The sequence below is a fragment of the Poecilia reticulata genome, chromosome 9, assembly GCF_904066995.2.
Source record: "Poecilia reticulata chromosome 9, P_reticulata-male-v2, whole genome shotgun sequence".
Lineage (NCBI taxonomy): Eukaryota > Metazoa > Chordata > Actinopteri > Cyprinodontiformes > Poeciliidae > Poecilia > Poecilia reticulata.
The window spans coordinates 11,452,023-12,597,005 of NC_088838.1; the positions used below are offsets into that span (position 1 = coordinate 11,452,023).

The 1,144,983-nt window shown below is 40.7% G+C and overlaps 49 protein-coding genes and 5 long non-coding RNA genes across 107 annotated transcripts; 24 read left to right on the forward strand and 30 right to left on the reverse strand.

Moving 5' to 3' along the window:
* Positions 1 to 11,071: 11,071 nt before the first annotated feature.
* On the reverse strand, positions 11,072 to 23,411 carry LOC103470602 (TBC1 domain family member 10A). The gene is made up of 9 exons (XM_008419169.3): positions 22,731 to 23,411; positions 20,757 to 20,856; positions 18,459 to 18,566; positions 18,032 to 18,138; positions 17,803 to 17,917; positions 15,940 to 16,005; positions 15,542 to 15,731; positions 15,300 to 15,454; positions 11,072 to 13,558 (listed from the first exon to the last, which is right to left on the reverse strand). Exons 1-9 carry the CDS (start codon positions 22,910 to 22,912, stop codon positions 12,926 to 12,928), a joined length of 1,656 nt encoding a protein of 551 aa, XP_008417391.2. The 5' UTR covers positions 22,913 to 23,411; the 3' UTR covers positions 11,072 to 12,925.
* A 1,064-nt stretch (positions 23,412 to 24,475) lies between these two features.
* On the reverse strand, positions 24,476 to 30,498 carry sf3a1 (splicing factor 3a, subunit 1). Of its 2 annotated transcripts, none has more exons than XM_017306927.2 (16): positions 30,408 to 30,498; positions 30,212 to 30,289; positions 29,070 to 29,179; positions 28,766 to 28,973; positions 28,413 to 28,670; positions 28,250 to 28,324; positions 28,016 to 28,166; positions 27,734 to 27,930; positions 27,432 to 27,549; positions 26,841 to 27,148; positions 26,476 to 26,724; positions 25,751 to 25,955; positions 25,508 to 25,662; positions 25,119 to 25,220; positions 24,955 to 25,026; positions 24,476 to 24,865 (listed from the first exon to the last, which is right to left on the reverse strand). In XM_017306927.2, exons 2-16 carry the CDS (start codon positions 30,257 to 30,259, stop codon positions 24,764 to 24,766), a joined length of 2,358 nt encoding a protein of 785 aa, XP_017162416.1. In that variant the 5' UTR covers positions 30,260 to 30,289; positions 30,408 to 30,498; the 3' UTR covers positions 24,476 to 24,763. The 2 variants fall into 2 exon arrangements, with proteins under 2 accessions (XP_017162416.1, XP_008417387.1); XM_008419165.3 differs by having other exon boundaries at positions 29,070 to 29,182.
* Positions 30,499 to 30,566: 68 nt separating this feature from the next.
* Positions 30,567 to 35,635, forward strand: ccdc157 (coiled-coil domain containing 157). Of its 2 annotated transcripts, XM_008419166.3 has the most exons (9): positions 30,567 to 30,825; positions 31,403 to 31,553; positions 31,634 to 32,318; positions 33,214 to 33,291; positions 33,383 to 33,552; positions 33,644 to 33,820; positions 33,926 to 34,094; positions 35,166 to 35,305; positions 35,451 to 35,635. In XM_008419166.3, exons 1-9 carry the CDS (start codon positions 30,578 to 30,580, stop codon positions 35,472 to 35,474), a joined length of 1,842 nt encoding a protein of 613 aa, XP_008417388.2. In that variant the 5' UTR covers positions 30,567 to 30,577; the 3' UTR covers positions 35,475 to 35,635. The 2 variants fall into 2 exon arrangements, with proteins under 2 accessions (XP_008417388.2, XP_008417389.1); XM_008419167.3 differs by lacking the exons at positions 35,166 to 35,305; positions 35,451 to 35,635 and having other exon boundaries at positions 33,900 to 34,063.
* Positions 35,636 to 36,598: 963 nt separating this feature from the next.
* On the forward strand, positions 36,599 to 43,797 carry drc1 (dynein regulatory complex subunit 1 homolog (Chlamydomonas)). Of its 2 annotated transcripts, XM_008419164.3 has the most exons (17): positions 36,599 to 36,748; positions 36,847 to 36,916; positions 37,643 to 37,755; positions 37,867 to 38,056; positions 38,127 to 38,264; positions 38,979 to 39,065; positions 39,168 to 39,290; positions 39,831 to 39,958; positions 40,033 to 40,164; positions 40,261 to 40,297; positions 40,376 to 40,639; positions 40,744 to 40,833; positions 40,930 to 41,013; positions 41,092 to 41,192; positions 42,501 to 42,653; positions 42,730 to 42,815; positions 43,717 to 43,797. In XM_008419164.3, the coding sequence occupies exons 2-17, from the start codon at positions 36,860 to 36,862 to the stop codon at positions 43,731 to 43,733; spliced, it is 1,800 nt and encodes a 599-aa protein (XP_008417386.1). In that variant the 5' UTR covers positions 36,599 to 36,748; positions 36,847 to 36,859; the 3' UTR covers positions 43,734 to 43,797. The 2 variants fall into 2 exon arrangements, with proteins under 2 accessions (XP_008417386.1, XP_008417385.1); XM_008419163.3 differs by having other exon boundaries at positions 40,261 to 40,639.
* A 2,363-nt stretch (positions 43,798 to 46,160) lies between these two features.
* slc7a4 (solute carrier family 7 member 4) lies at positions 46,161 to 53,191 on the reverse strand. Its single transcript, XM_008419162.3, has 5 exons — positions 53,032 to 53,191; positions 49,569 to 50,633; positions 48,765 to 49,471; positions 48,537 to 48,645; positions 46,161 to 46,991 (listed from the first exon to the last, which is right to left on the reverse strand). The coding sequence occupies exons 2-5, from the start codon at positions 50,548 to 50,550 to the stop codon at positions 46,783 to 46,785; spliced, it is 2,007 nt and encodes a 668-aa protein (XP_008417384.1). The 5' UTR covers positions 50,551 to 50,633; positions 53,032 to 53,191; the 3' UTR covers positions 46,161 to 46,782.
* A 1,034-nt stretch (positions 53,192 to 54,225) lies between these two features.
* Positions 54,226 to 58,064, forward strand: c9h5orf34 (chromosome 9 C5orf34 homolog). Its single transcript, XM_008419161.3, has 11 exons — positions 54,226 to 54,747; positions 54,822 to 54,911; positions 55,641 to 55,970; positions 56,051 to 56,313; positions 56,390 to 56,482; positions 56,931 to 57,051; positions 57,127 to 57,218; positions 57,309 to 57,378; positions 57,465 to 57,568; positions 57,660 to 57,706; positions 57,796 to 58,064. The coding sequence occupies exons 1-11, from the start codon at positions 54,544 to 54,546 to the stop codon at positions 57,978 to 57,980; spliced, it is 1,599 nt and encodes a 532-aa protein (XP_008417383.1). The 5' UTR covers positions 54,226 to 54,543; the 3' UTR covers positions 57,981 to 58,064.
* A 1,413-nt stretch (positions 58,065 to 59,477) lies between these two features.
* On the forward strand, positions 59,478 to 86,690 carry LOC103470595 (rapamycin-insensitive companion of mTOR). 3 transcript variants are annotated; one of them, XM_008419158.3, is made up of 37 exons: positions 59,478 to 59,600; positions 59,726 to 59,773; positions 62,167 to 62,264; positions 65,545 to 65,609; positions 65,876 to 66,007; positions 66,214 to 66,277; positions 67,357 to 67,483; positions 68,392 to 68,561; positions 68,860 to 68,927; positions 69,267 to 69,334; positions 69,548 to 69,630; positions 70,335 to 70,422; positions 70,643 to 70,733; positions 70,828 to 70,894; positions 71,637 to 71,717; positions 71,849 to 71,949; positions 72,621 to 72,786; positions 72,923 to 73,024; positions 73,108 to 73,154; positions 73,245 to 73,380; positions 73,465 to 73,664; positions 73,763 to 73,889; positions 74,647 to 74,811; positions 76,307 to 76,383; positions 76,522 to 76,600; positions 76,701 to 76,810; positions 76,889 to 76,976; positions 77,960 to 78,052; positions 78,133 to 78,239; positions 78,352 to 78,581; positions 79,873 to 80,956; positions 82,855 to 83,162; positions 83,268 to 83,474; positions 83,579 to 83,731; positions 84,505 to 84,655; positions 84,742 to 84,880; positions 84,962 to 86,690. In XM_008419158.3, the coding sequence occupies exons 1-37, from the start codon at positions 59,552 to 59,554 to the stop codon at positions 85,040 to 85,042; spliced, it is 5,250 nt and encodes a 1,749-aa protein (XP_008417380.1). In that variant the 5' UTR covers positions 59,478 to 59,551; the 3' UTR covers positions 85,043 to 86,690. The 3 variants fall into 3 exon arrangements, with proteins under 3 accessions (XP_008417380.1, XP_081466661.1, XP_008417382.1); XM_081610535.1 differs by having other exon boundaries at positions 84,532 to 84,655; XM_008419160.3 differs by having other exon boundaries at positions 82,903 to 83,162; positions 84,532 to 84,655.
* A 1,313-nt stretch (positions 86,691 to 88,003) lies between these two features.
* On the reverse strand, positions 88,004 to 100,841 carry npc1l1 (NPC1-like 1). The gene is given in 20 exon segments (XM_008419154.2): positions 88,004 to 89,155; positions 89,255 to 89,417; positions 89,499 to 89,612; positions 90,118 to 90,349; positions 90,465 to 90,615; positions 90,763 to 90,818; positions 90,904 to 91,033; positions 91,129 to 91,256; positions 92,233 to 92,423; positions 92,520 to 92,609; positions 94,587 to 94,852; positions 94,956 to 95,070; positions 95,171 to 95,353; positions 97,715 to 97,843; positions 98,161 to 98,333; positions 98,445 to 98,545; positions 98,633 to 98,856; positions 98,940 to 99,233; positions 99,315 to 100,226; positions 100,324 to 100,841. Coding segments are annotated over 20 exon segments (4,239 nt in total). The 5' UTR covers positions 100,687 to 100,841; the 3' UTR covers positions 88,004 to 88,931.
* Positions 100,842 to 116,960: 16,119 nt separating this feature from the next.
* On the reverse strand, positions 116,961 to 119,714 carry nono (non-POU domain containing, octamer-binding). Its single transcript, XM_008419153.3, has one exon. It carries the CDS (start codon positions 119,595 to 119,597, stop codon positions 118,278 to 118,280), a length of 1,320 nt encoding a protein of 439 aa, XP_008417375.1. The 5' UTR covers positions 119,598 to 119,714; the 3' UTR covers positions 116,961 to 118,277.
* Positions 119,715 to 120,648: 934 nt separating this feature from the next.
* pold2 (polymerase (DNA directed), delta 2, regulatory subunit) lies at positions 120,649 to 125,771 on the forward strand. Its single transcript, XM_008419149.2, has 11 exons — positions 120,649 to 120,827; positions 120,963 to 121,195; positions 121,275 to 121,396; positions 122,210 to 122,333; positions 122,414 to 122,528; positions 122,604 to 122,802; positions 122,902 to 122,982; positions 124,043 to 124,200; positions 124,284 to 124,411; positions 124,502 to 124,603; positions 125,295 to 125,771. The coding sequence occupies exons 2-11, from the start codon at positions 120,970 to 120,972 to the stop codon at positions 125,453 to 125,455; spliced, it is 1,416 nt and encodes a 471-aa protein (XP_008417371.2). The 5' UTR covers positions 120,649 to 120,827; positions 120,963 to 120,969; the 3' UTR covers positions 125,456 to 125,771.
* On the reverse strand, positions 125,715 to 143,221 carry aebp1b (AE binding protein 1b). Of its 2 annotated transcripts, XM_081610536.1 has the most exons (24): positions 142,953 to 143,220; positions 142,634 to 142,785; positions 142,300 to 142,548; positions 137,321 to 137,485; positions 137,175 to 137,234; positions 135,592 to 135,903; positions 135,221 to 135,289; positions 134,604 to 134,669; positions 134,106 to 134,189; positions 132,583 to 132,654; positions 132,381 to 132,490; positions 131,982 to 132,121; positions 131,802 to 131,886; positions 131,575 to 131,719; positions 131,395 to 131,483; positions 130,155 to 130,278; positions 129,699 to 129,895; positions 129,393 to 129,569; positions 129,029 to 129,192; positions 128,475 to 128,878; positions 127,281 to 127,420; positions 126,769 to 126,868; positions 126,511 to 126,677; positions 125,715 to 126,360 (listed from the first exon to the last, which is right to left on the reverse strand). In XM_081610536.1, the coding sequence occupies exons 3-24, from the start codon at positions 142,538 to 142,540 to the stop codon at positions 125,998 to 126,000; spliced, it is 3,474 nt and encodes a 1,157-aa protein (XP_081466662.1). In that variant the 5' UTR covers positions 142,541 to 142,548; positions 142,634 to 142,785; positions 142,953 to 143,220; the 3' UTR covers positions 125,715 to 125,997. The 2 variants fall into 2 exon arrangements, with proteins under 2 accessions (XP_081466662.1, XP_081466663.1); XM_081610537.1 differs by having other exon boundaries at positions 134,604 to 134,666; positions 142,300 to 142,785; positions 142,953 to 143,221.
* LOC145552772 (uncharacterized) lies at positions 137,492 to 141,118 on the reverse strand. The gene is made up of 3 exons (XR_014088871.1): positions 140,683 to 141,118; positions 140,369 to 140,506; positions 137,492 to 140,260 (listed from the first exon to the last, which is right to left on the reverse strand). It is a non-coding gene; the product is annotated as an uncharacterized LOC145552772 (long non-coding RNA).
* Positions 143,222 to 147,664: 4,443 nt separating the features above from the next.
* elmod3 (ELMO/CED-12 domain containing 3) lies at positions 147,665 to 160,893 on the reverse strand. The gene is made up of 13 exons (XM_008419146.3): positions 160,786 to 160,893; positions 158,229 to 158,900; positions 157,426 to 157,497; positions 157,261 to 157,335; positions 156,061 to 156,130; positions 155,789 to 155,857; positions 155,426 to 155,514; positions 154,873 to 154,996; positions 154,655 to 154,777; positions 154,344 to 154,474; positions 153,613 to 153,689; positions 153,242 to 153,369; positions 147,665 to 152,920 (listed from the first exon to the last, which is right to left on the reverse strand). The coding sequence occupies exons 2-13, from the start codon at positions 158,328 to 158,330 to the stop codon at positions 152,676 to 152,678; spliced, it is 1,305 nt and encodes a 434-aa protein (XP_008417368.2). The 5' UTR covers positions 158,331 to 158,900; positions 160,786 to 160,893; the 3' UTR covers positions 147,665 to 152,675.
* Positions 160,894 to 162,919: 2,026 nt separating this feature from the next.
* Positions 162,920 to 168,269, reverse strand: star (steroidogenic acute regulatory protein). The gene is made up of 7 exons (XM_008419148.3): positions 165,718 to 168,269; positions 165,408 to 165,515; positions 164,782 to 164,912; positions 164,485 to 164,643; positions 164,204 to 164,388; positions 164,014 to 164,107; positions 162,920 to 163,916 (listed from the first exon to the last, which is right to left on the reverse strand). The coding sequence occupies exons 1-7, from the start codon at positions 165,779 to 165,781 to the stop codon at positions 163,797 to 163,799; spliced, it is 861 nt and encodes a 286-aa protein (XP_008417370.1). The 5' UTR covers positions 165,782 to 168,269; the 3' UTR covers positions 162,920 to 163,796.
* An 89-nt stretch (positions 168,270 to 168,358) lies between these two features.
* Positions 168,359 to 203,811, reverse strand: grk5l (G protein-coupled receptor kinase 5 like). 2 transcript variants are annotated; one of them, XM_081610539.1, is made up of 16 exons: positions 203,239 to 203,811; positions 184,265 to 184,360; positions 184,034 to 184,146; positions 177,264 to 177,341; positions 176,830 to 176,927; positions 176,593 to 176,685; positions 175,093 to 175,156; positions 174,863 to 175,003; positions 174,566 to 174,756; positions 174,438 to 174,475; positions 173,327 to 173,416; positions 172,457 to 172,665; positions 172,222 to 172,359; positions 171,978 to 172,115; positions 171,757 to 171,884; positions 168,359 to 171,668 (listed from the first exon to the last, which is right to left on the reverse strand). In XM_081610539.1, the coding sequence occupies exons 1-16, from the start codon at positions 203,288 to 203,290 to the stop codon at positions 171,620 to 171,622; spliced, it is 1,716 nt and encodes a 571-aa protein (XP_081466665.1). In that variant the 5' UTR covers positions 203,291 to 203,811; the 3' UTR covers positions 168,359 to 171,619. The 2 variants fall into 2 exon arrangements, with proteins under 2 accessions (XP_081466665.1, XP_081466664.1); XM_081610538.1 differs by having other exon boundaries at positions 171,753 to 171,884; positions 203,239 to 203,810.
* A 2,558-nt stretch (positions 203,812 to 206,369) lies between these two features.
* lsm1 (LSM1, U6 small nuclear RNA associated) lies at positions 206,370 to 210,859 on the reverse strand. Its single transcript, XM_008419145.3, has 4 exons — positions 210,689 to 210,859; positions 210,493 to 210,561; positions 210,232 to 210,347; positions 206,370 to 207,293 (listed from the first exon to the last, which is right to left on the reverse strand). The coding sequence occupies exons 1-4, from the start codon at positions 210,732 to 210,734 to the stop codon at positions 207,123 to 207,125; spliced, it is 402 nt and encodes a 133-aa protein (XP_008417367.1). The 5' UTR covers positions 210,735 to 210,859; the 3' UTR covers positions 206,370 to 207,122.
* Positions 210,860 to 212,268: 1,409 nt separating this feature from the next.
* On the forward strand, positions 212,269 to 218,014 carry bag4 (BCL2 associated athanogene 4). The gene is made up of 5 exons (XM_008419143.3): positions 212,269 to 212,547; positions 213,010 to 213,129; positions 213,306 to 213,527; positions 213,926 to 214,195; positions 217,301 to 218,014. The coding sequence occupies exons 1-5, from the start codon at positions 212,470 to 212,472 to the stop codon at positions 217,742 to 217,744; spliced, it is 1,134 nt and encodes a 377-aa protein (XP_008417365.1). The 5' UTR covers positions 212,269 to 212,469; the 3' UTR covers positions 217,745 to 218,014.
* Positions 218,015 to 218,973: 959 nt separating this feature from the next.
* LOC103470585 (dual specificity protein phosphatase 26-like) lies at positions 218,974 to 221,814 on the forward strand. 2 transcript variants are annotated; one of them, XM_008419140.2, is made up of 4 exons: positions 218,974 to 219,281; positions 219,452 to 219,711; positions 220,796 to 221,007; positions 221,092 to 221,814. In XM_008419140.2, the coding sequence occupies exons 2-4, from the start codon at positions 219,533 to 219,535 to the stop codon at positions 221,286 to 221,288; spliced, it is 588 nt and encodes a 195-aa protein (XP_008417362.1). In that variant the 5' UTR covers positions 218,974 to 219,281; positions 219,452 to 219,532; the 3' UTR covers positions 221,289 to 221,814. The 2 variants fall into 2 exon arrangements, with proteins under 2 accessions (XP_008417362.1, XP_008417363.1); XM_008419141.2 differs by having other exon boundaries at positions 219,455 to 219,711.
* A 2,749-nt stretch (positions 221,815 to 224,563) lies between these two features.
* On the forward strand, positions 224,564 to 227,617 carry LOC103470660 (serine protease inhibitor A3K-like). 2 transcript variants are annotated; one of them, XM_081610542.1, is made up of 6 exons: positions 224,564 to 224,673; positions 226,023 to 226,650; positions 226,733 to 226,803; positions 226,881 to 227,074; positions 227,161 to 227,308; positions 227,386 to 227,617. In XM_081610542.1, exons 2-6 carry the CDS (start codon positions 226,032 to 226,034, stop codon positions 227,569 to 227,571), a joined length of 1,218 nt encoding a protein of 405 aa, XP_081466668.1. In that variant the 5' UTR covers positions 224,564 to 224,673; positions 226,023 to 226,031; the 3' UTR covers positions 227,572 to 227,617. The 2 variants fall into 2 exon arrangements, with proteins under 2 accessions (XP_081466668.1, XP_017162101.1); XM_017306612.2 differs by lacking the exon at positions 224,564 to 224,673 and adding an exon at positions 225,334 to 225,492.
* Positions 227,618 to 228,355: 738 nt separating this feature from the next.
* LOC108166569 (serine protease inhibitor A3M-like) lies at positions 228,356 to 230,577 on the forward strand. The gene is made up of 6 exons (XM_017306614.2): positions 228,356 to 228,464; positions 228,842 to 229,469; positions 229,558 to 229,628; positions 229,719 to 229,912; positions 229,995 to 230,142; positions 230,225 to 230,577. The coding sequence occupies exons 2-6, from the start codon at positions 228,848 to 228,850 to the stop codon at positions 230,417 to 230,419; spliced, it is 1,230 nt and encodes a 409-aa protein (XP_017162103.1). The 5' UTR covers positions 228,356 to 228,464; positions 228,842 to 228,847; the 3' UTR covers positions 230,420 to 230,577.
* An 827-nt stretch (positions 230,578 to 231,404) lies between these two features.
* carnmt1 (carnosine N-methyltransferase 1) lies at positions 231,405 to 239,886 on the forward strand. Its single transcript, XM_008419138.3, has 9 exons — positions 231,405 to 231,602; positions 231,793 to 231,988; positions 234,589 to 234,755; positions 234,908 to 235,048; positions 235,264 to 235,442; positions 235,653 to 235,766; positions 236,254 to 236,357; positions 236,446 to 238,116; positions 238,995 to 239,886. Exons 1-8 carry the CDS (start codon positions 231,466 to 231,468, stop codon positions 236,632 to 236,634), a joined length of 1,227 nt encoding a protein of 408 aa, XP_008417360.1. The 5' UTR covers positions 231,405 to 231,465; the 3' UTR covers positions 236,635 to 238,116; positions 238,995 to 239,886.
* A 145-nt stretch (positions 239,887 to 240,031) lies between these two features.
* trpm6 (transient receptor potential cation channel, subfamily M, member 6) lies at positions 240,032 to 262,682 on the forward strand. Of its 8 annotated transcripts, none has more exons than XM_008419136.3 (42): positions 240,032 to 240,885; positions 241,243 to 241,486; positions 243,629 to 243,708; positions 243,892 to 243,930; positions 246,394 to 246,580; positions 246,892 to 247,105; positions 247,644 to 247,768; positions 247,871 to 248,042; positions 248,254 to 248,428; positions 248,851 to 248,974; positions 249,045 to 249,117; positions 249,849 to 249,949; positions 250,051 to 250,185; positions 250,978 to 251,031; positions 251,755 to 251,889; positions 251,981 to 252,100; positions 252,276 to 252,550; positions 252,765 to 252,993; positions 253,607 to 253,759; positions 253,857 to 253,994; positions 254,101 to 254,229; positions 254,327 to 254,578; positions 254,665 to 254,839; positions 255,600 to 255,711; positions 255,807 to 256,003; positions 256,128 to 256,260; positions 256,781 to 257,222; positions 257,936 to 258,235; positions 258,311 to 258,581; positions 258,669 to 258,766; positions 258,885 to 258,987; positions 259,274 to 259,320; positions 259,413 to 259,477; positions 259,564 to 259,589; positions 259,760 to 259,810; positions 259,967 to 260,032; positions 260,133 to 260,431; positions 260,550 to 260,632; positions 260,710 to 260,915; positions 261,013 to 261,064; positions 261,219 to 261,331; positions 262,401 to 262,682. In XM_008419136.3, exons 2-42 carry the CDS (start codon positions 241,460 to 241,462, stop codon positions 262,487 to 262,489), a joined length of 5,865 nt encoding a protein of 1,954 aa, XP_008417358.2. In that variant the 5' UTR covers positions 240,032 to 240,885; positions 241,243 to 241,459; the 3' UTR covers positions 262,490 to 262,682. The 8 variants fall into 8 exon arrangements, 7 of the variants coding, with proteins under 7 accessions (XP_008417358.2, XP_017162092.2, XP_017162093.2 ...); XM_017306603.2 differs by having other exon boundaries at positions 258,669 to 258,748; XM_017306604.2 differs by having other exon boundaries at positions 241,243 to 241,413.
* Positions 262,683 to 262,867: 185 nt separating this feature from the next.
* Positions 262,868 to 288,239, reverse strand: rorb (RAR-related orphan receptor B). Of its 2 annotated transcripts, none has more exons than XM_008419135.3 (10): positions 287,224 to 288,239; positions 271,609 to 271,694; positions 271,353 to 271,494; positions 270,252 to 270,683; positions 269,665 to 269,786; positions 269,354 to 269,486; positions 268,424 to 268,531; positions 268,213 to 268,323; positions 267,788 to 267,900; positions 262,868 to 267,659 (listed from the first exon to the last, which is right to left on the reverse strand). In XM_008419135.3, exons 1-10 carry the CDS (start codon positions 287,228 to 287,230, stop codon positions 267,495 to 267,497), a joined length of 1,419 nt encoding a protein of 472 aa, XP_008417357.1. In that variant the 5' UTR covers positions 287,231 to 288,239; the 3' UTR covers positions 262,868 to 267,494. The 2 variants fall into 2 exon arrangements, with proteins under 2 accessions (XP_008417357.1, XP_008417355.1); XM_008419133.3 differs by lacking the exon at positions 287,224 to 288,239 and adding an exon at positions 272,234 to 272,322.
* Positions 288,240 to 357,291: 69,052 nt separating this feature from the next.
* On the reverse strand, positions 357,292 to 385,249 carry slc33a2 (solute carrier family 33 member 2). Its single transcript, XM_017306613.2, has 7 exons — positions 385,012 to 385,249; positions 383,762 to 384,562; positions 372,832 to 372,979; positions 368,380 to 368,480; positions 366,688 to 366,797; positions 358,942 to 359,185; positions 357,292 to 357,515 (listed from the first exon to the last, which is right to left on the reverse strand). The coding sequence occupies exons 2-6, from the start codon at positions 384,453 to 384,455 to the stop codon at positions 358,979 to 358,981; spliced, it is 1,260 nt and encodes a 419-aa protein (XP_017162102.1). The 5' UTR covers positions 384,456 to 384,562; positions 385,012 to 385,249; the 3' UTR covers positions 357,292 to 357,515; positions 358,942 to 358,978.
* Positions 385,250 to 386,283: 1,034 nt separating this feature from the next.
* anxa1a (annexin A1a) lies at positions 386,284 to 398,403 on the reverse strand. Its single transcript, XM_008419130.2, has 12 exons — positions 398,260 to 398,403; positions 397,724 to 397,803; positions 390,771 to 390,861; positions 390,204 to 390,298; positions 389,997 to 390,110; positions 388,669 to 388,759; positions 388,463 to 388,542; positions 387,422 to 387,566; positions 387,243 to 387,338; positions 387,085 to 387,143; positions 386,873 to 386,995; positions 386,284 to 386,742 (listed from the first exon to the last, which is right to left on the reverse strand). Exons 2-12 carry the CDS (start codon positions 397,781 to 397,783, stop codon positions 386,686 to 386,688), a joined length of 1,011 nt encoding a protein of 336 aa, XP_008417352.2. The 5' UTR covers positions 397,784 to 397,803; positions 398,260 to 398,403; the 3' UTR covers positions 386,284 to 386,685.
* A 145-nt stretch (positions 398,404 to 398,548) lies between these two features.
* Positions 398,549 to 414,672, forward strand: kifl (kinesin family-like). 5 transcript variants are annotated; one of them, XM_017306610.2, is made up of 23 exons: positions 398,549 to 401,116; positions 401,185 to 401,365; positions 402,771 to 402,953; positions 405,003 to 405,092; positions 405,588 to 405,697; positions 406,537 to 406,629; positions 406,710 to 406,832; positions 406,973 to 407,065; positions 407,179 to 407,239; positions 407,321 to 407,451; positions 408,234 to 408,410; positions 408,521 to 408,684; positions 408,794 to 408,900; positions 409,828 to 409,934; positions 410,696 to 410,795; positions 410,886 to 411,078; positions 411,163 to 411,343; positions 411,414 to 411,651; positions 412,341 to 412,501; positions 412,727 to 412,831; positions 412,976 to 413,073; positions 413,157 to 413,235; positions 413,365 to 414,672. In XM_017306610.2, exons 2-23 carry the CDS (start codon positions 401,263 to 401,265, stop codon positions 413,413 to 413,415), a joined length of 2,748 nt encoding a protein of 915 aa, XP_017162099.2. In that variant the 5' UTR covers positions 398,549 to 401,116; positions 401,185 to 401,262; the 3' UTR covers positions 413,416 to 414,672. The 5 variants fall into 5 exon arrangements, 3 of the variants coding, with proteins under 3 accessions (XP_017162099.2, XP_008417351.3, XP_081466669.1); XM_008419129.3 differs by having other exon boundaries at positions 398,549 to 400,724; XM_081610543.1 differs by lacking the exon at positions 398,549 to 401,116 and having other exon boundaries at positions 401,125 to 401,365.
* Positions 414,673 to 415,538: 866 nt separating this feature from the next.
* On the reverse strand, positions 415,539 to 422,901 carry cyp1d1 (cytochrome P450, family 1, subfamily D, polypeptide 1). Of its 2 annotated transcripts, XM_008419128.3 has the most exons (8): positions 422,573 to 422,899; positions 421,915 to 422,225; positions 420,416 to 421,024; positions 419,716 to 419,839; positions 419,531 to 419,620; positions 417,510 to 417,633; positions 417,341 to 417,427; positions 415,539 to 416,950 (listed from the first exon to the last, which is right to left on the reverse strand). In XM_008419128.3, exons 2-8 carry the CDS (start codon positions 422,203 to 422,205, stop codon positions 416,668 to 416,670), a joined length of 1,608 nt encoding a protein of 535 aa, XP_008417350.1. In that variant the 5' UTR covers positions 422,206 to 422,225; positions 422,573 to 422,899; the 3' UTR covers positions 415,539 to 416,667. The 2 variants fall into 2 exon arrangements, with proteins under 2 accessions (XP_008417350.1, XP_081466670.1); XM_081610544.1 differs by having other exon boundaries at positions 421,915 to 422,901.
* Positions 422,902 to 426,748: 3,847 nt separating this feature from the next.
* On the reverse strand, positions 426,749 to 435,121 carry tmc2b (transmembrane channel-like 2b). 3 transcript variants are annotated; one of them, XM_017306609.2, is made up of 20 exons: positions 435,026 to 435,121; positions 434,886 to 434,927; positions 433,940 to 434,516; positions 433,326 to 433,481; positions 432,794 to 432,884; positions 432,628 to 432,709; positions 432,440 to 432,546; positions 432,252 to 432,350; positions 431,540 to 431,682; positions 431,323 to 431,470; positions 430,982 to 431,176; positions 430,721 to 430,900; positions 429,962 to 430,120; positions 429,706 to 429,834; positions 429,219 to 429,286; positions 428,757 to 428,996; positions 428,200 to 428,322; positions 427,882 to 427,960; positions 427,670 to 427,796; positions 426,749 to 427,586 (listed from the first exon to the last, which is right to left on the reverse strand). In XM_017306609.2, the coding sequence occupies exons 1-20, from the start codon at positions 435,069 to 435,071 to the stop codon at positions 427,384 to 427,386; spliced, it is 2,994 nt and encodes a 997-aa protein (XP_017162098.2). In that variant the 5' UTR covers positions 435,072 to 435,121; the 3' UTR covers positions 426,749 to 427,383. The 3 variants fall into 3 exon arrangements, with proteins under 3 accessions (XP_017162098.2, XP_008417347.2, XP_008417348.2); XM_008419125.3 differs by having other exon boundaries at positions 433,326 to 433,484; XM_008419126.3 differs by lacking the exon at positions 426,749 to 427,586 and having other exon boundaries at positions 427,700 to 427,796; positions 427,882 to 427,985; positions 433,326 to 433,484.
* Positions 435,122 to 437,835: 2,714 nt separating this feature from the next.
* tmc1 (transmembrane channel-like 1) lies at positions 437,836 to 474,389 on the reverse strand. 5 transcript variants are annotated; one of them, XM_081610545.1, is made up of 21 exons: positions 474,296 to 474,389; positions 450,736 to 450,828; positions 444,930 to 444,953; positions 444,213 to 444,681; positions 443,939 to 444,127; positions 443,763 to 443,853; positions 443,591 to 443,672; positions 443,177 to 443,283; positions 442,969 to 443,067; positions 442,736 to 442,878; positions 442,506 to 442,650; positions 442,222 to 442,416; positions 441,496 to 441,675; positions 441,269 to 441,421; positions 440,481 to 440,609; positions 440,335 to 440,402; positions 439,965 to 440,204; positions 439,756 to 439,881; positions 439,267 to 439,345; positions 438,763 to 438,898; positions 437,836 to 438,047 (listed from the first exon to the last, which is right to left on the reverse strand). In XM_081610545.1, exons 2-21 carry the CDS (start codon positions 450,770 to 450,772, stop codon positions 437,836 to 437,838), a joined length of 2,904 nt encoding a protein of 967 aa, XP_081466671.1. In that variant the 5' UTR covers positions 450,773 to 450,828; positions 474,296 to 474,389. The 5 variants fall into 5 exon arrangements, 4 of the variants coding, with proteins under 4 accessions (XP_081466671.1, XP_008417339.2, XP_081466672.1 ...); XM_008419117.3 differs by lacking the exon at positions 474,296 to 474,389 and adding an exon at positions 463,527 to 463,615; XM_081610546.1 differs by lacking the exon at positions 474,296 to 474,389 and adding an exon at positions 450,924 to 457,479.
* zfand5a (zinc finger, AN1-type domain 5a) lies at positions 463,586 to 471,311 on the forward strand. 3 transcript variants are annotated; one of them, XM_017306615.2, is made up of 6 exons: positions 463,586 to 463,892; positions 467,782 to 467,943; positions 468,205 to 468,307; positions 468,441 to 468,529; positions 469,393 to 469,521; positions 469,632 to 471,311. In XM_017306615.2, the coding sequence occupies exons 2-6, from the start codon at positions 467,784 to 467,786 to the stop codon at positions 469,778 to 469,780; spliced, it is 630 nt and encodes a 209-aa protein (XP_017162104.1). In that variant the 5' UTR covers positions 463,586 to 463,892; positions 467,782 to 467,783; the 3' UTR covers positions 469,781 to 471,311. The 3 variants fall into 3 exon arrangements, with proteins under 3 accessions (XP_017162104.1, XP_008417345.1, XP_008417346.1); XM_008419123.3 differs by having other exon boundaries at positions 463,589 to 463,818; XM_008419124.3 differs by having other exon boundaries at positions 463,590 to 463,818; positions 468,444 to 468,529.
* A 2,165-nt stretch (positions 474,390 to 476,554) lies between the features above and the next one.
* Positions 476,555 to 491,789, forward strand: snrnp200 (small nuclear ribonucleoprotein 200 (U5)). Its single transcript, XM_008419116.3, has 44 exons — positions 476,555 to 476,821; positions 476,977 to 477,140; positions 477,374 to 477,545; positions 477,615 to 477,807; positions 478,028 to 478,083; positions 478,243 to 478,341; positions 478,428 to 478,580; positions 478,682 to 478,781; positions 478,862 to 478,998; positions 479,082 to 479,159; positions 479,451 to 479,624; positions 479,761 to 479,898; positions 479,991 to 480,146; positions 480,247 to 480,417; positions 480,497 to 480,690; positions 480,777 to 480,900; positions 481,419 to 481,568; positions 481,655 to 481,897; positions 482,652 to 482,840; positions 482,918 to 483,115; positions 483,208 to 483,360; positions 483,463 to 483,543; positions 483,628 to 483,711; positions 483,800 to 483,906; positions 483,994 to 484,112; positions 484,192 to 484,346; positions 484,430 to 484,619; positions 484,698 to 484,871; positions 484,963 to 485,123; positions 486,686 to 486,913; positions 486,994 to 487,185; positions 487,269 to 487,447; positions 487,691 to 487,842; positions 487,944 to 488,052; positions 488,134 to 488,242; positions 488,479 to 488,668; positions 488,755 to 488,919; positions 489,008 to 489,129; positions 489,956 to 490,099; positions 490,184 to 490,360; positions 490,438 to 490,598; positions 491,159 to 491,240; positions 491,325 to 491,417; positions 491,500 to 491,789. The coding sequence occupies exons 1-44, from the start codon at positions 476,777 to 476,779 to the stop codon at positions 491,647 to 491,649; spliced, it is 6,411 nt and encodes a 2,136-aa protein (XP_008417338.1). The 5' UTR covers positions 476,555 to 476,776; the 3' UTR covers positions 491,650 to 491,789.
* A 313-nt stretch (positions 491,790 to 492,102) lies between these two features.
* On the reverse strand, positions 492,103 to 495,112 carry ciao1 (cytosolic iron-sulfur assembly component 1). The gene is made up of 7 exons (XM_008419115.2): positions 494,484 to 495,112; positions 493,807 to 493,955; positions 493,622 to 493,733; positions 493,431 to 493,519; positions 493,153 to 493,354; positions 493,004 to 493,073; positions 492,103 to 492,564 (listed from the first exon to the last, which is right to left on the reverse strand). The coding sequence occupies exons 1-7, from the start codon at positions 494,620 to 494,622 to the stop codon at positions 492,339 to 492,341; spliced, it is 987 nt and encodes a 328-aa protein (XP_008417337.2). The 5' UTR covers positions 494,623 to 495,112; the 3' UTR covers positions 492,103 to 492,338.
* Positions 495,113 to 495,408: 296 nt separating this feature from the next.
* On the forward strand, positions 495,409 to 498,428 carry tmem127 (transmembrane protein 127). Its single transcript, XM_008419114.3, has 3 exons — positions 495,409 to 496,193; positions 496,283 to 496,447; positions 497,014 to 498,428. Exons 1-3 carry the CDS (start codon positions 495,956 to 495,958, stop codon positions 497,322 to 497,324), a joined length of 714 nt encoding a protein of 237 aa, XP_008417336.1. The 5' UTR covers positions 495,409 to 495,955; the 3' UTR covers positions 497,325 to 498,428.
* A 1,639-nt stretch (positions 498,429 to 500,067) lies between these two features.
* gatd3l (glutamine amidotransferase class 1 domain containing 3, like) lies at positions 500,068 to 513,878 on the forward strand. Its single transcript, XM_081610547.1, has 6 exons — positions 500,068 to 500,288; positions 500,359 to 500,411; positions 500,493 to 500,606; positions 500,729 to 500,860; positions 500,995 to 501,087; positions 513,405 to 513,878. The coding sequence occupies exons 1-6, from the start codon at positions 500,172 to 500,174 to the stop codon at positions 513,601 to 513,603; spliced, it is 708 nt and encodes a 235-aa protein (XP_081466673.1). The 5' UTR covers positions 500,068 to 500,171; the 3' UTR covers positions 513,604 to 513,878.
* Positions 507,478 to 510,312, reverse strand: LOC145552948 (paraneoplastic antigen Ma1 homolog). Its single transcript, XM_081611131.1, has one exon. The coding sequence runs from the start codon at positions 508,954 to 508,956 to the stop codon at positions 507,478 to 507,480; it is 1,479 nt and encodes a 492-aa protein (XP_081467257.1). The 5' UTR covers positions 508,957 to 510,312.
* Positions 513,879 to 516,696: 2,818 nt separating the features above from the next.
* Positions 516,697 to 548,984, reverse strand: igsf9b (immunoglobulin superfamily, member 9b). 2 transcript variants are annotated; one of them, XM_008419110.3, is made up of 22 exons: positions 548,342 to 548,982; positions 541,225 to 541,320; positions 538,188 to 538,394; positions 527,818 to 527,964; positions 526,545 to 526,696; positions 526,345 to 526,462; positions 525,965 to 526,106; positions 525,476 to 525,621; positions 525,240 to 525,382; positions 525,009 to 525,149; positions 524,418 to 524,534; positions 524,181 to 524,331; positions 523,983 to 524,094; positions 523,719 to 523,894; positions 523,389 to 523,627; positions 523,220 to 523,304; positions 522,949 to 523,119; positions 522,415 to 522,451; positions 519,023 to 522,307; positions 518,709 to 518,878; positions 518,348 to 518,529; positions 516,697 to 518,023 (listed from the first exon to the last, which is right to left on the reverse strand). In XM_008419110.3, exons 2-21 carry the CDS (start codon positions 541,283 to 541,285, stop codon positions 518,360 to 518,362), a joined length of 5,970 nt encoding a protein of 1,989 aa, XP_008417332.1. In that variant the 5' UTR covers positions 541,286 to 541,320; positions 548,342 to 548,982; the 3' UTR covers positions 516,697 to 518,023; positions 518,348 to 518,359. The 2 variants fall into 2 exon arrangements, with proteins under 2 accessions (XP_008417332.1, XP_008417333.1); XM_008419111.3 differs by lacking the exon at positions 518,348 to 518,529 and having other exon boundaries at positions 548,342 to 548,984.
* A 3,035-nt stretch (positions 548,985 to 552,019) lies between these two features.
* On the reverse strand, positions 552,020 to 554,184 carry tmem230b (transmembrane protein 230b). Its single transcript, XM_008419109.3, has 3 exons — positions 553,831 to 554,184; positions 552,451 to 552,573; positions 552,020 to 552,355 (listed from the first exon to the last, which is right to left on the reverse strand). Exons 1-3 carry the CDS (start codon positions 553,930 to 553,932, stop codon positions 552,215 to 552,217), a joined length of 366 nt encoding a protein of 121 aa, XP_008417331.1. The 5' UTR covers positions 553,933 to 554,184; the 3' UTR covers positions 552,020 to 552,214.
* Positions 554,185 to 562,488: 8,304 nt separating this feature from the next.
* adra1aa (adrenoceptor alpha 1Aa) lies at positions 562,489 to 586,717 on the forward strand. Its single transcript, XM_008419108.3, has 3 exons — positions 562,489 to 563,041; positions 566,165 to 567,630; positions 580,700 to 586,717. The coding sequence occupies exons 2-3, from the start codon at positions 566,733 to 566,735 to the stop codon at positions 581,242 to 581,244; spliced, it is 1,443 nt and encodes a 480-aa protein (XP_008417330.1). The 5' UTR covers positions 562,489 to 563,041; positions 566,165 to 566,732; the 3' UTR covers positions 581,245 to 586,717.
* Positions 586,718 to 587,635: 918 nt separating this feature from the next.
* dpysl2a (dihydropyrimidinase like 2a) lies at positions 587,636 to 599,584 on the reverse strand. Its single transcript, XM_008419107.3, has 14 exons — positions 599,233 to 599,584; positions 595,666 to 595,754; positions 595,384 to 595,568; positions 595,100 to 595,264; positions 594,836 to 594,897; positions 594,628 to 594,708; positions 593,398 to 593,466; positions 593,170 to 593,290; positions 592,925 to 593,081; positions 592,603 to 592,744; positions 592,340 to 592,510; positions 592,044 to 592,223; positions 590,407 to 590,593; positions 587,636 to 590,314 (listed from the first exon to the last, which is right to left on the reverse strand). Exons 1-14 carry the CDS (start codon positions 599,272 to 599,274, stop codon positions 590,223 to 590,225), a joined length of 1,743 nt encoding a protein of 580 aa, XP_008417329.1. The 5' UTR covers positions 599,275 to 599,584; the 3' UTR covers positions 587,636 to 590,222.
* Positions 599,585 to 600,884: 1,300 nt separating this feature from the next.
* bnip3la (BCL2 interacting protein 3 like a) lies at positions 600,885 to 607,443 on the reverse strand. 2 transcript variants are annotated; one of them, XM_008419103.3, is made up of 6 exons: positions 607,325 to 607,443; positions 604,881 to 605,157; positions 604,705 to 604,786; positions 602,877 to 602,983; positions 602,635 to 602,784; positions 600,885 to 602,537 (listed from the first exon to the last, which is right to left on the reverse strand). In XM_008419103.3, the coding sequence occupies exons 1-6, from the start codon at positions 607,374 to 607,376 to the stop codon at positions 602,489 to 602,491; spliced, it is 717 nt and encodes a 238-aa protein (XP_008417325.1). In that variant the 5' UTR covers positions 607,377 to 607,443; the 3' UTR covers positions 600,885 to 602,488. The 2 variants fall into 2 exon arrangements, with proteins under 2 accessions (XP_008417325.1, XP_081466675.1); XM_081610549.1 differs by having other exon boundaries at positions 607,305 to 607,396.
* Positions 607,444 to 608,343: 900 nt separating this feature from the next.
* Positions 608,344 to 619,538, reverse strand: ppp2r2aa (protein phosphatase 2, regulatory subunit B, alpha a). 2 transcript variants are annotated; one of them, XM_008419102.3, is made up of 10 exons: positions 619,220 to 619,538; positions 618,799 to 618,876; positions 617,108 to 617,205; positions 615,986 to 616,151; positions 615,680 to 615,792; positions 615,378 to 615,555; positions 613,961 to 614,125; positions 613,249 to 613,418; positions 612,552 to 612,643; positions 608,344 to 612,403 (listed from the first exon to the last, which is right to left on the reverse strand). In XM_008419102.3, exons 1-10 carry the CDS (start codon positions 619,224 to 619,226, stop codon positions 612,124 to 612,126), a joined length of 1,347 nt encoding a protein of 448 aa, XP_008417324.1. In that variant the 5' UTR covers positions 619,227 to 619,538; the 3' UTR covers positions 608,344 to 612,123. The 2 variants fall into 2 exon arrangements, with proteins under 2 accessions (XP_008417324.1, XP_008417323.1); XM_008419101.3 differs by having other exon boundaries at positions 619,199 to 619,538.
* A 1,192-nt stretch (positions 619,539 to 620,730) lies between these two features.
* Positions 620,731 to 623,604, reverse strand: LOC103470560 (uncharacterized). Of its 2 annotated transcripts, none has more exons than XR_534504.3 (2): positions 622,916 to 623,604; positions 620,731 to 621,538 (listed from the first exon to the last, which is right to left on the reverse strand). It is a non-coding gene; the product is annotated as an uncharacterized LOC103470560 (long non-coding RNA). The 2 variants fall into 2 exon arrangements; XR_014088875.1 differs by having other exon boundaries at positions 620,731 to 621,556.
* Positions 623,605 to 623,677: 73 nt separating this feature from the next.
* Positions 623,678 to 629,639, reverse strand: vps33a (VPS33A core subunit of CORVET and HOPS complexes). Its single transcript, XM_008419100.3, has 13 exons — positions 629,486 to 629,639; positions 628,760 to 628,825; positions 628,505 to 628,632; positions 628,219 to 628,405; positions 627,958 to 628,074; positions 627,676 to 627,850; positions 627,375 to 627,568; positions 626,570 to 626,696; positions 626,299 to 626,366; positions 626,069 to 626,206; positions 625,835 to 625,972; positions 625,582 to 625,750; positions 623,678 to 624,112 (listed from the first exon to the last, which is right to left on the reverse strand). Exons 1-13 carry the CDS (start codon positions 629,585 to 629,587, stop codon positions 623,919 to 623,921), a joined length of 1,803 nt encoding a protein of 600 aa, XP_008417322.1. The 5' UTR covers positions 629,588 to 629,639; the 3' UTR covers positions 623,678 to 623,918.
* A 1,095-nt stretch (positions 629,640 to 630,734) lies between these two features.
* Positions 630,735 to 656,165, forward strand: LOC103470558 (rabphilin-3A). 5 transcript variants are annotated; one of them, XM_008419098.3, is made up of 20 exons: positions 630,936 to 631,032; positions 631,682 to 631,799; positions 643,863 to 643,945; positions 644,066 to 644,077; positions 645,659 to 645,784; positions 645,961 to 646,090; positions 646,282 to 646,365; positions 646,480 to 646,648; positions 646,726 to 646,770; positions 649,100 to 649,282; positions 650,825 to 650,995; positions 652,684 to 652,763; positions 652,904 to 652,978; positions 653,405 to 653,514; positions 653,602 to 653,728; positions 653,829 to 653,885; positions 654,004 to 654,158; positions 654,268 to 654,349; positions 654,469 to 654,565; positions 654,894 to 656,165. In XM_008419098.3, exons 3-20 carry the CDS (start codon positions 643,872 to 643,874, stop codon positions 655,022 to 655,024), a joined length of 1,908 nt encoding a protein of 635 aa, XP_008417320.2. In that variant the 5' UTR covers positions 630,936 to 631,032; positions 631,682 to 631,799; positions 643,863 to 643,871; the 3' UTR covers positions 655,025 to 656,165. The 5 variants fall into 5 exon arrangements, with proteins under 5 accessions (XP_081466676.1, XP_008417319.2, XP_008417321.2 ...); XM_008419097.3 differs by lacking the exon at positions 631,682 to 631,799 and having other exon boundaries at positions 630,736 to 631,032; XM_081610550.1 differs by lacking the exons at positions 631,682 to 631,799; positions 646,726 to 646,770 and having other exon boundaries at positions 630,735 to 631,032.
* Positions 631,024 to 634,120, reverse strand: LOC103470557 (uncharacterized). Its single transcript, XR_534503.3, has 3 exons — positions 632,315 to 634,120; positions 632,057 to 632,153; positions 631,024 to 631,710 (listed from the first exon to the last, which is right to left on the reverse strand). It is a non-coding gene; the product is annotated as an uncharacterized LOC103470557 (long non-coding RNA).
* A 1,326-nt stretch (positions 656,166 to 657,491) lies between the features above and the next one.
* On the forward strand, positions 657,492 to 667,357 carry LOC103470556 (uncharacterized). 2 transcript variants are annotated; one of them, XM_008419094.3, is made up of 7 exons: positions 657,492 to 658,127; positions 659,634 to 659,766; positions 660,356 to 660,490; positions 662,452 to 663,410; positions 666,533 to 666,662; positions 666,808 to 666,927; positions 667,052 to 667,357. In XM_008419094.3, the coding sequence occupies exons 1-7, from the start codon at positions 657,596 to 657,598 to the stop codon at positions 667,233 to 667,235; spliced, it is 2,193 nt and encodes a 730-aa protein (XP_008417316.1). In that variant the 5' UTR covers positions 657,492 to 657,595; the 3' UTR covers positions 667,236 to 667,357. The 2 variants fall into 2 exon arrangements, with proteins under 2 accessions (XP_008417316.1, XP_008417317.1); XM_008419095.3 differs by lacking the exon at positions 666,808 to 666,927.
* Positions 667,358 to 668,715: 1,358 nt separating this feature from the next.
* LOC145552773 (uncharacterized) lies at positions 668,716 to 670,438 on the reverse strand. 2 transcript variants are annotated; one of them, XR_014088877.1, is made up of 4 exons: positions 669,972 to 670,438; positions 669,537 to 669,671; positions 669,221 to 669,358; positions 668,716 to 669,110 (listed from the first exon to the last, which is right to left on the reverse strand). It is a non-coding gene; the product is annotated as an uncharacterized LOC145552773 (long non-coding RNA). The 2 variants fall into 2 exon arrangements; XR_014088876.1 differs by having other exon boundaries at positions 668,716 to 669,358; positions 669,972 to 670,436.
* A 369-nt stretch (positions 670,439 to 670,807) lies between these two features.
* Positions 670,808 to 708,599, forward strand: hectd4 (HECT domain E3 ubiquitin protein ligase 4). 2 transcript variants are annotated; one of them, XM_008419091.3, is made up of 76 exons: positions 670,808 to 671,494; positions 674,118 to 674,671; positions 676,468 to 676,557; positions 676,644 to 676,771; positions 677,250 to 677,358; positions 678,833 to 678,971; positions 679,198 to 679,368; positions 679,473 to 679,665; positions 679,775 to 679,936; positions 680,647 to 680,760; positions 680,845 to 680,985; positions 681,071 to 681,306; positions 681,433 to 681,575; positions 681,654 to 681,724; positions 681,819 to 681,924; positions 682,035 to 682,155; positions 682,289 to 682,417; positions 682,839 to 682,963; positions 683,570 to 683,723; positions 683,811 to 683,914; positions 684,755 to 684,953; positions 685,076 to 685,195; positions 685,287 to 685,391; positions 685,493 to 685,656; positions 685,778 to 686,023; positions 686,161 to 686,353; positions 686,434 to 686,538; positions 686,645 to 686,733; positions 687,232 to 687,404; positions 687,538 to 687,673; positions 687,752 to 687,896; positions 688,009 to 688,175; positions 688,278 to 688,424; positions 688,512 to 688,696; positions 688,786 to 688,939; positions 689,019 to 689,299; positions 689,402 to 689,588; positions 689,687 to 689,768; positions 690,663 to 690,865; positions 691,016 to 691,151; positions 691,333 to 691,515; positions 691,633 to 691,797; positions 691,894 to 692,063; positions 692,980 to 693,095; positions 693,182 to 693,285; positions 693,634 to 693,795; positions 693,929 to 694,077; positions 694,190 to 694,269; positions 694,460 to 694,623; positions 694,717 to 694,954; positions 695,073 to 695,209; positions 695,298 to 695,424; positions 695,871 to 696,008; positions 696,166 to 696,302; positions 696,391 to 696,551; positions 696,635 to 696,816; positions 696,899 to 697,104; positions 697,690 to 697,820; positions 697,925 to 698,130; positions 698,215 to 698,394; positions 699,245 to 700,638; positions 700,954 to 701,161; positions 701,243 to 701,466; positions 701,630 to 701,775; positions 701,870 to 701,973; positions 702,318 to 702,441; positions 702,827 to 703,017; positions 703,427 to 703,573; positions 703,812 to 703,931; positions 704,016 to 704,171; positions 704,306 to 704,409; positions 704,923 to 705,144; positions 705,243 to 705,409; positions 705,508 to 705,703; positions 705,909 to 706,131; positions 706,759 to 708,599. In XM_008419091.3, exons 1-76 carry the CDS (start codon positions 671,348 to 671,350, stop codon positions 706,893 to 706,895), a joined length of 13,353 nt encoding a protein of 4,450 aa, XP_008417313.1. In that variant the 5' UTR covers positions 670,808 to 671,347; the 3' UTR covers positions 706,896 to 708,599. The 2 variants fall into 2 exon arrangements, with proteins under 2 accessions (XP_008417313.1, XP_008417314.1); XM_008419092.3 differs by having other exon boundaries at positions 682,289 to 682,411.
* Positions 708,600 to 710,233: 1,634 nt separating this feature from the next.
* On the reverse strand, positions 710,234 to 717,036 carry LOC103470553 (L-serine dehydratase/L-threonine deaminase). Of its 3 annotated transcripts, XM_008419090.2 has the most exons (9): positions 716,956 to 717,014; positions 716,681 to 716,832; positions 713,861 to 714,017; positions 713,682 to 713,721; positions 713,209 to 713,348; positions 712,809 to 712,900; positions 711,648 to 711,875; positions 711,451 to 711,575; positions 710,234 to 710,778 (listed from the first exon to the last, which is right to left on the reverse strand). In XM_008419090.2, exons 3-9 carry the CDS (start codon positions 714,011 to 714,013, stop codon positions 710,585 to 710,587), a joined length of 972 nt encoding a protein of 323 aa, XP_008417312.1. In that variant the 5' UTR covers positions 714,014 to 714,017; positions 716,681 to 716,832; positions 716,956 to 717,014; the 3' UTR covers positions 710,234 to 710,584. The 3 variants fall into 3 exon arrangements, with proteins under 3 accessions (XP_008417312.1, XP_008417311.1, XP_008417310.1); XM_008419089.2 differs by lacking the exon at positions 716,681 to 716,832 and having other exon boundaries at positions 716,956 to 717,036; XM_008419088.3 differs by lacking the exons at positions 716,681 to 716,832; positions 716,956 to 717,014 and adding an exon at positions 715,990 to 716,102.
* Positions 717,037 to 720,445: 3,409 nt separating this feature from the next.
* LOC103470552 (tetratricopeptide repeat protein 28) lies at positions 720,446 to 949,545 on the forward strand. 4 transcript variants are annotated; one of them, XM_008419085.3, is made up of 25 exons: positions 720,446 to 720,758; positions 723,941 to 724,240; positions 856,995 to 857,142; positions 862,970 to 863,242; positions 865,989 to 866,119; positions 899,700 to 900,207; positions 915,033 to 915,829; positions 916,834 to 917,378; positions 918,741 to 919,264; positions 926,220 to 926,329; positions 931,077 to 931,206; positions 931,302 to 931,520; positions 933,355 to 933,514; positions 936,096 to 936,236; positions 941,153 to 941,297; positions 941,436 to 941,615; positions 941,735 to 942,279; positions 942,959 to 943,206; positions 943,298 to 943,422; positions 943,508 to 943,739; positions 944,097 to 944,173; positions 944,872 to 944,895; positions 945,583 to 945,712; positions 946,966 to 947,073; positions 947,196 to 949,545. In XM_008419085.3, the coding sequence occupies exons 1-25, from the start codon at positions 720,729 to 720,731 to the stop codon at positions 948,800 to 948,802; spliced, it is 7,437 nt and encodes a 2,478-aa protein (XP_008417307.1). In that variant the 5' UTR covers positions 720,446 to 720,728; the 3' UTR covers positions 948,803 to 949,545. The 4 variants fall into 4 exon arrangements, with proteins under 4 accessions (XP_008417307.1, XP_008417308.1, XP_008417309.1 ...); XM_008419086.3 differs by lacking the exon at positions 944,872 to 944,895; XM_008419087.3 differs by lacking the exons at positions 720,446 to 720,758; positions 723,941 to 724,240 and adding an exon at positions 793,018 to 793,961.
* Positions 949,546 to 951,422: 1,877 nt separating this feature from the next.
* On the forward strand, positions 951,423 to 971,192 carry LOC103470551 (phosphatidylinositol transfer protein beta isoform). Of its 2 annotated transcripts, XM_008419084.3 has the most exons (11): positions 951,423 to 951,544; positions 955,952 to 955,982; positions 956,271 to 956,416; positions 956,620 to 956,711; positions 956,861 to 956,868; positions 956,979 to 957,053; positions 957,171 to 957,254; positions 960,755 to 960,832; positions 965,156 to 965,266; positions 965,529 to 965,651; positions 968,928 to 971,192. In XM_008419084.3, exons 1-11 carry the CDS (start codon positions 951,525 to 951,527, stop codon positions 968,973 to 968,975), a joined length of 816 nt encoding a protein of 271 aa, XP_008417306.1. In that variant the 5' UTR covers positions 951,423 to 951,524; the 3' UTR covers positions 968,976 to 971,192. The 2 variants fall into 2 exon arrangements, with proteins under 2 accessions (XP_008417306.1, XP_081466679.1); XM_081610553.1 differs by lacking the exons at positions 951,423 to 951,544; positions 955,952 to 955,982; positions 956,271 to 956,416; positions 956,620 to 956,711 and adding an exon at positions 966,632 to 966,703 and having other exon boundaries at positions 956,856 to 957,053.
* A 7,840-nt stretch (positions 971,193 to 979,032) lies between these two features.
* mn1b (MN1 proto-oncogene, transcriptional regulator b) lies at positions 979,033 to 999,246 on the forward strand. Of its 3 annotated transcripts, none has more exons than XR_014088878.1 (3): positions 979,033 to 983,692; positions 986,704 to 986,823; positions 997,743 to 997,845. XR_014088878.1 is itself a non-coding variant. In XM_008419082.3 (3 exons), the coding sequence occupies exons 2-3, from the start codon at positions 980,161 to 980,163 to the stop codon at positions 997,958 to 997,960; spliced, it is 3,750 nt and encodes a 1,249-aa protein (XP_008417304.2). In that variant the 5' UTR covers positions 979,036 to 979,994; positions 980,093 to 980,160; the 3' UTR covers positions 997,961 to 999,246. The 3 variants fall into 3 exon arrangements, 2 of the variants coding, with proteins under 2 accessions (XP_008417304.2, XP_008417303.2); XM_008419082.3 differs by lacking the exon at positions 986,704 to 986,823 and having other exon boundaries at positions 979,036 to 979,994; positions 980,093 to 983,692; positions 997,743 to 999,246; XM_008419081.3 differs by lacking the exon at positions 986,704 to 986,823 and having other exon boundaries at positions 979,036 to 983,692; positions 997,743 to 999,246.
* An 8,636-nt stretch (positions 999,247 to 1,007,882) lies between these two features.
* On the forward strand, positions 1,007,883 to 1,139,531 carry LOC145552774 (uncharacterized). Of its 5 annotated transcripts, XM_081610556.1 has the most exons (5): positions 1,012,986 to 1,014,215; positions 1,037,756 to 1,037,897; positions 1,100,534 to 1,100,628; positions 1,132,657 to 1,132,746; positions 1,138,485 to 1,139,531. In XM_081610556.1, the coding sequence occupies exons 2-5, from the start codon at positions 1,037,797 to 1,037,799 to the stop codon at positions 1,138,514 to 1,138,516; spliced, it is 318 nt and encodes a 105-aa protein (XP_081466682.1). In that variant the 5' UTR covers positions 1,012,986 to 1,014,215; positions 1,037,756 to 1,037,796; the 3' UTR covers positions 1,138,517 to 1,139,531. The 5 variants fall into 5 exon arrangements, 3 of the variants coding, with proteins under 3 accessions (XP_081466681.1, XP_081466680.1, XP_081466682.1); XM_081610555.1 differs by lacking the exons at positions 1,012,986 to 1,014,215; positions 1,138,485 to 1,139,531 and adding an exon at positions 1,007,883 to 1,008,418 and having other exon boundaries at positions 1,132,657 to 1,133,280; XM_081610554.1 differs by lacking the exon at positions 1,138,485 to 1,139,531 and having other exon boundaries at positions 1,012,972 to 1,014,215; positions 1,132,657 to 1,133,280.
* On the reverse strand, positions 1,067,983 to 1,070,777 carry LOC103470549 (uncharacterized). Its single transcript, XR_534502.2, has 3 exons — positions 1,068,723 to 1,070,777; positions 1,068,594 to 1,068,634; positions 1,067,983 to 1,068,467 (listed from the first exon to the last, which is right to left on the reverse strand). It is a non-coding gene; the product is annotated as an uncharacterized LOC103470549 (long non-coding RNA).
* Positions 1,139,532 to 1,144,983: the final 5,452 nt, after the last annotated feature.

Below are 1,144,983 nucleotides of genomic sequence, written 5' to 3' on the forward strand. Positions count from 1 at the left end.
CTGAACATTTGACATTCATCCTCGACCTGCCATCTTTCAGTCTCTTCACGTCACAATTTTTCACTACTTTGTGTCTCTCTGGCTCGCGAAATACATTAAAGTTTGCGGTCGTAGCTGCAACAATAGATTAGCGATGGTGGATTTAGAGGACACATAATCTCTGTCGGGACATTTGGAGAATCCATCCGTTGCTGGTTCGTCCTCACGTGGAGTTTTCGGAAGAACTTTCATTCACAGGAGGCAGCTGTAATGTCAACTGAATCTCCAAACAGGAGAGTAATCATAAAGTATATTATTCACAAAGTTCAACAAGTAGGACAGGACATTTCTCTGTTCACACAAGCAGATTTCTTGTTGATAAGACTTGGCAGGAGGGCCCTTAATGCCTGACGTGGAGTTTGAACGACTCTTCTGTCTAAAACCAGACAGATCCACGCTCACGGCTCATCAAAGGCCGAGAAGCGAAATCCAGGTGAGCTGCACCGCGTGACATAGGAACGAACACTGAACATTTGAACCCTCATGATTTATAAGCGATGCTGAATCAAAGGGTTGGGGAAAAAAAACTGGAGATAAACTCCGTGAGGGAACATTTCAGTTTTCTTCACTATCTGCACTTTGTGCTCCGATGTGAGGAGGGCCTCCTGCTCTGACCACATCAACCCCTTCCAATGACATCAGGGTAATATCTAAAGTATGCAGGGCCCCGGGGAGGAGAAACGCTGAGCCCAAGTTGGCCCGCTTCCACCTCGCCATCTGGGCCCGCGGCTTGCCGAGGCGCACGTGTTCGGCAGCAGCCATTCCAGCAGAACTGGAGCGTTCTGCGGGCTAGAATGAGCTACTGTATCTTAGACGTTTTGGGTCCATAGAGCAGGAGGCGAGGTAATTCTGTTGAAAGGGTCAGAGGTCATGTTGATAGAACTCTAAGGGGGATTTCTAATAGTTTACGGTAAGTAAAAGATGCTTAGGCGCTGCCAGTTTGGTGAAACCCCTCGGTTATCAGGTGACACACAGATAAATATAATTACTTTTCCTACCTCCATAGAGAAAATTAATGACCGTTTCGCGTCTCCTGATTAACCAGAAGAAGAAACATCATCAGTTCTAATAACGGCTGTTACACAATTTTCCTGCAGCATATGGCTTCCCCTGGCTGGCAGCCCCGCGCCTGCAAGATGTGCATCACCTGTTGTTCACACAGCCAGCCGTCCACAGCAGGCCCGTTGCTCCCCTCTCCTCTTCCTGTCCCCGCGTCTTTGATCAATAACTCTGTGGTCATCAGTATGTTCACCAGAGAGGGGCCCATTGTCAGCTAATTACAGGCCTGCTGCTCTTTTAGCTGAGCCAGTGGTTGGATGAGGATCATTAAAAGTCAGCTGAGGCGTGCTTTGACTCCTACCATGTTTCTTTTAAGCAAAAAACTGGCAGCTTGTAACCACAGTGCACCCAAACAGATCTCCACAAATCACACCGCCGTTGGAGTGTGAGGAGTGAAAGAGCTTCTGTTCAATGGGATTTCGGAAGCTTTGGTAAAAAACAACTACAACAAAAATCAGTCTTAAAAAATGTGTGGCAACTCATGCATTCACCTCCCATTAAAGCTGGGGAATGTAAGTTTTCTAAAAAATCAGTTTTTTACATATTTGTCAAAACTCTCTCTATGACTCGTTGACAATGTGAGACAGATAATATGCGGGAAAAAATTGAGCTTAGATGCCTTTTCCCAGAACTCCCAGTGCTAACTACAGAAATACGCAGCTCGGTCAGAGGCGAGCAGTCAGAGCCTGGAGGTCAATCATCCTCGTGTACATGCCACTCACACCCTGCCCTTTGCTCTCTGCTGTGCTACAGCTGATTCGCCAAAACAGAGAATAGAGATAACAGAACGTTAAGGATTTCAAACACCTGAACTCAGCTAATCTGTTTGTGAATTCATCTGTTCTGTCACAGAACATCGCTGAACACACAGCACGATAGAAAGCCAACACTTTAAAATATAAAAAAATGTTAAAGGAGTACGAATACTTCTGCAAGGCAACATAACGGCTCTTGCGATGCACAGACAGCTTAAAGGCAAACATCGCGTTGCCAGGCAACAGGATCATGAATTGGACACAGACTCGGGGTGTGTGTCCCAGAGCCATTGTTTGTCTTGTATAATGGACAGCGTGATTAAGACAGCACTTAGTCTTATGTGCGAACATGTATTGCAGCTCCCCTCCCTTCCTGTGATAACGGAGGAAGGTCAGTGAAGAGGTTATAGGCCCAGCAGCGACAGCATACCTGAAGCCCCGGAGTTATTTCTCAATAAAAAGTAAAATAAATAAATAAATTGAACACCACTAATACACATTTGCATGTTTCTGTGAAGAAGAGCAAGCAGACAGACGCTCCTACTAGCAGACTGCATGAAGCGTACACAGGCAGAGGTGGCGTCTTCCTGAGGGACCATAGAGGAACCTCCTTGTCCTTTATCATCTTTCCTGCTGTTATCCCTACCAGCATCAGCTCGCTCCCCTCTCCTCTAATCTCCATGGTCACCGCAGACTGCACGTCACCATGGTAAGACTCCTGTCTCTCTCTCAGGGCCCCCCGCTCCCTCATTCACTCCCTTCCCTTCAAGGACACTCTCCTTATATTACACTGCAATTCATTCAAAAGCACCAGATAAGCACTTACTGGGGACTTGGCGTGTTTAGAGTGAGGACTCGTCGCATATATGCTGCGCGTGTGTCTGTTAGTGCGCCTCATAATTGCGGTGAAATGGAAAGAGGCGAACTCGGTTAAACGTCTCGGACTTTTCTCCTTCGTTCCCGTTTCTCTCTCGGCAACCGGGAATTAATGCCTTCCTCTCATCTGCGGGCGGCAGTCATGTTTTATCCGTCTTTCAGGACCTGCTGGGGCCCGGTCGAGATGCGAGTCTGCGGCTGAGTTCAGGGTGACAGCGGCGCACACACGCAACCATGGTCACTACAAGATTAATGACGCGCCATCTTGAGTTCATATTAAGGAAGCAAACATGGGAGTTGAAAGTCCACATGTGTTCCTGCAGCGGTTGGACTCCGGCTTTAATAAAGCTTTGCCTAATAATCAGTTTATTTTCACTGCAACGAAGTTCAACTGGCTTTAGGGTTGAAATAATGAAAGAGAAAACTATGATTTTATTGCGTTCAGGTCTTGCAAAAAGATTCAGTTCGCTTGAATTTCTTCACACGTCAAAGCCACAAACTTTAGTAACTTTTGTATTGACGTTAGCCTCCATTTCATCTGTTACTCCCAAACAAGATCCAGTTCAACTATTTGAATTCAGAAGTTACCAAATTGGTAAATAGAGTCTTCCTATTTGCCAATGTGACGACTCAATGTGATTACATTCACAAATAATAAAAAGAGTTAAAATTCCAGAGGAATCAGCAAACTTACAGAAGAAAGGGCTTTGGGTGAAAGGAGGGCATTTTGGCCACATTAAAATATGGTGACGATGATGATGGATGGTGGGAGCGTCATGCTGTGAGATGCTTTTCTTCAGCAGGGACAAGAAAGTTGGTGAGAGTTACCGGAAAGACGGGTGGAGCAAAGTACGGGGAAATCTCGGAAGAAAACTTGTCGGAAGCTGCAAAATTCCAGCCTGAGGCGAAGGTTCACTTCCCAGCAGGACAGTGACCCAAAACATACAGACAGAGATACAGCAGAATGATTCGCACTGGATTCTCCAACTCCAGTCATCTGGAGCTGATGCTCTGCACGTTTTCCAGCTCCACATCCAATAGAGAATCTGTGGAAAGACTTGAAATCAGCTTTCATATGTTCTCCATCCAGTCTGAATAAGGTTGAGCTATTCTGCTAGAAGACAAAAGAAGAATGGGCCAAACACACACCTCGCTTTTCAGAAACAATTTTAGAAAAAAAAAACAACCTGAAGTTCTGATCTCTAATGTGATACAAATTTGGATTAAAAAAAATTCAATAAATGTGAATGTTTGTGAATTACAAGGACGATATGTGTTCCATGTTTAAATTTAAACAAGAGTGTGTTTGCCTGAAGCCCATACTGCGTGGACTCAGACCCACCGGTCCAGCTGAAGGATGACAGTCGGTATGGGTCATCAAAGAGTCTCTCCTGCTACCACATCTCTCAAAAAAAAAAAAAAAAAAACAATGGCAGGAAGCGGCTGCAGGTCTTGAGGAGACGAACCGCACACAAACATCTTGGGGCAGGACTCCTCAGACTGGCGCTGAGGGTGCATCCATTTCCTGTTTTCAGCTCCCAGCTAAGCGAAATCGAGGGCCAGCATGTGCCAACTCCTGCTGATGACTCAAAGCGTCGTCGACCGTCGCTAACGCAATCAGTCAGTACCCTATTACGGTCAGAATGGAAGCGGAGCAGACGCCACATCCTTGCATTCACCCGACAGCATCAAGTCATCGTTAGGGGTGACCAGAGACGATGCCAGGGGGCTGCGCGTCGACGGCGAGGAACACAATGGTTTATTAAGAGCACCCTACCACAGAGGAGAGGACATCCTCCCCATATGGCTGGGGGTGTGGGGGGGGAGGGGGGGGGTCCTGACTGGCTCCAACTCTAATCTACTCCCTGTGTTTATAAAATAAACACCAACCCACAGGCTGCCCACTCCTCTCGACTCCTGCACCCACATCTCTGCATCTGGCCGACCTTTGACCTGGACTGTTTGAACTGTTCTTCCTGTCCAGTGGAACACGAGTGAAGCATAATGTCCCCGCCCCCCCAAAAAAACCTGCAGTGTAAGCAGGTCTTATGCATCAAACAATGGGATTACCATAAACACATCCTCAGAGAGGTGGCAGATGCGGCAGCTGCAAACTGACGCATGGCCTCACAGAGACACCAAAGCGTGCGTTCATATGAATTATTATGAAGTCGTGAAACTTAAAAATGGGAGGATCGCATCACTGTTGCATGCAGGTGCAAATATGGGCAAGCATTTAGAGAGGACTTTGTTTTACTCGCCTTGAGTTACCTCTAATTTTCCACTCTCAGGCAACAGAATTACTCTGTCAAAACAAGGCTGCCCGTGCAGACATTCCCATCAGACACCCCCCCACCCCCCCGGCCCCTTCTCCCTGGGAGCCCCGAGCCCACTGGTGTCGGAATGAGACGAGATAAGCCCATGGTCGGCCTCCATCAACACATGAGCCTTTCAGAGGCGAGTAGAGTTACAGACAGGCGCTCCTCTGGGGCTCAGTGGGAGTGGGAGCAAGAAGGGGTGCGGGGAGGGAAAAAGGAGGGTTGCTCAGACATCGGTAGGTTTCCTAATCTGCACCCAGCCGGGCTGCTGATGCCCACCATCTGTGTCTGTAACTCATCACCCGCTGGCCAGGAGCCTCAGCAGGCGCGCAGAGGAGTAAACAAACAGTCTGACGGGGAAATTTCTACACACTTGGGTTGGTTAATTATCAATTAGAAGTTCCACCCGTGCAGCAGAGGAGAGCCACATGCAAAGACAGGAGAAAGACTGAAGCCAGCTGTTAAATAGACATTTTAATTTCATATTTCAAACTCGCCGGGACTGAAATTTATCAAATTCCGATTGTTTTCATGGTGTGTCTTTAGAGGTTCTCAGAAGACATGCATGCGCATTTGGTAGTTACAGCATATATAGAGAATCCCCTTTTTTTTCTCTGAGGTCTTCTGGTCTAATCTGCTCTGAATCCCCAGAACCAGAACCAGAACCAAACATGGAGAAGCAGCGTTCAGTTTTTATTTTTTTCCGCGCGATTAATCTGGAACAAACTTCCAGAAAAATGCAAATGAGCTGAAACACTGAGTTCTTTTAAATCAAGGCTGAAAGCCCACCCATCTGGAATTGCTTTTGATTAGCAGGAAGTGGAGCATTGAGCAACGTATTAGATGCGTATTGATGATTTTGAAATGCTTGCTTGTTTCACAATTGGTGACTGTATGATGTGTTTTTATGACGTAAAATGTGTTGGACTGACTTGTTGGAAAAAAATGTGCTATACAAATAAAATAAACTTGACAGGTCACAGAGTAACCAACAAGCTTAAAGAAAAAATTTACTAACCAGACAAAAAAAGGCACCATTTCATCCCACATGTAATTGTAAAGTCCAAGTCTATGAGATTGTGTCCATCCAGCAGGAGCAGTTTGCATATCTTTATGAATCTCTTGCTGTCGTCCCATAGGATTTAAGTTAACTTTTCCAGCAGGTAAATTCTCAAAAGCTCCATTATGATACACTTAAAGAAAGGAAACCTGAAAAACATTTCCCTTGCTCCCTTTCTTCACACTTTCCCAGAACTAAAAAAAAAAAAAAGTCCATCAAAGCTTTTCCAGTTTGAGTAAGAAACCCTGTTTCACCATTCTCTTTAAAAAAAAAAAAAAAAAGCAGTTCAAACAGGACTCAATTATGTGGAGAGAAACTATTATGACAGCTTTAATCACCTCCAGCAGATACTGACGACAGAGGCGAGTCAACAGGACTCAGTTGGTGTCGGAGGGAAAAAATGTGGCCGCTGGTCATGCTCCATTTGCTTGATGAGACTTCACAGTCATAATTGTACGCGCCTCTGGCACTGTTAAGCCAGGGGATGCAGAGGGGTCGAGAGGTCGGGAGGATGGGTGCTGCAGGGATAAGGGGGTTGCGGGGAAGACAAGTGACTAAGATTAGATGAAACGCCTGAAACTTTTCAAGCAGTGTGGCAGCCAAGCAGGTGTGCAACATTTCCCCCCGACGTAACCCAAACACGCCCGTCGTTTGGAGCAAAAATACCCCGTGGGCGTATCGGGAGCGGGCAGCAATAGCCGAGCCATTCAGTACGCCTCACTAGCCTTTTATTTACCACACGCCCCCATGTTTGAATGTGGCGTCACACTGACGCTTTCTGCTTCATAAGATTTGAAAGCAGAGGTTTAAGGCCAGTGTTGGAGAACTGTTTTGACATCAGCAGGTTCAGTGAAGAGATTCAGAAGCTTGTCTCTTTACCTGTTTCTTTGAATTGCCGTGTTGCTGAAAATGCGCGATGTGAATAAAATTATCTTATCTCACCTTACCTTACCTACAATGTACTGATCAGACTGCAAAGTGTACATTAGGGCAAGGAAAGTGCTTCAGGGATATTAAAGGCAGGTTGTGCTAAAAGAGTGCAAGAAGTGAAGCTGACAACCAAAAAGACAAAAGCTGAAGTTCTTAAAAAAAAAAAAAAAAAAAGCAAGAGTTTGGATTTTTAAAAGTGGGGTTCATAAATGATGTGCTGAAGAAAACTCTCATGGATTCCATGTTTGCTAAAAAACCAGATCTCTTGGCCCCCGAAGGTTAAGCTAATTTCTACTCTGGGAAACTCCAAGAACAAAGTGGACTTGCAATGTCTTAAAAAAAACACATAGAAACTGTCAAATGTAAAGTCATCATATCGTTTGAGTGGGATTTACAAAGCAGCTAATAATCATGTACACGGTGAGTGGGGGGTTGAAAGCAGTGCACCACTAATAATCTTCCTGAGTGAAACACACACTGAGAATGTAACGTGAAGTATTTCCAGTCAGGTTAAATGACTGTAATCATTTTAAAAGTAAAGAACAAGAAAATGTAAAAAGCAAAAAAAAAACATTATAATGGTTTAACTAAATGCTATTTTATAGATTTTATGAACGGTACTCTTCTCCTAGCTAATTATGCTGACTGGAAACACTTTATATCAACTTTTCTCTGTTTCACACGGGAACATCATTAATGGCACGCTGCCTCCAAGCTCCATTTCCTGCATATGACATTTCCCTAAATTCATCTACCGGATTAATACGTTAGCTTTTTGTGAAGTGGAACGATGTTTTTGAGGTGAGAACAGAACGGCAGAAGCCCGCTTTGTTCTCGGCTCAACTCGGACGAGCTGTGGCAGCTTATTTTATAACAGAAAGTCATTTTAAACCTCCTGAACCAACCGTCTTGGATCTTGCTTTTTCAAAAACTTCAGCACCCTCTTCATCCCTGCCGCCCTCCCTCCCTCTCTTCCATGCATTCCTTAAAGGAGTGTGCCCTTTGGGAGCAGCTGGAATGAGAACTGTGATGACATTTAAAACACTAAAATGCACCCGGGAGAATTTTCGGGTGTTATTCCACGGTATATTTACAAGCTAAGCAAGTAATATGCGAAGCCATTTGTGGATTCTTAGCGGAGGTTAAGTTCTAAAATGGAAACTGATGGGATGCCAAGTGCCCGTTTCCAAAAGCAGGCATGAACTTGTAAGTTAAAAAAAAAGAAAAGGTCTCGGCCTGCGTTGCTGCAAATTGGAAACATTACCAAGCACTCATTTAACAGTGGTCTCTGTTTACGTTGGTCTAACGTGGCTCGCAGGGGCCGCAGGATGGAAAAACATTTGCAGAGCTGTCATGTTTCCAGAACTCTACGGCGAGTCCCGAGACCAGACGCATCTCAATTCATGTCTAGAAAACTCTCAGCGTTTGAAAATAAAAGTCAGAAACTCTCCTGTAGGTCTGTGAGCGTATAAGAAAAACCTCATTTGTAATCTTAAAAGCGGAAGATGAAAGGACAGAAGGGTGCTTTGGTTATTCAACCAAGCATAGAGACCTCTCCTCTTAAAGTGGCTTGCACAAAGACTGATGTTTTCCCTCAGTGCCATAAATAACTTTTTTATTCTCCTCTGCTGCCGAGAGTTCACCTGCACAGACGATCCCAGTGTCGCCCCCCTCCATATTAGTTACTGCGGCCTTCTAATCTGACCTGAGCCAACCTGTCATGCTCCATCAAACGTGGGAATCGGATACATCAGGAACACATGCGCTGTTGCTCACCGTTATTTCCCCACCAACAACTCCCACCCCTACCCCCACCCCCAAACACACCACCGCCTCCCCTGTGCCTCAGCACACCAAGCCTGGGAGAGGAGAGAGCGAGAGAAAGTCACCCGCGTCAAATGAATCAAGCACTGTGACAAGGGGTCCGTTGGGCCCTGGGATCACATGAAGGATCACAAGTCCCTCTTTTTGTCCTCCCCAACCCCCACTCATTCCCGTCCCCTCCCGCTCCGTCCACCGTCTTCATTAGCTGGGGATGAGAGCTGCTGAGTGGCCCTCCGAAAGGCGTATATTTCCGTTGATGAAGAGATAAATCAGATCATTTCTGGGGTGAGGAAGGGTGAGCACAGAGGAAGCCTTCTTGGTCACCCCCCTTTGAGATGTAAATGGCACGGTGGCAGTAAAAGAGGGCCAGGTGTCCGATGCAAAGAGGAAAAGCGTGACGGTGCATGCATTCCTCGCAGGGACCTTGAGCATTAACTGTTGCTGTGCCTCATGTGGGGGGAAACACCAGCAGGCGCCATCATGTCCTCCTGACGGCTCAGGTGAAATCAGACGTCAGGTACGATCGCATCTATTGCTCTGTGATGGACGGTAGCCACTTGGGCGTTTAGACACGGAACAGTCTGTCTTCTTTGCAAAACAGCTCAGGCAGACTGAGTAGAGAGCATCATCAGGCAGCAATTGTTGCGTCTTATTGCAGATTCTCAACTGGATTGATGTCTGGGCTTTGACTGGGCCATTCCACTTTGAGCGTTAATCGTTCCATTGTAGCTTCGGTTGTATGTCTACGTTGTTGTCCTGCTGGAAAGAGGACCTCGCTTCCCCAGTCTCAAGTTTTCTTTTGGTTTTGCCCAGAATTTAGCTCCACTCACCTTAACCTCAACTACAACTAGCTTTCTGTCCATCCTGCAGAAATAATCCCCAAAGCATGACCCTTTGTTCCAGTTGTGCACTGACATGAAATCATTTGGAGATGTATCATGGCAAAATGTGAAAAAGTTCACAAAGGGGAGTGAATACTTTCACACACCTGAATGTGATGCTGTGAAAGTCAAATGTTTGAGACACTTTTTTTTTTTAAATGGCTACTTTCTAAATTTCCTGCAAGTTGCTGCCTGTGTTTATCACTTTGCTCACCTCCTGCTGACCACCGGTCAACAGCTGCAGCTCACACCTTGCCGGACGATTAGGAACGAGTTAACAGGCTTATTGAGGTCATCAAGTCTGCAATTTGCACTGAACTCTTTGAAGCCCGAGGCAGAAACTCTAATATCTCTCACCCCGAAGAGGAGAAAAGGAGCATTTGAGAGCTCAAAGGGTGAATTAAGAAAATAATAGCAACCTGTCATTAGTCTAAACCAGAAGTCAGAAACCGTTCACAAAGCATAAGACATTTTTTGCTCTCACTCGGAGTTAATAAGAATTGTCTGGAGCCGTAAAAGTCTCAGAAAAAGAAAGAAAGCCAATCTTTATAGGAAGCAGAACCTGATTTCTACACTTCCTCCTTGAAGTTGCTGAGTTTCTGTTGAGTAGCTGGGTTTAATATTATTGAGCTTTCTTCACTTCACAAAAAAAAAAAAAAACGGTTGATTTAGTTGGAATCAAAATCATAACGCATTTTAGTTAATGGAAGACCCTAATTTATAGACAACTGACAAACATGCAAAAAAAAGTATTTTTCTTTTTAATGTCATTCTGTCATAGATTTTCTATGCATAGATTACACATGACATAGAAAACTATGAAAAGTCTACTTTAGTTAAAACACTACACAGATCTAATTAACCATTGACCAAAATTACTAAGAGATGCTTTTGAGGGCCCAGGTTGCAGACCTCTGGTCTAAATAAGGAGAACCATAAACTACTGCTCTCAAGAGGAGGAGAAATATGAAGAGTTTAATCAAATGTACTATAAAATAAATGTTTAAATAATTAATTTAGTAGACAATGTATTAAATGTCATGGACCCCTAAATAAGATTCAGTACCATGTACCCCTGCCTGAAATGACAGCCTTGGCATAATACAGACTGGCATTACAGAGACTAAATTAAGCTGATATTGGTAATAAAATGTTACAGTGTAATATCTGGAGGCAATTTCACCTGACATAGAATGCCATCATCATTTTCAAGATGCATCATCTCAACTATTATATGTGTGGAAGCAGGCAGTAATGATGTAGGTTTTCTTTTTAATTCAGGAACAAAAAGGTCAGGAGCTGACCCCATAAACAGCAAGTCCAAATGCATTCATGTTTACATACGTTTATAGACTTTATTCAAAATGAGAGCTGTAACGTCAACCTCAGCTGTAGCATGTTTACAAATGTAATGGAAATATGCAGTTAACTTTATCCATACGTCTAGTTATAAAAAGGTGCAACTGTATTAAAAAAAAAAGTAACCCACAGTGGAGGACAGTTCAAAGCAGTGACTCCTGTCTGCCATCTGCTGGTGAGCAGGGCACACTGCACTATTGGCAGATTGGGGCAAACTTGCAACAAATGTTTCAAGCGAGAATAACCAAAAACATTTTTCCCGCAATTGTAGCCTCCGTGTTAATCACACATCTCCTGTATCTCTAGTGTAAAAAGAAAAATCTTCTGGAGTGAGTAAAAAAAGTGGCAAGTTCCCTGCAAACTCCATATTGTAACTTTTTTTCTAGTGTTAAATTGGCCTACTTTGACTTTAAGTCTGTTTCTTTAACCACTCAGTACAAATTCAGCATTATGCTTTTTTTAAAGACAAAAATCTTTTTTTACATGTATCTACACAAAAAAAGCATTTAAACACAGAAGACAAGTGTGAAAAAAAGAAATTGCATACAGATGTCACATATCATCCTAAACCTCACTGCGTTCTTAGTTGTTTTTCTTTACAGATATATATATATATATAATTAGACGTTTTTATACACTCTCACATCCACAAGTGTGTGCTTACATTTAGTGATTAAAGTAACAAAAGCTGGACTGACATGGATTGTTGTGTTTTGAAAGAGGAAAAAAAAAAAAAAAGCCTCACAACCCCTGAAGGTCTCCGTACAAGTAATTACATAGAAAAACGCTACAAATCTCCCACATGGAAATCCCATAATCCCCATTGACCGTGAACGCAGCACGATATCACGGATAAGTCTCAGAACAGTCTTGTTTTTCTTTGGAAGCTCTAGCTGTAGAAAGCTTAAAAAAAAAAAAAAAAAGTCCCCCAAAAAATTGACCTTCGTTCTTACAAATTCTCAAATAACGTAAAAAAGAAAAGGTCAGCACCAACAGGTGAGCTGCAGTCATTCACTAAGCGTGTTTTTGACGGGAGGTGCGTGTGCACACACACACATGCCCACGTTACACAGATCTGCATATCTACAAAGGTCTTCCGAAGTAAATAGCGTTTAAGAAGGCAGGAATGTGTCAAACAAAGAGGAATGTCCCGTGCTCTCCTGTCCAACAACGTAGAAACCTGCTGGTGGAAGACGATGAACTCCGGAGATATTCGCGGCACAACAGTTCGACTAAAAGCAAAAAAATGTTTGTGAGAAGCAAATACAAAAAGAGAGCACATTTAGTGACTCAGTACTGTGGTCAGTTGTCCTAGCAATGTGGAAAAACAGGTTGAGGTTGTGTGAGGCTGCCCTCTGGTGGACTAAACCAGAAACGTCTTTTTGTGCTGGCTGCACCGTGTCACCTGTTAAATTACTAGTGTTAAGCTTGAGCGGAAGTTGCATAACTTTGGCACCTTCTACGTTAATCCACAAAGACAAACACTTTGTAACTTGACAGCTTTAAACAGAAAATTAAGACTTGCAGTGAACATTCAGCATCTCACGTGGAAGCTGCAGCTTGACGTGGTCAACTAACGGGATTTGAGTAGTTGTACACTTTGCACGTAAGTTTTTAGAGTATGTGAATAATAATACAGGAAAACGTGTGTTTAGCATGAATACAAAAAAAGGAGAAAAGTCCAGCGCTAAGATTAACGAGGATGCTGGCCGGTTGGGAGACGTCGGCGAGGCTGGCTTTTTGATTGTAGGGTGCTGGTGCTTTTTACACACACAAACATATAAAAACACACACACACACACACGGGCTGTGTCGCTTTTACAGCTACAGGTATGTATCCTGCTCTGAGCTGCTAAGGCTTTGTGTGGATTGCTGGAGAGCAGATTCTTTGGCAGCAGGAAGGTCTGTAGGAGGCGCGCTCTGCTGGTGATTGGAGTTCGTTTCAGTTTCTGGTGAGGTCTCCGGGGTTACGCTGGAGTATTGAGGCGGAGAGGGTGGATCCGAGGATGGGGGAGGCGGGGCCAAGGATGGAGAAGGCAGATCCAAGAATGGAGAAGGCGGATCAAAGGTTGGTGGAGGCGTAGCCAAGGATGGTGAAGAAGAATTCAAAGATGGTGAAGGCGGATTCAAAGATTGAGAAGGTGGATCTGTGGGGAGAGGGTACGGGTTTGGGATCTCCTCGATGGCGGTCGGTTTCTTCACGCTCTTTTTCTTCTTGCTCTTCCTCTCCTCTTTGCCCTTGTTCAGCTTCTGGGGAGGCTCTGGAACCTCCAGCACGATGGTGGGGTTCTGCTGCAGGTCCTGGCGCCTGGGCGGCTCGGCCAGCATGATGATGCGGGCGCCGTGCATCCTCGGGGCGGGCTTGAAGTTCAGCTCGCCGCGGTTCTTCTTCCAGCGTTTGACCTGGGTGTGATGCTCTTTTTCTACGTCACGCGCCGTCACGGGCACTTCGAGAATCTGAAAAGATCGGGGGAGGGGGGACAAAACAAAACAAATCAGACGTCATTAGGAAAGTGTGGGGCAAGAAAAGTCGGAGGATCCCACATTGGAAAATAAATCCCATCCATGTTAGACTGTTTATGCTAGAATAGTGAACTTCTCCTTTGTCAGTAAATGTCAAAGGAGAGCGAGCTGCTGTGGATACTCGGTCACCCACAGTGGAGTCGGCCCAATACATGAGAGCCGTTATTGTTAGAGGAGACAGAGGCTCTTACACAGCTTAGTACGTGAGCAGACACTGCCCATGTGGCGCTCTGCTCAATAGGTCTGGTTCTTGTCAAGTTAATTGACTCTCAGACTCTACTCTTCTCTAAATCCGTGACATCCTTTTGTTCTTTCCAACTTCATGCCCACATTGAGAAACCGCTGTTGGTAAGACTGGGCTGACGGAAGAAACCGAATGATCCATGCCTTGCAGACAAATGTTAGGCTGCAGACACTGCAGCATTTTGCTTTCACTTACTAGTTGTACAATACTTTATGTAGGTCCTTTCATATGAAATCATAATAAAACGCATTACTTGTGAAGTTTTTACGCATACGGAATATTTTTGCAACAAGATAGATATGAAGCTGTTGCCATGACGATCAAAAGTCAAAATCAATGCAGAAAACGAGAGCTTTCCCATTTGACCAATATCAACCAATAACAGATAATACTAATAATATTCAATAATTTCACTGAACTCCGATCCAGAACAGCACAGCATTATGGGGGATGTAGGCAGAGGCAAAGGCTTTAGCCGTGCAACCTCTCACAGCCGGCTAAGCAGCATTGGTGGCATCAAGTCACTCACTCTCTCTTCGGTTACCTAGCAACAACCTGTTGAGTAACTTGCGCAGCAGCAGTTTCAGGTTTGGCCACCGTGTCTCATAACTGCTTAACAATAAAAACACCAGCATGGAGTGAAGCTGTGGATAAAACATGCCACCAGTTTGCCAGTTTTTAAACATTTCAAACAAAAAACTAATTAATAATGAGAAATATCAACTGCGTTTCTCAGTTGTATCGTCCAGCAAAAACTCCATGTGTCGTGTCTTGGCATTTCAAGCACATCACATTGAGAGGCTTTCAAGTACTGGAACCAGATAGAGGTTTTGTTTTAACCGTCATAATCGCTGAGCAGAGTTGACATCTCAGCTCTGTTTCTTTAAATGAGCTGTGCTGTAATACGGCGCCCTAAAGCGTTTGTGTAAAAGCCGTTCCAACATGTCGGCTGATTGTGAATTTCTTTTAAGCTTTAAAACAAAGCGGTTTGTTTGAAATTTCTGCCTTACCTGAATTTCACAAGGTGCTACTAACAGGGCTTAAAAGTAATGTTTCAAAATAGGATTTTTTTGAGTCCATAATTAAGATTTTTATACGTCTAGGTGAAATCTAATTCCCTAATTTAATTGTTCACGGCCTCAGAGAAAGATCTGAACTGGTTCAATATGGTCATGAAATATTGCTTGCATGTCAGCATTTTATTCATAATAAACTATTTAAATGAAATATTGCTGGACATGCTGATTCCATTCGAAGACATCCCCTTCAAGTACAACATCAGCAGCAAGTTACGACACAGCATTTAGTTCAGAGAAACCACCACTTTAGAGAGCAATGTAAAAAATAAAATCATAAATCTCATCTGCCACCACTTGTTATAAAATTGTGATTTTTACACGGAGGAGGAACTTCCGTGTCCTCCGCTCTTACCTCTCGGACCAGGAATCCCTCCTGCATGTAGCGAGGGTCGATGGCCCGGAGGAGCTCCATGGTTTCGTACAGACCCTGGCAGGTCTTCAGCTTCTCACGAGTCCCTAGTGTGCACTTAAGCAGCACCAAACCCACCCGGAAAATGATTTTGACTCCTAAGGGAGGGAGAGAGAAAAAAAGGGGGGGAGGATTCAGCTAGGATGCTTAGTTCCAGAGCTAAGGCGCACTGAGGCGCTTCTTACCGTCACAGAGGAACATGTCCCAGACACGCAGCACTGAAGCCCAGGGCAGGGTTCTGGAGAAGGCACACATAAACCACTCAGTCATGTACAGGATGGGGTCGATCTTATGTTTCTCCAGGTGCCGGAAGGCTAGTGGGGAGACGCGGCGCAGCAGAGCAAACAGGATCTCTCCATCTAACTGGATCGCTTCCTGAGAGACGTAAAAATAAGAAATGTATGAAGACAGAGAGAGAAAATAATAAAAAAACTTCAGTTTCATCTGAGAGCTTCAATCACAACAATCCCGCCGTACGGTGTCAGTATTGTTAGAACTTGTCCATGTGTCCTGAGATTACTTCCTTTGTTTACCCAACCTCAGGTGATGTCATACTGTGTATGCGTTCTTATATCGGTCTCACCAAGCCTGGGCTGTAATAACCAGGAAGATACTTCTCGCAGATTTGGACCAATCCCCAGAAAGCATCCTGCCAAAACAAACACACAGCATCCCCATAGAAACCATTACGAACATCATCATGACTGTTATATCACACAAAGTATGCAAATAAGAATGACAGCACAACATGCGTGCGGAGAAAATAATTAATTGTCCAATAATCCTAAATGAGTCACAAGAGCAGCATCTTTATATCTCAACAGATATTTATGGAGTTTCAGATTTCTTCTGTTTATGAAACACATTTTATTTACAGACAAAGAAAACCTGAGTAAATACAAAATGCTATTTTCAAATTATTTCACTTAATACAGAGACAAAAATAACCTTGTAACCCTTGTAAATAAAAAATAAATAAAATAAAAATAAAAATTAATTGCTCCCTAAACCTAACTGGTTGAGTCTCCCTACGGCAACAATAACTGCAACCAAGCATTTGAGACAACTGGCAATCAGTCTCCTTAATTGCTGTGGAGAAACTCTGGCTCACTTTACTGTGGAGAATCTGATTAATTCAGCCCCACTGGAGGAGCACATTTGAGGTTCAGGTCACAAACTGATTCCTGGACATTCAGGATTTCTGATCGAGAGCAATCAAGGTATCCAGGTGCAGAACAAGCAAAGCAATTCCACACCACCATGCTGCCAGCACCATGTCGCACGCATCTTCCAAAACGTTTCACCTTTGAAACGGTCTTGAGGATAATCTAGATGTTTTCTGGCCACTTTTCCAAATTTTCTCCATATGAACCCTTGGTTCTTTGTGTTTTCACTTTGGTTCTCTCCAGCCCCAAAGCCTTAGTCGTGGCTTTGCAACTCTTTATAGAATGATTTTGTTTCTGAACTGTTACATTTCTTTAGATCGGGGCATGACGTGTTGCTTATAGAGATCTTTTAATGAACTTCATATAAAACCAGACATGTATTGATGTTTATACTGAAGAGATTTCTTGATTGCAAGGGACTTACAGGAAACAGGCCAGGGTGTAGCTGGGGAAACTAAACTAAACATGCACAAAACTGAAGTCAATTAAAATGAGTTGATGATTAAACAAAGGAGGTGATTCTTTTTTTTTTTTTTTAGGATCAGGTTGGTTTGAATAGCTTTTAAAAATGCAATCCTCATTCCAGTATTGAATTTTGCAGATAATCAGGTGATTTCTGTCTGGAATTAACAAGCATTTAATAATTAGAAACATTTAAACGTGACAAAAAATAAAAATAAAAAGAAAAGAAAAAAAGAAAGTAGCCAAAAAGTGCCAAAAAGCACTGTGACCTAAATACAGGTACAGATGCATAGAATGAGTGTGCAAAAACAAATCTTCAACAAAAACTATTGTGTGGAGAACAGTTCCTCATCCTTAAATCACTTTGAGAACACTTGGTATTTACAGTCATCCTACTCAGTCTTTATTTATAATACTATAACTTTGAATGAGGAACTGAAACATAAACGTGTGTGTGTGAATATGTCAGATAAAGTGGTTGACGAAGATCTGGAAACCAACTACGAATCGTCAGAAACAGGAAATAACAAGCTGTCGAACCACTGATAGAGATGATTAGCGTCTTTGCTTCACTAATGTACCACAGAAGGCTTAAAGCAGATGTAGTATTTGTCACTGGAGTAGCTCACTTTTCTGGCATTACATCACTTGTACAGTTTGTCATCATGCTGCTGATCTCAAAAAAACAAAAAAACAAACAAAAAAAAAAAACATTGCAGCTCACCGCTTCAAAGCAAATCATGTGATCCAAGTATTTTTAACTGCAAAATATCTTTATCAGAACAACATCTGATTTATGCGCATGCAAAAAGTGATACCTCAGCAGGCATGTGCATCAGCAATACAGCAGCGATAGGAGCCTGGGCCTGGCAGTATCCCTCCTCCGGTCTGTACAGAGTGTATGCCTTGAGAACACGAAACAGATCCTGCTGCCTGCGCAGGGCCGAAGCACAAACAGACGCAGGATTTAATCACATTCTCTGTCAAACAAGACACAATCGCTAATTAAAAGTGTGAGATCAGACCCCGACACATCCAATTACTCACCCGTGTCCTCCTCGCGACACAAACATCTCGTGAAAAGGAAACTGTCGATGGAGATCTTTCTCGATCACGTCGAGCCATTTTGGGTCTCCTGGCTGACTGTCCAGCTCCTGACAGAACAGAAATTGGAAATCAGACGGTTTCTGTCCAGTTACTGCATGAAGATGTAAGGAATATACTTCAGAGATAATGTTTTTTTTAAGCTTTACAAAATGTCATAATTATTAAGAGGGAATCAAAAGATTTCTTAGGCTGCATTCAAACTGTAAACTAATTAGATATTGTAGACACAAATATCTAACTGTAGATCTAAGCTGGTCAGTTTCAGTAAAAATTTCCAGAGAAATATATATATAAAAAAAAAAAGAAATGAGGCCAAAATACAATAACGGAGCAGAAGAGGAGGAAGTGAAAGAAGAAGTTGACAGACCTGAAACTTTCCTTGGTTCTGTTCCCTCTTCACCTTCCCTCCTGAAAGGTAGAGCCAGGCGCGGCCTCTCAGGGCGGGAGGAATCCCCTTCTGACAGCGGAGTCTCACCTGAACCAGAAGTTGGATTTTACTGAATAAAAACATCAACCAAAGAGCAAGTGGGTCAACGCTAAACAAAAGTCAATGAAACACTTATGGACTGCATCTAAAAAACCTAAAGGAAGAACCTTAATTCTGAGTTATGGCTTCTTTTCTTTTCTTTTTTTTTGACTTAAAGAAATTGTCTGGTTTTGATCACAGCCTGTAACTTTAAAAATAGATATTATTATCTATTTTAATAATATCTGACTGTAAAGATACAAGCTTTAAAGAGACTGATGTGAAATGTTTAAAATGGATGCGTTTCTACGTTCAAATTCTAAACTGCTACATATTTACATTTCTGTATTTTTCCATCGGCTTTCAGAACAATCTGATTGGGTTTCAATGGCTGTAATTTATGTTCCACAAACCAGAAAACATGAAACTGAAACTGATAAAAAACAGCCTACATACAGATTCTTCATTAGATTGGACTTCATTACTGAATAAGTTTATGTGGCAACGTTATAAACCAAAGAAAATATGACATTTAAATAGCAATTAATGTCACAAAAAAGAGTGGTTTTTTAAAAGAATAAAATCATTTTTCTTGCTCAGGCTGCTTCTGTCACATTAATTACACAGAGTTTGACATCTGCACGCTTTTATTTCTGTAAATGTTGATGCTAATAGCTTACAGCTAAAGAAAACCTCTAATTCAGTTTCTCAGAAAATGTGATACTGACATTAAAAAAAGGTGTGGATGTGGCTGGAGTTGGCATTTCCAGTGCCAGCACACATAAATGTAACAAGCAGAGGGAATGAACTCAATTTGTGCATAAGAAACAACATTAGAAGGGTCTCGTATGGGTCCAACAGACAAAGGACAGGACTGGTCTAAAGTCCCTTTTTCAGATGAATGGACATTTCAGATTTTCTTTAGAAACTATGGCCAAAGAGCAGAAAGGCACAGAATCCATGTGCTGGAGGTTCAATGTGACGTTTTCAGTCAGGAATGATTCAGGGAGCCATGAAGTGACGCTTCATGATCCGCTGGGCTTCAGCAGGTCCGAAGTGAGAGGAGAGTCTACCAGGAGCATGTTGGGCATATTTTTCAGGAGAGCAAAACTTCCCTCTTAAAAAATATATTTCTTATTGGTTTAATGTAATATTTTAATAAACAATGAACTTTGTGTTTTTATAAGCATCAATCATCAAAATTAACAGGAGTCACTGACTGACCTATAGCACCGTGTGGTCAAGCTATACACGAGGCTCACTTTATTTTTACTGCAATAGTTCATCTAAGATGCACCTGTGTAGTTCTCCAGAACTGGAAAATTATATTTTGCGACTTTGCAAGATATGAGCCCTCCGTTTGAAGTTTTAATAACATTCAGATTTATTTAAATTTAAAAGAAAACTTGGGTAAAGAACTGAGATCAGCAAGTGGATAAAAAGAACATGGAGGGCCAAAACTGTTAAACGCATACAAAACACACAGAACACAACTTCTTGATTGGCTCGGACCTTGAGGGAGGATTATGTTGACCTTTGTTGGACCAAACTGTGCCGTCAGCCTCCTCAGGAATGCAACAAAAGCTTAAGCACTACGCGTCTTATGTAATTTCTCTAATTACAGGAGCTGTGATCGGTCACGAATAACAACATCAAACCGTACATGAGGCAACAAACTGAGCACATTTCACACTGCGGCCTTATCTGCATTACCATCACTCCCTGAGATGATTCCTGTATGCTTCTGAAGAAAAGTTTCTTTTTAATAGTAACAAGTCATTTCAATAAAACAAACCCCAAAGCCGTGCACGCTTGTAATGCACTGGGAGTTTACATTTACGGCACCTTTATTACACGGTTCTCCCATAGAAAGTAAGTACGGGCCTGCCCTGCAGCTGAGACAGGCATTTTGTCACATGCTGCAGTGTGATTTAAAACCCCCCAAAAACAAAACAGGGCTGTGTCCTGGCTTGCTGCTGACTCATGGAAACGAGGTGACGTTCCAGCCCGTCGCTAAGTCGCAGAGACCGGTTCACACAGAACTTGCTAGACAAGTGGATCCGCAAACAATAAGTCCATAAAGTCTCGGCTTGCGCAATTAAAAATCCTCGGAGCAACAGAGATGGAAGCTCGGGCTCCGACAACAACACGATTCGAGACACACGATCGACTTGGCAGGTTTTAATAGCAGGTGCTGACCTTATTGAACCTCTTGATCATCCACTTGTCCCAGTGGCTGAGCATGTCCAGCCACTTGACCTCGCGCTGCCTCAGCACCTCGGGGGGGACGTCCTGAGCGCTGGGGTGTGAAAAGGGTGGAAAATACGAATGAATATGCAAAACACACAGAAAGAAAAATCGTGTTTAATTTGGACAAGTATGAGCAATGTCTGCCAAGACACAGGCCGGAGAAGCATAAACCAAGATTTTAAAAAGTTCATGCTTCTGGGGCTGATAAGCCTTTTAATGACTGCCATTCAGCTTGCTGAAAAAGCTACTACTGTATTTTTTCCTTGCTAAGAAAGACAAATTAACCTCCTTGGACATATTTTTGGCTGCAAAAAAACAAGAAACAGTTGATGACATGGAAACTAAAGGCACGCTACCCACTCTTTTTTATGTAACATAATTAAAATTACATTTGGAAATCTGCACGCAGCAACGTCGTTATGCAGACTGGCAAATCTCTAATGTAGAGTGTAGACACTCTAGCCACTTGAAAACTACCAAATTTAATTTGTGTTTATTCTTTTTTTGTTTGTTTGTTTGTTTGTTTAAGCTCATACATCAAACAATAAATACGGACAATATTAAAGTAAGTTTAATTTACCAACATGTCAAATTATTTTGGCCTTTTTTTTTACATTTAAATATAAAATATGCCATGCTTTACATTTTAATTTAAACAATTTGTGGAAACACCAAACATCATAAAACCCCATGTTATTTTACTCACAATTATGAAGACGCTGTTGGTTGATGTGTTTAAAGGCTTGAAATGGTGGGAGTTATGAGCTGTCATGTGTATTAATTAACAGGAAGAATAAAAAGTGGTATTTGATCAAATGAAAACCAATCAAGTGAAGCATCTCCGTTGTTTTGGATCAGATTATGATTGATTTTACACGTTAACAACTAAACACAAACGTACTCAGATGAATCCGACTTAAACAGCTTCAGAACTGACCTGAAGTGATTTTATGCGAAAGAATAAAATGAGAAAGTTCTCCAACAGAAATGAAGACGTTAAGTTGGTCAAAGCTAACATTACCCATGATGTCTAATGCTTTACTGAGGTGTGTAATTATCTCATCAGCCCAAGCCTGTAATAGCAGGGTTAAAACTCAGTCATAGAGTAAACTTTAAGAAAACACACACACACACACACACACACACACACAGAAGATATCTCAGTCAGCTAAATGTGCAGGCTGGATGTGGTGCACAAGTACAAGAAGTTATGCTCCCTTTTAGGCTTTCAAAGCCCTTAAACAATCAAGTTACTTTTATTGCCAAGCACTGTAAGCAAACCCGTAAGAATGAGACCAACAAACGGAGCCAAAAGAGGCCCTTTAGTATAAGGGCACCAGAAGATGGGGCTCTACGCCTGCCAACACTACTGCAGAAAGAGAACCTGGGGAGTGACTGGCACAGCTTTCACTCACTCCTTTCACCGTTTTAGCGTTGCCATGAAAGGAGAAGAAATGCCTCTGTAGAAAAAACAATGCAATCCAAATAAATCCTACAGCATCGACTGTGGATTGGATTAAAACCAGATATCCAGATTGAAATCCTGTGGAATATAAAAATATATAGGTCTATATACCCTGTGATTGACTAGATTTATTGGTGAATCTTAATATTAGAGAACCAAAATCCGAATATTATTTATCAAAAGTAAGAGAAGCATGATGGAGTTGAAATAAAAAAAGAGAAAGACAGGCTGTGCCACGCAGCTGGTTCGGAGCTTTCCACTTCATGCAAGTCGACTGATCATCACCACCCTGACTTGTGACATTTCATCATAACTACATTAAAAGTATCACAATGCCCATTTTGTGCAATCAATCTGAAATGGATTCCACCACTCCCATGTTTTAGTTTCCTTTGGAATATGCTTGCAAAACAACATTGTGTGGGACTGAATCACCATTCGAACAGAAATAAACTTACGACTCCTCCGAGTACTGCTGCGCCCCGCCGATAAAGCCGTATCGGTCGGCTTGCCTCTCGCTGGTGAAGCCGTTGATCTCAGAGTCGGATCCCAAGGAGCTCTCATCCTCCATGTGGCTGCTGTTCAGTGTCCTGATGCTCCCCATGTCCACTGACGGGCGGCCGTTCTCTGTTTTGGCCATGGTGGCAGGAGAGTTAGCTGGCTAGCCAGGGTTAGCTAACGTCAGCAGCGAGCTTGTTGACAGCCCAAACTCAGTCAAACTACATCGACGCCATGATTCCTAAATCTCAATAAAACTTTCCCAACAACCGCCCTGGTTGCAAAATGTTCCAAAGCCTCTTTTATCGGACCGCATTCAATAATTTACCCGTTAGCTTTCGCGGTTAACTTGTATTAAATTCCTCATTAGCAAGCTAATTGTTAGTTAGCATTAACCGCTCGTACCAACACGACCCTAAACTATTTCTGACTGCCCCTACCTTCGACTCATCAGAGTTACATCATATAAAACTATGTTCCAGATCCTAACAACCCATGGCGTCTATATAATTAAACTTATTTTGAGCTCAGCTAATACTAGAATAATGTGCTATGCTGTCATTCCGAGTGTACAGCTGGACAGACTGCTTCGACCAGGGAGCAGCCAAATCCACACTCCTGACTGGATTTTTCCTAAGGTAATGTTATGGTTACCCCTAGTGGCTGAATAAAGAATAGAATAAATCACTTTTTAGCGCCCATTTACACCGATTCTAAATTTTTTAAATAGCGCCACTGTGTTTTCCAAGTAGTACTTTACTGTCAAAGACATGGTAAAGCAGCACTACATCACCACTTAAACTTTGCGGCCTGTTGTGCTTTTTCGCAGAAAGCAACCGAAGGGTAAAAAAGAGACACTCTGACGTAAACTTGGTCCTCTTTTTCACTTTTAAGTTGAGAAAAATAAGTCTTGACATCCATGAGGGAAACCTAAATTTTCCCTCATAAACCTCAAAATCCAAAATGGCTGTCATATGTCTGAAATACAGGGATATCCATAATATCTGTAACTTTGGCAATTTGTCATTAAACCTTTAATGCATGAACAGACGCCCAACATCTTTTTTGTGTGTACAACAGTGCTTGAACTGTTTCACGTTTGGCCAAATTACAGAAACAGCATTTTATTGGGATTTTATGTGATAAACCAACACAAAAACCTGAAATGTGCAACCCTGTTCCCAGCGTTCCCACGTGACGCATGGCGTTGGCAGCATGTTTCTGTGGGGATTTTCTTTCAGCATGAACAGGAAAGGGGTTGAAAGTTGTTAAGGAGATTGATACAACTACATACAATCATGGAAGAACACTTGTTGGAGCGTGCATAAAGATTGGCATAAGTAAGCATCAGTAATTTGGTTCACTGTTATCCGTTTCAGTTTCGTCTGGGCAATTCTTGATACCTCTCCTTGAAGAAGTATCTTTTTAAATTCAAAGATGGATGTGCTTCAAATACTTCAAAACGTTTCTGAATTTCCCCAATGATGGGCAATTAGTTGTTTTCTATTCTTGACTGGGCTCCCATGGGTTCCCATGCCACCAGCTCACTGAATCATTCAGGCAATATGCTTTGTGTTTACCTTGTTGATGCAACAATTTAAAAAATAGAATTTCATAAAAGGCTAAGTACCAGCAGTGGTACAGTTTGTCAAAATACATTATGAGTTAAGGCTGAACAATAAATTACACGTCAAACAGCAACAAATGATTTTTTAAGTCCTTTATTTAAAATGGGCAAGCAAGCCAGGAATCTATATTTTTGAGCAATTTACTTGTAAGGGCAACATCAGTGTACATATGTCATGGATAAATCAAGAGTTGAAACTAAAAATCACCACTAATTAGAAACAACATGCCATTCAAGGACAAAATAACATTTAGAATATTTTTGACAAAAAAAAAGAAGCAAGCATTTTTCCAAAATGTTCTCCTGAACTAAACCGACGTACTAGGGACGAGTAGCGTAATGTTAACGTTTTCTGTGACGAACGTCTCACTTCTTTCTTCCACCTCTCTCCTTCAGAGCCAAATGGATGATGGAACCATTGGTCATGTTGTAATAAGCCAGAGAGTTTGAGTCCTTGATGAAGATGCCCTGTAAAACAAACATGTTTGTTACAAATCTGTAAATCTGATTCATTTGGATTAAATAAAACGTTCCTATGAAGTAAGAGACAAGCTTACCTCATACTGCAACTTCTGTTTTCCAGCAGGCATGCCTGTTGCCTCATGGATTTTGACTTTAATAACAGACACCTGTAAACACATTTCATTTATTTATCCAAAAGTCTGAAACGGACACATCTTCAAGCACACATTTTTAAAAAAATATATAGATATTAACATACCTGGTCGGTAAGTGGGACAGTGAAATTTAACACTTGCCCATTTAGCTTCCATTCGGTCTTGTCCTGCATGTTGGGGACTTGCACTTTGACTGCCACAGGACCCTAAATGCAGCAAGAAATGTGGCAAAACAAAGAACATTTCAATTTGACGCTCCATGTTACAAAAGTTACACATCCACTGTGACCAAGTAAATCTCCATCCGTTATGGCCAAAATTCTCTAAAAAGCAGCCAGATATAGGATTTAAACAAATGTAACTTTTTGTTTTTTAAATCAAGGTGATTATGTCGTTCTTCTGCACAGTGCAGGTTATCTTAGAACCTTCATTAGGATAAATAATTTTAGCTGCACACAATTCAGTGTAGCTCTATACACCGTCACTAACGGACCTTGTTTCGACGAAGGAACTCTTCCTCTGGGATGAGGTTGTCCTCCGTCTTCATCTTCTTGCTCATTGGTTCGTCCTCATGAGGAGGGGGTGGGTGGACGGGCGGCGCTGGGGCAGCGCTGGGTGGTTGTGGCATGGGAGGAGCGGGGACAAACGCTGGAAGAAGAGATGGTTTGATTTAGCATTAAAAAACAAGTGAATGATGAACATTTTTCAAGACGATTCTGGGAAACCTTGAGCTTACCAGTTGGAACAACCATAGGAGGTGGTCTGGGGGCCATGAGGTGGGGCGCTGGTGGCATGGGAACCACGTTGACACGAGGAGCGGGAATCATGGGCGGCATCTGTGTAATGACTTGACCTGGCGCCAGACGCACCACAGGAGTCACCGGGGGCCGTGGAATCACAGGTACGGCAGACAACAGAGTGGTACGGACTGGAGGAGCCACCTGTTGAAGGGCAAATTGGAGAGTTTCTATCACTTAAACTTTTCTTACATTACCACAAATATCAATAGAATAAAGGAGATTTTCTTCCAGGATGGTCCTTTTACTTTGCTTTATCTAAATGAAGCTTCCCAGCCCCTGCTGGTAGAGAGTTAAGATTCTGAAAAGAATAACTCTTAACGATGTTTTTTTTAAAGTGAGATTTAAATATTTTGCACTGCTTCTAAAAAAAGTGACTCCAGTAAACTAAAAACCATACCCATTAGTTTTTGGTATACAACTGTTTATATAACAAAACCAATTTTTTTTTTATCGTGAATTTTTGATTATCACTTTTGGAGAAAAACTACTGTTGCTATGGTGAACAGCATCCCAGCACCATATTATACTCTGATTAACAGTTCATATGATCAGCGCTGTAAGAACTTCAAAATTTTAACAAGTCAACTCCATTTTTAAATTCTCTGTGATCCGTCTGCATCCTTATCTGGTTTTCATTTAGCCATTTTGAATAACAACTTACAGAGATGGGTGGGCGTGCCACGGCTGTGACAGGAGGACTGGGTTTAGGCAGACTTGGTGCCGATGAGGGCATGGGAGGAGGCTGATGAATTTCATTTGGCTTGCTGGGACCGATTTTTTCCTTCGTTTCATCCTCTCCCACCAGCCCTTTGGCCTTGTGAATGGCTTCGATCTGCTCCTGCAGAGTGATGTTGGCCTGCGCCGCCTGCTGCGTGCGAGCCATGCTCCCCGAGTGGCCGTCCCAGGTGACCTGCAGGTCAACGAAAATGCAGAAAAATATGAAAACAAACCACTGTTCACATTTAAGGAAAAAAAAACTGTCATGATTTCATGTTTTGAGATTTTTGAATCAACATCTATTCCTACCTTTTCTTCTGGCTTCTGAATTTCCTCCTCGCCGATCTTCTTTCCGATGGCCGTCTCTTCCACACCAAAGATATCAGTACGCCTCTCGGCGAGCTGCTTCAAGCTGCTCTCGATGTCCAAACCGGGAGCGTAGACTTCGTCCTCCGTCTGCCTGTCTCTGATGCTTCGGTCTCTCTGCTCAAGCCAGCGTGGATCCAGCAGGCCAATGCGCATGTGCTCCTGCATCTTACTGGCGGGGACCTTCTCACCAGTGATTGGTGAAATAAGGTATTCGTCTGGAGCTGCAACCGAGGGCTGCGGCTTGGAAGCTGCAAGAGCAAAATAACACGAGTTTGATCAGCTTCCAGTCCTCCTACAGACTTTATCCATACAATCTCCTACCAAAATGATAATAATGAGCTTTTATCATCACTTTTCCCTTTGTTCACTCAGGAAAAGAAAAACTGTCATTATGCCTCTCACTCTTGAAATCACCACAAAAATCAACAGCATTTAATCAACTGCATCACAGAGTTTAAATAAAAGCTTTTACATTAGGGCTGAAACGATTATTTGGATTAACGTAAACTAAGATATAAATGAGTGAATTACCTTTGGGGTCGTAGTCCTTGCGAATAATAACCTGTTCTGGAGCTGGAGGCAGCGGGGGTGGCATCGGGTTGTCTGGTGGCAACGGAGCCTTCACACCTTCATCTTCGTCATCAGATCCCTGAAGAAACGCATGGAAAATTCTGTTAAGGCAGATCTTTTAAAAATACTATTTTCAAGTCATGCACTGGCAACATGCTTTGTAGATTTCTACAAAAATTTACACAGCAATCTTTATTCCATCTAAAATTAGTGTCTGACTGGGCTTGTTCAGGTTCTGCCTGACTCCTCTGCTAAGTTCTCACCTCATCCATGTCCTGGACTTGTGTGTCTTGATCAGGCTGTGAAGGCTGGCCGTCGGCCCGCTTCTCTCGTTCATCCTCTTCATCCTCACTCTCCACCTCCATCTCCACCTCCTCGCTTTCTCCGTATTTCTCGTAGCGCTCCTGGATCAGGATGCGAGCGCCGAGCTCCTCTGGTGTCGTGGGTGGAGGGAAGTGACCTTGAGTGAAGAAAAACATAAGCAAATAAAGTCAAAACGACTAATTTTCCAGCTTACATGCAAAAACTAATTGATGATATACTACCTTGTTCATTGGGCTGGAAATCCACCGTCTCTACCACCACAAAATCATGCCAGTCTATTTGGGCATAAGCGACCCGTTCCTTCTCCCTCTCCTCTTCCTCCTTCTTTCTCTCACGCTCCTGGTATTTTGCCCATTCGACTCGGTACCTCACCTGATTTTTGGATTCGAAAGCAATCAATTAACAGGGGAAATCCGCAATGATTGGCTTTCAATTTTCCACTTATAAGACATTACCTGGTCCATAACTTCCTTTGGATTCTCAGCTTCTTTTTTAAGTTTGATCAGCAGGCCTTTGGGAGGAATCAGGATCTGAAAGATTGAGAGATTAAAGTGTAATTAACAACTATACAGTAGCACAGACCACTGAATCAGGTTCAGGCTGAATCTTGTAGTTCACCTTCGTGTACTGCTCCACCAGTTTGGTGAAATAGTTGAAGAGGCTGTGTTGTGGGCGCAGAAAGTCAAACTGGTAGTTCCTCTGCTCCTTCTGCATCAGCTGGGTGAGAAACTGTCGGCCATTGCGAGCCACAAACTGAGCAGTGAGCTTCACAACATCCAGATCAAACGCAGAGATTGATGGGGGGTCCGCAATGAACTCAAAGTCGGGGGGTGGCTCTTTGGGGACCACGGTCTCCTGAATCACCTGCGACTGCACCTAGAAATAAAAGCAGCGTCGAAAACCATAAAAAAAACAACTTGCTCAAGTAGAAGCCCCAAAAATGGGAATACAGAGTAGAGGGAGTGGGATACCTTTTGAGGAAGCTGCTGAGACTGCTGCATGGCTTGCTGCTGCATGACCTTAGGCACTGCTGCAGATGGTTCTTGTGCCTTGCCCTCCTTAAATTCATTGACCTTGTGGCGGTAGTAAGCATGGTAGGGATCGTTGGGGTTGAGGAAATTAAATTTGGGGTTGTTGATCTCATTCTGACGGATTCTTGCTTCAAACTCTGGTCCATTCCTGTGAAATCGCAAGAAAAAAAGTTGGATTGTAAAAGGAAACCCATTTCAGATTGTAGGTGTACCGTGTACTGATGCCACATTCAGAATAACTAACCTGGCAACAAAACTGGCCGTCTTGTCGACAATGTTTCGGACTTCTGGAGGAGGGTATATGATGCCAACAATGGGTTTAGTGGCTGGAGTCTCTTCTGCAGGTCCATCATTCTGCTGATAAGATTCACAAATGTTTAACAGTTCAAAGTTTACAACTCTAGAGCACAGGCATGCTTTATAAAACAATTTCAAATTCACTACAAAAGGATTTATTTTACCATTTAATTCAATAGAAATGCTGAATAGAAAATAAACTCGACCAAAAATCTAATTTCAACATGTAAATATTTGCAATAATTCTACATCTGACAGATAGCAACGCGTAAATAGGATTACTACATAATTTCTGTTTCATAATTACCAACAAATTCAGGCTCAGTTTTTTTATGCTAGTTAAATTGTCTAACAGTGTAACTAATTCTTTTTTTTTCTTAATTTAGTCATATTGTGTCATTTTCCTGGAGCAATCGCTGTTTATTAGGTGAATAATACGATTTAAAACACATTTCGACAGAAAAGTGGTATTACCTATTAAGGGTTGAACACAATACTTGTTTTGGCACCATTGTCAATTGTTTTACAAAAATATGTTCTCAACCCTAGATCTTGAGAAGAATTCCTGGATTTGCAATTAAGCAAAATCAATCAAATCAACCACTCCTTCAATAAGAAACTTAATTTTGGGGGCAATTTTCATTTAGAAAGCTATTTTAATTATTCAGAAAAGAAAAATGCTATATTCAAAGTCCACAAATTTAATAGCTGTGTAGGAGTCAAAGGTTTTACGATTTAAGTTATGCGCGCAACTCGTTAACAAAGGCCGTCTCAGGTTCGATTCCAGGCCCGGTCCATTTACTGCATGTCCTCCCCTCCTTTCTCTGCACTTCTTCGTGTCAAACTACTAACAAATAAAGATCTGCAGTGGCCCGCTGTAAACGAACTACGGAGAGCCTCCATGCTAACGAGCTAAGCCACTCATTCATTCACGTACAACAAAGCCGCTTCTTGTTTTAAAACCCAAACAGAAATACGCACACTCAGACAAATAATATGTTTTACAGCAAAAACGTGGACAGAACGCCACACAGTCTTTCCGTCGAGTCGGTGGTCCAACCATTAACATTAGCTAAGCTACGGCGTTACCTTGTTGTTAGGCTCCGGCTGAACTATCTGAACGGGCCCAGGCGGCATGGCTGCGTCTCCACTGCTCCAAACGGAAAGCTACGAAAAGCAGACAACCACAAAGACACGTAAACACACTCCGAACCCAATTTAATTGTAAAAGTATATTTTAAAATGTAAGTAATAACAGGTAAATTGCCAAACTCGTAATACTTACTACGGTTCAGCTTCGTTGGGATAATGGAGGTTTTTTACATCCGGAAACACGCCGCAGTGCATTATGGACCTTGGAGTGGCATTCTCGTCGTTGTCGGGGAAACGCGATGTAAACAAGTCAAATGGATTATTTCTGTGTTTAACTGGGAATATAAAAACAAATTGTGAGACATGAGTGAGCTGTTGGGCCACAAGGACTGCATTAAGAGCCTCCGGAAAGACCTGGTGGATATTCAGGGTGCGATTGCGGACGTGGTTTCTAGAACCGGACCGATCAATTACACCTCCTGGAAGTTCCCCAACAAATTGGCCAGCGATCTGGATTTGATGGACCTGCTGGAGGAGTATGACTTTGTGAATGGAGAGCACGCATACAATCAGCACTCGCATGTTGTTTTACTGGAGCTGGTGGTTGACAGGTAGTACACTAAGATGTAAAAATATTCTTATTACATAATTTTTTTTGTTTAGTTTTTTTGCTTGTTTTTTTTTTTTTTGTTAACAAATTTTAAGTTTCAACCACAAGCTTAAGCTTATTTTATTTGGGTTTTATGTGGTGCAGAGTTTTAAGTGTTGTCTCAGCATCCATTCTTCCAGCCAATATTTTGCAGAAGCACCTTTTGCTGGATTACGGTTGCAATCCAGCAAATGCTAAAGAATTTTTCTAAAGAAAAATTCCTTAGCAAAAATTATGTTCTGCTAATTCTTTTGCAGAAGAGACTGTATATTAATTGATTTTTTTCTCACCTGTTAGTTTTGTTTGTGAAATAAACTATGTCTCATTTTTCTTCTCAATTGTCTACTCCTTTCTCATGGTCTATGACACACAATGCAAATAAAATATGCTAAAATTTCTGGTTGTAAAGAAACAAATGCAAGAAAATTCTAGGGATATGAATACATATGGAAGTTACACAATTATTTGCATAAATGTGTAACAAGATGATTGTGCAAAGCCTTCTCTTAACATGCTGCTTTCTCCTCTGCTTTGACTAGACTCCTCTTCCTTCTGCAAAGCATCAGTTCTTATAGTGAGTTGCAGAGGGGAAGACAGGGAAGAGACCAAAGCCATCAAAAAGGATGTCTCTCTGTGGGCCTTGTGGTTAGGAACTACTGGGGTACTTTTCTTAAGTGTGTGAACAAGAAGGTAAGCTTGGCTTCGTTACAGATTGGACACAACGTAAATATTCCAGTACATTTTAATGTTAAGGTTGTTTTGTTTTGTAGGAGAACTCCAAAGACATAAAACAGACAAAAACAAAAACATTAGATTACTCAAAGACAGAGTCATATGTGACTTCCTCAACTAGCCCAAGCCCTCACTTGTGCAGAAATTGTTCATCTGCTTCGTTTTCACCGACCTCACCCCAGAAAAGCGAATGTTCAGGTCCAGTTCACAATGCCCCACCATTATATTCTAAAGCCAAACACCACAACGCTGTCTGTGAGACGACAGAGTCATCCCTCATCCCCTGTAATGTGTGTCATAAAGTCCAGTCAATTCTGAGAAGCACAGGAGATGCATTGATAGACCTTTTCCAGAGTGAGGGTCTCCCCTCGTCTCTTAAGCGTCTCTCAGGCGCCATGAAAGACACGGTGGGTCCGGGACAGATGACGGCGGGTGACGTCACCCAGTGGGCCCAAGAGCAACTCAGGGACATGCGTTGCCTCGCAAAGCATCTTCAGGATGTGCGGAGTACCGTCCGGCCTCTTCGAGAAGCACTCGCAAAAGCTGAAACAGACCGAAACCGGTTCGGTTCTCAGCTGGCAAGCGCAAAGAAGGAGTTCCAGCAAGAGGTGGAGAAACACCAGGTCTGCATGGCCCAGCTGGAGTCTTCCCTACGGAAAGCAGAGAGGACCTCACGAGAAACACAGCAAAGGCTACAAGAAGAGCGAAAACAATCTAAAAGAGGTGACTACAGTGACTTCATTTAAATCCGTTTAATCCCCCTCCCCTTTTTTTTTTGCATTAATCATGTTACAAACACAAACCTAAATGTTTTTCACTGATATTTTTGTGCAATAAACCAACAAATTGCGACACATTTTGAAATGGAGGAAAATGACACACGGTTTCCTAAATTTTTTGACAAATTAAAGTCAGAAAGTTTTCTTTCACACATTCAGCCCTGATCCTATTCAACCAGTTGTTACCTGTGCCCTGTTAGTGCTTGCAAGAGGCCTATCACCAACCATTGATGGACAAGAAGAAGGCCACACCCTGGATAAGGTGCAGGTCCATCACAAGCCCATCACATAATAATTAATAAAATGAGACCACTTGCCTGTAATTTAATCTCAGTGGGAATCCAGCTGCTGCGTGAAATCTGACCCCACTGAAAGACTGGCAAAAAGTAAGCCACTGTTGAAAAGTAACATCCTAAACTCATTGCCATCATAGTGGTGTCAACATCATGCTTTGGGGTTGGGTTTTTTTCAGTGGGTACAGTTATGCTGGTCAGAGAGGATAGAAAGATGGGTGGAGCTAATTACAGAGGAAAGTGTACAACGAACTATATGGAGGCAGAAAAAGAGTCGTGACTGGGGAGAAGGTTTACGTTACAGCAGGATAACAAACGTACAACCAGAGCTATAGTGGATGAGCATATTCAGTGGTCAGAATGGCCAGTCAAAGTCCTGACCTAAATTCAGCTGAGGACCAGAAAACTATGTGTCATTTCAACTCCACATTTATGACCCCTTGTTTTTGGTTTCTGAAATCTGAGAAAATATATATTGATGATTGTGGTTTTAATGTGGAAAAAATTTGACTCTCTAAACATTTTTCTTTGATGTATTTCTGATAGAAATTTTGTCATTGGAGGAGAGCAATACAAGACTCAAGGAGAAAGTACAACTCCAGCAAGAAATGTTGGAAACACTCGGTAAAGAATGCTAAATTTCTTTTCATTCAGCTTAATTTTATTTTTTTTTATTTGCTGCATAATGAACCATTTATCATCCATTTCCTAATAGTGGGTCAAAAAGAGGGACTTCAACAGAAAATGGAAACACTACAAAGAGAGGAGAAGACCTGCTGTGAACTGCAACAAATGATCCAGAAGCTCAAGACTCAGCTCAGTGCCACGCAACTTCTTCTTGACAAGGAGAAGGCCAAGTACCAGAGCGCTTTCCGTCAACAGGAGGTCAGCTTTGCAGATTAAACACAGCTGTTTATCACTCAAATCAACATATTTCAATACCTATGGGCTAAATGCTGTATGGCTGTTAATCTAGTCAATGCAGGCCAAGCAGAATTCCTTATTAAAGAGAGTCAATGCTCTTGATGAAGAGCATGAAGAGCTACAGAGGCAGCTGGAAGTAAAAGAAGAGGCACAGGCCAACTTAAACAATCAGCTGAAAAAGATAACCGATTTGAAGGAGCAGCAGCAGGCTGAGCTCTCTCAGCAGCAGGTAGATAAGAGCCTTTCCATTTCTGTAATTCAGAAACTTATGCTAAATTGCTAAATGCTTACATAGTTGCATTCACCAGATGGACTGTAATTTTTCTTCCACCAGGACATCTGTGGAGATCTCCAAAAAGAGAAGCAAACGCTACAAACGCGTGTAGAAGACCTAGAAAAGCGTGTAGCCGAACTGTTGGAGCACATGCAAGCGCTGAGGGAGAGAGAAAGACTCTTGGTGGCTTTCCCAGAGCTCAACAACTGGGCTCACACTCAACCACAAAGTAGGAAATTCCCACCTGCATTTAAAGTCCTCCACACAATATATTTTGTGGTACAAAAGGCATCTTTAATTGAAGTAGCATACCTGAAACCAAACCTTCTACAGAAATCCAATCTGTAATTTGAGTGCATTTAATCATTAAACAACATATTAAGAATTAATTGTTTATATCAAAATCAGTGGCGTTAGAAATGGGTGCCCTGTTATATCCTGTATTTACTGTATATAAAAAGCAACTTAACCTCTTTTTTACACAGCCTGTCTGGTGATATAGGAGGAGGAAAAGAAAGTAATGGCCACAACTTAGTAACTCACAGCTATGATTTGTTTTACTCGTGGGAACGACTAGTTTACTTCGTGGGCATGACTAAATAATAACATTAATTATTAACATTAATAATTGTTTTATCTCAATCTGGGAATGAACTCTAATCATATTCTTCAGACAGTTGCTGTTAGGTATGGAGTAATTCCTTGCAAGACACTTAATTTGGCTGCTTGAAAAGCAGGGGATTCAACACAAACAATACGCTGACCTCGGGGAAGCTGCTGCATTTCATTATGAGAAGGACCTGGAAGACTATGTGGGTACAGATGAATGAAAAAATATATAACTTGTGGCCACAATTATTGTTTCTTTCCTCCCATGTCACCAGATGCACTGTAATTCTTTATGTATATTTGACTTTTTTCAAGATGATCAGTGTCTTGGAACTGTATTCCATAATGTTCTGTTTCTGTAGGGTATAAATACTATGTGACACAGAAACCTATTTGTCATAGCTGCTCTTCAAACAAGAGTGGAGAACATGTTGAAAACAGCTGGGTTTTTTTCACTGTGAGTTTATGCCACTGAAAAAACTTAAATAATTTCTACTTTTCTGAATATTTTCTGGGTTTGCCAATAAACGTAAGGTGTTTACTATCCCCAGGCACATGTTCGTGACACAAATATCACTGAGGCGCTGTATTTCTGGACTTGAATTTAACATTTAATATGTAACTCTTGTCATTTCTGCAGTGGATAATTACAAGATTGAATTATATGATTATTTTGTTTATTATTTACAAGGTACAGGAAACCTGATTTTGGATATGGAGCAACAACAGCAATCAAATAACATTCGCATCAAAATTCTGGAACAGGAAAACGTTACTCTACACAAAAGTCTCGAGAAACTACGACAAAGAGGAATGTTGAACATCCCCAAAGTAAGAATATGGATAGGAAATATAAGATATGATGTTATGAGATATAATGTTAGATTAAAAGTTGGATTGGATTTCTCTACTGTTGCACATTTACAGTAGCTCTCATGTGATCTTTGGATGATGGAAAACTGTTTTGTCTAAACAGAAAGCACCGTCTCAACCCACATGAATCCAGGAACAAAGTGAACCAGCTGTAAGCCTGAGCGTGTCAAGTCCAAGAAATGAAATCAACAAAAACACTAAAATAAAAAAAAATACTTTTGATAAATGTCCAATGGACATCTGAAGTCCAACAAATGCACTTCAGCAAGGGTATTTCTTGTAAATGTGTTCCAGGATGGTCATAATCCATTATTATGCATAGAAAAAGAATGACTAGGAGTTAGAGGTTTTGAAAAAGTATTGATATCCCTTGAACTTCACACTTTGTCATGTTAAAAGCTGCAATGTAATTTTGTTTAGATTTTGTGTGATAGATCAACACAACAATAGAAAATAGAAATGGATTTTTACATTTCTTTGCATGTAAAAATATTTTTATATTTAGAAAAAGGTAAAACAATAAGTTGTAATATTTTACATATGACAGTATTACTATTATTAGCGTTATTATTGTTGTTGTTCATGTTGTGGTGCATGTATAAAGTTAAGTCAGTAACACAAAAAGAATATACACCAGATTTTGCAAAAGAGCAACCAATACTTGTTTTGATCTGAATATTGTGATTTAGAAAGTCAAGTAGCTACATCTCAAAAGTACACTTATAAAACTAATAATTATGAATCTTTGTCAACCACATTTCTTTTGCAGTGAAAACTATTCCTTTAAAACTCAAAATTATAACACAACAGTTTTTATTTTTCACGTTTTCAAAAGTATAAATGTCTTTTGAGTTGTACTAAGTTGTCTTAGTTATTTAAGGGGGTACAGACAGACCCCGACTGTAAATGATAAAATAAATAAATAAAAATAAACAATGGTACTTTTGAATTGCTGAAGAAGGGATTCCCATTCCCCACGTCTCAAAACAAAAACAAAAAAATGCCGCAAAAGTCGGAACAGGTTTGAAAACAGGTAGAAGATAGTGAACTAGTCTGTGAAATCATTTCCACATACTCATTCAGGTGTCCGAGTTCACACAAAAGCAGCAATCCTGCATATATCAGAGAAGGACTTGTCGCTATAACAGAAAGGGATGGGACTTGTGATATCAACATTCTTGCACATTTACGAGGGCCTTTAAATGCAGCACTTGACGCAGTTCGATACCTCTGTCGCCATAGAAACAGTTTGCAAACAAACGACCTGTTCGTTTCTACTAGAACTGCTTACATTTTTTCAGTAGATTTCACTTGACGTGTTGTGAATAAGGAAGAAGTTATTTTAAACCTTAAAGAGGTACGAGAGTTCCCTGTGTAGTTCGGCGGAAAAACAGCGAGCAGGTAAACTGAATACGTAAAACTGAAGTTGCTTCCTTTGATCCCGAAATTGTTAATGCTCGGTCGAACGGTGTAATTTTTCAAAAATATTTTTCTTACAGGCAAATCTTTAAGATGGAGGGTAAAGAAGGAAGTAAATCAAAAGAGGAGCAGGAGAGAGAAAGTGAACAGGTCTACATTTTTAACCCATTTGTTTTCTGTATGATTTTTTTTTTTTTTACTTTATACTGCTTGAAGTTATGGTCACATAATGTTTTATTATGCAACAGTATATCACTTGGCAACAGTATCTCACTACTTGGCAACAGGACCTCACTATTTGGCAACAGTGTCTCACTTTTTGGCAACAGGACCTCACTATTTGGCAACAGCATCACTCTATTTGACAGCAGGATCTCACTATTTGGCAACAACGTTCCAACATTCAGTAAATGAAGGTCACTAGTGCTAAAATAAAAGTGTTTTGAAAAAACTGATCAGTTTTCAGCCTCCTTATGCAAACCTCATAGAGATGAACATTTCAACACTATCTGTCTCCATCAAGTGACCACTGCAACAGGGCAAATACAGTCATTTGCCCTGTTGCAGTGGTCACTCAGCATGCTGCTTTGCAAGTATTTATTTCAAGTCTTCAAAGAAGAAATTTTAAATATTTCACTTAGTATATCTGAAAATTATCTTACAGTGACATTATTGCTGCCGTCAGATGTTTCTTTTCGGCAGTTCTTTCACTGTGTTGATTTCATACAAATAATCAGCAGTAGCTGTAAAGAAATACACTATTACATGTTTATTGTCTAAACTTATTCTGCTTTATTGTCTTTCAGTTTGGTTTGGTTGAATTTTTGAGAGACAATATTTCATGCCTTACTGTAAAACTAACATTGTTATTTTTAGAGGATAAAACTCCTGCAGAAAGATCTGAGCACGATAGTGACAAACACCCAAATTGCATGTGACGCCAAAATGGTGCTGCAGAGGACACTGCGGGGCAAAGCTCAAGCAAAGAGGTAACTCTTTTACATTTATTCAGCAGGCAGGTTAAAGTTAGTATCTCAAGGTTAAATCACCACACAAACCATTATTGTGTTTTTTTGTTTTTTTTTTTTTTTGTCAATCAGAGCGGCAATGCTGGAAAATGATTTAATCTCAAGCCAGGAAAAATCTGATGAAATACTGAGAAGACAATTTGAGAACTTTATTAATCAGAAGGGGGTCTCTGAAGACCTGCAGAAAGCATTAAAGAAGCAGCAGGAGCTTTATTCCACTATTATAAATGATAAGAAAGCCATCATAAATGAGCTTCTGCAGGTAACTCCATTCAGTTCTTATGTTGTTTTTTTTTCCAAATTCATGAGCTCGCTCATTTTGTGTTGAACAGGCGCTCAAGCTCCAAGATGATAACTACGCGAGCACCTTGAGGAAGAATGCAGAGGAGGTTAATGTGATGATTGCACGGATGGAGGACCAAATTAAGCTTATGACCAAAGTCTACCGGGAGGAGCTTGCCCAGATTGAGGTGGGACCCAGTTCTGACAGAAGCAGCTTCGAATGGTTTGGTGAAAGCTCCTGAATCTGCCACGGGCATCTATATTTGTTCCAAGTTTTTTTTTCTACAATTCCACCGAAATGTTTATAAACACTCTTGTTTGAGCATAAATGTAATATTATTCATGGATCATTTCGGCTGGGTATTTCGCTACTCTTTATCTACATATCATAGATCTGCTTCTAAGCAAAAGTTAATTGAAGACAGGACTTTGAGAAGGACATTCTTGAAGCTTAATGTTAACTGTCAAACTTGTGGAAGGGCCTTCATAATGCCCTTATTAATGTCCGTTGAAAATGTTGTCACTTAGCTTTGAATCAGGATGTATGCCATGGAAGCAGTTTAAACTAATTTAGACATTTTTGCCAGTATGACTGGTCAAATACCACCAGAATTATTCCAAAACCTTGTTAGTGGCTGGAAAAGAGAGCATCGTTGAGGTGCATTTAGTCTAAGGACAATAATAAAGAGAAGGAGTATATTTATGTGTCAAACCGTCTATGTGTTTAAAATTAAAATTAAAAAATAAAGTCAAACTTGTGTACATGGGTTTTGTTTTTTAAAATCATAGAAATTTTTTTTTGTCTGATTCAAAAATGTATTCATTCACATGACGAATGTCTAGATGTGATCTCCCCAGAATGTAAATTTCGCTAACTATCCCTGGGGTGATTGTTTGTGCAGAGTCGTCATCGGCAGGAAATAAGCATCCTGCTTACAAAAGACAAGGAAGAACTGGATCGAGAGCTGAAGAAACTTTGGGACGAAGAGGTCAGGATGACTGCACTTCTGAGATGAAGCACACACGTACACGAAAGTCCAACATTTTCATTCCCCTTCACTAAATGAACCACTGAATGACTCCGATTGCAGCTTGAGAGGCTGGAAGAGAGGAGAAAGAAATTGGAGGAATACAAGAGAGAGGTTCACGAGATTGGTCAAGAGAGCAATCACGTCTTCAACGCCTTGGATTATGAGAGATGCATGAGAATTCTGGTATGTAGGAAGGTAGAAGAGTGTCAAAGGGTCTTGCTTGTTGCAGTTGTTATTATTACAAAATCTATCAAAAATCAATCTGAAGGTATACATTTACTTCCATAACCATGGAGCCATCTTATTACACCATTTGCAATATTTTCCACTCGTTCCAGAACTTTCCTACTTGTGGTGGCAACATGTTGGAGTAGCTCTGTTATGTTAGTTCTGATTTGTTGCTTTTGTTGACTTTTGTCAAAGTTCTGAGCCTAGAAAAACAACCGTAGTTAAGCTAACAGGAAAAAAACTATTTCATTTTGTTGTTAAATCACCTCAGAATTACAATGAACTGGTGGCATAATCCTGGATTCTCACAGTACCAGAGTCCCTTCATAGTACGTCACGGAAGAGGACTTTCCAAAAAGCCTTTATGAAAGCCGTAAAAAGTCTGTGAAAAGGACCTCTGCGAAATCGTCATGGTTACCTTGCTTACCTGTCAGTGGTGAGAAGGCTTTTACGACTTGACTTGTGGCTTAAGCTGCCCTCTTCTTTGCTTTGCAGGGCCAAGAGAGAGAACAGAAAAAAATCCAGAACAGCAACTTACCCCTGAAGATGAAAAGACACTTGTACTTGGAAAAGGAAGAAATACTTCTTACCACATTCAGAAGTATCAAAGGCAGGATCACCAGGTAGCACGGCTCCTCTCCCATGCAGAAACCTACGTTGCACCCGCTGCTATACATCGACTGGTTTGTGTTTCCAGGGAGGCGAGAGAGATAGAAAAGCTGAAGAACATATACATCGACCACCAGAAAAAATTTGCAAAGCAGAGCATTGCTTTGACAGATTACTCACACTACACCCAGAAGCACGAACGCATTAAAAGCCAAGTCAAGTGAGTCAGATTTCCCGTTTCAAACGAGTTCCACTCTGCCTCTAGAGACCTGTTTTTTGTTGTTGTTTTTTTGACTGCGCTTGTTTCCACGTGCAGGCATTTTGCTATTACCGATGCAAAACATTTTGAGGAGGTGTGGCTGATGATTGAAGAAGAGGTAAAGCACTTAGCACAGAGAGCTTTGGCCATAGACTCTGTGATCTCCCAGCAGCTCTACGGTTCACCCGAGCAGCAGACGGATTTGAACCTCCTGCTGCTCTCCAGTCCCTTCCGGCCCTGGAAGACGAGAACAGAGATAGTCCAGACACAGTTTCCACCGGTGGAGAGTCCGGCTGAATCTTCCATTGAGATTCTGGATACGACAGAGAGCACGGAAGAGGAATTAGCGTTCATCAACAGCAGCCCCGAATGGGAGGGCGAGAAGCTGGACGAGGAGACGCAGGAAGAACTGAGGGAGCTGCTGTGTAATGAAACGGTTGGTTACCAATTCAGTTTTTATGATGGCAAAAAAAAAAAAAAAGTCAAAACATCAAAACACAGACACGTTGAGCCGTAAATTTTCCTGGGTTTCCCGACCAGGACTTCTTGATTGAAGCCAAGATCCTGAAGCTGCTGGCTCCTCTGGTGACCCAGGAACAGACCGGAGTAAAGCTGGGATCCATCCTTTACGTAAGCGCACATTCAGCTGCTTCAAATCACTTTCAGCACAAATATTCCCACCTGGCACAAAACGTGAACAAGAAGACATGCCGTCTTCTATTCTAGACTCTCGGTATTGATGAAAGGGATTTGCCTAAGTTGATGGATTTCCTGGTGAGGTACACGGATCAGCAGAATGAGCAGACCAGGGTGAGTGACAGACAAAGAGCTCTGTGTGGGTTTTCTGCAGCATCGACCTCGCTGAAAACTATCTGTTAATTCTCCCAGGATTCACATAGTGCCAGCATGACAGGCACTTCGTTGGACCTCATCCACCCTAACCACGTCCTTCGTGCTCTGAAAAGCTTTCTTGAGCAACAAAGTTTCAGGTGAGAACGCTGTAGCAACGTGGAGCTATGCTAAACTGTTTTAACATATTAGAAATCGATCAGTTGTGTGCTGTGGTGGTGCAGGGGTTAAGCACAGCCCACACATGGAGGCCTCAGTCCTTGACACGGATGTCCCAGGTTCGATTCCCGGCCTGGTGACCCTTGCTGCATGTCTTCCCCATCTCTCATTACCCACTTTCCTGTCAATTAACTATCAAATAAAGGCCACTAGAGCCAATAAAACTTTCAAAATAAAAAAATTGATCAGTCTCAGTCTGTCGAAGTTCCAACTGAAGGAGTAACTCTTTCAATATTAGGGAGCTGTCTGTAAGAAAACGATCTGGATTTTTAACTGCAGCAAAAATGAAAAACGTTGATGAGTCACATTTAAAAAAAATAAAAAGTTATTCCAATCAGACTTCTTCTAAGCAGTTCATCTCTTTCTGCACTACCCTAACCACTTTTATATTTTAGGTTAGATCTTGGATAATCTAAGACAAATTGTTGGTTGAAAAGAATCCTCTGATTGGAGTGTGAAGGAGCACATGGAAAACTTTAAAGGCAAATAATAAAAGCTTTATTTTATTTTACTAAAGAACACTGAAAGCCAATTCGGAGAGAAGCCAGGACTAATATTATGTGTTCCTGCGTTTTAGTAGGGGGGTTGCTGCACTCTGGGAGACGAGACGATACCAGCACTCATCAGTCAGTCAGAGATGGATTGTCACATTGCATAGTCAGGAAAAAATTAAATATTTTATTGTTATGTTGCACTGTTTAATCTCAACAAGAAAAAAAAGAAAACTATTTTTGCGGCTAAAGCAGAATTTTCAGATTCAAACATGTAATCAACCTACTGAACAAAGAGACAAGATTGCATTAATCACTATTTCTAGTTTGGACTTTATCACAAGAGACTATTTTGGAAGCATCCTGGATTTCCAAACATTACAAATGAGATAATATTTAAAGGACATCTGCTGTGTATTGACAGGAATCAAATCAAAACGAGCAACTTTTGAACATAGAAAGGTCATAAAAGCATCCACATCTTAAAGACTCAGGGATGCAATCTGTGTAGCGTAAGATACCATTTTGACCAGATTGCGTCCAGCTGGACCTTTTAAAAAAAAAAAAAAGATTTGATGAACGTAGTTAAACTTGTATAAAAGTTCACGTCTGATGAGCTTGTATGCACTACAGCCATAAACTGCTTTGGAAACCCTCATCTTTTTATGACCGTTTGATGAAATCTGTTTTGCCTCATCAACTACGTCCAGTGCCGTCATCTTCATGGTATTCTTTTAGGACGAGCTCAGCCCAGGAACTTTCCAGACTGTGGCTCGCACATGCGCGGGACTCTTCCGGGGACGAAGCGTATTGGAATAGCCTAGGCAACATCATCGCAGAGGAGAGAGTTAAACTGTGGGATTCCACGTTGAGAACACTAAAGCAGTACCAGTAAGTGGCTCATGCAGGTAGAAAACATGTCTCCGTGACAAAGAATTTTGCTGGGATGTGTTTTTGTGTTTTCTAGCGCTGTGTTGACAGACGTCTCTCAGCTAACCAAGGAGCAGGAACGTCTGAAGGACGAGAACGCAGAGCTGCGCTTGGAAATCGACAGTATGTCTGCTGCTGTTTATTATACTTCACCTCTAGGAGGACGTGTTTGTTTAGTCTGTTTTTAGCACTGCCTTAAAGGTTGTAACACGGCCCCCACCTAGCTATACTGACATGTGGATGTGAATTCACATTTAAATCAAACTGTAAGGAGTTTGATATTCAGCTTTGGCAGTGATGGAACAATAAGAGTTTACTTGATTTCTTTGTAACACAGGTGAGGAATAAAATTTCTGACCATAAACAAAGAAGTTATTGCATTCTACAAATAATCAGAGACACAATTAAAATGAAACATTTGGTTCGTCTACAAAATTTCAATATTTTCGATTCAAGGATGATTAATTTCAGGACAATGGGATTATATTAAATTTAAAATGTTAGCTCTGGATGTTCTTTTGTTAATGGTGTGACTGTTTCTTGGTGTTTATGAGTAGTTTTATTTAAAAATGTTTATCAATCTCATTCTGAATTAAAAACAATCCATATGACTTAATGTTCTTCATTTGATTTATAATGTACAAAAAAACCTAAGATTGAACAATATGTCAGCAATAAATCATCAAACAGTTTCAGTGTGACCAATGCTGACTCGGTAAAAAACCATTTGTTATACAATAATTGTTGGCTAATTGGTTTCAATAAGCTCTTTGTTTTAGTAGAAGCCCAAACAGATTATATTTTTTTAAAAAAGCTCAAAAAGCAGACGTACCAATCCTAACATCACTGTCAATCCTGGCAATCTGCTAACCTCCCATAACGATCATTTTAAAAATGGTGTAACTAAGGCCCTGTTGCAGTATTTGAGATTGGATTGAGACATCCCTTGTTGAAAGTACTTAAAGATATTTAAAACATGCCGTTTTAATGCTCTCCACTGACCCCTGTACATGTTCTCTCACAGATTACCTGAAGAAATGACATAATCGACATAAGTGGTGCATTGCCGTAAAGTTTATATTTAAATAAAGGACTTATTAACTGATGCTTTGTGTTGTTTTTCTGACATCTTAACTACATGAAGACGGTAAAAAAGGTCTAATTTTCAGCCTTCCTCACAATATGCTGTATTTAAAGAATAACAAGGGAGATGCAAGTGGTGGTTCGACCTTGCTGTGTTAAATCGCTTGTGGCTAAGCTCTGAGATGTCAAGACACTAATAGAAATCAATTCTGTTTTCCTATTTCAAGATGCAGAAACAAAAAACAAAAAAATCAAACCCCAAAAGTGTGAATGCGTTCAAGCAGATAATCCATTCATAATACATTGTTTTAATGCTGCTAAACGGGGACAGTCAAGTATCGGCTTTCAGGTCATGTGATCGGTTTCTCAAACAAACCTGCATGTGTGTGAAAGAACGGCTTGCAGCGCGGATGAATCACGTGGTTCTGAGTACATACCAGCTCACTCAACCTTGAGTGTCACACAAAGACGTAAGACGCAGGTGTCTGTGTCACCGTGTGTGCTGTCGGCAAAGAGTAGCAAGTGCTAGTTTCCATGGTAATGTGTTTCCATGAAACCTCAGCGCTTGTGTCCTGCATTCTGGTCTCCTTTCATATTAACCTCTGATTACTTTCTTACTGGGAAAATATCAACTTCACACGTAGCAGATGGGGTTGCAAAAAAAGTACTGCCTTTACATTTTCTTTGGATAAACTGAGGATTTTTAAACTTTGAACTTTCACGCAATACCTTGAGGTCAAATATGTTCTGTGACTTCAGCATGTAGTAGCATGGAGGAGCTGCAGAGATTCCTAGCTCGGGTTGGAGGATCTGCTTATGGAAAAATACAATCATTGCACTCCACAAATCTCTTGAAGAGTGGTAAGAAAAAAGTTACAAAGATTATAAATAACTCTACAAGGTTCCTTACTTGCTCCTCATTATTATCTAAATAAATATATTCACTGAAGTCTTGATCTTATTTCTTGTTAATGACTTGAAACAAACCGGGAACACATAGCAACTCTTATGTAAATTATGTCATCAATCGATGTGATGTAAATTTTCATTCTCATCTATTAATAATGCACCAGTGGTTTTTAATGCTGCTTCAAAACATTTATTATTTATTTTTTGTCCTTTTTTGCATTTTACACAAACAAACATTATGACAGGAATCTGTGATTTTCATGTGATTATGCAGAGTACAATGACATTTAGGCGTAAGAAAAGTCTAGTTGCTGATATTTGTGCATCAGGGCACAAAAGGAGAGAGAGTTGTGATAATGTTCAGCTTAAAAAAAGCACCACAGTATAAATATATCGTCACTAACCCTGACACCAAAAGCATTAGCTACGAAACAAAACTACCGGACAAATCTGTGCAAAGTTGTATAAAATTCTTACACCAAAATGCTTTCTACAATCTATATTTGGATTCTTTAGTTTAATGAACGAATGATGATGATTAGATAAGGTTCTTTATCCGTCAGGCAAATAAATAAACAAGTAAATCAGCTTTGGAGATAAGATGTGTAACATGTTTAAGGCCATTGGTTTCTATTGTAACATGCAAAAGCAAAGATAAATCAATAACAATAGAGCTGACATCTTTTTTTGGTGCTTCTACATATGTGATGTGACGTCAAATGAATGTCCACAAGCTCAAAAGTAAAGGGAATGTTGTCTGTGTCACGGGATTGTTCTCACATCTACAGCTTTTTCTTATCTGGGTCAGGAGGCAGACCGGCGACAGAGACTACTGCAAATCTGACGGATTACAGAGACAGGACGGGGGGATAATGCCCGTCTACCAATATTTATGCGTAAGGGATCCCTGTGAATAACTTTGTGCTTGTCCGTGCACTCATAGAATATGGAGACATGATCTCAGTTTTATGGGCTTTGACAAACAATGCTGTGCAAATTAGATAAGAACAACAAGAAGAAAAGGCTGCAGTGGGGAGAGGGATGGCCAGGAGAAAGGCTGATCACATGCTGGGGATCAGGGACACAAGAGAGGGTCATGGGATGAGATTTAGAAAATTAAGGAAGAAACGGAAGAATCCAGGCAATTTAAAAGTAAATATCTTATAGAGACTAATGAAGCCACAAGTGTAAGTAAAGCATATGATGCAGGAGTAGCGATAAATAAAGATTCAAACAGGTAATATTGAAACGGTTAAAAATCGGAATGGTGTTTATAGAAAAATAAGTATACATTAGATTTTATAGACCAGGAGAAAAATAATGAAAAACTCCTTTATGCCTACAGGAGTCTTAAGAGGGCATCCATTATTTAAATGAGAAATATTTAAACATATTTATGCAGCATGTGTGGAAATTGGGAGGGAAGAAAAGTCAAATTATGCAGTTCTTTGCCAAAATAACAACAACAAAAGAAAAAAAATGGTAAATTATGAATTATTCCTTTCATCTACGGTATGCAGTAAAAGGAACTTATCAAGTAAAAGAGCTAACATTTAGATTTCATAAGCGTTGCTCGTAGTTATACACAAACTGGTTTGTAAGTTAGGCTGGAAAGCAAGAAAATCAGATGTGAAACTACTCTTCCAGAATAGGGCTACAGTTTATAATCACAAATAATAAATTTCTTCTGAACATTTTTGTTCCTTTGAAATATGCCTAAATTCCCAGCTCCACACTTAAAAGCTGAAACGTGAAAATTAAAACTCCTTAGTAACAACGCAAACACAGTATGAACACAGATCTGGACAAAGCTGGCAAGACTGCAAGAAAAAAAATAAATAAATAAAGCATGTTATGTTTCCAGGGCAGTGATAAATATCTCTAGTGCACGTTTGATTCTTATAACATATATAAATGTGCTCAACAAAAAAGCCAGTGCCTCCCATCCTATCTTGTAGATACGTTAGCAGAGTAATGAGTACAGACTGTTGAGCGATACAGGGAGAGAGACGCAGAAAGTACACTAATAATACAGTATGCGTGGGAGACAACAGACAAAAACCAGGCAGTAGTGATGATGACTCAGAATGGTCACACATTATCTCTTCCCAGCAGCCTCGGCGGCTGTCGGGGAGCTGATTTGGTGCGCTGAGGTGACCACTTGGCCGTCGGGCTGAACGGACTGCACTGTTTCCACCAGGCTGCCGCTGGGTAGCACCACATAGCGGGCGGCCATGTCTTTGGGCTGCAGCTCCCTCAATCCCTCTTTGCTGTGCCAGATCCCGTAGCCAAAATACACAAGGAGACCTGGGAACAAGGCAGTGGGAGACACATCACTGGAAGTCATGATTAAAGTCGTGAGAACACTGAGCACAGGTTAGAAGACAGACAACTTTGGACGTGATTGTTGTTTTGCCATCTGGAATTTCTTAGATGTTAAATTAATAAGTAAATATGCTGCTACTGATGCCGTTGCAACGTTGATAAGAACCTAATCTTCTTAAAATGTCAAATAAAAAGCAAAAAACACAAGCTAACTTGCTCAACAATGCCAATTTAACAAATGTCTAGCATGCTAACATTTGCAAATTCTCCATTAGCTTATCTTAATAGTCTTATCTGTACATTATTAATAAACAGGATTATCCAATTACTTGCAAATGTAAGCTAAATGTAAATTATTTCACAGTAATGTGAAATAGTCAAAAAGAAGAGGTTTTCAACCGTATGAGTTGACCATGTTGACAAAGCTTTAAGTAAATGTAGTTAATCATCTTTCCCCAGTGACTCTCGACCCTCTATTGGGGCATTAATTCTGTCTGATCATCGTCTATGTTCACACAAGACTGCCCTCAAAAGGAAAATATTCTCTGTTTCCTTTAAGTACAAAAAAATCTTTGTGCAATCTGTTCGTGTAGCCATTAAGCGCATCAAGTTCACTGATCACAGACGGTGGAGGTTTTATGACACTGCTTTCTGGAGATAAGAGCCACATCACAATATGCTAACAAGCGAGTGCAGTTCAGTATTTGTGAAGTGAGGCAGTTGAGAGCACATCGCAGACAGTAAATTGATTTGGTAACCAATGATTGCACATCAATGTTTTTGTTCTTTCAGCTTCAGATTTTACGTTATAATGTTCCTGTAGTTTACAAGTATTGTAATATGATGCCAGATAATGACCAGAGTTTTCTGTATGGAGCAGAGTAACATAATGTTGCTTCTTACCCAACTATTGTTGCACACTCCTGGTCCCTGATTGAGGGATGCTATACTTTTCTCCTGCTAAAAATAAATACAAATATGCCTGCTGCTTGGAAATATATTAATTTCTGAAAAACATGGACAGCCATGGTGTGAAAAGTAATGGAGTGATAACCATCATTCCTAGTGAGGTAACAATCCTGCTGCAAGCTAGCACATAGATTCTACGCAGCTGAAACACCACAGACTCAGGTAGAGATTGTTAGCTAATGTCAGCTTGCTTATAATTATGTCTGTTTATAAAAAAAAGAATGAAAAAAGGTTGAAAATTCTGTGTAAATCAGCATATAAAACAAAAAAACTAATTTAGCAGGTAAGTCTTGTTTTGATTGATTTAGTTTTATATTTAAATCAATAATGAGCACATTTTGTAGATAATAAAAATAGTAATCAATGTTACATTTTTCATTCTGCATTAGTAATAGTTATTAGAAACAGAAACAGTAAGCTTATTTATCACACTTTTTTTATATAATTATCTAAAAACAACATTGTCATGATTCCAAACATTCTCAAACATTTAAAGTGTACATTTTAAATATGCCGTTTGAACATTCTTTGTTTGTTCTGACGCTGATGTTATTTTACCTATCGCAATCCACACTGTAAATCGAATCCAGGTTAGGAGGCTTAGCTTCATCATCAGGAATACGTTGAAGAGAATACTGGCACCAGGAGTCAGTGGAACCAAAGGTACCTATGCAACAAGAAAACTGATCTCATTCTCTGGTCATAGGGAATACAGTTTTACTATATGTTGCCTCATATAAATAAATGGCATGCTAACTTTAATATACAGCATGTATGAAAGCTCACCTGGAATGTTTGGTTGTTTCTTTGCGGCTCATGAATCCATATAAGGGCCAGGCTAAGAACGTAAGCTAAGGTAAAAATCACCAGAAGCATTGTGAAACACCAGACTGGGAACTGTAGCTGTTCATTTCCAAACTCCAGCACAGCACAGAGGGAAACTGAGCTCACAATCAGGGTCATCACACAGAAAGCCACCACTTCTCCTGGTTCACAGTCTCCCAGCAGCCTGTCCAAGTAGGGTTCCCAGTAGGCCTTCAGGTGCCCCACCCCACGCCGCTCTCTCGTCGTCTGCCTCTCCACCAGCTGGAGTTTGTCGGAGAAGGACTCGTACTGCTTGGGCTCCTCGCTGTCTTCAGTTATGGTCTGTGACTCTGAGGGGGCAGGGGACACCTCTGCGTTGACGTTGGGAGATGTGGTGGTGGTGTCTTTGGAGTTGGTCTTCTCTGGTTGGAAGCGGAGCACGATAACACTCGCTGCCACAAAGGTGTACGCAAGGAGAGTGCCAATAGACAAGAACTGAACCAACGCCTCCAAGTCAAACATCAAAGCCATGCAAGCCATAAGGATTCCAAACACCAGAATGGCATTGACAGGAACTTTGGTGACGGGATTGACCCTGGCGAAAATGGAGAAGAACAATCCATCCTCTGCCATGGCGTACACAATCCGAGGAAGGGAGAAGAGATTGCAGAGAAGCACAGTGTTCATGGCTAATAAAAAAGAAAAAAAATAGCATTTGTCAAAATCCAGTACTGAAAAGTATATTGCATATTCATATTGTACTTTTTTGCAAACGCTGATACTCACCACAGATGGAGCCCACAGCCACAACAATTCCTGCCCAACTGTAGCCACGGCGAAAGAACGCGTCTGCCAGGGCTGAGTTAGGGTCCAGGGTACGCCAGGGTACCATCAATGTGAGCACGCAGGAGACCAGGATGTAGGCTGTCGCCGCAAGTCCAAGAGAGATAGCAGTGGCAACGGGAACAGCCTTCTGAGGATTCTTTGCCTCCTCACTGGAGGAAGCAATCACATCAAAGCCCACGAAAGCATAGAAGCATGTGGCTGAACCTGCCAGGATCCCCGACATCCCGTAAGGCGCAAAGCCACCTTGCTCCTGGCTCCAGTTGGCAGGATCGGCAAGCACGAAGCCGAAGACCAAGATGAAAGCAATGACACCCATGCTGATGGTGGAGAAGATGTGGTTCAGATAAGAGGACACTTGAACTCCGAAGGAAATGAAGACAGAGGCAAATACAAGGATTCCTGCAGCCAGGAGGTCAGGGTAGTGGGCAAGGAAGGGCACATTCCACTGCATGATGTGCGTTTCAGTGAAGTTCTGGATAGCATGGTTAAAAATTGAGTCTAGATAGCCACTCCAGGCCCGCGCTACTGCAGCACCGCCAATCATGTTTTCCAGAATGACATTCCAGCCAATGAGAAAAGCCCACACTTCTCCCACTGACACATAGGTAAACATATATGCAGATCCTGTTTTAGGGATGCGCGCTCCAAACTCTGCATAACAGAAGGCAGCCAGAAGAGAAGCAATACCTGCAAAAACAAAGGATATGATGACAGCTGGTCCTGCCGTGTCTTTAGCCACCGTTCCCGTCAGGACATAAAGGCCAGAGCCAACCATGCCACCGACACCCATCAAAGTCAGGTCCAGCGTGGAGAGGCAGCGCTTCAGGGAAGTCGCCATCATGTCACCGTCAAGTGTCTTGAGCCGATTCAGTCTTTGACAAAGGCGCACAGCTGGCGCACAGCCCGTCGAACAAGTTGCCATGGCTACAGAGTTAGACAGGTCAGTGGAGTGGGGTGGGTGTTGTAGCTTTCAGACTGGATCCATTAACTACTTACGAATATGACCTGCAAGACAAAAGAAATTCACACATTAGAACCAAAAAGAGTGGACGGTCTATGTTTTCAGGGCAAAACTGTACGTTCCACTTTAGGATCAAGATCAAGAAAATTTAAAGAAAGCTTTTGAAATGTAAACTGTGGCGATTTTTTGTTTTTAGTCAAAATATCGTCTTCGCATCGTTAATACGGTCCCTGTTTTCACAACTTTGCAAAGTATCATTATTCCCAAGCAATAAATTTACCTAGATTGTTTTTAGAGAGACAGCAAATGGAAACAGCTTAAAATGACTGTTTATTCCATATGTATGATCCTCGAATTCACCATGAAAACGCTAATATGCACCTTTTATTATGATTTTAGCTTTTAATTTGAATGCCATGCAAAAGCAACAAAGTTTGTCCTTGCAGGATCGCGGATGGACTGGTGGCCGTCCTCAGCACCCATTGAGCAAAAGGCGAGGTATACCACAGGCTGCCAGTCCGTCACAGGGTGACATACACAAAGGACAAACAACCATGCACACAGACACACACCAGGACAATTCAGAGACACCATTTAACAGTCATGTTAACAGTCATGATAGCTGCAACCTCAAGCACCTGTCTTGGACAGGTTGTAATAAAATGAAATTCCGCTGTGCTTCTGTATAATAACAATAAAGTCTGATTCTGGTGTTTTTGGATTGAGGGAGGAAGCTGGAGTGCCTGGAGAGAACCCACACATGCACAGGGAGAACATGTAAACTCCAAGTTACATGTTGTAACATTTGGAGACAAATCTGGGATGGGATTTAAGAGGCATTTTCTTATTGGGTGAATTTACTGGTGCACTAATGGTGTTTGCAGTCAGTGCATGTGATTATGGATAAACATGAATTCCTGTTTGGGGGGTAGCTGTTGTTTGAAAACATTAGCTCATCTTTAAAAGTCTTTAAAGACAAAGCATTGTTAAGCAAGTTTTTCACCCAGGGGCTGTCAGCTGCTCATAGGGGTGTGATCAGCCTCAAAGGTCGGATCCCAAAAAAAAAAAAAGAAAAGTAAAAGGTAAAGGTAATTTTATTTTATATAGCACATTTTCAGCAACAAGGCAATACAAAGTGCTTTACAGGAATTAAAAGGAAATACAAACATAATAACAAACCAAAGGAAAAAGCAAAAGAAGAAAAATAATTTAACGTTGATCTAAAGGTGCTCCTGTTCAGGGTCGCTAAATATCCTCTGGTCTAATTCCATTTCTGGGTTGGGAGAACAGGAGTCTAAAAAGTAGTCCAACAATGTTGATCCAAAAGTGTCCTCTGGGCTTCTGGTCTCTGCATCTAAATAGTGAGTACTCTGCAGTTTCTGAAAAAAATAAACTAAAGAGTGACTAATCTAATTCCTTTTCTGGGTTAAAAGTGAGTACTCCACAGTTTCTAAATACTCCTATTCAGGGTTGCTATATAAGTATAAGTAAGCATCCTCTGGTCTAATTCCTTTTCTGGGTTGGAAGAATAGGGGTCTAAAGTTGCTAGTTTTTCTGGATTCTTAAGTTTGTTCTAATCTCTGTTCTGGATCGATGCCCCTATAGACAAAGATGAGGAGTAAATTTTTCTGTTCACTTAGTGAATAAATATCAGCAGAAAAATGCTAAAAAAAATGTCTGTGTAAATTAAATGCAAAGTCAACAACACAGATGAAACTTGATAACAGCTATACGCCTTCAATACATAATATTCTTATTCTGTCGAAACAATGTCCCCAAGTGTACTTGTTTATATCAGAAGCTCCGCTGTTATCATCATGGATTTTATACGTGTATTGTTTTATTTCCGCCTTTCACACGCCTGTATGAGTAGAAAACAGAGGGACACACAGCGGATACAGACTCTTGCACTTCTCTCGCCGGTCCACGTCACCTAAAAGCCATCGCTCAGGTGTGAAATGATGACGATTTAAATTAGATTCCCCCTCTCTGTTCAGTATGTTTATTCCTTGTATTGTTACCAGTAAGGATTATTCATCCGCTTGCAATAAAAATCGGAACATCATCTGATTTCTGGCCTCGATAAACATATGGCGACAGCAGGATGCCTCCCTGATAATTACGTAACGCTTTATTCCCGACGAGAAACAGGAGCGCTGTCATAAAGTGGCAGTGCGTCGTGAAATTACGTCTATAAGCAACGTCCTTCCCTGGCTAAAAGATGCGCCACACCACAGCGAATGAAACAAGCTTTGTTTTAAATGCCACATTAAAAATTTATAACAAAATGGAAAAGAGCGCAAAGTGAACCTCACTAGCTCTCTCCTGTTCCGTGCTGCTTTCCATTCGTGAGTCAGGTGTGACTGTTTGTTTGATTCCCCCCCCCATTTTCATAATAAGACAAACAAGGAGAAGCATTAGCAGAAACACAGGTATGCATACCCTTGTTGCTTTGAGCCTGCCATCTTTGCTGCGGCTCCTGAACGCAGCGCTGTCTCTCAGAAGTTACCCGGGCGCATCGTCTGGTGATGGAGCAGAAGGTGCACCGCTGTGGAATAAAACCAACGAGCGCTGCCTGCGCTGCTTCTTAAAGGGACAGGCACCTGTTTTTTTTTTTGTTTTTTTTGTTTGTTTGTTTTAACAGATCAACGGGAGGGCTTCCCAACTGTGCCCCACCCATATTAAAGAGAACCAACATCCAGGGCATTGGGGCCCTTACTGATATTTAAGCCTTACAAAGGGATGTAACAATATAATAAACATGGCTTACATTAGTAGAAGTGGTTCAATTGATAAAAAGTAACTGAAATGGAAAATATAATGCATTGAATCTATAGACAGTGAATTATTTGACCAATGTAAATTAGGACTACATTGAGAGGAAATGTGCCACAACTTAATGATTAATAGAAATTAAATTAAATTAAATCAATATACTGACACTCTAAAGTGTAGAATCCTGCCAAAAATATTTATATAAATAATGTCTAGAGTAAATCAAGTGTAAAAAAAAAAACTATTAGAGGAAGCAGTTTATGTCAAGCTTTTCTAAGACACCTTAGGATTCACTTTCAAAATATCCTTGAACATTTAGACCAAGGTTGCATATATTGGTAAAAAAAAAAAAATCGTCATCAGAAGAACACCATACCTGTGAAACATATTCCCAACTTTTTTTTTTCTTGAAACACTTTAATTAAATGCACAAAAAAGCCTGTCTTCTCCATCACAACTATGAACACTTACATGCTCACATCCCATCCCCTTCTTTATGGTCAATTGGGTAATTAATTATTAATAGAGTCCAGAGTGAAGTCAGAATCAAAAGTTGTTTCCTTTTGAACACCTCACTCAATATAAAAATAAAATAATCACAGGAGGAAATCCAGGCTGACACAGAGCCAAAAACTAGCCTGATGTGGCTTGTTAAATAGACACCATCTACAGCTAATGCTATACACTAAGTCAAGCAGCAACAGTAAAGAATAATACCCAGCATAATAAATAATTAAATAGGCTACCTTTATTAGGACTGTCTTTGTAGAAAGTACCTAAACTAAGATTTGAACTTGCCTTCTACCACTTTTTCCAAATGTTGCCAATAAACAGCAATTAGTCCGATGTTTTTACTCAGAATAGAAATGGGTGCATGTTTTACCCTAGGCTCTAATATGACTAAATGCGCCTCTGCTAAGAACAGATGAAGAGACAGAAGGGACAATGAAAAGAGGGAAAGCGCTGGCGGTACGACATCGCTGTGATGTCGTACCAACTTTTGTACAGTAGGTGGCACTCTATTGCTGTAATCCTACAGTAAGCCACTGAGGAGGATGCTTCCGGTCACGTGACTCCCTCTCTTACAGCGCGCCAATAGTCAAACGGCTCCACCTGAGGACGTTGTCAGTTTGTTTTAGGTTTCTTTCTCTGACTTATTATTGAAAGCACGACCCCACAATGGGAACCGCAGAGGGCGTCAGTGCGATGGTGATGTATGAGGACGAGTCCGTGGAAGTTCATTACAGACACGGAGCTCATTTACAGCTGTCACCGTGTGGCAGTGAATTTGTACTAGTTAAAGCCACGGATCCGCACGGACATCCTCTGCAGCCCACGGAGCGAGTCCGACAGAGAACCAGGTTCACTATTAGCGCTTATAAGGTAGAAGAAACACTCAAGTGTTATTTTCTGTTTGTATCTCAGGCGTTACAACGAGGTTCACTTTATTTTCGAAGGCTCTAATGGCAACCGCACTGGCGTTCAGGAATAAGTATGCCAGTCGACCATACCTTCCAGGAGAGTTCATCTCTGCTGACAACAGGAAGGTATGGTTAGTCCACTTCAATCTGAAATATAAACGGATGCATTTCAATAGATTAGGAGATTTTTTTAAAGTTATTTATTTCATATTTTTCTAATAAATTATTGCGATTCACGTAGTGTTATATTTTAAGCATTTACTTCTGTTAATTTGCAATTACTGGGTAGATAACCGCAAAACTCAAGTACGGCTAACGTTCCTTTTAATAAATCAGTCAAGAAGAAGTAAAAAAAAGTTATGTTTCAAAAGAAACAATTACTCAAGTACAGTGATAATCTGATTTGTTTAGGGTTTTCCCCCAGAAATTATGTATTCAGACAAAAATATAATGTGCATATTCTGTTATTGTCAAATAATGAGCAAAACAAAAATGACTCCAAATAATGTTTTACAACATTATGAACCAAGACATCAGAAATGCACGTATACAAATGATACTTTTCTGAACATAAACATAAAACATATCTTTCTATTAAGAGCCCTTTTATTGGTAAGATTCTAATATTCATAGTAGCTAAATTAAAGTTTTTTCTTTAGTTAAGCAATAATTATCAAAATGAACAGAAATAGATGCTCAAAATATATCACTCTGTATGTAATGCATCCAAATAACATTTGAGTTACATTTATTGAAATTGAATTGATAAAATACATAAACTTATGTACCTTGAGAACTGAGATGCACATCTAAGTTGAGTAAAATTATCTAAACATCATGGGTTTCCCTTGACAGCCTTTTCACAGTATTGACTGCAGTGTTAAATGGCCCGAGTGGTCATCTTACAAGCCTGAGTTTGGACCTGGAGGTGACATCGTGGTCAGGTCAGAGGAGGGGAGAGCCATGTTGACGCTGTCGCCGTCTGGTGAGGAATTCTCTGTCGAGTTCACGTGTAACCTGAGTCAGCCTCAGCACCAAACTGTGTGCAGTTTAAACAAAACTGATGGCAGTCTGAAGAGCCAGCAGCAAGCAAACAGTCAGAATGATCAGAGACATCTTCTGGGGAAGGAGTCTACTAACACAAACTCTTTTTCCTCACATCTTTCCAACACTACTCATCAACAGGTATTACCTTTTGAATATTATTGTGCTTTAAACTCATGTTTGATACAATTATCATTGTTCAACTTCTCTTCTGCTTTCAGCCTGAACAGATGTATCAGGCCACCACAGTTGCACAGCATCACTCTTGCTTTGCCGTTGATCCCACATGGGCCTATCCTCTCTCCTTGGCTCGGCATCACTGGACGTCCCGTCTCTCTAACAGTGAAGATACTAAATCTGAAGAACCAAGTAAATCCAGACAAGCTGATGACGAGATGAACATATCTGACAAAAATGATAAAGACAGAAACTCCCAGCTTCCCGAGGCTCTTCCTCTTACATGTCCATCACCTCACTGGCACAGGTGTGTGGATTAAGTATTTTGGGCACCAATTGATTGTGTTAAATTCCAATTTTAACGTGACATTTATGCTTTTTAGGTGGAAGATTAAAGACTCTCTGCTTGAAGAAGAAATGTCAGATCTTCCAACGGAGCTTGTAAAAATATTATGGTGTCAAGGAGTCACATACAGGTAATTGTGCTCAGTTTACCTGAAGGCATTAACTTTCATCTGATGTTTCATCTCAACATCAGATCAAAGAGATTGGAAATTTGCCTTACGTCTTTGATCAGAGTGCCTCAGATTAATCATGATTAACTGATTAGTGAAATAATCATCAACTAATTTAGTAATCGCTTAATTGTCAACTGGAGTATGCAGACTCTAAAAAAGGCAATTTGGTGAAACAATTGACATATTTAGGGCAGTAATTGAGCCTAAACTGTACAGAAAATCTGTAAATTTTGTATTCAAAATAAAAACACTTTTGTCTGTAAATATGTTTTAGACAAAACTTCTCAAGTGATACGTTTATTACTAAAATAATTGTTAGTTGCAGCCCTAGTGTGTTAAAACTTTCTAATTTAAGTGGGATTTATTTGCTCCATAATAACTCTCTGTCCTCATGTTCGCTCTGTAGGATACTGAGTGGAGAAATCCCAGTGGTAGAGGTTTCCCCAGGAGACGGCTCAGTGATCCGCTCCAGTGGTGTCCTAAACTCTTATTTTACTCATCACAAGCCCAGGCTTCACTCTGAGGAGGTCAGTTCATAACATGCAAACATGTTATGAAATCAAAGTGTTGCAGGTCCCTAATTGTTGCTGTCTTTTGCTCAGGGAAGAGAAACAACGTACCATTTAAGCAGCCTTCCCCCTGGTACACCTGGACAGTTGTACCCTGTGGGCTCCATCGTGAGCCGTGCCAGCAGGTAAGATGCCACTTCACTCCAGTTTGTGGTGTATAAAACTTCCATTTTATTTTTCTTCAGGATTTTAACCATCGCCTATGATTCTCACAGGATTCTCGTTTGTTATAACCAGGCCAAGCATTTACTAAAGTTTCCTGTCATACCCACCTGCCTGCAACAGGTTGTTCTACATCTGTTCACATCTACAGTTCTAGCACTTGTTAAAACTTCTAATTTGTTTATTGTAATAAAACTGTGTGTTTGCAGGACAAATATATTTCTAAAACGATGCAACCTGAGCAAAATCCTCCCAGCGCAGTGAAGACAGACGCAGTGAAGACAGACGCAGTGCCACAGACAGGTGGAAGTCTGTAAGTTGTGTCTTTCAGATAATTTAATTTTAAGGATGAGGGGCGGCTCCCTTTTTTTTAACAGCTGTTTTCACACTCTGTTCGACTTCAGTTCGGATGCTGTTGCTGCAGAACTGGAGAAGATAAAGCGTTTCAACTGTATCCTTTTATCAAAGAGCATAATAATGCAATGTTTGAGAAAATATACAATGCGATGTGAGGTTAAGTCTTTAGCATTCTGTGCTCAGTTCTGCTGGAGAACAACCACCTGCTGAGAAGTGAAAGTGAGCAACGAAACTCGGAAGGAGCAAATTTAAAGATCGCACAGGAGGTTGAAGTGGTAAACGAGGACTACATTGCTGAAGCGCTTCAGAGAACCTCTGAAGCCATTAAGGAAATTGATGCTCTCGTCTCAGCCGCCACGCTGACCTGAAGTTTTCATTATTTTCACCTTTTCTGTGACATGTATATACTGGAATAGAGTCTGAAATAAAGTGATTTTACTTTCTAAATTTAAGTTGTGTTTAAATGTCAAAATAAACATATGGTGGAGCAATATAACAATCTAATCATCTTAATAGGCCCCTAAAACTGGAGTCTTAACAACTTCTGTTCCATGATTCTTGTTTTTTTGTGTTTGTGTGACGCTTAGTGGGCAATATATGTATTGCATTCGGTTTTGACGTTTTGATATTCGCTTGAAGTTTTTCCTTCAAATATAACTCAAATAAAAATGATTTTGGATTCCCTTTTAGTGAAATGTTCCATTGAACTGTTACTGTTCCCATCATTATTGTGGACCTTTAAGCTTATCCAAGTTTGAGTCTTGGAAAAAGTTTTTATACCCTGTACATTTTTTTCCACATTAAAACTACAAACAGGTTATGATGTGGAATAGACCAATACAGGATATAATGCATCACTATGAAGTGGAGGAATTTTTCATATTTTTTATTTTATTTTAAAAATTAAAATAAAATTTTAAAAGCATAGGGTGTAGTAATTGTAGTCAAAAGCTTGCTTGTCTGGCGGTATATCCAGCTGTACACTTTTACAGACTGATCTATTTCCTCCATTCTTTGTAAAGTAGCTTGAATACAATCAAACTGAATGTTGAGCACCTGTTAATATCAGTTCTTAAATTTTACACTATTAGGCTTTGATCTAAGTTTTTGTAAACTGAACCATCTGCATAGAGAGATTTGCCATCTTTGTGAGGGTGAGCATCCGCCCGGGTTCAAGTCTTTTGCGGCCACTTAATTTCAGCATTGCTTGTATCATTCTTTCAACTTTAACCAGCTTTCCTGTCCGACTGAAGAATGGCCACAGCATGATAATGCCACCACCATGCTTTACTCTGCAAAAGGTACAGTCCACAAAATAAAACTTGGTGGAAACCTACCAAACCAAAAAACTAAAAAGAAGGGAAAAAAAGAACAGATGCTACAACTTTAAATAATTGCTTTAGTTGGTAACAAGTAATTGAATTACATTCATCTAAGTTCATTTATGATTTCTAACTTGTCAGGTTAAAAAAAACTTAATAAATCAACTTGGATAAACTTAATTCAGTAATTTATTTAAATTGTATCTATTCTCTTTCTCAGTACACATTGCACTCCAAATAACAGTGCGGAGTCTTTGTATATAGCTTAGTCAGTTGCAACTAGTCCATATATATATGAAAAATATGTGGGTATTCTTTGATAGTTGTGGACTTATAGTTAGGTAGTACATGTAGTTTTAATATAGTAGTATGAATGTATAAATGTGGTTATTTAGATATATTTTTGTTTATGCAAAGAATAGGTATATGAACCAGAAATTCTCAAAATAAGACATTCAGATTGGTTTTTTGTCCACGTTTATATTAGAGTGCAGTAAAAGAAAAAAAAAAGATTGTTCTGATCTCAGGTCTGCGGAGATTTGCAGCGTCTGACTTTCGCTGTCTGTATTCTCGCGACAAGACGCGAAGTTTCCGGTGTTGTGTATGTTCCTGGAAACATGGCGGCCAGCTTCCGCGGCCGTCCTATCCGGAGTCTTCGGATGCGGGGTGAGCATGAAAAACTCGATTCATTGAAAGCTGTAACAGCGACATATTGCAAAAAGACAAGTCCCCGTGCAGGTAATGGCCCCGGAGGAGTGTCTGACTGTATGCGCTGTGTGTGTTTTTGTCAGGTCGGAATGACAGCGGGGAGGAGAACGTCCCGCTGGATCTGAGCAGAGGTAAGCAAAGGCTTCATCGCATCACCATGAAAGCGATTATTGTTCAAAATGGATGAGGGCACTTTCTGCAAACACAACCCCGCTAACGCTAGGCTCAGTATTGTACGTGCAATTGTGTTTTTGGTCGCACCACTCATTTTCTTTCTGTTTCGCATAAACCCGTTGCTAACGAATAATAATAACAAGCGGCAACCGCGAGCTAACTAAAACGAGCTGAGTTAGCTTCAGCTAGCTGCCGCAGCTAACCAGCCATGACGCCGCGCTGTTGTTTTGATCGGTGTGACTGGGCACCGCAGCCTATTATTTGGCCGGACAGCTGCTGGTATTGTCTTCGTGCATTAGTCGTGACTGTCTGCGTTAAAAATCGGGCGTCTTCCTGGCTCCTCGCTGAACACTGGTGCATGGGAAGGTCCTTCTGATGGCTGCTGAGCCAGGTCAGATTCACGTCTGCAGCGAAAACACAACATACCTGTTTGTTTACACAGAGCAGCTGCTCCGGACACCCACATTCCTGAAGATTTTATGATTGCAGTCGTTAGGGAATTGAGGTGTTGTAGTCAATGAGCTGCTCATTGATGGCGAATTTCTAAATGAATATTTGTTCTTGCTTGGCTGCAGTAAGTTGACACATTCCTAGAATTGTGGAAACACATATTTGAGCTTTCATAATAAAACCCATTTGTTTGCCAATTTATTTTAATGGTAAAATTAGTCCAACCCTCTTATGTTGTGTTTGGTGCCTTTTATTTGCACAAATGTATTATTTTGTCTTTAGTATTTGTAGTTGAACACATGCATCATATTAACATATTATAAGACTTTCCTTAAATTATGTAATAAAAAACCCCACTTTCTTTACTTGCTTACTTTACTTACTTATTTGCATTTTGTGCTGGAGACGCACCAGTCATTGCCTGAGATCGAAAACCGACCAATTTCCCCAGATCAGTTCTGGTGATCTTCATCTGCAGGCCAGATGCCAAAAAAAAACCCTAATTCTTCCTTATTTATAAAATGCATCAAACATAAGAACCGTCACAATTTTTAATCTATAAAAACACCAACTAACAGCTTACTGTTAAACTTTTGTTTGGTTTAATATCAATCCAGCTATGGTTAGAGAGAAATGCATAAATGAGTATAGTAATTGTTTAATTTTCACTTAGATTAAAAAGTATTCTTACTTCTGAATACTATCATCGTTGTTATTTCTTATTTATGCAAAATGAGAGCAGTTGGTTGCACTTTTGCCTCGTAGTAAGAAGGTCCTGGGTTTGAATCCTGGATCTCTCCGGGTGTGCCGGCTTCTTCCCACAGTGTAAAACATGACTGTTGGGTTAATTGAATACTCCAAATTGCCTTTGGGTGTGTATGCGTGGTTGTTTGTCCTGTGTGTCTCTGTTGCCCTGTGATGGACTGGCGACCTGTCCAGGGTGTACGCTGCCTCTCACCCAATAATAACTGCTGTATATAGGCACCAACCCTCTATGATCCTGTTATGATAAGTGGGTATAGAAAATAGCTGCCTGGATTCAAAAGTACATATTTATCAAAGAACCAGCTACAATTTCTTTGTTTTGTTCTATGTGTTATTGTCTTTAGAAAAAACAGAATCAGTCAAAATGAGAATTTACAAATTCTGTCTAAAACAATGGAGATATCAGCACAAAAACGGTTGATTGCTATGGTAATTAGGAAAAAGAAAATGCAGTGTTTTCAAAGTCTTTAAAGTTTTTATTCTATAGGAAAAGTGTTTGGTAATAACAATGTTAATATCTGTGTCTCATAAGGTATGCTGGCCAAAATAAAAATAAAATAAAACAGAAAAGTTCAAGAGTTCCTCTGACATTGTTTATTTATAACAAATACCAAAAAGGCTCTGCTATTCTGAAGAACTGGTGACCTTTGAGGACATTTTTACTTAATGCTTTTTTTCCCCCTCAACATTTTGATGATATTTAGTTCAAACTGGTTAGATTTTGTTTGTAAAATAAAAATAAAATTTTTTAGAAAAAAAATACAAAAAGCCCACACTAATACATCTTTGAGGAGGTATGGTCTTAGTGTTTTTGTCTTGAGTGATTTTCTTACTAAACACAATGGCTGCCCATTAATCTTTTGTACCAATAGAGTAGAACGATTTATGATAGCAGCCAGCTCAACAATTGTGGAAGGAACTGGCAGCAAAGCTGTGAACTGTTCCTGTAGTCTTGCCGTTTTACTTTACTTGCGTTTCTCAGCCTTTACACTCAATTAGTCCAATCAATTGAGCCGACATCCCTCCTACAACGAAGCAATTGCTGTCCATCAGCTGATATTATGACAATATAGTCCAGTTTGTTTATTTTCTTTTCTGTTACTTACACTGGATTTCATCTTTCATTCCCATGCAGAACCATCTGAAAACTTCCGTGAAATCCTCCAAAATGTGGCCAAATCTCACGGAGTCAGTAACATGCGAAAGCTCGGCCACCTGAACAACTTCATCAAGGTACAGTTTTCTTTCTTTTTTTTTTTTTATGCGTCACTTCAACATTCTGTTTATTATTAGGTGCCAAATGGGGAATGAAATGTTCTGTTTGAAGCATTATAAACCAAGCTTACTGTTGACAACAAAAAAAAAAAGTCTGGTGAAAGTTGAGAATGCCCGTCTCACTAATTTTTTGCGGCTCTTCATTTATTGCTCAAACGGAGACTGTTGGCTTTTTAGTGTTGCCGATTAGTGTGTGAGCAATGAGGTGACGGCAACAGAAGAACACAAATACTAAATCAACATGTCAGACTGATTTCTTCTTTCCAGCCAGAAGCCGAAGAACTCCTAAACACATTAGACGTGGTCTCTGTGATGGGATCATCTGCTATTTTCTCTGGCCAACATGGCTAATTTGCAGAGGCCTAACAGGACAGCTTTCCTCTTGTTCTTGTTTGATGTATAAGAGCCTTTAAGACCAATCGGCTTGTCCTTCTCTGTAGCGTCACCGCTGACCTCTCTTTGATCCCCTCCCCTCGGGTGCTGCTGCCAGCCGGTCCAACCGTGCCTGTCACTGTGATGTTGACAAGTTAATGTAACGGGAGCTCCAGGGATCAATTGTGCAGCTTTGTGACTTAAAAAAAAAAAAAAAAGAGAGAGAGAGAGATTCATTTACATCCGTCTTGGCTAACATTGAATTAAAACATCCTTGTTTTTAAAATCTGTTTTGATGTTAGGAGAATTTTACATTCCATATAACTGTGGCCTCACTCTGTTTTGTGCATCTAAATTCAGTAATTCAACAAGTGACTCCATTCTAAATCCAAACACAATTTCTGACTGTGTTCTCCAACATTGTCAGGCGGTGTTAATAAATTTTGCTCTGAAAGCTGTGGTTAACTTCAGTTTTCCAGCTAGTGTGAAAGATCAGCTGACTAGGATTGTGCTGCATTCACAATCACCGCGGGTTGTTTAACACAGCATTAATAAACTAAGGTGGTGAGAGGGAGCCACTCTTAAACCAGAGACAACATGAGAATCATTTCACCTGGGGCAAGGACAGAAAGGACTCTTTTTAAATGGCGTCAAATCTGAATTACGTTGTGAAATCAAGATCCCAAGTTGAGAAGAACAGCACCAAAGTTGCTTGAGTTCATGCTTCAAGTTTCCACAGTTGGTTACGATTTACTGAACCGTGTCATCTGAGGGTTTTGGGCCACAATATTTCATCAGTTCCAAAGAAATGTTTACAGCATTTCATAACGTCCCATGCTGCCAAAAGCACCAACACTTGCTTAAATGACCTTGCTGTGTCTGATTTGGTTATTTTCTTTACCATTGATTGCCTCCTTCTGATTATTGGCAGGTTGAATACTGAAGAAAGTGAACTATATTTTGTTTTTCTGTCTAATAAAATCAACAAAACTAGAAACTCATACTTTTATTAGTCTTAACTGGCTAATTCAGAGCTTGGGCACTGATTCCTGCTTCTGCTCAGATGCTTTCCTCTGTCAGCCCACGGCCTTTCACTGCCTCGCCTCCAAACTGTCAGCTATGAATGGATTGTAAACAATTGTTTGCGCCTCTGCAGTGAGTGAGCGTTGTGGAGCTGGCTTTGTTGTGCTCAGATCACTGTGGGTGAGTTTGCTTCCGTTTCTGCAGCCTGACACGCTTGTTTACGACAGACTTTCTGCTGAAGCACTATCACTGTGATTCCTTATAAGGGTCTCTGGACCGCTGGGGTGACCTAATCCCCCATGGAGAGCATCACATGGCTGTTTATTTTCCCCATCTCCTCCTCCTCTCCTCTCCTATGGCCTGCTTAGGTTCTGATATCAGAGCTAGATTAAACCTAGCTCTAACCCATCTTTCACTGCTATGTCAAGCTTAAAGTCTTAAATCTTTTGAGCTAAAATTAAGGCGTTAAATACGTTAATCACAGGTCTGTTTAATCTCATGAATTCGACGTAGGTTTTCTTTCTTATGGGAGTTTTTCATCAGGCAAAAGTTTGAGTTGTGCTCAGACGTCTTCACTCGCTGCGTTCTGTGACTCAAGGAGGTTGAGGCTACCGGCAACAAGCTTCTAATAATTACTTGCCAGCTAGCAAACAAGCTGTTAGCTCCTAGCTAATGGCGATTTGAGAAGTAAAAAGCTTTTGCCAAGAGCCACAGATACAAAGAATTTCACAGTTTTGGTCCCATGGTTTGCTTTTATACATCTCTGTTGTGATACGGATGCAAAATTTTATTCACAATGGTCTTAAAAAATATCTTAAAAAGTATTAAATTTGAGTTGGTGAAACCAGTATAAACCCTGTAGGCCCAGCTTTGATGGCCAATTAGAGCAAAACTCTGATTGGCCATCAAAGCATGCTTGCTTAGTGGTAGGCTGAGCTGCTCTGATGGAGTGGCAGACAGTTGTTCCCACTTTCTTGTTGTCTGGAGATACCATTGAGAAAGTCAGCAGCTCTAAAATAGCAGCATCTTTTTGCTCTGGGACCTCTCTGCTTTGTCGGCGTGTTGTAGTGTTTGCTGATCCTGTCTGCTTTTTCCAGTCGCTGCAGGAGTTCCTGTTAATGACCCGCTGTGAGGGAACTGCTAAAAGGTTGAACTTTAGGCTGAAAGCGAAACAGCACGGCCAATGCTGGCTTGGTTTTCAAAACAGGCGCAGATAGCCAGAATGTAACCAGAAGCATAAAAAAAAAGAAAGAAAGAAAGAAAAAAAACTGGATGAATTATTGAAAAATATTTGCTTTTAATCATCTCCGTTGATGTGTTTCTCACTAACATTCATGAAAGCATGAATGTTTCGTGGTACTGATGAGCACCACACGACGAAGGTGAGAAGTTACACTTGTTCCTGAACGTGTGATTGTTACTTTTACTTTCCAATTTACAACCCACAGGCTGAACAGCTTACCCTCATCAGAGGAATATTGCAAACGCCACTTGACTTAATTCATGTAAACTTTACAGAATGGCTGGAATTGTTCTGTTGGTTCCAGGAGAGCCTCAATAAATATCAGATCATTTCAAAATATGATTGACTGCAGTGCTGTTGAGCAAGTACAGTTGTTCCACTAGGTGCACGTTTTGTGGTGACATAGCATAATTAATAATGGTTAAGTTATATTTTTAGAGGAATATTTGTTCTGACTCTCTGCCATGTAATATGCAGAGCTAAAAACGATTTATAACTTTTTAAAGGTACTTTTTAATCATCGTTTTTTATTGCTTCATTTTGAAATTTGAAGTTTGCTTGTTTCGCTATTTATTCTTTTGTCTTTTTGTTGTCTTCCAGCTGCTTTGCAACATCGGACATCGGGAGGAGAACTTCGGGTTTACATATGAGGAAATCATCGTTTGGTGCGTACCGTCTGGAAATCCTGCTCTTTTCACCGATGTGTGAGCTCTATAAACTTTTAGGAGTGGTGTTGTTGTTGTTGAGCTGCCTGAGTCGGTGGCTTATCAACTGTACCGCTCATTCACAATAATTTTATGACTCGCTACATGAAAAGAAGCGGGTCTTGCTTTATATGGCATTTGGTGATTGATTTATTCTTCTGTAGAGTAATTTATCTTGCACTTCTAACCTTGAGACATATTTATTGTTTGTTATTTTTAAACTTTAGTCTGCGACTAGCTCTCCTAAATGAGGCCAAGGAAGTGCGTGCAGCAGGTTTGCGGGCGCTCCGCTATCTTATTAGAGACACCAACGTGCTGCAGAAGGTCCTCAGACTGCAGGTGGATTATTTGATTTCCAGGTGAGATTCTGCTTTGACCAGATGGAAAATGGCTGTTTTGATGGCTTCATGTTTGATTTTTTTGTTTATTTATTTTTTTTTACTTATGGCTTATGTTAGTTCTTTTTATGAAAAGGCTGACGTTTTTATGAATTTTGCAGTGCAACATTTTGGTCAATGTCAATCTGGCTCTGATTTTACAAGGATTGTCTCTTGATTTTCTACAGATGCATTGACATCCAGCAAAGCAACGAGGGGGAGAGGACTCAGGCGTTACGGCTTGTCCGAAAGGTGAGCCGTGTGTCTGTAGATGTAAATATCTGTCCCTTGAAAACATTTCCGTTGTCGTGTCAGTGGAGGAGTTTACCCCGACTGCACAGGCTTATTCCAGCACAAAGTCATCAGAACAATCCTCTGGGACAGCAGCGGTGTCAGTGCAGAGGGTTTGTCTGCCACCCAGGTTATTTATAGCTCTTTCTCTAGTTTACAGTAAACCTTCTGCGCACAGTGCTGTCGTTTTGAGCAGGGGCTGCTACTGCACAGGCACAACATAGCCTCTGTTCTCTTCTTGTTGTCAGGTTTTTTTTTAAGAATTTGAATCAGGTTAAAATAGATTTAATTAGGAATCTTGTCCTATTAGTAGACAAACAGTTCTCCATAATGATAAGCAAAAACGTTTTTTTTTTTTTTTTTTACTACAAATAGGACTGAACTAATAGATTTGCAGAAGTTTCTACACTTGCGAAACTTGCACGCATGTTCGGCGTTACCACATTTTAGTTGAGGCTCTCTTAATGTCTCGCTGTTGTTTACGCTTTCTCATGGTACACAGAGTATTTTTCTTTTACACTTTTTTTTTGGTTATTTAGAGCTTTAACAAGCAAAACATTACAAATAATTTCCTCCTACTTAATGTAGATGATGAAATGAAAATATGGGGTAATGTTGATATCCAATATTATCATTGCTATAATGGGCAAAAAACAATATTTACCTTTATTTGTATTATACTGTGGCATTTAATAAATTAGAGTATTTGCTCAAAAGAGACCTGTTTGTCTGATGAAAAGTACTTTTTGAAAATAACAAACTTTAAGAATGTTTTAAGAATTATTTTCATAAAACTTGCTTTTCTGCCTTGCAAATGCTTCTTTCTTTTTTACTGGTTTGATTTAATATTCTAATATTAAATGTTATTTCTTCATTAGGTGTAAGTGGACAACCATCATTAGCAGAAAAAGCTGAGAAACACCAGTTTTTGTGTGGTTAACCCATGTAAATGTGTTTTACTTGACCTATTGACTTACTGGTCTGCTTTGGGCTTATCAAGAAATGCTCAACCCTTTTCTGTTGTTTTTCTCCCTCTGCAGATAATCACAGTCAACGCGATGCTGTTCCCCACCTCTGTCGCGAATTCTCTAATTGCTGTCGGTACAGACGGACTGCAGGAGAGGGACCGAATGGTTCGCGCTGCCGTTGCCATCATATGTGAGCTAGGTGAGGACTTGACATCTAGGTGGAACATCACAACACAGATCTAAAGTGTCATTAACACCACGAGGGGATTGTTAATGACCCATTAGCAAGAGACACGTCCTCAGACGTCCGCTGCCTGATTCTCCAGCCAGTGCAATAATTAAAAAGTTTAAGGTTGTTGGAGCTGTGACAAACAAAGATGGAGGATTCATGCTGATCTTGTCTCCACACATAGTGTAGAGGATATTAAAAGTAGTTCTTAGCTGGAGAACAGCAGCAAGACGTGTCATCTTAGGGTCACCGAGTCTCCATAGCAACCATTTGATGATATCTACACACCTTCACAAACATGTTGAGTTTCCTAAAAATACTACTGGGATGTCAACTGGAACTGTGTAGTTTCATCAGATGAGACTTAAGACTGAGCTTTTCTGCTACAAAGAGAACAGGTGGAACTTCTACTAAATGAAGGATGCTTTTCTTTTTTTTTAAAAGTTTTTAGAAATGTTTGAAAGAAGGACGTGAGAACAAACACTTCACTCACATATTTGCTTTTATCCTAACTCAGTTACCGATGTCCTTCTCTTAATTAGTCTGTCCCAGAAGAACCGCTGAAGACATTTTTAAACTCTTTTTCTTTTTTAATCTAAACGTCTTCAATTCCCTGTCTCAGATACTTTTGAAGAGTCAATAAAGACTTTAATACACTATTTATCTAAAATTACAGTGATTGGTTTGTTGACTTCATAACTCCAAGGTGCAGAAAATGTGGACTTGATTCTGCTTTGGTAACAGAATGTTAAGACAAATGCCACTACAGTTCGACTCTTTAGCAACCATCAACTGCGATGAAATGTGAAATACACTCCGTAATTTAAACTTTTAAAAACTCTTCCGGTATGACTGTGTCGTTTTGTTCCTGTTTCCAGCCCTGAAGAACCCAGAGGTGGTGGCCAAACGTGGCGGCCTAAGCACAATCCTCAAGAGCGTCATCGACTGTCAGCTCAGTCGGATCAACGAAGCCCTGATCACCACGGTCCTCCACTTGCTCAACCACCCGTGCACCCGCCAGTACGTGCGCGTCGACGTGGAGCTCGAGGTGCGTGTGTTTACACGGACGTGAACCCAGTGAGAACCTGTGTATAAATTAAACCGAGCATTTCCATCGGAAATCATCGGCTTTAGGTTGCCCCCATGTCTTTGAGTTTACAGTAATTAGTTACAACCTTTCCTCTTAAATCTCATTGCCTGTAAATATCTAGTCATGACAGAGATGCACCGATCGCAGTGCATAAGTCACGTAAGACAGGCAGCAGCTTGATTGCTAAAAATGGCGAAGAATGTTTTTTTTTTGTTGAAGTTCATCCGTATTTTTGTACTTTGCTCTCTGTCTGCAGCAAATCCTCGCACCTTTCACTGATTTCCACTATCGACACAACGCCGACACAGCTGAAGGACAGCTCAAGTGAGTGTGTGTGGGGGGGAAATGAGGAGCTGAAGTGTTACAACAGAAACAAAAGGATCAAGTGTGTCATTCAACCATTGGTAAACACTAAATGAAGCTGAACACAATATAGAAGCTGAAGGTAACGATGCACTGTGTCTTTGTAACATGGTGGCTGTCGATATGGATGTTTGACCCTACACTGCCTTGCCAGAGCGGGGCGGCGGGTTGATCTATTTATTTCTGACTGATAGTTTGATTATTTGAGAAACGTAGTTTATATTTTTCTGCTTTGTGGTGGTAATCAAGATGCAGTTTTTGCAAGAAAAGCACCCGGATTTGAATGTGCGTCTTTTTCAGGGAAGACAGAGAATCCAGGTTCTTGTCGAGCAGGATGGCGATAGTCGCTGCATTTCGTTCTTGGTCTGGTAAGAGAGTCATTTGTGTTGATGATTATTTCAAAAAAGAAAAAAAAAAGTCTGGTTTGCTGAGGGGATTATGATCTAAAAATCTGTTTCTTTCTTTCTTTGTTTGTTTCTTTGTTTCTTTCTTTGTTTCTTTGTTTGTTTGTTTCTTTCTTTCTTTCTTTCTTTCTTTCTTTCTTTCTTTCTTTCTTTCTTTCTTTCTTTTTGTTAAATCAGGAATTATCAACTTGTGCAAGGCTGGAAATTCTGGAATCCAGTCTTTAATTGGCTTACTTTGCATACCAAATATGGAGGTTAGGGTGAGTACTGAAACACTTTCATTTATGAATAATTAAGAAGGAACTGATTTAAAAACATTATGCTTTTCAAAATCATTTAGTGTAAGTAGGACGTTTTGGCTCACAAACAAAACGCTGTGCAACAACAGTTTGCAGTTTATAAAACATGGTGGTGGCAGCATCATTCTGGTGGGGCGCTTTTCCTCTAGCAGGGACAGGGAAGCAGGTCATAGTTGATGGGTAAGTGGATGGAGATTCCACTGCTGCAGCACAGCAACCATAAACTTATAATCAGAGCTGCAACGAAGTGGTTACAAATACTTAACCAGTGAGTTTAATTCCATTTGAAAATCTGAAGCAAGAAAATTGCTGTTCATATCCAGTAAGTGATTATGAGCTGTTGAGGCTTGCAGTTGTAATTTATGTGAACAATGAGGCTCTGCAAACTGTCTATGGCTGAAAACAAATGCAGTTCAAGGGGAGTGAATACCTGTAAAGGGCTCTTTAACTCACTCCACTGATTGACTTGAATGGGTCTAATTCAGGCAAATAATGTAGCTGTGCTGTTGGTCACAAACTGGTCAGTTCATTGAAAACAACTGTTTCTTTCGAAGGAACCTGCAGGGCACTGAGGACGAGTTTTATACTGAAGTTTTGAGTTGAGTTTTATACTGTAGTTAGCTCTCCTTGTATTGTATTTTGAGATTGCGTGTCAATCTGTGCAGAAAGGCTTGTTGGAGGTGTTATATGAGATATTCAGGCTTCCTGTCCCCATCGTTACTGAAGACTTCACAGAGGCTCTCCTGAGTGTTGGTGAGAATGAATCCTTTTCCACCGTCAGAGTTTGTTTATGTGTTTCCTCTGATTTTATTCTATTATAAGGAAAGATCGACACTATAAAAATAGTAAATTTGCAGGTTAGTTTCTTTCCAACAGTAGGCCTAACTCTGCTTTTATGTTACGCCTAAGGCGTGTTTTGTTATCGGTGAACAAGGCCGTAGTGTGGACTAATCTGTGCTGCTGCGTGCTTCAGATCCTGCCAGGTTCCAGGACACCTGGAGACTCTCTGATGGGTTTGTGGCTGCGGAGGCTAAAGTTATCCTACCCCATCGGGCCCGCTCCAGGCAAGAGAACAGAAATAGAACTGGGTTAATGTTCTGTCTCTGGTTTATTTGAGCCATTAACTTTTTTTTTTTTTTCTTCTGTGTGCTTCTTTAGGGCTGACCTGATGGACAACTACCTGGCATTTGTCCTTTCTGCCTTCATAACAAGTGGACTGTTAGAGGTGAGGTGATTTTGTTTTTAATTGTTTTGTTTTTTTTAAATAATTGTCACCTAATTTAGTAATGGGGTAATTGTTGATTGGATTATATCGACTCAGAATTTGTTTTCTCCCTAGAACTTTTCAAGTGGTATTGTTGTATAGCTTCACCTTTATTTTGTAAATAAATAAATGTATAAAATCTCCCAATAAGCACTTTTTGCATTAAATTATTAATCTGTTAATCAAATAAGTAATCACCAGATCAGTGCCACGCTTTATTTATAAGTCAAGCAGAAGGAGCTGAGCTTTTCATATGTTGATTTTAGATTTTATTTTTTTTATCTGCAGGTGCATCATTTGCTACAAATCATCAAGCACTAAAGGAATTATGCTGTTGCATTTTTTAATCTTATTTAAAAACCAAAATTATGTTTATTTGCATTTTTTTTCTATGTATTTTTAAAATATTTCCTTTCAGTATTTATACTATTCTAAGGAAAGGCTTACACTATAAAAATAGTAAATTTGCAGGTTAGTTTTTTTCCAATCATAAGAAGGAACCGTGCTTCTATATTACACCTCGGATGTGTTTTGTCATCCTTTTTTATGTTATTTAAAAACCAAATTTGTGTTTATTTGCGTGTTTTTAATGTATTTCTAATGCTGTATTGATCAATACAATATTCGGTTACAAAATAATCATTAACTGTTGCTCTGCATTTAAGTTATTATATCATTTCTTCTCTTATTTTTGCTACTTTAGGGTCTGGTGGAAGTTGTGACCAGCAGTGATGACCAGCTTGCTACCAGAGCTACTATACTCCTGGGAGAGCTTCTACACATGGTAAAATACATCCAGAGTTCATACTGAGCCAAGACTTTTTATTTTTTTCAACAGAAAGAGATTCCCTGGTATTACACACCACTGTTCACCTAATAGTTTGTGTCCCTTCTGCCTGGTTTCTCCTGCTTTAGGCGAACACAATTCTTCCTCATTCCCATAGCCACCACCTGCACTGCCTTCCTACCCTCATCAACATGGCCGCCTCATTTGACATCCCACAAGAGAAACGACTGTGAGTACAATCTGTTTCTCCTCTCAAGGGAACGATTATTACTGCAAACATTGGGAATTGGGGCCGGGGATATTTTGACATTAAACATTAAATTTACATCTTGACCCATTTTTTGATACCGTTGAGCTAAATGGAACTCGATGAGACTGATCTGTACATTAAAATAAACAACAACAAAAAATAAATAAATGAAAACATTATTAATGCTTGTTGGTTCACAAGTTGGCACAAACCAAGCATAGCAAACAATGAGGCATGAGAATATGGACCAATATTATCACCTGGACAAGATTTTCTAATGTTGCTCAGCGCTAGAGCTTCATTAACCCTGGGTCTGATTTATTTTATTTTTTTAAACATTTAATCTTTGGGATGTCTGAATTTAAAGTCTGAAATGGAGAAAGCTACTTATACTTATATTGTAAATTTGACCATTTTTTCTCCCTAAATTTTAATAAAACAAAACAAATTAGCGTCACAAAAATGATTGAGGTAATTACAATACTCAAACATTAACAATCAAAGTAATTAAATGTTTCTAAATTTGGTGGCATGCTTCTATTGAAATTATACTTTAGATCATAATGTAGAAAATTGACTGATATTTATAGTGCTTGTTCGGCTCTAAACACCCAGACGCATCTCTTTTGTTTGCTTTTGTGTTTCTCCAGCCGCGCAAGTGCAGCCGTGAACAATCTGAAGCGTTTCCACGAGAAGAAGAAGAAAGGTTTGAAGCCCTACAGTCTTTACCTGGACCACATCATTCGCAAATCTGTGTCGTCCCACAGCCGCAGAGATTCCCATTCGCGTGTCCAGAGGGACATCTACGTCATAAAGGTGAAGACACGCAGCGTTTTCACATGCTGGATTTTGTTATCCTGACTGTTTGTTGTAATTTCGGGCAGCTTTGATTAGAGCCAACACTAAAATCAGCGTGTCTTTTGAATTTAAGTAACCGCCTGTTGCTTTTTAGGACACTGAAGAAACACTGCTGATGAACCTGAGAGACAGCCACATCCTGAACCACAAGCAGAACTTGGAGTGGAACTGGTTGCTCATCGCCACCATCCTGAAGGTCAGGCCTGCTCCCCTGCAGCTGCACATACTTAAACGTTTTCTGCGTCTTCCTTTTCTTAATAATGCTGTATTCACCTTCAGTGGCCAAATGTGAACCTCAGGAACAACAAAGATGAACAGATGCACAGGTAAGATTAACTTTGTCGTGTTAAAACGGGTTTACATGCTTCTGTGGCATTTGGGTTTAAATCCTCTGCATTTATTTCTGTGCCGTGCAGGTTTGTTCGGAGGCTGCTGTACTTTTATAAACCCACTAGTAAATTATACGCTGGACTGGCTTTGGATCACGTTAAGGCCAGGCAACTCACTGTGGTTGGGTGTCAGTTTGTTGAGTTCCTCATGGACTCAGATGAGGTAAGACGAGCAACAAAGCAAAGCAAAAATGTTTTTCAGTTCAAACCTTCTCCCTAAATTTGCATCTCGTTCTTCTGTTGCCAGGACGGTCAGGGCTACTTGGAGGACCTAGTGAGGGACATGGTCTCGTGGCTCTGCTCGTGTTCAGGACTGAAGCCGGAGCGCAGTCTGCAGAGCAACGGCCTCCTCACCACACTCAGCCAGCACTACTTCCTCTTCCTGGGGACACTTTCTGCACACCCACAGGGAGTCAAAATGTTAGAGAAATGTGGCCTGTTCCAGTGGTGAGTGAACAGAGAGCCTCAAAATGTTTGTCCTCTTGATGAGATGAGCTGGTTAAGACTCAGCTTTTCACCTGCCGCTGTTGTTGCGATGTCTGCAGCCTGCTGAATTTGTGCTCCGTAAAGAACCAAGATGCTGTGCTGAAGCTTGCCGTGACAACGCTGGATTACAGCAGGGACGGCCTGGCCAGGGTCATCCTCTCCAAGGTCCTCACTGCCTCCACTGACGTAAGGATACACAGGAGTAGAGATACAGGGCGGGGAATTGTCTTGCATACAAGAATACATATTATAATACAACTTCAATGGAAAGCATTTGAATGCAAAAAAAAAAAAAAAAAGCTCAAAATCTGACCTACATGTTCAGGGCATCTGCATAATCCCAGTGCAGATGCCCAGGGAAATTCATGTATGTAAATTTAAGGCCTTAAAATGTCTTGAATTAATTTTGAAAAATGTAGATTGGCTTTAAATGAGTTAATTACAGGTATTAAATTTTGCCATGTGTGTTCTATGAAGTTTATTTTTCTCGTCTGACTTTTATGTCAAACGAATGTTTGAGTCGCCATCAGACATCTTCACTTCGTTCTGTGACTCCAGGCGGTTGAGGCAGCCTCGCTGCTCATAAACCCTTGCTAGGTTTTTTTTTTGCATCTGTCATTATTAAATGTAAATTATCAGCAATTTGCTGGACAATGTTAGTCTTTGCTACTGTCTCACCTCCCAATGCAGTACTTTATGGATTCTGCACTAGAAAGCTTGGCACTGCTATATAAAATGTCATTTTCTTTTGTACATTTCTGTTGTAGCGCATGGCTTAAATTTAATTCGTAGTGGTCTTAAAAAAAATCTTAAATTTGAGTTGGGGAAACTTGCAGAAACCCTGATACATTATTTATTATTTGTTGCTCTTGTTCCAAATCAAACCTACTGGACTGAACTTGCTGAGAAGTAACGGATCGGTGCGTCTTTTCTTCACCAACAGACATGCAGGTTGTACGCTACCAAACACCTGCGCGTGCTGCTGCGCGCCGGCGTGGAGTTCTTCAGCAGCTGGGGCATGGAGCTTCTGGTCACCCAGCTTCATGATCACAACAAGGTCGTTTCCATGGAAGCACTGGACATACTGGATGAGGCCTGTGAGGACAAGGTAGCCAAATAAAACGATTACCTGAGAATATTTTCTAGGTTTTCATCCTGTCAGGCTGTGCTCTGCTAAAACAATTGATAATATTTAACAATTAAAAATATATTGATGCTAAATAAAAATGCACAATTATACTTACCCTAGTGACAATTGTTACATTTAGACATGAGTGTCGTTGCTGCAGTCAGTTATTATATTTAAAGATTAAATACGTTCTACATTGTTTATCTTCTGTTGGCATACTGCTGCATAACTTTAAAAATGCAAATACATAAAGTTGTTTTTTTTCAGTAGGGTATGTTTGGGCTTATACGTTTGGTATTCCATAAGAAACATAGAAATAAAATATTCTGCAGTGTTTACATGGCACATGTAAACAAGTCTATATTTATCGGCAGTAGAACGAGGACAAGAAGTTATTATCAGCTTCTTGAAGGAACGTCTCATTGCTCGTATTTCAGTATTTTAGTCTCTACCTGAAGAAATTAAATGGTAAATAATACGGAGGAGAGGAAGAAGTAGATAAAACTATAGAAAATGGCATTCAGAATAGAACTGATTGTAGTCAAAGTTGGAATATGTATAAAACAAGTTATTAAACCTCCTACAATACATCTACAAAAGTCAGTTTGTTTCTGCCAAACTTATATCATTTGAGGATATTTAAAATATACATATAATGCAGCAACTATTAACCTTCCTTGTCCTGTTAAGAATTTCTTTCAAATGGAAATGAGAATCTTTAACAAATATAGATTCTTAAGAAGAAGAAATTTATTTTCAGTTTCGTAACAACTTAAAATCTAGTAAATATAAGTTGATTATGACATATAGTGTAAGCTGAGTAAACAGATGTGTGTCGTAAGGTGTATTAATCTGGATTTGTGTTGTGGACGTAGTTTTTTTTTCTGCAGATTTTCAATGCAGCTGATTATCAGTGCAAGATAGTCACTAATAAACCGCAGCATATGACAGCCTGATAAAGTGACTGATTACCAGTTTTATAGCTGTGAAGCATTAATATAAAGTCATCCGTTAATTCCTTCTTTCATTTATAACAAACCATCCAGAAGAGACTGCTCTGATGGGATAATTAAAGGGTTCCTAATTAAAGTCCTCTATCAATTTCTTACTACTTCACAAAGAAGAATTAGTCAAAATGTTTTTGTATCATTTTTAGTGTCCTTGTAAAACAAACACATTCCTGACTGAAAGAATGGCCTCATTTTACAGTATCAATGTCTGCAATGAGTTTCATTTCCACTATTAGAGAAAAGCTGTATCTTTTAAAGTGTCACGTATTCTAGCAGCTTGTAGTGCACGACCAACTCAGTGTTTGTCACCATGGAAACACTTTCAGAATGATCTGTTGTTACTTTCTAAAGCAGAAAGAAAATACATATATAGTAAAGGTGCCAAAATAGGTTTAGCACTGTGCTAAAGGTTATTGTGTTAAACCTGAACTCTTTTTTTTGTTTGTTTGTTTGTTTTCTTCCAGGCCAACATTCATGCTCTGATCCAGCTGAAACCAGCTGTGTCCCATCTGGGAGACAAAGGCCTCCTACTGCTCCTCAGGTGAGTTCAGGACTTTTTTATATATATATATATCAACACCACCATACAGTGTCTAATCTGATTGTCCTTGTAGCTGCCTAGCTGCTTTATGTATACCGTCTTGAATGAACTGTGCATCGTCTTTGTTTCATTGTTTAGGTTCCTGTCTATTCCTAAAGGTTTTTCCTACCTTAATGAGAGAGGTTACGTCAGCAAACAGCTGGATAAATGGCAGAAGGTATTTCTGAGATATCAACAGATTGCAAAAAAGTGTCCTTATATAGGTGACAGACTAACTCAGGTTGGCGTTTGACTTTTTTATCCCATCTTGTTTGCAGGAGTACAACCTTAAATATGTGGATCTGATAGAGGAGCAGCTGAATGAAGCACTAACAACTTACCGCAAACCCGTGGATGGAGATAACTACGTCAGACGCAGCAACCAAAGGTGAGAACTGCTGAAACCGAGACCGGCATCAGAAGTGAGACTTATTTCAAGTCTAACCAGATTGGTTTGTGTCTCCAGGTTACAAAGACCAAATGTTTATCTCCCTGTGCACTTGTATGGTCAGCTGGTCCATGATAAGACTGGCTGTCATCTACTGGAAGCTCAGGTAAAAGCTTAGGTTATTTTAGTTCTGGTTTTCATAAAGCTTTGACCTCCCAGCACCAGTTTTTCTCTTTTTCTTTTGGGACTATAATAGCAAGTTTGAAATATGTTTTGCTAGCCATTATAAATGGTCTTTAGCATAATTTTTTGCTAATGTTAGCATTTAGAATGATTAGCATTACTAACCTTAACAGGTGCACCAATAAATGGGCTCAGATTTCTTTGATTTTGGGAGTTGGTCACTCGGCCGACACTTAAGAGAAACCAATCCTATTAACCGATCTTATCTTCCTCCGCAAAGGTCTGAAAATCATCCAGTGTCGGGTCACGTCTGCACGTGTTAACAACAGTCACTCCGTTGTTGCCAGCTTAGCAACTTTGACGTTTTATTTTTAACGGCTTCTTAGACCAAAAAAAATTAAAAATGTTTTCAGCGAAAACTCTAATGAGCAGGTCAGGCTTTTTAAAGGTTGTTGATCCTTATAACTATAAACCTCAGTTTTCTGTGTGCATTTCCTAGCATTAGTCTTTTCAAAAAGATTTTCAAAAGGCTACATAAGAGGAAAACAGTCGGTACAAAATTGACATCCTGGGTTAAGACGGCTTCTAAAATAACAAAACTTCAAAAGTACAAAGTAACTCGAGGAGTAAAATGGCCAGCTCATCTTCAGGAATGAATTATTAACAGGTACTAAAATCTGATAAACAATTCTGTGGAAAACAATTTCCTTTTAAATAGCTTCTTATATATTTTCTTCACAATCTCTAACTTCTACACCTCAGTCACTAGAAAATGCCATTATTGAACCTTCTTCAGTCAGTGACAGCACTCACACTGAAGAGTGTCGGCTTAACCAGGAAACTCTTGGGCGTGGCGTATTCACTGATCAACAAAAACACGATAGGATCTGTGACGCTCCACTCTACGTTTCCCTGTACATCTCTAGTTATTTCCGAGTTTTCCCATGTTCTTCCCTTTGTCTGCAGAACGTCGTTCCAGACCTCAGCTACACGGTGCGCTCCCCGATGCTGGACACCTGGGAGGGCGTCAAACAGCTGAAGGCTGCGCTCTGGGCTCTGGTCAGTAAAGTCTCTGATTTAAGTCTTTTCACTCAAGACTCCGCTGTCTTGTTGACGATCATGTTTGTCTTCTGTTCCAGGGCAACATCGGCTCTTCGAACTGGGGTCTGAATCTCCTGCAAGAGGAGAACATCATTCCTGACATCCTGGCGTTGGCTCAGCACTGTGAGGTGCTGTCAGTTCGCGGGTAAGCTTCTCTCCCTAGGATTTCACTTAAAAACAAAAAAGGAAGAAGAGAACGGAGCTTAGGAAGTGGAAACACCATTGAGTGACTCACACACTCTTCATTCCATCTCCAGGACCTGCATTTACGTGCTGGGTGTCATTTCCAAGACCAAGCAGGGATGCGAGGTTCTGAAGCAGTACGGTTGGGACGCGGTCAGGCATAGTCGCCGGACGCTGTGGCCTATCACTCCCGACGAGGTGGACACCCAGCTCACGTCGGAGCTCTCCTCCGTACCGAGCACGCTCAGTTTGAACTCAGAGTCCACCAGCTCCCGCCACAACAGCGAGAGCGAGTCTCAACCAAGTACGTTACACCGCTGTGTTTACTTCGTCATCAATTAGTGTTTTGTTATTTGGCCAAATGTTTCAGATCATCATCCTGTTGAAAAGCCCATTAATCAGCCGTCTTGCTTTCCAGTAAGACTTTAGAAGAGAAACAGGCCAACAGCATCACAGATCCTTCACCATGCTTAAGAGTGGCTTTGTTTCACACTGTTGGATTTTAAAACGCTCATCTGAACATATTAGGTACTTCAGATATATTTGTTTGAAGAGATTTTTAGGGGAACCTGTGACTCTATTGTTTAAAAGCAGCTACAAGGCGATTGAGGCTACTGCTAACTAGCTGCTAATATACCCTTTGAGAACTGAATCACTTCTGTTGCCAACAATGCTACATGCATTCTGTGCAAAAGGGCACAACACTATGAAATGTGAAATTTTCTTTTGTCTTATATTTCATTCATCACAAACAGATCTTAAAATCTTGAGGTGGTTAAAACTTGCCAAAAGCCTTGTTCTTGTGGTTGGAGTTTTCTTCAATCTGCCATAAGGTTTTTTATGCACCTCTTCTAGTTGATGTTCTTGACACTGTATGATAGTGTAATAGAAAATTTAGTTTTCAGTCTTATTTAATTTTTGATGGAACTGATGATACTTTTTTCTCATTTATTTACAGATTATATCTGCTTTGTTTTTGTATTTCTGCAAGATGTGTTTGTCAATTAAATAAGTTTGCAGATAATGTTTAGATGTTTCCACAGTTGTGATAGCAGAAGAGACCTGAAGACATCTTAGGTAAAATGCTTGATCTGGTGATTGTCTTAAAGGACTGACGTGTGTGGAATGTAGTTTCTACCTTATTTGACCTGAACCCAGGACTAACTGACAAAGAAGAATTAGAAGTTTCTCCTGAAATCCTTGAAATCCTTATCATTTCTCTTTCCTGCCATAAAATCATCCCCTCCAAGAGGTGAGGGATAGTTCATGAGGTGGGGGTCAGGATTGTCTCTGTGGTCCATCTGGTAGTAGAGATAAGATCAGATTTTGGGTGGGTCTTTGTCTTGCTGTGACTATATAACGATGTGAAGTGTGTTGTTCAGGGCTCTTCTCCTGACTGTGCTAAGGAGAGGGATCTTCGAACGCTTTTGCCTTCGAATAAAGAAACTTAAAGACAAAGATTAATCTTTCTCTTATTATTGAAACAGCTTCTCACTCTTTGATAATGAAATTTCCATAACAATAGCTGTGGTTACCTTCCTCCTCTCCACCCTATATTGTATTTTTTTTATCCCCTGTCTTCTCTCTGTTTCTAGACATGTACATCCTGGACGATGACAAGTGTGACGGTTTGGACTCGTCCGACGACCCCTCTTTCTACCCACACTCCAAAGCCGTCAAAGATCGCAGCCCGTTCACGATCCTCGGTTCCACGCGCTTCGTTCGTCCGCGCTTCCTCAACTCCCTGTCCCTCCCCAGCAAGAAGCTCCGCTCCACTAGTGATCCAAAGAGTTTCTCCGGCTCTCGCACCCCGACCGATCTCAAGACGGAAAGCCCGCGGCGGAACAGGACGGTGACGGAGCCTTCGGTCTACAGCCTCAACCAGGGAGATGTCTTCACCTCAGTATTCAACAGTAGGGGAATGCCAAAGAGTCCAACGGTGAGCCTGGAGACGTCCTTCGTCGGGACCAGGGGCGGGTCTGAGGAGCAGCTGGTGGACGGCAGGCTCATCCGGGGTGGAGGCTCGGGTCTCGGGCTCAGCGGACTTGCCGGACACGGGGTAGCAGAGCACCACAGGGAGCAGAGCAGCCGCGAGCGTCTGGCGGGGGACGGCGGCTCCTCCGGCGGAGGCAACGTGGGCGGTGGCGGCGGGGGCACTCAGTTTAAAAGCCGCAGCCAGAGCTTTAACACGGATACGACGACCAGCGGCATCAGCTCCATGAGCTCCAGCCCCTCCCGCGAGACTGTCGGAAACCCCGAGCAACCTGAGGTAGAGCCGGACTCCTCCGACTGCGTGAGCCTCAACACCGTCGTGTCGGCCAAGACTGTGAAAACGCTCTCCTCCCTCAGCCCCCAGCCGCAGACCAACCACATGTCCGCCTCCAAGTCCCCCAACGTTTCACTGGTACCCCTGGGCTCCTCGCACACGCTCCCCCGCCGAGCCCAGTCCCTCAAGTCCCCCTCTGTCACCACCATCAAGAGCCTGGCCGACTGCAGCTTCATCTACACCAGCCCCAGGGACGCGCTGGGCTACGCCACGCTGAAGCGGCTGCAGCAGCAGAGGATACACCCGTCGCTGTCGCACAGCGAAGCCCTGGCTTCACCCGCCAAAGACGTGCTGTTCACCGACACCATCACCATGAAGACCGGCAGCCTGGACTCCAGGCTGACTCCTCGCAGGTGGGTCACCGGGAACTGCAGGGCGACAGGCCGCAGTCGGCCACTTCTGCTCGTCTGTCCTGTTTTTGCTTTTGTTCAGATGTGACAACTGTTTGTTCACTGGATTTTAAATCAACACGACTTAACGCTGCAGAAACACAGAATCTTAGCAAGTATTTTGGGTCCAGTTTCTAATGCAAATATATTTGCAGACTTGAAATGAGACAAAACTAACTTAGTAGTAACTTTTCAGCAAGACATAGAAGCTTGTTTTTAGTGTTTTTCTTTTTTAAAGTACTAGTTCCACTGGCAGATAATGTTTCTGCATAAGTGGAAGTAGCACTTTCTGATCAATATCAAGAAATTATTTACTGAAAACAAGCTTACATATGTTACTGAAAAGTTACTACTAAGTTAGTTTTGTGTACCAAGACGTTGGCACTAGAAACTAGATCAATAGTACTTAGTCAGATTTTGTGCTTCTGCTGTGTAGTAGCTGTCATTCTAGTCAAGGTTCGCTTACCGTCGCCCTCGGCAATGACAAATGAGCGTAAGCGTCTCTGTGCACCTTTTGCTGTGTCCATCAGGCTGTCAGACAGGAGGCGTACCTGTCCGGAACCAAGCGTCCCGAGCCCATACCGCAGGCTGTCCAGAACACTTGTGCCGCGGTGGGTGGACCCGCCCAGTGTCCTCCTCAGTAGAGATGCAAACCTCGTAGCTCTGATTGTTTCTGTTTGTAGTGGATTAGCGACAGCTCCAGTAGTTAGACCGTAGTGCGAGCAAATGAAATGTGTAAGAGCTGGTCAGAGATATACATCAATTTAGCTTTTTTTTTCTTTTCTTCCGGGTGCAATGATTACACACCGTAGAAATGAGGTGAAGCTTTTCTTCTGGGTTTATATACGTTCTGGTACATGTCCAGATATTTGAACACTCATTCAGTAACACCTGTCTGTGTCCAAGTTGAAACAGTCTTTATGTTTATTTGAGGTTAAGAAGAAGAATTTGCTGATAGCCATCATCGTAGGCCTGGGCGATGTGGCTTAAAAATAAAATCTCAGATTTTTTTTGTTTTTATCATACCAGACCCAATTCCCAATGTGAATTTTTTTTTTTTCATAATTTTCTATGTCTAAAAAAGAAATTATAAATGACAGAAAATGTTTTTGTGTAGTGACTTTTATTTCAATTGTTCCTTCTGAGATATATGATGGAGCATCAGGGTCAGGCTTTTTGTTTAATTATGAGAATACAGGCATAATATTAGCAGAATAAAGATGCTATTTTACAAGAACATCTTAAAAATAAGAGAAAACGCTTCTGAGTTTTCAAGATTTCACGTGACTCAATTAATTGACACGGGGGAAAAGGTCTTGTTAGTAAAAAAAAAATCTGCGAGTGAAAATCATATTTTAATCAGCATTCAAGAAGTATTTACTGAAAACTAGCTCCCATACTTGACCCTCAGTACATCCCGGTTTATTCTTCCACAGCGTAATCGGTTTACTTTTATTTCCGGGGAACAGATTGACTTACGTGGACAAAATTAGACGTTGAAGCAGAACAATAATCCCACCCAAGAAACTTAGGTATGGGATAGATAATCCAGGTTAGCATTAATATTGTAAAATAACCCTGTAAGATATTTATGTGCTACAATTAAAAGCCGTCTCAAAATCCACTAATCACAGAAGCCCATTCCTGCTGGTATTGAAATATTACTTTCCCACATAAATTGATTGAACTCCTAAATCTTTTAACCTCCATGTAAATCTTTTAACCTCCATGTTTCTGATTGCTCAGTGTAAACCTGATGAATACTCTCCTACATCTAGTTTGACAAGCCCCTCCTGCCCCCCTCCTCTCTTCTGTGTGGTTTTCTCCTCACTCTCTCCCCCGTGTTCCCTCTCTTGTCCCAGCCTCTCCCCCCGGATCCTCTCACGCACCTCTCCTCTCGCCCTCCCTAGGTTCCTGAAGGCCCTGAGCTTCGCCTCGCTGGACAAAGAGGAGCTGCTCAGCCCCATCAACCAAAGCACCCTGCACCGCTGCTCCTCTGTGCGCTCCATGGTCTCCAGCGCCACTTTTGGCTGCAACGACGACTACATCGGCCTGGCGCTGCCCATGAACATCAACGACATGTTCCACATCCGAGACTCCACCTACTTCCAGCAGAGGATTAGCCCGCCTTCGGAGGAGCGGAAGCGCTTCCTGTTCGGCGACGGAGACGGTAACGTCCACTTCACGCCGGGTGACACTCTAAAAAAACAAAAAAAACCGTGAGAAGGTTGATGAGTTTGTCAGGTGAACTTTGGTTTTGTGGCGACCTCCGCAGGGGAACGGCCCGCTCTGCCGTTACTGAAGCAGCAGTTCAGCATCTCGGAGCTGATCGCGTCGCGAGGCGAGACTCAGAACCACCTGGTGGATTCGGAGGAGACGGGTCTGCAGGATCACTCTGAGGAGAACTGTCTGTACTGCGTGGGGGCCAGCGTCCTTGGCTACCCCACCCAGCCGCAGATCAACAGCACTCACTCTCGGACAGGTGGGGACGGGGGGGTCCGGACACGTCCGTCTTGCAGCTTTTCAGCTTTTTCTGTCGGAGCAGAGTGTCAGAAATGATCTTTGTGTTTCATTTTTACCTCCCAGATTATGTCGACTTCCCCTCCTGGAGCGGTCAGGGGGGCCATCGTCTGGAGGTGATGCCTCAGTCGAAGTTCTCTGGTGTGTCGGGTTGCAGCGATGCTGCTGTGTCACAGGGGTCCATCTGCAGCACGCCTACACCTGGGGACATCGTTATCGGTAAGAACTGAGGAAGGGTCAAGGGAACCAAAGCAGCCCACAGTTTGCCTCAAGCACTGTGGTTTAGCATGATGCTGCCATCACCGTGTTTCTGTGTTTACAGGATGATTAGCTGCTATTAGTTTCCTGTCATTTTTAGCATTTTGAATATGTGCGGGGCAAAGGTCTCAAACTCCAGTCGTCCAGCTGTCCTGTAATTTTCACCTGAAATGGCTAAATTAGGAGCTACTAGGCACGAATTATATTTTTAAGAGTCTCCAACGTGTGAAAACTTGTCTTGAAAATGCTTGAAAAGTGTTTCATTTTGATAATAGGTTCTGGTAGTACCAAAAAATATATATTTTGGTGACTTTATTTTTTTTTTCAGGAAAATTTACTGTAAGTTGTGGTAACTTTTCTTATTTTTTCTTCTTCTTCTTTTTTTACACTGGCTTTCCAAAAACTGAATAAAAAATACATAAATGTGGATATATATAAAAAAATCAAAAACAAGCAATTGTAGTAGTGTAGAAATAAGTTAATTAAGTTAAGTAAAAACACAAGAAATCTCCAGATGGTGCCGACATGTTAGAAGGGCAAAGAAAAAGATCCAAATTATTTTATGTTTCATCCTCATTTCTCTGAAACTATGGCAGCTTCTGTGATACTAACTCTTCTGATGGAGTCTTCCAAGTGTTTGCTTTATTTTAGCACCAGGAATATTGAAATAGTTGCTGATTCAAACCCCATTAAATTTGGCTGTGTTGTTTCAAACATTTGAAAAAACCCCACAGGGCTTAACAAGTGCACGTCCTCCGCAGGCGGGAAGGCGATATCCGACGACGGCCCCGCCTCTCGAGTCCTTCTGAGGAAGGAGATTCTCCGCCTCATCATCAACCTCAGCTCCTCCGTCGGAACCAAAGGCCACGAAACGGGACTGTTGACGTGAGTCGGCTTATTCGTGCACAGAGAACCCAACGCCGGTCTGAAACGTTAAAGAGGTGTCGCCTCAATTTCTCACCTTTCCCCAGGATAAAGGAGAAGTTCCCTTACGCGTTCGACGACATTTGCCTGTACTCCGAGGTTTCCCACCTCTTGTCCCACTGTATGTTTCGTCTGACTTCGAGACGCTTCATACAGGAACTCTTCCAGGACGTGCAATTTATGCCAGTAAGGGAACAAACTCTGTCCTGACTTCTTTGATTCATCAAACTCTGCCTCTTGTTTAACCACTGCGTCTCCATCTCTCAGATGTATGAGGAAGCTGAAGCAATCCTGACAAAGCTACCAAAACCCATGGAAGAGGACATCAACCAGCCCGCGGAGTCCTGATCGTCCTCCCGCCCGCCCTGTGTCTAGTGCGCCGCTGCAGTCCAGACTCCTCACCGCTGTGGAAAGCAAAGCAGGTCTGAGGCTCTACGGACAGAGGGACGTTGGGCTGGTTTCCGTTGCTTGAAACAGAGGAGCATCGCTCAGCTTCCCCCCGCCTCCCCATGAGCCGGAAACAAACAAACAAACAAACACAAAAAAAAAAAGACTTCAATGACCGAACACATATTTAATGCTGTTTCAGAAAAGAAAATTAACAGCAAATTAGCCAAAAAACTGTTTTCCACAACACAGAAATATTCACTGTCAGATCATCATAAAAACTAAAGGACAATGATGGTGTATTAAATAAAAAATAAAAAAATATGGGTAAGTAGTCCTTAAAAATCAAATCATGTTATAATTTCTGCAGATTTAGGTGGTTTCCCTTAATGAAGCGATTAAGGCGCATCGTCGCGTCTGCCTGGAGATTCCTCGGACCTTGCCTTCTTTTCTTCAAACAAAAACACTACAACGGATCCTGCTGCTTCGAACTGGGGCCGTCCCGGTCCAAACCTCCCCCACCTCCGCATCCCTCCTTCTCTTGCCTCACCACTTCCTAGAACCTTAAGCCTCCTGTCAGCAGAGACAGCCTGCTAACCTTCTATTTCAATTTTTCTATAGCAAGAAAAATTGCTAATTTCTTGTGTCACAGACAATCAAACGTCACTAGTGTTGTATTTTCTAAAGCATTATATCTGCCACCTTTACTCTGCGAATAAGAAGAATAGCATGTGATTTGATACTAGTTTATTCCATACTTTACTTGCTTAGGGCCTTTACTGTTTTCTTTTCCTCCGCTTTTTTGCATCTTCGGCGAGCTTCGAAGGAGTCTTTCTTGCTCTCTCCATTTTTTCTTCTTTTTTTTAAGATGCTCACTTGTGTAAGTAATCTGTAGAAAGGTTGATTACAGATGTTCCTGAAACTTTCACAAACCAGCAGCTTCTCATCACGGCGCCTTCTTTACCTCTGTGCTTCACCCTCTACTGCATGTTCAGCAAGCATGGCAAGGTTGTGCTTCACCCCAACTTATTTCTGGCTTATAAAACGTTTTTTGTTCTTTTTTAAACTATTATTATTATTTCAAAGAAATCATAGGTTGCCATTTCATGTCGCCATACATTGTAGGAATAGAGTTACCACCCTGGATCTGTTTCCACACTTCAGTATCACTATGGGAGGACGACTGAGGAGGGGAGCGGTGAGGTGCGATGACTAAAGTTTATGTAAAAGGTTTCCAGGGAAACAGGGTTCTGTTTCCATTGGCTTGTCTTTTTTTGTTGTCTTTTTTTTTTTTTTGCTATAATGCTGCTACACAAAATGGACTCATAGAGATGATTCATAGATCCGCTGAGTGACGTCAGATCCGATCTATTTATTATATGTCTGTACCATAGTGAGTTCAACCAGAGAAGAAAAAAAGTTATTTATATTTTTCCTCGAGACTGTATTATAATTTAATTTTTTTTTTGTTTGTTTCTTTTTGCCTGAATTGTGTTTCCCTTGTATAATGTGTACAGTATGTTTTTGGGGCATTGATGACCTAAAGAAACATACAATCCTATCAAAGGGATGCATTGTTAATAAAACAAAAAATTTGAAACACCCAGAATATTTCTCCATTATGTTTGTCCTTCCTTCCCTTGAATATGTAATTTCACAGTTGACTTTAAAGGCAAACCAAAGGTAATAAAACCACCGATTACTTTCTTACTGTTATATCAAATCAAGCATCTCTTGCTTTAGGTCGAACACAAATTTACAAAACGGCTGCCGTAATTTATTTATTTTTGCTCATTATCCGATCTCTTATGTAGCGAACCAGTTCCTCATGTTTCATTGTGGATAATAACTCTGTCTTGTGTTCCAGCTGTGATGTGATGAACTTTATACTCCTCAGGCCGTTTATGAAATGTTTCGGAAGCCACAAATCCTTCAAAGTCCTATTGAAGTTCTTGATGGTTGTTCCCGATGTAATCTCGCTGCCTTGTGTGTCTATCAGCTTTTAATGAGTGACGAGGGATCAAAGGTCACAACTTTACTTTGACTGTCGTCCTCACGTTTTTCTACTGAACAACTCCTACAAATTCTGTGAACTGTGTGTGATTTCTTAGGAAACAAGAAATCGCTAGATTAGAATATATAAGTATGGTTTTAAAAATGTCTCCCATTGGTTCTGAAATTGCCTGAAAATACCTGCACTTCAAATCCAGCTGGTTTGAACCTACTTTATTAAAGTTAACAGGTTAGTTAAACTTTTTGACACCTCTCTTTTTGTTGCCTGTTAGTAAGAATGAAATTATGTTTTGTAATATTTCAGGAATGACTTGCAGGCCAAAAAAAAAAAACCTGGATCGAGACGGAAGTAAGTGGCCATGTTGTTAATTCGCATCACAAAACCCTCAGTAGTCACTGCTACAGATGTGAAATAGAGCTTAATTGTGAAGTTGGAGAGAAATTATAGTTTATAAATGCAGAAAAAAAAATGTGGTATGAATTTGTCTTCAATCCTCATTTGCTCTGATGCCACTAAATAAAATCCAGGGATTCATCAAATTAGCAGACGGTGTCCACCTGTGGCATGGGCATCAATTCAATCAATGAATCTCTCTTGAGGTTTTTGTTAAAGAACAGCAGGATCAAACAGCATCATGAGTCTCAGTAAGAAAAGTCCCTGTTAAAAGAAAGCCGGCGTTTGAGAAGCAGCAAACATCAGAATGACACCTGGTCACATTTTGACCAACATTCAAAATCCCAATAATACAAGGTGGTGCGGTTATTTGCTTAAATGCCAACGGGATGATTCTCCTCTGGTTTCTGATAACATCGTTTAGAAACGTTTCTTGCCCCATTTCTGGTCCGGAACGACACAATTCCCGCAGAACACGCAGAAGTGAAGCAGGAACGAAAAAACAAAGTCGTTCACGTTGTTCACTTATTTAATATTTGCGGTAGAACAACAGGAGTTGTCTGTTTTTATTCTATTTATAAACATTTTTAACATCTTTACAAGAATATACAGGTTTATAGGATATAGTCTTTTACTGTATTCCAGTGGGAAAACGTGAAGTCTCAGCGCCATTACAAATACACAAACTGGTCATTTGTTTCAAGCGTGATGAAGAGTATTTCATAGTCTTGCGAGTGCTGTGGAGGCATAAAATCGCAGTGAGTACATAAAAAAGAGAAAAAAAATAAATTAAAAACATGTTAGAACACAACTATTTTTTTTGCATTATATCAGTAACACTTAATTACCTTTCGTATAAGAAAACCCTATTCACTTTCTTAAAAAAAAAAGAAAGGACATTACTCTATTTAATAAAATTTTTTTTGATGATTGCATATTTTTTCATGCATGATACATAATGAAAGCAAAAGTACAACATAAAAGACTGGAGTGTTCTCTGTTAAAGCTATAAACCATGCAGCAATCCTATTTAAATTATGCAGAAAACTTCTCCCATCCGTTCATCTATCTATTCACTTCATCTAAATTCAGACGCTTTCAGTGAGAGGCAGGCTCTCTGCAGCACTCCACAGGAGGAAGGCGGGTTGTCAACCACATTCAGTGTGAAACAAACAAACAAAAATCTGAAAAAACTGTAAATTCGAGGCATCGTGTTGCAGTAGCCTGCTTTTGCATTATTTCTACAAATATTGCACAACTTTACGTTGTCATCATCCTTCCCAGAAGTCCATTGTCTGACTGAGGTACAAAGTTTTGTTAATGATTTCCATATGAAGCTGCAGGTGTGACTCCATAGGCGTTTTGTGTCCTCGGTGTCCGTCCTCGCTCCTTGTTTTGTCACAGGAGTTTGCTTGGCGGGGAGCGTGTTTGTGCAGCTGATTTTCAGAAACTGTCTATTCTCACCTCTTTCTCCTCTTCCTCGTCTGTTTGTGAGGGTTCCTGGGAGTCGACTTATGCTTTTTTGGAGGACGAGTCAGTCTCCTGTGTCGCTTCGTCCTCCAAATAGGAGATGTTCTCATATATTGCTCTCAATTTATTATTCTTCTCCTCCTCTTTTTTGTCCTCCTGCTGCTGTTGCAGCAGCACTGCTTTGTTTACGCCGGGACCTGAAAAACAAGGGACGGGAAAACTCAGCTCCACCGCTGCCACATGTTCCCCCCCCCCAAATGAGAGCGAGCCGGCGACGCAACGTTAAATGTTCATACCGAAGTAGCTGAGCAGCACGGGCAGGAACACGAGTCCGTGGGCCATCCCCAGCAGAGTGATGACCAGGTTCAAGCGGAAGAAGAAAATCTGGATCAGCTGCGCTTTGGCAAACGCCAAAACGAGGATGCCTGGCAGGTTTGTCATTGCAACACCGGCGAACACCTTCAGGGTAGCAAAGGAGGAATGTTAAACCTCAGGCGGCATGTTACCGTGTCACATAAAACTAACATCTGGTTTACTTACCGCGCTACCCATGGTGGCTGTGGCCTCTTTGGCTCTCTCAACGTGCGTCATCTTAGTGCTGAGCGCAAAGGATCTCGTCATGTGGGACACAAACTCCACAGAGATGCCCACTGCCTGCAAACAGCACAGATTATAAGGTTCATGAATTTAAGAAAAAAAATCACTACATGGATCAAATACTTAAGTACAGAGTTCATCCATGACTGGATATTTCATAGACAAGCAAATTTGTCTCCTTTTGGACAAAGTTGTCATATTTTAGATGAATCCCAAACACGTCTGATGTAAGTACGGTGCGGATAAACCCAGTTAAAATAAGCTACTGATGAAACACATTAATGTTCACTGAATACAGGCTTTAGTAGAATCAAATAAGGGATTGAATCTACATTTTATAAGCGTTTTATAAACAACTGAGATAAGGCATAGGATTAAATAAGCGTTCACTTCCTCCTCCTTTTCAAACAGAAAAGTAGTACAAATTATTTTGCTCTCAGTTATGTATGCACATGTTTTCTCTGTCCTGCTGGTATTGCTTGTTTTCTTGCTATTGCACCAATGACAAGTTGAGCAGCGCGCACATCAGCACGATTGGCAGCGCTAAGAGACGTTGCCCTACCGTAACCAGGTTGATCAGGGCCACCGCGTTGTAATCTATGCTCCACAACGTCATCACCCCGACGGTGTCCACGACGATCATGATGATGGTGATGAGATTTAGCAGGCCGGAGCGCAGATCCAAACCCAGCAGCAGGCAGCACACCACGAAGGTTGGCAGCAGACAGAGACAGATGTTGAAGAGCCCTTCCTTCACAATGGTCAGATACTGCTCATAAAACACGTAGGTTATCCTGGAAGAAGAGGGGAGAACGAAAAAAAAAAATGGTGCAAATCAGAAACGAAAGGTTCATTTGATGAAGTTGGACATTGTGTTTTAAGAAGACAGAAGTTGATCCAAACACCCACGTGTAAGGAAATACTTCAAAGTCCGGCGAGGTGCCTGGTATTTTCCTCATGTCCGAGGTGATCTTTTCGGCCAGCTCTCTGGCTTTTAACAAAGCAGCTGTGAACTCCTGAGAGTTGGTCAGTGTAGTGTGATACGCCATGAACCGGGTGGCTGGGGGGAGGGGAAGGAGAGGGGGGGGCGACAGGAGAATCAGAAACGTTACTGACGTCACCCCTCACAGGTATAGGTAGGAGACGATTGACATCTGGTTTTGCTCTCAAACGTTTGTGCCTCAAAGTACAAGAAAAAAAAACACACCGATTATTTCTCCGTATTGGTCTCTCACCACTGCCGTGTCGTAGGCTCCCAGACCACTGTTAGGAGAGAAGATGTGAAGGTGTGAGGCAGCTGGTTTTGTAATGTAATCAGCTTCTCTACACATGTGGCTCCATTACTCACCCTTTGGAGCACTGCAGGTCAGGTCTGTTGCCCAGAAAATCAGGGAGGAAGCGATTGAACTCTTCCATGGTGGGTCTGACGACACCGTCCGAAGGACTCACTAAGCATTTCTTCAGACAGGAAAAACCAGCTTGTTTGGGCACAAAGGAGCAAATGAGTCGTTTACAATAAACTATCGGCTAAGAAAGTGTGTCAAGTTGCTGTTTGCGGAGAACAAAGTCTCACTTATGTTTGCAGGACAGAAGTTTCCGGCGTTTGGACCGGAGGTGTAGAGGCGACAGCATTTGGACCCAGGGTTCAACCAGTCTATGAAGTCATCCACCCATGAGTTGGCGGGAATAGCTATGTAGGATCTGCGGTGAACGGACAGAGGTGAAAGGTCGAACTCAAAAAGACTAAATAAAACAGTCAAGTTTCGAAAAATAGCCGTGCCGACTGACGGAGATGATCTCCACGCTTACCGGCACCCCTGGTCAAGGTAAGGTATTATCACTTCAAATAAATAACTGAATTTATTCAGTGGGTAAAATAAATAAATAAAAATAATAATAATGTAATTTCTTTACTTTTCCATATACAAGTCAAAAAATGTGAAAGAGAAGAGAATGTACCATTCAACTCTGTGTGTAATGAAGGAGGGAATAGGTACAAGAAATTAAGCTATTTTTTTAAAGCGGCATGCCTATTATTTTTATTATCATTGGTTGTTTACTGGTATATATTTTAAAGGTGACATGGGGATTTTTTTATTAGTGTACCTCCCCATATTTTTTGACTTATAAAAGTAAACAGGTCGGGCGAAACTCATGAGGCTGTAGTAGAGAAACACAAACCTTCTGATGAATTTAATGTCTCATTTGTCCTCTTTACTAGTGAGAAATAGTTCCAGGAACAGATTAGTGCCTCACAGTTAGGTTTGTTCACTAGAAAACAACAGCAAGTGATTTTAATTTTATTGAACTAATACAAGAAGCTACAGTATCTGTGTTTTTTTTCTTCTTTCTTGTACTTAAGTAGCTCTTATAAAATACAATTTTTCCTGGATTGTCTTTTTTTTTTTTTTTTGAGGAAGAGTACAAGTTTGAGATATTTATTGTCTCATCTTAGCTCAGTGGTATTTACCCAGCTGAGTTCATCATTAACTACCACGACGGGGTTGTAAGTTAAAAGTCACAGGTACAAAATCCAGCCAATCAGTGACTTCCCAGGAAAACGATATGATAATGCAGAAAGTGTAACTGATGCGACCAAAACAAAATAATAGATACGAAGGTTAACTTTATGGTCTGATAGTCAGATTGGAACAAATTAAGATTAATGCTGACTCACCGCTCGGGGTAGTCTGTGGCGTATCGGATCTTCTGAGTCATGGAGAACTGATCGCAGCCCACGCTGGAGCAGACGCCGTCCATTCCCTCGACCGTGTTGAAGTTGTATCCCTTCTTTGTTACAAAATAAACCGGCACTCCAACTTCAAAGTATTTATAGAGGTATTGGAAATAGTCCAGCATGTAGGATCCCTACAGCAGAGCAGATCAATCCACGTGAGGTCACAAGGAAAGAGGTCAGGCTTTTTGTGTTTCCAGGTGGTCGTGGACGAAGCGGCTCCAACTGACCTTTGGCATCGCCAGCTCCTGGTCCAGACCCACTTTCACGTTCAGCATGAGGAATATCGACGCGCACAGCATGAAGATGAAAACCAGCATCTGAGGAGGAGCACACAGTCGAGGAGAATGAACTTACATGTATCCCGGTCGTCACATTGGAACAACAAACTTTTAAGTATTTTTTTGGACTTCTATCCAGTAATCAAACACAAAACCAACAATATGATATGTGCTTTTCAAAATGTTTTAGAAGTGATAAGTGTCCCTTTGTTTTTAGACCGATTTAATCAATTACTTGTTATCCAGTCAAACAAGTCATTTAATTAGTAAGCAGGCTGAAAAGTACTACCGGTAGTTCCATTGGCAGATTGTTTCACTTATAACATGGTGAAAATGTCCTGTTATGAGTGAAATAATCTTCCAGTGGAACTAATACTATTTAAAAAAAATAAATATTAAGGAATTATTGACTTAAAACAAGCTCCTCTATCTTGCTCAGACATTACTTGTCTTTCTTCTTGTGCACTAAGATATTTGCAGTAGAAACTAGACCAACAATACTTGGTAACATTTTGTATTTTTGCAGTGTGAACACATTGTATTCCACGGGATATTGCTGTTTGTTTACAGGCAATAGTTTCAACGCTAATGACAAGAAAACATAGATCTGACCAATCTTACTTTTAGCGTCATCCTTTAGTGGAATTTTAATGTAATTATTTCATAAAATAAAATTTTTTTTTAAAAACTGCAAAAACTTGCATTTGTAATATCTGTATTTAAAACTTGGTTGATTCCAAAGTTAATGAAGGCCCAAAGAGTGACAGACTGCACTGCAGTTACTTCTGACTGAAGTCCTGTTTACTGTTTGCCACCAGCCACATATGGCAAAAAAAAGGCTAATATGTGGAAGAATTTGCTTTGATCTGATAAAACTAGAGTCATCCTCTTGGATTATATGCAGAATGCTTTGTAAGTGAAACATGGTGGCGTCAAGATGACGTTTCAGCTGCAGCAGGAAAGTTGGTCAAAGTTGGTGAGAACAGAGGGAGGTAAATTCAGAGCAAGAGACGGAGGTTCACCGTCCAGCAGGACAACAGCATGCAGCAGGTACTGCCACAGAAACAGATCAAAGCTTATTCATGAATCACTTTCCATCCAAATCACAATTACACACGGCTTTGAGTTGGTTTATCACACAAAATCCCTCACTTATTCAGTTGGTATGTGTGCGTTGTAATAGGGCTGAAAGGATTTACCGGATAAATCATGATGAATAGATTTTTTTAAATAATAGCCAACTAATTTAGCAATTGATTAATCATTAACTGGAGCACACAGTTTCAAAAAAAGGCTCATTTGCTGTAAGAACAAAATATTCAGAGCAGTAATTAAGTCAAAACTGTACGAAAACATATTACACTTAAGATTAAAAAAACACAAACTCCTTTGTCTGTAAATATGTTCTGCCCAAAACTCTTGGATAACCATAATTTTAGCTCCATTGGGTTGGATTTCTGTAAAAAAAAAAAAAAAAAAAAGGAAAAAAGTTCTACCCAATTATCAATCAATTAATTCAAAACTAGTCAACAGATCAGCCCTTCACTATGATGATGTCAAGTCAAGCAGAAAGATCTGAACTTTTCTCATGTTGATGTTAGAAGTATTTTTTTTGCACTGATGTACGCTGAAGGGATGCTATTTTATTGCATTTTAGGCAAAACAGTGATTATTTCTTATTTAAAGAAGATTTTTTTTAAATGTATTTCTAATATTTTCAAAATCAGCTTACATGGTTAACAGAAAAACCATTTTTTTCATCAAATTAATTAATCATCAGAATAATCAATAGAATAACCAATTTATGAAATAATTGTTAGTCGCAGCCCTACTTTGCAACATAACACATGTTTTTGTAAAGTTATTTATCATCCAAAAAGGAGGGAAAGTGATGACAATTCTAGAAAATTTTTTGTCATGGGGCTCAAGATTCCTGGCAGAGCCCCTGCCTGTGAGCAATTTAAAACGGGCTTCTTCTTCTTTCCTGGTGTGTTACAAATGTTTCAGGAGCTTTACCACTATGATCCTGGTGAAGCGGTGCAGCAGGACGGGAGCGTAGTATTTCCTCATGAAAGGCAGCAGAAAGCCCTCATTTGGTTTGTTGGGACGGCGGGTCGACACGGTCACACAGCAGAGCAGCTCACAGCGGTTGTTGTCCTGGCGCCGAGCATCCAGAGACAACAGCGCCACGAAGGCCGTCATCTGGAGGACAAAGTCCATGAGCACGGCCAGAGCAGCATACAGAGCAAAGGACTTCACCGCTGGCATGGTGGACAAGGCCCCTGGTGAGGCAAAACACAAACATGATTAGAGATAAACAAAGTTCTTCCTTCATTTTTTTTCTTCTGGTATTGCATAGATAAAAAAAGAAGAAGAAGAAACTACCTAAAAAGAAGCAGACAGACTCCGAGACACTGCACAGGAGCATGCTGGGAGCAACCTGTCCGAGCACTCGGCCTATTTGCTCCTCCCGCGTCTCTCCAAGTCTCCTTGCGTCCCTCTGAACGGACGGGATGGTAAAATGGACATGAATATTCATATGAATATGAATATTTAAACTGCAGTTGGCAGAAATGCAACTACAGATTCCCGGCACTCGCCTGATACTCCAGAACAAAGATAAAGATGTTGTCAGCTCCAACAGCGAGCACCAGGAAGGGAACGACCTGAAGGATGACCAGGGAGGACGGGATCCCGATCCACGAGTAGAAACCCATGGAGGCCAGAACCGAACAGCCCACCACCAGGATCCCCCCCAAGCCCACCAAAAACTTGGAGTCCACCTGCAACACAAACATTGCGTTGCATTCCTGTGTTACTGTTTCAATACTGTAAAACTTTTATGATGAGTAAGCCGACAGTACGTGTTCTAGAGCTTAGATAAGCACCATGCGGCTGATAGGAGCAGCAGCCGCTTATCGCTGTACACGATAAATAAAATGAGATCCTGTCTAATTTTATTTTTGCTTTAACAAAACGATCAAAGTAATTAAGCTACAGCTTAACAACAGCAATGACCTTTCTGTCTAGTGTGCTAAAAAACAACAACAGAGGAAGCTATGGGAACTGTTATTTGTTTAGTATTTACACATGCACATGCATTATATCACATTTCTGCAGAAGTTCCAAAATGCTAATATTTACTAATTATTTTATAGCAATCTAAAGCAAGAGTTAAAGCCTTACAAAATTCATTACTATTTGAATATGTGGGTTTTTTTATTCTATATGCTACATGTAAGGATCCTGCAATTGTTAAACCCAGTGAAAATGCTGTTTATGACAATGTTACGATAAATGTTTCTTAAAGTTTATATCATCATGCTTTAGAGCTTGGTTTTTAAGTGAATGCATTGTGGTCTGTCTTTAAAGCTTACTGGCAATCAGACTTAAACCTTTTTGACATTTATGCTTAAAGCAAATATATTCCCACCCACAGCAGGTGTATGTTTCTTCTGACTGGAGGTAATATTAATATTTTAGGATCCTGACTTGAATTAGGGTGACGACAAGGCCAACCAAATCCAACCACAAATTTTTTCACCAATACTGGTGGGAATATGCGTAAAGTTGCTTTGATATTATAAGAAGGAAAAAGGGTGTTATTGCTATGGAATCAATGACTATTTCTTATTTCACTGATTTTTGAGAAGAGCAAAAATTATTTTGGACATGCTATTTTTTAAAAAAATAAGGAAATAAAAGCAGATGCATAAGTTTTTTCAAAACCAATTCTTCTTTTAGAATTGTTTTTAACTATTTTGAGAGATATATGTCTCATTTTCCACCAGGAAATAAATAAATAAATAAATAAATAAATAAATAAATCTGTCTGTCTGTCTGTCTGTCTGTCTGTCTGTCTGTCTGTCTGTCTGTCTGTCTGTCTGTCTGTCTGTCTGTCTATCTATCTATCTATCTATCTATCTATCTATCTATCTATCTATCTATCTATCTATCTATCTATCTATCTATCTATCTATCTATCTATCTATCTATCTATCTATCTATCTATCCATCCATCCATCCATCCATCCATCCATCCATCCATCCATCCATCCAACAACAGCAATAGATATCTATATTTGGATATGTATATCTCTCGCTGATATATATATATATATATAGATAGATAGATAGATAGATAGATAGATAGATAGATAGATAGATAGATAGATAGATAGATAGATAGATAGATAGATAGATAGATAGATAGATAGATAGATAGATAGATAGATAGATAGATAGATAGATAGATAGATAGATAGATAGATAGATAGATAGATAGATAGATAGATAGATAGATAGATAGATAGATAGATAGATTTTAAAAAAAAAATCTAAATAGTATGCATGGTAGACTTATTGAACTTGGCATGATCCTTCAGATGTCACATTTAAAAGTCACATCCTCCAATGTGACTCAGGACTTTCTTAGGATGTGCTGAGTCAGAAGAAGAGCGTTATGGCAATAGTAAATACATATCAACGCACAAAGTAAGCTTAGTTGTTTTGCCTTTGTGCATCTACAGAAGAGCTACTTGTCATTATTTCTTTTGCCCTATAGTATTGCTGATAGAAGTGTAAAGTAAGAACTTTCAGATAGTATTTTTGATAGATTAGACCAACAAAAGATCATATACATCTTATTTAATAAGACTGATGATTTTTGATTCATAAATATAACTAAGTTACCCTCTCAACTACTACATTTATGAACTCCTGTTATTGCATAGGTTTCTGAGGTCTATGAATATCTACAGAACTGACCAATAAGGTGACTTCTGAAGACCAATGGCTTTATCTGAGGGGTGTCCGAGTGAAACGGATTGAGTACAAACACAAGCTGCATGTTTTTTTTTAGATTTTTATCAGTCAAATATTTTTGTACTGTTTTCCTCTTCACAGCTATGAACTTAGTTAAGTTGCTCTAAGAGATAAACCTCCTATAAAATACATTGTCCTCTGTTGTTGTAATTTGACAAAAATGAGGATCAGTAGGGACAATTATTTTTGCACAGCGTCATATGTGAAATATAGTAGTTGTAGAAACATTTTCACTTGTCTAATTTATTACTATTGACAGGTCTGCTAAAAAAAATTTACTCCACTGTTCTGAAGTGAAATTTTACTCCCCATATGCTTACCAGTAAGCGTTTGCATGAAGAGTACTCCCCCAGTGCCACTGCGATATAGACAAAGATCACAGCGTAGCTGATCATAAAAATGGGAATATCTTCTGCTGTTGTCCTATTAATTTCATCCTCCAGGGACCTCTGCAGGTAGAGAGACAGAGACCAACAGGGCGTGAAGAATTGACACTGATCAGAGTCTGAGAAAGAGTAGATAGACGAGACAACTCAATGCCCTTGCAAAAGAAAGCTGCTGCAATATTTCTTTATCAGCAAAAACCGGTGATAACAACCTCTTTTTATAGGTAGGATGTGATTATAGCCAGTAGGTAAAAGATCAGTGGCCTGTCGATGATACATAATCAGGGACAGCGCTGACATTATCTCTAATGCTGATTTAACAAAAAGACTGTTTGAAAACGTGAAAAGTAGATTGGTAGAGATCCCTCAGCTGACTCTACCTCAGCCATGTATGCGAAGGTGAAGTTGGACTTTGGGTTTCTTTGGTAGTCCTGGACAATTTTGAGAAACTCTGTCTCCCACTGCAGGGCTACTTTGAACTTGGGGTTGTCGCGAAGGTAATTGTTGAGGGAGAAAGTCAAGATGAAGGCTTCAGAATTGGTATACTCGTCATCTGGGAAAAAACAACAACAACAAAAAACAAGACACGTGATGTTCAAGTTAGCCGAAAAGCTTTTTCTTGTGCTATGAAAACTTATTCTGTGCAAAGCATTAGGGCACTGACCTTTGTAACCTCCCACTGCTAGAAATGGGAATACTGGTGCTCCATAGTCTGCCATGCAGCTCAGTCCTAAATCGGTGATGTCTTTGAAGGACAGCGGAGAGCTTGAGAAGAGGCAGAAGAAGGAAAGAGTGTGACATTTGAGATTTGTGCCGAACATTTAAGCCACTCTTCCTTACATCTATACATACTTGAGGCAGTAGATTAGATGGTCTCTCCAGTCGACCTCTTGGGTCACTCCCAGTTCAGTCATATTTACTTTAGCGTTAATGTTATCCAGGCTGTTCTGGAAGTACTGTGGCAAGCTGTTTACCGCGCAGTCAGTCAGCGAGGGGTTGGATGGGTTTAGAGGCGCGTAACACACATCCTTCAGGGTTGCTGTGCGGTTCAAATCCTCTGACCAGAACTCAATATCCTACAGCAATTCAAAGGTAAGTTAAGTAACATGCAGCAGATTTCAAACCACTTCTGTCATTGCTTTTGCCCCTGACTTGTTACCTGTATTCTCCTTTGTAGATCAAGCAGCTCAAGTATGAGATTTTTGGAAATAAGCCCGCTGAAGTTCTGCTTCCCGAACAGCAGTGAGTCATAAAGGTGGCCTTTTCTTCCTGGTGCTGTCAGGATCAGCTGGTTAGTCCTGAAGAAAGGAGTGAAGTGTTTGTCATGGAAGTCCTTCTCCTGCCGGGCCCTGCTGTTGGGAGCGGACCACAGCTCGACTGGATCAGTGGTGAGCTTGATGGACTTTAGGCCGACGGAGAAAACAACCACGATGATGACCGCCACCAAGAGAACCTTGAATGAAGATGGAAAGGTAATCACCTGGCTGATCTTTGTCTGTGTTTAGATGGTTCCGATTGTTTTAGACCTACTTACTGTGAAGGGATAAGAAGCCATCAGGGTTCCCCAACGCTGAAACTGTCGGCTCATGAAAGCTTGAGCTGCCATGCTGGTTTTATCTGCACACGTCACGTCTGATGGGTTGATGATGGGCTGACCCACTTCATTGCTGTTCTCGTCTTTGATTTTCCCTTTTCTTCCCATTTTATTCTGATCTTTTCCATTTTTAGATTTCACGTAGTAAGACACGACGAGGTACACCACAAAGGCACATATCAGGAGACAGAGCAAGATAATGGAAATCACAAGAAATCCATTCATTCCCTGGATTCTGAAGGGTTCAGGGAGCGGAGGTGGGGGTGGCACACGCGGGCACGAATCGAGGCAGTCCTGGCAGGAGCAGGCCATCCCGCCTGTTGTTGTGTTCTCGTTGCACCCTAAAGCTCGGCCATTGTAAGGAATCATCCCCTCTGGTACTCCTGTGGTGTCATTCTGCTTTAACAGCCGAAAGTCGATGTCTAGAGGGGCGAGGCCGTTGCTGGTATCCCCCTGGAAATCGTACCAACGCTGGGCTGTGCACAGTTTGGATCCATACCTGCCGCACATGGTGGCGATGGCAAAGCCTCCTGTGGCTGGAATCCTGACGTTCTTGCAAGACTGGAAGGCACCTTCAGCAAAAGTGCTGCTGATGTACGCTTGGTAGGCCACCACGGCATCCCTCGGCCTACCCAGGTGCGTGACGTTCATGACCTTTGTGACATTAACCGTAAGCGTCTGGTTGGGGCTGCAGGTGGTGGCACAGTACAGGTGGGCAAAGTTATCAGCACAGGAGGGGCAGCGGATCAGCACGGCTTTGGACAAGGTCAAACTTGTTTCCAAAGATGCGATCTGTTGTAAGGAGCAGCAGGCATATGTGTTGCTTTCTCCAAAGTCCAACATGGGGCATACCTGCAGTACGAAAGGTATTTCAATCCTTCCATTAAAAGAAATGACAAAAAAAAGTACCAATGTGCCTACGCTTGCTTTACCCAGGTGGTGAACCAACCTGCTTGAGCCTCCTGTAGTGGTCGCCTGTAACTTGTCGAGCTCGGCTGTAATTGAGACAAGGGACAATAGGAGGGATGAGGCTTTCTCCCACCGTTGGGTTACGACCGCATTCTTCATAAAAAGCACAGTAACCCGCTCTGTGTTGGACCTCTGAGGACGCCTGAGGAGAAGACAGGGATGCTTTTAGTCCATCCATCCATCCATCCATCCATCCATCCATCCATCCATCCATCCATCCATCCATCCATCCATCCATCCATCCATCCATCCATCCATCCATCCATCCATCCATCCATCCATCCATCCATCCATCCATCCATCCATCCATCCATCCATCCATCCATCCATGTTTTTCCCCCATTATGTCATCAATTTTGTGAAGTGCACCAGTCCCCCCTGCATCAAACCACTCTCACAACAAAATACTTTCCTCTGTGCTCCTCAATTGGGGAGATTTTCTTGAGCTTATATTTTTGTCTTTTCTCTATAAGCAGAACTATGGTCGTATATGTAAAGTGTGAAGAAAGTTATAAAAATATCTTCAATAAATTCTCTCTTTGTTTTTTCTGCTATATGGAGAACATGAATGATTTTGAACTGATCTAAAAAAAAAAAGACAAGTACAATAAATATATACTGCTCAAAAAAATAAAGGGAACACTTAAACAACACAATATAACTCCAAGTAAATCAAACTTCTGTGAAATCAAACTGTCCACTTAGGAAGCAACACTGGTTGACCCGACGAGGGTCCCCGTTGTCAACCAGTGTTGCTTCCTAAGTGGACAGTTTGATTTCACAGAAGTTTGATTTACTTGGAGTTATATTGTGTTGTTTAAGTGTTCCCGTTATTTTTTTGAGCAGTGTATTTTGTCATGTGAAAAGCACTTGGGTGCCTTGACAATTAGTTTTTTTGTGTAAAGTAAAATATATAAATAAATGTTGTGTGTATTTTTTTATTTTTATAAGCTGGACCACAAACTAAGCATACAATATTTTATTGAAACAAACAAAATAGCCAAATTTTTTGTTAAAAATTGATTTGTAAAAACTTGTAGATCCAAAACTTAAAAAGAGTCTTGCACTATTGCCTTATTATAACACAGGCCAAGAGTTTATAACATGTTTGGGGTCATTGTTTTCTTATTTTGACTTGAACAATTTACAAAATTAACCCTTTCATGCAGAGTGGTCACTACAGTGGACAGCTATCTAAAAGCCATTTTCTTGTGGATGTTTATGTTATAAATGCACATAGAACACTGAAGTGGACACTAATGCATAAAATACGCTATCAACTACTGGCCATCAGCTGCAAATGCAAGAAATTATTTTTGTTAAATCCAATAATGCCGACAGACAAAAAAGCATGCTTCTACTGTAGACGACTCTTGCAGGTAAAAAAACATATTGTAACATCAGATCACCCCTAAAGATCAATACCACTGATGTATTTTTTTCAAATAACAACTTTGTATTTGGAGAAAATTACAATTGATCACCTAAAAAAAATAAAATAAAATAAAAAAATGTTTTATAACATTTTTTTCCTACCTTTTTTAAGAAAATCAAAAAAATATTTGAAAAAATCCCTGAAACAAAGGATGATAATTCATGCATGAGAGGGTTAAGATGAATGCAGAGATCTGATTAATACATAAGAAACAATTTATCTCATACCTAACATTACGTTTTATTATTTCTTTTAAGTTTAGGATGATTTAATTTGTCTGTAAAAAGAGTTAGCTTTATCTGTGCTGTATGTCCTTAAATTCTGTAATGAGTTTTATTTTTTATTTTAAACATGTCAGTCAAACTAATACATTTTTTACTAATAACACAAAAGTCAATATTTTCTGTGCAGATAGACACCAGACCCACCAAAGACAGGCAGGTCTGGATACTTGATGAATATTTTATTAGGAGACATTAGCAGGTGATTTAATAGCCATCCCAACCCAGCATGAATTTAACTATTTTTCAAACCTGCACTCAATTTGAACCATTTTAAATAAAACATTTGTGACACCACACATTGGTTCGCTGGTGAGATCATTTAATGGTTTCAGTTCATATCCTGCTACGTTTCAAAGTTGGGTAACAGAATACCAGGTCCCAGTTTGCCAATGCTCAAACAAACATCCCCGCTACTCACCAGGCAGGCCAGAAACGTGACGAGGGCAGCAGCTCGAAACATTATTCCTGGAGTGTTTCAACAAAAGGAGAGTCAGAGTCCTCACTTTCAGGAGGCAGGAGTGTTTGACGATCACTGCTGACACATCGAGCAAAGACAGAGAGCAGGGTTCAATGTCTGAGCTGTCCTCGCTCTTCTACAGTCTGTCCATCTAACTAAAGGCAGAGGGTGGGAAGGAAAACCATCCTAACTTTTCCAACGTCATTACTACTGTGATGTCACGGCTCTCTTATCTGGTGTGATGTTGCGGACGACCAATCAGAGCAATGGAGGATCAATATCCCCATTAGATTATTAACGTAAATTAGGACACGGTTACCTAGGTGACTCAAAGCAGCTTTGAGGAACTATTTGGGAAAAACCCAAACAAACAACCTCGCCCAGGTTTTTCATAAGCTCTGACTGTACACTGTTAGTGCCTGCCTCCGACTTATCGTGCTTCCGTTGATAAATTTCAGATACATCTTTAAATAAAAAGCTTTTCTTCCTTCATCGCCTCGGCATTGTCTTTACCTCTCTTTGATGAAACTGAACATGAGCCTTTTCTGGATCATTGACTAGTACAAAGTAGAAGCAGCACATTTACATACATACACAAGAAAATTAATGTTTTGGAGTCACAAGGTTCTCATGTGAGTCTCATGGGCTTTTCCTTCAGGATGTGCATGAGAAACAAAGTAGTGGTATAAGGAGGAATGAAGAATCCCCAAAACATGACCCACAGCCACTCATTCTTTGTCTATGACCTCCTGTTCATTTTGAATCGTAAAGTAACTCTAGCAGCCATTGGGCAGAGAGGCTGGTTACGCACACGCATGGGCAGAACATGCAAACGCTAAGCAGAAAGACCCCAACTCATACACTTTAACATGTTTCTATTAAATAGTGATGTCTAAAATTGACAAAAGTAACAGTACATTCTCTATGAAAGTACCTCCATCCTTATTCTTTTATTTAGCAAATAGAAATAATTTTGACCTAAAACAGATTAATCTGAAATCCAATCAGAAAAAAAACAAAACAATGTTCTCTCTTTTTGTACCCAATGTATACATAACTAGTTTGAACTGTAGGTGCAAAAAGTGTATTCTTTGATCAGCACATGATCCCTTTTTCTAACAAAACGTATTTTCATCCAGTTTCTCTAAAAGCCTTTTGTTTGTCCAAAGTTCCAGCTCCACCGTATCGATACTGGGTGGCCACCGTCCACACAGGCCAGAGCATCAATCATTTCCTGAATCATATCTCCTACCAAAGATCAACCTTGCGATTAATGCCATTATCACATTATGTCAAGGCCAGTGCAGTGATGATAGCGGACGGCTCCCCTGCAGTGATACCACAGGAACATTTACATGATCAGGGCGAAGGTGCTGGGAGAAATTTTGTAACGAAAGCAGATGCTGAGGAGACAAGGGGAATCATGGCAGATAGAGGGATGTTCTCTGCTTTATCGCTTGCTGATAAGTTGCAGAAAAGGAGAAATTAGCAATTTGTCATGCTCACTCAAAATGCTATTGCAGAGAGCAGCATGCAGAGTTCAAAGCGGAGAATAAGAAAAAAAAATGGCAGGATCTTGTTGGATCTGACAGAGTCTGAACTGCTGCGAAAAGCTGATCGATGGTACGTGTTCAATTCTGGCTCGAGAGTGACTTATTCTGAATATTTTCTTTTTAGAGGGAGAAAGAGACATAATGACTGGTGGATTTGTTAGTTTATGCTTTCTTTAGCTTACGAGTTTACAGTTGAGCATTCTGGGTATCATTTATCTGGAGCTGAGATTCTGATTTATGTTTTCCCTGTGTTTTATTTTCTAGCGTATTAAAAAGAACCAATCAATTCAAAAATAGATAAATAGTACAATTAATACTGTATAATGATATGAATTAACATTATAAAAAAAACCCCACACATTTCATCCATATTTTGATTTTCTGTTGTGTTGGTGATCTAAAGAAATCATTCAAATTATGCAGGTAAAGATTATCTGAAGTGAAAAGTCGAATTGGACAAATGACAAATTGTGTTTGCCAACATTGTTTGTGCTAAATGAGGATTTCAATCATATACCTTCAAATATTTACACAATATCAAAAAATAAGCACTGCCAGAAATGGGAAACTCTGACCGTTTTTCCAAATTCTCAATAAATCCACTTCTTTTAAAAACATAAAGCCTTGCATTCAGATATATGGTCTTACTTCAAAGCCAAAAAAGGAGGATAATAAAGCTGATAATTCTGGACAAGAACAGATAAAACAGCAGTAAACACAAGACAGACTGTCAGCATGTTCTAATTCTTCTAATCTAAGGACTTCCTTTTTCTTTGTCTCTGGTCGGAATGCCGAGTAATATCAATGCTTTTTAACGCTTTCTCAAAAGAAAGCATTAAACTCTGAGCTAAGACAAATTAGCTGTTCATTTTACATTTAAAATAAATGCTGTTTTAGAAATGCTACTAGGTCTGCAGCCAAGACATAAACTAAAAATATCACACATTATGTTTTACATTTACTATTCTCTACACACTTTGGCAACACCAACAAAAAAAAATTATTTCAGATTTATTCAAATAGTTTTTTCCCCACTCTTCTATAACTGTATGTTGTAAAAGAGTCTTTAAAAGCTTTAAGTGTTACTGCATTCGGTGAGTTACTGTAACAAACACAAAGACCATCCACCTTATTTCAACAATGTGTTTTCTTGTCTTTCCCGTCTTCATGGTGGGAGTGTTGAAGAGAAACTGGGTCTGTCACTTCACATACAGACCTATTCAACAAATACAACATTATTAAGAAGACGATTTATTTCAGTAACTCGATTCACCACTTGAAACATATTTTATAGGTAAGTTACACACAAACTGAAGCTCCGAAGCCTCTATTTCTGTTAATTATGATCATTTTCTGCTCACATCTGCTGAAAATGTGACATTTAAGATTAGAATGTTACACAACACCATTAAACATATGTAATACAGAAATGTGGGTTTAGTGAAACTGTAATATCTACTTAAATGTTATATGAGCAGATATACAATCAATCAATCAATCAATCAAATTTATTTGCATATCACACATTTCAGCAACAAGGCAGTTCAAAGAGCTTTGCATCATACAACAAAATACAGCCACAGGAGATACAAAATACATTTGTCAATTAGTAAAATAAATTTTAAAAATGAGCCCATTTAATTATTGCTGTTCATCCCAGAGAACCAGAACACTGTTTTAGTGTGAGATTGTGCTGCCGAGAGGAAATTTAATTCATTCAGAGTCTTATTTCTACCAGGAGTTTCAGAAAATCCACATTATGCTATAAATGTATTATGTTTTAAATCACTGATAAAACAATAATGAGTGTAATAAAATAGCAATAAAAAGAAGTTCAACATTAACTTTAGCTGAATGAAAACGTGCAATGGATCCTTCCAAAACAATATGTAAATAACTTTGAAGAAAGTCTCATTGAATTAAAATCAGGACAGGAAAGTTTAGCTCCTCACTGGTTATATTTACGTTTTTGTTTTACTAAGCCACCCAAAAAAAACCATAAATAAATAAATAAATAAATAAATAAATAAATAAATCTCTATGAATAAATTTTGTCTGTTATGAATAAATGAATGTTTCTGCCAGTCATGTGTTTTAATCTATTCATGCGAAAGTTGACTAGGTGCGCTTAGATTACATTGAATTTTCTGATAAATCTGCTTGAGTTCAAATATTTACAGACAGAAACTCATTCATTAATGTATAAGTTTCCTTTTAATCTGTGGAAATCTCATTCATTAGTGCATGAGTTTCATTTTAACCTGTGGAAATTTCACTTTGATGATCTTCTGTTTTATGGTAACTACAATGTGTGGCAGTAGAGATGGCAGAAACAAAGGGTGAGGGGAAAACATGAGTTATTTCTGAGATCTATGAAAATTAACAACAATTAAAAAACAACATATCCATCCAACAACATGTTATTTTATCTTAAAAGTTGCATTATTACCAAAAAAAAACAAGTTTTTAATATGAAATAGATAGAATATACAATATGATTTGTATACTGTTTTGCATATTTCTCATGGTAAATATAGTGTTATTTTCACTTGAAAAGCAGCAGCAACTCATTCCGTTTCCTTCTGTAACACAATAAAAATACATTAGCTATATAAACATGTAATATACCACATATAAATAAAACGCATTGTTGCATTTGAACATGACCTATTTTCATAGTTCTCAGCAGCGGTTTAGTCGGTAGGTGTTTGAAAGCCGCAGAGGAATCATGGATCCTGTCCGTCAGGGTTTTTCAACTCACAGATCGACGCTTTGATATCACTTTCCCGTCTATACTGTCGCTCCCTTATCGGTTTTTATTTATGGAGCGCTCTCATTGCTCTGGCTGCATCACAAGCCAAGCTGACTTCTTGGACTCAAATAACAGGTTGATAGCGCCATCTTCACTATCAGATATATAAAATAAAAACATCAGAAACAACATATAAAACTATTGTATGACCGTAATAAATTCACGCTATAATTATCTCTTACTGTAATTAGATCCATTTTATAGCGCTCAGGGAAAGCAATTAATTTGCCACTTAAGGTGGAGTCATTTCCTTCCTTTAGTTTTCTTCTCTGTCTATACTGTACGTTTGCATTAAACTTTTGTATTTCACACAAAAGCCTGAAAAAGAACTGAATAGAAAATAGAAATATCCTTTATTGTCCTTTATTGTGGGGAAATTCAGGTGTAGCCTAATAGCAGCAAAGGTTGGAACAGGTTTTTCTTGAAAATGAAAATTAATTTTCTTTATGAGATTTAAACAAAAACATAAAAGTGACAGACAAAATGGTGTCATGCAAACGCACACATGTTGAAATATAAAAATAAAAAATAAGAATAAGAGTCTGTAAATTAGCATATATATATATATATATATATATATATATATATATATATATATATATATATATATATATATATATATATATATATATATATACTAGATCTGATGTATAATTTCAAAGTAAAAGCTTTTTACGCAGTACCTGCAAGAGAAGGGAGCGGCTGTCTGCTGTAAAAAATCAACGGGTTCACTGTACAGCCGAGTGCACCCACTAATCAGCCATGACTGATTAGTTTTTCAAGAACCATCTAAAACACGACTTAATAAATAACTTTTTTCCCCATTTCATATTGTGCTTTGCTAGAGCAGCGGTGCAATACGTCGATCGCGGAAGGTTTGGAGTCGATCTCGGCATTAGGTGACAAACTGAACGCCGCCAGGACGCTGAGACGCTCATTCGTCTGTGAGGCTTTTCCTTTATAAATCCCTTCCCCCCCCTCTTATTTAGTGGAAATATTGATGTTGATGATATTTTCTCCAGAATAATAACCTTTTTCAACTTTATGAGGCTTTAACATTCACAAATGACAGTGAAATAAAATCCAGTCCAACATCTGGTTTGAGGTGATTCCTCTGGAACCTTTTAGAGGAAAAATATCCCAACTTCAGAAGATGAGCTTTAACCTAACAGAGCTCTGTGGTTCCTCCTATCAGTATGAGAGTCAGGATGAGGAGGCGCCATGTTAGGAAGAGAAGTGGAAGCTGCAGGATCTTCAGAACAAACAGGTAATGATGCTGGGCTACTGATTATCCCTCTGTCTGGACACAGGATAAATAGAACCAGTTTAAAAGCTAAAATGAATGGTTATATGCAGGGGTGAAAGTAGTTTTAAATTCTTGGGGGTACTATGACAAAAAAATAAATAAATAAATAAAATTATCACAAATGATAATGCACATTATTGTGCACAGAAAGGTAGCAAGCATTTTACTTTTTACTAGCACACACACACACCTACACAAATACACACACACACACACACACACACACACACACACACACACACACACACACACACACACACACACTGCTACTAAGGCATGCTACTCTGTGTTACTGACATCGTGGAGATTCCTACACACATCTACATCTTGAAATAGCACCTGACCCAAACTTTTGCCTGAGTTGTTTTTGAAATCTGCCTTTGAAATACAATCATGAAGCCCTTTTATCCCCAAGGCTCCTGAATGACGCAAGCCAAGAACTTCTGGGTTCTGGACCTCAATAAAATTATGTATAAGTGCAGGTCTGGATCGCTCTTCTGCTTTTGTTTCTTATGTTTGGTAAAATAATCACAGCATTAAATTGTCTGCAAAAATTAATAAAAATAAATATAATAAGTCACAGACTGTTCCTAGCACTGTGCAATGATTAATACATGAATAATCCTAATGAATTAGTAGTAATTAAAAATAATAGTGGATAAAAGGCTTCAGAACATTTATACCACAGCAGGTATGGAAAACTACAAAAACAAAAATTTAATCATATACAAATCTATTAATCTCTCCATCTGTCGCTAGAGGACCCAAATTTGGGTCCTCGGCGCTTGCCGCAACAAGATCAATTAAAAACACTGCTATACATTATCAATATAGGCATATGCATATCCACTAAAGGAAAAAGCTCTTCTAATGATAAGATCGATATTTCTTCCTCAACAACACCCAGATTGAACACTAAGCAGATTAATAAAAGAAACGCAATTAGACGCTAACGAGGCTAACGAGGCACACCCGTAAAAAACGCAATAGTAAAAGAGCAAGGAGGCCCGATGTACAAAAACTATTAATCAGGTAAAGCCGAAGCTCTGAGGTTTTTAACAATACTAGAGTCACCACGCTACGTGCAAAACTCAATGAACCAGCAGCTAAAGAAGAAAACAGAAATAGCTCTTCACGAAGGTAAAATCAAAAATCCAGTCCTACCTTGCCGTTTCGTGGTCATAATCCATATTAGAGTAAATATTTCCACCTGGTCCGATAATCCTTTTCCCTAGTACATCTCTCATGTTTTGGTCGGCGCAGAGGCATTTCCGTGTTTTATGGGGATTGACGTTACGCGGGTGAAAATTGGTCAATTTACGTCACATGCCTTTTTAGCTGTAATGGTGAAAGACTTTAGTTCCGTATTAATGTCACGCCCTCAGATTCTATTGGCTCTGACGGTTCGAACGACATGTCAATCGTCAAAATTGACCAATGGGTTCCCGAGAAACTGGCCCGCGTAGTTTTGAAAAAATGAATGGGGAATTGGGATTTTACGCACAGAGCGCAGAGCGCAGCTATTGTAAGTAATTATGAGATATATTAGTTTTTACTTTGATCATATCATTTGACAACTTAGTTTCATTGCTATTTGCATTTTCATTGTATATAATTCTATTGAAGTGTTATTGTGAGTTATCTGGTCCATTTTCAGTCTATTACAATTTGCTATTTTTTTCTCTTTTTATGAATGAATGCAATGTGATTTTTCAAAAGAACCCCAAAACAATTATAGATGTAATTACTATTATGAAAAATAATTATATATGAAAAGATAAATGATTAAAAACAGACCCTACAGAAATAAAAACTAAGAAAGTTCAAATGGCACAAATTGTGCCAAAATGGCTCATTGGAAGGTCCGCCTAGATTTTATCTAGTAGTACCTCTCTAAAACTCATATGATTAACTTTTTTTTCATGAAACTTGGCACAGTAAAAGGTCAGATTGTGTACTGTTGTTGCTACTTTTTTGGCTTTCACTGCATGTTTTGAAAGGAGCATTCATAGATTGAAGTGGTTTTTTTAGGCGGAAATTGATTTTTTTCTTAATTTCTGCTGTTTATCATATAATACACTTTCCTCAGTAACAGGCAGGATGGTTTTAGAGTTGTAACATGTTCCCTAGGGTCTTGCCTTTGTTTTGATACCAAAACAATTAAAATAAACTCTGTAGTTCTTGAGATACATTCAATTCATTTTGGGCATGTTATTTTCAGCCATATTGCTCAAAGGAGGCCATGTGCCGATCAGGTTAAATAAATAAAAAGTATAACATAGTATTTAAATATTTATGACAGCTTGAGCCATGCAGAGCTGATCTGATCATTTCCCTAGCAACAATCAGAAGCAAGGCGTTGCACCAGAAGTGCAGTGAGCTCACTGATGAGGTCATAGATGACATTATGTACATCACAGTAGATCAAAGAAATTCTAATGCTTGAATACTGGAATCTCTAAGCATCAGTCAGGATCCAGACATTTCTTGGAGTTTCAGATTTGTGTAGAGCAACAATGTTTAGTTTTGCGACGGCGCTTGTTCCCCTGATATTCCCGGATGGTTGGGGCATCGGATATGCCATGACGACTGGGATGAAGAAAGTGTGTGATCGTTTCTTTCCAGGGAAGGATTGAATCGAAGAAAACAATCAGGATGAAGAGGACGATCTGTTTTGGAAAGGATTTCCATCCAGTTCCAAAGAACAAACTGACCCTGCTGGGGAGGTTTGTTCTGAAAATGCGCTGGATGTTGGGACCTCAGACTCCATCTCGTCCTCTGAACGAGACAGTACAGGGGGTGATGGTACTGTCTCTGGACAAACTGACCCGGCTGGGAGGGCTTGTTCGGAGACGATGGTACACAGTGAGGGTGAGACTACAGTCGCAGAAAAATCTAACCCGGCTGGGGAAGATTTGTCTGCGGATGATCTCGCAGCCAAAGCTGTGGCTGAAGTGACAGCCAAAGCTTTGGTTTCACTGGTCCCATCCTTACAGAAGATTCATCTGAAGGGCACTTTCACAGGGTCCTTTGAATTACAACGTTCCCAGGACAGGGAAAACAGAGTTGCTAATTTGTCCGAAAAACCACCTCTAAATGTAAAGCTTTCCTTTGCTGTCGAGGTTTCCTGTTCCCCTAATGTTAATTCAGTAGCTAGCATTGGCTCGGATCTGCCAGATGTAGGGAGGACATCTGCAGGAAAAGGACAAGCGGAGGAGAACTTTTTCAAGTTCTCCGATGAGCTCCAGAACAGCTGGGTGAACGCTGCCTTCCAGAGCGTCCTAAACTTGAGCGTTACCAAGCGGTGTCTCGCTAAGGAAAGGGTTTTTCTGGAGGCATCGTCCATCCCCTGCTGTGGGAGTCTCATACTCTCAGCTGTCCGTCAGCCCAGCAAGCATTTTAGTCAACAAGACCTTTCCCCAGTTCTGATGGAGCTGAGGGAGAAGAAGCTGCCATCAGGCAAGGGAAAGGACTACGACATAAAAAGTTTGCTGGAGTCTGTGCTGGTCTGGCTGGATTCGTTTGGCGGTGACACAGAGAGAGAGCTGTACGACAACGACTCTTGCTCTAACTGTGGAGCCACTTCCCTCAGACTCCTGAACAACGGCGCCATGATTGCCCTTCCACCGGTGTTATTTTCAACCAGCATATCTATACTGCTTGAATACTGGTTGGATTTGGCGTGCAAACGCTGTTGTTCAGGCTGCGGGTCACCTTGGCACAAAAAACACTGCCTGGCTGATAACAAGGTGCTGGTGTTTTTTCTGCACAGGTTTACCAGGAAGTACCAAACAAAAGCCACTCAGACCATCGATGTGCCTGCAGAATGTGGGACGGAGATGTACCACCTGTCCTCCGTATCTTGGGATCCAAGCTGACAGACTTCTACTGTTACTTAATGAAGGAGGACAACCTAAGGCAGACAACGAGCATGTCTTCACTGCAGACAGCGACTGCAATGAAGACATGTCAACAACGTTTGTTTACATTTATGAGAAGAGATGATCAGACTCCAGAGGACAAAAGGTAAAAAGATTTGACAGGTTTCCTGTTTGCAGGTTTCTCGCAGGCACTCCGGCTTCCTGCCACAGTCTGAAATCTCCACTGAAATGATCCAGTAGGCAGACCCATGGAGGCGGGTACGGCGGCGGCACCGGTGCCGGTGCAGGGGAACACTGGGCTAACCCCAGTGTTCCCCTGCACCGGTGCTGCCGCCGTACCACTGGGAAGCTGCTGTATTACTGGGAAGCGGAGCCTTGGACAGAGCACAGGGAGGCGGAGGAGCAGTCTGTTTCATCCTCTGAGCTCGGGTCCTCTACCAGAGGCCTGGGAGCTTGAGGGTTCTGCGCAGTATCTTGGCTGTGCCTAGAACTGCACATTTCTGGACTGAGATGTCTGATGTTGTTCCTGGGATCTGTTTGAGCCACTGCTCCAGTTGGGGGTGACTGCCCCGAGGCCCGATGACCACAGGCACACTGTGGTCTTCACCTTCCAGTTCCTTTCCAGTTCTCCTGAGCCCTGGTATTTCTCCAATTTCTCATGCTCCTTTTCCTGATGTTGTAGTCACTTGGTATTGCTACATCCACCACAACGCTTCTCTGTTCTTATCCACCACCACAATGTCGGTTGGTTCGCCATTACCATCTTGTCTGTCTGGATCTGGAAGTCCACAGGATCTTAGCTCGGTCATTCTCCACCACTTTTGGGGTGTTCCCCACTTTGATCTCGGGGCTTCCAGTCCATATTCTGCACAGATGTTCCTGACACTATGCCGCCACTTGGTTATGTCGTTCCATGTATGCTTTCCCTGCCAGCATCTTGCACCTGCTTTATGTGCTGGACTGTCTCAGGGGCCTCCTTGCACAACCTACACCTAGGTCTTGTCTGGTGTGGTAGTCTGAGCCTCTATTGCTCTGGTGTTTAGGGGCTGTTCCTGGGCGGCCAGATGAGGCCTCTGTGCGTCTTGGTCCAGCTTTCTCCAGCCATTGGTAGGTTTCCTGACTCAGCCATTCAGTTATTTGTCGGTGGTACATCCTGTAGGGCTTGTCCTCCATGATGGTACTTCCAGCACCTTGTCTTCTGTTCCCCATTGCCTGAGAATTCGCTGAGCAATCGTCGTTGAGGCTTTGTCCTTGATGTATTTATGGATCTTGGATGTTTCATCCGGACAGTGGCTCTCACACTCACTAGTCCTCTGCCTCTTCCTTACGGCTCGTGTACGTCTCAGGGTGCTGGATTTGGGGTGGATCTCCATGCATGGTTAGTAGCTTCCTAGTCTTAACATCCGTGGCTTCATCTCTTCCATTGGCCACTAATTATTCCGGCAGGTATCTGTTACTGGTAGGCATAGTGTTATTGCACGGATCTTGTTCTTGCCATTGAGCTGGCTTCTCAGGACTTGCCTTATTCGTTGGAGGTATTTGGCTGTGGCTCCTTTCCTTGTGACCTCATCGAGGTTGCCATTTGCTTGTGGTATTCCCAGGTACTTGTAGCTGTGCTCTATGTCTGCTATTGTTCCTTCTGGGAGTGAGACCCCTTCTGTGTGGGCAGTGGCGCAAAAAGTGGGTATGCAGGGTATGCAACGCATAGGGGCGCAGCACCAGAGGGGGCGCCAAAACCCCGTCTGGAGGGGGCGGCGCGCCGATGATGTTTTCCCGTACACTAATGCGCGCCTTACGCTCCTTCACCTCGCACACATGACGAGGTAAATGTAGCGAGTTTTACCCTTCACGTATCGTTGCCTCGGGGGGGGGGCTGAGTGAGCGTCGCTCCTTCACCCTGACGTTCCGTCCCTCGGTCGGTGGGGGGGGGCGCCGATCTATGTTTTTGCATCCACCTGAATAATGTGTAGTTGCGCCACTGTGTGTGGGCGACCTTCCCTCTCTTTGTAGCCATCCGACCACACTTCTCTAGTCCGAATGACATCCCAATGTCAGTGCTGTAGATCCTGGTGGTGTGGATCAGTGAGTCGATGTCTCGCTCGCTCTTGGCGTACAGCTTGATGTCATCCATGTAGAGGAGGTGACTGATTGTGGCCCCATTCTTGAGTCGGTATCCGTAGCCAGTCTTGTTGATGATTTGGCTGAGAGGGTTCAGGCCTATGCAGAACAGCAGTGGGGACAGAGCATCTCCTTGGTATATGCCACATTTGATGGACACTTGTGCAAGTGGTTTGCAGTTGGCTTCAAGGGTGGTTTTCCACAGCCCCATCGAGTTTGCAATGAAGGCTCTTAGAGTCCTATTGATGTTGTACATCTCTAAGCATTCAATGATCCAAGTGTGTGGCATTGAGTCATAGGCTTTCTTGCAATCAATCCAAGCGGTACACAGGTTGGTGTGTCGGGTTTTGCAGTCTCGGGCGACTGTGTGGTCTACAAGGAGTTGGTGTTTGGCTCCTCTGCTATTTATGCCTATGCCCTTCTGTGCCTTGCTCATATATTTATCCATGTGCCCGCTTATCTTAGCCGCCATGATGCCTGACATGAGCTTCCATGTTGTAGAGATACAGGCTATTGGCCGATAGTTGGATGGGACTGAACCCTTCGAGGGTTCCTTCTGTATCAGGATTGTGCGCCCTTCAGTTAACCATTCAGGGTGAGTCCCATTTTGTAGCAGCTGGTTCAGTTGAGCTGCCAGTCGCTCATGGAGGGCAGTGAGTTTCTTAAGCCAGTAGGCATGGATCATGTCAGGTCTTGGTGCTGTCCAGTTTTTCATACCCGAGACTCTGTCTTGGACATCTGCCACAGTGATGGTTACCGGGGCTTGTTCCGGGAGGTTGCTGTGGTCCTCTCGTAGAGAGGTTAGCCACTGTGCATTGCTGTTGTGGGACGCCTCCCTTTCCCATATGCCTTTCCAGTATTGTTCAGTCTCCAGCCTGGGTGGGTCTGCTCTGTTGTTATTACCCTGCCATTGAGAGTACACTTTAGCTGGTTGGGTGGCGAAGAGCCGGTTAATCCTCCTGGCTTCATTCTCTCTCGTGTATCTCTTTAGGCGGCTGGCCAAGGCTATATATATATATATATATATATATATATATATATATATATATATATATATATATATATATATATATATATATATACAGCCGGTTTATTATATATAAACGGTTATTATTTTGGAGAAAATCTCATCAACATCAATATTTCCACTAAATAAGGAGCAAAAAAAAAATTGTTTGCTAGAGTAAAAATCTCCCAGACGCTGAGCTCAAACAATTTTTTCTGAAATACTAGACAATTAATTTAATTTCACATAATTATCGCAGTATTTGTTAAATACTGATACTTGTTGTAAATGACGTAAACTCACAAAACGAGATAATTACTCCAAGTTTGTGTTTATTGAATGTTGAGAAGCTACAGCGGCTGTGATGAGCCACAGCAAAGGTAAACAAAGGTAAAACAACCCGAACAGGTGATAAACTCTATATCTCCCTCTTTGTCCTTTAAAGCACACCTGTTGCCATGGCAACCACCAACATAACATTCGGTCTGTTATGATATTAGGTTTTCAGGCTTGATATTTATTTTGCGATCATTAATAAGCCTCCCTGAACACGGTGGTTGATTAATTTTAAACTCCTGCTCTGCTAGTTATTTTGTTAATGGAACCGAAACGCACAAAATTGCGCAACACCTTGTTGAAACAATAATTACTGAGATTATTATTGTTGTTGGGTCATTAATTTGAACACGTTTTATTGATTTCTTGTCTTGTTCTTTAATAAAGTTATGAACGTTTTAAGCCAGTCAGAGGAGGACGTGCTGGTCTCATCGTCCTGGCGGCGTTCAGTTTGTCACCTAATGCCGAGATCGACTCAACAGTTTCCAGCAGGGCAGGTGATTAACGTGAACGGCCCGGTCATTGGCCCCGCCTCCCGGCCCGACGCTGACTTGTTCCGCTAGTGGATCGACGAATTGCACCGCTTCTATAGCAAAGCACGAACAGTTCAGAAACAACCTGAAATGGGAAAAAAGCTATTTATTAACTGATGAAGTCGTGTTTTAGATTGTTCTTGAAAAACTAATCACTCACAGCTTCACAGTGAACCCGTTGATTTCTTACAGCTGACAGCCGCTCCCATCTCTTGCAGGTACTGCGTCCCTCCGCTAAATGTTTTAGGGGTACGCAGTATCCGACCGTACCCGCCTTTCACCCCTGGTTATATGGTAGACATGGAAAACTGGGATGCGCTCCATGCCATGATGTTCAGAATTTAGGTCTCATGGCATCTCAACGTGTGTCAACATTGCAGCCAGTGGGCTGAAGGGAACATGACTCCATTTTGTAACAATGCAAAGAGCTACCCAGCTTTTATCACTTCGCAAAAAAAATTAATCAGCACAGAAACTCCAAAGCACATATATGTAACTATATATATATATATATATATATATATATATATATATATATTTTTTTTTTTTGTCATAGTACCCCCAAGAATTTAAAACTACTTTCACCCCTGGCTATCAGTGTCAGGTTAAGCTAAGGTTTAAAAAAGTTATGTTTCAAAAGAGCAAGAGGATTTTTTTCCCCATGTGATTCTTTAATTTTAAGGCAAATAATAATGCATCCCAATCCCTTATTCTTCTGTCGCTGCACGCTGTTCATCAGCTGGCTGAAAGAAGGCTCCAACACTTTCACAGGAAACTCACAGATACAATCTTCAGGGCATACGATTCTGTCTAATGAGCGTTTTTTATCCTTACATTTGCTGTTAAAATCAGTTTTTTAATTATCATATGTTTATGTATCAACATAGAAATAGCTGTTATGGGTAACATAAGCAGATAACACTTTATTTGACAGGGTGTCCATAAGACTGACATGACACTGTCATAAACATGGAGTCTTTATGAATGTTTATGACTGTTGTCATGAAGTGTCATTTGGTAAATAATGACACTTTTAATGCAACTTTTAGAGCAACTTTGCATTAAAAGTGTCATTATTTGCCAAATGACATGTCATGACAACAGTCAGACATTCATAAAGACTCCTTCATGTTCAATACGTATATTTTAACAGCAGTTGGGACAATTGTTGCTTTTCTGTTAAATTAGAAATCAAGACATTTTTTCAAATAATTTTTGCAATATTGTCATTAAAACCAGGGAACCATTACATTTCACTACAAGTCTCATACCGACAGTCAATTTTCACTTCATAGATCAAATATGTAAAAAAAAAAAAAAAAAGTAATTTTCTTTCCCCTGTTGATTAGATGCATCCAGTATTCATGGCAGCTTTTGTGAATAAACTCATCAGCCAAACAGCTTTCGTGCACATTTCTGCATTTAATAACAAATCAAATAAACTACAAGGACATTCTCTTTAATGCATAAATGTGGATGATCAGTTTATTCAAATTAAAATTTCCCTTGGATTCAAAACTATGTGGCATAATATAATTAGCAGTACTTTTTTTTCTCCTGTGTGACGTCTGATTTTGACAATCTCCAGTCAAGAATCAGCAGCATCTCTAAGTTTTTGTGCCCTTTGTTTTTTTTTTTTTTACAAAATGTAAGTAGGAAAAGGAGCCGTCTGCTTTTGACGTTTTGTAGTGACCAATACGCTGATTCACATGGAGACATTTTGAGACATTTTAATGTATTTTCTGCAACTGTAAGAAAATGTGTTTAAGAGATGGCATCTGTTTGAGGATCAGCCAGTCAGACCACACAGATAATTGTGAATCTGTAGCAGGCAGGAACATCCTAACAAGTGTAGTTATTAAAAGTGAGGTTGTTGGTGTGTGCTGAAAAATATTAGCCACCATTGTGCTGTGAAGATTTTCTATCCTGAATAAAACACTTTTTTTTTTAAGGAATTATGAATTTATTACAGAAAATGTAACATATTCAGGACCAAAAACATTATCTACCCTACAAAAAAAATTCAGAAAAAAAGTAAAATGAATGGCTCATTTGGAAAAACGCATTAGTACTGAAACGACTCAAAAAACACCAAAATAAAAGTACAAAAAAAGTTGTTTTAAAAAGTTCAAGGGTAACATCCACTACCTTAAACTTTAACATACAGTGAGCTGAAAAATGAGGATGGGGAAAAGAAATTACAGACATGCGATTCAAAATCTGCGCTGTTTGTTATAGTCTCCGGGGCCGGGGAGCCCTCTGGGGAAGCCGCCCTGGCCCCCTCCGGGCAGGTTGCCGCTACCTGAGCCCGCCATCATAGGAGCGCTCTCGGCGGCCATGCCAGCAGCGCCGGCAGCACCCGAGTTCCCACCCAGGGAATTTCTGTTCATGGACATGCCGTGGCCCCCCATGTGCATCCTCATCTCCTGCTCTCTGTTCTCGGGGAAGCCGCCCCTGAAGCCCTCCTGCTGCCTCTTCATCATCTCCTCGTTGCGCAGCCTCATCTCCTCTTCTCTCCTCCGGCGCTCCTCCTCCTGCCTCAGCTCGGCCTGCTTCCTCTTCTGCACCTCCTGGCTGTGGAGCTCCTCCATCCTCCGCAGCTCCTCTTGTCTCCTCAGCAGGTCCTGCCTCATCAGCATCACCTGGTGCTCGTGTCTGGCCGCCTCCATCTCGGCCTCCAGCTTCTCCTGCGCCTCCTTCATGTTGCGGTCGACCATCTCGTACTGCTGCTTCTCCATCTCCATCAGGGCCTTCCAGCGCATGGCGTACTCGTACTCAAACGAGCCGGGCTGGGCGAACCGCGGGGGCTGTTCGCGCTCCTTGTGGTACTGCTGGTTCCTGTTGATCAGCTTCTCCGGCAGACCCTCGTCCTCGTCGAACTGCTCCATGGGCTCCACGGTGACGGGCCGGGGGAACGCTGTGAGGAGGTAGGCGCTGTCGTTGCACTTGTCCAGAGCTTTCCTAGCGGCTGGCTTCGCGGTAAACTCCACGATGCCTTTTCCCGTGGGCCTGCCCCGGTCATCCACGATCACCAGAGCCCTCTCTATCTGGCCGAAGACGGAGAAGGCCTCCTCCAGGAGCTCGTTGGACACAAACTCTGGGAGGTTCTTAACGGACAAAGCGGCGCCGTGTGTGGCGAACCTCACCCGGATGGGTCTGCCTTTGAACACGAAATCATCCAACTCCGCTCTGGCGATCTCCGCGATGATCCTGGTCTCCAGGCGGATGAACCCGAAACCCCTGTCCTTGTTGACGAAGATCTCGCTGGCGTTGCCGTACTTCGCGAACAGCTTGACCAGCTCCTCCTCGGTGACTCCGGTGGGCAGGTTCCCCACGAACAGCCTGCTCCGCTGGGTGAAGGTTTTCTCTCCGGGCTTTCTGAAGCTCTGCGGGTCCAGCGTCAAGCCCGCGTTGGGGCTGGTCTGCTCGCTAGGCTCCGGCTGCTGTCCGTTGCTGTTGGGCCCGTCGCCTTTGAAGTGGTTCCCCGGACGGTTGGGGCCGTGGTTCTGTTGGGGGCCTCTGTAGCCTTGCATGTTTTGTCAACAAATGTGAATTAAAAAGTCGACGAAAACCGTGCTAAAAGCAAGAGAGACTTAGCAGACCGAGGCGCACAAAGAGCAGCGAAAATGGCGACGCTATTGTGACCTCAACAATGTGCGACAGAAAGAGTTCGTGTAGTGACGTCATCTATGAACGACATTATTGTATGTTTATAAATTTAGATTTTCATTAAGTTTTTAACAGTATGAAAATGAGTTGTGGTAAGAAAAAACAGTAAAATAAGCAGAAAAAATGCTATCATAGATCACAAAGTCAAGAGGAAGCAAGGCAACACAAATAAAACTGGTTTTGAATTAATTGTTGTAAAGTATAGCATTTTTTCAAACTTTTGAATATTTTGCTTATGTGTGAATGACTGCAGGGAATTTACTGTGCAATGTAAGTAATGTAAGACACATTTTCATTTAGGTCTTAAATAGGGGTGAAAATAATTTTGAGAATGGTTGAACATTTTATCTGTACATTTATTTATGGTTTAGAGTTTGTTTCTATTATCCATTTTATAATACACCGTGCTGCCATGCTATAGAAGTTGCTGCTAATATTGCATTATTATCTACCACTTTTGAAAGAAAGCTGCTCAGCATTAGGAAAATCGGATATTGCAATATCACTGTTAAATATTGAGTACCTTCTCTCTCTACTGTAATCTTTTTACAAAAAACACCAACTACTGAAAAGACATCAAAGAATATATAATTGAAAAGATAAATTATTCCTCTAATTTGAATAAAAAACAAAAAATATGTATATTAATATAGATTGTTATTCTTGAAGCATTTGCTATTATTTAGGATTTCCAGAAGCTGCTAACCATTATGTTAAGGTTTGTTTCACAAAAGAATTGAAATGTTGATTTATGAATTTTAAATACATACTAAAATTTATGAGTTATTTTTATTGTACACGTTTTTCCCTATTATTATTATTATTATTATTATTATTATTATTATTATTATTATTATTATTATTATTATTATTACGGTTTTATCCCTCATTATGGTCTGTGCGTCTGTTCTGCAGCGTTGGATACCGAGTCCACAGTTCCTCGCGATAATACAGATTCATCTCGCGAGAAAGTGACGTGAAGTGTAATTTCGCGGGAGTTGTCTGTTTTTGTTCGCCTGGAGAAAAATCCGAAAATACATCAAAGTACCACATTTAAGACGGAAAAGCCAACCCCAGACCTACTTTTCTGCCAGGTAAAGTCGCTACATTTTATCAAAAGTATTGCAAAGGTGATGTTATGCATCATTGCATTATTCACTATGTGTTATGTATCTCGGTGGAGAGAAAAGTAGTACCAGTTTAGGTGATAATAACTAGCACGTTTCCAGGACCGTCATGTTCTCAGACCTGAGTGCTCAGAGGGAGGGCTCCTCTCTGCTCTGCCGCCCAGCGTCGGAGGACCAGGGCCCGGTGTTTGAGAGGACCTCGCTGGACTACAGCCCCCGCACCGAGCGCTACCGAGTCGGAGACCGGAGCTTCAATAGGCAGTATGCTCACATCTATGCGGCACGACTCATGGAGATGAGACCCCTGCTGTCAGAGAGAGCCAAACACAAGTGGGGTAAGAGTAAATTAACTCATTGTGAACATATAAACACATAAAGCACCTACCTTACCCTGAAATGTGCTGACTTTGTCAGGTCCAGATGTGCACATCAGGAAGCTGTGTGACCTGGAGACAGGGGAGCAGTGTTGCATCGTAGGGACCCTGTTCAAGCGTATGGACCTGCAGCCATCTATTCTGAAGGAGATCAGTGAGGAGGTTGGCAAACCTTGTTGAATGTTGCAGAAAGAAAGAAATGCATAGAAGCATTTGATTATAAAGTGGTTTTATTTAATTAGCTTTTCATAAATAATCCACATCTTGGTACGATTGAAGATCTAAATCGTTTCTGGAAGTTCTAAATATGTCTTCCTTGCACATTTCAACAGTAACATTTTTACATATTTTACATTACAAACTGTCTCAGATTTGATGGAAATGGCTTTTAAACATCAAAGCGTTTTTAACCTTTGCTACAGCGTATCTGATAGATTTAACCCTGGCCTTTGACTGGGCCGTTCCAAAATATGAAAATGATTTGTTCTAAGCGAAGTGCGTAGATGCAAACTGTGGATCATAATCAGAGCTACGATGGAAAGATTTAGATCGAATTTATAAGTTACCCTAATCAAGAAGACCCATTCCCATCTAAAGGTACTTCAGGGTCGTTCTAGTATTTACAAACCCATTCACTAAATTATAATATTACTGAATATCCCATTTATTTTAGAAACTTTATCATTAAAAGTGAAACACTGAGATGGATGTTTGAAAGCCTTTATTTCTGTTAATTATGGTGATTTCCCACAGCAGTTAATTAAAACATGACATGTAAATTTAGAATATTACTCTAGACAGATAAAAATAGATATATTTTTAAAAACGCAAATGTGGGTTTAACGAAAAGTATGTTTAACACCTGATCTAAGGTTTGTTATTTTCAAAAGGCACTTTTCGTTAACAAACGAGACTCATTGGGATGTTTCATCCAGTTGATTGAACATGACTGGATGATTATTTATCGTTCTTCAGCACAACCTCCTGCCCCAGCCTGCGCGAAACAAATACATCACTGAAGCGGACGAGCTGATTCTGGAGGACGAGCTGCAGAGGATTAAACTAGAGGGCAAAATTGACAGAGACAAGTGTGTCACAGGTCAGTTCATCACTGCACATCACCGCCGCTCTGACCCACATGTCTTCAGATTCACTCATCGTCTTCCTCCCACTCCTCAGGCAGCGTTATCGCCATCTTTGGAGCCGAGAAGAACGACGGCAAGTTCACCGTTGAGGACTTCTGCATGGCCGACCTCCCTTCGCAGACGCCCAGACCTACGCTCAGCTGTGACAAGTAAGCCAAAATCACGTGAAGATCCCCTGGTCCGCCTGCGTTAGTGGCCCGCCTCTGACCGATCCGCCCGCTCAGGTTCGTGCTCCTGGCCTCAGGGCTCGGCCTAGGCAGCAGCAGGGCCGACAGCATGCTGGGTCTGCAGCTGCTGGTCGACATGGTAACCGGTCAGCTCGGTGACGAGGGGGAGCAGAGCGGGGCGGCGTCCATTTCCAGGGTCCTGCTGGCTGGGAACCTGCTGAGCCAAAGCACCCAGGACAAAGATGCATCGACAAAGGTGACAAGCTTAAAAATTCAATAAACAGAGCAACTTTTAGACATATTTATCTTGTAAACAGGTTAACATCAAATATTGAGTAATCTGTATGTTATTCAGGCCAAGTATCTTACTAAGAAGACTCAGGCCGGCAGCGTTGAAGCCATCCGCCTGCTTGATGAGCTGCTGCTTCAGCTGGTGGTGAGATGTGGAGCGTTAATAATCGCTTTTCTGTTGTGCTTCTGCTGGAGGAAGTGAGGGTGTCTATACTTGGCAAGGTTGCATAATTACTGTTGTATAAACATTCAGACTGTGGCATGTTGTTAATAATAAAGAGAAAGTGATAAGGAAAAGCTTCAGTTGACTTGTAGGAGTTCATTGATCGTCAATATTGGACACGGCAACTGTTTACTCTGTTCCTGTGATTGTTGTCTTTCTGTTGTTTGTAATTGTTGCAAAAAAAGATGTTAGACGTCTGGAGATGAGCAAAGATGTGATGATAAAGTTTGCAGACTGCAAACAGTAGTGTTTTTTTTTGTTTGTTTGTTTTTGTTTTCTAACTAGTATATGTGACTGTACAGAGCTCCTAGGGGACATGGAGGATTTTTTTTTTTATTTTGCGTTCCCTCACAGTAAACTAGCAAATACACCCAGGTCTACATTCACATCGATAACAAATGGAAACTTAAATTTGGACATATGTACATCTTTAAAGCGTGTTTACACATTCTTATCTCTTTGGTGCAGAAAACTTGTTAAAATGAAATGAAAACAGCCCTTCATTAACCACTCACACTAACAGACACAACCAAAACTGTCCGATGGCGATACTCTTAACAAAAACCCCAAAACATCCAAATAGTTTGGATGTTTTTTTTTTCTTTTTTTCTTTTTCATTCCTCCTTACAAAAGTTTATGTTTTAGAGTAGGGATGAAAAGCCCATGTTGGCCTGTGTTGCTCCAGCATTTCTATGTCTGTGGTGTGTTTATCCTAAAGAAAAATATCTAAAACTTTAGATAACTTGCAAAGGAGGTATAAATATAAAATTCCCACATGGAAAAACCTTGAACTGACGACTAGATGCACTATTTTGAGGTAAAGCAAAAGAAAAAAATTTCACCTGTTGCCCCGTAGGGGGCTCCGTAGTGACTGAGGCACAGAACAGATGGGGGGGAAAAAACCAAAACATTTATGGCTATTTATTAGTGACTGATCGATTGCATGTCTGATGTCGTGTCGCCTCCTCTCGCTCGTCGTAAGGCCTCCGTTCCAGTGGACGTGATGCCTGGGCAGTACGATCCCACCAACTACACCCTCCCACAGCAACCCCTCCACAGATGCATGTTCCCTTTGTCCTCCGTGTACCCCACCCTGCAGCTGGTCTCCAATCCGTACGGAGCCAACATTGACGGAGTCAGGTAGGCGGCGTCCCATGCGAACACACACACTCCGTCCCATCAGAAGTGGTTGTTCAGATCTGGTTTGGTTTCTCTCCGCGAAGGTTTTTAGGCACATCGGGGCAGAACGTGTGCGACATCAAGAAGTACAGCAGCATGGACAGCCACCTGGACATATTAGAGGAGACACTGCGGCTCCGGCACCTGGCCCCCACGGCTCCTGATACGCTAGGTTGGTTGAAAGGAGGAGGGGAAGAAGTGTTGTGGCCTTGTGAGTCTACACACACATAACTGGGTAATGACGGCAGTGTTTTTGTTTCAGGTTGCTACCCATTTTATCAAAGAGACCCGTTTATCTTGGAGGAATGTCCCCATGTGTACTTCAGTGGCAACGCTCCAGTGTTTGAGTCTAAGCTCATCCAAGGTTAGTGACGGATGAAAGCTTCCTCCACTGCCTGGAAGGATTAAATTTAAAGTATTTCCAGTTCTGGAAAAATATCTGTTTGCCAGTGTATTCAGTTTTATGCCTTCCTGATTTCTTTTCTTTATTTCTTTGCATGCTCGGCGTATAAAGTCAGCCATAGTGATATCTACCATAATTGTATTTATAGTGGACTAAAAAGAACAGAGAACAATGGGAAATGCTGAGGGAAGGCTTGTCATGATAATAAAATTTGTTGGACGATAAATTGTCCCAGTGGTTTTTGCGATAAATGATAATGTTTTGAGATCATTTTCAAGAATAATATTGATAATGGCCTACATTAAGAATGTAAGGTAGCCCTCTCAAAGACTAATAAACTTTAGTTTTGTGAAAAAGAAGAAGAAAAAAAACCTTAACACCTGAAGATATTTTAAATATTCAAAATAAAACACAATATAAATATAAAAAAGAAAATAGACAACACGTAACAGAAAACATAAATAAAATGGATCGTGATGTCTGTCTAAGCAAAATCTCCTTTCAGAAAATATCGACTCTTAATGTGTTGTGCGATTAATTGATTAATTTCTTTTAGTGACAGGATTTTCTGAGGGGGAAAAAACGGTGAAGGAATTGGGTCAAAGACGATTTTGTCACTATGTACTTTAAGTTTTTGTCTCCTCCCTGCCAGGTTCTGACGGACAGGAAGTCCTTCTGGTGACCGTGCCAAACTTCAGCAGCACCCAGACTGCCTGCCTGGTCAACCTGCGCACCCTGCGGTGCGAGCCGGTTTTCTTCTCAGCCTTCTCCGCTGACGAAGATGAAGAAAGTGAGATGAACATCAGTCATTAGCAGGAGAACTGTTTCCATCTCGGATCAGCTGGACTAAGAGCTTTTTCTTTTTTTTTTTTACTGTTCAGGTCGAAGTTGTTAAAACTGGCAACCCAGTAACAGACTAGGCTCTATTAAAACAAACGAACCAGACACGTGTTTATTAGTTTTATTAGGACCCACGTGTGCCTCTGATGGTGCCGCCATTGTGACCTGCTTTCCGCACAATTATGTGTCTTGTAAAAACTGTTTCCGACTTGAGTGACGACAGTGTAAATAATTCAGCTGTTTGTTTTCTTTTAATTTGTGTTCTCAATAAACATCTTTTCACGAAGCATACATTTACAAAAGAGACAAAAATAACAGCGTGGACTTTGAGCTGGACAGAAAGGTCTATAAACATGGATTCGTTTTTTAGTTGTGTAACAGAAACTTTTCACCGTAGTTACATGTACATTCTCACTGCTTTTGTTTTAAAAAGAAAAAAGACTGAACTGACAAGAGCTACAATTACAAACCTGGAGTGGTTTACTAAAACAAGCTGGATATTTTTATTTTTTATTTTAATAATCGTCAATTTTGTATTCGTAGTTATAATCCAGGACAGGTGTGACGGATTCTGCTTCCTCTATTCCCCATGAGTCGTACCACGATGTTGTTGGAGCTGTGGTCGTCGTCGTCGTTGTTGTGGGCATCATCGTCGTCGTCAAACTCAATCTCAACCTCATTAACCTCTGCTGCCGAAGGCGGCGGATACGCGCAATCCTGAGCATCCTCATGCGCTGGGGACTTGCATTGGAGTTTGAAGAAAACCTGTTGCCGCCACTAATCACACGCTTCTGGCTGCTGCTGCTGCGCGAAGAGGTTTGTGTTCTGGAGTTGCTGTAACTGAGTCGAATTGGCTTGTTGCCGTGAAGGGCCATAATCTGTGAAGAAGTCAATGCAAACCTTTGTTTACACTGCGGCGAGACCAGATGTTGAACACTTTGACAAACTCCTGTTTCGTCTAATATAAAATCTGAATAGTAAACACCGGAGGTCGTGGTTGTAGTGTGGAGGTCAGAGGGCGACCTCACCTGTTTGATGCGGTCCCAGTTGGACTTGGCCAGGTTAAAGCTGCAGGAGGTCGCGCCGGACTCGTAACCCACCACGCAGAGTTTAGTCTCGGAGGAGAAGCCTTCGGCCTTCGCCGTCACCCGGTACTCCCCCGGGTTCAGCAGCCGCCAGTAGTCCCCTGTTGGGGCTGAGGTAATGTAAAAAATGATAGAGAAGCATGTTTAAAAGTGTCAAAAATGGGCAGTAAATGTGTTTAAATAGGGATAAAGTGTTGTCACCTGTGGTAACATCATGGTTTATTCCCTCCACAGAGATTGTGGCGTTTGCAATAGGATTCCCCTGCTGATCTTTCACAATGCCTCTGATGCCACGATGCACCTAAATAACAGGAAGACATGAGGAAACACGCTGTTTGTTCTCATGTTACTGTTTAATAAAATGTGCCCTAACGAGCTGCAATTCTGCATTTTCAATAAGTAAACATTTAAAGGAATCGTCTAAAGATGTTTTGCATTCCGTTAAGTTTATAATTTTATTTCCTCCACTCACAGGAGACTGTTTGGTAAATGGTAATTTATGATTTTATCTAATCGCACAAGGACTTTATGAAGAAAACCATCCCAAATAAGTCATGTCTAAATGAGATTGTGTCTGGAGGACAACTGATTTTCAAGGCAAGACATCCTCTGTTTAGGGTTTTTGGAATAGGAGATGATTAGTAGCAGATTTGAAATTTAGCAATGATGAAATCTGGCTTGCATCCAGATCAGGTTGCATTCTTGTGACTCACCTGCTCCATGAAGGTGAGCATTGCTTCCCTGTTTTTCTCCCATTCTTGAGCCAACTCACTCTGATGAGGAAATTTATCACAGCCCAGGAATATGGACAGCTCATAGCAGTTGGTATGAAGATAGCTAAAGTCATTCATACCTGGACAGAAGATCACAGACATAGATATTGACTTTGTCCCCATTGTGACCAAAACAAAGCATGAACCCTGTTCCAAATAGTTGGATTCAGTTTGATTCAAACATCTAATTCTAAAGGGAAATTAAATAAATTAATGTGTTCCAGCATAAAATCCAGCACCCAGGCATGTAAACTGTTTCTACAAACATTTGTTTAAAAAAAGCGTTGCTCTCAAGACCTTAGTGAATTCCAGGAGTCCATCGTTACAAGAAGCCCATTTGTTAAATTTCCTTGTTACTAAACATTCCACAGGAAACTATTAGTGCAACTATAATGACAATTGGCAACTTGGCCACAGAGAAGCAACAACAGCTGAAGCATTTAATGTGCAGAAGCCGTCTGGATTCAACAGCCACAGACCTCCGAACTTCAGACTGGCTCAAGAACAGCATATACCTCATCGTAAAATGTGTTTCCATGGCTAAACATCTGGATCTGAACTTTATATCACTGAATGCAATGCTAAACCACCCCACAAGACTCAAAAGCATTGGAGACATACTAACTGGAACCATATTACCTCTTTGTCTGGCAATCCAATGCTCTTGATTTAGCAGATTCCCCAAGAACAGTAATTGTCTGACTGTTTTTCCAACTATGGTGTTGTGGGGTTGCTGGTCGAGGCTTAACCCAATAGTTTCACTAAAAGACACTCTGGTGTTGAAGCATTGGAAGATGTTTTAGACATTTTAATACTTCTCACCTTGTGACAAACATGACTTTGTAACAGCGCATGGACAAGGCAAGGTCCATGAAGACGTGGAAGGGGGATTTTTGGTGTGGAAGAACTTGACTAACCTGCACAGTTGTAACCTCAACCTGACAGAACAACTGCAGGATTAACTGGGTCAGTTAATCCTTATAAGGCTTAACCTATAAGAGCGTGCTTACAGGTTTAGAAAGTCATTAAATCCGAAATTATCAAAGTTCATGTTTCTTTGACTGCTGGGTGTAGTTGCATATCATGTCCACCAGGGTGTGCTACCTCTCAAGCAATCAGCAGGTTGTTACTTACTCCCGGTGACGGGCTTCCACTTTGCCCGGTTGACCATGCCGACTGCTCCTGCGGGTATGTCTCCGTGGCAGGACCCGCGGTAGTTGTGGGTCATGGTCAGGTGCGTGGAGGCGTACGACACAGCCAGCCACCTGAACAGTGACTCATCCGGGGTCAGCCGGGGCTCGTCTTCGGGCTCACTGTAGTGGTATCCAGCCCCGCGCCCTCCGTCGTCCTCCTCTTCCTCTCTGTGTCCATAACCCTGGCTGTAGCCATGCTCGTATCCAGGGTCGTATCCATGGTCGTATCCATGACCTCGCCACTCTTCCTCTGGCTCTGCGTATCCTCGACTTCTCCAGTCTTCCTCTGGTTCCTCCTGGTAGCCCCTTCCCCACTCGGTCGCATCAAAACCTTCGTCCTCGTACCTGGAGGGATGTTATTCTGGTTTAAGCCTTTCAAAACAACTCTGATTTATGTAGTAGAAAAGGAAGGAGGAATTGCAAAGCAAAACAATCTGAGAGGCAAACATTTATGCAGAGAAGAAGAGCAATAAATTCACGGAGGAAATGTCATACTGTCTCTTCTTGCGGCTGCGGGATTGCTCGCTCTTGGCAGGCTTGTTGAGACGTAAACTGTCATAAGGATAGGCCACGATGGCCTCTCCGCCTTGGAAGTTCGCACCCAACACAAATGGGTAGGTTTTCATCCAGGAAATAATAGCTCTGGTCTCCATAGCAATCTGGAGCAAAAGCAGAAAGATAAAAGATTCAACACGTCTGAAAAGAGGAGAACAGAAACAGCAATTCAGGCGTAACAGCAGCATCAAGTGTAGGTTCACACAGAAAAAGTTCTTAAAGGGTTAATAACATTTTCTAAGGCCAAATGCGTTATACATCTTAACCCAGCAAGCCTTTTAAAACTTATTTGTGAGTTCTTTACCGAGGTGTTGAACTCAAAGTTTTCTGGTATGGGCACATGATGGTTGGGGGTCAGTTTAGGCACCATGCCCTTATCCTCGGCGTCCCACAAGATGCTGTTCAGGTCAGGGAAGTTCTGGAAGATGTCAAAGCCGTCCTCAGTGAAGTGTCCCATGGTCCAGCTGCTCATCTCCGAGCCCTGCAGCAGGAGACATGAGGAGATCAGCTGATGAGTGCACCGACTTTGGTTCAGCAGCATCACCTGTTGGTCTCTTCTGTTTATTTTGCAGGTTGACCCGATAGACATGATTGCTTTTCTTCCACTCACCACCTCGAAAGCTGTCTCGTGCCCGTCGGGGTTCAGAGAGGGAACCAGGTGGATGCGTATTCCCTCCACCAGGCGCTGGGCCCTGGGGTTCCTGTCTTTGTATTCTTTGCACAGGTACTGCATGAGCAGCAGGATCAGCTCCCTCCCCACTGCCTCGTTCCCATGGAGACCAGCGGTGAAGCGAAACTCCGGCTCACCTGAGGAGACGGCCTGTTATTCTCTCTTAACCACAACCTGCACATCTACCTGGTTTTTAAAGGACACAGTGATACGTTCAGGGCATGTCTGTATTTTTTATTTTATTTTTTTTTCAATCAGGGTTTTACTTTAGAAACAATAACATGCACAAGTGTCCGTACCTCTAGAACATGTTTTTACTTTACAAACAGAAATATCAGTGTAGTTTAATTGGAAACCTTTACCGCACAGGTGTGTCAGTCATGCTCATATTCTCACCTATTTCGTGCTCCGTGGGGTTTCCAGAGATGATCATTGCCATGATTTCTTGTCCCTTAGAGCTACGGCCCAGGCTGTAAACGTTGGTGATGTTGGGGCATTCCTCATGTACCGACTTCATCAGCTGGATGAGTCAGAAATGATGCATATGAAGCATAGCTCACGGAGACAACAAGCAGTTCACCGTCAAAGACTCATATCGTCATTTTAAGAATCAACATTGCCTTACTGGACTATTTTTATAATATTAGTTTTAATTAGGGCGGCACAAGATTAGGAAATTACGCATTTGGAGGATTGTTGAACACTGTGATCAAAACACTGTTGACATTTACATTCTTGTCCATCATCATTATAATGCTTCAGTCATTATAATGTCGTAGAGCGCCATCGTCTTTGACCTGCTCCATTCAACAGGCTGAATATTTGAATTGTTAGCGTGCAAGGTGTAAATTTATAAAACATAAGAGGCAACAAATATTTAATTCTTAACAGTCCTTTACAATGTTAATTTTCCACAGTCTGAAATTGCCATGATATAGTTATTATGACTTAAGCGATTAATCAGATTAATCCTGACGGATCAATTATTGAAACGATTGTCAACTAATTTAGCGATCGATTATTCATTAACTTGAGTATACAAACTCAAAGAAGACAATTTTTTGAAAGAACCACACACTCAGAGGAGATATTAAGCCAAAATTGTACAAAGAAATATAGACATTTTGCATTTAAGACAAAAAAAAAAATCCATTTGTCTGTAAAAATGATCTACCCAGAACTCAGAGTGGAATCATTTTAGCTTTAAAAAAACTTCAATTAAACATCTTTTTCTGTCTATTCACTAGTTGGTCAAGCCAAAAATGAATCAAAAGATTATCTCTGTCGACTTTTCACATGTTGATGTTTGTAGTAGTTTTTTTAGATCATCTGTGCCATTCTGTGCTACAGATGATCAAGAAATGCATCATATCATTAAATGTTTAACATCTTATTTAAAAAATAATAATTGAATTTGAACCCTTTTAATGTACTTCTAATATTGTATAAAAAAAGGTTTAAATAAAAAACCTGCAGAATGTGCCGATTAAAAAAAAAAAAATCTGATTAATCGTCAGAATAATCGATAGATTAAATGATAACTAAAAGGATCTCTAGTTGCAGCGCTAACAGTTATAAGACGCTGTGTAGACTGAAGCGATAATCGTCCTCAGGATGCACTTTGAGGGATACTCACTTCAACCATCTCTGAGTAGCTGTGGTGTTTGAACTCCAGGTAATCCACAGGAGTCACCTCATTCTGCCTGTACAGGGCACCACCTGGGTCTGACAGCAGAAACCAATTAAACCGCACTCCTCTTTATATGTGTCATACCATGTTTCTAGGGGACGGCGGAGGGGGGTGGGGGGGGCTCACCAGGCACAGGGCAGCCCAGGACCTCCAGCCTCATGCACAGAGAGCCGTTCCAGCTCTGAGGGATGATCCGGATGTAGCGAGCCAGCACGGGCTCGGCGAGCCGGTTCATGACGGGAGTGTCCTTGTCGTTGTTTCCGAAGAACAGCTGGCGAGACGGGGGAGACGGGAGGTCAGGGATTCAGAAGGTGGAGCAAGGAGGAAGGTGATGCAGGCTGAGGTCAACTTACCCAGTCTGCGTATCCGTCGTGAATGGTGGTCCATTCTCTGCTGTCATTGCTGAAGGCCAGGAAGTAGGATGTCACGAAATCGCTCCTGAAATGAGTCAACAGAAGATTAGCATGTGGAGTTTATTACTGAGATGAAACGCTCTGTACCAGTGTGTGTGTGTGTGTGTGTATGCTCCTCACTCATTCAGGGCATCTCGGCCTTGAGTTACAACTCCGGTGAACTCGGTCTCCCTACGAGCGTCGACCTCAAACCAGTGGATCCTGTCCTCTGAGTTTGCGCACCATGCTCCACCTCTCATGTTGTCCTCATCCTCTGAGCCCTGGGAACCACACAGACCAGAGAGTCTGCTGCTCAGTCCTCTGGCTTGCTCACGGTTTGAGCTCGAAACTCAAAACATGCCGTGTGATTCGATTTGAATTTACGTTTCTCTCGACTTTGAAACGGCAGGCCAAAGTGTGTTTTTGATTTAATATCTCAGTTGTTTATGGGAATCTCTGATGTGACTGTCTCGGCTGTAATTGCATTTTCCGAAGCTGCTAACGGGTAATCGAGTGGCGTATTCAGTCCTGACTGCCTACCTGCATGTTGAGGCGCGCCCTCTGAGGAGAGAAGGTGTACTGAGACATGGAGGAGGCTGTGAGCTGGTCTGACTCGATCTTATGGGACTCCATCCCCAGAGGAGGACATTCTGCCACATGCGGAGGCACAAAGGAATGAGAAGAAACGATAAAAGTAAAAAAAGTAGATCTTCACCATCTTTTCCAGATCTTACTGACTCACTCTTTGGCTCCTTGTAGACACGTGGTCTGTTCCTGGCTCGCTCCTCGGCCTCCTTCAGCTTCTCTGCTCGTTCTGTCAGGGGTCAGAAGAGCAGTCTGAATGAAAAATAAATAGTATTGTTTTTCCCTGAATTGATTTCTTTTTCTTTTCTACTTTCTCTGCCCAGACACAATTTAGCAACTTTTCTTTCTTTTTTTTTCTTTTTTTTACGTTTAACTCGCTAAAAATCCTCCTGAGGATGTGAAGAGCCTGGAGTCTGGCGGAGGGAAGAAATCTAAAAACAAAACCAGATGTTATGACTTGGCCTTCGGTCCAGATTTGCTCTAATAAAACTCAGGCCATCCTGACCTCAAACAGAACAGTCCCAAAGCACATCCAAAGTAAGGAAACTACGACCTGATTGAAAATGCCTTTACAGTCTGGCTGAAAATATTTAGAGTTCAGTATAGATATTGATATTTAGAAATAGAAACAGAACTCATACAACCAGAAAGTCTATTATTCTCCAGTTTTGGTTGAAAGTGTGTGAATTGTGACCTCAGTTTCCTGCCTTTATCTGCCGTCGAGGTCTTCTGCTGCTGTAGCCGATAAGCTTCACGTTTTGTTGTGCTGTCGGCGTTCGCCGACGGTTCTCTGCTTACTTTGGTTTCGACAAGTTGTTATTTAAGCTACTGTTGCCTTTGTATCATAAAGTCAATTTCAAATATAGAACTGCTGGATGTAGCTTTTTCTGACCTCTGTAAACCCAAGAGAAGTTTAATGTATTTGGACATGGCCGATATAAAGGGAATATTACTGGTAGTTGACAGTAGCTGGAAGGACTCCCCAATCCAATTCAGTTTAGGGCCTCATGCTGCTTTGGACCAGCTCTTCCCCAGAGAGGAGCACTAGACGCTCTAACACGCTTTTTTTTTTCCTCTGCTTTTGTCTCGCCGAACTCTTCTGCAGGTCCATGTTAAAGGTGACAGCATTCGGTTATGGAAACATCTGCTTCGAGTGAAGCTAAAATCCAATTGGTAGCAGACTGCGGCTGCTGGAGGTGACCTTTTTGACCCCAACTCCTGTCTGAGTCATTTATCATTTTCTCTGAACTCCACTCCCCAACCTGAATGCATACTGCAAACACGTGGCAGCCGTGCATTGAGCGTGCTTTGAGTTTGCCCGATGAAAACTCCCCCCCTGGTGTCTGTTTTCCTCGTAGCTCCAATCCGATCCAAACGGTTTCGTCTCTGTTTATTTTCCCTCGAGCTCACGGGAGATTTCTGAACCGCTAGCATGCCTGATCTCAATTCTGCTTTGATTGGATAAACCTCGGTCCCTTTCGTGCAAGTTAAAGCTGGACTCTTCACCACATCTGCAGCAGCGCATTTATAAGAGACACGAGAAAACGGCGAACAAGTCAGAGCGTTGTTTTGTTGTCCTTTAGTACTTTTGCTGTAAGGTCACTGGCGTCTATTGACATAATTGCACAAAAAGATAATTTCCAAAAGGGCTCGGGTAAGCCCACATCTGGGTTCTCTTACCTCTCTCCTCCCTCTCTCTCTCCTTCTTGGCTCGCTCTCTTTCTTTCTCTACCCACTTTTCATCTGTGTCATAGTCTTTCCGTCCTGCAGCGGAAAAAGAAAACTGGTAACTTTATGGACGTGCTCACGAAGGCACGTCTCTCTAGCTTAAAACATGGAAACAAAGAGAAAAATATTGTGAAAGATCAGCTTTTATTTTGTAAGGTTATTTACCTTACAAAAGGACGTGTAGGTTTCGGACGTATAGAAGCTTGCAAGATTATCCAGACTACTTGAAGTTTTTATTATTTGGCAGGCTAAGACATTGGGGTGCATAATTGTGAAATAGGAAATTACAACAGATTGGCTTTCAAGATCAAAATCCGGGAAACAAAAAGATTATCGGTATTAGTTCTGGAAACGTTATGGCCTGAGTGCTTATTCCCTCTTGTCTTTCTGAGTAATGAGGAACGTGTGGGGGGGTTTTGGGACATATTTGACCCGTGAGTGCTCGCTTACTCATTCCGTATTCGTCATAATCATCATACCAGGTCCTCTCAAGTGGAGCAGATGTTGTGGGTTCTTCTGTGTAAAAAAAAAAAAACAAAAACAAAAAAACATGAACAGAACAAAGTTAGAAAGCCTCATTTTTGTCATCTAAAAAAATTTTTACTTCTTTACAAGTGAGACTTTATGAGATTACACCATTTAATCAGCAGTTTTACATGTTAGCCCTGCCCTGATTTGCTCGACCACAACATCAGATCTGCTTCTGTGACGCCTCACTATAATCAGGTTGTTAGAGCCTTAATTTACATTTACAGGAATCATAAATTAGTTGGGATCTGATGACAGGGCTCCTCCGAACGCCACAACAAAACCGTAGACGGTCTTGTTGACTTAGTGGATCCAAGCAAACCCACCCACTCCTGTCTGCAAATGTGGGGTAGGTTGTTACACAGACTCACTGTAATGTTATTGCCATGTGCTCATGAAAGCCACAAGTGGAACAGATATTCCATATGTCCCTAACTCCTGGAAAAGTCTCACCGCTTGATTTGAAAATTTGCCATATTTTTTTCGGGTGGAGGGGTTGGTTGTTCATTTTTCTAAGATCGCTGCGTGACGGCAGGTACCTGGGATGGTTTCCACTATGACCTCGGGGCTGACCTCTTCTCCGTCTGGGAATTTATCTGGAAGCTCGACTACGGGAGGGAAAAACAAGACAGAGCAAGAGTTTATACGACAAAACTCAGTCGTTTAACTTGACAGATAATTTAACACAAAGTGAGTGAGAAAAAATGCTGGAATAAGAACTACATTTCTTTTGGCAAAACACTGGAAACACAGAGTAACGGCAACACGTTCGGAGTGTCAAAGTTTTCCAGCACCCGGGGAAAAAAAATTCGATGATCTTTTTGATCTCAGCCAGAGACAAAGTGCCAAAAAGCGTTCACTGTTGTGGCTGCAGGAACAAAACAGGAGGACTAAAGAGTCCCAAACGTACCTGTTGCATCCCAGTAGTCACTGTCGTCTGTGCCGTACTTCTCCGGGGCCTCGGGGGTCGGGTCCAGCTCCTTCCAGTAAATGTCGTAGTTATCGGTCACAGGAGCGTACGGCTCCTTCTCAATTTCCTTCCAGAGATCGTCGTAGTTGTCGGGCGGTGAAGTCGACGGCTCTCCCTCGACGGGATTCCAGTAGTCATCGTAGGCGTCGGTCACGGGGTCGTCTGGTACCCTGGGAAGGTATGGGGGCTCAGTGCTTGGAGAGGGAGTGGTGCCAGTCCCCCAGTAGTCATCTTCTGCTGTCCAGTAGTCGTCTAACAGACAGGGGACAAAGCGCAGATGTGCAAATAGAGTTGTAGAATCATATTGATCAACCATTCAAGATGATTTGTTTTGCACATTTCAGCAGGAAAGTCATCCAAAGTGCGTTGCATCGTAAAAACGCATCAATAAAAAGCCATAAAAATATCATTCAAATTCCAAGAAAAAAACCCAAAACAATTATAGCTAAATCTAGACTTATTTCATGTGACTGAGGTCAAAGTGAGGTCAAACAGACTTTAAAAAGAAACTGGGAGAAGAGTTAAAAGGACATAAACAATATTAAAAAAAATCTAAGAAAGAAGTGGCACCAATTTATCCAGAAGTTAATATAAACGAACCACTATTATTCTAATTATTCTTTTGAAAAACAAAGAAACATCAGAATAACCAGAAAAACTAAAAAAACATTTAGTTATTGATATTGATATTGCGATATCAATATTGCAATATAATTGCAATATTATATTGCAATTATATTGCAATATAATAGTGGATGTTGAGTCAGAACCATACAGTTGCAGCCAAGCATGTTTTAATGTTACGAAATACAGTTTTAGCAAGTTGCTCAAAGTCTAAACTGGTATTGTTGTGCATATAAGGTGTAAAGTTTACCTTCGACAAACACCCCCCTAAGAAATCCCAGTGTCCCCCTTTTGTAAAAATTTCCGCCAGCGCCCCCTGCCGTCCTCTGAACGCCCCCCGTGGCGTTGAGAACCGCTATTTTAGTGCGAACAGTTGCAGGTGTCGGTCTGATTAAAACTTTTAGTCAGACCTGTGAAGACACTGCTGCAGTAATCAATACAACTAAAGATAAACGCATGGATGAGTTTCTCTAGATCTTGTTGGGACATTAGTCCTTTAATCCTGGATATGTTCTTCAGGTGATAGAAGGCCAACTTTGTAACTGCCTTTATGTAACTCTGAAGGTTGTGGTTATGTGCAATAAAACTGCTGGGACAAATTCAATAATCAACATCCTAAACATGTGGAATTATTTGCTTGATTGCATCAAGGTATACAGAGATTTGGAAAAACTTTTTCAGTCTGCAGCGAAACGAAACACAATAAGCCTCAAGTTGCTGCACATTGCCAGTCAGCTTGCTGAAAGTAAGACCCTACCTTTTATTTACAGTTATTTTTGTGAAGCATAAATATGTCAACCAGTCGTTTTTCTATTCAAAACGGGAAAGACAGGAGAAGAAGTCAGCGAATGGCTGCAGGAGTCAGAACCGTAGATGAAAAGTTTTAACTCGGTGCTAACCAGAATCAGGGAAGTAGTCAGGCTCAGCGGGGGGATCAGTGGGAGGCTCTGTTGGGATCGCTGGAAGAAAGACAGAAACCAGGTCAGCAAATCTCCTCCAAGTCATTCCAGTTCAGTAGAAACATGATGCAGAGTGTTGTTCTTACTTGTTGTGGTGGGTGGGAGGGTTGTGGTTTGCCTGTCTTTCTTCTTCCCCTTCTTGTCAGTTTTAGGCTTTTTAGTGGCGTTTGGATCCTTTGGCTCTTTCTTCTTTTTGTCTTTCTTCTTCTTTTTGCCTTCCTCCGGGGCTCTTCTCAGCCTGCTCAAAATGCCTGGAGGAGGCGAGAAGTAGAAGTAGTCAGAACAAATTTCAAGGTATTAAACTTTTTGTTTAAAACCCTAAAACGTTTATATTGCATCATTTGGGAGCAACTTATTGAGAGGCAGAAACCAGACAGCTGAATTTGTTTCAGCTTCTTTTTTTGATCCATCAGTATTTCCTTTTGAGGTCGTCCGAAGCTCTGCTGAGCCTTCATGGAAAACACTTCTCTCTTTTTCCATTAGCCGCGTACCACTAGCTGGGATTCAAGGATGCTAAATCTGTCAACATACTCAGCAAACTATTCTCACCTCAGCATCTTCAGCGACGCTCAGCACAGTGCTGATATGTTCTCACGCGTAACTTGTATGAACAATAATGCCACGGTCTGAGCTAATCTTCCAGGACTTTCATAAGGGAGAAGAAAAAAAATTAATCAGCATCTTCAAAACAAGTAACACCTCCTGGGCTACCAGCATAGAGTTCATCTGGGAAAAAAAAGAAAATGACCTGGTGGTGGACAAGGCGAACATCTGGACTTTCTCCAGATGTTCTCACTCAGACTCCGATGCCCTGCGAAAGTATTTGCGTTGACTAAACTTTTCCACATCAACTTACAACCTTGATCTGGGGCGTGTTTTACTGGGACTTCATTCAACACAAAGTGGCGCCTAATTGGACAGTGAAAGGGAAATATTTTCTGTTCAGCCCTCTTTGCTTGGATACCCCTAATTAAATTAAAGCACAAGAAATGGTCTTCAGAGATCACTTTATTAGCAAATAAACTCCACATTTGGGTAATTTAATCACATTATCTACATGGATATTTTCTGTGAAGGCCTCGGATTTTGTTGCGGAGACGTTTTAAGAAAATATAAAACAAATTTTACGAGCTTCGAGCATCTCACAGAATACTGTTCAGTCTGTCGTCAGACAGTAGAAAGGACAACTGCAAACCTACCAAGAGGATTTCTCTCTATTGTATCGGTGGATAAACTGCAGGGGATTGCAGCTCAAGTGGGAGAGTGTGTGGCAGAGACAATAGAGTTTATCACTCCGCAGTTCTGGGCTTTGTGGAAAAGTCGCAGGAAGGACGGCATTGTTGAAAGAAAGCCACAAAATACCATGATTGCCGTTTGCCACGAGCCAAGTAGGTTAACGGCATGTTTAATGAGGTTCTCCGGCCAGAGGAGACAAGAATGGAACGTTTTGGGTCACAGGCGGAGCGTCATGCATGGTAAATAAATAAAACTGCACATCACTCTGAACACGGCATCCCTACTGTAAAACACGGTGGTGGCAGCATCATACCGATATGGATGCTTTTCGTCAAACGGGCAGAACCAAAGGGAAAACGGACGGCGCTAAATACAGGCCGATACCGAAAACAGCAAAAGGACTTGAGAGTGGATGTGGAGGTTCACCTTCCAGCAGGACAAAAAAAAAACCTAACATGCAGGATGAGTTCTAATAGAATAGAATAGAAAGATCCTCTATTGTCCCACAATAGGAACATTTCTGCGTAACAGCAGCAAAGTGACAGGCAATCAAAGCAAGTAGATTCACAGATAAAAATAATAATAAAAAGACCCCATAAAAAATAAATAAAAACATTTGAAACTGTGCAGTTATTAGAAATAGTCCTAAAGAATGTGCAACTGAGTAGGTTAATTCAAAAACTTACAAAATGTGCATGTGTATTGGAGCAATATACAGATTATCTACAAAAAATTACAATAAAGACTGTGAAACAATAGATGCCGGCATAAGTGTTATTCAAAATGAGTAAAAGCTGTGAGATGTGAGTGAAGATGGCTACAGAGTGTGACAGCCTGCTGGCAGGAAGGATCTACGATGACTGCCCAGGTGAAAAAAAGTATACTTTAGTGTACTAAATTTTAACACTTTATTATACTTTTATCAATGTACTTAAACTGTACTATTTTGGAATAACTAATTTTGTGCTTAGTATACTTTAGTAGTATTTAAATAGTATTAAATTACAACTAATAGTATATTTTAGTATACTATACGTACTTTTTTGGAACTTCAAGTGTACTTAAAGTATATTTTTTAAATATATTTCAGAGCTTTGTTATATTTTGATATAATTATATTTTGAGTGTAATAATTTTGCCTCAGAATTATATTAAACATTTATATTTAATATACTTCAAATATATTTTAAATATACTATTAATATATTAGTAATGTATTTAGATTGCACTTAATTTTTATTTTTGATTTCCTGCTATTGATAATAAGCTACAATTTTAATTACTCATGAAAGTCTTTATTCCTTTATTCCTATTTTGTACATGACATGCATAACTACACTACAGTACTTACATTGTTTTAGCCTAAAATTACATGGAAAGATTAATTACACAAGATGTTCAAGGTAATTCAAATATTTTGTTTTATTACCGACATTTTAAAATTGTCCAATTTTACTCACAACTTTATGAACTTTACATAAATTATCAGTTTACACATCAAAAGAGAACACATGAACATGAAAATTTAAGTGTGACAATAAAACATGAAAGTGAGGATCAACAACAGAACATTCCCGTTCACTGCATCTTACAGGAACCTACAAAAAAGAACAATAGAGCAATTAAACAGAGAAAGTATTTGTATTTAAAGAGAACAGAAAAATGGCAAATAAAAAAATAATACTTAAATTTTAAGAAGTTGTGGACTCGCCATGTATGTGACATAAGAACTGATGATGATTGGGACCGGATGCTTGGGGTGAAAAAACATTTCTTGGTGTTTTCTTTGCCTGTTTATGTTAGAAGTAAAAAAAAAATAGTCATCAATGTCATAGAGTCAGTTGATGTTGGCATCAACTATGAAGCTGTTTAAGTGTGGACTTAAGGAGATAAACTACCTTAAAATCTTTCCATCCATGATCTGAACACACTGATCCTTGCAGGGTGGTGAGGGGGGCTGGCGGTGCCCATTTCCAGCAGCCATCAGATGAGAGGCAGGGTTCACCCTGGACAGATCACCAGTCCATCACAGGGCCCTGAAAGTCAACAACAAATTAAAAAATGAAAGATAAATGTTAGATTAATAAGAAGAGAAAAATTCTTTCCAGTTACCTTTAAATCAAATCATGTTTATTAAGCACTTAGTGTTGGTAACACAGCAGTTTTCGTTGTTGAAAATGGAGCTAGCTCCTTATTGAAAAAACAAACTTACATCATGAAGACGATGTTGAAATTCATCCTTAGAGCTGGTTGGTGATCTGGTGGAGTCAGAGCTTCTTCTGAGACAGGAAAGTCTTTAGGTTTTCTAACACCTGATTTCTCTGGCTTCCTCTTTCATCTTCATTTGCTTAGTTAGACTGCAAACATATGTTGAAGATAAAATTATTGATGAACGAGTTAGAACAACAACCTCACAATATCAAAGTCTCTCTGTCTTATGGAGCTTAATTAAAACCAGGTTAGTTTATGAATTAAAGTATAAGTCACAACAAACAGCCTGCATTCAGTTATAACATGAAGCGGAATGATTGCTATAGTAATAATCATACAAGTCACAATAACATTGATAAAATAATTATTTAAGAAACCAACGTAAGTTATATATCTTTACTGCACTGTTCACAATTAAACGAAGATAATTAATAAGCAAACTTACCACCAGCTAGCAACACTTAGCAGCCTTCGTCCCCCCGGGCTCCTTTTGTGACACACATTTCATTTCCATCGGTTGTTGTCCTGTTGTGTTGTCGTCTAACTCGGACTAGGACGTCACCAGCTTGAATTTACCTAAATTAGTAACTACTGTCAAGGCCCTCTCTACTTTTAAGGCATTATGCGAGTAAAAATGGCGAATTTGAACAGCGTCTCTTATCTTCCCTGCGTTCAAGTTTTTCTTCTCTTTGTGGCGGTTTTTAAATAAATGAAAGTGTGCAATACCGCCACCATCTGGTCTGGAGTATGAACTGGAGCTAATGCCGTTGATTATAAGGTTTTACATCACACATCTGAAAATTGATTGGGTACTTTCTTAAAAATTACATCATGATTATCCTTTTTTTATTGTATGCAATTTTAATAAATAGTAAAAGATTATTAAGGTACTTAAAAATTCATACGTATTAATTCATACTTTGTTCACTTAAAGTATACTTTTATTTAATATATTAAAAGTGTATTTTGGTACAATTATGTTTAAGTGTGTTTAAAGTACTAATTTTGAAATTGGTACAAGTGTATTTTTAGTATACTTCAGATATACTTATAGATAGTACACTTAATAATTAGTATACTTAAAGTGTACTTTCACAAATTTAAGTATGTTTGAAGTATACTAAAGTATACTTTTTTCACCTGGGTGCTCCTTTGTGTACCTGGGATGTAAGCTGTCAATAAAGTCTGAATCTCTCCATGCATGGGGTGGGACAAAGGTTCAGATCAGTTCATATTTGTGTGTGAGAATGGTCCAGTCAAAGTCCACAATCTGTCAACATTTGAACATTTCAATTCACAGGTGCTCTCTGTCCAGACTTAAGCACAATGTGGATCTGCAGAGCATCGATTCAGCAGGACTTAATGCAAAATTCAAACTACGCTTTCAACACTTTAAATTGTAGAAAAAAGTATTGAAAATCGTGTACTTATTTTATTTTACTTTTTTAATCATGCCACTATTTTCTGTTGATTTCCTGTTGATATCAAATCTTAACGAAACATGTTGAATTTTCCATTTATAACATTACAAAATGTGACGTTAGAACCACAAGGCGCCGTACAACTCAGCAGTTTTACTGTTTTGTCTGTGGGCGAGAGAGCGTCACTCAGCTCTTACCCTCCTGTGAGGTCCCCTCTGCCTCTCTCTTGGCCTTGATGCTGCGTCCCAGTGGGTGTGGGTCCCCTGCGAGCTCCTGCTCGCTTTCTCGATCATCCGGGGACTCGTCTTGCAGCTGATCCTGAGTCTGCTTCTCCTGGAGGAGAGAAGCTATTCCCCCGGCACTCCTCCCTCCTCTGGGAATCAGCAGGCAGCAGAGGACCAGCAGAGCCACAGACGCAGTCACAGTGTGGCTTTTCATATCTGCTGCTGCAGCAAAAACAACAACAAAAAAGTTTTTTGAAAAATCCCTTGCTTTTGGAGCGTGTGCGTCTTCTTCGTCAGCTCGCCCCACTTGATCCTCCAGGAGCTTTAGCGTTCAGCCTCTTTTCAACGCGTTCCAAACTCTTTACCCCAGCAGGGAGGTCTCCTCCTTCAGCTCCACACGTACCCACATCCACAGCGTGTCATGTCAGCTGGGCTGAGGCTGGGCTAGACAGCGACTGGCTGGGAGGGGGGGGGAAGAGGGGGAGAGGGGGGAGAGAGGCCGGGAGGGTGCAGTCAGCAGAGACACAGGGAGAGAAACACCTAAAGCAAAGCCGGTCAAATGAATAGTCAGAGCTCCTAATTGGTCAGCTGAAAAAACAATAACAAGGCTAAAGGATCCCCTTCACCTGCAGGACGAGTCACAACAGGTGTAGCGCTAAGACCTCAGATTGCAGGGCAGGTGGGGCCCCCGGGGACCGCTGGGGTTTGAGAAGGACCCATCTGCTTTCTGTCTGCCGAAATTCCTTCTCGGAGAGCCGCAGCCCCATGCAGAACCACCACAAAGCTGAACAGCGGGAGAGAGGAGTGACTCCTCGGACACCAGGTTACACAAGCAGAGCCGTGGAGAGAGAGAGGGGGGAAAGACAGGAGCGCAAAGGAGGAGAAGGATATGGTGCAACAAAGCCAAACAAAGATAATTGACAGAAAGAGAAATTTTAAGCAAATAAAAACAAGCCGTTTTTTATCTGCTTTATCTGTTCTTTGTCAGGTCAGAGGTTACTTCACCTTAGTTTGTGTTCTCCAATGGGGTTGGCTGTGTCAATTGGTGTCTCCTTTTTTGGAGGAAGTAAGCAGCCCACCAGAGGGGAGCTCACAACACAGGACGGCAGATGACAGAATCATATTCTGTGTTTTCTTTTCCGTCTGTCTCCTGCTCTGTCTGCCGTTTGGAAAGTCTGCTCGGCGGCTTGAACGCTGCTTGATCCATAAAGTTTACCTCTGGGATGATCTAGGGTAAACTTCTGGCACTCTGATAAAACACAGCCAGACATTTTTAAACGGGAGTTTGATCCTGAAGGTAGAGTGTGCGTGCAACAAAAAAGCAAAACAAAACTTAAAGTCAATGTATGAACGCTTGCAAAAACACACTTTAGAAAAACTGCACAGTGTCAAAAGGGTCAGACTGAAAACTGAGGCAATCGGGGCTTTAGCATATAAACTTGCTAAAACAGTTTGGCTCATGAGGTCTCAGAGTGTGGGGCTAGGAAAACAAGAAATGTTTGACAAGGATTGGACTAAGGAGGATTACACTGAAACTGTGCAGCCGTATCTCTGGTGGGTATTACTGCAACTGCGAAGAATGCAGCTGATAGTTGGGGATACAGTGAGGTCAAGAAGAGGCCGATTTAAAAAACAGGGATTGAGACACTAGTGGAAGAGAGCAAATTGCAGAAGGAGAAAATGAGACTCTTTCCAAACATCTTTACATAACAAGCAGTGGAAAGAAAGTAAGTGAAAAGGAATGAATTTTCGACCACCAAACAAAAAAAAAAAAAAGAAAAAAAAGAAGGAGGTCTCTGTTTGAAATGTAATTTACTCCAGAGCGACAAATCACCTGGAATCTTGGCATGGACACAAAAAGCAGCAGACCCAGTTAAAGCCACAGCAATGCAGAAGTCAGAAAACCAACATTACTGCCAGGTGTTGTTTGTGAGCATAAACTACTCAGGAAGAAAACATCTTTTACTATGGTTTTTACTCTTTAGGCTAGTAACTTAACTAGATAAAGCAGCAGGCGTTTGATACAAACTTTTTCACTTTCATACCTACACATATTTAGCCAGCCATCATGATCCATGTTTGTTGTTGTTGAAGTTAATGCTACATAATTGACAGTGCTTTGACTTTTCTCCCAATAAGCACATTTAATAACAAAATATTATTTTGAGGACAATAAAAACGTCCTCAGAATAACATTTTTATTGTGGCGCAGTTAAGCCTCTATGAGGCAAATCCAGAATTGAATATGTGAAGAAAAGTGGGACTTCCAGCTGCTTCCATTCACTGTTGCTGATATAAAGTATTCTAGAGACACAAAGGCTGGGAGATAAGGCAGTGCTGAAGCCTGTGCACATAATAATGACCATGCTGGTCAGAATCATAGCAGCGGTGATTCAACACTGTGGCAAATTGGGGGCAAACCAAGCTTGGAATGCCTAAATCCCCTGGCAGGGTTCCTGCTTGTCGGGTCTTTAGGCTAGCGCTCTGAGTCAACATTTCTCCTGACTGCCTCCACCTCGCTGGAAGAAATCACTATAAACTCACTTACCTTATAAACTCACTTCCTAGCTGAAGATTTTATTCAGAGCCGTTTCCATAACACATTTATATATTTCTCAAATTATGGCCATTAAAAAAATATATAAATAAATAAATAAAAGGTCGTGGGCTACAAACCCAAAGACGATAAAATAAAAAAAATTATTGGGACAAGCCGACAAAATACTGGGAGAAAAATATTCAGGTCAGATGCGACCAAAGATGAACACTTTGGAGGTCATTGCACACACACAGAAACACAAGCCTATGTGGCAACACTGCGACAAAAGTGATGTTTTCAGATGGGAACATCATGGTTTACAGTGTGTGGTGGAGGCAGACTTCATATCACTGAAAAAACGATAAAGAAAGAAATGTGTCTGGTCATTTTTTAGAAGAGTTTAAGAAAACATGAGTGTGTATTTCAAGCGAGACAACAAACCCAAACAGAGAAAGGGGATTATTAACCAGTTCTAGAGAAAGAACCCCCTAAATTGTATCCAATTAAAAAAAATATTAATTAATGCAAATTAGTGCTTTGCATTAATTGATTAATAATTAATTAATTATTGCTCTCTCTAATTATTGCCACCAGAACCAGACAGTGTGGAAAACAGGTCAAAGTTACACATAAACAATGCACGTCATACAGGAGACATGTTGAACTCGATACCAAGTAAGGCTTTTTCCACACTAAGATTTCTATAAGTATGTTTATTTCCAGTAACATTATTTTTTTTTTGATATACTCATAGCTTCATTAATCGACTAATTTGCTTCAGTTTCTTGAAGTTGCCAACATCTGGTGTGAATTTCATGTCAGTAGAAATATTAGTACTATTTTTACTGAGAAAAACGTCGACATGTTCAATACTTACTTAATACCCCACTGTGTGTGTACGCTCTAGAGTAATCAACAAATCTATCACATAGGAGAGAGTCGAAACTACGGTAATTAGGTCTGCAAAAAAATAAAAATAAATCATAGCCCTTCAAGGACTCAGGCATTAATCAACCTGACACTGCTGTTCATGTCCTGCAATATAAATTTTCATTATGTTAGCAGAAGCTGAGAAGTGAGGATGCATAATGTTTAGAGCCTCTAGCTGAGCTGAGCGTCAGGATGTGTTGGGCAGGAAACAATGACATCAGAGAGAGGAGCGGAGTTGGGGGAGGGAAGCTGGGAGTAAAAGTGAGAGAAAAATGCTGTAATCCAGCAGGCTCACTAGGTACAAACGGATAGAAACCGATTTATAAAACTCCATCCTGCTCTGCTTAATTCATCCTGACTGGTCCTCCACACACCAGCTGGATATCTGATCTGGGAAGGATGGCCGGGCTCTAACACATTAACCCTTAGCAGGGCTTCTGAGAGCTACAGATCTATTATTCCTCATCTGGAGAACGAGCAGAAAAGTGTTACCAGGCATCAAGCTACTTATACAACAGAGTTTGCAGCACACTTTTAGAGGGGATTTTATTTTGGCTGAAATCCATCTGTTGCATTCCGTGATTCAGCAGGTCCAGCTCATCTGGTCCAGGAGGAATGTGTGCCTGGTTAAGAGGCATGAGGCATATCCTCCTGACCACCAGTAGTTCATTTTTGTCCTCTGTAGAGGACATTTCTAAACTTGAATATCTCCCACCCCCTGCATTCTACTGAATTAATTCCTTTTGGTATCTGGAGAGGACATTTAGGGCTTTTCAATGATACCACATGTGAAGGGGTGGAACTTTTGTACGTACCTTTTTATAATTCATAAAAATGGCATTTATCAGTAATAACACATTTTATGGGAAGAGACAAAGTAAGTGCATAAAACCTTTTATTACCTTACAAAGACTGTGGGATTTAAAAAAAAAAGGTGATTGGACAATATTTTTTTTCCTGGTAGTCAGGAGGTTAAAGATGCCCAACTTTACCAACCACAGTCTAAAATCTCCTCCGTATGAACAGCTTCTAATACATCTGAAGCTTTTCTGGAGCAGCATGTAGCTTGCAAAGTGAAAGCAGATGAGTGTTTTTGTTTCTCTTATTAAAGATGAAAACTGCCAGTACAAGAGCTTCAGCTCTGCAAACAGACTGCCAATGCAGGCGCTTTGCCCAGATGGTTGAGCATGCACAGCATCATCTTTTGTATATTTTTATTTTTTTTTAAAGTGAGTAGTCAGGTTTGAAAACTGAATCTACTTTAAAATTTGAAGTTTTAAAACGACTAAAAGCTAGCTGCAGGTTTTGTCTTGATTTGATTTCTTACTTTGCTTCCAGCACCATTAAGAGACAAAAACATCCAGCGTAATGTGTGATACCCTCAAAGAGAATCAAAGAGTGCCCTCTACTGGCTAAACAACAGAAGAGCTACACCGCAATCCATCTCCAAAGTGCATTTGTGTTCAGAAGGTTGCACACCGTAGCAGGATCTCAGCTTCTTAGGCTATTTTTTATTTATTATTATTTTTAGAGTAACAGTGAGAAACACCATAATTCATGGACGAGTGAACAATTGTGTTTGCTTTTTTTTTTTTTTTTTAACAAAAACAAGTAAAAAAATAAAACTGATCAAACATCACAAACCTGAGTTCTTCATGTTTTCAGACGCACAATTAAAATCTATTTAGAGTGGCTCAATCATATTAAGGTCAGTAGACTCAGATCGTCTCTTCAGGACCTTAAACTCCTCAAAATGATCTGCATATTCCGTCACGTTCACTTTATGAACTGAACTACAGAAACAAATGACTTGAGACACGTGTAGATCAAGTGACGACACTTAAAATCAAAAGAGGAAGTGGAATCATGTCGTTTTTAAACAGCATTTATTTAGCTTTCTCCATACAATACATTTAATGTTTAACAGCACATACTGTATTCTGAAATAACTCTCAGTATAAAATAGGGCTTCTACAATCAAAGAATAGTCATACAATGCTCTGAGGGACATGAAGACTACGGCAACAGTAAAACACCTCCATATTAAAGAACAGGATATTGAGAGAAGTGATTGTATTTGCCGAGCCGCCGCTGTACTACGCAGAAGTCCCGACCCCGGCTCTCAGAGCATCCGACATCCTGCAAGAACCCGTTTTTTTTGTTGTTGTTGTTGTTTGTTTAATCGTTTCTCAAATAAAGGAACAGAAAAGACCATGGTAAAAGCAAAAAGAATATAATGTGTTACGATGACTAAAAGGGTTTTGGTAACCTGGATAAATCTGACCTTTTGTTTGGACACTGAATATATACCAATGTCAAAGCATACACAGCATTATGACTGCTAATTGAAGCTTATATTGAGTTTTTTTAAATTATTTTTTATTTTACAATCATATATTAAAATGTTTGTGACTGGTGCTGAAAGAGACAGGATTTTTGTTTCTCCCCCCACCCCCAAGTGTTTTCTTCACATCAAACACCGAATCACAGCCAAAGTATACTGTACTATCACTGAAGCCACAAGAAAACCAGCTTATTTCAACGACATTGGCCAATTAAAGCTCGTCTCGACAAGGAGCTTTTCATCAAGGAGCAGGTGCGCATCAGAGCGTCTGGGCCTATACAGTGTCTGTAAATAGAATACATACAACATTGACCAGCTTTCGTGTTACATGGCTAATATATTTAGGTGTCGAGTATAAATTATACAATGTTTCCAATTGGGTATGAAAATAGGCCAAAGTAGAAGGAAGCAAAACGAGCCTGAGAGGGAGGCCGAACAACGGGAGAGAGAGAGACAGAGAGAGAAAGAGAGAGAGAGAGAGAGAGAGAGAAGATTTGTCTCAAGTCTTGAGGTAAGCAATGTGTTTCAGTATAATGCCCTACAGACAATCATACAGTTACAATCATTAATTCTCTATGTACAAACTTCCTGATTTACATACACTGCACTGCTCGTCAGCTTAAAAACGTCTTCGAACTAAACACGAGACCATGGCGATGGTGCGGTTCACTTCAGAACGAGGCGGAGGGGAGGGGGGGGGGGGGGTGGAGTCCGACTTCACGTAGCCCGTTTCATGGGCCGGGCGATTAAAACGAACATCACAATATGGCTATTGAAGATGGCCTGCTTCCTCTTGCATACGTCAAGCACACTTATCAAATATCTACAACAGTGCAAATTTTCCTCATCAGTTGATTCCCACCTCCGAAACGCCCCGCACCAATCGGATAACTAGCAAACTACATGAGCCCGTTCTTTAAGTTATACCAATGGGAACAGGAGATGGCGAAGGACAGCTTGGAGAGGTTAAAAAGACGTACGGACGCCGGCAGCGTGTCAAAGTATCCAGGATGCTGGCAGGCGTCATGCTGCATCGTCTGAGAGAGGGAGGTCTGATTTGACACGGTGGCTTGAAATCAAAGAGAAAACAGGGACGTGAGGACAATCTGACTGGATCCAGTGGATGTGCAGCAAGAAGAAAGTCTGGTAACAACCCCAGTAATAAATAAATAGAAGGAAATCCATAAATAAAGACACATGTGTAATAATGATACAGGGAATAGGCCTTGAGTACATGAATAAAATGAAAAATCTACTGGAAGCAAATTTATAAGAGCCGTCTTAGTCCTAATTGATGGTCTATAGAAATGTTTAATTTTACCAAACGTTTAGCACTCTTTCAAGTGTGAAGACATTGGTTACAGACGCCTTTTTGAACTTCTGAATGTTCCTGTGAAGCCACAGTTCACATGCAATATATAAAAAAATGAGACCAAACAGTCAGACGAGTTGCCATGGAGCTCTGGAACAATTATCAGGAAGATGTGTTTGAAAAAAGACAAGCAATGCACTTAACCACAAAGGCCTCTATGAACGCTCACTGCACAAGACTCCACTACCGAAGAAAAGGCATGTTGAAGCTCTTTAACATTTGCACACTGAACATTTAGCCAAGCAGATGAAATACTGGGATGATATAGTGTGAGATAAGGAAAGATGAAAAATGTGTAGTAATAGGGACAGGCAATAACTGTCTTGCTTATAGATATTTTTAAATGTTGTTGCTATAAATAGCATAAAAATATTGAGATGACATTTTAAGTGCACACTGCCCTCTCAAATTGGACTTTCTTGATAAGAATCTGAAGGAGGAATGAGGGAAAAACATAAAGCTGAACTTGAAGCCAATCAAAATCTATGAGCTTAATCAGAGTGCATTAACAACCTTTTAAGATTCAGAACTAGTTTCCCCATACAGGAGACATCTTCTTGACATAGGTTTTTTATTTTTTTGACATTTATTTTGTGAATTTTAATTGCCATATTCAATGTCTACTCCCCGTGTCATTCCACATTTAAAAAACTAAAACCTAATGAAATTAATGTATTACTGTGTTTTGATTTCTTTGTACGTGTGACTCGCTGCGGTTGCTACCAGGACCTAGCTGAACTTTGTGTCAACAGTCCTCTTTACCAAGGAAACCGTTGGTGCCGCGGTTCAGGACTTATGTCCCCTGCCATAAGGTGCCAAAGTCTACCATCGCCACCTTGAGTTTGAGCTCAACGCCGACGACCTGCATCCCATCAGAACGCGGAACATGCTGACTGAGGAGGCTGAAGAAAGCTATGAAATGCATGTGCTATAGTAGTAACAGTTTGCACTCTCATCGACACTAAGGACTGGAACCGAGACGTGACATCAACAAGCTGTACGAAGAGGAGGAGGCTATAGGATGCTACAGTACTAGAGCTACCTGAACATGCTACAGATTGAGACTACCTTGACGGGAGGTGGTTTCTTGAACGCATACGAACTGGACCAGCTTCACCGACGGGCTTGCCCCTCTTAGAGCAGAACACTAAAGTATTTGCTTAATGACATTTTGTTTTAATGTACCATTTTAAGCCTGACTCCAGTACCGGTTCTGCAGCTTAGTGGATCCAGGGGCTCGGTAAAGCTAGCCTATTGTGTGCAAAAGAAAGAACCCCCCTCCCCCCGTCATCTGTAGTCGGTTCCTCATATGACACACACACACACACATTCGCTTGCACGAGTGCACAAACCCTGAAATTAGGAACGATTTCTATCATCATACAGCACTAGTGTTTTTGATTATCATAGAGAAAGAGCAAGGATTGCATACTGTACCATACATCTCCTAGGAGAGGCACCCTTCATCAGCATCAGATCAGTTAGTTCACCTCACACGCACACGCATCCACACACACAAGGAACAATTGATAAGTAAAACAAAAAGAAGGAAAGAAGAAGAAAATTACAATCACATGCTTCATAACGGAATGTAGAGAAAGTTCAGATCAGACTCTTGGCTACGTCTGGGAGCGAGCGCACACTCTAGGCATGGGCTGGCTGTAGCATCAAGAGATACCAAGGTTAATCAAAGTTCTGAAGTAAAAACCGCAAAAAGACATCCACCGCATCATTTGTACGATTTTAAAGTCCTCTTAGTAAGACGTGCAGCGTGATTGGAGGTTTCTCTGGCTTTAAGGAGCAAACCACTGCGTTGATGCCCCCCTCCATAAGTTGCTGCACACAGCCAGTCAGCTGGCTAAAAGAAGGCTACTGCACTTTTCCTTTTTTTTTTTTTTTTTACAAGACAGACAATTTTGAGTGGATGTAGTTTCTTTAAAAAAACGAGAAACACTATGGCGTGGAAAGTAGGTAGTGCTGTATTAAGTAAGATTAACTGACTTTTCTGTTCTGACATTAGACTGTAATGAAATTATGTCATGTTTTAGAGTTTAGGGTCAACACCATGATATATTTCCATGGTATATTTCTTTTTTTACTTAAGCTCATCATACCAGGACAATCTCATTCCGGCCCATGCCTAACACTCACACACCCACACCAATGAAAAGTCTTCTTTCCTCTACTTGCAAGAAGAAGTTAAGAAGTGAGACGACTCACGAATGTTCTGATAGAAGATTTCTGCTTTCCACCAAGACGTCTGTCTGACGCGCTTTTATGCACAACTGGGAAGTCGGAATCAAACAGACAAATGTTCTTAAGATGGTAGTCTTTAAAAGTGATATTTAAAAGTCCATTTATGGGTAGTTCGCTAAACCTGAATCCAGTTGATCTGTTTCGACTGGTTTTATCTCCACGCATACGCTAGGCGACTTGTGTTTCAGTCACCTAGCGCAAAATGATCCCACCTTCAGATCGAGCCTAAGGTTTCTATAAACACGGACTACAAATGATTTCTGATCCCTGCCGAAAGAACTCAAAAACCTCTCTGGGTTTCTCGTCTTATTCCTTCCACTCAGCACAGCAGCACACCGTCTTCGACCCGGTTTGAGTTTAAACGGCGCTGCTCTCCTGCTGCATGGTTCCTTGCTTAGAAACCCTTCAGACATGAACATGTTCATTTTGGACTTCTAGACAAGTTTAACAAAAGGAATTTGGCAGCTGTTAATTTGGCTACGACAACTACGGAAAAGTGCAAATATTCACTTCCTTTTGCTCTTTTTTTTTTTCTTTAAATGACATCTTACATTAAAAATCTTTTTTTTATACATATGACAGACCTACGTCCCGAGGTTCAAGAATAAATTAAAAACAATAATCATATATAACTCTGAAGGATCACCAATCTTAATCTGATCAAAGTGCAGCACCCCAGCATTGTAGGAAGAATAGTGTGTGAGTCGATCCGGGTAGCAGACCTCGGATCAGCGACTGCCGAGCTGTTCTTGCTTTGACTGAGCCATTCACACTTACGAGTGTCGGACTTACTCATGGACAGGATAGCTCACATGCGCACGCACACGCACACGCACACGCACACACACACACACACACACACACACACACACACACACACACGCATGCACGCATACACTGACTCTAGTTTAGATAAGTCTGGCCTCTCCCTCCATGTCCGGTGGGAGGTCACACACTCCGGTGAAGTGCATCTCCTTTCCCTTGCTTCCCTGCCCTATCCCAGCTCTGGAGCCCCCCAAGCTGGGAGAGGGCTGTTGGGCCTGAGGGTCCGGCGACGTCCCACGGGGGATCCCACCCGCCTGCCTCTCCTTCAGGAAGACCTCTAGTCGGCGCAGCATCTGCTTGGGGTTCTTTTTGGCAAACAGCTCCACTTCTACGAGTTACAAGAAAACAAAGGAATGCTCAACTCAGTAAAATCATACATGTTTGTAAAAAGAAAAGCAAAACATTTTACAAAATAATATGAAAGTTAGGACTGATAAAACTGGCATATTGTGCTAAAAATATGAAGCCAGGAACTTACGTAACATAATATTAATAAATACATTTCTGTTGATTTTGTTTACGTGCAATTCTATTTGTGGCAGCCAAATAGCTTCAGTTCATCCAGACTGAAGCTGGAATTGTAATACTCCTTAGCTGCTTAGTAAACGTGAAAAAAAAAAAAAAAAAAAAAAGCAGCTACTGTTTTTACCTTTTAGCACAAAGCCAGAGTCAGCAATCGTCTTCTGTTGGGTCTTCCACAGCTGGTAGACGTGGAGAAATGTGGCAACGTAAAACTCATTGAGCACACCGACCACTTGCTGACGACGATTGCACTCCCTGACACAGACACGGGAAAGGGGAGCTGTCAGAGGCGACACATGTTGAACTTAAACGATAACGTCGCTGAATCCATGCAGTCCTTGTGATTCAGTTATTATAAAAAAATTACTTTACACTTAATGAAGATGGACCCACAGAAAGGAGCATTCAGTACATGATGTTCTACAAGCGTTTCTGTCATTTTGTTGATCAGTGCAAAGCAGATAAAACAAAAACGAAGATAGAGGAGGTGTGACTCACTTGGACAGGGCCTCCTCTCTCAGGACTTGCAAAGCAATGCGGGTCATGTTGATTGACATCACACAGAATGGGAAGTTCTACAACATCAAAAATACACAATAAGTAAGGCATTATGCAAAAGTCTTCCTTCATACTTTGAAATTTTCTTTAGAAACTGGCAATTTTTTTCAGTTTCACTGAAGGTTGCTTAAAAGGGGAAATATTATTGCTAAACCGCTCACCACTACAAATTTTATTCATCGTTTTTTTTTTTTATCACTGGTTGAGAGAAATATGTCCAATTTTGATCTCTGATTGGTTTGTGCATCTCTACAAAAAAAAAAACTGAACTAAAATTGTAGGCAAATGGTTTAATGAGAAGCAGGTACTTTGTTTCAATGTTTAAAATTTCTGTGGTTGCTCAACAGAAACAACAAGGATAACAGTGTGAAAGATAAAAACAATATCTCTACACATACGTATGCGATTGCTAAAGACTTGAAAAGTACTATAAGAGAGACAACACAGGCTCTATTTTTATCTCACAAGCTTAAGTGAATGGATATGGATAACAGTTTCAGAGTAGAAAGAATTTACAAAGCAGGGTGTGAAAAGTTAAGATATTTCAGAATTTCTAGCAAAGTTGCAGTTCAAAATAATTCTCTTGTATTTACATCAAATGCTAGCATGACGTCTGTAGACTCTGCCATGAATAAAATATTTCAGGACTGTGTTTTGTGAGTTGAAGACACCTGTGTAGGATGCTGCGACAGCTTGTAGATATCTCTTGCCAACGGCAGAGTTTCTGGGTCCATCACGAAGTACAGAGTGTGCATCAGTCCAAGAAAGCCAGTGCCACGCAGGTCAGTGGCCGGGTCAGAACCTGAAAAACACCAAACCAACGTAATGTCGCTTTGTTTGGTGGAACTGATGTTTAGCTTTTTGACAGCAAAGTTCTATCAGGAGATCCGGTTTTAGGATAAAGATGGATCAAATAACTTTATCGAGTTGAGTTAGTCTCTCAACAAATTTAAAACACCAGATGTACGATCAAATAGCTGACCCTGAAAGCCAATGTTTTCCCAGTGCGGACCGTAGCGAGGACAGTCCAGCCTAGTTCCAATCAGCCTTTTATGTATGGTCTGCAGGACACGCATATGGACTGTTTGGCTGTTATCCACAGGACCTACACACACACATACAGAGAGATCAAGCCATTTCTTTATAAGACAAACTGTGGATTTGTGATTTGGCAAATCACACCACCACACACACACTCACACTGTGCAATGGCAAAGACAAGATCCCTCTCCTCCAGGAGCTCCCTGTGCAATCGCGGCGGTCCGAACAGGAAGTGTGCGATCGCAGCCAGACCGGTCCTGCGAATAGTTGGCTGGATGTTTTTCTGCAGATGGGGGGTTTTAGATGGGGACGACAAACACTAAATAACTAATTCTCATATTTAACACGTCATCACGCTAATGACACTGCACATATTTAACATTAATGCATGAATTAGAATCCCCTGCGAATAGTTGAAGGTTTTCCATGGTCTCTCAGAAAATCAGCTGGACTTTTTGTTTTCCAAATCAACATTGCTTACACTTACATTTTCTTTTATTTGCTTACAACAGCAGTAAAGCACAACAACAAAAAAATGTCTACTGAAGGGCTGGCCACTAGAGAGCAGTGTGAACTGTCAGATAAGAGGTATTTCTTAGGAAAAAAAAAGAAAACTGCCTGGTTGAAGAATAATCCTTAAAAAAAGGAATGATGTCAAATACACATCTGGAGGTCAGGTGTGTGACGCACAGTAAAATATTGCATTTCTTACCAGCAAGTCCCCAAGGTCTGTGGTCTGGAAGTACTGCAGAGCTTCATTGAAGGAGATGAGAGGCGTTGGGTTTGAGTCCTCAGTTAGAGCTGTTGAGGCGGTCAGTAAAAAAATCTGAGAAACCTACACAAACCTCAACACGCCCGGCCTTTCCTAGTTATTGTGAACAAACCTTTGGCGAAACAAGGCAATGTAATCCATCAGTAATCATTTTCCAGATACCTTTAATAAATCAGTTCAGTGTTTTATCCATGCCGTCTCCTTGGGCTAATTTAATTGCTTCCAACTTACAGTTCACATCAAAACTGATTTGTTTCCCCCCCTTCTGACTCGAGACAGGTGAGGCAATGAGATGCAGCTGACCTGGTTGGATGTTATCTAGAGCCTCCCACTCCTGCCTGGCCTTTTCCAGCTCAGCATCTTCTTGTTCTTCTGTAAAAAAAAAAAAAACAAAACAAAACAATTCATAAACTGGGACAAACAAATCATAACTTCACTGCAGCCTTCAACCAGGAGAAGCGCTGCACTCGTCATGTGATGAGACTCACTTTTTGCAAAGCTCTGCCAAAAACAACTGCACAATATTTAGCATAAACACCTATTCAGGTATGAAAAGGTGTGTGTGTGTTATTTACCTGTGGGACTGGGCTTGTCTCCACCTGCCGTCAGGTTCTGCAGGATGCCATTTTGCTTCAGTGCTGAAATCTAAACCATAAATGCATACCGTATTACATAAATCCAACTACTGTGAGTAGTATTTGCCAGATGTTTACACCCACTCCTGATCAGAATGAATTTAGTATTGATTTAATTGTTTTATTTGGTTGGTGGGCCATTCTCATTTAGTCTGTTTGAACCTGTAAGTCCCGCAGGATTTTCAGCACCACTTTGGGAGGCGATTACCATTTTGACCAAGTGATCTAAAGTTCAAAATCGCAAAATTTCTTACATTTACAGCATCAAACAAAACAAACCCTTTGAAAAAACCATTCACCTCCTCGCCTGTGGAGGCGCTGCACCAAGAACTACTGAAGGAAACGACATGAAAACCTTTGAAGACTTGGACGCAACTTCTTCGTGAAATGTAAACCATAATGGGACAAAGTTATATTTTAGTGGTTGTAGGATTTCTCTTTTGTCCACAGAATATTTCTCCCATTAGCACTGGACTCACATGTTTGTTTTGGTTGCAATTACCCAGAATGCCCGGCGCTGGAGTCTACCGACTCCTTTTGTTCTGCTTGCATCCATATATGCATTCAAACCATACCAGAGTTCAGGTCAACCAAACTGAGACCTTGGTTTTTAGGCGGATCAGGGTTAGCTTTCTTTAGGTTCGAATGAACGCTGATGTTGAAACAAACTGGACTTCCTTGGCAAACAGACTAGAGTTTGATTAAAGTAAACTAAAGCAGGGGTGGTGTGAATGCAGCCTTACAACCTGCTGTGTGAGATGCTGGATTGTTTCTGGGGCATCTTTACACAGTATTCGCCCGGCTAAGAATTCGTGATGGATCTGACCTTAAAAATAATGAACATTAAGGAAATTACGCCTAAAAGTCATGATGTCAGTACCAGCGAACCAGGTTAAACAGGCTCTACCTTTTCAGATAAGAAGTGAGGTCACACCAAAATTGCCCAAGATGCTTGTTCTTGGCAACAAAAAAAAGTGGTTTCTCTGCAACTCGATAAAGAATACTTCTCTAAATATTAGCATGCAAAGAAATACAAGGACGTACGGTAATTAAAAGCTCAAATTTCACAACATGCATGCTGATGACGAGTGTATGTAAACTTCTGACCAGGGCTGTAGTTGTTTAACAAAGCTTTATTACCGGCAGAGATCTGAAAGGTGCGCTGCCGTTGGTGTGGTCTTTCCCATTGTGACCTATGGCCACTCCATTAATGACCTGCACAAAAACAGGAGTTCACGCTGGTGACTTAGTCTTCCTAGAAACAATTAATTACGTGGGATCAGAGAGAAGTGGCTTGCAGCTTACAGGCTTGTAGGTGGAATGTCCATTGGTGATGTCCTCTACAGGCTTCAGTTCATGTGACAAACCATTCAGACCCTGACAAGATAATAAAACAAACGACACATAAACTTTTACTTACTCAGAAAGTGAGAGTCATTATGAAAGCAGATCTCATATTATGATTTCATATATTGCCTGAAAACTCTTTACCAATCTTGGAGGAAGGAAAAAAAGTAGAAGTGCTACATTTATCATAACTCATATTTGAAAATAATAAAACTTCCTGCAAAGACAGCAGCCCGAGTTAATGATCCCCTCGCTTTTTTTGTTTTTTTTGCAAAAACTTTCACTCAATGGCCGTGCAGCATTAATCATATGATTATCCGACCATCTGCAAACGCTGCACCGCGCAAGGATAGAGGCCAGGCTGCTGGAGGTAATGTTATGGCTACAAAACCAAGTTAGGGATAAGAGAAATGCGATGTCAGCTGCCACTGCAGCAACCTGCCGAGCAAGCCAGATCAGAGATTACAGCTAAGGCAAGAGAGACATCAGCTGACCTCAGGCTGCAATTTCAGCAAGGGTGGCAACCTGCTTTAAAGAAACATTTTTCTTAAAATTCAGAACCGATCAAGACGATGCCTGGAGAGAAAATGTTCCCCGCTGGAAGGGGACACTTGGAATAAGGTGGAAGCAGAGTGAACTCAGCTCGGTTTTGTTGAGCAACATAGCAGGTGCTCCTAATGGTGTTAAATTAGCGTAAGCCCAAACACCGCAATGAGATTAAAGCTTGGATTGAAAAGAAGAAGAAGGGGAAACGAAGGTACCTCTGTGTGTGATGTGACGTCAATGTTTTCTTCCATTGCACGTAATCGTGTTGACTGTTGATGTTGCTCCCGATCGTGGCCTCTAAAGGCTCCCGCAGTCATGAACGGAGATGGGCTGGGGAGTCGGGGCAAACGCCAGCATGGTTTCTGTAGTGCACACCTGGAGGGACTCAAAGTCTCTATCTACACTTTTCTCATTTTCTCCTCGCATGCGCAGAGATCTTCATGTCAACAGCCGGACTTTACAGAAACGTCACTGCGATCCATATTGTCTGGATCATTTCGGGGTTTTTTTTCCTGTTCTTTTCTTGTCTGCAGCCGAGTTCGGGTGGTTTCACAAGCCTCGATTGTGGGGGAACGTGCGTATGCAAGTCGACGAGATCTTCTCAGAATTGGTGCGTAGTGTCATGAAACCCTGCCTCCTTCCTCTCCTCGGCGGCTCAGCCCCACCACAGGCAAACAGAAGCTGCATGATGCTGCTGCTTCTCGGGGCTGGGCTCTCCCCGTCCAAGAACCGTCATGATTCTGGCACCCAGAACAAATGCAGTTTGTCAAAAGCCGGGATGTTGTGTGAGCTCAGCTGCAGCGGAGAAGCCAAGAAGATATTGCGGTGTGGGTCATGTAGAAAAAGTTCTTGTACGGTCCAACTCTGAAGGAGGAAGCACGCAGTATCTGAAAAGTATAATAAGAGTAATAATTATTTTATTTGGAAGGAACAACAATATTACACCCGAACATGAAAGGTTAAAATATAAATAAACTCTTATAAAAGAAAATGTGATTAGTTCTCAGCTCCACCAGTGTCCATAAATAAATGCTCTAACACAGCGCGCGCACACGCACACACACACCCACACACACATAACTACAGAGAGAAGCTTGTGGAAGAAAACCCAAAATGTTTGACAAAAGTGATGCAGTTCAAAGGTAAGACTACCTTTGAACTGCATCAAATGTAAATTTATACATGTATAAATTTACATGTATGCAAATGTATACATGTGTGTATAAATTTACATACATGTTCTCAGTATGTAAATTTACTTACTGAGAACATGTATGTAAATTTATAATATTGAAGTAGAGATTCAACTAATGATTATTTTAGTAACTCATTATTTGTATTACTAAACCCTTTTTTAAATGGCATTTTCTGTAGATTTAACTATTTAAGCCTTTTTAAAAGAAACAATAAAAGAAACATATTAAAAGATCTAAATAAGTAAGTCGATTCTTTTTTTTAAATGATGAAATAAATTATTGCTTAAAATACTACGTAATATTCCTGTAATGAACGAATGATCATTTACAGTACCGATTAGTACTGTAAATGTACTAATCGGTAAAGAAATTTGAACCCAGTTCAGATTTCTTTACAGAATCTGAACTGGGTGAAGATAAAACTATGCCACTTGAGGTGTCCTGTGTCCTCTTGTCTTTAAAAACATAACCATATTTATAGACAAAAACGGGTTTTTTACTCTTAAATGCAAATGTATATATTTTTTGTACAATCATGGCTTAATTTCTGCTCTGAGTATGTTGTCTTTTCAGCAAACTACCCTTTTGAGTCTTAATTCTCCAGTTAATGATTAATTTATTACCAAATACATTTATGATTATATCAATAATCAATTAATCATGATAATCTTTTCTGGACTATATTGAAGATATTGCTAAATACATACGACATTATTTCTTTCATTTCTGTGGCGTTTAGCAAATAGTTGATAACCGAAAACAGGAGAGGTTTGGTCCGATTTAATTTCAGACATTGAGAAAAATGTGTCACTTTATTCGGAGTATGTAAACTTCTGTTTTCAACAGTATTAATAGTAACTTATTATAAAATATAGTAGCATAACGTGTTCATTACCGAATTACAAAAGAGTTATACTTCACATTTTATCATTATCATATTTGTATTTGCATACAGCTTTCCTCGTGCACGTTTTTTTTTAACTATTTTATTGTAACCAACAGCTCAGCACAGTAGCGGAACATGTGTTAATCGTTTAAAACTCAAAGTATTGCAGAGTGAACGCACAGCGCCATGTCAGAAGTGTTCATTGAGCTGAGTTTCTGCGCTGACAGTCTCCTACAGAGGCGGTGACAGCTCCAGCCCCAGCAGCGGTTGGTCTGCCGTCAGCTAGCAACCAGTATCTCTAGCAACCAGAAAGCTAGCAGCCCCGCTGGCACAAAGACGCAGCTACAGCTTTATAGCAAACCGAGAGCGTAACAAATTACATTTTCACTATGCAAGCCCGTCGAAAGTCTCTGGCAAAATTCTAAATATTTTTGACGTAAATACTACGCGTAGTTAAGCAGCCATTTCCCACTAAGCGTAGAAAAGAAAAGCCAGCTGCCAGGCTAACTAACTAACGGGGCTAGCTGGAGCTCTACTGAACTGTAACGGAGATGGAGTCGATCTCCAAATCCGACAACAAGGCGCTTATTAAATCTACTTCAGACTTTATTGTCTATGAAACACGCTCAACACATGACATGCAAAGAAATGTCCAGCCTTACTGTGCGATAAGAAGCGTGCAAAAAGTACCTGAGTTTCTGATTGTTTCTCCCTCCAATCTCAGCTTCCCTTCCCCCGTTCAGTAGCCACAGCAATTTCAAGTGCATCCTGGGAATTGTAGTTTCCTGTCAAAGACTAAATTCATTACGTCATTGCTTTCTGGGAGCTAAGGTGGAGTATCTATGACAGATTCCTAAAACAGCCCTTTCCCAATGTCTTTCTCTGTCTTTACGTCAATGATTTAACGCACTGATGAGATGTGTAGAAACCAGCCTCTCTTCCACAGTAAGTGTCCCTATTTTCAAAGTCTGTTCCTGAAGTTAAATGTGAAATAATGGTTCTATTTTCATCTTAAAGGGATGGTTCGGTATCTGTAATGTAAGAATATATTGTCCTATCAATATCTGTTAAGGTTAACTTACTATGTGCAGACCCAAACACATACTTTTTCCTTACTTTTTACAGTTCTGGTTAGTATTTTTTTCTAATTTCAGTTCTGTTACAAGGAAGCTCCATCCATTTTGCTCAAAAGATGTTGTTATTATATCATCCATTGTCTAAATGTGTATCTCCAATAGTAATTGGGCAAAGGAGGTTTGGGGTGATTCGGAAAGACATATTAACCTTACATTCATGTTTTTGACTGTGGGAGGAAGCCAGAGTAACTTGAGATAGCCCATGCTTGGAGATGGAGAAAACACTAACTCCACACAGAAAGACCCCAGGCAAGGATTCAAATCAAGGACCTTCTTGCTGCAAGGCAACATAACTAACGAACATACCACTCCACAATCTACGTATTCTGCAATATGCTTACCATTTACTATAAGATACTGGAATCGTCTTATCTTTTTTATCAAGGCTTCAATAACATGTGTTCCTCAGAACGTGCCCATATTCACCTCAGTACAGGAAAAGAAAAATTAATTAATCAATGCTGGCATCACTGCCAAGGATTTAGTGTGGTTGCCAGGAAGCTTGTTTTGTCTGTCTCTCATTGCACGACTTCTTTGCAAAGAAATTATTTCCCTTCTCTGGTCCAGGGTCAGGTTTGTCCCACATCTCCACCTAATTGCACCAGTAATGGAGCACGTTCTGTGAATCTCCTCCAGTCTGATCACATCTGCTTTTGCTTTCATTTTTAGGGCATTTGCCTGTGGAACGTTCTTTCAAGAAAAGTATTAAATAAAGGAGGACTCGGCGCTTAAACGCCAACATGTATGTCCCGCTAAACATTTGGGAGTGAATATCAATCCCCATATTTGTCAGGAACCCAATCGTTTGATAAGGTTTGCGGAAAAAGGGAGAAAAAAAGAAGCCCTTGATCCTGAAATCTCAGTTCCAGGTTCGAAGAACGTTTTAGAGCTTTAGTGATACAACATAATCACACAGATATAAAGCGGGATCATAGAGAACTTCTGTGAGACGGGAAGTGAGAGTCCTACACCGTGACTCATTCTGGCCCCGTTTGTCTGCGCTGCGTCCAAGAAAATGATCCGTTGCAAAACATTTTGGAATGAACAAAGCTACACAAATTTGGCAACGTGTTACATAACGGGCAGTAATGAGGGACAGATTTCCTGTTTGGAATGAAAACTCTAGTTACTTGATCATGGGGAATGTGCTGCTGGCTCAGATTGAACTGCTGGAGCTGCTGGGCTCCTAACACATCTGAAAGGCCAAACACCTGCTCATTCTGGCAAAACCAGCGGTGAAAGGCCATCAGAAAGGAGGACAGTGTTTCTGACGATCAACTTTTTTACAGAATTTTAAGGAAAGTCATTAAATCGTTCCACTTCCTTTCCTGTCTAATAGCAGAAGAAACAAAGTGAACTCTCCAATCTGAGTTCTAAGGCTAGCATTCAAGTTTGTTTTTTACTTGTGAATAACCGGAGGACCAACTAATTTTGCATATTATGTTCTACAAAAACCTCTTAGGAGTTTGTGTTGCATTTTGTCATGTTAACAACAAAAATCAAAAGCTTTCTTTATATATTTTAAAGTCAAAGATGTGTGCATGTTCCCCTACATTTATTTATTTTTTTACACACACCAACTGGAAAACTTTGTGATCAGCCCCTTTTAGTCTAGTGCATAGTGCAAACAAGTATGCTTGCAAAACTAATATTTATATGCGTGTGTAAATTAAACATATGACCAGATACATGTTCAACAAGACTTTATTCCAGTTCTAATCCAACACAATTATTAAAACTTCTTCTCTGAAAGCACAAATATCAGTGACACCCTGCAGTCGCTGCAACTATGCAAAAATCAATAAATAACATGCAGACATAAAAGTGCATTTTCACAAACAGGGGCAAGGAAATTAGTTTGGTTGATACTGAAAGAGACTCGTCAGCAAGGGCTGATGCTTGGGTCAGTTAAGAAATATATGTATTACATAGGGGAAAATGCTATGAGTACCCAGAGTCTTGACTTCTGTTAACAAATAATGCATGATCATACATTAAGGACTGGGTTACACTGAAAGGTATAGCAGCTGAAAAAAAACAGGCTGTATTTCACATATAGTGCACTCTCCTTTGGTGTTTACATTTTTATTTTTTATTTTTTTGTAATTTAAACTCCATTAAATGTTAAGTGCAAAATGTTTACATCTGAGCATAACTGCTTTTGATTGGGAAATCTGAGTATTTCTTAACTGTGTTTTTAAAAGGACATAATTAAAATTTGATACAATTTTAAAGGGTGAATATCAAAACTCTCTTCTTTGCTTGACAATCACCCATATCAGGTAGAAGTGCACACAGTGCACATATATAGAATAAAATATATATATTTTAAATTTTATAGGCTTATCAACGACAGCGTTGTGATTATGTGTGTTTAACTCATTCTGTTTTTAATGAAAAGTGCTGAGATTTTTCTCAAGATTTCAGAAAAGCACAACCTTCCCAGGATCTCGCTAAAACTCACTGGAGTGTCTACTTTTTCAGTGACTCTAAGCAGATTTAGATGAGATTTTTTTTGATGAGCAGAAGTTTCTCTCTCTCTGTTGGCTCAAGAGGCGTCTCGTGTCAGCAGGCGTGAGCCGTCTCCATGGAAACGTTATTCGCCATCCTGTTTCTGAGGTGGCTGGCAAAGTCCACCTGCGTCTGCGAGAGCACTTTGTTTATGATTGTCTTTGGGATCCAGCCCTGCAGAGAACAAAGACAAATCTGGGATTAGACAGACTCCCATGGCTTTTGGACACAGTTTTTAGTTTAGGTTTGTGATTGCAGTATTCTGATGTACCTTTAGATCTAGGCTCAGCAGCCAGGTGAACTTAGTCTTATTTGGGTCTTCAGCAAAAGGCTTCATCACTATACAGGTAGGCCCATTCTCGGCTCTGCAAGGTGTGACAAATTATGCCTGATTTGAACAAATCTGAACGATAATCTTGTGTGTCAGTATACCAGGCAGATGATCCGCCTCATTCGTTTACCTGATTACACCTTTCTGCTCCGGCATTTTCGGATGCTGAGTGGACATTCCAGCTAGGAAGCAGGTGGAGCCTCGACGTTTGGCACAGCGGACGCTCACAAAGTCCCTCGGTCCCACCACGTTGCCTGGCGTCTCTGCCGACACTTCGTGGGTCACCATGGTGTCCTGTCCGATCTTTTGAAGAATCTGGGACATCCCGGTTTAAAACGTCACCAATGACCGTGAGTTTAAGACCTGTGCACCGTTTCCAGAGTCATCCCCAGTAAAATATTTCCGTCTTACTTTGACTTGTTTGACGTTGGGGTTCCAGTCTCCCATTTGCTCCATTTTTCCCACCAGCTCTTCGTACAGGTTGTCGGGATGTTGCTCCATCACCACTTCCAGTTTGAACACCTTCCCAATGTCTGGCAAGACCTTGCTCAGAACCTTGTCTCCGTTTGCCTGCAGAAATGCGGGAAGAGATCCAGCAGTCATCTCCCTCGCCAAATAAGATGGATCGCTTCTGTCCGAGAGTTGTATCCATTACACCCAAAGTTAATTTAAACTTCAGTGAAAGCTTGGCTTCTGCATTGTACTCACAGCTACAGTTTCCACCGTCCAGCCATCCTGTTCGCTGAGGATGCTGATGGCTTTCTGCAGTGCATCCTCTCCTTGCTTCACGTAGGACATTTCTTCCTCGTTGTACACTTCCTCCTCCTGAATGCGAGAGCCTTAAGCAGAAAGCATGTGTTAACTCCAACTCCACGGGTCTGGGATGACATGTGTTGTAGCTTTGTAAATTCAGTGCAACAACTAGAAATCTCAGAGACTTTAATGCATCTAGGTGCTCAGCGTGATGTTTTTCACATTCCCAACAATGATCTTGACAATCTAAAAATCTACATTTTCAGCAAATACAAGTAAAAGGTGCATCAAACATTGCTGTAGGGTGACAATTGGGCATTTTCTCCAGAGATAAGTTAAAAATCTTTATCTAATATCATGGGGAAAATATGTGGGAGAGAAATGAATCAAGTGAGAATTTGGGCTGAGCAATATGGCTAAAAAACAAAGGGTCCAAAATTTGATACTGCATTCCTGCCAATATGTATCAATATTCTCTTAAAACAGGTCTCTCTTGAAAATGACACACCATTTATCACTAAGATTTACCTGGACAAAAAAACAAAGGTAAAATAAAACGGGCAACAAAACCCCCAACTCACTGAGGAGAGAGCTCCGTCTGCGGACTTGACTGATCCAGTTGCTGGGGCCTGGACCTGCCAGCCTGTTCAGCTCATAATGGATTGCTGTCAGGGCATTTCTTCTAAGACCTGGAAAGCAGGAGAACATCACATTTACAGGTGAAACTGCGAGAAAAACGTAAGAACCACATTTGGCTCTGCTCTGCGTTCTTTCGTTTGTTCATGCAGACCTCAGCTGGAAAAAGTGTGGATTCAAGCAGGAAGTCAGACAGGCGGTAGAGAAGTAGGTCAAGGCAGCTGATTGTCAGCCCAGTGGGATTCGTTCACTCACCTGTCATGTTCCTCATGTGCCGATAGGAGATGCCAGCACACAGTTTGAAAGTTGCGGGCAGCATTTTGCTTTGTAGGAGTTTCTGGCACGTTAAACTGAAAAATAAAGTGTTAAAAATAACTGGGAACACAAGCAAGAGGTTAGCCTACGTCCGGGATGCAAAGGTTCAGCAGAGTAGAAGAGACAGCTGCAGAGGCTTTCCGACTTCTATCTGTGGGATGTTTGAGAGCTCTGGTATATATAGGAGCTTCCCTCCCTCCCCGAAGGCCATCTTGCTATCACCAGATAGATAAACAGGAGAACCGACTAACCGATCCAACGGCCGTGTCATCAAGGACACTCCAACGGACACGACAAGCATTTCTCACAAACTCTGTGTGAGATAACGTCCAGTGCCCGGGCCCACGGATTCACACGTAAACAAACATGCCAAGGCGCAGACGGCCTCCCGCATGGGATGGCATCCAGAAGAGAGAGGTCAGTGGGGCAGACCCTGAGTGACTCAGCCATCCAGCCTCACGGACCATGACCGCATAATCACTCCGCAACTCAAGGGCAACAATGTTTCTCTTAGTTTGGCTCCTTTCTCCCATAAGAATGATGGATGTCTCAGAATAAGACTGGCAAAAATTCAATGTCATAGGAGGAAACGTCACGTCAGCAACTCGAGTACTCCATCTGGCTTCATGGATTCTCTTTTTAAATAGATAAATTCAGTGGACTTTTTTTCTTAAAGCGCAGAATATTTTTTTTATTCCTATTTTATTCCTATGAAAACTTTAATAAACCAAAACCAAGGAAGGGTTCATCTTTTTATAGCATCACTGTTATCTTACGTCAATAGTTAAAAGAAAAATCCAATAAAAAATTGTTTCGAACAAAATAACCTTTGGTTCATTTATTGTTGTATGTGCTTTGTATGAGTCTCTTTTTTCTAACATTACATCTATTATCTTCTCCTAAAAGTCTTAACATTAACATTTTGTTTCCTCTTATGCTCTAGCATCATCAGCCAGATTACCGTTTCTGGAATTTCACCCAAAAGCATAGATGATTAGATTTGGTAAGGATAAATTACATAAAGCTGTGTGCGTGTTTTAGGAACCTTGCTTACTCCATCCAATCCAAACACAAGTTATCTAAGGGTAATATTGTCTCAACAGGCTCCTCGTCAAGAAAGCTGTCAGAGGCAACAGCTCAGATCAGATCAGAGCTGGAAACTTGTGAAGAGGGAAACCGCTTATGGGATCAGAGTCAGAGCAAGCGCAGAGAGAGAGAGAGAAAAGAGGCGTTTAATAAGTCTCTGGCAGGAAGAAAATAGAAACTGAAGTCACCTTAAACTGTGACCCCACGTCCTTGCGGTCGGGTTAACTCGTTCAACATGAGAGCAAGCAGGCGTGTGACGTGTTGCTCGTTTTGTTGCTCGTTTTATTTTACCTTTGTTTTGATTCATCACGCAGTGGAAAAACTCCCATGTATCTTGTACAGTAAAGAAACACGAGACAAAGAGAACTAGAAACCAGGTCATAAGCCTGATCCAATGAGTTCCCTTTTTATTGGCAAGTACGTGATTTTCTTTTAACAAGGCTCCGGTTTGCATCACATCACTTTTGTCTAAAAGTTAATCCAAAGTTGAAAGCTAACGATAAACAGTCTAAGAACAAGAAGGTTTTTCTTAATTGCTTTCTGAAGCTTTTGGTTTCCTCAAAACAGATTTTTAATATGCTTTACATTATGATTTGCTTGAGACGTTTCTTATTTCATTGGAATGTGGAGCGTATTGTAAATCAGTAAATCAGTAGGTTTGTCAGGGGGAGGGAAAATCATGACCTAAAATTTCAGCTATGGTGACACATTTGTTGTCATAAACTTCAACCTCATATTTTTCACAGCAAGTCTTGACAAGGTGGTTTTGAAACTATACCATTCAGCTTAAAAGAGAAGCAGGTGAGCCACGTTAACACAAAAATTGCATTTTGAGTTTTTAATCCACACTGCTGATCAAAGTGGAAAGACAAGGTGATCCAATTCCACACAGCTGGATAGTAACGACAGCAAAAACTTTAAAATGCTGGAAAAAAAAAGAAAGAAAGAGGAACAGGAGACAAAAGAAACAGAGCGATTTACTAAAAGTGACATGTAAACTCAATCTAGTCATTCATCAGCTGATCAAAAGTTTAAGACAACAGCTAAAAGGAACTGAATGAACTGAAAGGTATTCAGTTCTTTATTAGGAAATGTTCAGTCTGCTGGTTTTTGTCTCTGAAACAAAAATAAATTTCTAATTAAGAATATTGTATTTTTATATATACACATATTTCTATAATTATTTAATATTTGTTCATATTTTGAAACTGAAGGGATCAAAGAAACGGATGCCATCTTCGTTTTCTTCATTTGAACAACTTAAAACAAAATACTTCAATTCTTCAACACAAATGTTTTAATTTTGGTGTGTTTAGTCTGACAGAGTAATGAATGGCCACCCCCATGGCCGCCACTTCATCTCCGCTCGAGTGCAAAAGCCATAAAAAAGGGGAATTGGGTCGATGGCTTATAACACGCCGGCGACGTGTGTGAATGTGGCGTCACGGTCAAGTCCACAGAGCAGTCGGGGGAAAGAAAGAGGCAGACGAACAGATGAGTATTCAAACTATGATACAGTTTATTAGGACTTGATTGACACAGTGGGTTTGGCTTTCACATGCACTCAGCACTTTGCTGTACATCACATTAAGAAGGAAAATTCCCTCATAGACTCCGCTCCGTCTGCGACTCCTCCTTCCTTTCCCTTCCCTTCCAACAAACTGTGTAAGTCTATGTGTATTTGTGTTTCCCCCGCGAAGCAAACAGAGCATGACAGTCAGATAATAAACAAAGTGCTGATGTCTGTGTGGGCATTGTCTGGAAATCATGCTAACAAGGAGGCACTTCCGTCTGAGTCAGATACTTTTTTTTCCTTTTCTTTTTCACCTCAAGAGGAAAAGAAAAAAAAACAAAACAAACAGGCTTGTGTGAGATCGGTAAGGACGATTAAAATTACTGCATGGAACAGCTTTCGCCAGCTTAAAACAGGGAAATACACCACATTCTTAAAAACGAAGCAGAAGAGCCAGTGCTCTCCTTCCCTTTAATTGGCTGTGCTGCTGCGAGAAGGCCACTTCTTTGTGTGGGGATTCTCTGGTGTCTTCCTCCTCTTCCTCCTCCTCCTCAGCTCTGATGCCAAGGAGCTGGGCTGATTAAAGGAGATTCAGATAAGGTAAACCTTTCAGGTAGCTCTCGATATCCTGTCTTCGGGTTACAGTTGGGACACAAAACAAGAGGAAGACCCTTTAGATTTGTGAGGCATTTTTGAAGAGCGCTGAGGGCTTAGTGTAAACGGACAAAAAAATAAAAAATAATATATAAAAAAATAATCTGTACATGAGACAGCAATGGCTACGCAGCAATATCGTTTACATGGAAAAGGCATAAGGAGAGCGAGAAGAACACTTTTAAGTCTCGGGTGTAGAAAAAAAAAACAAGCGGCTTGTGACGGTATCAATACAAGGATGTGCCTTAATGATCAGAGGAAAGACATTTTCATTTGGTAACAAAAACAGCTCAATGGTATTTTAAATTGTGCAACTTGTAAGTCATGCTGAGTGCATGTGTTCCTCTCCACTCCATGGGGACTGTGCAGATAACTACCAAAAAAAAAGGAAGAAAAAAAAGAGAGAAATCTGTTTCTGTACAGCATATTAATTAGTTGTCAAACTCCACATAATGCCAAATATAAAGTGACGCCGTAAACCGAGGGAAACGTCCGCGTGTATAAGATGGCAGAGTCGGAGGAATGAGGTATGCAGAAGCGAAAAGGGATACAGCTGTCCACACTTACGCTTGTCCATGCAATGAAAACACAACACGATTCTCACAAGTCTGAGTGTGTTCGTAGTACGGCGCCTCGCAAAGCTACTCCCTTCTGTCGCGTTTCAATCACAAGCTTTCGTTTGGGATACTGTGTGACAGGACACAAAACAGCACATGTACTTTAGAAGTGGAAGAAAATGATACGTTTTTTTTTTTTTATAACTACAAATGTGAAAAGTTTGGCATGCATTTGTATTGACCACCTTTTACTCTCATACCTTGAAATAACTAATAATAAAAAAAGACTATCTTTTTCAAATTTAATCCTAGCTGTTCTGTGAAGCCCTCTGTGGTTTGTTAGAGAACATTACTAAAGAAACAGCATAACGAAAACCAAAAAGGTCAGAGATTGGGGGCAGATTGTCAAGATATTTAAGCAGTTTTGAGTTCTCAAATAACATAAACTTAGAAGAGCCTCTTACAGAAAAATGTTCAACAACCCATCAATTTGCTATTCTAGACTTGCACCGCTCAAAGTTGCAGCATGCTGGAGCAGCAGCGCCGTGTCCACATCCACGACGACTCTGAAGATAACAGGACGGTACGAATTGTGACGACATTTCATTTCCCTTTGGGATAAATAACATATTTTTGAGTAGAACTGAATTTGAGTTGAATGAAAAGTGGAAAGGGAGAAGCACAGATGCAAGTTTAAGAAGACAAAGCCTTCTACATACACCGACAGGTTCGTCTTCCAGCGGAACCAGGACCCTGAACAGAACCACAGCTGCAGTGGAATGCCAAAGATAAAGTCTGAATCCAGTTGAGAGTCTTCAGATATCTGAAAAGGTTCAAGGTATTTCGCAAAGTAGAATTGGCAAAAATATGTGAAAAAGCCGTAAGAGGCGAACACCAAATGCAGCAAAAGGTGGTTCGATAAAGTATTTACTGGAGGAATTAATGGAAATGCATGCCACACTTTTTAGATTTTTAGTTTAAATAAAGTTTAAAACGACATGCCATGGGCTACATTGTGTCAGTCAATCATAAACTCCCAAAGAAACCCATTGAAGCTTGTGGTTATAATTAACGATGACTTATTCAGGAGGTATGGATAGTTCTGGAAGGCGCTGTACTGTATGCGTGTGTGTGTATGTGTGTGTGCTTGAAGCTGTATGATATGTCTGCAGGCTCATATTTAAAGAAAAGTCTATAAATGGGATCACACATTCTGATCCTCCTGTAGTTCTACACAACAGCTAAAAACCTTCAAAAAACCAACAATTCAACATGACAACAGTATCACAAAACTAGAACCGCAATCTTTGGCCTGAGTGTACGCGAAGGCAATGTACATTGTGTGTTTGAGGTTGCTGAGGTGGCGTGTTCTGAATGTTTAGGAGTGATCTGAGGTCTGGAAGGTGAAGAACGGAGAAAGAATAAGTTAAGAGTTGTGCAGATGGCGACACGTCAGGGGGAAGCAGAGAGATGAGAGAGATATTGGTACAAGATACAAGCTAGAAAGTACAAGACTGAAATGAAACCCAAAGAAAAAGACCCTTTTTTTTCTTTGAAAAACAAAATTCACTTACCCTTACCCCCACCCACCCCTACCCAACCTTTATTCCCTGTGGTGGTCTTTATTATACAGTGAATCCCCTGATTATCAGTTTGTTTGTTTTTCAATCCTTTTTCTGGTTCAAGAACAACAACAGTGGCTCTGTTCTACAGTCCAACAATCCTGAGGGAAAGTAAGGTTTGTCTGAATATTTCCAAACATCTCCACAACATCAAGTGTCCTACTACTATTGCCCAGGATCTCAGGGCCCGGTCAATCCCCCCACCCTGACCCCTCCCCTCCCTTCCCGACCATTTAGGCTTTCAAACAGGCTGTCTCCAGCTGCTGCTCAGGCCTTTGAGCTGCGGACCAATCAGCAACAGGGAAGCCCTTCCGAGCTCCTTCCCATCTGTACGTTTGTGGGTTAAAAGTAGGTCCCACACTGTCAGCTGTGCCACTAGGGGGCAGAGTTGGACATGGAGTCCACAGAATTTACACTGGAAGACTGCACACGGCTGTTGGAGATGGACACGTCTGGGTGCTGTGGCGAAGCAAGGAGAGAGATGGGTTAGTTTAAGCGAGCCCGTCCGGATCCTCCGCCGTATGTGCGCTCACATCCGCTTACATGCCTCCTGAAGATCCTGTCCAGCAGGCTACGTCTGGGTGGCTCCGGCGGCTGATTCCAGTCCAGATCGGGAGGTCTCGTCCCTTGAGGCCCAAACACGTTCAGGTCTCTGAAACACTCTGTTTCTATCATCTAGAGGAGGAAACAGAGGACACGAAAACACGGGGAACGTCAAACGTTTGCTGATTTGAAAGTGAACGGAGCATCTAGGGATGCCTGGCTCACCTCGTTCTGCCATGGGATGGGAACACAACCCGTAGCAAATTTGGAGTAGAAGTCGTTGTCGGTTTGGTCCAAATTTACTCCCTTGACAGTGGAGAACTGCTCTATGTCCAAAACGTCCTTACAGTACACGGCCCGAGGCTGGGACAAGGGAATGACCGGGGGGAGAGCGACGGGGTCGAGAGGAAAATTAGCAGAACATTTATCACTGATATATCTGAGCACACCATAACAACCAAGCACTCACATCAGGCACGAAGGGAGGATCTACAATTCCAGCCTCCATCCTCTTGAAGTTGATGTTTTTGAAGAACGAGTGGGCCTTGCCGCCCGCTGCTCCATCCGCGTTACACCCAAGCCTCTGCTTGGGGTCTTTGGTGAGCAGCTGGCCAGGCAGAAGCACAGAGATGAGTCATTCAGGATATTTATCTATTTCTCTGCCTCTACACATAGCTGTATGATATGTCTGCAGACAGCCTCACCATTCTGCAGATCGCCTTCGCGTCCTCTGTAAACTTGTCGTTGTACTCCTCCTCTTCCTCCTGCACCCTTCTCTCCACTTCTTCCCGCTTCACTCGCTCTTTCCGAGCACGAAAGGGCGATCGTCCCGCGGTCATCTCATAAACGAGGCAGCCCAGTCCCCACCAGTCGGGGCTCATGGCATATTTTTCATTGTTGATCACCTCTGGAGCTGCAAAGAGGAGGGGAAAATAGCAGTAAGAAGAGTTTGTTAATATAATGACAACAATATCCCAGGTTTTACGCTGTGTGTCAGATGTTAGCTTATCTCATTTGCCTGTTCTGGTGTCCACCACGGAGCAGTAAGGCTAATTTGTTTATGTGGGTTGTATTATGACTAAATTCATAAATTGAGGAAAAGTTAAGAATTGTTACTGTGGTTGAGAAATGTCTATGCTAGAGCGAGAATGTCAGATGTTTTAAGAGTAGTTTAGCAACTTGCTTGCATGTCGATGGCCGAACTTGTTAACGTGTTGAGGTTAAAGTTTGCTAGCATGCCCAAGGACGTTTTCGGCAGTAAACAGCGCCCCCTAGCTGTGTTCGTTAGGAAAAAATGCTACAAGTAATATTTTAGCCACAAACCAATTTTATTTTTTTAATAACATGGAAAGACAGGCCAAATTAACCAAGTGATCTTAATAATACTACTAATAATTAGATTTTAGCTCGATTAGTTGAGTAAATTCCAGCAATGCATAGAAAATACCTGGAATGAAACTTTTTTAGCTGGTAAACTTCCAAGGTTTCTTCTCAGAAATAAAATGTTGCACATATTTTATTTTTTCCCCCAACAGCTTGTTTTGTCAGTGTGTCGTTAGCGAGTTATTTCTTACCCATGTAGCCTACTGTCCCCACCCTGCCTCTGATGAGTTCTCCTTCAGGCACTTTGATGGCCAGCCCCAGGTCAGAGATCCGAATGTGTCCTGCAACAAAGCAGCAGGTACATTATCAACTTATGTGGACAAAGAGCCCATAAATTAATTAGCTTTTAAAAACCCTACATTTTACTACAATTCTGAGGTATTAGTTAAATAAACAAAGTACTGTCCTCCAGCGTCGGAGAAAAGCTTCATACGCTAATCGTTGGCATGAATGTCTGATTAATTGGTGGATTTTAGCAATTATTTTCTCAACCTGGAATGATTTCACTGAAAATGAAAATATTTTCAAAAACAATGAATTAATGTACACAATTGAATTCAAAGAAGATTTTCTCCAATCTGCACACGTAACACATAGCAGGCGAGGTATGCATATCCAGGGATCACTGAGGCTGAGATTACACAAATACTGAGCGAATGAGAGCTGGTCATTTTAGTCATGCTTTCAAACTAAATATCTACTGGAGAAACATTTTAAAGGTCAGACGGGACAAAGACTGCTTTTTAGCCACAACGACAACAAGCGCATTAACAATCACGTACACTTTCAGACATAGGAACACTAAAAACTATCAGGCACGGTGGTGGCAGCTTCATTCTGAGGGGCTGTTTCAGTGCCTGTGGTAGTGGTGTGTCGCACAAAGTTGACAGATAATAAAAGCAAAGGACTAGCTCAGGATTCTTTAACTTAAATATAAACCAGCTGGACGAATCCGGGACACAACTGGATTTTCAGGAGGTTTGTGTCAGGAGAGCAACTAGTTTAAATAAACTAGCCATGTTCTGCCAGGAACAGGTCTAACATACGTTCAGAATTAAGCCAGAAGCTTTTTAGCGACTAAATTGTGTGTGTGGTTTGTCTGGGGCTGTGTGTGTATATTTTCACCTGTATGTGTAATTTGGAACTGTGTAGATCAGAGGAAACCCACAATAAAAATGCAAACTTGAGCATCCAGTTTGTGTTTTTGAAAATAACTTCATTCATGCCCATGATTAGTATGAATGTAAACATTGTAAAAATGGCATTATTTGCTATAACTTGAAATCTGATTAGAAAACTTACCATTATCATCTAATAAGATGTTTTCTGGTTTCAAATCTCTAAAAGCAGCAAAGAATCACCAGTCATCAATCTTTCACATACAGAGTGGAGGAATAGCGTTGCCAGATTCGTGCACATGAGATTGCTACCTGTAGACAATAGATTCCCTGTGCAAATGCTCGAGTCCGCAGCAGATCTGAGCAGCGTAAAACTGGACCCTGTCTTTGTCGAAGCCCGGCGTGCCCATGTTGTAGATGTGAAACTTCAGGTCGCCGCCGTTCATGATGGTCAGCACCAGACACAGTGCGTCTTTGGTCTCGTACGCGTACGCCAGGCTCACCTGAGGAAAGACAGAGACGTGCAACGTGACGCGGGGAAACCGCGTTCTGACACACACGGGGACGAAATCCCGCAGCTGCACGTTCAAGCAAGTGACTTTTACTCACAACAAACCGACTGTTGACTTTCTCCAATATCTGCTTCTCGTTCAGAGCCATGGACTCTCCTTTCCTCTTCTTGATCCTCTTCTTCTCCAGTTTCTTGCAGGCGTACATCTTCCCTGTTGCTCTGACCTGGCATGCGCACACCTGCAGAGGACGGCAAGAATATTGTCCAGTGTGTCACAGGAAAATCCCGAATGTCTGTTTTAGATGTAGCGCCCAGCCGCTTCTCTTACCTCCCCAAATCCGCCCTTTCCCAGCACCCGGTACTGTCTGAATGTGTCTTTAGTGATCGGTTGCCTGACGGTACACAGATACAACAGAATCCATTAATAGGTGGTTATGTGGTATCGATCAAGTCAGAGATATCATCTGCGGAGCTCAATGCCATCCTGACTCTGCTTCCTGTACAGAGGGTGGGGCTTCTTGGGTGTAATTTCACTGTCCAGACAGATGCAATCAATGCCGCCCTGAGAGCCTGCTGCCTACTTTGAATGACCTCAATATGCGTTTTGCATAGAATATTTTCACAGCAGGGGCATAGATCCTGCCCTGAAATGAATGCAAATAGTAACCAAAACCGATTTATTATCTGACAAATGTAGGACGGATGTTCCATTCAGAGAATGTTTATAAAGGTTTACGCTTCCACATAAAGTCTTGGCAGAGGCAGAGACAGAGACAGAGACGTTGACTGAAATCAGCCGGGATATACATTTCGGTTCCAAATCGACGTTTATTAAACACCTTTAAAAGAAACCACTCACTTTGTTTCTTTCATGCAAATCTGCAGTAACTGAAGTAACCTTGCTAACAAAAACAGAAATGATAAGAAGCAACCACAGATTTTTATCTTGCTTTCTGTATTGATGCACATCTGGCCCTTACTGCATAGTTTTTCTTCCGTGCTTTAATTTAAAGGATTCCTTTACAAATATGCAGCGCCCTTCAAATTATTGGCTGCTCAGATGCATGAAAGCTTTTAAGACATCCATCTTTTACTGCATTAGCATAATCTCACTGAAACATTTAGACATCTTAAACATTTAATTTCTGCATATTAACTCAGTAAAGGAATACATTGTAGTACCAAGCATGGTGGAGGAGTTGTGATCTTGTGGGCTCCTTTCATCTTTCAAAATGCCGGAGTATTGTTAGAGTTCAGAAATATGATTTTAACAAAGTCATATGTGCAACAAGTACTGATACCTCTGATGGCGATACTTTATATGACTGAAGGACAAGATAGCCCACAGCATCACAAATGTTCACCGTACTTACTACAATACTTATTCTCACACTGATTAAATTAAACATGCAAAAATGAAAGAATGAGTTTAAGGCTTGATTAATTTATTATAAGGCATTTTCCCCCGCTGGTTTCAACAAATCTGATTTATACGGTATAGGTTTTGGCATTTCGTATCATACTTCTAATCCTAAAGATAGCAAATGTTTTGCAGAATTACAAGCCGTAGATAAAATGTCACTTAAAGTAAATAATGCAACAGCTTTACAACCTACTTTCTATCTCGAAGCATCGACACATGCAACAATAAAATCTCAGATATTAACAATTCACCTCGCCTAAACTGATTTAGCTAATAAATCTTCTGTTGCAAAACATTTCCAGCTGGTTTGCTGCATGACCTTTAAGACTAACGTTGATTTTATTTGATTTTATCTAGCGGTTTAGTTTTGTTTTCCACAAGGCGTCGAAACAAAACCCAACAAACCTCTCCAGCATCTTCCACTGAAGAAAGCGGTCAAAGTACATGCTGTTCTGATAGTCTGAATACGGAGCTCCACTCAGGTACTCATGGACCGCCCTGGCAGAAAAGAAAAAAAAGCTCAGTCAAACCTCTCTGATCATACCACATGGACTAAATTTCAGCATGAGAAATGAGTGAGAGAGAGAGTGGTTAAAAATCTGGTCATGTGACAAACAGGTGAGTGAGTAAATGGCATCTCACTTGCGGCAGTCGCTGAAGATCTCCTTACATGGACTGAGCTCCAGGTTCTCTCTGCATTGCTCTGCAAAAACCTCGGCTATGTCTACTCGCTGAGGTGACTGCATCAACACATGTAAACACACACAGTCACAAGTATGCACAGATCCACACAAATCCATCACCTCCTAATGTATGCAACACTTCAAGATAAGGAGAAATCTGGTCACGATGGCCTGCAATCGTGTGTGTTTGGTTTAATTTATGATAGATTTAACGAGTGCGTTTCATTTTTAAACCATCACGTTATTTCTGTCATTTTTGCCTCCGATTCTTTTTTTGTTCCCCCTCATGACAACCATGTCAACCTCTGTCGAAGGTAATAAGTTTCCCTTTTGCAGTAAAGTGTCAACCTCAAAGGATGGACAGGTATGAAAACACGCGGTAGGGAAACTTACTTGTTTTGAAAGGAAGGTCTTGATGATTTGCTCCCCCCTGCTTTTTCTTTTCTCATCAGGTGTAACCTCATAGTCTTCCTAAAAAAAACACACACACATATGCAAAACAGAAGCGTGAGCAATGTCATGGTCACGACTTGTGCTGCACTTTCTTATCAAAATTATTCTGTGCTGACATTTTCTGTGAGGCCACATTTCATGTAGCATGACTATCACAGGTAGAATCATGACCAGGCCTGTTAATGACTTAGGTTTTTACCAGAAAGTAAAAAACAGCACGTCTGTTGAGTTTCTGAAGAACTCTCATAGAAAGAGGCCTATTGCACGGTGTCGTGGAAACAGTAAAAAAAACAAAACAAAAAAACATTAAAAACCGCCAAAGTAGTTTTAGATAAGTTTAAAGAGTTTGCATAAGAACATTGCAGATACGATCGTTGGCATGTTATTAATTTCTTTTTTAATAACTTGCCTGCACAGTTCTGTTTTTAAGGTTGAAGTGATCTGACATTATATTATTTCAAAGGATTCAAAAAGAAAAATAAGTTTAATTTTATTGTTAATCTTTCCTAATGCTTATACTCAAAATTAGACATACACTCCCAACTAACATTTTGTATAAACGTCCTGAAGAAACATGCAGACGAGGTCCTGGCACAGTTTTCTTCTGATATTTAACAACTCTTATTATACGAAACGGCAGAAACACATTTAAATTGGCTGGCTTCCTGGGAAGAGATTGTGCTTTTAATCATCCTCCACATATTTTTAAAAAAGAGGTTTTGGGTTCAATATCATATTAGAACATCCAGTTTTTTGTCCAAGATTTTAGAAACTTGGATGTGAAGAATTTGGAGGTAGTCCTGCTCTTTTATTTTCAATCAACTTTGTGGGATTCTGTGCATATTCAGTAGTACTAGCAGCAAAACAAACCCTCAGCCTTATGCTACCACTACCATGCTTAGCAGTCCTTCAAATTTTCATCGTCATTGAGACTAAACAGCTCACTTACTCTTCCACTTGTCTTACTATGAAACTCTCTCTAGAAGGTATTAACACTGACTGATGTGGACATCTGCGAATTTCAGTCAGGCTTCGGTGTATGTAATTTGAATAAGGGGTTTTTTCTCCATATCAGACAAATCACTTTGAATGAACTAAACCTTCTAGCCATCATCAGGAGTGGTCAGATATTCAGCCAGAATTTAGCAAAAACACTTGTTAATGATTGCAAAAAGCACGTGGTGCAATTTGTTAATATAACCAATCTGCTTGTATTTGGGCCTAAATGTGTCATTTTTGTAATGAATGAACAAGAAAGAAAAAATCCTCCATGATTTCAAACAAGTGCATTCACTTCTTTACTTCAAAAATCATTAAACTTGTTTCTCATATGAATCAAATACTCTTTAAAAACCACCAGGTCAAATGGGTAATTTAAATCCTTTATGCTTCATTTGGTCTCATGATTGTAAATTAATTATGTGGCTATTTGGAAGTTGTGTGTTTGAGGGTATCGCATGCTAAATGAGCACTACGTCAGATATCGCTTCCAACTAAAATATTGGGATGTATAATATGAACCCAAAACGGAAATCAAATCTTCAGAGAATCGGATCTTGATTGTCTGGAATACCTCAAGCTTTGACGGTGTGAGAAAGGAAAAGGGTAAGTTTATCGGGATTGTTCCACCCACACGACAGAGCAGAGAAGTCTATGCACTGAAAATCAAAAAGGGATGAAGCCGTGGAGAACACAAAGCCCAGTTTTCTCCATGGGAAAGTGAATAATCACTGTAACCGTAAGTAGTCCAGGTTGGCAACAGAAAGAGTTAGGACAAATTCAAAATCTGTGAGGCTGTGATAGACATCTGTCAGAAAAACACTCAATGCAGTCAGAAAGGTGAGGCAGTCAGAAGAGAAGAAACAGGCCAGATACACAATCAGGATATCAACCACGACCCTTCTCAGCCTGAGTCAGGGGTTGATCACAGACAACATTAAAATGACTGAATGCAGAGCCGGAGTTTATGTAGGTAGCAGCACCGGTGAGAACAATGAGCTAATTAGAATCAGGATATAATCATGAACCACGGCAGGAAACTCAGAGAAAACGTGACCTTGTTGTGTAAATGTGTCTATGTGAATGGATGAAATGGACTTGTGAATGTGAAAGAGCAAAAAGATAAAAACCAGATGTGCAAGTGAAGTTACCCAAGTCAAATAAAAAGCTAACTTTTCACTTCCATAAATTAGATTTTTAATACATACTTTAGTGGATCTAAGGTTCCTGCACAGTTCGGAAAAGTCTGAAATGTTCTTTTCCAAGTGTCCATAAGTACGGGAAAAAAAAACGAGTCATTAGGTTCATCTCCTGATGTCTTTCTTTCCTTCTGTACGTCTCTATTTGTGTCTGTCCGAAATTGCCACCTCAATTTCTTCATTTAAGTTTTGGCTTTTGGTTGATGCCATATGTAAAGCCTGTCAATTATCATAAATTCACTGTGAACATTTGTATTTCATATTTTAAAGTCGCACCAAATGTCCGAGCAGCATGAAAATTTGAGTCAGGAAAAGTGTGAAGTTTGTCCATCAAAAATACAGAAGAATCCTGGATGAAGCAAATGCTGTTTTTCTGTGAAAAAGACCTCTGACTCTGCATCTGACAGTCTCATTCACATAAACATACGCTGCTCCTCTGCTCTTTTTACTGAGAAAAACAGGCAATTGTCCGCTAGACATTTCGCAAAGGCAGCAACGTGAAAGCGCTCTGATGCGTTTCCCAGCCAGCGCTTTCAACTTCTGCGGAGGGACAGGGCAACGCAACATGGCGTCCGTGATGCAAACTGGCCCTGGCCTTTCTACTTGCTGGGCTTTTTCCAGCATGGGTCGGCGTTGCCTGGCAATCCGGCAGTAAACACGGTGGGATTCCTTGAGGTCCTGGAGTGTCACAGTGTGTCACACCAGCGTCACCAGATTTCCACTACAAAACGCACACACACACACACAGACACACACGCGCGCGCATTCACGGCATACACACAAAAGCCAAGAGCTCAGTTGAAACACCACAAAGCAACTGATGAGAAAAAAAAACTGTAACAAATATCTATTGTACACAAAGAAACACAGAAGAAGAATAGTGACTGTTAACAGAAGTTTCACTGATGATACACACACATTCATCTGACAAACACACAAACAGGCACTTGAACCAAGAGTAAAATAGCGGTCTGACTCCCACCCTTTGCTGGTGGGGGGGTCAGCCAAAGGGGAAAGGAGACGCCCCTTTGGCTTTTTGGAACCAGCAGGGTTCCAACACTCACACACGCACACCCCCACACACACACACATACATACACACACACACCCTCTTGTGATGCAGGATGGTTCTCTGGAAGCCCCCAGAGTACATTCCCTAAGCACTAAAAAAAAAAAACACACACACACACGCACACACACACACGCACACACACACACACACACACACATTCAAGCTTTTTCCTCCTCATTTTCCTTTCCCGCTAATTGCCCACTTGTTTATAAAATTTTCTGAATTGCACATCGACTAGATTGCGTAACATGCCGAGCGAGCCTCAAAACCGCTCAGAGCGCGCAGTGGTGTTATTTAATCACTCGATGCACAAGGATCCGCTTGGCCGTAGCCGCACTCAGACCCGGCTTATTGAGTGCCACAAATAATGCCCAACGATGAGCGCAGCGTCAGAGTTCGTCACATGGGCCGAGTGCAGAATTAGCCCCGGCATGTGTTTGGGATGAGTGTGTGTGAGTGGTTTCCCCCTCGTGGAGGTGGTCGCTTTTTGGAGTAGGTAGTTACAAGAAGGCAGAGCAGGGAAAGGGAGAAGGGGTGTTCTGGGATCGGGGAAACAATGATGTCCTTTCTGTCCTGTCACATGTCCCACATAGATATTCTGGGTGTTGATAGATAAAGACTTAAATGTGTCATGTGGGAGGTATTTAGTCTAGACAAGGAGTGAGAAATGGGAGTGCGAGGCTGGGAGGGGAGGTAAACGACCAGGAGATCTGCCTGTTTGAGTAGCCAAAGTTCTGTTGACCTGCAATGCAAACAGAATAGTTCACTGAAATAGTTGGTTTGTTGACTGACATGTAGACGCTGTTGTTGTTTTTTTTTTTTCTTCAACTCAGATAACATTTGTCTTTTGCTGTCCTTTACAGAAATGGTCACAAGCAGTTTAAAGGGGAAGTGTTGTGCATATTCCACACACTTAGTTATAGTAAAATCAACTATCCATGCTGCCTTCGCCTGCTGTATATGTCAAACATGACGTAAAAGAAATTTGAGATTGTCGGGCCTCTGTCTCTTTAAGAAGATCCGGCTCTTTCCGACAATTAGTTGTGAATGGCAAATATTCGAAACCAACTCCTTCTCGAAGACAATTCAGATCTGATTAATATCAGTCCAGTTCATTTTCAGATTCCTACCTAAGCAACTAATTCAATCCTGTTCTAATATAATACTGTTACATATAACAATTTTAGCACCGATATTTCACTCCAGACTTGCAACACATTTCACCCACTCTTGTAAACACTCTCTCCCCCTCCGCCATTAGCATTCGAGAGAAAATTCCTAGTGTGGCTCCATGCTGGTATCTACTGCATTAATTCTTGTAACATTCTGTTTATCTTTGCTCCGCTGCTTGATTTAACTTTCCACTGAAGGATTTCTTTTTCATTACACGGACTCTGTGCTAGCCTGAGCTACATCCAGTGGGGTTTTATGTCTGGAGAACCTGATAGGACGAATAACCATGCCAACGGGAAAGTTGTTTACAAGCAGAAGCAGCTGACTGAACTTTCCAAAGTTCAACAAACATTCAAAATAGGACTGCCAGATCCCTAACGGGCTGAGGAGGAAACATCGTGGTGGTGACGAAGCTCCAGAAAGGGGGAGTGTAGTGGAGGAAGTTTAAATTCTTTAAGTCATCGCTATGTGAAACATGAGATCCCTGGTATACAAAAACAGACTAAGAACAAAAACGCTGATAAGTACATAATGGCAATGGCATATCAGTCTGTGTCTGCATGTGCAGAGATGCAGCGTTGCCCTCCACCAAGACGTGTCTGCAGGAAAACATTTCATCAGGTTTCAGACTGAATGGCAGACTTCAGACACAGCAGAAGTAGCATCGCAGCTCCACGGGAGCTTTCTTCAGCTCTTTTACTGTGAGGACGTATAAAACAGAATGCTCCTTCCTGCAACAACAACCCAACATAATATCCCTCTGTAATCATTAATCGTTGGGGGTGTAACCAGAAAAAGTCTGTCTTGCAAAGCACTATTCAGCCGCTGTTTTAGCCTAAGATATTATTATAATTCCCAGATATGAGGGCAAATGCTTTGAGCTTCACCCCGTGTCTTTGTTGCCCTTATTTTGTAGTAAGAAAAAAAATAATTCTTCAGTTGTTTTTGTCTTTTTAGTTTTCAATTTTCATTCATTTTGTATAGCAGTTTTATTTTAATTTAACCTTCTTTCAGAAAACTCTTGACTGTCTTGTCTACACTGGGCCCACAAAATTAAGTTTGTCTCACAATTGCAGTCTTTCCCAACAGCCTAGTGTTGTCAAACAGGATTTGAGCGCTGATCAGTCCAGACTTGACCCTAGAAGGTGATGTGAAAGTCCTGTGGCCTTGCACCTACCTTGACCTTCACTAGGACACTTCACACCTTTTGTCCTGAATCTGCCACAGCTCAGATTTAAAGAACTATGCAATCAGAAACTGACCCACCACTGTCAACAATAAGTTAATGATTTCAATGACATTTTAAAAGCAGAAAAGTACATGACGTTTTGACAGAAAACTGGGATTGGAGGCTGGCATTCCATTTTCCCCAAACCTGGAGTCACTGGAAAACCTAAAGAACATTTTATCCATGCACTTTTTAATCATATCCTCGTTTATTTATTGAGGATGTCAATTTGGCCTTGGCACTTGAAGTGATAATCACTCACACAGGAAAGCAAATTACAGGTCTAATGGGGAACAAAGAGTTAACAGTTGACAACCCAGATGATGACGTCGTGGAGTGAGTGCTCCTAACGTTTGATAAGAAAGGGTGAATTACAGGGACAAATCCTAAAGCCACTGGCTAACAATTAGCTGCTAACAAAACTGAAGTTAGTATTTGCATCAGCTCTTTCTATTGACACTAAGTGAAAGACATTTTTTTTTTTTACTTTTTAAGGAATTTGGGCCGCTGTTGTGCAACTCTAACTCTTTATCTTAAATATTCAGCGTAATCAAATCTGACCCTAATACTTCTACACTAAAAGATTCTTTGAATCAGTTCGTAGGTTAGCAAAACCTTCATTCCTCAGCAAAAAGGTTACTTCCATGTGTTTTTTTAAGAGAACCCACGCTATGTTTGATCATCTCAAATGCCTGGGCTGGATTGTTCTATGTAAAGAGACATTTTCTTACTGCAAAGTTTGAGACTGAAAGCCTTTTCTACACCCAGCCTTCGATTGAGGCAGCAGAGGGCATGTTTAGCTCCATCCATTCACAAAGCACTTCTAAGGTAACAAAAGTAAAGAAAGCCTTATTAAAAATAAGAAATACATGAAAGGATTAATAGTAAAAATTTAGGCAATGTTGAAAGGTTGAAAACCTCAATGTGCTTACATTTGTACTTTCCTTTTTTTTTTTTTTTCCTTTTCTACATAAATCAATTAATGAAGGAAAACCTGGAGTGGGAAAAAAAAGCCCTTTAAATGTGTGTCCATGCGTACCGTTGCGTCCAGCAGCTGGATGCATCGTTGCAAGTTGGGTTTGGTCTCACAGTAAAGACGAAAGAGAAGCCGTCCAATAGGCTGCTTGTCGCAGATGCTGGCATAATCCCTCTCTGCAAAAGTATAAAATAATAATAAATAAAAAAAGAAAACAACTTTAACACGGAGCATTCGGAAACCCCAACAGCCAAACACACCCTCTTCACAGCAGGAGAGAGCACCAGAACCTACCGATGATTTTTCCCAGTTCAGCACACTGGCTTATGTGAGGAAAGCGAAGGATCTCCTTCCATTTTTTACTCCTGCCTTTCCGTTTTCCACCTCCACCTGTGGCGACACACACACACACACACACACATAGATAAGAGGGGGAAAAAACATTAAAACGACTTCAGAAAGTTGTCACGGACTTAACTTTTACTAGTGAGGGAACAGAGCCGTGGACTAATGCCTAACAGGAGTGGGAGAAAGTGGGGGTTAGAGAATGGGCTTTCCCCTGAATGAAATCATAGTCTCAGAGCGTATATATAATTCATAGATTACGCCTCGCTTCCTCTGTAAATTTCTCCGTTGACTTTCCTCCTTACTCAGAAGCTTCCCTGAAAGTGGGAACTGTGTATGTGTGTGTGTATGTGTGTGTGTGTGTGTGTGTGTGTTCGCTCAGACAGAAAGTCTGTTTCTGACCAAGTCCTGGAACCAAAGTCTCCGGACTGAGCCTGACTGGATTCCGTCACCCTCAATCATCAGACATCTAAGGGGGGAAGTGTTTGGCGGCGGCGTTCAATAATCCAATTTGTTTCTCATATTTGGCCGCTTCCACGTCTTAAATCCAGACCGAATCACAATCGTGTTTGTCTCGTACGCCGTGATTAAATAAAACATAATTTGCAGTGAAATGTGCCTTCTCCAATTGGAATTTCTTCACACGCTACGACCGCTCCAATGAGCTGACAAGCATTTGTCTCCATTTGCTGCTGCATCGGGTTTAGGCAGCGCGATAGGCACTGAGCGCTGGAAAGCAAGAGAGGAAACGACAAGCAGACATCTTTAAGTAATAACTCAGGAATTCGAGAGGCACTACGTCATGCCGGAGCCTGTGAGTGAAAGCTTTCGCAGTTTTCCCATCAATCCTTCCTGCTTGCGTTCGTGTTTTCATCTTTTCCGTTCCTGCTGCCTCGAGCACATCTGTTTACCCCAAATTTACTGCCGCAATATATTGGGTGAAACACACACACTTTAGTTTGTGAAAGTTAGATCATTTGTAGCGAACTTCCGACTCTCTACACTACACATTTTGTCACATTACAGCCACTCGGAGCGCTCACTGTGAAACATGGTGGTGGCAGCATCTTACTGTGGGGGATGTCTACATTTCTCAGCAGGTTAAGGGAACGTGAAAGTGTAGCAGAGTGGCTTTGCCACACTAAAAGACACAAAAAAGCAGCTAAAACAACACATTTCTGCACAGAACTGAAAAACAATTCTTTTCAGCATCTAATGGACGCTATAATTTCTACTTCTTGTAAATTTAGTGCACAAGATGTTTGCTAGCTTGAAAGGATCTCCTCATGTTCAGTAGTTTTTTTTTTCTTTACATAAGAAAACCTCACAACAGCAGAGTAGCCATATTGTCATGAGCAAACATGGAGGAAGAATGTCTTAATAAATGAAGTCTAAATGCCCCCTGAGATAATCATTAACCTCTAGTATCTGCTCCTCATCAACATTACCGTAGACCAAACATGCTACGTGTATATATATATATATATATATATATATATATATATATATATATACTTTTCCGTAGCAAAGCATTTTAATCTCTTTTATTAAAAACATAATGTCAGCCAAAACACACACAGCAGTACAGTGAATGGAGAAGGTCATTCCCCACGGGGGGACCGCTAAAATGAAAACGAGTGCGCTTGCGCTACTGTTAGGCGTCCGCAAATAAGAGGGTCCACCAAACGGCACAGATTTCCTGCCGCGGGTCAGCGTCGTGTTAAATAATTGTACTAAACACCGGCGGTTCCACCCAGGCATTCAAAGTGTACACAATGCCGAGACAACCACAAATAATGCAGTTCCTCCTTTTTCTGTCCGTGTCCTGTTTTCTTTCCCTCTCGCTGCGCCCTGAACTTGTTTATTTTCATCTTCTCCTCCTCTTTCTCATCTGCCCATTAATGCTCCTCCAAATTCAGTTCTTCTGCCTGAATAAAACAAGCAGGTTTTTTTGTTTAAGGTTCCTTTACATTTCACAAAATGCACTATATAGCACAACCTCTTTCAGCTGCAGGGTTTTATCTGTCAGGTCATAATAAAGCTGATTTCATTAAATGTTCTCTTTTTGTTGTTTACAAAGCAAAAGCAAAACTAAAATAGAAAAGCTTTGCCTAGAAAAGTAAGTTCACCCTTGCTGTTTCAGTGACATTTATCACTCTCGATCAATTCATTACTGGCAAGTGTGACTTCCTCTACGAAAGAAGTCATTCTGCTAACTGGCTGGTCTGGAGCGTGCAGGTGCTCAACACGAGGGGTTTAAAGCCATTTCCAAAATATCTCAGACTTGTTACTCTACAGTGAGAAAAATTATTTAGATATGGAGACATTTTTTCTTAACTATCAATCTTTTCAGGAGTTGAGGAACCTAAAGATTCACCCCAAGTTTAGATCATGCTTTGCTTTGAGAAATTAAAGATTTAAAAAAATGTTAATACAGTTAATAAAACTAAGAGGAAGTTGGGATTGTCAGGAGGACGTTCGCAAAGTTGCACCTGAATAAACTGAAAGACTTCCTAAACTGTGTCTTCTGGAAAGAGGAGACCAGCATCAATATGAGCACATTATACTATTAAACAAGGTGGAGAAAGTGCAATGATTTGGCAGCCATAAGACAGGTGTATCTTATACCAAAATATTCTAGAGTTGCATTTAAGGCCACTTGTTTGACAGCTTAACCTCAAGGGAGCTGTGCATTAACAAACATCAGCAGAATAGATCTACCTGGTCAGGCATAGCAAACCAGCTGAAAGTTTTCTTTACAAAGATGTGAGTGACTGATAAAGTCTTCTAGAAAACACTTACTTCAAGTTATTAGTACTGAAAGCGATTCTACAAGCTGTTAAATCATCAGGAGGACGTAGAGAGGAAGATGTGTGTTAAAAACAATCTAATAAATATTAAAATCTGCTGCACATTTTAAACAACTCTTAGAATCTAAAGACCGGACGGCCCGAATAACTACGTCCTAACGTGCAAATCCCAGAACTGCAGGTCGTTTTGTGGTTTAACTCCTTTTCAGATCTCTGACCGCAGAGCAAGAGGAGGTGATGATTGTGTATTGTCTTTGTCTGTGCTTGCCTATTGTCAGTGGTGGAGAACAACTGCAGCGATTACAGCTCCACCTTCACTTTGGAGAAAAACAGGAACAAAACAGAAGATCTGACAAGAGATAAGAAAATTCATGTCAGCATCTTTTGCCTTGATGTGAATTGTCCAACGTGTTAGCGTCCAGCTTAGCGAGGGACTCTGCAATGCAAGCTATTTACTTCTGCTTGTTATGATTTTGAGATCCCATTTTCTGTATATCATAGCATGCTTTACTTTTGATTTATGGTAAAGTAGCGCATAGTAATTACATGAATATTGATAAAATGAATAAAACACATATGTAACATTCAGTCACTGGACCTTATTTTCCCTAATTTACTGGCATACAACACTCCCCAAGCCACTTGGCAGTCCATTAGCATATCTTACCAACAGAATATTGATCAGCTGATCAGCTGATTCAAACTATTTTTTTTTAATAAGAGTTATAAGTATGTATATGAAAAGGAACCCAACCTCACCTGCAAACATGCAAATATTACTCATTTTACTCCGTTTCTAAGTTATGTTGTTTATGTCTTACTGGCATCAAGTTAAAGTTTTAGATAGTGTTACTATTTTGCCTGCTTAAAAAAAAGATATATTGACATTCATGGTTTGGAGCAAAAAACGTCACTTTTGTTAAGACAATGCTGTCATTAAACGGGTTTCCCCAAGTAAACAGTCACAACTAATTAATGCGCTAATATAATCTATAAAGAATAAGAATCAGGTATATTTTAAGCAAAAACGTTTTGAAGAAAAAAAATTCAAATGCTTTCTAATCTATGTTAAATTAGAAATGTCCCCTCAATTTATATGCAAATTTTATATTTTAGTTCAAAATCTTTGAGTCGTATTCCTTGTTTGTGTGCACAAACACGGTGAATTAAGCTAATTCTGATTTCTGATGCTAATTTTGTAGATGTAATAATAGATGTTATAATATGCTACACCCGTAAAAAAGAAAAACAATAATGTCAACAATCTTGTTTTTAAATGTTTTTTTGTGTTTACTGCAAACCATACCTAATTCTCGTTGTATCCCTGATGCATATCTGGCCAACGAAGGGGAAAATATGCTGGCAGGAAATGAGAAATTAGACATTGAAGGAAGTTTACAAAAGAATTAGTTATGTCAACAGAAAAAGAACCACAAGGATTTTTATTTAAAAAGCAGAGACAAACCCCCCACCCCCAACAACATCCATATGTTTTAGTCAATGTAAAGACTACCAGGAACTCTGGGGCCCTGCTTATAAAAACCAGGCTACTAACAGCATGAATGTGCTTGTAAAAGTCTATAAACCATCCTGTCTTGGCGCTCTGTTTATTTCCTCCTTTATTAAACCGTTTTGCTCTCTCATGGCCTGTCAGTTACACTTGAGCTGAAATATGCGCCGCTCTGTGGATTCCCTCCACACAGGAACTTGTCGGCCTAATTTGTTCCATGCACACAGTGCGGTTGCCGCCCTTTATTTATGTTTCTGCTCAGCAGCTCTGACATCACCGAGGCACGTCAAGTGCAGCAAAATGTAAGGTCAGAGAGGGAACGACAACAGTCTGGCACAACACCGGGGGGGTTCGGGGGGAGGGGGTGACGAACCGGTGGGTGGGGGTTACCGGCATCCCAAACATCTGCGTGTCGTTATCGTGACCTTTCTGCAGCAATGTCCTCCCGCTCGATTTAACCAAGACAGAGCGTCCTGCAGGGCCCGTCCATTCGCACGTTCAGAAACAACTGCTGAGCTGTGAGGTTATGTTCCTAAAGTGTTGACACTTAAAAGGATCTGAGGCTGCTAGCCTAAGCCACGCCCACCTCCACTTGGCCTCCGCCCCGAGCGTAAAGTTGGATTTTCGCATGGCCATCGAGACGAAAACCACATCCTGAGAGCCGCACTGTAAAACCCAGCGTACAGCAACAGCTGCAGCAGAATGCGCCGTGAACGCACCGGTAGAGCGGAGCGCTGCGAGTACCTCGTGAGCTACTCTCTACGCCCACGCCGTGCAAAAAGCGAGAAGGATTTTTGGTCGATTTCTGCACTCATCTCCTGCCTGCGCTGACCCCCTCGTTTTGTTCACAAACAAACCAATCATCCCTTTTGTAATGATCCAACTTTCGCTTCTTCTCACATCACCTCCTCTGTCTAAGCTGTTAAATGTCGGCGTCGTGGTTGAGTCATCCTCTGGTGGTCAGCGAGGTACTGGCAACGTTGAGGCCTACCAAAGCAACCAGACACTGATTCAAACGTCTTTGTTCTCGCTCGCTCTCCTCTCTCCCTTCCCTCCCACAGCGTCCAACTGCGCGTTTCTTAGAAATGCATTTGCATGGGACCTACGGGTTAAGAGGGGAGCTGTTCTCGAAATGCAAAGCATGGATGAAAAATGCACGAGTAAGTCATCAAGGAAAGACAAAAGAGCTTGCGTTGGCACTCAACAACATCCTCTTCCTGTGTGTCAGGGATCCGCAGAGAGATTCTGAGCAACGCACCGCTTTTGCTATATCACAAGAAGCATCTAGATGACAAAAGCGTCAAATATCAGTCCGCCGCTGGCAAGTCAGAGCAGAAGACACGAGTTGAAAAATCACACCTTTTTAGATTGTGCTGTTTTTTTTCCTGTGCTGTGTAACATTTCATGAGTGAGTGTTCTGCAACCAGAGGTAAATAATAATAATATTTTCCTGCAGAGAACCAATTTATTCTAAGCATTTAAACCCATCTGCACAAGTCCTGCATACTTTGTTGTCCAGACTCATTTATAAGTGCTACTAACCTTCCTATGTTGAGTTGAGATAGTGTCAATCTCAGAGTAAATCGATCTGTTCTCTGAAGGTCTCTGAGGTTTATTGGAGAACAAGTACGATTACGAAGACCCAGGAAAACAGCAAGCAGCTTGTGGTTTAACCCTACACTTACAAAAACAGGAATATCCACCTAAACCGACGGGCTGCGCAAGCAGGCCCAGGGAAACTCTGGCAGAGCTGCAAACATTCACAGCTTAGGTGAGGGAAAAAAATAATAATTGATCAACATCAGTTTTTACCCACAAGCATTCAAACACAACAATAAGCTATGTTCTGGAACAAAGCACACGGCACTTTAGATATAAAATACTACTGACTTTTAATTTGTATTTATGTACTTTTTGATTTTGCATGTGTCTTTGATATTCTTTTTCTTACTATAATTTATTTTGCTGCCATTGAGAAGTGCCAAACTGTTTCTTTCATTGCTATTGTAACAGTGGAAATAAAGATTAATCTGATTCTGAACATTACGAATATGAGCTACACCCTGAACACACCACAGTGCCCACAGTGAAACACGGTGGTGGCACCATCATGCTTCGTTTCAGCAGGGACGCAAAGCTAGACAGAGTTCGTAGGAAGACGGACAGAGTTAAATGCAGGCAATACTAGGAGAAAACCTGTTAGAGGCTGCAGAAGACATGAGCAGGAAGTAAAGGTTCACCTCCCAGTAATTCAATGACCCTAAACAACAATGGAGTGAGTAACACTCCAAAGGTCATGTGGCTGTAATTTCAGTGACCTGATTACAAATGCACTCTACATTTTTACATCTTTGTTTAAAAAAAAAAACAAAAAAAAACATCTTTACAATTATGCTATGGTTTCTGTTGGTCTTTTACATAAAATAAAAATAAACTTACACTGAATTTTGAGGCTGTAAGTTGACAAAAAAAATATTTCAAGGACTGTGAATACTTTAGCAAAACACTGCGCTTGACAAAACCTGATTATCAAATAGTTTTTTGTTTTTTTTTGTAAAGCGCTCCAAGTGTGTGTGGTGTGAGTGCCACAGGAAGCTGCAGGAAACGTTGGCCAGACCTGAGCCGAAGGGGAGGACTATAGCAGGAAGACGCTCTTTGTTGACCTGTTCCAGCATGATGTCATGCTGCTGCCTCTGCCCGGGGTCCTCATTATTACCATCCTCAATGAGCCTCTCCATCCACGTATCCCTCATTACGATCCGTAATAACAACGGGATGATTTGGCCGGAGCATCTGCGAAAAGCAGCGGTCCGTGACGTCCGACGTCTACCTGGTGACACCAGGCCATTCTTTCGGCAGCATAGGGGCGAGGAGGCGGCGGAGGGGGTGCTCACATGGTAATCCACTTAAGTGAGGAGGTCATAAACTCAGAATCAGTCACGGACAATAAAGAGGAGATGGTATCAGCTGTATGGACGCTGGCGCACAGCTGCTTTCCCATAGAGTTAAAGGGACGACCAAATCTAACTGGAACAATGTGGCTGCGTTTGGGACGAAAACCACTCATGTGGCAGAGGGACGCATGATTCAGGCAGTGGGTAGCATATTGCCCCTCAGATGCAATATTTGCTCAGAGCTTTATGAAAAACTACACAGCTGTGCCTATTATCCTGCCCTTATGTCCTTGTAAACACCGGAGCTAAAAATAGTGGCTGGCTCAAGGGCAGCAGCGGTGGCAGTGTGTTAACACAGAGTTGGGTGGTCAAACCAGTTTGCGAACTCCGGGGATGGGGAGGCAGTGTCATCTTCAAGCAGGAAGAAGTTGAGGGAGAAAACTTGCATGCGAGGCTGAAAAATATGTCATAAAAGCATTGCAGAAGGCTAGGTACATTTCCTGTCTGGGAACAGTCAGGTGCCCAGAGTTTCCTGCTCTATAAATAAAATCTGGAATGTTATGGTGGGGGTGGAGGGCATGGAATAGACAGAAATCATATAACACGTAGGGCTGTCCGATCAAAGGACTACACACACACACACACACCAAACACAGCGCTCAGGGCATGCTGGGTAATACACACTGTTTGTTCATCCATAAAGGTCCGGGATGACTGAGCATAGTCCATATGAGGCCAGCCTTAATAGGCTGCTTCTTCACTCTAACAAGGTGTTGTGTTGTTTGCTCACCTTTGAGTGTTTTCATACTGTGAATGGTACGACTCCGTCATCCCAAAGGATGATCTTTATTTATTTATTTATTTATTTTATTTGTTCCAGTTTCACTGAGGAAAGCCCTCAAAAGTGAGGGAAGCGAAACAGACTTATCAACCTCATGGAAAAAACATTCATAAGAGCAGCAAAAAGCCCCTCCCTCCAAAAAAAATAAAAATAAAGGTTAAAGTGATTATGTGTCCAACTCAAGTTGTTTCCGTCTTCCCTATTTGTTCCCACACACACAGTTTGTTACTTGTGTCATTCCTTTGTTGTTATTTCATGTCCTTTCGTCCCTAAAGGGCAACATTCTTTGAAAGAAGGAAATAATAAAAACCTTTTTTAGGAGCCTGTTGTCTCCTTACGCGAGTTTAAACTCTTTGGGATCAGCATTTTTAAAATTGTCTGTGTTTCAGGGGAAACTTGCTTCTTACTCAGCTGCATTTTTTTGTTGTTGTTGTTGTTCATGTTTGTTGTTAGAAGCTCATAGAAGGCCTCAAATTAAAGGGGGATTTACAGCGTTTTAGCAATGTCGGGTCTAATAGCCACGCCACTGTAAGCACTGAGGAATACACACACCCAGGTTCAGCCTGAGCAATCCCATTCGTCCGATTGCTTGCTAACACAAAAAGCAAATCAGCCAATCAGATGACAGTAACTCTGAGCAAGCTTAATCACAGCATCAGAATCAAGATGAAAGCGACATGTAGCTGGATTTGAATATGGCATGAGTGTTGGTGCCAGAATGGCTGCTGAGTATTTCAGACCCAGATGACGGGTTTTTTTGTTTGTTTGTTTTTTACACACAATCATCTCTTTGATTTACAGAGAATGCTTAGAAAAAGAGAAACAGCACCAGCAAAGGTCAGAGGAGGATGGGAAGAATGGTTTGAAAAACGTTGCCTCGTCCAATAGCTCAGACTACTGCTGGTGGTGTAACGATGAGCTGGATAGTTTCTTGGCACAGTTTGTGCCCCTTACTACCATTGAACATTGTTTAAACACCACAGCCCACCAGAGTGTTGTTACTGAACCATGTCAGTCCCTGTGTGACCTCAATGTACCACTAGACTGATGGCTACTTCCAGCGGGATAACGCATCACGCCACAAAGATCAAACAAATTCAATTTGGTTCCTTCAAAAACATGACACCAATCGTTTCCACAGACACCAGGTCATAATTAAACAAAGAATAATCAACGTTCAGTCAATACATCTGCAGTAACCGAGTGACGATTTCACGTCAATAAGGACCAAAATCTCAGAGGCAAGTTATTGAAACCTTGAAATTATGACACAGAGAATTAAAGCAAGAGAGAAAAATTGGCTCCAAATCGAAACCTAAAACAGGAGTTCACGTGTGTAAAGTAGACAGTCTGCTTAGGGCCCTCTGCTGGGTTGGAGTGGAACTGAGAGGACGTGGATTGACTCATGACAGTCTAACTAATGGATCAGTGACACACAGAGACAGAAACAATAGTCCAACTGAAGGAAGGTGCCCAAATGAAATGAAACATTAAGTGACACTTAATGAGATTTTAGTAGTTTTTAGTAGTTTTTACCATAGCTTTTCTCATGGTCACAGTACTACCAAAAAATATAGTGATGAAAGTCCATACTATAGAATCTGTTCCACTGAAATAAATGAACTTTTCCAAACTATTCTAATTTATTGAACGGATCGGTCTGCCTAGTTCTGCTTTCTGAAACACACCAGCAGTTTACTGCTGAGCTAAACAGTTGAATCATTTATGAAATCCTTGTGTTTTTGCAGGACATTTACTGTCAGACGTTTTGCACTGTCCAGCATTTTGCCCATCATTCAGGAAGTTGAAAACTTAGAGCATTGATTATTTGATTATGGCACATAAAATATTCATGGGCCAATCCATTACTGAGATATGCCAGTAGAGACGCAAACAGGAAAGAAAAAAAGGGAGAGAGAAATTGCAGGGTAAGCAATCACCCACAGTCAAACAATGGACAAAAGAGATTTCTGGTTGAGTTGTCGCATGCGTTCTTCGACTGCCTCGGCAACGAACTGGTGGAAATTCAAACGTTTCTGCATTAGCGCTGCTTTGTAAACCCATCCTGTCCACTTCTTCTTCAATTATTTCCTGTATTTCCCAGAATGCCACTCCACAAAACCCCCGGAGAACAGGCGTGAACTTGTTGCTTCCAGATGAGTTACGTATACTGTATGTGTGGGTAGAAGTGGGAATAACAATAGAGATAGTAGGAGCCAGAGAGCTGATTTTTTTTTTTTTTTCACTCAAGAAAAAATGAGTCACACTCCTACTCAAAACACAGCGAGCCTTGTGCCGATGGAGAAGTAGGTACCTTGGACTCTTCGCTGCTTCACAGCATCTGTGTAACTCAGGTAAGGCCTCAGCTTTTTCAGCTACAGAGGATTCGCTTAACAAAATAAAAAATACTGCTGCAGAATAAGAGTCCCATGTTTAAAAGAGGTTCAAAACGGTGTTCATATGATGCTTGTTTGTTATTTCTAGGTAAGCAAATAAGGTATATTTTACATTATATTTTTAATAAACCCACATTTCTGTATTAAAAATGTGATTTTTATTTTTTTTTGCTGGTGTGATGTAATATTCTAACCTTTAATGTCATTCTTATTTGCTTTAAGTGTAAAATCGTCATAATTAAAAGAAATAAAGGCTTAAAAACCATCAATCTGTGTGTAATTTATCACAATCTCATGTTGCATTGAGCCTGTTAAGCTACTGAAATAAAGGAACTTTTCTAATTTATTGAATTTGGCAAGATATTCAGAGCCCTCTATGCAAACTCACACTGAAAATCTTGTAAAACGTCAACTACAGTACCTTCATGCAAAGGTCAGGGGGCAATTTAATAATGATGACTTACAGCCACATTTTATTTCCTTTTGGGATCAATAAAGTATTTTTGAATTTGAATTTAAATAATATCATAAGTATTTATAAAAGATCAGATTTATGTCTTATACGGTAACTGTGATTACTTTGATAGAATGTAAATTTAAGCCCACTGACGAACCTCATTTAGTTACTAGTTGAGTCTATTAGACATTTATTTAGAAAGTCCTGTTACTTCACAGAGTCTATGCACTCTGGCACATTTCTCAGAGCCTTAGGAAGTGAAACAGGCCTGCAGCATCACAGGTCCTCCGTTGTACATAACAGTGTGCATGAGATGCTTTTCCACATGTTTGGTTGTTTAATTCCAACCAAACACAAAGGGAGGATTTGTTGCTGAAATCAATCTTAGTTTTGTCTGACCAGTTAACATCCCAGCACCAGTTACCATCACATGTTTTTGATGGTTAAAAAAAAGAAAAGTTTTTTTTGATGTGCCATTCTATCTGCAAACCAGTCAGTTTGCAGATAGTCTTATAGAGACTTGGTGACCCCAGTAAATATTTAGTTTGTGAAACAGTTAACTTCTGAGATTTTATTTCACTTCCCTATCCATCGTGCTCACTGCGTGTGGAAAGGTAAACATTGGTCGTTGTCTCTTCTTGTTTTAAACTACCTGATTATTGCTCTGACTGTACATACACAGTATGGGCAAGCTTAGAACAGTAGCTTGTTTCTTGTAAATATTTAATATATATTTATATAAATATATAAAGATCAACTTCAATATGTTGTGCTCACTCCTCATTTCTACTTTAAAGAGAAGCTATGGGAAATGAGCCTCCATGTCACATCATATACATTTTACTTCAGGGGAAAGTAAAGAAATAAGGTTCCTATTCTCACCAACTACTTCCTTTAGAGGAACAGTTAGGTGTGGGAAAAAGGTGAAGCCTCTATAACTTTGCGTAGTCTGCCACCTGATAGAAGGGAAATGCATTCCCCTTATATGAGGATGATAATGATAACAACATGCTATCTGTAGTTATTTCTGAATCAACCGGCCTGGCAATCTGAGTTATATTGAGTCATAAAATGATCATATGGGGATCGTAAACAACGGTGAAGCAATCAAGTAGCTAAAAAGTCTGAGTGTCCTGACATGGTTGTGAGAACACAGAGGTTGTAAAGAGCTACGAGTTTACTAATCAACCTGAACCTCTTTTGGAGAGAAACGAAGAAACAAATGAGGTGTATCGGAGTGAATCGCTGTTTAGTGATGTCTAACTTTCAATGAGGGTATTTTCCCTTTCCAGTGGAGCAACAGACACCTCTGTTCAGGGCCCTTTTTTTTATTATGTTTTATTTCATCCATGTTAAAGCAAGGGAGAAACTTTGTGTGTGACAAGACAAACAAGAAGCCTGTATGGTGTAAAATAAATCGTACTCCTATCAGCATCAGCAGGCAGGTGGGGGATCAGGCGGCTCGCTAAAAATCAACGCCGCAGCTTTAAATGCAATGCCAGTCGGCATCCCCAGCACGTTTCACTGGGTTTCTATTAGCTATAACAAAAGCAAACTCACTTGGCTTGCTAAGACTTGCTCTGGCCTCACATGATAAAGCAACAACTCCTCACCCACCCACCCATCCCTCTCTCTGCTGCAGCTCCAAGATACTCTTCAGAGCACATGAACACAAGTCGCTTGTAAAGAGAAAAGCCTCATGACTGTTGTTTTGCACATACCTCTTTAGAGTAACTAATCAGTTAGCTGCAGCATTTGGGCTAATCTGAACATCCTGTCAGGCAGGCCAGAGGCAGGATCGCACCGTCCTCAAATACAACATTGTCGTATTTGGATCTGGAGTTGTACGGCAACGTTTTGACCCCTTGTGTGGATTAGGAGACTTCACTATGACTTGCAAGAGTGTTGACGCTTTTTGAACTTCTAGCACATTTTGTCTGTGGCTGCAACCACAAACACTGGGGTATTTTATAGAGATTTGACTTGCAGGAAGTGGTGCTTAACCGTGAAGCAGAAGAAAAAGTCTATAAGGAGTTACTGCTGATAAGATCCAGCGCAACTAATTTAAGAGCCACCTACATAGAGTCCACCTGTGTGGACAAACTCCGTTTTCTCATACGTATGTGTGAGTGGCATTCAGGATGTGACGGAGCAGCCAGGTTGACTCTAACGTACACACCACTACGATTTCCGGACAAATTTGTGCTCGTCTCAAAAACTGTCTTTTCCTATTCTAACCACAAACCTTAAAGAATTTTATTGGGATTTTTTGTGATAGATCAAAACAAAATTCTGCAAATAGCAAAAAAATTACTTAAGGAGTAACATTTTGTTTTTAAACAAATAAAAATCTGTTGGGTGCATTTGTATTTAATCCTATGGCAACTCTGGAGAAGATACACATATAAACAGTTCAGTTAGAGGACAACTCTTTCACAAATCTGGCCCTAATGAAAGACTGACCACAAATAGCCACTGTTTGAATTTGCAGTTAAGCACAAGCCACAAAGAAGGTGATCTGGTCAGATTAATTTTATGGCCTACAAAACAAAGTGTGTGGCAGAAAACTAACACACCGCGTCACTTTGAGAACACCATCCTGCACAGCAAAACACAGAGGCCACAACATCCTGCTGTGGGGAGGAGCTTAGGGGTTTATATCTGAATGGCCCAGACTGAAATCTTATTAAGGAAGTCCCTTTCTTTTGAGAACCGATGTTCGTAGAAACTATTTACACATTCTGACTGTGCTTTAGGAATTTTGCAAAAAAAAAAAAAATTAAAAATGGGTTAAATGTTTGGTCTCTTTGCAAAAATGGGTTAAATACTCCAATAGTCTTGCATCAATTGTTGAAGCAAAACGCATCTTCACAAAGTATCTTCCATCTTCCGCATCTTCCAGCCCTATTGCAGACTGGACAGAAAGGCACACCACACTTTTCAGATTTTGATTTGTGAAAAAGAAAAAACATCCTTTTACCTTGACAATACGCATAAGGGGATTTGTGTGAAATCCCCTCGCAAAAAACAAAAACAAACAAAAAAAAAACATTTTCCAACGCCACAAGAGATGAAAAAAAGATGGAAAAAGAGATGAAAAAAATACTTTCAAAAGTTGATCATGCATGTGTTCCCTTCAGTTTCAGTTCCACCACACAAAGTTAGCTTTTCTACTGGCAACCATAAAACATGCAATGTTGACAGCCGATGAATCCAACCAAGCCCAGTATGAGTCACGAAAGCAAAGTCGACCATTGTGTTTATTTTCACACAATCTCCTCTCTTTGAGCTATTTTCTTACGTAACCACATGGTCAATTACAAGCCCATTAATCAATTGTGTTTGCATCTTTTATTGGTCCGAATTAGACTTTCAGTTCCGTCTGTGCTTGTTTCAGTTTCAATTAACGTAATTTGCGGTGATCCGTTTTATTGTTGCGGTGATGACAACGCTCGAAAACAAAAGGCCCAGATGATGAAAGCCCACAGGCAGTGGAGTCGGATTCAGTCTACTTGGCCAAACTTAATAACCCCAGATCTGTTACAGCAATTCAGGAAAGGCATCTGAATGCAGCAGTGCAGTTTTTCCCCCTTACTCTCATTCACTTGGACAGGCAATGACGTTCGCTCGCTTGGTCTGGAATCTGCGACTGCTGCCAGCGAGAGTTGTGAATGGGGTGGCAGGCAGGCAGCACCCCTCTCTCTCTCTCTCTCTTTTACACACACGCACACACACACACACACACACACACACACACACACACACACACACACACACACACACACACACACACACACACACACACACACACACAGAGCTTAGGTTCGATTGCACTGAACTTAGCGCGTCACAGTGGCTAAGTTCAGGTTACATTTAAACAAAGGAATTCATCCCCACGCCCCTCATCTTTTAACACACGGACACATAAATCTACAGCGTACCCTGGTATTAAACCTCCCTCTGGCTACATGTCGGCATTAAACGCTAAGCAGAGCCAACAACCAAACAGATCTCACTGAAAAAGACAGAGAGAGAGAGAGAGAGAGAGAGAGAGAGAGAGAGAGAGAGAGAGAGAGAGAGAGAGAGAGAGAGAGAGAGAGAGAGAGAGAGAGAAAAGAAATCCATTTTAAACCTGCAGGAAAATTCTGTTCTTTTCTGTCTTTTTTTTTTCTTTTTCTCTCAGCTGACAAAACTCAAGAGTGTTACAGATGAGAACATCTGCATTTCCTGCTGCTTGGACACGGTGATCAGAACTCTTGGCGATCAGATGATACAGGGATGACCACGCTGGAGACGGGGCCGCTTCGTTTCACTGCGTTCATCTCGCACAGGGACTGGATTCTGCCAGAAGGATGGAGCTCGGATGGCTGTAGCCCACTCAATTTGTTATGTAACGATCAATTTGATTAAATAGCTTATGGGCTGCATCAAACTGAAGCCGTGTAACACAATTTAGGTTTACGTAAGGCAGTGGTCACCGCAAAAGGTGGTCCAAAAAAATGATGGTACAGTACAGTGCTGAGGAACAAAGCATGGAAAGCAAGGTCCCATGTGAAAAGGTAATTAATGCCTAAACCTAATAATTGGTTGTGCTATCATTTGGCAGCAAAAACTTGCTATCGAGCATTGAGATATAGCCACGGAGGAAGTTTAACCCTCTCTTCTTTACAGAATTGCTTTAATTGGAGGGTTTCATGTGCATTCGTGCCACAGTGATGAACGGTCCAAACATGTGAGGCATGTGAGTGTTGAGGTACTTTAGATGTTATCCTGGGTTTTTTTGTGAGCTATGAATACGCTCTTGTAGTAATTTTGATGTGTTGACTACTTTGGCGAAATACTAACGCAGTTTCATGTTTTCTCTCTATTTGTGAATTATACCTCTTAATGTGGTTCCTCGGCGTCCCAAAACTTTAGAAATGACTTTATAACCCTGTCCAGACTGACTTCATGATTTTTTTTTTATCATCAGCTTTCTATTTTTTTATATTAGGGAATGATTTGTTGCTTTTGGTTTACTTCATGTTGTAATACAGGTTCGGTCTAAGGATATTTTTATAGGCAACATTCTAGTTAAACTGAATCTGGTTCATTATATTGGCAATTAAAGCTTCAAACATGGCCAGGTTGGTTTAGAAAGCTTTTTTTCTTCTTATAAAGGAAATCCTTATTTGAACACATTTGAAAATGACCTAAAACATTCAAATGTAACATCGAAAGCAAAAGCAGAAGACGTCTTATAAGGGGGCAAATACTTTTTCCATATCACTTTGTGTCCAAGGAGCAACATTTGGTCGACAGAGCGCCTGTATTCTGCTGGGTGCATCAGTAGCTTTTTAATTCTGTGCATGGCTGTCACTCACACAGTTTTACTGATGCAGGATGTGTGAGGACGCTGGCATAAACAAGCCAAAGGCTGCAGTGTAAACTGGGCCTTCCTGTTGTGCGTGGCTGGGAGCTTTTTGGACAGACAAGACTTGCCTCTCCCTTCAGCTCCAGCTCGAGATGATCGCACATAAACAAACAAAGAGGAAACAGTCTTTATTTGCTCCATTTACATTCTCCGGGTCGTTGCTAGTCCGTGATCCGAGGTGAACCTGTGCGCTCGCTCGCTCTGCCACGCTTTCGCATGAGGGAGACGCTCCCGGCACACGGGGTAACGTGTGTGTGTGTGTGTGGTGGGGGGATCTGCAGCGCACTGGCACTGGGCCGTGTAATACAAAACCTCTAATGATTCTCACTGGTAAACGATTTGACCAGTAATGGACTCGCAACAACCTGCGACATGTTTCGGTGAGGCCACGGCTGCAAATCTGCTGGAGCAGTCTCACCCTGAAGCATTTATAGAGACGTTGATAAAGCTGCTCAGAAACTTCAAATATTGCCTCAGTGAGGCCGTGTTTTTCCTCGGAACGACGGGCCGAGCGAGCCCTGACAGAGCAGCTGGGACGAGCCAGATCTGCTGTGGGTCATTAGCTGCTCTTATTAATTCATGAACCTTGATTCCACCGGCCCGTTTGTTCTCCGCTGCCATTAAACGAGCACGCAGTCTGATCCATACGCAAATGTGCTTCTGATACCTCGTCAGCTTTCTACTTATTTGCTTCATGATTCCTCCCAAAACGCTCTCTGTCATCGCTGCCAAAAACTTTAATTACCCGAAAGGTAAAGCTGGAAAAGCTGCTGAAAAGTTCACCAAGTAGGTAAACTGGGAAACCACGTGCGTCTCCAACCTCAGATGAGCACCTTTCGCCAATGCGCTGGCTTTAAATTCCTCATGGTGAACGGAATGATGTCTGTGGTGAGCATGAATGGGTTCTGCAGAGTTTTCCAAGGAAGAGGGATGCTGGAGTTGAATCAGAAACTCACCCAGCAATGGTTAACAATTGTGAGTGTGTGAATAACATCAATTGCTGATGTTAAATGAGAAAATTTAACCCCCCAGTACAGACTGCTCTCAATTTTTTACTCATGGACCATTGTTATTTTCCGTAACTGTGGCAACAAGGTGTTTTTTTTGCTTTTGTCCATTTACTTTTTACAACAAGGCACATCCTCAGCTCAAATAAATATCTGAACTATGACCCCAAAATCCAGTGCAGTTTAAAAAGGAGACGTCATGAATGCAGAGCAGGATGAGAAAAGTAGAGAGAGAAGAAAGACTTTCAAACCATCTCTAGATAATAATAATAATAATAATAATAATAATAATAATAATAATAGGCGAGGATCATATCCCCGACTCCAACATCTCTCTGGTGCAGCTTTCGAATCAAATGACCAGACAAGAGGTTTTAGAAGGAGCAGCAAAAGCAAGTGAGGTGGATTAGCAGTGTTGTTAACAACTGATGGTATCGTCCAGGACATGTTGCTGTGGAATATCATCTCTGCTGCCCGGATACTGAGCTGTTGTCATGTCACCAGGGTCATGGGACTGAGATACGGCAAAGGGTTTACAGTCAGAAGCTTTTTCAGATTACAATACTGACTGTTACAGGAGATCCCTCTGCCCACAGGATCATCATCCACTGTGACTTTTTTTTCTTAATACTTGAACGATACGATTTACAACATTTCATTTCCCTTTGGGAGTCATTTTTTATTATTTGAATTTCACACTCCCATGTCACCAATCTAGTGACAGATTCATCAAACTTAAGGAGAAAGTAGGGAAATAAAAAACAGCTGACGACTACAGTAAAAAGTACAAATGCAAAACCTGCAGAGACTGACACACCGATTCCTACAAAGAAGACAACCAGTTCACACTCCATGCCCAGATTCGGGCTTTCCTCCTCGAAAGGAGGAGATAATGAACCCTGCTATCAATTCAGACCCACAGTTGAAGCTGCATGTGGCCTTCTCAAGACATTTGACTCTTTTCCACACTGACAGCCAGAGAGCCTCTCTTTGCAGCCCCCCCTGCATAGATTTCAACACCGGTCACGTCATCGGATCGCCATCCAAACGCCAGCCGCCAGCCTACACTCATGTATTCCCTGTGCAGAAAGGAGTTATTTCTCCCTGCCTCAATGCGTGCTTCATCGCACAGAGACGTTGCGAAAGAGCGCCTTCATTTGCACAGACAGCGAAAGCGGATGTGTGAGGCAGATCCCCCACCCGCCCCCCTTTACATATGTGTTGGGGAAGCGGGGTGGAGGGAGAGGGTGGGGGGGGCATAAGATCAGTCAGAAATCAGAGGGAATAAATCAACCTGCGAGGATGATTAGACGTTTCATTTGACAACAAGAAGAGAATACATGATTGTGTTTTGATGTTGTCAGTTATGTATTGCATAAGCACCCCCTCCTATCCCCACTGCTCCCCTTCTCTCTCTGTTGCATCTGTAGGGTCTACCTGAGCCTACAATCCGCAGGCTGCTGCTATCTCTGCGATCATTCCCATCTTTTCTGCACACTGAGCGCAAAATGTCACCCAGCCGGAGCCTGCCCCCCCCCCTCCCCCCAGCCCCCCTCCCTCTATGCACACATAGCTTCTTTGCGGATTCAACTTACCCTCTCTCGCTTTTAGCAGTACAGTGTTGGCTACTATGTTCTCCAGCTCCATCAAAAAGAGGAAAATCCTAAATGCTGAGCGCGCGCGCGGAGGGGGGGAGGGAGGGGGCGAAGGGGTTGGGGTAGGGGGCAGAGAGGGAGGGTTTGGGTTACTGGAGCTTCTGCAGCGAAAAACAGCGTCCTTCAGCCGGTGCCGGCGGCGGGGATTGTTTCCTTCACTCCTCGTCGAGATCCGAGCAGATTTCTCTCATATCAAAGTCGTAAAAGATAAAACAGGATGACATAGGTTTGCTTGCAGTGTAAGTTGGGCATGGTTCTTGTTGTAGGCTGGACGTGCGGCGCTGCATTTCTACTCCAGTCCCCCCAAAACCATTCCATGCGTAATACGGGTGCGAAATGATGTCCGAAGCGGAAAACGGCCAACTTGGAGGATCTCGACGCCAGCGAATCGGGGGTTATCTCGGCGGATCCTTTACGCCGACACACCAGGGTAGCACCAGCTTTACAACGGCAGAGGTTGGCTGAGTGCACCAGAGAGGACATCGGCTCGGCCCCCCTCCTCCTTCTGCTGGTGCGTAATCAGCGTAGGCTGGGCCTCTCTGCCACAGCGGCGTCAAGCTGCAGGCATTACAGCCACCAGAATATGCATCAAAATAAAAGCACGTACAAATAATACAAATCCATCTCGACCGGGCCAGGTTTTAGAAAAGGGATTAGAGGGGCAGGGGTAGGGCCCCAAAGATTTTTTTCCCCCTTTAAATTAATGCGTATATTGCATTATACTTTATATAAAACTCATATGAGATTAATTGATTTAATATTTGTGGGATTTTTGTGAATGTAAACAGTAGTATTTGGAATAAGGTGACAGCCCTGGAGGTGCTGAGAATGATCTTGGATCATGACAGTGACATATAGAAGATGTGTAGGACGTGTGAGCAGCAAACGGCATCGAGGTCAATTCTGATGATTCTGATTATAAAGCAAATGATGAAAACACTAGCTATGTTCCTCCAAGCAAGATATTTATGTCAAAAAATGGTGAAAAGCATCGGTCTTCATCTCCATGTAAACTCCAAGGAAACTATGTGCTGAAAACATAATGAAGACAGCACCGGGGCCTACGAGTGTGGCAATAAATCATGTCTGAGACATCGAGTCATGTCAAATATCATTTATGTCCTTCACAAAAATTAATCGTCTTTACTGGTGTCACAGCAATCAAACCCTTTGTCTGTCTCCATAGTATTTTTGACAATTTATCTTTGGCTCTGAGCTCCAACGTGTTGAGGCTGGAAGGCCTCTTTGTCATCACCTTAATCTTTAACTTGGTCCACAGATTTAAGCTGTGGCTCTTGCTGATTACTTAGTTTCAGTCAAAAGAAACATGTTGGTAAGATTAGAAGTTTACTTTAAACATAAATCGGACACAGATATGAATAATTTTGGACTTAACTGTATTAATGGGCCTTTAAAAAAAAAAATCTCACATCCTGACACTCATGGGTCTATATTGATATTAAAGCAGGTTAATGGCCATTTTCCTTAAGTGCTAAGATAACAGTGGAGGCAGACAGACTTAACAGCTTTGAAACTTCCCACTTCGATCCGTACTGAGGAATCTGCAGCTAAGCACATAAAAGTCTTTTATCTGTTGATGTTATGATGTAAACGCTCCCTGCTTGAATGCCAGCGTGGAGCTTCAAAATGGATTGAACACAGACTGCCATAGTCTAATGTATATCATTATCTCTATTGTGTACCATCATTGTCTTATTAATGAATTATGTAAAATGACAAATGGTCAAATGATTGGGAGTGACTTTTCCTCCAATATTGATTTGTTGGAAATGCGCATTGATCTTCGTAAATGTAATTTCTAAGGGCATCCAGGGATGATTTAGGACCGGGGGCTATTAGCCATCACTTCGATCGCACGTAATGCTACTTCCTTTGTTGGCATCACATGTTAAGCCAGGGTTCTACCTCAGTCCTTATGGGAAGGGATTTTTGCAGCCAACTGCATAGAGATGTAATGGAAATAACTAAATCATTTTAGATTGGACTTTTAACTTCTGTCCTGCCTTAAAACACAGCCGTCTCACAGTTGTACACAAGTATTCATATACCTTTAAGTTATTGACATTTTCTCTCAACTATAATTCTGAACGTGTTTTATTGGAATATTATGTGTTAAATCTACACACAACCATGGATAATTCTGAGATTTAAAAAAATCCATAATTTTCTAAATAGTTTCCCAAATCTAAAAAATGTGCCATGCATTTGTATTCAAGCTCCTTTACTCTGACAATCTCACCGACTGCCTTCAGAAGACATGTTTACAAAACAGAATGCAACCCTGTGTAATTTAATCTTATGATAAATCCAGATGTTCTTTGAAGATCTCAGATGTTTCTTAGGGAACATAAGAGAACAAACGGCATCATGAAGACCAGGAAGAGAGGCCAGGGAGAAAGAGTTTGAGAAGTTTAAAGAAATGGAAAGAATATGGAGCTACATTGCTGTCCAATAAAATCAGGGTTGTCCAATTTCAGACCTCGTACTTCTATGTCTTTTAGGCGTGCAACTGCTTCATCGCGCATAAATCAAATACTCAAATCACTAGCAGAACTCTGCTGCATGTAATGAAGCTATTTCACTCAGGTAGACTGGACTATAAACTGATCCCAAAGTTTGCAGGTTGCCTTCCTGTGAGAACTGGAGCTCAGGATCTACACTGACAAAAGGCGTGGTAACTCTGGAGGAGCTGCAGAGATCCACCACACCAAAGGGAGAGTCTGGCAAGGATAAAATTCACTTAAGGGTCTTTAAGAAAGAGGTGTGAAAATATATGCAGAAATGTTTTCAAGTATTTTACCAAACTAAGGAAAAAAAAATACACTCTTCTCTTTAAACAAAAAAAAAATCTATTACAAACTGAAGTTAAACACTAATTCGCAACTTTTATTTTGAAGTCCTGAGGACGTCACACGCTTTATAAATTTACTTGAAATCTCAAAGGGAACCTTTCCTTCACAGACAGGCTGTGTGTCTGTCACCTGCATTAAAACAAGTTGTGATACTAACGACATTAAACATATTGAGCAGCGGAAGAGGGCAAAACCATGTGGCAGTGGCAATAATTGGTTTAATAGTGGGCTGCATGCAAAATAAGACTCCCGCACGGGAGCTCTGTTACATGATCATCATTAGTCCAAACAATTAACAGGCGGATTATTGACCGATGAGGGCAGATAGGATCGATCTGTCCGGACGCGCCGTGATCTCTACAGCAGGACACAGGCTGTCTGATCCACTGATCTGCCTTAATTCAATTGCCACAGAGAATGATGCTTTTTGCTTGTAGATCTGCAAAGTCCCGTGTAGGAGGTCACTCCGCAGGACGCACCCTGATGGGTTATTCTAAAAATAAACAGCTTTTATAGCAATGCATGCATCAGAGACAGAGGAACGATTAGATCATGTGATTAGATGTTTTCCCAAGCAGCTCCCATAATGACAAACTAATCATTCTTTTATTTGAGAAAGTAGTGCTCATCATTAGCAGATGCAGACATCCTCAAACATGAAAGCTCACCACATTATGACAAAATACAAAGTGCTTCTATGTACTCAAAACTACGAACAGTAATTTGGGAAACCATTTATTTATTTCTGTTTTAACTTTGCTACCATGATCTTGCAAAACTGAGACGAGCTGATCACATTTTCCTCCAAACACTTCAAATAAAAATCGACCAGTACAGTAAACTTGATAATTCTGCCCACAAAACTCCTCGGATCAAAGGTACAAGTTACCAGTCCGATACAAACTGAGAAAAAGGCTTGTGAGAAAAAAACACCCCGGAAAGAAAGCTGCTTTAGTACTCGTCCAAGTTATCCGCTTTGGGAATAGAAAGGCCTCGATCCTTCAGGACCTGCATCTTGACTTTCTCCGTCTCCTGCTTGGCTTGCTGCTGCAGCCGCTGCTCCTCTAGGATCTCTTCGATGGAGACCTGCTGCAGGATGGTGTCGCAGGGCTTATCCACGTCCTAGAGAGAGACACACACTCCACGTCACAGCCCAACTGTTTATGACACATACAACTTTACTAAAGATCCACACGTTATGTCCTCTGCTTCTTCAAACACTGACTCCCCAACTGTTCTGCAACTAATGTCTCATCAAAGGGGGCCAGCAAAAAAAATCAGCAGCAGCATTTACACCCGTTTACCAGTTATTAAAAAAAATTTATGAGAAATACATGACTGATGAAATTAACCTAAAATGGTAAAGGAGACTAAATCAGACAAAACTCTAAATCAAAGTGATGATCATGTTAATATCACATCCATATACATTTGATCTAGTCTTAATTTAAATAGGTTATACATTAGATAGAACTATGATTAATGTACCAGTAAATGTGGACAGAATAATAACTTCCATGCTTACTGACACCTCTAGCAATTATGTCTAAAAATCCTTAAAAGCATATATTTTTTATTGCAGCAGAATAATCTCGTTGGCACCCCCTGCTGTTCAGATTTTGTACAACAACCCATGTGACTGAAGGACAACTTTTCTCTTTACTACCCAATTAGAGCATACAGAGAAATCTTACTGCTCTTTAAACAATCCGTTTAGGTCACCAGAGTCCTTGGTTCTCTATCTTGCCCTCTTCAGCTCACTCGCAAGGTTTTTTGTTTCGATTTGGGACTGTGATGACCTTGGAAGAAGGTTAATTTTTGCCTGGTGATCCATTTTTGCATTGTTTGGCCATATGTATTGAGTCATTATTCTGTTAAAAGGCCAGATGATGCCCTATTTTCACTTTTTTTATAAACATGAAGGGTTTTTTGCATCCTTGAATGTCAAGCAGTCCATTAATCACCAAAATCGTAACAAGATTTTGATGGGCTTTTGGAAGAGAAGGAAAAAGATCCTGCACAATGAATGACAATCTGCATTATGTGGTTTTCCACAAATTTATCTTTAACACTACACTACACTACACGCACGCACGCACTCACACACACACACACACACCTGCAGTGTGTGCTGCAGAACAGCTCAATCTTAGCCTCATCCGGCCATGGTTCTAGTTAAAAATTACAGCGCAGTTAAATCTAGTATGTTGGAGAGAAATAGCTTTTATTTTTCATACTAATTTCCTAGTTTAATAGTAGCTCTAGTGGCACATATGAACCAAGTTTAGCTTGGCGGCATTTTTTTTCCTTATAGACATTTTCTGGTTTACACAAATGTATGCAGCTCCGTAACGTTTATAAAAAAAGAAAAGAAAAAAAAAAGCCTGTCAACTACTCTTTCACACTTTGAAGCGTGGTAAAGATAAATGTCCCTGTGTGTCATGTCGTATTTTTACCTCAGTAGAACAAAGTCATAGATTACTAACTGGAAGTTCCTTGAAACTTCATTATTTTTCAAAAAGCCAGGATTAAAAACAAATGCTTCAGTTACATTATGTTTATATGAAGTGCTAGGAGTACCACTTGTAACTTGTATTTCTTTATGCATGACTGTTTCCTGGCTGAATAAATGTAGTAAAAAGAAAAGCTGGATTTCTTTTTTTGCATTTCTCTGAGAGATATGAAGCTCACGCAATAGAAAAACAAGTTCATTTAAAGGCTTTTTACACAGTGTTATCAGGGGTGATAAAAATAGTGGAGGACTCTGCACGTTTACTACCAACAGTAGACAGAAGGCATTCTGAAGCTAATGTAATAGCACAGGCTGTATTATTGCCAGTACACATTTAGGACTCAATGCATGATGTACATTTAGAGTGTGACAAGCTCTATGACTCAGCCTTGCTCTGTGTGTTGGCCTAGAAGATTGGCTGTCGCTGCAGTGCGGTCCAACATCAGTTTAAAGGTCAGTAAACCCTGGACAAGAAGAAATCTCTACTACTATTTTCTGTTTTCAGAAAAGTGTCATTTTGTTGTTCTTACTGCACTCAAAGTATGTTCAATATTCAAAAATAAAATCTTTTTCTGTAGGGTTTGGACTTTAGACTGAGTGTTTTCAACTTACTTTTTAAAGTTCCTTACAAGAAGACAGGTTAGTGGAGAAATAAAAGGATAATTTGTTTAGCTTTTTAAAGTTACCAACTGTTATTGTTAGCTGCTGCTTATATAGTTCAGTCAGTTTTCTAACATGCTCCAGTAGCTTTTTTGTAGATGTTTTTGATGGCATTCCACATACTGAACTTAATTGAATAAAGAACAATTACAAGTCAGTTAACTGTGACAAATACTATACAGGTCAATTATTAAAGCTCATGTGTTGGACATTTGAGAATAAAGATTTGACCTTTTAATAACATACATCTGCTTTCATTTTTTTTAAAATACAAGGATACCTTGAAATTGAGCCTATATCATATCATCACAGTCACGAGACTATCATACAGGAACAATCTTAAGTCAGAAGCCTTTTTAGGTTTCTTGCAGGACTGACTGCTACCAGAGATCAGTCCTGCCCAGAGAATCACAAACCACGATGACTAACTGGAAACACTATAAGACATTTAGTTGTCCTTTGGGGTAAATAAATATTTCTTTTTCATTATTGAATTTGAACTGAAATTGTATATTTTGGCAAAGAAACTTTTGCAAATATTCCCACATCAGTATTCCAAATGGGGTGTTTTGATAAGTGTCAAGAACTTGTAAATACAACTTAAAACGTACACTACATTAAATATATTCTCTTACAATCGAGAAAAAAGAATAACTCTGTAGTGATACATGAAATCATTATCACATTTTTCTATAATCTTAACTTATGTCAGCGCATCATCATTGCCACCTGGTCATATTTTCATCTCCTCCTCTGAGCGTATTAAAATTATCCTAACACTTGACCAGCAGCAACTTTTTGGTTTAATTTTTGCAATAATGCAACGCTGCTGGACTCCAGTTTGCATCACAGTAACAAACAAAAAGAGCAAAGTGAGAATGCCAGTACCATCTCTCCAAGCAGAACTACGTTTTCCCCTCTGACGATGAAAATTCCTCTCGGGATGTCTCCAAACTTTTTCCCCACGTGGATGCGCTCCACCGTCTGGTGAAACACTAAATTGGCTGAGAAACAGAAGCAGGACGCATGTCAGAGAGTTGACGGTAAAACATGTAAAAATTTGTGAACTAATTAAGCAAACTGAACTGATTTCACTTGTTTATCTAGTGTGAAAAAAATAAAAGTGCAGCTGATTTAAAGAAGCTGTACCAAACTGGTCGATGCTCCTGAGGTAACCAATCAGAGTTCTGCCATCTCGGAGCAACACCAGGTGCTTTTCTGCAGGGTACAACCGAACACGAAGCGCACTAAATTACACATTTAATATGCATAAAAACATTTCAAGTCTCTCCGGAGAAGCATAATGTTCTGTGCAAATGAGGAATAATTGATGCTTCCAGCTTACTGTCGATGTCATCAATGAGGCTTGCCGTCCCTGGTACGTAGTTCATCTTGAGCTTCGGTATTTTTTCACTTCCAGCACATTTATTTACCGTCAAGCCATGAATATTTCAGAATTTGTTTCTTTTAACATCTGCGCAGGAAGTGCCTTCTTCTTCTTCTACTACTTAACATAGGTTGCCATCATTTGACTTGCACTACCGCCACCTTCTGGTTCAAGTAAACGGTACTTGCTGCGACAAAAGTGAGCAAATTCCCTCTTGCTCAATGAGACTGGAAAAAAATCTATATAAGTATCTTAATATTTCACTCTTTCCTTAAATTTGATTTATTTTTTTCTTACCTGGTATATGTATTCCCTCTGGTATTTACGGTTTTAACTCTACGTCCATATTTTTGCCTGAGTACTTAATTTCCAGTACCCACGGAGAGTGATTCTATAAATATTTATAAAGGAATTGCTTGCTCTCAGCTCAGCAAATTCCTGTAAGGTACCCTGATACAAAGTCACCTGGTTTAGCCGTGAAATTTATTCACTACTGAATATTCCACAGTCAAACAACAGGGAACAGCAGCTACTAAATGTGTCAAGCCATGTAAAATCCCCAAAAGAGGTCAGTGGATAGTGTGTTTTTTTTTTGTTTTTTTAGTAAAGTTTGCTGCACCGTGTTGTGGGGTTCTTCTTCAAGAGTTGGTTGAGCAGGTTAGAGTAAAATGAACTTTTAATGTGTTGGCATATAAAGAGATTTTGGACAATTTAATCTGTCTAACTGTGTAGGAACAGTTTGGGAGTGGGGTTAGAGCATGATGATAGTGCACAAAGTAGGGTCCAACAAGGAAGGATAAGCAAGATGTTGGCTTTCCTCACCCCAATCTGACAAAATACTTTTCAATGAGTTGGCATGGACTAGCAGGACTGGAGGGATGGTCATACATTCCCACACACTAATTAAACCTGGTGGAAAATGTTGAAGCTTTAATATCTCCAAAGGGTTGGTCAACTCTGTGTGTGTAGGGACCCACATATTCCCATAAAAATAAAATGTTTAACACCTGGTGTTCTGAAGTAGTGTCAAAGTTTTTGAAGACAGACTCCAACAAAACGCATGCTAAAATGTATTTATTATTAAAACGATAATAAATGGTGAACTAATTAAGCAAACTGAACTGATTTCCCTCGATTATCTAGTGTGGAAAAAAATAAAAGTGGAGCTGATTTAAAGAAACTGTACCAAACTGGTCGATGCTCCTAACTCAAATGGTTTGAGTCGATTTTGGATTCTTATCAATTCTTAAGAGACTCTGTTGACGTAGATGTGCCACCAAAGATCGTTTATAGGTTATTGATATTATACAGTTTTATAAGATTAGTTATAAAAAGTATTTGAGAGAAATATTTCTCGTGTAAACAAAATATCAAGATGTCTAGTACCAATAATTTTTCATTTCTGTTATTGCAATGTGAACACATTTACAGTACATGTTAAGGCTGATCACTCTGTAAAGATTTTCATAATTCCATAAAAATGCGTTTGAGTGAGACATCTTGATATTTTGTTTCCTCTTTGTTTATTTAAAGAGACAGGCCAGTACTTCCCTTAGCTTCGCCTGACTATCGTTTCCTGACTTCAATCTGACAAGCTGCACTTCCGCGAAGAAACCGCCTTGGGAATCCTGACAGCTTAAATAAGTATCGCTGTGCTAGTTAAAGGTTTTTTTTTCTTTACAATGACAGATGACGGGACGGCTGACCGCAAACGCACGTAGCTAAAGCATCACCATCAAATGCAGTCAAATCTGAAACCTGACTGGCCCTCGACTTGTAACTCGGGAAATAACCACGGAAACTGGAATAGCGCTATGGTGAGTGAATGGAAACGCTTTAAATAGTAATATTTGCTTTAAAAAACGCAATGCAATGTATTTAATATCAAGAAAATAAAACCTAGGGGAAATGATGAATGATACCGAAGTGGCTTACGTAGAGAGCTGTTAAAGTATTAGCTGCACAGCTAACTGAGCTAGCTGGCATTATGTAATAGTTACAACTAGCTTGGTTGTAAAGCTCCTGTTCGGGTTTTGGCTTTTTCTCTAAATATAACCTTTATGTTAACAATATTTAATCTGACATGTGAGTAAATTTAGCTTAGCTGCAGTGCATGAAGAGTTTGTCCGAAACCGGTCCAGCCAGCGCAGTAATTGAGCCATTGTAATTGTTAAATCAGATATTGTTAGTTTAAGGACAGGCAGCCTGACTGAGTCAGCTACCACTTCCTGTTAAACATTAGTGTACTGCTTTTTCTTTGTGGCATATTGTGTTTACAGGATGCTCCCCAGTATCCAGGTTACCCTTCTCATTACTGGTATCCACAGTCTCACTCCACTGGACACTATGCAAACACTTATCCCTCGGGATCAGATGTTCAGCAACAGTACAATCCACAGGTACAGCTCATTATGCAACACAACCCGACCTGCCTTGGTCCAAACAAGTTGGAGTTAATCTACTAATCTTCCCAAGTCTCTCCTGAATGCTTTTCATTTGTCTCATATTTATATTACGACTACATAAAACTGCACATTTCTACAAATGGTAAATCTCTTCTATGCTTTGGTTAAAGGTAATGCCAGGAGGCTATCCAAACGGCCATGGAGTCTACAACACTGCACAAAACCAGTATCCAGCGAGTGGTTTTCATCCATCCAACCCTTTCTACTGTGCTGACCCCCAGAGAAGTTCCTACCCTAGCCAAGGATGTCCGGCTGAGCAGAGCGGTGGGCCGTCGGGCCAACCACACACCCAGCACCAGCATCATCATTATTCTGGTCCGCACTGTCAAGGGGTGAGATGATGTTACACCTGAAATGCACTCAAATCAGTTTGCTATCTAATTCTGAACTGTGAAATAGATTAGTAAATAGATTTAAAGCCGATTTGTGAGAAAAATATTGGCTAAAAACAAGATGCATAATCCTAACTTTAGTTCAGATTTTGTAACAACTTGAGGCAAACTCTGTAGCTTTTAAAGTTTGCTTGAAGGCAGTGGGTGAGCGCTTATGGACTGTATGTGAGGAGTCGCCGACAATGCCCTGTGCTGGTCGGGAGCGAGGCTTGCTTCAGTTTCCTCCTTGGAGAAAGCCTCATCCTTAAAGTCATATTGATTTCTATACAAATGTGTTCATCCGAGCAATACTGAAAAAATGTTTTTAAAAAACCAACATGTGTTTGCTGCTCTCTCAGGGTCCTGGATACCCATCTGGACCATACTCCCACTACAGCGAAGCTGGACATGCTGTGCCTCCAAATCCCCCCTATCCCACTGGGCAGCCGCTCCATCCCAGCCCTCAGGGTGATGCTTGGGGGCACACAGGTCCATATGCTCCCTCACAGCAGCAGTGGCACCCAGGGCAGCAGCCTTCACAAAACCACTATGGAAATCATGTCCGTCCAGCACATCCTCCAGCATGGCCAGGAACTGGAACTGGTGCTCCACCGCCCTATCAGCCCAAGGTAAGAACAACTGCAATTAATTTGTTGAGATACATTCAGCATCTTGTGTAAACACCCATACTTATTTTGTCATATTACAACTACAAAGTCTCTTTATAACAGAGGTGTCGAAAGCCGGTCCTCCAGGGACCGACTTCGCACTCCTGCATGTTTTAGTTCTCTCCCTGGTGGTAGTAACAACCTTTTCAGCTTGTCAATGTTCCTCTTAGGCCTTCTAACGAGCCATCATTTGATGCAGGTGCGTTAAACCAGGGAGAGAACTAAAACATGCAGGATGACGCCCCTCGATGACCGACTTTGGGCGCCCCTGCTTTATAAGAAAAGAGATTCATGCAGTAGCTCAGCTTATTTATTAAGCAAAAACCAATTATACTGAGGTTTTCAAGACTTGTTTTTACAAAGACATATCTGAAAATCCTGCATTTGTGTTTAGCTCCCCCTGCTCTGATATAGACCACTATAGATCAGACTTAAATGTTGCAGATGTTTGAAGGAGGCTTAAGTTATAAAAAGTATCAGAAGCTTTGACTTTTAAATTGAGAACTATTCAGTCATTCACAACTCTTAAATTTGTTTTAAAGTGGCACAACTCTAATAAATTTGTTTTAAAGTGGCAAGGGGAAGTTCCTTGTAAGATGGATGGAGCTAAATAAAGTACGACCCTGGACGGAAACCAGTGAGAGACAAGAAAAAACTAGAGTGCAGTGAGGCTTCACTTTCTAAACATAGTCAAAACTACAATTAAATAATTTCGATGAAAGGGTATTAATGTGTGAAACTGTGCAAAGTTCAGACTTTCACATCTTTGGCAAGATTAAAAAAATTAAAAAAATCAAGCATTCTTCATCCAATCTGACTGAGTTTAAACTATGTTTGCAGAGGAAAAATGGGCAAAAATGTTGTCCCTAGATGTGCAAAGCTTGTAGTTTCATACAGCAGCAGATGACTGAAGGGACAGACTGGCATGACTGCCGTGTCGGCCCCCTCTCTCTTTTCACATAATGGTATGATCCCATATCCTCACATGTGATTGGCCAGAAGGCTGCCATAAGGCTACTGATCAAACCAAATCTCCGCTGTGAGCACTGCAGAGGCACTGACACTGAGAGCTGAGCACCAAAAGGCTACAAATAAAACAAAACTGGGCGCGCTCGCTCGCAGTCTCTCTCTTCCCCCTCAGCTGGTTTGTCTCCTTCCATTTCTCATGTGATGTGGTTGTTGTGCTGCTATGTTTGTAGCACAACGACCCCTCCCATACATTGACGAACGGTTCTCAGTGAGGAGCCGTCATTCATATCAAAGAGTCGTCGCATTAGACCCGATACGTTCGCTACCGAAAATATCCAAGATGGCGTCGCGGCAGAAGCGCTATGGTTGCATTACACACTAAAAAAGAACGATGCTAGGGCCAATCACAATAAAATGCATCAAACTGTTGGCCAGAAAGCATACAGCTGATTTGTACGAATGTAAAGTGTTTGATACGTTGCTTAGCGACGGCGGTGACTCTTGAGGGGGGAGCTTCGAGGACATCGTCGTCTGTCATAAATGTCCCAGGTAACGTTATTCTTCACGCCCTGGACATTGTATTAATGTTGGCGCCATACTGTACGTATAATTTTCATCTCGTATCAGCATTTATAGTCGTATTCTATAAAATGGAATATGGGCTCCGATGAGACTCGCTTGTCAGAAGCACAGTTTGAAAATAACCTGTAATACGGTATTACACATATTTTTCATTTGACCCACCTTTCTGCATTAAAATAATTTTCCATGGTCTGATGTTGATCTATTTTTCATTAGTTGTAAGCAAAAAAAGCCTCGTCATTAATATAAAAGCTATTTAACAACTGTCTGTATGGAATTAATCTTTATAATGTTAACATGTGAGCTGAGTTAATGAAACGTGTGAACTTTTCGTTAATATTTTAATTTATTTTATATGACTGGTTGTAGAGGTCAGCCAGAGTGATTCTCTTGCTCATTTTTAGCTACCTCTTTCATGGAGGTAAAATGGCAGAGATGAAAAGTAAAGGATACCTGAGGTGTTTTCCTCCTTTGGAGATGCCTTAAGTCTTGAAATTTGGCTGCACACAACTTGTTGTTCAAAAAGTTGCATTTCATGTTCAAATGTTTATTTGACAGATTCTTTAAGACAGCTTTAATGTTGTTTGAATCAAATACAACATGATGCATAATTAAGATTATTTTATTTCCTAACTCGATTAAAGTCAGTAAGGGACTTATGTTAGGCTAAATTCTAATAAATTCCCAGCCCTGGGTTTTAGTGTTGATTCAAAGGAACTCATTGTTTCAGACTTTTTGCAATTTTATGGTAGTTTGGTCCAGATTAGAGAAGCATAAAAACTTAATGCTGCTTTTCAATTTTTGGTTCTGATTCTGGAAGTGCGGAGTAGAGTAGAACCAGAAATCCTTAGTTGGTACAACAAAAGATATTTAATATATTTCGGTGCCGTTCAGCGATTTAGTGAGTAAAACCTATTCTCTGAGCTACAGGGAGCCAGTGGCTGGACTTTAAAACTGGGATGATGTGCTCTCTCTTCCTAGTTTTAGTGAGGAAACAAGCAGCAGCATTTTGGATCAGCTTCATCTGTCTTATTTATCCATCCATCCATTTTCTGAACACCCTTGTCCCTTGTGGGGTTGGGAGGGGTTCTGGTGCCTTTCTCCAGCGAACATTTTGGGCAAGAGGTGGGGTATATCCTGAACAGGTCGCCAGTCTGTCGCCGGGCCTGTCTTATTTATTTTTGTCCCATTTTTTTTTTTTTTCCAATGGGCTAAATACAAATGGACACTTTTTGATTTTTCATATTGATATTTGTAAAGAATAAGAAAATTACGTATAATTAACCATTCAGCTTAACAATCCAGTATCATTTGGTATTGATTTATCACAGAAAATCCCAACAAAATGCATTAGTTTTTTTGTTGTAACATGACGAAATGTGAGAGGAGTGTGAATACTTTTGTATGGCACTTAAGATATTACTCTTTGCTCCTTTTTTTTAACGATATTATTCTTCTAACTGCTGTTGTAAAGACACAATAAAGCTTAAACACACTGTGTTTGTGGCATTGTAGGACCAACAGCACCAGCGAACCCCTCAGGTGGGACCTAAACCCAGGACAGCTCCAGCGCCGAATCCCCCCAACGGAAAGCCCGCTGAAATAAGCTCACCTCCCCAGATTTACAGCAAAGCTGGGCGAAGCGATCCCAGTCCTTCTCAGCCCGAGCCTCAACCAGCAGCCGCTCCGATCGGACCTCAGCCGCTGAGCGACAACCCCGGGCTCGCCAAGGTCCAGCAGGTCATGGCCCGGGTTCAGCTGCTTCAGGAAGACGTTGACGAGTTTGTCGGGAGAAAAACAGACAAGAGCTACCGGTGCCTGGAGGAACTGCTGACCAAAGAGCTGCTGGAGCTAGACTCTGTGGAGACTCAAGGACAGGAGACTGTCCGACAAGCCCGCAAAGAGGCTGTACAGAGAATTCAGGCTATTCTAGACCGGCTGGAAAAGAAGGCTTTCTGAACGAAACCTTATTTATCTGCCTGTTATTCGCTTATTATTATTATTATTTTCTTTGCTCAGATCTTCCATGGACAAACGGAGGTGTTTAGTCTCCCTCTGCAGAGCTGTAACAATATTTGCTGACAACGTGTCATTATCATTTAGATGAGTTAACAAACGTAGATCCCCCCCACAGGAGTAGACACACCTCTGATTTAAAGTTTTTAAAAAATCCTTTAAGGAGTGTTTTGTGTGCTGGCAGTAAACATAAAACTTGTATATCATAAGTGACTTTCAGCCTCCGTGAGTGACTGAGCTTGCTACCCTCATCTTTTACATCATGCCCTCACCAACATGGCGCTGGGTCCTGCTGTTTGTGTTTATTCCGTCGTGCCACACGTTCAGACCATCCTCAGGATATTCGGTCTGTTTTCATCCCAACCTTCTCGGGACAACACACACACACTTCCTCTGCTGATTGTTGTAACATTTGCATGGTCATGCTGTTGTCCTCTCTGGGCTTTGGGATGCACTTAGTTGCTCATAGTTGTCTCCTCATGTCTCTGCAGCAGCTGTTGCAGTGTTTCTCTTATTCTCAGTCTTGCATGCACTGTAGTGTCAGATAAGCACTCACACAGCCCGTCACTCAGCCCGTATTGTAGCAGATTTAGTGACAACCCCCTGAAGACCGCTGCCCTGATTCCTCTGGCCACTGAGAGTGGAGACCTAAAATCACACCTATATGTTGAACGCCCTGTATCTCTCTGTAGAAGCGAAGGACAATGTCAGCAGTTCCTTTTTAAAAGTAGAGTTTTCTTCCTCACTTTTTCTACACCTGTGAAAGTAGAATGTTACATTTTCAGTAAAGATGTATGCTTAAAGACAGTGTTAAATGCACAAGGATCAAGTTGGAGTTTATTCACCATTTTGTCTAGGGCACAGATTCTTGTTTGGACTGCACATGTGCACTACAGGTCTTCGTCTCTACACCCCTCTCACCCCCCACCCCCATCTCAAACATTTCTGTTTTCGTTTGAGAAATGAAGAAGAAAAAGTGCCATATTTGATATGGTGATTTTTATATCTGATCACAAGGAAAATATTAAAAACAACCAAAAGGTTTGCATGGAAAATCCTTTTTTTGCATTGTGTTTATTTTTGTTAGTTTCGGTTGTGACGCACGTTGCCAACAAAAGATGAAAGTCTTTTCTTGATTACGATTTAGTAAATTTCACTAGTTTTTTTCCTCCTTTTTTTCATGTTCTTCACTGTTTTGTATTGACTTTTTTTACAGTTAAACATCTTCTATGAGCTACATTTATTTTTCTCGTTCCTGAAAGCAATTAGTTGGTCCAATATAAAAAGAAAAAGAAAAGAATTGTCCTTCTTCCATCAAGTGGAAACTTGCCCTGGGGCAACACTCTTCTAGCCAGCTTCCACATCTTTAAATAGACTGCTATTTTAATTCAAAAGCATAACCAAGAGCCCTGAAGGCATGCAGCCTAGATTTAATGCAAGGGTCAAATGTCCTGACAACACTCGAACATTTACTGTCATGGTGAGTAAATCAGAGGAGAAGCTCGAGACCAGCATCACCTGTGGTATTCACTCTGTTGTGTTTGACACACAGGCTGCTGAGGATTTCTATGGAGTATATTGTTAAATATCAGTGATGTTAAGCTTTTCTGATGTCTTTTTTTTTTTTTTTCCCCATTCGGTTCAATTAAGTAGTTCATAAACAGAAAAAAAGGGTCACTTGGGTCACTTTTCCACATCTGAAGTCCAGCCGTCTTGTGAAAGGAAGAAGAGATGTCCTACTCATCCAAGCTTCCCGCTTCCTGGAATGATGAACGACCACATCGGAAAGTGGAAATCGATCTGAGCTCGCCTGGTTTGGCAGTGTTTGAGTTGGAAAGACTGCTGTTCACAGGCAAAGCCATCATCAGCCATGCGGATGAAGTGTGGCCGAGCCTTTACATTGGGGACCAGTAAGAATCTCGCCTTTTCCTCTTGTTGGGGGGGATAAATGTTGTTTGCTTGCTTTGAGCTCGGTTTGAATCAAGCGTGCGTGTGAAACGGAAACGGCTCGTAAATCCAGTTTTTAAAAAAACGAAAAGGGTAACATAAGAGTTGTCGAGCTGCCTTTCCCGTTGGATACTTACACCGACTCCAGCTGCGGCATGTGAGAGTTTCCGCTGACACCAGGCCACGAAGGTATGCTGCAGCTCCAGGCTATTTTCCTTATGCGTGCCTTAGATGGTCTACATTTCAGTCAGTCACTACGTTGCATGCTTAATTCATGTTTCATTGACAATAACTTTAAAAATACTTTGCATGTTCTTTTCGGTGGAAGGTCCTGTTATGAGCATTTTTTTTTTTTAATTTTTGGTTTGCTCTCCATTTCACGTGACATGCAAAATGATTCTCTAGTGCCTCAACTATCTTTCCACATATACAAACTAAAAGTTTTATCCAAGCAAAGATGGCTCTAACTCAGATTAAATCCAGAGCATCTTTAAATAAGTTTTGCCACAGATTCAAAATGAGGTCTTCATTTTGACTAGGCCATTCTAACACATGAATACGGTGTGATCTAAACCCGTCCATTATATCTCTGTCTCTGTATATTTAGGAGTTTTGCATCCTGCTGGAAGTTGAGCATTGACTCAGTCTCAACTCTTCTGCTGCCTTCAACTGGTTTTAGCCCCAGTACTGACCTGGATTTAGCTCCATCTACCAGCATTCCCACAGCATAATGCTGCCACCATCGCCATCGATTGCCAAGAAGAAAGTGTTTTGTAATGTTTAGTTTTCCCTTTCTTCTGGCTTTCTTTCAGAATCACCGTTATTGGGCATAATTTGTGCAGAAACACAGAATTTGAATTTGATGGTTGTTGAGTACAAGAGAGGCAGGAAATCATAAGGAAATCCACTTGCTCCCTCTTAAACTTTTTTTTTTTTTTTTTTTTTTTACTTGTTATTGTCGTTTGAAATTTAAATAATAAAAAAAAAATTCATGGGGGTATGACCATGTTTGGTTTGTTGTCCTTCAATTTAATGTTTTTTTTTTAGACACAGCGCAGAAAACCTTGCGGATCTGTCCAGGCATTGCTTCACTCACATCCTGAATGCAGCTCACAGTAAAAGAAAGGGGCAACCAACCATGTACGAGCAAATGAAGATCACCTACATGGGCATCGAGGCACACGACTCCTGCAACTATGACATGAGCATCAACTTTCAGGAGGCAGCAGACTTCATTCACAGGGGACTAAACACGAGAGGTAAAACGGCAACCACTTGCAAAAACCCTTACCGCCACTTTCAGAAGAAATTGACTAAATTTCATGTCTTTTTTTGATTCTCAGGGAAAGTTCTGGTGCACTGTCACGTGGGAGTCAGTCGCTCTGCCACCCTGGTGCTAGCTTACCTGATGCTGAAGCAGAAGCTCACTCTTGTTGAGGCTATTTGTGCTGTGAAAGACAATCGGGGTGTGATCCCAAACAGAGGTTTCCTCCGACAGCTCATTAAACTGGACGGGCAGCTCTTTGGCAAACATCATTAAACCACGACAAACCAATATCTCAAGAACGTTCAAACTCCAGCATCTGAAATCAGTTAATTTCTTCTGGTCTGGACTTGTGTACAAGGATGAGATGCTAAAAACGTACTTTTTTTTTTTCGTTGTTTATAGTTTGACATCTTAGAATTTAAAAAATAATGTATTTTCTGACTTACAGACATCCAAAACTCTTTAAAATCCCAATGTGAGAACTCATGAAGGCTTTTTAAGTAATATGTAACAATCCACATCTGTAACATAAAGACACACAGTCGATATTTGATCAGAGGGTGAGCATGTTAGCTGATCTAGTCTCTAAATATTTTCTGGAATACAATTTATACTATTTGTATTTATTTTAGAAATGGATACAAGTAGCATCTATTTCTAAAATAGGTTAAAAAGACCCTTTTAAGCCAATATATTTTCAAATAAAAAAAATTTGTTGTACTTCAAGAGCTGCAAAAATGTAACCTTTGTGGGCTGCATTTTACCTGTTTAATAAAATCTGGTCTCCAAACAAATTCAATTAATTTGTCCAACATTAATGTTTTTATTCATAAAACCTGGACTGAATAATCTTAGTGTGCGAGAGGGAGGCGCTCAGAGAGCAATTTGAGGCAACTTGGGATAGATGTTTAGTAGATGAGTGATGAGAAAAATTCAAAAGTTTTTTTAATGGAATTCTAATAGTTTTATTTTTAAACCCAATGAATAGGCTTACTAGTTGCTACAGTGATATATTCCACTGGTTTTGAAGACTTATCCACTGATAAATGAGGGCAGAAAAAACAGCCACTTATTGTGGAGATCTGAAAGTGTTTAGCCTCATTTGAACAAAAGTCTACTTTGTACAAAATAAACATAAGATTTATAATGGGTCACCCAATGATTTATGGCATGGAGTGAAACAATTTGTTTCTAAAAAAAACTATCTTCATAAATCTGTTTTTTAGGTTGGTACAGAAATTTTACATTTAACAGTGAAATGAAAAAGTAAATAGTAAGAAAAAAGCTCCCTATGCCTCTCCCTCTAAACTTGTGTTACAAAATGACCTGTGTACATTAACTATATACTGGTTGAAATAATTGCACAATTTTGAATACGTTATCAGGAAAGAAAATTTGATCAGAAATGAAGCCACTCTGTCATTGGCTGTAGATTTAATGGTCTTAGTTGTCCATAAAAAAAAAATATTTTCTTAACCCACACAGTATTAATGTCCAGAACAGTTTTTCTATTAAGTGGATTGTATTTTTACTGTGGGGATTTTGTATGCTAGGGTCTTCACATATTTATCTACAGAGAGTACAAAATGTCATTTTCAGTGACTATTTCTGTATCCACAATCATTCAACCACTTCATGACAAGCCTCCATAGCACCTTAAACTTTTATAAAATGATACAAATGTTAGTCATGTTGGAAACTTAACTTGTTCTTGAGCTGGTTAAGTTTTTACATTTTATTAAGGGTCTATTAGCACATGATGCTCTCCAAATTATATCTTGTCAGGACATTTATTTTCGCACTCAAATTTTCTTTTAAATAGTTGAAATATAGAAATATAACACTTATATGAGTGACAAAATGAAGTTATTCCTTGACGATTTGCCACCTGCTGGACGGAATTGCTTACATCTTTGCAGATAGAATTTAAAGCGAATTGAAAACTTTTTCTGTTTTGTGCTCCTAAATGTTACACTTGCAAAGTTGGATGCAAAAAGGTTTGGTGATAATATATAAGATAAATACTTTGTTAATAATGCGATTGCAGTAGTGATAAGAGCAATGGTACAAATTTGCTTTTTGTTGACGGCCAGCTTCCATCTCCATTTTCCATTGCAAATCATTTATCTTGGTTTGGACTTACTGTATGCAGCAAAGAAAATCTGACAAATGAGCAATGCCGAAATGCAAAGTTACCTTAAATGTTTTGCTTTATAATCCAGCTTTTTGTCTTCTGGTCAAAAATCATACTATTTTCCCCCACATATAAAAGAATCCAGAAATGAGCCTAATCCCTTTGTGAAAACCCCTGGAGGTCTATGATCTACAAACACCTATTTTTGCAGGGCAGTCCAGTTCTAGTCCTCAAGAGCAACACTCCTACAACACAAGCTGCTGAGCGCTCTGCAGAAAACGTCCTATTTATTTGTAGAATTGTAAACCCAAACATCTGACCCAAACAAACTTCTGACTAAATAAAATTTCAAAGTGAAGTCTTTCTGCTGTCTTTATGAATGGAACACTTTGTGCTGCAAATAAAACACATTTCAAAGCATGTACTAATGAAATTTTTTTACAAAGGACAAACTAAAGATTGTTATTGGCTTCTTTAAAACTTAACTGGATTCAGAGCCATGTGTAGAGACCAGTGTTGTAGATTCTATCTTTTCCCCTGTCCTTTAACCTCCTTTTTAATCTGCTGACACGCCACAGCGTACACAAACATGTTTTTGCATGACTGATGCCAGGCATACATAGACAGACTGAAACTGATTAGACAAGCGTTGGAGGGTACAGATTGCAGAGAATTAAAAGCTAAACTCACACTACAATCTTTACCTCATTTGGTTACATCCATAATGTGAACTAATTGTGGCCCCAAAAATTAATTTACACTCAGGGGTTCTGGTCGGGTCCTGAAACTGGTTAACGGACCTGGTGGAGCACAGAGACAAAAATGAATGAACTCCAACACCAGTTTAACTCTGACAGGTCAGTTCAGTCTCCTTCCCCCATACGAAGTGATGTTTCTGTAGCTGAAGATCGGCTCAGAAGCCCCTGCTTTCAGGCACTGCCTTTCCCACATTGCACACAAACCCTCTCATCTACCACTAGTGAGCCCATGGGGGGAGGGACCCATGTCTCACCTATGGGTGAAGGTCTGGCCACCACAGTGCCTCACCTCCAGGTTTGGTTCTGGAGTGGGGCCCCGGTGAGGTGTCCTGGCAAGAGAACAGTTTCCATGGATATAACTCGTAAGGGGTCTTTAGGCTGCTCTGTCCGTGCACCGAGGATCAGTTTGTCATGGGTGACTCTACCAGGGGCATGAATGAAGCCCTTCACAACATGGCTGCTGATCAGAGACTTAATCCCTCCACAACAATAAGTGGATAAGTGGGTGCCACATGGAGGGACTGTGAGATACATCCTGAGATGTTGTTGTGCTTGTGAGGCTAACGATTTATTTTCTTTTCACAGCAAAATCTCTTCCTGCTTTGTTGTGATTGGTCATCTACTCCACCAATACTGGTTTTACACATCCAGATTGGCTTTTATCTCTTAAAGCACTGGGTGACTCATTGGTGGACCGGGCACATAATGGACAGAGGCTGTGGTTCTTGTAGCGGTTGTTTTGGATTTGGGTCCTGGTCTCGACCTGGTACAGTATCTATCCCTATCCTTTCTCTTTCCTCTTTCATGACAAGTTGCTATTGAGTAAGGGGCCTAAAAAAACGCTCAAATGTTGAATGTGATTTGTAGTATGGGGCCCACCAGATATACCTCAGCTTTGTAGTGTCATTGATAAACAACCAAGCTGTGATTCAAATATAGCTGAGACTTCCTCTGACAACTCATCACACTAAACAGGAAGCTCTTCTGAAATCATAAAATTATGAAAATAAAGAAAGGACAAAAGTATCAAGAACAAGCTCAACTATCACAAAATCAGTTCATTTCCTAGCTTTGGAGTTACGGAGAAAGAATCTTCCTCCTATCCTACAACTCTTAGATGCATGTGTTTCAATAAACCTAAATGAATGCTTGAATTTTCAAATTAGCAGTCTTCCAGATTTGCAAAGGTCTGGTCACAAACCATTAAATATATTCAGGTGTTGGTGAAGGTATTCATCCAGATGTTTCATGTTGGTAGCCCTTGAGGACTAGAGTTGGGTATCTCAGGTGTAAAGTAACAAAACTAAGTAATTCCTGCGCAAAACTACATCAATGTTAGTGAAGGTGCCTCTCCCTTTCTGACTGCAAAACAGAGTATCAGTAAAACAGAGAAAAGTGGTTGATTATTAAATGTTCATCAGCTTTGAGCAATGAGGGCGGCATTCAATAAAGAGAGATTTTTGCACACGCTCTGTAGCTAGTGAGCATGCTCAGAAAAGAGAATGCAGCCATTTTGACATTGCCCAGCTTTCTGCAGGGAAACGAGTCCAGCTGTTATCATATCTGTTATTCCGAGCTAAAACTTGTAAGTATTAGTTTAACGATTTTGTGGTATGAAAAAAGATGAATGCTGTTTAATTTTCTTTTTTGTTTCTAAGTTAAATGTGTAAAACTTTCAGGCTGTATGTCATAAAGAAAGAAATCTGAATTGTGAGTTTAAAAAAATGACCTGTGTCTTAGATTTTGTGTCACTTCTTTACAAGCTCAGTTTCCTATAATGAGTATTTGTTGATTGGTGCAGCGCATGTGAGAGACTTCATTACTCCTAAACGGCGTGTGTGCTGTCGTCTGTCCATAAAATGAACAGTTGTGGTGAGAGTCTTCAGTAAAACAACAATTTAGCTATTTTTTTCCCATTTAACTTGACCTGCTTGAAACATCTATGTAGTTGGGACATGTAGAACCCACCATCTTTAAATTGGATGTCTATGATTAGACAAGAGGACGACAGTGAAGCCTCCTGTAGGTGAAGAAACAAAATGAAAACTTGGCCTCATGTTTACTGGCAAATATCCTGTAAACTCAAATAACTGCAGTTTTGACCGTCTGTTTCAGATCACCACGATGTCCACAACTGTGGTTCTCTGGCTCTTCTTGACAGTGGTCTGTGCAGCAAGAGGTCATCAACCCATAGAGCAAGCTAAACAAGCCACAGACCTCTCTGCAGACAGCAGTGACGACAAACTCTTATTGGTGACCTCGGCAAACAAAGAGTTTGCCTTCAATCTCTACAGGAAGTTGGTAGTTCATGCTTCCTCTAAAGGCCAAAACATCTTCTTCTCCCCAGTTAGTGTCTCTGCTGCCTTGGCTGCTCTGTCTATGGGGGCTCGAGGAGAGACCCATCAGCAGCTGTTTCATACTCTGGGCTTCAACAGCTCCCAGCTAACTCAGGCGGATGTAAATAATGCATTTCTGAAAATCATAGGAAGTATGGCGTCTAAGATCAGCCAAGGCACCGCTGTGTTTGTTGACGACCTGTTCACACCAAAGCCTGACTTCCTGCATGTCCTGAAGCAGTGGTATTTTACTAAGGGCTTCAATGTTGACTTCAGTAACCCTATAGAGAGCGTCAATACCATCAATCAGTATGTATCCAGAATGACCAGTGGAAAAATGACTCACTTAGTAGAAAGCCTGGACCCAAGCACACTCCTGTATCTCCTGAGCTATGTCTACTTCAAAGGTAAATGTCTTGTAGCAGATTCAGAGTTTTCATTTTTGACTTTTGTTCTTCACCCTGCATGTAACCATGTCTGTTCAAACAGGAATCTGGGCAACTCCATTTGATCCAAAGCTGACTACGCTAGATTTGTTCAGAGTGACTGAGAAGATTGAGGTCTAATGACTAGCACACAGAGCAGCTGAAAGATGCACTCTTCAGCCTTGAGTTGACCAACTAAACGTCTCTTTCAGGTTCCAGTCCCAATGATGAGGATGAGAGCTGATGTGGACACTTATTATGACAAGGCCGTTGCTACATCAGTCCTCCATCTGCCCTTCAACAACTCTTACTCCATGCTGCTGCTGCTACCTGATACCATGGAGACACTGGAGAGCAAGATCAGTCCTGCACATATCACCAGGTGGTTGAAACAGCTGAAACAAAGGTTGGGAGAAGTTTTGTTGTGGCACCTATTTGTTTGTGCACTCAGCTCTGTGGTTAATTGCCCCCCCCCCCCTTTTTTTTACGTAGGAAGTACAAGATCTCTGTTCCCATGTTCTACATGAAGACCTCCTACAAGCTGAATGATGTGCTGAATGAAATGGGAATGGCAGACATGTTTGAGAATTATGCAGACCTCAGTGGTATTGCAGATGGACCGAAACTGGTTGTGTCTGAGGTAAGTAATGGGAACAGAAGAAAACATTCTTCCCTGTCAACAGTTTGACTGTTTTTGTTTTTTGTTTGTGCTATTAGGTTGTACATCAAGCAACGCTGGATGTTGATGAGACTGGGGCTACTGCTGCTACTGGTGTTGACATCTCTCTTTTCTCTCTCATCGCCCCGGAATTGAAGTTTAATCGTCCTTTTATAGTGATGATCACTGAGGTCTCTGCAGAAAACATAATTTTTATGGGCAAGATTGTAAATCCAAACATCTAAGATAGTTGGTTTTACATTGTGAATAAAAAGAGGTAGTTTTTTTTTGTGTGCGTCTCCTGTGGCTGTATGGAACATTTTGAGCTCCAAATAAAGGGTGGGGGCGGGGGACTTAAAATGAATGCAGTGGTCCAATTTGGACCACTGCTTGCTTTGAAGTGGTGATTTTATTTTTCTCTAAAGGATTTGCGTCTGGGGTTCAAGGTTTCAAAGCGTAAAACTGACACTAGTTTTGGAAATCCATCATTTTGACAAATTCAGACTAGGTTTAAATCTAAAATTCTGTGGTATAAAGGGTCCCAAAAATATTAATTTCTACAGAAATGAACTGCTCCCAGTCAACCAATCAGAGCCAGGGGGAGGGTCTTGGCACACTCAGTCAAGCTTGTGTATGTGCAAGTTTGCTTCTAAATTCTGTTTTCAGCAGCAGAACTGTGGGAAAAGTTTTTAGTTGTTCAAAATAAAACTTAACCTATGCTCAGGATGACATGAAGCAAGTAGAATATAACTTCAATAAAGGTATGTTGTCCCTCTAAAGATGGGACAACAGGTCTCATGCTTGGTGTATATTTTCTTGTAAAGCAATGAGCCTGTTCTATACGAAGTGCAAGGATTGACGGTAAACTGTTTTAACTACAAATATACTCAGTAAAAAAAAGAAACTCAAAAATTCTGCTGAATTTTTGAGTTTCAGTTGAATTTTTGAGGGTTTTTTAGGCTTTGTAAAACCTGAGGCTATGATTGGTCAGTGACTGACCAATCAGTGAGTCAGTCAGTTCATGCAGAACAACAGTCTGGACAGAATAAACATCAAAGTTCACCAGCTCGTTGATATAAACGGGCTCTGTCTTCATCCAGCCTTTAGGAGGTTGGACAAACTGAACAGCCAGTAAAGGGTAAGTGTTTCAGTTTTTTACAGTAAAGCTAATCTTATAAGGTATGTTTGTCCAGAACATTAGATGATTTTGTAATGTGCTATTCCTTTTAAAATCCAGATTTGCAAAGAAATTGCAGGAAACTGCTACATTTGTGTAGTCATCAGTGTCTTGAATGTGTTAACATAAAAATATTGGCATTTAACCAGATCTGGCATACAAAACAAAATCACTTTAATCAAGGAAACTGTATGACATAATGCAGATAAGTTTCATAAATCATGAAACTCCAACCAGTAGAACTAAATGAGTAGGTATAGAGATTTCACTTTGCTTATGTGCAATAACAAATATTGTGTAACCCAAAAATAAACATCACTTTTGACCCTTTGTTTCAGTTCACCATGTTGTCTGCACCCGTTGTCCTTTGGATCTTATCGGCATTGGTTTGTGTAGGAAGAAGCCATCATCACATAGGGCATGGCGAGAAAGCCCAAGACACTGCTGCAGACGATGCCAACAACAAAATCTCACTGGTGACCTCAGCAAACAAAGAGTTTGCCTTCCGTCTCTACAGGAAGTTAGCAGGGCATGCTGCCTCCCAAGGCAAAAACATCTTCTTCTCCCCACTTAGTGTCTCTACTGCCTTGGCTGCTCTGTCTGTGGGGGCACAAGGTGAGACCCATCAGCAGCTGTTTCGTGGTCTGGGCTTCAGCAGCTCCCAGCTGGCTCAGACAGATGTAGACCAGGCCTTTCGTACGTTCTTTGCAAACACCTCTCAGGACATTAGCCAAGGCACCGCTATGTTTGTTGGCAGCATCCTCAAGCCAAAGCCCGAGTTCCTAGATGCTCTGAAGCAGTCCTTTTCAGCTGAGGGTTTCAGTGTTGACTTCACCAAAACTACAGAGAGCGCTGATACCATCAATCAGTATGTCTCGGATAAGACTAATGGAAAGATAAACAAGCTGGTTGAAAGCCTGGATCCAGACACGGTCATGTATCTTCTCAGCTACATCTACTACAAGGGTAAAAGTTCTCTTCTTTCTCTTTCATTGTGGAGAATTTTAGTTGGTGGGGTTGTAATTTATAAGATATCTGCTTTCTGCTCAAAAAGGAAAATGGGAAACTCCCTTTGATCCTCGAGATACCAGGCAGGATGTGTTCAGAGTGGAAGAAAACACTGAGGTTCCAAGTCATACAATCACGCATGCAGAGCAGATCTGAGTCATCTTGAATTCAATTTACAACTAAGAAACTCAAACCTTTATTTTCCAGGTTCAAGTTCAGATGATGGAAATGGAAAAAGATGTTAATACTTATCGTGACCAGGCTATCAACACATCGGTTCTCCACCTGCCTTTCAACAACTCCTACTCCATGCTGCTGCTGTTACCGGAAAATATGACGACACTGGAGAACAATATCAGCCCTGCACACGTCACCAAATGGTTGAAGTGGCTAAAGACAGAGTAAAGAGATGCTACATCAGGTTTCACTTTTTCTTCTGTCAACTCTTGGCAGATGAGTCCTTTAAAACTGTACTTCTTTCAGGACGTACAACATCTATGTTCCGAAGTTCTCCATCAAGACCTCCTATAAGCTGAATGATGTGCTGACTGAAATGGGAATGGCAGACATGTTTGGGGATCGTGCAGACCTCGGAGGCATTGCAGAGGGACAAAAACTGGCTGTGTCGGAGGTAAGGGAGTGGTGCATACAAAAACATTTCCTTGCTTATACTGTTGACATTTGACCCACTCTGCTTTGATTATGCTGTAAAGGTTGTGCACCAAGCCACGCTGGACGTAGACGAGGGCGGAGCCACAGCTGCGGCAGCAACCGGAATCGGCTTTATACCTCTGTCTTTCCACTACGTCCCAGAGCTGAAGTTCAACCGTCCTTTCATGGTGGTCATCACTGATCGAACTGCAGAAAACATGCTTTTTATGGGCAAGATTGTCAACCCAAACATCTGAGAGAAGACCTTTTGTTTAAGCACAGTTTTGTCAGTACTGAATACAAAGAAAAGACTTTCTGTGGTGTCTTGTTCTCATTGCATACACAAGTTATATGTAATAAGACTCCAATTTGTATTTGAAGTTCCTTAATAAATAAAAAAGCAATGCAAGACAAAGTGGAACAATATCTGATTTCTGAGAATTTAAATAAGAATAACCAGGAAATCCAATTAATTGACCGCTTTCAATAAAATGGTAACAACAATGTATGTTTACCTGGATTTGCACAGCAAAACATTTGTCAAACAATGTAAATGTTAAAATTAGTCATAGAGTATTTTGAAGGACCTAACATCCAGTCAAGTTTCAATACCCCATGCAAGACTCCTTGCCATTGCTTTCCTAAATCTTTAAAATGTGTGTACTCCCAGTTGGCTTTATTTAAAAGTTTACATAGTGAGGGTGTGTTCATAAAAAAAAATAAAAGGATGTAATGTACAGGAAAAATATTGCTGATCTTATTACTTTCACTTTATGTGGAAAGCCCTTTATTGGTAAACTCCAACTTGTTCTGTCCATTTTAGTGTGATGGAATAAACAGTACTCTTTGAGATATTGGGATAGTTTTATGATATAACCCAGCAACTTCTTGACAACAATTTGCCCATTTATATTGCAATGAACTTAGAAATAAGTGAACTTATTTTTTACCAGTGAGGTGTCTTAAGACAATTTGGTTGCTCTGGGCTTTATTATAATAGCTGTCTCTATACTCATAAGACAAAAAGAAAACTGAGTATCATTCTTCTTTAACGATATAGTTATATTGTATCGTGTGTTGGTCTGTCCCATAGTGCCCATTGTAATACATTGACGTTTTTGGTTGGAACATGACAAAATGTGGAATGAATGTAGTAGCAAAGCTTATTAATTCAGTTACCAGCTGCAGTTCCGGCATCTGACTGTAGGTGGCGGCAGCATGCCATGTAGACGTTGATTTACAGAATCACACGAAGTAGAAAGTAGTCGCGCAGTGATTGGATGGCCGCCGAACTGTTTCAAACATGGCGGAACAACGGGCAGCGGACCCGCACAGTGGAGCATATTATCAGAAAGAAAGAAGAAAATACAGCGCGGAGGAGGAGGCCAAGCTGGAAAGGCAACATTTCTGGAGAATAATAGATGCTTTTAGGTCTTACAGGTACAATAGATATATTTCACAATGTAAAAGGCGAGACAGGAAGCTGCCATTTGTGTCGATACATCGTAATAATGTTGATGTTTTGCTAACAAGAGAACGACAGAGGAACCACACAGCAACCTTTCTACAATATATTGCTTCAGTTTAGTTTATGAACATTTTGTCGTGTTTTTTGGTATTCCCGCACCAGGTTCCATGTCAATGAGCAGGTCAAGCGGGCTGAGCGTCAGTTTCGGAGTCTGACACAAAGGCACCAAAGGGTGCTGCCAGGTGTTTTATCCAACCTGGCCCGGGTTAGGCAGTGCGCCGAACACAACCAAGAGATTCTGGACGCCGTCGTTCACAATAGCCTTCACATGTTTGAGAACGTGGAGTATGGAGAGAGGGTAAGTCCCAAATTTAGGGTTTGCAATGTTTCAGCGGAACTCGGAGTGACACCTTGCCCACTATTAAAAAGTGGGTTGGGCGAATTTAGAGAAAAGCATAGAACAGATACACTGATGACCGCTCTATAAATAGCCAAAAGATTTTATTTATTTATTTTTTTGTAGCTTACATGTTGGGTAGGTTTCGTATAATAACAAGTGTACAACACTTGTAATTGTGAATGTGCAAATTAATTAATGATTAACAATTTTCTCTTTGATTACTTGACTTTTGTAGATTATGTAATTGTGGATATTAAGCTCTAAACCAGTGTCTCTCAACCTTTTTTGGCCCAGCGTCCCCCTAGCCTTTATCCAGGTCCCTCACCGCCCCCCACCAAAGTATTTGTAGGCTACTTTGCACTGACTGTTATTTTATTATTGATATTACTATCACTATTGTAGATGTTTTGATTTTTATGCTTGTTTCTGTATTTATCATCAAAAATAATTTCCCACAGAACAAAAAAGCCATGGGAATAGAAATTCTTTTCACAGGCGTCTAAGAAAAATGCAATGAATGAATATTCAAGTTAAAATCGGTAGGCCTAACAGCAGCCAATCAGAGTGGAAAAAATATTCTTTGCAATTTTCTAGTTGTTAGATATTACACAAAATTACCAGATAAAAGGTGTACAACATGGCAGTTTAAACTGATCTATTTGCGAAACGACTGAGCTCTGCAACATTAAAACATGGATAGAACTGTAACTACATTAATCATAGCTCTTCTTCTCTTCAACGTTTCTGTTGGTTTCTGGTGGTGCAGCTTTGTGCTGCCTTCAGGAGAATGGGACATCAGAGTATCATCTATAACATTTCACCCAGATGGCATTTACTGTGCAAACCAGAGCTTTCAGTGTAAAAACAAAAATTGCAGATCCTTTTAATGCCATATAAATATGAGACAGAAACATGGATTATATCTTTATATAGACATGTCTATTGATTTATAGATTAATAGTTTTACTGGACAGAAATTACAAAGAACAAATCTGGTTCTTAATCAAATCCTAATGAGTCAAATTGAAAGTGTCATGGAGTCATCAGCCTCATGACAATAACACTGACATGAAAAATAATGTTGAAGAAATAAATATATCAAATCTAATTAAAAACATATGTGATCAGTTATTTACTGTTATGGTCTGTAAGATATATTTATTCTCAGTACTAGATATGGTCTCAACAAACCCATGACATTTCAACAATATTATTTTACCTTTTATCTGGAAATAGTGTATTTATTCTTGCCATACAGTCCTCTGTATTAATTATTGCTCGAAAGGTCTTGCCATACCAGTTTATTCCTCTATTTACTTTAGTTTCTTAGCGTGCCCCACAGTTTGGGAACCTCTGCTTTAGCCTCACTCGAGAAGGTTGAGTGTTGGAAAATGTTAACTCTGAATTTGCACCAACACACACTACTTATTGCCCCTACAATGATTCTTGAGAATAGGGACAAAATGGGTTTTAATTTTCCCCAATTTTTTTTTTATTATTTCTCAACCTTATGTATGAAAATATGACAAATAATGTTTTGGAAATGTAAAGATGCTAAGGTGCAGGCTCCCAGTTGCAACATTTTATTTTTTAATTACAGTTTTAATCGACCTGACCCAGAACTTTGTCATCACCATCTGACAAAAATAAATATACAATATTTTTTTTAATGACCCTATTAGTGATGTTTTACTCATTTTTACAGGCAAATGCTTCTCAGGAAACAAAAAAAAATAAAAAAATTATTTAAAACAAAAAACAACAAAAAGTCCATCTGACGGAGTTGACAGTGCATGACGGAGTTGACACAGAACTGAAGGTGGTGACAAACTAGTGAGTAAAAAGAAAAACTTGATACATGTGAAGTGATGCTATTTATGTAAAATATATTAAAATGAATTAACTGCACATTTAAGTGAGATTTGACAACAATTTCACTGAGTCACAAAAACTGAAGGAGTTGACATCTGACGGAGTTGACAAAATACCAAACTACCTCAATTTATATGTTGTTATTCCGAAGGAGGCCATATTGTAGCTCATCGGGTCCATGAAATCTTTACAATATACCAAAATTAAGCTTTTATTTCACAAAATTTCATCAAAGTTTTGTAAATTGTTAGTTATGGTGTTGACCCATCATGGTTGTGACAAACAACTTGGGAATAAAAAGAAGAAAAAACTAAAAAATAACATAAGCTAACCAGAGCTAACTAGCCCTCTTAGCAAAGGAAGAGAAAGGAAGAGGTCATGAGATTCTTAGAGACAGGGAGTCTCTAAGAATCCTCTTCTCCCCTTCCCCCCAACAAATGATGTCGTTCAACCAGACAGCTATATGTAATCCATAGGGGGGCACCAGAAAATGTTTGGAAACCACTGGTTTAGTCAGATATTTGAAAAAAATTATATTTTGTGTATATTTTATTCAAATTTTGTGTTTTATGCATAGGACCTGTTTTGTCCCTATTCTCAAGAATCACTGCCTATCGAACTCGTCGTATATCTGATATGCTCTTCCCTTAAAATTTGGTACCGTCCTTTTGCCTGTATTTTGTCAGGAGGATCCTAGGAAGGCACGGCCATCCACTACATTTGACATGGACAAACTGAAGTCCACCATAAAGCAGTTTGTCAGAGACTGGAGCGAAGCAGGCCAGGCTGAGAGGGATTCTTGCTACAAACCAATCATTCAAGAGATCCAGAGGCTCTTCCCGAGTGACCAATAGTAGGAATTTTATCTGCTCACTTTTGCATCTACATGCATGTGATTTCAGCAAATGAACTCTACTGTAAGATGGTTTTAACAGACCATATTTTGAACAAACATGTCAGTGTTTTCTATGTGATGTGTGCTTTTTGTGCATTTTATTATATCAGTGATGTGTCTAAGGTGAGCGTGCTGATTCCCGGTGCTGGGCTTGGTCGACTTGCCTGGGAGATTGCTCGGCTGGGATACTCATGCCAGGGCAACGAATGGAGCTTCTTCATGCTTTTCTCCTCAAACTTTGTTCTCAACAGGTAACACATTGAATGCATCCACTTAAGTTCATTTAAATAAAAGTTAAGTAAGTGATTTTATTGTAACTCCTTTTTTTCCTTGCTCAGATAAGTCTTAAATTTAAATAACTTTGATCTTTTAAAAGTTCTGAAAAAAATTGTATCATTTAACTTAGTGAAAAGCTGATTATTGCTATATCCTCGTTTTACTTACGAGTTTGAACGTGTCTGCTCAGATGTGAGGAGGAGAATGCTCTGACCCTGTATCCCTGGATCCACCAGTTCAGCAACAACAAGAAGTCTTCCGACCAAACACGGCCAATCAGATTCCCCGACGTTAACCCCCAGAGTTTGCCACTAAACACCGACTTCTCCATGGTAGCGGGGGACTTTGTGGAGGTTTACAGTGAATTGGGTATGCTTAAGCTGATGTGGAGTCTGTCAGATTTGTTGTCAAATGTTAAAATCTATTTGGTTGGTTAGAACTTTATTCCAATACAAGATGTAGTTCAGCTGACTCAGTTAAAAGTGTTTTTCTTTTTTCTTTTTAATTTAGTAAAAAATAAGTAAATATGTCCCTAAGTGGTACTTTACATTACCTTGTGACATCATGTATTCCTCTCAGAGTGCTGGAACTGTGTGGCTACCTGCTTCTTTATTGACACCGCTAATAATGTCTTGGAATATGTGGACACTATCTGGAAGATTCTTAAGCCCGGAGGCGTATGGATCAATCTCGGTGAGTCTGCCTTGTTAAAAGAAAACTGTACTAGAGACATTCAAAAACACTAGATTTTACATTTAATAAGCACATTTCTGACATAATTTGAATGAGCAACTGTTTATCTTACACACAATCTCATCGGTGTTTCAGATCATTGTGGAAAAATGATCTGAAACACAGATACATAATACATATACAAAAAAAAAACAGCCAAGAGATTCATTGTTATCTCTGAGCCACTGTCTTTATTTTGTACATGACAATAAACCTCTTGAATCTTGCTTGGGAGATTTTCAAGATCAACTAAAGAGGACTATAGTTTGCAACAGAAACATATCAAGTGTGTCGTTATAAAGCAATAAGGTTGTTTAGAAACAGTCGACCAACTTCTGGAGGCTGTGCGATGCTAGTATTCTGTCACATCTCTCTGTTTTTGGTTTCTGTGTTAAAGCTTTTAAGAGCTTTTTAACTTAAGACTCTGTCATTGTCCTATGTTTTTAAGGTCCGCTGCTTTATCACTTTGAAAATATAGCCAACGAGCTCTCTATTGAACTTAGCTATGAAGACATCAGGACAGCAATGTTAAAATATGGCTTCATCTTTGAGGTAAATTTGCATTATATCAATGTTATAGCATTTTGTTTGCATTGAAAACAATCATTGTAGTAGAAAAGCAGTTTTATTTCTGTCACAGGTGGAGAAGGAGTCAATGCAGACCACCTACACTGAGAACGAGTGCTCTATGCTGAGATACGTTTACGACTGTGTCTTCTTCGTTGCTCGAAAACCTACACTGCATTTTAACGGTCAAGAAGATTTACAACAAAATTCTCCACCAGCTGCTAAGTCGTCCAGGCGAGAGGGCAGCAACAGGCTAACGTGACAAAACATTTCTGCAGAAGCTCAACCACCAAGACACAAGCAATGTGGACATGTTCTCATTTTCTCCCTAAATACGCCTTTTTAAATTGCCTCTCTTCAAAGGTGCTTTCAACATTGAGGTTTTTTGGTGAACTCATGCATCTGAATACAGCTGAACATTTGGATTGTGCTAAGCAGGCATGGGCCATGAGACCTTAATAGAATGATAGATTGAGTGAAAGAAACCTTGTTTTTACAATAATAGTAATGACCCAAAACCTCAAAACAAAAACGCAGCTCACTATCTAATTTATTTTAAACAGCTAAATGTGTGTCTTGTAATAGCTGGAGAAGTCTAGTGGCCTCTTTTCAGCCAGCTGACCTGCAGTGGGAGAGCGAGAGAGCTAAACGGTAAAATGACTGACAATTTTAACAGTTTTTGAAACCAGCTTTTTAAAACCTTGATACAGGTAACTGCGCCGTGGTATCAAACTTTGTGGGACTGCAATATCAGCTTTAACAAAAATGGGTCATCACAGCATTTTTTGATCATGAAGTTATAAGTAATTGAGTTATCAGACGCAAATAGTATGTTTGTTTTTATTGGTTTGTTGTGAACTCCGAACCAGAAGGCGTTCACGTTGTTTGGCCATTAGGTCTCACTCTTAACTTATTTTACTTCACTGCCTTCCCTTGCCACAGTTTGTACGTATTCACGTGTGCCTCTGCAATTGAATTACACATTTTGTAATTTATTTATTTTTTACTTGAATCAACTGCATTTACATCGGTCACCGTTCAGTGTTTAAGCTGTGTAGTTATCATTTTCTTTGAAATAAAGCCAAACATTTAGAGAAAAAAGGCTTTTATAAAAGATTTTACAATTATTTCTGCCTTTATTTCAACTTGGTTAAAAGGCACGCGGAGAAGTTTTGTGCTCACCAAAGGAAGAGGAAAAGCGGTGGGCGGGCTTTAACCAGCAGAGCTCTTCCATGATTGGTCCTTTTGACTGCGGTTGTTGAACGTCACTACCGGTGTTGTTCTTTTTTCTGCACTTGTACTGCGCGCATCTGTGTGAAGAAAGCAGATTCTACTTTGCTACTTGTTACCTCCGATTCTCTCACAGATCTGACTTTTGATGGCCAAGAGACGCGCTGAAGAAACTGTGCTACTCGACTCTCCCAGTAAGAGAAGATACTTCCCTCCGTTTTACAGTGTTGACATGCAGCTGGAGAGCATGGCTTCAGTGGGAGGTGTGAGTTCCCCATCTCTACTGACTTTATTGGGGAGTCGCTGCAGAAAAAGGCCCCTCTATTTCGACAACGAAGAAGTATATTCTCGTCCAAAGATTTCACCCTCGGACTCTGGAAAGCATGCAAAGAATGTTTTGAAGACTCCATCTTCTGGAAGTTTCCAGGACGGCCGCAGGTCCTGCGCACTTTCAAGAAATAAGCGACCGCGAGAGGACAACGTCGGTTCAGACACAGTTACGGCAACGGATAAAGTAGGTCAACATAGTTTGATTTAGCAATATTTAGCCGACAGACGTTACCCTCTTGAAAGCAAGCTATTCTGTAATGAGAGTAAACTGCCACTAGATGTCGTCATTTGCTCACTTTTTAATACTCATCCGGCAAGACTTGAATTTGAATGTAACGTTATAATTTCATGACGGCTGCATCTCTGTAAATTAGCATTAGTTTAGCTTTTTAACATCTTGTTAAAAAGCTAAACTCGGATATCATACAAAATCCATTACACCCAGATACATTTAAAGTATTTTCTCTTGATTTATTTATTTCTCAAAAATAAATAAAATCCAATTACAGTAAAAGACCAATAGATGTTTTTTTTTAATACGGAAGTGTTATTTTGTGTTTTCACAATAATGGGGAAAACTGACAACAGTTTTCCAGCAGACGGTAATACTCATTGCTAAAATATGTTAGCAATGAGTGTGTCTGTTTACATAGTAGTGCTGTATTCATGTGTATTGATAGAAAATTGACACTGCCTGATTGCATCCATTCCAGTCTGCATTGCTGCAGTATATCATTCAAAAGGAGGCCCAAAACAAACACTAAGTGCATGTAATGTACAGTATTACTGTTGGTCTTTTGTATTGTGATTGTTTACTAATAAATGACTTTAGATCATTAATTTTTACTGTAACGCTATCTGCAAATTTACCTGAATAAACATTTGAAATTCATCACTGTGATGAATTTGTGCAAGTTTTACTTTTGAATTAAATTAGCAAGAGAGATTAACTTTGGTCATTTTCGAGATTCGTCTGTTCAAGTTTTCTTGCATCTTTGCTTTTACAAAATGGTACTATCAAGGTTTGTCTAGATGCTCACTTGCCTTTTCTCTTTCTTTCAGACAGCTGATGAAGATGGTACTTACAACTCTTTTCAGTACTGGAGGGTCCCCTTACCCGAACTTGACCTTTCCCTGCTCGAAGAGTCTAGTGACCATTACCCAAAAAAAGACAAGTCAAAAGAGAATGACACAACTGCAGATGCAATGGAGACCTGAAGATGATGAACACTTGATGTGTTTTATTACCTGGGCAAAGTGATCCTGTTAATCCTATAGACCTGTCAGATTATAGAGTTAAAGTGGATGTCTTTCTGTAGGATTTCAGTGAATTTCAGATGTTTTGTGAAGGAGCTCTTGGTCATCCTGAAGCTTTATGTTCAATAGGTTTTGTAAGAACCAGGGGAGGCTGTTCTTCATTTACACCTCTGCCCTTTTTTCTGCTACATCTGCCAATTTGCAGCAGAGTCTTAAGTAGTGAGTTTGTCAAATGCGAAAAGAAGCTGATTATTATTCAGTGCTTCGTATATACCATACATCAACTCACGCAGCAGAAGAAATGTTTTGTACCGACTTTGACAACTGATAAGTTGAAGTAATTTTCCAAAATGTACTTGCGGGGTTCTGTGCAGTCTGGATGATGATGTCATTTGTTTTTAGTATTCTTCAGATTTAAATACATATATTTCCCTTTAGTCTCACTTTTATTCCGTCTTCCTTTTGTCCTTCCTCTTAAACAATGGTGTCTGCAGGTTCTGTTTTCTAAAGACCAGTAACAACAGAAATATCTGCCGTAAAGTCATTATGAAGTTTTGTGCTTATGCTTAGTAACCATCAGAAAATGGATGGCGAACTCTGGAAAGATGTACAATTAAGACATGAACAAGAACCCATGTTTGTAGTCTGCTTCAAGAAAAATGTGGATCTGGTTCCCAAATAAACATCTCTCAGCAGAGGTTGCTCTGAGTTACTTTGGTTGGATCAAGGAGCAGAATCTGTTATATTTTATAAACCAACTGGTCCATATGGACATGTTGGTAATGTCTAAAGTAAAATTTCATATGAGATTTTAACTATTTTTTATCTTCTGGATTTATTAAGAAAAAACAGATGCATACATGCATGTAAACAAACAGGGTTGCTTAGTTGAGGTTTAAAAAATGTTCTTGCAGGTTGGGATTATTGAAGCCTAATAAAGTGCTTGACTGGCACTATGCAGCATACGGTAAGCCTACATTACGCCTCACCAACTTGTTGCTGCACAATGATTACCCTACTATTTGCAAAAGAAAGTAGTAGGGTGTTTGGAAGTATTTCTGGTTCTGAAATGTCAGGACTCCTCACGCTTAAGGAATTGCTGCAGTTCAGTTGGTAAGCTGCAACCTGTTTGGCAAGCTTTTTAAAATAAGCTTCAAGATGATTCATTAGATTTTAGTTTTGGATATTTCTGCTATTAATATGACACAAAGAAGCAATCTTGTTTTTACCCTGTTATCACATTGTGAGAATCTAAATGACTCGCAGCTAGTTGATTCAGTTTCCTAAATTGTTAAAGGTACAGTACTCTATATTTTCCAGGCATGTAGAGCAATTTTGTAGCACAATCAAGTGACTATCTCGCCTTTAGTCGTTACAAAAATGCTGTATATATCAAAATAAAATCCGATATCCTTTAAAGCCTTGAAATTGGACCTCTGTCTCTTTAAAAACTCCTGCTCTTTCTGACACTCCTTCTTCTTAGGAAGTCTTCACAACAGCTCCTGTATTAATCCCTTAAAACTTTTCCAGCGTTGCACTAAGAAATAGCTTGTATGATGAGCTCAGCAGCGTTTCACCAGGTGTTTGCTAATTGCTGCTGGCTAGTCTGAAGGAGGTGGGAGAGCTGCTCTATGAGGCAGAAGCTCATAGGAAGACCTCCATCCTCGAAGTTGGTGCAATCAAAGCAACTCTCCAGGTATGTTTTCAGTGAGGGAATAATCTTACAACAGGATGTTAAGCTCCTAAAATAAATCAATTTAACATAATACTTCCCCTTTAACACCGTGGCTTAGGAACTTGTGTAGAAATCAGGACTGTTTGTTCATTGCTATTTGATAATCAGGTTGTTTTATCTTGTAAATAAAATCATTTTCAGTACCCAAGTGACTATTTTTCTGTGACTTTCTGTCGGGGGCAATTCAAGGGATAACAGAAAATGGAGTTGATTTTTATTTATTTTTTCCCCCCCACCTGAACAATCGAGTAACATGTTTGTTGGCGTAGAGCTGTTCATTGTGACTAAAGCCAGTCCTTCTTTGCCCCTGCTGTGAAGCATGTTTGCGGTTTGAAGGGGAGGACCGCGGCTCTGCTCCGGAGGTCGAACAGTCCTGGTTGTGTTGGAAGGAGGAGGAGGTCATGAGTTCCTCAAGGCTTCTTGGAAAAGCTCAGTGCCCTTTGGACCAGCGGCTGATAAAAGCTCAAACGACAGAGTAATGATGAAGAGGTGGGATTTGAAAGAAGTTCTCCGTTAGACTTAAAACATTTTATGTATGTTTTACCCGCAGAGCACAGCCATGGTAAGTTATGCAAGAGGAAGATAATTATGTAAATCACCCGAAGAGATTCTGTTTTCTGCAACCGGTGTTCTGACCGGAGTCCAGAACCGGTTCCATACGGTTTATTTACTATATTAGCGGTCGTTAGCTCAGAGCTAACGACCGCAGCTATTAGCTGACAAGTTAATTTAGTTGAACTTGGCAGCGAAAACATGGTAAAATGAGATGCGAAGTGCAATTTTTAGGGAACTTCGAAATGCCAGAATCTGTCTGCTGGACTTTGTGTTTAATTTTCGCTTTAAGCAATTCTTATAACATGTACTTAAAGTGCGGAGGTAATTTTAGGGTGAAGTTTTTCAATTAACCACGAACAGACGCGAAATATTGCGCATGTGCACAACGCTAGACGGCAAAACTCTTCTACTTGCCATGACTCGTCGTTTTGTAAAATTTGTTGAAGTATAAAAAAACAAGAAATTTGAATGTATAGAGTGTAAAAATATATATTTCGCAAATTCAGGTTCGGAAGTTTTGTTTACATTTTGTAAACAAGGTAATTTATTAATGCCATTATCAAGTTGCACTATGGTTTTATAAACTTTATGGTTTCAAAGCTGCACGATTTATGAGATTCCAAGAAAAGCCACAATATGACCCAACTTTCCACTGAATCTATAGAAAATATATTGATAATAGGACACCTTCCAGGGACAACATGCAGCATGTTGTTGCTGCACATTCCCTTTACAGCTTATAATATTATTGAAATAGCATCTTCAATTTCAAAGTAATGTAGCTGTAAAGTAGGATCTTTTTTTAACTACAAATTGTTATAAGTATGTGCATATTTAAAAGAAACAGAGAAATGAACAAACATTTCTAGGCTTTTAAGCCTGACTTATTAACCTACAAGTATAAACTTTCTATTTGTGGTTGGAACCTTTTAACATATGTTAAATTAGGGTAAAAAAAACAACAAAAAAACAAGATTACTTATACTCTTCACCATCACTAATGTATAACTTTCTCCCCAGAGTTTCTGTTAGCTTTATAGTAATTACTCCACGATATTAAAAATGTCTCCAATAAGAATAAACATTAAACCCAAATCAAGACTACATATATGATGACAATCAGTTGCTTACAAATATTGTTAAAATGCATTAATTAAAGAAAAAAAAATCATTAAACAGTAGTAGTAGTAGTAGCAGTAGTAATATTCTTTATATTTAGACTCGGCTTCTATTTCTGTTTCTTTAGTTTTGGGACTGAAATGATTCTTTTCGAACATCCACTGATTTAATACAAAATGTCTAGCCGAGTAAATGTATCAGATAAGCACCTGAATTCTTTCCACTAAACTAAAAGCTAACATTTTCCAGTCCTTCAACCTAGAAACTATTTTGGATACCATAACAAGTTTAGTCATGTGAGGTAATGTTACAGGAAGTGATAAACTGCTATAGTTCATGCAGTGTTTGGCATAGATAGTTGAGACATTTTTTAGACAGTCTCCTTAAATTATATAGCAATATAGTGTTTTTATGTCGTCACAAATGAGAATAACTTAAAATTGATACAACCCCTTGCTCTAAATAACTTAGTAATTCAGTGAATTTGTTTTTCGCTCTCTTGTGGTGTTCTGTGAGGCTGCAGCGCTTGTACTAAGGTTTTTTTTTTATCTATTGGAAAATCTCTTTTCTCTGAAACCCAACTACGCTTCAGGGCCTTTGCTAAGTGTTCATACAGTCAGACTCTGTTGTGGGTGGGAGTAAACCAGCTCCGCAGCCATGTGGCCTAATCTCAGGAAGGGGATATTTGTATGTTTCCTACAAACACAGATCTGCTTCTTGCAGCTATTGTTGAATCTGTCTGATTAACCGAGTCGTGCTAGGATGGGGGGGAGGGTTGTCGCTCACTTTTCTGTGGTGTTTCACTGTCGGTGGGAGAGAAGTCTGATGGTGAAGGACTTGAAGCTTGAGTTCAGCTGTATACGGCTGCTTTGACTACAATGAGCTTCACTGAAAAGGTTTTTGTTCCCTACAGGAAGACGTTTGCTTTTCCCCCAGAATAAATTAATCAGCAAAGATGAGAATATTGTGACAATCTACTTGACCTTTTATGTCGTTTATATTATCTCAACTGTATATTTTCCTATTTCAGACGGGGAAATCTTGGATTGAGGAGAGCTTCTTCAGAAGGGAGTGTGTGAAGTTCATCCCTTCCTCTTGGGACCAACACAGGTAAACAGTAAACTGGCTGCATGGATGGCTTTTATGATTCCTAGAAGAATGTATGTAGTATAACATTAACGTTGGTGGGTGGAAATAAACGTCTTCCTGAGAGCAGAACCACTTGGCAGCCATTTCTTTTTTCCAGGAACCATGTTGATTATTTCATAATGTGTTATTTCCTGTTTCTTTCAGATGCATTCCAATATGCCAAGTGTGCCAAAGCCTGATCAGGTATTACTTACGAATTTTTAGTTAATAATTTACTGTGCATCACCACCTGGCTGCCCACGTGGCATTGGCATTCTTATTTGTCGTGTAGTTTTCACTGCCCTCTGTTTATTTGTACTGTTCCTGTGTTTGCTGTCTTTGCACTGCTCCCACATTGTTTTTCCTTTCACTGATGCACTATTTTCAAAATGCCCCAAACTGCAGTTAGTCAATGAGTTATCGACTGTTCAGGTGATGTGGAAAAAACGAGAGCAGGCATGTGTTTAAAAATAAATTGTGTTTGGCAACATTGTAAACACAATGAAACAGAAATATGTAGTCTCAAGGACAAGGGGATGTGAAGAGGAAGGGTGGGAGACAGGAAAGCGGGAGTACTTGTTGCAGTCTGGCTTGGTCAGCTGGGGGTTTTAAAATGTATGCCAACGATTTACTTTGCTTTAGCAACATGTTGTTACACGCTTCACTATTCGTCTTTCTGACACTTTTTTTTTTTTTTTGCATAAAAACATACAAAGAGACAAATAAAACATTTAGTCGTGGACAGAAATGTGTAAAAAAATCTTTGCAGTAATGAAGATTTCTGCAGATACCACTTAGAAAATAAGGTGGGATTTTGTTCTTTACAGCACTTGTTCAGTTCATAACTGTACCAAAATCACTAAAGGACACAAAGGAACATTTTGAGCAGCAGCCTATCTAATATAAATATTGTAAGAAAACCTTACTTTCAATATGAACTCCCAAACACTTCACATATTATAACTTACATATACAGTATTCTTTTCTTGTGTAGGAACGGAGTTATGCTATCAATTAGCATTTGAAAGGATAAATACACTGTCATATTTCATCATCGTGACTGTATTGGTGACAATGATGAAATATTAGTGTTAAGTATTAGTTAACTCTCATAACATTTGACCCTAGATCAAGCTAATAACTAAGTGACCTACTGCTGGCAGGGAGATTTTATTTGAGCTCCCTCAAATAAAACCTAAGAAAATCGGTTATAAACGACCAAATCCATTAAGGGGTTAAATGACCCAGTCTGCAACAGACTGGCTGCAAAAAAACAAAATAAAAAACAACAATTTGTTTCAGTGGTCTAGTCAAAGTCCAGATCCTTAGTGTCATTTAAATTGTATGGAGAGTCAGGCCAATGTTGTATGGAGGACTGGGCCTAATCTCCTCAACATTATTATGAGGAACTGCTAACGTCAATCAGAAAAAGGTTATCATGAGTCACTGAAGCCACTTTCAGTCACTAAAGGTCATTTGAAACCATTGAATCATGGGTTTAATTGGGTGTTGATCCTCATGCCTCATCAATGTTTTGCACTTTCAGTTTTGGCCTTTTTTTTACTTGACTTACTGATTCAGTTACATCACAGAGCTGCCATGACTGATTTCTCCTGTAAATGATTCATACCAACCGTAGGGAATAACGAACGAAAGTAATTTCGCTTACAAAATGTGACTAGTATCTGACTAGTAGATAAAATCTGCGTTTAAGAGGGCGCTCCTTTATGGGGGAAATAAGCTCTCTTTTATTTTTTTATGGGTCATCTGGTCTGTATGAGGATCAGAACCATAATAGAAATAGAGCAATATAAAAATCTACTGAGGAAATATTTAAATGATTTAATGTCCATCCATTCCATCCATTATCTAAGATGCTTATTCTTACGAGGTCACCAGAATGATTGGTTCCTATCACCAGCGATAGGCACCAATCATCCTGGACAGTCCAGTCGCCAGTCCATTTGATTTGAGCATTTTGGTGTCATTTAGCTCCACAATTCATCAAATACTTAACTACTAAGAGTAGGAGTGCACAGATTTCCTTTGTTTTGGGAGATCGGTGATTGGCCAACACTTGCATGTGAAGCCGATCTTAACCACTGATCTTATCTACCTCAGCAAAGGTGCGCAAGCCAACCCATGTCCTCACGCTGTCTGCATGTTTGCAGTTAATAACAGTCACCCCACTGTTGACAACTCAGACGTTCTAGCTATATTTGGCAACATTTCAAAATTGGAACCGGAACGCCTTTTGCAGATCGGTAATCGGTAATCAGACACCTGCAGTCGGTGCACCCCTAACTAAGAGAAAAAAATCTGTTATGTGATGGCTAAAGTATGTGGGTCTGAAATAATGTTTTATGTTGTAAGTAGGCTGGAACAAAATGGCAAAGCATGGGTAGGAAATAGTGGTATGAATTTGCCCAAAGCTGGTGAAATCAATTCCTCATGTACTGATTTTGAGCGATTATATATAAAAAAAAATAAAAAAAAAGGTAAATCATGAAACTGGAATGTCTAAGGTGATGGTGGATCTATTTATCAGGAAAGCAGCTGCTCAGCTGAGATTTTGTAATGTAGAACAGATGTTTCTCAAACAGACTCTGTCAGATCTAACAATGAATTATATCTAATTATATCCCATCATTTGTTTTCATTGATTAGATGTTGCTGTGGCCGCTTGATGGGGGAGCACTCTTGCCAGGAGTCTTTTCCTCAGATTTCCCTCTGTCCCAGTCCAGAACAGGGCATGGAGGAGTGGTCCATGGAGGCTCACACAAAGGCCAGTTCTACCAACGCCTATGGGATCATAGATTTTCAAGACACTGCCACACGGGTCTGTCGCGCCAAGGTTTGTAAATCCATTAACTGTGGTTTTCTTTGCCAGCATTTACTAAATGTACACTACAATGTTAAAAAAAATTATGATTAATCTGCCTTTTACAAAAAATACCTTTAACTATAAAAGTAGATACTTTCTCTAGTCTGAGTGAGATAGAAGTGTAGATGTTGCTGGTTGTGTAAACTTTGGTTTGCTATGATGGAAACAGATTTAAGGTGTTTTGTGGCGGCAAAGGTGCTATCTGCTGTAGAGACTAAACAACCTTGCGAGCAGCAGTTGGAAAACGCAACAAGCTCTTGAGCAGTGCCATGTTCTTCCAGTATGTCCGTGTGGCTGTGGACTCCAAGCCAGAGACGCTGCTCCAGCTGATGCTGAGGGAATGGCAGATGGAGAGACCGAAGCTACTGCTGACTGTCCATGGAGGGTCAGAAAATTTTATTCTGCCCCCAAAGGTGAACCAGGCCTTCAGTAAGGGGCTCATCACTGCTGCCATAAGCACAGGAGCGTGGATTTTCACTGATGGGATCAATACAGGTCAGTACAGGAATCGATTTTCTCTAAGACAATGATACAAACACCTGTAGGGCCTTGCAGAAGCAGTTATAACCCTTTAACTTTTTCGCCTTTTATGATTTTATAACCATAAATATCAATGTGTTTTATCATTTTATCAGTCAGTCCCTTAATCAGTAGTTTTAGAACCACTTTTCTTTGCAACTATAACTTCCATTATTTAGGTAATGCATTTATGGGATCGTCTCTACCAGCTTTGTACACCTTGAGTCTGAAACATTGAACTTTTACGAGAAAATAAATTGAAGGTAACAAGGAATATGTGCACATGTTTGTAGACCCAATATTGATTCATATTTATTTATTAAAAAGGCATGTTGTGATAGTGCAAATATGATTTTTGATATTTTATTAATTGAACAAAATGCACAGCACATTTTCAGAAATTAAGTCTTATAAAAGCTCTGAGAATTTTGCATTATTTTCATTTAGAAAAGTTTAAAGGAAAATTAGTACTTTTGCATGGCACTGCATTTGCTACTGTTTGCCCACTTTCCAGGTGTGTCTAAGTATGTGGGCGAGGCAGTGAAGTTATTTGGAGGCCACGACTTGAGGAAGAGAAACACGATTGGCATCACACCGTGGGGAATGATTGACAACAACTTGGACCTCATCGGCAGAGACGTTAGTACTAAATCTATGTTTCCTTCTAGCGTAACGATGAACATGTTTTACTCAGCGAGATGGCTGTCCTTTTTGTGAAATGTTAACTCAACACCTGCTCAGGTATTCAGACCCTACCAGCCACTGGGAAACCCTTTAAGCAAGAGGACCTGCCTTAATGGTTTCCACTCCCACTTTCTGCTGGTGGATGACGGGACACTGGGGAAACCTGGTTGTCAGCAAGGCCTCAGGAGAAAACTGGAGAAACAAATACAGCTACTAAAGATTCATCCTCGTAAGTTCATGTCACTGCCTTGCTGAATATGTACGATGGGCCGGATATGTCCCATCGTACATGCTATATATTTCTGGCTAAATATATAGCAGCACATTTTTATTAGTGTTAATTTTGTTAATTTCAGGCTGTATCTATCTTCGCTCATCCTTTTGAAGTTCAGTGGATTGACTCTGTTCTTATCATGACTATTTATTGCCCCTTCTCACAGGACTGAACCAGGGAGTGCCTGTGCTGTGTGTAGTGGTGGAAGGAAGCGCCGCCATTGTGTCAACGGTTCTGGATTATGTTAGCAATGCGCCCCCTGTGCCGGTGTTTGTGTTTGAGGGGTCGGGCAAGGCTGCAGACCTCTTCGCCTTCTTACACAAGCAGACTGCTAATGATAGGTGTGTAGGTAACATTTATTTTAAGTGGGAAGCCATATAGCTGTACTAGCTTGTAAAGTTAAACCAGTTATTAGGTGCATCGATCAAACTTTTACCAGCTGATAATTGTTTTGGGCAATGCTAATTTTCTTTCAAAGAACAGTAAGACATACAAACTCTTTTTAGTTTTTATTCTACAATGCTGTTTGTTTTCTGCTGTTCTCTGGAGCCGTCCCAGAACATCTGATTTTATGCTGAGATTAAATAAATGGATTCTATCAGCTGATAAGGTGACTTTTGAAAATGCAGCCCAAAGGCCTTTTATATATTTTTTTACTTTTAAACATTTTGAAGACCTTATATCTTTTTCTTACTCAATAGGTATGCTCTATTGTGTGTTTGTCTTTTGCAAGTTGCTGTAATTTGACTCTCATCCCTTTTAGGCAGCTGGATGCTGATATTGAGGAGGACTTCCTGGGTAGGATTGGAGATGTGTTCGGAGTTGACAGGACAGAAGCTGCTCACCTTTATACTCTACTCCAGCAGTGCATGGATCACAGACAGTCAGTGAGTGAAATAGGCTTGGTGTGGTTTAAGACACAAACAGCATCGTCATCATTGCCTTTTTGACCAACAGATCACCATCTTTGACTCTGAGGCTGACGAGCAGATGGCAACTGATGCAGCCATTTTGACTGCCGTTCTTAAGGGTACATGTTTTCTCTTTCTGATGACTATTACAGACTTGCTTCTGCAAATAAGTCAACAGGAACACATTGCAACTTTGTATGTTTCAAGTTCCTGACTCACTTAAAGCTACATTACATAACTTTTAAACAGAAATGTTTTTTTTTTTTTTTTTTTTTACACATTTGTTAAAACTGTTACTATGTTGTGACAGGTTGATAAGAGATGGATAATCTGTGGAAAAACTTAAGCTTTTCCACCTCCTCATAGTGCTGTCATTTCCATCTGAATCAATGCATAGCTCCAGAAACAACCAGTCAGAGTAAGGAGGAGTGTCTTATCTATGTCAATCAATCTTGTGCACGTGTTGCTAAATGTTCTAATGGCAGAGAAAGAACTCATTGTTCTTTATCCGCTGTCATCAGTGGCCATATTAACTCGCATGAGCATTTATGACAGGCTCTACTGTCAGAAAGATGCAGTAGCATAGCAGTGAGCAAAGGGGAGAGTGCGAGCAGCGCATACACGAGGGTGATCCTCCTTCTGATTACTTGTTTTTAACAAAATGTATAAAAAAAACATTTTTTCTATTAAAGTTACATCCTGTAGTTTTAAATGTTAATATGTGTTAGATTGAGGCTTTTTTGTTCCCAAAACGTTGATATATAAGCTGGAAAAAAGTCTGTTGCTGAAATAAATATGCATTGAAATGTGTTCTGCTGGATTTTGAAATTTTTTGTTGAATGGAAAACAGGAACCAAAGCCAGTCCGTCAGAGCAGCTGAGTATGGCTCTGGCTTGGGACCGGGCTGACATCGCACAGAAAGACATCTTGGTGTATGGTCAGCACTGGCAGGTGGGGCCGGCTCTGGACAGGAGTTTATACCATGAATTTGACCTTAATCAGGTATATTCGTTGATCTATTCGATTAAAATCATATCATATGCTTTGTTTAGGTGGGTTCCTTGGAACAAGCCATGCTGGATTCTCTGGTGATGGACCGTGTGAGTTTTGTGAAACTCCTGATTGACAACGGCATGACGATGAGCCGCTTCCTAACCGTGGATCGCCTCGAGGAGCTCTACAACTCAGTAATTACACCATATCTGTTCCTTCTTAATCTTAATGATACTCCCTTTGTTTTTATAGTTTTGTCTTCCTAATAGGGCAACTTGATTATAGAAAAGAAAAACATAATTACAATTATTTCGATCTATACCAAAATCATCAATTTATTGTGCTCTACTTGATTAACCAACTAAAGCTATATTTGCAAAGCAGAATGTGCAAAAATTACTTTAATGATCAAAATTTTTGTTTGATTACATTCTTTTTGATGTTTGGAAACAGACTTGAGGTGAAAATATGAAATTTGATTACGTGGACGATCCTTCGTGTTTTAAAACCTATTGTTTTTTTTTTTGTTTGAAAGCAACAACACTCCACGGTTCCACTGTTTGTCTTGCTGTTTGTTTGTTTTTTCTTAGTTTTCCCAGAGCCCCTAGTTTGTTTTTCAAACAGAACAAATCCAATCTCTTTACTTTGACTAAAACACAGATTTGAACATATCAGCTTTGATTGAAAACAGAGCAGCGCTGTAAGTGTTTGCTCAGGGTGGTCAGCCGTATCCAGGGTATTTTCCCAGCTGTTGACTTTGATGCTCAAATGAAAAAGCTGTCTGTGGACAACTTACACTTGTATTTTGCTCCACACTCTCTTTATCTCATGTGTTTTATAGCTTGTCAATTATTCACAGCTCTTGGTCCATTTATGAAACATGAATATCCGGAGAGCTGCTGCTGTCTACCAGTATTCTTGGGATTTCTTGGTTTTTATTTTTCTTCTCTCTCTTTCTTAAGTGTAACAAAACATATTTTTTCCAGCCACAGGGTCAGACTCAGCGCTTCTTGCAACATCTGGTTGAAGATGCAAAACAAGTGAGTGATGATCTAATACATGTAGACATCTAATGTTCTGTTGTACAGATAGATTTATTGTGCATAAGGTGAAATGTTTTCAACATTTATTACTGTTTATTTAAATTATTATGTCTCACAGCTAATAAAACCCCCAAATTTAATATCTTAGTTTATTAAAATTTTAAACGGAAAAAGAAATTCATACAGGTATGTTATGTTATGGCCTACAAAATCATGGGGAAGACTGCTGACTTGGCAGTTGTCCACCAGAAAGACATGAACACCGTTCACCCGAAAGATAAGACACTAAAGGTCATCGCTAAAGAGGCTGCTTGTTCACAGCTTCTTTAGCGATTATGCAATTGTGTGGAAAAGTGTGAACAAGCAATAGGGGTTTAAAGACGTTGTGAAACAAAACCTATTTGAGCTTGGAGGAAATTATTAAGACTTTTTAGTATTCCTCAGCTGACATTTTTGTTTTAAAAATTCTTTTTTATTTCATCTGATGTAGTAATCAAATTTCCACAGAACTAAACTTTTGGTTATCTTTGGCAGTACGCCATGATCATCAAATGTTAACAAAAAGGCTGTAAATGCTCAAAATGTACAGTTTTTGTGTTTAGCCATGTCATACACATGTTCCACTTTTTGAGTTAAATTTGTGAAATAAATAATTTCAATTATATTTTACCCACAGAGAGGCCTCTGTAGTTATACTCACTGCTCATTTTGTGCTGGTAGACCTCTCTCCCTACAGGTTACCGTCTGTCTCTCATTGACATGGGGCTGGTGATTGAATACCTCATTGGAGGCGCCTATCGAAGCACCTACACTCGGAAAAACTTCAGAGCTGCTTACAGCCGCTTTCAGTGCAAGGTGAGCAATAAAACTTAGATTATGTCCCTCTTGTAAGGAAACTACTAAGATCTTTATGAGATATTTAAAAAAAATTTCTTTTTGCTTGTAGGACAGTAGACGTTACAGCTCTGGTTCCTTTAGTGACCAAAGGCGAGGAATGAGCGTAAAGAAAAGCAGAAGTCTCCAAGACCTTCACTTCTTCAGAAATGCCCAACCCTACAAAAGCAAAGTTGGTGAATCTACTCTGTCTTTTGGCATCTCATCACATGCTTATCCGTTCAGCTTCAGTTTAGAAAACTGATTACTCTTAAAGTTTCTGTGTGACGCATTCTTGGTGGAATCCCTCGACCTTTTTCTCTCGTGTCCTCCATTGCTACCCTCATCCGTCCATTTTGTCTTTCCAGGATCAAACTGAGTCGACGGGGAGCAGCCATCAGGTGGTGTTGACCCATGGCCTCGGTGACACCACTCTACTGCCATGTAATTTCAACTCCAATGACCTGTTCGTGTGGGCCGTCCTCCAGCAGCGCCAGCAGATGGCGCTGTTCTTGTGGCAGCACGGGGAGGAAGCGTTGGCGAGAGCCATCGTAGGCTGTAAGCTTTACCGTTCGATGGCCTTTGAGGTGCGGCAGAGCAACATGGACGACAACGTTGCAGAGCGATTCCAGTCATATTCACTGTGAGTATAAAAAGCGAAGTGAAAAGAAACCACTTCCTGTAAAATGAATCGCATTTAAAATGGCTACCCCTTCCTTCAATGCTATAAATTTATTTGAAATTGAATTCTAGTGTTTGATGTTCAGCTTCAGATGTAGTTTTCCCAAATCGGACTTGCAGTATAAGCTTTATTTCACTGAAAACCTGCATGTCTGCCCTTTCTCTGTGTGTGCCAGGGAGTTTGGCCAGCTGGCTGTGGATGTGTTAGATTGTGCTTTTCAGCAGAACGAGCAAATGGCCATGAAACTGTTAACCTCAGAGATGGAGACATGGAGTCACTTCACATGTCTGCAGCTGGCCGTCTCCTCGAGTCATAGACCATTTGTGTCACACTCCTGCACCCAGACTCTGCTCACGGATCTCTGGACCGGCCCGCTCAACATGAGAAAAAACTCCTTTATGAAGGTAAACGCAACGGATGATGATAGTTTAGCTCCCTGCCTTTGGGGTTTAAAGGAATCTCATAATTGTTGGAAAATACCATTATGAGTCAGTTAGTTCTGTTTTAATTATATGTGAATTACGTTTATTACCAAACAACAACAAAAAAAAACACAATCCTGGCAAAAACAGTTTTCTAGGGTTGCAACTAACGATTACTTTAGTAATCTATTAATCTATAAATTATTCTGACAATTAATTGATTAATCAGATAAAAATGTGCCACATTCTACAGATTTCTCCATTTACCCACTTAAGCCTCTTTTACATAATATTATAAATTCATTAAACGATGCAAATAAGTAAATAATAATAATTTTAAAAATCACATAGCAGTTCTTTAGTGAACACTTGATCATTTGCAGCTAAAATTGGGTGAAGTTGCTTACAGACAAAAAAGGTTTTTCATCATAAATGCAAAATGTACATATATTTTGTAAAATTTTACCTTAACTACCAGTCCAAGTGTGTTGTTTTTTTTTCCAGCAAATTGCCTTTTTTGAGTCTATATCTCACTAAGTTAGTTGACGATTATTTCAGCAATCGATTAATTTGCGATACACACATTGTGTTGCAGATCATTTTGAGCCTTCTCCTGCCGCCTGCCATCTTGCTTCTGGAGTTTAAAAGCAAGGCTGAAATGTGCCACGTACCGCAGAGCCACGAGGCAATGCTGTTTGGGCTCGAGTCTGTGAAATCGCTGCCAGTCCCTGAGGGATCTGTTCACATGGTAGGATGCCGGTGCTGAACTTTTTAAACCAGACTATAAGGTTTTCTCTCTGACTTCTCGCCACTTGCCCTCTTTTTTTTCTTGTCTCATGTCGTAGGACAGTCGGGATGCAGAGCGAGGCCTCCCCTTCCACAATAAGTCCACCCTGTCCACTGTGTTTAAACAGTGTCTGTCGTGGATCACAAGGCTCTATGATTTTTACACTGCTCCTGTTGTTAAATTCTGGTTTCACACAGTAGGTTATGTGCATCTTATTATTTATTTATTTATTTATTACCCATTTGATGTTTTTGATCCACTCAATGAAGAAATCTAACATAGTGTGTTCTGTCTCATGTTAGATGTCCTACTTGATTTTTCTGATGCTCTTCTCCTTCGTCGTCTTGGTCAAGATGGAGGACCAGCCAAGTGTCCAGGAGTGGTTGGTTATTCTTTACATCGTCTCCACTGCTGTTGAGAAAACCAGAGAGGTGAGTTATGATGCATCCTTCCTCATTTGCAGTCTTCAGTTATAGCTACAGCACAATGAAAGTTAACGTCATGGTACTAAAGACTCTTGTTTTTTAGATTTTGATGTCTGAGCCTAGAAAGCTGAGGCAGAAGCTGAAGGTTTGGTTCTCGGAGTACTGGAACAAATCCGACTTTGTTGCCATCCTCCTGTTCCTGGTTGGGCTTACGATGCGTTGCCATGCCGACCCCTTCCGGACTGCAGGACGCGTTGCTTACTGTCTGGACATCATCTTCTGGTTCATCAGAGTTTTGGATCTTCTGGCTGTCAATCAGCATGCTGGTCCTTACCTCACCATGATCACCAAGATGGTGAGTACAGACCATGTTTGGCTACTAAAGGATAATACCGTAGCATTTGTAACACCTTTCTTTTTCTTTCCTGTTTGTGTTCCCAGACCAGCAACATGTTCTTCATTGTGGTGATGATGGCCATTGTGCTGCTGAGCTTTGGCGTGTCCAGACAGGCTATCTTGTCACCAGATCATGAGCCATCATGGAGTCTAGCTCGAGATATTGTCTTCCAGCCATACTGGATGATCTTTGGGGAAGTGTATGCTGGAGAACTTGAATGTAGGTGGATCATTAGAAAATTTAGCACTTATTTAAAGAAAAACTTAATGAATACACCCAATTTTGTAAAGTGAGTAAAATAATTTTAAATCGACTACTTGGTCTCTTGGAGTTCTTAACGTAAGGTAGATACTAAATTAGATGAACAGCAGATGACACACTTGACTGTTCCTCATCTTACAAGAACTATGACACTCATAGTGTCATAATGGCTTTCTTGGAGAACCGTGGTTGGCTTTATTGTGGCCTTGCATGCTTTACTAAATTTTATTTTAATTTACATTTTTCTTTAGTAAAACTTACATATGTCAACAGTATTGTTTTAGAAAACCAAGGTGGCATTTGTTTATTCAGATAGGTTAAAATATGAGTTTTGTTCCTACTCAGTACTTTTGTTGTAGATTTAATGATGAACGTCAACCTCGCGTCATCAGCCCTCCTTTTACTTTGCTTGATAATTATTACTTCACTTGGAGAACATTTGTTAATTAGTGCATTTTTTTGCAGCTAATGCCCATTATTTACCCTGTTTATTCCTAAAGAAACGGTAAGATTTACGTTTTAGTCTCCAGTACTCATCAGAGTCTGTTCAGATTTAGCATCTGCTGAAACAGATTTCAATTTTAAAAATTAGTTGTTTAAATCCTGAATCTCATATGTGTGATTCCAGCGGTAAATGAAAAGTTTCCCTCACGTTTTTTTTGTGTATTTTCATGCTGACTCCCACCAGTGTAACATCGATGTGTTTGTGTGTTGACAGCATGTGGCGATGATTCCTGTCCTCCTGCATCTTTTCTGTCACCGCTCCTCCAGGCTGTCTACATGTTCGTCCAGTACATCATCATGGTCAACATCCTCATTGCATTTTTCAAGTGAGCCTCCTGTTGCACTGGCAAAAATGCATAAATGCATAGATATATACTGGTTTAAAAAAAATTGTTGTGTAAAATGATGTCGTCCCTAACAGCAACATCTATTTTGATATGGCTTCAATATCCAACAAACTGTGGAAGTACAACCGCTATCGCTACATAAGGACCTATCAGGAGAGGCCGTGGCTGCCCCCGCCGCTCATCCTGCTCAGTCACGTGGCTCTTGCTGTCAGAAGCATCTACAGGAGATTCAGTGGAGATGCTGAGCAGGAAGAGAGGCGCTCTGGGCTCAGTGAGTACCAACAGTATGCACAGTGCTGCGGGGATGGAGGGAATAAGTTTGCAGTTATTTTTTTTAAATGCATCTTGGCACCACAAATGATATTTCTCCTATTTTTTTAATTAACTTTTACCAGAACTCTATCTGGGCCTGGAGGATAGAAAGAGGTTGTATGAGTTCGAGGAGAAATGTGTTGAACTCTACATTCACGAGAAGAACGAAGATCTCCACAGCACCTCCATAAACAGAATCAGAGCCACAGCCGAGAGGTTTGTTTTATTTTAAGATGCCTGCTGGTGTGAAACGGGGCATCCGCACATCCTTAAAATGTCTTAAATTCATTCAAAAAATAAGTTTGTATGTATGTATTTTTTTTTTCCTCTGAGCTTTCCCTCCTGCTAAATTGTATTCAGACGTTTTCGTTGTGTTGTGTGACTTGAGGCATTTAAAGCTACCTCTAACTAGCAGCTATTATAGCCTTGCTACCTAGCTCACTTTTTTGCCTGTATCTTGGATAAGTGCAAATTTATCGCCACTTGACCGGACAAAGTTTGTAAATTTCTCTGTGTATATAGGTCGAAACTCCATTCATAATAGACTTAAAAAGTCTTAAATTTGAGTTTGTGAAAACTGCAGAAACCCTATGGAAAAAACAAGCCCTCCACTCAAACTGCTGAAAATTTGAGTAGAGATTTTGATTTGATTTTAAAAGTAGTAGTCAAGCCATGCCACATACCTTGTTACATTGTTACCAACTATCAACATTTGTCTTTGTTTTTGTGCCACTAGAGCTGATGAGATGTGTGGGATGGTGGGGGAGGTCTCAGAGAAGGTCATCCTCATTCAGGACAGCCTGTCGGAGCTGGACGGTCAGCTCGGTCAGCTTCAGGACCTCTCTGTGCTGGCTGTGGACACCATCACTCTGCTCTCTGCCTCCGACAGCCTTCAGCAGGAAGAGGCCCGCCTGGCTCAGTGTCGCCACATTTTGCCAGCATCCCGTCACGTCCTCCCTCACAGCTGGACCCTCCCTCACAGGGGAGCAGAGGATTGTGATGTTTCTAATGTGCGCCGCCTGGAGATTAAAGCCTGCAAAAGCATGCCGCCCTCTTTGCTAAAGGGCTCTGCTGTTGAGGGAAGTCGACGAGCGTCGCAGGAGCGCCACACCGGAGTGAGAGAAAACAGAGCAGGAAAAAAGGGACTGCCTGAGGCAGGAGAGGAAAGGGTTAAAGAGGTGGGTGGCTACATCGCGAGCTCGGATAAAATTAGTTTTTCTAAAGAAGGGATCTGCAAGCTGTGGCTCTTTTCACCTTCCACAGTGGCTCTTAATAGCTAAATAAAGGTACAACTGCAGATTTTAGCATTTTTCAATTTTATTTGATGGAATAATTGCGCTAAAGAACGACTCCAGAACAACCAGTAATATTTTTAGGTTTTTCGTTTTCTAATTTATTTGGAAACTGGGCTTTTTCAGAAACAGAATCAGCTTAGTAGGCCATGATCGTGTGGCCAATCAAAAATTTAAACGTTTTATTTCAAGCGCTTCCAATAAGTTTAAATAGATCAACTTTAGAGGAAATAAGGGATTTTTTTATTGCATTTTCCACAAAGGTCAACATCTCATAGAATAAAATTTATCTAACCACTTTATTGCAAATATTTCAGATTTTTCTTTGTTTTAAAGCATAAAAATATAGAAGTATTTGGATGCGAGAACAGATTTTTTTATAGTAGAAATTTATCAGAAATTATAAGCAGTTCTTTTTTTCCAAAAATCTTGGAATATTTGCCGTCTTAAACAAGTTTTATTTATCAGGACTGGAGGCAAAATGGCTTCTTTGAATACAAAGGTTGCAGACACTGGGTTTTTTATGATTCATCTCTGAAACAGTAAAACACTCCCACACTAAATGTTATGTAAAGTGTAATTTAAACACATTTCCACAGGACTCCAGGTCTGTGCCTGTTGAAGATCCCAGTGAGAACTGGTTCAGAGGCCCTGGACGTGGGTCACATGTTTCCTCCTCTCAGTGTAACCTCGGCGGCGGAAGGACTAAGACGCCCTCCGAAACCCCTGAGTCGTCCCATTGCGGGTCTCCCATTTCACCCAAACTGTTCGGGACGGCGCATAGCAAAGCTTGGACGCATGACCCACATTTGTATCCCAGTCAGGAGGAAGCTTCAGTTGAAGAAGGGGAAGAGGATGCTGAAAGGGAAGAGAAGGAAGAAGATGTACCCAACCTGGAGGTATTTGTGGCCTATAGTAATTGTTTAACTGTGTCTGACTCTGACAATGACGATGTTTCTCCCGTCTTTTCTCAGGATGAAAGTCAACCAAGTTTTCCATCCAGGCATTCCAGCCACTGGAGAAAACCCCCATTACCCACGAGGTGGGCATGTTTGCCCAGAGAGCGTCCATATGGGTACTGCAGGTCTCTTTCATCCAGCATGGAGAACATCGCTTTTTCTGGTGCACCTCTCAGCCCGACGAAGGGATCTTTCCCATCTCTTGACGAAACGACGGACAAGGAGGGCATGTTTGATGGTAGAGGCCTGAGGAATGATGCATCTTTACGCTGCAGCAAGAGCCAAGGTAGAACTCCTTGTGCCACTTTAATGTCCCGGGTGATTATGCCGTTATGCATCCGAATTCTCCAGGTTATATGCTTTGTTTCTGCAGAATGGGGAAAATCCTCAGAATTCTCTCAAGACTTGGACAGCAGAGGCAAAATCCACAACAGGAAGACAGTGAAGATAAAGGCGAGCATTCCAGATCCAGTAATCACGCTGTTGATTTTGACCTCTTTTCACGATAAAACAAACGGTTTTCCTAACAAGCATTAATCATAAATCTCATATTCTGTTCCCATTTCTCTTGCCTGTTTCTTGACAACAGGAGACGCTGGAGTCCCACTTGTCCGACGCCTTGTGGAGCAAACAGCGGAGGTTTGTTGGAGAGCCGACGTGTTGGTCTGCTTCAACCAGCCTCAGTCAGCTCAGTAAGGATCTACATTCACCAACACAACCAGCTGGAAGTAATGGATTATTGTGAACAGGAAGAGAAGTGACGCAGGCTTCTGGAAAGTTTTATTCTGAATCAAAAATCTCAAACACTGAAATAAAAATCCAGTGGAACCAGTTGCCTGAAGAAGTGGCCTAATTAGTGAATTACCTCCAGTTATGTGTAGAGGTTTTTAATTTATTTTAATATATGAATATGATTTGTGTTTTTGCTGTTTTTTTTTTTTTTGTAAAAATCGAGTTTTGATGTAAATATTATTTCAGATTTTGATCCCACTGATTTGATGCAGAAGCAGGTGATTTCCCATCAGGTAAATCCTCCCTGAGCTTCAGTTTATATCGAGTCTCTGTTGGAAATGTCAGTAAACCCCTGAAGGATGTTTTTTGGTCTTTTGTTTCTCAGGAGGTGTGGAGTTCGACTCATTCAGCTCGAAGCAGCTGGACCAAATCAATGAGCCGCAGGTCTTCGTAAGTCTCAGCTTCAGCTTTTCTTTCAGAGTTAATTGGAATATACAAATATATATAAATGTATATATTTAACATCTCTCTTGTAGCTTGCAGAGCGGATTTTCTCCCGAAGGTATTTCTTGTCATTTCACACTTATTGGGCATTTTGCTGCTGTTGTTTATTTATGTATAATTATTAGTACATGTTGGATTTATGTTGTAGTGTTTTATTAATTAATTAATTAATTAATTAATTTATTTATTTATTTATTTATTTATTTTTCTTTCTTTTGCTTGCTGCAGCCAAGGGCTCCTCCTTCCAGTCCAGTGACAATCTGTACCCACACTTTTCAGGTATAATAAAAATAATATATCAACACTTTTTTATGTAACAAGTTTAAAAGATGTTTTTTTTTAATTATTTTTAGTTGTTTACCATTTTTGGTTATTTCTTTCTGCGTTTATTGCTTCATTATTTGTTGTTTTGATGGTACCTGTCTGTGTCATAAGCTATGGAGAGGAACAATCTGCTGAGACTGGCTCACAGCATCCCGTTTACTCCTGTTTCCATTTTGGGTAAAATTCTGTGTTTTGACAAACAAAAATAGTATCATTACATGTTTTTTTTCCCTGTATTTTCTACTTTTTCACTGGATTAACTTTTTTGTTTTCACAGGAGGTGAAGAAGTGAGCGTCTACTTTTTGGAGGAAGTCTGCTCTAAAGCTGAACCTGAGTCCAGCTCTGTCTCTTCCTGGTCGTCGCGGGTCCAGTCTGCGATGCTCAAGCCACTCTCCAGCGAGGAGGGTTCCCTGGACGGCGGTCTCCGGCAGGGCAGTAGAATGCTGTGCACCTGGGCACAGCAGGACATGCTCCAGCCTGGTCAGATATACGTGGTCAAAGCTTTTAAGCCAGAGGTGATCCGGTCCTGGCAGAGGTACTTCCATGGGAGCACCGCGCTGCAGCTCTGTTTGAGGGTACTTTTCCAAAACCATCTCTGGAGCATTTAAAGCAAGACACTGCTGAAAGATTAGCAAAAGTACATCTTGTAGTCCCTTTAGCTTTGTAATATGTAGCATGTTTGACATCCTGAAGGAGATCCAGCAGCAGAGAGCAGCGCAGAAGATGATGCAGGTGTTTAACCAGATCAAACCCAAAGATATGCATCACTCACCAAGGTGTGTGTGTGTGTTCTCTGAATCCCACCTATAAGTGCATGTGTCTGCATGAACTGACTTTGCTCCCTTTCTGCTAGATTTCTAGATGTTTTCTTGGTGCTTCGGCATTCTAACGGCCAGTGGTTGACTATCGAGAGAAACTTGATCGGCAACTTCAGGAAGTACAATAACAACACAGGGGAAGAGATTGCCCCCTGCTGTTCATTAGAGGATATGCTGCTGGCATTTTCCCACTGGACATATGAGTATTCATGCAGAGAAATGCTGGTGCTTGACATACAAGGTAAGCGTTTTAGTATTTTTGATTATTTATGACATGCAAATGCATTATTTTTTTCTCCTCCCTCTTCATTTGTATCTCTCCTTTACGTGGTTGACAGGAGTGGGAGAGGAGCTGACTGATCCGACAGTCATCATGGCAGATGACCAAAGGTACACAAATCCAAAATGGCAACATGTGGTTTCAGAAGAGTGTTCTTTTTTTCTTTTACGAAGAGCTTCATAACTCTGACACGAACTGTACTCCGGCGGAGAACTGGTTTGTTCTCCGCTTCACACTGTGACTCTCTGTATGACCCCTTTGCAGCTGTAGCAGGGGTGAAGTGCTCTTTGGTCCCGATAACCTTGGAGACGCTGCCATCAACGGCTTCCTGCAGAAACACTCCTGCAACCTCTGCTGCCACAGGCTGGGACTAAAAGGTCAGAAATGTCACAAATTTTTAAAATCAGTAAGCAGCTGTAAGAGGAAGTAAGAGTCAGGAAATCTGGAGCCTTCTAGAAGTTTTGAACGTTTTTTCTTAATGTTGTCACTTTACAACAACAAACTTCAATTTATATTATTTCGATTTTACCTGATAGACCAACATGAAGTAACGCATAACTCTTAAGTTAAAGAAAACATATTTTCAAAAGTGAAATTTATTGTTAATATCTGGAATATTTGGCGTGCCTTACCATTCATAAAATCCACAAGTCACTGTGGTCCATTTCATCTCAGCATAAATCTGCCTCAGAGAACATCAGCAGACAAAAAAGACATCATGATGATCAAGGGGGAAAAGTTTAAAGCATTATATTAACTAAATATGGTTTTTGTGACATTTGAATACTTAAGAAAATAAATTTCCTCCCTAGATAGGCTGTTTTGCATCACCGTGTTGCTTCCTGTCACATCTGCATTTTCCTACTTGAATGTCACCTCTCTGTCGTCACTCACGAGGCCAAGTTGGCTCTGAAAGAAATCCCCGACAACTTCAAATGAAGTCGGCGCGCACCAGCAGCCAGCTAATTAAGCAGCGAGTCTTCGTTTATTTCTCTAACAACAGTAGCGTTTGAGGCATGGGGGTGGGCCCTGCTTTGTGCGTTGTGCTGCGCGGCCTTTGATTACGTATTAATCATGTCTTTGTGCTGGCAATGTGCTGCTGAGACATTAGCTTTGATTAGCTATTAATTAATGTCTCTGGGTAGACACGATACCAGCATCTAGAGGATAACGGCGCGGAAAGAAACCGCACTCGAAAACAAACAAGCCCGGCAAACAAACACACGAAGGCAAACACTCAGACACAGTTGTTTTGATATTTCAAAGGTGCGTCGTGTTTGCTCTTCCTTTTCTTGTGTCCTCTCCAAGATATCTCCCATCAAATCAAACCAAATTATTCATGCTGGATGTGTGGACTTCCTCCCAGGCCTGTCAGTATTCTCTTTCTTGTGATAATGACTGCGTTATTGGAGCGGCGTGTCGCTAACGGATGTTTCTGTTGTTCAGATTTAAGGAGGCGCCCAGGCAGCGGAGGGAACAGCAGCGAGGCAGAGCCGGAGTCGGGGAAGGAAGAGGGCGATGAAAACGAGATGTAGACCGAGGAACGATGAAGGAGATAAAATAACACTCAAAAGCACTTTTTCTACCAAAGATGTCTTTTTTTTTCTGAAACCATATTAGCCTTTTTTTTCCCCCTGTTTACAATGTAAACTGCCTGACAAGTGAGAGAGAGAGCTAAGTCTGCCATCAGATGTTTCTGACTGGACTAAAACTTGCTCGTATTGTGCATTCATAATTTATGTTAATATAATGCAAAGAAACAGAAAACTACATGACATATAAGACATTTTTTTGTATTTTTTGTAAAGAATAAGTAATTGATATATATTGTAAGATTGCACACTGTGAATTGTTGTAGCTCAAATAAAAAAAAATCAAAACGTAAAACTTAAAAAAAAAAAAAGAGACAGAGATGCACCCATAAAATTTATTTTATTTATTTATTTTCTTCCCACAACAAAATGTCTACAAAAGCAATAAAATATAGAATTTAACAAAAATCACTTCAGACCTTCACATTGTATGTACATCTCAAAGGAGGACTCACTGAGGCCTCCGCAAAGCTCTGAACCTCTCCCCAGTCTGGCCCTCCAGCTCTGGGTGTGTGGGACTCCCCTTAATAACATACGCATGCATGCAAATGCATTCTCCTCAAGTGAAAATGGAGGCTCAAACTGTGTGTTTTTCTTTTATTATATATTGGAGCCAGATGTTCAGAGTCCAGCAGAGTCCCCAACAAGTGGGAAAAACAAAAGCAGAAAATGTAAAAACGATTCATCAGTACACATTTTCCTTTGAGTTCCCTCCTATTTTTTATTATTGGTTTCTCATGTAAACTCACACAGTAAAGCATCTATGCCCCATACTGCCAATCCTTTATCTCCTCACTATCTATGGCACTTTGAAAACAAAAGACTTTTTAAAGTTGGTATTTTTTTTTTCCATCTTCTTTTAAGATCTGTGTAAAAAGAGTTTCTGCAGCCCGGATACCTTTCAGCTTCCAGACAGATTGCTACATTTTTTGTTTCATTTTGCTCTTGCTGGGACGCAAAAAAAAAAAAACATTCTAAAAAATAAATTAACAATTTTCAAAACTACTCCCAATTGCACAGACATTGTAATGCATCAAGAAAGTCTTACAAAGCATTGGTAGAGTAGAACATCGTCGCACTCTCTTCCGTTTCTCTAGCGCACGCACACAAGCTTACACACGTTTTCTTCATAAAAGGGAGGAGGAGGTCTGGAGTGGGTTTTTGACTGAGTGTATGAAATGTGGCTTTTAAATCGGCTGTAACAAAATGTCCGCGCTGCTCTCGGCGGCGGCTGTTGTGCGCTCAGTGATGTCATTCTGTGTTGATGGAGCGGTAAAAAGGCGCGTGATGTGTTCAGCCCCTTTCTCCCCTCCTGCTGAACAAGCTACTCCATAACATTCAGAGTAGATAATCCCCCAGCCCCTCCCACTTTGCCCACCCTTCACTCCCCCTACTGCAGGTGAAGGGTTTCCAAAAGGCCAGTTTAGAAAAGATTAACTCACTGATTTGTAGTAGTAATCCACACATTCAGAGGGTGGGAAAAAAAAACATTTCATTTCCGATGACAAATGTCAAATTGTTTCCATATAAATTAGACATTTTATTAAAAAAAAAAGTTAATTCAGCATGTGAAAAACTTGTTTTGAACTGACTAATAAAGTGGTGTGAAATTTGCCCTAAACCCTTAACCCACCGTTTCAAACGTCTACCTCGCATCATCAAGAGAGGAGGAAACACAAATAAGCCCCGAATATTTCATTGCAATGAAACGTCATGCAAATAGAACAGAACAACAATAGGCTAATAGTAATAGAAGAATAGTAGTCATAATAAGAACAATAATAATAGTAAATAGTAATAACATAAAAATAATCTTACAATGCAAACATGACAGTAGTAAATGCCTCCAGTTCTTATTGCTACAGTATCTTACTTACAGTGTTGGTTACCACTTGTTCTTGCCAACGCATCACCGTCCCTCCCACCCCGCCTGCAGGCTCCCCGTTCCACCCCTTTGATTCACAGTCTAACGAGGGAAAACAAAACAAAACAAAACAAAAAAAAAAACAAGACGCAAAAACTTTAGAGTTGGAATTCACTGTCCCAGGATCGCTGTCCCACCAGTGGACTTCACCCACTGTGACAGTGACTTCACCAGCAAGCAAGAGCTTACAGCTCAATGACACAAGAGCACAGTGACATGTTCTATGGTTTTTCTTTTTTACTTTTTTCTCCATCCCCGCCCCCATTCGTGGTGTATAAATCGCTCATCGTGAACTCTGGCTCCCTACAAAACACGGACAGTGAATTCATCCTCTACACACATACGCACAAACATACAAATATAGACACAAGTCTATCAAAGCCTTGTCTGGGCAGATTTTTTTTTGTTTGTTGAAAATCCTAAAAAGTTCTTCTTTTAAAGTTTTATTTATTTATTTCAGTAAATTTCCCAAAAAATATTAAACCCTCTTTTAATGCAAAGTGAGGAAAAAGAGCTGCTCCCTGAGAGATGCTGCGTAGTGCATCGAGTGTTTACGAAGTGATTGTCTTTAAGAGCGACTGGCCTCTGATCTGTGGGCGGGGCTCAATGAAAGCCGCTGCACTTTAAAAGAAAAACGACATTAATGGTGGAACGGACTGCTCCTTAGTTTCCCCCCCACCTCCCCACTATATTGGAAACATGCACAGAAAGATGTCAATGCAATGATTCCCAGTGTCACTGATGCTGAACTGATGGATTACAAATCTGTGTCCCTGTTTATATCAGCTGGAGGATTTGGCCACTGTGCAAAAAAAAAAAAAAAAACATTTTCAAGCATGAGAAACCCATTTAGAGTGCTTCATAGCACTAGATCACAGCCCACTAAGCATGGCATCAAAATCTGAGGTACAAAGAAAAAAACAGTTGAGCTAGATTGTCATTTTGTTTATTATATAGCAAAGAGTTGAGCATTAAATGTAGCAGTAAGTGTTTAGAGTTGTAGTTCCCAAAGTTTTTTAAAATTATTTTTCAACCCACAAGCTAAAAACTGATGAGACCCAAACTAACTGTTGAAAGGGGAAGCATTTATGTCATAAATATGGTATAATTTTTACTTTTAAATTTGATTTCTCATAACAATTCGCATGATAATTTCCCACCCCAACGTCGGGGTAAACTCTCGCTGAAAAGGGGGAATCGTTTTGGTCAGTGGCTAGTATTGATTTTTCAGTTTGTTCCTTCACAAGGATTAAGGCCAACTCAAGCCCAGAGTAATTTCACATAGTGCCCAAACACTAACTAAGAAAAAAAAAAGGTACAGCGTTTAAGTGCTAACAGTTATTGGAATGACTCAGTTAGGGCAAAAAAATGTGATTGTCTAACACAACTTTCTACAAAAGCGGCCAACGTTAAAGCTCAGCTACATGTGGTGTTGAGATCATTGGCGGCTGCGTTTGTTCACATTGTAATGATGAGATTTTGTCACACTGAAAACACAGTGGTGTTAGCAGGGGAACGCGTACCCAGATGATTCTGAGACATAACTGGAGATCAAGAGCAAACGACATATTGCATCCTTAGTTTAATTAAAGTTGTCACCCTGTTCTTGAACAGCTGACAGAAGAGGGGTGCAAGACAAGGGAAAGGAGTGGAAAAAGACCAGACCATGCTGTGTGAAAGTTATTGCTTTCTAGAAAAAAGGGTCCTACATATTCGCAGCCCACTGGGCTGGATTGTGCAAATTGGACGGTGAGGGCGAACAGCACCCATCTAGATTTCAGCCATCAAAAAGTGTTTTCAATTCAAGTTTGCGTGGATTTTTCTTTTTTCTTCACATTTTTAAGGATCATCAGTACATGTATGACATGTCTTTGTCTTGTATCTATTCATATCTTCCAAAACCTACTGAGAAAGTCCTGACAGGCGTATTTAACAGCAGGCTAGGTCGGGAGACGGCATGAGCTTCAATGTGAGGTCCTGGTTTCTGATTGGTTCATTCTGATTGATTGTTCCACAGCAATCTACCTAGTATTGGACATAATTATTGCAGCTTGAAATAAACGACTGATAGGACGGCAAATCTGCCAGATTCTTTCCCTTGCAAAATAGAAACATTTATGTATATATTTTCACCTTGAAAAGTAGTAGCCATTATTTTCTGTTTAAATCCTTCATATTCTCTCTTTACATTTCAATAGCTTTTGATCAGAAGGACAGCAACACCTTCTATACATATGAACAAAATCCAGACAAGGCTTCTGCATATCCACAAACCCAAAATTGGCCCCCAGTTTTTGCCCAGTTTTCTTTTACAAGTCTCAAACTTTACAAAATTCTGTACACAAGAATCTATCAAATAAAATAAAACACATAGACAAGGTATCGTCAGCCTCTCTGGACTGCTGTATATTTAAATTAGGACTAACTTATTTTAACAGAACAAGAAATAATACTGGAATCCGCTCTCGACTAGAAGAATATCTACAATAGCTTCTCTAAATCCACAGTTCCCTCCCCCATCCAGCTTCTCCAAATTTGCAATGTTATCATTGGGGGGGAAAAAAAGGAAAAAAAAATAAAATATATTTTTTTCAAGATTAAATCAATTGTATTTACCCACCTTTTTAAAAAATAATAATAAAAATCAACAGCTTAAAATTGTTTCTAGTTATCTTGAAAGTCTGTACATTTCTAGTCAGTTCAGTTCAGGAGACACGTGGAAGCCCCTCGGAGGTCGTGGCTCGGGGCGCGCTTCACTTGTATATACATTCTTCAGACTGTATCGGTGAACAGAATGGGATAAGTGCAGGACATTCCTAGTGTTGTTGGCGTTAACTCTTTTAAGTTTCTAGTAGACGAATCCTCACCCTCCAGCCTGAGACGAGCCTGGGGGGGGGGAGCTTAGAAATCTGTGGTTGCCAGAATGACGCGGTTGATGCCTCCGCCAGCATCTCGTCAGGCGAAGCTGACGTAATTTCTTGGTCCTCTTTCGACAGCTGTTCGTTGCATTCGGACCACGGACGGTCACTTAGGCATGGCCATAGCAGAGTTCGGGTCGGGGTTGAACAGCTCCTTGTAGAGAGGAGGGAAGAGGACGTTCACTGTTTCTGGGTGGAGTTGCTGGAATGCCTGAAGCTCCTCGGTGTGGAGCGTACACAGGGCGGACAGTGTGGGGATCCGGCTGATCAGCTGCCAAACGAGAAGAGATGATCAAGAGCAAGATATTTACGTTACTCCAACCATCTCTGACACCAGACAACCTATTGTCGGAGTTCAGATTGTTGTGCGAAATATGTTTAATAAATCCTTCAACCCACCTTGGCTAGTGCATCTTCGTCCATGTGGTTCTTCTGCATAATGTGCTGCAGAGCAAAGTAGATCTTCTCCTGGAGCTTCTGGACTTTTCGAGGCTCCATCAGCCACGGCCGATCTGCAAACAAATGATTAACCGATTCACTCAGTGGAAAAAGTACAGAGCAGATGCACACATGGTTTACCACTCTCCACAATGGCAGAACTGAATAAACTGAATTTCTGTAATTAAAACTGCATTGCTCTAATAGGAGAAATGGGTAACACTTCATCAGTTTAGCAGTTTTGAAACCATGACTTTTGTAAAACCTCGGTTTACCTTGACAGTGGCCCGCGCCTACAGACGAGCATCAACAGGGTAAAAATCTTGTTTTGCTTCTTTTTAAATATGCTGGATAAACTATTGTCAAAGCCGTGGATGAACACTGACCTGTGGAAATTAGGACAGCCGCTGAGAAAAGCGCAATCTCCTCCTCCGTTAGCTGCAGTGAACACAAACTCTTGGCAAAGTCGAACACTGCGCTCACCAAGTCGTCACAACCTTCAGGACACGGAGGAGATCAGATGAGTGACAGTATTATAACACTTATTCTGCTTTGTCAATTATTGAAGAAAAAAATGCATAAAAATAAATGTGGTACCTAGAGATTTAAACATCTGCATTCCTCCGTACTTCCCCTCAAAGAGCACAGTGTTGTTAAGAGGGTTGAAGGCTCTACACATTCGCACTAAGACCACCTCCAAACAACCTGGAAGAATAATTCAGACATTGGAAACTGATCAAGAGAGATTGTTTTTCAGAAGTGCAAAGAGAAATTATCCCTTCTCAGCTAGATAAGCTTTGACCAGTGATCAGCCAGTCGGAAACTAAAAAAAAAATATATATTTTTCTAATGGAGTCAGTAAAAGCACAGAAGATGTAGAAAGTTGTTTAAAAGGAAACTATTTTTCATAAGACATGCTGAAACATATTTTGGGTAAATTCAGGCCGTGAGAGAGAAAGAGACTTTCAGGAGATAACAAGAAAGCTGAAGCTTTCAACCGCTTTGTCGTAGAGGATGCAGGATTTAGAAATTTTGCCACCGTCGTAGAAATCACAGACTGAAGGTATAAGCATTTACATTCTCTGTTTTGGTAACACCTGGACGTGCAATCATCCGGCCTTTAAAGTAGTTGTAAAATAAATCATTTTCTCTCACAAACAGGGTGATGTTGCCTTTGGTCTTAATAAAAATACCCACACAAACATGTATATTATTATGTTATTATGTTCATGCCTTTTTGTAATTATCTGACTTGCATAACATATTAGATATCCATTGGAGTTTCTATGTAATTATATGTGATGCATAAGTAAACCTCTAAGTGCCAAAAACAAATAATTGCATCTAAATCTGGGTTACATTTAGACTTAACGTGGACTCATTTCTAAATGAGGTTCAGAAACTGACTTGATTTCAACATTGAGCTCCATCTGTGAAAATCAGAAACAAAATTCTCATGCGCAAAATAGTTTTTTGTAATGAGCAGAAACTCTGCTAACGTAGCAACACCTGGTCCTTACAGCTCACCTGACTTGAGGAGGAGGATCTGGTCGTTCTGGCACAGCTCCATGAACCCTGAGATGCGCTTGGCGAACTCGACCACGTACTGGATGGCATGAGTGATCTGGATGGCACACTGCTGCCACAGCACGTCCCGTGGCTGCAAGCACCCAAATCCAGGTTAGGTATGTGAGCTTTATGCTGACATACTTGCATTCATATCAATAAGTGATTGAAAGCTACATTTTGTTTTAGCAAATGTTTTTTTTATTCTACTCCATCATGGTTTTTTAGAAGAGAACTGCAAAAAAAAAAGGCAACATGTCCTGAAAGCTCACCTTGCTCTGGTACATCTTGACCTCTTCATAGGAATGTGTCTGCCAGGCTAGCTGCTGTAGCTCCTCTGTTGTGTACTGACATGTTTCCAGGTGCGACTTGATGATATTCTGAGCGATCCGGTCTGGAAGAGAGCATTAGCCACTTAATATTTTGCATACACCACACTAGTGTACTTAAATTATTATTATTTTTATTTACAGTTGAATTGTTGAAGGAACCTGCGTTTCTTTACATGCAGTCCTGCAGCTGGAGTTTAGAGGAAGAGGCTAAAGTATTTCTTGTGCATAATTCCACAGTTTTTTGATTTGGGTGTGAAGTGCTTAATTTTGACTAAGTATGTGCTGTCGGCCAGAGGTATCCTCACAGTAATATGACACATTGTCAGCTAGCCACATAAGCCAGCCCGATCTCCTGTTGTGCTTTCAGATTAGAACACTGACTCACACTTTCTTCCAGACTTACTTTGAGGGTAATGATTAATTTCCTATGAGGAAGATCATAGCAGTTTTATTTTTTATTTTTTGTGAGGATTAAGCCATTACTACTGTATCTGCAGCTCCCGTAGAGCAAATTTTTCATTCCTTACCAAGCTCTCCCATGCTGACGTTATGCGGCCCAAACTGGCTGTCCTGGTAGCCCCCGTAGCTGAACAGGTTTGGCACGGGCGTCAGGTCGTAAACGGGCTCCTGCTTAATGTGCTTCATGCCCGACATGTCCAAGCCTGACTGGTCTGGAGACGGCTGGGTGGAGTCCATGCCGTAGTAGCCGCCGGGGACTCCTCCGCCGTTGACGTGGCCACCCTTGGGCAGCTCTATGACGTGACCGTTGGCATACGTGCCCCCAATTTCATGGTTGAGGGTGGACAGTCCATTGGTTAGGCTGGAGGAATAAACACGAGCCAGAGCTTCAGCTTCTCCAGTTTGCTGCTGCCGCTGCTCCTGCAGCCGGGCCTGGTGCTTCTGGACTTCTGCGTACAGGCTGTCTCGTTGCTTTTTGGACATGCGACCAAACTTCACCGCTGTAGGGGCAGAAAGTAGAAGCTAAGGTGGTAAAAATGCTACTGAAACGGGCTCAATAAGGCTTTGTAAGGAAATTAGGGTTGAAACGATTAATCGTGATGAATCGATCATTAAAATTAAATCATTACAACCAATTTAGTAATTGACTAATTGTTTACTGACAGACAAAAAAAAAAGCCATTTTGCTGAAAAAAACATAGTCGGAGAAATAATTAAGCCAAAACTGCACAATATACTATATATAAATATATATATATATATATATATATATATATATATATATATATATATAGATATAGATTTTGCATTTAATATTAAAACACCTTTATAAATATATTTTGTCAAAAACTCTCAAATTACCTAGTTTTACCTTCACCCAGTTTGATTTCACTAAAGGAATGCATTTTAAGCACTAAAATCTTTATTTTCTTATTTAGAAAAGGAATTGAATTAGTTGTTTATTTGCATCTTTTAATGTATAAATTATAGAATTTTCTAACATTGTGTAAAAAGACTTAAGTGGTTTAACAAAAAGTCTGTAGAATTTTTCTTTGTCTGATTAATCTTCAAAACAATCAACAGAATAATCTACTACTCAATTAATCCTTACTTGCAGCCCTAAAAGAAACACCGTCAAATATAATAATGGAGGCGAACGGGGGTCTCACCATCTCTGGACATTCCTAGGGCGAGACATTTCTGGAGACGGCAGTGTTGGCAGCGGTTGCGGTTGGTTCTGTCGATGAGGCAGTTTCTCTGGCGGGGGCAGGAGTAGGAGGCATTATTCTGCTGACTCCGTCTGAAGAAACCCTGATTACAAGTCAACAAGAACAACAAGAAATCAACACTGGGAAACCTGTAGAGCACACGCGCCGTATAATTTAGTACGCAACTCCTTTCCCCTCCTCGGATATTAGATCTTACCTTGCAGCCTTCACACGTAATGACTCCATAGTGGATACCCGACGATTTGTCTCCGCAGATTTTGCATGGTATAACTTCGATTTGGGCTGTGGAGGGGGAGAGGGGGGGAACATAGCGAGAAGACAGAAAAGATTTGGATTAAAAATTTCGTCCAGGACTCAACGCAGACTTTTGCTCCCCCTGAACTCCACCTTGTTCAGTCAGCGGTCCAGCAGCCCTGTTGGGGGTCTCATTTAAAGTTGCCACCAGTGACTGATTGAGCTCACAACGTGTCCCTGGATGCTATTTGTGTGTGACTTCAAATTCACAAGGGCACGGTGACATATGGGCATTTATGTCGTTGCAGGAGTTTTCTGCTAACTGGGGCACTTATGGCTGCATAAGTGCACACTAAACGTGCACACACAAACATCCACACACAACACTACATGACTCGACTGTGTGTGGATTCTTTGTGTTTGGACTGAAGTGCAGAGACCCCCGCAGGTTAAAAGGCTTGTCCCATAATGAGAAAACCGGTTACATCACTGAAGTGCCACACTTTCTCTTCATGTTCATCTTTTCTGTTGTCTCTCACAACTCCCATTCTGCAGATGCACTCGTCAAACTACGTCATCTTACTCACTGTGAAGAGGCAGCTCCATGTGCACTCCCAAGCAAAAAGGCACAGAATAGAGACACGGAAACTACTTCGGCTCAGAGAAACACCTGTTGTTTCTGTCTCTGAGTGCGACCGGCCATGTTACGCGAACGGAGCGCAACGCCGCTCCCCATGAAATGATGGCTGTATGTGGATGTGGAGGTAGGCAGGTATGCTGCTGAGGCGGCACAGTCTCTATAAAGAGATTAGACAGCCTAACTAATCCTAAATTGTTTCCTTATGAGCTGGTTCCCTCGTCTGCTGAGTGCTGCCTTACCCTCGGCTGAAACAGCCATTGACGTGTTAATCTCCTTGCACAGTCCTACCTGTGGGAAAGTCCTGCATGAATTTGGGAAATTCCTGAGAGGTTCACAAGCAGACGTGGTGAATCCATGCAGCCTTCCTGCAAGTGGTTTTCACTATTACCTCATTGATGCACATACAATACTTTCTATTGCATTGCTTGTGTGTTTTTATATGCATGTTTAATATGTCCAAAGGTGCATTTTCATACATATGTCAGTTATAAATATGCCATGCATATAAGTATAGTTGTATTTCTATACAAAGAGAGTACAGGTGTGTGTCTGTGGTAGAATGAGTCTGCAGTATGCATAATTGGATAATGACTTATGAGGATCAATGGAGTCATTTCTGTCTGTCTAGCAACTGAGCAGGTACAGCCGATCGCTGCTATCTATAAACTCTAATGACAGAGATGTACGTCCAACAATGAACAAAATGATAAGCAAAAGCATGTTCACAGTTTTCTGCTTTTCAGTTCATTGTGATGGTGGGTTATTAGAAAATTAGATTCAAATCATAATTTTTTTTTAGAACATTTAAAACCAAGTCCAGTCTCGGGTTTTCTACTGACAGATAATTCATCTTACTGACAGCTTATTTGCAGTAAGACACTTTTACATTTACCTATATATCTACTTCTAGATTTCTATATTTACTAAAATAAGGACCAAGTGATTGGGTACAATTACTCGCTAGTCTGTTTAACAGGTTATCATTTTCATTTTCCTGTCATTCACTCTCTCTTGTCTCCTTCTGGTCATTAAAAGGCATAAAATGTTACAATCAAAATGATTCAACCTCCTGGCAGATTTAGGTTTTTAATTATTTTCTTTCTGCAAAGAAGTTTGTTTCTAATTCGAAATCAGAAAAATGTCTTCTTTTTTTAATGTACATTTTAATAAAAGATTTAACGTTGAAAATATTTTTTACCAGTGGAAAAACTTTTTTTTTGGCGTTACAGTAATGAAATAATACATAATTGGTGAGCAGCTTTTTACTCTGCTCCACTGGTGATGAGGTGATTTATCTTTGGGGTTGGATGGCCTCTTTGTCATCACCCTAATCTTTAGATCCATCTAGAGATTCTCTCTCAAATTCAAGTCAGAGTTCAGACCAGGTCTGAACTCTGACCTGGTCAGTTTCTTCTGACTGAAGAAACTGTCTTCTGACAGTTTCTTCAGTTGGTTTCTTCAGTCAGAAGAAACTGTTATATTCAGTTTCTTCTGACTGAATATAACATTATATTCAGTCAGAAGAAACATGTTGATAAAACTTAAAGATTACTTTAAACCCAAATCTATAAATAATTTTGGGTTAACTGTATCTAATTAGCCTCATCACGTGTTCATTGCATATTCAATATCAAAACATTATTTGTTAAATAAAGGTCTTTAGTACCCGAAGTAAAAAAAAAAAAGAGCTCATATTCTTGAGTTTTGGTGCAGACCATGATGTGACCCATTTCCACCAGTTCTCGGCCATCCGGCTGCAAACTGGGTCACAGTGGAGTGCTGGACTTGGACAGCACACAGAGTCCAAATAGAGCTGTCAATGAACGTGGGTCTGTGACGCACTATTAATAGGCCGCAAAACAGGTCAGTTCCACCCGAGAAACGGATGATGTCAACAGACCAAACGTGAGCAGCAGTCAGGAGACGGAGCAGTAACGATGTGAGCATGGACAAAAGATCGTCCGTTTCTGTGGCAACCGTTTCAAAAAGTGTCACGGTTTCAAGGTTTTAATACAAAACTTTGAAACGAAATGCACCAACATGACCTGTTAGCATTTTGTTTAGAGCAGAAAATCAAGAACTATTTCTTGTACTGCAAATATATTGACGTTAAGTGTACAATGTACATTATACGCTTCCAATAATGGTATCTTTACCATTTTTTAAAATAATTTTGATACATAGACTAAAGCTAAAATGTATAATTAATAATATTTCCAAACACTAATTAATCTGATAAACAAGAAGCTGAACAGCAATTATGTCCGTTGGTGTGATATAAAGGAAAATGGTTGAGGATTGGAAACCAGATTTTCAAAACCTTGCTATACATCGATCTCATGGTCCGTGGCTATAATAAAGTAAGTTGGTATATATATATGTTTTATCAATCTTCACCACTTATCTCACTCTGTCTTGATTTTTTTGGTTTTGGTTATTTGGCTCAAACTTGTTGGTCATCTTGTGCCTCTGCAGCAAAGTGAAGGTCTTTGTGTTCAAGCAGTTTGTGTTTACTTCACACTCACAGCTGTGTGATGTGCATGCAGTTTTATACACAGTTCATGATGGCTGTCGAAACAAGCTCTTTTTGCATTTACATCCCATCTTCACCATGTTTCGGGAGATTATTCTCTTTTTTTGTATCACATAATGAGGCCCAAAAGAGGTTGGGCATGTGGGCTTGTGCATTGTTTAAGTACGTGTTTCAGAGACATTTTTGAGCATTTAACTTCTAAAAATGATGCCAGGAATAGTAATGAATGGGTCCTTGTGTGTGTGTGTTTGACAAACTGTATTTGCTTGCTCGTGTGGGAGTGTAGCATTGTGGAGCATGTGTGTGTGCATGTACGTGTGCACGCTACGCTTATAGCCAGTGGCAACTGTCAGGTGGGATACATAGAGACAGTCATGACAGCATCGCTGTTGCCAGGGTGACCGCCCACTCGCCGTACTCGTCTGGATGTCGAAGCAATGATGTGCTAAACCGTCACACTCTTAGAGGAAGTGATGTCATCCACATGTGAAGCCAACAGAACATGTCATCAGTGATCGTCTGTCGGCCCTATCCGAGCAGCTGAGGTTTTGTAAATGCTTCATGAAAACACTCCCACTTCTGCATCGACGCAGTTTGAACTTCAGCGGCGTTTTTATACACGTGACAGAATCGAGACGCGCCATTTGTTATGCGTAAAGGGAAGTCACCGACGATGCTTTGTTATGTGAGACATGATTCTACATTACAGAGGCAAACCCGGAGCTTCAAGGCCGGAGCAGAAAACTGAACTGAAAGAAGAATAATTCAGAGATTCCACGAGCCGTCCTTGACAGGCATCCCCCTTTGCAAGGAAAACACGAGCGGGAAAAGCTCCACTCCACTCTGCTTTCCCTCAGGCTGCATGTCTTTTATCAGGGGTGGGAGGGGACTTCTTTCTGACCTAAGCCGACCCAGTCAGAGCAGAGTGACTGACGGCATCCGCAGCCAGCGGGACAGTGAGTGTTATCCTGAGGTTATTATGTAAGAGCAGGACTGCAGCGCTGGCGATATCTTAGCTAAGAGGAGGATCAGGCGCGCCACACAATCTCTTGAGAGAGAACCTACTAGAGGTGTATTTTCCAAAGAAGACAAAGATAGTAGTGCTAGAGTTGCCCATAAGCACATTTGCATACGCATGCGTGTGTGTGTGTGTGTGTGTGTGTGTCTGTGTGTAACAGACTGTGGCCATGAGAGCTGCATTGAGCTGGCACGTGTGTTGTTATAATTGATTTTTAATGAAGTAAGGATCTCCTGTGTATTTCCAAGGCTGGCCCTTTCTCTAAATAGAGTCCTAATTATCTACATCACGCCACACCAAACGGCAGCTGCCTTGCACTAGCGTCTTTGCAATTCCTCACTCCGAAGCGTGCAAGTGTTCACGCGCGCTGCTGCGTCGCACAACTCCTGGGAGATTTGAAAGGACGGCGTCCCTTTCTGTTCGGACAGTGCAACAGCAGAGAGAGGCCACTAGATGTTGCTGTACTTGTTTGCTTTCCGTGTGCTGTCGGTGTTGCCAAAGGGCCAGACTGGACATGCATGTTTCATTCACAGCGCCTGCAGAAAGCTACAGCAGAGCCATACCCAAAGCAAAACAGAGTCATGCAGCAACAAGACCAGGGAGCGCAGTAGAGATTTTTTTTCTTTCTTTTTTTTTTGCGTTTTTAGTGTTGCAGTTTATAGAACAGTTGAAATCACTTTCTGCCTTAACTTCTGCCAGTGCCAGCCTCTTCAGAAATACAAACACAACTCCCGCTGTAGTCTCGAGGGCTGATTTGATAAGGTGAATGTGGGTGGTAGCTCTTCATTAAAAAATATGTATAGCTGCTTCCCAGCTAACTAGATATCTTTGGGGAAAATGAAGGGGATCGGCATTTTACCCCCCACCACCTCCTTGTTAAATCCGAACAGCTGCGGCACTGATCTTGGATGCCTATATGCCGTTGAATTATGCGATCATCCCCTTCGCTTGAGTCTGTTTGACTTCTTCACTGGTGTCTGAGTCTTCCGCCTCGCTATAAGTGGCTGTGTGACTGGGAAATCTTTTCAGTTTCTCTGTTTTGTGATCTATTTCCATTTCTCAGGGAAAACCTTGTTTCAGTCTTATCTCACTGAGCTTAGAGAGAGAAACAAGCTCTTTCTCTCCCCCTCTGTCTCGCAGCCGATGATGAAAAACATGGAGAAAAGTTCTGGTGGCACGATTGCCGAGTGGGTTAATGCACACTGCTGGGAATAGCTTACAGCAGTGCTTGCTTGGGTTATCTCCCCTGTGTCTCCTGTCATGTTTCCACATCATACTGTCCTATTAAAATCAATGAAGAGCTGCATTTGGTCTGCTGGGTGCTGTTTTACTCTTATTTCCCTTTGCCGCCTGTCTGAGACATCGAGAACTTTGCAAGGAGAGTGGCGGACTCTCGGCTTACCTTAAAGAAATGTATGTTTTCATTCTGCACATCCACTTCTGTGCCACAGATGCCAACCTTTACAGTCCCACTAATGTTTTCGGATGTGATTGAACTGGTTAAGGCGTGTTTTTCTGCTACATTTCTTTTTAGAAAATCTATTTTATAAAGTATCATGTTTGTCCTATTTTGTTTATTTACCACCTTACCAATTGTTAACCCTTTTTGTTCCCACATTACCATTATGTACTTTCTACTTTGACTTCATGCACCTAGTAAAACCATATCGCATCAGTTTATTTTTCTTTACTTATTAAATTACTTCATCATTTAAGTGCTTAGTCTCACGCATAATTCTTTTTCTGAAGGAAATAACACCCATTTTCCACTGACTGCTGTTCTAATCCCTGATTTGACTAGTCATCTTAAATGAAACCTCAGATTACCCCAGATCAAATCAAAACCTGCAATCCTCTACAGCGGATGATGAGAAGAATTTTAAAAATACCGATAACATAGGAATTGAATATTTCGGTCGTTTTATGCCAAATCAGGTACAAAAATGGGAAGAAAATGACCAGCATCTTGTTAAGGCAATTGAAAACTGTGATTTATTTAGTGGGCTTGACCAGATGTTGGTCATGCAACCACTTTACAATTTTGTAATTTTGGTCTTTCAAACCACTTGATGTTTTTGGCTGAAAGTGTTGGATGTGAAATGACCAAAACCGCATAATATCACATTTTCTTACAGTGAATAACAAACACACCATAAAAGAATACTTTAAATCATTGGTAAGAAATGATGGTCAGAGTAAAATATTCTGTGGGAGGTGGTTTTTTATACATAATGACAAAAATTACAAAGTAGTAAATGGAAAAGGGAAAAACATATTCAGCATCCATTTTACTCAGAGAATTAGGATTTCTTTTGATGGTTTGCAAACAAGAGAAAAACTTTTTTTCAGATTTAAAGCAAATATCTAACTGGTTAACTGAAAACCCAGCTGGTGGTTGGATATAGTCGTTTTCTGACATTTTTTAAATCAATGATCGGAGATGAGTTTATGATTAGGTGGTAGTCATTCGGCTCCTTTGCCAATTTATATAGTAATTTTACAGCAGTTTACATGTATTGGCTTAATTCACATCTGACAATCAACAATTTTCTATCAATTAATTTTTTATAAGTCACTCATTGTACGAATAAGCTTTATGGCAAAACAATCCCAATAAATCATAATCTCTACCGGCTGATTGTTGCTGGAAGGTTTTTTTAATTTGGTTAATTTGACCATGACCTGCGCTGATTAGTAACAAAGTGCTGACATACTGACCTAAACCTCCCTATTATTTGTCTACATGTTTACACATTCCTACCCTGTAGAGTCTGCTGTGCAGTGTATTATAGTAATAATCATAATTCCATCCAGTGGGCCAATCTCCCCTCCCCCCATTGCAACCAAGTCGGCATCCATATTTTAATGTAGACACACTGTTGCTATATGGACACACACACACGCACACATACCAACCCCAACCATCACCTTAACCCTCTCTCTTCCTCTTACACAGATACACACCAGATTCACTCTCACCTTCCCACCCCCAACACTCACACCTATGCTGTATGTCAGAGAGCATGAGCTTGTCCAGCTTGCTGTGCAGCCCCAAAGCACTCTGGGTAATTGCTCAGATAGCAGGTCTGGGATCAGCTGCAGTTTGCGCAGAGAATATTGTGCCACGGTGTGATTGGACGCCATAGAGAGGGAACAGAAGGGGGCCACTGGCTGTGATCCAGAGCATCGATTCGCACACACACTCAGGCAGACACGTTCAGGCAGTCTGAGGCGCACATTCAGACATGCTCAAATGCATTCATCACTCCAAACCACTTTCAAACAAAAAAAAAATAAGAAAGCAGCAGACTTTACAGTATGTTTCTCAAACTTGCCCCCTCCCCCATCTAACCTCTAACACACACACACACACACACCCGCACGCACACACACACACATCGTCTACACCCCAATGCAGCATGTGTCCTTGCACAGATAAGAGAAGACAGAGGCGTGGGAAAAAATCCACAGGGTTAACTCAACCCCTGCTTTGACACACACACTCCCGCATGCATGCATGTATACACACAGTCTGCCCATCTGCCGCCTCAGATTTGTCTCTCAAGGCCACTGTACACACACACACACACACACACACACGCAGTCTCACGGTCCAATCCCCTAGGTGACCTGTAGGACCCTGATGGCCCCTGACCTTTCCTTGAGGACCAAGTGAGTTCAACAGAGTGGAAGGAGCAACTGCAAGTGTGGGAGGCCTGCATCTGGTCATCACCGTGCCCAAGTCTGCTGCAGAATCGGACACGATCTCGAAACGCGCGCAGATGGCTTTGCAGCCATCTGCGCACGCAGTTGCACGCAGTAGCTTGTTATTTACCTTCACGTTAACAGCCGTGTGCGCATACAGAGCCGCTGAAACACTGTTCATGCTTTGGATGGTTGAATTCATTCAGCGCTTAACAGAATACAGAAAAAAAACACACACTGATTGAAAAAGTGTCAAAAATAATCTGTTGGCGATGGATGTCCTCCCTCAGCCTCGCACCCCTCTTACTATGGTGTCCCTGTTGAGCCTAATTGCAGATGACAGTGTGAGTGTGTGGGTCTTTGAGGGGGAAGGGAGAGGAAAAGTGGTTGTTCCAGAGTACAGAGGAAAAATAGAAAAACAAGAAGAGGGGTGACAAAAACTCAGGTCTTGCGTAAGAATGGGGAAAATTTCCCCCTTTTCTTTCTTTGTAGAGTCAGCGATCACTCAAACAAAACCAGGAGACGGGAACATTGGCATAAATCAGACTGAATGGACTCTAAAGCATTAATAAAGAGAGCTGCGCACAGTGGGAACGGCTAACAAAGTAAAATGAAAACTGGCCACTTTCTTTCCAAAACTGACTGCATGATGTGTCCGTGTATTCATGTTCCTGAAAGGCTTTTATGTAGGGTGCAGAGAGGCAAAACTTGTCAGAAGAAATAAAAGTTCAGCACTTAGTCATGGTTTTTAGTCATTAAACTGAATCATCCCATCGAGCTTTCACACATTCAGCCATTTAACACCTACATTTCTCTTATTTTAAAAGGAAAACATGTTTCCTCAAGCTACCTGTTGTTATTCTTTTGTCTACGTTGTGCTAAGTTGTGCTTCTTTTAAGTTCTGTGTGCAGAGTTACGTTCCTGCAACTTATGTCCCAAAGCCTAGGTCTTGCCTTGAGCAGAATTTTTGTTTCGGTTTAGGGTATTTTATTTTATTTTTTAATGATTATAACGCCGAGTTATCTGCAGGTAAGGACTTTTTAAAAAGATTTACTGACTGAGTTTTTCTAGTTGATACTGATTAGTGATCTTTTTTTTTACACCTGCAAAGGCAGATTTTGTTCTTCACAGTATCGTTACACACAAAGTAAATCAGTATATATGGTCTGGGTTCCTGGAAGTATGTGGTAGTTTTGAATATTGAAGAAAAAAAAAGGTTTATACTTTGAATCATATCATAATGACCTTTATTTAAAATTTATTAAGCTAAATAAATGTGCATAAAAATGTATGCAGTTAGGTTGCACTCAGAAAAGGATGGAAGCTCTTGGTATTGATGCATGCAATAAATAGAGAAAAAAATCAGTTTTTTCAGCATTTCAATTGATCGAGCCAATCGATTGGTGCTTCTCCTATAAGCATTTCATAACACCTTTTGAGCACAGAGAAAGCACAAAAACAATCTCTTGATTAAATAGAGATCTGGTTGAGTTCTCAATTAGCGTTGCGTTTGTTTTTAATTGACTTTAATGCATGTGTGTTTTATAGCGGCTGTTAAAGCGAGTGGGTGTGTGAGCGCACACATGTGCGACCGAGTGCGTGTGTGTGCGCGCGTGCGCGCCCTCTCCCAGGGATGGCCGCTAATAGCTCGCCTCGGGCAACAATTTAACTCAGCCTAACAAGGTTCTCCCCAAAGTGGCCCCCAGGGGCATCTCTCACAGAGGCAAATTGATCACAAAGATTATCAAACGGCTCGACTCGGCTCGGCTCTGACTCGACCCGGCCCGTTCCTCTCTTCACCTGCTCTCCTGGCCTCCGGTGGGAGGATTCAACAGAACGTCTTCTGAACGTTAAAATCTGAGAAAGCAGCGAAGGCAGCAGCGGTCTGCGCTTCCTAATTGTATTCTCTTTGTGAATGACGGCAGACCTAATGTCAACAGTCTCTCTCTCTCTCTCTCTCTCTCTCTCTCTCTCTCTCTCTCTCTCTCTCTCTCACACACATGCGCACAAGATTGAAGAGCCGCGGCCCGGGAAGAGGAGAGAAAGGCAGGAAGACCAAATAAGAGTCCCCTCAATGAGATTAGCAGCACTAAAACAGTTTAATCTTTGTCATTAAGAAAAGATGCCAACAGTAGGCTCAATCATATTATAGGCTTATTGCAGCGTGCTACTGCTACCGTGGAACACCTTCCCAGAGGATTGGCTGTGGTCACTTTGGAGATAAATTGTGCACACAGTCAAACTTCATCTGTCATTTTATACCTTCAGAGTCACTATGAAGATTTTCATTGGTGCAAAAAAATGGATAAAATTATTGTTTATGTGCTTCATTTTTTGTGGAAATATACCTATTCAAGAATGATAAGAACTGAACAATGCAAAAGCATTTTTAGATTTTTGCACTCAATTAGGTAGAAATACAAAGGCTGGAGTGTTTTACACACACACACACACACACACACGCGCACACACACACACACGCAGTCTCTCCCTCAGTATATAAACTAATCAGCTTTCAGGGTTAGCTAAAGTCTAATAGGTGGTTTGCGAGCATGGACTTTGGATGCAGCTATTGCAGGCACTCGCGTTATTCATTGCACAGGAAGGCTGTGGTGTGGAAGTGCAATCCGAGGACGTGAAAGTTTGCATCTGTGCGTGTGTGTGTGTGTGTGTGTGTGTGTGCAGTGTGTGCTGGCGTGCGTGTAGATAAACACAAATTAGGCCTTTAGGACACTCTCCCTTGTTGTTCTGCATGAGGCCCCAGTTCTTACACAAGCAGAAGTATGCATATGACCACAATTGTGTGATTATATAACTCTTAAGTCTCTCTCATACTTACCCGCCTTTCTTATCTCACTCATTCACTCCCTCACATTCTCCTTTCTTTCCTTTCTCTTTGTGTGTTTTCCGGTGCGGCTCAGGGATTCCCATTCAGATTCCTCATTATGACTAAACTGATGTTTTATTGACAGTAATATAATTGCTACGTTGAATGAGAGCAGCTGAATTAACTACTGAAGCATATTTGAGCTCACTCTGTGACCTTGGACCAATGTTTGTCTCGCCCTCCATCTTTTACTTTGTCTCCAAGCTCACGAAGCGTTGTCGCCCCCCTGTCGCCCCTCCACCCCCGTCTCAGTTTTTATTTCAATCTAAATCTGTAAAAAAAAATAAATAAATGTGAATATTGAATATCACAGTACCCTCTGAGACACACTGCCTTTATGGATGAGTAAAGCTGACAAAAACAGAAGGAGCTGTCAGAGGACTCTGTGACTTCAAGGAAGATTTCGAGTCTAGGAGCGGTTCGGGCTGGAATCCCTCCCGGCGAAGATAAAGCAGAGACGCACAGCAAAGTGTGCCGTATGGCCCGCGCTTTGTGTGTATTAAGATTTAACAAAGAGAAGAAAATTGACTGTTGCAAAAAAAAAAAAAAAGCGAGACCCTCTAGACTGCCGCAGAGTAAAAAAAAAAAATCAACACAAGCTGCTGCTACGCAAACACGGGCCGTGATAGCATCTCAGTGGGACTCGTGTCCAGGCCACACATGTTGGCACGTTTTTTTTGCCGCCGTCTCGGAAAAGGTCAGGAAGGCACGCTCGGCGAGGACTGGAATCAGACGTGGAGACGGCGAGGAGCGACTCCTGAATGTGTGTTAGAGCAGCACTCTGGTGGTACCTCAGTCAGTCAGTAGGGCTGAGTTGGAGGATTAACTGCGTGGCCTGCATGGGCCCCGGGGTAATCTCTCTGCTCGTCTTACGTAACACCGGGCCATTAGTCAGCACAAAAACAAAAGAAAAAAGAAACAATAAACAACACAAACAACAATCCTCTGCTTGGAAGCTGACCACAAACAGGGCGACGCGACGCTGCCAGCCGGAGCCGCTCAGGCCAGGTGCAATAACTGACTGGGTGGTGGCAGCAGTGGAAAGCTGCAGTTTGCTTAAAATAACATCTAACTGACTGATTCCCTAACTTATTTTGCAATGAGTCTGTAAGCTGGCTGGCTTAACAGTAACTAAGAAGTGTTTCCAGTTCATATATAATGATTTGTGGTTGTGTGCAGATACATGGGTCAATCGACCAGAGATCACATTGACACAATTAATGGCAGCACCAGTCAAAAGAAAATCTGATTTTCTTTTCCCTGTTGATAAAATGTATAGAAATCCCCAATATTTGCGATCTCTCAGTGCATCAGCCTTCATTTCTGATTCATGCATGAAAGTCTAGCTAAACTGGGGTATTTTATCAGCCCAAACATCCTGCAGCCACATGTAGTCAGTAGGTGTCTTCACATGGACTTTTCTTTTGCCTTTCACTTTTCTGTGAGGCAACATCACTTTTTCTGTCTGCTCCATGAACACTTTGCTCAGAGTGGGGTAGTTGTTAAAAAATACTAAGTTAAAGCTCGTGTTGTTATCGCTTATAAGAAATCATTAAAAGTAGCCGTTTCACGTTCAATGCATGCAGAAAACTGATAATTGACACTTGAGGTCTTTCGTTGCCTTAAATTTGACTTTCTAACATCAAACCCAATCAAAAGCCACTCAGGTTTTATGTTCCAAAGATCTATCCAGACAGACTGTTTCCGTTGGCTTTGACTAAAAATTGATCACCGCGATGCTCTGCAGCTGGACAGATCGATGCTCACACAAGCCTCCAAAGCGAAGCAGGATGGGACTAATTCTATTGGCATGAGGCCGTCATGCGTAGCACAGCAGCTTTTTCTGTGTGTCTGAGTGAGTTTTTTTGGGGGGCTTTCTGCGATACATCACTGCCAGGTGACAGTTTCAAACACTTCCGGCCCTCTTCAGTTGCTTGTCATCACCTTACGACGGCTCCAAGAAGGGAAGTTTAGGAGAAACTTTGATTCATAGATCTCCTTTTCCCCTGCTCTCCCTTTTGGCACATCTGTTTGTAAACTCACTTGACCCCAAAGCATCTAATGGATTGTAAATCTCTCATAGGCTAAAACTGAAGCAGTCACAGAGAGAAATTAAATATTAGGCGCTGATGTCAGAGTGACTGTAAGTGAATCAAAACTTTTGTTTAAGCTTCAGCTAAAATCTTTATTTAAGTCCTAAATGCATTCATTTGACCTTTTTGAAACATTTGCTAAGAATATAGATGAGGTTAAAGCATTCAAATGACTATTGGCACATTTTTAAGATTTGTAATTTCACTGAGTGACAGTATGGTGGTTAAATAGTAAATGGTTTTGATTTTATTAAGTATTGCCTGGTTACAATTAAAACGATGTAGCGTTGTCAAAGTCATCTCTGAAATCACGTTGCACATTGACGTACAGACACGGTTAACTAGTCTACTTAACGCTGACCCTTCTTAAAGCAACGCACATGCTTAGATGCTGGTTGCGTCTCCCGACGCCACCGTCGGTTGTTTATTCCCGGCTGCTCCAACGCCGGGTGATGTGGTGACATCATCTTCGGTCGAGGCTTCAGGAGTTGTAGCTTTTGTTAAATGTTAATTACCACGGCTCATGAGAGGCCTCTATTTTTCATAACCTTGGTTGTGAGCAAATTTCTGTGTAAGGGCAGCCCAGACTACACACACACACACACACACACACACACACGCATATGCAGGTTGGGAGCGGGGGCCGCACAACCCACACTGATTTAATTCTATCTGACAAAACCCTTTGGGGCGTGCAGAGGGAGAGAGGAAGATGGAGAGAGAGAGAGAGAGAGGAGAGAGAGGTTGGAAGGAGGGGCCATGCTGAAAGAGGGGAGAGGGAGACGCTTCGGGGGCCTCTTCTGCCGTGCATGGCTGTAAAGTGAAAGCAGGAGCTTTCGGTATGCCCCCCCCCTTCCCCAATCCCAAAAAGCCTCTGCGCACGAGAGTGGACGCAAGACCCATTAGAACGTTACAAAATACAAGGTGGATGAGAGAGGCGTTTGCCATGGGATTACAGAGAGAGGTGTTGGGGGGGGGGAGATACTGGCTCAAGGTTTGATGGCCTCAAGCTACTGTAGCACATAGCTCCATAAGACATTATGATGTAAAAAGGTTTTTTTTTATTTGCATGTTTAAGCAGCTGTTTCAGTAAAAAAAAAAAAAATACAATAAAAAAAAATCTAAATCACAGGCATTTTATTAAACTGTCAATGTTTTTGGGGGAAAATATTCAACAAATCATCTAGAAATCAGACAATTTCCCCCTGATTGACTCTTGTCACTGATCAGCAGGCCAAATAGTTGGAAATCAGAGAGTATCCAAAAATCTCAGTTTTTTTTTCTATAAACACCAACAGCACTTTGATGCACTTTTAGGAGTTGGATAAAAATCAGATAAAGTTTATGGACACGTGATGCATAAATTGGGACACTCCTGATATTTATTATTTATTGTGTCTGTTGGTTTCAAAACTATCACCTTTATCAAATAACCTCAACCACTTTTTTCCTACTTTTTATGTTGTAGAAATAAGAAAAATTGTTCAAACTGTAAAGAGAATCAGAAATCGGGATTGGTCAGGGGAAGGCCTTATCTGTAACTTTATAACAATATCTGATGAAATTTAAGAATATTGCTGCTCTACTAATTATTTTATTATTTATAAATATGTCCTGACATTTTATTGTCAATTGAACACAAATATGTATTATAATTTCACTGATATACTGTTTCAAAGTTTCCCTCCAGTAGGTACAACTGCTTTTTGAAGGCATACAGATCATTACACAATTTCATGATGCAGTTTTATGTGAAATTTAGAAGTGGATAAAAGCATCTTTTGAATTGTTCCATGCACAAAGGTCCAAGCATTCAATATGCTTTCAAAAATTATTTTCCTGTGTCATATTATAAGTGGCACCAGGAGGGAGTTCAGCCATTTAAAACATAATTATTTAAAATCTACATCAAAACCCACAGTCATCCCATCTTGGACGGTGGAGCGAATTTCTAAAAGAACTAATTGCACAAAGTGAAGAAAAGCAAGTCAAAAGTTTAACACTTTTTTTCTTTTACATAAACCGATAATGAACTGGATAAGAAAAATGTTCAAAGAGAAACACGGGGCGGGAAAAAAACAACAACGTATTTTCTTATTTAAATCGAATTTCCATTCACGAAATTGTTTCTCGGCGGTGTTAACCGTGGGTCAGTGTGTTACCTCTGCGTTAAACACAGGGCGTGAATTGTGCGTATTTGACCGTGAGTGTGCGCACAGGACGACATTGACATTGGAGTTGAACATCCACGGCGCTGGTGCGCTTGCAGGGTTGTGTGCGCGCGCGCGTGTGTGTGTGTGCGGGGTGAAATGGGTTAGTGGAGCGTTTTAAAAGTTTTCTATAATCCCCCAAACACAGTTCAATTAAGTTGATCACCCCCCCCGCACCCCCCTACAACCAACCCATTAAAATAAATTCACTTCTGCATGTAATCTGGCTGACTCCGGCGGGCACTTTACGTGCAAATCCTGCCACTTTTAATTTGTAATCACAGATCCGAGTGGATTTAAGAGTCGATTTGCATTCCTGAGTAAACAGGCGAGGAGACAAAGTTATTTGTTGCACTGTAAGGTGGTTGTGGCAAGTGCACGAATAAAAGTTGGAAAGAACAAACAATTATCTCCCCCCTTCAGTCGATAGTGGACTAAAGCGTGTCGCTCGGCGTGCGTGCGCGTATTTCCACGGGGGATGATGGTCTTACCTCGCATCGTGTTGGCGCTGCTGGAGCTGGTGCTGAGGCTCGCTTCCCAAAGCAGCAGTCATGAAGAAACAAAAATAAACACTTAAAAACAGGGGGGCTTCTGTGCGGTGCTGTGTGCGGGGTGGCAAAGATCCTTGGTTAAAAATAACAGCGGCGGCAAAAAATAGCGTGGATGATCTGCGTCAGCGTCCACTGGCTGCGGCTGCTGCTGCTGCTGCTGCGGCTGCCCTGAGTGCAAGCGTGTCTGCGCTAAAAAGGCATCCCAGACCGGGGCGCAGGGAGGCGGGCTGAGGTCGGTCGGTGTGCTCTGGTCGTGTGGCCGCTTTTCTCGTGACATCTGCGCTCTCACCTCTATGGGAGGGTTTCACTGTTTTCTGCGGGCTGAGGGAGGGGAGAGCGCAGAGGAGAGGCTTTACCCGGCGGCCCGGATTGGACTGGAGCACTTTCCGCTCCTCCCACTGTCTCCTTGCAATCTGCGCGCTTCCCGGAGCTTTAACACACACACTCACACACACATACAGAGAAAGAGACAGACACCCCACACACAGTCTGAGAACAGTAAAGTTTCTACAGCCACTCACTGTTGTGCAATTAAGGTGCAGGGCCGGATCCAGACAGTTTTCAAAGAGGCAGCTAGATGGGCGGGAGGGCACTAATAGCATTGGCAGACTATATAAACAAATACAAGAACAGACTTCCAGTAGCTTTACACAGAGATGAGGCATAACATTATGACCTGGCAGGTGAAGTCAATAACTATTTTGTGATGCAGGTGGGAAACCTCAGGCCGCATGCGAACATTTTGTCCTCAAAGCCAAAGCAGAAAAATGAATTACTGATTCCAAATATCTCCAAAACTGGAAATTGGGAGGATTTTGGTCCTCAGTGGCCTGCATCTATCAAAGGTGTTCAAAGGAAGGATGACAGGAGACAGAAGTCACATACCTGGCAAGACTTTACTGATATACGTGGGAATCGAAAAGTCTCACCAGTTTGCCCCATAGAAAGGTGTCATAATTTAAAAGTGCATCAGTTTGTTTGCACATGCTGCTAAATAATCGTAGAGCAGTCGAGCTGCCCATGCTGAGCCCATCCAGAACCAGCAGTGTTAAGATGACCATCAAAACTGTATAGACCAGTGGAAGATGACGGTGTTTTTTTGATGAATCAGTTTCCTCTCATAGTTTGTGTGATGCATTGGTAGATGCTAAGTGGAAAAACCTTCAGTTCTTCTAGATGTTTCTTTGACACATACTGCCTACCTACAGTAAGTATTCTTACAGACAAAACAAATGGGGATCAACAAATGGCTTGAAGAGCACAACAGCGAATTTGAGATGTTGGTTGGATGTGCTGAACCATCTGTGGATGCTCCACCTTGCCGCTTACAGGATTTAGAGAATCAGCTGCTAACATCTTGGCTCCAGACACCACAGCACATCTTCAGGGGTCCAGAGGAGCCGATGCATGAATGAGTCAAAGCTGGTTTTTAGTTTACCTCTAATTAGTAAATATAGGGCAAGAGTGGGCGGCCAATTGATAAGTACTGACAAAAAACAATTCTTGAGAACTGACTTGCTCTCTTACGATTCACATTCATAGAACAATGATCAGTTTGAGACCATCTGGACATAGGTTGGTGCCGTAAGGTGTTATTTATGGCTGCGATTTAATCTGCTCTACTACAAGCACAAATTAGGAACCTGCTTGACAAATGAAATTTATTTTGATGGCATCATTCATGCAAAAAGGAAAATTTGAAAACACTACATGTAAGTGCTTAACACAAAGATGATTCTGCTAAACATCTTCGTATTTAAGTATTGACTGCCTTCAAATTTTACACTTGGAAAATACTTTTTTCCTACAAGATAGAAGTGGTGAGAAACTATTAATACTTTCAATAATCCATGCTATATTGAGCGACATTTTTAAGAAGAGATTATTAATACTTTACAAATATTGGCGTTTCTGGTCATTTTTTATTCAGTCAGTAAAAGTTTTTTACTACCTACCCAGATCCACTCCATGGGGGCCTAAATAAACTGGGACCATTCCAACTACCATTAAACACCACAACTCAACCACTACACTCTCATAATTCACGTTTAAAAGTTAACATTTTGTCAAATGTAGCTATTATTAATATGTTAATATCAGTTTAAGTATCAAAGCTAAACATCAAGCTTTGTTTTGCACATTTGCTAAATAAGTTGCATTTGCAAACTGGACTTGTGCAGTAACTCTAGTGCCCTTCATGTGTCTTCTAATCTCTTGGGGCTGGGCTCTGCTCTGCTCGCGATTGAAGACGTCACCTTTAGTCTCCAAAGGTCGCGTACAGGACAGGCGGGTTAATAGATCTTGTGACACAGAAAGCGGAGCCGCTCGGAGGGCACAGGCTGTCTCAGGTGTTGTCGGGATGGTTTTCAGGGCGAGGTCCTCTCGTTCCTCTGAGAACCGCTGGAAATAGTCACGTGGAAACGGTAGTTGCATGTCACAGCGTGGACCACCGCCGCACTGTACAGAGACTGTGTGAACTCTAGGGACATGTGTGAAGAGCATAAATTGTGTGATTTTTAAATGGAAATCCTGAAAATGTAAACAATTCTTTAGCTATTCCTGCTTTTAATAGATTAACAATTGTCTCTGTTTATTCTTTTTAGCGCCGCTCGCTTATTCGTCGGTATCATCAGCGTACATCTTTACACTGGTGTGAAATCAGTTACAGCCATAAAACCGGAGTGGTTATGATACCAGAAAGAAACCAATAAGCTTGCAGTTGGTTTGTTAAGGGAAAAAAAGCATTAAGTAAAAACTGTCAACAAACCATAAGTTGCAGCTTTTTCTAAAGGTAAAAGAAAATGTAAAACAACTGACTGCTAGATTCCTTACAAGTTTAAATGAATTTTCAGCTTAGTTAAAATGAAATAAGTCCTTGAGTCTGGGTTAGGTTGACCGTCGGTGACCTCACCTGGCCAGTTTATTGCCTCTGTTGCTTATTGCTCAGGGGAAACGAATAATAAATAAATGTGTTCTATCAAAAACGTATTAGCGACGCTCTACTGAAAGACCCACTGCCGTCGCTCGCTGCCAGCCTCATTTGCTGTCCGGAGGCTGTCGCCGGAGTGGATTTTGATCTGAAAGTCCGGTGCAAGGTGGAGCCGTGGAGTGGCAGGTGTGGGTGAGACACACTTTTGCCCCTTGTCTCTTTTAGCCTCTTTCGCTGTGGCCCAGGGAGGGAGACAAGCAGAGGGAAACAGAGAGAGAAACTGCCCCGAGCGCATCTTCACTGACCTACATTTCATCTGTCGCCCACCCCTCCCCTCATTTTTCCTCATCCTTTATTTCCTGTACCAACAGCTCGATGATTGTGATGTAATGACCAAAGCAAGCGTGAGCAAATCACAGACTGGTCAGTGTGCAGCAGCTCTCTTTAAGGACAGGCAGGGGTAGAGAAAAAGAATGAGGTGAAGAAGAAGTGAAAGATGGAGATGGTAGTAGAGTAATGGGTGGACCGGGAAGGGGGTGGGGGGTCTAAAATAAGCGAATGGGGGCTGGATGGTGATTTCTTCAGAACACAATGAGGGTTTCCTTCCATTTGGTCCAAGCTAAAGCAGCGTTTTTACATGATCTTCGTCTGCTTAGCGGACTTCAATCCATCTGAGGGTTGGGGACTCCATTAAGAAGGATTACCCCTCATCGCCACCCATTCACTCAGCTTCCAAAGCCACAGAGAAAGCAAAAAAAAAAATAATTGTGAGATTACTTTCACATGACAAAATACGTGTATCATTTGTTGAGGAAGAAGGAACTATAAGAGGCTGTGTTTGATAAGATATACTGGCTTGGAGGCTGCTCTGTCCATATGGTGGGAAGAGGGAGGAAGGGAGCAGACTGGGCCATGCCTCAGGGCTCGACTTGGAGAAGGAGAGAGCAGCGCTGTGCTCTGAGACGGGATCTCAAGTCCTTCTGTCTTCGCGCCTTATAGTCTGGTTTTACTGAATGCCTCGTGCTTTGCTACAGCGTACCTGTCTGACAGCCTTTCTGAAGTTTGACTAGTTTATGTCAAAGGGAAGATGGAGGGTAGGGCTCTAATGTGCCCACACCTTTTATTACTGTTTTATTTTTAGGTTAAAGGCTCTAAATATGTTTAACTATTCTCTTGGTTTGATTTCTCTTCCTAACTATAGTGCCACCATGTGGTTGGCTTTTGTGCTATTAGTGATTTATCTAAAAAAAAAAAAAGATGACCTGGAGTCCTCCCTCCTGAAATTAACTCGTTTATGCAAAGAATTGCGTTTTTGACTGTAAGTCATGAATCAAGAATGAAACATGAAAAGCTCACCGCGTAAATGTGTTCATCAAGTAAGCGCACAAGTTCAGTCCTGTCACTAATGCTTCAATGTTTGTTTGAAGTATTGTTATTGGGGTAAAATTAGTCTTTTTTTATTAGTATTTTGAAGGTGTTGGGACAGACGGAAGAACGGACAGATGGGAGCCCTTGGATTTTTCTTTGTATTAATAATCTTTTAAATTGTATCTAAAGCACTACACTGTAGTAGCACTAATTATGTAACATTGGCAGGTGCTGAGGTAGAGTTCACAGCCTGGGAACATCTTGGCTCCTCAGCCCTCTTTGCTCTTTCTCTTGTCAATAAATTCTCCAACCTGAGCTCTGGATCTCTGCAGATCTTATCTGAACATCTCCTGTTTCTTCATGCTTCTTCGCCTCAGAGCGCAGACCTTACTGGAGCACACAAATGTCCTGGAGGTTTTGGTGCATAAGGTCTCCCCACAACCTGACGCCGTGCAGGAGGAAGATCCGTCCTTATATGGCAGCTGCTGTGGATCAAAGTGATGATGATCAGGTGTGAATGGTCACAGCTCAGCAGCAGGCCTGTATTAGGAAAATGGAAGCTGATTTCATCTCCTTTAATTAGTTCCTGTTTTCACTTTTTAGGTAAATAGCTTCTTCTATTCCTCTCTCAAACCGCCTGTCTCCATGTCCAAAATGCACACTTTCCTGTCTTGACAAGAATGTCCCGGTATCGTCATGTCCTGGATGTCACACCAGCACAACCCTGAAGCTCCTCCACCGTAACCATGGGCCATTTTGCTGCTTCTTCCATCGAGGCTCCGTTCAGGAAGACAGCCATGTCTTGGTAGATTTACACTTGTGCCATAGTTTCCATTTTCACATCATCAATGAAACACTTCTCTGAGATTTTAAAACCTAACCAACTTTTAAAGAAGAAATTATTATGCTTGCTTTTAAGCAATTTAGGACATGTCTGCGGCATGTACCAAACATGTTCATGGCGTTATTTGCACCAAATCATTTCTGGATAATGATATTTCACCTGCTCAGCTTTGCCTAGTTTAGCTACTTTCAGAATGAGCTGTTTTATGGCTCTGTCACTTTTATGCAAATAAGCTGCTGCTGGCCACGCCCCCCAACTCCACATCTACACTCACACTTTATACGTGTCAAAATGCCTGCAAACGGATGCACAATTGTACAACAACACATCTTTTGCCAGAGTCGAACCCAGAAGCAGAAGAAGTGGAGCTTCCTGCACAACCATCATGAATGATACAAGCGGTGTCCCATCAAAACACTTGTCTTTTCCAGCAGCCATTGTACAGTGCATACAGCAGTAAAAGCAGCTGACTATAGCTTCGCTTGGGTTGCAAGTCAGTGCCTACTGAATGTGATTTAATAATCAGGGAGTTTTTGAAACAGCTCGTTCTCCTGACACCAAAAAAACATTAAATTGTTCCCAGAAAACAGCTGCATGTTTTTTTTATTTTAGCACTTGGACGGTTTCTAGAAGCAGCAGAGACTCAAATGAAAAATGTGCATAAAGTGAATTTTGCCTAATAAGTCCCCTTTAAACTTTTCCACATCTTTATCTTTGTGCTGCCTGCTGTGTTTCTTGCTCTTTGTGATGCTGATTGTTCATTAATGTATCTTAACAAACCTCTGACGCTTTCAGAGATGCTTTCACCTGGATTTATAGTTTAAATTGCATATAATTCTGACCATTTTCTTTCCTCTTTGCACATTAAAGTTTTTGTATGCAACGTGACGTACGCTCTATGCCCAGGAGGAGATGATGTTATATATAAAAACCCTCATATCGTTATTCCCCAATATCATGACAGTAACACAGAAACACCAAATCCTGCACAGAATCACTGAACAACTCTCACTGATCTGATCTGTTTTAGCGTACCTGTTGGGCTGAGTGTTTGCTTTGCTGCAGGAGGTGTCACATGAGTCAAGAACACACAAACTCCTGCTCCAGCTGCCATTATGTCTCAACAGAGCCCCGGTTCAAAAAACGACTGTTTGTAAAAGGAGAGGAGGTTGCGATCGCCCTGTTCCCGTTAAGGCACCTACAGTCAGTCACACCACTGAGCGCTGCCCTTGAATCGACCACTAGGAAGTTAACTTATGTATAATTAGATAAGTTTCCTCTTGAAAATAAGAAATTAGGCCACAGGTCTCAGAGGAATCTCCCTCTCCGATCTGACGACATGTTCCACACTGCTTCTTATTTTCCCCTGAAACAAGCAGGTGATTTTTCACTCTAACATAATACTGTGAGGCGTACGTGTGTGTGTGTGTGTGTGTGGCGGGGGACTTGATGAGTGCACACTGTGTACTCTCGTGAATTTGCATGCAGATGTTTTCAAGCTTTTGTTTTTCATTATATTTCTCACAAACATATGTGTTTGAGTTAAGACCAAAAACCTTCAAGACAGGCTGTTCTGCAGCAAGATATGATGCCGGTTCATGTATATATTTTTTTCCTGTCAGCCCAGGTGTAAAATTGTTACATATATTGCCTCTCTCTAATATGACATTGACACATTGACATGTCAAGTGAGAGCTCGGAGAAAGAATAAAAAAAAACCTTGCCAAAGAGTAGGAGATGAGGGATAGAGGGATACACTTGAGAAATTTGCCGACAGATACCACAAGTGACATAGGCAATTTCTGTGGAAAAATTACTTCATCATAATTTCAATCCCAAAAAGAATTGAAAGGAAAGCCCTGAAGGAGGGAGGCCGAGTCACCTTGAGAGGCATTAGGAGAATCGCTTAGCCACCACACACACAAAGCAGTATGATTTCACCTCCTGATTCAAATCTAAAAAAAATAATAATAATAAAAAAATCGTTTTCCTCCTTTCCTGATGTGGTGAATGTACTTTTAGGGTTTGTATTCAGCCATTTTGTCCGTGTCCTTTTTAATGTTAGCGCTACACATCTGTGTTAAGTGCTCAGAGCCCGTGGTATAACTGAGTTAAAAATATAGAGCCTATTAGTCTGGCTGCTGCTATTACTAGCATCATCTAATCAAAACTTTATATAGAGCCAGTGGTGCAGACAAACAGTTTCATGTCTCTACCTCACAGTGCCAATCATCAGCTTTTAATTGGATTTCTCTATTATCATTTTTTTTTCCACACAAAGCCATTAAGATATTAAATCTACTTTTACTTTGAGTCAGTCTTTTTCACTCCTTGTTCTTCCTAATATATATATTTAATTTTTTTTTTTTTTTGTAGGCATATCGAATATGCCTCGGTTGCCCGAGGCGCTCTCTCAAAATAATTTAGTCGTCGTTGATTTCTCCGGGAGAGCTTAATAAATGTTGACGTTAAAACGCGGAGGAAATTGCTAACTGGGACTTACGAAGCTTTTCAAGTTCAGTGCTGCTTGATAGTTGTGTTGATTTTCTGAAGTGGTTCTTGATATGAACCGGCGGAGGATTCAGCAGCAGCTTTACGAATGTTGAAGCTCACAGCTGGTTTGTGAATGACGAAAAAACAAAACACACATATTAACCTGAGGCTTCATAAATCTTTGTAGTCTGTGAGTAAAAGTTGCACGCTACTGTTGACATTTTACGTGTTTTTATTTAACTATGTTGGCTGTGAAAGGAGCAACTGAAGTGTGGTTCTATTTAAATGCAAGGAGTCAATATCTTTCCTGCAGTATATAACGCTTTTGGTGTCATTATTAAGTATAAATCCTGATTTGATGGACCTAGAGCTGAAGCTAATTGTTACTTTGGACAACAGGAAATGGCAGTGCACCACTAATAATTCTCCTGTGTGAAACAAGTTCTGAAAAGGCAACATGTATAGCATTTCTGGCGAAGCTAACATGCAGACTGACAAATGAAATAGTGTTCACTTCAACTTATTAGGTAGGCTTTTACAGCACCAAACTGGATCAACATCTGTCACACTGAAGTAGGTGTTGGAAACGTTCCTCCTGAATTTTGGTCCATACTGATGTGTTTGCGTCATGGAGTGGCTGCAGATTTGTCAGCTGCACATTCATGATGTTACTCTCCCTCTCCATCATATTCCAAATGTTCTCTCTTAGTGTACAATGTCCATTGTATGACACTTCATTGTCATGTTTAATTGCATAAAAAAAAAAATACAACAGTTTTTTTTTTTTTTTTCATTAAACTGCTCAAAGTCTTGGTTAATGATCATTTAAGCAGATCAATGCTTAAGTCTCTAGATAAATCCATGGACGGTGTGAACCTAAAACGACACCCCATTTGCCGTAGATCATGCAAGTTAAGAAAGAATGAAATGAGATCATGTGAAATTACCTTTTCTGTTCCGAGTACTTGTCCCGTCAATATTTCCAGTCCCGCTTAAAACACTGTGAGTAATCCCCTTTAAAATGTAATCACAATTCAAAGCATTTTTTTATTTTTTTGCTTGCTACCACATTCTCAGGGGTCATCATTGGGTTGATTCCTAATAATCCCTGTCGTGAAAACAAATTCATGTATCTTTTATAAACACTTCATTTTATGCTTTCCCCTAATGCTCTTGCTCCTTGACCTCTGACCCCTATCCTGTCTGTGGGTGTCCAGAAGGGAGGGGGGAATTCCCCAGAAGACCAATGACAGGGACCTGGGGGACGCCACCCAGAGATCCTCTTACTGTCTGCACAGGGGTAGCACTAAGCATCATAATCTGCAGGGAGCAGGGGAAGCGAGTGTGTGTGTGTGTGCGTGTGTGTGTGTGCGTGTGTGTGTGTGTGTGTGTGTGTGCAATGATGATGCGGTGGGGGTTGTGGGTGGGTCTGGCCGGCATGTTTTTTTTAACCCCTCCCTCGCTCATATACCCATCCTCTCTCGTTAATCTGGAGTCTAGCATGTGGATTAGCGGACTCTCTGCAGCGCCACTGTTTGACACAGCGTTGAGCTTCCTACAGACCGTATAAGATTATGTGTTTAAGCAGTTTACATTCACAGCTCCAGGAGAATATTGGAGTTAGCACACTGGCTAATGACAGCCTATGCAATCAGAGTGCAGGCACCTGCTGTATACACTGTGGCCTCTGGCCTGAAAGCATAAGCAAGAGTGCAGCTTCTGTCACTTCTTCTTTGAATGCTTACAACAGGTCTTTTATGCCTTTTCGTGCGTGTGTGTGTGTGTTTTATTTTTTTTGCAATTTTTTCCACATGGATGCCTCCTGCCACACCCTACCTCCTACCAACAGTCGCAAGTTCACATCATGTTAACACAATCTTCAACTTCACCCCTGGGTAGATGATTCGACATCTCTTTGTTTGGGCTGAGGTAAAACGAGTCTGTTAGTGTGTTAATCCACCAGGATTAAGAAACAACAACAATCCCCAGATGAGTGTGAGTGTGCTGTGTGAGAGTGAGGGAGTGCAGAACACTCTAGGTGTGCGACCTCACGTCTTGCATTGTTCGAATCGGTTTTCCGAGCCAGATTTAGGAGATCTACTGAAAGTTTTGGCGTAGCAGCACAGTGGAGGGGATGATGGTGAAGATAATGATGCCGAGTAGGAGGAGGAGAAAAATTGGTTTTGAGGGAGGGGTGGAGGGCAGAAGAGTGAAGGGATTAGTTGATATTTCCCTGGCATTACGTACGCTTTGGCGAACATCTACTTAAGTCCTGCCTTATGCGCCGCTGTCTGGAACACACACACAAAAAGCCCTCTGTCCCATTCACACACACAATGACTATTAGTACAGTCCAGCTCATCCTCTCAATGCACAGAAGAAAAGAGAGAAAAACATGTTAAGTCTTTGTCCTGCTCTGTCTGAGCCTTTTCATTCTCCCATACATGGGAAGAAGAGTAATGGGGAAAAGAGGAGGAAAGAATTGGAAAGTCGGACATGATGATTTGTCCATTGAGGTATATGGTTAGATGGGACATATTAAATGACTTCAGAGTTGCTTCAAAGAGTCTGGATGTATGGTGACAAAAATGCACAGGCTAAATGAATGAAAAACAAAATACAGCTGATAATTAGATCTATACACTAGCTCATCAGTTTAGTTTCTCTTGAGCCACTGCGTTTATGTCTTTATGAACTCTGAATGGTAGTAAACGCTCCCAACCTCACCGAGGATTGACTGCAACTGGAAACAACAAATTTAATTTCTTACACTCTTAACACTCATTAAAGTGATAGAAATGCATTTCTGTTGCAGTGAAATTAAAAGAAATTCTAAGAAATGATGATAATGGGTGTTGATTATTTTAAGTGCAACATATTCTTATGGCTTTGCTGTGTTTGTACTTTTAGACCTCACAGCTCTTTTTGACAAAGTGCATCACAATATTTGGCTGTAAGGAGGTAAATTAAGGTAGGGTAATTTTATTTATATAGCACATTTTCAGCAACAAGACAATTCAAAGTGCTTTGCGTGAATTGAAAGGAAATACAAATAAAATAGCAGAGTTGTGATGATATCAAAGGTTCTGAGCCAGAACTTTGTCTCAATGCAATAGAATATTATGGAATAGTTCATTTATTTCAACAACTTTTTTCACTAAGTGAAACACATTAGAGGAATCTCACACAGATTTTTTTTCAAACCTTTATTTCTGTTATTTATATTGATTTGTTTAATTACCAGCTCACTAAAATACTGCATTTAATGGCATTTGTAAGACTAGAATATGACATTAACCAAATAATAATAATAAAAAACATTTTAGATACAGAAGATGTGTTGGTTTAGTAAAAAACATCTTGAATATCTGCTTAAATAAATGAAAAGTTTTGATAAAATCATAGTTTTTAAGTTTTTATCAAAGTTGAAATTTGCTTATTTTTGTGGTCTTGAGAGGGACATCCATGAAATCTGTACAAAGTTTTTTTTTTTTTTTACAGGTTGGAGGGATTTTGAAATTGTTTGGTTTTAGGATCACACTGAGCTCTCATGTCAGGACTAATGTGCCAGACTTAAAGGTTCTGCACCAGCACAGTTTACATCTTAAAACAGAAAAGATCGTCTTTGACCAAGTAAACACCACTCAGTAATCTGGGTAGTGATTCATGAAATCACATGTCAAAGTCTGAAGATGATATAAAATAATAAATAAAAATAAAGTTCTGTAGTAAATGTATGTTTCATTAAACTACTTTTAATTAAAGTAGAAATTATATATATACTTTATATATATACTTAATTCCCAGCTTGGTGGTCCAGAATGATTAAATTAATTCATTAACGCAAAGGATAAAAGCAAGATTATGTATTTACTGACCTGTCCACCGTTAACATCTTATTGCTGACTTTCAAAGCTCCAAGACAACAGACGAATCTCTGACAACCATAAGTGTCATAAGATCTATTTGGTCACATGGTAGTGTGCTCCTAAATTTATTCCTACATCTAAACTTGTGCACAGATTTTGGAAGCGACTGCCTCAACATTTTCCACTTAACAAGTGGGAGTCTTGTTAAATCCCACTTAAACCCTATTTTTCTGTACTGGTCCTAAATCAGTTTGAGAGTGGAATATTAATACTATTAAGAATATTTTTTGTTTTGTAATCTCTGTAATGTATAATCAAGTATATGTTGCTGTACAGTATTTTGTCCCCAGCTGCTGTAAATCTGCTTTATATACAAATATGATTAGATTTGATAGTTGTGGGTGTTTACAGTTCTTTGTGATCATTTTAACTTGCTGTCATTTTTTTTCCTCTGAGGATTTCCAAATGCATTTCCAGTTTTGTTTTTACTTCCCATCTTTTGTAACTCAGTCATCTCTCTTTTTACTTTTAGTGGCTGCCACTTCCAATCTCTCCTCTCTTCCCTTCCCCCTTTTAACTCATTCTGAATTATCCATAGCCGCATCACTCCCTCGCTTTTTCTCTTTTCCTCACTCCATCCCCCTCTCTCCTGTCTACACGTTTGCTTGCTCTCTGTCTCTCGGTCTCATCCTCCCCTCCTCCCGATCTCTCAATTTACTCTATTACTTCATCGCAGCCTTTCACTTTCTGCAACCTCTCTTCGTGCCCCCCACTCCCCATGTCTTTTTACTCGCTCTTCTCTGTTTCTCTTCCTCTCTCCTCTCTCCCACTTCCTCTGTTTCTCTATGTCTCTCACTTAGTGTAACTGTAGGATATAGGTCAGCAGGGCGGCTTGGCTGACTCGTGTCTAGACTCAGCCTCAGTCTTGGGGGCATGCAGTCACACAGCGGAGCACATTGACCAGCACAATCATCGCACCACGGTGGAGCACCATTGACTGCCTGACTGTGGAATGTGTTTGCAAATGCAAACACACACATTGGGAGGGGTGGGGGGGCAAAAAAAAAAAGCTGAGGGGCAAAGTTCTTGTATGGAAGCTTTGTTGCAATCCTGCACATTAGCAAAAGCATTAAGGGTGTCTGTGAAGAGAGAGTAGAGTGGAAGAAATGCCAACGTAAATGTCATTAGTTAAGAACTGATATTTACAACAGGACAAACTTAACCACAGGGTGCCTCTTTAAACTGATCCGAAATGTTCAGCTGGGCATGCAAGCAAACCCAGGGCTGTCTGGAGTTTCCTTTATTAAATTTAACATTTGTTGTACACCGAGCTGAATGTTGTGCTTTATGGTCGGCGGCCGACAGCTGCATTATGTTTTACGGGGAGAGAGAACGTGGCCACGGTGTGCAACCGTTTGTGTTGTGGAGAAGTAAACCGGTTTATGCAGGGAGGACGAAGAACGTTGCATCGCTTTCTTTTCTTCGCCAAACAGCAAAAACTATGATTAAAATAGTTAATTTGACAACCAAAACAAATTCTTATCAAGTTTATTCAAAAAAAGCAAATTCTCTAATGCACGCAGGCGAGGCAGTTCAATGCCCTCTGTAGTGATGAAAACATGATTGTACGTGTGTGTTTGTTGGGGCAATGATTCATTCAGATGAGTGTATGTCCTGCCCCTCCTCCTCCTCCTGCTGCTGCACTTTTCTGTCTGCAGTCCAGATGTGTTCCCCTTCTCCCTGGATACTAATTTAGTCTCTACATTCTATCTATCTATCTATCTATCTATCTATCTATCTATCTATCTATCTATCTATCTATCTATCTATCTATCTATCTATCTATCTATCTATCTATCTATCTATCTATCTATCTATCTATCTATCTATCTATCTATCTATCTATCTATCTATCTATCTATCTATCTATCTATCTATCTATCTATCTATCTATCTATCTATCTATCTATCTATCTATCTATCTATCTATCTATCTATCTATCTATCTATCTATCTATCTATCTATCTATCTATCTATCTATCTATCTATCTATCTATCTATCTATCTATCTATCTATCTATCTATCTATCTATCTGCTTGCAGTTTTTCTTATTGTTTACACTTTAATTTGGACTTTTTTTTTTTAGTCTGCCTGGTAACAGTGGTGTTCTTACTTTCACCACTCTTAAATATTGATACGTGAATGGGAGCAGAGGTGTTTGACTGTGTGCATGCATGTGTGGAAGATGTGCATGTGCATTGTCAGCATCCACGAATGCTTCATACTGCACACAAGGCTTGGAGTGGAAGAAGAGTGAATTTTCCCATGGCTTTCCAGAAGACAAATCCAGCCTGTAATGTAGCTTCGTGTTCACCTTACTCCCAGCCCATAAATAATGGCATACCTTTTGTCAGCCCTGTCTACCTCCTTTATCCCTCATCCTCAGCAGGGTAACCTCCTATTTTATATCTGTGCATTTACAACTTTTCTCTTTAAAACACATGAAATCACTCTATGATTTTTTTTCTTTTCTATTTTCCCAACTCCTGTCTGTCTGCATGTTTTTTATGTCTAAAGGCCTGTAGGTTAAAAGCATGGAGGGGATCTCTTTTTATTCACTAATGAGAAAACCTGCTGGGAACGACGACTCTCGTCTCACGTGAGACGTACAGGAAGAAAGCGGGGTGCGCAGGTGAGCACAATACTGCAAATAGTTCAGGCTACGCGTACAATTGAAACACAAAACATACTGCACTCACAAAAAGACATGCAACTCAAAACATGTTGAGTCTATGCCTCTAATTCACCAATTCTTTTAAAGGAAGAGTTGCACTTCAAATTGCACTGCCAACCAATGCTGCAGTGCAAACACACATTTGAATGAAAATATGACTATATTAATATATACTTTCACATCTTATTTATATCAGAAATTAATGCAACACTGGTTCCTCAGCAAAAAGAGGGTAAATATGTCACAAAGAGAATAAATTAATCCTCTCCCACAATTACATCAACAAAATATTATATACAATGTTGTGGTTTAAAAAAAAAAGAATAAATATTCAACATAAATACAGAGCTTTTCTCACAAGCCAAGTGTTGCATCTAGAGAAAAACATTTTAAATAAATTTATTTGACATTAATTACACAGAATGGTGTGTCTCAAATTTGTTTTGGCCTCTCCAGAGTAAGAGTCGAACAATTGGTTGGTAATGCAGGCAGGGCCACTTCTAACATAACATCCACCACAACTAGAGTGTAGGCTAAACCGGTCATACTTCTGGATAAATAAAGATAATGTCATGTAAGAAAATAATGCAGTTTTTCCTGTTTAAGGTTTCTCTAGGTGACTTTAGCATCCATAATTTATCTCCAGTTAACCCAGACTCCCACTTATTTTTTTGGACCTGTCAAAGCATTTTTTGCCTGAACTTTGCAACTCAGAGCTGCCATATATATCCCCACAACAGATTCATCAAATGTAACAATAACTCTTTACTTCGTCTCATGATATTGCATTCAGAGGCTATTTGCACAGAAGATGATTGCATCACCTCAGGATGCCAAATGCTTGAAGTGGCTAATATGGTAGCAGCTGTTCTTAACTGTATGACTAACCCATATAATATTTATTTCACCATTTGGAAGCATACTAGGCTGAAAACTCTTATTTTCAGATTTAAAGAAAGGGAATATCAACTGAAGTGAAGCAGTCCACCATTGCTCTGGGTCCTTCTTAGAACGTCTTGGAGCTGAAATCCATTTTATCCCCTATCTGTCTGGAGGGAGCGGAGCTGTGAATGGAGATCTCATTACAAGGCATTACGTGGGAGATATGTTGCTATGATTACTCTGCAATATTACCTTTACGGTCACATGTAAGAGGGATGGCGTATGATCCGCTTAATAAAGAAACAAACTACTTGACCTTCAGGGTTTAATATGGATTGTTGTACCATGATTATAATGGATACAAGACGGGAGAGACCATTGCTATTTTTTCTTCTTTTTTTTTTTAAACTAAGCGTTGTTTTATTGGAACCCTGTATTCTTAGGTCTCCAGTGTGTTTACCTGCGTATTTATCTTTTCTCAACACACTTTATTTTTTTTATTTTAGGTTTTGAAGGGAATTCTGATTAAAGTCAGGAGAAACATTTTTCTTTATTAAAATTATTTTTCTTGTGAACTTTTTCATTCCTCAACCAAATGAATGATGGAGAGGAACGTTCCAAAACCAATTCCATGAAATTAATTAAATCAGTGTGACAGCTCCTGTTTTAAAATGATCAAACAACTTTAATATCAAACTTGGGTAACATCCAAAAATCTGTTTAAAATAATGATTTTATTAAGTAAGACAATAAAGGTATCTAAACCAAACCAGCCCTTGGTGACCAGTTTGCCTGATTAAGAGTAATCAGGCAAACAGACGGTGTCATCCCATTAAAAGTGAACAAGTTCAGCTTTTTATCAAAACTAAAGCTGCCTAATTGAAATTCCTCTCCTTTTTCTGATCTGAAAACTTATAAAATCCACCCGTTCTATCCCTGTGCTCTTATTTCCTGAAAACACATCTGACCAGTAGATAGCCTGTCCTACTGACCTCATGTGCTTCTGTGGTATAATTTATATGTGTGTGCATTTCACTGATGTAATAGCGCCGCTCACCCCAACCCCTGCTTTCCGTTCCATTCCTCGTCTCCATTTACTGTGTTTTCCCATGTTGCCCCAGGCACCCCTGTCACTTCCCATCATCCTTTGTTCTTGCAGTAAAGGTGACGCTACATGGTTGCGTGGTGAATTGCTATCCACATTTTTCTTCTGCTTGAACAACAGTTAAGCTATTTTACTATTATTAAAGAGTCATAGCTAGCTTCCTCGGATACATGCACATCCTTTGTCAAGTGCAGTGGTCCCCAAACTACGACCTGCGGGCCGGATCCGGCACGCCTCCACATTTGGTCCTGCCCCCTGAACAATACCAGAGAGCATTCAGATTTTTTTTCATATACCGTATTTTCCGGACTATAAGCCACATAAGAAAAATCCACATATAGACATATGTGGATTTTTTTTCTTCAACCACCAGGGGGCTCTTTAGCAGGAAGTGAATCATTGTAAGTCAAAATTGGAAATAAAAGAAGAAAGCGCTCATTAAAACAGAATTAGGTTTTAATAGGGAATTGAAATTTGAGAATGTTGTTGATCAGTTAAATAGCATTGAGGGGAAAAACAAGATTTTTCGTTTTTCTAAATAATACTGGGATCATTATGAGAATTTGAGGTATAGAGATTAGGATCCAGTAGATGGCAGTAGTGCAACAATAATGGATGCAAGCTGCTGCTGAAATCTAAAGAAGAAGAAGAAGGAGCCCATTTTCATTTAGCACGTGCTAGTAGCAACACGAAGGATCAGCACTTTTACTGTTACAGTTACCGTTCGGAAACTACCTTAATCAGTTCAGTTAAAGCTAAACTTGGCAACTTTTTCTTTTTCAACCGTAATAAATGTGATATTCAATTGACCTATTATTACTCAAATTTTGAGTGTCCTCCCCCCTCTGCTGCTGCTGCATCGCTGTGGAAAACCTGGAGCGGCAGAGATATCTGCGGCTTATGTGTATGTTTACTGGTTAAAAAAAAAAACGTTGGGATTGTGGCTTATAGTCCGGTGCGGCTCATAGTTAGGAAAATACGGGCTATAAAACTAACTGGATTTTTTCTGTGAAGAACCCAGAGAATGTTATTTGATTGTGCTTTCTGGAATACATTTTTACATTTAGGCACTCCTGCAATCGTCACACTTTTTCTGTTACAAACTGACTCTGGACCCCCACCAGAGAAGGGAAAAGTTATGTGGCCCTCACAGGAAAAAGTTTGGGGACCCCTGGTCAAGTGCATTGATGTTTTCATGCAAAGCCCTAATAATAAAAAAAAAGCCAAACAAAACCCAACAGCTGCAGATAGCCAGTGTTGTCTAACTTAAATACCAACCATATATCCCAGCTGTAATTTCTGCAAAGCAGCAGATAAATCTGATTAAATCATTTTTTATCACTTTCTCATCCAAACATTTGGCTGTCTGTTTGATTATTTCAACACATGATACATATTACTGTTTTTGTTTCTACTATGGTTATTTTTAAGTGATGGGTTTTTGTGCTGTCAAAGCATAAGCGATGAGGACTCGGTGCACAACCCTGTGGCACTCTCATCAGTGGGGTTCAAATTGTCTGTTGAAGCTGCAGTATGTAACTTTTATAAAAATATATATATATACATATTTTTTTACATAGTTTTTAAAACTGTAACTATTTCCTGACAGTATAATACGAGACAGATAATCTTCCTGTGGTTCTTTTGCCATCTGTAGAAATATAACACATGGTCAGAAACAACCAATTAGAGCCAGGAGGAGGATCTTAGCACTGTCAATCATTCTCATGTACGTGCTGCTCTAGTTTTATTGTCACTTACTGTTAAATACTATTCAGTGTTTGGATGTTGTTTGACTGAGGATTGTAGTTTAAAATCCCAAACTGTGTTGATCAAAAGCCCTTCTGAGCCGGGCTGTTCTATGTCGCTGAAAATTGTCTAAAGATTTCAATTTCACGTCGACATGACATAAACTTTATGTTGAATTTTATATTCGAGGAATCCCACTTTACATTTTAGATTTATGTTCAATTTAGTTTTTGTGGTAGTGACGCTGATTTCCGTCTGCCAAACTTTCCATATTCCTGTGCCATGAAAACCGCATTGTTTTTATCAACAGTTCAATTTCCCGACATTTTTGAAAATCAGTTTTAATGTGTGTGTGTGTAATTTGTACTCTGCTGTATGTGTGTGTGTGATTATTAGGTTTGTCCACTTCAAGTATTAATGAAAGCTCCTCTGCGTCTTTCAAAAAAAAGGAGTAACACTGATACACTAGCAGAGCTCCCCACTCATGTGTCCTCAGCCATTATCACTCCCATAAAGACTTGCTTATATAATATGTCCAGCCATTAATGGAAAATAACACTCGCCTCCAACAAAGGACAGAAATGCAATTACAGTTCTGAATAGCGGTGCTGCTCCTTATTCTTACCCAGAGAGGAGAGAGAGAGCGAGTCAGGCAGAGTTACCAGGAAGGACAGAAAGCAGGAGAAGGAGTGAGAGACCTGACTGCCATTTAGTGAAAGAGAAAATTGTGGAAGGGTGGAGGGAGTGTTAGTAATAAGAACAAAGGAGAGACGAAAGGTTATATTGTGGAAAGGGTCATTATTAGCTCTTTTGTTGTTCCATAATCCACAATGATCTATGGTTGATATGTCTTGTGTATCTAATTTTTTTTAACTTGCTGGACTTTGGGGCAGCAAGTTACTCCGTCCCATTTGCTCAGCGTTATCCTTACATTAACTATATTCCTTGGGACTTAATTTAAAGTTATAAAGGGTGACAGTGCTTCCTCATCCCTTCCTTCCTGATGTTTGAAATACATATTAAGAAATTGTATGTTATCTGTCATAGATGACAGAAGTGATTTAAAGTGAGGCATTAAGGTGTTTCTTTCCCAATTTGACACTTTAACTTGTAACATGTTTCAAAGCAGATTCAGGTTAACTATATGTGGTAAAAAAGAAATCACAGAAGAAGTTGTCATCCAGCTTTGTATTCTCTTTAATTTGAACATCATGAAATATCATAAGCAGATGTCAACAATATATATACTGTTTAAAAAAAAATATCTGTAAAATTAAATGTAGCTTGGAAAACAAAGTTTGTAGAAAAATATGTAGACGTTTTAAACATTTTCTATGCTTGTAAAATATGAGTGTTACTAGAACTACATTACTGCGAAATCAAACTAGATGTTGTACTCAAAATATTTTTGAGTTAAATATGAAACTATTTGTTTTCTTTTTGCTGATAACATGATATTTTGGAAGATTTCAAACATACAACATAATCAACATAACACAAAGAACTTTGTGCCTCTAAAATTACTTCAAAAGAGAAAACATGAGTATTTATTAACGCAATGCCTATGAGTTTGTAGAAAGTCCTGTTCCTGTTTGGGACGTCATCCCTTAGGTTCTTGTTAGTAAAAATGTGAGTTAGAGCCTTACTGTTTTCTAACCTGCGTTCACATCTTTCAAAGAAAAGCGAGAGATTATGTCTCCTGCTTGAACCGATCATGCAGATTAAAAAAGATGTACCTGATGAAACGCAGTTAAACTAATGTTCCTCCGTGCCACCCATATCTTTTTCACCAGATATTTTCAGAAATGTGTTGTTTTTCTTGAGCTGAGTGAACGTATCCAGCGAGGGTCCAGGTTCTTGTAGCAGGCACGGTGTCAGGAGAGGTTGTCGTCACATTTGTCAGATTCCTGTAACGTGCCAAACGTGCTGAGGGCAAAGACACACGCAAGGATGTGTGTGTGTGTGTGTGTGTGTGTGTGTGTGTGTGCGTGCACCCATCTATGATGTTCATGTTTAAGCATTGCAGCATACGTGTGTGCGCATGTGTGTGTGCGTGTGTGTGTGAGTGTATGAGTAAATACGCTTGGAGCAAAAACAGGAGCACACATTGTTAATGCTTGCAAAAGAGACAGATTACTAAAATATTGTCACTGAGTGTGCAGGTGTATGTGAAGCTTTGACAGAGAAATTTGCACAGTCCTCTTTGTGTGTCCTCTGACTCTCAAGTCTTTTTCTTTTTTTTCTTTTTTCTGAATACTTATTATGTAGAACAACTGTTTGCATGGCTGCATTATGAATCATCTCTGTGTCGCAAATCACCCCCTAAATACATCTAACCTTCACGGTTCAGCTTCTGGGTGAGCTCATGTGTTAGTCAGCGTGCAAATGTGGGTTCGGCAGAGGGGGAAGCTCCTTCTGCAGCAGCACAGCAAATGGATGCAGATCATCTAAAACTTTCAAAATATTTTATCAGTGTCTTTAAAAATCATGTATTGCACTTGAGCAAGGGGATTGTGAAAAAGTAACTAATTTGATGTTAAAAATCGAGGAAGCATGAACATATTATTTTCCTGCAAATAATTTCCATTTCTCTCTTCGGACCAGTTGTCCTCAAATTTCCCCTTTCCTCGTTGGGAAGACGAAACGGTGGCGATTAAAAATGTAAGCTCCCCGTTTTTTGTGAATAATTTATCAGTGAGTGGCATATGTTAAATATGTGTTGAAAGCATACATTAGATTTGTTTTGTATACAAATGAGCTCCAGGCACGCACCCTTAGGGGGCGAGATTGTAGCCTGAGAGATTTGGCGTAGACTGATGGTGTATTATTTAGATGTGCAAAGATTTCCAGTTCAGTTGCTGCTGTTGCTTTTGGGCCTGATTAGACCACAGGTTGTACTGAGGAATGGGTGGAAGTGAAGATATTCAGGCACACAGACATACATCGAGTTCAAATCTAGATCACATCTTTGTAGATACAATAAAGCGAAACAAAAAAGTTACTATGCTGTCGAGAAAAATTCAGAAAAATCGAAAACAAGAAGTATTTAGATTTTCACACTTTATTTCCTGTCCCATTGTCTACAAAATAAATAGCTACATTTATGTAAATGTAAAACAAAAATGTTTGTTGGTTTTATATGAGAGATAATGCATAATACACTTGCAAAATATGTCGAAGATACTTGAGATGCTTAATCTTTGCATCATTTATTCTTCTTTTCTTACCAATACGAAGCAATATTTGCTATTTGCAGAAAAAATCTGATCAGTAAATGCTTTCTAAATGTTTTCACGTGGCTTTTTACATTTTGTCACACTACAAATGCAAATTTAAGTGGATTTTATGTAATAGACCAAAATAAAATAGTACATAATGTAGAAACAGAAAATCATAATTGGATTTCACTTTAGAAAAAATAAATAAATAAAATTTGAACAAAATGTGACCTGCAGTTTTCCACCACATATACCATTTTGCATGTAAGCCAGAAAGTTAATTTTGATCTCATCTGACTACAGTTGACTACAGTCTTTCACAGCTCCTCGTTCCACAGACATACTTTGTCCCGTGTGTCACTCTGAACCACAAAACTTCCTTTGACACGACGGCTTTCCTCTGAACTAATACTGGTATGAATCTCTGCAGCTCCTCCACAGCCACCAGGAGCCTGTGGGCTGTTTCCCTGAATGAGGCTTCCTTTGTCATTTCAGGTGGACGGACATTTCCTGGTAGGTTTAGTTATTTCAACTTTAGGTAATGGATTGAATGTTACCCTGTGAGATACTGAGAGCTTTAATCTAACCTTGCAATAAACTTCTCCACATCTTTCTCTTTGACCTGTTTGCTCTTTTCATGGCCTTCATGTCAGTGTTTGTTCATCGATGTTCTCTAACAAAGCTCTGAAGATCTTCATACTGAGATTAAAATACACACAGGTAGACGATATTCATTATTTGTTCTGTTAGGAGACTTATCAAGGCTACCAGAGACATCAGGCTTTATCTCGGGGTATAAACATAAACACGCTTGAGTTCAAATCTAGATCACTTTTTTCTAAGTTTTTATTCATGACTTCTATTTTAAAACTCTGCATATTTTCCACCTGACAATTATGTGCTATGAAAATGAATCTATTTGTCTATTACTTTCTGCTTGATGCTCTCTGACAAAACCGTCTCTACTTGAGGTAATTTCAACTTGATTCTCTGACAGATTATCTCTCGTTGTGGCTTTATGTCCGTTTCTCACAATAATCAGCATTTTACCTAAAGTCAGTCTGAGGTCACCACTATACAGCTGAGATTAATCTGAGAAGTTAATCTCCTCTTGTGCAGTTTGTAAGTTACGCAAAAATAACAGAGGGACAATTAAAAACAGGCACAATATAATTATTACCTCTGAAAATAATTATCATAACCTCTATGTGAGAGTTTATGGATGAATAAGGATTTTTATGTGAGCATCAGTTTCTGACCCTTCCTAAAAATTCAACGCCAGGTTGGCTTCAAGCAGAAAGTCTGACCTGACTGTTTATTTCAAAAGCAGATAGATGGCACATAACTGAATGTTGGTATAAAGGATAATGTGAGCAAAACACAAAACTTATTGTTTTAGTTTATTTGTACCAAATGATCAGAACTGATAAGACATTAATGATGCTAATATAAAGATAAGTGAGGTCTGAAGATTTAGTGCACAGTTGAAGGCGATGAGAAAAACAGAAATAAGAATGGTGTGTGTTAGGAAGTAGATGTGAATGAATAGTTACTGTGTGTGTGTGTGTGTGTGTGTGTGTGTGTGTGTGTGTGTGTGTGTGTGTGTGTGTGTGTGTGTGTGTGTGTGTACGTACGTGCGCGCGCGTGTGCGTGCGTGTGCGCGTGCGTGCGTGTGCGCGTTGAGGTGGGGGGGGTTGAAGTGTCTCACGCTAACACATATCATGATCATCATGTTGGCAGGATCTGAAAGATTAGACACATCAATAGTTTATGAATCTCCACAGAATTGTGCTCAATTCCCCCCTTCTATAAATTACTAAATAAGGGCATTTACATCACAGCAACACTGCAAACTTTTCCCCCCTTTTCTTCACAGCTTCTTTTCATCTGTTTTTTTTTCCAAGCTGAAACTTGGACACAGTCCATTTGACCCTCGCGAACTCAAAAATCTAAGAGAGAGAGAGATCAATCAGGAAAGCGCTCCACAGTCTGTATTTCTGAGATTCAGAGGAGAAGATACAGAAAGAGAGAGAGAGAGAATGAGGGGAGGAATAAAGGGAAAAGAAGATGTGGTAAAGACGTGAGCACCTTAAAGACAGACATAATTAATAGATGCGGCCCGCCGATACACATGAATTATGCAACTTTTATATTCAAGGAAATTACAAACACAACCCATTGGGAGAGAATGGAGAGGAATCATTATCCGCAGACTTGAACCTTTGTAAAATGCACCAAATTTTTAATAATTAATCCGCATAAACAAATAACACATGAATAAAGAACACAATGAGAAGCCACCCAAGCCACGGGAGTTGGGCGAACTTCCTCTGTAACTTTCCTCATGTGTGGAGAGGAGGAGAGCGCAGAGACGAGTCAGCGAGGAGGATTACAGAAAGGGAAACTGATTATACCAGATAAAGATGGAGGAATGTAATTGGTTAGAGCACCTCGCTAAATGAATTTTTAACTACTTTTTTTAACTAACTTTTTTTTTTGCTCAGATTGTCATGTTTTCACATTTAAATCAAGCTTTTACGGAGCACATTCACAGTTCAGGAGAGAGGCTTAGATAGTGGTTTGCTGACCACGACCATGTTTTGTTGTTCTGTAGAAAAGTTTAGAGTTTCCAAAAAGCTGCAAATGAGCACAGCAGTCAGACGCTTTCCAGGATGAAGATTAATTGCCTGTCTTGGTGTGCCGTGTCACTATAAGTAAATTAAAGCACCGCTGCTAACTTTAAGCCTGGCAGGCACAGCAGCAGCTTTTAGACTATCAAACAACATGCCTCTCTACGCACAAAGAAAATAAGGTTGTACCCATCTTATGATGTGTGGAACTCTGGAAGAAGACATTAAAAAACCAAAAGAAATTATTCCAAAACCCTGACATTCCAGGTCACAGTCTCTTACTTTAAAACAAAGAAGGGGGGTGAGTAAGACTGACATAACACCTGTCATAAACATGAATAAGCCTTCATGAATATTTATGACTGTTGTCATAAAGCGTCATTCGGTAAATTATGACACTTTTAATACAAAGTTGACATTATTCAAAATGTCTTTATGACAACTTGACATTAACCAAGAAATCATTACTGGTATAAATTTGTTATAAAAGTATTACTGATTGCACTTTAAAAATTAGGTAACTTTATGTTATTAAAGGTAAAGTTTAAACAGTAATGATTTATTCATGTTCATGACATGTGTTATGTCATGTTTATTAAAGTGTCATGACAGTCTTATTCACCCCCCTTCAAATAAAGTGTTACCGAAATGAGTGAAGGAAAAACTATTAAAGATTAACTGGAGAGTTAAAAGAAAGCAACTTACAGCTGTAATATTATAAATACCCAATGGCAGATCTAAAGTTAAAATCTGCCCTGGGGAAATTTTAACACGTGACAGATTTTTTTGTGCCACAATATGAACCTTTTTATGAATACATTTTTTAAACCTTTTAATTTTTTTTTAAAGAAAATAAATAGGAGCTTATTCAATGGTGTGCTCTATGACTTTGTATTTTTGTGTTTTTTAGGACATAAAGCACTTTGAACGGACAATGTGCTAAAATGTGCTATACAAATAAGCTTGATTCATTGATATAAATTATTCACTCCCTTGAATGCTTTACATTTTGAATTGCTTTTTCAAGTCATGATCAACAAAGTAATATTTTTTTGACAAAATAAATGACAAAAATCCCTTTAATTTCCCAGTTAAAATGTATTTCTACAACATAATGACCTACAATCACTTAATTCACTCATTCACTTGTTATTCAATAATCGAGTCAAATCAGTCAAAATGGTTAGTTGTTGGGTCTTTCAACAGGACAAGGACCCAAAATATTAGGGCAAGTCAACAGAGAAATGGTTCACTAAATACAAAATTACCCTTTTTTAATGGTGAGCACAGAAATAAAACTTTCAAAACCTGTGGGTGAGTAGAAGAGGGCAAAGCAAAAACTCAAGCAGGAAGTGTCACCGATTTCTCTCTGTTCTGCTCTTCCTTTATAAATGTTATAGAAACGATTGGAGAAGTGTTGTTCTTTTTAGAAAGGTTGTAAGAGTAGCAAGAGCCTTTATTTCTTAACATACAACTTTTTCCTTCCTGAATAAATGCAAACAAAACACTCATTTTTCAAAGAAAAAAAAAATCACAGCGAGGTCATGCAACAACAAAATAGTTGAATTTATTTTAAGGCTTTTTGCACATCTTTGCAAAAAGGGTCTTTAACGGTAATCAGCAGTGGAGACTACTCGGTCTTCCTGCAATATGGCACAGTCTGAAAGTGCTATACACATAGACATCAATAAACAACAACAAAAAAATATTTTAGGATGTTCCTGAGAGGAGGACAGTGGATCTGTCAGAGCGGGTTATGGTGAGCAGAGACGAGGTCAAGAGGACACCCTGAAGTGACCACACAGTGATGGCCTGCAGGGGCTCAGTCTGACTGGAAACGAGCAACACACACACGCACGCACACACACACACACACGCACGCGCACACGCACACACACACACACACACACACACGCACACACACACACACACACAGACAGAGTCACCTTCAACCCGGAGCAGCATATGTGTTTCACACTAAACATATCCGTCTGAAATGTTCACACCACACAGTTCAAACACAGATCCAAAAAAAATCACAGCTGTCGGTTTTTATTCCCTGTTTCAATCGACTCTTTTATAATTTTGTTTTAAAACAAGCTCAATTATAAAACATAATTTTATCTGTACAAAAATAAGACAAAGAACATATTACAAACATACTGAGAAAGAGACTTTATTAGTATGGCAACAAAATAACGTGAAACTCGGATGCCGTCTTTTTGTTTTGGTGGAACCTGCTCTGTTTGGGGAATGTGAGTACATTTTTAGAACTGCATGTAGTCAGATCAGTAAATCTTAGTTGGAAAAAAAATAACTAACCTCCATGCCATTCTGCATGGTATGGAGTGTAAACATCAACGAATGAATAAAACGTAGCAGCTGGCATGACAGAAATGATAAAACAAAACCATTTTTAAAATACATCTTTAGTACTTTTTGAGCTCATCAATGTGACTAACATCAGACTAACAGGGCAGAAAAATAAAACCAGTGCAACCACCAGCACTCACCGGCCACATTATATTTACCAGCTTGTTAAAACAAAAAGCAAATCATATGGTGGCAGCAATTTGCGTTAAAGCATTTAGACATGGTGACGATGACTAGCTGCAGTTCAAACGGATTATCAGAATGGATTTTGGTGCCAGACACACTGGCTTGAGAATTTCAAAAGCTGCTGATATTCTGGGACTTTCAAACACAACCATCTGTCAGGTTGATACAAAAGTCCGAAAGGGTGGAAAAAATAAATAAATCCAGCGAGCAGCTGATGTGTTTGTGTCAGATGTCAGAGGGAAATAGGCAGATTGGTTCAAAAATGAAATAAATAAATACTTCTAACAATCACTGAATCTTGATTTCACAATTGAGTTAAACATTTTTGTCTCTGGTGCGGTTCGCTTCTGGTGTGAATACAGATCAGAATCGATCCAAATGAACTACAGGAAATCTGCATCCTTCTGGACTTAATGAGCCACCGTTGCTGATTCTACTGCTGTATGTAGTGATTATACTAAAATCGCACCTGATTAGCCGCTTTCTGCTTAGCGATGTTGTGCCCCTATCATTTCTGTCCAATGGGAGCATTGATTTTCACTTGTACGGCTTTGCACACAAATTATTGTCCGCTTGCAAAAAAAAAAAAAGAACACAATTTGAAAGCAAAATGCACCAAACAAAAAGGATAAAGTTCGCTTTTGGTCCGGATCAAACAAGCAGACCAGAGGTGAGGATACACCCTGAAAGTTACTTCTGAAGTCAGAACGGCGTCCAACGTGTCAGGTGTGTATTTTGCCTACAGTAAAAATGTTTGGAACAAGTTTTTTCAAATATAAACATCAAATAAACATTAGCTTTGTATTTGTTCAGCTGAATGAAACTAAAATGTCTCCATTCATTTCGTTTTAGTTGAATGTGGATCACAAATTCTTTCCTTTTTTGCCAGGATTTCAGTTTTGACTAAATGTCTCAGTTCCTCATTTCCTCTCATTCTTTTCAATTATTTCTTCTTAAAAGTGCAACAAAAAATTGCTTTTTGGCTTTTTCTTTGTCCTTGCTCCTCTTCCTTTTCCCTCACCAGAGTGCAGCCAGCTTTTAGTCAGCATGGCAAAGCAGCAGCAGCAGCTTCTCTAGCTTTTTTTTCTCTCGTCTCCGTGGAGAACAAGGGTTGTGTGGTTCCTAATTGCTGTGTGCCAAAGAGACTCCAGGAACCAATCAAAGTGGCCAATCTCTAAAGACGAGCCAAAACTAATTTGTTAGCAATACACCTCTCTTTTTTTTCTTCTTTTTCCTCCTTCCTTTCGTGCTCCCTCTTCTCCTGATGACAGCGGAGGGTTCATTTTTGTGCCACAGTGGTCATGACCTCTCCATCTCCTCCCCTCTCCGGCTCTGTGGCTTCTCTGGGAGTTCATCTCCGATGCCGCTTCCATTGTGACCCGGCTCTGAAAGGATACCACGATGAGCTCAGTGATAAGGCTGGCAGAGGGGGAAAAAAACTCTCTCCGTCTCTCTCTGCTTATTAAAATCTCTCTGTGCCCCTACAATATGAGAGTTTGCGTGTGTGTGTGTGTGCGTGTGTGTGTGTGTGTGTGTGTGTGTGTGTGTGTGTGTGCTTGGGACACACCTCAGGGAGCGTGAGAGCGGAGCAGCCGTGCTCAGAGAGAACACACGCGTTAGCTTTGGGTTTCATTTCTGGCTTGTTCAGTAGGGAACCTGGCGGCCTGCTGAGAGCCTGAGAGTAACTGTGTGTATCACTGATCACATGTCCGTGTGTGTGTGTGCGTGTGTGTGTGAGAGAGAGAGAGAGAGAGAGTGCGTGCTCTGTCCTGTTACACACCCTGTACCTTTTGCTTTGTCACCTTCTCCGAGCTCACAGCTTTGCTCTCTCAGAGGAGCGACGGCTTCAAAAGACAACTTTAAAACGTGTCTGTTTCACACAGTCAACAAAAGCATCGCTCAGACAAAACACACACATGCAGGCACGTTGCTTACTCTGAGAACACACCTAGCATACTACCTCTGCAGGACACAAAGCCTGCCGAGAATAAAGAAACAATCACTCTTTTATTTCGCAGCGATACTGACATTTATGGCTGCCAAAGCGCCAAGCAGCTTCCTCCTCGAGGTAGAGTGGAAACGAGGAAGAGAAGTAAAAGACTTCTGTAAGACCCTGCTCTTGTAAAGCGGGGTGGGGCTGTACACTCCGACAAACGGTAAAGAAGCCGAGTGCATCATCGCTCATGAGCGCGCTGCAGACGGAGCGTATTTTTCAGACCACGTCTTTGATAGCTGCTTTAGCTCAAAGTGAGGAAGCCATGCAAAAAAACACAGCTGCAGGTCTGAGTGATGCAAGCCGAAAGCAACTCTCCCCCCCACCCCAAACACCCCTAAAATAAGCAGGTCACAGTTAACACGCAGGCTGCAGCTCTCACAGGTGATGTGTGGGACGGCCCCACTCATTACACAGGAGAGGACTAACCAGCTGGAACACTGAGGTTTTTCCAGCCTGCGTGTGAAACTCAAGTCACATTTTGTTTAACTTTAAATAAATCAAGAATGCATTTCGCTGATGGTGCTCAGACAATTAAAAACCAAGACTGTTTTTAGCACCCAACTGAGCAGTTTGTCGCCGCGCCGGCTCATTTGTGGTTTCCAACAAAATCCCAACGGCGTGGAGAAAGCATTCAGACATCGTGTACTTTTAACACCTTGTGTCTCATTAAAGCCACTAACGTCACTGTATTTTGTAGGGATTTTTACGTTGCAACACAAAAGCAAAAAACGTGAGGTGGAAAGAAAACGCCTACGTGGATTTTATGACTTTCTATGAATACGAATCTTTTTTTTTTAAACTGTTTTTTTTTTCTTCTAGTACCCTAAATAAATTCAGTCCAGCCAAGTCAGGACAAAGTTATGAAGAAGTTTAAGATAATATCCAAAGCTCTGAGTTTCTCAGAGCCTCGCAATCCTTCATTGGGAAATGGATAGAGTATGGCACAGAGGCAAACTTACAAAAACATGGCACTGTAAGTTAACAGGCTGGTTAAGCCACTCAGAGAAGCAGCCTTTATGACAAAAGAGTAACTTATAACACACTTTTTACATGCATCAGCAACAACAAACCTCGATCGCCTTCAGCTGGTTCAAAACTCTGCAGCACTGGAACAAACCGAAGGTGTTTTTGGAAACCTAATCATTTTAAAGTCAAATCCTGGCTTCAGCTTCCAGGATCCTGCATGGTGAAGCTCCAACTCCAACCCCAGGTCCTCCAGTCACAATCTGCTCGTAGTCACAAGGATCTGATATAAAACTCGAGACAAAGGGCCTTTCCAGGCCGTTTCACCTTTACTGTCTAACAATCTCCTTTGTTTTCACGTTGTGCTGAGAGTTTTGGGCTCATTTAAGAGGCAACTGAGGACATTCTTTTTTCAAATGTTATTTGCTAGGATATTTTCAAATATCATTTGATTACATTTTTTAAATCATGTCTTAGTTTACCCTTTTCATGTTTATGCTCTGTTGTTTTTCACTTTGTAAAATTTACCTCTTGATTGTCGAATAAAAGTCGTATGTTGGAAGCCGCAGCAGATAAGCAGGAGAAAGTGCTCTGATGCAAAGGGTTTTATGAAATAAACCACTAAAACTCTCATCCCGACCGTGAACTGTGGTGGTGGCAGCATCATGCTGTGGGCATGTGTTTCTGCCAGCTGATAGGAAGATGGATGGTGCTTTAATACAATAGTTCCTCATTATAAAATATTGGACTAATTTAGGCATTTCTGTGAAATATGCTTGTCAAATCATAATCTTTATATTGATAACAATAATCAATATAAAACAATGATCAGATTTGGTATCTTCTGCTCTTGTGCTCTTTAGGATTTTTAAACCAGTTCAGCAGAATGTGTTCCAGTATGATTTTTGCTGTATCACTGGAATAACTAACAGCAATTCAAATTATTGGTAACAAACTTGTGCTTGACTTCATCCCAAAAATTCAAATAAAGCAAGAGTGTAAGATAACTTGTCCAGAGATTCATGGGGTACATACAGATTTTTACCTCTTTTCTTTCTTTCTTTCTTTCTTTTTGTTAAGGATTTAAAAGCCTGATTGGACCATGACAGAACAAGGAAAGAAGTAAGATAAATCATATTTTAAAGGAGCCCACTGAAATATCCTATCTATTTTAATCTATTGTCACCTTGGGAGAGCAATGTTCCGTTTTTTTGTGTGGACTAATTGGATTTTGAGCATGTATATTGAAAAAAAAAAAAAAAAAGTCTAATTAGATATTCATCTGAAGGGGAGGCGCAGTGAAATCATTCACTGAAGATCACTTTCTCTAACAAAAGGTAGCATTCCTCCCCACTCATCACTCCGTCTCTTTCTCCTGCGTAAGTCGTGCATTTCGTGTCTCCCCTCCTCCCTCGTTGACTCCCCATTCTTCATCTCATGTCAGCTTCATTTCCCCCTCGCCCAGCTAAACTCATTGGTCTAAGAGAGAATGCAGCCCTCGGAGAGACACGCTGCTCTTCCGCATGTCATTGTCGTTTGTCCATCACCGTCTGACCCCTGAAGCGAGATCTGCTTTGTTTTCGCCCTCAGCGGTCAAGGGGTCCCCCCCCACAGGGGTCATCACAGGTCAGGAACGACCTCGGTTAGTGCGTCGGCCCAATTGTTTGGATTAAAATCGCGTGGCTGAGAGAACGGAAACACTTACACATCCGTTAAATAAAAAAGAGGAGGACTGATTTATGGAAGAGTTGGTGGAGGGAAAAAAAAATCTCAATCTGGTTTCAGTGTGGATGGAGCCTGGACAATTTGGATGTGGTGCTCAGAGCTCTTCTGATGAAAAGTCTTGCTAGCTGTTGCTGTGAAAATGTAACACGAAAGTGTGCAAAACATTATGATGTTCTGTTTTTATAGGGTAGATTTTTAACCCGTTTTGTATATTTAGACGACAACTTTTTCATAACTTGATCATTTCTGTTTTCCCCACAGGAGATTTAAGACGTCGCTTCCCCGAGAAAAGACTAGATAACAAAATATGAAGCACCGTGCAAAAGTATTCACTCCCCTTGAACTTTTTCAATTTCTGCCCCTTCACACCTGTCAATGTCACAAAACCTGTAATTTTATGTGATGGCCAACGCAAAACAGTTCATAGTTAAACACAAGTTTAACTTTTTGCTGAAAATCATTTTGTCTTTATGAATCTATCAGATTTGCACAACTAAAAAGAAATATGCCGGGCTTAGTCAAATTAGGCAGAGGGCAACTGTGAACACAAATTTTTAAGTGTCGCAGTGGATTACTTGATTGAATTTGGTTCTGGACTTTGACTGGGCCATTCAAACATGCTTTGATCTGAACTGTTCCATTGAGTCTTTGTCCTGAATCTCTATCTCAATCCTTTGAAACTTCTCAGAAGTTCTTTGAACATTCGCTCCATATTCAGCTCCATTAACTTGAAACATCTTTACTGATGAAGAAAATCACCCAGACAGGATCGTGCTGATGGTGTTTCAGTTTTAGGCAGGACGTCAGACCAAGGAAAATTTTTCCACATATTTGCTGTGGCTCTCTTCCAACAAAAGGTTTCTTCTTTTCCAGAAAGATCAGATTTGTGCAGTGAGTGATGTTTTAACCCCTGACCTGTCTGGTGTGTTTCTTAGTCCTCATCATGCTGTTTGTTCACTAATGTTCTCTATCAAGCCTCTGAAAATAATCAGTTGCACTGGATTCATTTCAGGGTACAAGAGTCAAGTTGGCTGAATATTTATCCACACCAAACTTTTCAGATTTGTTTGTGAAAAAGAAAGAGTTAAAAACCAGGTACAGTTTTTCCTCCACTTGACATTGTTGGTAAAGCCTTTTATGTATATAATTATAATTCTCTACTTTATACTTTAACCACAAATACACTAACATTTGTGGTTGTGACTTGACAAAAATGTCAAGTTCAGGAGGTATTATTACTTTTTCCAGTATTACTTTTGCATCTCTTCTTCCCCACAAATATCTTTCTTTTAAGTGATTTATTATTTTAGTTTTCTAAACATAAAACTTTTATGGTCCTTCTTTCAGAAGAGTCAGGCAAAGTGTTGAGTTTACACTGATAAATACATGCTCACACGCTACTTTCCTATCATTTTAATTTCAGAAACTCTTTGATTTTTGTCTCCCAGCGCCTTCCTGAACCACCGGGACACTTGCCTCCGATCGCAGATGGGTTTGCCCTCGGCCTGTAAAGCTATTATCGCATGCTTCATATATACAAACGGCAGCATGCCCCGTACTAACAGCCTGTTGAGCAATGAGAAGTATGTGTCTGCAGCCTCTCACCCTCTCTGCCCTACAGAATGGCTGTTTAAATGAGATTAGTCCTGACAAGTGAACTTCAGCTTGTAATAAAACCCCCTTTTTATCCGCAAAGCAAACATTAGAGCCGCCCCCTGAATGAATACCTAACTCCTGAATTACCATAACAATAGCTCAGCTGAGTACACTCAATGCTTAAACTAACAGTGCAGAGCACACACTCTAAAACACACACACGCATACATGCGCAGCGGCCGCACTAATGAGTGGTTTCACTGTTTGAGTTCAGCGCCTTGTTACGGGGTGGAGGCCGCAGTCGGAGCGTCGCTGTGACGATGAGCAACAGGAATGCCGAGAAGCAGACAATATTGTTCTGGAGCGTCCATCCAAACTCCCACCACCCTTAAAGCCCCTGAAATGTGGCACAAACCGGCCCGGAGACGACATCGGCACGTCCGTGGTTCTCGTTTTCTCTCTGCAAACGTTGTTGCTTCTTGAATCGCTTTTTTTTTTTTTCCAGCTGTATCTCTTTCATCACCTTCTTCCTTCATCCTCTCTGAAAACACTCTAAGTCGGACACCACCCAGAACCTCCTGCTGCCCCCTTGGACACACCGAGGGATCCCTGGACCTTCTAACGCTCTATTACACCCAAACACCCCCTTTGTCTTCCACCATCACTCCTCACAGTGACCCCCCCTGAGCTACAGCACCTCAGGAAGGGGCTGTCCAGCACTGCAGAAGGGTGCAGAGTGCAGGCCGTTGGTTCCCAGGACCACTGTGCACTTGTCATGTAAATGAAGAAGTCACAACCAATTAGAGTAATTGCAGCGCATCGTGCTGTCTTCGCCACGGCTACTGAGCCGAGGAGGGGCATGGGAGAGCGAGAGGTGGAGCGGGGAGATGAGAGGGGGCAACATGGGATGAGAAAAGCCCAAAATATGACGAGGGCAAGACAAGCAGGGGAGAGAGTGCACGATAGAGACGAATTTAATGGCATGTGGTGAAGTGTTTAGAAAAGTTGCATATCAAAACTAATCTAAATGCATCACTTTTTTTTTTGTTGAGTATTGTCGAATTAAAAGCCTCATGGTGATTTCTTACATGTAGAAAATGTTGTTGTTATCATAGAAATGTGTCTCCTCAGCACAAAATGCAGAATTCAGATCAGATACAATCTTAAGACATTTCTTGCAGGTTCATGTGTCAATATTCCAACACCAAAAGTGTTAATGAGGGAAATACTGACCATCTTTTTCTGAAAATGAACTTTTTTTGTGTTTTTAACTTGTTGACAACATGTGGTTGGAAGATTGTTTGTTCTTTTTCTGAGCAGCATAAATAATTCATTTGCTACAGTTTAAAAACAAAACAAAACAAAAAAAACGTGGCTTGTATTTTGCAGTTAGTCGAATTTCTTAAGTGCGTTATGAAAGAAACTACACATCTGGAGAATAATAACTGCTGGAATATGTGTGCCTTTTGCAAAGGAAGAATGCAATAGTTTGTTAGGAAGAGCAATAAGTTTCTGCATGCAAGTGCATTCAATTGTGTGTATGTGTCTGTGGGGGTGCGTGTGCGAGTGTGTGTGTGTGTGTGTGTCGGCGGAGAAAAAAGAAAGGAGTGGGTGTTTCGCAGCAGGTGGTAGGGGCTAATGGAACCCCCTCTGGCCTATCAGGAGTAAGGCTTGGTGGTGTGAGAGAGTGTTTTTGTGCACCATGATGGTAGCTGTGTGTCTTTGCAGACAGTGAGAAGGCAGAATTGTGACAAATGAAAATGTGCAAAGATAAGACAAGAAAAGAAAAATATGATTTCTTCTACAGATCAGCCTTTGTTTCATAGGTTTTGTTCTCTTTATTATAAAACTCAGCCAATATATTAAAACCTGTAATGAATTCGTACGGCACCAAACTACAAAGAAATATAACCTCAAGGCACGTTATGGACAGGTCCAGTTCATAACCACTTATACAGAATCCAGTTGTAAATGACAATCATACAAATGTAAATACAATTATATTATATTTTCATTTATATTCCGGATCCACATTCGGATAAAAACTCAAACTTAAATTTCACGACTGAACATAAAAAAAACAAAAAGGTTTCAGGCAGACCTGCAGCCCCACTGCTCTCTCAACGTGTGCATGTTTCTTAGTCCAGACGTTCCAGTGGCAAAATTTCTCAGAGTTTTGCCGTCCAGCCACAGACAGAAACTATAAAACGAAAACATCTTACTTTGTAAGACATCCAAAAGTTGCCCTTCAAAAATAGGGGGCAAAACATATTTGAGAGAGAATTGAGATATAAACAAAAGTGGTGAATAGGGGCAGCGGGGGGAAAGAGATAGGCTTGGACAGAAAGGCAGCGTTTGGCCCTGCGGCGTCAGTGTCCACCTCTGTGGTCAGCCAGCATGTAATTTAATGCCTCTCATCCATCTATCCTTCCATCAGGCCTCTCTAGCTGACCACAAACAGTCAGGGCCTGAGGCGGCCGGCGCAGCTTACCACACTCAGCGAGGGCATTACAGTCAGGGAGGAAGTTTGGAGTGTGAATAAAAGCTACGCTTGCATCGTGCCGTACAACCCACAGAGGTCTAGACAGCTCCGGTAAGGATACGGTATCTTTACGTCCCTCCCCCCTTCCACTCACTGTACGACACACTTTCACTGTGAGTGCATGAAACGCATGCAAACAGCACAGAGACGGCAGGCATCAGCGGTTTTGGCTCAGCACTCATGACTCCAAGTTCCTGCTAATCTCTTCTCCTTAAGGAGCGTGTTCCCGTCCTTACTTTGCTTCAGTTTAAGAGAAAATGCTGATTACAGCTGCGATTAGCAGTGTGCCGAAAATGAGTTGATTACAAGATTATTGACCAAATACGCTGCAAAACATTTTTTTCCTAATCGTTTCATTAACACAAAAAGAGCGGATCAAAGAACTTGGAAGCTGGTTGTGACTGAAAATGGTGACAGTTGTTAGTTTTAACGCATTTGATCAAAGGGAAAAAGAAGTCAAGTTTTACATTTTTGGATGTAGAGATCTCAGATCAGAGCAGATCAAGGGAATGTTTAATTTGTGCATCTTAAGGTGTAACTTCATGAAAATGGTCCAGAAATATATTATATTAATGAAACAAAGAATGAGAAGTACTTTTTATGTAAAACTGAAATTATTTTCTTAATTTAAGATTTTTTTAATGAAAAAAAAGAACAAAAACAAATCAAGAACAGAAAAAAACAACAAATTACCCATTATTTGAATTATTCTAACTTACTCACCAAAAGAAGGAGGTGGATTAAAATACTGCTATATTTTTGCTTAAATGAAGAAATTATAATCAAACTAATTAATGACTTTTTAAATGTATCTACATATTTAATTTTTAATTTGACTAAGCAAAAGGCCTTTCACTCTTGCTTTGTAAACCTGAGTGTCAATATACTTTAACTGATGTTACATCACACAAAGTTGGTCGGCTTCACAACTCAGGAATAAAAGAAATAACTGTATTTTAAATAAGATTTATGTAACCACTGCAGGTCGGACATTCACAATATAAAAACATGCATGATTTTATGAAAAATAAATGTGATTTAGTTAGATTTTGTGTTTTGTTAATGTGAATGTGTTGCAGATCGGTCAAGCTGGATTCAGGTAATAACTTAAGGACTTATTACACTTATAAGGTATGAACTGTTTTACTAATGCATACACATTAAACCTAATTTAAATTAAGGAAAATAATAAATACAGAACCATGGGGATCATAGTTGGTGACTATTTTGTTAACTATCAGAAGTGTGTGGAATGATGATTTTATTTCAGATGCAAAATGAAAACATTCCTCAACATAGTGATAGTCTAAGTCTAAATAAGTAAAATTTGATGTCCACAGGCATATATCCTCGTCAATACTGTTTAATGTTCTCATGCTTTTAAATTCAATTATTTTTTTAATACATTCTGTAATCTAAACAGAACAGCATGATGAGGAGAGAGAGAGTCACATAGTGTAAGAAAGTGGAAGAACATTGAAAAAAAAGGAACATTAGTTGAGAAGAGGAGGGAGGACAGGATGATTTTTCTCCTGTCTCCCCTCCAAAGTGGTTAAAAGGACAACAGCACATGGAGAATGGAAGGGCATGAATAATTACTACAACACTCACAGCTGAAAGTAAACTGTGTTCAAAAAAGCCTAAAACATGACAACATTTGTTTTGTGTCAACTGCATTGAAACACCCACCCATACTTTCATAGCTTACGATGCACTTGATTTGTTTGCAGAGGCCCAGTCGACACCTGGAGGACTTCAACGATGCATGACTCAGTCGGGTCTTTTTTTTTTAAACCCTGAGGTGAAGCTGCTCTCAGAAGACGTAACAACGAAAAACTCCCCAATTTATCGGAATCCCCCTGATTTGACTTTCTATCAAAACGGGCAACGCCAAACAAACGTAGGGAGAAGCCGTGTGTCGTGTTCCTCTGGTCATTACGTTTTAATGGCGTGTGAATATTCCCACACAGCACTTCCTAGCCTCGGCTGCGTGAGCACCAGAGGCCTCTCCCCAGCGTAGGCTGCGTTTATCTCCCTCCATTTACAGACTAAAACATTCATGCCGTTCAGCACACGCAGGAACGACAACTTGTGAAAGACGCTTTAATTTTGTGCCCCTCAAAAATGACTAAAAATATATCATAAAATGATCGGAAACTCAATAGGTTAACAGATATTATAATGGTTATATGAATAATGACAATACACTAATAATATGCAAACTTTAAGTTCAGGTTTAGTGCAGCTAATAAAGAAGCTAACGAGTCAAATTGTCTGATGCCCGTCTTTTAGACAGCCTCTGCTTGGCAGCACGTTGGCCTCGCGAAAAGCCACCGCAACGACTGGGGTGTATATGTTTCTCCTCTTATGAATTATGAACACACTTAGCTCTTTTGTTTATGAATTATTACTGATCCGCCTGCCTCCACAGGATAGTTGCTGGAACAAATGCATTTACACTGTGAGCAATTGCATTATTGCCCCTTTATTATAATTTTTTATTTTTTTTTTCGTATTTATTTGTTTCATCGAGAGCAAAGCTTGTTTGGGGTCGAGCGTGAAACAAAACAACTCATTTCGGGAACATGCTTTTCATTAGCGCGAAACAAATGTTTATTTTACCAGCATTTTGCGGGGATTCATGAATAAATATGGCGTTTGTCTCTGAGGTAAATAAAACAACAATGCGGCGGCTGAACAGAGAAGACGGTGAGGCGGCGGAGGATGCGGTTTGGTTCTCTGTGGACTTCTGGTCACGCTGCAGCGAGGAGAGCCGGGGGATAAACCGAGAGATCTGACGTATTCTGAAGGTGTGATCTACTGTCTAATAGGGATTAGATTCGCAGTAAATAAGCGGATGACAGTAACGGCTTTATAAATACAGTCTGCAGTGAGGACTGCATGTTTTTTGCAGAAGAGGGGGGTCGACTCCAGACGGGGGGTGAAAAGAAAAAGCCAAGACAAAAACATGGAAGTCATGAATATGGAGTGTGTGTTCCTTGCGATTTAAATATTCATGACAGAGGCTATCAGTGTGTTATAACGGCATTATCAGTGTCAGCAGCCAAAAAACGGAGGGGGAAAAAAACAACAAAAAAAAAACTCTGGCTTGATTGATCTCATCAGGACATCATCAATAATGGATTAGTCCAATCACAGAGCAGGGAGGGAGCGCGCGCTCCCCGAGCCCCCTCCCAACACGCTCAAAACAATTACAACACAATCTGTGATTTAAACCTGCCGGTAAATCAGTCTCACTCACAATGCAAACACATTATCCCACCATGATTCAACCGCTTTGGCTGCTTAGTAAGAAAATATTTAGTAAAATAGTAATTCTTTTCAATGTACTAATTAAGCTTTATTGGCTGAGATAGATTATGTTCTCCAGTCAGGTTGAAATTGGAGTTTCTCTTATTGAACTTCTGTAAATATCCCGGCTAGTCTGACGGATTCCAGGGCGTTCCCGGATCAGAAAACAAGAAGGTTCTCTGGATGTCGACTGACCAGCCCTATATCTACAGAGGAGTCCAGACACCCTGTAAAGAAAAGTAACTTCAGCTTTTTGACTAAGCTTTTTCTTAATAGCAACAGATGGATGCAGCACCCAATGCAGACAAGGCCCTGGTGCATCCCTCCTTCATCCTGTCATCACTGATGAGGCAAACACCAAAATACTTCTGCTTTAGAAACATCCCTGCCAGGAGGAAACATCCTCACTGCGATGCAGATGGAGTGCTGCAGCTGTGGTGCTGCACAGTCACCGTCAGGCTGAGCTTTTTTCTTCTATTAACAAATTAAATATTCATTAATAAGCTGCAGGACAACCAATACTGATGTGCTGGTGAAAATCCTAAGAGAATTTGATGAAATAATGAAAAAAACAACAACAAATAAATAAAGTTTGGAGCCAAATAAAGGTAAATGTGAGACATTGTGGAAAAACCTGTAAAAAACTTCAGACTGGGATGGAGCAGAGCAAACAAGACAGACCACAGAATGAGTCAATAAATATTCATGTGTTAGAACGACCTAGTCAAAGCCCAAATCTAAGTACAACAGAGAATTTGTGGCAACACTTGAAACACATTTGAGTCTAAAATAACGCTCTTTAGCAACAGCAGGTTAGGTACGGAGTTGTGTGCTGCAAGTACACTTCAGAAATATTTTGAGCGATGCAGTGTATATTTTCATATTTTCTGCCAAATTCCCACCTTCACTGACCATCTTGAGCTCATTTAAACCAGCTTAGTATGTTTTTTATTCTAGAAAAATAACACCTTCTCCGTTTAAATCTTTTGATAAAAAAAAGTAAAGTACTACAAGAGTCACTCAGTGGTAGACTGAGGACGTACTTTTTGAAGGATGTAAGGAGTTTTTAATATTTCTGGAATATTTTCTATTAAAATACTCTTTAAATGTCTAATCATGGCTGCAAATAGCAATAATCCATACGCTCACAACAGATGAACTTGTTTTACTCCTCCATCCATCACCTCTTAATCAGCCATGCAATGTGACTTACTGCTTATTAGAACCAATAAAATTTAAATCACTGGTTTGAACCATAACTACAGATCCTACATCCATTCAGATGTCTAGGAAATAATACAGATAATCCCCAAATACTAGATTACAGTTCTTGTTTCAATATGTTTCTTCCTTTCAGCCATGTTGGACAGCGTGCTCTACAGCCTCAGGGCTGAAGACAGCACTTTGAACATCAAGCCTCCCAGCAGCTGGGTCTTTCTGCCAGACGCAGCTCACACACAGAGACACGACATGCAGAATATTAAAACATTTAAATAGAAACCTTTAAAACATTCTCGGCTGTGACACACCAGGGGAGTAAAAGGTCTCCCACTCTCTCGGCTGAGCTTTTCTTGTGGCTCATTTTCTCATGCACAGCAAAACACCTTTTCTCAGAAAGCATAACAAAGATGTTATTTCCCCTGCAAGTGGACAATGACACGTCCTTTTTGTCGCATACATCCACTCAGGAAGGAGTGGAGAGTGATTTCTAAAACCTCAGTTACAATAAGGTAGGTGTCTTGTCTTAGATTACCCCTGAGATTATCGTCAGTCCTGCCGCTGTTGCTGAGGAAAGGTGTGTCTGTGCACATTACCTGGCAGAGCAGCTACACTCTGGATCAGAAAACAGCAGCGCAGCAGAGACGGCTTGTCATCCGCTATCGTCTCTTTTTGGTTGGTAGAAAGTTCTGGCCTGTGCTCAAATTTCAATTTTCAAATCCAAGTTCATGTTTTTCTCCTGTAATCTATATTTTTTATGCTATTTTTTTTTTTTTGGTTTGTTTGTTTTAAACAGTGTTTTGAAGGAAATTAATTCCAGGCAGTTTGATATTAACAAGCCACACAGTATGTTAGATAAGGCAGAAGTCATTAACAGGCAGATTTTTTTAATTCATTTCAGAAAATAACACTGATCAATTGTTTTGATTCACTACGTTTAAAATGAAATATTTCAAACCATTACTTTGTGTACTTTTAACCCTTTCCTGCATAGTGGTCACTACAGTGGACAGCTATCTAAAATCCATTTTCTTGTGCTTCTTGTGGATTTTCATGTTATAAATGCACACAGACCACTGAAGTGGACACTGATGCATCATAAAATACACGATCAACTACTGGCCATCAGCTGCAAATGCAAGAAATTATTTTTGTTAAATCCAATATGGCTGAGAGACAAAAAAGCATGCTAAACAACCTGGTCCCTCCTTCTACTGTAGACAACTCTTGCAGATAAAAAAAAAATATTGTGACATCAGATAACCCCTAAAGATCAATACTACTGATGTAATTTTCAAATAACGACTTTGTATTTGGAGAAAATTACAATTGATCACCTAAAAAATTTACATTAAATAAAAATTGTTTGCAATATTTTTTTTCTACCTTTTTTATGCCTTAAGAAAATTTAAAAAATTGGAAAAAAATCCTGACACTAAGGATCATAATTCATGCATGAAAGGTTTAATGATTATGTGATGCAGATAATGAACACCCAAAATTCAATGTCTCATGTTGAATATGACAATATTTCATAGACTCTCTGTGGGTTCAAGTCAGGCCAGTTTACTAAGTCTTGCTGTAAAATAAAATTGGGATCCTAATAAAGCTTCTTAGCTAAATGAATCATGAAGTGCTCTAAAATTTTGAGGTTGACTTCATAAAACACAGTGAATACTTTTATTTTCTATTTAAATTACTGTCTGCTGGACTTGTGTCAGGTCAGTAATGTTTCCCTCGACTGTGTAGCCTACTGACCCAGTCTGAGCTTTGAGTGGGTTCCAGGTGTTTTGAGTTAATTAGCTAATGAGCATGACATGAGTTTCCAAAATAAACTTTTGCAAAATATTCAAATTTTCTGAGATGCTGAATTTTGGGTTTTCCGTTGTCTCTGATTCATCATAATGAAATTGTGTATTTGTATGTGCAAATAATCCAAAGATATGAGTTTCATTTTCTGAAGAGTGACAAAAACTTTTGAAAAGTTTCACAATATTATTTCTTTTAGATGTGTATATGGATAGACATTTGCCAAAACTAAGTCATGATCCTATTCAGATCAATTGTCTGCCTTAGTCTGTCCAGTTTAGCTCAATCACCAAAGATGATCCAGATGCTGCAGCAGCTTACCTGCTTTTTCTGACAGTATCAGTTATTTGTTCTGATATTTATTTTGAAAATACATATTAGTACACCTAATATTTTAACACGTTGATTGGTATGGAGTTATTCAGTACAGGTCCAACCTCTCTAATAAGTAGGATTTTGAATTGATAAACATAAGCAGGGTCCAATCAGATATGATGTTTAGCAGATGACAAAACATAAGTATCATGACTTTTTGCTACATTTCAGAGTCCATTCACCAAGGTAACAGAATGCACAGTCATGGGTTGATGTGTTTATTATATGCATTGAACTACGGTGTATTTTACTGACTCAGTTGTGTGTCAGTGTGTATCGGCTCTCTGTGTTTGTGTCGCAGTGAGTCATCGGTTTTCTTGCCTCCTTGCTGCCTTCCCGACTTTGAGGTGACATGTGCCTCCTTGTTGACTTGCAGTCTGACGGGACTGTTGTTGTGGTGAGTCCAAAGGATGTTGGGACAAATCACACCTCTGCCTCTTCCTTCCTCTGAGTGACGTTTAGTCTGTCACCCACTCCATCTTTGTTCTTTTTACACATTACACGATGGCAACTTTACTTCAGGTGTATGCAGTGATTCTCTTCTTCACTGAGAGAAGCTGATCAGGGAAGTTTAAGGTGATATAAACCCCTCATCATATTTATTTATTTTTTTATTCGAATAGCAGAAAATTGATTCATTTCTGTTTATTGTGGCAGATAGGCAACGCCTGACTAGAGTTTTTCCTCGTGCTTTGATATTGAGCACATACTGAATGATGAAAGACAAATCAGACTGTTGTCAATTCATCTGAATTTTCTTTTTCTTTTTCACCTTAGAAGCAGATCTGTTCTGCTCATGGGAAAATTGTGAGAATAGATCACAGGATAACGTTGACAAAGATGAACTCAGGTAATGGAAAGATGTGTCAAATCTTGCTGATAATAACAGCACATCTGTTAAAACATCACCCTGGATCTGCTTCGAATCCCAGAGCTGCTATGGAGATAACATGTAACGCTGGAGCGACTGAGGCAGCAGACATGTTCCGGCTTGGTTTCTGTAACAGTTTTACAGTTTCTTCAAACAGACTTTGCGCTGAAACATTCAACATTCAGGGGCTGGATGGGAAACTGAAGAAAAAAGGAAGCTGTCGAATTGGTGTAGAGGAGGTGCGCTCAAGGTGACAGCTGGTCTTGTTGTAATAAAAAGCAACTTTGGCTCCAACAACTTTAGTAACTTTGGATTCTGTAGAAGCAGCGGGTCTTTCAACCCAAAACGCGGGCCAGATTTTTACCCTATGGAGTTGCTAAAGGGGTCATGGGAGTTTGGTTGTCTAGTTCACATGTTCAGTGGATGTGGAGAAGGCTTGCAAACAAAATACGCTCTCTGCCACAGCAGAGACAAGAAGACTCGGCGATGGGCACTGGTGTTGATAGAAGCTGTCGAGCTTTTAGGACATTGTCCGTTTGAGGATTTCTAAAGCAGCAGGAAGGTTACTGGTGATCAGACTGCAGCTTTTTGTTGTTGCAGAATCAAAAACTAATGAAAACTAAAGTAAGTCTGGGATCTCCCCATCGGGCTGTATGTGGTTTGAGGGAGCAGGAGCTGACTCATCTAACAGAACATTAATGGGCTGTGGAAAAGCAAGTTGAAAATCCTGGCAATCTGGGTTGAGGATCCAGAGTTATGTGAATGCATCACCATGTTCACAGAGGTTGTTAGAAACTGTGGTAGCATGGAATTACAACCAAAGTGGAAGTATAAAGTATTGAGTGGTTCATAACTTGTACCAAATGCATCATAATTAGGGCAGACTTCACTTTGTATGGATGGATGAGTGGTATTGACAGACAGAACTGTTTTCTAAATGAACACTCACTAATTTGGATCAGATTTTGAGCAGCAGTACAATTGTGGTTTTCAGCTGACCAGACAGACTATTCATTTTTTCATAATTTTGTACTGTCAGCGTAAAAACCAGTTATGAAAAATGGGAATTCATATTGTTGAGAAATTCAGTCTTCGTATTTACAGTACAGACAATTAAAAACCTTTGATATGTAGTTATGAGTCAAATACTCCTTGTTTTGACTGAAAGTAGCCAATGCTGGAGAACAGTTCAAACAGATGATCATTTCTCTCTAAGCATTTCTTTGCAGACTTTACAGATGAATCTTGCAGAGTTTTTCTGTGCAGCCTTGTTCATCTGCTGTCAGACAAACAAGTAAAGGTCAGTGAATGTGTGCAGCTATCTTTAATTTACATTTTCCAGTTTGAGTCTCATTGTCTTCTGCAGGTCCACAAACCAGTGTGTCCTCTCACCGTCACAAAGAGTTTCTCTGCAGGTCTCCAATGGGAGAACAAGCCGTGTAAAGAAACAAAATGTCACCAGGCGGTCCCCAAATGCATCCACCTCCCAACTCAGGGCATATTTAGCATTTAAAGACCCCCCCCCCTTCCTTCCCTCCCTCTCAACCATCCGCCAACCCCACCCTGCTAACATTTACTGGCAGGAGGACAGAGGGAAAGGACTCACAGACGGTCTTCAGCCGGGCAGGCGGCAGATTCCTCTGGCCCTGTAGCTGAGCCGTGGGGAAGTTTTTAATTCCTCCACCCTTATGCTTCATTTGTCCTCCAGATACCCCATGTGAAGCTCTGCGATGACCACTCATGTGTGCACTGCTGTTGAATTATTAACGAGGGAGATATGGGGAAGGAAGAAGAGGGAGAAGAGAGAGAGAGAGAGAGGAGGGGAGAGGGAGACTGAGAGGTGAGAGAACGTGGGAGTGCAAGGGGGAGGAAGTGAGAGGAGGGTGCAGAGTGCCACGGAGAGGAGGAGAGGTGTGGAGATGTAGAGGGGAGGTGAGAGGTGAGGTGAAGAAGAAGAAGGTCTGAAAAATGAGGTGAGAAGAGATGGGAGAGGTGGGAGAAAGACGTAGGGAAAGTGAGAGTTGGAAGGGCCAAGGAGTGGACAGGAGGAAAGGTTGTATAGCAATTTCCGTATCGGTAAAAACCTTTAAAGCTAAATTGTGGTGATAATCTGCAGCAGCTGAGATGTGTTTACTTCTACTGAACAGTTGGATTTCTACTGCTGTAAGGCTGAAGATGAAAAACTACCAACAAGAGTTTCTGAACATTGGTAGATTGTAAGGGATCTGTTGGATCCACAATCTTTGTTTGTGAATTGCATTCTCTATGAGAGTACTTTTACTGATCTGTAGTCAGTGTAGAATAATGAAATATGGGTTTAACTAGCACTAGCGTTGCAGATACTATGCTTGTCAGTATAAGGCCAACAAAGGATTAAAAATGCTTCCTTGGAGCTTAATCCACTAGGCACTGCTGGGATAAAAGTGGACTCCACCACCTCCACCTCCACACACGGACACAAACACACTCCACTCTCTCAACATCCACAGCAGACCGCTGTCTTTAGTGGATCTCCTGTGATTCTTAGGATCCACTTTTTCCCTCAACCAGAGGTGGAGCTCAGACCAGCGTGTTTTCACACCTGACAGTCTGGTAGACTTGGTTCAAATGGAGACCAAAGTCATGCCTAAAAGTTAGCGACTGGGTAAAATAAGATCCAATCATTTCAGAGACAACGCCTCCAGCTGGCAGTCGTTTCTCATAGCTGAGGTTCCAGACTCTGTACGAAGCAAAGCGTAGAACCAGGGACTGTTTTTTTTTTTACCAGGCTCAGTCAGTAGTCCCCGGCAAAAAATTAGTCCAAAAGTTTTCCTTCAACAAAGAAGAGGGCGTTTGAGTCTCTCTTTTATTTTTGTAGCTTCTTCCTTTTGTTGGTGCTCACTGGGCTTTGGTATATTCCAATCAGGACATCATGGAAGGAAAGCCTGCAGACTCATTTCATTTTTGATTTTTTAAAATCAATGTTGGGACACTTTACATCAATTCTGAATTGTAGTAATTGAGAATTGGGATTTTTTTTTGTTGTTGTTTGTTTTATGTGACTTGATTTGTTTTTGGCACACCCCTAAAAATAATACAGTTTCAACATCATTAGAAATCATCATCATTTCCTTAAAGTTTTTTGACAAGTAACCAATGTATGATGCACTTATTCTCTCTGTGTCACACTATAAATCACTTGGCGTTAATGGGCGAGCGTCTCTTTTCCTCCAGTATCAGACTGGTCATGTTCTTTCTGTGGAGGCTGTCAGGAACCCGGTGCACCGTCACACATTCACTGTCCTACTATACATCTGAGGACGGCGACGGGGACATAATAAGGTTAGGATGATGCAACACACATTATTTATCCACGCAACTGTCATAACACAATGACAGCTACCTGAGGACGTAACAACACACGCACGCACGCACACACACACACACACACACACACACACACACACACACACACACACACGCACACACACACACCCCGACAGAGTAAGTATGTTGATTAGTCTGGAAATCTGAGTGTGTGTATATGAGCTGTATGTGTGTGTGCAAGTGTGTAAGTAGAGGGTGTGTGTGTGTGTGTGTGTGTGTGGGGGGGGTTATCCTCCTAAGGGAAAATACAACAAACCCCTTTCTACTCCCCACTCTTCTTACAACCACAATCTTTCTCTCCCACACATGCACGCACACACAGTGTCTGGGGGGTAGAGTAAGCCCTGGTGGATTTGTAGAAAGGACCGGATTGTTCATTAATAAAGAAAGGATGAAAAGGGGGAGTCTGTGTGTGTGCATGTGCGTGTGTGTGTGAGTGGGAAAGAAAGAGAAAAGGAAGAGAGAGGGAGGAATAAAGGGGAGGAGGGCGGCACGCAGTATTAGACAGTAATTAAATAATCATCTGTGTTGCTCTCGTTTACGCCCTCCCCTCATTCCTCCTCCTTCCTCCTCCTCCGCCTTCTCCTACAGCACTGGCGGCCACAACACCTGTCACAACTCATCACCCTCACACACACAAACGACGCTCACAGAAGAGGTTGCAGAGTAAATCACATCAAAGCCGTAAACATATTATGAACGTACAGAAAGTAGTGCGCTCTCATGCATTACGTCGAGACAGCATGGATACAGAAACAAGGGGGGAAAAACACAGGATGGTGTGACAGGGTGTAGCAACAGGGGTCTGAGGTGGAGTTTAGGGTGTGTTTAGGAGGCAGAAAGGGGTTGTCGTATTAATCTCCACCACACAGTTGTTTTCTATGGGCTGCTCCTTTCCATTAGCCCTCAGCATCTCATCCTGTGTGGCAGGTAGCTGATGTCCTGAGCAGGTAAATCCTTGATGATCTGCAGACTCGTGACGCTCTCTGTGAAGTGCCTGTACCAATTTAAAGGAGGACACACACCTCCGATTTTGAGTACGACAGCAAAGGAAGTGAACGGAGTAAGTTAGTTCAATCCCTTTTCACGTTTTCATTTAGTAAGTTGTGATACTTTCAGTGATACATTCAAACAGGATTACTTCAAAAGTGTTTATAATGCCAAACCATCCACCTGTGTACTTCGATAAAAATGTTCATTTAGCAAGAAAAAGAAAAAAAATTATGCCCCTGGATTACTTCCACATTTTGTCATTTTACTATCCCAGATTTTATAACATTAAGATTTTGTTCAACACAATGTAGCCTATGAAATAATATATGGCTTTCAGAAATCTTTACATATCAAAAAATGTGGTGTACATTCACAGACAACTGCTTTCAATATGATACCTGCACATGAAAGGCAGTGCTACCAATTGCCTTCTGAAACTGCCTGTGTTGTAATCAGGGTCAACCTTAATGCCTCATAAACTCAGCATAAAGCAGCTGGTCTGTGAAGCCCACAGAGAGAGGATGATTAGAGAACATTAGTAAACAAACAGCATCATGAGTGGAAAAAATAAGTTTGTTTAATAACTTCCAAAGCCATCTCAGAGTTATGTTCAATACATAATCTGAAAATACAGTAAAAAGGTGTGTTGGACATCAACTAAACCATGAATAGGTCTGGTAAGGAGAGGGTTAACCAGACAAGAAGTTACTCTGGAGAACCTTCAGGGATTCACAGCTCAAGTGGCAGCATCTATTGATTGATATACGGATTAAGTGTGTCAAAATAAAGCCACAACAAATCCCGTTTTCGCAGTTTGCCAAAAGCCATACAAGGGACACAGCAAAGATAAAGATGAGACCAAAAGGTCACAGTCCCATAGAAATGTGGTTGTGGCAGCATCATGCTGCAGGGATGCTTTTTTTTCCATAGAGACAGGGAAGCTGTTCATGGTTGATGGGAAGATGGATGGAGCTTAATACTGGGCAATCCTGTGTTGAGGAATGTTGTAGATCAAATCATATCCATGTGTTAAAATGACCTAAAACTAACTGAAAAGCTATGGAAAGCTATGATGCCATGATGTTCCCAGAGGTTTTCTATCAAGTTTGACTGAGCTTAAGCTGCTTTGCAAAGAAGAATGGGAAAACATTTCTGTCTGGATGTGCAAAGCTGCTACACACAATCCCTTAAGGGTTGCTGCCATTAATGCAAAAGTGGGTCTGCAGAGTAGACTAGACTCAGGGGGGAATGAATATAAATGCAAACCACCATCTTCTGTTGTCATTATCGTTTAATTTGTATTGGAAAAATGTGAGAAATCTTGATAAAAAAAAAGACATTGAAATTTGTTGTTGAAATGTGACAAAATGTGAAAAGGTTCAATAGCGGTTAGCAGTTTTGCGAGGCTCTAGGAGATCAGATGATTTTAACCAGTTGCAAGTTTAATCAGTTCTAGTTGCAGTTTACCTCTCTGGTATTAACAAACGTAATGCAACTTGCTCACAATAAAGCATCCTGGAGAATGTACAAACCTCATGTAGATAAACGCCAGGCAGGGATTTGAACCCCAGACCTTCTTGCTGCAAGGCAACAACAGAGCTACCAGCTGCGCCACTGTGCAGCCTATTTAACAAGGATAGTCACAGCTAGCACAAGCTACACACAAAAGTGAAGTCCATATCCTTTTTTTTACTAATTAAGGTGCATATAATGCCTGTATCTTCAACTGACGCAGATGAACTATCTTCTCTGCTGCTAAGGGTCCAGCAGCAGTTTCTGAAATACCATGCCACATTCAAAGTCACGTAAATCTAATTTCTTCCTCATTCTGATGCTTGTTTGGACTTAATCAAGTTTCTACATTTCTCAAGCATTTAGGTGATTCCTTGTGGTTGATTCACTCAGTGTTTCATGTTAAGAAGCAATTGAATTGCTGTGCCTAAGTTCCTTTAGTTTCTTTAATATCAAGTTAAAGAAAAACTGTTTTCAGCTGAGATTTAGCATTTAAAATGCTTTATTAAATTGGTACTACTAAATGCTCCTCTATCAAAAGTATTTTTCACTTTGTGAATGCTGCACAATCGTCCCATCTATTTTGAACCTTGGAACTTAAAGGGCGTACATTTCCTCTAAAACAGCTCACCAGAAAAAAGACGTTCATCTTATGCCTGTGGTCAATGACTCAACTCCATTAACCACAACCCAACCTGTGTACGATTAGCTACCGAAACAAACCGCCTTACTGCGGCCACGGCTGCCCTGCAGGAAGTGGCTAACACAATCAATCCCTCTGAAAACACCACGAGGAACAAGGTGGATAAACAAAACGACATCCAAATCCAGGTTTCAAAGTGCTGTGCTTAACTGTAACATCACTATGGTCTCCATCTGGCTCCATATTTATGAAAGGTCTACTGCACATGCATGCCCACACATGCTCGCTGTACGGTACACTCATTAATAAAACACGCACGCACACACGCACGCACGCACACACACACACGTGCACGCACGCACACCCCCCCCCCCCACACACACACACACACACACACACACACACACACAGGCTCGGGACACGTCAGCCAATATATACTCCTCAAATAAGCCCCAAACTGACAGGGCAACATTATGTATAATTACAATCCGCCATATGGCCATGAGGACACTTGGCCATGCCAACAGGCTCTGAGGAGAAAACAGGCTCACTCCTACTGCCGCGCTACAGAATAAACATTCGATAATATTGCTGCAGATTCATTTTCCCTTTCATTGATTCATATTTCTGAGCACTGCCACAGGGCTTCCTATTAAAAACCAGCACCCAGGTCAGTGTGGCTAGACAATATGGACTTCATTAATGATGATCAGAAAAAAAATTGCGCCTGCAAACAGCAGGAGGTGAACAGCATTGTGATACAAAACTACTGGAAATTACTCATTGATTTTATTCCCTGTTTTTCGGGGGGTGTTGTTGGAAACAATGAAACCGTGAAGCTGGACTGACAGATGTCTGTGTTGGACAAAAGTCGTGAGGAGCAGATGATGGTGCCGCTTTAGCTTTCAAAACATACATTTAAAAACCAGCTTTAGTAGAAAGTTATAGAAACAAAGTAAAAAAAAAAGTGGCAGGTGTTTAAGAATACATGAGAACAGGAATAAAGGAGCCATGTTGTTTTGAAAAGAAGAATTAAAAAGTATCACAGGAACTCGTCTGACAGCGTGAATCAGGCTAAAAGATTTACCAAGGTGTCATAATCTACAGAAGTTGAAGAGCAAATGAGAAACAATGCGATCAAAAATGGCCTCCATGGTAAAAACTACAACGGCCGGTTTCATATTTGGAACAACAAAAACATTGGACAATTTCTGAGCGTTAAGTCCACCTCTGAACGGCAGAAACTCATGAATGCAACTAAATTAACAGTTCTGTAGAAAAATGTGGACCAAAAATCCTCACATCGATGTAAAAAAAAAAACCAACTAATTTCCAGCTTCAATAATTGCTTCATGGCATAAGCAGTCATGAGGTTTCAGGGCAGTTGCTTCTTCACACAGAGCCAGGGTGGGATGGGTCACTGTTTTTCCCCACAAGAAAACAAAATGATCTTGTGAAAAACAGCATCTTATTCACACCGCCCCTGTTTTCTTCAAGAAGTCGGTTCGAGTTTTGAGAAAAGATGCATCGTCCTGCTGGAAGCTGCCAACAGAACATTGTGGTGAGTAAAAGGATGAACATCAGCAACAATGCTGAGGTAGGCTCTGGTGTTTATGTTGTGTTCAATTTGTGGTTAGGGACACAAAGTACCAAATTAATTAATATCCCAGACACCATTACACCGCAAACATTTACCGGCAAGATATATTTTCTTTTTAACACTTGATTCTGACCCTACAATCTGAATCTTGCTGCTCAAATTGAATTACTGGAGACGGGAAATCTTTTTTCAATCTGACATTGTGCAAATTTGGTGCCTGACTGATGAACTGGTGTTGTTAACAAGCAGGTGTAAAGAGGCGCACCTTATTATAGCTGTTATTGTTGAATTCCTTCAAGTCCATTGAATGCACCATCACTGGTATTCACTTCAATTCAAGTACTTACTTTAACTAAACCACTTTTATCCTGTTTTATTCTGTTGATGTAATTGCCTTAAGCACCTGTATATCTAAATCACAGATTATCTTAATTGGAGAGTCTTAATGAGAATATTACACACCTCTGTCCTATGAAGAGATATTCAAAGTTGTGTTTGCTTTCAGCAACTTAAAAGAAATACTAAAAAAATGAATAAATTACCAACTTGGACGTTTAGCAGCCGCCTGATCCAACAGAAAGGCCAGGGTGTGATTATTGGAAAGAATGAGAGTTTCCATCTGTGTAACATAATGAAAAGGAAATATTCATATTAGGGGAAAACAAACTATTGAAAAGCTGCTCATTAAACCTCATAAATAAATGCAAACCATCTTAATTAGTTTGAGGACCTTGGGTGCCTCTGAGCTCCTCTATTTTATTTTTTGTCTCCTGCTGTTTGTTTGTTTTTTTTTTGCTGCTGTTGTTGTTTTTTGGAAGTCCGTTTCCCTTTTCTGTCTCCTCCTACTGTCCGCCGATGCCATTTGCCTCTCTCCTCTCCCATCCCCTCTGGTTTGGCTGTTTTCTCTCATGCTTCTTTCATCTCTGCACAGTCGACCTGATCCTCGCCTCTCCGGATTCTCCATTCAGAGGAGGGCGAGTGGGAGGATCAGACGGACGGGTAGAGGTGGGACCCTGCTGCCAAGTTTTGGCATTTTCTCTCTCTTTTTTTCTATTTTTTTCTTTTTTTTTTTGGAGTGAATCTTAGCTTTTGTCAATAGCGGAGAAAAACACAGAACTTTTTGACAATTTTGCACAATACATTAGTTTATACTTTTCTCATTGTCTGAACACTTTCGGATATCGTGTCTTATCCTTCGTACAGCTCTCATTAAAAGACGTTTTTCGGTATATTTTTATTGATGATGCATTTTTTATTTTATTGCCCGCAAATGTGCAGAAACTGAGCCGCATCAGTCAGTCAGCCAATCGGACTGTGTGTATAGCAAGTTTCCTAAGTGCAGCTGTGTGTGCTTGGGCCTAGGGGCTTTGTTAGGCACAGCGTGACACATGCTGCTGTGAGATGTAGATTGGATACCCATGTTGTCACTTGGTCGACCTGTCATTAGTTTAGGGACGCCTAAATTGGTCTCCGGTCTACCTGCGATATCTTTATGGACCTCTAATGGGGCCTTTTGCTTAGAGAGGAGGATGAGAGGAACAGATAATTGGTCCTGAGGTGCTCCACAGACACACAGTCTCTCCTATGCTCAATATGCAATTTAGCCAGATATCTTGCACCTATACGCTTTAACAAGGTGCTGCAAATCATGGCACTGTGTGCACAGCGAGGAGAATGTTGGCATTTGATTTTTAAATTTTTATTTTTTTTCCAACTTAAAGCGACAAGAGGGGAAAATAAACACCAAGACAAAGGCCAGTAATGGGATTAAACAAACAGAGAGGAGCTGAGGGAGTGCCGAAAGCAGACTGTGAATAAATTTTTTTTTGTTGTAATTACTGGTGGAAATTCTTAAAGCGGACAAAACAGGAGCAAGAGGATTCAATTTATGATAACAGCGATGTGTGTTTCACGCTTGGTGAATCTGGTCAAAGATTTCAAAGAAATTTATACTGCATAGGTCTACCAAGATGGCTTCTCCATTTTGGAAAACAGAGTTCATTCCTGCAAAGAAAATTCATTTTTTTTCCATTATTGCTCTATTTCTGATCTGCTCACAAAAGTTTTGGATGCACTAAGTTGAAATATTCATACCTGATAGTTGCTGGTCCTAGCCAAGCTCTGCCCTGGTGGCAACACAAAGTCCTTGCAGTGAAGAAACATTCACAAACATTCTGTCGTCGGACAGTTTCGCACTTCTTGTTTGCAAACTGGCAGAGAAAAATGTGTTTTTGCTAAAAATGTTTTGTTATTAATTCATTTGTACTCCATGTGATAATATAAAAAAAACCATTGTGACCAGATGCCATAAAAGTTGAAATCCCAAGGTTTATAAACCAAAGAAAGCGTAACTGGAATTTGAATTTCTGGGTAAGAGTTTTAGTATTACTTTAAATGTAGGGTGAGTAATTTTACTGACCGAAACAAGAGAAGTTTGAAGTTTGCTCTGATTTAACTTCAGGCACAAAGAGACAAAAAGTGTTTTTTTATTAGGTGGATATAAACTTATGGTTTTAATTGTGTAATAGTAAATAAATAACAGCAAACTTAAACAGAAGAATACTACGAAATATTTGTATTAGAAAACACAAAATTATATATTCTGTGATGTTTTCCTTGCAGTTAGAAGACATTATCATTCACCATTGATTTCTTTCCTAATCTGCACTTATTTTGTAAATTCCTGACTCCTGAATTGAACGTTTGACTGCGTTTTAACCAGCCAGTGCAGGTAGAGCTTACAGATAAAGGAACAGCTGCAGTGTGTGCTATGAAGGTTTAAGTTGATTGTTTTTTTCAACAACTTTAATTAAATAGACACCAGTTCTGTTTGTGTTCACAGATCAGCTGCATCAGCTTCCTTAGAGCAGCTATGATTATTTTAATGTTACAAAACACCCAGCGGAGGCCTAATTAGATTAAATGACCAATGAGTCCCATTAACGAAGAGCCGTGCTCCTCCGTGCTCCGTATCTACAGACCTTTTTTTTTTCCACGCTGGCACCAAATGCTTGTGATTTCTAATGTTGTTATTCCCCCTGCAATAAATTATTCAATATTTGTTTGAATAAATGAACATGAAAAATAATCTCCAATGGCTACAGAGAGTAATGGTTAATTGGAATTAAAGAAAAAAAGTTTGAGCTTTCTTTTCTGTTTTTGTGCCTCTTTCTTTTTGCACTCTTGCCTTTTATACTTTCTTGCATTGTACCAGTGGACTTTTTTTTTTCTTTCATGTAAGTTCATTACGTTTAATTTATTAATGTCCAATATTTAATGTGCCAAAAATGTCAGATTCAAACAGATGAAAATGGGGCATTTTCTTCTGGTACGAGGGATGCACAAGCTGTTTGCTGCTTCTTGTTGTGACTCTGGGGGCCGAACGAGGGATGGGAGGGGAACAAACAGACAGAGAAAGACAGAGGGAGGAGAAAAAGAGCGAGAAAGAGTGAACTCTTCAGTCAGACCTGAAGTTTTTCTTTAACCAAGCTCCGAGCTCCCAAACCACAATGCTGCTTGGTGCCAAAAGGCACAACTTTACAGAAACTAACCTCAAAACGGGGCTGGAGACGCAGCACAAACAAACAAACAAACAAACCCTGGAACCTTACAGTAACTCTGAAAAACAGCAACTTTATGGGCTAAAACTTCATCCTGCTTTAAAACACAAAACATCTCGTAACGCTTGGAAACTCATATTTGATGAAGTCGTGTGTTGTTCAGTGGCGGCTGAAGTAAGAAATGTTTTCCTCGGTGGCAGAGAAGCAGAGCGAGCTTCAAGCACACACTTATTGATATACAGGCAGTTCGTCCTTGACGTCTGTCCCACTGTCACGGTGATCGATGTCTCATTCAATAGCAGTGGGGAGAGCAGGAAGGGAGGGTCAACAGACAGACATGCAAACCCAAACATACACATGGACACCTACAATGCATCAGTGCATCAGAGGTGAAAGGTCACATGACGAATCAATTGCCGTTACCTTTCCTATGGAACACATTTGCAAGTTGACATCGAGGAGGATTGATACACTCATCGTTTTTTATGAGGGAAAAAATTGCTTTGCGTTTTCCAGACATGACTCTGTCTTGAAGTGACGGCATTTCGCCTTTTAACATTTTCTGAAAGACGACTGAGTCACGGAGCGGACGATGATGCCGCAGTTATTTAATTGAAAAGACGTCGATTGTGTGTGGTCCCGCAGGACGCCAAAGATAATCGCATGTGACTTTTAATTTGGACATCGGACATCGCATGCACGCACGCACACACGCACACACACAAAGTGGGCACAAATTTAGAGTTTCTATAGCAACCAAAGGCGAGCACAAAATGTTCAAGAGGCGGTTTCTCGAACCATTTGCCAATTTGGTTAATTATGTCTTTGTGCCTGTGAAAGGGCCTGAAGTTCCCCTCAAACCCCTCTTTCTCATCCCCACTGTCCATCGAGCCTGTCCCAGCCCAGGCCTGAGCGCAGCCAGCTGACAGCACACACACACACACACATGCATACACACACGTATTGTTTGGGGGGCTGGGTCCAGCAAACTGGAAGTGAGCGAATGGAGTTAGGAACATAGAACAGCAGCTCTAATGAGCTATTGGCTGTCAGGAATGGTTAGGCTGCTGTGCAGGGCTAGAGTGACAGAGCCTTTACACACACACACACGCAAGCATGCATAAACACACACACGCATACATAAACACAGAGAGAGAGACACACACACTCGGATAAACACACAGAGAGTTTTACAGGGTCTCATGATTTCTTCGGATTTTAATCCTTTTTGAACTTTTTCTGTCCTATCTTTACGTAATGCTGCTTTGTGCTATAATTAAACGTCTGCACTGTGTTGCAAAAGTTTTTATATCCCTGAAACTGTTTCAAAATATTAAGTGCATTATCTGGGAATTTTATGTGATAGACCAAGACAAAGTAGCACATAAATAAAATGGAACATGGTTTACAAATAAGTTGGCAGGCCATGCAAGGAGAGTAAAAATCTGGAGGCCCGTTTCACCTCTGGAGGAGCTAGAGAGATTCACAAGCCCAGGTGGAAGAACCTGATAACAGCTCTTAATTATCCACCACATAAATCTGGTCTTTATGTGGAGCAGCGGTGAGAGAAGAGGTTAAAGTCTGTATTGGGCCCTGAGCAGATTTCTACTCAAGTCCACTTGCCACCTGACCATGCTTCTGTGTTTCCTACGTTTCTTTTGCATGAAACTACAATAAAATGATTTGTTTTAGTTACCTAGTGAGCCAAACATAAAACATCATTACAGAGCAATCCTGCAGACCATGCAAACATGCAGCCAGAGGCAGAATGAAATGGTTTACACCTAAGAATGGTCCAGTCAAAGTCCAAACTTAAATCCAGGTGAGGATCAGGAGTAATATCTGAAAACTGAGACACTGACCCTTGCCATCTTGTCAGATAAAAGCCCAGTGAATGAAAAAGGTGTTAAGTGTTTGTCAATTTGTCTTGTAAGTTGGGGAGTGAAAAGGCAATTTTCCACTCTGGTGGGCAGTGAATTGTATTCAATTACATATGATTGAGCTTCAGCAATTTAATAGACAAAATTAACAACGACAACAACAAAAAAAAATCTGTCTCCAGATGTGTGATGCTAGTTTGAGACCTAAAACCTACATGTATGTCAGTAGCTGTCCTGAAACTGATCAGGAAAGATCACTGACTGTCTGTCAGACAAAGAATACGATAAAGAGGAAACTAAGCCACTGTATCTTGGCACACAAGCCATTTAAATGCCTTACACATCACTGACATGATGCTCACACAGAGTGCGTGTAATTGATGGAGTGACGGTCGTTGTGAATGTGCTTCCTTTAGTTCCACTCAGCGAGTCCTGCTGTCTTTTGCATATGTTTGCTGTGCTTTTCTGCTTCTATTACATGAATGTGCGAACCGGCTCTCATACAGTGACAAGCCATCTGTCAATACACACACAGTGCACACGCACGCACACAAACTCACGCACGCACAAACATTATAGCGAGCTCCGCCTACAAGAAGCATTAAAAGCTCTATCTGTAAAGTTCTGGAGAGGAAAATAAAATAAATCAACAGAGGAACTGCAGAACTTTTTTTTTTTGGTTTGTTCCCACACTTAGTATTGACGTCAAAGCAGAAGCTGATGAGCTGCTCATCTCCACATCCGTTTAGATGAGAGATATGGAGAACGGGCTGAGGTTAAATTTACGCAAAGCCACACCTGAGACTGGGGAGCTTGATTATCGATTTCCTTCAGGGGTTGCTGCACGCCGCGCTGTGTGAGACTCAAGTCTGATTTGGAAGTCTTTAAACTCCAAAAGCTCATGCAGAAAATGACAGAGTGGCAGTTTTCTTTTTGAAAACACAGCTTATTGGTGTTCCTCTTGATCACCGTGCTGCTGCTGCTGGTGTGTCTCATGATAAGTAAGTGGAATGTGGATAATTTTTGCCCATAGCAGGAAAGACTTGCACTGCACTGAAATAAAGATGCAGATGTTATCAATTATCAAGAGCCTTGGAGTCATTTACTGCTGTGTTGATGCTTGCCTGGCCCTTTTTTTATGTATAATTATCATTTTGTATAAAGCTGACAGATTGAATTCCCTTTAATTGGTCACCCAGACCTGCAAAAGTAACAGTTTCACGTCTTGGCGATTTAGAGCTGATGGTAAAAGAAGAATTTATGTTTCAGCTTGCTTAGGAACTCCTGTAAGTTTAACAACTAGCCGGGAATCAGCAGTGATATCTGACTGAATAATGATCTGAGTGAATTATCAAATACAAAATTTCAGAAGTCTCTAACTTTGTTAGAGACTTAGTCAGTTTAGGTTAGGTCAATGTTAAATATTTTAGATTTTGGATTAAAGAGGATTTCATCCAGTCCACTATTCTTAAAAACAATGAAATAGCCGTTAGCTTTGAAATCAGTGCTAAGCTAAGAGTCAGAATTTCAGTGCAGCGTAGAAGTGATTAGGGGTAGCTGAAAAGTATGTTTTTGCCTTTTTGAGTTGATGCCTCATATTCTTATGGAAACCAACAGCTGAAGACAGCATAGCTTATTTTTTTAAAAACTTAATCTTGTAAAAATTGTTGCATCGTGCCTTTCATGCTAAAGTTTACGTGTTTTTTATTCATCAGAATCAACCCCATGGGTTTGATCGCCCTTCTTGACAGAATATATGGAGCTGATTTAAACTGGCTGGTTTCCTTTCCTCAGTCCTTGGTTCCAGCATCGTGATGTTATCTGTCTTTATCCAGTCTAAAACAAGTTTTCTCATGTGCATGATTGTCCTGTCAGAACATCCAAATATGGCAAAGTTTTAATCATGTGACCCAAACTGGAACACCAGAGTCCAATTGAAGCAAATTTCACATCACCGTGAACTGAGAATGAAATACTTGGTCCACATTTAAAGCTTGACCGAAATTTGCAACTGAAAGTGTGTGTATATACTGGAGTCTGCACGTTTGCATAGATTAGGAAAAAATCAAAAACAAACTCGAACTATTGTACCCGACCCTTATTTTAATCCAGAAAAAAAAAACAAAAAAAAAACATTTGATTTAAAATGTATGAATGGATAAGGCTTAGTACTTTACAAATGTACATTTAAATTGACCAACATGGTAAAATAAAAAACTAATTTAAAAAAATCAATAAAGCACTTTGCCCAAGTGCTGACTTCTATTTACCAAACTCCTTGGACTGGTACTTGTTCAGTTTCTTAGAGTAGCAAATGGAGTAACGGGAGCAGCTGCAGTGGACGACATGAGATCCTGTGAATGTTCATGCTGATACTTCCTGGTACAGTGGAAACGGTGTCACATCTCCAGTTTTGAATTTAATCCTGCAACCAATATCGTTTGGTTGCCGGATTAAGTGGACGGACAGGGTGGACACAAAGACCAGGGGGACAGATAAGATGTTGGACAGCGTGGACGACTGGAGGAAGTTGAGTGGGGAAGAGAGAGAGAGCTGTCACTGAGACTCTGTTAATGATGTACAGATGGCCTGGGAGCCTCCCCTCCCCACACCAGTAATCTAATGAGGAGACGTGGATTACCGTTAACTCAGATTAATTTTTAACATGGTGGAGGAGACAGTGATGACAGCCATGATTCTTATCATTACCATAATCATTTCCAGTTTGTCTGCCCCCGTGTGCGCGCGCGTGCTCCGCATAAGACGCGCTTGTGTGTCGTCACATGGAAAATACTGTATACTTGAGCTTTTTTTTTTTTTTTTTTTTTAATCAACCTTGGTCATTTGCATGGTGTCTAGACATGGCATCACGTCATCATCCTTTTGTTTTTCATAAACAATATGTGTTGACCCTGAGTCGGGCGGTGCGACATCTCTCTACATGTAAGACCCGCAGGAAACGCGCCGCTGAATAATGGCCCTTTTGTTTTTAGGATGAGTGAGAGAGGACAGGAAGCAGGAATCACAAAACTCAAATCCCAGCTCGCCTTTGGAAAAAAAAAAAGTTTAATGAGGAGTTTCAGGAAGTTAAGGATCCACGAGAACGAGAGAAGGAGGAAGGAGGGAGAACATGGGAAGGAAACACTTAAATGTGCATGGAGAATTTGGTAAAGAGCCGAAGAGGTTTTCTGTTTTAAAGTAACACAGGTGCATATTGATTACTTAGTTAACTTAAATAATTTATCTAGTGAACAGATTAATCACCCACACATTCATCTTTTCCTTATTTTTATGTTAATGTGGGTTATTATGACTTATGGCTGATAAAAACGGAGAAAAAGAAAATAATTTTATTTTACACCAAAATGGTCTGATAGACACATGGTCACTGAGAGAAGCAGGTCGCTGTTTAATTAAGAAACTGGCTGTGGACAGAATTTATGTATTAAAATACATTAATGGAAAGTTACGTGGAAAAAATACGTGTGGTACAAAAATGTTTTGGACTTCGGAAGGAGTCAGAGCACCTGTCGTATTTTTGTTTGGCCACTCCTGGACCAGAGACGGCATCAGAAGCATCTTACGAAAAATACGCTATAACTGGTTCAAAGTCGTCTTTTAATATTAAAGTAAAGTTTCCATTTCGTTTGGAAATCAAGCTTCCAGAGTCTGGAAGAAGAAAGGAGAGACACAGAATCTACTTTGCTGGAAGTTCAGTGGAAAAGACGATAAGAGACACCTGCCCCAATAAATTAGCTTCTTAACAATATTCTAATTTACAAAGATCATGGTCATGTTTAAGAAATGATAACATGTGCACATATTTCCACATTATTAAATCAGAACTTTGCTTTTATATCACTTTAGTGCAAGAACTTATTGAAAACATAAAATAAATGTTCGCAAGATGTGAAAAATGTCCACCGGAAAATTTCCCCCAATTTGAGCTAAATTTGCTGTGGGTTTTGAAAAAAAACTGTTACATCAATATATGTGTGTGTGCAACTGGGGGTAGATTCAGACAGAACTTGATCCACACACACATGCACGCACGCACGCACGCACGCCTTCCCTTTCTAACAGTATTGCACAAAGACCCAGAATAAAACAATCCCAGTCATTGTTGCCTCAAACAATGAAATAAACTGTTTGTTTCTTGTAAACCCATATCATACGCCGCATGCTCAGTAAATACAGTACAGTCCACAGAGCTGAGTGCATTCATGGTAGCAAACAAATGTTTAATTTTCACTATGGATCCACAATACAACAAAAAATATATATTTTTAAAAGCAATACAAAATGTCGTATCGCAAAGATCTCCTGGATCGAACCATTTCTAACAACCGCCTCACCTTTTACCCCCCTTACACCCCGAGGCAAAGTCTCTGTATCACTGGCACGTTTAAATATTGTTAAACATCATTAGTGTTACACAGTTGTCACGGCGCTCACACACATCAGGCCGTGCATCCCCCTGCTGACTCGAGGTCTGTGAAGGCAGGAATGTGGGTGAAGGCCGAGGATGTGAAACGGAGCTGTCACTTTGCCTGTCTGTCCGTCTTTGGTGAAGCGCACGCGTTTGTGTGAGTGGGGTTTCTCCTAATAAGCAGGTCCCTAAAAGCATGCCGATTACCCCAATTAAACGGTGTTCCCATCACAGTCTGTGGGTCCCCGGGCCCCGAGAGCCTGCTAGCCTGTCTGAAAGAGTTTACAGCAGAGCAGGGTGACACAGCCAGTCATCTGTGGAGCGCACAATCGCAGTGTTCACTGGAGGATTTCTTTCTATGCTATACTAATGTGATCACTGACAACTGACCATGTTTGAGATCCAAAACCTCCAAACCCAGAGTCCAGCTTTCTTTCTTTTTCTTAAGGGCCGTCTTACTTCCCCCTTTCTGACACATTTTAACAGGAACCCACTAGATTTTTTTCATACCTAATTTAACTAGTGCCAACCATACACTTACTTATGTGCTTTTATATGACATTGAATTATGAATGTCAGTAGTTTTAGTTTCAAATTATGGCATTAAATGTTCCCTCTCCAAGCTGGACTGATTGTACAAGAATTTTAAAACCAAGGAAATGGTGCAGAACAGTTTTCTCCAACTCACAACAGCTCAATATTAACAGCTGCTAAAGCAAAGTTATAAACGCATACTGTATATTTCAACAAATATTTTTGATAAAAATGACTTAGAAAGAAACTTTTTCAGGTTTGTTTTTTGGCGTAATTCTAGCTGAATCTTTTCTAGAAATTATAAAATAAATTGATTTGAAATAATTATATAAAATGAGTATTATACAATTAAATATAATGGTTTTAGTTCCATGGGCTTGATGTGGTTTGTCTGTCAGGTTCGGTTGCAAAAGATTAATATTAGCCTGCTTTAACATTTAGAAAACTAGTTCTGATATCTGCTGGGGTTTTCTGTACTGGGACATCCAGCTGTTTATCTGAGATAAAGTTGAAGTATTTGGCAGACAGCAGATTCTAAGGCTTCTCCTTAACCTCAACACACATTCCCTCTTGGCTTTGTTTCTGTCTCATTTGACCGTAAAACATTTCTCTTGTCCATAAAATTTTGTCAAACCTTTCAAGAAAAGGCTTCAGTTTCTTTCCCCATTTTCCACATTGACATCAAGCTCCCTGTGTCAACACTGATGTTCCCAAGTTTTCCAGGGCAAGAGCCTCGTTTGTTCCTGGGTTGTTCCTCAGCCTGCTGATCAAATTCCTTCACTTGTCTGAAGGTGACGGTTTGGGTCAGATGGCTCAAACTTTGGCACAAGACAATGATGTCAAATCGACATTAAAACTAGTCTTGGAATGGATAAAACAAACTAGCACGTAACTTCTATAATCATCGTGACCTTGATCCTATTTAACATTAATAGATTGTGATTAGCAGATCGGTCTTTACCAGGAAACCGGTCAATTTTAGAATAAAACAGTAAAACAGTTCTACCATTTCTGATAAGAAGAGTGGTCAAATATCAAGGCAGACGTACACCAGGACTTAACTGATGTCTAAATAAAAGTGTAGGATTTAAGGATCATTTAAGCAAATTAGTCTGGATCTATAAAAGTGCATACAGTATATGCACAATTTTCAATTATTAAAACCACCAGATAAGATGGCATATATCTACCCATGATGCGTGTGTGGTCTCCCGTCTGGCTCCGTATGCCAGAACATGTTGTTCTCCTCGTCTATATTTTTGTTTGTTTGTTGACTTTTCCTTCACAAAATGAAATGGTGAAATGAGACCTGGTTTCAGAGCCAGATCTATATATTGGTGAGACGTTTCTGTCTGCCTATGTTTGTCTCTGTTCCTCTTTCTCATAAACAAGTAGTCAAATACACTCGCATACACACACATGCACGTCATCTGGCTGTCGCCACCCCGTCGTCGGGCCTGCTGTTTGGACAAAAAGCCTGCGCTGGGCAGATCCTATTTAGACAGATTAAAGAGTCCACGTCCAGCTGTCTACATCAGTCCCTCTGCTGTCTCTCTGATGGTCCCACCAGATACACCCCCACCACACACCGCTGTATCCATGCATCTCTCTCTCTCTCTCTCTTTCTCTTGGTGTGCCCCCCTCCATCCCATCTGATCAGGATGAGCCGCGCTCGCTCTCCGCTCATTCCTCGCCTCGTCTTTATTTTCCCCGTAAGATCCATAATTTGGTGCTTGAAGCAAGAAGCCGCTGTCACAGAGGTTTTAGCTGTTGAATTAGATTAAGCAGAGCACAACAAATGCTGGTGGGGATGAGTTGGCTTTTCTCAGCAGCGTGTCACTGTAAGCCTTTTTTCCCGTACTGCAGGGACGCACCGCTGGTGTTGCTTTCAAGGTACTTGGAGAAGTGGGAAGGGGGCGGGGGGCGGTCGTTTTTTTTTTTTTTTTTGTTCCCCCCTTTGTATGGCATGCCGCATATCAGCACTTACATAAATGGTTGTACAAGATTAGCGTTCCCGTGAAGCAACAGGAAAACATGATGTATAGAACCATGCTGTGTTAGCAAAGGATTTAACGACTGAGGAGTACCGTTTTATATCAAATTTCAAATGGAAATGTTCAAAAAGGCAGCGCAGATTCACATTTATTTAAAACCAGGCCTAGGAAAAGCTTAAAGGACTGGGCTGAGTGCATTCACAGACACTTTGTTGCATGTTGAGGATGGAGTGGATGGAGACCCTCTAGTCTCAGGATGAATCCCTGAAGATGTAAAACTGTGTAACATTCCTGCTCCTCTGACATCATCTCTCCTCCAGTTTTCATAATCGCTTCATGTTTGTTTTCCTCCACTTTAGCTCGTTGTTACATATAAACACTACACTTAGACTTTAAAGTTATTCTAACTTCTGCTTTAGAATATTTACATAAGGGCAAAACTGTAACATGCTCAAAATATGACAAATTGTTGTAGAAGTGTCCAGATAGATGCGTGGATTATTGCTGTAGGGGAAATATAGTTCAACTGGAGATGATTTGATCGTTTCTGAAACATGAGCTGCTCTTGTCAGTAAAATATTTTAACTTTTTTTTTTCTCGAGAACGACATGATCCAATAGGTTGTGTGTTTGCTTCACAATTTCACAAACTTGTGCAGCAGGAAAAATGTGATATTTCCCATTTGTTGGTGAACACAACCTGAACCTACAGATGTTCTGATTTGGGAATATGAGAAATCTGAGCTCAGTGGCTGCGCAAAGGGAGTTTGTTGTCTGCCAAACTTTGTGCAAGAACAATTTTCCCAAGAAATGCTGAACATAATAAAGGGCTGGAATCTGATCCGATCGAGTCTGCCAGCAACACCAGCTCCTCAATAGGAAGCTTAAACACCTCTTCCCTCCTGTTAGAGATAGAAACATAGATACGGTGACATGCAATTCTGATGTACTGATAAATGTTTTATTATTTACAAAAAAATCTGAAAATGATGTGATTCATTTGCATTTAATGCCCCTACGTCGATGCTTTGTAGGGCCACATTTCACTCCCAATTATAGCTGCAGGTCTCTGCACATGTAGAACTAAAAGTAAGCTAAAGCTCAGTCAGAATGGATGAAGAGTTTTGGTGAACATCAGATTTTAACTGTGGCCACAGATCTGGAGCCTCCCCTGTAATTAGCACAATCATCTTCCTGTTAGCTCTGACTAGCTTCTCTTTCTTGGCCGAAGAAAAGCAGCCCACAGCATGATGCTGCCTGTGCTTTCATTGTGTGCACTGTGTGTTCAGAGCTGGTTCTTTTCCACGCGCAGTGTTCTGCCTGCAGGCCGTTTATGCACCACTTTGTTATGGTCTATCACATAACATCCAAATAAAATGCACTGATGTGGTTGTAACCTGACAAAGTATTGGGAGAGGTCGAAGGGGTGAGAATAAATCTACAAGGTACGAGAGACAGAAAACAGGAAAAAAAAGATCAGAGAAGAAGAAAAAGAGGAGTTGGGGTGGTTGGATAAGAACGGGGCTTCTCCTGTCTTGGCCCTAATGGTTAAAATGAGGCCTGGGAAAAGTGTGTGTGTGCGTGTGTTTATGTTGCAGCAGTGACCGAGGGACAGGCAGTGGGGAATGCCACAGGGCTCAGCTGAAGGGGTCCCAGCCTGCAGACAGAGGGAGACCAGAGCTGTGTGAGTCAGGCTCGACACCATATGAGGTGGCAGCCTGTCACATCCCAGCCCGTCACCGAGCGAATAAACAGCAGAGCCGGTTTCACCACACAGCGGCTCCAGGATGACTTCAAACGCTCGCACATGTGGTCGGGACGATTTATCACTTTAGCGGAAATTTCCATAAAGTCGGACCAGAAATCGAAAATGAAAAGAAATGCTTTTCGCAGTGGGACCACTTGTTAGTGGAAGTATGACTGGGTCAGCCTTTCATCTCAGTCATCTCAGATTTAGAGAACAGGGAGCAAAATAATTAAAAGACGTTTCAGAACCAACACGAGAAATGAGGATGATGGAAGCGAGTTAAGTGAGTTTCTAAAAAACAAAAATAAAAACTTTAGGATGCTGCCCTCTAAAAACCTGCTAATTTTTGACTTTATAACAGTAACATATTTTAGCTTTTCCTCTGTTGTTACTTTAGATTTTTTTTTTCATCCAGTGCAAAATGAAACTTACAGAAAGTTCACATACGCAGTTCAAAATGTTTTATATATATACCAATATGTATTTGATGGAAAGAACTGGAATATAAGTCAAAAAGAGTTTGCCAAGCAACATGACTCATACTTTTTGCATCCTTTTGTACATTTTCCTCCAAGTAACCGCTGGCATTGCACAAGACAATAAAAACAATCTCTTATTTATTACATTTTTCATCCTGCCAAAAAAGAGAAAAAAATGTGCATCCTTAAATGTGTGAGAAATGCCTTTTATTTCCACTTTTAAGCTATTTTACAATGATTTGAAACTCTTTTTCTTTAAATTGTACATATTTGCCCAGTATTTACACTTTATCTTTTTCAAGTCGATCAAAGTTTCTATAAACTTCAAACTAGGATTCAATTAGTTTCTGTTTTCAATGGAGATCCATTTTTTTCAGCCACTGGCTAAAATAAATGTAGCAAATTTATTTTACCACACACTGTAAGGAGGATGGTAAGAGATGAAAGAAAAAAAACAAAAAAAACAAAACAGCAACACTAATTGCAGGATAGAAGAATTTGGGTTTTTCAACACACTTCCCCATCATGCTCATTCCTCCGACTGATTAAACGTACTTCAATTTAAGGCTGGATTTCTCTAAATTATTTCAGTGTGGGACTATGCAATAAAAGTCTAATTTATTTTAACTCTTTGCAACTCTTTGCAACTATACTTTTCCTGCAAAAACATGGCAGTCAGAGCTGAAGCTCCAGTCTTAAAAATGAAACTTTTATAATGAACCCACAGACAGTGTGTGTGTGTGTGTGCGTGCGCGGGTGTGTGTGTGTGTGCATGGACATGTTTATTTTACCAGCACTGAATATGTACATCAGCGTTGCACATCCTACGGCTCTTTTTGTCTGTAAATCCCACAATGTTTACGCTGCCATCTACAACGCGCGCCTCTCCGTCTCTCATTGGAATATTCATGCCAATTAAAACCCGGGGCCTATAAATAGACATCTATGATTATGTTGGCAGGGAGGAGAAATCCTGTATGAAAATTAGCTGTGTAGTATTAATGAAATGAATGCAGAACATGCAATATAGTCTTACATCAACTTATTCAGTGGGGTTTTGGCTTGTTGCCCTCGGATGCATCGTTGGAGGAAAACTCGCGGGATTTTTCAGAGAACTAATAGAAAATTCAACCGACGCCGTCATCAGAAAAGGATGTTTCTAAATTCAGGGCGCGGGATTATGGCTGGGTATTTTTTTTCTATTAACTGTAATAATAAAAAAAAAAATTGCATATAATTTTTTAAATATATTAAGATAATTAGGCACCATGCCGCTAAGTGGTGTTCAGGATGTCATTTGGTTATGCTGCCAAAAACTCCCGAACAGCATCTTTGCCCCAAATGAAATACAAAACCTACAACACCAAGGGATGTTTGATCTCAACACAAACTTTTACATAACTAAAGGAAAACTTCATGATTTTATTCTTAAAAGGTAACGAGCCAGAAAGATAGCTTTAAAGGTAAATACTTACCATCTATTGTTGATAGCCTCCATTGTCACTAATGTCAAAGTTGCTTCAGTCTCTATCTGTGTAAAATGTTACATTTAATCAGCTATATCATTTTACCTTTATGCTACAATAATAATAATAATAATAATTACACAATGCTGTTCTTTACAGCATTGGAATATTTCTCTCACATATTTTCTGTCCACTTTGCGTGGATGCTCTTAATCATGTCGTTATTGTTTATTTCACTCATTTCAAATGATAGAAAGAGAATCTAGGTGCAGAAAAAGCAAAAATCATTCCGATTTTACTCTTACACTGTTTTCCATACAGAAATTCACAACTTTTTGAGATTCAACTTTCCAGACTTCTCCGTCCTTTTCGTTTAATCAAGACAGGTGGGGAAAAAAGGCAAATGCAGCACAAGGAGAGAAGGCCAGAAGAAAGGAAAGAAGGTAGGAAGGGAGGACACGAGGAAAGAAGGACAGACACACGGAAGGAAGAAGGACACGAGAGATGTGAAGCACACCAGGAAGGAGACATGGAGGGAAGGTAGGACACAAAGATGGAAGTACAGAACCAAGGAAAAGAAAGACAAAGGGAAATATGCAAAGATGTGAAGGGAGGAATTAGCAAAGGCAGAAAAGAAAGTAAAGAAAGAAGGAAAGGAGCTGAAGGAAGGAAACAAAGGACAACTTATACATTTTGAAACCTGGAAACACTGGTTTTCAGATAAGAAAAATCTTGAAGTCAATTCTATACTTTTCCAGACTTTACTTTAGAAAAACCTGTCAGGGTTTTCTTGGCTTGCTTTGAGTTTTGACCAACCAGAAGAATCTCAGAATCTCTGACATGAACAAAACCTGCGAACGTTCCTGTAAGCGTGCAATGAAGTTAGCCGAAGTGCCGAGGAGGGAGAACAAAGCGATGGAAAGAACAGGAAGAAATGGCCACAGCACAGTAAAGAGAGAGCGGTGTCCATGACTCTTGTTCTGCAAACAAACAAAAAGTAAACACCAGCGAAGGAAACACCGCGATACCTGATGCTGCCGATTGCTCCTCCACCTGCCCACTCGGGTTTCCCAGGAGACCATTCTGTTAGCCACCAGACAAAAGCAGCGCAAAAAGCCAACACCTCTCTTCTCCCGAGGCACTCGGACACAAAAGACGGGGGGGAGAAGCGATACAACACCTTTGTTTGCCGAGATTAAAACATGTTGCATTCTCTTCCTCCCTCCCATCCTCTTTCCTTTAGAGGTAACTCTGCACTGTACCTGTCAATGAACTCTCTTCCCGTTCTCGGACGCTCATAAAATCTGCCTTATTATTTCTGCTTCCCATTGTCCGGACGTCTTTGTGGTGTTTCTAGTGATGCTGTGTGTAGCCGATCAGACTTGGCACGGGGTGAATGCGCAGGGCTATCTTATGCTGTGCCTCCCCTGTGATATGGGTATAAAGTTGGTGATGTGACTAGACTTGTTGCCCGCTCTGAAGAAGCAAAAACAGCTACTGGAAATCCATATCCAGTCACTTGTGGGAAATCTGAGTCTGGCGATTACAGCTCAGGAATTTGTGTGCACAGCCTTCTCAAAGAGTTGCCAAAATTATTGTCTAATCTTTTGCGGCGTAACAGCGCAACAGTTTGTTGGCGTGTAAACAACCAGACAAAATCGAGCCCCCTTCCCCAAACTCCTGGGCAGTTTTTCCCCGATAAAGATGACAAAGGTAAAGGCGGACTTGTGCAACAGGACACACACCAAATCACTTCAGAGGTGGCGGGTCGTTTGGCCCCCAAGACACGCAACATCTCCACAGGGGGGCTTCTGCCAATCTGGCAACCGCAGCGGGGGAAGGGGGCCTCACTCTCATCAAGCGCAGTGGGATCCAGACCACTTACCTACCTTTCAATGTCCACACAGGCTTCAAAGTGGGACTGACAAGTTATGTAGCAGCAGTTATCCCATTACGCATAGCTTCAACGAGTAAGACAGACTCAGCAGAAGCAATTCGCTTCGAGTTAGGAGGTTTAAACAGAATGAGGGTCGGTTTGGTAACCTGCTCCGTCCTTCTAAAATTCACTCCTTTTGTATTGGAGGCAACGCTGAAGCTTCCTGGTGGTAAATTCATCTAAAGTTTCCTAATTGTTTCATTCTTTCCTGGCAGAGGTATTCGGTTTCATTATTGTCTTCCATGGAGGAAGAATTGTTGGCAGCGCTGAAAGAAATGAGGATGACTTCCCTAAGACATCGATTAAAGGTATGAAAATAAATAAAACATTTTCACATGACAAACTGCTTCCATTCATTATTGCTATGGTACGCTTGCTTTAAGTTTGCAGAATTACAGGTTTTATCACAAGTGGTCAATTGGGGCTCAAATTAGAGACTGGGATCGCCACAGAGCGCTTATGAAGCAAATGCTTGAATAAATATTCGCCATATGAACTGATATAAGAGCAGGTTGTGCATGGATAAGACTTGGCGTCAAGCCTATTCCTTTTGTTATATTATGGGTTTGTAAAGTAGCATTTTGTTTTTGTTTTCGGCGTGTAATGTTGATAATTTACCAAAATAAAGTGAAAATGAACTGAAACTGAACATTACTATGCCTGGCTTCACATTGTGTGACCCATGTGTTACATTGGCTTATCTCTCCGTTAGTCTTAAACTGCATCCCCTGCTTTCCTGCGCTCTCCTTTATATTTGTATTTTTTTTAACCTACGTCTTCACTTCAGACATGAGAATCAATAAAACTGTTATGAGCCAAAGAATAAAAAATGTGTACATTATCATAACGTATAAATACGTGAAGGAACTCCTGAGTAATTAGAGCACTGCATCCTAAGGTGGGTTTGTGGTTTTAAGCAAGTTTTCAAATAGAAATCTAATCAAACAGGCACATTGCTCTTGGTGAATGTTCTTTTCAGAAAAGGAGGAGAGAATAAAAGCTTCTCCTCAAACCCTCCCTCTCAGACACACTGTAACAAAAAAAAAAGAAAAAAGGAAAGCCAAGATAATGAAGCCGGGTGGGAACATGTAAAGTGGAGGTGTATTGACGGGCTGTGTAAGCCGGACTAATCCTCCTTCACAGCATTTGTTGTGTCATTAGAGCTGTTTACGTTGCGGGTGCTGTGACACGGGGCCCATTCACTCCAGTAGCTGTCAGCCACGACCGCCGCAGAGATCCAGTGTTGTAAGTCGGGCCTCTAGAAGCCACAGTGGACATTTAAAAGTGGGAGAACCACAAACAGACCTTAAGAGAGGATACAAGAGAATTTTGGTAAGATCCAGAGAAAATAAAACACACACACACACACACACACACAAAAACAACACTTTAGAAATGTCCCCAGCAGCTTTATTTTTGTGCAAATTTCAAAGATTTTCTTTTCCTCCCGTGTTCCACAGATGGCTACATAATTAGATATGTAATGTCATTGTCTTTTTCACATGCTGTGAAAGAAATCAAGTGGCCAATGTTTCCTTTAGCAAAGCCTACCTACAGGATTTCACTGTATTCTTACAGAACCTGCTGGGATAAACCTGTTTAAATCTAAGACTTGAGGGAACAATTTATGCCTTACAGCTGCAAAAGAAGCTATTATTAATTATTGTGCATTAAACATGTTTAAAAACTGAAATTAAAAGAAACTAAAACAGTAATACAGTGCGATTTTGGAATTTTAACTTCCAAGTAAGTCTGGTCATTCAAGTTTCTTTCCGACAGCCGACTTTCTTATCGAGTCTGGTCAAACAAATAAGACAAGATGGCACCATGCAGAGTGTAAGGCAGATGTTTCCTACAAGTGTGAGTTGTACTCTGACACAAGTGGGAATTTGCAACATAAGGGTTGACAATGTAATATATGGTTTACGGCCTGCAAAAAAGCCCTTTGCTTAAGAGCTAAGTTACACTTTTATTCTCTTTCTGAAGACAAACTACAATCACGTTTTGTTGTAGCTGACATATTATGGGATGTCTGTGTATCCACTCTGGGTTTACGCAGTTACTTTATATTCTGTGTCGTACCTTACAGTGTTGATACGAGGTAGCAGAGATTAATGAGTTGACAACTGTAAACCATACAACACAGGAGATTTATATATATATATATATATATATATATATATATATATATATATATATACATACATACATACATACAGTACAGTATAAGAAAATAAACTAGCACTATTGCTTTTGGCTGCAGCTCTTATTGCTGACGTATAACAATATGAAACTGGCTCAGATGACAGAATAAGCTTTGATTATATTTCCCTTTAATTTAAGCTACTATGAAACTTTCAGTATATTTAATATCTCTACCAAGCACAATAAACCATCTTTAATCAAGCTCCTTTGAGTACTTCCATTATATTTAGGATCTACTCCGTGTCCCGAAGGTTCACCACCTAACTACGCTTTTTTAAGTCTATTTGAGATATGTTCAAAGCAAAATAAATAAAACATAAGGCCATCTCTGCCTGTGAAATATGACAAAAGAGCAGTCAGTCACAGAGTGATTAAAGGAAAGCAGTTTTTCTCCATTAAAGAATGGCTGATACTTATTTAAGACTGTTGATATATGAAATAACTTTGCTAATCTTGATTTACGTCTCTACAAAGTCTGTTTCTTTAATGTTCGCAGTCGAGCTCCAGCGGTCCACTGTTAATGTACCTGGACTTGCCCTAAATGTAAACGTTTAAGACGGATCTCATTTGGGCTGCTCTTTGAGCTGAGTCTCCCTGAGAGTGCCGGTGAAGGTGGCCGTCCACACGTGCAGGGCCGTTCCAGCCGACAGGGTGAGGAAGAAGAGGAAGGCCACTTGGAAACCACACCAGTCCACCACTCCTCCGGCCAAAGCGCTGAACATCAGCTTCCCCAGAACCTCCAGAGTGGCCAGGAAACTGTAGTGGGTGGCCTAGAAGAAGAGCGATAAGTGAAGAGACGGGTGAGCGACAAACACGGGCAGCAGATTACATTTTCTACTAATGCGTCTACTTTTACATTCTGTAAGAGGAGAGCATTTAACATTAACTACTAAAAATCAGTAAAGTGTGCTTCTTCGTAAAAAAAAAAAAAAAAAAGAAAGAATTACTGCAGACGGAGAAGTGAGGAAAAGGTGAATCTGAAATCTTCAGGAAAAAAAGAAACACCAAACGATGAAAAGAAGTAACTTAAAAATCCATAAAAAAAAGAAGAAAAACTCACAATTTTCAACCCATTATTTGGCTTTGTCACTCAACAGAAGAACATTTTAGAGCTCTTTTGTTAGGCGCATTGTTAAAAATGTTCGTCTTATCTACTTTCAATATGAAACAAGAAATGTTACGTTTTGGTGTGGACATTCAACCCCTCATCATCAATCAGGATGGACATGTATTTGTTTTCTTCAGACCATCAGATCTGTTTCTCTTTGGGATGGCTCCAAGCAAACATCCGGCACCATCTTCCCAAATCCCGCACTAATCAACTGGAGGCAAATTTTACTTTGTCTGCTCCTCAGCAATGGAACGAACTCCCTGAAAACTTGAGGTGCACAGAAAATGACTGAAAACATCGCTGTTTACAGCAGTTTAACATAAAGGTCAAACATTGCTTTATCTGGATTTTTTTCATGTCTTAGCATTTAATTTGTTTCAAATTTACATTTCAACCTTTCTGTTTGTCACGCTTAATATATTTGACCTTTTTTGGTTCAAATGTGATTCTCTTACATAACTTTCAAGTAAAGCACTTTTGCAATTTATTTTTGTATAAATTGCACTATACAATAAATCACTTTCATCCAATCATTCACAGTCTGTGACTTCCTCTCTGATACATTTGATACATGTCTCCTTGTTAAGATGGTAATTATGAATTACATTTGGCTTTTCTCTACATCGACACAACTCCCTTCCACAGATTTATTACAGTTTACTCGTAAAAATTCACTCTGGGTTGTATATTTTCTAACCAGACTGCTGCTGTCAAACAGCAACAGTCTTCAGTCAGAGGCTTCTTCAGATTTGTTGCAAGACTGACTGCTACCAGAGATTCTGGAGATATTTGAATAATACGAGTTCCTCATTTAGACTGTATTCAAAAGCTAAAACTGATAAACACATCAACAATCACATCATCTAAACAAAAGATTTAATGTGAAGAAGTCATAAATCTAACTCAAAAATATGTGGTAACATTTTATTTGAAGGGGTGTGCATAAGGCTGACATGACACTGTCATAAACATGACATAACACCTGTCACGAACATGAAGGAGTCTTTAGGAATGTTTGACAGTTGTCATGTAGTGTCATTCGGTAAATAATGACATTTAATGCAAATTTGCTCTAAAGGTTGCATTGAAAGTCCATTAAAAATGTCAACCTTGCATTAAATGATCATAATTTACAAAATCATGCAAAGTTGGCATTTTTAATGGAATTTTAATGCAACTTTTAGAGCAATTTCTATCTGTTGTTTCCCACTAGCCTGGAAAAAACCAGCTCCTTGATTTATGCTTTGCTTCATACATGGGGTCTAGACCCTCGGCTATTGAGAAATAACTGTCTAATCGAGGTGTGAACTTCCAAGTTTCAAAGAATTAGATTACGAAAACCAATTGCTGGCGTTTGGCCGTGACGTATAAAATGTGCCAGCTCGATGATGAAGGAATCTACGCAATGAAGCTTACTGGAAAATGCAAACCATCCCGAATTAGAATTGCCAAGCCAAATGGCACCTTTGCCAGCAATAAAATGTCTTAAACATTCTTCTTGGTCTAACTTTAATTTCTCAATGCTTGGAGAAGTGGAAAAACCCAGACTGAAAGACTTTGTTCACTGCAGAGTCAGTGAACGAAGCTACAAGCAGGTTATAACCCTAAAGGAGCCCAGAAAATCGACATCATTGTTCACAACTCCTCCTTCTGTTCGCCAATTGGTCCGGTTGAAATCCTACCGGAGAAACCGAGGTCAATGGGAGAAATCTCAGACAGAGCGCTGAAGGGAGATGAGAATCAAGCTGAATTGCATGGAAAGGCATTTGCCCAGATAGTCTTCCACATCGGGTTGATGGGGTAACAGGTCCAGAAGGGAACCACAGACATCTCTCCCAGGCCAGACTAGACACATAGACCATCTTCATCAGTTCATTTTAAATCCTGCATCGCATTCAAAAACAATCTAATTATTATTAATAATAATGTCACCAAAAGCTGCTAATGCTGCTCATCTGATGGAGACATAAGAGAGAAGCTAATATTCTTTAAAAAACAGATATAAACATTTGTTTCCCAGTTGGTTTAATAGTTAAAATACAAGAAATGTGAAAAACCAACAGACTCATAACCAGTTTACAGGAAAGCATAGAAATGGACTCATTTATCTCCTTCCCGGCTATCACCATTGTGGGCTGCTGATGCTGTGCTGCTGTTGGTGTCAAGCTCTCAATTACACAGAAAAAGCTGGAAAACATTACGTTCTGTCTATTGTTTACGTTTCCACACTGTACAGAACAGATGTGTTCGAGTGGGTCGTTTACAACCCATCAAATATGGAGCGGCAGCATCATTTCTTTGGGATCATCCTTTATTCTATTTCTATGCTAACGTGTACAATTATTAAACCAAAATTATTTCTTCGTAGCTGTTCAAGAAGGAAAAATTTCTTGTCACAATTTATAACAACAGCAGTAGCAAATGTTTGTAAGTTAGATTTAATTTTAATTTGAAGATATTTTTAAGCCAAGTATGATTCAAAATTTTAAACCTGATAGAATGATGAAAAATCACACTTAAATTAATGGTTTTAATATAACACTGTCAATCTAAACTTATTTAACCATTAAAATCCCTGTTTTAATCCCTAGCCTCCTGAAATATACCCTTCTGAAGTCCGTCATGGCGGCTCCAATGATTTAGTGACACAGTTGCAAAGGGTTAATAGTTTGAGTCATGCAGAACTGATTTGACCGTTTCCATAGCAACGATCAGAAGCAAGACATTCCCCCAGAACTACAGTGAGCTCATTGTAGCTATGACCTCATCTATGACATAGATAAAAGAACATCTGAGGTTATGAATGCTTGGATCTCAAAACAGGAGGTTATATCCAAGCATCTCTTTGAGCATTAGCACCTTGTTTTACAAGGATTTTCAGTATGGAACAGGTCGCAGCCACCATGTTTTTTCCCCTGACTTTTGGCGCTGGATATTTGATCACCACAGGAGAGAGGAAAGTTTTGAACAAACTACTTCCTGGAATCAACTTTGAAATAAGCAGATCTCAGGACGAGTCCACTGAATACGATGAGTTTGATGCTTATCTTTTCAACCCTTCCCCGACTGGGAAGCAAACTTCACTGACCGAGGAAAACGCCGGGGAAGAGACCTCTGTAGTAGGGAACGATTTCTCCAATCTTTCTAAAGATTTGAGGTGAAAAGGAGACCGTTGAGTCTAAAAGCTCAACCTCTGCTCTGACAAAAGCGGCATTAGAAAACTGGACCCATGAAGAGAGATCTGTCCTGGGGGACGATTTGGCCAATCTTTCAAAACAGCAAAATTCCCCAGCTGAGGACGTTTCCTCTGAAGAGAAGAGACCTGACTATCAAACCTTAACTTGTGTGCTGCAGGAAAGGGCAAAAGAACAGAATATCTACAATGTTCAATCTCTCAACAAATCAGAATTCGCCGCCTACAGAACTTACGATCAAAGGGCTAAATATCAGACCAAACGCCAAACTAGAAATTCTTGTTGTACGTTATCTTGACTGACAGCATGTTACATCTGTTGCGCTCCCCCTGATTTTTAGTATGGTAGAGATCTTAGTCAGCATGTTTTTTCCCCTGAGTTTTGGCATTGGATATTTGATTACCTCAGGAATGAGGAACGTTTTTGACAAAATACTTCCTGGTAGCGATTTAGAAAAAAGTAGCTCTCAAGACGAGTGCACTTTCTCTCGCTATGATCTTTTGGATGTTTTTCTTTTCAGTGCTTTTCTTTTTAATGCTTCCCCAGCTGGGGAAATTTTCTGTGAAAAGGTGACAGTTGAGTCTGAATACTCAACTTCTGCTTTGTTGAAAATGGCATTATAAGACAGGACCCCTAAAGAGACCACTGTACAGGTAATGATTTTTCCAATCTTCCCTAGGAACAAACATGGATACAGAGATATGGATATGGATGGATATGTTAATGAACAGCGAAAAACTTGCGTAAAGTGTAAGGGAGTTGTAATTACAACTGTCCAACTATTTCAGCCATCCATTTTCTTCCTTTTGGGTCGGGTCGCAGAGGTAGCAGCTTAAGAAGGGAGGTCCAGACTTCCCTCTCCCCAGCCACTTGTTCCATGTCCTCTGGGGGAATCCTAAGGCATTCCCAGGCCAGCCGAGAGACGTAGTCCCTCCAGCGTGTCCTGGGTCTTCCCCGGGCTCTCCTCCCGGTGCGACGTGCCCGGAACACCTCACCAGGTAGGCGTCCAGGAGGTATTCTGACCAGATGCCTGATGCTCCTCTTGACGTGAAGGAGCAGCGGTTCTACTCTGAGTTCCTCCCAGATGACCGAACTTCTCACCCGATTTCTAAGGGAGAGCCCAGACACCCTACGGAGAAAACCCAGTTCGGCTCTTGGGACGTGGAATGTCATCTGTCTGGTGGGGAAGGAGCTGGAGCTGGTGTGTGAGGTTGAGAGGCTTTGGCTAGAAATAGTCGGTCCTACCTCGACGCATGGCTCCGGTTCTGGAACCAGTCTCTTTGAGAGGGGCTGGACATACTTCCACTCTGGAGTTGCCCATGGTGAGAGGCGCCAAGCAGGAGTGGGCATACTTATTGCCCCCATCTCAGCGCCTGTACGTTGGGGTTTACCCCGGTGAACGAGAGATTAGCCTCCCTCCGCCTACAGGTGGGGGACGGGTTCTGACTGTTGTTTGTGCTTACAGGCCGTACGACAGTTCAGATTACCCACCCTTCTTGGAGTCCTTGGAGGTGGTACTGGAGAGTGTCCCTGCTGGGGACTCCCTTGTTCTGCTGGGGGGCTTCAACGCTCACGTAGGTAATGACGGTGAGACCTGGAGGGGCGTGGTTGGGAGGAACGGCCCCCCCAATCTGAACTCGAGTGGTGTTCTGTTGTTGGACTTCTGTGCTCGTCACAGATTGTCCATAGCGAACACCATGTTCAGGAATAAGAGTGTCGATATGTGCACTTGGCACCAGGACACCTTAGGCTGCAGTTCGATGATCGACTTTGTCATTGTTTCATCGGATCTGCGGCCGTATGTCTTGGACACTCGGGTGAAGAGAGGTGCGGAGCTGTCCGCTGACGCTTCACTGTTGCGTCTCGGTCCAGTCTGTTGTCCAGATGAACACTGAAGTGTTTATATTCTTCAACCACCTCCACTTCTTCTCCCATGATAGAAATGGGGTTTGATTTGATCCTGTTCCTCCTGAAATCAACAATCACCTCCTTTGTTCTCTGGTGCTCCGGATTCCTGGCCACAGTCTGAATTCATGACTGTTAGGTCAACTGGTCTCTAAATTCTCCTGACGTGTCAATAAAAAATACATTTCATGAATAAAATATCAAAAATAAAACCGGCCGGATCAGGGCTGCACAGTTGGTAGTATTGTTGCCTTGCAGCGGTAAAGTCTTGGGTTTGAATCCCGGCCTGGGTTTTTTATGCATTGGGTTTGCGTGGGGTTTGCATGTCGTCCGTCCGTTATTATTATTATTATTAGTTTCACACAAAAACGAGAAGAAAGTGCGCCAACTTTGCCGAAACAGGTTGTTTGAGCTTTCATGGTGTCCGTAGTTCTCCAGATAAGCGCGCTGAACAAGCGCGTGCTTGCTATAACGAGCATGGGCCTATTTTGCCGCCTGGGCAGTGCGGAGCGGCAAGAAGACGCATGGGGATCCGTGGGAGATGTTCCCAAAGGTTCCTCTCTAAGAGACTCTGATCTCTGCTGATGTGTAAATAAGCGGCTGGATCGCAACAAATATGTTACGGTTTCTCTGAAAACAGTGCCTAAAATACCTTAAAAAGCAACACCTGGTGCCGCTATCTAAAGACATGAAATTATTAGAAGTCACTGACGTCTGTCGGCTTGGAAAAGGTCACAGAGAATCATAGTTGGTCAATATCCACAAAACAGAAAATAGTGGCGAACCAGATTACCAAAATTACTCCCAGTGAGCATCAATGACTCATCCAGAATATCAAGTATGTGTTTCTTCATATCACTGTATATTATGACGTTTAAATCTGATGAAACAAGGTAGCTGAAGGACTCATAATTATCTTAAACTAAAATTAAACAGAGTCAACATGTTAATGTTGGAGCAACTGGTATTTTACTTGAATCTGACTAAACAATGCTTTTGTTGCTGTGAGAATCTGCGGCTTTGTCAGCCAGGCTGAGAAGCACGGTGCTCAGAGCGACTTTGCCGGCAGACTGTGGCAGCGCTCCGATGCAGAGATCTCTGAGAGCCTGTGCGACCGAAGCTAAGTGGAGTGTCTTTATTCTGAGCAACTTGTTTAACAGATTTGGTTTCTTTCTCCTGGGTATCCTTAGCAAGCACTCACACTATCAGCTTTCTGTTACTGGATAGCACTACTTTGAATAACACGCACATGCTACACACATCGAGCACAGACAGGCTAATGCGTTCCTGTTCTGGGCACGTAGATTCACAAACCGAATCAGTGAAAAGGAAAGATATCCCCCCCCCCCCCCCCTACGCCCCTCAAACCTAACTGCAGCTCTGATCAGCACATTTTTGTCTTTGTTTACTGCCATTTATCCAAATTTGTTTCACGACACCTGCTCCACAGGTGTCTCTTCTTTTGTTCTTGTTTCACACGCGAGGAGCCACAGCAATGCAAGTTATAATTTGTCACCTTCAGAGATTGACTGAGTGACGTCTGAACGGCTGCATGAACAGCGATCACCTTCAGGCGGTGATGGCCCAGTTACGGCGGGGACAAAAGGAGTTACAGCAAAGAGGAGAAATCAAGAGAGGAGAGCAAGAGGCTGGGAGTCAGAAAAAAGAAAAGAGCATTTAGTCCGAAATGAAGAAAAGAAAACTTAGTCGGGTAGCTGGAGGCAGGAATCCGCCAGAAGAAGGAAGCAATAAACAGCAATTGGGTTTGGGATTCATTTTGAGATTTCACAGGTGGAAAGCGCTGGTGAGAAGAGGCAGGTAGAGCTGGGAATAGGTGTGGCACAGTCCTTTTCCAACAACCCCGAAAGGAAATTACTTCACATTACAAAATAGCACATAAAGCCAAGTCAGATGAGAAAAAAAAAAGAACACAGCCTTTATTTCTAGCACATAAAAAGATTTGTTAAGCCACAGGATATGATCTAACGCTGCAGAATAACACGATAACTACCAGAAACAAAACAACGAGAGAGGAAAACGGAGTGAATGAAGTCTTTGTTACCTGTATGCTTTCCTCGGCCCTCTGAGTGCAATGCATCATGGTAGTGAAGGTGAGCGTGGTGATGAGACCACCCAGGAAGTGCTGAACGCTCATGCTCAGGACCGCCATTCCTGCAGAAGCAAATACGTGCAGGCAAAGTGGACGGTAATCAGCCACAAAACATCTGCATCCAAGAAAAAGGAGATTTTCCTGACAGGGAAAAGGCTGAGTTACTGTGTTTTCTTCATCTTTATAGCTCATACTTACTCTATGAAGAAGTCAAAGCAGCAAGAAAAAGGTAAGCAGCCGAGGAGTAAAGTCTACCCCCCCCCAAATCACACACACGCACACACACATCTCCAAAACACATGTAGTGTTATCCTCTGAGGGGAAGTGGCAGAGCAGTGTTACTGGGGAAACACAGAGGAACCACAGAGCCTATCTGTCTCTGCTCCCACGAACACTGAATTATTCACTCAAGATGCAGGAGTTTTTGCCGAATAAGACTCTTCAGTCAGCGATGCAAGGCTGCTGGAGTCACACAGATACTCCGCCTGATCAGACTGGAAGAGTGGGAAGCGAAGTGTTATCATGTAATATTGAAAATCTGAAACAGAATGTTTTTCTGTTTTCTTTCTCTTTCTTTCCCCTTCAACATTTCTGAAATCTTTGTCGGGTTTTGGAACGGAGGCGGGATGGGGGGCCTCGACTTTCAGTGCGAGAGCCTTGATAGGGAAGACGAAGTCTTTGGCAAAGATAAATGGCAGAGAAGTGAATGCTAAACACAGCCAGACTGGCAGCACAATGAAACCAAAGGTGTCATTTGTGTCAACGTCCACAATATGATACACATTCACAGATCCTGAAGGAAATGCTAAATATCTGGTTTAACTGCTTGTACTAAAGCCGGTCATTTCCACTATACTTTTCCTCTAAGTATCAGTCCTTTCAAACATTTAATATATTTGAATATCAGCACTCATTTGTTTAGGTCACACAATATGACAGTGTGGCCATTTGTAGTTTTTATTTGCATCCTTACAAATGTCTTTTTTTTTGTCACACTTAGATGTATCAGATTATCAAAGTAATTTTTTATTTAGGCAAAGATAATTAAGCAAATACAATTCACAGTTTTCAAATGATTAGTTCATTTATGGGGAAAAAAAGTATCTAAACCAACCTGGTCTTAAGTGAAAAGGTAAACATTTCCATTGTTAAATTAACTCAAGTCTTAATATGATCTTTTGATATAATATATACAATATTTTGTGCTTTTCACATAATCATGTGATATTTTTATATATTGTACTTTTCTGTTTTTACTTGTTTGTATTTTTTGCGTCATTGGGAGGTTCCTACCTCTGATCTATTTTAATTTGAAGCACTTTAAACTATTCTGAATATTAATGGGACGATCCAAATGAACCTCTTGCCCAATTCATTTTTGAAATGAGGTTAAAATAATTTTAAATTAACAGAAAGATGTTAAACTAACTTATTTACCACAAACCTTAGATCAATTTTTTTAAGCTACTGGAGCAGTACATTTTCTTTCTCCTTTGATTGTCTAAAATCACCAGAGGAGAGGGTCAGTAGTAGTTCTCTGCCTGTTTTTTTCATCCCAGGGATCTTCTGGATGAGCCATGACAACTTTGAAGCCATGTCTGGTTTTGAGATATTGTCTGTTTTGATTTACATCCGGTTTCTCACCTTTCATGAGCGGCGATGGTTCCAGTACAGTGAGCAGAGAACTCTGGAAGACCATGCTGATGGTGCGCAACACAAACACCCGTCGCATCATCGCCCCGATGCTGAGGAGAAACAAGAGGCAACACAAATTTCAGGAAGACGTTTTAAGTGCTAAAAGTGCATCAGCGAGCAAACGTGGTGTGCACGGCGACGCCTCGGGGTTCGCAGCGTTACATTTAAAGACCTTGTTGTATCTCATACAATTACACTAACACACATTCATGGACACACACACACACATTTACATGTCAGCAAGTGCATAAGTAAACAAGTCCCCAGACACTAATTGATTCCCTGTTAGTGCAAAGAAATCATCCCCCTGTGGGTTTGATTCGTGACGTAATCAATAACCTAAGGAGATCCTCAGCGTGAGAGAGATAATTAATCACTGCTAACATACATACAAACACACAGACACACACATATGGGCACTCACACTGTTGATGTGACAACAGGAATTAACGGTGCCAATCACTCAGAGGATACCTGCCACTCAAAAGGACTGTGTGTGTTTGTTTATGTTTTTCTGCATGTAATTATTTATGTGTAAAAAAGATAGTGAGGAAGAAGGGCCTGTCGCACAAAGCAGAATATTTAATTCAAGACGGTAAGTGAAACGTCTACACCAAACTTACCACTCCACTCCTTTCCATGGAGATCCACCGAGATGTGGCTCTTTTTCAGATTGATCGGTGATACTTAAAATGACAGCAAGCCATGTTTGACACAGTCATATTCGATAAATTAGAATGTGTGTTCAGACAAGGCTGGTTTGTCAGATTAAAAGTACTTTTTGAAAACAACAACCTTTAAGAAGGTATTAGATTTCCTTTTCATTTTTTGTGTTTTTCTATGTGTAAAATCATCATAATTATCACAAATACACTAATTTCTCCACTGCACTCCCTCTCTCCACTCTCAACCCCGCCTCTGCCTACATCCTGGCTGGAAAACCAAGCCTGCACCATTCACATGCTAAAGACATTCCTCTTTTTGCTCCTTCTTTACCTCCTCTCTCAATGATAGTCTTTCATATGACGCTTTCTCAAGAGTTGCTAAAGTGTGTGTCTGTGCGTTAGAGAGAGTGTGTGTGTGTGAGAAAGAAAAAGCCGCCTGGCTGCCACCTTACACAGGCCAGGCCCAGATAAGAATAGGTTTGTTCTCAGGTTGCTGCTGGTGGTTCTAAAGAGCGTCCCTGACTGACCACTCAGCCGTTTCTGATGGTGGAGCGGATAAACGTTCCAACTGGGCTTTTAGACGTGGGACACAGCCTGCTGGACAACCTCCCCTCTGTGTGCTAATGTGGGGGTGAGAAGAAGAGGTGAGGAAGGAAAAGTGTCCATCTGGCACGGAAAACTAAATGGCATAGATGTACTTTTTAAAGACTTATCGGCACATATTTTAGTCTTTACTAGTGTTTTCAAATACTGAAAAATAAAAATAAAGTAAAAGTAAAAAAAAATTGTATATGTCGTGGGTGGAAGACAAGTTTTACCCTTAATAATTAGCTACACCACTAGGTTATTTTATTCAACCTTTAAAGTCAGTAGAGCTGAGAGATTTCTGCAGTAGCAAAGAGACAGTTTAATGCTAAAAAATGAGCATTCAGATCTGTGATAACAAAGCTAAGACAGAAAATCATCTGCAAAATTCTCTTAAAAAGAAATCGTTGCTGTTCATCTACTCTGAAAAGACTGTAAAAACATTTATGAACAAGTTGTCATTTGACATTAAACGATAACTGCAAGCGCAGATCTTTCCTGGAAGAGATTTGTTCATATATCAGTTCTCAGAGAAACCCAAGACTACCATCTAAAACTGTCGATGTTTATAAATACAAAATCAGTGAGTGTGCATTTGTGGTTCTGAACAGTAGTTTTTATTCACAAAATTATTTACGAAACGAATGTGACAGCACAGATAATGCTTCAATGTTGCATCTGAACAACAACATAACCTCTGGTCCACCGGTCCTTTGGACAGTAACAACAGGAGTAACAGAGGAGAAACGTGTAGCTGTGTGTTAGCCATGACCTAGCAGGTGAATAAATTCATTTACAAAGAAATGTCTGCCTTTAACTCTGTCCTTATGTCCCATAGAAAGTACTCCCAGTCTAGTGCGTTTGTGTTTTGATCTGTTTTCTTCTTTTTAGCCTATTTATTGTGAATCTATTTTAGTCGGATATTTAAGTTAAAATAAAGTTGCTCCCCTCCACTGTCACCTCAGGCTCGTTCTGGGTGAGAGATTGCTGCAGCATCAATGGCTCGATGCAATCGCCACTAAATGATTACAGACATTCTGACTCTAGATTATGTGATGTTGTCAGGTGTCACTATTTAGATCCAAGCAGGCATTGGATGAGAATCTGACTATATGGTTGGATTGTATCAGAATAAATTTGATTGCTTTGATCTGCATTTGTACTAAACTTGACTCCATACAATTACATATGAATTCAATCTGCTATTTATTCAGTTCTGTGTCCAGCTGTGAGCTGCCTTGAGAGGTAATTTATTGTGAATTATTCAACACAAATACACTGAATAGAAATTAATTAGATGTTTGATTTCTATAAACAATGCACCATAAAGTATAGAGACAGTATAGGTGGAAATGCAACACACCAAGAATTTTCTGGCCTTGTTTATAAGGAACAATAAGCATCAACCTATCAATATTTCACCAATTTTTTACAAATGCATCAAGTCATTTGTTGCATGCTGTATGAGAGCTCAACGTATACATTTACCTCAAACATAAAAAAGAATTACAGGTATTGAATGAGGCCATTTTGAGATCATTTCTCATTAAAAAAGACGTCTTGGTGGATTCAAGCTTAGGTGAAAAACAAATCCATATCTCTGTATCCTTGGAAGAATGACACAATAAGATGACATAGCTCCAAGTGTTTTCTGCCTTTAGTGGTGTGTGAACAGTTTATTCCCTGTACAAGTGAGATGGAGACAGCGCAAAGGATCAAAAGGCAAAGTATCACAATGACATCTTTTCAAAGCACTTTAGCCCTTAGAAAAGTTTGGCCTTTGGAGGTTTCCTCTTTGTTTATTAGTGTTCCTTCACGAAGGGAAAGAACCAAACAGGCTGACATCAGAGAGAGAGAGAGCAGAGAACAAAGGTCTGGGCGAGCTAGCATACACATACAATACTGACACAGATAGGGCAGGTGGGGGAAAAAAAGACACCACAAGTCGACATTAACCAGAGAAACACAAAACATTTACTGCCAAGTGATCACATGATGCAACTTGATGTGAAGCTGGAAAAAGGGCACACAAGCTTTACTTTAAAAGACACATCTGGATATGTTGCTGGAATTAAAACAATGTAAAGATTCCTACCTCTGTAACATCATTGCATATCTGTGTTTCAAATGTATATTGTGATTCACAGTGCTCTGCACTAGCGGTGTCATGATAACAAGTTTTACTGGACGATAAATTGTCCCAGAAGTTATTGCGATAAACACCAATACTCTTGTTGTGAGGCCATTTTCAAGCAATATATTGGCAATGGCATAATAATGCAAGAGCACATTCTCAAATATCAACAAACATGTGCTTTTAATGAATATATTTAACACTGGAATTGGAAGACAACACAAAAATAAAGCTAGATAAACTGATCAAAATCTAGATTAACAGAAAGAATAGATAAATTATCATTTTAATTTGAAATCAATTTATATGTTGAGTGTGTCATCAGTTAGAAAACCAACTGAGCGGTTTCCACTCCTCACAGCCTTCACAGCATAATAAGTCAGTCTAACAACTTAGCATTTGTCAGGAAATCTAATACCTACATTCAGCTACATCTATATTGTCTCTGCAAACTGAGGTGTGTGTGCGTGTGTGTGTGTGTGTGTGTGATTTTTTTATGCGTATTCTGCGTGTACCTGAGTGTGTGTAAAGGATTTGCTGCTCATGCTGTTCTCACACCACACGCCACACAGGGGGTCCCTGAGCTCTCAAACAAGGCAATGTTTACTTAAATTACCGTACACACCCCGAGAGAGAGAGAGAGAGAAAGGTACAAACACACACACATACACACACACACGCAAGCACGTACGTACATGCAAGCCAATAGAGTGAAGCAAGAGTGATGAAGAAATGTTAAAGGGAAAATCTGCATGATGAATAAGGTGAGGAAGAAGGTAAAGATGATTACAATATCTTGCATGATGAGAGCGCAGCATACACACTTCTTATCATATTGAATATTTTTAGCATGGTTGCCGTTGTTTCGGGTATTTTATCTCCACCAGAACTTTTATGTTTTTGTCCCTACGCCCTACAGATTAGCTGATACTGAAGGTAATCTATAATGCCGTCCAAGCGTCTTAAATCAACAGTGCATAATTTCATCAGTGGTTTCTCACTGCTGATGAAGACTACCTGAACTGGGCGAGCAGAAGGCCTCCGAGGGACGAGCCGCAGATGGAGAAGCCCATGGCGACGACGCCGTTCCAGAAGCTGAGCTCTCTGGCTGTCATGTGGTGATCCAGGAGGAAAAGAGGAAACATGGTCACAGCACCCTGCTCACCTGGAGAAAGAAAGAAATAAAGGGACACATGGGAAAGAGGCACCAGAAGTGAGATGAGAGACTGAAAAGAGGAAAATCAGAACAAGACAGCTGGACAGCAGTTCAAGCTTGAAGCTTTTTTATGAGAAAATCTGTCTTTTCAAGTTAATATCAGAAAAACAACTTCCAACTTTATCTGTCCCTCCTTTCCAAAAGTGATATAGATGTAATGATATAGATGTTTCTAAATGGTCCCTCAGTCTGGATCAGTAGGCTGCACAGTCATGGAAAAGACTGCTGAGTTGACACTGACATCCTCCATAAGCAGGGAGAGCCACAAAACGTCATTGCTAAAGAAGCTGGTTGCTTACAGAGCATTGTATCAAGCATATTCATAGAAAGTTGAGTAGAAGGAAAGAGTGTGGTAAGAAAAGGAACAACAGCAACAGAGACAACTGCAGCCTTGAGAGGATTGTCAAGCAAAAATCTTTTTAAGTATTTAAAATGGTAAATGGTCAAAATAATCAAATTCTTAAACTCCACATGTATGGAATAATAAAACACACCAGACCCAATGATGCAGATGACCTGAAGGCTGCTGAGAAACCTGGACCTCACCACAGCAGTGCTGCAGACTGATCGCCTCCATGCCACGCCGCATTGTTGCAGTAATTTAACCAAGAACTGAATGCATACAAATGAAAATATTTTTCAGAAGCTTTAACTTTCTGTTTAAAATATCCCATTTTTTATTGATCCTATGTAACATTTTGATTTCCTGAGTTTTTCTTTTTCTTTAAGTCATAATTAAAATCACAAAAAGTGAAGGTAAGAAATATTTCACTCTGTGTTTAAGGAATAGGTTTCACTTTTTGAAATAAGTGACAAAAAAACTTCAATATAATTAATATGAACTTTCTTTCATAATATTCCTTTTTTTCAATGTATTTCTATATTTTGGTTTTGTTTCTCACGGAACAAGATGATTTTTCATCGACAATAAAAGATCTCAAAGTCGATTGCAATGAGGAGGCTGGAGCAAACTGTTTAGCCTGCAAACCCGAAGAACACACTTTTTCCCGGAGATGACGGCTGCAGGTTTAAACGAAGCGCGTCGATGTGCCGCGTACCTAGGCCTATTCCTGGAAAGTGTCAATAATAGATGCCCGACAAGAAAAAGAATACCCTCAGTCACTTTATCAAAAAGGGGCCTAGCACTTTTCCTAAAGCTCAAAAGAGAAAACACAACAAAAAAACACAGAAACTTCCACAGATGAAACAGACCTCACAAAGACCTTTCAGTCAAAATAAAAAGTTTCTGTCAGACAGTACGACTTTCTTCTGCGTGGCGTTGAGTGTGGGGGTAATGTTCTGCGGAACATTACAGTAAAATATTCAGTGGTGCCGACTACACAGTGTTATTATATTAATGGAGACTGACTTCAGAAAGACAGTGGGACCAAGGAGCTGCGTGAGTGACAGCTTGGCTCCCAGACTGCTGTCAAAGACGACGCAACACAACCGACGACTCACTCACTCAGTCAGCCAGGAGACAAACAAAAATAGAGAAAGAGACGGGGAAAAAAAAAGACAGATGAAACAGACTCCCAGTGATTGGGAGTGCAGCAGCAGAATTAGAGTGTCACCGCTGTAACAATGGTGTGACAACCTTCGTGAAACCTGGGGAGGAAACGTGGATTCTCTCTGTAGCAAACGCTCGTCTCTCACTTCTGTCACTCATGTGTTACCGCTGGCAGATTACACATGCTCAACATACAGACGGGACTGACTGTGCCATGAAGTCTGTCATAAATGTTAATTTAACCAATCAGAGAGGACAGTCGCCTTCCGACAGACAAGTGTGTTTTGTTTTTCGTCTTTGAGATGAAGTCGGAGAGAAAAGAGAAGACACTGCAGGATCACAATGATCTTTCTCATCACGACAACAGATCTAAAGAACGGAGTGGAGTGAGTAGAATAAGCAAAATAAATAAGGGAATAAAAACATTAATGTAATACTAGTCCTCTTGTATTTTATTGTCTGAAAATAAATAATACGTGATTTACCTGAGCACCAACACACACCTCTCCCGAATACGCCGACAAGAGAATTTAAAAGAAAAGGAAGATTAAGATGAACAAAATGAATTCATCATTCTTATGCATTTTAAAAATGCTATAACAACATTTTTAATTGACATCCATGTTGATAACTCGTTATCTCAGTAAATGTTACAAATGATGCATAAAGCAAACATTCACTGCTTTCAGCTCAAATGTAAGGTTGTGTCCCAAAATTTGAATATCTATTGTGTGTGTGGTGTTTTTTAAAGAATCACTACCAACCAACATGCTGCAAAACTCAAAAATCTGATCTCTTTCCAAACAGTGAACACACCATATTAGGCGCCGTCATTTCTTGTTCGACATTCTTCAGTGTTGCCGAGATTCAAAATGAGCCATTTTTAGTATCAATGCTTTGAAAAGACAAAGTAAGAACATAGATATTTGAAGATAAACTGTATTTCTGCTACATGTTGGGACATGTCTAAGTCTTACCTAGGCTGCAAGAGAACGAGAAACAGCAAGACTAAGAGCTAGAAGAAAGGCTGGACATCTGATCTGTTTTATCCTTCTGAGCTTTCCATCTCTGCTGTTTTAGTAATAGTAATGACTAATCTGAGATGCGAAAGTTGATTTAAATCTGAAGTAGGAGTCTTTTATAAAAAAATATTTTGCATATCTGTTAAAACCGCCACTATATACTGACAGTATAATATGATACAAATAATCTGTGCAAAAATTTAACTCCTCGCTGTGGTCCTACTGCAATCTGCAGAAGCCCGTTGTTCTGCTTGTTTCTGAACAACCAATGAGAGCCAAGAGGAAGGTCTTAGCACTGTCGGTCACACTTGTATACATGCTGCTCACATCTTCCACAACTGTACAAGTTCAAGATAGCTGGTGTGCTGCAGCCGTACGACTGGTGGAGAAACAACCTACAGGACAACAGTTTATCCGCCGCCACCGGTGGCCATGCTTACTCGTCTGTGCATTTCCAGCTCCTTCCCCTTATGTAAGGAGAGCAAATATGTAAAAAAATATATATTTTTAGAAAAGCTAACAACTGTATCTTCTATTTTTTGACTCTGTTAATAAGGTAAACATGATGTGATTCTTCAATGTCTGTTGTTTAGTTCAAAGTTCTGTACTTTCAACTAATTGTTTCTTTACACATGGGGTATTGGCTGGAAGCATGAACAAGTAGATTATCCCATCAACTATTCTCCAGGCAAGAATTGTCTATTTTAGCAGCGACTCTATTATATTAAGCATGTAAATAGAAAAACGGTGACGAAGAAGGAAGAGCAAAACACATCAGAAATCGGAATAAAAAGAGAATCACTGAAGAAGACCAAGTCAAGGCTCACACAAAAAAATGAAAGAGATTATTGAGATAGAAAAAGCAACAAGTCAATTAGGAAAAGAGAACTAATAGGAGAAAACCGATGCAGCAAACGAGCGTCATACAGTCATGAACAGGAAGACACAAACGGAACATGACGCAGGAGAGAAGATAGCACTCAGCGATGAAGATGGCTGCAGACAGAGAAGCAGGAGGAGGAGGGGAAGCTGAACAGAGACATTGTTAGGAGGTTAGTGAAGAGGAAACAGAAGAGAGATGGCAGGCTCAAAGAAAACTGTGTTTACAGACAGCACAGTCAGACAAAACTATTTACCGTTAAAAGAGCGACAAGCATTAGGAAGGGGGTGTTTTGTTGATCCTGGTTATTTAAAAGGCTTGTAAGCACACACAATAACAGTTTCTAAACTTTTGCAACAACAATGCAGGGTTCTTTAAATGAGACTAAACTCCCAATTACTGTTGTTGGTCTATTATTTGTGATTTATTGTCAGCTGCCAAACAATTTCTGAAAACCCATGACCTGCTACCATGTGCACAGCTTGCAAAACTGTACTTAGGCCGTGTGCTTTGCTGTAACAAATCTGTGTTTCTAACAAACTAAATGTTCCTCACAAGGAACAATGATGTCTTGAATTTACTGAAGCCTCAACCAGATCATCTTTACCTTATAATTTAGGAGGTTTTCAAATCTATACATGTCATGGATTTTTATTTATTTATTTATTTATTTTTTATGTAGTGTCAGATTAGGATTTACCCCCCGATAAATGCCTGATCTAAAATGTGTCTGAGCATCAGAAACAAAAAAGTCTCGAGTGGGACATCCCAAAGTAAAACACTTTTCAGTCCTTGGCTTTAATGACAAAACAATAATAAGTTCTTGAGCTAAAAAGATAAATAAAACATGAAAGAAAAATAAATTATAATTAAAATGTATATTGTTTTTCAATGCCAAAAAGCACTTTTTAATAGCAAAGAAGAAAATATGTAAACAAATGATAACGTTACATCTATTTTACTGACTACCATCGTACTTCAGAGTCAGAAATAGTCATGTAAAATCGATCTGTGCCTGTCTACTGGCGGCACAAAAAAAGGATGGAATGAGTAATTTTGTCACAAAGATGATCCTTGAAGCAAACGAGGGTAAGCTCCTTGAACATAAACATTTTGACAGCTCCAGGTAAAACCTGCACTGATTTCTAAGTTTAAATTCAAATTCAAAAATCCCACATGAAAATGAAATGTTGCAACTCATCCAATGTTCGTCAAAGAGTTGTCGTAGATGCTGATGGCAACAAGGACCTCCTGTAGTGGTTTGTATTACAGAAGGACAATTCATCTTTTTCCAGTGGAGAACCATGGCCTCAAAGTTAGAGGATCTCTCATCCCAGCCACTTTGAGCTCAGCTACAAACCGCTCCAGTGGACATTAAAGGCTATGGATCTATTCTTTGCAACTGCACCTTAAGATCCTGTCCATGAACACCACAAAGGGGATCGGCCCAGGCTGTCTCCACCTGCACTGGGAACAAGCTTGAATACGACAGCTCTTGCTTTGGGCATACAAGGATCAGATAGCAATTAAAAGCCACCCAGATACCCCATCCTACCCTATCGAGCACCTGGATAGGTGGACTGGTCCATATTTCCCCTTTGTAAATTGCCAATGGGTTTTCAATAAGGCCAACCGAATGTCTCTCTCTATAACTTCTTCAAATTTTTTCCTTATAGAAGTTTTTGCTTCTGCAACCAAAGACAAATCTGTCCTCCTGGCCACCCAGTACACGTCAGCTACTGCATTAATCCCCAAGAACAACCAACCCTTAAAGCCCTTTTTCAGCCTGATGGCTAACATCGCCACTTGTAACCTCTAGAAGGTCCTGTGCTTGCCACCATGACAACTGTGGGACTCGGGACATGAGAGAAATTCTCTTAGAGGCGTAAGTTGAAAATCACCATCAGATGTCCTCGTCTCAAATCACCTGTTCAGGTTCACCAAGTCTGTCTTGCAGACTCCTCTGCCACTGGTTCTAACTCACTACCAGGTGGTGATCAGCCCGTCTGTCTCTTCACCCGAGTGCCAAGATGTTGTGCCACAGGTCTGCCGATACAATTACGAAACCCAAGCACTTCCCTTCTGCTAACATCTTTGTTTCTCCATCGGCATTGAAGTCCTCCAACACAAAATCCCCAGATGGGACCTCTTCCAGGTCACACCCAAAGAGTCCAACATCTCCCTTTTAACTAGTCTGATCCAAAACACGTAGAACATCAAGACATCATGACCAAATCTAGTAAAAAAAGTATTTCTTTTTACAACATTATCATTATCATTATCATTATTATTATTATGATGTGGTCCTGTTGGCCTCTTCGGCACGTGATCTGCAACTCTCACTGGAGCGGTTCGCAGCCGAGTGTGAAGCGGCAGGATTGAGGCTCAGTGTCTCCAAATCTGAGGCCATGGTCTTGAGCCGGAAAAGGGTAGAGCGCCTTCTCCGGGTCAGGGGGGTCGTCCTGCCTCAAGTGGAGGAGTTTAAGTATCTGGGGATCTAGTTCACGAATGAGGGAAGAAGGGAGCGGGAGATCGACAGGCGGATTGGGGCAGCGTCTACTGTGAAGCGGGCGCTGTACCGGTCCGTCGTGGTGAAGAGAGAGCTGAGCCAATAAGCAAAGCTCTCGATTTACCGATCGATCTACGTGCCCACCCTCATCTATGGTCATGAGCTTTGGGTCATGACCGAAAGAACAAGATCACGGGTACAAGCAGTCGAAATGGGCTTCCTCCGCAGGGTTGCTGGGTTCTCCCTTAGAGATAGTGTGAGAAGCTCGGTCATCCGGGAGGGACTCAAAGAAGAACCGCTGCTCCTCCACGCCGAGAGGAGCCAGTTGAGGTGGCTCAGGCACCTGGTCAGGATGCCTCCTGGACGCCTCCTTGGTGAGGTGTTCCGGGCACGTCCCACCGGGAGGAGGCCTCGGGGAAGACCCAGGACACGCTGGAGGGATTACGTCTCTCGGCTGGCCTGGGAACGCCTTAGGATTCCCCCGGAGGAGCTGGAAGAAGTGGCTGGGGAGAGTGAAGTCTGGGCCTCCCTTCTGAAGCTGCTGCCCCCGCGACCCGACCCCGGATAAGCAGAAGAAAATGGATGGATGGATTATTATTATTACCAATTAATCAATGCAAGTGCTTTACATTATTTAGCATTTATCCATGAATTCTGAAGCAAGAGACACATTATGAAGTCCAGCTAAACCTTTTAATGACCCACCCGTTTAAATTAGGTTTGCTGACGAAGAAAAACATAAAACATGTCGGGAAGAGGGTCCAGATGAACTGGGTTGGCATTTCCTGGTTAGGGAATGACACAAATTATTTTTTTTTAAGTTTTGTCGCCTTTAGGATTTATCACCATTTCAGATACCATAAGAATGAAAAAAAAGATGTGCAAAAGTGATCAGTGTTTCACAGTTTGATGGAGCACCAAGCATTTTTGAGTCAATCCAACATTTGCCTCAGTATTATCATGACAGAGTGGACATGGTAGGTGAACACACTAACCTAAACCTGAAGACATTTATAGTGATCATGTAAATGAACAAGGCGAAGTCTGTTTACTTCTATTGCAATTCTGCTCTCTGCCTTGCTGGAGGAGCCATGTGGTGGGTGTTTATTAATTCATCCTCTTCCCCAATCTTCGCTCCAAGACCCTGTTTGTTTTTTTCTCTGTTGAAATACCTCAACTTTAACTTGAATGGTTCTCCAACTTTGTCAGATGTTCAGTTCTGGTTAGAACTAGAGTGGGTATTTTTCACATTCTGGCTCCTGTACAACTTCAAAGGCTCCAGATGTTATCTTTTCCATGTGAATGTGACAATGATGTATTAAAACTAAAATGTACTTTAGGGGCATCTCAGTTATAATTAATACAATTATTAAAATATATTGAAAAAGTTTGTGGTGCTGGTAGACTAACACGCGTTAAGACCTTTCCTTGATCTCATGGCAAAGTCGGAGAAAGACTTTTTCAAATAACACCAAGGAAATGCTCAGAAGGACGTCGTGTTTGAGATATGTTGATAAGACCCACACCTATTTCTGAACACCTGTTAACACAGCACCATATTTCGGTAAATTGCTGTTTTATATCTCTCTTCATTTTTCTGCTCATGTTTCCCTTCTTATCAATTTGATCACAAATCTGCATTATTTCAGCTGCACCCAGAGATGTACAGCCATCGGCTGTCATAGCGATACTTTGTGCCTCCTTCAGCATCTCAACAACTTCCAATGCTCTCTCACCATTGTCATTTATAAGTTCTACTGGAAGTCCAAAAATGCTGATCATCAAGTGAATTAAGAGTAACTGAGGCATCTTCTATCCCAACTTCATCAGGCGAAAACACGCTGACAGCAACTGGCTGGTGGCAGGCATTTCAACGATATTGTGATGCTTTAATATCTTGAAATCTTGTACAACAAGATCCCGTTATTTTTACTGAATGTTATCGGACCTTGAGAATCTTATACCTCTCCATGTCTACCACGTTTTGGGAAAACATGGTTGATGAGATTTTGGAAAAGTATTTGCAACTCCAGGCCTTCATTGTTCGCCTCTACCCTGGCTCATTTCCCATTTTTCCTGGGCGGCCTCTCTCCCCCTCACTCCCCCTTGTCTGTCGGTCTACCCAGACAGTTCACCCACCAAGCTGGTGGCCTCAGATGGCACAAGGGTCACCGTTTAGACACGAGGCAGCAAATGATTGGCCACAGAGTTGGAAGCAGAGCAAACTCAGAGTTCATTAGTGGTAGATGAGGGAGAAGGGGTTTTTGTGCTTGTATATGTGTGTTATTATGAGAAGTGTTTGGGGTGGAGGGGGGCTGTTCAGACAGACAGATTACTGGTCTCACACAAACATATCCACATACCCTCTTGAACAAAAACAATACTGTCTCACATAGGCTGCACATTTAAGATTAATCTAAAACATAAGATGCATATATATAGATTGCACTGGGATGCACAGATAGGAGGCATTTAAATAGCAAAAAGGGGAAACTATGTAATGTGATGACTGTAAAGAAGGAAACCAATAAGTGCACTGACGATGCTAAACTTGATAACTGTTGTATTCTTGAGCAACAACCAATAGTGTGTTGTGTGCCTTCATGTGTGCGCTCATGGATCAGAGAGAGTGTTGCATGGGGGGGGCTGCTCCTAGACAGATTAGGGGGTCCAGCCAGTCTTCATATTTTGTCTAGCAGTGTCGTCTGCAGGGGATTATCCGATTACTGAGCCAACCTCAACACTAAAAAAAAAAAAAAAAAGAAAAAGAAAAAACACACCCTGATGTACACTGTTTAAAAAAAACAAAGCTGTATGCATCCATACCCCATACACAGGAAAGAACTGTGCAAATCTGAGGAGACAATTAGATTCCCACCACCCACTTGCACACATACATGTAAATACACATCAGCAAAGATGCCTGGTTTCCTCTATTTCAGTTTCTTAACGGCACAGACACAAAGACGCTCTAATCCTCACATAATCCCCTTCTGCTACCAAAAACCAAACTCTGGTCATATTAACTCTCGCTACCAAACACTCAAGCTTAACTTGTATGGGACCACCTTAGATTTTAACTTTCTATTGCTGACGACATGTTAGCAAACTAACAGAAGCTGATGGCGCTTTGTGGAGTAACTTTCTGCGCTCATTCCGAGTACCAGAAGCTGCTTCGTCTGACCAGAGTCTGTATTTCTTAGTGTTCTTACAAGAAACAGAACAAACTGGCTTGCAACAATTACTTCCACACACTTCAGCAATACACTGGCGGCTGTGTTTAGTTGTTACCAAAACACCAACAGTGACATCTAGTGGTGATCTAGTGGTCTCAGGCAGCAACACCAATCAAGATAAAATTACCAACACTGCAAATTTGTTAGTCTCACCTTCAAACAGGAAATGAGGAAAAACAGATTGAGTTAAATATCTGATTTCTCCATCAAATTTGTTTCTGTCTTTCATCTTATTGGTGGGCTTTGTGATCATATATACATAATTATACAAGCTTAAACAGAGGCTAAATCAATTTCCTTTCTCAGTTCTTGGTGCACTTCTGAACACAGGATTCTCACTTGTAATTCATTTCAAAATGCTGTATATTTTCGAGACTCAAATTTCCAGGTTTTTAGTTTTTAGTCAAAATCTAAAATACAAATATAGATGTTCCTCAGGTTTTACATGACACAAACGCAAAAACCACGGATGGATTTGTGGAACCATAGATGTATGGATGGGTGGAATAATGGAGAGTTCACTGGACTGATGGAAATACTGAAGAACTGATGAATGCAAGCATATTTTCTATACAAAAAAGTCCAAATGTGATGTTGGAACAACTTTTTTCAGAAATTCTGATATTTATTATAATAAATAATCTGATTAGTTTAAGGAAACCTTCTGAATAGTTCAAACAGCGGCTGAGGAACGATCGAAAACCAGGTAACATGTTTTATGTCTATGCAATGGTTACTCAGTTTGTGATTTTCTTATCAGGACTTCACATGTTAAAGTTGATATAATCAAAGTGAATACCTTGTGGGTCCTCACAGTACGTAGAATAAAACTGTGGTTTCCTCAGACTTTTAATAACAGGTACAACTGCAGTAAAGAAAAAAGTCTTACAGGCATCACTGTAGTCAGAAATATTGTAATAGAAAAGGGAATTGGCTCCTTAAACTTGGGAGTTGATATTGTTATGATAAAAATACAGAGATGAAAAGTTACTTTCAATTCAGTATTTCCTTAGAAGCTTTCCAAGCTCAAGTTAGAAAAATTAGCAGAGAGGTCTCCTCAAGTCAAATTTCCAGCTGGGGAAGAGGAAGACTGTTACCAACCCTGACCAAAAAAATCCAAAATGGCATTGAATAGCAAAACCAAAGTCAATTAACACATATGATTATTTTTTATCTAATAAACATCTTTCTTAGATAATACAATCATTTTTGTCAATATGTTGAAAGATTGTTCTAAATACGAAAATGGAGAGCCTGGATATGCTAGTAGTAGTCAGCCTTGTCGTCCAGCTCATCAGTCAAATCCTACTGGTTTTAAAACTTGGAAGGGGCTGGTTGTAGAAAATTCACCATAAATTACCACCAGCACTGGTTTGGCCACTGAACTCGCCTTTTGAGCGGCGTCTGATGCAGCCAAGTTAAAGGTGCTTGAAGAACATAGTGAAATAATGACACTCGGGTGATTTCATTGCAATAAGTTTAAGCAGCAGAACACACTGCATGCACACATCCATTGCTATGTAAAGTTGTACTTGTTTAAACAGGAAACACATTTGCATAGTGATTAGACTTACCAAGTTTGTATGTGAGCACATACAGGATTGTCCAAGGTGTGCCGGGCACTGCCATCAGCTTCCTCCACACCCTCCATGGCCTCAGAGCCTCTGTTCCCTGCCCGCCCCTCCTGCTGCCATCTGCCTGCTTTATGCTCTCATCGTCCAGCACAGGGGCCCCCCACACAAACAGAGCCACGCCTGCGTACACAAATGTCAGGAGCATAAACATCCAGCTCCATCCAGCTACATCAATCACAGCCAGGAGCCCACCACCGGCAAACACCGATCCAGCCTTGTATCCCACAACCTGGGCCGTGTTGCCCAGTCCGAGCTCCCCGCGTCCTTTCAACAGCCCAACGGCAGCCCCGTCTACAGCAATGTCTTGAACAGAGGCGAAGGTGTTCATGGCCAGCAGAGTCCCAGCCACACCCCAGATGTGTGCTTCTGGAGCCAGGGCAGCACTGGAGAGGCATGTCAGCGCCAGCCCAGATACCGTCCCCACCAGCCAGCGACGCTTGGTTCCCACTCGGTCCACCAAAGGCGCCCAGAGTACCTTCAGCACCCAGGGAAAGTAGAGGATCTTGGTGAAACCAATGCGTGTGAGAGAGTGGCCGGCTCCACGCAGGTACACAGGAAGCAGAGAAGACTGGAGACCATAGGGAATACCCTGGACAAAGTACAGCAGGCCCAGGAAGACGAGTTTGTCATTCATGATCTACTTCCAAAAGTGATTCTTGGGTGAAGCAGACTCTGAACTGGTCCATGGGTCAAGTATTCACATTAAAGGGTGTGTTTCGAGTGAACTGCAACTGTTTTGACCTGAAACATGAGAAACAAAGATGGAAAGATCAAGGTTAGTCAAGGTGAACTCGGTCTGTATGATGTATTAGGTGGCTAAGTCCTTCCAGCAGCCTTATAAGGTTGGCTGCTCACTGCTGTTTTACTGCTGCTCTGCACAGCTCAGTTACATCTAGTAATGTTACCCCGCCGACTTCCTTAAAGTCAAACACCCTTTAGCTCATTCAAGTATCACAATTAAACACGCGTTTTAATCATTCAATGTGCATCATCACAACACACGCACAGTGACATTTCTGATTAAACCTTTGACGAACTGCTAAGACTCGGTTAGCGGGCTAGATCTGCACCGGGTTAACACTTTAAAACACGTTTATATGACGTGTCAGCATTAGTTAAGGCGCTGCTGTAACAATAAAAGTAATGAAGAGTAGCTCTGCGGCTGCTAAGGGAGGTATTTTCACACATACAGAGAGAAACGCTGGGTCTTGCAGCTTGAGCTAACCGCTGAGTGTCCTCCGCTTGTTTACAGTGCTGGGCTGGGTCCTGAGGTTGCCAGGTATTAGCTTCCAGAACGGCCATCCCCCTTCTGCGGATAACCAGCCGGACAGGCTTTGTTTCTTCTTCTCTGAAGTTTCCCCGCAGCCGGCATTATTCACATTACAATACTGCCATCTCGTGGATTTAGACCAGCATGAAAAACTACAACTGTTTCAAGCAGAGCATTTTTCAACATCTAGGCGTTATACCACGTAAATGTTTTAATCTCAATGAGACATGCATGGTTTAACAAAGGTTACATATATGCATGTAGGCCTATTCCTTGGCCTAAAAATGTTTTGCTATGAAATAAAACTGTTACTGCCTTATATTGTGTAACTAATGAAGCATGAAGTTCAGGTTTCTGAGTCTTCTGTTGCTTCTTGCCTTTTCTTTGAACTAGATATTGCTTTTCTAAGGTGTACAGAACACATAAAATGCCTTTTTTGTGATCTTTAATGATTAAGCCAAGAATGAAGACCCTGCTCTACTTTTAATGTGGCACACATTTCATACAGTTAAACCTTCATTCATTTGCATTCTGCACCTCAAGCTACAGTTTGTCGGTAGATTGTAAAAGATCAAACAAATCTTTGCTCTGGCGTCCAAATTACTAAAATAAGTTTGCTTTCATTGTTTAGTACTTCATGCATTGTATCATTATTTATTGTTTATTACTACCGTGTTTCCCAGAAAGTAAGACGGTGTCTTACTTTCTTTTTATCCCCAAAAGCCCCACTATGTCTTACTTTCGGGGCATGTCTTATATTGGAAAAAAATTGTCGAAATTTTTGTTTTAACCATAAAATTAACATTTATTAACAACCTGAACAGTATTGTATTACCGTATTTTAAACAGGGGGCGGCAGTGACAAGTGGGGACGGCGCGGTGACGTATGGAGAGGGGCACGGCGCGGTGACGTATGGAGAGGGGGACGGTGCGGACGTGGGCAGGAGGCGGCAATACCCCCGTGTTTCCCCGAAAGGGTTACGGCTTATATTAGCCGACCCACCTGAAATCCCCGATACGTCTTACAATCGGGGGTGTCTTACTATCGGAGAAACACGGTAGCAGAAAACAACTTCTGTTTCCCAAAGCTATCTGATCCAAGCATTTCCTACTGCCACTATTTATTTTTTAACCATACAGCACATTGGTTTACCATATGTATGCATGCATATAAATACAAGACCCCATCAGATTATTCAATAAAAAAGCTTTTATTGGCAGATGTTAAAGCTCCTTCAAAAATTTTACTACAACTAGATGATTGGCCTGCATACATCAGACCTAAGCTTTTTGAGCCTCTGGAAATAAATGCAAAGCTAAGTCAGTCTAAAGCATTGGTCCAGGAGCACAATGTGCTACCTTTGCTGCCATGATACAAAATATTTTGGGGTTGAGGGAGGATTTAAGCATTGACAACTTCAACAGAATCTTTTGCTTATTGCTAAATGTCATGATAGTTGAAGACACGTCTTCTCAGTCTTCCACGAGTGCATAGGACACCATACATGTCAAAAGATAATAAGGGATTTTCCACAGCTGCTGAATATCATTGGAGATCTTTGGCTTTTTCCACTTTGGTCCCAGAGACAGGCTTTTAGTTGTCACCACAGAGAGCAAGCAGGATCTTCTCATAGTCCCCTTTCGTGTCATCCTAATGGTAAAAGAGAAACAGTTAAACTCTAAAAGTTTTGAATGGCCTGTTATATCCATCTTAATATGTAAAGCCCGACATAACAGAAGAAAACGTCATATTTTGTTGTCATCAGTCGACGTCTGCTCACCAGAATGTCCTGGTAGAGCGTTTTGCCGTAGTTTTTCTTGTACTCATCCTTGATCCGCTTCATATCGATCTCAGAGCGACTCACCATGATGCGAGTCAGGATGTTTTTGCGGGTGCCTTTACCCTGATGGAGAAAGAGCAAAGCAAAGAATTAGGAAATCCTTTACTAGTCGGCACAGAGTAGACAGAACTTTGCTGCAACACATACTGCACCTTCATGGCCAAGTAGAGCTTTTCCGCAAAGAACGCCGGCCTGCTTCCAGCACATTTCACTGTTGCAATTCAGAAGAATGTCTCAAGATTAATTCTAGTAGTGGTTATAACCATTTCTTAAGTAACTGAAAATCAAGAGCGCAAGTATCTGCCTTCACCTATTGCTGTGAGGCAGCTTTCTATATCTCCCTTCATCTCCAAGTCGATAGCTTTGGCCATGTCCACTTTGCTGTATTTTGAATACCTATCAAACACTAAAAAAAATAAAGAAAGAAACAGAATAGTGTTATCTCTGAAAGGAACGGAAACATCTTACTCAGCAGGTTACCACACTGACCTTTGCGGAGGTGTGGGGCGCTCCTGGTGGTCAGGATTTCGATGAAGGCGGAGCAGTCTTTGCCCTTCCTCCCCTCGCCGGCTTCGTACAGAGTCCTGGCATCGCTGTCAATCAGCTGCTCATTGACTCCTTCAGTCCTGCCAGCCTACGACGTGCAACAGCACATTAAACCATTAGACACTTATTTATCTGCATAATCAACCTAAAAAAAAACAAAAAATACAAAGCTCAGGCAAGCAGAATATTCAGATAAATGTAAGAATGCAGTATGAAAGTTAAAAAATGCTACTTTATTTGCTGATAACATATCTATAGAAGTTAAGAACCATTTGCTAAACTCAAATATCATTCAAGTTACAAGCATCTCAAAAGGATTACATCTCTAGATCTCATATGAGTGATCAGTTTGCATCGTTTGAGTAATTCTGACAGGATTTGCAATTCATTTCAACCTTATTTTTTGTCAACATTTATGAAAAAATAAATAAAACTATAATCTAAAAGTTGATATTTTCCCAAGCTCTTTAGTTTCTATATGTTGTTTTATTTGTTTGATCATTGTCAAATTAAAGTAGCAAGCACTGGAAAGAGAAATTCTGTTTGGATTTATGAAATGCTAAGTGTTACAGAGTCTTTTTGTAAATGTTTCAAAGTCTGCGTTGCACAAGAGACATTTTTTATGTCTTAATTATATGTGGCAGATGTCAAATGTCTACAAGCACTATGTCCAACACTTTTTTATTCTTCACTCAGATTTTTCCTGAAAATATTTGACTATTATCATGAAGCATAGGAGGAAAACACCTAAAAGTCAAACTTGTTATTTTTGGGTGCTACTCAGTAAAAAGCAACTGTAGGGATGATTATCCTTAAAGTAAAACTATTCTGCAAGAATTAATCTTAACTCCTCCATCGTCTCAAAAATGGTCGTTGCTGGATGTGATTTCTCAAAAGAAAAATTAAGGCTTATCTGAAATCAAGTATAAATTTAGTAAAACCTGGGAACCTTCCAAGGTTTCCTGTCTAAAACGAAGGACACACCTTGCAGAGAGCAAGGAGGGCAGCCCTGAAGTCTCCACTGGTGTCCGACCTGATGTCCTCCTCCAGATCCTTCTTGTAGTCTAGGAAATTTAAAAAAAATTTAAAGTCACCTTGTATAACATTTTGGCCTTTTCGTGAAAAACTATCCTCCTAATATTTACTGCCAACTAGTTTAGAGACTCCTCCCAAGCTTTTTAGGTGCATACCTTCCTTGTAGGCCTTCTTAATGTCCAAGACCTGCCTGTTGGTTCTGGAGGCCAAGATCTCAATCAGAGTATCCTCATCTGTCCCAAGACCCTGACACAGGAATGTGTGAGCAGAAACATTAGCATTGTGAAAAATACCTGGTATCATAACAAACCCAAATCCAACAACCCAGCTTCCACCTTCCACTAAGAAAACAGTAAATGAATGTGTGGAAGTAGGCGGGTGTCTTTATCTAACAAAAATAACAGAGGGCGGGGTGCTGTGGTGGCACAGGGGCAAAGCACAACCCACATATTGAGGCCTTAGTCCTCATGCCAATGGTCGCAGGCTCAATTCCCAGCCTGGCGGCATTCACTGCATGTCTACCCCCTCCTTCATGTCAAGCTACTTTCAAATAAAGGCCACTAGAGCCAAGAAAACCTTTATAATAAATAACAGAGGATGGTACAGCCAAAGCTTCGGGCTGCAGGAGGAGGAAGTATAATCCCACTCAGAAAAGCAATATTTGGTCAGAAATGTTATTGTATCACATTAATTGAAATTTATATCACAAAGTTTTGGGTATCCATTTGATTTGGGAATGACATCATTATGATGCTAAAAAGTATAGAAACTTTTGTTTTCTCCCTTTATATGTGTTCTCACAAAAGTAACACATTCACAAACATATATTTTTCATCACTATGTATGTCACTGAATTAAAGAACAAAACGCAGTGATAAGTACCAATGAATATATTAAGAAATGTTCTGCTTTCCCAAGTCCTGAACTTTAAATTTTAATCTGAATAGTCATGGGTCTCCAAGCAGTCAAGAGTTCAATTTCTAACACGACTGCCAAAAATATAAAACATTGTAAAAGTGGCATGTTATTTATTGGCATTAAGAGCTGACATTTGTAAGCAAAAATGAGGGAAACACATTGATTCTGGCATGTAGTGCTATTAAGAGTTAGCATCACAGCAGTTAGCTTACAGCTGTGTCGTACCAAACTCAGTGTGACGTCATACTCACATCAGAGGTTCAAAATTTAAGAAAATGTTTAATAACTTTATACTATTTATGTGGCAGCATATTTCTGAACTCTGATCTGCTGGGCAAGTTTCACTTTAGCAGTCAGAACCCTGGTTTTAGTGCAAAGTTAAAGCTCCATTATCCCACCTTTCATCTACATTTTTATTTACTGACATAACCAAGTCTTATGCGACTTAATTGTATGTTGTACTTGTTTAGTTATAATGGAACAGTTACATGTTTTAACGTTTATCTGATTAATTTATTAGTGTGCTGTTTAAATGGATCTACTGAACTCCGTGCGTTTGACCGACCTTCATCGCCAGCTTCAGCTGCTGGGCGTCGTACTGCGCCGGTGTCTTCAGCAGAGACAGCACCACTTCCTCCAGATCTCCTTTCAGGGTCTTTTTCAGTTCTGTTTCCAGAGGCTACAAACGAAGTGAAGTCGCATATAAGCACAAAAATAACCCGACGCATGATGTTATGTTCTGCCACCGATACATTAGCGGAGCGGTTCTGACCTTCCCGTAGGCCTGTTGGTACGCCTCTTTGATGTGCTGCCTCTGGTCGTTGCTCCTTTTGACCAGAACATCGATGATGGTGTGCTCATCTACGCCTGCAGTGTGCGATTGGTTAAGATAATGATTTGATTCGTGAAGTTGTAATGACACAACATGCATAGAAGATGGTGTTGATATTTCTCTTTCGTTTTAAGGAACAGCATTCGGTCCATCACTCTTTATTTTTAGAGGACTTAACATGCAAAATGCAAAGTACTTTAGATACATTAAAATAAAAGAACATTTTAAATTTAAAAATCTATTAATCAAAACCAAATCAAAATGTACTGTCAATAGTTTAAAAGTAACATGAACTAAAAAAGTACAATAAAACACAAATAAATGTAATGTTAAACTAGGAATAACAACAAGATCTGAAATAATAAAAAATAAATCTGACAGCTGAACGTCAGCAGAAAGCCAAACCTTTCAAACCAGTAGTGGTTCCTGCAGCCCTCAGGTCTTCAAGACCAGAGAAACACGTTCACATGTGCCTAAGCAGCGTCTATTTGCGTCTTTAAAATTCACCTTTAGTCTTGATGGCTTTTTCCAGGACTCCAGCGTCTGCACTGGGGTTGAAGTTTGGAGCAGCAGTCACCGTTCCCTCGTTCTTGAGGAGCTAAAAGGCAACACAGGTGATTGGTGGGGTTGTCTTATTTGATTGATTGCTGCAAAGAGGAGTGCATGGGGTATGTTGCAAGAGTTTTTCTTTCTTTTTTATTTTAAAGCCTTATCTGCTTTTAGTGTGATAAGGCTAAAACCAAACACAATTGGGTATTACATGTGTGGATGAAGATTACACAGAAAATGACACTTGGAACAGTCTTTATTCTTGCTTTTTGCCCTTCCACAGCTGTGAGTCCCTTGATGGTGCACTGAGCAATACAGTAGGAGATGAAAAAGTTGTGCAACGTTCTCCCTAATTCAACTTTAAGCAATCGGAGAAAGGAGAAGTAGCATTTTGTGTTTGCAAAGTTTATAAAGTGTAGACGCCAGTTCAACCTGCACTGGCTTAAGCGTTGACCCGTTGCTGCTTTATGACGCGCTTCGCGGCTAACATTGTACCTGTTGATCGCGTGTAAAATCAATCCCCGATCTTGTAATGGTCCAAACTCCACACTTGGTCCAGACAGATAAACGTTGGTGAAACATATCCATTTATTTGATAGTACATGGCAACAATGATAACAATGACTCCGCCATAGCGGTCAAAACTTTTATGCCCTTCCGGGTTCAACACCTGACAGCTACCTGTCACCCCTTGATTTATATATTGGAGCTGACAGCGCCATCTAGTGACCGAAAACAAAAGTACACATAATTGGCTCCAATACACCGGCCCCTAATTGGCATAATAAATAAATATGCCAATTCCAAAACAATAATAATACAAGAGACAATATGTGACACAAATGTGACATTAACTCGTTAATTTAAATACCATACACCATGCAAAGTTTTGAAATTGGTCTCTCAATAATATTGGACTTAGTTTTTAACTTCACTGATCTCACAAAACCATGACTGTCTGGAAACACTTCCAAAACCTTTCCAAGAAGCCAGGATCCTCGAGGTGTGGAAGGATCCATGATGACCACAATTTCTCCAACAGCGAGACCTTTCCTCTTCTCATTCCATTTCTGCCCTTTTTGAAGCAAAGGTAAATATTCTCGAACCCATCTCTTCCAAAACAGGTCAGCCAGGTATTGCACCCGTTTCCATCGTCTCCTTGCATACTGATCCTCTGGCTTGAATATTCCAGGGGGAAACGAAGGCTTTCCGGAGTAAGAGCAGATGATCGGGGGTAAGTGGCTCCAGATCATTTGGATCATCTGAAAGGGTTGTAATAGGGCGACTGTTCAAGATGGCTTCTGCTTCACACATTACTGTATTTAGCCCTTCATCATCAAGAGTTTGCTGTCGCAGCACTGAGTTGAGTACTCTTCTCACCAGACGAATCATTCGCTCCCAAACACCACCAAAATGGGAAGCAGCAGGTGGATTAAAAATCCAGTTAATTTCCACCTGTGCCAAAAATAACTTTATTGCGTGCTGGTCTAAATCAGCAAGTGCTTCTTTCAGTTCTCTCTCAGCACCGACAAAGTTTGTTCCATTATCAGACCATAGCTGTTTAACTTGACCTCTTCTGCTGATAAATCTCCTCAAGGCATTGATGCAAGAATCTGCGTCAAGTGTGGCTGCAATCTCCAAATGAATGGCTCGGCTTGCCAGGCAGGTAAACAAAACACCATATCTCTTGCAGCGTGTTCTTCCCCTTTTAACTTCGAAAGGCCCAAAATAATCAACCCCAGTATTAAAAAAGGGGGGATGGTCTGGGAGAATCCTTGCAACAGGTAAGTCAGCCATTTTTTGCGTTAAGGGTTGGCTGTTGTATCGCCTGCAGATGCTGCACTCACCAATGACTTTTCTCACAGCAGAATTTCCTTTCGTAATCCAGAACCTTTTTCTTACAGCTGACAGTGTGTGTGTCCGTCCTGCATGTCCAAGAGCTTGATGAAAATGCCTGAGGATTAACTTGGAGATGTGTTGCTCTTTGGCCAGAATTATCGGATGTTTCACTTCCTCTGGCATTGCACTTCTATGAAGTCGGCCTCCAACTCTTAAAATGTTACTTTCCAAAACTGGATCCAACATGTAGATAGAGCTTGTACGGCTTACTTTAGAGTTATGTGACAGAGCTTCAATCTCATGCTGGAATTTTTGCTGCTGACAGTACAAAATAATAAAGAACTCTGCACTTTGGAGCTCTGTCAATGACAAATTTCCACTTTTTGAGTCATCAGTAGTCCTTTGGCACCCTCTTGTGTTCATCTGATGCACAACTTGGTTCTTGTCCATTAAAGGTTTCAGCCGTTTTCTTTCTTTACAATTTTCCTTTAAGACACACTTCAGCCTTAGGTACCAAGCCACTGCTCTTTTAAGTCTTCTCCAATCTGAGAAATGTGCAATAAGCTGGTCAGTAGGTGCAGGAGTATCAAGGCCAATGATGTGAACTGCAGTCTCCTTCTTAACTTCTTTGTCACCGACGTCCAATTCTACATCAATCACCCCTTTAGGCCACCTTTCTTCTTCTTTCCACAAGAATTCTGGTCCATCAAGCCACTTTCTGGTTTTCAGAAAGTCTGAAATTTTCAGTCCACGAGATACATAATCAGCTGAATTTTCTTTTGTGCTGACATGATTCCACTGAATAGGTTCAGACAAATTTCTAATAGTTGCAATTCTATTTGCCACAAACGTGTGAAATCGTCTGTCTTCATTGTTGATATATTTTAACACAGATGTGCTATCAGTCCAGAACATCGATTTTTCCAGATGTATATTCATATACTCCACATACTCCTGATGAAAGTTCTGATTAAACTTGAATCTTTTCCTGAGACTTTGTAATCTCTGTTTGGCTACTGCCAAGTTATTTGGTAAACAGACATCCGTTCTTTTAAATGGCAGGTTCAAACAATACTTTCCATCCTGTATTGCTGCAGATGTTTCCATAATATTGAGAAACTTTTGGTCGTCTCTGGACATTTCTTGCTTATCAGTTGTTCCTTCACAGAAATCATGGTCATACTGGCGTTTGAGAAGTTCTTCCAGCTTACTCACTGAGATTCTGTTCGCTGTTACAGATGAAACATCTTGAGCACCGTTGCTATCCAAGGGCCCATTTACCACCCAGCCAAGTACAGTTCTGACAGCATATGGACCATCGTTCTGACTGTTGATGACTTCCCATGGTTCCAATAACTTTGGAGCATTGGTACCAATTAACAGATCAACCTCAGCATTTATGGATGGCATGTGAACCCTGGACAAATATGGCCACTTTATTAGATCCTCAGATGTTATCATGTCGTCTTTGGTCACAGGCATTTGTCTCTGTGTGATAATTTCTGGCAGAGGATAAAATGTATTACTCTCCAAACCAGCCACCTCAAGATTACACAGAGAAAATGCTGGACTTATTTTAGATTGGCCCATTGTTCGAAGAAGGACTTGTGTTTGCTTTCCAGTGAGCTTTAGTTGGTGCATCAGCCTTTCAGAGCAAAATGTTCCAGTGCTTCCTGGATCCAAGAAGGCATATGTTTGGATGGCACATTGTCCTTTCATTGCTTTAACCTTTACAGGGAGCACAGATAGGCTTCCACGGTCCTTACCGGCCCCTGTATGGCCACATGTTGCATTCACAATTGATGGGAGCTCTGATATTCCAGACTCAGCAGAAGTTGTCCCTCTTCTTATATGTAGCACAGTTGGATGACTTTCATTACAAATTTCACAAGTTGATCGCGCTTCACAATTCCTGCTGATGTGACCCCACTGCAGACAGCCAAAACACAATCCTTTTCTTCTTAACAGAAATACTTTGTCCTTGTGAAGTTTTCTTTTAAATTGATTGCAGTCTTCTAGTAGGTGAGCTTCTGAACAACAAGCACAACAGCCATCACTTCCTATAGCTGCAGCATGTTGCTGATCAACTTCTCCTGAAGCACTCACAGTTGTTACAGTGCTGGCCACTACATTTCCCTTGGTCTTAATCCCAAATTGTTGCCGTTGACGACTGATGGATGATGTGCTGAAGCTGTAATCTTGTAATTCTCCAAAAAAAGGATCTGACAAAATCTTAACATGTCGCTCAATGAATGCAACCAAATCACTAAATCCTGCCCGGTATCCAGTTGTCTCCATTATATCATAAGCTTTATTTCTCCAACACTCTCGTAACTTATATGGCAGTTTAGCAAGGATTGCCCTCATATTTACGGGCATATTCAGCTCCTGAACATACTCGAGCTCTTCCATTACATTACAGCAGCCACGCAAAAATAAAGAGTAACTCTGTAATGCCCTAATGTCCTCAGTTCTTATTGTTGGCCAAGACAAAGCCTTGTTAATATATGCAGTTGCAGCTTTGTAAGGGTTTCCAAAATGTTCCTGCAGTAAAGTTCTTGCTACAGTGTAGCCATAATCTGGATTCATATGCTGACAACTGCGCACCAGCTCACGAGGTTGACCTTTAGTAAATTGTTCCAGGTAGTACAGACAGTCCGCATTGGTTGCTTTGGTTTCAACTCCTTGTTCGAAGGCTTTAATAAAGGCTCTATACTGCAGAGGATCTCCATCAAAAATAGGAATGTCCCGTGGTGGGAGAGTCATGCTCTGTTGCTGCTTTACCAAGGCTGCTGTGATTTCAGTTTGTCTGCTCATGATGGTGAGAAGCTCTCCAGGCAATTGTAAACTGTTTGATGGTTGGGTTATATTCTCGTGTTTAAAATGCTCTTTTGATTGTACTTGGGTTCCACTGGCCTTCTGTTGACCCCCACAGGGTGCTGGGTTGTTGCTACGGTTCTCTTCGGTCTCACATCCATAGGTTTATTTTCCTTTGGTGCCATTTTTAATTCATTTCTTTGTGTAGTCTGGTTTACATCGTCCTGTTGAGTTGTTGGATTTTCCATATCAAATTTAGGAAGAAACTCTTTCACAGAGGGGTCCAAACTTTGCTTTAATCCCTTTGCCTTTGGTTTCCTTTTATAAAATGAGCTCATTGAGTTTGAATCCAGATTTAAATTATACATTTCCATTTGCAAATCAGATTCAGCCAACTCAGTTTCCAGTGCGAGCATTTCTTTTCTTTTCCTCAGTTTCTCCTCCTCTTCTTCAATAGCATGTCTTTCTTTAACAGCTTTCACACGAGCCAAAACGGAGGCCCTTTTAGCTGCTGCCTTTAACTTTACAGATGAAGTGATGCTGGATTTAACACTCATTTGTGAATGTCCACTGCCAACATTTGACACACTGTCTGTGGGATTTACACCATCATCTTTACCATCATCACCATCATCAATTTTGCTAATTGCAGTTTGAGAGAGCCACTTATTTACACTAGAAATACATTCATTATTAGGAATCATTTTTGCTTTAAACCATACCTCATGATTTTCTTTTTCATCATGCGGCAAAAACCCCAGAAAAGACTCATGCAAACATTTGGCATCATCACACAACTTAATCAACATATCAAGCGCACTTAAAACCTTTGTTTTTTCACCTTTAGACATTGAATTATGAATTTCATGTCTTATACTACCCATTTTGTTTAATTTTGATTTTCGTTCTTTTTGTAATGTTTCAAGTTTTTCAGCCAAGGCCTTTTCTGTTAATTTAACAGTACGTTTTTGAGTTTCCCCACCGACAGCCATTTGCTCGGTCTCTGTTTTTTCGTCCATTTCCATAGTGTCAAAATCCACTTGAAAGACGAACGCGCAAAAGCTATTAAATGAGCCTCAAACGCAAAGAGGCAATGCCCAATATTATAATTTAAACGCCTCAATTACCAATGCATTGGTTTTAATGTGTGCACACAATAAAGAGTTATGGCCATGAAAAGGTGTAGCGCTACACATACCTCGTTGGGCGCCAGTTGACATTCCATGTTCAAATCCACAACGACCTTCAAACACCAGCGATCTGATCCTCCTCAATCAGCGCCCATCTGCCACGGCGTCCTTCCGATCCATCGCTGCCGCAGTCTGGTCCGATGCGTTACGTCCTTTCAATCACAAATTGTCTGCCACCGCGTCCATCCGATCCTTCTTCTGCCGACTTCGCAGCTTGATGGGTTTTTTTTTTTTTGTTAATTCCGTAGCGTCCATTTACCAAACGACATCTCCTCACAGTCCAAACGGTCTCAGCTGCTCCACATAGTTTCCATCACTTTGCTCAAAGACATCCGAGTTTATTAGAGTCCAAAAAGGGACAAGTTTTTGACAGTGTAGACGCCAGTTCAACCTGCACTGGCTTAAGCGTTGACCCGTTGCTGCTTTATGACGCGCTTCGCGGCTAACATTGTACCTGTTGATCGCGTGTAAAATCAATCCCCGATCTTGTAATGGTCCAAACTCCACACTTGGTCCAGACAGATAAACGTTGGTGAAACATATCCATTTATTTGATAGTACATGGCAACAATGATAACAATGACTCCGCCATAGCGGTCAAAAACTTTTATGCCCTTCCGGGTTCAACACCTGACAGCTACCTGTCACCCCTTGATTTATATATTGGAGCTGACAGCGCCATCTAGTGACCGAAAACAAAAGTACACATAATTGGCTCCAATATAAAGGGAGGGGCACAAATTCCTGCTTGACTGAGTCACACACTCCCAGAGCTTCAGCCATCAGTCTCATTTCACACAACCTTAAGAGTCCAGATTTCCTTTCATTTTTCTCTTTTCAGCTCTAATTTTATCTTTGTTTTAGGCCTACAACCTTTTCCTTCCCTCTTTAACGCCCATTCTGTAGTTCCTTTGCTATGTTGGAGACTTTTTTTCTTTTTCCTCTATGCCGCCTTCTGCCGGATCAGTTTTTCCATCAGGTCATACCACAGAGGAAGGAGAAAAAAAAGGGAAAAAACAGAAAGGTTGGCCCTAGCAACTAAAACAGTGCTAAAGAGTTACTCACCGACTCATCAGGCAAGCCCAGATAAACTGTCTGCTGCATGAAGGCTTGGACGAAAGACATGTTGGGAGAGTTGGTTCTGTCTGTAAGAGGAGAGGACAAAGTTAGAGAAGAAAATGTCAGTTTTTAAGTTTTTATCCATCAAACCTGAATGCAGAGGAAAGACTCAGCCCTTCTGTATTTACAAGAGGTTTAGCGCTGTAATTATAACAATATGCAAGCTGCGCAGCCGCACCCACACCAAGCTTGATATGGAGACAGACTTTTATAGACTCCATCATCCGTTTTATATAATTTCAGATGGCGCCTGAATGGGAACTACAGTGGCGTAGTAATACCGTAACAACTCTGCATTTGTATTAAACGCAAAACCTGCAACATCTCCGCTATCTCATCAGCCACACCCTCATACAGCGCATCAATCCCGTCAGACACAGCATACTTACAGAGTTCAGTTCACACACAAACTCTAAGCTAAAGTCAGAAACTAAGAACAGGAGAACAGAATGCATTTTTTATTTTTATTTTTTTTTACTTACCGAGAGGCCTCAGAGGGGAGAAGATAGTCTTACTGTGTGGTTGCAGGGGCGTTGTATGGGCAGAAGAAGTGTATTTATGTCTGAGCTAGACTCCACCTAGTGAAGGGTCCAGCCCATACAACCCAGGCTCCACCTCTGAGATTGGACTGAGCCGCGTCTGCCCTGCACAGCCGAGCGCAGCGGAGCTCCGTCCATTACGCACGGCGGCGTTTAGTGCGCAGAAATCTGCGCGCATTTTCTCGTGCAGATGTTTAACAGCCACGCGGCTTACCGAGACACATGTGCGGGGAAAGCGCCAGGTCCTGATCCTTCATAAAAATGTTATCCTCTGGAAAATCACAGGGATACGCAACATCTGGGACTTCCGTGGGTAGTTTGCGTTATGGGGATTACTGACTTTATGAGAAATGCTTTACCTACTTGATGAGATCTTATTGTATTCTCCTAATATGGGCCGCCTGCAACATTCAGTTCATTTCACAGATTTAACACATTTACTTATTTATCAATGCATTATTTTTTTTTGTCTGATTCAGTGTTTAAGTCGTCAAAGGATTTCTCTTTAATTATGTTTGAACAAAGCCGTATATTCATAACTTAGCCATATTACATCTTAATTATGTAACTTGCTCACATGCAAAATGCATCGCTGTAGATGTTTCAGATTACCCTAATATGTTTAATGTCACACTACACGAAAACAACTGAAGTAAATACAAATATTTTTTTTTAGTTTTTTTTTTAATGTATTGCTTAAAAGACAAAGTAAAAAAGTTTGAAAACCAGCAGAATAAAGAAATTACTTTAATAGAACCAATGTGTGAAGTATGTTAAAAGAACTCTAAGTAAATAAAAAATAAATAAAATTTAAAAAAAGATCCTGCCCCCATCTAAAGCAAGATCAGCTGTGAAATATTCTGAAATCGGTTTGGAAAAAATGACACAGGTATAAGACTTTGCAACTCCTAAAAACATGAAACAGTGGTGATCAATAGTAAGTTTTTCTGAGGTCAGTGACTTTTTCATCTCTTTCAATCAAGGCATGATGTCATATTTTTATCATCTCTGGGTGTGGCAACGGCACTGGAAGATTTCTAGACAACTTTGTTCATCTCTGTTTGATTTATGCTTTAACACAACTACTTTTTCACATTGGGTCATTTTGCTTTGGACAACTTTTTTCCTTGATAAATGAAATCAGAAATTGAGAAACACATTTTATCTTTGTTTGAGTGTCCGAAACAGTTAAGTGTAATAAAAAGCAACTGATGCTATCACAAACAACATTAAACCCAATTAGCTTCCTTTGGTGAGTTATTAAAACTTTCTACAAGACTCACACAAAGAGTTAAACGTAGGCCTTGGAGTTTCCTGAAAGGAGCTTGGTTTTGGTGTGGTGAGGTAATGACTTACTTCAAGGTGTGGTAGACAATCGTGTCAGTGCAGCTCAGGCCTCATACATGCCTCAACAAGGGTGCTTTTTGACGGAGAAATGAACAAAAGCCAAGACAATGATGCATTTGCATGACGACATCATTTCAACACAGGTAGACTTTGTCGTCACGATAAATAATCAAACTTAGCAAACCTTTGGTGATGAAACTCGTCATCATCACACATTTCGCAAGTTAAAAAACTTTCCGCTGTTGTCATTTGTACTTATGAGTTTTGAAATGACACTTTGGTCCATTATTTGAAAAAGCTTCAGAGCTTCAGAGCGAAATACAGAGAGTGCAGGGTTGAATGCTGGAGGAAAGAGAAGTGAAGAGAAGGAAAAGCTGTATTTTCATTAAAGTGGCATCAGGGTTGGATTTGCTGCTAAGCAAGGTGTGTTAGACAGATGCTCCAGCTGTGGTCCAAATGTTACAAATGAGTCCTAGTCAGCAAACGAAAGGAAATCATCCCTGACCAGGTCAGCCAAAAACAACAGGGAAGAAGAACGCAATGTTAGGCACCAGCAGCAGATGCTGCAGGAACAGAGGAGCTGGCTATCGTTTTTGAACCGCATCTCCAGGAGAAATATGGACTGTGAAAAAAATATACACTCCATTCAACTCCTTTTTATTGCAAGAAAGATAATTAGCCAGATTTTACCCTGATGATGGAGAAACGTGGGCCATTTCCACCAAAACGAATTGAAATAAAACGACTCCTGCTCGAGTAAGCGAGGGGGTAAACACTAAACATCTCCGAGTGACAACAAAGAGTCCAGTTACAATCTGGATGTAACACAGGAGAAACCTGAGGACTCTTTGGGGGCATTTTTTTTTTTTTTTACCAACATACTCTGCTGCTGTGAAGCCAGGAGCTGGTGAAACTCCATCTCTGCAGTTTAATATTTAAACCCTGTCGAGAGTTTGGTTCCCCTGAGGCATCGGGATTAGCTTGGCTTTGTCCTGCTGTAGCGTAGCAGCACCCAAACTGACCTGAGCCACACCGACAGGGAGCTCAGGACTCACAACCAGGTACTGATCTAAACTCATTTTAATCTAATTTTCCACCTCACTACTGCTTTGGATTAGAAGAAAAAAAACCCACTGATTCGTGTTTTAATGTGGTGTGTTCTGGAAAATAGCTGCTTTTGGGGATGGAGTTTCAGGTGCCATGCAAGTAGAAATGGATCTATTCCTGCTCCTGCTGAGATCTGTAGACAGGTTCTTTAAAAATGTTAAATAAGGAAGAAGTATTTGGGATTTTCAGCTTGCAGCTTACAGAAGCTGGAAGAGACTGAGAGGCAGATTACACTCTCTGCGTGAATTGGCTGTGTCAGCTTTGAGACATCTGCTAATATTTAAAGGATTGAACAAGATTTCATCATGTGGACAGAAATATTTGGACCCATTTGATTGCATATTAGGTAACGTTTTTTTTTTTTTTTTCATTTATCTCGGCTCCACAGGGATTTTAACTTACTTTTTCCTGCAGATTTTTGGACTGATCCAGCTCCAAATGCTATAGAGAATCGGTGGAACATAAGAACAGCGGTGAGGACCGACACACATAATGTACATGAACACATCTGGGACGTCTAGAAGATCCTACTCCCTGACCTTCCTGGGAAAGAAAGTAGGGAGGCATCATTCAGTGACACCTGCTGGGAAGCAAAGTAAGAGCATCACACAGCCCAACGTCCTGACAAGGTGAAATGGGATTTTTTTTTTTTTTTTAAAGAGGAGGTTTCCACACTTTGTGTGGAGATGTGAAAGTCACACTTAATGCTAAGCACCCTCAAATAAGCACACCTTCAGCAATGTATGCATGCTTGGTGTCAGATTTCTGTAGCTGATGCAGATTTGTCATTTCAGATCGCTAACAGAAGTTTTAAAGGCCTTTTTAAATTTTTATCAGTAGACAAGGCAAACACGTCACCTTCCTATTTATCAAACCAGTAAAGGTCAGTTTTCTTTCCAGTACAGAGAAGATAAACTTTGGAATGACTTTTTGCATTTTATGAAAGGCAGTCCTGCTCTAAAATAGTTAAATTATTATTTAACTCTATACTTACTTGAAGAAATCTCGCTTTCTTTCTTTACTGCATGTTTTATTTAAATTCACATTAATACTCTTAGGTGTTTTTATGTTGTATTGATTGTATTTAAATATTATTAAACAGATGAGGCTTTAAATAGGCCCACTGGGCTTTTACCTCTTCTCGCACTGTTAATTTCTTTTTTCTTGATGTCTTTTAATCTGTATTTTAAACTATGCAAACTAAACTAAACTAATCTAAACTAACCGCATCTTGATAACTTACAGGGAATGTTTTTTTTTAAAGTTTGCCATATTATAAACTCTGCAGTTTCCTCTGGCTATTTTAAAATATTTCTGCAACCTGACTGTAGTCCTAATTTGTCGGATCTCAGGGCACACTATAGATAACACATTTCACACCTCAACAGCTGCTGTTTCGCAATTGACGGTGCAGCAACGGTCAGAGTGAAAATAAGAAACAGTGGCGGAGTAAATGATCGATGCGCCTGCCAGAAAGGCTTGAATTGTGTGACAGATCTAAAAACGGCTGCATGAATTTATCTGAGTTACTATACTTGTTTGAATTACACATTCTGTTGTGTTGTTGCAAGGTAAACACAGGTTATTATTAACATGGGTTCCTTTCCATGAATGGCAACATTAACTAGCTTATAAAAGCTGTAGGTGCTTTAAAATCAGACGTGACACAGAAAGTTACAGAGGAATTCAGAGTTACAGATCTTTTTGTTAAGAGTTGCTGTGGGAAGGCTCACACAGAAAACCTCTGAACGTGCCGGAGTCGTTCAGCTGCAGTCTGGGCTTGAACTCAGAGAAGTAAGTCTGCAATGCTAAGAAACTGATCAAGACTCACACCATAAACATTTCAAGAGGAACTGAAAGACGTCTAGTGAAATACATTTTTGATTTTATTTTTAATTTCACAAGAAGACCTTGCCTAGGTGTGACATATAAGCACTTTTATTCACATGACCTCCATGCAGTGTTCATTCAGATCATCTGAATGTTGCTCTCTGTCTCAGTTGCCTGGGAGACGACTATCGGGTCAACAGAGGAGCCGGAGGAGCCGTCCCAGTCAGGCCATGCCCCGGTATTGGAGCAAGATTTGGAGAACCTACCCGGAAGTGTACCTGAGTTAAAGGAGCGGAGGCCAAGTCCAAAATTTCCCAACCCACAGTTTCAGCAGTACGGAAACAACGCACCAGGTCAGTTCTTGGTCTTATTCAGCTTCGCTCTGGTTTAAGTCTTTGGGTTCTCTTTCTGTCTGCTCCCAAGCTAAGGCAGCTGATGCATTTCCACATGATAGAAACTTTTTCTCAGTATCCTGACATGATTTCTGTTTTTCCACTGAAAGGTATTTCTGAGAAGAGAGTAACAGCATGACGACACGCCTAGATTCCTGTACCAGAAAACAAAGAGGGGGATGGGAGTGTGACAGATAGAGCGGAGAAATATTTAAAGCAGACTGTTTGATTGGAATCACTCAGTGCTTTAGATATAAGCTGATGCAAAAGGTTAAAAAAAAATAAACAGGGAATAACCTCTTTGATAACTTCAAATTAAAAGTGTTTTGTTTTTGTTTTTGTGTAAATCACCATAAAACTGCACACATTCAGGCAGATGTCATCTTGAAATTGTACGAAACATTGAATAAAATGTGATGTTCTTGAAATGTATGTCTTCATTCTTGTGCTCAAAATGGATCAATAAAATTGTCATAAATGTCTCATAAATCAGTTCAATCACTACAGAAGAGTCCACCTTGAACTACTTCTCATCTGTAAAAAAAAAAAAGTTAATAATTGCACTCTTGAACGCTTTCGCTTGATGTTGATCATGTGACTGAGAGGCAGGGAGGATGAGGGTGTTAACGCTGGTGCCGCATATTTAGGTCCTCTCAACCTCAAGAGACTCAACAGATTTTCTTCCACTTTACTATTAAGCACCACTTTGTGTTGGTCTGTGGCATTCAAATCTCAGCAATGTAGACTTGTAGTTACGTCACTACAAAACATAAAAACGCTGAAGGTGGATAAAGATTTGATGCAAGGCACTAAATCCACAGGCAACTGTAAAGGTGGTGAACATGTTTCCTCTGTTCTTATTTATAGCCAGAGGCTGATGGGTTGGAATGTGTTTTTATTTAGAATGCTGTACATCCTACATTATCTTTGTAGCATTCTGGATTTATTTATTCTTGAGAAACAATCAGTGAGGCGGCTGAATACAGTTCCCAAACCTCTTCATTGTAAGCCGTTTGTAGATCAGGTTCCAGTCATTTGAGGGAATTTCCAAACTTTTCGTTGCCACATTTTTGCTGAGTATTAAAGAAACCAAGAAGAAAAATAAGGTTGTGTGTAAAATAAAGCGTTCTTTCTCTATGTTGCAAAAATGACAGCTTAATATTTGGATTAACAACTTGATAGATTTAGAGACACAGAAAATGTCTTGAGAATCACCAGAAGCATTTTAAGGTTCAGCAAAGTAAATAATCATTTGATCAATATTGTCAAAAACATTATCATCAAATATGTGTTACCAGCTCCCAAATGCAACAGAATTAAAAGCCAGATTAATGAACACGTCTGCAGCAAAAAGTGGTATAATCTGAGTGGTTTGTGTTTTGAACAATTCAGCTTCTTCTATTTTCAAATTTATATATTATGCCTTTGTTACACCAGATTTTCCCTTTTGTTGGACAATAAGGGTGTTTCTATTCTATTTTATTATAATGTAAACTTTAATAATCCACTGAAATTTCAACAGGACTACCTTCACCTTTAAGACACACTAGTGAATGCCCCTGTCATGACATGCCCAATTATAATACCTTATATTAAGAAAAGATAGAGCGCCCCTATTATCGGTGAGTCTAAACACACCCAGCAGAGAGGAAAAGTGTGGCTGGCTGCTTTTGTTTTTCCAGAAGGATTGGCTCTGTGAATGTCTGACGATGGAAAAGTGACTGCAAACAGGACAGAGAGGGTAGAGAAAATAAAGAAAGAATTAAGCTGATGGAGCAGTACAGGTCCATTTTTTATTCTTATTTTCAAAAATAAAGACTGAGTCAAAAAGCTCTAAATAATTACATAAACAAAACTAATAAAAATGTGTGATCCAGATGCGAGATCCATATGTTCACTCTATACTGAGGTAAAGTCAAATTTCATGCTTTAGATGTGAATTCCTTATCTTTCTCTTTTGTCCTTGAACTCTGTGTTTTTTACAACGACCCTCCAACTTTCCTGTGCAAGACACACATCGGCACAAAAATCCGTGGAGGAGGAGGTGGGCTGCTTTTAGACGCTGGATTGCTGCAGACAGGAGGAAACGCAACGGACAAGGTTTTGTACACAAAATAAATGACGTTAATATGATGAGTATCTGGTTGGAGGCATGTTTAGATATGTTTTTTAATAATAGATATTTGCATCTACATTTAAACCACTATATTAGATTTGCTTTTCTTCCTTCAGAGGATAAGAAAAATTGATACAAACAATTATTTTACCTTGTTTGACCTGCTAACAACACATCTTAGACAAGAACCCCAAACAAATTTTTCAAGTTAACTTGGAGTTACCTGGCAGCACGTTTATTATTTAACATTTAAGTTTGAAAAAGCAACAACATCTAAATACATATAAAATATGAGTTACCAAGTGAATCAAGGAAAGAAGTATTTCATTGAAACAGTTCACAGACATGAGAAACGGCTGGTGAGGGGAGGAATTTGGTAGGAAGTTGAGATTAACTTCACCGGTTGCTTTGATAATAATTATCAACCTGAGTTCCTTCTCTAGAGTAAACAACAATCATCCGTATTTATTTTTATGCAGGCTCATCAGAATCTCAGCTGGGAGTCGGCAGTGATGCCAGAGAAGCTGAGCGCTCACAGGAACTCAAGATTTACATCCCCTATGAGTCGGCTGAGCTCTGCATCGCTGAGGTAAAACAATGAGCAGCACAGGAAAACAGTGCAAAACATGTAGAGGATGTTCAGACATCTTTTTCACATTCTGTCACATTCCAACAACCTGCAGTACATTCTGACGGGATTTTATAGGATGGATCGGCATAAAATATTACATTATTGTGAAGTAGGGAAAGAAAATGCTAAATTCACAACAATTGTTGAAGGAGCAAAGAGCTGAGAGAAGAGGGAAACAAGAGACCCTGCAATGGCAAAAAGAGAAAGTTAGGGAGCACGTGGCAGGCCCTACACTTTAACTTTTAGAACCTAAAAAGTCAAAGTCAAATTAATTTCCTTTAAAGTTATGCTTAATAGAATAATAGAAGAAATTTGTTTAGGGATATTAGTGAACACACAGGAAAGAGGTCAGAGCCAAAGTTATAAAGAAGGTAAGAGCAGGGTTAGGTTATAAGAAGTTCCAGGAATTAACTTGTCATGCCTTTGTAAAAAAATAAAATAAATACTAATTGTAATTATAACATCACAAAATGTAAAGAAATTCAAGGAGTATAAATCTCTTCAACACACTTAATATCTACTGTAATTTCACTGAAAACCAAAACTGTAATTTTATCTTCTAAAGCAGCAAATGCTGAATGTCAAGCAACCATCAAGGCATCTGTGTGGCGTTGTTCAGTGAGAGCACATGGGTAAACACAATGGCGCTACTGTCAGATTTCCCGTGTTTTATTCTTACTCACTCTCACATGGTTGCCCTGACGCTGCTACCTCGAAGCCATTAGATCATCAATTTGCAAAACAGGACGCAGTTTTGCACATTTCGACTAACTTTGCAGCATATTGTGTACGAGCAGATTGCTGAAGACATGAAGGCAATGAAGAGGAGGCATCTGCAAACAGTGCAGGAACTGGAGGAGAATTTCCAGTTCACAGCTCAGGAGACACAGGTAAAAGAAAAATAAAGTGTAAGAGTGTGTGAATGTGAAGTTAAACAGAACTTTCATTGAAATTCTGCATGTGTTCTCAGGAAAGGATCTTACAGAAGGTCAGATCTCACTATCAGAACAAACTGAACACTGTGAGGAGATTCCTGGACCTCTACCAGGACAAAGTGGAAGAGAAGAAGGCTGACCTGGAGAAGAAAGTTGCAGTAAGTCACTCAGAAATGCATCTTTTCCTTTTCATGCAAACATTTTAATTTACTAATCCATTATTTCTGTTCCTCCCATATGGTGCATCATGGTGACTGAAAACCACAGGACATAACTGAAGACGTTTATGTGTCTTCAGGAGCTGACTGCACACAATGAGCGGCTGCTGGAGGAGCAAAGAGCTGAGAGAAGGAGATGGAAAGAAGAGACCCAGCAATGGCAGAGAGAAAAAGTTAGGGAGCATGTGGCAGGCCCTACTGCTCCTACACCAGAGCACACTCTGGTGGCCATATTGCAGAAGAGCGGGAGTAAAAAATAACGCTTTTGTTTTTCTTTTGTTTTCAGAGCAAAATGCTGGAGCTGTTCTCCAGCAGGCTGGATGCCCTGCACTGCCACCAGGCCTCCAGTGAGTCCAGCATTTGGCGACATGGAAAGCAAAGAAAAAGGGCTGAAAAGTTACTCTGTGTGTGTGTATTACCCCGAACAGCACTGCAGGAGCTGCAGATGGCCAGACAGGAAATAGGGCAAGTCCAAGAAATATTGATAGTATCTTCATCACAGGCGCAACAGGAAGCAGCAGAGGAAGAGGAGGGGTCAGACAAGAAAGAACAAACAGAGGTGGGTTGGATCATCAGAATGACAAAATACTATTTGTTGAACATATTTTCTTTTGCTTTGTTTAATCTGTGAGGGTAATCATTCAACATAAAGTGATGTACAAAAGTATTTTGCTCCTTAAATGTCTCTTTTATTTTCTTTTTGCTTTCTGGTCACTCTTAATCTTTCAGATACTGAAGCATGTTTTTTTACATTATGCAAATGTAACCTCTGTAAATATAAAATGAGTTTTTTAGTGATGATTATAGTTATTATGGGTAAAGGCTAAGCCAAATTAACTCTATAGCAAAAAAAACATTAGTTAGTCCACTTTGCTAAATTGTGGCCATACAATGATTAACCACATTTGTTTTAATTTTTGGCTAAATTTCACCTTCCTCTATGTTTCAAGACCAAACAAAAAATATGTTTGCCATAAAAAAAACATTTTCAGGTTCTGTTTGACATTTCTGTTCCATGGATTTATGGACAAACTGGAAACTTTTTGAAGGTGTCGCTCCCAACACATCCAGTCTGAGACTCTGTTTTACTACTCTTTTTTTTTTTTTTTTTTTTTTACAAAGAAGAGTACAACTCCATGGTAACAGTGGTTTCTACCAGAGGTAGCAGAATGTTTTTTGTTTGTTTGTTTGGTTGGTTTTTTTGCATATCTTTTTGATTAATAAAAATGGACAAATCAAATTTCTCTATTTACCTGGGTTACCTTTGTTTGATATTAACATTTAGTGATTGTTTAAATGCAAGCAAGTGCATTTTGATGTCACCGTGTAAATTGTATTCAGACATGCAGTGTCTCAGATCAACCACTGGAGGGAGCCAACGCCCGCCTGGAGGAGCTGAAGGAGAGCCTGTACCAGAAGGAGAGGGAGATCACTGAGCTCCTGGAAGCAGAGAGGATCCCTGTCCCTCCTGTCCCACAGCCACACTGCAGCGTCCTGCTCCCCACCGTCATAACCAAGGTGCCGGCCACACACTGTGCAGAACAGCTGCCCTCAGGCTGCTTCTCACGTTATCTCAAATATGTCTTCCAAAGTTGCTGTTTGATCCCTTACAATCATTTTTCCTCAAGGCCCATGAAATCTGCAGTGTAGTGCCTGAGTCGAGAGCTCTTTTGCACCAAATGATTAAAGACAATCAGGTTGCTTTGGCTGAAGCCAGAGACAAACTGCGTCTTCATCTGCAAACCGCTAAACAGGACAGCAATGATAAAGAGAAGACTCCCAGACAAGAGGGGTTAGAGATATTCAAATCTGTCTGCAAAAAAATTACCTTGGCTCTGTATAAACCTTTACTGAGGAAAAAATATTAAAACTGCAGTTTAAACTTTTGTTTCACTTTATAGGTCAGATGAGTCAAGTCTGTCTTTTCTGCAAGAGACGGTGAGGGAACACGAGGTGTGTCAAATTGCTTTGGACTACATCAAATCTGGGGAATGCCCTGTAATGAATGGTGAGTTCAACTCTAAGGATTATTGGCCCAAAAATGCTTGAGTAAATTAATAGCTATACAAACGCTAGAGGACAATAACTGTCCTCAAAACACTGATCACACAAGCTGTTATGATAAACATTTTCAATATTTTCTATTGAGGGAGTTAAACTTTTACCCATCACCCACAGCTGTGACGTTCATTGGCAATTCCTGCATGACATTACAAAGCGCTGCTTGCAATCAAGTTTGAGTTTCACATTCATGTATCACCAAACTAGTTGAAATTAAACTTCTTGCTTCAGTACAGAAACTTCTTCAACCACAAGTCTCATTAAAGATACAGACGTTTAACAAAATTACTGGACTAGCCAAAGTTTTGACTTGAATGTAACAGAGAACCAAGGGAGCAAAGATTATGATAATGGATATGAGGTTTTTAATTTCAAAGACTTGGAGATCATTGCCAAAGATAAGGAATAAAAATACAAGTGGGAACATGAAAAATTTTCTCAGCAAAAAGTTTGATTATTGTAGTGCCTAAAACAGCTTTTTTTAGTGCCTATTGGGATATTTTAAATGTTAATAGAAAAGAAAAATGCTTAATTCTTCATTGTCATATCATGCTTTAAGAGTTCCCCATCTCTCTTCCTGTCAGCAACAAACACGGTTGAATGAAAATAACTGAATCTAAATCACGTAAGACTATGAATAATTTTGTAACATAATCCATTTTTGAACATATCACCCTTACTGTTCTCTGCTGGAGAGTGCACATGATGAATTAGACCAATGTTCCACTGAACCGACATCCTGAGGCAGATTCTAACCATTTTTATATTGTAGTTACATCCGCCTTGCAATCACATCAGATGATTACATTGAGTTTTCCTATCTGAGAAATGATGAATGACTGATACTCAAGCTTGACTTTTACTCTGTGCTTAGATTGTGAAATGTCTGAGCTGGAGGACATCCTGGGACAAGAGACACTTCCAACCGCACAGAGGACTGTAAAGGGCATCGGCCAGCAGCTTCTCCTGCTGCAGGATCAGGTAAGCGATCAGATCAGGTTCTGCGACAACTTGCAGGAGACGTTTTAAGAGACTGTGGGGCACCGGATTTACCCCAGACATGTTTCATTGATGCATTAATATTAAAATAACAAAGACATTAAAATTTGTAACCATGTCCACATTAGCATAGAGTTTTTCCAAAATCCATTTGTCCATTGTTTGTACCAACTGAATTCTTTCAGGTTTTATAGTACCAATCTATTCTAAAAATGAAAAAGGACAATATATCTTTTTTTTATTATTTATACTTGAGATTCTTGGAGTTACTGGTTGGGTCAATTGTTTTCCAAAAATCACCCCTTCAAATCATTGAATTTGTGTTTTTTTTATCCTTTCAATAAAATCCTTTCAAATGTGAGAGAAATAATAGAAAAGTAGAAAATATTGAGATTGATAGCAAGTCAGCCAGGACAACATAAGCTGGAAACACAAAAAATAAAACATTAAAATCAGAAACCCTTCACTTCAGAGCCTGGTAGAACCTGGGCTAGGTCCCATCAGAACATTTAAGCTAGAAATTAAATCTATAACATACAGAAAGGAATCCAAAGCACTACTATTTGCAGAGAAGGTTTTAAACCCATATCCTACAGGTTCTTGCTGAAACTTATTTTCACCATTAGAATCAAAACCTGCCTCAACGAACTGAAAATGCTTTTTGAATGAACAGGAATGTTTTCATTCAGATCTTACTGTCTGGGTTCCACCGTATCAAAGTGTTTTCATTGTCTTCTCTTAAGCTGAAGCGAGAAAAGGAAGAGAAAAAGAAAGTAGTTGAGAATTACACATCAGAAAGAGCAATGAGGAAGAAATATTATAACATGGTGGAAGAAATGAAAGGTACACAGACATTACCAACTCGCAATCAATTTTGTTTCAGTAAGGACTAGAAGCTTGTGACTTTTTTTCATGCTTTTATGTCCCCATCAGGTAAAATCAGGGTGTTTTGTCGAATTCGTCCAGTGACCCGAAGTGAAGCTACACAAGGTGGGGCCGTTGTGGTGGCTAAATTAGACGATTACTCTGTCACTGTGGAAACCCAACGTGGGCCCAGAGAGTTTCAGTTTGACAAGGTGCTCAGCACAGAGGCCTCTCAGGAAGATTTGTTTCAAGATGTGAACAGGTAAAACAATACAGTACAAGTACAACAATACAAGAATATCAAACACTTTGTTTCTCAATAACTCCCAACACCTTCATCTCACAGGCTGATGCAGTCAGTCATCGATGGCTACAATGTTTGCATTTTTGCATACGGCCAGACAGGCTCAGGGAAAACTTTCACCATGGTCGGGGACAAAGACCAGAAGAACCCTGGGATTATGCCCAGATCTTTTAACGCCATTTTTGACATCATGCGAGAGAACGGCTCTAAATTTGACTTCAAGGTAGCAGTCTTCCCCCTGCTTCTTCCTGTCTCTGGTTGCGGTGCCTCTTCATCCTTCCCCCACTTCTCAGGTTTCGGCCTATATGCTGGAGCTGTACAACGACAGGTTGCAGGACCTCTTCGTGAGCCAGGCGGGTGAGGCCCATGCGCAGACACAACCCCATGGCCCCACCAGGCGGGTGGAGATCAAAAGGAACAGAAAGGGGGTTGTGTTCGCCCAAGGAGCAGAGACAAAGGAGGCTTCCAGTGCCCAGGAGCTTTATGCTCTGTTCCAACAGGCTTGCGCCAATCGACACATCTCCGCCACCAGTGAGTGCCCCGTACCGTACAGTTCAAACAGGGCTGCGCTAAATGGTTTGGATTAATCCTTTTAGCTCCAGTTAGAGAAAAGGTAGCTATGTACGTCATTATTGAACTGGTGAGCTGCAGAGAGTCGGCTTTCAGAAGAGCCACGTTTATTAGAATGTGAGGTAACACTTTATTTGAAGGGGAGTGGGTAAGACTGACATGACACTGTCATAAACATGTTATAACATCTGTCATGAACATGAAAAAATCTTTATGAATGTTTATGACAGTTGTCATGAAGTGTCATTCGGTAAATAATGACACTTTTAATGCAAAGTTGCATTAAAAGTCCATTAAAAGTGCCAACTTTGCATAATTTTGTAAATTATGATAATTTGATGCAAAGTTGGCATTTTTAATGGACTTTCAATGCAACTTTTAGAGCAACTTTGCATTAAAAGAGTCATTATTTACTGAATGACACTTCATGACAACTGTCATAAACATTCATAAGGACTCCTTCATGTTCTTGACAGATGTTTGTGTCATGTTTATGACAGTGTCATGTCAGTCTTATGCACACCCCTTCAAATAAAGTGTTACCGAATGTGATTGGGTGTGCTCTATCTGAAACTGTCTGTACAAAAGCGCATCACGATTCTGAACTAACAGCGCTGGTCGTTGTTTTTCATACCGCCGCTGTTTTTAAGAGATGAATGTGGAGAGTTCCCGCTCCCATCTGATTGTTGGCATCATGGTGGAGAGCAGGAATCTGACTAATGGGAGTGTCAATACCGGAAAGCTGAGCCTTGTAGACCTGGCAGGGAGTGAAAGAGCAGCAAAGACCGGTGCCAAGGACCACCAGCTAAAGGTGTGCTCATGTGTTACCATGAAAAGTATTCAAACCCCTTGAATATTTTTTTGGTGAGTTTGTAGTTGTGCAACACTCTTCTTTTTCAGATGATGCTCTTTGAGATACTCAAGTCTTGGGATATTAACTTAAAACCTAAGTCTGCTTTTAGACTTGGAAATTTAGAGTTTAGGAGTATCAAATTAAACAGGGCTGACTATTAACGCACTGCATGCCACTTTATAGGAGGCAAACTCAATCAACAAGTCTCTGAGTGCCTTGGGTGATGTGATCTCGGCATTGTCCGCGGAGCTGCCACATGTACCATACAGGAACAGCAAGCTCACTCAGGTGCTGGTGTAAGAACACATACACAAACTAGATTTATCCAAAGAACATGCAGTAAACAAAAAAAGCTGATGAAAACCAAATGTGGTACTGGATTGTAAATTCTGTCATGCAAAGCAGCGCAACTCCTTTCCCCGTCCTTTCCAGGTTATGCAGGACTCTTTGGGAGGAAATGCCAAAACCCTCATGATTGTCAACATTTCCCCATCAGAATACAATCTGGACGAAACTCTCACATCTCTTGTGTAAGAGTCAGACACAGAAGAGACAGTAGTTGTTTTATTGTGCTGGTAGCAATCTATGTATTGAACTTGATGGATCTTTTCAGTTATGCAACGAGAGTGAAGGCCATAACCAACAACGCCCAGAGAAATGTGGACAGTAAAGAGATCGCCCAGCTGAAGGAGGTGCGCACAGTTTCACTTTGTTCTACTATGATATGAAGCTCTGCTGTTTGAGAATAAAACAAAATGTTTGATATTACTGCAACGGTTTAAATGACTAAAGTCCTGGTTGCCTCTCTGTGTCTCTTAAAGGTGATCATGAAGCTGAAATCTGGACAGGCAGTGGAAGAGGTGGATGTTTGATAGGCTGTTGTTTCTGCACACTGTGTTTTATCGGGCAGTCTTGTAATCGCTGGCATGTTGAAAAGGTTTAAATGTTGGATGAAGGTGGGGGGTTCACAAGTACATCACGTTTTGCTTTGGAGATTGAAAGCTGTTTGAAAATGGATGTTGATGCATTGAGCTGTAAAATAAAGCTCCCACAATTCAGGTTCTGTTGGATGACAAAGACTTAGTGATTCATACATGCAAAGGATTATTATATATTTTATATATCTAAAAAAAAAAAGTAAAGCAAACAGCACATGTTGTGTTTCTTTAACAGTGGAATTACCATCCAAGACTGAAAACTCTTTTTTTTTTTTCCTAGTTTGACTTATAATATAAAAGTAAACTGGAAAAGCTGTAGTTTAAAATGTTCAACTTTGATATTAATCTATTAAATAGAGCTGTTTTGGGCTGTCTTATAATTTAATACACTGTGAATTTATTTATATCTTTACTTATCCTGTTGGGATTTTTTGTGACAAACATACCCACAGCTGCAATTAATTGTGAAATGTATAATGAGAATTTTTTTTTTTCACATTTTTACACAGACGACACTAAACACACAGACATAGCTACAAGACAATGATTTAGATCAAAGTGTTAGAATGGCCCAGTCAAAGTCACGACCTAAATCCATAGATTTGAAAATTAATGTCTAGGCCTGTCATAATAATCAATAAATCATTTAATCGCATGATAAATTAAAACAAACTCAATCATTTTCACTTGCATAAGTTATCGTTTTTCTCTTTTTCTACCAAAATCTGGATGATAAAAGTCTTCAGTCTGGTGATTTGGTCTCAACCAGCCCTTATTTTGAAGGGTAGTTTGAAGAGAATGATTAATTTTATTTGTTATTTCTGCTTTGTTTGTTTATTTTGGACATTTAAAATGTTTTCCAGTTCCAGTGTTGAATGTGCAGTACAATATAAAGTTAATTGATCTGGAAGAATTGTTACTTGAAAATGGTTTCATAACAGCAATGCTGTCATTTATCACAATACATTCTGGGACAATTTATCATCCAGCCAAATTTGTTATCATGACAGGCCTATTAATGTCCACATGAAAAAGATTCAGGAGTATGTTTTTGCAAGCCACTTATTTTCTGAAGCATATCAATTATTTATTTATAGAATTTGTAGAAGGTTGGATCTTCTGCTGCTTTGCTTGTTTTTGTTCCAGTCCAAAAGCTCTAAACCATCCAAATAAATTGCTGGAGTCATTTTAGTACCGTTTTTCTTCTCTTTTTTTCTACCTGTAGCTGGGCCCAGTCTTAATTGTCACGCTCCCCTAATCTGTGATGTAGATCCGACAAGTGGTTCTTTTTGTGTCGCAGCACAGAGGCATCATTTCTAACATTGCGTGCTCCGTTTTATTGGCTGCTTTGGATCAGTGGCCAATCAACACACGCTGGCCTTCATTTGTTATTCTTGATGAGTTTAAATTGCACTGTGAGTCAGTCGGGTAGAGCAAAGTGAAGGACAAAGCCTGCAGTGAGGAGCAGAGCGCTGATGGAGGGGGTACATGATTGATGAAAGGGCTAACAGCTCCTTAGGTCTTCATAGTTTGCTTTGCTGATTAAACCACTTTGCTGCTGCACAGAAATAAGACAAAGGGAAATGGAGGATTGTTCTGTAATTGGAGTGTCTTACAAAAGCATACATTTTTTAAAATTGTGTCATATTACACAAACAAACGTCAGTGTCTTTTTATTTTGGTATTTTATTTGGTAGGCTAACACAAAGCAGTGCCACGAAGGCTAGTTTCCATCTGTAGTCTCTGTAGTGAGTTTTCATCCACACTAACTTATTATTTTGTAGAACCGTCACATGTGGTGCGTCCTATGGGACACATTAAAACTCAGTCAGATTTGATGGAGAGTGTATATAAATATCATTTTTGAGTCTTTTTTACAGATTCTCAATTAGACTTATGTGTTTGGACTTTAACTGGGCCTCGGCCCCTTTTCCAAGTTTATTGCAACTTTTTCTTCCAGTATTTCCTCGTGTTCAGCTACTCTTCTCATCTAACCATTAGCTTGAGCAGCTTTCCTGCCCCATACTGTTATTTAATTAAGACAAATGAGTCACAGATTATGAGAAAAGTGCATTTTCTTTATTTCAAAACTATTCTTAAACATGATTTTAGTTATCAACACTGCCTATCACATGTGATGTGTTTATTAGTGCTATGTTAACTCTTAAAAAGTAAAATGCATACAGTCACATTTATAACAATCGATTTCCAGATAAATGCAATGGTTATAAATTGCACAAGTGTGTTACAAGTCACTAAAAATTCATCATTGCTACATAAACTAATGGGAATCAGAAACTATTGAGCTACAAATTTCTGTGACTGTCAGCAAGGAAGTGATTACAGATGCAACTCATCATCATCAATCCTGGTGAAACAGCTCATTCATTGGTTGACAGAAGTATGTGCCAGTGAAATACATTCTCCTCTGAGGAGTCTGCTAGGGGAAAAAAAAAGAAAGAAAAGCTTCAACAGTTCGGAGTACAACACTTTCCTTTTAAGGATAATTCTGCCCTACTCAGACATGCACGCCAGGCTTCAGCTAGTTTAGTTATTGATACTAACTTCCCTAATTTCACATTTTATTGCCATCTTTATAGTCGACTGAGACTGTTAGTATTAAAGAATTTAAGAATTTAAGTTAGTAATTTAAGAATGCGGGAGGTCAAGAGAGAGAGAGAGATGGCTTTGAAAAAGGTTCAGGACAGTAATATTTCAACAATAATTATAAGAGATGAACGAGTTAAGGTGTATGACGTAAAGCAAAAAATAAGTGGAAGAGGAGCCAGAGACATGACGTAGGTGAGCGGATTACAGCAGTTTAAAAGCCGAGGCAGGACAAAGAGAAGGGGGATGAACCTTGGCTGAACACAGTTTCAGGCTTGAAGCACCAATCACCGCTCAGTAAAATGGTTTCCTCCTCTCCGCCAGTGTTTAACTGTAAATAATAAGTTCATGTAAAGGCTTTTAATGAGGGACTGCTTCTATTATTTTTTTATTTAGATGGACTCTAGGTACTTGAACATTTACCAACATATACCAATGCAGCTTGCTTGACCTGAACATCTAAACAAATGGTGTGTTTAATAGAGAAACTGCTCCTTTTTCATTTTATTAAACTACAAAAAAAAACTCCATTCTGTGAACGGATCCTCCGACTCTGTGGACTTGTGATCTCCAGAGGGTCTAAAATCTAGGGGAGACTGTAATCCTGTACGGACGTGGTTTCATGGTCAGACCAAAGTCTGTGCTGAGATCCAGCTCCTGTCCAGGAACATTTTCAATCCGCAAATCATGGAGCAGCGTGGTGAGAAACACAAACATCTCCAAACGTGCAAACCCATCCCCAAGACAGCGCCTCTTCCCCAGGCCAAAGATGAGAACCTTCTCCGTCAGCTCCTTGTTTAATTGTCCGGACGGGCCCTGGAAGCGCTGTGGCCAAAATTTCTCTGGATCACCCCAAAGGTCCCTAGTTCGAAATGAAAAACAACAAAAGTTCTACAGCTTACAAAATTATTTATTACATTCAAACTTTGCCACATTTTGCAGTATCACACAACCACAAAGTTCAGTCTTTCAGTGGAATTTTATTTAATAGAACCACACAAACAGCATACGTCTAGCAGGAATATGAGCCAAAACACTTAATAAAAGAATGGTCTAGTCAAAGTTCAGACATAAAGGTCTATAGCAAGGCTTGAAAACAATTGTTCACAAACACTGTCCATCTAATTGGAGTCTGACTTTGTCCCCTTAGATGCAAAGCTTAATGAGAAATAGCCCAGAAGACAATACACACCTGATCTGGTATAAGCCATGTGCAAAACATCAATCAGTGTCAATGTTTGCTCCTACTCACACATCATGATTGACTTGATACTGGTTAATGAAGACACACGTGTCCTTTGGGATTAAATATCCGTTCAGGATGGTGTCTCTGGTGGTGCTGGGAATAAAGGAACATATGAAAGGTTCTGACAATATTTACGCTAAATCAAAATAAACTGCAGCCAAAGCTCCAGTCTTACCAGTGAGGGATGGTGAAAGGAACATAGGAAGAGTGACGAAACACCTCGAATATGAATGCTTCAGTGAAGGGCATGTTGGGCTTGTCTGCAAACCCAGGAAGTCTGGCTGAGCCAATGTGTTCATCTGAAAAGAAGAAGAAACAACAGATTTAAACTAAATATGTACAGTAAACTGATGGTACAGTTATTGTTCCATCTTTATTTAAAAGACTTGTAGCTATTTTTGAAAACATGTAAGGTCTTCCTACAGTCTTAATATCCCTTGGGCCTTTTTGCCACATTACAAACACAACATTTAGTTTATGTATTGGGATTTTAAGCAACAGACCAACTTATAGTAAAATTGTAGAAATTCTAAAATGTTCAAATAAAAATGAAACTTATGAGATTAATTTAATGTACCTAAGGAATTACTTTGCATAGTTAGCTTTTGTCATCTTTACAGCTGATAGACTACTGGGTGTATGTCTCTACCAACACTGAGCATCTGAAAACTGATATGGTTGTCACATGTCTTAAATAGCTGAAGTACATTGGATCAAAGCTATGAGCATCAATGTTCAAATATCAACATAAAAACTTAGTTAGACTTAAATATACAATTTAATTTAGTTATTCTAACGCATGAATATAAGTTCACCTAAAAGTTTTATAGTTTCTCTAACCGTATGTTTAGGGATTTTGCAGACTAACAGGTTTTCTTCCAGGATTGCCCAACATTACACCCACTGATCAGATTCCCTGTTTGTGGTTTAGCAAAGCATCCCCACAGCTGCTAACACCAGGTGTCTGTCTAGATGACTTGTTGGGTGATGTGCAGTCTTAGTTTTCCACCAACTGGACTTCACTCAAATATTAATTTTTCTGTGTTCTTTTCTCCACATTTACATTACTGCAAGATGTGCACAGTGCAAGATGCTGAGTTTTTACATCGACAGATAATCACACCTGAGACGTACTGGTGCCGTATTGTGTCCATCTCAGATGATAGACCGAAAAGTACTCTCCAAGCTAGGGATATTGCTTACAATCTAGCCCCACTCCAAACATTGTGTTGGCCCATCACATGAAATTCCAACAAAATCTATGAAAGTTTAATGAGTATGACAACTTTACAGCTGACTGAAGATTATAGGACTAAGGGCTTACATGTTTTCACTTTGTATCTTGTTTTCGTTCTAAATTATCCTGGTCTTGAGAATAAGGTGTCTAGTTCAGCTGCAGTCCATCCTTACAAAGAACAGTCTTTCAGCCCATTCCCTCCGATATTTTAGTTAAGGAACAATGGTAAATTATGATCGTCCAGAGCCTTGCGTGTAACTGCCTTTGTGTCTCTCTTGAACTCTCCAACCCTTGTACTGTTCTGATTCATCCTGTCACCTCCTAGCATCCCCCCTCCCTTCCTCTCACTGTGAAAATGTGACATGCCTCAGGACATTCTGCACCGGTTCAGTCAGTCTACATCAAAAGTAACTCGGGTGTCAGCAAAACTTGGTCTGAGCTTTTGTGAGTTTCTCAAAGACCAGTTGACTTTTTTATTACACCTGTTTTGCTTTGATTTTCCTCAAAGTTCACAAATTTCATGCTACTTTCATGAACGTTTTCATGAAAGTAGGAAAAAACTTTTTTTTTCCTGAATGTTTTATTTCCATCTGCTTGGTAAATGTTTGATGTTCCTTTGGGACTGAATTTGATATTGATCAATATGTTCCAGATCACTATTATTAGGAACTGTTGCAGTTTGATTTTTGTCTCTGTAATAAAACCAACAGACAAACTCAGGCTCATTAGTGAAGTGCTACTTGGATTCATTAATGAGCAACCTGCTATTTTTGGACGGTAAAACCCTGACTCATTCATGAGAACAGACAGGCTCACGCTATTAGCATAGAGTACATTCTTTCTGTTTTCAAAGGCTGTGGTCACACTGACCAAGGCAGTTGGGGTTTCAGTTTTCATCACAAACACACCTCAGTAATTTAGATCTCAATATTTGTCCTATTAAACACATAAAACCATACCAATCTCCTGCTGTACTTTGTCTTGGATGTCTGGAAACTTGATGAGGTACAAGAGGCTCCACTGTAATCCAGCAATGATGGTGTCAAAACCTTTTGGAGAGCACAAAATGCACAGCTGCATAAAAACCAAGGGCGTCTTTTTTATCCATTAATGCCACTGGCGTCGCTATGCTGGTTCGTCTAACCTGCACCGAAGATGTCTATGACGGTGTGGATGATCTGAGAGTTGGTAAGTAGAGACGTGTCCCTGTTCTCTTCCCTGTCTTCACAAAGTACGATCAGAGCATCTGTGATGTCCCGGATGCAGTTCTGCAACCACACGTACAAAATACGACAGAAACTCTCACGGCATGGCCCCCTGAGATTGTCGTCATCATTACAACAAGGGGGAGAGAAAATCAATCTTGTGATTATGTAGGAAATTAGGACTGAATTTTGAATGAATTAATTAGGGACAAAATGGTAATCAGTCATAGTGGGACGCGTGTCTTCCACTAGGGTGGTAATTCCCAATTAGAGTGCGTGCGAACATTTTAGGCACTCTGCACAAGAACAAAAGTCCGTCCCAGGGGACTTGTTTGTTATTTTTTGGCTACAGTGGCCGGTGCCATATGTGTGCGATTGGAGATTAAAAGATTGGGATGCAAATAAGTGGCATAATCTAAAGGAAACAAGACGTGTACACATGCAACACCCAAACTTATGTAGGACTGCCTACAGTACAAGATGAAGTAAAGATGGGAGAAATCATCTGTAAAGTGCATAAACCTCAAGACACTAATCTAATCAGAATTTATGAATACTTTAGCAAATGTGAACTCTTTTCCCCTTTTCATTCTTTTACAATAAAGTTCTTGTTTTAATGTGGTTAGCAGGCTTCTTTACCTTATCAAAGGTGTTGATGTGTTCCTTGATTCTTCGCTTCATAAATCCGTTCATTCTGTGAATGTACTGTACCATTTTTCTCAAAGACGGACTGGGAAAGTAACGAAACACTGGGAAGAAGTCGGCCAAATTCCCTGCAGCAAAAAGTTTCAGTACCTTGTTGTTGATGTTCACAATGGTGAGAAACTCCTCGTCATTGTGGTCGTACCTTCTCCCAAAACACAGGGCACACACCACATTTGCCACAGAGGTCACTAAGGATATGGCGGGATCTATACCCATCGTCTTGTGGTTCTTTGCGGCTTCTTCCCGAATCACCGCCACCATCTCAGCAGCCTCAGCACACACCTGCTCCTCCAGGAGGCAAGTGGCCCCTGATCCCCTCGGCTCGGCTTGGGAGAAAGACCTTAAGGCATTTTTGCACAGCTTCTTATGGAGAAGCCACGCAGGTCCATACTTTTCACTGAAGGTCATGCTGGTCCCGTCAGCCACGGCGGAAAAAGTGAAAAGTTCAGGTCGTCCAGCAAAATCTTCTCCCTGACGAACCAGTGCCTGCCTGATGGTGGAGTACCCACTAAGGATGACCACTGTCAAAGAGCCGAAACGCATCTGAGGTGAAGATACACACAACACCAGTCAGAAGTTCATATACATGCATCACAGGCACAAATACTAAATTAACTTGGGACTTTTAAAGCTGAATTTCCTGGAATGAATATAAACCAACAGCATCAGTTAATTTAAAAAGAAAAAATGTCAACAATCTGAATTACAATCAAAGTCCACAAATTTTACAATAGTTTCTCAGTTGGAGTCATTCTAAATGCTTGATTTAAGAGTTTAAGCCATCTAACTCAAAATTTAGCCCTCAGATAGAAGGAAATTTGTTAGGATGTTCAAGAACAATCAATGAACCACCAAGTTTGAAGCCTATCATAAACAACATCAGTGTCACAGTTCAAACTGTTCAAATCGACATAGATTTCAAGCCGCTGAAAAACTGTCTCCTCCACAACCAGTACCTTCAAAAAGTGAAATACAAACTCCTGCTTTGGAAAAGTTTCAAGATCAAACAAGCTAAAATTGAGCTGTTTATTCATTGTGACAATCAGTTTGTTTGGAGGAATCAAGGCGAGGCTCTCAAACCTGTGCAAACTTTACCAGCTGTTAGGCATGGTGGTGAGGACATGATGCTGAGGAGTTTGCTTTGCTGTCAGAGTTACCGATGATGCATGGTACCTTCAAATTCTTTAATCCTCGTGCTAATTTACATGTATTTACTCGTAGGGTTGCGAAGGTACCCAGTCAGTATAAATAAAACCAGAACCCATAAATCCAACATGCACACCTGATTCTTTGACGTTGTATTGTCAGTTCAACCTGGAATAATAATTATTAAAAGTTATCGCAAAAGGCTCAAATTATTTTTTAAATTCACGGATATGATGAGCGTCAATAATGTCATAATAAATTATAATCCAGACACAAACTCTCCGTACCTTAAAAACATCACCGTACTGCAGACCCAGGCGAGTCAGTGAGAGATGCATCTGGTCCCCCACCTGGAGCAGATTGCCCACAAGGGGCCAAGGTTTGGGGCCTGGAGCAGTAGGGAACTTTGTGTCGTCCAAGTGGGAGTCATGGTGGTAGGAGAAGAAAAATCTGTAACTCTGTTTTACCCTGATGGCCAGGAGTATGAGGGTAAAAAGACACAGAGCAAGAGTGACACTGGAGAGAGGTGCACTACAGTCCTCTTTGGCTGACAGATATCCTGACAGGATCAGCCCCATGTTGTCAAATCAGGAACACGCTAAATAGAGAGCAGAAAGTAAAAACAATGTCTAAAAAAAATCAAATTATGTTCCAAAGTTTAATAAAAAAAGAGACAGAAAGACAGACAGGAAGGCAGAAATAAATGCAGAAAAAAGTCTTCTAAGTCAGAACTCCTCCAAGGCTTCCTGTTTAACAGACTGCAATAAACTGGATCAAATCCACACCAAAATTTAGAGTGCTTTTCCTGTTCCTGTGATCCACCTCTAAGCAGGCATATATAAAACTCATCCAATTTTCACAAACGGACAAACAAACAAAACATCATTATGAAACATCTGCACTTGATGGGAAATAGCTTGAGAAAAATTGAGAGGGAAAACTCACCACACTGTGATCCTCTGCGGCTTTTATGTGCAAAAACTAAACGGCTGAGAGACGAGAGACTCAATGCAGATCAGAAAGAAGTTTGTAGTTTGATGAAGTTTGTAGGGGAGGGTTTCATAAATTGTACAGGGACCTCCCCGTCTGTAGAGGAAGCTGCTGCCCTCTGAAAAGGTTAGCCTGCATGCATGAGCTGCTGTTCAAGATACTTAAATAAGATGTAAGATTAGCGAAACATTTATGTTTATATCGAGAATGAACGCATGCGTTTTAATAAACTTACACATTTTTGGCTAGTTCCGCGTTTTGTTCTTTCTCCCGTCCGCACTTCATATTTTTGTGAACAGTATTGGGAAGAAACATATCTGTTGTTATGTTAATAAGGTCACATGTCTGTGAATTATTTAAACATTTTAAAACGTTAAACACGAGACCATTACCTGAAAAATGTCGTTTGTGAATTGTAATTTGTGTAATTTGTCACAAGATGGTGCTGTTTGTCATGTTACATCTAACAGAGCTCTGGTCAGCCCATCGTCTGAAAACGAAAAACTAAATCAGTCCTGAGCATACACAGTTATCCAAGTAGTGGCAGCATAATGCTGTGGGAAAACTGTTCAGCATTTTTTTCTTTTTTTTTTTTTGGCCAGATGGAATCAAAACTAAGCATTTTCATGCTTAGTTTTGATCTATAACAGGGAAAGCTGGTGATAGTTTATTGAAAGAAAGTCTGTCAGAGGCTGAAAAATTGCTTACAACTGAGGTCTTGGTGCACTTTATAGTAGTATAACTACTCTACACATATGGAGCCTAAAAAGGTAAAGAATACAGATGGTCCCAGTCAAATCTGACTGAGCTTGAGTTATTTTTTGGGGGGAAAAGGACAGTTGTAGTGGGAGAATTTGAAAGAGGCCTATCCCAAAAGACTTGGAGCTGTAAATGCAGCTCAGAATAATCAAAAAATAATTAAGCTTTTTATTTTTTTCATTTAAACAATTCTATTTTCTCTCTGTATTAGTATTAACCACTACTTTGTATTTTGTGACATACAATTAAAACAAAATATACTGATGTTTGTGGTTGTAATTTAAAGGAAAGTGTGTGAATAGTTTAATTATACTGCGGATTGTTGACTAATTTCTTTTCCACTATCCACCTGCAATGCTTTCTGATAAAACCTTTTAATTGCATCGTGATATTAGTATTTCAAATGAAGACTGCTACATCTGATGCCCACATTTCTTTCTTTGCTCTTTTTATTTGCACATTTTGTCATTTCTGATTTGATTTTTCAAATCAGAAACATTTCCTTCTTGTTTTGTTTGCCTCTACAACTTATTTTATATTTTGTCCAAATCTAGTTCTCTCACCGTTCATCCCCCACCCCTCTATCTTCTTTCTTAGCTTGAGCTAACTGTCACTTTAGCTCAGGCTCAGCTGCAGGTCGCCCAACACTGTAAGCTCTAGCGACGGCTCCTTTGACCTGCTGCTCCATCGTGCTCTCCTGGTCCCATCCCCAGCTCTGACAGACACGCTCACTGCAGGGAGCCAGGGTGAGCTGTCAAACAGACGTGGGAGGGATTTGCCTTGAAACAGGACAGTCCTAAATACACAGGCAGCGTTACCTGGGATAGTTTAGATTAAAGTATATTAATGTGTTAGAATGCCTCTCAATTCAAGTGAAAAATCAAATAACCTACACTAAATCTTGTTGTTATAAATAAGCATAATGTGAAAAGTTCAAGCACACAAATAAAGCAGTGTGACATCACATGAAAAGACACAAATCTTGATATAAATTGTGAAAATTTTAGTATATGCTAACTCTTTTCCCATTTGAGCTACTCTTGTGGGCTTTTTTCAGCTTTATGTTTTATCTGCTTCAAAAAATCTGTTAGTTCTGTGAGTGTACTTGACATTTTTTCTTTGAAAAGAACTGCACTCCCCGTCCGATCTGACTGATCTTCAGCTGTCCTGAGACGAAGAATTGGCACAAATTTGAGTCGGTAAATGTACAAACGCGATAAAGTCTAGAAGCCTTGCAGCTGTAACAGAAGAGAAGGATAGTTGTATTAAGTATTAATGAAACCAGTTGTCCTTTACACTCCACTTAGCAATTATGCACTGCTTAAACACACCGCCCTGTAACATAAAATTATAATTAAACAAAGTTGCAACATGAATAACAGTGAAAAACAGTTAAACGGCTGTGTTTACTTTTGCAAGGCACATTGGACAGAGGTGTAACTTTTATTTTGTCTTCAGTGACGGTGGCTTTACTGTGGTTTTCTTAATGTGCTGCTCAGAAAGTACCGACCAGTTTCTGACCAGTATAAATCTTTTGGGTCAACCAAAGTCTGTTCTCTGTGGTTATACGTGCAACTCTTTCTACAAAATATTTCTATTACCATGTCAGCTTTTAGGGGGTTTTTTAAGCCAATTTGATCCAGGCTCAGCTCTGGTGGTACGTTTGTCCCGGCCTGCCCTCGTCTCCGTACAAACTGGTGCAGCTCCACTGTTCAGAGCCGGCCTAATTCTGCGGTGCCGGTTGTAGCCTTTGACCTTCTGGTGTTAACCTTCTGCCGATGCCAGCACTTCCTCTGGCACCGTTTCTGTTTACTTGATGGGAATGGCATTTAAGGGTTACATGAAAGAGCTAGTTACACCCTGGGAAGTCCTAATTAACTTTTCCATGCAAGTAGATGGACACACATGGAGTGCGATTTAGGCTTAAGAGGAACATTTGCAAAGGAAACAGCCGACTTCCATGTTTTCGTTTTTAATTTTTACGGTAAATATTATTTTGACAGATAATAATAAAGAACAACTGAGAACTGTTGGAAATCTGAGTCAACTGGAGAGAAAGATATGAAGAAAATATCCAGAGGTCATTGCTAATTACCATCCATTTTCTTGCACCCTTGTTGGAGGGTTGCTGGTGCCCATCTCCAGCCAACGTTTCGGGCGAGAGGCGGGGTTCACCCTGGACAGGTCGCCAGTCTGTCGCACATTGCTAATTACATTACAGAAAGCTTAATTCTCTCAGTTTCAGGTTTAAACTGATTGTACCTCAATGTGTCCTCCAAGTTGAATAACAATAGGAGCCTCATTTATCACTTGTGCAGAACAACACAGGACAAAATCTCTGATGTGTTTAGCAGAATGCTTTCTACTGATAGAAGAGAGATTCATATCCCCTTTAGTTCCCATAAGATCCTCCTGCAGAAACGCCCCTCTGTCCAAAGAAATCCAGCATGAGAACCATCTGCACTCCTTTGAAATGCACTTTTATATTTTAGCCTCCATCCATAATGGCATGTCTTGGAAGTTGCATTAAATGTCTGATAATTCTGTGGTTGGTTTGAATCTATTCTTGGACTAAATGTGGTGGTAAAAACTAAAACCACTCTACATTTCCAGCTTTTTGACAGACACCTTTAGATTGTGGGTCAAAAATGTAAAGTAAGCCCAGATCATGATGCACTATGTTTGAGTAATGTCAGATCCGTTTTGGTGATAATACCCTGGGAATTATTAACAAATGTTCAATTTTGTTTGCATCAGATCGGCACATTCTCTGACAAGGTTTCAGGAAAATTTAGCCAGCCTTGGACATTTAATTTGGAATAAAAAGCTTCATCCTAACTCTGCAGTCCATCCAAAGATATGGAGAATACAGAAGATCATTGTCACATCTAGAACAATTAATACTTGTAAAAAATCTTGCAGCTCCTTTTGTGTTATTGATAAAATGGTCTAAAATTTTAATATTAGCCAAAATGATACATGTACTGTGTTGGCTTACAATAACCCACGTCATTTAGTCTGTTCACATCTTGGGGATGTTCTGGTACAGTTTCTGTCTTGTGTTTTTAGTAAATCTTTGGAGAAAAATTTAGTTTTTGTTGAGATTCTTTTGATCCTTTATGGTTTTGTCTAAAGAGGTGCAGATGAGCAAATATTACAACAGTCTTATAGAGCAACTGAGTTTTATTTTATGCTAACAAGATTCACCTAGTGTTTTTAGATGTGTACCAAACAAAATTAGAGGCTGAGATTCAATAAAGTGGTGCTTCAACCAAATATTAATTTAATATTGCAGACTTGTATAACCAAGGTATTGCAGCATGTTAGTTTTTCTGTTGAATTGTAAAATAAATACTACATTAAACATGGAAAAACTATAAAATAATTTATTGCAGCCTTAATTTTTTTCATCACAACAACCTGGCATTTTAACGCGGATGTTTATCTGCATCCGTGTTAAAATGCGAACGTGTGTGCGAATGAGACTCATCAGGTGAAAGGACGCAGGTTACTGATGAGCAGGAAACAAGATAAGCGTAAACGAAGACATTTGGGACAATGACAAGTGACAAAGCAAACCAAATGGTGAAACAGATCAGAAGCAGGGATAAGAAACAGGACAAAGTACAGCAGATAATAACACATGTTTATCAAGAACTAGACAAACAATAACAACATTAAGTTAACATTTATTTTTCTACCATTTGTTTCATTCATTGCTTTGGTATAATTCAGCAGATCATGTTTCCATTGCACTTTTTGAAATCTACCTGCAGTCACAGCTCACTAACAATATCTGAAAGTCAGTATGATGAATTGTTATAGCTAGTTCTTTTATTGCATTTGTTCAATCAATATTTCCACCATTTACAAATGTACAAAAGTTTGTAGTTAATAAAAAAGTATCTTACTCCAATGACACAACAGTTCCCTCTGGTGACCGTGAAAGTGATGTTACCATTGGCTGTTATTTGTGGTGAGCCGCTTAAATTTTGTTTTGCTGCTCATCATCTTCCCTGACCTCTGCCTCTTCCAGCCTCGGGCTGAGGCGACCTCATGTTTCCAGGGGGGCCCCCTCTCGGCCCAGGGGCCCGGGTCACGGGGCGCCTGGGGTTCGGGGCAGACAGTGATTCCTCCTTTTGCACTTCTACTCCTTTCCCTGCTGTGCCTGGCTTTGTTCTAGTTGTTCTAGTCTTATCGATTATAATATCTGAAAAGACAAATAATTCAAGACAAAAGGTAAAAACATCTGAATATATGCAATACGGATGCACATTAAAAAGTTCAGCGTACCGAGCGGTTTCTCCTCCGCAACGGGAGGCGGCGCAAGAGATTTGTTAGGCAGCAGGTCTTCCAAGTCTTTCATCACTTGATTGGTGCTGTCCTGGTTGTTCCTGCGATTCTTCTCATCGTCCCGAGCCTGAAATTTTAACCAGTTTAGCAAACAATCAAACAAAGCAAAACACTTTAGGAAAAAAAGTACACAAGAGCACACTAATGCTCACCATCTGCATCTTCTTTTTCAAGTCAGTATTGGCTTGTTGATATGCTTTTGACACTGTGTTCAAATAGTAGATGGCCAGTCTGTGAAGCAGTAAAAGTCTGTAAACTAAAGAACATGCTAGCCTAAAGTTATAGGTAATTACACTGTAATCTCAAAAATAGGCACAGAAGTCTTTTTTTATTTATTTATTTATTGGTTTCCCTAAGTCTGTATTTTTCCAGTTCATCACTGTCAGATCATATGTGCAAACTTAAAAGTACCCCAAGTTATATTTGAGAGACAGAAAACAGCATTTCATTTATATTGAAAGTTTACTTACATCATAAGAAGGATAGCCGGCATGATGAGCCCAGGGTTGCTGACATATGTAAAGATGTTCCCAATAAAAGCTGGCATAGCCTGAATAGTGTCTATTACCACATCGTACATCTTCTCTTGGCCACTGGAGAAAAAACATGAAATAGTGTACAATCGTTAAACTGCACTTTAGATCAATGGCTCAGCTAAGTAAGCAAAAAAATCTAAATATTACCTAAGTGGGAAAGTTCAGGATTGCTGTAAATAACTATCATTGCTTCCTGATTTAACTCTAAATTCAGATTTGCTGCTCCCAAGGGCTGAAGCGAGGCAAAGCGTAGAACAAGGGACTGCTTCTTACTTACATCACCTTTATCCCTTCATTTTGATGCTCTTTGTAAACTTTAGCTAGCTGTTGGCTGATTCACTATTTGAGTGAAAAATCAAACAGAGCCACCTAATAAACTGTCAGCAAAGTACATATAACCGGAACCGTTTCCTTAACAGAACTATAAAAACCTCTAATCCCAAATGCAACTTGTATTTAATTTCTATCCACTACCCTACACATCTACTTACCTAAAAGGTCCACAGTCAAAGGAAGGCGACAGAGTCATCATGGAGTACACAACAGGAAGCAGGCTGAGAAACAGCACCAGCAGCAGCATGCCCATGTAGAAGTTGTTGGACCGTGAGGCTTTGAAAACTCGCTCATGAGGGACGTTGCACGCCATCACTGCCCAGGACTGATAATACATAGAGGTCAAGAGCCGCAGGACGTTTATGCCCACTAGACCAGGAGCATAAAACGCGCCCATCCTGTGGGTGACAGCAAATGTGGTCACATTATTTTTTGTAAGAGTTTATCGGCTTACACTGAGCTAATTATTTATTTAAATAAAGCAAGTTCAGAATAAATATTTAACATCGTGTGGTTTTCAACAGGCAACAGTATATACAGCAAGGAAGTCTAAGGAAGTATGCATTCCCAGAGATAAACAAATTTGATCTCATCCTAATATATTGATTAATTGAATTTACCATATCATTCCTTGATTAAATACAAGCCCTAGGACATTTCCGCTGATGTCAAACTCTCCATATGAAGGCTAGAATGAACACAACAGCAAGATTAATACATCGATCTGAATTAAAAAACAGCAGGTCAATACACTTTGTATTTGCTGCTCCCTTTGTCATTCAGTCTCTGTCTCCCTCCATTCATCTCCCTCCCTGTAATTAAGATCTCATTTCAATCTCATGTTACCCCTAATGCTTAGGATCGCCTTTCTTGCTAGATGTCACTTTGTAGATCAGGTTCAATTAAAGCTAATGCAAACTTTGCCATGTTTACTGTGTTTTACAAGCACAACTATTTAACTGAGGAAAGTTGTACTGATTCCTGCATTAAAAAGATGCAAATGGAGATGAGTATGCAGGAATAAATGTAAACAAACCTCGCTTTTGGTTAGCTAAACAAGCAAAAATGAAAGGGCACGTTGACGTAGCGACCCATGTGGGTACTCACAAATCCGGCCTCCAGGTCCCAGCACCAGCAGTAATTGAGAAAGCGGACAATGAAAGCACGTAGAAAGTCACCGACCAGAATAGTCAAAAAGGTAACCTGCACATCTGAGACAGTTAGCTTCACAAATTCCTGCAGCAGGAAAAGAGGCAAAAGCAGTATAACAATCAGGTCGACAGCAAGTCATACTTGTGAGAAAGCAGGACATTTGTCCGTGCCTTCAAATCAATATTGAACAACGCATAATGTCAGTGCTGACTCTTCCAACGGCAGTCTCCCAGCAGGGGCCCCTGATGACATCAGCGGGGGCCACATTCGGAGGAGGCACATTTGTGGTGTTGTAGAACGAGCTGTAGTTGGCGTAGTATTCATGTAAAGCCCATTCGGTGGCGTTCTTGATAGATTTTTCAGTTTCCAGCTAAAAATGCAACCAAGACAAACCATTTTTAGTTAGCTTAGCTCACAGCGCAAATGTGAGCTAAGCATTGTTAAACTTTCTTTTTCTTTTGCAAGTTTAATGTGATTTCTAAAACAAACTACATCCCGACATAGCATTATGCAGGCAAAACTGATGTTTTAAAGGTTTTTCCATTAATTCTTGTTAACAATAGTAATACTAATTAAACTAGCTAGAAAGTTGCTATTCTACATTTCAAACTGTCAATATGTACTGTAGCATTTTGCTCAATGTGACATATATGTAATTCTTTAAAGTCACCACATCAAAAGTCTACCTAACAGAGTGGCGCCGCTGTATAGCTAAAGAAACACTGTATACAGGTACAGGTAATGTGTGTCCACTTATTTTGGGGGGATTTTATGTAATACTGTATACAACACAAAGTTATGATGAAAAACTAGAACTCACTATCCACTAAGTATTTCAGTTAAATACAGAAAAACAGTATCTTAAAATATCTGCACACATTGCAGAATTGTTTTTCTGTTGTAGTGAATTTATAATGATTAGTGGAAAAATTCATTTTTTATGAATTCTGCTGTCTTTTGTACGACGTACCTTTCCATTCACCTCATCAAAGAGAGCAAAGAGAAACGTGTAAAGATTTCCGAGGAAGAGGGCGAAGATGCGTCCCAGTTGCCATTTCAGGGCAATTCGAGGATGATAGTCTTCCAACTCGGCAATGGTTTCAAATAGAGGAGGACACACAAGCCCCAGCAGTGACATCACAAACTCCACCTGATACACCAGAGGAGAGAGGTTAATTACTGATCTCCTCTGCTGCTCGCATGTTCTTTGGACATTTACGTGTAGACTTGCCTCATTGTTTTCAAACCACGTGAGCGTTTTGGGGTCCATCTTAGCAAAGTCTTGAGACCGTTTCACCACAAAGTAGATGAGATACCCGCTGCCACCAAGGCTGCACAGGATTAGGAAGTTTGCAAAAACCCTGAGGAAACGTCGGAGGTGGATATTCTCATCTTTCTGGTTCTCCTGTTCGTCCACAATAGATTCCTAGAAAACGGATAAATAGCGTCAAATGTGCAGTAAACCTGTCTCCCACCTGAAACATTTTCATCTCTGGGGACACTACACATCTCAAAAGACCTAGACGCTTTGGCATTTTGAAATGTTTTATTTGGTAGGACACAGCTGCCAACCTTGAAGCTGGTGGTAATGGAGGCGTACTTGTTGTCCGCAGTCTCGGGGTTTCCTATCAGATAGTCCCAGCTGGTGAACATTTTCCAGCTGAAGATGAACTCTCCCTCGTCTCCCCCGTCTCCTCCTTCGTTCGCGTTACGAGCCATCCTGAGAAAATAACAGCCGTAAGCCATCATCTGCACTCCTAACAATGGTGCATGTTAACCTATTGCATACGTTCTGATGACAACCAACAAGCTGTATCCGAAAATGCCGACACTCGTGAGGAGGTACGACAGAGGAAGTTTGAACTGCAGAACCCCGATGCTTCGATCGTTGTTGTAGAATCCGTAGAATAGAACTGAATATTTGCAGTAACCCTGTTGAAGACAGGAACATAAACTCAAAAGCAAAAATACACAATTCTACTGCACAAGGAGATTAAAAAAAAGAAATTAACCTTAACCACCAATAAAAATACTTTTGAATCACTGCTAGTGTGATCAGTTTGTACTTTACAGCTTTCTTCAGAGAGCTGTTGCAGGCGCAGGAAGAATCTCTTGCAGCGATCCATGTTACAGTGGCTCTTTGAAGCCCCTTACTGAAGACACTATTTTTGTATTACAGTCTCATGATGAGGATGTTCAAATTTAAATCATAGTGTTCCTCATTTTATGAAGAATCCTTCTTTATACAATAATCTCCACAGGGGTAGAACCAGCCTTCCTTATAGACCTGATGCTGCTACCACAACAGAAGATAATGGCAGAAGATATTAAATTATCCAAAACAGACTTACAGAAGACATGCAAACACTAGTCTAGTCTAATCTAAAGTAATTTGATAATCAAATTTCAAAGTTGGAAGGCAGTTTTTTCTTTTTTTTTCTTTTGTTAACTCAGCAACTTGTTTTGCCATAGAAATGTAGGAATGGAGCAAATATGCTCACCCCAAAGTCTAAGAGGACAGAGAAGTCCATAGCTGAATCCTCTTCATCTCTGGGGACAGTTTTCCTGGGAATTGACCCGTATGGAAGACCCATAAGAACCTAAACGGAAAGGAGAACATAAAGAGAGCTTAGAGCATTTATAGTGAAACTCTCATTTGCCAACAAGGACTGAGAGGAGAAAGTCCTACCTCAGGGATCACCACCAGGCCAAACATGAACCCAAAGAGGACCAGATTTAAACCATACATCCACCTCAAAAAAAGGAAGTATGACGCGACTGAAGATCCAAAGTGACCTGTGGTTGTGCAAAGATGAAATCTGCCTCAGAAAGACACTAGAGGAGGACTTTTAGAGAAACTAGAGCTTTGGTACTAACTTTCTACTTCCTTTATCTTCCTCTCCCAGGGTATACAGGCCGTCTTGAAGTTCTCAAAATCCCTATTAAATTTGATTAGTTTCTAGGGGAGAAAAGTTTTGGACAGTTTAACTTCATTTTCCACAAAGACTATCTGTTATTGCTTACAATATGCAAATTGTTTTACCTTTGTCATCATGACTTTGAAAGCATACAGTCTCCTTCCTTTCCCTTTTCCTAGAGCTCCTTCGAACTTTTCAACAAAATCCTGGGCCTCCCTGTTTGTCCAATCAAGGGGGAAAATTTTTTTTGAATCAAATTATGTCCTCCATTAAGGAAAAAAAAGAAAAAAAAACACTCCACTTTTAATTGTAATGGTCAGAGTAAACAAGGTGTACAGACAAGTCTGAGGTTGTTTACTGATTAATGATGTTTTGAAGTCCATGAATTGAGTCAACCACAACAACATGCATTAAACAAGTTCATGACAAAGTTATAGCTTCTCTTCTGTCACACTTCTTTTGGGCAAACCTGTCCTGGCTGATCTCTGCATAAACACAAACCCAGACCTCTCTGTCACACTCCCAGAGAGTGTGACAGAGAGGTCACACTCTCTGGGACCTCTAGAAAACAGAAATGTTATAGAAAACATTTCTGTTTTCTATAACCTAGAAAACAGAAATGGGATTTCAGTCAACTGGTTGAGCTTTTCTCTTTACTTGAGCAGCAAGAGCCTCTTCTTCATGCGCCACGGTTTGTTCCTCAACGTAGCAATCAGCTTCTTCTTTTCCTCCACCTGCTCCTTCAGGGCTGCAATCTCTCCCTCTGACAATGATTCTTCGTCCGAGTCGGCGGATGAAGAAGAGGAGGAGCCGCTGCTGAAAAAGGTACATAGATGTCTCCTGCGGTGAACTTGGCAGAATTCAGAAAGATTAGTCCAAAATTTCCACCACACTGGAGTAACTAAGTTTCAAAGGTCACAGAAACAACTTTCTGAAAGTTGTTTCGAGATGGGAATTTTTTGTGTGTGTAAAACTTAATGAGTGGCAGCTTGAAACTATATCAGTCAAGAGAGAGCTGGCAAACGCCTTCTCTTTTATTCTGGCGAGCAGAAACGACCTTGTTCTTGCAGCTCCTGTTATGGTCCTCTAACTGATGTTAAAAATATTAACTGCATAGATAAGAAATTTATTTATGGGATTTGTTTTGTTTAAGATATTACTCACTTACTGTTACTACAGTGTTTCAGTAACCATCTACTAGCTTTGTTTGAGGAATATAAAGGCTACATGCAGAAAGCAGCCTCAATCATGCAGAGGAAAGACATTTGCACCTGCTTGACTTTTTGTTCTTCTTTTCCTTGTCCTTATTCTCCTCATCTTTTCCTTTCTTGTTTCCCTTCTTGTCGTTATTCTGCTCCTCCTTCTCCTTTTTGGACACAGCTCTCCCAGATTTTTTTCCTCTCCCTTTGTCTTCCTCACTTTCGTCATCGCTCTGCTCCTGGAGGATTACCTTCCTGGAGGCTTTTGATCCTTTTCTTGCTGCTGCCTTTCGTTTCTCTCTCTCATCGTCTTCGTCACTGTCCTGGGTTTTGGTTGTCTTCCTCCGTCCTCGTCTTTGAGGGGTCTCGTCCTCGTCCTCGTCATCTGTCTTTGTCAGCTTCCTTCGTCCTCGTCTTTGAGGGGTCTCGTCCTCATCATCGTCCTCGTCATCTGTCTTTGTCAGCTTCCTTCGTCCTCGTCTTTGAGGGGTCTCGTCCTCATCATCATCATCATCTGTCTTGGTTAGCTTCCTTCGTCCTCGTCGTCGGGGTGCCTCGTCCTCCTCATCCTCATCCTCATCTTCACTGACTTGCTTGGCTTTACGTTGCAACTTAGATCTCCTGTTTCGACTTTTCCTCCTTGCCTCTTCTGTAAAACAAAAACTGTTTATTGTTAGTAATTGAGATTTGCAATGCCGTACCAGTTTAGAGTCATTTCCTATCAATAAAATATTAGTAGAGTTGCAGAAAAATATGTAGGCACCATAAATGCATTTGACTTTTATTACTGTTATATATTCTTAAAAATCAAAAATTCAGAAAACATTATTTTTAATAAAAAATTACTGGCTGCACTACTGTTGGCACCAACAACTATGACTATCAAATAGACAAAAACATGCAAATGAAGAAGTACAGTTATTTTTAGTAACTATATGTTTTCTGTCTTAAAGCAGATTAGACTGATATTGCCATTCTTGTCTCTTCACCTCAGTAGAACTGATCTTGAATCACTCACCTTCGCTGTCACTGTCAGGCTCGGCATCCACATCCATCCCAACTGGGAAAAAATTAAAATAATCCAACACAAGTTACAATAAGAGACATGCTTTTATAATTTAGTGCTATCAGTAAATATAAGGACAACATTTCTCTCACCATTTTCAACATCAACTATGTCATTGTTTCTCCTCTTCGGAGGCATTTTTCCTGAGCTGTTTTTGAGTTGTTTGTTTCTTCTTCTCCTCCTGTCAACTCTTACATCCAAACTTGAATCCTGACCATTTATGAGGGAGGTCGCAGGGTCAACATGCCACTTTTCACAACTGCACACATCAGCAGGAGCGGGTGTGCTAGAGTTAGAGTCGTTTCAACTCGGGGGATCCTTGGTAACCGTTAGAGGCTCCAAGCCCATTGGATGACGAAAGGGAGCCAGAGGAGGAAACACAGTCTGTCAGACAATGGACCTGTCAATCAAAACGTCAGTGGATACTACACCACAGAGACAGGGGAGGATATAGAGTCACTAAGTCGTCACGTTTATTGATTCTCAACAGGAAAAACTTCAAACTTCAGACTGTTAGTACTCTTAGTACTTTTCACCTAGTAGAGACATAGACAATGTCCTCATATCAAAGCTGCTCAGACACCAAGCACTCATGCTTGCTGTTAGAAAGGTGACACCTTGTAGAAAAACAGGGCAAAATGCATTAAACATTAGGTAATCCTGATCAAGAGGGGAAACAAATGGAATACTTGGAAAAAGTGCCAGCCGAACAAGCAGGTGACGTTTTACTCCAGTCAGACTGTGACTTCATTCATAATTAGCTCTATAAGGGAAATTTCTTATAGTTAGATCAACACTGTGCCAAGTCTATTTTCTCCATCTCAGAATTTATATTAATTTAACTATTTCAGAGTTATTTCAACAAGAAACTGAGTGGTTTGGACTATTTCAAGAGTTAAAATTATTCAGTCGCTTATGGAAATAACTCTGGAAGAGTTAAATTAATACCAATTCTGAGAAGGACCAAATAGACTCGGCGCAGTGCTGATTTAACTCTGCCAAATTTGCTGTCAGTCATTTTCTGATGTGTACACACTCCTAGAGCCTTTTATGTTACAACCAAATCCTTCTTGCATTTTATGTGACAGACCAAAACAAAGCAGTTGGTAATTGTGAGGTGGGAGGAAAATGAAACATGGGCTCTAGCGGTTTTGCACACCCAGAGTCTGAAATATTTGACCTCTTTTCTTGCAAAACACCTCAAGCTCAGACAGATTAGACAGAGAGCACTTCTGAACAGCACAAAGCACCGCTCACCTGTGTGCCTTCTTACTGTTCATCAGAGCTGACCTTTTAGAAAATGCAAGCTAGACCGGGACATTTTTTTGTTTTGTTTTGTTTTAAACACCACCTATTTAAAAATGCAGGAGGAAACAGGAGCTGCTGGCTGCCATACAGCTAACAAACAGAAGCAATGAGTTGATGGCTTGCATCTGAAAGAAAAGATGAAGCTTTGGAATTGAGACTAATCCACCTCCCTCCATATGGTTTTCCACCTCCTACAAGCCTCAAGCTCTCTTCTGCGTCAGCCTTTCTCATTATTTCTGTAGAACGTATGGATTTGGTGTCGAGACTCATTCACTCGCTCGTACTGATCTGACCTCTCGCACACAAAGCAGGACAGCATCTAAGCTGTAAAATCAGTGTTTGCACAACCCCTCCTCTCTTCGTTACAGGAAACCAAGACATCCGGTAATGTGCAATCTGTCAAGGCTAAGTTTCCTGTCACATTGGAGCAGTCTGAACTGAGACTGGGAGGGAGCCAGAACTTAACCCCAGTAGGACGGTGATAGAGGGGCCATCGGAGGGTTGATGTCACTGAGATTAACAGTGGCTCCTCCTCTTCTTCTCCTGTAACATTAAGGCTCGTCTCCACCACACAAACAATGCTAATTAATACCATTAATATGTCTCTTCCAACTTCATTAAAGGACATGACTGGCAGTCTGTGGCTCCTCTTTCCTCATGAGCGGCAGACTGTCAGTCAGCGGATCGCAGATAAAAACAGCGTCAATAATTAATGCTTGCTTGCAATGGATTTATCCCGAGCAACGAAGTAGGAGGATTTCATATTAACGGTTGTCTTACCGGATTGAGATTCAGCACTTTTTCCTCAGTGGGGAACCTTCCAACACACAGCTCTCTTATTTCAAAACTCAGCTCAAGTTCAAAACTGTATGCAACTAAAGCTCAAATAACAGGGTCCCATCAGGTCTCGGTGGAAGATTTACTGACTGTCTACCTTACAAAAGTATTTATACCATGAGAATTTATACATATTTACAAAAATAGTCTAAAATGTCCCGTTTTTCTTTTATTATTATTATTATTACTGCCCCCTTACTCTACAATGTTACCTGATCTACAGTGAACGAGGGACATGCAGCACCTTAATATCACTTAAAAAGCCGGAATCAGTTCATTTTATCTTCTGTCTCAATGGCTGTAAACTGTCTGACTGATGAGGTCAGGCTAAGATTTAGGTGGTGAGTTGGAGACAACTGGACAAGTTTTAATATTCTTGATTCATGTCCCTAAGTGAATATTAGAAATTGTTATTTTCCCAATGCCAATGCACACAGTCTACCGCCCACATGCATGCACCTTCCATCCACCTCCCAACAAAAGAGATTTTGGTGTGTAAATCAGCCCAAAATCCCTGTTTTGTCCTTCTTACTGTTCAGAGCTGACCTTTTAGAAAATGCAAGCTAGACCAGGACACATATATTGATATATATATAGATAGAGATAGATAGATACAGAAATTTTTAATTATTGTTCAGTTTTCAACAGAAACTAATTCTAAGATAGATTATCACACTAACTGCCTCCGTTTAAGTGTTTTCTTTTTCCAGGTCCCAGGTAAATAAGTTACTTGGCTACAGCTTCTGTCTTTGTTCTCTCAGTGTCTCTCCAGACTCGGCACCCTGCACATCCTGGGCTCACTTTGCTGACGGAAACCAGGAAGGTATCTTGGGTTCCCATGGTTGCCATTATGGCCATTTCTGGGACCAGGGCCTCTCGCTGAGAATTGTGGTTCTCTGTCACCAGCAGACAGAGAAGGGTTGCGCCCATGATACATCCTTTGATTTTTGTTGTCGATTTCTTCATCATCTGCAGAGAAAAAAATTAAAAAAACAAAGAATGTGCATATTATTTAGACAGATTTTAGGTTTTTGCAGGGTTATGCTAATTGAAGTGTAGGAAACAGTGTCATCCCACAACTAAATTAAACATAAGCCATTATTCTGCTGTTTAATTGCACCAGATGTGGAGAGTTATTAAATTGTTAGCTAAGTGCAACCCACTAGAGTTTTATTTTCACTTACTGGTTTTCTGTTGTAGTATTTCCGATTAATAATTAAATGTAGGGGTTGGTTCATATTTCAGAATATCGCTTCATTTAATTTCCTTCTGGGATCAATAAAGTTTGTTTTGAATTTGAATAATTACTCCATCTTTAAAGCCATCAAACAATGGCATTGTTGAGGCCTCCTTACTTCTCCAAACTGAAATGGTTAAAACTTCAGTTAAATCACTGACTGCTGAGTTTAACTCCACATAACCCCACCTCATAAGATCTGAACCATACATTTCTCTGAACCTGCATTCAAACCGAAGGTTACGCAACTAATTTGATAACACATTAAGACATTGGAACTAAGATGCTAGTTTACACATTGCATGAATTTTTACAGCTACTAAATCCGCTACCAAAACCACTTTCTGTGCATTTCTAAAGTACACAAAGTCGGTTTTTATTTTCCTGTTTAAAATATTCCCTCGTGATATTTCTGTCCATCTTGTCATGTTGATTTGGCGTTCTCACCCTCTCGTCTTTGAACTGAAGCATTGTTGTTCCTCTGATGCTCCGCAGTCTGAGATGCTGACTTTCTGGCTTCCTCCAGATCCATCTGAGCTTTGAGCGCAGCTTGTTTATTCTTTTTCTTGTTTTCTTCATTTTGCTTGGAAAATAGCGCTCAGTTAATTCAGACCATAAATGCTTTAGCTGCACATTCTACTACTGTATGCAGTACATGTGTGAAGCTACAGTTTAGCACAGCTCTGGGATTGATGCAGTTTGAGTTTTTACTCTGCTGCCCTCTGCTGGTGTGATCATTCTAATGCACTCAATACTGTTACAACGCCAATATACGGTGCTAGCTTCAGTGTTAGAAAAAAACGGTAAAACAAACATTAATATTGTAAGATTAAATCACATCTTTGGTGAATAAAATTACCTAATTCAGTCTCATTACTTGACTAAACTTAATTTCTATGCATTCAAAATGAAATCTAAACCATATGATGTGAGGAGAACAAAATGATCTACCATCTGGAGTTTCTTCTTCAGTTCCACGTTTGCTTCTTTGTAGCTTTTGGATGTGGACTGCAAGTAATAAATGGCCAATCTGAAAAATAAAACAGCAGTAGATCGTCAATGCTGAAGCACCAAAACATGTCCCAGTAGAAAAACGTCTGAACATTTTTAAAACTGAATTTACAGTTGCAGGAAAAAGACCAACTACAGTAATTCCTTTTTGCTTATGATTTTAAGCATTTCAGTGCAAAAGCAATAAAAAAATAAAAAAATGTAAAAAAAAGAATGAGAAAATGCTTTTTTACAACACAGTCTATGTGTGTTTTTGCGATTGTATGGATAATTTCGAAGTTCCTCTCTGAATTAGAGAAACTTCAAGAAAAAAATTATTCAAATTAATCATTAAAAGCTGAACAGTTTATATCACATTCATATCCGTGATGACTGTATTTACATTTCTGGTCTGTACTGTATAAACACTAAATTCGGATGGTGACTTACACCATGAGCAATATAAAGGGTAGCACTAGCCCAGGGTTGGATGCATAGCTGAACACTTTACTAAACCAGGCTGGGAAGTCGGACTCCAGCGTCTCTTGGATAACATCAAACATCCTGTTCTTGCCACTGTGAAGACATGACGGCAACTGAGAAAGAAACACAAGGAATTTCAGAAAGGACGCGGCAAACCCCTCAATCTTAATCGGTACCTGAAAGGTCCGCAGTCAAATGAAGGGGGGATGGTTACAATGGTGTAAATGGCCGGTAGAGTGGAAAGGAAGAGGATGACCAGCAACATGGCCATGTAGAAGTTGTTGGAGCCCGAGGCTTTAAAGACCCGTTCCTGTGGAACATTGCAGCACATCACAGCCCAGCACTGCAGGTACATGGACACATGGAGCCGCAGGAGGTTCAGAGCCGGCAGGCAGGGGGCATAGAAGGCACCCATCCTGCATGGGGAGGTAAGACCCAGTCATTTTTAGTTAGTTTTTTTTTTTTTATCGTCCTTCCTTATGTTTCTCACAGTACTAGACCAAATGAAGTCAGTGCTGCTGACAAATAAAACTGTTTCCTTCTCACCATATCATTCCTTGGTTGAAGATAAGCCCCAGGACATTTCCACTGACATCAAACTCAGAGTACGAAGGCTTTTAGAAGAGTCGGACACAACACAGTTATAGACTTGAAATAAAATGTAATTATATTTTATGAAAAAGTCGACTCACAAATCCAGCCTCCAGGTCCCAACACCAGCAGTGGTTCAGAAAACGAACGAGCACAGCTCTCAGGAAATCTCCAATCAGCAACGTAATGTAAGTCGTCATCGTGTCAGATATAATCAGGCGAACAAACTCCTGCATGACGGCGTAAACAAATGTAAAGCATATAATAATAATGCTTATCTTAAATGAGGGTTAATCAAAAAGTTAAATGTCCATATGTCTGTTTCAGCAGTCAACATTGATTAGTTTTCTTAAATGCAAACAATGTTAAAGAAATTCACACCATGTTAACTTTTTCATATCTCAAAACTTTAGAACCACAATTTTTGGTTATATAAAAATGAACTTAAAACATGTCAAATCCTTTAGTATTGTGCTTGTCTAAACTTGGTATCCTGAAAAGTAGCCAAAAGGTCCACATATGTGACAAAATTTTAAAAAGACTGCTACTGGAGAGCGCTACAACAGCCTTTAATATTTTTTGCAAATGTGCGTAAAATTTACAGTTTAATTCACGTAAACCATGATAAATAACTGTTAAATAAGTGTATTAAAAGTGGCTCTCCACTGGTGTATACACTGTAACTTAAAATCAGAACAAATGGTTGAACTAAACGAATAATCTTTGGAAGATTAATCTGTTAAGTATTATTAAAATTCTTGCTTTCTGATTTGTTTTTCATTTGTTCCAACATCCTTAAATAATGCCTGCCCACTTAATATAATAACAAGCTGGAGCAGCAACCATATCAGGCTTGCATAATAGTTCAAACACACACATGCAGTCTGACCTGCCCCACCATCGTCTCCCAGCAGGGCCCTCTTGGCACATCAGCAGGGTGGATGGTGATGGGCGGAGCAGTGCTGTTTTCTGATCCTGTGCCGTTATAAAGACTCGCTTCCCACATAGTAATGTTATACTTTACTACTTTCTCCTCTTTCCTCTGTGAAAGACATTCTGTGATGAATCATGTTGTACGAAAAACAATTTCATACGATCAGACTCACAGACCCTCACTTTAAGGTTGATCGCATCCATCAGTGCGATGATGAAGGTGTAGAGGTTCCCTAGGAAAAGGGCAAAGATGCGACCCAGCTGCCACTGCAAGGCGACACGGGGGTGGTAGTTCTCCAGAGTGCTGATGACGTCAAACAGCATGGGGCAAAACATTCCCAGTAACGACATGACCATATTCACCTGAGAGACCCAAAGACAGCCACAGAGAAAATCTTATCACACGTTTCCATCAAATTCTTCACTATGACTTAGTCTGTGTGTGGTAACTGTACCACTTCCTCTTTGGATAACACTGTGTTCAAATTGTAATGCAAGTTGCCTTTATAATACCTGTAAAGCAAATAAAATAGGCAAAAATATCGTTGCAGCTATTCAACTCGTTAGTGGATGAGCCTGACAAATATTAAGTTTATGCATAACACTAAAATCCTCTTGCTGCTTGATTTTCATTATTCTGTTAAGTTAGATCTCTTGATATGGCATCAACTACAGAATTAAATCAAATATTCAGCAGTGAGCTCACACTTATAAATAAAAAACAATAAAGAAATGTGTTTAAAAAAAAGAACAGTAGCCTGAGTCAAATTTTTCTAACACAATTTTCCTGCATTATTTGATCTAATCCAATTTCCTTATCTAGAAATGTTCTAAAATCTTCTAAAATCTAAATATTCTAAAATATTCTACTATAATAATCATTTCACACGCTATTTGTTCCCTTTTCACCTCATTTCTTTCCCACCAGGTGTGATTCTCCAGACCATCCAGAGCAAACTTCTGAGACCGACGCACCACAAAATAAATGAGGTATCCACTTCCTGCCAAGCAGCACAACACCAGGAAATTGGCCAGCACGCGCAGGAAACGAGTCAGGTGGATGTTGTCGTCCTTTCGGCTCTCTTGCTCCTCCAAGATTGCTTCCTACAGATGTCAGACAGCACAACCGACTAACTCTGCTGCGCCGTTTCATTTGTCGCTCCACTGGAAATTAGACGAAGAGCAGGGCTGACCTTAAAACTGGTGGTGATGGAGGCAAACTTGTTGTCTGCTGTCTCTGGGTTTCCTATCAGGTAATCCCAGCTTGTGAACATTTTCCAGCTGAAATTGAAGCTGTTATCATCTCCGATCCCTGACTCGTTTGCATTACGTGCCATCCTGCAGTCAGAAAGAATGCATTCTCTCTATGCAATCTTGTATAATGAAGACATAGTGTCATTCAACACCTGGGCAGAAAACGTACGTCCGTATGACAACCATATAGCTGTAAGCCACTGTGCCCACACCGACCAGGAAGTACGACAGCGGCATTCGAAACTTGAACCAGCCAATAGCACGCTGGTTGTTATAGTAACCATAGAAGAGGACCGAATACTGAGCGTAACCCTACGAGTGACATTAAAAAACATTAAAAAGGCAAATTAAACATCTTGTTTTAGGTGGAAGTAATCAATGTGTGTCAGATCTCTAAATGACCCCAAAGTCCCAAAGCACAGCAAAGTCCATGGCACCGGCTTCCTCAGCTCTGGGGACCGTTTTTCTCGGGATGCTGCCATAGGGTCTCCCCATTAATGCCTGTTAAAAAAAAAGTAAAGAGGAGAATGAGCCTTATTTGCAAAATGAAATATATCTAGAGAGCAATGAACAAAAAGAATCTACAGTTTAGGTTTCAAAACTGGAGTACCTCTGGTACCATAACCAGGCCGAAGGTCAAACCAAACAGGATCATGTTGATGCCGTACATCCACCGTAAGAAGATGAAGTACGAGGCAACTGAGGAGCCAAAATGACCTGAATGGCACAAAAGCTTTTCACATTTAGTCATCTTTCAACTACAAACATTATTTTCACCATATTGACTGGTGGACAAACATGAGTAAGAGCTTATTTGTGAATTGGAAAGAAAGCTACACATGGTTTCATAAGCTTTTTTTGACAGTCAAAAATGCACCACATACTATTTCATGTACTATTTTCCCCTTTTTAGAAGGAAGATCATGTATACTCAAAATGTGTCTGAATAGATGTTCTATTCAAATACATTTTAACATATGTCATATGTCTTCTTATTCATAACAAATGTTTGAAGGCAGCTTACTTTCAATCTCTTTTATTTTCATCTCCCATGGAATGCAGGCCGTTTTGAAGTTCTCAAAGTCTCTTTGAAACTTCATCCACTTCTAAAGATGCAATGATTACAAAATGGTGAAAATGTTTTTTTATTAATTCGATATTTCTTTCTGAATAAGTGAAAGTTGGTGTCTACTTGCCTTTGTCATCATGACCTTGTACGCATAGAGCTTCCTGCCTTTCCCTTTCCCCAAAGCTCCCTCATATTTCTCCACAAATAGCTGAGACTCTCTAAAAGTCAGTAAATAAATTATTGACAAGTTACTGTTTTAAGTCATTTCATACTTTTTTTTTTAAGTAATAAATTAAAGTGTACCGTAAAGTGACAAGTTTCTGTTTCATTGGCCAGGGCTTCCCCCTCAGACTTTGGATCAGCTTCTTCTTCTCATCCACTGCGTCCTTCAACTTCTCCAACTCTTCCGGTGACAGTAACTCAGGCCTCACCTCCCCATCATTATTGACCTCTTCCTCATCATCACCTTCCTCACTCGTCTCTGGCTCTGAACTAAATAATTTCAGAAGGCTCTGTTAACGAGTGACGAGACATTTTCCTTTAGAAGCAGGAGCGATCGCATCACATGAAGCATTACCTAGTTTCAACAACTTTTTTGCGCCTTTTCTTCTTCTTCTTCACTCCAAGTGCTTTTTCTTTTTCCTTAAGTTGATCTCCACTTTCTATTTTCTCCTCATTTTTGGCACATACAAGTTTCAGTTTTCCCTTTCCACTTCTTTCCTGAGCTTCTCCATCCTCCTTCCCCTCCAACTTTCTTGTTTTCTCATTTTTGATGTTCTTCTTTGATTTTGTTGACTTGGCCCTGGTTTGATCCCGCTCCCTTTCGTTCCCCTCATGTATGCTTGTTTCATGTTCAGCTCTTCTTCTTCGCCTCCTACTCCTCTCTCTTCTCTCTGTCTTGGATTGAGATTCCTCTCTTATTCCTTGCACCAATTTGGATGGTCTCTTTCTTCTCTGATTTTCCCTCTCGTTTTTTTGTCTGTCACCATTTCTTCTCTTCCCTTTGTGTTTTTCCCTTTCGTGATTTTCTTGAAAATCTTCATCACCTGGTGAGAAATGAGAGAGGCGAGGGAGGTGATTTTATGTTTCCTTGTTATGCTGTCCACCCAGATTCACCTGGTTTATGTTTTACATTTCCACAGTAGGATGATTTGGTGAGGTCTGGTCAAAACACAATTTCTGGATGTAAAGTTCTGCATGTCCAAATTATTTTCTTATTACAATAAAATAACTCCCAGATGTAAATAGTCTGAAATGTTTTTATTCACGACTGAGATTTTACGTATCGACTCACCTGCAAAATCCAGTTCAATGTCAGCTGTGGGAGAAAAACAATTCCAGACTAAAATTAGGACAACTGATAAAATGTATTCTACCATCAACGTATCTGCAGGTATATAAGTTGGAATGTTGGAAAAAACTAAAAAAGATTACAGATTAACTATGGGCAGATATGTTTTGCAAGCATAAGTGTCATGGTTTGTTATTATGTATTTAAAAAATAGAAAAAAAAGCCCTGATTCTACATTGTGAAAAATAAAAAGACTAATGGAACTAAAAATGTCCTTTTTAACCCTTGTGCGTGTGAGGACTGAGGCAAATGATACAAGTGATACGGGTGTGAGGTCAGTTGGACCCCATTTGTTAACACAAGGGTTAAAAGAAACTATGAATCTTGTGACTTTATAGACCAAAAATGTTACAAGAAATTCATAAGAAACACTTTGTTATGGACAAAAGGACTCTTTGTCTTTTCTCTATTTCTTTTATCTGGTCACACACACACGGCTACACAACCATGACATTTAAGACTGGTAACAGTCGAACAAAAACAAACACACTGATTAAATATTCAAGTTAAGAACTAAAACATAAGTCATTGTTTTTAAAGCCAAAAAATTTGCTGGAAATGGTGCTTATTGTAGATCTATAGACAGAATGATAATGATATCAATAATTACCTGGCCTCCACTATAGTGGACAGGTGATCAGTTGTAATTTTTCCAAATTCAAAGTTATTATTTGGAAATTACATCATTAGTTTTAGTCTTTAGGAGTTGCTTGATGTCACAATATTTTTTTTATGTGCAAGAATTTTCTACAGTAAAGGAGGGACTGGATATTCCTGAGTTGGTCAGCATGCGTTTTCATCCGTCTGCCATATTGGATTTAAATTTTCTTGCACTTGCAGTGGAGGGCCAGTAGTTGGCAGTGTATTGTATTATACACCAGTGTTCACTTTAGTGGTCTGTGTGCTTTTACAACATAGAAACAGACAAAAAATGACTTTTAGTTGGCTGTCCACTGTCTGCTATGCATGAAATGGGTCATATATATAATGCTTAATCCGAGGTGCCAACAGGGCGTTGTGAAAATAAAATCATAAATAAAGTCATAAAATATATTTGGAGACCCGATTGTGCAGAAGTTTGTGAAGTCAAGATCCTACCTGTGAGACACAGAGTGAACTTAGTTCCTGTAAGTTTTTGTCAGACAAAATGTGCAAGTTCAGGACATATTTGAAATATTTTTAAAACAAAATATTTAAATGATTTCATGTGGCATATTGTAATGAATCCTACAGTAAAACAAATTAAAGGTTTGTATACATCCTATGCTTAATTCTCATTCATGCAGCAGCCCACTGCAGGTCAAGGACTAGTACAATATGGTCAAGATTATGTTAATATAAAATTAAATGTATGAAACTGTAACGTATGTTACAGGATCCTAAGCAACTGATTTAATATCAGTAAAATCAGTTCATGCAAAGCTTTGACAAAGAAAGTCCTGTTTTAAATTTAGATTTCTGGCTTGAGTGAGAACTTCGACTGACTGATCTGAAATTGTCATATAAAATATGTCTGCTGTCTTACCTCTACAGGCCATAGCAGTCTGCCACAAGCACAAGACTTTATCCAAGAACAATACTAGAGTATTGGGATCTTATTGAGTTTTAGCAATGCAATCATCAAAAAGCTGCTTGCTGGAAATCTGGCAGTAGGTGCTTCAGTGAAGGAGAATCAGTCTCAGGTTTTGTCAAGTTGAGCTTATCAAATATTTTCATCATTCTTAAAAGACATGAATTTTAGACACTGGTAACTCTGCTGTGTTTTATCATTTTAATCGGCCAAATTTAAAGGAATCCTTCAAATCCTCAGCTCACTTTGTTCTTTTGTCATGAAAACATTTGGACTGAAACTGACTGACTGAGCAGCCAGGAATAAAAACTGTTAGACGTACAGAGAGCCTGGAGAGCCGTGGATCAGATGTTAGGGGCGGCCCAGTCATCCTGTCAGAGATCAGTGTCCGTCCGTCCTGTGAATGGACAGATCACTGTCTGTCCTGTGATTGATGGCTTCCTGTCCAGCAGGAAGTTGTGAACAGAATTTAAAAGCTGCTGCGGGACTGCAGACATTCACAGGAAAGCCATTGCTGGACCAGAAATGGCTTTGCTGCTGCTGCTGGGGCTGGGTGAGTCGGACACACTGGAGACACTGGACACACTGGAGACATGTTCACTGGCTCTGAATGCTATGAATTATGTTGATCCATTTTTTTTTTCATTACAAAGCTGTTGTGTTGGTTTCTTATTTTTATTGTGTGGATTTAATTTGCTATAAACAGCAACTTTCTTCTTCAGGTGTTGCAGTGAGCTCAGAGTCTCTGCAGAAGAGAATCATTGGAGGTCAGAAGTGCAGAGACGATGAGCGACACTATCATGTGGAAGTCTCTTGCCATAAAGGAACTTTAGTGAAATTCTGTGGAGGATCTCTGATCAGCGATCAGTGGGTTCTGACTGCAGCTCACTGCTGGACGTCAGAGCCAGGATGGTGAGTCAGGAAACGTTTTACTGAAAAATCACCAATAACTGATTGTTTCTTCAGTAATTGTGTCTTTTTTTGCCTAGGGTTAATAGGGTACATCTCACAGTTCATCCTTGACGTGGTAGAAAGTTTACTTATCTAATGACTCACTGTGAGGTTTATAGAGACAGCAACAGTCGTGAACATGACATCATGCTCCTGAAGCTGCCAGCAAAGATAACAACAATCTGACCAATTAAACTGCCCGACTGTCCAGATACTCTCCTATTGTAAGTTTTATCTTAAATTTCAAAACTTGGTTCTTGATCTGCAAGATGAGGCAAAATTCATCCAGGAAAATGTTTGAGCTCTGGTCTCCGAGAGTTAGTTGTTTTTCTTAATGCAACTTATTTTCAGTTTTGTTTTTCTTGTCTTTCGGCAACACCAAGGTTCAGATTGCAGGTTATGGATTCACAGGAGTTGGCAATTTTAACAAGAAAAGTGAGATGAATGTTCATGTTTCTCATTGTTTTTGTTATTACATTAAAATGATTCAGATGATTCAAATCAGCTTTTAGACTCTCTACTGAAGCTGAACTTAGAAACTTGTTGAAGTTTTGGTCATCAAAATCTCTCTGAGATAAACTGCTTAAAGCTGAAATAGAACATATTAACAAGCACACACTATAGGTCCCTCCCCTGTAAAGTGAGCAGTGTGTACATGAGCGTTGATTGACAGCGCTAAGACCCTCCTCTCGACTCTGATTGGTTGTTTTTGACCTGTTGCGGTGCATTTCTGCAGATAGCTGGAAAAAAATGGAGGAGGTGGAGGAAATCCAGCTTTTCATAGATTATCTGTCTCATATTAACCATGAGGACATAGTGACAGTTTTGATACAAATGTAAAAATATCGATCTTAAACAAGTAACATGCTGCAATTTAATAACCACAGATAAGGTGATATGCTGAGCAAAATATGTCAACTCTTAAACAGACCTTACATGTTTATGCTGCTTTTCCTCTACAGTTGAACATCTTCCAGATGTCCTTCAGTGTGCAGAGTTAAAGATTGGAAAAGATACAGGCAAAATCCAACAGTGGTACAGTGTGAGAAGCTCTAAGAAGGACATGTCTCGCGTACGTCAGTCTTTAAACAATTTTCTGCACAAAATTTAGACATTGTTTCTATTTTACCAGATAATCACAGCAGCAAAACAACAAAAATCTTTGTGTTTATGACAGGGTGATTCTGGTGGAGGATTTGTGTTCAACAACAGGTTGTATGGCGTTTGTTCCTTCTCTGGAGATCCATGGCATGCATTCAGTGCACCAAGTGCTTTCATGGATGTCTGTGCCTACAAGCAGTGGATATATTACACAATTAATAACCAAAAACCCTAGGCTGCTAGGTGTCTGTATTGTGGCGAAATGTTCACAAAGTTCAAGTTAATCTTTAAATTTCAGTTGATTCATTTTCTGATTTACATTTGCTGAATTATTTGGGGATTTAAGTTGTTGTGTACAAGTTCATCTGTGATAATATCTTATTTCTCAATAGGTAAAGCCGTTTGTAATAATCAGTAATAATATTCACTGTCACATGACTAGGAAATAAATGGCTGTTATCTGATCAGATTGTCTCTCTTATGCTTGTAAGTAAAGAAAATAATTTTTAAAATATTGACTTTAAAGGCTGTTAAACAAACTTATAATCCAGAAAAACTACTTCCAGAACAGGAACATTAAAAATGTGAACACATTTAGAAAGTTCAGAGAATGTTTACTTACTTATCCTTATCTAGCAACCCAGAACAGGGATTAGAACAGATGATACTTCTTTATTTGTTCTTCTTTTACTCTTTTCTTTGGTTTGTTATTAGGCCCAAGCAGCGCAAGCGCTGCAAAGGCCTATTGTAATCATAGATGCTTAAAAAACAACTTCTGTTTTTCAAAAGACGTTATTTAAAACTGGAGTTATTTGACAGCTCAACGTTTTTTAAAAAGTTGTACAATAAATATAGCAAACTTCTATGCAAAATATAGTAAAAACATTTGCTATATCTGGCTACAGCCACAAAATTTATAGAAATAATGCACATAACTGTAGTCATATGATATCAGTGCTTTATAACTAGCCCCTCGCTTCTTGAATGACATTAGCTTTATTAAATCCAGTCTATTTTTTATATTGCGGATGCCACACTGACCCCTTTGACTGGCTGAGCCAAACCTTATTGTGCACATGGGACTATTGTACTGTTGTAAATAGGGATAAAAAGGAAAACAAAGAGGACCACTGACAGACTGAACAGATATTTATGTAGTTGGTCTTTTGATGTGTGTCCTTAGTGTAACCGGAGTGGGCAGCACACGGGTCATTACGGTCAGGTGCAGCCGAGGGGCACAAAGGACTCAAACAATAGCCTGGTGAAGTAGAGAGGGGGAGGCTCAGCCTACGAGGATAAGAGAGCAGGGACCATCTCCAAAAAAAGGAAAATGGGCTTAGTCAGGAGGAAACAACGTACAATGGCTTGTAAAAGGTTTTTTTGTCTGGCTACAGCCACAAAATTCAATGTACTTCACTGGGTTTTTGGGTAAAAGACCAACATTAAGTAGAGCATATTTGTGAAGTGAAGGGAAAATCATACTTTTTTTTCAAAATTGTTTACAAATAAAGGTCTGAAAACTGTGGAGTCCAAACATTCAACATCTCATATTCAATATCTCTATCTCAGTATTCTAGATGCAGTATAAAAAAGGCTTTCTGTGATGCCCTTAGTTAGAGAATATTAGTGAACAAGTGTCAGGAAAGACCAAGGAACACAACAGACAGGTCAAAGAAAAAGTTGTGGGAAAGTTTAAAGCAGGGCTGCATTGTAAAACAACATCCCGAGCTTTCAGTACTGTTATCTCCACCAATTAAAAATAGAAGGAGTATGGCACAACTGCAAACTTCCCAAGATATGGCCAATCAGCAATTCACCATGCACTCCACCATCTGGCTTTTATGGGAGACAAGCAAGAGAATGTCAATATTCAAACAAAGTCAAAAGAAGAGAGCTTGTAATTTTTGACACAGGACATATAAGGACTGGTAGAGACCAAGCCTAAAATTTCTCACCTGCACACAAAACGATATAGATAATACTAAAGTGGGTAAAGCATCTTACCCTGCTTGTATAACAAAAATCTAAGCTAATTTACGACAAACCCAATAAATCCTGAGTTGTACTGTATTAGAAAAGCAGAGCAGCGATGCCTATCCAGTAACGTGAACATGGTCAGTATCTTACTGTCGTTCTCTGAGGTGATCAGGGTATCTCCAGGCATCTTCCTCTCATGGTCCTGTGTCTTCTAGAAAAGGCAACATCGGGAGGTGATGTGAACTGCAAAACAAACAAAGCTGCAGGGTTTAATACTTCCTCACTGCTGCTGTACCCTTCTACATCACAAGAGGGGAACCCTCTTCAAGCTCATGTACCGCTTTGGGGATGAAGGGTGTGGGTGCAGGTCCAGGTTTACGTCTTTGTGCATGTGCACTGCTGGTTTGGCACATGATGGGTAACTTGCCTGAGAAGTTTACTTTTTCCTCACCACCCATCGACCCGAGGCAGGAACAATGATGAGCTGGAAACTCTAGAGCCAAGCAATTTCACTAACAATCAATTATTCAAAACTGTTATGACTGCCTTTTATGCAGCTGTGTGTGGATTTGAAAGATTATGCACCACGTGTCAGTGAGAGAGAGAGTTCGAGGTCTATGAATGGGGATGGCAAGACAAAAACCTGGAGGTTAAAGGCAGGCCAGGTAAAAGTGAGGATGAAGGCTCTTTGTACAAGTGTTCATTGTTCTACATTAGACGTGTCAGGGTTCAACAAGAAGTAAATCAGTGTTAGTTTTCCACACACTTATAGAAGTTTTGTCTCATTTGACCATAACATTTCTTTACTACATTTATAACTGATAGGTGGTCCATTCATTTTCTGTTCACCCTTGTCCCTAGTGGGGTCAGGAGGGGTGCTGGTGCCTATCTCCATCAAACATTTCAGGTGAGAGGAGGGGTACACCCTGGACAGGTCACCAGGCAACACAGAGACAGGCAGGACAAACAACCATGCACACACACACACACACACACACACCTTAGGAGAATTTAGAGAGACCAAGACCATGGGCTGGGAATCGAACCCAGGGACCTTCTTGCTGCAAGGCAACAATGCTACCAACTGCACCACTGTGCAGCCCATGGATGGTCATATTGACAAATTCTTTCGCCCAAGTCATGTATCTCTGCAGCTTCTCAGGAGTTATAATGGACGTCTTGGCTCCTTCTTTGATTAAGGTTCTCCTCAGCGATGGTGGTAGGAGTTTGTCCTGTAAATGTCCTGGATTTGATAGAGCGCTATACAAGCAGAGGTCATTTACCGTTTGCTCAGTCGGTCACATTAAGTTGACGACAACCGAATCAAAGTGCTTTATTGATGAAAAGGAATGCAAGAACTAAAAGAAAACTTTATTAAAAGATGATAAATAACTAAATGTATCATTTAGTCTACCAGATAAACTTCTGTGGGCCAAAGTGGTTGATCCATCAGAGTCATCTGAATGTGACTCAGATCCTACAGGAAAAAAAGAAGAAGAATAAGACTCCAGACTAACATTGTTTTGGTTTCATTTGCTTTATTTTTCTAGTCAAAGTGTTTTGATTACTTTGAGTGTAACGCTAGCCAATAGTTTTGCACTACTGTTTATTTCACAGAGCGTTGCTCGTTATATGGCTGTCCATTTAAAACCTTATCTGAAACAATAACTTTTGGAATGTATTACAGTGTTAACCTGAAAAAATATAAAAGCAACCATTTTAAGAGTTACGTTTTTTAATTCAAAATGTCATGTGTTTGAAAGTAGTGATGTTAGTGCTAGCAAAATCCTGTAGGAGGTGGTATTGCTCCAAACTGAAAACTTTCTAGTAGCAGGAAATGATAAGTGTGCCTTCTCAAACATAGTTTTAGTCGTTTACATGCTTCTTGTTTTGTATGCGCTAATAATCTGGAGTTTGCCTTTTTGAATTTAAGAGCCCAAAGCCGAGTGTGTGTGTGTTTGGGTGAAAGACTTTTTGCAAATTGTTCAGTTTTTCAATGCTAAAGTTAGCCTCGTCTACCTACGCAGGTCACAAGGGAGGAGAAAAGGGTCAGTGAGGCCATTTGAGTAGACAGTGGAGTTAAAACAAACTACAGGTTAAATAATGTAAAATAAAACATCACTGAAGCACAACTATAGTCAGTGTCCTCATAAGGGATACTGAAATAATAATTTAACACTGAAACTGGACACCAACGTAATTAAATACACAAAATTTATGTTCTGTGTGCAAATGATTTGGTTTAATAATTCTGGTATTAATGCTTTGTTACCATATTTCTGCCTCTGGCATGTAAGAATGTATTTTTCTTTTAGAAACTGGTCATTTCTGAAACCAGTTAGTCCAAGTATTCATCATAATGATCCGTCCTACTTCAAACCAGCTTCCACCACAGAAAGTGTTTGCTTAAAATGGAAATTTTGAAGGCTCCCATTTCACCACAACCACTTGGTGAACTGTTTTTTTGTTTTGCTTTGTTTATTGTTATTTTGAACATATTCTCATTTCAAACTTGCTTTGATGATTTGAATATATTCTTGCAGTGTAATAAGGCGTAGCATAACGGTCCCTGACACTTGTAACTAATGTTTTATTTATACCAGATCAGGTTTAAGCTCAAATAATCCAGTATTCTTTAAAAAAGAGAAGTGATTCAGTTTCAGATTACCCTGCACCTCTATTTAATTGTTCTCCTATTTTGTTTGTTTCACTTCTTAAAGCTCTGCCTATCCCAGACTGTAAATGGTCTCTTGATTTCAATAAGACAAATTATACATTTTAGTAACGTATATAATTACTTCAATCTTAATCATCATTCTGTAATCTTTAAACTCACCCTTCAAAATACAGTTTTGTAGAAAAAGATTTTTTATTTTCTTTATTTTTTTTACTTTTTTTATTTTTATTAGACTTGGTCTCAATTTAATGTTATTTTCAAAGGGTCTTTTTCTTCGCACCCAGAGTGAAGTCACATATTTCACAAACTAAAACTCATGTTGTATAGCTTCACTAAACAGAGAGTGAAATATTTAATTCTTTCATTTTTCTTAATGTTGATGATTGTGGTATAAATACATGACGAGAACCCAAAATTCAGAGTTTCAGAAAATGTTATTGCTGTGCTACAACATATTCATCGGAGGCTTAGTGAAAGGAAAAGGTGTACCTTTAGTTAACTATTTACAGTTTATGCAACATATATAAGAGCAAACTTGGCAGCAAAGCTCATGCACTTACCAACCTAAAAAACCTGTATATTTTCGTTCTACTAAAAACATTATGGCTACCAGCTGCAACTAATGGATTTCTCAGCATAGCCTGAACAAATCTATCAAATCTGTCTAGTTTTCAGGCGGTGCGGTTTGTTGAATTTATTTTGTTTGGTTTGTGAAAAATGAACATTTTTATCGAACAGTCATATGAAACAGATATTGCGTTCAATAAAAAGTGGGTTAAATCTCAGAACTAACGCAACTACAGGTCGCTAAATGACTTAAGATCCTTTTCTTTGGACAGTCATGCTGCCGATTCTTGTTGTGAGGCTCACTGTGCAGCCTGGTGGTCTATTGGTGTCATTATACTGTCAGAACAGTAAATAATAGAGAAGCATATTGGTGAGTTATAGTAGCTCAAGTTGATATTTCTTTTCAGCAAATATAACATTTGTTCAACCTAACAGCTGTCAGTATGAAGATATTAGGCAGTGAGTCATCAGCCTAACAGCAATGTCTAACAGATGAACCGACTGTTGCCAGGCTCTCTGCTCACAACAAGAGTGACAGGAAAAGCTCGAGGCACAGGGAGAAAGGCTTTTTTATGAGGTCATCAGACCTCGGTTTAAATTCATGGGAGAACTTAATATAAATGCTTTATCATGCTATAAAATCACATCGAGTCAATTGTTACCTCGCAAAGTTAATGATTCCATCCTTGTGGCAGGAGTAGGAATGATTAGAATAAAGGTTTGTTTCTAATGTACAGTGCAAGAATACTCCTATTCCTTCAATCTTCCATGTGTGTTGCATTACAACCAGTGTTTTTGTGTGATTTTATGAAAGAACAGCAAGAAGAGAATGATTGTGAACAGGGAAATAATATACATGGTTTTCAGAAATGAAAATCAGAAAAGTTCGGACTGATCCCTCAACTTCAGTTTTTAAGTATTTCCGTAAATTCACATTTGGATTTAGGTCTAGACTGCTCCAACACATGAATATGGTTTAATCTGAACGATTCAATTTTTGCTCTGGTCAAATATTTAAGGACTTTCACACACTGAAAGGCATACACCTTCACTCCAGTCTCAAGTCCTTTGCAGCCTCTAACATGTTTTCTTCCAAGATTGCCCTGGGCTTAGCTCCATCCATCTTCCCGTCAGTTCTGATGAACTCACCTGTCACAGCTGATGAAAAACAACCACTATATTTTGTGGTGCAAACAATGCATTTAAGGTGATGTGCAGAGTTATTATTAGACCAGAAAAATCATTTTTGGATTTTGTTTTTTATTGTATTCACTGCATGGCTTTTGGCAAACATCAATTTGATTTTTTTTTCTCACTAGTTATCCAAATATGGATAACCAGTTGGTTGCAATTGGTTTTATGTAGGAGAATCAATCCCAATGAAGTACCTTGAAGTTTATTGTTGTAACATGACAAAATGAAAAAAGGTTAATCGGGTGTGAATCCTTGTGCAAGGTGATGTGTATATATATATATTTTTTTTTTTTTTTTTTGGTGTAGCAGAACATAAACACAAAAGAAATGTCTGTTTGAAATATTTTGTATTTCAAACAATACCAGTGTTTCTCTAACCTGAACAAAACAACCTGGAACTTTAAGATTAACGCCTCCCCGGTTAAAAAACTTGATGGTAAACATAAAGCGGCAGGGAGCCAGGCCCAGAGGGTTAAACCTGCCTTGTTTTTGTTCGAGAAAGAAAGAGAGTAAGAGAAGAGCCCAAGCTAATCCAGGTGTGACTCAGACTGTACCACATTTTTTTGCCATCGGCACAAATATGAGACAATGATCACCTGGCAGATACTTGTATTCAAGCACAATGAATGATAGTTTCAGCGCCATACAGGTTTTTCTGTACCTTCAGGACCTACTGGGATGACAGATTGCTTTAGTGCAGCAGCTAAACTAGTTTTAAAATGTCGGGGAGAAAAGAAAAACAGAGCCGCATTCAGTTCCACCAGTATTCATGCCTCTAATGTGAAACCCACTTTGATCTTTCCCGAGCTTCCCCATAATTAAGAAGTCCCTCTTCCTGTTTCAGCTTTCTCGTGCCTGAAAGAAGCATTCACACCAACTGAAACTTTTCACATTTTCTCCATTTACACCAAATGTCAAAACTCGGTGTATTCCACTAGAGATGTATTTTATTGAGCAACACAAAGTAGAGTGAAATTTTGATGAACAAAGAACATGTTTTTTTTTGTTTTTCATAAAAATCTGATAAGTGTTCATTTGTGTCAGTCAATAAGTCAACCAATCATTCCTTAATTTTAAAGCACTCTTGTATGTGTATACAAAGGGTCTTACATATGATTAAAAACTGGAAAACAAACAATAATAAACAAACAAATAGGAAAGGATGAGCTAACCAAAGGCTATGCACAGAAAATAAAATAAATGTGTGCATAAATATGTAAAGCAGACAGAGTGGACGCTGGTTTGGAGGACTAAACAAACACTAAGCAAATTGTTAGGAAGCATTGATGCAAAATTAATCAATAAAGCAAGATCTACATTTGTAAAGGTTAGTTTCCTGATTGTGTTTCCCAGCATCAGTATGCATAATTTATGAAGTTTATGTTTTAAGATGGATCGTTGTGGAGAGCAGAACTCAGTTTGTAACTTTAAGACTTGAGGTTTTTCATGCCGACAAAAAATTCACTGCATTACAAATGATCTGAACGCCTTAAAAACTGTTCTAGAGATGCCCGACGTTTGTAGTTGTAACTCAACAATGTGAAAAGTTAAAAGCCACTGTGGCCAGGATGTGAGCAACAAAGGAAATTCAAGCTTTCAAAACCGACAAACCAAAGGGGAACCTCTGAGAAATGGATAGCTCACATAAAATGATGCAAAAAAAGGAAGTGCATTGCTTAGGTTATTTGTTTCTCAGCCACAATGTCTCGGTGTGACTAAAAGACAGCATGGCGAGCATGCATGAGTAAAAACCACGTCATCCAGAGGGGAGGCAGATCCCGCAAAGTCGCTGGGTGTTTTTAGGGCAGGACTTGGCGTCAGAAACTGACAGATTAAAGGGAGGAGGGGGGGCGTGGCTTGTCCCTGCAGTCAGAGAAGCACGTGGCCATACCCGTTTGCACGAGGGAGCAGCAACAAAGACCAGCCAGTCTGTGGAGGGGAACGGAGCAGAGCTCAGGACATCTGCTGCACACACATGCACACGCTCTTACTTTCACATGCTCGCTCACATGCACGGGGAGGTGGGGGGGATTTATCATGACTCACAGGCGTGCACTCATTCACAGAGTGTCAGATGTCAGCTGGAACAAGACAGACCCACATGGATCAGCTTGTAAAGGGAAACAGAAACAATTTTTTTCCCCCCAAGTCTGCTGCATGTACATGCAACGCCTGCAGGCTTCCGCCTCAGTCTTTTTTTTTTTTTTTTTTAAGAGGAACCACAAATTGCTTAAAATACCCATAAAGGAGGCTTGCAAACAGGTTGTGAAGGTTGAGGAAATAATAAAAAAAAATATTTCAATGGGGGAAGTTATTCCAGAGCTCCTTCCTGGTCAGAAGAATGATAGTCATGAGAGAGATGCAGGAAGTCAAAAAGAGTAAAACAGAAAGTAATTTTAAAAAATGTACTCTCTTTTGATCCAATTATTCTTTGTTTCTGTGAATGTCGAGATTGTATTTCTCTAAAACCCTTCAGCAAAAATTATAGTAACAGCATAAGTGGGCCATGATTCCCCACATCTCATAATGTTCTTTGAGCACCTTCTCCTTTTTGTTGTTTACTAAATTTAGCACACACTCAAACACAAACAAGAAGAAGTGCTTCTTTGCAAGATATGAGTGTAGAAAGAGCAGGAAACAGATTTAAAGTCATCTTCTTTGTCAAAAAAAAAAACAAACTTTGCTGCAGAAGTTATCAAACCCCAGGCACGGCCTCACCAAACAGATAAGCTGCCACAAGTAGCTGCTTTTATCAACAATGTCTCACCCAGCAGACCCCAGACACAAGCAAACTGAGGCTCTGTCTGTGCATGTGTGTGTTGGCTGGGCCAATATCTGCCTAGTAACTACAAACAGGCTGCTCCAGATTCACATAAGTAATCCTCAGAGCCTCTTACACACACACACACACACGCATGCAGACATAACACACGCCCACACAGAAAGATGGCTGTAAATCGTACAATCTGTCGTCATGGCAACATTGTCACTTTCAGTCTCTCACGTGCATCCGTCATGGTCGGGGAAGAGAAACGGATGAACACCTACATCCTACAAACAGGCGGCGATCCAGAGGCCGAGCTACGACACGAGGGGGATGGGTGACGATACCCGACGCTGAACACCTCCCAGTCTCTCCTCGGCTGCACACTCCACACCCACCCTCTTCCTCCCAGTGAAACCCATGAACCTTCACATACTAACCACACACATGCTCCTTCTTTTCTCCTCTGTTAACACAACACTCTGACACAAAGAGCTCAGTGTAATACACACACAAGGTTCCCTTTCCTTGCCCCCTTCCAGCCCCTCGCTGAATGAGTTTCACTTATGCACATGCAAAAAAAAGCTTTTAAGCTAAAACCACTTATACTGCTTTTTGGAAATCAACTGGTTTGACTGGTGGTAAGCACAGTGCAGTTGTTGCTTTTACATCTTTACAGTGAGTTTTGGCTTTCTAATCAGTGTTTCACTTCTCACTGATTATTTGTTTCACGATTGTAAGCAAATATGAAAAATTGGGAACATTTCACTGGAAAAGCAAACAAAACACATCAACATAATGTGGTATAATAAACAAAAAAGTATATTTGTGAACATAAATTATTCAGGATTATTAATACAAGAAAGGCTACTTGACTCAAGCTCAGTCATATTGTATTGATAGCGCAGGTGAAGATCAAAGACTAGTTTTAAGTCCACACTTTGACTAGGCCATTCTAATAACAAAAAAAAAATATTTTTCAATCAAAATCATCCCATCAGAGCTCTGGCAGTATTTTTATTGGTTTTATTCTGCTGATAGGTATACCTACAAGCCAATTTTGTGTGTGTGTGTGTGTGGGGGGGGGGGGTTCCCAGCCTCTTTGAAAATACTATCCAGGATAAACCTGAATTTAGTGTCACCCATTTTCCCATCTTTTGTATCCCTCCAGAAAAAGCCTCTCGACAACATCATGAAATGTGGTTTGTGCAGTTGTCTGCCACCAAAGTGTTTCACATTGGGGGTGGTGTGTTTGGGTGACTTGCAGCATTAGTTTGTAAGTTCAACAGTTCAGTTTCGATCACATTTTACCAGAGCACATTCTTGCACATGATCACTGTACAATGTTGCATTATCAAAAACATTTAAGTAGGATTTCCTATGCTTTTTTAGCAACAACTTTCTTCTTGTCTGAGAACCAGAAAAGGCCAAACCCGTGTCCCTAGTTGTAAATGAACAAGTCTCCTCTTGTGTATGTGTTCATTCAATAAAACTACAACTGTCTGTGTAAGCAAACATTGTCTGTATGGTTGTTTTTCTTCTGTGGGAGAGAAGTCTGGGTCCCCCTGAAAATGTTAGGTAAATACCCACAGCCAGAAGCTATTTTTACTTTCACTTCGCTCCACTTCCAGTTTCTGCTTGAAGCTGACTGGGCAAACCGTGCCGTGTCTGCGCGACTCTTCTGCCCTTCACTGCTTCCAAGAATTCAACCACTAATAGCTAACAGTATGTGCCCTCAGAACACCAACACCACGAGTGTTTGCTCCCTCCACAGCACTGCTTGTAGTGCTTAGAGACATGTGGTGTCTGACGTAATACACAAAAAGTTTGGGGGGGGGGGATGTGTTTGGACTCGTTAAACCTTAGGGCAAATGATACAGCGCCAATAACACATTATACGTAATTGGTAAGTACACGTTTTTATATTTCACAACAGCACAGTAGATAACATGTTCTTGTGCCAGAAGATGTTAAAAACAGACATCAGGGTGAATCTTCACTTTACAAAAACAAAAACAAAAAAAACAACCCTTGAAACTTGTGTCGTGATGAACAATCTAGTAGTAATGTGAGAACCCCAACTTTGTGGTGTAACTATATACTTTTTTTTTTTTTTTTTACAAGTTATCCCAAAATATCTAAATGATCTCAAGATCTGGTGTTTGTCTCAGTCCAGGATTTTACATTGTTTTTAATTCGCTAATCCTTGTATTCACTGATAGGTTTTGGGACATTCTCATGTTGAAGAGTCCAGTTCTGCTTCAGCTCTAATTTCAGAATTTCATTAATCAACATCTGGCAAACAGTAAAATTGATTGTGGATTTTCTGATGGTGAGCTGGTCCGGTCCTGCAGCAGCAAAGGATTTCCAAACAAAGAGACTTCCAGGCCTGTGCTTCATAGTTGGTGTAAGGTAGTTCTCCTGAGATGTAATAACTGGTTTACGCCAAACATGTTCTCTGTTCCACTAGTAAATAATTGCATCAGAAAGTCGTCTGTCCAAATCCTGGTCTTTGTTTCTATTCTCTCTGATCAACTTGAATCAAGCCTTTAAACGTTTCTTGAAGAGGAAAGTTTTCCACCTTTGACCTTCAATGCAAATTAAACTTATAAATAAGAAATGTTTGATTTTAGAGGTACACACTTTCACATCAACCATGATGAGACCTTGCTGTCAGTCTCATAATGACACTTTGACTTCTTTTAGCATCTTACAGCCGGCTTTCAGTGTAAAATGACTTCCATGGCCAGAACTGAGCATGTTGAAGCTTAAATCCCTTAGGTGGTTCACAAGGATTGAATAGTCATCTTTCTGAAGGGCTCTGGTCTTTCAATTTTACCATTCTGTTCATGGAATTACTTCAAGGTTCAGTTGCACACCACACAAAAGGTATGAGATTTTAACAGAGTTGGGCGTCTCCAGCAGTCAGTGGCCGGGAGGCGGGCTACTGCCTGGACACATCACTAGTCCATAACAGGGTAGATTGTACATTCATTTATTGAAAAACGTTAAAACACACAAAGACATTCATAAGGCATCCTAATCTTTTCACGTGACTGTATACACTCGTTTCAAATATTTATATAGGGATTCATAACACATTTCAAAAACTCCCAAAACATTACTGACAACTTTTCCATTGTGCCCTTAGCCAGGGGCTACACCCCTGTTTACGAACACAGTGCTATTGCACAACCAGTTTAAACAGATCTGCTCTCTTAGTTCTACTCAGGACTTATCTTGTTACCTTCCACAATACTTGTTTACACTGCCAACATCCACACAAGTGGGTCTAGTCGAGCATTGCTTGTCTTTCTGTGTGAGCTTATGCAACAGACCAAAGCAATGTTTTCACACTGAAGAGTTTGGCCTGTACTCACATTGATTAGATCCCGTATAAGCAGTTTAAGGACTAATGCTTTATGGTGATAACTGGGTTCGAGTATTGTTGGGTTTCATTTGTGTGTCGTTTATTTCATCCCTTCAGCATTTTGTAATATAGCAATCTGGGTTATTTTGTATCTTGCTACAGACTTTTTACACTCAGTTTGACGACTGATTTCAATGAACGACTCACACTGGTTTAGCGAGGGTGTTGAATAACAGAATGAGGTTTAGATTAACAGTTCCCAAACGTCAACCAGTGTACTTTAGAAATCAAAGTAAACAAAGTAATTAAATAACATGTATCTGAGCCATAATTCTTAATAAAAGTACTTAAAATTGTTATTCTGATATGGAGTTAATATTTATGTTATTATTACATTCCAGTTTGATTGAGGTCTAGTTGAGTAATGTTTGACTTGTCTGAGATCACAAGTCACTTTGTACTTGTTTTTAACAAGTTGAACTTCTCCAAAGGTACAAAGAAACATGAGCATATCATTATGGGATTAGCCTCTTTGCTCTGGCAGCTTATTTCAGAAATGTTTTTATTGTTCTTTAATTTGTTTTTGTGTCTTTCAGTGATCTCAGAATATTTGTCCAAAAAGCTGCACCTCTAAGCAACTGTACCCTAAATCTCTTACAATAGTTGCCACAATCAACCATGAGTATTCTCCGTTTTTGCCTTCCATTTAAGCTAGGCCTGGCTTGGTGTTTCTGTGTTTAGCCATCTTTATATAGAGAAATTATTGAAATACAATTAATACAATTGTATGTGAGCGCGCACCCTACACACCTGGCTTTAAAGGCTACGTTGGTGCCGCCCACCACTCACCTTAAAGGTGAATCCGCACCAACATTGACATAGAGGTTTATTCATAAAACAAGTGGCAAACATCTCCACTTTTAAAGCATTAAGCACATTTGTGGCATATAAACCATGAAAATTTAGTTGCATCTCAAATGCCAGTGCCGTTGAGGAAAACTGCCCTCGGCTAAAGCCCAGTGATCTATTCTGTCTCACCAGATCTTAGCACAGCCCATCCAATGTGTGTTAATGGCAAGGAATGATGTCTTTGATGCACCGCTCCCCTGCGGTCTTGATATATTTTTGCCTTGAATTTCCTGGCCAGCTAGTCACACAGACTGTCTGTCATCTCTACACCCTCAAGTCACAATGCTGGCAAATCCTTACATAACCAATATGGGGTTGTGATTACGTCGTCTAGCAGATCAGAGGTGTAACAGTGGCAGGTTAACTTGGGCCATCTCATGCCACCTTGGTCCTCACAGAGAGCAAACACAGATAGAGAAAAGGGGTTAAAATCCTAGCTTCTAGTGTTTTGTGAAAGATGCTAATGACTTGATTAAATCAGCTGGACTTCCAAGATAAATAGCATTCAACTTATATAATCAACCAAATTTAATGTTATCTTATTGAAATTATTACGGAACTGGACAGCACTAACTGGATCCATTATTAGATACTCCAATTAAAAGATGAAATCAGTCAACATTGGCAGCTACTCAGTTCTTTTAAGCATCTAGATCTGGTGATCTGGTGTGGATGTGCAGCCAGCAAATCCACTGGAACTGTGACATGACGATATGAACCAAAATTTCTGAGAAATGTTTCTGAAAACTTGTTGAATCTGCAATTCATGAAGAATCAAGGCAGTTACGAAGGCAAATGCGGTATAGAAAAAAAAGTGCACTTAAAGTACATTTTACTGAATACGAATCCATCTATATGATTGGATTTTACTGGTACTAATTTTACTGATTTGATTACATATTTCTTGATAACTTAATATAAACTTGACCAGCTCGTCTTTTGAAGGGCCTTGAAACTAAATAGATAAATTAAAGTGGATCAAAATCTATTTATTTTTCGCACATTCCGCCCTCATGACTTGTTTGTTGCTACATCTCCTGACTGCACTGTCTGCACCAGTGCAGTCACTGACCCACAACTCTACCATAACAAACCAGCATCATATCTAATTTCCAAGGTTGTAAATCTCCTCTTGTGCTGCTGATGCTTTGTGGTAGAAATGAACATGCAGGCCACGGTGATAGAAACAGAACCATAACACACACACACACACACACACACACACACACACACACACACACACAAAAAGAAGGCGTTCCCTGTTTATTGTGCTTTTTAAAAATATGTAATAGTACACGTCATTATTCATTCACTCGTCCGTTTAGGTGTATTACTCAGTAAATGGATTCGTGTCCTTGTGGGTGGATGACGAACAGACATGTAATAACCAGAGCCAGACAGAGCTGCTCAGAGCGCTCCGGGGCTCCGCCGGGCAGCCAATGGTGACACGTTGTTCTTACCCGTGACATCATCATCCACCACTCCTCTTGCTAAAGAAGGAAACAAACATCCATCCAGCAGAAGAAGAAGGGGACGGGAGACGGAGAGAGGAAAGAGGATAAGGCAGGAGGCCGAGGAAGGGACGTTTAAAACCGTCTAAATCCGCCTGACTGAGGACGACGACACAGAAACGCTGCTACGGAAACGGAAAATAAAAAAAAAAGGGAACTCCACATACTCCACTTCGACCTTTTCTGACAAAGACAACCGCTTTTCCTGTCCTCTCGCGAGAAACCCATCGATTTTCAGCAGGTGATCATCTTGGATTATTGCTTCTTTTTTTCTTGAAGTGGATTGGCGTTACAGAGAAAGCGATTTGTATTGAGGTAACATACTATAGATGTGTGCTTTTGATGAGATAATGGCGACCTTTACTGATGGATTAAAAGGTCACACGGTATGTGCTTTGCGGTGTTCAACCTTTTGTCTTTGCCACCTCCACCATGTCCTCCTCCACCTGACTTGAAACATCACAAGTCCTCGAACGTGACTTTGTGTTTAAAAAAAAAAAACAAGGGAGGGAGCTGAGGTAGTGCTGCTTACAGTCTCTGTTTTTCAGCCTGTCCCGAGCTGGGGGATGGGGTGAACCAAAAGCCTGTTAATTCCTGTCTACAAATAGAAAATTTATAAGCCGAATATTCAAGTGGAGCGAGAGAGGCTGCTCTCAAATGAAACCCACAGCCTTTGCTTCGACGGTAACGTAATTAAATAAAACAAGAGTGTCGGCTTGTAGTTGGAGGTGTCGGGTGAGACGAGGTTTCGCTCGACGTGAGAGCTTTAAAAAAAAGTCGCTTCTAAGCGACTAATGGTGATTATATAATGAGGATTTTTAACGTTGCTTTGTTGGGGACACTTTGGAAATCCGTATTAGGTGCAAGTGTGGCGATAAATGCGAGACACAGTGAGATTTAAAAACAGGAAGCAAGGAGGTTGCAGACAAAGGAGGAAAGAAGAAACAAAGGAAGGACGTATCATTCTGGCTTGGCTATTGAATGTTTCATGAAATACCACCATTAGGGCTTTTTCTATCAACTTCTGGTGGTTGTTTTCAGTTTTATTTAGTTTTTATGGAGGATATTCCCCAGTTTCTGTCCTGTCCTTCACTGTGACTCAGGACTTTCCAACCCCTCCAGCAGGGCCTGAAATATGAGCTTTCCCTTTGTTTGCTAAAGTTAACCCCATATATGTTGGTTTAAACTGGTCTCTTATAGAAAACAAAACAGGCTCTCTCATAAATTCCTGCTGCATGTGTGTAACATTTTTGTGAAAGGAAACTGTGGTGAGTGGTTGTGTGTGCTGGAAACTCCCTGCCTTGCCCTGTCAGGTGGGTATTCTAATGCACTTCATTAAGGTCACAATCTTGTCAGATCGAAAGCCTTTGGTGGGTCAAATGACAGTTTTCTGACAGGCAATACAGACATGACATTTCTATCACAAGGCATTTTGTTTATTTGGATAGTGACTAAAGTGAAGATCAAAAACTTATCGCAACTTTTGGCTATAAATTAGAAATGCTCTGAATTTTACTGGTAAGTCATTTTAATTTTTAGTTTTGGGCTTTGTGTTCTTTGATAGAGATGGTAGTTTTGAATCAAATGGAGAAATTAACATAATTAGATCACCACTCAGGTTTTTTTTCCCTAATGTTAGATTTCCATGTAGGGGTGGGCTTATATGGGCATAAAGTTTTAATCTTTTGTGATATTTTTTTGTGATTGTGATGATGCCAATTTCTTTGATGCTTATTCCAATCTTGGACAATTCCTTTTATTTATTTATTAAAAACCACAACATATATACCGAAATACTTAGTGCAGCTTTTCTGTTCCAGAAATTGGCTATATTTCAGATTTTAAAAAATGAATTACGATATTATTTCATCTCTGCATTCAGGCACAGGGTGTTGCTTGATTGTATATAGAGATAAATCAATGGGAGTTGTTAGTTTTTAATGCATTTGTTGAATATGAGAAGAAAAATCTAATTTGTCAGCATTTGACCTGCCAGTCAAGACTGGCATCTCTTCTCTGAATCTGTATTCACCTACAGTGAGAGAGTCTAACAAAAATAATTCACTAAAAATAAAGATGGCCCATTATCAAAAAGTCACATTGAGCGGTGCAGCTGTGCTGCTACAAAACACACAATAATAACACTCAGCCATAACTTGAAATGCAGCATGTTTATCATTACCCAGCTGTGGAAAATAGTTAGTTTTGTTAGTTTGTTGTAATCACAAAATGACTAACTCTTATCCCATAACCATGCTATTAACAAGCAAATAATAGACAGCATGATTGCTTAACACTATAGGTATATGTAGACAGGTCTGTGGTTTGTGTGGCACGTGAACCAAAAGGTAACGGATGAGCCAACACTATGAACCATTTCATGTTGAGCTTTAGTTGCCAAACTAGGGAAGACCAGGCATGCCTTAAAATAATTCAATTAAAAATATACTGCTCAAAAAAATAAAGGGAACACTCAAATAACACATCCTTGATCTGAATGAATGAAATATAATTGCCAATAATTTCCATCTGTTGTCTATTCCATTTGCACAGCAGCAGGTGAAATTGATTGTCAATCAGTGTTGCTTCCTAAGTGGACAGTTTGATTTCACAGAAGTTTGATTTACTTGGAGTTATATTGTGTTGTTTAAGTGTTCCCTTTATTTTTTTGAGCAGTGTATATTCAATAAATCCAGATTAAAAATGTCTTTGTGAATATGTTCTTTATATTTAAGCAAATGTCAAGAAAATAAAATTTGAAAGAAAAACAAACTGAGGAGTGACAAGCTCATTAGTGGGCACGACAATACCGAATTAAAATGCTCTTTATGCAACTACAAAAGAGTTTTCCGGTGACATGATAATTATGTTATTGAACCACTTATTAACATCTATATTTATTATCAATGTGGGAGGTTTTGATCTTCCAGAAGTTTCTATTCTAGCTCACTCACTCTCTGTCTGGTGTTTTTCAAGAGTTTGCAGTTGAACATGTGACTCGAATGGCAGCGGCCTTTTGTAAGCTTTTCCAAGAAGAGCTTTATTGACACAGGACTAGCTTGTTGGTGTAAAGGGGCATGGAAGGAGGGTGCGAGGGGTGGGGGGGTTTAGCAGAGTACTTTGTGGCACTTGCTGATAAGAAGCCCCCAAGCGTTCATATACATGACATCCTAAAAAAGAAACAAAAAAAAAAAACACCTGCCGGCCTCTTCTTGAAAATTGACTTGATTTTTCTCCCGTTTGTCTGTGAGCTGAATATAAACAAGCTTTTTAAGCCAATCAAAGTGCCTGTCGTGTCACAGCAGAGCCAGGCCAAAGGTTGTTTACTAGGGAAATATGAGGCTCAGATGATATGCTAAATCAACCTCTCAATAAGGATGGGCAGATCTGGGTCTTCCCGTCTGTTCGTCAGAGGTGTTTTTGACGTGTTGCGTAAAAGTCAGTGTGTCTTATTACACAACTTCCTGTGGCGTTGCGCTGCATCAAAGGCAAACCATAACGTCACAGCACTACATGTTCTGCCAAATTGCTCAAGCTGACACAAACACACACACACACACACACACACAGAGGCTTGCTTTTCTGTGGCACAGGAAGTTTTCCCAACACCTTGAAACACAGGACACCTCCTGAAACTGCTGACCTACTTTGTTGCTTCTCTTTTGGCCAACAGAAAGTGATCGCACCTGACGAGAAATGTTTGTTGTGCTGTGGAGCAACAGCTTGTGAGTCAGAGCTTCGCTTTGTGTTTTTATCATTATGGGAAGTACCATGAATGACCCGATAAGGCCATGAAAGGGAGTCACTGTGGCGGCCTATGAGGAAGAAGGGCCAGTTCATCAGAAAAGGTTTTGACAAGGAGTGGACAAAATGAAGAGACAAAACAAAGAACGCTGTGATCGGAGAGCCGTGTTGAGGAAAAGCGATGAGCAGAACAGAGTGAGCGCTGTTTGTTGTCTGAACTTCCTGTGGAGAAGCGCTCATTACTGTATTCGGGCTAAAGGGCAAGTCGAAACAGAGACGTGTATTTTGACTTCTCATGGTCTGAACCTGCTGTCAGTCAGACTATAAACTAGATCAGCAGAAAAAGCACTTTTTTTTTCTTTCAGTTCTTTCTAAAGAAAACGTGCTTCTCTCTCTCGCTCTCTCTCTGTCGCAACAACGATAATCATTCACACTCTGCTTCTTTCTCTTCCTCTGTTAGCAATGGCTCAAGAGACGAACCAGAGCCCGGTCCCCATGCTTTGTGCTACAGGCTGTGGTTTCTATGGCAACCCAAGAACCAATGGCATGTGCTCTGTATGCTACAAGGAACACCTGACGCGACAGCAGAGCAGCGATCGCATGAGCCCCATGAGCCCAATGGGTAAGGCATCACACAAAACATGAAAGTCTTTGTTAAATAAGTTATTATAATAATTATTCTTATTTTCCCATGTACCTGTAGGCATATTTTTTCCTAAAGATGCATAATTGCAGTAGGACAGGCATATAGCTATCCCAAAGCAGCTGATTTTTGTTTTTTTGATTCATTCTATTAATTTTACTGCCTCTTATGTATAAATATGTGCACATTTCCCCTATGTATATATATATATTTAAATCTCCTTCTGTGTTTGTCATTAAGGCTCCACTGCTAGTCCTACCTCAGAGGCCTCAGCCATCCAGAGACTAGAAGCCAGTCTAGCCAAGGTTGACGCCTCCCCTGCCTCCTCACCAGACATGTCTAGGTCAGTAATGGCTGCAGATGGCTTGGCTCGATCAATAAGCTCTCCTCGCATTCAAATCTTTATAAACATCTTCCTGACTAACGGGACTCTCGTTCGATTTTTTATTTTTATTTTATTTTTTTGTTTAAATCAGCAGGACTGTTCAAGGATCTCTTCCTGTAACCCAACAGATGACAGAGATGAGCATCTCCAGAGAGGAGAAGCCAGAACTCCTAGAGCCTGGTGAGACATGTCGCACATAAAACCTGTTTTGTTTTTCAGACACATGCACAGACCGTCGACAGCTCAGACACCTTGACCCTGCTTGGTAAGGTCCAACGGCAGGCCTTGGTTTATTTCTGATGCTTTGCAGCACAGCTTAAATTTAACAGCTGGTTTTACTTAAAGCTTCTGAGAAGGAGATGAAGTCTAAAAATAAGCCTGTTTAAAAATACCTCTAAACTGGAGGAGAGAGTCAGATTAGATCCTGCCTGCTGGAGTCCTGCTCAGCGTAGAGTGCTGTTTTCCAACAATGCCAGTGCGTAGATGAGAGGCACACAAAGCAGACATGGACTGGAAGGAGAATGACACATTCATGTAAAATTGCGTGAAAATGTAGCTTTAGTTATTATTGTCTGTCTTGATTTAGTTTTTTTTAAAGCAAAAATTATTCCTATTGCTCTGTAACAACATAGTGCTACACGTGTAATAACATTATATATAACATTTAATTATTTTATTATAGCTATTAAAAATATAGAGTGAGCACTGGCAAAATTGAAGAATTGCGTTCAAAAGCTTTCTCCAGTATTTCCCTCTTTCTTAGAGTAACAAGCACCAGCTGGTTAGTTTTTGCACTAAATTCAGGTCACTCCTGAATCTTTTTTTGCCAGATTAAAATGACTTTAAACTGTAAAAATTGTATGATTGGAAATTTTAGTAACTTTTTAAAACAAAAACCAGTTCATGCATGAAGCAAAGGAAATTATTTGGGATAAATATACACAGTAATTGCTGTTTTAATATTTTTGCTGTTGTAATACTTTGCTGTACCCTGTTCTGTGGCATAAATACATCTTTTTTTTTCCTTTTCTCTTTGTCTGTAGTTGTAAGCCAGCCTGCTGCTTCTAGTCCTTCTCCTGTAGCTTCTCCCAGCACTGAAGAAGGCAAGGGCGAAACCCCCAAACCGAAGAAAAACCGATGCTTCATGTGCCGCAAAAGGGTGGGCCTTACAGGTAAGTTATCAGACTATTCCAAGACTAGCTTTATTTTCCACAAGCCACTTAGTTTTTCCAGTTCCATTTGTTTTAATGAGGTTCTAAATTTTGCCCTTTTGTCCCAACAGGGTTTGACTGTCGCTGTGGTAACCTATTCTGTGGCATCCATCGATACTCCGACAAGCACAACTGTCCCTACGATTACAAGGCCGAGGCTGCCGCCAAGATCCGCAAAGAGAATCCCGTGGTTGTGGCTGACAAGATCCAGAGAATATAAATGGGGGGGAAACGGTGTTGGAAATGAGGAAACACCTTGCGAAAGACTGGAGAATGAGTGAAAACCTTTGACATGAGTGCGAGTGGCTAAATCAAAAGGACTTGATTCGCAAAAATTATAAAAAAAAAAATAAAAAAAATCGAAAGACCCTACCTGAGGGAGATGCATGAATGATCACTTTTTCATTTTCATTAATTCATTAGATTGTTTTAATCTCGTTTTCTGTGGTGTGAATTTGCCGCCGTTGAGTCCTTTTCCTTTTTTGTTTTTTTTTAATGTGTTTTATTAAGAGCAGACCAGGCACGATGTCCAGGATATGCTGTGCTCCCCTCACCAGTACCAGGTTGTCATTTTGTGCCAAACAGCCATTTTTACTAAACTTTCAAAGCATTCAGATTACAAAGACAAAGAAATCTGCCCACCTTGTCCTTTAATCCTAAAGAAAAAAACTTCAGCGTCACTCTTGAACAGGAGGATTTTTTGTCATTTTTCTTTTTTACCTTATTTCTCCTAGCTTTACCTACCTCAGAGCTGCTGTGTTGTTTTTCCCTTCTATCTGAATCCCTGATTGAACCTCCAATCAGCTCACCTGTGTTCACTTTCATAGTCTGGTTTTTCATAATACACGCAGAGATCCCCCACTCTTCAACCAAATCTGAACAACAAACCCGACTTGGAAAAATGGTCCCAGATCTGATTGTAATCGATCGCCTGGTGCCGGGGCACTAATGATCGGCCTGAGAGGGCGGACGCCGGCACCCGTTCCTGATGAGCCTGGTGCGTGAATTTCAAATGTTGCAAGGGGCATAAATGAATGGAATAAATGCATGAGTTGCTCTTCATCTGCTTTAGTGTTTCAGAAATATCACTCGCCTTAGGGGTTTTGTGGGGCGTTTTATTTCCAGAGACAATTATCCGACTTTTGTCTTTTTTTTTTTGTCTTCCATTGTACTGATGTTGGCGCATGGACTTGGTGAATTTGTGGACTTTATCCTTTTTTATTTTGCGCTAACACAACAGTCATGTGAGCACAGTGTGTGTGTTATTACGTGGGTGTGTCCCCCCCCCCCGCCCCTCCCTCTTCCTCCCGTCCTTTTTAGCTGTGGAGCTACCCGGTTTATCAGCACATGTTTACAGAAGTACAGGAGCATGCCAGAGCTAGATTAATGAAAAATAATAGAAACTGAGATTAGATGTAACTTCTCATCTGTCAAGCGTTTATCGATCTATAGAGCGCGTGTGTGCATTTTTGCGTGTGCATGTGCACTTCCCTGTGCAAAAAAAAGTGTGTTTTCATGGCTGCCTGACACATGTATGTTTGTGACTTGTTACTTTTCCCCCAGTGAGGATGCTTTTCATTGAAATAACTGAGTTTTTTTTTTTTTTTGATTCTTAGTTATATGCAAATTTGTACAAAAAAGTGAAAAAAAAACAACAAACTGTGTTGATATTTATGTATTGCATATAATCTTGCTATCCAGCATTACAACAGAATAGTATCATGTAAATAAAACTGTACAGAGAGACATAACCAAGCCTCACTTACTGTTTTGTGTTTGTACAGCCAACCATTTCAATTTAATTTTGGGGTTTCGGTGGGCTAAGCCTCTTATGAGTTTCGTTGCGCAGGAGAAAAGTAGCACAGTAGCAGTAAGCATAAAATGCTTTTGCAATTTCACTCAATAGCTTAAGGTTGGTGAAAAAATGGAAACTGTCAACATACACGTTATTAATATGCATCTTTGTGAGAGATGAATACTTTACTAAGACACTTAGACAAAATCAAAAAAATACAAATATGCAGTTACTCATATTTATGGTTACTTATTTTTCTTCTTCTCCCATGTGTTCACTTCCCTCATTCTTGCCCGACAAAAAATAAGTCAAATCAAAAAGTTGAGCTTAAGATTCATCAAAACGTATTTCTATTATTGTTGGTGGTTATGGTTGACGGATAACGAAAGCCAGATCTTACGTTTTTCAGCAAATTAGAGGATTTCATAAAATCTCTCAAAAAAGATTTTCAATATAAAAATGTCCATGCACTCTCCACTTTGCTATAAAGTCATGTCTAGGTCGTTATCCACCACTTTTCTGACACTTTTTCCTTCCACTGAACTTTCTGTTTCCTAGCTCTGAAACAGCACTTTGTGAACAGCCGGCTTGATTAGCCATGACGTTTTGAGGTTTGCCCTTTATGCAGCGGCTGCAAATGACTCAGCACAGCTACCGAGTCAGCTCTCTTCCCCATGATTGTAGTAGGCCAGAGCCTTTCTGCATTAAATATCATTTTTGTTATTGTTGGTTTCATTTGCCGACTTTCATTTTCTTGTTAACTATAATCCTGAAATCACCTTTTCAATTAAATTACTGAAATAAATTTACTTTTCAATCACAATGTAATGTGTTAGTTAAATCCACCTTGAAAGGAATAGTGTTAAAGAATATATAATCATCATATGGTATAATTTTTGTGTGCCAGGAGAGTTGCTCAACATACAAATCACATACATACATCACAATGCAGCTCAATAGAAATCCCCTTTTGTTCTTCAGCGTGTAGACAATGTAATCTTTGTGACGTTCTGTCATAGGGACACCACATGAGTGGAGCTCAGCTGTCTGAGCAGCTGTTCCTGTGACGCCATCTGCAAACACACACTGTCCTGGATCTCCCCCATAACAGTCTGAGAGAAAACACACACACACTCTCCCTCTCTCTCACACACACACATACACAGTGAGGGCTGGCATGTAAAGTGCTAAGCCTGGATAAAGTGGAGCAGGATCAGATTCTTCCAGGTTCCGGGGATTAATATTTCCCGTCTGACCCAGACGAAGTTTGAACCGGTGTTCTGAATATCTGTGCTACCTCGTCAGATTTTCCTACAGTAGCATGGATGGATAGCTATGTCTGTCTGTGTCGGTTCTACGAGTCTAAAACGTCTACCGTGATGCTTACAACCCGAAAACTACAGCAGGCTGTGTTAATGTTCGAGACTGAAGTGGAAGCTTAGGAGTTATGCTTAGCATAGCGTTGGAACAATTTATATACGCCACAAAAACACAAAAATATCACGTCCTTCATCAGAATATCCTATCCGTTTAAAACAAAAAGCTATCGTAGATGTTTGCACTAATGTTTTTATGAGAATAGCCTACCTTTAAAAAAATATTTTAAATACAGAGGCATTTGTAAGAATGAAGGTGAAACAGGTTTTTATTGAAATTAGATTAAACACAGACATCTACAAATACAGATCACAAACTATTTTTTGCGCATTAATACCCTGTATGGCAGTCTGTTATCAAATGCAGCGTAGACACAACGTGTCCACCGGATTGCGCAGGTCACTGTACACCTGAAATGAAGGGATATGCTTATATTAAATTATATTACATCGCTATTACACAGCTTCAACATCTCATAATACCTCTACCAACATGCTCTACTTAGCTGCAAGTAATGAATCTGTTTTACGGGTTTCTTTATTAAGGACGACTGTTGACATAGGATATGAGAGCAACAATGAGCTTCTCCATTAATTAACAGCCGTTACAGCACTGGATTCTCTTTGACCTGCTTCAAAATAAATATTTACAACCTGGCACAAACAAATTATTCCACCTTAGCTCACTTCTAGCACACAAACAATCATAGCAGCACTATTCTGTAAGTGCTTCTAGCTTACTCAAACTAACAAGTATTTGATTTATTTCAAACGGGTCTTTAAAAACGAGCAATTTGTTGAACAGAAAAAAATCATGCATACACAACCAACAAAATAATTTGCTTATCACTCCTTTTCTGTTTGAAAGGGAGTAGGATGAACACATATTTAAACATTGGGGATAACATTGTCAAGAAACCTGGGAGTAGTAATGGACTCTGACCTAAACCTTCAGAACCACATTAAGACAGTCACAAAGTCGGCCTTCTATCACCTGAAGAACACCTCCAGGATTAGAGGACTTATGTCTCAGTGAGATCTAGAGAAACTCATCCATGCGTTTATCTTATTAATTACTGCAACAGCGTCTTCACTGGTCTGCCCAACAAATCAATCAAACAACTGTAGCTGATCCAGAACGCTGCTGCTTGCGTTCTCACTAAAACCAGGAAGATAGAGCACATAACACCAGTTTTAAAGTCCCTACACTGGCTCCCTGTAGCTCAAAGGACAGACTTTAAAATACTGTTGTTTGTTTATAAATCACTGAAATTAGAAAAAAGTTTCACAAATCATAAATATGGATTAGAATATTCTGCTATTAGTTGAGAATAATCTAGTCCAGGTTTGAAGTGCCTAGGTGCTGTAGTTTTTTTAACTAGAGTTTTAAAAAAACTACTAGAGTTGAATAAACTACAAAGATGGGGAAGGTAGTGAATAATTAGGTGGAATCGCCCTTTAGCCATTTCCCGAATCGGAAGCTGGAATCCGAAACCAACTTCAGCTTCGTATAGGTGGAAAAAGACAAAAAAACTTATTCTAAGTTTTCTGAAAAATAACTTACCGAATAACCAACGCAGCGATTTCAAACATAGCACTCCCGCGGCCTACTTGCCATCGCTGCGGCCTACTCGTAGGTCAAGTACAAGACGCCAAACTAGGCCTCGATGAACATGGAGACGATTTCAATCGGATCCACAAAAGTTTCAGCCATAAGGCTGGACGTCCACTCGGATTCCGCGTCTTGGGAAATCATTTTTAATCCAGGTCCCAATGTTCATGAATATCAGACCAACAGTTTTGTGTCTCTGTGCAACCAGGTGCTAGCCGTATCTTTTTTTTTTAAAACGCTCACGTAGAATCTGCGTCATATTTCTATTAAGCGTGGCGCATGCGCGTCAGGTTCATTAATAACAAAAATGGCGCCATTCGCCACTGTTGCCAGATTTGAGATTTTCCACTCCAAAGACAGGGTAAACCTACCTGTAAAACCTGCTCACCTGCAAAGAAACAGTACAAATCTAAACCTCTGATAAAACTCATGTTAATAGCACTATATGTTTTATTCATAAAACATAATATATTTTAGAATAATTTAGAGAAACAGCAAAAATGTTAAGTTTTCAAAATGTACATTTTTCTAAGAACTAATACAGTTTTAGAAAAATTCAGAGAAACCCTAAAAATATATGAGGGATAAACTTGCTTTTTATATTTTCAAAGCTTAATACCAAACTGCTGCTCCAGTATGTCCTTACTTATATGGAGAGTGAAGAGTGTCAATTGACAATAGATAACCATCCATCCATCCATTTTCTTGCACCCTTTTTCCCTCAGGGGTGCTGGTGCCCATCTCCAGCCAACGTTTTGGGCGAGAGGCAGGGTACACCTTGGACAGGTCGCCAGTCTGTTGCAGGGCAACACAGAGACACACAACCATGCACACACACACTCACACCTAGGGGCAATTTGGAGAGGCCAATTAACCTGGCAGTCATGTTTTTGGACTGTGGGAGGAAACTGGAGTACCCAGAGAAAACCCACGCATGCACAGGGAGAACATGCAAACTCCATACAGAAAGACCCCAGGCTGGGAATTGAACCCAGAACCTTCTTGCTGCAAGGCAACAGCTCTACCAACTGCCCCACTGTGCAGCCCACAATAGATAACTTATATAATAATTATTTAAGTTTGCCATTAATTTACTAAAACTCTTCACTGTCCATAGATCTGTCTTGACTACATGCACTGTATCTTCTTCCTTTTTCTGATTGCGCACCACAAGATTTACTCATTGAAGCCTTCCTTTTTTCCTCTCAACTTTTTAACATCCACTTATATGGTAAAACTTGTGCACATATGTCGCAGCACAAAATAAAAGAACATCTTTCATTTTAATCGCTGCTTCTTGCAGAAGTTAAACTGTCCTTGAGCAATGTAGTAAAACCTTTGTAATTGTCGATGCTGCCACCTGGAGGTGAAAAGTAGAAATGTACCCTGAACGTAGTTATGCATAACGTGTATCAAGCAGGTTTACTGTTTAAATACAGTAAATATTTAGTCGGTTTGTTCACAAGAATTACTTTCAATGGAACCTTTACAATTAGCCTCCATACAATCTGCTCTTTCAATAAACAGCTGTTGTACATGAGAATATGTAGAAATACTTAGGTTGTTCTGGGAATGTCCAGCTGGGACAGACATTCCTGAAAAGTATCTCAAATAAACAGCCACATGTAAACTCCCATTGGACAGTCTAAACTGTAAAATATTTATATAGTTTCAACATCTCCCTAGGCTAGTATTACTAACATCTCCTTGCTGTTGTTGGTTCTTTCTGCAGGAGTGAAACCTGTTTAAATGTGCAACAAACCTTCAGATTCAAAAGGAATAGGATCTACGTTGTTCAAAATCTTCTTGCAGGTGTCATACAAGTACCTAAGATGATCCCGCCCAAAAAAATATTTTCAAATGGTGTTGTCCTCGCGTGCCAACCAATAATGTAAGAACTGCTACTAATGTAATAATTGTTCTCATCTTAAATACAATAATATCAATTTTCTGTAAAAGGAAGCAGAAGAATGTGTGTAAATTAGAATTAAAATGATCTGTAATAATAGTCTATAATAATAATAATAATATTATTTTAACGCTTTGTTTCAGACTGAACCACTTTGTTTCCTAAAGGCAACACTCAGACATCAGAATGCCAAAACCAGACGAGTAGAAAAGACTCAATTGAATTTAAAGTATGTCGTGACCTGGATAGCCACCAGGGGGCAGTGCATATTTTTCTCTTTGTTTGTTCTCACTCCGTTGACACAGGAAGTAGAAACCAGCGGAAGCTTGTTGTGCGCTCGTGTTAGCAGCGGTTTTGTTACGTAGGAGAAACGCAATATTTCAGAGATTAATGAGAACGACTTTTATTTGAAATAGAAACATTAAACCGATGCGCTCGGTGTCTCATTGAAAAGTCAGAGTCAAGTCAGCTCTGTGAGCATTTGTAATTGGAGGAGCGGTGGAAGCTGAGAGAAAAGCGGCACCATGGCGGATGTTACCGCTCGTAACCTGCAGTATGAGTACAAAGCGGTGAGTATGTCAGAATATAAACACATGGATATTGCGATAATGGAGTTTGTTTTGTTTTTTTCGGCGAACTAGCTTTACATTATTGAGCTATAAGTAACGGCGTATCTTTATTTGGCTCCAGCATGTATCATAATATGTTTGTATCGAATGTGTAGAACTCAAACTTGGTGCTGCAAGCGGATCGCTCTCTGATCGACCGCACTCGGAGAGATGAGCCCACCGGTGAGGTGCTGTCGTTGGTGGGGAAGCTGGAGGGGACAAAGATGGGGGACAAATCTCAGAGGACCAAACCCCAGAAGCTGGAGGAACGACGAGATAAGTCAGTGCAGCCACACAAAAAAACAGCTACACATTTCATGACAGCAAGCTTTGCTATACCAAAGTGTGCAATATTGCAAACACAAAGTTGTCCTTACAGGACACCAGCCTTCACAAGTCTCAAGTTTGACACCTTCACTTGCCAAACAAATACATATTTTGCCAGTTGTATACATTAGCACAGTCCTACCTAAAAGTTGTTGTGGTCACTATAACTTTATTCTTCCAAAATAGGAGGAGAAAAAGAGATGAGGATAGACACGATATCAACAAAATGAAAGGCTTTACCCTCCTGTCTGAGGGCATTGATGAAATGGTGGGCATCGTGTACAAGCCCAAAACCAAAGAAACCAGAGAGACCTATGAAGTGTTGCTGAGCTTCATCCACGCAGCTTTAGGAGATCAGGTTAGTGACACTGAGACTCTAAACCTAGCGCTCATAATAAACCGCCTGCTGACGCGCTTTCGTCTGCAGCCTCGTGATATTCTGTGCGGAGCAGCCGATGAAGTGTTGGCGGTGCTGAAGAATGACAAAATGAGGGACAAAGAAAGGCGACGTGAAGTCGAACAGCTCCTTGGCCCGTCCGATGACACGCGCTATCACGTGCTGGTCAACCTGGGAAAGAAGATCACAGACTACGGAGGAGACAAGGACTTGCAGAATATGGGTCAGCAGTTATTAAAAGTTTGTTGTGGCACTTCTAATGCACGCTGGAATTTGACTTTATTTGAAATATCCTCAATTTCAGGAGAATATTTCAAATAATTTGGCTTTTCCAGATATAATTCTCTCTCCCAATGTCTGAAAGTTGTACCAATCCATTCATTTTGATGTGAGACATTTTCTAAAGCCTTATTAATGAAACTGTTCTTGTTACAAATCTACAGATGACAACATTGATGAAACATATGGCGTCAACGTACAGTTCGAATCTGATGAGGAAGTGAGTTTTATTGTTTATTAAAAATTTTGTTTTCTTTGTTTTAAGTGGTGCTTGTGCAACATGTTTCCTTTTGGTGCCGAGCTTGACTTTGAATCGTGATGCTCAAGCTGTGACAGAACTGGCGCTTAGAAGCTTATGAGCTCTTTTCTTCTTCCAAAGGAAGGAGATGAGGACCAGTTTGGTGAAGTACGAGACGAGCACTCGGATGAAGACAGCGAAGGAGAAGAAGCAGTTGTCTCCACCAGGCTAACGGCAAACGTAATTCCAGCATACCCATTGAGTTTTTCTCTCGCATTTTAGCTGTTATTTATTCAGAGTGTAATCAGAAATCCTTGCCTCTGTAGCTTGGTGAGGCGGGCGACGTGATGTCAGAGAAGAAGAAACAGTTACATCCTCGGGACATCGACGCCTTCTGGCTCCAACGTCAGCTCAGTCGGTTCTACGACGATGCCATCGTCTCACAAAAGAAGGCCGACGAAGTCTTGGAAATCCTCAAGGTTTGTCACATTGTTCGTGTTTGTGCTTTTTTTTTTAAATGGTGAGTGTAAATGTTTTAATATTCAGATTTGCCTTCTTGTGTTTCTTTGTTGAACCACAGACTGCGAGCGATGACAGAGAGTGTGAGAACCAGCTGGTGCTGCTTCTGGGCTTCAACACCTTTGACTTCATCAAAGTCCTCCGTCAGCACCGCCGCATGAGTAAGGCAGTCTGGTTCGAACCGTGTCCTCCCCGGATTGTTCAGCGTTGACTCATCTGACCTCTTCTTTCTGCCACACAGTTCAGTATTGCACCATGCTGGCCAGCGCTCAGAGCGAGGCAGAAAAGGAGCGGATCATTGGAAAGATGGAGTCGGATCAGGAGCTTTCAAAGATTCTCTACCAGCTGCAGGAGACTGAGAAGGAGGACATTATCAGAGTAAAGCATCCAGTCATAAAGACACACAGAGGTAAAACATATTATGTGCGACTTTTCACACTTTTTATCTTTTTGCACTTTAGGAAGAACGATCTCGCAGAGAGAGAGTGAGGAAGTCTCGGGTGGATGACTTGGAAGCTATGGACGTTGATCATGGAGAGGTAAATACTGCTTGGTTCAATTTCCATCTAGGGCTGAAACGATTGATCAAATTAATCCTGATTAATTGATTATTGATCCAAATAATTGTCAGAATAATCAATTTGTAAAATAATTATTAGCGCAGCCCTAGTTCCATCCACTAAGCCTTTATTTTGCAACATGAGGCTACTTGGATGATCTTTTGCTGTCTTTTTGGGCTCCAGTTGATAGAAACACAGGTGTATGTAGACATCTGATCAGCACTGGAGACATCAACGCCGATTCATTCCTGTTTTTCGTCCTCCCAACAGTCAGTGATGCCTCGGCAGCTTCTGGACCTGGAAGACTTGGCCTTCAGTCAAGGCAGCCACTTCATGGCCAACAAGCGATGCCAGCTGCCTGACGGCTCCTTTCGTAAGCAGCGTAAAGGTTACGAAGAAGTCCACGTGCCCGCTCTCAAGCCAAAACCCTTTGCTGACAACGAGGTTTGTTCTTTCATCCACTGTGAGGAAAATCTGGCATTTCCAAACTCCAAGCTTTTCAACTATTTGCTTTGTTTGGTATCAAGCTGCTTATGGTTGAGTTTATGTCCTGCATTCAGCCGTTTTCTTGTGCCACCAGGTACTTGTTTCCATTGACAAGTTGCCCAAGTACGCCCAGGCTGGATTTGAAGGCTTCAAAACTCTTAACCGCATTCAGAGCAAGCTGTTCAAGACCACCATGGAGACGGATGAAAACCTGCTGGTGTGCGCCCCTACGGTGAGCGAACCACATCGACACTGGAAAGCTGTCTTACTGCTGAGTTGAAGCGAGTTATCTCCTCTAAATGTGCGTGGTCGTCCTGCACACAGGGAGCCGGTAAGACCAACGTCGCCTTGATGGCGATGCTGAGGGAAATCGGGAAGCACATAAACATGGATGGAACAATCAACGTGGATGACTTTAAAATCATCTACATTGCACCCATGCGCTCCCTCGTACAGGAGATGGTGGGAAGTTTTGGCAAGGTGAGCATTTTGCCTCTTCAGCAACACTGCTTACATGCAGTGAAATTATTGCTTCAAATCAGTCCAGAGGTCATGATGCCTTCGTTTCTCTTTTTCTCAGCGTCTCGCAAGCTATGGCATCATCGTGTCTGAGCTGACCGGAGACCACCAGCTCTGCAAAGAGGAGATCAACGCCACTCAGATCATCGTCTGCACCCCTGAGAAATGGGACATCATCACTCGGAAAGGCGGTGAGCGCACCTACACCCAGCTAGTGCGCCTCATCATCATCGTAAGTCATGCCGCTAAACAAGTTTAGAAACTGAAAGCTAAAATAAATCCTTGAGGGTAACCAAGTCAGCGTTTTCTAGGATGAAATCCACTTGCTGCACGACGACCGCGGCCCCGTGCTGGAGTCCCTGGTGGCAAGGACCATCCGCAACGTGGAGCTGACCCAGGAGGACGTGCGGCTGATCGGTCTCAGCGCCACGCTTCCCAACTATGAAGACGTAGCCACCTGCCTGCGCGTTGATCCTGCTAAGGGGCTGTTTTACTTTGACAACAGGTGTTTATTGGGTTATAATCCCTGAGCCGACTGTTTCCTGTTTGGACGTGTCAGATTTGCGAGCTGTTTTTAATTCGTCTTTCCAGTTTCCGCCCTGTGCCCCTGGAGCAGACGTACGTTGGTATCACAGAAAAGAAAGCCATCAAACGTTTCCAAATCATGAATGAGATCGTTTATGAAAAGATCATGGAGCATGCTGGAAAGAACCAGGTGAGTTGTGATTGATTTAACACCCAGAGCTACTGTAATTAACAGTTTTGCTTTGACACTCTAGAAATATTTTCGTAGAAGATTTCTGGGGCTCTTTTTTTTTTTTATATACCTCTGTTGTCAGGAAACGAGCACCCCCCCCCCCCCCCCAACCCCCCCCCCCACCCCTGTTATCTGTTAACATGTCAGGTTAACAGTTTGACCATCTGTGAAACTTTCATGCACCCCTATAACTTTTTCCACATTTTTTTAAAGGTTTGGAGTGGCTTAACATAAGTTAGGACGTGTAATTGTTTTGATAGAGATAAAGTTTTGAGTGATTTTACTTAACTTTTAAACCGTATCTGCTATGGATGAGAGTAGCAATGTGACGATTTCATTATATTTAATTTATAATTTAAGTCTTTCTGTCTGCAGTCAAAATGAAGGTGTGTTTTGACTTTGATCTGCAGTGACTGAGACTCCTTTTGTTTACTTTCACTTGTGAGTAAATCTGATGCTCATTTGTCTCCCAAAAGGTCCTGGTATTTGTCCACTCCAGGAAAGAGACAGGAAAGACCGCCAGAGCTATTCGGGACATGTGCTTGGAGAAGGACACTCTGGGTCTGTTCCTGAGAGAGGGTTCTGCTTCTACTGAAGTGTTGAGAACCGAGGCAGAACAATGCAAAGTCAGTAAAACATCACCAGACCAGACCATCAAAAGGTTTTCAGTGTTAGCTGCTTGATCTGAGTTAAAGATTTCTCTCTCTTTCAGAACTTGGAGCTAAAGGATTTGCTTCCTTATGGCTTTGCGATCCATCACGCTGGGATGACCAGAGTGGACCGTACGCTGGTGGAGGATCTGTTCGCAGATCGACACATCCAGGTTCTGGTGTCCACAGCCACTCTGGCTTGGGGTGTAAACCTGCCAGCTCACACCGTCATCATCAAGGGAACCCAGGTTTACAGCCCAGAGAAAGGCAGATGGACGGAGCTGGGAGCACTGGACATTTTACAGGTCTGTCTGGGTAGCTGGTGTTTTGATTTGCTGAAAAGTTGATAAACTTTGGTGCCTGAAATCCTTAAATGCTTTGAATTTCATTTAGGTGTTTTCAAGGTTTGGAGAAGAGTTTGATTCTGTATAAAGTCATTTAACAGGATTGATATTCAAAATACACAGTTTGGTAATAAAGTGCAATCTAACGTTTGGTTAAAAGCCTAAATTTCAAAAATGTTATTTACATCTGAACACAGACATTTTCATACACCTTATAAAGACTGAAGTGAAATCAGACCAAACTTTTTTTTTTTTAGGTAATTTACAATTACAAAAAATATTTCTACTTTCAAAAAGCCATAAAACCTAATGAGAACATGGTTTGGAAATCTTTCTTTGTATATTGTGTTTAAGCTTTTAATTTGAGCAGGAATGTAATTTACCTTTGATTTGTTTGGATCCTTTCAATGTAGTGAATAATTATTCTTCCTAATTTCCCAATGACTTTAGTGATTTACTTAATTGAAATAGATCTTGGCTTATATTTTTTATACATTAAAACAACGTTGTTGAAATTTTGGAGTTTTTTTTAATTATTATTTGTTAAATTTGTGTTTTGCTCTCAGACAAGTCAGGTGAATAGTGAGAGAGACTTTTCAAAAAATCTTGTTATATTTAGTGTTTTACATAGCAGGGATAATCACCAGACATTATTAATGTAAGCAATAAATTATGCCATACATCAGTAGAAATGAAACCTGCCGCTTGATTTCAGATGCTGGGTCGAGCCGGCCGTCCGCAGTACGACACCAAGGGAGAGGGAATCCTGATCACGTCTCACGGAGAGCTGCAGTATTACCTGTCCCTGCTGAACCAGCAGCTGCCCATAGAGAGCCAGATGGTGGCGAAGCTCCCTGACATGCTCAACGCAGAGATAGTGCTGGGAAACGTTCAGAATGTTAAGGTGAGTGACAGACAAACCGAAGAAACAAAATCACATTTAGATTACCCGTAGTTAATTTGGTGCATTTGCCGCCGCAGGATGCTGTGAACTGGCTCGGCTATACCTACTTGTACGTGCGCATGCTTCGCAACCCGACGCTGTATGGAGTATCCCACGACGACCGAAGTTTGGACCCGCTGCTGGAGAGGCGCAGGATGGACCTGATTCACACGGCCGCCAACGTCCTGGACAAGAACAACCTCATTAAATACGACAAGAGGACAGGAACCTTCCAGGTCTGCCAACTAGCTCTCAGTAATGCGTAACGATCCCCATTATAGTAAATTTGCAGTAAGCTAATCGGTTTTTTATTTATCATTACATAAAGGTAACAGACCTGGGTCGCATTGCCAGCCACTTCTACATCACCCACGACTCCATTCAGACCTACAACCAGCTGCTGAAGCCCACGCTCAGTGAGATCGAACTCTTCAGAGTCTTTTCACTGTCCTCAGAGTTCAGGAACATCACAGTGAGAGAGGTCTGCTGGCCGGAGACAAACATGGGGACTATATTCTATCCCTAGTCGATCCACTGTAGACTTCTTGTAATACAAAACAAAGACAAAATGTTTCTCTTTTAGGAGGAAAAACTTGAGCTTCAGAAGCTTCTGGAAAGAGTTCCCATTCCTGTAAAGGAGAGCATCGAGGAGCCTAGCGCCAAGGTAACATAATCGAGCTTTAGTAAGTTTAGTAGTTGTTGACGAGGTTATTCATATTTGAATGTGTTTGCGTCAACTTTGTTTCAGATTAATGTTCTGCTTCAAGCGTTCATCTCACAGCTCAAACTGGAAGGCTTCGCCCTGATGGCAGACATGGTTTACGTCACACAGGTACAGCAAGAACAGTTTGTTTTACAGCTTAGCATCTCCGTATTCTGCAGTTTTCTGTAAAAGAATAATTGTATTTTTCTTTCTTCAGAGTGCTGGTCGTTTAATGCGGGCCATATTCGAGATCGTGCTCAACCGAGGCTGGGCCCAGCTCACAGACAAGACCATGAACCTCTGCAAGATGATTGACAAACGGATGTGAGTGGGATTGTCAGCGCTAAGCTAGCATCATTTACATGTCGAGGGAGGGAAGTCGTTTATGGTTGGTGTTTCCGGCGTGAACAGGTGGCAGTCGATGTCCCCGCTGCGGCAGTTCAGGAAGCTGCCTGAAGAGGTCGTCAAGAAGATCGAGAAGAAAAACTTCCCCTTCGAGCGTCTCTATGATCTCAACCACAATGAGATTGGTGAGCGCTGTGTTTTTTGTTTCTTTTTTTTAACCTCGCTCTCGTAGTTAAAAAAGCTAACGAACATTTATTTGTTCAGGTGAGCTGATCCGCATGCCGAAGATGGGTAAGACCATTCATAAATACGTGCACCAGTTCCCCAAGCTCGACCTGGCTGTCCACATTCAGCCCATCACTCGCTCCACGCTCAAAGTGGAGCTGACCATCACACCGGACTTCCAGTGGGATGATAAGGTCGGTTAAACTCCCAGCACGGTTCCTTTGTCGCCTCTCACTCCTCCTTTGCTTCGTCTCAGACTTTTTATTTTCTCGCCCAGATTCACGGATCGTCTGAAGCCTTCTGGATCCTGGTGGAGGATGTCGACAGCGAGGTCATCCTCCACCATGAGTACTTCCTGCTTAAGGCCAAGTACGCCCAGGACGAGCACCTTGTGACCTTCTTCGTTCCGGTGTTTGAGCCTTTACCTCCACAGTACTTCATCCGCGTCGTCTCGGACCGATGGCTCTGTAAGCAGCCTTCAGGATTCTCCTGCTGTCTGTGTTAGCTCTTCAACCAGCAGGTTTTATTCTTTGTTTTTCTGTTAGCTTGTGAGACGCAGCTGCCCGTGTCCTTCCGTCACCTTATCCTACCTGAAAAGTACCCGCCACCCACGGAGCTGCTGGATCTGCAGCCGCTGCCTGTCACCGCGCTCCGAAACTCTGCCTTCGAGGCTCTTTATCAGAACAAGTTCCCTTTCTTTAACCCCATCCAAACACAAGGTACACAACGTGAAACAGGACTTTTCAACTTGAGTCTAGATCAGGACGGACTTCACTGCTCATTTAACATCTTATTTACTCTTTTTTTCAGTCTTCAATGCTGTGTACAACAGTGATGATAATGTGTTTGTTGGAGCTCCAACTGGGAGCGGAAAGACCATATGTGCAGAGTTCGCCATCCTGAGAATGCTGCTGCACAACTCAGAGGGTCGCTGCGTCTACATCACCCCAATGGAGGCGCTGGCGGAGCAGGTGCAAAGTCACAAATCTCAAGCAAAAACATCAAACCTTCCTTATTAATTAGCTAGAAGACATACGAGACATTGCAGGGACTCAACATCTCGTAATGTTACAAAAACAAACTGTAGCATGTTGTATTGGGGTTCATATGTTGGATCAATACAAAATAATCTGTACCAGTAGGCCTGAAACAATTAATCATGATTAATCGATTAAAATAATCGTCAGCCAATTTGGTAATCACTTATTTGTTAACTTAGGATAGAGATGCTAAAAATTGTCATTTGCTGAGAGAACAGCACACTTACAGCAGTAATTAAGCCAAAACTGTGAAAAATAAATTATATTTGAACTTCTCACGTGGCATTTTTAGCTTCTCCTGGTTCAAATTATGAACAAAAATATCTTATTAAGCACCCTTTGCTATTCATTTATTAATCCAAACAAAGGAAAGCTGTGCTACTGCACACCAGGTAATAAAATGTTTATTTTCTTATTTAAAAAAGGGAACTTATTTATTTGTATTTTTTATGAATTTCTAAGTGGTAAAATGAAAAGTCTATGTATTAATTATTAGTTACAGCCCTACCTATCAGTGAAGTGGAAGAAATATGATTTTTAAAATATTTTAAGTGCATTTGTGTTTTGCCCCATTAATTTAGTTTGTGGGACATCACTTTTGTCTCCTTGACACATTTGACTTTGACTAGGCCACTCTTAACATGAGAAAATTGTAGCTCTTGTTTGATTTTAAAAGTCTCACACATTTTTTAACTGGTTTTTACTGAAAAAAGTGATCCCCACAGCATAATACGCCCGTTATTATTTGTTTCTTTTATGTACTTCTATGCACTTGATTAAATAACAAACAAAGGTAACATTTTATTTGAAGGGGTGTGCATAAGACTGATTTGACATTGTCATAAACATGACATAACACCTGTCATGAACATGAAGGAGTCTTTATGAATGCTTATGACAGTTGTCATGAAGTGTCATTCGGTAAATAATGACTCTTTTAATGCAAAGTTGCTCTAAAGGTTGCATTAAAAGTCCATTAAAAATGCAAACTTTGCATTAAATTATTATAATTTACAGAATCATGCAAAGTTGGCATTTTTAATGTACTTTCAATGCAACTTTTAGAGCAACTTTGCATTAAAAGAGTCATTATTTACCAAATGACACTTCATGACAACAGTCATAAACATTCATAAAGACCTCTTTATGTTCATGACAGGTGTTATGTCATGTTTATGACAGTGTCAGGTCAGTCTTATGCACACCCCTTCAAATAAAGTGCTACCCAAACAAGTTCATTTTATTCATTGATTGGGTGGATTCTGAAGGTTACACTGGATTATTGAAGTAAATGGGGTTAAATACAAATCTATGCCACACCTCACAGATTACTATGTGTGAAAATCTTAGAAAACTATGCATTGTTTCTTCCTCTTCACATGTATGTGCCACAAGAATGCAGGTTTGTGACTGTAATGTGATCAAAATGTAAAAAGAAAAGAAAATGCTGAAAATAGTTTTGATCTTCGTAAACACGGATTCTTGTCTCTCAGGTGTTTGTTGACTGGCACCAGAAGTTTCAGGATATCCTGAACAAGAAGGTGGTTCTGCTGACGGGAGAAACCAGCACGGATCTGAAGCTGCTGGGAAAAGGCGACATCATCGTCAGCACCCCGGACAAATGGGACATCCTGTCTCGTCGCTGGAAACAGCGAAAGAACGTCCAGAACGTCAGCCTCTTCATCGTGGATGAGACGCACCTCATCGGAGGAGAAAACGGAGTAAGAACAAAGAGCAGTCAAGATTCACGTTAGCTGTTTTTTTTTTTGTGTTGTATAAAATTAATTGATACTCCCACTAGCCTGTGCTGGAGGTCATCTGCTCGAGGATGAGGTACATTTCCTCTCAAATCGAGCGCCCCATCCGCATCGTGGCTCTCAGCTCGTCGTTGTCCAACGCCAAGGACGTGGCTCACTGGCTGGGCTGCAGCACCACCGCTACGTTCAACTTCCACCCAAACGTCAGACCTGTGCCTCTGGAGCTGCACATCCAGGTATGCTCACACGTGACTGCTGTAACGGACGAATCACCTGTCAGGATTCCTAACGTTCTGTCAACGCTCGCGTGTCGCTGCAGGGCTTCAACGTGAGCCACACTCAGACCCGCCTGCTGTCCATGGCCAAGCCGGTGTATCACGCCATCATGAAGCACTCTCCCTCCAAGCCGGTCGTTGTGTTCGTCCCATCCCGTAGGCAGACCCGCCTCACCGCCATCGACATCCTCACCTTCTGCGCCGCCGATGTCGTCCCTCAGAGGTCAGCCTTCGTTTTGAGACAGAGATTTAAAGGGGCAGTATTATGTAAAATTAGCTTTACATCATGTTATAATGTGATTTCTTCATCTAAAGCATACATAGTGTTGCTTTGATTTTTTCATGCATGTTTGAGAAATCCTTGGGAACTGAAGGCAACACAGCTACCATGTGCCTGGAAAGTGCTTAACGCCGCCCTTTTAAGAGTGAAGGAAGCTCATCTGAAGGAAGTATTTCCTCTCTTCAGGTTCCTGTACTGCTCTGAGAAAGAACTGGCTCCATTCCTGGAGAAAATAAACGACCCGACTTTGAAGGAAACTCTAGCCAACGGAGTGGGGTACCTGCACGAGGGCCTGACTGTCACTGAGCGCCGGATAGTTGAGCAGCTTTTTAACTCTGGTATAAAACAACCCCGACCCACAGAGAGTTTCAGGACTAAAGAAGAAAAATACAAAAACATAACAGCTTTCTGGTGTATTTAACTTCCTGTCCTGGTACAGGTGCTGTCCAGGTGGTGGTCTCCTCACGTTCGCTCTGCTGGGGCATCAACGTCTCTGCCCATCTTGTCATTGTCATGGACACCCAGTACTATAATGGAAAAATCCACGCGTAAGACTCTTGGAGAGTTGACTTAAAACAGTTTGCAAAAAAAAAAAAAAGTCATTTCCTTGACATTTTCTTTTGTTTTAGGTATGTGGACTATCCCATATATGATGTTCTCCAGATGGTCGGCAAGGCAAACAGGCCCATGCTGGATGATGAGGGGCGCTGTGTTATCATGTGTCAGGGATCTAAGAAGGTATGTACTTCTAACATTGTATTAAAAGGTTTAAGTTGTCAAATGTGCCAAAACGTTTTATCTGATCAATCGTCAGAATAATTGGTTACTAAAATAATTGTTAGTTGCAGCCCTAAACGAGTTAAAGTATTCCAATAATTTGTTAGAATTTCAGTTTTTCAGAATTTTTTTTTGCTAAAGACCCACAAAGATGGATTTTATTAAAATGTCACCACTGATGTGCCTTTTCCCCATAGGACTTCTTCAAGAAGTTCCTGTATGAGCCCCTGCCGGTGGAGTCCCATCTGGATCACTGTCTCCACGACCACTTCAACGCCGAGATCGTCACCAAGACGGTCGAGAACAAGCAAGACGCCGTCGACTACCTGACCTGGACGTTCCTCTACCGACGGATGACGCAGAACCCCAACTACTACAACCTGCAAGGTGAGGATCGGCCTGTAAACACCTGACTGATCAGGTCGAGGGAAAGGCTCGAAGGAGATCTGAGCGCCATCCTCTAATCCTGGCAGGCATGTCCCATCGCCACCTGTCTGATCACCTGTCTGAGCTGGTGGAAAACACCCTGCATGACCTGGAGCAGTCCAAGTGCATCAGCATCGAGGACGAAATGGACGTCGCTCCGCTCAACCTGGGAATGATCGCTGCTTACTACTACATCAACTACACAACAATCGGTTTGTACCGACACGGCCCTGCTGACGTTTGGAGGATTTTCATATGGGATGCTGAACATCGCTGTTGTTTTGCTGTTGTGTTGGGCAGAGTTGTTCAGTATGTCCCTGAACGCCAAGACGAAGATCCGCGGGTTGATTGAGATCATCTCCAACGCAGCTGAATACAAGAACATTCCCATCAGGCACCACGAAGACGCGCTTCTCCGACAGGTAAATGGGGAAAGATGCAAACAATGTATCCACTTACTATTATCGAATAATGGTTTATTATTTAAAAATTATTACATTCGTTCCAGTCGATTAGCTTATAACGTTAGCTTAGAACTTCTTTCAGTGTTGTAGTTTGACCTCCATCCAGCAGAGGGTGCTGTTGGTCATCCTTACCTGGAACCAGTTGATACAGGAATAAAGATGGCAGGAACATACCAGAACAGGAAAGAGAAACGGTCCAAACAGAGTCCAGTGTGTGATGCAAACCGCACTTTATGCGCTTCTGTTTTGAAATATAAAAATTCGACAAACTCCTTCAGTTTCATCTCTTCCAGGGAAGCAGCGTCAATTTGTCTTGACCAAAAAACTGATTTCCGAAGAAAGAGAGGTGGAAGGCATAAAAGAGAAAAATTGTGACATAATAGAAAAACATGATGCCAGTTATTAGGGCACTTGACTTCCTCAAAGAAAACCTTTGAACACATCTGTGTTTATGAGGGATTGTGGTTTACATATTTCATTCTTTTCATCTTTTATTTCTATTCAGCAACCCAAGAGGTTCCTGTTTTAAGTTTTAGATACATATCTAAGTTTAATATTGTAAAAAAAAAAATGTATATAAAGATGTGCTTCTTTTGTAAATTCAGCGTATTGTGGAAAGATGGTTGGTCCTTTTGTTACAAGAGAAAACCCGGGTTTTTAAGAAAATGCCCACTTATCAATTAATAGTCAATCGATAATCTCAATTAATTTTAGACTAACTCACTAATTGATGATTTCCATCCCTAGTTTGTTGCTGAGTGTATATTTTGTTTTAATTTTTTAGCTGGCACAGAAAGTCCCTCACAAGCTGAACAACCCGAAGTTCAACGATCCTCACGTGAAGACCAACCTGCTGCTGCAGGCCCACCTCTCCAGGATGCAGCTGAGCGCCGAGCTCCAGTCAGACACGGAGGAGATCCTGAGCAAGGTCGGGATTCCCCGTCTGATGACTCGGCTCGTTGGGTTTTCGTTCCAGACCGCAACGAGTTTAAATCGTTTTCCCCGTTTGCAGGCGATCCGTCTGATTCAGGCCTGCGTTGACGTGCTGTCCAGTAACGGCTGGCTGAGCCCCGCCCTGGCTGCCATGGAGCTGGCGCAGATGGTCACCCAGGCCATGTGGTCCAAGGACTCGTACCTGAAGCAGCTGCCCCACTTCACCTCAGACCACATCAAGCGCTGCACTGACAAAGTGAGTGGCGCTTCAGTGGCGATAATAGAGCACATGATGCAGAATTAAGACGATAATTCTGCTTGTTCCGTCTTCAGGGTGTGGAGAGCATCTTTGACATCATGGAAATGGAGGACGAGGACAGAACGTCTTTGCTGCAGCTCTCCGACGGACACATGGCCGACGTGGCTCGCTTCTGTAACCGCTACCCCAACATCGAGCTTTCTTATGACGTAGCGGAGAGGGACAACATCAAAAGGTTCGTACGCTCTCAGATGTTAAATTGCCTTGTAGACACATTCGTTCATTTTGGCGGGTTATATTCTAACATAATATGCCTAAAGCGAAATCAAAACTGGCCAAATTAATCTGTCTGAAGACCAATGCATGCCTCATTTTACAGATTTTTACCACCAAAAAGTTTAAAGAACCATGTGGGGTTTTTTTCTTCTAATTTCTAATCCTGCATTATTTTAGAATATAAAATTCTAATAAAAGGCATAAATAGTTTCATCATCTTCAAAAATGTAAGTGAACATCAGGTTAGTCATTTGACCACCTAAGATTTTTTTAGACAATCTTAGAAATACATAAAAATGCAAATAAATAATTGAACTTCTTTCGTTCTTTCTTTACACATTTGCTTACAAAGAAGGTTTTTCATCTTAAATGTAGAACGTGTTTATATATGTTTTGTACAGTTTTGGCTTAATTACAGCACTGAGGGTGATCAGCATATATATACTCCACCTAGCGATTATTGGTTAATAATTGATTAATCGCGATTGCTTCAACCCTAATTGCTGTGTATTTTCACAGCGGCAGTCCAGTTCTGGTCCAGGTGCAGCTCGAGCGAGAGGAAGAGGTGACCGGTCCAGTCATCGCACCACTCTTCCCTCAGGTCAGTGTCACTGTACGCCTCATTTTCCATCATCCTTCCATTATCCAAACATGACTGACATGTGGAAATATGTAATTGTTGCAGAAACGTGAGGAGGGCTGGTGGGTGGTCATAGGAGACCCCAAGTCGAACAGCCTCATCTCTATCAAGAGGCTGACTCTTCAGCAGAAAGCAAAGGTGAAAAAAAAAAAAAGGCAAACGCTGCAACTACAACGCTCCGTGAAGCAACATCCTGACACCATTTTTGTTGTCTCTGCAGGTGAAGCTGGACTTTGTTGCGCCGGCTATGGGCGTCCATAACTACACCCTGTACTTTATGAGCGACGCTTACATGGGCTGTGACCAGGAGTACAAATTCAGCGTGGATGTGAAAGAGGCCGACAGCGAGGGGGAAAGTGACTCAGACTAAGCAGTAAATTTTTTTAATTAGTCGGAGGGAATCAAGGGGTTTATTTTTTTTTTTGTCCTTTAGATGCTCAACCTGATTTATGTACTTTTGCTTTACCTGTCAGCATGTCTCAATACTTATTAAAGTTCAGTGTCATTTTATCTGGTAGTTTTCTTTACGTTTGAAACACCTGATCGTTGAATTCCAGTCCAAAATTAGTGTCCATCTGTCCATCTTTAGTCTCAGTTACATGACAGTAATGTATTGTTTGATTTAACTGCGGTAACCAAGGCAACCTAGACTCTTCTGAAGATGGTTTGCTGTAAAAGACGCTGCAGTCTCACAGCAGATTGTTTCAAATAGAAACAAGCACTCTGGTTATGTTGTGAATTTAAACTATATGGAAATCTAATTCCTCCTCTACATGTTTTTAGTATCATGTACTGTCTGAAAAGATTTTTTTTAAATAAAGGATCCATTTGTGGTTATGTTTAATATTCTGTATTTATAAAAAACTTTCAAGCAATTTTCATAGGATACCATTTCCAAAATGCAGACTCAAAAGCACACTGCAGTATTTATCTCATCATAAACAAACGCAAAACATTTACCTGAAATTGCAGAGAAAGAAAGAAAAAAAAAAAAAACAAAGCAACCTTTCACCAACAAAATCAGGTCCAAAAACTACAGAATCAGTCTAATTCTTCTTCTTATTTGAATCTCCAAATTACAATCTCTCCATTGTCGCTGCAGGAAGCCAGTAGGCCCGCCTCCTTCGGGTTCCAGGAAACACAATTAGCATCCTGGTTGTGACCTTTGGTCGCCTGGGCGACGAGCGAAAAGACTGGCTCATCAGGACTGGCCGTCACGTCCTCCTTGAAAACTCTCACTGCGTCGTCACCGCAGGCAGTCGCCAGAGCGCCCGTCAGTTGACACCTGAACAGATGTGATTTATTCAAGTCAGAAAATAACTCCACTTTCATAGAGAAAAAATGTTTTAAGGCTGATTATAGAAATGATAATGGTAGAATAGCTACCGAGACGTTTTTTAATCTACAATGATGAGCATTTTACTTTGGTAATAATTTGGTGAAATTTCAAGCATTTTTTTATTTTTATTACAGCTAATAGAAAGTAGAAAAAATGGTGTTGGTGACTGACAGCTGCGCAACTATCAGGACGTCACATTCATCGTAAATGTGACCCTATCTGGATCCTAGCGATATGGAGCAATTGGGAAATTAGCTATAAGCCATCAGCTTATAAATAAACACTAAAATGTATCAAAAGGGCTGATTAAGCTGTCAAACAATAATAACATAAGTCACTGATGCACCCAATCTTCATGGCATTAACAGGCTTGGGGTTGTCTTACCAGGCGACATCATACACCGTTCGTCCATGGTACCCAGACAAGGTGCAAACACACTTCCAGGAGAGGTTCCCTTTAAACAAGCAAAAAGTTACTTCATTTTTCTTCGCAACACACGACGACAAAAGTGCTGCTGTCCACCATAAACTCACCTTGCCCATTCTCGCTGGGATACTCTTTCCAAATCTTCACGGTGCGGTCGTCGCTGCAGGAGGCCATCCTCTCCCCCGCAGCATCGAAACACAAACTCCACACTGTGGATGTGTGGCCCTGCAAGGTGGCCTGGCACTCCCAGTCGTCGTCTTCCTCTTTGTAAATGCAGATGTTGTTGTCATAGCTGGCTGAAGCCAGAAGCTGTGCAAACAAAAAGCCTTGTTACAGCCTGATGTCAAGCTAAGGTATGATTCAGATGCGAGGGGTCAGGGGCTACCTCCTTCTTGGGGTGCCACGCAACATGCTTGACATCTTGTGTGTGAGAGTTCAACACGGTAACGCACTCGTATTCTTCATCTTCATCCACTGAAACGCACAAACGAATTGTGTTTGTACACAAGCTAAGAGCTAGAGTTAATTTAGTGATTTACAACAAAGGATTTCACTTTAGTTTTGGTGAAAACAAACCTTCCCAAACCCAGACGCTCTTGTCTCGGCTGCAGGTGGCCAGGAGGTTCCCTGAAGGAGCCCACGCCACGCATTTGACCTCGTTTTCGTGTCCTTCCAGGACGGTCAAGCTCTAGAAGACAAGCTCAAAAGTTCAGAAGTTTTTTTGGAAATTCACTGGCTGAACAAGAAAAGTTTCATCTAACCTCAAAGTCATCGTTCTTTTTTTTCCAGATGCACGTGGTAGCATCAAAACTGGCAGAGGCCAGATAATTGCCACAAGGAGACCAGGCCACCTTCCTCACAGTGCGCTGGTGACCATCCAGCAGCACGGTCTTACAGATCCAAGAGTCACCTGGGGGGGAAAAAAATGCAGCTAAAAATGGCACCAAAAGATTCATCCTTTAATCTCATTCAACAAACACCGTTAAGAGATCAGACTTGGAAAACTCCCATTTGGGGCAAATGGACAAATCGGTCCTACTCATAACACAGAGAACTACTTCAATAGTGTAAAAGTGACATTTTCTGTTTTCATGTGGTATTTGGCTTTTTTTTTAAATTGAAAATACAGAAATGTAATACTAAAATGTTTGTTTTAGAGTATATAAAAACAGGCCATGTCCAAAACACATGGATTAGAGTCACAGCAACACCTAACGGAGAGGATGCAATCCAGGTGGACCCCAGCTGGCAAGGGTTTTTGTGAGCTACCTTAAATTGTGATGAAGATGAACGAGCTCAAAGTGAAGTTTTACTTAAACTGAGGACCGTTTTCTAAGAATGACCTTGTTAGCATCATTTATCTACAGAAACATGACCCACCTGTCCATGTTTTAAATGTTAGTGTTGTGCGCTACCGCTCGTGTTATTGACAGCTCACCCTCTCGCCCCCATATCCGGATGGCCTTGTCACCCCCGCATGAAGCCAGCAGGGTCCCGTTAGGGCTCCAGGAGACGAACCAGCAGCGGGAGTCCGGGTGCGCGCTGATCCTCTGAACCAGGGACAGAACCTCCTTCATGGCTACTCAAAATATTTCACGCAGTTGTGAAGCGTCGATACTTCCGTGTCTACTTTTTACGCCCGGTAGTACGAAGCCCACTTGTCATTTATCAGCATGTGGAGCAGCAGAAATGAGTGAGGATCGTTTATGTAGTAACGAACAAAGTAAAACAGTATCTTACAGGGATGTCTACAACGGAAATGTTGCCATGTTTGCTTATCAGAGGCTGCGCGCGTTGCATTCTGGATCACTTCCGTTCTCTGACGCTGCTAGACACGCACCATTTGTCAAACTCTCCTCTACTCGCCGGCGAGAGCGGTGGACACCCACTTCGGCTGAAATAAAAATACAAGTTATGTCCGTGTCGTCTTAGAAAAACGATTGAACATTTGTTTCTGTGTAATAAATTGCTGGCTGAGTATCAAGCAGGAGTAATTTAAATATATTGTTAGAACACGTTTCCTTTGTTGGCATTTAATGAAACTTTGTAAACAAACTTAATGTGAAAAGAAATCCCTGACCTTGCACCAACATAGTAACTAAACAGCAAACACTTTACTCTCAATTTATGAGGGGAAACTCCTCCCACTCCACTACGTCATCACGTCTAGCCGAGTGACACGCCTGCTGAATGTTAAGGAATAAATATACTGACTTTTAGAGTACTTTGATTTGAAATGAGGCAAAAAATTAAAACTGCATAATACTTCTATGCGGGGGTAAAACAATTTGTAATTGGCAATCTAATTGTAACAATTTATTTAGCCTTGTGTAAGTGGTTTTGGATGAGTCACCACTAGGTGGCAGCAACCCCTCCTCTTAGACCGGTGCCAACTGCTAACAGGAAGTCAACATTACGGGAAACCAGCGTAGGCTGTCTTTTGTTTTGTTTTGTGTTTCCTTTTCTGTACCAATAGTAAGCGTATGTTTTTATTGTTGTAGGTATCCTTATCGTGTGTTAAGTTTTATTTTAAATTGTTTGTTTGTGTTAGGTTTAGTTTTGTACTTAGATTTTGTTATATTTGGCGTTGACAAGGAGTTAGCGTATCAGGCTAACAGAAGAGCTAACAGGCCTAGAGACCATCTGTTCATTGTCTGATCGGCCGCCAGCGTCTTGTTTTATCTAGCATCCCAATTTTTGTCGGACACATTGTGTGTAACTCATCGAAAGAAAGAGTCCGGAGCCGCTGTCATCCCGTCGTGATCCAAGTTTCCTTGCCTGAAGCGGCTTGCAGGCCTTACTCTGCCTACTCTCTTGGTTGGCTCATCCCTAAGCTACAAACGGATTGCTATAAAAGAAGGAGTCACCAACGCTTCTAACGACACCAATTACTAAGGAGACGCAATAATCATGTATGCTCCACCGGGTTCCACTCTCCCTGGAGGTCGGAGACGGAGAGCGGGCACCTCCCTGCCCAAGCAGCCGGAGCGGAGCTTGGTGTCGGCTCTGCCCGGAGCTCTGTCCATCACAGCGCTGTGCACGGCTCTGGCTGAACCGGCCTGGCTCCGGGTTCACGGAGGGGCCTGCCCTAGACAAGAGCTGGGGGTAGCGGATGTCTTGGGGTACATCGATCCCAAGCTGCTGGATGGTGAGAATAAGCACGTCACAACCTGTAAGCGTAGGCAGTTGTTAATCATTCGGCTAACTTGTAACTTTGTGACTTCTGTATTTCCACAGATTACTGTGTAAACCCACAAATCATCCTGTTGCTGAGAGTCATCGCTGCCTTCTGTTTCCTCGGCATATTATGCAGTCTCACTGCTTTTCTCTTGGATGTGTTTGGACCCAAACACTCTGCCCTAAAGGTCACACGCAGATATGCTTTTGCACATATACTAACAGGTACATATTCTTATTGTTGGAGTTTTTTTTATTTTTATTTATTTTTAATTGTGTCAATAAACAAAGTAAAAGTGGACGATTTGGCAAAAATATCAAATCAGAATTTTTTTTTTTTAAAGTAAAATCATAATTTCTGAGTTTTTGTTATGTAGAAAGGTTGAAGAAAACATATTACCAGAGTATTTAGGAAGAATAATGTTTTGAAACAGATTTTCATATAATGTGTCTTGTTGCTAACCTCTTAAGTACAGTTGAGATAAGCTTAAACCGTGAAGTTTACTCAGTCTGACACTATTTATAGTAAAAAGATCAATTTTATATCTTTGGAGTAAATCAATTCAATCAATCAATCTTTATGTACAAAGCACTTTTTATACAATCAAACCTAACATGAAATGTTTATACATCATTTAAGCTTAGTCTATGATTCTACAAATAAAAAGAATCAGAACCGATGCAACTGGACAAGAACATTGAACAGCAAACTTGTTCTTGTCCTTAGTGAACCATTATGCCGAGCGGACCTGTTCCGTTAGATTTTATTAACCTCCTCTCTCTCCCCTCAGTGCTGCAATGTGCCACAGTAATTGGGTTTTGCTACTGGACCTCAGAACTGATCTTGGCGCTTCAGCAGCAGCACAAAAAGTACCACGGCTCTCTCATATACGTCACCTTCGCCATCAGCTTCTACCTGGTGGCGGGCGCGGGCGGCGCGTCGATCCTCGCCACCGCCGCAAACCTCCTACGCCACTACCCCACGGAGGAGGAGGAGCAGGCCCTGGAGTTGCTCTCGGAGATGGAGGACAGCAGCGAGACTTTTCCCGCCGACTTCGACGTCGCCAATCAGTTTCAGCCGCCACCTGCCTACACGCCCTAACCCAACCAGACTGGCCTTGCGAAAAAATTGTTTTCTCTCCGAGCACAGCTACTTTGCGCTTGGTGTGCAGACCACGCTCAATTTAATCAAATGGAAACCTTTGCAAATACTCTCGGCGACGAACGTAACGCGTGCACAAGTCGGTGCATCGATTCCTTGAAAGACAGTGGCTTTGGGTGCATGGAAGCTTTCTTTAGCGGTGGCATCAGTTTAGGAGCTGCTTCATACTTAATTCTCACTGCTGAAGTGGTTAGTGATTTGCATGTAAATGGCTTTTAGGATCTGGTCCTTACATGTAACTATAAGTCATCTGCAACAAAAAAAAATCACCAAACAGCGCTCATCACAGGAAACGGAAGAAGCAGCTGCAACCCGATCAACGCTGTTGTCGAATGTTATCATCAGCCGTAGTTATAATTGGATTTGGGTGGAGCTTTGATTAAACAGCTTTGTGATTTTTAATTTGACATATTTGCCACGTGTGTGATTTCTTTCTTCTTTTTTTTTCTCCTGATGCTGCTTATTTGCAGGAATCCATAAACACTGACGAGATTGTTTTAAACATGAATTTTATACAAACAAAAAAAGAAACGGACCTTATTTATTCTTTTGCTTTCTCACTCGCTATTTTCACCTCCTCTGTTCTAGACGCGGCAGAAGCATTTACAAAACTCGTGAGGGAGGAGAGTTTATTGTGTTTCGGAAACACGGTGTGGATTGCGGGTGCAGAGAAATGGAGGCTAGTTCGGCAGGAAACCTCACAGCATAAACATCGGTTATGACATAATTGTATTTGAGTTTTGTTTTTTTTAAAAGAGAGAATTTTGTTTGTACTCTGTGAATACCGTTCGTGACCACTTTAGTATGTGTTTTCCATGCGTGAGTTCTGCTGATTTTTCATATTTTTAGGCCGGGGTTTGGACCTTCCGTGCTCCACGAAAGGTTCCTGCTGACGCTCGAGTTTGTGACTGATGTGGTGATTGTGGTCGGTTGCACATTTGTTCTGTTTCTGCATTTTGTTTCTCACTGTATTTTCTTCATCTTTATGTAAATAGTAATTGTTTATACATGCAGTAAAGTGGCCATAATAAAAGACATGTCATATTTTGCCTTCTGTTGTTCATCTGTACATTGACAAATTACTTTTTTTTTTTTCTGAACCTTCACTGTGAGTTGTCTCCCCCTACAGGTGCATCTCAATAAATTAAAAATATCAAACGTTTCCTTGTGATTCGATTGAAAAAAACATTGGTAACAATTTTATTGAAGAGTGATAAGACACTGTCATAAATATGACCTAACACCAGTTATGAACATAAAAGAAGTCTTTATGAAAGTTTATGCCTTGTTATGAAGTGTCATTTGGTAAATAATGACACTTTTAATGCTTATTTTAAGTCCATTAAAAGTGCCAACTTTGCATTAAAAGTGTCATTTACCGAATGACACTTCATGACAACTGTCATAAAGACTCCTTCATGTTCATGACAGGTGTTATGTCATGTTTATGACAGTGTCATTGCAGTCTTTTGCACACCCCTTCATATAAAGTGTCACTAAAATGTTTTTATCAAGTGTTTATTTCTTTTCATCATTACTGTCCTTGAATGTTCGGATCTTTGCCTTTCCACCTTTCTTTCACACTCTATAGGGCCTTGATCTTTAGACAAAATGCACATTTTGCTTTCACCTTAGAGAACCTTGCAGCACTGAGTTCAGTCCTTCGTTCAGGTAAGAAACTCCTGACATCTTTAATTCAAAAGTGGTTCAACACAACAGATGTAACAATGTAGCATCTAAATCTTGGACGCATCTGTGTGTGGTGGCTCCTGCACCACACACAGATGCAGGAGCCACCACACACTCCACCTACAGACTAGAACTTGTGAACACCCGCTGTGCTCTTGAATCGACTTTGCTTCACAGTCTTCTCAAGGTTGCGGTCATCCCTGTTTTTTCTGCATCATTTTTTGCTAAACTTTTTCCTTCCATACAACTTTCCATTAATAGTTTTTGCCCTCTTACAGTCTCTTTAGCAATGACGTTTTTGTGGCTTACCCTCCTTACGGAGTGGGCCAGTTACTGTCTGCTGGACAACTGTCCAATCAGCACTCTTCCCTATTACTAAGTAGGCTGTAACATTTAAGTATTATTTTAATAGTTTAATATTCTAACTTAAAAAAAAAAATTATTTAAAGTATTCCTTTGTCGTAATCATCAAAATTAACAGAAAAATCACCCACTTCATCTCAGTGTGTTGTGTGATGAAGCTGTATGAGTTTCACTTCTTGAATTAAAAATACTGAACTGAATCAAACCTTTGAAAATCAGTTTACCGAGTCGCAGCTGAACATTTTTACTCTGAAAGTGACTTTTCCATCTGTTGAAGGTATTTCTGGGTTCACCGTCTAGACTCAACACGGCATTAGAAAGCGTAAGAGCCTTACGCCCTAATGGACTTTGCAGGACATATGGTATGCCACTATGCCTGTATAATGGAGTGGGACACCGTTTCCTAATCAATGCACTGTATCAAGTGCCAAGCTCTTAATGGGTCAAGATATTAGCCGAAGCTAAAGTTTCACTCCGTGGCTAAATACCTTAAGTTAATCAGAAGAATTAACGAGGTATTAATAGGGAAGGGTGCTCTGGAAAGGAGGAAGGCAAGACGTGAAAAGACAATGGAGCTCAGCTTACGCGTTAACGTCACTCGGCCCCACACTGCTAGTATAAATACAGACATCCTCAGTGAGATCAATATCTGCCCTCTCAGAGGTCTCCACAGGCTCCGTGGCAATCTGTTAATCGGCTATTTTCCTGCAGAATCACTGAGACTATCGCTTAATCATGCTGGCAACCAGGACCTTGCTGTCAAAACAGACTCTGACCGCCGTCTCTCATCAGCCTACCTGCTTCGTTCACCAAGGGGAATATGGCTACTGGGGAAACACCAAAGTTGCTGTGGTAAGTTCAAGCCAATAATATGCTATGAGTGAAAAGAAGCGGACCAACGCAGCGAGTCAATATATTCCAGGTTTTCTCAGGATGTGGATGGTGGGATGGAAGTGATGTCCACGAAGGAGCGTAGTGAGTATCCAGGCACATTCTCAGCAATCCACGAACCTCCACCAGTGCAGACATGACGGCTCTAAACCTATTTGTGTGCAGCACCATGTACCACCTGAGCAGGAACGGCGCCCGCTTCCGCACGTTTGCTCCAAATCAGCAGCAAATGCATGTGATGGATCACATGAAGAAGCAGCCTTCCACAGGCGAGAACCGGTAGGAAGCCACGCACGCACAGCAGACAGTGAACTGACTTGACCTTTGGCACGCGCGTGTAACCATTTGACCCGACTCTTCCCACAAGGTAGTATTTTTGATTATATCTGGCCATCAAACAGGAACATGATGATCGAGTCAGCTCGCTTCATTCACGGCCAGGGAAAGAGGCAAATGCAGGACCTGTCCACGCTGGACGTCAACAGCTTCGACGCCGTCATCTTTCCCGGAGGCCACGGGATCGTCAAGAATCTGTGAGGAGCGGGGTTGGGGGGGGGGTTGTCACTTGCAAACTGGGCTGTGCAAAGAAAAGTAAAATTAGATACAATGGCTCGAGCCTTAAATACTAATGGAAGTGTAAAAAAAAAAATCTTAATTGCATTTTTAGATCCACTTTTATGAAGGACGGCAAGGACTGCAAGCTGCATAATGATGTGGAAAGAGTGCTTAAAGAGTTCCACCGTTCACGCAAACCTATTGGGTATGTATGCTGTGATCCGTCCTCAGTGCTTAGGCTCACTGACTTTGAGTTCGAAGTACAGAACCATGTCCAACACGAGGCTAAGCTCCACACTGCCACTGGCATCTACCTCCTGTCTTAATTAAAATACACCAATTTAAATAAACAAAAGATTTAGACAACCTGATAATGGAATTAGGGCACTGCAAGGAGTCACACAAACTGGTGACTTAGACGTTTAGTCAGGCAAATGAAATTAGGTGAGGAAGCTGTGTTGAACATTTAATTCAGCATGGTATGATCTTTTTTTTCTTGTGAAAGCCTTTTTAGGTCAAACAAATAAATAAATAAAAATTTAAATGTTGACTCTTTCCACAAACTTCCTGTAAAGTTTGTTAAGCCAATTAACAAGGCTAATTTCGGCACAACAAAACCTAAAGCTTCTCAGCAGCCCTTTGTTTACACAAAAGGGAGTCTGATCCACACTTCTCAGTGTGACAATGGCCAAAAGAACAGAAATTGTACTTCATTAGCAGTTTTTAAAGATAGTTTTTCTTGCACACTGATTTTAGTGTAGCCCTCACTTAAGCAAGGTTAGTAAATAAGTGAGTTTGGGTTCTTTATTTCAGTATACTCTCTTGACTACTTAATTTTAATCTCTCTCTAATACTTTTGGATCAATCAGCATTGGACGTTACTAAAGTAAGTTACACTTCACACCATGTAAACCATACAAACCCTCCTTTAATTAGGCAAAATAATAATAAAATAAAGAAATGACAGGTTTTGGGTTTCAGGCAACACAGAAAAACAGAGTATTACAATGAATCTGCATATACCCCCACTGTTGTAAAACCTAAATCTAATGCCGGCAGAAAATACACCTTACGTTGCAGGCCTGTGTAGATGCTCGAATGTAGGAGTCCCACCGACTCAACAGTCCAGAGCCTCTTCACTCAAAGAGCAAAAATATTAAAGTGCAACTCAGTACCTTGATAATCGTGATTTCCCACAGATGAATCCTTCGTCCTGTGGTCCAAAAAGACCTCTCGGCAGCCTGAAGAAACAGCAGTTCACGAACGATGCAGTTGTGTGGTTTCCATGTGCTCTCCACGTGCTCCACCAGGCCCTCAGTTCCCACGTTGCCAGAGGTACTCTGAGCGACACGGGCGCTCAGAGTGACTATCTGGAGTCCGAGTCCTAGTTTCCCACGTAGCCAGAGGTACTCCGAGTGACGCGGGCACTCAGAGTGACTATCTGGAGTCCGTCTCTCGTTATCCTGTCCGGTAACGATCTTCTGTAGCCCTTTAAGTTTCACTCTAACTGCGAAACAGCAGCTTACAGCAGTCCATATTAGCGAACAGCTAGGTTAGCTTCGCTCTAGCTCTCGAGTACATACAGCGACAAAGAAAACACAGTCCAACAGCTTCTCATTGAAACTCTGTGTCCTGCTAACTTGCATACTGTATATTTTAACTTCTCCTGACGACAAGTTTGTGGTTACTCACATTGAAACCAGCTAACTGCTCCTTCTCCGCTATCTCCTCTCATGCCGAACCAAACTCTCACGCTCAACCCAACTCTTCTTCTCTTGTTCTTTCTTTTCTTTTTTTCTCCCTCACACCTGTGCTACCTTCACAGACCGTACTCCCGTAGGAAAATACAATTTTCGCTGGCAATTCCCCACAAAGTAAAAATAACTTATTTTAAACAATGTAAACACATTATTAATAACTTTATATGAACTTTAAAATGTTAATTGAAATAAAAGGATAGAATAAATGAACTTATTCTTACTATTTATCATCTTAGACTTCTCATGTTTTTACTATACGGGTTACACCCTCCCCCCACTAAATGTCTGGTGTCCTCAACAGACTACCAAAGAACTACTAGAACTTCAGGGATAGGATGAACCTCATGTAAACACCCATGGCTCTTAATCTTTACCTATAGTAATGACAACCCCTCGATGGATAATAGTAATAGGTTGATCATGAGCTTTCCCTGGCTCATCATAGGTTAATCGAACTACTGGTTTAATATGTCTCTTAGGCCTTAAATTAGGGGTGTCATACAACTGATTACGAGTTTGTGGTTTTGGAATTTTGACAGATGGGCCGGCTCTGGAATTCAAATCAAGTTCTGGGGCAGAATCTTGTTCATCTTCTCCAAATTGATCAGGCTCCTCTTGTATATCCACCACTGAGTTTGCCTCAGATTCACTGCCTTGAATGGATTCGCCATCCTCCAGTTGCAGTTCCCCATCACTGCTATCAGTAGAATCCTTTTCATCAGCAACAATGTCCTGTTCATTCACACTGGCCTCTTGTGCCGCCTCTTCAGACATGAAATTGTGTCTCAATCCTTCTTTCACTCTCTCTCGAGTGTAGTAACGTTTTTGAGGCTGATAGTACTCATATTCAGAGGAAGAATCCGAATCCAGGAATAGTTGAGGTTCAGACACAACTGTAGCCTGCTTTGGTGTCTTGATTTTTGTTTTTTGTCCGTTGGGACAATGCTGGCCCTCTCCAGTGGTTGGCAATCTCACTTGTTGGTCAATAGGAAGGATGTGATCTCTGTGGATTGTTTTCAGATGACCACTTCCGTTCTCTTTCTTCAGTTGGTAGACAGGAAGATTGGGCATTTTTCCAACAACCTGATAAGGTATAGGACTCCATCTTGTTTGCAACTTATGCCTCCCTTTTAGACCCCAGTTCTTTAGCAAGACTCTGTCTCCTACTTCTAAAGCCTGGAAACCAACTTTTCTGTCATAAGCCATTTTATTCTTTTGATGGACTTTGTCTGCTGTCTCCGACGCAAGCTTGTATGCTTGATGGAGGTCCTCCTTCAACTTTGACACATAGTGCGAGTGACTCTCATCAGATTTGTCAGTTGTCGTTTCAAAGCACAGGTCTACTGGCAATCTGGCTTCACGACCAAACATTAAAAAATAGGGTGAAAACCCAGTTGCATCACACCTAGTACTGTTGTATGCGTGGACCAAATAAGGAACATGTTGGCTCCACTGACGTTTCTTTTCAGTGCTTAGAGTACCCAACATCGAAAGCAATGTTCGATTGAACCGCTCTGGTTGAGGGTCTCCTTGCGGATGGTATGGGGTAGTCCGAGATTTTCTTATCCCCATAGTCTTCAGTAAGTCTTTAATCAGGCGACTCTCAAAGTCTCGTCCCTGATCAGAATGGATACGAGCTGGTAAACCATAATGGACAAAAAACTTATCCACTAAGGTTTTAGCCACTGTTCGAGATGTCTGATTCTTTGTTGGAAACGCTTGAGCATAACGTGTAAAGTGATCGGTGACCACTAAAACATTACTCATGCCTCTGGAATCGGTCTCCATCGAGAGAAAATCAATGCACACAAGATCCAATGGACCACTACTGGAGATCTGATGAAGTGGTGCAGCTTTCTGGGCAGGAGTCTTGCGTGTTATGCACTCGCCACACCTTTTAATATGTTGCTCAATGTCTTGCATCATCCTTGGCCAGTAGAACCTCTGACGGAGTAAATCCAGAGTTCTCTCTATGCCTAGATGTCCCGAGTCATTGTGTACTGATCTCAATACAACATCATGGAAAATCTTTGGCAGGACTAGCTGATGGACCTCCCCACTTGAGTGACGCTTAGTGATGCGATAGAGCAGACCATCTTTTAGTATGGTCAATTTGTCTTTCTCTCTTTTCAGAAGCGAGAGCTCTGGATTGGTGCCAGACCACTGATTAAGCTTAACTGCCTGGATAGCTGGACCAATGACTGGGTCATCTTTTTGCGCCTGAACCAGATCAGCTTTTGAAACATGCTCCAGAGACTGCAACTCCATTCTCAATGGGAATGCATAGATGTCTGGTACGCATTCTGGGGGAGCACCAGTTTGGTCTACACATCTGGTTGAACACTCAGGGTTTTCTAGTACCTGTAACCTTCCGCAGATGGATTTAACAGCTGCCTCAGGTATAGTCTCCCATTCAGTGCCAGCATCAAAGTTCCTCGAGAGGATGTCTGCATCGATGTTGTGCTTGCCTGGACGATAGAGAACATCAAAGTCGTATGTAGACAAAGCAGCCAACCATCTATGTCCCACTGCATTGAGCTTGGCAGTGGACAGAACATAGGTCAATGGGTTATTGTCAGTACGTACTGAAAAGCGTGCCCCGTAGAGGTAGTCATGAAAGCGATCCACCACCGCCCACTTTAATGACAGGAACTCAAGCTGATGTATAGGGTACTTCTTCTCAGACTGACTTAGTTTCCTACTGGCAAATGCAACCGGCCTTAGTTCCTCTTCTTGCAGCTGGTATAATACAGCCCCCAGTCCCTTGAAGCTAGCATCCACATGGAGCTCGTAGGGCTTTGTAGGATCAGCGAAGGCTAGTACTGGCGCATGTGTTAGGCAATGGATAATCTGATGGAAAGCTTGTTTGCAGCTGTTATCCCACCGTTCTCCAAAGGGCTCTGACTCTTTCAGATAGGACTTATTGAGATCTGGACTCTTTTTCTTACTCTTCTGGGTTGGAGCATAGCCTTTTGTCAGTTCAGTGAGGGGTCTCACAATTGCTGCATAGTTAGCAATAAATCTCCTATAGTATCCGCAGAAGCCTAAAAAGGATCTTAGAGACTTTAGGTCATGGGGTTGAGGCCAGGTGGTAACTGCCTCAATCTTCTGCGGGTCAGGAGAGACACCTTGGGCAGACACAATATGTCCAAGGTACTTCACCTGCGGTTGACAAAATTGGCATTTGTCCAGAGAGAGTTTCAATCCGGCTTCCCCAAGACGATCCAGGACTTTAATGAGTCGCTCCTCATGTTCCTCCAATGACTTTCCAAAAACAATCAAGTCATCTAAGTATACAAGGACTTGAAGGAGGTTCATATCTCCCACTGTTCTTTCCATTAATCGCTGGAAAGTCGCAGGCGCCCCCGTTATTCCTTGCGGCATTCTCTCAAATTGGAAGAAGCCCAGTGGACAGATGAACGCCGTCTTCTCCTTATCGTCTTCTGCCATGGGAATCTGGTAGTATCCACTACGCAGGTCGAGCACTGAAAACCATTTACTGCCAGACAGAGAATCCAGGGCTTCATCAATGCAAGGAGTTGTGTATTGGTCTGGGATGGTCCGACTGTTAAGGAGTCTGTAGTCTATACACATCCGTATTGTTCCATTTTTCTTTCTAACTATAACAATCGGTGAAGCATAAGGGCTACGAGACTCTCTAATTATGCCAGCACAGAGCAACTCTTGCAGATGTTTCCTTACATCCTCAATGTCTGCAGGTGCAAGTCGACGGGATCTTTGACGAAACGGCCTAGTGTCAGAAAGACGGATAGTATGCTCAACGTTCTTTGCAAGGCCCACATCCCATTCAGTAGTCGAGAAGACGTGGGGGTGTTCTGCTAGTTTCTGTCTCAGCCGGTCTTTCCATTCCTCAGGCACAGGCGAATCACCAAAGTCAATCTGGTTACTGTCGAATACTGCCCTTTCATGTTTTTGGCGTGGCACAGAGATGACACTTTCTGTGCGGTAAATGTGACCCATGACGGTTCCGATAGGAATAATGGTCTCCCTGGCAGACTGGTTCTCGACCAAAATCCTAAAGTTGTTAACTTGTACTGCATGTGAAGGCACCACCATAGGTTGCAACAAGATATCACCTGGCAAAGGAGCTAATGGAGAGGAGTCAACCATCAGGATCTCTTTGCCCAGAGCCTGCTGAAAATTAACCTTACAGGTTATCTGCACCTCTTTCCCTGGGGGTAATGACAATGGACTGGATCCCTGCCAAATCACACAACCAACCTGGTCATCTTGGGAGCCCAGGGTGATAGAGTGTGTGGGTAAATTTAGCGTTTCACCGTAAGTTTGGATGCCCAGAGTTCTAGTGATGTCCCGCCCCTCTTTTCTGCATTCCTGTACCAAATTACGGACATGGCTGGTGTTGGTACCAACAATAACAGGAATCTGCTCTTCTTTTGGGCTCGGACAGATGAGGGCAAGAACCGGCACTGTATGTCTGACACCGGTTATTTCAGCAGGATACTCAATGTCCACCACCGCATACCCAAGGTAGGGGTAACTGACATTGGACTCACTTAGACCCCAAAGATCAAGGCCAGTGACTGGGTGCAGTGGGACAGAGGACAGATGGGTGTTGTACCAGGACTCAAATATTATAGTGACCTGTGATCCACTGTCGAATAAGGCGTTACAGGGCTGTCCATTCACTTTGAGTGGTACAATGCTGGGTGGTCCAATCAGTCCTTCAGGAATTCCCGACGGAGTGGGAGAAGTCAAAAGACCCTGCTTAACATTGCAACTGGTGTCAGTGGTATTACTTGATGAAGCAGCTGGACTGTCTTTCATTGTTCGTATAGTCTGAATGAGCTTTCTGATTACCTTGTTCTGATTTTCAGGATTTTGACACTTTGCCACAAAATGCCCTCTTTCTCCACAACGGTAACAGAACTGCTCCTCCAAAGGTGGTCTGTTCCGATTGGGGTTCTTGTGGTTGATGTAGCTTCTACTGCTGTCACAGAAGCAAGTTGTACTGAAGGTTCTGGAGCAGTACTTTTTTGGGCTACCTTGTGCTGCAATTTTCTGACTTGTTTCTTCAATGCAGCCAGTTCTTGGGTATCACTGCATTCGCTGGACTGCACTTGGGACACAGATGACACCCTTTTTTCTTGGACATCAGGGGACTTAGACATGCAGGTGGCAAGCTTAGTCTTAAGCTCTTTAATTTCAGCTTTGAGATTTTGTATTTCTGTTGGGACTGTCTGAGAAGGTTTTGTTTGTACAAGGTGGACAGATGAATTCAGTTTTCTCCTCGATGCCTCATACTCTTCCTCTATGCGGATCTCACTTAAGAGCTGGAGGAACGTTGGGGGTGAGGACTTTTTCTCTCTCAGACGCAGTTGAATTAGCATTAGGTCCGAAACAACCGCCCCTCTTAGAAGTTGCTCTAGACGAGCTTTGTCTTTGTTATGACTTGTTAATCCTCCCCTCTGAACAACTTTAGTGAGGGCCCTCTCCAAGCGCCTTAGGAAATCCGACAGCTTTTCACCTGGTTGCTGTTGCAATAACCGGAATGCAAAATAAAGATCATCTCCAGATTCAGCATTGCCAAATGCACTTTCCAACGCCTTCAAGTATTCATCGGGACCTGCCTCGGGGTTGGACTCACGAACAGATTTAGCAATCTCTAACGCTGGCCCCTTTAAGCTTTCCATCAGCCTGCGCCTTTTCTCCTTGTCAGTGCAGTCACTTTCCTCTACCATGAGCCATGCCTGTTCCAACCAGTGGTCAAATGGCTCCTCATTGGGAGGAACTGGCAGGTTTCCTGAGAACAGCCTCAAACGCCGATAGCCACCTTCAGTTTGTGGTTTACGTGTCTTCTCCAACAGATCGCCCACCGCTTGTAATATAGACTCAGTAGAATTTACAGGGGGATCAGAGTTGTGCCGTGGTGGAGTAGAGCTGGAAAATAAGTTTTGTATATCTTCCATAGTCTTTCCCTCAGTGTTCAGGAGACTTTTCACCTTTTGAGCGAAATCATCAGATGCGGCATCTCTATCCAGAGTGACGATCGGCCATCTTTGACCACTGTCCGGCTCCAGCACTTCCTTTGGTGCATTTTCTCTGGGTACATTTTCTCTGCATTCACAGAGCACCATACGGCAGCTCAAGGAGGTGTGGAACTGACGGCCTCTGACCCTGACTCGCCCCAAGCATTTAATTGTCTCTAATGTTCCTTCTATCTTGGCTATCTCCACTTCTTCTGGAACCATTACCAAGAGAGCCTTAGCTTCTTCCAACCCTTCGCCCCGACACCACCTTTTCAGTTCTGCAGCTAACCCAATGTAATCTGCCATACTTAAACCACAGAAATGAAAATATGAACTTGCTTGCTCAATGCTTCAAAAAGACCCAAAAGATCCCAGCGGTGCCTCCAATTTATGTAGCCCTCACTTAAGCAAGGTTAGTAAATAAGTGAGTTTGGGTTCTTTATTTCAGTATACTCTCTTGACTACTTAATTTTAATCTCTCTCTAATACTTTTGGATCAATCAGCATTGGACGTTACTAAAGTAAGTTACACTTCACACCATGTAAACCATACAAACCCTCCTTTAATTAGGCAAAATAATAATAAAATAAAGAAATGACAGGTTTTGGGTTTCAGGCAACACAGAAAAACAGAGTATTACAATGAATCTGCATATACCCCCACTGTTGTAAAACCTAAATCTAATGCCGGCAGAAAATACACCTTACGTTGCAGGCCTGTGTAGATGCTCGAATGTAGGAGTCCCACCGACTCAACAGTCCAGAGCCTCTTCACTCAAAGAGCAAAAATATTAAAGTGCAACTCAGTACCTTGATAATCGTGATTTCCCACAGATGAATCCTTCGTCCTGTGGTCCAAAAAGACCTCTCGGCAGCCTGAAGAAACAGCAGTTCACGAACGATGCAGTTGTGTGGTTTCCATGTGCTCTCCACGTGCTCCACCAGGCCCTCAGTTCCCACGTTGCCAGAGGTACTCTGAGCGACACGGGCGCTCAGAGTGACTATCTGGAGTCCGAGTCCTAGTTTCCCACGTAGCCAGAGGTACTCCGAGTGACGCGGGCACTCAGAGTGACTATCTGGAGTCCGTCTCTCGTTATCCTGTCCGGTAACGATCTTCTGTAGCCCTTTAAGTTTCACTCTAACTGCGAAACAGCAGCTTACAGCAGTCCATATTAGCGAACAGCTAGGTTAGCTTCGCTCTAGCTCTCGAGTACATACAGCGACAAAGAAAACACAGTCCAACAGCTTCTCATTGAAACTCTGTGTCCTGCTAACTTGCATACTGTATATTTTAACTTCTCCTGACGACAAGTTTGTGGTTACTCACATTGAAACCAGCTAACTGCTCCTTCTCCGCTATCTCCTCTCATGCCGAACCAAACTCTCACGCTCAACCCAACTCTTCTTCTCTTGTTCTTTCTTTTCTTTTTTTCTCCCTCACACCTGTGCTACCTTCACAGACCGTACTCCCGTAGGAAAATACAATTTTCGCTGGCAATTCCCCACAAAGTAAAAATAACTTATTTTAAACAATGTAAACACATTATTAATAACTTTATATGAACTTTAAAATGTTAATTGAAATAAAAGGATAGAATAAATGAACTTATTCTTACTATTTATCATCTTAGACTTCTCATGTTTTTACTATACGGGTTACATTAGGAATCTGTTTAGTGAGAGTCTTCACTTGAACTCTCAGTGGATGGAGCAGCCAGGGCAAATGCCGTAAAAATAGCCTTACTGCTCCTAAGCCCAAACTGGAAGAAGATGTGAAAGCAGGCAAATCCTTTAAAGCGGGGAGGACACAACAAAGGCGCTGACATAAATGCTTCCACTCTAATGGGATCGAGTCAAAACAACAGATTCTGGCCGGAGGGATGAGGTGACGGGCAGACGTCTGCGTTGAGGTCGGGTGAAAGGGCACTGGGTGCTAGGTGAAGACGGGAGGATTCCAGGTACGGAGAGATGTAGGATTACAGGAATTAAAGGGAAGAGTGAAGGAGAATGCTAAGGAGGAGCAGGTAAAAGGACAGCCGCCATGACAACAGAAGGTTAAACAGTTTGCTGACCCCTGCGCCGTAATCCCTACCTATCACAATTAGCGCACAGAACGGGTTTGAGCCAATGAAGCTCCCGTCTTCAGCAAAATCAATCCGTCTGAAAGTTAAAACCAAGAACAATCGCGGCTCATAGAAGTTTGGCACTGCCTTGGTGGTTGCTTTCTCCTTTTGCAAGACGAAATCCTGGTGATTTTCAGATGCACGTTGTTCTTTGTTCATCCTGTTGATCACTTTTAGAGCTTAATAACAAGTGTTGTCCTCTACAGTCTACTCTTATCTTAACCAAATATGTAGAAGTGGAAGGTTAAAATCGACAGACTTGCTAATTAATTTTTACAACAACCTGCTAACATGAGTCAAGTTGCCGTGTGCTGAGTATGAAGAGATCAGGATGCTACATTATGCATAATCCTAAGTGCTTAAATACAAGGAAACTGGACTTCTTCCAGTGCTTAGGACTCTCATGTCCTTAATGACCAAGAATCTACTCATTGGCAGACCAGGAATGCCCAGATCCAATCTTCAATAGCCAGTATTCTGCAACGTGAAGACGCATTCAAAATGTTATAATCAGCAGTCACTCAGCTTCACAGAGGCTCGGTAACGAGCAATTTATGTGATTTAAGTGTTTTCAAGAAGAGATGCATCTAAAGGTTGTAAGGTAGTAGAGCTTGAGGACTGGACTTCGGCCCCCCTGGTGTGGACTGAGATTCTGCACGTTAACGTTGATTCTCAGTCTAAATCGCACTATTGCAGTACAAAGTACAGATGGCCAATAAAATAAATTACTGCAACAAAACTGCAGGACCCATTCCGGTTTCGCAGGGATCGGCAGGCGCTGTGTGGACTTTTCTTACGGTCAGGTGAGAGGTGGCATCGGGTATTAGTTGAAGGTGGGAAGATCCCCAGATGAAGGAGATTTGGGATTACTGGAATTACTGGGAAGAGCGGAAATGGATGCTGAAGAAGAGGTGAAGAAACGGTCACCATAACAACTGAAGACTGACCATGTAGTCCTGACCTGACCTCTACACTAGTTCCATAGTTTAAAAAAAAAACAAAAAAATTGTTTATGAACACCATTTAGTGGAGTTCACAGTATTTCCCCTGAAATCAAAGGCTATGGAAAGTGAAAGTAAAACATTTGACATGCCAGTTGGCTGTAGAGTACAGCTTTGTCCATTGGTTGTTTTTGTGGGAGTTGGTGCTTAAAAGAGTATTTTTATGTATCTGAATATGTTGACCTGTGCCAGTCAGAAGTTCAGATACACTCATCATTGGCATAAATGTAATTCATTTTGCACTTTTGATGATGCGTTTGAGTTTGCCTCATTTTAGTATGTATGATAACACAAAAAAACAACTTTCAATTCATTTTAAAAACAATAATTGGACACACAAATTTAGATTTACTGCTGATTTTCTCTTACTTATAAAAATTATAAATTGGACATGCGGGTCAAATATATTCATACACCCCCCACTAATAATTTAGCTACCATTAAAGATCTGGATTGGCCCCAACTATGTGTAAAAGCTTCATCTATGCAAAAAATTCAGGCAGTTTATATCCAGTTTTGCCGAAAAGAGTCAGAAAATATCTAACCGAAACCTTGATCATGGCTGCAAGAGGTTTGTAGTTGTCCAGCTGGGGACTTTTATCCAAATATTACTGTGGTGAATTCCTACTTTTAAAATTCGTACAGGTTTTGTATGTTGCAATTTTCAGTCCATCCCAAATAACACGATCACTTCAAATTAGGTTTTCATCTCAGTTCAAGTTACTCGTATAGCACGGATTTAGAGCAAATGTCATCTCAAGGTCATTTGCAAATCCAAAAGAAATCCAGGTGTAAATACAGAAACAGGCAATCTATGAAATCCAATCAGATGCACACATTTAAAGTCTTTATTCACTTAGCATATTTCATGCTACTAAGTGTAAAACAGAGTGCTTTACAAAGGTTAAAAATATTCAGACAAAAGTAAAACCACTAGAAATCCATGCATTAAAATAATCTAGGAAAACAGATAAATAATAAAGTGATGAATAACTAAAAAAAAGCTGGTGATAAATTAACCAATTACTGGAGATTAACAAGAATGTGGTGACAGTGGTCAGCTAATTTAATAAAATTGTTAATTTGTAGTAATTCCTTATATTGAGCATGTGTGTGGTGACAGTGGAAAGGAAAATTTTGCTTCAGCATCCTGAAATAAATAAGCAGAAACAGATGTTATTTATATGCAGGAACAAGAGACCATAAAGTTAATGTCATAAATAACTGCAGATAATTCATGATTGGAGCGTAGCAGGAGAAAGTAGCAAAGTGACATGATGGTCAGTTTGTCCTCCAGCATAACTACAGAACTAACTCAGGACAATCTAAGCCAGTCCAACTATAGGCTGTATCAAAAAATAGAAGTTGTAAGCCTAGTCTCAAATGTAGACTGAGTGTCTGCCTCAAACTGGAAGCTGGTTCCACAGGACAGGAGCCTGATAACTCGAGGATCTGCTTCCCATCAGTGAGCCTAACAGAACAGCATCATCGTCTGATGTAAGACGGAGCTTGATTATTAAGAACTTTATTTGTCAGAGGGAGATCATTTAAAGTTGTATTCTGGAATTAGCAGGTTGTCGACAAAGGTAAAAAATTGGAGAAATTTGAAAGACTTCTGCCTCTGTTCCAGCCTGGCCAGCATGGCTCCTGTGCTGGCCTGCCGCGTGTTGCCCAGCATCGAGGTGACCATGGGCTACGAGCGGGACGAGAACACCCGCTGGGGAAACTGGCCTCAAACCAACATGGTGCAGGCTGTGAAGGGCATGGGCGCTCGCCACGTCGTCCGTGAGCCATACATATCCTTTCAGAGCTCTGTCCGCCCGCCGTAAATTCATCATTAATGCGTCTCCTCCCGCTGCTTTGGCCTTAACCCTTTCTTTCACGAAGCCTATGTGGACGAGAAGAACAAAGTGGTCAGCACTCCGTCCTTCATGTGGGAGACGGATTACCACTATCACTATATATTCGATGGCGTTGGAAATATGGTCAAACATGTGATGCGTCTCTCCTCCAAGAAAGAGTAACACTGAATGCCCAGAGTTCACCTCTATACTGTGATGAAACCTTACCTGAAATAATAAAGATGCTCTAGTTGAAAAGCAAATCTTGTGCAATTGATGGTTAAAGGCTGCTTTGAAACAATGTGATAAACGTGATAAGCGTGTGCGTCTCAGTGAAGCAGACGTACGTGTTTCAGTAAATTCACTCAAAAAGGGAACCTCATGTTATTGTTTAGCTAATGTAAACCTACATTTCAGTTGATAAAGAAACAGGATGTTGCACAATCCAGAAAAAAGAAGGATCTTTGATGCAACAGTTTTGGGCAAGTGAAAAACATATACAGTATTTGTGTACTACTGTGCAGTGTGTGCACCAGTCTGGGCTCCTTGTTCGTGAATTGCTGGAACAACCAGTTATCCACTTTAGGGACAATTACTTTCCCACAAAAGATAAGGTTGGTGTATATTTTTTTCTTTCTTAATTAAGGAAATCGTTATTTTAAATCCGAACATTAGCTTTTGTTTCTTAGCAATGCTCAACAGAAAAAGAGCAACGGCATAATAATGACCAACATAACATAGGATCAAGCATAGTTTTTATGAGGTTCTTTCACTTGTGTTTGATGCAAATTTGTGTTTACACCATCAATGCACGACCACCTGCTCCATTTCCTTCAGGTGAAATCCCCAACTAGCCCAAAGTTGGCCCTCGAGGGCCCGTGTTTTGGTTTAACTCACCTGGATCAAATGATGGCTCGTTAAAAGAACTCTCTACTGACCTGCAGTGAACAGTTGGCCACAGCTGTAAGGCACACTCAACCAGAACCTTCTGGTTCTGATGAACCAAAATAAACCCAAATATTTAATTTTTGTCTAACAGAAATTAAGTAATTTGACTCCGCTGCACCCCTAGGTTATGCCATCAGCTGGTGAAAGTAGTTTTAAATTCTTGGGGGTACTACGACAAAAAAAAAAAAAAAAAAAAAAAATATATATATATATATATATATATATATATATATATAATGCTTCTTTGTGTTTTTGCGAAGCAAGCAATAAAAGCTGGGTAGCTCTTGAATTGCTACAAAATAAAGCTGTATTTCCTTCAGCCCACTGGCTGCAATGTTGACACCTTGAGATGCCATGAGACCTAAATTCTGAACATCATGGTATGGATGCATCCCAGTTTTCCATGTCTGGCATATAACCATTCATTTTAGCTTTTAAACGGGTTCTATTGATCCTGTGTCCAGACAGAGGGATAATCAGTAGCTTAGCATCCACTTAGCATTCCACTTCTCTTCCTAATATGGTGCCTCCTCACCCTGACTCTCATACTGATAGGAGGAACCACAGAGCTCTGTTAGGTTAAAGCTCATCTTCTGAAGTTGGGATATTTTTCCTCCAACAGGTTCCAGAGGAATCACCTCAAACCAGATGTTGGACTGGATTTTATTTCAATGTCATTTGTGAATGTTAGAGCCTCATTTTCAACAGTGGAGCTATAAAGGTTGAAAAATGTTATCAAGTCTCATCAACATCAATATTTCCACTAAATAAGAGGCAAAAAAACAAAATAGAGGAAAAGCCTCTGAGCCCGACAGCACCAAGCAATTTTTTTATATTAGACAATTAATTTAATTTCACATAATTATCACGGTAGAAGCCATTTGTTTAAGTACTTAATGAAAAATATATACCGTGTTTGATGTTTGTTGTTGACTTATTCTCACATAGAACGAGGTAATTAGTCCAAGTTTATTGTTTATTGAACGTTCAGAAATTACAGCGGCTGTGATGAGCTACAGCAAAGGTAAAGAAAGGTAAAACAACCCGAACAGGTGATCAACTCAAAACCACTCACACCTTTTTACTCTCGTCTCTGTCATTTAAGCACACCCGTTGCCATGACAACCTTCTGCGCCCCACAAACCGTCCAGAGATTACGTTAAAAGTATAACATTCAGTCCATTACAATATTAGGTTTGCAGGCTTGATATTTATTTTGCGATCATTAATAAGCCTCCCTGAACACAGCTGTGGTTGATTAGTTCATTTTAAACTCCTGCTCTGCTAGTTATTTTGTTAATGGAACCGAAACGCACAGAATTGCGCAACACCTTGTTGAAACAATAATCACTGAGATTATTATTGTTGTTGGGTCATTAATTTGAACATGTTTTGTTGATTTTTTTTTTGTTGTTGTTTAATAAAGTTATGAACGTTTTAAGCCAGTCAGTGGAGGACGTGCTGGTCTCATCGTCCTGGCGGCGTTCAGTTTGTCACCTAATGCCGAGATCGACTCAAAACCTTCCGCGATCGACGTATTGCACCGCTGCTGTAGTGAAGCACGTACAGTTTAAAAACAATATGAAACGAGAAAAAAATGTATTCATTAACTGATTAAGTCGTGTTTTAGATTGTTCTCGAAAAACTAATCAGTCATTGGTGATTAGTGGGTGAACTCACGGCTGCTCAGTGAACCCATTCATTTTTTCCAGCAGACAGCCGCTCCCCTCTCTTGCAGGTACTGCGTACCCCTGATAAATCTTTTAGGGGTACGCAGTACCCTGCCTTACCCCCTTACTTTCACCCCTGGTTGTTTCTCCTCACTGCATCAGTCGATCTCCATCAGATTTTTGGTGCGTCATCAGATAGCGCTGCCCGGGTGGGGCGGGAACTGCGTGAGAGCGTCTGCAATGGCTGGGCGGGCGGCGTCGCCTGAGCTCCCACGGTAGCCCAGAGCAGCGCTGAGCTGCGAGGGCCATTCGAGGCTTCTTGCAGCTTTAGTTTATATTAAAACCAAGAAATATCTTTTATTCTCTGTCAGAAAGTAGCAGCAGCAAAGTGGCCGGGAGTGGAAGCACGCAGATCACACTTTTCGTCAGTAGTTTTAAAAAAGAACCATTCATATCCTTTAAGTCTGCTACATTCAGAATATAACAATTTATTCATTTACAAACATATAAAAAATGACAAAAACAAGTAACAAGATATAAAATTTTCCTCTTTGTACAAGATGTCCGAAGCCATCCTCAGAAATGCATACTCATGCCAAATGTGGGTTTTCATCTGGTAAACTGAAGTAAAAATAACAGAAAGGCTGACTCTTCCCCAAGGTGTAGCTACAACATCTTTTAAATTGCTTTGTCATGTGACGTACAAAAAAAACAGCTTGATTTTCTTTAGCAAGGAAAACAAAACGAAACAAACACAGAAGGGAAACGGGCACACAATTCATAACAGACTTGCAATTCAGATACAGAATCAGAAGTCAATGAAATATTCACAGTGTTGCCTTCACATCAGGGATGTGAATTGTAAACATTGTTGCATATCGTTACTCATCTCAATAAATACACGGACATATTCACAATGAGGAACAAAACGTGTTTGATGCTTTTTTTAATTGTTCTTTTTTGTACATCAGCCGTCCTTTTTCCACTGACCAAAAATAAGGCAAATATCCTCTTCCCTGGCAAAGTCGCACTTCTTCAAGGCGGAGCCAAGTAAGACGTTCTCAACTGATGGGGACGGGGGATGAATGCATAACAATACAGCAGGACTTATTCACAATAAACTATGCATATGAACATTTATACACTTTAAAAGAAAATACTGTGAGGTTAATAGGGCGCTGAGCGGGGATGATTCCAGGCAATTGGTGGGTAAGTCGCAGACAATTACTCAGCTTCTAAGTACATAGATGTTGGGAATTTTGGGTCAAATTTATTAGATACCTAACAGTTAGTACCGCGTCATTAATCAATATAGACATGGAGAGCACAACTAGCACCATTTATTCACAGGCACCGATACGGATGAAGATATCTCAGAGATGTTGTCTACTCACCTACAGACCTGTCAGAAGCATCTTTTATTGTCACTAAAAGGGAGACTTAGATTCTAAAAACTTTCGATGCGTCTATCATTTTGTCGCTGACTGCTGCTTTCACAAAGCAGGTCCTTCTCACTTTGAGCCGCGAACCGTATCCAATAGCATTTCATCTCTTCGTTTTATCTGATTGTCACTTTCCCACTATAAAAAGCACACTGAAACCAAATCGAACAGAAGAACGAGCGTGGAAAACAAAACGCTGAGGATGTCTTACAAAACAGAACAGTTACAGCCTCTGCTGCAGCGCAAGATTAAAATCGTTAAAGTAGAACGAAATGTTTCCGATGTTTAGGACCATGGTGCTGTTGTCTTTTCGGTAGAGCCGCTATTTGGTTTTTGTCTTTGATGCGTCTGAAGAAGAGAAAAAAAAGAGAGCAGAACAACATTAAAATTAGATTTTTTTTTCTTTACTTTGACACATTGCAACCAACAACTTCAATGTAGCATTTCATGAAGTGTTGGTCTCTAGATCTACATTGTGTGGGTCTATCAAATAAAATTAAAACTCCCACAGGTCTTTGTAATGTGACAAAACATGAAAATATTCATGGGGTGTGAATACTTTTACACTATAACTACCACATGCAGGCAGCAAAAGGAATTAAGCAGGTGAGCAGTGACAGGAGGAAAAATGAGGGGAAAAAAAAGGTTTGAGGATCAGGCAGAGTAACGGACCGAGTTCAGCTGCTAGAGCAGCGCTGAGCTGGAGTCAGAGTCCGAATCATGGCTGGGGTGGAAGCAGGGTTCCCGGGTACAGGCGGATCCCTGAGCCCGCCTGTACTCTTGGTACTCCAGGCGGAGGGCTTTGAAGCGTGCCTCACTGAGCGAGCGAGGAGGGATGACAGGGGGAGGTGGGCCTGGGGGGGGGCATCAGGCACAGGAGAGGCATGGATGGAAATGTCATGGGATGAACTAACAAAAAAATCATAGCACTGGCACAACAAGGTGAACACATGCAGCACTGTTACATTAAGCTCACTAATAATAGTCATACATGCAACAATAAACCAAATTCAAACGTAAATGAAATAATCACCTGTCTGTCGCTGATCCCGGAGGCCACCAGTCTGGTCAGATCCCGTCTCTCTCCTGCCTCTCTGGAAACCAGCTCGACGCTGGCCAGACCTGGTGGCCTCCAGGACCTCGGAGTCCAAACAGGCATCGGCCGAGTCCCACTCGTAACTTTCATCTACTGACGTGTTCCTTCTAATGAGATGCACAAAAAGTGGTCAGAAAACAGAAAAACACAGACGTCTCACGATAAGTGTCATTTTGGCAACAGTAAATGAATCCATCTGAGGAGAGGATGCTCCACATCGTCAGTCGTTCCAGATGGTGGCGGTCTTTCACCTTTTCACTCTCCTCTCGGCCAGCTCCATCTCAGCTCTGTGGCGTTCTTGTTCCTCTGTGGTTTCTGGGGAGCTGAGCAGGGTGGGAGTGACGGACAGGGACTGCCTAAAGAGGCCGGCGCTGCCTCTACCGCTGCTCTGACTGGCATAACTGGCCCTGCCACCGTCCCTGAACTCGGCATCTCCGCTCCTCCCTATCATCCTGTCTGGGTATCTGTAGCCATCTCCTTCCCTGGGTGGGAAGGCGGAGTAATAAGGCGAAGGCCAGCTGATGCCCCGGGGCAAGTAGGACCTTGGAGGGCCCCTTCTGGAGTCCGAGTGTCTCAAGCCTTCCCCTCTGGGATCCGGCCAGTGCTGGTAGTATGGTAGAGGGTTAGAGGTCGGCATAGGGATAAACTGATGCTGGACAGACCTCAGCGTGTCTTGAAAAGAGGGGGACCATCTGGAGGACTCAGGGAAAATGGCAGCTTGGCGTCGTGGATCTGCGGGCTCAAGCATTGGGGACATTGAGGTTTGTCTGGGTGGGTACAAAGGAGTGAGGTAGGAAGGACTAGCTAAAGACCTCTGTGTGTGGTGGGGCCTCTCTAAGCTCCCCATGCTGGGACGCCGGAGTGGGATGTATTCTCTCCAGCAGGGTCCTGGTCTGGGGAGGGAAGGCGGCGTGCGGCCCAGACTGTAGGACTTCACCCTCACATCCGGGTTTGGGAACTCGTCCCAGTAACATTTCTCAGAAACATACCGTCTTGGGCTTTCAAAGTGCTCCCACCTCTGAGAGCCTAAGCTAATGGATTTTTTAAGGTAAGGGCGCGGCTGAGCCACACCAGAGAGAGTCCTACAGGGACCAAGGCTTAAGGATTTTTTCAGAAATGGCACAGGGGCTTGAGTTATTCGAGACACTATTTTATTAGTCCTGCTTCCCTGAGAAGCTTGTCTTTGGGGCTGCTCTAACAAAAACTCATCACTGTCTGCACAACTCTGAGAATGCTTTGATACAATGTCTGCCATGCCCTTAGCTGCACTGAACAATGTATGAGCCGACCTGGACCCAAGTCTGGATTCAGGTCTGCCGGTGCAAGTATTTCCTGCTCGAATTCTTGTTTTCTCGTCATAGAGCTCCTTGCTTGTTTTTTCTGGGCCCAATGAGGATGGCCTTGGGTCATCAGGAAATCTCACTCTGGCTGTCACTTGAGGAGAACGTCTATTTCCTTGTGTTTTATAAGCATCAAAGCTAGAGTCTGCAGAGCCTAGGGGATTGCCTTGTTTCTGACTTGACAGAGTTTGTGGGTTTTCCTGAACATGAACCTCCCAGTTTCTAGGAACTACATCAGGTTTTGCCACAACCGATTCTTCCTTGGGTGTTGGTTTTGCGGTGACATCGGTCACCTGACCCTCTTCCACAGGCTCATCCACGCTCATTTCAATGAAACCTGGAAGACTCAGGTATTCAAGGATTGCACTTGTCTGGTGTGGGGACATTTTAGGGGACGGTGCTGCAGGCTTGGCCTTGAAGGAGTCGGACATTCTGGGGACTGAAAACTGAGACTGGTCACTCTCGACCTCTTCAACAAGAGTTAAGGTTGATATGGGACTAGGACTGTCAGGGAAGAGACACTTGTCACTTCTCCTGGAGCGTGTTCGGACACTTTCCTTCTCTAAGTCGGAGTAAAACCCTGAAACGTGCTGGTCATCGTGGTCCTGAGTATCTCTGTCTTTGGACTTAGCTCCTACTTTATGGTGATCGTACAGCAAGGTTGAAGAACTACAAGGAGTGGGGTCCCTCGTAGTTTTGTGACCTATATCTGCAGTTCTCTCAGTCTGGTTATGCTGTACAGAATCTGAACTTTCAGGTCTCACTGTGTTGGGCAAATCCCGTAGTTGAGAAGCTAATGGACTCCTTGATTTAGAAACAACACCTAACTCTTGTGTCTCCTCCACTATGTTCTGCTCGGTGCCAGACTTGGTACACACCTCCTTGTTTTTCTGAAGATTTGATGACTTAGCTTTATCTAGCGTGACATCACGGGAGAGCATGGGTAGTGACGTATTCTGGGTGACCGGCGAGCTTGATGAATCTAAAGCAAGAGACTCCTCCGTGGCTTCTCTAGATGAGATAAGCGACGTAGTCTCACGAGGAGTCTGAACAGGGATGAGGCTAGTGACAGATGTGACGGGGCTAATGTCCCACTGCATGCGAGACGTGGGGAGCCTGTCCAGCGGACTGCTAGTGTTGCCAAAGTAGCACGCTCTCCTATAGTCAGAAACCCGACTTGTCACACTAGTGGGCCTGTACTTCTGTCTGATTGTAACTTCTTGAGGTTTCCACACAGGTTCTTCCACTGACTCGGTCTCATCCCTTTGAGGATGTTCTGTTGTACTACACCGAGAGGGTGCGTCCCTCACTCGACTGCGATGCCTTTGATCCGTTGCAAAATTCTTCAGCTCCCTCTCAATTTCTTCCCTCTCCTTTGCCAATTGGACACACTTGTTAACGCTGTCCCTCTCCAGCTCACTCTCTAGCTGGGAGACCAGGGTGCTGTTGTCGGTCAGGTGGCTTTCCATTGGTTGGTAGCCTCCATGATGGAGTCTGTCTCTTTCCAGCAGCCTCGTTCTCCTTCCCAAACTGGAGAACAGGTCTTCAGTGTTGCCCCGCATCCGACACCTACGCAGGGAATCGCTGGGCTTTCTTTCACTGCTATCAGAGTAAAAACTGGCTCTTTCTAAAAGAGTCTCTGAGCCTTGTTCGTCATCAGAGTAAAAGCAGCCATGTCGGGAGAAGTTTCTTGCCATGGCTCGTACCCTGCCAGGGGATGCGGGAGGTCTGCTTAACTCTGGCACATCCACCGTAAGCGGAGAGTCCTTCCTCTCGTCCTTCTCTGAGCTCAAAATGCTTGATTTTGGAGAGTCCCTGATTGACGTCCTGTTGCTCCCTGACCCGTGAACACTTCCATTAACTTGAAGGACATCCTTCTTTATATTTTTATTGGAAGGACTTGAACCTTCCGGCAGCGGCTGAACAATGAAGCGTCCGTCTGGACCTCGGGAAATGGACTCCAGAGCAGTCGGCGAAGGCGCCTGCGAACCTAGATGACTCTCAAAGAGCGTGTAGTGAGGCGGAGGAGATGAGTTGGACAAAAGCTGTTTCCGCTGATCGTGGTATTCCCCGCGGCTGCCTTTGTCAAACGAAGAGCGATCAGATTGTGATGACGAGGAGTTGGGAAAGAAGGGAAGAGGCGGACATAATTTAAACTTCAGGACACTGTCCGGGCTGCGTGAAGGTGATCGCGTGCTGAAGAAAACAGAGAAGAACAGCTTCAAACATTAGGGATGGAGACTATAACATTTTAGAAAGAGAAAATTTAAGGAAATGTGCATCAACCTTATCCAGACACTTACTCTTGAGATGTGCTCTTCTGAAAGGCAGCTGGCAGATCTAAATGAAAAAAAAAAAATGCAGGAGAAAAAATATTTTTGTTACATATTTCATTGTGCAAAGAACAAAACTTTAGGGACAAAAGTTTAGAGCCATGAAACGCAAAAAGAGCATAAAATGAGCACTTTAAAGCCCTTTGAGCAAATAGAGCATAATTTTCAGACAAAATAGTGTTCTGAGTCACAACCTCAATACAAGTAAGCACATCAAAAACCCAGTATAAACAACTGTTTATTAAAACAACAGGAAGATCAGCTTACCCTACTTATCAGCTGATTTGATACATTATCAAATAAATCTAATCTTCACTTTGTTAACTCACATCTGAGCACCAGATTTTGCTACCTTTGCCTTGTAGTGGACATTGTGCGATGCAATGACGCCTCAGTTTGTTGCTCAAAGCCAGTCACTCATCACTCTTCAGCAACTTTTGGCTGCATCTTAGCTGTGTTGTGAAAGATCTTTCTCTTTAACACATTTTCACGTGTATGTTTTACCTTGTCTCCTCTTTCTGCGTCTCTGCCGTCTCCTGTTGCTCATGTAGCACGCCGTCACCAACGAGAGGACGATTGCAAGAAGCAGAAAGCACGCTCCCCCTATCACACCAGCCATCAGCGGTTCAGGGATGACTTCTAAGAAACTCGGACGAAGTGGGTAAATTTCCATTCCTGCAATCAAACCAAAGTCGATAATTTAACTTAACAAATGTAGTTAAATATCCAGTAATATTTATGTCACTTTCAATCATAATCAAGAACAAAAACGTACCAGTTGTGGAAACACTCACAGACTCGCTCGGTACACTCAGGACTTTGTCGCTGCGTGACATCAGCCTCAAATCATACAAGGAGTCCTGAGTGAGAGACAGATTGGACTATTTAACAAATATTCTCCCAAACAGTTTGTTTTATTACTAGTAAAAAAGAAAAACTATTACCCTTAGCAGTCCTTGCACAAGTACTTCGCTCTGATTGGCATGTATGTTGCTGCCAATGATGACCCACTGGCCCTGATCTCTGCGGGCCTGGAGGACAAAACCAGTCAGTGGGGAGAGAGGAGCCTCGGGAGGCTGCCACCGCAAGAGAACGCCTCGCCCGGTCCGGTTAGCTGACAGCAGCGTGGGAGGTTCAAGGGCTGGGAGACCCGTGGCGGTTTTAGGTAGCTCTGTTGGCACAGCTAAAAGGACAATAAGTGTTCATAGGTGATCTCTTTCTAAAAGCAAAATGACGCTAGAAGACTGAAAGGAAGGCAAACCAAAGGAACGAACCTTTTGTCCGTATTGATACGATTTCACTAAAAGGTCCTGAGCCGAGTTTATTCTGAGGTAGGACGCTGAACTGGTAGCCAGTGCCTGCGAGTAACCCAGTCACAAGCAGGTAGTTTTTGGATGTCGGCACAGGCAAAGACGCCCATTCGTGCTTCCCCCTGGATGTCTGCTTGACCCTTTAAAGGATAAAATCAAAGTATGTAAATAGTTTCAGTTGTTGACAGCAGAAAATGTTTTATCCTGGGTGTGTTTTATAATACTGACCACACAGTAAATTTCTGGGTAAATCCACCGTCAAAACCTGGGACCCAGGACACGTTGACCTGGTTCATCTCTGTGGTTACGGTCACCGAGGACACAGCATGAGGACTGGTGCCTGAGCAACAGACAGACAGTTTTAAATCTATACCACTAACAATGCACACGTCATATATCCGTTACAGATAATGCCGATGCACTCACCAAGTGCAAAGACTACAGTGCCTGCACTGACAGTCGCCACACGATTGGTGGCCAAACACTCCCAGCCGCCATGGTGATCTTTGCTCAGCGGCTGCAGCAAGAGGGATCCGTTAGAAAGCACCGCGTACGGAGAGCGAGGACTAGGGCCAATCTGTCGGGAAGAGCATCGGGAAGTTCATGTAAGGGATTCATCAGACATGGCCAAGGCTCCAGAAAAAGCAGAATTTGTTTTCGTACCTTGCTCCAGGTTACATTTGGAGCAGGATCGCCACTGGCTTCACAGGGGATGATCAACTCTCGGCCGACTTCCTGGAGATACTCTGGCAGAGGGGGAACTCGAAATGATGGCGGGTCCTGGAAAAGCCACACTCTTTTGACTTCTGCACGTCTAAATACATTTTAATATTTTTATATTTAAGACCCAGAGAGGTACTTGTTGTAAGAGGTTTAAGAATCACAATGTTAGTGATAGTTTTGGTCCAAGCAAAGGCCAAATCTAAACCCTAATAAAGAATCTGTGGCTTGGCAAGACTTGAAAATGTCTACTCACAGATACACAGATAACCCAAATGACTAAAAGCCGTAATTGAATGGAAAGTTGGTCACACAAAGCATTGCTTCAAGGTCTGAGTTTAAATTTCATAATATTCAGTGTGAATACTTTCTTTTTACTTTTACAATTCTGCACAGCTTTGTGTCGTTCTCAAATAAAATCCCCCCCAAAAAAACACACGGAAACTTGTAGTTGCAAAGTCACAAAATGAGGAAAAGGTCAAGGGGTTTTGGTACTTTTTAAAGGCACTGCGAGTCTGAAAAAGGGAACTTTACCTGCAAAATAACTTTGGTGGGCTCAGACTGGCCCATTGTGCCGTAGCTGTTGTAAGGCGTGCAGGTGTACATGCCTACAGCGTTGTCATTGGCTGTCGCTATAAACACAGAGCCCTCTGAGTTCACCATCCAACCCGGGAACTAAACAAGTAAAAGACAAAAAAATATTAACTCTAAAGCGACTTTGAGAGCCAAATTAGCACAGATTGTAAAACAAGTGCTAACATTTACATTGTCAAGATTCAGCTCATTCCCGTCTTTGGTCCAGTTGACATACAGCACAGGCGGGTCAGCCTGCACAGGGCAGAAGATCACCCCCTCCATTCCTGCCGGCAAATAAGTTTCACGCAGCATTCTTCCAACGCGTGCCGGATCTAAAAAATAAAAAAAAACATAAAATAATTGAATTAAAAAAATTGCTGTAAAACACAGCAAAGCCACAAAGAATGAGACGGTGAGACACTAACGTTTCACTTTCAGATGGGCAGAAGCCGAGGGAGGAGTCAGTATTCCATTAGTAGGGATACAAGTGTAGTTTCCAGCATCTTCTGGGATGAGATTAGGAATCAGAAGAGTTCCATCCACCAGAATCTTCACTCTGGACCTGAGGGACCTAAAGACACGAAACGTGGTGCAGTTTATGATAAAACGGTGTATTAAAGAAACAGAAATGAAAGAAACACACACGGAAAGCAACGACTTCTACTAAACGGATGTGCAAGATTTAGAAGATGGTACGTTAATCTAAACGGCAATCTTCTTTGTCTCAGCTTGTTCATGATCACATGATATAATTATCTCGCAAACAATCCAATTAAAACTTATCGCATTACCAGCGTGCTTCGGAAATATTTACACCTGCAACTTTTCGAGTAGATAAGAACACCACGTGTGATATTTCCCTCCGTGCCGTGCGTCTTGATATGTATATATTTTTTTTACAGCAATGGACTCACTCGATGTGATAAACGTTCTGTCCTTGCTTCAGCCACTCGTAGGTCAGGTTTGAAGGGTAAGCGTCTGCCTGGCACTGCAGAACAGCATCCTGGGACATATTGAGCGTCGTGTCCTCAGGGGAGATGATGATGATCGGTGGACCTTTAACAAAAATCGCAATGAACAGATCAGTAATTACTTCTGGTCAGTTTTAAGCCACCTATATTTCACAGAATGACCTGTAGGTGGCGGTATACACAAGCATATAACTACCAAATGGTTTTTCTCCAGGAGATGAACTGATAAGAAACAAAAAGCTGAATGTTCTCATGCAAATGTGACAACGATTCCTTGATATTAGATAGGGTTAGGGTTTGATGACGGATCGTTCAACAGTCACCTTGAACCTGCAGCTCCGTGTAATGGGTCAGATTCCCCTCTGTGTTGGACACGTGGCATTTGTACACTCCAGAAACATTTCTTGTGACAGTGGCAAGAGACAGAGTGCCGTTGAGCACCTAAGAAGTGAGCGATAATGAAACACACATTGCGTGAGTATTTATTTAAAACCCTGCAGGGTCGTCTGTTGACGCGACTCACTTTTATTTTTTCATGTTTCTCAATCAGGCTCTCATCTTTGTGCCAGACGACCGTTGGCCGGGGGTTGCCGTGGGCTCCGCAGCTAAGGGTCAACGAGTCTCCGAGCAGAACCTCCACAAAAGTCGGCGGCGTCTTGATGAACACAGGAGGAGCTAGAGCAAAGACACAAACACAGAGGGGGCGATTTTCACTCACATGATCAAATTAGGTATCAATACATATACAACGCCTTGCTCTAAAGGACCATTTCACATTTTTCATGTTACCACCGCGACTCAATAGGAATTTTGTGTTATAATTCAACATAAGGTAAATCTGAAAGTGAACTGGAAGAAAACGACACATGGTTTTCAAAATGTTACGCTTATATTTTGGGGGGGGTGTCCCTAAAGAATTTCACATGATAGTTTCATGATAGTCTTTAGTTTCCCTAAAGACTTTGGTCTTCACTTTGACTAGGCCATTCTAACACATTAACATGTTTGGATCTAACAGCTCCGACTGCTTGTTTTTAGGGTCGTTTTCCTGCTGAAAATGATCTTCTAACCATGCCTCAAGACTTTTGCACATTCTAACACATTTTCTTCCAGGATTTCTCTGTATTTAAGTTGATCCATTTTGAATAGACCAGATAGTGGATTCAATACACTAACAGGCTGAAATCTACATGTAAACACAAATGTACGTCGCACTTCTATTATTTTTGTAAATATCTTGAAAACCACACATTCATTTTCCTTCCATTAACACTACGCGCCATCACATTAAATTCCAATATTATTCAATTAACTCTCAGATATGGACATAATACGATATTCAATATCATATGCAGTATCTAAGAACTGCTGCTGTGAACCCAAAAATGTGTCCTGCAGCAAACAGATGGCGTTCATCAACTGCAGCATCATCATATCAAACCTCTACCTCACACTCTGAGTGACATAACTCTGCTTCAGCTTAACCAGCGTGTGCGTGTGTGAGTGAGACTTAGAGTTAAGAAGCATGTGAGTCAAAGGCTTTGAGCATTTAACCTTAATCTTCAGCGACAAACCTCACAAGCGTTGGTCAGCTCTTCATGGCAAATAAAAACAAGGTGCGATCCCCAGTGTGCATGCTTTGACGCATTGCAATAAATGTTCAGCAATTTCCCTTCTGCCAGGGCCATCAGAATATAGCCAGACCCCATGCTGCAGACGTTCTAAATAAAGTCTAAACCAGCGACGAGCGACGAGGGAAGCAGCTCCCGCGTTCCCAACACCCTGCAGTGCTGCACCTGTGATGGAGAGAAAGGTCCATGTGCCATTTTGAAAGTTGTCGGTTTTGCTGTCCAGTAGAAGGATGCGACACTCGAACCAGCCCTCGTCCTCCAGGGTCAGCCGTTCTACCAGCAGGGAGGCGCCGCGGGTCAGAGACACACGCCCTGTGGGAGGAAGGGTGAGGGTCGAAAGGCAAAGAGGGAAAAAAAAGATTAACAGACGCACAAAGGCAGACAGGCAACGTCAGCATATGCAGGAAGAGGGCTTTTCATGCAGAGGACACAGCCACCCATTGTCAGAAAGGCCAGTGTCAAAGTCATGGACCTTCTGCAAGCAGGCGGATCCACATGCAGAGAGAGACTCTGATGAATTGTTCTAGTTTATAGAAAATAACAAATGACATAGTTAAGATTTATGAAAGCAGCAGACATCTTGAAAAACAGATGAGCAAATTAAATCATTAATATTTTTAGTCCCCATGATGCTCAAAACCAAGATCAATCTTTCCTCGATGTCATTCAGGCCCCAGGAACCTACAAGTGCACAGTTGGGAGTTGGATGCTGTATTTTCCAGGGAGAGGCATGGAAATATTTTGCTGTTGATGAAAAGCAGTCAAAGTTTTGACCAGGAAAAAAAAAAAAAAAAAAAAAAAAAAAACATACACAGGCACCTTGCAAAAGTAACTCATTTAGTCAGGTTAGAACCAGCATTTCATTGCGGTTTTACGTGACAAACCAACACAAAGTAATGATTAACTATGAAGTGGAAGGAAATAATTTTTTAAAAAGGCTTTTTAAATCAATCTTTGGCATCTGAGTTAATTTTTGTAAAAAGAAAAAAAAAAGACGTTGCCCTGCAATTTCTGCTGCAGGTGCTTTTGGGACCGTTTCTGTCAGCTTTGCACATCTGGACACTGAAATCTTCCTCAGTGAGACTCAGTGAGTGAAACCACTGTAACATATTCATTAAGCTTTGATCTACTGCAGCTCTGGCTGCTTGAACTTTCTTCCTCCGTCTTTAGCCGTCTCTAACAGGTTTCCTTCCAGGACTGTGACTTTATTGAGATGATCCATCTTCCCATCCGCAAAGCATGCCACACTTTTTACATTCATTTCAATTACAAATCTGGGTTTAAATAGAATCCCAATGAAAATCCTAAGAAGTCTGGAGTTGCATAATGACAAAAGAAGAGATAAGACCGCAAAGCAGTGGGGATTGGTTTTCTTATGTCTTCTTTGACCCAGAAATGCGCTCAGAAATGTGAGTCATTTCCAAGAGGGTTGTCTCGACTAAAAGTTTTACAAGAAACCAAACCTCCTCATATAACAATGAACAATCCTTCACTCCCTCATTCCCTGGCTTCAGCCCAAAAGTCAAGGTAGGCTGGGAGGATGCAAGCGACCTATCTCGAGAGGGAACTTTATTAATTTCCTACAGTGTTATATACCTCTTCATTAAGCAAACGACACTAATAATAATTAAGTCCAAGAAATTTTGTAATATCTCTTACAACACCGACTCCAGTTGGTTTAAAATAAATCCGAGTGCTTTCCAGTAACATTCATGCATAATGAATTTATGTAGCCATTGTGCACCGCAGTGAAAGTGATTGAGCTTTAACATTGTTGGCCAAGTCTCCCGACTCCAGCTCAGATGATGAGAAGTCAGTGGCCCTGAGGTGGAGTGCAAACACATGAATCACTGCAGCGATGGTTAAAATGATATGCAAGATGACAGATGAAGACGGTGTCCTGTCATTTAGGGTTTGGGCGGCTTAGCGGAGAGCTACAGTTAGCAAGCCAGAAATTCTTGAATGTGTTTTATTAAAGAACTTCGATGAAGGAAAAAAAAAAATGTATGTGACTCATTTTTATTTTGGATTCAGGAGTGCTGGGCTAAAAATGTAAATCTAAGACAATGCATGGGAGAAATGAGTCACTTGTTTTGTTCATTGGTGGGGCAAAGGATAGAAACGAACAAGAAGAAGCATGGCAGATGCACAACTGCATTTGTGTGAGCGAAAGTGCAGACACAGATGGACCGTGCGTGAGCGTTTCTACCACACACACCCAATGCACCCGCTTCCTCCGCTCCCCTCTGTACTTCTTACAACTCCTTGTCAAGCTTTGAAACTTGATATGCTAGTTGCCTGGTGACTGCAGCCTGGCTTTCAGGGTACACCCCCTCCTTTTATTCTGTCTCTCAATGAACTCTTTTTTTTTTTTTTTTTTGCCCTTCAATCTGAGGGCTTTAAATGACTGGAGGATGCGGGCAGGGGGGAAAACACACACGATGCTCCTACCAGACGCTGCCAGAGCAGTTTGAAAGTAAACACGGAAACGTGAAGGAGTTCCCACCGACCCGTTCTCTCCTTCCTGCAGTTTGCAGGTTAGGCCGACTGTGCGTTTTGCAAAATCACATCCGAGCAAAATCAAATAAATGCATTGCTAAGATGCTCATTACACATAAACTTTTTCACTTTTTTTTTATATAAAAAAATATACATGTAATTTGCAAAACTGACACAAATTCGTTTATAATTGAGAAGAGGAAGGAGAATGATTTGTGGCTTTTATTGTCTCATTTACAAATAAAGCTGAAAAAAAGAGTGATGTGAATTTCTCTTCAGGGAAAATTCTTTGTAGAATCACCGCCATTACAGATTCAGGTTTGTTGATTTATGTCTCAACTAACTCTTTTTGAATATCTAAAAAATTTTTGCAAATTCCTTTTTTGCAAAGTACCTCAGGCTCAGTAAGATTGAAAAGCAAACTTCTAACCCTAGCAATAACTTTTCTTCCAGGAATCCTTTTTTTTTTTTTTTTGCTCCACCTAACTGAATCAAATCTGAAGCGCTGTGGCTTGTGGAAAACCGCAAACATTACTTGTTTACGATTTCTTTCATCAGTGGTTTTCTTCCTGACAAACTTCCACAACCACATAGATTGTGTGCATTTCATGATCATTAACTGTCCTGCTGGAAGATTTTTGTGGATTTACGCAGCTCTGCTTCAGAGCTTCTGTGTTTCTTCATGATGCTGTTTGTTCACTAATGTTCCCGAACAAACCTCTGAGGCCTTCGTAGAACAGCTAATTAACACTGCACATTAGTTAGGTGACTTCTGAAAGAAACTGGTTGTATTCATTTTTATTTAGGGACATCAGACTAAAGGGGGGCTGAATGCAAAATAATAAAAAGGTTTGCTTCACTTAACCTTAAACCTTCTATATCCTGCAACCTCAAGCAGCATTAGCGTTATTTAGAGTCTCACTATTCAACACATTTTTTCAATCCAGACAACAAGACCCTTTGATTAATGCCTGAAAGCTTTGCATTTTATTTGCCTATGTGTACGGCCTTAAGACGGGTTGAAACACACACAGAGAGTGAAGACAGACAACAATAGGTAACAATTAACCCTGCATTCCTGTCGGGATAGTTGCTGTGCTTAATAGTTGGGTTTAATGATTGACTGACCTCCTGAAAGACGGACAAGCACTTGATGGGAGCGGCGCTCGCTTTAAAAGATCCATAAAACGAATGCCTTTGGTTTCAGGTCAGCATCTTTCAAACAGCTGGGCAGGGTTGGGAGACCGGAGGAGGGGGGGGAAATGTGCGGGGAAATGATAACAGGTATCGGGATAACTTTAGACGGTTTCCTCTAATCGTGCCATGAGGGGATCCTCCCACAGCTGCACATTTCCTCTGCAACCTTTTCTCATCAGATTTGGAATTTATCGCCCACTCCTGTGTGCAAGAGCGGAGCTGCTCATCGTGGGGATCGCTGAAATGCAGCCGGTGGAAATCCCTACGATGCCACGGGGCCCTGGAGCACGTGAGCGCGAGTACATGTTGATTTTCAAAAACCGGAGAGTGCCCTGCCCCCTGAAAGCCTGGTTTCACTGTCCAACCCCATCTTAACCCTCTCCCGCATCCTCCCCCCTGTCCGTCACTACAAAGAGACGACAACCTCCCTCCCCAGCTCCACCCCGTCATTCCTCGTGCTCTCGGGTTACCATAGCGATGAGACCGAGGAAAGCCCGGGCTGTAGGTTTAGATTTAAATTCAGTTGCTGTAGAAACACGACACGGCCAAACATGGGCAGGGGGCGGGTCGATTGTGCACGGGTGAGGCAGAGCAGGGGGGGTTTCTACTGTCAAAGATTTGAAAAATTACAAGCGGTGAAAAAACATCGCATTGGATGAAAATCCAGACCCCAAGAGACGGAGACGGGAGAATGAAAGAAATAATGAACAACAGAGAAAGGAGACTTTCCCTTTCACCCGGCGGGCGGACAAAACAACCAGGCCGTGTGACAAATGGCGCTTTATCCAAATTTGAATGTTTCATGTTGGAATTAAAACCTAAGATGGCACTTGGCAGGCGTTCTGCCCCGTCAGACGCTAAAAGCAAGGCTGCTCGTCTCTTCGGCGATGCGACTGGACGCAAGTGTGGAAAAATGGGAAACCAATGGCATACAAACAACCCTTCACGTGTTTGAATCGGAGAAGAACTGAGGGAGAGGTTATGGAGAGGTTACTCAAATTATGTGCATCGATAATCCACTGAAACCAATGAGAGGTTGACCTTCTTGACCCCCGAGCTCCAGCAGACGCATTCATCACTCCCCCCCCCGCCCCTACACTAACACAAGGTCCACCTTCAAGAGACAAACGCCATTAAGCAGAGCGATTGGTTGAAACAATAGCCGCAGTTCCATTTCCACCTCCTCCTGGATATTCCTTTTTTCCCCCTTCTTCTTCCAGTCGCAATCACATGACAGATCCGCTCTACGTTAAAAACGAGTCCTTGTTTCCAACAGGTTGAGCTGTAGTGCAGCCAAGGGTAGAAAATGGAAACGCTAATCCCACCAGCACTGTTTGAACTCTAAGACGCAGCCTCTTCATATTAGCGAGTTAGGTTCTCACCCGGTGGGTGGTGGGCCGGCAGCGACTCGGCTTTCAGAGCCGAGCCGCTGCCGGCTGGCCATCGTCTCCATGATGTTATCTCCTCGGGTTTTTCTTTCTTCTTCTTCAAAGCAAACAAAGGTGAAACCCCTATAAGTCTGGATGCTTTGTGATTACACAGCTCTTGTTCTTTCAGCGTCTAAGCAGGGAAACTGTATTTCATTATCTTAATGGAAACTGCAGCTTCAGTACAAATGTTTCCTTGTTTCATATTCATAAATAAAACAGGCGTAGCGCTGCAGATTTCATACAATATGCTGACAGGGAAACCTTTGGAGGAAGGTCGTTCTTTTTTTTAATCTGTTTTGTTTGGAGAAGCATCAGCTTTGCTTTTCTTTGTTCATCCACATGTGAGTAAGGGGCAGTGGTGCATTGTGGGATGTGTTTTGATTTGAATACAATCATAAGTCTGGGACCGGTCACTGCCTCGGACAGCTCGCCCCCTCTCCCGCTCCCCCCAAATTTCTCTCTTCAATCCTCCTGTCCCACTAATCAGTTTAACCCTCTTATGAATAGCTCTTTGTCGTGGGATAGATTACAGTTAACTCTGCCCCTCTCGCTGCGTCCAGTTCCTAGTTAGTGCGCTGGACGCAGCTTCACAAAGCTCATGTGCCCACATTTACTACAGCAACTCAACTTAATGCAGCCATAAGCTGTTTAGGCACGGCCACAAAGCGTTTGATTTAATGTTCAAATCTTCACAAAGGAACTTCAGAGCTCAGTACGCTTGAAGAGGCATTTCAACTTCTTCCCAGAGCAAAACATGGAGTCTGTTTGGGAATCAGGGAAAGAAAACCTTGTGTTAATTATTTCCTTGTGTCTGGTCATTGTTTCCGTAGTTCAGTTGGACAAGCTTTAGATAAAGGCTTATTCTTATTTTAATTTTAAATGTTATAGTAATAAGTTTTTCTAGTAAAATGTCATAATTTCCCAGATTTTGAGGTGTTGTCAGGCTTATTTTATAAATTTAAGCTATTTCTAGTTATAAACATTTAATATAATACATAATACCGTTTTTTAGACTCTATTCACATAAGGAGGTGTGATTTGTGTCACTAAATGGTACATAGTAATTTTATCATATTTTTAAATTATGGGGTATGGAGAAAATAGTAAAACTGACGATACAAACGGTTTTGTTTTGTCAAATGTCATTATTTGCAGCTTATCGACAATAACAAATCAAATCTCTTACTGTGATAAGAAATTTATTGTGATAAATGATAAATATAATAAATGCCCACCCCAATCGGGTGAAAGGATGGACAGGTTGTTATAAATGTTCTGGAAAGTATTTGAGATTACAAATGTTTTTTTTTCTTGCTTGCTTGACCACACCAATGAAATACTTCAATCAAATCTCTTGCATACTTTTCGAGACTCTGCAGGAACTCTGCAGGACGTGAAGCCTGAAGCACTCAGGTCCCTGCGTCAGCCTGATGGTCCAAGATTACAAAAATGAAAAACTTCAATTTCAGCCTCTTATGCTTATGTGTTATTGCTAGCTGCACAATCACCTGGTGCAGAAAAAAACTGATATTCAGGTTTATGCTTCAAAACATGCCCACATTTACATAAGCCTGGCTGTCTAACGATAAATTCCACAAAACTTTACTAGTAGGCGGGCGGTAAAAATTTTGAACCAGTTGTCAGCATTAAAGACTGTAAATGTTTTACTGACTCCTGCACGTGTGTGAAAAACACAGGCTCTGACTTTCCCGGGCGTTCACAAGTCACACTGGGAGTGTGAGGGCGGCCCGCTGAGATCTGGGGGTTTGCCCATTGTCGTCCTAACCTCGGGTCAGAGCCCCCCGCTCACAGTCTCTGCTGATTTTCTTCACAACACAGGAGATATTTGATCTAGCCCTGCGACAGTAAGCCATCCTGACACTGCCAGACTCAAACACATTGTCTGGACAGATTCAACTAAAGCCTGCTATTCCAAGAGTGTCAGTCACAGTTTGGTCTGGCTGTTTCCTCTTAGCTGTGAGCTGACTAATGTTTAGCCCCGCAGGGCATTGCAGAGAGTGGGAAACGGGCGACGGTGAAATATGAAGCGTTCTCTGAGAGCCGGACAGGCTCGTGTTTAATGGTTTCTATGGCTGGAGTGGGGACACTCCTTGAGCACACATGGCACAATCTCAAGCCCACCTGATATTATATCAGAAACAGCTGCTTTAATGGACGGAAACAAGCTCCGCGGATGCCACTCGCTGAGACTCTTCATCTCCGCTGATAAATATTCCTAATAGCGTAAACGACCTTGGGACGTAGCAGCAGGCTGAGGACACACAGCATCTGACATAATTTGCAATGCAATGAGTACAGCAGAAAAACTAGGAGCATAATCTACTTTAACAGTGAAAGCTTTTTAGTTTTAAACATCTCTAGCTCCTGTCTTGCAAAAGTAGGAATGCTCCTTTAACTTTTCACATTTTGTCACATGCTGGTCCAAAACTTAATGTATTTTACTGGAACTTTAGAAGATAGGCACATAAATGACAAGTGGAAAGTGTGCTGGATATTTGAATTTGAAACTCCTTTTTCTCCAAAATACTTAAGAAAATCTAGGAATGCTTACTGACTACAAAAGTTAAACAAATAATAAACTGAGTTCATCTGTGTGTTTTTTAAATCTTGGTATAAATCCAGGTGTTGTGTGAAGAGTAGAAGTTTGTTAGATAACATTAGAGAACAAACTGCATCATGAAAACACAGGAACGCAGCAGACACGTCAAACAGAAAGATGTGAAGAATGTTAAAGCAGGGGTTTGGTTATAAATCTCAAGCTCTGAACACCTAATGGAGCAACTTTTCGTCCAACATCCAATGCATCTTTGAGGATGCTTTACAGGGAGATGGATGCTTGTCAGAGTTGACTGGAAAGGGACTGAACTACGTACACAGTAATGCTGGAAGAAAACAAGAAAAGAGGCAGCATAACATTTCAGACTGGGATGGAGGTTCACCTTCCAACAGGACAACAGGTCTAAGCATACAACCAGAGCGGAAGTCAATGGTTTTTAGTTCAAAGCATGTTCAAGTATTAAGTTCCAGACCTAAATCCTATAGAACATCTATCCATAAAAGGTTGTCTTATTTGGCCAAGAAGAAAGAGAAAAAATGTCAGACCTGCAAAGCTGACGGAGACTTACATTTAGGGCTGTTGTAAACGATTATTTTAGTAATCGAGTAATCTATAGATTTTTCTTACGATTAATCGAGTAATTGGATAAAAACAATTATGAAATAAAATATTGGTAAATCTTCCATAACACCAGTGTTACTATCGGATATCAACATCAGTCTATTTTTTCCACATTTGAGCTTCCCTACCAGTTACTTTTTTGTAGACCGGGGGAGCAATACGGGATATTTACCGTTCCTCCGTTCAGAAACTCATCTACCAGCCATGTTCCGCCTCCCGTTTGTTCAGACCGGGATGATATAAGTTTATTGTGCGGTTCGTCCGTAAAGCTGCTCTTACCCTGTAAGCATCAACCCTCAGCCGCCCGCCGTGTTCAGTCTCTCCGCTCACCTGTATAAATCCTCCTCAGCTTCTTCCCGCCGTTCAACCAGCAGCTCCGGAGCAGAAAGGCTGCCGAACTCCCGGCATCGCGCCGGCCATTTTAAGGATGTTTATTGGTCCCACAAAAACGATGAAAACCCGGAATTATCACCAATCAGTAAAATCCCCGCGGGCCGAACTTGAAGATTGGACGTTATGCCGCTAACACGTAGCTTCCGTCAACAACTCAGAGGCGGAAGTCAGAGCTCCGCTCAACGCAAATAATGTTCCGGCTGAAACACGGTGCGCTAAATGATAAAACATAAATTAACGAAGCTTCGAGGCAGGTCCATTTTCCTTGAGGAATTTTAATAATCGAGGTACTCGAATCACTCGAGGAATCGTTTCAGCCCTACTTACATTAAAAGACTTGCAGCTGTAATCACAGCAAAAGGTGGTTCCACAAAGTTTTAACACATTTTACATTTTTATTTGTAATCAATTATGAAACTATGTATGGTTTTTCTTTACAAGAAGCTGCAACATAAAATCCCCTTAAAATGAATTAAAGTTTCACAAGACAAAATATAAAAGCGGTAGGAATAGATACAGAAGCATTTCGTTTAACTGGTAGAATCCGTTCTGTGTACAAAGGAAGTGAACAGTAGCACAGCTCCTCCATTATTCATAGATCTTCTTCCTGATCCTTTATGGGTTGATCTTGATCTTTAGCTTGACGCTCCCCCGCATTTTGCTCTTGAGTCTTCAGACAGGCTAGCGCAAAGATGGGGAAACATTTGGCGACCTGACCTGGTCTCGGCGTCAAATCTAAAATCCCAAAAACATTTTAATTTGAGGGCAGCATACATTAGAGCCGCAGCACTGACACGCTTCACATGCTGCCATCTGCCCCCAGTGGGAGGGGAAATATGAGGATCTGAGGCAGACGGAGGCAAAATCCACACCAGACAAAAAAACACACACAAAGGATGAACATGAGAAAACAGGGGAATTGTAGTTTTTTTACACTACGATTCACCTCTGCAGTGTTACTGAGTTTACTATGGGTGCACGTGCATGAGATGATGACTCAGACTGCAAGCAGCAGCTAAAACGATGCGTCGCAGTCACCTGATGCCTAGGAAGCGTGTTCCAGGTGACAGCGAGGTTCCTCAGGTATTTCATATGTTTCTCTCTGCCTCACCCATGCAACAAATGGGCTGGCATGTTTGGGAACTTTCTACTTTTTGGTGACCCAGTTGGGACAGTACAGGATTTGGGGGTGTCCCAGTGGTCTTGTCGGCTTTGGAAGCGCAACGGGAGGTTGTGATACCCCTCTTTTGTCTTTTGGGCTCCGGCAGACAATGATGGGATTATAGGGCTTCCAGCAAGGAAAACTCCCATTATTCCCAATGCTTCATCCATCCTCCTTCCAGCACAACAATCTCCTCTTACTGGGTCACCCTTCAGCATACTAATAAAACACTGTCAGCTCACAACCGAGCCCCCACCTACACTCCTAATCCCCCAGTGAGCAGCAGCGTTCCTGGTATGCCCCTTCCTCCTTTCTCGTCTCCACCCCACCCCCTCTTTAACTGTCGCTCACTCTCGCCCTTCCCCTCTGCGCTGATGTACAAGTGCGTGCCGAAAACACAGACTGAACACCTGTAATTACGTTGCTTTGCGTGGATTATCTATTTGGGAGTAGGGTTTGAACCCAACTTCTCCTCCCCAAGTCGTTAATAATACCAGTGTAGCCGCCTCCTTGCAACTTCCTTTGTTCTTAAAAGATGATGGAAAGTTTTGTTACCAATTAAACCTGTTATCTGGTGGGGGGGGGATCATGGTTTCTTGAACTACAGAAGCCAGAGGCTTTTTCCTCAAAGAGGAATTTGTGTTGCTTTTCTTACCTTTGTAGTTAGGATGAACACGAGGAGCGTACACTCCGAATTTAATGAGAACAGGTACACTGTAGCCGAGGCGCACCCACTCCACAACGTGCAAGGGAAAGAGGTTCGGGGTGGTGGCTTCTTTGGACGACGGGGTCAGACTGCAGTCCAGCTCTGCAGAGCCACCCTCTCTGGCACGGACCAGCGATGCCAAACTCTGAGACACACCTGGAGAGACGATGATATATCATCAGCGTAAAGGCCTGGGTGGATCTGTGCTGACAACGCAAGAGGCAATAAAGAAGGAGCGGGCAAATTACAGATGCTCCTTTCCAAGGAAGCTACAACCTCAAATGGAGCCGGCTCTGAAATTTTAGAGAACATTTTGGGGAATTTTGTTTATGTGAAGGTTGTTAAGGAAGAATGGATCAATTTTACTGAGAAAACTTAACCACAAAGTATGGAAAAGTTTAAAAATGACTGTAAAAAAACACCTAACTTTTTCAACTAACGGATTATGGTCTTTTGAAAATAATCAAGAGAAAAGAGCCGGAACGATCAGAGTTTTCTCAGGCTGAGTAGTGGCCCTTCCTCTGCTGCACACTGCCAGTCTGCTGGCTGAAAGAACACATCTTTCAGCCGTTTGGAAATATTTCTGGTTGTGCAAAACGCAAACACGAATATTAAATTTAGTGGGTATTTATTTTATATTCTTCTCCATGTATTGAAATTCAAATATTAACAAAAAATGTAACAAATAAAATTGTTAAAGATGTACTTATCATTGGGCCGGGGATTTAAAACTACCACTTTTCCCTTCACTTGCTCTGATCTGTATTCTAAGTCAAATTCTGAAAATCTGATTTTATAAACAGCCAAACTAACAACTTTCAACAAACTCATGAACAAACGGGATATGCTTTGAATACATTTAATTTTTCCATTTCATCTGTCAAATTCAGAACTGTCAGATAAAAGCTCTAAGGAAACTGGAAACATGTGCTGGCCAGTAAGAAGCCTGGTTGCAGCAACTGAAATAATATGTTTTATTTATTATCTTATCAGAAGTGTGAATTACTGCTGGTTTTCTGCTTTAACTAAAAGCAATTATATTATGCAACATTTTTGAATAAATGCCACAGTATTTTCTTGAAAGGCTTCATACCTCACCAGCCCAAGCCTACAGAAAAGCCAATAAGAGGACACGGGCACACGGGTTATAAAAAACATAACATCATTAACTGATTGTGGCAGAAACCGGTCACAGATCGGCTCCCGAGTTTGACTTTCCCCGACTGCTAAAAGCCGGGCCATTACAAGGCATTCACAACAATCATGTGGGCATTTGGCAAAAAGAGATTGAGTAGCTGCAATCCCATTAGTGACACCTGGAGCAAGAAGCAGCCCTTCCACCTCCTTTATCTCCCTCGCTGTCATGTGCTAACATGGGTGTGTGCTCAACTGGGTGCCAGTGTTTGCTCCACTACTCATCTGGCCTGGTGATTACTTTAATCTCAAAGGGAGGGAAAGAGGAGGAGGAGGGTGAGGCTCTGATGCAGCAGGAGCCTCTGTGTTTGGTCCAGCCAACCTCTCACCACCCCCTGGGGTATACACATGGCCTGTGGAACCAGCACGATCAATCCCACTACCCCCCTTCTACAAACACAAGCACGCACACAGGGACGTGTGCCTGGGGTCTGGAGTTTGACGGGGTGGTGGAGGGGGTAGCATAAATCCAGGATTGATCTAAATCCGCACCCAGAGATATATTGTTTAAATTGGATTTTGTCCCCATTCTCTCTTGTCCACTCATGTCTGAGCTGCGACCCCTCCTCTTCACTCTCTCCCCGACATGAAGCAGCGCTGATAAACCGTGTTGTACATGTGGAGCGTCTGCGTTCAGCTGATCAACAACATCCACTCGCTGCTTCTCAAAGCTTCACCAGATGCTTGTTGATCCTAAGTAAGAGTGTTGGCGAGGGATGCTTGCTTGTGTAAAGGTATGCCGAAGCTAGGGCTGCAAAAATAATTAAGCAAACTTGAAAATGTAATATCACTGTTGACAAAATCAATTGATATGAACTTTTGGAACATATTTTTCTCACTTTTTCCCGTCTTCACATTGCCCCCCCACCACTGTCCTTGAGCTTTAGTCGCTGAGTCACTAAGAGCTACACCATAAAAGACTGACAATCCGTCCAACGTGACACATTTTTTAAAAGTTTTAAGCTAATTTTCTAATATTTTTTATCATGTCTCAGTATTTATAAAATGAGACAAATATTGCTGACGATTAAACAAACATGGACATTGCGATTTGGTCTGTCAATTTTGCTCGGTGATAAATTGTCCCAGAAGTTGTCGCAATAAACAATAATATTGTTGCTTTGAGACCTTTTTCAACTAATATAATAGTAATGGCATAATAACACAAGAACGCGTTCTCAAAGATCAATAAACTTTAAATTATAGCGAATTTAAAGTTGGATATTTAAACTGGAGGACATTTTAAATATCCAAACTAAATACACTTAACAACAGAAACTACAAATAATAAATTATGTCTCTGTAAATAAAACTGCTGCTGTGTGAGATCCAGGTATGGAGGCCTTAGTTCTCGAAGCGGTTGTCATGGGTTCAAGTCCCGGCCCGATGACCTTTGCCGCATGTCTTCCTCCTCTCTTCTAGCCCATTTTCCCATATAATCATTTTAAAATTAAGGCCACTAGAGCAAATAAATAAATACAAAATTTTCTAGCTGGGAACAAAACACCAGACTCAAGACTTTTGTCATACAATTATTGGCAGAAAAAGAGAGAAAAGAGAAAAATGATAACAATCATCCACATGGACATTATTGAGCTTGTTTTAATTTACATGTGATTATTAATTTATTGCTTATTGTGGCAGGCCTAATTGTGATGTAACACAATTATTCAGCTAACCCAAATAAAGTGTACAAGTGCTTGAAAAGGACAAAGCCATCAAGAAAGAAATTCAACATGGAAATGCATTAATAATGAACGCAGCTAATCCATATTTGCATTAGCATACTTACTTAGCAGACAGATGGCTACAGCAGTGGTGACAGCCTGAAGCCACCGTCTCTCCAGTCCCATGGCCGTCCGTCACTCTCCTCCACACATCTTGCAGTCTGAAAAACAAGACCGTGCATCCTTTTTAACCCTTCACCAGAAAGACAGAAAGACTGACAGAGTCCCCGCTGCATGGGGACATCCCTCACACATCCCCCTCCTCAGACACATGTAATCCCTGGAGTTTATGTCTGCACATTATCCAAGCCAAACACCATATTCCAGATGTGCTTTGGTTGATGAATAAGTGTATTCTTTGAAAACATAATCTGATCTTATGTTGGATTTAAGGGAAACTGAGCCAATCCAATGAGAGCTTCTCAAAACAACCAGTAAAACCCGCCTAGACTTTGCATCCTGTGGACGTTTAGGACTTAAGTGTGCTTGTTAGCGACGAGGAAGACCTCTTTAAGGTCAGATTAACCTGTTGCTTGGGTTTGGTCCAGCACATCCACGAGGTCTTGTCTGAGTCTAAATGGGTCAACAGCAGCAGGCGGGAGAAAGGAACAACGGAAGAGGCGGGCGATATGAATTTAAGAGATGTTATCATAATATTTTATGGTAGTACTGTGACAGTAATAAAAGCGACGTAAAGAGATATTTATTACTTATTTTTCAGGCAACTGTATGGTTGTGACTGCATGATAGCAATCACAAATACGTATGCTTGCCAAAAAAACAACATACAATTTATGCTTCTTTCAGACACCAGCCATAAAGAAGTGTAATTTGTATCATTAATCTGCAAACAGAAACTGCAATAATCCATCCATCCATTTTCTATACGCCCTTGTCCCTTGGTGGGGTCGGGAGGTGCTGGTGCCTATTCCCAGCTAACGTTCCGGGCAAGAGGCAGCGTCACCCTGGACAGGTCGCCAGTCTGTCGCAGGGCAACACAGAGACACACAGAGACAAAAAACCATGCACACACACACCTAGGGACAATTTAGACAGACCAAAAACACAGTCATGCAGTCATGTTTTTGGACTGTGGGAGGAAACCGGAGTACTCGGCGAGGACCCACGCATGCACAGGGAGAACATGCAAGCTCCATGCAGGGAGAACGGGGCCGGGAATCGTACCCAGATCCTTCTTGCTGCAAGGCAACAGCTCTACCAACTGCGCCACTGTACAGCCCCACTGCACTAATCATATTTTCTAATTTATTTAAGACACTCATTGCACATCCACAGTGGAGAAAGGACTAAAACTAACAATCCACACAATACGGACAGTTTTGAGAGTTAACCATTAATTGGGATTTATTGTGACAACAATGAATCAAAATTCTCCTGCTAAAAAATTTATCTGAAAAAAAAAAAAAAGATAAATGCCCATTCCTTCTGAACGTTAAGTCTCCCAACTCCAAATGTTACCTTATTGCTAATCCTAATGCTTAAGCAGCAAAAACAGATTTCTGTTGGATGATGAGCTTTACTTAGACTAACATTAAGACAGCACATGACGAACAAACAGCAGAATCATGTAAGATTCATCTAAAGATTAAATGCACAAATGACTCAAATGAGACTTAAAAAAAAAAAATCTGTAGATCTTGATCTCCTAATTAGTCTGACAAACATGACTCCACTTGAAGAAGTGGAAAAGTGGCTCCTCTGCCTACTTCAAATTGGATTAGAGACTCGTTAAAGTCGCTGCCCTCCAAGCATAAAGGAAGCCCTTCCCGCAATTCACTTCATCCAGTACACTTATCATAAGCGCACTGCTTAAAGTTCATTTGAGTAACTTCAGAAGGTGGCTGAGCTTAGAAAAGAGGTGGGACACAAGCTAGGTGATGATGCAGCCGCAGATGGACCGCACAAATGCAAACCAACCCCATGATCCGCTGGAGACATTTAATTGCTTAGGAGCGCTTAAAGCAAACAAACAGCCCAGAATAGCAGAGCTGTAACATGAACTTCACAATATTGTAATGGCTTTCTTGTTTAGAAGAACATCAGAGTCAGTCAGGCATCGCGGTGAAATGCAAAAGCGCAGGGTTCATTTCAACAGCCCTCTGGGATGTTGCAATAAGCACCGCTCTCAATGGATTCAGAAGATAAACAGCAAATCTGTGCAGTCCAAATTGTTTATGTGTCACCTCCAGCAGGCAACAAACTGATGGATGGGATTGCACTTTACGGCATCCTCACTTTTTTTTTTTTTTTTTTTACAGAATGAGATGTACAGCAAAATCCCATCATAGTGTGTTTCTCCAATTTAAGCTTACATCTGGACCTCAAATATCATTTGGCGATCTCAAATCAGCTTTGCCTTTGCTCCAGTAAACTGAAATGTGCTTCAGCACCAGGATGTACTATGTGACAGTCTTGTGCAGACAGACAAGGAAAGACAGGAATGGGGGCGGAGGGGGTTTCTGTCTGCAGGTGCGGTATTAGACAGAGACAAGCAGGTTATTTCCTCATGCAGCAGAGCAGAGCCATTTAATTGGCATGTGCACTCTGAGGGCCTCTGAAGGAGGATAGATATTAAATTCAGAGTGAATGCATAAAATGATGAAGTAACACACACAGCGCCTTGAAGAAGTATTCAGGGCCCAACTGTAAAGTAAGAAGGCAACATATATATTGTTTATTTGATAAAAAAACAACAACCTGGAAACTGAGTTTTGTATTTAGCTCCCCTGCATCGATATTTTGTAGAAATTCCCCTTTCAAAGCAATTACAGCTTTGCATGACGAGGATACTGAGATTTTTGCCATTCTTCAAGCAAAATACTTAAAGTTCAGTCGGACTGGATGGAAACTGTCAAATTCTCAACTGGATCTAGGTCTGGACTTTGACTGGGTAATACTAGAACCTAAATACGTTTTGATCTTAATCATTGCAGCTCTGGCTGAGTTTATAGTGTTGTTGTCCTGGTGGGAGGTGAAGTTGCTTCCCACTTTTGGAGTTTCTAAAAGGTTTTTCTTCTACTTTTCCCCTCTATTTAGCTCCACCCGACTTCCCATGAATTCTGACTACATTCCCAGCCCCTGTTGAAGAAACACATTCCCAAAGCATGATGTTGCGCTTGGTAAAACCAGTCTCTTGTTCTGCGCTACAGAAGGTCTGGACTCTTAGTTATTGAGAAATGACTGCTTGCTAGAGGAATGGACTGTGTTGAGGTTTTAAATTTTACACTTTTGCTAACGTTTGCCCGTGATGTATGTAACACACCAGTTCGATGCTATGAAGCTTACCCGAAATTGTCTGCACTACAACCGCCCTCCACTGCCGATGCGAACGAGGCAGCTGTTAAAGTTTATTCAATATTTGATAGCATGGCCAACAAGGACTGAACAGTTTTATTCACTTGCTCCTCTGCCATTGCTAAAACTACAGGCAGACTAAAACAGTGCAGAAAATTGATGTCATCTTTCACAACTTCTCCATCTGTTCAACCTGGCTGGCCCGGTTGAAATTCTAGAAACTTGAATCGAGCGGAATTGCGGAGAAAGGCAATGGTCGTGCTAATGACGTTGCCACCACCAGGCAATATGAATATTTTTGCACAAAAAAAAACAAAAAAACTGTAAATGTTAAACACCTCAGCAGCAGATATTTCAAACCAATGCATGCATGTTGACAACATGTAATGGTGCTGCGTTCCACTGGATTTCACTGACACAAATTGCTTTGGATCTCGGCATGACTTAGCCTTCTGGACGGTACATTTGTAACACCCAGTCTAATCCTGGCCTCCTGTTTCGAGTGTTAATAGTTTAATTGAATTAGAGATCAAACTGTTGAGACACATCAAGGACATGCTTTCATGTAGCGGTGCAGTGATCAATCCCTGCTATATCAAGTCACAAAGGTCTGCCCACGGAGACAGGGGGTCCAGACTTTATTCTAGTGGAGACCGCATGGATTGTTTACCAGCTGGGCAGCTTTGATACGATGTTCAGGCGCGGATGACACGTGACACTTGAACTGACTGGTCTTAACACACTTTCCTTGCTGAAATGCAGCAAGAACCAGGTCGATAAACATTTGCAGATGTGTAGATAGATAAATGCTCTGTCCTTGGATATGCAGGTGTTTTACATTAAATGTTGGGAGTCTCCCAAAAACAAGAGCTCTATATTTCCATAATATATCGGTTTCTGTATTGTCAGAGATGTTTTAAGAACTATGAACTTCACACAGCCAGCTGGACTTGCAAGTTTGCAAGATATTTAAAGCTCAGCTCTCCCTTTTGGACATGGAAAAAAAACATCCATGTCTCTTCTAACCCTCTACAATTGAAACACAGAATGAAGAATTTACGTCTTTATTACGTTGTTTCCTACTCTTAATATCTGACCAATAAACTGGCTGTTTGACCTTATGTGTGTGAGAGAGTATGTCTTATCCCTCAATACCTAAGCAGGCCCATCAGTGATGCTAGTGACAGATACAGGCCTGATAAGCAGTAGTATTACTCTCTTAGTAATCCTTCCTAATCCTGACAGGCCGTGGCCTTTGTACAAACCTGTGTCGTGCCGCAACTACAAGTGTTACTCGAGCAGAAACTCTGACCGGCCAACCAAAGATTTGTAACTGGCAAAAACACTGTTATTAACACAGCGACTGGTCCCTAAACTCTGGAACCAGTCGGCAGACTGGAGCAGTCAGTCAATGCATGGATTTTGTTCCTGGCAACACAACCTACTTTGGAAAATCCATTGATGTTTATTTGAACAAAATGGGAAATAAGCTGAGTAGACAGTGAGCATGGGAGGGGAGTCCCCACATGCCAGGGAAAACCCACTGTATATGGATTACCGGTGATCACCAATACGCTAACATGTGGCACTACAAGGTTTAGCAATAATTACTATCGCGTGGCGATGGCTGAGTGTTTTCAAATTCCTCACTTGCAGTCAGTCTCTCTCTCTTGCATTCAGGGTTTCCTGCGCACCTTCTGCAGGGACTGAACAATTCCTCACATTACACCAATAAATTACCCATGTGCTTCATGCCTGAACAGACTGATTGAATTTTTTTTTTCTCTCTCCTGAGATGAACTACATTCACATTCGGTAGCTGAGATGCAGCAAAGCAAAGCAGCTCGCATTGCCCTTTGAGTCCTGAGCTTTTGTCCTTCACCTCCTATAATTCTCAGAAGCAGGTTAGAGCCATAAAACTAAGCAAAGCCCTAAAGACTGAGGTCATGAACTTTAGCACAGAATGCTGACGTATTGCACTGAATTTATTGAACACTGACACAAAGAGACTCATTTCTTTCGCTGTGGACAGCTCTTAATGGCATGATGAAAGGGACATTAATGGACAAGTCAAAACCGATGCTGCAAAGCCACTGGATGGAGTTTCTTAGATAAAACTTTTTAATCAACTAGCTGTGATTGTACCGTAACATAACAAGGACGTTACTGTACCTTATATTTATTTCAATCTGATTACATGATTGCATCATATTGAAATTAACTGGATTTGGATCTATACCAGCATGGACCAGTATGTGATTATTAAGGTATAATGACTTTTAGAAAAATAACTTGGGTGTCATGGTATTCACGCAAACCTTTAAAAAAAAATTGATTCATGCTTTTGTCTAGAATGAAAAAATAAAAGTGATTCCCATCGATTCCAGAAGAATATGGATTATGAGGGATGCAAGACATATTGGTATCAACATCGATATTGGCCCATGTTTGTCATTTCTTAACACATCGGGACGATAAGTAAAACTTGGACAATATCAACCAACAATGTTTAAAACAAGAGCTTTTTAGAACCTCGGTATACTTCAATGCCAGTAACCGACCCATTTCTAGACGTTTACAACTGGATAGGAACTGGATCCATTTGTCTTGAAAAGAATAAAGGACGACATTTGTTGTAATTTAGAGCTAGAGAAATTAATTGACTGTAGGTACTCTCTTACTGGATCAAGCATGAATGCATTTCTTCATTTATTTCTATGTGTGCTGCCTTATTCAGCTCATAAATAAGACATCTCTAAGAACAACGCGTCAGTCTGTCCACAGCTGAACCTCTGGTCATGTAATCTTCATATTTAAACAATGCAAGATAAAGGATTAACTATTGAGGCTTTCTAGACGACAAGCATTAAGAAACATCGCTGTGCAAAGCAACACCTGAGCTCCTCACGTGCACAGGATTTAAGCACCTGGAGGGCTCGGATGATACCAACACTTTAACACCGATTCCAAATTAAAAACAGGTTCTTGCTGTTTTGTGTAAATAATTCCAAGGGCTTTTCCAAACCCGTGAACTACAACTGCTATAAACAGTAACGATAAGATGTTTTTTCACAGGGGGTTCAGTTTTAGAAAGCTTACTACGAAATTGTCAAAAACAAAGTCTTTTGCGACCAAGCTGATTTATAAGCGCAAATGCTTATTGATTTGAATCTTATTAAGATGGGTTTGAAAATACGTATCCATAACGAGGCAACAGACCTCCGCAGGGATGCATATTTCTCAATAAAGTGATCAGCAGGACAACAGTGCAAAGAACAGCTGCAGTCCTTTGTGTAAAACTGTTACAACTAGCTTTTGTCCAATACACTGATGCACCCGCATCAGAGGCAGCAGGCTGATAAACTGGTGCGCTCAACACAAATACCAAGCCACCCAGATCTTCAGCTAAACAAAACAGGTGCATCTTTTGTGTTACTCTGGGACTCTAATGCCACATGAGAAGACGGGCTTTTAAAACAGTTTGCACATATATATGTACTGCTGTCAGTTTTTCCTTGTTTTAATCCAGAGAGCTGAGCTGCTGGTTTAAAGGGGCAATGCAGACAGTTAAACCTCTTTAGAATGGTTTATCATGTAAAAAAGACCCGCTCACAGATTACAAGTAGTGCATGCAGATACCCAAAACAACAACACATTTAAAATAAGGGCATAAGATCGTGAGCATGGCTGTAACTGGGGACATTTAAGCTGTGGAAAAGCCACAGTAGGATTAAGTGTGTGTAGAAATTAGCATGCAACAAACAAAAGATCAGGGAAGTGCGCATGATTTAAATGACTAAACAAAAGATGCTTCCAGTCTAAAGGTTTAAATTACTGGCGGATGTCTTAGCTTCACCTGCACCTTACCTTTCATGAGGCACTTTACACTTGAGCTGAAAGTACAGTCTCTCAATCCATGGCTGATCTTCTTTAAGACTTCTTGCAGACCAGTTTAAGTGTCCATTCCTTTATCGCCACGGATATTTGTGGTTAGAAACAAGCTTAAATCAAGAGGAACTGGGCGCAGGTAGACACATTTTTAACCTTTCAGTCCCAGAAAAATGAAAACCATTTTAATCCCGCCTCTCCATGGTGATCGGACGTCCCGCAAACTTCTTTGCGTCTTCAGTTAAAAAAAAACTGATATTAAAAACATTAAAAACATCCTACCTCAGCCCATTTAAGTTAAAAGATAAACTTTCCAAGCAGCTAATTTCATTACAGTATTATCCTGGATCCAAACTTGCTCAAAGTGCTTTTAGCTGTTGAAATGAGAAGAAGCGATTTCCAGTCGGCGTAGACCGCGTTGACCATCCAACAGGCGCAGGACTCCTCGGCAGAGCACGCCGCAGGGTTAGTTAAAGGACTGTCGTGGTTTCTGTCCCCGCGGTGTCCCTCCTCTCATTAGCCTCATCCCTCCTTCTACTACGGTGGCTGTAAACACTTCCGTCAAGTTCCACACCGGTACAGAAAGGGACTTCCCGTTCGAACTTTCAAAATAAAGGTCAGCCCATACACGCACCAGCACAAAAATAAAAACAGATTTCTAGCTAAACTGATTGCAGCTAAGCTTTTAAACATAGCTATATCAGTCATAACTATTAAGTGATTACTACTTTTTGTTATTTTTGTCATTTTCATGACTTGGCATTTTTAGCTACTTTACTAAAGTAAATAAAGAAACTATTTACAGTTTGAGAATTTAAGCTGCTGACCCCATTATCCTTAGCACGATGACCAGTACAGTACCTTAAGAGATGCACCAATCAATCCGTTTTTCCTTGATGGTGATAGGAAGATCAAATAGTTGCAAAAACAACATTTTTTTTTCAAAATAATTAAATGCAAGTAATTGTTGCTTTTTGAGAATTTGCAGTAGACAATGACAATACAACAATATTAGATTATCATAAATTAAAACCTTAACCGTCTGTTTGAGGTGAGATAAAAAGATATAATCTATAACATGTTTGCTTTGTTTTTCCACAGCAGACTATCGTTTCCCTTTTTGTTTTAGCTTAATAACCTGATAGCTGAACGCTTTTGTTCTAGTTAACCTTTCAAACTGAATACTGTTTAAACAACCTAACTTACTTTCATTCTTATGTTAAAAAAATTGTAGTTGACATACAATAATATCTGATTATTGAAATTCTATTGTAAAATGTTCTTTGGTCCTAATGCTCTGGAAAATTGTTATTTATGGGCTCTTTTTTACAGAGGCAAACTGGGGTAAAATTATAGGGTGTTTTCACAGTGAAAATAAATGTGATTTTTTAAAAAAAAATCTGATTTAGTCATTCATTTTGGCCTGCCATTACTTAGCAATGTCTAATTTTCATTTCTGAAATAAGTCAATAGCACATGAAACAAGCTTAAGGTAAAATTTAGAGGATATTCTTTAAATCAAAATTATGTTCCTAATAAGAGCACAAAATACACCTTTTTTTCTGAACGATAGAATGCTTTAATTTTGAAAGAACAAACATTCACTTCCGTTAATGATCCCTCAGTCGCTGTAACTTAGCGAAGCTGGCAATTTAGCGCCTCAAACAAAAGCGTCTTTCGGTGGGAAATACTGGTGACTGTAACAAAAGGAAAACACGCAGCCGTCTGACACTTTCCTAATAAAGTATGGGGGGTGGAGGTGGAGGCAAACATACCCTCCACCCCCAGGGTCCATAAATACTATCAATGAAACATTACACAAGTACCGATAAATTATATTGTCAAAGCTTCCTGTAACTAAGGTTTTCTTTTTTTTAAAAATTACATTTTTTTTATTATTATCGTCTTTACGGTCGTAACAGCATACTTTTCAAAAACCTAAGTTGCTAAAGTAAGTACATTTTCAATTAAATGTATATTTCTGATACATATCTAACTTGTCCACAGTCAATTTTGAGCAAACTGTTAGCTCTGAATTTGAACCGGTGAACCTAGCAAGACGTATTCGGCCTCTATTCTCAAATACACGTAAATGCAAAAAGGTTGGATTATGACTCGTCTTGTATTTCATTCTATTTTTACATCTTAGCTAAATGCTATGGCTAATCTCGCACTTTAGTTTCAAACATAGTTCTATAATTTTGTTTTCTGTGACCCAAAGCAATGCATTCACAAACGTTTTCCATGATCTTACCTTAAAATCACTTCTGCAGCTCTGCCATGACAAGATGGTAAAGTTAGTCATTGAAATATGAATAGACGCACATTGGGGCGTCGTTTACGTTACATTTAAAATTGGCCAATCAGGAGCCGGAAATAGCACCACAAGGTGGTGGTAATTTGCCACAAACCAACCCCCCCCCGCCCCCCCCCACCCCGAACGACACGATAATAACGTTAATAACATAATAATGTTAATATTATAATTATAATACTATTATTATTATTATAACAATTGTTATATTACGTTATAGCAACGTTATTGTAGTAATAATGTTAACATTATTATAACGTTATGTTTATAATTATGTTTTTAATAATTATAAACATAACATTATTAATAATTACTATAATCATAATTATTGTTATTACTACTACTAATGTGTGTTTGTGGCATATTACAGCCACTTAGTGTTATTACTTACAGGTAGTAAGAAATTACAGAAATAGGCAATAAAAAGACAAAGTGAGAAACACACAGTCTATAAATAAATATATTAAACAAAAAAAATGGCTCAGATTTTGTATGACTGGTAATAATAGGTAAGCCTACTGTAATATATCTGCAACATATACAGCTGCATTAAAAATGCAGTAGAGTGCAGATGATTTCTTAGGCAACATGGTTATTGCTTAAGAAACGCAGTAGTCAATGAAAACAAAAAGACAGTTTTTTCCAACAGTCTTTCTGTTGGAAAAAAGTTCCTGATCTGATTTACAGAGAACAATCCGATCTGACTAATGCCAGGTACAGTGCGGTTGGTAACTGATCGAGGGGCAGCAATTAAAACAGGGAAGCATCCTTGAATTATCCGTTTGGAGAGCAGCAGGTAGCCTCGCGTCTGACGATCCGGATTACAGAAGGCCAACCTTTACCAGCAACATCTTTGCATGATTTTGATGTCCTGCTGTGCAAAATGGGGTCGGCCTTTCATCAGGTTGCTTCAAAATCACGGATATTTATAGGTTGATAGCCGAGATCAGAAAGGGGGAAGGCTTGTAATTGCTTTAGTAGTGCCCCGTTTGATAATGCTGACTCAGAGGGACCAGGTGCACCATATGGAGATCAAAGGATCGGAATTAATCACATGAAATCCTCCAAGAAAAAAAAAAAAACAAATCTGGAAAGTAGTCAGGCTTTAGCTGATAAACAGTAAGGATCATAGTGCGGGAAACTATTTTCTTGATCTTATGTACACAGAAGTAAATTACAGGCCAAACTGTTGCACTGGGGATAACATGATTGATCACTTCTACTTCTAAAAGCTGGAAATTTGACACTCAAAGTTTGAGAATAATGATTTTATTTGACAGTTAATTATTATTTACTATAATGATAAACCACTTGAATAACAAAAAAGGCATTAAGTGAATGAATTGTTGAAAGATCATTTTCATAATTTATTAAAATAAACACATTCGCAAACTAACTAGAAATTGAAATCTACACAAAGAACACTGATTTCCAAAAAAACGATTAAGCTATAAGCTGTTAGCCATTTTAAATTCAGTACAAGCGATACATGAGTGTATGCGAGCGAAGTAAGACTGCCGCTGAGGTTTTAGTGTGCTTCAGTCGTCAAAGTCTGGGATGTCATCATAGGAGTACCCAGGATAGCCCTTTGATGCATAGTAAGCTATCCGTAAGTGGTAAATACCAGGCAGGAAAACGATGATGCCGATGATCAGCACGGGCACCGTTCGGTCGGAGTTCTGAAACATGCAGCAATGTTTTATTAAGCAATATTAACATAACACAGCACACAAACATAAGATCAAAAAAAGGTCTTCGTTTAGAAAGAACTCACAGTAACTCCAAAGTATCCGGCCAAAAGAAGAGCACCGATGATGATTAAAATAGAGCCGATTAGAAAGAGCACCGAGGCGAGGGCGATCGCTTTGTATGGGACCGTGGGTGGGCTCCGTTTGAACTGCAGAGGGAGATAAATTAGCAATCAAAATCTTTTCTGAAACACAAAAGTTGCCCAAGTTTCAGAGACCATGAGATAGTTATTGCCTAAAATATGAACTAGCTTAAAAGGCAATAGCAGCAGCTGCACAAAGTCTAGAAAGTTTTTCAAGGTTTTAACTCTGTTGAGGCCATGTGTTTGCTAACATTATGACAATAACCAAACTAACAGAGTTTTAGAGAATTAGTCTCACAAAATACTAATATCATGGGTTATTACCAAATTGAGGCTCCATGCACTGCTCTGACAGATTTGACATTCAACCCAAGCAGAACAACACACATATGAATAAGACATTTTAAAACTAACTCATGTCATTTGAACTAAAGAAGGGGTTTTGGTGAGTTTGGACATTTCTGCACAAGACTGTGTTTTTTATGTATATGTTTTTGTGGGTTGTTATTTACTGGATTGATGTCAACGTGTCAAACAGACTTACCAATCTTCCAGCTACTGAATAAGCTATAACCATCATTCCAGCAAAAATGAACGTTTTTGAAAAAGGCAGTGTCCTCTTCAAAGGGTTTTAAAATCACCATCTAACATCTGAGGTCGTGTGAGTTGACACTGTGTGCTGTAAATCTCAAACATCCATCCATCATCTACTTGCTTATCGTTGTAGGGTCACAGGCAGAAAATGACTGCTGGAAATCAAGTTTTTTGTTATTTTATTTATACCCTTAATGAATAAAGAGTTGAAATCAGATATTTATTTCAGAAAAGGGACCCAAGTAGCCATATAAATAAAAACTATATTTAATAATACACAATCATAAACAATAAAACAGAATGACATTAAAAAAAAAATCAAACACAGTGACCTCTTGAGAAAAACAACTGCATTTATCCTTCAGTTCCTTTTTTAATGTTACTCTTTAAATCATTAATGGAGTATTTAGTTCATTATTAATATTTAACTTGACGTAAACAATGGTGCTTTTTTTCCATTTTATGCATGGGAACGCAGATGTGCTTTTATATTGTGTCAACATAGTGAAACATGTGCACTACTGGATAATATCGTTAAAGACTGCAAGTGATTTTTTTTTTTCCTTTTTGCCTCAGTACTGGTTTGTTCCAGATTTGCTCTTTTATATCTAAGTCATTAGGCTATGTTGATTGAATAAAGCAATTTAAAAGGCAGACATTCAACTTTAATGACTGAGGAGGACTGATCAGCAGCATTAAAGTGGCAAATCTGACCTAGTCACTTCTTACCTGTAAATCAATGTAGCCGTCATCATCTGTGGCTAACCTGGAGTACCTAACTTTGCTGTTAGGAGTATTGTTGGATACAATATTACGAGCTGGCATTTTCATCCGCTTTTCGGGAGCTTGCCACAGTTTACTCTCGGCGTTCTTGAGGCAAACAAGCTACAATAAAATTAACAGAGCGGCAAACATGTCTTTTTTATGTTTACCTCAGAAGCTATAATAGTTAAAGCAAAGTAAAATTTAATATTCTACAGTTAAGACAGAGTGACTAAAAATTTCTACAGCGCCTTCTGTAGCAATGTCGAGGTGTTGTTTAGAACATGGGTCTTCCGTGTCAACGGCTTACAGATCTGCGGCTATGCGCACGCGCAGCCTAAACGTCATCGTTACGTAGTGAAAACGTTTGGTATTTTACGTTTATAGTTTAAATTCACGAATAAGTGCAACTTTTTGTCACTCTTTTCAGAAAGTGAAACCTTTTTTTATTCAGAAAGTGAAACTTATATATTAAATAGATTCATTACACATATTTTATTTTCTAACAGGACTCGGTCCCTGACGTCACTGCCGCAGGTACCAAAGGCTGGTTCAGTGACCACTTGCATTTTCCACTTTCCCCCACAAGAGGGCGCAGTAAAATCTCAATTAAGCGAGCAGGTCCGAACAGAATGACACTGCAGTGTCAGGATTCACTTTGTTATGTGGATGTTCAATACTCGAGCCATTCTCTCTCTCAGGACAGCTTTGTAATCACTCTGTGTCCCCAGATGATAGAGTTTCTGTTTTCTCTGCAGATTTTTGACGCATTTCTGTGAAACAGAAGCTGAAACTCATACTCTGAGATCGGTTTTTCAGCCTCAGAGGAGCTTTTCAAAATCACATAAATCATATTGCAAGCTGACAGGAAAAAAATGCAACTGAAAATAAGTGCTTGTTTATTTTTCACTTGATAAAAATTATGTAACTTTATTTTTTGAAGTATTAAGCAGATGACAGGATCAGATTTCCTTTAAAAAAATTTAAAATGGTTTCCCATTCATCACATTATACCAAATATCTTTGCAATTTGACCAGTTAATTATTAATATTATTCTAAAAATAAATAAATAAATAAATAAATAAATAAATAAATAAATAAATAAATAAATAAATTCTCCCAGGCCTCTTAAAAGTTGCTGTTTAAGTGTTTGCATCAACAAAGGCGAATAGCTTCATCTCATTAGTCATGCAGATGAAATAAATAACACAGCTAAAGACTGCAGCTGCAGACCATGGCCCTGAAATAAATAATTAAAGGAGATACTTATTTAGATAAACACAACCTCTGTTTTAGGCAGAATGAGTCAAGAGTGGTCATACATGTAGATGCTGACCTTGGCTATGAGTTGCATAGTTAAAGTTTACAGGCATGTTGATGGTCTCAGGAGGAAGACAAGCCCTAAAACAATTCATCTGCACTTGGTATTTCTACTTAGAAGTTGTTTATTACGATGCCCTCTAGGCTCACTCAGATTGCTCAGGATTTTAGGTGTATTTGCAGAAGGAACTGCTTTTGTTTATTTCTTTAGAGTGAATATCTGCACAGTTTGCTTTCCTGTGTTTTCCTCTATTCATTTTCTCATCAGTTGTGACAAGTTTCCTTGTCACTGCTGAATAAAGGCATCTCCACAGCATGATGCTGTCACCAAAGTATGTCATCACCAGAATGGCGTCTTTAGGTGGATGTGCAGAGTTTTCCGTCATACTTAGTGTTTTGAAAACAGACTAAAAAGTAAAATTCTTGATTCATCAGATAAAAGTATCTCCTTTGTGCTTCCTAAGGGGTCCGAATGAACATCCACCACATACTTTTTGGATTTTTATTTGTGAACAAAGCAACAACTTTGTAGAAGTAAATGGTGTTGTTCCGTCATAACAGATCACAATGAAATATAATGTAATTTGTGGTTCCGATGTGACTAAATACAAACGAGTTTACGGAATATTCATACTTTTTGCAAGACTCTGTCTTTTTAACTAGACAGCCATTCAGTTTTGCATTGGATCAATACAGTCATATACAATTCATTAATGTCTCTTTAAATAATTAATAGTGCAGACATGTTGCATGTGCACACTTCTGTCAGCACTGTTGACAACAGAGGTGAGATGTGACCTTTGCTTTATTAATCATGCCAGTCTAATGCTCTGTGACTGTGCATCGGCTCTGATCGCCAGCGAACATCAAGGCTGTGTCGCTGGTGCATCCTCCTTTGTACGCTAAATAACCCTCCTCTTATCTGTTCTGGATCCTCTCGCTCTGATGTTCAATACCTGCACTCAAGGTCAATGAATGAGCTGCTCACACACACACACACACCACACACACACACACACACACCACTTCCAACCTCTATCCAAATTTAGAAACATGGCATTTAATTTGTCTGCTCTGTGGCCTTGAAACAATCCGCCAGACAGGGAGAAAAATTGCAATTATTTTACAGTCATGAATTCAAAATGAATGTAGCCAGAATACAGTCAGGGTGATGGATTGATCTGGTTGGAAGTGCCACCCCTGCTGCTTGTTTTCAGACATTACTTCATCTGTCGTCTGGGTGTGTTTTCTGACGTTTGCAGCTGCAAACGTCAGAAACTTGCGTGCTTTACAAGTTCAATCTGATGTCACGTTCATTCTCAGCTTCAGCCACCTCAAATTCCCAAATCACACCGCTGCCAACGGGACATCTGGAGTCCTGATTAATTAATCAGATGATAGGCACTAGTCAGAGGGGAGGTGGTGGTGGTGGGGGGGGGATTGTGTTGTCATGTTGGATAATCCCCGCCACAGGCTGAGTGCTCTGAGCCCTGAGTTAAGAGTGTGTGTGTGTGTGTGCGTGTGTGTGGGGGGGGGAGGGTGCGCGCGCATGTGTGTGTGTGTGTGTGCTCTAATGACTGTGCATCCGCGTGTTCGGAAGACAGCAGCGTTTGCCCTCTTAGAAACCCTGAGCATGATGCTAAAGAACGAAAGAGTGGCATTTAGGCCATAATTAGAGACCTGTTCGTTCTGGAGTTAATTATGTCGCTCACCATTAAACCATCTGCAGATTGAACCATGCCCGGAGTCTGCTAAAAGCCCCAAAAGCGTTATTACGCCGTGTGAACATCAGGCAGTGTGCCTGGAGCTCATCCTCTTCAGGCTCGGATCCAACAGGTTGCAGAGGCGATCTAATGTGCATATATAGGTGCAGCTGAGCAACAGGATTTTCAAATTTTACAACATACTTTATGAAATACTGCTCCCTGTCAATCTCTTTTTATGTTGTGATTTTTTTTCCCCTTTAATGCTCTCAGTGGGAAAGAGATTACCTTGCAATACAAGATCTTTATCCTCTGCAGAAAATGGAGCAACATTTTGGGCAAAGATTTATTGCATGCATCGTTACTCTGGTTGACTTCTCTGCTGGCAACAGCGTAATGTTTGGGGACTGGCATTAAAATCTGAATTTGATGTTTCTAACAGCACGTAAAATAGCAATGAATTTGATTTTCACACTTTACACAGATCGTCGGCGTGAATACTGATTCTAGGCTTTCGGTGAGCTATCTGAACTCTGCTTTTTTTCCAGGTGAAATCATTATACAACAAACAACTTCAATGAACTTTGCAAAGAAGATCTGGGTTCACAAGTCTGGATTCTTTCTGATCCAAACAAGGTGAATATTACACATACCTGTTCAAACATATACCCACAGTAAGCCTGAATGCCTCTTTTTGTAATCCTGGCTGGATATTTTCTTAATTTGTGTGAATGTGAGACGATTCTAGAGGCGCAGTGGTTGTCTGCTTTATCTAAAACTACTTTGACCAGGTCATTTGGACAATTGTCTTGTTTGAACACCTGACTGTGCCCAAATTTAAATCCAGCAGTTCATCAGAGGTGAAATTGAAGAAGTTCCTCATTGCTCAACAAGCAGTTCTCTTATACAGCTGCCAGTAAAACAGACCCTAGCCATGACGCTGCTACTACCATGCTTGACAGCAGATACAGGGTTCTCAGTTTGGAAACCTCATACTGGCTTCTCCAGTCATTTTTTTTTCTATTCTGACCAAGCAGCTCTCTGTCTTTGTCTCATCTGACTGCAAATGTTTTCTCCAGAAAGCTTTTGGCTTGTCCTTAAGAAACTGTAAATGTCACCCAGATTTGATTTTGGGGCAATAACTTCTTGGTTGACATTTCCTCAGCCCTTGCTGATGCCAAACTCATTTTTCTGTGGACAGCGACACTTGTCAACTCCACTCAACTCAACGTTACCTACGAAGAAAAATAAAAACGTATGACGATGAAAGGGCAGTCCATAAAAAATATAACATTAATGGTTATTACTGGTGCTATCGTAGCAATAAAGCCACAACTTTAAGGTATCAATGACAGTAAATATGACAAATCAAATGGATCCACACTTTGAATGCTATTTCACACTTTTGAGTGATGAACACAGAGGGTGCCACTGATGTTAAGACAGGTTTGAGTCTCGGTGAATCATTTGCTGCTCCTAAACGTCCTGAGATTATTCTTTTATCGGATGGTGACATTTTGGGCCAGATGAGTGAAAAACATTTGGGTATTCCCACGCGACAACAATCCAAAACAGACGTGAAAGCTGATTTTGGAAAGGATAAAGCAAGTTCACAATTAAGCTTCTGGGACGGCCACGACCCGAATCCTCAGAAAACTCATGTGCTGCGCCTGAAAGCTGGGTTCATGCCAGGAAACCAACCACTTTAAATGAGTTCCACCATTTCTGATCTGAGAAGTGGTCAAATGTCCAGCCACAATGGTGCACAAAGCTTGTTATTAGTGTGTGGGTTATTGCTGTGGCTTTGTGAGGGACATTCATCCAAATATCAGAGGGAGTTCATTTGTGTGCGATACTTTGAAGCCGTAATCTGCTCTTTATTTAGAAATACTAATAAACAATGAAAATACTGAGATCTAATCCAACTTTTCCAAGTCTGGAAAAGAACATTATTTTGTATTATTGAATGAATCAAAACATATGAACAAGAATGTGTTTCCAAACTAAAGAATAGGTTCACACACCCACAGACAATAGGGTGTTAATTTTAGCCAATTTAGGGGGAATACATTATTTTTTATCCAATTTTGATACTTTACAGAGATTTCTAACTGGTGTCTTCAATTTCTTTTTTTATCATTTAATTTATCATTCCTGCTTTTATTTCATTGAGGTTATCTGCTGCAACATCACCCTTAAAAAAGAACATGTCACATACATTAAAAACCCTTAACCATGTCAAGATAATAGCATACTAAGAACCTACCTCATTCATATGATGTGCCACTTTCAGTTTTATTAAATATTTCCTGTTGAGAGATAAGTTTTATGTTCCCAGAAATAATCTCCTGTAAGAACATCATATCAACCACTGAAGTACTAAAATCTCATCTAATTGCTGCCTTTTTTTGCCTTAGAGAACAGAAACATGGTCTGAGATAGCCTGCTGAGAATCTACAACTACACCAGAGTGGTGTTGGTGATTAGACAAAATTAATTAGGAAAAGGTTTGTCAACTTTGATTTAATCACAGAATCCAAGCGCTTGGCTCCAAACCCGACAAACTGATGCCAAAAAGCGACGAGTTGACGCGCATGCAGGCGTAGCTGCTGCTGCTCAGTACAGCCATGAGTCTTCAAATCCACTCCATTACCTCCGATGGCTTCAGTCGTTTCAGGTGCGAGGCTGGAGTTAGTCTGAGTGTGTGTGTGTGTGTGTGTGTGTGTGGGTGGACGGCTGACTGCTGAAACCCAGCCTGGAGAACATCATCATCAATGACAGAAATATCACACTTCTACCATAATGTCAATTCTGTTTTTGCCTTAAGCTCACGAATGTTAAAAAAAAAAAAGAAAGGCAGGCACAGTATAACTGTGATGCTGAAATAAAAAAGATGACAGCATGACACACAGGAAGCAAGGGGTTCGATGACAAACGAGTCTGAATAAAAGGAAACGGTTTTTGTATCGGCTCCCGGATGATGTTAGCTGTCTTCGGTTACCTGCTGAAATCTGAATTTCTTTCAAAGAGATTTTTATCAGTCAGAAGTGCCGGAGGGGAACTCTCTTGATATGCAATTAGACTGAATGTCACTGAAAATGCCAACATTAGTGTGAATGCTTGGCTCAGGGTTGTTGCCCCTCTGATGGTAAGTGTGTATTCCTGTGCAGAGGATATTGATCTCAGTGTGTTTCAAACGCAGCAGTCCCCCTCAGTGAATGGTCAGACGGCTTTAATTACTTTTACAACACACAGTCGAGCCGCTAACAAGCCCGACGTGCAGATGAGAATCATGGCTTCGTCGTTTCAGTCAATCCTTTTAAGCATGGATCATCAGCTTGTTCTGCATCCATAACATAATGACACAGCTCTCGCTGTTTATCAAATACTGATTTTGAAAGGGATTTCTTTTTTATTCTTATTATTGTTATTAATAATAATAATAATTTCTCCTCCAGGGCCAGTGCACGCATGCACAATGACATAAGACATAATGTCCTCAAAGGTAATGACAGCTCTAACCCAAACTGCTGTGAAAATTGTTTGTCAATTCTGAAAGCTGCTCCATTTCTCACATTTGCTTTGATGAAACGATCAATTTATCGTGCATACAGAACAAAAACGTCCACTTATGTCCCTCGGTGCCTTCTGCCGGACTTGCGCTTTCAGAGAGCAGAAAGTTGTGCTTGTGACTTTTGCTTTTGACACGAAGAAGTCGATTTCTTTTCCCCAGAACCTCGCAGCGGGAGGAGGAAAAAAAAAAAAAGACAAGCACTGTAAGATGAAAGTCTCATCATTGATTGAGTGCTGAAGCTGCTCTTTAAGTGGTCAGCTGTTCACCTAGCAGACAGACTCAACATCTGTCTGAGCTGACTTCCACGTTTTCATGAAGAAAGATAAATGCTCTGTCTGGCTAAACTGAGGAATTGACCACAGTGTGGAAGAAAAGTGACGAGATCCTCAAAAAACAAAAAAGAAGAAAAAAAGAAATCAATGTACGGTATTTATTCATGGATGCTTGTTTTTCATCTGTCTGCTCCCTTCTGGTTAGGTGAACAAGGGGAGCATGCCTGACTATAATTAAGCACTTACATTCAATCTTACTTATTCGCCATTTTTCATGTTTATTGTACTGACTTGCTTATCTGGTTTATACAGATGTGTTGTCTGTAGACGTAAGGAAGAAAAAAAGCGTCCGCAATTAATCTGTCGTGGTGTTTTTTGGGGGGGGGGGTTTCTGCCTGGAAATGGGTGTTAGACTGAGGGGAATAATTGTCATAGTCAGGTCCATTGTGACAAAATTGGCATCATTTTCCATATGTATGTGATTAAAAGAAGGAGATCAGAAAATAAGTAATCAAGACATGACTGTGGCATGTTTCATGTCTCCTGTTACCATCAATGACAATTACTGGAATTTTATGTGAAAGACCAACAGAGAGAAGAGCACAGCTGGAATTAAAAAAGCAATAATTGTCATGATCCACAGGTGTTATGTATTTATTTATTTTTATTATTTTATTTTGTGCTCATCCCTAATTTCTTCTGTTGTTAGAAAATGTCTGGCAACCTTTAGTTGATATTGTCATCAAGGTCTTATCATATTGGTTGATTTGGTGCATTTGGATTTATTTATCTTAGATTATGAACATATTAGCATCTAATGTCATTTTCCACCATTCCCTCAGTGTATCAGTGTTCTGGTTGTTAATGTTTTTGGCGAGGTCCTCTCCTCAGCTCTGATTGATGCTCCTGGTTTGGGTTTTGGGCTTTAGCTTCTTTATTTACACTTCACATTTCTGGATTTTGGACCTGAACTTTGCTGTTGTAAGTTAACTTAATTTTTTTAAGTCTTTATTTTTGCTCTATTTTACTTCCATCTGAGTACCACCATTTGTAGCAATAAGTGACATGTATTTATTTATTTATTTTATTTCTACCACACATTTGCCAGGTCTCCTAAAGGTTGTGTCAAACTGCAAATTGTAATTGCTATCGCTTTCTCTCAACAATATCATTTTACACTCTTCCTTGAATGGGTTTCTTTCCAGTTCACTGATAAACACTATATTCTTTTGGTCTACTATACAATTCCAATAAAACACTGAAGTTTGATTTTTTACAATTTCAGGTTTGAGGTCATAACATGACAAAACTATATAAAGAAGTTTTAAAGACAAGTGTTTTTGTAAGGCACTGTGTGTATTTATGGGATTTGGGGCTGACAGCATTAATCTTAATCATTTAAGTATGCAGTCCCTCTAATAGGCTCAGACTTCAATGAACAAATTAGCAGTGAGTCATTTGAGAGAAAAGGTCTGGATTGTTTAATTACAAAGAAATGGCTGCGATGCAGAGGCTTAATATTCAGGGACCCTCTAATTCATACAGTTATTAAAGTTTAATTAGGTGTTTCTGAGTCATATCATTGAATATTTCATAAACAGAAACTTTTTAAAATATTTTTTTTATATTTAAAATAATATAACAAGCAGTGTAACATTTGCAGACTACTTGAACTAAACCGATAAAGAATGTGTAAGAAAAAAATCTAACTTATCTTTGAGGTGTAATCAAAACAATGGTATATAAAAGTCGTTAAAGTGCGCTTTAATCCACTTAAAAATAAGTTGGCTTTAATTCAAGGTCTGACAGGGCCACTGATAATTATTTCAAATGTCAGGAGACAACTTTTTATTTTTATTGTTTATTCTTGCACGTTGACAGTAGTCAAGGTGGAAAAATCGTGCGGGGTCGATAGTGACTGGTTGCGATGACGCACAGGGAGTGATGCTGAGCGGCGGTGAGGTGATGCGAGAATGGTTGGTCGGTTGGTTGGTGGTGGGGAGGAGGAGGAAGAGGAGGAGGGTGGGGCAGCACTGGCGGGAGGGAGGGGTGGATGGGGGGTGGAATATGGAGAGAAAATAGCTCAAGAGGGCAGTGAGTGATTTTGTGCTCATCATCATCTGAAGAGACTCGGAGCACCTGGGGCTGGCTCTGCAGATTATCCCCGGCAGATGTGAGCGCTCTCCGTCATGAGCGCACTTGGCTCTCCGCCCGCCGCCGCCTCCCTGCGCGACTCGGCAGCCGGAGCCGAGTCCAAACGCCGCACAGCGCAGCAGCCGTCGGGATGCGGGAACAGACTCAAAGTTAGGTGAGTCTCCCAGATATGTTCATTTCAAATGTTTGTGAAGTATTTTTTTGTGTGTGCGTAACTTGCTTTCCTTTGTCCTTTTTTCCCCTACTGGTGCGTTTTTGTTTTATTTGTCTGCACTGGCATTTCATTTATGAATACTATTGTTTTAGAGGTTGAATTTACACAAGCCAACTTGTATGTAGTTAACCATAAAAGTATTCAGCGATTTATAATATATAATTGTATTAAACAAGGTAAGAAATAACCTGAAGTTGTTGCGCGTAATCACCCAAATCCAACCCTCGCCTTTTTAATCAGAGAGTTCATCCCTTTTAAAACCAGAACCATCACTTCTACATTTAGAAGTGATGTTAATGACAACAGTGAAGTTTTCAGTGGGCGTAGAGGAAAGGTCTGTGAGTGAGCTCTCTGGTGGCCACGGCCCCGTCCATCCATTTGTCATTTCATTGCGCTGGAAATGAACTTTCTGTCAGGTGTCGTCCGGCGCCGTGTCCGCCTCTTATAGAGCTGGGATTTTCCTGCGCGCAGCGGTGAAGAGGTTGAGATTACATCTGAGCCACGAACGCCTGTTTGCCACTGACCAACTAAAATAAGTACTGACAAGACAGCGCAGTCCAGCTGTCCACCGCCTCAACACGTTGTTGCGGATCTGACTGGAGAACTGCCAGACACAGAGCTTATACCTGCAGCTCTTCCTGCATTGGAGGAGAATAAAAAAAAAATCCATGTTTTTTTTGTTGTTGTTTTTTTTCACTATTCCCTTCGGAGCAAGCTCTGTGACAGCCTCCAACACCGGGCTTTTCTCTTGTGGGGGCTGCCCTGCAGTAGCTTGCCCTTTCACTCATCAACCCCCACTGTGGATGTGTGTTCTTCTGAATGTTAAAGGCACAGACAAGAGTCAAACTCTTCTGAATAATTAGCAGAAATGAAAACTCATTCTCCTGAAACACCAGTATGAAATGATTGCTAGTTTTATATTTGTGCAACTTTTGCTCGTGTATTCCTCCCACTGAAAGTCGGATGACCTCAAATTAAATCTAAAGCATCCTTCTGACTGAATTATTCTCAGTACGAATCTGTGTTTCTGCGAAGGCCTTGGGGATCTGTATGAGAACATTAAACATAAACTGACACACTAATCAGAGAAAACAGCAAAGAGGCAGAGAAGCTGCAGAGATTTACGGCTCGGATGGAAGAATCTGTTGACACGACAACTGTAGTGAGTTATATTTCACACATTTAGCCTCAGGAAAAAAGTGGCAAGAAGGCAGCGTATGTGGAAAGGGTCGATAAGCAGTCCTGGAAGTGATAGAAGCCACACAGTGGGAAGCAGCAAATGTTTACCCTGCATGATCAGATGAGACCAAATTTGAACTTTCTGGTTCACACGCCAAACAATATGTCCATGGGGAAAACTGACGCTCCTCATCCCTCTAACTGCACCGTCTCCTCTGTGAAACGTGGTGGTGGAAGCATCATGCTGAGGTGCTGGTCTGCAGAACAGGGTTGCTAAGAGCTGACAATGCTGGAGGATTCAGCATTGTCTGTACGGGTTTCTTGCAGCCTGCAGCTGCAATTGAAGCAAAAAGTGTTTCTAAAAGCTGCTCATACTCAGATAAGATATATGTGCAAGCCACACTTTTCAGCTTAATGTATGAACAACTAATCATTTTAATATTAAATCACTTGAACAGAATAGTTTTCTAACAGATTGCGATTTTCTAATAAAATGACCTTGTGTTATACCACAAGAGTCTTGCATATTTTAAACTAAAGGAGCCAAATACTTCCAATGATGGATACAGATTTTAGTCTGAACAAAACAGAGGATAGAAAAATGCAACTCTCATAAATCCCTTATGGGCATTGTTACAAGGTTTCTACTTTGACTTGTGTGGGTGATAGAAGCTCGAGGTGGTGTGTTTTGATGTCCATCCAGTGGATTTTGTTTATTTTTTGCACATTGTGCCAGAAAAAGAGAGTTCATCTGCAAAAACATATAGACAGATAGGTAGATAGATAGATAGATAGATAGATAGATAGATAGATAGATAGATAGATAGATAGATAGATAGATAGATAGATAGATAGATAGATAGATAGATAGATAGATAGATAGATAGATAGATAGATAGATAGATAGATAGATAGATAGATAGATAGATAGATAGATTCAAACTACCTTTTCAGTCTTCAACAAAGCAGATTAGCAAAATCCAAACCAGCAACAATGCCACAGTACTTTTACTTGTCTAATCTACATTCATTTAATCTGTACAAGCAGGATTAGTTTTGTGTCCATCAGCATGAGGAAGTTGTTGCCCATGACATGGAGATGCTATGCTGGTGCGGCATCATTTACTTTTAGCCAAGCAATTCTCTCCTCATTGAAAGCAAATCTGAGTCAAAGACAAATTCCTTGTTTGTGTGCACAAACCTGTCGAATAAAGCTGAGTCTGATTCTGAAAGACGAGATCACCAGCTGATGCAAAGGAGGATCTATGTGCAAAAAAAGCATAACATTTACCCAAGTAGCTGAAAATATATATCTTTTCTTATTAAAATGAAAACTTTTCATCCAGCAGCTCTCTCACGCTAGAAGTGTGTGACAACATCCTAAAGAGATGTGGCTTTGAAGATTGATTATACAGTGCCTTGCAAACAAATTTCTGCCTTGCCTCCACATAGATCAGAGGATTTTATTGACATTTTATTCGGTAGACCAACACAAAGTAATGCGCAATTGTGAAGAGCAGGAACAATGGAGATTTAAAAAAAAACAAACATCTTTTCAAGAGTCCTGCGTTTTGAAAATGTCAGCGTAGTTTTCCAAATTCCTGTACCTCACGTTTTTTGTTTACTCGATAAGAGGAGTCTGCGCTCACACAGCTCTCACACCAACTGTAGTACAGACGCCGCTTCTCGCCCACAGACTACACAAGGCTGAGCAGCAGTTATAAGGAAAAGAATAAGGAAACTACAAACCAGAAACAATAGGCAAAATCGTGGATGTTTTATATATATATATATATATATATATATATATATATATATATATTTGTGTGTGTGATGAATGTGCCAGCTCTCTTTACACTCGTTCTTCTGTCTCTCTTGTCACAGGCGCAGGAGGCTGCCGGAGAATGCTGCAGCTCAATATGCCCTTACATGCTATGGGGAGAGGCTGTCTGTTAAGTGCTGCTCACCTCCTACTCGGCCCAAAAAAGTGGCTTCTCGTTCCAGCTTTTAATACAAAAGACTTAAAATTTGGGTCTGGAGTGACGTTTTTATCTTTGGCGAGGGGATGTGCAAGGTACACCCGTGTGTCCAACCTCCCTTTGTAGTGCTTTTCTGTCAGCGTTTTGCACCAGCTGTATAATATCAGAAATAACATCGCAAATGTTTTCGAGATGGATTACCTGATTTCAACAAAGTAGGCTTCATTTGCATATTTTATTCTTCTCTCTCAGTAATTCTTGAAGCATCCTGGTGCATTGCCGGCATAATGGCTCATTTGCGGGAGGCCTCATCATTCAAATTATGTTTTGACAAGACTGCCTTGATGTGATCATTACTCTGATGGCTTTCACGAGAATGCCATGAAGCCCCTTTTTTTCTTTGGAGAACTAAACTGAAGGTGCTGTGCTTTCCACGGACCCCCGTGCCCAACAATCAGCAGCGTTTGGAGCTGATGGGTCCCGTGTTGGACAACATGACCCCAGCTTCTCTGACCCAGAACTGCACGAACTGCAGCCACATTTTCTTCCCAGAGCTCAGGGTGGTGAAGACTGTGGCTCTAGGGATGATTCTTGGCGTGTTCATCCTGTTCGGAGTGGTTGGAAACATCCTGGTCATCCTCTCCGTGGTTTGTCATCGCCACCTTCGGACGGTCACGCATTATTTTATTGTCAACCTGGCAGTGGCAGACCTGCTGCTGAGCTCCACCGTGCTACCCTTTTCAGCCGTTTTGGAGATTTTGGATCGCTGGGTGTTCGGACGGGTTTTTTGTAATGTTTGGGCGGCTGTGGATGTGCTCTGCTGCACGGCCTCCATCATGAGCCTCTGCGTGATTTCCGTGGACCGCTACATCGGAGTCAGCTATCCTCTGCGCTACCCCTCCATCATGACGAAGCGCAGGGCTCTTTTGGCAGTGATGCTGCTGTGGGTGCTCTCCATAATCATATCCATTGGACCATTGTTTGGTTGGAAGGAACCGGCGCCGGAGGACGAGTCCATCTGCAAGATCACCGAGGAGCCAGCATACGCGATCTTCTCGGCCGTCGGCTCCTTCTACCTCCCCCTGACCATCATTCTGGTCATGTACTGTCGAGTTTATGTAGTCGCTCACAGAGAGAGCCAGGGCCTCAGAGAGGGCCACAAGACGGAGAAGTCAGACTCGGAGCAGGTGATTCTCAGGATCCACCGTGGAAACACAACCGCACTGGAGGAAGAGACCCTGCGCAGCCGCACGCATTTCGCCTTGCGGTTACTCAAGTTTTCACGTGAGAAGAAAGCTGCAAAGACGCTGGGCATTGTGGTTGGCTGCTTTGTGTTGTGCTGGCTGCCGTTCTTCCTGGTGTTACCGATTGGTGAGTATCTTCATCTTTACCTTGGACTCAATGTTGGTGAAGATTTCCACCATCTGGCTGAACATTTCAATAGGATACGGTAGAAATAATACTGTTTAATCAGACCAGTTTGTGCATTAAGTTTACTGTTTGGATGGAAAAAAAATCTATTTATTTAGTCTGAAACTAACACAGACGGCATGCACAGAAGTTGCAGCTTATATAAAACCTACTCCTACTCCTGTTACAACCTCTTAACCTCAATACTGTATTTCAAAGGCAGTCTGTGCATGAAAAGCTGGATCTTTCTTACCCGCTTGTGATAACATCACTTGATTTCAGCGTTGTTTTCGTCCTTGAGGATCTGCTTTCAGTGAAATATATTCAAGGTGGGATTGACTCTCAGCAACTCTCGATGGCCACTGATTCTTTGTGATAAAAGCTGTAATTAACTTGAGGATTAGCTTTGCCTTCCCTGAATTAGAGGAAAGCGCTAACAATGTTAGCTTAATGGTCTTCCAGTTTACAGTGGCAGGTTAAAAAGTGTCACGTTTGTCACGCCCCCTTCGCTTTTAACTACATGTGGTTGTCTAATCATGCCCATAGTTACAACGGAGACTACGTTAGGAGAACTATTTACCTTCTGGATTAATTAATTGGACAGATCCCACTCATTGATTTATTCTGCCTTTGAGTGCTTCCTCGTTTAATGGTCAGAGCATTTTAATTGAATCACTCCTTTGTGGCTTCAGGCAGGAGTTCCAACATTTCAGACAAGCCTTGTAGCTTCCAGAGCACAGCACACTTGTAAATGTAAGGGTAGACAACCTATAAATAGCCCGTATAAATCTTTCATATCTCTGACGTCCTCCTGTCCTTACTACCTGTAAACAAGCTCCAAGAATTTCAGACCGACATACATTTAAAACGCGGACCCTTGTCTGAGATGCCAAGCCAGCACTCTGCTCCAGTGTGTCTTTGTGACTCACCTCGTTCAGCGCCACCCCTTCAGTGACAGATAAGACCGTCACAATGGAGCCTTACTAGCATGCACGGAATGGAAATAAATCTCCTGCTTTTCCATCCTCATGCGAGTCAGATGGAAATGGGAAGCCAGTCGATACGAACCTTGACAAATCTTGTTGTTCTTCCATAGTCTCGTGCTGGTAAATATAGCTGACCATTTGGTTGCGTACTTTCTGACTGGTGAGCGGGTATAAAAGCCCGCGCTGAAAAATGCTCCGCGCTGACACCGGTGTCACTTCTCATTCCACATGCCACATATGTCACGTCGACAATGATAGATTTAGCAATGAGTCACCAAGCAGCGGCATTGTACCGACACAGAGCTGGACTGCCTATGATTGACCGACACTTATCTGTCACGAGACAGGAAGAAGAAAAAAAAAAGTTATGGACTAGGATCACGGTTGAGATCCTAAAAAAGACAAGTTGTTAGGCCTCATGTTTATTTGAGGATTGTCCTTCTCGTCGCTTGACATTTCAAAAGTTCCTCTTCTGTGTTATTTCATTGCGTAAAATAATGCTAAATAAAATAAGAGCTTTACTTACTGACAAAACCAAAAAGAAGACATCATGTAATAATTTAGCAGTCTACATTTTGCTCTGTGTGTTTGTTCACAGTCTTCTGAACTCTTTTTACAAGGTCTTCCTGGTTTCTCCGTTTACTAAATTTAGCCGGCGCGCCTTTAAGGAATCTGGTTAGTGCTCTCACTCAGTGTGAGATTCTGCGTCCTGGATTTTATTATTAATGTGGCATAAATTACTTCTCAATAGCATGCAGTCACGTCTACAGTCCCTAAAAACATTTTGACACCCCTTGCACATTTCTACATTTTGCCACATTACAACCACAAACTTCAATGCATTTTTGGGGGACTTTATGCGATAGAGACACTGTAAAGGACTTAATTGTGTAATGAAAACATGTATTGTATGATAAAAATTTTCTTACCAAAAAAAACAAAATTATTAAAGTTATGTTGCGTATTTGTATGCAATCGCCCTTACTCTGATGCTCCTAAATAAATTCCAGATTGCTCTAATTTGTCCAGCCCTGTGCAATTTCATCTCAGTATAAATCCAGCTATTCTATGTAGGCCTCAGAGGATTGTTAGAGAACATAAGTGAATGAACATTATCATAAAAAAAACCCCAACAACAACAACAACACAGCAGACAAGTCAGAAAGAAAGTTGGGAAGAAATTCAAGGCAGAACTGGACAAAGCTTAGAACATCTAAAGGAGCAAAAAGGATCAAACAATACAAAGAGTGTGGAAAACAGCAAACACGGAGAGCATTCATCAACAGCAGTATTAATATTAAGGGCCTTTGGTAGCTGTGGCAGAGCTGCAGAGACTCATGTGGGAGAATTTTTTGACAGGCAACAATTAGTCATGAATCCTACAAACGTGCCTTTTGGGAAAGAGTGGCAAGAATAGAGCCTTTGTTGAAAGAAAGGTGGAAGAAATCATGCCTGCAAGACAGTATGGGACACAACAGGCATGTGGAAAAAGGTGCTGCAGTCAGGTTGGCAAAAAGTGTAACTGTCTTGTAGGTGAGATAATATTAGCATCAAATTACTTAGATTATTGAACATATTAAGCAGGTAATATAATTTGTTTAATAATTAATTAAACAATCTGGTTACGAGTCTGATGTGGACTCTTGACCTTCTCAGGAAATAATCAGTTAATAGGAATTTAAAAAGACGTGAACCTTATCAATCATTTACACATGTCTAACAAACCAAACCGACTCAAATTAAAGAACGAGCAATGAAGAACGATGAAGAACAAAAAGAAAGGTCCCATTTTATTATCTGCTCAAATGGATGCCTTGCTAGATTTTTTAGCAAAACCTTTTATGAAAAGATCTTCCTTTTTTGCCTTATCTGATCTAAGAAAGAAAGCGAACGAACAGGTTTGAAGTTCTGCACTTATCTAGTTCCAGGTCAGCAGAGTAGCGCAGAGTTCTCCATCCTCATCTCCATGGAAACGTCACTCGCTTTCAGGATCTCAGACTATCAGTCAGCAGACAGGATAGGAGTCCGTCTCCTCAGCTCTCTGTTTCTCACCGAAGCGTCTCGGCCCGCCGCCCCTTCGACAGGGCAGGGTTGCTTGGAGAAATGAGAGAGGGTAACAGGTGACTCGTCCAATATGCCTGGGTATTTGGGGTCTGGATTGGACCGGATCTCAGTATGACAGCAGTTAGATAATGGCTACTGGCTGGAGTCGTGAAAGGTTCCCCAGCTGATGGTGAGAGTCGTACAGGAAAGCCCTTAGGAAAAGAAGGATTCAGTAATGCGACAGGCAGAGAAACAGGTGATGCTGGTGAAAACAAAACAAGGAATTTCAACAGTCAATGGAGGGCATGGCAGCTTATCTTGATGAGAGAGGAGCTGCACACAATTCAATATCTCTGGTTCTATTATTATTATTATTATTATTATTATTATTATTATTATTATTATTATTATTATTATTATTATTATTATTGTTGTTGTTGTTGTTGTTGTTGTTTGGCTTCCCATGTCCTTCCAACCCTCCTAGGCTTCCTGCCATGTCCTGCATTTGAGTCGAATTAGATCCATATCAGGAGACAGTCAGTATGATGTGTTGGTGCGGATGTTAAACCCTCGAGGGACAAATCCTCAACTAAACTTTATCAAGGACATTAATGTTTTCACGTACCGTCGCAATAAAAGCCTCCAAGGTTGTCACGGTTGTCAAAACACTTTAGGACACCTAACATGAGGTTTATTGTTATACTAATATCCTTTAAATTCTTTCTAATCAGGAAACTGGTGCTCTTCTTTGTCAATTCAACACATTGGCTGCTAAAATCTGAGCCTGGCAGGTGCTACACAAACATGTAAAAAATATTTTTGTGACCAATTTTATGCGAATGTGGAGTTCGAGAATGACACAAAGGTTCACCTTTCAGTCGGATCGCAGCCAGAGCTGCAATGCAATGGTTTAGATCAAATTACTTCCATGTGTTCAAAAGTACAAAATGCCACCTAAATGAAAGATTAAAATCTGAAAAAGTTTAGGATTTATGTTTACCAGTCCATTTTTGCAAAGAATAGGCTACAAATTAGGTATCTAGATGTAAAACTCTAGAAGAGCGCTAACTCAACCGAGCAGCAATTATAACGAAAGACGACACACTGTAAAGTATTGACACACGGGTGTGAATACCAATGCACACTGCTTTTTTTCCCCCAGGTATTTATTTGTGAGAAAACAGAAAAAACACAACTTATTTCCCTTCCACTTCATTATTACTTTTGGAAGGAACTGCGTTTCACTGAGCCAAATGATGGAAGGGTGGCTAATTCACACATTGCTTCTTTGCTGACGGCTTCAGATTTTATGACTCATGACTCGTGACAGATTCTATATCAGATAAACCCCTCCAGTCATCATCTTGATACCCTCAATACAGATATCTGCACTAACTGCCCACCTGAGGATAGCATCAATCACCGCGGCCCTCCACTAAAATCCCAGCCCATGTATTGCTCATCTTTCTGTCTTGATGAAATTCACCAACATGCAATAAAACTGATTGCCTGGGTTCAGACCTTTAAATCCGACCTTTAGATCTGTCCAGTCCAAAGACTTGACTGATTTGTCTGGCACAGTGAGATAAAACAATTGCTCTGTGTGTAAAAAAAAAAAAAGAAAAAACCCCCATCGGAACCATTGACCCAGAGGCTAAAGTACGCAAACTGAAGGATAAATGGAGGAAAATACTGATTTGGTTTTATTATTTTCCCGGTGTATTTCCTGAAACGGCTGCAAAAAAATAGATATATTGTGGCCTGACTACACATCTGTGTCAGCTTAAATAAATCCAGTGACGATGTGGGCTTTTGGTAATGGGTTTTGGAAAGGCTATTTTAATTCCCCCATGGAAATCAGTTATAGACGGAGGAAACTAAAACATTCTGCCTGACAGTAAGAACAACAAAAAGCCAGCTGTCCAACAAGTAAAGGAAATTATACATATTTATAAAACTATGACGGCATTTCTAAAGTCAGACAATAAGAAAAGAAGATTAGATGGTTTCTTCCATCTAATCGTTTGGGAGCCAAGTTTGGCTCCCAAACAAAATTAGATCTCTCACAAGATGATGCAGGAATCAGTTTTATTTTTATTTTTATTGTATGTATAATTTATTCTTAAATAGTTAAAAAAAAATTATTACACACACCAAACCATTGTAATAATTGCTGAGCAGCCTTTGTGCATTTTTTCTGCAGGTATTTTGAGGATTTTTCTTTGGTGATGGCTTTCTCATTCACACACAGTGCTACTACTATTACATAGGTTCCATTGATAATAATTATTAGAGGTGTGCCGATCGATCGGTCACCGGTCATAATCGGCCGATTTCCGTGAAAAAGTGTATGATTGGTGATTGGTGATCGCCGATCACGGTCTCTTGTTGCCGATCACAGAAACTGATCACCTGCATCTCATTTCGTAGCCTGCCTGTGCAGCTGGTCTCCTCTTTCCTTCACACTACGCAAACGCGCAGCAACAAATCCTAAGCGATGTGGAACTATAACGCACTGAGTGAATGGGGAAGTTTGCGTGTTGCGGCGGTTCAAAATAGATCCAGCAGATGGCTTAGAGACGGTTTCTAAATGTGACTGATGTGTGCCTAACCTCTGGAAAAATACTCTATAAAACACTTGTACTAATTTGTTTGTTTATGGGTATTGTCATAGGTAAAATCTTTCATTTTTACACATATGTATGAGTTGAAAAACAGGACAAATACAAAACTTAAATTTATGCACATTAATGACTTGCATTTATAGATTTAGATGACTATGCATGCATTTTTATTGACAGTAGTCCCACCTTACACATAACTCCTTGTGTTTCCATAGCAACTAAAACAAACAAGAACCTGACACAGGTTGTTTGACATCATCATGCCACCAATGTTCTCATCTATGATGTCATAAAGGTTCAAAAGATTATTATTATCATTTGGAATACAAGAATGTTCAGTTTGCCCTTCAGCTGCCTTGGAGATCCATTTTCAGACAGACAATTTAAAACAATTTCAACAAGAAAATGATGCTTGCGATCGGTTGGGGTCTGGGCTACCTAGCGTCAAGAGGAGTGGAGAAACTTCTAGGAAATCATCACGAAGAAGTTGCCGAAGACCGCGACGATGATATCAGGTGGAGATATTTTGGGTTTGAGGAGTTAATTCCAGAGGACCAAAGCGACACGGACGTTTCCGCCAACATCGCCAGTGCCATATCAGGGGTCGTAACGAGATTTACAAGTTTCACCCCTGAAGATGCCGTGGCTTTGGAGAGCATCTGTGCAATGCATTGGGAAACTTGCTCTGAGGACACAGATGAAGAAAAAAATGACATGGACGCTTCCACCAACCTTGTCAGTGCCGCTTCAGGGGTATTGACACCTCTAACCGATTTTACCCCTGAAGATAGCGTGGCTTTTGAAAGCATATGTGGACTGGACTTAGAAACATGCCCTGGGGACGCAGATGAAGTACAAAGTGACATGGACGCTTCTGCCAACCTTGTCAGTGGCACTTCAGGTGTCTTGACAAGTTTGGCAACTTTTACTGATGAAGATCCTGTGGCTTTGGAAAGCATCTTCGGACTCCACTTGGAAACTTGTCCAGGGGACGCAGACACTGATGTTTGTACAAGTGCTGATGTTCCCCTTGACAAAATGGACCTGGCCGTTGAAACGAGCTGTGACGGCCAGGAAGATGCGATACATTTAGAACCAGTCTATGAGGATCCATTGGTAGAAGAAGCTTCTTCTGTTGATGGAAACTCAGAAGATAGTGTTCAAAATGACGCAGACCATTTTGATGGCATGGACGCTGCAGATATGGACGTCGCCTCTAAGGATATCCCTTCTGCTGACACAACTGCTGATAATGTTGTGGCACATTTTGAAGAAGTTTCTGAGCATTCTTCAGAAAAACAATCTTCTTCAGAAATTCTCACAGAAGATGACATTGAATTCTCTGAAGATTTTAACAGGAGGATTTTTTCCTCTAGGCAATCATCCATCCTGGGATTTTTAAATCTGGAGAATTATGTGCCACCTTTTGACAGAATTTCTGAGTGTTCTACATCAGAAGAAATGGATTCAGATGAAAGCTCAGAACATGTTCAAATTGAGCCACAACATCATGAAAGCAATGATGTTGAAGAAGTGGTTGTTTCCTTTGAGGAAGTCCAGTCTGAAAGCAGAAATGCCGGAAATTTAAGGTCACGAGTTTCCAAGTGGCTTCGCCAGCAGGGCAGTAGGTTGGCAAATCTCCTACCAAGGAGAAACAGCTAACAAGCACCAGTTCACATTGGGCACCTTTTTTGGAGTTGTTGGAGGGGTGCTGGAGAGTGTCCCTCCAAGAGACTCCCTTGTTCTGCTGGGAGATTTCAACACTCACATGGCCACTCACAGTGAGACCTGGAGGCTTGTGGTTGAGAGGATCGGCCACCCTGATCTAAACCTGAGTAGTGTACTGTTATTGGACTTCTGTGCTCATCATGGACTGTCAATAATGTACACCTTGTTCAAGCATAAGGGTGTCCATATGTGCTCATAGCACAAGGACACCCTGGTCACAGTTCTATGGTAGACTTTGTTGTTTCCCATCTGATCTGTGGCTGTATGTCTTGGACTCTTGGGTGATGACGGGCAGAGCTGTCCTCTGACCACTCCCTGGTTCTAAGTTGACTGATGATGGGGGAGGATGCCAGTCAAACCAGAGAGGCCCAAAAGTGTTGTGAGGATCCTGGCAGAGTCATCTGTGAAACAGAGCTTCAAATTTCACCTCTGGAAGAACTTTGAATACATTTTGGAGGAAATGGATAGAACATCGCCCCCAACTCCATTGTCAATGCGGCTTATCGGAGATGTGGCCACAAGATTTTCTGTGCCTGTTTTGGGGACAACCCTAAAATCAGCTCATAGGCACCAGAAGGGCGGAATGCTCTCAAACCAAAGATGTCAAACTATCAGGTCTTTTTGGACTGACACCCTGGAAGCAGCTGATGGATACTGGCTGTCCAACTAGCATGCAGCTCGGGTGGTCGCTAAGGCAAAAACTCGGGTGTAGAAGAAGTTCCCAGAGCCCATGGAGAATGACTTGGACAGATCGTGATAAATTGCGGTTTGTAGGTCATGAGGTTGACATAGTGGACCCATGACAAAAACACAAAATCCAGGCAGCACAGGTGAACAGCGACCGGGGACAGCAGACGGAGGCGAGAAGACTGCGGCGGCAGGAGGCGAGAAGACTGCGGCGGATGGAGGCGAGAAGACTGCGGCGGACGGAGGAGAGAAGACTGCGGCAGATGGAGGGGAGAAGGCTGCGGCGGCAGGAGGCGAGAAGACTGCAGCGGACAGAGGCGAGAAGACTGCGGCGGACGGAGGTGAGACGAGGCGAGAAGACTGCGGCAGACAGAGGCGAGAAGACTGCGGCGGACAGAGGCGAGGCGAGAAGACTGCAGCGGACGGAGGCGAGAAGACTGCGGCAGATGGAGGAGAGAAGACTGCGGCGGCAGGAGGCGAGAAGACTGCGGCGGACAGAGGCGAGGCGAGAAGACTGCGGCGGACAGAGGCGAGAAGACTGCGGTAGACGGAGGCGAGGCGAGAAGACTGCGGCGGACGGAGGCGAGAAGACTGCGGCGGCAGGAGGCGAGAAGACTGCGGCGGATGGAGGCGAGAAGACTGCGGCGGACGGAGGAGAGAAGACTGCGGCAGATGGAGGGGAGAAGGCTGCGGCGGCAGGAGGCGAGAAGATTGCAGCGGACAGAGGCGAGAAGACTGCGGCGGACGGAGGTGAGACGAGGCGAGAAGACTGCGGCAGACAGAGGCGAGAAGACTGCGGCGGACAGAGGCGAGGCGAGAAGACTGCAGCGGACGGAGGCGAGAAGACTGCGGCAGATGGAGGAGAGAAGACTGCGGCGGCAGGAGGCGAGAAGACTGCGGCGGACAGAGGCGAGGCGAGAAGACTGCGGCGGACAGAGGCGAGAAGACTGCGGTAGACGGAGGCGAGGCGAGAAGACTGCGGCGGACGGAGGCGAGAAGACTGCGGCAGATGGAGGAGAGAAGACTGCGACGGACGGAGGCAAGAAGACTGCGGCGGATGGAGGAAAACAGGATGGCGTTCAGGAACCAGCCATGCCACCAGCTGTGCAGCCTGATATATATATATATATATATATATATATATATATATATATATATATATATATATATATATATATATATATATATATATATACTGTATATATTTTTTTCTTTTATTTCTATTATGTCAGTTTTGGTCCTCCATATAAAAGAAAATATGTATTTATGCTTTTATTTTTTATCAAAAATATATATATATACACACACAACATAATAATAATATATATTTTTTTTATTATGTCAGTTTTGGTCCTCCATATAAAAGATAAATATATAAATAAAATAATAAATATATAAAGAATAATATATTTCTTATATGCCATAGCAACTGACAACAATGCCACTTCATGTTTTAGGATTTAACACCAAAAAACATTCAAGAATTTTCACACAGAACAGAACATTTAGTCTGTTGTAGTACATTTTAGGCTTCATGTTTTATTAATAAAGAATTGCTGTGGTAGATTACCTACCGCTTCTACTTTACTGAATTATTTAAACATGAACTGTAGCCCACAAAACGCACATTTAATTAAAAAATTAAACTAAAACATCTTATTGATGTCTTATCTTTACGTATCAATGAAATCCATGCACCGCTAATTCTGCACAAAAATATCAGTTCATCCAAAGCCAAGTCTATCCTCGGCATGTCTTTTCTACTCCGTTTGAGAATCATCAAACTGTCTTGGAAGTAAAACTTTCAGCTGGTCTTCCTTTCGTTATTATCTCCTGCTTCAATTGAAAATCCACTTTAGAAAACTGTTTAAGTGTAGAAATGTAGTCTTTCATGTTGACGTCGGAAGAGAGAAAACAAATATATCGCTGTACTTTACTTAGTTACTGTGTGGCTAGCTCCATAATTGCAGTTGTGCAGTCACAATATCTGGGACCATGAGCGCCCCCAACGGTGAGGCAAGAGAACTGCCTGCCTCACCTCGAGTCTGTTCTCTGCCGTTTCTTATCGCTCCTCCGCACACAAAACACGATACACACACAGTTACGTATTAAAACCTTCGCTGTCCTAACATGAGACAGATAACCTCTAAAAAAAAAAAAAAATCGATCTTCTACCTGTTCTGCATAATTACTCTGCTCAGTCAGAAACAGCCAATCAGAACTAGCAGTAATCAGCTAGCCGCCATGCTATCAGGACGTTTTCATTCAGTAACTCTGGATTGTTTATTGTAATGGATCAACAATCCATTACAATATGTTGAGAGGTTTTATTTTGGCTCTTTGCATTATTTAGCCTCGTCAGAGCCTTCATATATTATCAGTCTGTTAAAGATAGTATTATCAATAGTACAATTTGCAGAATGCGTGTTTTGTTTAGTTTTCTTCTTGGAAAAAGTTATTAAAAACAAGTTTTTGTCTAAATTAAGGTGAATTCATGGTTCCTTTTTCCACATAACGTAACTGGTAGTGTTTATGATTTAAAAAATAATAATAATAATTATGTGATCGGTATCGGTGATCGGCCCTCAGGGGTGATCGGTATCGTTAACGGCAGGAAAAAACATGATCAGCACATCTCTAATAATTATTATTGTGTTTACATTATAAACTATGTTAGTATCTTCTACAATGAGTTATCATGTGACAAAGTTCGTATTACGAGAACTTCAGCATCTATGAGTGTATTCTAAAGAATATTGATTGTTTTCTTAACTGTGACGTGCAAAAAATAGAAAATCTTTCCAGATTCAGCATGTTACTGTAACCTCAAAAACACAAAACAGAACAACTTCACTGATCTCCTTTCAACCGTCCAAAACCTCGTTATTTACATCTATGGCAGCGTAATGTCTTCCCTACAGTAGATAAAAATGTGGCTTGTGCTGCATTACAGTAATAATAATAATAATGGACTAGGTCTTTATGTTTGTATTGCATTTTGTATAACCCTTTCTTTTTTCTATTTTGGTGTGCAACAATCCCCTGCTTCTTTGTATTATTGTATCTTCCAAAGAGTTCATGTTTTGGTGGCCGCATGATTAAAATCTCAATAGATGCAATAAACAAGCAGTGGCAAAACAAACCGGTGTTACACAACAGCCTCTGCCAAAGCATGTTGTCTGTTTGAAGGTTCCAAAAATACAAAATTACAGAGACACAATACATTTATCTAACAGCTGTAACACCCCTCTGTTTTTACAACAAAACAAAAAAAACAAGAGAGAAAAGAATCCATCAGGAATACCAACAATGACCGAATTGTTCTCTGCTAAAGCCGTCGATACAGATAGAAAATCATTTGCTCGCAGACTATCCTCTTATCATATATTCATTCATGATTACATCACCGTCTTATATTTACAGAGCTCAGATTCTTTTTTTTTCTACCAGTAACAGCTTGCGATAAAGCATTTCACTGAAAGCTTTTACCATTCCAGCTGAGAGGTGTATAGTGCAAGCAGACGGGCTTTAAATTATTTTAATGCTTCATTGTCTAGCACTGAACATGTGGCAAGTCACCTTACATATACAAAGACAAGCAGAGCTGCATATAATACCCCCCTTTAAGCCATTACCTATGCTTCTTCATTAAGGATCCCACTCATATTCCTGAGTGCTTCCTCTAATCAAGGGAAGCACAGTCTATTACTGCAAATCTATTAAAACACCACATCTGAGACTGAGTCATGAGGTTGTATTTAGTGAAAATTTTATGAAATAAAAATAACATGTCGTTAACTTTGATATTAAAAAGGAAATGACTACCGCCGTGGCTGCGGTTCACGTGTTGCTTTATGGAAATTTATCTCCGGAGAGGCACTGGCGATGGAAACTGGGGGTTTTAATTTAAATCCAAATCACCTCAAGTGAGCTTGCAGCGTGGCCAGGGCTAATGTTGGTTAGTTTACACACTTTGCCTGCACAAAAGCGCCTGCTCTCAGATTATAAATCAAACTAGTTTGGGGGATTTGTTGAGCTTTCCTTTTTTAACGTTTTATTTAATTTGCTTTTGTTTTTATTTATGAGACTGCTGGTTGGCATATCTTTTGTTTGTATTAACCTTTTTTTATTTTTCAAAATTAAGACACAATTGCACATTTTCCCCTCCCTGTATCAATGAATACGTCCACATATAATAAGGTTCTGCAGGGCAGAGATGCACTAAAATGTTCTAAAACGACGGCAACAAAAATAACTGCAGCACATCTTATTAACTCTTTTACAAGACTAATTATATTTCACTAACTTTTTTTAAAATTTATTTTAAAAGCAAAACATCCTTAAACAGCCTTCCTCTTGTTATTAATCATTTATAAGCGTAGACTCTCTTACAGTGTCTTACAGTGACTGTAAGAGAGAGAAAGAGCAGTCAGTGTTGCACAGCTTCACTGTTAAAATAGGATTTCACTAATATTCTCAAAATGAAGTCATCTTGATTACACGGTTAAGATTTTTGAATCCATCATTAGCATCTTACATTAGAGATAAATGTGATTAGCACATTGAGTGCTGTTAGTGGGTCTGTGCCCTGCAGAGTAAACGCATCCCAGCATTAAATCTGTGAATTCCAGTAGATTGCCAACATTTAAAGTCAAGAGCATAGCTTGTTAACTTGTTCTATTCAGACTGGAAGACCATTACTTTAAATTTATACCCGCTTGGGGCCCACAGCGTTCACTGCAGTTGTTGTTTCAAACAGTGAATGTTGCTCTGCTTTACAGAAAAGAACCTGCAGAGAAAAGTGCCTTCCTAAGCAGACAGCCCCAAAATTAAAACCTTGACCTTACACTGCAGGTGAATTTAGCACGGGAAGCGTCCGCGTTATCTCTGCTGCTGCTTGTTTGTCTGTAGATCTTTGTTGCTTCTTTCTTCTGAACCCCTCTGTGTCACCTGTCGCTGCAGGCTCCATATTCCCTGCATACAGACCTTCAGACACGGTCTTCAAGATCACCTTCTGGCTCGGCTACTTCAACAGCTGCATCAACCCCATCATCTACCCGTGCTCCAACCAGGAGTTCAAGAAGGCTTTTCAGAGTTTACTCGGAGTCCACTGTCTGAGGATGACTCCCAGACCGCACCACCACCATCTGAGCACAAGTCAAAGTCAAACCCAAGGTCACAGCCAGGGCCTCATGCTGAGCCTCGACAGCAGGGGGGCTCCCTGCAGACTCAGCCCCTCCTCATCGGTGGCCCTTTCCAGGACTCCTTCCTCCAGGGACAGCAGGGAATGGAAAGTCTTTTCCGTGGGCCCCATCGGCGGTGGCGGGGAGGGGCCGGCCGATACGAGCAGAGCCAAGGTGGCAAAGCTGTGCAACAAGAGCCTCCGCCGCAACTGCTGCTGCATCCTCAGTCCCGAGACGCCCCCACAAGAAGCCGCTGTTGTCGGAGACCTTCCGACGATTAAAATCCACCAACTTTCTCTGTCAGATAAAGGAGAGCCTGTGTGACCTGCTGTCGAAGATGCACTGCTCTGGACTCTTACTTAAAAAGTCAAAGATGAGAGACTATGTTTTATTTTAATACTGTTGCTGCTTTGAAGCTGAAATTTACCTCAACTTTAAAATTGTTGCTTTTATTTAATTTTTCTGCAGAGTAAGTTGGCTAAGAAGGCAACAAGAAGGAGGTTATTATTATTATTTTTCTTTTGTCAAATATGTCAATGAAAATGATCTAAAATCCCTTTGGTGAGGTGGACCAGCTAATCAAAGCATTCCAAGATTTTACATGCACATTGTGTATAAAATGCATGCACTGCCTGTTAAAATTACAGGTTTTCTTAATTTCTGGACGTTTTCGACCTTTAATGTGACGTATGACCTGTACAGGTCTAAAAAAACAAACTGAAATATTTCAAAGGGGAGGGTTAGGGTTAGGGTTAGGCTAAAATCTAAACAACTTATGTCTTAAGTGTGCACGCCCTCTTATTGTATCATGTTTTTGTCTTCCGAATTGACCCCTACATTCAAACTGATGCTAACCAGGGGTCAGTTGCTGCTCGTTTAAAGTGCCAAACCCAACAAAGTTGACTTGTGCTAGAAGATGTTTTCTCACCTTTCTTTAGTTGCAACTCACAGCAAAAATCAAAGGCTGCCAAAGCGTCGGAAGAATCAGATTCCCAAAAAGGTATCAGTCAGGAGAAGACTACAAGGCATTAAATATACCACAAAACACCAAACCAAAAAACTAAAAGTCCAACCTAAATAAATAAAACAATATGAAAACAAATGGTTAGGACAGAAGCAACATTAACTGCAAGGAATTTTACTACAAGTATTGTCTGTGTGGATGGTCATGCTCTTATATCAGAGTTATATTGTAATGTGTCAAGAAGGCAGCGTTTTCTTTCAATGAAAAAATTTGTATTGTATTTTTGCTACATTTTGCAAAAATGCATCAAATGTTCTCTAAAAGTATGAGGAAAAATGCGTTGGCATCAGATTAAGCCAACTTTTCATCCATAATTCTGTTAAAAACAAACAAAAACACACAGAACATCATTAATAGACACAATATTCATAAGCCATCAGCAATACTACTCGTCAATGTTTGTACAAACTCTTTGGACTTATATTACAAAGCTGAAGATGAATAAGAACATCATCATTCAACTCAGAAATGCTTAAATATTAAAAGGTGCTTAAACAAAGTATTAGTTTAATCGGGCACCACATATTCAGCTGTACAAGAAGAATTTCAGGAATGATTTACCTAATGTCTTTATAGAAACAGAAATCTGACATTTTAACAGCAGTGTGTGGACTTTTTGTACGCGCTCCATTTTCCATTAAAGGAGAGAGGCTTAAATGTGTAAATGTGTAAATATGAAGGTTTAATCTACTGCATGGTTTCAAATGACATATTTAAAAACAAAACAACAAAAACACGCTGGTGCTCCCGATGTTTCCAAAGTTTTCCTGAAGCTGCTCATCTTGTGAAAATGTTTGCCGAGGAACCTCACATGCTTCCGTGTCACAATAAATTCCTACGACATGTTTCCCAAGGGGGGAGGATTTCTGAGGACATTTCTGAGCTTCTGTTGCTTGTTGTCATCTCTGCTTTGTTTCTTCTTGTGGGTTAATCTACTACACAAATCTGCCTCTTTACTTTCTCCGCCGCATTCCCACAGTGTCATGGATCCTGTGAGCGGGGGACAGATGGATCCCTTAATGCACTGCTCTGGAATTTTAACTGACCTTGTGGTTTGCTGGCCTCAATCCTGACCAACCTCAAGCCTCTTAAAAAAATAAAATAAAATCTGCCAGATTGAGAGATGTCAGGATAAACTCTCACACAGTCTCAGACATTCTTCTCTCAGGCCGCGCTCCTCGTTTCTATCGCTGTCAGTTCTGATAACCGTCGATGGATTGCGATTCTGGCCCTGGGTGGGCCCCTCTCTCTCTTTCCCTATATGTCAAGTTCAAACCAGAGATTTACATACAAAGACAATTTGTTTCCTCGCTGTCCGACATTAGCTCAGACTCTTCCTGCTTTAGGTCAGCTAGGATCTCCACAATATTTTATTTTGTTTAAATGCCATAATAATAATGGCTTCCTGCTCTCTGAGTGGCCTACAGAGGTCTGTTTTCACTGTGGATAATGAAAGTCCAACTCGATTATGCCGTAGCTTGCCCTGTATCTATAGGCATGATGGCGCAACGTTGTCTCTGCTCACATTCATACGTTGCCAGTGCTTTCTCCAGTCCGCTGCTTCATCTGTTGCTCATGCTGAGCCCATTGCTGGAGCAAATATGATATATTTATAGGACACAAAAATAAAGAAAAACTACAGCAGTGGAATTCTACGCAATTCCACGTTTTGTGAAGAAAATGGAAGCTTTCAGCATCTTCCATTAGATTAGAAGGGTTTCTTTTTCATTCTTTTATCTTGTCCCTTAGTAATTCTCGGTGCAACACCACAGGCGAAACAGGGGATATGTGGCTCTGAAGGTGCTGTTTGCTTGACAAACTGTACTGTGAATGTTGCAACCCCAGTTGAACCGAGTCCCCATCGTAACGGCGGATGATGAGGTGTGAAAACAAACCTGAACGCTTACATTTTCCAGACAACATAATATTAGTATATGCGAATGTCTGACTTAAAAGTACTGAAAAAACACACACACATATTTGCTCATTTAGCAGATGCAAGTAATTATGTAAAACTTCTGTTTTACATAAGTAAAAACAAGTTTTCACACTTGAAAACAAACAAGTTAGATATGTTAAGAAAGTAAAGAATATATCTTTATGTGCTATCTCAACAGACTAAAAACTTGAATTAATCTCCATTTGTGTTTAATAAAAGACAAATACTAATAAGAAGAATAAAAAAATATCTTTTTTTGTTTTTTGGCATGCTTTTACATTCCGGAAACAACGGCACCCTGGGCGGTGAGCCTCATTGCCGCGCCCGTATGTCAAACCGTCCTCCCCCCCCCTACCCCACCCCGTGGCCTTCTCCAGGCTTAGTGAAGACTAAAGGTGTGAAACTGAGAGCGTTTAAGTGCGAGTCCGGGACTGCAAAGTGCCTCTGTTTACGCAGAAGCATCTAAAGGGCAGGAGGACAACCACTGCCAGCTGTATCGATTTATTTCCCCATGGCTACTCCCCGCTCCCTACAAGACGCGCTCCTTCTTGTCCGCGTGTATAGACGGAAAGAGATGCAGTTAAGCCAGTCTCCCCCCACCTCTCTCTCTCTCTCTCTCTCTCTCTCTCTCTCTCTCTCTCTCTCTCTCTCTCTCTGTCTCTCGCTCCCTCTCTCTCTCTCTCGCTCCCTCTCTCTCCATGTTAAGTTCATTCGCAGAAGTAGAGTCGACAGTGGACACAGCAGCGAGAGTGCCTGCGAGTGCCAGTGTTGTCATTGACTGGCATGGCTGTGAACCTGTAAATTACCCCCCCCCCCCCATCTCTGCGCGGACGCCATTAGGAGGGAAGCAACTGGCCGGGGCAATAAATTACAGCAGCCGCCACAGGTGACCCTATACACCCCCCCCCTCCCCCCCTCACTTTATTACGGCTACTTATGGAAAGTGGTGTGATTATGAACCCAGTCCTCCTCAGCCAACAAATACCTGTGTGCAGCGCACTTCATAAAAAAAAAAAAAAATCTATAATCTTCCAGACGTTAATGGATGTAATGAACACCGTAGTTACATCCGCAGAGCATCTTTTTGCTTCATCAGCACCCACATTGCATTATTCCTTCCCATAGTTTTATTTGCCCAATTGGGTTAAATTACAGAGCTTCTAATCTCTGATTATAACAGGGATATTTTTAATACTTACAGTCTATTAACGTGGAAAACTCTGCGTGTCGTGGCAGGATCAATTATGGGAGGGAGCGCGTGGTCTTTTAATAGCAGCCTCTGCGCTTCACTGGATTGAAAGCATAGCAAGTGCTGCCGGTGACTCATGTTTGCACACTTCTCCCAAGAGGTTTTAGCCTGGTTAAAAAAAGATATATCCTCCTGGTGTTTTCACTTTTTTTTTTTCTTTCATACTCCTTTCTCGTTTTAAAGTGAGTTAATTTTGGTGTAGTTATCATAGGAGTCCCCACGTCTTGGCTTTCATCCGTATGCGCTCGTCGTCTCCAGTCCTGTAAAATTGTCCCGGCAGCCAAGAGGGGCGTCACGTCATCTAATCATAAAACTTTGCTGTTCTCAACCTTGTGGTCGCTTTACTGAAACTGTTTTTTTTTTCTCCCCACGGTGGACGCAAGCAAATAAGAATAAGCAGGGGCATTAAAAAAATAAAAAGAGGGAATTTTAGACTCAGCTTTTTAACTCTGTGCCTCCACCTAGTGTCCCCCACTAAAACCCCTCCGTAGATATAAATGAATTAATAAAATACTTTTTCTACTTACTGATTCGCAATATATCAAAAAAGTGTAGATGTAATTTCTTCATTCATTATAAAATTTAGCAATAAATTCACTTTTCTTTGCATTTTTTTCAGTTTTTATGCATGCTTTTAATCCTTAGTTTTTTTATATATGAAAATTGACTTTTTCCCCATATTATTACACTTATCCACAAAATTAGATGTTATATGTTTGCGTTTATTTATTAATTTTGATTTGTTGGGGGCTGCGTGGTGCACAGCAAGAAGTTCCTGAGTTCAGCTCCCCGCTGTGTGAAGATTTCATGTTCTTTCCGAATAGAATAGAACAGAATAGAAAAGAATATTGTTAGTGCTGTCTTCTAATTAATCCCTTATTTGTCTCTGTGTCGGGAAAGTTCCAGTGTAACAGCAACAAAAATGACAGTCAAATAAGCGCCTAGGTTAAAAGCAGCAATCAGTATCATTAGCAGCATCAGAACTAATAACTTTATAAAAGCTCAACAGGCAATTAAGCAAGTCTCCGTCTACTCTGGGAGGAACCTTCATAAAAAAAAACAAAAGAAGAAGATGAAGCACATAATAGACATCTTTGAGAATCCTTTTCACAAGACTAATTCAATAAGTCTTCACTCAGAAGTGTCTCAAAAAAAGTGACTCCTGTGGATTTCTCTCTCTATCACTTATTGACTATTGATGATTGGCACCGTCCGCCAGGTATGGATGCATAGATTTGTTGGCAGATTGACTAAAGCTGCATGTGGACGCTGTTCTGTGCTCCCTTTTAATGTGAGCCGTTCCAGTTCATCGGTCTGCGTCTCGCTGTTGGCATGAAGAGAGACTCATTTCAGTGATTTATCTTTAAAAGTGAAGATCGATATCCATATGTCTGGAAATTCAGTATTTTAGACCCTGGTGTGATTCCCGTTAATCAATCCTAATTCCTTGGATTTCCGCCAAGAGAGTATTTTAATTATAAAATGAGGAGAAATATTGGCATGCTGAGTGAAATTAATTAAAATAATTACTCATGATCCGGAAAAAAACCCTCATGATGAGCTTCGTGCTAAAGAGCACTCGGGGGGGGGGGGAAGAGTTCTGCCTCCGTTATATGAGAAATATGTGTAAGTTTGATTTTAAACTTTGGAGACATTATTTATAGTACTGAAAAAATGCTTCTGTGTGGAGCTTTTCCTAGGAAGTTTGACGTAGGCATATCAAAATGTTCAGGTAAACAGTACATAGCTGTCAGATGATACCGACTATTCTTATCAAGCTTCTTTCTTTGCTGTTTGAATGGTAGCACGGGGACTTATTAAAACATAGTTTTAATAATTTTATAAGGTCTTTTTGAAGTGCTGAGTTTTTCTTAGATGTTGGACAAAACGTTTGACTTGTCAATCACAAAATCTTGCTAGGTGCATCTGGCTGCGGCCGGTTTATGGCGAAATGTTTTGTCCACCTCCAGATTTGGGTTTCATCTGAAGATTCATTAGCATGTTTTGTTTTTTTTCTCCACCAAAAGAATATTTTGTAAAGGCTCTTTGCTTTCACAGATCATTCTACTCTGTGCTTTACTTTAGGAATGAGAAAATCTTTTTTTAAAGTCATAAGTTAATACTAAGCCCAGCAGCAGATATGCTTTCTAACCACTGACAGATTTTAGCAGGTTTCTTGGCTTTGTTTTTGCATATACTCTCTCATTTTTAATTACTTGTGCCACTCTTTAATACACATGACCTAATTTTCTTGAACATGTGGATTACTTAACGTGGTATGAGCATCTGACGTGAATATCAACAGAAATACGATTACCAAGAAAAACGATAAAAGCTGACGTATTTAGTACTGATGTATGTTTTTAAAGTATATAGTTAACATGATGACATAATTGTTTCAAATGCGCAATTGTGACTTCCTTTTACATCGTTTATAAGCTACAGGGAAAAGTCATTAAATTCTACAAAGTTACTCAAAAAAAAAAAAAGTCAGAAAACCAAGTTCGATTTTATTATTTTAATCCATTGAATTCAACACAGAGAAGGTCATATGCTGACAGGACTGATGGTTCCCTCCAAACTCTGGTACATCCAAGAAAAAAATAAAACAAAACGAGCAAACGTGAGCAAGTCGGTGGAAGAGGGCAAACAACAGTGCTCGACATTACAACCCAACAACCCTTTCCAAGAAACTTCCCCAAATGTTAATCACTTCACAGTATAGCGTCGCATACGAAAACCTACACTTGACAAGGCAATGAAGAGAAATAATCCAACGTTCTGCTGTACGTGGGTGCGTCTGCGACCGAGTACAGTTATTAGCTTAAGTGAATCTGGTGTTAATGAAGTTGTGTAAATAGGAAGGTAAAGGGACGATATACAGCATCTTAAAACTTCTTTCACAGCACTAACACCGAGAACAGAGGACACATCATCAGCACACTGTGAGGGACTTCGTATACACACACAGATTTTTCATCAGGTCTCCGAAAAAATAAAAAACAAAAATCACCTTTTCACTTCTTTAAAGAGCCTTCATAGATACAGTGTGCTATCAATATCTTATAGAATAGGCAGGCAACATGTATCCTTAAAACGTACAAATACATCCAATACAAAGTTGCAATCTCACATACACATTTACCATTTTTGGATTGTTGCAGGTGCAAATACATAAAAGAAACTGGGCGAATGATTGACTCTACCCTGGCTACTATAAATACAGAGCTAACAGGACCGCTGCACAGAATGTGGACATCATCTGCTGGCAAACAGCAAAAAGGTCAGAAAGCACCAGGTGCAGAGAGGTCGTCAGCACAAGCCTCCAATCAAGCTTTCCCTTACGGTTCATCCGTTTCCTGAACGAAAAGATGTCTGATGATGACCGGAGGCTTGTTGCCCTGACGACCCTCCAGGAATAAAATAAAATATTGGAGGGAGAAAAAAAACAAACAAAAGTTTCATATTTCTCACAGAAGACGTCCCGGGTCGATCTCGTCGACTCCAAGTTTCACAGCGACGTTGAGCGAGCGATTTGACCCCAAAATACCTTTTTCTTTCAGTGCATTTGACATTTCACGACATGTACCATCCATAAAAAAAAAAAAGAAATAAAAGGAAGGAAGAGAGTGCAACTGTAGCAAAACAGAAGAACACAACACCAAAAAACAAACATCAAATACTGCAAGCTTAAGAAAAACTAAATCCACCACGGCGAAACGCTGTCGATAAATCAGTCAGCAGTGGGCGTGGGCCGGTTACCGGCTAAAACTTTCGGTCATATCTGTTGCTGCCTACTGCTGGTCAGCTGGTTGGAAAAAACAAACAAACAAACAAAAAACACTTCTACAATTTTCCTTCGCTTACAAGAAAAACAAAATTTGCCGTTTGTAAATATTTAAGTCTGTAAGATGCACGATAAGTCGTGGTGTGGAAGCTAAAGCAGCGTCATCCATCACTTTCATTAAGCCGACAGCATTTTAAAACTGCAGTGGATCTGAGTAGCATGTCAGTCAAGCAGCCCACTGCAGGTCAGCTGTCGGAGCAGAGCGCCCCACTAAGTAGAATCACACCTAATTTCAAGTTGTTCATTCAGTGTTAATCTAAAAAGACCAGAATGACAAAAGGTTTTTTTTGTCATTCTTTTCCTTTAATCTTTAAAAACTAAATAGTTCTTTAAATGTCTCAGACTTTTGTCTTTTAGCTATAACATTTGGGGTTTAATGTAATATTTTGAAGGAGAAACGTATTCTTTTATTTTAATCCGAAAAGGCAACGGCAACCTTGTGTTGTTCCTCACTAAATAAGTATGCATTAATTGGGGTGTAATCATAATTAGAAAGTGCGATTCAAAGCTAATGTTAAACAAGACTTTATTTTTATTATGATGTATAAAAAAAGAAAAACCTATGACATAAATATTGATTGTAATTGTTTTTTTTCCATACATAATCCAGATCTATTGTTAAATTTCAATTTTAATTAAAAATAAAAACAAAATAAACTGATTTCCATGACTTCATAGTATTGCTGTACATTTTGCATTTCATTTATACTTTTATATGTACCAAATCATTTTTGGTGAATTGTTTGGCAAATGTCAAAGAAATCAGAGAAGCGTTTCACTTGTCGGACCGCGGGCGGTCCTGTACTGTTTAGCCAAAAGTGGTTCTGTAACACAACCATCAAAACTATCTGCTATAAAAACACAAAAATGAACATTCGCTGCCGTTTGAACGTCATGAAACTGCCTCTTAATCAGCGTTTTGATCTATTCTTGGAACAGCTTTAAACACAGAGCAGAGATTGTAAAACAATGTAAACAAATTACTTCCTCAATAAGCAAATGAATATAAAAAAAGCTTTCCCTAAATTCGGTCTCTCCTACCTCGATGCAGGAATGTGACAGGAGATGTTAAACTACGTGAAACAGTGCTTGTTTTTTCTTGAATGAGGTGACATGGTGGAAATGTTAAGAGTAAAAATAGATAGAAAGGGTACAGGGGAGCCAGAAGTGAAGAGAGATCTGATGAGATGTGGTTACTCGTGGCATCTGGTCCCGTGATCCTCCTACAGCTTAATTGAGGAGCCTAGCCGAGGCTGGTGATGTTTGCTTTTCCACCAGGGGGCGCCACAATGCGTTGAGTGGTGCGACGTGGAACGTTGTCATCTATCTGGGCGCCTTAAAGGTAAAGCGAACATGACGTTGACTGGAAGGTTTCAGACCAACTTGCGTGAGACTCAACGAGGAGCTGCATTCATGCGTCGACTCACCGGACAGGCTGAAGCCAGACTGGTGGAGGTTACGCACTGGCTGATGAGTGAACTGCTGCTGCTGCTGCTGCTGCTTGGCGGGGGACGTCTTCATCGAAGAAACCGTGGACATCACCTTCGGAGAGACGGTCACCTCACACACTGGCCCGTCGTACTGGCCCCTGGGGACTCCTCGCAGCTCTGTGAGCTAAACGAGATGGGTAACTTCGTCAGAGGAAACGGTCTACAGCCAACTCTAAATAATGCATTTGAAATGTTCTTTATCCCAGGGACTAATTATGTCACAAACAACTCAGAACAAGAACAGGGTGCGCATGTTGGAATGTATTGCAAAGAGTCAGCATCATGCTGAGGGTTCATTTCCCCAGCATTGCACAAATACTGAATGATAAACAAGGACTACTGACAAAGTGTTCAACTTCGCATCAAATCAACAGCCAGATGATTGAAACTTTAAAAAAAAAACTCAAATAAGGCCGAAATGATTAATCAATTATTGAAATAATGTCAGTTAATTTAAATCGACTGATTGTTAACTAAACAGTACAGACTAAAAAAATGCAACTTGCTGAAAGAAAAACACAATTAGAGCAGCAATTATGCAAAAACAGTACAATAAACATATTTAATGCTTATAAGATGAAAAACTTGTATACATTTCTATAAATATGCATCCTTTACAAAAATAATTAAGCGTATGCTGAAGGAATGCAGTTACTGCATTTTAGGCCATAACATGTTTATTTTCTCATTAAAATTCAATTGTTGCATTTTAATCCCTTTTAATTTTTGGTAACACTTTATTTGAAGGGGTGTGCATAAGACTGACATGACACTGTTATGCTTATGACAGTTGTCATGAAGTGTCATTCGGTAAATTACTTTTAATGCAAAGTTGCTCTAAAAGTTCCATTAAAAGTCCATTAAAAATGCCAACTTTGCATCAAATTATCATAATTTACAAAATCATGCAAAGTTGGCATTTTTAATGGACTTTCAATGCAACTTTTACAGCAACTTTGCATTAAAAGTCATTATTTATCGAATGACACTTCATGACAACTGTCAAACATTCATAGAGACTTCTTTATGTTCATGACAGGTGTTTGTGTCATGTTTATGACAGTGTCATGTCAGTCTTACACACACCCCTTCAAATAAAGTGTTACCTATTTTTTTTTATTAATTGTTGCAAAATGTATGCATTTTGCATACAACTTTAATATTACATAAAATAAGCCAGTGTTCAAATGAAAAATCTACGGAATGTGAAAATTTTTTGTTAGCTTAATCGATTAATGAACAGAATAATCAATTACTAAAATAATCGTAAGCTGCAGCCGTGAACTTAAAACATGATGTTTTTCAGGCCATTGATCCACAACATACATCAGAACCAGGCTCGCTTTGACGAGCTCTACCAATTCTGATAGAGTAGAAAAACGTCCATCAAGATTTAAGCCAACAAACTTGTTGATTGCTACATAATCCATGTGGTTTCTGTGCAACTTGCTAAGGTATCAGTCAAAAGCCTCAAATTAAAATAACATTCAGAATGTTTGTGAATACTGAGAGAACTTTCTCTAGTTTGAGCAGAGTGATTGTACAGAGGAGCTTGTGTTTTAATAAAAACCCACCCTGCTGCGGGCCTTTATCCTCTTGTACACGTGGTCTGAGAAAGGTTTGCGGCTGATGTAGCGCCCGCAGCCCTCCGTGGTGTGGAGCGTGCCCTCCTCCAACACGATCTTACCCTGGCTGATGACCACCAGAGGACCGCCATGCACCTCTGTCCCTTCAAAGATGTTGTACTCTACAGCCTGTGACATGAAGAGGTGTGATTAGCAACTTTCTGCCTTACAAGGCAATGCAACAGGTGGGAAACAAAGAAAGTGGGAGGAAGAAAAAAAAACAACAGGCTAGTTAAGAGTCGGACCAGGTTGTGGCTCTTGGCAGAGATGATCTTCGTCAGATCTGGGTCCCACAGCACGAGGTCAGCATCCGAACCCACGGCGATGCGACCTTTGCGAGGGTACAGGTTGAAGATCTTGGCTGCGTTTGTGCTGGTTACCGCCACAAACTGGTTCTCATCCATCTTTCCAGTTACCTGTTAAAGACGGGGCGAGTAAAGGAAACACGATGACGGCAGATGTTTTAAAGGACTGATTTTCTAGTCTTATAAAATAAGATCCCCCTTACCACACATTTGTCCCAGACAAGAGGCATCCTCTCCTCGGTGCCGTTGGTGCCTTCTGGAATCATGGTGAAATTATCTTTGCCTACTGCACGCTGGGATGTATGGAAAGTGCAGTGAGCACTACCAGTTACCTGCAGGTCCCCACTGGAAACATATACAGAAATCAAAAAACTATCTATTTGCCTCATGAATTACAAATCCACAAAGGGTGCATCATTAACAATTTGGTTAAATAAAGAGATTGTGAATGGAAGCGAGGTGGAGTTCTGCATGTCGTGCTGCTGAGCTCCAGCCTTTTTTTAGCTCCTGGCTCTTCGTGCCTACCATGACAGCAGAGAGTTGAGGTAGTCGGGGGTGGTGGGATCGGGGCTGAGCGGCGGCGAGGTGACAAAGGCTGCTGCCTTGGCCCAGTTCTTGCTCCAGTAATGGGTGCCATCTGTGCCCAAGCTGGCAGAGATGGGCTCTCCGTAAACCACAGCACCTGCAGGAGCAGACAGGTTGATGTCAGTGCAAAGAAAAAAAGGATCAAAACAAGAGAAAAAGTTTCTCCTCTCCTCTTTTTTTTTTACCCTTTTTCCGAGCGAGAGCAATAACATCGGCCGAGCTCTTGCTCATCACCTTGGTGATGTACAGGGGGCAGTTGGTCTGATTGGCTATGGTGACCGAGCGGTTAACGGCCTCGGCCTCCACCTGTGAGTAATGACAGGCGCACGCAGAGGTCACACACATGGGTCTTGTGTTCTGAATTCAGAGCGTTTGCTGCTTTTATCCTCCAGCAGTACGGTGAGGAGCCTTACCTCCTCTGGACGGCTAAGTACGTGGCCTTCAGGACCGACGATGCCCAGCTCTAATATGCGTTTCTGCTCCTGAAACACACGAGCGAGACAGTTAGAAAAAGAAACGAGTTACTGTAGCAGAGACAAGACTTTATACGTCTTTTTTTTTTTAGATTTTGGCAAAAATTGCAATATATACGTTTTCCAGCTTGCTTTACAAATAATAAAATAATCACAAAATGATCCATTTGTATTCAATACATCCTTTGTAGAGCCACTTTTCACTGCAAGGTAAGAGTTTAGAGAAACTTTGTGGATGTAGAGTGTGACATTTTTGGCCATGTTAGTGTGAAAACAGCTCAAGCTCAGTTGGACCGACTCTGAAGATTCATTTTCAAGTCACAGATTCTTTAATGGGTTTTTGTCATTCCAACAATTTTTGCAGCTTTTTCAAGATTTCTTCCAGGATTGACCTTCATCCATCTTCCTATCTGACTTTACCTGCTTGCCTGTCCAACATCATGAGACTTTCAATACCATGGGTCACTGTGGAGAAGTTCGTCTTCAGAGAACAGCTGGGATTAAATGACATTTAGATTTAGGTGACCTGTGCTTAGTAGCTAGGTGAATGCTTGAGCTGATTGCACTAGATTTTATTTAGAGGTATTAAAGCAAAGGAGGCTGAATACAACTCTATGCAACTAGAGGTGCACCGATTGCAGTTTTCTGGCTGGTCACGGGTCTTAAAGTCTAACTAGCCGATTACCATTTTGGCTGATAGATATTATTTTATAACTGGAACTATTGCCAAAATCTCCAATAATACAGAAAAAAGTCTAGATTTGTCTCTAGTAGCTTTTTTTTTTTTTTTAAAGAAAGATGCAAGAGACGTCAGAAAAGTTGCTAAGTTGGAAGCAGTGGGGCGACTATTGCTCATCCAAACATGCAGACATGACCTGGTGGGTGGGTCTCTCAGTGAGCCCTGTATTGCAGCAGAGAAAACTGTGATAGTGGCTGATTTTCAGACCATTGTTGAGGAAGATATGATTAGTTTAACAGGTAAGTATTGGTTGATTACTCAGAATTAAAGAAATCGGTGCAGATTGAACGATTCACCCCTATATGCAACACTTCTCAGATTAATATTTGTAAAACGTTGCTGCTCTTTTCCTTTTACATAAAATCCAAATAATATATATTAAAGTTTGTGGTTGCAAGAAAGCAAAATGAAGGACACCGTAGTGGTCTTACCTCTGCAACAATGTCTCCGTTCTCGGCGTGAACCTGAGCGATGGCTCCCAGGTCTCTGACGACACTGAACACCTCATAGATCTGCAAGAACGAGATGTGCATCAGTTAACCGAGAGACGCCAAAACCAACAGGCAACCTTTGAAGTGAAATGCTGCTACAGAAAGGTCAGCAGAGATCCCTCTGAGGTGGGCCACAATCAAAGCATACCTGAGAGTCAGAAAGCTGGAAAACATCCTTATAAGCCAAATAGACCAGGAAAGAGTTGACACCTGAAGATAGAAAGCTTTATGAGAGAAAACAGCCAAAAGGTTGAAAAGAGGGCAAAGGAGGGAAAACTGAGAGCAAACTGGAAAAAAAAAATAAGATTAAAGAAACAGGCAACATTCAGTTAAGGGTGATCATTTAAAGGGTTGACCACAGTCAGAGGAGCAGCAGACGTTTGAGAGAAAGCAATCAGCGTGTCCTACATACCGTGATCCTTCACTAGCGTCTCCATCTCCTCCTGGGTGCTGTTATTCCACTCAGTGATGTCCACGTGCAGAGAGTAGTCACAGCAGGACTTGCTGTCAGCCCACTCTCTCCACTGTTTGAAAGCAGTGACCAGGCTGACACCGGGCTCCGGTACCACATGGTCGACTAATGAGGGCCGCAAGACAAAAACAAAACAGAAAAACATGTTAGTATTTTGCTTGTGGAACAACAACAAGCATCCAAAGGAAATCATACGCTCGGCAGCATGGATGTCTGCACGCAACTGATCATGGTTGTGCCGCCAGCCAGCGCCGCCCGGGTGCCCTGGTAGAAGTCGTCCGCCGCCACCATGCCTCGGTCGGGCATCTGGAAGCGGGTGTGCACATCAATGCCCCCCGGCATCACCATTCTGCCGTGGGCTTCTATGATCTTGACTCCACCCGGGACAATGAGGTTGTCTCCAAGTTGCCTGAAGGAAACCACAAAACAAAAGAACAGCAGGAACTTGAATCCCTGTTAACAAGCCCTGTCACATGGGTTAATGGTAACCCCAAAGCACAACTTACTTAATGACTCCATCTTCCATGTAGATATCAGCCAAGAAGGACTGATCATCGTTCACTATCTTTGCTCCCTTGATGAGGAGACGGTCACTCTGAAACAAGATTTATCTGTAAATCAAACATATTCTCCTTTTTTATGATCTAAGAAGCCAAAACGTCTCATAGTGTAATTTCACTTTGAACCTGATAAACCAGTGAATAAATACATATTCAAGCACTTTAAGGTCCTTGCATACTTAAAAATAAAATTCAAGCATTTTCAAGGACTTCAAGCACTCATAAGAATTACCTTTTTCAACCAAGCATTTTTCCTTCCATTGAACTTTCTGTCAATATATTATAAGCAGTATAAACACTCCTAGCTTCTTCAGTGATGGTCTTCTCTTGCTTAACCTCCTTTTAGAGCTGGACAATAAATGTTAGTATTTTGATCACGTTTCTATTGCGATAGAAACGTGATCAATATTAATAGCCATTACGTCTGGAAGAATATTCAATACATAGAACGTTCACTCAACTCTGATCCAGAACCGCACAGCATTCTGGGAGATGTAAGCAGAGAAAGGGCTCTAGCTGCTCAACGCTGGTGGTATCAACTAACTCACTCGCTCTTTGGTTACTTAGCAACAACGGATTTGCAGCAGCAGTTTAAGGTTTCGCTACCGTGAGTCATAGTTGCTTAATGTTAAAGATAAAAAAAACAATGAGGAGTAAAAACTGTGGATAAAACAAGAAAGGTCACGTCAGCAGTTTGGAAGCAATTCAGATATTTAGAACAAAAACAAATCAATGGACATCGACAATCATAGATAAACTGATATGAAATACATACATCAGGTTTTTCAGCCCGACCTCGTTGTACAGCGAACATCCATGATTGTGTTGGAAAACCATCAAGTCAGTAAACTACAATTTACACCATTAATTCGGAAAACAAACTATTCAAGATTACTCTGCAGGACATATCAGTCCTACCTCATTATACAAAGGAGGAGAAATCTTTGATCAAAACCATGAGGTAAGAGCAGAGTCTCCTACATGCCACAATTAGCTGTAACCGAATGAGATGAAAGAAAAACGCAGCACGCTGCCCTACTTCTTCTTCAGGCTTTCTGGGCCCTGTGAGGGAGGCATTTAAACCTAATGAAGGTGGTACATGTATTCTCCAGGGCTCACAGCAGGAAATGTTTGGTTTTTCAAGGCTGTAGCCATGAGGAGGAACACGAATGCATTAGGTATAGATACCAGTGATGTATTGTCGGTATTTGGGTTATACAGCTTTAACGTTGTGGACTAAGTGGTCAGCATTAGGAACACAAAGTTTCACATTTAAAACAATTTTTAATTAAAGATGGTACATTCAAACTCTCCATAGATTTACAGCTATAAACTGAGCAGTTTTACTATGACATTAGCCTACCAAGTAACATGTCGAGCAGCCTGTGATTTAAAATTTGAGCAAAAACTGCTAAATTTACAACCTTAACTTTAAACCAGAGTTTATCAAGTTGAGATGGTTAAGGAAACCCAATATGACAGGAAAAAAAAACTGATGATTACAAATGAATGACTTAAAATGCAGGGAGCCTCATTACTAGCTGACGCATATGGTGTCATTATTAACACATCGAATTATAAAACTGCACCAATCAATCTACCAGAGATCAGAAATGGATAATTACCTCATAAATGGCAGGTTAAATACCAAAAAGAATCTGCTTTCCTCCCAGTGCACTGAATGCATCAAAACTAATAATTCCCACAATTTCTGACTTGTAAATCCAACAACCAGCACTTTGTGTGATTTTTTTAAAAAGAAAAAAAAGACAAAACTTAGGGACACATGATATGATGCACGATTAGGGGAAAATGTGTAAATTATTATTATTTTTGGTTTCAAAACTAACAGCGGAAGAATCTTTTTATGTGCCATTAGAAAAAATATATATGATTTGGCAGAAAATTGAGTATTTTCTTTAATTTTAACAAAAATAAATAAATAGTTGCTATGAAAGATAAAGACTGTACAGTCTAAACTTGGTGTTTTGTTCTTCACTCTGTCCTGACACCAGACCCTGAAGGTCTCTAACACGGATTTGTTGTCTCCATACTTAGTCTGAGATTTTCTTGCTGTTTGCTTACAACCCTCAGCTGACCTGAAGATGTCCTCAAATGACCTCAATGAGCTGAGCAAATTAAAGCTACTATCCAGTGCTGCTGAAAAACACAGCTGGGTAACAAACTGTAAACTGAAACAGCGAGATTTCACAAAATATTAAGATTTGAAAATGTAAGTAAGATTGGTAGCTGCTTCGAATGCGTTTAGGTTGATGACATCACAAGAAGCACCAGAATAACACATCTGATCAATTACCGTTAGTAAACACTATGGCAGACGAGCAAACTTTAAAATAATTAAATTGACTCTGAGGCATTCATGTGGCATTTAAGCAAGGTGTTCAACCATCAGTGATGGTCTCCAATAGCTACCAACCCATGATCAATACTGCTGTGGGTGGCGAAGCTAAAGCAAACGCTTCTGATCGTCTGCAGAACTTGAACTGGTACAAATGTGCATATTTACAACTTGTAAATGAGTAGATTTTACAAGTGTTCTGTTTGTATTGCCTTACATTCGTGATTTGACAGTTCAGTGACAATGCAAGCATTTTGAACACATAATACTTTAGCTTACATTGAGAACTTACATGTTTTAAAAATAATTTCAATTGAACAGGCCATGTTTTTTAACTGGAACAACTTGGTTCAAAACAGTCAATAAAAATGAAAACTGACCAGGTGTGCTTCACAAACTGATTAAAGTCAAAACCTTTAAAAGAAGGAACCCAAATAAAAACTTGCAAGTATAAAAAAAAAAAAAAAAACCATGAAGGGAAACATTGCCACATTCAGTAGACTTCTGATCTGCTGTCTCCTGCTGTTTGAGACGACACCAGAGGCAGGTCCTGCATCTGAAGTTTGACTGATTTTGTGGAAAAGTCTGGCCAGTAGTTCTAAAGTCCACCGCTCTGACTGTGACAGCTACATAATGAAGACATGGCGTCTGCAGAGATGCTTTCTGCTGACCTACTTTACGAGGGGGTTTATTTCTCTTACAATTAAATACAGTGGAACCCCATTCACCTGATGTTATGAAGATTTTTTTTTTTTTTTAATCTTACATTAAGAAGGCCAAATGTTGACAGGTTAACATAAATAGAAAGAAGACGAAGATTGACGGATGAAATGATAGCTATGAAGGAATGTTTTTTTTTAACCTGGTAACTACACCAGAGGTTGAGGAAGAAGCTGGAGGCTGGGAATAAGGGACACCTTCACTTACACACACAGGTGCATTTATGATAGAAGGCAGCTTCAAGTGACAAATCCAGTGAATTATTCTTATTGTTCATCCCTGACCTGGAGCTGATGAGGAGCTGCAGCACAGCTGCTGCTGACAGCGTCAATGTAAATGAATGGTCGTAGCAGCTAACAGCTAGCTTCTAGCTGATTCTTATCCCCGCCGCACTTACAAGAGACAGATAAATAAAACAGACACGTGTCACTCACTGTAATTTTGGGGATGTTCTTCTTTCCTTGGTAGCCGGACATGTTGAAATTCCCCCCCAACACCGCTGCCCCCCTGGTTTTAGTTGAGGCTAACGCTAGCTGCCTATAAAAAAAAAGGATGAATGAATGCTCTGCCTCTCGGCCAGTTGACGCCCCGGCTCAACAATGTCTGTCCCGGACTATTTATAACGATAGCCTGCTAAATGTGCGTTGGGTAGCTAGGATAAAGCTGCAAATTGAGATTTGCCTTTGCCTAACAGTGGAGAATCTCTATATTTACGGCTAGACCAGGTCTCTGCAGACCATAAAGCCACCAAGAAGACAAGGGCCACAAAGAGGGACGGAGCATGCGCACTGCCCCGCCCTGCACATCTTACTGGTCCATGATCCTGATCCATGTTGCCGTCCCTATGACAACATTTAGGTTGAAATACAGACGCCATTAATCCTACTAAAACAATCTGACAGTGATTAATTTATCCAAAAGAACGTTTGAGCTAAACTAGCCCTTTTAATGGGTGTCATGTACAAGCATAATTACTTTTCAATGGGGTAAAAATAAACTAATTGATAAATAGGTAATATAGAACAAAACCATTTAGCAACATTTAACAGCAAAGATGAATTATGTAAATTATGTAAATCTCATGATTTAAATTTCTGAAATGGTTTTCAATTCAGTGTGTTTCCCAAGTCAGTATTTTAACTAATTTAGTCTTAGTGATTGGATTGAATTAAATTTGTAAATCTTCATAGTATTGGAAATGCTTTTAATTTTGTTTTTCTTTTTTATGTAATTTATCTGTTTTTATACGGATTAAAAGGAAATAGGATTATTTTATCCGTCAGACAGGAGTAGAAAAATAGGTAAATATGACAACTACTAAAATGTGACAAAGTAAATTTTAAGTAATTCTGGCCAAAAGCATAGGTCTGCATCACTATACTCTTCTCTTGTTGTTGTAGAGTTTGCATGTTCTTGCATATCTGGATGTCCTCCAGTCTATCGTGCTTTTTTACCCAGTCCAAAAACATGCGTGTTAATGTAAATGGTCTCTCTAAATTGCTCAAATGTCTAAATGTGTGCAGTTTTCCGTCTTGCTTGTCTCAGTGTTGTCCACTGAAGTAAGCAAGGTTTCAAGATAAATCTACTTCCTGAGCAACGATTCTTCCAAGATGCCACACTCTCAAGTAGTTTTTTTTATTTATTATATCTTAATCATTATTTTTTCTTTGAATTTTTGCTTTTGCAATCTCTGGACCTAACCATGATAGCATGCTGTGCAGTTTGTGCTCTTAGAAAAAAAAAGGAACGTAAACAAAACAATGACAAAATGAGTCATGTTAGGTTGTCATTGCAATCATAAAAACTATATAGAACTTAGCTGTTTTATTGCTTATATATCATGCAGCCCTAGACCACACAGGCTAAGGGTGGTAACCATATTGCATTCTGAGATTCGGGGTTATTGAGAAACCTTCCTCTTTCCCATTTGTAATATTCATTAAATATGAATTTATTACTGTGTGATCACATTTAAATTCCAAAATGCTCTTCACTCCACACAGATATACTGTACATAGATCTGTAGTTTATGAGCTGGCCACCTAAATCAAGCATCACAGCTTAGAACTGAAACCAAAACGGACAATTTTGTACATTGTAGTTTATATTTGTATATGGTTATAATCCATCAACAGAGGAGCCATGCAATGAGCACCAACATACAGAAATGCACACATTATCTGTAATTAACGATTTCTATATCATCATACTCGATGGTCCACAGACACTGTACATAATATAGTATATATTAGGTGAAATTATTGTACAGTGAAACCAAGATTAAAGTCAGATAACACTTCTGAAATAGGCCCCAGAAAATATCTTCCTCTGTGGTGGTGATTTATGCAGCTAAAGCCCTAGCAACCCTAGCAACTGAGCAAAAGCACAATACTCACACTGCCACAATGCATAAGATACACTGTAATATGCATTAATAATCAATGTATAAACAAGTTATACAATGTTGAGAGATGTACATAGCACAGGGATGGTCACAGCTTAAATTAATCTTCACATGTACATAATTAAATATCTAAACATATAAGAAAACAAAACAAATCAGAAAGCATAAAATAGGCCACCAATGTGCAGTGGTGAAAGGTAAATGTTTTGGCACTTTGCTACTGCTCCTATATGTTACAAAAAAGGGATATGTCAGAAAAAAAATTCATAAAAGAAGTAGCTTTTGGCCTGGTATATTATCTTCCACTCTAGATGCCACTAATAATAAAACATTCCAACTCTTCATAGAAACATTTTTGGGACAAGATAGTAGGATAATGTTTAGGCTTGGCAACTCAACAAAGTTTATATAGAAACCCTCTGGGGATCAACGTGTTATGAATACCATCCTCAAAATTGTGCAAAATTTTAAAAAAAAAAAGCAGTGCTTCAGCATTCAGCTCTGAACAGCAGTTCACTGCACCTTGACAGTAAGGCCCTGTTCACAGTAGACAAAGACGACACCTCAACGTTAAATATCAACCAGAACATTCATCAGAAACCTCCAAATTCTGCAGACTGTAAAGAGGAATCCTAGATCATCTGAAGCACATGGCAATAGTACCGGATAACAACCCAGCAGGAAAACCTATGTCCTAGGTAGTAGGATCACATTAAAATGCGGTTTTCCATCTTTGCCGCAATCCAGCGACATTCAAATGATTCTAAAACGCCTGGAGATTGCAGGGTGGCCTTACTCAGGTGTGAAGTGAGCCTTAAAGTCACAAACTTTGAAGCTATCAAAGTCTCTCCTGTTCCCCAAAGTCAATTAGTTCATAAAGCAGTTATGGCGTAAATAACATATGCCTTCCTTTCTGCTGTTTAGAACACCTAAAAGAAAACCTGTAGCTCAGCAGAAATACCAGAATCGATATGTTCAATATCAAGACACAAAAGGAAACTTCAACTTGATGCCACCTGACATAAGGTCCGTGGCAAGTTAGATTTTGAGTTAGATTCAAGTCGGTGACTCGCGTATACAATAAAGCCCCAGCCCGTGTCAAAATCTGGTGGAGTGCAACTACATAATTAATCAGCATGACTACATCTACAGTGTGACACCAGTTAATGCAGATTGGAAGAGAAAGACGTGGGTGTAGGACAGATGCACAAGTGAGAGCTTGACTTCAGGAGGCGTTTGGGAGGCTTGGAGATAGGAGAACACCCAGGCACTGCTTCATCTTCTGCTCAGTAGGAGCTGGTGGCGGCTGTGGCAATTCTTTTCCCAATGTACACCCTAAAATAAAATCATCAAACATGTGAAATAGAACAACAAGCACAGAAAAAAAAATCTCCAAAATATTTTAAAACTACTAACAGATGACTCATCTTACCCAAGGCCAAGAGCCAGCATGTGTGAGATGAGCAGAGAAGGAATGAAAACTTTTAGGAATTCAGCAGAGAAGATGCCACCTTTCTTCATGACGCCGCTCTTCCGCATACTCAGAGACACTGAACGTCGGGGATGTCTGAAGTGGAATTCCCTGAGAAGGACAACCAGTTAATGTTGTTTCTGAGACCACTGGAGGAGAATAAGCCGATGTGCAGCTGATTCTGAGCTTGCCAGCGTACTAACTTTGGGGGGATGTTTTCAGGCCTACTAGACCAATTGGCCACCCAATCAACTTCTTTGTTCATCAAGATGTCATCCTCTCTGTCCATGTCTGCAGTATCATCCTCTGACTGGAAATATAAAGGCAAAAAGATGTGGAAAGAAATCCTCCCCCAAAAGACTTTAGCAGAGTCTATGTTCAACATGTCATTTTTAAAGTTTGGCTTGCATTTGTATTCATCTATCCTGAGTCAGTACTTTGCAGAACCACCTAACCTTTTGCTAGAATTACAGCTGCAAATCTTTTGAACTACATATGTAGCTTCTACTTGACATCAAGCAAACTTTCCATCTATCCATTATCTATACCTGGACTTAGGCCTGTCACGATAACAAATTTTGCTGGACGATTAATTGTCTAAAGAAATTATTGTGATAAATAATAATATTGTTTCAAGACCTTTTGACACTGATTTAATGGAAATGACTAATAATACATGCGATTTCCTGATATTTATTTTCAAAATAAAACGTAACACTGGAACTGATAAACTAAATAAACAAAACAACCAAAATAATAACAAAAATAACAAAAATAAAATGGATTCTCAGTCTCCATTAACAAAAAACAACATAAAGCCAAAGTGGAAATAAATACTGCATTCAACCAAAAGAGTGCAGATTATGAAGTCTGTATCGCCCTTCAGTAATCTATAGATTTAAATAGAGAAAACAGGCACATCCGACTACCTAATGCAATAGTTCACACTACACCATTTTTTGCCCCTATTTTCCCCTTATGACAATCTTAGATCGTTGGCCGATCTAACCCATCATCCTGCAGTGTGTGGTGTGTTACGGTAGATCGTCGTGGCAGCTCCGATCTAAATCAGGGGTTTTCCCCGACTGGGAGCTTAACGCTGAATGTGACAGGTAGCCAATCCGAAAACGCGGATTCTCCTCTGCGCTTTCTGAGGGGAAATTACCGAGGGGAATCCCAAACAGCTGAAACCGCGCAACCCGAAATCCAGCGGACATCGGAGATGATATGTGGAAACAACATTAATATTTATTTAACGTTTCGTGCAAAGAATATAGAAATGACAAGGGGAGGAGTTGGAGCCAAATTGCTACCGCAGTTGATAAACCCGGTAAGTTTTCAGCTGTTCTTCGTTAACGTAATAGGTTACAATGATTTTCCTTCAGTCAGGACTTTACGCTGACTCTATAGCCACATGCATCATTGATTAATGCCTGATTTTAAAATTAGTTAACTGGACTTGCAGCCGTTATTTTGTGCCCATGTGGCTGGACACCACACGGCACGACAAACCCGATCGAACCGTTATACCTGGGATTTCTGTCGGCTATGTGTGTCTCAGGGTTTGAAAAAATGTGCGTTGGACATTAGACTAAGGAAATGAGGAAGGGAGGGTCAGTGGAGAGCACCGGAGCTGAGCCTTTTTCATTCAGCGTCATCAACAGAAAGAAAAAAAGGCAGGAAAAGACGATAATTAAAACGATCTCGATAGGTTTTTTTTATCGTCCGATTAATTGATTTATCGTTTATCGCGACAGGCCTACCTGGACTTATACTGAGACTAAATTACACATATGTTGATGGTATTTCATAATTAGGGACTTCTGAGTGAAATTGCTTGCACAGGATTTTATTTTGGGCCATGAGAGATAGTTCTGGGAAAAATTTAACAACCATGTATCCTACCTTTACAATTAAGACCAACTTTGTACTCGTCAATCACATAAGACACATGGATGTTTGTGGTTTGATGTTACAAAACTTATTTTAAAAAGTTCCACAATTGTCAATACGTTTGCCAGGTATCCCTACCTGACTGCCTCTTGGACTGGACATCTCCACATCAAATGTTATCTGGCCATCATCCTGTGCGGAACTGGGTGGTCTGTGAGGACTGTGAGTGGGTTGGCAATAGTTTATATTAAAAAAATAAAATAAAATAAATACTTAGGTTTTACTGAAAACAGTAAAGGAAATGTGTGGCCTACCTCTCACAGGATGAATTACTTGGGCTGGACTCATGCTGAGCATCCAGAAGTATTTTTTCCATGTCTCCATTGTGGATAGAAGATGACGATGGCACATGTTCCAGTCCTCCAATCAGGGTTTCGTCACTTTCACCCTCTTCTAAAGGGGGGAGACTTTGACTCATGCCTGCATTTGCGTTGATTTGGTCTTCCGCAGGTGGCGTCAGCTGGCTGGTCTGCCTGCTCTGCCTGCTCTCTGCCCCTGTGTTACCATTCAGCTCCAGTTCTACCCAGGAGCCTTTGCAACACAATGATAAAAACAAGAAAATTAAGGGAGAATAGGTTTAATGTGTGTAGATGCAACCCAGTCAACAGCACAGTTAACACTAAAGTCATTTTTCACATGAAAACCTGTTGACCTATAAGTGCATCTCAACAAACTGGAACGTCATCAAAAAGTTACATTTGGTAATAAGGATTTAAAAAGTTTAAAACATATTGTGTGCTATAGCTAAAATATTTTATTTTGTTAAATTTAATGACAATGATTAAAAGTCAACATTCAGTTTCTCATAAAATTAGAATATAGCATAGGAACAACCAACAATAAAAAAACAAAATCTTCTTTGTACAGAAATGTTGTCGTGGTTTACACAGTCACGAGGAAGACTGCTGACTTGACAGTTCTCCAGCAGGACAAGCTATAAAATGTCAAAGTAGCTGTTTGTTCCCTGAGTGCTGTATCCGAGCATTAAAAAGGAAAACTGAATATACCACAGAAAAAGGTGCAAACACCATGGATCCCTGCATCATCACTGAGCTTGGAAACTTTATCACTGGATCTTGGATTCTGTGCCTCTTCACTTTTTATCCAGATTTTCAAATCAAATATCTGAAAAGAGAACCTTGGATCACTGGGCAACAGTCCAGTGCTTTTTCTCCTTAGCAAGTAATATACTTCAGATATTATCTCTGATTCAGGAGTGACCACAATGCAACAGTTACAGTCTCCGCCCTGAAAACATGTGTACATGGACGCTCAAGAAGCAGCCATATGCATTACCAAGTACAAGGTCAGCAAAGTCATAAAGTTTTACAGCACTTTATGCTTCCCTCTTTTGACAAGCTTTACGGGGATGCGGATTTCCATTTTCCAGCTGAATTTGACAGCCGCCCACTCTGCCTAAAGTACCAAAACCTAGCTTAATACTAGTATCACTGTACTTAATAGGGCAGTAAACTTACCTGAATCAAACCTAGATAATGTATAATGTATTGTCAAGTAGAAGACATGAAATGACACATCAGCAGAACCACAGAAGAGCCCTTAAAGTATTGAGTGCATACACTACACTGAAATACTTTCCAACAAGCCAGTATTTTTTGATTACTTTTTTCAAAGTTGGTCTTATGGAATATTTTAAAATTTTGTAATTTTTGAGTTTTAATTTACCGTTGACTAAGCTCAAATAGACACTTGGAATGTGTCACTCTTTGTGTAATGAATCCTATGAGATTTTGCTTTATGAGGAAAAACACCCAACTTTTGGCTGATTTCATGATTTATTCAAGCACACATTAAAAAATTACTGTTTCAACCATGGTGCATCCAGTGACCAGTAACCGTAGCAGCACGGAAGTCTTTGTGCCACTGCCCTACAAGCAGAGTTATGTAATCAGCTTGTCTGAGTACGGCATGTAAACCTTGTGATGGCATGTGACACCCCTTTCCTGTTTGGAGCTAGTTGGAGCTAACATTGGGTCCGAGGATGAACTAAAGCTGACTCGACGTCACATCTTCTGACCAATTTGACATCACTTCTCCTCTGGGGTCTTGCATAACTGTGGCGAGCAGTGTAGTGGGAACCAACCTGCCGAGACGTGTCGCTGCTCCAGCTGCCTTCTGACACACAAAGCGAGTCCTAATACCCCGACACATTAATAAGTCTCCACTCAAGGCAAAACACCAAGTTTCATTTTTACATGCGTGTTATTTGTTTACCCTCAGGCAAAATACGACCTCACTTCTTTTTTTTTTTTTGGACATTTTATGCTGCAAGATAACTGCATTTTGAAAGTACGGAGTTTTACATAATGCGTTTAAATATCTGCGATATATCTGTGCACATTTTAAAGAAAAAATATATCCTAAAGGGAACAAACGTGACAATTAAATTCGCCTTTTGTACCAAAGTTGTTTTCATTTTTTGGCTAAAGCTAAACCCACCCAGACCTCTAGCAATGATTGGCTGCTCAAGTGTCAATCAACAGTGTACCGTGCTACGATTGGCTAATTTGTTGTGACGTACAGAACATGTTCTCCATCCCAACGCGAAGACAAGGAAATCCCATCCCCAATCTAACTTTTACCATTACACCTTTGTAACTATATTGTCACGCATTAGTAAGGAACATACAAATATTTTTTTATGAAGGAAGACGTACCATTTACAATGACGACCTACCTTGCAGTCCAGGATCTTCGTTATTGTTTTGAGGAGCAGGAGCGGTAGACATGTTTGTTGACTATAGTTCTGACGCTTAACTAGGGTCTGCGCAGGCGCAGCTTCAAGACTTCAACGACAGTCTCGGAATCAGTGAACATTTTTTAATCGTTTACGTGAAAGTATAAAAGTAATCTGTTAAGGAATGCACACAAACGTAAAATGCATCGCCGCCGTGCAAGGTAAATGTGTGGATTAAAAAGTGTTTGCATGGAAAGGTTCATTCTGAGTGCTTTCAAAATGTATTTGTAATTTAGATGTTGCAGTCTGATGAGAATGAGCAGTTTGATTATTGACAGTAACGGATGGCCTCCCAACTTGGTTTAGTTTCTTGCAAAACTACTCAAATCCCATTAATTTTTTTTTTTACCTCCTCACAACCACAGACTAATATGTATTTTATTACAGAAGACAAATGTGATGAACAGAAAAAGCATAAACTCCTTGGGAAAATCTGAATAAAGTGGTTCACACTTACTTTGGGGTAAATCTCTAGTCCGTCTTCAAAACCAAAACCAAAAGACTAACCAAGGATAGCACTGATCAGAGAAAGAGTCAAGATGCGGGATTAATTAGATATGTCTAAAAACTGTTATGCACTTTACAGGTCTGGCCTTATAATAAAGTGGTGTGAAGTTGTGCCTATGCTATATTCTAATTTCATGAGCACACTTTTTTTTAAGTCATCATCCCTGCAGGACAACAGAACGGTGGTGGCAGCATCACAGATGCGGATGCTCCCCCCACCCTCCCATCATCAGCTAGGGAGGATAATCAGAGTTAATTGGAAGATGAATTAAGCTGCATTCAAGTTAGACAACAAAACATGTTTAGCTTCCATTATGACTTGAAAGCTGATGGGATGAAAGGGCAAAAATGTGCACTACTTCCTCTTAAGTTAACCACAAATATTATTGTAATGGAGATGAAATTATGAAACGCTCAGTTGCCCCCCCCAAAAAAACTCCAAACAGTAATAATAAAGTAGCACGGTAATTTAATTATTCAAATTTGAAACTCCTTATTACATGTTATCTACACGGTACCTTATTTCATTTGACAAATAACTTTATACAGTGAACAATATGTAGTTATTCCCAAACAGATCACCAAAACTCTTCATCCCCTTGAAATAAAACACACTCAAAAACAATGAAATTCAAAAAAAGAAACAAAGTGGATTTTGTTTTACCATTCTTGTGATACATCAGACATGTTTTAATGCTCCTTCAAGTGGACAAAATTGTTCAAACTCTATGTGCACACAATGGGAAACACTACTTAATAACCTGGTGTATCAAAGCCATACGTGGAGGGAAAGAAACAAAAAGGTGATTTACAGCAAAATAGAAGTTTTTTGTTTCAGTTCTGATAATCCCATTTTCTTGAAGGTGTAAGGTTTGGGACAGAGCAGCAGAAGATTCTCCTGAGCAGTTTGGGTGAACCAGAAAGTTTCACAAGTGTAACTGATTATTATTAGGGCCTGCTATGCAATGCATGGCAGGAACCTAATGTCTTATTTATTGGTAATGCTCTTTAAAGAAAAAAGGCAACAGGGTTTTTGTGAACATCTTTGTTGTGTACATTAGAGCCTCGAAGGCCAGCTTGTATTAAGACAACGTAGGGAGAATGATGAAAATGTTTTTATTAATTGCTCAGATAAATACCAGCTTCTATTGGTAAGCAGTTTCTTGATGTATCATTATGCATGAGAAGGTTATATCGCTTATTTTCTACTTTAAAACAAGATGGAGATTCGCTCAATAAATGGAAGAAAGGAGTTGAAATAGAAAAGATTCATTTATCCAGAAAGAAAAAAAAAAGGCAAAAATACAAAGTTTCCATTACAAAAACAAAAGAAAGTTGCACAAAATAAAAATACTAGAAACTTATCTTATCAAAAGACACAACCCAGAACCCTGAGAGACTGGAACTACTGAGAACTGAGTGACACATTCACTTTCACAAATATGATCCAGTGGACGAAGAAGCTCAGTGCCCAAACAAAAACATCAACGCATTGTTTACGAACTGGAAAAGATAACCTGTACCTTCTTTGCGTGGCATTTTGACTGTTCGTAGAAAACAGTCACGTTTCCATCAAGTTTTCTACGCAACGTGGACCGTGAGCTGGAGCAGGCAACGCACGGAGCTTTAGCTTAAACTGGTGACCCTCCTCTCGGACGCCAAGCTGCACATGAAGTGCTTCACAGATTCTCTTCAAATAAGTCTGCAAAGGAGAGCCGCACGTGCCACACAGATCGACAGTCATCGCTCCGCGTAGTCAAGTGACGCGGTTAGCCGCAAAGATGAAAATGCTGTTTCAATGTTAAGTCTATCGCAGCCAGAGGAATTGTTCATCAAGCAAAACTATGGCACATAAACCAAATATTAAGATTCACATGAAATCAAAACGCTGGAACCCTCTAAATAAGTTAGAATAAAAAAAAATAAAAATAAAACGTAGTTGGCAAGAGTACAGTAATAGTGCTCATCATCAGGCAGGAGGTACTGACACCTGAAAATACTTCTCTTTGGGCCCCCCGCTTCGAACCTGACGCACTTCTTTGATGTGTCTACCTGTTATAACGAGCAAAAAGCAAAGGGAAACCTGACTTTCGAATGATCTGCCCTGTACAGTAAGCCTGAGGCAGATAGGTAAAGAAACTACAGTGATTAGACTGTAATGATATTGCCTTAATTTATACAAAAATAAATCAGCTATAGTGATTCTTCTTCTTCTTCTTTTATCAGGTACAGTACAAAACATTTCAAATATAGAAAAATCTACAAATAAAATCTAGATACAGATGATAAGCAATTTTTTTTCTGCAACAACACAACATACACCGAAGGTGAGCTGGGAGCAGCACAGCGTTTTGGTGCCACACAAGAGTAAAAATGGGGGCACAGGGAATCATCTTTATATATATATAAACACACAGGTTTTTGTCCTGAGTTAAGCATGGTTGCCCACACAACTGCAAGGCTGGACCCGTTGGATCAGGGGCACTTTGTCTGCAAGAGAGCTTTCTCTTTGTTGTGTATAAAGACTAGATACTTTGGCATGATCAGCCATCATTTGATGCAACAAAATAACCTCCATGGCAAATTATGGTAGAGTGGTATTTGTAATACTTTTCCTGAAAACATTATTTGATAAGATCTAAAAGTTAGGCAAAGGCTTTTATTCATCTGATCTCCCTTTCAGGAGAATCACATCAAATAAGTGAGAGCAGTATCCAGACTTCTATGGAAAGCTTTTCTGTCTGAAACTTGTTTCCCTTCCGATCTTAAGTGGAAGTGATGGGAAACTTAGGAATCAGAAATTGTTTTTCTTGATTGGTTTGGGTGGCGATTAGCAGGTTAAACAATCAAACACTGGAAACAAAACCAGACCCTCCCCCCTCAAAATCAAACTCAGAATCCCAATTATTTTCAGTCTAATCAATGTATGTACTGTGATGCACTTCATTTTCTTTTGGATTGAGAACTGCTATCTCTCTCAAAAAAAAAAAAAAAAAAAACCCTGCAACACATCTCTGCTATTCAAAGTCTAAAAAAAGAAAAAAGAAGAAAAAGAAAAAAAAAAACTAAAGTCAACCCGCTAATATCAACCAAATCTGTGAACTTCTGCTAAACTTTCTACAGTTTATCAGAACAGTACACGACGGCATGAGCAAGGACGCTCTGACAGGCAGATGAAATCAAATGGTTTGAGAGCAGCGTGACAAAACTGACACATGTAGGAAAGGAACATTTCACCTACTTCCATTTACTACAAACTCAACCACAGCAGAATTACAGTGATAAAACACACTTCTGTAAGAAAACCTGTCATACATTTTGGTTTTACACCCATTTTTCTGGTGCTGTCCCATAAACCTGAGTGAATAAAAATATCAAGGACATTTCATGGCTCTCTCTGTCGCCGATAATGGGCTCGCTTGGAACAAGTGTGTGGTGAACATTGAACTCGAATGACAGGCCGCTTTAACAAGACCGTTCTTGAATGAATCGAAGTTGTTTGTAGGATGTATCCTATATCGAAACAAATGGCCAAAACACTCGATACAATGCGTTATAGAAATGTAAAATCAAACCCAGGAGATTTTCTTAAAGAAGAGAGATGAATGTAAACAAGCAGCTGAGTCAAAGTTAAAAAAAAAAAAAGTCAAAAATATTTGTACTCTGTTAGCTTTGATATCATTTATCCAAAATTTTTCTTTTTTTTAGACAATGAGCTAAACATAATGAAATGCTAAATTAGTCCTTTAACAGTAATCATACAGTAGGGAAAGAACTTGGCAACTTGATACTTGTTGGGCAAATAAAAGAATCGACAACTTTGTATTGATGAATCAGGGCAGTACAAAAATGAACTTGGTGACAGGAAGACAAAACCAAAACGAACAGAAAATTAACCAGTAGGAATAACAGACAAATGAATCATGTCAATATGGCACGAACAAGCGATAAAACGTAGATTTTCCCTTTGGTTTGGGATGTAGTGGAGTTACAAATGGAAGCTCGATGGATGGAGTGCTTCTAATTGAAGAAACTAACAGCACACTATGATGCTTTTTTTTTTATATGGCCTGGCTGGATGTATGGCACCGTTTACAAAGTAAGTCTTCTCACATAATCAAAAGGACAGATTTGATCAAGTTTCAGGGGCTTGGACTAAGACGGATTTTGTTTAAATCTGAGAGCGAAAGAGGACTAAAGAAGAACTCGGGATCTGAGTGGGTTAACGGACTTTAGTTCAGTTTGTCTTGGAATATGTACAGATTGTTGGTGGTGGCCACAGCAATGATGTTGTCCAGCGGATGCCAGGCAGTGTGGAGGATCTTCTTGTTAAAGTCCAGACTGTCTACACTGATCTCGTCCTTTTTGCGCTTCCCACCTGTGCTTATTTTGCGAGGCTTCAGGACCGACCGCGGCTTGCTGTTTTCCCGTGACGCCTCAAAGGTCACGTCCTGCCGGTAGTCCCTGTCAAACATCCTGAAGAAGTTGTTGTAGGAACCAGTCATCACAACGCTGTGGAAACAGACAATCATGAGGAGCTGATCTTACTTTCACTACTGATCTCAACCATAATCCATGGAAAAGGGGCGTTATTTGCGAATGATTTTGCGTTACAGGAGATGAAAAGTAATTCTCTGATTGCCAGGGTTGATCGACTAACCTGTCATTGCCATTCCAGCAGCATTCAAACTTGTCGAAAATGCAGTCGTTCTCATAAAGTGAACACAACTTACTCCTGAGATATTCATGCACCTGGTAAAATAGAACAGCGAATCACATGAAGCAAAAGTGAGAACAGCACATTGTGTTTTTTTTGTTTTGTTCTCTTAACAGGTAGAGAAATACAGTAAAATCAGTAAGTGGTTTGATTTAACCAGATTTAAGTTTTATTAGACCTCATCTGTCAGAAGCAGGCTGGAAATTCAAAAACGCAATCCTTTTTATCCATCCATCCATCCATCCATTTTCTTTACACCCTTGTCCCTTTTTACTGATTAATTAAAGGATCTACGTTCTCTACGTAATGCTCATGGAAATACCGTTCACATTTACTAATGCTAAACATAAAATGCTAAAGACAAATTTAAATCTCAACACCAAATCATTAGTAACCCCATTTTACAGCAACTTTTCTCTCACACTTGGTGTGACGTTGCTACTGCTACTAATATAAATGAATAATAAACTTCTCACACCAGAAGGGTCAGAGAAGAATATATTGATGAAGAAATCTGAATGGCTAAAAATCTATATTGTGGGATCAAATTCTTACAAAAAGCAAACATTTGAAACTGGTCACAAATCTCTGATTGGCAGATCTCTACCCAAAACTAAAAATAATATTTGCAGCAGCAAACCTGATATGTCTCTACTGGTCGGGTTTCCATGTTCAGATCCCAAATTTTGACGGACAGATAGTCTCGCGTCATCATGTAGCGTCCGCTGTGGCTGAACTTGACATCGGAGATGGACGAGATGATTTCAGAAAAGAATGAACGGTTGTTTGGATCTTCTGGCTCCTCAAACACTTTGAATTAAAACAAAAATAGATACATGTTAAGATGTTATTCTGCTGATTTAACGCTCTAAGAGCCACAATTTAATAAAAAATAAGATCCTGGGAGCAAAACTTAAAATAGGCTAAAGTGTGTGTCTTTTCTGAATAATTGTTAGTGATTTAAAAACTATATAGTGGAAACAAGCTGTTCCATATATATGACTTTTGTTTCATTCACTATGTTACATCAGTAGAAAACAATACCAATGAAAGCAAATATTTGTAATCTAAAATGAAGAACAAAAACTTTGAAGCTCTTCAATGTAGGACATCCAATAGAGAAAAAAGTAGATTCATGATGAAACTCAAGCAAAAAGTTAACACTTTAGTTCGAATGCTGTTAATTACAATTATGGATTAATAATAATCCATAATTTTTACTCTCTGAACAACTTTTAGGGTCTTGTTAAGCATTAAGATATTTCTCATCCCAATACAACAAAATTGGGATGAAAGGAATATTGCGTATTCCTTTCCTTCTCTCAAACATGTATTTGTTGTAAGCGACTTACTTTTGGCATGCTGGTCACACAGTGCTGATGCCCTCATGTCACACAGGCGGATGGTTCCCTTGCTGCTGCTGTAAACAAACGTGTTACACTGGTCGGGGTGAAACTCTGCAGCCGTGATCACTTCTGTCAGCTCCTCCATGTTTGCTGGCTTTATGTCAACAATATCTGGAAAAACGGAGGTCAAGGTCCAAAGCGACAGCTACTCCAAGGAAGGACGAGACAAAAAGAAACAAGATGGCATAAAAAAAAAACAAAACACTTTTGTATACTACAGCAACTATCTCAGCGTCTCGTAGTTCATCAGTGACCTCTTGTGGCAAAATAAAGCATGGCATGACTTAAAAAAAAGAAAAAAAAGAATAACAATTCTAGGCAAAAATCTGACTCATTGCTTCATTTAACTGCTTTAGTGGTCATGTGTTTCACTGGGGACACTGAATGCAGTTAAATAACATGCTTCCTCGTCAAGTTACAAAAGAAACCTAGCTTTATTTCCATCTCAGCATTTCTAAAAGGATTTCATCTTCCTTGAATTTAATTTGGTGTCAAATCAACGAAAGCCTTGATAAAAGTTACAGATTATTATCTGCTTCTACAAGCACTTTGTGAAGATAAACTAAAGTCTGTAACACGGTGCTGCAGACAACACCAAAACAATAAACGATAATTTGTTCAAAACTAATTTTAGACGATGGGCTGGGCTATGCACATATGCTTGAGCATGTACAGTTCTGATTGAGAAACGGGGAGGCATAGATCTTCATGTGTACTTAAATAGTGAATTACAAAAGATAAAAGTTAAAATGCCTGCCGTAGGACGTATATATCTGATTATAACACTGATCAAGATATTAATCCATGGAGTACTTTATTACTAACTCAGACAAGAGCCAGATTATAATATTTTACAAACTAACAAAGCCGTCACATCAAAACAGATAACATGCTAACGTAGCAACATTGGGTGTGTTTATTCAAAACTGCAGCTGTTTGCGTTGAGATATAAATCTTTAGAAGCAAATGATTTGCATTAAATTTGCATCTCTAGTGTCATAGACACTATAACATTTCTTTTATATATATATATATATATATATATAAAATAAATATAAAGGAGCATTTTAACAATCAGGTGAAAGTGATATGGCTTCAATGTCATAAGCATCTGTCATGAATGAGTTTGACACCATAACAATATTTATATCAGCTTTGTATATTGATGAGCCACAGCTTGATATTTTACCACATTCACATGTATACATGCCACAGACTTATACAAAGTATCAAACTGGGACAAAGTATCAGCAAACGCTTCTCGCCGAGTGTGAGGACTTGAGATCAGAGATCAAATGTCCTGACTGGAGAACTCCCCGTCGCTTATGCGACAGACGTGAGTATTTAAAAACCAAAAGGATACTAAAGCTGCGATCGGTGATCTCCAGATGCCAGAGGTTTATGCGCAGGTCGTCTGCAGACAGATAGGTCTCATGATCACTGTTGACCGATATGGAGTTGATGTGGTATGTGTGAGCGTTTGCAAACACTCGTCTGGGGCTGGCTTCCACCATCAGGTCCATGGGCCTCAACACCGGCACCTGGAAGAACACACAGCTTTAGTGAAAGGAAAGCAATGCGTTTCAAATGGAAACCATTTAAAACTATTCACTTCCCAGACATGATATACTTTATATTTATAATGTGAGAGCGCGGTTAACTCACCCGTAGCGTTGTGACAGAATTGGGATCTCTGTATCGCCCGTCTTCTTCCTTCAAATTGTAGCCCTCTGGTCTCTTGTCTCGCTCACTAATTTTCCACAGCTTGATAGTTTTATCTGCCAAGAAAAACAAACAAACAAACATTTTAGTGACAAAAGCAACGTAAGACCGCTTGACTGCTACACTGAATATTTCTCAGGCAGATGAAAAAGTCTGGAGTAAAAAAAAAAAAAAATAGAAAAGAAAAAAATTGCACATTTTATCCTGTAAAATTGATTGAAATAATTCAAAATCAAAACATTTACTAACCATTTGTGGACAAAAGGAACTGTGCTGCATTCTTCTGAGGTAGCCATCGAATCTTGTTGATTTTCTCTTCAATCTCAAGACTTTTCAGGTAGTCGAACTCAGGCTCGTGGCTCTGGAAGGTGCTATAAACATTGTACTCTCCTCTGCACTGTGGCTGGTTCTTACTCTGCATAAGAGCAGACAACGTTTTCAACAATGACTCGAGTTGAGAAGTAATTCTGAACAAAATGTTGGGAAATGTTTTTAATTTTTTCTGTTTTCAAGCACAGTATTAATTTTAAATAAAGAAAGATTATTCTGGTAGAAATGCATTATTAACAGTGTCATGTCAAAGCAGCAAACTTTTTTTATGTTATGTCGCATAACTGCAAACTTCAGTGCTTCTTATTGTTTTTTTTTTTACAAGTAAACTTAGATTTTTTTACTCTAACACTAAAAGTCCAATTCATCTAATTAATGTCAGAGGTCAAACCAGTTAACAGAGCATGCTTACTGACGCTTACGTCAAACTTCAAGACCCACTTACACATAATGGTTTATAGGTTTTGTACTTTCAGTCTCACTCTTTGAAAAGGTTTTATTAAATTGTAAATTTCTGATCATGTTTTGTTATTTTGCTTTATTCTTACTTGGATTGCTTTGCTACTTATATTGAGCCAATTTCTTTTGTTTAAATGTGTCAATTTTATGTTTAGTATTATTAGTTTTTGTTGTTCTGTACAAACCAAAGGGCTTCATAAATAAATTTAGATTTATTTATATGTGTTCAAATGACCCACAAAAAGTTGATATCTAAATCCAAATAAAGATCTGTGTAAAATCGAACTAAACTATTTCTGCAAAAAAATGTGCCAGAATGTCAGAGCCTAAATTTGCAGAACTTGTAGAGACGAACCCCGAAAACACTAAAAAGATGACTCTACAATGTACTGACTAAATTTATAACTTTGAAAACCAAGCATCTCTTTGTTTAAACTTCACAAGTACGCACTACTTTGTGTTGTTTTTTACCGCTTTAAACTCCCAGTGGGTCAAATTAAAGTTTGTGTTTGAAAAGAGGAACTCTAAAAAAGTTCAAGGGGTAAGAATACTTCAGTGAGACACTGTAAGTGAATCACATACCTCTGGCTCCTGCTGGAAGATGACAACACGACCTCCTTTGTCCCCAGTGGCAAGCAGCTCCCCAGTGTGATTGAATTCAACAGTAGATATAATGTCAGCTGCAAAGGCAGTTATAATAATTAAAAACCAACTCAATACGCAAACGTAGAGAATTACTGAACAGCATTAAGACATGGTACATTTGATGGTGAAGACTAAATCAAGCATGGTGAAGTCACAACATCACACTGACGCACTAAAGTGTTTTAATCTGGTGAAAATCAGTGTACACTGAACACAACTGAGGGGGGTGGAGTTTGTTTCCATCTGCAGCTGTGCATCACTTGCATACCAGACGACAACAATTGATATTCACTTGCAGGCTGGCACTGGTATGTGCCAGAGAAACCCTTAATGAAGACAATGGGGGTCGTTCCAGTGCAGCACACACCAAGTGCCAGATACGACCTGGTACAAACCATTGTGTTACAATAAAAAGAGGCTGACAGAAGCAGAGGAATCTTTGCAGGGTTTAAATAAACTACAACGGTAGCGTCTGTGCAGCCATGCATTACCACAAGGAGAAGCTCTCACATGTACTTGTTCTCAGTTACAGCTTACTATAAACAACTCCGAATCCTCAGCTAAGTACTGTGCACACACACACACTTCTTTTTTTGTTTGCGTTGAAAATGACGAAGACCGACAAAAGACACCAAACAGAAATCCTAAAATAACTTCAATCTGTACAGCTAGAAAGTAAAAAGAGTAAAGTGCTGAAAACATGCAAACACCATAAAACATTTGAAACCCTAAACTTTGCAAATGGACCTCTTGGATAAAAAGACAAAAAAAAGATCCTGTATATTTGTGTCAAACAGACTATCAGCTCTTTGGAGGAAAAGGGATAATTATGCATCTTTTCCGTTTGGTAAGTCAGAATACGAAAAGCAGCAAACATTTATTTTACACCTTAAGATAAATGTTATATAAGGATGCTGATTATTTGTGCTCTGTTGTCATTTTTGTTCTTTTGCAGCTGCATCTGAGCTCAGGATTTTGGAGCAAACGTGAATTTGCATCTGATGGGGCCATTTCATACTTAATTAGACAACTGATGATTTAAAGTAATTTTCTACTAATCTACCCCCAAGTAAGGAAATGTGCTCATATAACTCCAATAAATACTATTTTCCAGGAGACTACAGTGTAATGAAGACTTTTTTTTTTTACAAAATAATTGACAATTTAGGAGATGTGATCATGTTTATGACCGTTTACCTCCATAATGAATGAAAATACATAAATATGGGAGGTTTCAGAGTCCATCTAAACCAACCAAGAAATTATTTCTTTATATTTTATTTGTAATACCACTACAATCATATCTACATTACAGTCAATCTGAACAGAAAATGGCAAAAAATAGGTTTTTAAAGGAAAGGTGAAAAGTGTGTGCACCTAACCAGAAAGCTTCAGCGCATCATCACAGCAAAACTAAAATAATCTATGGTCCTGCTACAAAGTGAAGTAAACTGACTCGAAATGGTTTTTAAGCACTTTGGTAGTAAGTAGTTTGTTTATGAAATCACAATGCAAGGGTAGAACTGAACCCTGAGCTGTCATTCACTTAACCCAAAAAGAAAATGTGCTAAGTAAATGGGGACAAACAAGAAGCATATTCAGACTTAATAATGCCCAAATGTACTTACCTTCAGCCACATCATCATCCATCGCTCCTTTGACTTGAGAGAAGCACCACTGCACATCGCTGCTCCCACCACCGGGCCCTGCACGCAACACGAACCTTAAGTTTTGACACACCGCCGCCAAAGGCAACACACTGAATATAGCTAGAAGCTAATTTAGCGCACTGCGACAGCACGGCCATGCGCGATTTCATACGAACTGCACATTGTAACTGCGGGGAGAAAATCCTCCTAAACAAGAAGTTGGGATGTGTTAGGTTAGCTCACTTTCGTGCATTCACACGGGAATCTCGCAGTATCCTAGCTTGCTAGTTAGCTTCCTGCTCTTGACCACAACAGAGGGAGACTAAAGCAGCATGTGTGCTATTAAGCATGATGATTAGTAAGAATAGCTCATACGTACGTTCTGACAGTTTTCTTTTACCTGCCATGGTGAGGGACTGGGCTCTCTGTAGCAGGTTCAGGCCCTGGACTGAAGCAGTGCTGCTGACCCGGGTCGGTTGGGGTGGTTCTGACCGAGGAGCAGTGGAGGAATGAGGCTGTTGCTAACTCCAAACGCTCTCAGTCCAGCGGCTGCTTAAAACACGACGCTACTTTTTTTTTTTTTTACAACACTGAAAGACTAACACACAGCGTTCAGTACTGGTCTACAGACTTTGCACTGCACTTTGAGATTTCCCTCGCATCTGCCTCCTCCAAGCTTTACACTTTCAAAATGGCGCTACGCGGGCGGCGCTCGGCAGGAATTAGAGAGCAGACGGTCCTCCATTCATTTCAAGTCGAAGGTGAAGCGAAAGATGCCCGACTCAAGATAAAAGTTCCTAAATGCAACTATGTCTAGATTTTCGTTTATTTTTTAACTGATGTGTTCCAAAAAGTGAAAACTTTGTTATATAAACAATCTCACGTATGAGCTCCGCCCTTGTCAGCTATTCAGTTAGAAAATCGAACCAACCTCGTGCACTCACTAGAACCAGAAAACTCACTTGATAAGTTTAGTTGAGTGATTTAGATTTGACTAGCTATATTTAGTACATCCATTAAAATTAATGTAGTTTATATTGGTGTCAATTAACTGCAATCTGGGAATATATGGCCTTGTGCTTTGGTTGTCATTGGGGAGAGTCAGAGTACCTTCAAATATTTAATGACCACAATTATACCTCATAGCTTTCTTATTATGACTCACAAAATAGCAATGTAAGAGACTTGTGGATACTTCTGTTGGCTGGGTGTACAGACATTATTAATACATCTCCAGACAGGCTGAAGATGAATATCAATTTTAAATATCTTCTACCTTTCATGAGCTTGCTTAGAAAAACATTTGTACATTAGGAACCTTTAAAATTAAATTGCAAGTGGTACCGCCATGCAATTTTAGTACAACAGTAACACCCTGTCTGGTGACATGGGAGAAAAAAATATATATATAAAAATTGTGGCCACAAGCCCTGGCCACAAGCCCTGGCCCTGGCCACCATTGATAATGGTTATTATCAATGGTCATTAATAATAACCATTGATAATGACAATAATGGACAAATTGGATCTAATTTTGTTTTATTTCAATCTGGGAATGAATTATAATCACATTCTTCAGACACTTAAGGTTAGGCATGGAGTAATTCTTAGCAAGAGGCACTTAATTCAGCGGTTATTATTAAGTCATGGCCACGAGATATTAAATTGTGACCACAATTTTTATCTTTATTTTTATTTTTTCCTCCCACTGTAGAACAGGATATAAGTTTCTTCTGTAGCAATAATATAATTAACGCTGAGCATATAGATCACAGGACATTTGACCATGTTTATTTGCAAAATCTCTTTAAAATCACCAAAAAACAAAAAAACATGCAATACACAATACCAAAACCCTACAAGGTCTGTAAAGTAGTGAAAGAAAAACAAGCTCACATAATGATAAATTAAAAAAAACCTCTGCACTTAACAGTAGGCAGAGGGATGTTTTCACTCATTTCAATCTCACTCTCATATGATCAAACATACAGTTAATTGTAAATTTACCAATCTTCACGTTTTTGCATTTGTGAAGCGAGGAAGGAAAAACTTCAACTTTTCATACCTCCTGAATCAACTGGCATGAACATAGTGTGTAAACGTTATTGTAGAGATTTGGGAACTGAAAGACACCAGATTTATTTTATCCTTTCTTCGTCCTCCTCATGGTGCGTGGTGGCAAGATAAGTATGGTTCTTCCTCCAGCCATGCAGACAGTGGCTAGAAGAAGTTGCCAAAGTGTCCTGTTATAGCAAACTTTAAAGTGTACAATATTTTCTGTACACAGCTATAGAAATGAGCTAGTTGCCATCATTCGTGGCTGTGTTACAATACACATAATATGAACTGCGCAGACAGTCTCAGCATCAACAATCACACGTTTTATTGAACCTCTAAGTGCATCGTTTTGATTCTGTTTGAAAAAGCAGAAAAAAAACAGAGCGAAAGGAGGTGAGACAAATTCTTTCTTCTTACTACAGCGACTGCATTAGGCAGGTTGGTTCAATGAGTCTCAGCTCTAAACCCGAGAGGAAGCTCATTCTTCCACTTCTTTCACTTTCCCACAATAAAGTAAGTGGTCCACCTGGCCAGCAGCAAAGCGCCGAAGATCACAGTGTAGCTGAGGAGAACGAACTTCAGGAGTTCCTTGAGTGTCCTGAGGAAGCGCACAAACAGGGGATCCACGTCCAGGCGCTTCATCTTCTCATCTTGATCCATCCTGCAACACAAATTTGATCTGGGACATCACATCAGAAAAATATTGCTTAGAACAAAACGGAGCTAACAATAAGATGAAAACACATTAATTTACAAGAAAACGTGATGATAAAGAGAAAAATACAGCTTGCAGGGATCCCACATATTCTCACTACAAGTTTTTGTACTTTATTCAAACCTCTAGATGTTTTGTATAGTTTTGATAACTTAAACATTCAGAAATGCACAAAAAATGACCTTGATCTTTGATTCTATTTATTTTTTTACAGGAAATGTTTTTTGTACACTTCAATATTCTGATCAAGACTGATTTAAACAACTTCAAGCTGGATTAGTTTGAACTAAGTGATTTTTAAAATCTCACATACATTGAGTAACCTGATGCAACACAACAAAGTGTTAAAATAAATATATTTTCACAATGTATCCCTTAGGCACATCTTCAAAAAACAAACTAATGATGACTGTAATCACTAAAATGCAAATAATGACGCTATCATTTAAATACACATTTTAATTCAACATAGATTACACTCATGGCCACTTCAGATTAAAAATAATCTTTTCATTTCCCCTACTGAAAGGAAGAAGAGAACGAAAGTCCCGAGGCGGGTGGCTTGTGTGACATGAGCAGCGGATCTGGTAAATTATGTGGAACTGTGATTTTAAAGTAACCAGAACCACATTAAAAACCAATTCTCAGACTCACAGACAGCCACACAACACAGAGATGTGAGAACGTGAGTAATGTGAGCTCTTTTCTCTCCATCAACAGTCTCTCAGCTGAATTTCGTCATGACTGTAGAGAAGCTATGTTGTTTTTTTATCGTAACTAAGATCCAGAGAGACAAAAGCATTTACTAAAGTCTGAACTGCAGGGAAAAACGGTTAAACTCCCTAAACGATCACATTTCTTGGAAACTTTTCACCTGGGAGGTATAAAACATAAATTAGAATAAAAAAAATTAAAACCAATATTTTTTTCATTTGATCTCAAGGTTTAGCTTTCAGAGTTCCGAGCTTTACAGTAAGTTTCTCTGAGGCACAAGGTGTGGTTAATAATTTATGTTTAAATTGCTCTAAAGTGGGTCCTATTGATCTGTTTGTGTGCAGTCATCAACTTGAGCATCGTTCATGTCTTCTTTTCAGATAGTGGTAAGAAGAAAAACAAACTACCAAATACAAAGCGTCACAAAATATTTGTAGCGAAATATGAACGGTTAAATTAGCATTTATACAAACATAAATGCAATGTCTTGTACAATAAGTTAGTACTGATCAACACTATTACGATGTTGCACATGAAACGTTTTTATTTGTGTCCCAGAAACTGCAGCAAAAGTCAAAAGTTAAATTTGTGTGGCAGAAAAATTCCTACCTTGGTGTTGCTGCAACAGGACAAAAAGCTGATCAGATGCTCCTGTATCTCTTCTGAAGTTCAAAGTAGGTGTGTGCAATGTTGTGCGTTTTGAGCCCTCCTAATAGAGGAGGAGCTAAAATCAGAAACTGATCACAAGCATCTAAATCTCCCAGGGTTGATATAGAGCCAGTTTACGTCTTCCGTGCACCTGCTCCTCAAACAAAGAGAAGTGTAAGATTTTTTTTTTTGTGTGGAAAATCTAACCAAAGTAACTTCCAAGGTTTCCAGTCCATCAACAACAGGAAGGAAAATTAACATCGACTCGACAAGAGGTTCCCAAAAATATCTCTCAGCAGGTCTCCCTTGGTGTACAGTGTAAGGCAGGCAGAAGGTATTGACTGATGCAGATATCAAACACCCTCTTGCAGCACAGTTATCCTCTACCGGAACATGGAGCAAATGGCCTCCTAATTAAATCAGCGTCCTGCTCTGTCAAATCACGGGCTGCCATGGGCTGAGCTCTCCAGACAGCGCAGGGCTATTATCGGCTGATCGGCAGGCCTGTTACTGCGCTAATTGCTCCTTCAGAGAGCAGGACCACGCCTGATGGATTCACTGTCTTGTAAAAAAATAAAAATAAATAAAACGATGAAAACAAAACACAAAATAGGACAAATGACTAAATGCTTATTAATGTAGCAAAACAAATTCTAGTTGATTAAAGTTTTATTTACCGATCTTCATCAGGAAAAAGCAAACTGCAAAAAAAAAACACTCCAGTTTTCTAAGCAAATCAAAGTGACTCTTTATTTGATTCTTTACGAGGCATACAAACATATATACAGCGTATCTTTAGCTAAGCAGTGATGTAACAGTATAAATCCAGGTTTATCTCTGTTGTCCAGTTGCCATCAGCAAGCAAACTTATTATAGACAGATGTAAATTGCGCTTGCAGCCAAAAGTATTCACACATGACACTCCCTACACATGGGAGTGGGGGTTGCTGTACGTGTAGGAGGCTCAGGGAATCTGGCATTCAGGTCTGTCCATGAGGGATTTGACCCAAGTGGTACCGTTCATGAGTTTTGTAGTGGCTATGATGTACTCCATGCCGCTGTCTTCCATCTGAGAGAGGAAACGCAGAGCGGCTATTTCTGCGTACGTCACCCCACCGAGGAAGAAAACCAGCGTGGTTCGGTTTTCCCCCTGTTGGCCTGCGGGAGGTTAGAAGAGAAGATGAACTCAAAGAATGGAAAAGGATGGGGAAACCCCCCCCCCCCCCAAACTTTTACCTATCAATCAACTTACTTTCAACAGTGTTCATACCCATAGAAGAAGATTTTTTATGTTTTTCTTTTTGCCAGTAAAAATCTTAAAAGTGTGGTGTACATTTGTTTTGAGCTCATTTATTCTGAAACCCAGAGCAACCAATTGCCCCAGAACAAAACACAACTTCCACCAAAGTACAAAAAAAAAAAACAAAAACAAACAAACAAACAAAAAAACAACAATCAGCAATTAAATTAAGGTTTCCTATTATCACCTCCATAACCAATTGAAAGCGGGCATGTAGCAACGAGTCAGCCATCTAATACCCAAACTCACACCTCTAATTAGCTCATTTTAAAGTGTCTAATTAAAATGAATTATTAAGATCTTCTGCTGCCTAAAATAAACCACTGAGAGAAAACATGCATATTTTGTAATCCAGCTTGTGATCTGACATTGACGACAACTCGGTTGCATTGTCAGGTCCCAGACATCAATCTTCCACTGTTCAGCGTTCGCCTTCCCTAAAGCAAAGCCTGCATCTTATCTACGCGGGGCAGACAGACGACTGTTTTCACTCTAGGATGAGCAGCGGCCCGGCAGCAGGATTAGTGTCTCAGCACGGTAACTCAAAGGTTCAACTCTGGGTTCTCAGTCGGGAAGGCGGTTTGCGTCGTACGAGGGTGAATTACCATGGTTACCTTTACTGAACCCGAAAAACACAGATTGTGTTCAAGATAAGAGGCAAACATGTGTGCAAACACAGCCTCTTGACAAGGAGGAGATAGAAGAACAGCTCTTAAAGGGGCGGTATTGTGTATTTTTTTCAGGCACATAGTAGGATTTTATAGCACAATCATGTTGCCTTTAGCTGCCTAATACTGTATATATCAAGCATGACTTAAAAAGACATTTGACTCCTTGAATTTGGCCTCTGTCTCTTTAAGAGTCTCCTGCTCTTTCCATCGTCACCTTCAGCACATCGTCACAACAATGCCTTTCTTCTTATGCCTTGTACAACCATTCTTAAGAGCACTGTACTGATAAGAAGCTCATATTAAAAGATCAACAGTTCCACCATGTGTTTGCTAATTGCTGCTGCCGCTAGTCTGGAGGAGCTGAGCGAGGGAGACAAAGGGGAGGCGTGATCTCAGCTGGAGACTGCAAGGAGGAGCTTTGGGGAAATAAGCGGCACTTTGTGAGTTGATTCAATTATTTTTTTCAAACGTGCATTAAAGAATCACAACAATGCTCAAAGTAAATTTTTGATGAGGGAATGACATAATAACATAATGTAAAACTCAAAAAAGTAAATTTTGTGCAACACAACCCATCAATGATCCAGACAGCTGGTTTCTCAAACCGGACAGTAAAAAGACACCCAAAGTAAGTTTAACCCCTCTTTGGCACTTACGTTTCTTATGAAGTCCAGATGGAAGCTGTTGTCTCTCCTCGAAGTGCGGGCCCGGGAGCATCTTTAGCACCTCTTCGATGCTGCGCCAGCCCGGCCTCGCCAGCACCTGAGTGAGCCGGATGCTGAGCGGAGCGTAGCCGCTGTAAACGTACGAGATGTCGTTTGGGTTCTGTGGACGTAAGCAGAAAAATTGCTCAAGGGAAACCCTTTAAAACGGCGTGATTTTAATCTTGAGCACTCGTTCATGTCCGACCTGCTCGTTGGCGTCCTCCATCCACAGCTTGAGGGTCTTTCTAATGGTGGGGTAGTTATTTCTGGAGCCTGTCTGTGGCTTCAGAAGACCCGCCTTCTCCAGGTTGTTCAGCGTTAGTATGTGTTCATAGCCATAAGTCTGAAAGACAAAGAATCATTTTTTCTTTTAGCAAAACAGAATAAGGATAAAAAAATAAATAAAAAAAACTCCAAACTTTTTTCTTCTTAACCCCACCTGAAGTATCTCCCTCTTGTAGTAGTCCAGCACCTTCGGCTTGAGGCCATTGTTGCACACTGACTGCATGGACACCAGGCGCAGAATCTTGATTAGTGGATCCTTCTGGGCGATGCAGTCTTCTATGTATGTGTTCACCTGGAAAGTAAGGGATTTCACTTAATTAAAATGATCAGAGTTAACTTATTTAAAGCATTAGCTTGAAAACAACCTCTTTTTTTTTTTTTTACCTTGTCTGTGTCGACGCCCGTCATAAACTCCTGCTCCACTGTCAGGTTATCAAAAAATGCCTCAGATGCTGAAACCAGGAAGTGTTTGATTTTATCATGTGCACACAGAAATTCTCAGAATATAGCATATACACATTAAAAGATGCTAAATAGAGATTATAGTGTGTGAAGTTGATGATACTTGATGGAAACTGGGCATATTTAGGTCACTGCTTAGCTAGTAGTGGAAAAAGTCATATGTTTTAATGAACCTCCGGAGTAAAATACACACTGGTTATGTCTTTAATCAGCTCAGCAACAGACGTGTGGTTGGCCAGCGAGCTCCGAGCTGCCTGCATGTGAGGCAGCTGAGACACAAACTGCTTTATCTCGCCCACCGTTTTAGCATTATGGCGCTCCTGGAAGAGAAAGACCACGAGGGAATTTAAATGTAGAAAAAAATAAACTTTTTTTAACAACTTGGTAAATGATTTTAGATGATGGAAGCTACTACCTCCAAAAAGGCAATCAAAGCTAGAAGACACACCAAAAGATAAGAACTAAATGTATGTATAAACATAAAAGTTTAAAAGTTTTTAAAAGCTAGATAAGCAATTTGTTTTTGTATTTTTTTTAAGTTAATATTTTAATGCAAATGAATATACTTAAGAGTTGCAATGTTGTGAAATATTTGAAATATATTGTGATTTTTTTTTAACCGTTTACTTGATAAGAACTCAGTAAATAGCTGGTATTGTTTTTAAACGTTTTTGGGAAACTAAAGGAATATCATCAGTGGTTGGTTACTGCATCTTCTTCATGTTAAAATTTCATATTTCTACAGACCTCAGTTTGCAGATCTTAAAAACACATAATACTTCATGACTGAAAATCTGAGGATTGGATAGAGTGTAAAGTTTGGAAATACAAATATTTTTTTTTTCATACCATTCCAGATGCAGAGTACACTTAAATAAAATTTCATACTTTTATAGAAACATGTATTTTAGGTAAATTTTAAAACAACCCTAAAATAATAATAACAACAACAATAACAATAATAATAAAAACAGTAAAAACGGAAGCTAAAGACCAACCTCGAAAGCTGCAGATATAATTTTGGCCTTTTTGCTGAGCGCTGCGCCAACAGCGTTGAAGTTTTTGTCGCGGATTTCCGCGTACAGTTCCTCGGCAGAGTTCAGCTGCAACTTCTTGGGCTCCATAGGCAAATCTTTGCTACCTTCACCTTGCTTCTTCTGTGCGAACTTCTCAGGAGGGAGCTTGACGTATCCTGTAAGATTTTGTAAAAAACTGCTATTATCTGTAATTAATCCAAGCTGAGGATGTATATCGCTTTACATTCTCCTAAATTAGCATAAAAAAAAAGTATATTCTGACCATTATTTATTCCATAGATCTCATCAATAAGTCCCTCGTAGGTGAGCTGCGTAGCGAGGGGGGTCAGTAGGTCAACGTTACGGTCCAGGAGAAGAAGAGTATCAAACACGGGTAGAATCTGATTCTGAGTGCCAGCAAACTCCCTCTTCATCCGCAACATCATGTTGGCCACATGCTGTGGGGAAAAAAAGCAGAGAACACCGTTTGTCAGCAGAAAGCATTCTAATGCACATCTGTCTGTATGCAGTCAGGTGTCTCAGTATCACACAGATCCTCACTTACACGCGCACAGTCTCCTTTCCCAAATATCTGAGGGATGGTACCATAGAGCGCCTGTAAGGTCATGAGGCCTTTGGCTGTGTGGTACAAACTCGTCTGGTCATTTTCCAGATAGCACTCCTAATCAAGGTGAAAAATTCAGAACAAATGCTTTTGAATGAACTTTACATAATCCATCTATGTAATCAGGAAGATTTATTTATTTATTTTTTTTGCTGTGGTTCATTAGTGCATTAATGCACTGTGCATTTGGGTTCTACTCACCCTAAAAGCGCTTTCATACTCCATGGAAAGCAGGTCACCATCGAAAGGAATCAGGTCCAGGATATACTCATCAATGTTGACAAAGGAGCCCAGCACTCCCTGCTCCTTCAGCCGCTGTTCACACAGCATGCTGCGCCGGGGCACGAACAGGATGTGGAAGTCTCGTGCCGGATGCAGCTTATCTTCACTACGGCGACGAAGGACGTAAATGTTGCATGGCGTAAAGTTTGCAACATACTCAAGAGGAAACACTTCAATGTTGTTTTACAAACCAATATAAACCCACCTAAATATATTTTGCGCAATGATGTCCATAAGCTCCAGCCTGGGACGGACGAAGAAGATGATGTTTTTCACATCAGCAGAGGGGAGTCTGCCGCTCTTCAGGGTAAACATCTTTTCCACTTCATGTTCCTAAAAACACAAATAGGACAAATGAAAACTGTGGTTGGTTATTAAAAAACGACCATTGTTAGATGGGACTTTTTTGTGTGTGTGTGTGTTGAATTTCATAAATTTATTTTGCAGAAGAGCCGCTTACCTTCAGAAGAGAGTACTGAGCTATCAGACCAAAAGGCCCCGTCAGATACTCATCCCAAACTATGGCCTGTAAGGCAAGAGAACAAAATATTACAATCAGACGCATGAATATCACATTGCTTTTCATAATGCCTTTGAACCAAGCTTTTTTTGGGACTGAATTGAAAAATAAGAGATCCAATTTAAAGCAACCTTATAGACAAAACTTTGTCTAAATAAAGGTGCACATTTTTAAATGTTATTGTCAATATACTAAAACCAACACATGGTCAAAATTATATAAACAAGTCCAGTCATGTGCAACAAACACAACTTAAACACAAAGTGGCGCCATACTGGCTGTGTATTTCCTACAGGAAATCGGAGATTTAATTCAGATTGGTTGGATCCAGGTTTATGAGTCAATTCATTTTTAATTGGGTCGACTCATGGCCATTCCACAAGATTAATGTTGGCCTGCTTTGTCCTTTCCAGTCAGTTTTGCGGCGTGTCTGTGATCATTGTCCTGATGGGACACAGTAGCACATGTATTATATGTACAGTGAGAAACTGCTATGATCACACATGCTTGTGTCTATGTTGTCAGAGGAACTAATCTCTGTTTTGTTCTGTTTGTAAGCATCTTGGTCGGAAGCTATAGCAGAAAAATGTAACTACCACGTAATGAATTTGAGTGTATTCAGGCAATTTATACGCATGCATGCGAGTTTTTTTTTCTTCCATTTACCTTACTTCCTGCACATTTGTCCAAAAACTCTCGAAGCTCTTTTCGAGCCGCTTCTCTCAAAATGTTTAAATTAACTCTGCCGTATGAAAGGTGGGCAGCCATTTTCCCTTCAACAGCAACATGAAGTCAGGTGACGCTAGAGAAGTCACGTGACAAAATGCTTTACGATAACAAGATAGTTCGTACACCTTTCCAACCATAGACAAAAATACGTATGTACGTATTAATATAATAATAATAATAATAAGAAAAAAATAAATAAATAAATAAATAAATAATAATAATAATAATAATAATAATAATAATAATAATAATAATAATAATATAATAATAATAATAATAATAATAATAAATAATATACAAAACGTTAAATAGATTAAATTTCATAGGCTTTCCACTGTAGCTTAATTAAGGATAAGTAAACTTTGTTAGCTTCATGCTGCAAATTTGTGTCACGCAAAACAACCTCGTCCTTTATTACAACTTTGTCACTGTCCTGCAGTTTTACTTGAATTTATTAAGTATCTCAAACAAGAAAGTACGGTGGTGTAACTATCTTGCTACCTCAGTGATCTTTGGTATTTTCTTTTGTTGTGGGTGTGGCACAGACGATAACCATTGAAAACGGACTCGTATTTTATTGGACCCAGTTATTTCAAGTGGAAAAGTAATTCATTAAGCGCTATGCCAAATTGTATTGCGATTTCATTTAATGTGCTATTTAGAAACAGCCTGGAATCATAGATTTGATCATTTTGTGATGTAATAAACAATAAGAACACTAGATGGCGTAGTGTGACCGCTGTTAAATTTAACTTGGTTGCGAATTCTTCGCATTTAAGATTCCTTTATTATTCTAAATTGTTGGAGTAAAATAACATTACCCCAACTTGTGTGAGCATAAATATGGCTTACAAGCTAATAAAGGAACCAGAAACATTTCAGGACATTTGATACGTGTGAAAATAAACTCAATAGGGTAATTAATACTTCTAAAATAAAAACAGATGAACGATTCCTTCAGATCAAGTTCAGAAGAGCATATGTTTTTATTTTTTTAATTTTATTTAATATATATACATGCAGAACCAGTCCACAGTAAACCCTTTTGCCAATGCGCAACGAAACTGACAGTGATTTCTCAATAGCGCTGTCTGGATGGGGAGATAAATTTAGACAGTTCTAAAGAAAACTGGATCAGGTGGTGACTGCCCACTTAAGCATCATACTGTTATCACTTCAGATCCAGGGGTTTCCTTCCCACGGTACCAAGGGCTTTCCATCTTCCACGCAGGGTAGCCAGCCCCCCACGCACTGTGGTGATCCACGGTGCGTGTGTGCAGCAGCAGGATAGCGGAACGCATCTCCTCCAAGCGCAGTGTATGACAAATAAACAAACGAAGCGCTGGTCTTGGTGAGTGGCAGCATGCGCAATGACTAACAACTCTGTTGTTGGAGCCTGGCAGTGCACAGAAATCTAGTCCGCATCATTCCCTGACAGCACTACGAAAGAGAGGGGAGACAGAGAGGCACGGCTGGATTCTCAGGTAGGCTCCACGGTCTCATCGAAACACTGTATTTTCATCCTATGAATTGCTTCTTTTTTTTCTTTTTTTTTTTGGCACCATAATTTGTTAAACATGTCAGCTGAATGAATACACCTCTTCATTCAGAAGAACAGCCAGGGAGAAGAACTGTGTATCACCTCTTAGGACGGAACATATTTCATTGCTTGTGTTAATTTAATGGGGTGTGTGTGTGTGTGGGGGGGGATCATTTGAGTAATAGATTTGTGAATGAGTGCGCTGTGTACTCTGTATGCATGTTGGGCGCCCCTGTTAAATCTGAGGCAGCAGCAGAGTAAATAAAATGAAAGCATCCTTACTCCCGTAGTGGTGGTGATGCTTATTGACTCCTTAATGGTTTGCAGAAGAAGTACTGTGATTTTAGACTAAGTTTATTCATAGCTGACAAGCTATGAACATTACTCATGGTGTAGTAGGTTATGTTTTAACTCCACCCTCAGCATTGTTCACAGCAAGTACAGAGTACCCCCTCCACCCCCTCCCAAACAAAACTGTACTTCCTTGTTGCAGATCTAACATAAGAAAGCAACACCGGTCAGATATTTTGGAGATTGAGTTGTTGCAGTCCCTGGGCGTTGCTGCAGAATTTCTTTTTTCTTTTCTTTTGAAGCGCATGCTGGGGCTTCATGTGACTGCAGCCTGGAAAGAGAAAACATCTTTGAAGCTTAAAAAAAAAAACATCTGCTGCGAGCAGGACAGCTCTAAACTCCAGCTGTGCCACTGGACAGGTGATTCTCTTGTTTACAGGTTGTGATCTGTTAGATTTGTAGATGTTTGCACAGCAGGGTCAGAGAGGTCCAGTGTAGATTATTGACACTGATTCCATAATGAAAATAAGGTAAAGGGGTGGGGGGGGGGAGGATGCAAGTCTGCCTCCTCCACCATCTCCAATGTATAGACCTGAAGTACAGGGATAAATTGGGGGAGGGGAGAAAAGACTGAATGAACAGTCGGAGACATATCTGCTGCTGCTGCCTTCTCTCACATGAGCAACCACGGTATGGTGAACGGCCGACACCCCTCTCCTCGTGTTTCTTTGTGTTTCTGCTAGGCTGTCGTCATTTTTCTTGGTAGAGGAAAGACTAGAGAACAAAAGAGAAACGTGGAACAAGTGAAAATCAGAGGCAGAGAGCTTCTTGGACACATGAGTATGTTTTGGGTAAAACATGAAAAAAGATGGAGGAATGTAGCAAGAACACCAGTGCACACCAACTGCATTATTTAAATCCGGATGCTGTCGTACCCATAATCCCATGTCTTCAGAATGTCTTCCTCTCTTTTCAACTGTGCCAGCTGCAGCTGTGACCTGCTCTGCTTTGGAGATGTTAAATTTGGTGCAGGTACCATGAAAACACAGAACACAAATGCACGCGCACACACACACGCACGCACACACACACACACACACACACGCACACACACAAAAAAGCATTTCATCACTCCGGCTGTCGTCTTTTGATTTTGCTGTTACCATGGCCACAGTTTGTAAAGGTGGGTGACTCTGTGTTCTTCAGCGGTCTTCACAGTCCATGTATGTCCACGTCACGTGTCACGCTTTACATTTCTGTAGGTTTTTAATGGCGAACTCGTTAAGACGAGAGATGCATCATTCTGCCATTTTTGTCAGAGCTTCAGAAGGGAGTGGCTTCGTTTTCAAATTGTAATCAGAGACGTGGATTAGGATCTATACACCGAGATCTTCTGACGTGCATTTGCTGTGTGATAGTTTGGTAAAAGCAGAGATAAATAATTGTTATGGGCTTTAAAACAAAATGTCAGCAACACTTGTCAGCTTTTTGCAGCGATTTCAAAATCTTACAGTTTACATTCAGAGTTAATTTTGCCCCCTTTTTTTTCTCTAAGCATTTTCTTTAAGCGTACAGCAGTCTCCAGACCAGACATATTTGCTATTTTCTTTTTGTTTTACATGCATAATGCCACAAGTGACTGAAAACTAATATATGAGATCACTCCGATTGCCTCGTATAATAAAGAGGTGACAGCATCATGATGTGGGCATGCTCTTGCTGAGCAGGGGCATGGAAAGTGGCCAGCAAGATCCTCGAACCTTTCTCTATTATTTCTAAAGCCCTAGAGTATTACATGAAGTATAAAGTCAGTCTTCCTCATCTTTCTTTTAAATCAAAAGCTGTGCCAAACAAAGCCTTTGCAATGCATTCTACGGTCTTTGGACCACAATACCGTTTCAACCTTTACCACTTACATGCACAAGAAAATACATTCAAGTATTGCACTGCACATCACTCTGATTGCACCATCTCTCTGTAGAAACATGGAAGTGGCAGCGTCATGCTGTGGGGATGCTCAGAGTTGACGGGGACAATCGCTTCCCCGTCGTTGTCCGCAGCTCTGTTTTACAGGGCTTCCCCTGTAAAAAAAAAACTCGCCGAATCCTCTCTGCCAATGCCAAACAACTTATTCTCCTATCAACTCTTTTTTTGTTTGTTTGTTTCATTTATTGGATGAAACAAATAAATGGCTGACGTTTGAAGAAACAAAACACACTGGCAATCTGGCAAACAATTCATTCACGCAGCAAACCGGAGCTTCAGTGAAAGGACCAGCAGTTTGACACCTTCTTTTCATCTGTTTGGTCACTCACTAGTGTGGGGTTGTATCCCATTTTTCCAGACAGCCAATGTGGTTGTGTTGCACAATGGAGTGGAAGTCAGATATGCAGGCACCCTTTTCCATCATCTCTGCTCTCACATTTTAGCGGTAGACTCTGATCAACTCTGTTCCGTGGACATCGACGTCTTAGAGAGTTCAAAACCCTAACAGCGTGGAGATTTGGGACTGTTTGCTTAAAATCTGTCTGCCTTGACATTGCTTCCAATGATGACATATAGCTTGTTTTTTCCTGTGAGGGAAATGCTGCCTCACACTGCCTCCACAAAAAGCTGCTTGGCAGAGGATTTGCCGTTTTTCATGGGTGCAACCCACATGCTCAACGTTGTTGCTCAACCCACAGATGCATTTTCCCTATAAATGTGGCACCATTTAAGAGGAAATGAACAGGTTTTTTTTAAATTTTTTATCTTATGACACTATTGACCTTTATCCATTAACAGCTAGAGAAGAAGAGGCCCAGAGACAAAAGGGCAAGACATTCATTAAATGGTCCAGGGTTCGGAACCGAACCTGAAATAACTTTATCGAGGCTCCACATTTGGTGCACCTGCTCATGGAGTTATGAGAGGCCCCAAGAAATGAAAATGGCTTTCAAACTTCGAAGATGTATGACCAAGAAGGATTGCTACAATGAAGAAAAACATCAATCAAAACCCAAATGTCCTTATTGGCAATGCGCCTCATCCTATTTTGCCCCAAAAGCTGTACCAAAGCTTTTCAAAAGTCTCTGGACCAGAGCAGTTGCCAACTGGGATGTGTTGAAAATGCCTCGGGGGAATTGTACCTGCTAGTTCATCTGCAGGCCTGGATGGAGAGTCGGATAACCCGCAGGTAAAAATGTGCCAGCAGAGAATTCCCAAACCATGTGGAGTATCTCTACTCGGCATGTTGCAGTTTACTGGGGACAGCCGCTGAGTGTCTTTACAAGCAGCCTTTCTGATTTAAAGCTTCTGTCTGGCGCTTGTTTCCCAGAGATGGGAAGGGATCATGGGAGGGAATTAAAGGAGCTTGACTGACCAATGCATCAGCAAAGCAGTTCTGAGTCCCACCTCTTGCCCCTCGGGGCGTACAAGAGTGAATCACCATCAGCCTTGCAAGATGAGACTGGCTGCAGGCTCTTACTGGAGTGCAGTTAATTCACTGCTCCATGTCCTATTGCTTTTTTTTTTTTTCAGACATGCTCGAGTTATAAAGAAAGGCTGCGACACAAGTACTTTGTGAATGACATAAAAACAGTCAAAGAAAATTAGAATCAGGGGCCATTTCATCTGAAAAATTCAAGGCAAACCCTTTTGATTGCAGAGTACAGGGTTTGACATGGGCTCACTGTGCATCGAATTGCGTCAGGAAAGAAAAACGCAGCACCTGGCCGTTGTGGGTCTGTTGATCAGAGCCAACATTTGTGGCCGGGTGGGTAGCAGCACGGTAGCTTGTTGGTCACTGGACGGTCTTTCCTATTTGCTCTCCAGCGAGGCAGGTCCTGGAGCCGTGCCTGCCTAGCGGATGTATCTGTGTGTATTTAAGCTCTACGGCTCTGTCACATTGTCGAGGTGAAGAGCCCTCACAGATGGTCCTGCAGATGGTTCCCGTCAACAGCATTGTGCGCACAAAACATTGATAATTTGTCAGCGCAAAGATCAAACAGACTACCGTACACACTGTAAAACGGAGTTTCTCAGTCTGCCGCGCTCTGTGACACACGCGCGCGCACACACACGCACACGCACACACACACCTCTTTTAACCCGAACCCGCTTTTCGGTGCAGAAGGCTTGTACTAATGCTTTAACGAGGGAACTTACTCAGAGCGAAGGGCCATGTGGTTGAGGGCTGTAAATAATTCAGAAATGCTGAGTGATGCGTTCTTTCTGCAGTGGAGGGCTTTGTGTGGTGCATTACTTTACAGTCTTGCTTAGCACTGAGGCACAGCGCGTTACCATGTTGGCGTCTCACCACTTTTTTTTAACGGATGGAGCTTTGCCATGTCATAGGAAGTGGGTGGTTTCCTCGTGTTTTTTTTGGCGCTTTCTACCCCGTCGCCTCCATCCCTCTCTCTGAGTGACTGATGTGTAAGCGTTAGACATCATAGGCTGAATCTGTGAAGTTAGCTCTAATGGCCACATTCCCATGACATTTACAGCGGCTATGTTCTTCTGCATGCCTCACAGAAGTTTTGTGACAGATTGTGATTTACATTTAATCTAACTTTTTTCCATATTTCTCCAGTATTTATAAAGGAAAGAAAAAAAAAGGGAATATTTCACTTCATATTTTGTGATTCTGTGCCAATTTTCAATACTAACATTCTTTTTTGTTGTGGCAGTTAATTACATTTTGAATTGCTGCATATGCCTATCCAACCACCAATGGCCTTAGGATCGCATCTCTGCTTTTTGCGGATGATGTGGTTCTGTTGGCTTCATCGGAACGTGACCTGCAACTCTCACTGGAGCGGTTCGCAGCCGAGTGTGAAGCGGCCGGGATGAGGCTCAGTGCCTCCAAATCCGAGGCCATGGTCTTGAGCCGGAAAAGGGTAGAGTGTCTTCTCCGGGTCAGGGGGGTCGTCCTGCCTCAAGTGGAGGAGTTTAAGTATCTGGGGATCTTGTTCACGAATGAGGGAAGAAGGGAGCGGAAGATCGACAGGCGGATTGGGGCAGCGTCTACTGTGAAGCGGGCGCTGTACCGGTCCGTCGTGGTGAAGAGAGAGCTGAGCCAAAAAGCAAAGCTCTCGATTTACCGGTCGATCTACGTTCCCACCCTCATCTATGGTCATGAGCTATGGGTCATGGCCGAAAGAACGAGAGCACGGGTACAAGCGGCCGAAATGGGCTTCCTCCGCAGGGTGGCTGGGCTCTCCCTTAGAGATAGGGTGAGAAGCTTGGTCATCCGGGAGGGACTCAGAGTAGAGCCGCTGCTCCTCCACGTCGAGAGGAGCCAGTTGAGGTGGCTCGGGCACCTGGTCAGGATGCCTCCTGGACGCCTCCCTGGTGAGGTGTTCCGGGCACGTCCCACCGGGAGGAGGCCTCGGGGAAGACCCAGGACACGCTGGAGGGACTATGTCTCTCGGCTGGCCTGGGAACGCTTTAGGATTCCCCCGGAGGAGCTGGAAGAAGTGGCTGGGGAGAGGGAAGTCTGGGCCTCCCTTCTGAAGCTGCTGCCCCCGCGACCCGACCCCGGATAAGCGGAAGAAAATGGATGGATGGATGGATTTTTTGTGATTCTGTGCGAATTTTCAATACTAACATTCTTTTTTGTTGTGGCAGTTAATTACATTTTGAATTGCTGCATATGCCTATCCAACCACCAATGCAATATAGGCAAATTATTGAGGACAAATAAATTGTTAATCATCATTATTTGAGTAATAAATAATCTCCCTCTGACATTTTACAATAGGAAGTGCTGTATCCTGGATTGGTGCATCATTAGTCTGTAGAAATTACTTAGATAATTTTCAAGTTTCAATTAAACACCCAGCTAACACAGAATGCAGGTTTTCATTAAAAGGAAAATGAGTTCCCCATTTTAGCTGTCATTAATCATTGTCTCATGGCTGATCAGGATGTGTGACCTATAGTGCCTACTTATTCAATTCTTTTGTACATTACGAACAATTTAATATTAGTTTGCCATGTTTTATTAATATACCATATAATGTCTACTTCCACGCTTTATTACCAAAAGAGCTAAAGTATTTCACAACAAAACATCGCCTTTTAATGGCTTGTAGACATATTGCAAGTGTCATTGCTTTTTGTTAGGTAAATAAAGATGTATTATGATCTAATTTGTAAGAGAGCAAATATAGTACATAATGTTACACAGAGCAGTGCAAGTCTTGTAGTAACTAATCTTTAAGCAGTACAGTAACACTGTACATAACCTTTACTCTTGCAGAACTAAGAAGCTGCTTATGTGTTTCTAGGTTGTTGTTTTCTCTTCTAACGAGGAAAAGACGGCGTTTTTATGCAATGAAACCGTAATGTTCACCGCAATTTGAAAAATCTGTTGCAGCACCCAGAATGTTGAATCACATAAAGTAGATATGCTGTGTTGACATGAATAAAAATCCTGGCATCAGTTTAACATCAGAAAACGAGTCGGAAGAAACTGCTGACGCGAACCTGCAGGGACCATGGGTTTGCCAATTACGAGTGCTGCTGATGAATAATTGGGTTTTTCTGCTACAGTGGAGCTTTAAAGTGACTTCAATTATACATAAAGTTTTACACCAGTGCATCAAGATACCAGTGTAGTTCTGGAAAAAGTGAGATTAAAGTGAAACCAATCATTTGACATGAATGTTATTCAGTTTTCATTACGCTGTTGCAGAAACATCGTTGGTGGACGGTGAATTTGTGCTCTACTGTCGTTATTGTCAAACCAGTTGGATGGTGAGCACTTTTTGCTCTTGGGCTCACCTGAGTAAAAAGTGAGATGTAACAAGAACAAAAAAAAGTGGGAAAAAAATGCATTTGCCTAAGCCTTGAATGCAAACAGCCACATGTGATTTTTTTGTTTTGATTTAGGTTCTCCAAGATCATTTTTGACTTTGCCACCATTTGATATACTGATAAGATTGTGCAAAGAGAAACTGGTTCTGAGATGGAAAACATGGGCATTGTTTTCCATGCTCATGGAAAACAATGGGCATGGAGTTCCCTGTACTCCGGTACAGGGAACAGTACCGGAGTAAATAGTCAACAACATCATTTAAAACATGGATGGCAAACACAGTTTGCTCCTCCAGCTTCAGATTATTTCTCCAACTGTTGTCTTTTTATGGCCTTCATTTCACGTTTTCCTCAAACATCTTTTAAGTAAATTGCTATTTCTAAGAGCATTTATTATTTATTGATAACATGAATGCATCCAAGCAGAACTCTTTGTTTTAGACAAATGTCAGTAGAAAAGAGATGACGTCCCATCCCCCTTAAAGCTCTCTGTCCATAATGATCCATGTCAGATCAATCCATCTCTTCCCTGCTTCATCGGTGTCACCCTGCCTGATTCTTTCAGATCTCTTTTACTTCAGCAATGTCTCAAAATCATTACTTTTCCTCTTGAGAAACAGGGAAGGATAATTCTACTCTAAAATGTTAAGCTGTCACCATTTCCATTCTGTTTCACTAATGAGTCATATATGTGCCACTGAGCGCCATATGACAAAATCTGTCTGTGCATGCACCCAATAAGGCATAAAGAGGCAGAGCTTCACTTCACCAATCTGTCACAGATTGAATGGCACTCCTGCAGGACATCCACATGAAGGAGCCATGGATATAGAAACAGTAACTATCAGTTCTGCACCCCAAACATGCGACTATAAGGATGTTTAGTCGGAAGCGCTTTTCCTCAGATCAGATAGACGATAGAGCAAACAGAGAGTGTTCTTCTTGGTCAACATGCAAAACATAACGTGTGAAAACTACCTCTGCAAATTATCCTCATGGTGACTCATGGTGGTGACAGCGTCATGCGGTGGGGATGCTTTTTCTTCAGCAGGAACAGAGAGGCTTGACAAGGGCCGAGATGAATGGAGCTCAATACCGAACAGACCTGTAAGAAAACTTTTTAGATGCTTCAGGACTTTAAAATTTGTGTTCACAGCTTCTATCTTCCTTTCTGACTGAAAGTCACTTTTTGCAGGAACAGACAAAACTTTCTTTCTGTGGATGCACAAAAGTGTAATTGCAGAGAAATAAAGTACGGAGCTCAGGTGGCTGAATACAAATGCATGCTCCACTTTTCAGAGTTTTTCATCTACTAATCCCTTTCCTTATCAACTATTTGCTCCCTGGGTACTGGTCCGTCTCATCTACTCCCAATAAAATGCATTAAAGTTTGTGGTTGTATATAATCTGGAGAGGTTTTGGGTTTTGAAAGGCACTGTGAATGTTGTAGTAGTTAGATCAGTTAATTTTTGGTACCTGAAAACATGACTTAACAGGTTTTTAGGTGGCTTAAAAAAAATCCTAAGAAGAATCAAACACCACGCTGCCATGGTGTGTATTTTGGGTTTGTTGCACGAGGTTTCATTGACCATTTTCCAAAACAGACATGTCTGAAAGCATCATAAAAAAAACACTGTCATATTTCTTGAAAAAAAAAAAAGGAAAAACAGGAAAATATCCGCTGCTCTCCAGAGAGGAATCCACCAACAGACGACTGAGTCATCTGCTACAGGCGGAAAATACGTACAAGATGACTATTAAACTAAGTCAGGATCACGGATGACGCAGTTTAGCTGCATTTATGGTCTTGGTAGCTCAGGCGACGGAGTCTGATGGCTGCAGTGATGTCATACCTGGAGAATAACGAGGCCCAATATGACAGCACAGTCAATTATAATTGGTTTTAAACCAGTGCACCCTAAGCAGTACCTTCCCTCAATTGAAGCATTACAATTGATAATGATAGCTCTTTGGGGGTGTTACAAACATTCAGAGACTTCAAACTGTCCCCTGCAAGCCAACGGGAACAGAAAGTCCACTTATCTAATGCGGAAACATCGACGATCCAAAAGAGAGCTCAAGCTAAGTTCACCTTAACTCTAAAGCGAGTCTCCCATCTGTCTTTCCCTAATTCGATCACAGTAGACCAAAGTGGGATAATTCATTTTGGCAGAAGAAGAAGAAGGGCCACTCTTGAGAGTCTTTAGTGTACTACAATATGGTCAGAATAATGTGTCATCTGTCAAGACAGTGCTGTAAAAAATTATGAAGAGACTCAGTGAGTTACAGAGCGCACAGAAGAGGATACAAACAGCTAACTGTAGCTCGGAAGTAGGCAGATTTTAAAAAATAAGCAAAATTAAGCTTGACAAAATGGTATAAGCAGATGTGAAAGAAGACTAAGAAAAACAAGACCAGACTGGACATAAAAGACTAAAACAGACCACAGAAACTAAGGACCATAATGTGAAGATAACCGGAACTTCACAAAATTTACTACCGGTGCCTCAATCAATAAACAAATGATAAAATCCAAAGTCAATGAAACCCAGATGATTCCTGTTTTACTGTTGACTATGCAGCAGTAGCAGCATCAGATGGAAAAGCCCCCACCCAGTGTCTATTGATAGCACATCTAATTAGCTGCTTATCTGCGGGCCCCAGAGGCTGGCAGACAGATTACAAATCAAAAGGTATGTTGCTTTGCATTATGTTAGATAATACAGACAGCTTTAGGAGAGAGACGTTGGCACAACTTCTGTTTTTTCCCCCCCTCTTGCATTTTCTCCTGGGTTCAATTTTGGAGTTTATTGCCTTGTAAAACTTAGGGAAACAGAAATCAATAGACATTTTTTTCCCTTTCCCACCATTACATATTCTCTTGCTGTTGCTGTTTCGGTCTTTGCCAGTATGCAGTATGTCTTATCAAAAAACAAAATTGTTTATATTTTTTGCTGATTGTCTCTAATTACAGGGTAAAAAATATATACTCAGGGTGCTCAAATATGTGCGTACATCACCACTGACGTTAGGTCGAACCTCTATTGCGGAGAAACAAAACATCTTTAATTGACCTCGACAAGCTACTACAATGCTAGATGTACATTTGACGGCCCTCTTTTTCAAAAGTGGTAGAAATTATTAAAGTTGGTTGGTTAGCACATAAATCATCCTCCACAAATGTTCAAAACGATGGAGCTATTTATCATCTCAGCAGTTTAAAGCCTCCCTGCTGTATGATGTGTGTTTGGAACCATTGTCTTGTTAAAATATCCAAGTTTTGTTTTGGGCAACACTGTATTTGACAACTTCTGTTGTCATGAAGTGTCATTCTGTAAATAATGACACTTTTAATGCAAACTTGACCATCGTAATGGACTTTTAATGCAACTTTGCATTAAAGGTGTCATTATTTACCGAATGACATGGCAACAGAAGTCATTCATGAAGACTTCTTCATGTTCACGGCAGGTGTTGTGTCATGTTTATGACACTGTCATGTCAGTCTTATGCACACCCTTTCAAATAAAGTGTTACCAATGTTTTGTCCTTATTTCGACAATCTAGCTGTTGGTTTGAGGTGATTTCTGCTCTCTGTCCACTTTGTACAATGCACCTCTACAAATGGCAGCAGAGTAGCCCCTTAGCATGATGCCGCCTCCACCATGCTTGACAGCTTTTAGGTTTTTTTTCATTTGCAATCTTTTTATTACTCATCACATACTTCTCATGACCGGGGCCAAATTAAGGAGCATTTTTCTTGTGTCTTAGATTAAAGATTTTCTCGGAAGGCATTTGCTGTAACCCATGTGGACGGCCACAGATTTCAGTAGACCTTCAAAGTGTCACCCTCTTGTTCAGTGTTGTTGTTTAACCCAACTTACCTTGAACACAGACACTGCATCTTCCAGTTTAGCAACAGTTTGAATCCCAGGGATTTCTGTGCCGCTCTTAAACATCCTGACTAATTACACTACACTTAATAGTGACAGTTCGAGTCAGATGTCAAATAGTTGGCAGTATGTGTAGTGTGTTTGAAAGCATGTTTCAGTGCTGAGAAAACAGCTACTTAATGCACAATCTACCTTTTCACATGTTGAACGTGGCCAAGCAGCCGTTCACAACCATGTCAAATTGATTTACACCACAATGAAAGGTTGTCTTCAATGCAACATTAAAAGCCCGAGTGTATGCAAACTTTTAAACAACACTGTATTAAGAACAGCCTCCATACCTAAAGAAATCAATACTTTTTTTCTGTACCCAAGGCCCAACAGAGGTTTTGACTTCATCATGTTGATCTTGTTGGAGTTTACTGGTCCTCTTTGAGTGTCAGTATTTCCCCTCAGGGCTCTGTCAGACTGCAGCCTCCCGCTGCACACTGTCTGCCAGAGACTTCAGGCAGGCCTTGCACGAGGGCCACTTGCGCACATGCAGCAGACCTGCCATATTTTCTGTTGATGTCTTCATATCATCCTCACTCCACCGCTCTGAGATTGAATTACAGTGCTGGCGTATCAAATGCACAGGCCACTCACTGTCTCCCACTGTAATCATCATCACTCTGCCCAGCCGGGCTTTGCAGCTTAAATCAAAGCGTCACCTTTTCTAAATTTTAGCTTAAATATTCCACCAATAATTTCGTCATTATGGGTGTCCAAAAATCCTCTATCTCCAGCGCTAATGCTCAATCCCAGATCCATATTTCTCATAGAAAAAAAAAAAAAGAATTAAATTACAGGAGCTAATAAATATAGCTGTCAGCAACAGAGCAACTGTATAACAGTGAAATTGAGTTACTCCTACTGTGTCTCTTTCTGTCATAAGTGTGGACTTGCAGACTGGAAGCAATTCTTGGTGTTTCAATTATAGCTGCTCAATTAACTGGCCATACCATGCTAATTTGCTCAACCTTATCTCCACAGTCCTTACCCAATGCAAATAAATTTGAAAGACTTACACCACCATCTCCTGTATTCTTTTTCCTTCTCTGGTTACTAATGCATCATTGAAAGCGCTGCTCTTTTCACTGCATGCACAGTAGTCTGCCTCTGTCGCAACTACCTGAACCAAGCATACATGTAAGCATACTTTGAGCTTGCTGGAAGTAGCAAGTCCAAGATAACCAGCTTCTGGGTTTGTAGCTCTCCCCCCCCCCCCCCCCCCCCCCACCCCATCTCCCCTCCGTGTTTTGGCTCAAGATCTGTATTTCTGAGGAATTAATTTGTTTAAACCAGCTTGGCAGGATGAGATGGTACTAATTAGACAGTGAATTTGGCAGTGGAATTGGGCATGTGCTCCCACTGAAAGCTGCAATGTCTCTCGTTCTTCATGTGCAAATTTACAGACAACAAGCAGACTTTTTTTTTCCCCCTGAAAGCAGCACTTGATTTGAAGTTTTTTTGTTGTTGTTGATTTCAGTAGTTATCTGCTGTGGTCGTCATGTGCTGCCTTTTATGACTCCATCGCCGTTGCCTCTGGAGCGCTGACATTGAGTAAAAAGGGCTGTTTTTATGAGAAAGCATTGAGACGATAGTTAACCAAAAACTAAAAAAAGAATAAAAGAATAAAAAGGTCTTGAGGAGAGTATTGTTTTAATTTCAAATAGTCGTTTTACATCTTCTTCATGAGATCAGTTCTGAATGCAGAACCCATTTATCTTTTTTCACCCCCTCCTCTCTGCAGTCGAGCAGCATGACCGACACAGTAATGAGCGGCGGTTCGGGTCGCTGGGTGTCCAACGACCGGCAGAGGAGCATGCGTCCGAGGTGATCCTACTTTTCACAATATTTACGCCTCTGTGCATCCTCTGAGTGGCCACATCATGTTTAACCGTGTCATGCTTTGTTTCACCTGCATCTGTTTCTGCCGTGTGGTGTGTGGCACAGTGATAAAGAGCAGTAAGTAGTCCGGTTTTTCTATGTGCATTGCACGTTTCCATTGTGTGTGTGTGTGTGCTTTTATAAAGCAGCTATTTTTAAATATTTCCTGTCAGGGATTGATTTATAAATAGAGCACCCTCTACGCTTACTGAAACTCCTGGTCAAGATGCGTTACATTATAGAATAAATTATCCTTTTATGGAAGTTTTGTCTTAATAAAAGCTAAAGTATATTCAGTGAGCAAAATCTCCACAATAAGATAATTAGTTGTTGAAAAATCAACTAATTTACATTTTGAAGTTTGTCAGTCTGTCTCACAGCGTATAGCATTACGAATCTGGGACTTTATAACAAAGTGGTAAACTATGTATGTTTATGTCCAGAGTTGAGTTTGATTAATTTCATTTCTTCATTTATTACATTTTGTTTTGTCTTGACTCTTTATGTGCGTTTCTTGTGCTTTTATATCTGTTCCTAGACCTTTGTAATTCCCTTTGTGTGAAACTCGACTGTATGAAAAGGCTTCTATTCAAAAGGTTTAATTGATTGTGATTGTAATTCATGTTTTTGTTTCATTTATCTTACATTATGGTAATTCCATTTATACCTGTGTCAGTAAATCTTTAGATTATGCTCTGATTGTCCAACATGCATCTGCTGGGCTTCTGTCCTGCTCTTCTAGGTCACACCTTTACCGATTGCTTCTCAGCTCCACGGAGCATTCAGGGTCTGAGTTTGAATTTTAGAGTGCTGCATTATGATGCAGCATTGTATATTCCCAAATTTTGTCCAAGGTCAAGTCACCACCTTGACCCTGCTCAGCATCTGGTCTGTTGTTGCCCTCAAAGCGTTATAGCCTGTGGGCTCACTGGACTTCAAGAAGCAGCTGAGAAATCATCTGCTTTGACAGGCATTTGGGTAGCACTGTATCTTTTATTTTATTTTAGCTTTTTAGTTTAATTTTAAGTTTATTTTCATTTCTATATTTGTGTCATTTCAGCTATTTTGCTATAAAGCATAATGTCGGGGGGGGGGGGGGTTATCTTGAAAGGCTTATTGTAAATAAATGTTTTCATTTTACTTTCATTACATTGTTCATATTCCCTTGGGTATAAATAATAATAAATAATAACTAAGAGGTCAATCAGTGACCCATTTCTCTTAACCACTTGTCAAAATGGGAAAGACCACGGAACATGTCGCACCACTAAGACAAGTGTGTGTGGTAATATTCAGATTCAAGGAGGTGTTTCCAAGAAAATAGTAAACCATCTTGAGAACTTGGTCAAAGTGTTCCCTGTATGTATGCTCCAAAACTGTGAAGTGTTACAGGAGGAGACTCTATGCTGTACTTTTACTAAAAGAGGATATTAACAACAGTTATTTAAGTTAACCAATGGGGGATTTTCCCCACTCAAGAAGTGTACTGGCATTATAGGTTTGATTTCAAAAACTATTTCAGTGTGAGTTTCTGTTCAGGGTTTTTATACACCAATACCAGAGGTGTGTGTAAGTGTGGAGGTTGCTTTGAAAAATGTGTGATTTGAACTGTAAAAACCTTAAGCTGAAGTAAACTTTAGATTTTTATGTGGCTAATAGGGGGAATTGGACGATGCAGTCTGGCTCTGGTCCTGGTCCAGACCTAACAGATGAGGAGAAGGAGATTATAAACAACGTGATTGCCCGCGCTGAGAAAATGGAGGCCATGGAGCAGGAGAGAATTGGGTGAGAATTGCCAAAACATGCATTTAGCGTTTTTCTTTTTTGTGCTTGTGTTTTTCTTTTAGTTGGGTGCAAAGTTGAATAAAGCCTCAAAATGAGACGAACGAGTCGCATAATTGTAAACCCGGAATAATTACCAGCGGCATTGTGAGTCAGACTTAGCTGTGTTGATGCTGCAGGCGCCTGATAAACCGCCTGGATGACATGAAGAAGACGGTGTGTGGGGATGGTGTTTCTCGCTGCCTGCTGTGTGGGGAGCAGCTGGGCTCACCTGGGGTCAGCTCTGTCGTGTGTGAGGACTGCAAAAAGGTAGCAATTGTAAAAACATAACTGAACCATCAGCTCCTCTCCTGAAATGTTCCGAAGATGAAAAAAAATTGCCTAAGCTTTGCAGTCTTTAAAAATGCATTCTTAGCGTCCAGTGAGCCTACAGGCTGTAACCTGAAAAACAAACAAAACAAACAGAGTAGCTGTCATCAATGTTCCCTTCTTATGTGCAGAACATGTGCACAAAATGTGGCACTCAGTGTGGCAGTCGAACTCGCCCTGTGTGGCTGTGCAAGATCTGCAGAGAACAGCGAGAGGTGAGAGCTGGTCGACAGAAAATAACAAACCAAAAAAAAAAAGAAACACACTGTTGGGAGTCCAATGATGCATTGATTATTTTCCCCTGAGTTTTAACAACAAGGTCTCCTCAGGTATGGAAGAGGTCCGGCGCCTGGTTCTTCAAAGGCTTTCCGAAGCAGTTCCTGCCGTCGCCCATGCCGCTGTCTAAACCGAAGGAAATGGCTCCTCATGAGGCAGCAGAGCCTCAGAAACCGACAGTGTCTGAGCCCAGGGAGGCAGCAGCTCAACCCAAACCACCAGGTACAAGTCCCTTCAGGGAGCACCTTGATTATCAAAAGATCACTTATGAGAAATGCGGGTTTTTTAAAATCTTTTAGGTTCCCATCAGAGTCAAGGTTCAGCCTCTGAGGAGCAAGTTTCAGGCAAGTGTTTTCTTCTTTTTGTGATACTTATATAAGGCTCATATACATGCATACTTATATAGGGATAACTTTACATGTTATCTCTATTTACATAAAAAAGCAAAGACCTCTTATCACCATCTGGCTAAAATGCTCAGATTCTGCTTAAGTCCCCACCTATGAAAGAGTCATCGTCGGCTCTGATTGATCGACTGATTGGTCAAATGTTGTGGCACTGCTTATTTTATGTTGGAGTGTGAGGAATTATCAAACAGAGAGATAAAATACAAATAATCTTCATAGTCAGAGAGTTTTTAGAAACCTCTGATGAGTAATCCATGACTTTCTGTTTCCATGGGGCTTAAACCTGCTGTGGCACAGAAGTCCATCTGTTCTACAGACACAAGGTTGGATTAGGTCTTATATTTATCTTGCCACCACACATTGGCAAGTGGGTTCAATAGGAGAGAAAAATCTCTAAAAATTGTAGTTTTTCCTTAAATAGCCTAAAGAAAACCTATGGGGTTTTCTTTAGGCTTTCTTTTGCTTACGCTGTTAAGCAAAGAGAGCATGAGAAATTGAACTGGGACTGTACAATGTATTCACAACAGGGGCGTCAACAATTTTATTATTTTCGACTTTGGTAAAAAAAAAATAAAAGAATAAAAAATTCTTCTTCCTCTGCTAAGTCCTCCGGTTAAAATATGAGCTTTCCTAGATTTTTCAGTATATGCTTATGCTGCTGGAGAGAATATTAAACTGATGGAAAATGTTGTGATTGTGCCACATTTGCACAGAATATTTGTCATTATCCTGGTGTTGGGCTGGAAACTGAAGTGAGGTCACCCTCATAATATAACAACTATTATTTGGCAGCTGGAAATCCCCCTTTTTCTACCTGTTTGACTTTACTGAACACACTGTTATTGTATTACAGCTCTTTTTTTTTAAAGAATGGTCTGACCTTTCTGAGTCGCATAGATTTTGAACTAAATATCAGAAAATGTAGTTAGGATTCAATAAAAAACAATGTAGTTCTCCAGTCTAGCACTCAGTGGAAAGTTGTGCATTAAAAACCAACTTCAGTTTCATAATCCACCTGCTCTCTCAAGACAAAATGTCTCACAATACTTAAAATGTGCACAACAATATCCACTCCCACATAACTGCACATGCAAATAAGGAATATAAAACTCAAACTTGTGAGGGCGTCAGAAACTTGCTCTGAAGTTTGATTCCCTGGGCGATGAGCCATATCGCCCCCATCAAAAACCACCTGCCACCACTTCTAGATCTTCAGTTTCCTCAAACAGATGTGTCATTTTGCAATTGTAATGAACTTCAAGGTGACTGAAATGCAGCATTGTGTTAAACTAAACAACAACATATAGTGTTAAAAAGTGAAATGAAAGTATGCTTGCTGGGTTTCACTCAAAAAGGTAAAAAAAAAAAAAAAAAAAAGAAAACGGCTGCACAGCTTGCCACTTTTATTTTAAGATGTGCTGAGTCATTGCCAGATCTCATACATTCTGAGAGAAAACACACACACACACACACACGCACACACACACACACCCCCACGCACGCGCACACACGCACACACACATACACACACACGTACAGAGGCACAAGCGAAGTATTTCTCTGATGCTGCCTGAAACAGAGAAATTTGTTTAAACAATATTATTGTACACGACCTGTTTAAACCCGTAACCTATAATGTTAAGTGCCTATCAACCAAAATAAATCACCAATCCAATTTCCTAACAACAGCATCCTCAGTGCATTACAAACCAAAAGAGACCAACACAAGGGGTCACGCCTTTTTTTATTATCGAGTTTCAAATGGCACATGTTTCTTTTTGCTTTCTTTAATGCACCATCTCTATAGTGCAGTTGGTTCTACCATTTCACCCCATCTCACAGTGCTCTGTTTCCAATAGTCCAACCTTTTTTCTGATTCCCAAAGGTGGCAGGGCCACCCACTGTTGATGTCGACAGGGATGAAGTCTTTCAATTAGCCGGTCAGGAGTTGCATGCTGGGATATGGAGCAAGCCTCCGTGTGATGCTGCCCTTACGGGTCAAACAGCTTAATTTCAGTCTCAGTGGGATCTACCTGTGTTGTGTGATATACAGCAGAAAGAAGAGGGATTGTCTCGCAGGCTGCTTGCTGCCCCTGTGTGTTGTTGTGTATGTAGGTCATCCCCTTTGCAACGTAAACCCTGCGGCATTGAAATCTCCGGGAAGACGTGGCAGTTTTACAGATTGCGCTGCAGCACAGGGATGAGGTGGGGTGATTTTGCATTTTTGGGAGTCTTTCTGTTTTCACTTTTACACACTTACTTCTAGGTGCGCAGATGCAGGCCCGCGCTGGTTACCCACCTGTGGCCCCCAAACCAGCTATGCGTATGGCTGCAGGGGGGGTTGCCCCTGAAGAGGCAGGTCAGGTAACTCCGGTAATGATGAAGAAGATGGTTCCGGTGCACAGCTCCAGGGTGCAACCTGCTGCTTCAGCCGCAATGTCCCAGCAGGGTGAGGAACAAAGTGTTTATCTATAGAGTTGCAAGAGAATGTATTTCTTAGAATTTGTTCTGCATTTTGTTGTGTAATACCCAAAGAGAAAAATGTTTTAAATTGTGATTATATGTGAGCGATTGACAAAACTCTCCCAATTGGCAGGGGATTAAGTTGAGGAGAATCTCAAAGTAGGGTTAGGTTATTACAATATTTGCAAACCTTTTGAATGTATAACTGTGAACCTACCAAGACTTGGTCATCTACCTAAACTGACAAGAGAGGCAATAAAAGCTTTATTAGGAGAAGCAGACAAAAGACCCATGTGGCTACAGCTGCTGAACCCATAAATCTGCTCTTCATAGAAGAACAGCAAGACGAAAAGTGATTGTTGAAAGCAAGTTATATGAAGTCTTTCTGACGTACAAGCCAACTGTTGCAGGAAACTAACGCTGCACATTACCCTGAATATAGTATCTTTGGGATATACGTAGGGCTGCACAATATTGCTGAAAAATCTATCACGACATCAGGGTTTTGTATCAGTCAATATCAATAATTGTTGATAACATTTTTTTTATTTAAATATGCAAAATACTGGAAAGCTGGTGAAGTAGCCTCTTCTGTTTTATCAACAGTTTCCTTTCAAGCTGTTCTACTCGTTTTCCACACTGCTGTCTTTTATTTTTAAGCAGTTATAAGCCACGGTGGCTCAACAGGCTGTTGCTCGGTAACCAAAGAGCGAATGAGTTAGTTGATGCCACGAACAAGAGAGGCTAAGCAGCTAAAGCCTTTCCTCTGCGTACGTAAATCCCCCCAGAATGCTGTCTGTATGGGCGGTGACATGAAATTAAAGCTTAATCACAATATTTTGTGGTATTATTATGACAACAATAAAGGTGACAATAATAGCTATTTATCACTTTTTTTGGTAACTGAGTAATCACAGCCCCACAAACAGAGACAGTCTTAGGACTCCAGGCACACAGAGAAGTGTGATTTATATCACTGGAATGTGTACAATAACTGCATTTAATCATATTTTCAAATGTATTGACTTTTATTGATACACCATTATTAAACAAATAAACAAAACAAATAGCAAAAATAACAATCCTGACAATAAAACATCATTAATTGGATTTTATTGTGACAATGACAAATTAAAATCTTATCATGAGAAGAAATTTATCACGATAAATAATACATGATATGATAAATGCCCACCTTTAGCTTTCCAGTTCTCAATTGGAGTTCAGAAAAATGACTAAGCATTCTTTCAGATGTGCTTTCTGTTGATATTGATCACCTGTCTATGACTATATACATTGTTATTGATTTGCTATTGAGCAGAGAGGCATACGCCGAGCCCTAGCATCACGCTATGGGGACAGCATTGACAGGGAAGCTGGTAGGAACTGATGCGGAGACGGTTTGACTTGAATTCAGGGCAAACCTGAAGTTTGTGTTTGTAACCTGCCAAACTGTGGGGGTTTTGAATACTTTTGCAACGTGCCAGTCGCTGACTTGCTTTAGCTGTGGTGTCATTTCCCTTAATAGGTCCTGTAGCAGGAGATGTAGGTGGTTACGCCTCGGAGCAGAGAGCACCTCCTGCTGCTGTAAGAGAGGACAGGAGGCAGCCGGCTGCCTACAGCGCGCCCCCTCCACGACAACAGCCTCCCCCGGCTGATGATGATGAGGAGGCCAATGACTACGACTCTGATGAAGCCAGTGAGTGCACCATCTGCGCCTCGTTTTGTACAGCGTGGTGGCAGATGTGTTCAGTTTAGGTTCATTTTCTGTACAGATGACATGTGGGCTTTGCTACAGGTGAATAGGAAATGGTTTTATTTATTTTTTTTTTTATTTTTTTACTGTAGCTATAAAGAAGATGTCGTGTGCTGATCTTCTTTTGCTGGCATTATTTCCCTGTTCATTGTGAACATCTGTCTTTAAATAATACATCTGCTTTTCCTCCTAGTGAACAAATGGGAAATCCCAACACAATATGTCGTCACGAAATCAAAGAACTAAAGCCAAGGAGAATAATAACAACAACTAAATCAGCAATGATTCATAAATTATTCAGATATTTTCCATAAGCTCTATTTTAAGGAAAGAGAACGTTGCTAAGCCATCAATGGTTTTAGCCCGAAGCCATGAAAAGACTCCATTCTCTCTCTCAGGGGAGTTCTGTTTAATTTATTTTTATTTAGGTCCAGGTCTTTGGAACTGTGCAAATAATTTTGAATTCAACAGGGCTATCGGGTTATAAATCCCCTGGAGGTGGATCCTTTCCCTGGTGTAAAGAGGGAAGATGGCAGAAATAGCAATATTTTTATGGACCTAATCTCTGAGGAGACGGGATGGTTTGAATAGTTGGGTCCCGGGGTAATGACAGTTTTCTGCAGTTCTCGTAAATATTGGACATAGAAATGTTTTGGTTAAAAAAGCTCAATAAAAGTAATACACATGATTTGGAGTAACAAAAAGATGAATTTGCTGGTATTACATCAATCTAATATGCTCATTTCTCACAGTTACGTTCTTTTCTAACAGAGTTTTAACAAATATATTACTAAAAAGTTAGTTAATCACGTTGGGTTTTTGCCTGAGTCTTCGATGAGTCGGTCACTTGGTACCAACAATATCATTTGGATCACTATTAAATTTTGTCCAAACAAAGTGGTACACATGGCACACATTACTGTGAAGAACATGGATGATTTCTGTTATTTTCTTGTAAAAAATAAACTGGGCTTTGTACAGTTCTTCGAAGCCTGAAAACAAGGACATATGATGACTTAATATGATGGCAAACAAAGATCAGAATTATAATACTCAGCAATGCACACTTTCTTTTAATATAAAAGCATTTTTTAAAAACTCACTAATGTTTACCATACTCACTCTGTTGTGGATATAGTAAACAATGCAGTACGTTTAAACGCTTAAGAGTTTAAATTCTTAAATGTGAATTTAAGCATTTTTCCACACTTAACATCTGACACGAGCCACCTTAAGTCCTGCAGAGTTGCAACCAGATAACACAAGCTTGATTCCCTCCTCCAAGTCTCCAGCTCTCTGACAAGAAATAAAAACTCCTCCAAATAAAACCTGTGTGGGCAGCATAGGAATCTCTTATACGGCTATATACCCTTTTTTTTTTTCTTTTCCCACTGCGAATCATCTTCTATAGGGGGTGGAGAAAACCCTGTGACTTATCAGCAATTATAAAGTGAAGATTAAAACTGGGTTAGATTTTTTTTTCGTCTTTATTGGTTTATCTTCCCCTTTAATCCAACAGATGAAACCTGTTATTTACACAGGAATGTCCATATTTATACTTTTAATCACTTGTGTGCAGACTTGCCGTCTCCTTCTTGTTTGATGCTATGTGCAGTCTGGGTCTCTTTCAGCAACTCTGGGCTCTCTTGAGTTTGGCCTCCTCTACGATCAGGAAAGCAACAGCCTCCAATGTAGCATCCTCAAAGCAAAGGTAACGTTGGCCTCGTTCTCATGCACAAAGGGACAATTTCAGTCAAGTGGTTTATGCTGAAAAGCTCCTGAATGGCACTTTAGCTTAATTGCTCTCTACGATTTGTGATCTGGTGAGCGTAATGCTTCGTTTCTCCTCAGGGCCTGAAGCCCATGGACTCCAATGGGCTCGCAGATCCTTATGTGAAGCTTCATCTGCTTCCTGGGGCTAGTAAGGTAAACGCATCAACTCGAGGCTTTCCTAGACATTCAAGGGCCCTATAAATCCTGGGAAGTCTGGAAAAGTCTGGAATTTGATTGAAGTATTCTCTTCCGACCCTTCCACTTTTGTACAAGTATCTACAGTTTAGCATTAAGCTTTTAAAGTTTTAAACAACTGGTCATTTAAGTAGAGAAATATAGAATTTTATCGAGAAAAGTCCTGTTTTTCTTTTAAAATTTAGAACCTTAATTTCCTGTTGTTCCTTAATTACACTAAATAAGGGCGGATTTTAGACCTTTTTGCTCTGACAGGACCTATCTATGGTAGCTCAAGCCTGACACCTTGTGGTGGTTTGCGTGTAACAAAACTAAACCTGCAATCTAGATAATCGCTTCGAGAAAGTGTTAATTGCTTTTCTCAATCTACCTGCCATCCGTCAGTCCAACAAGCTACGTACGAAGACCCTGAGAAACACCCGCAACCCCATGTGGAATGAAACGCTCACCTACCACGGCCTGACCGACGAAGACATGCAACGTAAAACCCTCAGGTGAATTTCTGCTCCCACACAGACTCACTTGGACCAGGCGAACAGCAACCTTCTGCGTTAATTTACACGCTTCATCGATTTTTCCAGGCTCTCTGTCTGCGATGAAGACAAGTTTGGGCACAATGAGTTTATTGGCGAGACCCGGGTAGCGCTGAAGAAGCTGAAGTTGAATCAGAAGAAGAACTTCAACGTCTGCCTAGAGAGGGTTGTGCCTGTGAGTTGAACCAAATCTTAAAAGGAAAAAAAAGCTAACGATTTCCTCTGCTTGTTTGAATCTTTTATCTGGCCTGTCATGATCTTGTTTTTCGACACAGACGAAGAGAACTGCGACTGCCGGAGGAGCAAGAGGGATTGCGCTCTATGAAGATGAGGCAAGGATTGTTCCGAAGCATGTCTAAACGTGACCGAATCCCTCAGGAGTTTATACAGATGTTAATATTCAGTCCTGCTCAACTATGTTCCCCCCACGTCTCCCATGCTGTGTCTCAGCCAGGGAAGGAGGGCACGGATGCAGAGGAGCGAGGTCGTATTCTGATGTCCCTCATGTACAGCACCCAGCTGAATCGCCTCATCGTGGGGGTTGTACGTTGCGTTCACTTGGCTGCCATGGATGCTAATGGATACTCTGATCCATATGTCAAAATGTAGGTTGAGGCGGTGAAAAAAAATATATGTATATATATTTCTGCACTCTAATTAAATGACTCCAGTAAAGGTATAAATTACTTTGTACACTATGTGTGTAATTTGCAGATGCCTGAAACCTGACATGGGGAAAAAGGGCAAGTGCAAAACACAAATCAAGAAGAGGACTTTAAACCCAGAGTTTAACGAGGTTAGAAAGCAAGAAAATTAAACGATCTTTTTCATCAAGTGAGTCAATTCATGCCCGTTTGTAAAATCTAAAGAACTTTTTTTTTTTTTTTTTTTTTTTACGTCTGGATGGTATTTTAGGAATTCAGCTTCGACATCAAACACAGTGAACTGGCCAAGAAGACATTAGACATCTCTGTGTGGGATTATGACATTGGGAAGTCCAACGATTACATAGGTGAATATCTGATCTACCTTGAGGGAAAAGCATTCCTACCCACCTGAATTTCTGTACATTTTTCCTTGTTACAACCACCAGCTTTAACTGTGGCTTTTCCCAGTTTTTGCAAATCTCTATTAAGTGTTCTGCACTGATACTCGGCATTTAGCTTCATTTTCCTTGTATGTCACAAGTACGCACTCCTTTGTCTCAGACTCCTTCACACAGTAAAATCCAAATGTTAAGGAAAAGGTTGAGGGATATGAACACTTTTGCAATGCTCTACACATCACTGCTGTGGTGCAGTAAAAGCTGTAATTCCTCACCTGCCTCTCCTCTCTAACAGGCGGCTGTCAGCTGGGCATCACCGCCAAAGGGGAGAGGCTGAAGCACTGGTACGAGTGTTTGAAGAACAAGGACAAGAGGATCGAGCGCTGGCACACCTTACTGAACGAGAACCACGTCGTCAGCGATTAACCATACATACAGCATGGGCTCGCACCTAATCAGTTTGCATTCATGTCTTGTTGCACTTTTACAAATGTAGTTTTATTTTTTTTTGTTGTTGTTTTGTTTCCATATAGATTTTAATATAAGCAAACACGCAGGCACTGTTTCTTCCTTCTCCCGTATAATCCCCTATTTTTATAGTAGCAGTTTGGTCACCGATACACAATTTGCTTCTGGCACAAATCACGTTGTGTAAATGAATCCGAAGTTTCAGTAACGCGACCCAAAGGAACTGTTATGAAAAAATGCTGCAACAACAACAACATAAAAAAGGCCTTCAGAAATGCTTTGTAGTGGCACATTCTTCATTGAAGTAAATGGAGCGTGAATTGCACTGGAACAGATCGGGAAAAGCAATATGTTATGGCATCAAAACCATCGCCTAAGCCCGCGAAGGTTTTCAAACAAGGCCCACAACTCAAATTCATGATGTAATTGCCATGTGAAACATATAGAGCTCTATAAGCATGCCAGGCCACAGCTGCACCTTAAAATAACTCGGCTGTATGGACATATTGTATATTTCCACAAAGAAATGTTTACATAATGATACATTGCTCAGGATAGGATAGACATCTGATACAACAGATGATTCATACGTGAGTGAACCATGAGCTAGAAAAATCTGTAATGAGTTACTGTTAATTTGTGGTTTTAAAAAAAAATATATATATATATTCTAGCACACTTATATAGTTTGACAGGAGTTTTTCTGTAGTGTTATTCAAGACGTGTGTGCTATTTTACGTTTGTAGGGCGTAATAACTATGTGTTAAGAGAAACCGGGGAAAGCGATCCAAGATTTTGATCTTTCATTTAGTTTCTTTGGGGGGAAAAAAAAAAAAAAGAAGAGAAAACGAATAGAATCATGTCCTGCTACCTCTGCTCGTTCAAAGCTCGCGGTTCACTCTGACGCCTCAGAGGGTTTTTTTACTGCACTGTTTACATTGAATACACACGATCAAGTCTGCTACATGTTTACAGAAGAGAGAAGACGGAGCAAGTCATGTCTAAAGTATGTGCAGTCTATACCTGCATGCACTGTGCTTGTGACTCTCATGTGCCTGGGGCATTCTTAGCCCGCTTTTACCCCGAACATGCCCCCCTCCTCCCTGTCTCGCTCTCTTCCACACCCTGATTATCCCAAGGCTTAAGTGAGTGTTTGTTCACTAATTAAAGCAAATCAAGGAAAGCACACCTTACACAGTGGAATGACCTCTATTTATACAGTAAATTGTCTGCAAGTTATTCCAGTGTGACAGCAAAGACAAAAAAAAGAAAAATTCTATGCATGGAAATGTCTTGTGATTCAAGATGTAAATATATATATAGATAGATCACTATCTGTCTATATATACATTTACACTTTGTTATAAATAACTGCTATTGTACCTTCATTAATGTTTACAGTTTTCACCATGACATTCCTACTGATGTGGAGGCCATACGCTGCATGACTATGATTACTATGGTTCAATCTGGATGAACCGGTTCGCGAGTACACACAGGATTGACAGAAAGTCAACTGAGCACGTCGACATAAGATGTCTGCGAGTAGCAGATTGATCTTAGCGTTTAACCGAGAGATCTTGTACATGCGCATTCGAAGCTTACCAGTGTCTTGTTTTCTCAGTAAAGAGCAATGCCCACATGTGGCAATGACCTAGTTCTACACTGTGCTACATCAACAACTGTGATCATGATGAGGTGATCATCAATCGCTTGTAAAAACAAAATCGACAAAAAAAAAAAACAACAAATAAAAGGCTTCTCTCTGAGCTAAAGTTATAGCCGCCTCCTACCTGATTCTGACAGTTCTGTGGAATGTTCCTCAATCTCTGTATTTGTACATAGATAGTGCATGAAGTTGAAATCTGTATGTTTGCTAATAACTTTGCATGGAAAGGTTTTGCAGAAAGTTTACACAGACAAATAAAACCTTAAGAAAATGTATATATGTTCTTTTTCTGATTATTATTATTATTTGCATCTATTCTCTGCAAAGAATAGATGCATCAATTCGCAGCAGTTACTGTAATATAATTATGGTTGTACGTTAAAAAGATTACTTGGATGCTACATAAGTAAATACATTTTCATCCCAGTTGGTGTGGCCAAATTATGAAGCAGTTATCGTCAATGTAATGCATAACGTTTCAGTGAGTGTTGTAACAACACCGTTTTATTTGCCATCTTACATATTTAGAGTTTCCATCTAGTTGAGTTCATTCCAAACTCACAGCAATGCAATCTTAGCGTCCTGATACAATTTTGGTCCCCATTTAACTTAAAAGCAAATCAGGTTACGCTGTGTCCCAGTAATAGGACGCAAACAAAAATAGCCCCATCTAGAGGCCTCGCACACGATTTTATATTTCACGGGACTGTGATCAGGTGAGTGTCAAATTTCTCAAAATCCACGAACCAATAAGAACACATTTCAATCCCTGAGTTATATCAGAGTCATAAGTATTTGCTAAAAAAAAAAAAAAGAAAAAAAAATCCCTCCTCAATGTCTCAGTCATTACAAAAGAATGTATGCATGCAGACATTAAAGGACTTGCTCGCCCACACATTGGGATGGAAAGCGGATGGTTCCTTCGAGCTGTTTTCGTCTTACCATGGCTCGGTTTCTCCAAGACACAACACACACCTGGACCAGGTGTGTCCTGCCTCCGATCGAGTCCAGCCGACGGACACACGCTCCTCACCTTTCTGCGCCACGGCGCCAACGGTGCGCGCTTCTTGTATCTCACCAAATGGTCTGATGACCTGCGGCTGGCAGGCTGCGAAATCTATTCAAATCCAGATGTTGCCGCAGGATATCGGGCCTTTTGCGACAGGAATGAGGCCTGGGATCAAGAACTTGTCAAGAAGTTTAACATCAGTCTGTTGCTGTTCCCGGACGCTCCGTGCGCACTCGTACGTTCCGTGGTTCCCACACCGGAGCTCACCGGGGGGAGAAGGACTGATGAGACAGAGAGGAAAACCCGGAGCAAACGATCCTGGATATTCCCAGGCACGTTGTGGTGTGGCACTGGAAGCAAAGCGGCAGGATACGAACAATTGGGTGAGGATGTTGAATTTATTGATGCATTTAATCTTGGGTTGGGGTTTTTTTTTATTAGCTTTTTCTGGTTTTATTTCTCAGATAGTCTACATTAAGTTTGTTTGTTTTACATTGTTTGTTTGAGATATTACAGCTTTGTCTTCTGGCTCTGGTCTGCTCTTGTTCTCCCAGAACCAGAACCAAACATGGAGAAGCAGCATTCAGCTTTTATGCGCCACAAATCTGGAACAAACTTCCAGAAAACTGCAAAACAGCCGAAACATTGAGTTCCTATAAATCTGCACTGAAACCCCAGTTGTTTAGAGTTACTTTTGAAACATAAACATGAAGCATTAATCAACAATCTGATGTGCAAAATGTAATATTGTTGACTGTGTGTTCTATGATTTTGAATTGTTCTGTTTTTAGCATATAGTACGCTTCAGCTTGTTGCTGAAACGTACTATACAAATAACATTTGAGTGATTGATGGACTGATAGCCTACAGCTACATGTGTTCTGGGAGAATGGAAAAAATCTGGGAAGATTTTCCATTTATTTCATATGACTGCAATGAAATGAGGGAAAAGAGTGCAAGGAAGCAGCACAGCTATTCTCCCCTTACATTTTTTTTTTTATTTTGTCACATTACAAAGGTAAATGGAAATGGAATACAGGGCAGTCCCAGCACCAAGACAATAAATAACGGCAAAAGACTTTATTCTGGGGTAGAGGTTCACCTTAAGGCATCTGGCCCAGTCAAAGTCCAGATATGTGCAAAATTGGTAATCTGTGGCAGCACTTGAAAATGAATGTCCACTGTTTCTCCATGTGCATTCTTACTGAGCATGAGCTGATTTGCAAATACAAAAAGTAAAAAATTGACAAAATACACATTTTCTAGAGTCGCAGTTGTAATAAATAAGACCACCAGGTGCCGATAAGAAGTTCTGATACAGAGGGTCTGAATACAAATGGACACCATCCATCCATCCATCCATCCATCCATCCATCCATCCATCCATCCATCCATCCATCCATCCATCCATCCATCCATCCATCCATCCATCCATCCATCCATCCATCCATCCATCCATCCATCCATCCATCCATCCATCCATCCATCCATCCATCCATCCATCCATCCATCCATCCATCCATCCATCCATCCATCCATCTTTTAATAAAAGTTTTTAATCCTTAGACAAAAGGATGGGGAAAAAATATGCACCAGGTAACATCTATCCTTTTCATGTCCCAATGTGACAAAATTTGAAAAGGGCGTATGAGTATTTTGCAAGTCATGGTAGATGTTCCTATGTTTTAAAAGAGAAATCAAATATACATTATTGATGCATTTACCTCTGTGATATTTTTCTGTTCACCTTAGACATGTTGGGTTTATTTGAAAACCGCTGCCTCTCACCTCAAAATAAATTTTAATTAAAATCACGTTAACTGAGCTTAAATCTTGAATTTTCTTCATGCAAACACCCTTTGACATCAAGGTCCTGCTCTCATTCGCAGGCATGTTCGAGAGAGCAGATAAGTGTTGCCGTGAACATGACCACTGCTCAGACATCATCCCAGCTTTCAGAGTGAATTATGGAGTCTTCAACCCCAATTTCTTCACAGTCTCACACTGCGAGTGTGACCAAAGGTGAGACTCCGAATGCACTACTTAAAGTGAGTTCTGGATTTCATACATGTGTGCCTTCCGGGAAAACTCCTGCAAGCAGTAAATTACATCCCCTCATACTGCTCTGGCAGCACCTAGGGATGCTTTGAGGCGACATTTTGGAAGTTTTATGGTTTTACATCCTCATATTTCATTCAAAAATTTGAAACACGCTTAAGAAAATCTGGAGATGTTTTTTTTTATTATCAATTTAACTTCATGGCAACTAGTCTTCCAGGCAAAGTGTTTCTTTCAAGAGTGAACATGTTTTCTATAATGTTAGTCATTCAATGGGCATTCCTTTCTTTCCGTCCATTCCCCTGTTTTTTTTTTTTTTTGCAGTGATGGAGAATCCTGTTTTATTCTGAGATCACATCTAATTTTGACATCTGCACCACATCATTCCTCTACGTTTTTTCATATCAGTTTTCAAGATAGCAGATTATTATTCAGCTCAAGCAAATGCACAATCTCAGAAAGAGAATAAAACAAGGCAGCAGTACGGGGGCTCTTACACGGTATTTGAGCGACTGAATATTTTCTTAACCTATGCCTGCTCTCCGTTTGTCAGGTTTCGACAGTGCCTCCTGGGCATGAATGACAGCATTTCAAGTATGGTGGGCTACAGCTTCTTCAACATCCTGAAGGTTCCCTGCTTTGAGCTGAAGCAGCTGAAGCACTGCACACAGATGTACTGGTGGGGGATGTAAGCGAGGCAGACACACTGACGCTGTTGCTTGGACTGCATACTTATAGGCAGAACATTTGTTTTTAAGGAAAACAGGACTTTCCTTTATGGAGATGTTGAACTAAGCCACATTTTTCTCTCGAACTTGCTAAATAAACTCTAAATAAACAGATTTGAACTAAGGTTTTGCTCTGTAGGCATATCTTGGTCTCAAGGAGAGTAAAAAAATTAGAAATGTTTAACAGTCAAAGAAATAATGGTCAGAAAATGAACTCTTAAGCCTGAACAATTTATTTTTAGAATATAAAACAAAAATTAAAATTACATGGATTTCTAAAAATAATTTTGCATCTTAATTGGTACATCAGGTGTTGGCTTTTAGGTGTCATGTATTAATAATGTTTTTATGTTTTACTAACAGTATGACACAGCACTATATAGCATTTCCCCAAATCTACTACAATAAACAACCCGAATTAATTTTTTTTCTCTTTCTTTTTTCTTTTTTTTTCAGTAATAATAAAGGACAAAGATCAAATCTTTACAATGAGATGGATGGTTGCAATTTCTTGGAAGCAATGTTCTATACTGTGGAACAAAATATCAAGCAAGTAATTTCAAAAAGTACATTGATATCAGAAAAGGAACACACTGGACCATTTTGAGATACATCTTGTAGCATTACTGTTATTCAGTTGAGGAAACTCTTGGGGTGAAAATCTTCCTTATTGCCCTTTAATATCAAAACACTGCGGGGTTCTATAATATTATCTGTCAGAGGCATTAGGAGGCACCACAGATGACCTAAAGAGCCACAGAACTGTAGTTTAGACAGAGAGTCTCTTTCCAGTTTGTGCAGTAGACATTTAAGTCATTACTGCCTGAGTTGTGGGTGCATTATCCTATGTTCCTCTGATGGTACTACCTTTCTTTCTCATATCAAGAGGAACAGTAGAGACTTGTCTAATGTGTGGGTGTATATTGTATAATGTTGGGTGGATTTCTACCCTTTCTGTTACTGATATGTGAAATAACAACAGAAGCTCCTCCACCAGAGGGCAGAAGAAACGTGGGTGTCAAAAATGCCTCATTTGTGTTGCAGTATGGTGGGTCTTTCTCCACACCCAGAGGTTATTAGTCCTCGAAGCAGCCAGCCCAGGTTTACTGCCTGCTGTTGCTATCTGTCTTCCTCCCTTCTCTCTTGAATATATCCTGTCTAAAAACAGCAAATAAAGACCACTAGAGCCGAAATTTGCACAGCAATCAGTCACTTTCAGAAATTGCACAGTATCCTTTATACATCCCTGACCAGTGATTGTAAGCTGTATATTTTGATGCGATTTTAATGTTAAGCTGCACTGCTGCTGCCATAAGTTTGTATTTTAACCTTAGTTAAGCTTTTAGTTTATTTTTAGTTCATGTTGTCCCATGCCTCTGTTTGTAGCACCATTGTCCTGAAGACTGTTGTTTTGTTCCTCTGTATGCAGGGTATATTTCTGAAATTAAATCTGGTGTGATTTGACTAGACTTACAAAAATATATTTGAAAAACAAGTACATTTGGCATTATTGGGATGAAAAAGTGGATTTATCCACCAAAGTGGTTCTATCTCTAAATTAGTGCTGTTGCTTCTTTATTTATTTCTTTTTTTATCTGTCTAATTGAAGTGAAACAGCTAATCTAGAACAAATGCCAAATCAGCTCTGCACTAAGATCAAGTACAGATTCACTTAAGAACTAGCTCTTGTAAAGCAGTGGAACTGTTTAATTTGGGAAAACTTTGAAAATAATCAAGAATTTGAGTACCTGTACAGCTTTACCACATTTACATGAATTACTGTACCTTTAAATTAGTCAATTGGTAATAAATATTTTTCTTTGTAATTGAATATTACCAAAAATCCTAATTCATGTTTTTTGTAATTTTCATGCAGTCTTTTATTTCATGGCTTAACTCTGTGCATGTTTTCTCTCCGTAGGTGCAAAAAGGCCAGTGAGGCTCCTTATGCCGTCTTCAAAAGCCCCCAACCTTACAACAGCTCTGATGTTATAGGCAAACATGTTCACACAGACAGCAAGAATTTAACAAGCAGTAAAGAGCAGCATTTATCTGAGAGGCCTGCGTCTAACCCTCAGAGGAAGGCATCGCATTCTAAACATAGATGTGCCCTCAGAGACCCACCTAGAGGAGATACGTTTCACCGCAGAAGGACAAAGGGGAATGGATGCAAAAGGCAAGAAAAGTTCTCTGGAGAAGGACCTTCACTCAAACCCAAAACAGTCAAGAAGGTACATATTTCTACAAGGAAAAGAGGCGACAAAATGAAGAAAAGGAAAAAGGACTTTTATGGTCGTGCACAGAAAAGCAACATTCCACCAGCCATCCCTACAACTACCTCAACACAAATATCACCTAAAGCGATACCTTTGCATTTTCCAGCGTTAACAAGGAGGCAAAATTTTCAGGAAGACTCGAAAAAAGTCAAAGGAGTAACCAAACAAGCAAAAGGTAAAAAGAAAGCCCCAAAGCACAGTAAATGCTGTGGATCCAGCATGTCTGTGAGTGGGGACATTCCTCGACTGCACTGTAAAATCTGTGTAAAACAAACAGCAACTCCCACAACGACCGTTACACCGACAAATACATATGCAGGGGGATTGCCAGTCAATCATAAGAGAACACGTTTGAAATATAAAGCAGGAACACCCAGCCAGGAAACTCTAGCAACTGTTTGGAGTGCAGCTACGGTTGCAACCCCCATTACACGAGAACAAAAGATGATGGCCTCTCTTCATAAAAAGGACAAACCACAAAAGCAGTTGGATTTCCATGTATTATGGAAGCAGGCAGGTCAGCAGCCCTTGGGTCATACTACCACCAAAAGGATCCGTGCAGAGAACGTTCTGGTAAAAAACGATGAGAAGCGTAATATGACAGGTGAGTGAATGTGGTTGCCTTTGAAGCAAAAGGATGGCCTGCTCACATGCAGCACTTAGACCAACATCAGCTTCTGCTTCTCTTTGTGGTGAACATAAATATTGTTCAATTCTTATTTCTTTTCGGGAGCTTTTTGCACAATCTTCTTACTAAATCCCCAAATGACTCCTAAAATGCCATTTGACGGCTTGGCTTATAACAGTCTAGGAAATTCAAATGAACTAGTTCATCTGTGAATATTTCATGTCAGATTCGGTTGTGACATTACTATTTTATAACTTCTGTTTTGACGTTTTCTTGTCTCTATGGTAGGCATATGGCTTATAAGGAATTTTCAGTGAATAATGAGATGACAGTTTCAGCTTTTTACTGGCAAATACTCATTTTTGGTTGTTTGGCAGAATGAAAACTACAACTAATATTTATTTCAAATGTTTTACTTTTAAAAATTACTTTCATTCTGACAAACAAGCCTTGTTGGAATGCAAATTCCAATTTATGTGTTCCTTGAGCAAGAACCTCTAGAGTGGCGGTTCTCAACGTGGGCGGCACCGCCCCCCTGGGGGCGTTCAGAGAACGGCAGGGGGAGCTGGCGGACATTTTTACAAAAGGGGGGCGCTGGGATTGCTTTGGAGGGCGTTTGGTCGAAGAAGGTAAACTTTACACCTTATATGAACAACAGTACCAGTTTAGACTTTGAGCAACTTGGTAAAATTGTATTATGTAACATTAAATCATGCTTGGCTGCAACTGCATCGATGGCAGCTGCTCTTTTATTCAGTGTTTGTTAGCTTCTGTAAACGTTTTGGCGCAGCTCCTCTCCTGCTACTAGTAGCTTCACTGCATCAGTTCAGCGTTACACCGGCTGATGACGTTGCTGTGATTCACTTTGTCTGGTATTTTTGTACATATGTTTTGGCAGTTCTGTGATCATGTCAAAGCAGCAACTTATATTAAAAAGTGTTTTATTTCCGTTTGAAGGCTGCCCGCTTCCATGGAAGGATAACAGAAAATTGCTCTTATAAACATGTAATTACTAAAATCAAGACTTTGTATCCCTCTGAAAAATGAACCCATTTAAATAAAAAAAACCTCCATGGGTGATACCAAGATAGAGAGCGTTCATTTTATAGCGTTAACACCGGTGCTGTAAGTGGTCCGGTCTGAAACGAGTGTGATAGAACAACATACCACAGCACTTTTAAATTTCAATAATCAGAACGCAGAAATTGTTTCCGTTGTTTTAAAAGGTTTATGTCAGTCTGCCTTTTCCCCATCGATACGTTTCCTGAACACTGCACACCATCGGGTGTTAAAAAAACAAAACAAAAAAAAAATATGACACACACATTGCGCAAAACTCTGAAACAGGAGAAGCGGGACATAAAACGGAGCAACGAACTAGATGTGAATTATGGCATAAAAACAGAGAATCCGACGCTGAACAGTTAAAAATCAACGCATGATGTGAAACACATGACGATTAGGCGGCGCAGCAGCTGACGAGTGAAGATGACTGATGGTGAGCGTCAATAAATGATCAAATAAATCTAGCAACAGGAAAGAAACTAAAGTGGACATAGCAATAAACCAAGAGAGGATAATACTAATCAAAGGAAACTAAATGGAAATGAATGAAGAACAAAATGCAAGAATAAACTAAGAAACTAAATACAAAGGAATAAACTGGTATGGCAAGACCTTTCGAGCAATAATTAATACAGAGGACTGTATGGCAAGAATAAACAGAATAAAGGTAAAATAATATTGTTGAAATGTCATGGGTTTGTTGAGACCATATCTAGTACTGAGAATAAATATATCTTTCAGACCATAACAGTAAAGAACTTATCACTTATTTATGTTTTTAATAAGATTTGATATATTTATTTCTTCAACATTATTTTTCATGTCAGTGTTAATGTCATGAGGCTGATGACTCCATGACACTTTCAAATTGACTCATTAGGATTTGATTAAGAACCAGATTTGTTCTTTGTAATTTCTGTCCAGTAAAACTATTAATCTATAAATCAATAGACAGGTCTATATAAAGACATAATCCATGTTTCTGTCTCATATTTGTATGGCATTAAAAGGATCTGGAACTTTTGTTTTTCCACTGAAAGCTCTGGTTTGCACAATAAATGCCATGTGGGTGAAATTTTATGGATGATACTCTGATGTCCCATTCTCCTGAAGGCAGCACAGAGCTGCACCACCAGAAACTCACAGAAACACTGAAGAGAAGAGTTATGATTAATGTAGTTACAGTTCTATCCATGTTTTAATGTTGCAAAGCTCAATCGTTTTGCAAATAGTTAAAAGTTTAAACTGGCATGTTGTACATCTTTTATCTGGTCATTTTGTGGAATATTTAACAACTAGAAAATGGCACAAAATAAGAATATTTTTTCTACTCTGATTGGCTGCTGTTAGGCCTACCAATTTTAACTTGAATGTTCATTGCATTTTTCTTAGACGCCTGTGAAAAGAATTTATATTCCCATGACTTTTTTGTTCTCTGGGAAATTATTTTTGATGATAAATACAGAAACGAGCATAAAAATCAAAAAATCTACAATAGTGATAGTAATATTAATGATAAAATAATAGTCAGTGCAAAGTAGCCTACAAATTCTTTGGTGGGGGGCGGTGAGGGACCTGGATAAAGGCTAGGTGGGCGCTGGTCCAAAAAATGTTGAGAAACACTGGTCTAGAGTTTCTGCAGCTGTCATCAGGCTTCTGGCCTAATTCTGGATAGATATTTGACAACTCTTCTTGGTTCTGTTAAACACTCTTGTCATTGTGAACAAATACCTAATTTTTATCTTTTCTAACCAAATCTTTTATTAAAAAATCTTTGGCGCCATGTGGAAAGTTGCCAATATGTGTAATGCTTTAGGAAGTCACATTTGGAGCAGGCGCTTCTTTCTTGGACAACCTTTTCATACATGCTAAAGCTCAACTGGCTTTTCTATATTCCAACATCTTCCATTTTTTATAAGACTTTGTGGTTTCTAGGCTGTTCCTGAACCTCCTAGGAAATTTCCTTTTGTAGTTGAGTGAAAGTTTAGGCCAGATGGTTGAAACTTCGTTTAAAGATGTTTGTTTGTCATCAGATAATGAGCTCCTGTGCCAAAGCCTCAAACATCTGGATGATTGTAAATTTAAAATTCCACCTTTGGCGAAGAAATATAATCTGACAAACATGGAGTCCAAGACAGCCTATCACTGTGACTGCACAAGCCGGTAAAAATGTTTCTTTCACTTTTAATCATATTGCATGCTTTTATTCACATTCCTAAACTGTGATGTGTGACTTTATTGCTGCTTGTGAATTTGTCAAATCTAATACAAGACGAACAATCTTGCTTGGGTTTTTCTGATCCCGCAGTTTGGCAGTTCAAATCAAAAATGTAAAGAAACCAAGTCCTCCTCGCTCTCTCTTGAGAGAATTTGTCTCTCAAGACTGCTTTACTCTGCCAAAGGAGAGTAAATGTAATCGCACGATGAGGTATCAAGCCTTAAAGTTCTTGTCTAAGCAACGTATCTTGTCGGAAGCCTACACACAGATTGTCTGTACAACTAATTATAAGACTGATTTCACTTGTTGATATTTTTTTATGTTTCCTTTCTAGATGTTCTGGAGGTTTCACTAAGGCCTCTGAACTACATCAAGCACTTAGGAAGAGAGAAGAAAAGAAAGACTCTGCTGCGATGAGATTTTCAACCAGTGGCAGGAAAAAAAGGATTCCTCTCCGTCTTCATAAGTATTGCCTAAGGCTGCAGATGAGAGCGGATATCATGGCGCAGCTCAAATGAATATAGACTGAGCTGGGTGCGGTAACTAGGCTGCTTAAGAGCTTCATCATCTTTCATGGAGAATTATTTTTTGAAGATGATTTCATCTTCCACTACCAAAAATAAACAAGTTTTGACATGAATGTGCTTCATGCATTTCCCTTATTTTTCCCTGCTCACGGAAATGCCTTTTTTGGTTTATCATAAAAATAAATGACCCAATATTGTTGCACAAGTCTGAGAGCGTGCCTCCGGTAAAGGTTGATAATATGGAGGGTTGGAAAACTGCTAATAGGTTATTTCTTGGTGGTGTGGTGCATCTTGTCAGTTGAAATCTTTAGCATGTTATTGTTCAATTGTGTGAAGTTTTATATGTCAATCCATCAGAATAAAGAGCGGCTTCAAAAACAATTCCTGGTTTCTGTACCTTGGGGAACTGGTTGCTGAGCAGATGTGTCCAGTGTGAATTTGTTAGTAGAAAATATGAAGGGCATACTATCTTTGATTAGCGCCTCTGATGTGTATGGAATGCCAGAGTGGCCAAATGACTTGAATTGGCAAAACATCAATGATTCGCAAACAAAACATATTTTACGCAGGAAAAAAAAAGTTCAAAGTTCTTGACCTCACTGGACATACATAGGCATACTGTCTGTGTTTGTCACATTTACTCATGTGTGGGGCCTTACACAGTCAGATACAGGTGACGGAGAAAAAAAAAAAAACTCCAAAAGATTTGTTTACAAATTAAATCTACAGCGGCGTGAAAAGATGCTTGCCCCCGTTCCTGATTTCCGATTATTCTAGATGTCTGTAACACTTCAGTGTATCAGAACATTAAACCAATTTATATATTAGCCAAAGACAACAGAAGTAAACAAGTTGTACATTAATAAGGGAGGAAAAAAAAATTTCAGATATGGTCCTGCAGGTGAAAAGTGATTACCCACAAATTCTACTATTTGGTTCCCAGGTGAAAAAAAAGTATACTTTAGTATACTAAATTTAAACATACTTTATTATACTTTTATTGATGTACTTAAACTGTACTATTTTGAAACAAATAATTTGTGCTTAGTATACTTTAGTAGTATTTAAATAGTATTAAATTACAACTAATAGTATATTTTAGTATACTATACGTACTTTTTTTGGAACAACTTCAAATGTACTTAGTACTTAAAGTATACTTTTTAAATATATTTCAGAGCTTTATTATATTTTGAGTGCAATAATTCTGTCTCAGAATTATATTAAAAATATATATTTAATATACTTCAAATATATTTTAAATATACTATTAATATATTAGTAATGTATTTAAACTACACTTAATTTTTATTTTTGATTTCCTGCTATTGATAATAAACTACAATTTTAATTACTCGTGAAAGTCTTTATTCCCACGTACCTATTTTGTACATGACATGCATAACTACACTACAGTACGTATATTGTTTTAGGCTACAATTACATGGAAAGATTAATTACACAAGATCCCCAAGGTAATTCAAATATTTTGTTTTATTACCGACATTTTAAAATTGTCCAATTTTACTCACAACTTTATGAACTTTACATAAATGATCAGTTTACACATCAAAAGTGAACACATGAACATGAAAATTTAAGTGTGACAATAAAACATGAAAGTGAAAATCAATGACAGAACATTCTCGTTCACTGCACCTTACAGGAACCTACAAAAAAGAACAATAGAGCAATTAAACAGAGAAAGTATTTGTATTTAAAGAGAACAGAAAAATGGCAAATAAAAAAATAATACTTACAATTTTAAGACGTTGTGGACTCGCCATGTATGTGACATCATAAGAACTGATGATGATTGGGACCGGATGCTTGGGGTGGAAAAACATTTCTGGGTGTCTTCTTTGCCTGTTTATGTTAGAAGTAGAAAAAAAAATAGTCAGCAATGTCATAAAATCAGTTGATGTTGGCATCAACTATGAAGCTGTTTTAACTGTGGACTTAAGGAGATAAACTACCTTAAAATCTTTCCATCCATGATCTGAACACACTGATCCTTGCAGGGTGGTGAGGGGGGCTGGCGGTGCCCATCTCCAGCAGCCATCAGATGAGAGACAGGGTTCACCCTGGACAGGTCACTAGTCCATCACAGGGCCCTGAAAGTCAACAACAAATTAAAAAAAATGAAAGATAAATGTTAGATTAACAAGAAGAGAAAAATTCTTTCCAGTTACTTTTAAATCAAATCATGTTTATTAAGCACTTAGTGTTGGTAACACAGCAGTTTTTGTTGTTGAAAATGTAGCTAGCTCCTTATTGAAAAAACAAACTTACATCATGAAGACAATGTGGAGGTTCATCCTCAGAGCTGGTTGGTGATCAGAGCTTCTTCTGAGACAGAAAAGTCTTTAGGTTTTCTAACACCTGATTTCTCTGGCTTCGTCTTTCATCTTCATTTGCTTAGTTAGACTGCAAACATATGTTGAAGAGAAAATTATTGATGAACGAGTTAGAACAACAACCTCACAATATCAAAGTCTCTCTGTCTTATGGAGCTTAATTAAAACCAAGTTAGTTTATGAATTAAAAGTATAAGTCGCAACAAACAGCCTGCATGCAGTTATAACATGAAGCGGAATGATTGCTATAGTAATAATCATACAAGTCACAATAAAATTGATAAAATAATTATTTAAGAAACCAAAGTAAGTTATATATCTTTACTGCACTGTTCATAATTAAACGAAGATAATTATTAAGCAAACTTACCACCAGCTAGCAACACTTAGCAGCCTTCGTCCCTCTGGGCTCCTTTTGTGACACACATTTCATTTCCATCGGTTGTTGTCCCGTTGTGTTGTCGTCTAACTCGGATTAGGACGTCACCAGCTTGAATTTACCAAAATTAGTAACTATTGTCAAGGCCCTCTCTACTTTTAAGGCAATATTATGCGAGTAAAAATGGCAAATTTGAACAGCGTCTGTTATCTTCCCTGCTTCATACATACATATTCATTCATATTTTGTTCACTTAAAGTATACTTTTATTTAATATATTAAAAGTGTATTTTGGTACAATTATGTTTAAGTGTGTTTAAAGTACTAATTTCGAAATTGGTACAAGTGTATTTTTAGTATATTTCAGATATACTGTACTTATAGGTAGTACACTTAATAATTAGTATACTTAAGGTGTACTTTCACAAATTTAAGTATGTTTGAAGTATACTAAAGTATACTTTTTCACCTGGGAGTTGGTCCACCCTAAATAGCAACAGTCTGCATTAATCATAATTCACTGTAATTCAGTCACGTTGCAGGGTAACACAAGTGAACAAAAAGAAAACCAGGAAGTGGGAAAAGAAAATGTTACAATTTTCAATTATTTTATGGTTAAATGGGAATTATTAAGCTTTTTTTCAGCTTTTTTCACAACTCACGTCTGTTGAAATGTAAAAATCTTATCAATTTTTCAGTTTGATCAAAAACTATTTTCTTAATTCAGAAAAAAATAAATAAACAAAAATGGAAAGTCTCACACTGAGTCATGTGTATGAATGAGCTCATGAATTTTTGACAGCTAGACAGCTATTCTTCTGGCGCGATGCATGCTGGGAGCCGTCAGTTGGCCTTGGAAACATGGCCTGGTGACTCCCGTTATCTTCTCCAGGCTCTGACACAGCGGCTTGGCCGGGACCGGAGCTGTCTGCGAGGGCGTTTTGAACGTGAAATGAGATCGCCAGAGATGCAGTTCGGGCCCTGAATGGACTGTTGTGCAAACAGCGACGCGGTAACTGGCTTTAGCGCGAGTGTCACGCCCACTGTGGTCGGTAACGTTAAAACGGTACCGTGCGGTAAGCTAGCTCAGCTCCGGCTAGTTAAGGCAACCAGGCAAAAGCAGCTGTTAGCTCGGCAGTGATGTAGTGTGAAGCGGGGCTGCCGGTGCTGGTTGCTCGCTGTCGTGTGTTAGGTTCCTCCCAGCACCACAGTCTGCTCCGCCAGACTCCGCCGTCAGATAAGACTGCGACAGTTAAGGCAGTTATGTTGTTGTAGGTGGTTAGCAGGCTGTCTGGGGCGTTTCTGACTTTCTGTCACTGAATTTTTAATGTTTGCCTCTTTCGGCATCACTGTCGGAGGAGAGAGTGATGGGCTCCGGGGCTGTGGACTCGTCCCAGTGGCTTTCGGTGAAGGAGGAGACGATATTTCTCCATGACGGACTCATACGGGTCACGGATCTGGCCGAGCTGCCCAGTGAGATTGGAGTGTCGGAACAGGGAGACACTGAGCAGGAGGTAGGTGAAAGCCGTCTCTCTCATAGCATGTATCACACATTTATAAATAGAACCGTTCCCACGCAGAGGGTTTGGGGAGAGATCTTTACGTTTATTATATTGCAAAATGATTTACGTTTGCTGCAAAACAGTCTCGGGGATCACAGCAGTACCGACGTTTGCAAGTTTTCTGCTTTGCTTGTTATTGATTCGCTGTCAGAGCCCAACTGTTTCCCTGCTGCTTTCAAAGTAAAAGCTTTACTGCAATCGCGAATGTCGTTGTGTAACAGTATTAAACTTACCAAGCATCTTACAATTGACTAAATCTTAAGAAGAACGGGTTATTTAGTTGTTAGTTCTTCGTAAAATCTTCAAAGGATTCATATAAAGTAAAAAAATAAATGGTGGCTATTGTCTCCTATAAGAATGTAATACACATACAAAACATGTTTTATCTTCATTTCATGTTTTACATGTGTCCTGTATTCCGCACCTTTACCCCTAACACCTATTCGATTTAGTTACTTAGTTGAGAGTAGATGGATAAATGCAGATGTTCATTATGTTCTCTAAAATGCCGACTTGATTTCCTTTTGAATCAAACCCGGATATTCTCGTAGGGTTAAATTCGTCTAACTTCGTAATGATGACTATCGAAACTTCTAGCTGCAGTAATAATGTATATTTACAGCCTCGATGTTTCAGTGTGAAGGCTTTTTTATATAAGCGCGAGCTTGTGCTGCCTCTCTGATTGTAAAGGGCGTGATGTCACATGTTTATGAGCTGAAGTCTGGTCTTTGTATGCTACCACTGGATTTCTGTGGTAACAGGTCCAGCTTGAAATCCGTATTTTCATCCATAAACAGATGATATTTTAGCATATGGGAATGTACAAAGACAGTTGTTACAGTTGTTAACACGATATGCAACAAATGCTTTATAATTGCAAATTGCAAATCAGCAAATATTATCAACTTGCTGTTCATCCCTTTACATATTTAGCCTGTCATGTAATCACCATATATTCTTTTTTTTCTGAATTGGTCATTCAACTTGTGATTTAATTAACCTGTCATTTGTTTTCCTTGATTTCAATGTAATTCTAGTGTCAAACTGAACACTGTCTGCACTAACACACAGCTGACAACATGCTGTGGTTTTTGTTCAAGTTATATGAATGTCAGAACCATAGATGAGCTGTGCACCTGTTTGAAGCTTTCATGCAGATGTATATTTGCAGGCAATGCATATAGAAATTTCCACAAATAGAAATTACAAGTAGGAAAGATGAACAAGAAAGCATCACAAGTCAGAGTTTGGGAAACAGAAGTTTTCTCACCAACCTGTACCTCAAAATTCACTATGACTGCTGTGAGTTTAAAATGATGTTGAAAACTGCGATTTAAAGATGTTTTAGTACGTTGATTGAATTGAATCTGAAGCTTGGTCTGAGGTGGATTCTTATTTTAATAGCTGTTTGACTTTATCTTTCCATTATAGTCATTTACTTGTGAATAGTTTCTCATCTGAGTTCCACTAAAGCCAGCCCAAAGTAGAGCAGGTGGTACTTGAAAATACATGGGATTACAACACTGTGCAGATATATTTATGACATCTCTTCTATTAAATTATTCAATATCCATGTAGCATACAACACGGTTTATTCATCTGAGGTGGATGTATTGGATACAGAGCATTGTTAAAGGGGCAGTGCAGGATTATGTTTACATCAGAGCCAATTACAAGGCATTTGTATGATATTTGATCAACTCACAGATACACCAGTTCAAAACTGTTCACATGTAAGCTACATTCCTGGTCCTTTGTCATTAAGAGATTGAAACAGGCTGTTCAGTAGAATGTGACTCATGGAGGATGAAAATATATATATATATCAGTGCTTTATCCGTTTAATTTTATTATTGTGAAATTCACTGCATATCTTGCCCCAATGTCTATCATTTCTAAGGCTGGCTTAGTAATTTAGTTCCGTTTTCATAGCTGTTGTAATTCTGACTTTTTATCTGACGCCTAAAACAAGTGGCAACAGTGTTTTCCAGACCAGGGCGGAGAAGGGCCAGCATCCAGTGAAAGAGTGTTACTGTAACATAAGAAGCACTGCTGAAATTGAATCAATATAAATTGTGCCTGCTAAATGGTATAAATGGATTTTTTTTCTTCTGGCCTATGATTCCTGTACTGCAGAATGTAATCAATATGTGAAATGCTGCCTAAGTGCACATGAGGCACATTGTTTCACTTTTGATATGTTATACCTAATGATCTTTGCTTTCTCTGACCATTAGACCAAGGGACTGTAGTCACAAGACTTTATTTCCTGGAAATGATTAATCATTTTAGTCTGTACAGGGAAAAATAAAATGCATTTTGAGATTAATTGTCTTAATTCTACAATGTTACGTTAATTGCGTTTACACCTACATATGAAAGATTTTTTAAACATTTATATAAAAAAATGGTTTTGAAGCAAGAAGGCAAGGCATACTTTACAGCCCCAAAATATGCTGAATTTGTAAATCTGACACATTTATTTACAAATAATTGCTTTTTTTTTACTATTTTGCTGTATGGTTTTTACATGTTCTCATTCTTATCTTACTTAAAGTCTTATTCTCTTCTTCAGATTCTTACTTTTGAGACAAAGAACCCTGTTGAGCTTGCAGAGCGTCTCCGTGCCGTCTGCGGGAATCAGAGCAATGCATACGCTCGTCTGCTGGAATACCGTCTCAACGCTCTGCGCGGCCTGTGGGCGGCGCAGCGGCAGCTGGCCCTGGAGGAACAGCAGGACCGTGAGGGGACGGGAGGGGCCGATGAGGAGACCCTGGCCTTGCTCAAAAGGCAAGGTCTTCTCCAGCAACCTGAGCAAGCTCCTTTCACTTCCCGTGTCGCCCTACTGCTGGTCTTCCCCCTGCTGCAGTCCCAGACTCGCAGCGACCCAGCACTCTGCGGCGTGACGGCAGAAGTACTGCTAGCCTGCCTCCGGGACTGCCAGCCACTCAGCCTCAGCAAAGAGCCTTCAGACTGTCTCAATGGCCTGGAGGGCTTGCTGTGCTCCTGGCTAGAAGATGAGCCCAAGGAGTCAGGCCAGGCTCAGCCTAAGGCTCGCTCACAGATTCTTCACACACAGAGACAGCGGGAAAATGCGGCTGCTGCACTTGTGGCCCTTGCATGTGCCAGGTGAGTCAATAACATCTGTCCTCGTGGTCTTGAGACCACATTTCTTTCTGTCTTCCTGATAGCTCGTGTCAACATAGGTAGAACAACACAATCTGGAGGTTTATTTGATGCTATTTGTGTTGCACATTTCAGCAACAAGGCAGTTCAAAGTCCTTTACACCATAAAGACATAACACTCCAACAAATTATGAAACTTTAATAGTCATTACATTTTGTCAAATTCCGTAATCAAAATCATCAAATGTGTTGGTTGATGTTCCAGTTATTATAAATCAAAGGAAACTCTAAACAAGAGTGTTTTTAGCCTTGATTTAAAGGGACTCAATGTTTCAACTGTTTTCCAGTTTTCTGGAAGTTTGTTCCAGGTTAGAGGAGCATTAAAACTTAAAGCTGCTTCTCCATGAGCACAATTAAATATTACTTAGTAAGTTATTTAAACTTGTTTAAATAACAGAAGCTTATCATTAACTTCGCTCTGAAAAAATTTGATTATTAGCAACATTTTCTAAAATTAGCATGTAACTTAATCTGATCAGTTCCTTTCCATTGCAGATGCAGCATGAATGATAACACTTGATTAAGGTTAAAAAACCAAAACAATTCATACATTTTTCCTTGCTTTTTAAATATGAGAGGAAATGTTAAATTAAACTTAAACATGTCCTAGTTTACGGTAAGGTATTTTTGGTATAAGCACACTTTTCTGCTCCCTGCAAACACAGCCCAGTGTTCAGAATGAAAGCTCTCTGTATTCTGCAACATGCTCTGTTGGCTGACCTCTAACACTGATTAACACCTAAAATGTTTTTCCCATTGCTGTAGTTTCGATTAGCATTGTATAAAAAAACCCCAACAGTAAATGTGATTCGATGTATGTTTTTTTTTTTACACTAAAGAACAGAATGCCTGTTTACATTTGTGTCTAAATTCTTAGCAACTGTTGGTGACAACAAACATAAGCTTGTCAAAACCAGAATGGTCCACTTTTTGTTTAGCCTCAGCTGAGGTTGAGAGCTGTTTAGTGTCTGCTTTTTGTTGTGTGGAACCATCTAGCAATGCTCCCTTTATTTAACCCGAGTTGGAGCTAATCAAAGGACAATCAGCTTTACTCTTCCGGAACTTTGGTTAGGAAGTCACTAATGTATGAGGGTTAGGTAACCATGTGGGCTTACCTAACCCACATAGTAAGCCCACATGCTATGTGCTATGTGGTTAATAAACTTTTTGCATTGCAAGATGTGGACATTTTAATTTTGGGGAAAAAAAGTTTGTATGTGCATAGTTAAACTCTGAATCATAAACATATGCCAGAGTGGATCTTTTTTTTAAGAACCTGGTTTTGTAGGTGTTTGGCCAAATGCTGTGTTGTTGCACATACAAATCAAATGGTGTAGTTTTGTCCCCCAGCTGCTGTACACACATCAAAGTAAAGATAATTGTAAAGATAAGAGAAAATATTAAAGATAATTGTTATTATAAGATAATACTTGGGCTGACGTATTTTGTTTATACTAATGTAATGTTGGAGTTGCTACGTTTACACAGATATTCTTATAGTTTGATGAATTACATGCTTGTGTTCAGTTAGGTTTGCGTAGTTATTGTTAATCACAAAGCATAAAACAGGTTTACACATTTAACACTGATGAGATTCATTCTGGACTATAATATTGTCTTTATATTGGGAAAAATTACTAAATAAAACAAGATATACAAAGGATTGAAAAGTATTCTGCATTGCTCATTCCCTTGTGTTTCATGTTGGGTCCTGATATTTATATCAAACTACCTCGTAGGGGCTCTTTGAAGACCTTCATTCACACAGTTCATCTGCTGCAAAAACAAAGAGACCTGGGCCATCTTCCTGTGTCAGATGTCCTTTACAGGTAGGGGGAAGCCATTTAGATTATCTGAAAAAAATTATTAATTTATCAAAATGTAACCACTGCATAACCTGTCCTGCCTGCACAAGACTTCTGCTCCTTGAGGGAGGCCTGGGGTCCCCATCCTGCCTCTTAGGGGGTAAGCACAGTGTGTCTTGGGGCTTTGAGGACATGCTGCCCACTCCTGACAATTCCACTGGAGGAGCAGAAAGTAAAGGTAAATATAATTTTGTGGCCATTTTCTGGCCCTTGTACTTTTGAATTTTTGGGTCTGCCAATACAGATGGTAGCCAATTCCAATTTCTCCTTATATATACTGTAGAATGTTTTTTTTATTTTTTCTGTCTGGATTAATCAAAAGTTGAACTGTCTTTACAACATGTTTGTTATAAGAGCTGTGCTTCTCTGCATTACTCAGAAATATGGCGAAATCCTTATAAGGGCCTTAGGAAGCCATTCTGTGATTGATAATGATTTTTTTTGCATTAGAACCAGAGGTAACATTACCCAATATGTGTGAAAAAGAGATGCTAATCGCATAGTGCTTCAGCTTTCAGGTTTTTAATATTATTTTTTTAAAAAAACAGAAAGACATGACATTTTAAAATGCAGTCTGCATTGCATATTTGTGATATATGCACGGATTGATCAATAACGCCCCTTTTCATTCTCGTTGTTTTCCTCTTGTCTTGCAGACACAGACCTAGGGCGCTGTCTAGCCACAGATGGTCTATATCTGTATACCACTAATTCTTCTGGGAGAGGACTAAGCAAGATTGGCTCTGGTTTACATGGAACATTGAGGTAATGTGACACTCATTCCACTGCATATTTTCATCTACAGCAACATATTCACTTATCCATCACTGAAGGCAGTGATGTGGCCAGTTTATGTCCTGGATGTTTTATAGACCCCTATGTAAAGTGCACAGACAAAAGTTGATTAATTTTAATGAGCTTGCTGTTGTAGCAAGCTAAGACTTCTTTCCTCTGGCATGTGTTTGGAACTCAAAGAGCCAGGTTTTCTTGTGTTGTCACAGAAGCTTAAAGAAAATCGGGGAAGCATAAAACAAGCAAATAATCAAATACTATTCTGGAAATACAGAATCAAGCTGTTGCTTGATTCAGTCTGAGAAAACTAACTTGAGATGCAAAAAGACAAGGCCACAATGTTCCTTTTAAACCTCACAGTAGGGAATAATAAACTTCATTGCCGCAGTCTTGCAGCAGGGCTGACAATTATCAACTCATGCTGTTCACTCGTCTATTGTAGCTGTTACCAGCATGATACAGAATGACAGATAGCTTGCTGACGCTTTTCTCAAGAGCACAGTCGATACCTCGCCACAATTGGTTCTTATTAAATGAAGTGGTTGTCTGTCAAATTAGTCACATTGACTGTACACATAAATAAAATGTGAAGTAAATGTTTAGACTGATTTTTAGTGATTTATTTGTTCATTTTTGGTAAATATTTAATTTTGCAGAGAACTTTGCTGGGATCTGTCACAGCTATCAGGAAGTTAAAAGTAGGATCACAAGTTGCCAGTAATTGCAGAGACACCAATATTTTCAGTTTTTATTTTTGAGTTAACTCTGCTGTCTCTTACACCAAACCGCAAAGAATAAACTAAATTAAAAGTGTGCCGTGCCTGACTGAATGTAGAATTATTAGTTCTCCGTAAGTAATAACAGAAAATAGACTGATGCAGAAGACTTAAATGGCACTTGCCACTGTGACAGAAATACTCTCACATTTGAAGGATGTGAGCGCAATGATGTGGTAGCGATGAAGATAAACTCATTCTATTTGTGGCAAAAATGGGGGGAAAAGAAACAACAACAAAAGAACAAGATAGTTTAATTTTAAAACTGTAAAGCCATCCTTTGTTTCTGTTTTTCTAGATGGGTTCTTGCAAAGCAAAAACATACTAAAAACGATAAAAATCACTAAATGTGCAGTAACAAATGTTCAGGATTTGCTTCATAGTGTAGCAGTAGAGCGGGTGTCCCACATAAAAAGGCTTTGGTCCTCGAAGTATCTGTCCTGGGTTTGATTTCTGACCCTTACACCATTATTGCATTAGTTCCCCTCGTTTTCTCTCTGCCCATTTCCTTTCTGATAGCTGTCACTAAGGGCCCCTATAGTTAAAAAAACAACATCCAAAAAATCATTAACTTTGTTATCACGTGTATTCAAAAGCCGTGAGATTTTTTAACTTACTCAAATATTGTATCAGTATGGATAAATAGTAATAACAGTAACATGTTTGCGCAGGGGTTTTGTGTATTGTCGAAATGAAGAGTTGGAGCCTGGCTGGGTTGTGTTCAGCAGCGGTCGTCTCCTCCACCGTCCTTCTTCCTTTGATGCCAAGCCTCATCAGCTGTGCCAGGTTGTTGATCCCTTCACTCTACAGGTACTGCCTATTTTCAGTCTATTGCAAAGCAAATTTCTTAATGTGTTGAACAAATGTTTTGTTTAGCAGTAATAAAAACATATTCATATAATGTGCAGTATCTGTTTGCCATGAATGTATTTTGTGAATGACCACGCTGAAGGTAAAAGATGGAGAATAGTATAAGAAAATAGAAAATTCTAGATGTATTTGATACCATTCTATTGTTTTTTTGTTATATGTTCAGGTGTGCCAGATTGTGCCCATGCCAGCCCATCACTTCCCCGTGGGTAGCAGCATGACCACACTCCATCTCTGCTCAGATGGAACTTATCTGTACTGGGTCTGGTCCCCAGCAAGTCTCAACGAAAAGACACAGAAAGGCCACTCTGTCTTCATGGATGTTTTTCATCTGTCGGTGAGGTCTACATACCTTGCAGTATAACTTGAGATGTTTCATTTTGTTTTTTTTTCCTTCTTCTTCAATTCATGTTGGTGTTCTTTATCCTCTCCATGGCACAGACGCAGACAGGGCTGTGTGTTGCAGACATCCTGCAAGAGAGAGTTATTCTAACTCGCAAAGAGGGCGAGTCTTCCAAGTGCTTGAATGAACTTCTCTTGAGTCGAATGTCACGCTTCCGGGCCTCCCATTCTGCCACACTGGCTGCTCTCACAGGCTCTGCAATCACCAACACTGTCAAAGAGGAACAGTCTGGTAATAACAGATAATCTACTACATTGCCTAATACATAACAAATTATGTAATATTTAGTTTTAATATTTTTTTCCCCCGTATGACAAATTGGCATCTAATTCTTCTGCAGCTGTAAACACTAGTTGTGGCCTCCCTCTGAAGACGCTGAGAAAGACTCCGATGTATGTGTGTGGCACCTACCTAGTGATGCTTGTTTCTCCTCCCGGTGTGTCTGGGAGTTCTGCCACTCGTTCCCTATTCGGGGGCACCAGCAGCCTGTCTTCTCTAAAAAGTAAGCACAAAACCTCAATTTCAGTTTTCTTTAGAAATGCAGAGATACTTTAAAAAAAAACCGATTTTATTAAATTCAAACATTCACATAAATACTAATCAGGCATAACGTTATGACCACTGATAGACATCATTGGGCGGGACACATTACACACACACACATTACACAAAATGTTAGTTGCTTACCTGAGGTACTCATGACTTGACAATACACCATCTGAACAAGGCAGTGTGATTCTTTGGAGAAAGTTCTGCTGGGGAAACTTAGGTCCTGGCGTCTATGTTACTTTGAAATTTACTGCCTACCTAACTACAGCTGCAGGACATGCGCGCCCTTTCATGGTATTGATATCCTCGGATTTTTGTAGCCCGGTAGCAGAATGACAGGCCCTGCAGTAAGGCAAAAAATATTCAGAAATGCTTTTTTACTCTGCAACAAGTTTGCAGTATTGACTTACAGGAATTGAATAACTCTTAGAATCTTGGTTCCAGACAGCAGAGCACACTTTCAGTGGTCTAGTGGAGACTGTATTTCAGGTTTTTTGATGGCAAAAGGGGACCAACTCACTCCTAGGCTGGTTTTCATAATGTTATGCTTGTTTGGCTTTTAGAGTACTTTTAAGCTTTGCTGCTGCTTGTACATGTTACCGTAAACACTAGCTTGCTTAAATTGTTGTTAGTTAGCATGACATGTTCTGTTTTTCATTTTAGTTTTAGCCTCCAGCCTGGTCTTCAACTTGGCTGACGGCCAGTTCAGCAGCCGCGCTGACCTCATTGATGCTCCTGGCAGTTCTCTTGGCAGGGGAGCCCAGGTAGCAGGGCTAGGTGGGTCCAAACGATGCCATTCGTGAGTTGTGTTGTTACATTAGCGTGTCATTACATTGGTTTCTCTGATGCTTTGTTTTAAAGGCTCATGCTATGATGCATTGAACAACTTGATCTGGACATGCTCCAGTGACTACATAGATCAGTGGTGTAATCCTGGGAACCAAGCCTTTCATCATGTGTGCCATAGGCTCGGTGTTAGCCATGTCATCAAGGAACCCAAAGGTAGACCCAGCGAGAACCGATACCATGTCATCTTTTCGAAACCAGTTCAGAATTGTGTTCAATTGCGAAATTTGTTTTTTGACAGAGGAAACGGTGGCCACTGGAGAGGTGATCAACCAGCTACTTCATCATGTAGGTGCTATGTGTATCCACCAGCTGAACCTGCTGGCAGCTAGCAGCAACAGTCTGCCCCTAGAAGCGCTGCTGGGTAAACAGCATCCCATCGAAGCCCGTCACTTTGGCAGCATCTGTGACATTATGGAGAAGGCCATGGTCAATAGAGATACCTGCATTATCCGCTGCATTTTGGTAGTGTTCCAGGTACGCCACGGACCTTGATAGGTTAAGTTACTCAGCAAATGACAGTGCATTTTCATTACATGACAGATAAGAGAACTACCAGTTCTTTGTTTTTGAGCCATTTATCTGTTTTGTTGTCTTATCAAGGTGGTTTTCAGGTTCTTCAATCCCCTGTCGGAGCAGGATAGAGAGAGTGTGCGTCGATCTGGCCGGCTCCTGTGGCAGTTGCTCATGGCTCCAGTGGATCAGATAGGAACTGAGATACAGAGAGAAGTGTGTCTGGCTATCAGGTATGTCACACATACCTCATTTCAATAATTATTGTCATCTTTTTCTCTAACAGTTCTACTTGTTTTCTGCATATGCAGCTCCGGCCTGAACACTTTGTATCAAGGAGAGACGGAACTAAATAAACTACTGAAACTCATTTTAACTGAAGGTGATTTTTTTGGGGGGGAAAAAATAAATAATTAAGTAGTGGTTTTAAATGTGTATGATGGCATCAAGTCTCATTCTTTACGGGGAATACTCAGGTGAAAGAAACAGTGGCCTGTCTCAACTTCGTGACGTAATTCTCACCAACTTGGCTGAACAACTACAGAAGAATAGGTTTGGGAGTGAAGATGATGACCACTACAGGTAAATGATGGCTCTTACTCAACAAAATGCACTTTTAGTTACAAGTTACATCTCTATGTTCTCATAGAAATCTTCTCATTCAAAATGTTTCAACTATTTATCTTTTTCAGACTAAACGATGAGCTTCTACATTATGTCCTCAAGACAGTTGTCCGCGAGTCCTGCCTCCTCATCACTAAATGTCAGACTGTTGCCAGAGATGACTTCCAGAAGCTGCTCTCCACTGTACCAGTATGAAAATCTGCTCAGCAGATCTTAAATATCAACTATGCAGACAAATCACATTCTGTTAAAAGTTTACCATCTCACAATCTACCAATGGTTTTTACTCTTCTCTCTCTCTCTCTCTCTCTTTTTTTTTAAGGTGGTCTCACCTTGTTTGCGCTACCTCATGGCTGTTCAAAATCACCTCCTCAGTAACACCATTCTTATCCGTCCAGATGAAAGTGATGACAGTGATAGCTCCCTGCAAGGGGAAACAATGAAGGTACAGGTAAACATCCCCTTTAACTACCCCTACCACCGTTCAATCTTTGTATGTGCCTTCGAGAAATCAAGCAATGATGTTATGCAATGGACGATTAAACTTTGTATGGATGCTACTTAAAAGGTTGTGCAGTGCACGTATTTAATGTAGCATTACATAGTATTCAATGTAAGCTACATTTTGACCCAAATAACCTTTTCTAGAAATAATGGCGTTTTGGTGCACGCTTTCTACTTTACAAGCAGAATTCAGGGGTTCAGAGGAGTTGATAGAGGTGTAGTATTGTGGGGGTTGGGGGGGGGTCCCAATATGGAGAGATTACAATAAACAAAAATGGATGAAATGTATTGATTTAGGATTTTGTGCTTTATTGAAAAATGTTGAGGCAGTGTTACGTAAGTCTGGGCCTATTCTGTGTTGTCCTCAGGAGCTGCAGAGCAGCATCTTGTCTCTAGCAACCAAAATCCTGGTGGGTTGTGATGAAGTATTGGAGACCCTGCAGCAGGTGACCACTGCTCTGATTAACAGTGACATCTCTGACAGAGAGACCAGGTGAGCTTTTATCTGCATCCTTTTCAATTGAATAGAGATGTATCTATCAGACTTTTTTGGCCAGTACAGATTTGTACTTATTTCTCTTGTAGGAATATTATAAGAAGAGATAACAAAAGTGTTCAAAGTCGCCTTTCTGTTGTGTGCAGTCATTAATTATTTATATTAGAAGCATAGTCAACACTTAGCTATGTGGGAGAAATAGCAGTCATTATTAAACAAGGTTGAGTGGAATGGAAAACGGCTAACACTGAATCATTTTACTAAAGTAACAGCTTCCACACAGAAGAATGTTGTTTTCAGTGGAAAATGATCAGGCGTTTCAGTTCACTGGTCAAAAGTCAGTTTCCCAGTGAATCTTAATTTTTGTAGTGTGTAAAGATTAGCACACTTTATCTTTCCACCTTTTTGTTTAGCTATTTTATCACAAAACACATTTTAGTAAAACACGAGTCAAGGTGTTATTTCTTTTCTAAACAAGCCATACTCAATAAATTATCTGTCATAGCAAGTTATAAAAACACCTTTGGGAGATTTTTTGTAAAATGTATATCTTTTTACTTTTTTATGTGATTACGTTTTTCCTTCTTTTCCTTCCTTCTTCAGGTTAAAGGGATTGGAGCAGGTGACCAAGGCGACCATGCTTGGGCACCTTTTACCAGTGTTACTGACTTCTCTGATGCATCCCACCTTGCAGACGCTCACCCTTGCTGATGCCCTCATGCCCCAGTTGGTGCAGCTAGTGCTTTATACCAGCCAGGTCAGTATGGCCAGTCTTCTAGAAATATTTTATTACATATGATGAAAGGTAAGAGATATGCAAATTTATTTATTTTAATTTTTTTAGACTGCCTTGTTGCTTAAGACTCAGTCTCTCCTTTTCACTGAGGATCCTCTACCTGTCGGTGGCTCTCTCGGGCAGGGAGCTAAGGCATGTACTGCTGATGACAAGTGAGTTTTCCAAAGCGGAACTATTATTAAAATAATTAACATTACATAGTTTTTCTGTAAACGTTACATAAAATGTATTCATAACCCTTGAACCTCTTTTTATTGTATTTCATTACAGCCACAAATGTCAAAATATTTTTTATATTATTTTAGGTGATATACCAACACAAAGTATTGCATAATCATGAAGTTGAAAGAAAATAAAACCTGGTTTTCAACAAAGTATGGATTTGTATTTTCTCTCCAGAGTAACCAGTTATCTTTAGAAGTTACCTAATTATAAATGTCTTGACAAGGATAGCCAAATACGCCACAAATATGTCAATTATGAAAGTGTTTCAAGAAAAAAAGTAAATTGTTGAAAGAAAGTCCTACCTTGTTGTGAGCTGTGGCGAAAAGGAAGAATGGCTCTCACTAATTTTGTATCATTTGAATTTTTATAAAATGATCATCTGAATACAAGAATGGGTAAAACTTCAGTAGAAAGCTGGTAGAAACATACTTCAAGCAAATGTAACGGAAGCAAAAGGTGACTACAAACTCAAAAAGGATGAATACAAAGACTCTATAGTGTACAGTTTTTCTATTTGTGAAAGTTTTGAGTTTGAAAACCATGTTTGATTTATTTATTTTTTCTCCACTTCATAAGTAATCATTTGTGTTGGGCTGCCACATAAGCTCCCACAAAAATACATGCAGGGTTGCGGCTGTAATCTTTCAACATGGCAAAGCATTCAAGGAGGATGAATGCTTTTGCCATCCACTCTAATTGAATGATACAACTAGTTTACATCATAAAGCTTTCTGAACACCCCTGATTATTTGTGTCATTCAAATAAGAATTCTCGATGAACGAGAAGAGGCCGGGTTCTTGACTGGACTGAAGATCCCTGCTCCGTGGGCTGCTGGGAAAACGGTCGAGACGATGCACCCTGTGAGGGATAATTACAAGTTCAAGGAGACAGTACACATCCCAGGAGCTCGCTGCCTGTACCTGCGCTTCGATGCCCGCTGCTCCTCACAGTACGACTATGACAAGGTAATAACTCTGTCAACTGTAAGTACAAGTAATTCTCATTCTTTGAGACTTCTCCACATATTCTGTGCAGTTAATTGTAACAGCTGTGCCTGTTTACACATTCAGTATGTTGTATATTTCAGCTGGTTATCTATGCTGGTCCCAACACCAACAGTCGTAAAGTAACAGAGTATGGAGGAAACACTCTGGGGTATGGAAGTCGCAGTGTCTTAGGAACGGGTTGGCCTAAAGATCTTGTAAAGGTAATCTGGAATATGAATCACAAATGCATAGTGAGCCTGTATTAGCCGTTGTGTTTTAATTGTTTTTTTTTTTTCTGTTTATCTTATTCAGGTTGAAGGCGATACTGTTACATTTTCCTTTGAAATGAGAAGTGGCCGTGAACACAACACTCCTGATAAAGCCATGTGGGGGTTTGCCTGTACAGTCAGAGCTCAGGTAACAAGTGGAAGTACTTCCACCTCCATATCCCCAGCTGATTATTCACACCGGCAGTGCGAACGTCACCCCTGAACACACCGTTTGTTCTTGTTCAACAGGAGTCCTCTGAGGATGTCTCTGGAGGCCTCCCCTTCCTTGCAGACCTCGCACTGGGTCTGTCAGTGCTGGCCTGCTCAATGCTCCGCATTCTTTACAACGGGCCAGAAGTGACGAGAGAAGAAGAAGCCTGCCAGGATTTGTTGTGCTCAAAGCTTTTGCAAAGGTGACGCATCTACGCGGAAATGTTTCTCAAAATGTCCTCCGCTTAACGATTGAAGTGATACTGCAAAAGAACGTTTGGTGGAGATATGCGATACTTACAGACTTTTCTTGTTTTATTTTAGATGCCAATGGCAGGTGGAAGCAAACGGTGCCATTTCTCCAGCTCTCACGCCCAGCCCCTCACCACTGCCACTCACTATTGAGGAGGACCGGGAGTTTACTTACCCCTCTGATGTTCTCATCCCGCCTCCGGGCCTCATGCCCGGGTCCTACTTTGACCTGCCTCGTATCCGCCTTCCTCCAGGCATCATGAGCAGGCTGAGGGAAGTGTCTGGAAGGGCTCGACCACAGTTCCGCCCCAGCATCAAGTAAGGGAATCGTTCCATCACATGGAAAGGACATATTGCCTTAGATTAAGCACTGAGCGGGAATTATTTTGCTCTGTTGTCGAAGCATTTTTTTCTAAAACACAGATTTTTTTCTTCTTCACGTTGTTTTACGTCAGGGAGGTGATCCGTCCAGACGTGTTAGAAGAGGTTATTGTATCCTGTGTCATTAAACATCTGAGTCTGGTGGATGCTCTCCAGTCACTTGTGAACTATCAGTACAGAGAAGATCACACAGAGGAATATGACCTAGTCTGCAAGATTATGGCTGAGACATTTAAAAAGATCAATGCAATGGAGCGTCAGCTGCAAGTGAGTCTATAATTTGAAATTACTCACCGTGCTTTTGAGAAAATCCTCAAATATTTTCTTATGTCCTGCTTTGCTTTCAGAGTGTTGCAGAATTGGAACAGAAGTGGCAAAATGAGGTAGAAGAGGCTCAGCAAGGAAAACTGGAGAACAACACTCCTTTTTTTCACGACTATCACTTCTTTGAGGTATCATTCACCTGTCCTGTCTACATTATGTTTAAAAGATTAGAAAATAGAAAACACCATAGTTGTTTTATTGCCATTGAAATTGTTTTGTTTTTTTTCTTGCCAGAACAAAATGAAGGAACTGGAATTACTATGTTCCCTGAAGGAGGTTCCATTCGATTTCAGTGATTTAGAGAATGTTGTTCTAGCACTGAGGTACCTGGATTTTGCCTTTATTTTTTAAAAACAGTTTTTCTCACTGCATTAACTTTACACTTGCGTGCAAAAAATGCAAATTTATTCAAATGTGCTTGTAAAAAGTATTTTCAGTTATTGGCAGGGTTAACAGTGGTCTAGTCATGATGATTGCTCTGAAATTAGCTTACTGTGCGGTATGATCGACTGACATGATACTAGGGTACATTTATCCTACTAAATACCAAAATAGCTATTAATAATATACTGTTATACTACATTATATTACAGATGTTTAGAATATAATATTTTGTTATGGTGTACTTCAGCAAATGAACCTGTAAATATCTTGACAAATGCTGAAACTTTTACATCTGATTTCAACACACAATGAGAAAAAATCCCAACGAGTTTCATATTTATTTTTTAATCCATATTTATTGGATATACTAAAATAATGGCCATTTTATAATGGCAGTTTTGGTAGTCGTCACTAACTTTTCATGTATTCTCAAACAGGGAAAAGTTCTTCCAGGAAGTAAACACGACACTCATCAGAGGCATCGTCCCACTGGCTAAAACCAAAATGCTTGTAAAAAGTTTGATGAACCGCTCTGAGCTTCTTCTCCACGTTACCATCGCTCCACACTGCAGAAGTCTAACCACCACACCAGCTGGGACTCCAGGTCCAGGTATTCACTCATTTAATAAAAAAAAAAAACTACATATTTACAGAAAAGCAATTAGTGACATTTTCCTCAATCAAGCAACATATTTCTCAAACTAAGTGTTTTTTTTTTTTTGTTTGCATTTTGTTTGTGACAGCCTCCAAGTCGGTGTCAGATGCCAAGACAGTGATCCCCTTGGTCAAGCAGCCAGTCTTCTTACGCAGCATGTCTGCACCCTCTGACCTGGAGATGATTGCCAACCAAGATTTAGAGTTTACACATGCTCCACAAAGGTATTTAGTTGGTAATTGGATTAGACATAAAGTACCACTAGGACTTCAAGTTGAATGTTTTACTTTATTTATTTGTAGAAGGCGACACCACCCAACCAGTCATCGCAGCAGCTCATTCACCCTACTGCAGTCTCTGGCCATTGAGGACGGCAGAGACAAGCCAACATACAGTGTGCTGCTGGGACAGCTGTTTGCTTTCATTGGAACCACACCTGATCAGGCTGTAAGTTTTGGAGACATTATTATCGCCTGCCTCTTTGTTGGAAATATATGTTACCCCCTCCAAGTGAGAAACTCATGTAGTGAATTCTGGTTTGTTCTGTCCGGTTGTGTAGGTGTCGAGCAGCAGCTTCCTGTCGGCTGCGCAGACACGCTGGAGACGAGGCAGCACGCGGAAGCAGGCACTCGTTCATATGAGAGAACTGCTAACTGCTGCAGTCAGAGTGGGTGGGGTAACACATCTGGTGGGACCTGTTACTATGGTGCTACAAGGTGGCCCAAGGTAAGAAAAGATGCCAAGAAAATCTTAATGTTGTTTACTAAGAAGAGTGTGCACAAAAACTTGTTTTTCCTCTACATATCTGTTTGTCTATCATTTGTTCAGGATCGAGGAGCTGACCTGTGGTGGAATGGTTGAGCAGGTCCAGGAAGCTTTCGGAGAGACCATGACCTCTGTAGTGTCACTATGTGCTCGCTACCCTATTGCTTGTGCCAACAGTATTGGCTTGCTTTGCACAATCCCCTACACCAGGCAAGTCAATCGACTTTGAAGGATCGGTCTGGCAAAACGTCACTCGGTACAACGAGTCAGATTAACTTACCTGATCTGTCGCTATAGGAGTGAGGAGCAGTGCCTTGTTCGAAGTGGACTTGTCCAGCTCATGGATAGACTTTGCAGTCTGAGTGGTCAGAGAGAATGCAGCTCAAATGAGAAGCAGACCAAAAAGCAGAAGGTGGCCACAATGGCTTGGGCTGCTTTTCAGGTACTGGCCAACCGGTGCATCGAGTGGGAGAAAGTGGAAGGTTTGTGGTCTGCTCTCAAGTAAAGTATATTTTGTTATTGAGGTATGTTGTTTATTATTGGTCACCTTACTTGGTTTTGTCTTTTACAGGTTGTTCAACAGATGCAGTTCATTCTGGCCTGGCAAGGCAGGTTTCCAGCCTGCTGACCAATCACCTAGCCAGAGCAACAGAGTGCTGTGGAAATCAGGCAGCTGGCAATGATGCTCTGCAGGATGTACTCAGTCTGCTCAATGATCTTTCCAGGTAGAGCGAAAGCACTCCATATCTATGTTATTATATATTCCTTCTGTATACTTATACGTCCCATTGCTTTTTATCGCAGGAGCCACATAGGGAAAGCCATCCTGAGCCAACCTGCCTGTGTTTCTAAGCTCTTGTCCTTACTGCTTGACCAGAGACCCTCTCCAAAGCTAGTTCTTATCATCTTGCAGCTATGCCGAGCTGCACTGCCTCTCATGAGTGTTGAGGACTGTGGTAACGTGGCTTTGCCCTCGTGGAGTTACTCAATAAACACCCTAGATGCTGAGCAGCAGGATGCCAGTGACCCAGCATCACGTATTGCTGCTTTGCTTCTGGCTAAGCTGGCAGACTATGTAGTGCCAGGTTTGTGTCTCCAGCCACGAAGGACTTACTATATGTGCTCCTCCCTTTTCTTAAAACGATTTAAAGGTAATTATGATGATGCTTTTTCCTTTCACATTTAAGGGTGTCAGACCCTCCTTTCTCCCAGCTCCTCCGAGCCAGACACCAGTCTATCCCGGGCCAGCTCCAAAGGAGCTCTCAAGACAGAGGATATCGGGGAGGAAGCAGAAGCAGTTGATGGCAAGCTGTCAATTTTTATCCACAAAAGAGAGGATCAGTCATCCCATGAGGTTTTACAGCCTCTTCTTAGGTACTATTTCTTGTCGTCAACCAATTTCGATTTTTGTTGGCAAAATTAATATCAGTTTTTTCTGACTTGAATATTTTTCCACTCGCTCCAAAATGCAGCAGTTCTGAGGGGCGACCTTTTCGACTGGGCACTGGGGCAAATATGGAAAAGGTGGTAAAGATGGACAGAGACATGACAAAGGCAAGAGTTTTTATTTGTATAAAATAAAATTAGTTGCTGTAAGCATAAAAAAAAACATTCCTTGCAAAAGTATACGTTTTCACGTCGCCATTTTATAACCACTAACATAAATGCATCCCTTCAACTTGGACACTGCCACCACCATTCCATGGTGTTTCCATGGGCATGGTGTTTTAAAGGTGATGGGTTGCGTTATTATTGAAAAAGGAAGACTGGAATTTTTTATTATTTAATGCTCCGTTTCCCTATCTGGCTTGTCGATTTAGATGTAAAGCAGTGTCTTGGTAGGATAACCACTGTGCCATGATTTTCCATTTTTAGATGTTTAAAGTTGTTCCATGTGATGCTGAAAGGTTGGGATATTGATTTATAACATAAGCCTGCTTTTAACCCTGCCTCCCTTAACACACACTTTATCCTTGACCAATCTGCTATATTCCTTGGTCCTTATGATGCTATTTGCTCACTAATGTTCTCTAGCAAACATTTTGGGCCTTACAGGACAGATGGACTTATAAAGAGAGGATATTACAAACAGGTGGTGCTTATTTACTAATGAGAGGCTTGCACTGGATTTTATTAAGAGGTTTTAGAGTGAAGAGGGCTGAATACATATTTAAGCTACACTTTTAATAGTTTTTGTTTGCTGTAAAATGTAAAAACTATGCATAATTTTTCTTCTACTTCCCAGTAATGTTTCATTGTTTTGCTCCGTCACAAACTCCCATTAAACTACATTGAAGCTTTTGATTGTAATGTGACAAAATGTGCTCAAGGGGTATGAAAACTTATGCAAAACACTGTATAGACCTAAAACATATCCATGCCTTCTATCAAAGCAAGTTTTCTAGTTGCTTTCTAAACTTTGTATTCGTACAATTTTTATTGCCGTAGAGTGGAAGCTGTGAGGTGATCACTGAAGAGGCAGCGGCTGCCCTGAGGAAGGCCAACAAGTGGGCTCAGTCTGGACTGATAGTGAGCGTCGGTCCACCTGTGGAGACAATGGCTCAGGAGGCGGCAGGGGGCATTACGGCTGGCGACAAAAAGAAAACGGCACAGACCGCCGTTTGTAGGGACAGGAACGCTGAATTGGCCAGGTGCTACTTGTTTGATATGGTGATGAAGTGTTCAAAAGAACTCAGCTTTTACAATGTACAAAAGCAGGAAATATTGTTCATATCAAATTTGTGACAGTTGGAGATTTCGTCCGTGGTTTAACATTTCTTTTTACAATCGCCGCACGATAGGTCCGACCCAGTCCGGCCATTCATCAGCGGTCACGTTGCAAACAGTATGGCTGCTGAGGTTATTGCCCTGCTGCACAGTCTACTCACTGCTCCAGAATCCAACACTGCACAGATCTGGACAAGCACCGTCGAAAAAGTAAGACATAATCATTCTTTTCTGTTTCACGGTTTCTATGCTTCATAGCGGTGCTGAACACTGTTCTTTGCAGAAACTGCTAACATAATGCTAGACCTTTACATATTATTGCAGTTTAAAGCTTTTTTATTTCTAAATAAATTGTCAGTTAAAACCTTTGGTTGTTTTCCCTCTTTTTTAGGTGCTTTCCCGAGCTCTGATGTTTATTCCTCAGCTGGGAAAGTATGCTGAGAGCATCTTGGAAAATGGTAGCAGCAGTGGCAGAAAACTAGCCAAACTGCAGGCCATCGGCAGACAAGCTGTTGCTGCTCTTTGCGCACTTGGGGGCTTCAAGGAGACAATTAAGATTGGTTCTGAAGTCCAGGTCAGTAAAACAAGACAAGTATTTTTCTTCATTATATATACCTTGTGCTGTTATATGTCACCGTTAATAGTCAAATATGATTGTCAGCATTGTTACAGTCATTCATCTGGTTCACAGGTGGTGGGTAAAGGAGTACTGGGTAGTGTGGGCATAGTAATGTCCATAAATGAGCAGGAGGGCATTGCTACTGTCAAATTTCCATCCTGTGAGTACAGAAGAGCTTGCAAAGCCTCAGACGTCCTTACAGTACCAATATCACGCCTCTGCACTCCCAGATCTGAGGTGAGAATTCCAGTCACATTACAGCTCTTATTACTATGGAAAATAAGAACCTGATTATTTCTTATCCTGTTTTCTCCCTTTTCTGATCTCTACTAGGCTCTTCCCATTTATAAGCTCTCAATTACAGAAAAGGTGGTTCAAGCTGTGCAGTCTATGCTTCTGCCACAGGAGGGCAGTCTCTCCATTCATACGTCCCTACCAGCTACTGGAGATGGCTCCAGCCCAGTAATGGCTGCAGTGCGCTTGCTGGCTGAAATCAGAACTAGGTTAGGGAGCGCTATGATGGATATATTTGACTTGTTTTGAGAATTGTGACTGCTGGAGCTCTGCTAACAGGCAGAAAGAGCTCTGTAAGAATTTGGAAACATATGACCTCTTTTCAAAATCGGCAAAGTTTATTATAGACATAAAAAAATAAATATTGGACAGAAAGTTCTTTTTTTAAATTAAATTTCATGTATTTCACCTTTAAAGTTTACACTGTGAGATTGGTTCTCGAGTACATGGTGTTTTGAAATATTTACATATTAATATTTCATATTTTTTGTGTAAATATTTAATCTGCAAATGCAACAAAATTTGCCCAAACATCTATTTAGTGGAGAGTAATAAACACATCAATTTCATTCGAACTAAAGTAAGTGCTCCTACTATCATGAGGAAATTGGGAAGCCCTATTTTTGCTGACTTCACTTAAGAACTCTTATTGCTTTTTGTGCAATAAAAAAAATTATATTAATGAAAGCTATTATTGATGTAACAATTAAATGACTTCTAATAAAAAGTGATGGCAACTATTTACACAAAGAAATTTTGTTAAAAATTTTTTTTTTTACCTTTTTAAGCATCTGGATTATAAATATTTATATAAACCCTATTGCATTTAATTTTGTATTTATTCTGTTTTTTGGCTTTGTATAAATTGCCTTGAATTAAAAGAAATCATATTTCCTTCCCCTTTCACCTCCAGTTTTGAACAAATATAAGAAAAAAAAAAGAAATTTACCTGATGGTATTTGGCTTAAGCGTCTCCAATTTACAGCAGAATGATAGACGCAGTATCTGCAGCCAGATTCCTCTTCTGAGCATCCTAAATGGAGGAAAATGTATCTCCTTGTAGACTTAAATTTTCATATAAAATTTAGAAAAATATGATTGTTAAACAAGTTTTTTTCTTTCCAGGGCATGTCTGGTGATGGCACAGCTCTTGGAGGACAGCTCCTTCTGTGAGGAGTTCATTCAACAGTGTCCAGCTGCTGTGGAGGTTCTAAACCTGGTTGCCCAGGAGTGCAGCCCTGGTGAGCAAATGAGGAGCATGTTAAAGAAAGCTTCTCACCACTGGTCTGTATTTGTCTGACAGGTGGCCTCTTTTCATCTCGTGCAGGAGAGCGTCTTGGTATGGTTGAGGCTCAGTGTGAGAGAGTAAGAATGCTGTACCGGGACTGTGCTCGGCCACCGCCTCCACCACTGCAGACAGACAGACGGCAGGTAGGTGGCAGTAACTTCCTACTTCACCTTTTTTTTTCCCACAAGAGCACTTAACACATAAAAGGTGTCACCTCTCACGTAACATGTCTCTGTTGTTTTTGGACAGTCGACAATATATATGACTGCAGGAGAAAAAAAATCTTATATTATTGTCAAAGAAAGTTTTATTACAACTTTAATTCATTTAATTTTTTTTCCCTTTTTGTTGAGAAATAAAGTAACACAGTGAATGATGTACTGCTGTTCATGTATTACATATGTTTGGATTATATGTGTGATTTAGTTGCTCTACTTTTGTCTGTCTGAATGGTTTTGCTCCTTTAATCTTTAATCTGTTCGTTATGCTAGCCCAAGGAGATCACTTGGTGTCCGTCCAGAGTGTTTCCTCCAGTCCGTGCTTGCTTGTTCTCCTCCCGGCTGACTTCCGTCACCTTCCTGGCTGATCCGAGCGCCGGAGGCGGTCTGCCCCGAGGAACTTTCATCTATGCCACCTCTCCTGTGCCAGTTCAGGTATGAAGGTTTTAGTAAAGTCAGATTTTCTTGCGATTATTTTTGCCATGACAGAAGTATTGATAAAATTACTTATTACAATGCAAGTTAAGAATGTCATCAGTGTTGTTTTTTCCTCTTTTTGTTGCTGTAGGCACCATCCTTTTACTGGGAGATAGAAGTTGTCTCCTATGGAGACTCTGAGGAGGACAGTGGGCCAATAGTGTCCTTTGGTTTTGCCACAGAGGCAGAGAAGAGAGACGGAGCATGGACCAACCCTGTTGGCACATGTCTGTTTCACAAGTAAGTGCAGCTATATATTACTTTTTTTTATCACATGGTGTTCTGTAGGACTTGATTGCTGACTAACATTTTTGCCTATGTGTCTGTCTCCTGTCTGCTTGCGATGCGTCAGTAATGGTAGGGCGGTGCATTACAATGGCTCCAGTCTGCTGCAGTGGAAAAGTGTCAGACTTGATGTGGTCCTACTTCCTGGTAAGATAGGAGAATAAACATGCTTCCCATAATGTTTGAATTAAAGTCTCTGTTTAGTTGACGTAAAGTTGCAGACATTGCTTTTCCAAAAGTATTTTTTTTTTCATAAGCAAAATGTTAAAACATTCCCAATGTGTGGTTTTGATTTGGCTGTAATGTAGATGATAATCTTTAATTTGGGTAAATACAGGCGATGTGGCAGGAATTGGCTGGGAGCGCTCAGAGGGCACACCGCCCCCTCCTGGCCAGGCCCCTAAAGGAAGAGTCTACTTTACTTACTGTGGTCAGCGGCTACATCCTAGTCTTGAAGATGTAGCAGGTGGAATGTGGCCTCTTGTCCACATTCAGAAGAAGGTAAATCTATGCTAAGATTAAATTAAAAGCTGCTTCTCTAGATTGATCTTATGCAGTATACGATTTTGTTTCTCTCCATTTTTTTTTTTGCAGAATGCAAAGATCCGTGCCAACTTTGGAAGCCGGCCTTTTGCATACGCAGAAGGCCAAGCACACCGGAATGCAGCTGACTTATGTGTAGACCTAGCAGAGGAAATAAGTGCAAATTTTGAAGCGCTTCCCTTTGCCATGGCCTCAGACAGTGATAATGATGCAGGTGCAAGTGTCACTTCCGACTCTGGCTCTCATGGCCCCCCCTGTCGGATTGCAGCCGTTGCAGTTCCTCAGCAGCGTATGTCTCTTGCAATCGTTTCAGTGTTTTATCGAAAACGCACAGACTTCCTTTTTTGTTTACATGTTACTCCCGCTAATAATAAAGTTTTCTCTTTTGACTTTTTCTGTTTTTACAGAGTACAACAGTGATCTGTCGTGCCATTACAAGGTGGAGCTGAGCTATGAAAACCTGTTCACCTCTGGGCCTGACTCACACCCCCCACCTATTGCTGATGATGAGAGTGATGACGAGGATGATGACGATGTTCCCAGAGTGAGATTAGTCCTCAGCATCTTTATACTGTGTTTTTCTCCTTTGTTTCTTCTTTTTTGTATTAAATTTGATTTGGGTTTGACTTTAGGAGGATCACTATGCTCTTCTGGTGAAGGCTTGGGAGACGAAAGTATTCCCTACTATTCGTAGGCGGTTCCGTAACGAGGCTGAGAGGAAATCGGGCTTGGATCAAATCAAGGGAGCCCTTCAGCTGGGTAAAGAAGATAAAGAGATTTAACTTAATTGGCACTTATGACTTAAATCACTGAATGCAGTATTTTAAATATACATATATATTTTCCTGAACTGAAATGGAGAAATAGTGAATTTGATGGTAAATCACCGTCTTAAATCCCATAAAGGTTATTAGTTTTAGGTACATTAAACGGAGAAGATTCTTTCAAGTCAAACTAAAATGCAAACAGTATTGTGTTTAACTAATTTTACATATATGAATATATGATGTTTGATGAAAGTATGTTTTTGTGTTTCAATAACACAAAAACACCACCACTTTTTCCACCTGAGAAAAGGAGGGCAGACAGGAAGTACGCACAAAATGAGAGCAATTCTTAGCAGTTCTTGTTGAATATCTACTCTCTCCTACCTTAGACATTGTTTGTGTAATTGACAATATTTCTGTGCGTTTCCCTGGAAACAGGCATGGTTGACATCGCAAGGCAGACAGTGGAGTTCCTGTATGAGGAGAATGGTGGTATTCCTCGTGACCTCTACCTTCCTACTATTGAGGACATCAAAGATGAGGCCAACAAGTTCACTATTGACAAAGTCCGAAAAGGTATCGCATTACGTATTTAAAGATTTTTTGGCATCGCACAGTGGGACTAAATGTCCTCGTAGTACTTCATTGCTTGTTTTGAGATGTATTGAAGCACTTACATTTGGTAAATGATTGTAATGTTATGTGACTAACATAACATACTTTATTCACATAGGGTTGACTGTGGTCATCCGCTGTCCTGACAGCAATAACACCAACAGCACGACTGGAGGAACAGCGCTGCCCAAGTTTGCTATCCGTGGAATGTTGAAGACGTTCGGTTTGCACGGGGTTGTGCTGGATGTGGACTCCGTAAGTCTAATCATTTGTGGTGGGCTTCCTTGTTTTGGCCTCACAACAGATTTATTTGTAAACTAAAGCGTTTCATGCGTTTGTTCAGGTGAATGAACTGGTGCAGGTGGAGACGTACCTCCGCAGCGAAGGTGTGCTCGTCAGATACTGGTACCCCATTGAGATGCTCGAGCGTCCGCCAGCAGGTTCTCGACGCACTGCGGCCAACGGCCTGGTGTCTTTGGACAGCAGTAACATTCAGATTCATAGGTAATATAAATGCAAAGGGAATGAGTGTGATGCATCTGAATCAAAGATCTGGGTTTAATATCAGTGTCGCCGCTTTTCTTTAGGGAACTCCTTCGATGCGAAAGCGCGCTCGCTCGGTTATACTGTCGCATGGCTCTGCTCAACATCTTCGCCCCCAAGAATCCCCACACTTTCACTCGTCTCTTCCACATCCCTGCGATTCGTGACATAACTCTGGAACACTTGCAGCTGCTGTCTAATCAGCTGCTGGCTCCACCTCTCCCTGGTGAGAATACATTTTAAAGAACCGTATTTCTTTGTTTGTCATGGGAATTTTCTAAGCTATGCTAAATTCTTTCTTCCTGCAGATGGCACCATCAGCTCCAGCTCCATTCTCTTGGCTCAGTCGGTGCTTCACAACCTCGAAGGTCAAAGTTGCTCTCCCACAGACCTGTTTTATCAGGGCAATGCTCAGCCCATCCGGGAGTGGTTGACCGTGGCCATCACTCGTGCCTTGCATCAAGGAGAAGAAAGTTTACTGGAACTCACAAAACAGATTTGCTGTTTCCTACAGGTTAGCTCTACAGCCGGTGAAATTATTGATTAATCTTCAACTTTCTATGTTTTCTCACATTATAACCACAAACCTAACTGTATTTGGGGGTAATGTTATGCAGTTTACCAACACAAAGTAGTGTGTAATTATGAAATGAAAAGAAAAGGAACAAGGTTTAAATTTTTTTTAGCAATTAAAATCAGAAATTGTGTGTATTTTTATTTTCTTTTTTTGCAATTATCTTCAGTATTTTGAGTATTTTGCTCCCTTTACGCCTGCAAGTCTTTGAGTTACTCTTACTGTAGCAGGATTGGACGTTAAAAGTATCTTTAAAGCATCTCTACAACATGATTCTACCACCACCAGGGTTTACACTAGAGGGATAATGTGTTGGGGATAATGTATGTTTAGCTTGAAGACTAATAGTCCAATTTGGTCTTTTTGATTTACATGTTTCTGTTCCCTAAAGGCTTGTGGCAAATTAGTGGCTGTAAAGTGAATAAATGTGAAGAAGACCAAGGACTATGAATGTTTTTGTAGTGAAGTATATGCTTCTGGTTATTTACTCATTGCTGCACACAAACTATCTCGTATATTTTTCAGAATGCACCTGAGCAGTTTACATCTGAGGAGTTTCCTGTCCTGGAGTCAAAAGTTAGTATGGATGTTAGTTTTCCCGGAGCGGCGTTTGTGATCGTCTCCTGCAAAGAAAGTCAACTGGGCTGCCGCAAAGAGTGAGCCACATCAAACACACAACAGCAGACACTTACAATTGAGCTTCCCTAGCTTCACTTTTTATGTTTTTGAACTTCTTTCGTATCTTGTCAAAACCTTTTAGCTCAAGCTTGTACAAGGCCCCCTGGACTCGAGTCATGGTTTATGGCCTGTGTCACAAAGTGCGAAGAAATGGCCAGCTGAATCTGATGGAGGCAGTGTGTTATCCTCTAGATGCCTCTCCTACCAACACAGGCCTTACGCCCCCTCCCACCACAAACCAGTACCCCTCTGTTATCATTCCCACTGACAAAGTGCACATCAAGCTCGGTGAGTGTTTTCATTACGAGGACGAAATTCTTAAAGAATAAAAAGAAGCGCTTCTAAGTGAGTTCGATCTTGTTTTGGTTGTAGGAGTGTCGCCCCCTCCTGGTGCTGTGTTGGTGCTCCACTCCTTACCACTAGAGTTTCCTCTGGCAATGGCGTTTGCAGAGCAGCTGTTGACGTGGAAGCTGGGGGAGAGCAGCGAGCGATCTGAGGATGAGTTGGACACTGTGCCCTCATCGGTGCTGCTGCAGGTGGTAGAACTGCTCGGTAGGTTTCCCTTTATTTCACCAAAATAAAAGCTACACATTGACCAAGGTATTACATGCTTTCTACTGTCATTGGTGACATTACTTTGTGTTTAAAGTATTGATTTGGTAAGTAGTTTTTTTTCTTTCTTGTTAAAGGGGCAGTATTATGTAAAATCAGCTTTTTTGAGATTTACATCCCGTTCTAATGTTCTAATATTATTCTCTTATCGAAAACATACCTGGAGTGTTGTTTCAACTCTTTTATGTATGTTTGAGAAATCCTTTAATCTCCTGTGGCAACTATTCAGGGTACCTAAACGATTGCTCTCACCAAACGCTGCATTTTCCATGGAGCTCCTCCTTGGATCTGCAGTCTCTAAGCCAAGCTTCTGCCTCACAGAGTAGCCCTCTCCTGTGCCTACCCCACTCAGCTCCTTCAGACTAGCCAGTAGCAATCAGCAACCACCTAGTGGAACTGCACATCTGCTAAGCTAATCATACGAGCTATTCCTCAATAGTGTTGTCAAAGTTTAATGGATAAATGTTGTGATGACTTCCTAAAGGTGGAGTGTCGGTAAGAGCAGGAGTATCTTAAAGAGACAGAGGCCCAATTTCAAGGCATTAATTGACAAATCAAATTTCGTTCAAGTCATGTTTGATATATACAGCATTTCTATAACTAAGGTAACATAGTTACGTGATTGTGATGTTAAATATCACTGTGCCTGGAAATGCAAAATACTTTGCTTTAAACATGTGCATTAAAATTTTCCAGATCAAATATTGATTCAAAGCTGCTAGACTTTATAAACTCCACAAACACAAATGTCCTAAGATCGCAGTTTCTAACATTTCTGTCTTGTTTATAGGCGGATTGCTTTGGACTACTGATCTGGCTCCCTCCATCAAGGAGCTCATCTTTCACCTGCTGGCTGAACTTTTGCGGAAGATCCACCACTTGGAGCAGCGCAAGAGCCCCTCTGGCCTTTCCAGCTCCATTGCTCTGCTGCTGAACCCCTGCCTGGCAGTCCTAATGGCCCTGCAGACAGAGCTCCGAAAACTTTACGACAGGGAAACTCAGGGATGGGCGGCTGGATGCGCCGGAGGAGGATCGTCATCTGGAGGCATAGCGTTGGCGCTGGGGGCGGAGCAGAGCCGGTTCTCCACCTACTTCCATGCCATAATGGAGGTGTGTTTGGCTGTGGCGGAGGTGACGCTTCCTCTCAATGTCGGCAGCTCTTCGGTGGGACCCCTCTCCTCCACCAGCGCACCAAACCTCAGCGACTCCTCCTCCTCGTCTTCGTCGTCCCCGGGCCAGACGCCACAAAGCCCCAGTTTGCTTTCGAAGCGTAAGAAGGTGAAGATGAAGCGTGAGAGGGCAGCAGCTGCTGTGGCAGCAGCCGCCTCTGGAAAGAGAACAAGCGGAGGCACGAGGCTGTCAGAAAGTGACAGCGCCCTCCTGAACATGGCGGGCAGCAAACCCGAGGACATGCTGTGGTTCCACCGCTGCCTCACCCTCCTGATGATTCTGAGGCATCTCGCCAATAAGGACCCGCAGGGCTTAAGCGTAACCAGCGACGCCGTGACGGACGCTTGCCAAGCTCTAGTGGGTCCCACGTCTCATAGCCGCCTGCTGGTACTCTCAGGTATCCCCACACACCTCGAGGAGGCGGTTGTTCGAAATGCCATCCGCAGGGCATGCAATGCACACGGAGGTCTGTTCAAAGATGAAGTCTTCATTCCCGTGCAGGAAGAGGATCCCAAGAAGAAATTGGGAGCCGGGGTTTCAAGCCCACACGATGGCAAAGCTGCTCCAGAACCTGACCGACCTTTTCCCACAAATGGAGGTCCTGAGAGTCCCGACAGCTCCAGCAGTGTCACTCCAGCTTTAAGTGTGAGCGCTTCGGCTTCCACCAGTCAGACCTCCATTTGCAGCTCCTCTCAGGGGGTCTCTCGCACAGTCAGCGAACTTTCTGTCGATCAGGAGCTTTCAGCTGTCCCCCAGCTCACGCACGCTGCCGCTGCTTCGGCAGTGACATACCCCCAGCAGGCTCCTCAGGACTCTCAGACTGTCTCCAGTCAGGAAAGTCTAGACACGTCGCTGTGCAGCACGGGAAGCCTGGGGAGTATCGGCAGCTTGGGGGAGCCTCTGGACAACACAGACACACCGTCTGCCTCGGATGGAGCCTCTATGCAGACAGTCACTTCCTTTGAGAGCACAACAGCTACAGCCAGGCCTATCAAGGGCTATGCTGTCATTGAGGTGAGGTGAATCTGTTGCAAAAGCATTCACACTGTTTGAACCAGTGATCTAAAACTTCATTCCTCGAGGGCCAGAGTACTGCAATGTTTAGATGTGTTCTTTGTCTTACACACTTGGATTAAATGATGAAACGGGTATACTGCTACAGAGGCAGTATTATACTGTACTACCTCAGCAGGGTATGCGGAGGTAGTCATCTACAAGTTGGAGTGAACCTGCCCTTTAGGATTGGAGTTTTAGCGTGCTGCCTTAAACGTTTTCAAATTTTGTTCCTTGAAATGAAATAAAACAAAATTTGCGTTCGGTTAAATATAGATCCGCTCTCGAGCGAAGGTGGAAAAGATCCGTGCCAGTCTGTTCAACAGCGGTGACCTGATTGGTTTGTCCAGCCTGGAAGGTGAAGAGGAGCTGATGGAGTTAACCAACGAGGAGATCCTGACAGTTTCCAGTGTTAACCAAAGCCTGTTTGACACACAGGGAAGCTCTGCTCTAGAAGACTACTTTCTGGATAAGTCGATCAAAGGTTGGTGTTAAACATTAAAGTTTCACTGTTTTTATAGATCAACAGTGTTTCTGTCTAATCTAATCTACCTTCCTATTCCAGGTGAAAAACTCGTACCAGGAGCGAGAGACGTCCTGACCGATATTTTTAAAAGCTGCGTGCACTCCGAGCAAATGTTGAGCCTCACACCGGCCAAGCCCGTGAAGGTGTCTGATATTTTCCTCAGCAAAGAGCAGATTAACTCTCAGACTCCAGGGAACCTGCTGCACACTTTCTTTACCAACGTTAGACCTCCCAAGAAAGTGCTTGAAGACCAACTCACTCAGGTACTCAATGAGAAACTTTACGGTTCTCTGTCATACCTTCAACCATCCAACTTTGTATTTGACTGTGATAATACTTCAAATCTTAAAATTGCTTCTTTTCTTCACAAGTAGAGTACTGTAAAAAGTCAAAAATAATATTAGATTTTTTTTTTTATTCATTCAGATTTTACGAAAGTATGGAACCCCCAAACCGAATAAGAACAAGTACAACAAAGCAGGAAAAGAACAACATCAGGGTAAGGTTGTGAGCACCAAGAGACCCATCACAAAGCCTCTCACCAAGGAGAAATCAGTCCTCAACAGTGTTAGGTGAGCCATTTTCTTGCAAAACCTCATATGACGTGTGTAAAAAAAAAAAAAAAAAAAATTGACATCAAACTAAATATTTTTTACTTATTTCCAGAACTGCGCTGAGTGAGAAGAAAACTGTCTTAAAGCCAAAATCTCCTGAGAAATCGAGGCCAGATGAGAAAGACGTAGAAAAATCCCCCTCTAAAAAAACTGAAGGTTGGCAAAAATCACATCTGTTGTGACTACACATAAATACATTCAAAACATTAGAAAAATTACTCTTACTTCCATACATATAAAGTTTGAGATTATTTTTTTATTTGAATGGTGTAATTCAAATGGTCTAAAAAGCTTTTCAGTAGAAAGTAGACTTTAATCTAAATCAATTCTGTCTTCCAAACATTATTTACAACTTCCAAAACCATTATATCTGACTCAGCTGAATGTTTTTTCTCTTTTTATTAGGATGTAAAAATGTGGGATGGGGTTAAATTATTTTAAAGTAAAAATAAGTCTGATTTGACACAATAGTTTATGATCTCTTCTATTATTTCGTTTAGTGCCAGAGGAAAAGTTCCTGACACTGGAAGGTTTCCATAAATTTACAGTCGATCGGGCAAAGCAAGACATCCGCAGTGTGTGGCGAGCCATTTTGGCTTGTGGTTACGACCTTCATTTTGAAAGGTGAGACTTAAAGGATCATCTCGTCCACTTGAAATGCCGTAATTACCATCACAGAAGGAAAGGTGTTCTTCAGAAAGTAGCTGTCAGTTTTGCCATTTGGTCTTCAACAACATTTTATCTATGCAAACTAACTTTCCACGGATTAGAAAAGCATCTTGAATTATCAGAATCTTAAAAAAAAAAAGAAAAAAGTAATACAGCTGTTGCTTGTTTTCAGCTCTACATTTCATCAGTGCATTTGTCCCAGTTAGAGATGAACCGACCAGAATAAGAATTAGGAGATTCACATACTGCTAAAGTTTGTATAACTGTCTTAAAGTCTCCTACTGTAAAAACATGTGTGTCTGTTTTTTATGTAATGCTAAAACTTGTCTTTATATTGAAGGTGCACGTGTATAGACACTCGCCACGCCCAGAAGGCCTGTAGAAAGTGGAGCTTGGAAATGGATGTGGCGTTGGTGCAATATATCAACCGGTTGTGTCGTCACCTGGCTATCACTCCAGCCAGACTGCACCCCCACGAGGTCTACCTAGATCCCAGTGATGCTGCTGATCCCCGTGTGGCCTGTCTGCTCAGTAAGTCGCTTACTTGCCTTTTTTTATTTTTTAGCCTGAGCTTCTGCAGACGCTGCGGGTTCTTTGATAGTTAGCAGTTTTGAAGCCCACAGAAAATTGTTTTAAATGATCTGTTTCCACCCTTTTATTAACTTTTGTGCCTTTTTTAACTTTAACTTTCTTTTACTTAAAAAGGCATGAAAGTTAATGTTGTTTTTGTTAATGTACTTAATGTACTTGTAGAATTTAGAAAATTGTTGGAGTTCCTAGTTTTGAAGCACTTGATGCAAAATTTGCACCAATTTTCTCAAATTCTGACTTCTGATCGATGAACAAGTTCATCTCAGAATGATTTCTAAAACATTCCTATCTGCCTCACACTTGTGTTTTTGTCACTCAGCTTTATCTTTGTGATTTGGTGTTTTTACAGATGTGCCTGTGGAGAGCTTGCGCCTGCGCTTTGCTTTGCTGCAGTCCCTCAACAACACCCTGGAGAGTTTCTTTCTGCCACTGGTGGAGCTGAGACAGACGCACACGTATCAGAACAGCATTGCGGCGCTGTTGTGTGAAGCAAAAGGTGAGCATCAAGTCAGAAACAAATCTAGCAGGACTAAAAGCATTTGTACGAGATGCTGTGGTTTTAATATTTGAAGCTTGCTGAGCAAATAATGACATACAGGCTTCATGCAAATAAACTGTTTCAAGTTGAGGCTGACTGATGTTAGAAATTATTGCAAGCTGAAACTTTTATTTATTTATTTTTTATTGTAGTGCTTGAAAAATGTAATCTTTGTACCTCCATCTCCTTCTGATAGGCCTAGTCTTCTACGACACCAAGGTCACTGTTATGAACCGAGTATTAAATGCTACAGTACAACGTACAGCTGACCATGCTGCTCCAGAGATTACACTGGACCCTCTAGAGATTGTTGGAGGTAGACTTTCTTCCATTTTTCGTCACAGGACATTGTGTTTAACCTTCTGGATATTGTAACACTTCTCTCCCCCGCCCCCTTCAGGTGAAATTAGATCATCAGAAAACACCTACTTCTGCCAGGCAGCACGCCAGCTCTCCTGTGTGCCATCGTCTCAGCTCTGTGTGAAGCTGGCCAGCGGAGGAGATCCAACATACGCCTTCAACATCCGCTTCACTGGAGAGGAAGTTCATGGGACAAGTTAGTGCTTCCCTCGTCATGCCCCTTTTTTTTTTAATGCCCCGCTTTTCTTTCATCTATTTTATTTATCGCTGTTATGTTTTTTGTTTTTTTTTTAATACCTAACTGCTATTGTGATGACTGTGTCTATCCAGGCGGCTCCTTCAGGCATTTTCTGTGGCAAGTGTGTAAGGAGTTACAGAGCTCAGCACTTTCCCTGCTGCTTCCCTGTCCCAGTGCTGCAGCCAACCGGAACAAGGTATCATTTCATTCCACATTACATTCATCTTCCCATCAATGCATTACCGTAGCTCTATTCAGTGCTTTGTGAATGTTTTTAAACCTCTTTTGACCTGTTACAACCACAATTTGTGTTTTATTGAGACCTTGCACTATAGAGAAATGCAGTGCAGTGTAATTGGGAAGAGGAATCAAAATGGGTGAAAGTGTCTTTTTTTCAGATGTGGAAAGCTGTTAGAGGCAATTTAAAAGAAAGCGATTTGGAAAGCGGTTCTGTTGACTCATGAGGTCGAGTCTTTTGAGGCCACTTTGTGTCAGACACATAAATTTCCAATAAAATGGACTGAAATTTACGGCTGCAACGGGACACAATGTGTGAAAGTTAAAGGGCATGAATACAAGGCACCGCATCTGCTGATCTAGTATCAACATCGTCTCCGTTTTATGTAAAACATATTGTAAAGAATATCATGAGAAAGATGATGTCATTGTAAATATTCCTAATCTTTCTTTGTTTTGCTTTTATCTCCAGGGGAAGTACATCCTGACTCCCTGCCCTATCAGCTATGCAGAAGAGCAGTTGTTGCACTTTTTCGGTCAGCTCCTCGGCATAGCCATCCGTGCAGACGTCCCCCTGCCTTTGGACCTGCTGGGATCGTTTTGGAAAGGCCTCGTTGGCGAGCCTCTCGACCCAGAGCAGGACTTGCAGGAAGCCGATGTGCTCACCTACAACTATGTCAAGAAATTTGCAAATGTGAGGAGTGCAGTAGGAGCGTTTTCAATCACACCCAATTCGATATCCAGCCAGATTTTGACTGTCATTTTTTTTGTTTGTTTTCTTCCTCTCTTCAGGTGACCGATGAGAGCGAGCTGGAGGCCCTGTGCGCTGAGATCTCCTCGCAGCACCACTCAGGAGAAAGCCCGGAGTCGCCCAGCCGGCCCTGCTGCACTTTTACTTACTTCACGATGACGGGTGAAGAGGTGGAGCTTTGTCAGGGAGGACGCAGCCTCACTGTCAGGTACAGAGCAGCTCCTGGAGGTTCTGCCGTAGCTTAAAGATACAGCCACAGCACATTTGCACATTTGAGCGAGTTCTCGTTCTGTTTGCCCCGTTAAGCTGGGAGAACAAGGATGTGTACGCCCGGGCGGTGAGGAGCCTCCGCCTGAGGGAGCTGGAGAATGTGGAGTGTATGACAGCAGTGCGGGCAGGACTGGGATCCATCATTCCTATGCAGCTGCTTACCATGCTCAGCCCTCTGGAGATTGAACTGCGCACATGTGGCTTGCCTTACATTAACCTGGAGTTCCTCAAGGTGGTGCATATATATATACGTATACATATATATGATAGAAAACACTGATATCTTTTCAACCGCATTACAAAGTGTGTGTGAGCCAACTTTAAAGTCTATGAAAGCAGTGGTTTAATGATTTCCTTCTATCCTTGCTGTATTGTGTTTCTCAACTTTTACCTTAGTAAATCATCCCATTCTTTTTTTGTTTTGTTTTTTTGTTTAGGCTCACACCATGTACCAAGTCGGTCTGATGGAGACCGACCAGCACATCGAGTTCTTCTGGACCGCCCTGGAGATGTTCACTCAGGAAGAGCTCTGCAAGTTCATCAAGTTCGCCTGCAACCAGGAGCGCATCCCGTTTACTTGCCCGTGCAAAGACGGCGGGCCCGACACAGCCCATGTTCCCCCGTACCCCATGAAAATCGCCCCTCCTGATGGAGCTGCAGGTAACGGCCGACATGTTCCCTGCAGGGCCCTGACCGGGCTCAGGCGCTCCTATCCCTGCAGCTCTTGCACTGTATCAGTGCTGTTGCCGCAGAAAGTGCTGATAATCTTGAGAAAACTGTTCATCTTGTCACTTCAGACAGACTTTGAACACAGACTTATATATGATTTATATAATGAAGGAACATTTAGCATCTCTTTCTCCTTGTATTTCACTTAAAGGGATTTAGGTTCAAGTTTATCAAGTCGTGTTTATGGTTCCTGATTCATAAGATTGCTTCATCTTTTGAGCTTTTGTCACTGTGACAGTTTGATTACGGTGCCCTGCAATAGCATTTATATCCCATGAACTTTTCCACGTCTCTTCACTTTACAACCTTCAACCTTTTATGTATTTTATGTGATGCACTCACCAGTTTTGTCTTACCCTCTTAAAAATATCTTTCACTGGACTTTGGGCTCTTCCAAAACATAAATATCCATCAACTCAGGCAGGCTTCTCAATTCCAAGCATAACGCTGCTACTATTGTGTTTAACCACGAAGATTGTGTTCAGGATTCTCTAGTATCAGTTTTCCACCTCGTAGGCGGAGAATAAAATAAAACCCATATTTTTGTTTCCTCTCCAGGTCAGCCAGACTCGCGCTACATTCGAGTGGAAACGTGCATGTTCATGGTGAAACTGCCACAGTACACTTCTTTGGATGTGATGCTGGAGAAGCTGCGCTACGCCATCCACTACCGCGAAGATCCTCTGAGTGGCTGAGGAGAACCCGAGAAGCCGACATTCCCGAGCAGCAGTACCCAACATCTCACCACCACCTCCTGCCCCTCCTGGATCTTCCTCTGAGACCGACCGCAGGCCGATACTCGCTGCGATACGATACGATACGAGCAGCGAAGCTACACGCTTTTTATCTCGAAAGGAAACCGACATATTGTTTTCATCGCCATTTGCCTAAATTCTGCATTTTGTTTCATTCAGGGAGGGTGATTTTAATCAGCAGTGATGGCTGCAAATAAGTCTGATTTACTTTTTGTTGCACTGAGATTGTGGAGGGCATTGAAGTGAAACAGCTGTGAAAGAGTTTTGCTCCTGTATTCAGTTTTTTTTTCTTTCTTTTTTTTGAGCCAGCTATGTAACTTTAACAAAAAATCTATTAGCTACCTTCAGAACAGCACTTTACAGTTGCAAATCCCATAGCTGAGCGTTCAGAAAGTGGTTTCTATGGGAGTCGATGAAGCCCTGAAGGCCACGGTGAAAAGCCTCCACTCAGCTCAATGCTGCCTCCCCTCTGTGGGGGTGATGCTCTGACCCTCGCCTTTCGCTGTAGGAGCCTCTGTTGTGTGACGAGAACCAAAAGGGTTTTCGGTGATATGATTACGATCAATTGGAATCTGCTGACTTGTCACCGCGTCATCTACTGTAATGGCAGGTGTGAACAAGTGCTGTACAGGGCTTTACGTAGTTTTACTGCCTGTTTTAACAATACGGCCTGCTAATGGACAAACTCATTTATGCCTATGTATCTGAGAACCTCTGTTAAAGAGTCTGAAGAGAGGAGGGTTTTTCAGTCATGTAAAAAGTCATGTTAATCTAGTAGTCATATCCAATCTACACATGTACACTGGAGGGGTTGGCAGTGAGAAATCTTCAGTTTCGCCTTTCATTTATTTATTTTTCATGATTGAGGATGAGGGGTTTCTTTTTATTTCACCCATAACCAAATCTTTTTGCTGTGTTTAATAAATAAAAAAATAAAGAAAAATTTAATAATAATCTAGTAAAATGTAAATAGACTGAGGTAATGTTTGCTGGCAGTTTTTACTCGCTTCTTCTCTTCACCTTCCGATTTCATTTTGAGTTTTGCACTACTCTTCCGAGAAAAGAATCTGAAAAACGAGCAAACTAGACGACGTCCGTCTGGGTTTCCGGTTTGTTGTGTTGCTGCTTTTTATGAATTTTGGGAATACCAGTAAATCTTTATCACCTTTGTCTTGTGCTCGGATGGTTTGAATTTCTTCTACACATGGTGAAATGCGTTCTCTTGTGTGAGTGAAATCGCCATTTTACGTAGAGAAAACCACAGGACTGACTGCTGGTGCAGTGAAACTGCTTTTTTTTTTTTTTTTTGCAGGATTTTGAGTTTTGGTTGGGCTCTTTTAAAGGGTGACGTACCGCTGCTAACAGGGTTGCTCTCTCTCTTCTCTTTCTCTCTGACTTCTCCTCTGGAGGGGTAACAATAGGTTACAAAAAGGACATATCCGTACAAAGAATTGTTTCGATGAAATGTGTGCTGTACATTTACTTATTTATTACAATTATTTATGGTTGCATTAACTTAACTTTTACTGTCTTACCTCTGCACATGAGAAACGTAACATATCTAAAATGGATTATACAGATGTAAAGAATCAAATGGCATTTGAGATTTCTGTGTCATAATAAAGAAATGTCTTCATGTACAAACTCTTTCTAATGTTTTTGTTTTTGTATGTTTAATCCCAGACAGATGTATATTAAGCAGTGATGATCGTTAATCATAGGTGATCAGTATTGGGGTTAATTTTCTGTCTTTAACTTATGACCCAGTGACACACTGGTTGCATCACTGCAGACTGTAAACCACACACCTTTACAGAGCGGCGAGTGCAGGACCAGGCTGGATCCGACTGGCTCCCCATGTATGTTGTTTATGTCTTTATCAGCCCAAATGTTGTAGTTTCACCTTTAGTCACATTACAATCTCAAAGTTCAGTGTATTTTATTGGAATTTCAGGCCACAGGTCAGCACAAAGTAGAGCATAAATCTGAAGTGGAAGAAAGATCAAATGTGAATTTTAACTGGTGTGTGTGTTTGTTTGTGTGTGTGTGTGTATGTTTGCATTCAGACGCCCTTCAGCCGATGCGCTGCAGAACCACCTTCCACTGCACTTAACAGCTGCAACGCTTTTTGACATAGGTTTGAAAAGTTTCTTTTGGCAAAGTAGCTCAAGCTCATTCAGATCCAACTGAAATTATTTCTGAAAATCAATTTTCAAGTCTTGCCACAAATATTTAGTTTAGTTCAAATGTCTAGACTTTGACCAGGCCGTCCACACACATACTGTAAACATGCTTTGATCCAAACCATCCCGTCGCAGTTTTGTGTGCATGTTTAGGTCCATTGTCGCTAGAAGATCAGTGTCTGCCTTAGACACAAGTCTACTGCTGCTTCAAACACATTTTCCTCCAATGCCTCGATTCAGCTTCATTAATTCAACCACCAGTAACTCATATCGTCGTATAAAAATGTGAACTGTGATTGAAAATCCATTTCTTTATCGATAAATGTTCACATATTGAGGTTTGATTTTAAGTTTTAAAAAATTCTGGAAAACTGAGTTTTTTATACTTCAACAAAAAGTAACCTTATTTTTTTCATTAAGCAAAGTTTCGACAAAAAATAAAGTGTTTTCTGGCTGGAGAAAAGCTGAGGACTTCCTTTTGATTGAAGTAACAGCAGAGTGAGACACATTTTTGTAACTATCACTTCACTTGAATAATTTTTTCCAGACGGCAGTGACTGCTGGAATCTTCTTTCTGAAGGTCCCAGACAACTTTTTCAATCTTAGTCGTGTTTATGCTCACTTTACAAGACGGAGGCAGTGGTGGTGTTCTAAAGACTATGCACCTGATGTGATACCCTTTTGTGTGATTTGCATGTCCAAGTTTAATCCTCACCAAAAAAAACAAAACAATGTTCTATGAAATTGTATTTTCCATTAAATTTTAAGTATTTTCATTAGTATGAATTGTTAACGTAAATAATTTGAATCTTAGAATATTTGAAATTGACACGCATAAACATACCATGTATGTTCGGAAACAAACAGGCCACTAGGGGGAGCTCCATTTTATTTTATAAGGTTTTTAAATTAATCTGTCAATTGGCCAATATTCCCCTGCTATTGTATTGTAGGCTAAATAAATAAATAGGACACACAAACAGAGTGAGACATGGATGTCTGTCTGTTTATGTTTCATGTGTACTAGCTGAAGCTTATGGTAAGAGGCAGCAAACTGGACAGTGTTTCACAAGTCTTTCACATTCAAGAACAAGAATGATAAGACAAAGAAATATAATTTATTAATGTGAGGACAAATAAAAAAAGCTGAATAACACACAGGCACAGGCATTATTACAAGCAAGGAGACAAAACATATGCAAACTCAATGTGTCAGTTTTCTTTATCTTATATCCACTAAAGCTGATGGTTTTTTTTTATATTCTCACTATCCCATCTCATTTCAGTCAGTGTTGGTGCTCCTGAGAGTTTCAGTCTGGAATGATTCGATCTGTGGGGTACATGAATAACAGCGTTTAGGGACTGAGATTAGTGAATGGAGAGAGAGAGAGAGAGAGAGAGAGACTGAAACAGAAATGTCAGGAAGACCCAGGGTGGTCAGTGACACTAGATCATGCCGAGCTGCTTCTTCAGCCTCTGGAGCTGCTCCATGCTGATGTTGTTACCGCCGCACACAATCACCACCACTGGGCCCAGGTGCTGTGCCAGCTTGCCCTCAACTTGCAGCCTTTTGATAATGTCACCGTACACAGCTGCCAGAGCGGCACCGCAGGCTGGCTCCACCAAGATCTTTTCATCATCTGCAAAGAGGAAAAAATAGATCAGTTTCGTGGCCGATTTCTGGAGGTAAAGTCAGTATTTTACTGCACTGTACAAAAAGACACTGTCTGACCCTACTAGCTATATCAAGAATAGCTAAAATTCAGAAGTGTGCATACACTTCCCTAGTATTTGTTGGAATTGCTACCATGACTTGGGTCAGATGTTTTGTAGTTGGTATCCAGGTTTCAACTTCCTCCATGATGTTGATTCAATATTTTATCATATTGTTCTTTCCTGGCTGAGTCATCTGTTTTGGAAAGCATCAGAAGCCCCAGCCTAGCAAAGCACTCCCACAACCTGATACTCCTGTACTTCATTGTTGGAATATTGTTCTCAGGCTTGCAAATTTCCCCCACATCTATGGGGGAATTTTTCTGCCATAATCCAAGAGTACATGTGTTCGGTCTGAGAGCGGGATTTCATGTCTTTTGTTCTCAAAACTTGTAACACTTTTGCTTACATGTTCATTTTGAAAGCAGGACTTTGCGTGTTTCTTCTCAAAACTCATAACGCTTGTATTCAAAAACGTCTCCTTGCTGAACAGTATAATGAGTGGACAAAAGAAAACCTTAAATGTCTTTGTGTGTGGCGTTTGTGTCGTCAGCTGTATGTTTTCCCATCTCTTCTGCCCAGATGCAGGTTTCACTCACCCAGAAAGTGTTCAACAGCTCTCACAGCCTCCTGGTCAGTGACCACTTCTGAGAAAACTGTGTGTTCCTTCACTAGTTTCATTGTCTGAGCCGACACCCTCAGCAGGCCCAGCGTGGTTGCAACACTGCGGGCGCCAAAAATACTAAATCAGTTGCGCCAGAACGAGGAAAAAGGGCCGGTGAACCAAGTGTGGTACCTTGTGATGGCAGGTAAAGTGACAAGCTCTCCAGCCTTCATTGCTGCATTCAGGCTGTGTGCTCCTACGGTTTCCATGGCTACGATTGGCACGTCAGCCCAGTCAGCACGGCGAAGTCCTTCCACCACTCCGTTCAGCAGGCCTCCGCCTCCCACCGACAGCACTATGGCTCCAGGCTTCTCCTTCAGATCGTGCTCCAGCTCCTTCACCAAAGATGTGTGTCCTTCCCTTCACAAAGCGAAGCTGCGATTTAAACTAATGCGGACAATCTGTGGACAGTGCAGCCGGATTTACGCAGTGCAAATCTCTTTATGAACTGCTCTAATGTTAAATAGTGTGTTGTGCTGTTTTCATGTATTTGTGGCTGCGTTTGACACCTATCGACATTCTAACTCTTGTCAACAAGCGGTTATTGTTAACTGTTATGGGGTTCCATTTGTGTCAAAAATAAGTAGAAGTCATATGTGTAGATGTTGTTGGTCTATGTCGTTGCTATGTGACTTTGGTTGATGTCTATGGTCTTAGTGCTTTATGGATATGTCGATGTTGCACATATGCAACATACGTCTGTGTTGCATATGTGTTCGCTGCATATGTCTGTGTTGCATATGTCTACACAGAGAAACACAAAGTAAGTCAAAGGGAAATGACAGATGGTCTCAAAATTCTTTTACAGATTAAAAATCTAAAAAAAAAGTATCTAAAAGTATGGTTTGGATTTGTGTTCAGACTCACTAAACAAGTAGAAATCACTTGCACTACAAGTGTTTTAGGGTATGTCTCTACCAGTTTGGCCCATTCTTTTTTGCAATGCAGCACAGGCTCAATCGTGTTGGATGGAGTTCCTACAGACTAGCATCTTTCAGATCTTGCTATAAATTCTCATTTGGATTAACCATGATTCCATCTCCTCCATGCTTCACTGTGAGCATGGTGTGTTCAGGACAACTTGGACATATGAATCACCTTCTTTTTATTTATTTATTTGTAAATAAATAAATACAAAAACTGTCTTTTTTCCTTCCACTTCAAATATATGCACTACTTTTTGCTGGGATCTTGTGTCAAATCCCAATAAATGTATTGCAAATTTTAGCTTTAGCTTTATTTCTGAAGGTATAAGTACTTTTGCTATGCTCAAAGAGCCTGACTCTGTCTCACCATATGAGCGGGTTGTCAAAGGGAGAGACGAATACCCAGCCTGGGTTGTTTGCCACAAGCTGCTGTCCGTAACTAATGCTTTCATTCAGAGCCTGAAAAAGACGAGACACAACTCAGTTAAAATGACAAAAGCCTTTCAGGAAAAAAAAAGGAAAAAAAAATCTTTATTAATGTTCATAACTTCAACTTGTTTTATCCCCTGCTTTGGTTAGGTGTAATAATCTATCCAGACATGATTTTTGAGCAACACTTTTTATCTTCTTCTGATACGAACTGGTTTCCTAAACACGGTTGTGAACAAAATAAAGATTCAATCGGAACTACGTTCGATTTTTACACACCGCTAAAAAAATAAAAATAAACTGATGGTATTGACATGATCACAGCTGAGTTAACCAACTTCTCCTTGAATGAAAACAATTGCTCCCTCGTCCTTCAGCCTCTCCACCGTCTGGTTGGGGGTGATACTTGGAACCACGATGGTCGCAGGAACCCCGAGCTGGCGGGCAGAATAAGCAGCTGCCATACCAGCGTTTCCTCCTGTGGAGACCAAAATCCTCAAATATTTTTTGTCTAGTTTATAGTGCAGATGTCTTGCACTTGAAGACAAAAAAAACTTCCAAGTTCTATTTCTCAGCGAGATGTAGGAGGTTGAATTACGTAAATAATTCCTTCATATTAATAAAAAATATACTTTTTCTCGTGACAGATTATTTAGCTTAAGACATTTCCCCATGTTACAGGTGAAATAATTTGCCAGTGGAACTAATATTTTTATAGAACAAGCTCCTATTTCTTGCTGAAAAGTTGCTTGTAAGTTACTTTCGATACAAAAATACTTGGTAAGATTTTGTGTTTCCACAATGTACTTACCTGAACAGCAGACAAATCTCTCACACCCCCGCTCTGCCCACTAAAAAAAAAACAAATCAGTCAGCACAAGTTCACAAGTCCAAGTCTGTGCTTGTGCTGCCTGAACTGGTCCACACTGGTTACCTTTGCACTGGTTTCTTGTCATTATATATATATATAAACAACAGAAAATTACGTACCGTCTTACAGAGATGACCGATGCCTCTGATCTTAAAGGAGAATGTAGGTTGGGACGACTCCAGCTTGAGGTAAACGGAGGTGCCAGCCGACTTGGTGAGAGCAATGCTCTGCCTCACCGGAGTGGTGACGTGAAGAGGCTGCTGGTTCTTCATCTCGCTGAATACAGACGGGAAGGGAAATGTTTCATCAGGACAAAGGTGTGACTTTGTTTGCTGTTTAACCCCTTAAGTGGCAGGACCAAACTCACCAAAAATGGCTGACAAGGCATACCCAAATTAAATCAGCTGCTGTTCTTGAACAATTTGGAGTACATGCAAAAGCTTGGTCTCTTAATGAAGAAAACAAGCTAAATTTTCCATTTTGCAGTCAAAAATACTCTAACTGTAAGAAGTTTGTAGCTATTACGTTTGTAACAGATTTTTTTTACAATTTTGCTTCAAAAAATGTTTAATTTTTATTTCTTGTAAATACACATTGAGTGTTGAATGTATGGACTGGAAAATACAATAAATCTGTTGAATATAGTATTCTGCTCGTGGATTTCAAGAATGATCAAAATAGCACAAAATTTTTTTAATTTTGGACATATTTATTTTTGAGGATGTACAGGTGTTGTCCAAGTGTGCCATTCGGAATCTCCAAACGGCACACTTGGACAATCACTGTCGCTCCTCAGTGCTTCAACACCTCTATGTGGATTGAGTACTCATTGATGGGCCATTATCGCCACCCCCGTCAACCCCCCTTCCCGCACTCTAGCCCAACGGAAACCCCCCCCCCTCTCCTTCTACTCCCCCGTTCCTCCCCCCATTCTCGCTCTTCGGTATGCTAACAACCTTCTACCCCCCTCCTCCCCCCATTCCCGCACCTGAGTGAAGTCCACCCCCCCTTCTTCAAATCAGACAAAATTGGTGTCAAACATTTGTGCTGCGTTTGTGCAGCAAAAATGTTCGTTTGTGCTGCTTTGGCTTTGAAGATATTAATGAAAGTGTAAAAGTCAAATCAAAGTTATGAAATCAAACTTTCTTCATATCTTTAAAATGATAGCAGCACAAATGAAAATTTTTGCAGCACAAACGTTTGACATCAATTTTGTTTGATTTCATAAAAGTGGGGGGGCTGGTTGACCTTTTCACTTTTATTAATATCTTCAAAGCCAAAGCAGCACAAACGAAAATGTTTGCTGCACAAACGTAGCCGAGTTGATTGACACCCATTTAGTCTGATTTGAAGATGGTTGACCTTGGATGACCTCTAGAAACATTTCTTTATATCTTTAAAATGACAGCGGCACAAGCAAAAATTTTTGCTGCACAAACGTAGCAAAACATTTGACACCAATTTTGTCTGGTTTGAAGAAGGTGTGGGGGCGGGGGCAACTTCACTCAGGTCATTCTCGCTCTTCGGTACACTAACAACCTCCTATCCCCAATTCCTGCCCCCATTCTCGCTCTTCGGTACACTAACAACCTCCTATCCCCAATTCCTCCCCCCATTATCGCTCTTCGGTAGGCTAACAACGTCCTACCCCCCAATTCCTCCCCCCCATTCTCGCTTTTCCGTACGTTAACAACCTCCTCCTCCCATTCTCGCGCTTCGGTAGGCTAACAACGTCCTACCCCCCAATTCCTCCTCCCATTCTCGCTTTTCGGTACGCTAACAACCTCCTATCCCTAATTCCTCCCCCCATTCTCGCTTTTCGGTACGCTAACAACCTCCTATCCCTAATTCCTCCCCCCATTCTCGCTCTTCGGTAGGCTAACAACATCCTACCCCCCAATTCCTCCCCCCATTCTCGCTTTTCCGTACGCTAACAACCTCCTCCTCCCATTCTCGCGCTTCGGTAAGCTAACAACCTCCTCCCCCCATTCTCACGCTTCGGTAGGCTAACAACGTCCTACCCCCCAATTCCTCCCCCCATTTTCGCTTTTCCGTATGCTAACAACCTCCTCCTCCCATTCTCGCTTTTCGGTACGCTAACAACGTCCTACCCTCCAATTTCTCCCCCCATTTTCGCTTTTCCGTACGCTAACAACCTCCTCCTCCCATTCTCGCTTTTCGGTACGCTAACAACCTCCTACCCCCCAATTCCTCCCCCCATTCTCGCTCTTCAGTACGCTCTACCCACCTGCTCCAAGTACACCTCGCTGCAGCAAACAGAAAGGGGCGGGGACGGACCACTGTCAGTCTCATACGTTATTTAGAAGTGGGACCATTGCAATCCGGAAGTGAAGGGGGCGCTATTTCCTATACTTCCGTTTTTATTTTCTTTTGAAATCTGTGATATATTTTTATTTTTAATAAGGATTTTCGCTCTCAGAGTGTATTTGAACTTCTTTCTTTTATTCTTTTATTTACTTCAGGGCAACTCAGTTTTTAGCAAATTCTGTAGCTTTCGGTTTACTTCTAAATCTGCTCCTTAGTCGCATCTTTTCGGACTTGCTACTGCCTCTAGTGGCGTGGGGGAGGTAACACAACTAATATACTTGCATTACTAAATCAGAATACCACAAAATCTTTATTATTTATTATTAATTCTGACATTACTGGGACAGTAAAAGTTAAATTCCCTCACAAAAGAACATACCTTTTCATTTTCTTAAGGAAGTAGAACTAATTAAAAGTGATAAACAAGAACCGAAAGTGATTCCAGTTTTACTTAATGACCAACTTGTTGAAACTGGCAAATTTTAAATTCCTTGTGTCATTCCTGGACAGTCAGTTCAACACAAAACACTGGTTATATCTACAAGAACTGTTCTCAGAGACACATTGCGCATAGTTACGCATGCAGCTGGTGGATTCATGTCGAAACAAACCTCAAAATGCCTTATATCCTTATGACAGGACAGGTGTTGGCTACACATCGGTGGCTTTAGATTTAGTTTCCGAGTTGACCAGTCAGAAATATTCCAGAAAGAATGCAGGCATGTCAAAATGAGCTCAAGTCGCTCTCTGGATATTATTGGCTCTGAAAAATACATTTCATTACATTATTGCCCCCCCTTCTCGTGTTAAGTCCACATGGAAACTTGGATCCTTTTGATTCTTCCCCCCCATCATTGCTTTTTGCTTTGAGAGTGCTTCAACTTACCAGAGCAGGACAGGAAACCAAGCAGGGGTTTGGATGTGATTTATCCTCAAAGCTCTTATATCTGGGCTTTTTATGTATGTTAAATGAATATATACCTGCTTTAAGAGTGGGCTTACCAAAAGGGACACACCTCCATCCAATCATCTGAAGGCATTCTGAGAAGCGGACCCCTCCCCAGTCACTGCCAGGACAGGATGGGGTGAAGATCAACGAGTTTTCACCCAATGCTTTTTATCCCATTCTTTCTAGCTGCCAAAACCTGTCAATATCAGATGTATTCATTTAGATGTTCAAGCAGTTTATTTTGTCCTAGCTTTGTTCACCACCCAAAAGGGACCAAATGAAAGGACTCCTGCAGGCGGATCTTATTTAAAAAACGCTTTAACTCTTGCGTGAATCAGCATAATTGTCATTTCTCCACCTTTGAAGGGAACAACATGACAGTTTTACGGTTAAGCATTTGCATGTTGTCCCCCCTCTAAAGGAAATGTGCTCACAGCTGGCACTGCCAAAAGAGGTGAGACAATTTTAGCAGCTGCCAAAAGCAGCTTTCTGGGCCAGTTCTGGGTGAGTGGACGGTTCAAACCTGAATGAGCCGGAGTTTTGGCTGATGAGCCGGACACAGGGCTGTAAAATCTGTCTACTTGGCGGGCTGAAAATATCTGTCCAAGCCGAAAGCAAATTTGTTTTAAACATGATGCAAGCAGTGTTGAGATTTACTCAGCTTTTCAGTTCTGTTTTTTTTTTTTGTTGACATGGACTTGCAGTTGCCTTTTATCTGCCGAGGCCTGTTTTTTATCTTAAATGAGAAAAAAAACAACTATTTTAACTCTTGTATGTGTTACATAATGAAAAACCTGATTAACGTATGCTCTTATTTATGATTTATTTGACCTAATTCAACATATGTGTCACTCTGTGTGAAAGAAAGCAAAATTATTCTGTCAGCTAGAAACAAATCTAAGGCTTGAAAAAAGTAATTATTCTGGATTTTCTTTCTAAACCCTTTTTTGAAAGAATTGAGAAACCTGGTTCAAACACATTAAAGAGAAAAAGCGGATTGATGTCTCAGAACCTGTCTTATCTGTTGATTATCAATCAACAGATTGATAATCAACAGATATCAATCTGTTGAAATCTTTTCAAGAATATCAACTGATCAAGAATCAATAATTTCTCTGATCAAAACTATGCTGCTTATTCAATACTCTTATTCTTCCTTAAGGTATGATTTTAACAAAGTTTAAGACAAATGTCTGTGTTTTTGCTCCAACACCAGAGACAGAATGAACAGTGAGAAACGGCAAAGCTGTTGTTAAATATGTTCTAAACCCTTAAACCCTTAAGTTAAATTCTCGGTTAGAATTTGTGAAATGTTTTCAGTTAATAGGTGTATTTATGCATTTTCCTATTTTTGAATCAACAGCTACCATGACTGTCAGTCACCAGGTCGGAGGCTTCCTGGTTAAAGATTCTCACACCACCTCCTGGTGAGGATCTGCTCTTGCAAGAAATATATGAATCTGGTTTCCTGTGCACTTTGGAGCCAAAACTGTGCATGCAGTTACTAGAGATTTAACATTAGAGATGGCATCATGGTTAATGTGATGGTCAGCAATGTTTTATAGCAAGAGGACATCCAGTCTGACTCATTTGGAGTCGCTCTGCCTGGAAATGTGCCTGTGTTGATTTTCTGATTTATGCACTGGCATAACAACTGAAGAATTTTACATAAAATCATTAGGTGCATCTATTCAACAAAAATAGAGACCCAAAATGGCACCTTCTTTATAATCTTTCCCGGCAGTGTTTCCTGTAAGGCCAAAATGGCCACTTTATGGCCAGACCCTTGAACCACAGACCACAACTATGGTAATATTACTTTAAGTATACTCAATTTCCATGTAAGTAGCTGTAAATTAAAAAAATAACTGCTTACATGCATCTTGGTGACCTACAGTAGCAATAAAATATCAGCTAAAAGCAAGTAAAACACAGTTATCATCTCGTTCATACGCTGAGCAGTGAACTGTCTGGCCTCTACGCTGCAGAAAGATGAAGATTCACTACTTTCAGTAACTTAGATGACTGTTGGAAAGTATGTGGTGGTGCAGTTGGAGGTGTGGAAGCTAACAAAGGGGCACTGACATGTTGAAATGTGAAGTTTATGTATGTTCACAGTAGCGACAAGCCGCTTACACCCATTCGTTTGCTGAGACATCGACAGGCAATGTTGTCTATAATGCTTCACTTCTGAATAACCTTTTTCATTTTTCTAACTTCAGATTGTCAATAGAAATCCAGTTGCTTCCCCAGTGCTGTTGCCGAGGTTTTTGTCGAGTTGTAGAAGACAGAGTTGGTAAGGCTGTCAAATCATGAAGAAACTACAACGAAAGTCCTAAAACTGCAGATGTTGTTCAGTAGCAAAAAGATATTTACACAAATGTATTGTTTGTTTATCACGTCATATTGTTACTGTGACATTCACCCACATCTTTGCATTTCGCATGTTCTCCTGTTATTGTGTCGTGATCATAATAAAGTATTTGTTGCAAACTAGCAAGCCCACCACAGACTGTGCTCCAGACTTTCTGCAGTGGTGTGTCAAGCTTTTTTCTTTCCCCCATTAAGTGCAAACTGGTAGCAGCACAAGTGGCAGGCTTGATTGAAATAAAGGGGGATAGTTCAGCTGATAAAAGTCCAACATGTCTGAGACAGAAGATAAGAGTCTAGAGACCAAAAATCTCCAACACCACGGCACTAACTCCTGCTTTTATAGAGGCACTGATGATCAGCTAATCAAATGCTTTTATGAGCAGCTCCTAGCTGCTACATTTCCTCTTGAATCTAATAGAAGCAGAAAGAAGATATTTCCTTACACGCATTTTAAACGAATATCTGTTTAATAATTAATGACAGAGTTCTGTTGTACACTTTAGGTTTCATTTAAACCGTTTTTGAACCAACTCAGCTGACTGATGTTCTGGTATGTAAACCCACAGAGTTTTTCTTGTGACATAAAAAAACCCCCTTATTTCTTAAAGTTCCCTAAAGATGTTCCTTTTAATATCTAATATCCAGCGTTATGCATAGCCTAATAGTTCATGCATGGCAACATAAAAGATTTGCCACTGAGCATGGGCCAGCATATGCAGCAAAGTTAGTGTTTGATTTCTTTCTTTCATACAGTTGCAAGTTTGTATATTTTACCAGTAAACTTAATTTACAGTAATTTTACGTGCAATGCTGTCTAGTTGAATGGACACGTAAAAAAAAAAAAATACCAGGGGATGATTGGAAAAGAAAACCACAACATAAATTCTGCGCAAAGAAAAAAAAAAGTTTCTCAAACAGTTTTACAAAGAGTTGATCATTCATCTGCACACCTAACCGATACATTATGGCCTGACTTAGGAACTTTATCCTTCCTCTGTGCGCGCAGCAGATCCGCTGTGGCAACAGGGGGAGAGAAGGAAGGAGAAAAACGGAAAGAAAAAAAAAAGGAAAAAGATTTGACAACATGGCGCACTTTCCTTGACGAAAGTTTCTCCTGGACAGCGTATGCAGCTCAGCTTTTCGTGGACTTCATTTGGCGCTTATCGACCATCTTCTACGACGCAAAGAGGACTTTCTTTGGACAAACTTTGAAGCACTTCTTGTTGCACACAGACACGCGCACACACACACATACAAAAAACTCGACACTAAATCTGCAGAGACTGGGATGGGATGAGACCGATAAGCCGTTATACAAACACACGCAGTCAGCCAGGATGGAGAAGCAAGCGACTCTGAAAGAAAAGGTAAACAACTTTGCAGAACAATGGCTTTGCTCGTTGTTGTTTTTTCTCTCTCTCTTTTCTTTTGGGTCCGTTTTATTGCTCCGTGTATATTTTTGCTCCGCATCCAGGGGAGAAAATTCCAAAATGACCTCGTAAAAATCTATCGATTTTCCAGCCGTGCGTCCTGGGCTGCGCAGTGGACGTCTGGGGACTACTGGAGCAGACACTAAACAGCATGGAAGGGTTTTGTTTTATTATTAATGAGGAAGGGCCAATCGTGCAAAAACACGTATTATTGTTGTTTTAGAAGCTTGCATTGCTTACATAGTCCGTAGCAGAAAGTTAGTTCCCTCATAATCCCCTCAATCTGACCTCTTTGTCTGCATGATTAAGTCTGAGTGGAATTGAGTGGATCTCCGTGTGATCACGTTGGAAGTATGTGTGTTTTGTGCTCTGATGTGTGCGTGTGTGTGTGTGTCCTGTGTTGGTGCAGGCTCTCATTATCTCTCCCATCTCCACCCTTCCTGCCAGTGCTGCTCACATACAGAAGGCAGCCCCCAGTGTGCTGCTGCAGATTCCTGTGGAAGGAGAAAGCTGCATGGGACCTCTGATCTATTATAGATCCCTCTCCTGACACCTCACTGGGTGCATGTTGGCATGGGTGACGCCTGCAGAGCGGATGTCACTCACCCGCTGCGTATGTGTGTTTGCTCCAAGCCTTAAAGTCTACCATGGAAACAGCACAGAGCGTCCAGGTGACCTGCAGCTCTACTGAGGCATTCACCAATGTTCACATGTTCGCTGTGCAGAGAGACTAGCGAGCCCTTTGATTAGCACCGATGCTGTACTGTGACTTTGCTTAACGTTGAACTCGCTTGATCCACAGAGCGGGTCCTCTCTCTCTCTCTGTAGGCCTCTGGAAGTAATTACCAAGCTTGCCCTATCCCACAATTCAGCTGGAGGAGGTGTGGTGAGAAAAGAGGTGCAGTGGACGCTGGCTCCAGAAATGAAAGGCCGAAGATGGATTTCTGGATTTAGTAACTCTCAGCTAATATTTTAATGTTAACAACGCTAACCTACATTGTGCAATCAGTCGGTTATTGTGCCGTCGCTGGAGACCTGGAGTCAGGTTAGCTGCTCCTCCTGCTCGGAGAGGGACTGAGGCAGCAGGGATAAACGAAACGCAAGAGCACAGGGGGACTCAGGTTGAGCCAGGAAGGAGGAAATTCGTCTGTGTCTTTATTGGGTTCAGTTTTACTCAGCCGATGCCTGTTTGAACAGCTGGGTCCAGATAAATACAGTTCTAACAGATGCCAGCAGCAGAAGCACATTGAACTGAGCTGCAGTTTCAAGAAATTTTTAAAATGGATATTTTTATTGCACTACTATAATCTCACACAGCGCTTCTTTTGCATGAATTGCATGGGAATACAGCATGGCATGGAGGAGATTAACCCGTGGCTCTCTGCTGAGGTGTCCAGGAAGCCTGGGTTGCTTTAATGGCAATGTTTAGTTTGACTGCATTGTTAAGATAAGATATGATTAGATATACTTTATTGTCCCCTAAGGGAAATTCATTGAGAGCAGAAGTGCAAGATACAGACAATAACATACTGACATAAAAGTACAGTACAGATCATAAGAATACAGTTTGGACCGATTTAAACGATTTAAAACTTCAGTACCACCTAATAAAAGTGAATATATAAAATAAAAACGACTTGAAGGAGTGCCATAAAAGGCCTTCCCTGCCATCCTCTGAATGCAGCGTTTTGCTGATGGTAATAATTCATAGTTGCCGAACAGAATGTGGGATTGCTGACTGGGGTGTCTTACGTGTTCCCCTTAAAAATGGTTTCTAAAACATCTTAATTATTGGATCAGGCAAGTTTATGATCCAATCAAGCACAGGGATACTATGGTCTTCAAATCAGGAATTTGTATTTTTGGAAAAATGAAACCAATGTCTCCATAACTATGAAGTGTTCATGAAGTTTCCCACTTAGGCAAGATACTTTGGACATTGTCTGTGGATGAAAAGTGTCTTAAGTCATGAAGGTGACAGTCGTAATCCATGATTCGGATCCGTCTCTATGCGGTGCTGGGATGGACAGCGTCGTGAACTCTTCGAAATGCAGCGAAATGCAGCAGACACCAGAAACTGGCTTGAATAAACTGCTGGGGGGGAGACGGTGATACAGAACACGCAGTCAAAGTGTCGCAGAAATGATTCACCAGACACAAAATCAACCTTCTTCATGAACACTGGAGAGAACCTGTGTTGATGAACGAAGCGAGCAAAAGAGAGAAACTGGGATGTGATGATCTCAAGAGATTGGACAAAGAAGAGTAGACAAAGACTTTTTTTACTTCAGTTTTGAGAAATGTTTTTTGGTGAAAACGGGTGTGCTGCCCTGACTGCAAAGGGGATTATTCAAATTATTGACCAGGGTGCCAATAACGGTGCCGGCTATGACTTAACATAAAAAACCCAACAAAAATTAAAGGTTTCTTAAATGTTCAGTGAAAGATTGCGCAACTTCAAAATCATGCTTATTGTAGCTTGCATTTTTAGACATTTTGCTAATTTTTACTGTTGATCACAATCAGTTTCTCGACAACAAAGAGAAATATTTCAAAATAACTAAAGTCATCTTAGACTCTTTTAAAGTCTGTTAAATTTATTTAGAGCAGGACATAACTCATTTGAAAAAACAAAACATTAATTTGTAGATGAAAAATGTCAGAATCTCCATGTTTCTATCAGCAACTTTAGAATGTCAATAGTTAAAATATAGAAACCACTGTTTTGTTTCATTAACACCTGAATTTAAGTCTAGAATTAGGTTTTTTTCTTTTATTTAACTGAAGATCTGCATTTGATGCGAGACGAAAGGCTTAATTTGTGCGACTCTCTTTGACGCCATCCTTCATTAACATTCCCTCACACTTCAGCTGCTGTTTGTGTGTCAGTGGACAGCAGGCGTTTTGGCAGCCAGAGCTCAGCACTGGAATATCCAGGTTTATTTGGCTGCTTGTTGTGGTTTTACCAGAACGCTTGTTGGAGCACTGCCTTTGTTAACAAAATTAGTTTCACCTGTGGTCCTGGGAAAGGGGGAAAAAAAACCCCAAAATCCCCTGCTATGTTCTTTGTTGGCACTTTTTCTAGTCAAGTTAATTTGTCTCTCTTTCTCTTTCTCCAGTTTTCTGTCTTTGGTTCTCGGACAGCGGGAAGGCCCATTCGGTGCGTTGCTGTGGACGACGGGTCGAGGTGTGCACTAAGTAAGGCTGAGTTCATGGAGAAAGTGCGGCAGAGTAACGAAGCGTGTCAGAGGGGCGACTTCCAGGAGGCCGTGCGTCTGTACGGCGATGCTTTGCAGGCCGACCCACAGAACTGCATCCTGTACAGTAATCGATCAGCAGCGTTCCTCAAGCTGGGCCAGCACCAAGCAGCTCTGGAGGATGCTGAAAAAGCCTGTGGGCTCAATCCCAAGTGGCCAAAGGTAAGGATTCCTGCTTCACTTTTCCCCCAAAAAATGTATTAGTAGGGGTGTGACCATGCACCTATATCACGGTCTAGTACTAAACCGAGTTATTGGGTCATGGTTCAGTACGAGTTTGGTACAATAGCAAAATGAAGCAAATGCAACAACCAAGTACTTTTAACAGGGAACTCTGCGTTAGCAACAGCAAATAATGCCTAATTGTGAGGTACAGTTTATAAGTTTATTTCTTTAAAAATAAAAACTTTCTGAAATTCTTATGCAGTTTAAGTTAAAGAGAAACTAACAGTCCTGTAGTTGTGTGCACTGTATTATAAGTAACTCTGTTGTTACCTGACTAGCTTTAAGCAGTGCTCAAGAGAAACTCTGCTAAAAACAAAAGTAAACTACAGCCATAAGACTGACTTTAAATACAAACTACACAAAAAATGTGGCGAACAATCTGAGGACTCGCTGTGCAACCCGAAGCAGAGAGAACCAAGAACAAGTTTTAGTCGCCATCTTTCTCTGAAGTCAGAACATGGTTCTAATGATGAAACAGAAGCTAACCTTGCTGCTCTCCATTTGCTAATCAAACCAGTGGATTATGCTAAGTGCTCAGTGACAAGCTAACTGCTGTTAGCAATTCTAGTTAGTGTAGTTCTGTTCTTATGTGCTAATGAACATATCCACTACATGTACTACATGTGAAAATTATTTAATAAGATCAAAACCAGGAGTCGGCTTTACTACTAAAGCTAGCTGTACTCTAAATGGGCAGAAGTCATATTGGATTTGAGATTGCCACTCAGATGTTCCACTTTTTGTCCAATTTTCACTTCAATTTGTATCTTGAACATTTGTGATTCCAAATGAAAATTGAATGCAAAATTAAAGTACAACCTTCATCCAAGGTATGGCCAGTGAGCAAGAACTGACTTTGTTTTCTTCTTTTGCAAAAAGATCAAAGTGAAAAGTCACTAATATTTAACACTCACTGACCTGATGTTACAATGTTTGAACACTAGGAGTCACTTGTTAAAAACTAATTAGTATTTATTAAGTGCTTGACAATGCCTTGTAGGGTATTCAATGTTGCTTATTAAACTTTATTTGTATTTTTATATTGCATGACGAGCTCTAAAGTTTAAAAAGTAACTTCAGATATCAAGAGTTTAAAATAAATACACAAGCAGCATGTCGTTATATAATTATTTGGCTGCCCATTCACTCTCCCATATCTCAGCTACCACTGTGTCATTGTTCTCTAATGATGAGGAAAAAAAGATAAATAAAAAAAGTGGTTGATGGGAGTCCAGTCCACATTTTATTACCATCCATTCGTGCATCGTTTTGGTGTGGAGTGCTTTATATGTTAGCTTAATCAATTAATGTTCTTTGGTTAAAATCCAATGAAAAAACATGTGTGAACCCTCTTAATAAGTGATATACGGACCATAAGGTTCAGTAATACTATATGTACTATTACACCTCTATCTATTAACATTTATTTTCTGGGTGACGTCTCATTAAAGCAGGGGCGCCCAAAGTCGGTCCTCGAGGGCCGGCATCCTGCATGTTTTAGTTCTCTGGTTTAACGCACCTGGATCAAATGATGGCTCGTTAGAAGGCCTAAGAGGAACATTGACAAGCTGAAAAGGTTGTTACTACCACCAGGGAGATAACTAAAACATGCAGGATGCCTGCCCTCGAGGACCGACTTTGGACACCCCTGCATTAGAGCATATGCTTCAAGAATAAAAAAATCTGTTAAACTTAGTTAGACCTTTGACCTCCACATCTTTGAAAATTTGAGCTTCCCCACAACTGCTAAACAACCTGATTTCATAATACTAAGTTACGCTTCAAAAGAGTAGCTGATGATCGTCACTTCTGAAAATCTAACCAACAATCATAGGTCCGCAGTTGTAGTAAATCAGTATTATGCTACAAGCTAATAGATGTGTTTTTCTCAGAAGATCAAGACGTTTTGTCTTCAGTTGCCAGTGTTTCAAATTCCAATCACATTTCCACTCCTCAGCTGCCGCTTTGTGACGGCTGATCAATACAAACTTTTCTGGGCTCTTGTCTTTGATCATGTCCGGGCCACGAGCACTAACCTGCCATGGATTTCACATTACTCACCCACAGAGACCACTGGAGCACCGATCCCTCTCAGTGATAGAAATGCATTGATTTCATGATTTAGCATGGAGGGATACTTTTTGTCTTTCAAAAGAGAGATTGATGGTAATGTGGTGGAGTGCTATCGATGATAATTTGTCGCTGCCAGCGATGCGTCGGGGGCCACCTCCTCTTGAATCCGGCGTTGTGTCTCCGGGAGCTCCGGTAGGTTTTCCTGTTCTCTGAAAAAGTGTTGAAACTGTGTCACTTTGAGTTAATTGAGAAATGTTGCAAACGCCAATCCAACGCTTTATTTCTGGCTGTGAATTTCTATCCGTGCACTTAAATAAAATATGTCTCGAATATTTAAGAGATATTTTATAACCCTCTTTTCTTTTTTTTATAAAGAGAACAAATTGTAATTGAAAACTATAGCCAAAACAATTCAACTCCTTTTTATATATGCCATCCAAGTACAAAGAAGCCTTTGTGGTCTGACTGGGGGATGGTTGGCTTAATCTGGGTTGTGTAGCTGTGCTTTTCCTTGGATTTAGTGTCTGACAGCCTCAACGCTTGTTCAGAAGTTCGGATTATCGGGGTTGCTGTCAATGTATACCTTGACCCTCGTGTTTTACACTTTAACATGAGGCAAAGGGATTACCACGTCTCTGGTATTGGCATTTGTGCAGAGAGATGCTTAGGTTTCAAAGCATGCGGTTTCTTGCATTAACACTAGGGGTCATTGTTGCACAAGAGAAGCGGTCAAATTAATTTCCTTTTTGATTTTTTTTCCCCAAAGGTACATGAAACTAAATTGTCAGTGTGGTACAGATTTTATTTTTACTGCAGTAGATATTTTTTAACACTTATGATGACTAAGGCAGGGATTTCTACAAGTTTCTAATTTAGATTTTTTCCACATCCCTTAAGTCAGTATTGCTTTTTTAATGATTTGTGCAGTTCTGCAATCTGTTTGTCCCCTTAAATGGTTTTTCTGTTTCTGTTTTTTAGATGATAAAATAAAACATTTTGTAAGAAATGATAACCTTAATAAATAAATAAAGCAGATGAGATGGTAAAAAACATTTGCATTTGATGGAAGTCCAGTCTTTTTTACACCACATTGCCCACTTATGTGTTTTTGTTTTTAGACATTTAAAGATCGACTTGCTGTTTTGCAGTGGATCACTATTCTGCATTGCACGAACTCTAAGGTTATAGTCACAAACTCGCATCATGCTTCCAGGCTTTTCTTGCTGAACACTACTACCATGTTTTACTGTATAATGACTTATGATGTTCTTTTTCAGAAATGCTATGCTGTTTTTACACCAAATGTAATGCTACACACTCTCACACACCTTAGGGGGATCCTCAATGTTTTTTTCACAGATGAATCTCTGTTTTTTGTTTCATTTTTTATCTAAATTGGTTTTGGTTTTGAATATTTATTATGGGATAAATATCTGACCAGTTTTGTTCTATTGTTAAATCGTGAACACTTACATTAGCAGAGGCATCTGTGGCCTGAACTAGTTAGTAATTTATTGATTCCATAAGTTAGGAAGCACTAAGGCCGGGTGGTACCCAAAAAAACAGAAATATGTGATTAATCACGGGTAATTCATAATCAATCTTTGAGGGGTAATTATATTGTCACATGAGCTTGGTTGGTTCGCATAGGGCTTTTAAATTGAGAATTACACGTTGCGTTTACTCACATTGTCTCCGTCTTAATTTAAAAAGTATTTCATGATGAAACATTTACGTATGACAAAGCAACAAAAGTCAAATAATTGAGAGAGGTACATACTTTTTAACAGCGTCACGTTGCCTCTCTGTGCATTAAGCTACATTCTGCATGAGTCGTCTATGAGAATCAATTAGTAACGTTGGTCTGGCTTTGGCCTCGGGGAAAGCGAAGCCTGGATCTTGTGCAGTCCATCTGCTCTGCCTGGATGTTTAATGAAGAAACAGGGATTAAATCACAGGAGTGTGCTGGCATTCGGATCCTGCACGAGTACATAATATCATCAATCATACCTCCCCGCGACTGCACTCCTGCGCTGGCCCATCAAACAGTGACAGGCGTGGCGCTGCCGCCCCGAGCACGAGCGAGCGGGCCCACCCTCCTGAAGCCCACAGCCAGCCTGTAAAGGAACTCCCCATCTAATCTGTCACCTCTTTGTGCGTTGACTGCCAGAAAACACATTCTGGGAGAAGAAGGAAAATGTGTGGTTAAATGACCCAAGACAGCTTTAGGCCCCTTTTGTGCCTCTCCTTCTTACTGAATATAAAAAGCTTAAATGGAACAAAATAGAGTGCTGTTTCACAGACAAGGGGCGCACACGTCTGTGTCTGCTCACACTCTGCCTCGCGTTGGATGGAAAATCTGTGGCGTATGACCGAGCTTCTCTTCCTGCGCCTGATTCATTTAGAGGTACAAAAGGAATGCTGCTGTTGCAGAGTCTTGCACTTCGGCGTTTTGATTGATGTAAGAATCAGCCATTTATCTGTGGTGGCAGTGCTCTGAGTGCTGTGCTCTGTAATTCTTTGGTTTGCCTCAAGTGTCCTTAAGGTTCACATCAGTGATCAGGAGGACTGCGCTCTTTCCAGACTGAATCCCAGCGTGTTCGTTGCCTCCGTCTGGTCCCTCCCTCTCAATGCCGCTGTTCCAGTGACAAGTTAAACAAACAGCCCTCTCTGCTATCAGGCCTGAGCATTGACAGGGGAGTTTCAAGGGACGCGGAATAAAAACCTGGCAGCGCGGCGCCAGGGGAAACATCACCATCATCTTCATAGCTTCTGATTATGGCCTATAATGGTGCTTATCAGGGGGCTTTCTGGCTTCTTAAATCTTCCTGCCAGAATTGCAAATGAAAGCCACTAATAATAAGGGGCGAAACACCATCAGATTCTCAGATGAGTTTCCAACATATTTTTTCAATGAATGCCATCGTCTGGATCAATTTCTCTGTTTTACCACCGAAAAATATCCATTTACATCCCAGCGGAGGGGCGCTGGGTTTAGCGGAGACAATGGCTGTTTGCACTGGAAAAGGTCACGGTGTGCGGAGCGTTGAAAGTGGACTTTAATTACATCAGCACCATATCCAGTAATTGTGCAGGGAGTGGGTGCTGACACCCTGGTGGTGCATAAAGCCTCTGTTTCTTGGTCTGCCAAGTGATGCTGCTGGATATTGTTTTCAGTGTAGGTTAAAAGCAACAACGCTTTCAGTGGTCCTGAAAGTGCAGGACAAAAATTATCAAGCACTTCCAGGTCACAATTTGTTTTTGTTTTTTCTTCCGAAATATGCAAAAATAAACTTACAGTTTCATGTTTTAATACAACAAATAGTCAATTTACTTCGGCAGAGAATTGATAAATTATTGTAGGACCTTATTTTGTGTATTTTGGATTAGAATTTCCCCTAGAATAATATCCAGTGCAATCTTTTGCCTTCAGAAGGGAGGTGATTAGAAAAGAGTCCAAATGTGTGTAATTTCATATCAGTATAAATACAGCTGTTCTCTAAAGGCCTCAGAGCTTTGCTATAAACATTTGTTGTTTATTTGCATAACACTATCCATATCCAAGGCAGTCCAACGTATTTTACAAGGCAGGCAGGTGATGTTTAGATATATGTAACTTTTATAAACAATTTTTTTTTTTTTTACATAATTATTAAATCTGTCACTATATTGTTACTGCATTGTATGTAGGGATGGGTATTAATATTTTTCCCTCCATTGCTCTCCCACTTTGTCTATCTTGACGCTTGGCGCTGTAACTTTGAATTTTGAGTTAAGTTTCAGAATTAAATCTGCATGTTTTGCCTGTATACATAGACATAACTAATACATGCATAAATATTGCAAGTATTTCAGGCAAATGTAGTCTGTCTTGGTGAATTATTTTGAAAATACGGATGTTGTACTCGTGCAGTTTCCTGCGGTTGGAGCGGTGTGATTTCTAAAGATTGACTTCGGCATCCGGCAATAAGGCTGTGTAATTTCTAATTTTGGCAGAAGGCTTTGCGGACGTGAGCCACACTGCGTTGCTCACATGTTTACATATTTACTGCAGAGGCTGCATCGTGGCATTAAAATGGGACTGACTAAGCATAGCAATATTTTGGATGTTAAGTGAAAGCAACAAGTGTGAAAATCTGGACCATACCTTAATATTAAAAACAACCTGGATTGCCTCAAGTGAAGGAGCTTAGGTAACTACGATCTTGTCCATCAATGGTAATTATGGTGCTTCCTTGACATGCGGGAGTAAAAAAAGCTTAGTGAAAAAGCAGTCTGTCTACTGTCCGGTCCTCATCTGCGGTCATGGTTTAAGTCCTACGGAGAATAGAACAGGGTGCCGAATACAAGCACCAATTTATTTCCTGTTGGAACTTAAACATATAGAAAAGATGAGGGTGCATGAGAAAGGTGGAAGTTGAGCTACTAGTTCTCTGCATCAAAAGGAATTAGCCATCTTGGTTCATCCTACGGAGGAGAAGACGTGGAAAAACGATGCATCCCTTTTTCTCCTGGAGATTCTTTGGATTCCCAGAATGAACTGGAGTGTTGCTTGGAGAACGGCACCTGGATTTCCTCCCTGTGCCTGTTACCCGATCTCAGATAACTGGAATATGATAGTAGACTTATTGGATAACTAGATGAGTGGTTGGATCTATCGTAGTTTTGAATTTTTTAAAGGATTTTCTGGCACTTGTGACCAAGAAAGACATTGGAGAGAGATGGGAAGACCAAATGAGTCAAGACCAGGAACTGAACAAAGCACAGCGGGTCTTAAAGGATTTATCCTCTATATAAGATGCACCTTCACCTCACCTGTAATGTAACATTTTTTTGGGGGGAAATAACTAACACAAACTATGTTTCCCTTGTCTGGATGATATTGATGAAGTGGAGCCATTTTCAGATGTAGGAGAACAAACAGCCCTTCAGAGGAGGGCAGCACCTGCTGCACCCTTAGTTGACATTAATGGCTGTCCAACAATCTGTTTTCAGTTTCCAATGTAACCATTTGCCACTTTAGTCAATTGGAGGTGAAAGTCCCGCTGTTTTAAAATTAGACACTCGTTACAGCATCAAGATATCTTGCAGCGCACCAACCACTTTGTCTAGACAGAAGGATATTACCTGACAACGTTACTTCAAGCTGGATTGACACACATCTGTGGAGACAGAAACACAGCAGTGTCTTTCTTCTAGATGTATATGCTGCTTGTGTAGTTAAAGCAGTGAATAATACATCCTGTTACCCAAGGGACGGAGGTTTGTTCCTCCATGTGTCCTCAGCCTTTCCTCCACAACAAGTTGTTTACAGTGCATCACTGGAGGTTAGCCTCATCAAAACTTAAGAAAATGCTAATTTGTCGTGCATATTTAGCCAAAAAGAAAAGAAAAAAGTTTCCTGAAGGAACTTTGTAAAAATATACTATTAGCCAATCCTGAGTACATTTTTTCTGCACTTCAACTTATTCTGCAACAGTTTGCAACTGTTGCTCGAGGCAGAGCCACAACTCTGTTGCAAAGTTATTTACGTATTTGTAACCACTTCAAAGTGCATCTCGTAGTATGTGTGTCGAGAACCTGAGCAGCAGGAATTCTCACAAATCTACTCCAGGATAAACTTCATTACAGTGCTGTAATTAAAAAAAGAAGCTAAGGAATGACAACGCAAAGGCAAAAATGTCTATCTAAATCATCCTGTGGCACTGAAATGGGAAGAAATGAGACGAGCTTGACAGAGGTGGAGTGAAAATGATAGACTCATTATGATTTTATAGCTTAAAGAAATATGTTGGGCTTCAATAGCCTAGAAATTCTAGCATACAGTCTCATATTTAAATCCTTCCCTGCTGCGCGTGATAATGAAACTGCATATTATATTCTGTGATTAGTCATGTTTGAATTTAAGAGTGCAGAGAAGGAGAAAAGTCAGATTACAACGTACGTGGAAAAATAAATCACCTCGGCCAAAAGAATTTTATGGTATTCTATAATTTTCTGGTTCCATGTTTGACATTTTGAAAATACACTGATATTCCCCACCGCTTCTCCTCTTGAAGAGGTGGGCTCTGAGTTTTTTTTCTTTTTTTTTTTTTTAAAAAAAGAGGGAAAATCTTTCTGACAGCTTCAGCTTCCCACTGCTGCTCGGCTGTTTTTCACCAGAGCTTCCAGCGCTCACCATGGAGAGAGTGGAGTCATGAACCACTAATAAGAGGGTTCCGTTTTGCTTCAACCCAGCCGAGGCTTGACCTAATGAACAAATCAAATGAATGCCATTTAATTATAGGCCAGACGGACGAAGGGTTGGCGCTAGTGGGCACAAACCTGATATTATTTGTCTGGAAAATCTGTGAAATGAGCGGGAGCAGTTAAGTTCTGGCTTCCCCCCCCCCCACTCCTCCCTACTTGCTAAGCAGTGCAGCACATGTGCGCTGGCCATGATGGAGGAAAAATGACCACACACACACACATATGCATACACACACACGCAGAAGTCTGCTGTTTTGATTTGGACACCACTTCCTTCCAGCTCTGTCGGTCTTTACGCAGATGAGATGGAACTAATCCTGAGCTGAAGTTGTCAGTTTGCTTGGCCTTTCTGCGCTCCACAGCTCGGCTCCCACATCAGAGCGCATCTTCTTTCCCTTTCCTTTTCCTGATCTAGTAGCATTTTGAGTTCTACAAAATGTAGACATAATAATGCAGTACAAATAATAAACCTTTTTATTATTTGAGCCTTGTAACTCCCTCTTTCAGCTTCTGTGTTTTCATCACATTTTCACTTAAGCTCTAAATGCAAATATTAGCACACCAACGTGGTCCAAGTATTAATCTAGACAAATTTGGTTAATTGTTTTGGGGGGAATTTTATCCAGTGGACCAACACAAAGTCTGGGATGTTGTGCAGCAGAAGATGAATAATCCAAAGTTTTGCATTAAAGAGATTTGTATAAAACTACTTTTATTTACAGTTTAAGCCACTTAAACTGTAAATGAACTCAAAGTGTGTGTAATTACATTTTTGTAAATGCAACTGGTCTGTAAAGGCATTGGAGGTAGAGTGGGGAACAAAATAAGTCATGAGTCCCAGAGACTCAGCAGACAGGTAAGGGGTAACGTGGAGAAGTTCAAAACAGAATTACATTATAACACAATCTCCCAATCTTCTTGTATTCTCTTTTAGAGAATACAAGAAATTCTCTCTAAGACGTGATCGTCCACCTAAACTGACAGGAACTAAGAGGCAATAAAGTTTTGCCTTGGAGGCGGGATGAAAACGGATACACACCACAATTTTTGGTTGAAATATTTTTTTATTTTTTTATTTTTGTATTTTGAGCCAGTTCCCTTCCACTTTTATTAATCGCTACTTTGTGTCGGTCTGTCACCTAAAATCCCCCCCAAAAAACACATTGTGGTTGACGCTTGACAAAATGTGGAAAAGTTAACTGATTATGATTACTGCAGAGAGGAACTGTGTACAGGCTCTAATGTTTAGTCTGCAGTCCAGGCTCAATATGTTACTAATGTTTGATGGAATTTCTTTTTTTTTTTTTTTGCTGTTTGAAAGGCTGATTTAAAATCCATCTTACCCAGGTTGTTGTTACAGAGGCCAAGTGGTTTTCCTCTCTGCCACCCAGGCGCCTCAGTAAATTGTAGTGTTTAGTAAAATGAAACTGGCTCTTGAGAAACGCCAGACGCGCAGGCAAAAAAAAAAAAAAAAAAAGGAAAATTAGCCTGCTTTAGGGTTGCATACCATCGGCTTTGTACAGTATATTTTCTTCATTGCTGAATTTTTAGGGTTGTTGTCAAACTGGCTTTTAGTTCTCACTGCAATTCTTCACATGATGTAATTTGATTGGATGTTTAGGTGACCTTTCTCTCACCGCACAGTAGTCTGTCTCCAGCTCGGTGGGAATGAGTCAGCCTGATGTCATTCTGTTTATAATCTGTTAGGCTTCTCAGCACTCCATTAATACCTACCAGTTACACCACACACTATTTCTGATAAACCTGACCCCCCACCTCTAAAAATATTTGAGCCTAGCTAATTTTGTGATATTTGCTCGCATTTTATGCACTCATTAAGTGCGTTAGCTTTGCGCAATCCCGTTTTATTGTTGCACAACTATGCAGGACCTGCTTCTGAGCATATCGAACGAGACTATTTCGTTGCCCCAAAAGAAACGAAGCGTGCAAAAGACGAAGCGAGCGGTCCAAACGAGACACTTTCAATCATGTTTATTTGAGCGTTCGCCAACCACAAAGTGCTTTTTCTTCCAGAACAGCTAAATTGATTACCAGCCTAATAGCTTTTCTTCTGACTATTACACGGGCCGAAATGTCAAAAGACCCAGAGAAAGCGGCCTCATTGCCATGCTCATGGCATAACAGTCTGCTGCTGATAGTGGATCAGCTTTACAAGCTTGAGGAAATGAGGAAAACAATTACACTCTGCTCCTAGCACATGACCTCCTGGGTTATACACATGCTTCTGTTTTTTTTTTTTTTTTTTTTTTTTCTTACAGGGCTTCATCTTGCTGTCAGCCTCATGTTGTGTTGCCCCCTTCCACCTGGGAGCTAAGCGAGTCTCGGGCCCAGAGACCTGGATGTCTCCAGATTTAGCAGAGCCTGGCTCTGCTGCAGGGAGCCGCAGCACTCCCATTGGGGGAGACGAGGAAAGCAGTGCCCATTAGTATACGCTGCACAAAGCATGATAAAATGAACAGCAGAGCTGAGATTTATTTTTGTGATCTCCTTCCATGGGCCTTTTGTCTTCACCTCTGAGCCCTGGGTGACTAGCACACTCGTTCTCTGCCTGTGTCACTACTGGCAGCTGTGACTTTGACTTTTATTTCATTCCAGACACAGCATGCCTGAGATATTCATGTTTTCTGTATTGTAAATGTCCTTCTGTTTGGTAATATACAGTCTTTCCTGCAGTTCAGTTTTTGCTGCACGTTGCCAAGACTTTTGCGCAGCAAGTTTTTTTTTTTTGGTTTTAGACTTTGATTCAAACCTCACCAACAAAGACTTGAGACATTGCTTGCTCTCGAGGTCCGGGACTTCAGATTCTTGCAAAATGCTGTGATTATGTCACGAAGGAGACTCGTTCTGTATCCGTGAGGTATTTTAATGAAAATGTGCACATCAATAACAGAACAAAAGCATAAGACCTGGCCTAGGTCTTATGCTTTTTCTGCTTGGTCTTTAAATAAATGTTTTGGAGTTATCTTGGTTAAATTACTTGTGATCTATTTTGCGTCTTTAATTTGGAAATGTTGGAAATGCTTTAAAGGACGGAATTTTAACTCGTAATATTTTCATAAGATTACCAAGACCAAAAAAAATAAAAATAAAATAAATATGCTGGATTTCCCCAAAAACTAAGGTGCGGGTGTGTGACTCTGTAATTCTTATTAGGGTTTTCCATACAGTCCTCCACTTCTTCTGATCGCAGGTTGTATATCTCTCACCTCCTTGAAGAGGTGTGAGGTTCGGTCTGGATTTACGCTTTAGTGGAAAGTAGTCCTGTCTTAGCTTGTGGTCTGGTTCATTCGGCCCCCGTTCGTGATATAAATCCCTTTTGTGAATGAGTCATTTGCTCTGTCCCTCCCAGAGAAATGAAACTGTAAGGATGTAGGTGCCATTAATTTTGCTCCCAGGCGGCTGACCTTAGTAGCAACGCGGCAGTCTGAGTAATCGCCAAATAAATTCTCACTTTCAACGAATGAACAGATGGAAATATATATATTTCAACCTCTTGTGGTGCAGTTTTAATTTTCTCTTTTAATATTGTGTTTATGTCTGACCTCGATATCTTTTGCTGCTTTGCTGCAGTTCAACTTTCCTAACGATGACTTTTTAAAATTTAATTTAACTAAAATGATCTCACTTTCCATGCAGGATGAAAAATCTGTTTCGTTACTTAAACAGAACAACCGCAGGCGAAAGTGTTTTACAAGAAATAAATTATCAGCATAAATGTGTTTAGGCGCTTGTGTTCAGCACCGCTAGACTTTTTCAAAACTCTGCAGGACGCCTATAAACAACGTAAGAGAGCAAAAAGGAAATGTTTCTTTATTATTGCGAGCAGTCGGCCCCACACTACGCTTCACGTCGGCGTACGCCAGATGTAAAATGTCAGTGTGCATTAACATAACAATTATATGTCTTTAAAAATTCCTAAGTGCTTTATTCAGAAGCAATCACTAGTCTGTCACTGGAAACAAAGGAATGTTTGTTAGTGTTACTCATATGGAACCAAAACATGAAACCTAATCAAGCTTTAGTTTAAGCATGACCTAATATTTGCCCTGTACTTGAATGCGACTTCATTTTTTCCCCCCTGCAATTATGGACTTAACTGGCATGTTGTATATGATTAATGATAGATGATTGCTTACACATAATGGATGTTTTTGGAAGGCAGTTGAGGGGAAACAAAGCAATATGCACAATATTATGCTAACTTGCTTTGGTGATGATCGCAGATTCTGTCATGAGACAGTAAGCGGGAGCATTTAATATTCAAATCTCGCCTAGAAAATTATAATTTTTTAAAAATTTGTCTGAATTTCCTGGTGTGTAATGGCCAGCAGCCCGACGCTCCTTCACGTGAAGCGCTTCTTCAGAATCTCAAGGTTTGCTTTCAAGATGCCAAATCACTCACCGTGCCGGGTTATTGCAATTAGATGTTTCTGAATGTTTGCATCGCCATGTCTTACCTGGATACTTAACTCTAATTCTCCCTCCCCATAATGAGTTAGACAAGTAAACAACAGCAGCAGCAGCAGACGCTCCAGCAAGATTGAAATGCCCGGGGAGATGAATTAGCTACAAAACGTGGAATGCAGGTGGAGTATTTATGTGTGCAAAGCTGACAAATGACGGCGGGGTTTTGGATACAATCTCTGCTTTTTGACTAGAGGCTTAGCTGTTCCAGTCAGGTGATAAAATTGACTTGCACACACATTGAAATGGATTGTTGTTTTTAATGGCTTGGCCAATTAAATGCACTGAGAGTTGCTGATTTTGTTCCAGATTTTAGCATGAAGATGACCGCTAAGCCTTATTGGATTGTTTTTGTCCTTTAAAATAATGCAAACACAAAAACAGAAATATGATATTTACTCCATTTCAGATTTGTTTTGTTTGTGCTTGTCACACTTGAGTGTCTCAGATCCTTAAACCACCTTTATTTTATAGAAATAAAGGTTAAAACAGTTTTAACGTGATGATTAGTCTGATTATTACTTTTGTCAATCCCAATTCCTAGTCCAATATTTCTTAAATCAATAAAATTAATGCCAGTTTTAGTTTTGAAAGCTGGGTAATTTTAAAGTGAGGTAATAATTATCAGTAAATGCATTTAAGATAAGTATATTGTTAAAAGCATTCCAGGTCCAGTGCAGTGTTGTGGGATCGAATGATGACATTTTCTAGCCAATTTTTTTTTAGAAGATTTTTGCTACAAATTCCTTCTTGTGGTCACGTTATTCATTTTGCATGTAAAAAGCATAATAAACAGTGTTGTGATGTAGACAAAAGTTATTGCAAATTCAATGTGTTTTATTGTAATGCTGCTGCATTTGAAAGCAATAGCAAACGGCAGCCTTTGCTGTGTTCAAACCCTGGAATCATAAACTCCACAATCATGTCATCTTCAAAGTCAGCAGGAGAAGGAATTAAGCCCCTTTTTTGTTAACCTATTCAGATGCAAAACTCACCTTATTATGTAGCGATACATATGCAAATGGTAAGCACCACTCAAGCTGAAATGGCTGCTTTTCCTGATTTCTCAGACATAAATTTTTGTAGGTATGTGTTGACAGGAAACCCTAAAAATTGAAAAGGATTCTTCAAATGATATTTTTATATTTGGTATCATTTGCATAATCCAGTAACAATTCAGGCATTTTTCTTTTACCGAGATACGGGTTTGAACAGTTGGGAAATATGATGCATTTCTGACTAATTCTTTTAAAAAGGCAAATTGAACAAACCCAGATGCTAACTCACCAGGACGTTCATTTTACTGGCAAATGACATCAAGAAAGTCAGAAGAAAAGACAACATTTCCATAATCATAATGAATTTATCAAGGCCTTATTACACCAATCAGCCTGTCACCATGGGCAACAAAAGTTAAACTGCAGCCTGCCACTTCACTGGATTTGCATCCCTTCTGAAAAAAAAATCAAACTTTTGTTTTAAAAATAGGGTTACTCAGTCATTAGTGTGTTCCTTTGAAAAGCAAAATGAAGAAAAAGTCAATAACTGAAAAAAATCCATATTCCCATCAAAAATGAGAGAAAAACAGAAAGTGTTTTACCATTTGTTGCTAAACTCAAAACCTCTGCTATGCAACCTGCCTCTACTGGAGGCCAATGCCTCCTATTAGTACCCCCAAAATAATAACATTTAACATTTAGACATGTAAAAAGGAAGACACACTTTCTGACATTAAAACGGCACAAGTGTTTCCAGTCAGCTAGGGATACCAAAAAGAATTTTTGTTTGATAAATGCAAAAATAATTAGACAAGTTTTACTTGCTTCAAATTCCAACATTTGTCTTTTCTCATATATAAAAGTATGTGCGTCGTCGGGTTTATAGCGGCTCTGTTTTGGACTGAAGGGTTTACAATTTGCAGTGTGACTGCAAATTCATCATAACTCTTCCTGTGATATTACCTTCTTGTTTTTTCTTCTTCTTCCTTTTCCAGATAATAATCAAATGAAGGGAAAGTTCAGTACTCGATACAGAGGCTGCGGCCGCCCCCCTGGGGGTCAAGTCATTATGAGCCAAATGAACAAGAAAAGAAATCCAACTTCCCTAATGTAAACAGCCAGTAAATTAATCTTCATCAGCGTAGACAGAGCATCAGGATAGCATAGCATAAATTCGTGTAATTATGGAGTGACATTTGCATAAAGACTGGTGTGAGTTTCCAAGCAGTCCCACACACACACACACGCACACACGTGGGATACATTTGACATCTTTACGTTGTGATACTCATGCAACTTCGGTTTTGTCCAAAACGTGTTTGTGGTAGCTTGGCTGAGCTAGAGATCATAAGAATATCAGATTGGGAGAAAGGTGATAAATGAGGCTTATTTACTAAAAGCTGCCAATCTTCATGCAGTATAGACCACAGCATGCAGTGCTAGACGCAGTAGGTCTTGTGTGGACTGCAGCATCGTCTTAATGTGACGTAAAGTAAAATAAGGGCATGATATCTTCCAAACGAGAGCACCATGCACTGAGGCTTTACAAACAGAAAGATGAGCACTATTAAGAAGAGCCCTGCAATTTGTGTTGCACTGAAAATCACAGCATGCTGAAAGCCAGCAACACATTAGCAGCAAATGCCATAATAATACTATTTAACTTAGAAGACCTATATTACTTAGAAAATAGCAATAGGGTTATTTTTCTAAATGTTAGCCGGAGAGAAGAAAGACATATTTTAATTATAACCATATTGAGGTTCGCCAAAATATAAAAGCGCTGCTCTGATAAGCTCCAGGGCTACTGTGTTGTAAAACCACAGAAATGTCCACCTGAAATTTGGATTTAGATATTTTTAATTTACACTGAAATTGCTGTTCAGCATTTATTCTCTACACTTCACTATTAACCTTCTTTTGGCTCATTAGTGTTAAATCAGTTGTGCTCATATTCTCTCTCTCTCCCTGTATATAGCTGTTTCACTTTGTTTCACCTTCAGACATGCACTGCAGTGCTCATACTGTGCTTGTTGTGATGTATATGGCTGTCAACTAGGGGCCCTTGGGCTAAAACCAGCCCACAAGCTCATTCTATCCGGCTAGTAAAGCGTTAAAATATTAATAGATTATGCTCCATCTGATAAAGGAATTGGTTACAGGCAGCTTAGACTGCAGTGCCTTAGCCAATCAGAACCACCGTTAATAACATGCAATTAAGTCCAACACAGACTCTGACATGCTACAGCAAAAAGATTTAGTTGATGTATCAACTATTGGAATAATTTCTGTTTTTGGGACTAAGTTACTTAATTAAAAGCAAAACGCCCTCTGGGTGGTAGCAGTAAAATACCGTTCCTTCAATAAACAATGAGAACGAATGGATAAAAACTGTTTCAAGTTCTCAGTTATTTTCATTAAATGTTTTGGGCATTTTTTGGAGATGTTTTGGTTTAGCTTTCTGATCTACTGAGCAACAGACGACTTTAGATTCTCACCAACAATAACATGAACAACATCATCTTTTCTACTACCTAAATTAAAGTCTGTCTTAATAATGCATCTTTTTTTATCATAAAATTAAACAATGATTTTGTGAAAACAGCCCAGTTTCTCTCCCTCTGAATTTATATCTGTATAAATAAAACCCAGTTAAAAAGAAACGCAGCATCTCTTTTTCTCGTTTAGACAAATTCTTTCTTACCTCCGGTCTGTGTTTGGTTTCTCAACAACCTCAACTTATATTTAACTGGTATTTCAACGAGACTGAATAATTACTGGTGCGACATCTTATTTTCTGTTAGTGTAAGTGGCATTACTGCAAACATCCATCTCTGTGCGTATTCTGTAGAGTATTTCCTTCAAACTCCCTAATTATTGGAGTTTGAAAAGATTGCCAACCTGTCAAAGACAGAACATGTTCTGCTTTGCTCATGCAGCAAAGTTGTATAATGTATCAATGTAGTTTTAATGGTTAAGATGCTTCCAACACTCCTGTGTTGTATCTTATATTTGTTGCAGTAAGACTCTGACTGAGTGGTCAAATATATTATCGACATGTCGGATGTAGAGCCTTGAATATAAAAGCCAGTCAAAGAGGGTCTTTGCAATATTGCTGTTTATACATTGATATTGCACTCACAATGAATTTTCATTATAATTTGCTTCGTTATTGAGCGTCTCTTTTACCGTGGCATAAATAATAATAAAAAAAAAGATTGTGATTTCTTTTTAAATATTTCAGCCATTCAAAGCTTTCTCAGACCTCGTCTGAAGGACACATGAAGCACATCTAAGAAACAAAGCGGTGAAAATGCCCTCATCCATAATTGTGTACTGCTGAGCTGCAGAGCCTCAGTTTATTATTGATTCATTCGTTCCAATTAGCGGTCGACACCTAACAATGTTAGTTAAATAATGCAAGTTTGTAAAAGCTAATATGAAATCTGTAAAAGGCGTATTCAGAGTGGACATTGTGGCGCAGCTGTCTGCTGAGAATAACACGTTTGTTTGTTTGTTTGGAGGTTATTTTCAGATTAACTTTCTCTTCAGTACTGCAGTCAACCAAAGATGGCATAAATTACCTGCTCAGCTCTACTAAGAGGAAAAATAAAATAAAACCAAAAATGGAATGTAATTGCATAGAGGACAGCTCAGTCACACGCTGGACAATTATTTCTGTCCACTGAACATGAAGCCACAGCCATAATTAAATGAATATGATCAAAAAGTATTTATATGTAAAATGGTTCAGTCAAAGCATATAGTTCCAAAACCAATTCAATCTGGAGAGACTCAAACGGAGAAAGAAAGCGATTAAAAGCGTTTAATGACAAAATGAACATAAAAATAAACAAAGTCCTTTGGCGTTCAGGCCCTGGCCAGGGACGTCGAGCTGGACTTCGAAAAGCTCGATAAACATTCCTGATGCAGCATAGGAATGTAGACCCCCCCCCCCCCGGGGCCTGTACTGGTGGCGGCGGTCGGAGGATGATGAGGCCTGAGAACCGGGAGCAGAAGGTGGAGATGGGGCGGAGGTGGGTTGATCGCAGCTGGTGAGCAGAGGAGGCCATGGGCGAAGGTCCTTTTGAACTGGAGCCCAGACGATGACTGGCTGGAGCGAGGCTTGGACCGGCGCTGATAGGTCCAGGTTGCAGAGAGGGAGGCGCTGATTGATGAGGCAGGTGCGACTAGAGTCTTCCAGACTGAACTTTTGTCAAGACTCCATTTGACAAACTGGAAAAAATGAAATCTCCGATACATTACCCATCCAATCTGACTGAGCTTATGCTATTTTACATAAGCTCATTTTGACTGTGTCAAAATGTTAGTCTCCAGCTGTGCAAAGTGTGTGCAGACATTCATTAAAACTTCTTTGTAGAACCTTAAAAAGCAAATGCTTACCAGCCTTAAACGATTTTTAGTTTTGAAAATGCTGTAAAACAAGGTATCTTTTTAAATTTTAGTGAAATACATTAAAGTTTGAGGCTTAAACTTTCAAAATCTGCTGTAAAAAAAAAAGGGTCTATGAATTCTCTTGCATATAATTATAATTGATGTATTTCTGATGTGGTTGCTTTCATAAAGTTCCCCATTTTTCCCCCCTGAATTATGTAACATTTTGCATGGCTCCATGGTGTAAAACCAGCTTTTTTTTATTCGCTACTGCAAGTATAACATTTAATCTCGTTGATCCAGGATGTTTCTTTGATAAGATAAAGGGCACAGGCCTTTTCTTATTTGAATGGAGCATGAATTCTCTCGTGTGCCGTGTCGAAGTACTCGTGTAGAACGACCCGTTTGAAAATAAGGTCAGTACCTTCACAGTGCGCGCAGTCCTTGGGAAATTCATGTCCAACAATGAGCAGAAAACAGGAAAGTGGCCGGGAAGTTTGTCAACAAAGCTCGGAAATGACCTCCCCGGCGAGCCGGGGTCACGGTTGTAGCTGCCAAAATAAAATTGCTTTGAGGAAGTTTTTACTTTTCACTTGATTATGTAAACCGAGAGCATTGTAGTTTAAGGATAAGAGCAGACCATCACTGACAATTTGTAGCCCGGGTCATTCAAGAATCATTTTTAAATTTCACCTCGTTATAGGAACGTAGAGCTATTTATCTCATGTTACATCACTTTGCGTCGCAGCTTTATTGAAACGTATTTACAAATAAAAACACATATTGAGGATGAGAATATGCCTAAATACTTCCACAGTTTTGATTTAGCTGTAAATAGAATAAATTATGCATCGAGACTCAAGCATGTTTATTTATGATGCAATTTTCTTTTAATGTTATCCGTGTGCTTCAAATAATTGCGTATTTGCATCTGCGGTGGCACCACGACGACTGTCTCTTCCCAAGTAACACTCCTGGCGGCGCGCGTTCGCTCATGCCACATGGGATTCAGCAGTCTCTCAGTCGGAGGAGTTGCACCTTGTTTGGGGCTATTTGTGGAAATGTTACGTTTTCATTTCAGGAAAAAAATAGGTCAGCAAATCTTTAGACTGTTCCTTTTTTTTTCTTTAAACACCTTAATCAGAATTCACAATTAAAAACAATCATTTACCGCCGTTCATTTCTCTGAATGAGCCGTCTGTGTTTTGTGGTGCAGCGTTTGACTTTCAGCCACCAGATTACTGAAGCAACAAAGTCAGTAACTCTTCAAAGCAATTGACATTTATAGTGAGACATAATTAAAGAGGATGCATTTGTGACTGTGCGGAGCCTCCGGGGAATAAAAATGCCTCTCTGGTGACATGTTTGATTAATAAATAGGCACGTTTAGAAACGGATGAGATCTGCAGAGGTCAGCAGCCTCTCATCCGGGTTGAAGGCAGTAGCCACATCAGATGAGCAATTCATTTGCTTTTAGATTCGAGGATTTTGTTGCCCTTAACCAATATTCCATTATATTATGTTGTAGAAATCAACGAGAATCTACACATGGATGTTGAACCAACAAGGCCAGGGTCCTAGAGGCCTGGTTGCCCTTCATTAGGCAACAGGGCTAATTGTTCAACATAATAATAATAAAATACCGTATTTTCCGCGCTATAAGGCGCACCGCATTATAAAGTGCATAGAATAGATGCTACAGTAGAGGTTGGAGTTACGTTATGCATCCACTAGATGGGGCTGCACTAAAGAGAATATCAGCAATACAGTCCGATTCCGGTCAGCGACTGGGCGGGGCCTGGCCCAGTCTCGGGCCACCTTCTCCGTTCTCTGTTGGTCACCTTTCTCCGTTCGCGCACAGCATGTTCGTGGAGAACCTGGTGCTAAATGACCTGCAGACGACCTGATTCTAGACGGTCGGTAGGTAGATGGGTCAGTCAAACTTTATTAATAGATTACAAACCAACGTTCTGACAACTATCACAGCATGCACTGCGCGCTTTGTCTTCTACGGGCGAAAATGAAGTCGGCGGCTGCTTACCGTAGTTGCTAGACCTGTTGTGACTCAATATTGGTCAATATATAAGGCGCACTCGATAAGGCGCACTGTCGGCTTTTGAGGAAATTGAAGGTTTTTAGGTGCGCCTTATAGTGTGGAAAATACGGTTTTCATTGCTTTTCACTTTACAAAAATTCACTATGGTTTTTATTCTAAAAAATTGCAAATATTTTTCTACAGTCCTTGGTTAAAAAGCCTTGAGAATATGCTAGAGTAACCTGCGTTTCCTCTCAAGTTCCCGTCTCCCTCACTAGTTTCTGTGTACTGCACCTTTCCATTTCCTACAAGAAATACAAATTGTTCAGGTTTGTGCTATAGTTTTGGTGTTGAAACTAAAGAGGCATCACCCATTTCACAATCTAAGGATTACAACTGGTAAGCTACAAACAAATGTCAATAAAGCTATAAATACTGCATGCTGCCTACCTTAGCAGATACCCTGACTAATTCAGTTAATATTGCTTGCTATCCTCTAAACCAAACTGTGGTTCTCAGGGGTCGGTGTTCTGCAACTTTTGTGTCCCGTGTCATACTGACTGAAATTAAATGGGCAGATTGCCTCACTAGCATGCAGTAAATCTTTACAGAGATCTGCTAATGTGCTAATATTGGAGCCAGGTGTGCAGAAGCAGAAAGACTTGAAAGGGGTATCTGCCAGAAAATAGTGTCATTTTATGGCATAATCAAGTAACTGTAACCTCCAGTTGGTATAAAAATGACATAACTTAAAACAAATTTGACTTGGCAATCCAACAGCCTGAAATTGGCCTCTGTACCTTTAAAAAGCTCCTGTTCTTTCCGACACTCTGCCTTCAGCACGTCGTCACAGCAGGGCTTCTCATGATGCCGTTTACAGTCGTCGTCAGGAGCGATGGACTGAGAAGTGGCTCGTATGATAAGCTCAGCAGATGCACCGTTCCACCGTTGCTGATTGATTTTAAAACGGTGTATTGAGTAACACACATACAAACACAGTATTTGTTTTAAGTAAAAGCAGCTTAAGCCAAACATTTTAGTTTTACATTTGTATTGCAATTAAGCTGCTGTATTTTATCACACCTTGATAATCACTTACCAACCCAATGCTATATTCAAATAACAACCAATGGTTATAATGGCATGTAATCAGGAAAGATCTGTACTTGTTTGGTAGGGCGAGGGGTGGTGGAGTTGTATTTTCAGTGCTCACGAAGCACTGTTGTGGACTATTGGATATTTTGATAGAAAATTGATTCCCTTTTATTGTCTTGCTGCACCCAAACATGCCCATCTTGCTGTCCATCCTTGCAATAAAAAGGATAAAAGCTTTTTATTGCATTCCTTTCACTCTGGACATTGTTGATGAATTGCAGCTCTGTGTTTTATTGCTCTGCCGTTTCTCATCTTTATCTCCGCTGCTATGTTCTGGTCAGTACTCTGAACCATTCACTACCATCTCAGAGAGATGATTCCATTATGACAGGCAGAATTTAATCCATCTGCGTTCTGTCTGTCTATCTGTATGTGTGGGAGTTTGTGTGTTTGTTTGTTTGTTTGTTTTCTCTAAGCTGAGGACAAAAAAAACCCCAGACAGACGTGGACAACACAGGTTTGCTTTAAGGTGAGCTTAATAGATGTCATTTTTCTCCCCTCACAGCAAATACCCTGTGGGAAGTCACCTTTTTGAAGCAGACATTTTCACTCTGTGATTGCTGTTGGCATTTTGTTGGGGAGGGGGGCAGATGTTTATCAGTCTGTGTTGGTGGTTTGCCTGTTAATTTGTTTTACTGCCTGAAATGACTCAGCTGCTTTTATATGGATTATAAAAATGTGCAGTGATGATTGCTGAACTGGCTGACAGTTTATTGAGCCCATTCTTCTCTCTGTCATTTTTATGCGACTGTTTCAGAATCCGTAAACTGTAGTGGAACAGATAAATGAGGCTACACGGTATACAAAACCAAAGATGAAAAGCTTGGCGCAGACGATGGTCACGACAAACCGACTCCGAAACATCTCCGCTTCCGCAAGACTGGTTTAAAAAAAAAAAAAAGCACGAGCTTCTCATGAAAGTCTCCCATAAAAGTCACTGAATTGTTTCCACTAAATCGTTATGGTGTCATTAGCGGGAATAACCCGCTTGTGGTTGTTCCCAAAATAATTCAAGAATTAATAAGGCATCAGAAATAACTCTCCAGTGTCAATATCCCCCCCCCCCAAGTATGGTCACCTCTGGCTCCAAACAAATGCCAGAAATGACAACAACTAAATTACAAACTCAAGGCTTCTAAACAGAAGTCTACAAATCAATAGACCACATCAAGCCGTCTAAAAGGACGACCTAGCCACCCTGCAACAGCTGGAGAGATTTACAAGACTCGAGAGACTTCAGAGTCCGATCAATCTCACGAAGGCCTCATGTTGTCATACTGGGTGCTTTAATTTAGCGTTTTAAGACTCTCTTAGAAGTCAGATTTATTCAACCTCCCGTTTTTATTGAGGAAACGCCCATAACTATACCAATATAAAGGACCTCCATATCTTAGCAGACCCAATGATGGTTTATAGCAGGGTAAAGTTTTCAATATAAAATTTCTTTAAAATGTTTTCTCTCTCAGGTGTGCTGTGGTGGCGCAGGGGTTAAGCACAGTCCACATACGGAGGCCTCAGTACTTGACGGGGCCGTCGCAGGTTCGGTTCCCGGCCTGGCGACCTTTGCTGCATGTCTTCTCCTTCTCTCATTACCCACTTTCCTGTCAACTAACTATTAAATAAAGGCCACTAGAGCTGATAAAACCTTAAAAAAAATTCTCTCTCTATATATATATTTAGAGATTTTATATTCTGAGTTTGCATGTCCCACCATTTCTTAAAACAAAGGCAGCTCTTCTTCACACATACCATCTCTGCATTGGTGCAGTTTGCTGACATTTATATAAGGCATTATCTATGCATTTCTGGGAAGGTCATTTTAACATGGAAAAAAAGAAAAACGCAACCTCCTATGCTGATGACTTCACAAAAAAAAAAACGTCATGTCACCGGGAGTGAAGTGATTCCGTCTCTTCTGATTAAGTCTGCCTAATATTGTTGCTCTTTCCATCCATTTTCTTTACACCCTTGTCCCTTAATGGGGTCGGGAGATGCTGGTGCCCATCTCCAGCCAACGTTCCGGGCGAGAGGCGGGGTCACCCTGGACAGGTCGCCAGTCTGTCGTAGGGCAACACAGAGACACACAGGACAAACAACCACACACACACACACTCACACCTAGGGGCAATTTGGAGAGGCCAACTAACCTGACAGTCATGTTTTTGGACTGTGGGAGGAAACTGGAGTACCCAGAGAAAACCCACGCATACACAGGGAGAACATGCAAACTCCATGCAGAAAGACTGGGATCGGGAATTGAACCCAGAACATTCTTGCTGCAAGGCAACAGCTCTACCAACTGCCCCACTGTGCAGCCACATTGTTGCTCTAATCTAAGAAGTTGTGATTTTAAACCCATTGCAACTGAATAATATAGATTACTTGTGACTCTAACATGTTCCAACAGATCCTGTGATTTGTCAAACTCTCATGATTGATTTCTTTAAAGAAGAGTCGTTCCTGATGCTGAGGCACACTGAGAAATCTGTCTGCTCGCAGTCTCCTTCATCTAATTAAAATATATATAAAAACCCCCTCTTTTCTTTTTATTCTGACGTGTTTTGGTAAAGAATATGTAAATTATCATCTGAAGCATTTTTATCTTCAGTCAGTTCTCTGTTTTGTTTTTTTTAATCTAAGAAGGAATCGTGGTGCCAGTCTGCATCGTAATTAGCTTATTTTAGCAAAGCCATTCTGACATGATTCCTCCACTCAGATGTTTTTCTCAGTGTTTTGTAAAGTCTGGCTCTGACATTTTCATTGGGATTTTAATTAACACAAATGTTATCACGTAGTGTAAAATGTATGTAGTTCAATCTCTAATGTGTGTGTGTGTGTTTGTACTTAGAACACTATGCATTATGAAGCAAACATAGGTCAAATTCTCAGTCGTCATTCATATGTAGTTTGTATATACTTTGTGTACTTTCTGTATAAACATGAACTACAAAAAGGGTTGCCATGATCTTCAAAGTTAAAAATATTATAATGTTCCTTCTGATCCTTCCTAATGTGATACCAGAGAGTAAAAAAGTGATGCATGCTCCATAAATTGAGAGAAAACACCAATAACTTTTCTGCATTTTGTTGCACACTGTCAATCAGCTGACTAAAAGAAGGCAGCTAAATGTTTTACTAGCTTACAAGAAGGAGACATTTGGCAAGAAAACATATTCAGCCACTAAAAGAATTCCCACCCATCAACTTTATTAGGGTGATGCTGTATTAAAACCATTGTTGGCTCAAAACGGGATAAACAGCAAACTGCTGGCTGGTTGCCTACGCGGATAGCCCGGCTCATTAGCCTGCTAATGTCAGCTTGCTGTTTTACTCCAAATAGCAGAACAGCATCTGGTGATAGTCTTCTGAGCAACACGAATTGACCAACTATCAAAATCCAAATGACAATAAATGTTCTAGATAACAGCATGTTGTAATTACTATGCTACGAGGATTTAGCTTCAATATAGGGTTAAGTGTTCAGTTTTAAATCCTGATAATTTAACTTAAAGTTTTCCCTCAGATTAGAGGATTTGCCACTCATAAAGTGATAAGAGCTTTTATTTCTTGCCTAATTCACCCTATATGTGCATCTTGGCGGGCTGTAATAAGTAAAAAGGAAAAATGTCTGATACAGCTGTCTGAACCTCTTCTTTGATCCTTCCACTAGAAGAAGGGAAGGTGGGTTTCATTGTCTTATACAAGGAGGATTTTATTGGATGTGGCAGACTAATAAAGAGCCTGACTTTAGAGTTGAGGTGAGGGGTCAAAGCCAGCGATAAGGGGGTAGAAGAGGAGGTATGAGGTTGCTTTCGTGTGCCTGTCTGTGTGAGCAAGTAGGGGATGCAGGACCTGTCTCATATTCCACAAATCCTCAAGGGACCGGAGGGAGAACCGAACTGGGATTAGAGCAGCCCAGCGCTGTGTTCCTGTCACTCACCAAGAAATGCATCTCATGTTGGAAGTGTCTTAAGATGGATGTGCAGTGTACAGGAAGACCAAGGGTGATGATGAAAAAGACACAGCACTGTTATCACTGAGGAGAAATCATTTACAGATGACACATTATAAGAACGACAGAGCGAACCATAACATTTTACAGAGCAACATCACTCAACTGTGACACGAGTGAACTGGGAATAAAATCAAAGTGTCACTTTATGAATTCAGCATGCATCAAAATGCGTCACATTTTAGTTAAATATTACAAAACCAGCATTATTTGAAGAGAGGCTGTGTGTTTGCTTGACAGCTTGCTTAAATATGTACTGGTTGTCGGTAAATTCTAATATAATATTAAACAGCTCTGAAATTGTTTAACGTCTGAATTGCATTAGCATTTTTCTGCTCATCCATTATGCACACGACTTTTTAATAGTGATTCAAGGCTATCATTCCACTCTCATTAAATCAATAGCAGCGTTGCATTGACAAGATCTGAGTATAGAAAAACAGCTGCAGCTACAATTGACCCAAAAGAGCTAATTTTCCTTTCAAGGGAAGGAGGAAAACGAATCTCTTTGTTACTCTATTGTGTGGTAAGCCACTTCTTAAAAAAGAAAAAGAAAGTCCTTTTTGGAAATTCATGTACATCTATTCAAATGGACGGTAGGCATCATTAAACTTGAACACTAATGTGCACTCGGTGTAGCAGCTGAAAACGGTTGGTAGAAGTGACGACGCTGTGTTTGACAGCGGATAGCATAACAAGACACTTAAGACAAAGTTACTGATAGTTTGCAGTGAAAGTCTGGAGCCCTAACGTGAGCACATGGAGTGAGTCACAGTTTGAACACTTAAGAAACAAGGAGGCCACCCAGGGGTTTTAAAGTGCTCTGTGGTGAGCGACCAGTCTGTCTGTAATTTACTAGCATGATAAATGACCAATTGTGAGACAAACTGCAAATGGAAACAATAAAATTCTTGAAACATTTCAGTAGAAGTTTTCCAGGCACATAGTGCCAGCTATTGCACAATCATGCAACTAGATTACCTTAAGTTGACATAAAAATGCTGTGTATGTTTACATGTAAGACATGATTTAAAAGAAATTTGGCTTTGCAAGTTAACGCCTTGAAATTGGCCTCTGTCTCTTTAAGAAGCTCCAGTTCTTCCCAACACTCTGCCTTCAGCACGTCATCACAACAACATTTCTACTTTAAACCTTTAACAACGTTCTTAGGAGCGTTACACTTAGAAGTAGTTTGAATGATAAGCTCATCAGATGCACAGTTCCACTAGGTGTTTGCTAATTGCTGCTGCCACTAGTCTGAAGGAGCTGAGAGGAGGAATTGCAGAGGGGGAGGGGGGGATGCTCTGTAATAATTTGGAAGCTTGGCTTGGAGACATGCAGCTTCAAGGAGGAGCTGTGTGCAAAAGGCGGTGCTTGGTGAGACCAAGTGTTTAGGCGCCCAAAAAATGGCTGCCACAGGAGACTGAAGGATTCTTCAACCATGCATGAAAGAATTGGAGCAATATTCCAAGAATGTTTTTGATGAGGGAACAACATAATAAGATCAAAAAAAGCCGATTTTACTTAATACTTGTCCCCTTTCATTTCTCCTCTGCTTCTGACTAGCATTGTCACTCTGCATATGCGTATATCAGCATCACTCCTATTTGTCCCAGCAAGGCACACAGTGGTTGTGCAAATCTCCTTTTTCTAAACATAATTTTTTTAAAGGTTGAACTGTTGCTGCAGACATTTTTTTTTCCACTTATGATGCCTTTTTTGGCCACTGTGGTGGCCCTGAATAGTAACTTCTAGTATTTGACACATGCAGTGGATGAAAGGGAATTTAAAATACTTTATTTTAAAATATTGATACATATGTACTGATATGATGATGTCCGATGTTTTTTTTCTTTTCTCCCAAACCACTGTAAAATAAAGTATTGATGAATTTTATGCTCACAAACTACACCAGTGATTATCTCTGTGGTCAGACTTTTTCCTCCTTGCTTAAGCTATCTGACTTCATCTGACAGGTTTGGTTTCCTCCTTCCCAGCAAAGCAAGATTCTTATTCTTATAAGTATTTGGTAAAAATTGTTGCCAGTGGATTCTATGTTGCTTTTTGCACAAGTGGTCACACATCAACTCAACTGTATTAAACATTGCAAAATAGTTTTTTTGGGGGGTTTTTGTCGGAAATATTCTCTGTGTACACACACATAGCAACAAGCGTTAAAATAAAAAAGAATGATGGGCTTTAAATTTACAAAGCCCTAAAATGAGTTTCCCATTTATGCAAGCATGTATTTTTTATGTTTGTTGGAAGACACAATCCTTATTGGCCTTATATGAGACTCATTTTAATAGCATTTAATAACATTAACCGCACCGCTCCGTCTCCAGCATAGGCAATATATATATTATCAGTCCCTTGTGGTACGAGGGCTGCTGCTGGTTCGGCGGGCTACGGCCGTGTGTTGGGTTACGCTAATTACAATTCCTCTCCAGGTTTTGTGACATTTTCATTCGAGCGGCTCTCCCATGACGGCCTCTTTATTTTGAAAAAGTAGTTTTACATTGCCATGCATTATTCACAACACAGGTGTAGCTCTGACCTTCAGCGACATCGGCTCGCGTGGCATGCTCCATCACACGGCCTGCTGGATGTAGTCAGATGCGTGGCGGTAGGAGCGCAAACAGATGCTCGGGGATTTGGAGCTTTCTCCTGTTTATGCTGTTGTTTTGGCTCTAATACCTCCCCTGTCTGGATCCCATCTACTCAAACGAGGTTGCATTGCCGTACGCATGCAGTCGTATTTATTAGGTGAAGCATTGTATGTATTCATGGTGAATTTCACCGTTGTTGTTGCGTCTTTCTGTGAACTCCCACCCAGGGACATGGCCATCAGTGTCACAGCTGCCCACCCAATTAGCGGCATTTGTTCTGTAATTGCTTGTTTTGTTATCTGGTAATGAATATCAGCGAACAAATGAGAAATGTCATCATTTTTGGGTCTGTTTGGAAGATTTATTAAGCGTAATTTCTTCTGGCATGGAGGAGGACTGTCTGCTTCTTCGCTCAGGAGCCTCTTCAGTCAGATGGAGGTCCCAGGGGATATTGTTTGCCTCAATAAACACCTCACTATATTTGTTTGTTTATTATTTTTTTTATTGTTGTTATTCTGTGTGGAAGAAGAACTACCAAGTGGTGGACTAAGTGCCATTTTTCTCTAAAGAGTCATTTCTGTTTGTGGAAAAGGGACACGAGAAGGGCGTAATCATTAATGTTTCATAACCTAATCTTGCTTCCTTATCCGTGTTTTGCTATGCGGCGATATTAGCTCTGTGCCTCCTGGCCTGCGTTCGCGCAGTTCTCTGAAGGAAGGTGTGGCGGTGAAAGTCAATGATGCCGGTCAGAAGATAAATTTGAGTACTCCTGCAATTTAAGATCTTATTTGTCATATTTTCCCCGACCAACAAAGTCACCTCCCTCTGCCCCGAGCAACATTGAATCAGTTCTCCTGAACCATCCATCACCACAGTGTTGCATCCTGGTCAATAGGGGTCGCTTCCAAGCAGTTACCTGTTAACAGAGCTAATGAGGGGGGTGGGGGGGGTATGTATTTGCATAAGACTGAGTAAAGAGCTGGATCGCGTACAAGCAGGGCGGAGTCTCACTCTCGTTGAACAAATGAGACCATTCATCACAGCTTTGTTTGGCTGTATGCTCCCTCTCATGAACAATTAATGTGCTGCAGACGTTTGAGTGCTTTTCTGCTCCCCCCTTTATCTTAGCTTCTTCCTCCCTTTGTCTCACTTTTGGGGTCTGTCTCTCTTAAGTGCTAACTGTGCCACGAATTATTACGACGAGTACCTTAAGTCGGTGTTTTTCAACCCTGGTCCTCAGGAAACACACTGCCCTGTATGTTTCAGATGTTTCCCTAATTTCAGACATCTAGTTCAGATGATTGCAGTTCAACAAAAGCATGTTAATTAGCCATGAATTAAAATTATGTGTGGGAAACATCTAACACATGCAGGGCAGTGTGCCTTAAGGACAAAGGTAGGGAAACACTGCCTTAAGTAGTTTTGTCCTCTGTTCCCTTTGCTTTGAATCTGCTATTGTTTTTCTTTGAGTCAAGAGGTTTCACCACGTAAGGTCTTTTGATTTTTTTTCTCTCCGTCTTGGAGTTTTGAAGACAGTTTTCTGACTTTTCAAAGCAAAAACAGATTTTTTTTTTTATCAATCCCTTTATGTCTTTGAGTGACAGAAACCGCAACATACTTCATCTTTTTTTGCTTTGTTTCAGCCACCTTGGTCTGAAGCTGTCAGTGAGTCTTTCACATTTGCAGTGCACTGTCATCGGACCAGTTCACATTCCAATGTTCCTGCTTCAACCAGAAAATTCACATTTTGATGGATTCCGTCTGGATTTGAGGTTTACTTTGCTTTTTATTGCTGTTGATGTGCAAGCTAAAAGAAACAACCAGCAGTAGTTACTTGCATACTTTTGCTCTATTTTCTACAGAGTTTGATTAGATCAGGATTAGTCAGTCAATGGGGCAACAGCTGAAGAACTACTTCCTGTCTTAGCTCAAAATAAGAGTCTTGAGGAAAGAGGAAAATATAATTCAAGCAAAAAGGCAACTAGTTAGTACTTTCACAGAGACAGTTTGCTGAGTAATATTGCATTTTATTTTTTCACAGTACAACATTTTTACACCTGTTCCAGCTGTAAAATAATTTCTATGAAAAATTGCACAAATATTACGTCTTGCTCGGCTAGCAAGTGTTTAGGGGAGACAGATGTAAATAATGAAATAAAAGCTCATGTCACAAAATAAAAATCTTTAAAATAAGATCCTTTAAAATATTTTGTTGCATATATTAGCATTTTTAACACAATGGGAAGGTGTAACTATAGCAACTTAAGATATATGCCTATAAAGATTAGTGCTTAGATGTATGTGCTACGTAGGCTTTATCAGACAAAGAGCTTTATGGAGGCCATTTTAGCTGACATTTAAGCGTAATATTATATTTGCTGTAGAGTGCAGGAGGAATTATTTGCATAAAAAAAAATTCTAGAAAAAAATACATAATGATTGATATTGGTCTATTTAAAAAACTATTTGGCCCTAAATGTTCTCATACAGCGGACCCCCACTTATTTGTGTTTCTTTATTAGCGGATACATTTTTCTTGGTGCTGATTGGCTGGACCCCTAAAGGCAGAGATAAGGATGACTGTAGGCACAGTGTTAGCCTCTAACGTAGCGCCAAAATGTTTTCCACTGCGCGTATTAGCGAAGATTTAGGCGTATTTGGTGTTTGAGCTGTTAAAATAGACAATTTTGAGCACTTATAGTTGGCAAACACAGAGGCGTGCGAATAGCAAGCATACCAGATAGAACAATATGTTAAGCCTGATTCATGCCTGCTAGTCTGTCTTGTTCACGATATCAAAGGGTTATCAAGATTAGCATTTCATTTAAAAAAAGGTAACACTTTATTTGAAGAAGGGTGAATATGAAAGGGTCTGTCATGACACTTTCATAAACATGACATAACACATGTCATGAATATGAATAAGCCTTCATGAATATTTATGACTGTCATAAAGCATCATTCGGTAAATTATGACACTTTTAATACAAAGTTGACATTATTCAAAATGTCTTTGCTATGACAACTTGACATTAACCAAGAAATCATTACTGTTTAAACTTTACCTTTAATAACATAAAGCTACCTAATTTTTAAAGTGCAATCAGTAAAACTTTTATAACAAATTTATATCAGTAATGATTTCTTGGTTCAAATCATTGAACCCCCTTCAAATAAAGTGTTACCAAAAAAAACAAAAGATTTTAGGCCATTTTCCCAGTGAATCTTTTATTTCTCTATTTCTTAGACTTTTTTTAATGTCTGATCAATATATATGGTTGGATATTTACTGAAGCAATTTGGTTTAAGTGCCTGGTTGTCTTAGGATCCACATAGCCTGAAGACCACCTGGGAATAGATGCCAATATTCTCTTAACAGAGGATGTCCGTATAAATCAGTCAACACTTCATGTTAACAAAACGCATCCATTAGGACGTTTGCAGTCTTTTGTACAAGAGACTATCTAATGTTGTTTAATGGTTTTTACTCTGGAGACCTTTTTTGTTTGTTCACATATTAAATAGCAGACATAAGTCTGAGTAAATGGTGGCCATGTTTTCATTCCCCATCTTGGCTAAGATCTGACAAACAGTCCTATAAATAATAAATTACAGCAGTAATAAACAAACATTTTTACTTGAGTTTTTCCTTTCTGACTCAAATAATCCATATTATGTAGCTATGATATATACCAGAAGCTTTATTTCAAAGGAACGGATAATTGGGTATTTTGTTTTATGATGTAAATTGCTCTAGAATATTTGTAGAAATATTAGTGAACTGGATGGAGATAGTAAAAATAATGAAACTATTATTTACAGCATATAACCTGCAGGTGCTTCTCAGTAATTTAGAAAACCACAGAACGATCCAAATGATTCATTACACAGATTTAGCTTCTTAGAAAATTTTTATATTACATAATACTGCCAATAAAAACTCGTTTTATGTTATGGTCAGCACCACCCATGTCCATGTTCAAAAATGTAGTATCAAAAATGGTTTGTTTTGTCAACATATGGTTTCTGTTTGTTTAATTAGACTCCTGCAAGTAATGCGAGTAACTACTTATGATTTATTTTAATATGCACTTCTAAATTGACTCCAAACGTACACTAAAAAATCATAATAAACACAAAAGGATTAGCCTTTTCTAGTTATCTTGATGTTTCTCTCTCTCTTTTTTTAAGACTTTGTTCCCCATTTCCCCCTTCTAAACCTCTTCAAGGCAGAGTGGTGAAACATGCATTCAGAGACCTTGGGAATTCACACACATCTGTGCCTTTTCTTTTGCACACATGGTTAAACACATTGTGCAGATACAGATCTGAGAACGAAGCGTTTAACAAACAACCGACACCAGGCGTTTGAGTTCAACTGTTTCAATTTTGGCACAAGGAGCATTACAGCATTAAGCTTTATTGATATTTAGACAACGTTTTATAGCGTCTGAGCTTCAGTTCCACTACAGGTGCTGAGAGACTATTAGGAGTTGCTACAGTGGGAAGGGAAAAAAAGTGTGTTGCTTGAGGCGTTGCAGCGAGAATCTCGCAGCAATAAAAAAAAAAAAAGATTAAAAAAAATCCTAGATTTGTTTCACAAAAGAAAGCAATTGATTTAAATGTCAGGGTGCATCTCGCCCCTCCCCCTGTTCGGCTTTATTGGATATTGTCGCAGAGATTGTGTGCGGTGAGTGTTCCTAGGAGACTCAGTCAGGCTTGGAGATCCTTGCAGAAGGCTGGCGTAAGGGACTGTGGGAGGAAGGGAGACATGGTGCTAACATCAATAATTCACACAGCTATTGCTAGGGAAACAGGATGTGAAGGTATACAAGTAAGACCAATGCGAAAAAATGAGCCGCTGCAACATCATGCAAATGAATCAGACCCAAGCTCTGTCATCCATTTGCAAAGCCTTTCTACTGCAGCGTGCATGCATTGAGGCCATCAGAATGTCTAATGATTACATTGATTTCTATGAAGCCGTTTTCCCCACTTGAGTCCCACAAGAAGAGATTTTAATTTACTGGTGGTGCCGAGGCTCCTGGCGTTATAAACCTCACGGTCTGGAGAGGAATAGAAAGGCGCAGCCCGGCTGAAAGAGCACCGGACTATTTCCCAAGCCCGCTTATTAGATTTCCAATCATAGCCTGTGGTGCAGTGGCATTACCACCATAAAACACCTCTTTGCAATGTAGCCATCTGGGCAGAAATTGCTAGTGCTCAGTGGAAACTTAAGTGTTTCCCTAACATTGATTTCTGTTGAGATGGGAGTGAGAGAAATGGAGTTTAGACTATTATTAAAACAGAGGCACGGAGGAATTCATATGAAGTGCACACATTAGCTGCAGCTTCTGCAGCCCACCACCACAGGTGCTGAGTGGGCTTTATGAAGCATTCCCTGTTGTGTTTTTGGCTGTTCATTTTCACCGCCAGGAGCCGGTCCCTGTTATGGATATAGGCTTAATCCATTATTCCGCTGATTGCCAACGTGATTTCTGGGACACTCTTCCCCAGGCTTGGGTCAATTACAAATCAAGCCTACAAACGCATTGGTTATTTATGGAGAGTCCGTGATCAGATGAAGAGTAATAAGTCGGATGATTACCTTTTCGATAGCCGGCATATCTGATTAACACCCGATTCAATATTGTGGTGATGAAAGTGAGATTTATTTATTTATTTTTTATATTTTATTTCATAGTGTAACATTAGATTACCTTTATCTGACATTCAGTGCAGCAGTGTCTGGCTGCTTTTTCATCTCATCCCCACTCCCTCGTGGTCCTCTCCCTCCCCTCCAGCCCCGCCACAATTTTCTCATTAGTGATTTAGAGCAGAGTTTCCATTTCCAGCCTATTGACTGTGCCGTTGGAAGCCGAGAGCCCATTACATACGTTGCTCCCACTAATTGTTTCCAGTCATAATGAAGTTCCTTACAGTGGAGGACTGGTACTTAAGGAGCATAAGGTCATTGGCACATACAGTGAATTGCTGTGAGTACAACACATCTAATGTTTCCTCACAGTTCCTCACCTCGTGATTCTGTTGTTGTGTTCTTGCGTTGGTGAAAGATTTTAGCAGCCGTCCGCGGTTGTATTAATTAAACATACATTCGCTCAGCAAAGCCAAATTTAATTAGTTTTTTCTCCTTTCTTACATTTCTGTCTGTAGCCCAGATCCAACAGGGGAAGTATGTAATGTCGATCCAGGATGTTTGTTAGAGCCCAAAGCTCAGAGTCGATGATTAGATTAGAGTCGGCCTGCGTGACACGAGTTCCATTTTCTGTCCATCCTATTAGAGGAGTTAAAGTATTACCAGTCAACCACAGCCTTTTTCTTGCTCCGGACGGCTTCTCCTCAACCCCAAAAAGAAAATAGCCCAGCGCATCATTAATCGTACATATGTCTGTATGAACAGCCAGTTATTTATTACCTTATCCCCAAATTTAGATTTTTATCCCGTGTGTGGCATCGGAGCAACTGCACACTTTTTTAATTAGGGATATCCTGATTAAGATTTCTTTTGTCTCCCTGATGGTGTTCTGAGTCATTTAAGATTAGGCATTTGCCTGTAATGATTCCCATTCTGAAGCTACAATGAAATGAATAAAATCAATGTCATCTCTGCCAATTTAGATTTTCTTCCAACTGGAGTTGTCAAAGTTATCAATATAATCCATACTTCTTTTTTTTTGTACTGGTGGCCTTTATTGATAGTTACCAAACAGGAAATGGGTGGAGAGCAGAAAAGACATGCAGCAAAGGTCTCAAGGTCAAGAATCAAACCCAAGATGGCAGCATTGAGAAGTATTGCTGCTAGAGTTGGGGCACCCGCTCTGCAGCTGACACAGGCAACATCCCATAAAAAGTATATTTAAAATACTCCTTTGTGTGAAAATAATTTTAAAACTGTTAAGTAAATTGCAATACAGTATTTGCAGCAGTGCTGCAGACGTCCACAGGCTCGGCCCCTCTTCTCCATTGGTGAGGTTCACCCAGCATGACAATCAAACGTTTTACATTTGAAACTTCTGTAAAACTGAAAGTACATCTGGAAGAGAGCAACATTACCCTTTTTAGTCAAATAACAAACAGTACTTCTGGCATTCTGAGTTACACAGGAACTCAACGGAAAAAGACGTTGCGAGGAGATCCTTTTAAGTCCACCTCTATGGATCCGGCTTGTTTTTCTAGCACGTCCCCCGGTGGCTCGTTTGTTTTGAGAGCTGGAAAATTTGGAGGTTAAGTAAACTCTTTAAAACTTGCTCAATCCTGAACAGTTTTTGCTTGTGGGGAAGGCGCATTATTCCGCAGGAAGAGACCATGGTCATCAGGGAATACCATTTCACGTTTGACTGGTCCTCAGCTTTGGCAGCACAATATGCTACAGAGCGCAATTCTCTGTATTCTGACACCTTTGTGCCACAAACACCATTACCTTCTGCATCACTTTGAGTCGCTTGTCTGTTGAACAAGACTACACAGTCATAGTGATGCTGTCACTGGTTCTCCACTTTTACTTGGACCATTTTGATACGTGCAGACCATTGTAACCCAGGAAAAACTAAAAGTTCTTGAGTTCTGACCCAGACATCTAGCCATCATTCCATCTTATCCATGGACCATAATAAACTTACTAACATTTTTCTCAAATGTCTCCTCAGCTTATCAAATTCTTCTATGTACTTTGAGGTCCAAATTCTTATGTGCTTCCCAATTTATCCTGTCAGTGGTCATAATGTTGCACCTGATTGGTGTAGAGCCAACATCAGCTAACATGATGATGATGATACCACAGAGGTGCCAAGGTATTCCTCAGCAACAACGTGCTAATATTTTAAATAAGCAATGACAAGATCAATGCACTGTGAAATTTTTTTAAATTTAGAAGTAGTTTAGCATGACTGCACATAAAGCATGAAGTTAATTGATTTTTTTAAGGATTACACAGAGCTGCAAATCAAGATGGACAAAAATACAGCAAGTCTTTTTCAGAGCTCTTAGAGATGAGTGTGCATTTAATTATTATTTTTTTATGTTCTACTGCGATTACTTGTTAAATCCTATTAATTCACACATTTAAATGTGATATTATGGTAACAAAGGATTATTCCTGTTTTATTACCACATATACCACAAATGTGTATAAATTCATGCTGACACATCCTGTTGTTAATGGGTGCTCTCATAAAATTTTTGTTTTATTTTAGTGGACACCAGCATGTAGTAAATCGTTAAGCGGCAGTCCTCTCCACAGAGAGGATCTTGAATGAACAATAACTGCAATTTGAATTACCAACGTTAAGCCTTTTAAAATGGCAGTAAGAACAGAATGATGTACTTGGTTGTGCATCTTTCGTTTGTCAGAAAATATCTGAATAAATACTCTTGGCCATCTTTAGATTTGGTAATATAGGAAAATATTCCTGCGGGAATCAGGTTTAGAACTTTATTCAAAAATGCGGGCGAGCAACACATAGACGATCAATCCTCCATTTAGCAGCGTTACACTGGAGCCCAGTAAGCCCTCATACATTACACTGTCTTTGCATTTGACATGAATGAGTGCCACATGATCAACCACTTACAGCATTAGCCTCTGTGTTGTTTCAAACACAAAACTGCTGCAGTGTGAAATGGGGAGGAAGGACACAGGTAGGAGGCAGAGTTCTGACTAAAATGACTCTTAAACACGACAAAACACACTTGGCTCAAGTCAGCTGTTAAGTATAAGCTTTTTCTACTTTATCTTATTGTGGTTAATGAATCTCCACCACAGAGCTCGGGGTGTAACCTGCTTCGTTATTGATGCACTTTCTCTCTCTCGCCACTACATTTGCTCACGCAGAGCGAGACATGTCATATGACTATTGATATATGATTGAAATCATACACCATGTTATGGTCTAAGGACCTCATAATATTATAATGCATATATCAGCATGCCATTTCTAATCTCAGCATGGCCACAGGCTGGGAGCTGGCAAGCTGCAGTGCTCCGCTTAGAAGATGCAGTGCTTCAACGTCCTTCTGCGGCGATTAAATCCAGCATTTTGTCTTAGAAATGGACAGGGTCATAGTCTCATCCATCCTGCACCCTTCTCTGGTTCTCTTCATTCCTTCTCCTTCCTTTACATACAGCCTTATCCATTTCTGCAAAAATGATAAAACTGCACTTGCACCCCTGCGCGAGTAAATAACCAAGCCGATGAATTATTGATGAACCGCAGACCCCTCTCCCCACAGAAACCCTTTTCCATTCTTTTATTTAAGGCTCCCAGTTGCAGATTTCCTTGCAGTGTGTGCACCAGTACTTGTGGACGCGTTTTCACATTTCCCGTGCTCCGCATGTGCACAGAAACTGAAGCCATGATGTGAAGACGTTAACTTCTACTGCAGGGGTCGGCAACCTTTTCCATTTAAAGAGTCACTTTTGCCTCCGTCACTACAGACTGAAGCTAACCTAGAGCCACAGAAAACTATTTTATAAACGTATACAACATAAAATGTCTCATGAAAGCAAACAAAATGAAACTAAAAATGATGTCTATTTTCAGACTTCAGAATAAAATTAATCCTCACAGAAGAAAGAATCATTTTCTATAAAAATGGAAAATTAAGAAAGATAGGTAGCATAGTTGAAAGCTATTTATTTTTAAAAGTTTGCTATAGATATTTTATGCAGACATTGTATAAGAACTTACAGAAAAACTAAAACAGCTGTTTATTCTTGCGTCCATAATCAAAAACATTTCCCCTTTGGTTTTGTAAAAGCCATGTGTGTCTTTGGAGCTGCAGGTTGCAGAGCCCAGCTCTAGTATTTCTCTATCTGTGTATAAAACTTGTATGATTAATTAGAACTGAAATGTGCTGTGAGACATTTTGCCTGCTTATAGATTTCTGCTTCTTTTGCTTTGTTGCTACACTTAAATGTTTCGATTTTAAATTTTAGGCAAATTAGAAGGTGCTTGTCTTGTTACATGTGGCATCAAACTAACAAAGCACATCACCAGTCAAGCCTTTGGTGGGGATGTGGTGACCTTGGGTTGCCTTGACAACTCCCCTAAACAATAAAACTATAATTTCTGCTAAACACCAAAAAATATTGAAGGAGAATATCCAGCCATCAGTGATTGTGACCTTAAGCTCGAAGTCACACAGGAAGGTATTCAGTAACTTGATTCCATTCATAAGAACTTTATTCATCCCAAAGGCAAATTTAATACTCATACTCGTTCTCAACTTACATCTGATAAAGATGTGTCGAGCCATCCATGTTCAAACCTTTACGATGTTACTGAAATAGGATTTGCAGCAACGTAATAGACCCCTCAAACACTTTATGGCAGTCATTGTTTCCAAAGGGTGATGCAACCAGTTCGGTTTAAGAGAATTTACTTTCTCACATAGGATTAGGTTGATTTGGATAGATTAATCATTTAATTAATTAAACCCATTTAAAAATTTTGGGGAGGCTGTAGTCCTGAACTTGATTCTTGTTATCAGACCATTTGCTGCGTGTTTTCCCTTTTTTCTCCTCCCAATTTTGTGTCAATTTACGGTTATATAATGCCACCAGAACCTATACAATAAAATAAAACTGACACCAAAGCAAAACCCAAGAAATCTGAGGGTATGTACTTTTTACAGCTCTGTAACTGTGATTAAGAAAACTTCTATCGCAGTTTTCCAGAATACAAAGATTTTAATTGAAGTGTGTTTTGCACCGTTACTTTGACTGCTAACAGGAAGCCAAGATTAACTTTAGTTTTGGCTCCACTTAGTGCTTTGCCTTTGTGCACAAATGCTTTGATGGCAAATAATTTGCCAGTTTTGCAGAAAGCAGTGTTAAAATGCTGGCTTTTTGGATTTAAGCATCATTTACAGATAAAGTAGTTTTGACAGGATGTTTTGGAGGCTTTTTGCAGCCTCTTCTTATGCGTGTGCACCCTTTCACTGGAAGCAGAACAAAAATAGAGGGCAGCATGCTGAGAAAGATGATCAAAAAGCTGATGCAAATGCTGACTGTAATTTAGGACGATGAAAGAGCAGCATTGTGTTGAGTAATTCTCTGAGGCTGATATCAGTGCGGGCCGTTTTGCTCGCCTGGTGATGCAACTGCAGAACTGTTTCAGCAACATCTTTACACTATCTAGCATATGGGCATGGAGAATCACGTGGACTACTCACTGTACATCCTATGGATTCAAGTTGTTTGCCTCTGTTTATGTAACTTTTATATGTTGAATTGTATTGATAAATCCATACAAAAAAATTTGTTTTTGCAGATTAATCAATCAACGTGTAGACTCCAGAATAGTTACATATTTTGTTTGGGTTTTTTACAGGATGTTGTGGACTCTGATTTCAATGCTCTGATATTTTTCTGCTGGTGTTTCTGCCACTTCTTAACCTTCTTTATGGTGAAGACCCATGCGAATAGGACAAATGCTCCCACTTGGGAACAGATACGTTTTACAAAATCTTTCTACGTTCTGGATTATGATCCAGAAACCCAAATCTGTTTAAAAGACAGAGTCACAAATGTAGAGCGTGAGACAAATTCAGAGTGAAGAGTTGGAAGTTTGTTCAGTTTCGCATGCGATAAATTTAATAAGCATCTTACTTTACGGTCTGGAACCGGGTTGTTTGCTCACTCAGAACTGAATTGGACTTCAGTGAATGGAGTTACAGAAGACCCCGTTTTTTACCGCACCTAGAGCAAATCTTAGCAGACATTGTTGGTTCTGGCCAGCCAGGTTCCTCTGAGATTGGAAAGGTCTTGAGTCAGTCCATTTTCGACGATTCCTCACTTTTGATTCAAAAGTCAAACTATTATCAGGCCAAAAAGCTAACTTGCTGAGTTAAGCTTGAGCTTCTCCCAGACATTTCACATCTTTTGATCATCAGCACTGCAACACAATAACAGCACACACTAAACTGGAGCCAGGAGATTATGAGCAAGAGTGAATGTTTTCAGTAACTGTGGGAGTCTGGTCGGGGCGTTAGCAAGGTACTGAGAGAAACCAGTAAAAAGTGTACGAAAGTCGAGATCTTAAGCCTTACTAGAGGCACATGCTTTGATGCATAAACGAGGACAATGTGATTCCTTCACTTTTTGCTTGATACTCAGCTGCTGCCTCCACCAAGGAGCACAAGATATAGTTTTTCTTTTATGGTCATTTTTTAGTGACATTTAATTGATACTTAAATTAAAGTTTACACCAATGAGTTTGTAAGCATAACGAGGGAATAATAATGAATAATTCAGCAGGTCAGACCTAAAGAAAATCGGTATTGGCCAGCAAAAGAATGATAGGTGCATCGTTGTCCTCGTGGTGTCACAAATACAAAAGCTGCAGTTATTCAGATTAACAAACGTGGAGCAGAAGCTCACGGTATCAGAAATCCTTTTCTACCTGAATTTGACAAAGCCTGTCCAGACAGAGACTGCAAACAGAGCAGTAAGAGGAAAGAAGGAAAGCTTGCGCTTCTTGCTAACATTATAATAATCTCACACTAGATATGTTAAAGTAGCCGCTCTGCATCCTTATCATATTCTTCTCATATCAACTTGTGGCATTTAGGAAGCAGCTTAAATATCATCTTTAGGCTCCGCTAAAGACTGTGTGACATCATCAGCTCAATTGTTGCCAGGATACTAACCTAACACCCAATGCAATCATGGTGATCTCGAGGGATGTGAGCCCCACCTCTCTGTCGCTTTGCTGCACTTCCAGCTTCTCAGCAGTTTGTCAGCTGCTTCCACTTGCGAAGATAAAACACTGGACCTGTTCCATTATATATTACAGAGACAAACAGCTATTACTTCCTTTCTCCATTAGAATACGACATGATTTAGCAGAAACTGGTAGAAAGACAGTGGAAGCTTAAGATGGGATGCTTAGAGGCAAATGACTGATACACGAGCAAAGAAACACAGCAACAGAGCGTGATGAACTACATAAATGTAGTACTTTAGAAATCGTCACGAACAGAACCTTCAAGGAGGGAAGCATAGCGAGGAGTTTCTAGAGAGAGCTTCAGTCAAAGAAAAATAGTTGCAGAGACTAAACTGGAGACATTTAACTTGTATGTGCCTCAGGGTCCAGTTGTATTCTGCAATGACTTTTAAACTTCAGGACTTTGACATTTTTTGTATCTTTTGTACGGTGTTGCTTTATAAACACATCTATATGCAGTATTTTGTGTGTGGGCTCAGTTTTCTGTTGGCTTAATTACTGCTGCAGTGAATGGATTTGGAGAATGATCTTGAAATGTCTTATTGAACTATAAAATTCAACAAGATATTACATTTGGCCATATGAAGAGCCACCTCTATCTAAGCATTTTTATATGTAATATTAACTTATTTACCATATAAACTTGATTTTCAGTATTTTATGTTTATGCTGAAGCATAAATGGGTTTTAGCACATTGCTGTATCTCCAGTTAAGAATATGTGATGTTTTTTTAAATTTATTTATGATTTATATTGTCCAACAGGATTAAAGGCATTAAGCATTTGTTTAAATTAATCTAATTAGTTATTAATACTTATTTCAGTTTGAAATGTAATTATTAATTTGTGATAATTTTCCAAATTGTACACTTTATTTTGTCTATATTTCCTGACCGGTCTACTGTTCTTCTAAAGGCAGATGGTTGCACTACATTTAATCTAAAAGATTGCTGAAAACAAATGGATGCTACACTTTTTTTTGTAACTTTGAAAACAGTTTATTTTAAACTCCACAATCATGCACTACTTTGTGTCGGTCTGCTGCATAAAATACATGCGTTTTAGCTTATTGTTACAAAATAAAGTGTGAAAAGTTCAAATGGCATTAATATGTTTGCCTGACACAGTTATGGTCGACTCCGCTGCACTTCTCTATTGTGGGAAGAATAATGTTGAACAAACTGCTTAGGATGATAGATATTATCTAAGAAAGTAAAGATTTTTACTGTAGCAACAACTATTATAATGAATCCCTTATGATGAAATCAATGCATAAACTAGCTTTTCACATTATACAATTTACGTTCTGTGATTTATTATTATTTTTTTCAAATAATTTCTAAAGCCTTCTTAAGAGTGTAGTCACTATGTAGTACATGTTTTCCCCAGGCTAGAAGAACGTTTTTACAATTAAATACACTGAACCATTTTCTCTTAGTCGGTATTTTTCTCTTGATCAAGCTTTGCCGGAATTAGGAACAAATTTATTTAAAGTTATCTCAAAACGGCAACGATGGAGTACTCCGGGGCTATAATAATATCTCTCTACGTTTGTGGTATTCATATTCGTAATTGAATTTTCCTTCTCTACCAATAATGCATTTCAGAGTAATGCATAGCGACAGCATTTGAAATTCATTATCTCCACGATAAACACATTTTTATTTTTTTTTGCATACATATTAAACTATTGTGCACCAAACGGCGCGCTGCCTACCCGAGGTCCTCTCTATGCTTTGCTTCATTTGCATGTTGCCTGGTATTTGTTTTAGCCTGAGAGAGCGTTGACGTGGGATAATGCGATGCACATGAAGACAGACACCCTCACGCCTGGCAGCTCCTCCGTATCCATCCGTCTGTCATGTTAACAACTTTAAATGCTGGCGCTTAGAATCTCTTTCACGAAGGGTAAAGAGTCCTGTGCTGGTTCCCCCGTGGTGCTGTGGCTGAGAGCGATGAACCAGAATGTCTGTTTAATTATTTAAAATATCAGCGAATTAAATAACTTTGCTTTAGATTTTTTTTTTTTTTTAATGTAGCTTTTGATTTTGATTGGCTCGTCCTGTAACGTATTGGCCTTTTTGCCCCACAGGCTGCCTTGTGCTGCAGCATTTTGATTAGTCATTAAGTTTTATTACTCTCATAATTTATTCAAACTTCTGCTTCTGCACACTGACAGAATATTCCTCTTCACATGTGCTCTGAGCAGCTCATTTATCATTTTCCTTTCACATCCTTTCATTTCTTTTCATTTCCCACTCTTGTCACAAACTCCCATTGTTTCTGGCTTCCTGTAACTTCCTGGAGGTGTGTTTTGCCGCCAGGTTCACACACTGTGTTTTTTGTCTTTTCAACTCTCTTCCACTTGTTCATTTCAAGCCGCTTCTCACCTTCCTCCCCTTTTCCACTCATTGTTCCTCATCTGAATGTCTTGGCTACCTTTCCCTTCATCCTCCTGCTCTTTTACCAGCTGGTATAAAAATAAACAGTGGGGGGCTGTGGGGGGCTGTGTGTGTTGGGAGGGAGGGGGGGGGGGGAGGAGGGGTTGGCAACGCGGCTCTGTTTTAGTAGCTTGTAGACAGCGCAGCGCTGCCTGCCTCTCCAGATGCTCCGAATCACGCCGTCCGCGCTCCCCTTGCTCGCAGCTGCCACTGAAAGGCTGGGACTTCGCAGACGCTCGGTCGGCATTTCTTGCACAAAATTATGCTGCATTACTGCCGTTTCAGCACACAAGGCTCCTGCTCAGCACACTCTTTTAAAGGCTGCACTTGACACATTTGAATGAGATAACGAATTGAAGCAAAAGTAGGAGCACAGATGGGGCTTTCAACGTTTCAGTGCTTCACAAACACGGCTCAGTCACTAAAAACGCAGATAAGTTGTAAAGGATCCTCTCACTTTGACGTTTGTTCAACCATATGGTCCTTACTTTGGGCCCAGAGAGAGCTCCTTTGAGGGAGGGGGAGGGGTCAGCTTAGCACACCAATTAATCCTGCCACTCATCAGGAACTTTATGGTGGATTTTACTGTGCGCTAATTGGTCTTTAGCAGTGACAGTGCCAAGGAAACACGGTCAACTGTAGCATTAGCATGTCACGCGGTTGGACAGAATAGAAGTTGCTAATGCAGTCTTTTCAGCAGCGGGAGAGGCGTGCTGTCAATACCGTCTCAGCCGATTCTATTAAATTTATTCATTCATACTTTCTTCTTTACAAATTTCCTCTTTCCCGGGTGCCTTTCTTCATCCTCTTCTCCTCCGCCCTCTCTTTTATTGTCACCCAGCCAGCCCTCTGGCTGTGCGCCTCACAGTTGCCATGGTAATGATATAGTTTCTCATCTCTGTAATGTGATGTCTTATTAGCTTTCATTGGGACGTGTGTCACTGTTTTATTTCACGCATCATTTGGTGAGTCTTGCGGTGGAAGTTGAAGTGAGCAGCGAGGGCGCCCCGAAACGACGACGACGACGCAATGTGTGAGCGAGGGTCTGGGAGGAGAGGAAGGAGACAAAACCGGGCGAGGGGAGAGTGAGGGAGATATGTGGGGCAGCGCCTCTCTAGCTGCGTTACAGTTTTATTCCTGGTTCGCAGTACAAAGAGAAGATAAGTTGCGGTATGAATCGGACTGTGAAAGGCGTCGTTGTCCCAGGAGATCTCTGCACGTCTCTCTGTGCTCTCTGAGGCTGGATTTTCAGGGAGGGGTTTCAGCTGTTACCCAGCAGGAGGCACTGTGTGTGCTTTCAAGCTTCCACTCGGAGACCACTGTAGTCGTAATGCAGTGCTTTTTCTATCTTCTTGTGTCTTGAAAGGCTTCTTTGACCATGTTTCAGATGATGTAGAATACAGATTTTTTTTTTTGGGGGGGGGTTCAGAAGTTAGTGTGGCAGATTCACTATAACGTGCCTTGAAAGAGTATTTTCTAAGTCCCTTTGAACCTTTTTTTTAAATTTTTTTTTTACATTTTGTCACAACTACAGATTTCGATGTATTTCATAGAAAACGTATGTAGTAGACCGACACAGAGTAGTGAAGTGGAAACAAAAGAATGAATGGTTTTGGAAATAAAAATCTGAAAGAGTTAAGTGTGTAAATGTGTTGGAAGCCCCTGGTTCAATACAACAGCAACAACTTTGCACATCTCCAAGCATCCCGTTTTACACGTTGCATTATTGGAAAACACTCCCAAGCTTGGATTTAGGTCTGAACTTTAGCAGATCATCATAACTTGTCACGAAAGTTAAGACCTTTGTTGTTAGAAAACAGATTAATTTGCCTCTAGTTTTGGTGCTATTTGCAAAGAAAAGGAAAAAGAAAACTTCATACCAGAAAAAGAACATATGTTGCTCCACTTAATCACCGATACTGTGTTTCTTATTGAAAAATAGATATTTCATAGCATGAGTGCCACTGTTTTAAAGTGGTACAATCAGAAATGTTTATAAGTTGTTTATATCAACTTTACTTCGTTCTAAATGCACACAACCAGATTGGGTGCAACATTCTGAGAGAATTATCTTATTTCTTTTGACAAGAGAACTTGGAAAATCTGGCCTCCACCATTAATTATGGTCATGGAGTTTTAGGATGATGTGCAGTGACAGTTTTCTGTCACATCTAGAGTTCTACTTTAAATCAATAACACATATTTGAGTTTGAATCTACAACATGACAAAAGTTGCATGGATACTTTTGCATGGCAAAGTAATAAAGTATTCCACGTTTGTTGCTTTTCTAAATTTGCACGGACTGACAGCTGAAGCTTGATAATCCCTTGCATTTCCAGGGAAGGTCTGTGTGTTTGTTGAGATGAGCACTTATATGTTGCCATTGTGCTCTGTGTTTACTTCCCCGCTCTCTCTCTCTTTTTTCCCCTCTGTGTACATTTATAAACCACACTTTGAATGCATGTGATAGAAAGCTTTGGGAAGGGTGCTGCGATCGATAGTTGATCAATATTAGCCCAGATGCTACTGTCAAACACATCAATAGAGTTTCTCCAACGGTACTTTGTATCCCTCAGTGTATATTAGCCGCCTTATGTCAGCCCGAAGGGCTTCAAAAATTACCTTTTGTGCTTCATCTGTCCCTTCTGTGCAGATGTGACCCACCGACAATGGCTTTGTTTTAAGATGCGGCAGTGGTGACCTGTACGACTGTGAATATTGAACCATCTATTGAGATGGTAATCCCATGTCAGCGGTTGCCCTGATTTTCACAGAATTGCTCCATTTAGTGAATTGTTTTTTTCTTCCTGTCCTTTTATTCATACAAAAGTGGGTCCTGAGTGTTAAATAAAGGGGGCTCATGACACCATTTGGTTTCAATAAATCCAGTCTATATTGTAAAGAATACGTCAACAGTGTGGGATAATTCAGCCCATGTTTGAAAAGTCCATATATTATGGTTTTTGTGTTTGTTTAATTTTAAGGGTGGTCTAAATACCCCAAAAAAAAAAGCACATAATATGTTTTGTTCTGTGTGTTTTGAAAATTAGAAAAATGTTTCATTCATTTCAAACAATGTCCTAAAGAACATGTCAGATTTTTGGGTGAACTAGAGATGATCAAATCCAGTCCAGACTTATTAAACACTGTGAAAGAGCCATTTTTACAGCTATTAGGAAGCTTTGAAGCAAATGCCAATTTTTTTTATTAAGTTTTAAATTAGCCATGGTGTTAACTAATATTAGCAACACAAAACGGTGATAATGCATTTCTCCATTTTATTCAGTCAAAAATAAAATCAGTATTTTTGCACATTGCTATTGTATAGTTTGTTGGGCTAGTTTAATAAGGTAGAACCTGTCAAATTTGCTAATGAACAGTTTGTATGCTAAGCGGCCATATTGGATCTTCAGCTTGTCTTTGGAAAGTCAGTGGTCTTTCCAATGTGCCACTCTGACTTCAGGGCCTGTTCCTGGTGCATTTCCAACTGGGAACTCTGAGCAATTCATTAGTCATGTCCATCTACACAACAGAACAACAATTCAATAACTACTTCCTTCATTATTTCAAAATAAGAGTCTCATACATAGCCAGTGTCAAGTTTAAAGCATTCCCCTTCATGATGGCAGCTAACATTGCATGCTGATATTTACTAGATCGTCTCATGCTCGACAAGACGAGCATAAGACGTATGGCACAAGATTTTGTCACAACTATCGTGATAACGGAAACAGGATATGAAAAATGTACGTTTTCTGTTGCAGGTTTGTATTGCAAAAATAATTTGAAACATTCACTTATCAATGTTGAACCAAACATAAAGATTCATCTGATGACGTGCACGAGAACAGTCGGGGAAAATAAACTCGAGCGTCTTGTCTTCCCAGCTCGTCTCTCCAGTTGATTATCTGAACAAATGTCTCAATGGCGGTAAAGTCTACCACCAAAAGGAATCACTTCACCTTTTCAACTTTGTGCATCTTCCCAAGAATCACAACAGAAGGTATAATTTACAGCATCTCGACCCACCAGCCAGCTGTGACGAAGAACAGCTTTGAAGTTTCCTTCGAGTGTCTCCTAATAACGCTCTTAGAAACCTTCTTTCGGCTCCGTCTGTGAGGAGGCAGGTGACAGAAATATTAATGCCTACCACATGTGTTTTTGATCAGACCCAAAACACACAAAAAAAGGTTAAACCTGTCTGTGCAGCGCCGCGTGAGCCAGGTGAAGGCTTGAGTCTCTGCTCTGGAGGTGTGCTCCTTTTTTGATGTATCCTCAGCAGGCTCATTGAGGAGGGATGATGTGCTTTGGATGGCATCTGTTGTGTTTCCTTCTCCTCCGGGCTCCAAGCCAGGCATGTGTTTGTCAGACGCCAGCGCTGCTAAGATGGAGGCGTCTAATATGTCTTGACACGCTCTCTGCTCACTCCTCCTCACCGGACCATTTGTAGTGTTTTGAGACGTTGACAGGTTATAATTTGGATCTACGGTCATCACAGTACAAATTAAATGTTGCCATACTCAGTGAATCATATTTAAGATTTTTTTTTTTCTTTTTTGTATTCCAATTTCGCAGCCAGAGACCTTATCAGCAGAACTACATCATTTGGGTTATTGTGTTTTTTTATTCAAAATATATTTTAGAAATTGAATTTTATAAATGTAAAGATATTTTGATAATATTGGCTGTGATAGTGAGATTTGAGTTTCTTCAAGAATTCATAAAGACCTTCTGTTTTTTTTTTGTTTTTTTTTAGTTACTGTAAATTCATAAAACTTCACTCTTTGGCATTTTCTAAGACATTAGATACTTTCATGTAACAGCTAAAAAAATTGAGTAAACTAAGATATAAAAAAAAACCCAATAGCAATATGAAAAGCAAGTTCACTGGTAAGCCATCAGTTACAAGTCCAAAAATATTTTCTTTGTTAAAAAAAACAAAACAAAACAACTGAAAATGTATACCAAATAGATGAAGAACTAACTCAACAACAAGCTTTTGTTTCTATACGTCGCAGGTTTTTGTGGAGTTTGTTACACATCTAAAGAGCTTGAATACTATTTCCTCCTTTAGGTTCGTTTCTACCAAGTTAGTCTCCTGCGACCCTGAGAGCTTTAGATGTTCACGCCTGATAATTAACTCTGGAAACTTTTCTGAAAGACGATGAACTGTTTTGGGCCGAGTACTCAGACTTTATAATGCATCTTTTTACACACGGGGTCTAGCTGCTTGATTGAATTTTTATTTTAATTTTAATTTTTTTACAGACTGGTAAAAACACCACGTCAATATAAATAACCCACCGAATGTAAAAAATGTTTTAAAATGTTATGTGGCATGTTGTGAAAGAAAGTATTTTAGATGTGAAGCATTTAGTCACTGATAGATGTAAATCTGAGTCCGTTGCTACACTTGGGTTTCTGACATGATCTATGAAAACAATGACTTCAATTTTTCTTTTTACATTAATCTGATCTGGCGTTCTGGTCCATAAATCATTTTGACAATATATGAACATAATGCAACAAAAAGTGTTGGTGTTGTGCGACACAAGTACAAAATGTTGGTAAGAGATGTTGTATTTAGAGGTGGGATGTGATTAAAATGGTTACCTAATTATTTAGAGGCCTTGTAATAAATTTAACATAATCATATTATATCAAATATCGTTATTTGAAACGTTTAGAAATGTGGTGTCACTGCTGACATGTGGCTAAAACCTTGCTCGTTGCTGAAGTAACCATTTTTCCCAATGATTGTTACAAAAGATTTCGGGCTGGGCATGGACCTGTAGTGACCTATTGCCAGGCATACACTTTAGGCTGATTTAAAGGTCACTGTAGTTTCTCAGGCTCGAGGAAAATTGATTTTCAGTCATAATCAATTTCCTTCAGAGACACAACCAAGTTAAGATCAAATTAAAAATAGAAAACAATCATCTTGCAGTTTGACAAAAGGCAAACTGCAAGATGAGGCCTTTATAGCTGAGTAAAGTAAGTTTAATAAACAACATATGTCTTCAGATGTTTTTAGATGCGTTTGTAGATTCAGAGAATACAATTTTCTAACTAAGTTAAAATGTGACATGTTACATTAAAGCAACAACATGAGGTAAATGTGAGCTCAGCTTTGACCTGCCTTTTTTAAATGACCTCCTGTTCTAATGATCCACGATCATTTTTGACTGAGAATTATATGTTCCAAGCGTAGTCTTTCTGTCATGTGACATAAAGCCATTTATTATTCCTCAAACCCTTCTTCTATAGAAAGCTCTCGTTTGGACAGAGCCCCCTCTGGCCGCTTGGAGAACTGCACCCTGAAGCTTGATGCTTGGCCACGAAACAAAACTGCAACATCAAGATAATTTCTGCGTGTTTTCATGCTGAGCAGAAATTAATTGAGCCGTGTGTGTCCACCGCCGAGCTCTCCGCTCTGCTCTGCTCCGAAGAAGCAGATTTAGGTCAGGGAGATTTGGGTTGGTGGAGAAGCTGGAGAGCTTGTTCGAGAGCATAAAAGCTGCCCTGTACACCAGCTGGATGGACTGATAGCGCCACAGAGCCATTTATCCTCTTTAGAGTACTTTGTGGATCTGCATAGCAAGAAGCACCTCTACCTCTGCTGCTCCTTCTGAGGTGACCGTGGTACACATCTACTCCACTGTTTACTTCTTTCAGCCACAATCACATCGTAAGAACAACAGTAAATGTCTTGTCAGTCAGGGCTTTTGCATCAAAACAAATTAGAATAATGTATCGAGTTATGTTATTATGATTAAAGTTATCTTATTAAGAGTGCCTCGTAAAATTTTGATATTCATTACACAGAGTGATACAGGGAATTTTATTTCTGTCGACTGCGATATAGCTTGGAGCTAATGAGATGGATACAGAAATGTTATGACAGGCTTTTGGCGCTCTCGGCAGGGAGGGAAGCACACCGGAGGTGAAGAACTGCAGCCCTGTAAAACGAAGCCCATTCAAGACTTTAAGGGAGATTTACAAGGTGTGGACTGCTGCTGCTGCTGCTGCAGTCAGAGTTTCAAGAGCTTCAAGAGTGTCATTCGTTACGTCGGGCGATTCTTGATTTCATTTTTAATGTTCAAATTGTCCGAGAAACAAATTTTGATGTTTTCATTTGCTATAAGCCATAATCATTCAGATGAACATGGAATTGCAATCAGTCCATTTAATATATGGCTTTCAGTACTTTAATCCAAATCACTTGAATACATTTTTTATTGATGTTCTACTTTATTGAGATGCAACGCACTTTTATAAGATCTAGGCTTTTTTTCTCTCTCTAAGTAGCTCAGCAGTCCCTTTGCTCTCACCTTTCTGTGTCTGTGCAGTCTAGACTTTTTCCACTGCGTGATCCAGGTTTCGTGCTCAGAAACAGAACCCTTACGCTTCACTAACAGCTCATTGGTGTGAACCGATGAAGCCAGTAAAGTTCGTATTGGCAGCTCTTTGCAGCCGTAATTCCCCTGCCAGATTTGCGAAGAGAAAGGCACCTTTTCTTTTTCACATCAGTATCTGCCACACAGTAAGCGCTGAGAAGTCCTGGCTTTGTTACCTTGTGGCTATTTTTGCTCAAATTTTCCCGTTTAGTTTTCAGCTTTTCCGATAAAGCCAACTAAACAGAAATGCCCGAGTCCTTGAAAAGAATAACATTGATGAGAAAAGTCCCCTCTTTATTCCTAAATCCTCCTTTTGTTAAGATGCCATTTACTGTAGTAATCGTGCCTCAAGCACCACTTCTGATTATCCTGTTGTGGAGCCCTCTTTCTGAGTGGAAGGTGAAAATGAACATTCCCACCTCTCAATTAAAGCTGTGGCGCCAATCGGTGCATTTGATTTTTATCGCAGAGCGTTAATAAGTTTTGTGTCTGTGATAATGAGAGCATAATCCATGCTTAGTGCAGAAAGCTGACCGGCGGTGTTTCACTGTGGATTATGAAGCCCAGACAGTGATTTACACTCTATTGTTAGGGTGGCACTTTTATCTTGGCAGCGTAACTCGCAGCAGAAGCTAACGACTTCATCATAAACTGAAGTTTCCTGTGTATTGTCAGACCTAAATATGCACTTTTTCTATCAGACTTATTCAGTATTCAGCTAATTCTGAAAACACACAAACTTAGTTAAGATTGTTTTGTTTTTTTACTTTGTATGGGTGTTTTGATCATTGTCTTGTTTTGAACAGCTTTCATTTAGTTTATGAAGGATGGGATTGTTTGCTCTTGTGCATTACGTCAATTTGCTCATCTCCAAATGGACCGCACACCGTGTGTAGTCGGTGTGATGAAACACAATGGATGATTGATCCACGCAGAGGATTCGCACATCTGCTGTACTCCACAGGGGGAGTTTTTTCTTTTTTTTTTCTCTTTTCTTTTTGTGTGGGACGCCCAGCCCCTTTCAGCAGCTCTGAGATGTGGGAAGCTGCAGTCGGGTCACAGTTTGGAAACGGCAATTCTCAAATACAGCTTTCTGCGGCATTGCGTCATATCTGGGCCTTTTTCTCAAACCACATCAAACGTCTCCAAAGGGGGAGACCTTCTGTGTGGTAAACGCTGGTTGTTCACATGGCCTCCGGTTGATCCAAATCATCGTTTTCCCTGCCTTGATGTTTCCTGGCACCTGCGGACTCCACATGTGACTTAAATTAGATGCGATGATTGAAAGTTTAACACGTTTTTTTTTTTTAAGTGAGAAGCTGGAGCGCTGGTTAAGAAAAACCAAATAAACAACAGCACTGCAGCACAATGTTCAATGGTGCAGCTTTGATGGCAGAACAGAAGTCCCGGCATGGAGGGGCTCATAGCAAACAAACAAGCAAACAGAGGAATCTGGTTCAGCTGCTGGCGCAGCTCAGTACAAATTCACACTGTGCCCTATAGACAGATGCCCATTCAGAGTTGTATTTGCAATTATATGCTTTGGTTTCACATTAATGTTGCTGTGATGCACCATAAGTCATCGCTATAGGCTGGAAGGTGACCTCCATCACACTATTGTGGACCTGCTTTGTCTTTCAGTGACATACGACAACAAACCACTTCAGGTGGCCAAAGCTCCTGCATCAGCTTGCTCTGTGTCAGATATAACAACATATTGAGTTTGATCAGAAAGAATGTGGCAGTTTTTTTTTTTTGTAGAAATTTGCAGAAACACCATTTGCGTTTGTGTAATACGGATGTGAAATGAGATATATTCGTACCGCAAATTTTCTTTTTCCATTCGTCAAGCACACGTACCACACAAATACAGAGTTTTAAACTTGGAACACACTCAAAGCGTTTGTGCTGAACTTTGAGTAACAAGACCAACGCAAATGAGAGGATGAGGATTCAAGGCTACGCTTGAAGTCTACCAACTGAAAACATTAGGCGTTAAAGTTTTGGTTGTGTTTCAGCAATAACGGAGCAAAAAGGCACATCAAGCAAAAGCTTCATCTCAACACTTATTCAGCTTGCCTTAATGAAGTCGAGCCGAAAGTAAACATGATCAGTACTGCAGAAAAACCGGCTCAAGTCTAAATCCAGATGCCTGAAGCATTTGACCATAAAGTCTTAATAGCAGCAGGCATGTGACCACACACTGCTACCGAGAGGAATACCTTAGTCCCACCAGATTCACTTGTGCGGTGCATTTAAGGACAAATCGTACAATGAATTCTCTACATTCATGTAAGACTTGTCGGCAGCGTTATGCAAAACTCCTGATTAATTTACCATTTGTGAGTGGCTTTATTGTTCCATAATGGTCTTATTTAAAAATCTAATTCAGTCTTTCCACTTTTTAAAATGTCAGAACATCTGAAACTTTTATTGACTGAAACTTTTATATTTTGTGTTGAATAGAAATGTCCTCTTTTACTCCTTTTAGAAAACAGATCTCCCCCTGTAATGTGGTGAAAACATTTTTTTTTTGTTTTTTTTAGTGGAACGCTGTAGTGCACCTGAGCCAAAACTAGTGAAGATAAAACCACATTCTTTCAGAGCAATCATGGACGTGGTTGATATAAATCTTCATTTCTACACAACCTACTGACAGCAAGCCACCTCTGCATCTATGAGTCTTTTTAGTTCAACCTGTTGGTGCTGAGGTGTGATGCATTCGGTTTTTGGTTTGATCACCGGCTGATTTCTTTGTGCATCTCAAAGTCACAAAAAAACTAAAGCAGTGAAGGAAAGATATTGATATCGGTACCAGCGTCCGTCCTTTGGACATCATCTGATTGCAACAGGCCTTAACTGATGGGCTCAGTTTTAGACTGACTGAGGCATCAGTAAGGATCTCGGATTCTCTCCCTTCTGACTTTCATCGTCAGCAGCTTGACTGCTTCACTTTTGAGAGCAGCCTGACAGTAAATGCTCTAATCATCTTTTTCTTCAGCCGTTACATCATTTCTGCACAACAAAAAGCAGAGACGTCCAACAGCCGCAGACCCCTGGAGAGGAGATCAGCGTGGCAGGGTAATGAGTGTGACCATTCCCTCTGAACATTTTTGTCTTTAGATGTGACAGGCTGACACATCCACCGACGAATTCGTTTTCTTTGGGCGGGGGGGAACTTACTAACCATTAGACAGCCGTGAGTGTTTTCAGCAGCATTCTGAGCGGCAATTGATCTATGACATTTTTTAATCACTATGTACTTCTTTATATTACGTTCCTTTGAGTTATATGTCGCAGAAAAGCTGCATGAAGTGATCAATAAGAAGGTTTTTTTTTATCTTGTGCTTTAGTCAGCTGGTGATAGAGCCGTTGCGACGTGATGAATGCTAAGCCAAGTCAGACAAACTGTTGAGTCACAGAGGAGTGTGTCAGCAGCGAGGCCTTCTATCTGTTTCTGGCCAAGATGTAATTCATACCAGAGGGAGGGTGTGGGAAATGGGAGGCGGTGATGGATGAGGGCCGCGCAAGAGAAGGACGAGGCATGAAATAGAATGAGGATGAAGGACAGAGAAGTCCTGGCCAGCCCGAGGAGGGGAGAGGAGAGGGTGAGACAGAGATGGAGAGACTGGGAGTGTGGCGAGAATGAGGGTCAGAGAGACACTAACCCGCTCTCAAAATTTGCTGATGTTTGCTGCTCGGCGCCGCACTGTGATATCTCGCTTAAATTTACATTTACTCAGACAATATGAGGTGAGAGTCTTCTTTCTCAGCTGTTTGACCTGCCAAGGCCAATGTGTCAGGGAAGGACAGAATGTGGGGGGAGAAAAAAAACAACAACCTTCTGATAAAATCACAACAGTCTGGTTGCAGAGTCTGTTTGAGTTTATAACACAGCGCCTTAGGAGAGTAGCTAAAGCCCTGGGTTTGATGTGAAAGAGCAGCATGAACCGTGGCTTGCATTTGCCTTCTCAACCTCTTTACTCTGTCACCCTCATATAAAATGCATTGTAATATGTTGCCTTCAGACTAAACCAGTGTGTAATTTAACCCCTGTGTGTTCCAGCTGTTTGAAGGCTTTTGTTAGAGAATATTAGTGGACAAAGAGTATCATGAAGATTGAGGAACAAAAGAGACAGAGCAGAAGCAGGTATCCCTACTTTTATCATCTTTTAACATCTCATGGATTAATGTATCTTCTGAAAATTATAGGAGTATAAAATCTGTGATCCACACAAGGCAAGGCTGTCCATCTGAATCGACTGGCCAGGCAAGAGGAGCATTAGTTCAGGTGTAACAACAAGGCCTTTTGTAACTCCAGAGAAGCTACAAAGAGCCACAACTCTGTCTTTTTAAAGGACAGTTGTTGCTCTTGCACACATCAAGTTTGGTTTTATTGAAAAATGGCAAGAAAAAAAAAACGTTTTGAGCTTTTGAGGTCATAAGGCAAAGCAAACATGTCCCAAAGTTGCTCCGGTCAGGCAAAATTGTTTTTGAGCCGTTTCTCTTATAAAGAAAAATATTTCCGGGGGAATATTGTATAAAAACCTCGCAGACGTTCTCCAAATTTAAGTATTTCCGCCCGCACTCTGCCACGCTGCAGAAGAACGTCTGCGACGGTGGATGAAGAGGTTGCCACCACGCTGAGATAGAAAAACTCAGCAGGTGGCTTGATTAGCAATTATTTATTTTCCATCTTATTTGAGACTTTAGCTCAATCAGATTCTCTGCAGCGTTATAGTAATGTAAATGTAATTACTTCACCGTTCATATTTAAACCTCAGAAGAACCCTCCATCCGCTGTGTGGCTTTTCAGCTTCGTTCCTAATGACCTTCCAAATGGTTATCTGTACTGGGAGCCCTGCTGCGGAGCTGCGATTTACTGCTGAATTGTGAATAAATGAAGCTTTCGTTCCGGCTGCGAGCTGTCATGATGTGTTTGAGAAATGTGGGATTGTATTCATGCGTGCACACATGCTTTCATACAGTACTCTGTGCCACCCTGCTATCTCTGTCTGTTGCACAGACACACACAAGTACGCACGCACGCACACACACACACAAGGAGTGAAGAAAACAACAAACAGACTCATCCGTCATTGGGTCATGATGATGGTGGCAGCTTAAAGGTGTCCTTCCTATACCTTACAGTCCATTTGTTGCTTTCTTTCTTGTCCATTAGTTTTGCTTCCCCCCCCTCTCCTCCCTCCTCTGTGCGTCCACTGCTGTCTCTCTTCCGGACCGTTCTGGTGTGGCCTGACCTTCTTTGGGTCATCTTCCTGTCTGCAGCGGGCCGGTAGGGGAGAGGGGCCGGCTGTTCTCGGGGCCAGCCAGATGGCCGGGTCTAGTCCGGGACCGGGGCAAAGCCCACCGGCCAAACTGGTAGCAGACAGGAGCCCTGCGGGGAGCAGTTTCCCCAACGCTGCTGCGCCTCAACATGGTCAAAAACTGCTAATTATCCTCTGGCAGACAGGTGAAGGAAGGGTCCTGGATTTAATGTTAAAGTTCTGGCATAAATTTAGAGTCGCGGGCGATGATGATTGCTTCCGATGTTCTTTTGTTAGCGGGTCTTGTCTGACAGGAGGCTTCCCTGGAAACGGGTGAAGATGATTCGAGTAGAAAAGTCAAACCGATGACAAGGAGGTTTGACAGCAGGGGAGAAGAGCTGGTGGGGTTGAGAGGCAGCATGTGTGAAGAGTTTGATAGGAAATGACTGGAGTGGCTCCTATTCTTGGAGTGGAGTCAAACCGCCTCTCCACACCCCACCCCACTACATCTTCCTGCTTCTGCTACATCAGCTGCTGAGTTTCAGCTTGATGCGCATCAGTAGCGGGAGCGCCATTTATTCCTTAAAGAACTCCCCATAGCTAGTGGATGTTCACCCAGCGATCCATTCATCTGCCGTACCGTGTAAAAGCTTCTCACCCCTTAAGCAATTTGTCATGTTACATCTACAAACACCAGTGTATTCTATTGACCTTTTATGTGATAGACCGTCACAAATTGGCACATAATGGAGAACTGGCAATTTGAACTTTTAAAAAAAAAAGTGAAAAATGTGCTTGGGCATAAATTAACGGTCCTCTGCTTGGTTACCTCTAAAAAAATAACATTGCGACAAATTGACTTCAGATGTCACATAGTTAGTGGATAAGACACAGATGTTAAAAGTAATTCTGTGCACAACAATACATTTGCAAATGCTTTTGTCAGAGTTGAAAAGAATAACATTGAGTTTTGTCAGAGGTCATTAGAGGAACAAACCGGCCGCATTATGAAAACAACAGACCAAGTGGGTAAAATGTTCTGGAGAAGTTTAAATCAGTGTTTCATTACAAATCTATATGAAAATGTAAAGTGCACAAGCCGTGTATAGGGAAACGGCAAACATGTGGAAAAATCTTGTTTGAGTTCAAAATGTAACTCTTGACCAAAGTTTAAAACGCTGTTTGGTAGAAAATGGACACGATGATCCCTGTTACACCATTCCCAGGGCAATACATGGTGGTGGTGGGGTCATGCTGTGGGGATGCTGACCCTCAGCAGGAAGCTGGTCAGAGTTGTTAAGATGGGAAACCTATGAGGGGATGCAGTAGACATGGGACGTTTTAGCTGCAACGAAATAGTTCAGATTAAAGTACATGTCAGAATGGCCCAGTCAAAGTCCAGACCTAAACTCAGCTCAGAATCTGTGATAACACGTAAGATTTTGGTGTTCAGAGACATTTTCCATCTATCCTAGCTGAGTTTAGGATATTGAGCCAAAAATGGGTAAAGACGTAACAACTAAGCACTCCCCTGTTTAGCTCTATCACGAAATAGTCCGTACAATACCGTAAGGTTTGTGGTTTTAATATGAAGAAACAAGTAAAGGGGCGTTTATAATTTTGCGGTTCACTGTATCATCCTGTAAGGTAACCCTTGTTCCACAGAGCAGCGTATGAGCTGCTTGACTCAGCTGCTCTCCAATCACCGCCTGCATTCAAATGAGCTCATCTTGCTGACAAGTTACAGCGACGGCCGTTATCTGAGTGGTCATGTTGAGGGAGACCAATTAATCCTGGCGGGGCAACAAACAACGCTGCTCTCCTGCAGCGCAGCTCCCTGCATTTCTGCCCCATACGTCAGGCGCCGAGATGAAAGAAAGGTCTGCCTGTGCGACATTGCTAATTTAAGGGATTATCACCTGTTCTACCAAAGGCACATTAATCCTAATCCTGTTTTAACCCCTTTGATCTGAAGTCAGAGTGATTTAAGGGGTGGACTGACCTAATCCCCCTCACAACATCCACCAGAAACGTACAGGTGCCTGATTTGCTTTGTGAAAAGTCCAACCGTTCTCCCGTTGCTTCCTTTAGCATTCTGTTTGTTAGTCCGCACAGGGACTGAGTTGTTAGCAAATCCTTTTGTGCATCACTTCTTTCATGCCACTTCAAGAGTTGTAAATTCTTAGTTGATGTGCTCTCTAAGGATTAGATTAGTATGGGTAGGAAAAGCTGTCATTGACATAATAAGCCTCGAGTATTAAAGTATTATAGTGTGGTAACTGATGAGAAAAAAAAATTACTGAAGCAAATTCAGGCAGCCTCTGCTGTAGTCTGATTTTAGTTAAGCTTTGCTTATTTTTTCTTTTCATAATCAGTATTTTTCTTCTTTCTTCCTTTAATTACTGCACCGAACGGAAAAGAGAAGCTTACAGAAGACCTTTTAAAGGAAGATAAATATTTGCAGTTATTTGCTGTTAATTGTTGTCTGTTCGGGAGATAATCTGTCATAAATTGTCCTTTTAATGCTTTAATGTGCTTGTTATGATTACCAGATTGTGGCGTGCGACTCGAGTGTGCGTGTGCATATGTGAGGGGGTGTAACACATGGAGACGTTTGATACGAGAGGGAAAGCAAACAGAGACTGTGGGAGAATGTTAGATAGACTTGGTGTGGTGATGACGGTGGGAAGAAAGGTAATTGAAAAAAGAGAGGAGTACGTTTGGTTTTGGGGGTTTTTCTAAATGAGGGACTGGAGATGGGTGGGTCAGACCGCAGTGCGTGTGCGTGCGTGTGTTTGTGTGTGCATTTGTGAAATCAGATAGACACAAACGCATGCGAATTCATTGTCCTGTTTCCATCTTTGTGTTTAGCGTATAGAGCTCGGAAGGACCACACAGGATCTGTGCCTCATGCGTCGGAGTATGTGGCAACGCTATCATTATTGATCCTGCCGCAGACGTCAAACCCCAGCGCCTATGTAACTGCCTCTCTGATTGAAACAGCATGCTGGAGCCCGTTTCATCCGTGTCCAAAACCGCTGAATTATTAAACACAACTCTGAAGCAGAGGTCCCTCGCTTTGCCTAATGTCGTAACACAAATCTACTGTAAAGCGCCTCCAGGGGATAAACAGGCCTTTCTTCATTAGTGTGATTGGGAGAAGAAAAGGAAAGAGGCGAAAATCAGGGGGGGGGGAGAGGTCTTAAGAGAATGAGGGGATTTTAATCATATGTCTTAATCACTCATAATGGTGTGAAGAGTCGCTGATTAAACTGCGAGAAAATGGACTTTCAGAGATGTTTCTTATATTCGGATCCTTTCCTTTGATACATAATATCAAAATGGGAGATGAAGTGGGCTGTTTAGATACTCCAGATACTGTGGAAAGAGACAGTGACATATTCACAACTGTTCATAATGTTGTTTCACACATGAAATCTTTTTAACCCAAGCATTACATAGTACTTCTACCTTTTTTGTATTTTTACTTATAATAACACAAGACGTTTTACTGTCGCTTCTCTTTATTCTGAAGATTGCACACTGGGGAAAATTGAGGAAATTCAATGCCCAGTATGGCTGCTGGTCATATAGCATGTAGTGACCGTGGCTGATTTACCGATCTGTTTGTGTTTATGGTGTTTATGGTGGTAAACATCTCTTAAGGGAGTTAGGCCCATGAAGATACCTGTAGCAGAAGTAAATTACAATTTATTATTGATCAAACAAGAAGTTTGTTTCTGTCAGGAAATGAAACAAATTTTTTTGAAGACTAGTTTTTATTAGATAATGGTTTACTGGAAATGATTTATGCCCTGCTCAATAATCAACGGAAATCTTTTTTTTCCCCACATTACATTAATTAAACCTTTCTTATCCTTGCTGAGCAGCTTTCTGCATGTTTCCACCTATTTTGATTATTTATCTTTGACAATTATCCATCACCTTAAACTTCAGCTCTCTCTGCAACACAGATGCACAATGTTCACTAAAACTCTGTATTAACACACACACTGAGGAAAATTAAAACATTATTTTTTTCTGTAACCACTTTCTTATTTGCTGTGTAGCATCCATATTGGATTTTCTCAGCCATGAGAAATCAGACTTTACAACTCACAGTTTCAACTTCAGGTGGCATTCGTCTATTTATTTTTTCATCTTGAGTCTTTGGATTAATTAACTTGTAAGTAGAAACATGTTTGTATCAAAGGGTAAGATCTGAATACAGCTAGTCTTAGACTTGTGTTGACTACAGGACTGACAAATATGAAAGCCATTGGTATTACCTCTCCTTAAAATAATAATAATGATATATTGAATTGAAATTAAACTCATATTGCTCCCAGTCTGAGCTGTCAGAATCAACTAGCAGCATCAAGTGAATTTATACATGTTACTCTCACTATTACAGTGATTACATTACTTGTTCTGGACAAGAACAAATAACATATTTCCTAAGAAAGACGATGAAGCTAACAGAACTGAAAATAACATCTGTCTGCTGCACGCTAAGTGCCAAACCTGAAACAGCTGATGTGTAAACAGGTTTTTTTTGCAGAGCATTGGTTTTCAAAATTGGGTTTGCAATCCCACTGGGGTTTGTGTGTGAGGTCAATGCAATATTATCCTCCGAAGTTAAATTAGATAAAAAGTCACTGCGACATGTTTACGCTGTAAATGTCAGATTTTAAACAAAGCTTAAGGTTGAGCCAGTCGCACCGTCATTTTACCTTTGTTTAATGCTTATTGTTAAACTAGCCTCTGTTATTTTGTAGCTCAGAAGCCAGACTTTAAGGAAACACTAGAGTAGAGTGATTTAGGGTCATTTAATGGGGCGCCTCGGTGCCTTTAACCTCCTTCAGGCCTTTCAGGCTCAAATTGTTCCTGTTTCTGGGATCTTTTTGGATTTTAACATGACCCAACAACTTTCCTTCTGACCTTTCCTTCCTCTTCTTCTCCTGCTCTTTTTGCTTGTTCCAAAGCTTCTTGCTTAGACTTTTTTTGTGTCAGATGTAGATGTTTGGTAAAACACATGGTACCGTGTTTATGGGCGTAGCTGTGCGCCGAGTCCTGCGACTTCACCGTTTCGAAAGCAGAATCTCTCATATGGTTAGAACTGCATAAACATCCCGGTGCTGTTTATATTTCCTCGCGTTTTATCTGATACTCTCTATATGGAAGCCACACAGTTGGCAGTCAGAAGGGAGGATGAAGACAACTTTGTTGTCATGGTTACAGTAATAAGGGCTGCTTTAAGACAGCCACTGCGGTGCACGTTCCAATGACCCATCCAGCACTTTCGCTCCGTAACGTCACACAACTTCCTACTTGGTTCCCAACAGGCGAAACTCATAATTACTGCAGTTACCGCAGAGCTTTGTCACACTAACGTAAACACACACTGTTTTTCATTTTACTGGAAGGAATTATGCTGTTTTTCCTTTTTTTTAATTATTATTATTTTTCGTTGAGGGACCTTTTCATTTTCCTCTTTCTGTATTTATTTGGAAACATTTTTTGGGGACTTTTCTCTTTTAGTGAGATTGAGAGAATGGCAAATTCCCACTTGGGGGAAGCTGCGAATTGCATTTACAATATATATATATATATATATATATATATATATATATATATATATATATATATATATATATATATATATATATATATATTGGGCTTGAGCACAAGGACCACTGCCAGGTTTTGTGCTCTGGTGAGCAAATGTTTAGCTTTGCTCGATCTGTGTCCCTGCTGTAACGTGATTTCTTCCCAGTTTGTGATCTTGAATGTGATGCGACATGAAATGAGAGGTTGCTGCTCATATTGCTGAGCATGCACTCCGCTGATCAATGGGGGGGGCCAAACAGAGAGCGCTGTGAAGGTGTTAAAAGCATATATTCTTTACACAAACAGCTTCTGCCATTCAGTCCAAATTCATCCCACAGTTTGGATATGTTTGTTTAACGGGCAGGAATCTCATCTGAACAGCTCAGTTCAGTTTGAGTGGGTGTTTTGCCTTCACTCTGCCCTGACATTAGTCGACTCTTAAGATGAATTATTCTGCTCCCCGTGGACAAAACCCAGAAAACAAATACCGTTTTGAATAGTTTTTCCAAGCCTCTAACATCAACCTTTGCTCAGGGCACGTTGGGTGGCCAGCGCATGTGACCTTCTCATAGTGTGGCCCCGTAACCCCCATCCATCCCTATTAGAGGGCACTCATCAGGGACAGCAGCCAGAGTGACACACTCCCAGCTGGGTTTCCCAGGAGAAAATAATGTGGAGGGCAGGGAACGATCCCAGCGGTGCGCTGAGGTTTGTGTGTGTGCGTGTTTGTTCTCTGCAGATAGGACTCTGTGACTCTGAGATATGCACAGGCTCATTAATTAGAGGCTCTCATTATCCCCCCTCAGGCTCCAGACACTTAATCAACACCAAGCTCCTGCTAAGACACAACCGTACATGCACTCACACACACACGCACACACACACAAATAGTCGTCCATCTCACATATTCCACAGCAGGCTAAATTCTGACACAACATCATCCACCAAAACAGCTTTGTTAAAAGAGGTGAATGAATGAATGCTGATGAGGGTTATTTGTTTTCAGTGATGTACAGAAACAGAGTGGTGGGTGTCATTGCTGTTTAACACTTTTATTGTTACGGTGTTGTTAAGCGCCTCAAAACAGATTCATCCAACTGCCATGTCTTTTTATGGATGTAATCTATCAAATATTCTAAATTACATTCCTGTGTTATAAATGTTTCGCCTGACAAAATGTTTATTAGTGTTTAAAGCATACTAATTTATTACTCGTGGCCTTCTGTGATTTTTTTTTGTTCTTTTTTTGCCATACCTGTTAAAGAACAAATATGAAGTTTTACAGTCATGTTATTGTTGTCCTGTTCGCGGCTCCACCCGCACTGCACAGCTGCGTGCACACAGACTTGGCAGGAGTTTTGCGCTTGACACCCTTCCTAATGCAACCCCATAAAAATACAGTGAAATACAGTGTCCCAGGCATCCTATAAAAACGCCTGTGTACCTCATTTAATAGTTCAAACACCTGATATGCCATAATATGCATTAATACAAACAGTGGAAACAATCTTTGCAATAAAGCAGGCGCTAACATCAATGGTCTTCCTTAGCTCTGCTCTTTGGGGTAAAGTTAATCAGCGCCAAGGAAATGAATGGTGCTCCTGGATCGACTGCTTTGCAAATATCAGTCAGTAGCATGTCAAGTACCAATCCCGTTTGAACATTTTAGACATGCTGTAAAATAACAAATTCACACACAATCAAATTTTTTGCTACACTCCACAGAAAAATCCACAAAAACAGGTGGAGGCCCACTGGATGAATAAATAGCCATCTGGTATTCCATTTGTTTTCATAGCAGATAGCTAATTTTTAAAAACATTTCTCTAAAACCCAAAAGCTCTGGCATTTGGATGGTGACCCAATGTGAAACTGCAGAGCAGACACACAAATGTTTCACACAATCTCAAAAGTACTGCAGCGGCACAGTTGTTGAGTGATAAAGGTATGCTGGTGCCAGAACTCTGTTCTTTGAAAGAGATTTTTGTCCCACTATAGTCAGTGCCCAGAGTGATCAGCTACAGACAGTTTACCCTTGGCTGGGTGCTGGTTTGCTAGGTCTCCATGCTGCTGCTTTCAGAAAGCATTTCTCCTGACTCCCTAATCTTTGCTAAACAAAATGGCATTCAAATCTTCATAGGATGTCAAGTCTTTAACTGTGCTTTGGAGCGTTTTACTGTGTGAATGTATCTATCCAGTTTTAAGTGAGGACACGGGTGTAGATGTTTCTGCTGTGAAATTTATTGCCTTGAAACTCCAGTGCTTGTAATTAAAAGACCATTGTTTATGGACAGAGGACAGATAGCACACAAAGACACCCCAGTGTCATGACTTCGAAAGCGAGGGCCTGTGTAGTAATTAATTATGCTTCCAACATTCACGAGAGCAACTAGAGTGAGCTGCTCTTCAGTCAGGTTTTTAAAAGCGTTGAGTATTTATTTATTTATTTTTTTCCCCCCCCTCACGAACATCCTCTGTCGTTGCATACAGTTTTCCTTGACGTTTATCCTTTTGGTCAGCTGTGCTGTGCTGGATTTATGCAAGCTCCCAAACAAGGACATGCTCTGCAGGTGGAAGAAGCATTAGGTGGCGACGGGCCTTACACGGCTCCGGCTTTTGTAATATTGCAGCTGCTCGGCGCACAGCAGAGCCGTCTTCAAAGAGCGGCTCACTCATCAGGCTCCGATCAGAACCTTCGGAGGAGACATTTTTGAGGGCGTGATTGGCACGAACAAGAAAAGGAAGCACAAACTCTCGAACGGCTCCAACTTGTGGGAAATGAAAGAGGCCGTTTTTTGTTTCCCTCTGAAGGCTGGAGTCTGATTTCCTGTGCGGCTGTGATTGGGAAAGCAGAGGCACGCACAGGGAGCCCGCTGCTGTATGGAGATGCCAGATGACAGGCTTTGCTACGAAGAGAGGCTGTTGCTTAACGGCGACGCTGAAGTGGCCTGTGATTGGTCCTCTAAGCGCCTTCTACGAAGCAACTTCTTGTGTAAACCTATTTTAGACGTAAGCAGTGTGTGGTTAAAAGAAAATTGTAGTGAGGTGCTTAGCGTGTCGTGAGAGCCCTTTTTTATTTTTTATTTTTTTACATCAACTTTTAGATAAAATAGCATTTTAAGAGAATAAAAAGCTGTGAAGCTACTGTAACATTAACCCTGCCCCTCCCCTCCCTCTGTGCGCTTTAAGCACTGTGTCAGCTGTGTGTGCATAGGTGTTGTCAAACATTTGTTCCTGTTCATCCATGTGGATCACCAAGTGGACACTCTGTGCACAGCAGGAGTTTGTCCATAAGGCCATATGGCATCCTGCCCCCTCCTCCCACTCATTTTTTGTCATCCGCCTGACCCCAAGACGCACTGTGGGACCACGCTGACCCCTGAGAGAGTCAAGCTTATTGACCAGCCCACAGCTCCACAGAGTCCATTACCTAAACCAATTTAAATCACAAGCCCATTGTTGAAGCTTCTGTATCGACCATTTCCCTAATTCACTTTCATAGAGTATAAGTTCTTATGAATAGAAACGTTCTGTTTCCTGAAAATATCCTGAACTTTCCCACCTTTTGTCATATTATTACTGTAAATATTTTTAAATGATTTTTTTTTATTGTGATAGACTAACACAAAATAACCCATACATGTTTTCATTTTTGTTTTTTAGAAAAAGAAAACTGCAATCTGTGTAGATGTTTTGCTTTGAAAAAAAAACACACAAAAAAACACCTAGCAGTGCAATTGAGACTGCGGGTATTTCGGTTTACACGTCGACCAGTTTTGCGCATCTAGAGATTGAAAATTTTTCCCCTTTCTTCTTCGCAGAATATCTCAAGTGCCATCAGATCAGGTAGAGAGCGTCTGTGAACGTCAGCTCGCATCATGATGCAGATCTGATCAAGCTTTACATTGGATGTTGTGCTTAGGGATATGTGCAGCCGGTGCTAGTTTTAAACCAGACGTAGCATTTTGCAACAATTCTACCGCATGTTTCTACATCTGTACTCCATGAACTTGGTACTTTCTCTTGCATGTTTATATTGTGGCCCTGCTCCAGCACACCTGACTCATGGTGGAATGCTGCCTATGACTTTTCTTTAAACAATAGGTTTCCTGTTCCCGCCTTTTCATAGATACCAGATTTGCAGAGTTAGAGCTGAATGGTTGTTCTCTAAGCAGATCCTCACTGTGGATCTTCGCAGCTTTTCCAGAATTCCCACGCACCTTCAGGTTTCTTCTTTTATTCATGTTCTCAGTAAGCTCAGCTGGATGACCATGTATTGGACGGCGTACAGCTGTGTCATACTCTGTCCTTGTCTAAATAACACGCTGAACAGTGCTTTATGAAATAGACTACATTTTCATTTTTTGCCAGGTTAAAGTTCTTCACAACGACCTGTACATTTTTTGGTCTCCATGATGCTTTTGTTCACCATGTTCTCTAACGAGGCCTTCGCAGAACCATTGTGAAGGTGCCTTCTACCAATTTATGTCAGTGATTCATAAATTCTCTCTGACAATTTATGAATCGGATTCTGAAAGCTGGAGGTGCACTTAATTTGATTTAGGGATACTAGCGTAAGGTTTGATTTAATACTTTATGCGTGCCTTTAAAAAGTGATCTTGAGGGTTGAGTGTATATTATTACTTGTAAAAATAAAAATTGAAAACCCTTTCTCACTCTGTATTTCACTTTATGGCTTTGCATCGGTTTATTTTCATTACCCTTGAAAATATTCAAAGAAAATACGTTTAAGTTTGTGGTTGCAATGTGTCAAAGTGACGGGTTATGAATACCTTTTCAGGGCGCTGTATGCAACGCAGCTATTTATTTCCAGTAACTGAGGTCACGACCACTTGACGTAAAAACTAATGAAAACTATTTTCACTCTGTAACTGTGGTATCGATCTTGGCCAACAGGCTCTTTCCAGATCAACCTTGTGCTCTGTTTTCAATTCTGTTCAGCCCGCAAAAAAAAAAAAAAAAAAAAAAAGTTTCTTTTTAAGCGTGTCAGAGCTTTTCTCTCTCCAGCCAAACAATGTCTAATAAAAATCCCTGGCAACGTTTTGCATCTGATGGCAGTGTACGGTAAAATATTGCACTGTAAACTGAGTGTGACAGCAGCTCTCAGCAGAAAGAAACGGGAGAAAAAAAACCTCTGCATGTTGTTTTTTTTTTATGCGTGTCTTCAGCATCCAAGGTTCTCCCTCTTGTGTGAGTTGTGCTTTTTGTGCATGAATTCAATCAGTTTTCACAAAAAGTAACCAAGGGCAGTAGCTTCTATTGATGGAGACCATGGCAGCGTTGCAGTGCAGCATGGGAGAGCTGCCCTGTGTATATATTTTAAGTTACTTAAACTGGAAATGGGCATTGCAGCATCAAGAGCAGATTTCACTCTTATATTTGTCTGCTTGTTTTTTGACTGTGATAGTCCAACTCATGAACCTCCACATGAAACAGAAACTCAAAGCTATTAGCAGCAACAACAATACTCTTATCATGTTCACCTTGATAGAAGGAAGATACTATAAATGACTTATGAAGGCAAAATCCAATGAAGTACTTGCAATAAGGTGGACTGTAGAAAAAACAGCAGAAATATTGTTGATATTTCTAATATAAAATTATGGATAAAGCAGAATGAATGTTCAACCATTACTAGGGATTTTTCGGTCGACTATTGTGGTAAAAAGAGAGCAGCTTACTGTACATACACTAACCATCGACCTCTTAACTTGAGATTCTTATTTTAAGCATCACTTGAAAATCTCAAGTGGTGTTTAAAATAAGATTAGTGCAGAACTTCGGATTGTTATAGATTTTCTCTAATCCACAGTAACTCAGCTGTACCTTTATGTTTCTTTGTTGGCCAGAGCTGCACAAGTTTGTCTTCATTTTTAACAGTAATACATTTTACATACAAGTGTCTTTCACAACACTCAAGATCACTTTGCAAAGAAAGTTCTGCCCAGTTTGTTTCATGCTGTGACACTGGGGTTTGAGCATTTTCCAGTTTATAATCACCTTCAGCCATGGTGGGTTCTGGGTTGAACATCCAAACCAGATTAATTTTCTCTGACGGTTGCAGTTTGACTCGGGTTAAAATTTGGACACGAGTGGGCAGACTATGTAAAACAGATGAACATAAAGGTAGTGAAATGCAACCTGCTTTCAACCTTTACATTTGTGAACTTTGATATTTGTATATGACCTCTGTATCAAGACTAATATCAAATATAGCCAAATATTAGGCCAAAAAATTTGCCAGTGGACACAATAATTCAATTATTGGTAAATGTGATAAATATCACCTGCAATTTAGCTTGACATGGAGCTCAAAAGGGACAAGACAATTAATACACAAACATAAAAAGTGTTCTTAAAAAAAGTAACCAATTACATAAATGAATAAACAGATAAAATATGCATCAATAAAGACCCTGAATAAGATCAAGCTTGCTAAAGAAAGCAGATAATGAGGGTTTATGAGCGTTCAGGGCTCCCACTGAGGATATGTACCACTTAGGAATGGATTTGATCTGAACCTAATGCTTTTTAAACCTTTGTGCCTGATGGAAATAAAAAAATATTGGCAGAGCGAGATGGGCCTTTTGCTATATTTAAGTCATTTCTTTGGAAGACGTGTTGTATTTGTCATGTTTGGAAGATCTTGGTCTATAATTTTGATGCCCTTTTGTTAACTCTTTTGCAAAATTACGAGTTGCTACATGGTTTCCAGAGCCAGAAATCAGCTTTCTTCTCAGAGCGGTTCATGTTTTCTGCAATTTGAAAGACACTAATTTATTATTATTATTATTATTATTATTATTATTATTATTATTATTATTATTATTATAGAAAAGTCAGCAAACATCTCCTTGGTCTTAAAGATGTTGATACTTTTAAGTATACTTTTACGCAGAGGATACTCAACGTTGATTTATATCCCCATGACGAGTATTAGTAAACCTCGGTCCAACGTGTCTTGTGGCTTTAATGTCACACAAGGTGTTCATTTAAAAGCACATAGAACAAATTCCAACTGGACTAAACCAAGTTTTAAGATGAAGGTTTTTTTTTACATTATATGCATCTACACTCCATTTCTTTGTCAGTCTGCTGTAATCCACAGCCAGTCTCCAGCCTGGGCGGCTCCATCAGCACATTGCGTAAACGTAAGGCGCACTTTTTGGCAACTTGGGATGCCGTCGGCGCTATGACCCTGCTTCCTTCCATCTCCACAGCTCGGCTCCTCTGCTCAAAGTCTGTAAACTGCGAGGCTGGAGGAGCGCAGGGGAGGAAGTCACCAAATAGCTGTAGTTCCAATTTGTTACTGTTGCAGGAATCAGGGTTTCCTTCCAGTACAGCCTCACAGAAATTCCAGGGATTTTTTTTCCTTCTTTTTCTTCTTCTCGTGTGTGAGGCTGTACAATCTCCTTCCCGTGAATCTCACCGCCTGTCTCCACCGGGCTCAGTTTTAACTCTTCCTCCACTTCTACTTCCAAAAGTGTGCATCTACAGCCGGCGGGGGAACGGAATTTGATCACTGTGATGAATATTTCTGCATTTTACGCACGCGTGTCGTCTTCCCATCGTTTTCCTTGAATCGGTCAGGAAGATTCCACTTTATGCGAGCGGCGTAGGACTGACTGTGCAGCCTAGTTTGAAGGAACGACCTCGTTTTGAAAAGTTGAAGAATAATCACTCTCTACACACCGTCTGGATCGGTTCTAGGGGGCGCCGAACCCGAGCGCGGCTGAGGAGGGGAGTGGGTTTAACGCGCCGCTCCACTTTGGATTTACGCGTAGGAACCTTTCACCTAAATATCACCAGTCTACTCTAACCGGGTCTGTGATTTACATTTCCTCAAGTGTGGATGTAACCCGAGGTGTGATTTGCGTTGACTGTGCTGTCGCCCAACCTGAGATAAAAAAAGAAGAAGAAGAAGAAGAAAAAGAAGAAGGGGGAAAAAAGAGAGAGAAAACTGCCGCAAAGCTGAGACTCGATCGCACACCATCATGCACCACTTCTTGGGAAAAATTTGCTGCAAAATCGAGGGAAGTGGAGCGGCAGCATGACTTGCGCTCTGGATTTCTCTGAGCCTACATTCCGTTCTCACACAGCCTGATATCTTAATGCTGTTCCATTTTGGTTTACAAATATGATGAAATGGCAGCCCCGGAAGAAGGTGAGTGATGCCGTTTCTAGTTCTGGTCGTAGATAATCTTCCTCAGGTTAATCACAAGTTGGAAAGACAAGGATCAGAGCAGAAACCAGAGCGCTGCTGCTCTAAACTCCTCCTCACCGTATGGAAAGCAGTTTATAGAATAAGTTTCACTTTAACATTTAAAAAAAAAGCTAATTAGTGTTGCCACAGGAGTGAAATGCTTTTTTTCCCCCTCTTCACCTAATTTGATACCTAAAATTAATTGCCCATAACATGTGGTTTGAAATTGATGATCCCGTTTTATTGAATGTGTTCGCCCTTTACACTCTGACCTGTACGCAAATGTTTTGTCTGTCCTGCACCTCTGTTTATCACCCGAGAGCCAGTCTAATCTGTACTAATCAAGCCATCAGTGATTAATGCGTTTGGAAGGGAGCTTGTGGCACTGTTGGCATACAGCCTACACCGTGGAAACCAATGTCCAAATTGAAGAATAACTTTAGCAACAAAGACAAATAAGCTGAAGAAGTCCCACCGTTTTCACACCTAAAAGTTTTACAACGAGCTGACACCCACTCTTTATTTTAATTCCTCGACAGCTTATTATTATTATTGCGTGCCTTGGCCTCACTGTTACCTATGGTTTGGCTTTCCCCCCCCCCTTTCAAGTGTTCTTGTTTTTGCTGTCTTCTGTTTCTCGATTTTTTTTAAAGCCCTAGAGTATTACAGCATGGAAAATATCTGAAAATCATCTGGGGTCTGTAAAAGGGAAAAAAAAATAAAAAATAGCAGCACAAAAATGCTTATGTTCTGCCTTTCTACCACTAGGGGGCACCTGCCTGACAAGGAATAGTCCTCAGCTTAAAAGGGAGGAAGCACTAAACTGGTCATAAGAGAGGGAAAAAAAAATACATGCATGAGTAACTCCTTTTGTTCATTTCTCAGCCCGTTTATGTATTATTGTAACTCCTCTTGTTACCAAGCTCTGCGTTAAGCACCAAGTATAAACACTGGCAGGACTCTTTCTTTGTGGCCCAGTTTTTCTTTTCTCTTTTACTGCTTAACAGTAGCATGATGGTGATGGTCTGACTTTTTTAAAGCGTGGGGCAACAAAAATAGACCACAATTAACTTATTACAGAAACAGGGCAGTCACTTTTGAGCTACAGTACGCCGCTGTTTCCCCGAAAATAATCTCTTTACATTGCGTGTTCAACATCAAGCGTTATTAACGCACAAATCTGATCCTAAAGAGACGAGATAAAAGTCAGTTATTAGAAACCGAGCTTCTCCATGCCACATTATCAACAGAGAAAGTATAACTGTGAGCGTGTCTTAATAATTTCTCCAGCTGTGCTCTTCCAGAGTCATCCATGAGACCCCCCTTTGAGGGCTAAATGCCTTTCCTCGCTGCAGGAGCTGGTTTTTTTCTTTTAAGCCTCGCTGCAGTGTGCTCAACTTGAAAATATCTTGAAAGTAACACAGTGTTTTATCCACGGAGCATTTCTGATCAACTTTACTGAATAGAGCTTATCAGAATGCACAAATTGGTGGCTGTCGTCTAGTGCCAAACAAATATACCCGGTGTAAGTATAAAAAAACAGATTCATATGAGGATTTCAAATAACAATTTTATTTAATTAAGGTGAGAAACACAACCCAAACCAAGTTGGTTGGAGTTTAGTGAAGTAAAAGGGTTTTCAGGCAAGAGTGAACTATTATAGGTCACTGTTGTAGGTCACTCTTCAGTTTCTCAGTCAGATTTAATTCTGGACTTTGACTAGACCACTTGAGTCGTTGAGAGGTCAGATCTGCTAATTTGCTTCAGATCATTCTCTTGCTGCTTAACTCAAAGGTTCTTCAGTTTAATTCAACCAACTGCTGGCTGGATATTTTCCTTAAGTAGAGGGAGCCAATTATTGCAATTTATCCAGATCTTGAAGCCCCGTTGCTCCAGATCATCACTCTACTGTCACTGTGTTTGAATTAGCGATGCTCTTTTTTGTGAAACTCTTTGTTGGCTAGTGTGCATCTAGATGCAACAGGATGAATCCCTTCCAAAAAGTTAAACTTTTGTCAGTTCACAAACTGTTTTCCCCAAAGTATTTGGGGTTATTAAGATTTCTTTGTCAAATGTGAGATGGACCTTTGTGGTTATTTGTGGTAAGCAATGTGGTTTTTTTTATGATGGAACTCTGATAGATTTTCTTCTTCTCCAGTCATTTTCTTATTGCTGCATCATAAACATTGACCTTATCTGAGGAAAATGAGGCCTGCTGTGCACTGCAACCCAGTGCTGGTATATGTATAAGCACAAATGCAAAAATATGGCCAGGCAACAATCAATATTTGACATATTTTGTCGTGCAAATTGTGTTTGCATGCATATTTGTGTACATCTGACCGTGTCGCTTAGTCCTGATATCTTGTTCATAGCCATGGACGCTGAATAGAAAAATTTTCCTCAAGCCTGAAATAAAAAGAAAAATACCCATTGTGCTCCAGATTCTAAATAAGCCATTCTTTTAAAGCCCTGGGCTCCAGGTACAAAATGCACAAAATAACAATTCACAAAAGATCTTTGATTTTTTTTCTTTTTCCTATTGTTACTTCTTCTTTATTAGCTCTTTAATATGTCTCCACACTGCACTTGTAGACTGGTCTGAATCGATAGGAGGTGTTGGAGAATCACATTGATTCAGCCTGAGTGTCCAGTCCACCTCCTCATAATGGATTACACAAATGAGTCAAAATTCCAATTGTCGAACGTCAAACAGATGAGAGCAATTCTCCTAATGCTGCTGGCAGAGGCCTTGTCTGTTCTGGAAGTGGAACAAGAATTAAAGTGTATGATTTACCGACTTTTCAATAAATTCTAAGCAGCTGAGATTACCAAGAAAGGCAGTTTCTTGGGGTAAAACTGTAGCACACAGCCTTGGGGTGGCTGCGTGCTGCTGCCATAGACAGAGGTTAGGGAGAGATTATGCTCAGTGTTCCTGTTTTTGAGCTTTGTACAACTCACTTAAACGGTTCTGTTTAAGAGGTGTGCATTGCTTTGCAAAAGCATTCAAGCCCCTTGCACATGGACAAATGGACAAATGTCCATGAATTTCACTGGGATTTATGATGAACCAGCTAAAACTAATGTGTAATTGTTGATGGGAACAAAAAGGATGTCTAGTTTACAACATTTTTTGCTAATCAAAATCTGTAAGTGTGCTATGCATTTTTATCTACTCCTCTATTCTCCTGATAACTCAGTGTCTTGTTGAACCACTTCTCTTTACTATTACAGGTCCAGATCTTTGATTATTTTTCCATTCGCTGTTCACATCTTTAACCATCTTTCCTTGCAAATGTAATGCAAGCTCAGTCAAACTGGACTTACGGCTGTGCATTTAGGGCATTCTAAGGCTTAAATATGCTTTCATCCAAACCAGTGATGTCCAAAGTCAGTCCTCTAGAACTGGCGTTCTGGTTGTTTCAGATGCTTCCATGGCTCCCCGCATGTTAAATGAGTTGTTTGCAGTCTTCTGTAGAACTTAGTACCATGCTAAGGAGCTAATTTAACCAATGAAATCAGGTACGTCTAAAAGACGGAGGACACCAGACCGTGAGAATCATAACTCTGGCTGTAAGAGCCCCTCTTCCAATGCATGATACCATCACCATTTTCCCCTGTAGAGATGGCATGTTCAGGATTGATGTCTTAACTTTCCACAACATAAGACTGTAATTTTGAGCCTCTGAGTTGATTCTCAGATTATTGATCTCCTTGCATGTCTCATCAAATACAAATGCATGTCACACTTTTAATGTTTTTTTTCTTTTTTTTGTTTTGTTTTTTACAAAAAACATTTAAAACCTTGCATTCTTTTTTTGTCCACTTCAATGATAAGTACTTTAAATTGGACTGTTGGATAATATCTTAATGAAATACTGTGAAGCTTGTGGTTGTAACAACATAAAATGTAAATTATTGGAAGGGGTTTGTATACTTTTTCAAAGCATTGTATATGTTATTAGGACACATAAGTATGTATTTAGTTGCAGTAGAAAATACCTCGTCTGTGTTCCCGAAGCTGTCCTGACTAAAGTTTAATTTCTGGCTTCGTGTGTTTTCATTTTGTCAGTGGAAATCATTGCAAGCTGCTTTTTCTCTGCTGTTTGAAATCTTAAAATTGAGGTTTACCGTGTTTTCAAATCCTTACCTCAATGCTATGATGAGGCAAATTGCTAAAAAGCCATTTATGCACGGAGCAATATCTCGTATTACAAATTCAGACTCTGTCTTCACTTTGGGGTTCCATGCAAGCCACTCAAAAGAAAGTTTGCTTTTTTTGTGGTCATGCCAGATGTTTTTGTGGGGTACACACAGTTGACATAGCATCTTCTCACCTGAGAGAAACAGGATGGACAACTCAGGTTTCTCCAGCCAGACTTTCTGGGAATGTTTTACCATCAGTGGTTGCATACTTATATCTCTGAGAGCATTCATTGGCATATTACCTTAGGGATTTTTTTTAATGCTGCTTCTCTTTGATTTCTTTTTCTTTTTTTATTATGAGGGGGGGAGGGTTATCATTACCTCCGGTGCTCCATCAGTCCCTGTGACGTCTTATTGCAAGCAGCAGCACAACAGGTTTTGGCATGCATTAACAACAGGAAGAGAGAGCTGACTGTGAAGCGTGTTGCTGGAGGAAACACATCTGAGGAAAGGAGAATGCTGGCAAAGCTGTCCCCTGAGGGAGGGAGGAAAAACCAACGGGAAGCTAAGAGGGTTGTGTCCAAAGAGTGAGATGTGTTGGGTAACAAATTAATGGGGTGCTAGATTGTAGGTCTGCGGGAAATGGGGAGTTAGTTAGGTGGATATTGCAGAGAAGAAATGGGATTGCTGTAAAGCTGGAGAGACTGATAGAATTTGAGATGGTTGGACTTCTAGTAAGGGAAAATGGAGAAGTGTTTGAGGCTCAGGGAGTAAGATGGTGCAGGTGATAGAGATTTGGATTTCAGGAGTGAGGGACCCTAGAGGGATGCAGCCGGGATAATTAATGATGGGGAGTGATAGCACCTGCTGTTCCTGATGCTGCACAGTATTTACGGCCCGGCATGCCAAGTGGAACGGGATTGTGGACGCGGAGCCGGCCCCCTGGGCCACTCTCTCCGGGCATGAAGCGGTAGGGCGGTGGGAGGGCGGAGGATTGGGTCAGGTAAAGAGGGCAGTGAGGTGGGGTGGGGTTGGCAGCATGGGGAACATTAACTCAGCAATTCAGCAAAAAAAAATTATGTGCTGTACTGTTAATCCCACACCATTGGCTCCCTGTGGGAAAGCTGGACAGGGATGTAGGACAAAAAGAAGAGCTTCCTGTAAAGCTAGGCTTCCCTCTCTCTCTCTCGCTGTATTGTTCACATTCAGTCATATGCCCACCAAAACACTCCTGGGAGCCCGCTGTCAAAATACAGCAGGACAGACTGTAGTGACTAGGCCATTCTGTGCTCATTTATCCTTATTCTTGGTGCTGGCACTGTACAGGTTGAAATGGATTTTTGGAAAGAAGATAAATACAAAAATTGATTTATGCGCATAGTCGTTTTCTTTGTGGTGTTTTCCACCAGGCCTATATGCTCAGATTTTTTTATTTGCTACATATTTCCTTTTCCTCCGAGTGCTTTTCTTTCAGCAAATGAACCCGAGCTGGAGTTTATTGAGGTCACTGTTCCAGAGGTATGGTCAGCTTCTCCTGAGGCTTGGGAGGTGCCGGCCCTTAGGTGTTTCTGGATTGAGTGTAGCAAACCTGACTTGACGGACCACATGAATTGGAACACATTTCCTTGTTCCATGAGGTGGAAAAGTCGCCTTTAAGATTTAAGCACTGTTCTTTTTTTCTGGTTAAGCTTCTGTATTATGTACTCAGTCTTCCATACAGCGAGGAGAAGCAGCGTGTCAGACTGAAGATGGATATAGCATGTATGGAATGAGGATTGCCAGCGGCAATGAAGCCACATCTCTTCAGCATATGGTCTGAAAAACATGCATACTTTTCCTTGTTTCACAATATTTATCAGCGCCCAGCTGCCAAAACCGCAGTTCCTACATTCCTGTGTAACTCCACACTGGACTGTTTCCAGTGGCCCAGACGTTGTATCAGCTCTGGCCCGGCAGTTGTTTCTCTAGCCAAGGCCAGAGCGTTTTGTGACAGACGCTCATCTCTGGTGTGCTCTGAAGACGGATTCTGATCCAGCCTGGGTGGAGTCGTGAAGAGCACCACTAATACCCCCACAGCCCTCCGCCTTACTCTGATGCTTCCTAATCCCACTAATGCCGTCTATTCTTTTGTCAGAGATGGGATTCACAAGCCCTTCTTTGAAGGATCAATTTTCCAGGAGTGTGTCCATAGATAGCTGTTGCCAGGACTGACTGTTCCTTTCCATGGATTGATGCTCAGATGGGACACCCAAGTGGTCAGCGTCTTGTCCCGGAGGAAATTGGTTATGATTGTCGAACAAACATTAACACACGGCTACATTAAGTGTGGCGTCTTCTTGCGTTAAGATGATGTTGCTCTTCTTTGCTATCTTGTGATAAATAGGTAGAAAAGGTTTAAATATGGAGCAATGAAAATCATGTCTTAGAAAGACACGTGTCACTTTCCACTCCTTTCTCTATAAGATGTGTGTGTTGGGATCAAGAGTCTGGAATACACAGTTTTCTGATGCAACAGGATGAGGTTACCGTACTTTTCATATAAAAGGATTGCCTGACCATCTAATAGGGATGGCCAATCGTTGTACATTTATTGCCATTGTGAATTTTTGTTAAATCATTTTAAGATTTTTTTTTTTATGTGTGACAACAATAAGTCTACATCAGAGGTCCACAAATCCAGACCTCAAGGGCCAGTGTCCTGCTACGTTTACATGTGTCCCTGGTCCAGCACACCTGAATCAAACGAGCTGCTCCTCAGTATGCAGTCAGGTTAGCCAGAGTCATGCTAATGACCTCATTATGTGAATTGGGTGTGTTTTGAAGCAGACCCGAATCTGCAGGACATTGGCGTCGAGGTTTGGATTTCAGGACTTCTGCTTCACGTGATATTTATTAATCTCAAGCACTAAAAGTATCATTCGGGCTTATGGTTGCTGTTTATTCAATTGCTGGTTTCACATGACCTTCAATAAGTATTATTCAAAAATATGATTGAAATCCATGTAGTATTTATCCAGTGTTTGCATGACTCTGTCTACAGAGATGCTCAGTAGCAAATGCTGAGGTCCCTGGAACTTGGAACAGATTATTTTAGTCTTTCTCAATATCGCTGCAGCCCAGCTGGCTCTACTTCGCTTCACCTTTTTTTATTTTTTATTTTTTTGCCACACTGGACATGATGTGGGTAGAAAACTGCTTCCTGTAAAATCCAGCAGAAAGGAATGAGAAGCATCCCAGAGCACAACTACAGACTTGTGAGGTGGGGTGAATTTCTCTCAGGCTTATTTTGTGATGTTTATGGTATTCATATGTTCGTAGCTGCCGAGCTGTGCCCACCGGGAGTGTTTTCTTATCCACAGCGGGCCTGTTTCCTGGGGGAGATTCATGATTTCATCATACTTAACAAGTCAGACAGACAAGTGGTGACTGACAGGCACACTTAGATGGATTCAATAATGAGAACTGCAACAACAAACCGCTGTGGTCCACCCCCACATCCCTCATTCACAAATGATTGCATGCCTCATAGATTTTATATATTTAACCAATATTTGTGCTGTAGGATAATAGAGATCAGCATTACTGTGGGCCCTCAGTTCAAACCAACCATGTTCCCTGCTGTAGAGCACGTTTTGGCTCATTGTGCTTAAAAACGCATCCTCTAATACGTTTAAAATTGTCCTTTTTTTTTTTCTTGAATTACTGTTTTATCCCGTGAAGTCATCTCTATTCTAGTGTCAGGCTGAACATAATTGATGGAAGCAGTCAGTGATAGTGAAACGCTTCCTTCTCTGTCCATCACCCAGCCCTCTTCCCTCCTCCACCGCTCTTATCTTCCTGTGAGTGGGGTCAGAGGTCACATTAGAGCATGTAGAGAGTTCTCTGGGAAATTTTAATGCTCTGTCCCTCTCTTTCCAGTTTGAGGTTGAAGAATGTTACAAGAGCCATCCAGACAAGTACAACACAAAGCCTTTAATTGGTGTTTTCCACTTGCCACAGTGACGGATGATGCTTACGTTAAAATGTAGGAACATCAGCATAAAATACAGTGGAAAACTTACATTTTCTTCCATCTTAAATACAAGAATAATTCATATTTTAATAAGATTATTTAAATAAGTACATCCCATCGTTGATAAAGTTCAACTAAACGGTTATTTGTAATCAGAAGTGGCCCTTGTGTTGACTCTGAGGGTCCATTCGCACCAGACCTGAGTAGTGCGCTTTAATCGAACGTTAGTTTGTCCAGGAAGTCTGGTTTGTTTGGGGGAGTGAAAATGTGCAATCAAAATCTGATGCAGAATAAAGAAGTGAACTCGGATCGGCCTTAAAACCAAGGTCTTGATTCGGTTGACGTGAATATGTGAAGGTGAACAGTCTGATGAAAGAGTTTGGTTTGTTTGACACAATGCAGTGTGAAAGTGAAACACATCAGCTGAAAATGTACCAAATACGGATATTTAGGTCCACAAATGTAAGGAAAAGTACTGAACTGTCAGGTGTGAAAGCACACACTCAGTTGCACACCCTCAAGCAGCTGCGTTCATCAATTGTGATCATCGACGAGATAAATGAACACGTTTCTACTCTGAATGTTATTCTTTCCTCTGGAATAAAAACAAAATCAACATATGATTTTGTTTCAGCTTCAAAGACAAGTATAAAGAAATGGCGGCACATAATCACTCCTTAGAACAACTTGGCAGAACGTTGCCGCTGTGCTGCAGCAACGTTGCGAAATTATCCTCGCCTTTTTTGTACTGGGCAGTAGATTTCAGCTTTATCTTCTTTGTCTTTTCTGAACTATGCTTTCTCATTGAGTTGCTGACAAAGGCTCCAGCTATTATAGCAGTGTTCGCCAAGCACAATACAGACATGTTTCCTCTGTAATAACAGAATTTAGTTGTCCTATCGAGTATGGGATCAAGTTCTGGTTCAGCTCAGATCCGAGAGTACTGAACCAGCGAACTGGAGCTTGGACATGTTGTATTTTACACAGACAAAATGTTTCTGGTTTGTAGCTGCTGAGTTGCACAGGTTTCCCAGCAGTGCCCTGGAGACATCATTGTAGCACAGCTACGCTGGCTGGCATGCGGACATGCGAGATTCTCCACGCCTGGTTCTCTCCACGAACATGACTGTGAGTGTCTATCAGGCTCCGACCAGCTGCCTCAGCCTAAACATACGTGCCTTCATCCAATCCTTTAAGCAGTGCAGCTGAACTTCCACAACAACTTCCTACCTTGAAGGTATTGGGTTTCATTTTCTCCCAGACAACTGGGATGGCGTGATATTTATAGCATTACAGAGCACACAAGCTTCAATGGTGATCATGAGATTCACGTTACCTCCTCGAGTGCTCTGCAGCAGAACCGGTGCTGGTTCGAGCTAAGCTGTTGACACTTAACGGCATCAGATCTATTTCCTCGGCTCCTGCCGCCCAGTTCCCTCATTACTCAACGCTATGGATTGTGTTGCTGCTCCGAGCTAACAGAGCTTGGGCCCCAGGCGGAGCAGGTGCTGGCTGCCGTGATGGCAGCGCACAGCACATGGGCACACTCTTGGGAGAAGGGTTGGCTGCGTGCGACTCTCGGGGAAATGGCAGACCGGTGTTGTTTGATGGAGAAAGAAAAGCTGTTGTGCTGGTTGTACTCTGTGGTTGAGCAAGCAGGTATTCAAAATTAAAGCATGCCTCTGTGTGTCGGTGTGTTCGCAGTCCTGAAGGAACAATTTAAAGCTGTTAAATTCTTGTTGACTCCCAGCCTCTTCACAACGCTGGATTTTTTTTTTCTTCTGCCATTTAATCTTTTGAAGTGGGTCTTTAGGCACTGGAGTTGAATTCCCATTGCTGTTTCTGTTTCATATTTAAATGGAAAAAAGAATATATAAATAAAAATAGACAACAAAAATCTAGCTTCCATACAAAAATTGCAAAAGTTATCAAAATAGCCATATTTAACTCTATATGGGAATGAAAACCATGATTGGGATCTTACCAGATATCTGAAAAAAATGAACTGAACTGAATCAAGTTGTTTTCTAGTCACACCGGGTTTTCAAAGCAATATAAACATGTTCCTACAGTCAGATGTGCAGTATGACTGGAGACATAACTCCCAGCCTGATGATTACCAGTCGATTCCAGAGATTAATGTAATATTTAAAGAACTCTGAATATCACCAACTCAAAAAAAAAGTTTCTCATAAAGTACAATAAGATGTTTTAATCCATAACTTTTTATGTTTTAAGCTCATTTGGATAATATGGACATTTCTTTCCAGGAAATTGAAAAAAGGAATATGGAAAAAAAATATTTGTATTTTTAGACTTTATCCAAACTTCCATTGTCTAAATGTTGTGTCCTTAAATCTTTCATCATATGCCTACTTCTGTTGTCCATTCCTTCCTACCCTTTTCTCTCCTTTTACCATCCTTCCTTTTGTCTCCGTCTTTCGTACTTCATATTCTTCTTCTGTCGTCATTCTGTGCGCCCTCATGTCATTCCTTCCTAACTTGTACCAGTACTTCTTTCCGTCCTTTCTGTTTCCAACTTATTACATCATTCTGTTCCTGTCTAACTTTCCTTTTTCCTCGTTTGCTCCCTTATCTCCTCCATCTTCTCTGCCATCTCTTCTTCCTTCACTTCTTTCTTGTGAGCTCACTGCCTCCCCACTTTACTTACGTCATGTCCTTTCTTCCTACTTTCTTTTCCTTTAAAACCTTATATCTTATCCTCCTTCTTCTGTTTCCCAAGTTCTTTCCTTTCTTCCGTCTTAGTGGCTTTTTTCCTAAGTGCCTCTTCTTCTGTCTTGTCATTCTTGTTTTCCATTTTCTGTCTTGTTTCTGTCCTCAGTTCCTTCCTTGTCTCCTACCTATTTCCCATCTGTTCTTTCTTTTTCTAAATGCATTCACAAAAAACAACAACCTTATAAGACAAAAAAACCTTTTGGCATCTTATAGGAATTTTTGTCCTAAAAGCCTAACAGGTGTTCGGAGAATTTATATTTAAAGTCTGCTCAGTTCAGAAAAATCATTTTTTGTGAACATTAGCATTCTCTCCCAGAAATTGTACATGGAAAATGTCAAAACATTTTAAACATATTAAACAATTTTCAGTAAATATAATGATTGCTTCACTGAAATCCTCAAAACATAAACAACTACACAGGTTTGTCCTCAGCCCAAATGCTACAGTCCTGAATCTATCCTGTTGATAAATGTGTTTCTTATTAATAACTCTGCACACGTTTACCAGTGTGGTCTGACCCAATCAATATTCATCCCTTTATAAAGCAAAAAATAGCAAATAGCAGATGCATCGATGACAACCCTTTTCTCCCCCCACTGTTTTGTTGAGGAAAATAAAACTGACTTGGCATTTGTCATGTATTTTGTTATCAGAGTTGCAGTCAAATCTACACAGTGTTTTGATGGCGCTCTTGTTATTCCACAAGAAAAAGAATAAAAGTTGAACAATAGCAGAAATTGTCTGCACTATTTTCAGGGGCGCTGCTGCTGTGCGCTGCAAACAGACACAACAGAAATTTTTCATTGAAAATGTAGTTTGTTAATCTTCTGAGCCATGTGTGGCAAACAGACAGATGGACTGGCGGCTTGACAGATAATAGAGCTGTGAATGTGGCAGACTATTCTCCTTCTGCGACACCTCTTTGACTGCTATCACAGCCACTTGTCCCAGTTCCCATACAAAAAAAAAGGAGCTCCAGTCGGTTCCCTGTTCCCGTTTCTTGTAGTGACGGAAATTGTCGCACCAGTGCTGGACTCGTTCCACCCAGACTTTCTCAAAACAACCTTGCATGGGATATTTTTCCACACCTCCTCCCGCCATTCACATGCCACGTTGTTGCAATCAGACAGCATCTCTAAGGAGTTCCCTGTTTAGGAAATTAGGGTCAAGCGGTCCTGTTGGAGGGTCTGTCTCTTTTCTCGGCTTGTGTGGCTGTGAATCCTGGGGGATTTGCCATCGGATTTTAATCGGAGGTTCTTGAGATGACAGGCTGTCTTGAAAGCTGATTAGAATATGGCTCGAAATAATTAACCAAAGATTTTTTTTTTTCCCGTTCCATCTATCTTTGTGTAATCTAATTACAGATGGTGGTTTTCCAGTTCATATTAAATGAAATGTAACTGTTCCCATGAGGCGTTGTTGCACACCTTCCTCCTAATCCTGGTCCCATCATCGTCACAAAGCTGTGCCAGAGCTAACAGATGGACCATTAGGGCCAGTCGAGGAGTTTTATCTCTGATTTGTGGCTTATTTCATCTGGTGCCGTAAAATTTCTCAAGTGTTTGGTAAATGTGCTGAAAATAGTGTGTCATGTGATTTCCTTCTGTAGGTGTTTTTGGTACTTGCGTGCAACAATCAAGAGTTTGATTATGGCCGGTTTCCATAACCGGATTTAGAAAAGCTTTCGTCTTTACTAATTTTGACTGATTTCAACTTCCTTTATTTTTTATCCTGCCTTCTTACTGTGAATGTTCATTAATTATTTACAATAGGAGCAGAGACAGTGTCATGTGTGTGAGAGACGAGTAGCAGGTTTTGCATATAAACAAAGACGAAACGGTCGCAGAGTTCACATTTTATACACCTTATTGTCTTGAGTTCACTTACAAAGGTATAAAAATAAAATTCCCGGGGACACATACAGTGTTAACTGCACACCGTCTGCAGAGGCTGTAGCTGTTGACGCAGTTTTCCTGGGTTCAACTCCTGGTCTCAGGACATTCACTGCATGTCTTCCCCTTCTCTCTTTCCTGTCAAACCACAGTTCATTAAAGGTCACTGGTGCCAAAAAATCGTAAAAAATAAAATCGTGTGTATCCCTGGTCAGAGCCACTTCTACTGGCTCTGGTCAATGTGCAGAAGCAGTGGCTCTGCTCTGAGTCCCTCCTGTATGACCGAGTTTCTTACCCTACTTCTTAAAGTCACAATGTTGCAAAATAAACCACTTCCTTTCACCATAGCTCTGTGCTACTCTGACGTCATTTTAATCACTTCTCTGACACTGGAAAAAGCTTCCGTCAGTAACGACTTTCGCACTGAAGAGTGGTGTTACTAGTACAATATAGTGCCACTTGCATATTATTCTGTACGGTGCGCTTACCATTCGGAAAAATATTGTATTTTTAATTTGTGTCTGGTTGTACACACATCAGGCCAAAAATCATCCGACAGCAGACGGCAGTCGTACTCAGTGTTCATGTGTAAATAACTCTTCCTCTATGCTTTAATTATCCTGGACAGACACGTCCACTGTTGCTACATCTTGTAACTGAGCCATGTTATTACCCTAAGAAAGCACAAGCTCCAGACCTTTTTAGTTAGAGAAAGGACTTGAATCATAATTATGAACAGATGGTAACCCTCTGTTACTTTTTACTGTCGCCCGGCTTTCCACTGGCCTTATTCTTCTGGCTTCTTTCCAAATCCCTTATATCTTTGTTCCAAACTTCCCGGAATGAAGCAAACTTCTTCTTGCTGACGTGCCCTTCTGTTTCTGCTTGTTGAATATCTGAGCAGCTCTTGTCGTGCAGGCTGATTGGAAAGATCAAGAGCTGCTCCTCGATGCATTCTCTTTGTATAAGAGAAGTTAAAGGCCAAAAATGCAATTCAAGCACTTCTTTCCATCTTCAGAGATGACACTCATATTGGCACCAACATCATGCTTCCCCCATCTTCTCCCCCCCCTTCTTTTCTCTCTGCTGAAATTCAAACCCTCATCTGCCTTTCCACATCCTCTGTTCTCCATCTTTACGTCTCTGTCTCTTAGGAAGAAACAGCCCTTAGCTGTAAATTGGCCCATTTCTCACTTTTCATTTGCAAAAGTTGCGGCAGGTAAAAAGTGAATGGTGGAGGGGGGGAGAAGGTGCTAGCCAAGCACGCTGGTTGAAGTGTGAATTCATTAACGTTCCTGGTTCGCTGAAACAAAGCAGAGAGGTTCCTCATTCTGCACCGCATTTCACTGTCAACCCGTCGGTTCGCGTACACCAGCATCTCCTATACAGGGCCATGAAATTAAACAGAAGCAGGAATTTAACACTGAACACTCGGCAGCACAGCAGGCTCAACAGTTTCCCAAGTGAAGAAAAAAATCAGAACATTTCCATTATCCCGCGCTGGTGTAAGCCGTAAAAGCATAAAATTAGATATCTGTGGAGCATAAAATTAATTCTGAGACCTCCTCAAAAGGTCAAATGATATTTTCAAACTAAAGCCATGATTAGCTCCTTGTTTGACATACAGTGTTAATACTCGGTAATAAGTTAGCCTGTGTGGAATTGCTATGGCCACTCACTCTAATCCAGCTTTGAAGTCTTTTAATTCTGTTGTGACCTACTAAGGATTACTGATGAATTTTCCATATTGTTCTGATGCATGCACGTAACATTTGAAACATGACTGGATATGCCACTTTGGCAGTCTGGGTGTTTTCTCTGCAGTTCCCACTTTCTAATGTCACAGATTAGAAAATTCAGCCCTTATCAGCCATTTACAGTTATGTCCTTGTCCTTCCTGCTGTCTGGGCACGAGACAGCAGTGACTGTAAAGCCAAGATTTTACAGCGACTTTAGATTGTCTTCAGTGTCTGATATTACCAAATAGCGTGGTAAGCACTGCTAGCATTATTTGAACAACTGTCTCGGTGTATTAACAAGAAAAATTTAGATTCTTTCCTTAGTTCTGTTTTCCAAAAGGCTGCTGCAGTTTCCAAATCTAGTACATGATGGGAGATGGGCCATGGCAGAGGGCGTAAACTCAAAAGGATAAAACAGAACAAATACAGGGTAACATTGTCAGCCTTCCTGTTAGCTGCTTTTAGTCTTGCTCTCTTTGCATGATGTAGAAAATAGTTTCCTGTAAAATGACCTCAGTGATGCTGAACAACCTTGAATCTTCTTGAGGTGGTTGAATTAAGAAGATTGGTGGTGTTGATTCACATGGCTGGAGCATCGCATCACATACAAACTGATTTCACTCTCTAACATTCAGATGTCAGAGTGGAAATCTCATGAAACCTCTCAAGTCCAAAAGCGCGTAGTAAACAAACATGGCCGACTGGGACGAAGCAGTGGCAATAATTTGTGGACTATCACCATTGCTTCTGAGTTTAATAGAAAAAAAATATAGAGAAAAATACTTCTGGTGCACCATGGCTATTTGTTGTGTTCTGTACTGACAATTCCCCTCCATGTTTCCGTCACTTCACTTTCTAATTTGCTACATGTTCTCATTTGGGGACACCACACACTCCACACTATCGGACCGAAACAATCCAACGAGTCGAATATCCCTGATAAGTATGGCTAACTTGACTACCAATAAGTAGATCATTACCCTAACTATGAAATTTTCACCAGGATTCGATCATTTCCAAATCCAGTATGATCCACAAAAAGACAGAGTTTTAAAACCCAAAAGGGTAAAAAGAGAGCAACTCTGCGTTTTCTTTCCTTTCCTGTTATCTGCTTGAAAAATGACTCTCTGTCACTCTCAGGCAGCCTGAATGAATTGTCTTGATAGGGTATATAAAGTAGTTTTTTATTTTCTTCCACAAATATAGTCATGACTTGCATCTCTGTGCTTCCTTTGACTTTGTTTTAAATACCTCACTGATACTGAGAACTTGATTATTTTTAACATGGACAGAGCATCTAGACTGAAGGCTGTTGCTGGCAATTGAGTTGTTATGGCGCCTTGACCAGAGCAACGTTGGATTCTTTTGCTTTCCAAGATAATATGTTTAAATATTATGATGATGATTTGATATTCCGGTTTGGCAGTATGCGTGGTTTCCCTCCAGTCACCTCTTTCCATGCTCAAAGATTAAAAAAAGGAAAGTGCATCAGCCAATTGCAGTTATATCTCTGTCCTGCCGCAGACTCCCCGCTGTCTGTCTGCAGCCCTCCCCTCAGCCAAAAACAACACACCCTCCCTTCTTCTGGCAGCCCAATTTGTCAAGATCACTCATTCAGATTGGTTTCGTTTTGAGTGGGAGCCGCTGTCTACCTTTACCGAGGGATGATTATGGTAAAAGCAGATGAAAAGGCAAAATGCAGATCATCCTTAATCTCTTTCTGAGGAGTTGTACCTCCTTTAGCTTTTCTTCAAGGTCCCTTCTGTTTCCTACTGACCTCCCATTGTTTTCGTTCCGGCTCGATCCCTTTCCTACACGCTCGTCTTTTATTTCTGACCGGGTGGGTAGCCGTCTCCTTCAGATGACGCAGCACTGACCCCATGTTAATATTCATGCTAATGTAAGCTTTCATGAATTTGTGTACATGAATATTGCATGACTGGTTTTCATCTACAAGCTCCCATCAATTTAGTCTCTTTCCTCTGCTTAATTGAAAACCATTATTATTAACTGCAGTCAGGATTCGTTCTTCAGAAAGCGTTTTTTTTTTTTTCTTTCTCAGATTGTGCCGCTCTGATCTATCAAACTCACTGTGCCCCTGCAGCCAAGTCCAAAGCCCGCTTTTCAAATGGACACCAATCAAAAGGATTCTGAAATAGGCAGAGCGCAGGTTTGGGAAATGAGGTTAAGTGTGCTGACTGACTGACCTTCAACACTGCAACACCCCCCATATCAGAACCTGACAGCCCGTGAGAGCATGGAAGGAGAAAGCTTGGTGGGATGACTTGTAATTGGACTGGGAGACTAGAGGCTAGATGAAGCATTTAAGGCTCTGACTTGTCTATTTGCAGGGCCTGAAGTGTGTGAAATGACAGGTTCACCTCTGCGGTTTCTAACAACTGCTTACTTTTGACCACAATAAAGAACACGCATGTCTGAGAGTGTCTCCGTGTTAACGTGCATATTTCACAAAGCAGACTTGTTCTGCTGCATTTGCACCTGTCATCCATGTGCATGTGATGCTTTTGGTTAAAAGAGAAGAGAAAAGAAATGTTTGAAAACTCTTCCAAAACTGAAGATTCTTTTAAAGAGTCTTTGTGTGTCCTTGACAGAGTTTTAGAAAGACTGTGGCACCACATTATTATTTTATGACATGAAGATTTGCAGAAACCACAAGAAGGATTTATTTTATTATTGTTATTTTTTTACATACATTCCTTCTTCTGCCAAGATTTTTTCCTGAAGCTGGGGCCATTTAATGTTAGCCATGTGCTCTAGCAAGTAATCAGTCAGACTAAAGGGTAAAAAAAATGAAGAAAACAAAACAAGCTCTTGTTATTTTAGGTGAATCTCTTGCTGTTCACAGATTGATTGTCTTGGCTGTGTGTCAGTTTGGCTTTTTACCAATTTATATTCCCATACACTTTGCTAATTTGTCCCAAACTACTTCCATTATGCACCCTTACAGTTTTTATACATACACAATGCTGTACATCTGCAGTAAAATCACTGTGGATTCGTTTATCTTTGTGGCTGGGTGTTTTATATTGAATTATTGAGATGAAAAGTCATAAAATGCTCAAATATTTTTTGATTGGGTTCGTATTATTACTGATATTTATTGTTGTTTATTACAAGGGTGCACCAATTGCACTTTTTTGGCTGATCACTGATTACCGATCTTTATAAAACGTGATTTGGCATTTCCGACTCTGGCCAACAATTTTTCGTTTTCCTGAAATGTCGCTAAACATAGTAAGAATGTCACTGAGTTTGCAAAAGTGAAGTGGGAAGATGACCCAATGTTTTGTTTCTTTTTCTTGTCACTGTAGGGTTTAAAGTGGGGGGGGAAAGGTTTGCAGAAACCAGGGATCAGAAATTTGCCACAAATCTCTTATCTGTGTATCTCTTTAAAAAAGAGAAGTGAATTAAAAATATCTCGAGTAATAGTGCACTTTGTTACAGTCCATCTTGTTTTAATTTTGGTGGTAGAGGATTGTAAAACAGAGATGGTAGGCAGAAAATATCAACGCTGAGTTAATCATTTCACACTCTGCATTTTTTATTTTTCCTTTTTTTTTCTGCTGCTGCTGATGAAAAATTCAGTGCAGTGTCTTTGGGGTGCTATTTTAAACAGCCCTCTCCCTTTCTATCTGATCTTTTGCTGCTACTTGGGGATGTGGGGGATTGAGCGGAGTGTGCCGAGACTCTTTGGAAACAAGGTCCTCCGTGTTGCCCCTGGTCACAGTCTCCCTTTCAAGCAGCTAATTTTATGCACCCCTCATCATGACTTTGGAGCAGAGAATGAGAGAGACAGAGAGATAGTATCTCCAGGATGGTGCCAAAATAAGAAGAGGAAATTGAGTGGAAACTTTTGCTATGCATGAAAATCATCAGGGGAAAGTGTTTTCTCCCGCTCTATCTTCTTTCCACAGTTTATTATTTTCCCCAATTCTCACTGTTGTCACTTTGCCTCTCTGCTTCACATTTTAAGTGCTGGGGCTTGTGCATGTAGATGCATTCATCGGATGAGGTAGATAGACGATACATGATATGTGCATAAAATACAGACACCTCAATGTGACCGCAATGACTTTCTGTTTGGATTACCAAAATTATTGTGACAGGAGAAAAAGATTATTAGTTTGTTTTTTTCCTCTTTTTAAGGTCAGACATTCTCATAGACTTCTGTGGAGTTTGATACGCCTCTAAAACTGTATTGCCCGACTTGCTTAGATGTTTTGGGTATCCTTCCAGAATCTTCCCACAATAGTTTGCTGTAATTTTGGCCAATTTCTTTTCACAGAAGTGGTGTAACTGAGTTAGGTTTGTAGCTTGCCTTGTTCACATTCCCCTCTAAGCCGCTAACTTCGAATCTTATGAAAGACTAAGATCAAGATTGTTACGGTGACTCCAAATCATTGACTCCTATGTCCTTTAACCTCTTTGTGACCAATTTGATGGAAGATCTAGGGTCACTGTTTATTTGAAAGAGCTTTCTGCAGCCAAGCTTTGGCTTCCTTACTGATGTATTAAAATGTCACAATAATATTTCTACATGATGTTTTTTCCTCATGCTACAATCTATTTTGTGAAGTACACCCTTCCCTCCTGTGGCAGTTGCCTCCACCACACTTCAAAGTTGAGGGTCAGTGTTAGTTTCAGCCCGCAGGACAAGTCTCCAACGATAAATGTTTTTGTCATTATGTTTATGTTTGAACTGTAGTCTTGCTCTCTAAATTGCTTTTGGAGTGATGCATAATTTAACTGATGTACAAATGAATATAGTATCTTCAAGGATCTTGACGTTGGACCAGATTTGTTGAGGTCCACAAGTTATTTTTTCCTGATATATTCACTGATTTATTTTGCTTTTCCTTTGATGCCAAGCTGTAGCTAATCTTAAAATACATCCACAGGTGTTCTTCCAGTTTCTCAAATGATGCGAATTAAAATACCATAAGCTCTCAAACCCATAACACTGTCAACTAGACTTTCCTGAATTGACAGAGAGAGAAAAAGGTTATGTCTTATACCGAGGGGGTAAATGTCAGGTTTCAGCTATCTGTGCAAATGTAAACGTGCTTTACGTGTGTATATTGATTTCCTGAGTGTGAATGCACAAGTCTTCCACGGTTTCCTGAAATATCAGAGGTTTATTTTAATTAGCGTTTCTCTGTTACAAACCTGTCGTCTTATTTTCAAACTCCTCATGCTCATAGGCCACAATTTCTTTGTCAAAAGTGAAACTTTTTTATTTCCCACATTGACCTTGAGTGTGTTATCATAAAATATTTACACTTGCACAGTATTTTCCAGGCTGAGATAAACATGAGATTTAAAAAAAAGTACATTCACCTTGCTCCCTCGTTCTTTTACCTCATCTCCCTATTTCTCTTCCTTCTGTTTTCTGCCACATATCACTGCAGTGCTGGCAGATTTGTAGTAAGGCCTCAGGAATAGAAATGAGATGCATGGTGGCACTGTGTCAAAGAGCAGCAGATTGAACATTAGCCTGAATCGTCGAGCAAATGTTTTCAGATTTTTTTTTTTTTCTAATTCAAATTAGCCTGGGATATTGGCTTGGGAGCCAAGAGGGTGTAGTGAGAGCTCTGCAGTGGACACCTGCTCTATTAACCCCACATGATGTGTTTGGGTGTGATTGCATGAATTATCTCAAGACTGAGAGCATTCTCTCTCTGTGTGTGTGCTACTTGTGCTTTCCTCTGTGTTTGCATTTGTGACCCAAGAGAGCATGGAAATAGAGAACAGAAAGTTAGATTTAGCTGCCTTTAGCAACTTATTAGTTGCTAAACGAAGGATGTCTGCTTCGTGTTTGTTTTCCCATAAGCCGCACTTTTTTTCCTCCCCTCCTTTTCTTTTCAGTCTCGCACTTAGTCACACAGAGACTCAGAACCTGTGTGGAGGGAGGGGTCTTCCACTCTGAAATCAGACAGGGTTATTTATGGTGTATGTGTCTGGAGTTGGTGTTTGACTTATTGCAGGGGTCACAGGATGTGGGTGGATTTAGATGCTGCTTTATCACTCTCACATCGCCATTCTTAAGCAAGTCACGTCCAACCCTGTCACGGTGCTGGGTCACCTCCAGTATCTACATCTGTATCTATGTGTGTATATACTTGTGCATGTATACCTTACACTGTATACTGTGCATACCCATGATACCACTGGATAGTATTGACTGGGACCACACATACACACACGCGCGCACACACGCAACCTTTATTTTGATGTTGAGGGCACGCAAAGTTAGTGTCCCAATAATTCAGTCTCAGCAAGTTTCTGACAGTTGATTAATTGCAGAACAAATTAGGGTTCATTGCTCACATTTAAAGCACATTTTAGTTTTCAGCTGATGTAGGTTGATGGTACACAATAACAAAAAAACGGCATCAAAACATACAGAGATGTAAATAATTCATAAATCCCTTCATTTTGGCCAAATAAAACTACAGGCCTGAGACAGATGCATTAGAGAGCTTTCCCATTATTTGTGCTAGTAACCTTTTTTCTACATATGCAATTGTAACATATTCTAAAGACACATATATTGGAAAATAGTTTTTTTCTTGTATGTGACAAACTTTGTTTTTATTGCCTCCTGTTCCCTGATTGCAATCCATGTTTGTTTTTCCTGATGACATCACCGTGAATGTCTGTTTTCCTATTTGACATCCCAACAGAAACAAATACAATGAAACAAAAGTCTACGTCCAGCTCCATGTTGACAACGATGTCAAGAGTCAGTATAGACGTCTCCCACAGATTTTTCAGACATCTTGTTGAATCTATGCTACAAAGATAGCATAGCTGTTTTGGCTGTTTTTAAAGCCAAAAAGTTACTAGCAAGTAATAAAGTGGATTGTTTCCAGCGCACGTATATATAACTAATATGCTTTTCTTTTGCCTGGATGATATCGATGAACCAAAGTTGATGCTGGAGGAAGCTATTTTCTGAAGGGCAACTGTAGTTGTTAAATCTATTCACACCAAAGCAATGAAATTACTAAGAAATGGGAAGTATTTTCCTGATCAGCGCCTCTCCACCAGCCTACATCGTCATGGTAACCTGTTTTCCGTACAGGTTGAATGGGTGGTGGTATCTCCACCAGCACCATTAGTACTTTTAAATCAGCTTAGCATCGAAATATTGGTTTCACATTAGATCAAATGCTTTGTGAGATGGATTGTTTGCTGCTACCGCCACTTTTGCACCCATCTGTATTTGGAGAGGTTGCTCTGAAGGTGGTCAAAAACAAAACAGAGGTCTCTTATTTCCAGGTGTACATCCCTCATATGTACTTTGAGCTTTAAATAAACCATCCCACCGATTGTCTTCTCCGAGAGACGGACATTCGGGACATTGTAGTTTAATTCAGGTCACTGCTAAGATTTAGCTTGTGCCCAGCCTGCCTCTCCAAGAGCAAAACATCCCTTGTGCTATTACTTGGTGCCTTCTCAGTATCTGACCATGAAGCTCTTCTTTCAATATCAGCAATCCGTTTTCTTTCACACATCATTAAAGGTTATCTGATATCCACTGAAAACCAGAATAAAAAAAAAAAGCATTTTCTGGCGCAAGAGAGAGAGGCTAATGCACAAATGTTGTCCAGTAGAAGAATTTTAGAAAAGAAAAAAAGCATTTTTTTTAAGGAAATGTATTCTTTAGCAAGGAAAACAACATAGTGGCGTTTTGTACCAACAACTGTATCCTAACTACTTCATCGCACATCTGCTGTTGTGCCGACTGTGTTCAATTTTTCCAGTGTACAGCATGTTGGCTCCAGCCTCTCTCTATGTCCTTGGCTGTGCTGACAGTGGCTGCCCTGTTCTGCTTTTAACCTCAATCTAAAGCCATGACTGATGGGACTCGGCAGCCTCCTGCCTGCATCACCTCTCACAGATGATATATGTTTGTAGAGAGATTTACCTTTTCTACGCCGTGTGTTTGTGGGAGGGTTTTTCTTTTTCTTTTTTGTCTGTCAGAGTGTGGGCGTGTTGGATCCTTGATTTTGACCTACACTTGAGCATAGAGTGTTGTGACCTGTATTTCTTCCAGTGGGATTTGTCTTTGTGTAAATTAACCAGGGAAGAACAAGTGTCCTCGGCTTTCTACTGTGCGCGTCTCCTCACTAAGTCTCGGCTGACTAGCTATCATGCCAGCTGGGTATTAAATGTTTAATGCTTGTGGATGTAGGAGATTGCCTTCTACTTGTCCTGATTAAATATTTAGAAGTGTCTGAATAGAGTATTCACATTGGTAGGTGGTAAGGGACCCCAAATGTGGTGTCGGAACATAACTGACTGCCAGCTGTCTATTCGGTGACGACTGTGGAACGACCGGGACCTCCTCCGAGGAACACTGGTGGCAAAACGCTGAATTGGAGGTGAGAGGGGAGGTTATATTTATCTCTCTCCTCCCTCATGTATAGTGAGTCACATTTGTTCTCTGTGCAGCTCTGTGCCGGTTCATATTGAGAACATTTCTTTGTCCTCCTTGAATACCGGGGTGAGAGGACAAGGATAAAGTTTAGATGCCATATTTAGAATTCAGCAGACATCTGTGTACTATGCGTATGTTCGTTTACCAAAATGGGAAAACACAAATATTCCCCATTTAAGAATTATGAAACGGATTAAAAAATGAGCATCAAAAAAAATGTTTCTATCGGAAAGTCCTCCAAAGAAAATAGACAGAGTTTATTTCAGTTTCCATCTGGAAAAGTCTACAAGGCGGAAGTACAAAGACGGTCTTTTGGATTAATGTTGTAAAATCAAAGAGCTTTTTAAAAAGTCTGATTCGTTTACCTGACATTATGTCCACTCTTGAAGTGAACTGAAGTGAGTTTTCCCCATGTGGTGATAATATCTTGCAGTAAATGTTGAGCTCACTATATAAATAAGTTAGGGCCAAATCTTTGAAAGCCCAGTTATGGTTCCTTGGCTCTTTAGAAGATCAAGCACATCCAATCCCTCTACAGATAAATTATTTGTTACTCAGTTTGCTTTTTAAAGTATTTTCTGTAAAAAATAAAAAAAAATACAGAAAATACATGTGTTCTTTTCTCAAGCTGATCTTTCATGTGTTTAAGTTATTTTAATGTATGCTGATTAAACCAAGATTTTCTTTGTAAGCTTTTATTTTCAGTATGACACACCCAATACAATGCTTTACGAAGGTTTTCGTGTCATAATGATTTTGCAAGCTGTTGTATGTTCTCACTCAACAAGATCTTCAGCTTTTGTCACGTTGCTCACTTTGCACTCTTTGCAACCAGCTTCTGTTGTAGAACAAAATCTGTGGGAGCCTCTCAGATTTTCCGGTGAGTTGTTTGTCACGTCCTCCAACCACGTCCTTGAGCTGTGAAGGACAACAGAATCCAATCTTGACATGGGACCCATGGGATCGTCCACGGAGACACCTGGTTGCACCACAAACCACTTCGTAACGCTGGCTCACAGCGATTGCATTGTTCTTAGAGGCTCATATCAAAACATGGACTCTGAAAATTACTCTAAAGGGAAGACATGAAGCATTCTTTTGAGGTTACAATGCACTGATCTCGCTGGCACGTTCCCCAGTTTACACTCCCATTCACATATCCACAAGGCAAGGAGAATCCAATGGCATGTCACCCAAAACAGCTAAAAGTCTGCAGCTGGGGAGATAAAAGGGAGGGAGGCAAATCCCGTCCAACTGGAGCGCATTCTTCCTGGTCAAGAGAGAGAGACAAAACTTCAAGAACAGTATGTCTGACTTAGCCTGTCTTCTTGCCTGGCTTGTTGGAAGAGCCACAAAGAGACAGAGGATTGATCAGAGGGGGAGAAAACCTTCACATTAGCAGCCTGAAGGCAGGAGAGCAACCTTCTGCTCCACAGTCAGATCTACTTCTCTCAGAGGATGAAAGCAGACTCTGATAAAATGATGGCTGCATGAGTTCAATAAGGCCACATGGTGAAAGCTGGGCTCACAGTTTGGCATACACTTGAGCAATCACCGCTTAACTGGTGGTTGCATGGTCCTGTATTTACTGGCCCCACACTAAGTCGTTGCTCAGCAAATAGCTGTAGTTTATGGACAGACATGCCTTTGGCCCCACTGCGTGTTTGCTAAAAAGCAGATGTGACTTTAATTGGCTGCATAAAAACAGAACTTTGGAGATTTTAAGGAGTAACTTGTTGTGGTGTGACAAAATAAGCACATTTTACAACTGTCTGCACCCACTGTCTATTCTTTACAGTATTCCAGAGGTTTGCGGTGAGGCTGTAATGCTATTTTCATTGTATGGTTCTGGTCTTGCTCTGGTACTTGTGAGTTTGTTGTGTTAGTCCTCTCAGGAATGTTTCTGCTTTTCATTAGCCGGACTGCATCAGAGAGTCTGACCCGTGATTTAAGGAGTCACGGGCATCTGCAGCTCTGTTGCAGCTCTCTAATTATATTGTTCTGTATCACAGATCATTAGCTATCCTGTGATACTTAGTCATCCACTGAAGAATTTCGGCTTAGGTCAGCACCACATGTGTCTGTTCAGCAGGAGTCGATTCAAGAGTGAGGATACCGTTGTCAAGGCATACAAAGATTTCAAAACTGATCAACTTTCTCATCATTTTGTTTCTAAGATTTAAATTCCTTTTTAAAGAAGAAGCTGTCAGAGCTTTTCTTGATCTTTTGAAGCAGTCGTGCAGTTTCCTTCCCCCACCTGTTGCTGCTGGTCTATACTACACTTTTAGCTTGTGGTCATAAGATAGGTGTTTACTTCTCCAGGTAGGAATTTTGAATTTAAAGGAATTGGAAAGTTTACTTTGTAAAAGTGCAGAGAATAATCTTGTTTGACTGTTGCTATGAGTATTTTAGCTGGATTCATTTACAAATACATCTGACGCATTAAAATAACCAATTATCTGTGAATGCATCCTGGATTTTCACCAAATGTGTATTGAAAAGCTGTTAGTGGTGGTGATCTTCTCAACAGGAGGAGGGGCCACCATTCTGCTTTAGGCTCTGTACAACCTTGGGCCATCCCTGCTCTCTCTCGCTCTCCATATGTGTTGGCGTATATAAATCTAATTACCAATTCATAAGCATCACAGATCGTTCTCTAACCGTAACATTCAAAATGTTATTGTAGCAGCAGTAGGACACTTGGGTGTTTTAACTCAAGGTCATTGTACCGTTAGAATCCCATAGAAACTCAGATGCTTCTGAAGATGGGGGAGATTTTTTCCGTGGCAAATCAGTTTAAACCTACAAATGTGGGTTTTAAATTTTTCACATAAAAAAAAAAACACCAATAAGATAATTTTATACTTTTTCATGGCAACACATCTGATTTCTTCACACATGGAGCCCCTTAAGGCAAACAGGGACATTGTTCCCAGTGCTGATGGAACCATGCTGGGCGGATCGGTGGTTGAGGTATGAAGAAGCTCTAACAGACCCTGTTATGGCTGAATGATTTTGCTATAATCCGATTGAGGAAGACGGAATTGGGGGGGAGCTTGATGGGTGGCATCAAGACCTAACAACCACACACCCAGTATGCACACACCTGCCGCTCCACTGTATCCGAGTGTTATAGCTGATTAGCAGCAGTAATTACAATTTCTAAATATATCAGATTCACTATCTCGCAGGATTTGTAGAAATGCAGATTATAAAATGTTTTTTTTTTGTTGTTGTTCCAGCTCTATTATCCAACATGGGCCGTAGCTGGAAATCCAGAGATGAGCTGCACCAGCTCTTTAAGTCCACCAGATTTATGTCTTAACACTCGAAAACGTTTTCAGCTTGTCTGCTTCACAGTCGGGCTTATTATGTGCTGTTGAAGAGGTAGAACAAGGTGTATGCCTGTATTGAGAAGACCACATTCATGTTCAGTGATAAATGTTTAATATAAATCAACAAAAGAGCTATTCAGAGCTTGAAATTCAGCCAAAAACCACACACACACACACACACACACACACACACACACACACACACACACACACACACACACACACACAAAAAACAGCATGTTCAGGACTCCCAGATGGTGAAACGAGGAGAAAGCGGCTTCTCCCGATTAAATGCAAGGAACCACCGGTGGAAAACATGAGTGGCAGAAGCAATCCGCTAAAGCAATCTGCAGCAGCCCGTCCAACCTTGAAGGAAGCGTACAATAGCTCGAGCCATTCCCTTAGCATTAGCAGTCTTGTGTGGGATGCTGTATAATCTACCTGCCAGATTAAGATGACATGGTCATTGTCTAGAAGGGGGAATTGAATTATGGTGTGTGAAAGGGGTTTAAATGTGATTATGCAGGGAGAACTCTTCCAGCATGTGTGAGATGTGCTAAGTCAGAGCCTCGGTGCGCCGACTGCTCCCAACTCCTTTTCGTGCACACCTTCTCGCTCGTGCACGCACACACAGTGGGAGCTACTTTGCATACCCGCGAACACAAAAATATGCAAATCATGACGGCTACACATGCAAATGTCCACAAGAACGCACTTGGCCTACATTCATACACCAGTCTGCATCGGGGCTCGTTGCAATCCTCCATGCTGCCTTCATTTATGAAGAGATCATGATTTCCCTCTTGTTTTATAAGCCGTTCATCTTCTCTCCAAGACTGTGTTTACTGCCCTGGAATGTGTTCACGACGCTGGAGCCTGGCCTTGCTCGTGTTCCTCTGACATGATATTGTAGCTTAATCCTTAGCACGATTGGCTTAACCACACCGTAGCGCGTTCAGAAGATGTATCTGCACTGTTTAACTACTGCTAATCTCCTTCTGACTGCCCAGTTCTCTTAATGCTCACTCCTAAACTGCATCATCTTTGTTTCATCTTGTTCCTCGGGCGCTGTGCATGCGTGGGTGTATCTGCACATCCCCGTGTTCTGAAGTGTTGTGTTTATGGGTTACAGGTGGCTAATGTGGCTAATGACTACATGAGTTTATGTGCGGGAGTGGGTTCTCATCCCCCGTGATGTTTTTACTCGGGACGTTGCTGCGCATGTGCCAAACCTGCACGACAAGACGAGGAGCAGCAGCCGCAGCCGCAGCCTGCCATTTATCTTCATTGATCATCAGGTGATAGGATGCAGAAAGGTTTCATGACAATGCTTATGGGATCGATTAATCATATTTTTCGGGATGTGGTCTACACATTCAGAGCTTGTCTCATATACCCACATGTACACTGGCTCTCTAACATGTACACGCTCCTAGGGGGTGTTTGTGGTATAAAAAAAAGCGATAAATCATTTCAAATCTTTTTCGACATGATGGGAGATATAACGACAAACAAATCGGTTAGACTGGAAAGAAGGTGCAATGACTCCTTTACATTATGTCCTCACTCTTAAACTATGGTAATAATGTGTGCATTTTGATTCAGTTTTACTGCCGTCTTTAGCAGGAGTCGACCAGCCCAAGAGCATCTTGCCTTGGCAAAATTTGCCCATTCTGCTTTTCAAAAATCTTTGAAATCTTTCACACTGTGAAAGATTGTGTGAACACATCGTTTGTCCACTGCCCCGTTCAGGCAATCCCACAGATTTGTTCACTGCTCCATTCAAGCAATCCCACAGATTTTCTCTGTCAGATGTAGATCTGGACTGTGACCAGGCCATTCAATAACATTAATTTCCTTTTCATTAAGTCAATTCTTACGTGGATTTAGACACATGCCTGCACCCAAAGTGGAGGTAAAAATTGAAATCCTTCTTCATTTAGATTTTTTTTTTTTTAGGAAACACCTTAAGATTGACTAGTTTTGAGGTTGCCCATCATTTCATCGATCCTTTTTGATAAAAATCCATATTCTACCAGAGGAAAAGTAACCCTATGGCATGACGCTGCCTCTACCATGAGGTACATAGATGTGATATTCTTTTAATGATGTTCAACATCGTAAACTTACTGCAACCTTACTACTTCTACTGTGATGCCTTTATACGACGAGATCCCTCTGATCCATTGTGACCTCTTTGCAAAGACTTAAGTCAAATGAGGCAAATGTGGAGAAGTCAGGATAATCCAACAATGACGTTTTTTCTGTTTTGGTCATCTGAATCAATCTAATTTATGATTGGTATGAATGTAAGGACACTTGATAGGCTCGAAAGGTATTAGCTTCATGGTTTGCGCACTAATGCAACCATGTCATTGCACTAACTAAACACCTGTAGATTTATGTGTAATAATAAATGTGGAAAAACGCTTAGAAGGATTTACTTTGATTTCCTTTTTTAAAAAAAAAAACACATGGTATTTTAGCAAGTACGTGAACTCTTTGGAGAGCAACTCTATACGTGCTTGTGCTTACATATCAGTTGATGCAGGGTGGATTAGAATTAGCAGATGGACTGCACTTGCATTAGCCAACAGGGTGCTAGCACAGACGGAGTCAATCTGTTGTGCAGGGCTGAGACCAGGTTGTTGCTCACTGGGGTAGAGTCAGACCAGGACACACTGTCTGGGTCTCTGCAGCAGCAGGGGGTCCGAGTGGGGGCCGCTCTGCTGAAGGCTGACGAGAAATAAAGCACAGGTGGGAATATAAAAAAAAAATTCGGTGTCTGGTTACTGGCTTTTGCGCTACTCCTGTGTCAAATGTTGGGTTGGGGTGAAATGCGGCTGAAATTGGATGATAAACTGCAGCGTTCTCCTCTGCTGATGTTGGGAAAGAGGATATGACTAAAACATAAAAAGCGTTGGAGGAGGCAGAAGGGGAGTGAGAAGAAAGAGGGCACACTGAGTGAGCTTACTAATCAAAAATTGCTTTTGAGTGTTTTGGATTCAATTAGCGCTCCTGATGTAGCCGTGTTTTCTTCTTTTTCTCTTTGTTCTCTGCCTTCTTGTTTGGTTATCACAGCCCCGAGCTCTCTGCAGGGGGTCTGGCTGCAGGGGTTTCCTTGATAATATGTGTTTGTCAGCCAATCATCAGATTACCTGCTGAAATAGACTGCTCAATTTCTTGTTGTTTTATTTTTTTCTTCTTAGATGTTTTTTGGAGATTTTTCCTTACTTCTCTACTCATCCTTTGAAAATTGGTACATCAAAGGGAATATTTAGAACCAGTAGCAATTGAACTAAAGTTATTATGCTACAATGTTTCTTTTATCTGCTTTTTTTCTCTTTTTTATGAATCCAAATCCCATCTGCATTATCCATTCTCTTGTGGTCCTTTGGATTTGTACTAGGAAGTTGTATTTTTATAGTTCTCGGTTAGAAGCGCAGCAAGGAAGCCTCCTGAAGTCGAAATTCTGACTCAGGAAGTCAGATTTCTCCAAGCAGCCCTGCAAAATCAATGCAACACAGACAAAACATTATAAAATGTTATTAGTTATAACTTATAACTGCCTCTCTGCGGATGTTTTTGTAGTATTTAAACACAAAAATGGAGCAAAACACTTTGCATTGCTACTTGTTGTTAGCAACACAACAATTAGCCAATCCTACTGCTTCTCCAGTTAGCATCTAGAACATGCCGTATTAAAATTTTATGTCATTCCTAAATCTGAGCTCTGAATTTTTGAGGCAAATCATACAAATTAGACTGGCACATTGCTCACAGGGTGTGTGAACAGGTTGGTCGAACCCTCAACACCTCGTAAATGTCGATCAGTTGTTGTGTGGCAGCATCTGTTTCTTGATCTCCAAAATGAGTGCTCATGTTTTAGTTCTTTACCTATGTGGCTTTATTTTACTTTGTATGTCTTTAAAACAAAAACAAAAAATCAGTAGTGGTCATTGGTGCGACTAGTCTCTACTGTTTTTCAGCCTTTGAAGCAGGCCACTATTATAACAAGAACTCCTCTGAGAGAAAACATAAGTTAAAAGATGGAGAGTCAAGGAGGCATATTTTTCCTCTTTTTTTTCTTTTCCTGCCCCCATTACATGTCATCACCCCAAACTAATCATGTCCTGGAAATTGAGCCTGAGAAAGACTGCTGAGCTTGGCTTTAACTCCGTTTCTCTCCCCCTCCCCCTTTTCTTCGGTCCTCTCTGTTTCATTCTTTCTCCCTCCCTCCCATCGTTTCCCCTCTTTATCTCAGTGAGATCTGTAATTCCCTCTCACTCCATCCATATCTGTGCCTGCCTCTAACACTCTGCTCCTCTTTACTTTCTTTCTTTTTTTTTCATTCCTTTTGCCCCGTCTCGCTTTTCTTGCCTCCTTTAGTTTATATCTTTCGTTTTTTTCTTTCGCTGTTAACCACTGAGCCAGGGAACGGGGCCCTCTGCTTCTCGACACCGAATTGGTTGCTCTCCAACAAAGAAGTGGATTTTTCAATTAAACTGGCTGTCATTAGAAAGACAGCTATGGTACACCTCTCTTGTTCCTTGTTTTTTTTTTCCTGATCCTACCTAAAGTTACTCACACACGGTGCCTCACCAAACTATTCATACTAAGCCTGGGCCAGTTACTGGTATTAAGATTAACCTAAGGTGGATTCAGAACTGATGGTGTTTCTCCCACAGTTTAAAGTTCATTCACCAAGATGCTGGAGGAAATCCATTAGTTATCTGGAAATATTTGTGTCAAATGGTTTTACACATTAACACCAATATGTAAAGCTATATATAAGAATTTCACTATGCCAAATTCACACCATTTGAAACTTTTCAAGGTTTATGTTGTAGGCATTTGTCTATTTTTTCTGTTTTTATGTGATATACCAACCCAAAGTAGTAAATAATTGTGCCGTTGAAAGAAAATTGTATGTTGAGAAGGATATGTTGTAAAAACAAAAATATGGAGAAAAAAAAAGATGACCAAAGAAACTAACTTGATTGCAGGATGACAATTCTAAATATACAACAAGTTGGTCAGCTCCTCATGTGTTAGAAAGGCCTAGTCAAAGTAGATAGCTAAATATAAACTTGAATCTGTGCCAAGTATTTGAAATTGCTGTTCAGATACTTCACATCCGATCTGACCAAGGTCCAGCTGTTTTGCAAAGAGAGGGAAAACTATATCACTTTCTGAATGCGAGGAACTTCTGAAGACTTTTGATTGTAATAGTTTCAGGAAAGGTGCAAAATATCCACCATTGAGAGGGGGATTTATGAACATAAAAGCGTACCGCTCTTCTCAGATTTTATTTCTAAAACAATGTGTTAAAAAAACCAAAACAAAATCCAATAAACTGTGTTGAGCTTTGAGGTGTTAACCAGATGCAAAGCTCCGTTCGCAGAGAGCAGGGCGCCAGCAAACCTCCTTATATCGACTTTCACAGTCACATGGTGAGAGTCTGCAGCGCTAAGATGCTTACTGAACTGGGGGAACCCCTCTCTGGTAATTACATTGGTTTAATAGTACCAAGAATGCTATCTCCTCATGACAGGTGGTCACAAGATGTGGTGGGATAAATCACTGCATGAATTACTAAAGGTGGTGGGTTGGCCTTTTGGCTAAATCAGGAAGCGCAGCCCCAGTTTTTTAAGGGCAGGAGCGATAAGCAACTGAAATGTGACAGGATGAAGTAGAAATGATTTAACCGTGATACAGCAGGAGCGGGGCTGCGAGGGGAGGAGTCCTCCAATCATTGTGTTTGGTTGTTATCTTTCAGGGAAAAAACACAAATCAGTCATGTCTCGCGCAGATGACTTTAAACATATGGGCCCTGGGGATAGACATCACAGAGATTGCATATCTGGACTATCCCCCAGGGGTGAGAGAAAAAATACGCTTTTACCCTATAACACGGTAGTTTCATACATATTTGATCCTCTCTTGGTTGTGATTACCACCATCTCTCTCCACTTTCAGCCCGTGTTGCAGTGGATACGTCTGTTGTGGTTGTTTGTGTGCGTTTATATGCACGGTTTGTTGTAAGAAGGGGGCCGGCTTTATTAGATTTGGAAGAGGCAGCACAATTTGTCTGACACGTTGAGGGAGAAGATTATGGAGAGAGGGGGGACACAAAATGTATTCACTATTACATCCTCCTCTCACAGCTGTAGCAATTGATTTTTATTTATTTATTTATTTTTTTATAAGTACACAGTGAAGCCAGCGGAGCAATGGTCGCTGGGAACGGGAGGTGTGGAGAAGTGCCATTATCAGGCCGGAGAGTCGAGTGCATGAATGTAAAAAAAAAAAAAAACTGCAAATGAAAAGAGGATGAACAGCAATAATCTGTTTTTATGGATGGAAGTGTGTCTAAAGTCATTTGAGGGGGGAGAAGCCGAAGTGTATGAGTTTTTCTGCTGCTCGGGCTCATTGTCCTTCACCACATTGCTCGGCCTAAGCCTGGCCTCTGGGTCAGATTACTCGCAAAATGCCTCCTAGCATTCCCAGGATTCCCTCAGTCTGGGCTTATCGTCCTCGCACACATTCAGCAGCGACAGCGGTGAGCACGGCCAATGTCTCAGCGCTGGAGAGTCCGTGTGTGACGCCTGCCAGTTGACAGCGTGGAGGGGAAACTGCGCTAATGCCGTATGGATCGGCTACCTTAAAAACCTCTGCAGCACTGCAATAAACATCCTGAGCAAAATGGATTGAAAATATTTAATTATTCCTCTCCTTGATGAGCAGGGCGCGCGTCAGTGCCGCTCCTCCTCGTTGGCCATTGATGAGGGTGAACTTTAAATGAAAGCGCCGGTCAATGTCGGCTCGTTAATGTCGTCCGCTGGCAATAAATGGTTTTTTAATGGTTAGTCAATTTTCCCACTTTTGCGTGCAGTCCTCGTATGAAATGATTAGCGACGCATGGCTGTGTTAGGAGACGGAACATCAATCAAACCCGAGGCAAAGACGGGCTGGTGCCACATGTGTCTGACAGGGTGGTAGGCGGCGATGATGGTGGGTTGCAGGAAGACGTCAGCCAATAGGAAGAAGCTGAACGTTCTGGGAAGTCCAGTCTTGTCTCGATGAGGAACATGCAGTATGGAAATGTTGATATATATTTTTGGAAACGATCCAAATCCGTTTACAGATGCCAGTTTTGCCAATCGATGATACAAGATAGAGAAGTCGATTTGAAAGGTCATCTCTGCATTCGTTTTGTCCTTGTTTTATAACATACAGTATTGGTGAAATCCTGTTTTGTCTGCACAGCTTACAAAATCGGTGATTGTGAAGTGATCATAGGGTGATCAGTGCTTCTCGAAGGACCCTGATCAATAAGTGATCCACCAAGACGTCTGCGGTCACACGGCTAGTTGAGCGAGGCTGGAGATTTGTGATTTACTTAACATATTTTTGAATCTTTATTTTCTTTGTAAGCAAGAAAGTTGTCAGCTTTTAAAGGTGTAATGTAGATACATGTGCATAATGTTAAATAAAATATGAGAATCTAGCAAGAGGCTCAGCCAGCTAATCAGTGGATGTGATGTGTGCAAATTTGCATTGTTTTTTCTTTTATAAATAGTTGTGAATAAATATTACAAATATCTCCGTGGCATTAAAAAGAAAAACTAAGCCTTGAGTAGCTGGCAGAGTCAATTTGAGAAGAAGAAGGCCCTTGTGCCACTGGGTCTGCTGAAATACTTAATCTTTGCGAAATATTCTGAACTCACTCATCTCTGTTCCTTTTATCTGAAAGTTGACAGGGTTTCTTTTAGGCCACATTATCCTCCCTCAGGTTTTATGCCATCACAGCACAGGGCCACGTAAACACGTGTGCCACAAAGCATGTGTCAGGCCTTTAACGGTTGATGTAACGCCTGTGTTGTGGTCCCTCCCGCCCCCTTTTCCTGCATGGGCAAAGTCCCTCAGATGTCAACCTGTGGCTCTCTGTGAACCGTGAAGCCTATCATGTGAGTGTAGGAAGAGAAGAAAACCCCTCTCTCAGCTCTCGCTTTGATCTGCCTGGAAAACTCAAACCGGCTCCTGTCATACAGCGCCAGAGTGTGTGTGACTTTCACACAGTGTGCCTACCTTGACGGGGAATTGAAACTGACTCGGTAAAGGAACGTGACCCTCCCGGGCTTCAGAACAAAGCACCCGTGTTAGTAAACAGATGCATAAACTGCATTCTTTGGAGCAGGGGGTAACAGATCCCACACATTCGCAGCCTGTGAGCGAGGGCAAATATTTTCAGCATCCCACAAGCTTTACAAGGCTTTGGAGGAACATTCCCGAAATACCATCTTTCCAATCCATCCATGGCAACAAGTGGCTCCCTGCTTCCTGGTTTTAGGCCTTGCGAAACTCTTCCTACTGTGTGCGTGTGTGTGTGTGTCCATATGAACAAAGCACACGTGTTAGTAAACACATTCATAAACTGCGTATATATATATATATATATATATATATATATGAAAAACAAACAGTTTCTAACAAAAAATTTACCATCTGTCTACCTCACTTTAAACATCTTTTTTTTCCCACTTAACTTTATATTTTGGTCCGTCTGATGTCATTTTTAAATAATTGATCATTTATTCAGCTGCTTAGTACCTCAGTAGACTTTTTTTTTTTTAAGGTTTTTTGGCTGTAGTGGCCTTTATTTGACAGTTAGTTGACAGGCAATGAGAGAGGGGGAAGGGATGCGGCAAAGGTCACCAGGCTGGGAATCAAACCTGCGACAGCCGCGTCGAGGACTGGGGCCTCCAAATGTGGGTTGTGCTTAACCCCTGCGCCACCACAGCACATCCCAGTAGACTTTTTACCATATAAGTTTTTACTCAAGTAATTGCTTTTGATGGCTACTTTTTACTTTTATTTGATTAAAAATATGTTCAACTATCACTACTATTACTTGATTACAATTATGGGGTAATAATTGCAAATAAAATTAGTTGTTGGTGAAAAAAATTAATTAATTAATTAAACACCCAAAGCATCCACAAGGAAAATGAAAAACAAGATATATTTTTAAAAACAGTAAAATTTAAATTACGTGCTTAAAAATATAATTTGTTGGAAGTAGGCTGGAAAAATAAAAATGAATATCAAATAAATTAAACATGAGGTAAAGTTCTCCTTTTTTAAATTAATGAATACATTTGAAGTGTATGGATTTATTTATTAGGCCATTTATATATTTCTTTTATTTTAAATTATGTCAGTTTTGGGCCTCCATACCTTACATTCGTAGTACTGTTTGTTTAATGGGTTTAATGGTTTTAAATTCACGTGTATGGTTAAATTGCAAATGTTAGCCATATAGTGTTCAACAACAATATCGGTCTTGATGAATACGATTTGCCTCACCTTTACAGAATTCGGCGTGTGTAAAGGTCAGAGGTCAGGTCATGGGTGGAAAGTTCGGTGTCGCACTTTGTGTGCCTCCATAGGAATAGCATTACCTTAATGCGTACTCAATTATAGCCCTTCCCTCCTCCGAGCCCTCAGCTTAACCTTATCTGAGATAGCCATGAACCATAACTGATATAATCATAGCAGCCCCTGTGTGGATGTGTTACCAGCACATTATCAGACATAGTAAATCAGTTTATGGATTAATCAAATTTAGCCTCCTCGTCCTTAAACGGCGCTCCCCATCCTCCCTCCACTCGATGCGCTTTGGTGTCCCTCCTGCAGAGGAATCAGCTGAGCGCTCTGCCTATTTCCCAAGCACTCAGGTGTGGGTACGCATCTGCTCTCAGTTAATAAGAAAGTAATGGCTTCATATCTGCTCCCATGCTAATTGAATTAAATCAGTTTCACGCTGTTATTATTAGGAACGTAGAGCCCCAGTGTCCGAGTAGAGCCTCAGCTTTTTCCCTTAGACGGAAGCGTCGGGATTTCGGGAGAGATGTTTGTCCATCTGCGCTTGACGCTGGAAATGCTCATCTCGGATGATCAAAAGTTCCCGGGGAGAGGCTTTTATTGTTAAATATTTAGGAATATGGAACTGATTCATTAATTTTTTTCTGCTCTATTAATGTGGAAAATGTGAACTGGAGGCTTTGCTGTTCAAATGTTGAGGTAATTACAGATTTTTCTTTAATAGGGACATGAATTTTTCACACAGATGTAATTAGAAGCCAGAATTAAAACCAACCATCGCCTCTCATCTTTTTGTGTTTTAATGATAAAGCAGCGATAGACATGAAGAACAATGGAGGCAGACAGCAATAGCACACAACCAGGCGCCTAATTAGGTATTTCTGTAGCCAGCAGCCGTGGATAATGAAGGAAGCAGTGGATGGTGGGACTGACAGAGTTTTCGCTGTTTTTCTCCCTTTAACACGGCAATCCTCTTGGTCTAAATACCACTGAGATAAATTAGACCAAGTAAATGACGGTAATTGCCTTTTTCAGATTACATTTCTAACCTGTGCACCTTCCTTCCTCCTCCTCTCTGGAAACGTCAGTTCTCCTCGCCGCAGCTGCTGTCGGCTGACAAGTTGTGTTACTCAAATGCACTTTTACTTTATTGAACTTAAGCAATCTCTCTATTTTGCCATTGAATGGTTGTCATTTCACCAACTCCCCTTGATAGAAGCAGTCATCATTCTCTGTCAGAGCACAACTGCAAAGTGGCCCAAAGTGACACCTTTGGTGCTGTGCGCTCCTCCGTGAACCGCACGTTTCTGTGCTCCACGTCTAATATTTCACGTCTTCAAGACATTGGCTGGCATTTTGTCATTTTTAAACCACAAACTTTGATTTGTCTCATTAGGACTTTATGTTATAAAAAGAAAATAAAAAAATATTAATCATAAAAAAAGCAGTTAGGCCATTTTTTCCCCTCTAATACTCCTTAATAAAAATCCAGCTGCCTTTAAAAGTCACCTGCTTTTGAGTCCAGGATTATTCAGACATTTTTTCATATGTACATCAATAATAATTTTTTTCCCCCGGTCCTGATAGAAAACAAGATTTTCGTCTTTGAGAAGAGAGAAATGAAAAAGTATCGGATATAAAACATTTTTACCTAATTGTGTCAAAAAAGTATGTGCCAAAATGTCAAACACCTCATATAATTGCTGACCAAAATGTTTGCATGTTTTCATCTCCATGTCTTTGAGGTTGGAAAGCCTCTCTGCCATCACCCTAATTTTAGCTCCTTGCACAGATTCTCCATAAGTTTAAGTTGTTACTCTGACTGGGCCATTCTTGAGTGTTATTATTGCCTATCAGTCAAACTAAAACATTACTGTAACCTAAATTGGCCAACAGTTTGAATGCTTTTTGTTCTAACCGTAAAAAGGTTTACTGTGACAACACCCATACACTCTATCTTAAATATTTATAAGAGTTTCTCGCATAGAAGGTGGCAAAATAAACACCATTTAGCTTGTGGCTGTAACTTAACAAAATATAAAGACGCTTTAGACGAACAAGTACCGCAAGGTGCTATCTGTGCATGGTGTTGCATCTGTGACACCCACACCGTCGCAATGATATTTTCTTTCTTTTTGAGGCAAACAAAGCTACAGAGGCGCTCACGAAGACAAAGCGAAGTGATGGATACAGTAAAGAACAGAGATGTAAAGCTGGATGAAAATATAAGCAAAACGTGAGAGCAGGGAGGAACTGAGAGAGACGAGAGACGCAGGGATGAATAACAGCTTGACAGGTGGAATAAAAAAAAAAAGCCGCAGAGGGCGTTTGGAGCTGTACGTTAGGAGTGTGTGCAGTGTGGTGCAGCACTGCGTTTGGGTCATACATCACACTAATACAGCAGGAGGACATAGCCTAGCGCAGCGCTATGCAGAGCAGGGGGGAGAATAATGTGCTGCGCTTGCACCCGCTCAATCTGATTGAAATACACAGCACAAGACGATACATTTACTCACCCCCCACACGGACACTTTATAAATCTACTCTTGGCCCGTATATTCTGCTAGATAATCCCCGAAAATAGAAATGGAAGACAGACATAGGGTCTCCATCCTGGCGAGGCCAGCGTCTCTCATCAGCGTGTGGCGGATAGTTTTGTGTTGAGGCGCAGAGCCGCTCAGTCGAGCCAAGATGCATTTCAGGTAGGTGTGCAATTAAAAGATGATTAGGCCATTACAGAAACTGAATTTGGCTTGTTGTGACACATTAATAAGGCAGGTTTATTAATTCATAAAGCAAAAGAAGGAGAGATTAATAACCCCAGAGAGCGTCCTTATTTTCTTCTGCGTGTTGTAAATTCCAAGCTAATTTTTGTCAGCAGATCTTTGCCCGACTTTATTTTCTACTTGAAGCTTGACGTATGGATACGAGGGCTCAAAATTAAGGGTGTGAAGCCTTAAAAGCTACTGAAAAGGAACTAAATGTAATTATTGTACGTGGCAGTGATCTTCAATGTTCTTGCTCTCTGCATGAAATAATCTTGAATTATTTAGGTGATTATAACTGGGGCCTGGCTCTGTGCTCCTCTCTCTGTGCGTGCTTTTGATCACTGAAGCAAGATTCAAAGCAATCCTGAGGAGAGCCCAGAGTCTCTCCTTCAAGCATCTGACATTTACATTACCCGCCGTGGTCTTTCCTCAGCCTTTATAATTAGCACCATTGCTGCAGTGCTGCAAAGCGGGTGGGAAAATACACCGCTGCAAAGATGGTGTAACAGGAGCTATGTGCTATCAGGTACGCTGTCACTCTTGGCGCCTATGCAAGGCAGGTGAAACATAACGAGATGCAGCTGATAAGCAGTGTTGTTGTGACATCCATGCATTGAGTGCGAGATCGCAATCCCATCTGGGGTGTATCTAATTGGCCGGTGGTGGAGGTCTTGAAGCATGCCAAGTGCTTACATTATCATTAGCATAGAGCCGGGACGTTTTAGAGTCCTCACCTCTCGCCTTCTTCTGGGGCCAGGTGTGTGGGCTGAGCGAAGTGTGAACCCTCTGTTGCTGTGCCAGTTGGACTTTACAAGGTGATTTAATTAAGAGGCTTAGTTCGGGGTTTTTGAACTGAAGTTCTGCTAAGTGACTATAAACAGTTAATTGTTTACTTGAAGTAGGTAACTCCTCTCTTCGTCTTGTGAGAGTTTGATTTTACAAGTTCCAAATTGGAAAAACAAACAAGGACTCTCCGTGTGAAGGCCAGGATCCTGGCCGTGGAGCTGACAGAGCAATCCCAGGTTTGGTATCCAACATGGCTGTCTGGATGCAGTCAGAGTTTCCACTTTACTAAACTTTTAGCACATCCTGGTTTAACTAGTGGTACATAAAATGCTGTTAAACATAGTGAAGATGTTCCTCTTTTGTACGAAACAGGGGTAAATGATTCTTTATCAGCATGTATTGCTCATGGTAGAAATAGAAAGTCATGCCGTTTTCCATCTTGCAACTTGAACATTCACAAGGTGGGTGTGGCGTGATTCCAAGCTCTGTCTGCAAAGATGAATCAAACAGAATAAAACTTAGGATTATAAAATAGTGTAGAATAAGTTTTAGCAATTGGTTGATGTTGTAGGTAGTTCTTTTTAATGTATTTATAAATTTATTGGAGTTGATAAACATGTCTTTTGCATGGGAAATTGTACACCTGGAAGAAAGATATAAAATCAATGAACATGAATTAGTTTAGGGTTATGTCCCACAATCAGTGTTTAAGGTGAGGTAGACAGAATGTATCTGATATAAATGTCAGTAGAAACTTAAGAATTGATTTGGTCTTTTCGGGAGGGGGGGGTGGGGGCTTAGTTGCAAACATCTCTAGTTAAAGTCTGGTTTGACTAGAGACTTTGAGTGGGTTTGGATTCAGACAAGATAATGGTCCAATAAGAAATATGGGTCTGCATGTGAGATAGCAACTGCTTATGGCCTTTTAACACAACCCATTCATAAATCTAGAGGAAGCCTTTAATGCTGGAAACCAACCAGATGATGCCAAACTCATTAAGAGGGGGGGATGCTTTGAAGGACGCTCAGCTTTGTGTGGAAGGTCTTTTAAGACCAAGAGGTCACTGTTGAGAAAGAATCCCCTCCACAAATAGGGATCCAGTCACCAGGGAGTTCACTATGGCTGTTGTCTTTAAAAGGAGTTGGAGGGTTTGAGGTCGAGGAAGGGGTTAATAGGCTGAGGTATAGATGTGGAGCCTAGTGTTTACCTGGAAACTATTTTCATTCACATCCCGGTCTGGTTTTCGACTGCTTGCGTAAGTTCAAGGGCCTAGCGTGAACAAACTTTCACAGGGGTTGAAACTCGGCTTCAGGAGACATGAGAGGGTCCCTGAGGCAGTGAACTGGTCCTTCAGAACATTGAAGTGTTTGACAGGGCAGCTGTAATTGCTCCCCGGAGACCAAAAAGAGTCAGTGTCGTCAAATTGAGCACGTTTGAAAGGGATTCTCTCCCTATAATAGGGAATGAGATGCTGCGTGGGAGACGAGAGAGGCAGGAAAAGATACGTATTCATTTGTATTAACAAACAAATATGTGGAGAAATTGGCTCAGATGTCTTTGTGGGTCATCTGGGGTGTAAGACTCCATTTACTGCTTCAGCTGTTTCCTATTCGAATTCTCATTTATATCAGTGGTTGTGCATTGAAAAACATGAGCATGAGGGCAGGCTTGGGGGACCCCTGGGGATGGCCCTGACGCTCCGTTTGCAGCAAGTGGTGTGATGTTCAAAGGATCCTCCAGTTATGAGTCCCGTTGAAAGCCAAGTGCTTAGGCTGATTCCCGGGGATGGCTGTCTGCTAGGTCACGAAGGCAGCTTGCGTCGTCAGCAAACGGGAGAATATGGGACTCCGCCGTTTTTGAGGATAACTCTCCATCAGTTGTTCTTCAAGAAGATTATGGTTATATTGTAGCACTTGCAATGATTCCTTCTGTGCGCGGTTTTGCCTGGAGGCGGTGATGGATGCACCTCTGTAATAGACAAGTGTGTTGCAAAGCACTTACTCGTGTTTGTCTGGTTTCACTGCATGTTTCTTTATGACTGACAGGCAGAGGCAGCTGCAGAAACCGGGTTCCAGCATCTGCTGTTGTAAAATTGAGCCTGTGTGTGTGCGTGTGTGTGTGTGTGTGTGTGTTTTTGTTGAAGGGTTATAGTGTCCAGGTCAGAGAGGTCAACACTTGTGCACAGGATGCGTCTCTGATGCATGAGTTTTTTTGGGGTTTTTTTTTCACTCTTACATATTTTCTTAAGCACAATATAGCAGCTTTACACCATTGCAATTAGTCAACCAACTCTTGCTGTGTATTAGATATATTCTGCATTAATATGACCAGACCTTCATGGGTGACTGCATGCAAAAAAAAAAGAAGATCCCTCTCTATAAACAAAGCTGGTGTCCCCATGGGAGGAACCCAGCTGTTGACCCATGATGAACTCCTGACCAGAACTGCCACATCCTCCTGACTTGGTTCAGTGACACCCCGGATTGGGACGGACAGACAACAAATGTCAGAGACAAACCGACAGTATGACCCAGACAGGCTGGAATGCAAAGCGGGGGATCCGCGGAGCTTATGCTGCCTGTCAGAGAAGCCTGGTCCAAGAGATACGTGCTGGTTTCCTTTTCATGTTTCAGACCGCGCTGCTGCTGGAACGGATTTGATGTCACAAGCAAATAATTTACTTCTTGTATAGAATGTAAGTAAATAAATAAAAATATTTTTCAGGTATTGATTTTAGTTTGGCTCAGAGAGAGCGCAGAGTGATAGACTGCCGGTGCTAATCTTATTCCGTGTGTCGTTCTGAGCCGTCTCCCTCTGAACTAGCTTTGTGGTTTATCCTTTCATTCTCCCTCGTACTTTAAAACGAACACGTAATATTATTCAGAAACGGAGGAAAATTAAAAATCCAAGGTTCCCTGAATTATTTTTTTGTCAGTCAGCAACTGTTCAGACGCTGCATTAAGGCCATTTGATGCTTACCTATAAATTAAACTTTTTGGGATTTTTTAAATGGATTTTGTGTTCTCACATTTTTCTTTACTGTTTAAAGGTCCACGGCGATTCTAGCACTATTTGCTATGACAAATAAATAGTCCTAGAGGTTTTTACTAGGACTAAAACCTTTCTTCCTCAGTTTGTCTGTCTCGGAAGCTTAATGCTGGAGCTTAACTTTCACTTGTGTGGTGAACACTCCTCTTTCTGAATAACACTGCATCTTTTCCAGGAAATTTGAATCTGTACCTTCACATTGACCAGAACCAGATCCTGCATGTTTTATGACTAACTAAGGTTAAAAGCTGAAAGGATAAAACAGAGCAGCTTTGCTGTACTCCGTTTAGCCTTTCTACTGTTTTTTTTTTAAGTCTTATTCTCTTACAGGCTTCATGAAGTATAAATCTGTCGACATGTCATAGAAAATACATACGGTTTCCCTGTAAACAAACCTCATTGTGCTTCTTCTGACCTAATTTCCAACACCTTACTGATCCTGAAATCTGTTATCATTGTCCCTCAGCAACAACTCCCCCTCTGAAGAGTGTTGTTCCCAGAATGATGCATTCAGTGACATGAAAAGACGGAGACCCCGACCGGCCAATTCTCAGTCAGGGACGATCAAGAAAATAAATCTCTTGATTCTATACATACTTTAAAAACTTTTTTTTAAATGACGGACAGTGCAATAAAAGCATTGGGAATATACTTGTTAACAACCAGAAAAAAGTTGTCGAACTGCCAAATGATTATTTTGACAACCATTTCATTTGGTGTTTTTGAGAATTGCTGGTGTTGTCAGGCCTTACAGTTCCTGTACACCCCCCACCTGGTTAACTTTGTTCCTGTTCAGTCACAGGTAGCAGTGCTTCAAGGGTTGTCTCTGTAAGCCTTCACCCTCCCAGGAACTCTAGACAGCTCTGGGGGCATTCATCTTCCTTTCCCCTTCACTTACCTCTTTTGTTTGTCCTGGTTTCCATAGATGAGTACCCCCCCATCCCCTCACCCTCTTCTCATGTGAAGCTAAGTGCCACCGCTTCTTTCGACCTGCCAGCTCCAAATTGGCAGCCTGACCTTCTTTTTCTTCCTCGGGGCGTCTGCACAAAGCCATACCTCTACCAGGGGGGAAAATGCAATTAAGAAGTGACATAAACACTGAGCGCTCGTTGTAGCTGTTCTCAGGAAGAAGGAGAGAGTAAGGCAGCTGCCACTGTGACATGTTTGCATAGAAAGTGCTCTATTAATTGGACTTCATGCATTGCAAAGTGACACGAGGGTGAGCTGCCCTGATAGAGACGGGATATGACTTGATGTCAACGGATGAGCCAATTGACAGAAAAGAGGTGTCATACTTTATGGCTGCTCTTTGGCCTTATTTTTTGATTTGTTGTTGGCAGATTGTTGTGTTGTTGAACAACAGGTGCAAACAGGCAACGTAAAGTTTAACTCTGCATTCAATTTGTCTTAGAACCAGAACTTTGCATGTGGGAATAATGATGTAGTCAAGTTGTTGAGTGCATTCTAGTTAAAAGTTGGAAACCCAGTGGATAATTTACTGTGCTCCTAACTACTAGGGCTCATGGCCTTGTGCCACAAGATCTCATGGTGACAAAACCCATCACAAATTAAAGTCTGACTCGTGAAGTTATAACCAGCTGACGTCAACGTTCAACTTTGTTTGGTGAGTTGAGGGTAAGGTATCATTATGGTCCCCAGCCATAGAGACATGAGTTTAAATTTGACTCTCTGAATCTGTGTTTGAGAATCATACTATGAGGAAGGAAATACTTTCTGCATTGACCAAAGTTATGTTGATAAAATCGAAGCAAAACGTCAAGTGAAGCATTTGGGTGCTCAGTGGAAAACCGGAACAGTGACGGACAAACAAGATACATTTTCTTAGTGCAGTTAGGCTAACTGTTAGCCACCAGTTATGGCAGACAAGATATTTGCAGCAATCAATTAACGTTACATAAAATTGGAAGGCAACATGTGAAAGATTAGTTTGTTAAAGGAGAATACTAAAGGGATATTTCACAGCTTTACGTAGGCTGAAATATTTATTCTTCCACACCTGAACCTCATATTTCTCCATTGAGCAAAATTTCTTTAAAATCTGTTTTAGATTTGTCAAACATTTACTGTATTTGTGGAAACATGAAAGGAATCTATGTTGACTTTTTGACATTAGAGCCACTCAATGTATAAAGGTAATAATTAGATAATTTTTCCTTGCGTATCCATAAAAAAATGTATTCTGTTTTTACAATACAAACCAAAATGCCAATTTTTCTCCCAATTCCATGAATGCAAAAACGAATGAAAAATGTTTATCAAACAAAGATTGGAAAGTACAATGTACATCTCTGGTTTTATGCAAACAATGAGCGTTTATTGGACCCAAGTTTCAGTGCGTCTTATGTCCAGCAGTCATATTGAATCAGAGCTTGAGTTTAGCTGTGGATCTCTGACTTCCCACTATAGTCCTTCTACATGTATAACGTGGAACCACAACATAGTTTCCCAATACAACATCAATACAGCATTTAAATTTTTTATCTACAATATGCAGCTTTTGTCTCTTGAAAGGGCAAAGTTTCAATTGAAACTGACTGCCTTCCAAACTATGGCATCTTCTGACTAGCAAGCACTACAAACTAGGTTTAAATCGTTTTCTTCACAAGACGCTTTTGTTAATTTTGTGTGTGTGATACGGAAAACATTGCTCACTTGTGAAAAGTGCTTTGTTATATGATGTCATATTTTCCTGTCAGTGTGTTTTGTTTCCTGACATATTGTCATCTCTGGTGTTTCTGTATTTTTTTCCCCCTGAGCCACCAATTGACTGAAACCTATGATTAAAGGCATTTAGAACAATACAAAATCCTCTCACACCACAACAAACGTGGTGTAGCTTATGTAAGTCAGAGAGTAGCCTGCTGTGTAAGTGGAAGTAGCATGAGTCTGCCGCTTGTTTTCATTACACCTCATACAATTCATTAGGCACGACATTCATGGTTTATCTGACCTGAGCAGCTGGTAAATACCTGTAGATGAATATATAAATTATGTTCCAAGGTTTATAGTCTGTGTTTTTTTTTTCAATTTGAACTGTCCGTGCCTTGCATCTATTCCTTTTTTTTTTTTTTTTTTACTATGGCGAGCCCATTAAAGCAACTACAGAGGGAAGAATGTTGTTTAATTGTCAGCTGAGGTGTGTGACATTTGGAGCAGCACATCAGATTTGGTCCAAAGTATAAAAGGCGTTGTGAGAGACTGAGTAATTACTCTGGTTTCTCCCGGCAACCGGTTTAATAAGACGGCTTGGTGATTGAGGCGCATCACATAATTGGGCAGAAAAACGGCCACGTATCAAAGCATGTGTGGAGAAAAAAAAAAGCACAAAGGTTCACACCAGTTACACAGTTATGATATCACATCTTTTTTGGGTTTGCATTAAAATAGCTATTGCTTTTTAACATAGCTTCAGGGTGGGCTTTATATTTGGTGTTTAAGTCCAGCACTTATAACCATGTCTTACAGATAAGCTCAAATATATTCATACCCCTGGCTGTCTTAACTTGAATCTGATCTGCAGAGAGAACTGAAGATTAGGGTGATGGCAGAGAGGCCTTTCAACCTCAAAGATCCACATAGATCATCAGAATATCAGTGGAAAGATGCAAAAGATTACTCAAGAAGAGTTTGATTGCTGTAAAGCCAACACATTTTTTCCAGTAATAATTTAGGCATATGTAAAATGTATAATTTGCTAGTTCTTTATTTCTACCTTTTATGAAACAGTTACAAAAACTAACCGCTTCTTTTGATTTTCTATCAGAAACAAAGTTCTTAGTTGAATAAAACTAATTTCATATCTATATCTGCCAGAAGCATGAATAATCTAAGATTAAACTGAACTTGTAATATTAGGGTATATAGCCAATGTGGAAAAGTCTGGAATACGGAAAATGTATTTGTGTCCAGGTTTTATTCCCTAATACAACATTAAAAAGTTATATCTGGCCCTCCATCTGCTTGTTCATCCATTCCTTTCACTATTCATCTGTGTGGCCGTCCATTTTTCTTCCTGTCTTGTCCTTTTTTTTTCTCCAGTTTTAAAATGCATAGCTTCACTGGTTTAGAAACTTACCCAAATACATTCCCAAGAACCCTGCATAAATCTGGAATCTCAAGTTAAAAGTGGGAATCCTGAAGAAACAACTTTAAAGCAGGCACTGCGAGTCACACAGTTCGGTGTCGCGATTTTAACTCCGATTCTAAAAATAAGTCATTTTTAGTCCATGAGATTCGGTGAGTCATTATCAGCAGTGATCTACATGTTTGCTTAGCCGTGTAAACAGCCAGCTGCTCCATCCTGCTTGTGCTTACCATGTTTGTACAGTAGATGAGTGGGCTCCCTGGCCCTCTTCTCGAGGTTGTTTAGCTTTCAGACCCCTGACGGGGAGGGGACGGGGGGGAAATACCCTTGGGGCAACATGAAGCACGACAGGTTGAATGAAATTCTCTCTGAACACTCCAAAGCTCTCTTCATCTCTGCAAGCTCTGGGGGGAAAAAAAGCAGCTGAAAGAGGGTTAAAACAGGATGCTTAATCTAGTAGCATTGAAAGCAGGAGCAGTGGACTTTTTTTTTCTTTCCCTTTTTTACCCAAGAGAAAAAACACTTTAAAAGAAGCCTAACGTGATAGGTCAACATAATGAGCCATCTCTGGCTGATATTAGGAAGTTTATTCATAGAGGAGCACCAGGAGATGAGTAAGAGCAGGATGTTATCTTAATGCCACAACTTGATAAATGATTCAAGGGAATCGGTGTTGGAAAACAGTTTAGAAAATATGTGCTGTGGCAACATTTTTTTTCTCTTTTTTTTTTTTTTTGCGCAAGGATGTGCAGAAAGAAACATATTTTACAGAAAAGTGAAGTGCCATCTAGTTATGGGCTGAGTGAAGCCAACCAGTGAGTATCATGCTCTTAAATGAACGTTATTGTTAAATAAAATTCACACCGAGCCATCTGATGGTAAATTGTGAAACGGTCTCCTGAATATTAGTTGGAAGCCCAGAGGGTGCTCTTGAGCGTAAGTTATGGTTCGGGTTTCGCACAGGGGGCTTCTGGCTCTAAATGATGATGGTAGCAGTGGCTACACCAACTGGGGCCATGGCTTCAGGGCTAACCTGCTAATTCCCCCACCTCAGCCATATGGAAAAACGAGGTAGGGTGGTGGGGTTGCTTTGCTTTCTCCCCTTTTTGTTTTTTTGGGATTTATCACGCCACGCCCATTTCAAATAACACCGCCCACTGCTGCTTAGGCTACTTGGGCTAATTGTTAGTGTGAGGAAATGCTGAGTTTGTGTCTTTACTGACCAAATGGTTGTCCTCCAGGTTTCGCACGGCAAGGCTGCGAGTGTAGATCAGCGGGCGCGGACAACGTGCTAATTTGAAATTGCAGGTTTCCTGATGTTCATTTGCAAACGAGTGTTGCTCCATGCTCGGGGTGATCATTAGCACAAGAGAGGAGGGATTTAGTATTCAGCTCAGTCATGGCACTGACACTGAAGGGTCCCTGGTTTCTGTTTCTATTAGAGCCCAAGCCCGCGGCTGCACAGCCAACACTTCAATGAGAGCTTTCTCTGCGCATGGCCATTCAGCGCTGCAGCTGCTGCCCTTCTAACTCAATCCCTCTCTCCCTCTCTCTTGTGGATAGAAATATGACTCTAAAGAACACCCCCCCTGTTTTCTCCTGCCCCACCCCTTCATCTTTTCTCCTCAGCTACCCTCACGTTTTCACATCTAATTCTCCCGTCGCCCGGTGACACCCATTCCCTCAAGACCCCTGAGACGCAGCGAGATCTCTCCCACCCCCTGTGGTCCTGAGTGTTGTGTGTTTGCCGTGTTATTGATCAGAGTTGTGTCTTTGTGGCTCTGGGCTCCTGCTGCTGTTATCATTGCAGTGTGGAGGGTGGGGAGGTGGGACCGTGGTTCACAGCACCGACAGCTTCAGGGCAGTTCATGTTACCTATAGGGACTTACAAGACTTTAACTTCGCCTTCTTTTGTGTTGCTGTTGTTGTTTTGCGACATGCTTCAGTGATGTACACAGTTAAAAGGAGATAAATCATGTTCGGTTTGTTCTGACAGCTGTCCAGCAGGTATAATGTAACAAATCTTATCTGCGACTTATCTGTCTCTGTAATCACATGTAGCAGGAAGATGGCTGCAGGTATTAAAAGCGGCCAGATTTGTCTGTAGATTCAATATCTTTAAGCTAACGTCCGATACAAAGCATCTTTTCATATTTTTTAACTGATGCTCTGGTATGTGGTCCCTATATGTCTCAGATCAAATGCTTGGATGTCCTTCCAGAAGCTTCTCACAATAGTTTGGCCCATTTCTCCTGACAGAACCAATATATCTGGGTCATGTTTATAGGTCACTTTGCTCGCAAATACCTGTTCTTCTCTGCTTATAAACTTTCATGAGACTGAGATCGAGGGTTTGTGATGGACGCACCCAAACATGAACTTTGTCCCTAAGTAACTAATTTGGTGGTGTCACTAAAGCCAGACATGAGTGTAAAAAATCTGTTTTTTTCAGCTGCACATAGATATAAATGTGTAATTTTCCTTTTAAAGCCAGAGCTAGATAACGTGATGATAAGGACCCATCTGTATTTTCTCCCGACTTTACCTCCCTAAGCCACGATTCCCCTTTCTGTTCTCAGTAAGTATATATAGGGCTCTTATGATAGATGGCGTTACTGGTTCTCATGAGTGCATGCATAAGGATGAATGGTCGCCATGTTAATGTTCATCTCTTTCCTCCCTCCTTCCTCCTCCTTCTGCCAGTGTTCCTTTTCCTTAAGTTTTCTCCACCATCCTGCCCCATTCTTCATCTCTGACTTCTCCTGACCTGTGTCCAGAAATGTATGCCGGGACATGCGTATGCGCACACACGGTCATGCTGACTCACTCGGTAGAATTGTTGTAGCACTCAAGGCGGCAGTCCTCTGTGGCCGCAGTGATTAATTACTTTTAACAAAGCAAACAGAGTCTTGCTTGTCCGGATCAATCTTTTCCCTGTCGTGGTGCAAACTGCTGTCACTAGTAATTGCCCAAACTCAGTGTTGTATGAAAAGGAGGGCAGCTTTCCTCCCCCCCACCCCTCGCCCTCTTCATGGTCCCAAGCAAACTAAGGTCTCAGTTAGCTCTGTTTTTCCCCTTCCGTATTTTTTTCCCACTGTTACCCCTCCATAAACCCCTTCCTCTTCTCCGTCTTTGGAACTATGCCTATGGAAAAAAAAAAAAAAAACGAGAGAGAGAAAAAGCAGTAAGGCGGGTAGTCATGTCATCTCATTTTAACCTAACCATTTATAGTAGCTGCCGAAAGCTTTTAGAACAGCACATAAAATGAAACATCCTGCCTCTCCCCATCCATGCATACTAATTGGCATTGCTCCGCCAAGTTGATCAAACACCATTAATCTATTTGCAGTTTATATTTGTTTCCAAATGAGAAAATTAATACATTCCGCTGCTACAGCCAGCTGGGTGCGGCGAGCCCCATTGATTGTTGGCATCCACAGTATGACTCATAGCTTCGAGCAAGTGTTTTTATTTTGGCTTACTGTGTGTGTGTGTGTGTGTGTGTGTGTGTGTGTGTGTGTGTGTGTGCGTGTGCGTGTGTGCGTGTTTTCACATGTGTGATATCGGGCGGGAGATTACGCTTAACATCGAGAGCATTTGCCAGAGGAGTTTTAGATCATCATATATGAACTGTCTGCAGGTAGGTAAGGCGACCTGCTCAGTTGATCTTATCTCTGGACATGCCATTGAGTATCCATGGAGACAAAGATCAAAGCTAGGGGAGAAAAAAAAATGTAGTGATCGTTATAAGCAGGTGGGCACAATTAATGATGCACAGTGATGGCCAATGTACGCTGAGAGAACTTGCCGTTTTAATGAGCAAACACAAAGACCGTGCAGATGTGTTGTAGGGCAGTGCGTGTTATCAGAGGCAGATAGCTCCTTTTCTGTAGAGCTACTCCAATTAGTCCTCCTATGGGAGCTGGCTGTCAGGATTTCAGTCCAAATGAAAGAGTACTCGTTGATAAAAATGTGCATTAGCTGCGATGTGGAGAACTGAACATTTTCCTTTTTTTCTTTGTGTGCGTGTCTGCTGTGAAATGACTAAAGACGCACAAACCCAAAGTTTGTTGCAGATTTTCTTGGTGGTGCCACCTAGGAGGGGCTGCGGGGGAAGCAGCAATCTCTGTGTGTTTTCCCTAGAACTCGCTAACCATATCTATAAAGGTTTCTATCATATATTGGGCCCCGACGGTAGGGGACCACAGCCACCCATGAATAGCTAAACTCCACAAACACTAAAAATGCATATAACTGACTCCTTTGAGTTCAAACACCAAACATACCTTGATGTGCGTTAATGAGCACAACAAAAGCAGTCTTGTTGCAACCCCTGTTGGTGGAGCAGCCAATAGCTGCCAAAGAAAAAATATGGTAGAGCTGTGCAAACGCAAGCTGATACCGTGTCAACTAGCATTGCGCTCATCAGTTTCCCAAGCTGCATTTTCTTTAGAATACCTTATATGTGCTCTTCAAAAAACTGTGATTAGACAGATTTCTGCAAGTAATTGGAGTTTGGTCCACAGAGAAATCGGCGAACAGGGGAATCTTGCATGTAAGATTTGAAAACGTGTGGTCAACGGAACCGTTTTGTTCCTGAAAATGTTGGGTATAAATGTATCAAACGTGTACAAATATAAAATAACCTTTACTATAGAAGCCTGAATGAATAGTTGACATGACTCGGTAAAAAGATGGCTTCCTTAAAAAACTTCTTACACTGGTTGTGCTTCACCTGTCTGTTTTTGAAGCAACTTATACTGACACTGAAAATCCATACCTGTAATTCTTGATTCCTTCAGTAACAACATCGACGCTGCAGAGTAGCCTTGTTGTTGTTGTGACATGATGGAGTTTCATCATGGTGCATTAAGTGATCAGGAAACAAAAAAGAAAAACTTTCTGCCCAGCCGGTCTTTTTCAGGGCCTGTCATTTCTCTGTGCATCTCTTGGAAACACTGTTCAACTCAACTGCATCTGAGATTGACCAATAACTCTCCACAGGAAGCTCGTCTCATCATTAATCATTGATAAAGCCAAACTGCTCCTCTCATAATCCTACATTTGTCAGCTTCTGGTGTTTTTTTTTTCTCTGGCCCAGCTTCGTCATATATATGATAAGTAGCGGAGCCTGTCCGCGCGGGACTCATCACACACTTAAATTGGTACAGCATGGAGTTCATATTGCATTGTGGCCAGAGGGGAATTAGCGAGTCTATATATAAACCTCAGCTGCATGTGTTGTGAATTAAAGTGCATTTATCTGATAATCACTGGGGAGATCTCTGTGTGTGCACAAGCATGATGGCAGAGCTGTGGGAGCTGCAGCCACAACAGCACCAGTATACAGATGCTGTTCTGGAAAGAAGGGAAGGAGAAATAGGTCATTCACAATAAAGAGCTCTGATAGCTGGGATGGAGGAAGACGTGTACAGTTGACGAGGAAGGAATAACAAGAGGCCTCCCTGTGCCTCCTTCATGTGCTAACCTTTTTCTCCCCCTGGCGCTCTCTCCTTGCCTTCTGTCCACCTACTTGATGTTTTTGTCTCACCCTCTGGACCACATTACCATAGTCTTTCCTTGCCCTGCTCTCTGCCCAGCCTCTCAGTGCCTTATCAATGATTAAGCCTGCCTTTATTCTATCATGAATACAGTGGAATCAAAAGCAGGCGGAGCCCATGCTACGCTTTCATTAGACCTCGATGGCTGACTGCGACTCGTTTGAAGTGCTGCAGGGCTCCTCTGGAGAAGCCATGCTGTCGGGCAGCCTGCTGCTGACTCTTGTTTGAAGAGGCAACTTTCCACTCAAGCCAGAGGGCTCTAATGAAGTGCTGACTCTGGCAAAGTGCCTTGCCTACTGCGTGTCACACTCGGAGAGCGTAACGACTTGGTGGACTTTGTTTCTCGCTTTGGCATCTTCAGTGACAAACAACAAAAGCAACAGCCGCAGAAATCTGAAGATCTTTATTTACTTTCCAGACCAAAAATATTGTGGATATTGCAATGTGATGTAAAACGCACGCCTCCTGCTGCAAAGTGAATACATGAGTGTGACGCTTTGAAGAGTTGGTAGGACAGAGTCAGCTGGAGCTGTCATGGCGATTGGGTCTTATATTGAGCATTTGTTTCTTAGCCAGTGTTTAACAGAGGAACATTTTCTTTCAGCCATGCTTGAGTTCACTGTCAGAGACAATTAAGGGAGTACAAATAGAGATGGATGACATGGTCCTTCGGCCAACTGAGTGCAGAACCTGGTCCAGGTAGTCTCCCTTTCTGTCCCTGCAAAGCTAAACCAAATTATTTTTACCTCTGGAACTTCACATTTTGTCATGTAACAGCCACAAACTTCTTTGTATTTTGTTGGTATTTTATGTGACAGACCAATGGAAGGTATTGCGTAATTGTGAAGTGAAATAAAAAATATACATGGCTTTCAATATTTCTTTTTTTTCCCTACATATTTGAATCAGTAAATTGCCACTGGTATTTATATCATTGACCCTTCACTCTGGCAGTCCCTGGATAAAATCAAATGCAACCCATTGCCTTCAGAAGCAACACAATTAGTGAACAGAATTCATATGTGTGTACTTTAATCACAATATAAATGCAATTGTTCTCTGAAGGCCTCATGTGAAAGGCATAAATGGAAAATGCAAAGAGCTCATTTTGGAGCTCTTTGCATTTTCTTTGCCCAGCTCTTCCCAGACACCTAAACCGAAAATCTGGACAACAATAGTATTCCTTAAAATGTAGATATCAACTAGGGAGACATCTGTCATTGGGAAACCTATTAGTTATTTTACAAATCTGGCCTTTGTGGCACAAAGGAAGTCTTTTATTTTTAAAAAGAAAGCAATAACCACCTGTTTTTATAGATGACCAAAAACCATGTTGGTTAATAAGTACACAAATGTCGCTGCAGCTTTGGTTAGATGAGACCAAAATGAAACTTTTTGACCTGAATGCAAAACATTGTGTGACGAAAGTCTTGCAGTGAACATGGTGGTGACAGCATCATGGCATGTGAATGTTTTTTTGTTTTTTTTTTCCCATCAGGGACAGGGAAGCTGGTCAGAGTTGATGAATCTCGCAGTGGACCCAGGTTGTAGTGCAAAAATGAATATTTAATGGTGATCCATAAAGCGAACAAAGTAAGGCTAGGAGCTCAGACACTTGTAGCAACTGGAATAACAACTGGAATAACCTACACGAATGGAACAGAGGAGATCCAAAAATCTGTGGTAAACTTGATAATGTTAGTTCACAGACGCTCTGAATACATTCAATAGATTTAGCTGTTTCGCGAGGAAGAATGGGCAAAGTGTCTAAATTTGCAAGCTGATCAAACAAAAGGATTTGGATGGCGTTTTAAAATAATTATTGAAGATTAGAGATTTTGACACGATTAATGGTTATTCTATGGTATTCTATGGTTAATGTAAAAACAATAGAATACATCCTATGGTTTTTACATTAAAGATCTTTATGGCCACCTTTCAGTCTGGGTGGTTTCGAAGGCCCTCCTGCAGCCTGGTTTTTGCTCCCTTGTTCAGGTTCACCATCTGCCCTTGATTGATTAAAGCTCCTTTAAGTAATTAATGCCTACTTTAATTGAGAGTCAGCCCTTGTGGCTGCAGGGATCGTGTGCTGAGTGAAGCCAAGGATCTAGTCGAGAGGGGCATGGAAATCTGTTTAGCACCCCGAACCTCTCAGCCACTCATCTAAAGGCTCTTTAAGATGTTAATAGGAATGCAAGTATGCAAGCCGCATCCATGTGACAAATCGAGCTATAAATCACGGCGACAGTGTGACATGACTTTTCCAACATTGGGATTAACGTGCTGGGAATGAGCTGCAGGCGTTTTGGAATTTTATTCGCTGGTTTATCACTTTCCATTGGTCTGTTTCCTTTGTGAAAATGGTCTGTTATGGCGGACATGCATGGAGCAGAAAGAAAATTGAATTTCTTCTGCCAAACAGCGCATTGTGACAGCATGTCACTGCATGATGCCACGGCTTGCCGCCATTGTGCCGTTTCATCTGCTGCTGATGAATGAACAATATTAGCTTTTTCCCTTGTGCTTCACTTTTACTGCCACAACAGATGTGCGTTGCAAGCCCTGACCTTTTTTTTTTCCTTTTGTTGAAGGTTCTCTTTGTCTTTTGGTAATTGTTTTTAGTAAACATTAAACCATCCTCCAGTCAGATAATGTGAGACACTGTGAATACAGAGTGGTCAGCATTGATTCCACATACCGGACTATGACCTTTTCCAATCTAAAGTCCTGCGCTGCCTGCCAGTTTGATGTGAGCCGGCTAATCGATTCCTCGCAGTCTTGAGAGACTCTCCCACTGAAATCTCTTCCAGGCCACCTGGAGTTTACCTAGATTTCATTGCTGCCACTCACTAAATAATGAAACATTTAGCCTTCAATTGCCAGCTCCACAAAGAATAATTAATTTGCTCTCATTAAAGCCATCTAATGTAATGGCCTCATTAAGGGCTTTGGATGGAACAGCAGTCAACAGAGTCTGCAGCGCCCATTAGGAGAGAGATACATCAATGGATCATAAATATTTTACTACCACTATCTGAATGTAGATTGTGAGGGACCTCAGTTTGACTTGCACAGGTATTTAACATGCACCTTTGATTTGGGTTACAGCACTAACAAATATTGAGGTTAAGTAAGGCTCTTCTGCCGAAGCCAGTGCAGTCAGCTTTTTGGTTAGAAACAAAATACTGAGGAAAAAGCAGCATTTTTCATTGACTGGCTGTATTAATAAAGAAAAGGCTCACTCAGTGGGAGGAAAAACTGGTTTGTCAATGTTTTTTTTTTTTTTTCTTTCTGAAAGATGCAACACACACACTCCGACGGACACACTTGATCGATGCGGGTCAGTGCTGTTCTCTGGTTTAGGGTTCAGTCTTATTAGATTGGGTAGATAGTAATAGACAGGCAGCTGTATCATGCTTCTCTGTGTGACCTTAGGGGTTAAAGGTCTATGTTTGACCCAAGGCAGCAATTGTAGTGCCTTAGGTCAGTACGTTACAGGCCGGGATAGATCTCAGACCACTTTCCTACTGGAAAACAAAGAGCTATATCTAAGGAGTTGTGTTGAGATGCATAGAAATTTGATATTAAATAGAGGTTTAATATGTTTTTTGTATAGTTGCGTGTCCAAATCGGTCTGTATTCCATTTCTCTTTTGGCAGTAGATCTTCAAGCTAATTTACCATGACCAACAGCTATCTGTGATTGCTAAATTAAGCAGCTGATCTTTGGTAAATCCTGTGAGTCAGCTTTTGACTATAATTGCAAGTATACTCATTGCCCAGTTCTTCAGATGCACTTGTGCAATTACTGGAAAACATGAATATCTAAGCCATCATTCAGGCATCTAGACATGGTGAAGACAACTAGTAAAAGTTCAAACAGAATGGAGAAGAAAGAGGCACTTAGGGACTTTCAACCTGTCTTGGTTCTTGATGAAGATGATTATTATTTCAAAAGCTGCTGATCTGCCACAATTTCCAGTACATAGAATGGCCTGCAAAAGAGGCAATATCTAATCAGCTGTGTTTCTATGGACAGAATTGCCTTTCTGATGTCTGGGGTCAGAGGGGAATTGCCAGAGCGTTTTGAGATGATTTAGAGGCAACAATAGCTCAAAAATAAACAGCTCATCAGAACCATTTCAGCTACAATAAAATGGTAGGGGCAGAGATTGGTACAAAATCACAAAAAATAGATGCATAGATGTATCAACAGTTCAGACCACTGCTGTGGGTCTAATTTACACGGTAAATGTGCATAGTGTTGTTGATCGCTATGTCCTTATTCAGCATACTACTTGAGGCAGGATAACCTCAAGCTGGTTTCTAGAGCATGATAATGAGCCCATTGTACTTTAATGGCCTCCACAGTCACCAGATTTTGATTCAAAAGAACCTTTTGGTCGTAGTGAACAGGGGGTTTGCATAATTGATTTTGCAGGTGATGACCGTCTGATGCTGCTGTTCCATTAAGAACTGAGACGGTTCTGAGAAAAAAACTGGTTAAACTCGATAAAGCATGAATCAAATGTTTTAAACCAATACTGAAAACCTGAACAGTTTTAGATTAAGATGTAAAGGAGATGCAGTAAAGGAGAAAGGAAACGGAAGGGAAAATGCAACAATCTCTTGGTGCCGTTGGTTCTAATATTATCCTGACATTCCAGCCTGAGTCCAAAGCTGATTTCAAGTACTTGTTTGTTGGAGACCAATAGGTGGTTTTCTGTGGGGGATATCGACATACCCATCTTCAGTTTGTATTTTTGTGTGTGCGCAGTGTATTTGCAGCCTGCTGTCCCTATTTGATCCACTGATTTGGGTTCTTTTTTGTTGGCGGTAGGGGCTCTGCTCAAAAGCAGTGTTTGAGAACCACTTGCCCTGTTGGCGATCAGAAACCTTCTGCAGCTGGTGTGCCCTGAACGCCACAGCAGCGAAGGGTGTGGCACGCTCTCAGACAAGGTTACAAGGCTTGCATTGATTTCTACATTCAAGTGTATCTTTATTATTGCTGATCACCGATCAGGGCACACAGCAAGTGGCACAAAGCTGTAGGCTACAAAGGAACAGACGCCTTTGTGTGAAAGGTATTAGGGATTTTTTTTTAGAGAAGCATGGATGAAGGCCTGAATATATTGTGAATTTAGAAACCTTGTCTGTGATAATCAGTATTCATAAACTGGTTCGGGAGTTCGTTCTTTGACAAAAAAAAAGAGTTAGAGATCAAAGGGAAACAGGCTGAACAACTGGATCTGACAGGATTTTACCTTTGAAACAGTTAAATGACAGTCATCACCAGCAGGGGGGAACATTTTCTCTCCTACGGTTGTGTAAGACATCTTTCCAATTGCTAAAATCTAACTTCTCCAGGTTTTAGGTTGAGGTGCAGTTATGGTCAGAATTAAAGAAATCATCAGCACAATGAAAGTAATTTTGTTGTTGGGCTTTAAAGATTTTTTAGCCTTCCTATTACTTTGTTTATTTATATTTACTTTTATGCTCTGTTACATGACTTTTAGCAATTTACAAGCACATATTTCATACAATAAGCTTCTGCTACGATTCTTGCTAAATAATGGATAATGGATACTGTTTTGATGTGTGTTTTGAGATCATTGTTCTATTGAAATCCACATCTATGTCCAACTTTCCACCACATGTGTTGTTGATAAATTTTGAGGGAGTCCTTCGTATTCATTTTGACCCCCACCAACACCACCAGCAATAAATAGCCCCACATCATGATGCTACCACCACTGTGCTTCACGGTTTTTCTTAAGCATGCAAGCCTTAGCTTTGATCCTCCATACATATTTTCTTGTAGTTGTGGCCAAATAGCCATACAGTTGTCTCATTTGATCATTAAGCTTTTCTCTAGAAACACTCAGCTTGTTAATGTGAAGGACTGAAAATGTTAGTCGTGCATGAAAATGTTCATTTCTTTTCGGGTTGGTGTCCTCTCAGCCCATGGGGACGTTAATCTTGATGTTTCATCAATCCACCTTGGAAGCAAAATGATTCAAATAAACTTTTAAAATACCTAAATGCCATAATATTTATTAATCAATAAATTGGCATACACATCCCAATGAGTTTTGTTTCAGATTAAAAAATTGTTTTTGAAAATCACAGTCTTTAAGCATGTATTAAAGATATGTACTTCCCACTAAGCCCACATTTTTGTTTTTAAAAACATTTTTTTTATTTATCTGAGGAAATATTCTTATTTTAAATGTTGTGTTTTCATTAGTTGTAAATGAAGAATCGTCATAATTAACAAAACTAAAGGCTTTCAAACATCCATCTGTGTGTAATTAATCTGTCGTGCGTTTCACTTCGTGATATAGCTTCTAAACTAAATGGGCTTTTTAATAACATTCAAATTTATTGAATGGATTTGTATTCCTGTTGATATAAAAACGTCTCACTGGAACTGTACATCCAATAGTACAACCAGCAGAAATATATACATATATATATCTTTTTGTAGTTGCCTTTGGTTCGGAAAGTTTTCAGTGGGAGAAACAAAAGTCATCCTTGTTTAAGAGAGTAGAATAACGTCCTACAAACAGTAAATCTCACTCGCATTAAACTAAGCCGTACTCCTGTCCTGCTCGTGTTTTTCTCAGCCATTTAAAGTAACAACATCACTAGTCGAGATATTGAATTCCTTCCTTTAAGCCTGTTAGGCCCAAAGCTTGAACGGGGACAGACAAGTGCAAACACAGACATGTTCCCTGGGGCCAAGGACGCCCGTGGGGTTATGGAGTGCTGAAGAGGAGCCTAAGGAAGGGGCAAGGACAAATGCTGAGACATTAATCTGCTAATACAAAGAAAGAGCCCGAAACAGCTGGTGTTGTGCCAAACTCGCAATCTTAATCTTGTCAACTTTCTGTTCAGCTGCGCCAACTGTGAGCCTTATTGTGAACAACAGAGCTGTCACTGGAAGAAATTTGTCCATGCTTCATTGTAAGTGTCTTGTTAGTGAGAAACAAAGCGCATGCAGAAGTGCGCGTGAGCTGTTTTGTGTGTGTGTGTGTGTACACGTGAGCGTTGGTTCCCCGCAGTGTGCATCACAGTATATTAGGGAAATTTTTTTTTGCATCATTTCCCCTCTTCCTCCAAAGCATAAAAACATGAATATTTAAAACTACATCAAACAAGCATTCATGAAATATTAAAATGTTCAAGTCAGAAGAAAAGCTTTTATCCTCGCTCATTCTTAAGTATTTTGTAGCTTCTTATGTACACACACACGCACACGCACGCACACACACACCTACACACACGCACGCACACATTAACACACGTGCACACAGACATGCGTGTTACTCCTCTGCGAATTTACCCACGGGTAAGAATGACAAGTCTTCCTGCTGGATCCACTCTTCTGTGACATCAGCACTTTTCTATAAATAAATAAAAAAGAAAAGACACAGGAAGGTTTTAGTCCATATTGAAATTTAGGCAGAATACATGATGAAAAGTCTTGTTTTGTGGATGTCATGTTGCAGCAGATACAGAGGCACGCGTGTGTTGTGTGAGAAGTACCAATGGGGGCTTCCTGTTTGTGGCTGAAAGATTAAGCAGTCATTTATGTCATTTAAGTTTCATCTCCGCTGTATGTTGACGAGGCAAAGTTGATCCGTTCCGTGCTCGCTCTTTTTTTGCCTCCTGTTTATCAATCCCTTTCACCCAGTTTGTCTCTGTGTACAGCTCAGAGCTAGACGCTGCAGTAATTACTCAAGCAGCGGCTCTGAGCGGACGCTGCTGTGTTTTTAGAGAAGATCCTGTTAAGCATGAATTGCGGAAAAAAAAAAAAAAAAACATGTGTAGGAGTAAAATCTTGTTCTCACTTCACTGGTAGAGCCTCACGGCCAAAAGCGGCGAACTCGTCTGTGCTATCGCACTCTGCCATAATCTGGATTTACGTTAAATGAAGGTGCTATGAGAGTTATGTGCTGCGGGTAAGATATTGACCCTCTGTAATGTTTTTAACAGAACCTGGCCTAATAAATTCTGAACTGTCCCTTTGAGGCTTGAACTTAAATTTATCAGTTTCACTTGAGCTTCTCCCTGTGGTATGAGTGCATTTCATTAGCATTAAGCCTCTGTGATGTAAATTTTTTTTTTAGATGAATCCTCTCTGTCAAATTGACTTATTGGATTATATGGCTAAGGGTATAGTGCGCTTTTTATTCTTTAGTCACATGATGTCATTTAAAGGAAGCAGGAGATAAATGACAAAAAAATCCCTTATAAGGCCCTCTGGAACATTAATGTTGTCATTTCTGACCATGTTTGCTTTTTTTTCATTTATTTGTGCTTGGTTTTACTTTATTTTAATACTTAATCTACCAAATTTTGGGGTACGACGACGCTAGTAGCTGATGCTACTTTTTTGATGGAAGGAAAGCCTCGTTTTATCCATCTTTTTTCTCTACTTCTTCTCCTAGTCGCTTCCATCGGAGCCCTTAAGGGAATGACAGGAGGGCAGGGCATATTGTAGGGTAAATCTAATCAACGAGAGAAGTGCTTTTAAATGTCTTCTTTTCCCTTGGGCAAAATGTTTTGCGGGAGCGCTCAGTTCTCACCGGCGTGTCGTGCCCAAACTCCACCGTTTCAAAATGCAATTAATATCGAGCAGGTACCCGGGCCTGCGGTCCCCCATCATATAATAACAATGTTAGAACAAAGGTTAATGCTTTGAATTTAATCTCTGTCCTCGTCATTTTTAGTGAAGTTGCGTTGCAAGTGAGGGGACGTGGGCAGAGGGGTCCGGAGAGTGATTTGTAGTCTGCGTGCGGCTCAGACGGAAGCAAAATTAATTACTGGTCTCTATAAATTCAATGTCATGTCTCATTTTGTTTAATCCCCCCCGCTCCTTTCTCGCTTCGTAGTGGTTCTAGTAGAGAGGCTCAGAAAGACTAATGAAAAGGCCTCTTAGATGCTAATGGCAAATTAGCCTTGGTGTCACTTTTGGAGGCTGTGAGTGGAATGACTGCCTACTCACTCAGGATATGGTCAAGTGGCAGCCGGGGCTGCAGCTCCACTTGCATAAACACACACGAAAACACCAAAAGGCTTCTAAAGATGACAGCTTCCCTACAAAGTCTTTATTTCTTCCTTTTTCCCATGCTTTGCAGACACAGTTGACTCTCAGAATAGTCACATCTACGGCTTTTATCTCAGAAGTGCTCAGTTTGCCTTTTTCCTTGGAGGATTTTGTGGTTTGGATCGTGAATACTGAGTTGAGTCGAGTTCTTTAAGTCTTTGTGGCTGGTGCTAAACTGGACCAAAGTCAGATTTAACAACTTACTTGGATTATTGTCTGATCGAGCCTCAAATATAAAAATATTTTTGAATTACACGTCTGCACGGAACCTAATTATTTTTCTCTCGGGAGTCCAAACAGACATAAAAAAGAGACTTATTGATGGGGGCTTTAGATCTCAGAGACGGCATCTGTTTTAGGTTTCTCTCTGCTAAATGTTCCAAAACACTTTATTCTCTTATGGAAAGAAATAATCTGACACAAGCTGCATGCAGTTTGTGACAAGTTTATGTGTGTTTCTCAGCTTTATAAATAAATGATTGAATGACAAATCTGTCGAATGTTTGCCTTTTTGAAGGACCATTCTGTTTCTGCTGCCAGATGTTTGACTTTTACAACTACACCCTGTCACACTCAATTGTGTACAAATGGATGTTGTGTCTGGAGCTATAGAAAGTCTTTGAATTATATGTGGATAAATACGAGGTAGTCCATATATGTGGCGTGAAGGGAGACATGGTTTTCATTTAGTTTCCAAATAAAAGAAAAAGCTGAACTGTGGCATGCATTTTCTTTACTCTGATACCCAAAATAAAATTCATTGCAACATACAGCTTTTAGAAATCACACAATTTTTAAATAGGACCTGCCGAAGTCCACCACTGCTCTGCCAGTGGCGCATAGTTTTTCAAGAAATCTGGCTTTTATGGAATAGTGGCACAAACAAATTTATGGTTGGAAGAAATACATAAGAAGTCTAATTTGTTGTTTTTGCCTCGGGCCACGTGGGATGATTCAGTAAACATGTGGAAGAGGTTGCTTGGGTCTAATGAGAAAAAAACGTGAATAGTTTGGCAAACATTTGAAACGTCATGTGGTGGAAAATAACACTTCACAGCTCCCTGAATGTGCACACCGTGTTGGTGGCAGCAGCATGCGGTGGGGATGCTTTTCTTCTGCAGCAACAGGAAAGGTAGCGAGAGCTGATAGCAAGGTGGGTGGAAGAGAATCCTGAAGCTACTGGCTGAGCCACAGTGAAATGATTTTGATCAGTTTCAGGTGTTAGAGGGGCCTAGTCAAAGTCCAGATTTGGTAGAGACACATCCAAAAACACCTGCACCCCGTAGCTGGAATCCCAGTTAAAGTCCTACAAAGTATTGACTCACTTGGCTTACTGCATGCAACCACATATTTTAAGTTTCATTTTTTTAAAAAAGGAGGGAAGAAAGAAAACCATGAATCCCAACTTCACATCGTATTTCATTGGTCTGTCCCAAATAAAACATTTTGTAGTTTGATTGTAAATTTAGAAAAATATATTTTCTTCAAATTGAAACTGTATGAATGCTTTTGCTTATTTTCTCTGTACTTATCACAAACACACCCAAACAGAATTCCCAGCGCTCTACTGTGGCTTTAACTCCAGCAGAAAACGGAGAAAGAGGAAATAAAAAAAGAGCCAAACAAGTTGCTCCTGAGGAGGCAGCCATCCAGAGTGTAACACGTGCATTTATGTAAAACTTATAATCCAATTAACAAGCACAAAAAACCCCGCTGATCATTCTATAATGGGGGTACAAAGCAAAGAGGTGCCATGTTTGGGGGAAACCGCTCATGTGGAAGAAATGCAAATGGCGTGAAATGAGTGTGTCTGGTAATGTGTTTGATTAAAGCCCCATGCTGTGGTAAACGACCGGATCCCTGATAACTCTTTCCGCTCCCCTCTGTCGTTTGTTTTTCCAGGCATACTTCCGACAGGGTGTTGCCCTTCAGTACCTTGGTCGCCATGCGGACGCACTGGCCGCCTTCGCCTCTGGGCTGGCCCAGGACCCCAAGAGCCTTCAGCTGCTTGTGGGGATGGTGGAAGCCGCCATGAAGTCACCGCTACGAGGTGAGATCTGTTGACTCTCAACCCACATTTCTCTTCAGCATGCCTGTTTCAGTAGATATTCATGTACATTTCACTCTCTTCGTTGCTTCACGTATTTTGTCCTACCGCCTTCTAAATGACTTTCCTCACAGATAAAATCCTTGTTCTGTCAGTCAATACGTTTTTTGGGGGTGACTTTATCTGTCATTTCTTTTTTTCAGCTGTGCAGCAAGCGGGCCGTCTTTCCATCTGTCTATCTTTTTTTTTTCTTTGTTACCGACTGTTTGTGTCGAGTACTTACCTTCAGGCTCAGAGGCATGATGCCTGCCGCTTCAGCATATCTTATTGTCACTCAACCTGATCGCACACACAGATAGCCTGTTATCTAAATGAGCATCTAACATTAATGCCATTGTGTTCGCCTGGCCTCGTGTAAGCTCTTTTTCCTATAGCTGAGTGGATCTTTAGCACTGCAGCGAAACCGAGGTTGTGACTATGGGACTGATGATGTTGCTGGGCCTCATTACCTGTTGTTTGTCACTGAGTGGGATGCTATCACTGTGGAGCCGATCCGACCTCTCTTCCTCTGATAATCCAGGGGATATATTCAAACCGACTGCCAATTTCACATGCAGTGGATCTGATTGGTGTTTTACTTTGTCATTATTGATAAAATCCATCAGAACTAATAATTTCCACAATGTTCTCTCTGTACAGGTCTAAATAAAAATGGAAATTAAGTTCAGTTGTGGCTCACATAATGCATGTTCTGTGATAAAGACACAGAATATACAGCCTTTAATATACATTTCTGTGTTAAAAATACCTTTGTATTGGTCCAAAAGATCTTAGATTCCTCAGAGTTTGCAATGACCATTCCTGGAAAGCATGTCCATTTTTTTCCTTTGTATATTTAAACAAATGTAAAGCCTTGCTTTTTTAACAAATTTCCTACTATAAGTTAACATTTTGATTATATTCTACGTACTTGTTTTACTTGTTTACTTCATGTTTTAATTTTTCATCACCCTCATCTTTTTGCCAAACTGTCATGAAACTGACCTCTGAATAAATATGATCTGATTTTATGTAAACTAAGAAAAAAGGTTTTGTGAGATTCGATCAATGAGAAATTGAATGCAAGAGTTCTCTGAAAATTTGGGTGCAGATTCAAAGAGGGAAAAAATGGCTTAGAGAGCGGAGAATGAAGCGCCCATCTTAGCTTTTCAGGTTTCAATTGGAACCAAAACAAAAACAAACCAAATTTGGGTCTGAGCCCAGACCAGTCCATTGTGGACTAGAATGGGTGTTCTCTGTAGGGGAAGAGCAATATTTAGGCCAAGCCACTTAATCCCCTAATTGTTTACCCTACTTCCCCGAGTGCCAGGCAGCCATGGGAAGACCTAATCCAAGGTGTGTTAAGGAGAGGTAGCTAGGTCAAAGGATTAAAAACAATGATCCTCTCAGAGGGGCTGTTGGCACATGGCGGCGATAATCAATATTACGCCGGCAAACAGGGAGGATAATCTGTGTTACACAGCCAAAGTCCCTGTAGAAGTGAAAGGTAGGCGTGTTCTGCTTTCTCTCCTTAAAGGGAGGAAATTCATACCCAGATTCAGTTGTTCATCTGGCAGTAAACAGCATTATAGAAAATGTTGGGCAACAGCAAAAGTAAAGAATGGGATGTTTTAATCAGTTGATGAATTTTTACATGCAGGTTTCCCACTTGTTACACTGATAGGTGATAAAAAGGTAACTTAAAAAACAAAAACTTAATATTTTTTCAGGTATCATCTTATGTACAAGTCCTTCATATTACTATGTAATCTGTGTAATAGTAAGTAATATTTTCCTTTGTGTATTTACATTGTAGCTGTGTTATGTTGCCATGTTGTCAGATTAAATATGATTGCAGTGCATCTTTATATCACATAGTTTAGTGAAAACACTTTTAATTTGATTACATCTACCAAACCAGACAACTGAAAAACTACATTAGAGAACGACAAACACTAAAAATGTTACTTAAAGAAAGCAATGTGTGCCTTGAGGACACAGTCAGTTGTCTATTAAAAAAACAGGGACATATAATTTCTAAGTATTTAATGTTATGGATGTTTTATTCTTGATTCCTATTTCAAGGTTCCCAAGTGGACTGTAATCCAAAATGGACTCAAATTAAGTCCTACTTTGATCAGGAATGTTTTTTGTCTGTTTAGAGCTGTTATATTTTCTTGCATTTACCCAGTTTGTGACTTTTTTTGTTTTGTTTTTTAGCATTGCTATTTGCAGTAGTGCTGAAGGAGTCCACATGCTTCCTATTGGTTTGTTGAGATCAGTCAACCCTTAAAAAAAAGAAGAATTAGTCTTAAAAGTCCATCAAACATATTACAACACTGAGCTTTTTTTTAATTTTTTATCTGAAACGGATGTCAAACCTGACAATGTGAAGCATTACTTTGACATTAAACACAAATCATTGGAGGAATCACTAACATTTAAATCTAAAGAAAAAACACAAAATGCTTATCTAAGAATCTTAAATACCCGATGCAGCAGAAAACACACACAGTCACTCACTGTTCATCAATATGATTATCTAACTGAAGAGGAGTCATTGCAGTGACTTCATATTTGCAGACATGATTTACTTTTGCAAAATAACTAGCATTAAATCGAAGCGACGCATTTTTTCATTTGGTATTTTCTAATCATTGGACATATAGATGAATATAAAGATGTATTTGATTGGAAAAGAGTTGAACACTCACATTTAAGATCACGTTGGCAAAATGGTAAATGAGTTAATGAGACAGGAAAAACTGACGCACTTGATTTAAATATTTGATATCAAACAAGACAACGTCTTGATGTGAAGGAGGAACTCAACAGTTGGAGCCTGATGGCTGAATATGTCCAGAGAGAAAGAATGAGAAATACTTTAATTCATTCTTAATACAGTCTTATTACGGCATAGTTTTGAGTTTCATTGAAAATGTTGCAGCGAAAAGTACAGCATCTCATGGAGACATCTGATGAGAATTTTCTTCTTTGCACCCATCAAACGGTGGACAGTACAAACCTCATCTGCCTTTCTCCTTTGCTGCCTCGTTATTAATGCATTAATGCATATTGATGCAATTTGTTATCTTTATCGGTATCATATGTCAATATCATACATACCATGATATCCATCCATCCATTTTCTTTGCACCCTTGTCCCTTAGTGGGGTCGGGAGGGTTGCTGGTGCCTATCTCCAGCTAACGTTCCGGGCGAGAGGCGGGGTACGTACCATGATATTTACCTCATATTTCCATTATGTTTTCCACAGTAATATAAACACAAAAAGGAAGAGTTAACAAGACAAAATCAGACATAAGGAAATACTAGCTTGACAGCTTTAATAAAAATAAATAAATAAATCAGAAACAGAGATTTTACTGCTTGCTGTTTAGATTGTCAGAGTTCCTCTGTGCTGACCAGCTAATTAACTACTACTGATTATTTTTGCAGTTGTTAATGCACTATTTTTGCCCTTTATGCATTCTCATCTTTTTAAGATGTAAGGACCTTTGCGATTAGATCATATTTATGCCAAAAAAAGAGGTGTGTTCAACATCTGACCTGCCAGCAGCTGGGACAGGCTATAAGAAATAGTACAAGGAAATAAACTAATGACCATGAACCGTAACTATAGAAAGAAGAATCACTAGTTAGAAGCATAAGATTGACAAGGTATTTTGAAAAGCAAATCAGGAGAATTTTTTTTTTTTTCAGAATTACCTTGTGTGCATCCCAATGACATCTCAGATCTTGTGTGTCTGGTTGAATCCAGATCCTCCATCTATTTCTGTGCCGGTGTTGTGTGTAGGGAACAGTGCTCTCCAGTGTTGTCACAACGACCTGTTTATGAACACAACAGCTATGACACCTTTTTAAAAAAGCTTTTTTTTTTTTCCATCGTTTGATTTATGACTCAGCTCTCAGTGTCACTCTGAAGGCAATTACAAGGTGTGAATGGATATAATATGCATGCACTGTCTCCGTAACCACGACGTTCTGCCAAGTGCCGGAACAGAGGAGATGCTCTTTCAAGAGCTGTTGAAAGAGCATCATCAGTTATGCTTTTGTGTGCTTTTACGGGGATGCAGCTCATATTGAGTAAGCTTGTGTGTATGTGTGTGTACAACAATGTATAAGCATTTTTGTGAGGGTGTAAGATATACTCTATTTGTTCAGATGTTGCTGTGTTTAAATGTTTGCAAGTAAATTCCTTAAACTTTGATCTGATGATGAAAAGTAAATCAGACATCGCATAGATAGAGATTATCTGAAGTGTGCAACGCTTTGATCTAGTTGGAAGCAACTGAACCATATATTTTTACACACTTTTTCAAGTGTGGTGTGGATTTGAGCTTTCCTGAGAAATTACTTATAGAACCACCTTTTGCCACAGTTACTACTGCGAGAGCTTCTACCAGCTTCCAGCTTTTGCACATCTGGTGACTGAAAAACGCTTCTCTGCTGTTCACTGAAAAAGTACGGAGTCACTGTCAGATTGGAGTGAAAGCATTTGTGCTCATGAGTTATCTAGTCTTTTCCACAGATCCACAATTTGGTTTATGTTTAGGCTTTTAGTGGTCCACTCTAACATTTTACCACATTTCATTGTAGCTCTCACTGTGTGTCTTTAGACTCTTGTTTTTGGTTTTAAAAGCAAATCTTGCCTTATCCTTCTCCACAACTTTCTCCCCCTTCTGCCTGCTGTGTTCCTCGGTCTTCATAATGCTGTCTATTCTCTAATGTTTTCTAACAAACATATAAGACAGCTGGATTTATACTGAGAATAAATTACACTCAAATACTTTGAAAATCTACTGTTGTCACTGTATGTGTTTTCAGGTATCAGAGTAAAGGGGACCGAGTACCAAATGCATAAAACGCTTTTATTTTTATTCGTGACACATTTATAAAACAATGTCTTTAGTTTTATTCCACTTTAAGGTGATGTTCTACTTTGTGTTCCAATATAACACGCTGCTTGTGGTTATGTAGCAAAATGTTGAAAGGTTTAGGGAGTGTAAATATTTTTGGTATGCATATAGAAATACACACACAAAGGAGCACATTAGACACAAAGACCTACATCCACTTGGTCAGGTCAGGACGTTCGATGTTGCTGTCTGCCACAGGGCTTTATAATCTGAAAAGGCTCTAGATCCCCAATCCCATGTGGTCCACCATTGATTTATGTCATTGTTTGAGTTTTCAGCCTCTTCAGAGGTCACCTTGTACATCTCCTTTGGTCTTTGTTTCTCCATTACATCTCCACTACATACTGGCATGAGCTGCTTTTGTTTCCCCGTCATCCTGTCATTTCAAAGTGAATAACCTGCTGTAGCTTTCTCAAACTGTCCTTTTACCTGGAAAAAAGGCAGAAATATTGGCGCAATCTTGTTATGTGGTTTGTGAAAACGATCGCTAGCAATTGTCTAAACATTTGTCATTTCATGCAGTGAAAATTGCTTTAGATTAACCAAGTCAAAGAGTAAGAATAATAAAAAAAAAAGATCATACAGTGCACTGACTTATTGTTAAATTGTCAAGGACAGTCGTCTGAGCAACAGGCTGTGATTATGGACCCTGGGAAAAGCTGTTATTTAAAGAAAGTAAAGTCAGAGGGGAGATAAATCCCACCTTTATACAGAATTTACAAATCTGCAACTCATTTCTCATAATCTACCTCATGTTATTGTTACTCAGCATGGCAGCAGAATGTTTTGTTTTTTTTTCTGCTTTGGCACCCATCATAGTCTGTGCCTAACACGTTTTTTTTGCTCTGCACAGATTCTCTGGAGCCCACTTATCAGCAGCTGCAAAAGATGAAGCTGGACAAAAGTCCCTTTGTGGTGGTGTCTGTGATTGGCCAGGAGCTACTGACAGCGGGGCACCACACGGCCTCCGTGGTGGTGCTGGAAGCCGCTTTGAAGATAGGAACGTGCAGCCTCAAGCTACGCGGCTCCGTCTTCTCCGCCCTCAGCAGCGCCCACTGGTCCCTGGGCAACACAGAGAAGAGCCTCGGATACATGCAGCAGGACTTGGAGGTGGCCAAGACCTTAGGTATGTCAGCTGGGAATGGGCTGTCACTTATTTCCGTTGGCTACGTTTTGAAATTCGCAGGAATGACACGAATGTTTAAATGGAAAAAATATTAAAAGAATAGTAATATTAGTAATAATGACAAAACACTGAACAGCTACAAAGTATAAAAGTCAACCAACTTTTGAGACAGAGGTATAGATTGCATTTACTGACTGAAATAAAATATGATTTTTAGAAGTTGTACTGTTTTGGTCAACAGCAGATTTCTTGATGCATGTCAGATAAGAATATTTTGCCTCTAGTGGCAACAATTTTTGTAAATGTCATCGCTGGTGTTTACACTGAAGTCTTAAAAAACTCGCAGTTACTGCACGTCCTTGTAATTGCTTCCCTTTCCCCCCCCTCCAACAATCAAGTGATATGTTTTGATGAATACATCAAAATGACACTTTGCATAATATGAACTCAAAATGTCACCGCCATCTTCCATTATTAAGATTCGAATGCTCATTCTTCATAGTTTCATCTGCATGTTTTATTACTGACTTAGTGTTCCTCAGCAGTGAGGAAATCAGTGCCGCATACATTTCCTCAGAGATGTTCTGTCATTCTTCAAAAGAAATTTTGCTTTCTGCTGGAAGGGTTGTGTTTCTCTTTAAAACACCCCCAAGGTGTAGGAAGTCGTTCAGCAAACCTGGCAATGTCAGAGCTCTCACTTTGTTCTTCACTCGAAACTGTTTGGAAATTATTCGAAAAACTCATTGGGTAGTTAATATGAAGTTTTATAATCAAGGGGGGATATGTATATTTAGATATATGTATATATTTATAAGTGCATCTGCCTTGTAAATATCCAGATATGTATTAAAGTCCTACCTCCAGTCTTTTCTGTCATTGTTTTGCAATCATGAAGGATCTTGGCAAGGAAACTACCTGGCAAAGTGAACCCAAATTTATTTTGATCTGATCTGACAAATGAGTGAACTTTCAATATGCATTAGTCTCTTTTTGTTGTTCTTCTGTAAAGTTTAATGTGTGCCAACAAGCAGGACATTTTTTTCTTGGATGTCATCCATTGGTACTGATATATGACTGTGCCCTTTTAAATGAAATGAAATGTTATACAAACTAATTTTCACAGATATATTCTCTGTCAAATCTGTTTTCAGAGATAATTTGTAGAAGTAGCAAGCTATTACAGTCCCAGTTGTTATTCTGGTACTATTTCTGGGTACAATGCAATTTTTTTAGCTTACTTTTATGCAGTGTCTTTGTATCATTTTTTTGTCTTTGAGAGTGACAACAGTATTTAATGAGTAAAGTTGTACAGCTTGTATGTTTAGATGAATACCTTTTTATTCTAGCCAATAACTACTTTGCTATTGTTTAAAAACTTGCGGTGAATATCCAGGCTTCGGTTTTTATAAAACTTTGAGTAGGAATTTTTTTTTTTTTTTTGCCAACTCCAAATTCTCTTCTTTGAGTTTAAAAAAAAAAAAGCTGTCAACATTTCCAAATCATGTCGCATTCCAACAGAGATTGAAAGCTTAAAAATTGCTGCTTTTCTGTTCTACATTCAAACTTCCAGTTATGTACTAAACGTCTTGTTGTCTCTAGCTGTCGCGCAGCTTGAATGAAGCACAGGCACTCATCAAACATGACTTTCTACATCTCTTTTTATTATTATTATTTTGACACATTCTGACAAGACGTCTCCGTTTTGGTTACTGTGTGAAGAAGACTGACCAGTCGCGGTCAGAACCAGTAGACCTGAAAACGTCTCGATTCCGATAACCACTCAATTTCTTGAGCAATCTCTAATATTGAGAATTGATTACATTTATGTAACATTAATGTGACACTGCCTAACATGACACAGCTTTACTGATGATTAGGTGAATAAACAGGGTAACTGCAGTGATTTCAGGTCGCTCTTGTCTATTAGTTGACTTTCTCAGTAATAAATGTGATTCATTTTTAGCCTTTGTTTAGATTACAACATTTCTGTTCACTGCAAAATCCTGTAAGCTAACTGTAAACCAATTAAATTACCAAGTGACTTCATCCTACTTTTTAAAAATGTTAGCACATTCATATGCTAACATGTTTAAGCTAACATTAGCTTTAAGCGAAAAAAGACCACTAGCTTAGCTGCTGCCTCTTCTCTCTTTTATCTCAATGAATTATAGCATAAATTTGAGTAAGTCTTGTAGTGAGGCTCATTTTCTTGTCTTTCTTGTTTAAGGTGATCTAAAACATTTTTTAAAGAGAAAAGGCCACTTGCTGTGGAAACTTTACAGAATGGAGAAAAAAAAAAACTAAGTTAAAAAGAAAAGAAGCATGCAGCAGTGACTGGCTCCACTCGTCTCACCCCCACACATTTGACACATGAGTGGGCAGAGCAGCTGGAGATAAGAAGCAGAGGTTCTCAGGTGGAGCGCAGAGACTTGAGCTTTACTTTGGCCCTTACTGTGAGGCCTCGCTGTCAGGCAGAAATAATAAGGCTTTCCCCTTTTACCCTCCGGAGCTTTAAGATCAGCACTACCAGCTGTCAGAGAAGCTGTTCTTGCAGAGAAGAACGCCGAACGGCCACTTTACCTTTTAAGGGTGCAGTGGCATGCGAGTGGCAATACACGTGTTTTATTACACAGAAGGCTGATATGAAATAAACACCACTTGGTTCCTAATTGTGTCCAGCAGATAGCCAAGGTGCGTGTCAGGGTGTCGGTTTTTGTGTTTCATGTCTTTTGTTCTACCTCTTCAGGTGACCAAACTGGGGAATGCCGTGCTCATGGGAATCTGGGCTCTGCATTCTTCTCCAAGGGGAACTATCGTGAAGCATTAACCAACCATCGCAACCAGCTGGTACTGGCCATGAAGTTAAAGGACAGAGAGGTAAGTAGTAGTAGTTAGAGTGACCCTGAAATGGGTAGAGCAAGCCGACTGTCACTGCGGAGGATAATAAATTGAGGTGGACTTTTTTTTTTCTTTCCTTGAGTCTCTTATCACATTGAAAGTGCAGGATTGTGCTGTGCCTGGAAATCCTTCTGTTCTCCTGGTTTGGAGGACACGTGAAGGGGAAATATGAAGGACACAGAAATGCGGCTGCTCTTTGTCACTTCAGGAAAAAAAAAATTAGTGTGAAATTGGTGCAGAGCATACATAGAGGGGATGGTGGATGAGAAATAAGAGTTCGAGCAACAGACTCAGATAATGGGAAGCTTTAGCTTCTACTATAATCGGTGCTAACTGTTAATGCAGATGTTAATCAGGTGAATACCTGACTGCGTGGCCTTCAAGCATTCACATTTTTTAAATTGTAATTTGCAGGAAATAATTTGATTTGGAAGGAAGGAAACGATTTGGCCGGCCAGATCCACTTTTCATCCTGTGCTGCCCTCTTTCTCTCTGTCTCTCTGCCCGACCTTTGTGGTCATTGTTGTGGGGTGACAGGTGCTTGTTCCTACACAATTCCCGTCACACAAAGAGAAGAATGGCCTCCTGTTTCCCCTTCCTTATCCTTCCTCCCAGACTGGCAGGCCTGCTTGTTTTTGTTACTTCATATCGGGAGGCATTTAAGGAGTCAAGTCAAGTGCAGCACAATACACCAGGATGGAACTGACCATTGAGGAATGAGGACAGAGGTGTCTTTGACATCTCTTGCTTTCAAAGATCACAAGTGTGACTGTGTAGTTAAGTAACAAGCAAACGCAAAGTAGTGCATGCTGTGCATGTGTCCCAAAAGAAAAATGTATACATTGTTTTGTGTAAATAAATCTGAAACTGTGGCATGCATTTATTTTTTATCTCAATACTTTGTAGAACTCCCTTTCACAACAGGTTCCGCTGCAAGTGTTTGGGGGTATGTCTCTACTTGCTTTGCAGATCAAGAGACTGCTCTTCCTTGCAAAATAATTCAAGCTTTGTTAAACTGTCTTTGAAGTTCAGTTTTGAGTCTAGCTACAAATCAGATTCTTAATGATATATTTATATATATATATTTTTTTACCATTAATCTACACAGTTTTATTACAGTTCTGGCTGTAGGTTTAGGGAAGGTGAACATCGACTTTAATCTCAAGCGGTCTTCTTGGGTTTCTGCTAAAGAAAATGATCCTTGCAACATGATGCTGCCACCACCATGTTTAGTACTAGTGAGATTTTGTTTTGAGTTTTAGTTTTCCACCACATATGATTAATTTTGATCTCATCAGATTAAAGTTGTATCAAACTTTGAAGGGGATTTCTTGTAGCTTTCTCTCTGCAATACCGTCTTTGCTGCTTTCCTCCCATTTTTTCCCACCCACTTTGTTTATTTACAACTTCTTATTGGTTTATCACAGAAATGCATATAAGATCAATTAAGCTATATTGAAATAAGTTGCTATACTATGAAAATGACATAAACCTATAACGGAGATCATTTTATTAGTAAGATTCAGCTCTAAAGTTCATGTTTGGCTTTTGTCTCTTGGAGGGAAACAATAAGTCATCTGTCCCACCTCCATCCACATACAAACTCATTTTCAAAGCAAACTGTTCTCTTGTGAGAACAGCATGATGCCTGGGCCCAGCTGAGGACAATGAACTCCACAAATGGTTGCATCATATACAAAACCTTGTGATTGGCTCTTAACTGCCCACCCTACTTTCCTCCCCGGCTCTCCTCTCGTTCATCCCAAGGCCCCCTAATCAGAATCATATGTGTGTCACACCACCTGGTCTCCTTCAGAACACACTGGAGCCTGGTGCGCAGCTCATTACGGCCAGCCGGGTGTTTTTGTGTTTCTGATGTGGACGTTTTATCTGGCCTCTCTGAAGCTGAGGTCACTTCCTAGGGGCCCTGGGACAGGATGTTGTTTCTGATGGGATTTCCCATGTGTAGTCTACGGTCGACAAGCTTTGAGAAGGTCCAACGGACTCTTTATGTATAAATTTTAAAAAAAAGCAACGATTCCAGTCTTTTGTGAATTAGAACGTTGCGTTCAAAATGCTTTCAAAAATGACTAAACGGTTTTTGGATGTATTTGGGGAAATCTTACAGTAAAGTGATTAATATGATAAAGTTCCCTAGTAGACCCATCCTGGTATGATGCTAATGATGTAAAACTTTAAATAAGTTTTCGTAACACTTTATTTGAAGGGGGGTGAATAAGACTGTCATGACACTTTAATAAACATGACATAATACATGTCATGAACATGAATAAGCCTTCATGAATATTTATGACTGTTGTCATAAAGTGTCATTTGGTAAATTATGACACTTTTAATACAAAGTTGACATTATTCAAAATGTCTTTATGACAACTTTACCTTTAATAACATAAAGTTACCTAATTTTAAAGTGCAATCAGTAATACTTTTATAACAAATTTATATCAGTAATAATTTCTTGGTTAATGTCGAGTTGTCATAACAAAGATATTTTGAATAATGTCAACTTTGTATTAAAAGTGTCATAATTTACCGAATGACACTTTATGACAACAGTCATAAATATTCATGAAGGCTTATTCATGTTCATGGCAGGTGTTATGTCATGTTTATGACAGTGTCATTTCAGTATTATTCACCCCCTTCAAATAAAGTGTTACCAAGTTTTCTTTATAGATTATACAGTTCATGTCTTTGTGTATAAATATCCCTTAATTTATATTTTTTCCTCCAATTTTCAATAAAAAAGAGAAAAAAAACGATAACTCAACACCGACGTTAAGGCTTCAGATTAGAATTGTATTGCACTTATCAACTCAATTGCTAACATCTGGGCATGTGGTGACATCATTAAATGGAAGCCAGATAAGTCACTGAGGTCAAGTAGCCACATGATCATTGGTTTAAATATAAAGAGGTGGAGGATGGTCCTCATCAGGTCCAAATGGGACTTTTATATAATACAAAAGGTCCAGAACAACTATTAGTCAATAAATGTGTTTTATTAGATTTGTTCACAGCCAAGAAGCAAATGGCTGCTTACAACAGTTTCTTGTTTTTGTACCACTGTAACTTTTGAAATCAAAGCGTGATCAGAAGAGGAATTTTAACTTAAACCTCATGACTTTCTGACCTTTACGAATGTTGTGCATTTCTTTCTGTAGTCCTTCTATTAGCTCACATTTGTTTTATTTTCTTCCTTTTTTCCTCTCAATTAAAATTTTTCAGAACAAATTCTGCATCATATGGTTAATGTATGAAACTTTAGTACTCCACTAGAAGATTAACCAACATTTAATGAGACTAATTGAAGCCCTAAATATATATATATATATATATATATATATATATATATATATATATATATATATATATATATATATATATATTTATTTTTTGTTGGTTATCTGAATATTTTTAGTATTCCATATCATGGGCATCAGAGTGCCATAGATTTGGGTGGGGCCGCATTGCCTCTGTTTTTGTTCTGTATCTGAGAATCTCTGGCCTGCAGCATACTTACATTGCCCGTTCCTTTTGTAGATCCACCAAGAGATACTGATGGTACAAATAATGCCAAGTAATGTAACTGTCAACCTACAAAAACGCTGCATGTCCGAACTAAAATGCCTGTTTACGGTGAAGAATCAGAGCGAGAAATAGAGCAGGATATCAGATAAGTTGTTCCTTATACAGCACTACAGCACTTGTTCTGTCAGATCTTGATTTGTCTCGTGGTAATTGGGACAATTTCTTTGTGCATCTGTACAAAAAAGTCAAACATAGTGTTGAGCGTTTTTCTGTAGATGGCCAGTGGACTTTGTGACACTAATAGATTGTTATAACTCTATCTAGGACACTATGAAGATGAAGCGCTGAGAAGAAGAAAAAAAGAAAGAAAAGCAAACAGAGAAGCAGGCGGAGTGGTAGAGAGGCTCAAACAGAGAGCGCTCTGTCATCCACAATCCTCCTCTGGCAAGCCGAGCCAGTGAGGTCATGGGCTAGCATGAAGTTAGTGTTGTACGTTAGACTCACTGACTTGTGGCTATATCTTTTGCAGATTTTCCACAGTCACGTGTACTGCGGCTATAACATAAACGCGGCGGCTTTTCTTTGTAGGTGTGTGACTTTAAAAGCTTTTGTTTTTGTCCCACTTTGAACACCTGGCTTCATCCAAGGGATCTGCCAGTAACTATTTTTTACAAAATCTCTGTAATTGTGAAACAAGATTGTTTAACTAGGGCTTTCCTCTGGGTGTTCTCTTACTCCTTCCTTTTTGCTTGTGACTTTCTTTTTGTTATAATGGTAGGGTTAGATAGAAGGAGGTTACCCCTAATTTAGGGTGAGATTTTTAGGTGAAACTAAGGTGGACTGGCAGACGTTCACACTGTAATTATGTCATGTGTGATTCTAAAAAGATTCTCTAGCAATGACACCCACCAACCTCAAACCCGAGAAAAGAGAAGCTTAAATGCTCTCTGGAGTTTTGCTTTTGTTCAGCTTAACTGGCTTTCTTCCACTGTATGTGAGATGTAAGATTTCAGTAAACTTTGCCCTTTATTTTGAAATTGATAGCAGTGTATTTTCGGGACAGCATGTTAAGTCGTGCCGGTGTCTCATTCACACTGCAAGAAAGCGAGAGAGAGAAAGACTTTCAGTAGGAAACAGGTAGGCTGAATGGATTATAGAAAAGGTGATTTGTTTTTTTTTCCTTTTACATAAGGAGATTGGTTTTTCACTCGCACTAGCCAAACTGACTTCAAACTAATCTCACTAATCTTTAAGATGCTACAGACAGATTAAAATGTAAACCACGTACCGTACTTTCCGGACTATAGAGCACACTTCGCTATAAGCCGCGCCTACAAATGTTTTAAAAAAATAAAAATAAAACTGGAAACGTACATATATAAGCAGTTGGTATCTCAGCTGCTCTCGGTTTTCTGCAGCAGAGGGCAGCATCCTAATAAATCTGCTGGATTTATTGAGGCGCAGCCCTCCGTCTCCAATTCCGAACCATGGACTTGTTCACGATGAGTTTACGTGCAGCAGCTCTATTTCCGTCATTTACTACCGGATCGATACTCCTCAACTTAAAAGCTGCATCATATGAGTTTGAAGAAATTTCTCCATCGTGCTTGCTGCTAGCATGTGCTTGTTCTAAATGAAAATTAGCATTTTCTTCTTTGATTTCCAATGATTCACTTCCTGCTAGAGAGCCCTCTGGTGGTTGAAGAAAAATCCACAGAAAAGCCGCATGGTTCAAAGCGTAGGAAAAAACACTGATAAATTTGTATTCAAATACTCCTTTTATACCGTCTTTCTTTGTTCTTAGAGAAATATTTGAGTTTAGATAAATAATTAGTATCATTTAAGGGTCAATATTTTGGAAATTGGCGCAAAACTCTGACAGGAAAACATTTTATTCGAGGTAGGGGATGTTTGGCTTAGCTTCGTGGATCCTTTGAGGATGTAGCTGGTGTGATAAGGCCAATGGCTGAAAGATGAGCCTCTAAATAAGGGGTGAGGTCAGGAGCTAAATGTGGGTGTTCAGTTGTCAGGGTGAGGGTTTGTCAGTGTTTGTCAGCACTCCAGCCGAGTCGGGGATCATTAAGGAGTCATTAGTGTATGGACGTGTGCCTCTGGCGAATCTCCTGGGGGTTTCGCTGATTGAGGATGGCAGAGGTGGGTGTGCTGGAGTGTTACTTGGCACCCATGTCTCTCTTCTTTAGCCTCCACTGATTTTGTGATTAGAAAGGAGGCTTTTGGAATGATTAGAGGGGCTAATTTAGCTGAAATATCTGGTAGCGGGGGTGTGGGGCAAGAAGAGATAGATGCCCCACTAAATAAAAAGCAGCACATATCTATCTTAGAGTGGACTTCATAAGGCTGGGTAGTTTGTGAGGGCATTCAGGTGTTTTATTACTTTTCCAACAGAACCAATATGATCTGTGAATGCTTCCTCACCTCTTCTGGTGCTAGTTTGAAGAGCCAGAGCTTGCTTTAGTGCGGCAGCTCCAGCATGTCCAGCCCGCTGCGCCTTAATGGCACGCAGGCTTTCCTCGGCCCAGTGGTTCAGAACTGCTCCACAGCAGCCAGCTAAGCCATGAATCATGAGAGATGGACGGCAGGCGTCAGCCAATGGGCCATGACCAGAACTGGGAAACAGGGTTTGTGTGTGTGTGTGTGAGTGTGTTTTTCTTTTGAGCACACATCTGCGTTCCCATATTCCAGTGTCATGTGAATGTGTCATGTCCGTTTAATGCGTATGTTTGTCTTGGAACGTTTGCCTGTGCAAACACATATGGAGAACGTTTTTTTTTTTTTTTTTCACGAGGAGGTAGGGTTGTAAAAACACGAAGAGAAATTTAGAATGGCTTTACAATCTATAGCTGTTTTCTAAGTGCTGAGATTTAGGCTTGTGCAGCTTGCAGTTTAATGATGCACTTGCTTGTCTTTGTGCGTATGCGCACCAAATTCAAGGTTGACAAACAAACATTTCCTCTGTCACTGTGCGTGTATGCATATAAGCATGCTACGCGTGCATTAGCTGCATCCAAGGTGACGCAGCTTTGTGTCTCCCCCAGCAGAGCACTTGGAAGGCTGTCAGAGAGATGAATGGCTGCCGTTATATCGACTACTGCTTTCTGCTGGCTCTTCTCTCTCTCTCCCTCTCTCTCTTCTTCTGCAGCATCCGATGTTCTGTGTCTCCACTATTCCACATCACTTTCCCTTCCTTTGTTATCTCATCTTCCATTTTACCTCCCCCACACACTCCATTTATACTTTGCGTTTAATTTCATTTTCTTTATTTGTACTTTTGAGTACTTTTTATTTTGACTTTAATTTTGATCAAATGGCCATGCCAAAACATTTTGGTATAGATATCCCCTAGTATATCTATACCAGACACGAACCATGTTTGAATGGCTATTTGCTTTTACTTCTTGGATCGAAACATCGACTCCAAAAAGTCAATCTATTGGACTCTTGGATGTCTGATTATGGATGTCGAGGTACAAGCAGCTTCTAGTGATGCTTTATATTACAACAGATGCATCAATCAGAACTTTGGGACAAACTTTGATATCAGTTTTCCTTTAAATAGATTTTGGAAGTTTCTGACTATCCTTCACGACTATACGATACAGAACAATACTTAGGAAGGTAAATATATTCAGCCTTGTGGTTGTCTGATTTAAGTTTCACTCTCTTGTGCCCTGAATGGACAAATATGTCATAAAAAATTGTTTTGTTTTAAAAAGTGTTATTTTCAACACCTAAGTCCCACTAAAAATGGCTAGCTTCAACTCTGAAGAGAGCTGTTGTTTGTAGCAGACCCTGGTAAACTTACTGTGACGCATCGAGTTTACCATTCAGTCACAATTTACTGCTGATAAAGCTGAAAATAGATTCTGGTAACCAGCCAATTTTTCTGTGCAGCGGGCTGTATTTACTAGATCCCTAGAAAATAAGATAATTTATCTCGAATATTACCTCTATTCTGCCTTTTTCACATTTGCTGCCCAAATGAATAGCACCATCCTGGGTTAGATTAGATAAATAAGTCACATGGTCTGTCTACATGAGATTCCCTTCCTGTCTGATCTGTTTTGATGTCCTATATGATTAGAAATGTCGGCCGGGGCATATTTAGATTGTGTTCATCAAAGGTTTGCGCTTCCTTGAGGTTTTCATTGCACCGCAGGGAAATTCTAATCACTTCGAAAATCAAATGTTCAATCATTAATCTTGGCAGAAAGATTTGATGTCAAATGGAGAGAAGTTTGAAGCCAGAATGTGCCAACCTATCTTCTCTAGATAATAGGTGGGAGATAAGAGATGGAGTCAGCCAGTGGAACGTTGCTTCACAAGCTTTGATTGAAGGGAATTACATGTGAAGCTCCCAAAGTACTCGAGCCGCCATTCACCAATATTTCACACCGCCTTTTACAGTTATTGGGAAAGATGTTTGAAAGCATTAAAATTATTTTATTGATGTGGCACATTCTGAAAATTTTAGAAAATGTATTCAGTTAGATTTTCAGTTTTGTGGTATTTTTCTTTTCTATTTAAATGTTCTAGCTTTTTTTTTTATTAGTATTATTATTTTTTATTTTATTCCATGCACTCCAACAATGTTTCCTTGGCCTTTGGAAGAGAAACTTCCCCAGATTTTCTACTGTACTTAACTGTGAGATATCATTTGAACATTTTGAACTTTTCAGTGTTTATTCCTGAAAAGCTCAGATAGGTCTGATATGCCCAAAAAAACAATCCCATTGAAAGTTCCAATGGAGTGAAGCACCACCCAAACAACGAGTCTTATTTCTTGTTGGCATTTAGTGGTTGTTATGGAGATCAACGAGACGACTCTTCTCTCTGGGTCTTTAATGGTGATCTTTGGGGATTTTGATTTCTATCTTTACCATCATCGTCCTTGACAGTCTGATCTTAAAAATATTAATTGTCACCAGTAATTTTGCAAAAATGTCTTAATGTTGGAATTTTTCTAACATTTTCATTGTGAGGTTACGCTAAAGCAACAAAGGACTAATTTATTACATTTTTTTTTTCCCACTAAATCTTTATCAGAGGTGCCAATTATTGTGGATAACATAGTTTTTTTCCTGTTGTTCTCATGGAGAGCTTGCAAGTGTTCCACAGAGGCAGGATAATGTGTTTGTTAGGTCTGCTTGATTAATTTGTTATCTGATCTCATCAGCGTAATCCGTATTACAGAGATGGTGAGTCACTTTCATGTAAATTCTGATCTCTGCTAGAGGGCCAGACTAAGTGTTAGTCACCACTGAGCAAAAAAAATAAATAAAATAATATCAGGAGCCACACTTGGGGCAGACCTCCTGGTTAAATCTGTCACTCCCTGCTCACCCACTCCCCTCCCCCCATCCAAGCTGAGTCCAGTCCAACCCTTGATCAGACTGGCCACAGAGCCATTTAAAGCTCTGGAACTGCATCCCTTTTGCTTGCCCGATCGATCGCTGAGCTGTCAGCAAGACGAATGGAGGCTTTAGGAAGTCCATTTTAATGAAGGAGAAGTAAAGAGAGGTAGTTGGGAAAAATGGGAGCAGAAGGAGAGGGGAAGGTCCACTGGAAGTAGTTATGAAGGAAGGAAAAGGGAAAAAGAAAAGATTACATGCTTGCTTGTGTTTAGTGAACGTGCGTTTGTGCTTTTTAAAATTATATCTACTGTGTAATACTGTCCAAAGGTTGTAGAAAGGCTTGATTTTTAGCTACAATAAGACCTTACTTCTAACCCAGTGGTGTGAAATGGCTCCTTAGTACCAGTAAGATGAAAAGCAGGCCAAAACACAGAAACCTATATTAAGTGGGCTGAGGGGATTTCATCTGGCCGGCAAAACAAAACCACATCAACCCCACTGGCTCATGAATCATGTCAGCAGCTCTGTAGTAAAAAGACATTGTTGTGACAAGGGAAAGGCTGCCAGTTCAAGGCATCTCCCCGCACAGCTGCCCTCAACTCGCATACCAGCTTGCACCAACAGATTTGTGTACATTTGCATTGAAATAATATCCTCTGGACCGGGTATTTGTTTGTTTTTTAACCTGTTTAGTTTACATTCTGACATGGTACTCTTTGTCTTGCATCAATATGTAGAAAAGACTGCATGTTAATTGGTGATTAGGGCTGGAGGTCAGAGGTCAGGCAGAGCAAGTGATGAGGACCAGCAATCGTTCTCCCGTCCACCAGGCAGTGGTCCAACCAAACTTACTGAAACAATCAGGGTCCTGAATTAGTTTTGTACACCAGAGGGAAATGATTATCGATTTGTGCATATGGGGATATATCTTCTTATAGATATCCAAAGCTGTTGGTATTTTGGAATAACTACTGACATTCCAAGCGGGTAAAAGTTTGAGGATTTGAGGTATTGTAGAGAAGTTAGGATTCACTAATATCTCGACTCCACTCCTAATTATTTTATCAATGTAAAGTCACTTGATTCTTTACATTATTTATGACACTGCAATGACAAGTTTAAATTAAAGCTAAATGTTAACCTTTATTTTCCTTAACACAGTCTTGACAGTAAGAAATAACAGCCTTCACACAGTTTGTAAAGCAGATAACTATGATGCTCTGTCCTGACACACAAGGAAAAACATTTAACAAACACAGTTTATGAATGATGTGGAGTATTTTACTGCAGAATTTGGCTGATGTTGTTTTAAGGTGGCTTGTTTTCTCAACAAAACTGAAAAAAACTATTCTAACAATTGTATGTGGAATCATGGATGTGCGGCTGCCAATAGGCAACACAGGAACCAGGATTGAGATTTACTGAGGGTGAAGGTGGTGACTTTCTTTTTCTTCTATAAGCATCAAAAACAGATTTTTTATTTTTTTTTTATGTTTGAATTTCAGCTTGTCACAAATCCTCCTTTACAACGGTGATGAATTACAGGCAATCCAAACTTGCCACAGATCGCTTCTAAATGTTTGAGCATGAGATGCAAGTTTATTTCTCGCCGAGCTATTGCCTGTCAGACAACATTTCTCTTGAATTCCTCCTCCTCACTGGTAGAAATGGGCTTATAAATCATCGTCTGCTGAAATCAAATAGGAGCAGCAGATTTTTCCATCATTTCTTTTACATTGTGTGAAGCACTGATGCTCCCCTTTCAGTGTCCCCTACATAACATCATCACTCTTCACAACTTTTGGCTTCTTACCTTCATTTTCAATTATTTCTTAACTCTGAATTACACGCAACTGAGAAGGAGCAGTTGTAAAATTAATTACACCTGCCCTTCAGGCAAAAGTAAGCCAGACATTATCTAATGGATAAAGTGGGTTATGCGTTTATAATTCCTCTTAGATGTAATAGTCAATATGTGAAAAGTTGGCTGCGTGTCCGGACACCTCGTACAGTGGAGGAAAGAAAGAAGTACGTGTTTTTACGTTCTCTTGTTGCAGTTTTTCCTTTCATCTTGTTCTAAAAGAGGTTACATTAAGCAGCGATGTCCCTACCCTTCCGTGCTTTACGCCTCAAGATAAAAAAGCAAAGTCAAAGACAGGGATCAAATGAGCCATCGGCACTCAACCATCTGTGAGGTGCAGGAGAGCTTGTCCTTACAGATAAGCTGAAATTCAGATGGTACGGCGAGTGTTTTGGAAAAGTTTTGTTTTTTTTTTTCTATTACAAGGTAACATGAAGTCTCCCATGAAGGGAGAGGTCATCATAGCACTGAGTATTCAGTGTTTGCATTATATATAGCTTATGCACACTTTAGGATGGAGACTACATTTTTGCAGCGTGAAGAAATGGTATTTTGCATGACTCTCTGACATCATGCCAAAAATGGAGATTACAGCTCCTTGGTGTAGCTCAGCTCAGGCCTCCTAGCTGCTCCCGTACACTGAGATTTTCTCCCTTTCTCACTTCATCTCAGCTCTGACCCCCTCCTTCCCTCTCATCTGCAGCTTTTGTCCGGCATTACAGCAGTGTCAGCATTCTTGTCCTTGTGGCACAGTATCCAGACGTTCCCCGGTCTTTCTTGGATAGACGCCCCGTGTCTGTGTGAAGGAGGTGGAATGTTTCTTTGTGCACAGCGCTAGGAGAAAGCAATAAAATGGAGAGAAATACGAGGCCCCAAGTGAGTGAAATGAAAGCACTCGATCTTAGGAGGGGACGGAGGCCTGCGGGTTCTGCCTATACTTGACCTTCCAGCACACACTATGCTCTCTAAATAACTGTCAAGACCGACTGGCTACACTTCAGCCTCAGAAAAAAAAAAACTTAAATTTGCTGTCTGAAACATAGAACGAGACCAAGTGAAGTCAGTGTTGTAAAATATTTAGTACAGGGCCCAAAGCTAAACAGTGCACTCATACATTTCATTGTAGCCCTTCTCATTTTGGACTTTAGCTGCTGTTTTAGGCACTTGGCAGCAGATTTATTTGTACCCAGTGGCTTAGGGCTTGTGGCAAGACTCGGGTCTTTCTCTTGAGGTACCATGCACACAAATATACACAAGTCCCATAAAGGGAAAGAATGCCATTTAGCAATTGTATATCAGTTTTACTAGCTAATATGTTACTGTGTGTTACCAAGGGGAATAATCCTAACAGTTATAAAAATATGTTAAAATTTGCAGCTTAGGACAACTGGGACAGTTTCTGTTGTGTTGCAACAAGAAGGTCCTTGGTTCAAATCTTAGCCCCATGCATGTGTGAGTTCCTCCCCACAGTTTAAAGACATGCATGGTAAATTAGTTGGTCTCTTTAATTGTCCACTAGGTGTGTGTGTGTTTGCATTTATGGATGTCCTGTGTGCCTCTCTGTTGCCCTGTGACGGTCTGGTTATCTGTCCAGGGTTTACCCTGCAGTGATTGGTGGAGATATCCCACAGCCCCGCCCCTCTGTCATCCAGTTTTTCATGCTACATTCCCACTTGTTTCAGATTTTTTTTTACTATACATAAGCATAGGTTTGGGTGAGTAATTATTTTCTTGAAGCCATTTTCTGACTTTTAGCAATGAACACACATAGATTATGTTTATTCTTTTCCCATTATGGGAGCTGGTGGAAAAGCCTTTGACATCTTTGTCAAAGCCCCCAGTTTATCAAAAAGCTATTCAGTTGAAAAAGGGAAAATCTTGGATTTACTATGCTGTGGTATATTTGGTCATGCATTTCTGTAACGTTTTACAACAAATGTGTAACCGACATTTTAATTTCTCAAAATCTCAAAAAGGTTTGAGAGCAGCACTCTCAAACTGCCTTTCTCCTGCAAGTTTTAGATGTGTCCCTTGTCCTACACACTTGGGTTAAGTGACAAAACTGCCTTTGTAGCATGCAGTTTAGCTCTGCAGAGCTCTGCTAATGAACCAATAATGGAGCCAGGTGTGCTGAAGCAGAGAATTGTCTAAGAGTTTCAGGGCACTAGCTCTTGAGGACTGGAGTTTGAGACCACTGCCTTAAATGGTCTTTCAGGCTGGTTGAATAGGCCACACAATCCTATACGCAAACCTGCTGACTTTACAGTTGTCCTTTGACAAGGCAAAAAGGCTTGAAGAAGCCAAATAGGCCTTCAGAAGAAGAAACTGGCATTAATAAAAGGAGAAACTGGCATTGCTGAAGAAACTGGCATTAATGGAAAGTTGAATAAAAGAAAAACTTGACAGAAAGAGGTGCAAAAGCAACAGGCACAACATTGACAGCTTTGAAAGGAAAGTCATTTAATAGAAACCTTTTGGGGGTGCCAATTATGGGAAAAATAATATTTTTTTTATATGAAATTGCATTTTACTAAATAAATGTTATCAAGAAAAAAGAAGCCAACCATCTCAAATGATAAAAATGTTACTTATCCTTTTATTAGAAAAGTTCTACCCACCTGTTAAAAACAGCAGAAAAGTGTGCATGGTATCAGTCAGAGGTGGCTGGGATAAAGAAACATTTGTCAGCTGATCAGTGATGTGACACGTTTCAGATCTCTTACCAACTTAATTAAACTGAAAATCTCAACTCTGGGTTGTAGCAAAAACAAAAAAAAAGAGGGAACATATTGTTTCCACAATTAACTGCAGAAGTGACTCTTAGATTTTTTAATTCCCTGCAAATTGGTCCATAATTGGTGCACATTGTGATTGCTATCAGACCTGCTTTTACAGGCTGCACACAGCTGCTCATGTCGCTGTGATTGTAGAGATGAAGAGGCCATCACGCACATGCGTGAGTGTGCTGCAGACGTAATAAGCAGGACATCTGTGAATAAGTGCATAGGCACGTTTTTGACTTCATCGCCATTCAGAGAGGCTTAGCGTGATTAGAGCAGTGTGATCCTCTGAAGAGTTAATGATGAGAGAAGCAGTAGCTCCACAGAGGCCAATCACGCAGCAGCCTCCAACTGCGCGCAGAGGCTTATCTTGCTCGATGTGTTGTGTGTCTGTCTGACCGAGGATGTGCAGCTGTGTGTGCACAGCCAGCTTGTTAATGCGTGGGAAACATATATGATGGGGTTTCAGCTATCATTTCTCACGTGATAATGCTTATTATTCACTGTACACCATTCAAACACGCATGATTTCTATGTCTGGATGTTTGGCATTTGGGGGGCGGGGGGGTTATGGGTATGCAAAGCAGAATCCATAATCATATAGCTTCATTATGCGGCTGTCAGACTGATCCAGCTCTAACACAGGAGGGACTCTTGGTTCCTCTGGGTCTCGTTCAGGGCTGCCCACCACACCAAATATGGCCGCTGGCGTTTTCCCCCTTCCCCACTCTCCGTGGAACTGACTGACAGGCTTAATGACACTGTCGAGGCTGCAGCATGTCTTCAACTCATTTTCGGATGTGATTGAAGAACGCAGTGGGTAGCTTTTCATCAGTGTTGAGCAGACAAAAGGGACCTTTTCATTGTTGTCTCTGTATGTGTGTTCAGTTTGGGTGTTTGCACATCTCTGCCTGCAGCCCAGAACAGATGCACAGGAGAAAAATTACTCCATGCTTGTTATTAGGGCTGAGCGAGAATCTCCCAGAGATGATAAGTTTTGCAAGGACCTGTCTCATGAGTGCAATCTGCGTCTTTATTGCAAGCCACATATACAGACCTTGTGCTTTGTCAGACAAAATGAACAGTACACAATTAACATTTTATGTTTGGGTCAGTGGGTCATTAAACCAGGTTGCTTGTGTTTAGTTCCCAGAATGTACAAGATGTTTAACAGACACAAACATAAACTAAAGATAATTTGTTCCAGCCCAATATTGAATAAATGAATTGCCTTCTCTGGGGAAGTTTACTACAAAGTTTTGGGAAGGTGTCTCTGATGATTGAAGAACCCCAAATACAAGAAGAGCAGTTTTGCTTTTGTTTTGGTCTTGGAACAGCAGTCCAGATTTTAACCCCCATGGAACTGCTGAGGGAGTCAAGGGTGTGTGGTTGTTCAGTCCACATGTGCTCTGGGGATTTGGAGAAAGCTTATGGCCGTGTCCCCCGAGGCATTTTCTGGGAGCGGAGGGGTACAGCAGGACAGGAGAATGGGGCGCCAGAGATGGTTTTACTCAAACAGCCATAGTGAAAGTTGTGTTTACATCCTCGGCACAAGTCGAGTTGTGGAAAGTAGGGCATCTGGTTTGGGGACCATGGGGCTTCATTTTTGCTTTTTGCAAATAACATAGTTATGTTGGCATCTTAAGCCATGACCTTCAGCAGGTGTTAAAGCAGCTTGCAGCATTGTGTTAAGCAGCCTGTATGAGCCTCACCTCCTATATGTTTGAGTGGAGGGTTTCCAATCAGCAGTGTTGTGGTCAAGACCACCTAACCCGAGACCAAGACCAGAGTGTATCGAGACCGAGACAAGACCAAGACTTTTAGGGTCAGAGACCAATTCAAGACCAAGACCGAGGGAAGTCGAGACCGAGTCAAGACCAAGACCAGCGCCCCACTCTACATTTTATGATAAAATGTGAAATATGATCAAAATTACTTCCCAAATTGATCTGAAAGATCCATATTCCCATAAAAACACCTAGATATTAAATACTTTATAAATTTAACCAATATTAAATTTAACAAACTCTTTGTTCTGCTTTGCTTCCATCTCTGTGCTACGATCCGTGGTGGTCTCGTGCCATCCCTAAAAAGATAACACCCTGGGTGTTTGCCCATGTTGCTCATGTCAGAAACCACCACTGTCTGCACCATGAAACATAGCAAATGAGGCAATGCCCTGACGCTCAACTATGAACACTGACCAAGGAGCAACAAGCAAGAAGTAACCAAGCACAAGACGCTCACCATGACTGTTCTCACCCTCTCTCCCGCTACATGACGCCAGGTAGTCTGACATCGTGGCAGACTACCATTACAGCTACCACTTTGAACAAAAACAATCAAAGAGCAATGTGCATGCTCTGTGTGCTCTTTCGTTCTTGTGTTTTATTTATTTGTTAATTAAAAAATATCAATGTACATAATTAAATAAAATAATGATAGCTACTGCAGTGTACGCAGAGTATTACAAGAACAAAGAAGCAAAGAAGAAGCAGCAAGACCCTGCTTTAAATGCACTTTGAAACCACGACAACGCATGTATATCTATATAGTTATCATGGAAAACAATTTACTTATTTTCGTCATAACTTGTTGCGTATGGTGAACTGATAACACTGATGGTCGGACTTCTTAATGCGCATACATAGGCATGGTACTCGCTGCATGTATGCTATTCTGACAGCGTATGGTAATCTGAACAACGGCTCTCAGTGACACTCCAGTCCTATCTAATAAGTAAAGAGCCGTGCAGAAGAATCGTACTACTCCTGAATGTCGCATCACTACATTGCAGACTTTTGGACACAGCGTTGTCCCATATATGCGACAAGTCAGCCAACATCTCCGCACAATAATTCAGCGCAGTGAGTGACGTTTTTCATCACAATGCTTATGTGTCTCTGTACAGCTAGTTTTGCTAACATCACGTCAACGGAGCTTACCTTTCTTTGAGATACTTTTCTAAGTGACGAAAAAAGTTAGACATGGTCCCACCGTCTGTGAAAGCAAAGCGCTGCTGAGTTGGCTGTGGCCATCGGATTTCTTATGATTTATGCAGCGCTATTCTATTACTGATGATTAGACAGACATCTTCTGCCGCTGAGAGAAAACCACTGCGCATGTCTTGGAGCGCCGCGTGCGAGTGAAAGGTGGGGAGGGGGGAGTGTAAGGAGAGTAACAAACACGTAATTGGCAAGTCACGTTATTGGTTGGATTTTAATCGGTGCGTTTTGCATCCACTGAAAACAAAGATGTTACCAAATAAACTGGATAGTATGCTGTACGTTTAGTGATATTTTTACAGTTGCGGTCTTGACTGGTCTTGAAATAAAATGCGGAGTCCTCAGCGCCCGAGACCGAGACAAGACCGAGACCAAATGTGGTCAAGTCCGAGACGAGACAAAGACCATCAAAAAATGGTTTCGAGAGCGGTCTCGAGACCAAGACCGATCTTGAGTACTACAACACTGCCAAACAGTGAAAAGGCGAATTTTCCCCCATAGGTTTGGGGTCAGTCTCTGACTCCAAACCCATGGGGCTTGGGGTCGGAGTACAACTTGTATCTTGGGGTCTTCTTCAGCAGTTATATTATAATATTGTAGCTCACCTTCATCAGTGTTTGTGAATGTGTATGTGAATGCAGTGTGTAGGGCTTTGGGGTCCTCTGGACTAGATAAAGCGCTATACAAGTAAAATGCATTTAACATTTTTAGTGCAGGAGATAATTAGAGGGGGTGGGTTGAGGACTTTTCTACTCTGTGCTGGGCTGTTTTGCTACCTAGGTGTGGGCAGGCTCTTGGGCAATAATGTAACCGGGTTCTGTGCTTGGCCTGAGGCATGTATGGGATGAGGGTTGCCGCTTACCTCTATATCTATACGCACGCACACATACACAGACAGTCCAAATAGTTGATGGTTCCAAAAGCACAGACTTCTATTCCAACTATGTGACTTCTCTACTTTAATGCCAGACACAGTCTTGACTTAATAAAGTCAATAAAGCAGTCGTGATTCCATATTAAGATATCCTTCTTGTAGAGCAAAACTTTCCTGGCAAATGTAGGCAACCAGTTTCTCAAGATGGTTTGCCTGACATGCCAAAATGGAACAAATAAAAAGAAAGGCTCCATTGTTGCTTCTTCTCTGCAGTTTGATGTAACCAAATAATTAGACTAAATAAACCCCTTTGTTTGAAGCCACCTTGGTGTTTTATAGTCATTCTTTGAGTTAGTCAAGTTAAAATGTAATGTAATGTTGGTACTTATGTTACTTTTCTGAGTCAGAGTCTTTTCTGAGTTGGGTATTGTGCGAGAGTCGAAGTCCCCTTTCCCACCGGTGCCCCCCCACCCTCTCCACTTGCAGCAAGCGTCTTTTAGTTTCAGCTTGTCACCAGAGGGGAGACTTCAGCGAGGCCAAGTATTCCTCCTACGCTGGTATATTCCCCTCTGTTACATTGCGTGACCTGAACACAACAAGCATTCCAGCAAAATCAGGCCTTAAAATTCCAACTCAGTCCCTGCAGAGTTTTTGGTAAACATTTTTCTCTCCCCACTATCCGTCTCTTTTCAGCTCTCTCTCTCTTCATTCCACTGAACTCCCCTTCCCCTTAAAAGTTCCTCCAACCTATCTTTCTTCATTAAGATTGGTTTTCCCTTGTTACCCCCCCGCCCCCTGCTTCTGGTTATGTAGCAAAGGAAGAGAGGTGCGCTTACTTCTTTTTTTGTTGTTTGTTTGTATGGAGGATGGGTTGGAGATGCAGAAATCAGAGCTTACAGCAAACGCACGGCTCTGGTGGCACGATTGAGATGCCAACTTAATTTGTGGCTGAAGGGCCGTAACAAAAGCCAATCACTCGTCCACCTTCTCCGCTATTCTGCCAGAGGCGAGAGATACAATCAGGGCCCCTGCTAGCAACTATTTACCCTCTCTGTCAATCAGAGTCTTGAGGCATGTGCTCACAGCTGGAGGCGTTACTGGCAGGTGGCCTTGGATTTCTCCCTGACAACAGGCCTTCAAAGGGAACGATTATTTCCAGATCATTTCGTCCTCCCACATCAGCACCACAGGCTGGCATGTCCTTGCGATCCTCTTCTTTGCTGTCTATCTGTTTTGTAAAGGCCCGTAATACCTGGAAATCTACTGCATTAGTAGATCTCTGTTGTGTTGTCTTGGGAAATTTTTGATTTAGGGAAACTAATTGGGTTATTTGGGATTCGGTCCCTCTGCCTCAGCAGATGAAGGAACTCCGTTGCTCAAGGAGACAGATGTGTGTCACAGGGGGACGAGAGGAATGTTCCTGGGATTTTTTTCCATCTTGTCGCGCACACAGAGAGCTTAGAATTGTCTTAAATGTGTGTTTCAGCGGGACGCACTGTGGTCGCTCATGTTATTTGAGGATATGTGCTCATGTGTCCATAATGTGTTTTTAAATGTTTTATACGGGCCACTGCTAAAATCCTCCTGCTAGTCTTTATCAGGCAAAGCAGCTCCGTCCACCTGCAGCTAAATCGTACTGTAAAGCCCATCAGCGCCAACCGCATGGGGTTAGTGAAGGAGCAACAGTCTAAGGAGCAGTAAAGTGTGTTGGAAGAAAAAAGCTCCCGTGTTTCGATCCCACTAAGAGCTGGTGCTGTGTTGTGCAGGCCACCCAGGCCCAAGCAGCTTCCCCTCACCAGGCTTGTAATTACATTTTGGGAATAGAGGCACAGAGGGAGGAAGGAAGGGATTTAAATGGCTGTTATGGTGGACTGGAGGTAGAACAGGGCCCTTTTACTCGCTCAGCTGTGTGTCACCTCTGATTTATTTGCACCACACTGCTGAGCATAATGACAAGACTCATCTTTAAGGTGTGATGTAGCGAGCTAAATTAACTTACAGGTTGCTTTAATGCGCACAAGGCTTTCAGCAGCTGTCAGTATGTCTTTTTCAAGACGGGAATTTAATTTGTGAAAATACAGAACTGAAGATACCAAAGCTCAGGTATCCCATGTCTTCCAATAAGAGGTACAGATGTGGACTAGAGTGACGTAACTTTGAATTATGTAATACTTGAGTCACACATTTTATGTCTCGACTTGGGAAAAAAAATCACAAAAGGCTTTTGACTTGCACTTTGGACTTAAACATCAATAAGTTGTGACTTTACCTGGAATTGAGTTCTTTGACTTGATCTCTAGCACTAAATAAAATATGCATTACAATGGAACCTAGCCTGGGGCACAATGTCGCCCGCTGCACACCTCTGGTCATCTGGCAATATATGTTCCTGCTTTTGCTGCAACATTCACACTCCATCTACTGTGTTGTCTACCTGCTCTTTTTTGTTTTTTTTGCATTGTACAGGGTTAGCAGTAAAACTCTGCACAATGACGTTAATGTACCTTTTAGTAACAATTTATATGCAGTCAAGAGGAAGTGATTTAGAACCAATCCGTTCAGGCTAATTAAAAGTTACTAGCCAACAAAATAACACACTGTATAACACATCAGCATTATATGGTCTATTCAAGTGTTGTGATTGTGTCCCACTTCAATAATAAATATATTTTAAGTTGCAACATATAATTTGTCCTGAAACCAGAGTTTCTGCAGGACTGCCTTAAAATGCTGCCTAAACACGGTGTTGTAAGAATGTGCACTTAAAATGCGCAAAGCTTTATTATTTAAACAAGATATATCAGACGTCGCCCATGCAACTGCAGTATTCATTAAACTTGCATCTTGATCAAACTGACACGTTCTGAGCTAAAACTAGCGTGTTTTACCTTCATTTTGTTTGACTTCTTGTTAACTTGAGTCTTAACATATTTCCATTCAGGTTCCAGTTAATTTTGTGTGGCTAAATGTTCTTCGTCTGTACGACAGCATATAAGGGCTAAGAAAATTTAAGAAATAAAATTGTGAGAATAAAGTGATTAAATTACAAGAATAAAGTCAAAATATTACCTGAATAAATTTGTACAAGAATTAAGTCATGATATTATCACTTTATTCTCTTGTTACTTCGTCTTCATTCTCACATTTTTTTTAACTTTATTCTCATAATTCTATTTTTTTTTCTTAGTATGGCCTTAAAAGGTGGTGGTTTTTTTTACACATTGTAAAATTTAATGACTAGTGTCTGAGTTTCTCTCCTCCACGCCCACAAATATATGAGGTAACATTACACTGACGCACCAAGAAGCTGAAACAGCCGATTAGTCTTACTACTGTCAGTATTGTGATAAAACATTTACAGCAAACCCACATTCAACAGCTCAGCACAAGAGTCTCACATGCCCATGAATGTGAATTTTCAAAAGCTGGACATGAAAGTGGTGCCGTTTGGCTTGGCAACTCCTACTACGGATGCACCTGGCACACACAGTACAGCAATAACACAGATTGAGAGCTAAGTTTAGTCAGAAACCTTGAGACCTTGTTCTCCATAAGTCATTTATAGCTACTTCTACAATATTTTAGGTTGAATTGGGACATTTCTTCTGACGGGTAATGATGTTCGCAGGAACAAAAGAAGAAGGAGCAATTATCTTTAAACTTAAAGATGAGTTTAAGATGAGCTGAAGTGAGTCTTGAAAGATGAGTTTAAGCATCTATACACATTTGTTTAGTTTAGGTTTTGTTCTGTTTTTTTTTTGTTTGTTTTTTTACATGAGGAGTTGGTATTTGATGGGAGAGATTAAAAACAGTTAGAGACAAAACTATGTCATACAAGACAGGGTTATGATAAGACCTCAAATCTGTGGTATCTGCTAATAAAGGGTAAAAACCATCTGCGTTGTTCATTTGTCGTGCAAGAAATGACATCATCTGCAAACCTAAAAGCCTACTAGCTGGTAAAGTTTAGCTTCCAGCTTTTTATTTGCTTGGCTGAGCATTTAGTGTACAGTTGGCTTCTCAGATTGTATCTGTGAACAGCAGCTGCTTTCTGGTGCAGGAAACAGGTGTTATGAAAGGAGTGTTAAAAGCTGAAAAGCTTTGTCTTCCAGTGTGTGTAATGTATTTCATGCAGACACTCAATCCTCTAATCAGCACGAGTTTAAGCATCTTTATAGAAATTGGATGAAACATTTTCTCACGCAAAGCACGACAGCTGTCTTGAATTTCTATAAAGCTTAATTTAGCTCATAAAGCAATACTCCAACAAAAAGGTTCTCTGTTCTGGAACATCAGGAAGTTCATTATGTTAACCAGTAAGGTTTTTTTCACTGGCTTTGACTTGAAAAGACTTGGGAAGGTGGGAGTTTTTTTTTGTCAGCATATTTTGATTGACTTTGGGAAGATAAAACAGAATGCATGCATACATAATTGTAGGAAAGTAGGAGTTCAATAAGACATCTTCACTTTGCGCCTTTGGGTTATGGAAAACTACAGCTTTCTTATAAAAAAAAAAAAAACTTCAGATGATAGTGTTAGGAAACTACTGCGCCTTCTGTGAAGGCCTTAGAGGTATATTAGAAAACAGCAGTGAACAAATAGCATCACGAAGAAAAAGGAACACAGCGGACAGGCCAGGGATAAAGATGTAAAGTTTACTGCAGGGTTAGCTATAAACATCTCACCAAGAGCTGGTCGAAGCTTAATTAAAAAAAAATAAAAAATACAAAAACACCTAATCGACTCAACCAACAAGCTGCTTCACAAGATTAAAAACCATTAAAATGGTGAAATACAATCAAATATGAAATAGAGAAGTCGAAATGAAAAATATAGACAGCTTAACAAGCAGACAACCCTACATAAAAAAACCCCCAATAGAAATCAAACTGAACTTAAAAAGCCAACATAACAAATTTTTCTGTTTCAAGAAGAATTGACTAGTTTATCAAGACTCTGCAGTGCGTTCATCATATAACAAGCTGTTTCAGAGTCTAGTGACCATCACTGCAAAAGCTTGAATCCTTTTATTCTTTGAACCTAAGCTGCACTAAAAGCATCAGGGCAGATCATCTTAGTGGTCTTTTGGGGATAAAATGCTCCAGCAATTTAGTTAAACAAATGGCTGCCAACCTATTTAAGACCTTTGAAGTAAAAGTATTTTAAGATCAATACAAAAAACATACAGACAGCCAGTGCAAATTAACAATAGCTGGAATGATGTGATCATGCCTTCAGATACATGTTGGCGAACACGCTGCAGCAGTTTGGCCCAACTGTAAATAACGAAGAGATATAAAGATAATTGCAGGATAGCCCAATCTAGAGGTGATTAAAGCATGAAGAAGTTTTTCAAGGTCCTATGACTGAAGAACTGAAAAAAAGGTTTTTATTTACCAACATGTGGCTCTTAACCTGAACTGACAGGCTTGGTAAAGAGAGCATTGTTCAGAGAAACAACCATCAGGGTCGTAACCCATAACTCTGGAGGAGCTGCAACTGTCAGAATGACAGACGCTTAGATTTGAACTCTACAAATATGATTTAAGATATCCTTAATGCAGAGGATGGAAGAAAAAAAACATGTTGTGGTTAAAAAAAAGACTTAGTCAACTTTTTGGCCAATAAGCAAACAGTAAAGGTGGCAAAAAATGACACTCTACATCACCCTCAACACTCATAACTGTGAGAGATTGTGGTTGTGGGGGAAACATTGCATTTCAGCAAGGACAGGTCAGAGTTGATAGGAAGATGGATGGAGGTAAACGTAAGGCAATGCTTGAGGAAAACCTGAGGCTGAAAGCGAATTGAAACTGGGGACAAAGGTTTACATTGCAGCAGGAAAACTATACTAGACACACACACCGCTTATCAATGTGGGGTCACAGGGCAGACATCGTGGGCTGCCAGTCCATCACAGTGCAACCCAGAGACATCGCTCAATTTAGTGGAACCCGTCAAGCTAACATTCATGCTTTTGGACTTTAGCAGAAAGTTGGAGTACCTGGAGAGTCTCCTGTGCCTGCACTGGGAGAATGTGCAAACGCAATGCAGAAAATCCCAGCCAACAAAACAGGACTTTACCACTGAACGGCAACAATGCCTACACTTCTTAGGTTCAGCAGAGAAGCTTAATCACATTAATTATCAACACTTGTGTTTTACATTTGACAAAAATACTAAAAGTTGATTTTAAAAATTAGATTTTATGACTTACTTTTTCATATCACAAAGTATCATAAATATCACAAAGTAAAAAAATAAAATAAAATTCAATTTTCCTTTCATTTCACAGAAATCTGGTGTGGTCTAAACCCATTAGGCACGAGTGGCTCACTGGTTCAGAACGGTGGGGGGCAGAGGCCCTGTCACCTTTCTTGGAGAAAACAGTGACGCGCGGAGAGTCAGGACACTTGGTTGTCACTCTTCATTTCACTCATTGTGTCGGGCTGCTCCAAGCAACATCTCTGGCCAGCTCATATCGATCCAGGTCCTCAGACCTTAACCTGTGTGTTCTTTAATCTCTCCTCCCCTCCCCCTTTTTGTGTACCATTAAAAAGATGGAACTCTGCCTGTCAGGCCTGATTTGTCCAGCTGCGCGCCCTGACAGGTACTCTGCCTTCCACCCTTCAGCTCGCCTCTTAATAACCTCGGATGGTTGCGTCCTTGGATTGACTGCTGGGCGCCCTGCTGAACGCTCTCTGACGGACACACTGGCCCAAGAGCTTGCACTATATTTGGCAGTTTGTCCTCAGACCCAGCGGGAAGCAATGATAACAGCTAATTAGCTTTTAATGGAAGCACTTTAAAAATGATCATCGGTCGTTCCATCTATCTCCGTTGCATCTCTGCGTCGCACCTGTATTAGTGGAGTAGTGTCATTATGCTAAAGACGGAGGTATCCTCTTTACCCCTCGCCTGAGGCTTTGCAAAGTGGCAAATGTTGATGTACGCCTCGCTCCCACATCTCAAATGACTTTGAAACACCAATGTGATTTCCCTTTCTGTCACAGCAAAGCCTCTCCAGAATTGATTCCTTATACCAGCAGGCATCACAGTTTTTTTTTTCTTTTTTTCCTCCTGTGGAGATTTGACTTTAGTAAAGAAACAAACAGCAGCGCCGTATATAACCCTTCGAGGCCCCGCTCTGATTTGGAGTGCATTAAGATTCATTCACTGTGCCACACATCCCCCTGCGTGTTACCTCTTCAATTTCCTGCTCGCACAGACCTTAGATTCACGTGTTTATATCAGATGGCAGCAGAGCTGTTTTTGCATTTGAACAATGCTGACATCCTGTCACAGGGGACGGCCACTCCAAGACAGGCGCTACAGGGAAGCCCGGTCGCTCCGCCTTGCTCCCCTTTGCTTTCCTGTCTTACCATTAGGCCAGTTCTGTAAACAGTGTTTTGTCTGGCACATTGCAGGAGAGAGAGGCAGCTTGAAATATCAAACCCCCACAGCCACGTAAAGGGAACAGTCAAATATTCCACTAATGCCAGAGGAGACTGTCAGGTTACATTTTTCTCTCTGCCTCTGGTGTGTCTTCCCCTCTCCCTTGTTGCTTGTTTACAGCCAACTCAGAATATATGCTCAACAAAATGACATAGGCAACACAATTATTGCCGGACGATGTATGTCCTTCGTGCACGAATCCAAGCAGTAAAAAGAAACTACGCACACGTGGGCACGATCCAGGGAATATATGTGGTATAATTTTGTGTTTCTGTCAATGGCTTTTTACCTCTGTGGATTCTGTTGCTCTGATATAATGAGGAAGAAAAATACACTATTTATTTATTGTGACAGCATACCAGAAAATAACTACTTTTTCACATGCAAAAGAAGGAACTCTGGTTATGTAAATGCCTTGATTTGATCCATCAAGAATATTATATTACGTTACATGTTTATTTGTGAGTGTCAATTCTGTGTGGGTGTGTCCTAAAGCGCATCGCCGTTAATCCATCAAACCAGATGCAGGGGTTGGTCAAAGAATGTATGTACATGGAAATTGTTTTATTTATGCTTTGATTGAAACAAACGCCTGAAAACTGCTCTTCTGAATCGTGAAAATGTGAAAGGTGTGGAACTTGAGTCGAGCTGGACAATTCAGTTCGGTTTATTTATGTAGCGCCAATTCACAAGCGTCGACAAAATTTGGCACGGAAGAGCAAAGTAAAACAATCATGGAGGAAACAGGGAGTTCTGTGTTGTGGAGCTCCTGTAATTCCTCCTTGTTGACTTTCCTTTTTCACATTGTTCATAAAGACTCTCGGCTTTAACTCACTTGCCGCATAGCTAAATAAAGATTTGCTGCAAGGCGCGTATAGTAAAGGGTAGGGCTTAAAGTAACATTAGGGATAAGAAAGGTATTATTAAACGGCTGGGAAAAAAATTAAATAGTGGTACATTTTCATTCATTTTGTGTTACTAAATGTAGGTAAGAGTACTTAAGAAGCCATGATTAGAGAAATTTGGTTATGTTTGGTGGGGTGGGGGTGGGAGCTTCATGGTCGTGTAGGCAAATCCACGTTATGCCTTCTGGAGCGACAAAATTACAGCTGTGTGTGCATGTGAGTGTCCATGTTTGCCTGCGAGTGTGCGTGGAGGAGAGCAGTCAGGCGCAGCTGTACCTGCCCTCGCTTGGCAGAGCACAGCTTTTGCCAGCTTAAAAAAGCAGAAGGTTTTGATATGGCAGAGAAGCAGTCATTTGGCTGATCTAATGGTGGCTCCCCTGGGGTCCGTATCTCTTTGCAAACACAGAGCGGGGGGACAGCGAATGGAGTATAGACCCATAAAACCACAGGAATATTTTGTCAAATCCCCCCCCACTACCCCCAGCCTCTCTCCGCTGATATTACCAGCATATCTCCTGTAAATTCCCCCTCTTTTCCTCTCATCTATTCAGACGTCATTTGCACACACGCTCACGCGGATAACAGCAAGTGCACCGGAGAGCGTCTTTTTCTATGAGATCATCACTGGCCTGTTCCGTTTCACTTGATTGCAGCTCAGATGCCTCCTTTTTTTTTTCTTTTTTGTCGACGTGCGTTGCTGCAGGTGAATGCAGATCTAAAGAAAATGTTCACCTTAGGGATGTCTTCAATGTTCTCCTCTCTCATCTTTCAAAGACAATTTCTCCCGAAGCCTTTCATGCGCCCCCCTTCGCCTCTCACGCTGCTCCACCCTCACACCCTTTTCATTTTAAAGTGGGACTCGGTTCCCTGCCAGCTTGTCCCCGAGCCCAGCTTGTTAAGAGAGACACTGATGCATGGTCTTCCTCACCTTCCCACTCCAGTTCCTTTTAATTAGACCTCCGTTCTTTTGTGCATGTGTTTACAATAGGGTATATTAGTGTGTATGTGTGTGTGTGCATGAACTGTAAGAATAGCTGTTGACATCACAGCGGCTTTGTTTGTTGTTCTCTTGGTAAACCAAAGCATTTAACAACAGTGTATGCTTCAAACCAGTCTGTTAAACTTAAATTAAGAATTAATTGAGTTAGACCATTATATTTTGTTTTATTTGTTTTTTGTTGTTTTTTTTAATAAATGAAGCTTCCTTGCTTCTGTTTTTCTTTGTTTTGGAGATGCTGTTTCTATGTGACCTTTGTTAATACTTACAAAATGGCAGAGGATTTTTGGCTTCGTCAAATTTCAGAATGAACCTTTGCAGGTGAATTTAGTGTAGGTGAACTTTAAACTTTTGAAAAGATATGTACAACTGTTCAATGTTTCACTTGATGAAAAAATACTAGTCATAAGTGAAATAATCTACCAGTGGAACTAGCACATCAATATTAATGAATTATTTACTTAAAAGAAGCTGCTATTTCTTGCTGAAAAGTTGCTTGTAAGTTAGTTGTCTTGTTTCAAGGGTATTAAGATATTTGCACAAGAAACTTGACCAAGCATACTTGGTTAGACTTTGTGTATTTGCGTATTTGTTGGAGAGTGCAGCCGGATTTTGGAAAATAGTTTTGTTTCACTTTGCTTAAACAAAACTCTGAAGCAAAGTTTTGTGCGCTGGAAACAACATTGAGTGGACTTTCTGTGGATTTTATAACAAGCCTTTCCTGATTGCGTCTGGTGGCAGAAACTTCTGGTTAGGCTCTAAAAACGTTCAAATTCTTTACATTGAATTCACCAGATGTTGCATGAAGACGTTTCTGAACACTGCAAATACATTTAAATTGTGATATGTAATGAAAAACTAACCTGTGCATTTATTAATACATCACAGATTTTGTCTTAGAATGACAATTAAATATCGATGGACAACTTTAAAAGTTGTATGCTGTTTCTCTTGTCGACGTATGCTTTTTCTCCATTACCTTCTGTAAAGGAAGAGGTTATGTCTTGATCTTTCAAACTTCTCACTCCTGGATCTCTGCATTACTGTAGATTACATGGGCAACTGTAACACCCCCGGCTGAAGGCTTAACATCCATGCTGGTGGAGTGAACAGAGAGGTTGTTGTCACCTTTGTGGTAATAGAATCAAACCTGTCGTCTGTCTCCTCTTTACAAAAGAGAGCAGCTCTTCTCCTCTTTCATATAATCCCATTAACAGCACTTTGCTGAAATAAGGTCTGCCCTGATTTTTCCTGCAGCCTGCCGTTTGGACAGAGGGCAGGCTGCAGGGTTTTTAACACCATGATCTCCTGACCCTATCTGCAAGATGTCTCTTTCACCCTCTTTCTGATTTTTGGCAGAAATATGGGGCTATCATTCATTTTCGTCAATGAAGTGATGGAATATTTTTGCTCTGCGTTGCAAAAATATTCCAGCCCCTCCAAAGTTCGTTGCGTTTGCAATGATACAAACAGAAACTTTGCTTATTGTACTTGAATTTTATGCAATGACAAATAAAGCAAATCCATAATTGTGGGGTGGAATTGAAATGACACTTGGTTTTCAAAGTATTTTACTAGCGGTGAGCCGATCGATCGGTCACCGATCATAATCGGGCTGATTTTCGTAAAAAAGTGCATGACCAGGGATCGGCGATCATTGGCTCTTGTTGCCGTTACCGATCACCTGCATCTCATTTCGCAGTCTGCCTGTGCAGCTGGTCTCCTCTTTCCTTCACATTACGCAAATGCACAGCAACAAATCCTAAGCGATGTGGAACTATAACGCACTGAGTGAATGGGGAAGTTTGCGTGTCGCGGCGGAAAATTGAAGCACGTCAAAATGCATCAACACAACGAAGTTAATACGACATAAAAACAATGCCATACTTGATGGAGTTTGGCTACATCGAGGCTGACTGCAGTAAAAAAGACATATGGAGGATCAGATAGCAGGTAAAGCAGCGCACAGCTACAAACACTCACCCGGATTAGCATGACGGTCAGAAAGCTAAACAAATAACCCGTAAAATTATTTAAGTCTTCGAGCTGCGATGTGGTTCTGTTCTCGCTGTTGAACCGCTGCTACGTGATACAGGTAGGAATATTTCACAGACGGAGCGCCGCTTCTGCTCCACCTGGTAGTGAAAAAATAATTTAAAAAAATAATCAATCTCCTCCCTGTTCTGCATAATTACTCTGCTCAGTCAGAAACAGCCAATCAGAACTAGCAGTAATCAGCTAGCCGCCATGCTATCAGGAAGTTTTCATTCAGTAACTCTTGATTGTTTATTGTAATGGAACCTGTATTTGCTTTGAATGTTAAGTTTTGTACTTGAATTTCTTTGGCAATGTTGAGAGGTTTTATTTTGGCCCTTTGCATTATTTAGTCTCTTCAGAGCCTTCATATGTTATCAGTCTGTTAAAGATAGTATTACAGTACAATTACAGTACAGCAGTACAATTTGCCGAATGCTTGTTTTGTTTAGTTTTCATCTTGGAAAAAGTTATTAAAAACAAGTTTTTGTCTAAATTAAGGTGAATTCATGGTTCCTTTTTCCACATAATGTAACCGGTAGTGTTTATGATTAAAAAAAAAAAAAATTATGTGATCGGTATCGGTGATCAGCCCTCATGGGTGATCGGTATCGGCAGGAAAAAACCTGATCGGCACATCTCTATATTTTACAAATTTACAAAGTGCAATTTGCGTTTGCATTAAAACTGTGGCAACTTTTCCCCCGTGACCCACAGTTTAGTGGAACTAGCTGCTTTCAGAAGCCCAAAGATACCCCATTTCCAGTTTGGCAAAAGCCATTTGGAGGATACAAAATAATATTTTATCCTAGATTGAAAATTATTTTGCTGATTAAAGCTAGATTCATGCTTTTCTTTAATAGGAAATGCATGCATCTTCCCAATACATTTAAGTTTGTGGTTGTAATGTGACAAAAACAAAACAATAACGCACAACTGTCTTTGTTGTTTTAAAACAACTCGGTGTAACTTTACATTTTACAATGTCTTAAGGTTCGACTTTTAAACTTTTGTGATACTTATTAAGCTGTACTGGCAGTTAACTCAGTCATGGATTTTTTTTTTTCATATCAAATTTGTTTAAAGGAATGAATTACCTTCTAGCCTGTAATCCTGTCAAAGCAGTCGGTGCTTGTTTGTACACCTGGCGATGTTTGTGTTAGCTTGCTTTCGCTGATTCAAAGGGAGATTCCACACCCATGTCTTGAGCTTTCTTCAAAGCAGACTGTCTTACAAGTGCAACCATGATCCAACCACTAAGATCTCATGGCAGCCGGGGTTGTCCCCGTAGCCCGAGCCAGGCTCTGATGATAGCCTTTGCTGTTTGGAGTTCGTCTGACCTCAAAGGTCCAAAGTGAAATAAGGAGGATTTTCAAAGACGTGGTCACACAGCTGTCTGTTGAGGTATAACCACAGACAGCAGTGAAGCTGTGGGCACCACTTTGTTCCAGGATGAGAAAGAGAAACACCCACGGAGCTCAGAGCCATAAAGTCACACCGAACCATCAAATTTGGCCACCAGAGAGAACTCTGCTGCAGGCTGTGAGGATCTAATCATCACAGGTTCATTTATTTTACCTCCAGAGATATGAGTTAAAAACGCCTAACTTAAGCGTACTTGCAAAAGTATTCATTTTTTTATACATTGCAACTACAAACTTCAATGTATTTTGATAAGATTTCACATGGCAGATCTGCACACACAGTGGTTATGATGTGAATACATGGTTTTCATCATCGCTTACGACACAGAAAAGCATCACCCTGATACGCAACGTCCAGTAGACGCAAGGCTTCATCGTTTGGTTCCACATAGTAATCACTCATGGGATATAGATAAAAAATGTGTGCCACATCTTTTACTTTTATTTGTAAAAAACATTCAAACCATGTGTCGTTCTATTTCACAAATATCTCCTACTTTGTGTTGGGTTATCATAAAATCCCCAAAAGACATTGAAGATTGTGGTTGCAATGTAACAAAAAGGCATAAAGTTCAAATATATTTTTGCAACCAGGGACAAGATGACTAATGACACAGAAGCCAAGCATTTTTTAATCTGCTTCCTCATCCGTCGTTGTCCGTGGCCCTTCAGTTTGCCTTTCAGTTCGGTGAGCTTTGCTACAAAACGTATTGGCTGATTAGAGCTGGTGGTCTATCAACTGTTTATAATGGAGGGCGGTAGGATTAATCAAATCCCCCACACATCCGGAGAAAGGCTGGACTCTGTAAACACAATCAGAACTGACTTTGTAAAGGAGAAGTGCGAGTGGGTGGGTGTGATTATGTGTGCGAAGACCAGGAGGAGGAGATCGGAGCAGAAGACGGAGGAGCGATAAGCGCAGAAAAGAAAACTGAATGAAATTAGAAATGGGTCTGATTTGAAATAGGTCAAATCAGGGATTGTGTGGAATTATATTTCCTCCTGGCCAAAAACGTTGCTTTGCGTTGGGGCAGACAGACACAGATGGTCTCAGTCTACCTTCCCGGAGCCCAAACACAGTCCTCGTCCTCTGTTACTGGAACGGCTGGCTCCTCATTATCTGCCTATCTCGGCTCCCATCCGAGGAGAAAATGCTGCGTTGCACTATCACTTTAGAGGGACACTGATCACAAGAGCAACTCATCTCCACCGAAGTAGATTCCGCCCTCCCCACTTTTTTCGCGTCCCCACCTTCGTTTCCTGCTGTGCTCGGCTGACGACGGACGAAGATGAGAAATCTTCTGTGTTTTCTGCTCAGAAAAGTGGAAGTTTTAGCCAGAGAGATGGAGCGAAGCTTCAAAAGGCACGTGTAATTGAGCAGCTCTAGATAGGCTATCTGGGAACATGAAACAGCAACAGTTGTGACGGAGGGTAATTGCCTCCCCGGGCTCATATAATGCCTTGTCGAGTCTTTAAACTTGAGCAAACTGCTGGAAGTTCTTATGTCAGCAGGTAATTGGTTCCAGCATCAGCAGCTATGTGGAATGAAGGAAAGATTGGATTTTGTGTATTTGTGCATTTGGATAAAAAAAGGTTGCCAAAAAAGATCTTCAGAAAAGAGAATATTTTTATAAGGGCTTGTCGGAGAGTCCAAACTAGAGGTGCTGCAATCAATATTTTGTGGTCAGTTGCCAATCTCCAATTTTATTGGTACAACATAAAATAGCTATTAAAACACCAATTTTGAAGAATCGTGTCAAAATAGATAAAAGGTAAATATTACGCCCTGACAATGTCACTAACAGGGAGCTAGTAAATAGACAAATTCAATTCTTGGCATGTTCATGTTCAAACTTTGAATCCCGGTTCTAAGTAAAAAAAAAAAAGTTTTTTTATGAAGCCAGTAGCATAATCACTAACCCGTCGAGTGGAGCAAAAAACGGCACTGGCACACTCTCTAAAACCTGAACATCTGGGAATGTATGTCCTTTCCTTATTGTACCTCTTACCCGGGATCTGCTCCAAAGAATACAACAGGGCTTGTTTTAAGTTCTTTGTGGTCGTCTCTACTAAATGTAGAGACGAAAAAAAAAAAAAAAAAAAATATATATATATATATATATATATATATATATATATATATATATTTTTTTTTTTTTTCTGTATCCCAATAACACTGATTAATAGCAAGTCCTCATCGCCAACTTTCTGTTTTGTGAGAAATCAGTTCAATCTGCTCCCTTTGCTGTCTAACGTGAGCATCGCTGGGAAGTTTTAAACTGATTGGCTTTGAATGGTGTTTCATGAACATTTTATGCCTGCGGTAAATGTATCCCTCGCTGTTGCTGACTTTAGAGTTTTCAGAGTCCTAAGCTGTGCGGGAAGAGCACTAATATGGCCTTAACTGTCAGGATGGTGGTTCACCTCTTTGCTGGCCTCTTTCCAAACCCCTTCCTGGCTGGAGATTGCAAAGTGGGACATTGGAAAGGATATGCTTTATTATCTGCCTCCTGCATGATTAATTGAACATCTGTTCACTTCATGACAACTGACCCCAATTCCCCACTGTTTATCCTCTGTATATACAGTTAATAAGCCTGCAGTGAAAGTGTCACATAAGAGGTCAAGACTTCACTTTTGGCAGCCATCTATATTTCACTGCTGCGATGTCAGCTTTTGGGTCTAGCTTGACGGTTTGCCTTTTCGCTGATGAACCTTGGCGGAGAGGATTAAAGTCTGGGCGGAGATCCGAAATGAATCCTGGATGATTTTTGTTTTTTTTCTGCTAGAGAGGTCTTGTCACCAGTTGGCTGGCCCCCCTACAGATGTGGTGTGAAGCTGAAACCTCCCTCCTCCTCTCCCTCCTGATTAGCAGAGTCTTTGTTCCGTTGGTGGTGGCACGCCATGAGGCATGATTGCAGTGGGCAAACTGGCAGCTTTAAAGAAAGCCTGCCGCTGTGCCGATCTGCATCACACTTTACCCCCCTCCTCTCTCAGCATAGGGAAAATCAAATCAGGTTTTGTTTGTTGTTTGGTCTCTGAGCATTAGGCCTCTTTTTAAGACTCAGGTATTGTGATTTTTTAAAAAATTTTTTTCAGCTCGATCCATGTACAATTTTCTAGACAAAGGGATGTTTTAGTGCTGGTGAGGAATTTGTGAAGCAGAGCCAAAGCAGTTATTTCTGTTAATGAAGTATTGGTATAATGAATTAAAGTTTTTGATTTTTTTTTTTTTCTTTTTTGTGTGCCTACACCGTAAAGCATTTCTGACTCACCCGATTGTTATCTGTCTTTTTGCAGGCTGCTTCGATGGCGCTGAGCAGCTTGGGCCATGTATATACCGCCATAGGGGACTATCCGAATGCCCTCGCCAGCCACAAGCAGTGCGTCCTGCTGGCCAAGCAGTCCAAGGATCAGCTGTCTGAGGCTCGTGAGCTGGGAAACATGGGAGCCGTCTACATCGCCATGGGAGACTTCGATAATGCTGTTCAATGTCACGAGCAACACTTGGGCATCGCTAAGGCCCTGGAAAATAAAAGAGAAGAGGCCCGCGCTTACAGCAACCTTGGCAGTGCCTACCACTACCATCGTAACTTTGACAAGGCCATGTCCTACCACACCCACGTCCTGGAGCTTGCGCAGGAGCTGGAGGAAAAGTCCATCGAGATGAGGGCGTACGCAGGGCTGGGTCACGCTGCTCGCTGTATGCAGGACTTGGAGAGAGCCAAGCAGTACCATGAACAGCAGCTGTCAATCGCTGAAGGACTGAAGGACAGGGCTGCAGAAGGAAGGGCATCCTCCAACTTGGGTATGTATGTCCAATGTTTCAGTTGATTGATGAGTGACAACAGGATGCGTATCAAATTCAACGCTAAGGAGATGGGAAATAGATTTAACTTCCTTAATTTACATAGCACTTTTCCAGTGATACAAACTACGTAAGGCTACTAGAGCCACATTGGTAAGTAATTTTTCTTTTAATTTAGAAGTAGCAGTCAGTCAGTTGCTATGGTCCACTCCAGTTATTAGAGAGGTTGATCATTATTTATATCAGAAAAGCACTGAGATGTTGTCACAGTGCTTTGTGGGAGAAAGACGTTACTGCAAAACAGGGTTTTACCACTTCTGCTTTAACAAAAAGACAAAATGATAGCAAAGTTAATATTTTAATCTGTATTTAGCATTTAATATTAGCATTTAGTGCTTATAGTAAAAACACAATTTGAGAGAGGATACTTTTATCTTGCCGCTGACATTTGTGAAAGACTGGCAACATTTCCAAATCTTGCATGCGGCATGTTAAACAGAAGATGGCAGCTGAAAAACATTACACAGGGCAACTTCACTGTGATATTTTTATCCTTTATGCCATCTGCTGAAAGTTTCACGCTCTCTCACTCTCAAGTTGAACGAACCACTTAGATGTCTCAACATGGTATAGAAAATAGTTTCTCTTTAGATTGTTACATCTTTGTGCTTCCTCTGATTTTAAACACCTTACTGACCCTGAACATGGTTAACATGAGGTCTTCTTCACTCACTAACAGCTTTCACATGAAAGAGTTTTCATGGTCAGCTTTCACTTTTTGTTTCTGACCAGCTGGTCACCAGTCAGGTCAGACCAAGAAAAAAAAAAACAAACAAACAAAAAAAGAAAGGAACATCCACTTCTGGTCACCACTTGACTTCTTATTGCATCTCTGTTTGGAGTAACCTTTTGCACGACTGCAGGCGTTTCCAGGAAGATAACCCAGTCAGCCACAGAGCAAGCTACCAAATGCCACACAGAAAGGCCCAGTTTGTACAAAATCCCATTTTTAAAATGTGACCCAAAATGCTGCATGTTCAAAATACCACAGTGTGGCTTTCTATATGAGACATCAAGGTAGCTAACATGGTAGATGATGCCATTTCTAAAACTCTGGGAAGTTATTAAATCAAGATTCATACTGTCTTCTGTCTCAGTCATAAGGAGACACACAATTCAATACACCTGCACAGCTATGAGTATAATGCAGCTTAACATTTATATTAAGAAAATGGATGGATGGATGGCATTTATATTCAAATTAAACAGTAAAGAAGAAACGACGTATATTTAAAAAAATGATGGAACAGAAAATCCACATGGGCATTAAGGACAACAGTGACTTAGTAATAACACAAGTAATAAGCAATAACTAAGTAATAACTTGTTGGCATTAAAAACAAGCCAACAAACCTCAACTCACCTACAGTAAAAACATTTCATCAATACTTAGATGTTCAACTTCTTTCAGAAAGAAATCAGAGATAAGTCAAACTTCTTTTAAGATTTTTTGCAGGCTGCCAGATGTGCTTTCTTCTCTCCTCCATATCTACTGAGCAGACTCCATGAAGAGGGCACTGTCTGAAACCTCTGTTAAGGCACCACTCAGCTGTCAGCTTTGATGACTGAAGTCATGCATCTTCACTGTTTGCAGTTGAGTTTAAAACAAAGATTTGCATTTGATTAGTTAATATGACGTGGCCTAGTTTGGTCCTTCATTTGAGAAATTATCCATGCAGGTTAATGGCGCAAGAAGTCTTTCTGATTTATTTCTACAATCCACACATTTAATACTATTTCCTCAGGCTCTACCAGAAATGACAGATTCAAAAACCTTTTGGGTAAGGAGACTTGGGGGATGTTTCAGTGTTTTCAGCAGTGAGCAATTGATGTTTGTTGTAGTTTTGTCTGTTTTAAACTTTGAAATTGTTGCTCTGACTTTGCAGCTAATAGTAATAATCAGTAATATCCAGTAAGAAGAAAAATGTTGGTATAGTAAGGCGACATATCTGCCATTGACCATTTTGTCAAGTCATATTTCTAGGCCAGAGAAACAGAAAGTCTTGCAGTAAAAGTTTCCAGACACCCTGACAACCTTAAAAATGAAGCAAAGTGAAGTTATATTTCTGTTAAAGGAACTTTTAAGCATACCAGTAATTTGTGATATTATTGCATTAAAAGCAATGATTCCTGAAAATGTTTTTTCTTTAATTGAATAAATGTATTGAATGTTGGATTTATTTACTTTTTGTTTTAAAAATACGTTCCTGTAATAAGTGCTGAAAATAGGTATTTGCACATTTTAAGCAGAGTTGCTGAATCTTATATTCTTATGTGATTTCTCTTTTGAATATGAATTGAAATGGAGTAAACCCACTTCACTGCAGAAGGGCGTCCAATCCAAACCTGTAGGGTGGAGTAGATTTATGTCGTCATACAGAACCTCCTTAGAGATGATCAGGCTTCATTCTTAGGTACCAAACGTTTTGTTTTCGGTGCAATCTGGGCACTTCTAGAATGATTCCAACTTTTGTCCAGTTCGATAAGAGTGAGTGAGGACAGGAAAAGTGGACTCCTCAGAATGAATGTTAATGTTCAGTTAAAAAAAAAAAAAACTCTAAGTTTTCTAAAAGTTAATTATTCTGGACAAGTACGCTTGTTTTGTTTTCTGTTGAGTTTACAGCATGAGGGTCTTCATTTCCTGTTTGCATTTCCACAATGCCTCGGGCTACATTCCTTTATCTTCATTTAAATGAGCTGTTTACTTTTTTCCGAAGATATTTATGGTCCGTATGTCAGCGATGTTTATGCTGCTTTTAAGAGAGACAATCAGTATGTTGAATGCGGTGCCATTATTTAATTTCCAGCTGTTGTGCTGTATGCAGAGGATGTGAGGGCTACATTTAATTCCTGTTGTTGAAAGAGTCTCGCAGATTGTGCAAGATTAGATAACAGAGAAACAGCAGAGTAAGCTGAAAAGTTATGTTAAAATCAAACGTAAACTATAACACATCCTGTCAAGTCAGAAATGAAGCTAAAATCCTAAAACAATATGTGTGTTTTTAACCATATTAACGCTGCAGAAAATATTCTGCAATTTGGCCTGAACTATATCTAAAATAAAATGTATAAAATTTTAAAAAGTCACACATTACAAGTTTGCTTGAATTTAGAAATCTCTAGTGTAGGACTTAGTGATATGGAAAACACATTAAACAAATAAACAAGTAAATTAATAAATATGATGAAATTGTTCTCTTTTTTTGTTATATTTAAGATTTTATTACAGAACCCTGTGCTCTGCTTTCTTTTATTACATACTTTAATATCCCAATATTTACTTGATTTTTATTATTTAAATGTGTGAATTTATATAATTATATAAATGAATGGGCTTGGACCACAACCACCCACTCGTGATTGCGTTAGGAAATGATAAGTCATCCAGAGCTTCTTCAAGTCCCACTTTGTAAACATCCTCTGATCAGTCAGAGGAAGAAACCAACTAGAGTACATCACCTGCTCATTTGAAATATGTTGTATATCTCAATCTTTTAAGAAATCTATGAAGTCGTGAGGGGCTGCACAGAGCTGTTGCCTTGTAGTAAGAAGGTTCTGGGTTCGATTCCTGGCCCCGGTCTTTCTGCATGGAGTTTGCATGTTCTCCCTGTGCTGTCAGGTTAATTGGTCTCTCTAAATTGTCCCTAGGTGTGAGTGTGTGTGTGTGTGTGTGTGCATGGTTGTTTGTCCTGTCTGTCTCTCTGTGTTGCCCTGCGACAGACTGGCGACCTGTCCAGGGTGACCCGGCCTCTCGCCCGAAACGTTAGCTGGAGATGGGCACCAGCAACCCTCCCGACCCCACTGAGGGACAAGGGTGTAAAGAAAATGGATGGATGAAGTCGTGACTGGCTTGGCAAACATGTCCACATGTGTAATTTTAAATGCTTTGTTTTTTGTTTTGTTCCTGCATCTGTTTTTTGTAATGTCCTTGATGCAGTCGTAGCATTTGTTTACTGTAATATAAGTCAGTCCACATGTTTGTAAGTGGAAGAGATGTCTCTTTTTTTAAGCTTTATTACTTAATTTAAAGCTTTTTTTTAATGCCTCTTTAAACAAAAAACCCAAAGAAGGCCTGGATCAATTAAGCCAATGGCTACTTGTTACTTTGTAACCTTTAATATGTGCTGGTTCTGATCAAATAACCATAAATGTAGTGCTAGCAAGATTCTACATGCTAGTACTGCATTTACCATGGCAATCTGGGAATCCAGCTAACCTGTCATCACTCCTGCATGAGAAGCCAGGTAAAGAAAAACCGACACGTCTGATCAAGAGCATAGAACTTCAATGCACAGAATGTGATTTGTCTCACTGTCTCACTGCTTTGGTTGAACACTTTCTAATCTCCTCGATGACATAATGTCATCAAACAATCCACCTTTAATCTACCTAATCAAGTGCTAGCGCCTTAATATGCCAAAAAATGAAATTAATAGCAGGGAACCTCAGGGTGTAAAACTGTCCTTTTGGCTTTTTAGTATCCTATTAGATATATTAGATCAGCAGCTCCTCAATATTTAGGCCAGCAATTACAACCAGACCTGGATGACTTATGACGGCCATTAAGGTGATGGTAAACCAGACTCTAATGGACAACTAAGAGGTACAATAATTCCTTCCAAATGAATTATTCCTTAACCTAACATCTAAAATCGCGGAGGCAGACAGTAGGGTTAATCGGGCAAACATAAATTGAAGCCGTGCTCTACTCTGCTTCGCCACACCTGATGGTCACACACACACACACACACGCACCCCCCCACACACACGCTCACACACACAACGTCTGGGCTGCTTTTAGCTTCAGCGCCAGCCTAAATTTAACCCAGGGACCTGGGAACAGGTTGACATAAATTAGATGCTTCAGTGAGAGCATTTTATGATTCTTCACTACATGTGAGCTTTATTACGAGTGGGCACTCTGTGTCAGGCGGAAAATTTATTCCTCTGCTGCATGTGGCGTGATTGCATGAGAGAGTGTGAGAGCACTTTTATTCATCATAAACTGCGATATTACAGTTCGCCCGGTTACGACGGCGCAATGATAATCCAGCTGATTTAGTGTTGGGAGGCCTCGAGTTGATGATGGAGCACGTGTTGAGTGAGCGGGGCGGTGGCGGCGATGCCTGTTGCTCCGCGGGCGCCAAACGGTCGGAGTTGGACGGTGATGTGGACGAAGCAACACTTGACATCCAGGAGAGAGAGAGAGAGAGAGCCTGTTGTCTGGGTCTTAAGCGCTACCTAAACTGTTAGCACTTCTTGCCGCCTGCTTTCTGCCTCTTTACTTTTTCCATGCTTCCTCCTCTCACTCTGCCTCTCCTCTCACCCCCACTGATTCCAATCTGCAGCTGTCAAGCTCCCAGTAATTGAAACTGACTTGATGAATCGCTTAATTACCTTTAATAGCTGATTCGAGAGGAACTGAATAATGAAGATAACGGAGAATGAAGTGGAGGTTGCGAAGCGTCGGTCTGTAATTGCCCCATTGTTGTTGTTTTTTGTTTATGGCAGGAGGGCGTGCGTTGTTTTTTCCGCCGTTGGTGCCCACGAGCCTGCTTAGCACAAGAAGATATGGGGCTAAAACTAACGGGATGTTGTTTCCTCGCTTCAAAAAAAAGAAAAAGAAAAAGAGAAAGAGGAGCAGATGATCGCGAGAAGATTAACAAGTGAAGATGAAAGCTGTAAACATTGTGCTGGTAATGGGAAGGAGAAGTCGCAGAAATGAGCAAACGCTTATTATAATTGCATGTGGGGTGGGTGACATAGCTCTGAGGGACGGTTGTGTAAAGATTGCAGCACTTTAATATCTAACCATGATGCCCAGCGGTACCAACAGCATAGGCTGAGCACACGCTGACCCATAAAGGATATGGAAATTTTGCATTCCAGTCCTATTTATAATTCATCAATCGGCTAACTTACCCTTCAGTCAGCAATATTTCATGTCTGAGACAGGACATAAGCTTCAAGCTGCCACGCACAATGCTCTGGAAAACCATCCCCCCGTTTACAGACATCTGATCCGTTATTGCCACAAAAATTCCAGAAAATCAAAAAGTTGTCGGTATTGAAAAAAATTATGTGTATTTAATACAAAAACATGGTTTAAAGCTATGGTTGTTTATTCAGAGGAAAAAGTTACCTCGACCAGTTCTGCCTTGTGATCACATGGGCCAAGAGATTTCAAAAAGCAACACACCATCCACTCATCTAAAGAAATTTGTCATTGACATCTACCAGTCTGGAGATGATTACAGAATCAACCAAAGTTGCTTCAAGAATTCATCGACTGCTCATCCAGGAGGTCCCAAAAGGACCCCGAACAAAATGTAAATTAAATCATTTCATATGAAATGAGGTCTACTTTTGATGAATTTCAACATCTGTCTGCTTGGGGAAGAAAAATAATTATTCCCATCTCACAAAGATAGTTTTATAGAAAAGCTTGCATTGGAGCAATGTAATGTTAGTTCCATAGTGACTTTACTAGAGCACCTGAATGCCCTCTTGAAAACATTTTCTGCAGCATTAAACAGCAAACATTACCACGTATGTAACTGGAACGGCAAGGCTAAATGCATAGCATGTGTATAATTAAGTCTCTCCCTACTACAAAGCACTGCAGCCTCACTTGCCTCAGTTAAGGTCAGTGTTTGTAGTTCTGACTGAGCAAAAGGGCCAAAAAAGAACACAGATGGTCGTTTTACCTTTGCCAAAAACATCTTGATGTTTTGTAAAATCTGCTGACTCTTCAGAAAAAGAGCATCATGTAAACACGATGGTGGTAGTGTGAGGGTTTGGGCCTACTTTGCTGCATTTTAGTTCTGTGTGTCTTGCCATAACTGACGGAACCATGAATCTGCTCTCATCCAGACGATCCTGAAAGAGAATGCCCCGCATTCATTTTGTGACCTCAAGCACAAAACTTTGGTTATACTGCAGGGAAAGCACACCAATGGAGATTCTTTGGAATCACCTTAAAGAGGCCATTCATGCTGGGGAAACTTGTAATGCAGCTGAATTAAAGTAATTCTGCAAATTAAAGTGGGACAAAATTCCTCCACAGCAATGTAGAAGACTCACTGTAAGTGCTTGATGTGCGCTTTTACGGCCCAGAAGCCCCACAGCTTACGACCTGTCTCCGATTACAAATATTTTCTGCTATAATTGACATTTGTGATATTCTCCAAACCTAAGTGTGGTTCTCCCTCCCCCCTTTGCTGTTTAGCTTCAAATAGACATTTAACAAGCTGTTTGGAATGGCTTGTTGTTGTAGCTTTGCCATTATGTCCTTGTTGTCCTGGAATCATACCTCCTTATTTAGCCGCGTGTCTCGAAGAAGTCGCATGGAGGGTTGACACCATCAGCTGGAAGGGCCAGAGCCAAAAGTCCTAATTAAACCTTTCTTCCCCCACTTTTCTTCTTATCCAGCCTCCTCGGGGATCGGTTTCTGCTGATCTGCACAAAAAACAACCCAAAAGCAACAGAGAGAGGAAAACAACAGTGGGGGAGAGGACACAAACACATTCAGAATCAGAGTTTTGTACTGAAGTGCTCTGTAGTTCGGCTATTTTTCTCTGGTGTCGGGAAAACAGAAAACAACTTCCAGTTGACGTTAAAGTGCTTTGTGACCTTGGTTGACAAACTCCTTGGGCTTATAAACTTTTCCCAATAAAAGCTTCTGCTGTTTTGCAAGGCATAAGAGGATAAGCTTTGGGAAGGCATCCAGAACATCAGTTGCATAACGCTGCTCTGACCAGACATCTGATCTAGGCTTTACGGCATGTCTGACAATGAGGCTGTTGCATAGCCGATGCTGAGCTATGTGTTTTTATTGGCAATGCTTAATGCAAGTTACATTTAATGCAGTTAACACTGCTCTTGAGATCGGTAAAACCCCGCATATTGAAATGGAAAGCTTGTTAAATTTTGTAAGTGAGCACAATATGATGAAATACAAAAAAAAACAACTCTTTTTGGGATATGGAACAAAGAAACAAACTGAGTTCTGTACATGTCGATAGAAAATGAACTTATGTTGCTCTTTTCTGGTCATATTGACGACTCACAGCACTTGATGCTACAGCATCATTCTCCCATTTGCTCTCGCATAAACATGTCAGATCAGTGGGGAACTTTAGGACTAGGTGCCTTGCTCAAGTGGCAAGAGGTGAACCTGAAATCAGACCTTCAGCTTTATAATTGCCAGACCCCTTACTCTTCTTATTATGCCAGAGTAAATAAACAAAAATAGAAAAAACAAAATAAAGCAGAGCAGTTCCAGTTTCTGGCAACATATGCTGAATGTATTTTACAATGACAGTGGAACCGCGTGGCCTCGCTTGATCATATCCTTACATTTAAAAAACTTTGTTCATTACTATGTCATTTTTGGCTGAAGCTATGCACCTCTGATGTTTTAGATCTCTGTTGAAGAATTACATCATGGCATGATGTAATTCTGCTTCTGTTCTGTGCGATAGTTTTCCACACATACTGTAAGCATTTTTGCATCCAGGCCAAAGAGTTCAACTGCTCTCGCATGTTTGCTGTGACAAATTTCTACCCTTTCTAAAACCTCCCCTTTATACACCGCTTATTGCTGGTTTGTCACATAAAAAGCACTGTAGAACACATAAATGTTTGTGGTTGTAATGTGACAAATTATTTTAAAAAAAACACAAAAAAAGAGGTATGAATGCTTTTGCAAAGCGCTGTAGCTTTTTCCGTCGAAATAACCAACATAATGAGGAGAAAACAAGTATCCCTTATCGCGCCGTGTAGCAGCAGCTGCTGCTGCGTCATCATTGCTGCTTTGTGGTTGTTTGGACATAAATCTAGTACTTTTCTAGCCTTTATTTTCCCTTTCAACTGCCCACAGCTGGAGCAGACCACAACAGGGACCAGACTCGCCTGGAGCACTGAAGAATAGAGATTATTCTGTTTTGTTCCTAAGCCTCTGGAAGCAGCAGCGAGTCTAGATGTATTATTAGTCTGACGAGGACGGGGAGTATGAGAGGCCTGAGTTTCCAGTGGAATTTAGAGAGCTTAATTGCTCAGACAGGATGAATGAGGGAACCTTGTGAGGAGAGAGACGGTAAAAGTAGTTGGGAGCTCCACACACAAAAGGCCTCTTTCCAAGGTGCTGGTGACAACCTCCAATCTCTATTAATTCTCATGTAAATGCTAGCTGGCCAAAATACAGGAAGCAAATGGAACCGTGGTCGGAGAGGTGGCGTGACGCTGGAGTTACCAGTATGCCGCTCCCGTGTTGTTCTGCTTGAGAGATTTGTGCTTGTGAAGCTTTCTAGCCAAGCCTCAAATTTCTGTTTGCTGAAAAACACCAGCACCAAATCGCTCCCCCTTCGTATGACTATGCACTGAACTAGAGAAGTGGACTAGAGAAGTTCTGTGAAGCACACTCTGAGTTTTTGTCCTCACTAAAGTGTTGTTCACCGTGTGCAGCTAATATTCCACTCGCTGCAGTGCTATTAAATGTAACAAAAGAGCTATGGCATCCTTCTGAGCTAAGCAACTGTGCCCTTTTCCAGGAGCATCTGCAAATTCAGCATGAAATGCAATCTGCAGGAGATGGTGCAGTGCAACAAAAAAATAGTTCATTCTGAACAGTGTACTTATAAGCAGTTCTTGGAATCAGATGTGTATGCGTGTGTGTGTATGTGTGTAAACAGGTCAGGGATTGTGTGCTTAGAGAGCAGAAGGAGGGGTGAAGGTCAGTCAGAGTCGAAAGGACAGCTGGAAGACTGCATGTTGTTGTTGGAAGATCACCTACAGGGCAATCACCCACTTGTCTATTTTGCTCTTTTTTTTACATATATTTCTCATGTCTGTGTATCAGTCAGATCACAGGGAATCTCTACGCACATAAGTAAGGATTTAGTACCTTAAACCAAACTCACTTCAGTTCCATCCATTTCTGTGGATTCAAGGAGGCTCTTCAGTCTGCTACTTCTAGTTCACACCGCAGGTCGTTAAATGCTCTGTTGTACTGCTGATTTCTTTATAAAGCAAATTTAGGTTCTTAAATACCAACAACGAAAATGTCCTACGGCTAAAAAGAAGTCTCTTTTCAATCCTTTTTTTTTTGTATAATGTAATAATTGCCTACAGAGCTTTGCAGAAGTATTTATGCTTTTTACAGTTGTTCAGATTTTGTGACATTACAGGCATATGTAAGCTTTAGTGTATTTTACTGGAACTTCATGGTGGTACATCATTGGTAAGTGGGAAAGAAAAAATGATTCTTGGTTTTCACAAACAAGACATTTTTGAGAAGAGTGGCGTGTGTCCCCGCAGTGACACATGGTAGTGGCGACGTCATGCTATGGGGATGTTTTTCAACAGTAGGGCCAAAACTTTGTTCAGAGCTTTTACATTGTAATCTCTCAAGCTCTTGTTTAAGAGTGTTTCTCTCCCAGCAGAACAACAATCATATTATGTTCCTGTTTTTGCATATTGGGATGTCCTAGTCAAAGTACAGACACCAAATCAACTGAGAATTTGCGTCAAGAGAGATGAGTGACCTATTTTTTTCTGAGACTTTAGTGTGTAGTTGTGCAGAACAGGTAGAAGTACCAGAAGATTTGGTCAAGTAAAAAGTATTGAATCAGGGGATGTGAATATAAAGGTATAAAAAAAAGGGGGGAAAAAATGGAAAAACATTCACCATATTCCCTCTGATTCTCCATTATGCACTACTTTTGTACTTTATTCTGCAAAATATTGATAAAACACTGAAGTTTGTGGCTGCAATGTGACAAAATGTAAAAGAGAGAAAGAGTCTAGGTACTAATTATCTTTGCAAGTGGCTCATACTCTTTGTGTTTCTGCTTGTTGTCGAAGGAAATAATGACTTAAATGCAATATTTCTTCGATTTCACAATGAAAACCCCAGAGTATAAAAATATGTTAAGACATAAGCATCTCATTTCGCATTTATAATTGGAATATAATCAGAATAGAAGAAAAAAGGAATTAATGTTGAAGATTTTGTATGTTTACATTCAGGAACTGAAGCGAGATCTACCCTACTTAACATTCTCTTCTAAATTGTTTCATATTTTTACATTTATTTTTTTATCTGCATTTCTCAACGTCAGTGTGGAATGCCGTTAATAAGCCATAGTCGAGGTTTGTCAAACATTCTTTGTCATTACTTATGAAAGGAACTGGAGCTTCTTGACTTTTTAATGTCAACACTGTCCTACGTCATTGGGATTTTACTTACATAGTATAATTAGCAATTTAATATTTACACATATCAACCTCTTTTAATTAAGATTCAAGCAATGTTGTAGATTTTCTCTTATTGTTTCAGGCTGATGGTCTTTCCTTTATTCTCAATGCCCCCCTAGTAACAGTGGGCCTTCTTCAATGCAGTAAAACTGACAAAATGATTTATTCAGAATATAGCATCATATCTCACAGTCGTCAGTGCAGACATGCTTTTATGTAAAGTTAGTTGAATAATGAACAGTGACAAGGCATTGCCAAGTTTTTAATGTCTCTGGTTACACGATTCTGATATACCATTGTGTAAATGGATGTGAATGAAGTGCACATGTTTAGTCAACACACCTTACGCACTAAATCATATATCTGATTTAATCAGAGGACTGATATATTTTCAGGTCTTGGCTGGTTATGGCAGGATGCTATTATGGCCACATTAGTTATCTGTATTTACTGTCATGTTTGGAATGGTTTTATTTACCATTCTACAGGATGCCATTCCCTCAGGCCTCCATAATCTTCTTACCATATAGGGGGCATAGAAATATTTTCTGGCTTCGAGTGTGGCTCCAGGCGTAGCCTGGGGCTTATGCCGTTTTTTTTTTGTGGTTTTTTTGCCAGCAGCTCCCAAGTCCCCAACCTGAAACCTGCTCATGCTTCCCCAGCCTCCAGCCCGCCCGCCTGCTTTAGCCCTGCGTCCATCACCAAGACCCGGATCCATTTTTAGCCTGCAGCAGGAACATGTTAGCTGGTAATACATCAGTAGACATTATGTCCTCGGTAACATCAGTATCCGTTGGGGGAAAGCATAACCTTGGGAGTGACTTTGTGGCTGTCGGTGCTCCTTCACCCAGCCAGCTGTGACTCCTAACGTGACTCCAAAGTTAGGCAAAGCTGAGGATTTTGTCCAAGGAGGTAAAATGTTTGAGCCGCTGATGTGGGAACAAAAGCTACTGTTTTTGTGCAAATAAAAACATAAATTCACTTTATTAATGCTAAACTTGCTAGACTATTATAAGTGTTTAGGCAAACATAACGTGTTTTTTCATGAGCCAACGAACATGTGAAAATAGAAACTAGTAGGAAAGAAACTTTGGTCAAACTCTGTGATTTATAAATCAGATTTTTTTCTCTCTTTTTTTTTTTTTTTGCTGCTGTCTGTGTTTTGTGCCGCCATACACTTTGCATGCTAATTCTAAAGTACCACAACCTGATGTTTACTGGGTCACTTCAAGTTTTTTTTTCCCGCTTTCATCCAGAGAATGAAAGCAAGCACATAAACAGCAGATCAGATATGATTTGTCAGCAAGTCTTTGCGACATGCTGAACAATTATCCTAAGTGGCTTTGATTATATTTTCTCCAACAAAGACATCCAGTTGAGACATGTTTAATTAATCGTCTCCTTTACACTTGAATGAAAGACTGATGATGCAGATTTCACTCATGTTGATGAACAAGTTCTTGCAAATTCAGAGTACCTGAGTCTGAATTGAACTGTGACTGTTGGAGGGCGTCGACTTTTTTTTCTGTGTGAAAAGTCCTACAATCTTCTAAACATTTTATTGCTGTGAGATTAATGTCTGGAATCTGTATTACTGACATTGAATTAGTCATATATATTCCAGCAGTTCATAGGGTATGAACCATATGATAACCTTTATAGGCAGATGTCACCTAAGAGCTATTCTCATTCTCAGATTTCTTCATGTGATGAACATGATACTGAAGTTAGCATCTGATTCAAAGTTTTCATGTCTGCAATTTAAAAAGTAAATTGATCCCACACCAACCTAAAAGTGATTAGGTTTATGCACTTATTTAGCCACTTTGGATCAGCTGATTGTAGTCCATCTGTAAAAATTCAATTGACAACAGTGGGAAGTTAAAGTAATGACGAGGTTATTATACTTTGGCATAGCCTGTTTTATTGGGGTAAGACAGGTAAAAATGTTTTATGTCAACTTATTTTTATCTACTTTTGTGGTCAAATCCCTCTTTTCACACATGTCCACCATTGCATGCGACTTACTCGGTCACAAGACCCGCCTGTTTGGGTCCCGTTCAAGTGTTTATGTACCCGATTTTCAAGCCTGTAATGTGGCAGGTTTCGGATGAAATAAATAAGAAAACACTCGTGGTGCTAACTAATCCCAACGCCACCATCACCGTCACTGCAAGCCACAGGGTTTCTCTCCATCCTCGACTCTTCCCACTCGGGCTCCAAAACTGTTCTCCTTCCGTGTGTGCCGTCAGTGGCTGCTTCCCACATCCTACGAGGCCATTACTCAACGCCGAAGCAGCAAAGCGACAATGATCATTCTGTATACTGTACAAAAATAGAACGCTTTTTTTTAGCGTGCAACTGGCTTCTCTATCCATCAACAAACAGCCGTATTCAAAGTTTTCACACAATTTGGAAATGTCAGAAAAAGCATAAGATTTGATGTAAGCATTTTCTAAGTGTGCATAAGTACGGAAGAAAGTGAAATTGAATGGAAAAGATATTTGCATTTCAATACTTCATGTCTCGTTCCGTTATTTAAAGTAGTTTCCATCCTACTCTCTATGTGTTCCTTCATGCATTCCTCTCTTAATCTTCTTTCATAGTCTCAGAGGTCTTTTTCAAGTTGCCTATTTAAATCCTGGCCTCTGAAAATATATCTGTCACAAAGCATGGTGAACTTTCATATTTAATCCTTCAAAAATTGTCTGAGAAAGGACTAATAGGCACGGCACATGTAGGATCCCTGCGTGTTGTCCGGTATTTTTAGTAAACCTTTCTATTGTTCGTGCCGGATGACGGATTCAAAGATGAGTTATACAGACGAACATCTCGGAAAGAAAAAGAGCCCCAGCAGATACGCTTTGATGTCTCTTTACGGCTTGCTATGTATTTGTCAGTCTCCATTAGCATACAGGTGTGGGCACACATTTGTTAGCTTAGTGAGAGAATGTATGAGAATATGCCAGACGGCTGCCAGGTTGCAGAGTAAAGCTATTATTTTTCAAAGTATAGTATTTTATCAGAAAAAAATACGCTCACTGCACCGGCTACTCCATTATTTATAGCTTCTCCACATTTATCTCTTTTTTTTTTTAAAGTTGTTTGCTGAGCTTTCCGACCGCTCTTCTCCTACTCCCTCATTTTCACTCCCTCCGTCTTTAGCTCTGATTCTCTTCCGTACTTCCATCCACTCATGTGGAAAAGTTGTTGATTTTGGTAAAATCCCTAGAAGACACAGTCATCAAAGAGTGTTTAGACCATCAAAAGATTTAATTTCGATGTTGTAGCAACTCTGTTTGATTGCACTACATTTTAATGACCATAATTCTGTGGGCGATTGTGTTGTGTAAGCAGAGAACAGATGGCTCAGAGAGCATATTTTAACAACCGAATGACTTGTTTTTTACATGAAGAGCTGACAATGCACATGAATTTTATGTGGTTCCAGCTTTCTCAAGTGTTGGTCTTTGACTTGATTTTTTTTCTCCTCTCTCCTCTTTCCTTAGGCATCATTCACCAGATGAAGGGGGACTACGAGACTGCACTGAAACTACACAAAACACACCTGGCCATTGCTCAGGAGCTGAATGACTATGCCGCCCAAGGCAGGGCCTATGGCAACATGGGTAATGCCTACAATGCCCTCGGAGCGTTCGACCAAGCAGTTCGTTACCATCGCCAGGAGCTGCAGATCTCCATGGAGGTTAATGACCGTGCCTCACAGGCCTCCACCCACGGCAACCTGGCTGTGGCGTACCAAGCCCTGGGTGCCCATGACCGTGCTCTGCAGCATTACCAGAACCACCTCAACATCGCTCGAGAGCTGAGGGACGTCCAGAGCGAAGCGCGGGCTCTGGGAAACTTGGGAAACTTCCACTGCTCTCGAGGGGAGTTTCCACAAGCCGTGCCCTACTATGAGCAGTACCTCAGGTTGTCCCCAGAACTTCAGGACATGGAGAGCGAAGGGAAAGTTTGTCACAATCTGGGTTATGCTCACTACTGCCTGGGCAACTATCAGGATGCTGTTAAGTACTATGAGCAGGATCTTGCGCTGGCCAAGGACCTTCATGACAAACTTAGTCAGGCCAAGGCGTATTGCAACCTTGGTTTGGCTTTTAAGGCCCTAGGAGACTTTACTAAGGCGGAGGAGTGCCAGAAGTATTTGCTGTCACTAGCACAGTCCCTGAACAATGCACAGGCTCGCTTTAGAGCACTAGGGAACTTAGGAGACATCTTTGTCTGTAAAAAGGATGTGACAGGAGCCATTCAGTTTTACGAGCAGCAGCTGGCCTTAGCTCACCAGGTAAGGCTGTTTTGCATTCAATGAGTTCAGCAGAATATTTTTTCACAGAAAAAAAGAAACACACGGGCGTAGTCATGAAGGTATCTGTGGGGGCTAAATATGTGCAAAACTAAGTTGTGCATCTCCTTTAAGTTTCTAAACTAGACACAAACACACATCTGCCACTGTAGGACACTCGACGCTGCACCTCTCCGCTCTGACGCAGTTTGCCCATAATGGGAGAACGCACTGTGCACGTTTTGCGGAAAGTCCACCGATATTTGTTTGTCTTAATTGCACCCAGACTAGATGAGGTATTTTCAATCTGTTAAAAGCTTACAAAGCAAGATAAAAAAAGTAAAAAGCAAGCCATTGTAGTGCTGAATTTATTTAAAAAAACAACTGGGGATGTAACTGAAGTTAGGGCTCATGCTTGCATTCCATTTGCAAATAGGTTTTCCAGCAAGAGCACAGCCAGTACCCTGCAATTGGAACAATATATATTTTTTCCATTTACAAAAAAACAAAATAACATCCTTGTGTTGCTTCTTTGCTCTGAGATAACATTTTGGTGTATTGTTTGCAAAAGACTACATGGAACATTTGAGTAGTCTGATACAATCAAACTTTATTCCACTGTTTTTAATAGTTTTCAGGATCAGTAATGGATGTAGAAAGGCCTTTCTGATGTAAATTCCCCAGTTCGATTTAGTTCTTAATAAGGGAATGACTGCCCTGTCTTGTAAGGAACCTGGAGATCCTTGACTATTTTTTTCTCTGCCCCTTTGATCACTTCAGTGCATATGCTGTGTATTTGTGCCAGAAGAGGGACTAACTGTGACCTGATGCAAAAATAGGTGCAAATTGCTTCCATGTAATGTAATTTAAGGCACATGTTACTGACCTGTCTTTAGTTCATTCTACTCCAGAAAAAAAAAACATCCCATGCAAGAAAACGTCACATCAATGGAGAAGATCATTGAATAACATAACAATCATTAACCTTTGTTTTACTTTCAATTTAGGTTAAGGAGCGCAGGATGGAAGCCTGTGCTTATGCTGCCCTGGGGGCCACCTACAGACTAGTGCAGAAATATGACAAAGCTCTAGGCTACCACACCCAGGAGCTGGAGGTATACCAAGAGCTTGGTGACGTCTCAGGAGAGTGCAAAGCCCATGGCCACCTGGCAGCTGTCTACATGGCCCTCGGGAAGTACGCCATGGCCTTCAAGAGCTACGAGGAGCAGTTGGAGCTCGGACGGAGGTTAAAGGATCCCGTTGTGGAGGCTCAGGTCTACGGCAACATGGGCATCACAAAAATGAATGTCGGGGTGATGGAGGAGGCTATTGGCTATCTGGAGCAGCAGTTGGCTACCTTGCAGCAGCTGAGTGGAAACGAAGCAGTAATGGACCGGGGCAGGGCCTACGGAAACCTCGGGGACTGCTACGAGGCTTTGGGAGACTTTGAGGAAGCGATCAAGTATTATGACCAGTACCTGTCAGTGGCACAGAGCCTAAATCGCATGCAGGACCAGGAGAAAGCCTACAGAGGCCTGGGCAATGGGCACAGGTGAGTCCGGAGTACCTTTCATTGTCCATTTCGCCAAGTCTTTATGTGGCTGTATCTCGACTTTTACTAAGAAACCAAGCAGTTTGAATGTCATTTATCTCTATATGTGCTCACTATAAAGAACCATATAGTTAGAAATGGCTGTGATGAACAGTGCCTAAATGGGAATCTGGTACGAGCTGTGTCAGCAGAAGCCTGGTGCTGCTGGTAGTAAATATATGCAAAGTAGTTTGGTGAGCAGATGTCTCTGAATGGGGGAAGCTCTTAGTATTTCAAAACAACTTCTAGCATCTTCCGTCTCTTTTCCCCGCTGTTTCTCCTCATGCCTTAGAGAGCTGATAGAAACATGGGAAGCTACACAGCAGCACAAAATACAAACAGCTTTTCCCCCAAAATCCTCATTTCGAAGGTGATTTTCTTCTTATTGTGCAGCACCAGCTTGGCACTGCAGCAGTCACACACACACACAGCTGTATTTGCCATGCATGAGTTCAGAAGGGAATAATAGACATCATACGCAAACCCTTCTCATCTTCCTGCAGCTCTCAGTCAAGCAGATACGTTATCACACAACGTTAATTAAGCTGAAGGCTTTTCTTCTTGTAATGCTTCGTTTCAACGGGCTTCCAGCTCTCGACAGTGCATTTGAGATCGTGAATAAAGTCTTTTGGAATACAGTAAAGATGAACAAAATATCAAGTAGAAGAAATTGATGCCCTATATCACGTGTCAAACTCGAGGCCTAAGGACCAAATGTGGCCCACTGTGGCTTTTTATGTAGCCATCTAGACTCTGGGCCGCATAAATAGATTCTACCAAATTACATCACTGTAATGCAGAAGCTGCTATTTATTATGGATTTTAGTTGGTACTTTTATAAATGCATATTGCACAAATGGAATTTGAATGCTCAAAAGGATAAAATATGGATCAACTTTGCTGGACTAAATTTAGCCTTCCTGTTACTAGTGAGCTTGCTCTCTCTCACACAGCCCGAATGAACTACAGGCACGTCTTTGCATGGTGTAGATACTAAAAAGAGCAAACTTTTAGTCCTCTTCACTGAATAATTTGCACACCAAATAATGTTGTTGTTTCCCACAAACTGGTAGCGCCGAGTTATGGTGCCTTCACTGATTGGAGTTTTGGGTTTCTGACCAGTCCAAGTGGATTGGGCTGAAAAATCTGTAGGTTTTTGTCCACTGACAATATATTGCGTCTCCAGTCATATTAGGCCTAAAATATTTTACATAAAGACTTGTGCTGTTATTTTTAATCAATTTATGAACAGCGGGTGAATTTTTAACGTGCGTGTTTTGTGCTTCATTATATTCAAAGTTGACTCTTTACTTTCACCCACAGGGCAATGGGCAATCTGCAGCAGTCGTTGGTTTGTTTCGAAAAGCGGCTGGTTGTGGCACATGAACTTGGGGAGTGTGGTGGCAAGGCGCAGGCCTACGGCGAGCTTGGTGCGCTCCACAGCCAGCTAGGCAACTACGAGCAGGCCATTTCCTGCCTGGAGCGTCAGCTGGCCATCGCTCGCGACACCCAGGACAGACTACTGGAGGGCGACGCCAGCTGTGGCTTGGGTGCTGTGTACCAAGCTATGGGAGAGTATGAGACAGCCTTGCGATGCCACCAGAGTGACCTGGAGATCGCAGAAGAAGCAGGCAGCACCACACGTCAGGCCCGGGCCTACGGCAACTTGGGTCTCACCTATGAGTCACTCGGAAACTATGAGCGAGCAGTGGTGTTCCAAGAACAGCACCTTAGTGTGGCGGCTCAGACTAATGACTTGGCTGCCAAGACGCTGGCCTATGGCAGCTTGGGGAGAACACACCATGCGCTGCAGAACTACTCACAAGCTGTCATGTACCTGCAGGAAGGTGAGTGAGCAGAGGGGAGCATGGAGAGGGTTGCCTTTGTTGCCTGAGCTGATAGGCTTAGAGTTTGTGAATTCATGAATATGAAATTCTGAGCCTATTTATTGCTAAGCCTTTGCCACACTTTTATTAAGCTGTGTGCATGTGTTTGTTTGCAGGTGTGTGTGTGTGTGTGTGTGTGTGGATGCATGTGCGTGTTTTTTGTGCTTTTGTATTTATGTGATATATGTGCACAAGGGGATTTTGTGTGAGCATTGTGCATTTGTGTTTGTCTTCAGAGCTGCATAGGTATAGCATTTGAGTATGTCTGTCTGTGCAAACCTACCCAAATGCTCTCAAAGTATTTCTCCTGTTTACTGTTTTTTTTTTCCACACACCTCTCTATCTTCCTTCTCAGAGCTGCTAAAATAATGTTGTCAGACACGGGCTGACAGAATCCTGCTTCTCATGCTTCACTGTTCCCTTTTAGATTATAAAGGGAAGGATAAAAACCTGCAGCTTGACCTCTCAAAAGTTACTTATTTTAGAAACTGCGCGTGAAGTTTTCATTCCTGAGATTCAGTTCGGTGGAAGAGTTTGTGTATGTCTGCACTGGGCATTAGGAATGGGTGATGCAGACTTAAAATGTTATCGTGATCTTTTCTGGTATTAGAATGATGGCAGAAGTGGTGGTAAAGCTTGTAACCCCTTACTGTCAAAAAATAATGTCTATCAAGCAGATGCTAAATTCAAAAGAAATTAATGAAACATATATATTTTTTATATCAAGTACGTAGATTATTCAGTTGATTCTGCTGTTGCTAGACAGGAACTACTGATTTTACAACTTGGTCCACATTATTTCAAACGCAGGCTGCTGAAGTTTCACTGTAAGCACGCTGACAACTGGATGTTAGTCTTATGCTCCATACAGCTATAAATAGCAGAACACTTTTCTCTCTTTCTGCTGGCGTCTCATTAAAATGTCTTTAACTGAACGAAACCTCTTGATAACACTAACAACTCCATGCCTCGTCCGCACAACCGTGTTCAAGGGTAGGCTTTCTGCTCACGTCCTGTGAAAAACCCAACCAGTGCTTGTTGAAACTGAGAAAACCGGAGCCTCTCTAAGAAAAGATTCCTGCATTTCACCCCGCAGAAAGAAAATGCAGGACGACAAACCCCCTTCCATCTCATCCCCATCTTTTCTTAGAGTTAGCCGAGTTTGCTGTGGCCCACACACGCTCTCACTGCAGGCCCGCTTGTTGAGCTTTAATAGAAACAAAGACGACAGGCCATTCTGTCTCCACCCAGTCCCAGTGTTGTCCCCCCACGCTGTCCTTGTATTTTTTCCTCACTTTGGCTTTGAACAAGAACAGCGCCTTCACTATCCTTGACAGCCAATTATTTCTGGCCAACCTACCCAAGCAGAAAAGTTGCCTTATTTTTTCTCTCAGTAACTAGTGTTTTTTTTTTTTTTTTTTTTTTTTTTTTTTTACTTTTCGTGCTTGTTTTTGTGTTTTGGAGTAGAGCTGGAGATAAGCTTCTCTGCAGCTACAGTTGAAATTATTTGACCTTCAAATCGCTGAGTGTTTGTGTATGTGCAATGGTTATTCTGTGTTCTCCTATAACGACTAACCTTCAGTAGGCAGCATAAAAACATAGAAAACTGCCAAGGGGTTATAGAGCTGCTCTGGTGTTTTTCTTGTAATGACATGATATGTTAAACAGTGAGAGGTCTTTCACACCAAGATGCACTTAACATGATCAATATTGTCATTAACACAGCGTGGTCATTGTGCCAACTTGTGATTGTTTTACAGTTTCCTCTTCGTTTCTTTATTGAATACCTAACAAAACTTCCATATTCAGCAACAAACCGTGATGAAAAGCACTTTTTTGTTAAAAAAGTAGAAACAAAATTCATATAAAGCATCAATATAATTACGATCCAAACCCTAATATATAAATTCAACTTTTGGTTTAATGTTGAAATCAGTTTGATCTATCAGATTATGTCTAAACCGATCAAAGAAAAAAGAAGAGAAAACCAAGCAGACATCTTTCATAACTTGTACCAAGTTCTTACAAGAACTTTAGTGTGTTTGCATGCAGTTTTATGAAAGATATGAAAACCTTTATTAAACTTTATGCTTTAAATCTGTATGCTAAACTCAGTTTCTTTGATTTCTCGCAGTTTTAGGAACTGGAAAGCATCATAAACCCTGTTTACTGCTGCCGGTCTTGGCCAGGACATTCGTTGTAAAAAGATTGTAAATCTCAATGGGATTCTACTGGTAAATTAAAGATTAAGTTAATGGTTTTTTTTTTATATGCAAAATAGAGTGCAATGACCCAAAAAGTTGGAATTTCGGCATAAAAAGTTGGCTAATGTGAAAGTTATAGAAATAAAACGGTTTTCAATTAGATGCAGTGATCAGAATATTTTGTAAAACTGTGATCTGGTAGTTTCTAAACTTATACCTCATCACCTTAGTGATACACAGAGTAATGTGCATCTACTTGTGAACATATTAGTCTTGATTGATACATCGTCATCAGCTTGTATTGCTTGTACATTTGGAAAGTGGTTTTCCAATAAGACTCAAACGTGGTAAAAAAGGTGTGATGTTACTTCCAATCTGAGTTGCAGTTGTAAAGGCAAATTAAAACCGCATTATCTGGATTGTTGTCGAAACCTCGAACTGTTCTACCAAACAAGCAAAAATTCACAATTACGTTATCCTAACCAGAAGATCCCATAGCTAAGGTTTGCAAGTAAACATTTAGTTTTCTACAGTTAAGACAAGTTAGAAACAAGAAGTTGGATATTTGGCTGCTGTGACTGAAGGAAAGGTCCAGACATAAAGCGTAAAAAATTCAATGAGAACATTATCCCTGCCATGGTTAAGCTCAGGTTTGGATCAATACTGCTCTGGACCTCTGTTGCAGCCAGGAAAAATGCCACTAATAGAGGGAAAAATGTGAATAATAGCAACTTAACCACCCTTAACATCATCAAATATCCACAGAACGACCATTTTTACAATCCAGTAATACCATTGAACATGACATCTTGTTCGGAAACAACACGGAGAAACCTCCCAAATACACAAAACTGCTGCAAAAACCATTAAATATCGGGTGCCCACATTTTTCTTTAGGCCCTGTTCCATTCTGCATAGGAGTTTGGAGTAAAAAAAAAAAGATCTTGCTTGAAAATTTTCAAGAAAGTTTTATCTTTAATTTCACGGATTTCAGAAATCAGGTCATTTTCTAACTATCCTCAGTACTTCTGAGCAGCAGTCCTCAAACTTTTTAGGTGCCTGCATTTTGAAGATTGCAGCTTAAACAACTGAAGAGTTAACACCGTTTCATGTTTGGTCTGGATAATGAGCAACATTGACAGAGCCTTGCAAAAGTATTCAGAACCCTGGAATGTTTTCACATTGGGTAGCATTACAACCACGAACTTCAGAGCTTTTTACTGGGATTTTCTTTGATATAGCATTACAACCACGAACTTCAGAGCTTTTTACTGGGATTTTCTTTGATATGCCAATACGAGCCAGTGCAGATTGATCTCTGGAATAAAAATGACGCATGTTTTTCAGAAATGTTTTCAGCCATCTTTCTTCTGTTACGCGTAAATGAAATCTAGTGCAACTAACTGCCTCCAGAAGCCACTTTGTTAGCAGATGGCCACCGCTTGTGTGTGATTAATCTTAGCGGTCAGCTTCATGAAGACCAAAGAACATGGCAAACAGAGCAGAGATAAAGTTGTGGAGATGCTTAGAGACTGGTTAGATTATATACCAATATTCTAAGCTTTGCAATCTAAGAGTCCTGTTCAAGCGATCCTCTAATAAGTGGAAAGAGTGTGCCACACATGTCCATCTGTCTAAACTCAAGAACAAGTTTAAGCAAGGCAAACCTAAATGAGAAACAACCAAAAGACCTAGTGTAACTTTGGAGGCGATGCAGAGATCAACGTCTCGACATTTCACATCATTCTGAACACAGCAAACCTCTAGTGAAACGGACTGTGGAATGCTTTTATTTTGGGGGAACAGTTAAACTGGTCCTGAATAAAAAGGACAGAAGTTTGAAGTTAACGCTTTGAAAAACTATGAAACAGTTTTCAGAGTGTTGAATACTTTTCCCTGTAACATCTATCTAGGTCTTTATGTGATGACCAGCAAAAATGTACGTGAGAATCAGGCGAGGCCTCGTGCATCCCCCTGTAGCGTTCTGTGTTTCACCACGCTCGCAGCTGTTTGCAGCACTTTTTTTCATCCCCAGAGTCCACAGCACAACAGAAGCTGTGCTTCATCCTAGTGGAAATTGTGTGTGCTGTTATCTCCATTTTTCAACAATAACCCCGCCACTGTTCGCTGTTCCACATGTGGTCATGATCAAAGGGAAGTGTGTTGCCATGTGTGTTGAGTGCGTGCTCGCTGCAGGTTATTTCTCAGTGGCACCGTGCATGCGCATGACATGTGCGTGTGGAAAAGACCCTGAGGTGTGTGTGTGTGTGTGTGTGTGTGTGTGAGAGAGCCCTGGGGCGACCACAGTGGATCTCTCTCCCCCAGCTGTCAAGCAGCCTTTAAAGTGTTCTCCAGTTGCTCTTCAGGGTGCAGCCAGCCACGGCCACATCCTCGTGTCAGCCGCCGCTACGTGACTGTGCCTGCCGGGCGCTCCAAAGGCACGCGTCGTGACAGTGACAGACACTGAATGATACAAAGCGGGAGAAGACAGAGGGAACGTGGGAGCAATAGGCAGAAAAAGAAGACGACTTTGGAAAAATAAAAGAAGGATGGCAGGCAGATGGAGGGAAAAGACAGAGATCACTGAGTCATAATTCACATGTATTATTTCACTGTCAGCTGGAGAATAAAGAAAACATAGTTGGTTGACATTCAGGCTTGATCATAAAGAAACTATCACAAAGCCGCTCCAAGAAAGAAGTTTTTGTGTGTGTGTGTGTGTGTGTGTGTGTGTGCGCTGTAGGATGTGTGTGTGTGTGTGTGTAGATGAAAGGCTCAGAAATGGAGTTGAAAAGAGCGAGAGGTGATGCTGTCAGAGAATAAAAAGGATAATTTAGATCTGTTTCCTCTCTCTTGCTCCAGCGCCTAATGAGCCCTAAGCAGTGCAGAGTCACTGCTAGCAGTGCCACCACAGGGAAGATGAAACAGGTAGAGGGTGGAGAGGGCGGTGTTGTGGGGGTGGGGGAGGGGGGACAGAAGCTCAGAGATGAGAGGAGTAGGTACAGGAGCACAGCAGATGCATGGGGGAAGAGGGCATGCAGTCAGGCTGAGGGAGGGTGTGTGCAGAGATAAGGAGAGAGGAAAGACCGTTGCAGGCTCGCCTTCAAAGGCTGCCGACTTGCACGGCCATGAAGGAGCCATGAAGTCTACGCCCGCTTGGTGTGCTGGACTCGCGGAATAGGCTGCCATTTTCAGGTCACACTCTCTGTTCTCGGCTTATCTGGTCCAGCCACAGGCAGGTTTTTTTTTTTTCCGGGAAAGCGGAGAAAAGCGGACTAGGGACTAGGCCGGCTTGGCCTATTCCCCCCCCACACCCACCTCTCCTCCTCTCTTTGACCGAAAGCCCTTTTTGACCTCTCTGTCACACAGCCGGGCGGAGAGAATGGACTTCCAGATACAGAGACCATGTTAACCAGGAATGTGCATGAGAAATAGCTTGTTGTAAACTGTAGCAGGCTTGCTGAGCTTTTAGCACCTTGCGGGTGATGTGTGGCTCAGGCGCTGCTATTTTTTTATTTATTTTTTTCCCCCCATCATTTTCTTGCACAGAGGGGCATTTTCATCTCTGTAATTGGGCAGAACCGGGTTCTCGGCAGGCAGAGCGAGAACACATGCAAAGATGTGATATCGGCCTCGCTGCTTGACGAATTAAGAGTGAAAAAACAAACTGTGTGCTCTGCAGATGATTTCGCTCGGCACAAATACCGAACAGTCACACCTAGGCATACAACACCGATCAGCAGCTTGCAAACAGAACAGATATAATGGTTTTAAGTGTCATAATGATTGAAAGATTTTAGTGGTTTATTTGAACTGTTCTTTTCTGGACATATTAATAATACAATATGTAAGCTTAGTAATAATAATAAAAAAAAAAAAACAAGATTGGGTGTTTTTTTTCCTCATCTGACAGTATGTTTTTTCCCACATGAGACATTCTGCTTATTAATTTTGACAGATTTTTCCATGGTTAGATAATCAGTTATTATCAAATCTACATTTTTCTAGTTCTTTGTGATTCTAATGATAGAAGGAACGCCGTTCCACCAAGGATGACCAATGAAGAAGCGACGGAGTTGTATGTGTATGTGTGATCCTGTTTAAAGTTTCTACCATTTGTGGATTGATGAAAATCCATTATAAGTTAAAGCATCTTCTTGTTTTAAAGGTTTTGTTGTTAATGTAATGCACCTTGGAAAAACAAGCAGCATTGGGGCATCATTAAAAACAAAAGAAAATGTGTACTTCTGACTGTGCTTGTGTATATATACTCCCCTGTCTTCCTAACAAACACTAACAATCTCTCAGAGCATCCCAAAGTAGACTTCTGCTGTGTTTGCATAAAGCCCATTATTCGCCCATCAATGTGCTTGCAAATATTTGTCGACTCCTTTTGTGATACCCTCCAAGCAAGCATTACACGCGTATTTGTGTTTGCTCAGCCACTCAATCCTTCGCATTGATTACCACGCAGTCCGATTAGCGCTACCAACGCTCTTCGCCCAGAGGCGGGCGCATGCTTAAAACCCGCTGCACGAGCCGTTTCTTACAACCGAGGCCAAATTTCCAAACCTGTTCGCTGTCAGAACAGCAGCACCACGCTACGCTTACATCTGTTGCACACAAAGACGCACAAGAGTCAGTCTGCTCTGAATATTTTCTGCTCCGTGCTCCGTCTTCTCATCTACCGCCACTTCCTCCCCTCCTGACAGGCCTGCGGCTCGCGGAGCAGCTGGCTCGGCGCGAGGACGAGGCGAAGATCCGCCATCGTCTCGGCCTCTCCCTGTGGGCCAGTGGGAATCTGGAGGAGGCCCAGCATCAGGTAAAGCATCTCTCTCTCTTTCTCTCTTTCTGCTTCCTCTGAGTCACCTTGACTCATTTCCTCCTCACATCTCCTCTACCTGGACTCCTTCCAGCAAATCCACCCCCATGTAGTTAAAACTGACCTCCAATAAGCCCACATCTGTTGGCTTAGAGGTTGGCTACGCTTACAAATGAGAGGTGGAGGTAGATGTCCAAACACATAAAAGGTGGGAAATAAGCTCTCAGTAATAACCTTATGGTGATGGAAGGAGCCCAGAGGAGAGGAAAGGGGAGCACGAACGCGGCTTGCTGGCGATACGCTGAGGAGTCTGTAGAGCTGGTAAACGCTGTCATCTCAGCAGCAGACAGGCGACAGATGAGTGAAGATTTTATTTATTTTTTTTATTATTTTATTCTTTTAGATCAGTGTGCGTTGTCACAGGAGGCCCCAAACCTCTGTATCACGCACACATTCCCTCCTCTTCAGCCCACTGCCCACCTGGCAGGCATGGAATATCCCCTTAAACATCTTTCTCTCTCTCTCTCCTTCTCTGTAGTCTGTCCACACAGTGCAGCTCAAGATTTAATTTTTTCCTCTTGGCTCGCGTATCCACACACAAGCCTGACAGCGAGCCAGCCAGCCGCGGTGGCTGTCACATGTGTCTGCAGGGATGTTTTTCAGCTGCTTTCATTTTCAAAGATCTAGTCCAAAACACTCTTGTTATGATACACGTGCGCAAATACCATCATAGTGACCCAGATAGCTTTACTTTCTTTTCTTTCTTTTTTTGCTTCCCAGTCCCTGCATCATAGTTTAAAAAAAAAAAAAGCAAGTTTGTCTGTTTGCAATTATCTGAAACAAGAGCCGGGAAAGGGAGACCGAACTAACGTGGCGACTCATGTGTGAGTCATATTGAGGAATTTGTGTTCAATTAAAGCAAAATATTATTCTAACAAGCCAGTGCAACATATTTTCCATTGCACGTATCCTTCCCACTTTTTACCACCTCAAACTTAAATGTATTTGAATAGGTTTGCATGTGATTGATCAACAAAAGAGTGTTGCATATTTGTGCAGTGAAAGGAGGATGATGTATGGGTTTCATATTGTATATTTGTACTCGGCCCCCCTGGGTCAGTAATTTGCAGAACCACCTTTGGCTGCAGTTACAGCCTCGGATCTGTCGGATTATGTCTCTGACATCAGTTTTTAAGCTTTGCCACAGATTTTTTTTTAGATTTAACCTGGTCCCATAGATCCAATCCAGATCCCCTGTTTAAGTTGAAGTTAGGCGTCCCTTTAGCCTGATCCAGCCACTACCGTAGTGGGATTGGATATTCAGGGTGTTAGTAACTTCTCAGTTACTTGCCACTCTACCTTACATAGCTGGTTTGGGGAGTGCTTTACTAGATTTGCAGATTTCCATGAATCTTTCCATAATCAGATGATGGGTTGAAAATTGTTCTGCTTGATATTCTGACTTTGGCATATTGCTTATAAACAAATGCTGCTTTAAGCAACTTCATCTATGACCTGTGTGCAATGTTCCTTGATCATTCTTTAACTTTACACTGAGGTTAAATTACACATGCCGGGATTCTCTTTACTGATTTTGTGACTTTTGCTGAAGGCAGCTGGTTGCAGTAATTCTCAATTAGGGTTGCCAGTGTTAAAGGGGTAGAATACAAATGCCACAGCACACTTTTCCAGATTATTATTCATAAAGGCATCGTTTTCTGTCCACTTTACCAGCATGTCCTACTTTCACATGTAGCTCTTCAGTCTGTTGTCCTTGTTGGAGCTAAAATCCTTTCCCTCCATATATATTTCAAGTATAATTTTTTTTTCTTCTGTTGCCTGTCGGTTTGCACCGCTTGCGGTGAATCAGTGGTGGAAGAGGACGCTTGTGTCCTCAGAGTATAAATCAACTAATTATTCATGAGCTGGACTGTCGGCACATATAACCTTGGTAAATGACCCGTTTTTATACCACAGCTGTAAACGCCATACACTTGGATTCCTGATGCAAACCACAGGTGTAGATTGGGAGTACTTGAACTCGTGTTGCTTATCCTGGATATATTTAAAGTCTATTGTACGCTATCGCCCGATCTGTGAGCCTACCGTTCACAGTGCCTCCATGATTGACATGTCCTGATTTACATCAGCTATTTCCACAGCACCTATTCCCTCTGAGATGGGCTCCTCACATTCGTATCCCTGCGAGTTTGAATCAATAAGTTTGTGCTTCCTTTAATATCACAGGACTACTGTAGATTAAGCCAATGTGTCTGAATTTATCTGCTACAGAGGATGAGACCTCCCTAGAGAGCTTATTTTAGAAAGGGAAAAAAAAAATCATTAGAGGTACGCGTGTTGCAAGCTCTGCTTACATTACTGATTCAGCATGACATTGACATTCACTCTACATGTCAGATAAAAGCCACGTCGTGTCACTGACAGTAAAATAAGAGTGCAATCTGAATAAATAGTATCACTTTGGCAAGCTGATTTATCATATAATATATATGAATATCAGTGAAATTCCCGATAGTTCAGAGCTTTCCTGTGAAATTTAAAATTTGATATGTCAAGAAAACCCGTTCCCTTTTTAATATATTCCAAACACCATTCTTCCTAGGAAAAATTACATAATTCCCCCTATTCCTGGTCTCCAAGCCCTAGCTTTAAAAAAACCATGAGCTTTTTTTGTGTGTTGTTAACATTGTTAACATTCATTACATTAAGATTTCTTAGAGCTTAATGTTTTAAAGAGAATCTGTGTGCCATAAAACGACACATAAAATTTATTTATATATATGAAACTATATTTAGTAGCAGACATGATTAGAGCAACAGGCCTTTAAGTCACCATGTACAAACTAGAGTATGTGGAAATAGAAAAGTGTGATGGTTCTGAGAAATTGTATTAACAATGAAAAATGTCTGAGAAGAAATTAAATTCCATTTTAATAAAACTATTGAATTTATAGGAAAATAAGTAATTGATAAACTTCTGCTTGTCCTGTGTGGAATATCAATGAGAAGCTTGTCTCCAAATTTTCAATAGGACGATGAAAGGATTTTGGTACTTTCCTTAATCACAACGGAGCCGTAAGGTATTCTCTCCCTACAAACTAAAAGGAGGCTTCAGCATCTTGTTGAAGTAAACCAAAGCCTTGATGCTCCAGAGATCCTGACAAGTCATCTCCGGACAAAGTTATTTAACACTCTTTCTTTTTATTAAAGGAAAAAAAAGAAAGAAAAAAATAAGATAAAAAAAATAATCTCACACATATAAATGATAAACGACAGTAAATGGTGCACGCCACAGACTTGTGCGTTAGAGTGTTCACAGCTCTGATGGAGAGAATAGGAGGCAGAGCTCTTATTGTACATTGAAGAAGGGCTTTAAGGTAAAAAAAAAAAAGTAGAGAACTCCTACAGTACCGCATGTATATGCGATTGTTCGGTTATGTGATAGATTATTTGATAAAGTATTCAACCCTACATTTTGGGCCACAATGGTCTTCCATACAGTTCTCAATAATAGAGATTGTACTCGCACTACAACCTTCTCACATTGCTGCGATTGTGGCCCATCTGGGCTTGTTTCCTCATCATTTGTGATAGAAAGGATCAGGCTGGAGAAAAGATGCTGTGGGGAATTAGTTTCATTCACAGGCGAGCGTTCACATCTCTAACAGATTGACGAGCTACAATCAGCCCAGAGACCCATCAGTGAAATCAGCCTGAGACGAGCCGCTCTGAGCCCAGCACTAATGCAGCAGAACTCTCCGGTTCCTCGCCGTCCCTCTCCCTCCCCCTCTTATTCTCTCTGACATACTTTCCTGCATGACCTTGGCATACGCCACATCAGCTAGAGTGAATCCATGTACAAGTGCTCAGAATAAAAGCGCTCTCGCTGTTGTGCATCACACGGCCAGAGTGATCCTAAAAAAGAAAAAAAAAACATGTTGACTACTTGGCAATAACCTTTTCCTGTTTTGCAGCTTTTTGTGTTGTGTAAACTGTGATCAAGAGATGTTTTTTTTTCTTTATCTCTCTGCTTGCTCTGGTCTCCCGGAGAGCTGCCCTGTAGCACTACCAGCCATCCAACAGGGCTGCTATAAGTGCAGAAATAGGAAATCAATAACGGCTCACATGAATCAGCACTCCTGATCAGCTCTGCTGGGCTATGCTGCCTTGATGCCCCGCCTGTCTATTGTCACCCTCCTTCCCTCAACCTCACAGCCAGGTCCTGGGTGGAAACATTTAGTGACACACACATGGAGCTTTTAAGCTCTCAAAGCATTACAACAATGTTTGTTCTTCATTGCCAGATTCAGGTAATAAAAGATGATGAACAGATTTATGTGTGTTTAGCAGACATTCACCAACTACTCCACTGTGCATTACTTGGTTGAGAAGGGAAGGAGAACTGGAGAAAAAAAAAAAAAGACTCATTAAGGATGACCTGTGAGGTGGGATGCTGCCATCTAGTGGCCAAACACTATCTATTTGCTTGAAAAATTCAATCCCTCTTCACAGCCTAGCCTAAAGACATGATGCTAAAGGCCTGTTGAAGAGTGATGTAGCTGCTCTCACGAAGAGTAGTAGTTGTAGTAAGTTTGGATTAAACAGACAGCGATAGGACTCTTGGTTGTACCTGACATCCTTCTGTATCAGTGGTATGAACACTGACATTTCTTAACTGTACAGTTTTAAAGTGTAAAAAATATCCCCTATTGCTGTTCGTCCTCAGCTCTACCGGGCGTCTGCACTGTTCGAGACCATCCGCCACGAGGCCCAGCACAGCACCGACTATAAACTATCGCTGTTTGACCTGCAAACCTCCTGTTACCAGGCTCTCCAAAGGGTCCTCGTCAGCCTCGGTGAGCCAACGAGACGCCCTCCTTCCTTGACGTCTCCCATGACTACATTCGTGTTTTGCTTCTTATTTATTTCTAACCATTGTTAAATGCCTCAGGCCACCATGACGAGGCCTTGGCCGTGGCGGAGCGCGGTCGCACACGGGCCTTCGCCGATCTCTTGGTGGAGCGACAGACGGGCCAACAGGACTCGGACCCCTACACGCCTGTAACGGTGGAGCACATCTTGGACACAGTCAACAGCCAGAGAGCCTTGGTGCTGTACTTCTCGATGGCAGCAGGCTACCTCTACAGCTGGCTACTGGCTCCAGGGGCAGGTAAGATTACGCTCGGACTTGAACTTTTTCACATTTTGCAATGTTACAGTCCCAAGCTTTAGTTGGATTTTCTGTGACAATGATGCTGTATGCAATGTGTGATGTGTGGTGGAAAATTGCACATCACTCTAAACACTTGGTGGTGATGCTGCCAATACTACTATGGGAGTCTGATTGGGAGATGGGTGGAACTAAATGCAGGACAGCCCCGAAGAAAACCAGTCAAAGGCTGCAAAAGATTTCAAACCTGGATGGAGGCTCACTTAAAGTACAGCCAGGGCTTAAACGCTGCATCTCCAAACCTGAGTGAAGTTATTTTGACAAGACTTTAGAGGTCAGAGACATTCTCCATCCAATCTGACTGAGCGTGAGCTGTTTGGAAATGAACATTTGGCAAAAAAAAAAATTAAAAATTCAATGCCACAAGACTTACAGCTGAAGGTTTTTCTACAAACTTTCCAAAATTTCCCTTCCACTACACAATTATACATTGGTCTATCTCATAAAATCCTACAACTGTGTTATACATTGTTTAACTAATGTGCTGAAACACTTTAGTATCTTGATAGTACAATATATTTTATTTTTATTTTGCAGTGGCAAGTAGACCAACACAAATATAACTTCCTCAAATCGAAGCAGAAAAAAGGGTCTGGAGGCTGGAGGCTTCACTGCAGCTGACAGAGGGGCAGCAGATCAGATCTGACACCATGTGGCAGTGCCACCTGCCTCTCCACTGTTAGGATTTGCACCCCCAGCCTTGCTCTTCACCCTAGAAATCATCTGCAAACGAAGCGTACTAACTGATAGTGACACAGATCTGTGTCATCTGTGTCATAGCCAAACACTAGGAACAACTTCCCACAAATATAACATTAGCTTTTATTTAAAATGTCCTCCGAAATAAAAGTGGACATTGCATCTTTGCATACCTCCTCCCTCTGCCTATTTTCGGTAGAACAAATGCAGTTTTCCAGGTGAAGCCCCCAGCCGTCCCCTCTTGTACACATGACTCGTGAAATTCCTCTTTAATTAAGGGAACGGAGAAAGCTCCGGGTTAATTACAATTCATGTCACTCGCCTCCTGTGGCTGCCGTACTGTTAGTTCTACTTTAGGCCACTTTTGCTGCCGTTGTGAGGAAAGGAAATGAGAGCAGTGACTCACGTCCCATGCCACAGGCCCTCAACATTTGATCAAGATGAACTCCTAGGCAACAAGCTGAACTTGACCCCCGGCGGTAGACTCCTAAGCAGAAAGAACACCACAGAGAGCAGTGTAGCTCTTCAAAGCGTTAAATATCACCCCAGGCAAAGAGAGTGCCACTTGCTCGCTAATCGCCTGTCTGTCACTTCCTGGCATTCCCTGGCATCCAGCTGGCACCGAAACATGGCCAGTTCTAGAGAGGTCCGTCGGTAGCAAAGGGGGGTTTAAAGCTAACGTTTCTACGTTTGCGTGAATTCTGCACAATTCAGACATGAGTGTGTGTACCTAGATGTTGGTTCTTGTAAATGTAACGTTATATTCTCACAAAGTCCTAGAGAAATCACACACATGCAGCATGTAGCCCATCTCGCAGATTCCCTCCCGCGTGAAACAGATCTAGCAGGCACCAGATGGCAGAGAGAGTCTACTCTTATCTTTTATTGAATAAATGTTTGTTTTATTCATTCACTTTCACAGATGCACTGCTGCACATGGCCCTACCCACAGCTCTCGGTTTGAATGATCAAATGTTTCCTGGTGTAGTGAACAAGTCGCAGAAACAAAGCAGAAATGGATGTCGAGAAACGGGAATAAGTCCTGGCTTTGGTTTTGTTGTGCCTGTTGTCACAGGAATCCTGAAGTTTCACGAGGTTTACCTCGGTGAGGGCGTGTCAGAAGGAGGGTCAGACTTCCAGGAAGGAGGTGGTGGTGGGATGGTGAGCAGCTCTTCGCTGGAGCAGCACATTGCCAGCGCTCGGGAGGCCCTGGGAGTCGAGTCGTACTACAGCAGGTAGGACGGGTTGCATCTAAAAGATCACTTAATCCCTCCGTGAGTTCTGAGCCGTATGTTTTGGGCGCTTGCTCTCGGGGCTTTGGGTGTCCCAGTTCTTATTGGGATATGTAGCTGGAGGGCAAAGTCGTCGGGCTGTCTCTCCTTGCACAAAATTTATGATACGCATAAATTACGTAATAATGCAATGTTCACGTTTGGCTTAAATACGTCCCTCTTCATTATTATTCTAAATGCACGTGAAAGTTTCACGACTGATGTATACCAGCTGTAACTTTTTTAGAAGTACAGTCAGCAGATTGTAAATCTCCTCAATACATCGACAGAGAGTCAAATTAATACTGTAAATCACAGATTAAACATGCTGTCAGTCTCTAGCTGGAAAGAGTAAAACTAAGTGATGTTCTGTCTAGGCTATTGCCAAAACTTAGCGTTTTTATCCCCAGATCTAGCTCGTTTTACCATGCCTCTGTGTGTAAAGGGCATTATTCTGCCCCACTGAACCCTTGGATGACAGCACCCCCCGCACCCACCGCCTGTCTGAAAGAGTCCCCTCTCCATTCCTAGGAAATAAATGAGATGGAATAACGGCTCTTTGTATTGCACAGGAATGGTGAGTCCACCTGACAAATAGTGCATCAGAAGTGAAGCAAAAGATAAAGGGGGTTACTCTGAAAATCAGAAGGAGAAGAAGATTGAGAAGAGGCGATAAAATCAATGGGGAGAGTCAAAGGAGCCGAGGTCGGTAAATAAAGACCTAACACACAACAGGGGATGCAGCCAGAGAGACTCTGAAAGAGACGAAAGATGAACCGACGTAGGAGTGAAAGTTAAACTCGCCCACTGAAATCCATTCTGATGCGTCTCTAGTTGGTTTTTGATCCATGGTGCCCAGCTGGTGCGCCCAGCGTCTGTCTCGAATGCCGTGGCAGCTTGGCCCTCCTGCCCCATTATCAGCTCATTTACTACTCCAAAGGGAAGTTGCATACACACCACTGCGCCTGGATGGGCACAATATGGCACCACTTACCAGCCCATTCACTATCTGGAGTGCAGACAAAGGGGCTGCAGCACTCTGAAATGACTGGAGACCAAATGAATGAGGTGGAAGTGAAACGGTAAGAGAATGTGTGCGAAACAAAAGCTGACAAAGAGAAGTGAGGATAAACAGTTTTGACAGGAAATCTCATTGATGCCCCTATCGAATAGCTTCGCTGATGCTCATTATGGCCAATAATAATTGGATTCTGCCAGTCCGCCACAAAGCAGAAGAGCAGAAGTCTTCAGATAACATTTTTTCAAAGGCCAGGTAGGCTTTTGTGTGCCTTACTTGGATTCCTTCTTGGTCCACATCTGTGCAGTCAAACAACATCCAGTGTTTATTTTCCTATCCACCTTGACGTGTCACCACTAGGAGGGTCAGTTTTTTTCAGAACGGTCCTGGTAGTGGTTCTTGGAGTCTTTTACACCTTTCATACCATCAGCCATGACAGTTTAGATTTCACTTTTGACTTCCTGTTCACGTCCCGTAAGACTTTCCACAGTGACATCTTGTATTTCTTAGTAGTACTTTATGCTGTAGCCACAACATCCTGTGTTGGTCATTAATTACCATCAGCCAGTTACAGAGCTGCCGGTTTAAACCTGTTGAGATGATTAAAATAGCAGTTACTTGAACTTTGCTGCAGATTCTAAATTGACAACTAATATAACTTTTTGACATTATCTTTCATATAAAATATATGTCCAACATAGAAATATTTTTTTTATTTTTGCTAAAATGCATGGGTCATTGTGGCATTATGCTTTGACACACATCTTTATCTTTTCAGTGTGAAGAAAGATGTTGGTAAAGTAAAAGAAACATTTGGTGAAATCTGAATCTGCCAGGAATATGAATAATTTAGCATTTAATAGCATAACCTGTGGTGATGGACTAAGAAGGTGTTAAGGGTTGGGTCTATATGAATATCTCAAAATATCAAAGCTGTCGTTGACTGACCTTGTTAAAAACGACCACGAAGTTGATGCCTGCTATTCAAGACGTTGCCAAAAGAAAGCAGTGATACGCTGAGACAGTTTAAGTTGTCTTCAAAGAATGTTGTTTTTGTGTTTCCAACTTCTTCCTTGTGAGATAGTCCTCCTCCCGATGCTGTGAGTAGAGTTAAAATCCGACATTTGGTTTGTTTTAACTCTTGGTGCATTAGAGGAAAGCTTTCAAACATGGAGACAGAAATAGGCGGGGAGGAGTGGTGTGGAGTAAGAAGAGTGGGGTGGGGGTGGCTGACTCCCCACAGACTAGATCAGCATTACCAGCATTATAATGAAAGGATTTAACTGTGCTTATCATCGGGGTGTCGGCTCAAGGCTGGGAAATTGGGCCAAATGTGTGGGTTGAATAGTGTGTATTTATGGTGGATCGGGAGTGTGTGGAGTTGATTTAACAACGAAGAAACAATGTACGTCTCTGCATTGTCTGCTGTGCTCGAGAGGCACTTTTTGTTTCTTTTTTTTTTTTTTCCTCTGCCAATATTTTTATGGTTATTTCTCTGACTCCATCTCTTTCTGTCTCCTCCATCAGGGGGTGTTCTAGCAGTGAGACAGAGAGCGAGGCGGGTGATTTTTTGGACCAACAGTTTGAAGAACTCAACAACAAGCTCAACTCGGTCACCGACCCGACGGGCTTCCTGCGCATGGTGTCGAGAAACAACCTGTTCAACAGGTAGGGGGGACGGTTGCACGTCAACGTAACGCACTCAGTCGCCAAATTCTACTGAAAACCTCTTCTATACAAAACAAGAAGATTAAAAATATGTGCTTGGGTAAGGAGATTCGTGGGTATTGTGGCTCATCTGTGAAAGGACTTTCTTTGCCATTGTCTTGCCGGCGCAGAGGCAGCATGTGAATCCTCCTTATTAAATAGACGGAGTAAAGCCAAGCTGCTAAAGCCTTTATCAGCTCTCTCCTCTGATGGAGCCGTGTGTGTGTGTGTGTGTGTGCGTGCGTGCGTGCGTGCGTGCGTGCGTGTGTGTGTGTGCGTGCGTGTGCGCGCGTGTGTGTGTGTTCGTCTGCGTGCACACACTCGTGTATGAGTCTTTACCCCAGACACCAGTAAGGCCCGTGTTTGTGCCGTCCGTGTTTGTTGTGCAGATTTATTAAATGTCCATTATTGGACTGTGTGTGATTATTAGCAAAATCCCAACTATTCTTGTACATTGCAGTGATAGGTAATGCATATCCAAAGAAAGTGTGTGTATGTGCATGTGTGTGTGTGTGTGTCTGGGTCATATTTTCCTGTCCTAGTCCACAGTTGAGCTGCTCTTTGATGAGGGGGTAATTCCAGCTTTAATTGAGTCTCCGTGCTCATTAAGCCCCTTTAATGGGCTGCTGGTAATAATCCTCTCATTCTTTCTGCCCTCAAAAAAATTTTTTGAATTATAAAGCTGAACATGCTAAGGAGCCTGTCTTCTATCATAATACATAAACCACAGAAAATGAGGGGAAACACTTAAACACCTTTCTCTTGAGGTTTGTCTTCACATCATTAGCGCGCTTTCTTTGCCTCTGCTTGTTTGTTTTGTCTTCTCACGTTGACATTTTGCATCAATTTTTATGCAGTTTGTCGCTATGATGAAGAATACAGAATTAATAAAACTAGAGGTGCACCAATGTCTTTTCAAAGATTTTTGTCAATTAGAATCTTTTTTCTTTTTTGAAGAACTATAAATGGCAAAATATATAGAGGCCTATCTTTTTTTTACTTTCTCCATACATTGAAAATGTAAGTAGCTTTGCAGTAAAACGTGTATAGTGAAAGAGTCCAATACTGAAATCTACCAATAAAGCAAAATCATCCAGTTTATGTAACAGGGGGATCTGAACAATTTAAAAATGGCTAAAAAGACGTGTTGCATAACTCATTTACCCCTTTAAAAGACAGAAAATTCACATTTTTCATGTCATCAAATGAAAATAGAATGTGTGCCATACCAGAAGATGTGACTTTTTTCCTACTAAACAATTTAGAAATAATTAACATATGTGTCTAACTTAATATATGAAAGAAGCTCTGATTTCCTGTATTAGCTTAAACCATTCATTTATTCTGACTATGAGTCTAGGAAACTGTTATGATTAGATGTACAAAGTCACATTGTATGAGAGACGGTTGTTATTGCTGCATAATTCTTGTTGAACGGGAATTTGCTATTAACATAAAAGGGCAACACAGTGAAAACAGAGTCAACATTTTAAACTGTGTTGTGATTTATATTAGCATTTAGTGCAATTAGCATTATCATCAGTCTTTGAGTGCGATACTTGTAAAGAAAAACATTATCCTAGCTATCAGATTGCAAATAGATTGATTCTTTTCAAGAGGCTTCTTGATATGGTAAAAAAAAGTTGTGTCGTATTCCCTCAGCAGCAGCTTCAAAACTGAAGAGCGTTATGGATAGTGCTGTGCTTTGATGTGGTGTGTTCACTAATCTGACGAGAGCCGATTACCAAACGCGGCCAATTCCAGTCACCAGATGATTTCTAGGTGCATCTGTATAATAATTTTCAAATGAATTGTATTAGAAGTGGTTCAGGAACAATACAGTGAGGATTAAAAAGGTTTGTCAATTGCTCTCTTTTATCTCTAATCTTTACAGAGACGCTTGAAAGGATTAGTATGGGAAGGTGATGATGAAAGTCTGTCTAATCCGATCAGCGTGTAAAGCATTAGGTCATTACGAACAGTCAACACATAATGAGATTGTTTGATGGTCTTGATGAAGCTGTCAGTGAAACGACAGCAAATCCAAATAAAATATGAAGCCTACTTTAAAAGGGATCATTTTGTAAAGAAAACGCACATTACTTCATTTTGTGGGGATGAAAATAGGTCAGTTCATACAATGATTTACTTGTTGACATTTTTAGCCTTCTGATCTCTCTCAGCTGTGACTGAGGTAGACAGCCGGCGAATGCAGTCTTCACCTCCAACCTCACCGCCTGCTGTCTTTTAAATTCACTGCTTCGCTCTGCACTCTACACCTTCTCTTGGCTTCAACCTTGCCTCCTCTCTCATTCCTCCTGTCAGGCTAACAAACGATTGTTTTGCTTTCCCATGGAGTCTCTTGCCAAGGCCTGGGAGAGAGACAGAGTGTTGAGAAGCTGGAGGGAAGCCTGTGGCCTGAGGCTACCAGAAGGGCAGGATAGATGTCTGTTGGCAGGGGTCCGGAGGAAACTCTAGCTCTTGTGGAGCAGATGGAGTGAAGTGACACGTTCAGACATAAAGCTTGGACCCACAGGGCCAAGCAAAAGGTTTCTAACCCCAGGGCCACCATTAGCACAGTTCTCAGTGTGCTGGGTGTTGGTGAGGCTGAGTTTGAGCTGTTAATTCAGTCTCACCCCATATATGCCTCAAAAGAAAGGGTCTCTCTTTTATCCCACATGCTGCAACCCAGCAAATGTATGGCTTTGGGTTTGCACTGCACATAGAAAAGACAATATAGGATGAGATTAGCGCTGCTGTTCATTACCTATTGCTTATGGAGGGACTCAGCTAAAAGGTCAGTTCTTCTAATCTTAGTAGTACCACAGAAGGGCAATGCTGCCATCTAGTGGGGAACGTTTATAATAGCAGTATAATATCAGTGGAAGGTTAACGAGCAGGTACATCTAAAAAAAATAGATTATTGTGAAATGATTGTCACTCATTACAGAAAGTAATCTATTATATACGTTAAATATTTCAAACCTTTTTTTTTTGTAATTTTTATAATTATTTCCTATAGGGGATAAAAAAGGAATTGTCTCCAAAAAATAGATTACATTATCAGGCTTCTGTTTAACATCTTCATTTCTATGCACTCAACACTTTGTTGGGAATCCTTTTGCATGAATTATTGCATCAATGTGACATAGTATGGAGCCGATCGGCCTGTGGTTCTGTGGAGGTGTAGTAGAAGCCCAAGTTGCATTAATAGCGGATGTTAAGTCATTTACATTTTGGTTCTGGTCTTTCTAATTTTTCCTCTTGACAATGTTCCATAGATTTTCTAAGCATTAAAAAAAAATCTACGATTGACAATTGACTTGCTCTACTCTTTAGTTCATCTAAATGTCATTTTACACAGAAAAAAGCAAATAAACAGAGACATGATGGGAACGAAAAACAAGAGCATTAAGTACTGATTTCCTTTCTTGCTGACACTGAAATTTAAATAACAAATATTTGGGCTGGTCCTGTATAGTTTAGTCCTTACTCCCCCTTTACAATTCAAGGCTCGCAAGGCATTAGTAGGCAGGAAGGAGTATAGTCCCTCCAGTAAGTTCCAGGTCAGACCCCAGGGTCTAATCTAGAAGAAAACCTCCAGAGTAAGATGCCTAGGAGGCATCTTGAGCAGATGCCAGAACCACCTCTTGTTTGCTTTGAAGCAGAAGAGCAGTGGTTTTAGGTCAAGATCCTCCCAAATGACAGAGCTCCTCACATTATTCCTAATGCCGAGCTCAACAGTTGAACAGAGGAGGTAGTTTATTTCAGTCGTTTGTGTCTAGGCCAGTGGTTCTTAACCTGGGTTCAATCGAACCCCAGGGGTTCGGTGAGTCGGTCTCATGGGTTCGGCGGAGCCTCTGCCGCGGAGGTAAAGACACACTTGTGTAAAGTCGTGATGACGCCCCGCTTTGCCATCACTTGCTGCAGACGATCACGTTACATTGCTTAGCCAATCAGAGCTGCGGAGGAGTACTGATTGAAGGAGTTCCACTCTCAGCATGGATTTGAACTTTTGTCTTTAATTACTTCAGCTAAACTCACAATTTTTACCAAATTCTGTAGTCTAAATCTGCTCCTTAGTCGCATCTTTTCGGGGTTGTGGGGGTGGTTACACAGCTAATGTCATTACATTACTAAATCAGAATACCACAAAGTATTTTGTGTGTCGGGGGGTTGGAATAAGAAGGGTTTGGTGAATGCGCATATGCAACTGGGGGGTCCGGTACCTCAAAAAAGGTTAAGAACCATTGGTCTAGGATATAATTCTCTTGGTCACGATTCATGTTTCATGACTACAGGTGGGGCGTTTAACATAGAGGTTTTACCTTTGCTCTTACTTTACCATGATAGATTGGACCAGTGCCCACATTACTTCCCCAGTTTCTCTATCCATCTTCCGCTTCATCATACCGTCACTCATGGATAAGATGTAAATGGTAAACGTATGGCGGTTTATCGAGTCCAGAGGACTCCAGTGCATATTAGGTTTCATGCACACACTGACACGCTGACAGTGGTAAGCTACATTGTAGCCTTAGCTACCGTGGGGCCATCTGGCTGAAGTGAGGCTGCCATACAATCGGCACCAGCTGGACTGGTCCACTATTCCAAAGCAAAATCCACATTCATTAATTACTGGGAGCCTGCTTTCCAATGCAATGGTGTAAATTTTCAAGGGAGTCTGAGAAGTGTGGCCAATGAATAACTTTAACACATTCACCAGCATTAAAGTAATAGTAATAATAAAAAAAACAGAATGAGTTTATATCAAAAACATAATGTGAGAGATTTTCCAAAAATCTTTCCTCAGTCTGCAGTGTTGCAGTAAGATGTACAAGATAAAACCTCTGTTTCGTTCTGTGGTGTCTGTGCAGGAGCTGTCAGAGTATGACTAGCCTCTTCAGTAACACTATGTCTCCTGCCAAAGATGGTAACTCCTCACTGCCTCGACGCTCCAGCAACCTTGGCAAACCTCCACTGCGGGCACTTTACGACTTACTCATTGCACCTATGGAGGGGGTGAGTGAGCGCCGCCTCTCTTAGTGATTGACTGCATCCTACAAATGTTTGTTGAAGAACTGTGCAATGCCTAAGACAAGAAAAATCACCACATACCCACAAAAAGTTTTTTTTTTTTCTCATTCCTTTATTTGACAGGGGCTGATGCATTCCAGCGGGCCTGTTGGCAGACATAGACAGCTAGTGATGGTCCTGGAAGGAGAGTTGTACCTCATCCCGTTTGCTCTGCTAAAAGGAAGCTCCTCTAACGAATACCTGTACGAGCGTTTCAGCCTCATCGCTGTACCCTCCATCCACGGCCTTGGATTCAGCGCAAAGGTTCCAATTCTCATTCAGTTCACTTTCATTAGCATACGACGTCTTAGTCTTTTAATAAATCTTTGAGCGTCTGCCCCTGGGTCGTCGCGCACATTTAAACTGTGTTGCTGTACTCTCAGGCTCACTCTCGGCGTCCTGGACCAGCTCCCTGTGGTGGTGTCTCCATGGCAGCAGTGGTGGGAAATCCTAGACTACCCTCCCCTGTGATGGACCGCTGGCTTTGGGGACCCATGCCCACCGCCGAGGAAGAAGCTCTAATGGTTGCAGAGCTGCTGGGGTGTCAACCTCTCACTGGCTCATCTGCCACCAAGGAGAGGGTGATGGGTGCTCTCACGCAGGCTGAATGCGCCCATTTTGCCACCCACATATCCTGGAAACTGGCGGCTCTGGTGCTCACCCCGAACCCCGAATGCGTGCCCGGCGGGGCAGGTGCCACTGTTGGGGTGGGAACAATAGGCAGAGGCACGAGCAGTCGGAGAGGCAGCAGCGGTCGAGGCAGGAAGGGCTCCGTTGGCAGCGGCTACACCATCCCAGAGTCTCTCAACATGCAGGATGACGGCAGTGATGTGGAGAGCATCTGCGACAGTCCGCCCCTGCAGGAGTTCCTGCTGACGGCCGCAGATATTTTGGACCTGAGGCTGCCTGTGAAGCTGGTGGTGCTGGGGTAGGTGCAATGGATGTGGAGACAAACAACGCTTTGCATAAGCATTTATACCCCTTGAATTTTTTCACATGTTGTTAGTTTAAACTTGTGCAACTTTTTTTTTATGTATATATAAACCAACACAATATTTTACATAATTGTGAATTGGAGGGAATATGAGGCATGTTTTTCAATCATTTTGTGACTATTAACGTGAAACGGTTTGGGTGTATCTATATTTAAAACACTTTAGAGCAAGTCTGTTCTTTTTAGTAAACACTATTGCATCGTCAAAGCTTTTGAGCACACGGCTGATGTCGACTCAAAGAGTTCAGTCTTAAACTAATCTGACCAAAACAACTTAGTTTGGTGTGTCCTTTACACAACTTATAGCAACCTGCAAGCATAACTTCTGTTGGCTTTCTTTGACCATGCTTTTCTTTTCTTGCCACTCTTCCATAAAGGCCAGGCTTGTGAAGCATGTAACAGTTGTCCTGTCAGCCGATTCTTCAGTGCCCTTCTACTTCTGAAATGTGTGCTACTTGTGCTGGGCAATCACACAAGCTCCTAATTAAACATTCTAAGGTTTATGTTTGTGACATGACAACATGTGAAAAATGAGGTGGTTAGAAGGCATTGCAATGTTGTAGAAAAAAGCTAAACCTCACACCAAATGTCTACTTTGTTACCGTGGCTGCAGGTCGTACCAAGAATCTAGCAGCAAGGTGACAGCAGATGGTGTTGTGGGACTAACCAGAGCCTTCCTGGCTGCCGGTGCTCAGTGTGTTCTCGTGTCCTTGTGGCCTGTACCCGTTGCGGCCTCCAAGGTTTTTGTCCATGCTTTCTACTCTGCCCTGCTGAACGGGACCAAGGCTAGTGCAGCGCTAGCAGATGCCATGAAAACTGTACAGAGCAGCAAACAGTACTCTCATCCGTCCAACTGGGCAGGTTAGATACATTGTTTGTGCCTTAATTCAGTTGAAGTCGAACAGAAATGACCATGAAATGACTTGTTCTCGTTGCTTTATTCTCCCTTCAGGATATATGCTGATTGGCAATGACGTGAAGCTTAACAGCCCATCTTCCCTCATTGGCCAAGCGCTGGCTGAAATTTTGCAGTATCCAGACCGAGCTCGTGATGCTCTGAGAGTCTTACTTCATCTGGTGAGACGTCAACACGAGCAACGCGACATCTGACAACCGGCAGCACACAAACACAACCGATGCATTGCTGCTATTGTTCTTTCAGGTGGAGAAGTCTCTTCAGAGGATACAAAATGGCCAACGTAATTCGATGTATACGTCCCAGCAGAGTGTGGAGAACAAGGTCGGGGGCGTTCCCGGCTGGCAGGCCCTGCTGACAGCCGTGGGCTTCCGCCTCGACTCTGCAGGCACCGGTATTCCTGCCGCAGTTTTCTTTCCCACTGCTGACCCAGGAGACAGGCTCCAGCAGTGCAGCACTACGCTACAGTCACTACTGGGTATGTAAGACACAAGCTGAAGATCACAGGTCAGACAGATTCGGAATCCGTAACAAGCTACGTGTTGTTTGTTCTTTGTTTTGATCCTCCGGTGAAAGTTCAAGATGCTAAAGGTGAAATGAAAAGCCATTTGACAGTAGCACCACTTAAAAAAAATTTAACGGTACAACATTTTGGATACACTTGCAGGTCTCTTGCTAATTTATTTCTTTTGTTTCACTGAAAAATGTAATCTCTTTAGTTTAATGTTTCTATCATTTCACATTGAGGGCCATCTGCTTAGTGTGGCTTATTTTGAGGTATAAATGTTGTTTCTTGAATGAATGACAATGAGCTTCCTTTGTTCCCAACCCTTAGGTTTGCCGCCGCCAGCTCTCCAGGCTTTGTGCAAACTCATCACTGCTTCAGAGGCAGGAGAGCAGCTCATCAACCGGGTAAGAGCCTGCTGCTTCAAACAAACGCACTGTATGAAATTGATCTTGGTTTCAAATGACATGTGCCGTTTGAACTAGAAAGTGTTTAGAAGAACGGTACCTTGCAAAGCAATCGTATTCTTTGAACTTTTCTGATTTTGTTTTTGTTTGTTTGTTTTCACTTTGAATCCTGAAGCTTCCATATTTTTATTGGGTTATTATGTGATATACGAATATATTTGAGAAATAAAAGGAAAATACAAGATTTTACCGTTTTTTGGGGGGGGAATGTGAAGGGGTAGCAAACGTGTGAAAGAAGGTTTTCTGGTTAGATGCGACAAAAGACCTACAAACAGGACTAGCAGTGCTAGCAACCATACTAATTATTTTTCTCTCCCACCACTGAAATACCAGAGAATTAAGAGTTACACAGCAGAGGTTTATCATTGTACACGTGGTACATGTGGCGATCACATGCTTGGACTCAGAAACCGTGCAGTTAGGCAGTGATTATACAAATTCAGTAGGTATAACATGAACCATGCTCCAACTGGTCTATGTGTGCTGATTGCACCGAAGTGCGATATTACACACCGGCGTTACCTTTTTGCTTCATTTCCTCTTATGGCTGAATCTTTTTAACCTTTATCTGCAAACTGTGTGCATGTATTTAAAAACTACCTATTCTCTTTTCCCTGCACCCACCTTGTGATCTGAAGGCTGTCAAAAATATGGTGGCCATGGTAAGTGACCATTCACCTACCTGCACTGCATTTCACTCTGCTCTGCTTCTCCTCTCTCTACCTATTTAACTTGCTAAAAAAAATCAGGAAAACGGCACCCTTTGTAAAGAGGCTTTATGATGGTTTTTATAATCTACTTTTGTGATGCTGTTGATCATTTACATGGCTGTCGGAAGCTAACCTACCATTTGTTGTGTATATTTGTGCACTTTTCCATTCCTTTGATTGCTGAAGGATTTCCAGTTTCGGATTATTACAGCTCAAACGAAGGTTTCAGGATAGTTGCAGGGATTAAGCTATGATGTAAAGCTACTATGGCGCAGCTAAGGCTCTCTTTTACTTTCCACACAGTTACGTCAAGCTGGCAAAGTTTTCTCTGTTGTTAGATATGTAATCCTCAGTCCATGTGAACATTCCCACAAAGGTCCAATTCTTAGCGTTCTAATTCTCTGCAGCTACCCCCCGCCCCCATTGTCTCGTTAACTAATACAAAGGATTTAAAACATATTAAGAAAGATTTTCTGTACTTCATTAAAAGGTTTGTATTTTATCATTTCTAGAAACTTAAATTGGTAATGAAATTACTATCAGCAGCACAGAGCTATTGAACCTGCTCCATAAATCACATTTAATCATTTAACAAAATAAGAGTTTTAATTTCATAGTCCTGTCTTCTTTGTCTTCCAGCTTCACCAGGTGCTAGTCCAACTGCAGACAGGAGAGAAGGAGCAGGACTTCTCCCTCCTGCCCATTCAGGTGTCCATCAGTGTACAACTGTGGAGACTGCCTGGATGCCATGAATTTCTGGCTGCTCTTGGTAAGTTAAATCTTAACTAAATAAGACTGCTTCTTTGTGTCTCCTGTACATCTTCAGTAACTTTGCATGAACATTGTAGAATGATTTCATTTATACAAAATCAACATACACTCTACAACAAAAAAAAGCCTTATTTTTTCAGTTATAACATATATTTTCCAAACTGTTTCTGAAAAAATAATTATATCACATAAAACCCCCAAAAAAGGGACGTTTTAACACAGAAACGTCGGCCTACTGAAAAGTAACCCCATGTACTGTAGCGTATGTACTCAATACTTGATCGAGGGTTCTTTTTGAGTGATTTAAAAAACAAATGTGATGTGATATGACAGAGATCAGGAAGCCCAGGTTTCTTTAGTATTGACCTTCAGCTGGATGGTATTGTTGTCTCTGGTGTCTTTTATCTTCCTCTTGACGATTCATCAAAGATTCAAAGATTCAGGCAAGTTCGCATTGATGCCATGGTGATTACAGTAGCTACTGGCACTTTTACCAGTGTGGGCGGGTGGAAAAAAATGTCGACATCAGAACCTCCACAAAGCTTCGTCAGCAGAGGGAAAAATGAAGTGTGAATTTCCTGACGGACAGCTGGCCTGACTTTGGGCTTGGTAAAACACAGTGAAACGTCCCTAAGTCATGTCACTTGTGAAAGCATCACACTAGATCTCAAGTTGTTTTTAGGTCAGATGTTTCTGCCACTGGTTCAGGATTTGCTTAACATATTGCAACAGATGTAGCCCATGTCCTGGAAACATCGGAAGTGGCTTCTGGAGCACTGATGCCAGCCGCAGTCCATACCTCGTGAATCTACCCTTGTTATCATCGATGACCATTGATCTTTTTTCTACCACACTTTCCCTTCAGTTAATCTGTCCATAAATAAGCCTGCATGAAGCACTATATAAAGAGTGAGCTGCTTCAGCAATGACCTTGTGAACGGGGTGGGGAGGGGGGAGTGATTGTCTGCTGTCAAGTCAAATGTCTTCAAGATGTTGCCGTATGAAAAAAACATTTTTTTTATTAGTCTGATGTAATATAAAACATCAGACTAATATATTTTGAGTTTTCATTAACCATATTTCATAATCATCAAAATTAACAGAAATAATAAACACTTGATTTATATCACTCTGTGTATAATATATCTAAATTCAAATGAGATATATTAGCTATTCATGCATGCACGCATGGAGTCGCAGTCATATTTAATCGTTTCTAAATTACATTTTGTTGTTGTTTTCTTTGCGCAGGATTTGATTTATGTGAGGTAGGACAGGAAGAAGTGGTGCTAAAGACGGGCAAACTGGCTAACCGGCGCACCTTGCACTTTGCCCTTCAGTCTCTGCTGGCACTGTTTGGTAAATTAGTTTATTCTTTTTATCTGTTTTGTACTTTCAGGGTCTAAATTTGTTTTTGGACCGCTACAGTTTTCATTTGTTTCGTTTTTCCACATGCATATGTTTCTTTGCTTTGTTTCCAGACTCCACAGAACTGCCCAAGCGCCTGAGCCTGGACAGCTCGTCCTCCCTTGAGTCTTTGGCTTCGGCTCAGTCTGTCTCTAACCCATTGCCAGTGGGATACTCCAGCCTTCCTTTCTCTCCCCCATGCCTGGACAATCAAGCATCAGATGCCATTTCTGTCTACAGCCTCAGCTCTGTAACCTCCTCTATGAGCTTTGCCTCCAAGTCAGACTGCGATTTCCTTAGTCATCGACAACGAGGGGGCGCCACAGCACACTACACTGTTCACAAACACCCACATGTGCCACGCAGTCGCTCGTCCCCACAAGGAGCTGCTGCTGCAGGTGCGGGAACACGAGGTGACGAAGAGGAGTATGAGGGCTTTTCCATTATCAGCAGCGAGCCACTGGGCAGCCACTGTGACTCGCTGCCTCTACCACCAGGTCACAGTCAGCGACACCACCGAGGCAGGGGTGTTGGTGGGTCCGCGGGAGCAGGGAGAGGCTACATGGTCTCCGTATCGTCACGGGGCAGCGTCAGCACCCCGACGTCTCCTGTCAAAACATCCCTCCTGCCCAGTCCAAACTCGCCCTTCCAGAAGGTGGGTAAGGTGAACAGCTCGGACACAGGTGAATCTGACCAGTCCAGTACTGAGACGGACAGCACTGTCAAGTCGCAGGAAGAAAAACCCGTTCATCTGGACCCTCAAGAGCTGGCCCAGAAGATTCTGGAGGAAACTCACAGCCACTTACGAGCTGTGAGCAGTCTTCAGCGGGCTGGAGCGGAGGGCGGGACGGGACCTGCTGCGGCCTCAGCTCGCAGCGGTACGTTCCGTTCCTCCGAAACCAGCGCATTCAGTCGTCCCAACAGCAGCGCCAGTGGTCGAGCACAGTCTTCCCCCAAGCCCAAGCCTCCCTCCCGGTCTTCTTCCCTGCAGAAGGTAAGCTCTGGATACAACAGCCCTGCAGTCTCAGAGTCTTCCCAAAAAGATGGTAGCCACCCTTCGCCCACCCTGGACAGCCATGCACAGTTCAAGCTGAAATACCCAAGCTCTCCCTACAGTGGCCACATTTCCCGCTCTCCCAGCAACGTGTCTCCCAGTTCTGGACACCAGTCGCCAGCCGGTAGCGCTCCGTCTCCTGCTCTGTCCTACTCTTCTACAGGCTCTGCCTGTTCTACATCAGCAGATGCCCCAGATCTGGACCGACTAAGAAGAGGGGTCATTGATGAAAAAGTCCAAGCTATCCACAACCTGAAGACGTTTTGGACTAATGCCGCAGCTCAACAGCAGCAACATCTAGGTCCCGTCAAAGCCATCCACAGCACATCCGGACCTATTGCTTCGGCCAGTAGAGACGTACTGAGCCTTCTAAACCTCTCCCCACGCCACTGCTCCCCTCATGACGCCCAAGACAGCCTGGAGCTGCGGGAGCTGGGACTGCAGTCACTGGATAGCGGTACCAAGAATTCTTCCAATGGACACCATTGTTCCAACCCCAGAAAAGTTGCCCCGTCGCCTACAATTTCCACAAGCAGCAGCCCTGGTGCTCGTTCTATCCGACTGCCTGCTGGCAACGGATACAAATTCCTCTCGCCAGGAAGATTTTTCCCTTCTTCTAAATGCTGAAACGTTGAAAGTGGTTCTGTAATTTACTATACTGGGTGGCAGAGGATCAGGGCACCTCTTCAGGACCACCATGGCCCATCAAGCCTAACTCAGTCTGAGGGATTTCTTTGACTTGTGTGTTCCTGCAGAAATAAATGGCTTGGAGACTGTCTTGTCTTTGTGCCCATAACACTGTAAATGGCAATGAGAAATACTCAACGACCTGATACTGTGTTTGTGTGTAACTGTGTCAGGTAGCGCTAAATGCAATTTGATTTTTTTTTTTTTCCCAAAAAAAGTTGCTGTTTGTGTGGTCAAAAGATGCAACAAACCTTATTTCCCTCCATTCTACTTTTTGTTTTTAAATTTAATTATTATTGTTATTATTGTTTGCTATTGTTGTTAATATAAAAAACATTATTATTATTATTATTATTATTGTTATGTTTTGTAAATTTATTTGTGTTTTACAATCAGTATTAACTGTTTTTATAATTAAAAGTGAACAAATCTGTACCTTGTAAAGATGGATAGAGTGAAAAAAAATCAATTTAATATTTTTTATTGAAATCAAGAGGGCATTTTGCCTGATTTCTTTGTGATCTGAGTGTCTGCTCTGAAGCATGGATTCTCTTGCTATTCAGTGTTAAGTACCATGTATGACTTTTTACCCCCATGATTTTTTTGAGATTGAACATGGCAGTTTCACAGCAACAATCTGTCATTTACCAGTAAACTGTTTCAATAAAAAAACATAATGTTTACGTTCTTGTCTTCCTAACTTGGCAAAGGTTTATCAACCAGAGAGAGACAAATGGATAAGGAGCTCTGAAAAAAAGTATATTTCCCTATACTAAAGTTTCTGTTAGCTTTTCATCACTTTAATGTACAAAATAACCTGAGCAAATACAAAATGCAGTTTGGAATTCTTTGAATATTTCATTTGCTGAAATCAAAAAGTTATTATAACCAGCTTGGTTGTGAAAACATAAATGCCTTTTAAAAATAACTTGTTAGACCATCATGACTAACTAGTTGTAACTAGTTGTGACAACTATCAAGCATATGAAATAACTGGCAATATTTTTTTTTTTTTTTACGTCTCTATGGATGAATTGTGGCCCACTTTTTGCAAAATTAAGCCATATTGGAGAGTTTTTCACTATGAGGGGCCCATTTATTTCCACAACATTAGAGTTGGTCTAAAGTCTGAGCTTTGACTGGGCCACTACAAAACCTTTATTGTGTTTAGACATTCACAGGAAAACCTGTGGAGGTGCATTGGGTCATTTTTCCTGTTGTATAACCAAAGTGTGCTTTAGCTTGAAGTTGTGATCTGATAGTCAAATATTTTCTGTTAGGATTTTTTAATAGAGAAGGGTTCCACAATTTACAGGATGTCTTCCAGGTTCTGACACAGCAAAGCAACCCCAGACTGTCCCACTACAACCATAATTGGGTAACATCTCTCTGTCTCAAATGCCATTCCCTCAACTCCTCTCTCTCTCTTACCCCCAAATGTTTTGGGGACCCATTCCTTCCTAGGTGTCAATTTGTTGCTTAGGTTTTCTTGAAAATTTTTAGATGAAGGCATTATTTTTGTTCCAGACACTTCAGCCTACGTCCTGTTGTCAAGCAGATTGTATTTAAGGGATTTCTGGATTCTGAAAGTGTGGTTAGTAAAACTTGAACGGAGTTTTGAACTACTTCATAAAGTAATTTCATGGTTTTCATGGGGCAATTAATTTGTCACATTTGATTTGATTGCTTTTTTGTCATTAAATAAAATAATAGTTTGAAGTTGCATTATGTAATAGTTGTTTCAGACTAACATTAAGCTATTGGAGTGACTCTTGTTTAATGCTAAAAATGTGTCAATAGTACTTGAAAGCATGGTTGGTGACAAAAAATATAAAGTTTGGCAGGTCAGAAATTGGCCTAACAATAATCATGTAAGCATCAAGATTACTGGTTTTTAAAAAAAAAAAAAAAAAAACAGCCTTAAAAACAGTATACAATCATCTCAGGAGGATAGTTTACAATGTTAAAAACATCGTTTTGGAAAGACAATGTTATTTGTGTGGTATATTTCAGAAAAGAGGCAAGTCAAAGTGCTTTATCTGATAAAAGCATAAAACAACAATAAAGAAGATTAAAAATAGGACACTGCAAGGGGCAGAAAAGGCAAAGTTGGAATACAAACTGAAATGAATGATATTTTGGTTATTAATAAAAGACTCCTCTGAACTAATTAGTTGAGTCAAATACATTTTTTAGAAAAGGATGTAATTATTGGGTCTAAAAGACATGCTTTCTATAATAACTGAGATGAAACTTTACTAGACATTTCGGCATAGAACTTGTTTCCTTATTAAACAACAATGGTGTTTAATTTCAACAATATTTCTGCTTTAGCATTGAGATAAATTATATGTAATGTTTTCTGTTAGATGGATCGACACGTATATGGGTTTATGGACAGATTAGTTGCTTTCTTCAACTTGAACAAAATGTGCCAGATAAAGTATAGTTCAAAGTATAAGTTATCCTCTGTAATAGGAGATTACTTTGTCGGCGATGAGAGAGTTTGATTGGTTAATTTTAATTAGTAGGTGTGTCCATCCTCTTTCTACCAATCATAACTGCTGTGGGCGGGACAGGGCACGGCACTAAGAACCAATGACGTCAGCAGCACTCGGCAGTCGCTGGGCAGTACCAGCAAAACCGATAGAAGCAAGTTGCTATGGTTGTCATCAAGGAATAGTGAGTTTTTTTTCTTTCTTTCTATCTCAACTATGACTTTTGCGCCGTATTAAGCCAATATTTAGTGATATAGAAAGGGTTAGGTATTCGGGCGAGTTTTAAATGCGCCTCTCCCCTAGCTGAAAACTTTTCATCATATATCGGAAAGGCACACGAGGGGGAGAGTGGGATTGTTCAAGAGCTGTTCTGGCCTACCGGCTTTGACAGCGGCGTGCTATTGTTTGACAGCTGTTGCTTCGTTTAACTTTTAGTGAATCTGCTGTGTCCTAAAGACGCACACTGTGTTTCGTTGGCATTATTAGCACGTATATCGGTTCTATCCGGCTTCAAGGCACGGAAACTAGTACGGTTTGCTAACGCTAAGTTAGCAAACCGAAAGCGTCACCTGGATGGGGAAGTTGCTCTGTTCATTTTAACACAGGCAGCATTATTGACTCAAACAGCTCATATGAACCCAAAGCAAGACAAAGGAGTTGACAGAAATTGAAAAGTCAAATCAAAGTTTTTAACTAATACTTACCATTGGTAAGTATCTAAACGATATCGCCGCTTATCTGAGTGATTTAAAGTTCGGGTTAAATACATTATTTTGATATTGGCATTGCATTGGAAATCACAACAGTTTAAACAAGTTAATACCTCAACTTAATACTTGTGAACAACCACGTTATTCGTCTCTTTTGCTTTTGACAATGTGCATGTAATTCCGTCTCAGAGATATGAACAATTAGTCTTAAAAAAAAAGCCCAAGAAGAAAAGTTTGATATAATAAAGATGAACGTAAGAAAATATGCTGTAGACTGTTTGTAATTTAGAGAAGACTGTGGTCATAGATTTGTATTTTGAAGCACATGAACAATGTAGTGTGACTTCTACACAATAGTGAGCATCCTCAAAGCTAAGAATTTTCAAAATATTAAGCTATTTTTTTGTATGTGAACTACAAAATTTTAATTTGCATTATGTAATAGTTGCCCAAAGCAGTTGGTGAGCTCTTGAACTTTACATGCTTCATAGATAAAGTCTTAAGAAATCATAATGGTTAAAAATATTACATTAGTTGTCACTTTGAAATGTTTAATATATAAATGTGACCTTCACCAACTTCGCCGCTCCTGACTGAGGGCTGTTTGTATATAAAAACACAGCAATTCATCAATTATGAACTCTGAAATCAACCTTGTGCCTGAACAATATCTTTTGAATACTTGTACTCAGTCAAATCTCTCTGTAAGGCACTTTGAAGGTCAAATTGATATGAAATTTGTCAAAATTCCATTCAAATCCTGCTTATTCCACTCAAACACGTCACTTTCGTTTCCAATTATATGCATTAAAATTTAGTCCTAGCGATAAGACACTATTGTCGAAGTTAGTTAATCATATAATGTCTGTTGGTTTGAGAAATAATCTTGAGAAAACTCATCTAATTGCATTGAGGCATTGATTTTTTCCCCCCGCCTGCAATCCCTCATCCTGAGCAAGCATGTGGCAACTATCGGAAAGGAAAAACTCCCTTTTAAGAGGAGACTCGGTGTAAGTAGCCATTCGACTGTCTGAATGTTGAGGACATCATTAAATCCAAATTAAACCAATTATATTCAGTGTTAAAAGAATTTTTTTTGTATTATTGCAACCAGAACTAGATATTATTCTCACTATTAATTTTCAGTGTACCTCTGATTATACAAAAGTAATCAAATTTGAACTTGAGCATTCATAAAAATCCCCGTAAACACTTCCTGCTTTCTCCCATTTTATTTATTAAAGAAAATGGAAACTAATGAAATGAAAGAATGTAGAGCTTAAAAACTGAATGCACTTCTTTTTTTTTACCGTGAATGACCAAAAATGATTGCTTGCATCTACATATCAGCATTGAGTAAAGTCATGAGAAGTCCTTCTGTCAGTGCTCAACTAATCTGCAACAGTCATTGAAAAACCCTTGTTGGGCAACCACTCAAGAAGAGATTGGTGACTTAATAGACACTTCTCAGATCCAGAGTTGCTCATGATATGCTGCCGTTTGGCTTATCCAAGCCAATAATTTTTTTTGTTTTGTTTAATTCTTTTAAAAAATATTCTTATAAACAAAACAAAATGATGTGTTTTTCAAGTAAGTATCCTAAAAGTGGATAGCTGTAGAGAGATATGGATGGAAAGGATTTTTTTAATGGTTTTTGAAAAGGTATTATCCTTTACCCTATAGCTTTTTGTTTAAAGATTGTTGCATTTGAAAATGTTGTCCTGGATCGTCTTATTGTTCTCTAGAAACTCTTCAAATACTTGGATCAGTTTTGTACAATCATGTCAGACTAATTAATAAGAGTGTTGTATTCAAAATGGATTTCTGCTCCTTGTTGGTTGAATTCCATCAGCCTTTCAATGTATGAAGAAAGAAAAAAGACCTGCACTAAATCCTCTAGATCAATTATTTCATTTGCTTTGTGAAAGCATTCACTGGTTTTCTACTGCAAGATCCTTTCACAATGCACCATTCTTCCACAACTCCTTCCCCCAAACGAGCTCACTTTAGTACAGTTCAAGGCATATTTTAACTATAAAATTCACCCTGAAGCTGAAGATATTGTTCGGGCAAGGTTGCTTCACCCTGAAGCAACCTTGATGATGTCAAAACTCACCGTTTTTCTTTGCAAGGCCGGGCCACAGAGTTCTCCCCTGTCTTTTAGCTGCTCGTCTTTGGGTGTCATCTCAGTTCAGCTTCGCGCCATCAGTGCAGGACGAGGCACAAATTTCTCGTTGTTTGGCGATGCTGAACAGCTTTAAACGGACTGCATGAACGTTGGGAAAGAATAAAGCTCCGCTTTAGGTTTACGCTGAGAGAGAACTTCCCCTTCCTTGTGCTGTTTTAAAGAAAAAATTTTCCCACTCCTCTTTGTTCAGTAGTTGGGGAGGAGGAACTTCTCCCCAGTTTCAGTGATGTCCTGATGTATTGCATACTAGAAGCTACTTGAACAAAACATTGCCATGTATGATTTGGTTTAACTCGTTGAGAAATAATTTCTGTTTCTGTAATGACTTGAATATTCAGGTATTTTAAATTGACCTCTGCTCTAAAAAAATGAATTGCCATATTTGCTCTTTGTCTTGAATATCTTCAAATTAAGCTTTACTGTGTGTGTGTTTTTTTTTTTTAAGTATTTGATTCTTCCACTTAATGCCAGTGATGAGTGTCTGTTCTTGCTGTAGTAGGCAGAGCGCAGACCTGATGAGGACTGGGTCACCTTTTATTTATTTTTTCTTGGCGTTTTTTTTCTCCCCCGTCAGAAAGTGTGACCCTGATGAGTTTCCTCATTGCCCCATTAGATCAATTTTGTTATTTTTCTGTTTATTTGCCCCACCTCTAAATTCTTCTTTTTCCATTCCACTCTTTTCAATCTAATCCATACTTTTTAACCCAAAACGTGTTCAGTCATGGAGTGATGGAAAAATAAATCAATTGCCAAAATTTTCACATTTACTGTTTACTGAACTTTCATAAAACTTAACAAAATGCTGTTTCATGAGAAACACAGCTTTTAGCAAGATATTTTTTTCTTTTCCAAGTACCACAACTTCTAAAGAATGAAGAGGTCTGTAATTTACCTAGACTGAGACAAAAAAAAACTTTATATAATTTTTTTTTGCTGTTATTTATTTTTTTTTTTTTTAATCGTAATTTGCACTTTATTGAATGATATAAGTACTTCATCACCTGCCAACTAGCAAGAACTTGGGCTGTCAGACCTTTTTTTTCAGACTCTGAATAATCTGAATTAATGAGTCACAACAACATTTAATTTCCCTTTGGGATCAATAAAGTATTTCTGAATTAGAATTTTAGTTAATCTTTTAGAAGCCCTCTTGTTCTCAGCTTATTAATTGTATTAACTGTATTAGAAGACACTTGTTAACTCACTCAATCAGGCTCAAACCTCTCCAACATGCATTAAGTACACGTAAGTGGTTTTGTGTTTAGCTCTCGTTTCCTTTTCCTGGTTTTTGATGTGACGCCATCTACTGTAACTGGTTGTCATCTGTGTCCTAATACAGCCAGTCATGTGTTTGTTGACAAAACTTACCAGGGAAGCTGTTCTCTTGATTCATGAATGTTGCTGCCGTCGGTGTGCACAGCACAGTACTTCATAAAGTACTGTCTGGTGCTCTTGCATTAAAAGCCACAATCTCTGTTCCAGTCGACTCACATGCCCCACACTTTGAAAAAGCTTGTTACGCCACCGTACGGGCCAGTAAAACTTTTTTTCTTTTCCCTGATATTGACCTTGTTCTACTCTACTGATGTAATGACCTAGAATTATGTCTAAAGCAGAAGTACAGAATACTGAACAGAAAATAAAGTAATACATTTATCATTCCATTATATATTTATTTTCTTCTCATTTTCAGCCGAGTGGTCTTGCCCTGTAGCGTTGAGGAGGTGAGTCGCCTTTTGATACTTGTAGACTACCCACTAGGAAACTTTGCCTTGTTTTTTTTTTTTATGATATTCATGGTAGTTTAAGGACATTTTGTAGAAGGAAACAAAAAGTAAAGATTTTAGTACAGCTTCCAGCGGTTTGTTAAACTTTAGTGTTATTCCATGCTAAAGATAATAAACTTTATACACCGTAAATGGTAGACATTATACAGTAACGTACAACTTGGGGAAAACAGTACTGTGTTGATCAGAAATGTCCTTTTGGTAAGATGAATGTTTGTTTTTCAGTATCAGGTCGGTCAGCTGTTTTCTGTGGCAGAAGCAAGTAAAAATGAAACCGGTGGTGGTGAAGGTATAGAAGTTCTCAAGAACGAACCCTATGAGAAAGATGGCGAGAGAGGACAATATACACACAAAATTTACCACCTAAACAGGTGTGTGTGCCTTTATGTTTTTGAACGGATTGCTTGGCCTCTATAATCTCTTGTAATGTAATGGAGCGGTCCTACCAGGTGGTGGCAGTGTTGCTTCATTTGTGGATCTGTTCCTGCTGTCTGTGCTGTAGACCCCCGTGAAATCTGAATCGGTCTTTTCCTCTCCTCTTCCCTGTCTGTTCCTATCCTCCCCCATGCTACAGTAAAGTCCCAGGTTTTGTCAGACTCATAGCTCCTGAAGGCTCCTTGGTTTTCCATGAAGAAGCTTGGAATGCCTACCCCTACTGCAGAACCAGTGAGTTCCCCTCTTCACTTCAGTTTGTGTTGTCCAAAAACCCTTTTCACTCCAATTGATTGCAGTTTCTGTCATATCAATACTAAGATGTAAATAAATACTTTTTCCCTTTCTTCCATCGCCCCCTCTCATGAATAACCTTGATGCAGTTGTGACAGTATGTATTTTCAAATTAATATTTTTAAATACTCCAAGCTAAATTTAAGGTACTTTAGTTTGCTGTATATTCTCCTTTATGCACTTTTTCTTTTTTTCTTCTTCTTTCAGAATGAATATATGAAAGACGGTTTCTTCATTCAGATTGAGACGTGGCACAAACCGGATATGGGAACACAAGAAAATGTTGGTTCTACCAATTTGTTTTATTAATTAATTTATATATCATCTCAACGTCTTACAGAGAAAATGCTAATTATGACAGATAACACTGAGTTTTCTTTTCCCGTTTGTTTTTAACAGGTGCATAAAGTCGATAGCTCAATATGGAAGAATGTTGCTGTTGTGCCCATTGACATTGCAGACAGAAGTCAAGTGTCTCCTGCTGTAAGTAGAAAAAAATTGGGTACAAATCTGAAGCATGGTTTCTTGTGATTGGGTGCCTCCATGTGGACAAGTGTGGTTATTGCACTTTTAGCATAAATAATAAATGTTACTGTAACAACATGGTGGTGGGCTGAGTTTAGATGTTGTGTTAAATAAAAACGCAGCAGGTCTATGTTTTTTGTTTAGACATTTAAATTAATCATATTTTTGAAACTTCGGTTTGCCTTGCAGAAACCTCAAAACTTAGTAGTTTTAGTTTCTTATTTGTTCATTTATTGTCTGATCACTTAAAGTAATCTTGGTGTGCTGTAGAATAAGTCAATGGCAAATTGATTTGCATAGAACTTACTTCAGTGCAATTTTATTCAATCACAATTTAATTCAAATGAGTTGATCTCAATCACATGTTATTGCAGCTCAGAGCAGTCTGGCTGTCAGCGATGTTTCAGTCCAAATAGTTAGACTAAATAGGTTCATTTCCAGAGGATTATTGTTTATGAAAAGGAAAGTCGTCTTGCTCAGGAAACTGACTTATTGCATCAAACCTTTACATGCAAGTGGTTGCTGCAGCACTGAGGAGGAGACTTTCTGTTTAACAGGAAAAGACATCTGCAAACCCACAAAAACAGTTTGCACCCAAGTGCATCTTGATGGCTAGCGGCTCATGTGTAGGAAATTATAGCTCTATTTTTAAACAATTGAAAATCAAAGTGTACAGTTTAGAAAAATATGAAACTGAGCTATTTAAGATGAAACTTGTTTCCCCCCCCCGATACGGGTAAGGAATTTCCGCTTTTTTTTTTTCTCTCTATTTTACAGAGTTGAAGTCAGATGTTCATGTGAAAAACCTTTGGCCCCTTTCAGATTTTTGCTGTTTCTGCTTTTTTTTTGTTGTCACAAATTTAACATTTCATTTGCACCAAACTTTAAATGTGAACAAGCAATAACTCCTGGGTAAAGAAGTAACTGTACTTTATCACATATTTGGAATTTTACCAGCCATACCATGGACTGTTTTTACTTTCTGAACTGTAGAATCAAGCAGAACCTGTCTAGCAACATGAAGCATACCAAAAACAGACGTCATGTATTTGCAGCTGTGAGGAACGACAGCCAACTTATCAGTGTCGCTACCAGATGCAATGACGACTCATCCAGAAGGCCACAAAAGAACCCAGAACATCATCTACAGCACTGCAGGCTTCTCTTGCCTCAGTTAGCACCAGTGCTCATGATGCAGCAGGAAAATCTGGAGACACACTTTTCTCTCATAAAAATATCAAAGTATCTAGAGCAGGGGTGCCCAAAGTCAGTCCTCGAGGGCCGGCATCCTGCATGTTTTAGTTCTCTCCCTGGTTTAACTCACCTGGATCAAATGATGGCTCGTTAGAAGCCCTAAGAGGAACAATGACAAGCTGAAAAGGTTGTTACTACCACCAGGGAGAGAACTAAAACGTGCAGGATGCCGGCCCTCGAGGACTGACTTTGGGCACCCCTGATGTAGAGGTTCTCCAAAGCACTATACTTAGTTGACTACCCAGACAAAAGTGGAACTTTTTGAGAAGTGTGCAAAACTACCAACATTTTTGAAAAAGAATATAAGAATTTAAAACCGAAGAAAATGGTTCTGGTGGTGGTGCTTCAGAACCTGCATGACTTGGTGTAATCGAATAAACCATAAATTGTTTTTCTAGAGTTTCCTGCCATCAACTTTTAACCTCAAGCTCATTTGAGTTATGCAGCAGGTTAGCAGTCAGACGTTCACCAGTAACTCCACTTTTGAATGAGACAAAAAAGATTCTGTTGTAGCCTAGTTGAAAAAAATGTGAAAATCACAGTGACCGCTTCCTGCTGGCTGCGATCGCAAGCGTGGCACAGATATTTTGTTCAGGGGGATGTTGCTTATAGGAAGGGTTGCTTTGATGCCACAAAGCACTGGAGACCAAAAAATCTTAATATTTCCAAAATAAACTTGCATTATCATTCATTAAGGATTTATAAACTTGATGACTTTTCAACAAATCCTGCTGTTGTTCTTCAAGAAATGAGTCTCTTGCCCTGTGAAGTATGAATAATAAAAAAAACTCCAGTTTGTTCCATCATTACTTTAAAACCCCCCACTGTTCAGTGATGTAAACTGGAATGTTTCGACATTCCTGCTTGATGAAAGTGATTGATCTCTGATGGCAAACTATTCTTTCTGCTTGTTGATTATTAACAAACTCTCAAGATGATCCTGTCACATTTTTGGGGGGGGTTGCAATGGAAATGAGTACCAGCAACTTTTTGGGTCGCTCCGAGGTGTTTTATAGTTTTGAAATACAAAGAGTAAATTTAGGTTTCTTTTTTTTTTTTTTTTGCGTTTCTGAAATCTTATTTGAAGATATTGCACATTATTGCTTATATCTGACATCCCATTGCCTCATTTCTGTGCTGCTATCTGCGTGTGCAATTAAATGTGTTGCTACTTGAGCGAGGAACATTGGTTGCTGTGTGTGTACATGTTTGTTTGCTGCGGGTAGTTAACGAGGCGGACGTGTTTGCCTTGCTGAAGGAGTGTGTTGTGTCTCAGGGCCCTATCAGCCCTCAGCCTCGGGCATGACTGCAGGGCCTGGGGCGTACCGCCAGCACAGATGAGTTTGTTAGCGTAATTAAAGCTCACTGTGCAGTGTGCACCGGAACTCCAGACACACACACACACGCGCGCGCACACGCCGAAGCACACTCTTTTACTTAAGAAGTAGCTCCTCTCCATGTACCGCAGCACATCGATTCACAGACCTCATTAGTACTGCTGTGTATTGTTATAGCGATGGAGCTCTGAGCATTAAAACAAGGAGATTATTGTGACTGCGTGTGTGCAGCACTGTCAGGCAGGCGCGTTTCCATTTCTCTCTCTGCTTGGCATCCTTCTGTTGGCCAGTAACCCTGAAAAAGAGTCTTTTCGCTGCAGGCGTATCATGATTTATTTAAAATTACTGGGCCCTTGAGCTGTTGATAATCTGAAAGCCATTCCATTTTATGTACACTTTTTCTCGTATTTAATGACGTCAGTTTTGTCATGTTGGCTACGCTCATGGTTTAGATGTGCACTGTGTATCTCTTTATGTATTTTCTGATCCATCCCATTCTTTTCCAGAGAGCCAGATACAGCTGTGAGCCAGGCACTTTTGGTTCATTAGCGAAAGTTTTACTATGAGATCATTATACCCAAATTGAGGGTAAAGCGTGTCAGACACTCGATACTCCTTAGGAATCACCAGAAGTCACTCATATTGATGGATACTAATGCTGTATCTGAATGTGCTTTAAATTTTCGGTTATTTTTATTATGTTTTAATGTTTTTGTTTGTACCAGAAAACAATGATTGCTTTTTTTAATCGTCGTGCATAACTGTCATTAACACAACATAAGGTTATGTATATAATAGTTGTGTTTTTTGAGGGGGGAAGGATTTTTGCCATCCATTAATTATTGAAAAGTAAAAATCTTTCCATAGGACTACAAGCCTGATGAAGATCCAGCCAACTTCAAGTCTGTGAAAACTGGCAGAGGACCTCTAGAGCCAACCTGGAAGGTAATAATGCTGCTCAAACTCGAATCACAACACCTTGCAAGAGCATTCCCACCGCTTTGAACGTCTTCATATTTTAGCAAGTCGCAACACGATACTTGACTGTGTTTTACTGGGAGTTTGTGGGAAAGAGGAAAACAAAGTTGGACATAATTGTGAGGGGGAAGGAAAATGATGCATAAATATTTCACCAACAAAAATCTGAAAAGTGTGCTGTGAATTTCTACCCTGAAATTGAAATCTAGTGCAACAAATTGCCTTCAGAAGTCATCTAATCCGTGGGGTTGACCTGTTATGTTATTTAATCACCTGTTTCTCTGCTCTCCTCAGCCTTTAGATGTTGTTTAGAGAACATTTGTGAATAAACGGCTTCATGAAAATCAGTGAACACGGTAGAGAAATGGTTGTGGGGAAAATGTAAAATAAACACATGTTAGGAAACAATTTTCCAAATTTGTCATGTCAATATGGAAAGACTAATGCAAAGGCGTACACCTGCCAAGCCATGACATTTGGCAACAGTAGCATCATGCTGTGGGAATGCTTTTGTTCAGCAGAGGCAGGGCAGAGAGTCAGTGGGAGGACGTGTGGATCTTAATGCAGGTCAATCCTGGTGGGGTTTACTTTCCAACGTTACAGCAACCCTAAAGCATACAGAGGAGTGGTTTCAATCAAAGCTTATTTTTGCTCACAGTCCAGACCTAAATGCAATTTGGCAAACTCACTAGCTGAACTTGAGCCTTATACCTTGGCCTCAGAGTACCCAGAAGGCATGCTGTAATATTGGCTGCAGCTCTGTAAACTACAGTCCCTTTTCATTATTGTACTAATTTCTCATCTCATTTTAAAGTTACTCCTACTGTCTTACTACTTTGTTCCCAGTGCTCTTTCCTGTCAACCATTGGAACATTTTTATAATTATTTAATTTACTAATTAGATTTTATTCGGTAATTAAATGTTATTTTCACTCTCCATACACCCACAGAGAATAAACATTGCTGTGTAAGCTTGACTTGGCAGAGTTTACTGGAGATCAGTAACACATTTAGGGACTAATGCATGACTTTGGTTAGCTAGAGCGAATGGCACTTAGTAGACAAAATGCAGTGGAAGTTGGATTGTATCCTTTCAAACAGCTCTTATGTTCTGGGTAATGGGTACCAGCTCTGAACCGGGTTCAGTCCCTCTATTTGACTGTAAATGTATTTTTAGGAGATATTAAGTAGATGAAAAGCAAGAAAAATGTTTTCATGTTCAACAGGAAACTTTTGTACATAAGGTTGGTATGTTAGACCGAAACTGAACAGAACGTGACATGCAGACAGAAAGCTCTTTAAATGTTGCTACATGTTTGAATGTATAGTTTCTTGTGGGCATTCATAACTATTCAACCTTTGCTTATTTACTGTGTTGAGATTTTCTTTTTTTTTTTTTTTGTGGTAGACTAACGCAAAGTAGTGCCTAATTAGATAAGGGTTTGTTTGGTATTTGTTTTTTCCAAATAAAATCTAAGAGGTTTGTTGTCTGCCTCTTTGTTTCTGATACCTCTACATAAAAATCAATGCAACCAGTTGCCTTTTGAGGTCACCTAATTGGTTTGTTAATGAACATTTTAAAGAGAAAAGAACTGTTTCATGAAAACCAGTGAACAGAGTTGTCAAGCCAGGGATAAGATTGTGCAGGAGTTTGAAGCAATGCTGACAATTTCTTGTTGTTTAAACCTCACTGCGCTCCGTTCTTCCCATCGCAACATGGAAACAACGGCAGAAATGCAAACCTACCATGGCAGGACTTTCCACCGACGGTCAAAAGAACAAAGGGCATCTTAATCAAAGGCAGCACTGCGGTTCAGTGTGAAAACGGTCTCCACAGTGTATCATGGGGGGATGGCAGCATCATGCTGCGGGGATGCAATAATGGAGCAAAACCTATCGGATGACACAACAAATGTGAGACAACAGATCACATTTCAGCAGGAAAATGACCCTCAGGCTACAGCCGAAGACTCACTAGTTCATCAGATCACAACATAGTCATCTATTAGAAAACATCTATTAAGAGTTTTCTCTGCTCTGCATCCAGTCTGATTGAGTTTGAGCTGAGTTTGTGACTTTAAATGACAGGGGTTCCGACATTGACTCAGGGGAGCTAGATGCAAACGCAGTACTTCTCAAATGTTGGCAAATTTTGTGAAATGTATAATTTTCTTTCCATTTCACAGTTATGCTCAACTCCATAGTGCCTACAATATGTTAAAATTTGTTTTGTAACATGATGAAATGTGAAAATTCATGGGGTGTGAATTAAATTTATAGATGACAACGTTGAGGTCAGATTGGAGCAACACTTCTTTTTTTTTTGTTGTTTTTTTTTTTCCTTTCTTTCACTATGAATTCAAATTAAGCACCAAAAACACAAGAGAGACTGCTGCTCAGCAAAGCTCCAGACGTTTGACAGGCAGTTGTCGAGTCTGTATGAGGCCCCATAGGAGGCTTCAGGCTGTAGTGGTTGAATGGCGAGACTTTCTGATAATTATAATAAAAACAAAAACATCTGTCTAAAATAAAACATGAACTTTTGGTGAATACAATAATTATATGGGCACTGCATCGTGTGTGTTTGTGTGGGTTAGCAGCAATATGTTAAAATAATCTTGCAGCAGATTTTGTAATGGCACAGAAGCAAAATAAATTAGTTGTGTTTTTATTAATAGATCGAGGCTGACGGCTTCATATGGTATTTCCAAAGGATCTGTATTACCTTTTCTAGACGTACCTAATTGGATAACTTTGTAAATAATGATTTGCCAAAGCGTCAACCTTCCAGCAGCGCTGCCAGTAATGATTGAGAACGATTATACATTGAAGAAAGTTAAAGTACTTTGCTGCTTGAAAATATATTATGTCTGTTAATTAATGGACATTTCAAGTCTTGGATAAATATCCTCATCTTTGGATTTGAATCCTTCTGTGGCACAAAGTCAATGTGGAGATGATGGAAGAGTCACTTCGTGGACATTGATCCTAAATTTGAGAGTTCTGTTTGAAAGCTGCCACTTTTGATTAAAAGGTATTTTATAGTCAGAAACGCTGCAGCCTCCCAGACTGGTTGCATTCGCTAATAGAGCGCACTGTTCTGCAGTAGAGCCCTTAAAGTTCACCATGGGGGAAGCATTCCTCTGCTGCAAGAATTTTTGCAGAACAAAGGCAGCGTAACTGCTTTAAAAAGTGAGAATAAAGAGGCGTAACTTTTATTTTGTGTTTTTTAATTAGATCACTCTTCCGTCCGCTGTGGACACGGAAAAAGTGTTTTATTAAAAAGGTGGGGGGAGGGAGATAAAAAAAAAAGTAGTTATGTGACAACAGAAGCACAATTTTTGCCAGCTTCTCAGAGTAATAAAACTCTTGTCTATCTCTGCATGCACACATGCTTGCATATCGGCACCCCTTTGTATTTCTGAAAACTTGTGCTCCTTTGAGTGGGGCACGGAGAGGGAGAGAAGAAATGTCACCGTAAGTGTTTTGATGTAGAATCCGTTTCATGTGAAGTTCTCCTTTAGCAATGACAACTTTTCTAAACCCACTGCAAATTTAGAAATGTTTCTCATTTCGCCGCTCCTTCATGATCGCGGCATCAAACGGCAGCGGGATGGGGCGCGATTGAGGCGGGTCTGTGGCATTTTCCTCTCGGAACGCCGAGCCGGAATGAAGTGATTAATTAAACAGGTGTTCTGGGAGGGAGAGTGTGTGTTCTGGGGGGCTGGAAGGAAAAGAAGGGGCGAGGGGGGGCGAGCAGGTCCTAGGTGTTAATAATGTAACCGGCTTTGCACCGCGACGCCCTTATCGCTTTATGAGCACCGTTTTATCTGCCTTCTGTGGCCACAAAGGCCCGCCTGTCGGGAGCGGTGTCGTTGTCAGGGTGGAAGCTGGGAAATTGTCCCTTCATCTAGAGTTTATCCACTTTGCTGTGCCTCCACCCCCCCCCCCCACCTCTGCCTCCCTCCTCCTTGTCTTCTCTTCTTCAGAGGGAGGCATATTGCAAGCAGCGATGGATGAATTTAGAAAGTGTGTTGTAGATTAGGTCACTTTTATCTCTGCACAGCACAACTTCATATTGATAATTATTTCAGCAAGCTCCAAACCCAAAGCATTATGTATTAATGGCTTTTAGCTCTGCAGTCATCCGAGATGAGTCTGAAACTGTATTCCGTCATAAGTTTGTGTCAAGTTTTCTGTTGCCTTATGTAGTTTTGATACTTTATGAAAAGCAGATGTTCCAGTCTTTTTTATTTATTTTTTTATTTTTTACTCATCCTTTCTCAACAGCAAGACTTGGAGAGTACAACTGACTGCCCAAAGATGTGTGCCTACAAACTAGTCACAGTCAAGTTTAAGTGGTGGGGGCTTCAAACCAAAGTGGAGAACTTCATCCATGAGGTTAGTGGTTTGTGTTGTTTACACACTTATCACACAGCAGGGCTTTATTTGGGGTCATACTGAGGTGTGACGTTTCTCTCCTGTTTGCTACTGTAGTGTTTACCTTCCATTTCTTCTTCCTTTTTATTTTTTTAAAGGGAAGTTTTCTCAAATGTGATTCATGTCGGCAGAACACAAAAGGACGCGTTCATTGTTGGCATGCACATTTGTGATCATCATTATTAATATTGCTAATTACTAATATTGCTTTGCACTCGTTCAGCAAGAGAAACGGATCTTTACGAACTTCCATCGCCAGCTCTTCTGTTGGATTGATAGGTGGGTGGACCTGAACATGGACGATATCCGGCGAATGGAGGCCGAGACTCAAAAGGAGCTCGAAGAGGTATGCGTGTGTAATCAGTGCCAGTAGCTGAGGAAAATTGTGCTTTATGGATTACTTTTATGGCATCACAATAAAATAGGAGGATGACTCAAGTAAATGTTATGGCAAGAGCATATCTGACATGCAATGCCCCGACATTTACTATTTCTGGTAAAGATGTGTAAAAAGCTTTCAAATTATTTAATCTTTAAAAGTCAATTTTTAAACTCTTATGTGAAGACAATCATTTATGGTCTGTTCCAGTACAGCTTAGAAACTTTATGAATTGTGTAAAAGTTTAAGTTCAACCTTAAACCTTAAACTTGCATCGCTGCAGGGTGACGATTTAACCGCATTGATGCAGTAAACATGCAAAAGCAGGCCTAAGCAAGTATTGAGTGCATAGAACTTAAAAGAATTTTCAAACGGCTCATATTTCTGTTGAAAATATATATATTTTTTGTATTGCTCTCAGGTCTTCTGAATTCTGGGTTTTCATTATCTGTAATTGTCAAAATTACCAAAAAATAAGGAATTGGAACAGTTCACTCATTATAAGAAAGTTTGACTTTCTGAAATGAGCGACAAAAAAGTATTGAACCTTTTCATGATATTGTATATTTTGAGGATCTACTTGTAGTATTTTCAATACTGCAGAAAACGTTTTTGAAGGCAAAGGTTTGAGTATCTAAACAAGGGCAAAACAATTTGGTGATGGGCAATTAAGACTATTGATGTTTGACTTTCTAGTCCTGTAAAACATTAGATCAGGTGATACTTAGCAGAAATGTTAACAAGTGCAAGTAAATATGGAAAGCTTTGCAGACAGGAAAAACTCCTTGGTGTACCTTTAAAAGGTTATGTAAGACAGCAGTTGCTTTGTGACAAGCAAAGCAACCATAACTAAAAAATAACTTTATTTTAATATAGTCTTCTCAGCATATCTCGTGGGGTTCTTAAATACTACATCTTATGATTTACTGTCCTTTATTTCCATCCAGATGCATAACAAGGGTTCAGCAGGTACAAAGGGTTCAAGGAGTATCAGGCCAGGTTTAGGTCTGCGTTGCTGTGTAAGTTGTTTTGGGTGCAGGGAAGTCTCTTAATGGGTTTTTCCACTGGCCTGGCTTCTTCAAACCGTGGTGTACAAACTGTTGATGCACTGCAGCCTCTGTGACAGGAGCTAGTTGCTCTGGAACAGGCTGTCCTGGGTGTTGCATGGTGTTTTTACATTTTTATTTTTTTATTTTTTATGTCACTTTAAAGTAATCTACAGTGCTTTTTTTATAAAATAATTTTTGTCATTTCAGCTGAAACCCCCGGACAACATTATCATAACCTTGTTTTAATCTAGAGTCTTCTGCTCTTTAGAATAGTCTCAATAGTACCCCGATGCTGTCTTGGGTTCCTTTTGACATTTCTCAATTTTTTTATGCCTTTTTGTCAAAACCAGCTGACATGTTGCATCAGAACCTACAGCTGTGAGCATCCAAACAAAGAGAGGACAGCTCAGACGTGAACATAGGTTTTTAAAATAATCTGCAACAGGTTGTAGCTCACCGTCTTTTCAACCTTTGCTGCTGGTTTGCTCCCAAATATCACTTTGGGAGCTTTTGGCCTTACAAGGAGAACAAGTGAGGAATCTGGACTAGACTGGCCAAAGTGGACCAGTTTCAAACATTCCTGGCCTACTACTAACATGCTGCATTTTGTGCTTTGCCTCCGCACCGTGCCCCCACCCCCTTCGGAACATGTCGACCAGTTCGCCATGTGTTTCCCATTTTCCCCTGGAGCAAGTAAACAGGCGGGTGCCATCAAAGAGGGCTGTGGTGAGGAGGGCCAGTCCAGTCCTGAGCCTCCAGGGTTAGCAGGGCTGCACTTGAACTGCACTGGATGATGTGCGACGGCGAAGCCAGGCGCTGCACTTTAACAATATCGCCATGACAGAGGCTGCATCTGAGAGACAATGCAGAAGAGTTGCTGTTGGTGCGGTGCAGTCGGTGCAGAATAGGGCGGCTTGAGAGGGGGGCGAGGTGCGATGCTTCGAGGTGGCTCCCTTTTTTCCTCATTAACATACAAATAGAATTCTGCTGTTGAGAAGGAGTCCGGCCTGTGATTGAGAGACTCGGAGGAAGCGAGGGGAAAAAAGATGGTGAAATGGGAGGGTAAATCCTCCTGCTATTTCATCAGATCTGTCTTTTCCCCTGTTTAGAGCCAATGTTAGTTTGAACCGTTTCATTTGAGCTTTTGGGCTATCAGATTCCAACACTAATTGACTTTCCAAAGCCATCAGCCTGGGGGTGGGAGCATTTGAAAGGGATGCTTTTATCTAACTTGAAGACAAACAGGAGGATTGATAAGTATTGTTGGAGCGTAGTGTTAAGGAAGGCCAAGTTTCAGCTCACAGAAAGCAATTTGTTGCATTTTATTGGTTTTTGTAGAACGTATTAAAACCTGTAGATGTATGTAATGAATTAAAAACAAGTCTACCTTGAAACTTTCATCAGTAGGCAGGGGCGTAGGTAGAGATTATACCAATTAATTCTTCAATGCATATTGTGTCTGACCTTTTATTTGATACTTATTATTAAAACAACCAAGTGCACTAAGTTTTTGATTCATTTAACTGGGGCTGAAATGATTGTTTTAAACGTGATGAATCAACTAATTTAGTTGATTAATCATTAACTGTGGAATACAGATTTAAAAAAAAGGACCTTTGCTGAAAGATATTGTTCAAAAATATAATACATTTTGCATTTAAGATAAAAAAAAAAAAAAGTCATTTGTCTGTAAATATATTCCACCAAAAACTCAAGTGGCGTAGTTTTAGCTTCTGCCGGTTCAAACTTTCGTAAAAATCAAATAAATCTATTAAGACCCTTTGCTGTCTAATTAAAAATTGGTTAGTAGAAAAAAATAATCAACCTTTCAGCTGTAACGATAGATCAAATAGAAGGGGCAGAGCTTTTCACACGTTAGAAGTATTTGTGATTGTAAAATGAAAACCCCTGTCGAATGTGGCAATTTATTTTTTTTTATCCAGTTAATCAGTTTATCATATGTGTAATCTTCTGTATTTCTCTTCCTGTATTTGAGCTGCTGATTTGCAGTCACAGTCGAACCAGGAGAAAATCCTTCCTTTCCTGTTGCTTCAATAGTTTAGAAAACTTCGTACACCTTGATTGCAAAAAGCGACCCAATGCCGCCCCATCACACTCTGTGGAGATTTCAGTTCCTCGTCGGTTTCATGTACATCTAACCTCTTTTCCTGCGTCTCTTTCCTTTTCCCCACAGCTTCGCAAAAAGGGTGAAGTACGAGGAACCAGCGCTGCAGACCAATGAAAAGCAACCGGATTAAAAATGGCCACCGTGTGTGACGCTGTCTGCTAAGAATGCTCCTTTGTTTGCCACTTTTTACCTTAACTGATTTTGGTTGCGGAGGAAGGAGCATGGCTACCTGCAATCAATAGTGCAGATCCCCTGACTTGACCCCAATCATAGATGTTCTGACCAGTGAAAATTGATTTTTTTTTTTTCCCTTTTTTTTATTTTAGAAAGCAAGATGACCTGTCCTGATGAGGCTGGTTAATTTTGATCATCATCATGTAAACGAGACTTTAAAAAATGAAAGAAGGTATGTGTTGTATAGAATAATACAAGCACAAATTACTAATCTAGGTACCACAGTAAGAGGACCAAATGTCTACTTTTTTGTATTTTATATAAATTTTTTACATTCCTGCGGAAGCGATGTCATGTGTGACCCTGTGCTGTCTTAACTGAAAGCTCCCCGTTCGTCAAAACTCATGTTCCTTCCTGCCACAGACTCCATTAAGTGATTACTAACACCCTTGGCTCTCATGCCCATTATAATCCCCCCACCCCACCCCCACCTCACCTTAACTAAAGCACTGCATCTTATTATCACTGACAATCATGCCTGTACAGGTAGGTATTCACCGTCTCTCCTGTTCAGACTTGGTGGGGGGAAAAAAACACACACGCACTCATCAGAACCTGAGGATGAACGTGTGAACAGGCACAGGTGTGGATACCTTTGCACTGACTTATCTGTTACAAGCCGAAGCTGGGCAGATCCACACAGGCTCGTTCACCTGAAGGATGTTGGCGGCTTCCTGCAGACCCCCCCCTCCACGCCCCGCCTCACGCCTCCCCCGTCCTCGCTGTTCTGAAGACATTCGTTCATAACGCAGTGCAGCGTTCACCTCCTTAACAGATGTCCCTAGAGGGGAAAAAGAAAAGTGCGCTGAAAAACACCCACAGATGGTGCTACACCCCTCCAGCCAAACTTCACTGCGTTGAACCAGCCCACCTCCAAAGGCCGGCCATGCTCATCTGGTTTTCTAAGGAGAGATTTAAAAAAATATATATTTTCTAAACCACACTTTCTTCTCCGGCTTCAATCCGGTCGGTTGTGTTTACAGGTTCACGGTTGCTACATTAGTGCCCAGTCGACACCAGCACCACGCAGCGCTCGCCTAAACCTTTTCTACGTTTTACAGCTCTGCCAGCTAGCGCTAGCTACCTCCCTCCTTTCTAACTGGCAGCTTTCCTGATGCCCAAGGATTACCATTAGCCATGAGCTGCTGCTGCTGCTTCCTGGGAGTAAATCTTAGCAGATAGAGCTTTTATGAGTGACAGTATTTGTGATTAATCTCTACTCCTGTTATTCAGACGTGCCGTCGCAGCTAAGCAACTGCAGTTGCAAAAAAAAAACGTCCTCTGTTTTTTGTTACACCAAAATGCAGCAGATTTACACATCAATGTTGAACTAATTTACCATCTGATCAGCATCCATCATGTTTTCTCTTTATAACATGTGGAATAAGCCCACTTTTGTTGTTACACACATTAAATATACTTGATTTACTCATTTGATCCTTGCTGAGTTTTATGTTGTAGTTGTATGTTATAGTCTTAAATTATAGCTTTTCAGAACTATTCTTTATTTCTCAAAATAGAAATAACGGCCTATTTTTATGTATCAAGTTTTTTTAAATTATTTTATCTGACAATGTTACATCAAGTTCTTTTTGTCCAAAGAGTAAAAGTGCAAATTTGTCATGTTTACATGTTCTCCAATCATTATAGGAAATTTGAAGCCAATAACAATCTGTGTAATACAATAAAATTTTCTCAGGTGAATGAAATGACTTGGAGCTTTAAGACGATGTTTCTCTCACTTCCAAATATAACAAGATGATTCTGATATTGATAACCTGTAACTGCCACTGTCTCAAAATATGCAAATAAGGAGGATATGTAGGCTGTACCTATTGTTTCCAACTAAATCAGAATGGTTTCTGACAGAGTCCCATAAATGTATGGGCTGTGGAGATGACATAAGGACATAGATGAAGGAACTGTATCTCATAATGTATGAAATCCACAACTGTCACAGGCTTTTACACCGTTTTATTCAGATTGTGAAAATCGGGTGAATGTATGAACTATCGTGCCTTTTTCTTCTCTAGAAATCTTGTGTATTAGATATGCATATTTTATCCAGTCATCAATAAATTTTGTTTCTAAATGACACTTTTTTGGGGGGTTTTTTTTGGGAGGGGGGGGATGTGGGGACATAAGAGCAATGAAGCTTGTAAAGTTCTTACTAAAAGGTGAGAACTTGTACTTTTATAATTTTTTTATAAAAGTATTACTGATTGCACTTTAAAAATTAGGTAACTTTATTTAAGGCAAGTTTGAACAGTAATGATTTCTTGGATATTGTCAATTTGTCATAAAGACAGTTTGAATAATGTCAACTTTGTATTAAAAGTGTCATCATTTACCGAATGACGCTTTATGACAAGTCATAAATATTCATGCAGGCTTATTTGTGTTTGACAGATGTCATGTTTATGAAAGTGTCATGACAGTCTTATTCACCTCCCTTCAAATAAAGTGTTACCCTTTCTTTTAATTTGTTCTTTTAACATTCCCTTGTACTTGAATGCCATCATCATACAGCTTCTTTCTATAAACTACCACTTGTTATATATAATAATATATTATAATATATAATATAATTATATATAATTGTAATATATTATATTTTTATGCTGATCTACTTCTCATACACCACCTATTCAAGTTGCAGCTATTCAGTATTTTTATCCCAGTTTCTGCTATGTAGTTTAGCTGATGCACAGATTTTTCTCCCAAAAGTTTAAACCAAGTGAATTACTTAAATGCATCAAGCTAAACCTCTAAGTTTAGCTTGATACAGGTGTTTTTTTGGTTGTTTGTTTTTTTGTGTTAAAAGGTTTTCCAAAAACCTACAACCTTGAACATCTAACAGAATAAAATTCAGCAGATGATTGCTTCCCCCCCCCCAATAACTTGGGTACAACTTTAAACTTTTTTTTTTTTAAGTCTAGCTGTTAATGTTTTTCTTAATTTCTTTAACACCAGAAACTATTCATGTTTGCATAAAATCCACAATGTTTGAAAAGACAATGTATAATTTATACAGTTTAATATTGAATATTGACCATGAAAAAAACCTGCCCCAGTCACAGTTTATAACAAATTCTGCATTTAGGAAAAAGGAACTTTGAAAAGGACAAGGATGAAGTAAATGCTTAATTCCTTCCCTTTTTTTAAAAGTGCACGCATGTGAATTTACAGAATACGTTATTAAATATTAATATTTTCAAATACAGATTTTTGAAGAAACAAGAATACAACCTGAAAAGTTAATTTATTTTACTACTTTAATGCGAAAAATGAATTGCACGTCATTTCTTTAGAGTAAAATGTTTTAAGTCTATTCTTGTTTATTTTGATCATTGTTGCTGACGGCTATAGTTGTGTTTCTTGCTAAATCTGAACATTACACACACCCTGTGAAATTTAGAAATAATTTATGGTCCAAAGAATCCTAGGGAAGAAAACTGGCTTCACCATTGACAGGCATACGGTCACAAATCCACATATTTCTTTGCTAAAGCCAGTTGTAAAAATGTTGTATCCAGGCATATTTGAGATGGAAAGTTGAGTAGAAGGAAAATAGTGATATAAAATGTTTGCAAACAGGGATAACACATCCTTCAAGAGTTTAAGGGATATTAACATTTGTTAAGGTTTATTTATTACACCTAGGCCTTTTACAGCGTTGCATTATTTTTTGTGACATTTTCTCATATATATTTAACTTAGAGGTCAAACAACAAACAATTTTGTCTCGGGCAAAAGTTGTGACGTTCCATGTTTGTTTCAGGTCTCGGGTGTTTTTAAGATCTTTAGACGTTCACTTTTTATTTCCTACGATCCATCAAATCAAAAGTTGCTCTTAAAGGAGGAAATCCATCTGAAAGGCCGGTTGAATTCCAGTCGTTTTAATTAATTAATACATCACATCATAAATGTGTTTTTTTATTTTTTTAAACCATGTTTGAATAAAGCTTTGCAAAGCATCAGCACAGTTATCTGACTCCCTTACGGACAAAAGTCTGACTGACCCTCAGGTCAGAAGAGTCGCACAATAGCAGCGGAATCTGTGCTAAAGAGCAGGAAAAGCTGTGAGTCTGCTGGCTGAGATAGCTGCCTTTTTTTTTTTTTTGTCATTGTTTTTGGAGGAATGGTCACATTGGCTTTCTGCAAGGAAACCAGTCATTTCTGCCACTGAGCGCTCACACACACACACACACACACACACACAAATAATGCTGTTTCTAAATGGGGAGATGGGCAGACTCGCCCACACACCTCCTGTTAAGTGGCAGCTCGCAGCAGTCTGCGGTAGGCTTGCATCCATCCAACCATGTGTCTCTCTCGGAGACGAGATGAAGGGACATGTCAGGAGTGAGCCCCCGTCGTTTAAATAGATTCGGCAACAGATGAATAGATGAGACAAATCTCGGAGAGGCTCAAGACTCGACACAGCGGGAGATCCGGGCGCCATACCAAAAGTGTTTAGAGCTAAAATCATTTTGTGAATGTCGGGCGACCAACTTGCTGCCGCAATACGGGGAAAATTTGTGCCAAATCTGGCAAAAAAAGATGAGACGTGCACTAAAGTGGAAATAAAAATAGGTGCTCATATCTATTCTGCATTAGAGTTTATGAACAAAGTTGCACGGCGAATCTTAAACTCACAGCCTTATCTATAATATACAGTATATACAGGGCCTTCTAAAAAAATTAGCATATTGTGATAAAGTTTATTATTTTCCATAATGTAATGATAAAAATTAAACTGTCATATATTTTAGATTCACTGGACACCCACTGAAATATTTCATGTCTTTTATTGTTTCAATACTGATGATTTTGGCAAACAGCTCATGAAAACCCCAAATCCCTGTCTCAAAAAATTAGCATATCATGAAAAGGTTCTCTGAACGAGCAGTTAATCTGATCATCTGAATCAACAAAGTAACTCTAAACACCTGGAACAGATTCCTGAGGCTTTTAAAAACTTCCAGCCTGTTTCATAACTCAACACTGCAATCATGGGTTAGGGTTAACCCTAACCCTCAAGCAAGAGGGTAAGACACAGAAAGAAATTTCTGAACAAATAGGCTGTTCCCAGAGTGCTGCATCAAGGCACCTCTGTGGGAAGGAAAAAGTGTGGCAGAAAACGCTGCACAACGAGAAAAGGTGACCGAACCCTGAGGAAGATGGGTTCCCTTCCCTGAAACCCATCTTTCAGGGATGGGCGTGTGCCCTTTCCTGCGTGTGTAGGAAAGGGGCTACAGGTGCTGCATTCCCCAGGTCAAGCCACTGTTGAACCAGAAACAGCGGCAGAAGCGTCTGACCTGGGCTACAGAGAAGCAGCACTGGACTGTTGCTCAGTGGTCCAAAGTACTTTTTTCAGATGAAAGCAAATTTTGCATGTCATTCTGAAATCAAGGTGCCAGAGTCTGGAGGAAGACTGGGGAGAAGGAAATGCCAAAATGCTAGAAGTCCAGTGTCAAGTAGCCACAGTCAGTGATGGTCTGGGGAGCCATGTCAGCTGCTGGTGTTGGTCCACTGTGTTTTATCAAGGGCAGGGTCAATGCAGCAGCTATCAGGAGATTTTGGAGCACTTCATGCTTCCATCTGCTGAAAAGCTTTATGGAGATGAAGATTTCATTTTTCAGCACAACCTGCCAAAACCACTGGCAGGTTGCCATGGTATTACTGAGGTCAATTGGCCTGCCAACTCTCCTGACCTGAACCCCATAGAGAATCTGTGAGATATTGTGAAGAGAAAGTTGAGAGACCAAGACCCAAAACTCTGGATGAGCTTAAGGCTATTGAAGCATCCTGGGCCTCCATAACACCTCAGCAGAGCCACAGGCTGATTGCCTCCATGCCACACTGCCTTGAAGGCTGCAAAAGGATTCCAGACCAAATATTGAGTGCATAACTGAACATAATTATTGGAATGTTGACTTTTTTGGTATTAAATCACTTTTCTTTTATTGGTCGACTGAAATATGCTAATTTTTTGAGACAGGGATTTTGGGTTTTCATGAGCTGTACGCCAAAATCATCAGTATTAAAACAATGAAATGCCTGAAATATTTCAGTTGGTGTGCAATGAATCTAAAATATGACAGTTTAATTTGTATCATTACATTATGGAAAATAATGAACTTTATCACAATATGCTATTTTTTTGAGAAGGACCTGTATACATATATACATATATATATATATATATATATATATATATATATATATATATATTTGTGTGTGTGTGTGTGGTCCCCCCTCGGGGGCCCAGATGCGCGCAGGGGGCCGCAGGTTTTCTTGGACAGGACAGTTTATTTCTGTCTCTCGGAGGCAGGCAGTGATGTCACCAACGTTTCCACATCCTCCTGGCATGGGTCAAATTTAGCTCCTGAGATTCTCCTCAGCCTTTCCTGTTGTGATGTGAGTTTGGTGCGGGGAGGAGAGCGGGGTTGTGGGGCGGGGGGTGAGGGGGGTCTGTCTCATCTCCCTCCCTTAAATACAATGCTGCTTCTCTAGATGACAGATGCTGCTTAACCTGCCATGACCCAGGGAGTCCTGATGGCTCAGCTGACTGACAGGCCTATAGAGGACACAGCGAGCCCGCTCCTCTCTGCCTGAGCTGCACAGGACGCTGCAGCCCCACCAACAAGGGAAGGAACTGTCTCCTCGTTCAGCCCCCTCACCCCCACCTGCCCCCTCCACCCACCAACCTCCCACCCGGGGTAATAAATGTCTCGCTGAGGAAAAGCTTAACACCATGAATTAAGGCTAAAAAGAGGGCGCCCACTTCTGCTACCTTGTCCTATTGAGTAAAATATTGAGACAAATTGAGCTCTAAATCAAAGCAGAGAGGAGTGGGAATGTGACAGCGCTTGAAAGCCTGTAGACCGTCCATTGTCATGAAGTCGCCTCGGCTACAACCACTCTGGGTGGCGTTTGTCATCACCGGAGGCAACGGAGGACTGGACACCGTGCCGTCGGTCTGTCATCATGGCGTCTCCGGGTTTGAGAAGACGCTGTTGACGGAGCCAGCAGGAACCTCATTGTGGAGTTATCAGTTTTACAGTCAACAGGAAAGGCAGCTTTATTATTTTTCTCCTGTTGAATAGAAACATGATGAATACAGAATATATTTTTTGATAAAAAAAGAGCCTTTATCCAGCAAGAACAGGAATATGAATTCTCTTTTTTATATCTATATATAGATAGATAGATGGTCTCACAACTTAAAAAGGCAAAATGTTGAATAAGGAAGCTGTTATTGTGTGCATAGGATTTTTAGTTATATTATGTGGAAATCACTGCTGGGTTACACAAATGTATTCCTCACCTGATCATAAATTCATTTATTCTCTGTTGTAAAAAATATTAAAATGTATTTTCATTGATTTTTTTTTTTAGTTTAGTTGTATGATTTGAATTTTTCAGAATTGTTAAAGTAGACATCAAATGTGCATATGCCCAAATGTGCAATAGGGTGTTTTCAGTTATCCGTGTGTTAAGTGAATGTTTTCGATCATAAAAATATCTTCTTATGAGATAAAGATAACCTGAGAAGAAGTAAAAAAAAAAAGCTGTTTTCAAATGATCGTTTCAGTTATTTGGGGATAAAGTTCTCCGAACCGGTCCAGCCATAAGTGAATTAGTGGTAGGATGGTCTGTCAGTAAGGTGATTCTCAGGGAGAGAGTGTGACTCAAACTGGAAAAACTCCCATCGCCTTTAGCACATCCCAACAACTTGACATTCTTCTCCCATCCTCCTCCACCGTCTCTTTCTGGCTAGTTTACTCCACGTCTCTTACAAAACACAAGCACTGTCTGCCCCTGCCTCCTCACTCTGAGCTTCTGTCCTCTCGCCTGGAAGAAGTGCATTTCATTGTCTAGTCCTGACGGGTTTCTGGCTCGGCTGCAGCATGCAGCCTGTTTTCTGGGCAGAGAGCTGGACATAACTGTATGCATCTGCACACCCATAGTTTTGTGGTGCTGACTTTTGTGTGTTATGAATGCTACGAATTTCGATTCGCAAGTAAAGCTTGTCGTCTTTTCTGATTTTGATTGTGTTTAGTCACGTAAAGAAGCATGTTTTTAGAATATTTTTATTTTGCCGTACCTAAAATGTCAATAAGTAATCACATAAACCATCGTCTTCAACATTATTATAACGTACTTCTAGACCTAAAAGTAGGACGATTTCTTATGGGATATTAAGACTCTTAACACAGGAACATGTCATTATCATTCCTCTGGGTGTCACTTACTTGTATTTGAATAGAATAGAATAGAATAGAATAGAATAGAATAGAATAGAATAGAATAGAATGATTTTACAAAATTTAAAAAAAAGTAAATCCTGTTTAATTAATTTCCATTTTATGCCTTCTGTTACCAGAAGTTATTTCCAAAAAGCTTCATTTTAAGTCATCCTCTGTGTCACTTGCCGCTAGGTGGCACTGTGTCTGTTTCATAAAAGCTTCCTTGATCTCTCTCTCTCTCTCTTTTTCCTTTTTCTTCTCCTCCTCCCTCCCCCAGTAAAGGCTCAGAGCTGACTGCCACCAAATTACACCCCACCCGCCGCCCCACTCTCAGAGTCGGGAGAGGATTGTGCGGTGTTCTCCTTTCACCAAAGAAAATAATCAAGGAGATCAATGAAATTGGCCTGTTTACACAAGTAGGCTTTCCCTTTATTTCAGCTAATCAGAGTTTACACAGAAATAAGCCTACGTACACAGCTTTCTGAAAACAATAAACAAGTTTAGTTTCCATGGGGTCAGAATTTAAAATAACATGATTTACAAAGATCGCGAGATTAATCACTGATGAATTTGGCAGCTCAGTGCAACGCAAAAATAACATTTAATTCACACTAGAATAGCACCAAACTGAAAGTTAGACTATTTGTGACGTGTGGTTTGGATATATTTTTGAGACGTGCTGACTTTGCAGTAGTGGTTCCATTGTCTTCCTCGCTTTTAACAAATATTTAACGTCTTATCTTGGGATTTGGCAGCACTTGACCTCAGATAACCCAGCAATTGTGCAACTACCGCTAATTAACCTCTTAAATAACCTCTTAAATAACTTATCAAAACGTGCTTTTTAAAGACAGTGTGTTGATTATTGAAACTGAGGTCCAATATCATTCACATAATTTACTTAGAATGTTGTTTAAGGTGGATTTTTTTTTTCCACACTCCACTGAGACCATGTTCCACAGAGCATGTGGTTTTCTGTTTTAAAACGTTTCCCTACAACATCAGCAGTCAGCGCTGAATAGATTTCTATTTTCAGACAATGACATTTCTTCCATTTCTTTTGATAAATTCCGTTTAAATCAATAAGCTGCTTGCCGTTCCTTTCCAGCTTGTTGGGAAGATAACGTGTTAAACCCTTACACATTCCCCATTGACTGAACATGGAAAGCAAAATAAAACTCACCTGAGGTACAACAAAAAAAAAAAAAAAAAAAAATGCTGCCCATTGCTTGCTGGCACCCTGGATGGTATGCCATACCACCCATATTGATCTATTGCATATCCAGGTCTTTATAGGATTTTAGATTGTCTATAATTTTTATATCATCGTAAACGACCACTTGTGTAGTCACTTTTTTCATGTTAAGGGACGTGAGAGTCAGATATTGTTTTCCACGTTCTCTTCAAATATATGGTAGCTTTAAAAAAAAAAAGCAAAATATCCCTTTTTATTTTTTAACAAAGAGAAACGTGAGAGATTCTATCGAACTAAAATCTCGTACTTCGCTTAGATTATTACTTTTCGAGGGAAAGCTTAAAGCTAAAAAAAAAAAAAAAAAAAAAAAAATCCCATCGACTCCACAAGACCACCTTAACGACGTTCGTCCCGCCCCCGGAGCTCCGTTTGGTCTCTGTGATTGGCTGAGACCTCGTGGATGGAAGTGGCTGCAGAAATGCAAAACTTGTTGCTGGCTCCTCTGGACGCGTTGATCTCACACAGCGCCAAGCGGCAGAACGGAGTGCGTGAGTGAGTGGATCTGTGAATCGCTCCGGAGCGCGCTCAGACCAGACCAGACCAGACCAGACCACAGCACAACAGAGCACAGGCAGAGAGCCCAGCAGACCGTACTGGCTGAACCGAGGGACGCGCACGTTTACAGCCGATCGGAGCGCACCGACCGGGGACTTACAGCGCGGAGGCTTCTCCACCGAGCGCATGAGCGGCCGCGCGGTGAAGGATGCTGTCAAGCCGCTCCGTGGTTGTGGAGCACCGGGGAGTGCACACCGCACCGCTCCTGGTTCACTGACGCTCTTGTTGGAGATTCGTGTTTATGGACTTCCATATATAAGCCCTTGGACTTTTGGTTTTCAAGCCTACTGAAACAGTTTATTTTTCTTTCCCATTTTTCTTTTTTTATTATTATTAAAGGACACCGGTGCGCAGAAATTTGTCAGAGAGACGCGCACACCGCTCCACACTGACTTTTATTTCTGTTGTTATTTCCAGTATGGGACCTTACACAAAAAAATCAGTCTGGGACCTTTTATACCGGGCTGGAATAAGGAACTAAACGAGGAAAAACTGTCATATTTTTGTTGATCTCCTCGAATCTTGTGCGCTCTTTTCATTTTTCCCCCCCGAGCGGTTTTTTTTTATCCAAAGAAAATTGCGCACAAAGAACAATAACTTGTAAAAGTCGCCGCTTTTGTGCAAGTTTTATTTTATTTTATTCTTTCTATCAAGAAAAACTAAAACTAAAAGGAAGAGCAGACATTTTCACCTATTAATGCGGGAACAGACAAGCAGTTTCCGTGCGTATTTGGCACCGTCTGTCCCCGCTCCACTCCGCGTCCTTGGAGAAGTAAAAACAAAAAACAAACAAAAAAAACTCCCTTTTGATTCCCAGAAATGAGAACTTATTTGGTGAGTTTGATCGTTTAAAGTATACTAAACATATTAATCATTAGTTTCATCAACACTGTGTATCATATTTTTTTTTTCCTTTTTGCTTTTGGGGACAGACGGAAAAATACAGAGTGTGCCGATGTCTGGCAAACTGGCCGTCATGTGGGATTGATTGCTGGGGAGTATGTTTGGGCTGGAGCAGTTTGGTTCTCAAATTAATAGCAGAAACCCTGGCCAGTCAGAGAGAAACATAAACCAACAGAGACTGAACATGGGCTCACATTATAAAAGCCCAGGCTTTCATGCTGGAGGCCCACCTGGAGCTGTGGAGTCCGGCATGGGCCCCATGAACGAGTCCCAAATGCTGGGGCTCAATATGAACATGAATGGTGAGCCTTACGCTGGGTTTCACCCTCGGGGACACCCAGACATGCATACAGGGGGCGGACTCCAGCAGCAGCAGCAGCAAGGACCCATGCATGGATTTTTTAACAACCAGCAACCTCATCAAGGACACCCGCATGCCCATCAACCTCACCCCCACCAACATCACCCTCATTTTGGTGGGAATTTTGGAGGCCCAGATCCAGGGTCATCATGCCTACATGGAGGGAGGCTGATGGGCTACAACAGCAACGGCATGGGACCACAGCAGGGCTTTGGAGAGGGTTTTGACCCTCTTGCTGAGGGACAGGCAGGAGAAGGCTTTCCGCAGCAGCAGCCACAGCAGCAGAGGTCTGCTAACATACCTGAATTTCAACATCATGGTCCCCCCAGCGGCAATCACCCCGTCCCTGCTCCCTGTCTTCCCCTGGACCAGTCGCCTAACAGAGCAGCATCCTTCCACGGTCTTCCGTCTTCTTCATCTACGTCATCTGAGCCTCACACGATGGAGCCTCGACGGATGCCCAACCAAGGAGCCGTGGAGGGGCTAGAGTACAACTTTCCAAGCGATCCGCCATCTGGACATTTTGATGTACCTGTGTTTTCCCCATCAGAGACAGAATCTCAGCTACCACATTTTGGGCCAGGCCGGCCCGTTCCCAGTGGAAATTTTCCAGGGAACTCTGGCATGCCTCGGACACCAGGCATGCAGGGCATTTCTAAGGGACATCAGCCGCCACCACAGCCCCAGCAACCTCAGCATGGAGTGTTTTTTGAGCGTTTTGGGAATGGCCGGAAGATGCCCGTGGGAATGGAGCCGGGGGTCAATGCAAGACATCCCCTCATGCAGCCGCAACAACAGACTGGCTTAATAGCCAGACAGAACTCGTGCCCCCCTGGCCTCCCCCGACCCCCTCAGGCTGAGCCCGGCAACACTAACCCCAACATTCTGGACGGAGGGGTCATGATTCCTGGCCAACATAACCAGTTTGAATATCCCATTCACAGACTGGAAAATAGAGGTTTGCACCCCTATGGGGACCCCATGTTTAATATGCAACAGCCAGCTCCTCCTCCCTCCCAGCAGCCCCCAAATCAGAGGCTGCAACACTTTGACTCTCCTTATATGAACATGGCGAAAAGGCCCAGATTCGATTTTCCTAATTCACATGGTGGCGATGGTTGGTGCAGTAGTATGGATAACCACCTCTCTCCCTCAGCATATCCCGGCCTTCCTGGGGAGTTCACCCCACCTGTCAATGAAGGTTTTGCACCAGGTCCCCTACAACATCCAGGGCCCGAGCCGCAGTCTCTGCAGCAGCGCCAAAACGCCGCCATGATGATAAAACAGATGGCCTCTCGCAACCAGCAGCAGAGGATGAGGCAGCCGAGTCTTCAGCAGCTAGGTCACCATGGCGACGTACCTCCTGTCCCAATGACTCATGGAGGTCCAGTTGGGAACATGCCTCAGCCCAACTTTGACAGGGAGAACAGTGGCAGAATGCCCAACATTGATGGACAAAATCCTCATGTAACTCAGGAGAACTCCTGGTTTCAGGGGTCCCACCCACCTGGAGAGATCATGTCACGGCGCATGGGTGGGGCTGGTAATGAGTCCGGGCCTAATGAGATGGGGCTGCAACAGAACGGGGCTGGGATGATGTTCAGGCCAGGCATTGGTATGCAGGACCCAATGAGAATAGCAGGAGACGGACATGTTCAGACCCTTCATTCTCCAGGCATGCACTCACAGTTTAGTGGAAACATGGGTAACCTCTCACAAATGCAGTCGCCAGGAGCTGGAGGAGGACATCCAAATGCACCAGCAGAAAGGCGACCAGCTGATTTTCCTGCACCTCCAATGGGAGCACAGCCAACGTTTCCCTATGGGGGGGCTAACCGCCAGGGGCCGCCTCACAGTGCTCCCCAGGGGGTGAGCACCTCACCAGGGAGCTACCCTCCACAGTCTGAGTTCCCCTCAGGCCAGCGGTCGTCTGTTAGTAAGCTGGGAGCTCTGTCCCTTGGGAACTTCAGCAAAACCAGCTCTAAAGACAGTGTTTTCGGTCAGAGCTGTTTAGCGGCCTTGTCCACGGCCTGCCAGAACATGATCGCTAGCCTAGGGGCCCCCAATCTTAATGTAACATTCAACAAGAAGAACCAAAACGAGGGCAAAAGAAAACTAAGTCAGACAGAGCAGGACATTAATAGCAGCACATCTAATGGGACTGGAAGTGCTGGTCCTGAATATTTTCAGAGCAGCGCTTCCCAGAACAGCCAGATGCCTGGCACCGGGAATAGCAACTCTAAGCCTGTAAGTCAAAGCCAGACGGTGCAGGGGGAAGCCAGTGCCCTCTCCCCAAACTACAACATGGACGCTACCCCGTGCAGTGAGGGGAAGGCAACAACAGGGAGTGGGAGAGGGAGAGGGAGGAGAAAAAGAGACAGTGGACATGTGAGCCCTGGAATTTTTTTTTCCTCTGATAACGGTAACCCTGTTGTAAGTCCAGGCCAGCAGACCCCCTCGGCTGGCGTTGGGGAGAGGGGTGGGGGCACACCTCATGAAAAACACCTTCAGTCACCCTCTTGGGGGAAAGGAGGTGACCTAATGTTGGGGGACCAGGCTGACCTTATGTCTTCTTTAGACAGTGGCATTCAAAGTGTTGCTGCCAAGTCTGACAGCAGCTCACCACGAGTGGACTTCCCTGACGATGTCAGCACCCACTATGGCAACGAGGACGAGGTGTCATCCAGCTCAGATGCAGGAGGGGCTTCTGCCACCAAGCCCAATCGCAGCCCTATGATCACAGGCTCACCCAAAATGCAGCGGAGTGATAACAGTTTATTAAATGGACAAAAGCCCCTTGGCATGGGCATAAACAATCATACTACCTCAGCACCAGACAGCTATGGACTGAACTCTGGTGTGAGCACAGGGGCCAGCGGGGTGAGCCACCCGGGCACTCCTGGGGTGGAACAGGTACGCACCCCGTCCAGCACCTCGGGCCAGGAAGAAATCCACCCGCTGGAGATCCTCCAGGCCCAGATTCAGCTGCAGCGGCAACAGTTCAGTATCTCAGAAGACCAGCCCCTGGCCATGAAGAACGGCAAAAAGAGCAGTGACTGTCCCTCGCAGAACGGAGACAATGAGCTGCCAGGCTGCAGCCCGGATGCAGGGAAGGGCTCAATGGGCACTATTGACCTTGACACCCTCATGGCAGAGCAGCATGCCACCTGGTACGTGCCCAGTGACAAGACCATGATGGATGGGTCAGAGGATGACAAGGCCATGGGACCCTGGGAAAAAAATAAAAGCCAAAACAGCAGTAAAGAAGGTAAATAACTCCTCCTTTTTCTCCTTTAATCTCTAACATACAATTCCGAGTGCTGAAAAGTTTTCCTCTTAAAATTTGTGCTTCATTTATTTGACCTCGAACGTCAATTCAAAAGGTATCCAAATACTTTTGCTGTCCTGCTGAAACTGACATTACAGAAACTTTTGTGCATGTTGTGTGAGCAGCATGCATCCCTGGTTATTCTATTGCTAAACTGAAAACTTAGAGGGTTTATTTAAGATAAGTGAAAAAAATATGTCGTCAATTTTAATATTTATGTATAAAAATTTTGTTTTTTTTTAATATGTTAAAGTAAAAAAAAAAAATTCCATCTTAAACGGTCCTTTCTTTAAAGCCTTTATTGTTAATTGTAGCTTAAAGCCTCTTCAAAAAGAACAGCTGAAGAAAAGTAAACATTTCCTGTGGCTCTTTATCTCAGTTTTCAGGGTGAACAACTACATTGAGAAGATTAATAGCTTTCTGTGGATATGCGTTTGCGCAGCGGGGGGTTCCCTCGCCTGGTTACGTGTTTGTTTTTGTCATTATCATGGGATAATACCGGCCTGGTCAAAGTGGATAGATTTTTCGACAGGATATTCTGGATTAGTATCCTCGTTTAAAAAAAAAAAAAAAAAATCCGGTCATTCACGTTTAGTATTTTGGAACTAATGTTAAATAGATGACAGATTTAAAAGCGTTATGTTAATAGACTGATATTTTTAATTTGCGTAACTTTGTCTCGGAGCGATTTTTGTAACTCAGTTGTGATATGAATAATTCTCACTGTGTTGTTTCTCAAATATGGTAAAAAATATTTTTGACTAAAATATGCTTTTTAAGCAAGAAGAGACGTGCCATAAATTGAAGAGATGGGCTTGAAGTTACAATTTTATATCTTCAGAGCGCAACGTCTTTATGACGTCTTTAAATCTAAATATATATTTTTTTCTTTTTGTATGAGAATGTGAGTTTTGTCCTTCTTTTGTAATAATAATAATAATAATAATAATAATACATTTATTTAAGTGCAATCAATTCTCACTTTATTTTCATTAGTTGTTTGTTTAAAAAAAATTGTTTCCAAAATTCCTTTTCGTCATTCTAACTTCATAATTTATCAGGCTAACTTTTCTGTATTGTTAAGACCAAGTCTAAAGACAGAGTCGATATTTCATTACATGCGTTCACAGCGCCGTCTCGCTTCTGCAGCGTCTCTTTGTTCTGATGTGCGGGTGCAGAGCGCGGCGGGGACGCGCATGGCGCGGACTCTTTGCGTCCAGGCGCGTCGTTCGTGTGACACCGAGAAGAGGGTGTCGGGTTATAAACAATAATACCATTACACAGATGGAGCACATGTTTCATATAGCGCAGCGCTGAGTGGTGAAATCTTTTGTCTTCAGACACTTTAACCGAGAATTGCTAAAGCTGCTGCGTGCATGCGTTGTATTAGGAATAATCAAAACTTTGACAAATTTAAATAAATATTTTCAATATTAATAAAGACATAAAAAAATAAAATAAAATCCCCCCCTCCCCCCAATAGAGAGTTAGGTTGTTTTATTTCCCCCAATAATTAGTTCCACGTTTAATATTATGAACGCACAAAAGTCATAAAGTATTTAAAAGCGTTGTAGTTTCTCCTCTCTTCTCTGCTCTGCTCTCCTCAGCCCTCCCTGCGTGGACGCAAGGCATGCAGCTCTGGAGCGATCGATAGCTAGTTAGCACAAATCACAGCTCCTGACAGTTTCTCATTTGAGTGCCTCAGACAGCAAAGATTGAAAAAAAAAGAAAGAAAAAGGACGGAGGTGTATATATTTATTTTTTGGAGGGAAATGTGGGGGGGTTGGAGATTGAATCTGATGCGCATAGGCTCCACATTGGGAGCAAAAATAACATCATCATTTAAGATAAGTCACATCCCACAGTGTAAGCTCCAAAATCAAACATCCCACTGACTTTTTTCCCCCCGCCACACACACACACACACACACACACACACACACACACACACACACACACACACACACACACACACACACACACACACACACACACACACACACACACACACACACTAGACCACTAGTTTTAAGTCATTAATCTTGTAAACAAAAAATCCGCCATAGGCAAGAAAATGCCACTGACACATATTTCAAATAAATCATAACAGTACTTTAGTCAATTAGGTTTCAGTGAAATATTGCTTGATCAAAGAGAGACATCATTTCAAACAAGGAAGAAATTAGATCCTAGAAAATGCACTTTTCTGGCCTCTTTAATGGAAGCTTAGTGAAGTTTCTAACTATATCTTTTAAAATAGCTTTTTAGAATCACAGCTGTCTTCTTAGCAGTTTTTATTCAAAATGTTTTTTTAAATATATATAAACACATTACTATTATTTTCTGGAAAAAGTGAAATATTTTGTAACAAATTTAATTGTTGTAAAAGTCCAAGCAAGAATTGATGAAAATGCTTGTGATGCTTTTTCTTGGGGGGGGGGCTTTTTTTTCAACTTTCATTTTTCAGCTGAAACATGCATATCATTTAGTACACTTTAATTATCTTTAAAAATGTTTTTATTATTGTTATTATTAATATTATTATTTTATTTTTATTCACTGTTTTCCCTGTGTCGTAGTGGAGAGTCTCGGAGTGCAGTTTGCACAGACGAGCTGATGGCAGCGAGAGTTAAACCGGGTGACGTTCAGGGGTCAGAGTTCAGGGTTCAGCTCGGTTCCTGTAGGGACTGTGTGTCGTCACAGTTTCCCTGGGGAAAAAAAAAAATAAAAAATAATGAAACGTACGATAATTCTGTTTATCTTAGCGCTGTGGCCTGTCGGTGGTGGATCAGGAGAGCAGCTCGCTTGGGAAACCAAACAAAAAGACAAAGTGCAGATATTCAATAACTTCCTGTGAATGTGTAAATGTGTTGACAGATAGCTGATAAAACTTCGCCCGTTCTTTCAGGAACTGTTCTCTCGGCGTGTCTCTCTCTGTGCTCCCTCTGCAGCCATTCAAAGCGATGCGTGTGGCAGTGATATTCCCTTCTAGCCTCGTGTCTTTGCGACGTTGCGCTTCTCTGTGTTTCTTCGCAAGGATCTGGTACACTTCATCATCCCAGCGACTTCAGGTCCTCGTCCAACTGCCTGTCGTTCATTCTCAGTTTGTATTTCTCCTTTTTCGAAAACTTTTTGTTTTTCACACCCTCCCTCTTCCTTTCTCATGAACATATCTTAGCCAGTGACTGACCGTTCATGTGGAAACTCATGCACAGTCTTGATAACAGGCAACCAGCAGGCGTAGGAAGTGATTCAGTTATTTTTATTTTTACTTTTCACTTCTTTTTTTTTTTTTTTTGCCACAAGCTTGTGTAACTTTTTTTCATCTTCTCATCTCAGTTAAAAAAAAACATTTCGCAGTTGACCTTGTGGAAGAGTTTCACTTTTAGCTCTCCAACCAATCAGTCTTCACACAAGCTCTAATAATAATCAAATCCTTATCTCTCCGACTCTGACAGCTTTGAAACATGGAGAACTTGCATCCTATCATGCTTACTAGAAAGCACAGAGTTGCAACAGAAGTAGAGGTTTATTGATATTCCACTGTGAAAAGAGAAATCTTGTGAGACTTACCTGGCTTTGACATTTTTAGCACGACAAAGGTCCCACAAGCAACACCAGTAATTTCTATTTCCCTTTTTTTTTTTTTACAAGAAAGAAGAAAGTGATTGGCACATGCTGGAATGTGCTAAAAACAGCTCCGGGCAGTTTATGTACTTTACCTGTCATTGCAAGGTGTTTCATATTGACGTCTGTAACAACATTTATCACACTCGTCTGTCCCATAATAATTGTGTTTTATTGTTTAAGACAAACAACTCAAAAGAGGAATAAACTGAAGTCAAAGCTTGTTCTGTTACCATCTCAATTCTAGAGATGCACCAATCACCATTGATCTTTTTTTCCCCTTTATTGGCTCTGATCAGTAATCAGCAGATGAAATTTAAAGGCATCAAAGCTAAAAGTGTTCTTCATTTTAAGTTTATAACACAAATGAGCCAACAACATGCGCTTTGAAATGGTTGCAGCTTATATGCTGCAACAAATTTGCTGTATAAATGAGAAAATTCTTGTAATTCCTTAATTTTTCTATTGAATTCCAAACCACTATCTCTGCAAAAAGGACCCACTGCACATATTTTCTTTTAAGTTAGTTATAACCCTTAAGAAAAAAAATTAACAAAACAAAAATCAGAAAGAGTCCAAATCAGCATCAGCAGCTCAGAGCCCAAGCTAAATTGGAAATCAATGTCTGCCAAGAAAAAAATAAGCCAGGTTGGTGCATCTTTAATTAAAGCAATTGTAAATATCATCGAGTTATTAGTTGTTGTTTTTTTTTTTTGAAAACAAGAAATTGAATATTCTTTTGTCAGAGAAGTCAAGAAACTAGATTTCTGTATTTAAAAAAAAATACAGGTGTTTCATATTGACGTCTGTAGAATATTGTTTTAAATTCATAAATCTACAGCTTTGCTTGCATTTGTCTTTTTTTTGGTGTTGCGGTTGGCATGCACAGTGTGTAACGAAAGGCTGGATTGTTGGTACCGCAGCTTGACAGTATGGATTCGTCATCTGCAGGCATAAAAGTTTGATTTATTTGGACTCGGTGTCAGGCTCCCAGCTACTGACTTCAGTATCAGGTGTCTGCACGGAGAGGTGCACGTTTAATTCCAACGTGCTGGAAAAATGTAAGCGTATTTACTCGACTTTTAAAAAGATGGAAAACACGTCTGACTCGCCTTTAGTGTTTGGATTTCAAGATGGTCCTTGGAAGTGTTTTCTGCATCTATTTGCATGTTCCTTCGTATTTTTTTTATTTTATTTTTTTGTGTGGGCATTAGTGACAGTCAAAAGAAGTCTTAAAGAGACGTGCTTGTGACTGCTACAGGAAGATGTCAAACCTTTTGCTTTGCGAAAAAAAAAAAGTGTTTTTGAATATTTAAAATAGAAGTTCCTTCTGCGTTTTGTTTTTTTCCCCCAGAGGGAGGGCGCAGGAATAAAATTAAACCTGTATCAGCATGTGGGGAAATTTTCACCTCGGATGCAGCTGGAAATGCAAACGAGTGTGGATCCAAACTTTAAATGGTGTCTAACGTCTGAATGTCCACTGTACTGCAGAGTGTGGACACGGGGCACTGAGCTCCTGAAAGGTGTCCCACGATCCTTAGCTGCAAGAGAAAGTAGTTCAGATTTTAAACCCTGTGTGTGTGTACGTGTGGGGGTGTGTGTGTGTGTGGGTATACTCTCAGTTTTTAGAGGTGTGAATGTTGTCACGCTGCCAATAGCGGTTATGTTATTAGGCATACAGGTAGTCGTCAGGCACTGTTTAATTTGTATTGAGGAATTGACAAATGAGTTATGACACTGGGGCTGTTTCTCCTGGGAGACAGAAGTAGAGACTGATGGAGTACGAGAGGAGGTATGAGAGACAGCGAGAAATAAAGAAGGAAGGAAGGAGGGAAAGAAAGAAAGAAAGGAGGGACGAAAGCAGCTGATTTTCAAAGGACTTGCTTTTTGCTCCGGAGACGAGTAGTTGGGTAAAACTGCCATTTGTACTTATGGAAGAACAAAGAGAATTCAAACCATATAATTTTTCTACCAATATTTTTGTGCTCCATTAGATTTTTAGTTGTTGCTATGTTTGATTGAGTTTTAGTTACACATATTGCTGCAAATGTACTTCACCAGACTTTCGGTGCTTAAACATGAATTAGAAACATTTTCCTTCCACTGTTCAAGTTGGTTCCTCTGTACTAAGAATTTTAAGAAAAAGTTATTTTTCTCTCACATACTTTCATATGAGTGGTTTTACAGTTAAACGCCTTACAGAGAAAGTGTTGAAGTAACCACAATTTTTTTTCCTAAGCAATGACCCCTGCCTCCCCTCCCCCGTCTTTTGCTGCACACTGCCAGTAAGATGGCTTACGGAAACAGCTTCACTTTTGCCTCGCTCGCAAGAAAGCGAAAATTGGAAACGTTTGCACTCATCAGAAATGCGCAGACAGTTATAGAGTGGAAACCAAAAGATCGCCACACATCAATATGGCCAGGCTTACTATTTTAAAACTACCGGCTGTGAGCGAAAGCAGTTAACTCGACCATTAAACCGGCTTGTTAAACCTTTGCTTTCTTCCCAAAGAGCAGAAAGGTAGAACAATCCATGGAATAAACTCTTAAAAACTACTTCTAAAATTAGCAGTGTTTGTTTTAGAGTTTTGTTTTAGTCTCAGAACCAAAACCATAATAAATCTTACAGCCAGAATTGTAACAAGTATGTTGGTTTTATGAGTCTCAGATCAAAAATACCTTGATTAAGCATCTTATATTTTCAAATGTCACATTTTTTTGTCTTGTGGATCTTTTCCAATAATGTCTGTGCAAAAAGTGAATTTTTCTCAAAAAAAAGAAGAAGAAGAAGAAGAAGAAAAAAAAACTCAGCAGGCCGCAGTGTACAGAAACAAAATAGAGACAGCGAACTAGATCAATATGTCACTGGTTTGGATGACATGCTGGACAGGTCCTGGACATGGCTGTGAGTTATGTAGGAGGCACTAAATCACTTCCCATGTTCTGATTTGTGTCTGGTTTCCTAAGCACTTCTTGTGGCTGGAGGGGGAGGTGTGTGTTTGTATGAGTGTTAGTGGATGGTAGTGAGTATGTTGCTGGAGAGAAGGTAACAAATGCTGGGGGCAGTGCCTGTCGAGGCAAGGTTTTCCTTTTTCTTTTTTTTTTTTTTTGTTTCTTTTTCTTTTTTCCATCTTCATGTTGCAGGGCAGAGAACAGAGAGGAAATTCAAACCAAAATAACCCCTGTGCCCTTGCCTGAGAAATGTCCCCCCCTCCTTCGTCGTTCCCTCCAGATATCCTCTCTGCTCTGAGGGAAAGGTCATGCTACGGCACTTGGGTGGAGTTAAAGGGGTTGTGGGGAGCCTCACATTGACACCCCCACCCCCCTGGTCCCCATCCCGTCCACCTCAGGGCATGGATAACCGGGACAATACCTCTGTCAGGCCATGGGAACCTCAATTGGGCCCTTAAGCATACCTGCAAATTAAGGGCTTTATTAGATTTGCTAATGTGAGTTAGATTGTTTTTGTTTTTCTTTTTGCAATAATCTGTATTGTCTGAGCAGGCGACAACATATATAATAAATTCCAGGCAATAAAATTTCCACTCGCTACATCCTGTTGCAGGTTAAACAAACCTTTCCCCATCCTCCATTTTTCCTAGGATCAGATTTATTAATTTTTTTGTTTTTCTCTTGGTGGTTTTGAACGGCTGTTTTGTGCTGAGTCCTCACGCAGAACCACAGCTCTAGTTGTTATGCGAAAGGAATCTGACCTGATGTCACACACTGTCACAGGAGTGAAGGCCTTTGGGTGTTTTTGTCAGGGAGCGCAGCGATCTGATTGGTCTGGTTTGTGTTCAGAGGGGACGGGGTCGCGCCCCGGAGAGCCCGAGGTCAAAGGTGAAGTGTGGTCATGGAAGTGTTGGGATGGGGATAGAAGGAGGACGCAGGCCCGCCTGCCGCATGGGACGCCAGGGCCTGGGAAATCACTGTCACAGAGGAAACTCAAAACTCGCCAACAGACACTCTGTTTCCTTCTGCTCTTATTTTAATTTAGCTTCTCTTATTGTCTCTCTGGAATGGAAATGAGCCTGAATTAGATTTTGCCATCCTGACAACTTGAGTAAAAATCACCACAATCTAAAACCACAGCTTGTTCCAGTTTTTTTTTTTTTAAACATAAAATATAATCCAAGAGAAGTCTTTTGCTTTTGTTTGGTCAGTGTCCTCTTACAGGTCAGATTGCACTTGGTGCAGTACTTTATAATTGACCAAAAATGTGACTTAATGTTTTAATCCAGACATTGCAGATTAAAATTATCGTCTGTGGCTAAATCTGGCACTTTGCATAGTAGATCTAAATAATGCCCCTTTTAAATAAATTAATTAATTCATACAGCTGCTGAAATAATATATTGATATTTGCTGATTTGGTTTTGATGAATAGAAAAGAAAAAAAAACAAAAAAAAAAACAAATATCTAAAATTTATCAGTATAACAAGCTGACAGTGGGTTGTTAATTACTCAGGCTATCTGCTCTTGTAGCTAGCTTGCAATCTGTAGCTGAACAGACTTAGCTGTAGCATTAGCTTTAAAAAGTGTCTCTATAAGAGAGTGACGGGCGATTGTCCTTGAGTTTCCACTTCATAGCTGTCCATAGTTGAAAAATATTTCCAACCATTCAATTTTGTTTTTCTAGAACGACAGGGAAATGTTTTCTTGACCTGCACTGAGTCAGCTGACTGTGCAGCAGGTGGGAGAGAGACGGCACTCCTTACAGTCTCAGAAGTCTGTGATCACTGGCATTTTCTCTGCTTTCTCATTAAAAGATCTTTCCCTGTAGGATCTGCAAATCGAAAATGTAAAGCAGGCATTTTTCACAACCTTGCACAGTATGGAGATTCAACACACTTCATCATTTGTTGTTTCTTTTGTAGTCCACACATAGTTGCAGACGAAACTGCGTTTACTCCGTTACTTCATCTGGAATCTCGTTAAAAAGAAGAGCTCCAGGAAATAGTAGCTGATGATGAAATCGAAACTCTGGGAATACCTCGATACACACCATTGCCCCCCTCTGACGTCATGAACCATTGATCCTTCTTTGTCTCCCTTAAATATTATCAAAGTCCCTTTCGAATGTGCCGCTGCTTTTTAAGATTAATCTGAAGAAGTAATCGTACTCCTTAGCAGTTAATATGGAGCTGGCAGGAAAAGGGTCTCTGAGCAGCCTTTGTTTACCTTCCTGTGCTGCGGTTTGACATGTAAACCCGTGTCAGGCCGTCAGCTCCCAGACACATTGGTGTCATCCAGACAACCGGAGCTGCGCGCTGCGCTCCCTGCCTTCATGGCATTCAAGCTCCACTCATCTCTGTAAATCGTTTCTGGCTGTGTCTGTGAAAACGGCTTCACAACCCTGCTGCTGCTGCTGTGTGTGTGTAGGTGTGTGGGTGCGTGTGTGTGTGTGTGTGTGTGTGTGTGTGTGTGTGTGTGTGTGTGTATGAGCATCATCACCAGGCACCAAATAAAAATATACTGCACTTGGGATGAGAGATATGGCCATATAAATGCATCACTTTGAATTCGGTATTTATTTAACACATGTCTTTGGTAATCCTTTGTGGCTGTAATGTGGTTAAGGATATTAAGGTGTATTTGTGGCTGAGCGCAGCTGCCTGCACTGTTACCGTTGCCCCCTTTTTTATTAGGCATTTTCTCTCTCGCTGGTTGGAACTAAGCACTCGTTTCCCTCAGATGAATGGGCCATTATTGAGATATTACCGTGGATATGAATTCTGCGTCAGTCAATGAACAACCGTAGCCAGATAGACTTTATTGAAGAAAATTCCTGCTTGTAAAATGTCATGGCGATTTGGGATTTAGACTTGTGTGATTTTTCAAATTTCACACTGCCGTCTCCACCTTCGAACAAATCTACCGGCATGGCTAATTTAAGTGTGGCGTGTTGATCTTTTTTTTTTTCTTTTTTTTTTCCCAGTCTTGTATTTCTGAAAGAAAAAAAAAATGACACCCATTGAATCCCGCCGGAGGCCCTATGATGTTGAGTTATAGTTAGTTTTTTCTTTAATGGTCAGGTTTTAACACTCATTGTTTCTTTAAAATGAACACTATAATTCAGTTTATTTATTTACAACTAAATTACACCAAATGGCATCTAAAGGCAGTTTACAACAATTCATTATTGCAGTAACGTTCCACTTTGCATAACAAGTAAAGTAGTCAAATGTGAATTTAGCTACAAGCAGTATGATTTTATATTCTAATTATAGTTCGGTAATCAAAATCAGCCGGTCACGTAATTGGTGAAAGCTTTGTCAGTGTGAGGAAGCCCTTCTGATTGCAACAAGGCATTGACTTATCAGCAATTCCAGCAAATTACAATGAGCATATTGCATGTATTGCAGTCATGGGCCTCGATGCTGGTAGCTGGCCCATATTAAGTTTGTCAAGAAATAAAACAGTTTCAGCCAGTGGTCAGTTGGCTGAAAGAAGGTCACTGTCCTTTTTACAGCAAAAACAAATTGGATTTGAACATGTTTTGAGTTGTGTAATTCATGGGCTGTCGTGGTTTGGAAACTAAAGGAATATAACACACAGCTCTCATGAAGGTGTCACAGTTTTAAACCCTCAGCCTGATACTACATGTGGTATTTTGTTAAAAACTGACTGGAGGCCTTTTTAACTAACATGCCAGCGAATATGAGTTTGTGTTAAATGTCTCTCTGTGTCCTAATAAATATATAGATGTTTTTACCTAACATGATTATCATTTTAAAATGCTGTAAATTATGTCTCAATGTTTTACCAGCAATAATAATGTTTACCTCTGTTTTAAGTGTTTTTATTAATAACGTGATGCTGTTGTTCTCTTACACTCAAGGTTAACGTATCGACCCATGCCTAAATTTCTTTTTCGCGAAGACAAAAACAGATCCCGTGAACATGAATACTGGGTTTATTCTAATGACAGCCATGAGTAAGAGTGTGTGATCACAAAAGATAGTGATCATATCTGATATTTTCAGCCATGTGTAGTTTTTCTTCTGTGTATTTTCCACCGCTGTCCTTTGCTTTGGAGCTGAGTAATGCATGTAGCTGTGCTTTGTACGTGTGTGCTGTTGTATGCATGTCCTTGCTTTCTGGCCTGTGTGCATGCGTATGTGTGGGTGTGTGCGTACGCGTGCATACGTGTGTGTGTGTGCGCATGCGAAGCAGTAGCTGAAGGCTGGTGTGAGTGTGGCAGCGCTTGGTTGGTTGGTGTGCTCTGTGTTTTTGGCTGTGTGTGTTGTCAGTTTGCTGTGTGTCAGCAGTGAGCCAGGGGAACGCTTGGCTGCCTATTCAGGCCGGTGCGGACCCTGCTGTGCCCAGCTAGCATGAGCTGCTGGCGGGTGCTTGAGGGCACTGTGCTGGGAAGAGGGAGTGTGAGGGGATGTGGGGGTGGGACTGGCAGGGGGTGGGTGTGGGGGATCAGCCATGCTGAGGTGTATGACTGTACCCTCTGGCAAATGTGAGATCTTGTCACAGCCACCACCAACACCGCTCTGAAATCCTCATCTCTCTCCTTGCTCACCGAACCAGCAGTGACAACCCCCCCTCCCCCCCTCTCCTCTTCACCCCCGTCGTACATACAGTACGCTTCCATCAGGCACCTGGATTGGGGTTGGGAGATGGAGAGAAATCTTCCAGGGAGCAGAGGTGATAGGACCAGATGAAACGGAGAACAACGGGAGGCTTAGCTGCCTGACCTTTCACCAAATCCCCCCACTTTTCCGTTCCACTGGTCGCAGCCCAGACTGGCTGGGGGGCTCGCCTGCCTGTCTGCCTCTCCTGGCCGCCCCGCATTTTGGTCTTGCCATCTTTTTTTTTTTTTTTCTTCTCGCTTTTATCCCTGTCCCTTTTGAATCAAATTGTATGACTGCTGCCACAAGAAGTGACAAGACTGAGCAAAGAAAGCAAGGGGGAAGAAACACAAAAAACCCAAAACAGATTAGCTGAAAAAGGAGAAAGTAAGCTTGCAGATGATACAAACATGCATGAAGGTTTTCTGCAACAGTTCCCACTTCCCTCAGGTGAGCATCACCCTGACTGGAGTGTTGTGATCTTGAGCCGCTCTGAGCCCAAACTGTCGTCTATCACAGCCTCGCCCCCTCTCCTCCCTCCTCCCTGCCGTCTCTGACACATGTAACTCAGCTTGTCAGAGCTGTTTTTCCACCTTCCTCCGCTCTCACACACCAACGTGTCCCTGAACCTCAAAGCTTTGCGTCTTCACGCGGTTGATCTAGTTTGTTTCAACCATCCACACGGAGCGGAGCGGTGGAGCGTTTTGTGTGGTGAGGAGATGGGAGATTAATCGGACTGATGTAAACCGACGATCGCTAACATCTTCACACGCGGTTTTCTCTGTGCTAAGGGCTTGCTTGGAGGCAAAATCCAAAAGCAAAAGATGCTGCATTAGTGGCACCCAACTCATAGCCCCACCACTACCTTGGCTTTTTTTTTTCATTGTGTCCTGATTTAATCTAATAAAACTGTACTTATTTTTACTTTTTCTTCGCAGATAGATGTGATGAAGTGTGATGCTGCACTCATAAGAAGTTCACACTTCTCTTCATCTTTTATTTAGCAATTTATTCCTTCACATGCCGGGTTTTTTTTGTGTCCACATTTGAATCATGCATCTTGGGAGTCCACATTTTCTCTGTCTGCTTTTATAGATACAAACATATGCATTTATATTAGAGATGTACCAATCAGACATTTCCGTGGACAGTTTCCTATTTGTAAAGGTCTGACCTGCCCAAGAGGATTTTTTTTCCAAAGAAGTTTAAATAATAAAAAAAGTAAATCTACTACTTTTTTTTTTGCATAAATTGTAAATTTAATTATTCTGAAAGAAGTCTAGCTACACCTCACTATTGTTTGTGTTTTTTCACTCTACTTCTGAAATGTAGCAGTATTTAAAAAGCACACATTTTCACTGCAATGTCATTTTAAAACAAATATCAGCTGCAGCACAGTTGTAATTTACTTTCTACTACCAATATTTTATTATTTACTTTTATGAGTCCAGTTGTAGAATTATTTATTTGCGGGACACTCCACAGAGTCAACCCGCCTTCCGCCTTTCTTTTTTGACTCTGTGGACGAACGATCATTGAATCTTTTAGCACCAGAGAGGTGTGCGGTTAGGGAAGAGAGAGTGAGCAGTATGTATTACGCAGCTCTGCAGCTCAATAGAATTTCTCTGCAATTTTATGACAAAGATAAAATGATGAAATAACCAACGTTTTAAACCTTTGTTGGTGTCTTGTGTTGACAGCTATCCCAGATACAAACCCTGACTTTCTCTGAGGATTTCCTGTAAAGCTGTGATATTTCCAAAAGATTTCTAACAGATTCCTAATCCAATGTGTTAGATGACGGATTGGAATTAGAAATAGCAATTCTTCTGCCACGGGTTTAACTTTTTTTGTTTTTTTTATTTGCTGAAGTCTAACTTCCTATTTACACATAGCATGCTGAATGCACACCCGACATTCCTCTTTGGAAAATTCTGCTTCCTTTTAAATGGCTTCACACATCCTTTGTGCTTACAACTTTATTCTTAAGACCTTCATTGATATTAAAACTACAGCTAAAAAAACTCTTCCTCGCTCCCACAGTGACAAATTCGACACTGAAGGGTTGTGACCTGTTGGTGCCTAGGAATGTTGCCTTCACAGATCAGACTTTTCCTGACCTGCTGATCACAAATCAGGGTCACTCGAGGGTAAAATCAGCCAGTTCCAGCCACCAGCCGATTTCTTGGTGGACCTCCGGGTTTTTCCACATTATGTTTAATCAACCTATGTATGGATTTTTCCTCAACCGTTTAATAGGAGACTTCACACTTTGCTGACACAGGGTCGATACCGTGTCATGGTCATTATGCCCATAAATTGGGCCAAGCAGGATGAAAAGGTCAGTCTTCTTCGGTGCCCTTTGACCCAGCGATGGGAGATCATGCAGGAGTTTCCCAGAGTTGCATGTTTAAATTTTTCTGCGTGCGTGCGTGCGTGCGTGCGTGCGTGCGTGCGTGTGCGTGCGTGTGTGTGTGTGTGTGTGCCTGCCTGCTTTCACGTATTTTTATCAGGCAGTGAGGAGGTGGACTGTGAGAAGAAGAAGCTTTGCTTACAGGCTCCACTTTTGGTCTTATTGATGAAAAAAAATGGGAGAGGAGAGGAAAGGGGGATGGAATGGTGTTGAATTTATTTCACAGTGCAGACTGAGAGTGGGATGTGAAAATGACACTGGTTTCATTAAATGTGTATATTTTAAATGATTCATCTGTATCAGAGAATGCCAGCTGCTTGGAATTGCTGGAGCCTTAATTAACCTCCTCCTTCCTGTGCTTCTGTTCAGAATCCGAGCTCTCCCAGAGTAAGACCGGAGCTGTGGCCCCAGGAGCCGGAGGGGGAGGAGGCGGGAGCAGCGGCGGGAACCACCTGCAGTGCCTGTCCGTCCACTGCACAGACGAGCTGGGGGACAGCAAGGGCCGAGGGGGGCCCGTCTCCTCTTGGCGCTCCATCCACTCTGACATCTCGAACCGATTTGGGACGTTTGTGGCAGCTCTGACTTGAGCGACAAAACAGACTTGGACGAAGAAGGATACAAAACCAGAAAACAAAAAATAAACAAAAAAAAGACTGAAGGACAACCTCAGAGACAAGAAAAAAAACAAAAAAACAAACGATGACGATGATATGTCAGTGAGACAGCTGTGTGCGGCTCTTGCCTGTTCAGGGAGAGAGACATTCGTGCTCATAAACGCAAAAACACGAACGCAAGTTACACCCACACTTACACACAGAATCAAATGCCATGATTTTTTTTCCCCCTTCTTTTTTAACACAGTCATGCATTAATATTCTGCTGGACAATAAAACGTGGGGCCGACTCGTCGATTCCCCACATCTGGAAAACCTCAAATCCATTTTTTTTCTTCCCTTTCCCCTTTGATTTCATTGTTGAAGAGAAATAAAGACATGTTTAAGGAGGAGAAGAGGAAAGCAGAAGAACAGAGGAACAGATGTCAGTTGTCATTGGCTTTGATTGTATACCCGTGTTTAAGTATCGGTGATGTGAACTTGGCTTCATTGCTTATTGCAGTCTGCCTGCTCTTACCTCAGTTATGGCTACACCTCTAAAGTTGACCTGATTTTTCTGGGTGGGGACATGTTAATTTCGCCGACAAGGCCCGCCGGTTCACTTGGCAAAGCCAAACTCTAAGAAACGGACCCAGAGGAAGGCTAGAAGGGGGACAGTTATGCAGGAGCGTACCTCAGCATTTTTTATTTTTTTTTTGGGAGGGGGTGGGGGGTGGCGAACTCAGATTTTCTCGTCTTTGTCAAAGCATTTTTGAACCATTTTTGAACCGTTATCGTTTGCTGCTCTCAGTCATTGAACTCATATTTCTCTTTCAGTCAATTTGCTGAGAAAGTGTTTTTCTCTCTCTCTCTCTCTCTCTCTTCTCCGCTGCACATCCTGTGAGCTCAACCACTTGTATACAATTCAGCCAATGGGAACTAGAAACAACAGAGGAGGTCAAGGGGTTTGTTTGATAAGGGAAATGAAAAATAATAATAATAAAAAAAAAAGATTATTGGTATTGCACATGTATAATAAGAGAACATTTTGCTGTGTGTTAGGCAATCTTGTAACCTTTAAATAAAAGCTTCTGTTGAATTTGAATTTCTTGAACAATAGATGGAGGACTGTGACGGCAATTTACAAACAGGTTTTTTGTTATTGTTTTCCTTTTTTTAATAATATGTAAAGTGCAGTCGTCTGTTTTCCTGCATATTGTATATATCTGTATATGTTTTATTGAGTAACTAAATAACAATAAATATGATGTTAAAGGTGGCATTTCTGTCTCTTAAGTGTTTTGAAAGTCTGCTGTTCAGTTTGTTAATTTGCTAGTTTGTACCCTCATTTCGTACTTATGTGTTACTATTTCTTCCATCCTGGTTCCATTTTGGCTCTCCATACACCGCGCCGCTACCATGTATGAGACCCAGAGGCTCTCTGAAGTCAGTACACTCCTGTTACAATTCTATTTTTTTGTAATTTAGAAAAAAAAAAAAGCAGACATCAGTCATTTGCAAACCTTCACTTCACTTTCCTTTAACTAATACTTTTCTAAAGCACCTTCTTACAGGTTAGAAGTCTGTCAACGAGCTACTTCTTGACTTGGCAGTATTTGCATACTTTCCCACTCAAACGTTCTCCAATTCTCTTGGACTGTGAGGACATCTAAAGGTCACATCCTGATAAGACCGTTCCAAAACTTTGATTTTCCTATGAGGACTTCATTCTTTTGTTGGTCTGGTTTTTGTTGCTTGTGAGCAAATGAGGAAAATGTCTGGAATATTTTTTATCCCTAGTAAAGTAGATCCGTTATAGTAGCTGCGTACTCAAGAGTGAATGTATAAGTTATATGATAAGGTACTTCAACAAAGTATTAGTTAAATGGTGTGCACACTTTTGCAATGAGGTTTTGCATTTTTCCTCCCATTTTTTTCCTTTTACAGCTTTCACTTGAACTGTACAAGTGAAATTATTTTTCAATCTATTTTCTTTTTTACATCACAGGACCTGGGTTTATAACTGAGATGTTATTGTAAATTGTAATTAAATTGTTTTATTATCTTAAAGCTGCAGGAGACGGCAACATTTTGTGACTGAAAAAGTCTGGTATGAAACAACCAAAACAGTGAAGATAAGACTGATGTGCTTCAGAAGGATGAAAAACCCATAATAAAAATGGGTATTTTGTGGATAAAACACTGTACCACACATTTTTTTATTTAAAAATGGATAGTTTATGCATTTTGAGATAAGATTCTATAAAGTTGTTATTAACACTAGTTCCTTTGTCTAGAGCAGAAATATTCCACGTCAGAGTGAGCTTGGAGAGCATTGATTAAATCCTTAGAGAGGAAGGAATGAAGGCTAATAGCTACTAGGAGGGATGCCCTGTTTAAGCAATTTAAAACAATTCCAACTAAAAGTGTTAATTTCCCCAGGATACAATGTAACATTGAAAAAAAATATAATTGTAAAACCTTTCACGGAAGACTCTCAGGGTATTTTCTTAGCTGAGCAACATCTTTGTTTCTACACTGAAAGGTGTTTCACTTGGGCCTGTATCAGCTGCAGATGTTGCAGCAAAGATGCTGTGGCACAAATGACGTCTTGTGTTAAAGTTTAAATGTTTTTCTCCACTCTTGGTGATCTTAGAGTCTACAGTGTGAACCAGCATAGCTTAAATGCAGCTGATCTCATAATTTGGCTGAAAAAAACAAGAAAAAAAAACCATACCACCAGGTAGTAGCTGCTAATATGGTTTAGTATGTAAATATACTTTTTTTGTTTGAATCTTATTAGAAAGCTGATATTAGCAAAACAAAGTCACATATGACTTTTTATTAGCCTTCCATTGCTCTTGAGATATTCCACAAACTCACTGATAACACCTGTCATATACAGATAATAAATCTACCATTAATAAGATCATTACAGAACATCAGTTCAAAGAATCCACGTAACGTTTTTAAAGTCTCTTTTACAGTGTACAATTTGCTGAGCAGAGCTTCAGGACCATCAATCTCAATATTAGATATCAAATGATAAGACATGACAGAAAAAGTTGTGGACCATTGCACAACACCTGACAAGCATGTAGGAACTTGAGAAAACCCGGAGGAATTACATGAGAAATACCTGAAAATAATACAGCGTCTAGATTCATTTTTGCAAAAAAATAAATAAAAATTTCTAGATCACTTTATATCTGCTTGCAATTTCCAGTGCCGCTTAAAAAAACAAACAGAACAATATAACCATATAAATAAAATTAAACCAAAACTGCAATATTTAACAATTTCATATTCTTATTTCACTGCCTCAAACACAGTCTTACGTCTACTGCCTTCTAACACACTCTAAACACACACACACACACGCACACACACGCACACACACGCACACACACCTCCCCTCTTTCTGCTCCCCAGACCCTCTTTGGCTCACGTGCTCTTTATTGGCCATCTGCATGGATGCTTAATGGTAATCAATAACTCCCCAGTGTGCCAGCTCTGAGGTGGAGACGTCAATGCAACCTAACAGGGCTGTGGTGCTCAGCCCTGCATCAGCGCTGTCTAGGATACACATACACTCAGAAGCTCCCTGCAGGACCCTGTCTGTGTTATTCAGGTGTGTTTATGCTTGCTGCTGTACTCGGTGCCTTGCTGTGTAGGATTGCATGGCCTGTTGTGAGCACAATGCACAGCGAGCTGCAGCTTTAGCAAACAGCAGAGACTGGTTATACCGCAGACTGGCATGTCACTTGGGAGTGTCTCTTTCAGGAAAGGGGATTAGGGAGAAAGTGGAAAATGGTTAGGGGCATAAATGCTGATTATGAGTGCTCTGTGCAAATAAAGCAGAAGATTCTAGCAGAATTCTCTGAGAACTATCATTAAATGGTGATGCTGCTTTGAAATTCCTACTTGCTAAAGTAAGGACATGTCTACAGTTTTCACATGTTAGAGGAAGAAATGCTAATGTGTTTTTTATTGGTATTGTATGTGATACGTCAACAAAAAGTGCTGAAATGGAATGACAAGACAACATGATTTTCGAAAATTTTTTCTAAGTGAAATTCTGGACAGTGTGCCAATGTATTTGGCTCCCATTCTTTAGTGTCCATTCTACTTAAAGCTCATTTAGAGGGGAAAGATCTTGAATCTTTAAGCTTCAGCTTTTAGCTTCATCCTTTTTTGCATCAATTCTGAAAAGCATTTCTGTCTCTTCTATAGAAAAGTTTTCTCACAGCATGAAGCTGACACCACTGTGTCTCACAGGTAATGCTATTGGCATTATTATAGTTCAAATGACCAAAGTTATTATGTTATTTGCAGCTATTATGTTATTCTTCATCATGCTATTGGAGTTTACACATGACAATATCTTGGTAGGCTTGCAATTCTATTTTTATATAATGGGTGTGATACTTATTCAAAGTCTGGAAGGTTGTTTTTGACCTTTTCTTTCATTTAACTGGATTTAATTAAGGTATATTGGAGAAAAGGGAACTCAATACAAATGTCACATTGTTGATTTTTACTTGTAAAATGTTTAGAAACTATGCATAATTTCACTTTCCTTTCACTTCACAAATGTGTGTTACTTCTATCTTGGTCATAGTTCCTAAAGGTCTTAACCTTCTTCTTTTTTTTAATGTTTTGTTTTCACGTGGTCAACAGTCCTTAGCGGTTGGTGGCGGTAATGTTCATAGACATACTGTAAGAGTAGACCCCGCATTGGCTGCTCCAGTGCAGGAAATACAGCGGTACTCCCTCCTTTGCTCAACCAAAACAGCAGAAGATGACTCAGCACTGAGGGATATTGTTGTTCGGATCGATGGACTATTGATGTGAGGGCTCGACACGCAACATTTCACAAGATGGACATATTATTGTGTATATTTTGTGATTAGAATATTACTTTACTGTATTTATGTCAACCGGCGAGATACCAGCTAATATTAGCTATAGTGCTTGGTGAAATACCGGGGTTCAGCCCCGCTATGAAGGGGCTGACCCAGATTCCGTAAATCTAAAAAATTAGTTATTCTCTAACATTGACTTAGATTATCTGACACAAGAGCCTACATTAGAAATGTGACAATGTAACATATAAAACTTATATTACGTGTTATAACATTCACCAGCAAAGTTTACACAGGTGGTAAAGACTTTTATTCATATGTAATTCTTCCACTTTGTCAAAAGTAAGATACATCCCAAATCTTCCGTTTTTGTTTTGAAGGTTTTCTAAAGACACGATGTGAGGAAGAAGAGGGAGATATCTATAAAGAGAGACGGATTCACTGCAGCACGGATGAATCTCGCATCGGATTTTGGACTCAATCTCAGCTGCTGAATCTCTGAAGCTAGAACTTGTCGACTGGAAAACATATATATATATATATAAAATAAAAATTCCCTTCTCACCCTCCGCGGGTGGTCTGTTTCATCCTCTGAGCTCGGGTCCTCTACCAGAGGCCTGGGAGCTTGAGGGTTCTGCGCAGTATCTTGGCTGTGCCTAGAACTGCACATTTCTGGACTGAGATGTCTGATGTTGTTCCTGGGATCTGTTTGAGCCACTGCTCCAGTTTGGGGGTGACTGCCCCGAGTGCCCCGATGACCACAGGCACCACTGTGGTCTTCACCTTCCAGGTCTTTTCCAGTTCCTCCCTGAGGCCCTGGTATTTCTCCAATTTCTCATGCTCCTTTTTCCTGATGTTGTAGTCACTTGGTATTGCTACATCCACCACAACGGCTTTCCTCTGTTCTTTATCCACCACCACAATGTCCGGTTGGTTCGCCATTACCATCTTGTCTGTCTGGATCTGGAAGTCCCACAGGATCTTAGCTCGGTCATTCTCCACCACTTTTGGGGGTGTTCCCCACTTTGATCTCGGGGCTTCCAGTCCATATTCTGCACAGATGTTCCTGTACACTATGCCTGCCACTTGGTTATGTCGTTCCATGTACGCTTTCCCTGCCAGCATCTTGCACCCTGCTATTATGTGCTGGACTGTCTCAGGGGCCTCCTTGCACAACCTACACCTTGGGTCTTGTCTGGTGTGGTAGATCTGAGCCTCTATTGCTCTGGTGTTTAGGGCCTGTTCCTGGGCGGCCAGGATGAGAGCCTCTGTGCTGTCCTTGAGTCCAGCTTTCTCCAGCCATTGGTAGGTTTTCCTGACATCAGCCACTTCAGTTATTTGTCGGTGGTACATCCCATGTAGGGGCTTGTCCTCCCATGATGGTACTTCCAGCACCTTGTCTTCTGTTCCCCGTTGCCTGAGACATTCGCTGAGCACATCGTCCGTTGAGGCTTTGTCCTTGATGTATTTATGGATCTTGGATGTTTCATCCTGGACAGTGGCTCTCACACTCACTAGTCCTCTGCCTCCTTCCTTACGGCTCGTGTACAGTCTCAGGGTGCTGGATTTGGGGTGGAATCCTCCATGCATGGTTAGTAGCTTCCTAGTCTTAACATCCGTGGCCTTCATCTCTTCCATTGGCCAGCTAATTATTCCGGCAGGGTATCTGATTACTGGTAAGGCATAGCTGTTTATTGCAAGGATCTTGTTCTTGCCATTGAGCTGACTTCTCAGGACTTGCCTTATTCGTTGGAGGTATTTGGCTGTGTCTCCTTTCCTTGTGACCTCATCGAGGTTGCCATTTGCTTGTGGTATTCCCAGGTACTTGTAGCTGTGCTCTATGTCTGCTATTGTTCCTTCTGGGAGTGAGACCCCTTCTGTGTGGGCGACCTTCCCTCTCTTTGTAACCATCCGACCACACTTCTCTAGTCCGAATGACATCCCAATGTCAGTGCTGTAGATTCTGGTGGTGTGGATCAGTGAGTCGATGTCTCGCTCGCTCTTGGCGTACAGCTTGATGTCATCCATGTAGAGGAGGTGACTGATCGTGGCCCCATTCTTGAGTCGGTATCCGTAGCCAGTCTTGTTGATGATTTGGCTGAGAGGGTTCAGGCCTATGCAGAACAGCAGTGGGGACAGAGCATCTCCTTGGTATATGCCACATTTGATGGACACTTGTGCAAGTGGTTTGCAGTTGGCTTCAAGGGTGGTTTTCCACAGCCCCATCGAGTTTGCAATGAAGGCTCTTAGAGTCCTATTGATGTTGTACATCTCTAAGCATTCAATGATATATATATATATATATATATATATATATATATATATGTGTGTGTGTGTGTGTGTGTGTGTGTGTGTGTGTGTGTGGTGGGTTGGTGTTCCACCCTCCCCCACTCCGGGCACCGTTGATTGGTGGGCGGGGCGAAAGGCTTTATAGCTGCAGGGTGCATGCATCTTTGTTTCTCCCACTGTTGCTACGGTCGGCGGCTACATGTCGGCTTGTGGGTTTGGTCGACTCTCTGCAATCTGTTGCTCTGATGGCGTTGCTGGCTGCAGCTGGGGGTTGCTGTGGCGTGTGGCTTCCGTCTGGTCCTCACTTGCTGACCCGCTTCCTCCCGGGTTAGGCTGTGTTTCCACCCCTGGGTAAGCTACCTGTTATTTAGCTTTTGATTTCTTTTATTTGGATCCATCGTGAATGGGTTTTTCTGTTTCAGGCAACTGATTGTTTGGAGCTGCAGCGCTTTGGACGCTCTGCTGTCTTGTCTTGTCTTCCCGTTGTTTGTTTGGGCCGCTCTCGGCTGAACCTGTTGCGGATTGGGCAGGCTATGTGGGCGGGGCGTTACTCCTCTGGCCCCATCGAAGGGCATTTGGAAGCGGATGACGATTTGTTCCATTGTTTTCTTTTAGTTTTGTTTTGTGATTGAAGTTCTTAATTTGTGTTTTTGTTTGTTTGACTAATTTCTTTTGCATTGCATGTTTTATTTTATTTCTTTTGGAATGATTGATCTTGTCTGTCCTTTTTCCTGTTGTGTTTCTTTTGTTCCAGGGACCCAAGTAGTGGGCCTGAAGTCTCGTTTTAAAAAAAAAAAAACTGTTTTAAAGAAAAATTGCTAATAAAATATTGTGCACTGCTAAATCTGTGTTCGGGTGCATCTTGTTACTTTTAAAAAGATCTCCACCTGCTGGTCACATCACATATATATATATATATATATATATATATATATATATATACTGCTCAAAAAAATGAAGGGAACACTTAAACAACACAATATAACTCCAAGTAAATCAAACTTCTGTGAAATCAAACTGTCCACTTAGGAAGCAACACTGATTGACAATTTCCTCTGCTGTTGTGCAAATGGAATAGACAACAGATGGAAATAATTGGCAATTAGCAAGACACACTCAATAAAGGAGTGGTTCTGCAGGTGGGGACCACAGACCACTTCTCAGTACCTATGCTCTCTGGCTGATGTTTTGGATGCTGGTGGTGCTTTCACACTCGTGGTAGCATGAGACGGACTCTACAACCCACACAAGTGGCCCAGGTAGTGCAGCTCATCCAGGATGGCACATCAGTGCGAGCTGTGGCAAGAAGGTTTGCTGTGTCTGTCATCGTAGTGTCCAGAGGTTGGAGGCGCTACCAGGAGACAGGCCAGTACACCAGGAGACGTGGAGGAGGCCGTAGGAGGGCAGCAACCCAGCAGCAGTACCGCTACCTCTGTCTTTGTGCAAGAAGGAACAGGAGGAGCACTGCAAGAGCCCTGCAAAATGACCTCCAGCAGGCCACAAATGTGCATGTGTCTGCACAAACGGTTAGAAACAGACTCTATGAGAGCCCAACGTCCACAGATGGGGGTTGTGCTCACAGCCCAATACCGTGCAGGATGCTTGGCATTTGCCAGAGAACACCAGGATTGGCAAATTCGCCACTGGCGCCTTGTGCTCTTCACAGATGAAAGCAGGTTCACACTGAGCACATGTGACAGACGTGACAGAGTCTGGAGACGCTGGGGAGAGCGGTCTGCTGCCTGAAACATCCTTCAGCATGACCGGTTTGGCAGTGGGTCAGTAATGGTGTGGGGTGGCATTTCTTTGGAGGGCCGCACAGCCCTCCATGTGCTCACCTGAGGTAGCCTGACTGCCATTAGGTACAGAGATGAGATCCTCAGACCCCTTGTGAGACCATATGCTGGTGCGGTTGGCCCTGGGTTCCTCCTAATGCAGGACAATGCTAGACCTCATGTGGCTGGAGTGTGTCAGCAGTTCCTGCAAGATGAAGGCATTGAAGCTATGAACTGGCCCGCCCGTTTCCCAGACCTGAATCCGATTGAGCACATCTGGGACATCATGTCTCGCTCCATCCACCAACAGACTGTCCAGGAGTTGGCGGATGCTTTAGTCCAGGTCTGGGAGGAGATCCCTCAGGAGACCATCCGCCACCTAATCAGGAGCATGCCCAGGCGTTGTAGGGAGGTCATACAGGCACATGGAGGCCACACACTATACTGAGCCTCATTTTGACTTGTTTTAAGGACATTACATTAAAGTTGGATCAGCCTGTAGTGTTTTATCACTTTAATTTTGTGTGTGGGTCCAAATCCAGACCTCCATTGGTTAATAAATTTGATTTCCATTGATGATTTTTGTGTGATTTTGTTGTCAGCACATTTAACTTTGTACAGAACAAAGTATTCAATGAGAATATTTCGTTCATTCAGATCTAGGATGTTATTTGAGTGTTCCCTTTATTTTTTTGAGCAGTGTATATATATATATATATACATCCAATATATATTATTCAGTATTAATCATTATGTATTTGTGTTTGTATAGTTATATAAATATGTATTGATATTACTAAATAATCTAGTAAAAAAATATGAACGGCTGTGTGCTTTGTAATATGGTCATCATACATCAATATCAGAATATTCCATTCCTATTCTGTTGTCATAGCCACTGGGCATATTTATATATGCTGAACTATGTATTAAAAACATACTTAAAAAATGCAATTGTTCATAAATGTAGCTTTGATAGATGTTTGAATATGGTTTCCAGTAACAAAAAAGCGTGCTATGATCGATTAAATGCGCTGATAAGTCATTGTGCCTGCTAAACACATAAAGCTGAGTGCAGTGGTGGACCGCTCCAAGATGGCCGCCCTAAATCTCGTCAGCGACAATAGGCGAGAGCGGTCCATGAGGCGTCTATTCTTATATAATGTCTATGATGTTGATGCTCACCTAACGTTTTTTTTGCCAACCCCCAATAAATTTCACGAAGAAGATGGAGGGAGGGAGAAGAAGTCTGAACCGGAAGTCATCCGCGGCATCTTTGTAGGCAAGCGCAATGCATAACCGGACCCATGACTTCAAGACCAACAAAAAGAAAATGTGGACACGGAATCTTGACCAATGTGCGAAAGGAAGATACGTGAACAAAATCACTACTGTCGGAATCGACTGGAATGAGACGGAGAAGGAAAATGTGTCAGGCGAAGACTGAGTACACCATGGAGGAGCTTCGCGGCCTGTAATCTATGGACGCATACAGATACAACCACTGTTTACGGATGTTTAAGGTATGAATTCTTCGCCTGAATAACACGTTTTTGGTGACTAGTAGACTAAGTACATTTAGTAACATACACATTGGTTTACATGCTTGTCTTAGCTAGTTCGGCAGTAAGTATTGCAGTAAATATCACTGACATTTATCCTGGTATTACACAGAGTTGGGTATGGTACTAAAAATTGTAATCGAGTAACAGTTGTAATGTACATATATTGTTTGTAAATTAGATATCAACAAAGCGAGAGCTAGTTCTAAGCTTGTGACTTTCTTATTGTCATCAATCCATAGCAACTGCCTACCAAGATGGCTGTCAGTCACTAAGTTCACGGAAGTGTGACATCACACGAGAAGTATGTAATGGATGAAATCCAAATAAATTACACCGCAGCTTGTAATCTTAATATAACAAAATGTGTAACAGTATGAAAGCATTTTGTATGCCTAGTATAGTTTTGCTTTGTGTGTTTTTGAGGTTTCTAGCACACATTGTCACAGCATTATTTTTCAATTGTTTAATGGAACAGCCTGTTGGTAGAAGGATATACCGTACCTAAAACAGCCAGTTTTTACAGTCACTGATAACACTGGTCTGACTGGTATATTGCAAAAGTGCTGTCCTGAAAGTACTGCATCGATGTGAGAGTATGTGTTTGAGGAGTGATTTGATGGATTACATAGATAATACAGAAGCTTTGAGTGCTGGAATGTTGTTGTCTTTGTCCTTTATATTTGTTCCGGCATGCTGCCAAGTTTTCTTCAAGAGAGTTACCTTACTATGTGCCAGGGAACTCCTCGTGCTGTTCGTCTACCTGCCCGTCTAGTTTGGCTGATCTCTTAAAGCGAAACCTTGGCTTACTTACATGACAGTAAAATCATTTTAATGCATAATACTCAAAGCTGCGATGACTCGCTTGCCACCACTTGCATCAGGCAAGCTGCAGTGTGTGCCCTTCTTTCCCAAACATGCTTGGTGTTCGACTAAATTCCACGCAAGGCATAGCGACAGGAACCTTGAGATACTGGCTCCAGTCAAGATGTATGATGCTGGATGCCGTCCTTCAATGGGCTCCTCTGCAGGGCAGCCATATTGGGAGGGCGAACACTGTGTGGTCGCCTGAGAACTTGCGTGTTTCCCAGCCAACGTCCATCTAAAGAATAACAATTTCACTAGCCATGAAGACTGTCCATGGAGCCTTGGGGGCTGTGGCCAGAAAGCTCGGCCAAACACTCTCCACTCACGCAGCTTTCTATGTACTCCTATAAATACATCTCCTATTTGTATAGAGGCGATATGCATCTTTGGGAAAATACCACAATGTTGACACAGGAACACCCTCATCACCCCCACCCCACCCCCATTTGGGTCCCTCTCCCCATGCTACCAAAACTCTTTCTACCCTTTGCTGAACCTTTCACTGCCCGAGAGAAAAACTGAGGGAGAGAAAGAAAGAGATAGAGAGAAGGAAAAGGGAGGCATGGAAGGAGACTGGGAGTAAAAGAAGTGTCTTTTAGAGGCCTCCACGGTCTTTAAGCCACTATGGTATCCACCAGAGCCCTCACATACACTCAGCCTTTAAAGGGCTTTTGTCCTGTAAAGAGGGTGTTTGGCTAAATTGGGGGTGCTTGTGGACTGGCGGGTGGGATTGGGCTGGGTTCAGTTTATTTGGCTCCCACGTCTCCATCACTGGAATGGTGAACTATTTTATTTTTTTGTAAAGCAAGGGTATTGAGAGGTGGGACATGGAGGGGCGAAAGGGGGATCCTTGTTTCTTCTTCAAAAATTTTTTTGAAGGGGGGAGGGTTGGAAATCTTCCAAACAGTGCCTTTTTGCTTTTAAAGAAAGCTCCACTTGTGTAAATGTGCTCTTTGTCCCTTGGCCTATTGTTTGAATAGCATTGTGAACTTTTTTTGTGGGAAGCTCACAGGGGTTTGGGGGCCTGGGGTGGTGGGGGTGGGCAAAGAGGGACCAACGGGGGGCTAGGCCTGAATGACTCGGACCTAAGACAACATAGCAGTCCAAGAGGCCAAGGTATGATAAACCCCCAGCTTTACAGAAAAACATATGACTTCACATAAGCTTAAAAATACATCTAAATACATCTAAACAAAATGATTCTTTGAATTAAGTTGAGACTTGTCTTCTGATGAGCTCAAATGGGGCTTAAAAATTTGATTTCAAACGTAAAGGCAAATCTAAAACAGACCCCGCAAAGCCTTTCATTCTGAGAACCAAACCCATTGTGGCAACCGCTTTGCTCATAGAAACAATATGAAAACAGCCCAGCTCCCGCCCCCTGTAAAGGGATTTCTTAATAGAGCTGAATGTCTGGAGTCCCTCACTTCAGCCAATTCATGACTTCCATCTGTCTCTGCTCTCAAAATATGCCAGCAGGTGGAAGGGAAGGACAATGCGTTTGCATTTTGGGACCATTTAGTTCACTTTTACAGACTCCAAGGGTGAGTTGTGTAAAAGTTTTTACCTGTGTCGTAAAAAAAAAAAAAAAAAAAAAGAAAGAGAAAAAGTTTCCCGTGAGCTCCACATCCTTTGCAGAAAAGACGTTGTCCGGTATAAGATTTTCAAGGTGTAACAACCTTGAGTAATAACTAGAAAACCAGAAAAGCCAAGAGTTTCTAGTGCTGATGAAACTATACAATACATTTATTTTAGTGGGTCTCATTATCTGTAATATTTATTTAAAGTTAGATTTTCACTCATAAACTTTTGCAAAAATAGAAATACCTGCTCCATTTAGTAGTAGTTTCCCAGAGTTTTAACCGAGGTTACCACTATGAAGAGGTGATTATGGAGATGTAGGACACCTCACTTGTGTTGAGGTGTTTTATTTTTCTCAGGTGAAATGCGTGATGTTGTAGATGGTGTTGCAGTAGGTGCATTTAATTCAACAAACCTACAAGTAGACTTGCTTTAAATCCAATGAGGATAGTCCGGACAAGATAAAGTAAGGCCAAGAAGATCCGCTGCTTCATTCTAGGACGCTCTGCCTTCCAGGTTTTGTTAGCCGCTGTTCCTAGTAAATCTCTATCTCAGCTGTGTTCCAGGCAATGAGCATTTCCATAGTCTGCTCAGCTGGTAGGATACTCAAGTCTCTTTGGAGGTCTCCTCTCCTGTAATCACAAGATATCCCGTGACCTCTCTTTGCTCTGAATCCACCCACCCTCCTCCAGAGAAACACACAGGCTTTCTGCTGGAAGGTGATTGAGCATGGCACCCTGCTCCAGGCCTGTCCTGCTTTGTCTGGGGACGTGTGCCTGTGTCAGGAACCACAATTAGTGGGGCGCGTCCCCTATCATTAATCACAGAAAAGTCCCGGATCTCAGTATCCCACAGGCACACTCACTGTCAGCCTCCTCAGCATCAGGACCCCACATGGCAGCAGCATCCTGAAATGCAGGGTGGCCATGTACTTTGAAACGTTAGTCTTCCTCAAAGAGGCATTTTGGTTTCAATTGTTTTGTCCAAACAAATCTGCCGGGCCGTGGGTCAAACAGAATCAGAATTATATTCATTTTTGACCAAAAATATGGTTCTAGTTTGGTTGGTGTATTCTTAGTTTAACTGTAACAGTTTATTTGTGTTGTTTCTAATTGTATTTGGAGGCACACCATAAGTCCATATGTATGTATATATAAGTATGTAGAGTTCCTTACTAAATTGTTTGTGCCTCTTGAGCTTTTCCACATTTTATCACATTAGAACCAGTGACTTCAATGTATTTTAATGGGATTTTGCAACATGGACAAACACAAAGTAAAGTAGAATTATGAAGCACAAAAAATGACACAGGTTTAAAAACTGTTTTTGGATATAAACATTCATAGTCAGATTCTGTAAAATGTAATCAATGCCTAGTGTTTTTTGCAAAATAACTAAAGCTCAGTCAGGTTGGGTGGAGAGCATCTATGAATTTAATCTGAATCACACCATTTAGGCTCCAGCTGTCCAACCTCTAAATATGTCCTCCTATGTTTGCTCCATATTTAGTTGCATCCATTTTCCATTGTCTACACAGCTAGCCACCATTCATCTGTAGAGCAAAAACCCTCCCCAAAGCATGACGTTGCCACCACCATGCTTTCTCACAAAGGTTTTTTACGTAGTCATTTTTATTAAAGTATAATAGGCGTTCCCATTTGCCTCTTTATCAGAATGCGTCCCACAGCATAATTCTGCCAATGCCATGTTTTACTGCAGGGATGTGTACTGTTAGTTTTCTGTTACATGTAGCATTCTGCTTGCAGGTTTAGGGTTAATGACATGACAGGGCATAATATCCTAACTTATATCTGATCTGCTCTGGAGTGTTGCTTGGTCTTAATGACCACTGATGTTCTTCACCAAACCTCTAAAACCTTTACAGAACAGCTACATTCATACTGAAGATGAGAGCATCCTTTTTTTTTTTGTAAAAAGTAAATGTGAAAATTGTATATCCTTTGTTTTACTCTTCACATTTATGCTCTAGTTTTTTCTGGTTTATAACAGGAAATCTCAATAAAACGCATTCACGTTTGTGGTTTCAATGTGGCAAAATGCAAAAAAATTAAATAAAATAAATAACAGATTTATAAAACCTTTTTCCAGACACTAATCGGATTCAGATCATGGCTGCAGCACGCTTGCTTTACAGTCAGGGTATGAAATGATACACGTTTCTGCAGTTTGAACAGCAGACAGAGGGCAAACACAAACCTGACCTCTTGAGAGGAAAACACATCCTCAGTTCCTATTTCACCGACAGTATGCAGATCAATACCGTGGCAGGATGTTAAATATTTGTCATCAGACGATCACACATTGATGAAACAAATCAATGGCTGATAGGAAGGCACTGACACGAGGTTCTGCTTGCTTACCTTCCTCCTAAGGGATGGAGGAGGGACAAAAGAAGGATAGATAAGGGAGGTAGAGATTTGTGGCTCTCAGGTGCTGAGCCTTTTCTCTGGGGCCCTATCTGTTTTCCTTCTCTCTCTCTTTCGTTCTCTCCATCTATTTTTTTCTTCTTTGAGGGATGAGAGATGGCCAGGAGAAAAAGAGATGAGGAAACTTAACCTATTGGTGAAGGAGAGGATCTTACCACGTGAAATTATGGCAGGTCCTCCAAATAAAGAATGGACTGAGTGGTGCGTTTACCTGCATTATTTACCAATACATATAATTCAATTTGCAATACATATAATGAAAAAACATACTGAAGGACAGACACTTTTGTCTACACACACACACTCCACTGTATATGCTTCCCTCCCTCTCTCTGAGCCTTTATTTAACACATAATGACTTTTCTGCCCAGACTCTTTCGATCTCTTTGTTTTTTTTTTGCTCTGTCTCTCTCTGTGCTCTCCTTGCTTTATAAAAACAGAGGAATGAAAAGCAGCCAGATGGTAGCTCAGGCCTAATATAAAATCAATAAGCTGCCTTCAAGAGAAAAGAGGTGGAGGGGTGGGTGAAATGGGGGGTAGAGCTGGAGAAAGAAGAGTTGGTGGGAAAAAAAAAGAACATTCAAGCACCACAAACACCAAAACAGATCTTTGGTCTTCTTTTATTCCTTGCTCCATCCACTTCTTTTCTTTTTCTCTCCATCTTCCGGTGGACTTCTTCACCCTTTCTACCTCATATCACACCACTGGGGCTGACGAAGGGACGGGCGTCGCGTATGTTTGTGTGTGATACGGCGGCAGGCACGCGAGGATGTCGGGACGTCTCACTGGGATGAGGAGGAGGGCAAGATAGAGATAGCCTTTTGAAGAGAGAGAAGACTGAGGGCCATTGAGAAGTCATTAAGGTAATGATAATGGGCGTCGTGAATAAGCAAATAGACAAAAGGGGAAAGAGAAGCATGTGTATGTGTGTGGGTGTGCTGTGAAGCGAGGGTTAACAGATGCAAAGTGCTAAAGGCTAATTTGATTGACAGCCACATGTTTCATTACGCGAGTGTTCTTGAAGTTTTGATTTATCCTACGTTTGTGTGAAAAAGCTAGAAAGCAAGGTGTGGGGAAAATGTGTGGGTGTGCGTGAGAAACTACTCTCTTGTGCGAGAAGAGCAGCAAAGCCTGTCCCCTGGTGACTGGGCCTGCTTGCTGGGTGACAGATAGCCCAGGGAGAGAGGGGACACCAGGCTGTTTAGCTGATAATTAAGGGGGTTTTATCTTAATTTGAGCTGTTACTCTCTATCCTCTGCTGTGATTTATGAGTTGCCGGCCAGCCCGGCTGCCCCATTCTGCCCCTCAGCATTGGGAACAAGACAAAGGATCCTCTTCTCCATGTTCATCTCCTACATTCATGGCCGTAAAGTGGATTGCAAAAAAATACATGCACCTTGAACTTTTTCCACATCTTGCCACATTATAATCACAAACTTCAATGTGTTTTGTTGGGCTTTCATGTATTGGACCAACGTAAAGTCGCAGATAAGTGTGAAGGGGAAAGACAAAGCCATATGGGTTTTCAACAATTTTTATATAAATGCATTTGTTTCTACCTCACTTTACTCTATCACTGAAATAAACATAAGGGACCTCAGAAGCCAACAAACTGGAGAAAAGAGTGTGTAATTTAATCTCAGCATAAATACTGTATTAATGAGATGAACATTAAGCAAAGAACTAGCCAAGATGCCTGTAGAGGAGATGCAGAGATTCTGCTAATACAGCTGACATTGTTTCTAAGACTGAAAGAAGGCTAAGAGAAGTCCAGCTTGCAGTGTGCAGCTTCAGCCCACACTTATTAAACAACACTTATTAAACACTTATTGTTAATAAACCACCAGTCGTTTCATGTAGACATATCGAGGTTCTTTCTCAGTCTGGAATTTGATTTCTGTATTGTGCAGGTCTGGATAAGAACGGTGAAAGGTAACAAGAAAATGGAAATAAATCTGTATTTCCAGACTTCCCTATCATACGGTCTAAATGTTTGTTCGTTTTTTCTTTCCCTCCTTCCTTCTTGTTCTTTTTCAGGTTCCATATTTAAAGCCTGTCCACTTTTAAAAATATGGGTAATGAATTCTTTAGTAACTTCAATAGTTCATATTTCTAAACGAGTGTAAAAGACTAAGGACACTGGAAAACTGAGTCTGGAAAAGTCTGGTGTGTACATAAAATCTGTATAACAGATCTGTATCTGTATCATCGCTTCAGTATTGTTTTCCTTATATTTCCCAATCATTGTTCTGCTTTGTGCTTTTCTATCACGTGAATTCCTAGTTAACACATTGCGGATTGTATTTGCAATGTCAGAAAGTGTGGAAAAGTTCAGGGGGTGTGAATACTTCTGCAAAGAATTCCCAAAGAATAAAGTTGAAGCTAAGATCTGAAAAGAGTGCAAAGCCCAAAGTGCTCAGTGTTAGTCTTTTCTCAGAACTACAGCAGGTCCCTGTTCAGGGCCTTATTCTCCTCAGTGACCCGTGTGTGGAAATGAATCATATGAAAAACCAGGCTGCAGCTTTAACCTCTCGCCAGCTGGCCAGGACAACACAGAACGGTGTAGGATTGAGTTCCTGTGCAGTGGAGTGACCGCAGGCAAGAGTTAACTTGATCTTTAGCTGGGTGGGGTACGAGTGAAGAGGAGGCAGGGTGGCGGTGGTGGGGGGAGCGGAGCAGAGCGTACCACTCGCTAAACAATGCGAGCCACTGTTCTCAACCTATCACACCCCCCGGGGTCACAGAGGAGAAGACATGCTAGTGCAACCTCATCTCCTCCAGTCGCCTCTCACATAAAGCCTGGGGATTTCTGCAGCTCCCTGGCTCGGATGTTGTTTTTACCCAGTTTGTAGGCAGGACTATTGGACAAGCGTGTTTTGGGCTGCTGTGCTACTATAATCCCATAGGTATTTAGCTGGAGGGAGGGACCTTCGCACCTCCTCACTACCAGTGCAGGGCAAAAGTGTGTGGGCTTGCAGGTGTGCGTCATTCTCTCCATTTTACCGTTGAGCTCTGTTTGTCTTAAACTTTCCAGTTGGTCTACATTCAGGAGATATTTCCAGAAAGTAGTTCATCTGCTCACTGAGTTTCAGCTTTGTCTTTGGTTGTTTCCATCACTGCAGTTTCCAAAGCAAGTTTAAAATAGAAATTCAAAAGGAGTCCCTCGAAGGAATTCAAAGATGCCTAAGGTCTCTCAAAAAAAGGCGTATGAGAAACACTTTGAGTTAGATTCACAATAGAGATAGACTGGACCTTTTTACTGACCCTCACACACCTGCGTGTGTTTCCAAAAGGGCCCACCTCCTCCATTTGCTCTTATCTACTTTTTTGCAAAAGGGCTACAAAGGAAGTCATGGTTTCAGGGTCTTCTCAGGGCATGAAACCTCATCTGTCCCTTCCACCGTCCACACAAGACTCTGAGCTTTCACCCCTGACCCCGTCACACCCTGCTCTGGGTTCCAGCAACAACAAAAGCAGGAGATTAGGGAAATTGACAGGCTAGAGGGGATTACTGTAGCCCTTTTCATCTTTGGCTGTGCACACAGTTGACACAATCTGTTAGCAGTACTTCAAGCTAATCTGAGTGCAGTTTACTTTGCAGTTTGTGTGTTTAGCCTCAGTTTGTACATAGATTCAGCTGTGACAATGTCCACAGAACTAACAGAACACCACGAGCGTCACATTTGACCAGCATGTACATTTCATTTAGCAACACTTAGGTTAATAAACACGCACGACTGCTTGTGATTAACTAGCTTAGCCGAGGCCAGTGTGGACATGTGTTCTGCCCATTTTTGTCACCTTGCGAGAGCGTGTCTCCGTAGAGACATCAAGTCCAGACAGGAAACGTGAAGTCCAACAGGAAATTAGAGAAGTATGTGACACCCAGACAAGTCAGGAATAGATCTAGGGCAAGACAAACTGTTTTAAAAATGTCATAGCCATCCTTGCCAAGGTATTTATTTGTACTTGCCTCCAAACCATTGTCGGGTGATGCAGGGCAATAGACGTGAATGCGTTTCAAAGTGAAGTGCACCATTTCCGTTTCTTTACGAGAAATTGTGGCTTTCTAAATTTCTTTGGGCTTTTAAGTGGATCTTGAAAGCTCAAGAAATCGAGTTTCTCTGGTGAAGTTTGAATGCATATGTGAATGGCAAGAGGACAGGAGATCACTTCCTTCAAAAGCAGGAAGCGATCTAAAGTGGGGACGGCATTCTGGGCAAATATAACCAAAACGAATCTGTCTAGTGCTGGAGGGATAAACTTCTAGTTGTCTGTTGCCAAAGACAAAAGAGAAATACTACAACTGTTAAAATCTCCATTTTTGTTTACATTTCGTGAAGAAGGATGTTGCGCTGTGTGTCTCTTTCAGACATTTCCTTCAGTGGTTCTTGGTGCAGCGCCACCACAGGCGATGGGGTGAACAAGTTTCTCAAAGAGTTTGGTTCACCTAACACAGGTTCCAAGTCTGTCGGACAGTCAGGTGTTTTCACACCCTGAGGCAACTTATGTAAAACAAAAAAAGAAGTTAAGTGTTGTAAAGGTGGTAAAAGGTATCTGAAATAAGATAAACATATTGAAAATATATAACTTAAATTCAACAGTAAGGTTCTGTGGGCTGCTTTGTCAAATCATTGCAGGGACACCTGTGCCATTCTGCGTTTCAGTTAATACCTTTTCCATTCCTCCCCTTTTTTACTCTCCTTCCACCTCCCCTCTTCCCCCTTTAGACCATACAGAGCCCCTGAATTGCCTTGGTGTCTCAGGTTCTGGCAGCGAGTCAAAACCGTGTGCTCGACCCTCTAAAAAGCACGTCTGCGAACTGCTAAGCCGTTTAGCCCCTAATACCAACAACAAACACTCTTTCTGCGCCGGCCCTGGGCACAGAGCGCTGCTAGCTGCCTGCGAGTGAGGTCAGACAACTCTATAATCGGACTTTACCCATCTGCCCTCTGCTCTCCCACACAGAGCAGCAGGTTGGGCTCCTCGGCAGGGGACTAAGTGGGACATGAGGACACATATGCCCACTGACACTGGACCAGTCATGGAGCTTAAGCTCCAGCGTAGTCGCACAGTAATCTCGCAATGAGCAAGTCAAATGTGTCCCGAGCGAGCCGCAAAATAGAGCGCGGGAGTAAGTGGTGTGCTTGCCATTGTTATTAAAAGGCAAATTAAACCCTGTAGTGTGTGAAAGGTGTGAGTGTTTATGAAATTATGAATTTATCAGACATTTAATTTGCCACAGCCTGGTGAGCACGCAGAGAGGCAGCTCAGTAAACGTGTGCTGTCACCACCCTCTTGGCACATCCCTGTCTACTGTCACTCCTTCTCCCACACTTGCAATCTCTCTCTCTCTCTTTCTCTCTCACTCTCTCTGTCTCTTTCTCCCTCTACTCCATTTCCACACTTGCTCCCTCATCCCCTGTCCCCTCTCCCCTGTTCTAGTACCACATGCTGGGGCTAATTTTAGAACTTCTTCCCTGTGTCCCTGCATCCAGCTGGAGCCGTCTCCCCACCTCTGCCTGGTGGTGGAGCATCTCTCATGCTCCACAGAGTACTCCAGCGCTCCTCCGGGGCATGTTAAAGGTGTGCTTGGAGGGGAGGAAAAGATGGAGCGTTCGGGGAAGTGGGGGTGGAGGTGTATTAGCTCAGAAACCAACTGCTCTTTAACCATGTCAAGGTGCCATGGTAACAATAAATCTACGTCTCTAATAGGTGTTTTTCTTTGTTTTTTTTGTTTTTTTTTTCTTTTCCTCTCCTCTGCTCACCCCATTCACTGGAAGAGTGCCATTCTCCAGACAGAAGTGTAAGCTCACAGGTGATTGGCTAAGCAGGTTCCCTGGTGATCTATTAGCAGTTAGACAGAACACCACATAGTGTGCTGAACACTGCGAGAGACAGCTTTCTGTCAGACATGGGACACACACAACCGAACAAACACACCCTGCAAAAACACAGCATATACACATGATGGGTGTCTGCATTTATTTGGTCCCAAATTGGATCATTTTACCACACATAAAATGACATGACAGCTGTCATGTCATTTTAACTGCTATGGGTAAAATTCTGGAGATTTATAAATGTGGGAAGGGATCTCCCTCCAAACTGTGTAAAAAATTGCGTGGCCCTCAATGGATAGAAATTTCTATCCGAATAAAATTTGGAAATATTTAAAGCTGAAAGAGCTCGCAGCTTTGTTAACTGTGTAAGTTCATTTAAATAATGAAAGTTAACATATGCAAAAAGAAGAAAAATGTATAAAAACATGTGGGAAATGTTATCTTCAGATTTATTTCAAAATCCCAGACGGATGCAGAGGAAAAATCCCTGCTAAGTATTATTGATAATAAAACAGCTATAAAGAAAGCATTGACGCGCAGCCTTTTAACTTGTTCATGCTTTATTACATTACAACCACAGGTTTTAACATAAATTCATGCAACAGACGGCCACAATGTAGTGCATAATTATGAGGAGATAGAAACATATTTATACATTTATTTTTATTTTGAACAAAACTGTGATATATATATTTATTCAAACCCCAGAATAAGTATGCTGAGGAATCCCCTCTTGTTGGATTGTGTTTCCATCAGCTTTGCAGATTTAGAGACTGAAATGTTGCCCATTCCTTTGGCTGTGACTCACTTGAAAGAGTAGTAGAGTCGTAGAAATGTTCTTTTAACCTGTCCTGTTGGCTTAGGTGAATAGCAATGTTTTAGTTGTTTTGAAGTTGTGTCATCGTCTTTTCATTTTTAGAGAATTTTCTTACATTTTTTGACCTAACCCCACTTTGAACTTCTCCACAACTTCTTCCCTTACCTGTCACCTTGTATTTCATGATGCTCATGTTTTCTGAGGCATTTACTAAATGCTGGATTTGTACAGAGATTAAATTACACACAGGATTTCATTTACTAAATGCTACTGAAGGTAAATTTATTGCACTAGTTTTTTATAGAGAGGTATCATAGAGAGAGTGTGTGTGTGTGTTAGGTAGGTGGGAGGAGCATGAGCAGAAATCCATGGTACAATCATTTAATTTGAACTCTTTGAGATTTTATTTGTTGTAGAAATAATCCTTTTCTTTCTAATTCACAGTTACGCCGCTTGGGTATAACACCATAAATGTAAGAGACTTTCATAGACTTTAGTCTAAAAGTCTCCAAGACAGAAATTTTATTTCTTCAAGGCACAGAAGAAAAACGGCATAAGCAAAATATCTCTATGTCCAGAAGAGTTCCTCTTTTACACCCTCACACTTCTACGTGTAAACAATTAAACTTGTAATAAAAAAGGGGGGAAAAAATGTAAACCTCTGACCCGCAGTGAGCAAGGATTTTGGTGACCACTGTGCTGCCTATAGGGAGCAGCTGCAGAAAGTAGAAAAAAAAAGAAAGAAAAGAAAGAAAAAAACTGGGCAAAGTCTCACTTTGTCGCCTGTCTGCCTAGATTTGCTTTCTTGTTGTTGTTTTTGTCCTAGCTTTTGGGCCCAAATCCTTACATGTAGGCATCCATTCAGCTGCTCTAACAAGCCTAGTGGGGCATGGACTGCGCTATCTGTGGGACTTGAATCGGACCTGGCCAAGGGCGCAAATCACAGCTTGAGAAGAAGAAAGGCCCTGACAGCGACGGGCTGGAGCAGGGCTTTTTCCCTCCTCCCCTATGCTCCTTGGTGAATTTTCTACTTTTCCTGCTCTCTGTACTGCTGTTGAGAGCTCTGACTTGGCTTGTTAAAATTAATCTCCATGCACGGCGAGGGAGATGGACAGTTGTTTCTCCTGCCTGGGCTGCTGGGAGCTGTGCAGGGCGGGAGCGCTGGTGTGTGTGTGTGTGTGTGTGTGTGTGCGTGTGTGTGTGTCGATTCGGACAGAGCTGGAACGTGATTCATCATGTGGTGGTCAGGGGGACTCAACAGGCATAACCACAGCCAGCCACACCGAGCCTTCTGAGACCGTGTAGTGATAGTGGCTGGCTGTGCGCTACACACAGCATTGCTCCGAACAACCCTTTGGGAACGCTGCGGAGCTGGTGTGTAAAAAAACACACGCACACGCACGCACACACACACAAAAAGAGGGGCTAGAGGCCGCTTGAGTTCAAATAGTGTGTGCATTATGTGCATGCAGGCGTGCGTTTCTGTCGGTGTCCACAAGCGTGCTCTCTTGTGGAGTCGAGGGGGTGCAAAAGCCTAGAACGTGACTTAAGTGAAGAGATATGGGGGGAAAAAAACATGTTGTCATGCCTTCTTTACGTCTTTTTTTCCGTGGCTTCGCCGCTGGAGGAAGTTTCCCGACGTGGCTGAGGCCTCGGGTTCCTGTGAGCGGCAGTGGGGGTTAGGGAGGGCGATGGGCTCCATCCCAGTCTCCTTCACTTTTTTTCTTCTGTCTCCCCGTAGATTCAGCTGAAGGACATGTCACCAGAACAGAGCACTGGATGAGACATGCCCACATCCCTCCCCTGCCTCCATTCACCTCCAAACTTCCCTCCCTTCTTTTCTCCTCCTCCTCCTTTTTTATTGTCTTTCATCTTCTGTCCTTACAAACACTAACACATAAACAAACTCAATTAGCTAATGACAGTGGCCTGGCCATTGGGTGGTCCTAATTAACGTTTACTGGCTGCCTGATGTCAGCTTTCAGGCTGTGATTAATAACTATTACTCCCTAAAAATAACAGACACACACACAGATCATTTATAATCTGTCTGTGTGTTTGTTAGGCTTATACGTCATATAATATTTTTTTCTATGATAATAAAGTGTATAACGTCTTCTCATTGTTTTTCTCATGTTGACCTCAAACTTTCTATTCTGCTACAATTTTTGATAGACCAACACAAAGTAGTGCGTGGATGCAATATGGAAAGACACATGGTGTTTTCAATGCATTTTTTACATGTAAGAATCTTTGAATATTGGTGTGGATTTGCATTCATCTGTCCTGAGTCTTGTTTCCAGCTTGTTTACAGGCGAAGTGATGGGTGGGGTTTTCAGCCAAGCATTTTGGTCAATTTTCATCATATCAAAGATGTTCTTCCTTGTATTTGTCGTGCCTCGTGACAAATTGGTTACTAGGCTTTTGTTCAACAACGGCTTTCTTTACTGCCATTCCAGAAATTCCAGATTTGTGAAATGCTCGACTAATAGTTTTTACGTTGGCAGTGTGAAGTGTGAATCTCTGCAGCTCCTCCTATGTTATCATTGACATTTTGACTGATTCGTTCACTTACCTGCTAGTTTAGCTACACAGACATGTGTTGTTAGGTTTGCATTTATATGGATTTGTTTTCATTCACGGATGATTGAACAGCACTCGCTAAGATGCTCAAAGTTTGGGACGTTGTCCAGATTTGTAACCTAATTCCGTTTCAAACTTCTCAACAATCAACTTTCTGATGTGCCAGGTGTGTTCCTTAGTGACCATCATGCTGTTCGCTCGAATAAACCTGTGAGGCCTTCACACAACAGCTGTATTTTTACTTGACTGACCTCTGTGGGTAATTTGTTGCTCTGACTCTTTTTGTTTTAGGTGAAAAGGATCAAAGTTGGTAAAAAACACCATGTATTATTTTCCTTCTACTCTACAATGATGCACTTTGTGTTTATCTTTGACATAGAAGAAAGATTGGTGCAAACGGTGTGCCAAAATTTACTAAAATACACTGACGTTTGTGGTTGTAACATAGCAAAACGGGGGAAGTCGGTTTCAGGGGCAGGAATATTTTTGCAAGGCGTTATATCTATGACTCTAAGGACTTGACACAGCCATGAACTAAACCTGCTCTCTCTTTTTCTCTTTTTTTTTTTTTTTTTTTTAGGGGAACACTCCAGTATGGTAGAAGCCTTAATGTGATCATTAAATTCTCTTTGCTGTAAAAGAGATTAGAGCCTAAGGGGAGTGTTGTGGGGTACCAAGAAGCTCAGTCCAAACACACTGACCCGCTGACAGTGTGTGAACAGGCCCAGTGGAACGCTCCTTACAGGAAAAACTGCTGTTTAGCTTGGAAGGGGTTAACATCTGTCAGGCTCGCAGACTCCCTGTGTGTGACGCACTGTCTCGATGAGGGAAAGTCTAACAGGAAAGGCAGTCTAAAAAAGGTCCCTGTGCAGCGAGGGCCCAAGGTACATTTTCTTTGGCCTTCTGTTCACATTTTTTGCACTTGTGTTTTTTGCCTAGCTGTAGTTCAGTGGCTTTTTTTTTTTACATTTGCAAATAGCTGAACGGTTTCCCTGTCAGCCCGGGTTGTGGCAGTTGCTTCCTCCATTGCTACAGTGGGACTAATTTTGCTTGTTTTGCAAACATTGTTTCAGGTTTTTGGCATGTGTCCCATTCGCCCCAATCTGGGCCCCACTAACAGTTTTGTTGCCCATCAGTTCACCCTGCTGTTTTCGCACAATCCCACTAAGCCTCCCAGAGATTTCCAGTGATAAAACAGTAGCGCACCTGACCCAAACACTCGGTGTGTGTGTGCGTGCGTGTGTGTTTGAATGTGAATGAGGTCAGTTGGGAGGGTGAACTCAGTAGTGACAGGGCTTCATATGTTAATATGCCGCACATGTGGCTCAGGCATCGGGAGGGCCGGGGTGGTCAGAGTGACCCCCTACCCGTTTCCATCCCATCCCATTCATCCCAACTGAATGTGGCTCTCCATTCACACTGCTTTCACGGTGGAAGGCGGGGGGTGGAGAATGGAGCGAGGGGATGGAGGGAGGGACCATGGCCACAGAGGGAGAGAGGTGGTCTTTCTCTTTTCCTTGGCTCAGAGAGATGGAAAAACAATTGGTGTGCAAATAGATGCGTCTTCTTATTCCTCGAGGAATCCTCCTTTCATTGCTACTCTTCTTCTTTCTCTCTCTTCCTTCCTTCCTTCCTTCACCATCCATCCTTCCTATTGTCTCTGGAGGTTCGAGGTGAGGATCATCGCTGCAAAATCCGGATTAATAAAATTACAGGCTGTGCACCTTGTGATTGTTTGTATATTGCTATGTTTGTCTGTGTGCGTGTGTGTGTGTGTGTGTGTGTGTGTGTTTGTGTGTGCGTGCGCGCGTGTGTGTGTGTGTGCGCGCGCATGTGTGTGTGTGTGCGAATGCTTGTTTGTAGACTGACAAAGGAGAAAGCCCCCCCAAAGTGTCCTCTGTAATTTTCATAGGTCAGAACTGACAATGACCACTTTGATAGAGAAGCTGTAGAGATGTAAATCAGCCAATGGAAGGAGACAAAACAACTGTCCTCCCACTGGCCCCACCACCCAACCAAAAAAAAAAAAGAGGGGGGAATTTAGGTTTAAAAGAGTGAGTGAGAACACAAGAGAGTGAAAAGACAAGAAAGACATCCTCTCCACCTTTTTTGATGATAGTCTTCCTTTCAGATTCTCACTAGAGACGGCGGCAGCGAAGGAAGAAGAGGCAAGGGTGCGCATGGGAGGGAGGCTAAAAGTTGATAAAGGTTCTAATTGAACTATGTCAGAGCCTCCAGCTCATTCCTGGGAAAGTTTGGAGCATCTTTCCTATTGCCTGGCACCTGGAGTGGGGTCGCTGGGAATCAGAACAATGACAGTGAGGTTGGTGGGTCGCCGGAGTGTTAGTCCAGCTCAGCTCCAGACGTGGACACGCTCCAGGCCTCCCTTAATCCAATCACTACAGCAGCGCCCGGGGCTGAATAGACCCACTGGAAAAGGGTGGGAAAACCTCCAGCAGCAGCAGTCACATTTACCATATGTGTCTTTAGTTAATGTAAATAAGCCTGCTTGTGAAAATTCATAATGGAGTGAAAAAATCAAGTGAACGCACGGAGAGATGCGGTTTGTTTTGACTTTAATACTGAAGGCAAAGACTAGGGAAATGATTTCAAGACTTCAACAAAGCAGTGAGCAAATAAACATGCTTATAAATTCGTAAAGCACATATTTAAATGTTATATACATGCAAAATAATATATTTGAGTTGTGCCTCGGTGGAGTAGCATGGTGTAATCTGCTAAAAAAGCCTGCAATTTTTACATTTCCATAGCTGTGGTCTAGAAATTGCCTTCAAAGAGTGTCCATTAGAATGGATTGAACTTTGAGGCCACCGTGCAAAATGGTATTTGTAATAGGAAAGAAAAACACTAGACACACTATCCCCCTTTGAAACAAAGTGGTGGCAGCGTCATACTGCGGGGATGCTTTCTTGGCAAGTGCTGATAACAGGAAGCTGAATGGAGCTAAATACGAGGAATCCAGGAGGAAAACCTTGAGACATTTGAGACCAGGGCAGAAGTTAAGCTTCAGTTAAGTTTAGGTCAAAGTATTGCGTAACAGCGGTCTAGACAAAGGCCAAAGCTAAATAGAATCTGTGGGAAGACTTGAAAATTGATGTGTACATATATTATTTCAGTAACATTGGAGACAAGAAATGAAAGCAAAAATAGTCTGATTTGCAAAGCAGCGCTCTTGAAGACTTATTGCAATACAACTTTACAACATAGGTGGGAGACGACACACACAAAAAAATTTTACTTGCAAACGTACCTCTGCTAATGGATGTGTGGTCATTGAGTAGGGTATGTGCGGAGGGAGAGCTGCGGGGCTGTGCAAGGGCCTCCGAGTGTGAATGAGCAGTGAGGCGGTCAGGCAGACAGACAGTGGTCAGAGATAAGCAGATGAAAGCTCGGGGGATGGTTGGTGGGCGAAAGATTGATCCGTCAAAGTCTGCGGACATCCCATGTGACATTTGATACCAAACTCATGAAAAAGAATCCAGGATATATATAAAAGGACATACTTTTTTCACTTTTTTCTTTTTAAAGTTAGCACACTATGTCTTACACTTGCTCAGTAGCGTAATAGTTTGAAAATAGCACTTCTTATTCTAACCTTATCTAATAACTTGAGCAGACTTTTTTTCTTTTTCCTTTTACCCGATTCATTAAACAGATGTTGTCGGAGTTTTGTCTTAAGACAAAAGTAAGGAAAACAAAAGAAAACCCGACAGAAAAACAAGCGTTCTTTTACCTGCATGAATATTTTGGTAATGGTGTGTAATTGCTTCCCTTTCTGCATTTGTATTCATTTGGAGTTTGTCTGCTTAATGTTTACATGCAGCAATACAGGCTGGGAAATTGCTATTAGATAATGAACTCAGCTCACTTCCACTAGGTGCCAAACAGCCTCGGGCTTCAGAGCAGTCAAGTAACGACAACTCCTGGGTATACAGTGCAGCTGACAACAAGCACAGATCATCCTGGAAAAGGGCAGCACACCTCATTAAAATGTATAACAGGATTTTACAGAGTGATGATGCAGTCGGGGAACTATTCTTTAAATGCTACAGATTTATATAAGGCTGTCACAGGGATGTAATTTTTCACTATTGATTCAATTTTTTATTTTATTTATTTTTTTACAAAGACTTTATGGGCCGCAGTAAAACATTGATTTCAGAAATCGGGCATTATGACAGACCGTTTTGGTCAGTTAATGGCTCACATATTCACTTCCACGGGTCCCCGTGCTGGCGCCGCCTGGAAGATACTCTCTCCTGGCTCCCGTCTGTTGTGTAGTGTAGCTTTATTGGGGGGATGTGAGCCGTGGCTTTTTGGAGAACGATGGGATCCGGTCTACTCAGAACCCCTGCGCTGTGGGAGCTGTGCACCAAGACACAGAGAGGGCTCTGTTTCACATATCTGAAGAAGACGAGCAGGAAAACGATGGCACTGAGGAATCATGAAAAAGTGTCTTTGTGTCAGAGGGTTGAAAAACAGCCCATTTAGAGTGGTCTGCCCATTAGATGAACAAAGAAAAGGGTCTGTCTCTGAAATCTGCTGCAAAGACTATTTAGTGTGTATACTGTATCAGGGGAAGGCGAACAGGATCTTCTTTTTGCGCCCAGCTCCGGCTTTCCCGAATTTCTTCACAAAGGACTCACCCCTTTCTGTCTTTCTCTTCTGGACCTACACTCCTCCCTGCCAACCTTTCTCTCCTCTTCATTCACCTTCTCAACTTAAATTCTATGAAAATAGAAGATGTTTTTTTTCCCCAAGTGAAATCTTTTACCTGACTGAACTTCTGCTCTCCTCCATTCACCTTCAGGTCGTTTTACTGCAAATCCTGCTTCTAGTATCGCCTCGATCCATCTCGCAGAGATCCAACATGCCGTTTTTAAATAAGGCAGAAAATACTGGTGATTGAGTCTGTTTTCAGCAGAAAATATTAGAAAAATGGTGTCTGCAGTGTCGATCTATCAGACTGCTGTAGCTCAACCAAAATGCCTCTCCCAAAGTCCTGACAAACGGTAGGAAATATCAAAGCAGTCAGTGCTTAAATCAGTATTGCATTTTGTAATTGGTCTATGCATTTGAGAGTTGCCGATCAGGTGTGAGCCCCGTAGACCCCTCGGGTTAACAGAGACCTCCACACTCCTGTGTTCACAGGAGGACGAGAACTTAACAAGAAGAGGCAGCATTTTTTTTCTATGCTAATGAGCTATCAAACAAATTCCCAGAAAACCTGAGATTTGGCGATTTCCTTGTTTTTTTTAATGTGATGCTTACCTATATCTTGAATTTTGAATGTATTGTGTTTAACCTTTACCTCTGTTCCTTTATTTTTCCCATATGGCATATTGATTTACCTTGTGTGTGAACGGTAGCATTCAAATAAACTTGCCTTGCTTTGTCACGTTTTTGACACAGACGTGTTGTCTTCAAGGCCTCCAGTCGGAGGGACGCAGCTGCGGCCCGGCGCCTCCTTTTTCACCACCGGGCAGCTCGGATGCAATCAACATAGTTTATTTGTGCCCATGTGTTGGACAAATCTGCACGACTGCTCCACGAGGCGTTGCAGTAGTTTTGTCGGCACGTTGGGTGTGTCAAAACTCATCAAGTCACGTAATTGTAAAGAATTTTAAAAATACATTAGCCGCACTTTTGAGGTATTTAAGTATTGCGCAACGTCTAAAGGCACACTTACTAAAATCGGGTCACAGATGGGAGTGCTTATCACTTCACTGTTTGGTGCTTGAAGCAACAACTCTATCCAGAAGGGGAACAAACCAAAGTAGTGCGTAGTGACGACAGAATTTTGCAAACATGCACTTTAAGTAGATTTTCTTAAAGTAAATGAATAAAATGTAAGTTTATATACTTCAATTCAGCTGCGATGAACTCTAAAGGTTTCCCTTCAGGGCAAAACCAGAAGAAACCACAGGAAGCTTCCTGGTGGTAAAAGATCATATGACCTCACCTGTTTTGCTATTACTTGCACCACTGACTCATGAACACCTGTGTGTCTAATGAACTCTGACCTGCCAGGTACATTGTTTTAAATTCTACTCTACTCCTTCACATACAATAACCAATCTGCTAATCACATTTCACCACTTTTCCTTTTTGGTGCAAATTGTTTTCTTCCCATCTGAGCAAAACAGATGGAAATGTTTATAGGTGTAAGGACCACAGAAAAGTCTGTGAAAAGAGCCACTTCCATGACCAACATGTAGCATATTGTTGTGAAATAATCATACCCCTTTAACTTTTGCACGTTTTGTTCAATTGTGAGCAAAGATTTCCTCATATTTTGTTAACATGTTTTGTGATAGACTAGCAAATAATGAAGTGGAAGTGTGCTAATGATGACACTTATAAATAGATAAACACTGAAGAAGAAATGGTCATTTGGGTTGGTGTGGTTTTTAAATTCTTTTTGGTCAGGAATTTTTAAACAGAAAGTTGATCAAACTTTAAGTAACACACTGCTGCCATGGTAACTACTAATGCACAGAAAAGCAAAGTTAAATCAATATAAACCGATTTTCCAAGCAATTGGTTAAAATCCACCTTTCAAAGTCAATTTATATGCATTTCCATGTACAAAGTTTAAATCGACATTTTAGCTATTATTAATTTGGAACAACTGATTATCACACAAACATTTTGTGTGTGATTTATTTAAAAACCACACTCCCAGTACACCCATCACAGATGTTGTTGATGTTCTGACCAGCTGACTGCAGCGCAGGTATTAAACTAATATCAGCCTAATCCATAAATATTTTAATACTTTTTATATTTTTCCTATATTGCCTTAGAGGGAGCCTCTAGTCAGGAAATAATCATCATTAGCTGCTACAAGGTATAGGGAATCAATACTGGTACCTGTGATTGACATGCCAATGTTTTAAAATCCCTTGAAAGAGTTTCCAAGGTCCAGTACTCTTTTGGGAATGCAGGATACACCTCCCCCAGCACCCTCTGATCTGCCCAACCAGTGTTTTTCATTAAAGAGCCGATTCTATACGGCCCTATGAAAAAGGTTCTCATGTTTTGCTGTAGCTTCAAAGCAACCAGTACAATGTTTAGTCTGTTTCGTCTATACATTGTATTGAAATAGGCATTTTGACTAAGTTTTTATTATGTTCAGCCAAGCCTCAGAAGTTAATTTATTTACCCCACACAATTTTGTAAATGTTAATCATCAAATCCAAAAATGAAAGGGGAAAAAAAAAAAAAAATATATATATATATATATATATATATATATATATATTTCAGAGACAGACCCTTTTCATTTGTGCTAAGAAATCTTTAGCACAAATGAACTAATTTCATCCCATTTTTATTATGGTAATAATGTAAAATATGTTTGGTTAAGAGCTATAGATTGTGCGAATATATATGAACATGTACATATTTCAACTGTGAATGTAAAGACCACTGTTTTTCCTCTGAAGTGTATTTGAATGTTTTTATTTAATTTTACAGGCCGTGCACTTTACAAGGGCTTTCTGGATATTACCACAGATGAAGTGGAGTTTATTTAAACAAAATAAAATGGGCAGGGATTCCACAGAAATCATAATATTCAACTGGAATTACTGCATCCTCATACAGCATCGAAGCCTCTCTATCCTTGTAGTTAACTCAAAATGTCCTAATAATACCAACGATGTAGCTCTGAAAAGATGTTTGAAGGCAAAATTGAACAAAGCCTAATTAGGATCTTTAAAAAAAAAAGTATGCTTTTAAAGACTAATAAAGGTTCTAATCCTCTATTCCAGCCCATTCCCTGACTTTCTTGTACTTTTGAATTTGTTTTAACCAAGATTTGTACAGACTATTTAGACATTATTTAACTAATTCATCAGCGAGATTTCCATTTTTTATCATCTTCCATCTATGTAATTTAGGAAATTCTTCCCTTCAAAGAAAAACAAATTGGTATCAAATGAAAAAAATGTGTTGTTGAAAGCACAGTGGAAGTTCATTGGTCAAGAGATTATCTGACTGTGCAAGGGTACAATATGGCATTACGAATTGGTAAGGCCATAGAGTGGATTGAGGTGGATTCATTTTAAATTCTTGTGCTTGAGGGAACCAGGTTTCTTACTTTGCAACATTCCACAGATAAAAGAACAGACATCGATCAGACTAAACGTTATTCTAGCTAAATGAGAAACTGCTCATCTTTAAATGAAGCAATTGCCATATGCAAAAATCTACCTTTTGACACGAACATCAATGTGACTTTGGCATTTGCCATCTAGATTGACATTTTTTATTGACAAGTTATTCCACCCAACCTAGCAACCGAAGGTCTCAGTCAGTTCTGTACCCAGTACGGGACATTTTCTCCAGAAATGGGACGTGGACATACACGGCTGTGCTCCCTGTTGCATAATGCGGTGTCAGGGAATGTCGCAACCTGCTCAGGATAATCCATATGAAGCCTTTCCTCACTCCACCAGTGTATTCACTTGCTTTACCTCACCTTTTCAGGCTGGATTTTTATATTAATGAGAATGAGTAGCTGTGTGGTCACGGAGCAAAACAATGAGAGAAGGTTAAAGTGCGAGTTACCTTCCTCAGAAACCATAAAGAACATGATGTGTAGTTATCTGTTTGTACTTCATGGAGCTGCCCTTTATGCTCATAGATTTTCAGATGATGTTAGTGAGGAATCAATGGGACACGGCCAGCACCAGCAATGCAAGTCTTTTGGAGGAACACACAGTTAGATAATATTGGGGAATAGATTTTTCCCCAACAACCCCACACCCCAATCCCCTTCACCTTTGCCTTTTCTGTCAATGCTTACCGCAATGAATTCACAGTCAACGGATAAAGATGGAGACATGGCAAGGGGAATTCGTGTCTGTGTCCATGTTGACTTGGATAATGTAATTTAGATGCTTTCGAGGGCTCGTGTGTCCAGGTGTTCGCTCCACTCAACATTTACATGGAAAACAACAGCAAAAACCTCCCAGAAACTTCTGTTGTCGCATTCCATACGTGTGCAGGCATGTGGAAATGGACACACACATGCACACACCCTGCTTGTGTTTTATCCCCTCCGGAATCTGGAGGAAGGTGTCAGGTCCGTCTCTGGTCTATCTCTGGCTTTGCACACAAGCTTCCCTCTCCTCCCGTCTTCCCTCGATCTCCCCCTCCTACTCTTCCTCCTCCAGGCTTCACCATTATCTCTCTCCTTCCTCATCCTCCCTGTCTTCCTCTGTCTCCCCCACCTCCCTCTCTTCCACTCCTCTTGGCCTCCCTCTATCTCCATGCTCCTACTCATTTCTCTCGCTCTCTCCCCCAGACCTCTCTGTCTTCTCTCTCCTCCCTCGTGTTTTTTTTCCCTCTCTTCATTCTCTCCTGTCTTCCTTCAGGTCTCTGTCTTCCCTCTCTGTCGCTAATTTTCCCAGCCTTGTTTTGCTCTCCGCTCACTTCAGCCTGCAACAATAAATTACACACAAACTCAATGTACATCTCTTTGTTCTCCCTGCCAGATAATTCAATTCATTTTAGCCAGGCTCTGCATTCTGAATGATGAATGCATTGACTGTGCAATTAAACAGGGCCGTGCATTAAAGCGTTTGCAGTGAGCTCCCGTACATATACTGCCCAGGACAAATATTCAGATGTAGCTGCAGAGGCGCACAAAGAAGAATAATTAACATTCACGTTTTGTTTTTTTTGTGAACATCACTTTTGCTTGTTTTATTGCTTATGCTCTGTATTAAACTCAAACAACACAAAAAATAATTATGCAGGCTATATACATCAGTACATTAGTTTGTAAAATGTAATATTACACTTTTGGTAAAAACAACAACAAAAAATGTTACCTACTACTATTTCATGCATTTAATGGATAATAGCTGAGTGAACTGGAATTCTCATTCATGTAGTGAGGTGTCATGGTCAGCCTTGTTGTTTTTAAAGTGCTTTAGAAATGAAGTGGTATGTTATGGTACGGAATTGCATGATATTGTATGGTACAGTATGATGCGATACGATACAATGCATTATGGTATGGTATATTACGGTGTAGTACTCTTCGGTATTGTACGGTATGATGTGATACGATGCGGTGCGATATGGTAAGGTATGGTAAAATATGGTATGATATGGTAATGTATTGTAAACTAGATGAGTTTATGAAAGAAACTGAAGGTGCTTGTATTTTGCACTTCTAAAGACTGATATACACTTTATTATTTAAACACTTTAGAGTCTCCAAGCCTTTCCAGTTTTATGCACCTCTATCATACCAGAAATGTCTTCCTTTACCTACATCTCCAGAGACAAAATTAAGTCTGGGAATGTGAGTTTAAACTTTCCTCTTGCTAAACCTAAAACAATCAAACAACCAATGACTGCAGGATTGCCTCACCTATATAAACTTTTTTCATTAAGTCATCTTGAAAAGGGGACAAGCAGCAATCCTTAATGATTTCATGCCCCCGACGATATTTTTGGTCACCCTAAACTTCTGTTGTTTATGGGTCACTGAAACTGCATTGAGGGAGATGTTTCTATTTACTAAACTTAAATATTTTGAATGTTTTGTTAGCCCATGCACACATTTCTAAAGTCTGATATAAACTTTATTATTTAGTGCAAAGCTAAAGGTATACAAATATCCCTAGACGAGAAGCTTTTTCCAGTCACTACAGGCAAGAAATTCTATTAGTTTATTCTAGTTATGGCATAGACAATATTTGAGCCCAGTTCACTTATAGAAACTGAGAATAAATCTAATTTTAGTTTGCTACAGAACTCTTTAATAGCTTTTTTTTTTATCAATGTGAAGCAGACTGGCTAATAGATTAAATTAACTAGCGTGTAATTATTATTTAACAAATATTGTTGAGTAAGTACATAATAAAACTTGTTGGAATTTCTAATGGGTTTTATCAGTAAAGGAATGCAGTGAATGTAGTATTATTTCCCACACCTTAAGGCTGAACTTTAATGAATGCTGTATAAAAAGACAATCTTGTGTCTTCCATTCTAAGGTGATACATGTGAGGAACAGTCTGTATGCCTCTTAGGTGCCAGGCTTCGGAGTGAGGTGTCTTTCTAGAGGTGACCTAACAGTCCTAGGAGACACTGGATGTTTCCTCTCTGTGGCTTCCTATAGTGTGATTAATGTTTGCTCAACAGCATCCAGTCTACATACATTCAACTCTATGTCAAGACAGGACAGGAGTGTCAAGCAGCTCCTGCATTTCAGTGGTACGGGACAGGTGGTGACCACCTTTGCAGAGCTTGGGTGTCATTATTCTTTGGCGCATGTCTTTTGTATTCTGATTACTAAAGTATTTCTTCATTGTTATCTTGCTTTTGGTTTATACCTTTGTTTTGAGTTTTAGGGTTAGTAGGTTTGTGCTCAGTTTTATTGTTGTTTCCTAGTTCCCTGTATTTCTCTTCACATTATGTGTATTTTTTGCTGTCCCTGAGTTGCTCCACATTTTCTACATTTTCTTTCCTGTTAAAAATATCTCACTATTCGAGGATTGTGCCTGTCTGGGTCACACACCACAAAAAATTTAAATGTTGGTACCGTGTTGGAGTGACGTGCCAAGATCAGAATGAGAAGAAAAGTGAAAACTATGGAGACCTGAAGGGGAAGATGGTCACGGTAGTTCGGCGAACCCTCATTTCCGTCCCTAACAGGAGAAGAAAGAGAGATTTACACTGGCACCTGTGCCACACAATGTCCCGAAGACGAGCACCCAGTTTAAATGCTGCGGAATTGTGGGAAGGCAGAAGGTGATTAATGGGGCGTGTGTAAACAAAGCCCTTGAAACAAAAGCGAGAGTGTAAAGAATAGAGATAAGGCTCGACTCCAGTCAAGTTTGGCATCATCCCTCTTCCACTAACGACCTCTACTGTCGCCCAGTGATGGTGGGGGCAGTGAGGAAGAGGGGACCTCAGAATGGAAAGAAAGAGGCTGAAAGAGGACCTGACATGCACATTCATTCTTTAAATGAAAAGAGATAATTGTGAGAGGAACTGACCTGTCTTCATTCTTTGAATAAATAAAAACGCATGACCTGCCTGAAATATGGACAATGCCATTACTGATTTAATTTGAATAGACTACTTGTTATTGTGCCTTCCTGTGCTTGCCATGAATGCTAAAATAGCTGGCATGACTGAAAAACGGCACAGGGAAAATAAACTCGACCGCCATTGTTGGGGGCGGGGGACGAAACAACAACACCTAATTAGAATAAATATATGTGTAAAAGACGTGTCACAATGCTTTCTACTGCATAACAAGCAATGAATTTTTTAAAAAAGATTTGTCGTTTATCAAATGTTGCCACCCTCGCTGATCCTGCATTATTATGACTGGGATCATAAAACGAACCACTCTGAAGATGAGTTGTACCAATCGTACCATCTTTTTTTTTTTCCCCTCTCTTTCATCGTGGTCAAGTGCGGTAAAATGTTTAGTAAGCATGATAAATCACACCAACAAGCTCGGATTCTTAATGGCCTGCAGTTTCATTTGCGCTTTTCAATATAATGCTCTCATACAGGTCTTAATTTAGTATATTTGACAAAAGCTGACCAATTAAACTGATTGATTTCTCACCATGATGTAAGCGTGCAATAATCAACAAAGACTTGTTCTCTTTCGATTTTATGAAATACAGCCTGTCAACCTGTAGCACAGTCTTATGTTTACCCAATGATATAATGGAAGAGAAGGCGTCTGTGTCCTCCCCTCCAAATACTTCAGATAAGCCGAGTTAGCCTCCCCACTGCTCCATCCTGCAACGCTATCAGCAGGGCAGACTGGCTCATTCCAAAGAGCATCTCTCACCACATAGTGAGGAGCCTAAATCATTTAAAACACATTGCTCAGCTCTTAACGACCTGGATAGTGAGCTCATGGGGATAAACGGGGAATAAAGATGAAATCATTTGGCTTTGGAGTTTAAAATGGAGAAGCGTTTCTCTTAACACACACAACCAAAAACACAAACAAATGATTGTATAAGAACCACAATGTGTTTTTTTTTTTTCTTTTTTTTTGCAATTATGGTTGTTTGTACCCCAAAATGGAACCTGGCTTGTCAAGTTATTTAGTGAGTTTTCTGTAATCTACACTTGGTACACTGCAAGAAAATGAGGTAATGTTAAAAATGATATCTACCAGCATGGCATGTACCTGTAAACATATTTTGGTTTAATCAGGGGCTGCGTTTGGTCACATAAGATTCGACACCCTGAATTGAGATCAGAGCAATCAATAATCAAAATTGTTGTAATTCAAGAAAGAATTCATGTAATTTATTTTCCTACTATAACATTCAATGTAAGATTTCATCATTTTCTGATTATTTGTGCTGAAAAAAAGCCTGTCTTGCCAGATAAATAATATATATTAAATACATGGGTGCAAAATGGTTCATTTCAGTAAATTGAGAAGTCTTTATAATTCCAAAGGGTAGATCATTTCAGTCCTTTGTCGAGTTTGTTAAATAAAATAGTAAGACAAATGTACACCAAAGAACAATCAATTGATGTACATCAGCACTGATATGCCAGCAGCACAATATGCAAAATGAGTTACAGTTTCTATCCAGGGCTAGTTGAAGATAATTTTTTTCCAGTTGTCATGTTGAGCACTTAGATGAAAGCTATAAACAACACACATGGCAGATCTAGAAAATAAAAATACAAAATAACCTAAAAAATACAACCTCAACTTGCTTGTGAACCCCCCCCAAAAAACACCCTGAATGATGGCTTGGGCAGCATCATAGTGAGGGGATGCTTTAGGAACAGAGTAAAGCTGGTCCATATTAACAGAAGATTGATGTAGTTAAATCCTGTGCAATCTTAAAAGAAATCTGAGTGTTTGTGTCACATAAATTCCCCCCCAAAAAACACTGAAATTTTCCCGCATACCTTGTTTTAAAGTTAAAGTGATAGGATTGCTTTTGCAAAGCACTTTACTTGCACTTACGTCATATTTGAGCTTTCTTTCAAATATCACGATGGAGTTTGTATATATTTCTGCGGAAATATATTCAGTGCGTCTGTATAAGCTCCATCTGACTAAGAACACCGCGCAGCCACTCATCCCGTCCACTGTGCAGTGCTTCCCTGTCTCCTAGCAACTTGCCAAATGCCTGCGGCCGGCTGTTACCTTTCCGTCAGGACCCGTGATTTCTGGAGTGAGGTGACTTTCATGTGTGATGTGTGTTTCAGACCCCTCCTTCTTCCCCTCCTCCTCTTTCCCCTCTCCTCCTCTTCCACTCCCTCTCCCCTCTCTCCTCCGCTCCTTCTATGGGGGGTATAACACGCAGGAGCAGCCCTGCTGTCGAAAAGCATTGGTTCAGATTCCTGCTTGCTCTACCCCCGACGGCAATGGCTCTTTGAAAGAGGGAGGACTTGAAAGGATGGCATCGCAGTGAGTGATCACTGGATATGCTGTAACAAGAGAAAACTCTGAGGGCGCCGTAGGAAGAGGAGACGAGAAGTCGAGAGAGAGTGCGGCAGCGAGGAGAGGAAAAATAAAAATAGTATCAAAAAGATGTGAGGTGTTTTAATGGGAGGAAGGAACAGCAGCCGATTAATGAAATAGGAAGACATTAGTCACCAGCTTGTCTGTTAATGTTCCCGCAGAAATAGGTGTGGAACTGTACTTGTCTGAAGCGACACATGCATTTTAACACACTTTACCGAGAGACTTGCGCAGGATCGTCAGAGTGTTTTGTGGCAATGGACATTTTCAACACTTCATTCACACTAAAGAGCCACTTCAATAATTCATCACTCATTCTCTGCACAGTGCCTCTCCGCAGCTGGCTAATAGTTTTCAACACCCTTTAAACTCTTTCACAAACACACACAAGCTCCTTCCCTCCACACCTCCTCTCTGTCTCACAAACACTCACACATCCTATTTTCTGAGATCGAGGCAGGACAAAACTTCCTTGCTTTGAAAAAAAAAAAAAAAAAAAGGCAAAAAAATCAACAGATATAATATGGTGGGTTTATTTAAAAGAGGAAAACTATTTTTGTATTTTTCACAGCACAGTGAACACATCACAACTTGTCCCATGTAATTGTTTTACCACAAATGTGATGCACATTTTTTTATATGCTTGGGTTGCAGTGATTTACTGGAGTCTAACAGCGGACCACTGCGACCCCATCATGACCCTTGATGTGGCCACTCAGCAGTGCGGGGCTTGCAGACTGAAAGGGGAGGCCTTGGAGGGATTTCTGGGCTGCACTGCTTTGCAAAGTTTGGGAGGGTGAGGTCATTGGTGTTTTTTTTTCTTTTTCTTTTTTTGTGACTGCATGTGAGTGTGTGAGCTAATATAGCCACGTGTGTGATTTTTCATTGTGTCAGGGGGATATGGGTTTGGAAAGGCTAATTTGTGGTTTAGGGCACTGGACGCTTGACGGGCACACCAAACAGGCTCGTATGCCATTTGTTACAGGGCAGCCGCAACCTACATGCACAAACATGCTACAAGCCCAATCCTACCCCAGCTTCTGGTCTCGGCTGAGAGTAGTCATTTATTCAGCCGTGACTTCAGCTATGACACACACTGTGCAGCGTAACCAGTCTCTGCTTGTGAGCTCTGATGTCAGTCTCTTAACGAACGTATTTACTTTCCATGTTGTACCGTATCCATTACTGTAGTGATTGTCAAATAAACATTCCAATTTAACTTTTCCACATCTCGTCACCTTGCAGCCACAGACCTTAATGTAGTGCGCTGAGATTTTATGACATAGATTGGCGAAATTAAACATTGTTGTCAGAATTTCTTATCAATAAAAATATACAAAGTATGCCATGAACTTGTATTTGGTTCCTAGGACTCAATACTTTAAGAACCTCCCTTTTTTTTGCAACTACAACTGCAATGTTTTGGGGTGTGTCTCTATTGGCTTTGCAGACATTGAAACGGACATTTCTGTAATTTATGTTTTGCTTAAAACCCTCAAGCTCACTCATTCTGAAGCAACATGTTTCAAGTTTTGGCAAAAGTTCACAATGGGATTAGGTCTGGACTTCGACTGGCTTCTTTTACTATATGCATATGTATGTGTACATCTTCAGTTCTTCATAGCTGTGCATGTGTGTTTAGGGTTGTTGTCTTGCTGCAAGGTGAATGTTCAGCCCAGACTCAAGTCAAACTGGGATGTGTAAATTGACAAGACACACCGATTTCCCACCACATTCTCCCACCCAAGTTCTGGATATCTGCAGCTCCTCCAAAGTTACCATGGGTATTCAAGATACAATTGCACATTTCTGAGTTCTACATACAATTCACCATGATTAGATCACTTCTGAAGGCAGTTTGTTGTGCTAGATTTTATCTCAAATTCAAAAAACTTAGGTGGGATGAAAAAAATGCATAACGCGTTTTAGCTTTTATTTTTGAAAAAAAATCATCTGTTTTCTTCCACAGAAATAATTTTTTGTAAAGTGCCTCTAGACTACATTTGTTATAAATTGGTACTATGTAAATAAATGAAATACATTGAATTCTCACGTAAAATCCTAATTAAACAAGTTTCTGGTCAGCATAACAGAATCTGAAAAAGTTATGAAAAGGGACTGTATGTAGAGTTTTTCAAAACAGCCTCGGTCTAAAATATGCATAGGCTGTTGGAATCATTTTAAGAAGAAAAAAAAGTTTGTTTCTTTTTCCCTCTTTAGTTTCCTACCATGGCATCTGAATGTATTTGAATTGACCCAAACCGGCTTTATGCAGATGGTACAGGAGATATTTGTACTTTGTTTTCATGGTTTTAATCAGTCGAAAGCTCATTTTTCCCTCTCACTGCCCTTCCTCCGTTGTTGTTGAAACAGTTGCTCCTGATTAGAGTTCAGTCATAGGCCTTGAAAAGGTTGGAGGTTTGGTGGAGGAGGGTGAGGGGGGGGGGGGTGGAGGGGGGCTACAGAGGCATCAGTGACACAAATAGTTTTTCTCTTTTCTCTCCTCCCCCGGTTTCTCTTTCTTTCCCCCTTACTTAGACCCTGATGTTTCCAACCCTTTCCATCTGCAGTCTGACCTCTGCTATTCTTCACTATGATTCCTGTGTGTTCAAAGGCGGCAGGATGTCAGTAATTGGAAGGGATGTGATGGAGTCGGAGGCCTCCCCCCCCCTACTCCTCTTCGTTGGAAGGCCCCTAGCACTGAAGAGGTCAGTGAGAGCCAGTTTCACACTGACATGTAGGCCTGGACGGCAGCATCCAGCCACAACATGCCCGAGGCAGCTCGATCAGCAGCAGCAGCTCTGTCAGGACATGAGCATAAAGAGCAGTGAAAGGATCTGCTGCTGCTGCAGTCAGGCTTCCCCTCAAAAATGTTTGCTGATTCCAGCATGCAAACCTAGCTTCACGGAGCTCGGATTTCCAACTCAAGTTTATCCTTGAAGATACAAAGCCTCTAAACTAATAACTAATACCCTGTTCTTATATTCTCTTCTGTGCTAATCTGCATTCTACCTGTTTGCCTTATAGGCTGTGGGTGCGCCTCTAATCAGCTATGATCAAATTGCCGGGCTTCGGGGAGCGCTCCCACGCGTCTCGAGCACAGACATGGCAGGGCAATTAGCACATCTCTTCACACAGGCTTAAACCACAGAAGCGTAAAAAGGCCGGCTTAAGAGGCTACTTTAACCACGTCGGCTTTAAATAAAGACGTCTGGACTGCATCAACATCAGTAAGACCACTACCGCCACTGGTCCACATCATACAACTCCTCAGTCATGCGCACAGGCAATGCATACACCCAAACGCGCTCCGACAGGCGCGCCGACGCTTACACATACAAGCACCGCCTAGATTACACGTGTGTTTACGAGGAAAGAAAAAGTCAGTGTGCGTGCATGCATGCATGTGTGTGCGTGTTTGTGTGTGTGTGCGACGGGACTTAAATTACACATTTCATGAGCACACAGAGTCAGTCTCTGCCTTCAGCATATGTCATCTTCAGCGGTCCATTTCGTTTGAGGGCTGTCCTGGTAAGAGTGCAAGGTTGATTTGGGGAAACACCCAGCTGACACACTAACCCCGCCTCGCCGTGACACCGAGTCGCCTCTGCTCTCCCAGAACATTACCTGGGGCTTTCCCTGTGCCATTTGGGATTACGGCTGGAACAAGTTAGTACCACACTGCCCACCCACTGTCATGCAAAAAAACACGCACCCACCCCGTCCAGAGGTCCTGATATTGTACAAAGACGTGGAAAAGATGATGCCGCCTAATGTTACTGTCATGCGAACCCCATGGGGCTGTGTCTGCCTGTCATGCCCCAGGGTGTGCCATGGTCGGAAACCTTTCCAGAGGGGGCAGGGCCTCCTGCTGCGCTCACAGGGCAGACCTCATCCAGCGCGTGGGCCCCTCCCGGTTTCTTAGCGCGCCTCTGAAATTCATCCAAATTTCAGTGACTTCTCCTTTCTGTCTGTCTCCTCAAATCTTTTGAGACTGAGGTTATGAATAATGCTTCAAAGTGACATTTTCATTCACACAAAGACATTGCTTTTGGTATTATGCATGTGTTAGGGTTGTAAATCAATAAATTTTTGGTGATTCCTTGTCAGTTGATTTAAGAATTATTGTAAATGTTAAAATGTATGTGTAAAACATAAAAAATATTTTCTGTGAAACATTTCTTTTTTTATCCAAAATTGTCTGTTTTTCAACTGACTGAGCCCTCGTATCTACTGAGATATTGGGTTTCATTAAAATGTGGATGTGGGAAGATTGAAAGCCTTCACATGATTTCCATGTCTGTAGGCGAAATTCATTTTTTGCTGTCATGCATGTGCCTGTATTTAGACTATTTTTGGGTATGCAATAGCACAGCGTTTGACTCATATTCCGAACATTCTCAATGAAAAGAAGAAAAAAAAAATTTCTTACCTGGAACTCAACACAGTTTTTGAATTCCTGTTGTCCTACGAGTATAAATGCACAGAGAAAAGGATAGAGTGAGGAGTCTTAGTTTCGTGAAAAGTGAGTGAGATTTGTGAAAGTACACAGGGTCAGATTTCTGTTCATACACAAAACCATCTCTCACCAGTAGAGTTGCACAGATTCCAGTTTTCTGGCTGATTACCGATCTTTTAACAAACTCGACTTGCCGATTCCAATTTTGGCCGACACCAAATTTTTTTGTCTAAAATGTTGCTAAATATTGCAAAAAGTCGATGAATTGGCAACATTGGGGCGACTATTGTTAACTGCAAACGTGGCGATGTAACCTAGCGGATTCGTCTATCAGTCCAAACCATTCTCATGGGAGAGTCGAAGAGGACAGTGATTGATTTTTAGACCTTTAGTGAGGTAGATCAAATCGGTGGATAAGATCGACTTCACATGTAAACATCGGCCGATTGATGACCTCGCAGAATTAAGGAAATTGTCTACACGATAAATCTCTGCACTCCTGTACAATGAAATAGTGGAAATGTTGGCTTCATGGAAAGGAACAACAAAAAGCTAAAGGACAAGAAAACTATTCCATCTTTAGTGGCCTCTGTGTTATGCCCAAGTTAAGTTTGCCAGATGTCATCCTTCTTTGGCAACTTTGGGCTTTCTTGGGCTCTCTTTCTGTCTGTTTTTTTATATTTGTGCACTCAACTGAAAAGCAAAAGTTGCAAAAAAATATATAGCTACTTATTGGTAATATGCATGTATTAAGTCTTTTTTAAGAACACGACTCTAATCCAAGAGAGAAGAGAAGATTCAAGTGTCTTGACAATACCCCTTAAAATCAGCAGCTCTGGAGAAAAAAACAGAGAAGACAGTCTTGGGACTGTAATCTTGATCACAGATGTGTCATTTAAACTTTTAGAAATAATGTTAGCTTGTGAGCAGAACATGCCTTACTATGACTTAAAGGTAGACGAATATTCTGCATGATTGTCTCAGCTGTAGATTCCTTAGTTTTGGTTCACAAATCATGGTTAACCGTGTAAGTAAAAAGGTAAGTGCGACACTCTTTAATTTTCTAAAGGGCAAACTATAGTATGCTATAGTCACAAGACTTTTATTTAGGTAGGGATTAAATCAGTAACCGGAATAAGAAAAATATACTTCAATATTACTAACAGTTTCAATAATTTTACAACCAATTGTTTATACAAACCAGCAATAGTCATCAGCTTAACATGTAAACATGCAGTTTAGTTTCAGTAAAGTGGCACAGGAGTGCTATCTACGTCGTCATCTCTTATCTACCAGACTGTTATGCAATGGAATAAGTACATAATAACCTCAAATTATGCAACGTACTAAAAATAGAGCATGACTGAAAAGCCTTCCAACACACCAATATAATTTATGAATGTGAACTACTGAATATATTCATTTCAAGCCCAAACTACTGTCTGTTTTTGTGATAAAATATTTGATCAATACAAGAAACTCCCGTATCTTGATTAAGAGTTCAGCACACCTTATAAGGAAGTGGTTATGAAGTGAAAATACTTAAGAACTGATACTTCCTTTTATATATTACCACAGCAATATATAAAAAACTGCAATATGTGTATATATATATATAATTATTTTTTTTTAGTTTACATGTTTTGTTTAAGTAGCTAGAAAAAGACGTAATGCCTTATTGGGAGGTCTTTTTGTTTTTATCATAGTCAGGGTGTCTTTGTCTTTGCATTGAAGCATAAATATCTTCAATAAACACACATTGTTGTGTGAACAGCAAGTTCCTTCACACAGAACTTTCAAGCCATGCCTGAGGTGCCTTCTAGCAGTTTCCATGTCATTTGTGAAACAAATGCAGAGGACTGGCATCTCTGTGTTATATCTGTGAGCCTGCAAGGGAGGTGATAACAGAGCCAAGGTGACACATATGTGTGAAGTGTAACGTTACACTCTGACCAGCAGTGGTCCGTTCCTTCTACACCTGCGTGATGCCTCCTTCATTTGTGTAGTTACACATCATTGAGGGACTTGGGTAGTTTTGTAACAGTTGATGTAGATAGGTCTTCATTTAGAACAAGACAAATTTCACTTTGTGATGATTCTATACAAACTGTGGTCTGTTTGTCAGGTGTTGATGCTGGTAATTGTTCAGGCCTTCACCATTGTCTTCTGGAGTTTCTGACGAAGCAGATCAGGCTGAATTGTATTAAATCCACAGGAGAAATTAAAGAATATGATCGTCACAGTTTTGTCCAGATGACATTGTGTTTGTTGGAGGTGGAGTATGATGGCGTCTTCAACTCCAGGGCGTTAGTCAAACTGCAGGGGAAAAAATGTCTTAATTGTAGAACCGAATGCAAGTGCTACAACCTGTTATATTACTACTACTAATGCTAGTTTCTTGTTATTATCCTGTTTAGTAGTTGTACCTTCCACTTTGCTGTAGATTTTTCTGGGTAAGATGACTGTGTGCTTTTTGTGGGAGGCAATTCTTACTACTTACAGTTGAAATTGTAAGCTGACATATGAGGAAATATATTGAAACTTGTGATTTAGACTAAATAAGTGTGATATATTCTGTCATTCATTACTGTGGCATTTAGGAAATTTATATTATTTTGTTAATTCTGACATGAAGTGAGAGACTAGGTATGAGTGAACTTCAGACAGTAAGAGAAAAAAAAAGCAGATGCATCTTTTATTAGGTGTATGTAAACTTCTGGTTTTAGCTGCATTGTGCACTTTGTTTCCACTTGAACTAAAAGTCCTCTGGCTACTTCGGTATGTTGTTACCATAGAAAGACTATATATTCCCAAACCCCCAACCCACACTCAGGAAACTGCAGTAAAAACAAAAACAGACATTTCTGGTAAATCTGCATGCTTTTAAAAAAAAAAAAATTCCTTCAAATTCACAAATTTTAAATCAGTTACATTCATGTAAGTTTAGAAATTAAGAATTTATCATTTGTCCTAAAAACATCTTGCATTTCCATTGGATTTCAATGATGACAATGAAATTTGCACATGTCTGGGACAGTACAAAAAAAAAAAAAAAAAACATTAAAAAGACAGAATTGGTTCCAGCTGGAGTGGGGTAGCAGTGGCTGAATCACACTGTGTTCCCACCTGCCCGTCTCATTGGAAAGTCAACTTCTGTATCTGTGCTTCTGTTTTCTGGCCAGCGCGCAGCAGAGAGTTTGGGGGACTTCAGCCGGAACATCACCTGACTGTCAAGCTCTGCCCTTACACTATAATGAACTGGCCCTGAAAATCAATCTGCTGCCTCATGTTCACGCAATATCATCCATTTGATCTTGATTGTGCATCAGTGGAGCAAAACCCTCGAGCGAATGGGCAGCGGCGCATCTGTTTGCAATCCCTCTTTGTTGTCTTGATGACGACTCAAGAGGTGAATAGTATACATGACCTGAGCACGGCAAAAGTAAAAGAGGCATGTTACAGGAGGTGAAACAGGAGGCGAGAGACCCGGGGAATCCAGGACATCGGAGCCGGCAACTTGAGCCCGAGAGTAAGAGAAAACCTCATCCCAGGGGAGAGTGGTAGGGCTGCAGTCGGCCCAGCCGAGGTCTGAGGCGTGGACCAGGTACAGGGACAAGCCAAAGTGCTCCTTTGACAGCAGGATGAGGTTTCACTTCAATGGGATTAACAGGTGAGCCAGGCTAGTGTCTTATTCAGATGTGCCATGCGCTCCATCTCATTAGCAGAACAGTCAGATATCTGTGTATGGGATGGGCAAGATAAGGTGTGCTGTCCAGTGGCTTCAATAAGGGTGGGGTGGGGGGGTGGGGGGGAAGGGCTTCTGTATCCAAACTGCAGGCTGGCATTCAGCGCCTGCCCATTCCTTTGTTATCTCCTCTTGGCCCGAGAGCAGTCAGAGAAGTGGAAGGAATGCGAGGCATTTCCAGGGCCTGATGGGGTGTATATGTGAGTGTAAATGTGTGTGGCGCGAGGGGGTTCGGGGAGGTGGTCAGTCAGTGGCTACTCAAAAGGACTGCAGCAGCATGATGCCTCCCAACACGCATAATGGAAGCCTTGTTTGCCGCTCCACCTTCATTCGCCTCGCCTCCCGAAGACACTGGATTTCCACAGGCCTTTTCTTTCAACGTCTTTTTCCGAGGCTCGTCTCTCTCATCCTACACACAGGAGCTCAAAATCCGGGCACGCGCAAACCGACTTAACTAAATAGGCAAAAACTATAATTATATAAATCTTAATTAGTTTCCAGGGATTAAAAGTGTGTAGATTTGGTAAGTGAAGAAAACACTAACAGCTTGAAACCATGATTATCTCACTGCGTAGGTATAAAATTGAGGTTAATACCTGAGATGAAACAAACAGCTTAAAAGTCCCAAACCTCTCTGTGGCTGCCAGGGGATTCTGGCAAGCATCACAATGGCAGGAATTGAAATATAGTTCCATCACGTAGAGAAAACACTGAATTTTTTGCAATTTATTTCACAGGCATATTTCATTTTACTGGGTTTTATGAGGTACAGTACATCCTCTAAATAAAAGATGATAAATCGATTGTGCAGCTGTGTCTCATACCAAAGAAAAAAAAAATCTGTGTTGAATGATACATAAGGTTTTCCTGTTTCCCTTTATCTCAAGTTTTGTTGCTTCCCTTATCAAGTCTACCCCTTTGTCCGCCCCCCCCCCGCTCACCACCCGGGTTTATGCCAGTAATGTACACAGCAGTATTGGAAGGGTGTGTGCTTAGAGCAGGATTCAGCTATTAGATAGCTCATTTGGTTAACTCATTGACTGCTATCAGATTTCAGGTCAATGACCTTAATGACCAGACAGCAAGCTCAGAGCAGGTATGGAAAGTGGAGAAATGAACACCAGCACGGATGGTATGTAGCTTGGCTTAATTGATGCTTAGACACGGGGGTGGACAGATGGCGGGATAATTCTCCGGTGGAGCTGAGTTGGGTTTCACCGTAACACATGTCAACTTGCACGAATGAGGTGCGGAAGCAACAACAAACGCAAGAAAGCTTACTGTGCAACTATAGCAACAATTATTTTAAAAAAAATGTCTTTTAAAGACTGCCGAGTTAGGATTGAGGCAATTTCTCACAGCCTGTGATGCAGTCCTATGAGCTGTGCACACAAACCATCAAAATCACAGTAGATGCAGTAGATAGTACAACAGCAACACATACGCAGAGCTGAGTGGTTGATTATTCTTTAAGATTCAGTTTACACGAGCACAACCTTGAGTGATTTGATTTAGCTACGGTGCTAAGTGCAACTTGTGCTTTGTAGCAAAAATACCACTCGAAGAAACCAATTCCTGCAATTCAGACCCAAATAAAGTCCATCCTGTCGGCTAACAAACACAGGAACTATGAATAATATTTCTTACACCTAAAAGTAACAAAGGCCTCTCAATACTATACAGTGAAAGGCTAATGCTAGCAAAAAAACAGACTTCTCTGACATAGCTGAATGAGAATCCGGAGCCGGTGTGTTTGTATGTGCTTAGGTAAAATATTTACACCATTTGAACTTTCTCACATCAAGTTTCAAAGTATTTTATTGAAATTTTATGTAACAGACTAACAAAAACTCACATATTTTCTACAGAACAATGCTGTATGGTTTACAATAGAGATGTTGAGTTCAGGGTTGCATGCAGTGATGAGTCTCTGCAGCTCCTTCAGAGAGATATAACGAGTCTTTAGTTGATTCTACTTTTAAAACTATATATATATATATATATATATAATTTAATTATACTTTTAGGTGTTATATTAAGAGGAAGGCCATCTAACCATGATTTTAGTGTACATTATATTAAATTAATTCAATAAAGAGAAAGCTTTATGTCCTTTCTACAAACCTAGTGCCTGGCAACACACTCCATTATCGGGGGGGATAATTTGAAAACAATTCTTTCCACTAAAAACACAAGCTGTCACCTCATCTAGCAAAGTTATTTATAGCACCTTTTTTCTGTGTCTTCTTTAAAGGAGGGAACAATCTATTCTTTCACTGACGCTACACCTTTTCTTCTGTTTGTCTATTTTTCAATTTGCTTCCTTCCTGCCCCCCCCCCCCTTTCAGTCATTAGCATGTTGCTGATGGGGGCCGGTCATCCATTGAGCATCGCAGGGAGGTTTGGCTGCGGCTGCACCGGGCCTGTCAGGGCAGGTCATTAAGAAAACGACAGGTCGTGGAATACACAGACAAGGTTGATTGGTTTCCTGCAGCCGTCAGCAGAGCCCTGCAGCATCTCCTGACCCTCGAACCCCATCTAACCTGCACATCCACATCTATACACAAATATTCACACACCACATGCACCTGCACAACGGAGTAAAAATCACTGACTTTACAGAGAATTTCAAAAGTGTTCATGCCCGACATTTCGTCATGTGTCATCTTATTTGGATTTTGTGTGATGGACTAACACTGTACATGTATTTCAAAGTTTTATTTAGAAATGAAAATGTGTGGCATACAGTTCGATTCAGCACAAATCTGGCTTTTGTGGAAAGTGTCAAGAAGAAACCCATTGTTGAAAGACATCTAAAACAAGTCCTGCACAAGCTTTTGTGGAAGAAGTTGATCTGGTCAAATTGGACCAAAGTTTAACTTTTTGGCCTAGCTGTAAATCATGTGTACGGTACATAAAAACACATCGTCTTTACTACGAAACATATTGGTGGCAGCTGTGCTCTACTTCATTAAGCAAATAATTGAAGACAGTTGGATCCACTGGATGGAAATCTGTCCAAAAGAGTTCAGGTTGAGGTTCACCTTCGTCACTGACCAAAAGTTAAAGACTAGAACAACACAGCAACCTTGACCCTGATCCATAAACAACCAACCTGTTGCCAGTTTTTAGATTGTCTGGTTATAGTTGCCGCTAAGACTTCTTTCGTGCTGTAACTGCTCTAAAAGCCTGATCCACATAGGGTCCAAAGGAGTACAGAGAAGAAAACCTCAGGTTTTTTTTGTTTTTTGAAAGGTCATGTTTGGGATTGAATATGGTCGTTTGCAGGAATGGGTTAAGTCATGCGTGCGCAGGCGGTAGGCTACCCAGCATTTGTCTTTGCTGTCTGTTGTACTGAGAATGTCAAACCCAGAGGCTCTGACATCCACCCCCCTTCTACCCCTTGCTTCATGCCCCCTTCCCTGCGTGTCCCCCCCACCCCCTCCCCACCTCTCAACCCCTGGTCTCTTGCAGCCCTGGCCTACCTGATGAACAGAGCCTCCCGCCTGGGGCGTCTGTGGACCAAATGAGTTCTATAATAATGTTACTTCAAATGTCAAAGGCAGGGCTATTAGCGTTGTGTGTGTTCCCGGGTGTTGTGCGTGTTGTTTGGGGGAGCGGAGCCTATTGTGCAGCTGCCACAGCTTTCCCTCCATCCCTCAGTGTAATCCAATGCATTAATGTGTAAAAATGCCATTTAGCACAACACCACTGACTGCAGGCTGGTTAGTAGATGCTGATAGATGGATAGGGTTTGACTGACACATTCTGGCTGTTTCCTGTCTCTGGGTGTTTATGACAAACACACAATATTCCTCGGGCCTTGGCTCCGTTATCGAAACACATCTATAATTTTTTGGAAAAGATACGCACCAATTTAGGGAGGAAAAAAAAAAAGAAACGGCGCAACAACACACATTTACACACAGATATTGCACAAGCTCTAGTGTTAACCCAATATAATTGCTAATGGAACCTGTCTTAAAGGTGAAGTGGTGTTAACCTTTGATCAACCATGGGCCTAGCCACTTATAGGCTAGATAGCATCATTACATTTCGCCCACTTAATCATCAGCATCTGACTGAGCAATTTCACACCCATGACACTGAAAAATGCACAAGCAGAGGTGAATTGAAACACAATACCTTTCAGAAAGTTTTTTTTTTTTTTTTTTTTAAAGAAAAACCCTGTGCCAAAAACAAACAATCTCTCTTTAAACATAACTTAATTCCAATAATTCATGGGAACAACACCATGCACATCTGGAGAGTGGATGTTGTGCAGCTTGTGCCAGAGATGCAGTCCAAAGTGTTCCCACTATCCAGTTTAAAAACAGCTGGCTTTCGGAGCTAGAAGTCAGACTTGCTGGAATTGCAACGACACAACAGAGACAACCAGGCAGCAATTAAGATGTTAATAGATAGCTTCATAAGAACAACAAACTGTGGCGGAGGAGGCGGAGGAAAAGACCCAAACCACAACAGATTTCCGAGACTTCTAATTGATAGCGATGGCAATTAAAGAGTAATTCAGCTCATTTCCTGCTGCAGCTATCGCACTGTTTTCCTGGCTTTTTTTCCCCTCTCATTCATTGTTCTTTTAATACACATGTCCAATTTCACAGTTTTTTACAAAGACCAATGTAAAACAGGAGGAAACGACTGGCTTTCTTCCTCAGCAGTGAGTGAAAGTGCCAAATTACTGGAATTTACAGTGCTTACAACCACAGACGTTAATATATTTTAGTGTGGTTTTTATAGGACTGACACATAAAAAGTTGCTAATATTTGTGAAGGTGGAGGAAAATAATTATTTTACATGTATTCAGTAACCTCTTTTAAACTGATACCCCAAAACAAAATCCCATGCGCGGAGTTTCTATCAGAGGTCACTTAATCATAAAACCGAGTTCACATGTAGATAATCTGATCTAAATATAAATCCAGCTCACAAAACACCCTTCAATCCATCATTCAAAAATGAAAAAACTAAGATACAACTACAAACCTACAGTCAGGACAAAAGGACCATTAATCAGAGTTGCAGGCAACACATCTATGGTAACTTTGTAGGAGCTGCAGAGAGCCACTGCTTAGGTGGGAGAATCTGTTGACAGGAAAGTTATTGATCATGTACTGTACAGTTGTGGTTTTATAGATGAATGAAAAACACAAAGTCAATGTTGAAAGAAAGCCAGCTCTGTTACTGTTTGCAGTTTCCCTCAAAGCTTTTAGCAAGCATGTGAAAAAAAGTGAAATGAAACAATTCCTGAAGTTTTTGATCTATATGCTGAAACTGTGTGTGTGTGTGGTGTAACCTCACACTGAACACACCATGCCCACGATGCAACATAATGGTGGAACATTATGCTTTTTTCACCAGGGACAGGGAAGCTGGTCAACATTGAAGAATGAACAGAAATCTAAGTATCTATAGATATGCAAAATCCATTTACCTTTTACTTTCAACTCTAATTACGTTGAAAGTTGATTCTGCAAAGTATTGACTGAGGTGGGCTGAATACAAATGAACGCCACTTCACAATTATGCACCACTTTGTGTTGGTTTATCACATAAAAGCCAAATAAAATGCAGAAAAACGTGTGGCTGCGTTGTGATAACAACAGAGAAAAGCTTAACTAGTGTGAATAATTTTGTTTCCGTTGCTTAGGGATATTATAGGGTTTTTTTTTTGTGGAGACACGGTTGCTTTGCATTCATATGCGCCGATACCTTTTTTTTTTTTTTTTGTCTATGTGTAAGAGATAATATGGTTCTGCACCAAGACAGGGGCAGGTAAATGATAGCAGCTCTAATTAACAGGGTGGTGGCTCCTTTGCTGAACTGCTCCGGAGACAAGTCGTCAGGGACGCTGCGGTGCCCTGCTCAGTGGGGAGGACTCAGAAAAACAGCTTTAATTGGTGGCAGTTATTTATAGACAAAGCACCTCTTCCAAGGTTAGTGGGTTAAGTCTGTTAAGTCGTCTGCGGGGACCGTCATGTTGGGTAGGAACAAACAAAACGCAGCCAAAAAAAAAAGAGTCTGAACTCCTCATAATTATGCACACACACGCATCAAGAATCATGCGAATCATACTCATAGAACTAGATACTGCAGAACTGTTTTGCACCTTTTCTCGAGCGCTTAGACATGCTGTTGACATCTTTTGCTTTGTGCAGAGCGAGGGAAAGTGAGAGGCAGATGGTGAATAACTGAGAGAATGAGCAGAAAAATGGGGAGAGGGATAGAGAAATGTAGGAGAGGAGACAAGGTGGGGAGGTTCGCTCCTGGGTTGAATCCCTCATCGCAGGCGTCTTCATCTGCCGGCCAATCCTCCTGGGGGCCCCCCACTTCTCCATTTCATTAGTTTGTCAGCTTGCACGAAGGATTGTGCATTAGGCCTTTAATTTAGTGGATAGCCAGAGGCTGCATGGCTACGCTGCCTGCTGCAACTCTCAGCTCCAACAGGCTGCAATCTAACTGGGATCAGCTTATCTCAACTTAATGCAGACACGCGCCTGCACCGAACACACACACGCGCACTCGCACTCACATGCTTGCAGATGACCGTGTATGCACACAGCCAACTGAATCCAATGAGGAAGGGAGAAAGAGTGAAGGTGGGAAGTGTGTTTAGGATGCATGTGTTTGCATAGCTCTATCATTTCTGAATAAATAAATAAATAAGCAACAGCACAAAGATATGCATGTTAGGCTCAGTGGGTAATCCTTAGGTATGAGTGTGTGGGTGTATGGTTAGCCGTTCATGTCCGTCTCTGTGTTGACCTGTCCAATCTGTCCCCCTCCTGTCACCCAATAAATCACAGGAGGTGGGCACCAGCCCCCCCCCACACCCATGCCCCAACTAGTTCTGTTATACAGGGTTATTATATTACCCTTGTATCAGAAGAGTTTCAAATAATATATTAAGTCTAACACAGCTTTATGTAAGGGTACTATAAACCATTTTGGCATTAAAAGCATGCTGGCTTTTTTTTTTATTTGCAGCTTCTGGATTTGTCTGCTCAACCTTTTCTCGTTTCCAAGGTGCCAAACACTGCTGCTGGGTTGAAACACTCAAAAGGTTTTGTTGGGCCTCCAAGCTGTGATGATATTTGATGCCAGAAGCAGCCTCTCTTTGATTAATAAGTGACTAACTCCACATAAAGAAGAGGGGAGGGTATTCTGGAAGAAGTCAGAGAACATTTGTTAAGTAAACCTTAGTCGTGTATGTGGCTGCTGTTTTTATTTCCTCCTTTAATTTCTAGCTTTGCTCTAGTCTGACTCACCAGAGGTCATCCACAGGGAAGAGCCTGCCAGATAAACTCCTTATACTCCTATACTTGCCCACCATTTCCGCCGCATCCTGTGCCAACTTGATATTTTGTACAGTATCACTGTCACCATGGCTGACGCTCTTGTGATTAGTTTGAAGAGATTTGACTAAATCAGAGCCTTGCCTTGTTCTACAATATGCACTTTACGTATGACCACTTAGGGCAGAATAATGTTTTTAATACACATTTATTTTCAGAAGGATTTACTCAGATGGGGTCAGCCTGTCCGACAGGCTAATCGTCTGTGTGACTGCTGCACACATGTTCTCCGCTGCTGCACACATGTTCTCCGCCTTACATTTTTTATGTAAGGCGAAAACATAAAAAATCCATCCAAACGAAAAACTAATTAAAAATATATATTTATACATTTTTACTTTCTGATGATCATTAATACTTTTCAGTAATGGTTGTGCGGTGAAATGAATTGTATAGAATCAGATTTATCCAGTCTGTCATACAGGCGTAACGCTTTCCCTGTTTTACAAACCTTATTGTCACAGAGGCTTAGATTAGATGGCTGCTGGATGCTGATGTTGCTGGAGGACATAATGACCACTTTTCCTCACTCTGATACGTTCTCCTACTACTCTAGTCTTGCGCTATTTGCTGATATTTGAAAATTTAACTTGACATTTTTTACACTTCATAGAAGCAACATCTTGTTTGGTGTTCTGTTGTTGAGCTGTGACACCTTCGGGAGGCGGGGTTCGGCTGGAGTAAAGATGCCAACCACTTAATGTTCTCCTTCTATGGATAGATGCACTTGGCCCTGTCTTTTAGTGTTTGACCCTGTCTCTCTCCTACACTTAGCCATTGGCTGAGCTTTTACTTTGAATAACTGTATGTGCTCTCTTTTATCTCGAAGACTCGAAAACCGACTCAAGAGTTTATCTGCTAAGCTGTGTTTCCCAACAACATATGAAGCCTCTGAATGCGTTTCTGTCATTAACATTTTACCTCTCTTGAATTAAAAGATACTCGCTTCTTGTGTATCTTTCATGTATATCTTTTTAATAGATTATTGACAATGTTTCGAGATACGGCTATTGGAGGGGTTGTCAAAATGCAAAGAGCCACAACACAACGGTAAAAGTCGCAATGGAAGCAAAGCATGATGTCCGTTGTGGCGTTTGCTGTGGATATAGTGGGAGTTGGCAATAGCATTTGTCGTACACGAACACTGGAAATTTCAAAGCAAGAACTGCTCGCGACATTACAAAAGTAATCATAATCATAAACCATAGTAGCATGAATACCACAATCCTACATTATGATGTGTGTAAATAGAGCAAAGATCCACAGATAAAACCATGCTCCCTATCAGGCACATAAAAGTCTTTCTCTAAATACCCCACTTGTTTTTTCCTCATTAAGTAGTGGTCCTTCTTTTCTGTGACCAACAGACTTTTAACCTGGCAACACCCTTCTCTCTCTCTCTCTCTCTCTCTTTCTCTATCTCTATCTTTCTTTGACCTACCCCCCAATTCCTAGCATGGAAGATGAGACTCAAGGGGGAACTTTTGCCTCTTGGTGAGGACTGGGGCCCTCCTTTTGTTCCCTGTTACAACATTCATTTCATGGGGAGCCCTGGCTTCTGACCCTGGAGGGAACACACTGAGCTGCGGCCGGGAGCTCTAAGGGAAAAGCCCATCTGTGGCATCCATCAGGGCTGTACCCTCCTGCTGAGATACTGTCAGAAGTTGGGCTGAGTCTGGTGGTGGGGAGACTTTCAGTGAGATGATGAAGGGAGGTACTGTTGGGGGAGAAAGGTTGCTAGATTGAAAACGGAGATGAAAGTTGGAAAAACCTGACAGAAGTCCCTCTCTAATTTTAAAACTGAGGTGCGGTTTGAGGGATGGGGCAACTGATTTTTGGAGCGTGTGTTGCAAAGGGTATGTGTGGCTGTGGAACAAAGCAGTTTTATAAAGACAAAAACTCAACAAAGTTTAACACTGAGTGGAGCATGGAGTTAACTTTAATATTTCAGTGTTTACTGTTAATCCTCCAACTTGAAGCGCATTCAGTGTTGTGCAATATACCTGTAACTTTTCCTTCAGTAACAACCATGAACCACACAGCTAGCATGATGGTACCACCACTGCATGGGACGTTGTCCTCATGGTGATGCTCAGTGCTACTTCTCTGTCACATTTAACCATTTGGCTTGCAGTCCAAATAGTTCATACTTTTTTTTGTCTCACCTGATCAGAGCACCTTCTTACTCAGGTTTCCTGTGTCCTTTACGTGGTTTGGGAGGAACTACAACTCTCTCCTCTTTCAGAAGTGGCTCTCCTCTTCACACTCTTGATAATGGTTCACAGATTTCCACTTTTTTTTTCTACCAATAACAGCCCAAATCATGTGACATGTACCTGTATTCAAACCTCTTTCACTCTGATATCCCCCAAACATCGCCCAAAGAAACAAAACACAATTTTGATCCTGTTCATGAAACATGGTGATGGCAGTATCATGCTGTGTAATGTCTTTCCTCACCAGGGACATAGAAGATGGACTGAATTGAATTGCTAATAATATATATATATGAAATGTCTCAAATTTGTCCTCAAAATTTAATTAAATGTGTAAGAGAATGAGATTGATTGCAAATCTCTTAATTTTACCTCTGACAGAGAACAGACAAAGAAGTAGAACATTTTAAAACAATAGTAATGACAATCATTGCTGTAACTGACAATTATTTTAGTAATTGATTATTCTATCGATTAATTGAAAAAAAAAACATTGGCGAATTTTGCTGATTTTTTATTGAACTTTTTAAGCCTTTATTTTACTATTAGAAATGCATTAAATTATGCAAATAAATAATTCAATTCATTTTTTGAAATTAGAAAAACTTTTTTCTGACTAAAATGCAATAACATAGCTTTTTTTGTTCTTGCTCAATTATTTGTAGCAAAGGATACAGCTGCTGCTTAAGAAATATTTTAAATACATGTGAAACGCTCAGACCTTCTTGCTTGACTTATCTGTTGATTATTTTTCTACTATCTGATTGATAATTGGATCGCAAAAAGAGGCTCAACGGGATTTTTAAAATTTTTTTTACAGAATTTGAATCAGGTGTAGCTAAAACTATGCCACTTAGTTTTGAGCAGAATATATTTACAGACAAAGTTTTCTTTTTTCATCTAAAATGCAAACATTTTCTGCGCAGTTTAGGGTTAATCACTCCTCTGTGTGTTGTTCTTTCAGCAAATTGTATTTGTAGAGTACATACACTAGGTGATAACTTATCAATTACTAAATTGGTTGATGATTATTTCAATAATCGGTTCATCCTGATTAATATGATTATATGTTTCAACCCCCCAAAAACAGAATCATAGATGTACGAGTTCCTCTGGTGTATCATATAGTGATTTACAGAGAATTTTTAGTAAGTCTGAGGATGAGCTAACACACACGTACGTGTGGATACAGATGAAACAATCATTTGATTTTCTGAGGGCCTGCAAGCGATAAAGGTTTTCAAATACCAAGAGTTCAGGTGAAAGCTGCTGAGGGTGGAACTGAAAGACACCAGATGTTCTTCTCTACTGTTCCTATCTGTCTGAGAGCTCCTGCGCTGTTGCAAATACCTGAGGCGTTGCAGGGGGAGAAAAGTGGATTGGTTTGAAGGTCAGTTTAAATAAAAATACTTGAGCAAGTATGACAGGCAGGGTGTGCTCTGTATAAATGCAGCGCTTTCATGCCAGCTCGCTGAGGTTGATTGATTGACTTGTAAGATGTCACAGACAGACCGAGGAGGCAGGGAGGCGGTGGTAGGGATATAGCTATTGTTGGATGGGAAAATTTCTCTCCATCGCGATCTATATGTGTTTGAATGTGTTGGAGGCGAAGAGATGGATCCCCGCAAACAGCTGGCCGGCTTCGCCTGAGTTCTGGTCAGTTGCCCGTGGCCACAGCGAGGCGCAGGAGTCAGCTGTCAGTCAGTGACGGATTGATACAGGCACTTCTCACCCTCCCGGCCCCCCTCCCCCTCCCCAGCACTCCCAGACCTCCACCTCCATCCTTCAATTCCTCCAGATCCGGCTCTTGCCTGGTGGGCACGTTTGAGCGGCTTGATCGAAAGGCTTGAAAAAGTAGAAGTGAGCCTCCGTCGCGACTGTGGCTCCCCCCCGCCACCCCTGTATTACAAGTTGCCCCCTTGTCACTCTCTCTCTCTCTGCTGCTCTTTCGGTTTCATCTGTTTTAGCCACGTTGCCTACAACGCTGTGATCTCTTCAGCGTATCATCTGGCCCGCGGAAAGCTCCTGTTGGCGGCCCAGGTGAGCCTGTTCTCTCTAATATGTAGTGAAAGTCCTCCTCACCTGGAGCCCCTTATTTCAAGAAAGGTATGCAGCAGAAGCTAAGCTTAGCATGAGCAGCAGCACTTTTATTGGCAAGGCATTTTAAAAACAAATTGCTTGATATTTAGGTGTTTCCATTTGCTAAAATGGCAGATAATATTTTTATGCATGTGAAAAACAAAGTTCTTTCAAACACAGGAAAGTCACTTTGATCAAATCACCAGAACTAAGAGTAAATGAGAGAAAACTTAAGCAGCACAAAAGGAAAGCTGAAATATATGATAGCAGTTTAAAAGAAGACTATTTGATCAGACTTACTTTTCTTAGCGGTAATGACTTGGGTTAAATGAGGATGTTGCAATCTTAGTGCATCTTCTACATTTGTGGTGCATCAAATCCAATGTTTGATTTTGTTCCTCTTCATTTTCAATGTAAATAACTGTACATATAATGGTTGTTTAAAGGTTTTTAAAAGAAAATGTTAAACAAGTTACAGTATTTTAATGGGAAATTGCTGTGACTATCTGAAACATGACGCCAAGGAAAATTTACACCACATGAAAGATATCAGTTGCTTCTAAGAATTTAATTCCTAAATTCCGAACTGTCCCTTTAATAGAGTTTTACACAAACTTTTATTCAGTGTGTCATTGTCATCAACTTTGTTTGCAAATATATAAAGTACACCTCAAATTTAACTGTTGTCATCTGTGCTCATCATATTTATTTATTTTTTATTGTAGCCTAAGGTGAATGTTATTTTACAGCCATCCTGGTGATAAAAGGGATTTATTGAGCACTTATTCAGTTGAAACTACAGTTTTCACCTGTTCAAACTCTAGTCTAAATACCCTCTGGAGGGAAGATAGGAAATAATAGAGGAAGCTCAAACAGGAAATATGAGGAGGGATGTTAACCTATCAGAAACAGAATGTTTTTTTTTTGTGTTTTTCTTTTTTCCGTTGATTGATTTTATTTGAGGGTTTTTGTCATAGTGGAATTCTTCACATTGCTTCTACAGCCAGGATCATGACTAAAATACTTCTCTATTGGCGGAGAGAAGAAAACGGCATGCTGCTGAAAGCTCGCAAACGCTTTTCGAAAACCCTTTAAAGTTATTTCCAGGATGTTTTCTAAATGCATGTTTATTTCAGTCTTCAGTCCCTTTTATTGTCTCACAGGATTAATAGACAATTTTTATACGTACCCGCCTTTTAGGTGGCCGCTTTCATGCTTTTGTCTGATGCCTCCCTAACATGTTGTCTAGATCGCAGCTTTTCTTTGACCTTATTTGTCTCTGTCTCCCTCCTTCATCTCTTTCCTCCTCTGTCTCTCTGTCTCTTTCACCCTGGCCAGTGTGAAGTGTAATTGAAGGAGCAGTCTTCACGTGGCCCACAGGCATGGAGGGGACATTGTGTGCGCTGTGGCGGCAAATTGCTCTCTTTGCTCCTTCAAACCTGTACCTCACCTTCACTCCTCCTTCTCTCTTGATCCTTTCCACAACGTCTCTGTTCCTTAATGGCCAGGCCTTTTGTGGCCCATCCGTTCTGTCATGTTCAACTTTTTAGCTTTGCACATTTGCAAAGCTCATGTAATTTAAAATATGTAAGATCATATTTTACAGGCAGGATCTTTAGATGTTTTCATGGCCCCTAAAGTTTTTAAAAAATATATATTATTTAGCACAAACTACAGACATGAGCATATTTTGTTACATTATATGTGATGGAACAAAAGTTCTGTTAAGAGGTGAGGAGAAAAGAAATGTGTGCATTATTTTAAAGGACAAACCTAACAAATGTATCACAATATCTGAAAACCATTTCAAGTCTGGCATTTTTACTCTGACAGCCCACATAAAACTCAGAGCAAATAATTAATTCCAGAATTGACCTAATTAGTAAATAGAACTCACATTTGTGAGATTTATCATGAAGAAGTACAGCTGTGGTATATCCAGAACGGCTTTAATCAGAGTCTGATTTTCATTTAGGTTTTTGTTTTGCGCATGTAAACATGAACGTTCAATTGTTCCCATAAATTCATCTCTGGACTTTATACCATTCTAACTCTAATATTATCTGATTTAAGTCATTTTATAGTAGCTGGTTTTACGTTTAGGGTCAGCTGCCGGTTGGAAGGTCAATCTACTTTTGTGACTTCCAGCAGGTTTTCTTCCAGGATGGCCATGTATTCAGCTCTCTCCATCTCGTTGTCGGCTCTGATCGCCTGCTGAGGAAATGCAACCTCATAGCTTTACACTGCGGGTCACCATGGGGACGTTGTGTTCAGGGTGATGTATAGTGTGTGTTTGCCACCAGCTCTTTCCATTATTAGATGATAGATTGAACAGTGCTCTGTGAGATGTTCACAGCTTAACACTGCTTCGAGCTTCTCCACAAATATCCCCTGACCTGTCCGCTGTCCGTCTTGGTCTTCACAGTGTTGTTGGTTTACTGATCTTCTTGGACATGGATGGATCAGATGATTCCATTCACTGATGATTTCATTCGCTGCCACGATCAGAAGACGGCCAACTGCACCAGATTTTATTCAGTGGTGCCAGAGTAAAAGGGGATTGAGAGCAATGCACATCACACTTTTCATGTTTTTTTTCGCAAAAACAATTGGAAAATCTTCCTTCCATTTCATAGTCATAGTCATTCGTATCCAAGTTGCAACTATTATCCATGTCTTTGGTGAAACAAGAGTCACACTGGCTCTTAGAGAACCAACACGATTGTTTCATCAGATGGTGAGCATGGTCCTCCAACCAGATGATATACTGAACTGACCAGAGGGTTTTGTTTGGAAAGTGGCACATTTTGAGAAGAACAAAAAGAGAGAATCTGTCAAAATGTGAGCTGCAATTGAGCAGGAATTGAGTGTGTGTCTGTTCAAGGAGGACTCTGAAGGGGGAATGAACACACACCCACTTAGGTTAGTGAAAGTGACAGAGCGTCTACGATACGGGATGTGAGAAGTCTCCAGTATGAACAGTGATTTAAGGAGCCTGCCTGAAGAGAAGCTCAGAGAACAGGGATGAGCAACAGCGAATGAGTGAGGGAGACAGACAGAGGAGAAAACCTGGGGGAAGGCAAATAGGAAGAGGAGCGAGTGGTATTCGGGCCGAGACGAAGAAGCGCATGCTTCATTAAGTGAGGAAGTAATCCTGGCTAATTAAGGCTCTCCATGACAGCGCTGTCAAGGATGACTGATCCTTCAAATGGCACCTCCCTCTCCTGACTGACAGTCAGACTGCTCTCACTGCTTTGAAGGTGAGAACTTTCATACTTATTCCCACAGCTTTTTCTCCCTTTGTCGCTTCTTATCCCCAATTCAAAGTGTTTTTCTTTGTTTTCCGATCTCATTATCATTTTCTAGACAAGTGTGTGATTGCTTCTTTGTGCATTTGTTGGTCCGTATGTATGCTTTCCTGCACACGGCGTTCGTGTGTCTGCCGGAGTACGCGTAGATATTTTTCTATATGTGCAGTAACTGCTGTGGTACGTGGACAAAATAGTCAGGGAAATCAGTAGATGGAGGGTGCAGCGTATTGATTGCTTGACTAATTAATCAGCTGCATCGGCTCCATGTGGATGCAGGCCTATTGAGTGGAGGCTTGACGCAAAGCCCTTTATGAGCCCTTAATGATTCCTTGGTCCGCAGGGTCAGGGCCTCATCTGGCCTTTAACATAGCTGTGGTTGCACAAAATAACACAAGACCTAAGAAAGCAGCCATTTTTTAAAAAATTTTTTGGTTGCTGAAATCTTACCCTATATTTAAATTAAAACATTCCTGATTTTGTAACATCGAGGGCTTGGCTCGGACAGCTCCAGTGTGTTTGACCGGGATCAGACTCTGGCGGAGCAGCATATTTAACTCTTATTTATTGGGCTCATTCGCACAATGGGGTGCTCTCTCTACTTGATCCATCGCGAGCCCCAACTAGACTCACTGCGAGCACATGTGCGCACTGACCTATGGCATTCGCAGGGGAGCTATGTTGACAGTTAGTGTCCCCCTGTTGGAGAGTCCACATGAAACGGCAACCTGAGCTGAAACCGGAGAAAACAGAGGCCATGGCGTATGACCTAGACGCCCAGACAGGGCTGCGCTGTCCCGCCTGCCATCAATCCTGTCCCACCTCCCCTCCTGCTCAGCTCAGCTTTGCTCAGCCCGTCCTAAAACAGGGGACTACGACGAAGTGCTCGTAAACATATCCATAAAAGTCCTGCTGGAGGGCGGCTCAGCCCCAACCCCCCTGGGAACTCACGTGAGCAAGCACCTAAGATGACAGACTATCTTGGGCTTGTGGGAGTCTGAGTGTCCCAACAGGTGTCTCTCTGGGTTATGTGTTGCACAACTTCTACGAACATGAACCCCCGTTATTGTTCTAGGATTTGCTTATGACTGAGTTTCTAAGTGTTGCCATGCAGGAGAATAGAGGATACGAGGTTCTGCTGCACACATCTGTGTCTGGTTAAGTGAGGCTATTTGTGTGGATCCGTGATCCCGGAGCTTTTAAATGTGATTATAAGTTTGTGTGCCTATTCTTTCCAAACCACTGGGATTATTAATGGGTGGCCACATGAACCAGAGCTGGCAACTAATGAAACAGACGATTTAACAAAGAGATGCTTCAGTATCAGATACTGATTATGGATAATAAATCTATTGTAAAACATATAATTGGTCGTAAGAGGAACTTTTTCACATTTTTGACAAATTACAACCACTAACTTCAATGTATGTAATGAGATTTTTCATGATATGTACACACAAAGTAGCAAATGATTATGAAATGGAAAGAAGTGAAGGAAAAATGATATCTAGAAATGTGTTTTGATTCAGCTGGAAGTATTTTTGTGGTATGAATCTACCAGCTCTTGACATGCAGAGAACAAAACACTTGCCTGTTCCTCTTGGCAAAGCGGATCAAGCTCGGTCATTGGATGGATCACTACGTTTTATTTCTTCCCGTGAGTTTATAATTGGACTCAGGTCTGACCTTTGATTGAGCCAAATTAACACATAAATATGCTTTGAGCTGAACCGTTTGGATCCCTGGCTTGTATGTTTAGGGTTGTTGTTTTGCTGCAAGGGGAACCTCCACCTCAAGTCTTTTGAAACCTATAATGGATGTTCTTCAAGTATAACTCACTACTTATTACAGTCTTCTTAGCAGCTCAAACCAGGCTCCCTGTCTGGGGATTCCCACAGCATGGTGCTGCCACTGCGTTCATCAGCACACAGCAATGTATGCCGGGCAAAAGAATTCATTTTCAGGTCTTCTGCCCAAAGCACTTTCTCTTAATCTAAAGCATTGAAATGTGAATCTTTGCAATAGTCTCAAGTGTTTTGCACTCTTTAGCATCAACTCTTAAGAGCTGGTCTATGTTTCACATATAGAGAAGCATTCCCACAGCATTATTCTGCCAACATCGTGTTTTAGTATTTGATGTTGGGGTCAAGAGCTTACTTGTCGCCTCATCTGTCTAGAGTTGCTTCATCCAGATGTTTGCTGTGACCCCTACTTGGCTCCCAACAAACTCTGAAAGAGATTTTTCATTACTTTTTTTCAACAATGATTTCTTCTTGGCACTCATCCATAAAGGAAACTTAATGGATTTTTCCACCTTTGCTAACGTGCTAAACACGTCATGTTATGTAGCATCGTAGCAAAGGTGGGTGAGTAAATTTGCACAATTCTAACAGAATTGTAATGTTGCAAATTGTGAAGAAGTTCAAGGGTTGCGAATACCTTTTGCGAGCCACTGAAAAACGTAGATAGGATGGGCCGAGATGACATCACCAGGTGTAAATGTGTTAATAGCTTGATATAAATATGTGGTGTTGCATTTATGTTTAATTATAACCTCTCTGCTCTCGGGTTCACTGTATCTCACCGGCTGCATGGCTGTTTCAGGACGGCTGGTCTGCTCTGCCACGCCGCTGCTGCTGCCAACATGGGTGATCAGAGCTTTCTTCAGTTCTGTCTCATAAGCTCCTCAGCTCCCTTGGGTAGCAGCCGTTAAAGTGGAGTTGAAGCAGAAAGACCCAGGCAGTTAAAGTTTAAAGTGTCATAAAGAAGAGTCATGAATGCCAGCTCTCTAAAGATAAAGCTAAATACACTGTGATTACGGCATATGGTCAGTGGGCTGGAACTTGGAACCGAAGGCGGACGCTGAAACAATTTGCACATTGTGACCGAGCTACTACAGTTTTTCCTGCTTTGACAACACCCTTGCAGCAAATGTCTTTTGCATCGAAACCCACACCCGACTAAGCATATAGGCCCCGATGTCAAGAATGTTACATGAAAAATACATGATGCTTCTGTTTGTTTCCACCCTTCTGTTTTCAGAAGTTTGGTCTCCTCTAAACATCATTTGTGCGTATATGTGTGTGTTTGAGTATCAGTGAGCACATGGGCCCATTTTTAACCACAGTCACAAGACGGGAGTATAGGGTTAGAACAAGCGATGAGCTCTTGCTCTCAGAATAGCCCCTCAGAGGCTTGAGGCCTCAGCCGCTGACCCTGGCCTGCATTCCTTTTGGCAGACACGCAGTTGTTGGGTCAGACACGGTTTCTTTGCTAGTCGTGAGGGACGAGCCGACAACTGCGCTGCATTTGGAGCGCCTATGTAGCGAGGGAGCAAATAGCCATCGCAGTTTGAAACTTTGTTTCACTCCCTCTTACCTCTTTTCTTTAATTTGCTTCTTTGTCTCTAACAGTGTTCCTCTGTGTCTGAATCCTGCAGTGTAACAAAATCGTATATCTATCCTCCTTCAATGCTTCAACCCCCTACCTCCTTACATCCTGCTCCATAAAGTCTTACCATAAAAATATCCTTGCTTGCATGATGCATGCCGAGAATAGCTTCCACTGGGAATGAAAGGCCTGAATAGAGAAGGACAGTTTTAAATGTGTAAGACATCAGGGTCAAGGCAAGGTGAAGGGGTGCAGTTAACATTATCAGAGTGTGCTTCAGGTAACCTTATCACAGCTAAATATATATTACATCATGGCTTGTAATAAAAATAAGTTGCACAAGACTACAATCCAGTTTTGGTCCTTAACGCTGAGAGGATTAAAAGCCAATGTGAAAATTGATAAAACAATTTCTAAAGTTTTCTCACAAACAGGATTTAGTAACATTAAACATTTCGTCTTGCATTTATTTAAACAGCACTGTGCTTTAGATCGACACTGTTCCAATTAAACACAACGCGCCACAAAATGACTGGAATTTGCTGATACTTGGCTTGAGCAACACTGACTGGTGACTGGTCACTTGGAAACTCAAATTCAAATGTTTTCCAATAGGCAGAAGCACCATTTTTAAGCTCGACTGGGTTGCACTGGCAGCCTTTGTCATGGAGGCTGTTACTGAGGGATGAAGACTCCAGGTTAGCTGCTCTCGGTTTACTGTGGTGTTTAAAATGAAGTCAGAGGAAGAATAGACAAGTAAGAAGCTATATAAAAAGCATTGGTATCTTTTATGACAGTTCAGTGGTTTATTCAGGCTGCAGGACAGCGAGAGAGAGCAATACTTGCAGAAGCTAACAGGGAGGATGAACAAAGCAGAAGAAAGTGACTCTCTATTGTCCTTTTGAGATGTCAACCATTTATTTCTTTAACCTTTATTTAGCCAGGTGAGATGACAGAGAACTAGCTCTCATTTACAATGCCAACGTGGATATCTCAGAGTTAAGGTGATGATTCACATATATAGCATATTTATAAAGAGTGATGTTTCCATCTAGTAATTTTACTAATCCTGATAACTCATGTAAACCAGTTGTTGCCTTCTTTTATTGCTGTTTAGAGCTTAGACTGAGGTGTGGGTCAGGGTTGCTTTTAAAAAGTGTTTCTGATTTTCAAATATTCATTCAGCTTATTACATAGGGTCGGCTGGGTCAGACAGCAATGGCCAGTTGGAAACAAATACCGTCATCTGCAATTATGTGTATGTAGACTTACACTCTGGTACTCCAAAAGTAGAGGAAAAGCTTACGTCTTACTTAAGAAGAGTGAGAGTTTGGAATCCTGAAAGGAGCTAAATGGGGTGACCTCACCGCTGCTTCTAAAATGGATAATTAGTGGCTGCTCACAACCATAGGTCTAGCAAACACTGCTGTTCTTTTAGCTTCATATGTTGAAGTTCTTAAAAATTTTAAATTGAGGGTAGCAAAAATCGACAGCAGTTTCCAGCTTTAAATTCTGACATCAGTGCGTCTCCTAGTTAAAGTCACAGGGACCTGCAAATGTCACACCACAGCCTCTTGACTCCTCAGCTGGCCAGATGGAACTTGGAGCCTAGCTCTTTCTTTTTTTTTTTTTTTTTTGTGGTTACTACTACTTCCAGCCACCGTTTTCTAGCTCGTCTGGCAACTCCGACCATCAACACTGAAGTCCCAAGCCAGCTCTCCTGACCTCCGGGCTACAACTGAAACCCCCACCCACTGAGTACAACTGCTACGCAGAGTCAGTTTGGAGGCTGTGTATATGGAGATTGAGCACTGATCTGTCTCCCCCGGTGGGAATGAGTATATGGAGTGGTATAGACATGCTGTATGGACTCTGTCTTTTATTTTCAACACCCTACTCCCAGGTGGTGACAGCCCGGTGCTAAGTGCGGTAATAGCCAATTGATTTTGTTCTCTTTTTTTGTTGGTGGCCAGACATAAATCAAAGTGTCTGTCAAGGCCTCAGTGTAGTTGGGACACTATGTGTGTGCTTGTGCCCATATGTGCGTGTGTGTGTGTGTAGGTGTGTGTGTGTATAACGGGGGTAGTGAGGTTTTCTGTTTGGACTGGGAGAGTGTCAACAATTAATCCAGCCTCTGATCTGCAGGCAGCTGCTCCTATGACCCTCTGTCACTATCCAATTGGGATAACAGCTACATGTTCAGGCTAAAGTCAACAAAGGGACTTTTACGCCAGCATTAATTTTTACTGCAATTCGTTATTCTTCTTTGTTTTTTGGAGCTTAATGTAAATATTGAGACCATTATGACGCCATTTAATTGGCAGACTTTAGTGCAGCACATCCTAACGTACTGTATCAACAGAAAATAAATATCATTTGGATTATTTTGTGCCTTCTAATTATGTGTTTTTTTAATTACATTAAATCTCACATTCATTTCTCATCTTGCATTTCCTGTGCAGCTGAAAAAACTCCCTCTTTTTATTTATTTATTTTTTAAGAACGGCAAGACATGAGGAAGGAGCTGGAATCACAGAGAACACAGATGTGAGCAACACTGGAACCATGTTAATCCTTTTAATTCAATTATGGTAAATAGGGATGGCGCTTCCTTCTAAACAAAACACAGTATGCAGGAGTTCACCCAGCAGTGGCATGGGGAGCCTCAGATGTAGGCGGGCTACCCAGCAGGGGGCCTGGTGGTCTCCTGGGATACCTATCTGCTTCCAAACGCCCTACTGGGGATCTCTCCTTAACCTAGCACTAGCATGTGGAAATTAGGAGGCTGGCCTGGACTATGTGCTTGAGACAAAAGAGCTCTGAACCATGCACACGCACGCACACACACAGCTGCAGTCATTCCTATACAGTTAAGAAAGAAGGGAGAGGGAGCAGAGAGGGTTAGACGGTACGTAATGTATGGTGCTTGAGTATTAAATCGGGGATCTGTCAAAGAGCTTTGGTGCCCAGTTAGGTTATTCTCCTTGAAATTGTCATGTGGAGCAGTAACCTGCTAACCTAGACCAGACGGACACCGGCAGCTCCTCCACCATGAAAGAGAGAGCCTGTTCCCGGGGATGAACGCAGGACAAAAAGGGGGCAGCGCGGAGGGGTGGAGGGGAGTGGACTTAGAAAAGGGAGTATGTTTTTGGAACAGTTAGACAATCTGTTTGGATTAGGCCCACTGCCGAGGAGACAGGGAAATGATGGGCAGCTGGGACGAGAGGAACAGAGGAAGAGGAGGAGGGGGAAGGAGAGGTGAAGGAGGGAGACAGATGGAGAGGAAAGGTAGTATGGAGGGGGAGGGGGTGAGTGGTGGGGGGGTTAGGGGCTTGAGAGGAGAGAGAGCAGTCGGAGACTGGAATCTCAGGATCTGAGGCTCTTTTGGCTTGATGGCTCCCAGATGTTGGATCCTGAAACCCCCACCACCACCACCACCCCTCGACCCCCTTTGCTTCTCTGTTTCTCGGCAGCGGTGAATACACAGGAGCCCAGTTAGCCATGCGGGACAGATGGGTCCGCAGTTGTGTGGAGATGGGCCTCCTGTGGACCAAGGGAAATGGGAGGCGAGAGGCGTCCTCGTCTCCAGCAGTCACAGGCCAGAGGGGGGAGACATGGCTATATTTTTTATCCTCTCTGCACCCAAAGCATCAGGTGAGGAATGTGTGAGGGAGTGAGGAAGTGGGCGTCCTTGCCTTGCATGCTAGCACTGAAGACTCTTTAGAATACAGATGACCTGACTCCACCTACAGCTTTTGCTGAAAATTGAAGCTACCAAAAAAATAAAATAAAAAAACACCCATGGGAAAACACGTTACATTCTGCTTAGTAAACTGTAAGTTTGAAAAGTGAACAAGAATCAAGAAAAGTAAACTGAAAAAAAAAAAACTACAAACAAAACTAACTCAGCCCTATGTGAAATAAAGAGGGTTAGGGTTATGGTGTGAATTGTCTCGTTTTTTTGTTGAGACCCATAGCAACACTGCCAACAGTGAAAATCCACATAGAAAACGTGCATGCAGAAAACCCCAAGGACCTTATTGATGCAAGGTAATAGTGCTACCACAAAGCAAAACTACTTTGCAAATATGGTGAAATGAACATCTCCAGTCAAATGTTCCTATCAGTGTGTTATTTGGGTTTCAGTCCCTTCCTAAATTCTGCTTTCAGGACTTTCACCTTCTGGTGGTTGGAACAGTAGAAATGACACAGACCATCCTTAAAAGATGGACTGTTTGATTTTTCTCATACTCTCACGCACATGCTCCACATTTCTTGCTTTGCTTTTGATGCATTATGTGGCCCAATACAGGTTTGACATTGTTGCTTTAATAGTCGAAGAAGTGATGTAGTTGGTGTGTCCCTAGCTTTCAGTCAGCTGAAATTTGCCTGGGTAAAAGAAGCGTGTGTGGGTAGGGTGCCAAAACCGGCTCTAGCTCAGGGGCCCACATCCTCCTAAATATAGCCCTGCACATTGGAACACACTCTTGTGAACACATATAGCTGCATGTGTTTGGAGTGAAACAATAAAAAAAATGCTGACATTAAAATTAGGATTTGATCAACATGCTTGCGCAACGTTGTTTGTTGTCCAGTCCAGACTGCAGCATTGCAGCGCACGATGCGTTCAGGTGCATGCTCACAAAAGTTGGCCAGTGCTGAAGTTCAGGCACGGCCAGATTTACAACCTCTGGCTGCGGTCGGCCGTGTTTCAGGATGACGGCGCGCTCCTGTCCATCCGTCTGCTGAAATACTCCTGCTGCTCTGCAAAGCCTGCGCTGCCTCAGTCCTTCTGCAGCAGCACAAGAAAGTGTTTTAGTCGTATATTAGCAAGTTGTTGACTGGCCACTAAAGCACACATTTGTCAACTTATTAGAAGGTGTCAACACTCGAACAACAAACCATTAAGCCCACCCACCTCAGTTCCCTGCCAGCTGCAACGTTCTCTGTGTATTAACCCTAGAATTACAGGAAGGAGAGCCCATTAGATGGTCGTAATGATACTTTTACTTTTTAGTGGCTTGAGCCTGACTTTGAGTGAGCTTACCTGTCAGTTTGCTTGTTGCAATTAGGCATTTTAAAATCGACACGTGAACAGGTTGTAACAAAACCCCCTCCCAAAAAACGATGAGTCACTTGACAGCCAGTGCAGGAGCAGTTTTCTTTTCATTTCGGCTCAGAGGTGTTACAGTGTGTGGCTGGATTCTTCCCAACGTTCCTGTTTCAGGAAACGCTCTGGTCTGGGACGGCTTAAGAAAGCCGTAGTATCATAGTTAACTGCGGACTGAAAAGTGTTCACACCCACGCAGAATTAAAATCTGAAAAGTTTCTGTTTCCTTTTGGGCGCTCATAAATCCCAGAGCTACACAAGCTTTACAGAAGCTCCGTCTTAATTTGCGGTCATGGTTGCCAGATATGGAGAAAGATATTCTATCTGCTCCCTGAGAAGGGTGGATGTTACGGGGGAGGGTATTTTTGGAGCACGGACGATATTCTGGACAGGGGAGTTTTGTTGCATGAATTGAGGATTCAGGATCCCACAGCTGGCTCATGTCACTTCATAATCATTTTTTTTTTTTTTAATACTCCCCCCCCAAAACATAAAATATTCTGGACTGTACTCCACGTCTCAGCACTTCCCAAAGACAGGGCAAGATGAAGAAAGCTGCAACTTTCTCTTTCCTTTAAGTACTCACTTCAAGAGACTCACTGTGGGCTTCTTAGACTTTGCCCTTCATGGCGAGGCATGGTGTCTATTAAGCCCATTAATAAGTAAAGCAAGGCAATAGTGCCACCAAAGAAATAGATATCACACTATTACTTATTTAACTCATCTCTTGAATTATTTATTGTTTATTCCAAATGATCTTTTTTTAAGTATACATTTCAGCTTGGATTTCCCAAGCGAGCCCTACCAGCAGTGGATGATTTGGACCGCCAAGTTCAACTCGGAGGAGTTTGTGAGGTGGAATGCTCTGCTGCCAGCGCAAAGCTTACTGCAGGGGGGCTGAGGGAAGAGATCCTTGATGATCATGTTACTGACATCAAAGAATAAGTACACCAAAGTCAACAGCCAACTACTATTAAACTCCCACTGAAAGACACATATTCCAACCCTTCCTCTCCCTCACACTCATTTACGCTCCATGTCTTTCTCACTGTGTTCCTGAAACTCTCTAGGTCCGCAGAGAGAGAGAGAGAGATAAATTACGGGCCCAGTGGCTTTTTGAAGCCTGCTCGGCATCAACACCAATAAAGGCAGAGCGTCTCCCGACTTTCTGCTCCTAAATTAAGTGATTATTACTGCTGGTGTGACTTGGCCATGCGGCCGATAGCAGTGTGGGTCAGGCTAAAGGCCCGCAGTGGGCAGTGGAGACCAGAATTGCTAGCATACGTTCTCTAATGAAATAAAAACCTCAGCAACATCTAAGTGGAAAGATTTTTGCTGATGCACAGCGACCTCTGAAGTGCGCGTGTCAAAGCCTGGGCTTGACGTCTTCACATACATTTTTGCATAAGTGCTCTCTTGAAAGTGTATTAGCCTTCTTCAAATATACAATTATACAAAAGACAATAACCTGCTAAGTTGCTTACATCTCTTGAGCTCTTTGGCATGTTGTCACGTTTACAACCATAAACGTCAAAGTGTTTTATTGCAGTTTCATGTGATTGAACAGCGCAAAGCAGTAGGTATTTGTGACGCGCGGCAGCAGTGAGACATGGTCTCCAAATTGTTCATAAATAAAAATCTGAAAAGTGTGGCGTCCATGTGTTTCTAGCTCTCTGTACTCAAGACCTTGAAATAAAATTCAGTGCAACAAATCGCAGTCAGGACTGGTAAATGGAGTCCATGTGTGTAATTTGTAAATATGACTGCTCCATGAAGGAAATGTCAACAGAATTAGATCCAGGCTCATACAAAGAGGAAAGTCACTTTTGCCTACAGTGGGACAAAACTGGAATTGAACTGGTTTATGTTATTTATATATGCAAGTCTTCTCAAGGCACCTTTAAAAAAAACATATTTTTCTTAAAGGTCTTGTTTGAAGTTTGCCATAAGAATCACAGTGAATATGTGGAAGAAGTTTGTCTGGTCAGATGAGACCAGAATTTACCTGTAGAGAGTGTAGAGAATTTGTACCGCACATCATCCTAAACAGTCCACTATTATGGAGAAACACGGTGATGGCAGCATCGTGCTGTGGAGATGTTTTCTTGAGCTTGGACTTAAAAGCTGGTTAGAGATCCTAAAAAAAAAAAAGCTTGTTAAGAGTTTGCAAAAGACTTGAATTTATCTTGTATAGCAACAATGACCCTTTATATACAGCCAGAGCTAAAATAGAAGGGTCTAGATTAAATATGGCCATTTGTTAGCAAGGCCTTGTAAAATCTAATCTAAATCTAATCGAATATTTGTGTCAAGACACTGCCCCTCACGGCTGGGCTAATTTACAAAGACAAATTAGGAAAAATGTCAAGTATTTACTCATAGGGGCTGAACACAAGCACATGCCACACTTTTTAGATTGGCATTTGTATAAAACCTTTAAAACTGTCTACAATAGACATGTTCTACTTCAATGCACTAATTTGAGTTGATCTATCAAGAAATCTCTGTACAGTACTGAGGCATGTGGTTGCATTGTGACAACATGCAGACAAGTCAAAGTGGTATTTAAAATATTTGCAAGGTATTGTGTTTTGATGACAATGAGGATATTCAAAATGGAGGTAAATAAGATTACTTTCCGCAGACCTCCAATGAAAATGCTAAGCCACAAACACAAGTATTAGTTGTAAAGCACGACAGAGAGGTTATTAAAGTTGACAGAAGAAACATCCTTCGTTCAGAGTATCCTCCAAGGTTCTGTAACATGAACGCCTTATGGTGCTCTTTGGAGGTACTGTCGCTTCTCCTCTCCTCTGCCCTCCTCTCTACTTCTCTCCTCTCCTGACACACGTCTGTCTGTTCCTTGCGGCAGGACATTGTATAACCAGAGTGTGTAAAACAGTCCTTTACGGCATTGTAAAGATTTACTATTGGAGTAAATAACGGTGGGAGAACAGGGCTTTTAAATGGAACCCAATCAATACATCAGTGGAGGCTGCAGCAGAGGACAGAGCTGGGTCTGACGCCACGTGCAGGCAGGCTGGGCAGATCAGTGAACAGTGCGCTTCAGAACGCGAGGTAGAGCTGACATCATCCAGCGTCAGCAGAACACTTTCAAACAAGACTTCAGCAAAATCTATAACTCTGCTTTTTGAATTGTAAACTTCAACACGAGTTGGTTTTACAAAAAAAGGGGTAAAAAGACAGTAAATGAAATCACTTAGGGTTAAAATCTTTACACTGAAGGTAAAACACCCAGCAAGATAGACATACGTGATACCTCGGTGCTCACACTGATATAAATTCCACACGTTGCTACACATGCTCTGAGACTCTGAGAAATGCAGACATGCAATAAATCCCAGGCCCTGTGAAAGCAACATCGCAACACACACGTACTCACTGTCACTAACACACGCACGCACACACACACACACCACGCATTCACTCACAGTCAGCCCCTATAGACTCTTACACATTCACAAAGAGACACCCCAGCCTCATGAGCAATAAATCGCACAGCCCATCTAACAAGTTCATTTCCGGAGGCCAGAGCGGATGGGTCCTCTGACTTTGGAGTCAGCAGCCTTGTGAGGATCAATGGCAAGAGACGGAGAGCGAGGGGCAAAGAATCGAGCCGAGATACAAAAATCAATCAGCAATTTAATCGCTTTGGGAGAGGAGGGCCACAAAAAACGAAGAAGAAAACGAGGAAAAGTAGAGAATTTCACATCTCTTTTATTTAAAAAAGCAATGCTTTGCTTTAACCGTGACACAAAGTGCATGTCTCTAAGTTTCATAGGAGGTTTTTCTTTTTCTTTTTCTCTCTGACATGTTCCAGAGAGAGCAGAGCTGTTCTGAGATACAATTTCACATGAGTGCCATTTTCCCCTATAGATAAGAGTTTAATATTTCGGTAACAGAGTAAGGAACAAATGAGCGATACTGTTGTAGGAACAAATGAGCGATACTGTTGTAGGCCCCTCGCTTTTAACAAGAGATCAAGCTTCTGTCAAAACTTAGAGACGGTCGCAAACTCTTGTTAGCTGCCCACATGCAACTGAATCTGCAAGCGGTGTTGCTGTCGTCTCCAAAGTAAGCTGTGAGTGCTGGTGAGATTATGACGTTGAAAATGATGGAGGAAAGTTTTCATGAAGCACGTGGTTGCTTTGGGGGTGTTCATTGAGGAGGAGCTCCTCCAGATCAGTGTTGGCAGCTTGGAATTGACATTATTGAACAAGAAAGCCTTAGACTAATAAAATGAGTGACAGCCTTTGGTGCAGAATCGAAGCTATAGATCCTTTGAGGAGACAAAAAGCAAGCCGGAAAAGATGGTGTTCTTTAAATCTGCCTGGCCAGAAGAAAAGACTTGACAGAAAGGGAAAAGATGTAATGAAAAATTTTGACATGTTTCTGCAAACCAAAAAGAGTTTTAATTCCTGTGCACATTTATCTGAAGATGTAGTGCAAAAATGATTTGGAGACTAGATCTGGTCATTTTCGGATGTATTTGTTATGACTGTTAAGTCAGAGACTAAAAAAAAAATCCAAATCTCTTATAAACACCAAGCGCAACTTGGCTGCGCAGATATCAACACTTTTCTCTGGGGAATTGGTTGCTTGGTGAAGAAGATTTGAAGTTAGCTATTTTCAATATTAGTATGGTTTTAAATGAGAAGTCAGGGAAAGCAGCTCTGCGTTTTATTCAAGCATGTCACTAATCTTGTCTTTTTGCCTTTTTTGAAGGCAGCAAAAACACCTTGTTTTTTGTGGCTTTGTTAGTTTTCGTAAGCCTAGTTTTTGTTTTCAAACTTATGATTCATTTCGGAGTCTAAAACATCTTTCCAGCCAGCTGGTGGCTTTGCATATGTGTGCTTTCTCTGCGGCCTAGACGTGGTTGTTGACCACCTCTTCCGAGTGCAGCTGGGAGAGACTGCTGCATTAGGACGAGGGCACCTGTGAATGGTTTAGTAACACAATAGCTCTCTCAGAACAATAAGAACTTTACATGTGTTTGAGCCTATTCCCAAATGTCTACAAAACTACCAAGTCACTGGAATTATTGCTTGTAAAATATTTTCGAAATGAGTCACCATAAGGGGTCTGAACATTCACTAAATACAGAAGCAATGTTAAGTCTTGGAGCAAGACAGAGCACAGGTCTTGGCAGATGACACGAAGGCTGAATGCATTGCAGTGCTGCTCAATTTCAGCTTCAATCTTGGCTCATCATAAAATATCCAATATGCTGGTAGAATTATATTCTCCAGAATATAAACATGGATATTCCCTTTTTGTAATGCTGGTTCTGCTAATGGAGATTGGAAGATGGTAAACTGAGGTTAAAATACCAGTTTTGTAGTATTTCTCTCTTTGTTTAAAACTCTTTTAACAATGACTGCTCTCTCACACAGTGACAGGGCACTGCCTCTGCTCCTATTACGAATGATTAATCTCCTTAATTACAGTTCTTGAAAAGAAATCGCATCGGACAAAAGCTTGTACCTGCATGTCAAAGTTAGCAAAAACTGAAGTTGAGAAATCTGCCTCAAAATTGTGATGTTTCATAGTTTCTACATCAGAACTACTGCTAAAATTTATTGTAGATTGCGTGGAGTGTGCTGTGTCTTGAACTGACCTATTGATCTTTGATTAGGCATCAAAATGAACACTGGCGCATATCCATATGAAGCCACCCATGCCGCACATGTGTAAGAATACGTGTGTTTGTGTGCTGGATTGGTTGGGCGTATCAGGCTGACTCCTCCAGATTTCAGGCATTGCTGAAACTTAGCAACAGGAGCCAGGGGCCTCCCTCCCCAGAGAGGCTCGCTGCCGAGACACATTCATTACCGACCCAGAATCTTGGGCTGGATTAAAAATTCATGCTGTTTACAACAACAAAAAGGGCCCCCGTTAAAGAATATGAGCCCTTCTGAACAATGGCTCCACCAAACCGTGAGCAGATCGCTGACATCTCAAAGGAGACTCGCAGTTGTGCACGAGTGTGTGTGTTTGAATATGTTTATGGCTAACAGCAAATGTGGCGCTTTCTTGGTGTTTGCACACATCCTCACAGGCAATGGTGATATAAATAATGATACTGTTTACAGCAGCGGGGAGTGAAAACAGCCTAAGGGTTCTTAAATAAGGATATAATTCCCTCAAGTTCTGTGCCTCGTCATGCTTTTTTAGCCTCGTATTACAGCACGTTTTAAGAGCGCTTCACATGTATCTGCAGGTACTAGAGTGGATTCTAGACCAAGGGTGTGACCCTGCCACTCAGGATCGCCTCCACGCTGTGCTATCGGATTATTTGTTAGCAAAGGGATGCGGCTTATGAGCTCTATTCAGCATTAATTAGCACACTCGATAGCGATCATTATAACAGATTCCTGTGGTGACGTTTGATTGCATTGTCCCTGTGGGGGATTGGGGTGGGGTTCAAAGTTTTACTGATGTGGGAGCACTACACACACACACGCGCACATTTTCCCTCATAACACCACACACTCATGAGAATCTCTGCACATACTGAGGTGAACGTACTGTAAGACTTAAATTCACTCAGGGCTACAAAGCTGGGATAAACTGGTCTAAGGTTCCCGACGGGATCTTGAAAAGAACGGGGCACGGGGTTCACACGAACACCTCACCCCACATTCTGTTAATGCCGCACGCTGAACAGGTGCAAGGTCAAATCGCAGAGCCAATTATAGAGGCTCCTATTCACTCTCAGAAACAGTTCCCCCCACAGTCAGTAAATGTTTCTGTAAGGTTCTGCACTTTTACTGTTGCTGTGATCTGGACAAGGTTAGAGGTCATGCCCACACAGGTCAGGACTGTGTGTGTGAATGTTGACATTCGCCCTTTTTGCTTCATCACCAACATGAAAAAGGCAGAGACTCTGGTGAAAATATTTTTGTGATGCAGTGAGTTGTGGGATCACTGTCTCAACAATATTGATAATTTTTTATTGCATAAGGTGGACAAATTACAGTGTGTTGTAATCAGAAACTGTAGTTATTTCCCTACATTGTTTCACCATCAATTAAAATTAGGTAATTTAAAGAAAATCTATATTGCAGAGTAATGCATATTTATTGTACTCAGGTGATCTCACTCATTGTGAGGCTAATGTTACCAGCTGGCTGGGCCTCTGTGGAAATAGGTCAGTCTCTTTGAAGGGGGTAAATACCTGTGCAATCACTTATCTGTTAAATAATTGTATTTGACATTATTTTTCAGAAATCAATTTGTTTACTTTGATTTGTAAAGCCATAAAAATGGTCAAATATCCCAGTTGGTGAGTATTTTTCCATACTATACACAGGTGCTCAAAAGCAACCATACAAGTATGATTAGAATAAATTGTAATATTTAGCAAAAACACATAATAAAAACAGCAGTAACAATGCAGTCATAACAACTTGTCTGCTACCACTACTACCAAACCATCATAACAATAGTGTATGGTATTTGAACATAGCATTATAACCAAAACTAGATTATTACATTTTTTTGACCAGCATGTCCCATAAATACATAAAAAAAGAACATTTGTTGAATTCTGATAGTAGTGAGATTCATGAAATTGATAACGTAATTTTCCCTTTAAGTGTTTTCAAAAGGATTTTCCCAGCAACCCACTGGATGTTGCATAGTAAAGATGATAAATCGTAAATGTCTGTCACTGACACCTGTCTTTTTTTTCTCTTCTTCTTCTTTGGGGGTGTGGTTCAGGTTTCAACATGGCGGCTGTTTCCAGCCATCATATCCCAGCCTTGGCTATTCTCTACACTGAGCCTTCTCCTTATTACTTGTTTTTCAGTCTGGGTTTGGGAGCCCTATGTCTTGATGAAATTTTAATATGCAATGTCACTTAAGTAACTCAATGCTATCTGCTATTACAGGGTATAGAATGATTCACTCAATAATAATTTTTTTTATGTTACAAACAGAAACTTCAATGTACTTCATCAGGATTTTATGGCATGAAGTTGGGATAGATCTACACAAAGTACCATGTATAAATGAAAACACTACATGATTTTTAAATTTTAGCTGACACTCCTTCTTTATGTTAAAGCAGGGGTATTCAGAGTGTGACCCTGGGGGTCATTTTCAACCCATGCAATGGTTTTGTTTGACTCCTGATTAGAATATTACAACTTTGCCCAGCGAGCACAACCTCTCCTTAGTCTTGCTGGGATATGGGGTGGTTGGTGCCAGCTCCATTTCCAGCAGGGGGGAGGTAGGGTTCACCTTGGACCAGGGGAGGATCTAGAAAAATATCTATGGGTGGCAAGAGGGGGGGGCCGGGATTTTTTCAGGGGTGGCAGCATATATATATATATATGCTGCCACCCCTATGCTTATATATATATATATATATATATATATATATATAATGTGTGTGTCTCATTCTCACTTTTAGCTTACATAGACCTAACATTAGGCTTAATTTACTTGTTGCAAAATATTGTTTTTAACTTGCATTGTTTCAAAATGAGCTTTATGTAGCACCAAGGCTTAAATACAATTTCTTAATATAGTAGCCTATAGTTAATTAGTTTTACGTCTTTCATACATAAAAATTATTTTACGTAATATAGTAATACATATCAATACAGTAATTGATATGTATTTCTGTATTGGACAGAGCCTATTAGTCGCTATGTGATGCATGCAGGCCAGCAACAGTTAGGCTAGCGTAACTAACTCACTGCTCACTTTCTCAATATTTTCTCTAAATTAAAACTTTTTCCTCGCCTGTTAAATGTGAAACCTTTCAACCTTGTTATCTATGGCTGTAATAGGGTTGAATTAACCGCTAAACATTGTGTCGTTTTTTCAGATTCTTTGCGTAAGTGTGGTATTTTCCTGATCATCGATATTCCTGACTCAATGGACAGCAATGGCGCATGTGTAGCGCACGATTAGTCACGTAATGTCCAATACAGTAATATATCCGTCAATGCTGCTGCCTCGCGCTCTGTCCTTCTCTCTCACTTCCCGCTACTTATATTATATAAGCAGTGGGTGTCAAGTTACATTGTGTTGCATTCAATGTTATCGGAAAAAAGAGATTAATGTGCTTAATATCCGATTTGCCATAACTATTTATTGAATTTATAGTCGCCAGCTGGGGTGGCAACAGGGGTGGCAACTGCAACAGGGGTGGCTGTTGCCTTGGACAGTTCATTGATCCATTTCAGGGCAACACAGAAAAGACACAATCATGCATGTACAAACTCATACCTAAAAGGAATTTAGTGAAACCACCTAACCATCGTATATGTGGAGGAAGTTGGAGTACCAGGAGAGAATGATTCAAACCCAGGACCTTTGACCTACAAGGCAACAGTGCTACCAACTGTGCCACCATGCGTCTCCCCACCAACAGATGCAATTGTAATATTTTAGAGCAAGATTTCAATGGGAACTAAATCCTAAAACAGAAATTGTTTTGGTACAATTCAAAGTATCAATGTTTTACCAGCCATGTTTTTGTTTTTCTTCTTCTAAGTTTTAATTTCATTTCATTTGCAGAACAACAAAAAAACCAGATGATTTTATTCAAAAACAGGCTTAACTTTAGGTGTATATTAAACTTGATCAAATACAAGAAATGATCCACATTGCACTTTTGTTGCTGAGAAAAGAACAAAATAGAAAAAAAATTATAATCTAACCCAATTAATGAGACCGAATGCCGTTCTCTTATAACCTTTTCATTTTTCACATCTACAATGATTTACAGACTGATTTTCTCTAAAAGTTGACATTTGTTGATTTCATTAAGACATTACAAGTTTGGTTTATTTGTGAGCAAGTTAAATTAAAATTGTAAAGGAAATGCATGCTATTTTCCCTCAGAGAGTTCGTGGTTTGTGTGTTCTTCCAATTTGGAGATTCTATGTTGCAACAAGCTGGGACACCACTGCTTGTTACAACCCTCCTTCACCGCAATTACAGCTGGAAGTCTGTTGGTTTATGGCTCTATCAGCTTTATTTAACTGGAGGCTGGAAGGTTTGCCCATTCTTCTTTGCAAAACAGCCACATCTCGGTCAGAATGGATGGAGAGCATTTGTTAACAACTGTTTCCAAGTTCTGATATAAAAATCTTAATTGTATTTAGGTCTGGGTTTTGATGAGGACAATTTAATAACATTTAGTATCATTTCCAGTGTCCAACTTCAGTCCTTGTAAGCTACAATCCTGCAACATTTAGAAGCGTTGTCAGTGTGCTTAGCTTATTTATGTGAAACTATGTCTTTGATCCTTCTCTATTTAGGAAATCGTTCAGTATTTTTATCGCAAATTTAACAAATAATTTTAACTTTTTGAAGTGCCGTTTTTCTATAGTGTAGACAAATGTTATATACTGTACCAAATCAGGCATGTCTGATCTATAATTATGCTTCCCTTTTGAACACCAAGCCTTGTACTTGTTTAATGCAGTAATGAAAGAAACATTGTTTTAAATTACCTCATTTTAACATGTGAATTCATGTTGCTTACAAGGAACGAGTTTCTGTTAAACATTGGCCCCAGGCAAAGGCAACGAATTCATTTAAGTCCTTTAAATTCACTTCATTGAGAGGATTTAATTGAAGCCCAGGGTTGGTGGTACAGTAAATGAGAGAAAATAGGACAAAGGAGCAAGAAAAAAAAAAAATCTTGGTTGTAAAATATGTTGTCTCTGATTGGTTCCGATTCACAGTTGATGAGTGGTTAGAAAAAAAAAACCTCAAGCCTTGCAGTTGTCCTGTATTTTGGGTTTGGACATATAGGAGTTACGCTCACAGAGCATTGTAGGCCGATTGCTCCCCTGGCATTAGCCTTGATACCCTCACTACTACTCACCTCCTTAAAAAAATAAAAGCATAGAAGCAAAAGGGGGACCAAGAAGATTGTCTGCAGTGCTAGTCAGAGGTTTAATGGCATACTCATTATTGGCATTAATCTGGGGCTTTTAATGAATGAATTCATGCAGTTCCTTTCCGGGTGCAGTGCTAATCAAGCAAACAACTTCAACAACTACCAAGAATTCGATGCACAAGTTAGAATTTAATGTTGATTTTCATTAAACCACGCAGATTCAAAATTAGACAAACTCAACACAGAAATCCCACTAACATTTGAAACCACCAACGCTTAAGCATTATAAGCTGGAAGTTAAAAATCCATCTAAAAAAGCACAAAATGTAGCCATTACAACTTAAATTAAAGGCATTGTAGATAAAAGTTAATCTGGCAATAGCTTCATTTGCAATATTCCTTTTTTTTACTTTTTATTTTTTTGCTTACAGCATGGTCTGGGATTTCTCCCATTTACTTGGATTGTCTCTGGTAGATTTTCTTCCAGGCCAATTAGCGGACAGAAGGAGAAACTGTGAACGATGATGTTGATTTTCTGCAATGTTTGGGAATTGTAATCTGACTGTAGTTTTAGTAATGGCAGAGGAGGAAGTGAATGAAACCATTCAGTCCGTATTTAATCACGCTTACAAATACTGAATTAATATTAACAGCAGTCTCGTTCTGCTCAGCACTTCTCTCTTCACAGTGGAGGATGGTTGTTTACAGCACAAGCAATTACCGGTAAGCTTCATAGTGTCGACCTGGTGCATTACAAATGTCACGGGTAAACGTTAGTAATTGGGTAAAATTTAAAACCTCAACAGAGTCCAGAGCAATTTTTTTTCCTGTAGCCCAGAGCCCAGACCCTCTGTATGAAGCACACACCGTTGGACGAGGGGCTGGTGATTATCACACTAAGTAAAAGTAGTCAAGCCCAGTTGTCATGCTGATTATGTAAGTTTAAAAGAATTTCATGAATGTTGTATCAGGAAAACCCATGTGGCTTTTGTCTTTGTAAATGAAGCTTAGATTGTTGCATGGACAATCTAAAATGCCAACTATTTATCCATTTCAGCCCTTATTGTTCTTATTCTTTCAGCATTGTTCCCTAAGGACAGGTCCTTGCCCATGTAACTTGAAACAGACAAAGAGAGGCAACACTATTTTACACTTGCATGCACACAAACAAATTAGGCAATATTGACTGGAGCCACAACTGTATGCTCCTCTCAATAGATCAGTCATGCTCTATCTTGCCCTGCTGCAACCCTCCAGTTTAACAGCCTTAGTTATTTTTTTCCCCCTAGAAGACACATTCAATCCACCTGACACCAGAATAATGTTACTAACCACATATGCAAACACATTGTGCGGCTTAGAGGAGAACTAAATGTGACTACTCTGATAATGTCTTAATAAAAAAAAACTCTACAAAGGTCATATTTTCTTACTCGATGAAGCAGCAGATATTAATTTAGATAACTATGGCAGAAAACAGGATAATACTAAAAATCGAGAAGATTTTAAGACTAAAGCTGGAGTGTCACTTTGTGTCCATTTTCTAAAAATACTTGTTTACATACTATCCAATGAAAATAACTTTTTTGTTGCATTTTAACTTTCATTTAATGCTCAAAAATTAATTGTTACACTTACAGAGGCATACTTTCAGTCTAATCGCATTTTAATAGTTTTAGATTATCGCCAGCTATTCTCTTCGCAGTTTGAACTGACTGTTCATGCATGCTGCAAAAAAACAAAAATACTTCTCTGTGTTGGCGCTGCAGTCTCTTAACTTGTAAGACGTCAATCAGACACGGTGTTTCTTATGCAGCTCGTTTCATTCATGGCTGTGCATTTTTGCAAGAGAGTAAATTTGTTAGACACATGAATACATGGAAGCAAGCAGGTAAAATTTGACGTGCAAATTTAAATTGACCTTTTTTTCCAGATTGCACTCCATGTAGTGCTGCTGCTGTATTCTGTACACGTTAAGATCTTGTGTGGTTCCTTGTCCATTGAGAACCTGTAGGGCATGTCTAATCTGCAATTGCTCTAATATTTGTTTCACTTAACTTCACCCTCCCCCACAGGTCAAGCACTGTTTATTCCTCCCACCTGAGCAGTTCTCAGGGAAGTCGCCTGCAGCCGCATATGTTGCCGGCGTGGCTTGGCTGCGGATTAATGACCTCGTTAAGGAGGCCCGCTGTCCCCGAGTGTCCTGCGCTCACATTTACTCCCGTACAGATAAACGTGAAACTTCCATGTAAGAAATCGTATGCGTCTTACAAAATATACAGTACCTGCACAACATATTTATGTAGATGTGACAAATAGGTAGGTTTAAAAATGTTACTATTGCATTATTTATCCTTACAGTTGTAGACTATATGCTATTTCTATTAAATATTCATCATGTAAATCTGTAGCAACATTGTGATGTTAAAAAATTTATTTAATTAATTTTCCAAGGATTGTTATTGTTACTTTTGTAAATAATTTATTCTGATTTTTAAGAGAATTATGTCTTTATAATATTTATTTTAAAAAATGATAGTAATATTACTTAAACAATGCACTTCAGATCTCATAGCCTTAAATTTTGTTCAAATTTAATCACTTTGCCACTAGAAACTTTAATGGATTTGATTGTGAAACTCTATGACAGACACAAAGTAGTGCGTAATTATAAAGTCAAAGTTAAAGAACACAAAAGTCCCAGTTAATAAAAAGTTTTTTTAAAAAGCTGATGGAAGCAGTTCTATTCTGACGTCCTCTATCGATCAAATAGAATCCACTCTATACGTTTTTTTTCTACTTAGTCTTTGTCTGTTTCATTAGAAGACCACAAAACACATTGAGAATTACATTTGCAACGTGAAAAAACTTGAAAAATTTAAACAGGTTTAATTTGCTAGTCGTACATTTATTTGTATGCTTTTTATTTGCCTCAGAACTTGCCTGAAAATGATGACGCAGAAAGCTCTGACTCCAAATCCCAGCTTGAAAATATCAGGTCAAAAATCAGACTATACAGATGGATGCCTTTTTTTATAGCCTGGTGATCTGTTCCCACTGTTATGCCAAAGTAGACTGCAGTAAAATGTGGCAGACATTAGTATTGCTGTCTGGTCTGTGATGCTCCGGGTCTTGCAGAGCAGAAAGTGAGCTAAATGATTTCACATTTAGAGGTCATGAAGTAAATCACATCAGCTGAACCTGGATCTCTAATTCATCAGCAGTAAACATGAAATGGGATGGGAGTGGGAATATTTGGGACTGGCTAACCACAAACTTCTACATGCAAGACCTGAACAGATCAAATAATGCTTTGTGTATAACAAAATCCTCCAGTGCAGCATAAACAGAAAGCCGTTTGCCTCAGAGAAAATTACAGTGAAAACACAAGCATCCACACAAAGACTCATTCACATGCTTTCTACCTCAGAAGGACACCTGCACGGTGACACTACGGTGTTTACAGGAAATTCCATCCCCGTTGCTCTTGTGTTTGCCTGTTCAAGCCCTGAAGACATAGAGGCCACTTTTCTGTTGAGCAGAGTTGTATTTGTCTGCACATGTAAGACATGCCCGGTACACGCCTGCAAAGCCAGCGTCTCATACTTCAGTGGGTCTGGATCCGGAGGAACTCCCAAGCGGACAGGAATGAGCCAGGGTGCCGTATTTTATGTCGAATATTAGAGAATTTATAAAGCGGTCACACCCCTCGAAGTTCAGAATTCAACAAAAACAAATCACTTTTTGGTTTTACATTCCCATGTAACGGAAAACATAATATACTTTATGTTCTCATTCTATATGCTCAGACATGTCTATGTCTGAGATCGGCCCAGTCAAAGTCCAGACTACAATATAATTGAGAATGTGGGGTGAGACCTAAATATTTGCAAGGACTTTTCATCCAGTAGATCCATCCATTCTGAGCTCGAGCTATTTTACAAGGAAGAAACGTTTTTCTCTCATGGGCAAAGCTATAGATACACCAACAACACTGTAAGTGCAGTGAATAGTAGTTCTGCAAAGCACTGGCTTACTGAATACAAATACATGGAACCTTTCGCAAGGCACTTTGACTACTATTTAAAGAGTAGTGGAGCTGGAGACTGTGCTGCAAAGGGACGGACAACTCAGGAATTAGTCTCTGTATTTTTCTTCAAGGTGCACAGAGTCGAGGCCTGTACACATTCGGGCATTCTGCTACTTCCATATGCAAAGAAAAGATACACAAACACCTTTACGCAAGCTTAAGAAATGCATGGGTACAACAGCCTGCATGAGCTTTAATGAAAACTGCTCACCTTTTTCATTCACCAATCCAATTCCCTTTAAATAGAGAACGTATTATACAAAAATATGCACCCACTCTGCCCATTTGGAAAAGGTTCAAGCTGCCAGTTAACCGCACATGTTTTTCTGCACGACTCTGAAGCTTCTCCATAAATATCCTGCTCTTGCTTGTGGTGTCTGAAATTGCTATTTGCATAACTCTTAACATAGTATTGGTGTAGTGTAAGCAGCTCCTTGAACGGCAGAAAGGAAGAGGAGCAGGGTTAACAAGTGCATAGCAACAGCCTATAGTGCAAACGCTTGTCACTCACAACAAGGGAACCCCAGATTGTTCAGCAGCGCATGAAGTGACGAGATGATGTGGAATGTGACTGTCGGGTTTTAGGAAGGGCTCTGAAGACCCCGAGTTTATCAGGTTTCCACACTTTACCCTGCCTGGTACATTCCTCGCTGGTGTGGCAGAGGTAGGGAAATATAGTGCATAGGGGTTGTATCTGGATTTCATCACTATTGAGCAATCCTGCTACCAATTAACTCTCGCAGAGAGGTAAGTGAAGCAAGAACTCCTTAAATTGAGCACTGCCACTGTTGATGTTTAAATACTGATTTTTAATGAGAGTGACAGTGGTTGGTATGCATTTGAACCACCAGGACGTAGTAAAAGGAGAATTGAAGTCGCTGGTTTACTTTACCTATGTATTGTGGTTAATGGTGATCAGCATAAACACACAGTGCATGCACAGTTTGAAATCTGGCACCCTATTCATGTGGTAGCCATGCTTGACCCCTTGCAAACATGGCTGCCACATGTTTGCAAGGGCTCCCGCACAATGCTTGTGGGAAACTGAAAATTTAACTTCTTTCAATTGTCCCGATCTTGGCCAGCCAAGAAACAAAGACCCTGCTGTGTGTCCTGTGTCTTTCTCTGGGTCTCTTCAGGGTGGGATGTGCCCAGAAGATTTCACAACGGAAGCTAAACTTAAGCACCCTAACCGGATTCCAGAGCCACCTGAGTGGATTTGCTCTGCCCCTCCCAGATGACCAAACTTCTCACCCTGTGAAGGAAATTTATTCTTGCCCCTTGTAAACCTGATCCTCTTTCATTTTTTTGTCACTACCTTGTGACCATAGATGAAGGTCTGAACGTATATTGAAGTAAATAAATATTCGCCTTTTGGCTCAGCTCTTCCTAAACTTTGACAGATTAGTGTGGTGCTTTACCGATCTGTCTATCAATGTCCCATTTTCCCTCATTTGTGAAAGACACTGCGATATTTAAGCTATTCCACTTGGGGGCATCACATTGTGAAGTGTGCGCCCCGTATACAGAGGCTTTGACGTCTGCGACTTTGACGCAGCCGTTCCAAGTTCAGCTCCCATCCTTGGTACATTTGCCACATGTCTTTCCCCCTCTTCTCTCTGCCCCATCCTGTCAGATTACTTTCAAATAAACGCCACTAAAAAAACTTGAACTAAAAACGAACTAAAAAAAACTCCTCCTCTACTTGGGGAGGGACCTTGTCCCTAACCTGCAGGTTTACACAGGACGACTCTATTTGCTAATTAGTTGAAGGTTGTTTTATTTAGGGGTATCAGAGCAGAGGAAGCGGAATCCATTTGCAAACCACATTTCAGGATCTATTGTGTTTTAGACTGTCATGTGAAATTTAAATAAAATACTATAAAGTTTGTAGTTGTAACAGGACAAAATGATAAAAAATACAATAGATTTGAAGACATTTTGCAAAGCACTGTAACAGTTTACAATGAGGTACTTGTTTAATGACAAGCTCTTAAAATCAGCTATATTTTCCACCGTCTTTATAGAAAAAGCTAAACTCACATGCAGTGGAAGCTAATTGGAACAAAGAAAACAATGAAACACAGAATAGCAATCTGATTTGAAGGGACCTAAATTTGCATATTTATTTTTTGTCAGTTGCATGTTTAATGGCCAATTTCAGCTGGAAACAGTGGGCTAATATTTGGCACAAGAAAAATATTTACAAATATTTGTAATGTATGATTGCAGATCCTCATTCATTTATTGCCTCAGTCCCCCTCTTCTTGCCCCCTCCTCCCCTCCAGTTCCCTGTGTTACAGCCATTTACCTAATTGGATAAAACGACTCCTGGATGTATGCCAAAGGGGCTTTATAGTCCATGTTTGCGATTCAGATGTTTGATTATAAGCTCTCTTTGATAATTACTCCCAGTTTGCTACCAGCCAGTCAGGCCCACTCTCTTTATCGCTTCCTTGCTGCGCAGTGAACAGCAGTGGTGTGTGCCCAAAATCAACCACCAGGCTGTAAAAGGTACCGCAGCATGCCTTCTGGGCTCCGACATCATAGGCGTGTTTTGTGCCCAGTTTACCGAGGCTAATTATCCCTAATTCGAGGTAATGGCGTGATCAAGTGTGCGCTATTATCACAGATCCCCACTCACCCTCCTCTCTCAAATGGCTGGTCCTTCAAAGGTTAGTATTCCCGAGCTTTGTTGTACTTCTCTTGATTGGTCTCCTGCTTCCACTTCCTCCACTAACACATTCCTTCCTTTATCACCATCTGCTCCACTCGGCTTGGACCACTCCACATTCACGCGCATCTGAAACGCAGTTAATGCATCAAGGGCTCATAACTGTAAGTGAGTGAGATAGGTAGCCTCACCTGAACTGGCCCTGAGGGGTCCTTGAAGCTGATGTGGTTATCAGTGCACCGAGAGGGAAGGAGACATAATCTATTCCGTGGCTCGTGGGGGTCTTTCATCGACCTTCCTGCTCTAAAAGAGTCTTTCCTGAAGGTCTTGGACTGCAGTATGGCCAATCCCAGCCATCCCTCCAGCTCTGCTGATATGGCCCAACTCTATTAGGTCTTGTCTGCATGCTTGAGCTCATGTCAGGTCTACCCTCACATCCCACAGGGCAGCTCTGGAAGGTAAAGACCCAGAGGATACCCTGAAAGTTTAGAATGACTACTGGAACTTATCCCACCTCTCTTGAGCTGGACAACTCTTTATTTAAACATTTATTCTCTTATATCCATACTTCCCAGTAAATACTAAGCATTACAGGCACCACCAAACTGATAGACATTTTTAAACTGTAGCTTAGTAGGACTTGGACTGTTTTAGTTTGTTTTAAGCCTCAAAAATGCTAAAACTCATTATTCACACTAAGAGTAAAAGCTTGAAAAAAGGCGATATTAAGTATGACATCACATCTATAGTTGAAATCAAAAGTTTGCAATACAGTAAATAAAGATATTCACCTCTTTTTTAATCAAATCAGACCAAAATGCTCTTATTTTAGATGATTTCTATTTGCTGAATGATAAAGTATGTCAGATTTATTTAGTCATGTTCTCAAAGATGGACATTTAGAAAGATTATTTTTATTTGGTGTACATAAACTTCTAGTTTCAACTACTGTGATCTCTAAATAAATAAGTTTGGCACTTTATAACTTCTGGAACTATTGCACTTTAAAATGAGCAAAGTGCAGTAAAGGTGTTGTGTAGGTATTAGAGTAGTTTTGAGTTCAAGAAATTCAACCTGCCAAAAAAATAAAACACGGTTTTTAGTCAAAGGCTTTAACCTGACACATTTACAGTTATATTTATGTGCACTATTTTTTAAAAATAAGCTTCTTTAGCTTTTTAAGTAAGATCAAAAATTAGGAGAAACCATTATAAACAATTAACAGCGACAATGTTATGGTAGGATTTGTTTTAAGTATGCCTTCAAGTTTTACTAAGTCAATATTCTTAGTTGGAAATAAGATACGTTCTTCACAGTCAATTTTCTAAGCAGGAAAGCAACACTTAAGGTCTCCCAGATCAGGAGCACTTGTACCACAGTTTTAGACCTTTGTTTAAACATGGTTTTGTTTTCATTTCGTTTTTGTTTTCAAAGTTAAACTAAGGAGCTAACACAGAATTAATTTTTGCAATAGCTAAAAATAGTCTGCATTACAGCAGTTTAGACAAAAAAAAAAAAAGAAAAAGCAGAATGTGCGACCTAAAGTGGATCTTTTCTTACTAATCTTTTTCTCTTGGCTGCTCTTTATAATACAGTCTGAGATGTATTCATAGTGAATCCTTCTGTTCTTCACTTTTTGTCACTTGTATATACACGTGCACGCGCAAACGCGCGCCCCTTAAATGTGCACATAGCAGTCGTGATTACCATTGTTCTAATCCTTTTATTTTATTTCCATCCTCACATTTCCTTGCTCTTTGGTGGCGTGCATGCAAATGCGGATGGTAATGAGCAGAAAAAGGCACTGAGAAAGGGGTGTGGGGAGTAGGAGAAAAAGACAATTTCTTTGCCTCTGAACAATCAAAGGAGCAACACTCCCCCATTCTTTGTACTTTCTTTGGCTCGTGTGCGTGTGTGCGCGCGTGTGTGGGGTGTGATGATGGCTGAGAAAGCAAAGGGAGGAGGAGGAGGGGGGTCTTTTGCTGTCATGTGTCTGACAGATATTGAAGATAATTGTCCGCTTTCTTCGTCTTGCTTGTGTAATTCCACTGTTGCTGCAGCTTGAACAGCGCTCACCTGGGCAGAAGAGGATGGCAAGGCGGACGCAGCGGGGAGCTGCAGAAAGCGGGGGTTGGTATGTTTGGTAAAAGGAAGAGGGGTGCACACCCTACTTACAGCGGTTTATGAGATGGGTTTTTCCACTTGTACAGGATCTATTTCTCTTTAAGGTTTTTTAAGCAGCTTTTAAGGATGTGGAGGAAGAATTGCGACGTTTTTCTTTTTTCGCATTCAAGTTGGCCTTAAAAAGTTTGCCCCGTCTCCATCGAGCTCCAAGAGGGAAGGTAGATGGCAAAGTGGAGACAAAGTGAATCCAGGAGACTGAACAGGTGTATCATTGGGTGGAATACATTTGAATGATAAAAAACCCAAGAGAGGATTATTCAGGCATCTCCAATTCTGGATGGAGGGCATCAACTATTAATGAGATGGAGCGATTCAGATTTCCAGAGCTGCTCCTGGCTGCACATGGACGCTCTGCACTGTTAAAATGTTTACTCTGGGGGGTGACGAAGGGTTTAGGTGCTTTTGGGTCCTGGAAAATCCTATGTGCCATTTCTATGAACTTCTCAATTGGGTACTCTCGAGTTGATGGAAAGTGTTTGTGTCTGTCTCAACCCATTCTCGCAGCAAAATGTGAAATAAAAACATACAATCTGTACTTTTAGTAATGTCAATACATTTTTTTTCCAGAAATGGAACAAAAATCTAATAATTCAGAAAAAATATTTTCTGAAATAATTTGGTTAAGGATTCCGATACCCCCACTTATCTGTCCTGTCATGAGAGCTCTTCACTTCATATCTAAGTGCAATGCTACACTTCTGCACTCTTTATAGTGGAACATGTATATTTTGAGAGCATTGTATGGGCATCAATAACACTTAACAATTATAGAAATTCTTGGCTAGATCCAACTTTAAGGCTCCATTGAAACTGTAGATCTTTATTTTTTTTTAGACTTTTTTTATTTTATTTTCATTGTTCACATCGTAGTTTTTTAAATGCAACTATCATCAAGGTACCATGAAGTGTGAACTGCCTCTATACCTGAAGTAAGCTGCACATGCAGAAGATGCTGCACTCAATTCAAACTCAGATTAAATTTGATGTGAATACTCAGGCTGAAGGTCTTTTAAAAACTTAAGATATTGATTTTATTTAAGACTGTATGGAAGCAACCTGGTACTAATTTAAAAATATATATCCTCCATGCTGTTCAGACTGTCATAAAAGACATCTGATATTGGTCAAGAATGCAGAATAAAGTTCTGCATAAAAGTTATAACTTTCTCCTGCTGAATAGAAATAAAACTTAAGTAATTATTTCTGGACCTAAATAGGAAGGCTCAAGAGTCAGTCAAAACCAGGACCGAAATCTAGATGTGAACCAGGACATCCAGAAACACATAAAGGCAGTAACAAAGTTGGCCTTCTCTCACTTGAGGAATATTTCGAGTGTTAAAGGATTACTCTCCCAACAAGATCTTGAAAAACTCATTCATTGATTTATTTTTGATTCAATTGATTACTGCAACAGTGTCTGAACAAAACTAGGACAGTAGAGTCGCATCTCAGCTCTAAAGTCCTTACGCTAACTCAGTTTATAAATGACCGAATGACTTAGCATCAAAATACATTAATCTTTTGGCATTTTACCAACATTCAAGATCACTCAAGTCTGTAGATGCATGCCTACTTTGCATCTCCAATACCAAAAAAAAAAAACATGGCGTAGCGGCCTGTGTTATGGTCAAGACCACCTAACCCGAGACCAAGACAAGACCAAGACCGAGACTCTACATGATATGATAAAATGTGAAATATGATCAAATATGTGTTTTTATTGTTTGTTTTTATTACCATAAAAACACATAGATATTAAATACTTAATAAATTTAACCAATGTTAAATTTAATAAACTCTTTGTTCTGCTTTGCTTCCATCTCTGTGCTACGATCCGCGGTGGTCTCATGCCATCCCTAAAAATATAACGCCCTGGGTGTTTACCCATGTTGCTCATGTCAGAAACCACCATTAAACATAGCAATTGAGGCAATGCCCTGACGCTCAACTATGAACACTGACCAAGGTGCAACAAGCAAGAAGTAGATACATGTATGCCAGTAGTTCCCAAACTTTTTGTCCTGCGCCCCCCCAGTGGTTTCCAAACATTTTCTGCCCCCACTACAAATAGCTATGTGGTTGAACGATGTGTTTTTGAGGGGGGGGAGGGATCGACTTTTTGGGGGGCAAAATGAATCTATGTAGCTGAACATAGACAACAACTTAGCCTATAAGCTACTTGTTAACAAGCTTAAGGTGATGTATTGATATTAGCTAGCTAGTCACCTTTTAGCTAACTTTACCTGCATCAAACAGCTTTACTAAACAGTCTGTTAGTTTGGGGGAAAACTGTGAAAAGTTCTTTGCGTTTTGCTGGTTTGCTGCTATGATTCTAACACACCTGTGCAGCTCCGCACAGCAGCAGCAGCAGCAGCAGGTCTCCTTCGCTGCCGCACAGGAGTAAACTCGTTGTCGTAGCGCTCGTGTTGCGTTTAAAGGCGGCTCGGATAAACAGTTTACCAAACGTTAACAACGGATTAAACAGTTTTAATTGCTGATAAAAGTGACAAAGGACACAGATATGGGAAGTGTGGAAGCCCCTACTGTATCAAATTGACAGAGGAATAACAGAGACTTGGCCATTCTAAGGTAAAAACCCAGCGCATACAGCGTTCATGTTCATGCTTTTTTGTTTTTCTTTTTCATCCAAACGGCTCCCCCCCCCTGCAATGGCACGGCGCCACAGTTTGGGAACCTCTGATGTATGCTACTCTGACAGCGTATGGTAATCTGATAGAACAACCGCTCTCAGTGACACTCCTGTCCTATCTAATAAGTAAAGAGCCGTGCAGAAGAATCGTACTGCTCCTGAATGTCACATCACTACATTGCAGACTTTTGGACTCAGCGTTGTCTCATATATGCGACAAGTCAGTCAACATCTCCGCACAATAATTCAGCGCAGTGAGTGACAACGTTTTTCATCACAATGCTTATGTGTCTCTGTACAGCTAGCTTTGCTAACATCACGTCAACGGAGCTTACCTTTCTTTGAGATACTTTTCTAAGTGACGAAATAAGTTAGACGTGGCCCCACCATCTGTGAAAGTGAAGCGCTGCTGAGTTAGCTGTGGCCATCGGATTTCTTATGATTTATGCAGCACTATTCTATTACTGATGATTAGACAGACATCTTCTGCCGCTGAGAGAAAACCACTGCGCATGTCTTGGAGCGCCGCCTGTGAGTGAAAGGTGAGAGAGGGGGGGGGGGGGGGAAGGGATGGGAGTAACATAAACACGTAATTGGCAAGTCACGTAATTGCTTAGATTTTAATCGGTGCGTTTTGCATCCACTGAAAACAAAGATGTTAACAAATAAACTGGACAGTATGCTGCATGTTCAGTGATATTTTCACAGTTGCGGTCTCCAGTGGCGCAACTACACATTATTCAGGTGGATGCGAAAACATAGATCGGCGCCCCCCGCCAACCAACCCCCCCCCCCCCCCGAGGGAAGGATCGTCAGGGTGAAGGAGCGACATTACTTCTCTTTATTCCTCTTCTGTAAGTTTTTTTTTTGTTTACTGTGTTATGTTTTAATCAAGTAAAGCACTTTGAACTCTTGTTTTTGAAATGTGCTGTATGCATAAACTTGACTTGATTTACTGAGGAGTTGCCAGTCACTCCTCTATGATAATACTACAACTTATTGCCAAGATGTTTATTTCCAAGTTAAATAAAGACCTAGAGAAATAACTTCTATGTATTGTCTAAGCCAAATCTATCTAAATAGGAATATGTCGCTGTATTTCAAACTTCAGCAAACTGTGCTTCTGCTGTTGGAGTTTTAAGAAAAGAGGAAAGCAGCGCAAGCTAATCTGTAAAAAAGTTTGTCCAAACCAGGCTTCTGAGCAGTTAACCTTCAGGCCCGAGAGGCAGAAAGCTAAATAAAAACAAGAAGAAGCTAAAGCAATAGTGACTGGAGACTGGGGAGAGCTCGGAAAACACATAGATGAAATCGAACAATAACTGTTTCCTTCTGTATGGGCTCTGAAATCTCAGAGCAGGTGTTCATTTGGAAAATGTGCAACCTGGTTAAGAGGACAGGGAAACTTGGGAGATAAATCCGACGAAAAAACTGTAGGTCAACGAGACGTCTGTGACGGGAGGGTTTACGCTACGGAGGAAAAAGAAGAGTCAAGCAGATGTTACGGAGAGACTGATTCACGGAGATCACAGATCATTTGAAACGAGCGACTGATTCTCTGTGCTACAAGCAGGTCTTTGCGTCGGAGCCGGGAAGTTTGCATCATGCTGCATCTCCTGCTCGGTCCAGATGATGGGGATTTCCAACGAACACCATCTTTTGTAGTGACGGTAGGCTGTGCAACGCTACAGCTAGGAACTTTTTCCCAACTGTTTATTTGCCACATAAATCACTTTATTCTCCCTGCCACAAATAAAACGGGGTAACAGCAGAAACATTAATCGCAGTCACATCATAGTTCATTACTTATAACATTTTCTTCACTGTCTGCACATTATTCAATGTGATGATTTAGTTTATGGATGCAATTCTCTCTGTTAATGTCAAAATGGGATTTTGAGGTACTTATAAAAGTTACATTTTGCAGTCCTTATATAAAAGCTTCTAAAAAAAATATAACAATCATAATTACGATATGAAGATATTATGAACCAGTGCTGTGAAAAAAGCAGGAACCCCCAATTAAATATTTAGTTTCTTCAGAACTAGATGCATAATGCTGAATAGCATTTCTTTTTACTTTGTAAAATGATATTACTGTAAGGTGAACACAAAAAAATTATATTTTACTGTAGATGTAAACTAAAATCTGTTTGAAACATGAGTAAAAAGTAAGGACACCCCGCCCCACAAGTGTTAACCCCTTTGAATAACTTAAGTGAGATGCTTCTTGTAGCCACATACCAACCTTTGGCATCAGTCTGAGGAACATTTTCCCTGCTCCTGTAAAATAGATTAAAAAAAACATATATCATCCAATGATCATAAAACATATTTACCCAGTATTATTTGCCAGACCAATAACAGCGGCGTAATCTGCAAACTTCTTGGTTTGTACAGACAGGTGGCTCTCTTCTCTTGTGTGAAGAGAGCAGAGAAATTAAGAGATTAAGCAACCCTGAGTGCCATCTGTGCTGATGGTTTTTGTGTGGGAGAAGATGCTCCTCAGCCTCACCTGCTTGCTGCTGCTCAGTCAGGAAACTAGTGATCCACCGGCACCTGAAGCTGGGAGGTTGTGGAGGATGTTTAGGTCAAAAGAGTTGAAGGCAGATGCCAGGTTCACAAACAAGAACCTGTTGATGGTACAGGATGAAGAGCAGTCCCTGGTTGACTGCGCCATCTGCCCATCTGTTTGCCCAGTACACAAACTGCAGTGGGGTCCAGCATGTTTCACCACAACCAGAATATTTTCACTAAAAGCAAACCAAAAACTGAAAGAGAGTTGTTTTCCAACTTTTAAAATACACCGTGTCCAGCATTTTCCTGCTTGGAATGATTTTCGGAAGAGCGCTCAAATATGCGTTCAAAAACGAAACACTGACCCATTTTAAAAAGCCAATATGTTGCATCTAGGATTAAAAAAAAAAAGTTAAATACATCCCAAGATAAGAAGAAAAAAATACATGAAAGATGTGATTTTAGAAAATAGTGCAACGCCATAAATGTTCCTATCACAGGACTGAAATTTGCCTTGATTGAAGATACGTATCAGCACCTCAATGAGGGAAAAACTCTCTGATGCAAGAGCCGATTGAAACAGGCTGAGCATTGCTTTGCAGTTAATGACATGGGGTGAAAAAAAAAGTAGTGGTTGAACTCTGTCTCCTTTTCTGCTGTGTTTTTTTTCCTTCTTTAGTTCTAGGAAAAGTGGGGAATTGGGAGAAGGCTGAGTGTAATCTTCTTCCTGTTCTCCTCCTCCTCTTTTTTAGCCTCAACTTCTTCACTGCTTTCACTGACCCCCTCCTCTCACAGGCAAAACTGAAAACACTGCAATATACAGCCAAATCAAACAATGGTGGGTCCCATTGCTAAGCTGTGTCTAGAAGATTTGGGCTGACCTCCAAGCCTGTGGTCACTGGAAACACTGCTGAATGCTGGGATAATATGAGGCTTTAACAGAAGCACCACTCCTCCCCTTCGCTCTCATGTACACGCCAACATGCTGTGCGTGCAGAGACACAAACAGTTCTCGCAAACCAGCCACAGAAGCAAAAGTGGCTGTAGTTGCTCGTCATATCGCCGTAGAAACGTCGTCGCTATCAGTGAGTTACTGACTGGACGCATCTTTACAGTCCTGTGCGTCTTTCGGTTGTATTTTTTTAGCAGTGAGGTGAGGTCTCCTGTCCAGGCTGAGGCAAAGTGACTAATATTGGTGTCCGGGGCTCCGTCCAATCGATGCGCTACAAGTTCATCCTCTAATTACTGCAGTGAGCGGCCCTCACCTTCCCTCAGCAACTTATCAATAACACACATCCACCTCTGTCTCGGGAGCCATAAATCTTTGGTACTGAGCTTCCTTCACTCTCCAAATGAGCTGCAGAGAGGACGTCTGGACACATATGTTAACAATTGTTCACAGGTGACCTGCCACTTCTTTTTCCATCCTATTTTTTTTTTTTAATGGTTTCTTATTCTACGTAAAGTCATTGAAATGTGACTTCAGCTGTTGTTGCTCAGCTTGCATGAGCAACTTTTCTAGTTGCTCTTTCAACTTTTTCTCTTCCTCTCCTTTTTGGTGGTAAAGTCATGATTACAGCGCATTGCAAAAGCACTGCTAACATTCGGAAACAAGACCAAAAATAACCGTCTTTGCTTCAGCAACAATGTGTTTGGCAAAGCATGTAGGTTATTCCTGAGGATTTTTAAGCTACAAGGGGAGCTGAAAATGTTAACGTTAACCAATCTGTATTAAAAAAAAAATCTATCAGAGGGAACGTGGTAGCATGAGTTAAGGAGATCAAACGGAGAAGTGTCAAAAATCAACAGTCCATTTTATCTCAAAGGTGCAGATGCAGAGTTTACACATGGATAAAATAGATTATAGCACCAGATACGTGCCGGTGTGGACACGTGTTTGCCACTTCTGGATGATTTTCTTTTTCTTATGAGATTGGAAATATACTACGGATGCTCTCGTGGAAATTAATGTAACTACTCCAACTTTTGCATCTGCATTAATGAACAGTCAGCTGTCCTATGCCTCGCTGTTTGTTTTATTACACAATCAAACAGGGCGAGGTACTCCACACACTGGTGGGTCCAGTGTTGACTTTCTATTGTCACAGCTCTTCAGATGATGTTGTCAAGCTGTGATGCAGACAAACAACACAAATGATCCAGAAACCAAAGCAACAGTGGCCGCATGAGGACATCTTCAGGTCAATTCACCCTTTACCAGCTTAGATCCCCCAGTAAAAAGTACCTTTTATAGGGGGATACCTATTAGATCACAAGAGTAATATGTAAAATGTGTTAAAGTTTTCAAATGACTATTTCAGGCAAAAAGTATGCAAACGATTCTGGACCTGTGCAATAAAGTAACCTGTTAAATTGTTAATTAGCTGTGATTAATCTGTTTTTCTTGGAAAGCTAAATTTCACTACAGCCTGAAAACTACCAGACCTGCAGGTTAAATAAATTTAAGTAGAACCAGGCTGACAGCAAAAGGTATGTCAACAAGTAATATGGCATGTCCAGATGAGAAAAAGAGCTGCTTATATCTCATTTTGAAAAGGGTTACTTAGTCATTTATAGTGACGTGGGACCCCAGTGCTTCTGGAGCAGGGATCAAGCTTCACTAGAGTGGCTGATCTGCACAAAACTTACTCCAAAGGATTAATGACAACTCATCCTGAGGGTCTCTATAAACCCAGAAGAACATTAGAGCACTGCAGGCCTCACTTGTCTCAGTATCGGGTTTAACAACAAGAACGAGACCGGGTAAAAACTTTTGTACTTCGGAGGCTTCCCAGGCAAAAAAATCATGTCTGACTGAAAAGAACACAAAATTATGTCTCAAAAAACATCGCGATGACATTTTACTCATTTGGAAAAAAATTCTGTGGTGGATAAAAGCGGACCAAAATGTGCACCTTTTGTTTTAGCTCGTGTAAAAGTTACGTAGCCAATCATGATGATGTTGGCGTGGCAGCGTGGGGCTGCTTTTGCTGCTGCGAGATCTGGGATGGCGTTATGTATTTTACTCTTAACAGTCCTGAAGGGGAATGTCCAGGCATCAGCCACTACAAACTAATCCACACAAGGGTTATGCAGCAGCACAACAATTCAAAACGCAAAGAAGAAGTTCATCTCTGAAAAACATCATAAAACAACAGAATGAAGGTCTGTTGTGATGAAATTTTGTTGAGAGGCTGTGACTTGACCTCGCTCTGGCCATCTGATCACAAACCTTCCAACATTCCTAAGGAGCTATTTTTACTTTTCATGAAAGACGGTGTTCCTTCGTACAACAGTGACATAAAGACATCACTCTTGGATTTACAGAGAAACCAAATTCACTTTAACAATTTCCAGATTTCCACTGAAAATATTAGATTTTTTTTTTTCTTTTCTGGGAAAGACAAAATTATTCCAACGAACAAAGTTGTTTTGCTAGTGGGATCCTAGTGTTGTAGCAACACTGTTGTGTCTATTTTGGAGAAAATTAAAGAGTGGGGCGGGGGGGTGGAAAAAAAAACTTTAAGTGCTGTTTGTATGAGTTTGTGTCGTTCAAATATGTTTGCATGCTAGCGAAATGTGCAACACATTAAGGGCTGGCAGACTATTCACATGCATAAGTTTGATATATATATACAGTAGTGCTCCAAGAGACTGGTTTTCTTTCCCCAACTTGCCAAAGATGACGCACTCTTACATTCGAGATGCTGTTTTGCAGGGACTTCGTTCTCTCTTTCGAGACTAAAAGAGCAAACCGGAGAGCCAGTGGTCAGCGACAGACAGACACATCTCTGACTGTGTCTGTCTCTGCTGTGCTTCAAAAACAGTTCCCTGACTCATTTTTTTTTCTTTTTTTTTTTTTGCTGGATCGCAACACCAAACCTCTTGAGAGCCTGCCCAGAATCTGCTTTTTTTCCTCTCCGTTTCATTCTTCGTGTTGTTGTGGTGGATGGCGGTGTCTGAATTTGTGTGGGAGAGAGAGGAGGTGAGCAGAGACTTGGCGCGCGGCCTGACTCCCCACTGTGCGCAACGTATCATGCCAAGATTCTTTTAATTAGGCTGATCAAGTGTTTTGTGAGAACTGGACCAGCACTCTATGCCACTAACACGTACTCAGGCGCGACTCCCACTCCCCCTCTGGATGCCGTTATCTTTCACATGTTTTTTCTTTTTATTAACACTTTGATATTTAATACATTTATATATTTAAAAACACAAAGTGTTGACATACTGTATCACATTTTTTCCCCCCCTGCCTTTAATTCCTTTGGATGATCATCAATGTAACGATTGCTTATTTGTACTGTAATCGCAGGGAAGCAGAATTTTATAGCAAACAAAAGCAATATTTTTTTTTACTAATATTTACAATTTTCTTGGGTACTTACGCTGCACCACATGCTTACTGTAGAACCGATTATTTTCAGACTATAGCTTGAGGTATAACTGAGTCTAAATTTCTAAAGGCGGAGTAAAAAGCACAATTTCTTCTGAGAAAGGCAAAACATCATTTTGTGAAGGTCACGGAGTTCCCTCCGCAAGAAAAGAGCACTTGCTGTGTTTGGTGTATCAAAAACCATTAACACTTTTTAATTTTTTTACCATCCTTTTTTGTTTTGAAGGAAAAATGACACCTGTGCTCTGGCTTCCCAGAGTGCGCTGTCCATCAACGAGACGTTGTGTGCTCCTGTTGTTTAAGGGTTGCCACAGTAACGGTCGTCTTCATTTCTTAGGGGGGCCCGGAGGCTTTTTAGGGTTGCATATTTTCTGTGTGGAATGTTACTCCCCCCCAAAAAAACTGTTGCGTGTTTGTGTGAGTGTGCAGGGAGGGGAGAGTACGAACCAGCAGACGATTTTCAAGTTTTGGTTTGGAACGTTACCTCTCCTTAGCTTTCTGCTTGCTGGCTGTATTGCTTGCGTGCAACGACAGACACACAAATGCTTGAAGGGTGGGAATGCTACTGCTCTCAGGGACAAACAAATGAGCTTTTCTTGAAGAGTGTGGTGTGGTGTGCTGCTGTGGTGGTAGCTTTCAAACTTTGACATTTGCCCAGTTTCTGACTGTTACAGTGCTCTTTTCTTTTTTTTACTCGTCTGTGCACTAACAAGCTGTGAGCTCACAGTAAAAGCATAACATGATACCAATTTATGCCGAAATAATGATTTATGTTAACAAAATATGCAGGCAATTTCCATCTTTTAAGCAGAACAAAATCATTAAATAACACGCTCCAAAAGCAATTATGAAAACCCTTGAAAGTGACATTTATACTCATAGAAAAATCATAAAAAAATGTAATGTCCAACTGAAACAATGTTATTACAAAAAATGTATGTTATGAACAAGAGTGAAAAAACAAGATCTAACTTTTGAAGAACACTTAATTAGCATATACATACTAATTAAGGGTTCTTCAAAAGTTGTTTTCTCTTGGAAATATTTTCTACAAGAAATATGTTTGAATTTCAAATGAGACAATGGTCCTTATAGGTTTAAATCTATCAATAAGTTGGACTCTGCCTTCCTCTTTAAACCCCGTTCCCATAAGAAGTAAAAAAACAAACAAAAACAAAACAAGTTAAAGTGCCTCATTACAGGCACAGACTCCTCACCCCTTGGGAGTCGTACAGATGAGATTCTGAGCTGTAGCGTTCCTCCACCAGCCGCCTCACAGTCCACTGCCCAAGTCCAACCATAAAATACAAGAGTGAAGGGGTCACAGTGATTGACCTCTGTTGTAAAATGCCAAGTGTGATGCATGCTCAGATGATGTCTGTTCACAGATCCATGGCTCGTAGTGCCTAGTGGACCCATATGGGACTCTGTATGGTATGGTTGTTATTGTTTCTGAATTTGTTTAGTATTTCTCGTTGAGTGCATCCGTCCAGTTGGCTGTATTTACCCTTGAGCACACGTGTGTCAAACATTTTCGGAGATTAGAGAAGTGAATTGAGATTTTTTTTTTTCTCTTAAAATCTGCAAAGCTTGTGCCTCACTTAAATTTATGTTTTGTTATGGAAAGTTTAATACAGGGATTGTTGGTATTTTGCTGAACTGAGTGATATGTTCTGAACCTTTAGTAATTTACCTCAAAATCAAGGAGACATTAAGAACCCCCCCCCCCCCCCAGGTAAGCCTGTCGAAACACTCATTTCTCTTGTTCTCCTCTGACAGGAGTTCTGTATTTGATGTTTCTATCTGTCTGAACCTTATACAGCGCTAACTCTGTGTATAAATATTTACTTGGGAATGATTTCCAGTCCATGTTTTTGTTCTCCATTAACCGTACTTGTTTTGACTCTCCTGTATTTAACACTTATCTGCACAAGCTGACAAGAAAACATTTCAAATTGTATTCACATGGACAATAATGCAAGGAAAAGCAAAGTAACCGTGGTTTTCAAAACACAAAATACAGGAAACATTTAATCATTTAAAGTTTGTTTTTTTTCCAATGGAAATTATTGGTGACAGCATTTACCTGTTAACCTTATGTTGCCATTGTATTTTTTTTTCCGGTGAAAAAGTAATTAATCCTCACATCCACTAATGTTTTCTCTTCAACGTTTTGCCTCTTCAAATGTCTAATTTGAACTTCACTGCCCTGTCCCTCTCTGGTGTTGCCCCGTGACAGACCGGCGACTTTTCCAGGGTTTCCTCTGGCGTTCTGTCATCTGGAGGCACCGTCTCCAGCGCTCAGTGAGCGTGTGCATTTAAAACACTTCATGTACATCCGACTCATCTTTTCAGGTTTCACCTCTGCTGCGACGGTGCGGCGTGCGAACACACGAGCGGCGTAGTCATCACTGCGGGCATGAAGAGGAGTGGGCGCAAGGACAGTAGAGGTGAGCTATCCTCATGGGGAATCTCTCAGAGGTAAATGAAGAGGAGCTGTGTTACTTAAGTGGAGAGGTCAGTGCTTAGCATGCAGGTGAACGCTGTGCGGAGGAACGTGGGAAGCCAAGCCTTATCGGTGGAAGTTACGGTAAAGTGCGAGACTCAGCATTAGTCCCACTTTGAGGGTCTGATTTAAGATCATAAGAGACACGCACTCACCACGCCGTGTTCGTCCCAAGTACATAGGACGGCCTCTGTCTCAGAAAAACAACACAATGCTCTGAGTAGGTGTTCTGTGTGTGTGTGTGTGTGTGCTGGGAGTGTTTTAATGAAATTCGCTATTGATCCCAGCAAAATAGACTTTATACATCATTCATGCTCTCTATCAATCACACCCTTCGAAGTTTTCCAAAGCTGTTTGTTTTAAAGGAGCAGAGACGATGGGAGGGGGAGGAGGGGGAGTCAAAAAAAAAAAAAAAAAAGCCGGGCCATAATTACTTTGAAGAGATTGTTCTAAAGTATTTCATTCAGTCTTTTTCTCAAGGTGTAACAAGCTTATCTGTCAAAGACAATGTCCACTGAATGAACTGCTTAATTTGAAATTGATTGGGGTTCTTTCGGTTGAGAAGGAATTGCAGAGCCGAGGCTCTTGGGTATTTAAAACACGACGCTCTTCGCTCGTCTGCACACACCTTATTGGTGTGTGAGGTTCACGTTTTTAACGTTAGCTTAGCTCACTTCTTACTTTTGAGATACCAGATAACGGCAACATTTATGTGATATATGAAGTGAAATCATCATTATGTAAGAATGCCTGTTTAAAATCTCAACAGATGAGATAGTGCCATCCTCTTCTTTTGTGTGGTTTTCTGGATGCTGGAAAAAAATAAAAATCCTATAGGGTGGATACAGACAAAAAGAAAAGAAAATAAACACAGGACGTGGTAACCTGACACAGGAAACCCACTGAATGCTGGGAGTGAGCAGTGAACCATACTTCCTGCAGGACAGCACAATGGTAACAGTGGCCCCAAATTCCTAAAAGAGTCTGTAGTCACAGGGACAAGGAAGGGCAGACTGTGTCCTCCGCTCCACTGCTGATAAGAATACAGATAGAAATGACAATTATGTCCGTCTCTCTGCTTTTGGAAAGCACGACATCCTGATGATGCCCTGGTTATGTGATTTATTAAACATTAAGCATCAAGCAATTTTTGCTACATCACTGAATACAGTCTGTCTGAATACAGATATATATATATATCACATTGATTACTTTTCAAGTTATGCACATTTTTGACAAAATTGAACTTTTCTTGACAGTCCTGACAGTTTCATGGTGCTTTCTCAGTTTTCATAATCCTGTATCTACCCATATTGATAACATTTCTAATCCTTTGCATTACTGGAATAACTTTTTTAAAAATCGCCTGAATAATAATATTCCTTTACATGATTTTTCTAAAAACAGTTTGGTCATTGTGAGTTGTTCTGATTTTAACCCTTGATGATTAAATGGGATACTTATTTAAAGGCTCCATCAATTAACTGGAACAGGAGGAGTCCTAGGAGGTCAGTTTGTCACTTTAAATCAGCGTAGCAATGACTGCTCCACCCTTGGTCCACCCTTCCTTCTCCTCCCTTCATCCTTCCCTGATGACGTCTTTAAAAAAAGAAAAAAACAAAGCCAAGATTCTCCAGAAGTTTCCCACTCCAGTTCTCGAGAGCTGCCACCCTGCAGCTTTTAGATGCATCGCTGCTTTAACGTGGCTGAATCAAACAAATAGTTTGTTGCCAGGCTGGACGGCATGCTGAAGAGGTGATTCTATTATGTGATTCAGCTGTGTTTGAGCAGGGCTGTGTCTAAAAACCGCCGCAGCTCTAGAGGCCTGCAGTGGGAGACCTCTACATCACACCACCACGAGGATCAAAGCAGCTTCCAGTTCAAACATGCATACCGACACTAAGTTAATACTGTTACAACGTCTTTAATGCAGCTATTCCTAAATCTTCTTTGATTAGTTTTGCTAATGTACCCTTAAAACAAAATCATGCACACATACAACTGAACGTGGCTGTTGTGAATTACACTGCATAATATTAGCCTATTCTTTTTCAAAACCCTGCCTTTGTTTCCTTGTCATGAATCTAACACATACACACACTCTCTCTGTCTCTCTTAACACACAAAGTTAAAAAGTGGAAGTGGTGTGTCTGGACTTCTTATCTGGGTGTTTTGTTGTTGACCCCGCAGCCTGAGTGCGTATTCACGGCGAGTTCCTGCAGGCTTTCCCCATCAGACCCAGGCATGCGTGTTAGCTCACCCAAACCTATCTGCGGCATTGTCCATTCAGTATGATTATCACTGACCCACACGGCCTCCTGTCTCCGGGGCTCACATGAACCAGTACTTCCTCCGAGGAAGGAAACGTTCGTTGCTCGTGGGCCGGTGTCTCACAAACACACTTAGGTTAAAAAAAAAAAAAAAAGGCAAGTTTTACCGAAAATATATAATGAAGCATTTACAGCATTAAAGCACATTTTGAGTTAATATTGTGTCTCTTTGGTAAATGTTGTTTGTTTTTTGTTTTTTTTGTTTTTCTATACGCAAATTTATGCATCTGACAGAGCAGGGGGGGACTTCAACAGAGAGGAAGATCATTAGTCTTAATCTGCAGCGATGATAGTTTATCAGAGGCTGAAGGAATTGAGTGGGAGCAGGTGGTTGAAGCAGGCTTTGTTAAGAGACCGCACTAATCAGATCTGCAGCACTACGAGTGAATGGCTGAAAAACACACTCAGCCCTTGCACATCACCAACTTGCTTCCCACCTGCATTCATGGATGGCAAATTAGATGCTGAGGAAGTGGATGAGAGAATCACCACCAGTATCCTGTCTTCAACTTGGGCCTTCGAAGGATGTGGAGATCTTGGCACTCATACACTTAACCCCCCATATCCTCACTTATATTTTATTTCAATATAAATAAATTCTTATATATAACTGGGGATTAGTACCACTTGATAACAGCAAAGCTCTTCTGGTATTACTGTTGGTATGTGTGGAATAACAAGGTCTAGTGATAAATACGTCACCTTAAGTGTCTTAAGATTTAAAGTAATTAGAGAGAAATTGTTAACTAGCAAAGTTTGGAAAGAAAAACGTAAAACTGTCAACGGTACGAGGTGTGCCATGACACTCTGTGGTATTAAAGTGCTGCAATGTTTTTGCTGAGTTTTTTTGTGAAGTGCTTTTCCAGTTGCTTTCAGCAGCTGAAGTAAGAGCTAGCTGTTATCATGGTCCCCCGGTTATCCAATGCAACACTGAAGTTAGCATAGAAGCTTTTTATGTTGCTAAATTAAGGTGATATTTCACAGTCAGTTAGTCTGGATTATATTTAATCATTTCTAGTTTAGATATAAAATACAATGCGGATTACATCCGAGCTGGATACTTTTCTATACTTTATTAGCTCAATCGTTTGTAACACAACTAGCCAATCAGACACTTGCATGTCAGGAACTCACTGCATTTAGGGCCTCTGGATGTGGTAAATGCAACCTGTTGAAGTTCATACATGACAGTGCATGGCTTGTTGAACATGACAATGAGTTCAGTGTACTCCAGTGGCCTCCGCAGTCAGCAGATCTCAGTCCAACAGAGCGCGTTTGGAATGTGGTGGAATGGCAGATTGGGATTATGGAGCCACGGCTGACAAATCTGCAGCAGCTGTGTGACAGTATCATGTCAGTTTGGTACCAAATGTTGGAAGAATGTTGTTTCTGACATCTAGATAAATTGGTGACATATAGGGAGAACGAAGGCAGTTCTTGAGGTAATAGTCTGTCCAACTTACACTTGCAAAGCGAACCTAATAAAATAGTGAGGGCATTTTATTATATACAGTTATTACAGGTTATTTTATCAGTTTATAATTTGAGAAGCCTAATCTCTAAAAATGAAAAAAATATAAATAAAAAATTGGAGAATTCATAGTTTATTATGTCAAGGTCTTATTTCGTCCCATTTGATTTGTGAGGTGATGTGTTGTATGTGTGAATGCATGTGTGCGTGTTGAGGTGTGTGTGTGTGTGTGTGTGTGTGTGTGTGTGTGTGTGTGTGTGTGTGTGCGCTTGCCAGAAACCGAAAGAAAAAAAATGTAGTAGCATAACAGATCTCCCATTTAACCCAGAGTTCCCTCCAATGGTCCATGCTTACAGTTATTCTTCTCTCTGACCCGTCCACTTGTAGCCACAATAGATGGTCTTTCTCTCATTCATACATTGTGGCGTATAGTAATACTGTGCTGGTTTCTATGGCAACCCGCTAGTCAGACGATCTCATTACTGGCCCTTAGACATTTCTTTCTCACTCTCTCTAAGGAATTACCACTTTTCATTATGATTGGCCTCCCTCTTTCTCTCTCTCTCTCCCCCAACTACCCCTCCTTCTTTATCTTTGCCTCTCCCTTGCTCCCTCGCTCTCCCCCCTCAAAGGTCAGATGTCCTCCATGGTGGGGAGAGAGGAAATCTGTAAAAGCGTGGAGGTCTATTCAGAACCCCCCCTCCTCTATTGCACCCTACAATCATTCAGTTCCTTTCTATAGCAGCAAAGAAAGGAGCAGAAAAGAAGGGAGGAGAGAGGAGCCACTGCTCTGCTGTTCTTTAGAGCACTTTTTAAAATCTGTTTCTTTTTTTTCTGCCCCTCTCTTTTCTCTCCTCAAAGCTTTCTTTTGTGTGGAAAATAGCTCCTTGAACCTATGATGGAGAAGTGTCCAGAATCAATAGCCCTTAAAGTCACATGCACACATATATGGTGTGCACAAGAAAAATGTATTATTAGGTATAAACAGGTAAGGACACCAGCACACATCCACACCTGGAGTTGTACGTTTTTGCTAACGTGTTTCAGGATCAGCTGCAGTTAAAAATGACTGATGACTAGAAAAACAATTCAGATTAAACAGTAATAAAATAATGTAACCCAGATTTGCGGACAATTTGTGAACAATGCACTCGACTTTCATTGAATCAATTCTTTTCCCATATTCTCTTTGAGAAAACCTCTGTATGTATTTCTCCTACAGAGATGGGCTAAGTCTCATTTGATCTTCACTGTATCTCAGGATTTTTTATTTTTTTTTGCTTTCATTCCTCATCTGCCACAAAGGGACAGTGGACAGTTGGCAGATCCATATGCCCTATTGCTCCATCAGACATCGATCCGTATGGGGCTCTATTCAAGTGCATTGGCTGCACAATTGATCCTGGTCTCTATGCTGCGGTAAACATTTTAACCCTGCCTGCCTCCATCCTGATCAATATCCTTCTTTTAATAATGTATCTCATTGATCAGTTTGGGCCCTGAGTAAATTGATCAATTATTTTAATCTTTTTTTTTATTTTTTTTTTTACCTTTTTGCCACTGTGGTGTTGATTTAGGGGCAAAATGCTCTGGATTAAATGTGTGTTAATCCCTGTGCTACTAATAAAAGTCTTTAAATAAAAGGTGCTTTAAAGAATAAATATATTTTGCATTATTGATATTATTGTACATTTTAAGTTAAAGAGGTGAATTTTTTTTAACAACATTAGGTCTATAATAAAAGCAAAGGTGAATGTAATTAAAAAAAAAAAAGTTGGTTCCACATTGTGTCCATCTGGGTCCATGACCTCACAGCTGGCAGGAAGGACTGACAAGATTCAGGGAGGATAATAATAGGAAGCATTGAGGATGGACTATATGTGGGGTCTACAAGGGCAGGGATCAGGTTTGAAAGTGTTTGAAAAATATTTTATATACATTGCTTGAAGTCTTGGAATTTAATGCAAATTTAATGAGGAATCATATATAGACGATGTGGAAGTATGTTTGCAGGAAGAGGGAATTCTCTCATATCAAATGACTGACAAAATGAGTTCCAACAAAATCTGAAAACAAAAGTGGTTTGAAGTAAAAGACGTCACGGTTGATACTGTATGTGAGTTTCAAGGATTTCCAAGCTAAATCTGGCTAACAAGTAAAAGGACAACATGAGACCTTCATAGGATTATTGGTTAAAAACAGAACTGACTGTTGTTTTAATGACAGAGAGCCTCGCTTAGTTTTAGCCACTCCGATTGAAATGAGCTAGAACACACCTGAGAAGAAGAGGTCAAACGTCCCGCCAGAGCTATGCTAAAATGTGTTCATGGTTACAGAAAGCATAAGGTTTCTCTGCATCAAGCTGAGAGACAGGGTGCCGAATCCTAACTGATTCTGAATGCATTTCAACCTCTAGGTGCAATGTTGATCTTTTGTGCATGAAGAATGTCAATCATTTATTTATGCAGCTTTACACAACCGCAGTGTAGAAAACCACAGTGCTTCACATGGTAAAAAAAAACATAAAATGACATAAGAACATAAAAGACAAAGCAAGGCAGCTAAATACAAAAGCAAACCAAAAAAACAGGACTTTTTGTTTGTAAGTGGCATTCTTAAAACTGTCACTATGTTGTGTCAATATAATAATCTGAAAGAATCAAGCTCCTCTGCCTTCTCCCAGTGTTATCTATAGGAATACACCGCTCAGTCAGAAACAACCAATCAGAGCCAGGAGTAAGGTCTTACCGCTGTCAGTCATGCTTGTGTATGTGCTGGTCACACCCTCCCCCTTGTTCTCTGCTGTGCTACAGCTTCTTTCCAGTAGCAGAGCCTGCCGCAAATGCTCAGCCTAGTTAGCATAGCCACCTATGATGATAGATAAGTTGTTTCTTCTTCATAAGCACATTGAGCAGCGTATACATGAGCCTGACTAACAGCAGTAAGACACTCCTCCTTGCTCTGATTGGTTGTTTCTGACTGGGAGCAGTGCATTTCTGGTGGGAGATGGAGGAGTTTGATTTTTTCACAGATTATCTGTCTCAACAATAGTGACAGTTTTGAAAAATATGTAAAAACCTGTCCAGAGTGTACTCCGCCTCTCACCTGTTGACCGCTGAACATAGTCACCAACACCGCTTGCAACCCCACCCGAGAAAGAACTATCACATTTAACAAAAATACCCTATTCAGATGCTACATTAACCTATTGTAATGCAAACATGAACAATAATGTGGAAAAAAACAGGTTGGTCTTCTGTCAGTAATTCTGAAAGTGTTAGAAGAGGTGCCTGCTGACCCCAGGTGGCACAGCTGAGCAGTGGTTTTCACTGTCACCTCACTGCTAGAACAATAAATCTTCAAATCAGGACTTCAGTCCTTCTGTGTGAGGTTTGGATGGTCTCCTGGTGCATGTGTGGGTTTGCTCCATGTCCTCTGGCATTCTCCGTGCTAAAAACATGCATAATGGGCGACCAGTGACTCCAAAACTGCCAGTAGGTCAAAGATTATGTGTACACGGTTGTCTGCCTATGTGCTGGCTCTGTGATAGGCTGACAACCTACTCCTCTTCTCATATAATGACAGCAATAACACCCTGTGATAAATGGAGAGGAGGACTTGGTAATCCAAAGCACCTGTTTCAGTACTGCAGCTTAAAATCTGAAATATGCATTCCTCGTGATCACATGAGATGAACAATGTCTTTGGAGCCTGTCTAAAAGAAGCTTATTTTAAATTTAACTGAGTAGCAGCCCCTTTGTATGCAGCGGTTTCTGCAAAATGTTCCCCTTAATGCAATTATAAGCACTGTTTACAAGCACATTTGTCAAGACCTATAAAGGAAATAACACATTCTTTAAATGTTTTGGTTGACAGAGTACTTTTCTTTGTGCTGACCGTGCTCTATATCTCCACCCTTCAGTCAGTGATAGACTTCAAGGACATTGGTTATCAGGATTTGTGGGGTAAACACACTCTGCCCTCTGCATTTCATTATTGGTCCTAATTATCCTCAGTCGCCACTGGTTTGTTGGTGTGTATGCGCGGGCGTGCACCTATTTTTTGCCAACAACAAACAAAGGTGTACAAGCACACACCCTCATTTATTCTTGACACAGACACAAACATACATCGAATGCACAGCCATTAAACGCTAAAGCGGCGGATCGATAGCCAACTCGGGTCCCTGACTTCATGGAAGAGAGCAGAAAAGGTGTCTGAAATCTAAACAGGTTTTAGAGGCAAGAGATAACAAGGAAAGGGCTGAAGTCTTTGTTAGACTATCCTTGTTGGGATTTCTCTCCCACTGCGAGAACTTTAAGGGTCTTGGCTACACAAAAATGCAGCAATGAAAAATAAACCACATAGTTAATCATACTGGCTTCTTCACATTTTTCTGGAGTATTTCACCTGTTTTTCTTGAACAAGTTCTTTCTATGCACTGTTCCAGAAACTTTAGGCACACAACCAAGTCTTTGTAGTTTTGCAGCTATGCCACATTCTTTGCTATTTAAAATTGTGATCTGTTCAAAGGTTAGCATATTGTTTTAGAACCACAAACCTGTTTGTTTGAGGCTATTTGTTCGTTAATGTTTTCTAGGAAAAATCTGCGTCTTTCAAAGAGCATCACCCAATGGGTATTGACTTTGCTCACTAATTAGGTGGCTTTTGAAAGCAGTTGCACTGGGTTTCATTTATAGTGGGTTTGTTTTAAAGTGGGTGAACGCTTATGCATTTCACATTGCATGATTTTCCTCCCACTTCAAAATGACGCACTACTTTGCATTGGTTTATCACGTAACAAGCGTTGACGATGGTGGTTCGAAGTGACAAAGTGTAAAAAGCGCTCAAGGCACTGTAATCGGTAAACATTTTACTTCAAGTAGTAAACCCGTAGAACAGGCGTCCTGAGTGCTACCATGTTGAGTGTGAGCTAATTAAATCATCTTTATAGCCTTTGAGTTAGCTATGATATGTTATGCTCTAGCAGGAGTCCACAGCCCTTTGTACCTCCATTACCCGCTGCCGTCTTTCACGCAATTTCCTCCTAAAATGCTCAGATGAATATCTGTCACTGTTTTTTGATGCGTTGTATTGTTTGCTTGCTCTTCCAGAACACAGGTGTGAAGTATAAGCTGAGCGTGCCTTTTCACGCTGTTGTCACGCATCGTCCCAGCGGATGCACTTGAATTCCCAGACCATGCCAAATGTTTGACAGCTGTAATGGACTTTATGGGAGAAATTAGACAAAGCACAAGACGTGGAAACAGGATTTCAAAGAAGTACTTGTCAAATTCTTGACACACCTCCTCTTTTACAATAAATAACTCCAGGCCTATACTTTTCAGTAGAAATGTCAAATTTGATCTACGTCTAGTTGACGTAGTTCAAAAGCATGTCGTTTTTTTTACACTAAAAAACTAATTTTTTTAGTGTAAAAAAAATTAAGTTTACACTAAAACTACATTTTATGTGACAGAGAAACACAAAGCAGAGAATAACATAAGTCACAAATCATCGAAAAACAAAAACCCGAAAAGTTTGGCGTGCATTTGTAATCGCCTGTAAACCTGGAAAAAAAAAATAGAAATGAAGTAACATCTAGCACATCTATCAGCTGATTGGATGCTGCTTGAAGGTCAAACGTTAGGTAAACATTAGCAAACAAACAGCTTCACGAAGGCCAAGGAACAGCAGAAAGATGAGGGATAAAACTCAAGAAATGTTTTAAGCAAGATTAGGTTCTAAAACAAATTCTCAGTCTTTCATCATCTCACTTATTACTGCTCAGTCCATCACCTGAAAAAGGAAAGCACATGGCACAACCGCAAACCTACTAATACATGACCACTCATCTCAACTGACAGGTGGGACACAAAGAGGGTATTAAATGAAGCAGAGATCCATGGCAACTCTCGAGGAACTGCAGAGAGAATAATCTGGGACAGGACTCTTACTTGAGCATGCAACAAATCATTTATGAAGAGCGGCAAAAACAGCCGCTGATGAGAGAAAAATCATTTGAATTCTCTTTGCCAGAGGCCATAGAGGGGACACAGCAAACACATGAAATAACAAAAATCTAGCTCGTATCAACCTGAACACACCATCCTGACAATCCACTGTGGAATTGCCAGGGGCTAAAATCTTATGCAGGCCACACTTTTGAGATTAGTATTTGCAAAAAAAAAAAAAAATCCACTTCACACTTATGTGTGTGTATAATCCCCATAAAATATGATGAAGTTTGATGCAAAATATGACTAAATAAATAAATCAAGAAACAACTATTTTTTTAATATATTTATTGTCTCTATTTCAACAGTGTACTAGTTTAGAGTTTGCGCGAGTGAAAACGAGACAGCTGGCCGCTGTGTGTGTCTCAGAGAGTTTCGTGTGCGCCCACAGAGAAAGTGCTAATTGTAAAGGATGTGGCAGGTTAAGATAAGGTTATCTTGACGCAGCGAAATGTCTGAAAAAGAAGGCCAGAGCCTGCCGACGGAATTAGATTGATTAGAAGAGCCATATTTGGGCTGCTTCCAGATAGCCATTGCTGAGCCTCATCCCCTTCGCTTGGCACGGCTCTGCGCTCGTCCTCACCCTCAGCCTCTGCTCTCCCTCCCTGACACTCCTGCTGTGCAGCAGGACAGTTGATAGTGCCACAGGCTGTCAATCAGGCGCTAACTGACTGGCCACTGCTAGGCTGAGATAGTCCCAGAGAGTCTTTCTTTGACAGGGGAAGGGAAAAAAAGGGCAACAATGTATGCACCGTTGCAAGAGGGAGTCCCTTTCTTGCCTCAAAATTCAGCGTGGCTCTTATAGCGCTCAAAATTCTGTACAATTTACAAGAATGAACTTAGGCACACTTGCTATCTCTTTTTTGTTTCCATTTTACTCTCTGTCCAGTGTGTTTTTCAGGGGAGTGAAAAAAAAAAGTAATCTTTTAGACTCCATTTAGGTTGCGAAAAACCCACGAGAGCCACCCGCTCCCACCTAACCCCCCAAAAAACTCAATTCCTGTCATCAGAATCCTCCATTAGCCAAGCATTAGAAACAAATTAACTCTTCTCAGTTGAATGGCTTGTCAGAGGAAGTGTGGGAAAATCCTCTATTAGGCAGGAGTTAAGTGCCTATTGGAAAGCTGGAGATGGAATCCTGCCTAATAAAGGAACAGTCAACCACTGGAACACCAGCTGAATGGAGGAAAAGAAGTGCTAATTAAGAGAACAAAGTGTTGTCTTACATCCTCGGCCGTTAATGTGAGTTTTAGGGCTCATCTCGCCGCCATCGACGGACTTCCTCGAGATGATAGATTGTGATTGCGTCTGTGTGTGTGTGTGTGTGTGTGTGTTTTTGCTGTCAAAAATGAGGAAAAAAATGTTTACTTTGGTGGTGACAACAGTGTGTAAACAGATAAATAATGAATATGCCCCGCTCCCAAAAGGCCACACTTTTTTCCAAGACTGAAATCTCCTCTTTAAGTTTGACATGTCATAAGCCGCGCCGCGAACACGCTCCTCTGAAACTATTTAGGGCGTCGTATCTCATGTGAGCTGAGCCCAACTCAAACCACAGACCCGGTCTTCTTTTGCCTCACACACACACACACACACACACACACACACACACACACACACACACACACACACACACACACACACATACACACACACACACACGCACACGCACACACACATACGCACACAAAAAAAAAAAGGAAAAAAAATCCTGAGAGCTTTCCACTCTTCAAGATGTGAAAAAAAAAAAAAAAAAGAGTGGATGGTGAAACATCGTCATGGACCGAACTGGGCGGAGACTCAAAATAAACTTGAGCGGGCTTGGCTGAGTGCGGGCTCCCCTCTCTGTTTACCTTACTGAGAGCGAGCATGGGAGCCCAGTGATGAAATCAAAAAGAAAAAAAAAATGGAAAAAAAAATTAAACACAGTTGAACAGGCCAGTCAGTGTATTTGGTTGGGGTTGCCATGGTGACAGAGTGCATGGATGCAGATAAACAGCGCGTTGAGTACTCAGGCAGGAATGCAGCCCTTCTGCCTGCGGTTTGGAGCGGAGGTTAACACTTCTCTTTCCCAACAGCTTTACCACTCAACAACATATGGGGCTGAGAAAGAGGTGCACCAGAGGAGATTGCAGTTTAATTGCATGCATGCATGGATTGCAGGATGTGTAGGGACGTTTGGGGAAATGGTAGAAAGAAAGAAAGAAAAAGAGCAGTTAATGCACACACGCACACACACACGCACACACACTGATTCAATGTTTTATCTAAAAATTAAGTGAGAAGATGAGAAAACAAGTCCAGCATTTAAAAAGGAGGAATGAAAGAGACCAGAAAATTACAGATAAAGTTAGACCACTGGGTGAAGTTTAGCTGGGCTCATATGGAAGGTGCTATCTGAAAGACCTGATAGCAATTAAAGGGACCACTTGGGTATTTTTTTTTAAACTGAGGTTGTGCGAAGTTATCGGTAATGGTTCTCGTACCTTTGGTACAAAGATGGGTTATTGAACTTGAAAAGTAAAACAAACCTGGCATTGACCAACTGTCTGAGCTGACTTTAGCAATTTAAAACAGTTTAAACAGAAAATGTTTATATCACTGGGATACAATATACATGTGGTTTTATCTGCTCTGTTTTCTTAGCTGAACAATTCTTCTAAAGTTAAAAAAGAAACTCATAGTGGTGTTATTCCAATTGAGTCTGCCAGGATAATCCACATGCAACTATGAAACCTGGAAAAGCACAGGAATGCAGCTGACGGGCAGGTAGCTACAGACGGAGGCCTCAACCAATGTAACTTGTTTGGCTGAGTAAACGGCACCAAACTCAACAACGGTGTCTTGTGAAAGTTTGGGTAAATCATATGTGCAAGCAGTGTTGCTTAGGAAGAATGGAAACATTTTCGACTTATGCTGTTTTAATTGCTAAGCTCATGGAAATCAAGAGTCTGACTAATTGCGTTACGTTGCTCTGTGGAATACTTCACGTTCCGACAAATACTGGGATATGACATGCCAGGAACCTATTACTCATGATATTTTCACAGAACCTCTTTTAAATCCAAAGCATCCTTTTAAAGGGTTGAGAGACAAAAGTGCCACAAACTAATAAATTCATAATTTTAAGAGTATTTATATCTGCAATGTTTGTTGAAATAACTTAAATACAGTAATAAACACCTGATAATATTTATATAAATGCAACACCAGTTCATTAACTTCTCAATAAAATAATGAAATACTTTACTACAATGACACCTCTTACAATGTCCCACTCAACATTTCTGTTTTCTGTTTGACGTGTTTTGTGAAACAGTCACGTTACCACGGAGAGGCTATTTTGGGTCCATGGTTTTTCACTTACTTTATGAATTTAGAAGGTGGAGAAAAAGCTGCATGCACCTATGAACGGCGGAAGGAACAACATGTGACTTGAAAAATGGGGGTAGGTGTTAAGGAAACGCTAATTTGGTGAAATATTTGTGGCTGTGGCTCACTGATAAGAGGCTCCTCTCCTTAGCTCCTCCTGACAAAATGGGGAATACTTGTCTGTTGCCCCATTAGCAGCCATTCCTACAAGGCTCTGCCTTTTCTACATGGCTAGCTTTCAATAGAAGGGAGAAACTGGAAAATGGCTACTTAAGCAATGATTATCCAACTGAAAGGTACCTGTCATGAGAGAGAAGTGGCCAGAAGAATAGGAAGGGGCATGTGTGGGAGGATAGAAGTGAGCGATTTTGGTCCTGTCTGTGCAGTGAGACAAACGTGTTACTGTGAGATTAAAACCAGGGGCGCATGTTTAGCGACGGCATTAAGAGGAGGAGGGAACGGGTGGAATTTGAGAGACGATAGAACGGAATTGGAAAAATCTCAAACGGGAGGTGGGGAATCACAGAGAAGAAGCCTTAAGGGCTTCAGATGGAGTTACTTTTTATGTGCTTTTGGCTTTCTGTTCTGGCTCTTTTCCTTTCTAATATTTTTATTTGAAATGTTTTATGGAAATAAAATAATTAGGTGGATTGTAATGTTTTTTTTTTTTTGCATGCCTATTTGAAAAGTCCACAATTCATCTAAAAGAAGACACTATGCAGTGTCTGTTTATAAGTATTAGATCACCTTAAACTTATTTTGTCTTTCTAAAATATCAGATTTAATGTTTTCTGTTAACTAGTTGATGGATCGCCCTGCGACAGACTGGTGACCTGTCCAGGATGACCCCGCCTCTCGCCCGGAACGTTAGCTGGAGATGGGCACCAGCACCTCCCGACCCCACTGAGGGACAAGGGTGTAAAGAAAATGTATGGATGGATGGATGGTTGATGGATCAGGATAAATTAGTGCAAAGCCGTGAAAAAAAAAAAATTAAGTATTTTATATTAAAAACAAATGTTAAAATATGTCATACAAATGCATTCAGTCCCCCTGAGTCAATACTTTAAAGAATCTCATCACAGCTGCAAGTCTTTTTACAGTATGTCTCTGCCAGCTTTGCACATCTACAGGCTGAAATTGTTGCCCATTTTTCTTTGAAAAGAAAAGCTCAAACTGTGTCTGAACATCAATTTTGAAGTTATATCATAAATTCTCAATTGGATTTAAGTTTCCTCCTCGCAGCATTTTGCTCGAAGGCCTAAAAGTTCAGACGTGGCGTGCCTCAGGAGGTAGGAGTTTGTCCTGTAACCTGTGGGTTTGCCGGTTCAAACCCTCAATCCATCTGCCTCAGTCGTCGTGTCCTCGGGGTGTGAATGCGAATGGGTGAATGAGTGAATGTAGTGTAGAGCTCTGGAGTTCTCTAGACTAGATAAAGGGCTGTACAAGTACAAGCCATGTAGCATGGTGCTAACCCTGCTGCTCCTCCAAAGTTACTATGTTCACTTTGGCTGCTTCTCCCTCTTTCCTCAGCCAGTCTGTTTATTTCTATGCTTGTGTTTTCAGTGGATTTCCAGTTGTGCCATACTTTTCTCATTTTTGGATGATAAATTGAATCGTGCTCAAAAAATGCTCAAAGTTTTAGATGTTTTATTTTTTTTCTTTGATTTTCTTTTTTTTTTTTGGGTACTTTTTTCCTGACCTGTCTGCCATGTTGCTCGGTCTTCATGACGCTGCTTGTTCTTTAATGTTCTCTAAAAATACTTTTAAATTTGTAGGTTGTAATGTGAAAAAATTTGAAAAAGTTCAAGAGGTGTGGATACTTTTGCAAAGTAATATATGTTCAATTCAGAAAAAAAAACAAAAAAAAAAAAACCTAAACGATTCTCCTGTTCTTGTTCCTAATCAGAGCTCTGGTCCACTACGGTGCAGCATTTACCTGTAGTTCTTTTTTTTTCCTCCCTGCATTTTACAGTGGCTGCTTTTATTATTCTCTCTAATTGCTTGTCCCTCTGGCTCTTTGTTTCCATGAGTCCCTGTTATCACCTCACTGTGCTGCCATCCAGCTGTGTCATAACACTCGTGCATGGGTCTGGCAGGGGACGCCTTGTGCTGCAGAATTTTTAATGGCCCCCACAGGCCTGGCCCACACCACCACATGAGTGGCTTAATGGAAGCTATTATTAGTGTTTACTCACTGGGACTTGCAGGGTCGACAAGTGTCCTGCCCATGTGCAGTGAGGTAACTTCTTATTTTAATGTTATGGGTAACATTAAGGCTCTGTCTCTTAGCACAATCGTTAACTCTGACCACTTTATGAGGTATTAACTGAGTTGTAATTTTGACTCAGTGACACCATGTAAGAGTTTAATGCTGTTAACTTGGGCTCTAATTGAAAACAGTCCCTGAGCTCTCTTACTGACTGAACAGATTCATTATTTCTCTTTTCTTTGTGTATGCATTTTTTTACACACTGGAAAGCGCCCTTGTATGCCTTTTGTCCATTTTTAAGTTACAGCCCAGTTAGCTAAATTAGTCAAAACATTTCTATTGTTTATATATATATATATATATATATATATATATATATATAGTTAATGAAGTTAGTTGTCAGCGAAGAATAAATCATTCAAGCAAGGGAAAAAAAAAGAGTTTTTCTAGATTCTGTTGCTTTTCTTCAGGTAACTGGGTCATTTGTGGGCAGAAGAAAAAAGGAAGATACTTGATAAAAGAACTGACAGATGCATCGTCATTATGTTGATCTGTTTATTTGAGACTCTGGTAGCTATTCATTCTGTGCAGAAATGGCATTAGGTCTCTTGGTAGATACCAAAATTAGTCATGGAGCTAAAGACAGGAAAATAAATTGGAGTTTTAAATTACACTAAAAAGGAATGAAAAAGTCAGTGTCCTAAAAAAAAATATCTAAAGAAGTCCAGAAATTATGAAACACTGTTGCTCAAGGTAGCATTAAACATTGACAGAAAAAAAAATATCACTGCTTTGAACCAAAGGGGAAATTATATAATGGTGCTTCATTGTTGTACTGACATCAATTTTTATTATGCAATTTTGTTTTCAAGCCACCTTGAGCCGATATTGTTTAAAACAACATTGTGCATAAAACTGAAACACCTAAGCACGTCAAACAACTGAATTATGTCAAAAGCTGATTATGAGGCGAACAACCAGAAATAAACCTCATTTGTTCATATTGACCCAGTTTTACTTGTATTAAAATAAATCTAAGAATTGTACATATATATTGTACAGCCCTTGTAATTATTTCTATTTTTACTTATTTCCAGAAATTTTGAAGTCCTTTTTGTATTGGTGAAAACCTCGCTGAACTTTTTTATTTAACTCTTCTTTCCAACAACATGGAGAAGGCACACTTTAAAAATCTCACAATATGGTCATCCTGGCCATGTAGCAACCTCTGTTGATCTGCCATTCAGCTGGTTATGCTCGTTCTGCTGGAAGTTCTTATGCCCTTTTCTTCAGTACTCATATTGTCTCTTTGTGATAATATGAGATCTCAGAAATGGATTCCAAAAAGTTTGGTACATAACTTATTACCAGCAACAGTTGCCATTCAGTGTCTGACATCTTCCATTTAAGGCAACAGTGAGATTTTTGAAGATCTCAAAGAGATGTACTGAAACGAAATCACTTGCAATCACCCAGACTCATGTAAACTTTAGAAATGTTTGCACTTTTTATACTTTTGACAATTTTAATGTTTCGCTAGAAACAGATCTACATGAAACATCACCTTCAAACTTAATAGATAGATAATTGGGACACACGTAAGCACACATTCGTACTCTAGCATGCACAAAGCAGAGAAAAAGACTTGGATGGTTTGCTGGACTGATCACATTACCTCATCTCACATGTATTTCAGAGGCCTGGAACCTGATATGCATGCGATTGTTATTTTAAATCACCGTCTGGGAAAGCCGGTCTAAGGTCCTTGGAGTCAGTAACCCAGGGGAGGTGTGCATGGGAGAGCCAGGGAGACAAAGAAGACCACAGAACCAGGATCTGACAAGATTAGGATTGCATTTTCTTTTCAAACTATTTAAAGACAATTAAAATGAATGAAATGATAATAAAATATGCATTCAAACGGTTATAGCTGTTTTACTTCTTATAAGGCTTTTAATTTCACACTTTCCATATTTTTTCTCTTTTATTTTTTTCATCGGTGTTCGTTCTTGCAAGGTTAATGTGTCTGTGAAGAGCGGGAACCGCGCAGGATGCTGAGTTCAGGTCCATAAGAATATATTACACGTCACAGGACTGGACCGGCAACATGCCAGAGGCCACTGGATAACTGCTGCCTCCCTCCCATCTGCAACCCAGGTTAATTAAAGTTCCTCATCCCTCGTGAAAGTATGCTTTTAAACAGAGTGCTATGTGTCATTGGATTGTATTTCAGTCCTTTTAATGATGGGGCTCGCTGTGTGTGCGCGGATGTATTTGAATGGATTCGCTGCTAATATCATTTCACAACACGTGTGTGTTGTGGACACACACGTCCACAACACACACGTCTATTTCAGCGCTCAAAATGTGTCTGAAGTGCTGCAGTTTTTCCCCATGGCAACTTTACACAATAACATTTAGCTTGGTGTGTTTGATCACTGGAGACTGTTTAGCTCCATGACATTTGAGTTTGTACCAGTGGTGTCTTACATGTCTAAAAGAGATTGATCATTATTAGTTAATCAAGCCAAAGACAATCAAGACGCATCACCTGCATAATGGATAGCAGCTCATCCAGTTTCAAGTAACCCGACACCAAAAGGCAACCGGGAAATACTGGTAAAGAGGAGTCTAAGATACAGAAGCACAACTTCTGGAGCTTTCTCTGAAACAAGCCACTAAGCCGTGGGTCCACACATTCCTCCATAACGATGTGCAACACTTTGAATCCACAGGGTTAAGTGAAGTGGGCTGTGTGCTGGCTGACATAAACTGAGGCAACTCCAGCTTTTGACCACTTGTGTAACGAGCAGAGAAGAAGAATTAGTTGAGTCATTGTACCAAAAATACATTTTATATACATGCTAAAGTATTCGCACCTCTCGAACTTTTCCACATTACAGCCACAGACTTATTTTTATGGGAGTTAATCAGATATACCAACAAGAGGAAGTGCAAAATTGCGAAGCATAAGCAAAATAATGGATGTCTTATGTGGCATGCATTTGTTTGGAGCCCTCCTGAGTCGACGCTTTGCAGCATCTGTACTTTGTGTGGGTCCGTCACACAGGATCGTAATAAAGCTTGATGGTGTAATGTAACTAAATCTAAAATGTTCCAGGGATAGCGCGACTTTTGTGAGGCAATGAAAACTAGAAATCAAGAGCAAACTTGTAAAAAAAAAAAACAACAAAAAAAACTTTTTTAAGCACACAAAGATGCTGCATGGATGGGCAAACAAACCAGTTTCTAAATTGAAACCAAATGTGGGTCCAGACATACCACATGCTGAACAATCCCTGTATTTATTTAGCTTTGCTCGCTTACATGCAAACACGCACACAAAAGGGCAAAGTCTGTCAACAAATCATTAAAACACAGCAACGAATAATCACAGTGACTGGATACTTTCTAGCAGCATAGTGTATGAGAGCACAGTTGTTCTTTTTTTATGGCTTCATGAGGAGAGCCTCATTGAAGTTTCAGGAAACTGTGCCTGACCTTCCTGTGTTGAAATTTATTTTTTTGTCAATAGTTTTCCCCTTCATTGCATTGGATTTTTCTAGATCATTAGGCTGTGATAACTAAGAGGACTGTACTTACTGTAAAACGCATCTATAGGATCCACAATCATTACATTTAATTTCATTATTTGCTTTGTTGGCGTATCAGTGATGGACTTTGTGGAACCTGCTGTAGGGCAAACAGCTCAGATGAGGATGCAGGAGTTATCTCTGTTTTCCTGTCTTACTTACTTTTCTTTGCCTTTTTTCCCTCTGCTGATTTATTGGATGACGATCTCTTCTTTTCCTCTAAGGAAGAGCGTGTGCTTTGGGCATGTGGCCAGCAGAACACGTGTTAATTGATGTCAGTAATCTGGTCACCTTGAGAGATAGTTAGGAGGGCAAGTCTCTATTAGCTTTAGTTTATGGAGGGCAAATTTATACTCACATGCTCAAACACAGATATGCATGGAAAGCAGGTTTTCAAAGACATCATGTAGAACAGCTGTAGAACAGAAAATAGAATACATGTGACAGCGCCGTGTGCTGAAATGTCCGGGACGAAGCTTGAGCAATAATCTCGTCCGCTGGTGTCTGATGCAAGTACAACACGAAGGTGTAGGCCGAAGCTCCTGTTTCTTTAAATGCTGTAGGAAACACATTATGACGAGTGCAAATCCAAGATAAGTTTTTTTCTTTTTTTTCTCTCTTGTTGGATAAGCGAAAGAGGTTGGATCTAAAGGAACCAAAAGAATCTACATTAGGGAGAGATATCTGTTAATTAAATCTGTCCCAGTCTGATCTCTTATCTCTAACACGTAACTTACACTCCCTCTGGTGCTGGGTGGATGTGCGTGGACACCCCGACACACACACACGCACATGCAGGCAGGGACGGATTTAGGAGGATGTGGGTCTCTGGGCTATAAGTTTGTTTTGGAGCCCAATCATGCAGGTGAAAATTAAAGTGTGAGTTAGATCCACATCATCTTGACAGCTGTTGTGCCTGGTTTGATCTAAAACAATCCATGTTTTTTTCTTTTCTTTAAAACCAGTATTCCTCTACAGATTTATTACATTGTGTTTTTTGCTGAGTAGTTCTTGACTACTTAGACAGGAGTCAAACTGTGTTAAATATCAACACAGTCTTCAAATAATGATTTTATTTATTGAGCGGGGAAAGGCAATTTATACCAACATAATGTTTTGAAATGCGTGTAGCCCCGGATTCACGTTAAATAATCTGTGATGATTCTGAAGTACAGAGCAGTTGCCGGGATCGTCAATGTGAACATCCAAGTGGAATAAATACAAACCACTGAACAGAACAGGAACTGAACATTTTGACAAGACAAACTGAAATACTGAGCTCACTAGGACTGGAGCTTTGACTTTGACATGCTGGCTTGTTTTTTTTAAAGATTTTTTTTTTTTTTTTTTAATAAAAGTTCAGGCACAATGAGGGATTTTTTTTTAATAGATTATATTTATTTTCTCCACTGTCAGATTTTGTGGTGAAGTCAATAAAATCAAACCTGTCTGAAAACATTAAGTAGGCTAGAAGGTCCCAGAAATCGATACATCATGCTCCAACTTAAAGGAATTAAGAAATAATGTCATTGACATTTGGACAGTTTCTGGTATTTCAAAAACTTCATGCAAATCCTCAAATGTTCTGAAGAGAATCCGATCTTGACTTTGTGACTAATCTCCAAGAAAACTGATAGCTCTTTCTAAAGTCTGTCCCTTAATATCACATTCTCTGTATTCATAGTAATGTTTTCAGTTTGTTTTGTGTTATTGTCTCTCAGTTCAGCATTGAGACCAATGTGTGAATTATTGAAATGTTCATCTTTATATTTGTTTCAATAGATTTTAAACATATATTTTTCTAAGCACAAATCACAACTCTGACATATTTCTTATACACGTGTCTTACATTTTCATGAGACTCTTCAAATGCTTCATTATCATGAATCTGTCTGGTTTAAAAGTACTGGAGGTTTGAGGAGAATGGGGGATGAAGATTTGGGGTGTATGTGGACCAGATGTCTGAGCTTTCATGAGCGAGGACATCAGAGAAGTGTGTGTGTGTGTGTGTGTGTGTGTGTGTGTGTGTGCGTGTGCGTGTGTGTGTGTGTGTGTGTGTGCGTGCGTGCGTGCGTGCGTGCGTGTGTGTGTGTGTGTGTGATGGTGGTGAGGGGGGGAGCTTGGGGGACATGACTGTTCTCAATTACCTTGATCAATGGAAATGAAGGTGCCTTGTGTATTGTGTTTGTGAGTTGGTGTGTCGACACTAAAAAGGTCTAAAATATCGCAGCATAAATTTTGAGTTGGTTCCTTATATGACTTAATAAATCATAATTAACATGTAATTAGGGTTGCAATGATAGCTTAATGGAGACCACTTATACTATATGAAATTGTTCATAAAAAATATTATTTGAGGTATGATAGAACCATAGAAACATCAACTACACTGTGCCAAAAAGAGTTTATGGGATTTCTCATCTCTGTTTTCTGTTTTATTGAAACCTAAGATCACAATTGATAACTATGTTTTCAAATAATGGTGTTGACATTATTTGCTGTAGTTTTTTTTTTTTTTTTTTTTGAAGACCGAACCTTTAAAAAACTAATTTCTTAACTTTCTGTAACCATTCCAAAAGATGCTTTACTCCATTAAAACCGGTTCTTGTAAGAACTGTTCATAAAAAAATATAAATCCTCCGACATCAAGGAGTTGGCTGTGGTCACTATGTTCATGCCATCCCACCTGACTGGACCCCAGAGTTTCAAGGGAACAGGACCCCCACCAGGGCTCAGCTCAGTCCCCACAGCTGGACCAGAACATTCCTGTAAACCACAGCCCACCAGCTAGGAGCCCACTATGCTGCAACATGGCTCAAGCTCCCACATAAACACCACCACAGCAGCGGGGAGCCTCCACCCACTGGTCCTTCCTCCTGATAACCCCAACAAATCCCCCCCGGGGTTCCCTGCACCAACAGTCCCTGCTGAGCCGATGCAGGTGCAGAGGCAAGGACAGATTAATTCAGTTTAATAGTTTATTTAATGTGCAAAAAACATTGATGAAAAATGTTGTAGACAATAATCTGGTTCTGGTCTGACTTGTCCCCAGTGTTTTTAGATTTCGAATTAGAACTTATTAGAGAACACATGAACTAATTTGACAAGTTGTTATTTTAATATTGTGTGATAACTTAAATGATGAGCAAGAGACCTGCATTTGAAAATGCGCAGTAAAACGGGCATTAGTACTGAAAACAGAAGCGGCGGCCACAGAAAGCAAAGATCGATTAAAGTAATCGGTAACTAATTGACTCAACTGAAAAAAAAAAAAACATTCATCAATTAGTCGACTACCAAAATAAAAAATAATTTGTTGGCTCTACCAGGATTCAATAAACGGATTCTGGTTTTGAAGCTGGGGAATACATTGTTAAATGCCTGATTTACCATTTTGTATTATAATAATTTTATTAGGATTACTTAAAAAAAAACATTGAAATCTCAAAGGAGAATACAGTTGCACAACAGCTGAAAGACCAATCTTAAGGATAAAGTGGTAGCTCCTCTCTGTTTTAATTAGGATTATATATCCCCTTTAAAGGATCCTTCCTCCAAAGCCTTTCTCGTTTAGAGCCCTATAGGGTTACACAAGATTAAAAGCACTTTTCCTTCTTTACTCTCTGAAACATCTTTGAAATTGTGCTGGGTTCCCCGTCTCTGGAACATTTTACCCCCACCCCCAGAAAGAAAAAGGAGGGGGAGGAAGGATGTATTAAGGCAGGGTTTGGGTGGTAGGCGATGTAGGACTTGTTTACTTTTTCCTCTTATTCGCATGTTTTGCTTTGTGTTTATCTTCTTTTTTGTGTGTGTTTTTGCACCAAATATGCATTATCGGTTACCTTATTTCTGGGAAAATGTCTCTTTCATCGCACAAACGGGGGTGGTGTCATGTTACAGTCTACGCTTTTACTGTGTCCTCCGCGTTTGATACTGCAGGCCTGTGTCCAATCAAACAGATCTTCCCCCGTGACCTCTGACCTGTACTCCCATGAGTAGAAAAAAAAAAAGGTACTGGTTTCAGCCAAGGTAGGAGAGGGGGGTTTAGGCGGGCTGTCTCTGTCTGCAGACTGCTGAGCAGCACCCCCCTCTCCACCTCCACCGGCTTCTTCTCGAAACCAACTTCATTCTAAACACTTGAAAATCCTCCACATGTGCTAACAATTTGCTTTCACAACTTGCTCTGGATGAGAATGACTCAAAGACATCCACGAGAGCACACACAAGCACGACAGAGAATGCTGAGCCAGGTACACACACACACACATGCACGCACCCCCCCACACACACACACACACACACACACACACAAGTACATTCAGTATCCTGGCTTACACTTGGACACTATATTCCTGGTCAACACGGGAATGTAATGCAGTCATGCAATTTTCTCAGTGTTTTGCATCCTCGTGATTTTTTTCATGTTATACACATGTGCAAAGACAAAAATGGAGGGATTTTCAGGTTTATTTATTGGTTTAAAAAGGATCTGCCACTTTTTTTTGGTTTATGTCCTCTAACTTTTTTTTTTTCAAATAGGTTATGAATCACACTGTGTAATTCTTAAATGTATCTAGAACTAATTTCAGACCTTAGGCTCTAGTGCAATAACTTGTTCAAGAATGTTTTGCTCCTCCATCTGAAACTTCCCAGCACTGCAACCCAGCAATGAAAAATTGTCCAATGATGTTGGCGTTGCAAAGCAATAAAATAAATTGCGGTCCTTGTCATTGCTGAAGGTAAATAACAAGACTGTTTATTGTCTTTTCCTATTTGTTTTGTCTACTACTCCTCTGAACAGAACATAAGAAAAACATAATGCTCCGATACGGAGTGGTCTGCTGTGTGTTCAATAAGCATCCTAAAACACTTGTAAGTTAGTTTAACGTGTTGCTCTGTATTAATTTTGCAAGTGTAGTAAGATGGAAAAAAAAAAAAACAGTACTTCACTAAAGTATTCACGTCCTTTGAATTTTCGCGATTTTGTCACGTCTCAACTTCAATTTTTACTGTAATTTTTTGAGATACTATATGATATCTCAAAATCGCAAAAATAGTTCTGAATAGGAAGGAAAATCTTAATAATCACAAATCTGAAATGTGCGACGTACCTGTGCACTACGGCTACACAAACATGTCCAATCACAAATGTCACAGCAGTGACAGAAAACAGGAAAGAGAAAGAAAAATATTAATGAATCACAATCATCATCATCATCATCCTAATGTTCAATAATACCATTACAATTACATGTTTTTCTACTATCGTCCACTTCAGCCGCCTCTGAGTGAAACTCTGTTCACTGCAGTTCCAGCTCAAAACGATTTGTAGAATGTTTTTTGTTTTTTTCCAACCAATCTTTGTTGCCCAATTTTTCTTAAAATTTGTCTGACTCAGTCACACCTGATAGAGAGCAACCCTTGTCACAGATTGTCATTTGCAGTTTTGTCTGGACTTTGACTAAACCATTCCAACACATACATTTTTGGTCTAAATCATTCTATTGCAGCTTTGACTTCAGTCCCAAGTCTTCTGCGACCTCTAACAGATTTGTCCTCAAAGATTTCCCTGAATTTACTCACAACTCGCTAAAGAAGAGCACCCACACACCATGATGCTGCCACCACCATAAAGATTACAAGTAAAAAAAAATTAAAAAAGATACATCTCACCAGAGCATTGTATTTGATCTGCATGGCTTGCAGCCTGCTCTTTATCTACAATCTGTCAGCATCAGCTTGTGCTTCTTGCTCATTCTGATGCTGTTTGTTCACAAATGTGCATAGTAAAAACCTCTGAGGCCTTTGCAGAAAGCTTTATTTATAGATAAAATTACATGCAATTAAACTCTACTCACTACTTAAGTGTCTTATAAATTTGTTTGCACTGGATTTATTTGCAGGTGTCCTATAACATATTTTAATACATAATTACATGCAACACTATAAAAATGTTTCATTTGAAAACCATTTTTGAAAAAAAAAGGTGTATCTTAATATTCTCATAGTTACTCTTTACTGTGTGTGTGTGTTGCTCTAGCCCCTGAAATCCCAGTGAAATACATTAAAGTTTTCAGATTGTGACGTGACAAAACGTGGAAAAGTTGCCGAGACATGAAGGCTTTTGCAAGGCACTATAAATACTTTTTTGCAGCACATTAAATGTTCCTTTCAGTCTTCAGTCCTCTCCTCTATTTCAAGTTCAAATTAAATTTGCTTGAAACTGTACCACAGTAGCAGCCAGTGGGCCATTACACAGGTACAGTAATTAGACTCTCTGCCAAATTTCTTTTGTGGCTGCCTGGGCCAGGATTTCTCCTCTGCTGACACATTCGCTGCCAGCATCAGGCACATGAAGCCTCGCCGTTCTTGGAAATGGCTTCAGATGAAGAAAACATGGCGGATAACACTGAGAAAACGTCTTCTAATACTGTTGCCCGCCTTAGCATGGCGGATATTAATCTTAAGCGAATGTTGCCGCTTCTTCAATAATAGTTCGTAACAGAAAAAAAAAAAAAAAAAAAACATTTACTGTTGTTTACAACACAGCTTTGCTGTCACATCAGTATATGGAAATGTGTTCTCGGCCTGTTTCTGCTAAAGTCACAAATAAGCAAATAATGAGCAAGAGATGAGATGAAAATGAAAATTGTGTGTAAATGAAAAGAAGAGCAACTGTGCAAATGGAGGAGTAAAGCTTTGTGCACATAAAGCTGTTAAAGAGGAAACAAGCCTCCAAAAAGGGAAAATAAAAAATAAAAAAATCCATTAATGCAACAACTTTTTGAAAGCGAACATTTTAATAATCACAGTTATCAAGGCGGCAGGGCTGCACTATCTACTCATCCTACTGCGTTTCTTTTAATAACCAGACACACTTAGAGCTGCTTTTTCGAGTTGGCAAACACACTGATTTCTTCCTCAGTGGCCATTAGAGATTAACCGTCTTTGTAACAGCATATGTGCTACATAAACAACAGTTTAGTTAATTAGCTAACAGTGACCTGTATTTCAGCGCTAATTTCTTAAGTGCCTGTCAGGTGGACATGTGGCTTTACTTTAATTGATTCAATAATAGTCTACATTGCTGCTAGAAATAGGTGCCAGTAGGGTTTTACTGAATGAACTAACAAAGACTAGAAGAAGAAGAAAAAAAATACTATACAGTTTGAGAATAACTTTTTATGATTGCAAAGCAGAATCAATGAGAATTGGTACTGATGGTTGATAAATGATCACTAGATTATTGACAAATGCACTCAACAAGAAAAATATAGAAGGGGCTTTAAAATCTGTAATCACTTGAGTCTTTCACTTTTAATACAATTTTAATTAGGGAGAGGAAATAACAAGAGCAGAGCTGTGTGGTCAATTTTCCAATATCTGGTGGTGTTTGCAAAATTGTTACCTGTCAATACTCCCAATACAGATTTTAGCCAATTCCAGATTTGCTTCCTTTTTAACCATTATTAAATGAGTCATAAAAATAACACAGAAAAATATCTATTTTCCTGTTAATTGTTAGTTGTTTACATTTGGAGCAGAGGTGACATTACATCAAGTGTATGGAAATGCAGCTGCTGTGAAACAGGATTGCACTTTTTGGAAACAGAAATAATGATTACACTGTAGCTACAGATTTTGAACAGGATTTTTGACCCAGCTGCTCTTGATCATTCCCGGTTAAAAGCAGAAGCTATTGGGGCCTCTCAGTTACGGAAAGTCTTACCTTTGCAAATTCAACAGACCTTAGTTTCACAAGAGCCAGTCAGCCACCCGGGCGGTGAAAATCATGATGATTCCGGGCATCATGTGATTTCTCAATGCATATCCATTTAAAATAAGCATATTGTTATACATATTGATAGAGGGCTTGATGGAGGAGATGTGGAATACATTCTGTGGGAATATTATGTTACACAAACATCGGCCCAGATTTTCCTACTGGTTAAATTCATTATACCTAACATTGCGTTTTCTTGAAAAGTGCCATACACCACATATATGAGCAGTAACGCAGATGTACACACATGCATGCTCAAACGCAGGCCTCCAGTTTTGCCACGGGATGCTGTTTTCCAGCTGTTTAAACCGCAGCTCAAATTAGCTGCTCAGCCATTGGAAGGAAAGGCAGGCAGGATACCAGTAATTACTGTCTGATTGGTAGAGTTGCTGCAATTAGCAAGTTTAAGGCATGAAGATTTGCATACATATAAAAAGCCCTTGCAAAGTCACATTACAATAAAGCAATCTTTTACGATACAATACATTTTCTAAACACTTAAGGAAAAGGAAATTTTAAATCGATAAGAAACGTCTCTGCAGAGACAACGACGCTCAAGAAGTTGTTTTTAAAAGTCTACTTTTAATCTGTTTGTCCTCCGATCATGTAAACGCAGCTGAAATAGAGCTAGACATGAGACATAAAAACACCATGGAGGAATTTCTTTGCTCCCTGTATGGCGTTCGTGATTCCTCCCCTGCAACACTACGGAGGCTCTCAGCAGTGGTCCGCCCTTATCATAGCACATTTAACAGGGGGCTAATCCAATCAGGTGGGATAACAGGGTTGCTCTCAGTGAGTGGAGGAGGATCAGGCGAGTGCTCCTCTGCTTCCCATTAGTGTGTGTCTCCCCAGCCGGGCCTGTCCTAATCCCATTTCCCCATCTAAAGCCTTAACCCAAACAAGCACGCAGGACAATAATCTCCGGTCACACTTCTGTCGGCCGCCGTGGGCCTTCTGATGCTGCTAATGGAGGGATACCAGCAGCAGTGCCAAGAGACTGCCAGGGGGGACTAGATGTGGTTTGTTGTTTGCCAAAGAACCATTACATCCACAGCTTTCTTTCTCTAAAGCTGCTCTGCTGTTAGTCTCTTTCTCTTTTTAGTAGTGCTGTTTATCTGTTGGTGGTTTGTGTTTCCGCCGTCCCACCAAACACATCCACAAGGGTTCTGGTCCTCGCAGGGATCACTTTTCCAGTTTGGCGTGTCAGCAACGCTGTTTCATAAACACATTTGATTGTAAGTAATCCTGTTGTCCACAACGCTCTCATTTCCATGAGAACTATTTAAACTCTGCATTGTGAGGGACAAGGGGAAGGATTGGAGCTGAGTGGATACATCATGTGCAATGGAAAAGAAAGTCATTAGACTTCATTTTAGAGGCCTTATATTGAAGAAAAAAAAAAGAAAAAGAAGGAGTTTGGTGAGAAAGATCTTTTGGCTCTCTGTCCTTGTCTTTCTGTCCCAGTCAAAAGCACATGTGCCCCAGATGCAAGGTTCTGATCCAAACCCAGGCTCATCGAGACGCCACCCTGTGCGTCCCAGATCGCTTACACACTCTCCAAAGACTCTGGAAAAAAACAGTCATCCGCAAGTCTTATTTCTTTTGGTTTCAGTGAGAAGAATGTAACCCGGCTTTCTAATGAATTCCAACTGAAATGTGTTCAGGACAACAGCGGGTAGCTCAAATAATGCCTTTCAGCTAAGCAGCTTGCCTACATATGGATTATGCTAGAGATGTCAAAGATCTGATTGCGAATATCAGTTACTGGCGGAGGCGTTCCTTTGTGTGTAGACGACCCTGACTCAGCTCAGTTCCCGCTGTCTGGTCTTGCTGTTACTGTCCATAAATATGTCTCCCCCACTCGCCACACAAACCGGCTGGAACTTCTGCAGTTGGTTTTTAAAAATCGGCGCTTAATTTTTATGTTCATTAGATGCAAAACTCTATTATAGGTTGTGCTCTTTATTTTGTTGGTTTGATGAAGTGCAACTGTGAACTGGGACTGGCCATTGGTACCGACCTATTCTTCAAAAATCTTGGCCTGCACTTCTTGTGGTTGAACTAAAGTGACTTGTTGACATAATTTTTTATTTGTCTTTGTAATGTGCCTATTTATGATGTTATATTTTTTTATAGAATAGAAATAGCCTCATTTGGTATTTTTATCAAAATCTGTCATAACACAGTCAACCATATGACCAAAAGGAATCTCTTTGTTAGATAATAAGAACATGGGTACAAATTCATTGCACTTGTGACTTTGGTAATCAATATGAAACTTATACAAGAAGCAAAAAAAAAAAAAAGGATGTGCATGCACATCTCAAAATCATCCATCAAATCTGCTTGATAATTTTGTTCTCTGATGTTGGTAATTTACAATCACTTATGGCTGCATGATGATGAAGCGGTTGTTTTACTAGCAAACCCACTCCAAAAAGTTCCCTTGAGAGAAAGGAATCATCAATATTATCTTGGATTGTTTCAAAATTGTTGACAGCTGTGGTATGTGGTTGCTGGAGAAGAATGTCTGCTATCTAAATGATCACAAGTAATCAGGTCCCAAAGTCAGCCACCTGCAAAATGCGTGACCTGATTTTACCGCCAACCTTTTCCTTGAACATCAAGGCAGATTTTAATACATGTTAGTCACCAGGTTTTTCATCAAAAACATGTCTATTAGTTTTGTCTGAGATTTGAAGTAATAATAACTAATTACTAATTTTAAGTATCAACACTCAAAGTTAAGTTGGTTGGAGTTCTGTTGATCATGCGTCCATTGGGAAAACAAACACAAAACCTGGAAAAGAACATTCTAGAAATGAAGATGAATGGAAACAGATTCACAAATGAATCCCCTACTTAGAGCTGCTTCGTTTTTCTTTTTGCTTACTTTTAAGAAGTAAGCCTCAGGTAACTCATTTTATCTAAAATAAAAATGAAGTTGTTCGCTTCTCACCTCCCGAATGTGTGTTGTATTTTTAAGTGACAGCACAAATAATTTATTGATTTTGACTCGAAGGAAATATTTTTCTGGCAAAGGTTACGCTACTCTTAACTGTTATTGTCATCAGAAAAGTGCTCCCACATGCTGCAGTGTCATTCTGAGAGTCCTGTCAGTCACTTTGAATGCCCCAGAAGTACGAGGACTCATGTGAAAGTTGTGCAAGGACAATTCAGAATCAATATTTGCATTTTAAACAAGTCCAGCAAGTGTGATCTCCGTCTCTGTCGGTGCAATAAAACAGATAGAAAAACCTGCTACTCGGTTCCCATCAGTCATGTTAAGGAGCCTTTCAGTACATCATCAACATTGTTTATGAAGAACATACAACTGCAGAACATGGTGTCTTTGATGATGTTTATTCTAGTTTAGAGACCACTCAGATTTTTATTGACTTGTTTTAAATTGCAACAGATTTGCTTCTGACTAGGGGTTAGCCTTTCACTGATCCAGGAATTTCTTCAACTTCCAACAAATTTACTGTGGTTTGACAGCTTTGAGCTACAGGTACTAGTCTCAATAACCCCACAGAGCCACACATCAAACTTCAGAGCGTCCCATTTACACACAGTAGATACTACTGCTGACTACTGGTGCTATAGTTCTTGTTCTGTATCACTGGCTTTTAAATGATGCCAGTAGTAATGCTGAATTGAACTTTTTTGAGCTTAGGCACATTGAAGCATCTGTTTTCAGACAGACAGTCGTGGCTTAACGCCAGACCAAAAGGATTCCCTGTGTTTGTTGTCAAATCTCACTTAAAGTTCAAATATTCAGCAGCAGAATTGTCAGCAAAAAGGCATTGTTCGACCCGCTTTGCAAGTGTCATATTCTTACTTAACTACCTCTAGAAATTTCTGCACTCTGACTTTCCTATTATTTCTTTTCCTCCCGAACTGATGTAACCTGATGAAATCTTAATCTATATTATAAATGCTCTGTTCTCGAAATTTCCCACCTTGCAACAACCCCCAAATCTTATGCTCATCAAGAGGACTCGCCTTTCCCATATGTCAAACCTCTATTTGAAATATTCGGTGCATGAAACAATGTTGGCATTGCATTCGCGAAGCTTCATCATCCCCAACTGTTAAGGAATTGCTTTTGCCCTCAGAACAGTGTGGTGCCTGTGGATCAATTTCCTGATGCTCCCCTTTCAAAATATACTCAGCGGTCCCGGCGGACGTGACACTGTGCGTGCGAGGGCAAAGAGAGGGGAAGGGATGGAGGAGGAGAGCCGGGCCCTGGAAGTCTCCACCTGGTGGGGCGGTTGAGGGCCAGCAAGAACTCCCCACAGAGCACAAAGCTCGCCTTGTGTAAGATAAGCGTTTGGCACCGGGAGGGCCTTACGGCACTATTTTCATAATCAGAGTCAGTTTGTTTTCTTTAGGCCTCAGAGTCTGAGGCTGTCAGGAGAGCAGCTTGCTGGCAGCGCTGGAGGTTGTGTTTGGTAGCACCGATTGAGGAGAAAAGGGTGTTTCTTAAAGGGCAGGTCAGGGGTTTTAGTGTTTACCTCCTGTTTGGCTTTATTTGCTTACCTCAGTGATCCCTCCTCCCCTCAGACGGATTTTCAGCTTGGGGGTTAGCTTAGACGTACCTCATCTTCAACCCTGACTCGACAGCTAAATGCTCATTATTTACGTCTGAAGGTCTTATTACAGCTGCATAACTTACAGCAAAGTGTAAACAAAAATTAAAAAGCAACGAGTCAAATTTTAACAGATACGGTTGCTGACAATTGCAGTAAATATTTAATTCGTCATAAATATTTTGTCTTTGATGCTGAAATAGATCCTGCACATTTTCTTTAAGCCTTCACCATGCAAACAACACCCATGTTTTTGTTTATTTTCTATCCTTTGGCAGTGCAGTTGTGTAATATTTTGTGCATGTTTATAGTGAAAAAAAAACCCACTGTGCAAAACATTCTGAGTTACAAGAATATTTTTCTTGGTAAAGCCTGTTTGGAAAATAGTGCTGCACTTTAATTAGAAACAGAAGATGAGATTCCTTCAGCGTGTATTCAGAGTTAACAATATGAAAAATAAGCAAAGTACTGTTAATTTCTTCTTTTTTTTTCATGAAAACATGAAACTCAATTTATTCGTCATGCTTATCTAATTCCGAGTTGAAATTCCATCAGTTTTGTTACAAACAGGTTTCTTGATTTCTCTCTTCTTTCCACAGTGCGACTTGGCCCGTCAGAAGTGGCCGTCCGCCAGGACTCCTCTCAGCTCACCTCCCTGAAGATTCCTGGCTCTACAGAAACAGGAAAGGGTAATAGTGTTGTGCTGGTTTTCCTCTCTTCTATCTGGATCCCCATTACTTTCTCATTCACTGAATAAAATAAGGAGGAAAAGCAGATGTCAAATAACGTACGTGTGGAAAAATGGACCCGAGCCATAAATTAAACCCAAAGTATACATTGTATTTTGTACATTCAAGTAATCCGAGGCGAAAAAAAAAGAAGAAAAATCCGTTGTATCATAAAATATTTTGGAATAATATTCACACTATTTTTTTCCTCTATTTTTAACATTACAACCACAAACTTAGTGGAAGGAAAATAATTTTAAAATATTTTTTAGGCTTTTGCAAATAAAATCCTAGAAAGTGTGTTGTGCATTTGTAATGTAGCTGTTTTTACTCATCCTAAATAAAATCCAGTGCAGCCAGTTTCTTTTAAAATTCACCAACTTTTTAGACAAGGTTCGCCTGTGTTCTGCATTCATTCTGACTGAGCTTGAACTGTTGTGCAGAGGAGAACTGGCAAACATGTCAGCCTGTAGATGTGAAAAGCAGGTGGAAACATACCCCAAATACTTGCAGCTGTCACTGCGGTGAAAGGTGGCTCTACAAAGTGCTGACTCAAGTGGACTAAATACAAAATGCACGGCACAGTTTTAAAAATTTTATCTGTGAAAACCTGTAAAGTCGTGTGTTTTTTTGCCTCTGCTTCAGAAATTCTTCTTCTATGTCCAGAATATAAAATCCAAGGGCCTCCAGCTCCCTTTTAAGCCATTGTATGTGATTTGCAGTTATAAGAAAACACACTTTTAATGTTATGCATTTTTTTCCCAAAATGTTTCCACGACAAAATATTAAAATCAGATTTCATTCCCGCTAATTGTCACATGGAGCCGATTCCTCAACCCAAATATTTTGTTTTCTGTAGGGCGGCAGGGTCAAAGGTCATTTTTATGGAAGATTACTATCAGAAGGTGAAAAAAAATGAAGTGGCCATTCGTCTGAAACTAAAATATTGCAGTGAGAAGGTCATCAGTGTTGTCTGTCTCTGCTGAAGCTGCAGCGTCTCTCCAAAAAGGTGGACAAACACGCAGCCAGACGCTCAAAAGTTTCCGAGTGTTTAGAAGTCACTTCACCCCTGGCCAAGCCTGTGGTGAAGCCACCCAAGTCTAGTCATATCAGTGGGATCTGCTAACTAGCCCCCGAGGACACTGCCAGGTTTTTATAGTAAATTGTGGAGTGAACCACAACTAAATAAAAAGAAGATAGGCTTCCTCTGACTTCATAGCATTCTGTGGTCTACATTTTCCTGCGAGTTCTGTTTTGCTTTTGACTCTTTCCATCCTCGGCTTCTCCTTTCATCTTCACTCAAAAATGCATCTGGATGAACCATTCCTCTTCGTAGCGTTTTGCCAGTCTCTTCAGCTCTTTAAAACAGTGTTTTGACGTTACAGGATCGAAACCAAAGATTTAGTATGATGAAAGTCTTAATCTGTTCAAGAAGTCTGTAAGTTATCTGTAATCACAATAGAGCCACAAATATTTTTCATAGATTGCAGTTTTTTTTCCTTTTTCTCCTCTCTCTCCCTTGTTCTGTTCTGTGGCTCATTCAGGCAGTAAAATATGATCATCTTATCTCGTTTTGTATCTGAAGGGAGGCAGTGGCGAGGGCTCGAGAAAACTCCCGCTGAGCACAGATGTGGACAGCTGCAGCCAAAAGCACCAGCTCCGTTTGCCAAAACACAACTGTAAAACTCTGCCTGCAATAAGTAACCATGAAACCAAAACATTTCTTTTTTCTAACTGTGGGATCAGCCATGAACCTGAGTCACACAAGGGGACTTCAGGGGACCACTCAGGCCTGATTGAGTGGAAAACCTTCAAGTAAGCGAAGTTTATATTGGACTAAGGAACTTGTGTGCAGAATGAAGTCATTCAGCATACAGTGTAGTTTCATATATTTTCTCTTTAGTATCGTGAGGCACCCATCCCAAAGAGGCCCGGTCCGTGAATACAGATGCACTGCATAGCATTACTGTAAACTTTCTTTGGCCCGTATCAAACCACGATACATTTTTTTATTTTATTTTACCATTTCAAAAACAAATATGTGAAGTGCCGAGTTTTGCTGTTGCTGCCAGTGATTTTCTCAGCCCGGTGCCCAACTGCTCGGCTCTGAGGCCGAGTGAAGGAGGATAAAGTACAGGCAGTACTTTCTCATTCCCAGGATTGACTTCATACTTTTGCTCCAACCCGCTGTGGTTTCACTTGATATGCAATGTGCAGCCATAAATTAGGTCAAATTCCTGAATGATCAGTTTTGTTTAAATAGTAAAATGGTAAATGGCATATACTTTTACAGCGCTTTATCAAGTCTACAGAATTCCAAAGCGCTTCACACACACACACTCACACGCTGATGGGGGTGTAAGCTACTGCATTGTAGTAGCTACCACAGATCTCTGGTGGAGGTGTTGCACCGGCGCCATCGGGCCCACTGATGAACCCCAGCCGGCAAGGGGAGTGAAGCGTCTTGCCCAAGGACCCAACGACTGACGCAGAGAGAGTACGGCTTTGAATCAGCAACCCGCCAATTGCAGGATGAACTCCTACCACCCCTGGAAATTACAGAATTTAAAATTGCTTAAAAAGATCATTTGTGAATCACAAAGAACCTACGGTTTTTGAATTTAGTATTCAAATAAAGCAGTTGTTACCTTTCTTTTTGCCATTTTGCCAAAAAGCGTTACTATGTCAGATCGATTCTTTCCTCGCTCGTTTGGGAGAGCAGCCATGTTTTAGTATAGGCTTAGAGTCTTGTTATACCTTTTAAAAAAGTATTTACTGGTTGGATATCTGGAAGGCGATTGGCAACTGGATTTATTTAAGGGTATTAAAGTGAAAGGGACTCGAATCACAGCCTTTCACCATTTTTATCTGTAAATCATGTCTAACAACCACATTTTCCTTTAACTTCATGAAAACAGACAACTTTGTTTGGTCTATCTACAGCAACATAGAGACCACCCTATCAAGTTTCTTTTCTCTCCGACTATTTCTCTGTGACACACCGACTCACAAAGAAACACACATACACAGCGTTTTTTTTTATTTTTTTATCCGGCCGTTTTCTCATGTAATGTGACCTGGAGAGGCGCCAGAGAGCCCGTGGAAGGTCTGTGGCCTGAGGCCTGCCGACACCTTCGCAGTCCTGTTGAAATGTTTATTTATAACTCTCTTCCAGCTCCACCTCCCTCTATCGTCTGCCAGCCACCATGCCAATCCAAACACACCAGGCCTCTCCAGACTGATCCAGAGCATGATTTCAGAAAGAAGAGAAGCCTTTCCCTTCTTTTTTCTCCCTTCCCCTCTTCCCCCCTTCTCCAGCCCGAACTCACCCACCCTTTCCTGCCTCCCACTTTTCTAAAGAGTGACACTTTGGGAGAGAGAACTGAGCGCACACTGAAAGCGAGAGGAAAAGAAGGAGGAGGGAGGGCTGGATGGATGGATAGAAGAAAAGAAGGGGGGGTAGAGGTTTCCTCCATGCTGCAGAGGCTGCTAAATTGGTTTCAGAGCAGCAGTTGGACTCCGGGGATGTGTGGCACACACTGCCGACTAGCTGTGTTTGCTTTTGTGGGGTGTAGGAAATTTGATCACTATCCTTGTTGCCAACCCACATCCCACCCGTCACCACCACCGAGAATGAAGGGGGGTAAAAGAGGACAGTCATTCCTAAACAGGTATCAGTGATACATCTGTAATAGGAATAACAAACATTAAGTCAGGGTAAAGGAAAAAGTGCACATTTCACTCAAATGTTTAATGGTTACATCATACCACATGAAGAATCATCTTGTTAGACAGGAAGTAACTTGTCTGTGGAAGGTGGAATGATATATTGAATCCCTGGTGAGTCCAAGGTTGAAGGCTCACTAAATGCGTTCAACTGGGCCGGGCCTTCCAAAGCCGTGCAGACTGGCAGGCAGAAACGGGGCCGTGGGGAAATGCAAGTCACCCAGGAGATCTCAGGTGCTTTGAGGCCGAATTTCTGCTGCCGCACAGCTCACTGGGAAAACTCAAGAACAATCTGCTTAAGGAAAAAACTTGTGTCCAAAACAGCTGTTCCAAATTATTAACGTAAGTTATAAATAAAAAAAAAATCAAAAATAGTATGTTGCCCAAGGAAGAACTGCAGTTTTTTAAAAAAAATCTGAAATGTTTACCTCCTCGTAGCTGCGTGATGGCGTAGACGTCTTCGCAATGCGGCCCTCTCTGACTCAGCCTCCGAGACCTTGGAGATTCATCTGCAGTAAATGTTGAAATATCTCCCAGCCATGCGAAAAGAGAAACATATACCGTATTATTTCCAGTCAATCAAAGGAGCTACTGTCTGCTGAATAATATATAATTGCATCAAATATTTATTCCAACCTCTAAAAGTGGAATAGCAGTACATTTGATAAAGGCGTATTTGTTCAGAAGATAATGTCCATGCAATTAAATGACGTGGGCAGTTTTAAACGCAAGCCACAAATCATAAAAAAAATTTAAAAAAGTTGGTAATAAGGCATATGCAGGTGGCTTGCAAAACACAGATTTTCAGTTATAATGTTTCTTTAATACTTTTAGAAGAGTAAATTATTTTCCATCTCAGTTTGTGTTTTACATGTGTGGACAAGAGATCTAGAATCGATGAGAAGCAATGGCATTGATGCTCTCTTTGCATGTGAGTACTATTAATTTTTGCGTTGGGGCAAAAATAAAACAAAGAAAAAAAAAACCCAGAGTGTTTTATTTGTTGAAGACTATCTGGGCCCAAGTCACAGCTTCTATAAAGCACAACCCACTTCTGTTGAATTATCACTGCTTATTAATGTGTGTCTGTTTCAAAGACATCATGCAGACGCCTTATGAGCACACATAAAAATCGAGCCGATTTTAGCGCCAGGTCTTCATTGCTCTCTCAAGACAGGTTGCTTGCGTTGCATCTGAACACACATGCCTTAAATTGCATGTATATGATGACAAATCCTTTATCTAATTTACTGTGTATTTTTGCAGCCTGCGACATATTCTCCTAGTGAATAAATGATCCACCGAGTGTTATGAGGACTTCGTATGTGTGTAACTGTCCAAATACGGGCTCATTGAGACTGCAGAGAAGTTGATTGCGGTTTTCTGTTTGTGTGTTTGTATTCCTGTTTATCATAAACGGATCCTCTGGGACTGCCGTCTCCACAGTAACCATCTCTCTTGGTGGTCTGGCATTAATAGTCTGTCTGGTGTTGATGATTTAGATATGGTGAAGAACAAAATAGAAATACTTCAACAAAAAAAAAAAAGAAAGAAAGAAAAGTTGGCCTGTAAAATCATTTAACAGTCTGGAACAATAAACACCTCAACAAGTAAATGAATAATCAGTAAATCAAGGGGTCAGTTAAAGCAACCTTTTTTTTTTTTTCCCCAAGCTTCCTTGTGTGTTGGTAAGTGTGTGCGTGTGCGTGTGTGTGTCTGCCTGTGTGTGCATTTGAGCATTTGGTGTTTGTTTTTCCTCTTTGTCTCATTTCTCCCCCCACCTCTCTGGAGTGAAGAGAAATTGAGAAACCAATCTAAAATCCATCAGGACTTCCCTGCCCACAAGCCCCTCTCACTCTAACCCCACTCCCCCCCACCTTCTCTTCTCGCCCAACCACCCAGCACCCAACACACGCACACGCACGCACACACACACACACACAAACAAACCACTCTTGTTTTTTGTGTTGCAGGCGTCTGGAAATTGGATGAGATGTTCGTTTAGCGGGCAGCTGGTCTGGGGCCGATATGAATTGCGTTTCCCCACGCCAGGAAAGGTCAAGCCCCCTCGCCTTGACGGAGTGCATCAGCCTATTGAGTGGCGCTTTAGTCCATTTACCAGCAACCAATGGCACGACGGCGCATGGGAGAGAGTGAGGCACAAAAACTCTGTGTAGTAAAGAGAAAAGAATGACAACACGTCAGATATAAATTCATTGTTTCTCATCACCCAGCTGGGGCAGGAATGGCTGGGAGTGATTGCTGGGGAGGGGGGAGTGGGAGAGGAATACTGCCATCTGAGTGGGCTTTGCATGTGTGAGAAAAGAGATGAGCGTCCCTCCTTTACCAGCAGTGACACAACATTTGCCTTTGGTGCAAATGTTTAAAACTTAAGCACACAAAAAAATAGGTAATTGTGGGAATTTGGTTAAAAGAATTATTGACCTTTTTTTACTATCATTTACTATCATTTATCAGAGTGGTTCTCAAACCATAAGGTTTTTAAAACTTTCCCCCCTTTATTGACACTTATACTCTGCACAAATGTACTAAAAAAAAGCCTGAAATGATAAACCCTTGTTTTTATGTCACCTACTAACTATGTAATCATAGAAAAAACATGAAAAAAAATAAAAGAGGTGTATGTGAAGAAGTGTGGTCGGTGTCAAGAAAGTTGATAAGAAATCCATTAGCAGACAGTTCAGTGTTCTTCCTGGTGGATTTTATTCTTTGACATTTTGGTTTTATGACATCATCAATCTCCCAGCAGCCAAAATCTTACTGGTTTTACGCAGAATTGGAAACACACTGGTATTTCATCAGTGTGTACCATTAGAAAATAAGTCAAACCAAATAAAATATTAACAAAGAAACAGCAATAAGGTCATTAATCTAATTCACAAACTCATTTACCTAAATGGCATGGTGCAAGTTAAAATATTTAATGCATGGCAACTGAACGGATTACTTAAAAAAACAAAACAATGCAATACAAAAAGAAAGCCCTTCACTTTGTTCTACCCAGTCAGTGACATCATGCAATCAGTGACATCATGCACCAATTTAAGCAGGAAATGCTGGCCCGTCCCACACACCTGTTCTGGCTTTGTAATCTAAAGGGACAAACAATGGTGGGCATAAAAGAAACAAACAAAAAGAATTTGCCAAAATGTGCATTGTAACAGAATAAATATTCAAATGGATCAATGGTTCAGTAGTGTTACCTTTAAAAAGAAACATGCATTGATGCAAAGTGCAACATAATATAGGTAATTGAAGTGAAGTTAAAACAGCAATGTTTAAACTAAAGCAACATGATCAACTAGAGAAAGATGAGGGAAAAAATAAAACATGTTTAAGGGACAAGTGGTGAATAAATACTAACTTAACCACTTTGTGACTGTAAAAGCTTGCTTTGTTGCTCGAATAAGAACCCTTAAGACTACTATTAATAATCTGCTTTCTGCTTTTGATTTAACTTCAACACCTAGTCTTTATTACACACATCTAACATTGATTATAGTGTATCTGATTAACCTAATTCAGCTGTCTTAGGGGAAATAAAATCAGCTCGTTTGCAGTAGGTCTTTTTGCTAACGCCATGCATCGAGGAGAAGCTTTAAAGCGTCTAATCGTGCAGGTTTATGAGCCAGGAGGAGAGTTTCAATGTGTACACCATACACAAACGATGAGACAGGCTGCACAATATCAGAAAATCATGTAATGGCAGCATCGTGGCAAAATAAAGCGATGATGATCTCAGTAGCAGTTGATCTAACTCTGTTAGTGTTTGAATCTGGGACTCTGTAATCTGTGTCAGACATGAACATGATCTTAATCAAACAGGCTGAATATCTTATTGAAATGTTAAATGTATAGTCATCATACTGTAGATATTAGTCAACAATTATTGCATTCTAAACAGTCTTCTACAATATTAATGATATTTTGATGGCTATATATTTGCAACATATTGTACGACAAAGTTGCTAATTTGGAAAGAGCTGAATCCGCTGTTCTCATCCCACACTTGGCCCTCAGTGTCTCTCGGCTTGTCTGGGGGCAGAAGGTTTAGTTTCAATTTAAATGTGGAGGCAAAATAATACATTTATTTCTATTACAAAAGAGCAGATCGTGAAAACTAACACTGAAATAAACCAGAGACGAACACTTAGTTCACACTTAGCAAGCCTGCATGATGTATTTAGTTACAAATGATAAGGTCTCTTGATTGTTCTGGAACCTAGAGACCACAAAATCCAAATAAAAGCTGTCTCATCTGGAGTAAATAGGCATTTCTTGATACCTGGGCTTCTAGAAAACATTCATCCATCCAGCAACCGTTATTCTGGTTAAAGCTGTTCTTGAACCTTCTGTAGAGAAACAACCTCAGATGATAAACAAGAAGAGTTTTATTTAGCAAAACTGTAACAGAGAAAATGCTCAAAAGGTTATCTGGTGCCATCAGACTCTTTGAACCTCATAAAAAAGAGACCCAATGATTTATTCATTTAAACATGTATTTATCTAATTACCTTGGATGTCCTTATTGTGATGCTTCAGAGGGGAGTTTCATTTTTGGCTCATTCTATTAAAAACAGATTTGGTACAGTCCATCTCAAGAGGTGCCTGCATATTTAACACATTAGAAGTAAGACGGAGGATAGAAATATTTTATACCTACCAATCTGTTAGTTTTATCTCTTTTACAGCGGCGCAATCCTTGATTATGTTGGCCAGTCCCCTCTCCCCTCATAATACACAGTTTGTCTTTGAAAATAAACTTTCCAAATGCCTGCTTTGTTAAAGGAAATGACACACTCCCCAAGTAAAAAACAGAAAAGCGGGAAACGGACATTTTAAATGTGTTGGTGCAACTATTGTGCAGGACTTGTATCATTTTCCGCTCCCCCGCCCTTCCTCATTTTAATACATGCAGGAGGAAAAGAGGTTGCTTTCCCTTTAATTTTCATCCCTGCATATCTGGGAGAGTTAAGGCAAAGCAATTAAAACAAAGGCATATTTAACATGAGGTTAATGATTGGCTGACCCTGCAGTCAGCACAGTGACAATATCTTAATTATTGAGAAACCTAAAGTCATTATGCCTACGAATGGCCTGAGGAGCATCTCTATTGATTGGGATCCAGTCCCATTACAGGCCCAGCCAGGACCATTGAAGCCCTTATTATAGATACTCTCTCTCTCTTTCCCTCTTTGTGTCATACAGAAAACTTTTAAAAATATTTAAACTGATAACTTTTATGAATAATTATTTTTTGGTTCTCATTATTTCTACTTTCATTTCTACCACCTTGTTGTTTTTGTTAATCAGTGTTTTTGTCCAGTTTGTGGTTAGACTCTTTTGGTGTAAGCCAAAGGTTCTCTATATTTACACTGGCCATTGCTATTTTTTAATTAATGTTTAATAATCTGAAACAAGGTATCAATAGTTTATAAAATGCATGTAAGATTATACTGTTGTTTCCCTGTTGCACTGTACTATTGCATGCTTAAGTTTCCCTTTTAACTTTAGTTGATTGAAATAGTTTTGGTTTAAGCCTCACCTTTACGCTACGTTCACATAGCAGGTGTGATGCTCAATTTTTTTTTTTTTTTTTTTTGCTGAAATCCAATTTATTTTTAGGTGATTGTTTAAACCACTTATTTACCGCATCTGGCTTCTTCTGGTGCAGAATTGTGATGCATGTCTTACAGCACAAATGTAAAAGTGAGAGAAAATGCAACAAGACCATTCAGACTGCATATGATTTGAAAACTATCAGATACATATCTCATTTCAAAACCACAAGTTGCACAAGTCCGATTTATTTATTTTTTTTGGGTGAAATGCAATTTTGGTTGCATTTGCCTGGACTGTACATGTAGCCTTAGTTTACGTTGGAGTGTGTGCATAGTTGTATTTTAAACATGATTTCTTGTGGCTCTGTGTGTAACAAGATCCTGGACACTACCACTTTGTTCCACTGTAGACTGTGTGTGTAGCTGGAATTACAAATGACTTGTGTACAGTATGCAAGTTACACACTTCTAAATATCAAATCATTTCAGTAATGCATTATAGAAATTTTTCATGCACCAAATATTATAATGAATACATTTTAATTTTTAATAAAAAAAAACAACAAATAACTATTACATATTTCTATACAAAAACAGTCACAAATCACATCACTGACCCAATAAATGGCTGAAATTTAAATTTCCTTGTAAGTAGTATTGTGAGTTATTAACAATTATATCTACTTTATATGTACAGGGAACACTCCTTCTGTTTCTTGTAAATACTCCCAAATGTAAATGTAACTTTGGTTTGAAAATTCACAAAATAGATTTTTGCATGAACTTCTTCTGTCTGTGATGAGTTAATGATATATCCAGGTGTAACCCACCTCTTAACCAATGGCAGCACAGCATCTACTTATCCTTGTAGGACTAAGCCAGAATAACCAGGTATAAACGCTGAATGGGCCTGTGGCCTTTTTTACAATGGACCTTCATCATGGCTGCTCTCAAACAAGTCTATAACTTCAGATTGAACTATTCTGAATTCCTTATTGGCAAACTAAATTAAAAAAAACAACGACCGTTGACTACCACAGGCAAGATATCGGAGTAAAAGTAGGAGTCTCAACCTTTAAAACTTCTCCTGTAGGACAAAGATTGGTAGATATAATGTAGGTATGTCTGCAGGTCTCCATGCACTAAATGTTTTTGATAATTGGTTCTTTACACCCATTTATCCAACAACCAATAACTACCCAATTCAGGCTCTAAAGGGAGGCCAGTGAGTGAGACTTTATATCGTCAGGAGTGTTTCAAGATAAATACGGAGGCCAGACGACTTTTCCACTGTCACACAGCTTCCTCCCCATGTGGGAGTGAAGCTGCATGGGGAGATCTGAGATGTAATTACCCAATCAGTGTGTGCCATCCTTATTAAAACACTGCTAACAGTGCTCCATTATTGAAATACCCCCCACCGGACTCTTCTTAATTCATTAAATAAATTAGCACCAACACCTTTAATAATTCATATGATGTCTACATATTTTCCTTCCCCACAGAGGGTAACTATGACAAAAAAAAAAACTATGGCAAAGAAGACAAGAGCTGAAAGATGATAAAGAACTGGGTAGAGTAAGGAGTCGGTGTGAATGACTTTGTGTTTAAATTAAGAAAAATTAGTAAAATGGCTCATACATCATCTGAATGGCGCATTTAACAGGTTAGGTTATTATGCTATTGTTTTTGTTTCTAACAAGTGCAGTCCAACAATCCTATGACACCAGCATGCAGGTAGCGTTAAGCTAATGCTAGCTCACAGGAAGAGGCATGTCTTCATTTTTGTGTCACTTGGCTTCCTGATTGTCTCCTGTGTCCCTCTCTTTTGTGATGCATTATTGTGCTAATGAGTATATCCTTGAGCTAGGCGAATAAGCTAAAAGACATATACAGGGCGGTACCAGACAGGGGGGATCTCGCTGTGTCTCTATGTATCTTTAATTGACACATCTGGATCTCTAATGAAATATTTACAGCCTCTGACGATGGCTCGGTGATGCGCGGCGATCAGCGCTGCGTTGCCGACGGTGAACTCGACACGCTTCTGCGCTTGTGAAGTCATTAGCGCAGGCCCACTCCTTCCACAATCCCATACGCGTGAAGATTTCCTTATTGCACACAAAATGTTGATGTGAAATAATGATTTTAAGGTTGTTTTATTTTTTTCCTATTTTTGGTGTATATACATTTTTTTAAAGCAGAGTTAAACACTATTACAGGATGCCTTCTAGTGATAAAGGTGATGTTCAAAGCAGATTTATTCTTTAAGTATGAAAAGTGTTTTTCCTAAATGATTTATTCAACTTTGCACTTTTTCCCCATTTTGTCATGTTGCAACTTTTAAATTAATGTGATTTGATATCCATGCCATACAAAAGTATGGCATGGATATCTATTCAGTAGCCCTTTACTCCTTACTCCTTTAATGGTGGCACTCTGCTATGATTTTCTTCAAATTAAACTTTGTGGTGATAAACCTACAGCCTGGACACATAATCTGTAGAACATGGTGGTGGCAGCATCATTTTGCAGGTTCTTTTATAAAGTAATGAGAGAGAAAAAAAGTTCACGGGAAGATGGATGGACCTGTGTACAGGGCATACTGGAAGAAAAAGCTACAAAAGACTTGAGATTGAGCTATAATGCAAGGATCAACACAAGTCCACATATCAGAATGGCCTACTTAAAGTCAAAATCCAACTGAGAATCTGAGGCACTGTCTGAAAACCAATGTTGATCATTCCAGCCAGACCAAGCTTGAACTGTGTTGTCTGAAAAAACTTTAAATCTTTAAATAATCTGGAACTGCATCTAAAAAAAAAAAAAACTCTTGTTTTTTTTCCACTTCACAACTTTGAGTTGGCTTATCGCATAAAATCCACGGAAG

Excerpts from the sequence above, each read along its gene's own strand:
- LOC103470602 (XM_008419169.3), bottom strand. The coding sequence starts at position 22,912 with ATGGCCAAAACAGAGAACGGCCGCCCGTCAGTGGACATGGGGAGCATC. Across the intron at positions 18,139-18,458 it reads AGAACCAAGGAAAGTTTCAG|GAGCTGGACAGTCAGCCAGG; the intron begins GTCTGTCAACTT and ends CTGTTCTGTCAG. Across the intron at positions 15,455-15,541 it reads GGACATGTTCCTCTGTGACG|GAGTCAAAATCATTTTCCGG; the intron begins GTAAGAAGCGCC and ends TCCCTCCCTTAG.
- sf3a1 (XM_008419165.3), bottom strand. The coding sequence starts at position 30,259 with ATGCCGCCTGGGCCCGTTCAGATAGTTCAGCCGGAGCCTAACAACAAG. Across the intron at positions 29,183-30,211 it reads AGCCGGAGCCTAACAACAAG|CAGAATGATGGACCTGCAGA; the intron begins GTAACGCCGTAG and ends GAATCTTATCAG. Across the intron at positions 28,325-28,412 it reads TGGTGGAGCAGTACACGAAG|ATCCTGATTCCTCCCAAAGG; the intron begins GTGAACTACAAG and ends TCAATCTTTCAG.
- ccdc157 (XM_008419166.3), top strand. The coding sequence starts at position 30,578 with ATGAGTGAGCTGTTGGGCCACAAGGACTGCATTAAGAGCCTCCGGAAA. Across the intron at positions 33,821-33,925 it reads CTGAGCTCTCTCAGCAGCAG|GACATCTGTGGAGATCTCCA; the intron begins GTAGATAAGAGC and ends TTCTTCCACCAG. Across the intron at positions 34,095-35,165 it reads GGCTCACACTCAACCACAAA|GTACAGGAAACCTGATTTTG; the intron begins GTAGGAAATTCC and ends ATTATTTACAAG.
- drc1 (XM_008419163.3), top strand. The coding sequence starts at position 36,860 with ATGGAGGGTAAAGAAGGAAGTAAATCAAAAGAGGAGCAGGAGAGAGAA. Across the intron at positions 40,640-40,743 it reads AGCTGCTGTGTAATGAAACG|GACTTCTTGATTGAAGCCAA; the intron begins GTTGGTTACCAA and ends TTTCCCGACCAG. Across the intron at positions 41,014-41,091 it reads AGCAGAATGAGCAGACCAGG|GATTCACATAGTGCCAGCAT; the intron begins GTGAGTGACAGA and ends TAATTCTCCCAG.
- slc7a4 (XM_008419162.3), bottom strand. The coding sequence starts at position 50,550 with ATGGCAACTTGTTCGACGGGCTGTGCGCCAGCTGTGCGCCTTTGTCAA. Across the intron at positions 49,472-49,568 it reads GGCTGTGGGCTCCATCTGTG|CCATGAACACTGTGCTTCTC; the intron begins GTGAGTATCAGC and ends CTTTTTTATTAG. Across the intron at positions 48,646-48,764 it reads GAAACAACCAAACATTCCAG|GTACCTTTGGTTCCACTGAC; the intron begins GTGAGCTTTCAT and ends CTTGTTGCATAG.
- c9h5orf34 (XM_008419161.3), top strand. The coding sequence starts at position 54,544 with ATGGGAACCGCAGAGGGCGTCAGTGCGATGGTGATGTATGAGGACGAG. Across the intron at positions 54,912-55,640 it reads TCTCTGCTGACAACAGGAAG|CCTTTTCACAGTATTGACTG; the intron begins GTATGGTTAGTC and ends TTCCCTTGACAG. Across the intron at positions 56,483-56,930 it reads TGTCAAGGAGTCACATACAG|GATACTGAGTGGAGAAATCC; the intron begins GTAATTGTGCTC and ends TTCGCTCTGTAG.
- LOC103470595 (XM_008419158.3), top strand. The coding sequence starts at position 59,552 with ATGGCGGCCAGCTTCCGCGGCCGTCCTATCCGGAGTCTTCGGATGCGG. Across the intron at positions 73,155-73,244 it reads AAAGATGAACAGATGCACAG|GTTTGTTCGGAGGCTGCTGT; the intron begins GTAAGATTAACT and ends TGTGCCGTGCAG. Across the intron at positions 76,384-76,521 it reads GGCCTCCTACTGCTCCTCAG|GTTCCTGTCTATTCCTAAAG; the intron begins GTGAGTTCAGGA and ends TTCATTGTTTAG.
- nono (XM_008419153.3), bottom strand. The coding sequence starts at position 119,597 with ATGCAAGGCTACAGAGGCCCCCAACAGAACCACGGCCCCAACCGTCCG.
- pold2 (XM_008419149.2), top strand. The coding sequence starts at position 120,970 with ATGTTCTCAGACCTGAGTGCTCAGAGGGAGGGCTCCTCTCTGCTCTGC. Across the intron at positions 121,196-121,274 it reads GAGAGCCAAACACAAGTGGG|GTCCAGATGTGCACATCAGG; the intron begins GTAAGAGTAAAT and ends TGACTTTGTCAG. Across the intron at positions 121,397-122,209 it reads TGAAGGAGATCAGTGAGGAG|CACAACCTCCTGCCCCAGCC; the intron begins GTTGGCAAACCT and ends ATCGTTCTTCAG.
- aebp1b (XM_081610536.1), bottom strand. The coding sequence starts at position 142,540 with ATGAAAAGCCACACTGTGACTGCGTCTGTGGCTCTGCTGGTCCTCTGC. Across the intron at positions 127,421-128,474 it reads GTGGAAGCCCGTCACCGGGA|GTATGAATGACTTTAGCTAT; the intron begins GTAAGTAACAAC and ends TCTTCTGTCCAG. Across the intron at positions 126,869-127,280 it reads TGCTCACCTTCATGGAGCAG|GTGCATCGTGGCATCAGAGG; the intron begins GTGAGTCACAAG and ends CCTGTTATTTAG.
- elmod3 (XM_008419146.3), bottom strand. The coding sequence starts at position 158,330 with ATGACTGCGGGAGCCTTTAGAGGCCACGATCGGGAGCAACATCAACAG. Across the intron at positions 154,778-154,872 it reads TGTCTTTGCCATTGCACAGT|GTCCTGTGGATAACAGCCAA; the intron begins GTGAGTGTGTGT and ends GTGTGTGTGTAG. Across the intron at positions 154,475-154,654 it reads GGAAAACATTGGCTTTCAGG|GTTCTGACCCGGCCACTGAC; the intron begins GTCAGCTATTTG and ends GGTGTTTTTCAG.
- star (XM_008419148.3), bottom strand. The coding sequence starts at position 165,781 with ATGCTGCCCGCAACTTTCAAACTGTGTGCTGGCATCTCCTATCGGCAC. Across the intron at positions 164,913-165,407 it reads CAGACGGAGCTCTCTCCTCA|GCTCTCGCATTCAGGAGGAG; the intron begins GTGAGTTGGGGG and ends TTTCTGCTTAAG. Across the intron at positions 163,917-164,013 it reads TGCTGAGCCTAGATCTAAAG|GGCTGGATCCCAAAGACAAT; the intron begins GTACATCAGAAT and ends TGTTCTCTGCAG.
- grk5l (XM_081610538.1), bottom strand. The coding sequence starts at position 203,290 with ATGGAGCTGGAGAACATAGTAGCCAACACTGTACTGCTAAAAGCGAGA. Across the intron at positions 175,157-176,592 it reads CAGTGGAAGATGCTGGAGAG|GCAACCGATCACTAAAGACA; the intron begins GTTTGTTGGGTT and ends GTGTACCGTCAG. Across the intron at positions 174,757-174,862 it reads AAGTCAACAGTCGGTTTGTT|GTGAGCCTGGCGTACGCGTA; the intron begins GTGAGTAAAAGT and ends GTCTTTCCTCAG.
- lsm1 (XM_008419145.3), bottom strand. The coding sequence starts at position 210,734 with ATGAACTACGTACCAGGGACGGCAAGCCTCATTGATGACATCGACA. Across the intron at positions 210,348-210,492 it reads CAGGAGCATCGACCAGTTTG|CCAATTTAGTGTTTCACCAG; the intron begins GTACAGCTTCTT and ends TCTGTTTCTCAG. Across the intron at positions 207,294-210,231 it reads TAGTTCTGCTTGGAGAGATG|GACGTGGATAAGCCCTGCGA; the intron begins GTACTGGCATTC and ends GTCTCTCTCTAG.
- bag4 (XM_008419143.3), top strand. The coding sequence starts at position 212,470 with ATGCAGTCAAATCTGAAACCTGACTGGCCCTCGACTTGTAACTCGGGA. Across the intron at positions 212,548-213,009 it reads GAAACTGGAATAGCGCTATG|GATGCTCCCCAGTATCCAGG; the intron begins GTGAGTGAATGG and ends TTGTGTTTACAG. Across the intron at positions 213,130-213,305 it reads AGCAACAGTACAATCCACAG|GTAATGCCAGGAGGCTATCC; the intron begins GTACAGCTCATT and ends CTTTGGTTAAAG.
- LOC103470585 (XM_008419140.2), top strand. The coding sequence starts at position 219,533 with ATGTCCTACTCATCCAAGCTTCCCGCTTCCTGGAATGATGAACGACCA. Across the intron at positions 219,712-220,795 it reads AGCCTTTACATTGGGGACCA|ACACAGCGCAGAAAACCTTG; the intron begins GTAAGAATCTCG and ends TTTTTTTTTTAG. Across the intron at positions 221,008-221,091 it reads CAGGGGACTAAACACGAGAG|GGAAAGTTCTGGTGCACTGT; the intron begins GTAAAACGGCAA and ends TTTGATTCTCAG.
- LOC103470660 (XM_017306612.2), top strand. The coding sequence starts at position 225,394 with ATGCTCAGAAAAGAGAATGCAGCCATTTTGACATTGCCCAGCTTTCTG. Across the intron at positions 226,804-226,880 it reads GAGTGACTGAGAAGATTGAG|GTTCCAGTCCCAATGATGAG; the intron begins GTCTAATGACTA and ends CGTCTCTTTCAG. Across the intron at positions 227,309-227,385 it reads CGAAACTGGTTGTGTCTGAG|GTTGTACATCAAGCAACGCT; the intron begins GTAAGTAATGGG and ends TTGTGCTATTAG.
- LOC108166569 (XM_017306614.2), top strand. The coding sequence starts at position 228,848 with ATGTTGTCTGCACCCGTTGTCCTTTGGATCTTATCGGCATTGGTTTGT. Across the intron at positions 229,470-229,557 it reads CAGCTACATCTACTACAAGG|GAAAATGGGAAACTCCCTTT; the intron begins GTAAAAGTTCTC and ends CTGCTCAAAAAG. Across the intron at positions 230,143-230,224 it reads AAAAACTGGCTGTGTCGGAG|GTTGTGCACCAAGCCACGCT; the intron begins GTAAGGGAGTGG and ends TATGCTGTAAAG.
- carnmt1 (XM_008419138.3), top strand. The coding sequence starts at position 231,466 with ATGGCGGAACAACGGGCAGCGGACCCGCACAGTGGAGCATATTATCAG. Across the intron at positions 235,767-236,253 it reads AGGCGTATGGATCAATCTCG|GTCCGCTGCTTTATCACTTT; the intron begins GTGAGTCTGCCT and ends TATGTTTTTAAG. Across the intron at positions 236,358-236,445 it reads AATATGGCTTCATCTTTGAG|GTGGAGAAGGAGTCAATGCA; the intron begins GTAAATTTGCAT and ends TTTCTGTCACAG.
- trpm6 (XM_008419136.3), top strand. The coding sequence starts at position 241,460 with ATGTTTTACCCGCAGAGCACAGCCATG. Across the intron at positions 243,709-243,891 it reads TCCTCTTGGGACCAACACAG|ATGCATTCCAATATGCCAAG; the intron begins GTAAACAGTAAA and ends TGTTTCTTTCAG. Across the intron at positions 258,767-258,884 it reads AGGCGAGCATTCCAGATCCA|GAGACGCTGGAGTCCCACTT; the intron begins GTAATCACGCTG and ends TCTTGACAACAG.
- rorb (XM_008419133.3), bottom strand. Across the intron at positions 270,684-271,352 it reads CCTAGGAATGTCCAGAGATG|CGGTGAAGTTTGGTCGCATG; the intron begins GTGAGACCCCCG and ends CTGCCCCTACAG. Across the intron at positions 269,787-270,251 it reads CGTCAGCATGGGAGAGCTTG|ACCGGATCGCTCAGAATATC; the intron begins GTAAGGAATGAA and ends GCTCTCTTCCAG.
- slc33a2 (XM_017306613.2), bottom strand. The coding sequence starts at position 384,455 with ATGAATGACAAACTCGTCTTCCTGGGCCTGCTGTACTTTGTCCAGGGT. Across the intron at positions 372,980-383,761 it reads TGTGCTCACATACAAACTTG|GTGAGCAGGGTGCTGTGACC; the intron begins GTAAGTCTAATC and ends TTCTTTCTCCAG. Across the intron at positions 359,186-366,687 it reads GGGCCGAGGAAAGCATACAG|GCCACCCACTACAGTTTCCT; the intron begins GTAACAAAGACT and ends CTCTTCTTCTAG.
- anxa1a (XM_008419130.2), bottom strand. The coding sequence starts at position 397,783 with ATGTCTTTCGTCCAAGCCTTCATGCAGCAGACAGTTTATCTGGGCTTG. Across the intron at positions 388,760-389,996 it reads AGCTGAAGCTGGCGATGAAG|GGTCTTGGGACAGATGAGGA; the intron begins GTCGGTCAAACG and ends TTCCTGTGTCAG. Across the intron at positions 387,144-387,242 it reads AAGCTGCCTCACAGCAATAG|TGAAATGTGCTGGAAGCAGG; the intron begins GTGAAGGCAGAT and ends GAATTGCAACAG.
- kifl (XM_017306610.2), top strand. The coding sequence starts at position 401,263 with ATGTACATGAACACATCTGGGACGTCTAGAAGATCCTACTCCCTGACC. Across the intron at positions 406,833-406,972 it reads ACCTGGAGAAGAAAGTTGCA|GAGCTGACTGCACACAATGA; the intron begins GTAAGTCACTCA and ends ATGTGTCTTCAG. Across the intron at positions 407,452-408,233 it reads ACAAGAAAGAACAAACAGAG|ACATGCAGTGTCTCAGATCA; the intron begins GTGGGTTGGATC and ends AATTGTATTCAG.
- cyp1d1 (XM_081610544.1), bottom strand. The coding sequence starts at position 422,205 with ATGGGGCTGATCCTGTCAGGATATCTGTCAGCCAAAGAGGACTGTAGT. Across the intron at positions 421,025-421,914 it reads AGTACGGTGATGTTTTTAAG|ATGCGTTTCGGCTCTTTGAC; the intron begins GTACGGAGAGTT and ends TCTTCACCTCAG. Across the intron at positions 419,840-420,415 it reads ACATCAACACCTTTGATAAG|AACTGCATCCGGGACATCAC; the intron begins GTAAAGAAGCCT and ends GTGTGGTTGCAG.
- tmc2b (XM_008419125.3), bottom strand. The coding sequence starts at position 435,071 with ATGCCTCCGAAGAGGAGAAACAATGACATAGTTGATGTTGAAAATG. Across the intron at positions 434,928-435,025 it reads CATAGTTGATGTTGAAAATG|TTGGGATGGATGTGGATGCC; the intron begins GTGAGAGAAATG and ends ATTTTTTCCCAG. Across the intron at positions 428,997-429,218 it reads TTTAATCAAGGAATGATATG|GATGGGCGCGTTTTATGCTC; the intron begins GTAAATTCAATT and ends TGTCACCCACAG.
- tmc1 (XM_081610545.1), bottom strand. The coding sequence starts at position 450,772 with ATGCCTGGAGATACCCTGATCACCTCAGAGAACGACA. Across the intron at positions 441,676-442,221 it reads CCTGGTGGGAAAGAAATGAG|GTGAATATGGTCATGTCGTT; the intron begins GTGAAAAGGGAA and ends TGGGTCTCTCAG. Across the intron at positions 440,610-441,268 it reads GGGAGACGATGGTGGGGCAG|GAGTTTGTTCGCCTGATTAT; the intron begins GTCAGACTGCAT and ends GCCGTCATGCAG.
- zfand5a (XM_017306615.2), top strand. The coding sequence starts at position 467,784 with ATGGCTCAAGAGACGAACCAGAGCCCGGTCCCCATGCTTTGTGCTACA. Across the intron at positions 468,308-468,440 it reads TCCTCACCAGACATGTCTAG|CAGGACTGTTCAAGGATCTC; the intron begins GTCAGTAATGGC and ends TGTTTAAATCAG. Across the intron at positions 469,522-469,631 it reads CAAAAGGGTGGGCCTTACAG|GGTTTGACTGTCGCTGTGGT; the intron begins GTAAGTTATCAG and ends TTGTCCCAACAG.
- snrnp200 (XM_008419116.3), top strand. The coding sequence starts at position 476,777 with ATGGCGGATGTTACCGCTCGTAACCTGCAGTATGAGTACAAAGCG. Across the intron at positions 476,822-476,976 it reads TGCAGTATGAGTACAAAGCG|AACTCAAACTTGGTGCTGCA; the intron begins GTGAGTATGTCA and ends TCGAATGTGTAG. Across the intron at positions 487,448-487,690 it reads GCCGATGTCGTCCCTCAGAG|GTTCCTGTACTGCTCTGAGA; the intron begins GTCAGCCTTCGT and ends TCCTCTCTTCAG.
- ciao1 (XM_008419115.2), bottom strand. The coding sequence starts at position 494,622 with ATGAAGGAGGTTCTGTCCCTGGTTCAGAGGATCAGCGCGCACCCGGAC. Across the intron at positions 493,734-493,806 it reads AAAAGAACGATGACTTTGAG|AGCTTGACCGTCCTGGAAGG; the intron begins GTTAGATGAAAC and ends CTTGTCTTCTAG. Across the intron at positions 492,565-493,003 it reads ACGGTGTATGATGTCGCCTG|GTGTCAACTGACGGGCGCTC; the intron begins GTAAGACAACCC and ends ACATCTGTTCAG.
- tmem127 (XM_008419114.3), top strand. The coding sequence starts at position 495,956 with ATGTATGCTCCACCGGGTTCCACTCTCCCTGGAGGTCGGAGACGGAGA. Across the intron at positions 496,194-496,282 it reads CGATCCCAAGCTGCTGGATG|ATTACTGTGTAAACCCACAA; the intron begins GTGAGAATAAGC and ends GTATTTCCACAG. Across the intron at positions 496,448-497,013 it reads TTTTGCACATATACTAACAG|TGCTGCAATGTGCCACAGTA; the intron begins GTACATATTCTT and ends CTCTCCCCTCAG.
- gatd3l (XM_081610547.1), top strand. The coding sequence starts at position 500,172 with ATGCTGGCAACCAGGACCTTGCTGTCAAAACAGACTCTGACCGCCGTC. Across the intron at positions 500,861-500,994 it reads CACGGGATCGTCAAGAATCT|ATCCACTTTTATGAAGGACG; the intron begins GTGAGGAGCGGG and ends TTGCATTTTTAG. Across the intron at positions 501,088-513,404 it reads CGTTCACGCAAACCTATTGG|CCTGGCCAGCATGGCTCCTG; the intron begins GTATGTATGCTG and ends CCTCTGTTCCAG.
- LOC145552948 (XM_081611131.1), bottom strand. The coding sequence starts at position 508,956 with ATGGCAGATTACATTGGGTTAGCTGCAGAACTGAAAAGGTGGTGTCGG.
- igsf9b (XM_008419110.3), bottom strand. The coding sequence starts at position 541,285 with ATGGGACTGGAGAGACGGTGGCTTCAGGCTGTCACCACTGCTGTAGCC. Across the intron at positions 523,895-523,982 it reads ACCCAGAAATTTACTGTGTG|GGTCAAGCAGACATCCAGGG; the intron begins GTCAGTATTATA and ends TATCCTTTAAAG. Across the intron at positions 522,308-522,414 it reads CAGAAGAGCACATCTCAAGA|CACGCGATCACCTTCACGCA; the intron begins GTAAGTGTCTGG and ends TGTTTTCTTCAG.
- tmem230b (XM_008419109.3), bottom strand. The coding sequence starts at position 553,932 with ATGAAAATGCCAGCTCGTAATATTGTATCCAACAATACTCCTAACAGC. Across the intron at positions 552,574-553,830 it reads ACGGCTACATTGATTTACAG|TTCAAACGGAGCCCACCCAC; the intron begins GTAAGAAGTGAC and ends CTCCCTCTGCAG. Across the intron at positions 552,356-552,450 it reads CCGGATACTTTGGAGTTACT|AACTCCGACCGAACGGTGCC; the intron begins GTGAGTTCTTTC and ends TGCATGTTTCAG.
- adra1aa (XM_008419108.3), top strand. The coding sequence starts at position 566,733 with ATGGGTCCCGTGTTGGACAACATGACCCCAGCTTCTCTGACCCAGAAC. Across the intron at positions 567,631-580,699 it reads CTTCCTGGTGTTACCGATTG|GCTCCATATTCCCTGCATAC; the intron begins GTGAGTATCTTC and ends CTGTCGCTGCAG.
- dpysl2a (XM_008419107.3), bottom strand. The coding sequence starts at position 599,274 with ATGTCCGGCTACCAAGGAAAGAAGAACATCCCCAAAATTACA. Across the intron at positions 595,569-595,665 it reads ATGGAAGATGGAGTCATTAA|GCAACTTGGAGACAACCTCA; the intron begins GTAAGTTGTGCT and ends GGTTTCCTTCAG. Across the intron at positions 593,467-594,627 it reads ACGGAGACATTGTTGCAGAG|GAGCAGAAACGCATATTAGA; the intron begins GTAAGACCACTA and ends CGTGTGTTTCAG.
- bnip3la (XM_008419103.3), bottom strand. The coding sequence starts at position 607,376 with ATGTCTACCGCTCCTGCTCCTCAAAACAATAACGAAGATCCTGGACTG. Across the intron at positions 605,158-607,324 it reads CGAAGATCCTGGACTGCAAG|GCTCCTGGGTAGAACTGGAG; the intron begins GTAGGTCGTCAT and ends TGTGTTGCAAAG. Across the intron at positions 602,538-602,634 it reads ATGCTGGCTCTTGGCCTTGG|GGTGTACATTGGGAAAAGAA; the intron begins GTAAGATGAGTC and ends ATTTTATTTTAG.
- ppp2r2aa (XM_008419101.3), bottom strand. The coding sequence starts at position 619,226 with ATGGCAGGTAAAAGAAAACTGTCAGAAC. Across the intron at positions 618,877-619,198 it reads TAAAAGAAAACTGTCAGAAC|GGCCCGGTGGTGGGAGCAGC; the intron begins GTACGTATGAGC and ends TGTTGCGTGCAG. Across the intron at positions 614,126-615,377 it reads GATCACCGATCGCAGCTTTA|ATATTGTTGACATAAAGCCA; the intron begins GTATCCTTTTGG and ends CCGTTTTTCCAG.
- vps33a (XM_008419100.3), bottom strand. The coding sequence starts at position 629,587 with ATGGCTGCCCACCTTTCATACGGCAGAGTTAATTTAAACATTTTGAGA. Across the intron at positions 628,633-628,759 it reads CTCAGTACTCTCTTCTGAAG|GAACATGAAGTGGAAAAGAT; the intron begins GTAAGCGGCTCT and ends TTGTGTTTTTAG. Across the intron at positions 628,075-628,218 it reads AGTATGAAAGCGCTTTTAGG|GAGTGCTATCTGGAAAATGA; the intron begins GTGAGTAGAACC and ends CACCTTGATTAG.
- LOC103470558 (XM_008419097.3), top strand. The coding sequence starts at position 643,872 with ATGACCGACACAGTAATGAGCGGCGGTTCGGGTCGCTGGGTGTCCAAC. Across the intron at positions 652,979-653,404 it reads TGCTTCCTGGGGCTAGTAAG|TCCAACAAGCTACGTACGAA; the intron begins GTAAACGCATCA and ends GCCATCCGTCAG. Across the intron at positions 654,159-654,267 it reads TCTGATCCATATGTCAAAAT|ATGCCTGAAACCTGACATGG; the intron begins GTAGGTTGAGGC and ends TGTAATTTGCAG.
- LOC103470556 (XM_008419094.3), top strand. The coding sequence starts at position 657,596 with ATGCATGCAGACATTAAAGGACTTGCTCGCCCACACATTGGGATGGAA. Across the intron at positions 658,128-659,633 it reads GGCAGGATACGAACAATTGG|GCATGTTCGAGAGAGCAGAT; the intron begins GTGAGGATGTTG and ends TCTCATTCGCAG. Across the intron at positions 666,663-666,807 it reads CACTGTGACTGCACAAGCCG|TTTGGCAGTTCAAATCAAAA; the intron begins GTAAAAATGTTT and ends CTGATCCCGCAG.
- hectd4 (XM_008419091.3), top strand. The coding sequence starts at position 671,348 with ATGGGCTCCGGGGCTGTGGACTCGTCCCAGTGGCTTTCGGTGAAGGAG. Across the intron at positions 688,697-688,785 it reads CGAGTGGGAGAAAGTGGAAG|GTTGTTCAACAGATGCAGTT; the intron begins GTTTGTGGTCTG and ends TGTCTTTTACAG. Across the intron at positions 693,286-693,633 it reads TGCAGACAGACAGACGGCAG|CCCAAGGAGATCACTTGGTG; the intron begins GTAGGTGGCAGT and ends TCGTTATGCTAG.
- LOC103470553 (XM_008419088.3), bottom strand. The coding sequence starts at position 716,054 with ATGAGACTGACAGTGGTCCGTCCCCGCCCCTTTCTGTTTGCTGCAGCG. Across the intron at positions 713,349-713,681 it reads GAGATTTGTCTGCTGTTCAG|GAGGAAACGCTGGTATGGCA; the intron begins GTAAGTACATTG and ends TGGTCTCCACAG. Across the intron at positions 711,876-712,808 it reads TTTGACAACCCGCTCATATG|GGAAGGACACACATCTTTGG; the intron begins GTGAGACAGAGT and ends CGCTTTGTGAAG.
- LOC103470552 (XM_008419085.3), top strand. The coding sequence starts at position 720,729 with ATGGAGAAGCAAGCGACTCTGAAAGAAAAG. Across the intron at positions 936,237-941,152 it reads AGAAACAACCTGTTCAACAG|GAGCTGTCAGAGTATGACTA; the intron begins GTAGGGGGGACG and ends GTGTCTGTGCAG. Across the intron at positions 941,298-941,435 it reads TCATTGCACCTATGGAGGGG|GGGCTGATGCATTCCAGCGG; the intron begins GTGAGTGAGCGC and ends TTTATTTGACAG.
- LOC103470551 (XM_008419084.3), top strand. The coding sequence starts at position 951,525 with ATGGTTGTCATCAAGGAATA. Across the intron at positions 955,983-956,270 it reads TGCCCTGTAGCGTTGAGGAG|TATCAGGTCGGTCAGCTGTT; the intron begins GTGAGTCGCCTT and ends TTTGTTTTTCAG. Across the intron at positions 956,417-956,619 it reads AAAATTTACCACCTAAACAG|TAAAGTCCCAGGTTTTGTCA; the intron begins GTGTGTGTGCCT and ends CCCATGCTACAG.
- mn1b (XM_008419081.3), top strand. The coding sequence starts at position 980,161 with ATGTTTGGGCTGGAGCAGTTTGGTTCTCAAATTAATAGCAGAAACCCT. Across the intron at positions 983,693-997,742 it reads CCAAAACAGCAGTAAAGAAG|AATCCGAGCTCTCCCAGAGT; the intron begins GTAAATAACTCC and ends GCTTCTGTTCAG.
- LOC145552774 (XM_081610555.1), top strand. The coding sequence starts at position 1,037,797 with ATGACCCTTGATGTGGCCACTCAGCAGTGCGGGGCTTGCAGACTGAAA. Across the intron at positions 1,037,898-1,100,533 it reads GCTTTGCAAAGTTTGGGAGG|GTTTCACCTCTGCTGCGACG; the intron begins GTGAGGTCATTG and ends TCATCTTTTCAG. Across the intron at positions 1,100,629-1,132,656 it reads TGGGCGCAAGGACAGTAGAG|TGCGACTTGGCCCGTCAGAA; the intron begins GTGAGCTATCCT and ends TTCTTTCCACAG.